Source organism: Ovis canadensis, chromosome X (assembly GCF_042477335.2).
Source record: "Ovis canadensis isolate MfBH-ARS-UI-01 breed Bighorn chromosome X, ARS-UI_OviCan_v2, whole genome shotgun sequence".
NCBI classification, from domain to species: Eukaryota; Metazoa; Chordata; class Mammalia; order Artiodactyla; family Bovidae; genus Ovis; species Ovis canadensis.
In genome coordinates this window covers 29,224,805-30,341,109 of record NC_091727.1, presented here as the reverse complement: position 1 = coordinate 30,341,109, position 1,116,305 = coordinate 29,224,805, and the positions used below count along the sequence as shown (strand labels likewise).

The 1,116,305-nt window shown below is 37.8% G+C and overlaps 2 protein-coding genes, 4 non-coding genes and 2 pseudogenes across 6 annotated transcripts; 4 read left to right on the top strand and 4 right to left on the bottom strand.

Annotated features, from left to right (window-relative positions):
• Positions 1 to 16,515: 16,515 nt before the first annotated feature.
• On the bottom strand, positions 16,516 to 17,865 carry LOC138930674 (melanoma-associated antigen B2-like). Its single transcript, XM_070291166.1, has 2 exons — positions 17,649 to 17,865; positions 16,516 to 17,612 (listed from the first exon to the last, which is right to left on the bottom strand). The coding sequence occupies exons 1-2, from the start codon at positions 17,863 to 17,865 to the stop codon at positions 16,516 to 16,518; spliced, it is 1,314 nt and encodes a 437-aa protein (XP_070147267.1).
• Positions 17,866 to 35,569: 17,704 nt separating this feature from the next.
• LOC138930673 (V-type proton ATPase subunit F pseudogene) lies at positions 35,570 to 35,926 on the bottom strand (annotated as a pseudogene).
• A 110,144-nt stretch (positions 35,927 to 146,070) lies between these two features.
• Positions 146,071 to 147,032, top strand: LOC138930672 (KATNB1-like protein 1 pseudogene; annotated as a pseudogene).
• Positions 147,033 to 258,348: 111,316 nt separating this feature from the next.
• IL1RAPL1 (interleukin 1 receptor accessory protein like 1) lies at positions 258,349 to 953,141 on the bottom strand. The gene is made up of 10 exons (XM_070291165.1): positions 953,033 to 953,141; positions 950,708 to 950,987; positions 848,339 to 848,525; positions 844,198 to 844,351; positions 586,369 to 586,443; positions 311,313 to 311,445; positions 309,181 to 309,326; positions 280,546 to 280,689; positions 260,009 to 260,179; positions 258,349 to 259,589 (listed from the first exon to the last, which is right to left on the bottom strand). The coding sequence occupies exons 1-10, from the start codon at positions 953,139 to 953,141 to the stop codon at positions 258,871 to 258,873; spliced, it is 2,118 nt and encodes a 705-aa protein (XP_070147266.1). The 3' UTR covers positions 258,349 to 258,870.
• Positions 337,540 to 337,612, top strand: TRNAK-CUU (transfer RNA lysine (anticodon CUU)). Its single transcript has one exon. It is a non-coding gene; the product is annotated as a tRNA-Lys (tRNA).
• TRNAG-CCC (transfer RNA glycine (anticodon CCC)) lies at positions 382,103 to 382,174 on the top strand. The gene has a single exon. It is a non-coding gene; the product is annotated as a tRNA-Gly (tRNA).
• Positions 437,465 to 437,571, bottom strand: LOC138931302 (U6 spliceosomal RNA). The gene has a single exon (XR_011446544.1). It is a non-coding gene; the product is annotated as a U6 spliceosomal RNA (small nuclear RNA).
• On the top strand, positions 464,744 to 464,816 carry TRNAC-GCA (transfer RNA cysteine (anticodon GCA)). Its single transcript has one exon. It is a non-coding gene; the product is annotated as a tRNA-Cys (tRNA).
• Positions 953,142 to 1,116,305: the final 163,164 nt, after the last annotated feature.

Sequence of the window (1,116,305 nt, the reverse complement as noted above, 5' to 3'; positions counted from 1 at the left end):
TTTTCATCTAAATAACCAATATTTCCATGTATTAATTACCAACAAAAAATCTAGAACTTGCCTAGAATTTGCCCAGTTACACACAAGATAAAAATAATTAAGTACTTTCTTTTTTCTTTTATTTTTTTTTAAATTTATTTATTTTAATTGGTCTCTGGCTCCCTCAACCCAGGGTAAAGGTCACCAGTGCAGGAGTCTTTGGACTCTCTGAGGCCCTCCATCTGAGAATCTGGCCATGCCCACCACTCCCACTGTATCTCTAGCCCACAAGACAACTTCAATTAAAATGACTGCTCACTGAAGGCTCTGCACTTTCCTAAGGCTCCAAACCAAGCCATTGTATTAAAAAAGAGATATAATTTTGCTGACAAAGGTCCCTATAGTCAAATCTATGGTTTTTCCAGTAGTCATGTACAAATGTGAGAGTTGGACTATAAAGAAAGCTGTGTCAAAGAATTGATGCTTTCTAACTGTGGTCTTGGAGAAGACTCTTGAGAATCCCTTGGACCATCCTCAAGGAATCAATCCTGAATATTCATTGGAAGGACTGATGTGGAAGTTGAAGCTCCAATACTTTGGCCACCTGATGCAAAGAGCCAACTCATTGGAAAAGACCCTGATGCTGGGAAAGAAAGATTTAGGGTAGGAGGAGAAGGGGACAGCAGAGGACAAGATGGTTCAGTGGCATCACTGACAATGCACGTGAGTTTCAGAAAACCCCGGGAGATAGTGAAGGGCAGGGAGGCCTGGTGAGCTGCAGTCCATGGGGTCACAAAGAGTGGGACATGACTTAATAACTGAACAACAACAAGGCTCCAAATTGCCTCACTGCAGGCCATTTACACTTGCTTTCAACTCCAAGTGCTTGCCCTCCTTACCCCTGCTTTTGACTTGTTCTTTCAGCAGTCCCCAACCTTTTTGGCACCAGGGACTGGTTTTGTAGAAGACAATTTTTCCACAGACTGGGAATGGGGGATGGTTTTGGGATAATTCAAGCACATTACATTTATTGTGAATTTTATTTCTAATATAAATGTCGCTGCTGATTTCACAGGAGGTACTGGTTGGAGGCCTGAGGTTTGGAGACCCTGCTTTTGCTCATAGAGAGTATCTCACCATCTTTTCATATAGTACCTCCTAGACTCTAAAATTCAATGGACAGGGGCTAGATCTTGTTTTGGAGGTTGCTGTTGTGCCAGTTTTTTAAAAAGCGTCCACAGTAAGCCTATCAAAAACTCATTCTCAGAACTTCCCTGTTGGTCCAGTGTTTAAGACTCCCTGCTTCCAATGCAGGGGGCATGGGTGGGTTTGGTCCCTGGTTGGGGATGGTCCAGCATGCTTCACAGCCAAGAGAAAAAAAAAGAGCTCCTTCTCAAATAATAATTGGGAAATAAACAAGAGAATAAGCATGTGGCCTAATCCATTAGAATTTATCTTACATTCCTAAATAATATAAGCAAATACAGGCATATAACTTTAATTTTAGAAGAAAAAGTACAAGAAGGAGTTAGGTAAACCAAAAAATTAATAATCTTTTCATTATTTATACTCTTTCTTTCAGCCTTTATTGATTAAATATAAAGTGCCTACTGTACACTTTGCATTATGCTCAGACTACAACCCGAAATAAGACCAAATATCTGCTCTTTTTAAAAAAAAAACACTTCCTCTACATGGAAAACCCTAAAGACTCCACCAGAAAATTACTAGAGCTCATCAATGAATATAGTAAAGTTGCAGGATATAAAATCAACACACAGAAATCCCTTGCATTCCTATACACGAATAATGAGAAAGTAGAAAAAGAAATTAAGGAAACAATTCCATTCACCATTGCAACGAAAAGAATAAAATACTTAGGAATATATCTACCTAAAGAAACTAAAGACCTATATATAGAAAACTATAAAACACTGATGAAAGAAATCAAAGAGGACACTAATAGATGGAGAAATATACCATGTTCATGGATTGGAAGAATCAATATAGTGAAAATGAGTATACTACCCAAAGCAATTTACAAATTCAATGCAATCCCTATCAAGCTACCAGCCACATTTTTCACAGAACTAGAACAAATAATTTCAAGATTTGTATGGAAATACAAAAAACCTCGAATAGCCAAAGCAATCTTGAGAAAGAAGAATGGAACTGGAGGAATCAACTTGCCTGACTTCAGGCTCTACTACAAAGCCACAGTCATCAAGACAGTATGGTACTGGCACAAAGACAGACATATAGATCAATGGAACAAAATAGAAAGCCCAGAGATAAATCCACACACATATGGACACCTTATCTTTGACAAAGGAGGCAAGAATATACAATGGAGTAAAGACAATCTCTTTAACAAGTGGTGCTGGGAAAACTGGTCAACCACTTGTAAAAGAATGAAACTAGATCACTTTCTAACACCGCACACAAAAATAAACTCAAAATGGATTAAAGATCTAAATGTAAGATCAGAAACTATAAAACTCCTAGAGGAGAACATAGGCAAAACACTCTCCGACATAAATCACAGCAGGATCCTCTATGATCCACCTCCCAGAATTCTGGAAATAAAAGCAAAAATAAACAAATGGGATCTAATTAAAATTAAAAGCTTCTGCACAACAAAGGAAACTATAAGCAAGGTGAAAAGACAGCCTTCTGAATGGGAGGAAATAATAGCAAATGAAGCAACTGACAAACAACTAATCTCAAAAATATACAAGCAACTTATGCAGCTCAACTCCAGAAAAATAAACGACCCAATCAAAAAATGGGCCAAAGAACTAAATAGACATTTCTCCAAAGAAGACATACGGATGGCTAACAAACACATGAAAAGATGCTCAACATCACTCATTATTAGAGAAATGCAAATCAAAACCACAATGAGGTACCACTTCACACCAGTCAGAATGGCTGCAATCCAAAAATCTACAAGCAATAAATGCTGGAGAGGGTGTGGAGAAAAGGGAACCCTCCTACACTGTTGGTGGGAATGCAAACTAGTACAGCCACTATGGAGAACAGTGTGGAGATTCCTTAAAAAATTGCAAATAGAACTCCCTTATGACCCAGCAATCCCACTGCTGGGCATACACACCGAGGAAACCAGAATTGAAAGAGACACATGTACCCCAATGTTCATCGCAGCACTGTTTATAATAGCCAGGACATGGAAACAACCTAGATGTCCATCAGCAGATGAATGGATAAGAAAGCTGTGGTACATATACACAATGGAGCATTACTCAGCTGTTAAAAAGAATTCATTTGAATCAGTTGTGATGAGATGGATGAAACTGGAGCCGATTATACAGAGTGAAGTAAGCCAGAAAGAAAAACACCAATACAGTATACTAACACATATATATGGAATTTAGGAAGATGGCAATGACGACCCTGTATGCAAGACAGGGAAAGAGACACAGATGTGTATAACGGACTTTTGGACTCAGAGGGAGAGGGAGAGGGTGGGATGATTTGGGAGAATGGTATTCTAACATGTATACTATCATGTGAATTGAATCGCCAGTCTATGTCTGACACAGGATGCAGCATGCTTGGGGCTGGTGCATGGGGATGACCCAGAAAGATGTTATGGGGAGGGAGGTGGGAGGGGGGTTCATGTTTGGGAATGCATGTAAGAATTAAAGATTTTAAAATTTAAAAAATAAAAAACTAAAAAAAAAAAATAAATAAATAAATAAAAAACACTTTATTGAGATATGATTATCATATAAAAAAGCTGTACTCATTTAATGTATACAACTCGATGTTTGGAAATAAATATACACTTCTGAAACACTGCTACAATCTAAGCCATAAACGAGTCCATTACCTCCAAAAGTTTCCTCCTACACTCTTTATTGATTTACTCATTTATTTTTGTGGAGGTGAGGAGGAGCAAGGAAAATTAACATAACATCTATCCTTTTAGCAAAACTTTAAGTATCCAATGTGGAATTGTTAACTATAGGCTCTATGCTACACATTACATTTCTAGAAATTATTCATCTTGTATAACTGAAAATCTGTGTCCTTTGACAATCACTTCCTCATTATGCCCCCTCCCAGGCCCTGGCAATCACCATCCTACCCTGCTTCTATCAGTTTGCCTGTTTTAGATTCCTCATTTAAGTGGCATCATGTATTTGTCATTCTGTGTCTGGCTTATTTGACTTAGCACAATGTCTTCTAGGTCATCTCTGTTATTGCAAGTGAGAAAGTTTCCTTCTTTATAAGGTTGAGTAATACTCCATTATAAGCTTCCCAGGTAAATAATCCACCTGCCAATGCAGGACACACAGGAGACTCAGGTTCAATCCCTAGATTGGGAAGATCTCCTGGAGGAGGAAATAGCAACCCATTCTAGTATTCTTGCCTGGAAAATCCCATGGTCAGAGGTGCTTGGCAGGCTACATTCCATGGGGTCGAAAAAGAGTCAGACACAACTGAGTGACTGAGGACACACACACACAACACTCCATTTTATATATATATATATATATATATATATATATATATATATATAGTAAATAATAAATATATATAGCCTATATTAATCCATTCATTCATCAAAGGACATTTAGGCTCTTTCCCTGTATTGATTATTGTGAATAATGCTGCAACGAACATGGGAATGCTGATACCTCTTGGAGAGTCTAATTTTAACTCCTTTGGATAGATACCCAGAAGTGGATTTGCTGAATCATATCATAATTCGATTTTTAAGTTTTTGAGAAACCTCAATACTGTTTTCCACAGTGGTTTCACCCATTAACATTCTCATTAACTGTATAAAAGAGTTCTGTTTTCTAAATGCTTGTACTTACTCAGCTTACTCTCTACTGGAGAGAGAGCAAAACAATCAACTTGTCAAATTGTTGTGGTAAAAACATTTAACATCAAATCTACTCTCAGAATTTTAGGCACACAATACAGTACTGTTAAATACAGGCACAATGTTGCACAGCAGATTTCTGGAATTTATTCAATGAATAACTGAAACATTATATCAAGTGAAAAGCAACTGCCCATTTCTCCCTCCCGTGGCCTTCTGCGTTTCTATGTGTTTAAAACCTTTCAGTTCAGTTCAGTCGCTCAGTCGTGTCCGACTCTTTGCGACCCCATGAATCGCAGCACGCCAGGCCTCCCTGTCCATCACCAACTCCTGGAGTTCACTCAGACTCACGACCATCGAGTCCGTGATGCCATCCAGCCATCTCATCCTCGGTCGTCCCCTTCTCCTCCTGCCCCCAATCCCTCCCAGCATCAGAGTCTTTTCCAATGAGTCAACTCTTCGCATGAGGTGGCCAAAGTACTGGAGTTTCAGCTTTAGCATCATTCCTTCCAAAGAAATCCCAGGGCTCATCTCCTTCAGAATGGACTGGTTGGATCTCCTTGCAGTCCAAGGGACTCTCAAGAGTCTTCTCCAACACCACAGTTCAAAAGCATCCATTCTTCAGCGCTCAGCCTTCTTCACAGTCCAACTCTCACATCCATACATGACTACTGGAAAAACCTTTAGATACCTCATATAAGTGAAACCATGCAGCATTTGTCCTTCTGAGACTGGCTTATTTCATTAGAATAATATCCCCGTGGTCTCTCCATGTTGTCCCATATAACAAGATTTCTTTACTTTTTAAGATGAAATTATTCCCCATTGTCTCTGTCTACCACATGTTCTTTATCCATTTATCTGTTGGTAGATCTTGCGTTGTTACCGTATCTTGCCTATCGTAAATAATGGTGAATGAACACAGGAGTGACGATGTCTCTTTGAGATACTGACTTCACTTCCTTTGGATGTACAATTGACCCTTGAACCATGTGGAGTTTAGAAGCACCAACTCCCATGCAGTCAAAATCCCCGTATAATTTTGACTCTGCCCAAACTTAACTAATAATAACCTACTGTTGACTGGAAGCTTTACTGATAAACAGTCAATGCATATTTTGTATGCTATAAGTATTTTCTTCTGTATTCTTACAATAAAGTAAGCTAGAGAAAAAATGTTATTGAGAAAATTATACGAGAAAATATATTCACAGTACTGTATTTATCAACATTGTAAGTTTACAGCATCCATTTATAAGAAAAATTGGCTGTAAGTACCGACATCTATATTGTCTTATATGACACAAAGGACTACACATACAAGACACTAAACATCAACCATGAAAAAATAATATGAAAATAAATTCATATTTATTTACAGGTATAATGATTCAAGCTTTGATATTGAGGAAGCAGCAATATGACTGCTTTATAGTAGCCTAGTGTAATCGATAGGATTCCTTCATGGTAGCCGAGCATATACAGTAATGAATGAATAGCTAAAAATTTTTATAGCATACACTATTATGGTAATACTTACAATACACTACTGAAAACCTTGCTACTTTAAGAGAAAACACTTACCTGTAAGGACAGGCTGATAGGCAGTTTATCCATTGACAAGAGAGAGGTGGGACAGTGTGCAATAATACAATTCTTTGAAACTAAAGTTATAAAGCAATAATAAAATGAAACATTACTAACTTTATACTAAATGTCACTCACCTTCTGCCTATGCAATGGTAGGCTATCCATTTCAATACAAGTCTTGCACGCAATGTTCTACATGATGAATACTTAGCTGGTGGTGATGATGAAGATGGTGACACAGAAACATCTCATACAGTCCTTGCCTGCAGTTATTAGCTCTTAGCACTAAGACACTCACACACAGGAATTTATTGTTTGGGCTTTCATGGGCTTTGTGTGTGTGTGTGTGTGTGTGTGTGTGTGTGTGTGTGTGAGACAACAGTTGCATCCTCAGTCGTGTAATCCTTCCAGACTTCATGATGTTCTATCAGGGTTCGCTTCCATAGCATTGACAATCATTTCCATAGAGTACCACGTTGCAATGACCCTTAAAGGTCCCTTTGACCCTCTGACCTATAGGCTGACTTAGAGATGTGTTTAGGGGAAAGGAGACACTTTGACACCTTCAGTGTTGACCTCACGGGGTTCTGGGTGGCCAAGGCATTGTCCAATATCAAAAGAATTTTAAAAGGCAGTCAGTAACTGGAAAGGTACTTCCTGAATTCAGGGATGAAGCACTGATGACACCAATCCCCCCAAAGGTTCCTGCTGTCCGGCCTTCTCGTTGTACAACCAAAAGACTGACAGATGGTGTTTATCGTTTCCCTTGAAGGCTCAGGGTTAGCAGCTCTATAGGCAAGGGGAGTCCTGATCATTTGCACAAAAACCTGATGGCATTTGCACAAAATCATAGAATTAGCCTATCTCAGTCTGTCTCAAATCCTGGAGTTCACTTCCCTTCCTTACCAATGCATGTACTTTGTGGCATTTTCCCCCAGAATAGGACACTTTCATCTGCATTAAAACCTGTCCAGACAGATCTGTTTACTCAGTGATTTTCTTTTCTAAATTTTCTTGGTGTACAGTTGATTTACAATGTTGTGTTACTTGCAGGTGTACTGCAAAGTGATTCAGTGATATATATACATATATCCATTCTTTTAAAGAATCTTTTGTCATATAAGTTATCACAGAATATTGAGTTTCCTGCTCTACAGAGTAGATACTTGTTGGCCATCTACCTTATATAGAGTATGTGTATATGTTCATCTCAAGCTTCGGATTTATTGCTCCCTCCCTGCCCCATTTGCTCTTTGGTAACCATAAGTTCATCTTTTATACCTGTTCAGTCTGTTTCTATTTTTTAAATAAGTTCCTTTGTATCATTTTTAAAATTGTATTCCACATATGAGTGATATTTGTCTTTGTCTAACTTCACTTAATATGAAAATCTCAACGATGTCCATTGTCTCCACTTTCACTCAACATGATTTTAGAAGCCCTAGCTGTGGCAACCAGAGTAGAGGAGATATAAAAGGAATCCAAGTTGAAAAAGAAGTAAAACTCGCACTGTTTGCAGGTGACATGGTACTATCACATCGTGACAAATGGATGGGGAAATGATGGAAACAGTGAGAGACTTTATTTTGGGGGGCCTCCAAAATCACTGCAGATGATGACTGCAGCCATGAAATTAAAAGATGCTTGCTCCTTGGAAGAAAAGCTTTAATCAACCTAGACAGCCACAGGACTATAAAGGTCAGTTTTCATTCCAAATCCCAAACAAAGGCAATGCCAAAGAATGCTCAAACTACTGCACAATTGCACTCATCTCACACACTAGTAAAGTAATGCTCAAAAGTATCCAAGCCAGGCTTCAACAATATGGGAACCATGAACTTCCAGATGTTCAAGCTGGTTTTAGAAAAGTCAGAGGAACCAGAGATCAAATGGCCAGCATCCATTGGATTATCAAAAAAGCAAGAGAGTTCCAGAAAAACATCTATTTCTGCTTTATTGACTATGCCAAAGCCTTTGACTGTGTGAATCACCACAAACTGTGGAAAATTCTGAAAGAGATGGGAATACCAGACCTCCTGACCTGCCTCTTGAGAAATCTGTATGCAGGTCAGGAAGCAACCGTTAGAACTGGACATGGAACAACAGACTGGTTCCAAATAGGGAAAGGAGTATGTCATCTTGGAATGGTGGCAGCCATGACTGCAGACCCAAAGTGTGGTACACAACAAGTAATTCAACTTTTTCATATAATGTCATGACTTCTGTTTCTTGAGAGCACTTCCAGCACCACTAGCGGCACTTCATATGAGTTCAATGGTGTTATTCAAGGTTTACAGTATCGTACTAAACCCAGTGAGAAATACCTGAGAACTATTGGTGATCATTTATTTTGAGATCACAGTTTACTACAGAAAATGCTCATCAGAGATGAATAGTGCTATTCATGGTCCATAAGTGTGTGTGTGTGTCTGTGTTTGTGTGCACAACTTTTGATAAATTTAACCTTTTCATATTTGTGCATATTTTATGGCAGTAAGTGATAAAATAGACTAGTATCTATATAAATTTTATGCATTCATGACACTTTTTCCTTAATTTTTGATATTTCTAGGCTATGCGAGTCACCTGTGAGTTTTTCCTGGTTAACGCAAATCTCGGAATAGTTTTCCCATGTATTTATTGAAAAAAATTCATCTATAAGTGGCTCTGCACTTTCAGTCTTGTGTTGTTCAAGGGTCGACTGCACACAAGGAAGTGGCGATGCTGTGTCGCATAATAGCTACAGTTGTGATGTTCTGAGGAGCCTCCACACTGTTTTCCATAGTGGCTGTGCCAATTTATATTCCCAGCAACTGTGGGCAAAGGTTCCCTTTTCTCAACACCCTTGCCAACACTTCTTAGCACTTGGCTTTTTGATAATAGTTCTCCCAACAGGTATGAGGTGATCTGTGACTGTGGTCTGGATTACCATCTCACTGATGATTAGTGATGCTGAGCCCCTTTTCACATAGCTTTTGGCCATTTCTATGTCTTCCTTAGAAATATTTAGGTTCTTTGCTCATTTTTTAGTTATTTTTGATTAACTAGTCTGTAATTGAGTTGTATGAGTTCCTTTTATAATTTAGATATTAACTTATCAGCTATATGGCTTACAAACTTTTTCTATTTCACCTTTCCATTTTGTTGATTGTTTCCACTGCTCTACAGAATCTTTTTAATTTGATGTAGCCCCATTGATTTTTCTTTTTCTTGTCTGTGTTTCTCTTGTCAAATTAAAAACAAAAAAACACAAAACACTGCCATTATCAATGACAAGGAGCTTTCCCCTATGTTTTCTTCCAAGAATTTTATGATTTCTGGCCTCATTTTAAAGTCTTAAATCCATTTTTTTTAGTATGATGTACGATAAGACTCTAGTTTTACTCTTTGCAGGCAGATTTTCAGTTTTTTCAGCACTATTTGTTCATTGAGGATACTTTTTTTTTTTCCCTTTGTATTTTTCGTGCCTTTGTTAAGAATTACTTGCCTATATATGCGTGGGTTTATACATGGCTCTATTCTGTTCCATTGGTCTGTGTGTCTATGTTTATGCTGGTATCACACTGTCTTGTACTATAGTTCAAAATCAAGAGGCACCGTACTTACACCTTTGCTCCTCTTTGTCAAGATTACTTTATCTATTCAAGGTCTTTTGTGATGTCATATGATTTTAGCCTTTCTATTACTCTGGAAAATTCTACTGGAATTATGACACACATTACATTAAATCTGTAGATCACTTTGGGTAGTATGAATATTTTAACAATGTGAATTCTTCCAATCCATATACTTGGGACATCATTTTATTTGATCTTTTCCACTTTCTTCAACCAATGCCTCCTTGTTTTCAGTGTGTAGATCTTTTACTTCCTCGGTTAAATTTATTTCTATGTATTTTATTCTTTTGATGTTTTTGAAATAGAACTGTTTTCTTAATTTCTTTTTCAGATAGTTTGTTGTTAATGTTTACAAACATTACTCATTTTTGTCTGTTATTTTGTGTCCTGCAGCTTTCTTGAATTCATTTCAGAGTTCTAACATTTTCCTGGACACCCGGAACATTCACCCCACTCTCACTTTTCCCCACCAAGAAAGGTCACAATCTCTCTTGGCACTGAACTGTGCCAGCCTGAGACAAGGGCTGATGCCAATAAAGTCAAATTGCTGTTCTTACCCACTTCAAGTACAGCTGATCTAAGCTATATGCTTACCCGTGGTACTGCAATTTCTTAATTGCATTCTGGACCTTCCATAAAGGTATTTTGTTACTTATACAATGTTAAAATCTGGGCTGCTGAGGGGATACAGGGGCTGGGAATTCCCATTCCACTGTATTACAGATGCCACTCAATCAGGACCGTTTTCTTTATTTCCTGATACCAACAATTTTTCTGTGTTCATTCACTTTGGCAAGCAAATGCCAGTTCTCTTGACATGTTATCTTGTTCTGAACCACAGAAGGAGATTCAAGGATTTGATTCATTATACAAAATACCAAAACGTTTATACTTACACTGAAATACAGCAAGAAATGGGATATAGTTTGTTCATAAACACAGGTATGGAAGTCAAATAAACTTTCGATTACAAGGAAGAGTATTTTAAGAGTACCAAAAAAGAAAAAGAAAGCTCTAAGCAGAAAAAGATACATCTCCCAGTTACTGAGGTCAAGCAAGAACAAACAAAGACATGAAATATGTTCCCTTCAGGTCCATCTTGGCACTCAGTTACTTGGAATACTTACTTCTCTTTTCAACCTCAAGATGAAGGAACTGCCGTGGATGTCACTATGTGGGAGGAGCTGGAGGACTTGGTTCTGGAACATGCCCTGCCCATGGCAGTAGCGCTCTGTCTCTCTCAGCTCTCAAGGCCTCTCTCTTCCTCATTCTATGATGGAATTCAGGACCTCCCAGGGCTGACAGCAGAAAGTGGACGCTACAGAACCCCAGTGGTTCTGGTTGGCTATTTCTTTCACTTCTCTTTAAGGGGCTTTACATATATATCTGACAATTCCTTCTCTGACCTGAGATTGCCCTCCTTAGACCAAAGGTCTCAAGCCCCTGACAACTGTACTGTGAGCGAGATGTTCAGCTTGAGAGCTCTGCCTGGAGCCTTCTTATACCTAATATTCTGGGGGTATTGCTTTCCTCAGTCCAGATGCATGGCTATCTTCCTATAGGCCCTTGCCCCTTTGATAAATGGCTTCTTGGGAAATGTCACATCCCTGAGAAGCCCCAAGCAGTTTCCCTACTGCAGGTGTTACAGAGATGGAGTCCCTGTCCTAGGAGGGATGAGAGATGGGAAATCCATGGCATAAGTAAGGAGGCCCAGGTAGAGACCTGTGAGAGAAACAAACATGGTAAGTTGTCCCTTCTCTCCTTCAGCCAGACTTCTCAGGAAACTTATGTTCGAATAAAGAAACTTTGTATTTTATGTCCAATAGATATTTCTTTATACAAAGAAATGACTCTGAGATGACTTGTTTTCGAATCCTGATCTTTTGAGCTTATGTGTAACTTTAAAGCTTTCAGAACTTTTAAGTTTATCCGAGACCTCATACATATGGACAGATGATCCTATGGTCAGCAAACATTATTGCTTTGTTTCTTCTCTTCATACGGCACATTTATTTTAGTTTTATTATTATTATTGCTCTAGCTATGTATTACAATATAACAGTTTGACCTGAGAGTCCTTCTTCCTATTGCTTCTGATACATTTCTCAGTAATGAAAATAAAAAGGGAATTAAGGGCACAAGGTCAGCTCAGGCTTGCAGGAGTGAGAGGGTGAGCTTTAGACTAACTCAACTCAAGGGCCTACGACCATCCTTGTCACTTACCAGCCATGGGAAGTGTGTCAGGTCATTAAACTCTCTGAGAGCGCCTCAGGCTCTTTATCTGTGAAGGGAGTTTGACCAGCCCTGTCTGGAGGGACTGGTGCCATGTGGTGGTAATTGTAAAGCATCTGCCACAGTGCCTGGAAGGCACCATATCCCTCCTTTCTCATGACTGGTGGCTGCACTTTCCAGCAAAGACCTGACCTCCCTTAGGCCTGAAATAGGGCCACTCTAGTGGCTCAGCAGTGAAGGATCTGCCTGTGGTACATACAGGAGCTGCAGGAGACCTAAATCAGTCCCTGGGTTGGGAAGATTCCCTGGAGGAGGAAACGGCAACCCACTCCAGTTTTTCCCTGAAGAATCTCATGGACAGAGGAGCCTGGGGGGCTACAGTCCATGAATCAAAAAGGAGTCAGGCACGACTTAGTGACTCAACAATGACAAAAAGAAGGCCTGATATAAACAAGTGAGGGAGAGCCTTGCCTGACAGCCCTCCCCTGAGCTTTCTAGAACTGGTATCAAAGGCTATGGCATGACACGCTTTGTCTCTATTCAGGGATGGGTAGACCCCTCAGTCTCCACTCGGGCTCCACAATTTGACTTCTGGTGGGGCCTGGGGAATCCCCTCCTTCTGGACCTGAGGCCTGTCTCCTCATAGTAAGACTCATACCTCCCTGTGAGCCTGGAGGATGAAATAAGGGTGGCCTTATCTAGCTACCCCTGCCCATAGTCTAACAAGGATGAAAGCTCTGGAAGCTGGTTGAGGATGAAAGACACTTCCTCTCAGGGCCCCAAATCAGCGTTCCAAATCGGGGTCCCAAATTTGACTCTCAGCCAAGCCCAAGATCCCCCCCTCTCTGTTGACATGGGACCACCACCATCAGACCAAAGCCTTAACTTTCCTCCTACTCCTTGGTCAGAACTGAAGGGTCCCTTGGGCTGACAACTCTGCCTGGGACCTTCTAGCCTGATAGTAGGGACGATTCTATGTGGCCATCCTGGTATGTGTGTTCCCGCATTCTTTACCATCCTCACCCTGACTTACAAATAACCTTGAAATATTTACAACCTGGAAATATTCACTGGCTTACTTTAAGGCTTCTCCCCTCAAGCCCCCAATTCCCTGAGACCCTCAAGGAAGAGGTGGAATTTGCCTCATCGGGCCACCACAGCCTGTGGTCTTCCACTACTGAGGCAAACAGTAGTGGAAGGAATATGTCCTGCCCCATTGTTTTGAGGTGGGTGGTCTTTTCAGTCATCAGGGTCCTTACCTTGGCTTCTGGCACAATCTGGAAACCATACTTCTGTTGAGCTGTGGCTGCTCCCTTTGATCAGGATGAGGTTCCTTACCTCCATGAGATGTTCTGGAAGGAAGTGAGTAGGACTCACCATGTCACCAGGCCTAAGGGGCACAGTCTAAGGCCTAACAGGGACACTGCCCTTTGTAGCCCCCTTCTTTCTGGGAGGGATCCCTCACTGTTGGTCAGTATCGTCAGTTGACTCCTGTTAGGAACTGGGTACCCTTCCTCAGCTGATAGAGGCTTCCTCCATTAGTCCAAGGACTTTAATGCCCTGAAGCCATTCTCCTTCAGGAAATAAGGGATACACTTACTCTGAAGGCCCTGCCTGTTCCCTCCCAGGGCCCATTACATTTGCAGGGCTTTCTAAGAATTTATCTGTAATGGGGTAGTTGGCTGCCATACCCCTCATACATACAGGACTGTGCAAATATCATGCCTGGGATTTCCACTCTCTGATGAAGAGCCAGCCTATAAACCAAGGTCCACATCTCCTTGACAGCCTCCAGGCAGAAGTCAGGGGGCCCTTGAGCTGGCCAGCACTTGCCTATGCTTCCCAGGGCTAACTGGAGAGGAGGGACCAAGTGTAGCTCTGTCGGCTGGGGTTGCGGGGCCTCCATATCCACACCCTGGGTCTTCAATTTGACTCTGCACCCTTTCTGGGGCTCTATTCTCTGCTGATCTGAGGCTGAGGACTCTGCTGATTCCCAATGTCCCCACCTTCCTGGGACCTGAGTTGAAAATGTCAGCCACAGCAGCCTGGATTGCTCTGGACTTCATGGGATTGCCAATAAGGACGGGTCTTTATGGGTTGCTACTGTTGTGGCTGGGTCTTTCTATCACCCTCATTCAGGTTTATCACCATCATTTCTGAGAGACTGACCCTCTCTCCTATCCAACCTCAGAACTCTGCCCCAAGACCAAGTTTCTGAGAAGCCTGAAAAATAAGCGAGGCATGCTTAGCCTAACAGTTCTGAGATCCTCTGGGTCTGAAAGCAGACGAGAGTGCTGTCCCAGTGACCCCCACCCCATATTCTGGGGTGTTGCTCTCCTCAGTCCTCCTACATGGGGTCCTCATCTTGCTGTGTCTTGGATTAAAGGCTTCTTGGGAAATTCCACATCTCTGCAAACTCTTGAGCCATGTTTGATCTGCAGTGCTACAGAGAATGAATGGGTCCCTGTCCCAGGAGTGTTGGGAGATGGACAAGCTAGAGCCCAAGGAGTCCCAGGAGAGGTGGTAGCCCGTCAGGGAGAAGGGAGGAAAAAAAAAAAAAAGGTACATCAATCTATCTCCTCATCAGCCAGGTGAAAGTTTTCATGTCATTTCTATTCTGATAGATTTACTTTCTACAGGCAAGAGACTGTAAGCATGATACTGGAGAGCCCTTGGTCTTCAGAGGTTATCTAATATGGCCAATGTACATGCTTATTCTGGCACGGAATATTGTCTCTTTATCTGTGAGTAATGAATAAGGCATACCTATTTTTTGTTAAATAGATTTGGTATTCTTACTGCTCTGGCTACACATTCCAATCCAGGAGCTTGAGCACAAGGGCATTTTTTTTTTTATCACCTAGGACAAATTTTGAAGTACTGAGAAAAACACTGAAATAAAAGATACAGGGTGGGGACTTTCCTGGTGGTCTAGTGGCTAGTACCCCAGGCTCCCAATGCAGGGGGCCCAGGTTCGATCCCTTGTTAGGGAAGTAAACCCCACGTGCCACAATTAAGATTCAGCACAGCCAAATGAATAAATAAAAAGTAAATAAATAAGGAAAAGGAAATCAAATGTCAAAGTACTTGTTTGAAAAAAAGACAAGGGTATGTCTCAGGGTGGGGAGAGAAGAATAGTATGAGAGCTAAAGTAGTTTAGGGCAGGAGTCTAGCCCCAGCTCTGTCATTTACCAGCCTTAAGTATTTTGGCACAAAACCAAACTCTCTCTCTAAACCTCGGGCTCTCCACTGTGAAGTGAGTTTGATAAGCTCTGTCTGGTAGGACTGGTGGAATATATGTATTTATGGAAAGCGTCAGGCATGGCGCCTGTCTCAATAGAGACATTAGGGGCAATGGCAGTTATTACTATGATTATTTGACCTGAGATGTTACATCAGCTGGGCTTTTTTTTTTTTTTTTTGGCATCTAAGAGATGTCAGGGACTATGCAGTGTTCTAACTGAAAAAAATTAAAAAAAGATCTAACCTCCCCAATCAGTCAAACTTCTGCTTAGCAATGAAACCAAATAATATGTTCTCGCCACCTCCTCTTTACCTTGCTTCTTTCTTGTTCTTCCTGATTTAGAGAGTAACTCAGCCTCTTCCACATAGTGACAGCTTTTCTGAGATACTATAACTGCAGGGGCTGAGGCATGCAATGCTTTTTTTTTTTTTTTGACTAAACATTGCCAGTACAAGCATGAAATTTTCTTAAGAGCAGATGCTCAATTAATGTGTAAAAGAAGAACCACGTATAAATAATTTGCTATAATTTATATTCTCAAACATTCTTGAAAAATATAATCCGATCAAAGTATATATCTTTTACATTTACATAAACGGAAACTAAACAGAGAGTAAAACAAACCAAAAATTGACGAACTTTCAGCTTTCTCTCTATGCATCTATGTTCTGAGCCTCTCTTAGTGTGGTGTCTTACACATTTCTAAGGATATTCTTATCCTAAAGTGTAGTTATTCTCATCCTGGATCACAAAAGTGATTTGAGGATTTCCACTATGTATTTCAAAAACCAAAACTCTTAATCCTAAATCTGACAAACAGCAACTGCATGAGACCCATGTAATTCATATACTTCTATCATGAACCTAAATGAACTTTGTTGAAAAAAGTAACAATTGAAAATTGAGGAATAAAAAGTCAACAAGTTATTGATGCATATTAGGAACATAGGTTGACAGGTTTCTCAAACCACAAAGTGAAGAACGGGCTTCAGATGACACTAGGGGCGAGTTGAGCAGCTGGATGTGGCCCTGGAGTGGGCATTGGCTGAGGCAGAAGTGCCAGCCCTGGCCGAGGGAGAAGGGCCAGCACTGGCCAAGGCAGACATGTCAGCCCTGGCTGCAGCAGAAGTGCCATCCCTGGCCAAGGCTGAAGGGTCACCACTGGCTGAGGCAAACGTATCAGGCCTGGCCGAGGATGAAGTGCCAGCCCTGGTTTCGGCAGAAGTGCCAGGTCTGGCTGAGGCCAAAGGGCTAGCCCTAGCTGAGACAGAAGGGCCAGCCCTAGCAGGAGCAGAAGTGCCAGATCTGGCCGAGGCAGAAGGGCCAGCGCTGGCCAAGGCAGAAGGGCCGGTCCCGGCAGCAGCTCTGGCTCTGGTGCTCTCTATCTCCTCTCTCCAAGCCTCCTCATAATACGGCAATAAGGCATTGGGGACCAAATCGTTGACCTTGGTCAAAAACTGCAGGACTTTCGTCTTGCTGGTTTCTGTGAGCGCTTTAGGACCCCACAGGAACTCATAGCGAGGGGGATCGCTGCCGGGCACCAGGTTGTACTCCAGGTACCCTTCCTGCACCAGATCTTCTGTGATGAGCTTCCTGGGCTCTCCAAAGATGAAGTGACTTCTTCCATCATAAATGCCCAGAATATTCAGGAACTTCCAGATCTCCTCCTCAGAGGCGTGGTGGCCATTCAGGTAGATGACACCCAGCAGAGGCATCAGAAGACCATTCTTTGGCAGCCCCCAGTTACCTCTCATAGACTCACTGTCGCTGAGATCTAGGTTGCTCACCAGGGTATAGCAGTGACTGTTGGGCCTGACTTCCTTCAGCACCAGGCCAAACACCATCTCCATGCGCTCAGAGGCCCGGCTAAGGATCTCAGGGAATTGCTCCCTGTACCTTCTAGTGATTGCCTTCAGCATTTCTGACCTCTTAATGCGCTCCCTCACCTGATACTTATATAGCATGTACTGCACCAACACCCCTGCTTTCCTGGTCAGAAGATCTGTGTGAGAGCTCTCAGCAGCAGCTGAGGCCTGGGAGGAATTTTCTCCTTCCTGAACTTGGCCCTCAGCACCTACACCAGATCTCGAGTGTGCTGCGCGCCCGACACCAGATCTTTTGCGTATAGCACCTGCAGCAGCGCTGGTGGTGCCTTGGGCTCCCTGAGGTCCCTTGGAGGTGCCAGCAGCAGACGAGCTTGAGGGACCGCTCTCTGAATCAAGAGGGGAGGAGGAGGTGGTCTCTTCCTCCCCGGATGTGGTAGCCTGATCATGAAGACCCTGGGTCTCAGCCCGGGCCTGGCGACGTTTCTCACGAGCACGGTGCTTACTCTTCTGCCCACGGGGCATGATGGCTGTGGTCAGGGACTGCAGGCAGGAGTCTGGGCCAATAGACAGGAGATTGGGGCACCTGGAGGATGGAGAATGAGGTGACATGAGCACATTAAAACAGGGAGATTCCATCTTGGCTTAATCAATGGCCGCCTCTGCAGGTGTCCTTGAGGACACTGCCCTAGGAACCCACAAGGCTCCTGTTTTCCTGGTCAGCCTGTCCTCACACAATCCCACAGAGGAAGAAAAAAAGGCTTTACTTTTCCTCTGCATCCTCTCAGCCCTGCTTTGGATTTACTGAGGTGACGGCAGGTGCTTGCAGTGGGGTCCTCTCAGCTCATCTTCAGTATTATTACATCAAGTCCTGGCGGAGCCTGGGCACCCTTCCGTCTGCTACTCTGATACAGACACTGTAGACCTCCACATAATCCAGAAGCAAGTGAAGGGCTGCCTCAGTCCACCTCCCTCCCAGGGCATACCCAGTGCTGAGAACTCAGTAGGGTCTTTTCTATCCTGAGTTCACTGGGATCATCATTCATGGTCCTTACCTTGGCTCCTTAAAATGTTGGGCACTATTCTCCATTTGCTGACTAGTGGCTGCACCTTCAGACTAGACATTTCCCCTCCCCTAGACTTGGTATAAAATCATAAAGCAGATGTTCAAACTCACAGCCCATCCCTGAGATTTCCTGGGTTGAAATCCAAGGGTTGGGATGTATGCTCTGAGTCCTCACTCAGGTTCCTCAATTGGGCTCCTGGTAGAGAACCTCTACTTTTTCCTGAACTGATGCCTGTCTGATAGTAAAAGCCAACCACCCTGTGTCCCAACAGGAGGAAGTGAAGATGACCTCATCTTACCAAACATGGTCCTCTAAGAATGGAAGCTGTTGCAGGCAGGTTGATGTTCCTGTGGTCCCACACAAGATCCCAATTCAAAGTCTAAATTTTTTTTTTTTTGCTTCTCTTTTCTTCTATATGTCTTTTTAAAACAAATTTATTTTTAACTGGAGGATAATACCTTTACAATATTGTGTTATTTTCTGCCCCACATCAGTATGAATCAGCCATAGGTATAATGTATGTCCCCTCCATCTGGAAACTCTCTCCCACCTCCCACCACATCCCACCTCTCTGAAGCTGTCAGAGCACTGGCTTTGAGCTCCCTGAGTCATAAAACTAATTCCCAGTGGTTATCTATTTTCCATATGGTAATGTGTAAGTTTTCAATGTTACTCTCAATCTGCCCCTCCCTCTCCTTCCCTCACTGTGTCCACGAGTGTGTTCTCTATGTCTGCATCTCCAGGCTGCCCTGCAAATAGGTTCATCAGTACCATCTTTCTGGATTCCATATAAATGCATTAATATATGATATTGGTTTTCCTCTTTCTGACTTAATTCATTTTGCATAAAAAACTAGGAATAAAACTACCACATGAGCCAACAATCCCACTACTGGGCATATATCCTGAGGAAACGGTAATGAAAAAAGACACTTGGACTCAAATGTTCACTGCAGCACTATTTACAATAGCCAGGACATAGAAGCAACCAAGCTCTACATTTCACTCATGATGGGGTCTAAGGTCTCTCTCTGCTGACCACTGCCCTCAGACCAAGACCCTTACTTCCCCATTAGCCCGCAGTGGGAACCGACATGTATCCTTGAGGTCTGCCAGGGATGACAACACGGAGGATGTGTCCGAATGACATGGTGTGCTACATCCCCACAGCCCCCGAAATTCTCACCATGACCCCTCGCAAATGTGAAACCCTCCCTTGCCAACCTGAGGCTGCCCCCTTTGACCTGGTCACTCACTTCCCTGAGATGACCTGGGAAGTGTCTTGTCAAAACGCCTGATTCTCCCAGGCCTGAAAACAGGGCTGGCGCTTTATGCGGCCCCGTTTCTTATGGGAGCAAGCCCCCATCCTCACTTAGTGTCACAACCATGAATCGTGTTGGGGACTAGGTCCCTTTGTTGAACTGGGTTTATTCCTTTAGAGCAAAGTCGTCACCTCCCTGATACCACCTCTAGCAAACGACAGGGGGTAACACAGTCGGCTAGCTCCACGTGGGGCTTCCTAGAGCTGAGTGGAGGGGCCCGCTCAGTGCGGCCCCCATGTGGTATCGAAGTCTGCTCATCAGCCCTCAGGGCCACTATCTAGGTCCTAGACCTCCTCTGGGGTAGAATCCGGGCCTACCCCCATAGACCAACGCCTTAGCCTGAGACACTCTAGACCAGATTCAGCCGATAGCACTGAGGGGCCCACAAGAGCCATATCACAGGGGTGGGATGTGGATGGGTCACTTTTATTGCTGGGAGGGTTGGGAAAGTCCCTTCAGCTCCATTCAGGTCCTCACCTTGGTTCCGGACGAGTCCTGGACACTAAGTCTCCGCCAAACGGTCGCTGCAGCTACCCGTCGAGCTTCTCGCCTTCGAAGCGGAAGTGGAGGGGCTGCGTACGGTCCTACGTGAGGTCGCCCAGGGACGACGGCAGGGGCAGCGTGCTACGGGAACCCCGGTAGCTCAATATTCATCCGTCCCTGGATTCTCTCTCAGGGTCCTCTGTATGCAGTGTATCAGATCCTGGGACTCCTCCATCTATGAACCTGAGTCCTCCAGCCCCCAAACAAAGCCTTCGCCTCCCTGAGTCGCTAGTGGGGGGATTCAGGGCACTGCTCTGAGAATCTCTGCTTGTCAGGAGGAGAGCCCCTCTGTGAGCCTCCCTCTTTTAGGGAGAGATCCTCTCATTAGTACTGATGGTCCTCACCTTAAGGCCTGTTATGGTCAAGATTACCCACTGTGCAGAACTGGGGTCCGATCTTGCTAGAGGAAGCCTTGCCCTCTCTGAGATCACACGGTGGAATGAGGGGACCACTTACAAGTAGCGCTTCTGGATCTCTCAGGGCTAAGAATTTACTGAATTCTATTTGTTTCCCTCTGGTTTGGGAGGTCTCCTGTTAATACTTTTTTTGACTCTGGTTAAGGCCTGGGTTTTCTCTCTGCAGATCTGTGGCTGTGCCACCAGTCCAGGGTCCTCATCTTCATAAGACTGTCTAGGGAGACTGGGGGGGTTCCTCTACCTCAAAGACCTGTCCTGGGCATCTCAGGGCTGACAGCATTGGGGAATTCGTGGGGCTTCTCTGTTGTGGGGTGAGTGCTTCCATTACTCTTGTTCAGATTCTGGTCAGATACCTGACCAGGCAAGGGACTCTACTCTCTGCTAACTTGAAGCTGCTCCCATTAAATCAAGATACTCCCCTTCTGGGGCCCTCCAACTGGAAGCCAGGGTTAGCCACATCAAGCCAGGACTGTTTTGGACTTCTAAGGGTTGATGGCCTGAGCCAGACTTCACAGAAACCCCACTGTTCTGACTGGGTCCTTCCATCCTTCCTCATTCAGGGTCCCCACCTTCATATCTATCAAAGACTGGCACTCTTTCTACTTACCTCTTTCTGGAGTTCTTAGGCCAAGGCTGTTAAGTCCCTGAGAAACCTGAAGAATACGTGAGGGTGTGGTCAGCCTGCCAGCTCTCTCTGGGGCTAAGTCTGATAGCAGATGGAAAACTGTCTAGGTGTGACTCCCCTGTATTCTGGGGTCTTGGTCTTCCACGCCCTCTAACATTGAGACCCTCTTCTTGGCTCTTTCCTGTTGGGTTAAAGGCTTCCTGAGAAATGCCTCATTCCTGCAAACACGGAGCAGTGTCCTTACCACCAACCTTGGTCCCTGTCTTAGGAGTGATGTGAGATGGAGAAGCTGAAGCATAAGGCAGGAGTTTCATACAGGTGGTATTCTGTCATGTGGGAAAAATACACTCATATTTTCCTTCTCTTCACCAGCCAGACTTAGATTCTGATGTAAATTCTGTTCTGAGAGATTTATATTTTATGGGGAAGGGACTGTCCAGCATGATTTTCGGAGCCTCTGATCTTTTGAGTTAGCAGACATTGCATATGTAGATGATCATTTTGTCACTGAATATTAGCTTTCTTTTCTTTATTCATCCCTGTCATTTATTTTGGTACTCACATTGCTCTGGGAAAGTATTCCAGTCCAGTAGTATAAGCACAGATTTTAATTGCCTGAGTTGCATTTTTAGGAAGAAAAGAAAACTGAATATAAGAAACACAAGGTGGGCCTCAGACTGGAAGAACTGGAGTAATGTGGGCTCTTGACTGGGCCCTTGACTAATCCCGACCTGGATCAAGTTTCAAATCTGTCCCTTAACAGCCACATGAATTAGGGCACATGACAACTCTGTGAGCACCAGGCTCTGCATCTGTGAAGTGAGTTTGATAAAAGTTCTGTCTTATAGAACTGGTGGGATGTAGTTAAAATGTGTTAAGTATCTGGCACATTGACTGGCCTGTGTTGAGACTTCAACATGGCATTTATTACTGTGATTAATTTGGACCCTGATGATATAATTCAGTCTTTTTTTTTTAACTCCAGCAGAAGGCAGAAAATATGTAGCATCCTAGAACCAAGAAAATCCAGGGGCTTCCCTGGTAGTCCAATGACGAAGACTCCATGCTCCCAATGCTGGGGACCTGGGTTCAAACCCTGGTCAGGGAACTGGATCCTGCATGCCACAACTAAGAGTTTGCATGCTAAAACTAAAGATACTGCATGGTGCAACGAAGATTGAAGATCCCATATGCCACAAGTAAGATCTGGCACAGCCAAATAAATAAATAATAAATGAATGTTTTTAAAAATAAATAAAATCCAATCACTCAAAATGCTGATTAGCAAGAAATACTACATAATATTTCCCTATCACATGATAAATTATTCAATATCGGTATAAGATATACATCCCCAGTTAGATGCAACACATATCCCCTAAATCTGTGTTAAGGATCACCAACTTCCCTCCCTATGAAAAGTCCTTCCATCTAATCTACCCTTGTCTTCATTAATTTAATCATCACCTAAAACCTAGAACATACAGGGTTTGGCAAATTACACACAATAACTAATTTAAATGCCAGTCTGATATTGAGGTCTCTGACCCTCCCAGCCCAGTGCAAAGGTGCCCAGTGACTTCTTACCATCCTGCCTCGAAGGAGAATCACACTTATTTCTCGGAAACTCCCTGGAAACGATGTGAATGAAACATCTAATTTGCATACTGTGTTCACCTGATCTGGGACAAGAGCACAGGACACATCCCATCCCTCCCACTGTGATACACTCTTGAATATTAGGCTCAGAACAGTCACCAGGGGGTTGATCTTATGCATGCACGCCCTTTACATAACTTAGCCTCACATCTTAGGTGAGGTCCAGTTTTCTGAGAAGGACACAGGAGTTGCCCACTTCCTTCACATCCACCCCAAAGACCAGCTCCATATGCTCCGAGGCTCTCCTAGGGATCCCAGGAAGTGACGTGCTCCTTATCATTTTTTCTGACATTCAAAATGTCTGAATTTGTGAGGGGCTGTTTTTGATAACTGAGCTCCAGGAAAATCACCAAAAATACCACTTTCTAATCAAAAGTGTGTTTGGGTAACTTCTTAGTGTCTGGCAAAGCTGCGTGGTTCTCTGACTACATGGTTCTCTGACTTTGTTCCTCTGCTTGACCACTGGAATCCTCAGCTGATATGCTTGATGAGGTGCCTATGAACATCCCTGATGCTGAGTCTTTGGGTCTCCTTGTGGTCCTCAAAGCACTGTTCATATGTGCTGCACCACTGGTTCTCATACTGAGGCATGATGGCTCTTGGTACCAGTAAGCAAGAGTGTGGGTAGGAGGTGTGGCAATGGGACACCACAGGCTAAGGAAGAGGGGGAAGGTGGAAGTGGTGCCAGCTGGTAAGCTCAACTTTGCTTGCTCTGATGAAGGCCAACTCCACCAGACTTTTTCTAAGTTCTAGGGCCTCATGGGTCTCCTGGCCTGTTTGTCTCATAAGCACTGAAGAAGAAACTGAGAAGGCATTTCAGAGCTCCACCAGCCAACCCAATTGGAGACTTCTCAGGGCTCACAGTGGGCTTCCCTGATAGCTCAGATGGTAAAGATTCTGTCTGCAATGAAGGAGACCTGGGTTTAATCCCTGGGTTGGGAATATGCCCTGGAGAAGGGAACGGCAGCCCACGTCAGTATTCTTGCCTGGAGATTTCCATGGACAGAGGAACATGATGGGCTACAGTCCATGGGGGCACAAACAATTGGACACGACTGAGCAACTAACTCTTTGTTTCACTTTCAGGGCTCACAGTAGGGTGGGCAGAATTGGGCTCTGTTAAATGCACCTGTATTAAGTGGGTGATCCCCTCAGTCCTCACTCAGGGTCCTCCCTGTGACTCCTAGCAGTTACTGGGATACTCACTGTACTGACCCGAGGGCATCTTCCTTCAGAGCAAGGCTTTCATCTTTCTGAAACTGCAACAACGAAGTGAGGGAGGCACCTCATATGGTCACCTCCATCTGGGTCCTCCCAAGGCCTTGACTCTGGGGGAACACCCTCTCTTTGAGGGTAGGCAATGGCACCCCACTCCAATACTCTTGCCTGGAAAATCCAATGGATGGAGGAGCCTGGTAGGCTGCAGTCCATGGGGTCGCGAAGAGTCGAACACGACTGAGTGACTTCACTTTCACTTTTCACCTTCATGCATTGGAGAAGAAAATGGCAACCCACTCCAGTGTTCTTGCCTGGAGAATCCCAGGGACAGCAGAGCTTGGTGGGCTGCCATCTATGGGGTCCTACAGAGTCGGACACGACTGAAGTGACTTGGCAGCAGCAGCAGCAGCAGCAGCAGTCCCTTCACTGCTCATGCTGGTTGCTCACCCTGACTCCTGACAGAGTATGGAATTCCTCCCTCTGCCTAACAGGGTCATCCCCTTCAGACCTCACTTCCTTGAGTTGTCTGAGGAGAAAATAACACTGGACAAAGAAATATAGGACCTGGTTTTTCATTAACAGGATGTCTGGCAAATCGACCTGTGGGGGAAGTGAGGGTCCTTAGCTTGAAACTCTATCTGGGCCTTCTAGGTTTCACAGCAGGGCTGGAGCATGCCTCTGAAGTTCCTCCCTTCTGGAGTTATATTATTCTCAGTTCATATGGGAGGTATTTGGAGAAATCATGGTACGTGGTGAAAAGCAGGTTTGAGGATGTACCAGGGACCTATTGGGGAGGGAATGACAGCAATGATGGGTGGAACATCATACTGTGCCAGCCTGTCTTGCTGAGACATTGTTACAGGGAATCAAATGTACCCCCTAAACAGTGCTGGAGTGGTGTTAACATCAGTATTTTCAAAAACAGGGCCTGTGAAATAGTATTAGGTGCTATTCATAAAACAGGCAAATCATTAAACAAGGTTAAGTTCTAGTTTTGTTTTCACTGCAAGACTTCCCAAATTTCTCAATATGCCAATACGTACTGAGAAACTCCAAGAAGGATAACATAGCATGATGAGTTTTCTTAACATATTTGACTATCAAAACATGTCCTCCTGACATTTTTTTTTCACACTGATTCTCAGGACTTTGGCACTGAACATTTTGGAGGTGCTGTCTGCAATGTTCCTGGTAGATCTTCAGCTTATGTTTTTCTGCTATTTGCAGTGACAGTGTAGTGACCCTTGGATGGGGCAAGAAATACAGGCCAGGGACATTTTCAAAACAAAATAGCTGCTTTAGTGCCAATAAAGATGATATCTAAGACACAAGGAGCTTAATAAGTAACATGAAATATTAACTCTCTATATTTTCCAGAATTTCAAACCACATCTAAAACTTGCTTGACATATTTGATCACTGAGATACATAATCTAAGGGTCATATGTTAACTATGCTCAGTTGTTCAGTTGTGTCCAACTCTTTGCAACCCCATGGATTATAGCCCACCAGGCTCTGTCCATGGGATTTCCCAGGCAAGAATATTGGAGTGGGTTGCCATTTCCCCCTCCAGGGGATCTTCCTGACCCAGGAATCAAACCTTTGTCTCTTGCATTGGCAGGCAGGCCACTGAACCACCTGGGAAGCCCATGTTATAAGTCATCCCCAATTCACCAAAGAACAATACTATATTATGGCTACTCAAAGGAGAGTAGATGCATATTTTGTAAGCACCCAAAGGTCTAAGGGGGATAATATGCTTGAGTCAGCCCAGTTGTAGGGGACCTACTCAAAAAAGGTGTGAATCCATGGTAGGTGCTCAGGCTCAGTGGATAACGGGAATGTTTGGAAACCATAAGAGAGAAATTCCATGTTAGGAACCAGTTTTGTATAGTGGAAGTGGCAATGGAATGTGGCAATAAGGATGTTACATGAATGCCTGTGACTCATCCAAGTGGTACAGTGTACCGTGTCCTTCAAAAGACCTGATTCTGGACTTCTCCAGATGTTAGGGTTGAAGTTACTGGTATCCTCTCTGCTATTCTTACAATGACCAGTTCAGAAACTGGAGCAGGCCAAGTTCCTGCAGAAGGCACACATTGTAGATCTGGGAAAGGCAAAGGCACAGAGCAGAGACAGGGTTTCAGAGCCATGACCCAGAGATGCCTGTAGAAGTGTAGAGTACAGCTGAAAGTGCATATCCACTTTCCTCTTTACAGTTCCAATACATTTAAAAACGAAAGTGGTTTCCCAGGCAAAGCTATAACACAAATCCAGTCTTTATCTTGTGATCTGGACTTAGGCTAGCCAGGTAATTAGAAGTGCATTGATTTGATCAAGTTACTTTCTTAAATGCTGCATTTCAAAGGATTTCAAACAAAAGAGAAACAAGGTAGGGGTTCAAGATAGCTGACATTAAAAAAAAACAGCATATGAGTAACATATTTAGAGCTATATTAATGCATCTCCTGGGTAATTTTAGTATTCATTAGCATCTTCTTTCAGTGGAACAAAACTCACGCCTGTCGTTAATATATTGTTTTAGTCATGTACTAGCTAATTAATAAAGATATTAAATAGAACCACTTCTGAAATCTATGCCTCTGGCACATATTTTAGCAAAGCCTCTTCAATAGGATTTTAGTATTTTAATATTTCCTTCTATGACATTTGGAGATATATATATATATATATTATTTTATAATATTATAAAATCATTCATCAGTGAACTGAAACAAGGCTTTGTGACTTTACTAAAGTTCTCTTCATTTGAAAGCACATCTTTAGGTATCCACTGATACTAGAAGACAGCTTCAAGTTTTATAATTATGTGCTACCATATACCATTCTTTCCTTATAGAACAAGCAACCCAGATCAAAATAAAAACATCTCCACCAATGTTTGAGTGGATTATCAGTTTTCCAAAATCCCAGTTTAGTTTTAGAAAAATTATTCTTACGTTTCTGCTGATTTTTCCATCTCGTCATAAAAATCTATCCCAGAATATTAATGTTTAAATTGATCATTAATAGAGAGGGAGGGAAATAGGAACAGCACAAAGGAAAGCAACAATATAATCTCCACTACTCAGAGGCATCAGCTGTCATCAAACTATTCTATTTGTTATCAGGCAGTTTTGAAAGACTCTGAAAAAAATCTCAGCTTGACACAAACCACCTAGTGAACAATGGCAGAATTCTACCACCTAGTTAGTTCCTTTCAGTTTGCAGATGGCTGAATAAACTCAGCCCCTAGAAAAAGATTGCTGTACTTCAAATTATTCCTCCCTGTTTTTTGTCATCCAATGACTATGACTGCTTTGATTATGGCAGGGTTTTCCTTAAGATATTGACAACGATTTTTCTTTGAAAAGAATCCTACAAAGACAATAGCTTGAAAATTGCATATGCTATTCAGAGAGCAACAATAAAGGGAAACAAAAATCCAGTATCAGGATTTGAACTTCAGGCTTTGTCAGTGATGGATGTGAGGAATGTAATATAGAATGCAGAATGTAATTTTCCTTCAGACTTTAATATCTACTAAACACTCAATGACCAAGGGGCCTATATTTGTTAGATTTATTTAATGAGTTAGATCGAATGTGACATTTGTGACTGAAAGCAAGAGGTCTAGATCAGATGTCTCTAAGTTCTGGATTCTATCAAATGTGGATAAGTCCAAATTGATAGAACCAAACTTCCCTGGCTTTCAGCTTTTTGCTGAAGATGAACACATAGGTAAGCTATTTAAAGAACAAAATGGAGTCCACATGAAGAGTAATGACAAAAAACACTAAGTATTCAATATCCAGAACAATATCAAATGATCAATGAAGGATAGAAAGATATTGTTGTTTTAGTCGCTCAGTTGTGTCTAATTCTTTTGTGACCTCATGGACTGTAATCTGCCAGGCTCCTCTGTCCATGGGATTCTCCAGGCAAGAATACTGGAGTGGGTTGCCATTTCCTCCTCCAGGGGATCTTCCCTACCCAGGGATCAAACCCACGTCTCTTGCGTCTCCTGCATTGGCAGGTGGATTCTTTACTGTTGAGCCACCAATATAAATAAATAGGTGTTGAAATTAAAGCAGCACTGTTTTAATTAGGGCTCTGTTTAAATTAAAGGAAGTTTTGTTGAATTCAGAGTCTATTCACATGCCTGGAATGCAGTCATGCTGCAGAGACTCACACAAATGATGTAGGGAAAGCAGAGTTTGTGTGCTGGAGCGAGTGGGATGGCAAGTGGGAACACTGGAAGTAAACAAAATGACCAGACACTGGGGGAGTGGTGGGTTCTTTCCAGTCTCTCAGCATTAGTTGAGGAAAAGCAGTGGCAACAGAAATTGCAAGTTCTTAAAAAGAATGGGTTCCATTTCTGCCTTAATCAAAATCACTTGGGAAGTTGATTCAGAATACACATTTCCAGGCCCACTATAACCACTGAATCAGAAGCAACCTTGGAATCTGGATTTTAAAATAAGTCTCAAGTGAATCTAAGGAGAAGCCACACTGTTACCCACATTGATGTCTTGTTAGCACTTCATTTACTTTTAAATTTTGTTTGTTTATTTTATTATTTATTTCTTTTTTATTCTTTTTACTTTACAATATTGTATTGATTTTGCCATACATCAACATGAATCCACCACGGGTGTACACGTAATTGGAGGCTAATTACTTTACAGTATTGTGGTTTTTGCCATACATTCACATGAATCAGCCATGGGTATACATGTCCCACTTCCCTCCCCATCGCATCCCTCAGGGTCATCCTGGTGCACCAGCCCTGAGCACCTGCCTCATGCATCGAACTGGTGATCTATTTCACATATGATAATATACATGTTTCAATTAAGTGTTAAACTTTTAGAGGTTAAGGGTTTCCCAGAAGATAAGGTGTTTTTCACTTAAATTCAAACATCATAATTGGAAGTCCATAGCTATCTTGGAACTTTTATGAACATTTTTGGTGATCATTTTCAACTGCTGAGTTTTCCTTCAGTAATGAATATTTTCTACCTAGCTGTGGACATTTATTAAAATACAAGCCTCAAACTGTCCAAATTGTGACAGGATGAATAAAATGAGAATGGCTCAAAATGTTACTTGAAACCCTCCTAGGGCACTATTAATATTTAGAATTTTTGGTAGGTAAGAATAAAACAGGTTTTAGGTCACACAAAATATTCTTTCTCCATTCCTTTTTAAGATTTCTCCATATATTTATTTATGCAACCCTCAATGGACATGAGTTTAAGCAAACTCTGGGAGATAGTGAAGGACAGGGAGGCCTGGTGTGCTGCAGTGCTTGGGGTCACAAAAAGTTGGGCACAACTTAGCACCTGAACAACAACAACAACAACAAAATTATTAACCTCTTTTTACTTTAACCTTTATAATTTTCTTTATATCCTCACAGAGCTGAAAGTAGTGTCTATAGTTTATGTGTATAGGTTACATTTCATAGGTTACATTTCAGTTGTTATTTAATTGTTCATGCATTTTTCCCTCAAATACATTTCCAGGAGGAGGAACATAAATCTACTTTTTTTAATATCTAAAATATTTAAAGTTAATATTTTAAGTGTAGTACACTCTCAAAATGACTTACCCAATGAGTTTTCTTAAACACTGAATTTTCTCAGTTGAGAAAAGTATATACACATGTGCTATTCAATATATTAACCATTAGTCACATGTGACTATTTAAATTTAAATGAATGAAAATTAAATAAAATTTTAAATTCAGTTCTTTAGCTGCACTATCCATGTTTGAAGTATTCAGTAGTTACAAGTGAAAGTCACCCAGTCATGTCTCTTTGTGAACCCATGGGCTATACAGTCCATGGAATTCTCCAGGCCAGAATACTGGAGCAGGTAGCCTTTCCCTTCTCCAGGGGATCCTCCCAACCCAGTGATCGAACCCAGGTCTCCCGCATTGCAGGCGGATTCTTTACCAGCTGAGCCAAAAGGGAAGCCCAAGAATACTGGAGTGGGTAGCCCATCCCTTCTCCAGGGGCAGTAGTTATATAGGACTCTCATATTGGACAGTACAGATATAGAACATGTCCATTTATGTAGAAAATGCTGACCTGCATTAATTGTTTCCCCTTTCCCCTCCCCACTTCCTTCCTCTCTCCCTCTCGTCCCTCTGTCTCTGATACAGAAGCATTTCATTGCTCTAAAAAATTCCCTATGCTCCAACTATTCATCCTTTCCCCTTTCTTCAACACCAGGCAACCAACCACTGTCTTTTCCAGAATGTCATATAGTTGTAATTACATAGTATGTAGTCTTTTCAGATTGGTTTCTTCTTTTTTAATTAAAAACAATTTTTTTTTTTTTGCCCCACCACACAGCATGTGGGATCTTAGTTCCCTGACCAGGGATCAAACCCAGGCCACATGCAGTGGAAGTACAGAGTCTTAACCACTGAACCACTGGGGAATTCTTTCAGATTGGCTTCTTTCAGGTGACACTATACTTGTAAGTTTCCACCATGTTTTTTCATGGCTTCATACCTCATTTCTTGTTATCACAGAATGATATTCTATTGCGTGACTGCAAAAAAACAATTTGTTTTTCCATTCACCTACTGAAAAACATCTTGGTTGCCTCCAATTTTGACATTTATAAGTAAATATTCCATAAATACTCCTGTGCATGTTTTTATGTGAACATAATTAACAATTCATTTGGATAAGTCCCAAAGAGCATGAACGCTAAAATACGGCAAGACTATCTTTAGCTTTGTGAGAAATTTCCAAACTGTCTTCCAAAGTGGCTATACCATTTTACATCTCCACCAGCAATGAAGGAGAATTCCTGTTGCTTCATATCCTCACCAGCATTAGATGTCGTTAGAGGTTTGGATGTTGGCCATGCTAGTAGGTATGTCGTAGTATATCACTGATATTTTAATTTATAATTCTCTAATAACTTATGATGTGGAGTATCTTTTCATATGTGCCATATTTGCCATCTATATATTTACTTTGATAAACTGTCCACCAGCTTTTAAATTGGGTTGTCCATTTGTTGTTGTTGTTGAGGTTTAAGGGTTCTGTATATGTTGTGGATACAGGTCCTTTATCAGATGTGCTTTTGCAAATATTTTCTCCCTGGGTATGGCTTGTCTTTGCATTATCTTAACAGAGCATCTTTTGCAGGGTAAAAGTTTTTCACTTTAATGACATCCAACCTAGCTATTTTTTCTTTCATGGAGCATGCTTTTAGCATTGTATCTAAAGACTCATTGCAAACTCAAGGTTAACTAGATTTTCTCTTCTATCATCTCCTGGAAGTTTTATATTTTTGCATTTTATATTTTGGTCTATGATTCATTTTGAGTCTATTTTCATAAAAGATGCAAGGTCAGTGTCTAGATTCATTTTCCTGAATGTGAATCTGCAGCTATTAAGCCCCATTTGTTGAAAAGACTATTCTTTTTCATTGGATTGCTTTTGCTCCTTTGTCAACAATTAGTTGCTTATACTTGTATGGTCTATTTCTGGGCTCTTTGGTCCATTAAACTGATTTGTCTATTCTGTTAACAATACCACACTGTCATGATTACTGTGGCTTTAGAGTAAGTCTTGAATTAGAGGATTTTCAGTCTCCCAACTGTGTTCTTTTAGAGTGTTGAATTGGTTATTCTGGATCTTTTGCCTTTCCATATAAACTTTATGACCAGTTTGTTGATATCCACAAAGTAAATTGCTGGGATTTTTACTGGAATTGAGTTGAATCTATAGATTACATTAGGGATAACTAACACCTTCACAGTATCAAGTCATAGAAGAACATAGAATATCTCTCCATTTATTTAGACCTTTGATTTCTTTCATCAGTTTTCCTTATGCAGACCTTATAAAATTTTATTAGATTTATACCTAAGTATTTTAATTTTTTGCTGCTAACATAAATGATATTACGCTTTTTATTGTTAAATTCCAAATGTATACTGCTGACATATAGGAAAGTAACAGACTTGGACTTTGTGCCCTGGCAACAATTGCTTATTAGTTCCAGAAGGGGTTTTTGGTAAATTTTTTTGACATTTTGTATATGGACAATAATATCACCTGCAAACAAAGAGAGTTTATTCCCTTCTTCTCAATCTGTACACATTTTCCTTACTTTTTAATCTTTTTTATTACATTAGATAGGACTTACAGTATAATTTGGATAAAGAGTAGTGAGAGGGCACATACCTGCTTTGTTGCCCATCTTAGGAGGGAAAGCATCTATTTATAATTTCTCATCAATAATAATGATGTTAATTGTAGTTGACTTACAGATTTTTTTATCAAGTTGAAGAAATTTCCTCTCTTTCTGGTTTACTTAGGGTTTACCATGAAAGGGGGTAGTATCTTGCTGAATGCTTTTATTGCATCTATTATTATGCAATCTTTTATTGCATCTGTGATCATATGATTTTTCTTCTTTACCTGTTAATGTAATGGATTACATTAATTGACTTTAAAATTTTGAACTTCCCCTTGGATATCTAGAACACACACTGAGTTGTGGGGTATAATCCTTTTTATATATTGCTGGCTTTGATTTCCTAATATTTTGCTGAGGATTTTTGAATCTATGCTCATGAGAGATATCCATTGGTGGTTTTCCTGTCTTGTAATGTCTGTGCCTGGTTTGGGTATTAGATAATGCTGACCCTCATAAAATGCATTAGGAAGTATTCACTCTGCATCTGTTTTTTTGGAGCAGACTGTAGAGAATTGGTCGGAGAAGGCAATGGCACCCCACTCCAGTACTCTTGCCCGGAAAATCCCATGGACAGAGGAGCCTGGTGGGCTGCAGTCCATGGGGTCACTAAGAGTCGGACAAGACTGAGTGACTTCACGTTCACTTTTCACTTCACTTTCACTTTTCACTTTCATGCATTGGAGAAGGAAATGGCAACCCACTTCAGTGTTCTTACCTGGAGAATCCCAGGGATGGGGGAGCCTGGTGGGCTGCCGTCTATGGGGTCGCACAGAGTCAGATACAACTGAAGTGGCTTAGCGGTAGCAGTAGAGAATTGGTATCATTTGTTTCTTAAATGTTTGGTGAAATTCAATAGTGAAACCATTTGGTATAGAGACACAAAAGACCCCAAATAGCCAAAGCAATCTTGAAAAAGAAAAACGGAGCTAGAGGAATCAGGTTCCCTGACTTCAGACTATGCTACAAAGCTACAATCATCAAAACAGTATGATACTAGTGCAAGAATAGAGATATATATCAATGGAACAGGATCGAAAGCCCGGAAATAAGCCCATGCACCTATGGTCAATTAACTTATGACAAAGGAGTCAGGGCTATGCAATGTTGGAAAGACAGTCTCTTCGATGGATGGTGCTGGGAAAACTGGACAGGCACATGTAGAAGAATGAAATTAGATCATTCCTTAACTCCATACACAGAAATGGGCTCAAAATAGATTAAAGACCTAAATGTTAGACCGGATACTGTAAAACTCTCGGAGGAAAACATAGGCAGAACACTCTCTGATATAAATCACAGCAACATCTTTTTTAGTCCATCTCCCTGAATAATGGAAATAAAAGCAAAAATAAACAAATGGGACTTACTTAAACTCAAAAGTTTTTGCACAGCAAAGGAAACAATAAACAAAACAAAAAGACAACCCACAGATTGGGTTAAAATATTTGCAAATGATGTGACTGATAAGGGATTAGTCTCCAAAATTTATGAACAGCTTATGACATTCAATAGCATCAAAACAAACAACCCACTAAAAAATGGGCAGACAGCTGAATAGACATTTCTCTAAAGAGGACATATAGATGGCCAATAGGCACATGAAAAGATGTTCAACATTGCTAGCTATTAGAACAAAGCAAATCAAAACCACAATGAGATATCACCTCACACCAGTCAGAATGGCTATCATCAAAAAGTCCACAAATAACAAATGCTGGAGGGGGTGTGGAGAAAAGGGAACCCACCTGCACTGTTGGTGGGAATGTAAATTGGTACAGCCACTATGGAGAACAATATGGAGGTTCCTTAAAACACTAAAGTTAGAACTACCATATGACCCTGCAATCCCACTCCTAGGCATATATACAGAGAAAAACATGGCCCCCAAAGATACATGCACCCCAATGCTCATTGCAGCACTGTTTACAATGGCAAAGACATGGAAGCAACCTAAATGTTCATGGACAGAGGAATGGATAAAGAAGATGTGGTACATACACACAATGGAATATTACTCAGCCATTAAAAATAATGAAATAAGGCCATTTGCAGCAACATGGGTGAACCTAGAGAGTGTCAGACCAAGCGAAGTGAGTTAGAGAAGGAAAAACATCATATGACATCCCTTATATGTGGAATCTAAAAAGAAATGATATAACTGAACTTACTTAAAAATAGAAAGAGACTCACAGACTTTGAAAACAAACTCATAGTGGCAGGAGGGAAGGGATAGTGAAGGACTTTGAAAAGGTCATGTACACACTGCTATATTTAAAATGGATAACCAACAAAAAACTACTGTATAGCACATGGAACTCTGCCCAATATTAAATGCCAGTCTGGATGGCAGGGGGGATAGGGGGAGGATGGATAAATGTATATGTATGGCTGAGTCCCTTCACTGTTCACCTGAAACTATCACAACGTTGTTAATTGGCTATACCCCAATACAAAATGTTTTTGGTGTTAATTTTTTTTATTAAAAATATAGTGAAACCATTTGGGCCTGGTATTTTCTGTTTTGGAAGGTTATTAATTACTGATTTCAATTTCTTTAATGGTTATAGATTTACTCAGATTATCTATTTCCCCTTGTGTGAGTTTTGGCAGATTTTGTCTTTCAAAGAATTGGTCCATTTCATCTTTTATCAAATTAGTGGTTGTAAAGTTGTTCAAAATATAGTTGACCCTTGAGCAACATGGGGGTTAGGGACACTGATTCATTGTGCAATAAGAAATTCATGCACAACTTTATAGTAGGCTCTCCACATTCACGGTTCTGCATCTAAGATTCAATCAACTGTGGATCATGTAGTGCTGTTGTATCTATTGGAAAAAAGTTTGCATGGTTCAAACCAGTGTCATTCAAGGGTCAACTGTATTTTTAAATTATCATTTTACTGTCCATGGGATCAGTAGTGCTGGTTTCGCTTTCATTTCTGACACCAGTATTTGTGTCTGCTCTGCTTTATATATTTTTACCCTAACCAACCTTGATTTTAATGGCAGAGCCCTGGTACCTGGAAGCACCTCACCTAGCCCCTCAGTGGAGTGGGAAGGGGCAGGGAATTGGAACTCAGAGGTTCATATCTTAGACAAGGGCTGATGGTAAGCCTAGGGAGAAGCTACATGGCCGTGGAGAGTCCCTTAGTGCAGGTTTTCAGACATGAACATGCCCCTGGCCCTGTGCAGGATGGAGACATTGGCAGCATCACAGAGGTACTCCTTGGATGGGATCTCCAGTATGGAATGCAGTGCCAGAGGGCATCAAGTGCATGCCTGCACCATCTCTGCAGTGTACTGGTTGATAAGGATGCTGCTGATGTCATCCTGGTTTAGAAACTGCTGGAATGTGTCTTCAGTTTCACTGATGGTAGTATCTTTCTCCATCACCAGGAAATTTGGTTGGCAGTGCTTGTTAAGCACCCCTATGCCACCCAGCAGGAAGCCAGTCACGGTGTCCTTGTCTCCCATCACTGCCATTAACTTTCCGCTCCCTGCCATCCTCACAGTCAGCAATACTTTAAACATTTTACCTTATTCTCTTTGTGTTTGGATGGTTTCTGAAGGTAAGTCCAGTTGAATTGTTTTTATTCCTCTATAAAGTAAGGCATTATTTTATCTGGCTTCTTTCAAGATTTTCTTTTAATCTTTGATTTTTTTGCAGTTTGAATATGATATGCTTACATATCGATTTTGGGGGGTATTTATCCTGTTTGTTGTGCTGTGAGCTTCCTGGATCTGTGGATTGGTGTCTGTCTTTTATTTTTGGAAAATTCTCAGCCTTTAAAACTTCAAATATTTCTTCTGTTCCTTTCTCTCTTTCTGCTCCTTTCAGTATTGATATTACACACATGTACCCTTTTTGTAACTGTCCCACAGTCCTTGAACATTCTGCTCAGTCTTTTTCATTCTTTTCTGTTTGTTTCTCAGTTTTGAAAGTTTCTATTGATATATCTTTAAGTTAACTGATTCTTTTCTTTATGAATCTATCAAACACATTCATCATTTCTGTTACAGAGTTTTTGATTTCTAGCATTTTCTTTTGATTCTTTCTTAAAGTTCCATCTCTCTTACTTTCCCTATCTTATCTTGCATTTGTCTACTGTTCCCTTGGGAACACTTGGCATATTAATCATAGTTATTTTAAATTCTCAGTCTGATAATTCCAAACTCTCTGCCATATCTGAGTCTGGTTCTGATGCTTCCTTTGCTCACTCAGATTGTGCTTTTTGTGTTTTTGTATGACTTGTGATTTTTAAAAATTGAAAGCCAAACATAATGTATTGGGTAAGAGGATCTGAGGGAGTGTGAGGTTTAACTTTATCTGACTAGGAAGGGGTAGGCTGTGTACACTCTTTGCTGTAATTGTGATGTCAGAGGCTAAAATTTCCTCTAGTGTTATGGCTTTTCCTTTCTTTGTCTCTCCAGTTTGGAGGGCAGGAGTTTACCAAGGAGCTCCATTCTCTGATGAATACAAGAATTGTTGATTTTTTCCTTGAGAACAGTTGTTTTCTTGTTGTGAGTGCTTCTAAGCTCTTTACATGTCACACCGAAAACTCGAAGTCAGAAACATCTCTTAAGAGCAGACTTTCTATTCTGACTTAACAAGTGGATTTCAGTTGCAACCTTTTTAGGTGGGAGGGGACTTGGCCTTAAATTTTCAATCTAATTCCTACTATCTGTATTCTCCAATGTATTGTTGATTGTAGGTTTCGGCTTGCTGCTGTTGAGCTCTAGATTGCCAATGACACATGTTAATTTTTGAAGAACATATTTTGACTTTTAAGCCATGATAAATTATTCTGAAATTTCGCTCCCCCAAGTCCCCCAGTATTTGGCAGCATCAACTACCTCAGCATTGGAGACAAATGACTGAGCCTCTGAATTTCTAATCAGCTTTTTAGTTCCTTTGGTCTTAATCATGACCATATATCCAAGATTTATTTAATGAAGGTCTGAAAGTTCTTGCTTCTATTTGAAATTGCAAAATCCAGGCATTTGGGATATTTGGGGCTTCCCTGATGGGTCAGCAGGTAAAGAATCCACCTGCAATGTAGGAGACATTGGAGATGCAGGTTCAATCCCTGAATCAGGAAGATCCCCTGGAGGAGGAAATGGCAACCCACTCCAGTATTCTTGCCTGGGAAATCCCATGGACAGAGAAGCCAGGTGGGCTACAGTCCATGGGGTTGCAGAGAGTCAGACATGACTGGAGCAACTTAGCACACAGGCATTTATTTGGGATAGAATGGGAAATCATTTTTTAGCCTGGTTTGCTCTATTCTGTTGTGTTGGTAAATAATTTCTGCCTCATGGTAAGAGGTCTTTGCTGTGGAATGAATTGTGTACCCCTAAAGTCATATCTTGACTTTAGTCAACATGTAGTCATAAGCACTACAACCCCCTCACCCCCCGACCCCCGCCATGAGACTATATTAGAGATAAGGCATTTAAGGAGGTGAGAGAGGTCAAATTAGGTCATCAGCGTGGAGCTCTAATCTGATAGAACTGGTGACTTTACAAAACAGGAAAAAACTCTAGAGATTCACCTCATCTCATCTCATCCCATACCCCCATCCACCCCACCAGCCAGAAGGTGGCCTTCTGCAAGACAGAAAGAGCCCTCACTAGACACCAAACCTGACAGAACTTCCATCATGGACTTCCCAGCCTCCAAAAACTGTGAGAAAATAAATATTGTTGGTTAAGTCACCCAGTATATGGCCCTAGAAGACCAAGACAGTCCTTTGTTGACTACTGTAACTGGGTTTACTGAGAAGTTTCAGCTTGGTGGAATCTGAAAATAAAGTGGCTGGAGTGTTGCCAGTTACTGTACTATCTTCTCTAGGGGACTGTTGAACCTCCCTTTCCAGTACAGCAATATGATCTCATGAAGATTCCCTAGTTTTGTGGCCACTATGGGGTGTTAAAATTTGGTTGAATTAAAGCATTAACTTCCAAGTTTAAAAAAAAAATCTCATCTCCTTTCCTTATCTTCAGGTGAGGCTTGAGTGGTGGTCCTGACTATGGGGTTTGAGATGAAAGGTGTTGGCAGGGTCTGGCTCTGAGACACCTCCTTCCTTTTTTTAAAAAAAAAAAAAGAATTATTTTTGTCCACACCATGCCACATGTGGGATCTTAGTTCCCTGACCAGGGATCAAACCTGGATCCCCTGCATTGAAACCGTGGGATCTTAACCACTAGACCACCAGAGAAGTCCCCTTCCTCTCTCTTTAAAGCTTAATCCTCATTGCGGCTATTCCAGCTTCTCTCATGTTGACAGGCTGAAGATGCCCTCGGTGCGACAATGCCTAAATACTGATCTGCTTGTTGGACATACATCAAGATTCTTCATGAGTCTCCAAGAAGCCCTACTCCTCTGCTGCTCTCTGACAGAAGAGCCTCCCATATAGCAGAACATCCTATTGCCTCTTGTTGCTAAGGTGCCTCATCTGATAGCCAGCCTCCTTGACTGGGCTATTAGCAAAATTGCTCTAGCCAGGTAATCCTGGCCATGACCACTGAAAATTCCTACATTTCCCCATGCCAAAAGGAGGGGATTCAGGCCTCTCTATTGCCTCCCTGTCTCTTCAGCCATCCATCTGTGCTTAACCCACTTCTTCCTTCTAACATAAGCACACAAATGAAACTCTACACTATGTTTGAGAATTTAATCTATATTCAAAGAAATCTTTAGGAATAATGAAGACTCCTTAAAACGGAGACCAATTAATGACCTGGTGTAATCATTTTTGTAAATATTACCTTATCCTCTAATTCTTAAATTGTTATTCAACATCCACAGGATAAATCTTTTGCTTCATTCAATAAATATTTTCTGAGCACCCAAGGTACACAAGGCACATAAATAAAAATGTCCAAGACTGTTCCTACCTTCAAGATATTTAAGGAGAGGTTTCCCTGGTAGCTCAGTGGTGAAGAATCTGCCTGCCAATGCAGGAGACACAGGTTCAATCCCCGGTCCAGGAGGATCTCACATGCCACTGAGCAGCTAAGTCTGTGGGCCACAAATATGGAGCCTGTGCTGTAGATACTGGGAGCCACAACTACCGAGCCCATATGCCTAAAGACTGTTCTGCAATAAGAGAAGCCACTGCAATGAGAAGCCTGTGTACCACAATGAAGAGTAGCCCCTGCTTGTCACAAATAGAGAAAAGCTCACACAGCAACAAAAACCTGCTGCTGCTGCTAAGTCGCTTCAGTCGTGTCCAACTCTGTGCGACCCCATAGATGGCAGCCCATCAGGCTCCGCCATCCCTGGGATTCTCCAGGTAAGAACACTGGAGTGGGTTGTCATTTCCTTCTCCAATGCATGAAAGTGAAAAGTGAAAGTGAAGTCGCTCAGTCATGTCTGACTCTTAGCGACCCCATGGACTGCAGCCCACCAGGTTCCTTCATCCATGGGATTTTCCAGGCAAGAGTACTGGAGTGGGTTGCCATTGCTAACATAGCAAAAAATAAATAAATTATTTTTAAAAAAATAGCTAAGGAGAGCTAAAACAGATACATAAATATTTTAAATCTCAAGGGAAAAGATGATAGGTGAAGAGAATGTTCAGTTCAGAAAATTGATTTTATAGCCACTGGAAAGAGAGTTTTCTGTTCAGTTCAGTTCAGTTCAGTTCAGTCGCTCAGTCATGTCCAACTCTTTGTGACCCTGTGAACTGCAGCACTCCAGGCATCCCTGTCTATCACCAACTCCCATAGTTTACCCAAAATGTCCATTGAGTCGGTGATGCCATCCAACCATCTCATCACCCGTCATCCCCTTCTCCTCCTGCCCTCAATCTTTCCCAGCATCAGGGTCTTTTCAAACGAGTCAGCTCTTCACATCAGGTGGCCAAAGTATTGGAGTTTCAGCTTTAACATCAGTCCTTCCAATGAACACCCAGGACTGATCTCCTTTAGGATGGACTGATTGGATGTCCTTGCAGTCCAAGGGACGCTCAAGAGTCTTCTCCAACACCACAGTTCAAAAGCATCAATTCTTTGACACTCAGCCTTCCTTGTAGTCCAACTCTTACATCCATACATGACTACTGGAAAAACCGTAGCTTTGACTAGATGGACCTTTGTTGGTAAAGTAACATCTCTGCTTTTTAATATGCTGTCTAGGTTGGTCATAGCTTTTCTCCCAAGGAGCAAGGATCTTTTAATTTCATGGCTGCAATCACCATCTGCAGTGATTTTGGAGCCCAGAAAAATAAAGTTAGCCACTGTTTCCACTGTTTCCCCATCTATTTGCCATGAAGTGATGGGACCAGATGCCATGATGTTCATTTTTTGAATGTTCAGTTTTAAGCCAGTTTTTTCACTCTCCTCTTTCACTTTCATCAAGAGGCTCTTTAGTTCTTCTTTGCTTTCTGCCATAAGAGTAGTGTCATCTGCATATCTGAGGTTATTGATATTTCTCCCAGCAATCTTGATTCCAGTTGTGCTTCATCCAGCCTCGCATTTTCCATGATGTACTCTGCATATAAGTTAAATAAGTAGAGTGACAATATACAGCCTTGATGTACTCCTTTCCCAGTTTGAAACCAGTCTGTGTTACATGTCCAGTTCTAACTATTGCTTCTTGACCTGCATACAGATTTCTCAGGAGGCAGGTCAGGTAGTCTGGTATCACCATCTCTTGCACAATTTTCCAGTTTGTTGTGATCTACACAGTCAAAGACTTTGGCACAATCAATAAAACAGAAGTAGATGTTTTTCTGGAATTCTCTTGCTTTTTCAATGATCCAATGCATGTTGGCAATTTGATCTCTAGTTCCTCTGACTTTTCTAAAACCAGCTTGAACATCTGGAAGTTCATGGTTCACGTACTGTTGAAGCCTGGCTTGGAGAATTTTGAGCATTACTTTGCTAGCATGTGAGATGAGTGCAATTGTGCAGTAGTTTGAACATTCTTTGGCATTGCCTTTCTTTGGGATTGGAATGAAAACTGACTTTTTCCAGTTCTGAGGCCACTGCTGACTTTTCAAATTTGCTGGCATATTGAGTGCAGCATTTTCACGGTATTAGCTTTTAGGATTTGAAACAGCTCTACTGGAATTCCATCACCTACACTAGCTTTGTTCGTAGTGATGTTTCCTAAGGCCCACTTGACTTCACATTCCAAGATGTCTGGCTCTAGGTGATTGATCACACCATCATGGTTATCTGGGTCATGAAGATCTTTTTTGTACAGTTCTTCCTTGTATTCTTGCCACTTCTTCATAATATCTTCTGTTTCTGTTAGGTCCATACTGTTTCTGTCCTTTATTGTGCCCATCTTTGTATGAAATGTTCCCTTGGCATTTCTAATTTTCTTGAAGAGATCTCTAGTCTTTCCCATTCTATTGTTTTCCTCTATTTCTTTGCATTGATCACTGAGGAAAGCTTTCTTATCTCTCTTTGCTATTCTTTGGAACTCTGCATTCAGATTGGTATACCTTTCCTTTTCTTCTTTGCCTTTCACTTCTTTTCTCAGCTATTTGTAAGGCCTCCTCAGACAACCATTTTCCCTTTTTACATTTCCTTTTCTTGGGGATGGTCTTGATCACTGCCACCTGTACAATGTCAAAACCTCTGACCATAGTTCTTCAGGCACTCTATCAGATCTAAACCCTTGAATATTTGTCACTTACACTGTATAATCATAAGGGATTTGATTTAGGTCATACCTGAATAGTCTAGTGGTTTTCCCTACTTCCTTCAATTTAAGTCTGAATTTTGCAATAAGGAGTTCATGACCTGAGCCACAGTTAGCTCCTGGTCTTGTTTTTGGTGACTGTTTTTGCCATGATTAAGATGGCGGAATAGAAGTACATGTGCTCATCCTCTCCTGCGAGAACTCCAAAACTGCAACTAGCTGCTGAACAAGTATCAACAGGAGAATGTTGGATCTCACCAAAAAAAGATACCCCATGTCCAAGGGCAAAGGAGTTGCTCCAGCAAGATGGTAGGAGAGGCAAAGAGAGTGTTAAGAAAATTCAAAAAGGAATAAATAACTCTATTTTGATTTATCCAGAAAAGACTTAGACAACAGGACATTTGAACTGGGTAGGAGTTGTATACTCAGAAAAAGAAAAGGTATTCTAGATTATAAAACAAAAACATACAAAGAAAAGCACTGAAATGGAAAAAAACATTTGAAATTTTTTGGGGAAGATATATATTATATATAATATATATATATAATATATATATTATATTATATTATATATTATAATATATATTATATTATATATATATTATAATATAATATATATATAAACAGCCTACCATATATATGTAGCCTACCAGGCTCCTCTGTCCATGGGATTTTCCAAGCAATAGTACTGGAGTGGATTGCCATTTCCTTCTCCAGGGGATCTTCCCGACCCAGGGATCAAACCCAGGTCTCCCACATTGTAGACAGATGCTTTACCGTATAAGCCACCAGGGAAGTCCCTATAGAGATATATAGATTATATATATTATATATGTAGCCTATCTCTCTCTCTCTCTCTCTCTCTCTCTATCTATCTATCTATCTATCTATATATATATTAGCATATCCCTCTTTCATGTTAAAGTAAATACTGGAAATAGAAAGATACAGAAATAAAAAGAAGGTGTGAAGGAATGACAAGGAACTTATTAAGCAGTTGGGGTTTTAAACCTTTAAGCAGGTTTGTATAGCACTTTGCACAGAGTGGATACTGAAAAGATGTTTTAGCAACATGACTGCTAAATTCCAATTAATAGACATTAGAATAAAGAGTTTTGAAAGTAGCATTACATCTTTGGGGGGCTTCCCTGGTGGCTCAGTCATAAGGAATCCGACTGCAATGCAGGAGACATGGGTTTGATCCCTGGGTCAGGAAGATTAAGGAAATGGTAACCCACTCCAGAATTCTTGTCTAGGAAATCCCATCGACAGAGGAGCCTGGTGGGCCATGGCCCATGGAGTCCAAAGAGTCAGACACGACTGAGCAACTAACAATTTTATATCTTTTTTATTTTTTTCTCAGTTGAGCAACTATGCACTATGTATGTCTAACCACCATGAGAAATACAAAAAATTGTAACATAATCTCACCCTACAAGGAGTTTAAATTTTATCTTTATCTTTTCCTGATTTGTTTTGTTTTTCCACAGATAGCAAAATAATTGATACTAATGAGCCTAATTCAAGGATAATTTATTATTAGCCACATCCCCTACTGTTACTGTTCTTCTCAGTCCTTTCATTAAGAAAATGTAAGAGCAATTTCTGACGTCATGTTAACCTGAGTAGGTTGTTACTCAGAACAGAAAGGTTTTATTTTGGCTCTTTTGTCATTGAGAGCCAAAAATGAAGATAAACTAAGTATAAGAAAGTAGGTAAAATAAGGCCCCTTTAGTACAGAGATTTTAATTTTAGCAAAATCCCTTACATCAGCTATTCCAGATTAATTGTTCTAATGTTTCCTGCTGATCACCTTGGGCAAGGCGTGTTTGGACAAACTTAAGGCAAAGAGAGGCTTGTTAGAACAGTCCATTCTTCAGCAGATGGTAAACACATGCTATTTAACAATATCCGTGCTACCTGTAGATGTCACTATACCCTCATAATTCTTCTCAGTGCAGTGACTTATTCCTTCCCCTCCATAGCCCCCACCTCAGAGTTACAGGAATGAACATTTGAAGAAATGTTGAATTTCTGTTTTCTAAACAGAGCACTGAAAGGTGAGGTTTCTTGGTATGTAAAATACAAAACTGCAAATCAAGCAATCTCAGAGAAACACACAGACAGACAAAATGTACACATACTTGCACACACACGCATACACCACCAAGAGTGCTTTCAAAGGTAGATAATTAGATTTACCACCTATGTTTCATTAATCACTTGAATAACCTTTCAGGTTAGAAACAAGATCAAAGCAAGAATGTGACTACTACCTCTCTTTTCTTCTCTGTTTACAAATGATCTATAAAATCTTAGCCTAAAATTAAACAAAATCATGTTTCAACAACTGTTCTCTCATCAGATCTTAGAGTTGAATAAAATGGATTTCTTGTTTTTTTTTTTTTTAAAGAATGTGAAAATGATGCTTTCATGGATTAATTAATGGCAGAAGAATTTTTTTTTAAAGATGCCTAGTTTTAAGAATAGGTATTTTGCTTTGACAGCTTTTGCCTGAAAACTGGAACTGGCCAAAGCTCAAAAACTAGGCATGAGTGATTTGTTGTCCTCTTTGCACACAACTGTGTGACGCAGCAGTTAACATCCAGGCTGGGGAGCTGTATAAAACATTCATGAGAGCAGCATAGGAATTTCGGGGGAGCCGAGTACTCAGTTACATTACCTGAAGTCGAATATGAATATCTAAAGATCAGGAAATGAATGGGCATGGGAGTTAAGACTTTGGTAGTTTTCACCCTGGGCATCAAATGCTGGGCCCTGTATTTTGTTTATTGGGTGGTTGCGTCCCCTTTCATTAATTTGGGCCTAGGGATCACTTTATCACATCTTGTAGCATATCAAAGTGTTCAGATGGGAAAAGAAGGATACTCAGAAGTGATTTAGGCATCTTACAAGGCCTAGAAGGTCATCTGTAGCATAACTACAAAAGGCAGGTCTCCTGCAGTGAGAGTAATGTGGCTGGAACTGAAGCAGCAAATGATCTCAGCTTTCCAAAGGCAATGAGACTTGGAGAAAGGGAGCTCCAGTTAATTAAAATCAGCTTTTCAGGTAGGAATGTGAATGTCCAGGTTATCCTTTAGTTGATGCTGATTGCCAAAGGGCACAGCCCCCAAAATTTCCACTGGATCAACAGATTATGGAGTCATATTCTTCTACACATAGGCCCAGAAGAGAGAAAAAAAAATCAAAGAAGAGAGAAAAAAATAATCAAAAGTCATGTAGTTGGAATGACCAGGGGTGGGAAACTAAGAAAATAAAAATGAAGTGGGGTGTATAGAATGGAAAAGTTTGAAATAAATCCTATAGATGGGTATGGATTCAGACAATAATAGCACAGTATAATTAGTCAAGGGTAGCCACTGCCAATGCTATGAAGGCCTTGCATTGTAGCAATTTGTAAATATGCTTTGTACTCCTTGTTAGCAACTCCTTAGAGGGCTAAAACAGAATCTCACTCATCTTGGTTCCCCCATAGCACCCTAGCAATTCATCTAGCACCTAGTGGGTTCTCAAAAACCATTTATTTATTAAATAAACTGAAAGGGAATGCTATCCAGTGGGGGGAAAAAAAACAAATAGAATGTAGGTAGTTCTTGGGTGCTGTCAATAAATAAAGAATAGGATGTCAAAAACTAGTTTGAATGTCTCAATTTAGAGGTTGTGAAAAAGTTGGTGCTTTTGTAAGATATTTGGAATGCAGAAGGGAGATTCAATTTGTGTATGAGAGATTCAATTCCTTTGAGAATGTATGGGGATGGTCCACATTTGAAGGAGGAATATAAAATAAACTGGGCTTAAATCTAACTGGTTCGACTAGAATACTTTCTAACACCATACACAAAAATAAACTCAAAATGGATTAAAGATCTAAACGTAAGACTAGAAACTATAAAACTCCTAGAGGAAAACATAGGCAAAACACTCTCCAACATAAATCACAGCAGGATCCTCTATGACCCACCTCCCAGAGTATTGGAAATAAAAGCAAAAATAAACAAATGGGACTTAATTAAACTTAAAAGCTTTTGCACAATGAAGGAAACTATAAGCAAGGTGAAAAGACAGCCTGAAGAATGGGAGGAAATAATAGCAAATGAAGCAACTGACAAACAACTAATCTCAAAAATATACAAGCAACTCCTGCAGCTCAATTCAAGAAAAATAAACGACTCAACCAAAAAATGGGCCAAAGAACTAAATAGACATTTCTCCAAAGAAAACATACAGATGGCTAACAAACACATGAAAAGATGCTCAACATCACTCGTTACCAGAGAAATGCAAATCAAAACCACAATAAGGTACCATTTCACGCCAGTCAGAATGGCGGCTATCCAAAAATCTACAACCAATAAATGCTGGAGAGGGTGTGGAGAAAAGGGAACCCTCTTACACTGTTGGTGGGAATGCAAACTAGCACAGCCACTATGGAGAACAGTGTGGAGATTCCTTAAAAAACTGGAAATAGAACTGCCATATGACCCAGTAATCTCACTGCTGGGCATACACACCAAGGAAACCAGAATTGAAAGAGACACGTGTACCCCAATATTCATCGCAGCACTGTTTACAAGAGCCAAGACATGGAAGCAACCTAGATGTCCATCGGCAGACAAATGGATAAGAAAGCTGTGGTACATATACAATGGAATATCACTCAGCCATTAAAAAGAATACATTTGAATCAGTTCTAATAAGGTGGATGAAACTGGAGCCTATTATACAGAGTGAAGTAAGCCAGAAAGAAAAACACCAATACAGTATATTAACGCATATATATGGAATTTATAGAGATGGTAATTATAACCCTGTATGCGAGACAGCAAAAGAGATACAGATACATAGAACAGTCTTTTGGACTCTGTGGCAGAATGTTATTTGAGAGAACAACATTGAAACATGTATATTTTCATATGTGAAACAGATCTCCAGTCCAGGTTTGATGCATGAGATAGGGTGCTCAGGGCTGGTGCACTGGGATGACCCAGAGGGATGGGATGGGGAGAGAGTTGGGAGGGGGGTTCAGGATGGGGAACACACGTACACCCATGGCTGACTCATGTCAATGTATGGCAAAAACCATGACAATATTGTAAAGTAATTAGCCTCCAATTAAAATAAATAAATTTTAAAAAATCTAACTGGTTCGAAAGATAAGATGTTAGGAAAGAAGCTGGAGATGCAGATTGGGGATTTCTAGGTGGAGAGAACAGATGTAAATCTTCAGAATGAATGAGTCCCCTGAGGAAATGTGTATAACATATTATGTATATGAAGGTCAAAAACTAAAGATTTTAGGATATTTGATTCAGCAGGTGGGAGAAGAAGGTGGAATCTGAGCCAGCCGAAGAGAAAATAGTTTTATACTAGCTGAGAAAAGAAAATTGTCAAAAAGGAAACCATAGTACTACAGTCATAAACAACATATAGTGAAGAATCTAGATGGGTAACTTAAAAATGGCAAGCAAACCCCTTTACTAATTTTTTCCAACAGGTTTTAGGTTGCCTAAGAGAGCTTCCTTACTGTGATATATTACATTTGTAAGTTAGATATTTTGATAGTTCCCCCCAGGAATGAGTTGGCAAGGCGGTGGTGGGGAGGTTAGTAGGATAAGTGGTGAGGAAATGGAAACCGCATATACAGACAGAGTGTGTAAATGAAAGATCTCTGAATAGATGGATTATGTAAGGTCAAGGTATAAGATTCATTTTTTTTTCCGACTCCATGGTACTTTGCCTTCTCCATGGACGACTGAACCAGAACTGAAAAGGAAGATACAGGACTAAAACATTTATCCATGATTTTTACATTAGGAGAAGACAAATATTTATTTAGTTCAAAGGTTTTAATACCTCATTTTTTTCTTTTTCTTTTTCTTTTCTTTTTTTTTTTTGCAGGGGGAGGCTGTTCTAAGTCTTTTGAAAGCTATGCTCCGCAACCGCCAGCCACCCAGAGGAAAGTGCACACTGACACTGAAACTTAGCTGAAATTAGGGAAGATCTATAAATCTCTTCCAAAGAGCCCAGTGTACAAAGCCCTAATGTAGCAGACAGCCTGTGAATTTTTTGACCTGGCACTTAAATTAAGAAGAACATAATAGGATGAGGAGTCCTGAGTCCTAGTTTCATTTCTCCCAGTTCGACTGTGTTATCATGAAAAAAATACTATGATCTTCCTAAAAGTCATGAGTCTAAATTATCTTTTAGGTCCCTTTTAGTTAAACCTGTTACATGCTATGTTTCTACTTAAAAAGCCAATAAATAGCATCATCACTGAATTAATTCTTTTCTATTTGTATTCATAATTTTATTCTTAAGTTTCTTCTCACAAAAAGCAACAGACCATTTTACAGATTATGAGATATATATTTCAATTTATGCTTACCAAATATTTAGAAAACAGGTGCTAATTGCATTCTAACCCCCATTTGAACACCAGCTGCTCCTAAATAACATTTTAGTCTGCATATAACTTTTAGATCTTACCTTATTTTCTACTAATTTTGATTTTTTAAAAAACAAGGAGACAACCTAGTAGCTTGGAATACAATAACAGTAGGTCACTTGCACCAGGGAAATGATCCAATTGAACTTCTTAGGAAAGTTAGGCCATTGTTTCTTTTGACCATTTGGAAGTTCTTCTGCCAAACAAGAATTGAAAGAAGTCAAACTGACTTCTTCACAGAAAGGTAGAGCTTAGTAGCAGGAGAGTGGCAGGGTAAAATGAAGGTGCTCGAGAGTAGAGAAAGAGAGGAGATGAAGCACTCAGAAGTGACAGGAGAATGAGTCGAGGATAAGCTAGTTGGAGTTCTGCTCCATTTGATACTGTACATGTGGGCATCCCAGAAGTGGCTGCCCCATAATGAATGCAAGGCATCTTTATCTCTAGTCCAGAGTACTAAACCTCCAGATTTTTGGAATCCACATCCTGATTATCTTGGAGAAAAAGGAAAGAAGAGTTATCTGGTTGTTCTCAAACTTAATTCCCACCCCCCCCTTTAGAGTCACTAAGAAAAAATTTCAGAAAGGTGTCTGTCTTTCAAAGTAACACTTTTCTAGAACCTTCTAAAGAGGCATCTGGGGCAAATATAGTTTATGGAACTAGTGGGACTGGATGCTTATCTGTATAAGCATCTGCAAAGGGAATATTGATGTTATTAGAGTTAATTTTAATGAGGAGTCTGAATTTTTAGATTGCATTTCAAAAAATGGGGGGAAATATTTGAATGTTGAAAGTCAACAGCAGAAGACTCTTACTCTTAAACACTATTTCAAAAGCCCCCAAAAGATCACATAACAATGGATTTAAAAATACTTACGGCATGAAGTTGAACTACATTAGAGAACCAGGAGAACTGTACCCCTGCTACTTGATTTTAAAAGTCACCATAGTTGCTTGCAAAAGGCTGAGGCAGCAGCCATGTAATGGTACTGTAGAGATAGCAAATAATAACCATCTAGAAGATTAAAAAAAATAAACACAAACATTACTGAATTAGATCCAACAAGTATTTAAAAGCCCATGTTCTTGATATAAAAATATTCAGCTCTTTTCAGTACATCTCATAAGCTGCTCTGGAATGTGCAGGTGTTTTTTTGTCCCTATAGAGCTTCAGCATGGTGGATGAAGGCAACTATCTTATTTGCGAAGTCTGGAGTTTCAGACAAGAAAACAAAATTGAGACTGGCACATGACATTCATTAATCCTCTCAACCTCACCTGAAGTTTCAGAATTTTAGCTGCACAATATGAGATCCTTAGTAGTTTAAATATCAATTTATACACAAAGACTTCAAAGAAATTCTTCCCTCTTTATCTTTTGTTTAGTTTATCCATTCATTCATTCATTCCATTTACAAGCATTTATTGAGGAGCAACCATGTGCCAAAAATATAACTGATGCTTTGAATACAAAGATAATTAGATAAAATCCTGTGTTCAAGATGCTCAGAGTCTAGTTAGGGAGGTAGACAAGCAAAGAAATAAAGGATTATGTAATGAATTTTAAGGGAGTCACAAAGAGGGAGAATCTAACTCGGCATGGGTGGGTTGATCTGATTCAGAATCAATCATTAGTTCAGTAATTGAACAGAGCGTGGTGCAAATTCAAGACAAAGGTATTTTGGGAAATGTTTGGCATTCCTACCTCTTGTCTTTGCTTTTTTTTCCCATTAGCACTGTATGATAATTATTTCTTCTCATGTCTGTTTTTCCCACTAGCTGTCTTAAGGGCAGTTCTGGTTTCTTTATCATCTTTTATTCCCAGAGCCTATCACTGTAGTAGGAAGTCAATAAATATTAAAGAATAAATGAACAACAAAGTAGAAAGAAATTATCATAATCTAGCTTATAAATCATCAGTCTATCTAATCTACCCTTCTATCTGTGCTGTGCTTAGTTGCTCAGTCGTGTCTGACTCTTTGTGACCCCATGGACTGTAGCCCGTCAGGCTCCTCTGTCCATTGGGATTCTCCAGGTAAGAATATTGGAGTAGGTTGCCATGCCCTCCTCCAGGGGATCTTCTCAACCCAGTGATCAAACCCAGGTCTCCTGCATTGCAGGAGGATTGTTTACTGTCTGAGCCACCAGGGAAGTTATCTATGTCTGACTAGAGAATCTGAATTCAAGCAGAAGTATCATATAAGATTTCTCCTTTTGGTATTTTAAAATTATACATTAAATTTTTGTCATTGAACAGCTCTTTTCTTTCTTACAAACTATTAAGGAGAGTCTCTAATTTTTTAATAAAGAATCGTGACATAGTGGGAAAATGTCACTGAATCTTGAACAGTATTGACAAAAACTTTTGAATATGGATATATACATGAAAACAGTACTGTGGAATTCTGAACACAAAATTTCATTCTTAAAACGCTGTCTAACTATAAGTATATTCTATTTATAGGAAAGATTCCAACTGCGACATGGAAGACATGGGTGACAGAGTTTGGTACTCTGAGAAATTGATGATGCAACCCCATGTGGAATGGCAAGAACATCGGAAAAGGAGACAGAGCTTTTAAATTTTTAATTGGAAAGGACAAAGGCAATTTCTCTTTCTCCAGTGGAACTGCGAAAGTGAAATGGATAGAATGATTTAGGAAGAAGTACTGGGCAGCAAGTCTTCAAACAAAGATGAGGCAAGTGGCTCTCTAGGTGTATGTGGTTAGTAGAGTTGGAAGGAAATCAGACTTTCATCCTTGTGTAAGCTACTGTAGATTAAAAGAGGCAGTGGTTACCGTAGACTCAGATATAGAGGTTGGAAAGGAGGTGGAGTAGGGCAGGAGGAGTGGCAAAGTGCCTGTCTAAGGATTGTGACACTTGGGCAATAATACCAGGTCATAGCTGCTGCTCAGTATCAACAGCAACAGTGAAGCCAGCCATCAGAGACTCCTGCATGGTGTGTCAGCTTTATTCTGAGGCTGAGGCCACAGGCATTCTGGTTACTACCCTAAATTAGAATGCTATTTACTATACAAAGGGGCTACTAAGGCCAATCCCTCTTGCACTGAGACAGGAACCAAAAATAATATGGTGGTATAAGGGAGCTACGGAGAAGGCAATGGCACCCCACTCCAGTACTCTTGCCTGGAAAATCCCATGGACGGAGGAGCCTGGTGGGCTGCAGTCCATGGGGTCGCTAAGAGTCAGACACGACTGAGTGACTTCACCTTCACTTTTCACTTTCATGCATTGGAGAAGGAAATGGCAACCCACTCCAGTGTTCTTGCCTGGAGAATCCCAGGGACAGGGGAGCCTGAAGGGCTGCCGTCTATGGGGTCACCCAGAGTCGGACACGACTGAAGCGACTTAGCAGCAGCAGCAGCATAGGGGAGCTAAGTCATTAAAATAGTGGGAGTTCATTAAGAAAGGACTGTGAGTCAGGATACTACTGGTCCTACACCCAGATTCCTTCCCTCCTTAACTTGTGTGCCCCTATATCCCATGTTCTGTGTGCTTTGTTTTTGATGGCTCTCACCTGAGACGTTTTTCAAAGCATTGCATACAGAAAGCCAGAAGTACTTTTGAGCTTATGCCCCATACCAGCTGCTGAGCCAATGACTGACTGATAGGGTGGCACGAAAGCCCAGCTTTCTCACATTATGGGATGTTGAACTCTTGAGTAATGATGCAAGCTCCAGAGCTTGCTACGGGATCAGATTGAGTGGGACACATCATCTGAAATCACAGCTTTGTTTGGCTTCGGCTCTTCTGGTCTCTCCATGCCCCTTTCGAGTTTCTCTCAGGACAACGCCCTAAATAAACCAGCCACACCTAAATCTTTATCTTAGGGTTTACATTTAGGAAACTTCAGAAAATTGATTTTATAGCCACTGGAAAGAGAGTTTCCTGTTCAGTTCAGTCGCTCAGTCGTGTCCAACTCTTTGCGACGCCTGTGAACCACAGCACGCCAGGCCTCCCTGTCCATCACCAACTCCCAGAGTTTACCCAAACCTGTGTCCATTGAGTCAGTGATGCCATCCAACCATCTCATCCTCTGTCATCACCTTCTCCTCCTGCCCTCAATCTTTCCCAGCATCAGGGTCTTTTCAAATGAGTCAGCTCTTCATATCAGGTGGCCAAAGTATTGGAGTTTCAGCTTCAACATCAGTCCTTTCAATGAGCACCCAGGACTGATCTCCTTTAGGATGGACTGGTTGGATCTCCTTGCAGTCCAAGGGACTCAAGAGTCTTCTCCAACACCACAGTTCAAAAGCATCAATTCTTCTGTGCTCAGCTTTCTTTACAGTCCAACTCTCACATCTATACATGACCACTGGAAAAACCATAGCCTTGACTAGATGGACCTTTATCTTGTTAGAATTCGAACATAGAATTAGGAATAAAATATGATGGGAGCACAAGAAAAGGACACTGAAGTCTTCCTGTGGAACCCCAGAGGACTTGATAGGGAAGGTGATGTTAAAAAACAGTTTTGAAATGTACAAAGGAGTCTTCCAGATGAGAGGGGAAAGATATATTTTGTCTTTAAATCCATCCATTTATCAATGGTGAAAATAATATTAACTAATATATTTGTGGGCTTCCGTGGTGGCTCAGATGGTAAAGTATCCACCTGCAATATGGGAGACCTAGGTTCAATCCCTGGGTTGGGAAGATCCTCTGGAGGCGGACATGACAACCCACTCCAGTGTTCTTGCCTGGAGAATCTCCATGAACAGAGGAGCCTGGTGGGCTACAGTCCATAGGGTCACAAAAAGTTGGACACAACTGAGCAACAAAGCACAGCACAATATCTATTTGTAGTGTGGTATTAAGTTCCTAGTACTGAAGTAAGAACATTATAACTTTATGTGAATGTATAGTGATTCTCTTCATTGTACAGCAGAAATCAACACAATGTTGTAAAGTAACTACACCCCCGTTAGAAAAAAGCAACAGTGAGCAAAAATTAAAAGATAATAAATATTATACTGAATATGTTTTTCAAAAAAGAATATTACTTTTTTGCCTTACTCATTCATTACAATGAACATATGGAGCCTATATATAATTGTGATGAGAAATGAGGAATCTAAAAGGTGTAGTAATTTGTTCAAATTATAAAAGAAGTCAACTCCAGACCTTGGATTTGAACACAGGTAACTGTGGTGTTGGAGAAGACTCTTGAGAGTCCCTTGGACTGCAAGGAGATCCAGCCAGTCCATTCTGAAGGAGATCAGTCCTGGGTGTTCTTTGGAAGGAATGATGCTAAAGCTGAAGCTCCAGTACTTTGGCCACCTCATGCGAAGAGTTGACTCATTGGAAAAGACTCTGATGCTGGGAGGGATTGGGGGCAGGAGGAGAAGGGGACGACAGAGGATGAGATGGCTGGATGGCATCACTGACTCGATGAACGTGAGTCTGAGTGAACTCCGGGAGTTGGTGATGGACAGGGAGGTCTGGCATGCTGCGATTCATAGGGTCGCAAAGAGTCGACACGGTTGAGTGACTGAACTGAACTGAACTGAACTGAATCTGACTTTAGGACTCACTTGACTTTTGATCACTTTGCTCTATTGCCTTCTTGGTAAACAACATTAAAATAAGAATTGTTTTCAATCTTCTTTCCTCTACAGTGTCAAGGTTATATTTTCCTTTTTCTTCCTGATCCCTTTTAAGCCCAGTCATGATGAAAATAATGTTTAATTCATATGTGGTTCTCTGTGTTAATATTTAGAAAGTTATGGAAAGAAAAAAGGAAAATAGAAAATGTGTCTGACTTTTAGGGATCTGTCATTTCTAACAGAAGTAGAAAGTGTCCTTAAAATTTTTTTAAAGGGAATCGTATTTTAGGACAGTATCAATGGGAAAGATGGCTGTAAAAGTTGGAGAGTGAGGATCTCTGAACTTGTAAGGCCAGAGTTCTTACACTTAAATATGATCTAAGATGATATTGGAAACAGAATACGGACAGGTCAATAGAAGTCTTGAAAGACTTCATTATCTCATACTTTTCTAGTCTAGCTTGATTATTTCATGGTAACAGTAATTAATCCTATTTTTAAAGCAATTAAGCATAGATGAAAATCTTATTTGGAATATCCTTTTCATCTTATTTCTGTGTACTTGGAGAAGCTACATTATTAGACTTGTGTTGATATTTATAGGCACTCCATTGCCCCTTATTTATAAAGCCCATTTTGTCACCCTAACTTCTATCATCTTTCATCCCTTAACCCTGTGATGTTTTTCTTTAATTACTTGACACTATATTTATTTCTGTGGTTATATGTGTATTCCTCACTAGAATAGAAACTCAGTTAAGAAGGGGGATTTTGTCTTGTTCATCAATATGTCTCTAGCATGTTGAGAAGTGACTGGTATATATAAAGTACTCATTGAATATTCATTGAATCAAAGAATGAATGAATAATGACTGTGCCCAAGGATAATTTGAAACATTAGGAAAGGAAATGCTATGCTTCCTTAAAACTTACCCTCAATCCTGGAAATCACTGTATAGTAATGGTGAGTACGGAAGCATTATGACATAATGGAGGAAATTAAAGCTTTGTCCTCTACATCTGGTTAAAATCCTAAGTTAAAATCCTGGAATTGAAATTTATTAGCTGTTTACTTTTAAGGAAATTTTTAACATTTCTAATCATAAATGTTCTCACTTGTAAATGAGAGTAAGAATGACTGCCTCATAACCTATTTATAGCACAGAGTTGTCACTCATAAATTTTAGTTCCCTCTCTCTGTTTGAAGATGCAGAGACAAACTTTTAGAAAAGAGGTTTACTTGCTAAGGATTTTGAAAAGTTGTCCAGGGGTTATAATAACTGATTCATTAAATAAAAAATACAACAGGCTTTTAGAGAAATAAAAAAAAAGAGGATTCCATCGTAACCAAGATTAGAGTTAGTCTGTTCTTAGTAAAATGGAATTTCTTATATGTTTGTCATATCTGTAAAAGTTTTCACATACCTTAAGATATAAACAAAAGTCAAGGATCAAGTTTTTATTTTATTTTTTAAATTTTTATTTTTACTTTATTTTATTTTTCAATACTGTATTGGTTTTGCCATACATTGACATGACTCTACCACGGATGTACATGCGTTCCCAAACATGAACCCCCCTCCCACCTCCCTCCCCATAACATCTCTCTGGGTCATTACCGTGCAACAGCCCCAAGCATGCTGTATCCTGTGTCGGACATAGACTGGCGATTCGATTCTTACATGATAGTATACATGTTACAATGCCATTCTCCCAAATCATCCCACCCTCTCCCTCTCCCTCTGAGTCCAAAAGTCCGTTATACACATCTGTGTCTTTTTTGCTGTCTTGCATACAGGGTCGTCATTGCCATCTTTCTAAATTCCATATATATGTGTTAGTATACTGTATTGGTGTTTTTCTTTCTGGCTTACTTCACTCTGTACAATCGGCTCCAGTTTCATCCATCTCATCAGAACTGATTCAACAAGTTTTATTATTATTTTAAATTTTTATTATTTTGTAATGAGCCAATAGCAAAAGTGAAAGATTACTTATATTCTGGGGATATTAGTGAGACATGTTTGTGCATCCTACCCATAATGACAGCAAAGCAAGGTTTGGATTTTGCTTCCATAAGGATCAGAATAAGTTTAACTTGTATGCTTATTCTCAAAACCTTTCTATGAAGGATGCAGTTCTGTATAGAGTTGGAGTTCTGTCTTGCTGTAGCCTATTAATCACGTGATTACAGATGAGTATAGACTATATATGATGATGCCTTTGAAGACTGAAAATTAAGGAATGATCATGGTAGTGATGCTCTGGAGCTTAAAACAGGCTAAAACACTCTGAAAAATAGGACTTGGGATTGAATTGATGCCAGGAGAAGTTGTGATAAATAGAAATGCAGACAGAGATAGGTTGGCAATATTTATCTTTAGTGACTTCCGTGCTAGTGGATTCTGAAATATGAGGTATATAAATGAAATTAAATAAAAAATTGGTATTTAACTAGTAAGTCAAGATGTATTCTTATTTTTATAATTTAATTGTGGCTTGTCTTAAAAATATTTTTGTTGTCATATATGTCCAGAAAAGTGGTGATTCAGTTATATTTAACTAAATAATAAGTTACCAAGCGAGCCTCTATAAACATAATCCATAAATTTGGAAGTTCTATATACATGATAAAATTTTGATAGGCTTAAATATATTCATCTCATCCTAAAGGGATTAGAGTATGTAAGCTATGTTAAGTATTTGCTTTTGGTAACAAGTCAATTCTCTTGTAATATGACCAGCTATTTACTACTTGTATAATGTCTGATGATGTTCAACATCTTTTCCTATTCATTCATTTGTCTGTTCATTCATTCATCACTCAACAAAAATCTGAGTGTCTATTATGTGTCAGGTTTTGCATGAAGCATTAGAGATACATTATGTCACACATGGTCCCTGCTCTCCAGTAGCCACATTCTAGGGGCAGAGACAGACACCTGAGCAAGGGCACTTAAAGACTGTGGTATATTTGCACTGTGTCAACTTAGCCAAGTCAAAACTATGTTTCTCGGAATTTCCTTCTCTTCAGAGGTCCAGATTACTGTGGACTACAGAGTACATATTGTAGGAAACCATAAACAAAATGAAAAGACAACCTACAGACTGGGAGAAAATACTTGCAAAGGACCAACAAAGGATTAATTTCCAAAATATACAAACAGCTGATACAACTAATATATATTAAACACACACACATACACACACACACACAACCCAGTCAAAAAATGGGCAGAAAACCTAAACAGACATTTCTCCAAAGAAGACATACAGATGGTCAAGAGACACATGAAAGGATGTTCAACATCTTTATTAGAGAAATGCAAATGAAAACTACAATTAGATACCACTTCACACCAATCAGAATGGCCATATCATTAAAAAATCCACAAACAATAAATGCTGGAGAGGGTGTAGAGAGAAGTGAACCATCCTATACTGTTGCTGGGAATGTAAATTGGTACAGCCACTATGGAGAAAAATATGTAGGTTCATTAAAAACTAAAACAGAGCTATCATATCATCCTGCAATCCCACTCCTGGGCATATATCTAGAGAAAAACATGACCCAAAAGGATACATGCACCCCAATGTTCACTGAAGCACTGTTTACAGTAGATAAGAAATGGAAGCAACCTTAATGTCCATTGACAGAGGAATGGATAAAGAAGATATGGTACATATAGACAATGGAATATTACTCAGCCATTAAAAAGAATGAAATAATAATAATGGATCTAGATATTGTCATACCGAGTGAAGTTAGGTCAGACAGAGAAGGAGAAATATTGTATGACATCTCTTATATATGGAATCTGAAGATACAAAGGAGCTTACTTACAAAACAGAAAGAGACTCACAGACTTAGAGAACAAACTTATGGCTGCCAGGGGAAGGATGAGGGGAAAGGATAGTTAGGGAATTTGGGATAGACATGTGCACACTGCTATATTTAAAATGGACAACCACAAGGATCTATTGTATAGCCCAGGAAACTTTGCTCAGTGTTACTTGGCAGCTTGAATGGGAAGGGAGTTTGGGGGAAAATGGATACATGTATATATATGACTGAGTCCCCATTTGCTGTTCACCTGAAACTATCACAACATTGTTAATCAGCTACACTCTGATATAAAATAAAAGTTTATATGATATATAAAAGAAACTCTACAAGTAACAAATGCCAGAGAGGGTGTAAAGAAAAGGGAATCCTCCTACACTGTTGTGTTGGCGGGAATGTAAGTTGGTGCAGGCACTTTGGAGAACAGTATGAAGGTTCCTTAAAAAACTAAAAACAGAGCTACCATATGATCCTGCAATCCCACTCCTGAGCATATATATGGAAAAGATGAAAACTCCAATTAGAAAAGATATACACACCCAAATGTTTATTGAAGCACTATTTACTATACACACACACACACACACACACACACACACAAATACATACACACTATGGACTATTAGCCATAAAAAGAATGAAATATTGTGATTTGCAGCAACATGGATGGACCTAGAGATCATACTAAGTGAAGTAAGTCAGAGAAAGACAAATACCATATGATATTGCTCATATGTAAAATCTAATTGCAAAAAATGACACGAACAGAAAAAACAGAAAGACTCAGAGACATAGAAAGCAAACTTATGTTTAGAAAAGGGTATAGAGAAGACGGCGGATAAATTTGGAGTTTGGGATTAATAGATACACAGTACTATATATAAAATAGATAATCAACAAGGACCTACTGTATTGCACAGGGAAGTATATTCAATATCTTATAATAACCTATAATGGAAAGGAATTGGAAAAGTATATATATATATATATATATATATATGACTGAATCACTTTGTTAGACACCTAAATTCAGTTCAGTCACTCAGTCATGTCTGACTCTTTGCAACCCCATGGACTGCAGCACACCAGGCCTCATTGTTCATCAACAACACCTGGAGTTAACTCAAACTCATGTCCATTGAGTCGGTGATGCCATCCAACCATCTCATCCTCTGTTGTCCCCTTCTCCTCCTGTCTTCAATCTTTCACAGCATCAGGGTCTTTTCAAATGAGTCAGGTCTTTGCCTCACGTGGGCAAAGTATTGGGGTTTCAGCTTCATCGTCAGTCCTTCCAATGAATATTCAGGACTGATTTCCTTTAGGATGGACTGGTTGGATCTCCTTGCAGTCCAAGGGACTCTCAAGAGTCTTCTATAATACCACAGTTCAAAAGCATCAATTCTTCAGCACTCAGCTTTCTTTATAGTCCAACTCTCACCTACAGGAAAAACCATAGTCTTGAATAGATGGAACTTTGTTGGCAAAGTAATGCCTCTGCTTTTTAAGATGTTGTCTTGGTTGGTCATAACTTTTCTTCCAAGGAGTAAGCGTCTTTTAATTTCATAGCTGCAGTCATCACCTGCAGTGATTTTGGAGCCCCTGAAAATAGTCTGACACTGTTTCTACTGTTTCCCCATCTATTTCCCATGAAGTGATGGGACAAGAAGCCATGATCTTCATTTTCTGAATGTTGAGTTTTAAACCAACTTTTCGCTCTCCTCTTTCACTTTCATCAAGAGGCCCTTTAGCTCTTCTTCACTTTCTGCCAAAAGGATGGTGTCATCTGCATATCTGAGGTTATTGATATTTCTCCTGGCAATCTTGATTCCAGTTTGTGCTTCATCCAGCCCAGCATTTCTCATGATGTACTCTGCATATACATTAAATAAGCAGGGTGACAATGTACAGCCTTGACGTACTCCTTTCCCTATTTTGAACCAGTCCGTTGTTCCATGTCCAGTTCTAACTTTTGCTTCCTGACATGCATACAGATTTCTCAAGAGGCAGGTCAGGTCGTCTGGTATTCCCATCTCTTTTAGAATTTTCCACAGTTTATTGTGATCCACATAGTCAAAGGCTTTGGCATAGTCAATAAAGCAGAAATGGGTGTTTTTCTGGAACTCTTGTGTTTTTGATGATCCAACAGATGTTGGCAATTTGATCTCTGGTTCCTCTGACTTTTCTAAATCCAGCTTGAACATCTGGATGTTCATTGTTCACATACTGTTGATGTCTGGCTTGGAGAATTTTGAGCATTACTTTGCTAGTGTGTGAGATGAGTGTAATTGTGTGGTAGTTTGAGCATTCTTTGGCATTGCCTTTCTTTGGGATTGGAATGAAAACTGACCTTTTCCAGTCTGTGGCCACTGCTGAGTTTTCCAGATTTGCTGGCATATAGAGTGCAGCACTTTCACAGCATCATCTTTTAGGATTTGAATTAGCTTAGCTGGAATTCCATCACCTCCATTAGCTTTGTTCCTAAGGCCACTTGACTTCATATTCCAGGATGTCTGGCTCTAGGTGAGTTATCATATCATCGTGATTATCTGGGTTGCGAAGATCTCTTTTGTATAGTTCTGTGTAGTCTTGCCACCTCTTCTTAGTATCTTCTGCTTCCGTTAGGTCCATACCATTTATGTCCTTTATTCAGCCCACCTTTACATGAAATGTTCCCTTGGTATCTCTAATTTTCTTGAAGAGATCTCTAGTCTTTCCCATTCTATTGTTCTCTATTTTTTTGCATTGATCACTGAGGAAGGCTTTCTTATCTCTCCTTGCTATTCTTTGGAACTCTGCATTCAAATGCGCACATCTTTCCTTTTCTCCTTTGCTTTTCACTTCTCTTCTTTTCAAAGCTATTTGTAAGACCTCCTCAGACAGCCATTTTGCTCTTTTGCGTTTCTTTTCCATGGGGATGGTCTTGATCCCTGTCTCCTGTACAATGTCATGAACCTTGGCCCATAGTTCATCAGGCACTCTATCAGATCTAATCTCTTGAATCTATTTCTCACTTCCACTGTATAATCATAAGGGATTTGATTTAGGTCATACTTGAATGGTCTAGTGGTTTTCCCCACTTTCTTCAATTTAAGTCTGAATTTGGCAATAAGGAGTTCATGATCTGAGCCACAGTCAGCTCCCAGTCTTGTTTTTGCTGACTATATAGAGCTTCTACATCTTTGGCTGCAAAGAATATAATCAGTATGATTTCGGTGATGACCATCTGGTGATGTCCATGTATAGTGCCTTCTCTTGTGTTGTTGGAAGAGGGTATTTGCTATGACCAATGTGTTCTCTTGGCAAAACTCTATTAGCCTTTGTCATGCTTCATTCTGTACTCCAAGGCCAAATTTGCCTGTTACTCCAGGTGTTTCTTGACTTCCTACTTTTGCATTCCATTCCTTTATAATGAAAAGAACATCTTTTTTGGGTATTAGTTCTAGAAGGTCTTATAGGTCTTCATAGAACTGTTCAAATTCAGCTTCTTCAGCATTACTGGTTGGGGCATAGGCTTGGATTACCATGATATTGAATGGTTTGCCTTGGAAACAAACAAAGATCATTCTGTTGTTTCTGAGATCGCATCCAAGTACTGCATTTTAGACTCTTTTGTTGACTATGATGGCTACTCCATTTCTTCTAAGGGATTCTTGCCTACAGTAGTAGATATAATGATCATCTGAGTTAATTCACCCATTCCAGTCCATTGTAGTTCGCTGATTCCTAGAATATCAATGTTCACTCTTGCCATCTCCTGTTTGACCCCTTCCAATTTGCCTTGATTCATGGACTTAACATTCCATGTTCCTATGCAAATTTGCTCTTTACAGCATTGGACTTTGCTTCTATCACCAGTTACATCCACAACTGGGTTTTGTTTGTTTTTCTTTGGCTCCATCTCTTCATTCTTTCTGGAGTTATTTCTCCACTGATCTCCAGTAGCATATTGGACACCTACCGACCTGGGGAGTTCATCTTTCTGTGTCTCATCTTTTTGCCTTTTCATACTGTTCAACCTAATAAATCAAATATACTTCAATTAAAAAATATTACATGTTCTCTAGAGAGTTGTTATGATGCTCAAATAAAATAACATAGGCAAAAAAGAGATACATATTGTGTGAGATTTAGAAGGCAGAATTAAAGGAGCTGCCATCTTCATTTTTCCTTGAAAGGTTCATGTAGGACAGGAGGCTCTGCCACAGCTCAGTTAAGCTTCTCTGTGAGCTCCCAGAATGGGTATGGGGCCGGAGTTCTCCCAGCTTCTCCTTCAACTTCTCTGACTCTTAGGCCAGAGGAATGTTTAGCTGCTTGATGGTGAGTACCAGCTTCTCCTGCAGGGTATCCCCATCGTCAAAGTTGGAATCTTGAGGCAGTGAGAAACCACCCTAGGTTCTAATAAGTTCTCATTAGCTCAAGCTCAGTTTTGCAGATTCCACTTTCTCCTTGCTTCTCCAATATCTTCATTTTTGACTGACTTCTCTGCAGACTTCAAGCTCCAGACATAAAAATACACAGATTGTTTAATCTGCTCCCCACTAAAATCATGGAAAGCAGAATCTCTTTGTGAAATCTCTTGTCATCTGACTCTATTCCCACCTTTCTGTTTTTCTCTGCTCTCCCTTCTGGGGTTTCTTATCTTATTGAACACTAATAGAAACACAGGCATATATACTGAGAAGTATAAGAAGAAACAGAGGTAAATGAGTAATTTTTCCTGAAAAGGGAAGAATAGTCAGGGTAAGGGAAGGGGAAGATTTCATTAAGAAAAATATTTGAGGTGGGCTAGAAGAATGAATGGGAGTTTGTTAAGTGAAAACTAGGGAGAAATTGATTCTATCAGACAGGAAATACCGTGGATAAAAACACAAAGTTGGGAATCATAGAACTTATTAGGATAATGATGAGATAATAATATTTGAGTGTGGGTTGCTGGGAAGTAGAGGGAGAGATATGATAGCAGAAAGAGAGAGGGAGGGGATGAGCAGAAAAAAAGATAAATCAAATTTTGAAGAACTATATAGCAGAGATATAGGAGAGGTATTAACAAAGTTCACTGAGAAAAAGAAATAATCAGATCTCATAGATATAAATCATTTAGTCAAATGCACTAACATCTTAAGGGACATAAATTCTGTTTGCCTTCCTCACCACCCTTTATGTTCAATAAAGTCTCAAAAAATATTTTATGATGATGTAACTCCTTAAATTTACTTATTCAAATGCCACCATCCAGCTTCCTTCTCAACAACAATACTCTGAAAAGTAGAAAGTGATATTTAGCTCCATCAAGCAATGTGTCCATAATGGATACCTATTTGAAATAATTTCAAATGTATATGAAATGGCATAGACCTCTGGTTCCCAAATTGTGTTCAAGGTGTCACAGGGCAACACAGTAAACTTACAGGCACACCATAGTATAGTTTAAAATTTCAAGGTAAACTCAGTAACACCTGTGGACTACAGGAAGACTACATTCATTTTGACGATGTTATATCTTTGCAAAGCTGGCATTCTGGTAACTGTGATAAAAAGCAAGGGCTGTGCAAAAATCAAGGTGGAACAGGAGATGCCTGTTGTAGTGTTCGACTGGATTCCAAGGTTTGAGACGTTGTACAGTGACCAACAAATACATATATCCCATTGGTAAATAATTGTGATTATTTGAAGTTAATTTTTTTCAATTTGTAAGTATTATAAAATGTAAATATTATTCCAAACAGCTACTAAGTTGTTAGGATATTAATACTTATTAAGTTCTTTGGACCAACTGCTTAGTAAATGGAATTAAGTTTTTGGGGGTGGGAGGGCTAGGGAGCCATGAAAAATTACTGAGAAACTAAGGGTGCCAGGAGCCAAGAAAAGTTAGGAACTTCTGTTTACAAAGGCTTTCAACTTTCTAATAAGGAAGTGAGAGCAATGAGTGTACCCATTTCTGGAAATAAATATAACTCACTTCAGACTCTTTGGGACTTTTATAGAAATGCCTGGCACAAAATAAAAACCAATGGAAAATTTAAAAAAGGCTACAAAACTGCAAAATATGTGTGGTATAAGACAAAGTTAGGGCAAACATTTCAAACTGATCCTTGTGGGATTCAACATTTGGCCTAAAGTTGCTATTGTATTCCATAATTGCAGCATCCTATAGGGGCATGAATATTTCTCTGCTTGCCTAGCTTTTGATAGTAACTCTAGCTGTGAGCCCCTTATGTCACATTTTCCTTGGAGCAGAAGCCATGTGGAGAAGGAATATAGAGGATTTCAACAATTCAATGCACTGATTTTCTACATTGGCAAAGTGAAGCGCATTACTGAAAAACTGCAAGTAACCAACGCAGCTGTTCGACTTCCCATCTGATATAAGAAGAGAGAGAGAGGAGAGAGTCTGCATGACCATTTCCTACACTAAGAAATAATGATTGCATTTCTAGTCTTTCGCCTTCTGATAAGCATGAACCTTCTGTTCATCGTGACTGGAATTCCAGATATCTCTTATTTTCAATAATGTTGTTAGTTTCTATATGAGTAATGATGCTCATTTGCATTAGTATTCTTCTGTTTGCATTTCTTGATTGTGTTCACTTGAAGGGGGTGGAAGGAAGCTGTCAATTTTTAATGATATTCTACTATAATAAAAAGAATACCTATTTGCTTACTATGTGCCAGGCAGTTTTCTAAGTATATTATAAACATAGGTATTTAATCTTAATTGCAACACTGTGGTGTGAGTATTATTTTTATCCCTGTTTTATGGATGAGGAAACTGAGGCATAGAAAGTTTATGGAGTTTTACCAAGGTGACTCATCTAGCAGATGACAGAACTAGTTTTATTTCACAGTTGACTGATACCTGGACCACCATCTAAACTACTATGCTAAATTGATTCCCCATTGTGCCAGAATTTGGTAAACATTTTAAGAAAGTTATGTTGTTTAAGCCTCACAATATTCCAGAGGTTCAGAGATGCAAAGTAATGTCTCAAGAGCTCCGAGATAGCCAAATGGTCGACTCAAAGTTCTGTCTCCCAATTCTGTGCCGTTTTGCCTGTATCAGTAGTTTCTGAAATGGGGTGAGTTAAACCATAAGAAGACACCAATATTTGTTCATTTTTACTTCAAAATCACAAGCTCATATGGTTCCGCTTTCAACAACATGATCCATGGAGACCAGCAGAGACACAATATTAGAAATCCTATTAATGTCCACTTCTAACTTAAAATGAAGAGTAAATTCGGCTTTATAAAGTTTTTATTTTTTTTGATAACATGCCCTTCTTTCAAGTCAGAGTGTCCTGCCCAGACAGTGAGGTCCCTGAGGGATGAGTTGTAGTTCTATATTGTAGTAAAGTGCAGAGAGGCAACTACATTACTTTGTTTCCTTTCTACACCTTGTGCCTTTCAGTGATATACTCAACTTTCACATTATTGTATATTACCAATATGATTAATTACCTAAACTATGACCTTTAAATAACAAAACAGTTACAATACTTTTGTAGTGAGGTGGGAAATGACCATGAAATTTACTAGTGACATTTTCAGAAATATTGAGGGGCTTCCCTGGTGGCTCAGACAGTAAAGAATCTGCAGGCAATGCATGAGACCTGGGTTCTATCCCTGAGTTGGGAAAATCCCCTGGAGGAGGGCATGACAATCCACTCCAGTATTCTTGCCTAGAGAATCCCCAATGACAGAGGAGCCTGGCGGGATACAGCCCATGGGAGTGCCAAAGAGTCAGCATCGCAGCACTGTTTATAATAGCCAGGACATGGAAACAACCTAGATGTCCATCAGCAGATGAATGGATAAGCAAGCTGTGGTACATATACACAATGGAGTATTACTCAGCAGTTAAAAAGAATTCATTTGAATCAGTTCTGATGAGATGGATGAAACTGGAGCCGATTATACAGAGTGAAGTAAGCCAGAAAGAAAAACACCAATACAGTATACTAACACATATATATGGAATTTAGGAAGATGGCAATGACGACCCTGTATGCAAGACAGGGAAAGAGACACAGATGTGTATAACGGACTTTTGGACTCAGAGGGAGAGGGAGAGGGTGGGATGATTTGGGAGAATGACATTCTAACATGTATACTATCATGTGAATTGAATCGCCAGTCTATGTCTGACACAGGATGCAGCATGCTTGGGGCTGGTGCATGGGGATGACCCAGAAAGATGTTATGGGGAGGGAGGTGGGAGGGGGGTTCATGTTTGGGAATGCATGTAAGAATTAAAGATTTTAAAATTTAAAAAATAAAAAACTAAAATTAAAAAAAAAAAACAAAAACAAAAACAAAAAAAAACAAAGAGTCAGACAGGACTGAGCGACTAAGCACAGCACAGGTTGTTCAGACCATCCTCTGAATGAAAACAAACTAAAGATGTCAAAGTGCTGTTAAGAGAATACAAAATTACTGAACAAAAATCTAACGGTACATGGGAATCCAGAGTGACAGACACAACACTGAATTTTCTTTTATTCGAGGTATTTATCAGTACCAGCTAACTTAAGCCTTTCTTTAAATGACTCAATAGGGAAAAGGGGGTATAAACCACAAATTCTGGTGCCCATCTTCACTGGGACATTCTTTCTATATTGAACTGGGACCATTTTACTCAGGGTAAGAGTAAATCTGCTTCCCTCATGCCAGTCCCACAACTGTTGACTCTCCCGCCCCTCACTTCAGAATTTTAAGGACATGATTTCACTATCTTCTGGCTTGTGCTTTTTTATGAGCAGTCAGCTGTCATTTATATCTTTGTTCACCTGTACTTTTTCTCTGGCTGCTTTCAAGATCTTATCATGATTTCTAATTTTGAATAATTTCACTATGAAGTACACTGGTGTTTAATATTTCTCATCCTTGAGGTTCATTGAGATCCTTCGATCTGTGGTTTATAGTTTTTCTGCTGTTAATCAAATTTGGAAGAATTTTGTGTGTTACTTTTTAAAATGTTTCTCCCATCCATTTCCCTCATCTTTGTGGACTCCAATTACACACATATTTGGCCACTTTTAGTTGTCCATAGCTCACCGATGCTCTGTGTATTTTTTTCAGTCCTTTTCTTCTATGTGTTTAATTTTGGATAGTGTCTATTGCTAAGTCTTCAAGATTACTGTTCTTTTCTTCTGCATCAAGTGCTTAATCTGCTATTAATTCCATCTAATGTATTTTTCACCTAAAAATCATTTTTTTTATCTCTAGATGTTTAATTTGAGTTTTTAAAATATATTCCATTTCTCTCCTTAACATGCTAATGCTCTGCTCTACCTTAACATATGCAATATAGTTATCATCATTTTAAATGTCCTTGTCTACCAATTCTGTCATCATTGTAGTTTCTGTTTCCTGTTTCCAATGGTTGATTTTTCTCATTATGAGATACATTTTTTTTCTGATTTTTTGCAAGTCTAATAATTTTTTTTATTGGATACAGAAATTTTAATTTTACCTTCTTGTGAGCTGGAAGAAGGTAAATACTCTTGAGGTTTGTTTTTTCTGGAGCATAGTTAAATTACATCAAAAGGGTTTTATTAAGTTTTATTTCAAAACTTTGTTAGGTAAAACCAGACAACTATTAATTCTGGGGCTAATTTTCCTCCTTTAAAAAGGTACTAATTAATCCTGAATACTCTACCTGATGCCTTAGAAATAAGGTTTTTCCACTGTTCTGGTGGCACATGAACTATTCTGGGCCCTGATGGATCTTTCCCTGGCCTTGGGTATTTTCTCACATGCATACTTGCACCTGTGTTCAGGTGATGACTGGAGGTCGTCTGTATGTCTGACCCTCTGTAGGTCTCTGGAGCTCTCTTCAGCAGTTATCTCCTGTTACTCAACCATGCAAACTCTAAATACCTTGACTTCCCTGCATTTGCAGGGCACTCAAAGCTGGTGCTCTGGGACAACCCAGAGGGGGTGGGTGGGGAGGGAGGCAGGAGGGGGTTTCAGGATGGGGGGACACATGTGCACCCATGGCTGATTCATGTCAATGTATGGCAAAAATCACCACAATATTGTAAAGTAATTAACATCCAAATAAAATAAATAAATTCAATTTAAAAAATTAAACAACAACAACAACAACAAAAAATGTTATCTTCTCAACTAAGAAAGAACAGAGGCTCTGTTTGGGTTTCACCTCTCCACACTGAGGCCTTGAAACTTTCTCCAGGCAGTGAGTTTGGACTCTCTGATTTATTTCCCTTCCCTCAGAGATTGCCTTGCTGAGCTGCCTGTCCCACAATATCTGAAAACTGTTGTTTGACATATTTGTTCAGTAATTTAGATGTTGAAGTAGGGAGGGTAAATTGCCCATAAGCATAAGCTTAAATATACTTATTATATTTTCTTAAAACACATAATTTTGAAAATATCAACAAGGAACAGATAATCTATTAAAGAAAAAACCTAACAGGTTACAGATAATAATCAAGTATGCATCCTAGTAAAGAAAAATAGTATAACCAAGTTTAAGAAGTGCATGAACAAGTTCCCAGCACACACGACTGAAGAGAAAATTAGCAAACTGTTAGTAATTCAGAAGAAATTATTGATGCAGGATCCATTTGAAGGACAGAGTTTCTATTTATGTGTAAAATATGAAAAAAGAAGGGCGTGGAAGGTTGTGTGTGTAAGTTTCACATCTATTTAATCACAATGTCAAGAAGAGAGAAGGAAAAGAATGCGGCACAGGCATTACATGAAAATTTAAAGATTGAAAAAAATTCCAGAACAGAATGAAGACATCATTCTATAGCCTTAAGACTGATTAATTTCTCAAGGGATAAATACTGAAATCACAATTAGACACATCAGAGTAGAAACACAGAACTATAAAGACAAAGGGGAAATATTAAGAGCAACATATTAAAAGTGAAAGTTGTTCAGTTGTGTCCAACTCTTTGCAACCCCATGGACTATATAGTTCATGGAATTCTCCAGGCCAGAATACTGGAGTGGGTAGCTTTTCCCTTCTCCAGGAATCTTCCCAACCTGGGATTGAACCCAGGTCTCCTGCATTACAAGTGAATTCTTTACGAGCTGAGCCACAGGGATGCCCCAACATATTAAAGGACCATCAAACACATAACAGAATGACTTCTATAGAGAAAACAGAGACAAGAAAATATTTTCAGTATTAAGAGAAAATAACTGCTAAATCTATTATAGAATTATATCCAGAGAAAATAACTTTTAAGAATGAGGGTTAAATGAAGGTATTTTCAAACCAAAGCAATAAAACAAATAAATAAATACACACGGGAGAGTTTATCAACAGCAGATCCTAATTTCCTAGATAGATTCTAAGAAAATTACTTCAAAGCATAGAAATGTAACCATAGACATAAGTTCTAAGATATAAAAATAATGAAAACTTCAAAAAGCGGTAAATGTGTGATTAAATAATAAATGGTGACTAAATAAACACATAATAAATAACTATGTCTGTGTCTCATATAAATACAAATTAATACTAAAATACAGGCAAATAATATGTTAGGAAGAGTATTAGTGTAACTGAGTTGTTTTATACTACTCAAATTTTCTAGAAGGAAGGTAAAAATCACTGATCTATTTCACAATTTGATGCAGTTGGTATATTACTATCATTTCTAGGGTAACAAAGAACAGAAACACACTGCATAATTCTCAAGTGAGTTAATGAAAAGCAAGGAAAAAATAAAGATATTAACACACATTCCCAAAAGATAATGAGAGAGAAACAAATGAAAAATAGGTGGGAAAGATATAAGGTACAAAAAAGATAGGTATATCCAATCTCATCTACCAAAATTTACATTGAATTAGATATACTAGCTGCACTACTTAAAAAGACAAAGATTGTCAGACAAGAAAAACAACAACTCAATTATATGTTTTTTTTAAAATAATTCATCTAAACAAGTTTTTGAAAGGCTGAAAATAAAATAATAAAAAATAAATTTGCATGCAAATACCAAATTCAAGAAACCCTATTATCTGTATTAATATTGGATGAAAGACTTTTAAAGTAAAGTCACATTCCATTAAGGGCCACATCTTTATAATAAAAGAAGTATTCATGACAAAATTATAAAAATAATTTGGATATACTTAATAATATAGATTCAAAACATATAAAGCAAAAATCAACAGGCGAGAGAAAATAAGCAAGAACACAATCACAGTGAAAATTTTTTACATGTATTTGTCAAAAAATCATAAAGAGAAAAACACCAAGAACATAGACAATTATGAATAACAGATTTCAACTAATAGAAATATATAGCACTTATACTCAATAGCTGCAGAGCATTCATTCTTTTCACACGCAAATAAAAAAACATTTTTTTAAAACTGACCATTTTGTCCCCTAATTTTTTTCATCAGTTTTAAAGTTTCGGCACCACACAAGACATGCAATTAAACAAGACATCTTTAAAAACAGTTACTGCAACAAAACCAAAATATTCCCATATGTTCTAAATCTACTAATCCAAGAAGAAAACTATAACAGAATTTAAAACATATTTTGAGGTAACAATAATTAACAGTTTAAACCAAGCCAGGCAAGATGAACTGAAGATGGGAAAGATATAATTTAAAATGTGCGTGTTATAAAAGATTATTAATGAATGAGACATATATAAAAAGAATTTAGAGAAGAGCAAAATAAACTCAAAGAAAACATGAAAAAAAGAGGAAAAGAAAGGAAAATGATGGAACAGAAAACACACATAAAAGACAGTATCAATGAAATTTAAATTTGGTTCTTTTTTAATATAAATTTATTTATTTTAATTGGAGGCTAACTACTTTACAATATTGTATTGGTTTTGCCATACCTCAACATGAATCTGCCACGGGTGTACATGTGTTCCCCATCCTGAACCCCCTTCCCACCTCCCTCCCCATCCCATCCCTATAGGTCATCCCAGTGCACCAGCCCCGAGAATCCTGTATCATGCATTGAACCTGGACTGGTGATTCATTTCACATATGGTATTAGACATGTTTCAATGCCATTCTCCCAAATCATCCCACCCTTGCCCTCTCCCACACAGTCCAAAAGACTGTTCTATACATCTGTGTCTCTTTTGCTGTCTCACATACAGGGTTATCGTTACCATCTTTCTAAATTCCATATATATGTGTTAGTATACTGTATTGGTGTTTTTCTTTCTGGCTTACTTCAGTCTGTATAATAGGCTTCAGTTTCATCCACCTCATTAGAACTGATTCAAATGTATTCTTTTTAATGGCTGAGTAATACTCCATCGTGTATATGTACCACAGCTTTCTTATCCATTTATCTGCTAATGGACATCTAGGTTGCTTCCATGTCCTGGCTATTATAAACAGTGCTGCGATGAATATTGGGGTACACATGTCTCTTTCAATTCTGGTTTCCTCAGTGTGTATGCCCAGCAGTGGGATTGCTGGGTCATATAGCAGTTCTATTTCCAGTTTTTTAAGGAATCCCCACAATGTTCTCCATAGTGGCTGTACTAGTTTGCATTCCCACCAACAGTGTAAGAGGGTTCCCTTTTCTCCATACCCTCTCCAGCATTTATTGCTTGTAGACTTTTGGATAGCAGCCATTCTGACCATCATGAGATGGTACCTCATTGTGGTTTTGATTTGCATTTCTCTGATAATGAGTAATGTTGAGCATCTTTGCATGTGTTTGTTAGCCATCTGTATGTCTTCTTTGGAGAAATGTCTGTTTAGTTCTTTGGCACATTTTTTGATTGGGTCATTTGCTTTTCTGGAATTGAGCTGCAGGAGTTGCTTGTATATTTTTGAGATTAGGTGTTTGTCAGTTGCTTCATTTGCTATTATTTTCTCCCATTCTGAAGGCTGTCTTTTCACCTTGCTTATAGTTTCCTTTCTTGTGCAGAAGCTTTAAATTTTAATATACACTGGAGAAAAGACAATCTCTTTAACAAGTGGTGCTGGGAAAACTGGTCAACCACTTGCAAAAGAATGAAACTAGAACACTTTCTAACACCATACACAAAAATCAACTCAAAATGGATTAAAGACCTAAACATAAGACCAGAAACTATAAAACTCCTAGAGGAGAACACAGGCAAAACACTCTCCGACATAAATCACAGCAGGATCCTCTATGACCCACCTCCTAGAGTAATGGAAATAAAAGCAAAAATAAAGTTTGGTTCTTAAACTGACAAAGCTCTGGAAAGCTTGACCAAGGAAACAAGAGATCAGGCAAAAGTAAACAATATCTATCCAAATCACATATTATCCCTTCAAGATAAAGGCAAAGTATTAACAATATGTAAGAAAACAACTTTTTTTTTGAGGGAAAAAAAAACATAGTATGGAGAGATTATTTTGATAATGAATATTTGGAAAATTTTCCTTTGATATATGTGGGGGGGTTGCTTACAATTATGTTACCTATAAAAATATTCATATCCCCATGCTTTAAAAATTTTCAGCAGAAATATGACCATTCTATAGATAGACTTTAAGACAGTATTATGGTCAATAAGTGGAAACCAATATTTTGATTTTACAAGCACAACCAATGATCTCATTTGGGTTTCAACAACTTTGTGAAATACATCTTTCTGTTCAGTACATGGCAATGCCATCTCCCCCTTCCTCTCCATTATGACAACCAAAAATGTTCCCAGATAGTCCACAAGGGACAAAACCACCCCTAGCTGAGAACCACCAAACTATAATAATGTTGATTTCAGCACTGTTTCTAAAAATTAAAAATAATATAAACATTTATCAATAGAAATGGATTAACAAATTATTACAAATTCACAAAGTGGCAGACCATTCAGTCTTTAAAAAATAATTTACAGGGAATATGCAGTGATGAGGAAGACATTTCCCATATAATGTTATATAACATTATTTTGTATAATGTGTGTGTATATACTGAAAAACAAAACTTCATAGGCAAATGTAAACAGTACTCTCTTTAGGTGATGAAGTCAAATCGATATTTTTTTGCTTTGTCTATATTTTAAAAAATTCTGCAGGAACAGTGCACTGCTTTTATAGTAAAAATACAAACAACATTTTGTTATTGCCTTTTAAAACCATAACTTGAAAGGTAATTTCCCAAAAATATGACCAGAGAAAGAGCTGCTTTGATGTAGGATATCAATTTGCAGTTTCAATCAAATCATATTAACAAGATAGCTGCTCACAGTATCTAATCATCAGTTTAGTTCAGTCCCTCAGTCATGTCTGGATCTTTGTGACACCATGGACTGCAGCACGCCAGGCCTCCCTGTCCATCACCAACTCCTGGAGTTTACTCAGACTCATATCCATTGAATCGGTGGTGCCATCCAACCATCTCATCCCCTGTTGTCCGCTTCTCCTCCCACCTTCAATCTTTCTCAGCATGAGGGTCTTTTCAAATGAGTCAGTTCTTCATGTCAGGTGGCCAAAGTATTGGAGTTTCAGCTTCAGCATCAGTCCTTCCAATGAATATTCAGGAGTGATTTCCTTTAGGATGGACTGGTTGGATCTCCTTGCAGTCCAACAGACTCTCAAGAGTCTTCTCCAACACCACAATTCAAAAGCATCAATTCTTCAGTGCTCAGCTTTCTTTATAGTCCATCTCTCACATCCACACATGACTACTGGAAAAACCCTAGCTTTGACTAGACGGACCATTGTAGGCAAGTTAATGTCTCTGCTTTTTAATATGCTGTCTAAGTCAGTCATAACTTTTCTTCCAAGGAGCAAGTGTCTTTTAATTTCATGGCTGCAGTCACCATCTGCAGTGATTTTGGACAAAATGTAGTCCACTAGAGAAGGGAATGGCAAACCACTTCAGAATTCTTGCCTTGAGAACCCTATGAACAGTATCTAATCATAAACTGCCCTTAACTGGAGAAGATACTCTGGAAGGTACGAATTTTTAGTGAACCACATCAGGTTACACAGGTTGCCTGCCTCCCTGCTTTCCTGACTTCCTGCCCATGTTCCTTACTTCTTTCCTTCCTTTTTTAAAAGAAAAAACTGTCTAATACCTTCTTGGTTTTTTTTTTTCCTTCTTGTTTCTTTTACATTTTCTTGTTGTTTCTGAAAAATGTAAAGCATAAGAGTTTCATTCACTGGGGTTTTGTTCTCACAACAGCTAGAAGTGGAAAGGTGAGCAAACTGAGAACTTAAAAAAATTATCAGTAGGTCTATTTTCCCTTGAACCTGAACACCTGTGAAGAGTCCATACTTATACGTAGAACAAGACCAAACCTAACATGGGATATAAATCAGATAATATCCTAGCTAATTTGCATGTACAGCAAAATTGCTTCCTTGGTTGAAATTCTAGTTTTTTCCTGCCTTTCAGACATTTTGTAAATATAAATTCATATATTTTCTTTTCTACATTTTGCAACCAGGGGTTTCCCTGGTGGCTCAGTAGTAAAGAATCCGCCTGCCAACGCAGGAGACATGGGTCCAGTCCCTGATTGGGGAAGATCCCACATGCCTCAGAGCAACTAAGCTCTTGCGTCACAACTACCGAGCCAGCGGTCTAGAGCCTGGGAGTCGCAACTACTGAAAACCTCATGCCCTGGAGCCCAAGTTCTGCAACAAGAGAAGCCACTGCAAAGAGAAGCCCCCACAGTGCAACTAGAGAGTAGCCCCTGCTCTCTTCAACTAGAGAAGGCCAGAGCAGCAATGAAGACACAGCACAGTCATAGAAAAATAAACAAATAATTTAAAAAAATAAATGCATTTTGCAGCCAGATCATAAGAGCAGAATCCATTATTCACTCTTGACTGTATTTAGCAATGACTGGATCTGTGTTTCTTTCAAAGGCTCACAATCACTGCTAACTGCATTCTAAGAGCCCTGGTGGGTCTCTTTTAATCATCATGATTTCTCAGGTGACCATCTTCTGAGCCTTTATTTGCCATAACTTCCTCGAAGCTTGCTTAAATACCACCAGTTCTAACAGCCCCTCAAGATGACTATGGGCTATTTAATTACAAATTGAAAATTTGAGCCTGTTAGCATGAAGTAAAGAGCAACAATTCTCTCACCTGTATCTCCAAGGGACACACAAATCTTTAAATGTTGTGTGAGAGGCCATCACATAGATACAATATATACTGCTTCGAAAGTCACAGCCACCCCCAAAGACATTTATATCAAACTGCACTAACATCTGGTTTTCTATAAATCAAAACCTTGGACACTATGCTTAAAGGACCATTTGCCTTTTAAAAGGAAAACCTTAATGAAAGAAAAAATAGAGTGATTTTAAAAACTGTGGGCTTCATGCAGAAACACTCCCCTGATAACATCCTCATATGTTTATTCTTATGGCATATATTTTCAGCCTAGGATATGCTAACCTATTTGGGATACTTTGTAAGTCTCTTTTCTTTGGAGCACTAGCAAGATGACTCTTGATATTTAGCAAAAGGTGATAGATTGGGGATTGAAATGGGGTAGACTTACTTTACCTTTATCAGCAATGTGCAAACTTACTTCATTGCTGAAATATCATCACTGTCTACCATAACAAGCTTCCCTCATCTTCAAACTGATCATTTAACAAAGTAAAAAAAAAAGAAACAACCAAACTTTTGCCCATGATAGACTCAGACTATGTGGTGTGATTATTACTAAAATTTACTGCAACAGACTCGATTTTATTTTCTTCCTACTTTTTAAAAAAGTGGCCTACCTCTGCTGCTGCTACTAAGTCGCTTCAGTCGTGTCTGACTCTGTGCGACCCCATAGATGGCAGCCCACCAGGCTCCGCCGTCCCTGGGATTCTCCAAGCAAGAACATCAGTGGGTTGCCATTTCCTTCTCCAATGCATGAAAGTGAAAAGTGAAAGTGAAGTCACTGAGTCGTGTCCAACTCTCAGTGACTCCATGGACTGCAGCCTACCAGGCTCCTCTGTCCATGGGATTTTCCAGGCAAGAGTACTGGAGTGGGGTGTCATTGCCTTCTCCGGGCCTACCTCTAATGCCTATTAAAAAGTTATAAACTAATCACTTAAATATTTTTTCTATATTTCACCTTCACCTTCGAGAAGCTACCAGGAAAATCTGTAGCTCCATAGTTATCTTGGTTGTTAATGAGCAGTAACTTGGACACTCTCCTTAGCACAGCACATTTTGATAGTGCTTTAGATGGTGGTGGTGAGTTATAGAACCCATGAGTAATGAGGAGAAGAAGGTCCCCACTTTGACAGTGTTGTTACAGACAGAGACATCTAAGGAGTGACAATAGAAAGGCACATGGCAGCTCTGGAGCTATTTCTTGAACTAGTATAAAACCACTGAACGAATATGCTAGAAGACTGTTCAGCTTCTTGCTCCATTTTTCTCTTCCATGGTTCATTTTATTTTCACAGTATAAGAGAGTTGGGGGACTGAAGACAAAAGGAAAAATGATTGGGAGGCAATGGCATCATAGGTAACAGTGTGTACATTGCTCTCTTTGAATGCACTTCTTGCAAGTGGATGGCTTATTAAACTGATTTCCAAAATTAATTGTGCACACATCATCTGGAGATCTTGGTAAAATGTACATTCTGATGATATGAGTCTGGAGTGGGGCCTGAGATTCGCATTCCTAGTAAGCGCCCAAGTGCTGCTGCTTCCCTGGGATTGCCCTTCAAATAGCAAAGCTATAAAGGATTTCAACCCATTAGAGTCTGAATCCTGTGTGTGTGTGTAGTCACTCAGTCTTGTCTGACTCTTTGTGACCCCAAGGACTGTAACCACGCCAGGCTCCTCTGTCCATGGGATTTTCCAGCAAGAATACTGGAGTGGGTTGCCATTCTCTTCTTCAGAGGATCTTCCCAATCCAGGGGTCAAACCTGGGTCTCCCACATTGGAGGCAGATTCTTTATCACTGAGCCACCAGGAAAGCCCCAGAGTTTGAATCCTATCTAATGTCAAACCATTCAGTATAGCATCTGCCCCCCTTATACTGAAAACAAAAAAAAAAAAAAAAAAATCATAGGCTGAATAAGTCCCAAATCAAGGCACATTTAACAATATGCTCTCACCTTTCATTTACAACTCATTTAATCATAGTAAACACTTCCAGGGCTAGGGAATATCACCCCCCATTTCCTGGGAGAGGAGAATGAGGAACAGAAGTGTTAAGAAGTCTGCCCAAAGTCACATGCCTGGAAAGTGATGGAACATTTTGTACTGAGGTTTCGTGTGTTCTTATCCAGCTGCTTTGCACAGCGTTTTATATGAGTACAAAGGCTTTCATACTTATGAACTCGTTTGATCCTCATGATATATGCCCTGTGAGAAAAGTATGATAGACCTTATTATCCTTACTTTGTCGATGGGGAAAGTAAGGCAGGGAAGATTAAACAGCATGGCAAGGTCCCACGGCTAATTAGCAACAGAACTAGAGCTGTCACTGAGTCCTTCTGATCCCCTGTCCTCTTTTCTCTTTTATCATTATCATGCTACTCAAGAGTAATCAATTTGTAAACTAGAAGGAAACAACAACAACAACTAGGAATATGCTTCAGAAATTTCCAATAGGAAAAAATTAGCATTATTTAAGAACTAAACCTATTAAAATAACTTTGAAGTAGGGGATATGAGCATTCAGCTGTCATTTCACTTTCAAAGCTCTCAAGACATACGTTTCCAATGTTTCCTAAATCTATGGTGACATCCCAGGTGGGAGGGTAATGAGGGGGTACAGATCACACCCTTTAGAGATTAAACCTAAATCATTTTTGTGATTACCTTATTTTCATTCTCATACTTTATATTAAAATATGAATTACTTTTCTTGATTTTACAGGTCTATCCTGGGTGGCTGGAAGTAAAACTCTTTTCAGGGGAATCTGCTTCTTTTCTCTTAACAAAAATAATATTCATTTTATTCCACAGATATTTTAATTTCTGTATCTTCAATCTTTCTCTCAACTGCTTCTTTTCTAGCAGTACTTAAACCTAAGTATCTTCCTCCCATGGGCTTAGTGGTAGAGAATCTGCTGGCCAATATGGAGACACAGATTCAATCCTGGGTCAGGAAGACCCCCTGGAGGAGGGCATGGCAATTCACTCCAGTATTCTTGCCTGGGAAACCCCATGGACAGAGGAGCCTGGTGGGCTACAGCTCATGGGGTTGAAACGAGTTGGACATGACCTAGTGACTAAACAATAACAACAATCTTCCCATTATTTAAAATAAAATGCTCCTTTTAACCTACATGTTATTACATATACTACTCTACTTCTTTCCTTTTCTCCAGAGACAAGCATGTTTAAAGATCTGTCTATACACTCTTATCTCTGCTTCTCTGTTATACTCCTCAGCCCACTATAGTTCCGATTCAGCCCTCATCACTCTATTGAAAGCACTAAAAATTACCCACATATTAGCTAACTCCATCATTGGAAGGACTGATGCTGAAGCTGAAGCTCTAATACTTTGGCCACGTGATGCGAACAGCCGACTCATTAGAAAAGATCCTGATGCTGGGAAAGATTGAGGGCATGAGGAGAAGCGGACGACAGAGGATGAGATGGTTGGATGGCATCACCGACTCAATGGACATGGGTTTGGGTGGACTCCGGGAGTTGGTGATGGACAGGGAGCCCTGGTGTGCTGCAGTCCATGAGGTTGCAAAGAGTCAGACAGGACTGAGTGACTGAACAACAACAACAATGGGCCTGCTTGACTTTCCAGGAGCATTTGATGGTTTTATGGCTCCCTTTCTTTCTTTCTTTTTTTTTTTTTTAATGCTCTCCACCCACCCCTACCCCCAGCTTTTGAAGCCAAGGCTTGTAAAGCTCAGTTTCTTCTAACTTTCATGCTTATTTTTTCTCAGCTTCCATTGTAGATCCCTTTTTCTATGTCTGGTCCTCATTAATTTGACAGATATTTATTGAGCCATACTCTGTTCTTTGTATTATACTAGGTGCTGGGAATAAAATTGTAATTAAAACATATGTTGTCTCTACTCTCCTGGAATTTACATTCTAACAGGGAAAGGCCCAATAACTCAAGAAGTCAAGGATCACTTCTCCAAGAGAATGATGATTTAACTGAAATCTAAAGGGCTACCCAGGTGGTGCAGTGGTAAAGAATTTGCAAGCCAATTCAGGAGATGCAGGAGATGAGGGTTTGATCCCTGGGTCAGGAAGATCCCCTGAAGTAGTAAATGGCAACCCACTCAAGTATTCTTGCCTCTGTGGGGTCACAAAGAAATGGACGTGACTGAATACAAGCACAAAAGAGTGAAAAGGAATTGATCAGGCAATGAGAAAAGGAAAGAACATTTTATGCACAGGAAATGTATGCAGAAACACTTTGTATCATGAGGAGCAAGTGTCATAGGTTTAGGCCAGAAAGGTTGGTAAAAACATGTGAAGGATTTGCTTTCTTCTGTAGAAAGCACTGAAATGTGGTAGAGGGAAGTGATCAGATCTGCATTTCTGATAGACGTGGAAGATCACTCTGGCTATAATATAGTGGAAACTGGAGGAGGTAATAGTGGATCTGGGCAGATCTCTGAGAGGCAACTGCAGTGATCCAGCCTATAGATGATGATTGTTTCATGTAGGGTAATGGCAGAATGTTGAGAGGACAAAGTGTTGGATTAGATAAGAGAAATGAGGAAGACTGCATAAGTAGCTCTTGGGATAAAATTTCATTGAATTATTTGTGTGGGGGTAGATTAGGGGGTTCTAGACAGTTTTGGAGACAAATGGTAGTGCAGGAAAACGGACACCATTTCCATTTCAAGGAAAAAGGACAAAGAATGGTAAATTTGTAGGTTTCGAGACAGGAAGGTATCCCCATCCCAAAATTTTTGTGTTTGACATGAAGAGAGAGGTAAATTTAACTCCTGACATTGAAGATCACAGTGAGGTGGTAAGTTTAGTAAAGTATAAAAAGTTGGAAATTACATTTGAAAATAAGGATGGACAAACTTTGGAAAATTCCTGGCCAAGGCTTCTTTGTTGTCTCAGTGGTAAAGAATCCGCCTGCCCAATGCAGGAGACACAGATTAGATTTCTGATCTGGGAAGATCCCACATGCTACTGAGCAACTAAGCTCATGAGCTGCAACTGTTGAGCCTGTGCTCTAGAGCCTGGAAGTTTCAACTATTGAGCCCACGTGCTGCAACTACTGAAGCCCCTGCGCACTAGAGCCTGTGCTCTGCAACAAGAGAAGCAACTGAAGTGAGAAACCTGTGCACCAAAACTAGAGAGTAGACCCTGCTCGCTGCAACTAGAGAAGAGCCTGTGTGCAGCAGCAAAGACCCAGTGCAACCAAAAATAAAGAAATAAATAAAATTATTCAAAAAAAAAAAAGAAAGAAAAATTCCTGGCCAATGGGTTTCTGACTCCAAAGATGAAAGTAAATTCTTCATCAACGAAAATCCTTGTTGTATAATGCAGAAAACCATCACGCTCTCCATTCTTTTGAAAATTCTAAGTGGATTTTAGGAGAAACACTGGGGTACAGGAAAATATGATAACATTTTTCTTTCTCTGCTATAATGAGGCCACCATCTAGGGAAGAATGGCACACACATACCAAACATTAAAATATTTACACTGATTCAGTGGTCTGGAACCATATAAATATTGAGTTGGCCAAAATGTTCATTTGGGTTTTTCTATAACATCTTAGAGAAAAACCTGAATGAGCATTTTGGCCAGCCCAACAGAAGTTACAAAATGTTTGCATAAATGAATTTTCCTAGGAAGATAGTTGAGCACTACCAGAAGCTAAGCAGATGAGATCTGGCAGAAATTCACAAACACCTCCTTAATAATGAAGGGTAAGTTCTGAAGGTGAAGGGGAGCTCTGGGAATGAGTTTTGCTGCTGAGTTCAATAGCAATCAAAATGTTGCTAGTCAAATCCTGGAAGTCATCCCATGAAAAAAGCATGAGGGCCGGGAGTAGGTGTGAACACATCAGTTATTTGGCATAGGGGCAGGGATATTTGCTACAAAAAGTGGAGGGCTCTCATAAATCATCACACACACAGAAGAATCTATTTAGGGACAACATTCCTCACAACTCTTATTTTCTTCTTTTCTCTGGCTGTCAAAGCATTGAAATGTCTGTTATCTACCCTTCCCCTAACATGCTACTTAGCTTCTCATTGCAACTAGGGCAATCTACTGGTCTCCAGGGGTCAAAGAGGTGATATAGGAGGGATCTGCCCACCTGGCTAGGGAAAACCAATTGGAATTGCATGGAGAGGGATCAATAAAACTCCAACACTGAGTGAAGGGAAAGAGACAGCACATGAAAAGATGCAATGGGAGAACAAAATTTTGAAAGCATTAGTTACAGAAAAACAGAAGCAAAGAGAAAGCATATGATATTTGTTCAGACTACTGTTTAACAAAACATGATTACCCGAAGTAAGAGCTAGGACACAAGATATGGTAAGAAAGAAAGGAAGTGGAAATCAAAAGAATGTTAGATTTAAAGCTGAGTAGAGAAATGGAAATTATTTAGTGTATTAAAAACCTGTACTGGAAACAGTAACAAGGAAACTTGACTGCAAAATCATTAAGGTGGAAGAAAACTTGAGTATTTTCCGTTAAGTAGAGAGGAAATGTAGAGAGATTAAAAAAAATTATGAGAAATTATAAATGTGGAGGCCAGAGAGTAGAGATTCAGCAACGAAGATAATCATATTTTTGAAGAGCATATCAGAAGAAATGGAACAGAAACAGTAACAAAAGATGTAATAAGAGAAAACTTTTCCCATCAAAACAAAGACTTGGAGTTTTAGATAAAAATGAGAGCAAAATAAATGTTTGGAAAATTTCCTAAAATATATGATTGTCACAACTTGGAAAAGAAATAAAAATAATACTGACTGCATTTCATTTTAGGTATTATGTTTTGATCTAGTATGTATTGTTATGTATGAACTGGAGCCAAAGCAAACATTCATTGGTTGGTAACACCTGATGATGAAAATTTCTTCATTTTTAAGCATAAACTTTGATTCCCTGTGTAAACTAAAATGAAAGGGGCAACAACAATTGTAATCTTGCTTATCTCAGCATGATTTATGAATAAATTAATGAAACAAAAAAGTCCTTCTTTTGGTTGTAAAAGTCTTTTACTATTGTAGTTCAGCTCATATATTTTGGATGAGGCTTTAATCCAGAACTTGACAATGAAGTCATTCTTATTAATCTATCAACCAACTGAGAAGTTGGCAACAGCAAATAAATAGGGTTTTGAGATGCATGACTAACATAATATGCATCCCTTGGGTACTATATGTGTCTAATGGAAGAACATCAAGATATTAAAAAGATTCACTCAGCAACACAATTAGAGGGAATTAGCCATGTGGGTAACTTTCTTCTTTGTCCTCTATTACTAACAAAGAGGCCTTGGATCATTGTTTAAGTGCTTCTGCTCAATTAGGTTAGTCTGTGAAGAGGTTAGAAAATAGTATAAAAATACTTAGCTTCATTACTCTGGTTAAATTAGGAGTCATTTGGGAAAACTGTCTAAGTACACAGATTTTTTCAAAAGACAGGTTCTTGATGTTTTCAGCTTTCATTTGGTTATGCTGTGGTAAAAATCATCCCCTAATTCTCAGTGTCTTATGTCTAATGTTTGCTTTTCACTTATGTTACATTTGGGCTGTGGTGACGCTTACTCCTTGGAAGAAAAGTTATGACCAACCTAGATAGTATATTGAAAAGCAGAGACATTACTTTGCCGACGAAGGTCCGTCTAGTCAAGGCTATGGTTTTTCCTGTGGTCATGTATGGATGTGAGAGTTGGACTGTGAAGAAGGCTGAGCGCCAAAGAATTGACGCTTTTGAACTGTGGTGTTGGAGAAGACTCTTGAGAGTCCCTTGGACTACAAGGAGATCCAACCAGTCCATTCTGAAGGAGATCAGCCCTGGGATTTCTTTGGAAGGAATGATGCTAAAGCTGAAACTCCAGTACTTTGGCCACCTCATGCGAAGAGTTGACTCATTGGAAAAGACTCTGATACTGGGAGGGATTGGGGGCAGGAGGAGAAGGGGATGACCGAGGATGAGATGGTTGGATGGCATCATGGACTCGATGGACGTGAGTCTGAGTGAAGTCCGGGAGTTGGTAATGGACAGGGAGGCCTGGTGTGCTGCGATTCATGGGGTCGCGAAGAGTCGGACACGACTGAGCAACTGAACTCAACTGACAGAGGCTCTGCTCCATGTGTCTTCTTCATTCTAGGATCCCTTCTGAAGGATCAGCATCTATATAGAACATGTATTTCTCATTTTAGAGAGGAAAAGAAAGGACTGAAACACACAAAAGTTTTCTTTCTGCTTCTACTTAGTTGTAACATATAACCAGTTCATTGGCAATATATTGGGCAAATCAAGGTATGTGCCCAAACCTTACATCCATGGGGAAAGGACATATACCTTTCTCGTGGGACATTTCTGAAAACCTCATGGTAATGGGCAAGGATGTATATTCCTCTAACAGACAGGGAGAAAAAATTGGTAAATTCATAACATTTGGCAAAAGTAAATGCAAGGATGATCTAAGGCCTGAATAATGAAACAAGAAGAAAAATGAAAGTGAAAGTCACTCAGTCGTGTCCAACTCTTTGTGACCCCATGGACTATACAATCCATGGAATTCTCCAGGCCAGAATACTGAAGTGGGTAGCCTTTCCCTTCTCCAGGGGATCTTCCCAAACAGGGAAGATGCAGGCCTCCTGCATTGCAAGTGGTAAAGAATCCTAAAATCAAACTCTCCTCTACTGAGAAATAATACTTTGGATGAAAAATGCAACTATGTATTTTCTATAGAATGACAAGGGAAACAAAGTCAGAAGGCTTACAGGGACTGGTAAACCTCTGTTGTGCAAATGTTGGCAAAAAAAATCTATAGAATCAGATGAAATAGAACATATTATATCATACCAATTAGGCAGTGGAGATCAAAGATAAATGATCAACTCATTAGATGTTCAAAAAGCATGTACTAAATTCAATGTCTGGTTTTGATAATGACTATTAGTAAATTAAGACTAGAAAGATCCCACCACAGCACGATAAAGTTTATGTCTCAAACCAAGAGCTAACAACATATTAAATATTGAACACAGCCCCAATCCCACTAAAGTCAGAAACAAGATTAAGGATGTCTTCTGTCTCCACTGTACTGTAATTTTCTTCCAGAATATCTATCCACTGCTAATACATTAAGAGAAAGAAATGAGGTATAAGTACTAAAAAGGTGGGAACAGAATTACTATTTGAAGAAAATATCCATGTAGAAATTTAAGAGAAGAAACTTCTCAAACTCTTAGAATAACAATAAATCTCAACAAAGCAGTTGACTATAAAATAATTGCATAAAATTAATACAACTTCTAGAAAACAATGAGAAAGGCATTGAAACATGTATAATATCATGTAAGAAACGAATTGCCAGTCTAGGTTCGATGCAGAATACAGGATGCTTGGGGCTGGTGCACTGGGATGACCCAGAGAGATCGTATGGGGAGGGAGGTGGGAGGGGGATTCAGGACTGGGGACTCATGTACACCCGTGGTGGATTCATGTTGATGTATGGCAAAACCAATACAGTATTGTGTAAAGTAAAACAAAGCAAAATTTAAAAAAATAATAATAAACAAGTTCCTTTATTAACAATATTGTCTGAGTACCCACTGTATCCACAACCACCTTCTTAAGCAAGCATCCAAAGCCTCAGCCTGCCGAAATGAGGTGATCTTTATTTGTAATCTCTGAACCAACTAGATTCTCTCTATTAATGTGAATACACATGGGGATACAGTCACTAGAATATCTCAGGAGCTGAGACATAAAACAGAGAGAAGGAAATTTGTATATACCAAAAGGCAGAAAGGGAGAGGAAAAGCAGAAATGAAGACTCAAGCAGAGAAGGTGAATTGGAGGAGCTGAGTCACTTATATAGTACACTGGTAGAGCTGCTTTGCCATTCTATTTGGTCAGTAGTCTGTTTCTAGAAGGCCTGATTGGAAAACCTGTGAATATGCGGAAATAGAACTAAAAACAGAAGGTATTCTGACTGTAGAACCATGTCTTACAACTTGATATTGCCAAACATAGAGGCCATTTGCAATAGCAACACAAAATATTAAACACCAAGTAAAAGGTCTACCAATAAAAGATATATTTAAAGAAAATGACAATACTTTAAATTCAAGAATAACTGAACAACTAGAGAATTATATATCAAAGCAGAGAAAGTTCAATATTCAAAGATGTCAACTGGACAAAAAATAATTTATGACTTTAAAATGCAATTTCAATAAAAATATCAATGGGATATTTAGAAATGTGACAAAACTGTTTTCAATTTCCTCTGAAAATTTCTAATAGATGAGCTATTCCCAGGAATATATATTAAAGAAATACTCAGATGCAAGACATATGCATGGGGATACTAATCATGACATACTTTATAATAGCAAAATCTGAAAATATCTAATATGCGCAAATAGATTATGGTATGAGATACAACTAAGTTATTACAATACTATAAAAATATTTAGTTACATTGGAAAATGTTAATAATATATTTAAAATTAAAATTAAAGGTCTATATACAAAGTACACATTAAAAAAAAACTATCCATCTATTGGGAATATTTATCACTCAAGTTTACAGTCTAAAGTATTAAGGCTGGTGATTAGATTGTAGGTATTTTTATTGTATAATTTGCATATTTTTAAATTTTCTAAAATGTCTCTAGTGAAAACAGTTTATGATGAAATAATATGTTATTATAATGTTACCAAAAAAACCAAGTCAGCAACAAAAGCCTGAAACAGAGCATAGCAAATAGGTAGAGCTGAATGAGTGTTTTAGAATGAATGAATGAATGGCCAAGATAATTCAGAAAAAAAGACACTTGTGTTTGGGAGTGCATGTACACCCATGGTGGATTCATGTCAATGTATGGCAAAACCAATACAGTATTATAAAGTAAAATAAACTAAAAATAAAAATTTTAAAAATAAAAATTTTAAAAATAAAAAAAAATTTAAAAAAGACACTTGTGCTGATAGATGGTGAAATTCATGCTACAAATGTAACATTTTAAATTCACATTAATTTACCAGAGAAATGAATGTAAAAGCAATCACTTAATTGAAATAAGATAAAGAGCTCAGCAACCAACCCAATATAAAATTAATATGAGATACATGTAAAATTTCCAGTAAAAATATTCAGTGAAGGGATGGACTCCTTTTTCCTAAATTCTGAGACACTGGTTAAAATTTAGAGGGAGAAGATAAAAAAGAATTCTATATCCTACATCAGGAAGCACCATAAACAAATTTAACAAGAAAAGATAGCTAAAATTTTTTTGCAACAGTTTAACTACCTTAAGGTACACAGATTCAAGTTTTTGGAGGTGGGGGAAGAAAAGAAAAACACACTGCTTATAAAAATTGGTTGCTGGTCTATTGGTCTTAGGACATCCATAAACAACTCACAGTGGAAAAAAATACAAGTAGGTCATGATAATATATTATTAAATCAAAGGAACACAAGTTGTAAAAATGATACCTAATTTGTGCCTCTGAAAGGCTTTTTTAAAAAAAATTGGTAACTATTATCTAGGGTGAATCATTTATGGGATTAAAATGGCTATACTTTTCTGGGAAATAACTGGTCTGCGTGTATTAAAAGCTTAAAGTGGGACCTAATGATTCAAGTTCTAGGAATTTGAAAGAATCAAAGAGTCAAATCAAGATATATGGACAAGTGTGTTCATTATGGTGTTACTTATAAGAGCAAAAGAAAAAAAATGGGAAACAACCTTAAATTATTAACATAGGGAATAAACCTAAAACTTTAATAAATTATTTCTATGATATACACTTGTATAAAAACCACATTTTAGAAGAGAATTAACTAGAGTGAAACATGCCTACACTATATTATCAAGTAAAATTTTTGGATTATAAAATAATGTGTACAGTATAAGCCAAATTTCTTTGCGAAAAAAATTGCATTTTGTGTATCTAAGAAAAATCTATGAAAACAACTGGATACCAAAATGTTACTATTTATCTCTAGCTAGGAGTCGGACACGACTGAACGACTTCACTTTCACTTTTCACTTTCAGGCATTGGAGAAGGAAATGGCAGCCCACTCCAGTGTTCTTGCCTGGAGAATCCCAGGGACGGGGGAGCCTGGTGGGCTGCTGTCTATGGGGTCGCACAGAGTCAGGCACGACTGATGTGACTTAGCAGCAGTAGCAGTAGGGCTAGGGGTTTTTTTAAAATGTTCTCTTTCATTCAATTATGTCTATACCAAATTTTCTTTAAATATTATTTACATTATATTTCTCATTTCAGGGAATTTCTACCGTATTCATTTTTTTTTCATGAAATATTCTCTCTTCCCCTTCACACCCTACTTTATTTGGTTATGTTTGTTACAGACTGTGTTAAGGTCCATTAAAATCTATCTTCTTTTTAGTTGTATGCTGACTAAGTGTGAAGGCTATGCAAAGTCTGTGGCTTGAACTCCATCACTTTGTGTATAAATTGTACATACTCAATAAATATAGGTTGAATGTATGAAGACTGCAAAGAACAGGGACTGCATACTGATCATTCTGGCCCCAAGTAAACTAAAGAAGCTGATCCTTTGTGGCTAAATTGAGTCAGTTTGAGGAAATGTATCACCCTGAATCCTGGGAAAATGGGTTATCCCTTCATTTATGTTCCCAGAACATCCAGTCCATTCTGCTTTATAAAGATTACCATAGTGGTTTTTATGACTGTTTTTCTTGAGTCTGTGACTTCTTACCTATCTTATATGTCCTCGTATCTGTAGTGTCTAGGGATATTTGCCCTACCATAGGTGTTCGGTAAATACTTCTGTTTTGAAACTACTTTACTGAGGTATGATTTACAGATAAAATCTGTACCTATTCAATGTAGACGAGTTTGGAGATAACTACCCAGGAGAATCCCATGGACGAAGGAGCCTGGTGGGCTACAGTCCATAGGGTCACAAAGAGTCAGACAAGACTGAAGCAACTTAGCACACGTGCATGCATACATACTTAAAACCATCACCATAACCTATGCCATAAACATGTGAAGTGAAAGTCGCTCAGTTGTGTCTGACTTTTTGAGACCCCCATGGACATACAATCCATGGAATTCTCCAGGCCAGAATACTGGAGTGGGTAGCCTTTCCCTTCTCTAAGGGATCTTCCCAACCCAGGGATTGACCCCAGGTCTCCCACATTGCAGGTGGATTCTTTACCAGCTGAGCCACAAGGGAAGCCCAAGAATACTGGAGTGGGTAGCCTATCCCTTCTCCAGAGGATCTTACCAACCCAGGAATTGAACTGGGGCCTCTTGCATTGCAGGCAGATTCTTTACCTACTGAGCTATCAGGAAGCCCATCCCATAAACATATCACCTGCCAAACCTTCCTTCCACTCTCTTAATTTATTATTATTTTTTATTAGTGATAAGAACATTTAACGTAAGATCTACTCTCTCAGGAAATTTTACACTAGATGATGCAGTACTGTTAACTATAAGCTCTATGCTATACAGTAGATGTCTAGGACTTATTCATCTTGCATAACTGAAACTTTGTACCCTATGGTTAATAAATCCTTATTAATTCCTCCTCCCAGCCCCTGGAAACCATCATTTGACTCTCTGATTCTATGAATTTGGCTATTTTAAAGTTCTCATATTAGTGTAGTAGTTAATGTATTAATGTAGTATTTGTCCTCCTGTGTCTGCCTTCTTTATTTAGTATAATGTCCTCCAGATTAATTCATGGTGTCACAAGTGGCAGGATTTCCTTCTTTTGAAAGACTATTGAATAATATTCCATTGCATGTATATACCACACTGTCTTTATCCATTTGTCCACTGACAGATACTTAGGTTGCTTCCATGTCTTGGCTGTTATGACTAATGCTTCCATGAACATGTGAGTGCAAGTACCTCATCAAGATCCTAACTTCAATTTCTTGGGATGAATACCTAGAAGTGGGATTGCTAGATCATATGGAAGACCTATTTTTCATATTTTTTTGACCTCTATACTGTTTTTTGTAGTGGCTGTACCAATTTACATTCCAATCAACAGTGTATAAGTTTCTCTTTTCTCCACATCCTCACCAACACTTACATGTTTTTTTGATAAGAGTCATCCTAATATACATAAGGTGATATTTCACCACACTAAATGATTTTTAAAGGAATGAACAGATTGAACTGTGAAAAGACTATGGAAAATGGAGGCAGTGTTACAGCAAGATGTTACAGTTAAGATGGACCCTGGGCTTAGGCTTAGATTTTTCTATTTATTTTTTAAGCTTTTCTTTCCTACAGCAGTATTTCCCCCTGTCTTAGGACCCAAACATTCCATCTGTCCAACCTGTAGCAAATGAAGTTGATATATTACACTGGGAATAGCAAAATGCTCTGATATGTAGTTCTCAAATATTGAAGGAGTGTGGCCAAGGGAAAGCAAGCATACAAACACTTGGTGGAGACAGTCCACAAAATCCTATCAGTTCTTTAGGCAAGCAGTGTAGAAAGGCAATACACTCTTCCCCCAGTTACAGGAAAGTTCATTTTTCCAGTTGCAGGCAAACTTAAAATACAACTTCTATTGTCAAATGTAACTTTCATGAGTATCCACATATCACAAAGAATCAACACTCTCTCAAGGTAAAATGCAATGTGTAATAAGCTCTCACATTAGCAAATATCATTTTCCCCTCACTGAAATGTCAAGGATAAATGTGCTAAAGTTTTCCACAATCCAGATGTCCTTGAAAACCTCGGCTATGGCTGACTGCAGAGAGGCAACCAATGCAAAGCAAACAATGGCTGAAGTTCATAATATTGTTGAAAGCATCCTAAACTTAAATCATTCCAGTCTCAGTAAAATTTTCCTCAATCAAATTATGTGTTTTTCCAGTAATTCTTTCCCTGAATCAAGAGAGGAAATAAAATCGTCCTTGATGTTCAGGTCACTGGTGAGAATGTTATGCTCTTCAGGCTCAAACTGGCCTTCCATTAAATTAGACCAAGTCCCCAAGATAATTTCTGCTAGAACCACATTTTGAAATTTAAAAAAGGCAATGCAAGTTTTTGATAACATATCTCACAGGTGATAAATAGATGCTATTTTAAAATATAGCTACTTTTCTCTGCAATAAAATACAACGTCTTTTTTCTAAGAATATGAAATTGGAGTTAAGATGAGGCAGAGCGGATTTGAAAAGGTTTAGTTAGTAAATGTTAGAAATTGGCTTAATATTTAAAATAACTTACTGCAATATTCTTCCATAAATGTATATTTAAATATGTAAATACAATTGAAGACTAGGATCAGATGTTGGCATTCGTGTACTTCTATCTATCGTGCTTTCTATTGCTGTTCTCTGTATGTCCCATGTGTGTGTATGCACACACACCTGCAGTCATTCCTTCAGTATATCATTCTATGACACAGCTTCTTCCGTGTCTTTTTTAAAAAATATTTCTTTCTTTGAGTATGTATATTTGGCTCTATTTCCCAGAGATTTTCTTCTTTTTTTCCTGCCTCCAACTCCTATCTTTCTTCCTTATTTGGTCATAATATAAACCATGTAAACTATGGCCTAGGGCCTTAATCCTGTCCACTGCCTGCTTTTGTGAATAAGGTTTTATTGAAGCCTGGCCATTCCTGATGTGTTTATGTATTATCTAGATGTGCTTTTGCACTCCAGAGACAGAGCTGAATGTTTGCAGCAGATGCAATAAGATATGGCCTGTAAAACTGGAAATATTTACCATGTAGTCCTTTACAGAAAAAGTAATGACTCCTGATAGAGGTGATAAGAATACCTTTCAAGAGTGTCTGTTATTGGAGATGTAATGAAGGGATGTGAGCAACATGGACGTTTCCAAAGAAAAGCTCCCTTATAGCATTTCCTAAAAGGAAGCACTGTTTTTGTGTATTGAAAGAGGTTGCCTTAAGCAACTCCTTTTAAGTTCCTGGTAAGATATATCTGAGAGTTGTACTCATTCTTATAAGAAGAAATTTATTCCATCAATTAAATTGCAAGCTGTGTGAGAGCTGGAATCCTTGTTACTGTTGTTATTTCCCACTGGCTCAAGCAACCACTTGGGCAGTTGTATCATTGTTACAAAGAGCTAAGAAGAGCTCCTGCCTTGTTCCCTGTACCTTTGAGGGCCTGCTTTAATCCTCTACTACGACCCTGCCAAGCGTGAGCAGTCCACTTGGAACTCAAGTCTTTCTCAGCTCATTCTAGACCACGCTTCACCTTCCAAGGTGTGTGTGTTGGTTGCTTAGTCGTGTCCAACTCTTTTAACCCATGGACTTGTTGCCCGCCAGGCTCCTCTATCCATGGGATTTTCCAGGCAACAATATTAGAGTGAGTTGCCATTTCCTTCTCCATCCAAGGTGTATATGGGTTTTTTAATTGGTTATATGCATTTTAGGGTGGAAATGCTGCTTGTATGTGCACCCCTGGGTCTGAGAATTAGCTAAGAAGTGGCTGTTTGCAGACGAGTTAGGTAGATGGAGGATGGAGATTGGACATGTGGGTTGAGTGTTCACATGACTATGTGACCCCTTTTGAAACAGAGCCAAGGTGAGGAGAGGGAAAGGAGGTTGGGCTGGAGACCAGTCATTTATTTACTGTACACAGTATGAGGACAGAACATACATTATTTTTCTGCTAGCTTAATTTACAGCTTTCTCTGGAACCTGCAAACTTTAGATATGGCTTAGCCTATCAGATTGCCTTATTTAATAAAGGGAGTTAAAGTAACTTGGATTGATTTACAATTTGAAACTGTGGAATGTTCTAAAAGTATTGTACTATATTTATTATATAATTTTATATAGAACTTAGAAGTCTTCCTAGTTGCTGCAAAGTATTTAATGTACTTATTACATAAATGTATCAATATATAATACATAACACATTGTAAATCAAAATAACTGTGATGGTTAGCACACTTAATCTTTCCTTAAAATTAATAACAATGTATATTTAAAATGTCATCAGAAATACTTCAACCACCTTGGTGCCTAGCTCCGTTGCCCAAAAAACTACCAAGAGATTTTCCTTCAGTTAACTGAAGGAACTGCAACTGGCATTAGCTGAAATGTTCTCCTGTTTATGCATTACATTTGTTGGCACTGGCTTCGCATGACTGTGCCTATATTCAGTTGCTTCTCTGACTAAGCAGTTGCTATAGTTGGACTTTTTTTTCTCCTGGGGAGAGATAAAAGGTGTTTGGAGGCCCTTCCTGGGAAAATATGACCCTAAAATACTCCAAGGTAGAAGCTCGATTGCCAGAGGCCAACCAATATTCTACACCTATGTACAGCCATACACGGAGTTCTCCCAGATATGAGCCTAAGGAAATTTCAAAGGCTTTCCCACATGTCTTCTATTGCTGAGGGAGAATCAAGATCATTTTGTGCTAAAAGACTATTTTCTAATTGTCTGAAACATACACTTGTAACTACTTGTGATCGTAAGTGCTTATCTCTCTGCTACTTTTGACAACACTTCACCTTTGGTGAATAACTTGTAGAGCACATAGGACTTTCCTCCTGAAGTCTAACAGATGACCACTGTGGCACAGGGCACACATAGAAGTCCAAAGTTTCATGAATATGTTATTTGATTCTTCTTCAAAGTGGAACTTAAGCACCTCAGCAAGCTTGTAAAAAGAAACATTTATAGAGAAAGCAATGCTCTTTATGTAAAATTTTTTTGTGGTAATGTTGCCCAGGTGGATCCAAAGAGATAATGCACCTTCTGAAGGGTCCAACTTACTACTAGTGAGGTGCTCAGGAACTGGGGAGTAAAGAGCCCAATATTAGCCAGCCCAATTAAGTCAGCATATCCACAGCAAATCATACATGCTTGCTTATGTAACTCCTGTAATGCCTATGAGTCCTTCTGTTCAGAGAATTCACAGCTTAGAGGATGAAGAGAATGACTTACATCTTAGCTATTTGGTTTTCAAGCTTTATTCTTAAAATACCCATTTCTTTAGTCCTGACAAAATAGCTGCACTAGATAGCATGTACAAATCTCATCTTTCAGATGTGGAATAATTTGCAAATTAGGCTTCTGCTTCTTGCTCTATGATTGAACATAATGGCTATCATCTCAACTGTTGTTGATATAGTGTTGACAGCATGAAAAAAAGTCCTAGGGTAAATAAAAATTGATTAATAATTAATTTAAAAGCCCACCTCCTGCATTATTCAAAGTGGGGCCACTGTCTTGATTTTTTGCTACTTTCCATGGAAAAGTTGTTGCACATTTAAATTGGAACACACTGCATAAAGAAGTCCTGAAGTCATAGGAAAATAATAAAATACTAAACCTAACTAAAAGTAATAAAAAAAGGTTCTTCATGAAGAGAGGAATAGTGGGACCTAGTTGAACTTAACACGACAGTGGAAGGGATATAATTGGTATATTTTTAAAAAATTTTTTGTTTTTGAACTTGAAACTATATTATATATTCAAAAACTATACAAAGAAAAGCAGTTGATCCTCTTCAAAAACATGAAAAATCTCAAATAACCTAACCTACTACTTAAAGGAATTAGAAAAATAAGAACAAAGTTAGGTAAAAGCAGGAGGAAAAAAATAGTAAAGATCACAGAAGAAATAAGTCAAATAGAATTATTTTTTAATAGAAAAAAATAATAAAATCAAGAGCTGGTTCTTTGAAAGGGTAAATGAAATTGACAAACTTCTGGCCAGGCTCACCAAGAAGAAGAGAGAGGACCCAAAAATACAAAATAAGAAATTAAAAAGGAAAAATAACAACTGATAATTTAGAAATGCAAAAAAAAACTGTAAGAGAATACTAGCAATAATTATATGCCAACAAATTATACAACCTAGAAGAAATGGACAAATTTCTAGAAACATACAGCCCACTAAAACTGAATCAAAAAGAAGTAGATAATTTGAATAAACTGATCAGTAGATGAGTCTTCCATGTGGCTCAGCTGGTAAAGAATCTGCCTGCAATGCAGCAGACCTGGGTTTGATTCCTGGGTTAGAAAGATCCCCTGGAGAAGGGAATGGCTACCCACTCCAGTATTCTAGCCTGGAAAATTCCACAGACTACAGTCCATGGGGTCACAAAGAGTCAGATCAGTCAATGTGAAATAGAATCAAAAATTCCCTACAAACAAAAGCCCAGGACCAGATGGTATCAGAGGGGAATTCTACCAAACATACAAAAAAGAACTTACACTAACTCTTCTCAAATTCTTCTCAAAACTGAAGAGGAGGGGATACTCCCAAAGATATTCTATGAAGCCATCATCACCCTGATATCAAAACTGGACACCACCACCAATAACAACAAAAAATTACAGGCCAATGTCTTTGATGACTATAGATGCAAAAATTCTCAACAATATATTAGGGTACCAAATCCAACAACACATAAAAAAGACCACAAACCACAACCAAATGTGATTCAACTGAGGGCCACAAGCATGGCTCAACTATGCAATTCAATGTGATAGACCAAATCAACAAAAGACAAAAACCACACAGTCTTCTCCATAGGTGCAAAAAAAGCATTTGACAAAATTAAACATCCATTTGGAATGTGAAGTCGAGTGGGCCTTAGAAAGCATCACTATGAACAAAGCTAGTGGAGGTGATAGAATTCCAGTTGAGCTATTTTAAATCCTGGGAGTGATGCTGTGAAAGTGCTGCACTCAATATGCCAGTAAATTTGGAAAACTCAGCAGTGGCCACAGGATTGGGAAAGGTCAGTTTTCATTCCAATCCCAAAGAAAGGCAATGCCAAAGAATGCTCAAACTACTTCAAAATTGCACTCATCTCACATGCTAGTAAAGTCATGCTCAAAATTCTCCAAGCCAGGCTTCAGCAATACGTGAACTGTGAACTTCCAGATGTTCAAGCTGGTTTTAGAAAAGGCAGAGGAACCAGAGAACAAATTGCCAACATCTGCTGGATCATGGAAAAAGGAAGAAAGTTCCAGAAAAACATCTATTTCTGCTTTATTGACTATGCCAAAGCCTTTGACTGTGTGGATCACAATAAACTGTGGAAAATTCTGAAAGAGATGGGAATACCAGACCACCTGACCTGCCTCTTGAGAAACCTATATGCAGGTCAGGAAGCAACCGTTAGAACTGGACATGGAACAACAGACTGGTTCCAAATAGGAAAAGGAGTACGACAAGGCTGTATATTGTCACCCTGCTTATTTAACTTACATGCAGAGTACATCACGAGAAACGCTGGTCTGGAAGAAGCACAAGCTGGAATCAAGATTGCCGGGAGAAATCTCAATAACTTCAGATATGCAGATGACATCACCCTTATGGCAGAAAGTGAAGAACTAAAGGGCCTCTTGATGAAAGTGAAAGAGGAGAGTGAGAAAGTTGGCTTAAAGCTCAACATTCAGAAAATGAAGTTCATGGCATCTGGTCCCATCACTTCATGGCAAATAGATGGGGAAACAGTGGAAACAGTGGCAGACTTTATTTTTGGGGGCTCCAAAATCACTGCAGATGGTGACTGCAGCCATGAAATTAAAAGACGCTTACTCCTTGGAAGAAAAGTTATGAGCAACCTAGATAGCATATTCAAAAGCAGAGACATTACTTTGCCAACAAAGGTCCGTCTAGTCAAGGCTATGGTTTTCCCAGTGGTCATGTATGGATGTGAGAGTTGGACTGTGAAGAAAGCTGAGCACCGAAGAACTGATGCTTTTGAACTGTGGTGTTGGAGAAGACTCTTGAGAGTCCCTTGGACTGTAAGGAGATCCAACCAGTCCATTCTGAAGGAGATCAGTCCTGGGTGTTCTTTGGAAGGAATGATGCTAAAGCTGAAACTCCAATACTATTGTCACCTCATGTGAAGAGTTGACTCATTGGGAAAGACTCTGATGCTGGGAGGGATTGGGAGCAGGAGGAGAAGGGGATGACAGAGGATGAGATGGCTGGATGGCATCATCGACTCGATGGACATGAGTTTGGGTGAACTCCAGGAGTTGGTGATGGACAGGGAGGCCTGGCGTGCTGCGGTTCATAGTGTCGCAAAGAGTCGGACACGACTGAGCAACTGAACTGAACTGAAACATCCATTTATGATTTAAAAAAAAAACTGTTACAAAACTGGGTATGGAGGGAACATATCTCAACATAATATAAGTTATGGGATAAATCCACAGCCAATATAATATTTAATAGTGAAAAACTGAAAGCTTTCCCACTAAAATCTGCAAGAAGATAAGGATACCCACTCTCACCACTTCTATTCAACATAGTATTGGAAGTTCTAGTGACAACAGCTAGATAAGAGAAAGAAATGAAATCTTACCTTAAGTGAAGAGGTAAAACTATCATTATATGCAGATGATATGATACTCTATATTGAAAATCCTATAATTCCACACAAAAAAATATTAGAAAAAACAAATGCAGTAAGGTAGTAGAATACAAGATTTACATACAGAAATCAATTGTTTTTCTTTACACTGACAATGAAATATAAGAAAGGGTTTGTAAAAAACAATCTAAAATCACATCAGAAAATACTTGGAAATAATACTGATCAAGTTAGTGAAACATTTATATGCTGAGAACTATAAAGCACTAATAAAGGAAACTGAAGATTATTCAAAGAAATGGAAAGGTATCCAATGCTGTTGGATTGGAAGAATTAATATTGTTAAAATGGCCATATTACTCAAAGCAATCTGCAGATTTAATGTGATCCCTATCAAATTACCCCTGACATTTTTCAGAGAACTAGGAGAAATAATCCTAAAACTTATATGGAATCATAAAAGGCCCAGAATTGCCAAGTAATCCTAAGGAAAAGAAAGAACAGATCAGGAGGCATAATTCTCCTAAATTTCAGACAATACTATAAAGATACAGTAATCAAATTACATGACACTGCACAAAAACAGACACATGGATCAATAGAACAATATAGATCCAGAAATAAAGCCGCACATCCACAGTCAATTAACCTTTGACAAAGGAGGCAAGAATATACAACGGAGGAAGGACAGTCTCTTCAGCAAGTGGTGATTGGGAAAGTTGAACAGTCACATTTATATCAATAAAATTAGAACACATCCCAGCATCATACACAAAAAGAAACTCAAAGTGGCTTAAAAGACTTATGTAGAAGACATGATACCATAAGAGAACGTAGGTAAAACATTTTCTGATATAAATCATAGCAATGTTTTCTTAGGTCAGTCTCCCAAGGCTACAGAAATAAAAGCAAAAACAAACAAGTGAGACTTAAACTTATCAGCTTTTGCATAGCAAAGAAAACCATAAACAAAATGAAAAGACAACATACTGAGAGAAAATACTTGCAAATGATGTGACCAACAAGGGATTAATTTCTAAAATATAAAAACAGCACATACAACTCAATATAAAAAGATAAACAACCTAATCAAAAAATGGGCAGAAGACCTAAATAGACATTTCTTCAAAGAAGACATCCAGATGGCTAATAGGCATAAAAAAATGCTCATCATTGCTAATTATTAGAGAAAAGTAAATCAAAACTACAATGAGTTTCTACCTCACACTGGTCAGAATGGGCATCATTAAAAAGTCTACAAATAACAAATGGTGGAGAGGGTGTGGAGAAAAGGGAACCCTCCTACAATGTTAGTGGGAATGTAAATTGGTGCAGCCACTATGGAGCACAGTATGGAGGTAACTTATAAAACTAAAAATAGGAGTGCTGTATGATTCAGCAATCCCACTTCTGTGCATATATCTGGACAAAACTATAAATCAAAAAGATATAGGCACCCCTGTGTTCATAGCAGCACTATTTTCAGTAGCCAAGACATGGAAATCATCTAAATGTCTATTGACAGATGAGTGAATAAAGAAGATGTGATACACACACATACCCAATGGATTATTGCTCGGTCATAAAAAAGAATAAATGATGTCATTTGCAGCAACATGGAAGGACCTAAAGATTATTATACTAAGTGAAGTAAGTCAGAAAAAGATAAATGCCATATAGTATCACTTTTATGTGGAATGTAAAAAATGACACAAATGAACTTCCAGGAAACAGAAACAGACTCACAGGCATAGGAAACAGACTTGTGGTTGCCAGAGGGTAGATGGAGTCAGAGAGAGATGGATTGGGAGTTTGGGAGTAACAGATGCAAACTATTATATATAGGATAGATAAACAACAAGGTCCTCCTGGATAGCACAGGCAAATATTAATATATTCCCTATTCTATATGGAAAAAATACAACTGAATCACTTTGCTGTACAGAAGAAATTAAGACAACATTGTGAATCAACTATACTTCAATAAAATAAATTATAAAAATTAAGAAAAATAAAGTGTTGGTAAGGATTTAAAGTGGAATTCTCATACATTACAGGTGGGAGTGTGAAATCATTGAAACATTTTACAAAACTGTTTGGCAAGATCTCCTAAAGTGAGTATATGCATATCCAATGATCCAGAAATTCTGCATATGTGCACCGAAGACATGTACCAGCATGTTCATAACAACTGTTTATTATAAACTTTTGTTTAGAATTGTTTAGAAATCAGAAATATTCATCTAGAGTTGAATGGATAAATGAATTGTGGAACATTCACACAATGGAATACCATAATACATGAAAATGAACAATCTATAACTGTATATAGCAAAATGGAATAGATGGATCTCACATGTAAAAGGATCCAGATACAGTGCATACATGATTGTTTATGTTTATGTGAAATCAAAAAAATAATAACTAAATAAATAAATAATAGAAAAAAAGTTACAAGTAAAGATATCGATTCCACACACTGGTTCCATGTCTGTGTTGAGCTTGTGAAAATGCCTCAAATTTCAGTATGTATACTTTCCTACATAAAAGTAAAACACAGTGGCACCTAGAAGTGTGTGGTCCAGGGTGTAAAGAGTTATTTCAGCTCAAGCAGAGTGAATTTGTCAAAGCAATTCATAGTTTTCTAAAGCTGTAGAACATATAGTTATAGAATGTGACAAATATTACTTTCTGTTTGGAGCATCAACTATAATTCAAGATCCAGTCAGAGCTCGATGAACTATGAGCAAGATTTCACAGCATTATGGCAAAGTTGCTTCTGGAAACCCATAAGCATAAATTCACAAGTTTATTGCTCAATAAGTGCCCATTCCATCCTGCACTGAAATGATCCCTGTTAGGCTAGTTTTGAAAAGCATACTTTAAAAAGGAGAAGGGGGTGGCATGGGAAATGAGCTTGCCAAAACTGAGTCATCAACAGCTCAAAGGTCAGAATTTTGGAGCTGACAGTACTAGTAAAGTGAAAAAACCTATTGAGAAGAAAAACTTTAGCCCCAATCTTGATGAGGCCTGTACTCATACCTCAGACCACCTGAAGATGTCTGAATTATTGGCAGAGACACTGAAACTCATGAACTACATGCCTAAGAGCTTTACCCATGCCTTAGCATGCCCATGGAGAAATCATGGCTTGTCTCCTCCATATGTTTGATATTCAGCCAACCAAACAGAAAGCGAAAGGGAGGCTGTCAGGTCCACTGGAAAGACAGAACATTATGTCATTCTCACTTTCATTATTTCCAACACTGTTTCCCAATGAATAAGCAGTTGAGGCAGAAATGTTGACAGAAACATGATTAAGTGGTCAGAGGTTTGTCAAGATTGGCCCAACACCACCACGTGGTGTCCAGTATGGTAGTCACTAGCCACATGTGCCTATGTAAATCTCAGTAGCATTAGCCACAGTTTAGTTACCATACTGGATATCTCAGATTACAGAATATTTTCATCTTGCAGGGAGTTCCATTTGACAATGCTGCCTTAGACCAAAGGTCAGAAAACTAAGTCTCATGGGCTAAATCCAGTCTGCCACCTGTTTTTGCAAATAAAGTTTTTTTCTTTGAAACATTCATTTACGCATTACCTCTGGCTCCTTTTGTGCTAGAATGGCACAACTGGGTAGTTGTGATGGAGACCAGCCACAAAGCCTCAAATGTTTAGTATATAGCCCTTTTTAGATCATGTTTGTTGATATCTGCTTTTAATCATGTCTGTTTACTTTGCATATAAATGCCCAAAGACTCCATGGAAATGCAGAGGCATTCAATTCTTTCACTCAAGAAACCACAAGATTATTCCTTCAGACTCCAAAGAGTAACTAGAAATGTGGATTAAGGGAACTACTTGACTCCTTAAACATCTGCTTAGTTACTATTGCTAAGTCACTTGCCAAGTCACTTCAGTCGTGTCCGACTCTGTGCGACCCCATAGACGGCAGTCCACCAGGCTCCCCCATCCCTGGGATTCTCCAGGCAAGAACACTGGAGTGGGTTGCCATTTCCTTCTCCAATGCATGAAAGCGAAAGGTGAAAGTGAAGTTGCTCAGTCATGTCCAACTTAGCGACCCCATAGACTGTAGCCTACCAGGCTCCTCCATCCATGGGATTTTCCAGGCAAGAGTACTGGAGTGGGGTGCCATTGTCTACTAGCAGGGGTCAATTCCCTGGAGAAGAAACTCAGTTCCATCATGAGCCCTTACTCGGTCCCCAACATCATGCTTAGTGTGGAGGGAAGCAGGAGTAACCCACACCTGCCCCCAGCGCACTTTCTGTTCATTAGGAATCCAGAGCAAATTGTTTGTCTACAGTTTTCAGCCTATGACAGCTGACAGTAGCATATTACTCTGTAAGCACATTAACAACCTCAGATGTACGGATGATACCTCTGTAATGGCAGAAAGTGAAGAATTAAAGAGTCTCTTGATGAGGGTGAAGGAGGAGAGTAAAAAAGCCAGCTTAAAATTCAATATCAGTAAAACTAAGATCATGGTATTCAGTCCCATCACTTCATGGCAACTAGAAGGGGAAAAGGTAGAGGTAGTGATGGATTTTTTCTCTTCTTGGACTCTAAAATCACTGTGAATGGTGACTGCAGCCATGAAATTAGAAGACAATTGCTTCTTGGCAGGGAAGCTATGACAAACCTAGACAGTGTGTTAAAAAGCAAAGACATCACTTTGCCAACAAAGGTCCACATAGTCAAGGCTATGGTCTTTCCAGTAGTAGTGAGAGCTGGACCGTAAAGAAGGCTGAGTGCTGAAGAATTGATGCTTTTGAACTGTGGTGTTGGAGAAGACTTTTGAGAGTCCCTTGGACAGCAAGGAGGTCAGATCAGTCAATTTTAAAGGAAATCAACCCTGAATACTCATTAGAAGGACTGATGCTGAGGTTCCAATACTGTGGCCACCTGAGAGGAACAGCTGACTCATTGGAAAACACCATGATGCTGGGAAAGATTGAAGGCAGAAGAAGAGAGCGACAGAGGGTGAGATGGTTGGATGGCGTCACTGACTCAACGGACACAAACTTGGGAAAACTTGAGGAGATGGTGAAGGACAGGGAAGCTTGGTGTGCTGCAGTCCATGGGGTTGTGAAGAGCTGGACATGATTTGGTGACTGAACAACACTCTGTAAGTGTGCATTTATCAACATGGACCCAGAGATGAATCTTTCATGCATACATGGTACTGGAGTAGACATGGGAGTGGTCACAGCGTCCCTTCCCCCTAGATTGATGCATGCCTGAAGGTGGTAGGATCTTAGTTTATGTTCCCCAGGAAATGATGCCAAGATGGGGATATATGTGCTTGTAGTCTGCTAGGTGATCCTGGAATAGGACTGGGAAAATGAGACAGGGAAGGGAAGGAAGGAAGCCAAGACAGGTTGTGTTAGTGAACATATTACTGCTGTGGGCAAGCGTGGCTGAATCCCGCTGGGGACCTCTGGAGATGTCGCAGAACACATCTGCAGGTTCTCCCACCCCAGGGGCAAGCAAGCAGGGGTATTTATTGTCCAACTCCTGTTTTCAGTGGTTGAGGGCTGTTCCCCAAAACATTAAATCCACACCCTCCTCTCTCCCTGCCCACATACCTCAGGCCTGTCTTATTCATGCAGTCAAAGAAAGCACTCAGGAAGAGAGTCACAGGTCCTGGCAGCCTCTGAGATGCTCTGTCCGCACTGAAGTGAATCAGCATCTCCCCGGAAGTGGCAGGAGGCTGCACTGACCTCTTCAAGATTAGAAGGCCCTGTCGGGTTCCTGTAATTCCAGCTGCCTGGCCCTGACACACTGCTGGCAGTAGCAGAAGAAAAGGTAGCTGTAACCTCTTTACTGATCACATCTATCTTGTTTATCACTAGATGCCCAGCAGAAGGCCAGGGGTACAGTAGGTGCTTCATATACCTTTATGAATCCAATGAGTACTTGAACATTTGTTGTAGATTTTCTCAAAAATAATTGAGCATATTTGTTCGGAAAATGTTTCTTAAAGGGATATAACTGCAGCTGGCTGGATTTTGTTTAATAACTACGCTATGCAAAATGTATCACATTACTTTTCTTTGCAAAGTTTAAAATAAATTTGATTGTCAGTTCCCATCTGGCTTCTGATCTATGGGCCAAGCCTGACTTGAAGAGGTCCTCTGGACCCAGGAGTTTTGCTAGTATCAGTACCCCGATTTCTCAGTTCCAGACTCTGAGTTATGTAATTCTGCTGGGGTGCTATACATACATGGTGGGCAGGTCTTGATGCTTACAGAACACAGAGCTCAAACCACTGATCCTTTCCTGGTCCAGACTAATCCCATTCCCCCGGGGTTGGCTACTCCCCTCTCAGGTCATCCCTCCATCCAGACCCTTCAAACTCAAGCATTTTCGCATCAGAGATTTTGGCCCAAAGGGAGGATTATCTTCAAAGAACACAAATGGTCCCAAGGCAAGGTCTGGGTATGTTCTTGGAATGAAGAAAGGAAATATGCAAAAGGAACAACACACATAGTAGGAGCTCAGTCAATTATTGTTGTTACAGGTTGTTCTCTCCAGAGGCATATCTCAGGTGGAGGTCAGAGTACAAGATATTTACTAATGATCCACTTGTGAAGCATGATTGAGCAGAAAGAAAAGTTGGGCTGACATTGTGCAGATCCCACAAAGCCTTGGCCAATCTAGCAATGCTCTGCAATGAGTACTGCCTATGAGAACCGAGGCCAAAATGGCAGAGACTTCATACTCCCATCTTGCTCACTCACAATGATGTCTGCCTTGGGTGAGGTTGCTCTCAGCATCTGAGCACACTCTTCACAGTCTTTCCTTGCAGGGAGATTTACATGGTACATTTCCAGGCCTACCACAATCTTGCTGCAGAAAGATAAATAGTTCTGTTCCCTAAATATATAGCTATACAAGCTAAGAGTATCTTTTAAATATACAGTGCTTCATATTTTAAAAAGATTTTTCACATCACAATATCCCATCTGGATTCTCATATGTAAGGCAAATAGTATCACCATTTTATAGATGAGAATGTGAAACTCTGACATGATCATTGGGCTTGTGATCAAATGGCAGAAATGGGCCTCAAAGTTAGCACTAGTCCTGTGGGTTAAAGCCTGTCTACCACTTGTTTTTGGCAATAGTTTCTTTGGGTCCATGTCATTGGTTTATGTATTGTCTCCGGCTGCCTTCTTGCTCTAGTGTAACAGTTGAGTAGCTGTTGCAGAGACTGCCTGGTCCACAAAGCCTAAAATGTTTAGTATGTGGTCCTTCACAAGCACTGTTTCATCCTTCTTACTGTTCTATACAGTCCCTTATTTAACTCTGAAACATGGATGAGATGAGACCATAGTCTCAGACAGCCCTAGGGAAGCTGGCAAGGAATATGAGTCTAGTGTAAATGGACAAGCCTACACAGTGTGAGAGGCTGGGGCTGTGGGCAACTGGAGGGAACACGTCCATCTATCCAAAAGTGATACTTGCTATTCAGCTTCTTCCATGCAGACCTACAAGTCAAGTCATGCCAAATTTTCCTCTTTTGCAAAACATGTTACATTTTAAAAACAAGTTGTTTTTTTTTATTTAAATTTATTATACTTGGAGGCTCATTACAGTATTGTAGTGGTTTTGCCATACATTGACATGAATCAGTTGTGTTTTTAATGGGATATGTAACAGATTTAAGTGTCAACTAGAAACAAAAGAACAATCTATGAGGGCCCCTGTTGATGTATCTGTGGGACATTTCCCTCATCGCTGTGCTATGGAGATCTTGAGACGATGAATCAAACCAGCCTCACAGAAGAAAAGGAGAAACAGTCCCGAGAGCTGGATGTCCCCACTGAACATAACACACAGGGTTTATAAACAGAATATATAGATGCAGTGTACATAAAAAATGATCAAACGGAGTCACAGAGGGAAGGACACTCTGCAACAGTAAAGTCACAAAATGATCCACTCTTCTGTTTAATATGTACTTCTGCACCAAGAGCTCTAACATGGCTTTAATTTTCCTGCCTCTTAGATAAAGGTTACCATAATACCAAGTTACCAAGCATTCCCACTTTCCGACAGCATCTGGTCCAGAAATGGCCTTGCCTCTTTGAAACCTCCTTAGAATCACCCAGCACAAGGCAGATTCCTCATGGCTCTTCTGGTATGTGTTCTCCTGAGCTACAGCAAGTATGGCAGGTGGTCCATGGCTGGTGAGTTGCAACTAAAGATAAGGAAAGGCTTCATGAAGTTTGCATTTGAGGTTTTTTAAAAATGCACTTGTCAATGAGGACATATGGAAGAAATGGGAATGGAGTGGGGCACAGACACAGACAATGAAAGTAGAGGACAGGATTCATTAAATGATGGTATGTTGTGCTTAGTTGCTCAATCCTGTCCGACTCTTTGCAACCCCATGGGCTGTAGCCCGCCAGGCTCATCTGTCCTTGAGATTCTCTAGGCAAAAATAATGGAGTGAGTTGCCATGCCCTCCTCCAGGGGATCTTCCCAACTCAGGGATCAAACCCAGGTCTACCACATTGCAGGTGGATTCTTTACCATCCAAACCACCAGGGAAGCCCCATAATATGTCAAGAATTCAGGCCACAAGTAGGTAGAGTAATAGAGAAAGCTATAGGGCAGGGGATCATACTGCAAAAAGCTTTGTCTTCCAGGTCAAGGATATTGACAAGCCATGGGGAGCCCCTGAAAGTTTTTGAAAAGAGTGGGCCACTCAGAGATGTGCATTAGGCCATTAGGATTTCTTTGAATATCTCTGTGGGCAAATCCACAGTGGAGTACTTTCTGGAGATTGAAAAATCTCTTAGCCCTCCTGGAAGCAGCAGCAAGAGAGGGGACTTGGCTTAACTAAAAAAAAAACTTTCATGAAAATCCAGCTGCTAGTAATAATTGAATATTTCCTCTTTTGATCTGTGTTGTTTTGGTGAGCCCCAGAATAGCAGTTTAAAGTGTTTAATTGGTTTTTCTCTGTTCAATTTTATTAAGCTGTCCTGGGCTCTTGAGTCAGCAAACTTAGCATATTTTTTTTTTTTTAAAGCTGAGCTTGCTTTCTCTAGGTTTTCCTCCAGTATATTTGGCTTACTTTCTCATATTTGATGCTGAACACTCAGCAGCTGCTGGACATACAGGAAAAAAGGAAAAGAGGTCTCAGTAATGGTATGTGAAGTTTTCTATTTTGCCTGAGAATATGTGCAGCTCAAAGAAAAACACTGTGAACAAGTTTCCCTCTGCTGTTGGACAATATGCCCAATAATTAACTTATTGTGAGTGCCTGAGGGTATCACCGTCTTCCACAGCATGCAGTGATAGAAAAACCAGCAGGCAGAGGCTCAGGAGAGCCAGACAATCTCACTGTGCCGCTACTGACCAGCTGTGTGATCATGCGTGTAATGATTTTGACGACTGACATCCCAACATCCATTCCTTCTCCGTGATTACTCCTGATCAAATGATTCCTCCCAACCCTCGTTGAATGGCACAGTCACCTCTGCCACTTGCTAATACTTCACATAGGATTAATGACACACAGGCAAGGAGGAGGGCCTCTGGTCTGAGCGAACTGTTGCCGTGATTATTTACATCACTCCATTGTTGGTGATGAATCAGTGAGAATTGATAGCAGAGGATAACAAATTCTTTTTGAGTGCCTACTGTATCAGTTAGCCTTTGCTATATAACAAACCACCCTACAACTCAGTGACTTTAATCTGCAACTTAACTCATGAGGGCTTGCACAGTTGTCTGTGATCAGCCTGGGGGATGATTGGTGACTCGTTGACCTAGGATGGCCTCATTCATCTATCTACCTGTTGGCCAGGGCTACACAAGCAATGTATTTCTTTTCTCTAGCAGGTTACCCTACCTAGGCGGCTTCATCCAAGAGCGGTGTTCAAGAGCAACAAGTGTCTTTCAAGTTTCTGCCATCATCGTGCCCAGGATCATTTCAACAGTTGGAACAAGTCATGTGGCTGGGCCCAGAGTCACTGTGAAAGGAGACTACTGTAAGGTTTTGGATCCAAGGAGGCTTGTACGAATTGGTGCTTAGTCCCTCAGTCATGTCTGACTTTTTGCGACCCCATGGACTGTAGCCCACCAGTCCATGAGATTTTCCAGGCAAGAATATTGCAGTGAGTTGCCATTCCCTTCTCCAGGGGAACTTCCTGACCCAGGGATTGAACCTACGTCACCTGCATCTCCTGCATTGATGCCCAGATTCTTTATCACTGAGTCACCTGAGACACCCTTGAACAAATTGGTAGCTATTATATTCACTATGGGGGCTTCAGTGGGGGCTCAGTGGTAAAGAATCCACCTGCAATGCAGGAGACGCATGATGTGGTTTCAATCCCTGGGTCGGGAAGATCCTCTGGAAAATGAAATGGCACCCCACTCCAGTATTCTTGCCTGGAGAATCCCATGGACTGAGGAGCCTGGTGGGCTACAATCCATAAGGTCACAAAGAGTCAGACGTGACTGAGCACACGAGTACATATTCACCATGTGCCAGAAGATGTTCTAAGTCATGCAACACAGTGACTGCTTCAGTCCTCCCCAAACTCAGCGAGCCAGGCAAGATATATTCATTCCATTTTACAGGTGAGGACAATGAGACACGAAGGGGGTGAATAATTTGCCCAAGTCAGGTTAGGAAGGTGCTAAGTAGCAGCATTGTTATGCAAACACAGTCAGTCTGGGTGTAGATTTCATGCTCAGACTCACAGCACATATAACTGAGGGGGGCGTAAGGGAAATTATTCTTCACTGTTAAGGAGATACAGGATGAGACACTCCCATTCTTTTTCTGGGCATTGTCACATGTGGATGTGAGGCTTAGTGTTGGCGCAATCATCTTGCTGATACCCAGAGCCAAGGGCGATTCCAACAGTCAGAGTCCTGATATGCTGAGGGGAAGCCTGCCTTGTTTCTTCTTACATGAGATGATAACACTCCTTATTGTATAAAAAGGGTGAGTGAGGGACTTTCCTGGCGACCCAGTGGTTAAGACTCTGTGCTGTCAATACAGGGGGCGTGGGTTCAATTTCTGATTGGGAAATTAGGACCCTGCATATGGCATGGCCAAAAGATAGAAACATATTTTTTTTAAAAAATCAGGGTGATTGAAGCTTTTCTGTTATTGGCCATTTGAAGCATTATAATGTTTCCAAGCTAAGTCACAGACCTCTCCAGGCCTCAATTTCTTCATGTATAAAATATAAGACTTGAATTAGATGATTGCTGAAGTTGTTCCCACTATTAGCATTTATGATTTTAATGACACTGTCCCTAAGGGCAGCAATTTGGTTGCTGATTATGGCAGAGGGTCTATACATGAGCAAAAAACTTAAACACTGGTAAATATTTAGCTTTTTAAAAAAAATTAGTTTCATATTGCTACTGTAACAAAGTACTATCAACTTAGTGGTTGCTGCTGCTGCTGCTGCTGCTAAGTTGCTTCAGTTGTGTCCAACTCTGTGCGACCCCGTAGACGGAAGCCCACCAGGCTCCCCCATCCCTGGGATTCTCCAGGCAAGAACACTGGAGTGGGTTGCCATGTCCTTCTCCAATGCATGAAAGTGAAAAGTGAAAGTGAAGTTGCTCAGTCATGTCCGACTCTTTGCGACCCCATGGGCTGCAGCCTAACAGGCTCCTCCGTCCATGGGATTTTCCAGGCAAGAGTACTGAAGTGGGGTGCCATTGCCTTCTCTGACTTAGTGGTTGAAAACACCACAAATGTATTATCTTCCAGTTCTGTAGTTTGGACATTTAACACAGATTTCAATGGCTTAAGCATGAAGTGTTGGCAGGAGTTGTACTCCTCTCTAGGGAAGAATTTGTTAACTTGTCTCTTTTAGCTTTAGAGACTGCTGGCAGCCCTAGTCTTGTAGCCCTCTCCCTTCACCTTTGAAGTCAGCAAAGGCAGACTGAGTTCTCTCCACATCACATCTCTTGTACCCTCTGTCATTACATTTCTCTCTGACCACAGCCCACAAAAGTTTTCTGTTTTGAAGGACTCGTTTGACTAGATTGGGTCCACTGGAAAATACAGTAAAAATCTTTTCATCACAAGGTCTTTAGCAAACCCTTAACCACATCTTCAAAGTCCCTTTTCACCATTTAAGGCAACACATTTATTTTCTGGGCATCAGAACATGGACATCTTTGGAGGGAGGGGCATTATTTTGCCCACCACGGTTGTCTTGGCAAATGAGTTTACTAAGCATTGCAGCAAATATATATTGACTTTTTTAATCTTAAAAATATCCTATTTAAAAATTTCCAATTATGTAGTTAATACAAAACCTTGAAAGCACCAGAAAGCACAAAGAAAATGATAAAATTCTCTATAAACTATTATCCAAGTCCATGCTTTAAAATCACTATCAGGTGTCATTATAATTTTACTTTTGTATAAATAATATTAAAAATAGTAAGAGCTACCACTTATGACATGCTCTCTCAGTGCTAATCACTATACCCACTGACATTTCATTTGATCCTCACAGTGAGGCTCTGAGGTCTTGCTTTTACTGTACTGTTCAGGAAACCAAGCTTGGAGACGTGAACTGATTTCCCTATGGCTGCACAGCTAGTAAGTGGCAAGGCTAAACTCTGCCTACATCTCTCACTCTAAATTCCAAGATCTTAACCACTGCTTTGTCCCAATAGTAAAGAATACCTGTTAAATGAAAACATCTGTGCTGTATTAGACTATTATCAGTAAATATCCTTGTTTTACTTAATAGAATGAAAAGGATTAACAAGGATGGTGGGCAGCCTTGGACCCAGAAGGGAAAAAAAGTGGGTACAAGGGAGGAGGTGAGTTGAGTTTTGTAGAGAGACGTTCCTGACACTGGCTTCCATACAAGAGGTCCTCTGAAGATGCTAGACTCTGATTCCTCAAGATGCTAGACTCTGATTCCTCAATTCAGAAAAGCCACTGCCCTAAAGCTGGACTCTGAAGCCAGTTCCCATTCTCACACTGTGCTTTCTGCCATCTCAGTTCACCCACGGAGACTCAGCTATTTCAACAAAGTGAATGTGCCCTGTGAGTCAACCCTGCTTGTACCATGGAGAACCTAGGTTGCATAAGCAAAGCCTTTTAAGTGAAGTTTCACCCACAGAAAAGAAATAAAATTCTTGGAATCTGCCATTTATCATGGGGAAAAAGTGGCTTTCAGGCACACTTAAAGGGCTCTTACTGTCCTCCTCAAAGCAAATGACAGTAAAAAAAAAAATCAGTATATTTTAAAGACACCTTATACAGTATAGGATATTATGAGACTCTACTGGTCCATATTTTTGAGCCAAGTCATTGACAAGAAATGCAAAACAAGATCTATGGGAAGACTCGAAGAAATGTGTTTTCTAAACAGAGCACTATAAAGAAATTATCATTAAGGTAAGTGGAACTACGAGAGGTAAGGGAATACTGATAGTCATCAGGTTAATAATTATCACAAATTGTTAGTGGAGACTGTTTCAATAGGAGCCCAAAGATGTCAGAGCAGAAACAGAGCTCTAACGCCACCTAGAGGTGGTTTTTCAAAAGTCTTTGAGCTGTCAGCTGAGTATTCTGCTCATTGTATTTTTTTTTTATACTTTTATTTTATTTTATTTTTTTTTTAAATTTTAAAATCTTTAATTCTTACATGCATTCCCAAACATGAACCCCCCTCCCACCTCCCTCCCCATAACATCTTTCTGGGTCATCCCCATGCACCAGCCCCAAGCATGCTGCATCCTGCGTCAGACATAGACTGGCGATTCAATTCACATGATAGTATACATGTTAGAATGTCATTCTCCCAAATCATCCCACCCTCTCCCTCTCCCTCTGAGTCCAAAAGTCCGTTATACACATCTGTGTCTCTTTCCCTGTCTTGCATACAGGGTCGTCATTGCCATCTTCCTAAATTCCATATATATGTGTTAGTATACTGTATTGGTTGGTGGGAATGCAAACTAGTACAGCCACTATGGAGAACAGTGTGGAGATTCCTTAAAAAATTGCAAATAGAACTACCTTATGACCCAGCAATCCCACTTCTGGGCATACACACCGAGGAAACCAGAATTGAAAGAGACACATGTACCCCAATGTTCATCGCAGCACTGTTTATAATAGCCAGGACATGGAAACAACCTAGATGTCCATCAGCAGATGAATGGATAAGAAAGCTGTGGTACATATACACAATGGAGTATTACTCAGCCGTTAAAAAGAATTCATTTGAATCAGTTCTGATGAGATGGATGAAACTGGAGCCGATTATACAGAGTGAAGTAAGCCAGAAAGACAAACACCAATACAGTATACTAACACATATATATGGAATTTAGGAAGATGCTCGTTGTATTTTTCACATAACTTTGTAAGCCATATGTAATAAGGTGGACGAAGCTACTTAAACCAAACTTTCATAGAAATTCATATTTTCCTACAGGTAAAATTTCCACCTCTCCTAAGTAGGAGAGTTTGGAGTATTAGGTTTTCACAAAATCAGACAAAAAATAGCTGTTGGCTGCTTCTGGTTTTGTGGTCTTAGATTAGGTCATCTCTGGGAGACCAAAAGCCTCCATGGATAAATAAGTTTGTGTGATTTTGACCAAAATCAAACAATTCAGAATTTCCTGACCAGGAGCAGAACTCTGTAAATCTTCCCTATATTGTCAAGAAATATACACACACCACCTGCGTGGACTGGTGTTAAGCCAACTAATTTCCACTGTGGACATCATATTGAGCGACAATGTTGGACCTAAATGACTTTACAAACCATCTGATATTACAAAGGCAAATTTTCTGAGAATTACTGGAAAGATTGGCATTGCTTTAGATGAAAATCCAGTGACTTGAGGTCTATTTTCAAAAACTTAACACTTACTCCTTCCAAAGTAAAATGTATGTTCTTAAGCTTGCAACTGATGCTATTTATTACAGGTGGGAGAGTAATTTAATGAAAAGAACATTGGGTTCTAGCAGGGGGGGCAGTTCTACAATTGCCTATTTCTGGACTCGTTACTCGATGTAGTAGCTTTAAACTGTGCCAGTTTATCTGAGCTGGAATTGCATTTCCAGTCATTTGTTTCTCCAAGTTACAGTTGGCCACAAAAGACATTTGCATGAGATGTAGGAGGTGAAAGCGAGGCAGCAGGCAGGGTGCTCTGAAGGTGAATTCAGGGCCCGAGCTCTCTTGCAGCACACGCACACGCAGTTGGCGCCAATAGCTACTAGCTCTCAGCTCCTTTGGCTCCTGCCACACCTTGCCCTTCAGTTTCTCCAAGTCTTAGGCCAGGAATATGTGCGGCTCAAGGGCAGATGTCTCCTTTTTCAGCTTACCTGTATCTCAAGGTTGTAGGTGGTGAGACAAACATGAGTTCCAGTCTGTCACAGTTTGTTTTTGAAGGTTTCAGTTTGTTTTCATGCTCCTTTACCTCAGGTCAAGCTTTGCTCTCTGACTTCTGGTTCTGCTGACCTACTGTGACTTCAGACTCACCATCAGACATGAAAGCAAAAGCTTTCTAGAGACTTCTCTACCGCCTCTCAAAATTGCCCATGATCTTGTGCGTGCACGCTCTGTCATGTCCAACTGTTTGAAACTCCATGGACTGTAGCCCACCAGGTTCCTCTGTCCATGGGATTTCCCAGGCAAGAATACTGGAGTGGGTTGCCATTTCCTCCTCCAGGGGATCTTCTCTGCCAGGGATCGAACCTGTGTTTCTTGCATCTCCTTCATTGGCAGGCAGATTCTACCACCAAGCCACCTGGGAAGCTACCCATGATCTAATCCATTTAATAAAGGCCTTATTCTATGTCACTCAGAATGGCTCTACTTCTCTTCTGAAACCCTAAGTGATAGAGTTGATGTTACACAGCCTCAATGAGTTCATCTGTAAAATGTAACAAGGATACTAGAAGGTATCTTAGTTCCTTTTCTCTATTAGACACCAAAAATTTTAGCTTTTGTTAACAGTCCCTCTGATAGGCATGACAAAGGTGGAAGTCCTTCAAAAGTCTATTAAAAGATTTACTGAATTCATGATTTTTATTATACATTGAGAGTGATTATTCATAAATAAGTGGTTGCCATTCTTCTCGTCATAGTAATGGCTAACATTGATTGCCTACTTAACACAGGCAGACATTGTAGTTTCTTGCCATAAATTAATCTGACTTAATCCTAACGATAACCCTACAAAGTAGGTAGTTATCCATTTCACAGATGAGAAAAGTGAGGCTAAAAAGTGACAAATCAGTCAGTAAGTGGCAGAGCTTAGACTTTCATTCAAGAGGCAAGACACAGAGCCTAGGTTCTCATGCTGTGTATAGAGAATAACATACCTGAACATAGCCCTGTCCTCAAGCAGCTTACCATGCAATGTGAAAAACAGTCAAGTGAATTATTGTGATTCAACAATATAATACTGTCATATTTGAGTATCTAATGGGACAGAGAAATTGGACAGGGAGATCTAAATGAATTAAAATTGGAGCTGAAATATGAAAGACAAATGTTCTTAGAAGGAAAGGGAAGAAAGGATGTTCTAAGTCAATAAAACTGCATGAAAGAAGACTTGGAGATATGAAGCAGCTTGTCACATTGACAGATATTTTGAAATACCCTGAATATTTCAGAATGGTCAGGAAAAAAAAATATGAGGGTGAATGGAGAGAAGGGGAGAGGAACAGCCAGAGAAGGAAGAAAGGCCCAATTCCTCACTGCTAATCTAATCATAAGGCTATTGGAATGAAAGAATTTTTTTGGAGGAGAGAGATGTGGTCTGATTTGTACTTTATAAGCCTCAAGATCTTTGGCAGCAGCTTAGAGAATGTTTTGGAGTCTGAGGAGAATGGATATAGGGAAGACAGAAAACTGAGTACAAGGAATGAGGAAATGAAGGTAGAGATTATTCTAAATTGACAGGCAGGGTCAGCCTGGAGACAAGGAAGTGTAGCAGTCTTGTCCCCTCATGAACATGGCCCTCTTGAGGCCTTTAGCTGTTAGCTGAGCATTCCTTGTTTTCCTGGGACCCATTACTGGAAAGCGGTAGGCATCCCTTTAGATTCCTCAAGAAATGCTGCCGATGTCAAAACTGATTGAGACACAATCATCTTGAACTTGAAGCACCTTTTGGTGCACTGGCAGGTGAACCATTTTCCCTTTGAACCCTTCCAGAGGACATTAAGGATCTTAACTACTGAGAGTCAGTTCTTAGAATGAGAAGGCCACATAGTATAGTAGATAGTATTGTGGGCAAGTAGGTGTGGCTCCAATTCCTGAGTCCACCATTCACTAGGGAGGGATACTGGTGAAGATATTTGACTTAGCTGAATCTTAACTTTCTAATCTAATAAGTCATATCTGCAGCATTATCAAAAGAGTGAAATCAGCTACTACATATAAAATAGTGAGCTTATTGCCTTGCACATAAAAAGTTATCAATAAATATTAATCTCCTTTCACCCTTCCTTATTTTTCTTCCTATTTCTATGGCCCTATCCATATATAGTAAATGATAGTTATGTGTCAATATCATACAAACATTTGCAAGAAGGAGCCTAACCTTACTGGGTGCCAAAAGTGTAATGATGGTGCTAAGTATTCCACAATGATTGTTTCAAGTTGTAGAAAGATTTGTGATTGTTCTAATTTTCATGGGAAACAAGAATATAAATTCTCTGTCACCTGAATAAAATCTTCTATGCTTAGTCGTGTTAAGACTGAAATAAAAGCCAGAGAAGAATCAGGACTTTTGGTCTAAACTAGGACTGATTTTGAAATCAAAGGCTAAAATCTTGGGATAATATACTGAAACACAGTCTATATTTTAATTATAGGACTCATATTTAGGCTTCTTTTCCTTTAAATATTCCTGTAATGTTAAAAGTCAGAACTGGTTTTTAAAAAGTCATATTAAAAATATTCAGCTCACTGCGCCCTTGATGTAACAAATGCAAAACCCTTCTGGCCATGTTGGTGGTCTCTGAGCTCCTCAGGACTAAAATTGACAGCCGAACTCTGCTCAAGGGAGCAATGGGGAGATTAATGTTACTTTGCATTTTTCCCAATCACAGCATTTCTATTAGAGTCATAATAATTGACCCTTGTGCGTGGATCCTCCACTTGGGAATCACTGAAGAATTAGTAGCTCATAAAATGGCACCTGCTCAATCGTCCCTTAACAACAAGTGCAATAAAAATTGCCCAAATTCATAAATGTGATAGAAAATGCTGCCATAATGATTATAATGAATCTCTTTAGGTCTGTGGTATTTTATCTGCTGCCCTATGAGGTTTTTTTTTTTTTTTTTTTCATTTTCCGTTCATTTCCTTAACTGAAAATATTTCAAAAGTTTGATGTAAAGCCATAAAATAAAGCCATTTGGTATTAAGTCAATCTTCCCTCTTAACCCACACTACAGTGACTAGGCATTTTAATTAGTGCAAATCTCTTTTGTCCATGAGTAATTTTAATGAGTGCTTTGGCTGTGCTGTTCTATATGGCTTTAAGCTTGCATATTTTTATTCTAAATTTTGCTTTCATCCCTAACTGAAATCTCGTTGATTTTCAAATGAGAACAAAAGTATCTTGGGGCCACTTTTCTAAGTTACTCAATGAGTTTGGGTTCCTGAGGAAAAGTACTGTGATAGAGGGAACTGTTTGTGTTCAAAATACAATTAGTCACATAGCAAGTTCCAAATAATAGTGGCGTCATGGGCTTATCCTTTTTTAGGTGAGTACTTTCACCTTACTTCGTAATTTTTCTTCTAATTATAGCAAAAAAAAGACAGGTCAAAAGACATGTGCACCAAAGGACACGTACAAGAATGCACAATAGCAGCACTATTTGTAATAGTTCCAAACTGGGAATGGCCCAGGTACCCATCAATAGTAAAAGGGTAACTATATCACTGCATATTCATACAATGAAACTCTATAGAGCAGTGAGAATAGATAAACTATAACTACTCATAAGTGCCAGGATAAATATCACTGACAAAATGATGGATAGAATAGCCAAAGCAATCTTGAGAAATAAAAACTGAGCTGGAGGAATCAACCTTCCTGACTATGCCACAGACTACACTACAGAGGTACAGTCATCAAGACAGTATGGTACTGGCACAGAAACAGAAATACAGACCAATGGAACAAGATAGAAATATAGAAAGCCCAGAGATAAACTCATGTACCTATGGGCACCTTAAAAAAGGTGGCAAGAATATACAATGGAGAAAAGACAGCCTCGTCAATAAGTGGTGATGGGAAAACTGGGCAGTTATGTGTAAAAGAATGAAACTGGAACACTTTCTAACATCATACACAAAAATAAACTCAAAATGGATTGAAGATCTAAATGTAAAGCCAGAAACTATAACATTCTTATAGGAAAACAAAGGCAGTACACTCTTTGACATAAATCACAGCAAGATTCTCTCTGATCCACCTCCTAGATTAATGGAAATAAAAGCAAAACTAAACAAATGGAACCTAGTAAAACTTAGAAGCTTTTGAAAGAGAAAGGAAACTATCAACAAAATGAAAAGACAGGCCTCAGAATGGGAGAATTAGCTGAAAATGAAGCAGATGACAAAGGATTAATCTCCAAAATATATAAGCAACTCATTCAGCTCAATATCAGAAAAACAAACAACCCAATCAAAAAATGGGCAGAAGATCTAAACAGACATTTCTCTAAAGAAGACATACAGATGGCCAACGATCACATGAAAAGATGCTCAGCATTGCTCATTATTACAGAAATACAAATAAACATTAAAATGAGGTATCAGCCTCACACCAGTCAGAATGGCCATCATCAAAAATTCTATAAACAATAAGTGCTAGAGAGAATGTGGAGAAAAGGGAACCCTGTAGCACTGGTGGTGGAAATTTAAACTGATATAGCCACTGGTGATTCCTTTAAAAACTAGGAATAATTTACCATATGACCCAGCAATTCCACTACCGGGCATATACCCTGAGAAAACCACAGTTCTAAAAGACGCATGTATCCCAATGTTCATTGCAGCGATATTTACAATAGCCAGGACATGGAAGCAAACTCAGTTCAGTTCAGTTCATTTCAGTCGCTCAGTCATGTCCGACTCTTTGCAACCCCATGAATCGCAGTACGCCAGGCCACCCTGTCCATCACCAACTCCCGGAGTTCACTCAGACTCACTTCCAAGTCAGTGATGCCATCCAGCCATCTCATCCTCTGTCGTCCCCTTCTCCTCCTGCCTCCAATTCCTCCCAGCATCAGAGTCTTTTCCAATGAGTCAACTCTTCGCATGAGGTGGCCAAAGTACTGGAGTTTCAGCTTTAACATCATTCCTTCCAAAGAAATTCCAGGGCTGATCTCCTTCAGAATGGACTGGTTGGATCTCCTTGCAGTCCAAGGGACTCTCAGCACAGTCTGGAATCAAGATTGCCAGGAGAAATATCAATAACCTCAGATATGCAGATGACACCACACTTATGGAAGAAAGTGGACAAGAACTAAAAAGCCTCTTGATGAAAGTGAAAGAGGAGAGTGAAAAAGTTGACTTAAAGCTCAAAATTCAAAAAAACTAAGATCATGGCATCTGGTCCCATTACTTCATGGCAAATAGATGAGGAAAGAGTGGAAACAGTGAGAGATTTTATTTTGTGGGGCTCTAAAATCACTGCAGATGGTGACTGCAGCTATGAAATTAAAAGATGCTTGCTCCTTGGAAGAAAAGTTATGACCAACTGAGCATATTAAAAAGCAGAGACATTACTTTGCCTACAAAGGCCTATCTAGTCAAAACTACAGCTTTTCCAGGAGTCATGTATGGATGTGAGAGTTGGACTATAATGAAAGCTGAGCACCGAAGAATTGATGCTTTTTAACTGTGGTGGAGAAGACTCTGGAGAGTCTCTTGGACAGCAAGGTGATCCAATCAGTCCATCCTAAAGGAAATCTACCCTGAATATTCATTGGAAGGACTGATGTTGAAGCTGAAACTCCAATACTTTGGCCACGTGATGTGAAGAACTGACTCATTTGAAAAGACCCTGATGCTGGGAAAGATTGAAGGCAGGAGGAGAAGGGGACGACAGAGAATGAGATGGTTGGATGGCATCACCGACTTGATGGACATGAGTTTGAGTAGACTCCAGGAGCTGGTGATGGACAGGGAGGCCTGGCGTGCTGCAGTCCATGGGGTCACAAAGAGTCAGACATGACTGAGTGCCTGAACTGAACTGAAAATGAAGTCTGACACAAAAGAGTACACAGCACTTCTACAAAGTTTAAATTCAGAGAAAACTAATTTATGGTGTTAGAATCAGGATAGTGGTTATATATCAGGAAGGAGGATTGTGACCACGTGGGTCAGTTGAGGCCTCTAGGTAATATTCTGTATCTTGATATGAGTGCTGGTTAGACATGTTCACTTTATGGAAATTCCATGAGAAATAATCTTATAATTTGTGTACTTCTCTAAATATAAACACATTTTTTTTCAGTAAAAATTAAATTGGACAGTGCAATAGTTGCTTTTCCATTGGTTGTTTCTTGTTCATGTTGTATATGAGAAAGTATAAGAAATTCCCAGTTAAGAATAATGACCAATGAATATGGAAGCAGTTTGGACTTACGTTTGGGCACCAGAAAACTCATCAACAAGAGTATATCAGTGAGCTTAGTCATAAAAGTGAAAATACCCCTGGCTCAATAAGCTAACAATTATACACTGAAATGGCCAAGTTTATATTGCCCAAATTAGGTACCTCCTATTGCTCTATGGCAAGCAAATAAGTGTGTTAGGAAGGAATAAACTGCTGTCGATTGGGCAGGGACCTTTGCAAATATTCCTTCAAAGAGGGGTCTGCCATCTGGATAGGAGGTTTATAGCCTCATCACTGCATGAATGTCTATTAAGAGGATACATGAACATGAGACAATGAGGAAGAATAAATATGAGCATTCTGTACTCACCCAGCCAGAGTGTGAACCTCTCCACCAAGGCCGGATGCAGCAACCCTCCTCAGCTCATCAGGTAAAACTCCTACTGAACATAAGTCCCGGGCATAAAGCCCACAGCAAGGAGAGAAGTAATGTTAGCTGCCCAATGGGTGTTCAGTTTCATATAAACTAGGATAATAATGAGTCTGTTCTTAGATAATCTGTTAGAAGATTTTCCTCTATGTGGATTTAAAATAAAACACTTTTAACAGTGCCTCTTAATTTAAGAATTAAATTTTAATTGTATGATCCACTTGAAAGGTAGAATTGTACCTGTAGTACTGAGGAGGGGGAAATAAAAACAGTTTTCAACACCTCAAGGAGAATGTGTATACTCTCATCCCAGGTGTGTTATCATACTTTAAATTTCTCTTAATCATGTGGTCAACAGAGAGTGAAGGGTATTATGGAAAACATCATAGAAGTTATATGTTGTACCCTTGAAATATACAACCTAAGAAAGTATTTAAAGAGAAATGTAAAACGCAAAATTCCACTGTCATCTCTTCAAATGCAACTAGTAGCACCATTGGTAATCACTCCCAAACAAGGTTCAAGCAATCTATAATGCACCTTCCCAGCAGAGCATGCAGAAGGTAGTTGAAGCCACTTAGCTCAATGAAAAGTTTCAAGTTTTTTATTTCCTTATAGCTTTCAAGTGTTTGGGGTTTCTCAGTTGTTATCATGTTTTTCTATCTCCAAATACATCTTTTAAAAACAATTTAATTGCACACTACTTGACATGTAGTGGAATCCCACTAAGTAAATATTTGGTTGAAAGAATGAATAGTTGAATGGATAAACAAAGGATATGAACATGGATGGATGGATGGAAATGTAGACTGGGGAACTATGCATTATTAAGTTCTTTCTGCAGGAGAGAAATCATTTATACTATCTTCACGAGCATGCTTTTGCAATTTATAGCAATAGAAAAGTTGTCTGGAAGTTTATACCCTATGACCAACATCACCTCATTTTCCTCTTCTTCAAGCTCCTAGAAACTACCATTCTATTTTCAGCTGCTATGGCTTTGACTATTTTAGATTCCACATGTCTTTCTGCATCTGCTTTATTTCACTTAGCATAATGTCCTCCAGGTTGTCCCATGTGGTTGCATACTAGGGACACCTTTTCAAAGATTGAATAATATTTTTCATTTTGTATATACTTTTTCTTTATCCATTCATCCACTGACGCACATTAAGATTGTTTCCACATCTTGGCTGTTGTGAATAGTGCTGCAATGAACATGAGTGCAGGTATCTCCTTGAGATACTGATTTCAGTTCCTTTGGATATATACTCAGAAGTGAAATTGCTGAATCATACGGTAATCCTATTTTTAATTTTTTGAGGAACCTCCAAATTATTTACCATAGCGGCTACAACATTTTATATTCCCACCAACAACGTACAAGTGTTCTGACTTCTCCTTATCTTTGCCAACACTTTCGGTCTCTTGGTTTTATTTTTTTGCTTGTCTGTTTGTTTTGGAGTTTGTTTGTTTGTTTGTTTGTTTGATGCTAGTCACCCTAGCAGGTGTGAGGATCTCATTATAGACTTGGTTTGCATTTCCCTGGCAATTGATGATGCTCTCATATAAGCTGTTGGTCATTTGTATGTCATCTAAGTGGAATAATTATTTCTGAAATTATGTTATGTTCAAAACTTCTTGAAGTTACATGACTTCAGTTATGTTATCTGTAGCCCTTCCCTTTTTAGAAAAAGGGGATCTTGGTGTATCTACCTGTTATTCATTAGAACAACCCTGAATAAGTAGACAAATCAACATCGTCACTATTCTCAGAAATATTAGCTTTTAGAAATGGCAAATGTCTGCTATTGTGTACTTTCTATGACTGCTAACATCATTACTAAATAAAACCATCCATGGTTGATGGGTACATCACGTAAGTACAGGTTAGTAAGACTCATGTGTAAGGATCATGAAAACCTCTGCCCGTACATTAGAGTCCCATTTACTTCCTCTAAATCCACATTGCCTTATCCTACCTGTTTTTAAATCAATAAGGTAGTTTCTTTATTTTTTATTTTTACAAACATGGGCTTTTTTTTTTTTTATCATTGCTTTGGAGCAAGTGCTGCCATAAAGTTAGTTAAGAAGGATTTTTCAATTGGAGTTTTGTCTCTACATAAACAAGTCTACTGTCTGAAATGTCCTGTCTAATTGTTTTAGATTTTTTTCCCTCTGTTTTTCTTGTTGCTTCACAAACATTTTGCAGCTCTAAGAAAAATCAATTACAATAGGACTCAGGTTTTCTAGTTTTGCTTCCATTAGGGAAATGTAGATTATTTAAGGTTTCAGAAAGCAGGATCAACATTGATCTTCAAGCCTTAATATAGTTACTTGTATCAATAAAATAAAATAAGTGCAAAGCAATTCCAGCAACCATAAAATACTTTTCCACAGGAACTTTTTTCTTATGAAGACATGGAGGCCCAAGTGTACAATACACAAGCATGATAATAATTACTAGAGATGCTTAGTTCCAGTATATAATGCTTTCACTGTAAAACCTAATCCCTCAAAGACCCACCTTTAACTTCAATCTGATAATTAGATTGGGCAATGGATGATATGTAATAAGAAGGATGTTGGCTCCCATTAGTGAGCAAACCAGACTAAACAAAACCTGAAAAATAAAAGTAGTCATATTAGATTCTGTTCTTTTAAAATTATCCAGTCCTTAATTTCAGTCAATCTGCAAGAAAAGCACAATCAGAGAACCAAAGGATTACAAGTCTCAGCACGTTGCATTCTGTCCAAGAGTTAGAATTCCTCAACACAACGTGTATATCTGCTGGGCCCTGATCAGTAAACTGATGATGTAGGAAGTCATTTTCATATTACTTTCTTTGAGATGGACTGCCAAGTCAAAATTTCAAGCAATATTTTCCTTGCCAGCTGAAAAAAACAGAAAGGTGCTTTAATCTGATTGTAGCTAGTTTTTGGTTTTTCTATGAGCACCATTCTGCTGCTGTTTGTTATTAGTTTATGATGGATACTATTCCACAGTTGCTCTATGTGCACACAATTTCAGTGAGGAGCAACCTGACCAAGCAGATCTATTAAGGCATCATTTGTTGTTTGTGAAGGTCTACAGGATAGAAGAAGAAAGAGCAGGCATGTTCTGAAACATACCTGTGTACTGCTTCATTATATCATGTATTAAAATAGATACGATAGGGGACTTTCCTGATGGTCCACTGGTTTAAGACTCCATGCTCCCAATGCAGAGGGCACAGGTTCCATCCCTGGTCAGGGAACCAAAATCCCATATGCCACACTGTGCAGCCTAAAAAATAAACATAAAAAAATTTAAAATATATATATGAAACAGATTATTTGAGGGCCCTGTTGGTAAGATCATTGGGGTATAGGCATCAATATATTAGGAAGTAAGGTATATTGATTGTTTATTGAATGAACTGCAATTTCATAAATGCCTTTTGAATCAGTCCTCATGGTAACCCCAGTAGGTAAATATTAACCTAATTTTAAAATGTTTTATAAAAATATAGGTAAATGAAGACATTTTAATTATATGTCCCCATGATTTTCCACAAACTGAACACAACTGTGAAAGTAGCAGTCAGATGAAGAAATAGAATATGATCAGCACTAGATCATAGAGGGTACCATTCTATTTCCTTTCCATCACAAATCCTTCCCCTTCAAGGAGACCAGTGCCCTGACTTCTAACGGTACATATTTGTTTTGCCACTTGTAGAATTTTACAGTAAAAGAATCATTAGAAAATGTACTTTTCTATTTCGACACCAGGTCTGTGAGATTCACTCATAAGATTGACAGTAGTAGTAGGCAGTTTATTCTCACTGTTATCCAGTTTTTCCATTGTATGGATATGGCATGATGTAGAGACAAGGTTTCAATAAAAGCCTAAGTTATGAAATTCACTACTCTACATATTTTAATCTCTATCAATAAAAGAAACATTACGGTCATTAAGTATTCTCTAGTTATAGGTCACTCTCCACCCAGCATTTTCGAAAGCCTGGTCCAGTTTTCACCTTTTGTTTTAAATGTAGCAAACAATGAATTAATAGGACAATTAATCAATAAAAGAGACACAGAAAAATGGTTGGGCAGTGTTTAATTTTTAGGACGAATACTTTATATAACCATACTTACACTAAAAATGAGGAACTGCTATACAAAGATATAGGTCTTAGACTTCAAACTCTGTCTACAGCAATGTGCCCATATATATTTTGGAGGTAATATATCCCAATTACCGCAATTCACTCCCAAGTCATACCTGCTTAGGGTAGCTAAATTAACTGTTTCCTCATTGCTTGCATATATAAAGCTATCTATTAGCTGATTAATTTGATAACAAAGAGGTGAATAGTGACTAATGAGTCAATTCATTTAACAGTTGGATGCGTTTTCATCAAACTATTTATTGCTGCTAAGTCACTTCAGTCGTGTCCAACTCTGTGCGACCCCATAGATGGCAGCCCACCAGGCTCCCCCGTCCCTGGGATTCTCCAGGCAAGAACACTGGAGTGGGTTGCCATTTCCTTCTCCAATGCATGAAAGTGAAAAGTGAAAGTGAAGTCGCTCAGTCGTGTCTGACTCTTAGCGACCCCATGGACTGCAGCCTACCAGGCTCCTCTGTCCATGGGATTTTCCAGGCAAGAGTACTGGAGTGGGGTGCCATTGCCTTCTCCGAAGTATTTATTGTGTACCTATCAAAACAATCAATCCTGAAGGAAATCAGTTCTGAATATTCATTGGAAGGATTGATGCTGAAGCTGAAACTCCAATACTTTGGCCACCTGATGCAAAGAACTGATTCACTGGAAAAGACCCTGATGCTGGAAAAGAGTGAAGGCAGGAGGAGAAGGGGACGACAGAGGATGAGATGATTTGATGGCATCACCAACTCGATGGACATGAGTTTGACCAAGCTCCAGGAGTTGGTGATGGGCAGGGAAGCTTGGCTTGCTTGGCTTGGCTTGCAGTCCATGAGGTTGAGAGTCAGACATGACTTAGTAACTGAACAACAACAACTGAAAATTAAGTGTTGTGAAATGGATCCAAAGAGACTCAAATGAGATTGGGCTAATCAGAAGGAGATCAAGAAGAAAGGAGTATTTTGTGATGAATTATAAGAGCAATCATTCGGATTAGTCTGGCATATGCCCAATTTACAGCTGGAGAGATGGTCATGAGCAGGAACTAGGGCCCTGCAGAAGCCTTCCCTTCTCTGGTATCCCTAGTCAGCAGCAATTTTCCTTGCTCTTATTTCCTGTAGCACTTGAATTCTGTACATAATTTAGGGCAGTTCTGCTTTGTTTACTAATTGTGTTGAGAATCTTGGTTCTTTAAATAAATCATTATCTCCTTGAGGGCAGAAAATTTTCCATAGCATTCTTTGGTATTTGTGACTCATCCATTTGAGCAGCCAGAATTTGTGATTTGGTCTTTAAGAGGCAACTTGTTTCCCTTAGAAATGGACCTGCTTGTGTTTCACTCTCCTGAGGCTATTAGAGAAGCTATGATGAGAATGTGAGGATACATAAAAGGTCTTAATTTCAACCATCCTGAAAATGTTAGTGACTGAAGTTAAAGTGGCTTTGAGGGGCCATTTTACGCATAGAAGTAATAAGTCTCACTTTGACACAATATGCTATCCTGTGTGCTTGAAACATACATTGGTTTCCCCACTAATGAGAAGTTCCCACTAATGAGAAGCTATAGCATGTAAGCAGAGGAAAGATTTTCTGATAGGGTTACAAATTGGACATGCAGCCACCAAACGGGGAATAATGAAGGATAAGGGGGGGAACAGCCAGAAACTATCCATTGCCAATAATCTGAAACAGGAGACTACAATGGAAGCTTGATTTGCATACGGTGAGTTTATTGTGGTGTATTTGTACAACCAAGGGCCTTGTGAATATTTATAATGGACTTTTCCCCAACTAATGCCAATTTAAGTTAATAAGTATTGTAATGGTTAAACATTTTTTCTAGGATATAAAATAAGCATGCTCTTTCCTTTTATAGGTATTTAGTGGACTCCCTGGTGGCTCAGATGGTAAAGAATCTGCCTGCAAAGCAGGAGACCTGGGTTTGATCTCTGGGTTGGGAAGATCCCTGGAGAAGGGAATGGCAACCCATGCCAGTAGTCTTGCCTGGAGAATTTCATGGACAGAGGAGCCTGGTGGGCTACAGTCTACGGGATTGCAAAGAGTTAAACACGACTGAGTGACTAACACTTTCTCTTTTCCTTTTATAAGCCTTGGTTCATCAATTTACCTCATCCCATTCTAATTCAGTGAAAATCAAATGAATGCTTTCTGTGGGCTAGGAGGTGTGTTTAGCACTGGGAATCCACAGGAGGGTCCTGCTGGAAGAAAATATCTGCTGATTTTATTGTGTAGGATAATTACGAGAAATCACACAAACTAGTATTTTTGAAACATTTTTTCTAAGTCTTACACTAGTATAAAAATTTTAAGTTTTTAAGAGTTCATTTTTGTTCTTATTCCTGCCTTCAGACTGTTCCAGCTAGACACGCATCTGTTAAAAAACACATTTGATTTTTGGAGGATACATTTTATTTGTGGTTTATGGGGAATCAGGTTCTCATACTGAGAAAGATGTGTTAACACAAAATAAATATAGAATTCAATCCGAATAGTCAAGCTTTTATCAGTAACTAGTCGTTCTGTATCCATAATGTGGTTTTAAAACTGCTATGTTGAAAAAAAGTTGCCTTTTTTCTTCACTGCTTTTATTTCAGTTGTATATATCATTTCACACTTTTGAAGTGTTCACTAAGATGAAATCTGGCTTCACCATTTTACTGAAGTAGAAAAAATCAAGTGACTTTGATTTCCTACTTTATGCCAAATATCTCTCAAAGGTGATCATCACAAAACACCAGTACTTCTGACTCTTTGTAATGCATTATCCTTAATTGACATTGACGTTCTATAGAAGAGGTTTATGCTTTCATGATTTCCTGAAAGTAAGTTTGTCACCTGTTTGTAGGCAAAAAGTTCTTCAAATTCCTTGGGTTTTCAAAAGCTACCACCTGAAGGATAGTTGATCAGTTATCTTTTTAACCTAGTAATGTTTATCACTTTCACACCTAAAATAAATCTAAAATATGCTCATTTTTCATATAAGTAGAGAAAGCTCAAGATGAGGAACTTAAAATCACTGACTTGAAACTCACTGTTGGGGGAAAAGCCATACCCATCGAGAAAGCAATTTGTCATCATTTTCAATACCTCTGATTGCCAAATTGGGACCACTGATGCCTTACTGTACCAGTATTTTAACTTTGCCTTTTTGCCTCTGAAAGATGCAGACAAGTCTCTATCACCATAATTACTATTATTTCTTGACAAAGATTATGTCCAAAACCCTCTGCAAGGTACAACTGCCTTTGACCAGCACTGAGGAAGTTAAATTACTGAGACAGTCTATCCTTCAGACGCAGAAAGAGATGAAACTGGACTGCAAGGAGATCAAACCAGTCATTCCTAAAGGAAATTAGTCCTAAATATTCATTGGAAGGACTGATGCTGAAGCTGAAACTCCGGTACTTTGGCCACCTGATGGGAAGAACTGACTTACTGGAAAAGATCCAGATGCTGGCAAAGACTGAAGGCGGGAGGAGAAGGGGATGATAGAGCTTGAGATGGTTGGATGGCATCACCAACTTGATGGACATGAGTTTGAGCAAGCTCTGGGAATTGGTGATAGACAGGGAAGCCTGGTGTGCTGCAGTCCACGGGGTCGAAAAGAATTGGACATGACTGAGCAACTGAACTGAATTAGAAGCAGCAGCTTTACTTGGGATAAGCAAAGGGTTCTGTCCACCAAAAACAATTTTTTTTTAAACAGATCAGTTCTTTCAGAATCTACTTTGACTTACATAAAACTAGTCATCAGACAGCAGATCCCACCCATCTTGGCTTTGATATTTTCCTTGAATAACACCCTCACCCTTCCAAACAGATTTCAATGCTAATTTGGTCTGTTATCAGTATCACTCAGGGTGAGAGAGGGTTTTAAAAAAAATATATTTTATTTTTAATTGAATGATAATTGCCCTACAATATTGTGTTCAGTTCAGTCACTAAGTTGTGTCCAACTCTTTGTGACCCCATGAATCATAGTACGCCAGGCCTCCCTGTCCATCACCAACTCCCGGAGTTCACCCAAACTCATGTGCATCGAGTCAGTGATGCCATCCAGCCATCTCATCCTCTATCTTCCCCTTCTCATTCTGCCCCCAATCCCTCCCAGCATCAGGGTTTTTCCAATGAGTCAACTCTTGACATGAGGTGGCCAAAGTACTGGAGTTTCAGCCTCAGCATCAGTCCTTCCAATGAATATCCAGGACTGATTTCCTTTAGGAGGGAATGGCTGGATCTCCTTGCAGTCCAAGGGACTCTCAAGAGTCTTCTCCAACACCACAGTTCAAAAGCATCAATTCTGAGGTGCTCAGCTTTCTTTACAGTCCAACTCTCACATCCATACATGACTACTGGAAAAACCATAGCCTTGACTAGATGGACCTTGTTGGCAAATAATATCTCTGCTTTTTAATATGCTGTCTAGGTTGGTCATAACTTTCCTTTCAAGGAGTAAGTGTCTTTTAATTTCATGGCTGTAATCATCATCTGCAGTGATTTTGGAGCCCAAAAAAATAAAGTCTGACACTGTTTCCACTGGTTCCCCATCTATTTCCCATGAAGTGATGGGACAAGAAGCCATGATCTTAGTTTTCTGAATGCTGAGCTTTAAGCCAACTTTTTCACTCTCCTCTTTCACTTTCATCAAGAGGCTTTTTAGTTCCTCTTCACTTTCTGCCATAAGGGTGATGTCATCTGCATATCTGAGGTTATTAATATTTCTCCCGGCAATCTTGATTCCAGCTTGTGCTTCTTCCAGCTCAGCGTTTCTCATGATGTACTCTGCATAGAAGTTAAATAAGCAGGGTGACAATATACAGCCTTGACGTACTCCTTTTCCTATTTGGAACCAGTCTGTTGTTCCCTGTTCAGTTCTAACTGTTGCTTCCTGACCTGCATACAGGTTTATCAAGATGCAGGTCAGGTGGTCTGATATTCCCATCTCTTTCAGAATTTTCCACAGTTTATTGTGACCCACACAGTCAAAGGCTTTTGCATAGTCAATAAAACAGAAATAGATGTTTTTCTGGAACTCTCTTGCTTTCTTGATGATCCAGCGGATGTTGACAATTGATCTCTGGTTCCTCTGCCTTTTCTAAAATCAGCTTGAACATCTGGAAGTTCACGGTTCATGTACTGCTGAAACCTGGCTTGAAGAATTTTGAGCATTACTTTACTAGCATGTGAGATGAGTGCAATTGTGCAGTAGTTTGAGCATTCTTTTGCATTGCCTTTCTTAGGGATTGGAATGAAAGCTGACCTTTTCCAGTCCTGTGGCCATTGCTGAGTTTTCCAAATTTGCTGGCATACTGAGTGCAGCACTTTCACAGCATCATCTTTCAGGATTTGAAACAGCTCAACTGGAATTCCATCACCTCCACTAGCTTTGTTCATAGTGATGCTTTCTAAGGCCCACTTGACTTCACATTCCAGGATGTCTGGCTCTAGGTGAGTGATCACACCATCATGATTATCTGGATCATGAAGATCTTTTTTGTATAGTTCTTCTGTGTAGTCTTGCCACGTCTTCTTAATATCTTCTACTTCTGATAGGTCCCTACCATTTCTTTCCTTTATCGAGTCCTTTGCATGAAGTGTTCCCTTGGTATCTCTAATTTTCTTGAAGAGATCTCTAGTCTTTCCCATTCTGTTGTTTTCCTCTATTTCTTTGCATTGTTGCTGAGGAAGGCTTTCTTATCTAGTTTCTGCCAAACATCAACATGAATCAGCCATAGGTATACCTATGTACCCTCCCTCTTGAACCTCCCTTCTACCTCCCACCCCATCCCACCTCTCTAGGTTGTTACAAGGTCCCAGTTTGTGTCCCCTGAGTCGCACAGCAAATTCCCACTCTTTTACATATGATAATGTATATGCTTTCATTCTACTCTCTCCATATATCCCACCCTCTCCTTCCTCCCCCCACCCCATGTTTATCGGTCTGTTCTCTATGCTGTGAGGTTGAGAGAGGGTTTTGAATGTTGTCAGTTTTTCTCAGTAATTATGAATTACCTCCTACTACAAAAGCAGAAAATCATTATGTAGGAGAGAAGACTGAGTTAAAAAAACGTGAAAATATGTATCCCCTTAATATTTGTGAAGAGACGATTACTGGCTTTACTTCCTGAACTTTTTTAGGTACATATAAGTCATGACTTGGAGACAAGCAGAAGGGCTTCATGATCATTTCCCATTCTTCAGGCAGCACAGTCATTGAATGAGATATGCACAGCTTCTGCCTCCACTGTTGTCTCACCCAACAAAGACCTTTTTTTCCAAGTGTCTAATTTCTTCCCCAACCTCAAACAGGCAACACACTTGTACACCAAAACCAATCTCTCTTTCTCTCACTCCCCAGGACCTTCCCACCTCTCTCTCTTTTACAGTGTTTCCATAGAGGGAATCCAGTTACAGTGGCATCAAGGGAAGGTGTGAAAGAGTCCAAAATGTTATCATAGGCAGAATTATATCTGGGAAGAAGCAGAAAGTTATGAAAAATTTCCCTTGGGTTGATTGGCTAATTGTGGGGAAATGAGCTTTGCATTTTTAAAAGCATTCCTTGGGAATGCCACTCTTTGTGCATCCCTGACTTTTTTCAAACTTTAAACTTTTTATTTTGTATTGGGGTACAAATGATTAACAATGTTGTGGTAGTTTCAGGTGAACAGTGAAGGGACTCAGTCCTATGTATACCATGGACTGTAGCCTGCCAGGCTCCTCTGTCTATAGAATTCTCCAGGCAAGCATATTGGAGTGGGTAGTCATTCCCTTCTCCAGGGGATCTTCCGAACCCAGGGATAGAACCCAGATCTCATGCATTGCAGGCAGATACTGTACTGTTTGAGCCACCAGGGAAGCCATATATGTATCCATTCTCCCCCAAACTCCCCTCCCATCTAGTCTGCCACATAACACTGAGCAGAGTTCCCCATGCTATACAGTAGGTTCTTGTTGGGTATCCATTTTGAATACAGCAGTGTGTACATGACTATCCCAAATTCCCTAACTATCCCTTCTCCCCGGCAACCATGTCATCACTGTCAGTTAAGAGGTCTCATTCATTCTAGATAATTAGTGGTTCTGACAACAGTGATCTTTATTTAAAATAATAATGTATTAAGAATGAACAGAAATAGTATAATTTCAAGGGATTTCTTTAGGTGGGGAGGGGGGATTAGAAATCATTCTCCACCTGGGTATATCAGTTCAGTTCAGTTCAGTTGCTCAGTCATGTCTAACTCTTTGCAACGCCGTGGACTGCAGCATGGCAGGCCTCCCTGTCCATCACCAATTCCCGGAGTTCACTCAAACTCATGTCCATCGAGTCAGTGATGCCATCCAACCGTCTCATCCTCTGTCGTCCCCTTCTCCTCCCGCCTGCAATCCTTTCCAGCATCAGGGTCTTTTCAAATGAGTCAGTTCTTCACATCAGGTGGCCAAGAGTTAAAAGAAAGCACCAGTTTTTGTTTTTTTTTCTTGGATTCTACAATCAGGATTTATGCAGACCTTTTATTGGGTGGGATGGTAGGAGTTTAATTCATGACATTTCTTTACGCGTCCATACATCATGGACCACTGTCACTGCATTGGAAGTACTTGTGGGAGGGGTGAGCTTCTTGTTCTGAAAATGGAGAAGTGGCTCCTATTGGATTGGCCTTACCACAGAAAACAACTTGAAACTCTGGACATGATAAAAGAAAAATTGACTTAAAGTCAATGGCGAATAACTAAAATCAGGCAAATTTTAAAGGAGAGTATACATTTAAAAGTAGAAAATGGAATAGGGTAAGTTTCCCCTTTTACAGCTTTTTTTTTTTTTTTTTTTTGCTGAGGGCAGGCTACAGTCAGTCCCAAGTAAGGTGACTAAAACTGGCATCTGGAAAGTACGAGAGAAATACCAAAGAAGAGACACTCAATAAAGGAAACTCCAAATTCTACATATAAACTCTATCCTGAACTATAGTTCAGCAGACCCCTGAACTATGCCTGTGCAAGACTGAGGCAAAACTAACTGAAGAAAGATTCCAGCTGCTGCTCACTAAGGAGGAGACACGGTTTGGATTTCAAGTCCTGCCAAGTCAACTGCCTATTAAACCCTTTTAAAAAATCAATATTCTCTGAAATAACACAACAGAATCCACAGTCTGAACATCCCATTTTTCATAAAGTCCACGGTACTAGACATGAACGAACAGAAAAATGTGACCCAAACTGAAGTGAAAAAGGCGATCAATGCAGATGGACCACAAGACCAGATACTGTACTTAGCAGAGATTTTATTGGACTCTATTATTTAAAATCTGATTTCTTCAGGTATTTTGGGTTTCCAGCATTTTTGTTATTCTCTGCCTTCCCACACTTGTTCAGTCCATTCTGCAACTTCTTGGGAAAGCACTTTAAGATTTTCCTGAAGATGAGCAATTTTGCTCAATCCACACATTATTTGCCTCTTATTCTGAGATGCTCTTAAGATGTCTTTGGTCTCAATAACTTGCAATCGGAGGGATTCTGATGATTCTTGGAGTAACCATGTCTGTGCTTGAAGGCGAGTTATTATCATGGTATGAAATAAAAGTTTAGGGAACTTACTTTTAGGTTCAAGAGAGTCCCCAGGTGAAGAGATGAAACTCTTCATACCTTTGTGAAATACAGCCAAACACAGAGCTTGTAACTTTAGAGGACTGTCTACCTTTGGAGGTGACTTCATGGTTTCATAGGCTTGTGTAAACAGTCTAGTCTTCTGACTAAATTTGCCATATTCTTCAGCTTGGTCAGTAAGTTGTTGGGCCACCTCTTTTTTATTTTTTAGAGTACATAGTCTCTTTACTATAAAAACAATCACAGCAGCATACACCAAGATCTCCCAGGAAAACTCCAAGGTTCTTGGAGCTTGGGTCAAATGTCTGGAGAACACCATCAAAGCACCATGTAGTTGCTCCATTACCAGTTGGAGAAACATGTTTATGACAACCAGCACACCATCCATGGCTCCAGAGGACACTGCAGCTCTATCTCTGACTTCCAGTCTCCTGTGGGCCACAAGTGACCACAGAGATCTTGTAGAATGTTCTGATTCTTACCTAAACAAGTGCCTGGCAACAAGGACAGAGCCAATAGGAGGGGCTGAGAGGAGGAGGCAGCAAGGTTCTATAAAAGAGTACCCTAAGATTGCTCTGCTCTCCAGAAGACACAGAGTCACATTACTCATACCCTGCACTTAGCATTTGGAAATGTGGAAAGAGCTGATAGTTGCCAGAGGAGGCCAGCCAAAGAGTTCTGACCACAGTAGGCCCCACCTGACTTTACAATAGACCCGGCTCTAGCCAGTCCCATGCCAACACACCCTTGAGCATGTTAGGGCATAATGGTGATAGATGCTGTAATATAGGACTCATGGGCCCACATCTTTGGGTGAGGATCATTGTCCTGATTTAAAGTTTCCTTGGGCAACAAGGAAGTCTGGCCTTGCTTAGTCTCATCAAAGATAGTAACTAAGAGAGCTGTTTTTCAGTTGTAAGGACTTGGGAAAAATCAATTGGAACTGGCAATGTCCTAATATTTCAGGATTTTCTGTGGAGCTAGTGTTTTCCTATTTAATCCCAATGCCCTGGAAGACAATGACTCTCCTCTAGTGCTGACTCAGGGATCCCATCCCCACCCCTCATGTGGCCCTGGCTCTCTCCAGCACACGACTCCCAAGGTTGACCTGGAGACAGTCTCTATTCCATTGAGTCATCTTCAGAAGAGAGGCCTTTCTTCCCAAAAGGGAGCTGGTCCTACTTCTAGCTGAATTTGTCATCTTTTATTTTTTTTAAAACTACATCTCACTCTCCCTGCATTTCTCTGGCAAACTCTGCTCCTTGTCCAACACTTCAGATTGCCACGGGTGACTCATCCCTGATATTTTTATTTGTATTATTATTTTTCATCCTCAATACTTTTGCTATGAGGAATCAGTAGGCTTGTCAGCCAAATTCCGATTGGGGGCCTTAGAGGGTGCTGGGCTTCAGGTCCTCTCATGGATGTGGAGAATAGATGTTCTGATCAATGAGAAGAAGGCAGCCAAATGCCTAATGTAGTGATTTTTTAAAATTGAGATAATGTTGTTTTATTGGACTTCCCAAGTGGCACTTGTGGTAAAGAACCCACCTGCCAATGCAGGAAATGTAAGAGACTAGGGTTTGATCCCTGGGTTGGGAAGATCCCCTGGAGGAGAGCATGGCAACACACTCCAGTATTCTTGCCTGGAGAATCCCATGGACAGAGGAGCCTGGAGGGCTACAGTTCAATACTATATAAGTTTGGGGTGTACAACATTATATTTCTACTTCTGTATACACTATGGGGTCGCACAGAGTTGGACACAACTGAAGCGACGCAGCAGCAGCAGCAGCAGCAGCAGCAGCAGCAGCAGCAGCATACACTACAGTGTGCTCACCACCAAAATTTTAATTTCTACCTGTCACTATACAGTACTTTCTTTACCCATATCACCTTCCTTCCCTTCCCCTCTAGTAACTACTACTCTGTTCTCTGTATCCACATGTTTGTTTTTGTTTGGTATGTTCACATTTTTTTGGGGGGGTTGCTTGTTTGTTTTTTTTTTAAATATTCAACATATGAGAGAGATCATATGCTATTTGTCTTCTCTGATTTATTTCACTCAGCATAATACCCTCAAGGTCCATCCATGTAGTCACAAATGGCAAGATTATATCCTTTTTTATGGCTAAGATAGTTTTTTTAAAATATAAATTTATTTATTTTAATTGGAGGCTAATTACTTTACAATATTATATTGGTTTTGCCATACATCAACATGAATTCGCCATGGGTATACACGTGTTCCCCATCCTGAACCTCCCTCCCCGTACCATCCCTCTGGGTCGTCTCGGTGCACCAGCCCCAAGCATCCAGTACAGCTAAGATAGTTTTTCCTTGTAATAATTTTTAAAAGGAAATGGTCATTTTAGAGTTAATAACCTGTTTGGGAAGAGAATAAACTCAGTCACTGTTGGGATTTAAAGAGAGGGAGTGATTAGAGAGGATTTTAGACAGAACTCTTTCAGTTGCCAGTTACATGTACACCACTGGAAGTAGCTTAAGTCAAAATAGGAATCTGGGGTGCAAATAGTGGAGGTTCACAGAACTGGAGAACTGTGTGAATCAGGGAATCCCCCAGAGCCTCGAGTCAGAGGCCACTCCTAAGAGTCACTCTGTCTCTTGTTCTTGATTCAGGAAACCAAGAAAAACCTCTGGGTGTCTGTGGGTTGGCTCTATGTTCTCAGGTCTCTATGAGTGGCAGGAACATGGCTGCCAGTATCTCTAGTAGACAAGGAATTTAAATCAGCTATTATAGCTCTGATGAAGGTCACAGGAAGCAGCTGTGGAGGTTTTCCCAAGGAGGCCCCATGTCTATGGGAAGTTATCAAGCACTTCCTCAACTGCCTCTCCCTGTCTTGCTTGAGAATCCAAGGCACTCAGGATTACAGCTATCAGCAGAAGCCACGGGATTTACCAATGGCTTCTACAGCAACCACCAACATGTACAGTTCTATTCCTTGGAAGGGGCTCTGCCAAGGGAAATCTAGTGTGTCTGTCTATGCAGTGACATCTCAGCCTGGAATCTATGGACTTGGTAAGTCAGAAGCCATTGTTCTCTGTAACACTGAGGGGTTCCTGAGGCCATCTCTGGTATCAGAAGGTAGGCGGTAACCTTGCCTCACAGCTGCAGACTTCTTATCCTTGTGCCCATGGCAGGCCGGTATGGTGACTCTGTGATTGAGCATAGACAGTGATACATACAGAGAGGTCAAAGTAGAACAAACATGGCAGTTTAACTAGGCAGAGATTACTAAGATGTCCATGTAAGCAAGTGTGGCAGCCCATGGGTTTGCTCTCGGAGACAAGAACCACCACATAGACTGAAATCAGCTCACTGGCCTGGGCATACCCTCCAAACCACTGATTTGGGCACGTATCAGACACCTGACCCAGAGAAGGCAATGGCAGCCCACTCTAGTACTCTTGCCTGGAAAATCCCATGGATGGAGGAGCCTGGTGGGCTGCAGTCCATGCGGTCCCTGAGGGTCGGACATGACTGAGCGACTTCACTTTCACTTTTCACTTTCATGCATTGGAGAAGGAAATGGCAACCCACTCCAGTGTTCTTGCCTGGAGAATCCCAGGGACGGGGGAGTCTGGTGGGCTGCCGTCTATGGGGTCGCACAGAGTCGGACACAACTGAAGCGACTTAGCAGCAGCAGCAGACACCTAACCAGATTTGTGCTCGAAAGAAATCTGTCATGTTTCCAGTGGAGATTTAAAGCATATCTTTGATAATCCAGTGTTTAAGACAGTGCCTGTACAGTACATGTACATGGTAGGCACCAATAACTGTGGAATGACTAAGCCAATACTCTAGGGAAAAAAGTGCTGTCTGAGTGAAGAGATGATGATGACAATCATGGGATCAGCATGCAGCAAGTGTTTGCTCTATGCCAAGCATGGAGCTAAACAGTTATATGAATTATCTCACTTAATTTCCCCACCAGGCCTACGAGTTAGGTTCTATTATTGTCTTCATTTTAACATATGAGGACAGTGAGGCACAGGAAGTTTCAAGAGATGTATAATCTGTTGTTTCTGCATCCTTTTGGCTACTTGATCCACTAAAGCTGAATAATAAAGAGCATAAACTGGAATCACGGCTCCCAGAGTCTTGCATGGACATGTACCTCCAAACGGGACTTTGCAGGTAACCATTCCACTAGGTCCCCTAAAACTGAGCTCAGTAATAGAAAATGGAATATTCATGAAGACACTGAATGAAAATACAAAAACCACACTCAAATAATAAACCGGGGGACAAGTTATTATACAGCAGAGCTGAGAGCTGCTGGGATGGAGTGGGATGCTAGTGGGATGCCAGGAGGAACTCTTTTAAATGCCAGGAGAAACTCTCATAAAGAATGCTTTTGAAGCAGAAATGAAAGGACACTTCCCTACAAAGGCATTGGAAAGAGCATAAACCAAACAGCTGAGTCCCATACTACAAATTCCAACTGCAGCTCTGAAATAAAAAGAAGCTTTCAAAGAGATGGTGGGAAAAGATAGGTCTTTTCTGTCGTATCCAGTGGCAAGTTCAATCAGTAGTAACGTCACAATCAGCCACAGACTCGAGTCTAGAGGCTGAGTGGTCACCGAGGGAGCACCCCAAGGTCCTTCTGGGTACATTTTATAAACAGAATGCTAAAGCATTGAAAACTAACTTGGCAATAGGGAAGAGAGGACAGAGACCTAGATTTACTTGACTTGAATAATCTGTACTATCAGAGATGGCAGAGATTTAGATGCTTGCATTGAAATCAACACGTGAAACTTTCTGCAGTAATAAGTATGACTTTAGTGTTTATTTCTGCCTTTCATACAAGAAAGGCTTTGAAGGCCAATGCAGTACAAATGCGAGGTAGCTTTAGGCAAGCATTGTCCTGTGCGGTTATAGGGTTATAAATCATTTGGCACTGGCTCTCGCACTAACCTGGGACAACTCTGTTGCTCTAATTTGGCAAAACTTCATAGTTTCACACAGTACTCTAAATCAAGGACCAATCATTTTTTTCCTGTAAAGAGCCTGTAAAGATAGTAAATAGTTAAGGCTTTTCAAGACTTATGTTGTCTATGTTGCATATTCTTCATCGTTTCTATTTTTTTTTAACCCTTTAAAGTGAAAGAAAGTGAAGTCGCTCAGTCGTGTCCAACTCTTTGCGACTCCATTGACTGTAGCCTACCAGGCTCCTCTGTCCATGGGATTTTCCAGGCAAGAATACTGGAGTGGGTTGCCATGCCTTCCTCCAGGGGATCTTCCCAACCCAGGGATTGAACCTGGGTCTCCCGCATTGTAGGCAGACGCTTTATCATCTGAGCCACCAGGGAAGTCTAAGTCCCTTTAAAAATATACAAAATGTTCTGAGCTCAAGAGCCATACAAAAATAGGTCACTGGCTGGATTTGGTCCTCAGGATACAGTATGCCATCCCTTTACTAAATCACTGAGAAAGTGGATGTGTGGGTGAGAGTGTGCATTGAGGTATATACATAATATACCTAATTGAAGAGACACATGCTTTCACGTACATGTTAAGTATGTGAATTTTCTTTTTTTCTCTTTTCCTTTAGAAAATAAATTCCTCTGGTGCAGAGACTTCACTAGCATTTTTACAGTTCTCCAAAACAGCAAGAAATGAATTCTATACAAAGCAGATCTCAATAAATACACAGTGACAGACTACTATAAAGAAAATAGCCTATGTTAACAGACCATGGCTGGGGAAAATCTCAGTTTTCCTTTTTCAGAAGAAAAAATGCCAAGTTTTCTTTCTGGGATATGTGATGTGTATTGTTTCAGTGTATGTGCACCTAGTAACACTATTATCATCATCAATATCAACAGTACAATTTAAAATCTTATTTCACATATTATGGTTTTCAAAACACTTTCTATGCATTATCCTATATTAGTCTTGACATCAGAAATACTATGCATTTTCACAGGTAAAATTTCCACATTAAGAGAAAATATTAAACAAATTTCAAAACTCCAAATTTCCCAATGCCAAAATTTAACTAGACTAACAGCTCAAAATCTACCTACAAAATCAACACAAAATCTACTATCTAGCATAATAAAGAAGAAAGCAAAGAAATATGAAAGATGTTTATTTTTATATGTAATTATCTGAGTGTCTAATTTGATCAAGGAAAAGGACTGAAGAGCTCAGAAGACAAACTATATATAGGAACTAGAGTCTCACTAACTTTCCATTTTCTAGATTTCTTTTTTTTTTTTTGGTTATACATTTTTTTAAATATAAATTTATTTTAATTGGGGGTTAATTACTTTACAATATTGTATTGGTTTTGCCATATATCAACATGAATCCGCCACAGGTATGCACATGTTCCCCATCCTGCAAAATCTGGTTGGGTTTTTCTGCCTCTGGCTTTATTTATTTATTATCACCACATTGAAGGGCCATGTATTTTCATCATGCATTTTTAAAAACTACTGCTGAGACACTTTCACATTCAGTACTGTAATAAACATTTTATTATTGAACTCCAGTATGTTCTCCTTCCTTCTAAAGATACCTGAAGTTATATATCACTGGGAATAAAAATACAGTCTTCTTGCTGCAGAAAGTTTTTATTTACTAGAGTTCAAAATGCCAGCATTATGAGATAAGCTATCATACAAGATGTTGACAAGAAAAGTCAATATGCACTACCCAGTTTGCGCTCCACATTTTTTTGTGCTGTTACTCATAGTTGGGGCATGCGGTTCTCATAAACTTCCCTTCAAATTGCCATCTCATTCCATTTATGGCTTCAGAGGCAATTTTCAAGGTTGAGAAATGAAAGGAATGGGACACAGTGATAGGACAACTCTATCTCATTCATTATTCCACTTTGTGGTAGTTCTTGGTCTTGCTCTGGTACTAACTTTACCAATGTATCTTTTTACCCAGTTCTACAGTCCAGAAATTCATGTGTCTCTTTCCTTTCTTCTGTCCCCAAAGGTACATAAGAAGTATGTTTGTAATATATACTTATAAACCTTTTACACAGTAGAAGTTCTCAGTTGCTTCCCAAACTAAATAAATACCTGTTTCTTGTTTTCAAGAGTTTTTGTAATTTTTGTTTTAAAAATTGACATACAATTGACACATAATATTATAAGAGTTTCCTATACACAACAATATGATTAGATATCTGTATATATTGAGAAATCTCACCACAGTGAGTCTAGATAACATCCACTGCTACACAGTTACACAATTTTTTCTTGAGAACTTTTCAGATCTACTCTCTTAGCAATGTTCAAATTTGCAATATAGTGTTATTATCATGTCTGTATGGTACATCCCATGACTTAATCTTCTTTATATCTTTTAACTACTTTCACCCATTTCACCTAAGCCCCACTCCCTGCCTCTGACAAGGTCTTTCATAACTCAGTGCTTCTTGCTATTTAAGTTAGGAAATGGCACCCCACTCCAGTACTCTTGCCTAGAGAATCCCATGGAGGGAGGAGCGTGGTAGGCTACAGTCCATGGGGTCACAAAGAGTCAGACACGACTGAGCAACTTCACTTTCACTTTCATGCATAAACCTGGTAAATCTTGTAGATCTTGAAGGTAAAGTTATATCCTGAGAAGAGTCTCACTATCAACTGCTGATAATGGATATAGGTTGAGTTCAGAATCTATTAGAGGAATGAGAACAAATAAAGCACCAACAGTCTTTTCCCACGCCATCACCCACTTAGCACAGAAGAGGCATATCCAGGATAAACACCTATGAGATCATTCTCCCTCTGTCTCTTCTTTTCCTTTCTAAAGGTGACCTCAGTCAGGGCTCTGGGTCCATTCCAGAAGCTGTGACTTCAGATTCTTCAGAGCGAACATCCACAAGTCATATCATATTTTTCTTGCCATGACAACTATATAGCTTCATTTTAATGTGCCATTATGCTAACAAAGTCTCTCTTTGTTCTAATAAGTAAAAAAGGTGAAGAACATCTTGCCACATTTATCTCCAAATAACCTTTCCACTTGGTTGGTATGATTACCTCATGGGCATCTGAAGGCTTTAGGTTTATTCTTCATTTACCAGCTTAGTTCATGTGTTTCCCTTTCCCAGAATCCCTCTTCTTCTGCATGTCTTCCAGTCCTTCAGAGCCTAGCTCCACATCAACCCGCATAGAAACTTCAGTATCAGTTATCTATCATTGCATAACATTCACCCCAAACTTAGTGGTATCAGAAAACATTTATTATGCCTGAGATTTTATGGGTCAGGAATCTGGGCAGGGACCACCAGGGATAGATAGTTTTCATTCCACAATGACTAGGGTCTTAGTTGGGTGGTATAAAGGCCTAGAGAGACCTGTGATGGCTCAGTTAGAGTCTTATGTCAGGTTTTGGTTGTGGCTGCTGGCTGTTTGTCTTCCTTATTTTGCACATCACCTTTGTAGCAGCTGGAATGTCTAACAAACCTTCTTCATTTTCATGTCTGGTGTCTCAATGGCTAGAATGCTGAAGCTAAAGAAATATGTTTTCATGTAGCCTTTCCATGATGCTGCTGATGCTCCAATACTTTGGCTACCTGATCTAAAGAGAAAACTTACTGGAAAAGACCCTGATGCTGGGAGCCAGACATCCTAGAATGTGAAGTCAGGTGGGCCTTAGAAAGTATCACTATGAACAAAGCTAGTGGAGGTGATGGAATTCCAGTTGAGCTATTTCAAATCCTAAAAGATGATGCTGTGAAAGTGCTGCACTCAATATGCCATCAAATTTGGAAAACTCAGCAGTGGCCACAGGACTGGAAAAAGTCAGTTTTCATTCCAATCCCAAAGAAAGGCAATGCCAAAGAATGCTCAGACTACTGCACAATTGCACTGATCTCACACACCAGCAAAGTAATGCACAAAATTCTTCAAGCCAGGCTTCAACAGTACGTCAACTTGAACTTTTAGATGTTCAAGTTGCATTTAGAAAAGGTAGAGGAACCAGAGATCAAATTGCCAACATCCATTGGATCATCAAAAAAGCAAGTGCTCCAAAAATCCTGCTTTATTGACTATGCCAAAAAGTTTAACTGTGTGGATCTCAATGAACTGTGGAAAATTCTTCAAGAGATGGGAATATCAGACCACCTGATCTGCCTCCTGGGAAATCTGTATACAGGTCAAGAAGCAATAGTTAGAACTGGATATGGAACAACAGACTGGTTCCAAATCGGGAAAGAAGTATGTCAAGGCTGTATATTGTCATCCTGCTTACTTAACATGCAGAGTACATCATGAGAAATGTTGGACTGGATGAAGCACAAGCTGGAATCAAGATTGCTGGGAGAAATATCAATAACCTCAGACATGCAGATGATACTACATATATGGCAGAAAGCGAAGAAGAACTAAAGGGCCTCTTGATGAATGCAAAAGAGGAGAGTGAAAAAGTTGGCTTAAAGCTCAGCATTCAGAAAACGAAGATCATGGCATCTGGTCCTATCACTTCATGGCAAATAGATGGGGAAACAGTGGAAACAACGTCAGACTTTATTTTTTGGGGCTCCAAAATCACAGATGGTGACTGCAGCCATGAAATTAAAAGACGCTTGCTCCTTGGAAGAAAAGTTATGACCAACCCAGACAGCATATTAAAAGCAGAGACATTACTTTGCCAACAAAGGTCCATCTAGTCAAAGCTATGGTTTTTCCAGTGGTCATGTATGGATGTGAGAGCTGGACTATAAAGAAAGCTGAGTGCTGAAGAATTGATGCTTTTGAACTGTGATGTTGGAGAAGACTCTTGAGAGTCCCTTGGACTGCAAGGAGATCCAACCTGTCCATTCTGAAGGAGATGAGCCCTGGGATTTCTTTGGAAGGAATGATGCTGAAGCTGAAACTCCAGTACTTTGGTCACCTCATGCAATGAGTTGACTTATTGGAAAAGACTCTGATGCTGGGAGGGATTGGGGGCAGGAGGAGAAGGGGATGACAGAGGATGAGATGGCTGGATGGCATCACAGACTCAATGGATGTGAGTTTGGGTGAACTCTGGGAGTTGGTGATGGACAGGGAGGCCTGGTGTGCTGCAATTCATGGGTCACAAAGAGTCAGACACGACTGAGCGACTGAACTGAACTGAACTGAACTGAGTGCCAAAGAATTGATGCTTTTGAACTGTGGTGTTGGAGAAGACCCTTGAGAGTCTCTTGGACTGCAAGGAGATCCAACCATTTCATCCTAAAGGAAATTAGTTCTGAATATTCATTGGAAGGACTGATGCTGAAGCAGAAACTCCAATACTTTGGCCACGTGATACGAAGAACTAACTCATTTGAAAAGACCCTGATGCTGGGAAAGATTGAAGGTGGGAGGAGAAGGGGATGACAGAGGATGAGATGGTTGGATGGCATCACCAACTCAATGGACATGAGTTTGAGTGAACTCCAGGAGTTGGTGATGGACAGGGAGGCCTAGTGTGCTGCAGTCCATGGGGTCACAAAGAGTTGGGCATGACTGAGTGACTGAACTGATGCTGGGAAAGATTGAGGGCAGCAGGAGAAAAAAGACAGAGGATGAGATGGTTGGATCACCAACTTAATGTATGTGAGTTTGAACAAACTGGGAGATAGTGAAGGACAGGGAAGCCTGGTGTGCTGCAGTTGATGGGGTTGCAAAGAGTCAGACATGTGAACTACAAATTGGCACTTAGCAAGAGCATTGCCAAGGACTGAACAACAAAGGCATTAGCCATCTGCCTCTAGGGAGATTGAACCCCATGCTGGTATAGCTGGTGACTTCAACAACCCCTGGGGGAGTTCAGGGTGGAGTGAGGCACTCTGTGCTCCAGGGAATGTGGTGGGACGGGTCTTTATATAGTTAGATGTTTTTAGAAACAGATTTTATTATCTCAATCCTTGAGATCTCAATCTCAATCTCCTCATATCTAGGAAGCACTAAATCCCTTCATGGTGACATCAGATCCTCATGACTAACAGAAACCTTTTGTAAAATGAGAGATTCATGGTATTGAACTCCCCCTTCACCAAAACCTTATATATTGGCTTTCCCCCACTGCCACTTTGGAGCAGTCTCTCAGAGCTGAGATGCTGCCTCCCGGGCTGCAGTCCTCATTTTGCACCAAGTAAAACTTAACTCACAACTCTCAAGTTGTACATCTTTTTTAGTTGAGTTATGGTGACTGACGAAGTGACCCAGAGTGGACTTCCTTCCTTCGACTGGACTCCACAAGGAACTGGAGCTTTGGTACCAGCAGCAGTCCTTTGTGCCCATTTGCCTCCTCAAGGAGTGCAGACGAATTTGGGTAAGTCTCTCCTGGTTCTCAAATCTCCCATATTGGTTGAGATTCTGAGTTTTATTTAGTGGTGGAGCAGGTTACCTGCCCCCTCCAAGTAGGAAAGATACTGGATGGGGCTTGGGTGAAACATCTGGGGCATACCCACTCATGGTCTAGACACTGAGTGGGGCTCAGCTGAAAGATACAGAGAAATTCCCACCCAGGCAAAAGATACTGGGTGGGGGGATGGCTGAAAGATGCCAGGAGAATTGCCCATCCAGTGGAAAGACACTGGGTAGTGGGGCTCAATTGGGGGAAAAAATATCGAGGAATAACTGGGGCTCAGCTGAAAGATGCCAAGGTTGCTCCATTGTAGGGGACTGAATGGTCTTGGCTGAGTGGTTAAGAGGCTGATCTGACACTTTTCCTCAATTTGACTGCCATTATAGAATTTGTCAGGGTAAAAGTGAGGAAAATAAATGAGAGCTTTGCTCTAAAGAAAAGGGACAAGACTCCTCCCGGCCAGTTTTGGTTTTCTCAGGTGACTGAGAAATTTACGGGAGTGGTGGAGGCCTAGTCCTCATACCACGCAGAGATCCCATAGGGAAACCCACTTATTAATTAAAATACTTGCTCATCTAGGGGTTGCACATAAGAACTGGCCATTCAGCGACCTGAGAAGCCATGGTGGTCTTAGATTGCCAGAGGCAGAATCCGAACACATAAGACGAGTTGAAACGACTCTGGGGTGACTCCTGGAGGAGTTAAGCTCACAAGAAGCACATGGGCCCACTACACAAGTTCACTAGTGATTTTTATGCCTGACAAATTCAGCTTAAAATGGGAAACAGAATCTCTCAAAAACAGAAACAAAGGGGTGTCAGAAAGCCAGCCTCTGACTAACACTCCAGCCAGATTCATGTACAATACGTACAGAACTCATACTTGCAAGTACCTAGTTAATTGGGGAGATTATATTAAAAGAGATCTCAACCTAAAATGGCCAAATTGGGATTCTTTTGATCTTCTAAAATTGATATTTTTGCACACACATTTAGAAAAGGCCAGCCGTGCTTAATTTGACTGGTATCTAGAAGCTTATAAAAGAGGAAATGGTAGAGTAACTTCTTTGCAGAAAATCAACAAGAAGTTGCTTGAAACCATATCAAAACTAAAAAGGCTGCTAGCACTGACTTTGCCAGGTCACAGGTCTAGTGGAACTGGGAAGTCACGTTTGGTATTTATGCCACCTGGCTTTTGATTTCTGGGCATCTCTTTGCCTTTCGTTTCATTTGGAGTGTGACTCCTGGCTGGTGAAGTTCTGGTTTGGTTTGTTGGTTTGATTTGAGTGCACAGACATCTAGTACAAACTGCTTGAGTTAATATGGGAATTGCTCACTCTAAGGTTCCACACTCCACCTGGGAACCCCTTGGGGGAAAAAAAAAAAACACATTTTTTTGACTGGTCAATCTATAGCCATGACCCACTGACAAGAAAAATGGCCTAAAAATATTAGCTCTTTATTGACATAGGATAGGAAAATGGACTGAAGTTCCCTTATGTCCAGGACTTCCTCCTGTAATCAACAGCCTGGGGCTGATCAAACTAAGACTCCCCACTTCCCTAAGGGAAAATCCTTGCTGGAACCAATCTGCCCTTGATATTAGGGCCAAATTGAACACTATCTGATTTCAATTTTGTCTATAAAACTATGATCACAGAAAAAGATGATTTTTAACAATGTGGTCACAATATTCTTTAGACTCCAGAGAAAGCTTGAAGAAAAAAAAAATTATCTCTATAAATATTTTTGCCCTGAGGAAGTAACTCCTTCTATACCTTTAGACCAGAGCTCTCTGGATCACTCATCTAGACTCTCCCTAATTCCTGAAACCAAAAGGAAAAAAAGGGGGAATAAAGCCTTTTAAAATCTTATTCCAACCATTTTTTACAATTAGTGTGTTTTGTATTGTGATATCTGATTCATAACTAAGTTTGGAAAACAAAGCTATAGGATCTCTTGTGTCTGTTTGGAATATGTATGTCTCAGTGTGTGTTTTTGTTTTTTGGATAGTATTGCTGATATCTGTTTGTAAATGAGCTGTAATCTAATTGGCCGTAAAAAAAAGCAAGCACTTACAAATAAAATAATTCTAAACACAGGAGAAATTAACCTAAATGAATCTTAGGTTCATGTGAACTGGAAAATATTCAGTATTAAATACCTGATAATTAATATTTGTTTATTGATCTAACTAATGTAGACATGTCTAAGAGTAATTAACATTAAGCAGAATATTTTCATTGTACCTAGGTTTAATATAAGTTAAATATTATTATATGTTACAAGTTTGTCGGCAAGGAAATTACCTTGAGTGAAGAAACTTCTAAAAAATGTAAATGAGATATGAGCTTTTAGATAAACTCTATTAAGAATAATTATGTTTTAGGAATATCTGTCTAAAGTAGTCACTCCAGATTGGGGTAACTTGAATTTCTTAGGGTTGTGCTAAACTAAGTGTTGGAAGTCTAGGTCATTTCCAAATAAAATAAGATTTTGAAACATTTACTGCTGCTGCTGCTAAGTCACCTCAGTCATGCCCAACTCTGTGTGACCCCATAGACGGAAGCCCACCAGGCTCCCCCGTCCCTGGGATTCTCCAGGCAAGAACACTGGAGTGGGTTGCCATTTCCTTCTCCAATGCATGAAAGTGAAAAGTGAAAGTGAAGTCGCTCAGTTGTATCCAACTCTTAGAGACCCCATGGACTGCAGCCTACCAGGCTCCTCTGTCCATGGGATTTTCCAGGCAAGAGTACTGGAGTGGGGTGCCATTGCCTTCTCCTGAACACTAATTTTCTCTTACAGAGAAACTAAAGAGATTTGGGATTAAAAATGAATGATGTTTGGTGCCATCCTAAAATGTTCTAAGAAAGCAAAGGTTTTAGAAATTATCACTGGTATTTACGCTCACCAATCTATAAAATGCTAATATAAAAGTCAGTTCTTGGTTGCTTAAGGGAAGTAGGAAGTATGTTTTCAGTAAAGAAGGTATGAGGAATGAAATTGCATTTTGTGAAAGGAAAAGGAAGTAAGCCTGACTTTTGGATGGAGGAATACAGTAATGGGTACAGAAAGTGATAAAGTTTGTGAAAAGTGAAACACGAGGAAAGAGTTTTGTATATGGTTAGGAGTAAGTTTAAAATGAAGTTAATTAAGTTTACCTTAAAGAAAGCTGGTGTAAAAATTTGAATTTAACTTTTCTGTTAAGATAACACCTTTTCTTCAGATTCTGAACTGCCTTTGATAATAGATTTAAGTTTCTTTATCTCTTAAATGGGCGTTCATTGGTAGGACTGATGTTGAAGCTGAAACTCCAATACTTTGGCCACCTGATGTGAACAGCTGACTCATTTCAAAAAACCCTGATGCTGGGAAAGTTTGAGGGCAGAAGGGGAAGGGGACGACAGAGGATGAGATGGTTGGATGGCATCGCTGACTCAATGGACATGGGTTTGGGTGAACTCCAGGTTTGGTGATGGACAGGGAGGCCTGGCGTGCTGCAGTCCATGGGGTTGCAAAGAGTCAGACATGACTGAGTGACTGAACTGATGGCATCTGAAACCCACAATGTTAAAAAACGCAACTTTTGTAATAATACTGAGGATCATTCCACTGATCTTCCTAGAAAAAGGACCTCTAATTTCACTAATAAGAACATGAAGGAGGTTAAGAAATCTCCAAAACAGTTGGCTGTTTACATAGCTAGAACAGTTGGACAAGCTGTGAAAAGCCCAGATAAACTATGTAAGGTGTATAGAAGAAAGAAAGTTCATCATCCTATTCAAAATCCTTGTTACAGAAAAAAGCAGCCCCCTACAAGTAGGGGCTGTGTCATGGCAAATAAAGAAAATGAACTGGCTTGTGCAGGCCACCTCCTTGAAAAATTACGGCATGATGTCGAACATATTTGATTAACTCCAGTGATTCTGGTTCTTCACAGACAGAAAGCTCATCATCAAAATATAGTGGCTTTTTTTCTGAGGTTTCTCAGGACCGTGAAACAATGGCACAGGTTTTATTCAGCAGCAATTTGAGATTGATGTAGCTTTAACTTTCTGGAGAAAGAGAACTATCAGTGAACTTGTAGCATGTTTGATAGGGAACGAGGACCTTGGAGCTGTCGTGGATTGCCTCCCCGTGCTCACCAAGAGTTTACAGGAAGAAAAACAGTACATCTCACTTGGCTGCTGTGTAGATGTGTTGCCTCTAGGAAAGTCACTACTTAAAGGCAGATTTGAAGAATATATAATAATTTGATTTAGACAGGCTTCAAGCAGTCATAAAAAGGTGGTGGTCAGAACTATCATCCAAAACAGAAATTGTGAATGATGGAAATATTCAGATTTTAAAACAGCAATTAAGTGGGTTGTGGGAACAGGAAAACCATCTTACTTTGGTTCCAGGATATATTGGTAATATAGCCAAGGATGTAGATGCTTAATTATCACAGTTGCATCGAGAGACTTCATCTATAGCATTTGGCTATTCAAAACATCCCTGGACTATATGATTTCCCCAAAAATATCCCATCTGAGAACTATGGAAGAAATCAAAACCATTTTTTCCTTTAAAAAACTGCATAATGAAACCACTAATGGAATGCTACCAAGCTACTTCACATTCAAGTGGAAAAAGATCCAGAAGGAGCAGCTTCAACTTCAATGAGGTGAAAGTGCACTACAAGATTGTTCATCTTTGCTTCATTTGGGATTTATATGGTTATTTCGCAACATTGTTTAAGAAGTACTGGGTCTTAGTGCAATCCTGCATAAGAATATACTATGTGAAAAATAAGACAGAACTTATTTCTAGGAATCACAAAGACCAATCATCATTACTTTTTTTTTTAAAGAATGTGTTTTAGAAGAAAACACTTAAATGTGTGCAGCTACTATTTTATGTTGAAAAGACTTTGAAAGTTTAAACCATTATAGAAAATAATCAGTACTAAAAATTTTTTGTTGACACTGAGATACTCTGTATGCAAACTGCCTTAATTATTAATAAGCCAATGTGTATGATACCAATATCTGTTTAAGAAAAGTAAAAACAACCATGCTTCTGGCATGATAAAATCACGGAATTAAATCAGAGGTTTCCATTCATGTAGAATGTTGTTGTTAAAACTTATTCCACACCATTCTTAAAACTTGAGAATATTTTCAGTATCTCTGATTTTTTTTTGCCAGAATCATGTCATGTATGTATGTATGTTATTCCTATATGTAAGAAAAAGGTGAATCTTTATTTGTATGAATGTTTAGCTGGAAATGTCTATGGAACTGACTAATTTATATTCACTATTATATATAGATTTCTGATATTTTCAGTTCTGTATCATTGAAGTTTTCTTCATTTGAGGAAATTCACTAAATATTTCTTTTAAAAAAAAGTGTAAAAAGGCCATCAAAATAGTGGTAGAAAATAGTTCCAATACTTATAACTTAGAAAACCTCTTATCTTGAGTATGTTTTAAAAGCCACTATAAAGCCCTAAGAAACAGAGAGACAACCCAATAGAAAAATGAGTAAGATAATTGAATGGGTACTTCACAAAACAGAATTACATAATGGCTATTATGTCATGCCTTTTATAAACATATAAGAGAATTTAAGCCTCATTAATCAGTGGACACAATGTGATATCACTAGTCATCCATTAGAATAGGTAAAGTGAAAAAGATGGAAAACAGAGAAGATGAGGATGTGCAGAAGCTGGAATTCTCATATACAGCTGGGGACAGATAGACCACAAGCACTGTGGGAAACAGCCTGGCCTTCCCTATGAGCTGGCAATTCAACTCCTTGAAAATAAATAAACCATAGGTATATGCCACAACATGGATGACTCTCACAGACAGAATGCAGAGCATGACACAATCTATGCTGTATAATTCCACTTAAATATAACTGAAAAGAGTCTTCCTAACTATCTATGGTATTTAAGTGAAAGTGAAAGAGAAGTCGTTCAGTCCTGTCCGACTCTTTGCAACCCCGTGGACTGTAGCCCACCAGGCTCCTCCGTCCATGGGGTTCTCCAGGCAAGAATACTGGAGTGGGTTGCCATTTCCTTCTCCAGGGGATCTTCCCAATCCAGGAATCGAACCCACGTCTCCCGCATTGCAGGCAGACGCTTTAACCTCTGAGCCACCAGGGAAGCCCATGGTATTTAAGGATTCATGAATAAGCTGAAAAGCTATAATGAAATACAAAGAATAGTTATCCTAGGAGTCAGGGTAGTGGTTATTTTTTGGGGGAAAGAAAGTCATAGAAAAAATGAGGGTGACTTCTAGGGTCCAAGCAATATTCCATTTCTCAGACTGGCTGGTGGTTACATGGATGTTTGATGATAAACTGTTTAGCAGCACATTCATGCTGTGTGCATGCTGTAGTAAGTATGCTCTATTTGATAACTAAGAAAATTAAAAATTAAATTTGAAAAATTATTCTTGTTTTTTCTTGTGTAGTCTCTGGATATGTGCCACATTTTATATTACTTTATTATTAGTTCTTCTCTTCTGAGTATGGTCTTCCTGGCTAATTGCAAGGGGTTCCTGTAGGTAGGGATGGAATAGATAACATTCTAGTTTAGCTGGTTTTCCCTGCCACTCTTATCACTTGCTGTAAAATCTGGTTGCCTCCTAAAAATAAGTTTTGCTCCAATGATTCTCCATGGAGCCTCAACTGCCTGGTTTCTGTAAGCTAACTGAATCCAACAAGCAGCAGGACCTGAGAGAGGGCATGGAGAAGAATCCTGCTACCACCTGGGTCTCTCACAGTCTACATTCGGTTTTATAAAGGAAAGTAGCTTTTGCCCTTCAGCATGCATTCCCCAGTCTTGCTAAGTGTATTTACTGTAAGTGATTTCTGAGAGATGCAGTGAGTGCAGCCACACTCACATCAGAACATACATCTTATACATGAAAAATAGACCTAGGGGTTGATTTTGTCTCTGCTCTTCCTAGCTGAACATGGGAAGTTCCTTCACTTCCATGTGAAGTCCTTTTTACAAGAACTTTCCCAACCATTGCAAGTGCATTTTTTTATTCAGCTAATTCTATCACAGAGAGAAATTTTCAATTTACTTTGAGAAATTTACATTTAAGAAAAATGCAATGTATCTACCATCCAGTAACTGAGAGTATATAACCACCAACCAAGTGCATATTTTTTCCCTCTTTATATTTTCTTGCAGGATTCTTATTGAGAAGAGGCTAAACTGAGACCTAGGAGAATTACATTTAGAACATTTGATTGTTTTTCTTTTCAAAGAAAAACATGTTCGTTAAATCCTGATGATAGTAAAAGAGCAGATGTAAAGAAAGAAGAGAGCTAAATGTTAAGACCTTGCTCTGCATGGAGGTTCTCTTGTTGCACGTTATTTATTGTTTGTTTAATCTTTTCTCTAAGTGTTCCCTAAAATAGAATAACTTTCATTGTAAATATTGGACTGGTGGGCCACACCATCCCTTTGATTTAGAATCGGGGGTATAATGAGAAGAAGCTATTAGTGACAGCTATTTCTATACCAGAATATTTGTCAGAAGCAATGTTTTATGGGAGAACAAACATCTACATGCTGCTATGAGTAGTGGTTTCTTTGACAGTGAAGTGATGATACTTCCACAAATGGTTACTTTTAAACTTGTCTATTTGCAGTGATTTTCACCAGGTCTACCATAAGAGGTAATTAAGGTATGGTTCTTGACGCTGTTATATGAACTTGGTCCATATGTGAGACTAAAAACTTGAGAGTATGGGCTCTCAAGTCAGAGCAACTGGGTTTAAATTCCAAGTCAGTCACTAGCTGGCTGTGTAAGAGATAGTAACTATGGTAACTTGATCTCTGAACCTCAGTTTCCTTATCTATGAACTGAAGAAAAACCTATTTTATGGATCATTGAGAGCAGTTCAACTAATAAGACAGGTATGTATATCTTTTACCCTGGTGTCTCACACCTAGTATGTGCTCGATCAACGTTGGTTCTTACTATTTTGTCTAATATGGTTATTGTTACAATAAATTGATTCATTGTGATAAGCAAGCTCATATAACAAAATTCAGTTCAGTTGCTCAGTCATGTCCTACTTGGCGACACCATGGACTGCAGCACGCCAGGCTTCCCTGTCCATCACCAACTCCCAGAGCCTACTCAAACTCATGTCCATCACATCAGTGATGCCATCCAACCATCTCATTCTCTGTTGTCTCCTTCTCCTCCCACCTTCAATCTTTCCCAGCATCAGGGTCTTTTCCAATGAGTCGGTTCTTCCCATCAGATGGCCAAAGTATTGGAGTTTCAGCTTCAGCATCAGTCCTTCCAATGCATATTCAGGACTGATTTCCTTTCGGATGGACTGGTTGGATCTCCTTGCAGTCCAAGGGACTCTCAAGAGTCTTCTCCAACACCACAGTTCAAAAGCATCAATTCTTCAGCGCTCAGCTTTCTTTATAGTCCAACTCTCATGTCCATACATGACTACTGGAGAAACCATAACTTTGACTAGACAGATCCTTGTTGGCAAAGTCAACAAAATAAGACCCCCAAATGACAGCACCTTAACCCAACATGGACTGTTGGACTAGAAGAGATCAAGCACTGTGAAGGATCTGAGATTTCATCCTACTTGCAAGCTAACTGGGTGGCTTGATGCAGTTTTGTGGATGTTGGCAGATGGCACAAGATTCCTGAATCAGACATGAAGGACTGATTTTTACTTTACTGCACACAGCACAGTGGGCAGCATGAGCATATTTGGATCCATTTCCTTTGTTCTCCTCCCCAACCCCAAGCCTCCTGAGGGCAATGTGGAGCCTGTCAGGTGGATGCCTGTTTGCAGTGAGTTGGCAAAACAGGAAGAATCCTGTGTTTAAGCACTTCAAATCTTTTCGAAGGGATTGAGAGGAAACCTGCCCAAACTTTGCCCTGATGGAGAGGTTATCTTTACTCTTCTTCATTGCTAACAAATCTTCCCTCTTCCCCAGACGGAGATGCCATCTCTATTGCCCAAGATTGCTGGCTTACAAACGTCCTGGAAAAGCGAGTCTAGAACAAAAGCAAACAATGCCTCTACTCCAAAGATGTGAAGACACCTGAGAGAAACATGAAACATGGTCCCCTACAAAGACAAACACAGAGTGGGTGTGAAGAGGAAATAGGTGAAAAGGAGAGGGTAGGGTGATGTATAATAAAGTTTCTTCTTTGATATTCTTTTCTCCTTTTTATTGATGTATAATATACACACAGGATGATGCATATATCATATTTCTACAATTCAGCTTTCAAAATGGATCACAACCCAGATCAACAAAGAGCTGATCTCCTGCTCCCAGAACACCCCTTGTACTCTCTTCTAATCAATAACCACTCCCCAAGGGTTAACACTATTGAAGGGTAACTACTAACCATAGATTAGTTTTGCTTGTTTTTGAACTTAATTTAAATGGAACCATAGGATATATACTCTTTGTGACTGCTTCCCTTTGCAACTAGTTTTTTGTTTTACTTGACAATATTAGTGGTGGTGAGTATTTATAAATAGTATTTATCCATACTATTATATGTATTTTCCATGGTTTATTTTAATGCTGTATAATATTCCCTTGTGTGGCAATATGGCACTTATCCATTCTACTGTTGATGAGCATTTATTTAAGTCCTGGCTTTGGATTATTACAAATATTGCTGCTATGAACATTGCAGTATGAGTCTTCTGGTGAGTATATATTTACATTTCTGTTGGGTATATACCTATGAGGAAAAATTCTAGGCCTGAAAGTTTTGAATGGGTTAAAATAGGCTAATGCCAAGCCCTGCTTTTAGAATAATAATTCCTCCTGGTTCTTTATTATTTGTCTCCAAAGAGTCCATCTGCAGCAGCTTGAAACAACATGCCACTCTACGTCCATGATTAAAATAAAAGAGTTTTTGGAAGCCAGTTTAAATTAGACATTCTCATCGGCCTACATGTGAAGTTTTAATTAAAATACATTCACATTAAGACTCCATCAGTTGAGCTATTCACTTTTGCTGCAAAACAAGCAAGGAGGCAAAGATAGACTTGAGGCATTTGCAGCATGCATACCCAAAAGTAGAACAGACAATACAAAAGTGGAAGCTAATATGGAAAGAAAATGTCTGTGACAGAAAGTCCCAGTCATGCTAGAAGAGCAGCTTAAGTAGAAATTGGTATGAATATATTCCCTATATTTGGAATACTCAATTGGCTGTGTGAGCAAATAAAACGGTGTGAAAAGAGTGGGTTTACTGGTTAGATTCACTGAGCCAGGCGAAAATAGCAGGTAAAAACATTAATCCACAGAAGCAATTCCCTAAACAGTAAGATTCTATCTGCCAGAATATAGAAAAATAGGGAAGTTTTAAGAGCTGTAGCCAAATCCAGAGACATGAAAGGCAAATGAGAAAGCCATAAAGGGTAGAAATCAGGTCAGGTCTCTAAGGACATCTTTAAAAGAACAACAATCCACGAACCACATATATTTCTTTATAGGACAAATGCAAGAAACTACAATCTGAAGCAAAAGAGTAATGCCACTTGCAAAAGATACTGAAACGTCTACTGATAAGTGTTCATTAAATATCCAGAGAAATGGATCACACTGATGGAACTGACAGGGGAATCCAAGGAATCTATCTATTCAGCTATTTCCTTTTAAAGTTTTAATGTTTCCTCACTGCCTCACTGCATTTTGGTTTCTCTTTTGAAAAGACGTGGGGAGGAAATGTTCCAAGAAAAATGAAAAAGGAATAACTTAGGCAGAATGAATTTCAATCACCAAAAGCCAGTGATGGGAAGGCCCTTCCCAGACAGAGGAGGTTTGTGTCAACTTACAAATGGGCTGGGGTGAAGGAGGACAGAGGTGTCACACCTGATCATTTTCCCCACAGTAGCTGCCTTAGGGACTGAACACACTGCCTTAGGGAAAGGGGCACATTTTAGTAGTAGTAGTAGACTCAGTGCAAATGCTGTAAAAAATCATAAACTTTAATTTTGTAATTTGCATAAAATTTATGTTTACTAAATTTATATTTGCTAATATGAGTGTGCTCTAAGCAATGGTTTTCCAAACTTGGTCCCTGGACCAGTAATGTGAACATCACCTGGGAATTTGTTAGAAATACAAACTATCAATTGGGGCCCAGTCATCAGAGTTTTACCAAGTCCTCGAAGGGATTCTGAGTCATGCAAAAATTTAAGAATCACTGCTGTAAAGTACTCAAAGAATTCAGAAGAAAGAGGAAAATCGAAAGTTTCCATTCACCAGTACCCACTTTTCTGCAGGTAGCCTTGTGACCTGATTTGGAGTAAGACCTAATAAACCTTTTCTAGGCTTTAACAAAATCCATATTCAAAACAGGTGAAGATATACATACATCACAAACATATTAGCAGATCTTTTTTGCTCTTGGTACCTCTGGTTGGGATTCTGTAAGATATCAACATGTTGTCTCATAAAAGGTGAAACCCTTTAAGGAAAGGCTCAGTCTTGTTCTGTGAATTTCAGAAGCCTGATTGTAGTGTAACCTAAAGGTGATGACTCAGAGTAAATTTCCTTTGACCCAAGGATAGATGAGATTTTCTAGGCGAAAGCAGAGGGGAGCCAAGAGGAGAACTGCTGAGAGCTTACAGACTAGAAAGTCCTGAGAAGGGGTCCTATGCCCTCAACTCTCACCCCAGCCCTCAACCAAACTCCTGGCTCAGGGGGATCAGGGTGTAGAAACCCTTGGGTTTTTTTTTGTTTTGTTTTGGTTGGGGGAGCTGAGAGCTTGGTGGCTTCTAGGAGCAAAAGAGCTATCTCTATTTTCTGTCCATTCATAGGGCTTGCTACAGTCTCCAAGGATTCCCCATGCCATTCTATGGTATGGTTGTGAAAGAAGGGCCCATGTTCTTGAGTGGGTACCTTAGACTCTAGAGTGGTGTAGGACCTCAGAATGTCTTCCATGTGTATGAGAGTGACAAAGACATGGCACAGAGAGTGGGCACATGCAAAGAGACGTTACTGGCAGGAATGAGTCAGGATGCACAGACCTAAGTTACCTGGACCATAAAATACGCCCAGGGAAAGAGTGTGGCGAATTATTGCAGTAAGGACACTTAAAGAGAGTGAAAGAAAGTGAAGTTGCTCAGTCGTGTCCAACTCTTTGTGACCCCATGGCCAACTCTGTGACCCCATGGATTGTACAGTCCATGGAATTCTCCAGGCCAGAGTACTGGAGTGGGTAGCCTTTCCCTTCTCCAGGGGATCTTCCCAACCAGGGGATTGAACCCAGGTCTCCTGCATTTCAGGCAGGTTCTTTATCAGGAAAGCCACAAGGGAAACCCAAGAACACTTAACATGAGATCTATTCTCTTAACAATATGATCCAGCAATCCCACTTCTGGATATTTAGGCAAAATAATTGAAATTAAGATCTCAAAGAAATATTAACATGCTCATGTTCATTGCAGCACTATTAACAATAGCTAACATATAGAAACAATATAAATGTCCATCAATAGATGAATGGATCAACTGTAATAAGGGTAATGAATATAGACAATAATATTGTACTATTATATATCTAATGTGATAAATATCACTACAATAGCATTTACAATATATAAATGTATCAAAGTAACACATTGTACACCTTAACTTTACACAATGTTATGTGTCAAATATATTCAGTAAAAAACAGATGTCAATTCATTTAAAATTAATACAAATATTTGTGAGAAACCAAAATAGCAAATTACTACATTATGACTATCTTTGTGATTATTTTTTTCTTTTTATTGTTATTATTAGTATTTTTTTTACTTTACAATATTATATTGGTTTTGTGCTTTGCGATTATTAATGAGTGGATAACTTTGGGACATTAAAGACCTGGGGGTAATGTGAAATATACATGCAATTGAACATTACTCAGCCTTACAAAAAAAAAAAGGAAATTCTGCAACGTATGACAACATGGATGATCTTTGAGGACAGTATGCTAAACTAAATAAGCCAGTCACAAAAGGATAAATATGATAAATACCACTTATATTATGTATCTAATTCATAGACTCATAGAGCAAAATAGTGGTTGCTGGGGTTGGGGGGTGGGAACTTGGAAATACTGTAGAATATTTTAAATCTGGTAAGATAAATTCTCCCCTCACTTCTTTCTTTTCCCAATGAAGTGAAGTGAAGTGAAAGTCACTCAGTCGTGTCCAATTCTTTGTGACCCAGGTCAGAATTCTCCAGGCCAGAATACTGGAGTGGGTAGCCTTTCCCTTCTCCAGGTGATCTTCCCAACCCAGGGATCGAACGCAGGTCTCCCGCATTGCAGGAGTATTCTTTACCAGCTGAGCCACAAGGGAAGCCCTCTTTTCCAAATATCTTTGGCTATTATGTTTCAACCTTTCAAAAGAACACAAAATTTAACTTGTCATACATTATTAAATGTCTTATTAAGAATTTTGTTTGCTACTGAATCCATATAATAATTTGGTATATTTTGAGGCATATTTGAAAATTCAGTTTTCAAATTGAGGTATAATTTACATATAACATTATGTTAGTTTCAGGTATATAGCATAATGCTTTGATAAGTATAAAATCCATTGTCACATAGTTAAATTTCTCTTGTGATGAGAACTTTTAAGACCAACTCTCTTAGCAACTTTAAAATACAGAATACAGTATTTTAACATGCTGTACATTTATATCCTCAGAAGTTATTTAGTTTATAACTGGAAAATTGTAACTTTAGACAACCTTCACCCATTCCTCCCACCCTTCACCCCGCCTTTGGCAACCATCAATCGATTCTCTGTACAGTTGGTTATTTTTTAATATTCACTCTTAAATTCATCATCATAGTATGACTCTTATTTAGATTTTCTTTTATGACTTTCAATGTTTTTTCCTAAAATAGATCTTGCACACTTATTTTTAATCTTATTCACAGAAGATTTTTGAAAACAGTTTTTCTTGCTATTGTGAGTGGGGTATTTCTTCCATAGCAATTTTTTTGTTGTTCACTCAAGAAATATTTATTGATAGGTGGTATGAGGCCACTGTATTTGAAAGTGGTTATTTCTGATGCATAGCAAAACTTTAAGGACTTTGGTATTCTTATTGTATATCTGGCCACCTTTATGGGTTTCCTAATTGGTTTTATGGGTTTGTGGTTGGTTCTCTTGGATTCATAGTGTCGGTAAATTTTCATAATTTTTTCTTTTCCTTGCTGATATTTTTAGTTTTTCTTACATTTTAATGTCCTATTATTTTGGCTAGGCTTTCCAGAACAGTGTTGTGGAGATAATGAGAATTCTTGTCTTGTTCCTACTGATAATGAGAATGCTGTTCAAATTTCCCTGTTAACTATGATGTTTACTATAAGTTTCTGGTAGGTAGTCGTTCTCAAGTCAAGAAATTTATATTCTTAAAATTACTGAGAATTTTTATTAGGAAAGTTTTTGAATTTTATAAAAATAATTTAGTATTGAGTAGAAGTAATATGATTTTCTATTTTGTTAATGTGATTAATTATATTAATATAGTTCTTAGTACAAATTATCCTTGCATTCCTGAAATGAACCCTTAGATCTAATATTCTTTCACTCTTATAATTTTTTTTTGCTCAAGTTTCATTTAAGACTTCTACATTTATTTTTGTGAGATTGGCTTACAAGGTTTTATAAGACTTGAATATCAGGGTTATGCTAGCCTAATATATTGGCAAACTTTTCTTCATTTTTTTATGCTCTAACAAATTTTAAGTGGAAAAAATATTTTCTGTTCTTGATGAGATTGGTAAAATTGACCTGAAAAACTAATTGGGCCTGCTTCCTTTTGAAGGATGGCTATTTTTTATTACTTTCTGAATATTTTATAGCTATTTACCCTTTCAGTCTATCTTTGTCTTCTTCAGTCTGATTTGGGAATTTATATTTTTCTAGGGAATCATCTATTTTATCTGAAAGGAGCAGGGAGCTTGCTGAGGATCCTCATGATTTCCAGTGAAATAAAAAATGTTCTTGGGCCTGAAAAAGTTTAGTGTTACTGCTTCAAGGAACTGATTTTTTTTCTTTCTCCCCTTCACATTTTTCCTCAGTTTTTTTTTTTTCTGATGTCCAAAAGTTGCCAGGCTCTGTTCTGCTTTTTTTTTTTTTCCCCCAGCCACAACTCATGCTGCAGAAATCCTCCCTTCAGCTCTTTGGAATTGCAATTTACTCTTCTTGTTCCTCTCTCAGTCATCATCCAGTCTCCTTATTCCAGAAATCCCTTCACATTTTGGACCACTTTTGTAATTCCTTTTTTTGTCTTCTCCAGTACCTGACAGCAGTGCTTGTCAAACTTTGAGGTGTATAAAATCACCTGAGGATCCTGTCAAGATGGAGATTCTGCTTCAGAGGAGCTGGGCTGGACCCAAGATTCTGCATTTCGATCAATCCCAAGTGCTGCTCTGGGTCCTTGGACCACATTTTAGATAGCGTTGAAAGGAGCCTTGAAGATCCCTTGATGTAATTTTCTCAAGGATTAAACCAACAGGTTCATAGTGGTTAAGAGCCATGTATCTTTAGTAGTGGTTAATCCAGGTCCTACTTAATATATCACAAGTTGCTTTCTACCAATTTGCCTTTAGGTCTTTGCAGATAAAGTCAAGTGAAATGAGAGTATATCCCATTTACAAGTAATGTCTTTTTAGTTCAACCATACACTCAACAGAAGGAGTTTTGTTACACCCAATATCTTCAAGGATAACAGTAAATTTGTCTTCATGCTCCTACCCTGATGAAGTCCACTTACAGAAGAAAGCAATGCTGCTGGTGTTAAAAAGACTAGATTACCATCACCATCATCCTATCACTAGTACCATTTTCATGCTTAAGCATGCTCCCTCCACTCCTGACCAATCTCTCAGTTTGTGTCTACACTACATTCCAGTAACTTCATTGTCTTAAACCTATACATGCTGGAAAGTGAAAGTTGCTCAGTCGTGTTCAACTCTTTGCAACCCCATGGACTATACAGTCCATGGAATTCTCCAGGCCAGAATACTGGAGTGGGTAGCCTTTCCCTTCTCCAGGGGATCTTCCCAACTCAGGGCTCGAACCCAGGTCTCCCATATTGCAGGCTGGAGTGCCTAGCAAATAGTAAAGGATCTTTGTTGAAAATATAAAGGTCAATTTAAAAATTGAATTTTCCCTATTGTCAAAGGGAAAGTGTTGTCTTCTCCCGCTCCATTAGAACACTCCCCTGAGAAATCTAATATCTGTGACTTCTTTCTCGAACTCTTTGATATGTATGCGAATCTTTGCAAGGGCTAGGTAAACCTTATGTCAACTTTACAACTAAGGGATGTTTTTGCTAAGGGTCTAAGAACCATCTCTTTGAAATGCAAACCTTAAGGAAGACAGTGCCTCTATTTTTCTGTTACCTTGGGAATCTAGCTTACGTACTAGATTCTCTCTGAGCTATAAACCATTTCTTTCTCATAGAGATAAGAGAAATTTTAGTATTCCTTTGGATAAAAGCAATTAGCAAAAAAAAAAAAAAAAAGGCTGCCTCAATTACCAGGTGAACTCTGGATGAACTATGAAAGAATGCATAGCAGAGAGTGCTGTCAAGTTTTCTCATAAGAAGAAAAGTTACCATTAATGTAGTGAATATGTATCTAATAGATTTTAACTGCTTGGCTATATAAAAAGAATAGGATTTCTTTCTTTCTATTCTTATCTGATTTCCTATGAAGAAGCACACTGTAATCTGACTTAATACTTTTTCAAAAAATAAATCTGTTTTCTTTCTTTTCAACATTTTGTGGAGAGGATTTTTGGGGTTGACAGGATTTAAAATGTTCCCAATAAAGGAGAAAAAGGGACAGAAGCAAAAATAAACCAGAAGAGGAAGTCAGCAAAGGAAAGGGGGAAAGAAGAAAGGGAGGAAGGAAGAAGGGGATATCCACATAAAAAAAAAAAAATGAATGTAGATACAGACCTTATACCCTTTACAAAAATTAACTCAAAATGGGCCAAAGACCTAAATGTAAAATGCAAAACTATACAACTCCTAGAAGATAACATAGGAGAAAATCTAAATGACTTTAGGCATGGTGATGATTTTTTAGATATAATACCAAAGACATGATCCATGAAAGACAGAACTAATGAGACGGGCTTCATTAAAGTAAAAACCTCTGCTCTGTGAAAAACAATGTCAAGAGAATGAGAAGACAAGACAGAAAATAGGGAAAACATTCATAAAGATGCATCTGAAAGAGAACTGTTATCCAAAACATACAAAATACACTTAAAAGTAAATAATAAAAAAGTGAACAATCCAAATATAAAAATGGGCAAAAGAACTGAATAGGTACCTCCCCAAAGATACACAGATGGCAAGTAAGTATATGAGAAGTTGTTCAACACCATATATAGGGAATTGCAAATTAGAATGACACGTTATTCTACACCTACTTGAATGGCCAGAGTCTGAATACCAAATACGGTTGAGGATGTGAATACAAGTTTCATAGAGAAGTCTGTGATTTGAGGACTTTCAGAGATAATTAGAAAAAATATCTATAATCTCTTGTTTTCTTGTAGTCAATTATTTAGTAGTAAGTAGAAATATTTTTATTTTTAAATAAAGTGTTAAATTCTTAACCATGCCTTTAATGTTCTCTACATATGTATCTTTTAGGGGTAGAAAGGAAACTCTTTTCTCTTGTCTATGAAAGATAAATGGTCATGTATACTTGTGAAGCTCACTTAGTCATGTCCGACTCTTTGCGACCCCATGGACTGTAGCCCACCAGGCTCCTCCGTCCGTGGGATTCTCCAGGCAAGAATACTGGAGTGGGTTGCCATTTTCTTCTCCAGGAGATCTTCCCAACCCAGGGATCGAACCCGGGTCTCCTGCATTGTAGGTGTACTTAATGCCTTCTTTAGGAAGTACTGGAAGAAAATGCCCACTGTTCTTTCTACCTCACACTTAATCCTCTTTGGTGGATCAGAAACCTGATTAGAGAGATTTGAGATAAAGACCACACCTCATGCTTGGCCTTACCTCTTGGTCTCCCTAGGGAGCATGCTCACAAACAAAACAGTCATTCTTCAAAACCAAAGTACATCCTTTTATGTCACTTTTCTCCCATTCTTCATGCCATGTGAGGCTTTAGAATTTTAATTAAATAGACATTTATTTATTTTATTTTTCTGCCTGTGAAGAACGCAAGCTCCTTGAAGGCAAAGATGATGTCCTTTTATTGACAGCACAGACACTTGCAAAATTCTTTACTCATACTATATGTACATAGTACAAAGTCTGTTGCATGCTGAAAAGAATTCTCTTATCCTATGTTTTGTCAGCTCAGACTTCCAGCTTTCCCTTGAATATTCTCTAGGTTTTCCTATTGCCATGCCTTTTTTATGTTGTTTCTCCATGTAATGCTCTTTTCCATTAATTCCTACCCTTGGTCTCATTTTTTCTTTTTTGAAATCTTACTGATCCCTTAAGGTCTATCTCATTCTCAGACATCCTCAGTGATTTCTCTCCTGATAAACTCAACCAAAATGATCTACTCCTGTTAAACCTCGCAATACTTTTATTTCTCTGAAATAGTTTACCATGTTTAAATTGACATTTTATTCAATTACATGCATGCCCTCTCCCTTCCTTTTGATTATAAGCTTTCTAAGGATAAGAATTATTTTTTGTGGGGGGGTGAGAGGGAGGTTCAAGAGGGAGGGGACATATGTATACTTATGACTGATTTACATTGTTGTAAGGCGGAAACGAATACAACATTGTAAAGCAATTTTCCTCCAATTAAAAAAAAAGGAACTGTGTTTTAGTCATCCTTCTATCTCTGACAGCACCTGAAACTTAGTGGATGATTTGAAAATGTTCCTTTTTGTTCTGATATTACCAGTATAACTCTATTATTTAAATTTATTTAATCCATAGATTCAATAGCAAGTATATTAACTGATTACCTAAGTCACAGTCTGATTTATTTACATTACTAAAAAACAGGTATTGAGTTTTACAAACAAATGGCATGACTTACATATTTAGTAGTTCATAAAATATGATTTCTAGTATGCTTATAAATGTTGGTTCAGCTTTCCAAGTGAAAAAGTTGTGTAACAATTTTGATATGACTATAGAGTGGCTGTATCATTAGCCTAATCATAAGAATCCTTAGATATGCAGATTTACTTTTCCAGACTACTGAAGAGCTATAGTTAATATGCTATAGATTTTTATAATTTTAAAAACTTAAGAGATGAATTATTTAAGATAAAAATGTGAGATAATTATAAATGAACATTTTATTTTCTCCTTTATAACAACTTGGACTCCTTAAGGTATCTGATAAATATAAAAATGTTACTTTCAAAAAGCTGTAAGGTGAAAATTCCTAAGTGCTGAAGGTTTAATTTTATTAGAACATGTAGCACCAGATGATGTAAGGAAGGTCTATATTCTGCTTAAAGCCTGGAACATTTGAATTATTGCTCCCTGTCAGAGTAGAAGTTGGCACCCTCTGCTTACATAGGTCTATTTTACTAGCATTGTAAATCAGTACAGAGAATGGATCAGTTGTAAAATCATTCTTCAGCCTTATTATTTGGTTCTTTTTGACAATTATACCCAATCTTTTAATGCTAAGTCAATTTCAAATGCCAAAAATACAATGAATACTTTTACACATGCTTTACTACTCAAATACAGGAGTGCATATTTCCACTAAGACCTATTCATCCAAAAAATGATGGAGATGATTTAACTTAAGTGGCTATATTATAAAATTCCAGTTGCACTTAGGATCTGTACAATGTTTGAGGCTTTTCTTTCTGAGAACTAATATGCTACAAATTGGTAAAATAACACTGATCGGAGCCACCTGCATGTTCTTTTGCTCATCTTTTAAAACTTATAAATAGGGACCCATTTTCTCTTTTAAGTCTGGCACATGTTATGCATCCTCTTTTGACTTTCATTAAAGGGATTTTGGGCTTCCCTGGTGGCAGTGGTCAAGAACCCACCTGTCAATCAATGCAGGAGATGTGGGTTCGATCCCTGGGTTGTAGATCCCCTGGAGAAGGAAATGGCTACCCACTCCAGTATTCTTGCCTGGAGAATCCCAGGGACAGGGGAGCCTGGTGGGTTGCCATCTATGGGGTCGCACAGAGTCAGACACGACTGAAGTGACAGCTGCTTGATTACTGGAGAGTTTCTGTTGAGGATTTTCAGCCCTCTTTGAGTCCAGACCTGTTGGAGAATTTGGGTTTTCTCATTAGTTTTGGACTATGATTTTTTTTTTTTAAAGGCACAACTAAATCTTGAATTCCTAGTCAAAGTCTACAACACATCCTGGCACCCATTAGTTCAACTCTATCACCTGTGCTATTTCCTCTATGGAAATCAACACCCACAAAACTGAATCAAAGATTAGCATTCCACTCTTGCAAATAGCTGGGGAAATTTTATGACATCCAGTAATCTGTGAAATATTCTTATATTTTAATACCAGTTTAGGCTGTGCATGGAGCCTTTCATGACCTGCTTTCCTTCACTCTCTGGCAGTAATCTCCTTGTAACCTTTTCCCGTTGGTCAGAAAAGGGAGGAAAGGGCCAACATGATTAGCATGCCAGCGTCAGTCAATACTCTGCTGCCAAACAGCTTTTTCATTTGAATTGATGAAAACATGGTCAGCTGTGTCAACAATGGGGACCTCAGCACTGAGAGGCCACAGCCCATGGCAGTGGAAGAAAATGGCCAACTCTGCTTTCAAAAAACGTGTCACAAAAGAACAACTTTCCCTAAGATAGGGACAGGGTTCACCTTCTCATGCCTTTCATGTTCCTTGGGCAAGCCAGGTGTGCTGTCTTTTCAGATCACTCTATTATAAAATTACACTCTCCACAGACAGGTAAGATGCCCTTGAGCTATTTCACCCAAGTCAACGCAGCTCACATTACAGGAACATCTACTGTGTGTCAGGTTCTGCGCTAGGTGCTAACGATAACAAGATGAATGTCACACTGCTGACAAGGACACCAATGCAAAAACAGACAAACACACAAATGGTTAGTCCTTGTGGAGCTGAGAAGAAGGAAAATGCAGTCTTCACTGCAGAGATAAGAGCTGTTTGGGACTGGATGGTTGCTGTTGTTTAGTTGCTAAGTCGTGTCTGACTCGTGATATTGAAGAGCAAATAAATATGGCATTCACCAATGGAGAAGGGAGAAGAGGAACTTTCAAGCAGAATTGATAATCAGTGCAAATATTGTGTGATTATTTACAGAGTGAAGACAGTACAAAAATCATCAAACCAGTACTTCAGTAGGAAATGAATTACCATTAATATGTATTGGTATATTAGGAACAGAAAATGTTTTCCATTTTCTATAAATTCTCAGTGTCTATCACAGAGCATGGCATAGAGTAGGGATTTAATAAATGTTGAATGAAGGGTCATTAGGTGCCTTTAAAAAATGTTTTTAACTCAAGATGTAAGCATACCATAAATTTTGAAGTGACCTATAGAACTTATAATCTTTATCAAGATGAATTGTACTACATAGGAAATGATCATTTATTTGATAGTAAGTCTGTCTAGTCAAGGCTATGGTTTTTTCTGTGGTCATGTATGGATGTGAAAGTTGGACTGTGAAGAAAGCTGAGTGCAGAAGAGTTCATGCTTTTGAACTGTGGTGTTGGAGAAGACTCTTGAGAGTCCCTTGGACTGCAAGGAGATCCAACCAGTCCATTCTGAAGGAGATTAGCCCTGGGATTTCTTTGGAAGGAATGATGCTAAAGCTGAAACTCCAGTACTTTGGCCACCTCATGTGAAGAGTTGACTCATTGGAAAAGACTCTGATGCTGGGAGGGATTGGGGGCAGGAGGAGAAGGGGACGACCGAGGATGAGGTGGTTGGATGGCATCACCGACTCGATGGACGTGAGTCTGAGTGAACTCCGGGAGATGGTGATGGAGAGGGAGGCCTGGCGTGCTGCAATTCATGGGGTCGCAAAGAGTCGGACACAACTGAGCGACTGAACTGAATTGAAGGGAATACTGGGGGCTTTCCAGGTGGCTCAGAAGGTAAATAATCTGTCTGCAATGCAGGAGACCCGGGTTCAATCCCTGGGCCAGGAAGATCCCCTGGAGAAGGAAATGGCAACCCACTCCAGTCTTCTTATCTGGAGAATTCCATGGACAGAGGAGCCTGGCAGGCTACAGGGGAGTTGCAAAGAGTTAGACATGATGAAGCAGCTAACACTTTCACAGTCAAGGGAATATTGAGGAAACATAATAAGTTAGGATTAAAACAAAACAAAACAAAACAAAACACTTTTTCCTTTGTATTGGAGTATAGCCAGTTAACAAGTTAACAGTGTTGTGATAGTTTCAGATGGACAGCGAAGGGACCCAGCCATGCTTATATAGGTATCCATTTTCCCCCCAAACTCCCCTCTCATCCAGGCTGCCATGTAACATTGAGCAGAGCTCCTTGTGCTATACAACAGGTCCTTGTTGGTTATCTGTTTGAAATATAGCAGTGTTCACCTGTCCATCCCAAACTCAAGTTAGGATTTTTGATGTGGCAGGTTCACATGTGAAGTCTAAACATTTAGGATTAGGAAGCATCAAAAATAATCTTCAGATCCCTACACATCCAATATTCAACCATCCCTTTCATATGAATCAGTGAGTTCTCTATGGAGCCTGGTAGAGTTTACTCTGGGATGATCTCTAGTTCTTCCCACTCTGCCTGAGGCCAGCAAAAGGAGAGATCATGAAAATTCCCTGGGAACTGTGCCTGAGCCACACTGTCATTGTCAGAGTCTGCTGCATGTACGAAGAATATACCAGATATATCCTTTGATATCTGTAAACTTCTGCCACAGAAACACTCATGTGTTCACATACTGTGTTGTGTTGGGTGACCCTGTTTCTTCTTTCTGAGAAAGACACCTTTTGGAACCATAGATGCTACAGTTTAAGAGAAGCAGGTTAATGCTCTCCCACCTGACACAAACCTACCTGTCCTGATTGGCAGTGGTACCAGTAAAACTTAAAGACTCCCCTACAGAGGGAAAGAGGAGTGACATAAACAAAAAGAATAAGCTATCAGCAATGCCCTCGCTAAGAACAGCAACAAGCTTGGTATGTTTTAGAGACTGGGTAATGAGAAGGCCAGAGGAGCGAAATGAAAAGAGAACTGTTGGAAGAATGTTCAATAATGCATTTGCTCAGATCCACAGATTGGAAGCTCTCAAACACTATGGTGCGAATTAAAGATATGCCAAGCAAAGGAAATGAATTATTAACAAAGTCAAGGCAGCACAGGAATCATAAGATTAGTGACTTCAATTTTAAAGTGGAAGAAATTACAAATAAACTGTATCCATAATGTAAATAGAGGAAGTAGTTGAAATTTCATAGCTCCTATGATGCCATCCCACTGAGTGCTAAAATTCCTCCAAACTGTCCTCCCACTTTCCTCTAAAAATCGTAAAGACTGTGTTGCTGTTGTTGTTAAATCGTAAGTTTTTAACACTTATTTTTGTATTTGAAAGCTCAAGGAAAACTCTTTAATTGAACATGTAGTAAAGTTCCTTACAATTTGATAGCATGCAAAAAGAACACATAAGAAGTCAGTTTATCACAGAAACATTTCAGCAACACGAGGTGAATGGGACAAGAAAAATTGGGGGAGCTAGAGTACAGGTTCTTTAGGGATCAGGGCACAGGGACTGGGCACTTCCAGGGAGAACTGGAACAACTCAGGAGGTACATCAACTGCCAAAGACTGCCTGAAGCAGAAAGAGGACAAATAACCATCCTGGCTTCCTCCCTTGTGCCATGGTGTGCTAAGTTGCTTCAATTGTGTCTGACTCTGTGCAACCCCAGCCAGCCAGCCAGGCTCCTCTGTTCATGGGCTTCTACAGGCAAGAATACTGGAGTGGGTGGCCATGCCCTCCTCCAGGGGATCTTCCTGACCCAGGGGTTGAATCCACATTCTTTACCACTGGCACCACCTGGGAAGCCCCTTCCTCCCTTGTATAACCCTCCAATACCTTCCACTGGCTGCCCCTCTCCAGAGCCATAAAGCAAGAGGTTCTGGGGAGTGTAGTGTGCAGAAATACATAAGTGCCCTGAAATATAGGTAAGAGAAGGCAAAGAGCGAGGGTTGGACCAGTGCAAACAAGCCAATGATTAGAGAAGGGAAACTACAATGGTTTTAAAACATGTTCATAAATTCTTTGACACTTCCACTACCAAAAGTGGAGTCTAATGCCCCTCCTCTTGAATATTGCTGGCCTTAGTGACTTACTTCTAAGGAACAGGAGGTAGCGAATGTAAATGCATGGATGCAAAAAAGATAGAGTTTCCACCTTGTTCTCTCTCTTGCTCCATCCTTGGAACCCAGTTGTTTGAGGTGCAATCCTACAGAGGGAATCTAATATAGGGAATTCACTGCAAACAGTAGTTGACAAAAGACTTGAAAAATTAAACAGAGGGCAGAGAGGCAGTCTAGGGATTAGCAACAGCCAAGCAGAGATGAATAAAGAACATGTGCAGGTGGTCTGGTCACAGCCCCAGCTGAAGTTCCAGCTGACAGATGGAAATGAGGGCCAGACACGTGAAGGGGTGAACTTTTAGGTGATTCTAACCCCAGTATTCAAGACACCCCTGCTGATGCCACATGGAACAGAAATGAGCTGTTCGCAAATTGCAGATCCATGAGCAAAAAATAAATACTTCCATTGTTAAAGCCACTAAGTGGTGTAGTGGGCTGTTAAATAGCAGTGGATAACCACAAGAGGATCTGAGAGCAAACAAGCCAATGACTTGCTCAACATCATTCTCATTTGCTCATTTCTGCTTCAGCTAACATTTGAAGGTCTTGGTCAGATCCAGCCACACTTCAATTTTATGGCCATTTTAGATATTTATTGGCCAGTGTTACTAGCAGTAAAAACAATTTTTCAACTCATTAATTCTGATTATACGTCCAAAGGAAGAATGATTGTTAGTTGACGCTCTGGTTTATTCCTCCATTTAGAAATATTTCCATATGAAGGTGTTGACAGAGCTTGCTCTCCTCATATGAAACATAAGACAGGAAACTTTAGGTCAGTTCAGTTCAGTTACTCAGTCGTGTCTGACTCTTTGAGATCCCATGGACTGCAGCACACCAGGCCTCCCTGTCCATCACCAACTCCCGGAGTTTACGCAAACTCATGTCCATTGAGTTGGTGATGCCATCCAACCATCTCATCCTCTGTCGTCCCCTTCTCCTCCCACTCTCAATCTTTCCCAGCATCAGGGTCTTTTCCAATGAGTCAGCTCTTCGCATCAGGTGGCCAAAGTATTGGAGTTTCAGCTTCAGCATTAGTCCTTCCAATGAATATTCAGGACTGATTTCCTTTAGAATGGACTGGTTGGATCTCCTTGCAGTCCAAGGGACTCTCAAGAGTCTTCTAGAACCCCACAGTTCAAAAGCATCAATTCTTTAGTTACATATGTGAAATTCAACTTACTATTATATACTATTAATTTGAAACAAAGGCCAACTTATTGACTAAAAAAATCTATTTGAAGAGAATTATTGCATATACAATTAATTTGATAATGGTTTGTGACATTTATTTCATTTATTTTAATTGGAGGCTAATTATTTTACAATATTGTGGTGGTTTTGCCATGTGAATTCACATGAATTAGCCATGAGTGTACATGTGTTCCCCATCCTGACCTTCCCTCCCCATCCCATCCTTCAGGGTCATCCCAGTGCACCAGCCTTAAGCACCCTGTCTCATGCATCGAACCTGGTCTGGCGATCTATTTCACATATGATAATATACATGTTTCAATGCTATTCTGTCAAATCATCCTGCCCTCGACTTCTCCAGAGTCCAAAAGTCTGTTCTTTACATCTGTGTCTCTTTTGCTGTCTCGTATATAGGGTCATCATTACCATCTTTCTAAATTCCACATATATGCATTAATATACTGTATTGGAGTTTTTCTTTATGACTTACTTTGCTCTGTGTTATAGGCTCCAGTTTCATCCACCTCATTAGAACTGATTTAAATGCGTTCTTTTGAATAGCTGAGTAATATTCCATTGTGTATATGTACCAGCTTTCTTATCCATTCGTCTGCCGATGGACATCTAGGTTGCTTCTATGTCCTAGCTATTGTAAACAGTGATGTGATCAACATTGGAGGACACACGTCTCTTTCAATTATGTTTTTTCAATAGCTGAGTAATATTCCATTGCTTTGTCAACAAAGGTCCGTCTAGTCATGGCTGTGGTTTTTCCAGTGGTCATGTATGGATGTGAGAGATGGACTATAAAGAAAGCTGAGCGCAGAAGAACTGATGCTTTTGAATTGTGGTGTTGGAAAAGACTCTTGAGAGTCCCTTGGACACCAAGGAGATCCAACCAGTCCATCCTCAAAGAAATCAGTCTTGAATATTCATTGGTATGACTGATGCTGAAGCTGAAACTCCAATAATTTGGCCACCTGATGCGAAGAGCTGACTCATTTAAAAAGACCTTGATGCTGGGAAAGATTGAGGGTGGGAGGAGAAGGGGATGACAGAGGATGAGATGGTTGGATGGCATCACCAACTCAATGGACATGGGTTTGGGTGGACTCCGGGAGTTGGTGATGGACAGGGAGGTCTGGCGTGCTGTGGTTCATGGGGTCGCAAAGAGTTGGACACGACTGAGCAACTGAAATGAACTGAACACCCTCTCCAGCATTTATTGCTTGTAGACTTTGGGAAAGCAGTCATTCTGACTGGCGTGAAATGGTACCTCATTGTGGTTTTGATTTGCATTTCTCTGATAATGAGTGATGTTGAGCATCTTTTCATGTGTTTGTTAGCCATCTATATGTCTTCTTTGGAGAAATGTCTGTTTAGTTCTTTGGCCCATTTTTTGATTGGGTCATTTATTTTTCTGGAATTAAGCTTCAGGAGTTGCTTGTATATTTTTGAGATTAATTCTTTGTCAGTTGCTTCATTTGCTATTATTTTCTCCCATTCTGAAGGCTGTTTTTTCACCTTGCTTATAGTTTCCTTTGTTGTGCAGAAGCTTTTAATTAGGTCCCAGCATTTAATGTTTGTAGACTTTTTGATAGCAGCCATTCTGACCAGCGTGAGATGGTACCTCATTTTAATTTGCATTTCTCTGATAATGAGTGATGTTGAACATCTTTTTATGTGACATTTATTCTGTATGCTACCCTTTTACAGTTATCAGGAAAGGTATAGAAAAAAGAGATGAATGAGGAGAGAAAATAGAAGGCATAGTGGAATGAGGAAGGAAGAAGTGGAAGGTGAGGGCACAGGAGAGAGAAACACACTATTGGAGATACTGATACTCATCTACTTTTACAAGCATGCTGATTCAAAGGCCTTTTCACACCATGGAAATGTTTTGTCAGTGGAAGAGAAGAAAATAAACATAATCAGTACATTTCCCAATATGTTTTTGGAGACAGCAGATTCAGGACGGTTTGCTGGAAAACAGACCAGCAGGAGACCAGACTATGCCACTAACAATTCATATGACAGTCAGGTCACTTATTGTCTTTATTCTTGTTAGTTTCTCCATGGAAAAACATAACAAAACAAAAACATGCGTTATACCAGATGGTTTCTAAAGTTTGTAAATTTCAGCAATAAAATTCTAAAAATGTATTAGTAATGAGGACCTTTCTCTTGCCTGAATGACTCTAGATTCTGATGCTGTGCTTAATCCTAGAGTCAAAGAAATGTTGGGCTGATAAAACTGATACAAAACAACTTGTCTCAGCCTGATCATCTCTTGCACACCTCACTGTAAACTATAGAGTAGCAACAAATCCCAGCTCCTGTATTTATTTTGATTTGAATTCATATAGGAAGTGAGGGAAAACTGCCTCCCACATTTATGGTCCTGAATATTTTAAAAATAGGAGAAATGAAGAACCTAATTAGCTACACACACTTCTATCCTATAATATTCTCACATATTTACCTATGAATAAAAATTAGTGAAATTACCCCATACAATTTGGATTTCTCTGAAAAAAAAAAAATTCCTTGTCTTGAAACAGAGCTTCTACAAAGATGGAAGGAAACATGAAGAAGGAATCTATAATGCATGCTCAGCTTTCTCCATGTTAAAGAATGAAAGAAAGGAAACTGAAACAGAATTTCTTCCTGGTACTTTTTCACAGGATGAGTTGACTGCAAATTTATATAGTACAATTATTTTCATGTACAGCTTATTTCTTAAGTGCCAACAATATTATAGACTTATGTAACAACGTATTGCCTAACAGAGATATAGAATTACCCACAATAGCTTGTCAGTTTGCTCCAGTATCTGGTATATCTGACATTTTTGACATACAGTTTTTCAACTATCACAGAGTCAGAAAATGAAAAGAGAAAATCCTTTACTCATTAGGCTATTTCTCTGCCACTTTTCTTGTGTTTATGTCATCTTCTCACTTAATTATAAGCTCCTTGAAGACAGGAATTGAATCAAGCTTCCTGGTTACCTGGTAACCTAACATAAACAATGCAAAGCATCTAGTACATGTTAAATCCATATGTATTGGCTGTCACAGATAATAGGCATTCCCCTATTTGATTGAGAGAACTGATCTTGGTTACTTAGTTTGGGAAGGCCTCGTCATGGCCCTTGCAGAGATACACAGTGCTTTCAGTTGCATTTGCACCACTAAGGTATAAAAGAGTGATTTCAACAATGCTGCTTTGGAGAGGAATAGACCATAACTATAGTGGAATACTATCATCAAAATGGGCATCATGAAAGTTTTGCCTGAAAGCTTTCAGCTATTTCCATTGCATGATACCTATACCATGGGTAAAAATGTAGTAGTACTATTAATAATGGGTACTTTGGCATGGCGTTTGTGCTTCAAATGTCTTGTGATGGTTAAAAGAAAAGAGCAGTCCCTTTGAGAAAATATATCTTCAAAGACAGACTGGAGTTTAAAACCAGACTCCACTGACACCAACGTGTCTCAGATACTTGTTTGTCCTGACACAAAGGTGAGAAAGAAGTAAGGATCTGAGACCAAAGGAAAACACTGTAGACGATTCCAGCATTATCCTCCAATAAAGCTGATGTGCTATGAATAGGCAGACTGGTGGGTAAGCTGGCACTTAGTGGGTTATTGTTGTTCAGTCGCTCAGTCATGTCTGACTTTTTGCCACCCCATGGACGGCAGCAAACCAGCATTCCCTGTCATCTCCCAGAGTTTGCTCATGGCAATTTTAACATGTGTTTAGTTTCATTCAAACTAAGGGTATTTTTTGAGATTTAATTTATAAACATTAAAACACAGAGATTGCAAGTATACATGATATGTTTTGACAAATGTATACAACTATGAAACCAATATTTAAATAAGATAGAGTATTCCCATCACCCCAGAATGTTGTCTCTTTATCAATCTCCTTGTGGAAGAAACTAATTACTCTTCTGAGTTTTTTCACTATAGATTACTTGTTTTTGAAAATACCTGTAATTTATTTACATATCAAATTTCTTTAAGAGATATTTACATACTCAAATCTGCTACTTCTTGAGAGTAGAAATGGTGAGTTGTATTTTTCATGGAATTTGTCAATTTCATTTAGCTTATTGAGGTGCTCCCTGGTGGTCTAGTGGTTAGGATTTAGTGCTCTCATTTACCTTATTGAATATATTGGCATAAAGGAACTCACAATGTTCTTTTATTACTCTTTTGATATCTGTAGGATCTGTAGTAATAGTCACTCTTTAACTCACGATATTTATACCTGGTATTGTTTCTTCAACCTTAGTTTGACAAATTTGCTTAACTTTTTAAGGAATCAAATTTGGCTTTGCTTTATCCTTGTTTTCTATTTTATTGATTTCTACTCCTACTATTCTTGTTTTCTACCTTCTTTCTATACACTTTGGGTTTTTATTTTTTCTGAGTGATAAATAGAAACTTCATTGATTTGAAAACATTCTTGCTTTTCCAATGAAAGTGTTGGTTGCTCAGCTGTGTCCCACTCTTTGCAACCGCATGGACTATAGCCCACCAGGCTCCTCTGTCCATGGGATTTTCCAGGCAAGAATACTGGAGTGGATAGCCATTCTCTTCTCCAGGGGATCTTCCTGACCCAGTCCATGGGGTCACAAAGAGTCAGACATGATCGAGCTGTTTGTACAAGCCATTATGATAATCTCTTAGAGTTTAATTTATATTTAAATTAATAATAGACATGGTTGAGTTTACCTCATAGGGCAGCATTAATTTTGCTACTGTTATCATATAGTTTATTTCTACATTTGTCATAAACTCCAAAATAAATTATTGCTATTTTTTCTTTAAATAAACTGTCATTTATAAAAATTAAGAGAAACAAAATGTACTTTATAATTTACCCATAAAATCACCCCTTTGGACTCTTTCTCCCTGTTTTGCTGAGTTTCCATGTGGTACAATTTCCTGTTAGAATGAAGATCTTCCCTTAACATTTCTTATAGTACTGATCTTATCTGTAATTTTTTCAGTTTTGACTTATTTAAAATATCTGTATTTAATCTTTTAAAATATTTTCACTAAATATAGAATTCTGAATTCACTATTCCTTCAGCACTTAAAAAAAGTCCATTGTCTTCTAGCTTCTACTGTTTTTGATAAGAAGTAATTTACCATAATCTTTTCCCTACATGTAATCTATCTTTTTTTTTTCCTTTGGCTGATTTTAAGGTTTTCCTTTTTATCTTTTGCTTTTAGCAGTTTGACTAATGTGTCTGTGGTTATATTCTTATTTCTCTTGCTTGGAATTTACTTAACTTCTTGAATTTGTGTATTGATGTTTATTCTTCAAATTTAAAAAGTGAAAGTTTTAGTCATTCAGTCTTGTCCGACTCTTTGCAACCCAATGAACGATAGCCTGTGACCCAATGAACCATAGCCTGCCAGACTCCTCTGTCCATGGGATTCTCCAGACAAGAATATTGGAGTGGGTTGCCATTCTCTTCTCCAGGGGATTGTCTCAACGCAGGAATTGAACCCAGGTCTGCTGCACTGTGGGCAGATTCTTTACTGTCTGAGCCACCAGGCAAATTTAAAGCTACTTAATTTTTTTTTTTCCTGCACTGTTCCTTTTTTTCCTAAAATCCAATTGCATATACATTAGTACATTTAATCTTGTTCCTACTCATTGACATTCTATTGTTTCCTAGATGGTTCATTTTGGATACTTAATATGTCTCAAATTTACTGTCCTTTTTTTGTGTCTAATAATTTGTAAATTTCATATGTTATTTTATTTAAAAAAATTTCATTTTGTCACTAAAAGTACAGATGTGTTTGATAAACACTGACTATTCTACCTTGATAAAGTGAAAGTGAAAGTTGCCCAGTTGTGACCGACTCTTTGCGACCCCATGGACTATACAGTCCATGGAATTCTCCAGGCCAGAAAACTGGAGTGGGTAGCATTTCCCTTCTCCAGGGGATCTTCCCAAACCAGGAATCGAACCCAGGTCTCTGACACTGCAGGCAAATTTTTTACCAGCTGAGCCACAAAGGAAGCCCATTCTACCTTAATATACCAAAGCAAAAAAAAGAAATGTCTTAGAAGGACATCAAAATAGTTTGGGAAAGACTACACATCAGATAGCTCACTCTGAAGGAAAAAAAAATATATATATATAGCAAGTTATATATATTTTAGATTTCACATATAAGTGATATCATATGATATTTGTCTTTCTCTTTCTGACTTACTAGACTTACTATGGTAATCTTTAGGTCCATCCATGTTATTGAAAATGGCATTATTTTATTCTTTTTTATGGCTGAGTAATATGCTATTGCGTGCATGTACCACTACCTTCTTTATCCATTCATCTGTCAATGGATGTTGAGGTTTCTTCCCTGTCTTGGCTATTGTAAATAGTGCTGCTATGAACACTGGGATGCATGCATCCTTTTTTATTATAATTTTGTCCAGATATATGCCCAGGCATAGGGTGCCGGATCATATGGAAACTCTATTTTTAGCTTTTTAAGGAACCTCTACATTGACTTCCATAGTGGCTGTACCAATTTACATTCCCATCAACAATGTAGAAGGGTTCCTTTTCCTTCATACCCTCTCCAGAAATTACTACTTGCAGACTTTTTAATTATGGCCATTCTAATTGGTACAAGGTGATACCTCATTGTACTTTTCATCTGCATTTCTCTAATAATTAGCAATGTTGAACATTTTTCCATGTGCCTATCAGCCATCTATATGCCTTCTTTGGAGAAGTGTCTGTTGCGGTCTTCTGTCTGTTTGTTTTTGTGTGTGTGTCTTCTTGTTTGGGTTTTTTTGTGTGTGTTTTGCTAATATTGATCTGTATGAATTGTTTATATATTTTGGAAATTAAGCCTTTATTGGTGACACTGCAAATATTTTCTCCCATTCTTTGAGTGTTCTTTCATTTTGTTTATGGTTTCCTTTTCTGTACAAAAGCTTATGAATTTCATTAGGTCCCATTTGTTTAGTTTTGCTTTTATTTGTATTGCCTAAGATGGACCTAAGAAAATATTGCTATGATTTACGTCAGAGAATGTTTTGCCTATGTCCTCTTATGGTGTCCTATCTTCTACTTAAGTTTTTAAGCTGTTTTGAGTTTACTTTTTATAGTTTTATTTATTAAGTGATTTATTTTTGGCTGACCTAGGTCCTCAGTGCTGTGCAAGCTTTTCTGTAGTTGTGGTGAGTGGGGGCTACACTCTAGTTGTGATGCACAGGTTTCTCATTGTGGTGGCTTCTCTTGTTGTGGTCCATGGGCTCTCAGGCACGTAGACTTCAGTAGTTGTGGCTTCCAGGCTCTAGAGCGCAGGTTCAGTAGTTCTGGTGCATGGGCTTAGTTGCTCTGTGGCATGTGGGATCTTCCCAGATCAGGGATTGAAACCATGTCTATTGCATTGGCAGGCAGATTCTTTACCACTGAGCCACCAGGGAAGCCCTTGAGTTTATTTTTGTGTATGATGTGAGGGAGTGTTCTCACTTGATTGATTAACAATTGGCTGCCCAGCTTTTCCAACATTGCTTGCTTAAAATAAATAAATTAATTAAATGTGAACAAGTTACCTATCTATTAAAAAAAAAAAGAGTCTATCTTTTCTCTATTGTTAATCTTGTCTCCTTTGCTGAGTATTAGTTAAGCATAGGTGTATGGGTTCATTTCTAGACTCTCTTTTCTGTTCCATTGATCCATATGTCTGTTTTTGTGCCAGTGCTATACCATTTTGATTACTAAACCTTTACAGGATTGTCTAAAGTCTTGGAGGGTTATGCCTCCAGTTTTACTCTTTTTCCTCAGGATTATTTTGGCAATTATGGGTCTTTTATGGTCCATATAAATTTTAGGATTACTTTTTCTTATTCTATAAAAAATGGATTGGGTAATTTGATAGGGATCAAATGTATATATTACTTAGGGTAGTTTGGCCATTTTAACAATACTAATTTTTTCAATCTAAGAGCATGGGATAGCTTTCCATTTCTTTGAGTCATCTTCAATTTCCTTTATCAATGCTTTATAGTTCTCAGCATGTAACCCTTTCACCTCCTTGGTCCACTCCTAAGTATTTTACTTTTTTGATGAAATTTTTAAAGGGACATTTTTTTTTTTTGCTTTCCCTCTCTGATATTTCACTGTTAGTGCAAAGAAATGCAATCAGTTTCTATAGGTTAATCTTGTATCCTGCTACCTTGCTGAATTTATCAGTTATAACAGTTTTTTAAAATTAATTTTTTATTGAAGGATAATTGCTTTACAGAATTTTGCTGTTTTCTATCAAAACTCAACATGAATCAGCCATAGGTATCAGTTATAACAGTTTTTGTGTGGAGTCTTAAAGGTTTTCTATATAGAGTATCATGTTATCTGCATATGACATTTTTACCTCTTCCCTTCCAGTTTGGATACCTTTTATTTCTTTTTCTTTTCTGACTGTTGTGGCTAAGATTTCCAATACTAGGTTGAATAGAAGTGGTGAGAGTGGGCATCCTTGTCTTGTTCCAGAGTTCAATGGGAAGGCTTTCAGCTTTTCAATGTTTAATATTGTATTGGCTGTGTCTTTTTCATAGTTTTTATTATGTTTACATATGTTCCCTCTGTACCCATTTTGGCAAGAGTTTTTAATCATGAATGGATATTGAGTTTTCTCAAATGCTTTTTCTTCATCTATTGAGATGATTGTGTGGTTTTTGTCTTTTGTTGATGTAGCATATTACATTGATTTATTTGCATATGTTGAATCATCTTTGTGATCCTGGGATGAATCCAACTTGATCATGGTATATGATTTTTTTTCACCCATTTTTGCTTTCAGTTTGCTAATTTTTTGTTGAGAAGTTTTACATTTATATTCATCCAAGATATTGGCCTGTAATTTTCTTTTTCAGTAGTGTCTTTGTCTAGTTTTGATATAAGGGTTATAGTGGCTTCATAGAATGGGAAGTGTTCAGTCTTTCAGAAGAGTTTGAGAAGGATTGGTATAAGTTCTTTGCATGTTTGGCAGAATTGCCCAGTAAAGTCTTATGGTCCTGGACTCTTGTTGTGGGGAGGATTTTTTATTCTTATTTTAAATTACAGATTCTATTTCACTTCTAGTGATTGGTCTGTTTCAATTATCTATTTCTTCTTGAGTCCATTTTGGTACGCTATGTTTCTTGAAACTTCATTTATTCTAGGTTGTCCAATTTGTTGGCATAATAATTGCTCAGAGTATTCTTTTATGTTTTTCTATATTTCTAGGGTATTAGCAATTCTTTCTCACCTTACATTTCTCTTTTAGTTAGGTCCTTTCTTCTTGGTGAGTCTGGATGGAGATTTGTTGATTTAACCTTTGGTTTACTCTTTCAAAGGGCTTCCCTTGTAGCTCAGTTGGTAAAGAATCTGCCTGCAGTGTAGGAGACGCAGGTTTGATCCCTGGGTTGGGAAGACCACCTGGAGAAGGAAATGGCAACCCACTCCAGTATCCTTGTCTGGAAAATCTCATGGACAGAGGAGCCTGGTGGACTGCAGTTCATGGGGTCACAAAGAGTTGGGCACAACTGAGTGACTAACACTAACACTTACTCTTTCAAAAGAACCAGCTCTTGAATTTGTTGATTTTCTACTGTTTTTCTTTTTTTTTTTTTAGTTTTTTATTTTTTAAATTTTAAAATCTTTAATTCTTACATGCATTCCCAAACATGAACCCCCCTCCCACCTCCCTCCCCATAACATCTTTCTGGGTCATCCCCATGCACCAGCCCCAAGCATGCTGCATCCTGCGTCAGACATAGACTGGCGATTCAATTCACATGATAGTATACATGTTAGAATGTCATTCTCCCAAATTTTCTACTGTTTTTCAATCTCTATTTCCTGATCTTTATTATTTCCTTCCTTCTACTGACTTTAGCTTTAGTTTGTTCTTCTTTTACAAATTCTTTTAGGTAGTAGTTTAGGTTATTTGAGATTATTCTTATTTCTTGAAGAAGGCCTGTATAACTATAAACTTCCCTCTAAGCATTGTTTTTGTACATCCCATAGATTTTGTATAGCTGTTTTCATTATCATTTGTCTCAAGGTATTTTTTAATTTCCTCTTTGATCTCATCATTGATATATTTGTTTTTTAGTAGCGTGTTGTTTAGTCTCCATGTAATCTTTTCTTTCTCATTTCTTTTTCTGTGGTTGATTTCTAGTTTCAGCTTTTTAGTCAGAAGAGATACTTGAAAATTTTCTATCTTCTCAAATTTGTTGAGACTAGTTTTTTGCCCTAGTACAGGGTCTATCCTAGAGAATGCTCCTGGAGAATGCTTTAATTGCATTTGAAAAGAATGTGTATTTTTTTATTAATGTAATATCTTAAAAATATTAAATAACTTCTGACATTTAGATTCTCTGTAACCTTATTCACTTTCTGTCTATAAGATCTGTCCATTGATGTGAGTGGGATACTAGATTCTTCTACCATTATTGTATTTCCATCAATTTCTCCCTTTATGTCTGCTTGTATTTGTTTTATGTATTTAGGTGCTCCTATATGCCTCAGGCAGAGGGCGGTAAATCATCCATGGTTGAGAAACACTCTCCTAGATAAAACAGAAATATGATATTGGCAAACACAGGTTCTCTCTTCTATAAGCTTGTATTTCAATCTTCTACCTTACATTTGGTTTTCCTTCAAGATAGACTGAAACTCTCTCAACATAGACTAAAATTCTCTCAACATTTCAGTAAGGATATTGAATGTTAGACTGTGTGAGGTGTGCCAAAGAGTTTTTCAAAAGTGCATTGGCTATAAAGAATCAAAGGAGAGGCCATATTTAATTGTTACTGAGTAGCTGAATAGTCATTTAGAGTGAGTGTGCACTATATGCTGCTGTTTATTTTTCTTTTAAATTAGATATCATTTTTATCACCAGGAGATATTAGACTGGGCTATCAGTAAAATATACTATATAATGGATGAGCTTGTAATCAACAAAACATCTTATTTTCAAATTCAGTTATAAACTAATTCTACCTCAACTCACTGAAACATAATATATAGGAATTCAAACCAAACAAAATATCTAATATTGAATCATTGTGCTCCTAAAAAGTTTCAACATCTTTGTTGTCTCTGCTCTTCTCCTAACCTTTGTCTTATTTTCTGGTGTACTTTGGGCTCATCATGCAAAACATGTGGCACAAACAGGGAAAACAACCAGTGACCTAGCAAGTGAACAGCAGCACACTACTAAACGAAGCCCCTTGCATATGGTCGTCCCCTAGCGTGGAGACAGCAGGCCTGTCACAGCCCAGCTGGTCCTCTCATTTCAGCTGTATCAATAACTAATATTATTAATACAGCAGAACAGGCTGTTGGTGATTCATCTGGAATGTATTTCAGTCTTTAAATTTCACAAGGACTGTATATATTGCCCTGAAATAGATAAACTTTACATTCTAACACTTTATTGGACACTTATCTTTCTAAAATACTATCAACAAGGACTTTTCTGGAGGTCCAATGGTTAAGACTCTGTGCTTCCAACTCAGGGGGTACAGGGATACCTGGTCAGGGAACTAAGTTTCTACAAGCTACATGGTCAGAAGAAGAAATAAAATACTATGAACATAAAAAAAAACACACACACACACACACACCAAAAATCTAGCAAATCCAAGCATTTAGACTACCTTACCTAGAGGATATAATCCTTCTCACCATTTTAGTGCTCTTATCACCCCAAGATCCATTCACTATAATACAATGCCTTTATCACCATGAATTTGGCTCACCAAGTTGGGCAATGAAGTTGAACATCATTAGACCAATTAAGAAAAAACAGTCTCCTTTACATCCTTGGAAGGAGATGGATTTGGCCATTTTGTCTGCTCAGAAATTCACCCACAGCCATTTTCCTTGACCTTCTTACCAACCTCATTGTCATGATGTTGACATTGCTCCACACTCACCAAAGAAAACCTTTACTATGGGAATGTCTTGGTTGACTGGAGCTTTATGAAGATTATACTGAACTCAGGAGTCTTTTCCATACTATGCATTATCCTTGTCTAAGAAAAACTCAAAATCAACAACGAGAGAACAAAATTTCTATTTTATAAATGGAAAGATTAAGAACTATTTAAGGCAAAATACTTAGCAATAACAATAAATATGCAAAAGCCTTGTCAGATGGGTTGGAAAATATTATTTCCATTTTACAAATGAGGAGAAAAAGAGGTTGTGAATGTGATAAATATGAACACTGTTAATGGGTAGGTAGAACTGGAGACACATATTTAGAAATTCTGGAAACGAGTCCAGCACTATTTCCTCCATATCATGCTGTAATAAAAATAAATGGAGAGGTATGGTGACATTGTAAATAAATATTGTATACCTAGCAATAAGATTTCATACAATTCACTCATCACTAAAGAGAAAGAAACATATCCTGTTTAGATTTCCAAGGGGTATTATCTGAAAGAAAACGTCATTTTACGCCTCTTTTTGTAGAAGAAACAATTGCATTCATGTAAGCTTGATTCCTGAGAGTCTGATGGGATATGAAGGTCATGAATAGACCAAGAAGTCAAAAACACTGGAGGGTGATAATTGAATCAGTGGTACACGTGCACAGACAAACACACACTGGTATCATTCTTCTATTCTGAGAAATAAAGAAATCAGATAATATTTTACTTTGGAAAGAAAACACAGAGAACAAAAACAATTTCTAAAAAAAACATTTGCTGTTCACTCACTTCTGGAATTTTCGAAAAATCTAAACTCCAATAGACCTTTTAATCCACAGTAATGCCCTCCTCCATCAAAAAAAAGATGAAGCCTACAGGAAATATTAACATGATAAGCATACAGTCCTACAGCTCTCTGTGAAAATATGAAGTACCTGTTATCTGAGTGTGACCTCTCTTTCCAGAACACTGAGATTGTTTCAAGACCCAGACAAAACAGTTTGTTGCTTTTGCTTGAGGTTTGAATGACGTATTAAACTTAAAAAGAAAAAGCAGCACATTTATATTAACATAAGGCTGTATGCTATTATTCAATGGCATATTCAGTGGTCTGTGATCCTTGGTGACCTTGCCCCATTCAGGAAACTAGAAAATACAAGAACTATATCTGAAAAAATGGATGTTGCAAGAGGAGCGGAGAACTTTTAATAAAAGGATTCGTGACAGAAAGATTACATAATGGTAGAGCAAGGTTATCTATCCCAAGACTAGAAAAGATACTCCAGATTAATGGGATTTCAGGAAATCTCTTTGGAAAACATTAACAAAGTAGAGTCATTGTGGTTCCCTCAGAAAGGTTAGACTTGAGCCTTACACCTCTATTAATATCAAGTTCAGCCTCATTGTGAGATGGGGTGTGAAGGGGAATCCTGATAGATTTGAGATTCAAGAACATAGGGAGGTTGGACTCGCTTTTCCAGTACGCTATAGAGAGGCAGCAAGCCTAAAGAGGTTTAGAAATGTCTGCACCGGGTGCCTAGGCCAATGAAACTGAGAGCTCTGAGTAACTGTGCCCAAAGGTTAAAAAAACAAACAAACAAACAAACAAACAAACAAGATAATTTCCATGCATCCACAGTGGCATACAAAGAAGCAAACTGAAGGTGGCCTGTAGTTGGAAGTGGGACTTGGCTATGACTCATGGGGACCAATGAACAGATGGGAATAAGGACCACTTGGAAGACACCCAGATGCAAAGACTACTCAGGCCAAAGCCCCTTTCCTATGCCTTGGTAGTATATAATCCCCCTCTCATTAGATTGAACCCTGAAAGAAAAATAGGGATAGGGGAAGAAATGAATGAAATTAAATGTCCACTACCCAGTAGAAACAAGTAAATAAAATTCTTTCACCTTTCCATCACACATCAACATGTGGATTCAGTTTTGTACCTACCACACCAGCTTTATGGTAAAACAGATTAGTTTTATACAGACTGCAAAGTTGCAAAATAATCTTCAGTGGCAGACACACATCCACATCCTCATTTCTAGCCCAGAAATAAGGTATTTTAGGCTGATATCAAACTAGGGAAACTTTATAGGAAAAAAAATCTTTAGCAATAATTTTGAAAGTTAAAAATTTTATAGTAATTTGTATATTTTTAATTAACTTTAATTGGAGGATAATTACAAAATTGTGATGGTTTTTGCCATACATCAACATGAATCGGCCACAAGTATACATGAGTCCCCCCCATCCTGAATCCCCTCCCACCCTATCCCTCTAGGTTGTCCCAGAGCACTGGACCTGCATCACACGTCAAACTCCTACTGGTTATCTGTTTTACACATGGTAATGTATATGTTTCAACGCTATTCTCTCAAATCACCCCACCCTCTCCTTCTCCCACTGAGTCCAAAAGTCTGTCCTTTACATCTATGTCTCTTTTGCTGCCCTGCACGTAGGATCTTTGGTACAGTCTTTCTCTTACACTGTTGATAGGAATGCAAATTGGTACAGCCACTATGGAGAACAGTGTGAAGATTCCTTAAAATATTGGGAATAGAACTGCCAAATGACCCAGCAATCCCACTGCTGGGCATACACACTGAGGAAACCAGAATTGAAAGAGAGACATGTAGCCCTGTGTTCCCTGCAGCACTATTTACCATAGCTAGGACATGGAAGCAATCTAGATGTCCATCGGCAGATGAATGGATAAGGAAGTTGTGGTACATATACACAATGGAATATTTCTCTGCTATAAAAAGGAATGCATCTGAGTCAGCTCTAATGAGGTGGATGAACTTGGAGCCTATTACGTAGAGTGAAGTAAGTCAGAAAGAGAAAGACAAATACTGCATATTGGTGTATATTAATAGTATCAAAGTATACAGAGCTAATTTTAAAAGTTTCTATCTCTAAAATTATGTTGTAGTATATCTTAAAGAGATGTACCATACTTTCTTGGTTTCCCAAAGTTCCAACTTGTTGCAAAGAATGAGAGTTCTACTGTAATCAGTGTGAAAAGAGGTTTGTAGATACAATACCAGAGATGTGGTCATCACAAAAGTTTTTGGCAGATATGATCAAATATAAGAATAATTTAGGTAGGCCTTCATTCCACTTTAGAGTAGGATTTAGCCTAGCCATATTACAAACACTACATTATTTTGTTCATGCCCATTCTTCTGCTTCCTTCCTAATGCATGTCTATAGAGCTGTGCTTCTTTCTATCAGAATAACTATTCAACGAAAGTGTGCCCTCCACACTAGGCTGCAGTTCTACTGGAGCAGGGGCCTTCTCTGATTTACCTCATCCTAGTAACTCCAAGCTTAACATTTGCTACATAGTTAATGAAAAAATATATATATATATTTGCTAAATGAGCTGCTGTGTTCATTAACTGTTCATTTTACCATTTGCTTTTCAAACACAGTACTTGGTAAGAAATTATTCTCCCTCTGCTTTTCCCCCCATTCTCTGCAATTTTGTTCCCTTGGAGGAACAGACAGAATGATACCAAACTAATTCCACAACGTTTTTGCTTTTCTGACTCTTTTTCTCTCCTCTGGGCTAAGAAGCCAGAATAATCAGAGTAAGATGAATGACTCATGTTCCTGTCAATGCCAGGTTATAAGTCTCTGAAACCATTCCATCTCTGACTGCTCTCTCAGGTGTATTATGAATCTGGCCATGTGGCGATGGCACCCACAATAGAGTTTTGAGTGTCAATGGTCATCTCAAGGTTGTGCAGCAGGGTACACACTCTACAGCTTGTCTCAGAAAAGGCCAAGTTCCCCCAGGGTCCAGATCTGATATTCAAAATTACTCTGGCTGGCTGGCCAATGAGGTTAAGAACAGATCCATCCATACTGATATACTGTAACCTGTATGGTAGTATGTCTAAAGAAACTGCTTCTATAGTGAACTCCTTATAATAATTTAGTGGAAGAGGCTGTGACAGTGCCTACGCAATGCTAAAAACAGCTGCTTGAAAAGTGAGAAACACATAGAAACATCCCTAAGAACCAAAAACACATTTATCTGATTTCCTAAATGCAGTCATAACATGGAACTACCAGAGGCCCTGGATGAGTTGATTGGTCTGTTCAGCCATAAAACAAAACAAAACAAAACTCATTTGGCTGTTTTGTTTTTCTGACTAAATTGCAATGGGCTTCCCTGGTGGCTCAGATGGTAAAGCATCTTCCTGCAGTGCAGGAGACCTGGGTTCGATCCCTGTTGGGAAGATCCCCTGGAGAAGGAAATGGCAATCCACTCCAATACTCTTGCCTGGAAAATTCCATGGACTGAGGAGCCTGGTGGGTTACAGTCCATGGGGTTACAAAGAATCGGACACGACTGAGCAACTTCACTTTCACCTGAGAATAAGATGTCACATGATGATGTATATCCTAAAAGTTTTACAATCAAAAAAGAAGAAGAAGAAGAAGAAGAAGAAGAAGAAGAAGAAGAAGAAGAAGCAGCCGCCCCATACTTCTCGTGTCTTTCTTTTTTTTAATGGAGTTGCTCAGCTGTCTGACTAGATGTTATATAAGTGAAATATATACAGGTACATGGGTTTCCCTGATGGTTCAGTGGTAAAGAATCCGCCTGCAATGCTGGAGATGGTTCAGTCCTGGGTGGGGAAGATCCCCTGGAGGAGGGCATGGCAACCCACTCCAGTATTCTTGCCTGGAGAATCCCACAGACAGAGGAGACTGATGGGCTACAGTCCATGGTTTGCAAAGAGTCGAGACACAACTTAGTGACTAAATGACTACAATATATATGTACATACCTGTACATATTGTTTATCTCATCTATTTATATATGTCTCTCTATATGTGTATCTACATATGATCTCCCCAGAAAAGATTTGTGATTTAATTACTAGCCCCAGGCCTTCCTTCCAATTACCTCCAGGCTGCTAAAGATACCATCAGGAATTTTTATGATCCCTGTGTGGACCATTTAGGGAATACAACTGTGGCCTTTTAAACAGCTCACTTCACTGCTCCCTAGCAACTTTAGTCTGTGCAAGGCAAAGCTCTGAAAGGCAGCTGGGCAACACCATCTTCATTCCAAGTGCTAATTTGATATCTGCATAATTTAATCTCCTCATTCTAAATACCAAACCCTGGTTCCAGAAGTTAATTGGTTTTCTTTCCTCTTTGTTTTTTCTTTTTTTTTAAAATTTAGATATATTAACAGATTTTGTTTGCATTTTAATTTTCTCAGTTTTGGCAAGGTCCACATTTCAATTATAATTATTTGGGCTCCCCATGGGTTTTATATATTTTAAAGATTACATTAATTAGCTCTCAAGTAAAAAATAAATTCTATTCCTCATCAAGAGTATTATCAGCAAGCATATTCAAATGACTTTCCGGCAGTTTCAGGGCATTAGTAATTCAGAGAACAACAACGACCATTGTGTTTTTTATATTAAAGACCCAATGCATTGGTGTTAATTGACTCAATTTGTAGGATCAAAAACGATTTAGACCTAAATATACAGATATACTGCTCATCTGCCTCTCTCTCCCTCAAATAAACACATATCCACACACATTTACTCTTGGAGGTAACATTGGCCTTAGCTCCATAATGGTTGCAAGCCATTGTTTTGAAGCTCCACAGTCATTAGGAGAAAAATGGGGGCAACTCTAACATGCTACCATATGTTATGCTACCATAACAAGCACTTGACCTTTAGCTCTGTCTAAAGTCCTATTCCTGATCCAATCATTTGGGCCCTTCTGGAGTACATCTCTGGAGTATTCACAGGTGTCAATGTGGCCTTCTCTGTGGCAACATAGAAATACCTTTCCTCTGCAGTAATGTCTGCTGCTGAGACCTCCCAGGATGCTCTTCCTCCCCTCAGCTGTAGCTGCTCTGTGACAATTGCCACCACCCTCCTGCTGCCAACACCAATGGTCAAGCCCTAGTTTCTGGTGGTCTGTGCTGCCTGGCTGCCACATGTGATAATATGGCCCTGGCCCTGGAGCAAGACTGGTGGCTGCGGATACTAGGCAGTGCTGAAGTGTAAGCCTCAGTGCAGTAAGCAGGTGCAGAAGGGATCCTTCCCAACCTCTACCTTTGTGTCAGGCTTTATTACCAAGTAGTGCTCCTGATGTCTCTGAGATTTTTGTTAGAAAATTACCCTTTGAGATTTTACCAATGGAAGCCTCTGTCCATTCACAGGAAGGATTCAGATATCCATTCACAGGAAGCAATACATCTCATCTCTGATCAACACTATCTTTCTCTCCAATTGTAGGAACACCTACAATGGAACAAGCTGATTTTTCCACCTATTTCCTTGAAAGAAAGTGAAAGTGTTAGTCACTCAGTCATGTCCGACTCTTTGGGACCCCATGGACTGTAGCCCACCAGGGTCCTCTGTCCATGGGATTCTCCAGGCAAGAATACAGAGTGGGTTGTTATTTTCTCCTCCAGGGGATCTTTCCAACCCCAGTGTCCTGCATTGCCGGCAGGTTCTTTACCATTTGAGCCACCAGGGAAGCCCAGGAAACGCTGTTTCCCAGGAGGCACCTCAGTGCCTCACAGAGATAGACCTCTAAGGACCTGGGTCCTAAATATCATGATGCCACTCCAGAATTTTCATTCTAGGGTCAGGGTGTAACCTGCTTCACAACAGAGAAATTGTGAAATATGCAAACCATGTATGTCTATACGTGTGTTTATGCAACAGGTTAGTGTGAGAAGTAGCTACAGTGTGATAGTTCAAAGTGTGGATTCTGGAGCCAGACTACGTGAACTCAAATCCTAGCTCTGTCACCTGCTAGCTTAGTGGGCCTCAACAAGTCACTTGGCCTGTTTATGTCTCATTATTCTCATCTCATAAACTGTGAATAATAACAGTACCCTCTTCCCTGGGTTGTTATGTGATCAGACAAGCTAATCCATGTAAAGTCCTTAGAACAGTAGCTGGCACATAATAAGTGCTCTGTATTATCTCTGATGATAGTTATAGTTCTCTCTGAGTGGTGCAACTATTCATCCTGGTCCTCTAGGTGATGGGGATACAGCTGTGACTGAAATATACAATGACCATGACCTCACAGGGAGGGCACACTATGTGTGCGTGTTAGTCACTCAGTCGTGTCTGACTCTTTGCAACCCCATGGACTTAGCCCACCAGGCTCCTCTGTCCATGGGATTCTCCAGGCAAGAATACTAGAGTGGATTGTCATTTCCTTCTCCAACAGGGAGGGCATGACAATAAACAAAATATACACTCTCAGCAAGTGATAAATGCAGCAAAAAGAAAACTGAAAAAAAAGAAGGAAAAAAGAGCACTGTTAAAGGGATAATTTTCAAGCCACTGTCAATGAGTGTCATATTTTGTCTTAAAGGAAACAATTATTTTGTTTCATGTTACCATTTGAAAATTTTTTTATGTGGACCGTTTTTAAAGTGTTTATTGAATTTGTTAGAATATTGTTTCTGTTCTATGGTTTGCTTTTTTGGCATGTGGGATCTTAGCTCCCTGACCAGGGATTGAACACACACCTCCTGTATTGGAGGGTGAAGTCTTAACCACTGGACTGCCAGGGAAGTCCATGTTACCATTTTTTTTTTATTTAAATGAGTTTGAAAGTATAGGTAAAACCCAGCAAAAAAGTAGTTTTAGTTTCATTAGTTCATCCTGGAAAACTGCTGTTCCAGCACACAAATTGCTGTTTAGGTGTACTTCATATAGCATAGAAAATCAGCTCCACAGAAATGTTGCTGGTGTTCTTAGGAAAGTTTAGGGTTTCCATGTGACATTCCATATTTATTTGCTCTTTGATCTATGTTTACTTGAAATGTTTCTGCTTCTATTGACGATTCAAAGCATACGGCTGAGACCAGAAACTCATATACTTAGACACAGAAAACTGAGACTACCTATCTCCCCATACGGCTTACTGTCTCCATTAGGGGTCAGAAAACAACAGCCCACCAGGCTGAATCTCGCTCCTTGCTTGTTTTTGTGAATGCATTTTGGCACAAGGTCCTGCACATTTATTTGCATATTTTATCTGTGACTCTCTTGCACAATCACAGAGTTGAGTAGTAGCCACAGAGAAGGCATGGCCCAAAGCTTAACATTTTTTACTCTTTGGCTCTTTATAAACCTCTGGGCCACACCAGGATTTCTCAACCTGGGCACAAACTGGTCAGATAATTCTTTGTTGTTCTCTGCATCACAGGATGTTGAACAGCATCCCTGGCTGATAGCTATCTATCAGATGCCCGGTAACACCAAAGCTGCCAACTCCTCTGGTGACAAGTGTGAGGACTCCAGACTTTGCCAAAAGCCCCCTGGGAGGCAAATCAGTCACAGTTGAGAGCTACTCTCATGGTTCAGTGAGAATCACTGACCTGGTGTTACTATTCAGTTGTCTACGTTGGTATAATTTGAATATTCTAGATGACTCTTGCCCAGGCAAATAAATATATTGTTCATTATAGGACTTCCCCAAAGGTATTGATTCTTCAATAGAAATTATTAACAATTTGTGCCCTCACCTTGCTGTGCCCTCAACCCTAAACTAATATGCCTTGATCCTCACTTAATCCTAAGCAAGCTTCCACAGTGAAAAATCATCTTAAACCAAACTTCAGATCCTTATCAAAAATCTAACCGAGTCCTCTAAGACAAGATAAAAAACTATCCAGGTGGTGGTATCCCTCACTATGGTAAGTGGTACATTTGTATTCGCTTTATCAATAAGATGCATTGGTGATACCTAGCATGTCAGCATTCCACAGTATGTAACAAGCTTTAAAATTCTGATGTCTTACATAAAAAGGAGATTTATGAAAATGTGTAATTTCTAGTCAGGCAGTTATACTTCAAGCATCCTTTTCACTTACTCGACACTGTGTTGAGTCTAAACTCTTTCAGATTTTAGATTTATAATTACCTCTGTCCTCACTGCTTTTAGAAGATTTAGAATAAATCCTGAAAGAAATACAGATACCATATTTCCAAATGGAATATTTAATGTTATTGGGATTTCCCCAACTAAATATAATTAAACATATTTCAGAGTAAGTTATCTGAATAATGAATTGGCATCTACCCTAACAAAGAGAGAATTGCTGAGTTCTACTTAGGAAAATTGTTTTCCCCTTGAGTAAGTAAAAAGGCAAGAAATCCTTTCAGTGAATGGGAAAAATTCCAGTTTGCCTGAATAAAAATATAGTTACTCAAACTAGCCAGATAGGAGGAAATTAGCTGGGTTCTTCATCTAACTGAAGCCCCATAATCAGCACGCTTGTGTTTCTCAGTTTTCTACCAGTTGTTATAGATGGAGCTTTATGAAATCCATTCTGTGTTTTATTCACTGCTCAATATTCAGAGTCAAGAAGAGTTTCCAGCACATAGTAGGTGTTCAATAAATATTTGTTAAACAAAATAATTAAGTTATGTATATGTAAATGGAAGCATATGAAATCATCTCTGAGAATTTGCTTACGAGTTACAGTCGTCCTAATCTCAAATTCAAATGTATTAACATCTAAAATTCTCAGGCTCCCCATGATGAGTGTCTGCTGTGATAGGATGTGTTTCTAATCACTACCTGCTTTTCAGAATTTTTTTGAGGTAGAAGGTATCATACATCTATGCAGAGCTGTTATTTCCAGTGAACAGCTTTCTTTCCTTTGTCCTTCATATTCAACCCCCTACTCTAGAGGAGTGGGATTGGGGGGAGGTGTTAGTAAGGTTCAAGACAGAGGGGGCATATGCATACCTATGGCTGATTGATACTATGTTTGGCAGAAACCAACACAATACTGTAAAGCAATTATTCTTCAGTTAAAAATAGATAAATTTTGAAAATTTAAAAAAAAAATCCCCAACTAGAGCTCTTGGTTAGTGGTTCAGTTGCTAATTCAGGTCTAACTCTTGGACCCCAAAGACTGTAGCTTGCTAGACTTCTCTGTCCATGGGATTCTTCAGGCAAGGATACTGAAGTGGGTTGCCATTTCCTTCTCCAGGGGATCTTCCCAACCCAGGAATTGAACCTGGGTCTCCTGCATTTGCAGACAGATTGGTTAGGGAGATGCATTTAGTGACTTGATAATGAAGACATATTAAGATTTCAGCTTCATCTTAGGCTGTAAAAAGCCATGAAAGAACAATGATTCTATTCTAATCAAGAGTAAAACATGAATAATTTGCAAAATCATGAATTTCTGAGCCCCTTGGAGAGCTGAAAACAAGATAAACTAAGTTCCAAAGGGTGACAGGCCTCTCTGAGGAGGCAAAAGAACATCAACATTGTTTTACCAGTGACAGACACGGGAGGAAGGGTTAGCATTCGATAAAGCTGGTAAGAAGAAAGCATGCAAGTTTTAATGAATTATTAAATTCTTAAAGTATGTGTGAGCATGAGAGTTTATAACTCCTGGGAATGGCATACACAAGGCAAGTCTGCAGCCACTTGGCAATGCTTTTCTGTGAACATTTCCCAGTGCTCACAAGCAAAGGTGAGGTCAGGTGTGAGCTCTGAGATACTCTCTTTGTGATAGGGCCATGAAGGGCCTGCCAACATTTGAAGGTTGAGCAAAAGTACCCAGAGAAGCTTATCTGTGTTCCTTCTAGAACCTGCACGTGCATGAAGTAATGAGCAACTGCTACTGGGTCATAGACAAGAAACCTGACAGACACGCCCACACCTCGAACCCCTGATATGAAGCAAAGGCATCTGCTAATGGAGGAAGGAAAGAAACCCGCCCATATCTGGAATCTGACCACACTTTGATAGGAAATGCTACCTGCCCCCAGGGAAGAGGAAGGAAACTGTCCCATTCCACAGTGGACAAAGTTTGTCTGCTGCTGGGTGAGGAATAGAAAACCCACTCTCTCAGCCCTGCATTGACACTATTCAAAAGCCATCTGACACCGGGAGAGGAACAAGAAATTGGCCCATCTGCAAAAATTTACACTGATGGCATAGGTCTCCTCCCGCCAGAGACAGGCAGGAAACTCATTCATGCTCAAGATCCCCCATACAGGGCGGATATATAGGGCATTACAGATGCTGCACTGAGTGGGAGAAATAGATGGTCCATCACTAGGGGAAGGCTAAAACACAGGAAGATCCACCTTTGAGGCTGAGTTACACAGGGCATGCTGAAGACTGAGGCTGTAGCAGGAGAAAGAGAAATTCCCCTTATATCCACAAGTTTCACACTAAGTAATAGTCTACCACTGAGGAGAGGGGCAACAGTGTACAGAAAAGCCTCCTTCTGTGTTGCAAGTGTGCTGAAAGCTGAGGGTGGAGGAACAGCAATGAAAGAAACTCTACAGCACTCAAGGCATCACACTAAATACAAAGCAGGAGCAGTGGCCCAATGAAGGAATTAGTGAGTTGCTTCCAAAAGGGGAAAATACAAATTTTGCAGGGGAGAAAGCTGGCAGACTCCCTGGTGATTGTCATGCAAATAGCATATACCCCCTGCTATGATGTGATGGGAAGAGCACTACCTCTCTGTGGTATCCTTCCCCTCAACCCATGCAAGTAAAATGTGGAAATGTGTGTTGCTCAGTTGTATCTGACTCTTTGAGACCCCATGGATTGTAGCCTGTCAGGCTTTCCTGTCCATAGAATTCTTTTTTTTTTTTTTTTGCAGTGGGTTTGACATGGACCAATAACTTTATTTATTTTTTTTTAAGTTTAAGAAACAATTTTATTTTTTTTTTCACTCTTCTCTTTTTTTTAATTAATTTTTTTTTTTTTTACTTTACAATACTGTATTGGTTTTGCCATACATTGACATGAATCCGCCACGGGTGTACAGGATTTCTCCAGGCAAGAATATTGGAGTGGATAGTCATTCCCTTCTCCGGGGGATCTTCCCAACCCAGGGACTAAACACAGGTCTCCTGCATTGCAGGCAGATTCTTTACCATCTGAGCCACCAGGGAAGCCCATTACCCAGTCTAATCAGGAGAAAACTTCAGACAAACGTAAATTAAGGGATATTCTAGAAAGTTTTTGACCAATATTCTTCAAAAGCATACAAATAATGAAAAACAAGTAAAAAGAACTATTATAGATAAGATGAGACTAAAAATACATGATAACTAAGGTAATATAGTATCCTAGATTGAATCCTGGAACATGGAAAGGAAAAAATGGTGGTGTTCAGTTAACAGTCTTAGTGTTAATATTTTAGTTTTGGCAAATGTACCATTGGTTAACATTAGGGAACACTGAATAAAGTATATGTGGGAACTCTCTGCACTGTATTTGTAACTTTTCTATAAAGTTGTTCCCAGATAAAAAGTTTAATTTTAGGGGCTTCCTTGGTGGCTCAGTGGTAAAGAATCTGCCTGCCAATGCAGGAGATATGGGTTTGATCCCTGGTCCAGAAAGATCCCAAATGCCATGAAGTAACTAAGCCTGTGTGCTACAATTATTGAGTCTGTGCTCTAGAGTCCAGGAGCTGCAACTACTGAGCCCACATGCCTAGAGCCCATGCTCTTCAACAAGAGAAGCCACTGCAACGAGAAGCCTGCACAATGCAACTACAGAGTAGCCCCCACTTGCTACAGCTAGAGAAAAACCTTCACAGCAACGAAGACCCAGCATAGCCAAAAATAAATTAAAAGTAGTTTTAAAAAGTTTAATTTTAAAAATGGAAAGAAATGAAGTAACTCATTGAAGCACAAGGAGAAAAACATGGAGGGAAGAAAGTATAGTACATTCAAAAGCTGTGGGAAACCACCCATCTATTATACATGCAATTGGGGCCCCAAAAAGAAAAGGAGGAAAATAGAGCAGTAGAAATATTTGAAGACATAATGACTAATTATTTGAATGAAAGACAACAAACCACAGATCCAAGAAGCTCAGAGAATCCCAAGGACAATAAATGCAAAAAAACAAAAAACAAAAAACAAAACCAAACCCAAAAGCTAAGCATATCACAACCAAACTAAAAAGCAAAAACAGAATGACAGCAGATTTCTCATCAGAAAATATGCAAATAAGACTTAATGATATCTTTAAAGTCCTTAATGGAAAACTAAACAAGTAACAATCTCACAGCAACTTAGAATTCTATGGCCAGTTAAACATCATTCAAAAATGAAACTGAAATAAAGATATTTTTTGAGACAAAAGAAAAAGCCAAGAGATCATATTGCCAGAGGATATATGCCTACAACATTAAACAATAACAGGGGAATATTTGAACAACTCCATTCCAATAAATTTGACAACTTAGATGTACTGGAAAAAATTCCTCCAATGGCACAAACTACCATCTCTCACTCAAGAAGAAATAGATAACCTGAATAATCCTGTATGTATTAAAACTGCCTTTTTAGTTAAAAATTAAAAGTGCCTTTTTAGTTAAAAATGTTTGTACAAGAAAACACAGGTTCACATGCCTTCACTAATGAATACTACAAAACAATGAAGGCAAAGCCTGAGGAAAAGAGGGAAGAGGTACTGCACTGCTTGACATTAGAATTACCATGATGTTAACACGTGACAAAGATATTACAGGAAAAGCAAACTATAGGCCAGGATTGTTCCTAAGCATAAATGCAAAATACCTAATACATTATTGGCAAATCAACTTGTAGAACATATAAACTAGATATAATAACAGGAACAAGTAGGCTTTCTCTCAAGAATGCAGTTGTTTCAACATTCAACAACTGTGTTTTACCACACTAACAGACTAAAATGTATACCATATGAAAAAATCATTTCACAAACTTAAACATTTATTTATGACAAAATTTTCATTAATTTAAAAATTACATGTAAGTTCCTCAACTTAATGAAGGGGCTCTACAAACACAGCTAACATTATACTTAACAGTGAATACTGAATTTTTTCCCTCTACAATTATAAACAAGTCTAGTGTCTGTTCTCACCTTTTCAGTTCAACATTAACTGGAAGTTCTAGCAGTAAGGCAAAGGAAAAAAAAAGATATACAGATTGGAAAAGAAGAAATATAACTTTTTTATTATCTGATTTCAGAATTATCTGTATAGACTATCACTAGGAATCTATCAAAAAATTGGTAAGTGAGTTTATGAAAGCCACAGGACAAAAGGTCAACATACAAAAGTCAAACATATATTTATGAACTATTAATGTACAGCTGAAAACTAAAATTTTAAAATACTATTTACAATAGCCTAAAAATATGAAACACTTAAGGATACACTTTTAAAATATGTAAAAGTTATGTACATTGAAAATTGCTAAGTACTGCTGATAGAAATTAAAGTATATCTAATTACATGGAGATATATCTTATGATCATGGATCAGAAAATTTAATGTTGGTAAGGAGTTATCCTCTCCAGGTGATCTCTAAATTCAGTGTAATCCTATTAAAAATCATGGAAAGATTTTTAGAGCAATTAACCAACAAGTATAAAGTTAATATTTAATAAGATCTAAAACAGCCAAAATGTTTTTGTAAAAGACAACAAAATTGAGTTCTCATGTACAACTATTTGAAACAGCTATGTATCAAACAATGTGGTATTTATATAAGGATAAACATGTAGATCAATGCAGAAAAACATACTACAGAAACAGACTCACTCATAAATGATGTTAATTTTTGACAATGTTGCAAAAGTAAGCAATGCTGAAAGTAAATTTAAAAATTATGCTCGCTACACTTAAAATGTATGAGTCCAAGAATAAGAGATAAACAATGAATCTTCTACAAGAAAACATAGGAGACAATCTTTGTGACCTTGGGTTATCAAATAAATATTTCTTAGACAAAGAAATATGAACTATAAAGAAAAAATAATAGAATATATATCAAAAAAAAAAGGCCAAAACTTCTGTGCTTCAAAAGACAAGGCACAGACTGGGAGAAAATATTTGCAAAATATATATCTAATAAAGGTCTTGTATCCAGAATATATAAAGAACATTTGTAGTTCAACAATAAAAATATAAATGCTGGAGAAGGTGCAGAGAAAAGGGAACCCTCTTGTACTGTCGGTAGGAATGTAAATTGATACAGCCACTATGGAAGACAGTATGGAGATGCCTTAAAAAACCAGGAATAAAACCACCATGTGATCCAGCAATCCCATTTCTAGGCATATACCCTGAGGAAACCAAAACTGAAAAAGACACATGTACCCAAATATACACTGCAGCTCTATTTACAATAGCTAGAACATGGAAGCAACTTAGATGTCCATCGACAGATGAATGGATAAAGAAGTGGTGGTACATACACACAATGGAATATTACTCAGTCATGAGAAGGAACACATTTGAGTCAGTTCTAATGAGGTGGATGAACCTAGAGCCTATCATACAGAGTGAAGTCAGAAAGAGAAAGATAAATATCATATATACTAATGCATACACATGGAATCTAGAAAGATGGTACTGATGAATTTACTTGCAGGGCAGCAATGGAGAAACAGATATAGAGAACAGACTTATGGACACGGGGAGAAGGGAGGAGAGGGTGAGATATATTGAGAGAGTAACATGGAAACTTACACTACCATATGTAAAATAGCCAATGGGAATTTGCTGTATGTCTCAGTGAATTAGGGGCTCTGTGTCAACCTAGAGGGGTGGGATGGGGAGGGAGATGGGAGGGAGGTTCAAGAGGGAGGGGACATATGTATACCTATGGCTGCTTCATGTTGCGATTTGGCAGAAAACAACAAAATTCTGTAAAGCAATAAACCTTCAATTAAAAAATAAAATTAAAAAAGAAACTAATGAGTGTTGCTAAGAATGTGGGAAAATTGTAATACTGCTGGTTGGAATGCAAAATAATTCAGCCACTTTGATCACTTCCTATAAAATTAAAAACATATTTACCCTATGACTCAGCAATTCCACTCCTAGGTATTTACACAAGAAAAAGAAAAATGCCTATATGCAAATGTTCATAGAAGCTTAACTCAGAATTAAAAAAAAAACAAACTGAAAACAACGCAAATTTCCTTAACAGGTGAATGGATAAACATGCAGTTTCAAATTCAAAGAAGAGATCACTATTCGACAATGAAAAGGAACAATGTACTGATATATGTAGATACATAGGCAGATTTCACATCATTATGCTTGGTGAGAAAAGCCAGTCACACTAAGTGCTGCCTGATTCAATTTAAATGACTTCTAATAAAGGAAAAAATATTAATATAGGGACTGAAAACATATCAGTGGTTTCTAGAGAACCAATTAGGCAGAGGTATAAGGAACCTTTGGGAATTGTGAAAATGGTCTGTTTTGATTCTGGTCATGGTTATACAAATATATACTTTAAAAGGCTAAATTTTATCACACAAAATTATACTTCAATAAAAGTTGAAAACTGACAGTATTCACATAGGGTACAGTCAGCTAGGTTAGTCCTAGCACTTGATTTTGTATGTGCAGACAGTGAAATTATGAATTCCAGGAGAGAGAGTGAAAGAATTTTTTTTTCCCTGTTAAGGTACAAAGAACTCTCAGATAATAACACAAAATTCTAATTTTTTTTGTTTGACTGGAAATGAACTTAGAGATCATCCAGGATGAATACTTCACTTTACAGGTAAGGAAATAAAGACCTAAAGAAGCTGGATGGCTCATCCAAGAAACCCAGTCTACAAGCTGGGACAGAATGGCCCTCAGAACAATCCTACTAGATCTACCCCAAATTGTAAGCAAGTCATCCAAATGAATTTAAGCAATCCTAGGAGCTAATGTTACAAGTTAAATCTCACCAAGAAACAAAAGCACCACACCAGACCTTCAAAATAATGCAATACAATGTAATTATGATCCTGCAGGTTGGGGAAAGGAAGTTGTATGTCAAGGATAAGTGACCTTCAAAGGTCAGAGAAATAACTCTAACATTTCTCATTTCTCATTGATATGTGTTCAAATAGCTAGTTCAATTTGTCAGTGCATTTTGCCTAATCAGTAACATTAAAATACTCATAACAAAGTCGTGAAGAGGAAGGGCAATGACTGTTCCGTTGTTTCCCATGACAGGTCAGGAGATTCCGAACTTTTATATTCAGACACTTTGAAGTCTAAAAGGTGAACATCATCAGATGTGAACACAGACTACGAACAAGCAGATACAAGATTATTAGTTGATTTCTTCCATCCCTATGCCTGCTCACTTCCGTTCCTACCATCTATAATGCTCATATTTACAGATGTGATCTCTTTCTCTTGCCATTAATAATTAACACATTTTGTACTTGTCTTTGCAATAGAAACCCAGTCAACCAGGGGTTCAAACAATTTAAAAACTGTGATCATTTTTATACATCAACTTGGCTAGGCTATGGTGTCCAGGTGTTTGGTCAAACAGCAGTTGAGATGTTGCTGTGAAGATATTTTTGTATGTGACTCGCATTTACAATGGGCAGACTTTAAACGAAGTAGACTGCCCTCCATAATATAGATGAGACCTCATCCAGTTAGCTGAAAACCTTAAAAGCAAAGATATGTTTCTTGAAGAAGGAATTGTGCCCTAAGACTGCAAGTTGGAAACTCTGCCTGAGTTTCCACCTGTTAGCTTGCTCTGCAAATTTCAAACTTTCAGCCCCTACGATCACATGAGAGTCAATTTCTTAAAATAAATCTCACTTTGTTTCTTTCTATGTATGTGTGTGTGTATACATGTGTGTGTATACAAACATAGACATTATATGTGTGTTGTGCATGTTCTATTTCTCTGAATAACTCTAATCCATAGAGCTCATAATTTTCATAAAACAAGCAATTAAGAGGTTGTGAGTTCAATGGCTTCATTTACCATCACACACTTGAGCTTCTTCTAGCCTTCTACTCCTCTGTCCTTACTTAGCTGGCAGCTTTTGTCCATATGATCATGGAGGCAAGGTAGTTATTGCACCATCAACATCATTACTGTGTTTTAGAAAAGAGGAGAAATTAAAGACAGATGATGTTGAGTTAAAAAGTCAACAGTGAGTTAAGTCTACCCTTTTAAAGAAATTTCACAGAACTTCTCTTCAGCAACTTTCACTTCTATCATATTGGCCTTAACTATGTCCCATGGCCATCATTAGCTGCAAGAGAAGCTGAAAAATGTAGCTTTGTTAGCTGGGCACAATGCCCAAGCAGAGTAGGTGTTCTAACAGAAAAGAAGAGATACTGGACAAGCTAAAAGCAGTGTCTGCCATACCCCTTCAAATCTGTGGATTGGTCCTTAAACTTACTTTGGTTTTTAGGTTCACTAATGATCATTTTATTATTGGAATGTTACTTTCGCTCAGATATTATTTTGGTCTTCCACTGTTCAAGGATTATACATCTTTTCCAAAGATGATGATCATCCCATCTTCCTCCTCTTTCCCTATATGCCCTCTCAGTTTGGTTCAGTCAGTCAGTCACGTCTGACTCTTTGCAACCGCATGGACAGCAGCATGCCAGGCTTCTCTGTCCATTACCAACTCCCAGAGTTTGCTCAAACTCATATCCATTGAGTCGGTGATGTCATCCAACCACCTTATCCTCTGTCGTCCCCTTTTCCTCCCGCCTTCAATCTTTCCCAGCATCTGGGTCTTTTCCAAAGAGTCAGTTCTTCTCATCAGGTGGCCAAAGTATTGGAGTTTCAGCTTCAGCATCAGTCCTTCCAATGAATATTCAGGACTGATTTCCTTTTGGATTGACTAGTTTGATTTCCTTGCAGTCCAAGGGCCTCTCAAGAGTCTTCTCCAATACCACAGTTGAAAAGCATCAATTCTTTGGTGCTCAGCTTTCTTTATAGTCCAACTCTCACATCCATACATGACTACTGGAAAAATCATAGCTTTGACTAGACAGACCTTTGTCAGCAAAGTAATGTCTCTGCTTTTGAATATGCTGTCTAGGTTGGTCATAGCTTTTCTTCCAAGGAGCAGGTGTCTTTTAATTTCATGGCTGCAGTCACTATCTGCAGTGATTTTGGAGCCCAAGAAAATAAAATCTCTCATTGTTTCCAGTGTTTCTCCATCTATTTGCCATAAAGTGATGGGACCAGATGTCATGATCTTAGTTTTTTTAATGTTGCATTTTAAGCCAGCTTTTCCACTCTCCTTTTTCACCTTCATCAAGAAGCTCTTTAGTTCCTCTTCACTTTCTGCCATTAAGGGTGTTATCATCTGCGTATCTGAGGTTATTGATGTGCCCTCTGCTCCACACATACTCACCCCATAGAACTAACACTTTATTCAAAGAAACTGGAAACACGGAAAATAACTAGTATTTCATGGTTAATGAGTCTACTAGAAAACATATACTCTCCTAATATTGAAGATTCAGGGTTACAGCGAATAATCATCAACTTGGTTGGAAAACATTTCACAAGGAAAGAAGATGCCTAAGTTTAGAGGACACAGGAGTAGATAGGAAATTCATTTCCCGAAAGATTATTATGATGAGCTAGCTCAAATCTATTAACTGCTTGAGATCACAAGAAATTAATACATAAGGCACAGTTGCTTATCTCTAGGAGATGGTACCACTGGGACTGATTTCTGTCTGTCAGAAATAATCAGTAATTATGAAGACAATACAAAATCAAACAAAGAAACTTTTAAAAATTGCCCTAAAGAGGCATGTGTAGGAGAGGTAATTAACTTTCTTTAAACTATAAATGAAAACACTTGTGGCAGAAGATGGCTATTAAATCGACCATGTAAATTCTCTATCTTCAACATTTCAGCATTCATCTTTTTTTCTTGGAATTTCACTGCCACTTCTTTGGATCCCACCTTTCACATATAGCTACATGTATTCCTTATGTTGATCTTATTCCATCCTGCATACCACTACTATTTTGATCTTAACTGTGAATGTGATCATGTCCGTCTACTGCCTAAAATCTTCTGTAGGTCTCTGTAGATTTCAAAATAAAGCCAGAAGCCTCAGTTTAGTACACAATGATGTTCATGACCTGTCTCCTACCTCCTTTTCTTGGCTCAGCTCCCACTGACCCTGCCTTTCTCACTCTGTAAACATAAAAAGATAATCCATTCATTCATTGACTATACATACTTATAAATATATATGTTCATTAAATATGCTGAACACATACTGTGTGCCAGGCATTGTGCTAGGTACAGCAGTTTAAAAACAGTACCCATCATTTAAGACTATTGTCTCATGGTTTTGAGTTTGAAATGACTCAGCTCAGTAGCTTTTATTTCGAGTTTCTCACGTGGTTTCAGTGACTTCAATCTCCAAGTTTTTGTGCCATCTCAAAGGCTTCCTAATTGATGTGTCCAGGCTGGGAAGTTGTTGGCAGCTGGAAGCTGGAGCAGTTGGTGTTCCTCAGGCATCCCGGCCATCTTTGTGTGTTTGCTTCAGCATAGCAGCTTTGAATAGGCTAGACTTCTTCTATGGTGGCCCAGGACTTCAAAGGCACATTTTTAAGAAAGGAGTGAAGGAAGTCATATCGTCTTTTATGACCTAGCCTTGCCAGTCACCTGGTGTCACAGCTACTATACTTTATTAATAAGGCAGTTCCCCAGGCCTACGCAGGTTCAAGGGGAAGGGATACAGACCCAAGTTCTTGATGGAGGAGTGGTAAGGTTCTGGAAAGTGTGTAGGACTGGAACATTGTTGCCGATATTTTGAAAAACACAATCTGCCACAGAAATCTTTCCAGAATTATCTTGTTTCTTCACACTCCTATGCTTTCATAAATGCTGTTCACACTTCCTCAAGTGTCTTTGCCTCTTTTTGATTAACTTAGTAATACTCATTTGCTAAAACTTATCTCCAGTTTCTCTTCCTTTGAGAAGAAAAGTTCTTAGACCACTACCTGTCGTGTCATACCCACTGTCACCCCAGTGCTTCTCCTCATATCCTGCTCCATTTGCAAGCCATGGATAATCCCAGACCTCTTTTCACAATATGTTGTGGTAGATGATCTCAACTCCATAACTGAATCCAAAATTCTGAAAGATATAAATCTCTGTTCAATTTTCCATTGTTGGGAGATTATTTAGTACTTAAAGTACTTAAATGAGTTACTGTGAAAGCAAATCAAATTGTCAAGAATATAGCTAAGTATAGAAATGTTTGTTAAACTTTTAGGTAGTCTAGATAGGAAGTGAGAATAACAAATACAAAGGAAAGAAACAGGGAGGCAGAAATCTAGTTTCTACATAAAAATCACATGTACTAAGTTGTGAGAGGATCAATTCTTATCAAATCTATGGCTAGGGCAAATGAGCATCTTAAGTGTTACACATTTTCTAGTCAAAAGAACAAGAAGACAAAGTTTAGTGGATTTTTACTCAGGTAGTTTATGTACATTCATATCAAAGATATGAATAGATATTACCTCTGTTTTGCAGGTAAGGAAACTAAGACTCAAGCATACAAGTAATTATTCTAAAGCACGGCACTCAATTATTACTGCTATTCTAGTTGTAAATGACAGAACTAGGATACAGACTATATGTCTGACTGCAAAATTTATTCTTTCTCCCATATTATTCTCTGAGTAAGTTTCCATAGCTCTTAATTTCTAGTCTCAAATGAGACTGAATCTCCATGATGGCAAATTTCCACTTATTTGTGGATGTCCATTTAGAACTTTTAAATTTTTTAAGAAAGCAGTTGTCATAGAGGTACAGACCATAAGGGTCTACCTCTTCTGTTTTTGTTCTTTTGTCTATTACTTCTTCTTTTAGATTTTTAGGTGCTAGAGTAGAAGAAAAAAAGACCTAGGTGGAGACACTGAGAAAAATTCTATGACCTTAATTACAGATGAAGGACTCTGACAATGTAAGTAGATAAACAATTCCACTTTTCATCTAAAGTGTTACCAGAGGCATTCTGGTGTAGTCTCAATATCTTTTAACCATTTCTAATATCTCATATTTTTTAACTGGAATTGTAATAATAATGTATCATCTTGGTTTTGCCTGACTCCCTTAAGGTAACACTACTAGGATAAACAACTTTTACACAAAAAATGTTACTGAATATGTAGGATGTTGTTCCCTCCTGTATGCGTCACTCAGTTATCTTCTCCAACTTTTACTCTTCCTAAAATCTGCAAGATTAGACCATAAAACAATTCAAGAGTGGAATGATTCAAGTTATTTTATAACGGTTATCATCAAAATACTGCAGGAACTTCCCTGGCGGTTCAGCCGTTAAGACTTCATGCTTCCAATGCAGGGAATGTGGGATCAATCCCTGGCTGGGAAACTAATATCCTAAATGCTGTGTGGTATGTACACCCCATCCCCCTAAAAAAAACAGTAACCAATCCAAGCTGATGTCTTTAAAACATTAACAAGGCTTATTAATAATTTCTTCATTTAGAAAAAAAATGTAGAAAGGGAAATATACTTTAAGTTTTTTTTCTCTTTATTGGCTAATACATAAGAAATTTAAAAATTTTTAGATATTTATACAGGTCAAATCTAACTAGCCACATATAGTTGATGCAAAAGATCATATTATTTCTAAGTTGAAAAACATTTTTATTGTTAACAATTTAGGGTAATCCTTGTAGCCTCTTCTAGGCACTAACAAAGCTATTTGAGAATGAGTCCATTAAACCCCTTTCATCTTGCTATACTACTGTTTTTTCTGGTGAAGAGATTATACTTGGCAAATTCCCATAGGAATAAATTATTTCAAGACCAAGATATCTCATAACTCCTCAGCATATCCGGCACCCTAATTTGGGGAAGGATAGCAACTATATTTCAAAATTGTTGAGAGAATATGAGATTTGACTTTTAAAAATCAGAATCATACTTTATAGAGGAATTCAGTTATTATTCCATTGATAACAAAGGATCTTTCAAAATAAGAATAACCACTTCCTATTTTTTTGTTTGTTTTTGAGTTCAGATTGCATTGTTCTGAATTTTCCTGAATCAGGATCTAGCCATTCTTTTTCAAACAGCACCAGTGTCTTTTGTTTTTAAACAGTATGAAGAATTCAGCTTGTCTCATGAATAAAACAACTGCCTGAATTTCTCTCCTATCGTGAGTTTCTATTTATTTTTTTTCTTGAAGACAACCATGAAATCAATGAACTAATTACCCTTCCAATACCCTTGCCTCTGAATTCTGTTCCACAAATGCAGCTACATGGAACAACCAGTCAATGAACTGCTTACTGTTGAATGCCACACTTCTTAGCTACTTGTTCATAATTCAATGTCTATTAAAATAAAAAGAAGTGTTTTGTGGTTGAAAATATGATTCTTCACTCTGTTGTTTGAATTCTGTTATCATATTTACATATTAAGCTCCCTTCAGGTGACTTTTCAGTTATTTAAAAATACATAAAATTATTGAGAAATACCAATTAAGCTGAGTATCTAGTAAAGACTTATTTGGATGTAGTCCCAGATAATGTCCTTGGCTAATGGGATGAAAGAAAATGAAGCAACATGATTTCTAGTAAATTTGATTGGTCTTATAACATGCTCTCAGTTGAAAATACTCTATCTATATGGCAACCCAAAGCTAATGCCAGTGTTCAAAATGCATACAGAAGTGTACATGTGTGTGTGTATCAGGAGATGCATAGAAAATTAAATTTTGCATACAGAAATTTTTTTTGACCAAAAATATTTATCTATAGAAAACAATGACTCAGAAAATAGTACAGTTATCACACCTAAGCAAAATTATCTATTCTGTTACTATTAACAGCTTACTTGGGATTCAAGTCAGAAACTTCTAACAGTAGTTGTCTCTGGGAAAGGGGGACATTCTTTTAAGTAACATTTTTACTATTTGAAATTGTATACAATATTTATGCATTACTTTTTAACAAATTTTAAACCTAAGTTGAAAGTAGCATATTTTAAAACAAAACATTTTAAAAACATAAATTTAAGATTAATTTTTTGTTATAATAACTATTCTTTTAAAAATGAAGATTCGAAGGGTTCTGAGAAAAAGTGGTTAGATCTAAGTCCATCTACAGAATGTCAAATTGAAATGGGTCTGCCAGGATGCTTCGGCTCAAGGATCAGTTTATTCACGGAGAGGAAATTATGTACATACAAACTTTAGTTTGGGGGTTTTCCATAGCTCACAGAGTCAAACTGAGATGATCTGGAATCCATGAACAAGTGGCAAGAAAGCATTCTCAATATATGTTTTTGAGTGCCTAAATAACTAATTTTAGAATATCTTCCGGGTTTTGAGTCTTCTCATATGGTAGAAACATGAGGGAGAAGTCGGCAGCTCAGAAGAATAGGGCCTAAGACAGAAGCTTTAGAGAGCTCCAGTGACAACAGAGAGAAGCTGAAAGGGGAGGAGCAAGATGACCGAGACGTCTGACCAAGACTGAATCAGAGAAGTCTGCTGTGAACTGCCTTCTTTCTCTTTCCAAAGACTTCTTCTATTTGTATCCATGATTTCATGCCTCCTTTTAGTTTCAGAGGAAGACTTTTCCCCTTCTGGCTCTTGAGAATTCTTGGTCCTATGCACTCTTCTCATCAACAACTTGCCTTCTGCAGTGAATACACTGCATTATGAGATTTACCCTCTGAGTGTCTTTAATATGTCAGAGGCCCCGATGTTTACCTTTCTTGTGGTTCACACCTTGGGCTGTGCCTACCCACACTGACTCTTGACCATAGTCCTCGCTTAGTTCAATGGGGCAATATTATGCAAACAGAAACTTGAAAAGGTTTCAATATTAGAATTTGCCCTTTATTGCTACCCTTAGGAAGCATTGCAACCACACTTTATTCCAAAGACAGCTATCAAGAAACCTAGGGATTTAGTCTTAATCCTGCCAGTATCTCCTACATCAATGAGAAAGCAAGTCACATTTCTTTAAGAGCCTATGTAGTCATCCTTTACTGTGATCCAAATTTATCTTTAACCTGACTCCAGTCCTTTGTCAACTCAGTTTTTGTTTAATGCCTTGTCCATCAGTATCTGTCCTCTTCTAAGTGGAAAGAAAGAAAGAAAGAGAGAGAAGTCGCTCAGTCATGTCCGACTCTTTGCAACCCCATGGACTGTAGCCTACCAGGCTCTTCCATCCATGGGATTCTCCAGGCAAGAATACTGGAGTGGGTTGCCATTTCCTTCTCCAGGGGATCTTCCTGACCCAGGGATCAAACCCAGGTCTCTGGCATTGGAGACAGACGCTTTAACCTCTGAGCCACCAGGGAAGCCCTAACTGAACTCTTAAAGGTCAATGTCTTTGCCAAATCAAATAAGTGTATCAAATTTATTCACTTTAAATTCTCTGGCTTATTTGACACAATTAGCCATTCTTTTATTTTCACTTATCTCTTTTACTCCCCGCACCTGTTTCAAAAAATTACGACCTTCATTTTTGTACTTCTCTAATTCTCTAGTTTTCAAATGGAGTTATGTAGAATTCAAATAGGTTTATATATTATTGGTTATACTGGGAAGCAAAGGCATACATATATGATTTAGGGGTATCCATGTTGTTGTTGTTTAGTTGCTAAGTCATGTCCGACTCTCTTGAGACATCATGGACTGTAGCCTGCCAGGCTCCTCTACTCATGGGATTTCCTAGGCAAGAATACTGGAGTGGGTTACCATTTCCTTCTGCAGGGGATCTTTCCAACCCAGGGATCAAACCTGCATCTCCTGCACTGGCAGGCAGATTTTTTGTTTTTGTTTTTTTTTTCCTTTTTAAACCACTGAGCCACCTGGGAATTCCAGGGGTATACATACTTTTAATCAATCAAATGGTCTATAAGCTAAAACGGATTTGCTACTTCATTCATTTACCTGAGAATATTCAACATGCCAGGCTCTGTACTAGACGCTGAAGCGAGAACAATGATTGAACCAGATACAATCTCTGACCTCATGAAAGTTAACTCTCTCTGGAAAAGCAGAAAATAAAAACAAATTATATGTCATATTTTCTGACAGAGGAAAGGGCTGTGAAGAAAAAAAGTGAAGCAACTAGGAGATAGAGTGGGAAAAAATAGTATTTTACATAGGTTGGTCAGGCAGTTTTTCATGGGGTACTAAGATTTGAACAGAAGCCTGGATAAGGTGAGAAAGTTATCCACATGGATACTGGGGAAGTGAGCGTTTCTGGAAAGAATGTTGAGGTTCACCGTTGAGGTAGAAACATGCTTTGTGCCCATAAACAATACTCATGAGTCATTATGGCTGATGAGAGCAAATGAGAGGTGAGTATTTGGGAAGTGAAACAGAGAAGTTCGCAAGGGACGGGTTAGGGAGGCCTCGTAGTCCATGGTTAGACCCTCAAGGGTACCAAGACAGTTTCCCTTTCTTCTTGGAAATTCTTTACAAGAGTCTTGTCAGCCTATCTTAGTTGAATGAGACTGGATTTCACACATTTGGGTAACTATTGTGAGAGGTTTGGTAAGTTCCAGTTGTAGAGCCTTGAGCAAACTGTTTTACCTTTCTGAGTTCTATTTTTCTGATCTTTACATCTGGTATTCAATGATCCAGCTGATGGAATTTTTAAGTTAATATAACATATGAATGCACTTACCTTAGTGCTAGCATGAAGTAGATGCTCAATAACTGCTAATTTTCATGCCTCTTTACATACCTTCTCTAAGAAAATGTATATCTTTTCATGACTTCAACACTTACCTGTATTAATTAATTCTCAGATCTGTCCCTCAGGTTCTGTCATTCATTTTTCAATAGTGTGTTTTCTTTCATCATTTTCATATGCCTACCTAGATGTTCTAGTAACACCTCAAACTAAAAAATCACCTTTCCCCTAAAATTGTGATAAAAATCTCAAATTGCTCCAGAGTAACAAAATGAATAAAAAGACTTGATTTGCTGGAAACCATTCAGTGTCAGCTCCCTGATCATAATATGCCCAGCGCTGTAGATCTTTACCCACCACACATGCGCAGTACTCACCTATCAGCTCAAGGGAACCCCTGGGAAGTCTATAGTGCTCTTTCTCTCTGTAACTCCTTTTTGACACTCTGCTCTGAAATTCTAGCTACATCAGTCTCCCGAAACTGCTCCTGAACTTAAAGAAATCACCATGATCTGCTTGGGTTTTCCCTCCAGGCATCATATCCCAGAAAGTGCCTCTTGAAAGAAAGGTGAAGTAATCCCAGGGCTCACTGCATTTGTTTCCCTTCTCTTGGGGATCTCTGCAACTCAGTGTCTGATATCCAATGTCTGAAAGCTGCTGTTTCATATATTTTGTGCCATATTCTAGTTGTTTACAGCAGGAGGGCAAGTTTGTTCCTAGTGCTGACTTAAAAAAACACACAATGTGAAAGCTGTGAGTTAAGTTTTATTTGGGGCAAAATGAGGACTATAGCTTTGGAGACAGCATTTCAGATAGCTGTGAGAAACTTCTCCCAAGAGATAGGGGGAAGGTCAGTATATATGTGATTTTGGTGAAGGGCAAGTACATACAACGAAACACATATTTTTTACATGAGATTGCTGCTAGTCACAAGGAACAGACATCACCGTGAAGGAATTTAGTGCATTTCTAGATCTGAGGAGATGCAAGAGTTGGGCTCATAAAATTAGCTCTGGAAAATATCTAACTCTCCAAAGACCTGTTCTGCCAGCTTTCCCCAAGCACAGAGTGCCTGGTTCCTGATCTCTACCCTGAACTCCTTTCAGGGGGTGGTGAAGGCCAGCAACCGCAGCAGCACCTGATTCAATCCTTATAAAGGTAGATGGTAAGTGCCAATTTGTAGTTGACTCCAGTAACTTCCAGGGCTTCCCTGGTAGCTCAGAGGTTAAAGCGTCTGCCTCCAGTGCGAGAGACCCGAGTTCGATCCCTGGGTCGGGAAGATCCCCTGGAGAAGGAAACGGTAACCCACTCCAGTATTCTTGCCTGGAGAATCCCATGGACGGAGAAGCCTGGTAGGCTACAGTCCACGGGGTTGCAAAGAGTTGGACATGACTGAGCGACTTCACCTTCACCAGTAACTTCAGAAAAATAGAAGCCCATTGCTACTTATTTAGTAGAAACCCACTGCAGTATACAGAACGCTCAAACATTTCACATATGGATTTCTTACACAGTTCTTCAGAGAAAAATGACGTGTTTGGAGATAGGACCTCCGGAGGAGCAATTTGTTCCAACCTGAGGCCACACTTACTGAGACTATACATTCTGTTTTGCATGTCTCATCTTTATGGCCAGGTCTTCTTCATCCCCACTGGGTTGTTCCTGAACCAGGTCCATTTTGACCGACAGGCAGCAAGCCAAATGCGGAGTTGCCAAAAACTGGCAAGGCAGCCAAGTGAGGAGACTGGGATGCCTCACACCCACCTTCCCAAAGCAGGAGCTGGAGGACTGGGGATAACAAATGAAGAAGCAGGGTAGTCTGGGGCATGGGGAACCTGGGGAGAGGCGATTGGAAAAAAAGGTGCAGATAAACGCTGTTCTGCGCAGGCGTAACTAAACTTCAGGCCTCTACATGTTCCAAAATGCAGGTTTTAACACACTCTAGGGATGGAGCTTTCAGCACTCTGATGTCAAAAAGTTGACAAGGGGACACTCACACACGCCTAGTTAGAGGGTCGATAATCCCAGTCTTAAGCAGCTCACCTCAAGTGAGACACAATTGACTCCCAAGTTCGTGGGAAAAAAAAACACTCCAGCAAACATCTTATTGTTTATGCCAGTGGTCCCCGATCTTTTTGGCACCAGGGACCAGCTTCGTGGAAGACAATTTTTTCATGGACATGGGGGCAGGGTGGTTTCTGGATTATTCAAGCCCATAACATTTATTGTGTACTTTATTCCTATTATTATTATATAAGCTCCACCTCAGATCATCCAGCATTAGATCCTGGAGGTTGGGACCCCGGGTTTATGCTACGTGCCACTTACAGGATATGCAAGTCCTTTGTAGCAACAATTATGACTTTTATTAGTGAAGGCAGCTGATATTGATTTGACTAAATAGCACAGTTGTAGGGGGTACACAGAAGATGCATAGAAGGTATTCAAAAACTTAAGTCTCCACTTCTTTGTTCTCTCTTAATTTCTTCCTTTGGGCCTATGAATAAGCAACTGCCATTATATAATTTTTTTTTCACTTTTGAAAGTCCACATCATTTATGTTATTTCATTCATTTCCTTGTATGTCTCATGGCATAACTATTAAAAGAGGTCTATTGTTTTCTATTAAAGTGGCTAAAGCTTATTCAAGCCTTACCTATCATTTTGAAAGGTACGTTTGATTTTTTAAAAATTCCTGTAAAACTCTAGTTACCCAACTCTATTTACCTGTAAGACCAAGAACGCAACTCCACTAAGGGACAGTTTTAAGTCTTGGGGAAGAAAGAAAAGCATGAGGAGTGTTAGAGCCATGTTTCGTATTAGCAGTGTCTGCTTGCCTGCATCTTTAAAATTAGCTTATTCCTTTCACACTGTTGTATATAGCCCAATGCTTGATAAATATGTTTCAAAAGCTTATTTCTCTTATTATTCTTCAGGTCTTAAATCAAGGTCTTATGAAAGTGGGGGGTGGTGGAAATGTGCCTGTAATAGCCTTAGGTGGTGATTTTCATGTTGTTCAGAGTCCTGATATTTAGAGTTCTTTCGAATTCCAAATTGAGACATAGTCATCATGAACAATAGCTCAGAAGAAACCTCTCTACTGCTAATGCAATTGTTAAGTATATTGTTTTGAAAATGAAGACTTATGATTTGCACAAGTTCTCCCATCTGCACTCATGCCACTTTTGAATTGCATAAAATAACATAAAAATGATAGCATGAATCTTTCGTATGTGAAGCCATTCTTTTCCTTTCTGGAATGTAATATGTGTATCTTCTTATTCACACTGAAGTGCCTCATTCAAAACACAGAGGCAATTGTACAATAATTCTCACTCGGGATGAGGTTTCGTACAATTGAATAATATCTCGACTTCTCAGTGTGAAGTTAATTTATGTAATTTGTTACACTTTAGGATAAAATAATATATGTACATATCTACCATATCCACATTCTTTTTTAAAAAACAAAATTTTAATCCTTGCTAGAACAATGTCCAATCACTTTAATTTCACAGGGATACATATGCTTTCATTGCAGCTCCATTAGTGCAGACAGTGGCTTCCTGCAGGGCAATACAGAAAAGAGAGATCAATTGTGCCCTTTTCTCCTCAAAAATTTCAGAGACTTTAAATTTTTTTCAGACTTTTTATAGACATATAAGTGAGAGAAAAGAAATAAAGATAAACTTAAAGGCAAATAAGATAATACTCTTACATTTTAATCTCTTTCTATAATTTGTAAATACCTTGGATCAAGGAAAATGATTTGTTTTTTGATTTAGCCAAAATAATTCTATACTGTCTTAGAAACTGGGCTATTCCATATTGTGTTTTCTCTTGAAGTGTAGTATTTCACTAGATTAAATAATAGAATATACTTAATTTTAAAAGTTAGTCATAAAACCTTGATAAACAACCAGCAATGTATACCTCATCCAGACAAGCATGATTATCCATTTCTCATAAGACTGTGAAGATTAGAGATTCATTTGAAAACTTCTTACAAACATTTATATAGCTAGTCTTTATTTTTCTTGATTTATTAAGCATGATTTAAAATGTAACAATTTAATATCTTTAAAAAGGAAACAAATTAATCTCTCAATTCTCGCACATATATGTTCATCTTTGCCATTTTGCTTTCTGTAATCTTGCCTGGAAAATCCCAGGGATGGAGGAGCCTGGTGGGCTGCGGTCCATGGGGTCGCACGACTGAGCGACTTCACTTTCACTTTTCACTTTCATGCATTGGAGAGGGAAATGGCAACCCACTCCAGTGCTCTTGCCTGGAGAATCCCAGGGACGGGGGAGCCTGGTGGACTGCCATCTATGGGGTCACACAGAGTCGGACACGACTGAAGCGACTTAGCAGCAGCAGCAATCTTCTGGAAAGGTGAAAAACTAAGACATGAAACTAATACAGTTTTAAAGACTTAAGAAAGTCAAATACCATGAACTTAATCTTATTCATTCTGGGCTTCCCAGGCAGCTCAATGGTAAAGAATCCACCTGCCAATATAGAAGACATGGGTTCAATCCCTGATCTAGGTGGATCCCTTATGCCTCAGAGAAACTGGGCCCGTGCACCGCAACTGCTGAGTTTGTGCTCTAGAGCCCAAGAGCTGCAAAAAGAGAAGCCACTGCAGTGAGAAGCCCACACACTACCAAGAAAGTAGGCCCTGCACTTGCTAACTAGACAAAGACTGCACGCAGCAACAAGACTCAACACAACCAAAATAAATTAAGAAATAACAGCAATCATTCCCAAATGACCGTTTTTTGAAAACAAACTATCTTTACCACAAGAGTGATTCTTTTAAAAACTGAACTTAACGGTCAAGTTTTGTCTCATGCCGTTTATTCCTATCTTTACTCAGACTGTAAGAAGTCTTAAATAGTTTTTTCCGCACAGACTTCTTCCTGCATCCTCCAGATAATCATATTATAATGCTTATCATATGCATTATAGGTAATTATTTGCTTAACCACTATTTTCTTCTAAGTGATGAACTTCCTGGAGTTAGGGAAAATGTCTTACTCGTCATTGTAAACAGGTCCTGAAACACAAAACCTTTCTTCTCACAGTAAATCATCCCCAGTATTAGTTAACTACATGAATATGGTGTAACAAAATCCATACACAATTATTGCTGCCTTTTTGATGCATTCTACAAACTGTCTTAACACTTGAAAGCAGCTCCATTCCTTCCTACTAGTCTTAGATATTCGTTAACTGATTCTTTTGAAGTTTCCTTTGAAAAGTCCTTGCTAATATTTTTCCTGTAAAGACAGAAGTAAGTGAGAAAAGATGTCACCTTTCTGGAGCCCTGAAACCAGTAATGGAAGGATTTGGCAATAGTTTATTACTTTTTTAGTCCATATTGTACCTTTCTATAAGCTGAGGAGACAAGAAGGTATACGAGAGAGAAACTATGCATCAGACTTGATTTTAAAAATTCCTTTTCTGAGGAAGATATATTATCATTACCCCTACCACAGGAGTATTAATCATGTTACTTGAGGAGTCATGAAGGCAATGTAATTATCTTGAAAGCCACTGCCTGCCATGGGGATATATATTATCCAGGGAGTTATATTCAATTGGAAGCTAGGAGGCGAAGGTGGTAATACTCAGTCACCCCTAGCTTCCCACACACCTCCCATTGTCTTCTCTTTCCACCTTTTGACTCCACAGTGGGAATCAGAAATAGTCCAGGTGGAATGTGGGTTTTCAATTACAGTTTGCAAGAATTAACACACTCTCAATCCTGTCTACCAAAAAGACAACTCAGGGTTTCCCATGAATTTTTAGCCATGTGTGTTAGTTAACGCTCTCCAGACAAACAGAACCAATAGAATGTAGATGATGGATGGATGGATGGATGGATGGATGGATGGATAGATAGGAATCTTCTTAAGGAATAGGCTTACATGAATACAGAAGCTGCCAAGAACAAAGCCTGCAGGGTGAGCCATCAGGCTGGAGACCCAGGGAAGAATCCATGTTCCAGTTCAAGTCAGAATGCCATCTGCAGGCAGAATTACTTCTTGCTCAGGCTAGCTGAGCCTTTTGTTCTATTGAGGCCTTCAGCTGATTGCATGAGACCCATCCACATTAGGGTGAGTAAAATATTTTTCTCAAAGTCCATCAATTTAAATGTTAATCTCATCTGGGAAAAAAAATCACTTTCATGGAAATATCTAGAATAATGTTTGATCAAATACATGGGTACTGTGGCCCAATCATGTTGACACATAAAATTAAACATCACACCAGGTAATATTTACCTGGGCCTTTGCCTTCTAACTCTTCTTCTGCATGGACCTGGGGATGTGAAATCACAGGCCAACATGCCACTGGTCTAAGCAGGCCTGATTGGATTGACAGGACTATACTAAGGTGCCCTGGGTCTCCAGCTCTGTATAATTCTGTTTACTTTTTGTACTTATTATACAAATTAAAATGCCATGTTGCTTCCTTCTCATACCTCCTTCCAGCTCCAGTCACAAAAAACAGAATGATAAATAGCACAAAAGATAGTGAAGGACAAAGAAATTGGATTAAATAGCCTCTAAGATCGCTTAAGGGGCTTCCTTGGTGGTTCAGTGGTAAAGAATCCACCTGCCAGGAGACGCAGTTTTGATCCCTGGGTAGGGAAGATCCCCTGTAGGAAGAAACGGCAACCCACTCCAGTATTCTTGCCTGGAGAATCCCATAGACAGAGGAGCCTGTCAGGTTACAGTACATGGGGTTGCAAAAGAGTCAGACATGACTCAAAGACTCAACAGCAATAACAAAGATTCCTCAGAGCTCTAAAATTCTATGAGGAAGAGGGAAATTATAGGGCCAGGTCTATCTTTCTTCAAAGACTGTGTTTGGAGAGATCAGTCCTTGTGATTGTGCCTGGAGAGTAAGTGTGTTTGTAGATGAGGAGGGAGACAGGGTTGGGAAGAATCTAAATAGGGAGTGAAAAGATCTGTGGTTGCCAAAAGGTTCGGGAAGAAGGAAGGATGAACATAGCACAGGGAACTCTACTCAGTGCTCTTAATGGTCACTTAAATAGGAAGGGAATCCTCAAAAGAGGGGATACATGTATACATATGACTGATTCACTTGGCTGTACAGCAGAAACTAACGCAGCACTGTAAAGCAACTATACTCCAATAAAAACAAAACAAAACAAAAACAGATGAACAGATAGGTAATGAAGCTATTCATACTCTGCTGTGAATACATAAGGGAGTATTACTCACAGTAATGAAATTCTCCCTTTTGCAGCAATGTGGATGGACATTGAGAATATTGTGCTTAGTGAAATAAATCAGAGAAAGGCAAATACTGTATGATACCATTTACATATGGAATCTAAAAAAATAAAACAGAGCAAAATGAAAACAGGCTCAAAGGTATAGAAAACAAATAGTGGTCACTATTGAGGAGAGGGAAGAGAGGACCAGCAACATAGCAGTTGGGGATTAAGAAATACAAGCTATTATGTATAAAATAGATAAGCAACAGGGATATATTCTATAGCATAGGGTTATAGCCATTATCTTGTAGTTATTTTTAATTGAGGATATTCTGTTCAGTTCAGTTGCTCAGTCTCTTTGAGACCCATGGAATACAGCACAACAGGCCTCCCTGTCCACCCCCAACTCCCAGAGTTTACTCAAATTCATGTACATTAAGTTGGTGATGCCATTTAACCATCTCATCCTCTGTCATCCCCTTCTCCTCCTGCCTTCAATCGTTCCCAGCATCAGGGTCTTTACAAATGACTCAGCTCTTCACATCAGGTGGCCAAAGTATTGGAGGTTCAGCTTCAGCATCAGTACTTCCAATGAATATTCAGGACTGATTTCTTTTAGGATGGACTGGTTGGATTTCCTTGCTGTCCAAGGAACTATCAAGAATCTTCTCCAACACCACAGTTCAAAAGCATCAATTCTTTGGTGCTCAGCTTTCTCTATAGTCCAACTCTCACATCCATACATGAACACTGGAAAAACCATAGCCTTGACTAGATGGACATTTGTTGACAAAGTAATGTCTCTGCTTTTGAATATGCTAAGTTGATTATAACTTTCCTTCCAAGGAGTAAGCATCATTTAATTTCATGGCTGCAGTCACCATCTGCAGTGATTTTGGAACCTCCCAAAACAAAGTCTGGCGCTATTTCCTGATGTATTTGCCATGAAGTGATGGGATTGGATGCCATGATCTTAGTTTTCTGAATGTTGAGCTTTAAGCCAAATTTTTCACTGTCCTTTTTCACTTTCATCAAGAGGCTCTTTAGTTTTTCGTCACTTACTGCCATAAGGGTGAGGGCAATGGCACCCCACTCCAGTACTCTTGCTTGGAAAACCCCATGGACAGAGGAGCCTGGTAGGCAGCGGTCCATGGGGTCGTGAAAAGTCGGACACGACTGAGTGACTTCACTTTCACCTTTCACTTTCATGCACTGGAGAAGGAAATGGCAAACCACTCCTGTGTTCTTGCCTGGAGAACCCCAGGGGCGGGGGAGCCTGGTGGGCTGCTGTCTATGGGGTTGCAGAGTCGGACACGACTGAGTGACTTAGCAGCAGCAGCATCTGCATATCTGAGGTTATTAATATTTCTCCTGGCAATCTTGATTCCAGCTTGTGCTTCTTCCAGCCCAGCATTTCTCATGATGTACTCTGCATGTAAGTTGAATAAGCAGGGTGACAATATACAGCCTTGACGTACTCCTTTCCCTATTTGGAACCAGTCTATTTTTCCATGTCTAGTTCTAACTGTTGCTTCCTGACCTGCATACAGATTTCTCAAGAGGCAGGTCAGGTGGTCTGGTATTCCCATCTCTCTCAGCATTTTCCACAGTTTATTGTGATCCACACAGTCAAAGGCTTTGGCATAGTCAATAAAACAGAAATAGATGTTTTTCTGGAACTCTCTTGCTTTCTCGATGATCCAGTGGACGTTGGCAATTTGATCTCTGGTTCCTCTGCCTTTTCTAAATCCAGCTTGAACATCTGGAAGTTCACGGTTCACGTACTGTTGAAGTCTGGCTTGGAGAATTTTGAGCATTACTTTACTAGCATGTGACATGAGTGCAATTGTGCGGTAGTTTGAGCATTCTTTGGCATTGCCTTTCTTTGGGATTGGAATGAAAACTGACCTTTCCCAATCCTGTGGCCACTGCTGAGTTTTCCAAATTTGCTGGCATATTGAGTGCAGCACTTTCACAGCATCATCTTTCAGGTTTTGAAATAGCTCAGCTGGAATTCCATCACCTCCACTAGCTTTGTTCATAGTAATGCTTCATAAAGCCCACTTGACTTCACAATTCCAGGATGTCTGGCTCTAGGTGAGTGATCACACCATTATGGTTATCTGGGTCGTGAAGATCTTTTTTGTACAGTTCTTCTGTGTATTCTTGCCACATCTTCTTAATATCTCTGCTTCTGTTAGGTTCATACCATTTCTGTTCTTTATTGAGCCCATCTTTGCATGAAATGTTCCCTTGGTATCTCTAATTTTCTTGAAGAGATCTCTAGTCTTTTCCATTCTATTGTAGTCCTCTATTTCTTTGCACTGATCGCTGAGGAAGGCTTTCTTATCTCTACTTGCTATTCTTTGGAACTCTGCATTCAAATGGGCATAACTTTCCTTTTCCCCTTTGCTTTTTGTTTCTCTTCTTTTCACAGCTATTTGTAAAGCCTCCTGAGACAGCCATTTTGCTTTTGTGCATTTCTTTTTCTTGGGGATGGTCGTGATCCCTGTCTTGTGTACAATGTCATGAACCTCTGTCCATAGCTTATCAGGCACTCTATCAGATCTAGTCCCTTAAATCTATTTCTCACTTCCATTGTATAAATCATAAGGGATTTGATTTAGGTCATACCTGAATGGTCTAGTGGTTTTCTCTCCTTTTTTCAAGTCTGATTTTGGCAATAAGGAGTACATGATCTGAGCCACAGTCAGCTCCCAGTCTTGTTTTTGCTGACTGTATAGAGCTTCTCCATCTTTGGCTGCAAAGAATATAATCAATCTGATTTCAGTGTTGACCATCTGGTGATGTCCATGTGTAGAGTCTTCTTTTGTGTTGTTGGAAGAGGGTGTTTGCTATGACCAGTGCGTTCTCTTGGCAAAACTCTGTTAGCCTTTACCCTGCTTCATTCTGTACTCCAAGGCCAAATTTTCCTGTTACTCCAGGTGTTTCTTGACTTCCTACTTTGCATTCCACTCCCCTATAATGAAAAGGACATCTTTTGGGGGTGTTAGTTCTAAAAAGTCTTGTAGGTCTTCATAGAACCGTTCAACTTCAGCTTCTTCAGCATTACTGGTCAGGGCATAGACTTGGATTACTGTGATACTGAATAGTTTGCCTTGGAAATGAACAGAGATCATTCTGTCATTTTTGAGACTACATCCAAGTACTGCATTTCATACTCTTTTGTTGACTATGATGGCTACTCCATTTCTTCTAAGGGATTTTTGCCCACAGTAGTAGGTATAATGGTCATCTGAGTTAAATTCTGTAAAAATACTGAATCAGTATGCTGTACACCTGAAACTAATGTAATATTTTTAATCAACTACATTTCAATAAAGAAAAATAAAGTTAAAAAGATAGGTGAAACACAGGAGATTTAAAGGCAGTGAAACTCCAATATGATATGGTCACGGTGAATACATGACATCATGCATTTGTTAAAACTCATAAGACTACAATTTAAATAGTGAGCCCCAAAACAAACAATGGGCTTTAATTAATAATAATGTATTGATATTGGTTCATTGATTGTAATAAAGGTACCATATTAACAGAAGAGGTAGTATATGTGAATGTTGATTTTTTTCTCCATGTCTATGTCAACCTAAAACTTCTCTAAAAGATAAAGTCTATTAAGTTTTGAAAAGTAGTAACAACTTAAACAGGAAAATAATTAAACTGTGTTTAACTATACACTTGAATGCTATACAATAATAAAAAAATTATGTTTATGGGGGAAGAATCATTCTCAGCCTAAGCCTGAAGGAACACATTCAGCATGGAGATGGGAACAACACTCAGAACTAGCTTTCTGGGTAAGAAGGGCCACTTGGGGGAGAAAAAAAAAATCTAAGCAAAGAGCTAATATGGACTTCTTTGGTGGTCCAGTGGTTAAGACTCTGTGCTTCCAGTACAGGGTGCACGGGTCAATCCCCGGTTGGGTAACTGAGATCCCACATGTTGCATGGCTTGGCCAAAAGAGAAAAAAAAAAAAAGCTAATAAGTTTTCTTCTTATAACAGTCGAATGAGAGATGGACTTGTGCTAGATTAGTTGCAATAGATTAGAAAGAGGTGAACAGATTCCAAATATTGTAAAAGTAGGATGGACTCAGACATAATGATGGATTGGGTGTAGGTGTACTGGGAGAGAAGGGTGTTGAGGATGACTGTGAAGTTCCTCCTCACCTCATTTCATAAAAGAGAGGTTGGAAATCAAGAATTGTGCTTTTAACAGCTTAATTGTAAGTTGCTTAGGAGGCAGTGATGTAGGGGCTTCAAATATGTTTACAAAATCTCATAAAAGTGGCCTAGACTAAAGATGTGAACTCCAAAGCCCAATGTATGTAGATTCTATTGGAAAAAACGAGAAGAGTGCATTAAGATATCTATAGAGAGAGGGGAATGATGACCATAGATACAAGAAAGCTATTGTTTTGTTAAGCGAGGTTGTTGTGTTGCATGTTACTCGCTCAGTCATGCCCAACTCTTTGCGATCTCATGGACTGTAGCCCACAAGGCTCCTCTGTCGATGGGATTCTCCAGGCACGAATACTGGGGCAGGTTGCCATTTCTTCTCCAGTTAAGGGAGGAGGAGTTAGAAAAGGAAACTAGGAACAGAATAGCAGAATAGTAAAGGGAAGACCTTGAAACTATGGTGTTATAGAAACTCAGAGTATTTCAAAGAGAGAGGTCAGTGATGCCAAATGTTCCATGGACATCTGGTAAGAGAGATTGTGCAGTGAACTATTCATGTGTCCTGGCTCTAGAATGTGACTACTGGAAATCATAGACCAATCGCACACCTTATTAGTCACATGTCCTGGAGAAAATAATTGATCTTCACTGTGCCTCAGGTTCTACATCTGTAAAATTAGATAAGAAAATTACCTAGCTCATAGGGTTTTTGTGAGAATCAAATGTGACACCTAAGTTATGTGATAAACAGCAAGCATTTGATGACTATAAACAATTAACATCACTAAAAAGTATTTTCCTAATTTGGTGAGAGGAAGGGTGATAGTGATATAGAAAAAGCAGGAACAGGAGAACAGTGGAGGCAGAAAGTGGGTGAGAGGGATTAAAGGGTACAAGTTCTATTGATAAAATTCTTCTCATAGCTCTTGGACAAATCCAAGACAAGTGACAAAAAGATACTCATTGCCACCAGAAGCTAGTATTCCATTCAGTTCAGTTACTCAGTCATGTCCGACTCTTTGTGACCCCATGAATCTCAGCACGCCAGGCCTCCCTGTCCATCACCAACTGCCAGAGTCCACCCAAACCCATGTCCATCGAGTCAGTGATGCCATCCAGCCATCTCATCCTCTGTCGTCCCCTTTTCCTCCTGCCCTCAATCCCTCCCAGCATCAGGGTCTTTTCAAATGAGTCAGTTCTTCACATCAGGTGGCCAAAGTATTGGAGTTTCAGCTTCAATATCAGTCCTTCCAATGAACACCCAGGACTGATCTCCCTTAGGATGGACAGGTTGGATCTCCTTGCAGTCCAAGGGACTCTCAAGAGTCTTCTCCAACACCACAGCTCAAAAGCATCAATTCTTCGGTGCTCAGCTTTCTTTATAGTGCAACTCTCACATCCATACATGACCACTGGAAAAACCATAGCCTTGACTACACAGACCTTTGTTAGCAAAGTAATGTCTCTGCTTTTGAATATGCTATCTAGGTTGGTCACAACTTTCCTTCCAAGGAATAAGTGTCTTTTAATTTCATTGCTGCAATCACCATCTGCAGTGATTTTGGAGCCCAGAAAAATAAAGTCAGCCATTGTTTCCCCATCTATTTGCCATGAAGTGATGGGACCAGATGCCATGATCTTCATTTTCTGAATGTTGAGCTTTAAGCCAACTTTCTCACTCTCTTTCACTTTCATCAAGAGGCCCTTTAGTTCTTCTTCACTTTCTGCCATAAGGGTGGTGTCATCTGCATATCTGAAGTTATTGATATTTCTCCCAGCAATCTTGATTCCAGCTTGTGCTTCATCCAGCCCAGCCTTTCTCATGATGTACTCTGCATAGAAGTTAAATAAGCAGGGTGACAATATACAGCCTTGACGTACTCCTTTTTCTATTTGGAACCCGTCTGTTGTTATATGTCCAGTTCTAACTGTTGCTTCCTAACCTGCATACAAGATCCTCAAGACGCAGATCAGGTGGTCTGGTATTCCCATCTCTTTCAGAATTTTCCACAGTTTATTGTGATCCACACAGTCAAAGGTTTTAGCATAGTCAATAAAGCAAAAAACAGATGTTTTTCTGGAACTCTCTTGCTTTTTCCATGATCCAACAGATGTTGGCGATTTGATCTCTGGTTCCTCTGTCTTTTCTAAATTCAGCTTGAACATCTGGAAGTTCACGGTTCACGTATTGCTGAAGCCTGGCTTGGAGAATTTTAAGCGTCACTTTACTAGTGTGTGAGATGAGTGCAATTGTATATGTGACAGAAGTCTGGTCCCTACTTTTATCAACCCCCTTGATCATGGTTCTTATTTATTAATTTTTGATCACGGTTTTTTACTGGCTCAAATTTTGAGAGGGTTCCTCTTTGTACTGAACCAGAATCTGCCCTCTAAGATCTTCAATTCAGTGAGCTTCTGTCATTTGAAGCCAAAGTATTATATAACCCTAGATTATAACATTCATTTGTTTCTTAAACATCTTTAAATCTTTTATTTACACAGGACATGTAAACTTCCTTCATGTCATTTGTTTTCAAGGTTCTCCAAAATGCCCATCAGAATCACTTGGTATTAAAGAAACTATATAGATTCTGAATCTTGGACCTATCGATCTGTTATCTCCAGGAAGCGGAGATAACTTAAATGTAACTTAAATGTTCTTTTGGCAAATCTGACATACACGTATTGTCTATGTGACAAAAACACTTTCAGTGAGCCATCTTTCTTTTTTCCACGCATAGATCCCAACATTGCCAAATATCACTTTCACTGGCACTGTTGCTTTAAAATTTGGCACTGCCAAATTGCAAAAACATATTATATTTTGCAGAAATAGCAATTACTTCCAATCTATGATCGTTTAACAGCTGATTGCAACATACAAGGCTTTGGCACCCAGATGTCATACAGCTGGGCGTGCCTACTTGGCCACCAATCCTTTTAGTTACTGCATTTCTCTGCCAGATAGATGCTGTGTCTGGTTGGCACCAGGCCGTGCACAGGTAGTTCCACTGTGCTTTGGCAATATATGCAGTGTTTACAGTGAAATTAATTTTACTTCCCTACCATCACCCACTCATAATTCTTACACTGTTGTTTCAATTAGCTGTCCTCTGCCCTTCTTGTCAGTGGCAAGGGATAGTGGAAGCTAGGCAGTTAGCTGAAAGCCAAAGTGCAAACTGATTTCATACTTGCAAACTGGAATCATGCTTTTCTTTTGCTAAGGAAAGAAGTGCTGTGGGCCACTCAGTTCTACTCTTGCTGCTCTGACAATCCATGGGTATTCTGACATTTTGGGTGTGATCCCCACCATCAAAAAATAAGACTGGAAACATAAGGGAACTGACCCATGTCCTCTCCTCTTGTGGACTGTTTTTTATTTATGATTTATCACTGAACTATACCATCCTGTTGCTTGCATTCTCACTCCTCATTGCCAAGAATAGCTTTAAAGGACTAAATTTTTGTCCCTGCACACTCTTCTATTTCTCAGGAATATTCTTCGTTTTAGCTACTGTGAGCTCCAAAATTTGCTTCTAAATAATACCTTCATATTCTTTTCAACATGGATCCACATCTGAAAATCAATCTTTTCAATGTCTTCTCATTGGAACAATACTCACACCTGCAACATCATACACAGCTCTAGAAAACGTCTCAAGATGATCCAGGACCTGTCAAGTGGCATCTACAAGAAGCTATCTTATCCACTGGAACAATTAAAACTAGCATACTGCACCAGGCCTCAGGTAAAGCACTTTTTAATACTGCCAAAATTAGTGGTCTTCTTAATAACTCAGCCTCTGAGAACAGTGAATCTTGAAACCACTGCTGTCGAAATGATTTGCTTTCCATTTTTGTTTTGAGACAGTTGTAATTTTCGGAGAGCCTGTCTTCAGTCAAACAGTAATTCCAGCTGCCTCAGTTTTAATTTGTGCTTTCTCTGGGAATTTCAGAAATTTCTGATACCTCCTTTAAGTTGCTCCAGATTGGTTTTGATTTTTAAATACCTTTTTGTTCCAAAATCTTCATTCTCTGGCTCAAGTTTTAGTACTCTCCTAGCAAACTCTTTCTTTCATAGCTCAAACTATTCAGGTCCCTAAAGCAGTTAGCGCCATCTTTCATATATGTAGGTGTTCAATAAACAGTCACTTGTTTGTTCATTCATTCACTTATTTATTTATTTATTCATTTAGCAATATTCATTTAGCAATATTTATTTATTTAGCAACTATTTATTGAGTTCCAGCTATGGCTAGGCATGGTTTCAGGTTTTGGGATTTCAGTAGTGAATAAACTGTGGTGGGAGAAACAAAGCTGTAAACATGTATATATCAAATTTTTGTAAGAGTTATTAAGAAAAATGAAGCAGGATAAGAGGGCCCAAGATCAGCTGTTGTGGACAGGCTGGTCTAGGAAAGCCTTCACAAATGAGGTGGCAGTTGAACAAAAACCTGAAGAAAGAAGCAGGTGTGTAAATTTCTGGGGAAGTGTTCCAGATAGAGGGAAAAGTAAATGCCAAGGTTCTAAGCGAGCATGTCTAGAGAACGAATGAATGGATGGATGGATGAGCAGATGAATGAATATTGAGTGCTGAATATATTAAGGAAGAGAAACTGTTGGGGACAGATCCTCAAGTGATCCCAGTGTTGGTTTCATGAGTAATCTCCTCCCTTGGGTGTAGGCAGACCCAAACCCTTTAAGTTGCTGCTAATAAATAGAATATGGCAAAGGTGGGGACTCCCCCAGCAGACCAGTGATTAAAACTCCACTGCAGGGGGCATGGGTTCAATCTCTGGTTGTGGAATTTAGATTCCAGAAGCCGTGTGGCATGGCCAAAAGAAAGTGAAATATGGCAAAGGTAAAGGGTGTCACTTCCGTGGTTATGTTATTTTAATATAAATATAAACATTTTCTTTCCATCTATCTTATCCAGCCATCCATGCGTCTATCTCTGTTGCTAGCATGCACTAAAGATACCCTCCCACTGGGTCTGAAGAAGTGAGTTCCTGAAGAGTGCCATGTGGCAGGGCACTGCAGGTGGCCTCTAGAAACCAAGAACCACAGCCCTACAGTCACATGGAATTGAATTCTGCCAACAACCAGGTAAGTCAGGAAGAGGCTCCCAAGCTCCAGATGAGAACACAGTCTGGCCAACACCTTGATTGTAGGCTTGCAAGACTCTGAGTAAAGGATCCAGCTAAATTCTGTCCAGATTCCTGATGCATGGAAACTGTGAGATTATATGTGTTTTAAGTGACTAAGTTCATAGTAATTTTTTATGTGCATAGAAAACTAACAGGACAACTATCACAATGAAGTTAAGTAACCAGTACAAAATTGCATGTTAATTACCTTACTCATCTTCTACTCCAAACTTAAAAGTAACTGAGGTATCATGTAGTAACTTTACAGTCTCCCCTATCCTCCACCCCCCCAATCCCCAACATCCAACCCTCATGTCCAGGCTCATTCTCAATAGTCATGATCACATTTTACCTTGTATTGCAGTCTCATCTTTTACTATATAACAAATTATTCCAAACCTTAGTGGTTAGAAAGAATAGTGTATTGTTAGTTCACACTATTCTGGGCTCATCTGGACAGTTCTCATGCAGTTCAGTCATACAAATGGCCGCTGAGGCTAGAGTCATCAAAAGGTTCGATTAGACTGGATGGCCACAACAGCCCACTATAAATCCTGACAGTTGATTCTAGATGTCAGCAAGGACCTAGCTAGAGCTGTCAATTGGGCTACATGTGACTTTTTCCATGTGCCTTAGGCTTCCTGCAGCACAGTGGTTGTGTTCTGTGATGGAGCATTCCCAGGAGTACACATTCCAAGAGGCTGTAAGTGGAAATTTCTAGGCAGTTAAGAACTGAATCCTGAAGTGGGACAACATCACTTCTGCCATATTCTATGCCCAGGTCAAGGGAGTGGAGAAATGGACTCTTTTTAATGGGGGAGGGGTAAAGTGACATTGCAGAAAACCATGCTGCAGCCACGTTTGGAAAATATTCTTGGTCACTGCAATGACTGAGGGAAATCAAGCTCAATTCTGTGCTTCGCATTTAATCATAATTGAAATAAGAGAGCCTTGAGTTCAATTCATGGCTCTGTCCCTTACAAGGTGTGTGATTTTGATAATTTAACTCCCTGGGACTTCGATCTGTTAAATCAGATAAAAAACCTATGTCACTCGTATTTATAATGACTAAAGGAAATAATATGAAAAAGATAAAGCAGAGTTCTTGGAACATGGTAATATGTCTACAGTTATATTATTACCATATTACTATATTATTAGTTATTATGTAATAACTAGTTATTGTATTATTAATTTTGTCATTTCAATTATGGCTCTATTCCTGATTCTCACAACTGAAACTCTTTTTTATTTTTAGGACATTTTGTACTCTTCTAGTAGTGAATAAATTATGACATGAGTCTTTGAACCAGTAATCTGTCCTATACCATAATCATCTAGGCATGGCTTTCTGTCTTGGTTATGCCTGCCCTATCTTCTCAGAGATTATGATATCCATCTGAACCCCAACCAAGCAGTTGGAGTCCTTCTTTCTTTTTCTTTTTGGTTGTGCCATGGCAGCTGGGATCTTAGTTTCCCGACTAGGGATCGAACCATCCCTCCTACAGTGGAAGCATGGAGTCTTTTTTTTTTTTTTTAAGCACAAAGTCTTAACCATTGGACCTTGAGGGAAATCCCAAAGGAGTCCCCTTTTCTACTGGTGGACTTTCTGGATGGGTGTTAACCTACTCACTTTTGTATATTTCTGCACTTGGCCTGTTCTGTGATTTTCCACTATGGTGTTTATCCGTAGGGATATCCCATAGGTTGGCATTAGACCCTCTGAATTCCTCCTGCTTAGCTTCAAGTCTGGGCTTCATCTCAAGACTTTGTACCTGCTCCACTTCTACAAATCAATCAAGTTTCTGATCCTGAATTCTTCTTTTCCGTCTCTCCCTATTGGTCAGGTATGAATATGTACTTTTCAGGATTCTAATTCTTCATACATGGATGCTCTGCAGCCTCTTACTCAGCTCAGTTGCCCTAAGCATTTTGTCTTCCATGCCCATCAACTCCCTGTGGCTTGCTCACTCACTCCCTTACTCATTGGTCCCTCCAATGAGCCATTTACAATAACCCTTGTGCAAGAGCTCTAAGAATTCCTGCCCTTTCCCATCCTCCAAACCTAGTGTGACTACCCCCTATACCTGCATCTAAGAACATCACTAGGTCTCCTCACAAAGTCATATAATGGGGATCCCTGAGCTTTGATTTCTCCTTGAAGAGACAAGCATAAAGTAAGAATCCATCCTATTTTAACAGCAGTTAAGTTCAGGGAGACAGACACAGCCCTAGATCCACAATGATTTCCTGAGAGGAGAGCTTTTCACTTCAGCATCTATGGGAAAAGACAATCCTCTAGCAAGCGTGGTAGGTTGATTTATTGCAAATTTGATGTGACAGGGTGACTTAAAGGGAAACAGCACCAAGCTCTCCCTGATGAATATTCACTGGGAAAGAATGAAAAGTGATTTTTACCCCACTAGGAAGCCATTTGGGTGTTTCTCTCCCTAAGGTTTGGGGTTCCTTTTCCTCTACTGGAGGCTAATCAGGTTTTGGGTTTCAGGGCTCTGAAGGAGATATTTTCATGTGAGTGGCAACAGAAGTCTACCTTATAACAGAGTTTTCTGTTGAGAGGGCATAGGGAGGCCCATGGATGCAATTAAACATTACTGTTGAAAAAGCAGTCAGAACAATCTTTGTGCTTAAATTTTTTTCTAAACTATGTTAGATGTAACTCCACAATTGGGACAGAGGGAAAACCGTGAAGTGTTCTGGGTAGTGGGTGGTGGGGCTGGAGTGTGATGGGGCAGCAGGTGATGGTAGGACTTGGTTAGTAGGGTGGAGCCTAACTCCACAGCCCAGGGAACCTGCAAGGTGGGCCAATGCTGACTTAGCCAAGGGAGAACTCTATATAGAGAGATAGCCTCATTGGGATGATCTTGTTCACTTGCAAAGAGACTTGGACCAAGGTCTCCAAACCTAAAGAAAAGTGGGCATGTAAATGGAATTGCTTGTCTGCAGCTACAAGTCACAGCAAAATATAAGAGCAGTGGAAACAGTCATGGACTAAGAACCATGGGCTATCGTGATGAGAAACATGGGAGGCTGTCTTACTGGGGCTATGTGTGCCTTCCAGGGTGGCAATATGATGTCAGATGTTGTATCCCCTGAATCTGTATCCTTTTTGCTCTTCTATGTCACCTCAGAAACAGAAATCCCAGAAGTATATGTTCAGGATCCCCTTGAGAACAAGTCTTTAGCTTAGAAGACACCATAGAAAGGGTCTTGTGTAAAATTTGGAAAACGTAATAAAAGAAAAATCCATTTCTTCTATAGAAGTTGTAGGCAAGGGCTGGGCTGAAACAGACAGGGTTTTGATGCTTCTCAGCCTCTTCCAAGCATCTCTGGGAGTCATATGACTCCTATAGACGCTTGAGGTGATGAGTAACAGTCCCCTCTGATCCCTGCATTTTCTGCTTTGTTCATTTCAGTAGCAGGACAAAGTCTGTGGAAGCCTCTGTCTCCCTGTATCAAAAATCCCTTCTGGGGACTTCCTTGATGGTCCAGTGGTTAAAACTTCACCTTCCAATGCAGGGGGTGTGAGTTCGATCCCTGGTCTGTGAGCTAAGATTCAAATGCCTCTTGGTCAAAAAAACAAAACGTAAAAGAGAAGCAATATTGTAACAAATTCAATAAAGACTTCTGAAAGACTGGTCCACATCAAAAAAATCTTTTTAAAAAATGTCTTCTGGCTAGAAACATCTACAATGATTTCCACTTTCCTGACTTGAGTAATGACTTTGTAGAAGAGGTGAAGAGATGTCCTCCCAAAAGAGTGATGCAGGACTTATAGGTAGGGATTAGAGCTGATTTTAGTTAACTTGGGGAAAATGATTAACTGTAACCTTATTCATACCTCATATGCTGTGAAACAATTCATACTTTCTCCATAATCAAAGTGATATTTGTACAAAGTTTAAGGCAACTGCTTGAAAGACTTAAGTGATAATCTACCATGGCACCTTGTAATATTAAAAATCTTTTAAACTGTCTTCCTTTATACAATAAACACTGAGACCTAAGTTTTGTGCCCTAAGTAGAAATTCAGAACTGAGGCCAATGAATAGCATAAACAACAACAAAACAGAATTGAGTATACAACTATGTTAGTTTCAAGCATTTCCTGATTTAAAGAGAGAATTTAAATGTAGTGAATAGTTAGAGATGTAATTAGTCTCTGGAATAACCAGTCTTTAGGTTATTCATCTTTTGACATGTATCATTTTTTCCCAGTCTTTCAGCTGAAGTAGAATCTAGCCAAGCTAGCTCTTAGAATGCAAAGTAGATGCTGACTTCAGAAACAATTGTTCCATTGTGTTCAAAATGAGTATTCCCTTAGGTGAAGTGGATTAAGACTACAGACTTCCAGTTATAAAAATAAATTAAGTCATAGGGATGTAATATACAGCATAAAGAATATAGTCGAGAATACTGTCATAACTTTGTATGGTGACAGATGGTTACTAGACTTATTGTTGTGACTATTTTTAATTTATTTAAATGTTAAATCACTATTCGATATACCTGAAACTAACATAATATTGTACATAAACTATACTTCAATAAAAAATGAGTATACTCTGATATTCCACTTGAACCCTGCTTATTAGATTTTGCCAAAGTGAAAGTGTTAGTCACTCAAACATGTCTGACACTTTGTGACCCCATGGACTGTAACCTGCCAGGCTCCTCTGTCCAAGGAATTCTCCAGGCAAAGATACTGGAGTGGATAACCATTCCCTTCTCCAGGTGATCTTTCTGACCCAGGGATTGAACTCATGTCTACCCACATTGCAGGCAGATTCTTTACCCTCTGAGCCACCAGAGAAGCCCAGATTTTGCCATGGGAAGGGCAAATGAGGATTTGTGGAGGAATGGACACAAGGAGGCTTTTTTAAACCACAAGAAACATGGAAAAATCCCAAGAGTGTCTCTCGAATTATATAAAGAAGTGAATATTCTAGGAAAGGTTATTTAATGAATTTGCACCAAAATTATGAATAATGTAAAGAATCTGTAATGCTTTTACACATAGCAGCCCATCACCTGGCAACGTAACTTTTGTAGTATGGGACTGTACCATTAAAACATGTTTAAGCGAAAAAAACAACACAGCCAACTAAAATCCTTCCAATTCTCCTACTAAGAAAGACAAATGTTGTCTGGTTTCCTTCAGGCACCTGTGAGCTTTCAATCTGTCAAATATAATCTAGCTGAAGTCAGCAACCTGCACTATGGTTGCAGCTGCCCAGAGAAGTTTACCCAAGGGTAGCACGGGGGAGCCTGGTGGGCTGCCGTCTATGGGGTTGCACAGAGTCGGACACGACTGAAGCGACTTAGCAGCAGCAGCAGCAGCAGCAGCAGCAGCAGCATGTTATTTCTCCAGTGGAGGAAGGATCTGTCATGGTAGACTAGCCATTACAAATGCTCTTTGTGAAATAGAAAAGCAAGGAAAAATTGATCTTTCAAATTAGTCTTTTAGCCAATAAAATAGGGGGGTTCAGGATTGGGAACATGTGTACACCTGTGGCGGATTCATGTGGATGTATGGCAAAACCAATACAATATTGTAAAGTAATTAGCCTCCAATTAAAATAAATAAATTTAAATTAAAAAAATTTTTTTAAAAATAAAATACAACAACTTGATCTAAAATGTTACTCAAGTATTTACTGTCTTTTATCCAAGTCCTACAGTCTATAATATTGTACTGAATTAAACTCAGTAAATATTTCTAGAATTTAATGACAATATGAATGGATAGAACATCATCACATTGATGGATATATTGAGCTCTTTTGGAAATATATAGGAGCATTTAAAATTTTAGAAATGGAAGGAATGAAAGATGTATCACTAGGGAGACCACAATGCATGGTCTCCCAAACAGGTTTTATAGTAGCAAATGTTAGGTCAGAAGAGACATCTGGACAAAAGGGATCAGTTGGCACTGTTTCAGTCAAACCAACACATATGATCTCCTAAGCATCCCATTCACCCTACCCAAGTCTAAAGCTAAAGTGGTAAAGGAAAGAGAAAACAGAATCATTTTTAACACGATCTTATTTGTTAAAACATTAATAGATCTCAATGTGTGTGCTGCTTGGATCAATCAAGGATCAGGCATTGAAATGGAGTTAAGAGTGCAAGTGGTTTCTTGAAGGGAGAAAGAGGATAATACCAGTGAATGATGAAGGAGCAGAGAAGATAGAATCGACAAGGAAAGCTTTCTAATTGTCTGTCAGATCTGACACTTGTGAAAAGAAAAGAACGGCATTGGTCACAGTCATGACCACGTGACCACGGCCCAGCTCTGTCTCAGCCAATCCAGCTGAGAGCTGCGGAGCCAAGGTTGCCCACTAAAGAAGAAATGTCAGGATTTTGTGCCCCTGCTATGTGCAGTCCCTGGCTTAGGCTTCTCAGGAATTGCTGGCATCAGATCAAAAGAAAGCAAACAGGAAGATTTGCATGGTTTGTAGCTGAATGAAAAGATTTCTCTTGATGGAAAAATCTTACTGGTGCATCTGCAATGGCTGCCTCACAGAATACAGACCTTACTGTCTTGGACAAATGAAGACACTGAAATTCACAGGGATCTTTAAAGCACATGGCAGCTACTGGAGCCTCAGGTTCTTGACTTTAGGGACACTGAAACACCACACTGGTATGTCTTCTTTACAGTAACTTTGGGCTAACAGAACTTTGAAATATTCCAAATAAGAAACTATGTTTGATCCCATAGCAAGCAAGAGACAGAGCTGAGAGGTGGACCCTGATCTAACTCACTCCAAAGACTAAGCAGGCAAGGGGAGGGGAAACTGATTCATGAAAACAAAGATCTCTTAAAGGTAACATCCAGACCTTAAATCCACTAAGATGCTGCTCACCTCTTCTAACTCTTTCCGGTCAGACTAATTTAGTGGAGGAGGGGTATAAACACGTTTTGGATTGGTGGAAAGTAGTAAACTGTTTAGATATACCAGGCTGGCCAAAAAAGTTTGCTTGTGTTTTTCCATATGCTGCTATGGAAAAATACAAGCAAACTTTTTGGCTAACCCAATATGTCATTTCTCACTTTAAAAAATGGCTTGTGCCCTAATAGAGGGAATAATGTCCCATCAATCAGCCTTTGAATATTATAAACTAATGAAGGTCTCTCCAGGGTCTGGTTTTGGGGTTCTCTTCAAACACCCACACATCTACTAGTATTTGTTTCATCACAGTTGCAGGAGTGTGGACAGGCTGTTTGCTTAAGACTTATTCCGCATGGGTGAGGGAGGCAGTTGAGATTCTAAGAGCTGGCTGTAATTATGTAGTTCAACTCTACAGAGTTCATAGCTTGTTCACGTGAGTGGATAGCCAGGGAACATCAGTATTAAAGATAGGGCAAGTAATGTGTCCATAAAGAAAACATACTTGTGTGTGTGTGTGTGTGTGTGCGCACGCGCATGTGTGTGTGTGTGTGTGTGTAAATAGAAGGTCTCACAGGAACTGCAAATAGGTTTCATCTTCAGTGCAAACTCAAAAGTATACTGATCAATAGTGACATTTTGGAGTTCTTTACTTATAAGAACTCTGATGTGAAATTCAGGTTTAGTAGGAAACAGTGCTATACTTTGTTAGTCATGCCTGCGCAGGGACAGGAAGTGGGGTGGCAACATACATGCCATAAATTAGCACCTGTTGGTGCTACAGAAAGAAAAAAGAACTCGATCTTCAAAATGGTCACAGTTTATGTCAGGACATTTTGCTTTCTTTCACAATGTTTCCATTAGTTTTAGCTTGGTCCAAGCTGAGTTGGTGGGACTCTGAATACTCTACTCTGTATTTAACCAGAAAAGTCTGCTTCCATCTCTTTGGAGTCATGGACCTTACCCAAGATTTCCTTGGGAAATTTGAAGAGGGAATTCCATTGCTTTCTAATGAAAATACTTTTGGGGCCAACCAAATAAATAAAAATAAGGATTTTGAAGATGGCTGAACTAAAAGATCCCTTGTCACTTCCAGCTCTAAAATGTCAATACATATGGCATCCTATCTGAGAGCCTGGGGAGAAATGGCCCTGCTTTGTCTGACCTGTTCAATATGAGATAGTTGGATAGCATCACCGATTCAATGGACATGATTTTGAGCAAGCTCTGGGAGTTGGTGATGGACAGGGGAGCCTGGCCTGCTGCAGTCCATGCAGTTGCAAAGAGTCAGACACGACTGAGCAACTGAACTGAACTGAATTTTGAAATTTGAGGTAGTTGCAGGCGTGCTACAGTAGGTAAAGAACTGCTGACTCTTCATGAGTAGGGTCAGGTCTGGGAGGAGAGAGAAAGGAATTGAAGGTGCATTTGGTGTGTAAGACTGTGAAGAATGCAGCAGCTACTACAGGAGCTGTGTGAGATAATTGAGCAGAACTGCTGAACTGCACTGCAACCTGCTTTCCCCTTCATTTCTCAGGTGCTGATATCTGTATGGGAGATTTAAATAGAAAGGGGAGCTTAAATAGAAAACATTTTATACTAATAAGATTTGACTTCCTTGGCGGTCGCACTCCTTCCTTGGCGAGTGGTTGAGACTTCACCCTTCAGAGCAGGGGGTGGGGGTTCAATCCCTGGTTGGGGAGCTAAGATCCACATGCCTTGTGGCCAAAAAACCAAAATATAAAACAGAAGCAATACTGTAACAAATTCAATCCTTTAAAAATGGTCCATATTAAAAAAAATCTTTAAAAAAGAATGTCGAGGTGACTTTACTCTTCACTTATAAATGACAAGCTTCTCAGTATAGTAACTAGCATACAGTAGGCAATAAATATTTGTAAGTGAATGAGAGTATAATGAGTACTTAGTCTTGTCTGACTCTTTGTGACCCCCCGGACTGTAGCTCACCAGGTTCCTCTGTCCATGGGATTCTTTGGGTAAGAATACTACAGTGGGTTGTCATTCCCTTCTCCAGGGGATCTTCCTGACCCAGGGATCGAACTCAGGTCTCCTGTATTGCAGGCAGATTCTTTACCCTCTGAGCCACCAGGGAAGCCCAATATATCTGAGTAGAAATCACATTCATTCTTTAAGGCCCAGCTACTTCCCTTGAAATTGTGCTTCAGTTTAGAAGTGATATATACATTAGAAAAGGAAAAAGAGACTCCATGATTAGAATAGAAAAGAGTAGAACAGAACACAATCGAAGCAGAAAACCATAGGTTAATATTCCAAGTGGTAAATATTAGTGGGCGCACATATTCATCCCTGCTTTCCTTTTGATTCTGATTTTTTACTCTGAACATGTGATATGCTTTGGACAGTGAGATGATGTCAGAGGCTTGGGAAAGCACTTGGGTGTCTCTGCTCATGGTCATGTTCTGCCATTGCCCAGAGGGCATGCCCAGGCTTATGAGCTGGTAGATGAAGGATGCTGGCATAGAGTGAAGTCTCTTCAGTCATTCAAGCCAAGGCCATTGTAGATCAGAGACCAAAGAGCCAAACCCTAGGCGGGAGGGTGGATCCAGCCAAGACCAACAGAGGTGCTTACCTGATAGCCCAGTTGTATGAGCAATAAATGCCCATTTTTGCATGCTGCTACAGTTTTGTGGTATTTGTTACACAGCACTGACATTGCATAAGAATGCTAACACATTCCAGCTTCAAGATTACCACTTGTGATATCTTAAGCAAACCCTTTACCTTGTTGAGCCCCAGCTTATAAACATAGAAATAATATCTTCCCTTTTTGCTTCATCAAGTTATTGTTAAACTGAATTAAACAACATAATACATGTGGAAGTTCTTTGCAAAAAGAAAAAAATGTGCTCCAAGTTAACTTTATTATGACTTTAATTATAGAGCCGCCACCATGTAGTCCTAAATCCCTTTTCATCTAGTGGTGATCAGAAACTTCTCTTAATACCTTGTGCACATCCGGGACATTGCGCTCTCTCTCATCTGTGTGTGTGTGTGTGTGTATGTGTGTGCTAAATCACTTCAGTGCATCCGACTCTTTGTGACCCTATGGACTATAGCTCGCCAGGCTCCTCTGTCCATGGGATTCTCCAGGCAAGAATGCTAGAGTGGGTTCCCATGCCCTCCTCCAGGGGATCTTCCTGACCCAGGGATCAAACCCATGTCTCTTATGCCTCCTGCATTGGCAGGTGGGTTCTTTACCATTAGCGCCACCTGGGAAGCCCCTCTTTTATCTGACAGGTGGCAAACTGTGTGTATGAGTATGACTCTCAGCAGAAGCAAACCACAGCTGTGGAGTTCCCCCATCTTCTAAGAGTCAATGACATTTTACCTTAGGTTGGAATTGTTGTCAACATCAGGCTGTGAATTGTTGTCAATGTCAGGCTGTGTCAACCTGATCAGTAGGCATCAGTATTGTTGCAGTAATTTCATCTGGATCCATTTTGACCAGTCACTTCCAAAATTTTCACAAAGGGCCCCTTTAATTATTTTTGGATGTTCAGTTCAGTTCAGTTCAGTCGCTCAGTCATGTCTGAATCTTTGCGACCCCATGGATTGCAGCACGCCAAGCTTCCCTGTCCATCACCAACTCCTGGAGTTTACTCAACCTCATGTCCATTGTGTCAGTGATGCCATCCAACCATTTCACCCTCTGTTGTCCCCTTCTCCTCCTGCCTTCAATCTTTCCCAGCATCAGGGTCTTTTCTAACGAGTTAGTTCTTCGCTTCAGGTGGCCAAAATATTGGAGTTTCAGCTTCAATATCAGTCCTTCCAATGAATATTCAGGACTGATTTCCTTGAGGATGGACTGGTTGGATCTCCTTGCTGTCCAAGGGACTCTCAAGAGTCTTCAACACCACAGTTCAAAAGCATCAATTCTTCAGTGCTCAGCTTTCTTTATAGTCCAACTCTCACATCCATACATGACCGCTGGAAAAACCATAGCCTTGACTAGACAGACCTTTGCTGGTAAAGTAATGTCTCTGCTTTCAACACGCTGTCCAGGCTGGTCATAGCCTTTCTTCCAAGGAGCAAGTGTCTTTTAATTTCGTGGCTGCAGTCACCATCTGCAGTGATTTTGGAGCCCCCCAAAAGAAAGTCTCTCACTGTTTCCATTGTTTCCCATCTATTTGCCTCGAAGTGATGGGACCAGATGCCATAATCTTCGTTTTCTGAATGTTGAGCTTTAAGCCAACTTTTTCACTCTTCTCTTTCACCTTCATCAAGAAGCTCTTTAGTTCCTCTTCACTTTCTGCCATAAGGGTTGTATCATCTGCGTATCTGAGGTTATTGATATTTCTCCCAGCAACCTTGATTCCAGCTTGTGCTTCATCCAGCCCGGCATTTCACATGATGCACTCTGCATATAAGTTAAATAAGCAGGGTGACAATATACAGCCTGACCCACTCCTTTCCCAATGTGGAACCAGTCTGTTGTTCCATGTCCAGTTCTAACTCTTGCTTCTTGACCTGCATACAGATTTCTTAGGAGGCAGGTCTGGTGGTCTGGTATTCCCATCCCTTTAAGAATTTTCCACAGTTTGTTGTGATCCACATAGTCAAAGGCTTTGGCGTAGTCAATAAAGCAAAAATAGATGTTTTTTGGAACTCTCTTGCTTTTTCTATGATCCAGCAGATGTTGGCAATTTGATCTCTGGTTAGTCTGCCTTTTCTAAATCCAGCTTGAACATCTGGAAGTTCATGGTTCACATATGTTAACAAGTTTAAAGACTCATTGTCAGACGGAGCTCCTGATCCACAGGAAAATATTCCACCCCCATATTACTGAGATTTCAGCACCAAACAAAGCATATTACTGTCTCCATTAGTCTTTCAAACAGTCTTGTGAAAACAGGTACTATTTTATTTTTTTAGATTTTAAAATAGTGAAGTCCATTAGAATGTTAAACAAACAAACAAACAAACAAACAAAAACAACCTCAAAATCTCCATTACTATTTCCACATAACTCCTTGGGATTCAGCATTTGGGATCCAGAGTTGTTATGCAGTTTTTCACTGTCCCCTTTCAGGATTGTACAGGACTATTTTTATGTATAAGAGGCATAAAAGAGAATCACTGAATTTTATACCTGCAAGGAGTTTTAGAGATAGCTCATAATGCACACATGGAGACTAAGGTCCTAAGCTGTTGAACACTATTGGAAAGTTTACACAATTAGAGAACCAGTCAGAGAACCACTCAGGCCCTTTATTTCTTTCCATGCTTTAATGCCACTTTCAGAGACACCACAGAAGGCTCTTCCTAAAGTCTCTATTAGCTTGTATTTGATATTCTGCCAATTTAGAAATTTATTTGCTAAATTTCCATCTCTAATGACTGAAAAAATTAAAACGAACAAAAGCAAAATCAACAAGCATCCATAAATGATGGTCTGTGAACTTTAGTCTCTTAGGTATCATTTCCCCTCAGAATGAATGAAGAATCTGACTTCTGAAATTCTAAATAATCCTGATTTTATATTTTTTACCTTTGAATAGGGCTTTCTTCCTGAATTCCAATAAGCCACTTTCTACTCCTATTCTTCCCTGACTGCATATATCAGCTTCTGTCTTTAGTTGCATTTTCTGGCTATGTATTTTTTCTGGACACTCCAGCCATTCACTGTCCCCTCACTCTCCCTTCCATGAAAAACTTTCTCACAAATTTTCACCCGTGGGCATGTACTGTTTCTCCAGATTCATTCGAGCCTTTGCAACTCTCTGGTTGATTTCTACAGCTGAAATTCCATGGCTACGTCCAGCAGAGCTGATTTATAGCTAACACAATCATTGTGCTCCTTTTTGGACAAGGAAATCGTCACTCCCCAGTGTCTCTGTCTTGAATCTTCTGCATAAGCTTTTAATAGTTGCCCTCTCCCACCCCATATATCTGATGTGTCAAGAAATTTCTCTTTGGCCAGACTCTGAACCATATGATTATCTACTCAAGATGAACCAGTGAAAAATTCCTACCTCGTTTTTCTGTCTCTGGTTTCTGCCTCCTGCACCTCATCTAAAGCATTTCCTGCACATTAACCTGATGAAAACACTGCAGTGTCATTTAGCAAACCCTGGTGGCTCTGACAGTAAAGAATCTGCCTGTAATGCAGGAGACTGAGGTTTGATCCCTGGATCAGGAATATCCCCTGGAAAAGGGAATGACAACTCACTCCAGTATTCTTGCCTGGGAAATCCCATGGACAGAGAAGCCTGGCGGGGTCACAAAGAGTCGGACACGACTGAGCGACTAACACTTTCACTTCCACCAAGGCTCAGATTGATTCCTTATCTGTCTCTGTGTCTGAGAAGAGGAATTAAGACCATGCATTTTCTGACCCCAACCACTTTGCTGTCTTATTTGCCACTTTTACATTTGTTATGATGTAACATAGCTAGTTATTGTCTCACATAGTCAGCAAACTATGACACGCAGAGCAAATCTAACCCACCACCTGTTTTCCTGTGGCCCACAGAGAGGCTCTTACATTACTAAGTGGTTAGAAAAAAATATCCAAAAAGCAGAATATTTTGTGCCGTGTACAAGTTGTAGGAAGTTCGGCATTCCTAAAATAAGTTTTATGGTAACACAGTCATACTCATTTGTTTACTTATTATCTATGGCTGTTGTATGCTTCAGTGATAGAGATGAGGGACTTCCCTGGTGGTCCAGTGTGGCTAAGCTTCTGCACTTCCAATGCAGGGGGCCTGGGTTTGATCCCCGGTCAGGGAACTATGATCCTACATGCTGCAAATAAAACTTGACACAGCCAAATAAATCAATCAATATTTTTTAAAGAAAATTATGGAGATGAGTAGCTATAGCAGAGATCAGCATATAGCATATGGCCCCCTCAAAGCCCCAAATATTTACTATCTGGCTGTTAACAGAAAAAGTCTGCTAACCCCTTTTATGTGTGCTGTTCTCTGAAAATACACCTCTGTGGCCATCTACATGCTATTTATCCTTGTTAAGGAAAATTATACAAAACGCAGAAATAAGAAAAAAGAATGAGTGCATGTCATTTTGATGTCAGAGTGAAGCATTGCCTGACAGCCCTACCCAACGATTATTTCATTTTCTAGAGGATGTACCTTTGTTTGATTCACTGTTTACTACTGATCAGGGCCCAGATTCTGAAGTTACATGTTAACTTATAAATATCTATTTAGGAGGAAAGGCTACTTCAAAAGATACAGTTTTATTACTCTGTGGGATATTAATTTTTCATCTACCAGGAAACTCATTTCATGGTGCCTTGGACTTACTGTCTATATAAATCTCTGTTTTTTTTAACTCTCCTTTGAACCATTTTTACCATCCTGCTGGTTCTCTCATTAATGATTTAAATTTTTGATACATACTCATTCTGCATTTGTATGGAGGTCATGTTTTTGACATTTTGAGAATTATACTTTGACCTACTGTCTGTGATTCCCCACACACATCTCAAATGTTGGCCTCAAGTCCCCTGTCAAATGGCACTTAATGTTGTCTTTTGTTGCTAACACTAGTTTAAATTGATCATTTTCACAGTATTCATCTTGTTAATGAACATATAATTTTTCGCATAGAGCCAAAGATTTTTAAAGGTCAGTGAGTACGTTTTTTTTTAAGATTGAATTTTCAAAATGCTTTGGTTATATAAAAAACTCATTAAATGTTTGAATGAATGAGCTTAAAATGCATTTAAAAGAAAGACTGCTATAAAAAAAAAAACCACTATCATTCTTTGTATCAGAAGGGAAACAATAGAGAAAATAGTTCAGGGCAACAATACAGAGCCTTCTAAGTGTTTGTTTAGCAAATGTTAAATAGGAAATTAGATAAGAGTTCCTAGGTTGCTGTGAATCAAAACAGTGATAAATTGCCTGCATTTAGAGTATTCAGATTTCTTCTCTTAAGTGGCAGCAAGAATCTTGTACATCATAAAGCAGGTCTCATCCACCCAATATAATTATCAGCTTCTTGTATACTGAACACTGATGCAGCTGATTCCCAATCTGCATACAGCATTGAGCTATGAATTTGCTCTCTTCTTTTTCCTTTATTTAGAAGTTAATCACTATGTAATGATTATTTTGCAGTGGTTAACTTCTAAATAAAAGAGAACTAAGGCCTCATCAAATCCATAGCTCAAAAATACTTTACACTTAGTCGTCCAGGTATATAACTAAATAAGATAACCTTATATTAACTGGAACATCTAATATACCCTAAATGGTGTTTTCACAGGTTTGTAGAAAATGTAAGTGCACACCTGATCTTAGAAAAATATTAAGGCGTTGGCAAGCATGCAGAGGAGAAAAATTACTCATAATCCTACCTTTAAAACCATTCTCAGTTAATCTCCAGTGACAAGCCTTTGAAGTAGGCATTATCATCCTTATTTTGTTCATTTTGAACCCAAGAATCCGAGAAGCTATACTAGAGTACAGAAGACTGGCAATCTTGTCATAAACGTGGGACAACTCTAAAGAACCATCTCAGCTTCACAGTTCCGAATGGGTGTCAGCTGAGGACTTCTGTGGAATGGCACCAGTGCCCAATTTCTGGCCCTGATCTGTGGACTAAAATATAAATGCTATGCCCTTTCCTTATCTCCAGGATATAGTGAGCAAGTATAAAAAGACATAATTTTAAAAAAATACATCTGGAAAGAGAAGAATAAGGAACAGAGAGGTCACTGGTTTATGGAAATTCTGAAACCCTGGCAAGCAACATTACAAAGATTCTAGCACTCCACCACCACAAATGGGGACGTCTGTAACATGGAGCTATGGCTAAGAAGGGCAATCCAATCGCAGTCTCTACTTTTCTGGCCCACTCAGATCAGGAGTCAACAACTGCCTAGTTTTGACTTCATGGACCGTGAGTGGGAGTGATAGAACTTTTAGCAGTGAGGTGGGGACAGGCTCCTGCATACTCCATAGCTTGTCTAAGACCTAGGGGAAGGTAGAGCTACACAGTGGGAAAATTCCAACAGTTAGGACTGGGTCTCAGCTAACCAGGAACTCCCAGAGCAATAAAATTTGAGTGAGTTAGGCACCTGGATATTTTAAATTGTTGTAGTTCCTGGCATTACAGAACCCAGCTAGATACTGTCTATGTGTCATACCAATGCATGTAACTTTAATGTTCACAAAACATTATGTGTTATTAGCTCTGCTTTACAGATGAAAAAAATTGAGGCTCAAATGGATTAAATCTAACTTGACAAAGGTCCATGAAAAAGCTGAGAAGCTAGGATTGAAAATTATGTTTCTCCAAATAAAAAACTCATGCCATTTTCTTTATATCATGCTAGGAGAAGAAAGAAGTGGGGATGGGGAGAAATAGAATTAGGAGGAGCAGAGTGGAGTTCAAAGGAGGGGGGTTCTATGCATGAGGATGCCAATGTAAAATATATACTTCCGTTAGGATGGTATTCTAGAAACCTTGAATAAGGCTCTCAGTGGAATGTTCTGTAGACTATAGATTATTAAACAGATTTGAAAAGAAAGAGGGTTATGAACTGAGAGCGTAGCATTGACATATATACATTATCATGTGTAAAAGAGAGAGCTAGTAGGAAGTTGCTGTATAGCGCAGGGAGCTCAGCTTGGTGCTCTGTAATGACCTAGGGGGTAGGATGGGGGCGGGTGGGAGGGAGGCTTAAGAGGAAAGGGATATATGTATACTTATAGCTGATTTAAGATGTACAGGAGAATCTAACACAACATTGTAAAGCAACTATATTTCAGTAAAAAAATAAAAACCAAAAAAAAAAAAAAAGAAGAAGAAGAAGAGAAAGAAAAATTCCAGGGAGACAAAAGTTGATGCTGTCTTTTGGCTCTGAAGAAATCACTGTGCCAACTTACTCTTTAACCCATAGTAAATAAACCCACAGTAGATAAGCACACCCATTACTTCATCTCCTGATGATCTCAGCAACACTTGGTGCATCACCTAATTAGCATCTGTATGATTTTATTAGAATTTGTTCATATTTTTGAAAAAAAATTTCACAATTTTAGTAAATGTCACTCTTTATTAACCTGGACAGTTTCCTCCTAGCATGCATGGATTATTCCCATAGGCGTTTGCCCTCATCCTTCTCTATTCCTAATCCATATTTACTTTGAAAATCCTAATCCACGGAGTGAAATGACTGAGGCCAATTTCAAACAAAACTTTGTATTTGATGTGTATGAACATGGCTTTGGGCTACTTTCCTTAATAGTGATTCAATGTAACTGCAATTGTATTCCATTTGGAATCTCTTTGGGACACAGATGGCATTTTGCTAAGACTTTTGGCAGCCCAATCACATATAGTGCAGTTGATAGTACATACTTTCTGATGGAGGGGTTCAGGGAGACTATTTAATTGTACTTTCCATTGCTTGCTGCTATGTACAGAAGAGCCAGACAGGGAAAGTTCTTCTTTTCCTATCTAAGGTGCTCATTTGCATATTTAAATATGCTTTGGATGCTCTCCCAGTTGTAGTTTAGTGGCTAATGTTTAAGCACATATTTGCATTTGGAAAAAAAAAGTTGTGGAAAGAAGGAAACTATACATTTGATCAAAGAAATGCTAACAAGAATTTAATATAGCTTCAACTTTTCCATTCCTGTTCAAAGTGTTAGCATGGCCTCTTTGCTAGAGAACTCTCTGTGGTTTGTTCTCAGTTCTGGGGACATCATGTAGGAAGTAATGAACTCTATGTGCTTAAGAATCTTTAGCTACTGAGTGATCGCTGGGGAGTTCACTGATGGGGGTTTGGCCTTAGTTCAGTGACTGGTAAATGGAAACCTTAATGTGGAGACTCTCCTCATGTTGGGCTACACCAAAAGACCCTACATGCCCTTTTCTTGCTCAACTTCAAAACAGAAGAAGGAGCCCTGGAGTAAGGAACAGAGATATCAGTGGTCTAATGGATGGGGGAACTTACATATCTGAAGCATATCCTGGAGTGACACCCCAGTGTGTATGGCAGCTGGCAGGCAGGACAAGGCGGCAGTCTTCATTGGGGGAAGGGGGAGGGAATTTTAAGGAACTGACCTCAAAGTGGAAATCAGTAGAGGGCACATTCCTCACAGCTCTTTTGATGGGAACAGTCACCAGCTGGGGCAAGTATGTAGGAAAGTCAGTCGCATGCTTAAGATACAGGTGAAGCAGCACTGGTTAGGCAGGAGGTGAACAGAGAGCAAGACAACAGCCATCTTGAGTGGCCTGACCATACTTTCCACACCCTGAATATCATGCATGACCCTTACAATCTTGGTCTGCCCTTCTTTGACAATATCTCTGGGGTTAGGTATGTAGGGGGCACTGTAACCAGATACCACAAATACAACACAGACAGCAGCCACCAAAGAGCATCAAGAGTAAGAGACCTCGCATGCTTAGAATAGTCATTTGACAGGATGTGGACAAATTTGGGAGCCGAGTGCATATAGGGTCAATGGAAAGGGAGTCAACAGCAGCAGTGCCCTGTCTAGTTAAAAGGAAGGTAAGGCCACGCCTGGTTTTCACAAACCCACAGCCGTCCCCATGGGGAAGGGAAAGCCCAACTTTAAAAGAAACAGTCTGGTGGCCAAACCAGGACTCAGCAGACACAGTATAGATGAGTCACCTTATGTTATGTTGAAGGCCATTGAGGGTGAACCCAGTAGGTCCTTTCAAACAACAACCAGTTAATCCCATGTACTTCTGGACAGAAACCAGCGTATTCCACTCCACACAACATACATAGCCCGGGTGGGGGGACTCATGGGCTGTCAGTTGTACTGTAACGCTTACCGAGAGGATCCTTCTGATGTACTGGCATATGAGACCAGAAGATGGTGAGTCTTTTTTCCCCATTGTTAGCAATCCCCATAGAGTCACATTAGGCGGGTCGATTTTTCATGGAACTATAGAGGAGCATGACAGCAGCATCTCTCTGTGAGGCCACTGTTGCCACAAACAGACTTCCTCCCTCAGACAAGGGATGAAATGTAAGACATATAACAGGCACAACACAGGAGAGATGATGACCATTAAGCAAAATACAAGCAGTAACCACATTCTGAGATAATACCACACCTGCCTCTGGTTTTTGTCCTAGTCTGCAACACAGTTCAGAAAACTCAACTTTTTAATAAGAACATACCTAAAATCACATCTACAATGACCAATGACTAGTTCTACTTTGGATGTTTGAACCACACACAGCTACTCCATTTTGACTTTCAAATGCATTCCCTTCCTCAGTGGCCAAAGCAGATGTATGGTGTATGAAAGGCCACGAAACACACTGCTCTGGTCAATAAAATTTAAGTAAAACCACATATAAGCCTGAATGACTTCCCCATACCTCAGTATATGCAGATTTTCCCATCAATTCCCCTTTTGATTGCAAATCTTCCAACAGAAAGCACTGATGATGGAAATATACATCCTTTGATGCTGGCGTGCTGGCTCCCCAGGTTCAGATCATGTCCCTTAGTACTAGGTCTCCTTTGTATTTCCCTGGTCATTCATGTTGGGGGGAAATTAATCAGATCTCCTGAACAGGCTCAGATGTATGTTAATGGGGAAACACTTTACAGGCTATGCATTTTATCACTTATACCCACTGTCACACAAGCATTGTGTATGTGCTTTTAGCAGCAGACTTAAAGCAAGCAGTGTCACACTGCATGAGTAGTCATACTCTGACAATTTCACTAGGTAATCTTTCCATCCAGAACATCAGGGCAAAAGTACGCCTAACACAACTTCATAAATACAGGCCTCAATAAACAGAACTAGACTTTAACGTCCACATAATATTATGTAATTATTTCTGTAGAGTTTACCTAAAAGTTCTTTTTTACTCTCAGAGATCATGGAAGATTCAAGTTCCAGAGAGCCCAGGTAGACAATTTACATCTCAAAGGCACGAGAGAAGTACCAATTCCTTCTAGAAAGCTAGCTTAACCAATTACAAAAGGCACACTTTGAAACAACAGCAGAGCCATTAGAGGTCTTTGTTCTCCAGACCTCTTAAGAGCCTCCTTCCAGCAAGCTCTAATCACCAGGGGACCCCACAGACCAGCAGACAGCCACCCTGGGATTTCTCCTAACTTGCGGGATCACCCCTACAACTTTGGGGCCTCACGAGTTAGTGGTAGGCCACCCCAGGATTATACCCGCAACTTTCTATTCCCCGCTCAGTATTTCCCGACATCTCAGTGCTCGTGGGAGTTTCCTCCCTCTCCTGACATTTGTTGGGCTGTGCCCCGCAGGCTCCAAGGCCTGCACTTGCTCAGCTTTAAGGCAGAAGAAAGAGCCCAGAGTCAGCGACACAGACATCAGTGGTCTAATGGATGGGGGAGCTTACATGTCTGAAGCAAGATCCTGGAGGACACCCCCAGAGTGTGCAGCAGACAGCATGGCAGCAGTCTTCATTCCCCGAGGGAAGGGGAGAGGGCCAGTTAGAGGACAACTGACCTCAGGTGGGCTCATCAGTTACCAGGGAAACCAGAAGAGGGCATGCCCCTCACCGCCCCTTTGACGAGAACAATCGCCAGCCGGGGCCTGGGGCAAGTATGGAGGAAGGTCAGCCCTGTGCATAAGATACAGGTGAAACAGGCACTTGTCGGGCAGTGGGTGGACAGATAGCAAGAGAACAGCTATCTTGAGTGGCCAGACTATAGAATTTTTATTTATCTGTGGTGGGATCCCTGGGGACTTTGCTGATAGAAGTTTGGCCTCGGTTCATTACTAGTAAAATGAAACCTTAATATATGGCCTCCCCTAGCTAGCTCCCTGTTCTCCTGTAAGCAGAGTGAGTTTTGACTAAGAAAGAACCCTTATGGTTTGGGAGGGGAGAAGGAAGATATTTTCTTCATGTACATTTTGTTACAGTATTCATGACCATCCGAGATTAGACAGTTTTGTTTAGATACTGTCAGGCCTAACATGTCCATTTCCATTGGTCGTATAACCACAACTGCTTGAGAGTTCCTAAATGAGCCCAGCAGCAGAACTCCCCAGCTGATCCTGGTCAATTCACAAGAATGATAACACAAAGTTTATTGTTTCCAGTGACTGGCTTTGGGGGTAGTTTGTTACATAGCAATAGAGAGCTAAATCACTTCTCTCAGGTCTCTTCCCCCAAGCCTCTCATTTCCACTTCTTTCCTTGTGCATCATGGTGAGGTGAGAGGTGAGAGACTATTGCACTGGTTCGTACTCCAGCTTGTGGACATTACATATCCTTCTTTGGCCTTCTGCTGCCCACACCCCCAAGAACCATATAGACTCTGAGTAGCCAGATATAGCACATCAAGTACATAAGCTGTGAGAATGTTTTGGTTTTTCTTATTAGCTGATTTGATGACATACTTAGAGATTTGAGAATAAATGCTCTTAAATACAACCTATTGAAGTCCTTCCTGGACCACAGTGATAAACTACAACTCAAAGATGTTTTGAACAATAAAAAAGGTGGAATGAAAAGTAACTACATATATTTTCAGTTTACATTAAGACAACCTGAATTTTATAATGTAATCTCCAACTTGCTTTCAATAATACTAGCTACCCTTTATTTATCACCTACTATGTACTATGCCTTCTATATATTACTTCTAACATGTATTCACAAAGACCCAGCTACATGGTCTTTTCTTCCTCAACACACCAAGCTCATTCCTGCCTCCACGGCTTTATATTAGTCTGTCCTTTGGACTCAACTGCTGTTAATGCCTGGTCTTTTCCTGGTTATCCCCTTCTCTTGATTCTAGGTTCTGCCATAATTTGTTTCCTTCCAAGTAGCCTTTCATACGGAGAAGGCAATGGCACCCCACTCCAGTACTCTTGCCTGGAAAATCCCATGGACAGAGGAGCCTGGTAGACTGCGGTCTATGGGGTCGCGAAGAGTCAGACATGACTGAGTGACTTCCCTTTTACATTTCACTTTCATGCATTGGAGAAGGAAATGGCAACCCACTCCAGTGTTCTTGCCTGGAGAATCCCAGGGACGGGGGAGCCTGGTGGGCTGCCATCTATGGGGTCACACAGAGTCAGACACGACTGAAGTGACTTAGAAGTAGCAGCAGCCTTTCATAGCCACTCTATAAATTAACCTCCTCAAGTACTCACTTCCTATCACACCCCTCTAGTTTATATTGTCATTGCATGTATTACTGTCTGAAATTTTCTCATTGATTTGAAAACTTGCCATACGTGTCACCTTCAAACAGAGTAAGACCCATGGGTCAAGAATACTGTCTCTCTGATTTTTTATTATGTCTCCAGCAACTAGAAAGATGTCTGACATTAATGAGTAAATGAAGCAAGGAAGAAGGAACTTTCACAACTTACCTTCAGAGAAGGTATTGTTGTTCACTTGTATTTCAGATGTGGAATTCAGGGGTAAAAGAGGTCACATAACACGCTCAAGGTCTCTCAACTTAAAGTAAATGATTTGTCTGCTCTTCAGCCTATTCTGCCATCCTCTCCAGGGCTTCCAGGTGGTTAGGTTAGCAAATAAACAAGTCTGTCTTAAAGGGGGTCTAGAAAAGACCAGAACAGATGACCCAAGCAGAGTAAACAGCCGCTCTCCCCTGCCAGAATCTCAAAACAAGCCCTAGAACATTTCTCTGGTGCATTTTTCCTATACATTTTAAGAGGTAAATGAGGTCTTTAAGGTTTAATTAAATTATTAAACATCATCAGCTCAAATCAATAGGTCTTAGTGGTGTAATGAGCTTACTTAACCAAAAGTAACATGTGACCAAGAGTTGAAAAATAAGGTTGTCTTCTGAGACTGAATGTAGACAGAGAGCTTAACGAGATCAGCTGCCCAAAGCAGATATTGACAAATGGATGGCTGAGGAGTTCTGTCTTGTATTCCAGGGAGCCAGAACAAGGAATGGCTATCTTAGCTTCCTTAAAGTGGATGATGTAACAGGAGGCTAAGGGGCATCTGGGAGTCCAGAAAAGGGAAAAGTCAGTAGTCAGAATTTATCTGTCTATTTCTGTGTAAGGAAGAAAATGGCCAGGACAGAGACTTTGCCTTCAGCTGTATCTCAGAGGTGGAGACAGGTGTATCAAGACATTAATTTCTTTCTACTAATTTTCCTCTTTATGATTGCACATTGGGAAAACCAATATTTAGTTATGATTTGACTTTCCTACAAGGTGATAAGAACAGTCTATACTTGTAAATCAAGTATACTCCAATAAAACTTAAAATAAATTCATTATTTAACTCCTAAAAAAAGTTTATAGAAGTTTCTGAAAACCACTTACTGGATAATACTTGTAAGAGCATGTATGAAAATCTACACATCTAGGATTATTGTCTTCTTTAATGATCCAGCCTCTTACTTTAATCTTCAAGAGACATTTTCAGCTTTGGAAATACTTCTTGGTTTCCAAACCATCTCACAATCACATGTATAGATTTCAAAGCAGGGCATTTAACTAAATATAGGTACATGATAAGGAGATATATATGTATGTGTATGTATGTATATATATATTCTGAGAATGTAAGTTTATGTATATATATATATATATATCAGTATACCATTTTCATTTTTTGTAAATATGTTCTTTCTAATAAACCTTGTAACTTTTTCAGCCCAAGACATGCATTCCCTAATAGCCAGGTACATAGAGAACTTTTTATAAATGGAAGAGTTTTCTTTATGTATTAGCTTTGATGTCATAAACATGTAATAAGAAGCATGGCACGCTATTAAATTGTCTTATTGTTCTTAATTTTAGAAAATAAATATAACTTCGAAGAACGAAGAATAAAAGTTTTCCTAAAATCAAAACACTCTTTATATTTTTCTTATAATAGATATATATTCTTGCATCAAATACCAACCCACATTTAGATAATTATTTTTAGCATTATACTCACAAAAATGGATCTTGCTATGGTTTTCAAGATCTACTGGCGTTGATTAAAAGAAGTTTGCATACGCAACTTATTCACATTGCTTTATTTCTGTTGTTGTTGTTGTTGGTATTGTTCAGTTCACACAAAAAAAGATACTTCAAGTCATCATATCCTTGCATTTAACCACGTGAAAGAGTCATCTTGAAAGAAAACATTTTACAAACTAGACACATACCCTGTTTATTTTCTCCGAAAAATGCACTCCATAAAGCAAGTCCATTTTTTAAACTTTTCCCAATATTTTACAAAAATATTCTTATGCAAGTAATAAATGTATCTTTAAACATCCAACTCTTTTGAAATTTAAAGCAGTCACACCAAAAGTTATCATTGTTAATTTTTAATCTAAACATAGAACACCTTGTGCTTATATAAACTGCTATTATCATGTGCTCACATACTCTTTACATGGATCTGGCAAATATACTCTGCCATTATCCATTAAATTATGTAAAAAAGTATAATCAGTGCAGAACTTGCCTATTTTTAAACAATGTTCTTTAACCATCCTCATCTATATTTGTTATATATAATTTCTTTTTGGAAAAAATTTTAAGGCAAGTGCAATCAAAATTACAAAATCACTATTTCTATTGCTAACATATGCAGCATTCATAGTGAGTGAGTGATCTCCTTCCTTTGTAAAAATGAAAGTACAAAATGCTAAGTAGGTTATACTTGCTAGAGCCGATTATGTAGTCTTACCTATTAACTCATAAAGTCTTTAGAGATAACACGAAAGTATACTTCTTTAAAGATCTTTTAAGATATCAACACAAATGCTATACCAGCAGCAATCTGCTATCCCCTTTCTGTAATTTGTTGTTGCATGTCCATTTTCTTATGAAAATACACAGCAAGTTATTCAGATGCCCATTTTGAAGATGACTATGACTACAAGGTCACCTCAAGGCAAAGAATACTTAAGGTGCAGTACTCATAAAATCCTCGGTTGTAAGTTCACTTAATTCTATTGTGTTTCTATTTCATTTTAGCGATGGCCTGGATTCTGTAAAGTAAGAGAAAACTAAAAAAAAAAAAAAGAAAAGAAAGAAACTTACCAGTAACTGTATCTCTAAAGTTAGGTTTTGCTGAGGACATGTTATTTGCTCGGGACATAATTTAAATGGAATCTGAAAAAATAAGTTATTTCACAGCCCTGGAAAATAAAATTGACTAAAAGATAGGAAACTCATGGTAATAACTTTGGGGCTTTCATAGACTTTTCTTACGATAGTTGCTGAGCACAATGCCTTTCCTTGTTTTTATAAATAAATAATTCCAGGCTACCATGTAATGGAAAAAGTAAGAAATGGAAACAATCACAGAATTTTTATGGGAAAACAAGAATGAGCTGACCCTCTCCTTTAAGATAAAATGCATCTTCTTAGAGAAAAGTGAGTTGAACAGAAATGTGGGTATTTATTTTTAGTCTGTGTCAAAATGATTCACTGGGTCATTTCCTGGTGGAGTACATTATCTTGGTAATTCTTATAACTCTTTATCTAACGTAGCCCATATATTGATTAAGGTTATTTAAATGTAATGCCAGTATGCATTTTCAATTAGATTGCAAATACCTTATACACGCACGCACACTAAATACTTCATGTTGTCCAAGTCGACTGTTTTGAAATATTATTATCCAGAATGCTTTCTAAAAAGAAGTCCAGCTTAATTGGTATATTGTCTCTTTCAGTTCAGTGTAGAAATAAAAAAAAGCTATATTGTGCTCAATAAAATTCTACTGTTGAATATGATTTTTTGGATGTTCTAGTGTTATAAAAGATGGTAAGTGGGCCTACAGTGGCTGTGGAAGTCACTAACACATGAAGAGTGGGAAAACTGAAACCAGTTCTCTAGGAACTCTTTGATGTGGCCACTCCACAAAGAATATATAAGGATATTTTCTTTTAACTAACAGAAGCTGTGTCCTTGAAATTTGCACTTAGGATGAGTGATGTGATTTGTTTGTGAGACTCAGATATCAAATAGGACATTTCTTCTTAAGAAGCAGAAACTGGCAGCCTCATCACTGATACTGGTTCCTGGCATAACACAGAACATAAAGACCAATGCTAACCTAGTGAGCTAAATCTATGTGGCTAGAAATATTTTGTTAGAAGAAGTGATTGAGGTGTGAAATACAGAACTAACTGGTTTGTCATTGTTGTGTAGGTTGTCATTTTTCTGAAATGATGAGAGATGATGCATTTAATGGATCATCTCACATAGACTTAACTAAATTTATTGTCACCGAACCAATATAGTCTTGAACTGTATGTCATTCACTGAAATAGTGTTCCCCAAATTACGTGCTCATAAACATTTCCTAGAATTTAATTGTTTTGGAGTGAGCCAATAATCTATGCTTTTAAGAAATGCTACAAGCAATTCTTATGTTAAAGGATATTTGGGAAAGTCTTCATCAGAGCTTATCTTTCTATGAATTCATTGTTAATGTAAGGAAAATAATTTTTAATTGTCTAAAAAATTTAGCACATTTTATATTTATGTATTTATTTTCACAACCAACATCTTTGGTATCCCTGCATAATCTTGCTATTTTTCCTTCCTTAACAGAAAGAGAAATAACAATAGATCTGTTTTTTTTTAGAAGGAAGGTGTTTTTATTTAATGCTTACCTATTAATTAATTTTTCTCCTACAATGGTACAATTACTTTTTTCAAGTCATATATTTCATGACAAAGTTGCTTGTCTTGACTAGTTCTTGTGTGTGTGTGTCCTTCTTTTTGAGAAATTCTCACATAAACTATTACTGTCTATATAGTTCAGCTTTTCTCGGGGCCTCATTGGTGAGTTCTGGAGAACAAACTGGGAGGAACTATTCAAAGAAAGACCCAGTTTATGGTGACATTCATCCGCTGCAAACTTTAATTTTGTATTCGGAAGAGTAACACCAGTTGTAATGATAGAAACAATAAACCCTACACCCTGTGTTTCTCAAAGAGGGGAGGTCTTTGGGCCACCACGTTAGAGTTACCTGCGGAGCTTAAGTAATAGATTCTGAACCCCACTCTAGTACCATAGGCATTCAATCTGAATTTCCATTTTAAACTAACTTCCCAGGCAACTGTTCTGAAGTCTAAAATTTGAGACTCATCTGTTTGGCTCCTATAGTTTTCAACTATTAGTTATAGAATCACCTGGAGGGTATTAAACAAAGAAAGCAATGGACTAACAATAGGGACAAACTGGGCTAGTTTCCTTTGAAATCTCTGGGACTTTGGGACATTTTAAATTTCCCTGGTGCACCGAGGTCTTAGAATTATTACTAGCAGGCCCATTAGAAGGATGCTATGAAAGAACCGTTCCACTCCTCACCAAACCTTTATATCACAGTATCGAGCATGCCAAAATCCTAATTTCTATTCATTCATTAGAACATTTAGCAATAATTTTCCCATTTTATTGAGGAAAAGCATGCTGAGGCCACTGAAGGAAGGATTTTCATTCCGCACTTGGTCTTCCTTTGAAGTTCATAGTTGTGTAAACAGTCCTTTATTTGCCAAAGACAATTGAAGAACTGAGATACTTCATTGTTTAATGTAAACCAGCTACTGATTTTCAAAGTTTTATAGTTTTGTTTGTCATATACATAGGCTTTTGACATGTTATTCTGCTCTCTGATTTTGAGGATGTTCTTTTTTATTTCCCAGAAGTTGGAAATTGGACTGCCTTAGCAGTTTTTCCATAATCCAGTCATTCACAAACCATTTTGATGACTTTTGCCATATATCACCTTTCCTAGACTATTATTTACCTATGTTTTTGTTTAGTTATTTACTATATATTATTCTATCTGAAACAGTATCCACAAAGTCTTTTGATCTACTACTTAAGTTTTTTTTTTAATTTTAACACATTTTAAATCAAACACATAACTATTCAAATGAAAACTTCCTTCTGTGTACCATCTCAAGCCAACATATCACTGGAATAAAAATCCCTAATTTGGTCAAACAATTGGCTAAAGTATTCATCAAATTTAGATGTTCTTTATCCTTCAGAATTTCACCCCACCCTCCTCCATACATCAGTATTACTGGACATTAAACAGTGATTGAAAATGTAAGCTTAATCAACGAATTTGCTTGCATTACTCTACAGGCATACATACATGATAAAAATCCCACAGCACTAAGTGATTGGGTTACTACTATTTTAATTTTCTGAATATTTGCCTCATTGTATGTTTCTATTTTTCTAGTAGATGCGGATATGATATCAATTAGCAGTCTTCTAGAAATAAGAAAGATGTTTCATGAGTATCAGTTTTTTAACCAGTTGTTAATATGAATGTAATCCAAAGTTGCTGAGAATTTATGTGTGTGTGTGTATGTGTGTGTGTGATGCGCACATAGAGTCCCAAATGTTCTTCTACTATAGAGTTCTCTCCTGGTATTTTTAACAATAGGTCAGTTCCTATGACTCACAATTTAAATTTAATATATAAAATATACACTGAGTCATAACTCATACAACATTTTACTTTCTCAGTAGAAGTTATTTTTTTCACACTGAAAAACCCTATTGAGGTAGAAATGACTTTATGAAATTTTAAATTTATCAATTACTTTGACAGTCAATCTGAAATAATCTTAAGTTTTAAAAAATATTACTTTCCATTTTTCATAATAACTTATCTCTGCTTCATCTTTCATAAGTGCTTCTTAAAAGGCTGTGCTAAGATATGAATTTTGCTGAAACAGCCCATTTATTCTAAAAGGTTTATGGTTATTCACTTGTTATCCTTGTGATGGAAAGATTTACCACTTTTCCCCTCCCCCAAATAAATAAATAACAATTTTATTTATCTTTAACATAAAATGAAAAGGGCAAAAATATTTCCTTTTAGGAGTAAGTATGCACAACAACTAGGTGGAAACCGAGTTGGAAAAAACAAACAAACACTGATTAAAGATGTTGATCATTTAAAAATATTACCTGAGGGGCCTTTATTTTAAGGTCCTTACGTGCGTGCATACTCAGTCGCTAAGTCGTCTCTGACTCTCTGTGATCCCATGGACTGTAGCCCACCAGGCTTTTCCGTCCATGTGATTTTTCTAGGCAACAATACTGGAGTGGGTTGCCATTTCCTCCTCCAGGGGATTTTCCTGACCCAGGGATTGAACCCGTGGCTCCTGTGTCTCCTGCTTTGGCAGGCAGGTTCTTTACCACTGAGCCACCTGGGAAGCCCGTCCTTATGTGAGTGGTACCTTAAAAAGAAAGGAATAAAGTACCTGGGGATCAAGAAGTAAGGAAAAGAAGCAGCAAAGAAGATTTACATGTTACCATCACTTTCATTCCTGTTCCTCAAAGGATTGTATGAAATAGATGAAAGGAAAATGCAGAATTTAACCTTGAAAAGATCATTAACATGATAATAACTTTTAAGAGATTGAATTTGTGACTCAAATTTCTCAAAAATTGAGAAGTGAAGAAAATAAAGAAGGATTGTAAGTGAACTTGAATTTTTAACAAAGTTTTTCTTTTTGTTTAGCCAGTTGGCCATTTCTTAAGTCCCTTTCTCCATAATCTTAATATGAATTATGTCTAAGAATTATAAGCATATACAGACATAAACAGAGAGGGAAAGAGAAATATAACAAGAGTTGTCAAATTAATGAAGGTACTTACATAGGTTCCAACAACACATTATTTAATTTATTTTCATCTATGATCAGGTAGAAACCAGAAGAAACATATGTAGCTTAATAAATAATTTAATTTCTTGAATTTCTATGTAACATATAAATTTATTTTTACAGGATATATAGAGAGCATACTCATAGAGAGCAACAGACTTATGAAACGACTATAAAACACAAATTATAATTCAAGTTTAAAATTCTCATTTTTACACTTGTATTTGTCTATTGTCCTATTGCTAGTCAAAGCAAAACCAAATATATAATTGTAAGTATTCTAAGAAAAAAAGGAGCGCCTCCATCACCTACGCATGTTACATACATTCTAGATTGTACAAAATCAAAGAGGGTAGGCAAAACTAAAGGGAAACACTATGGAAAATGCACTTTTTACTGACTGTTGAACATATCTGAAAGCGTCTGAGTTTAAAATTTGATTTGAACACCAGCAGAGGAAAATGACCAAATTCATTTTCCTATTTGGGTTCTCTCAAACTCTGAAAATGTAAAAGTTTTTACAATTTAATAGCAGATTATATGAACATATCTCCACTACTTAGTGGAAAAAACACACTAAGGATTCTAGCTACCAGGAGCATATGTTGCGAGGTTTATGGACAACTGTCCACGTTTACTAACAGAAAGATGTCTTCATCCCAGTTGAGAATTAACCTAAAACACTCACATCCAATCTCCCCAAATTTAGACTCTCATTGACTAGTAAGGATAGATCCAAATTACTTTGCCACATGATCATGCACTATGTAATATGTCATTTTACATTAAATCTTTTTTTTTTTTTTAATGACCAGCATGCCCTTTGAAACTTAAGGTTATCTGGACTATGAAGACTGAAATTTACACAACATCAATATTACATGTAAGAGTCTCAGGTTCATGTGCAGTTCTTCGATTTCTACTCATTTAGTAGTGGAGGGAATACAGTGTAATGACTTGTCTTTGTTAGAAGATTTTCCAGGCTGTGGACGCTGGGGGATGTATTGTGAAAGTAGTGAAGGTAGTGAATGGTAGAAAAACAACAGTGCCTTACTTAACTTATTTCAGTGAACAATTCAGAAACATGAGTTTGTCAGTGGACTCAGAGACTTTAGAGGGGCACTTCCTAAAGGGCAGAAGGAAATTTTTCTTTTTATGTCTCTTATTTGTAGAGATGTTTTGTGTTCTGAGCCTGGAAGGAAGAAATTCTTGATGGAAAAATCAGAGCTGAGTTCTTTCTTTTCAGTCTGGTATTTTCTATACATGTGACTGAAGTTTGATGATGACAAAACAGAGAAGATTAGGATGAAACCGTCATCATCATCATCACCATCATCGTCCTCCTCTTTACTCACACTGAGGCAGGTCTTACAGTTCCTTGTGACAGTATCTTAATTAACATAGCACCAACTTTCATCTTGCTGCCCACCAGGAGCAAAAAATAAAACTGAAATAACCACCATGTCAGTTCATTCTCAAAATTCTTCATATTGCCCCAAAGTTATATCATAAATCCTGAAACTGGCATAAACTCAGTTGCTGAAAACCAAGTATATAACCAGCTCTAAATCTTAGCATAAGAAAACCGGGTCCCTTTGGAAAAACATGTCAAATGGTTGGTTGTTCTACTCCTGCACTAAGTTATTTCTTCTTAATTTTGTTGTAGGAAAACAATTAAACCAACCCAGAAAAAAGTTTAATGACATAAGGCATCATGCCAAATTGCATGATTTCACATTCCCTACCCCTCAGTTATCTTTTGAGTAAATTAAGAAATGAATAAACTGTCAACTCTCATTTATATGGGTGTGAATTACTTGGTCATCTAAGTTTTGCCTCACTATAAACCAAGTCTCCCACAAAGTTGGGTCATGTTGGAGTTGCCTCTGTTAAAAGAACAATAGTCATTCCCTGAATTTTCATGAATGAAGAAATAGTAGCCATAACAGTTCCTGCAAGATACGTGGTTTATCTCAATGTCAGTTTCTGAGAACATGCTTTATATCCAAATATCATAGCTTTTTAGGTGATGGATGTCTTTGAGACTTACATCCCAGAAAACAGTTTTGTACATTTTCACAATTCTGTCTGGAATTTCAAGTGCTTCCTTATTTCCTTTAATCAGTCTTACATACTTAAGGTGTCCTTAAACCCACCTTTAAGGTCTATTGTTAAGGATAATGCAAATTTGACTGTTGGTTGCTTTCTTTGTTCAGAATAATAAAGTGGGAAGGGTTAGTGATAAGGCAAGGAATAGCTCTGCTTCCACTGACAAGTTGCTCCTTTTAGGGAGTTTAGTTGCATCACCATCTCTTTGTAATAACTGTATATGTTGTTAAAAAAATTCTTTAGTAATAGGGAGTATGTGTCTGTAGATAGAATTTCTAACCCATTTAATAACGGGAACAATGATCAGAAACAGTAAGGGATTTTCTGCTTCTGTGTCTCTATGTTCTCTTAGTTCCAGTCTGTCGTTTTGCTTGCATGGTATCAGTGATCTTTGAATTTCAATAAGCTTTCTTCTGGGACTAATGCCATAAACTTAAACTAAATTAAAACAAGAAAGAAATTAAGCACAAGATGAAAAATACTTCTTACAAAAAGGAGAACTAGGGCATCCAGAACCTGAAAATAACTTACAAATATACGAATGAATGTTTTCTTAGAGGTGGTGATCTTAATTTACTTAAGTGGTACCTGTCAAAGTTAATGACTATTCTAGGATAAACAAAACTTACTTGGCGTTTAGGGTCAGCTCTCAGTTAACATCTGTTCTTGTTATAAAATGCTAAATAGTAATGAAATAAGGAAGGAAGAAGTATTTAGGTATTTAAGTCAATAGGGTTCAAATGCATATACTATGAAGAAAGTAATCAACACAAAATAGTTGAAACAATCAGGGATTTAGCTATAGAAATAGAGTAGGTTCAGGTATCTTAGGTTATTGTGTCTCGGATTTATTTCATATACTTGATCTTAAATCAGCTGGCTGCATGAGACACAAAATCCTTCTCTGCCCACAGAAGACCTAAGGAACGGATTACAAATTAAATAATCAAAGATTTGAGCACCAGTATAAGGGGTAGGACGCTCATAGGCAGCAAGTAGAGGTTACAGTAAAAAACCAGGTGGACTTAGGAATCCGTAACATGTCACTTGCAGTCTGAGTAGCAAATGATGAAAAACAAGCAATACCAAACATCACACATATCCAGGTCCAGACGTCCATTATCTCCCTCAGCTTGGCTAACAAATTCATACTTTCAACTGTGTTTTTACAACTAGAATATTCTTATCCCCCACAGCCCCCACAGAAAAAAGAGAAGGATGAAACCTAAGCACTGGGGAAAATACATTTTTTTTTCTCTCTTTATTGTGAATTCTAACATAACTTTTGTTAAACATAGAGCACGTGAACACATGACAGTTCCCTTCATTTGTTCTCACATGTAGCTGATAGAGAATACTCGGGAGGAATGTTTCTAAAGCCATAGAGAACTTCTTCTTCCATTGATTTTCTAGAAATATGACAAAGCATTAGAGGAAAAAGAAAAGCATTTTTTAAGTTGTGAGAATATCAAATATTACCCATCAACCCCTGAATCATGCTATTCAAAGTGCTTAAATCTACACTAAAAATAGAACAAAAAATGTACTCCCAATGCAGCTAAATTAACACCTATGGATGCCTAAAATATGACTGTGGTCTGAATACTTCCTCTACAGTTATTCCACACTTCCATCGTGCATTTTAAAAAATTTTTTTTAAAAAAAAGAGAAAAACAAAGAAATAAACCAGGCCATTGCCATGTTTACAGTTTTCTGAGCACTGGGGGAATCTGGAATCCAGTCCAGTGAGGTCACTGCTACCAGTCCCTGACAGCTGTCCATATTATAAACAATGGCCTTCTTGAATTCTGAAAATAACCCAATGTGCAAAGCTGACCTTAACGTTTATGTGTCCTTGCAGCTTCACTTCTGGTTTGTGAAAATGTGACACAGGTCCAAGGGGAGCACGGGAATAAAAAGAACAGATTGTGGACAAGGACCCAGGCAAGTTGTCAGGGAAATAAACTTTTTTTTTTTTTTTTTTAGCAAATAAAAACCAACGCACATCCTAAAGCTCCTTTACCTTGTCACACAAGCATGAGATATTCGCAGCTTTACAAAATTCTTATAATCATCTCTCATACATTTGCAATTCAATTTTACCCTCACCAATGAACTCTACTGAAGTTTACATTTTTGTGTATGTGGCCAACTCATACCTTAGTATTGTGACCAAAACTGTAGAATTGTTTTTTCATTATATGGTGGTAGGAATAAACCAAACATACAATAGTCACTACACAAGCCCACGGACAATGGCTGGAATGGAAGTTCCTACATTGAATCACTAAAGTAATGCGTAAGTTCTATTATCAGTGTTTTCATCACATCGATTTTTTTAAAAACTAAAAGCTACTTAGGTAATATTTCCCTTTAGCAATTTTGCCCTCTGCAAGTTCCCTTAGGATTGATTTTGTATCATTTTCAACATGAATATGTATTAGCTACTTATGTCATTGATTTCAAACATAAAGCTAAATGGTAAGAGATGAATTTCCTGGGAGCATCAGCTTTCTGTTTCTGACAGAATTATACAGTTAAAATAAAACTAATTCTTTATACAGTAAAATTATTTTAAATACTTTCTCATCTAATTTAAAAACTATTTTGTGTAAATAATGTTTATTTTGAAAATACTGATTTCTGTTGGTATTCATATGTTTGACCTCCTGAGTTCTTATATAAACACTTTGAGATTAATAAGTGTTGCTTATGTTCACAAACTGAAACCAAACACTTGATTCTGATTATAGCACTGAAAATTAAATACAGAGAAGTAACATTTAAATACAAGGGGACCCCATAATAAGTTTCACATATTTGCACTGACTCTTTAGAAAATAACACTTTCTATAATACAAGGTGACAAAACATATTTTGATGACACATCCTGTCCTTCCCTTTGGTTTGGAAGCCTTCAATGTAAATTTCATTTTGACTTGTGTTGATTCACCCTTTTGAGTTAACTTGCCTGGCATTTGCACATAATCTCATTTGCAGAAAATCATAGAGGGAAAAGAGGAAGTAGAATAGTAAACAAAAACAGCCACAAACACATTCATGCCTTTCCAGGAAGTGATCAAATACAGGGCTTGATTTTTTTTGTTTTGTTTTTTTTTTGTTTGTTTGTTTTTTTGTTTTTTTTTTGTTTTTGTTTCTTTTGTTTTGTTCTGTGTTTATATATATATATATATATATATTTATATAAGGGTACATCAACTCATTTAAAAAACGGAAACAGCATACTCTCCCCCATTTTCATGCCCTTGATCTTCTCTTCTTAGCACTCTGTAGTGGTCACTGTCAAGTGACTAGCACACTTTTGGGTCTGGAGTGTATTCTGACGAGCAGTGAATTAAATGTTAAGACAGTTAGACCCCACCCCCCTACCCCTTCTCAGAGTTTACACGTCATGCCGCCAGTAGAAGGGTAGAGGTGGGGAATGAGGTGGGACAAGGAAGAGATTCAGGGCTCTGATTGGTGGGGCCCTCCTGTGAGCAAGTGTTCTCATTTTTTTTTTCCCGAGTGGCAATGCTGGCATTCGTTGCACTGCTTTCTGAAGGCCCACATGGCCCTGCTGATCCTAGGTAGAACCCAAGAGAGGATCCGGTGCTCCTTGTCCCATCGGATAGATTTGTCCAAGCACCCCAAGGAAATGTTAAAAGCAAAACAAAAATCAAGGAAAGGAAATAAAAACCCATTCTAAAACTAAACTAATGAAGCAAAAAAGGGTTTTCTATCTATACATAAGTCTCTTCTTTAAAAAAAGGTAAATTTACAAATTCCAATGACATATAAAACAAAGTCAAAAAATGTAATGGTAAGAGACATGGTAAAACAGGAAGACACTGATGCTACAAAGAAATTGCAGAAAACATATGTACAAGACCCTGTTTTTCCTCATGTTCTAGAGATTGTAATGCATGTTTTTGTTTTTGTTTTTTAAACAGCAGCAGTCGAGGATTAAGTTCCAGGCACTGGACTGCAGACTTTACTCAAACTCCCAGGGACAGGGTGTCCCTTGCTTTTCTGTCACCAGATCACACTGGATATACTGGTCTCCCGTGGCAACAGCGGCAGGATGGCACTGTTTGTGTGGGCCTCGTCTGGATTCTGCTCCCTGCTCGATTTTGTCTGTGGCCGCTGCCCGTTGATGAGTGTCATAGGGATGTTACAATAGGTATGCTGATTGCCTATGGAGGTAAGAGGCAGGGTGCCAGTAGGAGGTACGTCATACTCGTAGCTTCGGTAGTAGTGTTTCTGACGCATTTGTGAATGGTAAGTGTTGTGAAAGGTGGATCGGAGATCTGGATGGGCAGTGGCTAGAGCTGTGGAGGTGGCGGCAGCCATGGAGATGGCTGAGACAGTCTGCAGCTCCCCAAAAGGCCCCTGCTCACTAACATCTAAAGCCTGCTCATGTGTAATGGGTTCTATCCTCTTAAAAGGCATTTCGTATTGTAAACGTTTCCAGAACTTAGAGTTCAACTTGTTGCATTTTGGTCCATGCCACTTAATAACGGTCAGGAGCTTGATGGTGTGCTTGAGGGCCTCCACCTCCTGGTAGTTCATAATTCCTCGCAGTTCACTGCACTCGATGAGTATCACTTTAATCTCTCCAGTCACAAGCATGTTTCGAAGTCTGGTCTCCAGCTCAAAGATGCTCCAGCCTCTTCTGACTACGTAATTTGGGGTCATGACAATAATCAGCCGCTTGCTCTGATCCACACACCTTGCCACATCTTCAATGTATGCTACAACAGAGAAAAGAGTTTATCAGAATAAGTAAATTGAACATTTGGTCCAGAAAGCCCCAATGGATTCTCTTTCACGCATGAAAAGGAGAATTGTTGGTTGTTAGGTAAACCCTTGAGAAGATGAAAATAGATGGGGCTTTTGCTTCTCTCGGTGATTGAAATATTTTCCCAGGTACAAATCTCTCATTTGGTTTTTTAAAATGTCAAGGCTCATAATATGAGACGCTTTATAGAATAGTGGAAGTGGCTTCCTCAGGGGTATCAAAACTTATTTTTCATTTGAACATATCATGCCATTTCTTTCTTGAGAAACTGACAGATGTAGAAGCAGCAAAAGTTAAAATTTTGTCTAAAAATGATGACTACACAGACAGATACAAGGACACGCACACTCTTAAATGAAAACATTAACTTACTTCCAGTTGGGATTAAATCTCTATCTGGTATGAACAACTTATATCCATAATGCTTTTCAAGCATATCAGGAAGGATTTCAAGAGCAAAGCGTTCTTCTTCCCCAGTCTCTTGATTCCACTGGTCAGGATCCACTTTGGTATATGATAAGTATGCATCGTAATCTTTATTATCTGTCAAGAACATTACAGAGTAAAGCTGAAGTCACTACAAAGAAAGCAATAGGACATGAGAACAATCACCTTATTTCATAAGTATCTCCAAATGTCCCACTTCTCGGAGACCAGAGGAAGAAGTTATTAATTTTCATTAATAATTCAATAATGCCAAGTATTGTGGAATGAATTTGGGGGTATAAAGGAGTTACATTTTGTTGTTATTAAGACAGTAGGAGAAAAATTAATGAAAACAGCAATGAAATGTTAACATTAAACATCTTTGACGCACAGATCATAGAGAATTTTGACAGCTTCTAATAGCCACATATTTGGATAATATGTTCTTATTCTATGTAATTGTACATTTCATCTAATCCTTCCTTTGATGATTTTACCCTGTTGAAAAAAAAGAAAGAAAATTGAAATTGGCTTGGCTGGCTTGAGGAATAGTTTTTAGGTTGTGAGCATTGTGCTGATTTTCTTCTGGGGAAAAGATAAAACAAAACTTGGAATAATTAATTTTTCTCTGGGAGCTGGTTCTTGGAGTTCAGTATTAAGACTATTAATATGCTGAATTATTATAGAAAAACATATTGTTTTCCTGATCTTCACTTATCTTACATGTAAATTACTGCCTAATTTTATTTCATCATGTTAATCAGTTTGACTGAAACAATAAAAAATTATATAAAAAAAACAAATGAATTAAACTTAGTTCTAAAATTTGATTTCTTTCCTCATTCTTCTCCATTTTTACATGTGAACTCTTCAAATATTTGCTGACTACTATTGTGCATTATCTTTATCTTAGCATAAACATCCCAAAATTCTCATTTGTTTTTTCTTACAACAAGAAGTCATTGATCTTCTGCAGAATCTCAACTGTCAATTTCCTTTTCAGAGTGTGATATCAGGATTCATAATTCACCTCAATTCTAAATACTATCAGTAGGCTGTGTCTATCAATATCAATATGCTTAGGACTCTTTTGTGCTTCCTTGATGATTGTCATTGTTATTATTTGATTATTAGATCAAGTTGAGTTGAAACACTCTTATATTTCAGAACAAAAGGATCTTGGCATTTAGTATAGAAAACTTAAAATATTTGGGGTATAAAATATCAAAGATAGAGGGGCATCCATGACTTGCCCTGGGTGGCTCTGGGACACTCCTTTTGACTTCAAAGACACTAAAACTCACTTCTGAAGGTACATATGTATGTTCATTTAGTAGTCTGATAATCCTGAACTACCTAGAAGTCATTCTATAGCTTGTTATGGAAAACTCAGAGAACTGTTTACTTCACTTAAAGTTAACACAGGCATATAAGAAACTAGCAACTTACTATAGGATCCCTGGGGAAATAAAAACCTTTAGCTATGGAAAAATTTTTAAAAGCAACTTTCAGGTAATAAAAAAAAGTAATCATCCCAATCACGTCATATTTGGGTATTTGGCATTTTCTTTATTCTTTAAGCAGGATATAGTTGTATACAGTAATTCAATTTTCACAAAAATGATAATTATATTTATGATACCATGTCTATGCAGATATGCCAGTGGTCTATAGTGGTACCACTTTGTTGATGTAAATACTTGAGTAAGAAATAATAGAAAATAGCACACAATAAAGCTACAACATAATACCAGTTAATATTTAATTAAAAAGTCCATTTATTAGATAATTATATGCCATATCTATGATATAAAATCTTCCTTCACAATATGGGTCAGTAACTTCCAGTCTAGTAGAAGACATAGACAAGTCCACAATCTATTTTCAGAGGATAAATATGTTGCAAAGAATAGTACAAGTGTCATGGGCCAATGGGAGGACTCTTTAAGCCAGACTGAAGATTGCAGAATGATTTCATGCATATACTATTCTTTTTCTGGGATTATTTCTCTTCTAATTTTTTACAAAGTACTATAAAGTACTGAAGTTTGCCCAAATCTGGGATGAGTAATGACTAGATCCTCATTCTTCACCTTTTGTTTTGTATAGGCTCAAAAGCATTTGAAAACCAGATCGATATGAACACCAAAGAGAACAGTGCACTTATGACCACGTGTAAACAACTGGTCCACCAATACTATTAAGTTCCAGATGGATGTCACTTTTGCTTACATGACACTGTTTCTGGTTCTCCTGCTTCATCCGTGGACATGTCTCTTCCAATTCATAAATGCTGTCATTTCTTAAGATGTTTTCTGTGGCCTGTTTCATTTGTCTCTCAGCCTACATTCCCTTAAAAATCTCTTTTTCTCCCATTGCATCAACAACCACGTCTATGTAGATGTCTCCCTAACTTAGATGTCCAATCTTGTCTTCTTTCTCATGAACCTGTAACCTGGACACATGTTCACAACCAAACAAACTTTCCATCTCAAGCTTTGTTCTTCATGTTTTATTTCACTTAAATTTTAGTAACATAAGAATTTCATGTCTATAGTCTCTAAATGTCAGATGCATGTTTCATTTATCTCTTTTCATTAGCAATAATCTCACAGCCATTCACTGGTAAAAATCCTTTGGATTGTTTCCATCCAGGGTGAGGTCCTACTCTCTCCTCAGCTGCTATAATTATATTTTATTGGGTCTTTCCTCTCTGTTTCCTTATTCTTCTGGCCCATTCCACATAGAATCAGAAATTTTATTTTTTCAAACCTCACAACTGATTACATTTATGGTAGCTTGAAAAATACTTATGGCTACCCATTGTCAAAAAGTCAGCAGCTATCTCTGCAGTTAGTTTCCTTTCAATTTATGTCTGATAGCTTTGAGTTGAAGGTAATCTCTTTTACCACATATTATATTATTGTGCTCATATCTTATCTTCTTTCTTTGACCACAAGATCCTTGATTCAGATACATGACTAGGGATTAGTAGATGCTCAAACATATCTGTTGATTAAATGAATGAATGGCCTCTCGTTTGGGTATCACGTGACATATATCTATGGCTAATGGAGAGATTTTCTCAAGATTTGGACTTTCCTAGGAGAGGTGGCTTTGGTGATACATACTCCAAGTTGCCTGGACTCCTCAAGCAATTACTAGGAGTGACAGGGTCAAAGTTTAGCAAAGTTTCTTTGGAATAATCTTGAACTGTATTTTCTTATTGTGACTCATTGAAGGCGCAGAGTCCTTGTAAGCTTCTCTGAAAAAGTGGTTTTCATACTTAAGCATGAATGGCAACAATTTGGAAGACTTGCTAAAATACAGACTGATAGGCCCCACCTCTGGAGTTTTCAATTCAGAATATCTAGAATAGGTCCTTAGAACTGGAATTTATAGAAAACTCTCAAGTGATAACTGCTGCCAGCCCAGGGGCAACACTTTGAGAAACTCTGCTTTACAACAGAGTATAGGTACTCCAGGCATAGGTATTGGAGCTTCCCAGGTAGCTCAAATGGTAAACAATCTGCCTGTGATGCAGGAGACCTGGGTTCAATCCCTGGATTGTGAAGATCCCTCTGGAGAAGGGAATGGCAACCCACTCCAGCATTCTTGCCTGGAGAATTCCATGGACAGAGGAGCCTGGTGGGCTACAGTCCATGGGGTTGCAAAGAGTCGGACATGACTGAGTGACCACACTTCCACTTTCATAGGTACTCCAAGGTCTGAAAGGTATCAAAGAATTGCAGTCAGCTGCCAGGTAACAGATCAAAAGAATCACAAAGCCTACACACTACAGCCTCAACTCCATGATAAGGGGACTTGATACTTACAAGGTATGTACTCTATTTTATCTAGAAATAAGATGAAAATCCATGAAAATCCACAGTTTCATCAAAAAGGGGATAAATTTGTACCTAGACTAATACAGTCAGTAACCATATTAAGATTAAATGAACCCCAGGATAGGTACTGTGGTCTCAGTCAGTTTTCTATCTCTTTATGTCATCTGGATGAGTTTGCAAGATTTAAGCTAATATCCCCCAGGTAAAAAGGAGATGTTCACATGGAGGTTATTCTGGTAAGAAATAGGAGTAAAAGGCCCCTTGCAAGCAGCTACAGCAGCATCCTTTCTCAAATCAATGAACACTTGATTGATATCTAATTTCTCTCCCCAGAGTCTATGTCAGTGCAGTACTGGGCAGGCATTTATTTACCAACAGAAGCAAACTCCTGATTTGAAAATTATCAGACTGAAAATACCGTGTCATATATCATGCTAAATGCAGTAACGTTTCTTGAGTCAAAAATGTATGGATTCTAAGGTTTCTGCTTTTTTCTCAGTTACCTGCTGAATCAGAGTCATGGGAAATATCTCTTAGATAATTTTTATGTCTGTAAGAATGCATATTGACTAATCTTACTGTGTATAAGAAATTGAAAATGTGAGATTTTTTATAATCATAGAAAAAACAAAATTATGCTAAGATTTTTAAAGGATAGGACTGTGATCTTTCAAATTCAACTTAAGTTTATAAATAGCTGAAAACAAATTAAATGTCATAGAAGGATAGTACCACAATCTATATCTTATTCTGAACTTTATTCTCTAAATGTTATTTTCTGTAATTTAAACCCTCAAGTATAATTCTGTTGACTGCAGAGATGGAAAGCAGTTGACATACCCAACTTTTCTAATAATATTCATAGGTTCTCATATAGTCATTGGTTTACTCTTTCCATGATTCTCAAGAGATTCTCACTGTAATGTCCCACAAAAAAGAAAAGTAGGAATGAAGTCATCAAGATGGTCAAATAAGATATCATTTGCATGTATCCTCTCTTCTGCAGCACAGAGCCAGTCCTGCCCACCCAAGGACCCATCCAATGATCAGGTATTAGCCCTCCCAGTGACCTGGTGGGAGCCATACCCATCCACCCTCCTGGTAGTAGGTCCTCCGACTGAAGACATAACTGTGGATCCTGAAGTGAAAACCTGTCCAAGTGCTATACTACTGAACAAGGTTCTAGAGGTATTCCTATCCACCCAGAGACCAGATAGGACCCGTAAGAACCTGAGCTCCAACCCAGAATGATTAGGTTTCTGGAAGTAATTGCATTGGCCTGGGGAACAGACAGAACTTTACCTGCTAAAGTCAGTCTTTAAAGACTAGAAAAGATATTTACTTTTTCAAATGTACAGACACCAATGCAAGGATACATGGATCACAAAGAATCAGGCAAATATGGTATCACCTAAGGAAAGTAATAATGTGCTGGTAACCAGCACCTAAGAAATGGAGGTCTACGACTTGTGAGATAAAAAAGTAAAAATAATCATCTTAAAGAAAATCAGTGAAAATAAATACAGGCAGTTTAACAAAGTCAGGAAAATAATGCATGAATAAAATGTGAAAGTCACGAAGTTGTGTCCAACTCTTTGTGATCCCATGGACTATGCAGTCCATGGAATTCTCCAGGTCAGAATACTGGAGTGGGCAGTTGTTCCCTTCTCCAGGGGATCTTCCATTTAATAAAGAACCAGAAACCATAAAGAAGAACCAGACAGAAATTCTCAAGCTAGTAACCACTTTGGCTGGTAAATTCTACCAAATATTTAAAGAAGAAATAACATAATCCTTTGCAAACTCTTCCAAGGAAAAAATAAAAGAGGAGGGAACACATCTAAATTAATTTTATGATGCCAGCATTATCCTGATACAAAAGCCAGATAAGAATACTACAAGAAAACTACAAGTCAATAGCCCTAATGAATACAGATACAGACATTCTCAACCAAATACTAGCAAACCAAATTCAACTGTACCTTAAACAGATAATACAACATGATCAAGTGGGATTTATTCCTGGGATGCAAGGATGGATCAACATGTGCAAATCAATAAATGTGGTATGCCACATTAATAGAATGAGGAATAAAAATCATATGATCCTGTCAATAGATTCAGAAAAAAAGGATGTGACAAAACAGTTTATAACTTCATTATAAAAGCTCTCAAAAAGTTGGTAGAAAGAAAATACTTCAATAATAAAGGCTAGGGGACTTCCCTGGAAGTCCAGTGGTTAAGACTCTCTGCTCCTAATGCAGGGGCACAGGTTTGATCCCTGGCCAGGGAACTAAAGATCCCACATGACACATGGTATGGCCAAAAAATATGAACATAAAATATGAACACAGTAGAATATTGTTTTGTAAAATATTATTCAGCCATAACAATGAAGGAAACCTATTTTATTTGGGTGGGCCTTGAGGGCATTATGCTTAAGTGAAACAAGTCAGACAGAGAAAGACAAATATTGAATGATCGATCTCACATACAATGTGGAATTGCAAAAGCTAAACTAATGGAAAAAGAGAGTAGAATGGTGGTTGTCAGGGGCTGGGAGTGGGGACATGCTGGTCAAAATAAATAAACTTCCAGCTAGAAGAAGAATAATTTCTAGGGATACATAGAAAGCTTGGTTAACAATACTGTATTATATACTTGAGTGTGGCAGAAAGTAGATCTTAAATGTTCTCACTACAAAAAGAAATATTTATGTGCAGTGATGGATATGTTAGGTAATGTTATTGTGGCAATCATTTCACAATGTATATGTGTGTCAAACTGTCACGTTGTACATCTTGAACGTATACAATGGTATATATCAATTATATCTCAATAAAGCTGGGGGTAAAAAGAGAAACAAAAAATACCAAACCTAATCAATTAGCTAGCTGCTTTGTTACTTTAAGTCAAACAATCAGTCCAGTAGAATTTTCTCCTTCAATTTACTGAATCAACTACTATGTTTTATAAAAAGATGTATTTGAGGAGAAAAAAGCTTGGACTCTGGAGACTGAAGAAATAAAAATGCAAATTAAAAATATTATTAAGAAATTTTGATGAGAGAAAGAAAATATAGAACTCTGTATCAGGACTAAAAAAGTGGTTTCGAAAAATGATAAATAAACATTTTTCTTTTTGACATATGAGAGGATATTAGTCAATTCTCTTTAGAAAGACTGAGAAGCCAAACAATCCATGGATTGTTTTTTTAGAACAATAGAGCTTTTAAGAAAATGTAGAATGAAGACTCCCTTATCAAGATGAAGGTGGTGGCTATATTGAATGTGCACTAGGAAAGAGATTTACTGATAACATGAATGGCTTGAGATTTACATTCAGGTCTTTGGGAGTTTTTAACCTTTAAATACCTATTGAATAGTTGTCAGATGTTATTGGCAGGTGGCCATTTCTTTTTAAAATTTATTTTCAAATATTTATAAGTCACATATGTGAAACTGACTAGTGACAGAGGCTATTATTCAACAAATGGATTACCAAAATGAGACTGGGGTAGGGTTCCGTGATAAACAGTGTATTTCATTTTAAAGATGATTTTCTACATTTGCATGTAGTACATTAGCAGAGAATTATGTGATCATTAACAACTAGCATTGATATAATTTGAATAAATGAGTTTTTTTAAAAAATTAAGTCATTTCTTTCTTGTATTTCAGACTTGACCTTCATATGTTTTCTTACATTTCCAACTAATAGTTTTTCATTTAAAACTAGTCTATGTCTGACGCAGGGTGCAGCATGCTTGGGGCTGGTGCGTGGGGATAACTCAGAGAGATGTTGTGGGGAGGGAGGTGGGAGGGGAGTTCATGTTTGGGAATGCATGTAAGAATTAAAGATTTTAAATTTTAAAAAATAAAAAACTAAAAAAAAAATCTGCAGAAATAGATCTTTGAATAAAAAACATAATGCACATATTAATATTTTGATTTTGTGATTACTGAATGTCATTGTTTTAATAAATTCCACTTTTCATGTCAGGGCAGCCTCTGACCATTATATTCTAAAATAAATTTGCTTGATTTTTACAGTTTGAAAATTTAACAATATTGTTCTAGTTTACATGTTTGATTACTTGGTATTCTTCTGGACTATTTGATTCCATAGGACCTTGAATACTGAAATGTGTCACTAATTAAAATATCTACAGTATGATACAGTGAAGGAAAAAAACAGCAGCTGAGCTTAAATTCAGACTGCCATTAATTTTATTTTACTCATTTCAGAGTTCATTTCCAGATCTATAAAACTGCAGCTCCCTATTCAGAAAACGAAGGTCATGGCATCTGGTCCCATCACTTCATGGGAAATAGATGGGGAAATAGTGGAAACAGTGTCAGACTTTAGTTTTTTTGGGTTCAAAATCACTACAGGTGGTGACTACAGCCATGAAATTAAAAGACGCTTACTCCTTGGAAGAAAAGTTATGACCAACCTAGATAGCACATTGAAGAGCAGAGACATTACTTTGCCAACAAAGGTCCATCTAGTCAAGGCTATGGTTTTTCCAGTGGTCATGTATGGATGTGAGAGTTGGACTGTGAAGAAGGTTGAGTGCTGAAGAATTGATGCTTTTGAACTGTGGTGTTGGAGAAGACTCTTGAGAGTCCCTTGAACTGCAAGGAGATCCAACCAGTCCATCCTAAAGGAGATCAGTCCTGGGTGTTCATTGGAAGGACTAATGCTGAAGCTGAAACTCCAGTACTTCAGCCACCTCATGCGAAGAGTTGATTCATTGGAAAAGACTCTGATGCTGGGAGGGATTGGGGCAGGAGGAGAAGGGGACGACAGAGGATGAGATGGCTGGATGGCATCACCGACTTGATGGACATGAGTTTGAGTGAACTCCGAGAGTTGGTGATGGACAGGGAGGCCTGGCATGCTGTGATTCATGGGGTCGCAAAGAGTTGGACACGACTGAGCGACTGAACTGAACTGAACTGAAAGAACATGTCTAGGATTAAATGAGTCTCCACCATACAGTGAAATGCTTGGCCCAAAGCAGGTATTCAGTAGATACTAGTTTCCTTTGAATTCTTAAGAGGACAGTGGGCAGCGTAGATGGTAAAAGTCTTAATTAGGAGGGTAACACCATATTTGCTTGGGTTTATTTCTGTGTTCTCATTCTATCGCATTGGTCTACTTGTCTTTTTATGCCTATATATATATATATATATATATATATATATACACATACATACACATATACTGTTTTGAAGTGCGATAGTGAAGTGAAGTCACTCTTCACTCAGTCGTGTCCGACTCTTTGCAACCCTATGGACTGTAGCTAACCAGGCTCCCCTGCCCATGGGATTTTCCAGGCAAGAGTACTGGAGTGGGTTGCCATTTCCTTCTCCAGAGGATCTTCCGGACCCAGGGATCGAACCCAGGTCTCCCACATTGTAGGCAGACATTTTACCATCTGAGCATGAAGCCTGATAACTCCTGCTTTATTCTTTCTCAGGATTTCTTTTGCTATTTAGAGTCTTTCATGGGTCCATATTAATTTAAGTAGTGTATTTTCTACTTCTGTAAAAAACGCATCTGGACCCTTGATAGGGATTGCATTGCATCTACAGAAGGCTTTTGCTAGAATTGCCATTTTAACAGAATTATTTTTTCAATCCATGAACACAGGATACCTTTCCACTTGTTTGTGTCTTCTACAATTTCTTTCATAAATGCTTTGTAGTTTTGAAACTTAAACTCATGGAAAAAAGACCAAACTTATAGTTGTCAGAGGTGGAGGGTAGAAGAGGCAATATTGGAGGAAAGTGGTCAAAAGTTACAAATTTCTAGTTATAAAATAAGTAAGTACTATGGATATAATGTACAACATGACTATACCTAACACTGCTGTTTATTATACAGGGAAGTTGTTAATAGACAGTAAATCATATGAGTTCTCATCACAAGGAGAAGTTTTTTCCTTTTTTCTTTCTTTTATTTTTATTGTATCTATATGTGAAGATGGATATTAGCTGAGCCTATTATGGTACTTTTTTCATAATCCATGTAATTCAAACCATTAGGTTATATGCCTTGAACTTGCAAAATGATGTATGTCAATTATTTCTCAATAAAACTAGGGGAAAAAAAGAAAAAAGACGGTAAGAGTTGGCAGCATGCTATAGAGAACATGAGATTTGGAGTAAAAAGGCTTGATTCCTATCACTTAGCTTACGATTTTGAGTAAAGTATACACCAAAATCAGCTATATAAGTTTCTCCTTCTGAAACTCAAAAACACAATCTAGATAATTCACGTGTAGGCAAATTATCTAATTACCACCACCAAAAAATACCCCCAAACAAACAAAAAACCCGAGGGTGTTTCTAAATGATTTTATGGAAGTACTGTGTGTCACCGAAGACAATGTTCCATCATGAGGACAATGATTCCTGAAACACTTAATAGTCAGTAACCTTATAACTAAAGAAGAATGAAAAATAAATTCTATGACATAAGACTGTATAGATACCAATTTATTGCAAATGCTTTAAATGGAACAGTTCTTCTTATTTTCCAGGGTCAGTGGGTAGAGATTATGAAAGACTGCTCTGATTCACTTTGTCCAATATCTGTAATAATTCTTAAAGTAGAACTAGAAGAGATTTCTTTCTTTATCTTTAAAATAGGAATCATATTAGTTATTGTAGTGTTTGCATAAGCTTACCCTGCCAAGCCCTGCCATCATTATGAATAAGCACATCCCTCAAATCCCATACACAGGAGATTAAAGCAAAAGAAAGCACTTTATAATCTGAGAAAAACAAACAAAAAGTAGATTCACCCTGTCTAGCACAAGATCCCCCCGCCTTCAAATGAAGTCTTAAGCTTCTTCCCATAAACTATACCTTAATGAAATCTTACATAGTACCTTACTGACATCTACCAAAACAATCATCAGTTTAAAACAGCTTACTCTTTGCTGTTTCCTTTTATTCATGGACTATAACATTATAATCTTGTTTTTCTTTAAATATCTGTTATATTTTTTTTGTTTTTAGCGACAATTCTAAAATCTAGACATCCTTGAAAGATTTTTGGAACAATTCTTTTATTCATGACTCTGAGCCTTTTGTTTCCACAAATAAATAAATGTGGTATGGAATCTTGAATTCATAATGCTGTACAAGTAGTAAGTATTTACTAGTAAGTGTTCATCACTCAAAGTGAAAGAGCTATAAAAATGATGTGCCTGAAGGGCCATTTTAGTATAGATGAAGGAGAAAATGACTACATCTTGGGATCATGAGGGGAATCTCTGTAAGTTAGGGGGAAACATGAGCTGTATATGAAAGAGGAAAAGAGAAGGGAGGGAGAAGAGACAAGAAGGAAGGAAAGAAAGAAGGATGGCCTATCTTTACACAAGCATTTAAACAGAGTGGCAGGAAAATCTTAGTCAGAGGCATGTAGGGGAAAATGAGCCTGATAACAGTATTTTCTTTGTAAATATTCTGGCAAACATGGTGAGACATCATATCAGTGTATATTCAGCTCTAGAGACAGTAGGTTGCCTTTATCAGGATGCTCAGCTAGCATTTAATTAGAATAAGGGAACACTCTAGAGCCACTACAAACACTTCAACTATCATTATTTCTGATCAAAAGTAGATGCTTCATGAATTAGCACAATGGATATTAGAAATCAAGTTTCACTGCTAAAATTAACGACTTTTTTTACTAAGCATAATGGATTTTGGAAATGGACCCTCAATGTTGAAATCAGTGCTACTTAAGACATATGCCCAAGAAATCATAAACAAAATGAAAAGACAACTAATAGAATGGGATAAAATATTTGCAAATGATGCAATTGACAAGGGATTAACTTCCAAAATATCCGAAGAGCTCATAGAGCTAAAACAAACAAACAAACAAAAACAAAAACAAAAAAAACGAACGATTCATAAAATGGGCAGAAGACCTAAATGGATATTTCTCCAAGAAGACATACTGATGGTTAACAGGTACATGAAAAAATTCTCAACATTAGTAATTATTAGAAAAATGCAAACCAAAACTACGATGAGGTACCACCTCTCACCTGTCAGAATGGCCATCATTTAAAAAAATCTACAAATAACAAATGCTGGAGAGTGTGTGGAAAACAGTAACCCTCCTATACTGTTGTGGGGAATGTAGTACAGCTACTGTGGAGAACAGTATGGAGGCTCCTTAAAACACTGAAAACAGAATTACCATATGATCCAGCATTCCCACTCCTGGGTATATATCCAGAGAAAACTCTCATTCAAAAAGATACATGCACGCCAGAGTTCACTGCAGTACTACTGACAATAGTCAAGACATGGAAGTAACCTAAATGTCCATTGACAGATAAATGGACAAGGAATATGTCCACATACACAAACATGCATACAACGGAATATTACTCAGCCAGAAAAGGGTGAAATAATACCATTTGCAGCAACATGGATGGACCTAGAGATTATCATACTAAATGAAGTAAGCTAGACAGAAAAATACAAATACCATATGATATCACTTACATGTGGAATCTAAAATAACATAGAAATGAAGTTATTTACAGAACAGGAATAGATCCAGAGATGGAAAACAAACTTATGGTTACGTGAAAGTGGGGGAGGGATAAATTAAGAGTTTGTCAGAATGGCTGCGATCCAAAAATCTGCAAGCAATAAATGTTAGAGAGGGTGTGGAGAAAAGGGAACCCTCCTACACTGTTGGTGGGAATGCAAACTAGTACAGCCACTATGGAGAACAGTGTGGAGATTCCTTAAAAAATTGCAAATAGAACTACCTTATGACCCAGCAATCCCACTGCTGGGCATACACACCAAGGAAATCAGAATTGAAAGAGACACATGTACCCCAATGTTCATCACAGCACTGTTTATAATAGCCAGGACATGGAAACAACCTAGATGTCCATCAGCAGATGAATGGATAAGAAAGCTGTGGTACATATACACAATGGAGTATTACTCAGCTGTTAAAAAGAATTCATTTGAATCAGTTCTGATGAGATGGATGAAACTGGAGCCGATTATACAGAGTGAAGTAAGCCAGAAAGAAAAACACCAATACAGTATACTAACACATATATATGGAATTTAGGAAGATGGCAATGACGACCCTGTATGCAAGACAGGAAAAAAGACACAGCTGTGTATAATGGACTTTTGGACTCAGAGGGAGAGGGAGAGGGTGGGATGATTTGGGAGAATGGCATTGTAACATGTATACTATCATGTAAGAATTGAATCGCCAGTCTATGTCTGATGCAGGATACAGCATGCTTGGGGCTGGTGCATGGGGATGACCCACAGAGATGTTATGGGGAGGGAGGTGGGAGGGGGGGTTCATGTTTGGGAACACATGTAAGAATTAAAGATTTTAAAATTAAAAAAATAAAAAAATAAACTAAAACAAACAAACAAAAAAAAAAGAGTTTGTGATTAACATGCATGCTCTACTATATATAAAATAGATAAGCAACAAGGATTTACTGTATATCATAGGGAACTATAATGAGTATTTTGGAAGAACCTATAAGGGAAAAAAATCTGAAAGAGAATAAATATATTTATGTGTATACACACACACACACACACACACACACACACACATATATATATATAACTGAATCACTTTGCCATACACCTGAAAATAACACAACGTTATTGTAAATCAACTATACTTCAACAAGAAAAGACATGAGTAACTTAACATCATTTAGAGACACATCCCACTCCTCAGATGGCTAGTGGGGCCAGAGACCTTTCCGCTTAGGGAAACTGTTTCAGACTTGATTTCAAATGGTCCTGCGTCCTAACAAAGAATATTTCTTTTGGGTTTATCATACATCCAAATTTATTGCAGAAAGAATTTTAAAAGTTACATGTAATAGAAAAGACAGTAAATATTAAATAAATTTTTGAAAAAATATAGATATAACATCTCAAATTATAATGCCCTAGAATGTTCTTTTCATGTCTGAATAGTACCTTTCAGTTCTTATCAACATGGACACATAGCTCTCTTCAAAGCTGATCATCATAGTATACAAATCTTTTTATATTCTGCTTTTCATTGACTACCATGACAGTTTCCTGTATCATACATAGTTCCCAGTTGATGAGGAATATTCTTAGACATCATTAGATGGTTAGCCTAATCCTGACACCGGGATACTCACATGTGCCTCAAGGGCAAGGTTTTTTTGGGAACTCTCATAAACATTCATGTGACACAGAGTTGAATCTTCTTCAAGTTGATAGGATAGGTTACATGTTCATTTATTAAGAAATGTATATGCAGCAGAATTTGTACAAATTTTCTTTCAGTATTTTATGGAATCAAGGTGGTAGAGTAGTAATTAATCTTCTCCTACCTCTAACCATTAGAGTTAGCTCATTTACCAAAGGGACCTGAGAATTATGGGTAACTGCATTGTCTTGGGTCCATTCTCAACAGCTGTGTTTGTCCAAAGACCAGCATCTCATTCTAACTGGGAATTATGTATGATCAGATTCTATGGGGTTGGCAAGGCTACACATGTTTAGTTGGGTTACCCTGTTACAGTAGGTGCTTTCTGAGCTAAGAAAGCTTTCTTCTCTGGCAGGATGAAATATCAATAATCATAACCAGGAGAAGTACCAATAATCTCAGATATGCAGATGACACCACCCTTATGGCTGAAAGCGAAGAACTAAAGAGACTCTTGATGAAAGTGAAAGAGGAGAGTGAAAAAGTTGGCTTTAAACTCAACATTCAGAAAACGAAGATCATGGCATCCGGTCTGATCACTTCATGGCAAATAGGTGGGGAAACAGTGGAAACAGTGACAGACTTTATTTTTTGGGCTCCAAAATCACTGCAGATGGTGACTGCAGCCATGAAATTAAAAGACGCTTGCTCCTTGGAAGAAAAGTTATGACCAACCTAGACAGCATAATAAAAAGAAGAGACATTACTTTGGCAATGAAGGTCCGTCTAGTGAAAGCTATGTTTTTTTCCAGTAGTCATGTATGGATGTGAGTTGGACTGTAAAGAAAGCTGAGTGCCAAAGAATTGATGCTTTTGAACTGTGGTATTGGAGAAGACTCTTGAGAGTCCCTTGGACAGCAAGGAGATATATCCAGTCCATCCTAAAGGAAATTAGTCCTGAATATTCATTGGAAGGACTGATGTTGAAGCTGAAACTCCAATACTGTGGTCAACTGATGTGAAGAACTGACTCATTTGAAAAGACCCTGATGCTGGGAAAGATTGAAGGTAAGAGGAGAAGGGGATGACAGAGGATAAGATGGTTGCATGGTATCACCGACTCAATGGACATGGGTTTGGGTGGACTCTGGGAGTTGGTGATGGACAGGGAAGCCTGGCGTGCTGTGGTTCACGGGGTCACAAAGAGTCAGACACAACTGAGCGACTGAACTGAAAGTTCACATCGTCTGAATCAGTACTGTATTCTGAAGAACTATCATCTTCTAAGACAGTATTATATATGTATCTGCATAAAATTCACTGAAAAGTCCTTTACTCAAAATTTTGTGATGTGGCATTTTTGAAAGTTTTATAGTAATAAACTTGCATTTATAATACACAGAAGGTTGGGATAAAAACTGAACAGAGCAAAATACGAATGATAACGACAGTTGTAAGTTGTGTAATCAACCTTTGATTAAGTTAAAGCTCTAAAAACTATGCACAGTCATGTTAATTGTATCACTCTGTATAAAAATGTATTGATATATCTCTGGTCAATAATGTTTGGGTAACAAAAGATGTGTTAATATATCTCTTGTCAATAATGTGTTAGTTGAGCATGATAACCAGTTGGAAATGGCAGATGGAGAGGAAGTGAAGCAAATGAGGTAAAGGACGATACAGAGAATTGAGATGTAAAATGGAAAATGGTAAGGAATGAGTGTGGGGGGATGCGTGATGCAAAAGCTGGTCTTGGTTCCTATCATAGTGTAAAAAAACCAAAAGGTTATGAGAAAATGATAATAAAACAAGAGAACTTGGAGAAAGACATTTAGGAGAAATTCGTACATAAATGCAACTGTAGACAGGGTTGTACATATGATCCAAAAATGTGGTGCTGCAGAATTAAAAGAGAAATGCTAAGGCCTGAGTCTAGGGGAAACATTACAATGTAAGGTTGTGTAGAAGGTTACAAAGACTGATGTGAACAAACCAAGAGAGCAAAGCATCAGTATGTTTCATCTTGGAAAAACAGAATCTTTCTGATACAGAACTGATACAGTCAGGTAATGCCCATTGTAAAGACTTGAAAGGAATCGACTGAATGTGTCCAGATGCCAAACAGTCCATTTCCTAGTCTGATACAGTGAAGGAAATTAGGAAAATTTGGGGATTTAGACCTGGGTTTCAATTCTGTCTTTCTGGTTGTATGATTTTCTCAGTATCAATAAAATAGTCAACACAACACTTGTCGTTTAATACATACGTAAGAAATGGTCAATGAATCTGTTATTAACAATCACTGTAGTACTGACATTACTTCAAAGTTTCTTTCCCTCTTCTTCTTCATGCTGGTTTCCTTTCTTTCCAAGAGCACTTCATGTATTCCCATTTCAGGGGAGGTAACATTGTAGCCAAGAATAAAGATAGCTGATCAACTTTGACTTTCAAATTACAGTTTCTGAAGCCAAGTCAAGAAAAGTGTGCATTCTCTTAACAATTATCTCTTCTTTGGAAGAAGAAAGGACTTGTGGGAGGGCTAGGAAGAATGGGGATTCATGATGTTAGAGAAATTTTTCAATACTGCAATAGTAGATATTTATTCAATTATAACAATGTGTAGAAGAATCCAAGGAGATGCAACTGAGGTTCAGTAACATCTAACTCTAAACATCTAAACTTAAATCAAATCCCTTACAATTATACAGTGTAAGTGACAAATAGATACAAGGGATTAGATCTGATAGACAGAGTGCCTGAAGAACTATGGACAGAGGTTCATGACTTTGTACAGGAGGCAGTGATCAAGACCATCCCCAAGAAAAACAAATACAAAAAGGCAAAATGGTTGTCTGAGGAGGCCTTACAAATAGCTGAGAAAAGAAGAGAAACTAAAGGCAAAGGAGAAAAGGAAAGATGTACCCATCTGAATGCAGAGTTCCAAAGAATAGCAAGGAGAGATAAGAAAGTCTTCCTCAGTGGTCAATGCAAAGAAATAGAGGAAAATAATAGAATGGGAAAGACTAGAGATCTCTTCAAGAAACCTAGAGATACCAAGGGAACATTTCATGCAAAGATGGGCACAATAAGGACAGAAATGGTATGGATCTGACAGAAGTAGAAGATATCAAGAAGAGGTGGCAAGAATACACAGAAGAACTGTACAAAAAAGATCTTCATGACCCAGATAACCACGATGGTGTGATCATTCACCTAGAGCCAGACATCCTGGAATGTGAAGTCAAGTGGGCCTTAGGAAGCATCACTATGAACAAAGCTAGTGGAGGTGATGGAATTCCAGCTGAGCTATTTCAAATCCTGAAAGATGATGCTGTGAAAGTGCTGCACTCAATATGCCAGCAAATTTGGAAAACTCAGCAGTGGCCACAGGACTGGAAAAGGTTAGTTTTCATTCCAATCCCAAAGAAAGGCAATGCCAAAGAATGCTCAAACTACCACACAATTGCACTCATGTCACATGCTAGTAATGCTCAAAATTCTCCAAGCCAGGCTTCAACAGTACATGAACTGTGAACTTCCAGATGTTCAAGCTGGATTTAGAAAGGGCAGAGGAACCAGAGATCAAGTTGCCAACATCTGCTGGATCATCGAAAAAGCAAGAGAGTTCCAAAAAACATCTACTTCTGCTTTATTGACTATGCCAAAGCATTTGACTGTGTGGATTATAACAAACTGTGGAAAATTCAAGAGACGGGCTACCAGACCACCTTACCTGCCTCCTGAGAAACCTGTACGCAGGTCAAAAAGCAACAGTTAGAAATGGACATGGAACAACAGACTGGTTCCAAATTGGGAAAGGAGGATGTGAAGGCTATATATTGTCACCCTGCTTATTTAACTTATATGCAGAGTATATCATGAGAAACATCGGGCTGGAAGAAGCACAAGCTGGAATCAAGATTGCTGGGAGAAATATCAATAACCTCAGACATGCCAATGACATCATCCTTATGGCAGAAAGTGAAGAAGAACTAAAGAGCCTCTTGATGAAAGTGAAAGAGGAGAGTGAAAAAGTTGGCTTCAAGCTCAACATTCAGAAAAACAAAGCTCATGGCATTTGGTCCCATCACTTCATGGCAAATAGATGGGGAACAATGGAAACAGTGAGAGACTATTTTTCTGGGCTCCAAAATCACTGCAGATGGTGACTGCAGCCATGAAATTAAATGATGCTTGCTCCTTGGAAGAAAAGCTATGACCCATCTAGACAGCATATTATAAAGTAGAGACATTACTTTGCCAACAAAGGTCTGTCTAGTGAAAGCTGTGATTTTTCCAGTAGTCATGTATGGATGTGAGAGTTGGACTACAAAGAAAGCTGAGCGCTGAGGAACTGATGCTTTTAAACTGTGGTGTTGAAGAAGACTCTTGAGAGTCCCTTGGGCAGCAAGGAGATATATCCAGTCCATCCTAAAGGAAATTAGTCCTGAATGTTCATTGGAAGGACTGATGTTGAAGCTGAAACTCCAATACTGTGGCCAACTGATGTGAAGAACTGACTCATTTGAAAAGATCCTGATGCTGGGAAAGATTGAAGGTGAGAGGAGAAGGGGATGGCAGAGGATGAGATGACTGAATGGTATCACCAGCTTGATTGACATGAGTTTCACTAAGCTCCGGAAGTTGGTGATGGACAGGGAAGCCTGGCATGCTGTAGACCATGGGCTCACAGAGTCGGACGTGACTGAGCTACTGAACTGAACTGAAACTGTTTAGAATCTTCTACCATTCATAATGTGACAAAAAATTATACTGGAAATTTATCATTTGGGTGAAATCCTTCATATCATTTAGAACAAAAATTATATCCAAAATAATGTTAATAGATAAAATGAGACTTGTTTAGGTAATATCTTTTCAAATACCTTCTACTGTGTTAATTGTGCAAATAACATCAGATCTTGAAGCTATGCCGAACATACCAAATTTTTAAAAGGCTGAAAATAACAAGGGCTCAGTGTTCAATCAAATAAATGCTTTGAAAATATACCTATATTCAAATCCCATCTTGGCCACTTACAATAATACTAGTGGTATCTTCTTTAGTAAGTTATTTAACTCTGGGAGCCTCAGTTGCTTTATCAGTAAAAGAGAGATTATACTATTGACCTGAGTTTTTCCGAGGTTTAGCAAAAATGATTTTAAGAAGGCCTAGTACTCAGCTTGATTCTAATTCAACAATGACTCTGACTTTGGCAATTGTCTCATATCTCTTTGAAGAAGTAGCAAAAAAATTAATAATCTGTATGAATAGGCAAGAAAGTTAGAAACAAAGAATAAATAGGCTAATCGGTACTTTAAAATGAGAAAAAAAGCAGTCTTGCTGTAGCACAGATTTCACTGTAATGGCAAGGGGAGAAGGCTACAGAGAGGAGTGTTAGGGATGCTGAATAAATTGCTCCTCTTCACAAGTCTGACAGCCTACACTCTACCTGTGACTTACCCTAGAGGCCTGTGGAAATGTGGTAACATAGGCAATTGTTTCATTTTCCTTTGTAATGGTAAGTGAAAAATGGATAGTCAATAAAAAGAGATTATGAAAATGATCAAGAAATACTGATCGTATGTACTGTTTATTGTCACTTCACATGTGCTTCCTATGTTGCAAATTAATGTTATATATGAATCACTTTCAAATGACCAAAAAAGGAAAAAAAAAAACAAACTTTAGTCCACTAATGGGCAGTTTACGGAGTTCAATTTTAACAACTCCAAATTATTCTTAGATTGTAAACATATTTATGACTGACCAGAGGCAAATAATAATAATGATTATATGAAAACAATATTTACTTACCCAGTTGGAGCACAAGTATTAGATTTATTATTATCAAAACAATGTGTTTGTACACTTCCCTCTCTGTGGGTCCCCACTTGGAATAAAAATTAGCCTGTCCAAATAAAGCTAAATAAACAGGGTTGAAAGACTGCTGGATGAATTCTAAAATACTCAGTACTGTTTATTATAACTGATCAGGCTAAACAAGAGACAAATTAAGATTCACTTCAAACTACTGAGCTAGGGAGCACGATTAAAAGAGACACTCCTTACCTATACAGGAGTAAAGCTGGACTTTTCAGTACTGATTACAAGGTGAGAGAAATGAACAATCTGATAACACTGTAGACAGCGTTTGTAATTCAGAAGTGCTCTTTGGAACACCATTCTAAAAACGGTAAGTGCTGCTTTCTTATTTTTAGAGGATAATACCTATTGGCTCCAAAGCATCACACATAGCATTCCATATAAAAGATGAATTTACCAACTGAACATTGAAAGACTCTAAGAGATGCTGCAAATGGTTATTCAGGTAACTTTTCTTTCCTTCAGCAAAACAAAAGCAGGAAACAAATATGAATAGAAAGAACATTACAAGAGGGGACTCAGCTTACCTCCATCTAGCTCCTCAGCCCCAAAATGATTCCTGTAGAAGAGCATGATTTCTATCTTGTAACATTTGTAGATGGTCACCAAACAAACAAGCAGCAGAAGGATAGCACCAAGCCCTCCAGCAAGTTCAACTGTATACATCAGCTCTAGAAAAAAAAATTACCAGAGGGAATTATACCATATTCACATACAAAATCATAAATTCAACTTGATTTCACACTTTTGTGAATGAGGTCAGATGTGGGTAATGGATTGACACAACCCCTTTCCTTTCTGCAGTAGAATGTGACCTTTTGATAACTTTCTAGCTGTTTCCTTGGTAACCCGATAAGGTGGTATGTGGTAACTGTGTTGCTAAGCAACATTGCTTATGGTAAGAATGAACCTACATTGGTAGATTGCATTTGGACTGATTTGTAAATACCTGATTGGAAACTATAATTTGGGGCTTGCTGGAGTGAAAGTGACTCTTACACACAAACATATTCTTGTAGGAATCCTGCAAGGTATGCTGGAGTTGATAAAAGAAATACTGGTTCCTCTGGAGACGAAGCTTTTAAGCCAGGATGGTTTCTGAACTCACCCAATCTGAATCTTAATCTTTCCCACCTCAGCTGTCACCCAGAGGTCAGGGCTGAGAAGAAATGAGGGGTGAACAGCACAGTTCCTGAAGGGCAGTGTGGAGTGTCGCATAGAGTTTGGGTGGACCACCTAATGAATACTGTCTGCTGGCTCCTGCCAGAAACACTAACACTTGTCTTTTTCAACAGAGTGGTGCCAATATGGCTGACCACAGTCTTGGAGGCTGAGTGATAACTTGGGATTAAGAACTAGGCTCCTTAGTGGATGTCACAGCGGACTATATGGTCATATTTTCCTTTCACTAAGCTCTTAAATGGGCTTCCCAGGTGGCTCAGTTGTAAAGAATTGGCCTGCCAGTGCAGGAGATGCTGGTTTGGTCCCGGGATCAGGAAGATTCACTGGAGAAGGAAATGGCAACTCATTCCAGTGTTTTTGCCTGGGAAATCCCATGGACAGAGGAACCTGGTGGGCTACAGTCCATGGGGTCACAAAGGAGTCAGTCACGACTTAGCCACTAAACAGCAGCAACAGAACTAAATATTTTTTCCTTATCCTTTCTTTCCCCTTTGACTTGGTATGTTACTACATTCTATCCAAAAGAGTAATTTTCTTGCCACCCTCTGTATACAAGTTCTCTTATTCCTATAGAATGTCTGTACAACATAAGAAATGATCAGACAATTTTAGAGATAAAACATTCACTTCTTTTTTCTCCTTCAGAGCTCATGCACAATGTAACAAATTCAATGATACTGGTATTTAAACATTAGGCCAGAATGCACAGATTTTGAAGTCCACTTTAGTGAAATGTTATTTAAACTGCCTGTGTATGTATTTTGATCTTGATCATCATAGTCCAAGTATTATCGATGGGTTGCTATTGTTCCTTGCAGTTGACAACTACCTTGAAAAGTACTAGTTTCCTTAATTACCACTAAAGATAACTATTCCTAAAATTATGGCCCTAAAGTAATGGTATTTTCAAGTCTGTAATTTACAATCCACTAAAGGGTTATCTAACTCTGTAATAGTAGATGTAGTCTTAGATTGAGAATTTTAAAAGAATCTATGGTTTTGCAGTGACAACTACTCTTGGCTTCCAAAATCACTCTTGAGATCTTCCTAATGGGGTGAAATCATCATGGGTGCAACGCAGTATCAGTGATAATCTGAAAAGTATGGCCATCATTTTCTCACAAGGACATTTTTTATTTGTGTGTATGTTTGCATGTGATGTCACTTAATCTGTGATGATTACAGGGAAAATAAAAAACCTCAGCCATATTTCTTCTTATCTAGTCATTAATTTCTAATTCAACAGTTGAATAAAAAGATACATATAACTAGTGTTTAATCAAGTGTAGATTTTTACTTTTATGCAAGATTTTTATTTTTTATTATGTTTATGCAAAATTTTTATGCAAGACATTTATACTACTTCGGTAGTATAAATGTATGCAGCTAAAAAATTTTTCCATTTAGGTTTTTTACATTGGTTTACATAGCATGTGTAAACTCTCTTGAAGAAAATGATATATTAGATTCAGTTCCACATTCTTTTGCTCTAAGCTGGACACATTCATTAATATGAGTGCCAGCCAATATTGCTTACACATTAGGTGAGGACAAAATTACTAGGGGTTAAATTCTGTTACAGTTAAAAGAAATGATGGGAACCCACTGCTGTATTTTATCTTTACATTACAATGTGAATGGTGTTGCCCTAGCAAATGTCATTTCCTTTTGAAATAGGATCTACTTTTCAGCTCAAGTTCAAGCTGCCCGGAGTGGCAGCATTTAAAAAATAAAAAGATTCCATTTCAGCACAATTCAACATCAGAGGATGGAAAAAGAAAATGCAAACCTTTAAAACTCTGTTTAGCCTCTGTGTTATTTTTTTTAAATGATAGACTCTGCCCCCTTTAAGGGACTGAGATGGAATACGTAAAATTGTAAAGCAAAATCGCTAGGCAAAACCTAAGGGAAACAGGCATTTGGTTAAACACAACAAATGAACAAGTGCCAAAGAGTTAACGTTTAAGGGCACCAGCAGTCATTTAGTTACAGGCAATTAACAATAGTCCATGGAAAGCTCAAGAATGGGCTAAGGGAAAACACATTGATTATTGCTGCAGTAGTAGACTGTTTTCGGAATAAATTGCTTCAATTTAAAACTAGATTTGCTACAAGCATTTTGAGCAATGACTACAATTTTTTCTTATCAAGACAGTTGGACCAAGCAACTCTTTAAAAGAAACAGCTAATTAAAATAAAGCGCATGCCATCCGCTAGTATATTGGATTACATTGCAAATAATAAATGCATTTGGTTTACACTAATCTTGCTGCAATTACCTAGTGTAGTCTGGGATCCTTTTTTTTTTTTTTTTTTTATTGGCCTGTACCTGGTGTTATTGTTTGCAAACTTTTTCTGCTAGGTATCTTTGAAGAGGTAAAGATGTTAACAGAGTTAAATCACAGTTTATAATTTTGAACTCTTCTCTTGGAGTATCCATTTTCTTCTATTTATACATATCATCTTGTTTAAAGTATAGCTGAAGATTTTAGGTGACTTATTATAGTTCATCCTAAAATTGCCTTGTTCACTATATAAAGTCCTTTCAAATGCTCTGCCCTGATTTATATGCAGTAAAATATAAGTTCGTGGGGGAAATGGCTGATAGACAATATAATGATCTTAGTTTATTCATTAGCCTCACCAAGTACATTTCTTTTTCTCTCATTGTGTTATAAAGAGCTAAACTTTATAAGGATTTATCCATCCACATAAATTCATATGCATATTTATTTCTCTGGAGCAGTATAACTTATTTGTTCCTGGCAGGAGGATAATTATACTCAGCCTACAAAGATATTCAACTCAATTCTACAATACATCAATGCAATTTAGAAGCAGTTATAACTTTTTTTGGCGACACATTAAGAAACTGAATTGCTATTCACATAATAGCAAGAAAATGTTTTCAGAAGGTATAAACTGGTATGTAAAGATAGTAGTTTTGCTCTTGAAAAAGTGCTTTTTGGAAGAAACAAGGGTAGCCATAATAATAATAGTAATAGTAATAATAATAAATGAAAATGGTCTCTGAATTTAACAACTTGATCTGTGCAGCCAAACATTTGGGCAAAAGATGACCTTCAAAGTAGTGTATTTTACCATTTAGGAAAGAGGTTTTCGGCCAAAGTATCAAATTAACTTTAATTTAGTGTCAATTGAGAATGCAAATCGGGTCTTGGCGGAGACCCATGATTAAGGCCTAGTTAGACTAAGCTCCCACAAGCCCTTGGATCTGAAATGTTATATATCCATAAACTATTAAAATGAAGAATTAAATGAAAGAAGAGACAGAAGAAATGCATTGTTCTTTATATAGTTACCCTCAGAATGCCCTTTTTCTTTCTCCAACCAGACAGGAAGGGTGCTAAATTTCTTTCTGTATTTTTTTTTTTCTGTGAAGTAGGGGAATGTTCACAAGTGGTATGTATTAAAAGACAATTTACAACAAGTAATGACAGAAATCAAGTAAAACATGAATCCATGAGTTTATATTAATTATAAGTAAATTAATAAAAAGGAAAGCTCTCCTTTAGAGCAGAATGCCAATTGGCAAATATAGAAGGAATAACAGAGTTGGAAATCACCACTTTCTACCATCCTAATAATAAATGACTCAGGAAAGAATTATCAACAGAGCCTAAAGTTAATGGATAAAAGATTGATGAGGTAGAACATTCATGCTATCTTAAAGCACCTCCTTACTGATTATTTACTAATGATTAAGGGAGAAACAGACATCATCTTAAGGAATTGACCAAATGAGCATCACCACTAATGGGACATGACACCGTGTACCTCCTGACGTAATGCATTAAGAAGGCATAACAACATTTATGCAGTATTCCAGCCACATATAAGAAAATATCTGCCCAAGGAGGAAATTACAAACTCAAACTGAGGGACACGGTATAAAAAATAAAATCTGGTTTCTATTCTTCGAAAAAGTCAAAGGCATAAAAGGCAAATAAAGGTTGGGGAACAATCCCAGATTAAAAGAGACTAAAAAGACTTGACAACTAAATGAATTGCATAATTCTGGATGGAAAACATGGTATAAGAATATTATGGGAATACCCTTTGAAATGTGAATATAAACTATATATTAGATAATAGCAGTCTATCAATTTTCAATTTTCCTAAATTTGATAAATATACTCTGATGTTGTAAGAAAATTTCCTTGTTTTTAGAAGATTCATGTTGAAAAATTTAATCATGATGTCTGCAATTTACTCTCATATGATTCAGAAATATGTGTTTGTATACATTGCGTAGATTTATCTTACCTAACCTGTCTAGATGAAGAGATAGAAGGCAAGTGTGGCAAAATGTTAATAACAGGTGAATCTAGTTGAAAAGGCTATATGGAAGTTTATTGTATTATTCTCACAGCTCTTCTGGAATGTCTGTAGGTTTCTTTTTTACGAACTAAAAGACTTTCACTATAGCATTTATCATTATAGGATATAATATTTAATTTTCTAATTATTATATTTATTATCTATTGTCTATCTCCTCCCATTGGAATTTAAATTCCATCAGGGCAAGTTTTTTTTTGTCTATTTTGTCCATATTTTTTTTTACTGATACTATCTCAAGTGCCTTGAAATCAACCTGACACATAGAAGAAACTCAGTATATTTGTTGAATAAGTGGATGACTGAATGACTAAGAAAGAGTACAGTTTTCTAATGAAAAGTTAGATTTTTTTGTATTCCACTCTAAAATTAGAATAATATCTCTGTGAGCCATTTTTCCAGACAATGTGTCATGAGATTCAAGCAACTGATATATAATTATTAATACACAGTCTATTAACTTGATAAAACTTCATTTTATAAAAAAATGGCTAACTTCATAGTACAGATTTAAAATGACTTTTCCATCTATAAACCCAATGGTAATATACATAGTCTTTGTAGACTTAAAGAACTAGGAGAGTTTGAATTCACTTGGCATTTAGGAATCAATCTTGTATTGTTTTACATCTTTGATATTATTATATTACTTATTAATCATTTTTGTCTTTTCACTCACTCCTTCATTCACTTTCTTTTTGTTCTTTAAGTGCTTTAAATGTACCAGGCATAGCGTGTTGAGCTCTAGTGATCAAATGATGGATGGAATATACTCCTTGCCTTGAAGGAGCTGATGTGTAGTTGCAGAGTCAGGCATACACGGAAATATTTTTAAAAAATTAAAAAATATTAAAAAAATAAAAAAGCTAATCTTTATTGTGCACCTAAGTGTCACTCTGCTAGGCCTTTTATATAGGGGTAAGAAATGCTCTACTGTAAGAATAATAATCAAGGACCAGATGAACATCTCACTCAGCGTGCTTTGTGTATGCATGTTATGTTTCTGTTGGGGGATTTTAGAGACAGAGATCAGATGCTGTACGGCACACTGCAGGACAGAGGCTGCAAACAAGTTTGGTAAGGTTGAGTGTGGAGAACAGGGAAAGCAAGTATATGGTATGATGGGTGATGGCCAGCAAATTTATGCTCCGATTTCTCAGCTGGTATGTATCATTTATCTTTTTTTTTTTTTTTTTCCTTTTCCATGCAACTAACATGTATCTTGAAAATAAATATTTGTTTGAAGGATTCATGGTGTCAATTAAGTCAGGTTTCTTAAAATTAGGTCATAGAAATAGGACAAAGATTCTCCCCAGTGGAAAATTGACATATATTTTCAAAATGTACCATGTGGTCTTACTTATACAGACAGAGCTTTATCACTGAAAACATTTCCCCTTTGGATTCTAAAAGCACTGTTTGAAACAGGTTAATCCAGAGACCGTAAGGTGGGCTGTGCACAGACCACCATGTATTTGCACACATAGAAACATACCAAATATTCAGATGGGGCCCCCTTCACTTTAGATTGTGTAGGACTTAGCATGATGGGGAGAAACTAAATAAAAGAAGACTCTGCTATATTGAACAACAAAATGGGCCTCATGTGACCAGCTTAGAAAAGACACAGCCATTGTACATCAAGGTGTCAAACTTCACTGATGCCTAAAAGAAAATCTCTGAGAAGAAAAAGTATTTGCTTTACTTCCACTATGAATTTCCTTTCAACATGTCATACAAATAGACAGTCACAGATGGAGTGCTATAAAACATCTCTGGAGAGAAAACTGTCAGACTGAAGGTGGCATTGCCATTTACTCCTTTGTGTTAAGGGTTGCAGTGTTTATTCTGGACGCAACCCTCCACCAGAGGATATATTGTCACATTTAGAAGAATTTTGTCTTCCACTGGGATTGCTTCGGATTGGCCAAAGAACCCAGAACATCTGGACTGTTTACATAACCAATAGAAAGAACCATGTTTTTGACAGAAACACTGAACACTTCTAAAAAAAACCTGTATGCTGATTTGCACTTCAGTTCAGTTCAGTTCAGTTCAGTCGCTCAGTCGTGTCTGACTCCTTGTGACCCCATGAATCGCAGCACGCCAGGCCTCCCTGTCCATCACCATCTCCCGGAGTTCACTCAGACTCACATCCATCGAGTCCGTGATGCCATCCAGCCATCTCATCCTTGGTGGTCCCCTTCTCCTCCTGCCGCCAATCTCTCCCAGCATCAGAGTCTTTTCCAATGATTCAGCTCTTCGCATGAGGTGTCCAAAGTACTGGAGCTTCAGCTTTAGCATCATTCCTTCCAAAGAAATCCCAGGGTTGATCTTCTTCAGAATGGACTGGTTGGATCTCCTTGCAGTCCAAGGGACTCTCAAGAGTCTTCTCCAACACCACAGTTCAAAAGCATCAATTCTTTGGTGCTCAGCCTTCTTCAGAGTCCAACTCTCACATCCATACATGACCACAGGAAAGACCATAACCTTGACTAGATGGACCTTAGTTGGCAAAGTAATGTCTCTGCTTTTGAATATACTATCTAGGTTGGTCATAACTTTTCTTCTAAGGAGTAAGCGTCTTTTAATTTCATGGCTGCAGTCACCATCTGCAGTGATTTTGGAGCCCCCCAAAATAAAGTTTGACACTGTTTCTACTCTTTCCCCATGTATTTCCCATGGAGTGATGGGACCAGATGCCATGATCTTTGTTTTCTGAATGTTGAGCTTTAAGCCAAATTTTTCTCTCTCCTCTTTGACTTTCATCAAGAGGCTTTTTAGCTCCTCTTCACTTTCTGCCATAAGGGTGGTGTCATCTGCATATCTGAGGTTCTTGATATTCCTCCCGGCAATCTTGATTCCAGCTTGTGTTTCTTCAGTCCAGCATTTCTCGTGATGTACTCTGCATAGAAGTTAAATAAGCAGGGTGACAATATACAGCCTTGACGTACTCCTTTTCTTATTTGGAACCAGTCTGTTGTTCCATGCCCAGTTCTAACTGTTGCTTCCTGACCTGCATACAGATTTCTCAAGAGGCAGGTTAGGTGGTCTGGTATTCCCATCTCTTTCAGAATTGTCCACAGTTTATTGTGATCCACACAGTCAAAGGCTTTGGCATAGTCAATAAAGCAGAAATGGATGTCTTTCTGGAACTCTCTTGCTTTTTCCATGATCCAGCGGATGTTGGCAATTTGGTCTCTGGTTCCTCTGCCTTTTCTAAAACCAGCTTGAACATCAGGAAGGTCATGGTTCACGTGTTGCTGAAGGCTGGCTTGGAGAATTTTGAGCATTACTTTACTAGCATGTGAGATGAGTGCAATTGTGCAGTAGTTTGAGCATTCTTTAGCATTGCCTTTCTTTGGAATGGGAATGAAAACTGACCTTTTCCAGTCCTGTGGCCACTGCTGAGTTTTCCAAATTTGCTGGCATATTGAGTGCAGCACTTTCACAGCATCATCTTTCAGGATTTGAAACAGCTCCACTGGAATTCCATCACCTCCACTAGCTTTGTTTGTAGTGATGCTTTCTAAGGCCCACTTGACTTCACATTCCAAGATGTCTGGCTCTAGATTAGTGATCACATTATCATGATTATCTGGGTCGTGAAGATCTTTTTTGTACAGTTCTTCTGTGTATTCTTGCCACCTCTTCTTAATATCTTCTGCTTCTGTTAGGTCTATACCATTTCTGTCCTTTATTGAGCCCATCTTTGCATGAAATGTTCCCTTGGTATCTCTAATTTTCTTGAAGAGATCTCTAGTCTTTCTGATTCTGTTGTTTTCCTCTATTTCTTTGCATTGATCGCTGAAGAAGGCTTTCTTATCAGTATATTCAGTATATTGAGTTGTTAAGAATAGGTTTATAAAATATATTACACATGTAGAAACGAATTGCACTGCAATAGACAAGATGGGATGTTTTGATAAACTTCAGAATTCTATGTTGTTACAACTTTTTCCCTTTAGGATTTCTGCTTTAGGATTTTTAACATATTTCTTAATTATTGAAAGCATTACAATAAAATGTGTTTGGCAAAAGCTGACTCTCTCACAGGACAAGTTTCATTCAAAATCTTGGTGATTCAACAGAGCTAGAGACTATTAAGGTAAAAATAATAATAAAACCACATGCTTGGTCATTTCCCTCAATGGAAGGAACAGAAAAATCCATTTCTTATCCCTGTTGAATCTTTTTTGACCACTCTGTTTTCTGAAAACATAAAATGCTGAAGAAAATAGTGGTAAGTTTGCTTTCCCTTTCTCATTTTGTAAAGAGATGCTAATCAAGAATTTATCAATATTTAAGTATTTTTTTTCCTCCCATCAACATTCTATGAAGGAATAGACATGCCTTGGGAACTACCAATAGCAGGACCTACCATTCCTTTATTCCTCCTAAGGCTCCTTAAGCTACAACAAAGTTGAGAATAAGGTGGGTTTCTTATATCTTTTAGTGGCCTGTGTTGTCAAGATATATGAAAAGCCCATCTTCCATAATGAATTCTTTTTTACCAAAACAGCAATAACACTGCCCTGCTTCACACAGTGTAAGGCCTTATCTTATTGTCTCACTCTATGTACTGGTTTTTGGTGTATGAAAATTAGCAGCTGTTTGAGAAAATGCAGAGGTCAAGGTGTCCCCCAATATGCAATGTCTTCTAATAAAGACAGATACAAAGGAGAAGCAAGAGTACATTCAAGGAAACAGACTTTAATATACTTTCAAAATGTGGAAATAATTTGATATTATAGAAAACAGATCAATGGGAGGTTTCCTATAAGCATTTTGAATACTCCAGACTGTAGCAATAGATTTTTTTCCTCACCTTTTTTCCAGACTATAAAATATGCTTATTGTAAAAAAACTGAAAATCATATAACAATAAGAAAAATAAATTAAAGGTCACATGGAATCAGACCACCTTGAGATAACCACTATTACTACTGCAGTTACAATTTTTTAATGCATCTCTTTCTAATGTGTTAGATGTCGAGTGAACTTAACAGAAGCAAGTGACCTATAGCTTTAAATGCTAATACTTCAAAAAAGCTTATATTTTGCCTTTTACTCTGGACACTTTGGAATAGAGTTGTCCACGGTGGTTTATAATCTGTGTTTTGCCGAGGGTCCTCATGGTAAACTCTTTATCCTAATTAATTTTTCATTCACCTGTCAACCCAATCATTATTTATAGATGCTTGATTCAGGAAGGCAAGTCAAGCAGGAATTATTTAACTCTACCATGGAGCTTTTGTCTGTATACAAAATAATCATTTTTTTGCAACAGTTTACAAATATTCCTTGAAAAAGTAGATTAAAACATAATCCAATTTTAGAGAAAATATGGATTTCAAGTTACATTTAATCTAATTGCATTGTTTTACTGAAAAGCAAACTAACCTGGTTTGTGAATAGTTAAAACTTGAGGGACTTTCCTGGTGGTCCAGTGGTTAAGACTCTGTGCTTCCGCTGCAGGGGGTGTGGGTTTGATCTCTGGTTGAAGGAGGAAGATCCCAAATGCCACATGGCAAGTTGAAAATATATTCTAATATTGTCAACTTTTATGGTACTATTGAGTTGCCACTGATATTAGTTTGCCCAGGAAGACAGCCAGTATGGAATTTTGTTGTGACATCTTTAATGTATTCCTTTTAGCTACTTTCAATAGTGATATATTTAGATAATATAGACACACTTGTTCACTTGGGGGGGATTAGAAATGCACCCGAGCAGTTGTGAGTCATTATCCGGAAATGGTGAAATAGTATAAATGAGTTTTCAAGTCATATTCATTTTATATTTCATACTAGAATTAGAATTCCAAACTGATTTAAGTCAAGTAATTTAAGTATCATTCCTCAGGTTTTGATAATGGCCTCTTCCATTTTAGTTTCCGTGAATTTGGTCACCGTCACTAGTCAGTACTTTGAACTGCAGTCACATATCTTAAGGAATTCTAATTTCTATTCTGCCATTAGAGAAACTTGTCATCTAAATATGTGAATCAACCTTACAAACAGTTAAAACTGTAACCAAAGTCCTGGGAAGAGCAACTGTTCCATTCCACTTTCAAGATTTGAAAATTGAGGTACAATAATACAAAACTCTGAGAACCTGCAAAATCTGATGAATGGGCTAATATATACTATTAGTCACCGAGGGTTGAATATGTTCTTACAAGATTACTGCACTGTGGTTTAAAGACAATTAGGTAAATGATAAAAATGAAGAACAATGACATGAAGAGACTTGCTCTAGGTCACACAAGAGTCAAAAACAAAACACTCTCAACTAACTGTTTTTCCATCACAGTTCACAAATTTTCAGTCAATCTTCATTCATATCAAACTCTAATTCATCGTCATAACTTTTGGGTGATCTTTAAAATGACCATTTTGTGCTTTCTTAAGTATACCACTGGATTTCTTTTGGTCAAGTACAAACAAAATCTATTTTAATAGCATTTAAATGTCCGATTGTAATTTAGAGAAATCAACCTCCGGCTATATCATTCCTCACAGAACACATGCTAAGAACAGCACATGTGCCCTAAAAGTAGAGACAAATAGCTAACATATTTCTTACAGATGGCAAATGCAATTCGTAACACTAAAATTGAATACAAGTTACCATGGTAATTTATTGGAAATCAACACATTTTTTTCCTACTATATGACCTGAGAGAACAGTTAGCATTTTTTAATGTGTCAAGTCTAATTTCTCACTTTACTGACCTGGTTGTCAAAGTTCGATATACAGGGAACTGCTTATTAAAAGTTATACCTTGCATTTTTGACCCAGTTGTGCCATTTCTCAACTGAGTGCAAGAATTCACAGTTATAAAAAGGTACAGCCATCTCCCTCTCCCCAACAATGCTGCTTTAATGCCCAGGATGGTGATCGACCTTCTTCCTGCAGCAGTGACTCAACTACTAAGGACAACTAACCCAGTGCCTTGCCCAGAGCTGGCACTTAGCACATATTTAGTGAATGGGAATGATTTATTGCTTTCTCATACAATAGCATTCTATGAATATATGAATCATTTTTAGTGGTGAAGTGAGATTTTGAGCAGGATATGAGAAATTGTCAGTTACTTGGTTATTTTGACCTAGAAATGATGAGAACATGAAGGTAGTTCTGAGAAGTGAAGAGAGTGGTGTGTTGGTGGGTAGTGGTCACAGAGATGGTATTCTGTTTGCGGTCTCTGATCACATATGTGAAATTGGGCAATGTGTGTGCCTCATGATATCTGTGGCTTCTTGCAAATATCTTAAACTGAATTAATATTGTTGAAACTGCTAGTGTGTTGCTTTCCAAGACAAAGATCCCAGTTCCAGTGGATTCCCTCTGCTCTCACTGTAGGTCTGTGTTTTTACAACCTCTTTAGATGTTAGACAGATGCCTATAAAAAATGATTTGAACTTCCAAACATGCAGGTCTGTTTATCCAGATTCTGTTACTGGGTTATTTCTTCTTTGCCTGTTTTGTAATCATATCATTGACCATGGAGGTTCAGTTTTCACACTGTCTGCTCTTCCTTACAACACACAGTTGAGATTCGGCTGTTTAAAACAGGAAATCAGCAGTATTTACTGCCCATCATAGAGCTTGTTTCTCCTTGGTAATTGCTATTTTCACAGACTGAACTCTGTATATAGCCTATTTGCATAGGCTGAAATACATGTATATACCCATATATAGGTTGTTGAGACATTCTTAAGTGGATTTCCATTTTCAAAAGGGATATGTAGGAACTGTGTCCAAGAATAAAGGCCCTCTTCCTGTAAGAGGGTAATTATTTAACAGTTGAAGAGTGTTCTCTCAGATATTGCCCTGAGTAGCAAATGTGTTCTATAAAGCACAATTTCATTGAATACATGAGGCAAGTAACCTCATTAAGAGGGGATGTGAGGGCAATGTACAAATGTTCAACTAGGTTCAAAGGTGTTGATCATGTAAAAAGAATGGGGCAATTAGAATTCATCCCACTGACTGGCTCTACCCCTCTTTCATTCCTCTGTCATGGAAACAGTGAACTCAAGAAAGTTAGTTGCTTTTCACCTATTAGATTCTACCAAGTTTGTTAGAGGACCTATTGTCTAGGTAAAGACCTTGGCATGCCAAATGTGATCCACAGACCAGCAGCATTAGCACCAATAAGAAATCCATTCAAAATTCAAATCTTGAGTTCACCTTAGACTAAGGAAATAATAAGACCATGAAAAATCACTTTTAAACAAACTTCCTAGGTGATTTCTATGAACTGTAAAGATTGTGATAATAGCAATAGCAGAAGATTGTAAAGCATTGCTCTGGGGACTTCTAGTTAACTCTCCTAGAGTGTTATAGGGGAGCAAATTTTGCTACCCCAAAAAGTGTCTCTTTGGTATGACGATTAACTTAGTCTGATTATTTTAAAGAAAAAGAAACTCAGGAAGTTTTTCTTGTTTCCTCCAGCTTAGTTGCCCAAAATACTGGGATGGCCAAAAAGTTCGTTCAGGTGTTCTGTGCCATCTTATGGACAAACTTGAACAAACTTTTTGGGTAACCCAATAATTTCGGTAAAGGGCCTGTTCCCAGAAGAGAGCTATCAGCAGAGACATCTGCAAAGAACAAGGGCCAGGTGTGGCGAGGGGAACCTAGCAGGGCCTAGAGATCAGAGTCCACTCCGTGTCCCATGGTCTCTGCCTGGCCCAGCAAACATTTGCCTTTCCAATTCCACATGAATTGCCTTCCTATCCTTTTAGGTTCCAAACCACTACCCTCAATATCCTTGTTTATCTTTAGCTGAAGATGGTATTTAAGTGAGGATTTCAGTCATTTTGGTGAGTTACTCAGTTCTCCTGGGTTTCTCTGATGTATGAAGTGAAAAAAAGTGAAAGTGTTAGTTGCTCAGTTGTGTCCAACTCTTTGTGACCCCAAGGACTGTAGCCCCCCAGGCTCCTCCATTCATGGAATTCTCCAGGCAAGAAGACTGGAGTGGGTAGCCATTCCCTTCTCCAGGGGATCTTCCTGACTCAGGGATCAAACCCGTATCTCCTGCATTGCAGGCGGATTCTTTACCATCTAGCCACCAGGGAAGCCCACACATGTTATTAAACTTTTGCTTAGATTTTCTCCTATTGATCTGTCTCATGTTAGTTTAACTCAGATAAAAGAACTTAGATAGGTACAGAAAAAAATTCTTCCTCCCTGACAGTTGGTGTAGCAGGCAGGATTCAACTTGACTAGCTGGACACTACTAAGTCCGAGGATACTGTAGCTAAGAAATTCTTCAATAATTGACCAAAACTGGCCAAAGGTAAGAGTTCTTACCATGTCATTTGGTCTCCCAGACCTCTGCCTGTGGGTCTGTTGGAAACGAGAGTGGTAAGAGTTCTTTTTCTCTTTTATAAAATTAGCTTAGCAAGAGAAAATATTTGTGGAGTTAGTTTCTTGGACTTAGAAACTCTGGTAAATTCAGCAGAGTATTCTTGGCTTTATTGATCCTTTTCCTCCTAAAGATGGTAACCTGTTCTTTGCCTCATCTATTGTGTCATTTGTTCTATGTCCTGAGAGCTTGACTTTTTGACCAGTGGGGATATTCTCCCTGGTATGTACATTATAGACAGGGTATTTTTATACCTCCAGATGGCAATACCATAATCAATTTGTAAAAAAGCTCTATTTACTTAGTGTTACTTTAGTAGGCACTTATATAAATTATTTCTAAATATAGTAGGAATTAAATGTTCCTCAAGTTCATGTGATCTAAGATTCATCTTTAGTCAATAAAAGCAAATTTAAAATTACTGGTTTAATTAAAACAGGTGTATCTTTAGATTTGTCAGCATTCAGTGTAATACTTTTATTCTATCTAGGTTTACTAAAAGTCAAATAAGTTCATGCTATCTCTGTTATAAAATTTGTCAACAAGAAAAATAACTTAAAAGAGTTAATTGCTTTAATGTCTCATAAAACCTTCAGGGGTAATCTTAGTGTGATTATTAAAGACAAATGTATTAAAGAGATGCAAATGAGATAAACACTTTTAGGTAAACTTTCAAAAAATGATTGTTTTCTGATTGTTAAATAGTTTCCCAAATCGTTTTGGGAAATTAAATCCTTAGGGTTTTGCTATCTTAAATTAAATGAGGGAAATTCATTAAATATCTAGATCATTTCTGAATAAGATAAAATAATAAAATATTAACACATTGTTTCATCTACTTCTGACTTCCTAATACAGAGAGAATATGCAGAGTACATCATGAGAAACGCTGGACTGGAAGAAACACAAGCTGGAATCAAGATTGCCGGGAGGAATATCAAGAACCTCAGATATGCAGATGACACCACCCTTATGGCAGAAAGTGAAGAGGAGCTAAAAAGCCTCTTGATGAAAGTCAAAGAGGAGAGCGAAAAAGTTGGCTTAAAGCTCAACATTCAGAAAACAAAGATCATGGCATCTGGTCCCATCACTCCATGGGAAATAGATGGGGAAACAGTAGAAACAGTGTCAGACTTTATTTTGGGGGGCTCCAAAATCACTGCAGATGGTGACTGCAGCCATGAAATTAAGAGACGCTTACTCCTTGGAAGAAAAGTTATGACCAACCTAGATAGTATATTCAAAAGCAGAGACATTACTTTGCCGACTAAGGTCCGTCTAGTCAAGGCTATGTTTTTTCCTGTGGTCATGTATGGATGTGAGAGTTGGACTGTGAAAAGGCTAAGTGCCAAAGAATTGATGCTTTTGAACTGTGGTGTTGGAGAAGACTCTTGAGAGTCCCTTGGACTGCAAGGATATCCAACCAGTCCATTCTGAAGGAGATCAACCCTGGGACTTCTTTGGAAGGAATGATGCTAAAGCTGAAGCTCCAGTACTTTGGCCACCTCATGCGAAGAGTTGACTCATTGGAAAAGACTCTGATGCTGGGAGAGATTGGGGGCTGGAGGAGAAGGGGACGACTGAGGATGAGATGGCTGGATGGCATCACCGACTTGATGGACGTGAGTCTGAGTGAACTCTGGGAGATGGTGATGGACAGGAGGCCTGGCGTGCTGCGATTCATGGGGTCGCAAAGAGTCGGACACGACTGAGCGAGTGAACTGAACTGAACTGAACTGAACTGAAAGATGAATTTCAGGTTTTTAGTCACCAGATCTCATTCCACACTGAAAGACTGCACTACTTAAAAGGGCACATATGTCTAGAAATTATAAAAGGTATTTATAAATTCTTTACACCACAAAATCATAATGTAGTTCACAATTGTTTATTTCTTTATTTCCACTAAAAATTAAGGTTTCTAATTAATATATGGTTAATATGATTAAGAGTGCCAGCGATAATAAGGGAAATGATGTGTGCAAGGAAATGAAAATGTATTTTTGGGTAAGAAAAGGCATGAGGTATGGTGATGCATTTTTGTTGGAGAAATAAGAGCAATTTTTGTCCTACACTTGACTATTTCAAAACAGAAAGGAGATAAAGGGACAGACTAAACTGGACATAGAAATTTGTTGAAATTTTCTGAAGAAGGGATCTTGGGAAAAGAATTTTATGTGTGATCAACCTGGCTACAATTGGAATAAAGTTAATTATGTGAATGAATTTCAGCATCAAAGGTACACTGCCTACCTATGTTGTTGTTTAGTTGCTAAGTCATGTCTGACTCTTTGCGACCCCATGGACTGCAGCACGCCAGTCTCCTCTGTCCTCCATTATCTCCCAGAGTTTGCTCAAATTCATGTCCATTGAGTCAGTGATGTTATCTAACCATCTCATGCTCTGCTGCCCCCTTCGCTTTTTTCTTTCAATAAGCAGTGGTAAACAAAGATTTTCTTTGTCATTAATGCCATCTGTCTATAAAAATAAAAATGCAATCTTTTATTTTCATTAGATCTTTGACTAGGGAAAAAACAGAGATTGTTCAATATTTACAAAGCTAGCTATCTAACTTTCTGTATTTGCCTGTGAAGTCTTTGTCATTTTGATTAAATAGATAACTAACTATAGCGTCACAGTGACCTATGACTGTTTGAAAAAGTGTTTTAAATTTTTTTGAAATTTTTGACAAACTTCCCTCAAATCAAATTCAAATGAAATCTTATTGACCTGGAAATAATTTGGGGGCTTTCCAAACGCCCCTGGAATACAGCAAAATATTCGCTTTCTCTCCTAATAAAAGACAGATATGAAAATAATTAGGCTTATTGAGTAGGCTAAATTTCATGGGAAGCATTGTCAAATAAGTGATGATAAATGTTCTTAGGTTATATTATATGGGGAAACGTTATTATAAGTGCTCTAGAAATTTATAAAATTTGTAAAATTCAGATATGTCCTTGTACAATGTTATTAGTCATAATTCTAGTTATTATTTTAAAATTTTATGTGTCACAGAAATAACCAAATTTCATCTTCAATTGCATTCTAATGACTCAGATCTTTAACCATGCCATTTTAAGTCTTTTGTCATTTACAGGAAATTACAGTGTTACTCTGATGCTTTTGCAAAGAAAGCAAAACTTCAACGTCAACTGCAAGAAGATCCCGCAGTTCAGTTCAGGCGCTCAGTCGTGTCCGATTCTTTGCGACTCCATGGACTGCAGCATGCCAGGCTTCCCTGTCTATTACTAACTCCCGGAGCTTGCTCAAACTGACGTCCATCAAGACGGTGATGCCATCAAACCATCTCATCCTCTGTCGTCCCCTTCTTCTCCTGCCTTCAATCTTTCCCAGCATCAGGGTCTTTTCCAAGGAGTCAGTTCTTTGCATCAAGTGGCCAAATATTGGAGATTCAGCTTCAGCATCAGTCCTTCCAATGAATATTCAGGGCTAATTTCCTTTAGGATGGACAGGTTGGATCTCCTTAAAGTCCAAGGGACTCTCAAGAGTCTTCTCCAGCACCACAGTTCAAAAGCATCAATTCTTCAGCACTCAGCTTCCTTTATAGTCCAACTCTCATATCCACACATGACTACAAGAAAAACCATAGCTTTGACTAGACAGACCTTTGGTGGCAAAGTAATGTCTCTGCTTTTCAATATGCTGTCTAGGTTGGTGATAGCTTTTCTTCCAAGGAGCAAGCGTCTTTTAATTTCAGGGCTGCAGTCACCATCTGCAGTGATTTTGGAGTCCCCCAAAATAAAGTTTCTCACTGTTTCCACTGTTTCCCCAGCTATTTGCCATGAAGTAATGGGACCGGATTCCATGATCTTAGTTTTCCGAATGTTGAGTTTAAAGCCAACTTTTTCACTCTCCTCTTTCACTTTCATCAAGAAGCTCTTCAGTTCCTCTTTGCTTTCTGCCATAAGGGTGGTGTCATCTGCATATCTGAGGTTATTGATATTTCTCCTGGAAATCTTGATTCCAGCTTGTGCTTCATCTAGTCCAGCATTTTGCATGATGTACTCTGCATAGAAGTTAAATAAGCCGGGTGAAAATATACAGTCTTGATGTACTCCTTTTCCTATTTGGAACCAGTCTCTTGTTCCATGTTCAGTTCTAACTGTTGCTTCTTGACCTGTATACAGATTTTCTCAGGAGGCAGGTCAAGTGGTCTGGTATTCCCATCTTTTGAAGAATTTTCCAGTTTCTTGTGATCCACACAGTCAAAGGCTTTGGCATAGTCCATAAATCAGAAGTAGATGTTTTTCTGGAACTCTTGCATTTTTTATGATCCAACAAATGTTGGCAATTTGATCTCTGGCTCCTCTGCCTTTTCTAAATCCAGCTTGAACATCTGGAAGTTCACGGTTTACATACTGTTGAAGCCTGGCTTGGAGAATTTTGAGCATTACTTTGCTAGCGTGTGAGATGAGATTGCACTAGTATGTGCAACTGTGCGGTAGTTTGAGCATTCTTTGGCATTGCCTTTCTTGGGGATTGGAATGAAAACTGACCTTTTCCAGTCCTGTGGCCACTGCTGAGTTTTCCAGATTTGCTGGCATATTGAGTGCAGCACTTTCACAGCATCATCTTTCAGGATTTGAAATAGCTCAGCTGGAATTCCACCACCTCCACCAGCTTTGTTCGTAGTGGTGCTTCCTAAGGCCCACTTGACTTCACATTCCAGGATGTCTGGCTCTAGGTGAGTGACCACAGCATTGTGGTTATCTGGGTCATGTAGATCTTTTTTGTATAGTTCTTCCGTGCATTCTTGCCACCTCTTCTTAATATCTTCTGTTTCTGTTAGGTCCATACCATTTCTGTCCTTTATTGTGCCCATCTTTGCATGAAATGTTCCCTTGGTATCTCTAAGTTTCTTGACGAGCTCTCTAGTCTTTCCCATTCTATTGTTTTCCTTGATCGCTAAAGAAGGTTTTCTTATCTCTCCTTGCTATTCTTTGGAATTCTGCATTCAAATGGGTACATCTTTCCTTTTCTCCTTTGCCTTTTGCTTCTCTTCTTTTCTCAGCTATTTGTAAGGCCTCCTCAGACAACCATTTTGCCTTTTTGCGCTTATTTTTCTTGGGGATGGCCTTGATCCCTGCTTCCCATATAATGTCACAAACCTCTGTCCATAGTTCATCAGGCACTCTATCAGATCGAATCCCTTGAATCTATTTGTCACTTACACTGTATAATAGTAAGGGATTATATTTAGGTCATACCTGAATGGTCTAGTGGTTTTCCCTACTTTCTTCAATTTAAGTCTGAATTTGGCAATAAGGAGTTCATGATCTGAACCACAGTCAGCTCCCTGTCTTGTTTTTGCTGACTGTATAGAGCTTCTCCATCTTTGACTGCAAAGAATATAATCAATCTGATTTTGTATTGAGCATCTGGTGATGTCAATATGCAGAGTCTTCTCTTGTGTTGTGGGAAGAGGGTGTTTATGACCAGTGCGTTCTCTTGGCAAAACTCTGTTAGCCTTTGCCCTGCTTCATTTTGTACCCCAAGGCCAAAGTTGCCTGTTATTCCAGGTATCTCTTGACTTCCTACTTGTGCATCCCAGTTCCCTATGATGAAAAGGACATCTTTTTTGGGTGTTAGTTCTAGAAGGTCTTGTAGGTCTTCATAGAACCATTCAACTTCAGCTTCTTCAGTATTACTGATTGGAGCATAGACTTGGATTACTGTGATATTGAATGGTTTGCTTTGGAAATGAACAGAGATCATTCTGTCATTTTTGAGATTGCACCGAAGAACTGCATTTTGGACTCTTTTGTTGACTATGGGGGCTACTTCATTTCTTCTAAGGGATTCTTGTCCATAGTAGTAGATATAATTCTGAGTTAAATTCACCCATTCCAGTCCATTTTTCTTCACTGATTCCTAAAATGTCAGTGTTCACTCTTGCCATCTCCTGTTTGACCACTTCCAATTTACCTTGATTCATGAACCTAACATTCCAGCTTCCTATGCAATATTGTTCTTTACAGCTTTGGGCTTTACTTATATCACCAGTCACATTAATGACTGGGCAATGATCCTTTCTAAGGATCTTCTTTAGCTCAATTGGTAAAGAAGCTCCTTAGGACTTTTTGACAAACATAGGTTTCTGATAATTTTCAGATGATACCACTGAACTGGGTAAGAAAAAATAGAACTCTAATGGAAAAACTAATGGCTTTACAAAACTGCTAACAGAAGACAAGATCAACAAAAATTAATCACATGGGACTGAACAAACTGATTAATATGATTATAATTTTATGACTCTTTTGTCTGAAATATTACTGCCTTTTTAATCTTTGTTTTCCAGATATAAGAAAACCTTTGATCTTACACCATGATTTACAGTAATTCAGTAAATTATATCATTATAAGCAAAACTGAAACATTTATATTTTTCTCCCTGCCTGATCCCTCCAGAATTCAGAAACTCATGGTGAATACTCTTATTTTCAGGGCATTATAGTTATATTTTGTTCTTGCTTAGTCGCTAAGTCATGTCTGACTCTTTGCAATGCCATGTACTGTCCATAGGATTTTCCAGGCAGAATACTGGAGTGGGTTTTCATTCCCTTCTCCAGGGGATCTTCCCAACCCAGGGACTGAATCCATGTCTCCTGCATTGGCAGGCATATTCTTTACCACCTAAGAACCAGGGAAGCCCATTATAGTTATATTTATATAAGTTAAATAAGAATTTCTTCTCCTTAGAAGAAGATGTAACTGGAAACTTATTATATTACCAAGGTTTTGACTGGAATGTCCTATTTCAGATAGACAAGTATAGACTCAGATATTGTCAGACAGCTTTAAGGAACTAAGGTTGACTTTGTGGAGCTGACAAAGCCCCTGGAAAAACAGCCTGGCACCTTGCTTACAGTGTTCCCATCAGCCTTACCCGGTGAGTAAACAAGGTCATTTCCTGCAGGTGCAGAAACTTTAGGATATTTTGGGGACCTCAAAAAGAGAGCAATTCACCCAAAACTATAGGTATTACAGGCAAGCATGATGGCAAGTCTTTTGCTGGGCTTCCTCACCTCAAGAGACATTTAAAAGTTCAATCTGGAGATTCCTTACTGAAAGGTAACCATTCCATTCATCACATTTCTGTGAGGATGTACAAGTTAAAGATATAAGAGAGAAGTACAAGTTAAAAATCTTTATTCAGAATTTAATGTATAGTTAGGAAAACAAACAAAATAAAGACTTCCAATGACTATGAAGGTAAGTGAAGTGTTAGTTGCTTGGTCGTGTCCAACTCTTTGTGACCCCATGGACTGTAGCCTGCCAGGCTCTTCTGTCCATGGGAATTCTCCAGGCAAGAATACTGGAGTGGGTAGTCATTCCCTTCTCCTGGGAATCTTCCCAACCCAGGGATCGAACCTGGGTCTCCTGCGTTGCAGGCATATTCTTTACCGTCTGAGTCACTAGGGAAGCCCTCCAATGACCACGTCCATATATAAATTAAATATTAAGAGCTTTGAACCACATGATTAATTCAACAGGAATAATAAAAATGGAAGGACTGGTTTTATCCAGGATCATTCCCTTTTTATTCATTACTTGAGAAATATGCTAATCATCAACTAAGAGTGGTCCTTTCTTTCCTAACAAAGATGCTGCTTAGATATTCCAATTCACATTTAGGAAAACTGAATAATCAAAATGACTGAAAGGCAAAACTATACTTTATAACAAATATCCATGCTGTAGCTGATCAGGAAAAACTGGGATCGACAGACCTTTGAAAAGATATTTCATAGCTGAGGCAAAAATAACTTGGTGTTAACTTCACTTAAATCATACATTCTATATTTGAGGAAATGGCTCAGAAGTTTAGTTTTCATGCCTGTAATTTTGGTGGCTGTCAAATGACCTCGTTGGGATGTCCATATCAAGAAATTCAGCAGCACAAAAATCACTAACACTAGACAATTTGAGCTCCTGGCATTCATAATAGGCTCCGATGTAGTTTTTGCTTGTTTCTTTGCTTTGGTGTTAGTTATCAAGAAGAAACAAAAAGAACTGGGGTCAGCTTACATGTCTCATGTAATTGAGGAGCAAAGAAGCAAGAAAAATGTTACAGGATAGAATAAAACTTTGACTGCCAGATCTTATCCAAAGAGAGAATCTGTTAAACCTGATGGCTCTCATTTGGAGATGCTGCAGTGACATAACTAAAGTTCTTTAATGTTTTGGTATTGCATAAGCAAAGAAAAGGGATAACATATGACCTCTCAAAATATGTCTCTTTGCTATAAAGATAATTTAAGGCTGATCATTTTTAAGAAACAGCAGACACAGGAGAAGCTCTAAAACTCCAGTAGAAGTTACTCTTTGTAAGAGATCTTTACAGTTACAAAAGAAATCTTCCCTTGTAAGGGTGTTTCCCTTCCTGTACCAGGAAGAGGATGATTTTGAATCTCCAGAAACTCATCAATGGAGAAGGCAGAGGCTTAAATCTGCATAACAACCATGCCCATCATTACTGTGCTGTTTTTGGTCACCTCCCATAACTGGCCTCCCATGCTCCCCAACTCTTCTTTTGTCTTTCCTGGAGATGGTATTGAAGGTGCTGGCTTGGGACATTTCAGGGGGTTACTCAGTTTTCCTGGCTATTCCACATGTATTTAGGAGGAAGATATGTTAGTAAATTTATGTTTGCTTTTCTCCCATTACTCTATCTTATATAGCCAAGAACCTAGAAGGGTAGAGGGAAAATTATTTTTCCTTCCCAACAGCAACAACTCAAAAAAATGACTCTTCTGTGTATGCCTAGTGAAGGACTGGGAAGCCTGATGTGCTGCAGTTCATGGGGTCACAAAGAATTAGACACGAATTAGTTACTGAACAACAACTCAGTTTTCAATGGTCTTTTTAGGAAGATGCAGCCGTATAGAGAAGTAGGAGGTTTTGATGTCTGGGCAAAGTTTGGCTTTTGTATATTTTGAAATCAGTGGTCAAAGATGTTAAAGGATGAGCCCCCAAAGAGCTTGACACAGTTCTATTGTCTCCCTGTATCTTGCAGCAAATAAATGCACGAGGTAAATACTAATAAGGATGGTGGCACATATTACAAAAGTGATCCATTATAAGAAGGGATAAGGAGTCCACTGGGTCTAAATTCATCTGGCTTTAAAACAATGCATCCTAAATGATGTGCATGTTAATTACGTTACTGAATATATTCCAAGGACTAGGGAGTTAGAGAGTAAGTCTAATTCCCATGGATTTCACTCTTTGTGGGGCTTCCCTGGTAGCTGAGATGGTAAAGAATCTGTCTACAATGCAGGAGACCTGGGTTCAATCCTTGAGTCGGGAAGATCCCTTGGAGAAGGGAATGGCTACCCACTCCAATATTCTTATCTGGAGAATTCCATTGACAGAGGAGCCTGATGGTACAGTCCATGGGGTTGCAAAGAGTTGGCCACGACTGACTGAGGGACTAACATACACATACCTTCTAAAAACAAGTATTTCCTGTAGTAAGGAGCTGAAATTTGAGCTTCCCAGGTGGCTCAGTGGTAAAGATTCTGCCTGCCAGTGCAGAAAATGTGGGTTTGATCCCTGAGTCAGGAAGATCCCCTGGAGGAGGAAACAGCAACCCACTCTAGTATTCTTGCCTGGGAAATCCCATGGACAGAGGAGCCTGGCGGTACAGTCCATGGGGTCTCAAAGAGTGGGACAGGATTGAAGTGATTTAACACACACTCTTCAGAGGGAGGGAGAGACGGAAAGGGAGGGAGACTTCGCATCCAAGAGTTAAAATGGGTTTGAGGAGGAATAGAGGAAAACTAGATGTTTATCATTATTAACCAGTGCTAGCCTCTGAGACAGATACTTTGCCAGTTTCCAAACTACCTCATGATGCAATGAATTGCCATATTATTGTAATCAAGACATCTAAACAATTCACAACAGGACTGTTAAGGAACATTCCCTTTATGTGACAGTTTCAAAGCCAAACGTCCCCTAGAAGCACAATTCTACATTAGAAATGCTTAATACCAAAGTAGTTTAAAAAGCAGATGATGGCATTTCAAAGTATATTGGTTCTGATTTCCTGATCATTTAATTTTATGAGTGCCAGGCACATAGTAGGTTCTTAATAATTGCCATTAAATGCATGAATAAATCAATGAAGATCTCCCGTAGGACAGCACATTCAAACTAAAGTAAATCTATTATAAGGAAAAATATAGAATCAACAGAGCAAAATTTCCAGTGCTAAAGCTGACCATTTTAATGAAAGATAAATTAGATGTGAGGGAATTTTTAATGAGACATGTTATTGCTGCATCCTAAATTATCCAGATTATCACATAGTTGGAGTAGAAAAATCATGTAATAGCTGCTAACATGGTGATAAATATGTCAGACACTGTAATACATATTGATACATACTAAGTTTATTCCTCATAGCTGTTCTATATGGAAAGTACTATCATTATTCCCCATTTTATACAAGAGAAATTTGAGGCTCACAGAGAGTATGGGGATTATCCACGATAGCACAGCTAGTATGCAGAGAGTGGGTTTTGCACAGACAGCCTTACTCCAGAGTCCACACCCTTAAATATTAAACTGCTTTGCTCCAGAGAGTAAACACGTCCACACTGTGAAGTCATCCAGAATTAGAGTGTGGACAAGGAACTCAGAGAATGAAAAAGAAACTTAGGATGGCCTGGTGAGTGTAAGAGTGGCTAGGCCAAAGTCAGAGCACAGTGATGCTGGCTATCTGCCTGAAGAATTGCTTGTGTTAGAGACATGGAAAACATACAAATTATGGGCAAATAAAAGATTGGGGTTTTGGAGGGAAGCTGAAAGTCAGTGTTGGATGCATGGTCAATTGGGGAGCAGTGATTAGGAACTTACGCAAAGGCATCTGGGTAAAAGGTTCAGAGACTTACACAGGGAATTCAATTCAACAGGCAACGGTGGAGACAAGAGATAACACAGTAGGAAATGTGTCTACTCTTTGCTTTGGTTCTTTTTGGGACAAGGATCTAACGCTCAAGCTTCTCAGGCCAGGAACTAGAGTGAGGAATAGGGCGCAAGGCAGTCATACACTAATGTGGCCCATTGGCCATTGTTTTATTCTATGACCTAGTTCTCTGTAGAGCATGTGACATGACCCTAACTGTCCCAGTACCTTCCCTGGCTGTAGGAATCAACAACCCTGAATATTCTCAACCAAAGTCAAATTTCCTAGTAAATTTTCAACCAGTTTTTGTGGAAATTAGATTTTTTTAAAGAAAAGGCTGGCCCAGAATCTAGCCTAGCTCAATCCTAGCTGTACTATTTGTTGTAATATTGTCTTGGCATTAAGGACAACTCAGCTGATACAGGTGGTGATATCTCAAAAAATCCACAACACCCGTTGGAGGGTTCTGACATCATTTTTATTTTGTTAACAATACTGAACTAAAGGTAACAGTGGAGGGGGGAAAAAAAAAAACTTAAGTTATTTTGGCAAAGGTACGTCCTGGCAAGTTTGCTTGTCAGAAGAATGGATAATTACTGACTTATGAGATCTGTATTCATCAAATGCTTTAACATATCTCTCTATGCAAGTTTTAAGAAGAAAGACTTTGAAGGCCTGTAAGATAGTTATGGGATTTATAAGTCAACAGCAGAAGAATATGATTCACAGTAACAGCTTCCAGCTCTTCTCTGAGCTTTAGGCTTCTGAGCAATACAGTCAGTCATCTTGGTCATTACACCATTGCTAGGATGACAGCAATTTGACTCTCGCAGGGACCCTGTGATCAAAACGATCAGCTCCCATGTGCTGTGCCTTCCTTGAGCTTCTGAACCTTTCAGGGCTGGGGAACTTGTAGTTATGGCATCTGTTAACCAGAGTCCGTTGTTTTTTTCCCACAGATGGTTATCAGCATTCCACATGCTGATAAGCCTCTCCAGGGCAGGAGATGCCTGACTACCATTGTGAATTGATGACTCATTTGCTGCAGCTCCCTTAAAAGGAAGGTGAACACTAACTTTAAGAGGGGCTTTTGGAGTACATGACCTTGAAGGACACTTTCTGGCTTTAGCTTTTATTTTACTGAAGATAAAATGATGGTGGCATAAATACATATTTGAGAAACACTGTGGAAGATGTAAGTATTGAAGAGTGCTCTAACACTGCCCACCACTTTCTTCTTCATGTTTAGGAAATCAGGCAGTATTGGAAAAGATTTTTCAAACGATTTCCTTGATTCCTGAGTCATTTATGTTTGTAGTACTGGAAGCTTTCTTAGCTATGGGCAACTTAACCTTAGGCCACACATGCTAAAAATAGCCTGGTGGTGTTTCACCCTTCCTGACCCTTGTGTGCCTGTCTGCTAGATAAGAGCTTTAATAGTTGTATCCTCCTTGGAAATGATCCAGCTTCCTTCCTTCTTCCTATGATCTCTACTTAACTGTCACTCCTACTTTATCCTAAAAAGAAATAAATGTCATTAAAGCCAACAGATTTTTAGATGAGCCCTCTATCTTTTCTCTATTACCTACCTTCTTGAAGAATAATTCAGACTCTGTAACTAGACTCTTCAGTTCAAACGAGTGATCAGAATGGTGAAAGTATTTTATCCACATAAAAGAAGAATGAATAAAAGGAACTAAAGAAGCTGAATCTATGGAAGTGAAGGCCCAGAAGGATTATGGGGACTGTCATCAAACTTTTGAAGGGCTATTTTGGGGAAGAGAGATTAAAAACGGGGTCATGGGGTAGATAGACAGTGAAATAGTAATATTTTCTAATTGTTACATTTTTCCAAAGACAGAACTGGCTTCCTGGAGGAGGAACGTGATCCAGTATAAGCTGACAGATCACTAGGGCAGATATTGTGGAATAGTTCAATTATACAACATCTAGGCTACTTCCAACCCTGGGAATATTTCTGTCCTTTTATATGTGTAATATTTCTACTCTAAGTCCCTCCATTGACAGACAAAAAATCAGACTGCTTACTAGCTGCTGCTTATCTTTTCCCTCCATTAACATCTCCCCAAAAGTAAACTATTTGAATATTACAGTCACCTTGACAACAGAGGTGTCTATTTTAATAGCTTTCAGTAACATTATTCAAAGGGAATCTATTGTCCAATAAAGTCTTTGGCATTCTCTTTCTTTTCCAACCTCAAAGAGTTTAAGATGAAACATGTGCTTTGAAATTAAAATCACTGTAAATTTGCTGAGTAAGAGAATGTTTTCACTTAGCATAATGTAGAAAAAAAATTTTTTTCTCTTGTAACGTACATGAAAAAATTTCACCAACAAAAAGGCATGGCTCAAATTTTACAATCGTCTATAATTTCAAACAATTATATATATATATATATATACATATATATATATATATATATTTTTTTTTTAACCCTGTGTGTAAGGTATTGGGGCTGCTGTGGAATCAGATTTATTGTAGCCGATGTTATACTCAACCGAAACATACCTTACTTAAATTGCTAATGATGAAAAATAATTGAAAAATAATTCACTAGTGAATTATTATTAATCACGGGAGGATATTACACATGTAAAAGTTATCTAAGGCAGAAAAAAATAAAAATGAAGCAAAATGGGGAATTCATTGGATGTAATTTGTACACTCAAGGAACAATCTTCCAATTAAGAGCATAATCTTTGACTTAAAACTCGCTTGGTTATTTTTAATTGGTTTGTTTACTTCTAATATTATTAATAGCATTTAACTAAATACTTCCTGTGCATAGGCTCTGTGCCAAGCTCTTCACACTTAGTGTTTTCTTTCGTCCGTAAAACCCACTAAGAGTTGATATCATTATTTTTCCCATTCCATATTATCAGGGAACTGAAGCTTAAGGAAGTTAGATATCATTCCCAAGATTATATAGCTGGTATTAAAACAGAGAAAGGGGGACTTCCCTGGTGATCCAGTGGTTAAGACTCCCCACTTTGATTGTAGGGGTACAGGTTTGATCCCTGGTTGGGGAACGAAGATCCTGCATACCTAATGGCACAGCTTGAGGGAGGGGAAGAAAAAGGAATCTGAATATCTAAATTTGACTCCAGTGTCTGACCTAGTCACCCATCCACTGTGCTATCTGCATTGATGGCCTTACTGCTAATGTAATTGTTTTATTTGGGATAAATTTACGTGAAAAAAAAACACCTTTTTTTTGTTACCTTCCAATTATTTCACTTTCATTAAAGGTTGTCAACTACTCAAACTTAGAAGGTTACACTCACCCCGTTTGTGAAGGAGAACACTGGCATGACGACGTCCATTTCCATTTTCAACATAACAGGAGTAATTTCCCAAGTCACCTTCTTCTACAGAGTCCACAATTAATGAGATGGAAACTTCCTGTTCCCCAAGATGCTCCTTGAGGATTCTAAAATATAAAGCAAAATGAAACAAAAAAAACCCACACAAACATACACACACATGAAAGAAAAAAGTTTAGATGAATCTGATATGAAAAATCCTACAGCATCTGTCTTCAAATTTGGTCATGGATTGATGCTATCTTAATTAAATTATATCATGCCCTTTTCTTCTTCACTTCTAATAAGGAAGCTCGTCTTTGTAGATGCTAATGAAGTTGCAGTTAATTATCTCTCTTAGCAGGACAATCACACTGTCATAATAAAGAGGTGAGAGAGACCTTGAAGAAAAGTTTACAAATTGCTTTCCCTTTAAGAAGAAATATGATGTAAGGGTGGGATAAGAAATTCTAATGTCTTAGGCTGGAGGACTAATTATCTATCAGGTTAATTTTAAAGAAAGGAAGGATAGAAAATTTCTGAGCTATTTTGACATTACAGGTGAAACCTCTAGCCTGGCGTTTTTTTTTTAAAGGTACAAATCAATTCCTATTTTTAAAGAAATATGAAATTACAAAACCATAGACTAAATGTTCTGATGAAGCATTTAATTCTGACATTTAAAATTCACGGTAGATGCTCACTAACCTCACTGTCAAGGATTTTAACAATCTTTTTAGAACAAATGGAAAACTTCAAAGTAGGGCTCCCTTGCCATGCTCACCAAGTTTCCACCTTTACTCTCCCACTCCTTTGGTAACTCATGCTTGCACAATACTTCCTCATGAAGAATTAAAGGAAAAAATACCTTTCTAGAACATTCGCTGAGCACCCACAAAAGTAGAGAGGGGTAAAGTTAGGAGGTTTATTGTCCTATAACCTTAGCATTTCAGAGTGTATGAGTATAAGATAATAGTGAAGTTTTAAACATGAAAAATGGCAGAGGAACATTTTAGTATGTATTGAAGAATTGCTCATCTGGGCATTTCAGAACCTGACTGCAATGTTATATTCCTGGGTATTTGTTGCCAGGAAGAAAATTCCAGTAGAAATAACCCTCTGTGACAGTTTTATAGGTTTTTATTTTCTATTGAAAACCTTTTTCTCTTATACCTTTCCTCATGTTTTAAAAGTCTTCACATTTAAGAAGAAGAATTTGGTTAAAATTCTCAAATATATCCAAAAGAGGTGATCTTTAGATTGGAGATTGTTTACAAATAATCTGCATTTTGATTCACTTATAATTTATTAATTAATACATTTGCTTATTTACATTATGAATAAAAATGAGTACCTGTATATAAGTGTACTTTTAGTCATAACTGAATACCTCAATATTTAAAAGCAAGCAAACAAATATGTTAATTATTTTTAAAAAAAGAAGAGGCATAAGTATTATGCCCTCAAAATAAGTATATTTTTATGATTATTTGCTATTATTCCACTATATTAATATTTAGACCTTAAAGTTAGCCTAAAAAAGGTAATAAAAGCATGTTTTGTATTACCATTCCTATCAAGTGTTTTATAGTCTACACGATGCCTCAAATATGTAGCAATATATACAAGGAAGTGACAGAGACGATGTTTGAATCCTAAAACACATGATGTTGAATCCTAAAAACCTGTTAACACTGGGTTGGCCAAAAAGTTCCTTTGTGTTTTTCCAGAAAATGGTATAGAAAAACCCAAACAAACTTTTTGGCCACCCAATATTTCCTCTCAACAATAAAAAAAAAGAGCTCTCATCAACTAAAGGTACAATACCACATTTTCCATATTTGATGCTATTTTGGTAATCTCACATTCAGTTTTTTCCTTAGTGGAAAATTCCTTTTTATTTCTCTTAAATTCTTTGCAAATGGCACTCAGGTTTTACAATTTCATAGTCACTCCCTCAAGGATAGTTTTCCTCCTTGCCATTAAATGTTGTAACATTTTTAGTATGATAGTAAAACACCCCCAACCCCCTTCTTTTTTAGCTCACTTTCTATTCACTAACACAGCAAATGTGAATCCTGACTGAACAAGTTAAAAGAGACAAATTACTTTACCTAATGTCACTTTCCCAAACTCGATTTTCATCCAGATCTTCAATAAACTTCTCTCCTTTCATCCAGTAAATTAAAGGACTGACATCTCCGCTGTACCCAAAGAAAGCTCTGCAGGTGAGATTAGCTGAATCACCTGTGGAGAGAAGTGATAGAAACGTGTTGTAAAACTGTTGATACACTCTTATTTTAGGCAAACTGGCACGTAAAACTTTAATCACTTCATTGATTTAATGAAACATCTCTCTAAAGCAATATTTTTCACATATTTTCCATCTGTCAAATTAACAGAATGTGTGCTTTTGGCAGCTTGCTTAATGGAATGTGAATTACTTATCAGATTATGAAGAACACTGGTCAGTTAGTCTACAGAACTTTACTTTCATTTAAGTTTGCCTCATGTTTCCATATGAATAGATTGAAGTTATGAATTATTGGGAAGGGTACTTCAGAGGTGATGTGCACTTCTCAAAGCACATGCTCAGCTGCTTCAGTCATGTCCGACTCTTTGCCACCCTACTGACTGTAGCCCACCAGGCTCCTCTGTCCTTAGTATTCTCCAGGCAAGAATACTGGAGTGGGTTGCCATGCCCTTCTCCAGGGGATCTTCCCGACCCAGGGATCAAACCTGGGTCTGCATTGGCAGGTAGGTTTTTTACTACTGCGATATTAGACAAGTACATAATGTTGATAATATGAGATCTTATAAAGCAGTTAGAAGATGTTTCTCAGTCCTGAATGTGGGAAAGAGAAAGAGAACCAAATGTTTTGATGGGAAAGAAATGGAACTGCAAAATGCAGGATTCCTTACAAATGTTACTAAAATATTTGCACTATATGAAGAATAGTATTTTAATTAAGGAAACCAGCACACATTCAGGTAAAAAAAAAACACATTATTAAAATACAAATGGACAACACCTGAGAATAAATATTTGGGCTGTTTATAAAACATAAAATCAATACTACTACTGTGGAGATGAGTTTCTTCCAATGTACTACTCAAGAGAGGCCACTGTAATGATGAATACAGACTGATTACTTAGTAAGGTAAGTGGAAGTCCCTGACTGAAAAGTGGGAGCGAATTTAATGCCAACAGAAACTGAGGCATATTTCTGGACAAGTAACGTGATTTTGCAAACACCTGATTTCCTCAAGCCTCAGGCAGCATTAGAGAACTGAAATATTCCAGTACTATTATAGTTTTAAGATCTTGCTGCCTCCAAGCAGAGCTAGAAAATGTGGGATGGCAAAGAGACCTATAGGGACCTACTCCAGAATGGACTGGAGCAGGGGAACTCTTAAGGATACCTTAAGTAAGGCAAGTTTATTCATTTCATAAATTCCTGAGAATATTCTTTGAGAGGACTTTGACAAATCTGTGACTTTAAGGTGAAGAGAAGGAGGTTCCTAAAGTCTAAGAGCTAAGCTATGAGTTGCTAGTGAACATTGCCTGAAACTGGGCTTATCAGTGATTCTACCATATAAACCTAGAGAAAAGCATAATTCACTTACAGATGCACTCTTTGTAAGTCCTGGTATGGGTCAACCTGTATGTAAACTTTATTCTCTAAGTTCTACAAGAAAATTTTTATTGGATAAAATTCATATTATTATCTTATGTCCATTGTGTTAGACTAGTTCATAACTGAATTCTTGCTCTTCTAATATTTTTAAGATGGCATGATATAGTCTTTCCTTTTATCTTATCCTTCTTTATGTCTGAATGTCTTCCGAGTAAGTGATTCCTTAGAGACTTTGATTCTATATGCAATAATCATTATTAGTGACCAGATAAATCAAGTTCAGAAAATGTCTACAAACTTTTATAAGGCAAATGGAGCTTTAAATGATCTCCTTTATTATTAATTTTGATACATAAGTATTTTGTTAATATTTTAATATGCAACCCCCCTCCCTGAGAGAATAACTTACCTTATACAATGGATAATTGAATGTCAATCTTACTGATTAGAAACCATAGATTTCTATGGGAAATGTCAATCCAATGGTTCAGAACAACTTTTAAATCCAGTATTCTTTGCTTTTACATTTTTCTAAGAGCACTGGCTTTTATGTAACTCAACTACCTGTTACAGTGTCAAGGTAGTCATAAATTCAACAGTAAATCTCAAAATACTACATAGTGTGATGATTAATATCATATGCCAAGAGAATCAGCATATATTACAGAGTTCAAAAATTTACATGTCAATAATTTACACAATCTGTGTTTTAAGGGAACGAGATTTAGCTTTTAGGTAGGAGTTAATGACTGAGACTCATAAATAGAAATCTCCAGAAATTATCTCATTTTCCATTACAGTTTTACTAAATTTGGGGGATCATAAATAATGATCATGTCACTAGCAACTCAGCCTAACATTATTTAGCAGAGAAGTCAATTGAATCCCTCATTGGGAACTGAATTTTTCTCTCTTGTCACCCTCCTACCTTCCCAGATCAACTGATTTGCTATTATCTAATTCCTCCTTTTTCTCAACTATTGGCTTTGTGCTGCCACACCTAGTAAATGGCTCCTGCACCCATGTAAGAAACGACTGGCTTTTTCAATCATCTTCACTCACCTTGTCTTTGACTACTTATCATGCCTTGAGCTCCAGTGCTGGGGGTATCCCAAGTGCTATGGGGGCACCCAGAGGACCTCTACTCAGACCTGGGGTTGGGCTTACTGTGGGTTAGAGAGTGGAATTCATGCAAAGAATAAAAGAAGGTGGAGGGGAAAACAGAAAAGCACTCCAGGTAGAGAGGAAAGAACCTGAGTGATAGAATGTCAGGGAACTTTGGAGGAAGTCAGTAACTTCAGAGTTGTTGAAACCAAGCTACATGTAGTGGGTAGCATTGGGGTGAGGATTTGGGGGAAAATCATGAGGCCAGAGCAGTGGCAGCCCTGATCTCCCATGAAGGCCATGTTGAAGATGTGGGAATTCCATTTAAGGGTGATTCTAAGTTGGGGAAAGGTTTCAGGTAGGAGATTGACATGGGCCCACTTGCAGTCTAAATAAATCACTCTTTTTGTATTTGCCAAACTGGGATTGGAGAGAGTTCCAAGAGAACTGAGAAAGATTGAGAATTTTATGATACTTCAGGACCATACAAGGGACCATCACTGCAAAGAGAGGATTATATCCACATAATTCCTTCCTTCCTTTCTTACTTGTTTTTTGGCCGCACCACTTGGCATGCGGGATCTTCGTTCCCCAACCAGGAATTGAACCCCAGCCCCTTGCATTGAAAGCACAGAGTCTTAACCACTGGACCAACAGGGAAGTCCCTCTGCATAGTTTCTTAAAAGGACAAAGTACAGGTTATAGTAGTGATGACAGATCACTGTGCTTTTTATCAATGTGATAGTAGGAACCCTCTCAAAGCACAGATTACAAGGAAGCCTGATAACGTAGAAAATACATTTTTCATTTTTATAATTTATCTGCATCACTGTGTGTGTGTGTAGGAGAGAGACAGACAGATTAAACAGTTGCCAGCTGCTTCTCAAAACAATCAGGAGAGAAAGTCAACTTGAGCAGAGATCTGTTCTGTGAAGTTGTTGTTGTTCAGTTGCTCAGTCATGTCAGACTCCTTGTGAATCCATGGACCACAGCATGCCAGGCCTCCCTGTCCTTCACTATCTCCCCAAGTTTGCTGAAATTCATGTCCATTGGGTTGATGATTCCATCCAACCATCATCTGCTGCCTCCTTCTCCTCCTGCCCTCAATCTTTCTCAGCATCAGGGTCCTTTCCAAAGAGTCAGCTCTTCACATCAGGTGAGGAAAGTATTAAAGCTTTAACTTCAGCATCAGTCCTTCTAATGAATATTCAGGGTTGATTTCCTTTAGGATTGATTGGTTGGATCTCCTTGCTGTCCAAGGGACTCTCAAGAGTCTTCTCTGCCACTATAGTTCGAAAGGAAAAATTCTTCAGCACTCAGCCTTCTTTCTGATTCAACTCTCACATGCATACATGACTACTGGAAAAGCCATAGCTTTAACTATTTGGACCTTTGTCAGCAAAGTGATATCTCTGCTTTTTAAAATGCTGTCTAGGTTTGTCATAGCTTTTCTTCCAAGGAGTAAGCGTCTTTTAATTACATGGCTGCAGTCACTGTCCACAGTGATTTGGGAACTCCAAAAAAATAGTCTGTTACTATTTCCATTTTTTCCTCATCTATTTGCCATGAAGTGATGAGACCAGATGTCATGATCTTAGCTTTTTGCATGTTGAGTTTTAAGTCAGCTTTTCATTCTCCTCTTTCACTTTCATTAAGAGCCTCTTTAGTTCCTCTTCGCTTTCTGCCATAAGGGTGGTGTCATCTGCATATCTGAGGTTACTGAAATTTCTCCCAGCAATCTTGATTCCAGCTTGAGCTTCATCCAGCCTGGCATCGTTCATGATGTGCTCTGCATATAAATTAAATAAGCCAGGTGACAATATACACCCTTGATGTACTCCTTTCCCAATTTTGAACCATTCTGTTGTTCCATGTCCAGTTCTAACTGTTGCTTCTTGATTTGCATAGACGTTTCTCAGGAGGCAGGTAAAGTGGTCTGGTATTCCCATCTCTTTCAGAATTTTCCAGTTTGTTGTGATCCACACAGTCAAAGGCTTTAGTGTAGTCAATGAAGCAGAAGTAGATATTTTTCTGGAATTCTCTTGCTTTTTTGATGATCCAACAGATGTTGGCAATTTGATCTCTGGTTCCTCTGCCTTTTCTAAATCCAGCTTGAACATCTGGAAGTTCTCAGTTCATGAACTGTTGAAGCCTACCTTGAAGGATTTTGAGCATTATCTTGCAAGCATGTGAAATGAGTGCAATTGTGTGGTAGTTTGAACATTCTTTGGCATTGGCCTTCTTTGGGATCGGAATGAAAGCTGACCTTTTCCAGTCCTGTGGCCACTGCTGAGCATTCCAAATGTGCTGGCATATTGAGTGCGGCACTTTCACAGCATCATCTTTTAGGATTTGAAATAGCTCAGCTGGAATTCCATCACCTCCATTAGCTTTGTTCATAGTAATGCTTCCTAAGGCCCACTTGACTTCACACTACAGAATGTATGGCTCTAGGTGAGTGATCACATTATCATGGTTATCCGGGTTATTAAGACCATTTTTGTACAATTCTTCTGTGTATCTTTGCCACTTCTTAATGTCTTCTGCTTTTGTTCAGTTTGGTTCAGTTCAGTTGCTCAGTCATGTCTGACTCTTTGTGACCCCATGGACTGCTGTTAGTTTCATACCGTTTCCATTCTTTATTGTGCTCATCTTTGCACCAAATGCTCCCTTGGTGTCTCTAATTTTCTGGAAGGGATTTTTAAAATTGTTTCTCTTAATGATACCTATTTGTGTGTCTGAACAGAGTTACTACTTCCATTCTTATGCAAAGCTCTGTTTCTCAAGAAAGGACACTAGAAGCCCAGTGGAGTCAATCTTGAGAGAAGGCCAGGTGACATCAAGCTCACCTGAGGCTCACCAACCGCTTAAGTGTTGGTGAGGAAAGCTGAATCCATCTAATATTTGGTTGGGCAAAAATTTCATTTTTTTAAAAAAATAGCTTAAGGGAAACCCAAATGAACTTTTGGGCCAACCCAATACTTTTCATTTGGGAAATGGTGGCTAATCACATGAGCATCTGTTAGGAGCTGTGACCTCAGACCCCAAGTGTGTACTGCCTGTGTTTGAAAGCAGAAATAAATGACTATAATTCCTTCCCCTCAGGTTAAATAAAAATAGGAGTGAATAGAATATCATGGGGCAGGGTGGGGCCCAGGGAGAGATGATGCACTTCTACTCAATAAGGGTAGATAGGAATTCCTAAGTGTAACTACGAAAATTAGGAAAATATAATTAGCAAATTTTGTTTAGAAAGCTAATTAGGCAATTAGGAAAGAGGAATTAGGAAAATAAAAATAATATGACTGTGTTTGTACCTCGGGCTGATGAAGCAGGATATGCAGTTACATAATAGGATTTTAGCATCTGAATTTTATGAGTAGTTAATCCATGATCTATTTTACATTCTCATGCTTTTTATAAAATTGTGATTAATGGTTTAGAGTTCTTTTTAAACAATTTATTATTATTAAAAATTATTATTGGAGTATAATAGCTTTACAATGTTGTGTTAGTTTCTGCTGTACAACAATGTGAATCAGCTGCACATATACATATATCTCCTTCCTCTTGAGCCTCCCTCCACATTTTCACACTTTTTAATATTATATTCTTTGCTTCAAAGTCTCCTCACTTCCACGTAGCAAATTCCTTCTCCTCCATTAAGTTCTATTTGAAATAGCACCTCTTACAAAAGACTGACTTGGCTTTTCGAGGAATCCTTAGTCAAGTCTGTCTTTTCTCCTCTCTTCCTCTTGGAACAGGTTTGCTTCCCTGGTGGCTCATTGGTAAAGAATCCACCTGCCAATGCAGGAGACACACAGGAGATGCAGGTTCATTCCCTGGATTGGGAAGATTCCCTGAAGGAAATGGCAACCTACTCCAGTGTTCTTGCCTGGAAAATTCCATGGATAGAGGAGCCTGGCAGGCTACAGTCCACGGGGTTGCCAAAAGTCTGACATGACAGAGAACAGAGGAACAGTTATTATCACTATTGCAACCCCTAATGGTACCATTAACCTTGTTCCTTCTAGCAAACTTCCACTAACTTTCAGGTCAGAGGGTATTTTATACACTCATATCTTCTACAATATCATTTAGTTTAGATGAATATGGCTTCAGATTATATTTCTTAATCCATTGAGTGTTGAACTCATTGTCAAAAAAAAAAACAAACAAACAAACAAAAAAAACCTTACTCCTACTCCACCCAAACCAGATTTTGACTCAGCAAGTGTGGAAGGTTCCAGGGATTTTAATTTTTAACAAGCACTCCCAGGTGCTTTTCATGCAAGTGGTTACAGTTAACTGTCTGGAACAATTTCTTTTTACCTTGGACTCTTTAAATTGGAGTTGAGGCTGAGAAAAGCAACAAGATTGAAAAACATTCCGTCAGCTCCTTAAGCAGGAGGCAAGGACAGGGTGGCTAGGAAAGAGGGTTCATAATGACAGTGGTAGGTAGCGAGGTAACTGGCATAGACAAGAAATAGCTTGTACAACTGGGTCACTGATGAGCCAACCCAAGCTACAGAAATATGCCAGCTTTCCAAAGGGATGTAGGAAAAATATTTGTGTTCCAATGGAAAACTACTCATTTTTCTACTTCACACCATTCTGAGTTACCAGATTTTTAGCCCTTTCCCTGTCTTTGAGCTATTCTTCAACTCTTTGTAACTCTTTGTAGGTAACTGATATGGAAATGCTCTCATGTCTGGGGACTTCCCTGGTAGTCGTGTGGTTAAGACTCTACATTTCCACTGCAGGGGGCTTGGGTTAGAACTCTGGTCATGGAATGGGCAGGGAACTAAGTTTCCGTGTGTTGGGAGGCCAAAAAAAGAAAGAAAAGTCCATGAATGGAATAAAAATGAAAATAAAACATATCAATGTAAAAATTGTCTCATATCTGGTAGCCATTTGACTTAATTTCCCACCTGCTCCCCTAGCCTTGCTCTCCACCTCAACTCAGGGAAAAATCAATTTTGTCTCTACTTGGAATTTATCTCAGCATTGCTTTCTTCTGTTTTATAAACTATTTTGACTTTACTTTGAATTGATCATAACATCTGTCTGTTCCCTTCCTACCATATGAGCAAAAATTATTTTTATACTTTAACATGTATTCATTTCAATATCTGTATGAAAGTCACAACTGTACATTTTTTTTTCTGAAAATGATGTTAATAGGAATACAATATTAGGCTCACTGCTGATTATTACCATTCATACAAGCCACACACATGGTATTCATATGTTCACAGTATGTCTCTGACATCTGTATAACTACTGAAAGATTTAAAAACACTCTCCTTATTCCTCTTTCTTTTTTCAAATAGAAGTATAAACAATGTAATTTTATCTTTACTCTAAGTCCAAACTATTTAACTTGTTATCAAGAGAAACTATCCATCTTTTCTATCTTTTGCTCTCTAATTTGCTATAACATGCAATTTCTGTTAAGGCAAGCCTAGCGTGAGATTTAGAGAGCCAAGCACCAAAGCTCTCCCTTATCTTCTTCTAAGTTAAAAAACAAAACAAAACAAAAAAAACCCTCCAGTCTGATCTCAGATACCCAAGTGATAACGTTAATACTATTTACCCTACTTAATCTGAAAAATTGGAAATTAGCATTAGAATTCCACAGGTTATAGAAAAGAGTCACATTTAATTTCCTCGTTGATTTTTTTTTGTTGTTTTTCTTCAAATAATAACAGAAAACTTTAAGATATCACTTTGGGAGTCACACACATCACGTATATCAGTCAGCCAGGGTTGGAGCCCTGAAGATAATGGTATTCTTGCTGTCTCAAGTTGATATCTGTAAAAGCTTCAGTAAATTGCACTAAATGCTTCAGCTCAATCTTACCAGGTTCTGAAGGAAGCACTCTAAAATTGATCATAAAAAATCATTTGCTATCTAAAATGAGAACAATGCTTGTCATAGGGCAGGCTTTCAAGTAGGCTATAATGTGAGGGGGCCTTAGAGGAAAAATAATACATTTTCTCTTCAACCCACAGATCCCAATCAGCACTAGGGACACTTGTTATTTAGTGCGACCTTCTTGTAATTAGATATCATTTGGCCATTTCTAAAACTGCTGACAGCAGAGATTCTCTCTCCACTAGAGGACACTCTCTAACTTATTGGAAAAAAAAAAAAAAAAACACAAACTTTTTTTTTTCAATTAAAAGGAAATTTCTTCCCTAATTAGAAGCATCAGCATCCAGAGATCTTACTAGTTGGAATTAAGAAACAGTGAGCATTTTGTTCTTAAATAAGATGGTGAATAGTAGTGGGGGGTTTAATTTCATTTGCACCATTAATCATGGATATTAAAATTACTCTACAGTCACAGTAAAGATGAATGTTTTGCCAAAGCCCTTCCATTTAAGATAAAAGCAAAGTAGTTTACAAAACATATTTATCTTGTGCCATTGGTTATACAGAATGGCTCTTCTTCCAGAAAGCTTTATTCTGAAATGAAGAATCTCTGTCTCTGTTTCTCTCTCACACACACACACACAAAGTTCCCTTGGAAATTGCTCAAGACATTTTACCCAAATAAGTATTAGGACCTATGACACGTAACAGTTGCCAGGATCTAACCACAGAGAGTTCTTTGAAAATCAGAGATTTAGCTAAGAGTCCCAAAAGAGAAGAAAGAAATGGAAGAGATAGGTTATATTAAGCTCAGAGTTGAGGATGTTTTTCCTGCAGGATGTAACAACGTCTGCTCAAATTTCAAGGGAAAAAAATTACAGAAAAACAAGACATGCACTTTTAAATTTGCTAACCATAATTCTGCTGTAGTGTCAGATTTCCTTATGAAAATGCATCTTATACTATCTTACAACATATTTCTGTCGATTTGAAGAACAAAACAAGTTATTTGGCTGGTCAGTAAATTGCAAGGGGATTTAAGCAACCACAAATAACTTGGAGATAAATGAGTTCATGTACATACACAGTAATGTTCAAAATTCTCCAAGCCAGGCTTCAACAGTACAAGAACCATGAACTTCCAGATGTTCAAGCTGCATTTAGAAAAGGCAGAGGAACCAGAGATCAAATTGCCAACATCTGTTGGATCATCAAAAAAGCAAGAGAGTTCCAGAAAAACATCTACTTCTGCTTTATTGACTACGCCAAAGCCTTTGACTGTGTGGATCACAACAAACTGGAAAATTCTTCAAGAGATGGGAATACCAGACTACCTGACCTGCCTCTTGAGAAATGTGTATGCAGGTCAGGAAGCAACAGTTAGAACTGGACACAGAACGACAGACTGGTTCCAAATAGGGAAAGGAGTACATGAAGTCTGTATATCGTCACCCTGTTTATTTAACTTATATGCAGAGTACATATGGAGAAGGAAATGGCAACCCACTCCAGTATTTTTGCCTAGAGAATCCCATGGACAAAGGAGCCTGGTGGGTATAGTCCATGGGGTTGCAAAGAGTTGGACATGACTGAGTGACTAACACACACACATCATGAGAAATTCTGGTGAGGATGAAGTGCAAGCTGGAATCAAGATTGCTGGGAGAAATATCAATAACCTCAGATATGCAGATGACATTACCCTTATGGCAGAAAATGAAGAAGAACTAAAGAGCCTCGTGATGAAAGTGAAAGAGGAGAGTGAAAAAGTTGGCTTAAAACCCAACATTCAGAAAATGAAGATCATGGCATCTGGTCCCATCACTTCATGGCAAATAGCTGGGGAAACAGTGAAAACAATGAGAGATTTTTTTCTTTTTTTTTTTGGCTCCAGCGTCACTGCAGACGGTGACTGCAGCCATAAAATTAAGACGCTTGCTCCTTGGAGGAAAAGCTATCACCAACCTAGACAGCATATTAAAAAGCAGAGACACTACTTTGTCAACAAAGGTCCGTCTAGTGAAAACTATGATTTTTCCAGTAGTCATGTATGGATGTGAGAGTTGGACTATAAAGAAAGCTGAGTGCAGAAGAATTGATGCTTTTGAACTGTGGTGTTGGAGAAGACTCTTGAGAGTCCCTTGGACTGCAAGGAGATCCAACCAGTCCATCCTAAAGGAAATCTACCCTGAATATTCATTGGAAGGACTGATGCCGAAGCTGAAACTCCAATACTTTGGCCACTTGATGCAAAGAACTGACTCATTTGAAAAGACCCTGATGCTGGAAAAGATTGAGGGCAGGAGGAGAAGGGGACGACAGAGGATGAGATGATTGGATGGCATCACCTACTCAGTGGACATGAGTTTGAGTAAACGCCAGGAGTTGGGGGCGGACAGGGAGGCCTGGCGTGCTGCAGTCCATGGGGTTGCAAAAATTTGGACACGACTGAGAGACTGAACTGAACATACACAGTACCCCTGGTGAGTGAGTGCTCACAAGTTGTTAGCAATTATTACTATTACTACTGCTATCATTACACTGTGACTTAAAGTTTTCTATAAGTGATGACTTGCAGTTCAAGCATCGAATTAGGCCAAACTATGGAGAAGGAAATGGCAGCCTACTCCAGTATTCTTGCCTAGAGAATCCCAGGGAGTGGGGGAGCCTGGTGGGCTGCCATCTATGGAGTCGCACAGACTCAGATACGACTGAAGCAACTTAGCAGCAGTAGCAGCAGCAGCATGCCCTTCAGGAGCCTGGGGGTTGCATAGTGGAATTTGAATGAATTATTGGGATTTTTCCCACATCAACTGGAGAAAGGCAGGCAGTGGCAGAGCCTCTCTAGAATGGAGAGGAAATCTCGGGCATTTGAGAGGAAAGGGTGAACAAAATGGTAACATTATTACTGTACTGTTTTTAGATAGCTCAAAGATTCTTGCAAGGACTTGTATGGTAGCTCAGGAGGGCGGCTTTCTAGATGAATGATCCAAAAGTTTCTCACATGTTAGGAGAGCCACATTTGTCAACCCAAAAGATCTCTTTGGCCTGTGGATTATCCCAAGCTGAAATCAAGGCCTGAAAGACAGGAAGAAAATCTGACTTCCCCGGTAACTGTCTAAAAGAATTTAGATAGAGGGCCTGTTCCTAGAATAGAGCTATCACCAGAGACATCTGCAATGCACGAGGTGTGGTGGTGGGGATTTTAGGAAGCACTTAGAGATTAGAGTCCACTCTGCATTCCATGCTCTCTGCCTGGAGCAGCAAACATTTGTCTACAAAACCTTTCTTTTTCTATTTCCATATGCATTGCCTTCTTCCTCTGTCAAGTCCCAAACCACTACCTCCAATATCCTCTTTTGTCTTTAGCTGCAGATGGTATTTAAGGTGATGGTTTTGTCCATTTTGGTGAGTTACTCAGTTTTCTTGGGTCTCTCCCAAGTATACATGTCATTATACTTTTGTTTGATTTTCTCCTGCTGAACTGTCTCACGTCAATTTAATTCTTAGACCAGCCAGAAGAAACTAAAAGGGTAGAAGGCAATTTCTCCCTTCCTAGAAGCATCTAGAACAATTAATGGTCACCAAGCTGAAGAGGAGGGACGCATCAGGAATCAGCAAATACCTGGTGCCACCTGATTCCTTCATCCTTGGGAGGTATGATGTTGTACCTGAGTGTTGAGAAGATGGGAATTATGCTTATTATTTTGATTGTATAGCATGTGAGATCTTAGTTCTCTGACCAGGGATGGAACCTATGCCCCCTGCAGTGGAAGTGCAGAGTCTTAACCAGTAGACCTGCAGGGAAGTCCTAACAGAAGTAGGAAACTGGTAAGTGCTCAGTGGAAAACATCTAATTGCCAAGGAATGGATTTGCTCCCAAAGGTTATTCAGAAACTCTTGGTGGTGATGGTGTATGGGAAGAACGATTTGGGGGAATTTTTTTGAGTCAACATACATGTAAAATTCACCAGCCTAGCCATTTTTAAATGCAACAGGGAAGTCCATTTTTGCTCATCAGTTGAAAAAAGTAGATGGGAAAAGAGACTTGTGGTTTGCTTTCTGCCAAAGACATCAGAATCACTTATAATTTTATTCATTTCTAAAATTGTTTTGAGTCATCCACAAAGTAGACTTTTTTTGGCAATGCAAACATTTTTAGGTTTTTTGTTGTCAAGGCCTTAACTAATCTCAACTCTCTGTGATTGCATCTTGAGAAGACATCTCCTTTATTTTTGCTCCATTAATTACATAGCCATGGTACTAAATCTGTCATCGATTTTTTTTTAACTCTTGTGATGCTTTCTCATCCTTCTGAAGATTCACATTTTTAAAACAATTTATTCCATTTTCAGCCTCCAGGGATATTTAAATCAGTCATTAACATACATAGAGAAAGCATTTGTCTGTGGCCAGCAAATTCAGTAGACCTTAGTTTCAAAAGCAACTGAAGCAAGAAAGAAAATAACAGAGGTAGAGGAAAAATAGGAGTAGGAAGAGGAGGAATGAGATGGAAAATGAAACGAGGAGGAAAGGAAGGCATTTTAGTGGTGGTGGTGAAGAGTATTGGCCCCAACAGCTTATGCAAGGGTAACTGTTACACTGAGGTTGCCATGTTCTTGAGTGAAGATGCTGCCAACTTTTTTGTGCTTAGTCTGTCTTCTCCAAATACCAACTGTTATCTATTGAGGCAGAGATCAATAAATGCCTCTCAGTGTCTATTAGCCTTCTTCCTTTGAGTAATATAACCCCCCAAATTTTAGATGGACACACAGCTACCAAGCTACAGATGATATTTCCTAGTTTCCTTTGCAGGTGAAAGAAAGAAAGAAAGAAAGAAAGTGAAGTCGCTCAGTCGTGTTCGACTCTTTGTGACCCTGTGGACTGTAGCCCACCAGGCTCTTCCATCCATGGGGTTTTCCAGGCAAGAATACTGGAGTGGGTTGCCATTTCCTTCTCCAGGAGATCTTCCTGATCCAGGGATTGAACCCGGGTCTCCCGCATTGTAGGCAGACACTTTACCATCTGAGCCACCAGGGAAGTCCCTAGATGTGGCCAAACGACAGAGATCAGGCCAATGAGATGTATGAGGAAGTGATGTATACAATTTTGCATTCATCTCCTTTATGATGAAGCCTCAGCCCTGGACTTTCTTTCTCCCTGTTTTCTGTAGGCTGGAAAGCAGATGTGCCAGTGAACTGGTTTCTGTCATACAGATGAAGACAAAAATGGTAGAGCAATAAGGTGTAATGGACCTGGGTCCCTGAATGACATCATGAAACAGAATCATCCACCGGTTTGAACTTCTCTATATTAGTCTATTTGGTGAGAGAAATACACATCTAGTTTGCTAAAGACATTGTATTTTGGGGTACCTTGTTATCCAATACCTTTAGAAAGGATTTTTTAAAAAAATCTTCTCTCCCAGGCTGCAGTGTGACAGAATAATATTCATGCCACTATACCAAATAATTTAATCTGCTTACTGATATAGACAAGAACCACATTTACCTCCTGCTAATCCTCTAATAATTTCCCACAATACCTATATACAAAATACAGAAACTGAAAACTACAAATGCTCTTTTTGAGGAAGAAAGTATAACATAGAAATGAGTCTCTTTTTAAGAAAGAATGTAGCTTTTACTGGAGGAAAACTATAAGGAGTTTACTTAGGTTTTGGTTTACTTAAGGGTAATATAGTCAATTGGCTTCCCTGGTGGCTCACTGATAAAGGAGCCGCCTGCCAGTGCAGGAGATGCAGGTTTGATCCCTGGGATGGAAAGATCCCCTGGAGGAAGGCATGGTAACCCACTCCAGTATTCTTGCCTGGAGAATTACATGGATAGAGGAGCCTGGCAGGGTACAGTCCATGGGGTCGCAAAAGAGTTGGACATGACTGAGTGACTAAACAACAACAGTAATACAGTCAATAGCATCTGATCTATTTTTGCTGTTGTTGTTTCCTTTGGTTTGGGGTTTTTTGAGGGGCCACACAGCATGTGGGATCTTAGTTTCCTGATCAGGATCAAACCCACAACCCTCGCAGTGGAAGTGCAGAGTCTTAACCACTGGACTGTCAGGGAAGTCCCAATATCATCTGCTCTAAAACACATATAATACCTTGTGATTTAAAAAGGGTATTTTGTTTCATTGCTTCTTAAATGGACTGACTGCACTGAAATAAAAGGTCCAATTCCAGTTACATTTTGCTATAGCTGCATTTTAATGAAACACCCTTCTCTAAGTTTCCTAACACTCAGGGTCTTAAGAGATAATTTGGATAGGCATAAAGCCTGCTTTTCTTATCTTTTAAAAAATATAAGCCATAATCCTTAGGTTTATGCGGCTTTCAAGGTTAACGAAATATTCTCCAGGAAGTTTTATAAGCTTTTAAAACATAGCTAGTGTAGGACATAATGATAGCTCAGGCATGATGTTTATTTAAAATGTAAATGAACATTCAATGAACTCACAATTTTGTGTTTTCTTGGTTCCTGCCTAGAAGGGCTATTGTTGGTCAGCATTATGTTAAAAGTACTCAGTGTAACTGCTGGTGTTTTATATAATGCTTTCTGTGCTTGTCTCTCCTCCACAGTGGTTTAGTAAAATGCTTCTGACAGCTTTTGAGCCTAAACTATACTATGAAGCTTGGTTTCTTGGTCCACATTTGATTGAAGGAGAAATGATAGCAGTTTGAAGTTATTTATGCTGAGTTAATCAGGAAAAGTTTCAGAAGTTGATAGCATTCGTATTTTCAGTACTTTAAAAAAATTCACTGTTATTTTCATTTCCAACCTGCAAAACAGCTATTTCTTTCAGTTCTTTTCATTCTTGAAAAAGACATGTCATTCTCTTGGAACCTGTATCTCCCTTCTCAGTCTATTCTACCACTGGTGTCTTTAAAATCAGTTGAAAGCAACCCTGCTGTTCTCACTTTCATGCCTCTTTCCTGATCTCAGAACCTCAGGTTCAAGGAGATATTTTCCCCCCATGCTTAAAAGTATTTTTATTGTCTCTCAACCTGCAATTTCTTCTGAAGTTGTGGTGTTATTACTAATTTTTTCCTTCCTTTTGGGGTTCCCAATCTCACTTTCTATAATTCAATTCTCCCTCATGGGGTTATCTTTACTTTTGGCCCTTTTAGCAAAAACCAGCATCTTATTAAAACTCACACATACCCCAATACCAGACCAGACTAGTTGCTTTTCTGTAAGCTATTGAGAGGTTTTCCATGTGATTTTTAATCACAACTGCCTTATGCAAGGCTTATGAGATGCTGATCCAGAAGTTTTATAACCGTCAAGATGTCCTCAATAAAAGAGACTATAATGCAGCATCTGAGATGTGCCAGCATCTAATAAAAGTTATCGCTTGAGAATATCTTTAAACTTTCTTACCTACAGAAGGTATATGATTTTCTGAAGTCTATTTTTGTGCCCATTATTATTATTCTATGATTTTTAATTTATGTTTTAATACTGGCAATTCTCTAGGTGGAAAGTTATAGAAGTAAATGAAAATAACGGAATCTTGTCTTTAGAAAAATGACCACTTGTATCATTGAAGACAGATGAATGCTTCCTCCACATCTTTCTGGAATCATTCACATGACTGTTGTTCTACCTGTAGTTACATTAATAAGCTGTTTTTTACCCCCTAACACTTGAATCTCAAGCGAGAATGCCCTTAAATACCCCTAATCGATATAGGTAAAATGAAGCAATTACTTCTAAATGTTTTCCAGGAAACCCTGGTTACTTTTACACAGCCCAAGATAGAGGAAAAAAATAAAGTCATTTGTTCATATCTGGATGATATTTTATAACATTAACTCCTTGGTGCTAGCTGTTGGAATATGCTGTATTGAAAAGTTAATGGCAAGTTTTGCTAATAGGATGTGCCTTCTGAATCAAACAGCATCTTGAGTTAATCAAAATACTCATTGATCTGATTAACTTGATCAATCTGATACTTTAATTTGCCATGACCATGCCCATCACACAGTAAAGCAACATAATTATAGCAAAAGTTAAGACAAAATTAATAAAGCTATTAAACCCAACCAGATTCTTGTGAGCAGAAAATTGCAGTGCTAAAACATTACTTAATTAATACTTATTTCTAGCACTACTTAGTCCAAAGATATTCTCCTTGACTTATTCATTTGAAGTAAGAGAAAGATGCTTAAGATTCTACAGAGGAAGCTTTAAAGCATTTTGACATATCTTGGTTACTTCTTTCTTGTCTTCTTTGCCTTTATTTTTCAAGATTTATATAATGTAGAAATAACGCTTTTATAATTTAGGCAAAAAGTTAACAATAGCATTAACATGTCATCATACATTCTACTTCAAGGTAGCAGAGCAGACCATGCACCATCTTCTTCTAACTCTTTTCTCCAACAGTTTACAGTCATAGAAGGCTGTTGAAGAAACACCTCTTCCTCAATCTAGATCTGCTCTGCGACTTGAAATATGCTGAGAAAAGTACAGCTGTAAAGACTATAGATTAGTGATACTCCTTGGAATCACAGCATTAACATATGTATTAGAGAAGACCCCTTTCAGGCTTCCCTAGTTGTCCAGTGGTTAAGAATCCATCTACCAATGTAGGGGACACAGGCTCAATCCCTGGTCTGGAAAGATCCCACCTGCTGTGGAACAACTAAGCCAGAGTCGCAGCTACTGCAGCCCACATGCTTAGAGCCCGTTCTCTGAAACAAGTGAAACCACCACAACGAGATGCCTGTACACCACATGCATACCACAACGAAGAGGAGCCCCTGCTCACCACAACTCGAGAGGGAAAGCCCACACAGCACTGAAGACACAGTGCAGCTAAAACTTAATTAATTAATTAATAGAGGAGACATCTTTCTCATCCATAGTTAGGGACTATGGGTTTTTCCAACACAGGTAAAATTTTAAAATTAGCCTTGTTGAAAGTGTGTTCATTTTTAGGCTAGCTCTCCTCTTTCCATCACCTTACTCCAAAAACAGGGGTTTGGTACAGTATGAATGAAACCCTTCCACTTAAGAGTTCTTTTTCGCCCCCAACAAGAAATAAGGTTATAACCTGTAGCAACACTTGTTCTTCTTAGAGAGCCAAACAAGAGGTGGGAACAGTATTTATGCTTTCTACTTTATTAAGGCAAGCACTGTCACTTCCCTTTGTTCAATTACTTTCTTAAAATTTTCAGAGAGCCTCTATTCTCACTGGAACAATCAAGACTATTCATCTTAGAAAAATATGGCCTGAAAAAAAGTGGAAAGTAGACATATTTCCTTTCAATATTAGGAATGGTTATTTGGGATGGGAGAGAGAGAAAGGCACAATGAATTATTTGCATACATACAGGCAAGCAGTGCCCTTGGAACAGTTGTGATGATAAATAAGCTGATTTTTTTAATCCCATCCTCTAATCTCTACATTACTTCCTTCACTGATCCTCCGAGCGCCAGTATGTTCATGAAATACAATGATTACCAGACCCCTCACCCTGGCACCCACCATGGCCTGCCACCTTTGAGACTGCACATTGTGACAGCTTTGTAATGAATTGTCTGACTTGACTAGGCTGAACTGCATTTCCCAGAATTCCATTGTCTTGTATGTGCCCAGTTAGGGTAGGCTACAAGAGAGATTCTCTCACACTAGTGGAAGGATGGAAAAGAGGGAGCAGCCATTTTGGAGTGTGAGTGTGTATGTGTGTCTGACCATGTGTACATTGTTACTGATGAGCCGACGTGCCTCACTGACATGAAGTAGCAGTTGGGCCTGAAATTGCTCATTTCCCCTGGGTCTTCTGCCAGTGTCTCTGACTCCCACACCAGTGGTGTGTGTTTAGCTCGATAAAGGGCCCTGGATCATTCTCTTTGGTAAGCTCAGAGGCAACAAGAACTTGACACGGGTTTCAGTCCATCCTAGGGGAATTCAAGCCTACTCATTCTCTCCCCACTTGATGGCTTGCCCTGTGGACTGCAATTCCAGCTTGTGCTCATTGGGTTCTATCTCACTTATTATCTGACTCTTCCTGACTTCCTGCCTGTGAACTTCAGGCTTCAGCATGAGATGCAGAGACAGCCATGTGAAGACTGCTTGGGTAACCCTCCCTGCACAAAAGTAAATTTATATGTAAAAACATGTTGTTTTAGTTGCTAAGTCATGTCAGACTCTTTTGCAAACCCATGGACTATAACTTGCCAGGCTCCTCTGTCCATGGGATTTCCCAGGCAAGAATACTGGAGTGGGTTGCCATTTCCTTCTCCAGGGGATCTTCCCAACCCAGAGATTGAACCTGTCTCCTGCACTGGCAGGTGTTCTTTCCCGCTGAGCCACCAGAGAAGCTTGTATAAACATATACATGTATGTATACATTTTCTATGTTGGCTGTTTCTCCCTTTAACCGTCTTCACATGCTTTGCATGCATGGATGGGTTCATATAGATCAATAAGCTAAATGTCTTTACCACCCACATTTTACTGATCTCCAAATTTAAGTCTTTGGCTAGGGCTTTTCTCTTACATCTTTTTTTATCTCCTTGTCTCTTTACCAGATTGTAAACTTATATAAAAGCAAAAGGTGCATTTAAATAAAAATTTCTGAACTGTACACCCTCTTATTTGAGCTCCAAGGACTCCCAGGACATCATTAGTGACAGTGTAAAAGTTTCAGAGATTAAATCCATAAGGAAACACAAGAGCTTTTTCCTTGTCCTATGAGGATTCACAAACAAATAAGCAAACAAGATAACATTCAAAAAGGCTTCAATGCCAGAGAACTAGAAAATGCTGTCCTATTCTTAGGAACTACTTACAGTAACACATTCTTGTCAATACTGAAAAAGTAACTATATACTTAAGTGAGAGTCTAAGGTAGGTAAATTAGAAGTTAAATCTAGGCAACTATATCAAATCACACTTGAGTGAGAAAATAAAATGTGATATGTAATCAAAGCCATGATATTATATTTAACACTTTCAGAACCTATGAGCAACTATAGCCAGATTAGTGCAAAGACTCATAACTGCCCAATGGACTATTTCCCTGCTGCTGCCGCTGCTGCTGCTGCTGCTGCTGCTGCTAAGTCACTTCAGTCGTGTCCAACTCTGTGCGACCTCATAGACGGCAGCCCACCAGGCTCCCCCGTCCCTGGGATTCTCCAGGCAAGAACATTGGAGTGGGTTGCCATTTCCTTCTCCAATGCATGAAAGTGAAGTCGTTCAGTCGTGTCTGACCCTCAGCAACCCCATGGACTGCAGCCTTCCAGGCTCCTCCGTCCATGGATTTTCCAGGCAAGAGTACTGGAGCAGGGTGCCATTGTCTTCTCTTGCATTATGTTTCAAATCTGTATGAATTTGAATGAGTATGAATGAGGTAGGCGTGCGTGTGTGCATGCTGCAAACAAAATAAAGGATTTCCAATGACTATGAAGGGAAGAGAAGTGTTAGTCACTCAGTCATGTCTGACTCTTTTTGACACTACAGATTGTATCATCTGTCCATGGGATTCTCCAGGTAGGAATACTGGAGTGGCCTACTCAAGGGGATCTTCCTGACCCAGGGATTGAACCTGTGTCTTTTGAGTCTCCTGTATTGGCAGATGGGTTCTTACCACCACCGCCACCTGGGAAGGCCCATGATGTATGTGTAAAATTACTTACTAAAGACTTTCTATGTTTAGCAAACTCATCGAAATGGTATCAATAGTCACATAAAATTAATGAGGGCTTCCCTTGTAGCTCAGTTGGTAAAGAATCTGCCTGCAGTGCAGGAGACCCAGGTTCGATCCCTGGGTTGGGGTGATCCCCTGGAGAAGGAAATGGCAACCCACTCTAGTATCCTTGCCTGGAAAATCTCATGGACAGAGGAGCCTGGTGGGCTGCAGTCCATGGGATCACAACTGAGTGACTAACATTTACTTACTCAAAATTAATGAAAAAATTTCCAAATCTTCACTGGCTGCAATTTAAAGGTTTTTAAGATACATTACATTGGTATTTGACTCATCTCCTTTCTGCTTTAAAAAAAATCATATCTTTCTATGTAAACTGAGGAAGATTTTCATAGGTGTTGCAACTCACATTATAAATCAAACCATCACACTGATTCCTCTTAAGAGAAGATTTTCATTTTCACATTGGCCTCCTATTCATTCCTAAGAGTGTGTATCTTTATCATTTGGGTAAATCATAGGGAATAGAAGCCTCCTTCTTAAAATCTACACGAATATAACAATGTCCAACAAAGATATCACCAACACATCCATCTAAATGAGACTTCTTAGAGGAGGTTCAAAGAATCCTGAGACTCACAGCTGATGAGGACTAAAGTTTAGTTTGGACTAAAAGGCCTTTCAGTGGATATTAATGGCGACAACTTCTCAGTGTCTGCTCATGGTCATTGGGAAAGTATCAATAGGACTCCTATCCTGAATCAAGAGAGTATGGAAGCTTAGACCTTCCTCAGGGAGCAGAGGAACAGAGGGCAATCTGACCTAAAGCAAAGGCTTGACTGTTATTCTACTGGTGTAAAGTGAAAGTGTTTGTCGCTCAGTGGTATCTCACTGTTTGTGGCCCTATGGACTGCAGCCTGCCAGGCTCCTCTGGCAGGCTCCTCTGTCCATGGGATTCTCCAGGTTGGAGTGGGTTGACATTCTCTTCTCCATGGGTTTTTCTATTGGTACTGGCATCTTTTATACTATTTTTAATGAGTTGATTTGAATAGTTCATAAAAAAGAAACTGGGAGTGAAAGAAAGAGAAAGCAGCTTAGGTATAAAAGGATGGTTATACACAATGGAATATAGGAACCCCTTTGTCAAGAGGAGGAGGCTAGCATTGAGGCAGCCCTCATGGTGCTCCAGTACACAGGACTCAGGGGCAGTGAACCAAGAGAAGAGATTTCAAACCTGGCTGTGTATCACTGTAGCCCAGAAGCCAATAAACTATTTATTTAATAAACTTTCATGATGACTCAGGTGCATAGCAGGTTTTGGAACCTCTGGGTTTTTATCTGCTGTGACAGAAATGAACGAACCTGAAATACTAGAGGCAGTGGATGGGGCCTTCAGAGTGTGTGCAATGCCCAGAAATTGCATATGCCACAGTGCAAGTCCCAGCTGGAACCTGAGTTGAGTGGATCAGAGTAACCACGAAGGTTTGAAGATTCACAGGCCTAGAAATGGTGTTCAAGGAGAGCCTCCAAGACTAGCAGGTAGATCTGATTAAAGAGTGGGCAGAATTTATAAGAAAACTATGGACTGGCTAAAATCAGGTAAAGTTGGGATAAGTGGATAAGCCTTGATTTCTCAGTGGTAGGAGTTGCTAAATAGTATAATAAAGTCTAATGATCTGTATTTTGGAAGGCAGACATTTTCTCTGGAGACTATTGAAATGTAGTTAGCATAATTAGGATCAAATCATCATCTTTTTCTGGGGGCAGAATGAATTTGGTGGAGGGCTTCCCTGGTGGTTCAGTGGTAAAGAATCTACCTGCCAATATAGGAGACGTGGGTTTCATCCCTGGGTTGGGAAGATCCTCTGGAGAAGGAAATGGCAACCCCTCCAGTATTATTGTCTGGGAAACCCTCAGACAGAGGAGCAGGGAGGGCTACAATCCTGGGGGTCACAAAGAGTCAGACACGACTGAGCAACTAAATAATAACTGTTCAGTTCAGTTGCTCAGTCTTGTCTGACTCTTTGCGACCCCATGGACTGCAGCACGCCAGGGCTTCCTGTCCGTCACCAACTCCCAGAGGTTACTCAAATTCATGCCCATTGAGTCAGTGATGCCACCCAACCATTTCATCCTCTGTTGTCCCCTTCTCCTCCTGCCCTAAATCTTTCCCAGCATCAGGGTCTTTTCAAATGAGTCAGCTCTTTGCATGAGGTGGCCAAAGTATTGGAGTTTCAGCTTCAGCATCAGTCCTTCCAATAAATATTCAGGACTGATTTCCTTTAAGATGGACGAGTTGGATCTCCTTGCTCCAGGGACTCTCAAGAGTCTTCTCCAACACCACAATTCAAAAGCATCAATTCTTTGGTGCTCAGCTTTCTTTATAGTCCAACTCTCATATCCAAACATGACTACTAGAAAAACCATAGTCTTGACTAGACAGACCTTTTTTGGCAAAGTAACGTTTCTGCTTTTTAATATGCTGTCTAGGTTGGTGATAGCTTTTCTTCCAAGGGGCAAGCGTCTTTTAATTTCATGGCTGCAATCACCATCTGCAGTAATTTTGGAGTCCCCCAAAATAAAGTCTGCCACTGTTTCAACTGTTTCTCCATCCATTTGCCATGAAGTGATGGGACCAGGTGCCATGATCTTTGTTTTTCTGAATGTTGAGCTTGAAGCCAACTTTTTCACTCTCCTCTTTCACCTTCATCAAGAGGCTCTTCAGTTCCTCTTTGCTTTCTGCCATAAGAGTGGTGTCATCTGCATTACTGAGGTTATTGATATTTCTCCTGGAAATCTTGATTTCAGCTTGTGCTTCATCCAGCCCAGTGTTTCTCATGACGTACTCTGCATATAACTCAAATAAGCAGGGTGACAATATACAGCCTTGACGTACTCCTTTTCCTATTTAGAACCAGTCTGTTGTTCCACATCCAGTTCTAACTGTTGCTTCTTGACCTGCATACAGATTTCTCAGGAGGCAGGTCAGGTGGTTGTGTATGCCCATCTCTTTCAGAATTTTCCAGAGTTTATTGTAATCCACACAGTCAAAGGCTTTGGCATAGTCAATAAGCAGTAATAGATGTTTTTCTGGAACTCTTGCTTTTTCAATGATCCAGCAGATGTTAGCAATTTGATCTCTGGTTCCTCTGCCTTTTCCAAAATCAGCTTGAGCATCAGGAAGTTCACAGTTCACGTATTGCTGAAGCCTGGTTTGGAGAATTTTGAGCATAACTTTATTAGCATGTGAGATGAGTGCAATTGTGTGGTAGTTTGAGCATTTTTTGGCACTGCCTTTCTTTGGGACTGGAAAACTGATCTTCCCAGTCCTGTGGCCACTGCCGAGTTTTCCATATTTGCTGACATATTGAGTGCAGTACTTTCACAGCATCATCTTTCAGGATTTGAAATAGTTCAACTGGGATTCCATCACCTCTACTAGCTTTGTTCATAGTGATGCTTCCTAAGGCCCACTTGACTTCACATTCCAGGATGTCCGGCTCTAGGTGAGTGATTACACTATTGTGATTATCTGGGTTGTGAAGATATTTTTTGTACAGGTCTTCTGTGTATTCTTGCCACCTCTTCTTAATATCTTTTGCTTCTGTTAGGTCCATACCATTTCTGTCCTTTATTGAGCCCAACTTTGCATGAAATGTTCCCTTATATCTCTAATTTTCTTGAAGAGCTCTCTAGTCTTTCCCATTCTGTTGTTTTCCTCTATTTCTTTGCATTGATCACTGAGGAAGGCTTTTTTATTTCTCCTTGCTATTCTTTGGAACTCTGCATTCAAATGGGCATATCTTTCCTTTTCTCTTTTGCTTTTTGTTTCTCTTCTTTTCACAGCTATTTGTAAGGCCTCTTCAGACAGCCATTTTGCTCCTTTGCATTTCTTTTTCTTGGGGATCATCTTACTCCCTGTCTCCTGTACTGTGTCACGAACCTCCGTCCATAGTTCTTCAGGCACTCTGTCTATCAGATCTAGTCCCTTAAATCTATTTCTCACTTCCACTGTATAATCATAAGGGATTTGATTTAGGTCATACCTGAATTGTCTCTTGGTTTTCCCTACTTTCTTCAATTTAAGTCTGAATTTGGTAGTAAGGAGTTCATGATCTGAGCCACAGTCAGCTCCTGGTCTTGTTTTTGTTGACTGTATAGAGCTTCTCCATCTTTGGCTGCAAAGAATATAATCAATCTGAATTTGGTGTTGACCGTCTGGTGATGTCCATGTGTAGAGTCTTCTCTTGTGTTGTTGGAAGAGGGTGTTTGCTATGCCCAGTGCGTTCTTTTGGAAAAACTCTATTAGCCTTTGCCGTGCTTCATTCTGTACTCCAAGGCCAAATTTGCTTGTTACTTCAGGTGTTTCTTGACTTCCTACTTTTGCATTCCATTCCCCTATAATGAAAAGGACATCTTTTTTGGGTGTTAGTTCTAGAAGGTCTTGTAGGTCTTCATAGAACCATTCAGCTTCAGCTTCTTCAGCATTACTGGCTGGGGCATAGACTTGGATTACCATGATATTGAATGGTTTGCCTTGGAAACGAACAGAGATCATTCTATCATTTTTGAGATTGCATCCAAGTACTGCATTTCAGTCTTGCTGACTATGATGGCTACTCCATTTCTTCTAAGGATATCAACAGTAGGAACCCTTATCTAATATTAGTTACAGTCAAGGTTTTTGGTTTTTCCACAGTAAGCACTGCCTTATCCAAAAAGTTCTTCACTCTTTGTATCCCAATCACTGCAACCTGGGTGCATGTGGGGGAGTGGGCTGGGGCTATTTTCTAATTATTGCTAATTTCTGGTATTTAGTTTCAATGGATACCAACCGATTTAAAGTTATGGCTGTGCTCCCCAGTTACAAGTTTCCCATTTATTACAGAAGCTGCTTCTCTTAACTCTCAGGTGGGAATGAATTTAGCTGATAAATGGAATAGTCAGTGATAGAATAAGGTGGGGGGGGGGGAGAATTTAAACACTACAAAATAATTTTGACCTTGAACTTTTCCTGCATCTTTAACATTCTTATTCCTTAGTTATATTAAAACTTCTTTAATGACAGATGGTACAAGGTTATATTATATGTATATGATATATATGTATATGCATGAATTCCATATGTGTATATATATACGTATACATACATATATGAAGTAAAGGATACGCTAAATCAGATGGTCATGGTAAAAAAGATTCAAAGAGTTAAGAAAGGTATAAGATAAAGAATAAAGAGCTCCTACTCACATTCCATGCCTTAGCTTCACCCTTCTGGACATAACCACTGAAACAGTTTCTTCTATATGTTTTTCAACTAATATTATACATACCCAAACATATGTATATATGCACATAAATTTATATAAATTTGAACATGCATGAGCAGTATACACACATGTGTGTATATGAACACATACACATATATTCTTTACAAAGTACAAGTTATAATATATCAGCATAAGTAGCTCTATTTTATCATTCCAACAGCTACAGAGTGTTCTAGTATGTGAATCAGAGCTTATTTCACCAATCCATATTCATGAAAATTTTAATATAACTTTTGGTACTTATTATTATCAAAAGGGCTGTACTCAACCTCTTTGAATAGATATCTTTACAGTAAAGTATAGCACATATTTTGAAATGGGTCACGGATAAAAATAGGAAGTTTGAAGAGTAAATTTGAAACTGGTGAACATACTTAAGATAAATGAGGAATAACAATCTGAAATGATGAAAGGTTATGACAGTCATGAAGTTTCATACCCACACTATCCCAATCAGTAATAAACAGCAGTGAATCTAGTTTCTTAATTCAAATAGGATTTTTAACTTGGTGATGTAAATGAGCCTCCATTTTAGCATCTGGCACATAAAAAAACCAAACCAAAACAAAACATGAAGCTATGTTCCATGAAACCATCACTATTCACTGACATTTTAAAATCAATCACACACATTAAAAAAAGAGCCATTTTTTTTAAAGTTTAAAAAGAGAATTAGTGCTATTGAAAAAAAGCAAATAAATAAATCTTGGGAATTCCCTGGTGGTTCAGTGGTTAGGACTCTGCACTCTTACTGCTGAGGTCCCAGGTTCAACTCTTGGTTGGGGAACTAAGATTCCACAAGCTTTGTGGGGTGGCTAAAAAAGAGAATATAAAATTCATCTTGGAAGTATCATTTTTGGAAGTGAATTTCTTATAAGAGAAAATTTGGCTGAAAACTTGGATTGTAAAGATGCTAGAATCTATTCAGAGACAAAAGGAGGTAACCTAGCTGGAAAAAAAAAAAAAAAAAACGTGCTCTTCTTTTTTTAATACTAAGAAGGGACATCTTTTAAAGTACTCAAAATCACTGTAGAACAATTGCCTGCTAGATTCAGATTGCTTCTATCATTTATCTTATAGTTTTATCACAGACTACAAAAGGGCTGTACTAAATCTCTAGATGATTTGATATTTAATAAAGTCTTTGATTTCCAATATCGAGAATGATGATTCCTATGAAGATTTGTGAAGAACTGATGGAAAATAGTTGCTGAGAAGTTTTTCAGCAAGGTATATATTTTTTTAGTGAGCACGAAATTCAAAAAGTAACTATAAGGATATGTACACTGAAAGAGTCACATCAAAAAAGATAGAGGTAAAGTATGGTATCTATCATTCGAGCTACTTTTTACCCCAAATTTCTCAGCTGCTGTATTGTTCACAAAAGATACCATCTCAAAGAACTCACCATCTGATTCTTTCAAGGAGCTCAACACAGTGGTAAAAATAATAAACTGCATAAACTGTGGTTGAAATTTCCATCCTTTAGACATACTACTATCACAATGTGAAGTAACCTTAAAAGCCCATTTATCACACAATGTGTGATATACGGCACAGGGAAGAATTTTCAGACTCTATGCATAATTGTTAATTATCTTTATGGAGACAACAAACAAATAAAACATGACTGTGGCGGAGACTGGTTAGCCATTCACCAGCCTTGTATACCTTTCCTTCTAGGCAGATAGCCAAATAACATTACCAGCTTTCCTCGCAGTCAAGTGTAGCCATATGACTGAGTTCTGGCTAATGGAAAATGGGCAGAAGTTCTCAATGAAACTTCCAGCCTTGACCTATTCATTCTATTCCTCCTCCCTGCAAAACTCACTCATTTCTCTAATATCCATCCAGGATTTCAACACCCAAGGTAAATTTGGAAGCCGGGTGTCGAGTGTAACAGAGTCTCTATGTTCCTGGGTCTCTAAATGACTGCATGGAACAGAGCACTCTACCAACAGTTCCTCCCCCAGTGGACTTTGTTTCATGTGATCCAAAAATAACTTGTATTATATTCAGCTCCAGGGAATTGCTTTGTATTCCTGCATTAGAACAGTTATCATTATCTTAAGCAATGCAGTAAGAAAGAGTAGAAACCTAGATAAGACTTTCCCCTCAAACTGAGCCCCCTCATTAACAACTGTAAACAAAGCTATGGATATTTTTATTATTCATGATAAATTCACTGCAGTGAAAGTGAATATTGAGTGTTGGGTCAAGAGCTCATGAGGATTATGAATTGTTTAGGATTCTTATTTGATTAACATATTCAAAATTATAACATAAGTCCTAAAAATAGAACTCCAACTGTCATTGTTTTGTTAATGATGAAGCCTTTTAATTTCTCCCTGAGGCAATAAGGAAGACTAGCCAGTATATCATAGACCATTTACATCCATCATTGTACAGGAGACAGGAAACAAGATCATCCCCAAGAAAAAGAAATGCAAAAGAACAAAATAGCTGTCTGAGGAGGCCTTACAAATAGCTGTGAAAAGATGGGAAGTGAAAAGCAAAGAAGAAAAGGAAAGATATACCCATTTGAATGCAAAGTTCCAAAGAATAGCAAGGAGAAATAAAAAAGCCTTCCTCAGCAATCAGTGCAAAGAAATAGAGGAAAACAATAGAATGGGAAAGACTAGAGAGCTCTTCAAGAAAATTAGAGATACCAAGGGAACATTTCATGCCAAGATGGGCTCAATAAAGGACAGAAACTGTAGGGACCTAACAGAAGCAGAAGATATTAAGAAGAGGTGGTAAGAATACACAGAAGAACTGTACAAAAAAGATCTTCACAACCCAGATAATCACGATGGTGTGATCACTCACCTAGAGCCAGATATCCTTGAATGTGAAGTCAAGGTGGCTGTAGGAAGCATCACTATGAACAAAGCTAGTGGAGGTGATGGAATGCCAACTGAGCTATTTCAAACCCTAAAAGATGACACTGTGAAAGTGCTGTACTCAATATGCCAGGCAAATATGGAAAACTCAGCAGTGGCCACAGGACTGGAAAAGGTCAGTTTTCATTCCAATCCCAAAGAAAGGCAATGCCAAAGAATGCTCAAACTACCACACAATTGCACTCATCTCACACGCTAGTAAAGTAATGCTTAAAAGTCTCCCTCCAAGCCAGGCTTCAGCAATACATGAACCGTGAACTTCCAGATGTTCAAGCTGGTTTTAGAAAAGGCAGAGGAACCAGAGATCAAATTGCTAACATCTGCTGGATCATTGAAAAAGCAAGAGAGTTCCAGAAAAACATCTACTTCTGCTTTATTGACTATGCCAAAGCCTTTGACTGTGTGGATTATTAAACACGGTGTGTTTGTTTCCACAATAAACTGTGGAAAATTCTGAAAGAGATTGGGAATACCAGACCACCTGACCTGCCTCCTGAGAAACCTGTATGCAGGTCAGGAAGCAACAGTTAGAACTGGACATGGAACAGACTGGTTCCAAATAGGAAAAGGACTACATCAAGGCTATATATTGTCACTCTGCTTATTTAACTTATATGCAGAGTACATCATGAGAAACGCTGGGCTGGATGAAGCACAAGCTGGAATCAAGATTGCTGGGAGAAATATCAACAACCTCAGATATGCAGATGACACCACCCTTCTGGCAGAAAGTGAAGAAGAACTAAAGAGCCTCTTGATGAAAGTGAAAGAGAAGAGTGAAAAAGTTGGCTTAAAGCTCAACATTCAGAAAACGAAGATCATGGCATCTGGTCCCATCACTCCATGGGAAACAGATGGGGAAACAGTGGAAACAGTGGCTGACTTTATTTTTCTGGGCTCCAAAATCACTGCAGATGGTGACTGCAGCCATGAAATTAAAAGACGCTTACTCCTTGGAAGGAAAGTTATGACCAACCTAGATAGCATATTCAAAAGCAGAGACATTACTTTGCCAACAAAGGTCCATCTAATCAAGGCTATGGTTTTTCCAGTGGTCATGTATGGATGTGAGTGTTGGACTATAAAGAAAGCTGAGCACCAAAGAATTGATTCTTTTGAATTGCGGTGTTGGAGAAGACTCTTGAGAGTCCCTTGGACTGCAAGGAGATCCAACCAATCCATTCTAAAGGAGATCAGTCCCGGGTGTTCATTGGAAGGTCTGATGCTGAAGCTGAAACTCCAATACTTTGGCCACCTCATGCAAAGAGTTGATTCATTGGAAAAGACCCTGATGCTGGGAGCGATTGGCGGCAGGAGGAGAAGGGGACGATGGAGGATGAGATGGCTGGATGGCATCACTGACTCGATGGAAATGAGTTTGGGTAAACTCTAGGAGTTGGTGATGGACAGGGAGGCCTGGCATGCTGCGGTTCATGGGGTCACAAAGAGTTGGACACGACTGAGCGACTGAACTGAATTGAACTGGACTCTGGGTGACTTCACCTATTAAGAAAGGTTAAGGTAGACATTAAAATTTCTACCCATAGCCTGAAAAAGTAGCTCTTTTCCACCTCTTAGCATTATTTTGGGTAACTATGTTTAGACATTTTTCTAAGATCAAAAGATTGAAAAACAAAAACAACCTCTTGCTATTTGGATCCTCATGATGTTATATAAGTCTTTTGAATCAAAATATTGTGACACTCCATCAGAGAAGTCCTGAAATGAGTGTCAGTGCAATTTTTTTTAAATTGAGAGATTCAATATAATTGGATCTCACTCATTAACCAGTGCAAAAATAAGCTTACAATACTAGATTATTTTTAAAAGTTTTAATGTGGAAATAAGCATAAAAGGCCCAAATTGGCTCCACTGTCAAGTCTGCTGGTGTAGAAAGCTGAAGAAACACAGCTATCACATATTTCAAACATGATAAGTTATTACGCAAACTGTTCAGAGTACAATTTTTTTCTTAACATTAAGTGCTTTATGCAAAACAGTTGAATGATACTGAAAGCATATTTGGCTGAAAATGTACAATTTTCTTGTTCTTGTAATTTGTAGAGATAATCTGTAGTGATTTTACTCTGATCATTTTTGTGTTTTTATGAGTGAGAGTTGTGAGACTTGATTAGGCTATTTTAATAACTAAAGAATTAATAATTCCTCCAAGTACAATATAGATTATGGGATAGCAGTAATATTCATTACAGAAAGGAAATTCCTGTTCATTGATTGGGACAAGTTATATGCAGGGGATTCCAAGTACTCTAATGAGAAACATGTTTTCATAATTTTGCTTAGGGCACACTCAACAAAAGATGTAAAATTAGAAGTGTAAATCATCAAAATAGTGAGTGTATAAAGATGAGGTTTCAGTAAGGACTCCATACAAATTTTATTTCATGGTTTATATTTTTCTTGAAAGGCTTCTGCAACACAATTACATTAGGAACTATAATTTTCAACTTAACTCTGGTTTCTAGGTCCTATTAAGTCTACTCCGTATTGCATCTAACTCTTGCTTTTATTTCTTTCCTAAATTGTATTCTGAGAATGGTGATTATCAAAAAACTATTATAGTTATTTGAGTCAGGAGTTGCCATCTAGGCCTATTTCATTATTTTTTAGCACTTAACACATTCTATTGCCATTACGTTATTAGCAGTGACTCCACAATCTTCATTCTTAAAGATTTGCAGTGCTTTAATATGATATTCTGAGTATCAGTAATAGCTTTAACTAACTTGGTTAGAATTCAATGCCTGAAGCAACCTTCTACTCCCCCTCCCCCAGCTAATTTTTATTGGTTTTTACCCTCTAATCATCTTTGTTAAGAGAAATTTGATATGATCAAAACCTCTGGAGTGGAGAAAGAAGAACATGGGACAAAACATACCCATAGAGCAGGAGATTCTAGAAATGAAAGATGAAAGGGGCTCCTCGTTGCTTGCTTCTGGTAAGCACGTATAGCTAAATAACTTACTGTACTTTAGGAAGAAATAACAACATCAAAAAATTTGGAGAAAAATTTTCCAAAGTTCTTGCTTTTGCTGTCAATGTAAAAAGTGGCTCATGTGGTGAGGCAATTAGATCTACAACTGAGCTTATCTCTTTCAGACATTTTATTAACTAAATCATGAAGATGCAATTGATTTATATGCTTAATTTTCCATGTGACAATTTTCTTTAGAACCCTATGACAATGTGACGATTATTTCTTTGAAATTTGCTTGATATAGACTGTCACCATCCATCTGTAATTATATAAAAAATCCATCTTTTAAAATGTTAATTATATTATTTGTAAATAAAATCAATCCCTTAAATTAAAAATCTTTAACAAATCATTTGGCATTGTTACTATCTGTTATGAATGCTTGAATTTTTATGGCTATATATTATGATTTTTTAAATTAATTATGCATGCCTTTAGCAGTTTAGATATTTATTGAGTTACTTCTCAGTGTGAGGCATTACTCTTGGTGCTTGGGCAATGTAAAAGAACATAACAACACTTTTAGCCCCCACAGGACTTGTATCCTTGTGTGGGATGACAGGGAATGGACAAAAATGATACAGCATGTCCAAAGGTGATCAGATATATGGGAAAAGGAGAAAAAGTAGGACCCAGGAATGCGGGCAGTAGGGTAAGTCTACAATGTTAAACAGGGGGTCAAATCAGGATGTACTGAAATATTGAAATTTGAGAAAAGACTTGAAGGAGGTGAAGGAGTTAGTCAGGTGGATATGCCATGGAGGAGCATTACAGGAAGACAAACAGTGTACTGCTCAAAGCCCTAAGAAGGACAAGTGTCTAGCATGTTAGACAACCAGGAAGGAGGCCAAGGGGCTGGTGTGGGATAAGGAAGACAGAGGGGGTAGAGATGGGGTCACACAGCAGGTGGAGAGTTCACCTGGGTAGGGCTTGTAAACCAGGGGTTCCCAACCTCTGGGATCTAATGCCTGATGATTTGAGGTGGAGCTGATGTAATAATAATAGAAATAAAAGTTAAAAGTGAAAGCATTAGTGGCTCAGACATCTCCAACTCTGCGACCCCATGGACTATAGTCTGCCAGGCTCCTCTGTCCATGGGATTCTCCAGGCAAGAATACTGGAGTGGGTTGCCATTCTCTTCTTCAGGGAATCTTCCTGACCCAGGGATCGAACCCAGGTTTCTTGCATTGCAGGCAGATTCTTTACTGCCTGAGCCACCAGGGAAGCCCAGTAATAGAAATCAAGTACACAAAAGATGCAATGTGTTTGAAACATCCTGAAACCATCCCCCTACCTCAGTCTATGGATAAATTATCTTCCACAAAACCAGTCTCTGGTGCCAAAAAGGTTGAGGACTGCTGTTGTAAGCCATTGTAAGGATTGTTGCTCACAACGTGAAATGGGAGCTTTTGAGCAGATGAGTAATGAGAAGTGCCCCAGACCAGGACAGTAACAGTTGAGGAAGTAAAGTCATCTGACTCTGGATAATTGTAAAGTTAGAGCCATCAGAATTTCCTGACAGGTTGAATGTGAAGAGTGAGGGAAAGAGAGGTCAAGGATGATTCTAAAGATTTTGGCCTGAGAGACTAAGGACTGGAGTTTCTGTCCTTGAGACAGAGGAGGCTATGGGTCCAGAAGGAAAGACCAGGAGCTCGTTTTTGGAGATGTGGTATTGAGGGGTATCTATCTATTCCAGTGGGGATGGGTAGATGGTTAGAGATGCAACTTTAAAGAAATATCAGGGCTGAGGATATACACTTTGAAGTCACTGGCATTTGGATGGAATGAGATTACGCATAGAATGAGAGTGGAGGAGACCTGGGCTCTGCAAGATGAGGATGCCGGAGGAACAGGTGCATGAGCACTCAGCCCACTCAGTTGTGTCTGACTCTTTGCGACCCCATGAACTGTAGCACACCAGGCTTCTCTGTCTATGAGATTCTCCAGGCAAGAATACTGGAGTGGGTTGTCATTTCCTCCTCCAGGGGATCTTCCCAACCCAGGGATCGAACCCAGGTCTCTTTCATCTCCTGCACTGGCAGGCAGATTCTTTACCACTAAGCCACCTGGGAAGCCCCAGAGGACAGGACTAACCAAAGGAAAGTGAGAGAGAGAGAGACAAGAAAGGCAGGAGAGAAATCCAGAGACTGTGGTGTCCTGGAAGCCAGTGGCAAAGGCATTTCACGCAGGGGTGCTATTCTCAGACCATGTGACATGAGGCTGGTACATTGGCCATTAAACTGAACACCATGGGGATCACTGGAAATCACATCTTATGTATTACATGATACATATTATATATCATATATTCCATACTGAATATAAGCTTAGAAGAAAAATAGGCTTAATTGTCAATTAATAGGAAAACTATAAATTAGGTATTAAATGGGTTGAAAACAATTCCTGTCAAGTCCTAGGTAAGGTATAATTTTAAATATCCTTGAGCACTTCTGAGAAATGCGTTTCTACCAAATTCCTAAAATTAGATGAATGGCTAAAAATGTTTCTGAAAAACAGGGGTGACAGCCAAAGAAGGGATGGAATGGTTATCATCCATGCTCTCAAAGCTAGATCCCATCTTGTTTATTTAAAGACAGAGTAATCTCATCAAAGTTGCAGAGTACAATATGATTGAGTTCACCATGCAGTATTTAATTAGAAAATGTTAATTAAGCTTCCTTAATTCAATCTGGCATCAAAGAAATGTCTCTGTACACACAAGCCATTTCTAAAACTCAAGTATAAAACATGAAGTTTGAGGCAGGTCATACCCTGTGCTGTATTATGGTGGAAGAGTGATTCCAATTTTGAATTCATAGAAGGCTATGGTAAGGGTTTAAATTTCCTTTTCCTATTGACAAATGGTACTCAAAAAGCTGGTTTGGTTCAATCTTGAATAGGACAGTAGCCTTAAGGGAACTTGTTGTAAAGTCCTCGAAAATGGGAAGTCCGTAGGGTTCCTGCATGGATATATGGAAAATGGAGGAGGTAGACTACAATGCAAACTTAACTATGCCAGGAAAGCGCAAGTCCACCGCAATGATTTTTATGCTTTCTATAATAGCCAAATGTACTTCCCTCTTCCTGTTAAAAATATAATAAAAGTTTTCTCTTGGGTCTGGACTTGATATGTCAAGTTACTGCCTGCAGCTAATTTTTATGACTGAGTTGCAAAGCCCTGAAAGCAGCATTTAGGCTGAAAATGCTGACAGGCCCATAGCCGGAACAGTGCTAATGAAAAGAACGTGAACATAAGGCTGTGCTCAGTAGTCAATGAATTTCTTTATCCTAATAGGATGAACATTATAAAACAAGGAATATAATCAGCTTCATTATATTATGAAGACAAGGAACAGGACGTTCATGGTACAAGTTCAGCACATTAGGCTTCCACTAGGTGCATATGTTTAGCAACATTTAGGAAGGACATGACAGTCAAAGGATAAATACTTTGAAGAATGAATAAATGGGTGATCCTGGCTTACTGAAAATTTCATCTAACAGACTTTTGTTTAATATTCTAGCATTCCCTGTCTATTTAGTTGATTAGAAAGCATGGCAGAATGTTCAATGATTATTATTTCCCTTTCATCAGACCAGCAGATTCTACTGCAGAATTCTGCACAAACATAAATCTTCAAACCACGGTATTTTCCTTTAGGATCTAGTCTTCATTTTTGATGTAATATAGCCTGTGATTAATACAGTATTCATATCCCCATATGATTGTGACACAGTCTTGAATAATGGTAAAAGTTTACCTTTATGTCACAGAATTAATACAACAGTTTACATTCATTAAAATTAATGTTTAGAACTGTGCCAAGCATTAATGCAGATCAGTGGTTAGAAATCTAGGGTCAGTGGGCTAAATCTGGCTTGCTGCCTGTTTGTTGTAAATAGAGTTTTATTGGAGCCATGCCCACTCTTTTATATACTGTTGAGGTCTGCTTTTGCACCACAAAGAGAGTTGAGTAGCTGTGAAAGACAGTATATGATATAGTCTGTAAAGCCTAAAATATTTGCTGTCTGGTCTGTTACAGAAAACATCTGTTGACCCCCGATGTAAATACTAATATTATCCAAGATTATGGAAGAAGGGTAATTGAACCTCAGAGGAGTTAAATAAATGGCCTAATATCACAAGCTAGAAAATAATAGACCCAAAATTTGAATCTAAGACTAGTTTCCAAACTTTCGATCTAATTACCACGTGCAATACCTCCCCAAATGTCTGAAGATCACCATGTATGCAGAAGTAATACGAGCGTCACAGTGCAGAGAAAACTTGTGTTCAGTAAAACAGGATGACGCTAGATATACTTAGCAACATTTTACTATTCAGTTTCAAAGAAATGTGATGAATATAGACAGACTATTTCTTGGCAGGCAACTTCAACTGCTTAGTGGGAAAAATTTAAGTCCAACTCTCCATGCCTACACGCTTAGTCACTAAGCTGTGTCTGACTCTTTGTGACCCCATGGACTGTAGCCTGCCAGGCTCCTCTGTCCATGGGATTTCCCAGGCAAGAATACTGGAGTGGGTTGCCATTCCCTTCTCCAGGGGATCTTCCCAACCCAGGGATCAAACCTGCATCAACAGCGTCTCCTGCATTGGCAGGCAGATTCTTTACCATTGCGTCAACCAGAAAGCCCCAGTCCAACTGGAATCAATGCTATATAAATAAAACAATCTACTACCAGCCTCACTACATACAGATATATTCGTAGAAAACAAATAAGTTTCGCAAAAGTTCCCATCTATGAAATCACTTATCTCTCACAGTATAGTATGTATGTATTTCAGAGCTGGGATACCAGGTTTGGATTACTTGATTGAGTCACCAAGTAGCTGGTGCCAGAGTAAATATTTGAACATAGATCTCTTCCTAGTTAATCACTGCTTTGCGTGTATTAAAAAAAGAGTAAATTATTCAAATGTTATATTCTGATCAATAAATATTACTAAGTCTCTAGTAATATAGACCAGAGATTTCTGAAAATCAAGACTGAGAATGGAGGATTTCTCTAGCAGTCCAGTGGCTAAGACTCCATGCTCCCAATGTAGGGGGGCCAGGTTCTATTCCTGGTCAGGGAACTAGATCCCACATGCCGTAACTGAAGATCTCACATGCTGCAACCAAGACCTGGTGCAGCCAAATATGTAAGTTTTTTTTAAAAAAGAAGGAGAATGGAACAAAATCAAAGAAAAAGCAGAATAGCAAGAAGTTTAGCAAAAGGTGAAAGTAAATGCTGAAAGTCTTGTTATGGGAAAATCAATGTTCTTATTTTCTTCTAAGTGAGTGAAAGTCACTTAGCCATGTCCGACTCTTTGTGACTCCATGGACTATGCAGTCCATGGAATTCTCTAGGCCAGAGTACTGGAGTAAGTAGCCTTTCCCATCTCCAGGGAATTTTCCCAACCCAGGGATGGAACCCAGGTCTCCCACATTGCAGGCGGATTCTTTACCAGCTGAGCCACAAGGGAAACCCAAGAATACTGGAGTATTCTTGTATTCGATTCCTGACCCAGAAATCGAACTGGAGTCTCCTGCATTGCAGGTGGTTCTTTACCAACTGAACTATGAGGGAAGTTACCATTTTCTTCTAAAAGCCACAGAATATTCTTTTCCTTAGCCCTCAGCTCATGACTGCAAAGTAAAGCAGTCTCCCTCTGGCTACACACATCCTCTATGACTTTGGAAATTTAATCCACTCAGTAGCCTGGCCCCTGACAGCTCCTCTGGGTGGTCTCAGCCCTGTTCATTATCAATTAACCCTCACTTTTGTTTTGCTTTAGGCTATGGGCTGTCATAAAGACTCAATAAAGGAATCGAACATTGAAAGTGCCTCAGGAAGGCCCCCAGATTCACAGGGCATGGATTGCAGAGCAGATCAGTCTGTTGGAAAAGGAGAGGTCAGAAGGGAGGAGGACCAAGGGTAGGTGCAAGGGGATGCTTTGAGAAAAAAGAAATGAGGGGGATCTTTCACGTGAAAATAGGGGAAATGCAACCAAAAACTCATTCAAATATTTATTTTTGAATGGTGTTGACAAGCACCCCTCAACAGTACCATATACAATGACCCTGTTTGTGACCTTGATTCACAGTGAACTGTTAGTCATATAATTTTAATAGTAGATTCTAGTATAAAATTACCCTTTTCATAAAGGTAACTTCCAAACAAGAACATAAAGGGTTATTGTGGTGTCTCTTTAAAAACTCTTTCAACCAAAAGAGATATTTGGTGCTCTTTTATTATTCTTTTCAATGATGTTTAAAGGAAAAGGAACCAGGCACAGAAATTCCCATAAAAAGGGAAATTTGACAGAAAAACATGTTGATTGAAAGCTTCAATTCATGCATAAAACTTCTAAATCAACTGAGTTTACAAGAAAGGAAATTTTTTTCCAGTTAAAGATTAACTTGTGACATAAAATGGAAACATGAAAAATTTAACTGCTATCATAAAATAAACATAACAATTCATTCACCTCTCAGTATCCACTTGAATACCTCACTTAATTATTCTTGTTTAGTATGAGATGCATATGTATATAGTTCTAGAGACCATGCTTCATGATCATTTTAAAGATTTATTTTAATATAAGTCAATGAAAACACCCCTGACAAACTTGTGTTATAGTATATGCAAAACACAGGAAGAAACCTACTCTGGGATAAAAAGGAAGGTATTCAATTTTCTTTGGTAGTTGATGTATGGCAAAACAGAATAAATAAATTTATATTTAGAAATTCTAACATAAGAAAAGGTAACTATATCTTGAAATTAAAGTATAGAGCAAAAAGATATGACTACAAAGGTATGTTAATTGTTTATCTTTCTTTCATATGCACATACATGTTTTTCATATGTGGTGTCATATCATGCTCTCATTTTTAAGGAATTAGAGGATGAGTTCCAAAGAAGGCAATGGCACCCCACTCCAGTACTCTTGCCTGGAAACTCCCATGGATGGAGGAGCCTGGTAGTCTGCAGTCCATGGGGTGGCTGAGTCGGACACAACTGAGCGACTTCACTTTCACTTTTCACTTTCATGCATTGGAGAAGGAAATGGCAACCCACTCCAGTGTTCTTGCCTGGAGAATCCCAGGGACAGGGGAGCCTGGTGGGCTGCCGTCTTTGGGATCACACAGAGTCAGACACGATTGACACGACTTAGCAGCAGCAGCAGCAGCAAGATGAGTTCGGGGAAGAAAGAAATATGAATAGTACCTGTTTTTCTATTCACTCTCTTATGAAAAGCATGGCTAAAATACTTGTGAGTGGATGGAATTTTGAAAACCTCACTGTAGTAATAACTTAATTTTCTAAATTTATTACAGGCATAGCAATCATTCCAGCTTTACAAGTGAATGGAATAAAGTGAGCTCTTTGAAGAGGCAAATTATACTACAAAATGAAACTGAGAATGGTGTACTAATCTCATGTGCAGAGAGGCACTTAGGCACGAATCTATTAATTTTATATATTTCTAACACTTAATGACACTTGTCATCTTGGTTTCCAAGCTTGGCAAGAAGTAATATAACACTCACCATATACAAATAGTATTAATGTTACCAGAAAAATACTGTATAAAAATAATTATTAGTGATTTGGGTCTTTGTATTAATCAAAAGCTATGAGAATGACTTAAATGGAAAAAGCATCTCGACCATTTCTAAATAAAATTAAATCTACTTTACAATATTTTAAAAAGAGAAATAGCTACTTTCAAATAAGAAAAGAAATATATTCTTTTTCTGAAGTCTCTTCATACACATCATAACATTTTGGGGTATACCTTTCTAGGCATCCCTCTGTGTGTATAGATTCATAAGGAACATTATGATGTCTTTAACTTTTAAAATTTTACTTTTAAAATTCTTATACAGCTAAACTGACTTGTTTTCTTTTGGTATACAATCCAATAAAGAATCTGCCTGCCAATGTAGGAGACATGGGTTTGATCCCTGGGTTGGGAATATCCCCTGGAGAAGGAAATGGCAACCCACTCCAGTATTCTCGCCTGGAAAATTCTATAGACAGAGGAGCCTGGTGGGCTACAGTCCATGGTGTCACAAAACAGTTGGACGTGACTTAGCAACTAAACAATAACAATTCTAAATGTATTAATGCATATGCAGATACATGCAATCATCACTACAATCAGGTTACAGAACAGTTTCATCACCTCCAAATCTCCCTTGTACTATCCTTTTAGAATGCCACTCCTCCTCTACTCCTAATCCCAGGCAACCACTCTGTTCTGTTCTAGAGTGTCATAAATGAAAGCATACAGTATATGATCTTTTGAGACTGGATTCTTTCACTCATTATAATGTATTTAATATCCATCCAAGTTATTTTTCATATCAGTAGTTCGTTCTTTTTCTCTCTTTCTTTCTTCTTCTTCTTCTTTTTTTTTTTTTACAGTTGTATACTATCCTATTACACGGATGTACTACTGTTTATCTATCCAATCACCCAAATAAGGCAATTTAGGCTGTTTCTGGTTTGGGTCTATTATGAATAACACTGCTACAAATGTTTGTGCATAGGTTTTTGCATAAACATAAGTTTTCATTTTTCCATGATAAGTATTCTGGAGTGAGAATGCTGGGTCAAATGGTATGTGCATGTTTAACTGTTTACAAGATACAATATGATATTTTAAACATTAAATCAAAGCACTGATATAATGGGGTTCCCTCATAGCTCAGTTGGTATTAAGAATCTGCCTGACAAAGACAGAAACATAGATCAATGGAACAAAATAGAAAGCCCAGAGATAAATCCATGCACCTAGGGATAGCTTATCTTCAACAAAGGAGGCAAGAATATACAATGGAGAAAAGACAATCTCTTTAACAAGTGATGCTGGGAAAACTGGTCAACCACTTGTAAAAGAATGAAACTAGAACACTTTCTAACACCATACACAAAAGTAAACTCAAAATGGATTAAAGATCTAAATGTAAGACCAGAAACTATAAAACTCCTAGAGGAGAACATAGGCAAAACACTCTCTGACATAAATCATAGCAGGATCCTCTATGACCCACCTCCCAGAGTAATGGAAATAAAAGCAAAAATAAACAAATGGGACCTAATTAAACTTAAAAGCTTTTGCACAATGAAGGAAACTATAAGCAAGGTGAAAAGACAGCCTTCAGAATGGGAGAAAATAATAGCAAATGAAGCAACTGACAAAGAGTTAATCTCAAAAATATACAAGCAACTCCTGCAGCTCAATTCCACAAAAATAAACGACTCAATCAAAAAATGGGCCAAAGAACTAAACAGACATTTCTCCAAAGAAGACATACAGATGGCTAACAGACACATGAAAAGATGCTCAACATCACTCATTATCAGAGAAATGCAAATCAAAACCACAATGAGGTACCATCTCACGCCGGTCCCAGTCAGAATGGCTGCTATCAAAAAGTCCACAAACAATAAATGCTGGAGAGAGTGCGGAGAAAAAGGAACCCTCTTACACTGTTGGTGGGAATGCAAACTAGTACAGCCACTATGGAGAACAGTGTGGAGATGCCTTAAAAAACTGCAAATAGAACTGCTACACGACCCAGCAATCCCACTGCTGGGCATACACAGTGAGGAAACCAGAATTGAAAGAGACATGTTTATCCCAGTGTTCATCGCAGCACTGTTTACAATAGCCAGGACATGGAAGCAACCTAGGTGTCCATTGGCAGATGAATGGATAAGAAAGCTGTGGTACATATACACAAAGAAGTATTACTCAGCTATTAAAAAGAATGCATTTGAATCAGTTCTAATGAGGTAGATGAAACTGGAGCCTATTATACAGAGCCAAGTAAGTCAGAAAGAAAAACGCCAATACAGTATATTAACACATATATATGGAATTTAGAAAGATGGTAACGATGACCCTATATGCAAGACAGCAAAAGAGACACAGATATAAAGAACAGACTTTTGGACTCTGTGGGAGAAGGCAAGGGTGAGATGATTTGAGAGAATAGCATTGAAACATGTATATTATCATATGTGAGACAGATCACCAGTCCAGGTTTGATGCATGAGACAGGGTGCTCAGGGCTGGTGCACTGGGGTGACCCTGAGGGATGGGATGGGGAGAGAGGTGGGAGGGGGGTTCAGGATGGGGGACACATGTACACCCATGGCTGATTCATGTCAATATGTGGCAAAACCCACCACAATATTGTAAAGTAATCAGCCTCCAATTAAAATAAATTTTAAAAATTAAATAAAATATATAAAAAAAAGAATCTGCCTGTAATGCAGGAGACCAGGTTCGATTCCTGAGTCAGAAAGATCTGCTGGAGAAGGGATAGGCTACCCACTCCAGTATTCTTGGGCTTCCCTGGTGCAATGTGGGAGACTTGAGTTCGATCCCTGGAGTCAGAAAGATCCCCTGGAGAAGGGAAAGGCTACCCATTCCAGTATTCTAGCCTGGAGAATTCCATGAACTGTATAGTCCATGTGGTCACAAAGAGTTAGATACCACTGACCGAACTTCACACAAAAGTCCTCCTCTGTAATGGATATATCTTCATGCCATTTCTGAGATGTGAAATTCTAGAAAGTTTCAGAAAAATAACACAGTTGCTTTTCATTTAGAAATAAAAATGTTTCCCCTCATTACTTAGGTAATAAAAAGGATTATGACTGTAGATAACACAAAAGCATGGTTAGTTATTTCAGAGTTCTCTTCATGGTAACAATGTCTCCTGAACTTTTCTGACATCCTCATGATGTACTTAAGGTTAAGAATGGGCTGGGAAATAAAGGGTGGATTCAGGCAATTTGCCGCATTTTTGTTCATCTCAATTGCTTTAAATTGTTTTTGTATCATTGCAAAAATGAAGTTATAAGGACAGCACACATCCTCCTCCTAAATGCTTATAAACATAATAGAGGAGAATTGAAAGGTAAATAGTTCTTAAGAAAGAAATCAAGGGGCAAAAAAAATGGGAAGGTGAGCTCCCTGAGTTGTGTCTAGATGGAAACAGAGTCTGAAAGCTGCCAGAGAAATGACAGAGAAATGGCTGTCCTAATTGTCTAGTTAGTTTGGGTTTAGGGTTGCATAGAGCTCATTATGACATGGGACAGCCATGAGACACCTCGATCCACACCTTCCTTGAGTTAGCTTTCAGGACCATATCGCCCTATGGTTATTAGTTCCCAAGAAAAATTTCTGTGCCTATTATCTGGCTTGACTGATGATAGTACTTCTGTCAGAGAAATTGGAATGAAATGTTTAAGTTTTGTCCATTTCATGAAAATTCACTAATAGCTCACAATATCCCGGGTATTCTTTGAGGCACTGTGGATACACTGGTGATCGAAAATAGACAAAAATGCCTCTCCTTTTGGATCTGAGTTTCTCATATAAGTCAAAGTGACTTAGTACTAGACATTTGTGTATTTCCATGATGGTTCTGGTCTAAGCCTTAAACCAAACTCTAAGGTGTAGAAATGTACTCATAATTTATTAAAACAGTTTTGACTTCTGTTTAAATAATTTTGAAAATCAGAGCTAACTTGGACTCACATTAGGCATTTATCACTGCAAGAATTCACCAGTTAGCTAATATCTCACTCATTTTATGGGTTAATGAATCTGATTCCTGAGATAAGAATATGTGTATGTATGGACATGCCAACACCTGTTTATTAGTATCTAATGTTTTAGTGATTATATAGTGACTATGTCCTATTTCTAGGTTAATGTCATTTGTTAATTACTCTTTTCAGTAGAATGTTATTGAAACTGTAGTGATTAAAAAGAGTCACTTCTGTGGTTTTTGTATTGTATTTGTATTCTGACCCTTCTACAAAATAGTTCATATTGATACTAATTTGCCCATAATTTGTCATCTTTCCTAAGGATAAACAAGATGAGATGCTGGTTCTTCAGCAATGCTGCTCACCAAGTAGTTTCACACTGTGAGCTGTACAGCCAGGGCTAATTTCAGATCCTTAATTTTAAAAAGCATGTATAAGAGTCCATTTCCACTCATTTTGCCCAAATTAAGGATGAAAGGCAGAGGCAGGCAATACCTCTAGCCACTATGTAGTTAAGCAAACAGAAATTTGAAGAAGAGAATATATATGAATAGTTGTATCTGAGGCACTGATCTGTAGGCCTGTTTTGTTTGTGGACTATGATAATGCCAACCAAACAACAAACAAACAAAATGAAACCCTGCCTATGTAAAGCCAAAAAAGTATAGCGTTACAGATAGCAGAGATGTTAGAAACCTTCCAGCATTATTCGAAAACAAAGTTGAGGCTCTGATTGTCAAAATGATTAAAAGCCTCCCTCTGGGGTGATTTGCAAAGGCATGTGAGGTGCACGGAGCAGGCTGCTCTGTGATTTGCAAAAGAGATGGGTGTGCAATTATTTACTGTGATAATCTGTGGACTGGGATCTCTTTCAGCAATTAAACCACATTTATTTTTAACAAGAAGTATGGGACTTTTTCTTCTTAGCTTAAGTACATTGATAGAAGCTTAATTTTTTCTGATTAGCTACCTATTTCCTGTGCCAAACTGGTTGAAGTTTCCAGCTATTTGGCAAAATACTACAAGGCAAGGGTGGGCCTTGTTTATTTTTGGGTCCTTCTGTCGAGTACACTGTACCATGCAGAGGTTGCTAAAGCATACTTGGGCTGATCTATTTAGCAGTTTCTTAGTGGAGGATTCTGATTTAGGAATCAGGAGTCAAAATATGAAGACCATTTATCATGAGTTGTCAGCCTACTTTAGGTTCTCTACACTCTATTCACTTTTTTAGTCTGTTTCATCCTATTTATTCTTCTGGGCTGCCATTTTCCAGGGTGGTTCACTCTTCTCTCTCCTATTAGTTTCTCTTTTCAGACAGTGAAAGTAAGGACCATAGGAGAGTACAATGCTATTTCTCCTCCTTTGAGACTTTCCTCTGTGCAGCTTAATCTGTAGGTCTAGTCTTTTTTTCATTTATGAGATGTACCCTTGGGAAGGTTTTAGAGGAGCCCCACTCAGAGGTTGGCAAATACTAGAGTACTGTTGCTGTTAGTCAATAAAGCATAGTGGTACTCATTTCCTGAATTGTACAGAAGACTACACTTTTTTGGCAACCAAAGTATATCTCTTTATTGCCTACAGACACAGCCGAAAGGAACTTTATTTTTAAAAAATATTTATTTCTATTTCTACCACTAGTATATAAAAGTGAATTGCATTTTTAGGAATATATTCTACAAGGTTCTCACATAAGAACTCATGCAGTCAACAAACAAAGTCAAGGGACTTCCCTGGTGGTTCAGTGGCTAAGTCTCCAGGCTCCCAAAGCAGAGCGTCCAGGTTCGATCCCTGGTCAGGGAACTACAACCCCATGCTGCAACTAAGGGTTTGAGTGCTGCAACCACATAAGACTTGCTGCAGCCAAATAAATAAATAACGAACTTTAGACTCTGCCATTATAGCTCCCTCAAAGCTTTAAATTCTCCCTTTTGACTAGAAGTGATAGCAAACAAGAAGAAACGTAACTAATGTGTGGAGGCATACTACCTGTCTACTATTGTCATTAACATTCCCAACAATATGATGACATATATTACCATTCATATTTTGACGATCCACATCATTTCACTTGTCTGAGTCTCAGTCACATAGTCAAAGAGGGCAGAACCAACTGTGAGCTGAAGTTGTTCACGATCTGCTTTCTCTATCATTCACCTCTCCCTTGAGCTAATAAAAGCATCAGATCAGGAATTCATTGTCTGTCCAGTGGTTAAGACTTCATGGTTTTACTGCAGGGGGTGCTGGTTCGATCCCTGGTCTGGGAATTAAGATCCCACATTGGTGTGGGCAAAATAAAAAAATAGTGAAAGATCATACTCATGCTACCTGATTGCCACACGTTTGCTTCAGTATTTTCCCCACTATCCCTTCCCATCTCTGTTCTAGGGATAAGGGACTTAGGGGGAACTAAACAACTGAAATTTACAGATTTGGGTCAAGGATTATCAATGTGGGTTTTTTTTCAGATGCCTTGTGGTGAATGCTTTATAAAGAATTCCAGGCTGTCCCAAATTGGATTTCTAATGGCTCTGAGGGACAATGGTTCTCCAATTTTAGTGTGCCTGAAAATCACCAAAGAAGACTCCCCTTCTTGGCCTCCTTCTGGAAGGCATTTGTTTGGTATGTATGCAAGAGGCCTGGAAATGAACTTTGGTAGCAAGAATCTCAGGGGGAGCTGATGAAGAAGGTTCCTCAGAACATCTTATGATTAAAATCTATACAGCTGCTTTCAGTGTCTGCTTTTACAAGGCAATTTCCCCACATTTCGGAAACCACCAGTTTTCTGAATATTTAATCATTACTAAATAATGATTCTATCCCAGATGGATTTCTAGAATTCACTTTGAGGGGACAATAAAAGATAGTTGGAAAAGAACTGATGCACACCACCAGGAGGCAGTGTGTACAAAGCATTCACACCATGTAAATAAGCATTTTGAACAGAGACTGTTTTTAAGAACTGTGAATTTAAAAGCTGTGTGTGTGTGTGTGTGTGTGTGTGTGTGTGTGTGTATCAGGGAAACAGCGGTGGTAGTATTGTGGCCAGTACACCTATTTTACAAAAAGAGACAAAGTCCTTAAAGTGGTTATTTTCTTTAAGAAGAAGAAAAACATTGAAAGAAATCTATTTTATTAAAAGAACCAGTTATATTTCAAGTTGACCACCCTAAGTCAAAACTAAATGCTAGAGTAAGATTTTTGTATTCATAAGATACTCCCAGCACCTATTTCAGGATCTCTTTCACTGTTCATGTTGCTGAAAGGGTCTTTGCAAAAATCTTTCCCCAAAGTGTACCAATCGTCTGTTGTGACTGAAACAATGGAACTCACTGTTCAGTAAAACTGAGAGGTAAAATTTTCTATGTGAATCCACAAATGCTTGGCATGTGATCACTCCTCTTCGGTAAGTACCTTTATTTTGTAATTTCTGTTGGTACTGTAATTGCTCAAAGATCTCACTTCAAGGATCCCAGAAATGATAATATAATCTGATATGGTCCTGAGAATGGAATAACAAAACATGAACTCGTGGAAGAAAACATTAAAGTTCCACATTATCATGTTAGGTAAAGAGCAGAAAGTGGGCAGAGCAATGTCTTGGAATGGATATCTATATCTAAATATCTAAATCAATCTATGGGCTTCCCTGGTGGCTCAAAGAGTAAAGAAAGTGAAAGTGAAATTGAAGTCGTTCAGTAGTGTCCGATTCTTTGCGACCCCATGGACTGTAGCCTACCAGGCTCCTCCCTCCATGGGATTCTCCAGGCAAGAGTACTGGAGTGGGGTGCCATTTCTTCTTCAGGGGATCTTCCAAACCCAGGGATCAAACCCAGGTCTCCCACATTCCAGGCAGATGCTTTAACCTCTGAGCCTCCAGGGAAGCCTCCTGCAATGCAGGAGATGCAGGTTTGATCCCTGGGTTGGAAAGATCCCCTGGAGAAGAAAATAGCTACCCACTCCAGTGTTCTTGCATGGGAATTCCCATGGACAGAAGATACTGGCAGCCTACAGTCCATGCGGTTGCAGAAAGTCAGACATCATTGAGAGGCTAACATATCAATCTATGTACCTCACATTTCTTATTTTGAGGAAGAGATTTAAACCATCTTAGCACATATCTTTTTCCACAAAACAGTAAACATGAAACACCTAATTGTCTTGTTGAAAATGGCAGGGAGAGGGTAGGTATATGCCCTGGATAGGAGTGGAATTCCACTTGGGTAAGTGTTTAGAACAGGTAATTGTCACCTAGGGAATAAGACACTCAGACAGGGATAACCCAAGGGTTTACTAGCCAAAGGGTAATCTCAAAGGATCGATTTAACTGAGGAAGTCCAAAGGGGAATATAAGTGCCAGGAACCTGGGATATGCAGATGATTCAAAATACATTCAATTGCAAGCAAATTAATGGGTGGAGGGAAATAGTGGTTCAGAGCAATGACCTTTGGGGGCTAGAATTTGTATCGTGCTTTTATGAGATGGGTGGTTAATAGTATATGGGAAGATGGCCCTAACATAAAAACTGTGTAACATAAAGGGTAGACTAGAAAGGCACTAATTGGTACCTGTCAACATCTACTTCTACCTTTATCCATATTGATTTGTAAAAAGGGGACTGTACCACAGGAGAGACAAACACTGCTATCCTGATTAATGTTAAAGTGACAGGAAAACAACCCAGGTTCTAGAAACATGGCCACTGGAGCCCATCAATGGCAGATATTCGGGCACACCACCGCAGGACCAAGCGACCCATACCAACGAAAAGGCAGCACACACTTGCTGGTGAGCACAGATGCTAAAGTAGAATCGCCTGGTATTTAATTACATACTTGATAAAAAAGATTGCCTATCTAACAGGCATTCTTTGGTAAGTGATATCAGTTATGGCATGGAGCAGGGTTGCTACTAAGGTTCATTCACATTGTTTGAGATTCTTCTGCCCTCCTAGTCTTCCAGCTCATCACTGCTCTCGTTTCCACCATTGACCATTGATACTGCATCCTCAATGGCAACCTCCTGAAAAGGTGGGTGGTCATGACCAAAGGGCTCTTTCTCCTGTCTTAATTAGTGAGAAAAAAGAAAGGAAGCAGAAAGAAGTATACATGTTGCTTATGTCCCCTATTGTTACTCTTCCATTCTTTCACCTTTTAAATTAGAAACTCTGTTCTCTTGGCCAATATTGGGGAGACCTAGAATTGTGCTTTTGATAGTGACATCCAGCTGAGATGAGTGTTTTGTGATGAAGGCCCTGAATCCATTCTGACCTAGTTTGAATGTCTGAAATAATGCTGGGCTGTGCTCTGTGTAGGCACATGGGGGTCAATCGTGGAAAAGCAGTTCACCAAGGCAAAAGGGAGGACTTGTTAGCGGAATCTGACAATTAGTTAGAAAAAGAAATGGTGAAGGATCATTTGCAGACAAGACATGCTAGGTGCTTGCTGATGACAGATAACCCAGCACTTGCCACAGACTTCCTTCTTATATAAGGTAGGATCATTTATAGGCTTTATATTTATAGATAGCTGAAAAGCTACCTGACATAACATTCCTTCTGAGTAATGCTCTGCTCTCATGATATTTGGGATGTATTGAATCACTATCATGAATGACCAGGTCAAACAGATAACCCATGAATCTTAGAAGAGGTTAGAAGACACTACCAATACTCATTCTCCTATAGACTCAACTGGTAGAAGATTCAAGGCATCATATGTGTTCTTCTCCTAGCCTATCATTACCCAGATGGGGAGAAATTGGCAAGGAAGGAAATATGTCAACTTTAGCAACTTAGGAAAAGATCTAGACTTCAAATGACCATAAAATCGGATAACTATGGAAAGAACAACAGAAAATGACAGAAATCTTTTTGATTCATTTAGTTAAACAAAGAAGTTTGCCTTCTAATGGTTAGATGGGCTGAACTGAGGTGTGTGGTATTATCTAGCAAGGTATGCCAGTCACCATCACTTTGAGGCAAGACACCATGTTCCCATAGAGGTAAAAGTTATAGTTCAGTAGTATTAAAGATGGAGTATCACTGTCTACACAGCCTCAGAGGACATCTTTGTCATTTGGGTGACTGTGTTGTGTATCAAAATGGTTCATGTTGATACTGGATATGAGACTCTCACACATTCTCATTGGTTCAGAAAACATCTTTGTGGAAAGCAGATGATGGCCACCCAAAGATGCATGTACATCTTAACCCATAGAACCTTTGACTGTGTTACCTCATATGGGAAAAGGGTCTTTGCAGATGTGATGAAGGTTATGAACTTTAAGACGGGAGATTATCCTGGTGGGCCCATTCTAATCACATGAGTTCTTAAAAGCAAAGAATCATTTTTGCTGTAGTCAGAAATAGATACCATGAAGGGAGAAGGGAGATGAGATAGTGCTGATTTTGAAGACAGAGAAAGGGGGCCATAAGCCAAGGAATGTGGGCAGCCTCTAAAGCTGGAAAAGGTAAGGAAACTAAGTTTCTCCTGGAGTTTCCTGAAAGGGATTCAGCCCCGTGGACACCAAGATTTTATCACAATGAGACCCATGTCACACTTCTGACATACTAAACCATAAGATAACAAATATATGTTGCTTTAAGCCACTAAGACTGTGGTCATTTGTTATTATAGATAGCTGAAAAGCTACCTGACATAACATTCCTAACATAATCTGCATATAGACAAATTTCCAATCCATGTTTCTAGTATTCTGGTTGTACCTACTCTTTTCTCACTTTCTTCTTAATTACAGAATATCAAGCTTTAAATATATCCTTTAGTAATTTTTGAATTAAACTGGATAATACAATCATACTGACTCTGAGATATGAGGTCTCATGGTTGGTTCTGGCAAACAGAACAGGTGGCAACAGGCAGGAAGCTATCTCCTAACAGCTCTCCCCATCAATTTTTTGCTGCAATGCTCTGGACAAAAGGTAAGTCTCAAACAGACTCCACTTGAAGTTCTGCTTCTGTTATTTTCTGCCTTATGTTATTTTATTTAATATTTGGGAGGTACAGTTTTTGTCATCTGCAAAAGTCATGAGATCTACTTTTCAGAATACCCAGTTTAAGATCTACTGAGATAACATATGCAGGGTACCTATCAGGGAGTCTTCCACCTATTGTCATCCATAGTAGGTTGTTAACTATTACAGACCACAGCAGCTTTCTAGGATGAGGCAGAAGCTGGAGAAAATGACCAGGTGACCAAGACAGAATTAGAGACATATAGCCAGAAGGCAAGACACAGTTTCTGAAAATCACATCCTTTTCAAGCCACAGTTTGTTCCTATGCTTGGCACTGGTCAATGGTTAGAATCTTAAATGAGGGTCATCATGAGGAGAGCAATTCACAAAGCACAACCATCAGAACACAAGAAGGAGGGGCTCTTTCTCTGCAAAATTCTGATGAAGGCAAGCTGGAATAACTAGGAAGGAGACTGGAAGAGGTTCCTGGGAAGTGAAACACACAGTCTATTGGAGCTGTGAGTAGGGAGGCCTGGGGGAGAGGCAGCAGATTTAGCAGTTCAGCATCAGCATCCCATATTCCCTAAGTAATGCTAAACCTCCCACCGACTGGGAGGGGCCAGAACAGCCTTGATACCCTCTGCCTCAGTCAGGGTCCTCTCAGTGAGACCATCTCTTTCCTCCCAGCTGTGGGGAACTAGAAGATGAACTACAATGAGAAGTAGAAGAAATACTGAAGAAACTGAAAATAATCATTGAAAATTTCTTCTTTTCCTCCTTTTCACACTTTCCCTCTTCATCTCTCTCTGTAACTGACAAGAGGCAGATTCCTTGACTTTGAATGATGTTTTACATCATTCTATCTTCTGCTCTCATTAGCCAATCTACCACCGAGCCATGTCCATTCAGCATGCTGAATATCTGCCACCTGTCCTCTTTCAGAATTGAGCCTGACTGGCCACCCTCTAAGGCAGCCTCTTTGAATCGCTGTCATCTTGTCAGTAACACCTGCTTTATGTCACTACTATCTTTCACTCCCACAGTAGTTTTCTATCACATTTCCATAATGAAGCCAAAGAAGCCATACTGATCTACTACGTCCAAATTTATAAAAATGCTCCAACTCTTCTGTGAGCATTCTATCATACTTAGGGAAGTCTTCCCATTCCAATTTTCCATTTCTGCCCTGTGCAGCATCCTCCAACTGACCCAAGGAAGGCCTTCTGTTCTAATTCTCAAGAACAAGCAACTCAACAATTCTCAAATGGTTCATAGTAATTGACAGATAATGTACGATGCTCACCCTGGTGGTCCACAGAACAACAGCATTGCTGTACCTCTCTCTGAAATCAAACAAATTTTACAACTGGGAGGGGACTAAAGCAAGAAGCTCATGTCACTACTCTAATTCTTGCTCAAAGTAGTCTGACTTTATGTAAGACTTCTACAATGAGACTCAGCTTCTGCTAAAGCCCATAGCTCACAAGGCTTGGCCCAGTGCTCTGGGTTCTACCCCAGCTTATGGAGGTGCATTTGGTGACCTCCATTTAGCTGCTCATCGACAGCACTAACCATCACCAATCCTACTGAGAAGCTGCAGGACAGTGGCTCCCCTTCTTGTAGTCTCCCATCAGGATATGGGACTACTGATGTCTTAAAAATGTTTGTTAAAAAATTTTATTCTTGCTTTAAATGTTGTGTTACTTTCTGCTGTACAATAATGTGAATCAGCTATATCCTCTGATGTTTTAACCTGAAAAACGTATTTGACACTCCACGACACTCAAATGCCAAGGATATTTTTGGATGCATATTAATCTCATAATGATCAAATAATGGGCATGGATGTATTTTGAAGTGTGCTTCAAAGTTCTGAAATGCATTTAATTACTTACTATTGCTTTGTCACTATAATCACCACTTTGAAATTCTAGGATAGGTAAACGCTTGGGTGTTGGTGCATACACTAAGAAATTGTTTTATCAAAAGAAAGCTCTTAGCAGTTTCCCTCGTCCTGTCCATTGTCTACCTAAGGAGGTGCTCATTTTATGCTCTATAGTTGGTAAAGAATCTGCCTGTAATGCAAGAGACCAGGTTCGGTTCCTGGGTCAGGAAGATCCACTGGAGAAGGGATAGGCTACCCATTCCAGTATTCTGGCCTAGAGAATTCCATGGACTGTATAGTCCATGGGGTTGCAAAGAGTTGGACACAACCGAGCGAATTTCACTTTTACTTTCAGTGAACTCTCTATCTGCAGATGAAAGTATAAAGAGGAAACAGAGAGGATACAGTTTGGGAAACCTGAAATTCCCACTGATTGACTGGAAATCTAACTCACACTTTATGCTTTAAGATGTGAAAAGAGGCCAAAAAAAAAAAAAAAGCATACAGTCACGTCTCCACACGGCCTCCCTCTTGATTTTGCCAGTGAGAACTGAAATTTACAATTAAGCATTCCTTTTATATGATATTTACAGAAAGTCAGAGTAAGACATGTTTCCAGAAAATGTCAATCATTAATCATTTGCTACTATATCTATGATGTGTGTGTTAGTCGCTCAGTTGTGTCCGGCTCTTTGCGACCCCGTGGACTGTAGCCCATCAGTCTCCTCTGTCCATGGAATTCTCCAGGCAAGAATACTGAAGTGAGTTGCTATGCCCTCCTCCAGGGGATCTCCCTGACCCAGGGATCAAACCCAGGTCTCCTGCATTGCAGGCAGGTTCTTTACTGTAGAAACTGTCAGTATCTACCATACTTTTTCCAGCTGTCTTCTGGTCCTGAATTGAATGCCAAACAAATGAAAGTGGAAGGTGAACTCTGTTGTTTTTCTTTTGGGTGGCAGTTCTGTTCATTAATTCATTGAGTTAGTAGTTTAAACAACCAATACCACATGACTGACAACTATGTGCCAGGCATTGTGGTAAGCATTAGAGCAGGGGATCCAGCCAGAAGATGATGTTGGGATTATTGTAAGTTGGGATTTACTATTGTAAATTTCTCCCCATGCATAGGGTTGTCCATCTAGATTGTGCACTAGAGTGTGAGAGGCACTGACTGATAGGATGAAAGAGATGCCAAAATATCCAGGGTAATAAAAGTAGAGGAGGAAAATTTGGCCAATTTTTTTTCTTTTACTTCACAAGGTCTCTTGGGAATCATTCTGGGTGGAGTAGTTACAAGATGCATAAAGTTTAGAACTGGAGATCATATTGCCTTTTTATGATTGCCCAAGGTCAAATTAAACAAAAAGAAAATTAAACCTCTATGTGGTGCTATAATTCACATCTGGAGACAGTGACTAGTTCATTCAAGTCAAAAGTGATAGGATTATGCTTGGAGAAACTTCACTTAAAAGAACAACAGTAGGTTACTAGGGATTTACTTTGTAATAAATTCACTACCTGTCTGTTTATTCATAGCCAGCCACAAGCTACCCTGAATAATAATTCAAAACCAATTTATATTGTTTCTGCTACTAGAGATCATTCCACTAAATAAAGTTCAAAAATCGAATGAACTGTCTTAGGTATTCAGTTTCTCAAACAACACCTAAATTATAAAATAGCCACATCTTACATAGGTCTTAGTGATGATTTAGAGTGGTATGAATGATTCTATTCAAGAGTTTGTGACCTACAACAATGGAGAGAGATGACGGATAAATACAGATTTGAGGGGAGGCTGCCTGATTTTAAAAAGCCAAAGCACAATGTTTATTCTCAGTGCTTAGAATTCCAAGAATTATCATCTCTACGAAGTTCTGGGTGAACAAATATGTTCTTCAAAACTTAATTTTTATGTTTGTTATATAGGATCAAAAATTGTTGTTATTTTATGATGAAAAAAATAAATGTTGTTGCTTAGTGCCTAAGTGGTGTCTGACTCTTTTATGATCCCATGGACTGTAGCTCGCCAGGCTCCTCTGCCCATGGGATTTCCCAAGCAAGAATACTGAAGTGGGTTGCCATCTCCCTCTCCAGGGCATCTTCGTGACCCAGGGATTGAACCCACATCTCCTGCAATGGCAGGCGATTCTTTACCACTGAGCCACCAGGGAAGTCCCATCAAAAATACACTTTTCATTTAAAAACAAGCAAAAACAAAACAAAACAAAACCCAACCCCAAACATGTAGAAATCTGGGTTCCAAAGTCAGGAGCAAAAGGTTAGTTATTTATTCCATACTGTTAACTAGAGTCTATATAATTTTAACACATACAATTTTATAATTTTCTTTTTTTGCCATTACATTCTACATTGTGAATGTAGTGACTAAGGACACGGACATTGTTTTCACATCTCTCCAGGCTCCAATCTTAGGCATGATACTTTCAGGGTGATCCTGAGCAAGTTGCATGCTCACAATATCTACCTTACAGGATTGCTGGGAGAATTCAAAGCAACAGTGAACATAAAACACTTAGCACATTCCATGATGCATACAAAGTAATTGATGGTGGTGGCTGATATTATTTTTTACTTTTTTTTTTCCTTTGGCCATGCTGCATGGCATGTGAGATCTTAGTTCCCCAAGCAGGGATCGAACCCATGGCCTAAGCATTGGAAGCATGGAGTCTGAACTACTGGACAGCCTGGAAAGTCCCTAATAATATTTTTAACAGCTACTATCCCACACAATCAGCTACTATACCAACAATCCTGGAAGCACAAACTTTTGCTGATCATAAAAGGCTCTGACTTCAAGCAGTGTCAGAGCTTAGACACCTGTTGCAGTGATGTCAAGGAGTCTGGTGCTTTCCTTAAGTGATAGTTCATTTATGAGCGTCTTTTGTTTATTAGGAATTCCTTCCTCAGGTTTGTCTACTGAACAATGGCATGAGCTTATGAACATGCATCAACATCCACGGTCATGTGGATAAAGATAATCGTAATCAAATGGGATATATACCATATGCTGCATACCTATCTTGGGTCAGATATTTTACAATGTATTTTACGTTCTACCTGATTTTATTCTTGCAGCACAGACAGAAGACTTCACTTTCTTCAAGTCTGTTCAGTGTCCATTGATCACAAAGGCTGTGTTTGATTCCTAATAAAGAGAGCAGCTTTATAATTCTCTCTTGCCGCTTTATCCCGACTTCTTTTTTTTCATGGTGCTCACCATCCTCAGATATGATACAACATATTTGGTGGTGGTCCTTCTTGTCTTCAACTAGACACGGGCTCCATGACAATAGTTACTATGCTTGTTCAGTGCTGTACTCTCCCCCTCCAAGTCCCGGAGCAGTGCCTGTCACATGTAGATAGTCAACAGATGTTGAATGAATGAATGAGTCATCCTATGAGGTAAGGTTCTATTAGTCATATTTTGGGAGTGTCAAACTGAAACTCAAGTAAACCAGGGAATTTTCCAGAGTATTCTGGGGCTGGTAAATGATATGGGCAACAATTAGACTCAAGTCTAACTCCAGAACAGAGTGTTCTCCATTAATTCTGGCCCAAACTAGCACTCATTCAACAGCCTAGACCAGGATCATTGTACCATCAAAATACCTGTCTTTAAAAACAGAGTCTAAGCTCATATAAGTTGACATTGAAATGACAACAGTGTATGAACAGCAGTGATTCCCAAAGCAAATACAGACATCTACCGAGCATCTATTTTGTATGTAACATCATATTAGATATGAGATTTCTACATTTCACTCAATATTGAGATTATGTACAAGGGAGCATCTCGCTTTCAATGAAGCAAAATAAGAGCAGACCAGAGGAATATCTCTGAATTTCCAAGTATGATTTATGTGCACAACTTTTTTTTTTTTTTTTTGCCAAACACCACTGCTCTAGAGCACTATTTTTCAAGACAAAATGCAATTTATACCACCAAGTAAGGCAAACTGATTATTTCTCTCAAGTTATTATTTCCCTAGGTAACTGCTACCACATACATAAACATGAACTCTTTGCCCCTCCTCCACTTCTCTGCTTCTGTGTGATTCTTGTGCTTCTATTATGGAATTTTCACATAGACCACAACAGAGATGTTACAGAACAGTTTACTAATGCTGTTTGGTTTCCTGTGACATAGGCCTCCTTTGTTCTAAGAGGTTGAAAATAATTACACAGCATTTCCTCAAGTGTTTCTCAAGAGCACTGGTTCTAGGAAATGCTTCACAAAGACTCCACCAAGAATAGGAATGGGGAGTAAAGGGAGTGTTTTGATCTGACTTAAGGCAATGTCATTTGGGGCAACTATTACATTCTTTTCTTGTAGATATCCATAACTGCTACTGGCTAGAAGTGGGAGAAGGGTTAGCCTCTTCCTCTAGGAGCTTACTCCTAAACTGTAATGTGGGCAAATGGCAAAGCAAATTTTCCTTTAGACATTTATTAAGAAGCAATCACAAAACATCTAGTCTACACTGCGGAGTCACAAATCTGTTTTAAAGTGATCCAAAATCATTTTGCATAAAAATTTCACCCTAGGCAAATATGATAATATGAGAGGGAAAGAATTCAGTTAATTAGGCTAGTAGGAACCAGGCACTCAAGAAGCTTCCAGAATTAGGAATCAAATTATGAACACGATTTCTCACATTAGTAGATTTCTATACCTTGTTCATACAAGGGTAGGGAGTGTCTCTATAATATTTGAACCAGTATAAACATGGAAAAATCACTAATTACACCAATGAAAACTCTTAATATTCTGCTGTTAATGCTAATTAAGGGCTTCCCTGGTGGCTCAGAGGTTAAAGCATCTGCCTCCAATGTGGGAGACCAAGGTTCGATCCCTGGGTGCTAATTAACCAATCATTCTAACAGCCCCTTCTCACAGCAAATCCTTTGGTGGAGTTCTGAGGAAAGAATCAAAGTGCTTGTATTTCCTTTGGAAATTATCACTATAAGGGCAACTCACAACCTCTAGAGTTTAGCATAAACTAAGAGTAATACAGATGGCCTGTCATACTGTCAATGCTGACATATTTTAAAGAAAATTACAGTAAGTCCCTTACATACGAATGAGTTTTGTTCCAAGAGTGTGTTCGTAAGTCCAGCAAAGTTAGCCAAGGTATCTAACACAATTGGCTATATACTGCTCTTTTATGCTTGTTTTCAGACATCCTGGGCTTGAAATAAAGAAAGATACTGTACTACTTTATACATTACTGTGCAGTAAATCACACAAAACACAACCATTTGTAGAGGATGCACAAATGTGACAATGTACTCCAGACGTGATTGGACATGTGAACACTCGTTCACATCTTTGAAAGTTTGCAACTTGAAGTTTCGTATATAGGGGACTTACTGTAGAGACACTGTAACAGGTTGTTGTTCAGTAGCTAAGTCATGTCTGATTCTGCGGCCCCATGGACTGCAGCATGCCAGGCTCCTCTGTCCTTCACTATCTCTCAGAGTTTGCCCAAATTCATGTCTATGCAATCTAACCATCTCATCCTCTGCCACCCCCTTCTCCTCCTGCTCTCAGTCTTTCCCAGAAACAGGGTCTTTTCCAGTGAGTCAAGTTTTTGCATTAGGTGGCCAATTATGGAGCTTCAGCTTCAGCAACAGTCCTTCCAATGAATAATCAGAATTGATTTCCTTTAGGATTAACTACTTTGATCTCCTTACCATCCAAGGGACTCTCAAGAGTCTTCTCCGGCACCACAATCAAAAAAGCATCAATTCTTCACCACTCAGCATCTTTGTGGTCCAACTCTCACATCTGTACCTGACTACTGGAAAAACCATAGCTTTGACTATTTGAGGAGCAATGCATACTTTATCCAAGGACTTACCAGGTGGTATGCAGTGGTAAAGAATCTGCCTGCCAATGCAGGAGACGCAGGAGACACTATGTGGGTTCGATCCCTGGGTCAGAAAGAGTCCCTTGGAGAAGGAAATGCCAACTCACTCCAGTGTTTTTGGCTGGAGAATTCCATGAACAGAAGAGCCTGGCTACGGTCCATGGGGTCACAAAGAATCGGACACGACTGAGCATGCAGGCACGCTTGATCCTTCTTTAAGAGTCCCAAAGCGTGTGTGTGTGTGTGTGTGTGTGTGTGTGTGTGTGTTTTCAGTCACTCAGTTGTATCCGACTCTTGGACTCTTGATAATAACCTATAAAAGGTTCTGCAATCTCACACATTAAAGAGCTTTGCTTAGCTTTGTTCAACTCTTAAAAACTCTCAAACATATTTGATAACACAACAACAGTGAAGCTTAACACTATTAATATTTTAAGGCAATAGCTCTCAAAGTATGCCCTCTAGAGAAGTAGCATCAGCAGCACCTAGAAACTTGTTAGTAATGGGAACTCTTAAGTCCCACTCTTTCCAGATTCATGGAATTAGAACCTCTATGTGTGGAGCCCAGAAATCTGTGTTTTAAGAAGTCCTTCAGGTGATCATCATGCATGCATACTAAAAATATGAGAACCAGCATCCTGAAGAACAAATTTAGGGATCTTACTTTGTACACCTGACCTCGAAAAGTATCTTCTTCATTTATCCAGATCAACTTTTCTCTAATGGGAGATCTATTCTATAGCCTATCTGACTTGTAAGTCCTAATTTATTCCTTGTAATCATATTTAACAGTCTTACTGGGGGAGGGTGGGGTTGGGGGGAGGTTAGGCATGTAGGTAGTGGAATTTGTAATTTACTTCTGGCCTACAGTCCAAGACAATAAGATAGGAAAAGAGGTCACAATCTAATTAACTTTCTAATTAAGGGAATATGGTCGCTTTCTAATTACAGTTACAAAGAATAAAATGTAGTCCATAATTAGAAAGTTACTCTGCTCTATTTAAACTTTGCATTGTGTCAGCTATTCCATCATCATATTATTGTTTAACAGTTATTCTGAAATGCAGACTCTATTTTCAAAGTGCCTTGGAAGAGGTTTTATTTATCTCTCACACTGAAATTGCAAAATAGATCAGTATTTCACAGGCTGATACAATGAGATGCAGAAAGTTTATGGCATTCACGCTATATATCATCAATAGAGGTGGGATCTGAGCTCATGGTCCTTTGTAACCACATTGCTTTACCCTCAGTTCAGCGGGTAACATTACTTCTCTTACTATGTTTTTACTCTGGCTTATTCCTTTTTTAAATTTTTTGGGAAAATGCCAAAACTGTATTCAGTATCCATATGTAACCATGGCAATCACCTGGATACATACACATCTGCCTCAAAGAGCTAGGCTATTAGAATCAGTTCTCCAGAGAGTCTCAGAATACCATGGATCCGTCACAGCACTCTGAGTTTCTCATTTTGATCTCACCAGCCATGTGCAAACATGCAGCCAATAATAAATGTCTACTGCAGATATTTTTTCTAACATGCTCTACTCTTTCTGCTTCTTAAGAAACCATTTGTACTTTCAATAAGATGCAAAGATGCTTTATGAAAGAAAAAATAATAAAATGAAAATTAGACTGCCTTTTTGTTTTACAACACAGAGTTGAAATTAAACGTGTCATTTTTCACCAAAATATTGTTTCCCATTACTGAAGAGAAGTGATGGGCCTGAGGGCCTCATGCATTACAAATCTCATGTGCTTTAGATAGCTAGTAAATCATTTGCGTTTTGCCTATAGTATTTTCTGCCAAGCTCAGCGTTTATTGCTTACAGCTGAATACAGCCACCTAAATCATCCATCACGTTTTTATAACCAACTGTAGCTTTCCTTCTTATACACCAAGGAACTGGAGCATTTTAAGAATGAGAATGAGTGAGAGGTGCCTTTACACACTCAGAAGGACTATAGAAGCAATAAACAGTACATGAATTTTATAAGGAAGGAAAAATATAATACATTTACTGATATCAAGAGCTAAGAGCTTTTGAAATCGCCCATCCACATACCAGCCTTGCAGCTGACTTTCCATATTACCATCTTCCTGGATGCTTAGATCATTTAATGTGAGTTACAGTGAGTGTACGCTTATTAGTGAACCAAGCATTCTAGATGCAGGCTAGAAGAAGAAATAACACATCAGGTATCTAAGAGCTAGGAAAAGTTTTCCCCCCTTACTATATATAACTCTTCAGTTTTACTCAGTTCAGAATGCTACTGAGAATTTTTGAGATCATAGAAAGCAACCCTCTCATTTTTACTGGTAAAGATATGAGGGCCTCCTTGATAAATCTGGCTGCTATATTCCTACCAATTTTAGCAGGATTGGCTGGGTAGGTAACATGAGCTGAAGGTGATATACCTGAGTGTGTGTTAGTCACTCAGTCGTGTCTGACTCTTTGCAACCCGGTGAACTGTGGCCCTCCAGGCTCCTCTGTCCATGGAATTCTCCAGGCAAAAATACTGGAGTGGGTTGCCATTTCCTTCTCCAGTGGATCTTCCTGACCCAAAGATCGAACTGGTGTCTCCTGCATTGCAGGCAGATTCTTTACCATCTGAGCCACCATGGAAGCCTGATGATATATCTACTTCCTTTCAAATTCTTCACTAAAGTCTTCCCTGCCATCTCTCTTCCAAATCTGTTGGGACACGGCTATCCACTGTGACTATATGTTAGAACTGCTTCGGGCATTTATTAAATTGCAGATGCCTGGGTTATATCCCTAGAGATTTAGATTTAATAGAGTTTTTATAGTCAAAACAAATGGCAATTGGACTCACTACATACGGTGTATCTTTACCTCTTATAGAAACACTGTTCAAAATTGTTTTAAAAGTACAAGTATTTTATCTCATTTTTTAACATGTGTAATAAAAATCAATATGGAAAATCTTTTCTTATGTGGAAATTATGTTTATATAAGGGGGTATGAAAATCATTGATGCTATCATGACATCAGTTTCTAGATGTTTCTGATGCTGTTGTCAGAGGAGAGGGCAAATATCACATTCAGAGGTCTTATAGGAGAAGGACTTTGGGTAAACTATAGTGAACTTCATTGCAAAACAAAACAAAACAAAAAAAAACAACACTCCATTTTAGAAAAGATGAGGAGGAAGAAACAGTTTTAAGAAATCCTTAACTAAAAGAGAAAGAAGAGACTTGGTAGTGGATTGGTCCATGGGGAAGCAAGAGAGAGAAATCAGAGATGAATACCAAAGTCCTAATTTAGGTGACTGTATATCATCACCTGGGCTTCCCAGGAGGCGCTAGTGGTAGAGAATCCACCTGCCAATTCAGGAGACAGAAGAGACACAGGGTCGATCCCTGGGTTGAGAAGATCCCCTGGAGGATGGTATGGCAACCCACGCCAGTATTCTTGCCTGGAGAATTCCATGGATGGAGGAGTCTGGTGGGCTACAGTCCATGGGGTCTCAAAGAGTCAGATATGACTGAAGCGACAGCACACATGCACACATAGTGTCACCAACTGGAAAAGAAATCACTAGAAGAGGGGATTTCCCTGATGGTCCAGTGGCTAAGACTTTGTGCTCCCAATACAACGGGCCTGAGTTTGATCCCACATGCCCAAACTACGACCAGGCATGGAAAAATAAATAAATCTATTTTTTTTAAAAAAAAAAAAAAGAAAGTAAGCACTGGAAGAGGAGGAAGAGTTGAATCTGTGACCCTTGTGGCATCTCCAGGTCTAGATGGCAATGGAGAGTAGATGTCTGGAGTTAAGAGAACCATCAGCACATAGTTGATAGTCAAAGCCATTCTGGGATGTCATTGTCCAGAGAGAGTTTAAAAAGGGGAGAGGACAGGAGACCAAAGCTTGGGAGCTCCAAGTGGTGAGTGGCAATTGTTTGGTTAAGAGTAACAAAAGAACAAAGGACCAAACACAAAGAACAAAGGCAGCTACTTCATGATAACTTGTAAGAAAAGAATCTCGGGAAGGACAGAGTGACTCACAGGGTCAAATGCAGCAGAGGAGGTAATGTGATTAGGGTGAAAAATATCTCCCTAGGATCGGGACCTTTTCAATTGAATTCTGACGGTTGAATTCAGACAGCTCTGGATTTGATGATCAAGTGTGATGTCATGCAGAGCTGGAACTAGGCTGAGTCCAACAGGGTGCCTAGGGAAGATTTAAGAAAGCACTCACTCTCAGAGTCCTGCAAGTCTGGAGAGAAGAGTTGGCAGATAAAAGCCCATTGGCCAGATGCCTAGGCAATGGCCAAACTCCAGGTTAAGTAGGTAGCATTTGGGAGATGTGGAAGCACAAAGATTTTAGGGTAGGTAGGGAGTGGCACAGAGTCGGACACGACTGAAGCGACTTAGCAGCAGCAGCAGCAGCAGCAGCAGCAGCAGCAGCAGCAGCAGCAGCAGCAGCAGCAGCAGCAGCAGCAGCAGCAGGGAGTGGCTGTTGCCCCAGGACAAAATGTCCAGGCTTAAGGTTAGAAGAGGCACAAAAGAGGAACTGACCTAGGGCAATAGATTTCAGATCAAGTCATCTTGGGTTACGGCGCACCGTATGGAACTGCCCGAGTTTCAGACCTACAGAGCGGTCATTTCATGTTTCAGTGTAATAAATCTTTTTTCTTCACCAAGGCACATGTGGTCTCTGGGTTTGAACAGAGTCCAAATGGGAAAATAAGGGTTCTGAGGTACTAGCTGTGAATGTGAATGCTTGATAATCAAGCAACTCTTATCATGGGCATAACACTTTATGGCATATTGTGTGCCCTTTCAATCCACATGGCCCTAGTAGCATCTTTTCTAACTAGATTGCAAGTTCTTCTAATCGAAGGGGATTTCTGGTGCCCCTCCTAGATTCAAAGCTTTACAAAGCCACATTTGGAGCATCAGTATGTTATATAATGTTTTTTTGATAGACAGAAGATGCAGGAGGCATAAGATGGTGTTCTCCATACATAAAAGTCAGATTTTACTTGAAAGGGAGCAACTGTCTTTAGCTTTCCATTGATAACTCTGCATTTTAACAGTGGCTTGAATAAAATATGAGAGCTAGCTAGCTAGATAAATAGATAGGTGGATTGTTAAATATAAATCAGGATATAGATGTAGAGATTTGGCTTGCTTTATTCTTATTCTGCATTTCTTTTCTTGTTTTCAGTAGGTTTTAAACCTTTGAGGGACTTTTTCCCTTACACCATTTGAAATCTGAAAGGTAGTTTAAATTTAGACATACTTATTTTATTAAAACTCATTGCTTTTCTTATCAGTGAATTCATGTTATGCAATTTTCAGGCAGAATTATTTCAAGTGAAGCTGAGAAGGGGCTCCAGATTCAAGTATTCAACTCATTTTCTCTTTGCATAATATCTCGTTGCAGAGATAGGTGTTTAATTTCCAGCTATGGTTTCCAAGTCTTTTTTCAATGATTTAGATGTTTGCATTGGGCCAGGCAAGCAATCTATATTAGTTCAAGTGGGGCTACTTGGATGCATTGGTAAATGCTGCTAAAAGAAGAATTATATAGGACAATAAATATAATGCAATATGTATATAAATTTTTAGGTGCTTATGTTTGTGACTGGGGCTTCCCAGGTGGCTCAGTGGTAAAAATCCGCCTGCTAAATTAGGATCTGCAGGAGATGTAGGTTCGATCCCTGGGTTGGGAAGATCCCCTGGAGGAGGGCATGGCAACCCACTCCAGTATTCTTGCCTGGGAAATCTCATGGATAGAGGAGCCTGGCGGGCTACAGTCCATAGGGTAGCAGAAGAGTCAGACATGACTGAGGGACTGAGCACGCATGCATGTCTGTGATTACATAATTCACAAATTCTCCATCTTGATTAAACTACAAGATATAGGGCTATTCTAGTAGTAATTTCCAATCTTTTAGGGGCTGTGGAAAAACAGAGAGGAATGCGAGTCTTATACTGATTCCCTGGATAGCTGAATTCACTATGGATCTGCAGTTCCTTACTTGTAATTCAGAATTCCTAGAAGGTCTAAAAACTGAAAGCTGCTTTTCAGTAATATAAATCATCTGGTGGCAGAAATGCCCTTGAAACTGCTTAAGGCTATTTATGATCATTAAAAAAAATCATACTTAGTGTGAATATTCATATGTTTTCCTGCAGAAATAGTACTCTGATTATGGGGTTCTGCCCCCTGAGTTCTCTTAGGATGGAATGTCATACATAATACAGATACAACCTATTATTTTACTGCATTCTAATAATTATGACTTCTGAACCACAACTTGTCCAAGACCCTCAGGAGAAGCTGATCAACTTCAACATTGCCCCCTTTCCTCTGTGAAGTACTTTTAGGAAGTCTGAAGAGTTACCAGCACATCAGTGACTCTGAGCTTGACATCAAGATTCAAGAGAAAGAATTCAAGAGAGTAGCTTAAGTGTCAGAGAAGGCAATGGCACCCCACTCCAGTACTCTTGCCTGGAAAATCCATGGACAGAGGAGCCTGGTAGGCTGCAGTCCATGGGGTCACTAAGAGTTGGACGCAACTGAGTGACTTTACTTTCACTTTTCACTGTCATGCATTGGAGAAGGAAATGGCAACCCACTCCAGTGTTCTTGCCTGGAGAATCCCAGGGACGGGGGAGCCTGGTGGGCTGCCATCTATGGGGTCACACAGAGTCTGACATGACTGAAGTGACTTAGCAACAGCAGCAGCAGCAGCTTAAGTGTGCTGACTAGTATTTTCTAAAATCAAACCTACGGGACTTGAACATATATATATAGTTTTTATTGTTCTAGCTTTATTGATGTATTTTTGACATATAACATTGTGTAAGTTTAAGGTAGACAAATGATTTGATACATGAATATATTGTAAAATGATCACCAGTGATCAAAATGAACATAATTACCATTTTTGTGGCGATAACTTTTACGATAACTAAATACAAGATAACTCTCTCATGAGCTTCCAAATGTGTTTAAAGATATAAGAATTCATCAACAAATCCCTCTCCCACCCCATGTTATATCAGCATACATGGTAGGTGCTGTACTTGTGTGTGTATACATACACGGACATACTATCTATACTTGGTGGTAGGTGAATTCCAGTGGATGCTTACTATTTGTCTCTAGAGATCTCTTCAAGAAAATTAGAGATACCAAGGGAACATTTCATGCAAAGATGGGCTCGATAAAGGACAGAAATGGTATGGACCTAACAGAAGCAGAAGATATTAAGAAGAGATGGCAAGAATACACAGAAGAACTGTACAAAAAAGATCTTCACGACCCAGATAATCATGATGATGTGATCACTAATCTAGAGCCAGACATCTTGGAATGTGAAGTCAAGTGGGCCTTAGAAAGCATCACTACGAACAAAGCTAGCGGAGGGGATGGAATTCCAGTGGAGCTATTTCAAATCCTGAAAGATGATGCTGTGAAAGTGCTGCACTCAATATGCCAGCAAGTTTGGAAAACTCAGCTGTGGCCACAGGACTGGAAAAGGTCAGTTTTAAGTCCAATTCCAAAGAAAGGCAATGCCAAAGAATGCTCAAACTACCGCACCATTGCACTCATCTCACATGCTAGTAAAATAATGCTCAAATTTCTCCAAGCCAGACTTCAGCAATACGTGAACCGTGAACTCCCTGATGTTCAAGCTGGTTTTAGAAAAGGCAGAGGAACCAGATATCAAATTGCCAACAACTGCTGGATCATCGAAAAAGCAAGAGAGTTCCAGAAAAATATCTATTTCTGCTTTATTGACTATGCCAAAGCCTTTGACTATGTGGATCACAAATAAGCTGTGGAAAATTCTGAAAGACATGGGAATACCAGACCACCTAACCTGCCTCGAGAAATCTGTATGCAGATCAGGAAGCAGCAGTTAAAACTGGACATGGAACAACAGACTGATTCCAAATAGGAAAAGGAGTACGTCAAGGCTGTATATTGTCACCCTGCTTATTTAACTTCTATGCAGAGTACATCATGAGAAACGCTGGACTGGAAGAAGCACAAGCTGGAATCAAGATTGCCGGGAGAAATATCAAGAACCTTAGATATGCAGATGACACCACCCTTATGGCAGGAAGTGAAGAGGACCTAAAAAGCCTCTTGATGAAAGTGAAAGAGGAGAGTGAAAAAGTTGGCTTAAAGCTCAACATTCAGAAAATGAAGATCATGGCATCTGGTCCCATCACTTCATGGCAAATAGATGGGGAAACAGTGGGAAACAATGTCAGACTTTATTTTTGGGGGCTCCAAAATCACTGCAGATGGTGATTGCAGCCATGAAATTAAAAGACACTTACTCCTTGGAAGAAAAGTTATGACTAACCTAGATAGTATATTCAAAAGCAGAGACATTACTTTGCCGACTAAGGTCCGTCTAGTCAAGGCTATGGTTTTTCCTGTGGTCATGTATGGATGTGGGAGTTGGACTGTGAAGAAGGCCGAGTGCCGAAGAATTGATGCTTTTGAACTGTGGTGTTGGAGCAGACTCTTGAGAGTCCCTTGGACTGCAAGGAGATCCAACCAGTCCATTCTGAAGGAGATCAACCCTGGGATTTCTTTGGAAGGAATGGTGCTAAAGCTGGAGCTCCAGTACTTTGGCCACCTCATGTGAAGAGCTGACTCATTGGAAAAGACTCTGATGCTGGGAGGGATTGGGGGGCAGGAGGAGAAGGGGATGACCGAGGATGAGATGGCTGGATGGCATCACGGACTCGATGGACATAAGTCTGAGTGAACTCCAGGAGATGGTGATGGACAGGGAGGCCTGGCGTGCTGCGATTCATGGGGTCGCAAAGAGTCAGACATGACTGAGCAACTGAACTGAACTGAACTGAACTGAATCTCCTCCTGTACTGACATGAAAGGACATTCTCTCTCTGAGAGAGAGAAATTTGCTAGTTGGAAATTCCTATACTAATAATGTCTTCATGATTCAATGGTTTGGATGCCAGTTCCCAAATTCTTCTATTTCTCCACTGTGCATAATGACGGATCCATTTACATGTGTCCCAGAAACAGCCATGGGTTCCCTATAGTCTATGAAGACATACATTTTATAAAAGAGGTATACAACCACCTACACCAAAGAAATAGGTGCTATAAAGAAACAGCATCTATTTTTATCATCTCTTATTTCGTATTATCTCTTAAGAGATTGATATCTCTTATTTATCCATGATGTTGGATTGCCTGATTACTCTGTGCCAGGTATTGTGCTAATGTTTTATACATGGCATTACTTTAATCATTACTATAATACCAAGAATGTATAATTCTATTAGATAAGTTAGAAAATTGATCTAATGGTAGAGAAGTAAGTCACTGGCTCAAGTCACAGTAAGAACAGAAATTTGGGAGACAAGTGAGGCCACTGGATTTCAGAATCTGATCAGCCCACAATCCTGCCCTGCGGTGGCTTGTCAATTCTAATGACCATGTAGAATAACATTCTTCCAATATTTTTTTTTTACTTTGAGCTGAATCAAGTATGAATTAAAATAAAAAAAATACATATCATATGAAACACTTATTCCTAAAGTGGCTCCTACTTCATCAACATCTTTCCTACTTCATCTTAGAAAGCCCCTGTCTCCATGAGGTCAATTCATTCTGGTCTCTTCACTCCATCTTCTCACCCCTCAGCACTTAGGTATGAGTATGTGTTACTGGAAGACAGCGGACAGTAAAAGCCACAAGAAAGTCTTTGATAATGTCACATTTTTTTCCCTGTTGCAAGCTGCTCAAGCCAGTGAAAGAGCCTGAACAGTGCGTGAATAGAGTCTTTCTCCTGGAAGTAAGTGGAAGATGGCTGTCACTAAACTATAGAAACATTTCAGGGGCAATTTATGTGAAGGCAGAAAGTCATTTTTATACCTCAGAAATCTGGATGAGAGAAGACTCAGAAAAAAAAGTCCTAAGGTAGATATAGTGAGATTCCTTTCCCATCATTTATATGACAGATAAAAAGAAAATAAGTTATTCATTTTTAATTAGTAAAAACAAATGAATTAAAGATAATCTTGCCATTTAACAGTTCCAACTCTTTTCTGATTAACTATCGATTTTTCACCAATTAAAATACCAAAAAATACAACACCTCTGAGTGAAATTACACAATAGAGAATGACATATGACCAGGTACTCTGGAGCTGAACAGGACTGCCAGAAGTTGAGAAATTAAAGGCTTTATACTAATTTTGCATGTTTCATTTTACTAAGAATAGAGTTTTGAGGGTCAGCATTTGATGACTGATTATAATCAAGTTGCTCCCAACATATTTATTTAATCACTAAATGTTATGTTATTGCCTTAATACTTATCTTTTAATTGTCCTGGCTTTTCAAATTTGGGTGTTACCTAGAAAAGTGAAAAATATACAAGCTAACTAACTCACTTGTGGTTACAATTAGGATTAGTGTTTTGGAGGGTGTTTTTTGTTTGTTTAGACTTTTGATAGCCATAATAGAATTGGCAGGGCAGGTCAAAAAGTTTGTTTGGGTTTATTTTGGCCAACCCAACCTGTGTCCTCCTTACAGTCTTCAAATATGGTCCGTGTCATCACTTGTCTCTGAATATGCCTGGGGCTGTTCTCATTCTAGAATGTGGCTTACCAAGATCTCTTCAACTGTGCAGAGCAGCCTCTTTCCCATTCCTCTTGGCAAAAAACTACATGCCTTAGAAGGTTCAGCTCAAAACTCACTCCGTTCTCACACTCAGATGCGTGATGATCTCATTTTCTGGAAAAGACTGTCTTACGTGATTTAATTCTGTACCATAATTATTCCCAGCTTGTGTCACTACTGTTATTGCTTGAACCTTTCTGTAAATTTCTGCAGAGGACTGTCTTGCTTATTTCTGTTTCCTCCCAAGAGTTTTCTTGCTCTCAAGGAGCTTATTAAGTAGTTGCTAAACTGAATGGGAAAAACGGCCACTTTTTGAAAATTAAAGCTAATAAGCATTAAGCTGAAACAGACATGGTTATTCATTTGTTGAAATAACTCATTATAAAAATGGTCTACATAAAAAGCAGTTGATGAATAGGCACATGATAAGATGCTCTACATTGCTAATTATTAGAGAAATGCAAAGCAAAAGTACAATGAGGTATCAACTCACACCAGTCAGAAGGGCCATCATTTAACAGTCTACAAATAATAAATGCTGCAGAGGGTGTGAGAAAAAGGAATCCTCCTACACTGTTGGTGAGAATATAAATTGGTGCAGCCACTATGGAGAATAGTATGGAGGTTCCTTAAAAAAATAAAAATGGAGCTATCACATTATCCAGCAATCCCACTCCTGGACCTGTATCTGGAGAAAACCATACTTTGAAAACATATATGCACCCCAATGTTCACTGAAGTACTATTTACAGTAGCCAAGAAATGGAAGCAACCTAAATGTCTATGAACATATGAATGGATAAAGAAGATGTGATACATAAATGAAAAGGAATATTATTCAGCCGTAAAAAGAAGGAAAGAAAGCCATTTGCCTGAATATTCATTGGAAGAACTGATGCTGAAGCTGAAACTCCAATACTTTGGCCACCTGTTGTGAACAACTGACTAATTTGAAAAGACTCTGATGCTGGGAAAGATTGAAGGCAGGAGGAGAAAGGGGCAACAGAGGATGAGATGGTTGGATGGCATCACCGACTCTATGGACATGAGTTTGAGCAAGCTCCAGGAGTTGGTGATGGTCAGGGAAGTCTGGCGTGCTGCAGTCCAGGGGGTCACAAAGAGTCAGACATGACTGAGCTACTGAACTGACTGATTGAATGCCATTTGCAGCAACATGGATGGACCTAGAGATGATCATACTAAGTGAAGCAAGTCAGACAGAGAAAGGCACATACCATTCGCTATCACTTACAGATGGAATCTAAAAATACAACACAAATGAACCTATCTACGAAACAGAAACAGAATCATAGACCTAGAGAACAGACTCATGTTTGCCAAATGTGAGGGGGCTTGGAAGAAGGATGGAGTGGGAATCTGGGATTAGTAGATGCAAACTGTTATATATAACAAATCACTTTGATGTGTGCCAGAAACTGACACAACAATGGAAATCAACTATACTTCAATAAAATAGATTTTTTAAAAGGTGGCAGATGAGTTTAAGGTGTTCCCCAGATGTTTGTACTGAATTCTCTAGTTTGTCTCCTAAAAGCAGAAGAGACAAAGTATCATGAATGCAAAGTAAGCTCTAACCTAAATCTTTCTAACAGTATTGGGACTTTGTTGTCTCAAGACAAGGGTGGTGGCCTGAATGAGGAAGGGACAAAAACCACCTGAAAGGTAAGAACTGGCAGTGTCAGCTGCCAGATTTTTCAGATCATAAAACCCTCAGGATTGGGAGGAACACAGTGTCTGAGCAACCTGAGTTTAAAAGAATGCCCCTTAACATTCCTTCCTCTTCTTTCTAATTACTTGTCTCAAGAAGCCTTCAGATCTGCAATTTAGTCTCTTCAATGGACTTATTCATTAACGGGGAGTGTGCCCTGTTCAAATGATTGATGCCAGTTATCTTACCAGATTCATCTCCCATTTCATTTGATGAATCAGCATTCTGGTTTATAAATCAGTTTCTGGCAACCTGGCTTGGCATTCATCACTGCTCTACAGCTTGGTCGCCCCTAAGTGAGTGGCTTCCTTTATGTTTTCATTGCTGTAAATCTGAGGAGTGTTTCCTGGGCTTGTGGGAAATTTTTCAAGAGCAGCCTCTGTGTGAATTTGAATTGAAGCAAACAGCTCACACTAAAATATCTGAAGAGCTTAACAATGTTTTAAGAATACCTTATAATTCTGATTATTGCCATCCATAATATTCATTAGGCAGTCCATACACATTTGTTGAATTAAACAGAACCTTGTGCTAGCAATAAGCAAAAGCCAAGAAAGGCTTCTTATTTTTATCATTATTTTAATTTTTTCTTTACCAGAGTTGTGGAGGTGAGGATGGGAAGAGGGAAAAGGAAACAGCTCATGGGACTTCCCTGGTGGTCCAGTGGCTAAGACTCTGTATTCCCAATGCAGGGGCCTGGGTTCAATCCCTGGTCAGGGAACTAGATTCCCACATGCCACAACTAAGAGTTCTCATGCTGCAACTAAGACCTGATACAGCCATATGAATAACTAAATATTTAAAAAAAAAAAAAAAAAGAAATGGCTCACAAGAAAATCAGTCAGAACAGAAAAGGACCCAAAGCTCCCACGAGTAGATGCATGTCAGAGTATAACCTGTGTGCAGATCAAGGCTTAACTGAGGAGAACTGTGCACAGACAATGGAGGTGAGCTTGGAGGGGTCCAGAAAACAGAGAAGGCGAGAAATTTGAGGGGCTGATTTTAAGAGGGAACTTCAGAGGGAGTCATAAATACCTAAAGAAGGATTCTTAAGACCATTTCAGTATGATGCACTGATTGAAACCCTCCTTAGTTGGATATTTGTGAAATTTAATATGGGGCAGAACACTAAAAAATAAGAAAAAAAAACCTCCATAGAATCTATTTTTTAGGAATCTGGAATTGAATCTAGCCTTTTGTTTTTACGGGTGGATCAATAGGCCTTTTACGGGCAGTACTATATTTTCTATATATTTACTATATTTTCCCTGGTAGTTCATATGGTAAAGAATCTGCCTGCAATGCAGGAGATGTGGGTTCGATCCTGGGGCTGGGAAAATCCCCTGGAGAAGGAAATGGCAACCCACTCCAGTATTCTTGCCTGGGAAATCTCACGAACAGAGGAGCCTGGAGGGCTACAGTCCATGGGGTTGCAAAGAGCCAGACACAACTAAGCGAGTAACACAACACAACACAACTACATAATCAAGTGATATTTAGGGCTACTTTCTCAGGGTTGACCAAAGGTACCTAGCAACAAGTTAGATAAAATGCTAAGCTAATTGTGTATTTTCATCATGACTGACTTATCCCAAGAACTTAGGTAGGAAGTGGCATGATATATGAGGCAGGAGCCCTGATAGTCTTGAAAACACAACCAGAGCTATAGAGAAATCTGGGTCAAGATGATTTTAAAGTTAGAAATACTGAGAAATGCCTATGTGAAAGATCATCTAGATTTTTTTTTTTAGGCACTTTCCCCAGTATCCCCAAAGAGACTAATAAAAACTACAAATTTGGTGGCATATTTTCTTACTGACTTAAAGCAAGGTAGCATAGTGATGTGGACAGATACTAGGACTCAGATGTCAAATTCCCAATTTCATCTCAGAGAGAAGAAAAAGAAGGAGTCCATTCTATTCTACATGTAAAGAACTGGGAGAATGCCCATGAAGGGCTACCCAGAAGGGCACAGTAGACTGAGTTTAGAAGGTGGGGAGTTCCACTTATTACGGGAATGATGAATAATCAAGTATTATTGAGTAATCTTAGACTTCATTGAATGAAAGAACATGGGCAATATTTGCACTGTCTGCAAAGCTGCTCAAGTCTGAAGGAGAGAAAGGTGCGCAGAACCAACTGAAAACTCTATAGGGATGAAGCTGTGCCCTAGCTGCTTGAAGCCACAGGATTCCAAATCAGCATGGCCTCTGTGAGCAGTGATGATGTAAATGTCCTCTGGAATTCAGTTCAGTTCAGTCGCTCAGTCATGTCAGACTCTTTGCAACCCCATGGACTGAAGCATGCCAGGCCTCCCTGTCCATCATCAACTTTCGGCGCTTACTCAAACTCATGTCCATTGAGTCGGTGATGCCATCCAACCATCTCATCCTCTGTCATCCCCTTCTCCTCATACCTTCAGTCTTTCCCAGCATCAGGGTCTTTTTCAAATGAGTCAGTTCTTCACAACAGGTGGCCAAAGTATTGGAGTTTCAGCTTCAGCATCAGTTCTTCCAATGAATATTCAGGGCAGATTTCCTTTAGGATGGACAGGTTGGATCTCCTTGCAGTCCAAGGTACTCTCAACAGTCTTCTCCAACACCACAGTTCAAAAGCATCAATTCTTCAGCACTCAGATTTCTTTATGGTCCAACTCTCACATCAGTACGTGACTACTGGTAAATCCATAGCTTTGAGAAGAAGGACCTTTGTTGCCAAAGTAATGTCTCTGCTTTTTAATATGCTGTCTAGGTTGGTCATAGCTTTTCTTTCAAGGGGCAAGTGTCTTTTAATTTCATGGCTGAAGTCACCATCTGCAGTGATTTTGGAGTCCCCCAAAATAAATTTTCCCACTGTTTCCATTGTTTCCCCATCTATTTGCCATGAAGTGATGGGACCAGATGCCATGATCTTAGTTTTCTGAATGTTGAGTTTTAAGCCAACTTTTTTTTTTTTTTTTGCTTCCAGAATATTTTTTTATTTTTATTTTTTATTTTTTTTCTCTTTTTTCTTTCTTTTTATTTTTACTTTATTTTATTTTACAATACTGTATAGGTTTTGCCATACATTGACATGAATCCAGCATGGGTGTATATGCGTTCCCAAACATGAACTCCCCTCCCACCTCCCTCCCCATAACATCTCTCTGGGTCATCACCATGTACCAGCCCCAAGCATGCTGTATCCTGCGTCAGACATAGACTGGCGATTCAATTCTTACATGATAGTATACATGTTACAATGCCATTCTCCCAAATCATCCCACCCTCTCCCTCTCCCTCTGAGTCCAAAAGTCCATTATACACATCTGTGTCTTTTTTGCTGTCTTGCATACAAGGTCGTCATTGCCATCTTTCTAAATTCCATATATATCTGTTAGTATACTGTATTGGTGTTTTTCTTTCTGGCTTACTTCACTCTGTATAATCGGCTCCAGTTTCATCCATCTCATCAGAACTGATTCAAATGTATTCTTTTTAATGGCTGAGTAATACTCCATTGTGTATATGTACCACAGCTTTCTTATCCATTCATCTGCTGATGGACATCTAGGTTGTTTCCATGTCCTGGTTATTATAAACAGTGCTGCGATGAACATTGGGGTACATGTGTCTCTTTCAGTTCTGGTTTCCTCGGTGTGTATGCCCAGCAGTGGGATTGCTGGGTCATAAGGTAGTTCTATTTGCAATTTTTAAAGGAATCTCCACACTGTTCTCCAAAGTGGCTGTACTAGTTTGCATTCCCACCAACAGTGTAGGAGGGTTCCCTTTTCTCCACACCCTCTCCAGCATTTATTGCTTGCAGATTTTTGGATTGCAGCCATTCTGACTGGTGTGAAGTGGTACCTCATTGTGGTTTTGATTTGCATTTCTCTAATAATGAGTGATGTTGAGCATCTTTTCATGTGTTTGTTAGCCATCTGTATGCCTTATATTTGACAAAGCAGGCAAGAATATATAATGGAGTAAAGACAATCTCTTTAACAAGTGGTGCTGGGAAAACTGGTCAACCACTTGTAAAAGAATGAAACTGGAACACTTTCTAACACCGCACACAAAAATAAACTCAAAATGGATTAAAGATCTAAATGTAAGACCAGAAACTATAAAACTCCTAGAGGAGAATATAGGCAAAACACTCTCCGACATAAATCACAGCAGGATCCTCTATGATCCACCTCCCAGAATACCGGAAATAAAAGCAAAAATAAACAAATGGGATCTAATTAAAATTAAAAGCTTCTGCACAACAAAGGAAAATATAAGCAAGGTGAAAAGACAGCCTTCTGAATAGGAGAAAATAATAGCAAATGAAGCAACTGACAAACAACTAATCTCAAAAATATACAGGCAACTTATGCAGCTCAAGTCCAGAAAAATAAACGACCCAATCAAAAAATGGGCCAAAGAACTAAATAGACATTTCTCCAAAGAAGACATATGGATGGCTAACAAACACATGAAAAGATGCTTAAGCCAACTTTTTCACTCTCCTCTTTCACTTTCATCAAGAAGCTCTTTAGTTCTTCACTTTCTGCCATAAGGGTGGTGTTATCTGCATATCTGAGGTTATTGATATTTCTCTTGGCAATCTTGATTCCAGCTTGTGCTTCATCCAGCCCAGCATTTTGCATGATGTACTCTGCATAAAAGTTAAATAAGCAGGGTAACAATATACAGCTTTGACATACTACTTTCCTAATTTGGAACCAGTCTGTTGTTCCATGTCCAGTTCTAACCATTGCTTCTTGACCTGCATACAGATTTCTCAGGAGGCATGTCAGGTGATCTGGTATTCTCATCTCTTTAAGAATTTTCCACAGTTTGTTGTGATCTTCACAGTCAAAGGCTTTGGTGTAATCAATAAAGCAGAAGTGGATGCTTTTCTGGAGCTCTCTTGCTTTTTCAATGATCCAATAGATGTTGGCAATTTGATCTTGGGTTCCTCTGCCTTTTCTAAATCCAGCTTGAACATCTGAAATTTCATGGTTCACGTACTGTTGAAGCCTGGCTTAGAGAATTTTGAACATTACTTTGATTGCATGTGAGGTGAGTGCCATTGTGTGCCAGGCTGAACATTCTTTGGCATTGCCTTTCTTTGGGATTGGAATGAAAACTGACCTTTTCCAGTCCTGTGGGCACTGCTGAGTTTTCCAAATTTGCTGGCATACTGAGTGCAGCATTTTCACAGCATCATCTTCCAGGATTTGAAATAGCTCAGCTGGAATTCCATCATCTCCACTAGCTTTGTTCATAGAGATACTTTGTAAGGCCCACTTGACTTCACATTCCAGGATGTCTGCCTCTAGCTGAGTGATCACACCATCGTGATTATCTTGGTCATGAAGATCTTTTTCGTACAGTTCTTCTGTGTATTCTTGCCACTTCTTCTTAATATCTTTTGCTTCTGTTAGGTCCATACCATTTCTGTCCTTTATTGTGCCCAAATCTGCATGCAATGTTCCCTTGGTATCTCTAGTTTTCTTGGAGAGATCTCTAGTCTTTCCCATTCTATTATATTCTTCAATTTTTTTTGCATTGATCACTGAAGAGGGGTTTCTTATCTCTCCTTGCTATTCTTTGGAATTCTGCATTTAAATGGGTATATCTTTCCTTTTCTCCTTTGCCTTTAGTGTCTCTTCTTTTCTCAGCTATTTGTAAGGCCTCCTCAGACAACCTTTGCATTTCTTTTTCTTGGGGATGGTCTTGATCACTGCCTCCTGTACAATGTAATGAAAATCTGTCCATAGTTCTTCAGGCATTCTGTTTATCAGATCTAATCCCCTGACTCTGTTTGTCACTTCTACTGTATAATTATAAGGGATTTGATTTAGGTCATACCTAAATGGTCTAGTGGTTTTCCCTACTTTCTTCAACTTAAGTCTGAATTTGGCAATAAGGAGTTCATGATCTGAGCCACAGTCAGCTCCTGGTCTTGTTTCTGATGACTGTATAGAGCTTCTCCATCTTGGGCTGCAAAGAATATAATCAATCTCATTTTGGTATCAACCATCTGGTGATATCCATGTGTATAGTGACTTTTAAGATGGTGGAGTAGAAGGACATGTGCTCATCTTCTTCTATGAGAACTCCAAACCTACAACTCACTGCTGAACAACCTTCGACTGGAGAATGTTGGATCCCACCAAAAAAAGATACCCCATGTCCAAGGGCAAAGGAGAAGCCCCAGCAAGATGGTAGGAGGGGCAAAATCGTGTTTAGAATCAAATACCTTACCTGCCAGAGATGCTCAGGGGGCTCAAACAAATCTTGTGTGCACCAGGACCCAGAGACCCCACAGAAACTGGGCTAGAACTGCATTTGAGTGTCTCCTGCAAAGGTACGGGTCAGCAGTGGCCTGCCACGGAGGCCAGTGCTCTGGGTGCAGCAGACCTGGGTATGGCATAAGCTCTCTTGGAGAAGATCGCCATTAACCCCACCATAGAGCCACCAGAACTTACACAGGACTGGGGAAACAGAGTCTTGGAGGGCACAAACAGAACCTTGTGCACACCAGGACCCAGGAGAAGGGAGCAGTGACCCCACAAGAGACTGACCCAGACTTGCCCGTGAGTGTCCAGGAGTCTCCTGTGGAGGCATGGGTTGACAGTTGTCTGCTGCAGGGTTGGGGGCACTGAGTGCAGCAGTGCATGCATGGGACTTTTTGAAGGTGGTTGCCATTATCTTCATTACCTCCACCATAGTTTGGCCTCAGGTCAAACAACAGGGAGGGAACAGAGAAAACTGGATTAAAGAGCATGGCCCTACCCATCAGAACAAGACCCAGTTTCCTCCTCAGTCAGTCTCTCCTATCTGGAAGCTTCCATAAGCCTCTTATCCTTATCCATCAGAGGGCAGACAGAGTAAAAACCACAATCACAGAAAACTAACCAAACTGATCACATGGACCACAGCCTTGTCTAACTCAATGAAACTATGGGCCCTCTGGAAGGTTACTATATTCTTGTCCTGCCCTCCACAGTTGCCACCCACCCCAGACCACCTTGTGAATTCCAGCAAGGGAGAGGATGATCCACACCAGCTCACTTGTGGTGATCTTGTAGTGGTTTGCCAAAAATGTGTGGCCAATGGCTTATGGAAAAACCCAAACAAACTTTTCTTGGCCAACCCAATACCTTGAGTCTTTCCATAAAGTAATCATATCTTCTTGTTCCTTGGAGAGGCCTTGGCCGGGTCCTGATTAAACCCAATGAGATTTGGCACAGAGTTGGCACATGTGCAAGGCCCGAGAACTGATGGGCCAAATTTTGAAATACATGGTCATGCCTAACCTGGAAGCATCTCCAAAGGCCCTTGAGAAAAATCCAAAGGAAGAGTTCCACAAGGCCAGGAACAGGAGATACTCTTGAATGTACAAATAAATCCATGCCCTTGAGCAAAGGCTTAAGTAGGTAGATGGTGTGTAGAATGGAAGAATTTTACTCACCTGAATTTTTCCCATTTTGAAAAGTATGAGGATTCTCATTGCAAGAAGAGTTGAGAAGAGAAATAATATTCCCAATGGACTATCCTCAGCCAGGGGGGCTGAGAATAGGTATACCAATGCCAAAGAGGAAGGTGTTTGGGAGGGGGGGGGGTGGGAAGGAAACGAAACAGTTTCACTATTGTTGAGAAAGAGAGAAAACTAGAGGAATTGGGGTGAAGTTTTCTAGATAATATGCTGAGTAAACACTCCCCGCTCCAATTCTGTCATGTTGAGGAAATTCATTTTAACAATCTGCAGATTTCCCCAATGGCTTTCCTTTGGACTAAGAATAAAATGCAAACACCTTGTCCTGGCTAGCAAGGTCTCATCTGATCTGGCCTCTGGCTGTCTCTCCATCCTGATCCAATACTCTTGGCTCACTTCACTTCTGTCCAGTCCAGTAAGCCTCAGGTTCCTCCATCTTGCTAAGCTCCTTCAGGTCTCAGGAGTCTTAGGCCCTTTTGTTTCTTTGCCTGGAATGCTTGTCTCTAAGACCTTTGGATTGCTCAGTAGTTCTCAGTTGTCAGGTCTCAACTCTCAGGTCACACATCTCAGAAAGATCTCTTATTTCTCTATACTGAAGTATCCCCTTCTCCTGACACTTCCTATTCAATATATGGCATTCTTCTCTTCAGAGTACTTATCAATACCCGAGGAAAAAATGGTTCATTATATAGAGTACAGAGTTCTGTCTACTCCATGAAATACAAACTATTCAGGGAACTGTTTTTTCTTGGTCATCAGGCATTCCAGCACCTAGACAAGTTCCTGCCTTATACTACATCTCAGAAAATACAGATTGTATAACTGGGACTAGTCTTCAAGTTTCTGGTATCAGAGACAGGCCTCGAGGCAGGCTAGCAATATTCAGGTACATTTTAGAAGTTTAATATAAATCGAAACATGAGTGAGAATTTCATAATATAGCAACAAAGACTAAGTTGTACTTCCTCTTAAAAATAAAAGATTTTCTAGCACCTTACTATAGTTTTTCTTGCAGTTATCCTCATGAGGATGACAAAAGCAGGTTTTGATGTTCTTATTTAAGGACAGGTAAACTGGAGGTACATGATAAGTCAGTGGTATAGTCCAGACCAGAGCACAACTTTCTTGAGATTGGTCCAGTCTCTGTTTGTTCCAACTTCTATCAAACTTTATTGCTTCCATGAAAAACATGGCTAAAGTATCCCAAACAAAAATAATATTAAATACAAACAAAAGCATAAATACAAACAAAAGTTGCTTTTGCCTTTTATATAAAGTCTGTATCACCAATGTCCTATGTGCCACTATTTGAAATCCCTGAGGTGAGAGGGTCTACACACATGTCAAAAGGGCTATTCCTTTGGGGATAAATTAATAAAATAGACTCTTGCTCTTTTAGAGAAAAAAAAAAAAAGCTTCAACTCACAGATGTGTTGACTTGATTTTAGTTTTCCACATAGCATCTAGCAAGCTTTAGCCACAGAAGATTAGGAAGCAACCAGAAGTAAATATTAGTTCCAATGAAAAGGTATGACCAAGAATAATTAAACTGGAGATAACCCAAAGTGGAGGAAAATACTCTACACAGATCATATAGAGTATGAGGCTGAGTCAACAATTTTCATTTACATGCATGATAATAGATGTTCATTCTCCTACAACCTAACTGGTACATTCTTCTGCAACAGTCTTGGTTACTGTTCAGTTCAGTTCATTTGCTCAGTCATGTCAGACTCTTTGTGACCCCGTGAACTACAGTACACCAGGCTTCCCTATTCATCACCAACTCCCGGAGCTTGCTCAAACTCATGTCCATCAAGTCGGTGATGCCATCCAACCATCTCATCTTCTATTGTCCCCTCTCCTCTTGCCTTCAGTCTTGCCCACCATTAAGGTCTTTTCCAATGAGTCAGTTCTTTGCATCAGGTGGCCAAAGTATTGGAGTTTCAGTTTCAGCATCAGTCCTTTCAATGAATATTCAGGACTGATTTCCTTTAGGATGGACTGGTTTGACCTCCTTGCAGTTCAAGGGTCTCTCAAGAGTCTTCTCCAACACCATAGTTCAAAAGCATCGATTCTTTGGCACTCAGCTTTCTTTATAGTCCAACTCTCACATCCATACACGACTACTGGAAAAACCATAGCTTTGACTAGATGGACCTTTGTTAGCAAAGTAACATCTCTGTTTTTTTAATATGCTGTCTAGGTTGGCCATAGCTTTTCTTCTTTTTCATAGCTTTTCTTTTCTTTACTGTTAGTTGCCATCATTTGAAAATTTATGATAAGTTTCACATTTTTCAGTGAAATATACTTCTGCTCACTCATAAAGGGTTGAATTCTATTGAAGAATTGTGTCTACTGGGTAGGGACATGCATCTACTTTTCTTTATATCAGATTATTTTAAATAAAATATGTAATGGTTGAACAGAATGGATCATATTTATGAAATAAAACTTCAAAATATATAAATTTGGCAATAATTTTTCTAAAACATTTTATTTGCATATTAAACTGTAAACAATGAAAAAACATGGGAGAAGTAACTAAAAATGGCTTCAGATCATAAGGTTTTCACTTTTGTGCATAAGATAAAAAACTTAACTATGTCAAACCAAAGATAGCACAGATTGAGATAGAAAATTGAAACTGAAAAGACTGATTTATATTCTTCTTCAAGGTATCTAACTTTCCTCAGTGACAGAATTTACATCTCTGGCTAACCCCTTCACATTCAAAAGGACACATAAGTAGTATATGTAGTCTAGATACACCATCTATATGAATAAGTTGTACTTAGATCACTTTTAGGTATCTAGATATATGGTTTTGATAACATTGGTGATGTTTTAAAATGAAACCTTTTCCATATTTTATACAGCCGAAAATGACAATGTGGGTTTTTTTTCCTGTCCCTCCGCCCCCCACCCCCCACCCCCACAGCTCACTTTAAGGAACCAGAATTATAGTGAGGTTAAGTGACCTGCATGAGGTCACTCATCCTGATAATAATAAAGGCAGAACTAGAACCTTGGGTTTGCAGTGCTAACCCTGGCACTCAGTATAACTGCATCACTGTATGGTAACGATCTCTCTGAGGATAATTTAGTGGGCTATATGGATAGATTCCTTCAAAGGCTACCTACTGCAGTATTCTGGTCTGGAGAATTCCATGGACTATATAGTCCGTGGGGTCACAAAGAGTCGGACATGACTGAGCGACTTTCACTGGATTGTAATAGCCCTTATTAAAGCAAAGTTTTTTGTAGGCATAGAACTGTCATCATTCCTCTGCTCAAGTTCACATTTCTAGATTATCCTTATCTACTCAAAGTGTTACAGAGATTTCCACACTGGAATCAAATGAACTTAGCAGGTGCTCCCTTAGAAAAGGGTGTGAAATGTTCTAAGTAACAGCTAAGATTCTAAAATCAAGACTCGGTCTTCTTTTGATGTTTAATTTCACACAACTGAAATTTTCTTTTGTCACACAGAACATTTTAATATGAGATAGAAAGCAAAATGAAAGAGCATTGGGAAATGAGCAGAGATACAATCTTACATGCATCTTTTGTTCTTTTTCCTGCCCGCAGAACTCACTGTATATATATATATATATATACATATATATATATACACATATATATATGTATATACATATATATGTATATATATATATGTGTGTGTATATATATGTATACAATGTATATATACGCATATGGAGACAGAAGTTGGAGGATGGTTGATTTTAGTTTCATTGATGGACATACAATGCAAATATTTACATTGTACACAGTAGAGGGAGGGACAAGTGTTACAGAAGTAAAGCATCTCTTAGCAAACTCACATTGATAATGCTTCTTTGCATTACTTATTTCCTGGAGATGACCCTACCAAATTACACAGTTTTAAAGCCATTAGAACATTATCTTTCATTTTCTAAGACTTGACCTTTATTTCTTAACCTAGAGATGTCGTTAGAGATATAACTTCCTATCTCATTATAATTTTCTTAGCAACTATGATAACATATTGCAAATTTTAATAAGTCATTCATTAATTTTGAGTCTACTTCTTCAGCCACCTCTTGATAACGTTTTCTGGTTTCTTGAGTTAGCATTAGTGGAGACCAGCAGGGGAGGGTGAAACGGTTTCATTCATTTTGTTACCAGTTTGCCACTTTGATGAGCAAGTAAAGCTTTTAGATTTTGTGCGGAATTCTCACTGTACAGTCTGTGACCTCTGGTCTCACTGATAGGCAGGGTTATCTTGTGTGAATATCAAAGTGTATCAGCGGTACTACTGTATACAGAATAGTGCTGCTTAAGAAGCTGAACAGATTTTTCTATAAGCAGTCACAAAAGGAAAGGCACACTTTTGTGTTGGAGGTGGAGGAACCAATCAATCTTAGTTCAGGCCAAAGCCAATATTACTTAGAAATTTGATAGTTAAGTTATTGGAATTTGCTGGAGCCTATCAGAATATAATCTGATTTTGCGATTAGTGAATTATGTCACAATTACTTCCTCTGGCTATTAAAAACTATCATGTACAAGAAAAAAGGTAAAGTATTAAATCTAGAATTCTACCTATTACTAGGTCACAACTATACTTAGTCTGCCAGGCTCCTCTGTCCATGGGATTCTCCAGGCAAGAATACTGGAGTGGGTTGCCATTCCCTTCTCTAGGAGATCTTCCCAACTCAGGGAATGAACCTGGGTCTCCTGCACTGCAGGCAGATTCTTTACCGTCTGTGCCACCAGGGAAGCCCATATTAAAGTACAGAACAGAGTAAAATCCTAAATCCTTACTATAGCTCACAAGGTACTCCCTGCCAGATCTGGTCTCTAGAGGAGTTTGGAAGTCATCTTCAAACATTTTCTCCCCCCTTCCTTTCTGGGTTCCACTCATGCTGTCCCCCTTAGTGGTTATTTGGATAGTACAAAGTTGCTCCCACATCTGTGTACTCTGTCTATATTGCTTTTCCTTCAAATATCTGTATGACTTGTTTTCTCATTCCAAACAGGTCTAAGTTCAAGAGCTGACAGTCTTAGTTTTCTAAGGCTACTGTAAGAAATGATCACAAACTGGGTGGCTTAGAACTACAGAAATGTATTCTCTCACAATTCTGGAGGGCAGAAGTCCAGAATCAAGGTGTCGGCAGGGTTAGTTTCTTTTGGAGGCTGAGTGGGAGAATCCCTTCCCTGCCTCTCGCCTAGCTTCTGGCAGTGCCAGGAATCCTTGGTGATGCATGGCTTATAGACGGGTCACTCCAGTCTCTGCCCCTGTCTTTAAATGACCCTCATCACTGTGTCATCTCCTGTTCTGTCTCTTTTAAGCACACCCATCACTGGATTTGAGGCCCACTCTGAAACCAGAATGATCTCAAGATTCTTAATTATATCTGCTAAGAAACGATTTCCATATAAGGTCACACTCACAAATACCAGGGTTTGGACTTGGATATATCTTTCGGGGAGTTTCCCTGGTGGCTCAGATGGTGAAGACTCTACCTGCAGTGCAGGAGATTCAGGTCTGATCCCAGGGTCAGGAAGATGCCCTGGAGAACGGCATGGCAGGCTACAGTCCATGGGGTCACAAAGAGTTGGGCACAACTGAGTGACTAACACACTATATCTTTGGGGGGGGGGAAGTGTTCAACTTATTAGATTGCACCTTCAGAGAGGTCATCACTGACCACATTCAATGGTAAGTGAGCAGTAGTTATAACACATATACTATCACACTCTCCCATCTAACTCTGAATTACTTTTCTTCATAGTACCAAATATTCAGAATATTTCAAATATCAATTTATCTATTTCTCCTTCTAGAATGTAATCTCCATGAGAATACATTTTATTTGGCTACTTGCTGTTTCCTCAGCATCTAGAATATTACAAGGCAAGTATGAGGTACTCAGTCAATACTTACTAAATGGCTCAAATTTAGTTGAATACCATTAATTGGCTTTGAAAAATTTATAGTGCTTGGCTTCCCAGGTGGCTCAGATGGTAAAGCATCTGCCTGCAATGCAGGAGACCCAAGTTCAAACCCTGGATTGGGAAGATCCCCTGGAGAAGGAAATGACAACCCACTCCAGTACCCTTGCCTGGAAAATCCCATGGACAGAGGAGCCTGGTAGGCTACAGTCCATGGGGTCACAAAGAATCAGACATGACTGAGTGACTTCACTTTCACTATCACTTTTATAGTGTTTATGATTATACAAAATAGATATATGGGTGGATGAAAAAAATAGAGATATGGGGGTTGCTATGGACAGAATAAGGACTTCCCCAAAATGTCCACATTTTTTTTTTCTTTTGGGCCACATCACGCAGCATGTGGGACTATAGTTCCCCAGCCAGGGATCAAAACTGCATCCCCTGTATTAGATGAACAGAGTCTTAACCACTGGACCTCCAGAGAAGTCCCCAAATGTCCACATCTTAATTTCCAGAACCTGGGACTATGACACCTTACATGGCAAAATGGAATTTGCTAATGTGACTAAATTAGGGATCTTGAGATGAGGAGATAAACTTGGTTTCTCTAGGTGGGCCCATTGTTGATGATAAGGATCTTTCTTAGAGTATCAGAGTCAGAAAAAGATGTGACAATGGAAACAAAGGTGAGAGTGAGAGAAATTTGGAGGTGCTATGCTGCTGGCTTTGAAGATGGAGAATGGGGTCACAAGTCAAGGAATGCAGGTAGCTTCTAGAAGCTGAGAGAAAGGCAGGGTAACAGATTTTTCCTTCAAGCTTCCAGAAAGGAACATAGCCATGCCCATACCTTGGTTGTAGCCCTGTAAAGCCCATTTTGGACTTCTGACTCCCCAGCTGTAAAATAATATATTTGGGTTGCTGCCAGGCTCCTCTGGCCATGGGATTCTCCAGGTAAGAATACTAGAGTGGGTTGCCATGCCCTCCTCGGGGGGATCTTCCTGACCCAGGGATCAGACCTGTGTCTCTTATGTCTCCTGCATTGGCAGGCAGGTTCTTTACCACTAGCGCCACCTGGGAAGCCCTTAAGCTACTAAGTTTGTGGTAATTTGTTAAACCAGCAATAGGACACACACACATTTCTTTCAGAGTCCTAATTTACTTTCCATAAAGAAGAGAACAAAAAAGATAAGAAACCTTTATTTTTATGCCTTTTTTAAGTTTTGGGATTCCTTCAAAATTTTCTAAGTTTAACAAAATGAAAGATAAACAATATATATTTTCTAATATATTTCTGAACTAAATCAGAGATACTATTTGTACAGTGTTTTATAAGATATATATTTCTATACCACTAAGGCCCATGCATGTTTTTAATGGTAACATACCCAAGCAGCTAAATCTCTAAAATTGAGGCCTAGTTCTTTGAGTACATTATACCAATTGCATTAATAAGGCTAACATATTCCATCTTGCCTGTCAGGCAAAGCATGGAACTCATAAATCAGTATGAGTCATAATATTTATTGAAATAGAGGTTGTCCTCAAGCCCTCAGTAGAGAATTATCTGCATTTCACAGAAGCTGCATTCAGCAGTGAGCAGCTAATACATAGCAATCTGTAGTGAAATATTTATGAGCTTAACAGTTTTCATTTCTCTCTTAGTGAAATAGAGGGATGGTTCAGCTTTTGATTGTACAAGTAAGGATCTGATAGACACTGAAGCATGTCTTCATCTGGCTGGGAAAAAGACAGAGCACAATTCCACAGTTTATAGTTAATGCAGTAAGTACTAGTGATAAAAATAACATTTCGTGTCGATCACTTTTATAAATGTACTCTGTTCTGAAGTGTCATCTCTGATAGTACATACTCCTCACCCAGGACAACATTACGCTCTCCACTGTACTGTGAGAGAGATCTTTGAATTATAAAAGTTCAAATGTGTGATGGTCAGAAACCCTACACACCATGAGAAGAAACAAAACACTGAACCAAGACAAATAGCTAGATATTCCAAACTAGAAATACATCTCTATATGAATGACGCAGACAAAGGAGGAAAATGTTTTGAATGAACACAATCACTGCTTTATTCCTCTCTATAAGATGATGTCTGTTTAGGGACACTGGGATCACCTCAGGGCCTGAGGAGTGTGGATTTTACATTCTGAGCAGCTCCTATTGTATTTAGGCTTTCACATCTTGCTGAAGGAAATATTCTGAATCATTTTTCATACCTCTGAGTCCTTTCTTGATGTTTCCTCAGCCTGAAATCAATTCTCCACCAACTCTGTCTGGATAGGTCCTGTTCACCTGTGCAGAAAAGAGTTAACCTACCAGGACTGAGCTTGCTTTCCTTTAGAAAGGCTGGATTTCAAGGTCAGCTCTCCACCCGCCTGTGGGAATGTAGATTTTGGGAGAGTTCCCATCATTCCCTGATAAGTATGGCTCACTGTGCCTAAATGGTTTGTGCAAACAATATGCTTCCTGCTGAGCATCTGAGCATGCTTTCCTTCTGGGAGTCTGGCATTTTGATATGCCAGGCAGAGGGTGCTTATGTGACCAACCCTCGATACAATCCCTGGACGGTGTGTCTCTAATGAGCTTCTCTGACAGACAACATTTCACCTGTGTGGTCACAATTCCTGGCTGGAAGAATTATGTGCATCCTGCGTGACTTGCCTGGGAGAGGACTCTTGGAATATCGTGCCCAGTTTCCTCTGGGATTCACCCCACGCTCCCTTTCACTTTGCTGTTCATGTACTGTATCCTCTTGCCATAATAAATCACAGCCATGGAAACAACTATATGCAAAGTCTTGTGAATCTGTCTAGTGAACCATAGAAACTAGGGATGGCCTTGGGGACCCTTGACGCACTTCCCTGTATTCTCAGTTCCAATGTCACATTCTCCCATTTCTCCTACCCTGAAAGACTCACACCCTCGACTGTTTTGAGTAATCCAATTTATACTGCTTGCATGGATTTTAAAGTACATATTACAGTTGCTGTGTATATGTCCATCTCCTGTAAGGACACGAGTCATGCTTTACTCATCTCTGTATCACTATGTTCTAGCACAGAGACTATAAACTAAATAATTGCTCAATAAATACTAGTTCAGTGGCGTGGTTATCAGAGGTGCAACTTGTAAGAAAAGGGTCAAATCCAATCACAGGAATAAAACCAAAAGCACAAATTTTGGCATCCTTATTTTCTTAGGTTTTTTTTTTTTTTTTTGGATAACTAAAGACATTTTTGCATAAGCCAACTATTTAGCATATAAACAGACATTTTATTATAAAGCAAAACATGACAATATAATAAAGCACATATACTGTCCATACAAATAGATCTAAATTTTGAATTTTATTTTCAGAATGGCATTTGTCATGATTTGTAACTAGCAAATAAAAGTAATTGCCATTTTATTTCCTATATGCTTGATCTTCTCTGATTAGATATACACACTTTGTAAAGTACTGCAATCCTACATTTTCCCTTAAATTGATTGCTTTTAAATCACTGTACGTTTGGGGAAAGACTGTTTTGACATAGAGATGGTGACTGAAGTCATCAATAATCAAATTAATATAGGAAACACCTCAGAAAATCTTGTTGTGTTCATGTAGTATTTTAAAATAGAATCTCAGCAAATTCATGAATAGTTCTATTTTAAAAGTTCACTTCTTAATAAATGCTGACAAATCAGTAATTACCCTATTAATGTTTCTGTTAAGCCCCTTGAACAGATTCCACAACTGGTCATTTTTCACAGATTTTTCATTCCTTGGTGTTAATCAGGTTGTAATAAAAATACAGGTAGTTACTACCTGGAATCCTGTATCTGGTTAGAAGTGATTCACTCAACTACAAAAATAAAATTAAAATCTTTTCATCTCAGAAAGCTCTGAGATGAGAGAGCCAATCAGTTTGGTTTCTAGCACTGACTCAGTGAAACAGATTAATCAAAAATTTATATATATATATATATATATATATATATATACCATGGAAAAAGGAAGAGAGTTCCAGAAAAACATCTATTTCTGCTTCATTGACTATGTGAAAGCCTTTGACTGTGTGGATCACAATAAGCTGTGGAAAATTCTGAAAGAGATGGGAATACCAGACCACCTGACCTGCCTCTTGAGAAATCTGTATGCAGGTCAGGAAGCAACAGTTAGAACTGTACATGGAACAACAGACTGGTCCCAAATAGGAAAAGGAGTATGTCAAGGCTGTATATTGGCACCTTACTTATTTAACTTCTATGCAGAGTACATCATGAGAAACGCTGGGCTGGAAGAAGCACAAGCTGGAATCAAGATTGTTGGGAGAAATATCAAGAACCTCAGATATGCAGATGACACCACCCTTATGGCAGAGAGTGAAGAGGAACTAAAAAGCCTCTTGATGAAAGTGAAAGAGGAGAGTGAAAAAGTTGGCTTCAAGCTCAACATTCAGAAAACAAAGATCATGGCATCTGGTCCCATCACTTCATGGGAAATAGATGGGGAAACAGTGGGAAACAATGTCAGACTTTATTTTGGGGGGCTCCAAAATCACTGCAGATGGTGATTACAGCCATGAAATTAAAAGATGCTTACTCCTTGGAAGGAAAGTTATGATCAACCTAGATAGCATATTGAAAAGCAGAGATATCACTTTGCCAAGAAAGGTCCATCTAGTCAAGGCTATAGTTTTACCAGTGGTCATGTATGGATGTGGGAGTTGGATTGTGATGAAAGTTGAGAGCTGAAGAATTGATGCTTTTGAACTGTGGTGTTGGAGAAGACTCTTGAGAGTCCCCTGGACTGCAAAGAGATCCAACCAGTCCATCCTAAAGGAGATCAGTCCTGGGTGTTCACTGGAAGGACTGATGCTGAAGCTGAAGCTGAAGCTCCAGTACTTTGGCCACCTCATGTGAAGAGTTGACAGATTGGAAAAGACCCTGATGCTGGCAGGGATTGGGGGCAGGAGGAGAAGGGGACAGCAGAGGATGAGATGGCTGGATGGCATCACTGACTCGATGGACATGAGTTTGAGTGAACTGTGGGAGCTGGTGATGGACAGGGAGACCTGGCGTGCGGCGATTCATGGGGTTGCAAAGAGTCAGACATGACTGAGTGACTGAACTGAACTGAACTGAATATATATATATATATATATATATATATATATATATATATGTGTGTGTGTGTGTGTGTGTGTGTGTGTGTGTGTGTTACATTATTATTTGGCTAATAGAAAAATATATTTAGACATGCACAATATTATATTTTAAAAAGTAGTTCTTTGGTTTTTCCCCTATAAACATAAGATCCCAAAGAAGTCTTCAAATTCTTTCACTCTCCTATGGTCAAAACAGTCAATAGCAAAGCACTATCAAGTATATAAACACAGCTCTTTGCCTTAGCTCATGCTGACCAAATGCTCTTTTACTTTTTGTTTAAAAAGTCAGCAAAGATCAGAGAGGTTCCATCAATCCTAAAAGATCCAAGAGATACAGATAAAATGGCTTTGCACACTGAAATAAACCTGATATGCTCTGCACTACGTCAATGACCTAGAAAATAATAGATGTATGAAAAGTGTATTTTTGTCAAATAAACAACTTGTGTATTTCACAGAGTAAATATGACAAGTACAGTGAACTATTTTGATTTTTTTTAATGACTTTCATTTATATGATCTTCAGGTCAAGGTACTTCAGTTCTGAATCAGTTCAAGGTACTGATCAGTTCTGAATTATGCAGACTATATTTGAATGCTGCAGTGATGCCAATAGAGTGATCTATTATCCACAGATCAATGGGAAAAAGGATGGGTGCACTTGAAAATTAAAGAAGCTCATCTACTCTATTGTGTTGGTGGCCTAGTTCCAAATTAAAGATGTGAACATCCGTGCATTAATATCAGAGCCAGGTTTTAAAGACAATCAGGCCAAAGTTGAGCTCAATTTAAGGGCTGTTTTGATTATTCGCTTACAGCATCAAGCTAACTTTAAAGTGCCTTAACAGCCTCAATGGCCATGGTCAACACTTTGAAAACTTTGAACCTTTATGGTCTGCCTCTTCTACCCCAAGACTCCCAGTGCAAGGCATGGATTGTGTTGGCCTAATTTTGACTCATTGGTAGGTTGCAAAAAAAAAAAAAAAAAAAAAAAAAAAAAGAGAGAGAGAGAGAAGCTAAATAAATGGCTCAAAAATGTTCAGTTTTAATGAAAATACAGTTTGTATCGATATATGCAGTCACATACTATTTTATGGATATACTTCTTTATTTTTGAGTCTTTTCCTTTATTTACAGTGTATAATAAGCTTGGAGTTTTTTTTTTATATACTAGTATTAATAATTTCCAACCTTGTTTTTTTAAGTTAATTTTTATTGGAGTATAATTGCTTTACAATGTTGTGTTAGTTTCTACGGTACCGCAAAGTGAATCAGCTATTCATATACACACATCCTCTCTTTTTTGGATTTCCTTTCCATTTAGGTCACCACAGAGCATTAAGTAGAGTTTCCTGTGCTATACATTAGGTTCAGGAATATACTGCTTTGCAGAAGTGTATCCTCCAATTTAATGCATAGCTTCAGTAGAGATTGACATGAGATTGTCAAGGAAGAAGGAGATGCTAGCCTCTCAACTAAATACTAAACAGAGGTGAGTGGTATGACATGTCACTAACAGTTTGCTCTCACATTTAAAACACTTGCTTTGTGTAACTAATAAATGAGACTACATTGATTTCTTAAAGAGAAAAGCATCCTTCTTTTATTAAGTACCCTCCATGCACCAGGCAGTCTACACATCAAATTTACTTATATTAGTTCATTTTAATCCCTCCAGCAACCCTATGAGATGATGCTGAAATTGGGAATGAAGGATTAAGAAACTAGTCCATAGTTTCTTATATTGGTATGTAGTCAAGCTGTTGTAGTAATAGCTTCCAATCTGTCCATGCCTCTCGGTATACTTAGTTTTTGGTAGCAACCTTCACTCTGTCTGTGGGATTGGCCATGAGGCCAATGGGACAACAGCAGAGACTTGAAAAGCGCATGTGTTTTGGACTCAGCCTCCTTAAATGATCTAGGAATCCTGGCCACACCACTATCTGACAAAGTTCAGGTCAGCCTGCTAAAAAGTAGAAGACCACATGGAGCAGAGATAGGCGATACCAGCAAGAGCCTCCCTAGGCCACCCTACCCCACCCAACCTGACAGTTCTATCCAGACACATATGTGAGCCCTAGCTCAGATCAGGTGGGTTTGGCCTAGACCAGAAGAACCACCTAGTAGAACCCATCCCCAACTGCCTTCCTACAGAATTATGAGCTAAATAAATAGCTACTATTTTAAGCCACTAAGTTGTAGGGTTCTTTGTCATATGGAAAAAGCTAACTGATTCAGTGAGCTGAGCTCTGTATCCATGCCTCTCTGTGTCTGAAAGGCCATGTTCACAAGATAAATAAGAGAAGTGAGGTGCTAGAGGTCTTGATTAAATTATGTGAAATTACACTGAAGAAAGCCCAGGTCAGGTCCCAAAGCAAGCAGCACAAATCAGAGTTAAAGTCACAGTAATTTGTTCCCTGTGATCTGAATGGCCAAAAAGATGTGCTCAAATCCCAAATGTCGCTTTCTGTGCAAATGACACCAGACTGCCTGAATTTTATGATTCTAATCCAATTGGGCTATGAGATACGGACCTACATTTATATGCATAAATATTTTTGTTTCACCTCCCAAGCATCTCAAAGAAAATACTCTTAATACTTGAGGAGATTCCATGTTGGAACAAATGAATAGCAGCCTCACTTTATGCATTTCACCATGGTAAAGTCTTTCCATGCTGATCATCTCATTGTGCAATGTGAATTATTCAGAATATAAATCTGCTTTCTTTTTGCACCTAGGGGACAATAAATTTGACAATGGAGATGGATTTGAAGTATAAATCATGCTGGAGACTTCATGAATATTCAAATTAAATCAGGTCTGGTTCTGAACCCCACACTCCTGCTCACAGCATAAATCACTGTGTATGTTGCTCAAGAGGTCACCGCAAACGGGCTTTAGTAATGCTTTTTTCCCTTGGAAAATGCAATTAATTACAATTGTTTGCCCCTAAGGTTTCACTTTCAAATTGTTTATTTTCTGGTGTCACTGATGAGCTGACTGGGAAAATGAAACACTTCAGTTTAATTACCAGCTGCAATTACAGCTCGTGTAAAGGTACTTCATCTTATATTTTTTATAACTGTCTATTCTTATGATATAATATGCAGTTATATTTGCCACCTTTCAAAACATTAACAATGTCACTCCACTTCCAAGGAAAAGTTAACATGAGATGACTCTAAAATGACTTTGATGTGGCTTGGAGATATTCAAACACAGGGGTGGGTTCTGTTTCATCCAAGTTCATTCAGTTTTTTGGACTTCAATATAGAAAGATAATGAAGATGAGAAAGGAGATAGGAAAACATAGTCGATAACTTCATTAAGGTGAAACTTCATTTTAGAGTAGAGGTGATGCAAAAGCTGAAAGAACTGTTTTGTTCAGATATAAGTGGATAGGAGTTTACATCCAGCTTTTTCCCCTTACCAGATGTGTGACTAAGGTCATTTTCACTTTTCTAATTTTATTGCCTATTTGATTTATCTTTCAAATTGTACTTACAAAAGAAAGCAATGCTGGTTCCTAACGGGGGCTGTTGTGAGGATTAAGATAATTGATGTTGACTGTCATAATTGTTGGTTTAAGAGACTCAACAAACTTAAGTACCTTACTCAACCCTTCAAGTTCCTTATATTGTACGTACCAGATTGCATGATATGTTGGTAACTGTGGGTTGTGGAGCCATACTTTCCAGATTTAAATCCTGACCATACTACTACTATTTTGGAATCTCCAGCATGTCACTAAACCCCTCTGAGCCTCTTTATTTTCACCTGTGACACGGAGCAATAATATAATCTAATTATAGATTATATAATTATATAATTTATATTATATAATGTAAGTCTTAAGACTTACACAACCTAGGTCTTGTAAAAATTCAGGAAAAGGTGCCTAGCATAGTAAGCTGACAAGAAATCAAGATGACTGGTGGCAAAACAGCAGTGTTTTTGTTTTAAATGTAAGAGAACCCTCTAAAGAAGCCTCTGATTGCACCTTTGTCACATTTTTAACTGGGGGAGCAAAGTACTTTAATCCTAAAAACAGGATACAGAATAAAGTGCAAAATGTAGAAAACGACTGTATCTTGTATTGTACATTCTTGTATCTCATAATTTTGTATCTGAAATAATAGATACAGTCTCGGGATTTTGCTTCTGGATTGTTATTTACTGCGTACTACAATGTTTTTGAATGTTTGGCCAAGGGGCTGTGAACAAGCATGAAATCCATATTAGTGTCAAAACAGATCTGTGTTTTGTTATTGTTTGCCACTTTGATATACAGCTTTGAAGACATGGACTTTGTACAGCTGTCACAACAGGAAACGTGAACAGTTTTATGTATGTTGTTGATGTAAGATAACCCAGCATATACAATGGAAAGATAAAATCCTAAACATACCAGTACATCAAAAATAAAATATGAATGGAAGTCCATCATAACGTCAACATGGTTTTACTTAACCAGTAATGCAGCATGAAGAGATGATATTTGCAACTGGATCATTTTGCACTGATAAGGTTGCAATTCAAAGTATGTCATTTGATCTTTCATTGGTTGATGCAGGGCTATTCCAGAAGTCCTTTACATGAGGTCATCTGGACTCCAGACTTGAGTAGAACTAAAGGTGATAACATTCCACTTTGTCTCACTAGTTCTTTTAAGAACATCATCCCAATAGAAATACAAACAAAAATTTCATGCTGGTTTCCCACCCTCTTGGCAGGGAGTAGGGGTGAGGGGCTGTGCTGTGATATTTCCAGAGCTGGATTTAACATGTGTAAGCAGCCTTTGTGTCAACTGTGCTTTTACACTCACTACTAGAGTCATCAACATACCCTCAGCTATGTCCATACAGACATATAAGGATACGAAATCTTCAAGGTAGAAACAGAATATGTAGCTGATCAGTAATGCCCTTTAAAAGCAGAGTAGAAAAGAAAAACGCAATTTTAAGCACATTTTTGATGGTTATGGCAAGCTATCTTAGTAGTCAAATGACAAGATGATGTTTTGTTTTTAGCACACTGAATTGCATAGAGATATGAACTCAGAGGAACTTTTAAGTGTTCAAGCTTCACTTGCGACCCTGAAAAAAGGTTTTCCTGGCGAACTTCTGCAAGTAGAGAAACAGCTCTGTGCTTTATGGGTGAGGGGAATGATGATTCAGTTCAGTTCAGTCCAGTCGTTCAGTCGTGACTGACTCTTTGGGACCCCATGAATCACAGCACGTCAGGCCTCCCTGTCCATCACCATCTCCCGGAGTTCATTCAGACTCATGTCCATCGAGTCCGTGATGTCATCCAGCCATCTCATCCTCGGTCATCCCCTTCTCCTCCTGCCCCCAATCCCCCCCAGCATCAGAGTCTTTTCCAATGAGTCAACTCTTCGCAAGAGGTGGCCAAAGTACTGGAGCTCCAGCTTTAGCATCATTCCTTCCAAAGAAATCCCAGGGTTGATCTCCTTCAGAATGGACTGGTTGGATCTCCTTGCAGTCCAAGGGACTCTCAAAAGTCTTCTCCAACACCACAGCTCAAAAGCATCAATTCTTTGGCGCTCAGCCTTCTTCACAGTCCAACTCTCATATCCATACATGACCACAGGAAAAACCGCAGCCTTGACTAGACGGACCTTAGTCGGCAAAGTAATGTCTCTGCTTTTGAATATGCTATCTAGGTTGGTCATAACTTTTCTTCCAAGGAGTAAGCGTCTTTTAATTTCATGGCTGCAGTCACCATCTGCAGTGATTTTGGAGCCCCCCAAAAATAAAGTCTGATACTGTTTCTAACCAGTTCCCCATCTATTTCCCATGAAGTGATGGGACCAGATGCCATGATCTTCGTTTTCTGAATGTTGAGCTTTAAGCCAACTTTTTCACACTCCTCTTTCACTTTCATCAAGAGGCTTTTTAGTTCCTCTTCACTTTCTGCCATAAGGGTGGTGTCATCTGCATATCTGAGGTTCTTGATATTCCTCCCGGCAATCTTGATTCCAGCTTGTGTTTCTTCCAGTCCAGCGTTTCTCATGATGTACTCTGCATAGAAGTTAAATAAGCAGGGTGACAATATACAGCCTTGACATACTCCTTTTCCTATTTGAGACCAGTCTGTTGTTCCATGTCCAGTCCTAACTGTTGCTTCCTGACCTGCATATAGATTTCTCAAGAGGCAGGTCAGGTGGTCTGGTATTCCCATCTCTTTCAGAATTTTCCACAGCTTATTGTGATCCACACAGTCAAAGGCTTTGGCATAGTCAATAAAGCAGAAATAGATGTTTTTCTGGAACTCTCTTGCTCTTTCCACGATCCAGTGGATGTTGGCAATTTGATCTCTGATTCCTCTGCCTTTTCTAAAACCAGCTTGAACATCAGGAAGTTCACGGTTCACGTATTGCTGAAGCCTGGCTTGGAGAATTTTGAGCATTACTTTACTAGCATGTGAGATGAGTGCAATTGTGCAGTAGTTTGAGCATTCTTTGGCATTGCCTTTCTTTGGAATTGGACTTAAAACTGACCTTTTCCAGTCCTGTGGCCACTGCTGAGTTTTCCAAACTTGCTGGCATATTGAGTTCAGCACTTTCACAGCATCATCTTTCAGGATTTGAAACAGCTCCACTGGAATTCCATCACCTCCACTAGCTTTGTTTGTAGTGATGCTTTCTAAGGCCCACTTGACTTCACATTCCAAGATGTCTGGCTCTAGATTAGTGATCACATCATCATGATTATCTGGGTTGTGAAGATCTTTTTTGTACAGTTCTTCTGTGTATTCTTGCCATCTGTTCTTAATATCTTCTGCTTCTGTTAGGTCCGTACCATTTCTGTCCTTTATCGAGCCCATCTTTGCATGAAATGTTCCCTTGGTATCTCTAATTTTCTTGAAGACATCTCTAGTCTTTCTGATTCTGTTGTTTTCCTCTATCTCTTTGCATTTATCGCTGAAGAAGGCTTTCTTATCTCTTCTTGCTATTCTTTGGAACTCTGCATTCAGATGCTTATATCTTTCCTTTTCTCCTTTGCTTTTCACCTCTCTTCTTTTCACAGCTATTTGTAAGGCCTCCCCAGACAGCCATTTTGCTTTTTTGCATTTCTTTTCCTTGGGGATGTTCTTGATCCCTGTCTCCTGTACAATATCATGAACCTCATTCCATAGTTCATCAGGCACTCTATCTATCAGATCTAGGTTAGGTTGGTGCAAAAGTAATTGCAGTTTTGCACTGTTGAACTATGCTGTTTGATATTGGAATACCTTCTTAAATAAATGTGGTTATATCATACATCATTTTAATGCACATTTCTTGCTTTATGCTTTTTTTTTTTTTTTGCTAAGGACATTACTTGCTATTTATTGTATTGGAGGCTATGGAAATGATGCTAGACAAAAAGCAAATTGGAGCAATTTTCTTATTTGAATTCAAAATGTGTTGCAAAGCAGTGGAAACAACTTGCAACATCAACAACGCATTTGGCCCACGAACTGCTAATGAACATACAGTGCAGTGGTCCTTCAAGAAGTTTTACAAAGGAGATCAGAGTCTTGAACACAAGGAGTGTAGTGGCCGGCCATGGGAAGCTGACAATGACCAACTAAGAGGATCTTTGAAGCTGGTCCTCTTATAATTACATGAGAAGCTGCTGAAGAACTCAATGTTGACCATTCTATGGTCGTTTGGCATTTGAAACCAATTGGAAAGGTGAAAGAGCTTGATAAGTGGGTGCCCCATGAGCTGACTGAAAATCAAAAAGCCATCACTTTGAAGTGTCATATTCTCTTATTCTACATGACAACAATGAACACTTTCTCAATCGGATTGTGCTGTGCCTCGAAAAGTGGATTTTATGTGACAACTGGTGATAACCAGCTCAGTGGCGGGACTGAGAAGAAGCTCCAAATCACTCCCTAAAGCCGAACTTGCACCAGAAAAAAGGTCATGGTCACTGTTAGATGGTCTCCTGCTGGTCTGATCCACCACAGCTTTCTGAATCCCAGTGAAACCATTACCTCTGAGAAGTATGCTCAGTAAATCGATGAGATACACTGAAAACTGTAAGGCCTGCAGCTGGCATTGGTCAACAAAGGGCCCAATTCTTCTCTACGACAATGTCCCATCACATGTCACATAACGAATGTGTCAGAAGTTGAACAAATTGGGCCATGAAGTTTTGCCTTATCCACCATATTGACGTGACCTCTCACCAACCGACTACCACTTTTTCAAGCATCTCGACAACTTTTTGCAGGGAAAATGCTTCCATAGCCAGCAGGAGGCAGAAAATGCTTTCCAAGAGTTCATCGAATCCTGAAGCATGAAGTTTTACACTACAGGAATAAACCACCTTATTTCTCATTGGCAAAAATGTGTTGATTGTAATGGTTCCTAGTTTGATTAATAAAGATGTGTTTGAGCCTAATTATAATGATTTAAAATTCATGGTCCAATGCTGCAATTATGTTTGGACCAATCTAATTGGAAGGCCAGTCATAGAAGTAGTTTTACCTTGTTGGGAGGCTAGAAAGGATGTGCACCATGTATTGTGAGGCAGCTAGATTTCAGATGTAGATAAAAGATATTCCTTAAAAGAATGACTGCTCTAGCCACATAGTTGTGGGAATTTTGTGCGGAAGAAGCATTAGACTCAATCCAAACCTAGCCAGTCGTATGCCCTGCCCATGGCAGGAAGGCGTCACTAATAGATCACAGCGGTTCTCCTTGATGAGAAATATCTTAGAATTCTTCCTAACACTCCAGCCAGCTATTCCTAGTGGGACTTTTCTCAAGAGACAAAATTTATATTTGTCATCTCAGAAATACACACAATTCCTGAGGTGAGCACCAAGTAGAATAAACACAATTGCCCCAGAAGCAGATTTTAAATAAGTTTCTAAATTTAAAAGTGTTCAAAGTAGAACATTGTCCCTAAAATCTCTGGGATGTGTTTGAGGACATTCTGGGAAAGTACTCTATAGGTGATTCATATAAGAAGGTGTGATACTACAAGACCACTTAGGCAACCTTCAGCTCCACAGCCGAGAACCTACGTGTGGGGTCAGAATAACCAGGATCTAAAAATAAAAATAGATCAGTTCAGTTCAGTTCAGCCACTCAGTCGTGTCCAACTCTTTGCAACCCCATGAATTGCAGCATGCCAGGCCTCCCTGTCCATCACCAAATCCCAGAGTTCACTCAGACTCATGTCCATCGAGTCCGTGATGCCATCCAGCCATCTCATCCTCTGTCGTCCCCTTCTCCTCCTGCCCCCAATCCCTCCCAGCATCAGAGTCTTTTCCAAGGAGTCAACTCTTTACATGAGGTGGCCAAAGTATTGGAGTTTCAGCTTCAGCATCAGTCCTTCCAATGAACACCCAGGACTGATCTCCTTTAGGATGGACTGGTTGGATCTTCTTGCAGTCCAAGGGACTCTCAAGAGTCTTCTCCAACACCACAGTTCAGAAGCATCAATTCTTCAGCACTCAGCTTTCTTCACAGTCCAACTCTCACAGCCATACATGACCACAGCAAAAACCATAGCCTTGACTAGACGGACGTTTGTTAGCAAAGTAATGTCTCTGCTTTTGAATATGCTATCTAGGTTGGTCATAACTTTCCTTCCAAGGAGTAAGCATCTTTTAATTTCATGGCTGCAATCACCATCTACAGTGATTTTGGAGTCCAATAAAATAAATTCTGACACTGTTTCTCCATCTATTTGCCATGAAGCGATGGGACCAGATAACATGATTTTAGTTTTCTGAGTGTTGAGCTTTAAGCCAACTTTTTCACTCTCCTCTTTCACTTTCATCAAGGGGCTTTTTAGTTCTTCCTCACTTTCTGTCATAAGGGTGGTGTCATCTGCATATCTGAGGTTATTGATATTTCTCCCAGCAATCTTGATTCCAGCTCGTGCTTCTTCCATCCCAGTGTTTAGTAGGTGACTATTCCTTCTTTCTTCAAACTGAAAACAGGGCTTGTATTTGATGGCTTGGATATGATGGGTAGGAAAGAAATAATTACTTGTTAACTGTTTTCCTTTATATAAGAATGTGAGATATTCTGGAGTGCAGAGATAATATAGATATTTTATTTGTAAGGCAGATAGAGTATGGCTTTCATTTCATCCTTTATAATCCCATTCTTCTCCATGGCACACATTAAATCATTCCTACCAAATATACCTGGAGTACGATGTTTTCTCAGTCCTTGCAAATAACATAAGAGAAACAGAATCATTTCTTTTTGTCTCATGACCATGTCTTATATCTCCTTCTGCTACTTTAGGTTCATATACCCTCTTAGTTGTGATGCTGGCTCCTGACAATGTCATCAGCGGTTCTACAGATTGACAACATGACGAAAAAAAAAAAAAAGAAAGAAAAAAAAAAACTATATGAACAATGACCAAAACTGTGAACTTAATAAATAAATCCTTTATGTATATTAATCATAATCAGAAATACACATAAGGTTATTAATACTCTTATAAAATAAAACTAGAGGGCACACATATTGGAACCTAATATCCCTGGAGGCTGAGATAAAAGATTTTTAAGTAGATAATGTTGGAAAGGGAGGGGAAAGGTGACTGTTTTATCACTGTTTCTGACAAAGTATAAACTTTCTTTCTTCCTTAGAACTAAAGGCTCTCCACTTTCATGACTTAAAAGTACGCTCCTTTAGGTCAGTTTAATACTTTTACTACAAAACTAAATTTCCCTCTAAAAAGAGTAAAATATTTGGGTCATACCTAAACTATAACTATTTGAGGCTTAGTCTTAATAAACTCCAAATTCCTTCACTCAGTGTTGAAGATGCCTCATAATCTGATTCATGTCTATTTTCCTACACTCATTTGTCATCACATTCATATTAAATTGTAAGACATCGTCCAAACAACCTGTCATTTTGTACAGCCCAAAGATTTTGCACATCCTTTTGCTTCTTCCTGGGATTTCATTCCTTTTTTTCTTTTTTTTTGGTCTTCTGGCCAGTTTCTATTTATCCTTTGAGACCCTTCTCTTCCAGAAAATGTAAGTGCTGCTTCTTACATTCTTAGAGAAGTGCTGCCTCTCTAAGCTGAGCTCCATGGGCGATTAATTCCCTAGAATTGGAGGGCAGAACCACACCTTATTCACCTTTTTGTTTTCAGCAGTTTGTTCTTCCTTTCCTTAGTCTACTCATTGCATCTGGTTTGCTCACATGACATCTTAGCAGGAGCATGTACAAATGCAATTGAACAACAGCATTTTGCAAGCCAATAAATATTTATGTTCCATGTACTACCCGTGGAAATTACAATAGTGAATAAGAGCAACAGGGTCCTCAGTCTCCAGAGACAATGTCTCTAATTTTTCTCATGAATTCTAATTTAGAAGCATTATATCTTATTCCATTCTTCACTGGCTCTCAGGCCCACTTCCAAAACCCATCTCCTAAAGCCTGATTCATATTGTCCTTGCTTTGAGAATGCAAATGGCTAAAGGCCATTTCTAGCCTTGTAGCCTGAAATTCTTCTGAATATGATTTAGTCTCTCTGCTACTTGAGAAGTAGAGATCTGGACATAAGGAGCTCTCAGCTTAGAATCTGTATTCATTGGGTCAACTCCATTCAACTATCTCTTCAAAGAGTCTGAGAGTTGGTTAATGGTGAATCAATACTTGTTGAAGGACGGGAAAATAAGAAAATACATGTAAAGAATAAATATTATTTGAAATATTAGTATAATTAGGATGTTGTTTAGTCACCAAGTTTGTGTCCGACTCCTTGAGACCCCATGGACTGTAGCCTGCCAGGCTCCTCTGTCCATGGGATTTCCCATGCAAGAATACTGGAGTGGGTTGCCATTTCCTCCTCCAGGGGATCTTCCTGACTCAGGGACTGAACCCACATCTCTTGAGTCTCTTGCATTGGCAGGTGGATCCTTTACCACTGAGTCAACTGGGAAGCCCATAATTAGGATAAAGTGTTGAATTATATGGAAATTTGTATATGATCACCCAATAGAACTATGATGGGCTTCATAATGACTCAGTGAAACTTTTATCAGTGTCATTTATTCTCATCATTATTGTTTAAATGTGTCAACTATTCTATTTCACTTTAAGGCAGGGTAGATGATTATTTCTTTTCTAATTCTGGCTAATGTGTAAGAGGTTATGAATGATATGCAAAGGTACAGGGATATTTTATCCCTCAAATTTATTCATTGGTTTAACAAACCCTAAGTTCAGAATAATTGAATTGAAATGTCAAATTCAAAATCAAATGTCAGAGGACTTTTTCAGTAAGCCTTCCTGTACTGGATTATTTTCCACATATGAATCTCAAAAGACAGCTAATTTAGCCTAAAAAGACTCTTATATTGTAATGGGAGTTGAAGTTAAATGATTGAACCTTTGTAAATTATATTAAGGAAAATGCAGTTTTTGAAAGTCCACTTTGCCACTGCTATGCACAATGTTTGGAAACTATAGCAAAGTACATTATTCTCAGAATAAGGATTAGACACTGTCAATAAAAATTCTTCCAGATTAGATAGGTCCAGATACAATCTTTGGTACTTTCTAGATCATGTTTTTCTATATAATATTTTACTCAGTTCTGACTACAACACTGTGAAGTAGGACAAATACTATTAATTCCATTTCAGAAATAAAGTTCAGATAAATTAATAAAACCAAAAATGGGTAGACTTGGAATTTGAAGTCACATGCCTTTAACACACGATCCATTCTTAAGCTGTTTGATAGTCACTGCCTAATGGATTGAGGTCTCCTTTAGACAAAAATAAAATGCTACAAAGAGCTCATTCTCAATACAAAAAATTAAAAATTTTATTCATGTAACATCTTTAGCACCCACTGTGGTCAAGAAGGTGTGGGGTGGCAAAGAGTCACATGAATGAGCCAGCAAGCACAGCACAGCACAGTGGTCAAACACAGAGGCAGGCAGTAGATTACTGCAGATGCGTGAGCATGAACTGTCTCCCCAGGGCCTTAGAGTCTAACAGAATAAAATATTTTTAATAATATGGATAGTATTATCTAGGTAGATAAGATATTTTAAATTTAAATCTTCCATATCATGGGACATAAAAGGGAAGGACTCACGATACTGCTATGGAGGGTAAATTGATAAAGGCCAAGAGAAATGAGAAAATATAAGCCTATTCTTTAAATCCTTCTTTTTATCTTTTACAAGTTTGACATATTTAGTATTTTTAATTAAAGAAAAAGAAAAGAAACTCAATGGATATTTCTCCGTGTAAAGAACAGCTAATGCTTGGAACTCTGGGATCAATGATCATATCGTTTAATAAGTATTTTCTTAAATAAAAATAAACTTAGCTTTTTCAGACATAGTATCTTTAAAAATCCCATACTCACGGCAAAACTTAAAGCCTGTGCAAGGTGGAAGAACTAAATTCAAACCAAATAGAATGTGCTGAAGCTGCTAAGATGGACTTCAAATGCTGTGTTAGATGGAAAAGTAATAAAGAATGTTTTAGATGCTCCTAAAAAGTCAACAGGTAATGATACATGTAGTATAGACCTTATTAGGAGAAAGCTACTTCCATCCTATTTCAAAAATTAATTTGCCATAAAATCATCCAAAGAGCCTATATGGTGCATTCTAGATAGAATTTTATAACATGCATATGACTATAAAGTAATTTAATTGTAGTGATTCTGAAAAATGTCCATCAAGGAGATATATATATATATATATATATATATATATATATATATATATCCTGGAATGAAAAAGCCGTAATCTTACAGTTAAAATGGGCATCTCACAACAAACACCTGATTTCCATTTCACATACATATCCAATCCTGATTCTCAGTCACATAATCAGATCCAAACTTTCCAATCTTTAGTAACAGCTCTCTCACTTACACATTCTGTCAGCAAATCCTGTTTTTTCCATTATCAAAATAAATTCAGAAACTATCAACACCTACCACTTTCACCTTGGTCTTGGGCACCATTATCTCCTTCCTAATTTGTTGCCTCTTCGTGGGACTTCAGCTTCTAATCCTATCCCACCCAATGATCTATTTTCTAAACATTAGTCAGAGTGGCCTATTAAAACATGAATCAATTCATATCTCCCCTATTCTCAAAACTTCCAGTGTTTTCCCATATCCCTTAGCTCATGATCTACCCTCAGTCACCTCTGACTCACCTCTGCAACTCACTCTCTTTGTCTCTCATGGACTTTCTTCCAGTTACAATGTCTTCTTCTGGCCTCTGGGCCTTTGCACATCTTGTTGCCTTTGTCTGGAATCATTTTTCCCAGAGATAAACAAATGATAGCTAAGATCAGGGCTAGGTTCAGATTATGTAAGGTCTGGGGCTCATACAATTTAGGGTATTTTTTAAAAAGAAAGAATATGACATTTCATATACAAAATTCAATAGAGGGCCTCAGAAGAGGTGCATATGAGTCAGGGAACTGAACTTTTAGCTTCATTATCCTCACAGTGAATCTACCTCACATATAATACTATATACACTAGGCACTATTTGAACTACTTTAATATGCTATGTTATTATAGTGGGATCTATAAAATAGATAACTAATTAGAATCTACTGTGTAGCAAAGGGAACTCTACTCAGTGTTTTGTGGTGACCTAAATGGGAAGGAAATCCAGAAAAGGGGATATATGTATACATACAGTTGATTCACTTTGCAGAACAGAAGAAACTTAACACAACATTGTAAAGCAACTTTATTTCAAGAAATTAAAAAAAATAAATAATTTTCATAATGATACTGTGGGGAGAGTTACTATTATCCCCCATTTTATAGACTGGGGATTTGAACTCTGCCTGGCTTGACTTCAGGTTCTGACCATAACGTGCATCAAGTCTGCATTTCCTGCTCTCTCACTGCTTGCAAATCCTTAGTCAAATATTACCTCTTTAGAGAGACCTTTGATGGTCACTTTACTCTCTCCTACTGTTCCCTCTCTAGCCTCACATTCTCTCTCACTTTTGTTAATAGGATATATCATCCCCTGGTATGTTACATGCTTATTTATTACTGTCTATCTTCTCCCACTTGAACATAAGCACCCATGAAGAGATGTATTTCCCAATGTCTAGAATAGTGCCTGGTACATAGCAGGTTCTCAGTAAAATCTTGTGGAATAAATTCTTCCTCCATATTCAATATCTGAAGTACAGCTCAATGACTATGCATATAAAGAAAAATTAATTACGCACTGCATACTCTATTTACTAGGAGTAGGCAGTACATGTTAAATCTGAGCTTCTCCAAGTGTGGCCCATGGACAGGCAGCATCAGTACCTTCTGGGAACTTGTTAGAAGGACAAAGGTGCTCATGGTCTCCACACCGAAGGGAAGAGGGTCTCCAGTTACCTGTCTTAGTAATGCTGATATTCCCCAGAGACACTTCTTTATCAGGTTGAATAATTTGGATATAATTTCGGACAACAAAATGGGAGCTGAAATTGTAGCTGAGAAAGTTCATTCTAAAGCAAACTGTTTAAAAGGAGACCTAAAGATGGAGTGTCATTGTCTTTAGTGGATGGGGAAGCATTCCATTATTTTTTTTTATAATGTGTTTTTATTTATCCCTTTATTGTACAGATCTTTAAAAGCCAACTGTAATTGGCTAGTTTTTTCTATCTTTTGTCTTCCTCCAGTACCCAACTTGCTCCTGTTAAGAGGAACACAGCTGGTGATGTGGTCCCAGCTCAAAGGAAAGATGAGTTCTAAACCAGGACAGAAAATCACAACTGATTCAAATATCCTTTCCAGGTCATGCACTTAACCCTCTCATTTAATTTTCCTTCACTGAGACACTTCCTTTTTCAAGACTGCAAACATAACCTGCACCTGCAATTACCTGAACAGAAATTAGTCTTGTACTTTCTTCCTTAGGAACAAAGAAGCGTTCAAGTGTTTAGCTGACTAAATGCCAACCTTTGTAGACATGATTTTGAATTGGACTGGAACCCAAATGTAATTAAATGCATAAAAGGAACTACCCTTGCAAGTGATCTGTCTTTGGAAACATCTCAGCACCCAGTATAAATCAGATCATTTAACTTACTATAAAACATCTAGGGATTGACAGTATAAAACTGCAGTTCTCAAGGTGGGGTGATGCTAATAATGATCGGACTCTATATGGGATCATCATTTTTCTGACTCAGTAGAGAAGATTTCCTGGCTATCCACACTGCTTGACTTTACTCATTAATTGATTTAAATAACTGATGTGCTTAGTTGCCCAGTTGTCTCCGACTCTTGCAATCCCATGGACTGTAGCCCACGAGGGTCCTCTGTCCATGGGATTCTCCAGGTAAGAATACTGGAGCAGTTGTGATTTTCTTCTCCAGGGGAGCTTCCCAACCCAGGGATTGAACTGGGGTCTCCTGCATTAGCAGGCAGGTTCTCTACCACTGAGCCACCAGGGAAGTCCTAAGCAATTGATAGTAGCTATTGAAAATCAGGACCATGACACCCAACAAAAGAAAAGAGACAGAGGGCTTAAGTTGTAGCTACTTATAGAAAACTTAAGTTACCCCTGCCTCAGAATTACCTAGTGGGGCTGATCAAAATGTAGCATCCCCAGGCTTCCCTGGTGGCTTAATGGTAAAGAATCCATTTGCCAATGCAGGAGACACAGGTTCTATCCTTGATCTGGGAAGATCCCACATGCCGTGGAGCAACTAAGCCATCACAACTATTGAGCCTGAGCTCTAGAGCCGGGGAGCTGCAACTGCTGAAGCCTGTGATCTCCATAGACGGTGCTCTGCAACAAGAGAAGGCACCACAATGAGATGCCTGCACATCGCAACTACAGAGTAGCCGCTACTCGTAGCAACTAGACAAAAGCCCACACAGCAGTGAAGACCCAAAGCGGTAAAAAATAAATAAATGAAAACAGAGATGCATTTTTAAAAAAATGCATAGTCTCAGGTTTCCCACTCTATGGAATCCGAATCTCCAGGGAGTGTAGGACCAGGAATACATATTTTTCAGAATCGTTTCTGGTGATACGTATGCATTTTAAAGTTTGAGAACTGATGAAAGTCATAAGGATATTGGTTATCTGTGGAAGTGAGAAAAAGAAGGAAGGCTGAGTACATTCACGCATACACACACACACTCACCCACCCTTCCACAACAAATTTTACCAATATCAAAATTTTGAGTAGGACTAGGTGGCGCTAGTGTTAAAGAACCCGCACCGGCTAATACAGGAGACTTAAGAGACCTGGGTTCGATCCCTGAGTCAGGAAGATCCCCTGGAGAAGGACATGGCAACCCACTCCAATAGTCTTGCCTGAAGAATCCTATGGACAGAGGAGCCTGGCAGGCTATGGGCCACAGAGTCGCAAAGAGTCAGACACAATTGAAGTGACTTAGCATGCATGCATGCAGCTATCACCATGGGAGAAATATTGACTGTACTTTAGAGCAACTGTTCTTCAGAGGGAAGAAAAATCAAATAAGAGAACTTAAATGACAGTGAATGAAATAAAATTCCTTAATTTTTAAATTTCAAATGATACATTAAGGCATTTGCATGGAGAATCAATGCTTCCATGAATATGGAGTCACGACACCTCAACATCCATCATTGTTTTATTTTAAGTTCTATGTTGGAAATATGTTTTCCAGGAGGCTGGAATGTATTTTTAAGACTCAGACATTTTAAAAAGTGGTGATTTTATAGACAGTCTTATTTGCCTCTCCAACTTCAATTTTCGCTCTTCAAAACACTGGTTTTGGTTATGAAGTGAAAACAAGATATACAACTTCAGCTTCCTCAAAGAGGATATGCTAGCTTTCTTAAAAAGAACTTGTGATAAACATTTTAAGTACTTTGTGATAACTATTATCACTCTGAATATTATTTACCAAAGTACACTAATACAAGCTGGAATCAAGATTGCTGGGAAAAATATCAACAACCTCAGATACGCAGATGACACCACCCTTATGGCAGAAAGCGAAGAAGAACTAAAGAGCCTCTTGATGAAAGTGAAAAAGGAGAGTGAAAGAGTTGGCTTAAAATTCAACATTCAGAAAGCTAAGATCATGGCATCCGGTCCCATCACTTCATGGCAAATAGATAGGGAAACAATGGAAACAGTGAGAGACTGTTTTTTGGGGCTCCAAAATCACGGCACACGGTGACTGCAGCCATGAAATTAAAAGACGCTTGTTCCTTGGAAGAAAACCTATGACCAACCTAGACAGCATATTAAAAAGCAGAGACCTTACTTTGCCAACAAAGATCCATCTAGTCAAAGCTATGGTTTTTCCAGTAGTCATGTATGCTTGTGAGAGTTGGACTATAAAGAAAGCTGAGTGCTGAAGAATTGATGCTTTTGAACTGTGGTGTTGGAGAAGACTCTCAAGAGTCCCTTGGACTACAAGGAGATCAAACCAGTCAATCCTAAAGGAAATCAGTCCTGAGTATTCATTGGAAAGATTGATGCTGAAGCTGAAACTCCAATACTTTGGCCACTGGATGTGAAGAACTGACTCATTTGAAAAGACCCTGATGCTGGGAAAGATTGAAGGTATGAGAAGGGGACAACAGAGGATGAGATGGTTGGATGGCATCACTGACTCGATGGACATGAGTTTGAGCAAGCTTAAGGAGTTGGTGATGGACAGGGAGGCCTGGACATGACTGAGAGACTGGAGTAAAGTGAAGTGAAGTGAAGTGAAGTGAAGTGAAGTCACTCAGTCGTGTCCGACTCTTTGCGACCCCATGGACTGTAGCCTACCAGGCTTCTCTGTCCATGGGATTTTTCAGGCAAGAATACTGGAGTGGGTCTCCATTTCCTTCTCCAGGATATCTTCCTGACCCAGGTCTCCCGCATTGTAGGCAGATGCCTTACCACCTGAGCTACCAGGGGAGACTGAACTGAACTGAAACTGAACACTAATAGCATCAGCATTTATTCAGGTGTTTCTCTGCCCACACAGAATGGTCTATGCTTCTTGATAGCTTAGAGCCACCTTCTGATTAGTTTATTCTAATCTCATATATTTGGAGAAGGAAATGGCAACCCACTCCATTCTTGCCTGGAGAATCCCAGGGACGGGGAAGCCTGGTGGGCTGCCATCTATGGGGTTGCACAGAGTCAGACACGACTGAATAGTAATTGATGTAACATGGTTCATTAAATTGTATTTAGAAGTTTAAATAGACGCTTGGTGAGGGTCTAAGATAGTCTCCAACGGAGACTCAAAAAGTTCAGATTTATAACTGTGTTCCAGTGTTTTGCCCATTTTAGAATGCCTGATATCCTAAAGAAGTGAGTAAATGAAGTAGCTTTACACAGCATGTTTCTGTTTTAGAGTAACACAGGTTGCTTCACCCTTGAAACTTCTTGAAATCTCTTCGAAACAGTCTGAAGCACTTTGGAGAAACAAAATCAATCTCAAATATAGGAACACTGTTTGGCCACTCAGACTATTATGACTTTCCACCTGAACAATGACGTTCATCTCATAGTGGAGTTCCCCATTTTCATCTGCTGTTGCGACAACCCACCCTGTACACTGCAGCTAGAGTCACCTCCATGAAGGCTGGCTCAGTCTTACCATGCTTATGTTCAGAAGCCTCCCGTGACTCCCAAATAAAGTTCAACCTTCTCAGCTTGCATTCAAAAACATCAACAACCTTTCCAAATGTGTTCCCTTTATCATGGGACTTTGTCCAGCCAAACTTGTCTGCACTTCTTTTTTCAAAAATGCCCACTTAAGCATTTCCCAGTTGGTCCAGTGGCTAAGACTCCATTCTCCCAATGCAGGGAGCCCAGATTCCACCCCTGGTCAGGGAACCAGATCCCACATGATGCACTAAGGCTCAGTGCAGTCAAATAAATAAATATTAAAAATGCATACTTAATTCTTTTCTGAGAAGGAAATGGCAACCCACTCCAGTGTTCTTGCCTGGAGAATCCCAGGGACGGGGTATCCTGGTGGGCTGCCGTCTATGGGGTCGCACAGAGTCGGACATGACTGAAGCGACTTAGCAGCAGCAATTCTTTTCTGAAGCTGTGCCTTTGACCACACTATCTCCTATTACCATATCCACATAACAAATTCCTACCCATCTTTTAAATGTCAAGTCATAATATCTCCCCTTCATGGAAATTTCTCCTTCCTTCCACCAGAAGTTCTGAGCTCTGTAAGTATCAGAACTATCCTTCTCCTGTAGTACAACATTGTCATTATCTGCGTGTGTAATTCCCCAGAGTCAAGGACCTTGTCTTCATTCTTTCAACAAATATTTACAGAACACCAGTAGCTTTTAAAACAATGTTTTAGACACTATGGAAGCTGCCAAGTTGAATAAAATCTAATCTTTGTCTTCCCACTGTCCAGTACAATGTCAGGCACACTGTCGGTACTGAAAAAATATACGTGGAATAAATAATGAGTAGTCCATCTCATTTTCAATAATGTAAGTTCTGATTTATAACACAATAAATTAAATTAACAGGAAATTCTATTCAGGAAGAAGATTTTTACCAGATTAACCTTCAGAATATCTAAATGATACTATGCAGACATAAAAAGAAAAAAATATATTTTAAACATGAAGAAAAAGGAAGTTTGAAAAATTTCAAGTCTTTTATATAAATTACAGATATATACATTTCTCTACTGTCAATAATTTCTTGATCATCTTTGATTTACACATGATAAAACTCCACTGTTAATTAATTCTATTAGTTCTTTAACATTATAATATTTACATGCTTGCTACATGCAATAATTTTCTGCAAATACTGACCACATATGTTTTAGTCTGAATTTATTTAGAGGCAGTAATAATTAAATGCATTTTCTTAACAATCATATTCACATGATATCAAAAAACCAATAAGTAAGACATGAGAGAAAGTATCCAGATTGTTATTCTCAGTTCAGCTCAGTTCAGTCGCTCAGTCGTGTCTGACTCTTTGTGACCCCATGAATCCCAGCACGCCAGGCCTCCCTGTCCGTCACCAACTCCCGGAGTTCACTCAGACTCACGTCCATCGAGTCTGTGATGCCATCCAGCCATCTCATCCTTGGTCGTCCCCTTCTCCTCCTGCCCCCAATCCCCCCCAGCATCAGAGTCTTTTCCAATGAGTCAACTCTTCACATGAGGTGGCCAAAGTACTGGAGCTTCAGCTTTAGCATCATTCCTTCCAAAGAAATCCCAGGGTTGATCTCCTTCAGAATGGACTGGTTGGATCTCCTTGCAGTCCAAGGGACTCTCAAGAGTCTTCTCCAACACCACAGTTCAAAAGCATCAATTCTTCAGTGCTCAGCCTTCTTCATAGTCCAACTCTCACATCCATACATGACCAAAGGAAAAACCATAGCCTTGACTAGACGGACCTTAGTCAGCAAAGTAATGTCTCTGCTTTTTGATATTCTATCTAGGTTGGTCATAACTTTTCTTCCAAGGAGTAAGCGTCTTTTAATTTCATGGCTGCAGTCACCATCTGCAGTGATTTTGGAGCCCCCAAAAATAAAGTCTGACACTGTTTCCACTGTTTCCCCATCTATTTCCCATGAAGTGATGGGACCAGATGCCATGATCTTCGTTTTCTGAATGTTGAGCTTGAAGCCAACTTTTTCACTCTCCTCTTTCACTTTCATCAAGAGGCTTTTTAGTTCCTCTTCACTTTCTGCCATAAGGGTGGTGTCATCTGCATATCTGAGGTTGTTGATATTTCTCCCAGCAATCTTGATTCCAGCTTGTGTTTCTTCCAGTCCAGCGTTTCTCATGATGTACTCTGCATAGAAGTTAAATAAGCAGGGTGACAATATACAGCCTTGACGTACTCCTTTTCTTATTTGGAACCAGTCTGTTGTTCCATGCCCAGTTCTAACTGTTGCTTCCTGACCTGCATACAGATTTCTCAAGAGGCAGGTTAGGTGGTCTGGTATTCCCATCTCTTTCAGAATTTTCCACAGTTTATTGTGATCCACACAGTCAAAGCCTTTGGCGTAGTCAATAAAGCAGAAATGGATATTTTTCTGGAACTCTCTTGCTTTTCCATGATCCAGTGGATGTTGGCAATTTGACCTCTGGTTCCTCCGCCTTTTCTAAAACCAGCTTGAACATCAGGAAGTTCACGGTTCACAAATTGCTGAAGCCTGGCTTGGAGAATTTTGAGCATTACTTTAGTAGCATGTGAGATGAGTGCAATTGTGTCAGTAGTTTGAGCATTCTTTGGCATTGCCTTTCTTTGGGATTGGAATGAAAACTGACATTTTCCAGTCCTGTGGCCACAGCTGAGTTTTCCAAACTTGCTGGCATATTGAGTGCAGCACTTTCACAGCATCATCTTTCAGGATTTGAAACAGCTCAACTGGAATTCCATCACCTCCACTAGCTTTGTTCATAGTGATGCTTTCTAAGGCCCACTTGACTTCACATTCCAAGATGTCTGGCTCTAGATTAGTGATCACATCATCATGATTATCTGGGTCATGAAGATCTTTTTTGTACAGTTCTTCTGTGTATTCTTGCCACCTCTCCTTAATATCTTCTGCTTCTGTTAGGTCCATACCATTTCTGTCCTTTATCGAGCCCATCTTTGCATGAAATGTTCCCTTGCTATCTCTAATATTCTTGAAGACATCTCTAGTCTTTCCCATTCTGTCGTTTTCCTCTATTTCTTTGCATTGATCACTGAAGAAGGCTTTCTTATCTCTTCTTGCTATTCTTTGGAACTCTGCATTCAGATGCTTATATCTTTCCTTTTCTCCTTTGCTTTTCACCTCTCTTCTTTTCACAGCTATTTGTAAGGCCTCCCCAGACAGCCATTTTGCTTTTTTGCATTTCTTTTCCATGGGGATGGTCTTGATCCCTGTCTCCTGTACAATGTCACGAACCTCATTTCATAGTTCATCAGGCACTCTATCTATCAGATCTAGGCCCTTAAATCTACTTCTTACTTCCACTGTATAATCATAAGGGATTTGATTTAGGTCATACCTGAATGGTCTAGAGGTTTTCCCTATTTTCTTCAATTTGAGTCTGAATTTGGTAATAAGGAGTTCATGATCTGAGCCACAGTCACCTCCTGGTCTTGTTTTTGTTGACTGTATAGAGCTTCTCCATCTTTGGCTGCAAAGAATATAATCAATCTGATTTCGGTGTTGACCATCTGGTGATGTCCATGTGTAGAGTCTTCTCTTGTGTTGCTGGAAGAGGGTGTTTGCTATGACCAGTGCATTTTCTTGGCAAAACTCTATTAGTCTTTGCCCTGCTTCATTCTGCATTCCAAGGCCAAATTTGCCTGTTACTCCAGGTGTTTCTTGACTTCCTACTTTTGCATTCCCGTCCCCTATAATGAAAAGGACATCTTTTTGGGGTGTTAGTTCTAAAAGGTCTTGTAGGTATTCATAAAACCGTTCAACTTCAGTTTCTTCAGCGTTACTGGTTGGGGCATAGACTTGGATAACTGTGATATTGAATGGTTTGCCTTGGAGACGAACAGAGATCATTCTGTCATTTGAGATTGCATCCAAGTACTGCATTTCGGACTCTTTTGTAGACCATGATGGCTACTCCATTTCTTCTAAGGGATTCCTGCCTGCAGTAGTAGATATAATGGTCATCTGAGTTAAATTCACCCATTCCAGTCCATTTTAGTTCGCTGATTCCTAGAGTGTTGACGTTCACTCTTGCCATCTCTTGTTTGACCACTTCCAATTTACCTTGATTCATGGACCTGACATTCTAGGTTCCTATGCAGTATTGCTCTTTACAGCATTGGATCTTGCTTCTATCACCAGTCACATCCACAACTGGGTATTGTTTTTGCTTTAGCTCCATCCCTTCATTCTTTCTGGAGTTATTTCTCCACTGATCTCCAGTAGCATATTGGGCACCTACTGACCTGGGGAGTTTCTCTTTCGGTATCCTATCATTTTGCCTTTTCATACTGTTCATGGGGTTCTCAAGGCAAGAATACTGAAGTGGCTTGCCATTCCCTTCTCCAGTGGACCACATTCTGTCAGACCTCCCCACCATGACCCACCTGTCTTGGGTTGCCTCGCAGGCATAGCTTTGTTTCATTGAGTTAGACAAGGCTGTGGTCCTAGTGTGATTAGATTGACTAGTTTTCTGTGAGTATGGTTTCAGTGTGTCTGCCCTCTGATGCCCTCTTGCAGCACCTACCATCTTACTTGGGTTTCTCTTACCTTGGAAATGATGTTAAATATAAGAATAATAAATATAAGAAAACTGAAATCTTAGACTTCATTTTTTGGCTTCTGTATGAATGAGTGTAAGCTAGGATTTGGAAGATAACTAAGGCAAATTTCCCCTCACTCTGATACTTATATGTTACACAAACACACATTGTTGGAAGCTTGGATGGTGTATTCAACAAGCATACAAGATAATTCAGATCAGTGTCAACTTGCTCTCACCAGAAAGTGAAGTCCCGTTGAGAGCCAACCTATCTTTCAGTCTAATTCAATAGAAAGCTAGAGTGCTAACAAAAAGATGTCTAAGGTATAGGATTATGTCCATTCTAGTTCAGAAAAATGAGTGTCTTTAGATAACAAAACTTTCCCTTTTGAAAAGAAAGCCATTATTGCTGCAGAAAATAGTTTCACATATTAAAAAGTTAAATTAATTTTCTATATAGCTCTAGTCCTAGCCATTTGAATAGAAAGAGCTTGAAACTAGACTCTTAAATGCCATGCTAATGACGTGGGTTGTGTCATGATCAAAATTTGTCATAAATAAGTGGTATTTTGTAAGTAACCTGGGGAAAATAAACTAATGTTCTAAGTAAGGATGTGACTTTGAAATTCATTCTCTATGGTACCTGACTCAGAGAGAAATAATTGATTACTAATGGGGCAATATCAGGTTGGTTACATTACTATTTGTCTGTATGAATAAGAGGTAAGGATTTTTTCAATTTCTGGATGGTCACCCATTCATCATTTTAACTGCTAAGTGCTTAGATCTGTGGATACTACTGGATTTCTTTAGTCTTCTCCCCAGACTTCTGTATGTTATATCATCCTCCTACAAAAGGGAAAAGCTTTATGGTTTTCTTATTAATGTTGTCACAATTAAGTGACAATATGGAGCTCTACAGTTTCAACCTTATGTGTTACAGAGATTGTTCATCAACTATACTTCAATAAAACTTTATAAAAAATAAAAAAATAAAGGAAAGGATTGTCCAATGCAGTCTAAGATTTCAAGAATTCCAACTGAGAAAACCATTCTCAGCTGACTGAGAATGCAACTGGGGTACCAATAAGAGACTACATAAAAATTAATGAAAAACATGAGTTTTAGAGTCCTACTTAGGTTCAAGACCTGACTCATATTTACTTGTATTTAAGTTCTTGAAAAATAAACTCTGTAATTTACACACTCTTTGTAGGTAAAATGAGAAGAAAAATAGTACTCAGATTTTAAATAGTGCCTATAGAATGTTTACTATAGAAACTGGAATATGGCAAATTTGAGATAAATAATAGCTTTTGTTATTGGTATTAGGGAAGCTCAGATGGCTCAGTGATAAAGATCCGCCTGCCAAAGCAGGAGCCACAGGAAACAGGTTTGATCCCCAGGTTGGGAAGATCCCCTAGAGGAGGAAATGGTAACCCACTCCAGTTTTCTTTTCTGGAAAATCCCATGGACAGAGGAACCTGGCAGACTACAGTCAATGGGGTCACAAAGAGTTGGACATGACTGAGCCTGCACACACACACACACACACACACATTTCCAGATAAGAAGGTTTAGACAGAAAAGGCATTTACAAGAATGCTAGTTTTTCCCTCCCCCCCACCCCCGTTTACTACTCTACTTTTCAATCTTTCTTTACCTGCCCCAGAAGATGACTTCAGCTTTAGTTTGGGTATGACCAATGGGAAGTGCCAGCAGAAGGGTGGGACAGAATGGGGTCAAGACATTCATTTTCCCAGCTCTCTGCTCAGCATTCTTTGTTTGGTTGCGTCCCTTTATCAAAGGTCACAGGTCAAGTTGGGCAGATCCCCACTCCCCTTTGCAGCCATATCATGTTCTCTCTCCCCACAACCGCATTGAGTTTGCCACCTAACTCTAACTGAATACACCCCAATACATCAGAGTCTATGTATATACTGTTGGTACGGTACAAAAAGCTTAATGCATCCAAGAGAAGCCCAAGTGTGAAGTAGGAAAAATGAAGATGTGTATTCAATCTGAAGTAAAGGCATAAACGGGGACTCCAGGTGGCTTGAAATATAAGAAGTGGTTTTCAGGCAGTTTACAGGAAAACAGCATCTGTAACAGCGCCACATCTCATGTGGTTCCTTATGTTTCCCACAGAGGCTAGTCTCTCTGCTTAAAGGACTTAGGGCAACAGAACAAAATAGCATAGTTACTCCATTTCTAAAGTTCACACTGTTTTTATAGGTTTCAACAGCAAGGTTTTAAAGCAATACTAATATAAGCTCTGTGGACTTCTCAGAATTGGCCCGAAGTTAACTGGAGGGTTTTAAACTTCAAGTCAGGAAACACATGTGTATGTGTACCACGTACACACTGACTACGAGAGTATCTGGTGCTATATGATACATGGGAAAAAGTAAACAGGGGAAAAAAAGAAGGGAAAAAGATCTCTATTTGGGGGTGACTTCGCTGGTGGACCAGTGGCTAAGACTCCATGCTCCCAATGCAGGGGGCCTGGGTTCAATCCCTGGTCAGGCAACTAGATGCCACATGCTGCAACTAAGAATTTGCAGGTCTCAGCTAAGATCTGGCACATCCAAATAAATAAATCAATATTTTTAAAAAGATCTCTATTGTGTAGTCATCTGATAACAGTATCAACTTTATACAGCTATGAAAACAGTAAGTGTGAGTTGGAACTTCCGATTAGGAAATTCCAAAGAACCCTAAGACACCCCCTGTATACCACTAATCAGATATCTTAAGAGGACTAGAGAGACAATAGGAAGTGCAGTTTATTTATTTATTTTTCCACTGATGATTTCTCTTTTTTTTTTAAAATTATTATTATTTTTTTAAATTTTATTTTATTTTTCTTTACAATACTGTATTGGTCCCAGGAGAGGGATCCTTCTGCCCAGTTCTTGGCCATGTAAATCATCCCCACGGGGAAGCTAAAATAGGTACAATGATTAGGGATAGAGGAGGAAACATTAGTGTCTCAAATGTCTTTGGGACCTTATGATGGATTCTAATACTTCTTCAGAGGTGCCTCAGGAGCCTGCTCAGGGGATGTGTGAGCTAAGAAGGCCAGACTTTAAATGCCAGCTCTGCTGTACCATAAGCTCTGTTTTTATCTGTATTCTGCACTGGCTTCTCTGTATCTCTGGTTTCAAGAAAGGATTACACTGCTAAAAATAGTAATATAAACATTTTAAAGTCACTGTCTTTGAATTTTACATACATCTATTAGTGACAGATTCCCCAGTATATTATTGAATCCTGAACACTTTATCTTTCTCTTGTGATATACGATGTTAATGGTTGGTATTCCTGAGGAGAATAAACTATCCATGTACCATGAAGCAGCTTATATTAACACTTTTAAGGTTATGAATTTGTTTGTTGTTTACTCGTTTCAGTCATGTCCGACTCTTTTACAACCCCATGGACTGTAGCTGCCAGGCTCCTCTGTCCATGGGATTTCTCAGGTAAGAATACTGGAGTGGGTTGTCATTTCCTTCTCCAGGGGATCTTCCGGATCCAGGGATCAAACCCAGGTCTCCTGCATTGGCAACTGAATTCTTCACCATCTGAGCCACCAGGGAAGCCCAACTTTGTAAATGAGCATGGACAAAAGCCCCTTCATGTTTATCTAGATTCAATTTTACCTGTAGGAAATTAGACAATTATGAGCTATTTTGATGAAAATCAGATTCCAAATATAGCAGAACCTTACCTGTAACAGAACTATTCTGGTAAAATATCTCACAGGGACCTCTTTGTCCCAATTTTACCTAAGATCACATTTATAGTGGAGAACTTTTAAAAAGTCTTTCTTTTAATACCTTTTTTTCCCCCCTTTGTGGGAATGTTAGTTTATCCCAATGGGAAGGCAGTCTGTGTGTGCATTACATTCAGTAACATATTGAGTGCTTAATACCAGCAATAATTATATACTGACAACATTAATGTCTTTTGAAAAACGATTGCTGGTTTTGTTTTTCAAAGGTAATGGAAACCCTCAACAGACTGCAGAAGTCCCAGTAGGAAGAGTTGAGAAGCAAATGGAATGAAACTGTGGTATAAAAGTAGTTGAGGAGTTTGCAATACTAAACTAAAAATAGTTTCTCTGTGCCATAATGGTGTATTTTAAAGGTACTTTTTATGTATTGGTAGAAAACAAATTTCCCTCCAGCTAACATCTTTATCATCTGGTTGCATGTAGCCAAAAGTTCTATTTTCTAAGCAATGTGCTTTTAACCAAGTAAAAGAAGACAGTCTGCTTACTATTTGACTGTTATGGAGCACAAATATTATTGTTGAACAAAGTATCCTTAAATAAATCTTCATTTCCTTGATGTCATACAACCCCGTTCATGCATATTAATGTTTTCAGACCTATCTCAGGATCAGTTTACATGATAAAATATAATTAACTGCTGTTTGCTCACTTAAGTTGCAGTCAGTGTTTCAGTAAGTCTGACATGTGGGCTCAAACTGGACTGCTGATTTGTGAAGCTTGTGATGGTTCATGTGGCAGTTGTGCCTGCAAAGTTTTATTCATATAAATGGCCATTATCTCTGCTTAGGCACCAAGAGCATGATTAGTTGGTTTCCTGGGTTTACTAGTTAAGGTATTTGTGATACATGCTATTTAAGGAATTTCTCTAATTTGGCCTTTGGGAAACAACAAAAGGCTAAATTCAGTGAGATAAAATGAATACATGTATAGAAATGATTTGGATAATCTATATTTTCTACTATCACTTTTCAGCTACTACTGTGACTGGTATCTCCTCACATAACCCTGAGGGTAGATAGATCAGGGCTGCTCATCGTCGAGCAGCTCAGTGATGCCATTGAGACCATAGGCTCCTTCTTATTCCACCATGTTTAATATGTGACATTTATTTTCCTGGTTTCAAGGCAGACATTGTACTTCTGAACACCATACCCAAATGTAACATTTATTTCCTGGAAAGGCAGCCTGTTCCAGTGACTTCTTAAACGTCATTGGTCATAACTCTGCTCATGGCCAATGCAAGCTGTTGGAGAGGCTGTGAAATCAAGGACAGTACTTTACAATCACTAAAGAACAGGAAAAGGGGGATAGAAAGGATGTTGAGTGAGCCAAGCTATTTAGTATCTGCTCACCAAAGAATTATATTAATTATGTGAGCTTCAGGCTAAAATATAGGCAATCTCATTGTCCTTTTCTTTTTGTCAACCTATGCTTCAGAAAACACATGCTGATCATAGCAAGTTGGCCACAGTGACTCTCATTTCCCTCTGTATTTTTTCAGGGTCCAATGTTAGCGATACAACCAGGTAGTAGAGACTATTTTTGTCTATTTAGCATTCATTTATCCACTTTTTTGTATCTTAGAAACTCAATTTCAATTAGATTTATCCTTAATTCCATGTAGCCATAGGTCTCAAGGGAAACTGAACTCACCCCAATTTTAGGAAGGGATTCTTTCAAGAGTAATCTTGCCTATGATTGGTTCTGGAATCAGCATATGTTCCCATTTTGACCTGAATGGGAATTCTTTCAGTGAGAAAAGGAAAATTCCTTGCCCCTATGAGATAGCCATAGGAATGTCCCCTGGATATTACTGGATGTAGATATGATGCTGAGGACTGCTACAGTCATCCTGCTACACAGAGGATAAAGCCACACTTGGAATTATGAGCAGAGAGATAGAAAGCACTGGGGCCCTTGATGACATTGCTAAATCCCTCTGCCCTGAAGCCCACTCCACCACTGAACTTCCTTCCAGTCAAGTAAGATCTTCTGTTCTTTATTTTTTTTAGTCAGTTGGAATCAATTTCTGTTACTTGTAGCCAAAAATACCTTAATTCTTATGAATCATCTGAAATTTTTGTCCTCTAAAAGTTCTTTGCATTTATGCTATTACTGTTATCTTTGCTGCTTGTAACTCAAATTAAATGGGATTTCCCATAGAGACATCAATGTAGAAACACACAGCACATTTAGAGCCACCTTGCTACCAAGAATGTGCTAAGAAAATGCATTATATCTCACACTCCTTCCAGTTAAGGGTTTTACTAACCCAGGGAAATGAGCCACAGGTACAGTGCAGATCAACTGGGAAGTATTTCTACAAAATGGGTAAGCAAGTGTAACTTCACCAGCCACATTATACAGGGACAACCAAGAAATACGTACTGTGAGATGTGTTGTAATCTATGAGGCCAACAGGCTGATACCACCAAAGCAGGCTAAGGGATCCCTGAAACTGAAGTGAATGCTATGCTAATTGTGCAGGAAATAGAAGATGACTCCATTCAAGCCAAAAGATATTGTGCAAAAGCAAAGAGGAAGAAATGGACAATGTGTCCTATGCTCCCACTGTTCCCAAATTATAGTTGAGATGGCATATAGGAATTGAAATACCTGATTGGGGCTTTAATGTTCTCAAATGTATCACAGAGAGAGAGAGAGAGAAAGACAGAGAGAGAATAAATGACTATAATAAAACCCCTCGCACTAAGTTCTTGGTAACAAGACAGAAGGATAAATGATATTATCATACAGGGTACTGCAGAACTTCATTTACAAAATGATATTGGATTACTACAACAAAAACCATGGGGTAGAAGCAAATGTCAGAAAAAGGAGGAAAAAAGCCCTTTTAAAAAAATAGTATATGAACATGCATCACTGATAGTTGGAATACACATGAATTGTTAAAATGCTAGAAAATAATGGCTCACAAAAATAAAAGCCCCAAACAGATTAATTTTTAAAAAGATATTCTTCTTATGGTTTTACAAGTTACTTACTATTTTATGTCAGAATAATGGATTTGGTTAGTAGATGGCATGGTATAATTTAAAAAGGTGTTAGAAGGTATTCATTTAAAATATAAGATATGGTGCTCACTGTGATTAATTTTAGGGATGTTTTCTAAGAGACTTAGGGTAAGAGACACTGTTGTTCTAAGCCTCAGTCTGAATTTTCACACTATTTTGATTGCTTACAAAGAAAAAGGTGTGAAGCATATATACAAATAACCAGGAAATGCTAATGTTAATTTTCTTTACTGTTGAAACTTTGTTAGATTATGCAATTTTTTTTATTGAGTCACCAACAATAGGAAACATATGTTTCCCACACATTTAGTAGGAGACAAATGTTAAGAAGGTCTAATCATAACAGGGACACACAGGGCTATGAGTCTAGACAAATTTAAATACATGAAAAAGCTCATCTCTTTCTTATCCAAACGCCTGTCAGGTTTCAAGGTTAGAGCCATATTTATGTTTTCATTTTTTTCTTCTCATAATTGGTAAGGTTATATCTATGAATATTATACCACCTAATTTCAAAAATTTCAAATAGGTTAAAAGGCAATTTATCATCAGCTTTAAAATGGGATGTTAACAGCTTTACAGTTAAATTAGGCTATGAAAAATGGGTAAAGGTTGTCTATGGGAAAAAAAAGATTTTTATGACAAAGATAATTGAACTCACAGAGAGGAAGGTATAACCTGAAATGATTTAGAAAATTCATCATGAAAGTGTGTCATTATATTAATTTAGAGAGAAAATCACTTTTTTATTTACCCATCTCTAATGAATTCATCTCTTCATTCAGACAGGCCAGGGACCAGTGAAACATTAATGATGAACATGTCAAAAGTTGGAATATAACCTTGTCACATTCATCATAAGACTCTCAGCAGTTTGGAACAATTTTCTTGACCTGCTTGAAATCCTCTATGAGAGGATTCTTTAAAAAGCCATCTTATTGAAAGATAAAAGGAATTATTTGGGAAAGTTCCTTCGAGTCATTTTCTAAAATATTTTTTGTGAGAGAAGTGAATGCATATTCATGGTAGAGAATATGGACTATGAATAAAAGAATAAAACAGAAAATAAAAATTACCTGCAATTCCACTTTCCTAAGGTTACTAACAATTGTAAATATTTTAGTTTGTCTTCTTTGTCTTTGAATGTTTATAAAATTGTTACCATAGGGTGAACAATTAAGTTGTGTATTATTTTGCTTACTCAACATTCCATCATGAAGTCCTCCCCAGGCAGCATACTGAGAACCAGAAGAAAATATAGACAGTAACTTTTAACAAATTACTGGGATATTTGAATCATTAAAGACTGAGTATAAAGTATGTTTAACATGCTATGAAAAGAAAAGGAAGCGGTGAGTATATGAATAAGAGGCAAGAGACTATGGAAAATGACAAAGCAGATTTGGAAATGAAAATACTATAACTTTCAGAAATAAAAATATTATCATTGAATATAAAAATGATTGAATAGTTGAATGTTTAGGTTAATGGCTGATTACAAACATCTAAAGAAATAATTAGTGATTTGAAATTTAGATTTGAAGATATATTCTACAATGCAGAATAAAACCAAAAACATGGAAAATATAAAATAGGGCTGGAGATATGGAGAATAAAGTAAGAAGATATGTCTTATTCTAAGCAGAGTTCCATAAGAGAAAAAGAATGCAAGAATGGGACTGACATATATCTGAAGTGATAACATCTGAGAACTTTCATAACAGATGAAAGATACCAATTCCCAGATTCATGAACACTAATGACTCTCAGAAAGGATAAATAAAAGGAAATCCTCTGAAGGGTATGTATAATGAAATTATACAAAATTAAATACAAAGAGAAAACTTTTAAAATAGAGAAGAGACAGAATACCTTCAAGAGTACTTATATCGAACTTTACAAACAAATTCTCAGAGTCAGCAATGGAAGTCAAAAGCCTGTGGAATAATATTTCACTGTGCTGAAAAGAAATTAGAACTAAATGTACCTTTCATGAATGAAAAATACAAACATTTTAGACAACAGACAGAATGAATTTGGTAGCAGTTAACCCTCCCTGAAGGAAAGTATAAAGAATTAATCTTCAGGCACTAATAAAATGATTACAGAGGGATACAGGAAGGTATGATGTGAGAAAAAGTGTTAAATACTTGAGTATATTCAATCAACAGATTCAATAATGATTTATGAGTAATGACTATGTGGTAGGCCTTGTTTTAAGTACTCGAAGTATAGCAAAGAATAACTACCACAATGAAAATTCCTGCCTTCATGGAACTTCTAGTCTAGTGCCTACCTAAACAAATATTGGCTGTATAAAGCAATAACAATCCACCTTTCATGAATTAAAAAAAAAGTCTAAGATACTGAGCAGCAATAAGAAAAGTTGAGAAAAGCAGCAGAAACAGTCTTCCAAAGTTTTTACTTTTTTTCTGATGGAGAATAAAAATATAGCTAAAAGTAAACTTCCCTAATTAAGTGTATATGCAAATTTTCTAGGATATAATGGAAAGAACAGAGATAAAGTATAAAACTTCTAAACTCAGTCAGTATGAAAGAAGGAAAAAAGTCAGAGAAAAAGACACATAAAAAATGTCAGGTAAATAGAAAGCACAAAATATGGTAGAGATGATTCCAAATACCAATTAAAAATGTTTGCTGTAGGCTTATCATATATGGCCTTTACTATGTTGAGATAGGTTCCTTCTATGCCCATTTTTTGAAGAGTTTTAATCATAACTGGGTGCTGAATTTAAGATTATTATATGGTTTTTATCTTTCAATTTGTTAATATGGTGTGTCACATTGATTGATTTGCATATACTGAAGAATCCTTGCGTTCCTGGAATAAACCCAACTTGATCATGGTGTGTGAGCTTTTTGATGTGTTGCTGAATTCTGTTTGCTAAAATTTTGTTGAGGATTTTTGAATCTATGTTCATCAGTGATATTGGCCTGTAGCTTTCTTTTTTTGTGTTGCCTTTGTCTGGTTTTGGTATCAGGGTGATGGTGGCCTCATAGAATGAGTTTGGAAGTGTTCCTTTCTTTGCAATTTTTTTGAAAGAGTTTAGAAGGAGAAGGCATTAGCTCTTCTCTAAATGTTTGATAGAATTCTCCTGCAAAGCCATCTGGTCCTGGACTTTTGTTTTTTGGGAGATTTTTGATCACAGCTTCAATTTCAGTGCTTCTAATTGGGTTGTTCATAATTTCTATTTCTTCCTGGTTCAGTCTTGGAAGATTGAACTTTTCAAATAATCTGTTCATTTCTTCCAGTAAATACCAATTAAAAATGAACTAAAAATTCTAGTTAACAAGGATTTTCAGACAGGAACGGAAAGATCAAATCCAACTAAATGTCTTCATAAGTGGCACATCTAAATTAAAAGTGCACAAAATAGAATATAAAATATTCATATATAACAAATACAAATAAAATGAAGCTGGCCTGCCAATATTAATAATACATGAAATAGACTTTAAAGAAAAGGTATTATTAGATATAAAGAAGGCCACCATATAATAGTAAGAATTTCACCTTATCAGAAAGACATATCTAGAATACATACTGAGACTATAAAATTATGCATCTCAAAATATACTGTCAAAATAAATAAAAAAAACTTGACAGATTGTGAAGACAAATACACAAATAGGCCAGGTGAGTAAATGTTTTCAAAATTCCTCCTGCCAACTGATAGATACAGCAGGCAAAAACAAAAAATAAAAATTAAAAAAAAAGAAAAATTAGCACAATATATAAAATTTGAGATATGCAACCAACTAGCTTGATCTAATGTATCCAACAATTTCAGAACACGAAAGCTTTTCAAACACACATGGAGCATTACTGAAAATAATATGATAAGCTTTATTTCAACTCAATAAATTTTAAAAGATTAGTAATCATTAAATAAATTTACCCTAATACAATGTTGCTTTTATCTGCTATGTTAAAATTATATGTGAGATCATATTTTTAAAAAAATTCCTAATCCAACAAAAAAGGGACAGCTCACTTATTGGAAAAAAGTAAATTATCATGCGGCATACTATTAAGGCATCTTAAATTTTCATTGAATGATCATGGCATCATTACTCTATTGCTTATGATTTGGGTAATTTAAATTTTTTGCTACTATAAATACCACTGGGACAAAGCTCCTATTACGTAAGTCTTTGTAAGAGTCTAATTACTTTCTTAAGGGTATATTCCTCATATTTGAAATGTTAGATCATGTTTGTGAACCTTTAGACCTAAAATTCCCTGTAGGTGTTGCACAAAAGTTTTACTAATCTTACTCTGAGCAGCAGGATATGAAGGTGTCTATTTTACAAAACTGTTGACAATATTATCAGGAAAAATTATAATCTTATCATTTTGATTAGCATATCTTTGATTACCAAATTATTCATGATGTTGAAAACAGTCCAGAAATTTCTTGACCATTTTATTTATTCTTATCATTTTTTAACCTGATCAATCATGTACTTTGCTGCTTTTCTTTTTTCTTTTTCTTTTCATTTCTTAAAAAATTTATTTTAATTGGAGGCTAATTACTTTACAATATTGTGGTGGTTTTTGCCATACATTGACATGAATCAGCCATGCCACTTTTTTTGTGCATCTTTGTATGGTTTTGGTATTAGGGTGATGGTGGCCTCATAGAATGAGCTTGGAAGTTTACCTTCCTCTGCATTTCTGGAAGAGTTTGAGAAGGATAGATGTTAGCTCTTCTCTAAATTTGTGAAGCCATCTGGTCCTGGGCTTTTGTTTGTTGGAAGATTTCTGATTACAGTTTCAATTTTTTTGCTTATGATGGGTCTGTTAAGATTTTCTATTTCTTCTTGGTTCAGTTTTGGAAAGTTATTCTTTTCTAAGAATTTGTCTGTTTCTTCCAAGTTGTCCATTTTATTGGCATATAGTTGCTGACAGTAGTCTTTTATGATCCTTTGTATTTCTGTGTTGTCTGTTGTGCTTTCCCCATTTTCATTTTTAATTTTGTTGGTTTGATTCTTCTCCCTTTTTTTCTTGAGGAATCTGGCTAATGGTTTGTCTATTTTATTCATCTTCTTAAAGAACCAGCTTTTAGCTTTGTTGATTTTGGCTATGGTCTCATTTGTTTCTTTTGCATTTATTTCTGCCCTAATTTTTATGATTTCTTTCCTTCTACTAACCCTGGGGGGTGCTTCATTTCTTCTTTTTCTAGTTGCTTTAGGTATAGAGTTAGGTTATTTATTTGATTTTCTTTCCTGTTTCTTTAAGTAGTCTTGTATTGCTATGAACCTTCCCCTTAGCACTGCTTTTACTGAATCCCATAGGTTTTGGGTTGTTTTGTTTTCATTTTCATTCATTTCTATGCATATTTTGATTTCTTTTCTGATTTCTTCTGTAATTTTTTGGTTATTCAGAAGTGTGTTGTTTAGCCTCCATATGTCTGTATTTTTAATAGTTTTTTCCTGTAGTTGACATCTAATTTTACTGCATTGTGGTCAGAAAAAATGCTTGAGATGATTTCAATTTTTCTGAATTTATGAAGTCTAGATTTATGGCCCAGGATGTGATCTATCCTGGAGAAGGTTCCGTGTGCACTTGAGAAACAGGTGAAATTCATTGTTTTGCGGTGAAATGTCCTACAGATATCAATCAGGTCTAACTGGTCCATTGTATCATTTAAAGTTTGTGTTTCCTTGTTAATTTTCTGTTTAGTTGATCTATCCATAGGTGTGAGTGGGGTATTGAAGTCTCCCACTATTATTGTGTTATTGTTAATTTCCCCTTTCATACTTCTTAGCATTTGTCTTACCTACTGTGGTGCTCCTATATTGGGTCCATATATATTTGTAATTGTTATATCTTCTTCTTGATCCTTTGATCATTATGTAGTGTCCTTCTTTGTCTCTTTTCACAGACTTTATTTCAAAGTCTATTTTATCTCATATGAGTATTGCTACTCCTGCTTTCTTTTGGTCTCCATTTGCATGAAATATCTTTTTCAAGCCCTTCACTTTCAGTCTGTATGTGTCCCTTGTTTTGAGGCGGGTCTCTTGTAGACAGCATATATAGCGGTCTTGTTTTTGTATCCATTCAGCCAGTCTTTGTCTTTTGGTTGGGGCATTCAACCCATTTACATTTAAAGTAATTATTGATAAGTATGATCCCATTTGCATTTACTTTGTTGTTTTGGGTTCGAGTTTATAACCCTTTTCTGTGTTTCCTGTCTAGAGAAGATCCTTTAGCATTTGTTGAAGAGCTGGTTTGGTGGTGCTGAATTCTCTCAGCTTTTGCTTGTCTGTAAAGCTTTTGATTTCTCCTTCATATTTGAACGAGATCCTTGCTGGGTACAGTAATCTGGGTTGTGGGTGTTTCTCTTTCATAAAAATATGGAACAGTTCATGAATTTGCGTGTCATCCTTGCACAGGGGCCATGCTAATCTTCTCTGTATTGTTCCAGTTTTAGTATATGTGCTGCTGAAGCGAGCACAGTTTTGCTGCTTTTAAAAAGTGGATTTATAGAACAATTTTTGTATTAGAAATTCAATCCCTTCATGCCTGTTGAACATACTTAACCTAGTTAGTCATTAAGTTTTTTATCTTTTGATTTTGTTCTTTTTAATGTAGTCAGAATCTTTTCTCTTGTGAGGACCACCTCTCTTCTTTTTTAATTAAAAAATAATCATGGAAAATTGTTATCTATCTTGAGATTCATTAGCCAGTAACTTTTCCACATGTCTTATGGTTTCATTTTTCATATAAGCTCCTTAAATTATTATATAAAAATACACACATATATGTATGTCTCTATATATGTGTGTCTGTGTATATACGAATACTTATATTTTTAACTTATTTAATTCAGGGTCATTTGTCCTATCCATTGACTTGTCTGCTCATCTTAAGATAAGTTAGACCCATATTTTTCCTGCATCTTTATTGTGACATAATTGATAAATAAAACTTGTATGTATTTCATGTGTACAACACTATTCTTTAAGGTTTATTTTTTTTTAATGTGGACCATTTTTAAAGCCTTTATTGTATTTGTTACAATATTGTTTCTGTTTTATGTTTTAGTTTTTTGGCCATGAGGCATGTGGGATCTTAGCTCCCAGACCAGGGATCGAACCTGTCTCCCCTGCATTGGAAGGCAAAGTCTTAACCATTGGACCTCCAGGAACGTTCCCATGATGTTTTGATAAACATACATACTGTGAAATGATTACCACTATCAAGCTAATTAACATAAATTACCTTGCATAGTTACCTTTTTTTTTTTTTTGAGCTAGATGTGAGAGTTGGACTATAAAGAAAGCTGAGCACTGAAGAATTGATGCTTTTGAAGTGTTGGAGAAGACTCTTGAGAGTCGCTTGGACTGCAAGGAGATCCAACCAGTCCATTCTGAAGGAGATCAGCCCTGGGATTTCTTTGGAAGGAATGATGCTAAAGCTGAAACTCCAGTACTTTGGCCACCTCATGCAAAGAGTAGACTCCTTGGAAAAGACTCTGATGCTGGGAGGGATTGGGGGCAGGAGGAGAAGGGGACGACCAAGGATGAGATGGCTGGATGGCATCACGGACTTGATGGATGCGAGTCTGAGTGAATTCCAGGAGTTGGTGATGGACAGGGAGGCCTGGCGTGCTGTGATTCATGGGGTCGCAAAGAGTTGGACATGACTGAGCGACTGAACTGAACTAGGATTATTTCACTTAGCATAATGTTTTCCAGGTTCATCCATTTGTTGCAATTAGCAGGATTTCTTTATTACGCCTGAATAATAATCCAGTGTGTATGTGTATAATTTTCTTTATCCACTCATCTCACTGATGGACACTTACATTGGTTTCATATCTTGGTTATTATGACTAATGCTGCAATGAACACAGGAGTGCAGATATCTCTTCAGTGTATGATTAATCATCTCAAGTATTGTCTAATTTCACTTCTCTTTTTTGCTCCATTGATTTTTCAGAAGTGTGTTGTTTACTTTCCACATAGTCGTGAATTTCCCATCTTTCCTCCTGTTATTAACTTCTAGTTTTGTATCACTGTGGTCAGAAAGGATAACTTTTTGTTAGTTACAGTTCAGGTTTTCCTACCCAGTACTGTTTTCTGTAGCAGTTATTATTCATGAGTTTCCGCTCTGGTGAGCCATGACTCTTTTGTATTTCCTTGTCTTTGTCTTTATTCTTTCTTCATCTCTCTTGTGGACCCATGAAGAGCTGTTGGTTTTTCAGTCTGTTCAGCTTTTTAGTTGCTGTGAAGATGGAGAGGCATCCTCCAAGTTCCTTACGTGTGGAATCAGAAACTGGAAGTCTGTCTTAGATTGTTGACAATATAATGTGTCTCAGTGTCTCACTGAAGTTGTCTTGAGCTCAGCCTACTAGAGGTTCTCTGAACATCATGGATCTGAATGTTCATTACCTTCTCCAGATTTTGGAAGATGTTCCTCATTATTTCTTTAAATAAGCTTTCTGACCCTTTTTCATTCTCTGTTCCTTCTTGTGCTCCCTTAATGCATATACTGGTTATCCTGATGGTGGTTGATAAATCACGTAGGTTTTTTTCATTCTTTTTCACTCTTTTTTTACCAACTGGATAATTTCAAATGGCTTGTCTTTGGGGTCACTGAGTTTTCTTTTGCATGTTCAAATCTGCTTCAGGGAACAGTCGTGTCTTGGGACCTATTACCAAGGGTGCCCATAGACCTGACTTTTGCCTAGCCCATTGGGTGGGTCCCTGGAGGGGCAAGTATGCTTCTGATTATGGAAGAGCAGCATTGAAGTTAGGTCATAAGACTGTTTCAGGAACTGCAGCCATGTTCCTTGACTACATCACTCCCATTATTGCATCTTTGTAATTATTTGTTGCAAATATACTGACCACTTTCTGATTTTATGGTTTCTTCATTTAAATCAGATGTGTTTATGAGGTTACATATCTATTTTCTGCCTCCTACAACTCATTCATTGTCTTATATATTTTTATTTTACTTTGTATTCTGGAGACATTGCTTCATTGACTGATACAATTTGTTCAGTTTTCTCTGTCATTTCATATTATAATACCTTTAAATGCAGCTTTTAGATTCCTCGTTGCATTTGATTTTCCTCTCATTCCTTTCTTGTTTTAACAAGTTCTTTTGCACCTCTGCCCTTCATCGTTAAATTTTCTCCCTAGGGTTCCCAGCTTTTTAATTAATAGTGATCATGTATTCTTACTTCTTTTTGAGGACACCAAGATATCTTCTAAATTTTTCACCTCTTTTAGTGGGAACATACTGTCAGAAAAATGTTGCTACTTTTAACCTTCAGGAAAATCTTTCCTTTCTCTTATAATATAGGACAATTTTAATAGATACTATTTAGAAAAGTTAGGTATAGACCCTTTTTCCGATGAGAAATGATTTACTCAGTCCTGGCATATGCACAAAGTAAGTGGAGTAGTTTTAGTACTAATGCTGGACAGTTCCCTAAATGGAAACATTTACACAGCACATCACATTGCAAACCAGCACATGTTTATGGGTAGCTATTTTAATGGGATGTTTGGGGAAACTATATCAGTCCCAACTCATCTGCTACAATGTGACCCTGGAAATTCTTCATTAATAAAATGTTTACTGCCATTTCCTTTGTCAAGGTGATTGACATATTGCACAAATGGAAGTGCATATTTCACCATGTACCATGGCAATGAATGCTAAATAACTTTAATATGTTCCCAAATCCTTCACTAAGTAATATTTTGTCACTGAGAAATGACATTATATAAAAAGTAGATATACTGAAAACTCATCTACAAATAAAAGATTTGCAATTTAATCAGTTTTCTGCAATCATTAAGGAAAACAACTAATTGCCAGAGTCTTTATTACTAAACTAGTGGGATCTACAAAAGTTTTTAGTTTATTTTTTCAGTTCAGTTCAGTTCAGTTCAGTCGCTCAGTCGTGTCCGACTCTTTGCGACCCCATGAATCGCAGCACGCTTCCCTGTCCATCACCACCTCCCGGAGTTCTCTCAGACTCACGTCCATCGAGTCCGTGATGCCATCCAGCCATCTCATCCTCGGTCGTCCCCTTCTCCTCCTGCCCCCAATCCCTCCCAGCATCAGAGTCTTTTCCAATGAGTCAACTCTTTGCATGAGGTGGCCAAAGTACTGGAGTTTCAGCTTTAGCATCATTCCTTCCAAAGAAATCCCAGGGCTGATCTCCTTCAGAATGGACTGGTTGGATCTCCTTGCAGTCCAAGGGACTCTCAAGAATCTTCTCCAATACCACAGTTCAAAAGCATCAATTCTTCGGCACTCAGCCTTCTTCACAGGCCAACTCTCACATCCATACATGACCACAAGAAAAACCATAGCCTTGACTAGATGGACCTTAGCTGGCAAAGTAATATCTCTGCTTTTGAATATACTATCTAGGTTGGTCATAACTTTTCTTCCAAGGAGTAAGCGTCTTTTAATTTCATGGCTGCAGTCACCATCTGCACTGATTTTGGAGCCCAAAAAAATAAAGTCTAACACTGTTTCCACTGTTTCCCCATCTATTTGCCATGAAGTGATTGGACCGGATGCCATGATCTTCGTTTTCTGAATGTTGAGCTTTAAGCCAACTTTTTCACTCTCCTCTTTCACTTTCATCAAAAGGCTTTTTAGGTCCTCTTCACTTTCTGCCATAAGGGTGGTGTCATCTGCATATCTGCGGTTCTTGATATTTCTCCCTGCAATCTTGATTCTAGCTTGTGTTTCTTCCAGTCCAGCATTTCTCATGATATACTCTGCATAGAAGTTAAATAAGCAGGGTGACAACATACAGCCTTGACATACTCCTTTTCCTATTTGGAACCAGTCTGTTATTCCATGTCCAGTTCTAACTGTTGCTTCCTGATCTGCATACAGATTTCTCAAGAGGCAAGTTAGGTGGTCTGGTATTCCCATCTCTTTCAGAATTTTCCACAGTTTATTGTGATCCACACAGTCAAAGGCTTTGGCATAGTCAATAAAGCAGAAATAGATGTTTTTCTGGAACTCTCTTGCTCTTTCCACGATCCAGCAGATGTTGGCAATTTGATCTCTGGTTCCTCTGCCTTTTCTAAAACCGGCTTGAACGTCAGGGAGTTCATGGTTCACATATTGCTGAAGCCTGGCTTGGAGAATTTTGAGCATTACTTTACTAGCATGTGAGATGAGTGCAATTGTGCGGTAGTTTGAGCATTCTTTGGCATTGCCTTTCTTTGGGATTGGAACGAAAACTGACCTTTTCCAGTCCTGTGGCCACTGCTGAGTTTTCCAAATTTGCTGACATATTGAGTGCAGCACTTTCACAGCATCATCTTTCAGGATTTGAAACAGCTCAACTGGAATCCATCCCCTCCACTAGCTTTGTTCGTAGTGATGCTTTCTAAGGCCCACTTGACTTCACATTCCAAGATGTCTGGCTCTAGATTAGTGATCAGATCATCATGATTATCTGGGTTGTGAAGATCTTTTTTGTATAGTTCTTCCATGTATTCTTGCCATCTCTTCTTAATATCTTCTGCTTCTGTTAGGTCCATACCATTTCTGTTTATTTTTACATCACAATTAATGTTCAGATGTTCAGTGTTAGAAAATCATTCAAGTAGCCATAATATACTGTTGACCAGTTAACAAGGCAGGGGTTAGGTGTGCTGACCCTTCACAGAGTCAATAATTCACATAAAACTTTACAGTGGATTCTACATGTCCATGGTTCTGCATCCATATATTCAATCAACCACAGACCATGTAGCACTGTCATACATATTTATTGAAAAAAATCTGTGTGTAAGTGGATCTGTGCAGTTCAAACCTGTCCTGTTTAAGGGTCAACTGTACATCTATGTTTTTTTTATTTTAAAGGAGGGAAACACAATTCATACTGAAGTTTGGTTGGGCTCCTTGGTGAGGCTACCATTGATGAAGCCAGCTCAAATTGAGCTTGAGCCTCCTCTTCTCTGAATTCCTTATATATTTATTTATGAAATATTAATACATAAGTTGCCCTACTGATAAATAAAATCTTATTCTGCATTTACATGCTTATAACTCTTCTTTGCCTACATACCCCCCAAAAGAAGGAAAATTAAAAACCTTGAGAATATGGATCATGCCTCTAATATTTACATTTAATGTGCTTCCTCATTGAGTCAAAGGTGGAGTTCACAAATATTTGATTACTGGCTTCTACTTTTGCATTAAAATGTGCAATTATACAAATAAAGTAGTACAGGGGAAAATATTATGTAAGTTGTGATAGAAAAACAGTGGAATTAAGGGTCTGGCTTTATCACTTTCTCATACGGTATGAAGTGATAAAATCTGCTTCAAAATGAAAGATTCCCACAAGTCAATTCATTTATGGTATGCATTTGTATTAAAACTAAAATAAAGCACATTAAAGTTGGAATTAAAATACTTTATTCAAGGCCCAGCTTTCCCATTTAACAAAAGTGACTCTCCAAAATATCACATTCTTTATTTATGCTCTTGTCTTTATTCATCAGACCTTGACATTTAGAATATTACTTGTGGCCGACTTGATTGAAAACACAAACACAGATGTGGACACTTATATCATGCATTGGTACTTTCTGGTCAGACAGATAATAAAGAATGCAATTATACTATTTTTAATATTATCATCAAAATAAAATATGATATACCTAATATATAAATATATACTATTTTTCTGCAGGTATTTCATAACTCACTGAGAATATACCCACGTCCTCAGTTTAATACATGGTGCTGTAGAGCAATTCTATTTAAAATGTGGCCACAGACCAGAGCTAGTCTACAAATTGTTTTTATTGTTCTTCCATAAAAGAAGTATATAAAGTGAGGGTAAGCATTTAATAACTTTTATAGCAATCTGATAACATCTTCTGAATGAAACAATAAAAATCCTTGGCTACTTTTGTATGGCTTTGTTTTCTTAAAAAAATTACCATTTCTAGTTATTGACTTTTATGATTTTTTACTGAAGTATTGGTCCTTAAGGAACTGGAATGATAGCAAAAAAAACAAAACAAAACAAAAAAAACCTGGTACTTAACCTCAGGTAGTTTCAAAATCATTGGTGTGTTTTACTGCTGTTAATGTTATTATAATTTTAAAAGCTAAATTAATTTTTTCTTTCTCATAGAAACCAAAGTAGGACATTACCAAGCTTGCTTTTTTAAGTCTCAGTTCCTCTATCACAATTTTTCTCTGATGAGTCTACTAGAAGCTAGTTATTAAAAATTTCTATGCCTATTTTCTTTCAGTGATTCTTACACTGAGCAAGTTATTCAAATATGGGATAGTAATTTGTCCATGGCTTCCATTAAATCAAACACAGACAAACATATCTGTACACACAGAAACATGCACATTCTTGGGATATTCATTCATAAAATATCCAAGAACTATTCCAAAATCATATAAGTGTTTAACATTAAGATGTATTAGAAGTCATTAAATTCCTTTTTAGATAGCAGAATTATATTTCCCTTAACTATGAATAATGAATATTTTAAAAAACATTTCCTTGATTCATTGTAATTCCTAACATAAAATGTTATGATATAAAACCTTTTAAAAGACATAAAATTTAACATTTATCTTAAAACAACAACTAGAGAATCCTTTTATCTCTCTTCAAAACCATCAAACACCACCACCACCATTCTAGTTTTAAAACAGTCACTCACTGAACTATCTTTGATCAATCTTCCCTAAAGACTCTATCCTTTCTGGTCAATATCACATTCTCAACAGTTAAAACATTTCATAAACTGAATACTGCACTTCGTAACATTTTACAAAGTTGATAAAACCAAGAAGGATTATTCAAAAGAACCTCACATTAACACACTGTCATTTCTAAATGTCAGGGACTTTGAGCTCAGCTCATAAAATGAAGCTCATGCTTAGAGACAACACTGCCTTCTGAGATAAATCTCTTTTTAAGTCTCATGGTTGTGGGAGGTATAGTCTCAACCCTAGTAAATGACCTCCAAAAGTAGCAGCCATTTTAAGGTCATGTGTACATTCCTGTAAGCAGATGGCATGGAAGGGCTTAACAGGTGTCCAGCCATAGCTTTACACTTCTGCTGGTTCCACCCTAAAAAAACATGTCCTCCAAACATCTGTCTCAAAAACACAGGCAATGTATTAAGGGAAGATTTTCGGACCACAATCATGTCAATACTTCCAATCCTACCTTCTTTTTCAATAATCTCAGTACCTTTTCAATACATACCATCTAGTGGGAAAAGAGATATGCTATTCTGAGTTAAATAATCATAAAACGATTAGAAAATACTTGCAAATATTTGCCTTGCTTGAATCTAGAAATGAAGCTGTTTGTGTGTGCTTCTGAAAGTTTTAAACTAACATTCAAAGATTACTTTTTTCTGAAGAATCTTTCTTAAATTAAATTTTAAATGAAAGGTCAGTATCTTGTGAAATTTACACATTGCAAATATTTTGAAATAAAATGATATTACTGAGTTTGGGAGAGAGTTCATCACTGGTTTTATGTATATGTGAGTGAGTGAGTGTGTGGTTGTGTGTGTGTGTGTGTGTGTGTGTGTGTGTATTTGGAGTATCAATCTCCCATAATAAGGAAAGCAGTAGAGACAACTAAAGATGGGTAAACTTTTTGGAGGTAGCCATATTGCAATTTAAGGTGTATAATTAAATCATGAGAAACAGGGAGAGCCAGTGTATATTCAGTGGCTGGTTCTAGACTGAGTGTAAGGAGGTTATGATGGGGAATAGGAGCTCTGTATTAGTGTAGGTAACTTCTAGTGCAGGGAGTGGTTGAGAGAACATTGCTTTTGTGACTCTACCAGGAAGCATCTGACTCAGAGGGAGGACATGGCTTAGTAATGTTCAGTATGACCATACAGTGGAGTGCTGGATTGGGTCAGGAGGCACAAACTACTGTTCAAGTACACAGTCAGTATTTATGGAGTTTCTCCTTGCTTCACATTGCTGTGGTGCTTTTAGCAATAATTCGTTGAGTGCCCCCTTTATGCACAACAACACTCTTTCTGGGTGCTAGTGCTGTGAGGACACTGGCTAAAAGATGTGGCCTTCAAAACCCTTATGACCTAGTTACAGAGCTGAGATGTCTAACAGCTCCAGGCAACGAACTCTGATAGGAAATGGTGTGTGCAATGCACTCAGGGCTCTTCTAGAGGGTTAGTTGTTATAAGAAATAGTCCATATGTGGCATAATATTTCCTTATCTAATATTTCATTTGATTCTATTTAAGAATTCTTACAATTATTCTATTATATTCCAGAAAGCAACACTTTTTAAAAAAATATTTCTAACAATCAGGCCTATCCTACACTGCTCAGTAGAACTCAGTGATGATGGAAGTGTTCCATATTTTGTCCAACACAGTAACCACTAGTCACATATGGCAACTGAACACTGGGAATGTACCTAGTGTGACTGAGGAACTAAATTTGTAATATTTCATTTAAACTATTTTAACTCTAAATTCAACTACTCACACTTTCTAAATGTATTATGCTCCAAAACTAATTACAAAATTAGAAAGGTGAACCACTTGTAGCACACTGCTTGTTGCATGTAGGACATTTTTTATACTCTGTTTAGTAATTGGCCTAATTGGTTCTGGAAACCATAATATGGCATTCTAATGAACTCAGAAGACCTAACATAAGCTCTTCACACACAACAGTGGTATCAGTTTTTATACATAAAGAGAATACTACTAAGAAGAAAATTTTATAGGAGAAGTTTTAAAAGAGCTATTGATCAAATATAATTTCAGCAGAGCCCTTAAGGAGATTCAATTCAGGAAAATTATAATGAAACAGCTGGTTTTATGTTTTATAAAATATCCATAAAATGAGAGAAACAAATAGCTCAGTTTCATTAGTATTGACTTTTAATTTTTCAACTAAATAATTCAATTTGAAATTAAGCAGCTAAAATATAGTTATGTATATCAAAAGGGATAGTTTCAGTATTATACAAAATAAGGGTGTTTTTTTTTTTTTTAATGAGAATGAACACATTTTCTCTCATCATTCAAATGTTTTCTTACTTCTAACAACAACTAAAAAACCCAATATATAAACTGAACTGGAAGAACCTCTATTTAAAAATTTTTGAAACAAACATAAGGAATTGAAATGAAAATGAGTCTCAAGGCATACAACAATTTTATCAAACAAGCAGTTCTGTGGCCTTCTAAAGTGAAATCTCTTTTTAATCATTCTGTGTTTAATTAAGAAGTAAATCACCGTATTCTAAAGAAGCCTGCCTCTCCCAGCCAACTTTTCTTCTTCAAAAGAAATGCCACAAAGCATCCTAGTAATTCTCCATTTGATCAATCAGGTTGTGAAACTTCCTTTGTGTAGAGCATTGTCATTCTTAGTGCAGTTAAATTAGGTTTTATGGTTTAAAATTGCCCTATTAACTTGGTGCTTCCTGCGTTTTCATTAACTCAAAACATATTTGATATCATGATAAGCTCCCTGAAATGAAACTTCCCTTCTGGAATAAGTCATTCTATTACAGCGGATGCTTACCACGGAACTTGGTTTTGAACATTACATTGCTTTAATATGCTTCCCTATGAACTGATGCTTTGGATGAGGCTATATAATACTAGCATTTATAACCTTATGCTGTGTTTTAGGCCAAGTCATTTCCCCTCTCCCCTACTGTAAAACTGTGAGGCAAACAATTTTTGAATCCCAAATTATATTCCTTTCCAGGAAGAACCTCTGCCAAGTACTTAAGATAAACCCTTAGAAATTACCCTGCTCCCATACTAGGGGAGTGTTCTAAACTTGGGAGATCTATCATCATCACCTAGGAGAACTTAAAAATAAAACAGAGCTGTGGCCCATGACAGACCAACTAAATCAGAACCTCTAGCAGAGACGCTCAGGAATGAGAAATTTTAAAGCTTGGTAGGTGGCTCTTAGTAGGAGCCTCTTGATGAAAGTGAAAGAGGAGAGTGAAAATGTTGGCTTAAAGCTCAACATTCAGAAAACTAAGATCATGGCATCTGGTCCCATCACTTCATGGCAAATAGATGGGGAAACAGTGGAAACAGTGAGAGACTATTCTTGGGGGGCTCCAAAATCACTGAAGATGGTGACTGCAGCATGAAATTAAAAAAATGCTTGCTCCTTGGAAGAAAAGTTATGACCAACCTAGATAGCATATTAAAAAGCAGAGACATTACTTTGCCAACAAAGGTCCATCTAATGAAAGCTATGGTTTTTCCAGTGGTCATGTATGGATGTGAGAGTTGGACTATAAAGAAAGCTGTGCACCGAAGAACTGATGCTTTTGAACTGTGGTGTTGGAGATGACTCTTGAGAGTCCCTTGGACTGCAACGAGTTCCAACCAGTCCATCCTAAAGGAAATCAGTCCTGAATATTCATTGGAGGGACTGATGCTGAAGCTGAAACTCCAGTACTTTGGCCACCTGATGTGAAGAACTGACTCATTTGAAAAGACACTGATGCTGGAAAATGAAGGTGGGAGGAGAAGGGGATGACAGAGGATGAGATGGTTGGATGGCATCACCAATTCAATGGACATGAGTTTGAGTAAACTCTGGGAGTTGGTGATGGACAGGGAAGCCTGGTGTGCTGCAGTCCATGGAGTCGCAGAGTCGGACACAACTGAGCGACTGAACTGAACTGAACTGAGGTGATTATAAAGTGCAACAGAGGTTGCGCAGTATTGCCGTAGCACAAGAGATCTTGTATTTTAGTAGAGGGCTTGCTCAAACAGAATTAAAGTTTCAGATTCTGCATGTCCTGAGAGTAACCATCTCTAACAAGTTCCCAGGTGGTGGTGATGCTGCTGGTCCTTAAGAACCACTGGTCCAGGGCTCTGAGACTGAGTCAGTGACTTTGGATTCTCTTTGGAAATATGCAAATGGTCACCAGCCATCCTTGTCATTGAATATGATACCACTCTTCTTCCTCTTGTGGAGAAGGCAATGGCAACTCACTCCAGTCCTCTTGCCTGGAAAATCCCATGGACAGAGGAGCCTGGTAGGCTGCAGTCGATGGGGTTCTACAAGTTGGACACGACTGAACATCTTCACTTTCACTTTTCACTTTTATGCTTTGGAGAAGGAAATGGCTACCCACTCCAGTGTTCTTGCCTGGAGAATCCCAGGGACGGGGGAGCCTGGAGAGCTGCCATCTCTGGGGTTGCACAGAGTTGGACACGACTGAAGCGACTTAGCAGTAGCAGCAGCGGCAGCTTTTTCCTCTTGTAGTGATTTATCAAACAGAAGGATGAGGAGGGCAGGCTGAGGGAGTGGGAAACACTCAGAGTGATCCTATTGGTGCCCTGGTGGCTCCTTGAGCAGTTACTATAGTCAGAATTGGACCTAAGTATGGTGGACCATTTTCTGGGTCTCTCAGAACAGCTCGCACAAGTCAGCATATTACCAAGGACCTGAACCACACTGGAAAAAGTCACATTGAATATACCTACACTATTTTGAATAAAACACCTTTGCTCCATCAAAAAAAAAGAAAAAGAAAAAGTCACATTGTTTCTCCCTTTCTTAAAAGAAGAACGTTGCCAGGTGGGAGTCCTCATTCCTTTATTCAATAAATTGGACTCCTACTATGTGCCAAAGTATATAAAATAGAGCAGAAAAGAGGCAAGATTCTTGATTTTACTGAATTTATATTACACTCACAATACAAGGACAGAAAGCAACCAACACAAATAAGAAACTTCTAGGTGGTGAAAAATACTCTGGAGAATAGAAGGCAGGTATGGATGTAAAGAGTGCCTGGCTGGAGGTGTTGCTGAGATATCTGAGGGAAGGTGGTAGAGAAGGTCTCAAATCAGTGTGACATATGACTTGAGGTTTGGATATCGAAGAACCATATGTGAATATCAGAGGCCAGAGCTTTCCAGAATCTAGAAAGATGGAACTGATGAGCCTATTTGCAGGGCAGGAATAAAGACGCAGGAATATAGAGGATTGACTTGTGGACACAAGTCATACACTCTCTCTCACACGGGAGAAAGAGAAGGTGGGACAAACTGAGAGTAGCAATGACATGGTAAAATTTGACATATTTACCACGCGTAACACAGAGAGCTAGTGGGAAGCTGCTGTAGAGCACAGGGAGCTCAACTGGGTACTCTGTGGTGACCTGGAAGGATGGGATGGGGGGTTGTAGGGGGACTAAAGAGGGAGGGGATATATGTATACATATAGCTGATTCACTTCCCTGATGGCTCAGATGGTAAAGAATCTGCCTACAATGTGGGAGACCTGGGTTCTATCCCTGGGATGGGAAGATCCCCTGGAGGAGGGAATGGCACCCCACTCCAGTACTCTTGCCTGAAGAATTCCCATGGACAGAGGAGCCTGGCAGGCTACAGTCCATGGGGTCTCAAAGAGTTGAGCACAACTGAGTAACTAAGCACAGCACACATCAAGCTGATTCACTCTGTTATACAGCAGAAATCAGCACAATATTATAAAGCAATTATTCTCCAATTAAAGAAAATGTAAAACACTACACTAACAAAAAGTTCACTTCCTTGTGAATTATGTATCTGTAAATTAACTTTGATTCATATCTAAGGTGGAGAGCATTTTTGGTTCCCTAATAAAAATTCACACTTTAAAAATGGTTATATGAGAATTTCAAGTATCATTATCAAAAGCTACACTAGAGGTTTCATGAACTCAAAAAAGACATGCTCAAAATAATTATTCATTGATGAAATAAGTGGTGTTCAAGATGTTCAGATAGCTAGGGAGATTTTATGGGCCTTACCATGTGAAGTCGCTCAGTCGTGTCTGACTCTTTGCGACCCCATGGACTATAGGCTACCAGGCTCCTCTGTCCATGGGATTTTCCAGGCAATAGTCCTGGAGTGGGTTGCCATTTCCTTCTCCAGGGCATCTTCCCAACCCAGGGATCGAACCCGGGTCTCCCACATTGTAGACAGATGCTTTACCGTCTGAGCCACTAAGTCGTTGGCAATACCAGGAGCCTAATACCTTCAGATAAGCACACTAGGAATCGATCTAAACTCTCTTTGGTCTACCCTCTACTCTATTTCATGGAAGACTCTGTTCTCTGATCTAAATGGAAGGTTGGCTGATTGTCCTCATGATGAACATCTCTCATTTATCATGGTGACTAGAAGTTCCTACAGATTGAGAGTGAAGACTTAAAGGCCTAAGCTCAGCAACAGTTTTCGTGCTTATTTGCGACTAAGTGTTGGTACATTTGACAGAATTTGGTTAACCTGGCTGGTTGCCATGGATTGACCCGGGTCTCCTGCATTGCAGACAGATTCTTTACCGTCTAAGCCACCAGGGAGGACCCATGGATCTCCCACCTGTCTCTAAATTTAGGATTCTAACAAAGTTGGCTCTATGAACCTGAAAATTGCTGAATGGACACATTGGTCTGGTTAGTTTTTCTTATTGAAATCTAAAGCATCTACTTGGGGAAACAACAGACTGAAGTAAGTATGTTTTTAGACTATTTTTGGAAGAGTATTAAAGTTTTGATGATTTATTTATACTTACTCTTTAAAAATAATGCCTTCTTTCATTTTCAAGTACAGTTTTAACTTTCACCGATACATTGGATGAGTTTGCTCCAATTCCACAAAAATGGAAAATGAATGCAAAAAAAAACAAAAGCATGACCTGAACATACCATTCATAATGCACAGATGAAGTGCATTAAAAATAAAGCTGCTCCTTTGTCAAATTTATAATTATACTTTTAAAAGCAGAATGTTAATCATTACCACTTCTGTTTTTCGGTCATTTAAACACAGGTACAAACAAACATAAGCTCTCTTCTCCCCTACTGCTAGTTAATCCACAGACTAGCAAGGGTAATTTCAACAGGACACAGCAGGTCCTCTTGGAGCAATAGCTACATATTATATGCATTTTAATGAGGACAGGATCTAATGCTATGGAAAAAAAGATATAACTGTTCTGGTACATAGCTTCCAACCCTGTGCTCCTCCCAGCCCCATGTTTTTTAATGAAGTGTTTTGTAGAAATGTTTAGAAAGCATTTTAATTCCAACATTACCTTTATTCACTCACTCCCCAACTATGTATTGAGTGCCTCCTGAAAGAATCAGTGGATCACTTTTGATCGTGACGATTATTGTAAATACAATAAGCAATAAGTGTATTAAGTATAATAATATAATAAGTGTAATTGTGACCCTGATTGAGAATAAAAATATTCACAAAATATTAAGTTTAATATTAAAATATTACTTCAACAGTAATTGCTCATGGTTATCACATTACCTGGAGGCTCAGGGGGCAAAATATCCACCTTTAATGCAGGAGATGCAGGCTTGATCCCCGGGTTGGGAAGATCTCCTGGAGAAGAAAATGTCAACCCACTCGGGTATTCTTGCCTGGAATATCTCATGGACAGAGGAGCCTGACAGGCTACAGCCCATGGGGTCACAAAGAGTCTTACATGACTGAGCAACTAAACAACAGCAACAACAATCATATTACCAACTACACGTTAACAATCACATTAACAATTACAATGGACCATATACTAATAGATTAATCATGGGAGTAGCTAGCTGAAGGGAAGGAAAGTAATTTAAAAAAAGAGAATCACCAAGAATGAGTTGTCTGAAAGGAAGTTGAATTGAAGGAAGAAATAGATGATCTCTTGTTAATCTTCTCAACCTCTTATGGTTGTGCACACTGGGGCTCAAACTAATACTGCTAAAATACAATGCAATATAATGAAGAAAATCAGAAATTGGAGTGGCTTATATTCTCCTGCATAAGAGAAAAGTATCTTCCATTTCACTTCTCAGAGTCAGCGCCCCTGGATGGATAACAGTGCTGTAATTTCTCAGTGAAGGAGGCGATGTGCTTGTGAATGTGCTTGTGCATATACATTCATGTCTGAACACATGCATAACGAAACCTGATGAATACATGTGTAATAATAATATGCTAAAAATTGAATTCAAGGTCTTTTGCTGTTTTTCCTGTGTCACTGCATTTACAGAAACCATGTTGGTTTTTAATTATATCAGCTCTTTTATATTTACGATTATACATGAGAAGTAGTGTTGATCATGGGTAAAAATGACTGAGTATAGAATCACCAACCTGGAATTATTTAGAGAACACCAGCTGAATTGAGCTGTTTCAAATCCTGAAAGATGATGCTGTGAAAGTGCTGCACTCAATATGTCAGCAAATTTGGAAAACTCAGCAGTGGCCACAGGACTGGAAAAGGTCAGTTTTCATTCCAATTCCAAAGAAAGGCAATGCCAAAGAATGCTCAAACTACTGCACAATTGCTCTCATCTCACAAGCTAGTAAAGTAATGCTCAAAATTCTCCAAGCCAGGCTTCAGCAATATGTGAACCGTGAACTTCCAGATATTCAAGCTGGTTTTAGAAAAGGCAGAGGAATCAGAGATCAAATTGCCAACATCTGCTGGATCATGGAAAAAGCAAGAGAGTTCCAGAAAAACATCTATTTCTGCTTTATTGACTATGCCAAAGGCTTTGACTGTGGAAAATTCCAATAAACTGTGGAAAATTCTGAAAGAGATGGGAATACCAGACCACCTGACCTGCCTCTTGAGAAATCTGTATGCAGGTCAGGAAGCAACAGTTAGAACTGGACATGGAACAACAGACTGGTTCCAAATAGGAAAAGGAGTATGTCAAGTATATTGTCACCCTGCTTATTTAACTTCTATGCAGAGTACATCATGAGAAATGCTGGACTGGAAGAAACACAAGCTGGAAACAAGATTGCTGGGAGAAATATCAAGAACCTCAGATATGCAGATGACACCACCCTATGGCAGAAAGTGAAGAGGAACTAAAAAGCCTCTTGATGAAAGTGAAAGTGGAGAGTGAAAAAGTTGACCTAAAGCTCAACATTCAGAAAACGAAGATCATGGCATCCGGTCCCATCACTTCATGGCAAATAGGAGGGGAAACAGTGGAAACAGTGTCAGACTTCATTTTGGGGGGCTCCAAAATCACTGCAGATGGTGACTGCAGCCGTGAAATTTAGAAACGCTTACTCCTTGGAAGGAAAGTTATGACCAACCTAGATAGCATATTCAAAAGCAGAGACATTGCTTTGCCGGCTAAGGTCTGTCTAGTCAAGGCTATGGTTTTTCCTGTGGTCATGTATGGATGTGAGAGTTGGACTGCGAAGAAGGCTGAGCGCCAAAGAACTGATGCTTTTGAACTGTGGTGTTGACGAAGACTCTTGAGAGTCCCTTGGACTGCAAGGAGATCCAACCAGTCCATTCTGAAGGAGATCAACCCTGGGATTTCTTTGGAAGGAATGATGCTAAAGCTGAAGCTCCAGTACTTTGGCCACCTCATGCGAAGAGTTGACTCATTGGAAAAGACTCTGATGCTGGGAGGGATTGGGGGCAGGAGGAGCAGGGGACGACAGAGGATGAGATGGCTGGATGGCATCACTGACTCAATGGACGTGAGTCTGAGTGAACTCCGGGAGTTGCTGATGGACAGGGAGGCCTGGCGTGCTGCAATTCACAGGGTCACAAAGAGTTGGACACGACTGACTGACTGAACTGAAATGAACTGAGCTGAATCTCTTAATTTTTCATATAAAGACAGAATAACATGTCCAAATTTACACATCTAGTGACAAAGCCAGGAAGATACACCTCTGCCTGCCCTATAAGAAGATAATTTCTGAGTGGCTCCCACCCTCTGGGGGGTTTCCCTTCTGCCTAAATCTCAGCTTCCTGGTATTCTCATGTTTGCCCTTCTTCCTCCTCAAAACATTCTCTTAGAGTCTCAGACCTTATACTCAAATGGTTGAACTAGTTTAAAGTGTTAATCCTTCCAGGAATATTTCTATCTTAACATGAATCAAAACGTAAACTGAACCAAAAAAAACCCAAAAAACTCTAAACATGGGATTTCTGGAATAAGTGAGGATGAACGACAACTTTAGCATGATTTCTGTAACTAAAGATCTGTTCAATGCTTTGCCAAAATTAAATTCCACTGGTAGGAAATGTGTTTCTAATGAACAGAAATGCCTGCTAACACTAAGTCAGTTTTGTGGGAGGGAGTTCCTGAAGAGTAAGATAACTTGACAGTTTCATGAGATAAAAATGTTTAAGAATCAATGTTTCAAAAAAAAAAAAAACTTGTTCAATACATGCCCTGAATTTTGACACATTAATATACTATCCATTCAGAACATCTATATACAGTATTAACTATGTGTTAGATCATGACCTAGGATTTCAAGTATTGTACTAAGATAAGGACTGTACTCTCTTGGAAATTATAAGGGGGTTGTGGGGAGGGGGAGATGGAATAACAAGGAAACAAATAAAGAAGTAATTTCAGATGTAGCTAGCCAAAATGAAAGAAACAGAATTGGGAACTATGATAGGGATTGACTGTGGGCTACTTTGGGCTGGGTGGTCAGAAGACTTCTTTGGAGTGATGATATCTGAGCTTAGACCTGAGGGATGAGAAGGCAGAACTCATGAAGCAGAGAAAGAGGTTTGTGGCATTTGAAGGAACAACAAGAGCCAAAACTCTAGTAGAGCTTGGTATGTGAGCAGAAAGGGATGTGACAGGTGATAAGATCAGAGAAGGAAGGAGGGGGGCCTGTTGATGTAGCAACTAGTCTGTACTTGATTCCAGGAAGTAATTGAGCAGTTTTAAGTATGAAAGTGGTTCAACCCAATTAACATTTCAGAAGTGGCTTTCACTGCTGTGTGGAGAATGGATTATAGAGAAGAGTGAGGAAGCTTGGAATAAGATGGTGATAGAAGAGTTATGGACAGGTATAGGGCCAAATTTGAGACACAACCAATAGGACCTGATGGATTAGATGTCAGAGGTGAGAAAGAAGGAAAAACCAAGAATGGCACCAAGGTTCTTGGTTTTAAAAATACCTAAACGTTGGTTCGATTTTAGTAGATATAGATGATGTATAAATATAACTTTAAAAGTTAAATAAAATAATTTTATAAAACAAGTGATGTAACCACTGCTAAAAAGTCAGAACACCATATAACATTTTTCATCATTTTGTTTTATCCAAGTTCTAACAATTTACGTATATTGTTGAGTTTAGTTACAAGCAAGATATGTGATTAAACTGTAAGGAGTCAAGAACATTTTTAGAAAGGATAATGGCATTAAGCACATATTTTATAGGCTGTAATAACAGCCATGAATGTTTGAGACTTAGGCTTTAAATAAGGGGAATTAAAGAGACATTAAGAGGAAATAAACCTTCACAGAAACAGGGAAAGGGATGAAATGTTTTCTGAATAGCACTAAGTATACTGCTGTAATTCATGGTGAATCCTAGTGGTAACTTTCCCAAAGAAATCATATAAATTCACCAAAACATTAAAGAGCAACTTTATTTCTTTAAAGAAACAGAAAGTCACCAAATATATGTCAGTGATAAAATGTTTATGCTGATTAGCTTCTCCTTTAGCCTCATGAGCTAAATACCCAAGAATAATATGAGACAGAAGGAAATTCATCAAGGAGTATTAGGCTTATAAATGTCCATTCCATGGCTAACAGATACAATCATTCTCCCAAAGTCACTAACTATCTGTCTTTTTATAATCAGAAAACTCTGCATAATATTATTTTGCTCTTAAATATTGAGTTTCATTTGAGAAGCTCGAACACTTAATAGTAGTTTTTTTCTGAGATTCCTATTACGAGCTGGATTGCCAACCCCCAATCTCCAAGAACACCTTGAGTTATAAAAAGAATCTCAAGAAGAAAGATGGAAAATAAATGAAAGGATTTTTTTCAATAGTTTGCTGAAAGCCTAGACAAATTAGAAGAATCACTTATCTGATGTCAAATGCAAACTCTATTACTCTGGAGGAAATAAGTTGTTTCAATCTGTTGGGGAAAAAAAAAGTTGTTTCACTTCAAACTATTGCCAGAAAGATACCCAAGAAATTTAATGTTTCCAAAGTTACCAATCACCCAGAACAAGATTATCCTTTTCTTCAATTTTTTCAGTGTACCTTGCAATAAAAAGTGGGAATCTAAACCTAGCATAAAGCTGGTTAAAAGAAAGTCAAGTTTAATAGACAAAAATATCATATATAGATTTCTTAGCTGAATGAGTTCAGGGTTCATAACTGGGCTGTTTGCCCACTGCCTAAAGAGATGATTGCCCTCGGTTCATTCTTCTGACAGTTAACAAAATAACTTCTAACAGTTGTTTTGGGGGAATGTTACTGAGTGACTTGCCATCATGAAATTTTACTTCAGTAATTTCCCATAAGCTTTAATAAAAAGAAAACTTTAAGATGGATTAAGCCACATGTGAATATAATTTCTTCAAAGCCAACACCTACATATACACAACAGAATATTTTTCCTTTGTATTCAACACTAGAAAGAGATATCCATGTGGATTAAAATTCATGTGAATAGAATTCCTCAAAAAACAAAGCATAACATTTGATTTTCCAGATTCACTGCTTTAAGCATATACTTAAATAATGAGACAAATCATGCACCAATAAAAAGCTACAATAAACACATCCTGAATTGACTATTAAATGAAGTTACCTGAAGTATTATTGTTTCTCTTCCTTTGCATAAACATAGTTAATTATGGCAAGTTATTAATAAAAATGGAGACTGGTCTATTGTTTTACATTTATTCAGTGATTCAAAGCATCAACACACCAAGCATGAATGTATCAGGGATTTCTGATAAAGATCTTGGCTTGACTGCTTAAGAATTGATGTCTAAAAAAACTGAAAAAGCTTCAATTTCAAATTCAAGGAGATAAGATTAGAGCAGGATTAAGGTTGCTTCATGACCCTGATGAAAACTGCTGTATTTTCTGCATTCTCTATTTTCTCCCATAGAATGCATCACCTTCTAACATACTAGGGCACTTATTTTTTATTATATGTGTTATTCATAGTCTATGGTCCCTCACTAGAATATCACATCCACAGAAACAGGAATCTGGAACTATTCTGTTCCCTAATGAGTTGACTCATTGGAAAAGACTCTGATGCTGGGAGGGATTGGGGGCAGGAGGAGAAGGGGACGACCGAGGATGAGATGGCTGGATGGCATCACTGACTCGATGGATATGAATCTGAGTGAACTCCGGGAGTTCATGATGGACAGGGAGGCCTGGCGTGCTGTGATTCATGGGGTCGCAAAGAGTCGGACATGACTGAGCGACTGAACTGAACTGAACTGAACTGAATGTAGCCCAGGTGCCTAGAAGAGTGTCTGGCACATAGTAGGCACTCAATAAATATTTGTGGCATCAATGCATGTTCTCTAGTTCTGAATAAATTCAAAGCCATTATCTCTTGGAATAATTTGTACATACATGTGCATACACACATACAGAATTTAAATCCTATGTACTTCTAATGCCTTTATATCTGTTGGTAATCAATCAGTGCATGATTACAGACTTAATGCAGAGCAACACATATAAGACAAATAGTAAATATTTGTTTTAAATGAGGATACCATTAAAAATTGATATCAATGCTTTTAAAAATAGTACCTTCTGATTAAATAAACTTTCCACACAGAGTATAGTAGCCAATGTGACCATTGCATAGATTGTATTATAAAATGTAAAGATGCTGTCTTTGCTAGACAATTGCAGCAAAATGTAGAAATGGAATTAAATGTGATAGCCAAAAAGATTAAGTAAGATTCACAAGCATAATACAGCCTTTGAGCATATGGAATAAAACCTGATTTCCTTATTCCAGCTCCAAATGTCACAAACACCTAAGCAAGGTCTTAACGATAAAGTAATGTGTGCATTCTTAAGTTCCATCTGTCTAGTATTCTCAAGAGCATCTTTAGCGCTAAAGTTGTCTACAGTTTTTGAGCACCCCATAATCCTTCATATACTCCTTTTCTTCTTTAATTAATGACTGATTTTATACAAGGTAAGTGGAAAAACTTTTACCCTAAGATGGTGGAGTAAAAGGACGTGCACTTATCTTCTCCTGCGAGAACACCAAAATTGCAACTAGCTGCTGGACAGCCATCAACAGGAGGATGTTGGAAGCCATCAAAAAAAGATACCCACCTTCTAAGGACAAAGGAGAAGCCGCAACAAGAGGGGTGCAATCGCATTTAAAATCAGCAGAAGAATGGATAAGAAAGCTGTGGTACATATACACAATGGAGTATTACTCAGCCATTAAAAAGAATACATTTGAATCAGTTCTAATGAGGTGGATGAAACTCGAGCCGATTATACAGAGTGAAGTAAGCCAGAAAGAAAAACACCAATACAGTATACTAACACATATATATGGAATTTAGAAAGATGCGAGACAGCAAAAGAGACACAAGAATGGCATTGAAACGTGTATAATATCATAGATGAAATGAATTGCCAGTCCAGGTTCGATGCAGGATACAGGATCCTTGGGGCTGGTGCACTGAGATGACCCAGAGGGATGGTACAGGGAGGGAGGAGGGAGGGGGGGTCAGGATGGGGAACACGTGTATACCTGTGGCAGATTCATGTTGATGTATGACAAAACCAATACCATATTCTAAAGTAATTAACCTCCAATTAAAATAAATAAATTTATATTTAAAAAAATCAAACTCATACCTGCCAGAGACACTTGGAGGGCACAAACAAAACTTGTGCACACTAAGACCCAGGGAAAGAAGCAGTAACTCCACAAGAGACTGAGCCCGACCCGCCTGTGTGTCTGAGGGTCTCCTGCGGAGGCATGGGTCAGCAGTGGCCTGCCGCAGGAATAGGAACTCTGGCAGCAGCAGTCCTGGGAGGCACAGCACGTGGCGTAAGTCGTCTTGAAGGAGGTCACCATGTAGCTGCACCATAGAGCAGCCGGGTAGACAACTCATAACCAGGAGAACAATTATAGCAGAGAAGTTCTCACACTGCTGTAGAAGTTCTAGGCCCTACAAGAGATTTTCCAACCTGGGGATCTGACAAAGGGACTGGGAATCCCTAGGGAATCTGACTTTGAAGGCCAGTGGGATTTGATTACAGAACTTAAACAGGACTGGGGAAACAGAGACACAGACACTCGGAGGGCACAAACAAAACCTTGTGCACACCAGGACCCAGGAGAAAGGAGCAGTGACCCCACAAGAGACTGAGCCAGACTTGCCTGTGAGTGTCCAGGAGTCTCCAGAGGTGTGGATCGACAGTGGCCTGCCACAGGGTCAAGGACACCAGCAGCAGCAGTCCTGGGAGGTGTGGAGTCTTGACATAAGTCCTCCAAAGGAGGTTGCCATTACACCTACCATAGAGGCTAAAGCCCTTCCATAGAGACTACAAACCCCAGGACTGGGCCGCCTCAGGCCAAACTACAGGGAGGGAGCTATATGGTAAGAGTCAGACACGACTGAGTGACTTCACTTTCACTTTTCACTTTCATGCATTGGAGAAGGAAATGGCAACCCACTCCAGTGTTCTTGCCTGGAGGATCCCAGGGACGGGGGAGCCTGGTGGGCTGCCATCTCTGGGGTCGCACAGAGTCAGACACGACTGAAGCGACTTAGCAGCAGCAGCATCAGAGCTCGGCCTTGCCCACCAGAGCAAGACCCAGTTCTCCCCACAGCCAGTCCCTCCCATCAGGAAGCTTCCACAAGCCTCTTATTCTCATCCATCAGACCACAGACAGAATGAAAACCACAATCACAGAAAACTAAGCAAAAACTGATCACGTGGAAAAACGCTCTCTAATCAGTATTAAAACAAGAATACATAACTAAAACAACCTTTCAAGTTAAAATTCTTAACAATAAAAATGTCTACATTGTTGCAAAATATGTTGGCTGTCACTTAAGATGGGTTAAGAAAGTTTAAGGACTTGGAAATGATATAGAATTCAGCATATGGACATGATACCAGGTATCTTGGTGTGTATGCCCTTCCAGATCCACTCTCCATGCTCTGAGGACTGAGTGACTGTCAATACCATCTCCCATCTCCAAATCCCATGATCCCCTATGACCTCCCATCCCTCCAGGTCCAAGTTGGGTATGGCCCATGAGAATGTACACCAGCCACAAGAAAAAGAACAAAGGCCCTTCCCGCCAGGTTTCTATGGGTCTGCTGGATTCCTCTACTGAGGACCTCACCTCCTATCCGGAGGTCTCTCCATAAAACCATGCTAACTTTCCCCCCTTACTTGTTATACCCTGTGTGTGTGTGTGCTAAGTTGCTTCAGTCACATCCGACTCTTTGCCACCCCGTGGACTGTAGCCTGCCAGGCTCCTCTGTTCATGTACTTCTCCAGGCAAGAATACTGGAGTGGGTTGCCGTGCCCTCCTCCAGGGGATCTTCCCAACAAGGGATCGAACCCTTGTCTCTTATGTCTGCTGCAGTGGCAGGTGAGTTCTTTACCACTAATGTCACCTGGGAAGCCCTAGGGATAGTAGTGATTCCCTATCAGTACTAAACCCAGGGTACAATACTTCCCTTACTGTTCTTTCCCATTTTCTATTTCTTTGGAAACAGTCTGTCTCTTCATCTTACCTGGATGCCATCCTTCCTTCAGGAATGCCATCCTTCCTGCTAAACCTCTGATTAGATACACTGACTTTCTCACACTGATGTCCTGCCTTGACATTCAGATTTTACAGCTCTGTAAACAGCATGAGCTCAAATAAAGACTGATGGATCATCTGGGTTTTTTCCAATTCTTTCATTCCTCCACATCCCATTTGTTAGCCATGCTAATAAATGTGTGGCTTCCCTAGTGGCTCAGTGGTAAAGAATCCGCCTGTCAAGGGTTCGATCCCTGGGTCAGGAAGATCCCCTGGAGAACGAAATGGCAATCCACTGCAACAGTTTTGCCTGGAGAATCCCATGGACAGAAAGGCCTGGCAAGCTACAGTCCATGGGTTCTCAAAAAGAGTTGGACATGACTTAGCGACTAAACAACAATAGGTACATAATCATATCTCCTTGTGGTTATAATTTACATTTCCTTGATGACTAATCATGCTGAGTATCTTTCAATGTTCTTATTATCCATTCTTATACTAATTTCTTCATTGGGGAAGTATCTGTTTTTATAATAAAAATAATTTCATTGAAAGTTCACTGCAATTATTTGCAAAATGGCTGAACTCTCAAGTATACAGCACGCTTATCAACAAATTTTAGCTTTGATGAACTGATTACTTGATTGAAATCTAGCAGCATTGATAGTATCATGCATTTTATTATGCATTTTAATACAGGAACCTACCATAGAGTTTACAGGCATGCTTTAATTTTTTTTTAAAGAAACAAAGGCAGTCTGACTAGCACAATCTAGCAATACTCTTATACTGAACTATTTTCATTCTTTTAATTTAAAATTATAATCAAGATTAGAACATCTTATTCTCCCTAAGACACATGTAATCTGAAATTGGCACAGCAAGAGTTTGCCACAAATGCGAGAGGAGATAGAGACGGCTCATTTGCTTTTAAAATGGATACGATGAATATAGCACATGTAGGGAAAAATTAACTAACTGGAACAAAATGTTTTTCACAACCATTCCTCTCAGCTGGAAACCCTACTATCGCTTTTTTTTAAAGATAATAAGAAAGTCCATAAACTCAAAATGCCTCTATTTTTAATCACTTAAATCCTATTTTAATTTTGAATTTGACAAAGTAGAATAGCTACTCAGGATCTTTCACAGTCACATGTATTCTTCAAAAGGACAATCTGATTCTTCAAAAGACCCCTGATTTAGTATGTTTTTAATAACAATAACTGCTATTGCATTTTGAATATAAGATATATGCCTGTGTGTGAACAACCAATGCAAGTCAGGAGTGCATCAAACGACACTCAATCTACTGAACTAGAAAATTATAAGATGGGAAGGGTACGGGAAGCTACTTCCCTTCCTAGATATCATGATTTTGATTTTGGTATGATTTCTTCACTCTTTCTCAAGTTACACACCTCAAACTCATTGAGTGCTGTCAGGACCCTCATCCAATTGGGAACATTTTCAAGGACAGCTTTCAGTTATTGCTCTTATGATTCCCCTCTATTGTGAATTTCCTCTGTTCTTACTCATAGCTTCTCTGCCTGCCAATCCCCAAAGCTTCCTAAAGAGCCTCTTGACTTCACTTGTTCCCCACTGCTCATCAGAACTCTGCATTGTTGCCAGAGTTGCCTTTCCAATCACTCATATCCACCCCTCAAGCATTTACTACTCCTTATTGCCCATCATGAAAAGTTCCAGCTCTCTGAGAAACACTAAAAGGCCTTTTCAAATCTCACTATCCACCCATTCTATCTTCCACATCTTACTTGATTATCCCTCATTTCCAACATATTCCAAAATTCCAACAGACATTTTTAAAGGGTTTTTTAAAAAATGTGGACCATTTTTAGTCTTTATTGGATTTGTTACAATTTTGCTTCAGTTTTATGTTTTTGTTTGTTAGCCAAGAGGCATATGGGATCTTAGCTTCCCAGTAAGGGATCGAACCTGCACCCCACATATTGGAAGGAAGTCTCAACCACTGGTTCTCCAGTGAAGTCCCCAGTCAGAAATTTTAATGAATATAAAATCAAGTTTCACATGTTTACATCTTTGCTTAGGCCATTTCCACCTTAGAATGTCTTTTCCTATTTTCTTTGTCAGATAAAACTCCACTTATTTGCCTAGAATATGTTCCATGAACACTTCTGCAGGACTTTCATAGACTATCTCAGGCAGAATAACTTCTGCCCAGTTTTTCCATATGGTGTGTACTTGCCTGTACTACAGCTTTAAGCACATTCTATCTTAATTATTACTATATTTTAGTTTCATATCCATCAGATTTTGCAATGGGGACAGGACTAGGGAGCACGTCCTATTCATCTCTAGCATAAATCAGAGAAGAGGACCTGTGCATTTCTAGCACAGCATAGAATCTTGATGAATAACTCTTTACTTAAACATGCGATATTTACACACTTAGGACCAGCAGGATATACAAAAGTCTATTTCTTGTTTTCCTTCTATGTTCACACCTGCAAGACACATAGCTTTCAATGGAAAAACATGTTCAAAATTATCTTTTGTTTCAATGTAGCCATTAAAATTGTATGATGGTTAACTGGCCAATTTAAAAGTCTAACTTTCACCACAATTTATATATTCAGTGTGTATAATGGAGCAATAATAAAACTGAAAATGTTCCATTCAACTCTATAAGATAATCAATCAATCACTGCATTGGTCAAGTTTTAGGAATGCCATTTCTGCATTGAAAGCCAATAGGTGTTACAACAGTTGTGTCCACAGAGAGAAGCAGGTTTGCCAGGACTTGGAAAACTGGACAGGGGAGGGTCCTTCCAAAGGAGAGAGGGATACTCAGCTTCAGCATGAGTCCGATATTGCTAGATCTGCAGTTTTTCAAGAGGCAAAATGGATGTGCTCAGGAGAACTCTCAATCTTTAAATGTGAGCAGCCACGTGACACAGAACTAGAAACAGCATATGACCTAAACAAAATATACCTTCAAGCCACACGGACCAGCAGGAGACAGTTGTCAACTCCTTTTAAGGATGCTGAAGAAGTTCAAAATTGGATTCCCTGGTGGCTCAGACGGTAAAGCGTCTGCCTGCAATGCAGGAGACCCAGGTTCAATCCCTGGGTCAGGAAGATCCCCTGGAGAAGGAAATGGCAACTCACTCCAGTACTCTTGCCTGGAAAATTCCGTGGATGGAGGAGCCTGTTGGGCTACAGTCCATGGGGTCGCAAAGAGTTGGACATGACTGAGTGACTTCACTTTCACTTTCAAGAGTCACTTGGTAAGACAGACTTGAAGTCAGCGGGACACTATATTACAATAGCTATTTTGAAGTACATTTGACAAGAGGTATAAAAATAATTTTAGAAGTTCAGAATTCCACATACATTCACGTTCAACTTATACTGTTCAACTGTAACAATACACTTTATCCAGATTTTATAGGTTTTATTAAGGCAGAAGGGAAGGAGAGGCCCCAAAGAAATCTGGATATTCTCCTTGTAGCACATGATGACTCACCACTGTTTTTGCAGCTCCATCTTCTTTCCCAGGCTTCCCTTGTGGCTCAGTGGGTAAAGAATCTGCCTGCAATGCAGGAGACCTGAGTTCAATCCCTGGGTTGGGAAGATCCCATGGAGAAGGGAAAGGCTACTCACTCCAGTATTCTGGCCTGGAGAATTCCATGGACTATATAGTCCATGGGGTCGCAAAGAGTCAGACATGACTGAATGACTTACACACACACACACACACCCTCTTTCCCTATGAACAAGATGCCTATTCTCTGTGGACTAACTTTGGCTCATCCTCTAGACCAAAGCAAATTAATGAAATCAACTCATGACAAAATGAGAACTGTAGAGAAAATGGCTTTAATGTATTATCATTTTCATGTGTGTTGCAAGGCTTAAAAGAGGGTTACTAGCTCAGAGACGTAAATACAGGATAGTCAGAAGTTACTGGTGTGGTTGCCAGATAAGAGACTAGTGAAGAGACCTGCTTGATCCTCTTACAAATTGTACATAGAATTAAAATAAAATCTATAAGAAATGAACTTTTAAAAAATTCTACAAGTTCCATCATCTAAATAAGGGCAAAGCTATCATGTGAGTAAAAAAGAGTTGCCCAACTGACCTCCACTGTAGAGTATTTGTTTTGATACTTTTTTCTTCTTAAGACTCCACCAAAGAATTTTTATGTAGCAGAAAATTCTAGGCATCACCCAGACATCATTATGAATTTTAAAAATTCCTAGTCACTACTTCAATTCTCTGATCATGCCATAGATAATTTAATTTATTTTTTGTTCAAATGCCAGCATCTGTTGTCAAGTCTCAAAACACTGATTGAGAATCTATAACAATTAGTTACTCACAGTCACTATGGAAACAAGATGGCTTCACTGAAAATCAAGGATTCATACACTATTAAAATATTTTTAATATCATGTGCTCTATTATGCTATCATTTCATAATCTTGTGACATGAAAATAACATATGAGGAAGTGGTTTATGATCTGTGAGACCATATTCAGGTGATATTAGCAGCAACAATAACAACAAGACAAATGTTGTAAGATCTTTAATGGCCTGAACCTAATTAGCACAGTAATTACGTTGCCTGAATTTCCCTCTACGCTCTCCACATCATAGCAATGTGCTCTTACAACCTGTGTCAGAAGAAGCTTCCATTTGTTGCTATTATAATGTTAACATGGATCAGGGAAATAGAAGACTAAAGATAGAACACAGGAGAAGAGCCGGTGATGGCTTCTTATACTCCACATGAAAACATCTTTTCCCCATGAAAACCCAAGATGTTCCATTAAGATCCCAAGTGAAGTGGAGTCATTCAGTCGTGTCCGACTCTTTGCGACCCTATGGACTGTAGCCTACAAGGCTCCTCTGTCCATGGAATTTTCCAGACAAGAGTACTGGAGTGGGTTGCCATTGCCTTCTCCAGGGGATCTTCCTGACCCAGAGATCGAACCCGGGTCTCCTGCATTGCAGGCAGACGCTTTACCGTCTGAGCCACCAGGGAAGATCCCAAGGATATATATAATCTCAGAGTCGGTGATATAATCTGATTAAATCTTGAGTTCAACTAGTTGTTTCAAGTTTGACAAGACTGTAAATGAAATGTTAAGTGTCTAAGCACATTAGATCATTTCACTTTTCAATTTATTCGATAGCAGACTGGGGTAAAAATAATTCTCTTTTAAGAATTTATAACAGTTGCATTTATACACATATACAGTAAAAATAAGGTGGTTTTGATTAGATGTGAAAGACTATAGGATAAAGTATAAACCTTTTTGACATTGGATTGAGGGCACTCTGAAGATTTCGAAAATTTATGTTCATTGCAGCACTATTTACAATAGCTAGGACATGGAAGCAGCCTAAATGTCCATCAACAGAAGAATGAATAAAGAAGATATGATACATATATACAATTGGATACCACTCAGCTATTAAACAGGATGAAATAATTCCATTTCCATCAACATGGATCGATTTAGAGATTGTCATACTGAGTGTAGTAAGTCAAAGAAAGAAATATGATATTGCTTACATGTGGAATCTAAAAAAAATGATACAAAATAACTCATTTACAAAACAGAAACAGACTCACTTAAGAATGAACTATGTTCCTAGGTGGGAAGAGCAGGAAGGGAGGCATAGGGAATTTGGGATGGACATGTATACACTGCTATATTTAAAACAGATAAGTAACAAGGACCTACTATATAGCACAGAGAACTCTGCTCAAGATTTTTTAACAACCTAAATGGGGAAAGAACTTGAAATAGAATATATTTAAGTATATGCATAATTGAATCAGTTTGCTGTATACCTGAAACTATCACAACTATACTCCAAAATAAAATTTAAAAAAATTTTAAAGATATATACTGAAATATTTACATATTAAAAACAACCAAAAACCATTCAATTTAATTAAAAACATATCTTGCACTAGTAAAAGCAGTAAAATTAATTTTTGGTATTTTTATTGCTTTCTTTTTCTAAGGTTTTATGTTTTTGGTCATAAAATTTAACTTTCTCTTAAGGAAAAAACAAACTAGTCTACTGATGTCATTCATCATCTAATATTCAGTAAAGGCATTCTAAAGTTTTTCAGTGTAATTTTCAATATTTAACAGAGAGAAATAACTAAATTTAGTAAATGTTGCACATAAGAAATGAAAATTAGTAGGAAACAAATGCACCATTTCCTTTCATTTTGACTGACTTTAGTGAAGCACTTAATAGTGAGTGAGTTAAGTATATTTGAAAATTCATTTCTTTTTATTTTTACTTTATTTTACTTTACAATACTGTATTGGTTTTGGCATACATTGACATGAATCTGCCACGGGTGGACATGAGCTCCCAAACATGAACCCCCCTCCCACCTCCCACCCCACATCATCCCTCCGGATCATCCCCGTGCACCAGCCCCAAGCAGCCTGCATTGAACATAGACTGGCAATTCGTTTCTTACATGATAATATACATGTTTCAATGCCATTCTCCCAAATCATCCCACCCTCTCCCTCTCCCTCTCCCTCACAGTCCAAAAGTCCGCTCTACACATCTGTGTCTCTTTTGCTGTCTTGCATACAGGGTCATCATTACCATCTTTCTAAATTCCATACATATTTGTTAGTATACTGTACTGGTGTTTTTCTTTCTGGCTTACTTCACTCTGTATAATCGGCTCGAGTTTCATCCATCTCATTAGAACTGATTCAAATGGATTCTTTTTAATGGCTGAGTAATACTCCATTGTGTATATGTACCACAGCTTTCTTATCCATTCATCTGCTGATGGACATCTAGGTTGTTTCCATGTCCTGGCTATTATAAACAGGGCTGCGATGAACATTGGGGTACATGTGTCTCTTTCTATTCTGGTTTCCTCGGTGTGTATGCCCAGCAATAACATTTTAATGTTTTATTTAAGGAATACTACTATCATTTTAATATCTAAGAGGAAGCATGCTCTATTTTAAAGAGGGTAGATCTGGGAATAAGAAAACCTGCATTTCAATTGGGTGTCACATCAGAGTGGTTTGTGTGCTCTTTATAAGTTACTAAATATCTCTGGGCTTCAGAGTCTCATAGTGTAATTGAGGCAACAGATTACATCTCAGGTCCTTTCCAGTCTGTTTCTATATAGTTCTTACTCCAAGTATGTGTCTTATTTGGCCATTTTCAGCAATCTAAGTTTTTCCAGCAGTTAGATAATGAATTTTATCACATACAGCTTCAAAGCATGATTGTTTTCCAATGAATAATTTAATCAGTTGATTAATATCTTTTTACTCAATGTGTGGTCCATGGACCAATATCACCTGAGAGTTTATTATAAATGCAGATTCTCAGGATCCACTCCAGATCTACCCAATAAGAATTTGTATTTTAACAAGATCTCCACATGATTCACAGAAACAATCAAGTTTGGGACACATGGCTTATTTCTAGACTTCTTCTCTCCAGTTTTTTCTCATGTACAATTTGAAACTTTTAATATCATCGTATAGTTTATATTTTACCATGAGAGATACATTTGGCTTAATACACTCACTTTTAAATTTTGATATCAGCTTTAGTCCTGGCAGATTTTCAAATATCATCATCCGACACAACTGGCAAAACCAGTACATTAACTTTCAAACTTTCAGACTGCAAGTGAATCCATATTTTGTGCTAGAATATGATAGTAACAACCTCTAGTACTACACCAAAAGTTAAAAATGAAAAATACAGTCATAAATATTTAACACTTCAGAAATTCTCACTTAGGAATATTCAGTGTAGGTGACCAGAGAACATAGCAGCTCAGGAATGAAAGTTAGAACTTGAAATAAATTTGTTCGTTTTTTTGGTAAAGGTGGTCTTCCCTTTCATTATATTAAATACTTGTGCTCAACCTAAGAGGTAAATTAAGATAAGGAATTAAAGAAAAGCCAAAGGAAAGGAACATATTTAATTAATTGTGGTCAAAGTCTCTTTAGGGTGGGTTTTCTGTTGTTGTTTGTTTAAATTAGAATAGGGGTTAAAGCAAAATTCATTCCATGCTTTGATAAATGTTGACTGGAGTGCCTATGCTGTTTCCTATAGGATACTTCCACATCTGTGATTTGGAATTTGCCCTGCAGTTACATGGAGGGATAAGCCATAGAGAGAAAACATTTCAGGTCAATTTCAAAGGCAATTAATACACTTACTCTTAAATTTGAAATATGTCTGACTAAACCACAGCTCAGTGTATGGATTTTGGGCTCCTTTGATGCTAGTTTGGTTCAGTTCAGTCGCTCAGTCATGTCTGACTCTTTGCAACCCCATGGACTGCGGCATGCCAGGCTTCTCTGTCCATCAGCAACTCCCAAAGCTTGCTCAAACTCATCGATTGAGTGATGCCATCCAACCATCTTGTCCTCTGTCGTCCCCTTCTCCTACTGTCTTCAATCTTTCCCAGCATCTGGGGCTTTTCATGCTAGTACTATACATATAAAAGTGAAGGGCAGAGAGTACTCTCATCAGAGGGTTTTCAGGCATCAAATAATAGAATGGTAACCATATTCAAAAGCAGAGACATTACTTTGCCGACTAAGGTCCGTCTAGTCAAGGCTATGGTTTGCCCAGTGGTCATGTATGGATGTGAGAGTTGGACTCTGAAGAAGGCTGAGCGCCGAAGAATTGATGCTTTTGAACTGTGGTGTTGGAGAAGACTCTTGAGAGTCCCTTGGACTGCAAGGAGATCCAACCAGTCCATTCTGAAGGAGATCAGCCCTGGGATTTCTTTGGAAGGAATGATGCTAAAGCTGAAACTCCAGTACTTTGGCCACCTCATGCAAAGAGTTGACTCATTGGAAAAGACTGTGATGCTGGGAGGGACTGGGGGCAGGAGGAGAAGGGGACGACCGAGGATGAGATGGCTGGATGGCATCATGGACTCAATGGATGTGAGTCTGAGTGAACTCTGGGAGATGGTGATGGACAGGGAGGCCTGGCGTGCTGCGATTCATGGGGTCGCAAAGAGTCGGACACGACTGAGCAACTGAACTGAACTGAACTGAACCATGAGTGACCGCCAGGGGATGGCCTGCAACACAGGAGACTCAGATTTGATCCCTGGGTAGGGAAGATCCCCTGGAGCAGTAAATGATAACTGACTCCAATACTTTGGCCTGGGAAATCCCATGGACAGAGGACTCTGGCAGGCTACAGTCCATGGGGTCAAAAAAGAGTTAAACATGACTTAGCAACTAAACCATCACCTTCAGGGGCTCTGTGACATGTGGGATCTTCCTTGACCAGGGATTGAACCCACGTCTCCTGCACTGGCTGGCGGATTCTTTACCACTGAGTCATCTGGGAAGCCCAGGACCTAACCTTAAGTGGCAGAGGAATATTGTAGGATAGACAAGCATGAGATGAGGATAAAAGAAAGAAAGAAAGAGTGTTTATTCATTTGTTCATTCAACACTCTGGTAGATTAGAGGACACAGCAATGCCTAATCTCTGCCCTTATGGAATTTGTACTCTAGTGAAGGAGATTCCAAATTTGAAATATAACCTCATAAGTTGTCTCATTCAGGTAGAAATGTTTTACATTTTCAATCATGGCTTCAGAGAGCACAGTCCTCTTAAAAGAACAATACATTCCTCTCCTTCACGTCCTGCACTGGCATTTCTTATTTTAGGTATTTTGAGATTGTTTTGAGATTGTCCCCTACGTCCTGGAGGCTTCCCTCATGGCTCAGATGGTAAAGAGTCCATATGCAATGCAGGAGACCTGGCTTCAGTCCCTGGGTCAGGAAGATCCCCTGGAGGAGGTCATGGCAATCCACTCCAGTATTCTTGCCTGGAGAATCCCATGGACAGAGGAGCCTGGTGGGCTACAGTCCATAGGGTTGCACAGAGTCAGACATGACTGAGCAACTAACACACACATACACCCTACCTCCTAGCTCAGATGTGCAGTGTTTGCACCCCATACTTTATAAAGGAAGAAAAGAATCTGGATTTTCATGTTGGCAAAACACTGGCAACAATTCACATGCTTTCAGATTACAATGCAGATTAAACAAAAAAACATATGTGAGGAGCATGTGCTTGCTGGACATAGCTTATTAGCCTCTGTAAACAATCTGCTATATTAGTGATATTAACATCTTTTTCAAATAATGTATATCTCACACATGTTTCCTTATATAAAACATAATGGGACAAATGAAAACCTTTTACATGATTAACTTATGCAATTCCTCTAATAAACATTGAAAATATACCAAGAGCTGGAATAATGTAGAAGATTTTCATAGAAGTCATTTTTAATAAGTAAACAAGATCAACAATATAATTTAACAGTGTCACTTTTGTGGATTATCTGGAAGAATATTTCTTAGTAAGGCTCTAACTCATATTAGTATGTACTTCACTGAAAGCGTTATTTCATGTTTCTGTTAATATCATTAATGTCATATTAATAATTGTTATTTTTATTAATATCATGATTTATATGTTTCAAAGTTTCAGGGGAAGAAAATGAGAAAAAGCTCAGGCTCTGTTAGTGATTTCTATTGTCACTGATTTCTTATGGATTTGCTAAGCCAATACATCTGGATTTCAAGCCACTTAAAGAGGAAAAAAAATCAGAATCATCCAATTTGACATGTCTACATGACTCATGAATAACAAAAGGGCAATTCTTTCAACCATTCTTGCCTATAATTAAATACAAGTAACTATATTCAGTCAGTAGTTACCCAATCTGATATCAGCACAGAGGAACAAAGACAAAGTAGAACACAAAAGCTCCTCCTGTTTGGATGAATGTAAACAATTTTGCCCTTGCTTTCAAGGCACAGACCTTTCACAGTAATTAGGTTTAAATATAGTTCTCTTGTTTTTAAACAACAGATGGCTGCCATCTTGTGCACTTCCATTTCTACAGAAATATTTTATTGTTGGCTGAAAGGGATTTTCATTTGTTATTCTGTCCGCATGTCTCTTGGTTTCTACAAGAAACTGGTTAAGGGAAAAATAAGATCTCGAACATAAAGGGTGAGAATGTGGTAGCTCTCCACCTCAGAGTCTGCATGTGATTAGAGTCAGGGTTAGGGAAGGAGCCAGTGATAGAGGTCAGGTAATTTTTAGACTGGGTGAGAGCCTTAAGACTCAATTAGCAATAAAGTAAAGCAAGCATGACCAAAGCTGAGAAGGACTTTCAGGTTTTATTGTACCTGATCCTCAGTGAGTAATCAATCAGTATTTGTTGAATGAATAAATTATATTCAATAACATCTTGTCTGAGATCATAAATCTTCAGTTTTTCTAATGCAAGTCTTTGAAAGCAAGCATTTAAAGCTGTCTGCTCTAGCACCAGACATCCAGATATTATTAAGGAGCTTTACCGTGGCTGCTAAAAATGTTCATTTTGAAAAAGGTAAATGTTTCACCTCATAGAGACAAAGCCTGAGTCTCTTTTATTGGATGATTCATGTTAGGTCATTATCAACAACCAAGATTCTAGGGTACCCCAAGATGATTAGAAAGAGCATATAAACCATCAAATAGTCTAAATTATTTTCTCTAAGCATCTTTTAACTATCATTTCTTCCCCAGGCCCCTCTCCTCAGTTGTAGGAAATTGCAAAAGTCCAGAGTATCAACTTATATTTCCAACTATGGAAAATTATAAAAAGAAGGCATCAAAGGAATACAAAAGTGAATAAGATAAATTACTTGATTTCATGGAATTTAAGATCTAGTTTGGAGAGATGATAAATGACACATTACAATATAAGCAGAGTGAAGCAAATGCTGGAGAGTGGAAGAGGCAGGCAAAAGTAATAGGAGTACAAGGAGGCAGGCAGGATTACTTGTGAGTATGGTGACCAGGAAATCAACAGGCTGGACAGAAGAACTGTGACTGGTAATTAGGGAGGATGGCCATGCTGGCATCTTTAAAGGCCCTGAGTGCCTGCTATTGTCAGGAAATAGCAAGGAGATGCATATGGCCAGAAGGTGAAGAAAGGGGCAGGAGATGAAAGGAGATCTAGATTCTATCAAGAGACCAGATAAGGACTTCCTTGGTGGTTCAATGGTGCGGATGCCATGCTTCCACTGCAGGGGGCATGGGCTGGATCCCTGGTGGGGGAACCAAGATCTCACATGTCATGCGACCAAATAGACAAATAGTTTGAAAAAAAAAAAACTGTCTTTATTTTTAAAAAAGAGAGAGAGAGACAATATAGAAATGATGCTCTTACTCTGTAGGCAGGGCTATGTCATTCAGTAAGTTTGTGGTGAGGATGTCATGATCAAATATTTATAATACTTAATTCTGATAGAAGTGAGAAAGCTATACGTTTAACAATAAGTGATTGATACCCAAATAAATTTGAGGAGGAAGTGCAGGAGGAGGGATTGAGAGAGATCTGGAGATAGGAAAGGAAAGACTTGTTGATCAAATGGATATGGTGATTAATAAAGTAAAAAAGATGCAGGAGTGGCAAAGAAAGTAGGCTCCAAAATCACTCTAAGTCTTTGGCTTTGTAACTGGAAGGATGCTGACTTCATCACATCATTCAGGGGAGACCACAGAAAGAGTATGTCTTAGATTATATATATGCATATATAAAACACAACATCCGTTTCTCAGCTTAATACTTGCTATTCCCTCCATCAGGAACACTGTTCCCATCCCTCAACACACAACCTAACTTGTGCTCATCATTCAGGTCTCAACTAAAACATTTCATCCTCAGAGAAATCTTCCCTTAACATTGAGACAGTAATAGGTGCCTTACCATAGGTTCTTATTTTCTGCTCTACTTCTTTTTAGCACTTAGGATATTTGCTTCTTTATTCTATGCCTGTTATCCCAGTAGACTGAAAGCTCGAGGCAGGTCTTGTTCATCAGTGAATGCCCTTCATTGAGGACATAGTATTCATATAAACTTGTTCAGTATGTATTAAGTAAGTGAACCTGATGAGTTTCTTTGTCAATGGGGCTAGCGATGACAGATGACCTGTCTGTGTCTCGCTTTTGCTTCTCACAGGGTAGCTATTTCCCAAGCACATCACACAAAAGCACACCATTTCTCCCAACTTCTTTTCCCTCTTTGCTTGTCTAATCATCACAGGAGATTTCTCTCTCTCTTAGCTCTTTACCTCACTTGTAACCTCCCGAACAACCCTGATGATGAATAAGTGTAGGAGTAATGAAAGTAACAACTAGGAAATGGAAAGTGAATTAGGATAGAATGACTCTCTCAGGCTCAAGGCCTTTGAAAATGCCCTAATTCTCTGTTTACAGTTTCTACCAAAAGACTTCATCTGCCTCCTGTCCTCCCCTAATTCCATCTGCTCTCCTTAAGCATCATGCTCAAAGTACAAAATAGAAATCCTACTCAGTGATTTTGTTTAGGTTTCAATTACCCTCATTTTATGGCATTCTTTTTATTATTTCCTTTTTTTTTCTAGTTCATTCATTTCACTTAAAATTTTTTATTTTATAGTGGTAAGAACATTTAATATGAGATCTACTCTGTGTACAATACTGTTGACTATAGGTACAATGTTGTACAGCATATCTAGAGAACTCATTCATCTTGCTTAACTGAAACTTTATGTCCTCTGATTAGTGACTACCCATTTTATCCTCCTTTCAGTCCCTGACAACCAGCATTCCACTCTTTTTTTTTTTTTAAACAAAAGGAATTTATTTTCTTAGGATAGTTCTAGAGACTGGAAGCCCAACATCAAGGTGCCTTCAGGGTTAGTTCCTGGAGAGAAGCCAGAAGATACAGTTTAAAAACACACTGAAGTGGAGCTACTTGGTGTGAAGTCAAGCTGTTGACAGATTCCCACCATAGCATCCATGTTTTCCCAACACAAGCACCTCACTAATACCTGGTGAAGAAGTTTCAACTACATTATTTCTACAGGGACACATCTCTAGTTCAAAATTTCTGAAAGCAAAATGTACAATTCTTTGTATAGTGGATTTGCATAGTGGTGGATTAAAAAAAAACTTTTTATTTTGTATTGGAGTACAACCAATTAACAATGTTGTGATAGTTCAGGTGAACAGTGAAGGAGCTCAGCCATACATATGTATACATGTATCCATTCTCCCCCTAAACTCCCCTCCCATCCAGGCTTTCACATAATATTGAGCAGTTTCCTGTGCTACACAGTAGGTCCTTGTTGGTTATCCATTTTAAATATAGCAGTGTGTTTATATATAAAGAATTATATCCTCTAAAACCTTATAAATTAGGATTTTAACTAGATGGAGAGAAAAATAAGCAGTTACTACCTTAGCATGATGCTCATGTAGATTTTTAAATTCTTATTATTGCTTTAATGTTGTTTCCGAAAGGGAGTTATTCAAGTCTCTCACTACTGCTCACTGTTCTCCCCAGCTTTCTGAGATATAATTGACATATATTATTGTATGAGTATATAGACTGTTGATCTGACATACTTACATATTGCAATATGTTTTAATCACTTCTTTGCCCCTACACTTTCCTTTGAGATACTGTATATATTTCCTACTTCTGATATTGTTGTGAACCTAAGGACAAATGGAAGACTTCCATTGATAATAAAATGCCTGATATGCACAGATTGGTCCTGCAAGTACAGTTATTTCTTATAACAAAACACCTTCACAAAGTCCTCCATTTTCTTTTTCTAAAAAAGAACAGTTTAGAACTTATTTACCTGACTAAGCCATTCTTCTTTGGCAACAAAGAAAGGGATGAGGGAAGTAACAAGAAGGACAGGAAGGAAGGAGAGAGGGAGGAGGAGAGCAAGAGATGGAGAGAGTACTGAAGGGTGTCTATAAATTGTGGCTTCTCATACCTGAATACTTATCATTACCCTGCTGTTACAAGTACCATCTACATATATGTGTGTGCTGTGTGTATAGAGTTCCATACATATGTATATAATGTTGTATGTTCATAAGGCACAAAATTAGGAGACCACAAATGTACATCATTGTAAACATCATCTACAATGGTTTATTGTTTTAGGTCAGGTCTTGCATGCAATTTTTTGGTTTTACTTTTTAAATTATTTATTTGGCCATCATAGGGGTCTTAGTTGTGGCACACAGGATCTTTAGTTGTGACCTGTGGTATCAAGTTCCCTGACCAGAGATCGAACCCCAGTAGTTTGGAGTCTTAACCACTGGACTGCCAGGGAAGTCCCTGTAGGTATATTTTAAATCAGGTTCTTTGTCCAGGCCCTAGCATAGCAAGATACACATATGTGTACATGTGCACACGTGCATGCAAACACACACACACACAGAGACACACACATCCCAAAGCATTTACTAACCCAGACGAACTCTAAAGATGCTTATTAGCCTATATCCTTTCTAAAGATTAGTCCACACGCAAGTCAGGCCTGTACTGTATGTTGCTACAGCCAGAAACTCTGAAACAGTACTGATGTCCAAGGTGATGACAAAGATGAATTCAATGAGAGACAATTTAATAAGAATACATATGAATTGAGCTGCACTGGTATAAAAATAATACATTTAAATTAAACTCTTCCTTATGTAGTTGGATTCCTAATTAAGTTATAAGCTTTAATCTCTAAATACAGTTATGCTAAAGGTAGTGCACAGGGACAGATAAAAGATCCTCAGGATACAAACTCAAAGGCAAATGTCTGAGCTATGGAAACCTGTGGGTGCAGAGAGAGAAGCAATGGTAGTTCAACACATCCAGTTCTTGAATAAGTAATGGAAACTCATGCCACTGCTGGAAATTAGCAGAAAAAAGTAGTGAGGACAAGGTTAGCAGTTTTTATCCTCAATGCCATCTCTAGCTGCATGTAGACAAGCAACAATTACTTAGGGACAAACATTAGGAATGAAACTCTTTGCCTTACTAGCCTTAGAATATTTCCTCACAATTTCAGTGAAGTTGTATGGTAAGAGCTCATTGTATATTTACTTGTATTTGCTTCCACCCACTAGCATAACTTCAAATTCTCCTATTTTGAGCAGACAAAAACGTTTTCCCCTTGTAATATTATCAACTCTCTCTTCCATGTGATTTAACAACAACAACAAAACACTGGAAATAATACTGAATTAGGTTGCAAGGGGTAAAGCTTGATTATAGTATCACTGCGGATCCTTTAAAGGAATTCTTGAGGAGATAATAATAATGATCCACAGGAATTTCTGACAAATGGAGAAGAACACAGTGAGTCCCTCTACATGCAAATGAGTTCTGTTCCAGGAGTGCATTCACAAGTCCAGTTTGTTGGTAAGTCCGACAAACTTAGCCTAGGTACCCAACTAACACAACTGGCTATATAGTACTGTACTATCATAGGTTTATAAAACTTTTCACGCACAAATAATACATTGAAAAACAAACACAAAAAATAAAAAAGAGTTTTTTGATCTTGCCATAGAGCACCTTAAAAAGTACAGTAGTACTGTGTTGCACAACAGCTGTGGCATCTTTTTGCCTCACTCCACTCTCTCAATCACTTTCACCTTTCTTTCCATCGTTACCACTTGGTGCTTCTTGGCAGTATCAGCTATATCACTGCTGCTTTTACACTTGCTTCCAGACATATAGGACTTGAAATAAAGATACTGTACTACTGTACTCTATACAGTGCTGTGCAGTAAAAAGTACACGAAAGCACAACCACTGGCAGAGGATGCATTCACGTGACAATGTACACCAGGCACATGAACTAACATGTGATAGGACATACGAATGCGTGTTCGCATCTTTATGTGAACCTTCCCAACTTGAAGGTTTGTATGTAGGAGGCTTACTGTATTGCCATCTCTCTATAACAGTTTTGGGAATGAAAGTGGAAGGTGCCTACTTATCAAAGACTAAAGCACGAGGATAGTTCTGGATAGTGTTAGTCGCTCAGTCATGTCCAACTCTTTGTGACCCCATGGACTGTAGCCCACCAGGCACCTCTGTCCATGGGATTGTCTAGGCAAGAATACTGGAGTGAGTTGCCATTTCCTTCTCCAGGGGGATCTTCCTGACCCAGGGGTTGAAACTGGGGTCTCCTATATTGCAGACAGATTCTTTACTGTCTGAGCCACCAGGGAAGCCCAAAGCAGGAGGAGAAGAAACTAATCAGCACTTGGTTCTCTGTTAACCCCCTTCCCCGCCTCCAATAGACCATAATAATTAACTCCTACCCACTCTATTGAACAAAAACATGTAAAATCTAAACTTGAAATGAAATAAACAAGCCAATACTGCTGGAGTTTAGCATTAAGCCCAGTCATGAAGTTCAGTGCCTTCCTTGACACTGACTCTGATCACAGACCTCAGAACTTCAGATGAAAGATTAGAAGAAGGACATTTAGAGAACATCAGCATCCTTCACAAAGCTTGGTGCACACACAAACACATACATATAAGTATAGATGTACACACAAAGAACACTCATAAATTGTTCTTAAGGGTAATACAGTCATTAATATATATGATATAAATATATACTCCCTTTATGGATAAACAGATACTGTCCGAGAAGATTCTGTCACCTCATGACTATCATTATAATAACTATATAATTCCACTGACAATGAATTAACTTCACAGTTTAGAAGGCAAGGGTGAAATTCCTTTTCGAGGGTGGGAAAAAGCACTACTTCAATGTGGTCTAAGTCAGAAATATTGTGTTGCATTTTTCTCTTAAAACTGGAGCTGAAATTGATGGGCGAAGCAATAGATAACTAGCACAGGTTAAAATCATTTGCTCTGTACTATTTATTCAAGCCATTATGGTTTCTTATGATTTCCCAAACAGTGACCCTAAACTATTGAAGAGCAAGTGAGAAAACAGACATTTGTTTTATTTTTTTCTTACACTTTCCTTTCTGTAATGGGAATTCAAACAACAGAGAAGCCCTACCAAATACATTATCTACTGCAAAGCCTTGACTGATTTCATGTGCAGATATACTATCAATGACAGGGTTTAAACCTCAAAGCATGGAAGAATTACTTTTTCCTCCCTTTCATTTAGAGAAAACTCATGCAGTGCAACCTTCTTTATCTGAAATGGTATAGCAACACTTTCTTTTGAAAAACATGGAACATTGTTGGAAGGAAATGGAGTGACCCCAAAACTATGATCTATGATACACAGTCATGCTCATCAAAGGTGGACATATATTTTTTGGACACAATTTTGTCTCTGAGAATTCACATACTCTCCTGCCTCAAATATTTTAAACTTGGAGGTGACACTCATGGTAGCATAAAATCTGTACTATATAAGGTCAGCTTTCTTTTTCACGGAAAAGACATGGCAGGCACACACAGTAAGAGTCTGGAGAACAGTCTCAGGAAGTAATCATTTGCTTGAACTATGAATGTTGAAGTAGAATTACCATTTCTGTGGATGAGATGGTTGGATGGCATCTCCAGCTCAATGGACATGAGTTTGAGCAAACTCAGAGATAGTGAAGGACAGGGAAGCCTGGCATGCTGCAGTCCATGGGGTCACAAAGAGTCAGACATGACTGAGTGACTGAACAACAACAACAACAAAAACAATGAAAGTCCTCCATCACGCTTTCATTCTGTGGAAATTCTCACTGAATTGTACTCTCTCACAAAACAAGATATGTCAACAGTTTGTTAGTGGATGGACATGCCCTTCAGATATCCAGAGTAGATCTGCAAATCTGAATCAGAAGGTTAGACATTGGAGACACGTACTTACTTAACTTTGCATACAAAATGCTATAGTGTGTGAAGTTGCCGAGTATTACACAAAACACATTTAAAGTTCCTAATAAGACAATGGCGATAATAGGTACCATTTAGCAAGATAGAGCAGTAGTTAAAAAGTACACACTCTCAGGTCTTCCCTGGTATTCCAGTGGTGACAACTCTGCCTTGCAATGCAGAGGACACAGGTTCAATTCCAGGTTGGGGAACCAAGATTCCACATGTTGCAGAGCAACTAAGGCTGAGTGCTGCAACTAGAGAGCCTGCATGTAGCAATGAAGATCCCACATGCCACAACCAAGACCCGATGCAGCCAAGTAAAATAAATTAATTCACTAATCTAAAAAAATATACATGCTCTCTAGCCAGCCTGTCTAGATCTGAATTCTAGCTCTGTACTTGTTAGCTCTGATACTTACTCTTTTTTGTTTATTGGAGGATAATTGCTTTACAATACTGTGTTAGTTTCTGCTGTGCAACAGCATGAATCAGCTGTAAGTATATATATATCCCCTCCTTCTTGAGCCTCCTTCCCAACCTCCCCCATCCCACCCCTCTAGGTCATCACAGAGCACTGAGCTGAGCTCCGTGCGCTATACAGCAGCTTCCCACTAGCTGTCTGTTTTACACAAAGTACTTATGGAGAAGGAAATGGTGATCCACTCCAGGATTCTTGCCGAGGGAATCCCGTGGACAGAGGAACCTGGTGGGCTGCTGTCCATAGGGTCGCACAGAGTCGGACATGACTGAAGCAACTTAGCATGCATGCATGCATTGGAGAAGGAAATGGCAACCCACTCCAGTGTTCTTGGCTGGAGAATCCCAGGGACGGAGGAGCCTGGTGGGCTGCCGTCTATGGGCTCGCACAGAGTTGGACAGGACTGAAGTGACTTAGCAGCAGCAGCAGCAGCAGCAGCAGCAGCAGCAGGGACACTTACTCCTTTTGAGCTTTCGTGTCCTCATCTGCACAATATGGAGAGCAGTAGCACCTACTTCCCAGGCTTATATTAATCATGTAAAGAACGTACAATAGTGTCTGCATACAGCGAGCATTCAATACAAGTCACGTCCTACCAGTTTCATACTTGACAAACTGCCTCTTATCACGTTTCCTTACTGGTATGGACTTTAACTTTCTCATGATACCATTTGCTCCTCACACTGAAAAATAAATTGTAAGGAAGAATTTTCTTTTCTTTTGATATGGGAATGGAAGAAGATAGGAAGAGAGGTGTATTGAATTTCAGCTTCCACCTCAGTACTGGACCCAAATCTGTTATTTGGCTTCATATTGGGCTTTGGAAGGCTAAATGGCCACATGCCTCCAATTTTATTTCTGTAATCCCTCAGACTGTGCTTCCCCTGTGATTGTGTTGCTGCCATCCAGCATAATAATGTCAGGCACATAAAGAGGCATGTTATTAGGTTTTATTGTTAAATACTGAATATCCACTTTCAAAGATAGCCAAATATCTCAGATGTAACCTGAAGTGAAAATCTCTTTATATGCTTTGTGTGTTTCCATTTTTATCAGTCAGTTGAAATATAGAGGCATACTTATTGGGAAAGTAAAATGTGTAACCACTTAGAAAAACAGTTTTGCAGTTTCTCAAAAATAGGACTCAGCAATTCCACTCACAGTATATAACCAAGAAAATGGAGACCACGGGGCCACACAAAAATGTGTACATGAATGTTCATGGCAGCGTTATTCATAGTAGCCAAAAGGAAGAAAAAAGCTAAATCTCTATTAGCAAGATCAAGAAAATGTGGAATAGCCACACAATGGAATATCGTTCAGCAACAGAAAGGAGTAAATTACCGACACAGGCTACCACATGGAGGGAAGAACCCTGGAGACATTGTCTTTAAAAAAAAAACAAAACACAGAGGCCAAACACAAAAGGTCACATACTGTAGGATTCTATTGGTATGAAATATCCAGAGTGGCAAAGTCACAGATACCAAAAACAGATTGCAGGTTGCAAGGGGCTGGGGGATGAGGGATTGGGGAGTGACTGGTAAGGGACATGTGTTCTTTCCAGCGTGTTGGCAGACAGATTGCAAGGAGGCTGTATTGGATTCCATATTAACAGATGATGGACACCTGAGTAGCAGTCGTTCTGTGACCTGTCTATAAACAGAAACATCTTCCACTAAAATTCAGACTAGCTACTGAATTCACAAGAGAAATGTATATGAGAGCTTGTTTCTGTTGTCTTTCACATTAACTAATATTTATAAAGCCCTTATAGCAGTGCCTCGAGCATGCTAAATAACACAAATAAAAAGAACAGACTCTTAAAGTTTAGAAAATGAGGGAGAATGAAATATACTATAACTTTTATGTGTAATGTAAAATTAACATTCACCACTAGGAAAATACAATCACTAAGCAAAAGTCAGCAGTCATAGAAAGACAGAGCATTTTCCTTACTCTACATATGATTGATTGAAACTGATCTCCAGTTTTGTTATTGAACTCCAGTAAAACACTAGGCACACACAATGGCCTGGCCAGCTTTGCACATGGGTTAGTGTATCTCAGTGATCGTTGATGTCAAGTGTGCAATCCTTCAGTCCAATCGATACTAAATGGGAACTAGGAAGTGGAGGGCATTGGACTAACACTGTTGCCCTGAGCTATGCACTGAGTGCTAAAGAGAAAACTGGGCTCATTGTACATTCATTTCTGTTTGAAAAGGCCAAATAAAAAGCATTTCTCTGAGCAGTTTTAGTTTATATTCAGCGATTTTCTTGCAGCTTAAAATGCATTTGAGAAAGCTTATTAATCAGAAGATTTATGAAGTTAGAATTACTGAATCTAAAATAGTTTTTCATCCCTAGGTTATTGAATTCCAAAAGAAGATCCATCATAACACTTGTCGTAATAATATAAAAAATCAGTATAATTTTTAAAGAGTTAGAGTTAAACGTTGTATACTATTTGCCTGGGGTCAGGAAGTAGAAAAATCAAAAATTTTAAAATGGTGAATACGGCTTGGAAGTCTTGATAAATATAATGGAGGGCATTTTTTTTAAATTTAGAATTCTTAAATAATACTTAGCAGAGAGATTTGTCACATTTGTAATGATCTAATTCAATATGAAGCACCATGCAAAGATATGTTTTAAAAGCAGTCTTAAAATAAATAAAGAAAGAAAGAAAGAAAAGCAGTCTTATTTGCCTCAATTCTCTTAATTACTTTAACACAGTGCAACAGTTTAAAAGATCAGACACCAGAAGTTTGTGGTACAGTTTTGATCAATGAATAATTTTCATATTTATGAGGCAGCATTACCTTATTTTCCTTGAAATCACATGTACTGTTTTGTAAATGATTATTACTAGAGCCAACATTAATTCTTGCCCACTTTGGACAATTGGTATTGCATTATAAAAATCAATAATTTTATACACTTCAGACAATATAGACATTTCCTATACCATTCAGTTAACAATTAATGCTAAACTGCCTCATAACATATACTGTATCTTTACTTTAAACCTTACTCAATTGTTATATTGATTTCCCCTATGTTTCCTTTTCCTTTCAGCATTTAGACTATAATTTCCTTGGCAATAATAGTAACAATACTTTTCTTCATATTAGGATATTTTAATCAATAGCATCAAGATAAGAGAGTAGCTTGCCACACATAAACTGAAACACCTTCCAAATGAGTGAAGGGAAACATCTTGCCAGGTTAAAAGAACAAAGGAATTGACAATGGAGGAACCAAGGTTGTGGAGGAACCAAAGTTAAGGAGGGCTGACTATGTTACAGCAGGATTTCAGATTTCACAGAGGGTCAGTGCCCCTAACGCCCCTGTTGTTCAAGGGTTAACAGCATTTAGAAGTAAAGTATCATGACATCTCGAAGTTAACTCTAAAATGGCTCCAGAGAAATTATATATGTATTAATAATTTGTACATTATATATATACATATGTATATATGTGCACATATATACATATGTACATATAGACACATGCATATATATATATATAGGGGCTTCCTTGTTGGCTCAGTGGTAAAGAATCTGCCTGCCAATGCAGGAGATGTACGTTTGATCCCTGTGTCAGGAAGATGCCCTAGAGAAGGAAATGGCAACATACTCCAGTATCCTTGCCTGGGACATACCATGGACAGAGGAACCTGGTGGGCCACCGTCCATGGGGTTGCAAAGTAAGACACAACTGAGCACCCATACATATACAGAAAGAGACAGACAGACACAAACAGGTTGCAAATGTTAGCAATTGATTCTGGGCGAATGGTATATGGTTGTTCATTGTATTAGTCTTGCAATTTTTGCAGGTTTGAAACTTTTTAAAAAAATCTGTGGACAATGGGGATCATTCAATATGCCTGCAATAAGCAAAATAAACTCATATTGATTATAGCTACTCTTGTGCAAAGTATCATAGGAAGACAATGTGTGTCTGATTTTAAACAGCTGTACCTCAATGACAGGGTATATGCTAAGCCCATTCACAAGGATGTCTTTGGTGGCTCAGACGGTAAAGCGTCTGTCTACAAAGCGGGAGACCGGGGTTTGATCCCTGGGTCGGGAAGATCCCCTGGAGAAGGAAATGGCAATCCACTCCAGTACTACTGCCTGGAAAATCCCATGGACAGAGGAGCTTGGTAGGCTACAGTCCATGGGGTCACAAAGAGTCGAACACGACTGAGCGACTTCACTTTCAAGCACAAAAACATTATGCTGAGCCTAAGCGATTTTCAGAATACTTCTATATTAGCCAAATGGGTATTAAACATGTAATTAAAAATGTATGATTATTATTACTTTGCATTCAAGTTTACTGTTGCTGTACTGAATATTTTAATAACTTCTTTCCCACAAATAGTGTGTGGAATGTTACTGCAGGCAAATTCATTTTAATTAGTCATGTTATAAATTATACCAGTGGCAATGTCCTGACAGTCTAAGAGCTGAGAGAATACAGCCTCTATATTCACCTGTAAAGAACCAGGGATGACAACTGAGGAGCCACTGATTGGAAAAAAAAAAAAAAAAGCAGAGAACCACTGCCATTAACTTCAACCTAAAGCAATTGAGAGCTGAGCTGTACCTGTTTGAAAAAAAAGGAAAACCACTTTGAAGCCCAAGAATAAAATGCCTTCTTTCACTTGACTGTTTTGTTCCACTTGAGAATAAAGCCTATAATGAATGGGCCACATAACCCACTGTACGAAACAAAGGAAATGCAAAGGACGATTTTTTTTTTCCACTTTGCTGTCATTTCAGTGAGTAGAGGGTTCATTCATTGTAATAGCAATTTTAATTAGTTTCCAGCTGATACTCTTGTCCTTGCTGAGTATCTTGTCCTCCAGCAGGCTGGTGAGCTCTGTTCACAGCCATGAGCTGACTTGGCTAGGGAGAACGAATCCACTTCTTGATGCACAAAGACCATAAAACCGGACTCCCTTACTGTGACAGGCTTCTGAATGATTAAAAATAAAAGTATGTTCCTACCACTGGGGGCAGCCCAGAAGAGGGGCCTACTTGCCAACACACATGGCATTTTTTTTCCTATTTTAATACCACAGCTAAATGTGGAAACACCATATGAGTTGGACAAAGGAAATGCATTTTTTTTAAAACCAGGCAAAATTATTAAAGGAAAAAAAAAGTATCAACATTTAAATCCTCTGCCTTATTGATCCTTAAAAAGGACTAGATATCAATAATTCAAACTAAGAAAGATGGCATCTCATCAGAGTCATGTGAGCCAGTGTAAGGGTTCATCTCCCTTAAAACCACTTGGGTGCCCATTGCTGTCATTGTTAAGTTGCTCAGTCATGTCTGACTCTTGTGACCCCGTGGACTGTAGCCCGCCAGGCTCCTCTGTCCATGGGATTTCCCAGACAAGAATACTGGAGTGGGTTGCCATTCCATTCTCCAGGGGATCTTCCTGACTCAGGGATTGAACCCAGGTCTCCCGCATTGCAGGCAGGTTCTTCACCACTGAGCCACCAGGGAAGGCCTGAGTGCCCATTACTCAGAGGCAAAGAGAAAAAGCAATTGTCTATATACACAATTCTTTCTCATAGCTACACCTATATCTTGTCTTCTCCACATATAAAAATGCAAGCAACACTTGAAGACATGAAGCCCTCTGAAAAGTGGCCTTGGTTTTGTATACCTGTCTCATGACACGCTGGCAACAGGTTTTTCTCCAAAGTTTGTATGTCAGTAAGAAACCCTGTACTTTCAATAGGGAGAAGAATCATGCAAAGAACTTGTTTAATACTAGAGAAGTTTAAATTTGATTTTGTTTTCTATCTCATTTATGTCATGCTCTGAGGGCCTTTATAAATTAAAACTGTCATTTATATAATTTATTCATGTTAATTGCAGAGATATTTACAGTTTTTTTATTTCCTTTTCTCATGTATTCACTACAGATACATGTTAAATGTGTATATTTCCTTTGAGAATTAATGCTATTATGTATATCTATCTATCTGTCTATATATATGGGCTTCCCTGGTGGCTCAGATAGTAAAGCGTCTGCCTGCAATGCAGGAGACCCGGGTATAGTGGCCAACTTATTTGTAATAGTTCTTTTTCATTCCAGTATTTGTGTAAGACTTATAGTGTATAGTACTATGTACTATTATTCTGAAGAAATAAAATTGGTGGCTTTTTTGTCACTGCTTTCATTTTATAAAATTAGAAATTATCTTGATACCATGTCCTGAGACAAATAGAAATGTACCACAGATTACTTATTTGTTTGGTTCATTGCCTAGATTTAATAGACTAGAAATCTTATTATTGCCTTTTAAGTCCTCACATCAGTAGACAGAAGTCAGAAGTCATAGGTGGGTATTAAAACTTAATAATGTCAATTCAAACAACATTAAAATGTTACAATTATTATAAATGACATGAATTTCTTTTATAAATATTATATGTTATGTTATACCCTTCTTGGGTGTTTTTATTTTGATGATATTAGACTTTTCCTGAGCTCACAGTCATCATTCATTATAAAAAGGATAAATACTGCCACAATGAATTTCTGAGGTTTTGCTTCTATTTCAAGAATCAGAAAATCACAGAAAACATAGATTATTTGCAATAAAAATTAAATCCCCCATACTAGTCCTTAAAACAATATTTACATATTTTATTTGCATAATTTAGAATATTGTACAGAAGATATTCAAGACTGATATAATATTCTTCAAAGCCAAGAGTGGGTAAGAAGGACATTTGAAACCATCACATTAAAGCTAGAAGAACAAAGATAACGAACCTCCTCCTAAATAATTTATATTAATATGCTCTCACATTATCATGATGGGCTGATTTAATCAGTTTAGAAAAAAGGTAGCTTTGCTGAAAAAAAAATCTTTTTCTCATCACTTTAGGGTTTGGTCTTGAAACTCTGAGCAATGACATACAGGTTATTTTTCTCAGGGAGACACACTCCCTTGTGACAGTTTTTGACAAACAACATCAGGCTAACTAGCTGTGCAGGAGTGACACTGAGGGATGTTAATGTGTTCAATGTAGCCTTCTGAGCAATTATCTGATCCCAATTAAATCATGCTGCTACTGAATATCCAAAAAGGCAAGTCAGAAATTGACCTACATTGTCCATCTTTATCTGGAAGTGAAACCCCTGCTCACTGTTTCATAATTACCATTGAAGCAAAATTTGTATCAGTTGCGAAGCTTCATATATGCTTCAATTTCCTAGAGTAGAAAACCCAAATTCTTGCTTATTTTGTTTACCACTATATTGCAATATAATCAAGTAACAAATGGACACTAATTTCTAAACTTAAATCACCAATGACTGTAATCATCGATTTCTCTCCCTTTTTTTCCCATTTGAAGTTCATTTTTAAAATCCTCTTTGATTTTCAATGACACATCTTCAAATATGCTTCTTATATAGTATTTTTTTTCTTTTGTGCAGATGAAACGTCTCTGTAGTTTAGCTTCGATGAATTCTTTTACTCAAATTCAAGGAGTAGTTATTCAAAAGAGATACATTGCATAGAAATGTTTTTGACAAGTTTTTGTCCTTTATAAAATACCAAACTATCTGTCCTAGAAGACAGCCACTGACAATAGAAAGAGACTTTGGTTTGTTTCAAGAAGCAAGGTTTAGTACTTATAATATCATGAGAGCCTGGTTTTTCTTTTGTATCTCCACTGACTTGCATTTAAATGCATACCTCAATTCTAAGTAATTGTTCTGACCATTTGAAAAGCACTTTTTTCAAAGCTCTGAGAAATCTGAGCAGATCTGGTCAATTTCAGTTTGTCCCTCTAATGAATTATATATTTAGATTGCTCAAGGATTGGCCATCAACAGTGCATTTTCTGATCAAGTGGAAGAAAACCAGAAACAAGCACTCATGAAAGCAATTTCTCTTATGTTCAGATATTATAGACTGGGTGATAACTACTATTTTCTCAAGACTGGGTTCAGTGCCTGAAAATCTTTCCAAGTCAAATTGCTTGAGACCTAAATTTGAGGATGTATTACTGTAATTTTTTAAAAATACTTATACTCAAAATAAATGTAGGCTGCTATATATTGTGTTTACTATTAAATTACAAGATTAACAGTGAAACAGATGTGAGAAAATTAAGTACATGAAATTAAATACATACAATTGACAACTGGGGAAATAGTAATAGCTAACTTTTGGCAAGGGAACTGAGGTGGTGCCAGGCAAGGTTCTAAGGGTTTCAGGTGCATTAATCATTTAATCCTCAGAGTAAAACTTTGTTTTGGCATCATTCATATGTCTGTTTCACAGATGACAAGTAGTGGAGCACAAATAGGTTAAATTATTTACCCAGAGTTACTCATCTAATGAGTGGCCACCTTGGCTTTCAAACTGGGCAGCCTGGCTTTACACCTGGGTTTATGATAGTGCTGACAACTACTTTTTTTAGATTCAATAAAAATGCAGCCAAATCAAGACTAGCATTAGACACAGAGCTGTGTCTACATGGTGTGATTTGGGGAATTCTGGCAAGGGGTTTGTCTCCCAAATTGTTTTCTTTACTTTTTGCCTGAAATTCTACCTTCAAAGTTTGTTTGTTTGTTTGTTTGTTTGTTTAGGTAGAAAGGACTGGGATTAGGGAATACTGCCTAATATTAATAGAAATATCCTCTGATATTGTTTAATGGGCAGAGTTTCAGTTGGGATGTTGAAGAAATTATGAAGATGGATGGTGGTGATAGTTGCACAGCAACGTAAATGTACTCAATGCTCCTGAACTGTACCCTTTCAAATTGTTCAAATGGTAAAAATTTATGTTACATAGGTGTGCTAAGTCGCTTCAGTCATGTTTGACTCTTTGTGATGCTATAGACTGTAGCCCGCCAGGCCCCTCTGTCTCTGGGATTCTCCAGGCAAGAATATAGGAATTGGTTGTCATGCCCTCTTCCAGGCCATCTTCCTGAACCAGGGATCGAACCTGCATCTCCTGTATTGCAGATGGATTCTTTACCACTGAGCCACTGGGGAAACCCAATGTTACGTATATTTTACCACAAAAAAACAGCCTCTGATTTCAGAGTCTGAGTTCTAATTCTAGATCCAAAGCTCATTAGCAATGTATATATAAGTAACATAAGTTCTCAAAGTTTCAGTGTTTTCTTCTACAAAATGGGAAAAATAAAGAAACTTCTATCCCAGGGTGGTTTTGAGTATGAAATAAGAAATCTGTGTATTGTTTGTCACAATGCCTGAGATGATTGGTTTACAAAGGTTATTTTTTACTGCTTTGGTGGAATGAATGACTGAATAATCATAGCTCCTCACTTTACAATGCCTACCCATCCCCGCCCCCCTCTTTTTTTGGACAAGTGAAGTGGGAATCGCAGGGGAATACCGAGAATGTCAGTTTGTCTAATTCTCCCTTACCTAAGACTGGCCAGGTGCTCAGTATTCCTCAAAATCTAAACATGTAAGGACCTAAATCAATATCTGCAATTTCAGTGAAATTACCTGGAGAGCTTGTTGAAAATGAAGATTCCAGGACCCACTTGCAGATACTTTGATCAGCTGGGGTCCATTTCTTGTCTTAAGAGTCCCAGATGAGTTAGACAGAATTCATGGGTAGACAATTTTAAAAATTAATTTTAACTTTTTCTTTGAAATGACTGTAGATTTAAGCATTGTAAGAGACAGTATAGAGAAATCCAATTCCCATATACCTGCTGCTAAGTCGCTTCCACGTACCTAGTTTTCCTCAATAGGAACTTCTTACAAAACCATAGTGTAATAACATAACCAAGAATATTAACACTATACAACTCACCCATGTGAAGCAAACTCTTATTTTGATGACTGATCTAATAATCACTGATGTACTGGCTGAACATCAGAGAGCATTATAAAAAAATCCAGGACCCAGATCCGGGCCATTTAATTCAGAATTGATGAGGGCCGGTGGGCACCCCCTACCCCCAACCCCAGTGACTCTAATATGAAGCCACAGTAAGAACCACTGCTATACTATGACACTCAGGGCCTTCTGGGCTAGTTACAGAGCAGAAGCCAGGCTTGGAAGTTGAAAGTCAGCCTAGGAACTAAGAGTGAAGGCAGTCCATTAAGTCTTTGTCTTAGGAATATTTTGTCTTTGCCCATTTTCAAGATTCAAGTGTGGCTAACAGAAAATCTAGCAACAGAGGCATTTAAGCTCTTACAGTGGTAACAGAACTGGCCATTACCCCAAGGGAAATGATAGAGTTCCCATCAAACACTATATAAAGACCATTGTGCTCAATATAAAGGGTTTAGCAATAATTCTGGCATAGCCTCTTTTGTAATTATATATCAATTATTCTACTGCTGGGTGGAAAATAACCCTTTTTGAAAATATTTAAATGGGATCATCGAAAACCTATTCTTCATTCCTTTTATGTTTTGGGGGAGTGAGCTTTTCTATTCATTGTGCTACATATATTTCAAGCTGTGTGCCTAATATGGTACCTAGCATTTGCAATCAAGAAAATCAAGAACTACTGTTAATAAAATATTATCCCTGTCATCTTTTGTAGTAATTATAATGTTTTTCCAGTATAAGCTATTGCAAGTGTCTTTTTCCTCCCTTTTAGTATTTTGCAATATACCTACCATACAGTATACACTGAGTAAAAATGGCGGCAGTGTTGGTCTAATGAGATAATCCTAGTGACTTCCAAGGAAAATAAATGAGGTGCAGTAAAAGGCAGTCATGCAAGGCATTTGAGCATGTGTTCTATCAATAATAACCATTTCAAAAATGCAATATTATTATTAACTGAGAAGAGCAATATTTAATCTACGAAATGCCAGAATTATTTTTTTCAGGTAACCTGTCAAATACTGAAATCCTCAACAGCTTAAAAGACCTTATAACAACCACATATATAACCATTAAACTGCAGCACTGATTAAAACAATAATGACAACAATTACACCTTTAGTGTCTCAAGGTAATATGAAGCGAGCTAGGTGGTTTTCTGAAATTCCACATCCTCAAAATAAGTTACGACCCATTGAAGCCTAATTAACTCTTCATGACATTCATGTCCGATGTAATTATATTTCCTTACAGTCCTTTGGTTTATCTTTGGTCTCTAGGGTAGTTGTTAAAATAGCTCAAAGATGGACACTTTGTGCCTATTAACCCCAGAGTACATTTCCACGGCACTGGTAATTTTCAGGCTGTTTAACCTTTGCTTTAGTACCAGAGGAAAACACTGTTGGTTTGCTCTCTTAATAAGTAACAGTAACTACTAAGGACAATGTGAAACATACCTTTTTGTTTTGTTTTCTGTACTGATAATGGCAAATAATACTGATCATGGATAATAGAGAGATTTGTCTTATGGATAATAGAGAGATTTGTATTTCCATTTTCAGTTTCTTTCTTTCCTTCCTTCCTCTTTCCCTCCTCTTTCCCTCCTCCCTGATCTCCTTCCTTTTCTTTTCCCTATTTTTCTTGCCATATTTTATAACATAATTTTCATATATTCCTTACAATCTCTTAAATTGGAGGACAGGGAAGTCTTTGGACAGCATCAACCTTACACAGTTTTCATTAATTTGGAAGAGTCTTAAAAGAAACACGTAATCCCATGAAAAAATAATAAAACAGTGATAAATTTAAATTTTAAGCAATTTTGTAATCCTTGGAGGGAAAGTCTACTTGAATAAGCTAGATATTTGAGAAAGAGGCAAAGAAAAGAAATAATAATATATGCTGCACTATTTGGGGTTATTGGTTCTTTCCCTTCTTCCATTTATTTTATTAATCAAAATGATTACATTTTTCCTCACTCTCTTCTGCTCCTTCTGCTATCTTCCATGGTTACACGCATTGAGAAAAGAAAAAGCTCTTAATTTCTGATCTTATTCTTTCTAATACTGAAACGAAGCGGGACCCTATGGGGCTTCTTCTTTCTTCTTCTTTTTTTTTTTTTTTTTTAATGAAAGTTGCTCAGTCATGTCTGACTCTTTGTGACCCTGTGGACTATACTCTTTTTAGTCACTAAGTCGTGCCAACTCTTGCGGCCCCATGGACTGTAGCCTGTCAGGCTCCTCTGTCCATGGAATTCTCTAGGCCAGAATACTGGAGTGGGTAGCCATTCCCTTCTCCAGGGGATCTTCCCAACCCAGGAATTGAACCCATGGTCTCTGCATTGCAGGTGGATTCTTTACCAGCTGAACTATCAGGGAAGCCCCCAGAAGCCCCTGTGGTGCTCCTAGATACAAGACATTCTGTGTCATCCATTTCTTGTTTGCAGGAAACAGGTTTCATTCAGCCTTCCTGACCTTCCCTGAGTTCCAAACAGCAGGTACAAATAGCTGCTGAGCAGGAAGGGAGATGATGCAGAGACAAGGGTTGTTGTTAAGTCACTCAGTCATGCCTGACTCTTTTGTGACTACATGGACTACAGTCCACTAGGCTCCTCTGTCTATGGGATTTCTCAGGCAAGAATACTGGAGTGGGTTGGGAAGGACAGGGAAGTCCTTCCCTCTTGAAGGGTTTCCTTCTCCAAGAGACAAGGGAGGAGAGGTCGAGAAATGATAGTGCAGCCTTGGGGTAGGGTCCTGGTTCCCCCTCAAGACATATACATAACAATATCTTTGAGCTCTTCTGCAGAATTAAAACTCCTTCCAAATAGAAGATGTTAACTACTTGAAGCACTCTTCCCAGAGATCTTGAGAACAATAGAAGCTCATCACAAGGATGATCCTTGGATTGCAGGAATGCAGGCCCTACAGGCACCCTGATCCTCCCCTGGGTTGGGGTACATGGTTTGAGAACACTAGTCCACTGTAGTCCCCTTTGCCTGGCAAAGCTTCTACTTCACCCCAAACTCTATCTCTGAGATTCAATTCAGTACTGGAGTACAGAGGCTGAATTTCAGCTACAATACAAGAAAACAAAGTTAAAATTGAAAGCTTCACCACTAAATAAAACATTTAAGAGCTCTAACTTTACCTACAGGTGGCGCTAATGGTAAAGAACCCCTTGCTAATGCAAGAGACTTAAGGGACGCAGGTTCGATCCCTAGATAGGGAAGATCTTCTGGAGGAGGGCATGGCAACTCCAATATTCTTTCCTAGACAATTCCATGGACAGAGGAGCCTGGCGGGCTGCAGTACATGGGGTGGCAAATAGTCAGACACGACTGAGCAGCTTAGCACACACAGCACATCTTTACTTATAAATATTTGTATTGAACAATTTTTCCATTTGATATGCATTTTAATATTTTAAAACTATGGATGTATATTGTTGTATATATATATATATATATATATATATATATATATATATATATTTCTAACTGACTCTCCATTTTAATAACTTTGATGTCATTAAGAAAATAAACCTCTGAAAAATAGGTTCATTTTGAAGGCTGAGCGCCGAAGAATTGATGCTTTTGAACTGTGGTGTTGGACAAGACTCTTGAGAGTCCCTTGGACTGCAAGGAGATCCAACCAGTCCATTCTGAAGGAGATCAACCCTGGGATTTCTTTGGAAGGAATGATGCTAAAGCTGAAACTCCAGCACTTTGGCCACCTCACGTGAAGAGTTGACTCATTGGAAAAGACTCTGATGCTGGGGGGGATTGGGGGCAGGAGGAGAAGGGGATGACCGAGGATGAGATGGCTGGATGGCATCACGGACTCAATGGATGTGAGTCTGAGTGAACTCTGGGAATTCGTGATGGACAGGGAGGCCTGGCGTGCTGCGATTCATGGGGTTGCAAAGAGTCGGACACAACTGAGTGACTGAACTGAACTGAACTTACCACTATAATATTTTAAACAGTTGAAAGACCAGCTGGAAACTAATTGAATGTTTGTTTAAAATTATTTTTCTAAGACATGTATAATTTAAATCATATAATAGAGAAAAATTACTTGATATTTTTCTTTAGTATTTGGTATATACTTTCCCAGTAGCCAATCAGCTATTACTTAGCCCTTGGACCATCTATCCTGTTGATATGACTTACATAACTGGAAATCAAATAGAAGAAACTGCATGAAGGGACAGAATGTAAAGAAATAGCCCTCAGATCTCTTAGTACCTCTCATGAGTTTATGAACTACTTAAAAAAGATTTCGTTGAGATTTTTAGAAGAATAATTTTATTGCCAAGGCTGGAGAGGGTTACAGTCAAACTGACCCTGTAGCTTAAACTTCACCAAAATACTATAATCTTACCAGCTATGTAACTGCCTGTCTTTCGGCATTTTACTTAGACTTTTAAAACTACTAATTATTTTATTTTTGTTATATAGTACTCTTCCAGGGCTTTTGTAACAAAGTACCAAACACTGAGTGGTTTACAACAACAGAAGTGTATTAAAAAGAAAAAAAAAAAAGAAGAAGAAGAAGAAGTGTATCGTCTCATTTCCAGAGGCTGCTGCTGCTGCTGCTGCTGCTAAGTCGCTTCAGTCATGTCCGACTCTGTGCGACCCCATACACAGCAGCCCACCAGGCTTTCCCGTCCCTGGGATTCTCCAGGCAAGAACACTGGAGTGGGTTGCCATTTCCTTCTCCAATGCATGAAGGTGAAAAGAGAAAGTGAAGTTGCTCAGTCGTGTCTGACTCTTAGCGACCCCATGGACTGTAGCCTACCAGGCTCCTCCGTCCATGGGATTTTCCAGGCAAGAGTACTGGAGTGGGATGCCATTGCCTTCTCCAGTTCCAGAGGCTAGAAGTCCAAAATCAAAGCATAATAAATTTGGTACAGAGGAGAAACCCATTCAGCAAATTAGGTCAGTTTGTTATCAAAATAAAAACTCCTAAATTCCAGCAAGTATCATGATGAAAAAATGGAGTCTGGAAAACAATCACCTCTTTACCATCAAATAGGGAAGTCCTTGCTTACTTCTGCCTAGCATTTGGTGTTTCGCCAGCAGTCTTTGGCATTCCTTGGCTGGTACCTGCACAAATCCAATTTCTGTCTCCATCATCACACAGCATTCTCTTTGTGTGTCTGTGTGTCTTTTCTCTTCTTAAAAGGACAACAGTCTTAGCAGATTAAAGGCCCATTCAACTCCAAAGTAACCTCATGATTATATCTGCAATGACCCTATTTCCAAATAAGGTCACATTTTTGAACTACTGAGGGTTAGGAGCTTAACATGTTATTTTAGAAGAAATAATGCAGCCCTTGTGTGCATGCTCAGTCACTAAATCGTGTCTGACTTTTTGGTGACCATATGGACTGTAGCCAAACAGGCTCCTCTGTCCATGGGATTTCCCAGGCAAGAATATTGGAGTGGGTTGCTATTTCCTTTTCCAGAAGATCTTCTCAATCCAGAGGTCAAACCTGAGTCTCTTGCATTGGCAGACGGATTCTCTACCACTCTTACCAAGTTATAAAAGCAACATATCCTTATTTATTGGGTTTGCCCAGAAGTTCTTTTGATTTTTCTATAAGATGGTAGGGAAAAACCCTAACAAACTTTTGGGTCAACTCAATAACATCTCAAGCAATACAAATGTCTGCAAAATAACAAATAGAGGTAACACCTCCATCCTTCCCCACTTCCCCAATCTCTGGAAATAATCACTGTTAAAAGTCTATTGTGTATAATTCCAAATTTTCCCAACATATAGACATACAGATGAACTAAGTATATGTTATTTTTTTTTTTTGCAAAAGGTAATAGAGGTTCTACATAGAGTTCTCCAAGTTGCCTTTTTTTTTTTTTTCATGTCATGGACATCTTTCCATGTTATTATTTCCACAGTAGGAAATAATAATGACTGATATTCACTGAGAGTCCAATATAAACAGGTTTATTTTAATTGATTTCTATGAATCATTTTATTTAATATTTTTGCAACAGCCCTATGATGTAGGTCTGATAACTGTTCGCATTTTGTAGATGAGTAAGCCAAGGCACAGGAGGTTAAATAATTTGCCAAAGACTACATAGATAGTATGTGGAAAACTTGTGTTTCCATCTTATGGTTTGATGCTAACACCAACTCGATGGACATGAGTTTGAGCAAGCTCCAGGAGTTGGTGATGGACAGGGAAGCCTGGCGTTCTGCAGTCCACGGGGTTGTAAACAGTCAGACACGACTGAACGACTGAACTGAACTGATGCTCTTAACCCTTACTTCATATTAGCCACATGGCATTTCATTTTAGTCTTTCATTTGAAGGAACTTTAAAATAACAGAGATAAATCTGTCACTTTGTGATGTGACTTAAAGAAGATTGCCTTTTTTTACCTTAGCTAAAGTAAATGCAATGCTCAGACCTTAGATTATTTGATGTTAGTATCCCCCCGTGGATACTATGTTTCCAGATAATTTCATGTATTAATGCATAATATTCACAGTATCATTTATTTTTAAACATTTATTATTTTACACTTAATGAGTACTTTCTTTTGAAATGATGACAACCTACCACACAATGGAAAAGTAAACTGCAATTCTGCTCTCCAGGTCTTGATGAAAGAAAAAGCAAGCTGAACAAATAATTTTAAAATAATGTTAGGTGTACAGTGGGAGTTAAAAAAAAGAAAAGAGAGAGTAATCAACTTTGGGGTAGATTGGTTGGGGAAATCTTCAGTGATGAATTGATATATTGATAATTGAGATGAGTCTTCAAAAATTGCACAAGTCTTGTGAGGCGGATTTGGGTGAAGGAAGTTCGGGTTGGAGGATGTGGCAGGCAGCTTCTGAAATGGCTCCCAATAATCCCACTTCCTGGTATTTGTATCTTTGTGTCATCTTCTTACCGCCAGTGTGGGCTGAACCTACTGATTTGATTCTACCTATTATAGTAAGGTGATGTGATGTCACCTGTATGATAAGGTTGCCTTAGATTCTGACTCTTCTCCTGTTGGCTTTGACGGAACAGCTGCCATATTTGTAAATGAGTGGCCTATGAGTAAGCCTATGATGCGAGGAACCAAGGAAAGTCTCTAGGCAACAGCCAGGTGGAATTTGAACCTCAAGGAATTAAACTATTACAACTACTGAATGAACTTGGAAATAGATCCTTCCTCAGCTGAGCCTTCAGCTGGGATCCTAGTCCTGACCCCTTGATTATAGCTTTTAAGGCATCTTGAAGTAGAGGATCCAACAGGATTTCCCCTGGATTCCTAATCTACAGGAATTGTGAGATAACAAATGTGTGTTGTTTTAAGTCCAAGTTTATGGTAATATTTGGTATAACAATAGATAACTAATACAGTAGACTTTATAAGCAGAAAGAACTGTGTAAAACACACAACAGAGAGAGGGAGAGAGAGAGATGCAGTGTGGAACATCTTTCTATGCCCCAGTACTCTGTTAAACTTGTTGAAACTTAGAGCGTAAGGGCGTTCAGGCTAAGGACTGAGTGTGGAAAGGCAAACCAAGCTGTAACCACGAAGGCTACTCATGCCATGCTGATGAGCGTGGACCTCAGGCAGTGTGTGGCATTATTGAAGGGTTGGAAATAACATAAGTAGTTCAAGTTTGGGAGGGGCCGCTCTCTGGATGCCAGGAATAGAAATGTGAAAGCATGTAGGCAGGTAGCCTTTTAGGACAGTGATGATGGATAGCTGAAGGGAACACAAACATGAGCGGTGGGGAGGGAAGACACTGAATAGGGTTGAGGAGTGTTTAAGAGGTTGACTCACCAGGTTTTAATGAACGGGAATGTGAGTGAGGACAACATGGTCTAGGATGATTCTTGGGAATTTTGCCACATGACTGCATGAATTCTGGAGCCACAGGTTAGGAAAAGCCAGTTTAGGGTGGAAGATAATGAAATTACACAGGTTGTATTTCAGTTATCTGTAGGAGATGTCTCATGGAATGTATGGGCCTGGAGGTCAAGACAGAGATTGTGCTTGGAGATATCTGGGTAGCAGTGAACATGCATGAAGACATACAATTTTCAGGGGAAGCAATTAAATGAAGAAAGAAGAGAACACAAGACAAGTCATGGAATTAACATTTAATAGAGGAACAGAATACAGAGGACCAGCCAGGGAGATTGAGATGTAATAGAGGAAAAGCTGGAGAACTTGAGAGTGTGGGAAGCAGGAGTATGTCAAGAGGACAGTGGCCAACAGTGTTAAATATTTTTGTGAAGCCTTAAGTGATGAGAACTGCAACGTTTCTGCTGACTGCAGTGAGTTCAATGAGAGTTTATCTACCTTCTTGAACATTTCCTCAAAGCTACACAATTATTTCAGCATTGTCAAAATTCCAAATGCCTTAGGATTGTGATAAGAGTGATCATTCTAAATGATTTTCTCCCCTCAGTCATAGATATTTTTATTATTAGGCATTGGTTCTGGTACCAATCATTGGGCCTAGAATAAATAACATCATTCCATGCTGGGAAATGGCCTTATTCTTCGGATAGCTTGACAAGTTTTTAATCAGCATTGCACCATGCAGAGCCGGAAATAATAATTTGATTTACATGCAGTCTATAAGTGACATTAGATAACAAATAGTTCTCAGTGGGAGAGAAATATGGTAGGCCTTTCAACAGCTAAATATTATAGCTTGTCACACAAAAGGCTGTCCTTTGTTGAAATAATACTACAAAAGTTGATTTTAGTAAATTACATCCCAAACTGGTTATTTGAATAGAAAGGCAAGTCATTGAGATAGATTAAGGTCATTAAATGTTGGGTAGGCGTAAGACTACATCAGTTTTCCATGTCTCTGTAGGGCATGCCAATTATTTTCAGATGACATAAACTCAAGTACATGTTTATTAGGAGTGATGACAAATAAACAGTGAAGTGTGTGCCTCTGAGAAACACCTGCATGAATGAAGTATTAATGGTATCAAATTATTCTATGTGTTTCTGACTGATAAAATAACTTCTGTGATTTCCATTATTTTACTTACCACTTGTTTTTAAATGACTACCATGTTTTCAGCAGATTGTCATTTTATCCAAAATCACCTGATTGTAAGTTAACTGTCCATCTGTTCAACTATGTCACAAAGCACACATTTTAATTTGCTTTCTCTTTTAGGGTATCCCTCTATTTATAACATCTCATTTTATGAAGCCCCAACCGTATAGGCACTAGATTAAAGATGCTAAGGGAAAATATATTGCATTTGTTACAGATATCATTGTGTACATTAACTGATTGGTATGAGGTCACTCTGTAAAGCTGTTTGATGTTCAGTTCTTTTTCTCTTAGAAACAGATAAAAGATAATATCAATGACTCATATTAATACTGGTTACCTTTATTATCTGTCCTCTGTATTATTTCTAAACCAGTTGGTGGAGGGATTGCAATTACTGTAAAATACCTGAAGATGGAAAACAAACTAAAGTATATTATCATATGTGAAATGGATCGCCAGTCCAGGTTTGATGCATGAGACAGGGTGCTCGGGGCTGGTGCACTGGGATGACCCAGAGGGATGGGATGGGGAGTGAGGTGGGAGGGAGATTCAGGATGGGGAACACATGTACGTCCGTGGTGGATTCATGTCAATGTATGGCAAAACACTACAATATTGTAGAGTAATTAGCCTCCAACTAAAATAAATTAATTAATAAAAAAAAAGTGTGAAGGGACCATAGAGCCACAATTAGAGATGGGCTGAAGAAAACATGAACAGCCACTCCCTTGCCTTCAATTATTCCCAAAGGAATGAGTCCTAGCGGATGAGAATCTTACTTAATTAGAGGAATAGATTTGATTATTTCCCTCAGTAAACCTAATAATTGGCAAATCTTAGTATCACAATATTTTTTATATCTAATTGCTGTAACACTTATTTAAAATAAAAGCATTCAAAACTATTTTTGGTCTATGGAACAAGTTTACATACATAGGTTCAGATTCATATTTTTCCATATTTTTGAAATTGCACCATCAAAAATAAAATCATTTGTTAAAAAGTTTCATATTTATCTCAAAACATGTATTATGTTATTTTAAAACATACTTTCATTCTCAGTAATTATGGCAGATTTCATTTTAGGGGGTGAATACCCTACCATATTCTGAAACACATTTATAGCTTTCTGCATTTTTTTTAAGATTTTTTTTTTATGTAGACCATTTCTAAAGTCTTTACTGAATTTGTTACAATATAACTTCTGCTTTTTATGTTCTGTTTTTTTTTTGTTGTTGTTGTTGTTTTTTTACCCTGAGGCATGTGGAGTCTTAACTCCCAGTTCAGGGATCAAACTTGCACCCCACGCATTGGAAAGTGAAGTCTTAACCACTGAACCGCTAGGAAAGTCTCTATTCTTATAATTTTTCTCCAAATTGTTTTTGCAAGAACATCAGAGATTCAATAATGATAATCATCTATTTATTTTGGTGAGTGCATGATAATTTATTTAAAGCCAACCTCTATTGTGGCTCTTCTTGGTAGCTCTGACGGTTAAGAACCTGCCTGCAATGCAGAAGACCCGTGCTCGATCCCTATGTCAGGAAGATTCCCTGGAGAAGGGAATGACTATGAACTTCAGTCTTCTTGCTTGGAGAATTCCATGGACAGAGAAGCCTGGAGGGCTATAATCCACAGGGTGACAAAGAGTCGGACACAAAACTTTCAATCTCCATTGTACATTGAATACTTGAGAAGGGATTATGTCCAATTTGATTCTATGTGTATCAATAGTTTGTGACCACATAGTAGGTTTTTAATTAATATTTCTCAAAATATTAAGTAGAATCTAGTTTTCAATTCTCACTCTGATATAATCCACATATCCATGTTATATTTCTTAATATATATATATATGTATAAAACTATGATTTCTAGAATGAAGGAAGGGCTTGACTTTGCATGTAGCAATAAGCAGAGAAAAGAGCTGAGTTCAATTACTTTACCTGTCCATATACAGCTTTCAACCAACAATGGACTTCTACTGATCCAAAGTCAGAGTTTGAGAACTGACTCTAAGCATATCTATCATGCTCAGTGACCTAATCTGGACAGTTTTGTCATCCTTTTTTCCACTGAGTCCCATGAGTTGAATGGCATGCACATATGCTTCAGTTTCATGGCCTAATAGATAAGCTAGTGTGTGGCTCCAATTCCATCTCTCTTCCTTATGAAAAATGACACATATCAGACTGAAAACATGTTGCTGCTGCTGCTAAGTCACTTCAGTCGTATCTGACTCTGTGCGACCCCAGAGACGGCAGCCCACCAGGCTCCCCCGTCCCTGGGATTCTCCAGGCAAGAACACTGGAGTGGGTTGCCATTTCCTTCTCCAATGCTTGAAAGTGAAAAGGGAAAGTGAAGTCGCTCAGTCGTGTCTGACTCCTAGTGACCCCATGGACTGCAGCCTACCAGGCTCCTCCGTCCATGGGATTTTCCAGGCAAGAGTACTGGAGTGGGGTGCCATTGCCTTAGGGCAATGTAATTATAGGAATAATTTTTAAAAGATTCTGTTTGGTTAAAAAAGAAACATTTCTCCAAAGAAGACATACAGATGGCTAACAAACACATGAAAAGATGCTCAACATCACTCATTATCAGAGAAATGCAAATCAAAACCACAATGAGGTACCATTTCACACCTGTCAGAATGGCTGCAATCCAAAAGTCTACAAGCAATAAATGCTGGAGAGGGTGTGGAGAAAAAGGAACCCTCCTACACTGTTGGTGGGAATGCAAACTAGTACAGCCACTATGGAGAACAGTGTGGAAATTCCTTAAAAAACTGCAAATAGAACTGCCTTATGACCCAGCAATCCCACTGCTGGGCGTACACACCGAGGAAACCAGAATTGAAAGAGACACATGTACCCCAATGTTCATCGCAGCCCTGTTTATAATAGCCAGGACATGGAAACAACCTAGATGTCCATCAGCAGATGAATGGATAAGAAAGCTGTGGTACATATACACAATGGAGTATTACTCAGCCATTAAAAAGAATTCATTTGAATCAGTTCTAATGAGGTGGATGAAACTGGAGCCTCTTATACAGAGTGAAGTAAGCCAGAAAGAAAAATACCAATACAGTATACTAACATATATATATGGAATTTAGAAAGATGGTAACAATAACCCTGTATACGAGACAGCAAAAGAGACACAAATGTATAGAACAGTTTGTTGGACTCTGTGGGAGAGGGAGAGGGTGGGATGATTTGGGAGAATGGCACTGAAACATGTATAATATCATATAAGAAACAAATCGCCAGTCTAGGTTCGATGCAGGATACAAGATGCTTGGGGCTGGTGCACTGGGATGGTCCAGAGAGATAGTATGGGGAGGGAGGCGGGAGCGGGGTTCAGGATGGGGAACACGTGTACACCCTTGGAGGATTCATGTTGATGTATGGCAAAACCAATACAGTATTGTAAAGTAAAATAAAGTAAAATAAAAAAATAAAAAAATAAAGAAATTAAATGGTTTACAAAAACAAACTTCAATTATCTTTAATAAATTCTAAGCGTCACCTTTCATTACAGATATAGATATATTAATATCTAATGAGAGAAAGACAGGTGATCTAGTCAAATATGGTGCCATCCTTTAATAGTTCAAAACAATGGATCCTTTACGAAGCCTATAATCTTTTATCTCTTAGTGTGACCACTGGCAATTATTTATAATAACTAAAAATTGATAATGCTAATTTTCCTCAAAATTGCGCCATAGCCATCTGTATGTTAACACATAAAATTCAAATGTATTTTGAGATACAATCTATTATTATTAATAATTATAATCAATTATTTGTTTCTTAAACATCTGAGTTCAAAGCCATGGACTTGCTTTCTGAAAAAAAAAAAAAAAAGTGGGGAATGGGACATAGGATGCAAATAGGAAAAACACGTTATCTCTAACAGCTTGCCCATCTGCTTCTTAATGTGTCATATTCTTAAGTTACCCAGCTTTTTTAAAAATAGAAACGTGGATAAGAGGTTTTTCACCTTGGATAGAAAGTAGCCACAAGTTTTCTGAGAATAAAAAGATAATTCTGAAAGGAAAATTACGCTTAAAGGAGGCTTTTTGTTGTTTCTTACACTTCCCTGGAGAAAGGATGCTTCAATCAGAGTGAGGGGATGAAACACAAGGGAAGAGTGCACTGATTGCTTCTCTGACAAGATTCCGGATGTGCTCAGGACAAGGTGCTGTTCTCCCCAAATTAAACAAAACCAAACAAAGTGAAGGACAGAAAGTAGAAAGCCCAAGACTCCAGAATCAAGAGAACAGGCCATATTATCAGATATCTGGCCATAAGCATGAGGACAGAAGACCTGTGGTTTTGGAGACAGGGGGATTGCACGTACTGCCATATGGATGATGAGGGAGTTAGATGGAGCACTGTTCATGATAAATAAGCTTCCAAGAGACTGGGAGGTGAGAATGTCTTGGTCCCTGCATGGAATCTTCTGACTTCATATTAGCTGATGGTGTTTTCTGTTTACCACCACACTTTCTACACATTCTACTGGATGTTTTAAACAAAATCTAGCTATTTGAAAGCTACATAAAGTCTTAAGCCAAGTCAGATTTTCTTGTTGTTGGGGATGGTAGTGGTGGTTATGATATCTTGTTTGTTTTCCTTTATCATGGGCATCTCCAATACAAAAGATTACATACTGCACATATGGCGTGGGGCTTTAGCAAGAACGTTTTTTAAAGTATTGAAAATTTTAACCTACAATTACTTAATACCTCATTTCAAAGAGAGTTTATATAAATTATGTGAAAGGAATACATTTAGACCATTCATTATTCAAATTGCTTAAGACTATTTAGAGTAAAATGTTTTCTTTTGTCTATAGAATGTAGCTGATTGATTCAATACCGTACTGCACTTTAAAAATGGTGACAAAAGTTAAAGCCTGTAATTTTCACTGACAGCTTAAATTGTACTTGGACCTGGTTCGGAAGTCAGTATAATCTTTAGAGTAAGTATAATATCTCCTTGAGGATCCCACAGAATAAGGCCAAATCCTATTTCATGGCCTACCAGGCCATTCCAACTCAAGGCTGCTACCTTTATAATCTCATTCCCCTCATTGTCTCCAATGGTGCCCTCCAAAAGAGCAACTCAGACTTTGGGTAATTTTCCACTTGTATCTCATCTCTCTCATTTCTTCCTGATCTTGCTCATTATATTTCCTTTGCTAAAAATTCTCTTTACCTTCTCTAATTGATAAATTCATCATTCAATGGGGCTTCCCAGGTGGCACAGTGGTAAAGAATCCACCTGCCAATGCAAGAGATCAGGAGACACAGGTTCAACCCCTGGTTGGGAAGATCCCCTGGAGAAGGAAATGGCAACCCACTCCAGTAGTTTGGCCTGGAAATCCCATGGACAGAGGAGCCTGGCAGGCTACAGTCAGCGGAGCTGCAAAGAGTCGGACACGACTGAGCACACACACCCATCATTCTATTTTGGCTTTTAAGTCAAATATGAACTTGTCTCTGACCATTTCCCTGGTGACTTCAAAAGAAAGCAGAGGCAGCATGGTTTGGGAATCAAGAGTCTTGGCTTTGGACCCACATTTCCTGAGTTCAAATCCAAGCCACACTGTCTATTAGCTTTATAGCCTTGGGCAAAACGCATCATCATTTAGAGTCTAAAAATATGGAGATAATATCTATTCATTCTTACTTCTGGTAGCTTATATAAAGCACTTAAAAGAGAATGTGACCCACAGTAATCACTCAGTTAATATTAGCTGTTATATTTATTACTTCCCAAAGGAAAATTAATGGCATCATCAACTGTTCCAATGCACTAATTGCATAGTTCTATTATTGTATATTTTATTGGATCATAGTTGGATATGTTCATGTCTGGCCCTCTTGTGAGATTTAAACTCCGCTGTGTGTGCCCAGAAAGTTTTCTGGAGCCTGGAATATATTTGGTAATCAAATGTGTTTACTTACTGAATGATCTGTTCATTACATTAGTAGCCATGAACAATATCATTTAAAGAAAAATAAAAGAAAAAGCATACTTCATGAAGGATATCATGAAAGGATACTTTCACGAAGGATACTTTCACGCTGCTATTCAATACTCTGAAACGTACTTGATATTATGAGCAGTGAAACTAAAGGCATCTAGTCCTTCACACTCTATTACAGTTGTTGATTCTGGCTTTAGAAGTGTCCCAAGCGTGCATGACAGTAATGAAATCGGGGAGGTAGCATAGACAAGGATTATCAGTCTTTAGCAATCAAGTCTTGATATGTTAAATTGTGAACTCTGACATTAAAATATTCATGAAGTCTCTTAAGACTGGGAGAAAAAAGCAAGCTCTTTAGCAATAAATTCTGAAATGGCCTGATTTCTTTTCTAAGGTGTCACATTTACCAGTGAAGTCAAATATGGAGATAAATGGTCACAATAAGATACCTAGACATGTTTATCCTTTAAGTGTCTCCTATACCATACACAATGGCTTGATAATTAATTATTTTACTTTCTTAAAGCCATCATTTCCCCTTTTTAAAAAAATTAGAAGTGATGAAGAAATTATTTGGAAAACCAGAGTGTTCCTGTACATTTTATCCATTAGTTTCCAGTTCCTGAAAGACAATTTAAACTCCATGAAGAGAGATTGTTTACCAGAAATCTTTTTACACAGAGTTTGTGTTGAAGTCATTTAACAGTACTCCATTGTTATTTTGTGGAATATTCCTAATGAGCTGGTACAGTGCACAAAGGAGATAAGTGATAGAAAGCTCAGTTGCTCAGTAAGAATTTGGTAGGTAAAGAAATAAATATACATTATTGCTTTCATGGAGAAGCCAATGGGATAATGGTACTTTAAACTGTACTGGCATGGTATTTGAAATTTATTGTTAATTGGTATGAAACATTATCACTCTATGAAACACTGGCACTCACCATATATTTATAGTATCTGCTCCATATCTAATGAGACTGTCTCTGCTCCAAAAATCCACAGTGGAGTAGTGGAGTAAGAGTAAAAAGCCCATGGCCACCCAAGTAGCCCAGTGGCCAAAGCATAAAGATATTTGAGTCCTGACATCCCCTTTGAACTCTGGAACAGCCACATAATTAAGGCCAGCATTATGTGCTTGATTATCCAGTAGCTTTTATCCATCAATTCACTTCAGCCTTTGTGTATGGAGACTAATCAGATAGCTTTTCCAATAATAATTTATTGAGGGTCTTATTATGTTCCATGCCATGTTATGGTGCTTTGGCTATATCAGTGAACAAAACCAACCTAATGACATACTGTTGTTTACTTTAAAAAGTAATGCCATGATTAATAACCTTTCTCCTGCACTCTCTTCTATTAAATATTTCACAAAGAGGCATTTAATGTATTATCAAATATCATATAATACTTGGAAGATGCTAGAAACAGTTTTTGGTAATCACTTAGCTTCTTTTCCTCCCAAGTTTCAGATTCTTTTAGCAGAAACTTGCTCTGTGCATACATAGAGAGAAAAATTCTTTTTATTACAAAGAGGTAATGACTCACCACAGAAAATTATTCATTAAATTATGCTTATTATCAAATTTTAACTTCTTTTCTTATAATAAAATTATTTCTCTAAGTGAATGTTTTCCTAAAGTATTAATATTTCACAGTTCTCTATGCACTGAGCAAAAATTCCTCAAAAATGTATTACTATAATTTCTTAGATATTTATTAGGATTTGAAGAATAGAAGTATTTAAGCATTTTAACAATATGCTATTTGGGAATTTACCTATTGCTAGTTTGGTTCCACAAGTGCCAAAATATGCTATCATTATTTTTTATGTAGGAAACTCACATTGTAAAAAGAAGAAAAGTAAATGAAGAAGCATACGTTTGTCCTTTGTGCTAATTTGACATAAAATACAGACTGGAAATTCAATTTTGATGTCCCCAAATAATGTGCTTCTTAGTAATACTCAGGTATCAATAGGTAGAAATCATGAGGAATATGGTAGATTTACTCCTTGAGAACTACAGTAACTGAAGCAACTGATGGTGACCAAAACCTGTCTTGGCATGGAAGAGACCTTCACTTTGTGCATATATTTTAAATAATAGGATTTATACTCCTCATCAGCAGTCAACTTAAGTATGTCCCTGTAGTAAGACTGCTGCTGCTGCTGTTGCTAAGTCGCTTCAGTAGTGCCCGACTCTGTGCGACCCCACACACAGCAGCCCACCAGGCTCTCCCGTCCCTGGGATTCTCCAGGCAAGAACATTGGAGTGGGTTGCCATTTCCTTCTCCAATGCATGAACGTGAAAAGTGAAACTGAAGTTGCTCAGTCATGTCTGACCCTCAGCGACCCCATGGACTGCAGCCTACCAGGCTTCTCTGCCCATGAGATTTTACAGGCAAGAGTACTGGAGTAACACTAGTGAGGACCAAAGCTACTGGAAACTCAGAGAAGACAGAGAAGGATCATTTTTCCCCTGCTACTCATGCTCACAGAGCCACTGATAGTCCAGCCAGTAATATGCTTGCTCTCTGGCATCACACATGGAATCCCATTTATGAGAACGATCTTCAGTAATGAAGGAATGGAATTTAGGGGAATTAACTTATTCTTGCTGCTGCTGCTGCTGCCACTGCTGCTAAGTCGCTTCAGTCGTGTCTGACTCTGTGCGACTCCATAGACAGCAGCCCACCAGGCTCCCCCGTCTCTGGGATTCTCCAGGCAAGAATACTGGAGTGGGTTGCCATTTCCTTCTCCAATGCATGAAAGTGAAAAGTGAAAGTGAAGTCGCTCAGTCGTGCCTGACTCTTTGCGACCCCATGGACTGCAGCCTACCAGGCTTCTCCGTCCATGGGATCCTCCAGGCAAAAATACTGGAATGGGGTGCCATTGCCTTCTTCGAACTTATTCTTAGCATTCAGCATTTTGTTGTTTAATGACAGCATCAACTACAAATCAGCACTTGCTGTGGGCGCTTGCCATCTACTTCTACAAGGATTAAACCAGGTGCTATTGCTGCTGCTCACCTCCACCACCTCCTGAAAGGAGTGCACGGTGGAGATTAGGAATGAGGCACTCTGTGCTTGGGGAAAGCTGGCAGAACAGGTCTTCAGAGAGTTAGATATTTTCTGGAGCTGATTTTATGAGCCCAATTCTTGCATCTCCTCAGATCTAGAAAAGCACTAAATTCCTTCGTGGTGAAGTCTGTTCCTTATGACTAGCAGCAGTCTTCTGTAAAAAAAAAAAAATATGTGCTTCATTGCATGTACTCCTCCTTCACCAAAATCACATGTATATTGTCCTTCCACTCTACCTCTTCAGAGCAGTTCCTCAGAGCTAGCTGAGGTGCTTTCTCCCGGGCCACAGTCCTCACTTTGCTCCAAATAAAACTTAACTCCCTACTCTCATGTTGTGCACTTTTTCTTTTAAAGTCAGCAATAGTGCCTTATTGATCGTGAGAAGTTTTGTTCAGGCAAGAATGCATCACCAAATACCTACTTTATGCCACTAAATTTTTCAAAAGATGGCTTCAAAACCATTATCTGTTCAGTCTCCTTCATAGAAATGGAGGAGTTATGATGTTCTTCTGTTCTGTTTAGTTGCTCAGTCATGTCTGACTCTTTGCCACCCCCTCCATGAGATTTTTCAGGCCAGAATATTGGGTGGGTTGCCATTTCCTCCTCCAGGGAGATCTTCCCAAACCAGGGATTGAACTTGCATCTCCTACATCTTTTGCACTGTAGGCATTCTTTACCCGCTACATTAAAGAAACAGAATGACATCTCATGGTAATGCAAATGGGATAATTTGTGCCTTCTTTTTCCTACTGGAGATTTCCCTAAGAACTTCTGATTCATATTTGTATAGGCACCTTGATTTCTGGTTGATAACTCCAAGCTGCATTTTACCTTCATCTGGTTGCACCTCAATGACCCTTGCTGTCCTCATTTTCAATTTATTTCTACTATAAATCATTTCATTCAAGTAATACTGTCAGATTTCCAAATTTAAGAAAAACGAGTCATTTTTAATCACTGTGCAGCAAAAATAGATCAATGTGAATATGCTGAGGTAAAGTGACTTTATTTATTATGTAATTAAATTACTTACATGATTAAGCTTTGCTGAGTTTAAGAAATCTGCATTGGCTAATTCAATCAACCAGACCAGAAATGGTGAAAAACTCAACAGCAAATCACATATAAACCTAGCTTCTTACTTCAGTATGATATCCTAGTGATAATTATCAAGGGAATATAAATATGAATCAAGGAATACTTGCAAAATTCTGTAGTTAAAACAGAGAATACAATTAAGATGTTTATTTTCAATGTAGACTAGAGTGTAAAAACAATTGTAACTGATGAAAAAGGCTTACAAGTATGTGGGGTAATGGCACAGATTTGTATTCTAAGATGCTAGTTTCACATCTATTCAGAGCTGAACTTGGTAGGCCATTTTCTCTCTGGAATGAACACAAACTATTTAAAAGGTTTTCAGATTTGTTTTGCATCACACTTAACAACACTGTCGCAAGGGAAAAAACAAAAAAAAAACAATAGCAATCAAACAAACTGTGAGTTTGCACTAGAAAACACACAAGGAGTGCTATTGCTTCCTCAAGTTAACACCCATACATGTTTTTTTTTTCTAATTAATGGAAGGTTATGCTCTGGTTCAGCTTATTGCAAACAAGCTCAATTGTTGGAAAAATCAATAACGCTGAACAGAAAAAAAAGTACTGAGGAAGTGATGGGGCTTTTTGGTGAGAGAATGTATGGAATGCCTGTGCTTACGATGTTGTTCGTTCATTCATGCACTTGCAGTAATAAGAAAAGCTGTATTACCTCCCAGAAAAAGAACTTTACCACTGGCTCCATTCTCCTCGCTGCACTATGTCTATGCATGTGCTTGCCTGCAATCTGTTTCAGTGGAAAATTAATGCTTACCTAATATAATAGCATAAAAGTCAAGCCAGGTATTGAAAACAATGTTGAAAATAGATCATCTTATCAATGGCTTCTTCTAAAGTAAATTATTGTATAAGCCAGCTGCATTAAATTTGCCTATAGTCTAATAACATTGACTTAAAAGCTTTTGACTGTAAAGTTCTTAATGTACATAATAATTAATGCAGTTTCTTCTTACACACATCATAGTTATGTACATTTACATATATATGCATGTACATATATTATATACATTGGAGTAGGAAATGGCAACTCACTCCAGTATTCTTGCTTGGAGAATCCCATGGACAGAGAAGCCTGGCGGGCTACAATCCATACGGTCAAAAAGAGTCGGACACGACTGAAGTGACTTAGCATATTATATACATACATGCTTTGTCATCTGTGTGTGGTTACAGGAGAATACTGCAATTGTATTAATATATATATAATATTGGAACTTCCCAGGTGTCTCTAGCGGTAAAGAACTCACCTGCCAATGCAGGAGATGTAAGAGATGCAAGTTCCATCTCAGAGTTGGAAAGATTCCCAGGAGGAGGGCATGGCAATCCACTCCAGTATCCTTGCCTGGAAAATCCCAAGGACAGAGGAGCCTGGTGGGCTACAGTCATGAGGTTGCAGAGTTGGACATGACTGAAGCAACTTAGCATGCATGCACATATATAATAATATTATATAATATATATTTAATATACATGTATTTATATCAACATATCATATTAATATAGAATATGTAAGCACCTTATTTTAGTATTATATTGCATATGTATTATTTGTACATATAATATATATATTCTATATATGCCCCATATATATGTCTATATAAAATGATCATTTATAAAATATTAATTTTTCACTTTGAGATAACGGGATAGAATTCAGAGAGCTTAGTTGATGTGATCAAGGTCACACAGCTAAGAAAGGGCAGAACTGGAACCTAAATCTGAGATTCTTTCAGATCTCTGGTCTTTTTCCATGCCACAACCTCTTCTCTTGGTAAATCCAGAAAAAAATATTTGAAAGATACAGAATGATTTTATGTATTACTAACTCAGACCGAATATTCATATTCTAAATGTGATGGCAATGTTTATGGTTATTGATCATCAACAAACTAAAATGATGGGTATTTTGTGACGATGACTTCTGTTTGCAATACCAATTTGTATGTTGCATTGGTTCAATGTATGATTTTGATTTTTTTTCCATTCTGCTTTGTTTCATAGAAGTTGTTGCAATAAACCTAACCACTGTAAGACATGTGTTTTGATATTTAAGGCTTTAAAAATATAATCAGTCTTTTCTTTTCATTATATACTTTGTAACACAGCAGAGTTGGTGAATTGCTCTAAAGGAGTGCCAACTACGGCCATAGCCAGGTTTTTCTTCAGGTCCAAATAGAATTTAACTCTGACCTTAGCTCCATTTGCAGCATAGTTTGGCCACCAATTCTAGTAACTAATATGTTCTTTAAGAGTCTAAAAGTAAGTTAATTCTCTAAGTCTGTGATGAGGGGAAAGGATAGTTAGGGAGCTTGGGATGGACATGTACACACTGCTATATTTAACATGGATAACCAACAAGGAACTACTGTATAGCACAGGGAACTGTGCTCAGTGTTATGTGGCATTCTGGATGGGAGGGGAGTTTGTGGAAGAATGGATACATGCATATGTATGGCTGAGTCCTTTCACTGTTCACCTGAACTATCACAACATTGTTAATTGGCTATACCCCAATACAAAATTAAAAGTTTAAAAAAAGAGTCTAAAAGTAAATGACCTGAAAAGAAATTCAATACTTGTTCACCTATATTCCTGTTTCATTTTCTCTAGTCACTACAAATTCATTTATCTGACTTTTCATTATACTTTAGGCTTAAAAACACCAGATAGAAGTGTTGAAGGCACCATTTCATCTTAGTATACACATGATTTTCCTCTTTCTCAAATAATGTTTATAGCTCTTATATGAGAATATTTTTCCTACCAGCTTCCTAATAATATGCAAGCACCAGTATACGAACTCAGGCAACTGTTTCCTCTATCAGTCTCTCTGGGAAAGACAAAATGATTTCAGAACAGAAACGCTGTTTTGTGAGATGGTTGAAATGCAACAAAATTGTGCTAATTAAAAGCTTGTATGTGGTCAGCAAAGAGACATGGAATTTTTTTCCTTGGACTTCTGACTGCAAAAATGTCCCAAAGATGTGGAGAGTCAGTCTCAGTTAAGAATCCCTTGCAAGATTAACATGCTAGACCCTAGGTCTCTGCTTCATTTTTATAACAGGTGGAGGAAAAACATATTTAAATAAGCCTACCAATCATTGCTTAAAATGATGGACATAAGTCTATCTGTGTCCTCAAGTGGGCTGTTGGCTGAACTGACATTAGTTGGATCTTTCTTAATTCCCAAATTAAAATTTTTCTAATAATTGTTGACCTGAACATTACCAAAAAGTTTCTATGGAAAAACATGGAATGTTAGTTTTACTTTTGGAAAACTACCCAGACTCCAGAAGAAAAATCAATATGATGTAAATGAATTATTTGAAATTATCAAATTTTATAAATTAAACTAATATATAAATCTTTGCTTTCTTATTTCAAGCAAAAGCTGATTCAGTAATGACATAACACAGATATAAGAAGGCAAATGTTTGGAGCATTTTGGGGGGGACTTCCCTGGTGGTTCAGTGGTTAAGACTTCACCTTCCAATGCAGGGGGTGGTCAGGGAGCTATGATCCCACATACCTCACAGCCAAAAAGTCAAAACATAAAACAGAAGCAACATTGTAACAAATTCAATAAAGACCTTAAAAATGGTCTACATAAAAAAAAAATGTCTCTTTTTCTTTCTTCACACTATCTCCATCAGCTCTCGCCATGTTGGGGAATGATGTAGATGTTGGAGTGGTGGTTTGGGGGCGATGAGGGATATAGGTGAAATGTTGATTTCGACATAACCACTGAGTAGTTTGGAAGGCAGATAGAAGGAGGGGAAGGGAGACTGGCGAAGTCACTATAGTGTAGTCCCAGCAAGGTAAAGAGGGAGGCAATGGAAATGGAAAGGCTGTTATAAGCAGAATAATTTATAGGACATAGGACATGAGAGAAAAAGAGCAAAAGAGACTGCGCCCTGACAAAAGTTCAAGTCTGAGTAACTAAGAGAATGATCAGATTGAATACTGAAATAAGGAAGTTTTGAAAGAACTTTAACTTTGGGGGAAAGGTAACAATTTTGATTTTAGACCAGTTGATTTGACAGTGGGACATCTAGTTGGCTATTTCTCCTAGGAAACTAGAGAGGATGAACTAAAGTTCAGGACACTTGTCTCAGCCATAGAATCTGATTTAAGAGTAAATCTATACAGTGATAAATGGAAAGGAAATCCAAATAAGAGGGGATATATGTATATGTACAGCTGATTCACTTTGCTGTACAGCAGAAACTAACATAACATTGTAAAGTAACTAAACTCCAGTAAAAATTAATTTAAAAAAGTAAATTTATACAGGTGAAAGAGTAAATTCTGAGATTATACCAGATCTCCAAAGGAGAAAGCACTTACTATATCACATTAGATGTTTAATGTGTTACGTGAACTGGGACAAGGGGTATATTTGATGCATGGTGCATACCAACTGACTGAAAAGATTTTACTATGGAATGAATATTTACAACTAGCTCAGAGGAAGGTGCTCTAAATTTGCAACATGTCATTTTTAATACCAGGATGCAAGAAAGGTTGGCACCTTATATAGATATGACCACAGAGGTATGAGGAGACGACTTAACAGCAAACACAGCTATGTGACTTTAACAATTAAATATGCAAATAAATACACTTCATATATTGATTGCATCTTGTGCATAATTGCATTTAAAGAAGCATGACATGTAGCACAAGTGTTTCCATGGTGACTGCTGCTTAAAAGAGAGTTAACAACTTCAGTAGAGAGAATCAATCGTAAGGCTTGCCATAGACAAAGGTGGGAAATACTTAATAGGAAAAATACCGAAGAAATGATATATAAGGAAAAGTTATGTTTTTCCAAAACTATTAGGATAAAAAATTTTGGAATATTTTCAGCTATCAATGGTAATAAAATTGACATAAGTGCCAATATCCTAAATGTATGATCTTTCTGTTATCCACCATTTGGGCAGAATTAATAACAGTAGCATGATCAACCTAATAATCCCTTCAGAATGGGTAGCATAATGTAGCAGAACTAGAAAGGAATTTGGAGTATGGGCCTGGCATTTTATTATAATGCCCTTCAGTACACCAATTAATCTCTCAGAAATTTCCTTCCTGGTCTATGAATACAACCTAACTGGGTTTCTCTGATCTGTGAGGATGAAATGTGATAATGTGGAGGAACTGCCTCAATGTTCAGGTCAGCTGTTATCATTCCTGTGAGATTATACTTAGCTGTTTGGTGCAATCCAAAACATTCTCTCTTAAGCAAGTACTGATGTGATACCACCTGGGGGAAACCCCTGCAGGAACCTCTGGCAGGGCATCTTACCAGGGAAGAAGAGTTTACCTTTCTATCCCAAAACACAGGATGTACAACTCTTCATGTGGACCCTGTTCAAATTCCCATGATTCTCCACGTTAGGACTGAGAGCTGGAGGATCGTATTAATGGCAATAAAATGACAGGGACTTACAAGAATGGCTTGTAGGGCCATTCTGCCCAGAATCCTTTAAAATGATCTCAGGCTTCCCTGATGGCTTTAATCAAGTATTATGAGCCCCTCCCATGCTCCACTGAGCACCACAGAAGCTGCTGCTATGGGTAGGTTGCTAGTCAATGGGTCAGTGAATCTGTTTAATGCAGATAAAAATCTTGTCTGGGAAACTGAGCTTGGGGCTGGAGGAAGGAAAAAGGTTTTTTCTCCTTTGTGATTTGATCTGAAATTGATTCCCAAAGAAGCTGGAAGAATGAAAAACATTAAACAAACATTGAGGGCATCAGAGAGCTTGCCTGGGAGTGCTAAGAATGAACAGAAAATGGATAATATTCACTTTGAAATTTAAATCTCTTAGCTTCTGTGATCTTAAAGACAGCAATCTAAAGGATATTTCTGTGTTATGCTGGAACAGAAGTTATGAAAATCTAACCCATGAAATCATCAACCATCATAAGATGGAGTACTTTGTAGCTGAAATTCTTTAGTCACTTTATATAAAATGCATATTGTTGCATACTTTGTTAAGCCAATAAAATATCTGAATGTAAGATCCCTGTGTCTAGAAACAAGAACTAGTGATTATTAGGACTTATTGTGTGGTAGCTGCAGCTAAGTTGCCAATTAAATCCACTTCATAGAAAATTTGATTGATATTTTAATGTTCAAATGAATATATTTCTGAGATGCTTCAAGGATCAGAGTAATAGGGAAAGACTTACTTTGCTGTAACCTTAGCAGCAGTTCATTTTCTAAGCAAAGAGGATATTTAAAAGTTTAAAGATCTCATTGAGAGCTTTAGGACCTTTTTTTTAAGTTTTTTTTTTTTTTAATGTGGACCATTTTTAAAGTCTTTATTGAATTTGTCACCATATTGCTTCTGTTTTATGTTTTGTGTTTTTTTGGCCACAAGGCATGTGGGATTGATCTGAGCTTCCTCACCAGGGATGGAACCCACACCCCCTGCATTGGAAGGTAAAGTCTTAACCACTGGACTGCCAAGGCAGTCCTGACTTACTTTCTTTATCGAATACATCATGGACCCTATTACAAGGACAGAAGTACCACCCAAAGGTCAGTTTAAGACTCAGGTTCCTGGCAGTGTCAGACCTGGATAAACTCACAACTTAGTGTATACACGTCCTGTGACCTGCACTGGAACTCCCTCACACAGCTGCTTTTAATGACCTTTTCAACTTTCTTCCATGTTGAACCATTTTTTTGGGGGTATTCACTTCCCTCTTCCAAAAAGAGCTGTCCTGTAGAGCAGCAGCCTACAAACAATTTGATAATGCACACTTATCCATAAAACAAATGTTAAAACATATCCTCAGAATATGGGTACATATTTATTTATAAAGTACAGACAGACATGGTGGACTAATTTACTAATATATTACAAACAAAATATGCACTAAACAGAAATGAAAACAGAAGACAAAATAAGTATTAGTGCAAAATGATTTAATTTTTGTAAATTTTATTCATTACATTCATTTTTATTTACTGTATTCATGTAAAATCCAAAAATAATTTCTGCTCAAAATGGAATGAGTCAGATCTGACCTGACTGGGATTTTTTGGTGACTGATGCAGAGAATGCTGGAGTTCAGAGACACATTTCTTCTATTTGCTTGGTATTCATCCACGTTCACCTTAGTATTATCTTCATACATAGTTTCTTATAGTAGTGTTAGTCGCTCAGTCATGTCCGACTCTTTGCAACCCCATGGACTGTAGCCCATCAGGCTCCTTTGTCCATGGAATTCTCCTGGCAAGAATATTGGAGTGGGTTGCCATTCCCTTCTCCAGGAGGATCTTCCCAACCCAGGGATCGAACCCAGGTCTCCTGCATTGCAGGCAGATTCTTTACCATCTGAGCCACCAGGGAAGCCCATAGTTTCTTATAGGAATCTTTAAACAGTTAACTATTTTTAAACCACATGTTTTAACTTACTTAAAACAAGTAAATAAGGAGGAGGGCATGGCAATCCACTTCATTATTCTTGCCTGGAGAATCCCCAAGGCTAGGAGGAGGAAATGGCAACCCACTCCAGTATTCTTGCCTGGAGAATCCCCATGGACAGAAGAGCCTCACGGGCTGCAGTCCATGGAGTCGCAAAGAGTCGAACACAACTGAGTCACTAAGCATAGCACAGCACAAGGTACATACCAAGTGTTCATGAGAGTGTCAATTTGGATTTTAAGTATCAGTAAAGCTCAAGTTCTTTTTAAAAATAGAGATGGGGATACAGAAATGCTTACGTCTTCCCAGGCTCCAGTGGGTTGGACTGAGTAAACTTGGGGATGCATATCCTCCAATTTAGAATCAACTCTTTGTGGAAGCAGAGTCAAGCATCAATGTTGTTCCAGGCTTTCTTTCTCCTTATGATCTGGCTGACCACAACAGTTTCCCTGGTTTTGAATCACAGTTGCCAAATACCTACCAATTAGCCTTATGTCCATAACTAGCCCTGGACTAGTTGGTGTACCATCTGCTATATCTTTGTCATCTTATATGTATTGCTTTATTCCCCTTTATTTTAAAACAATATACCTTATCTGATAGCTGGCTATTTGCGGTCTCTGTTTTGAGAACTCATTTTTCAGTGGGTGCAAATATGTAACTGACAATGATTCCAATACTTACCAAAAAATTCCAAGAAAATGAAGACCTGCCGGTGGAAATTTTATAAATGAGATCCCTGTGTAAATTCTTAGGCTTGAAGAGACAAAGATCACAAGTCTAGTGCCCCTTGCCAGCTCTGCCTCTGCAGAGCTGGGAATGGCAACAATCGCTCAGCCTCCTGAAATGCCACTGCCTACTCCCACACCATGCTGAACAAATGAAAGACTCCAATAAAAAAAGAAAAAACTCACAAATGGGAGGAAGTGGCCCCTAGAATGAGGTCTGTCTCTCTGAGTAGAAGGTAAGGCTTCCAGAAAGATGCTGCTTTAGGTAGAGTCTAAAGATGTTCATGTCCTAATCTCTTGAACCTGTGAATATGTTACATGGTAAGGATGGATTAAGGTAGTGGATGGATTTGTGGGTGCAAGTTGGCTGACCTTAAAAGAGGGAAATTATCCTAAATTATCTGAGTGAGCTCAATGTAATTATAAGGATCCTTATGTGAAGAAGGAGGAAGGAGGAGAGTCAGTAAGAGAGGGATGCAGCATGAGAAAGACTCAACTGGCTATTGCTGGCTTGGAACATATGAGCCATGAGCCAAGGAACATGGGCCGCCTCTGGAAGCTGACAAACACAAGAAAACCAATACTTGCTAGACCCTATAGAAAGGAATGTAGCCATGTTAACAACCTTGATTTGAACCTAGTGAGATCTACTCCAGACTTCCAACATTCACAACTGTGAAATAAGTTGGTATGATACCACCTGACCTGCCTCTTGAGAAACCTATATGCAGGTCAGGAAGCACTAGTTAGAACTGGACATGGAACAACAGACTGGTTCCAAATAGGAAAAGGAGTACGTCAAGCCTGTATATTGTCACCCTGCTTATTTAACTTACATGCAGAGTACATCATGAGAAACGCTGGGCTGGAAGAAGCACAAGCTGGAATCAAGATTGCCGGGAGAAATATCAATAACCTCAGATATGCAGATGACACCACCCTTATGCAGAAAGAGAAGAGGAACTAAAAAGCCTTTTGATGAAAGTGAAAGAGGAGAGTGAAAAAGTTGGCTTAAAGCTCAACATTCAGAAAACAAAGATCATGGCATCTGGTCCCGTCACTTCATGGGAAATAGATGGGGAAACAGTGGAAACAGTGTCAGACTTTATTTTGGGGGGCTCCAAAATCACTGCAGATGGTGACTGCAGCCATGAAATTAAAAGACGCTTACTCCTTGGAAGAAAAGTTATGACCAATCTAGATAGAATATCAAAAAGCAGAGACATTACTTTGCTAACAAAGGTCCGTCTAGTCAAGACTATGGTTTTTCCAGTAGTCATGTATGGATGTGAGAGTTGGACTGTGAAGCAAGCTGAGCACCAAAGAATTGATGCTTTTGAACTGTGGTGTTGGAGAAGACTCTTGAGAGTCCCTTGGACTGCAAGGAGACCCAACCAGTCAATTCTAAAGGAGATCAGCCCTGGAATTTCTTTGGAAGGAATGATGCTAAAGCTGAAACTCCAATACTTTGGCCACCTCATGAGAAGAGTTGACTCATTGGAAAAGACTCTGATGCTGGGAGGGATTGGGGGCAGGAGGAGAAGGGGACAACAGGGGATGGACAACAGTCCATCACTGACTCAATGGACATGAGTTTGAGTGAACTCCGGGAGTTGGTGATGGACAGGGAGGCCTGGCGTGCTGCGGTTCATGGGGTGGCAAAGAGTCGGACATGACTGAGTGACTGAACTGAACTGAAGGTTGGGGTAACTGTTCTAGCAGTAATAGAAAAATAATATTCACTTTAGAAGGATGATTTAATTGTACAGTTCAATTCAGTTGCTCAGTCATCTCAGATTCTTTGTAACCCCATGGATTGCAGCATGCCAGGCTTCCCTGTCCATCACCAACTCCTGGAGCTTGCTCAGACTCATGTACATCAAGATGGTGATGCCATCCAACCCTCTCATTTTCTTTTGGGACTTGAAAACGAGAAAAGAAAACCAGGATGCAATCTAAAGGAAACTCCTGGTGAACAGTGTAAAATAGATGCTTTCCCCTAGGAATTGGGGGTGCCAAAATGGTCATATTTATTTCACAACCTTGGGCTTCACCTCCTTACATTATAATCTCTAGCCTGCCCTCCAGTTTATAATGCGTGCTGAGACTGAGGAAGAAGGAAAATATAAAGACATGGTGACTTGCCTTTTTCCGCCTGAAACAGCTGGTATTTTGAGAACGCTGAACACTAAACTGAAAGGAGATGTTTCCAAATTGTTGAGTCACTGATGAGATACCTTGTCAAGGAAACGATGCATCTTTGAAAGAACTACAGTTATTGAGTAGATTAGGAAGTAAATTTCCAGGCACCATCTGCTGCAGATATTGATTAATTTTCCTGTTCTTTGATTGAAATTCAGCAAGGTGGCATGTCAGCAAGGTGGGGAGCTGGAGCTAGCTTCTGAGGTCATCTGAGGTCATACGCTCTGCTCTGATGTCTGCTCACTGTTGGTGGCTACGGTGAGAGCATTGTAATTTACTCAGAGGCAGCTCTGACCCACATGTGCTTATGCGTGTGAAGCCATTTACATGTAACACGCATCTGTGTTAATGGTTCATTCACATTCTTTCACTTGTCCCTTTATTTAAATGACAGTGTGTCCATGACTGTTTGAAGAAGCTGTCAAATCCTTCTATTCTCCCGACCTGATAAACAGTGTGTAAGGTTCTCCAGCTAACAACACTCTCTTCCCATGCCTGTGACTTCTCCAAATAACAGAGAGAAAGACAAAATCAATAATAATTTCTTTCGACTATTTTGTTTCTATTTTAATGTTTCAAATGACATTTCAAGCGATTGCCCTAGCAATGACCTGGGAGATTTAAATGAATAAATGTTTTAGTGGTCAAACCTGTTTCAGCTTGCAAATAAAGGAAGTTTGTACCTGCCTGGTGCTTACTGGGATATACATATTGTAGAATTTCATCATCTATTAAAGAGAATGAATATAATTATCTGTTATTCCAATGTAACTAATTTACCATTAAATTTAAGTAAAGCCCTGGTGTGTCTCAATGCTGATGATTCTGCTTAGAGAAATAATCCAGGATATAGATAATACAATGGCTTTCTAATTCTCTTTTGATGTATGGTGCTATTTATAGAATGATACAAACTTTGAGAAAACATTTTCAGACTTTAATATTCACGAATAGATTTACTTAAAAAGAGCATATGCCATGAAGGTATAATTGTGTTCTGCGGTGCCCCAATGGGATCTTATCCTATTTCATGGAGAGATTTTTAATTATATTTAATATGATCTGATTTGTATTAAATAAACCTGCAGGTTATTTGCTAAAAGTCAGTTGGAGACAAGTACAATGAAAAATATGACTGTGACTCGTCACATATAAAGTTCTGAAGGTCAGAAGCCTGATTCAGAGAATGAATCTAAATCTTGAACAGAACTCCAATTAGTTAAATCAATTTATGTGATTGAATTAAATCTCTGGAGCTACTTTTCAGCTACTGCTCACTCAATAAACATATACTGAGCAGTTACTTGAGCCAGGAACTGAGCCAGAAGTTGGGAATACCAAGAAAAGTAAGGAGTGATCATTGTTTTTAACAAATCTGCAGTCAAATAGGAGAAAAAAATCCAAGAGAATAAAGAATTGACATGCAGTGATATATATACTATAATAGAGGCTTCTTCAAAGTGCTAGCAGAGCTCAGAGGGAAAATTATTAAATTTTCCAGGTTAAAGAATCATAAGTAAACTAGCTTTTGTGTCTAGATTCTTTCCCCGATCCCCTGCCTCCCCTTCCTTTCTCTCCCTTGCATCCCTAGCTACCTTGTTCCAGAAAGGAGTTCCATAAAATGATGCACTAAAGGCAAAATACCAAATTTAAGAGTAAAAGAAAAGGAAAGTTCAGCTTACACAGTATAGGCAGGAGGACCAATGAAGGGGGTGGAGGTTCGATCCCCGGTCAGGAAACTAAGATCCCATATGCTGAGCAGTGTGACCAAACAACAACAAATACACACACACACACACACACACACACACACATATATACATATACATATACATACATATATATATATATACATACACACACACACACACACACATATATATATATATATATATATATGACCAGGAATGTACTTGAAAAATTCATATTAAATGTAGATAGGCTACAATTTTGGCTTGGAAAGTTCTGGCAACCATTGTTAAAAAGGACTACTGTGTGGCTGTCACTATTTAGTACTGATCACACAAATAGAAACCCATTGTTTCAGTGGAGGAAAACTGCTCTGAGTCTGAGATCAGATGAAGGAGACATTTTCTAAGGTAGATTCAGAAAGATGTGGCAGAAGAATATGATTCAGTCTATAACAAGAGTCTGGTAGAAGGAGAAATAAGTCAGATGGAACTTCCAGGAAAAGCAATGGTTTATCAGATAGAAGCAAAGGAAATGCACATTCCACTAAAGGAAGGAGCATGTGTTTACTGAAAGTTCAGTGCATTTTGTTAGTTTAGGAGAGTTAGAGCAGAAACGGGGTAAATCAAAGGGAAGTACTGGGTTGGCCAAACACAGAATATCATGAGGGAACTTTCTGGCCAACCCAATTCCATGAGTTTATGACTGAGAGAAAGATGGAGGTGACATGGTGTCAGGTCTGAACGTACAAATGATGCTTGACCTTTATACCTGTAGCAAATTTTAAGATAAGCAAATTAGATAGGCAAATAACTTTACTGCAAACCAGTCAAATTAAGACCAGATAAATTTAGTCCCATATTGCCTGGTTCTAGCTACCAAAAGAGTTACTTACAGTTGTTTGAAGGGGGTGGTGAGTGGAGAAAAAGCTATGACAATTAACAAAATCCTGTTACACATTGCTTCTGAGGAAGAATAACTCCTCATCTCTTTCCATCACACAATAGCACTTCATTAGTGGAATATGTTATTTTAAGCATTTGGGGCCATTTCTTTTCTTTTTTTAATGAATAGACTTTGGAGCAGGGGAGGGGGTTCAGGATTGGGGGACCTGTGGCTGATTCATGCTAATGTATGGTAAAAACCATCACAATATTGTAAAGTAATTATCCTCCAATTAAAATAAATAGTACTAGTGTTAGTTGCTCAGTTGTGTCTGACTCTTTGTGACTCCATGGACTATAGCCCACCAGGCTCCTCCGTCCATGGGATTTTCCAGGCAAAATATTGGAGTGGGTTGCCATTTCCTTCTCCAGGATAAATACATTAATTAAAAAAATAACAGACTTAAAAACATTTTTTTAATAAGTTTGACTGCACTGTGCAGCATGTGGGATCTTAGTTTCTTGACCAGGGATCAAACCCATACCCCCTGCATTGGAGCATGTAGTCTCAGCCACTGGACCACCAGGGAAGTCCCTTGGGCCATTTCTTGCTCTTTGTCTTTCTAAGTTTGCCAGTCATTTTGAGTACAGTATATATCCTTTTAAAAGAAGACTATGCAACTCAAATTTAATAGCATAAGGAATATAAAATTTTCTGGCCTCAAGAGTCAATACTAAATATACTTGGTTTTGTAGTTCATTAGCTGTCTGAAGGAAGTGAAGGGCTCTCTATTGACTAAAAACATGAGCTTTCTTTGCTGAGAAAAAAGAATTTATGTCCCAGTTCTCCAGTTGCCAGGTTCTGCTTTAAGACCTTTGGAGGAAATTCCTTTCTAGACAACGTTTCTTCCTCAGCTCTTTTCTTGCTCTCTAAAAGAGCAGCAGGAAAATCAAGCTCCAGTGTTCAACTTAATGTTTCTCAAACATGCTAAAGATTTGTGGAAGATCGGCTTCTACTCCAGCTCCCAGCTGGGGGATGAAACCCTAGTTTTGCTGTCAGAGCACATAGCCAGCTGCCCACTGTCAGAACCCGGTTGCTGAAAACAAAAGGTCAGTTCCAACTTCTTTTCCTGAGAAAGGTAAGTTTACTAGATTATCTGAAATGTCAAAGGCAGGAGCATCCCACTTTCACCCTGCACTGTTTTTGCTTCCTGGGTGCTCCCTCACTGAGATCACCATGGAGATACCTCGACCAGAGTCACTGTCTCTCAGATACTGAATGAGGACTAGATCTCCTCATCACATGTCTTTGACACATGCCCTAATCTATGGGATTCTGTCACAGATTCTGAAGATGGTTACACTGTACTTAGGGACTTTTCCCCATTGGATGTGTTTCCTCATGAGCTAGTGTAGAATGGGGAATACAGCCCACTATTTGTTGGAGTTATAATCTCTGCTGAGGGGACAAATCTCCTCTACCAGCCAACCATGGTGAGACTAAACACAAGGTTATATTATGACCTGCAGATCTTATCTTATTCTCTTCCCTTTAATCTTTTAGCCAAGAGACATGCCAGTTTCCCTGCCAACACAGGCTCACCTGCTCCACAAGTACAGAGGGCAGGTATGTACAAGTTGGAAGAAAATGAATGAGAACAAGGAAAACTCTTATGGCCAATGCATCCACCCATTAAGGGAGATCTACAAAATTAAAAATAGCTTTGAGGTGATAAGAGTATAAATCCCAGGGGCTGTGGAAGTATAGTATAGACTACAACACTCGGGATATGATGAGGGACAAAGGCAGAAATTCTGAATTGAATGCAGCACTAAAGGCAGAAATTCTGAATTGAATGCAGCACTAAAGGCAGAAATTCTGAATTGAATGCAGCACTGTGGAATGGTCACTGAACTAGCAGGAGCCAGGAGGGTTGGTTTAGAGCTTCAAATGTGTCATTGCAGATACATGGGAATATGGCTTTGCCTACCTGGGTTCCAATTTCCTAACAGATGCGTGCTAAGTCACTTCAGACATGTTCTACTCTTTGCAACCGTATGGACTGTAGCCCTCCAGACGCCTCTGTCCATGGGATTCTCCAGGCAAGAATACTGGAGTGGGTTGCCATGCCCTCCTCCAGGGGATCTTTCCACCCCAGGGATAGAATCCATATCTCTTATGTCTTCTGCATTGGCAGATGGATTCTTTACCAGTAGCACCACCTGGGAAGCCCTAACAGGTAAAGTGAAGCAATTGGATGAGGAGATCCCCAAAGCCCTCCCATGTTGATCTGTAACAATTCTACCACTGGGAAGGCAACAGATTCTCTCTTGGTGTGTGTATCATGGCAACCATGACCAATGAGCTTAAAAGCTTGGCCTTGAGGGCCAGTATTTTCTCTTAGAAGATATTTTTGGCCACTGCAGCATCTTCACTCAAACAAGAGGGGTAAGCCCTATAAAGCCATACTTGTTACATGCTCCTATGCTAATGACCTGAAATTCAGTAATGTTCCAGGCAGTTACACTTGTGTTTATAGGAAAGAGCCATCAATAGTTTTCATTTGACAAGAAAACCTGGGAGGAATCAGGAAACCATGGAGTTTGTTTAAGAAAGAGCAAGTAAGTTGTGTACTAATTTGGAAGGTAGAGAAGATGCCAAGGAAGGCTGCTTCTGTTTCAGAACTCAGGAGGTGAGGCTGGGGAGAGAAAGGAGATGGAAAGCAAATGCCAGATGTCTCTAAGGAAGGCTAACTAACGACTAACATAGTGCTGTTTTCAGCTGTACTGTTCAGCACAGCTGCCTGCTGTGGGTCTCGCTCCCAAAAGCCCCCTGGAAGAACCGTGCCATTGTGACACATGTGATAAGTTTGGCCAAATGGGAATAGAGTTCAAAATCATGACTGCCAGTTAGCGAAATCCCAGTGAAGCTGTGATTTTCCCTGAAGAGACCTAAAGTGTATCAACTCTCCTTCTAAACAACACTGTGATAATGCCTCCATAAATCAGGATGGAACCTCAATCCTCAAGGCTCCTTTTATTTGTCTCCAAGTTGGTCAGACTCTGAAGCTTAACTCACAAAGGTGATAACAACTCAAGGTCTCATTACAGTGCAAACTAAAACTTTGTCAGCTAATAAGCATGCCTCGGCTATTTTTTCCCCTAGTTTCTGGGTGGATAGAGGGTAGAGACAGGTCATAAGTGAGATGTCTGGGAAACATATCCACTGGTCTTCAGAGCTTTATTCCCAATTTTTTGCCATATAAATGGGAACTAATGCCAGTCACTGTGCTAGGAGCTGGGGCAAATATTGACAAGAATCAACATGAAATGTGTTATATTTCAGTAGAAGGAATTCATTAGAGTATAGAATACATTGGAGTTTAAGGGTAGAGGGGCAGTAGAGAGAGGAATAAGGGTGCTCACTGTAGTTGGAATGTTCCAGAATGTATGCCTTTCTCCTTTCCTCCTGTCCCTTCCTCACATTAATTCTTCCTTGTTATTTCCAAATTCTCTCCTTATTGAGGTGGAGGTTTTAAACATGGGATGAAGTCAGGCTCAATGAGGTAAGAGCAGAATGAAGAGAAAAGAGAATTCTCTCTATCCACCCGCTTAATTCACAGTAGATCAGGTAAGATTAAGCCACCAAATTCATCCAAGTCAAGCTGAATGAGTTACCACAAAAACACTGAATTTTCCCTAGCTATCTTTTAAAGTCTAGATAATTTTAAAAAATATATTTATTTATTTGGCTGTGCCAGATCTTAGTTGTGGCATGTGGGATCTTGTTCCCTAATTAGGGATGGAACACAGGCCCCCTGCATTGGGAGCATGGAGTCTTAGCCTACTGGACCACAAAGGAAGTCACCCCCCTAGCTATTTTTGATCATGTATAAGGAATTGCATAGGGGTTCCCTGGTGGCTCAGAGGTTAAAGTGTCTGCCTGGAATGCGGGAGACCCGGGTTTGATCCCCTGGAGAAGGAAATGGCAACCCACTCCAGTACTCTTGCCTGGAGAATCCCATGGAGGGAGAAGCCTGGCAGGCTACAGTCCATGGGGTCACAAAGAGTCAGACACGACTGAGCAACTTCACTTCACTTCAGACTCATATTTATATATTTTTCTAAAGGTAGTTATCACATGCTTCTGCCTTCATTTTTCTTTTCCCTATTTTTATAACATAATAGAGGCTAGCTTTTCATACCAATTTATAAATTAAAAAAATCATCTATATATTCATTTTTTTATGACACACTTGCTAACTGCTTGGAAAAAGTCTTCCCAACAGTCTTTTGGTTTTGGCAGCTGAAATTCCATCAGCTCTTTGTTTTTTCAGATGAATATATGAGAGAGAAATTCAGCAAGAGGGAAAGGTAGGGCTGGTCAAAGGAAATGCTGTTTAGCAAGGCATCCTGTCTGCAAGTCAAGATTCATCTGTTTTTTTCTCTTCCAGAGAATCAGTCTCGCATTTTAATGACCCTGTGGCATCCCAAAGCAGTGGAGTATCCCAGGTAACCAGGAATAAGACTTGCAAGATCATCACATAGATGTGTTAGGGGACTCTGTCATAGTTAATTCACTTTTGCTAAATCCTCCGAGTGCTAATTTACCCAAAGGGCTTTTTCCCTCCACACTGAAATGAAACACAGTAGGAAGATGTCTCCTTTTCCATATCCTTCACAATTATGACCATTTGAAGCATCTGGCACTGTCTATTTCATGCACAGAATATGCTGAAGGTAACACTTCTTCCTGATGGAAAGACAGATGAGAATTGCTATAGGGAAAGAGGAGTAAAACTTTTTAAAGCTTATTTTCTTCCTCAATGTGAGCAGAGATAAATCCTCAAATATGCTTTTTTTTTTTTTCTGGAAGAAAGAGCAAACTCATACAAAATCCCATTATTATGAGACATTTTCTTTTGTCTGAAAGTAACCAGATATCTCATGGCCAAATTATAGAGCAGTGACAACAGTTATTTAGTTCTGAATAACACAGCACTGCAAAGCACTGTGAACCCAAGTCAGAGAGAATGCAGTCATCATCAATGACTGTGTACCACCTTCAGCACACGTCAAAGGCGCTCACTGCAATGAAGGCATCATTTTAGTTTAACCTCAAAATGTCAACCCACCTCTGAATTCTTTCTTGTTGTTTTCTTTTTTTTTCCCCAACATGCTCCTTTCTCAAGGGAGGTGTTTCTTTCTTTTCTTAAAGGAAATCTTAAAATAAAAAATCTGTAAAGCCTCTTCATGTAAGTATTTGAGATCAGGGTCTTGATCGCTTTCTGGTACTTTGTAAAGCACCATTTACATGTTTAATGCTACATAAAAATCACTAGAGCAAAAAGAGGAGACTGCTAGTCTCACTATATTCTTGCATTTGGGTCCAGAATCACGACAATAACTCTTCAGACTAGAGGAACTGATGGAGTATAAATGCAAGTTTTACATTATAAATTCAGGAGTTGAATCAAATGGAATCTATAGAACCCTTCCAAAAAAATCTATTATTATCCCAACACAACCCTCAATGTTTTTTTTTTTCCATTTGTGCTATTGTATCAATATTTTATACATTCAAATCAAAACTGGATGCATGTTTAGTGGTCACAAACCCACTATCACTAAGAATGGAGAATTTTTGCCAGTCATGAAGAGAATATACATGAATTATTTATATTTGTTCCAAGTATTGGGGGAGGTGCTGGTGAGCCACAAATGAGTGAGCCACAGTGTCTACTTTGGGACATTTCAGAATCTACCCTAGCTGGGGTGGAACAAAATTTGCCATATAAATTTTGTGAGACAGTCTAGTGTATAGATAGGTACCTGGGTAAAGATGGAGATACACACTGTTGCATACATATTCACACATATACACACATGCATATTATAGACACAATTCTATTTGGATGCTGCCAAGGAGCTTGTTGCAGGCTTACAGTGGCAGAATGAGTTGGCCCAATGGACCAGAGGCCAGAAGGCTCTACAGAAAACATAGCAGAGACTTGGGGTTCTGGAGTCACTCCAATATAAAGGGAATCCAGGCAAAACAGAAAGTGATGTTGGACACTAATTAATCCAGTTAGGAGACTCACTATGCATTCCACTAGCTGACAAGTTCATCAATGGATAGAGGAGAAGGGATATTATCTCAGAAAACAAGGAACATTATCCCCAAGGGCATGGATTCTTCCTAGCAAATGTGAGGGCCTCGGAAGCCTCTCCCTTATCTCATATATATGAGCAACATCTTACTGGCAATAAGCAGAGGTAGAAGAAAGCTGAATGAGAGACTGATCTTCCTATCTATGAAAGATTATACCCTAAATAGAAAGCTTAAACCAGAGTGAAAATTTATTAGTCTTCTACTACATAATGGGTGAGGACTCCTGAAGGAGACCAAGTCAGTTTAAGATAAAGGAGCAACATTTTTCTCAGCACTTCTTATATCATAAGAATGAACTGTGATTCTAGTATATACTATAGATAGAGAGTTAGTAGTAGTGTTAGTCACTCAGTTGTGTCTGATTCTTTGCGGCTCCATGGACTATAGCCCACCAGGCTCCTCTGTCCATGGAATTCTCCAGGCAAGAATACTGGAGTGAGTTGCCATTTCTTTCTTCAGGGGATCTTCCCAACCCAGAGATCAAACCCGGACCTCCCACATTGCAGGCAGATTTTTTTTTTTTTTTACCACCATCTGAGGCACCAGGGAGAGAGAGAGATAGGTAAATAAATATAGATAGATAAATAGATAAAGATATTTTTGCAGATGTAAAGGTACATAAATATATATAGATACCTTTACAATTGACTCTTTTCCTCACTCTAAGTACAAGATTTTCATCAAGATTCTTTTCAAAATAAATGTCCAGGAAAATAGTTCTTTAAAAGTCTATACTCTTAAAATCTATAGTCTTAAAGACTTACTGTCTATAGTTTTAAAGACTTAAAAGTTCTTTAAAAGTCTATACTCTTTAAAAATGAATAATATTCTTTTATACTTTAAAACAATTGGGACATTAGCAAAGATAAAAATAACAATATGTGATATTATGGAATGCTTTCTATGTATCACATGATAGGATAAAACCTGTATAAAGATAAAATCTCATTTATCATCAAAACAACCATATCCAATAGATTCTGTAATTGTCCTAATTTTTCTGACAAAAAATGAGGGCTTAAGGAGTTAAAGAAATTGTTCATCAGTGAGCTGTTTAGAGTGGTAGAGTCAGGATTTGAATAAAGATCTAACTCTAGAGTCAAAAGAGTTAAATATTACATGGACTGCCTTGAAGCATGTTTATTTGCATTTTCTTTTTACAATCAGGTGGCCAAGCATGTGAATTAGGGAGACAAGATAGTTTTATTCCCATTGGATACCTTGATGAGGCAGAGGACGGTTCACTTTTATTCTCAGGAGCATGCTAGCTTTGTACTTGTCAATGCGCTTCTTTGTAACGAGTCTAAAGTCTGTCATCTGAGTAAATTTGATCTCCCTCTATTTCATTTCCTGCAATTAGACTGGAAAGTCTAATTAGAGAGCTGGAAGTATAGCTTGCAATTTATTTCTATCGATGTCTGGTGTTTATATAGCTCCAGAGATTTCCTGAGGGAGTGGTCAATGGCCCTCAGATATCTGTCGTCGAAAATCTGAGCAATGATACAGTGAAGAGAATAGGGAAATAAATGGGGCCATGTTTGATTTGTAACTCTTACATCAACTCCAAGGAGGTATCATTCAAGCATATCAATATCTTCATATTAATTAATAGTAGATACATATTACACCACTTGCTTGACTCAGAAAACTTGAAATACCAACATTGAAAATGAGGTTTATTTACTTCACTATTTCCTACTTGTTGATTGCTAAATTATCTAGAACACATGCATTATCTCATTAGGAAGGGATAGCTTTATAAAAACTGATGGTCAATTCTAGCATTAATCAAGTTGCTTTTCATTGTTCCTTTGTTCTATCAGTTACAGATAAGAGGCAAAATATTCACAAAAAGGAATGCAGAGTTCTGTGTAAAGGTCTCAGGAATAACTCATTATTAAAGGAAATACTGTTTTAAAATCCTTGGGAATGTACAAGAATATACAAGTGTGCTAATGTTCTATTTATAGCCACACTGAAATCAGCAAGATCCTCATTTCATCCAATCTGATGAAATATTAAAATACATATATATATATAAAGCTATCATTTCCTTACATATCCAGCAATAAAAGTTAGAAATATGGTTCCAAAAGTTCCATTTGCAATAGTAACAAAGTTATAAAATAAATAAGAATAAATGTAATAAGAAATGTGTAAGATCTATGTTAAGAAAACTATAACAATTCACAGTGAGAAATTGTTTTAGGACATGGAAAAACAGAGAAAGAGAGAGCATATGCTTTGGATGGAAAGTTAATATGGTGAAATTGCCTATTATTTCTAAATTAATCAAAATATTTGAATGCAATCTCAACAAAAATCCCAATGGCATTTTTAAATTCTTGTCTAAAGTCTGGACAAATTAAATGCAAGAATAGTCAGGAAAGTTTTAATTGGCTTGAAGTGGCAGACTTCAAAATGTCAGTGAACGTTCTAATAATTAAAAGAACTTTCCTGATGTACTGTTGGTGCAAGAACAGAGATGTCAAGTACAAGAGAAAGGTACAGAAATAGGCCAAGCATATGTAATCACTTATTAAAACACATCCCCATTGATGTGAGATAACAACTCACATCAATGGGGACTTATCACTCTAATGTGTTCACTCATTTGGGAAAAAAAAATAAAGAAAAAGAAGATAATCCAGACACAAAAATATTCAGATATATGACAATTTGGAAAGCACTGGGAAGAAAATGTAGGTGTTTATTTGTTTTATCTAAAGGTGATTTGGGAGAATGGCATTGAAACATGTATAATGTCATATATGAAATGAGTCGCCAGCCCAGGTTCAAAAACAAGCTTTCTAAACAGATACTAAAGAGCAGAATTTATCTAAAAAAATATAGATTTAATTTTTAAAGTAAGATTTCAAGGCAAAAGACAAAAAAGTAATGGATTTCTGATACTACTGAAATATAAAATATTTACATAAATCAATAAGAAAATAATGATTGTGCCAAGAGAAAAGTGGGCAAAAAGATAGGAACAGGCAATTTACAAATGAAATACAATTAAACATTCATATTAATCAACATAACCTATGGAAAACCAAAATTTTTATCCAAAGGAAACAAAAATCACTATCTCAGAAAGGTATCTGCACAACAGCAGTATTATTCACAACAGTCAGAACATGGAAAGAATCCAAGTGTCCAATGACAGATAAATGGATATATAAAATATGGTATACACATACAGAGGAATATTATCCAGCCATAAAAAGAAGGAAATTCTACCATTTGTGACAAGGTAGATGGACTTTGAGAGCATTAAGCTAACTAAAATAAGTCAAATGGAGAAAGACAAATACTCTATGATCTCACTTAGATGCAGAATCTGAAAAACAACAAAAATAAGCTCATAGACACTACGAACAGATTGATGATTGCTAGAGATGGTGGGTTGGAGGGTGGGCAAAATGGGTGAAGGTGATTCAATTAAAGATACATACAAAATGGGAAATAATCCAGACTTTAAAAATGAACAACAACCACAAAAAACTAAAGATGGTTATTCCAAGAAATGGGAAGTTGTGTTTAAAACAAAGACTGATTATAAAAAATCCTGGATAAACAGTCCAAGAATTCCAATTACGGAATTTAAGTATTACTATTACAAAGCTCTCTTCAATTACACATTTTGAGCTTTTTGTGTGTGAAGTAAACTGTCTTAACATAATTCTTCAAATCTCATATACTCTCAAAGTAAAATTGTTCCTGATTATCTTTGATCATCCTGGAAATGTATGCTTATAAGACACTGTTGTTTCTGTCATAATCAACATTTTCTACTAAAAATATTAGCCTTGTGACTTAAGAGTGAAACCAGACATAAAATAGGGGTTAAAACTGGCTTCATCTCCTAATTTACTGAAACTCCTTCAACCTGAACCTCTCCCGTGGTGGTGGTGCTGGGGGTGTGTGTCTACTGTTGTTATTCTTTTTTTTTCATTGTTTAATTCTTTCTAACTGAACATTTCTGGGAACTTATTATGTTTTTTGAGTATGTACTAAAGGATTTTATACAGCAAGTTGGCCAGGTAAATATTCCACAATGATTTAAAGAAAAGAGGACTCAACATATCATTAAGTATGTTTAAAGTACCCAAACGGTCAGACCTTTTAATATCTGCCGGGATACAGGGACCCAGTCTTGGGTACTGAGAGGTAGGTGGGATATGTATCTTCTGACTACAATTTTCCTTACCTAGCTTATTGTTACTCAGGAATTTCTCACATTCCCTAACCTCAGTTAACTGTGCCCCAAGAAAATTATTCCATATGTAGGTAGAAGTAGGAGTTAGACAAGACTGTCAGGGCAAATGGTCTTATTTCGCATTATTTCACTGTTTGTGGCTGTCTTCTCGTTTTCTACTTGATAAGACTCATGGTGTCATCTTGAACCCTCAAGTGCTAGGAATGTGTGCTTAGGCTTGATCTGATCCACTGCTCCAATTCAACCCTATCTCTGGCATCTCTGTGTACTTCTTGAATATACATGTAACTTAATTAATTCATTAATTGTTTCAGCATGAGTATGATCCTGTTAAGACTGAAAGTTCATATAGCTCTTTTGCTCAAAAGCCTTCAATGGCTTCTAATAACATTCAAAGAAGGAGCCAAAGTTATCTTTGTGCCTCCCAAGGCCATCTGTGATCTCCGTCCCTATCTTTTTCTTTCCTTTCTGACCTCTTCTCTTGTTACTTTTCCCCTTGTGGCCGCTACTCCAGACCTAAAAAGCCTCCTTGCTGTTACCTGAACATACTGGGCATGCTTTATCCTCCTTGGACTTCTCTTCCTCCAAATATCTGTACACTACTTCATTCATTTCCTTAAGTGTTTAATCAAATGTCACCTTCTCTGTGAGGTTTTCCCTCATCCTGTCTAAAATTTCAACCCTCCCCAAACACTCAATCTAGCCTACATTTTAGACCTCAGGAGTCATCTGTATAGAATATACAATTCCATCACTAAATTGAAAGCTCTTTAAAGGCAAGAATTTTGGTCTGTCTGTCTCACTATTGCACCTAAAACAATACCTACAGGCATTCAATAAATGAGTTTTGAATGAGTGACTGAGTTCACGGAGCACAGCATAACAAATTGGACAGAATATTAAACCCGATATTGGTGGGCTCAATCTAATCTCTTAACCTATTAATCTGAAAATATTGTTAAAAAGAAGATACAACCATGTGCCAAGTTCTAAACCAGAGGAATGCAGCGCAAGTACTATAGATATAAGGAAAGAAAAGATTCACCAAAGTCTATCCAAAGAGAGAAGGAAAGGCTTTATGGATGAAAAGAGCCAGGAGTTCATGCTGACCCTTGTGCGCTGGTTTCATTCCCTGAAGTGGTTCACTGGTTCCCATATTCAGCCCTCCTTTGGTCAGGGTCAATTTCCTGGATGCTACTCCTTGGCCCTAGTCTAAGGAGAACTGTAATAGATGGGAACGGCAGATAAGAAAGAACACTGGCTTTGAAATTAGCTGGATGTGGCTTGGAATCCCAAGCTCACAGTAGAATCATGGGAAAATCTGGGACCCTGCCAATTCTCTTTTTTTTCACTCACCATGACATGACGCCTTTGGCTCTCTTTCCTCAAAATACATGAGACAAAATCAAAGTTCTATTTTCGCCACCAACTTTACAAAAACACAGTTCCTCTGAGCAGCCATATCTTGTTAACTGTTTTTGTGTTCAAAAGTTGTTGAAAAATATCCTTAAGTTGTTTGGGGAAAACAATTCCTATTTCACACAGTGTTTACTTCCAGAAGAGGCTAAGCCAACTTTGCCTCAAGGAGACAGAAAACAGAATAGAGTGAGATAAGATTCTAGGTGCTCTTTTAAACTTGATTCTCCCAAGTTTATAAACCAGTAATAATACTCTCCACCTTCACTGCTGGAGCTGCTCCCACTGTATTCACAGTACGGATCCTTTGAGGGGTGTTCACAGATTTTTTTTCACTGCTCATCTTTGAGCAAGTTCAGTATGAAAATGAGAACTGGTCAGAGAATAGGAAAAAGTGTAACTTCCATCATTTTACATTTCCCCTTTCCTTCCCCTATCAACTTCTCCTGAGAGCTTAAAGGGTATTTATTAGAAAAATCCAAGAATTCATAATTTGGAAATGTCTGAAAGTCTTTGCTCTAGGCTTGTAAGGTCTAATTTTATTCAAACAACTTGGGAGAAATAAGCAGGATAACTTTAAAAATAAGATTTGTGGAACCCTTTCTACAAAACATTCAATTCTACTATTGACTAGCTATGTGACTTAGGATGACTATGGGGAAAATGATGCCTCCCTTGCTGGCTGGGAGGATTGGCTAATCGTTACTAATAGCTAATTTGCCACTTGCTAGTAGTGGTAGCTATCATCATTGTTTGGAAAGTAAATCATAATATGGATAGATGAACTTCACTTTACATTCCCATAATGTACCTTTTCTAAGATGCTAATGGATCTACTATGAGATGTTGGAGGCTGGAAAAATATGTTCTAGGATAAGAGGCCTATTCCAAGTGGCCTCTTAATGGCTGCATGCATTTAAATACATTAGAACCCCATTTCATCCTAACAGAGATAATAACAGAGATCTTACTGAGTATCTGGTTAAAGCCACTGGTCAACAAAACAATGATTATTGACTGGAAAAGTCACTTCTCTCTGATACATTTTCCTCTTGCTTTTCAAAGATGGTAGACAGTGGAAGATCTCAATTCTACCAAATACATCAATTACTTCCAAAGACTTACTAATTTAGAAATGCATTTCCAATTACCTTTTAAAGAATATTGCAGATATGACTTTCTGAAGGGCACATGTGACGCCTATATAAATATTATTCATTTGGGGGTTTACTTCTTGTGCTGGATACTGAACATCTCCCCCCATCCTCCTTTACTGCAGGCGCCTGTGTGCCTTCGTTATTGCTGTTAATGGCTCTCAGCTGTCCCCTGTTCAAGGGCATCCTACATCCAGTGATGACATGAGCGGGGTGGGGGTGGGGTGTACAAAAGGCCAGACCTCTTGCCTCAAGGTGGGAACAATCTGTAGCACATCTCCTGCTACAGAGGTATTCATGGGATCAGGCCAAAGTACCTCTCTAGTAGAGACCATGACCTTGCTTAGCTTGTTTCTCCCACTGCATCTTGCTTCCATAACTTCCTTGCTCCTAAGCATGCTCCCTCCACAAATAACACACACCCAACATCCCCTTTGCCTCCAGCAAACCCTGCTCATGACAATGTCACCCAGTACGTGGGCCTGTACCTCACATTTACATGGGGAGAGGAAGAAGAATCTGAAGAAAAGAATGTGAACTTGATGCCCATTAAAACATATGCTGAAGAACTAGGGAGCCAAAGAACTAGGCCATTTCTTTAAAATCCCGGTACTTGCTAAAAATCCACATTTCTGTGTTTCATGCAGACTCACTAAATCAGGATCTCCAAAGGAGGGGTTGAGGGGCTATGGGTTTAACATGGACTCCAAGTAATTTTTATCATTAGTAAATCTGGGATACACTGAACTAGAAGAGACCAGAGCAGGGGGTCAGCAAACTCTTTTCTGTAAATGGCTAGATAGTAAATATTTTAAGCTCTGTGGGCCATATGGTCTGTTTCACAATACTCCACTCTGCCACTGCAACCCCCAAACAGCCATAGACAGTACATAAACAAATGAGCATAGCTGTATTCCAATAACACTGTATTTACAAGAATGAGTGGCAGGTTGGATGTGGCCCAAGGCCAGTTTGCCAACCTTTGGACCAGAGCATAGGGAGCATAAAAGTGGTCTGCTGTTCTATAATCATTTGGCTGCAAAACTTTGGTACGACTCTTTCTTTGGCAGAAATGTTTACGTAATGTTGATCAAGCAAAAGACCTTCCCTAAAGTGGAGAAACATTTCCATTTTTCTAACCTCATTCTCAATCCTTGAATGTCACTGGCCTTGCCACAAGGTAATTTAAGCACGCATTTCAGTGGGGAGATGGTTTCTAGAGACCAGGTTTGCTATGCTTTCATGCTGATTCATAATATTGCCAGAGGCCATTCCACCAGGACAGACTTCAGCTACTGCAGGGAGAGATGCAGACCTATTTCATTCTTTTGTGGATGTCTGCATGGGTTGGATTTCTGGCACTAAATAGGGAAAAGGAAATTTGTGAACTTTTATGACGTTTACTCTGGATAGGTTACTGGAATCTTCCTTCTGTTGTCTTAATATTGTGTAATTAACTTTATAGAGACCTATTAATAGCCTGCCCTTTATGCACAAAGACTTTCTATTCTGCTTTACAAATTATGTGCTATTATTATCTCAATGGAAATTTTCAATGTTTGCCATAGAGGAGCTGCAAAACAAACAATTTTACATTCAAATTCGTCCTATTTAATTAGATTCTCCAATTTTATCACCACACATTTACGACATGCCGGATGGAACACTATTCAATCCAGGTAACTCATATTCATCTTTAGGTGACCCTGAGAACCGCATAAAACAAATGCTCAGCTCCGCAGCCAGACTATTTACTGTTAGGCTGTGACTTTGGCTATTTGGAATACATTTAATTCACATGAAAAAGAACAGTGACAGCTTTCTCATTAAATTGACTTTAGCCTCTGAACTCTGGGCCCACATATGTTTATTTGGAAGATTGCTGCTTGTCGGCAGATTTGTTACCTGCTGTACTGCTCCTCCGAGTCACTGCAACAAGGTTTGGAACACTTCCAGGTCCTTCTATAGGATATATTTTTGGGAAATCTCAGGTTTATCTTGCATTTAGCATCTGTGATATTTGAGAAATGTAGTGCTCAAGAATAGACTCAATTAAAATTCCACTGGGTAGACTAGGACTATTGGTTGCTTGGCTTGAAGCCAGTATATATTAACTGAGATGATCACAAGGACAGGTATCTAGGAACCAATGTGTTTGTGTCTGTGTGTCTCTGTGTGTGTATGTGTATCTCTGTGTGTGTGTCTGTGTGCCTCTGTGTGTATGTGTGCCTGTGTGTGTATATTCTTCAAGCTGGTTCCTCCAACTTTTTTCTCATGAGGTCCAACCTACTTTTTACGGTCCTGGGATGACCTGGCTGAAGACTGATCATTCCTTGTATCCATCTGCCCCTGTACTGGATTCTGGGGTTCTCTACCCAGATCCTTGCTACAGGTCTGAAACATCTACTTCTCCAGCAGCTGCAAGAACTGGCTAATGGTACCTTACAGTTGAGCATCCCCTTTGAGCATCCTTTAGCCAAAAAGTTGCTTCTTCCAGTGTTAGGTCCCTATTGCAGTTGGCACCTGGTCATCTTCAGAGTTCCCCCATGGGCTTGCCTGAGGCCTCAGCCAACCTCTCCATCTGTACAATTATGCTTCCTTTACTTTCTCACTGGTGTTCCCCAAAATATGCCCTAATAAACCCCCCACCCGCAAACCTCCAACTCAGAGTCTCTTTCCCGTGGTTTATGACACCCTCCAAGGTTCAGATAAAAGTTTTCCTAGTTTCAAATTCTCAGCACTAGTGTAGCATAGCAACAACCACAATGTGCTTTTACTTTATATTTATTGATAGAGTCTTTGACAAAGTGGTGGGCTGTTTCAAAGAGTGATGAGGAGAAAGAGACTGGGTCTTAAGAGATAAGTGGAAATGTTAGTTGTTCAGTTGTGTTCGAGTTTGCGACCCCATGGACTGTAGCCCGCCAGGCTCCTCTGTCCTTGGTATTCTCCAGACAAGAATACTGGAGTGGATACCATTTCCGTCTCCACAGGATCTTTCCGACCCAGGGACTGAACCCAGATTTCCCACACTGTAGGCAGATTCTTTACCGTCTGAGCCACCAGGGAGCATAGCATTGGCCACACTGTGTTTACACTGTATATTTATTTAAACAGTCTTTGACAAACTGGTGGCCTGTTTGAGAGAGAGACTGGGAAAAAGAGACTGGGTCTTAACTTCTTCCCATATACCATATACTGCCTGGGGTATTCAAAGGCATTCAATAGAAGTTTGTTGAATGAATTGAACTAAAGAGACTGGAAGCCAGAAATCGACAGGTACAAGTCTCTGGTCGTGCTTCCCAGAAACATGGTCTAAGATGGAGATTTTGTTCAGGCAATTTACTGACAGAAAGTCTTCAAAAGGAGAGTAAAGAAATAGGGTAGAATAGGGGTAAAAAGCTAAGCCACAATATGGTTTCTCATGGTGACTATTTAATTCTGATCTCACCAGGCAGCTCTGGAGCATGAATGAAACACAGAGGTAATACTACCTGGAGCCAGGAGAGCCCTTTAAAACTGGTAGCAACCTGTAACTGATTATGGTGTGTCCTGAGGAGAGGAGATGGAAAACACAGCCTCCAGGGACAGAGACATTACCGTTTAGACTAGACCAGTTATCCTCAAAGTTTGTTATTCATACCAATAGCATCAGCATCATTGGGAAATTGTTGGAAATACAGATTCTCAGGCTCTGCCCTGGATGTACTGAATCAGCAACTAGGAGCTGAGCGCACCGACCTGTTTTAACAAGCCTTCTCTTGTGGCTCAGCTGGTAAAGAATCAGCTGACAATGTGGGAGACCTGGGTTCGATCCCTGGGTTGGGAAGATCCCCTGGAGAAGGGAAAAGGCTACTCACTCCAGTATTCTGGCCTGGAGAATTCCATGAACTATATAGTCCATGGGGTAGCAAAGAGTCAGACAGGACTGAGCAACTTTCACTTTCACTTTCTATATGATTCAGAGGCAACCTAAAGCTTGAAAACCCCTGGTCTATGGCAATTCTCCACAGAAGGATGGTGGTGGGTTTCTTCTTCTTTTGTTTTATAACATTTTTATTGCAATATAGTTGATTTTACAATGTTGTGTTAGTTTCAGGTGTATATGGTGGTTGTGCTCAGTCGTGTCTGACTCTGCAACTCCATGGACTGTAGCCCACCAGGCTCCTCTGTCCATGGAATTCTCCAGGTAAGAATACTGGAGTGGGTTGCCATTTCTTACTTCAAGGAATCTTCCCAACCCAGGAACTGAACCCTCAACTCTTGTGTTTCCTTGATTGGCAGGCAGATTCTTTACCACTGCACCACCTGGGAAACACTATATATATATATATATATATATATATATATATATATATATATATATATATGCTGCGCTGTGCTTAGTCGCTCAGTCGTGTCTGACTCTTTGCAACCCCATGGACTAGAGTGGGTTGCCATGCCCTCCTCCATAGGATCTTCCCAACTCAGCGATTGAACTCAGGTCTTCCACATTGCAGACAGGTTCTTTATTGCCTCAGCCACCGGGGAAGCTCAAGAATACTGGCATGGGTAGCCTATCTCTTCTCCAGGGGATCGATCCAACTCAGGAATCAAAGCAGGGTCTCCTGCATTGCAGGTGGATTCTTTACCAGCATATATATATATGTATATATATGTATATATATATATATTTTTTCTTTTTATACATTCTCTTCCATTATAGGTTATTACAAGGTATTGAGTAGGTGCTTGTTACACACTACTATATATAAAATAAGATGGTGATGTTCTCATAACTGTGAGTTATAACTCAGTACTCTCAGTAGATGTAGAATGAGTGCACTTGCAGACTAAGAGCATCTAGGTATGGTACCAACAGCATCCACTCTAGGTGATGATCAAAGAATTTTCTGAGTCAACAAAAGATCATACTCATATAAATCTTTAAGGCCAAAAAGCAGGATGGCTCAATAACTGTGCAAATCAAACTGGGGTACTCAAAATGCTCTAATACCTGTTTGAGTGGACAGTCAGTCAGCAGTTCGGAGGAAGTGAGATTGCAGATTCTGGCAAGAATTCCCTAATACTTTTTAAACAAAGAGAGGACAGGGCTGAGAATTAACGTAGAGCAATTGCTGAGTGTGAGAGGAAGGTGTGATCATAAGTAACATGGCAAGAATCAAATTATCAGACAGAGAAAGTACAACACAAGAAAAGGAGAAAGGAGCATGGCTGACTCAATGGCCACTTCCACTTACAGACATAGCACTTACTATATTTCCTTGGACATAAAACAGGAATAATCTTAGAATATGAAGCAGCAGAACTTAAAAAGAGTGTCTAACTCGCTTCAGCAATTAACATTAGAGAGAAAATCAGAGTCCAGTAGATCATGACTGTATGTGTTAAAGCTGAAAGTTATAGCAAACTGTAAGTAACATGTCTACATAAATGGACTATTCTATCTCTGTTATGGGATTTATAAACTACTTTGCTGTAATTTAGATCCAAAATGATAAGCTGTTACAATATAATAATTTACTATTTGGTTTCTATGAAAATGAGATTGAACTGGCTGTGATTTCTAACTCCCCAAACTTTCATAATCTCTTTCAGCTTGACAAGCTGATTGAATAAAAGAAAGAAACAGGAGGTGAAGGAGTAATTTGTAAAAAAGTGTGCGGCCCTAATTGTCATTCTATTAGACAACAAAAGAAAAGAAAATATATGCCTTTGAGATGAAAACAGTGGGGGAATATGTTTAGTACCTGAGATACAGATGCTGTCCTTAGTGGAGTCCCTATTCCATATTAAGTCAAAACATAGGTCTGTTCTCTAGCTGATTAATCAGCAGTGGCAGACATAGCTGTTGCTATCTGGCACTCCACTGTCTCAGCACATATTTACTAACTGGCCTGTAATTACTTTTTTGGAACATTACCCAACACTATTTTAGAGGAAGAAAGAATTCATTATCTGTGAAACAAAATATATAGGCCTTGTTTCTGGCAGACAACATACCTAGCTCTATCATTTAAAATGGTAGATGTACCATTGAAAAAAAAGACAAAAACCTCTGTCATTTTTTTTTCAAAGCAAGAGTTCCAACACTGGCTATTTTAAGTGCTCTCTGGGTTATGCCTAAGTTAGCCACTCAATCACATGGCTACTATAAACTCTGATATCACTGCATCCTTTCTTTCCACTGATGTGCAGTAATGATGAATTGGCTTCCAAATCATATCAAAACTCTACTTCACACCAGCAGTCCACATCAGTGGTTCTCAGATTGAAAATGAATTACTGCACAATCACCTGGAAGGGGCCTCACCCAAGGAGTTTCTGATTTAGCAAGTCTAGCGGGGGATCAAGGAATCTGCATTTTTAACAAGTTCCCAGGTGATGTGTATGCTGCTGGTCCATGTGCTATGCTTGGGGACCCTTCTTCTATCCCATTCTTTGTTTCTCTTCAACTGCCACTTTATTAGGTCACCTGTATCATTTCTACTCCTGTTCTAGACAAATCAATACAACCATCAAATCCATTCCTAAAATTTAATCAAGTGCTGTCTTTTCATGTCAGTGTTTTCAGATTACTCACCTTACTTGGTGCAGAACTGTAGACTTAGTAAGCACTCAACATGATGTAATATATGTAATAAGTATCACAAGTTCATTATCAAATTTGGAAGTGTTAAAATGTCTATCAGAAACATTATAGATTAAAATCTAGTATCATATATTATTAATGATCAGTGATTTCTTAAAAAATTTCAACACCAAAAAAAAAATTTCGACACCTAGCACATTGTAGGTACTTTGTGCATATTTTTAAATGCATAGGTGATGAAGTGATGCAGTTCAGTCTTCCACTAAAATTAGGAAGTTCTTCCTTCCACTAATTATAATTAAGGCTTTATCATGTTTAGTGAAAGTTGCTCAGTTGTGTCTGACTCTTTGTGACTGTAGCTTACCAGGATCCTCTGTCCATGGAATTCTCCAGGTCAGAATACTGGAGTGGGTGGCCGTTTCCTTCTCCAGGGGATTTTCCCAACCCAGGGATCGAACCTAGGTCTCTTGGATTGCAGGTGGATTCTTTACCATCTGAGCTACCAGGTAAGCCCAAGAATATTGGAGTTGGTAGCCTATCCCTTCTCCAGCAGATCTTCACGACCTAGGAAGTGAACTGGGGTCTCCTGCATTGCAGGTGGATTCTTTACCAGCTGAGCTACCAGGGAAGGCCTTATCATGTTTAGATAACTTAATTGGTTAAAAATAACTTTTGGTTGAGCTGAAGCTGACCATTAAAAGTTTGATGGTTCTAGTGTGGAGATTCCTTAAAAAACTCAAAAGAGAACTGCCTTATGACCCAGCAATCCCACTGCTGGGCATACACACTGAGGAAACCAAAATTGAAAGAGACACGTGTACCCCAATGTTCTTTGCAGCACTGTTTACAATAGCTAGGGCATGGAAGCAACCTAGATGTCCTTCAGCAGACGAATGGATAAGAAAGCTGTGATACATATACACAATGGAATATTACTCAGGTATTAAAAAGAACACATTTGAGTCAGTTCTAATGAGGTGGATGAAACTGGAGCCTATTATACAAAGTGAAGTAAGTCAGAAGAAAAAAAAAACATGTATATTAACACACATATATTGAATTTAGAAAGATGATAATGATGACCCTATATGTGAGACAGCAAAAGAGACACAGATATAAATAACAGACTCTTGGACTCTGTGAGAGAAGGCAAGGATGGGATGATTTGAGAGCATAGCATTGAAACATATATATTACCATATATATAGATGACCAGTCCAAGTTCAATGCATGAAATAGGGCACTTAAAGCTGGTGCATTGGGACAACCCAGAGGGATGGAATGGGGAAGGAGGTGGGAGGGGGGTTCAGGATAGGGGGGACACATGTACACCCATGGCTGATTCATGTCAATGTATGGCAAAAACCACCACAATATTGTAAAGTAATTAGCTTCCAATTATAATAAATAAATTAATTTTAAAAGGTTTAATGGTTTTGACTTATGTAGTAAATTAAATTTTATCTAGTTTCATGTAACAGCTATTAAAATATTTGATCTCGTGTGTCCACACACAAGTCTTCCCTTCTCAGTATAATATTCTCTAGACCTCTAATCCATTCCTATGGAAGAGTTTTCAGGTCTTTTTCATCAACTTAGTTAGTTACATGAGAATATTGTTTAATTTTTCAATAACCCTCTTAAAAATTGGTTCTTTTATTTTAACACAAGCATGCTGATGCATGATGCACTATGGATACCTTCACCTTTGGTTTTTTGTTATTGTTGTTAGTCTACTTTTATTGAAGTATAATCAATATACAATGTTATCTTCGTTTTAGGTGTACAACATAGTGATTTGACACTTCACATTATGAGATGATAACTACATTAAGTCTAGTTACCATCTGTCACCATTTAAATTTATTACAACATTATTGACTATATTCCCTATTTTGTATATTACATCCCCATGCCTTAATCTATCTTATAACTAGAAGTTTCTCTCCCTTAATCCCACTCACCTATTTCACCATTATGGCAACCCACTCCAGTATTCTTGCCTGGAGAATCTCATGGACAGAGGAGCCTGGCAGGCTACAGTCCATGGGGCTGCAAAGAGTCGGACACAACTGAAGTGACTTAGCATGCATTACAAAAAGTGACTTAGTATCATGTACAAAAAATAAGCTGAAAATGGATTAAAGACTGAATATAAGGCTTGAAACTGTAACACTCCTACAAGAAAGCAGAAGCAGTACACTCTTTGATTTTGGTCTTAGCAATATATATGGATATGTCTCCTCAAGCAAGGGAAACAAAAGCAAAAATAAACAAATGGGACTACACCAAACCAGAAAGCTTTTGCACACTGAAGGAAATCATCAACAAATGAAAAGACAAGCTACTAAATGGAAAAAAAAAAGTCTACAAATCACATTTATAAGGGGTTAATACATAATACACAGAATACATAAAGAACACATTTGACTCAGTATAAAAAAGCAAACCAGTCAATCCTAAAGGAAATCAGTCCTGAATATTCATTGGAAGGACTGATGCTGAAGCTGAAGCTCCAATACTTTGGCCAGCTGATGTGAAGGGCTGATTCATTGGAAAAAACTCTGATGCTGAGAAATATAGAAGGCAGAAGGAAAAGGGGATGACAGAGGACAAGATGGTTGGATGGCATTACCCACTCAATGGACATGAGTTTGAGCAAGCTCCGGGAGTTGGTGAGGGACAGGGAAGCCTGGCGTGCTGCACTCCATGGGGCTGCAAAGAGTCGGACACAACTGAGCGAATGAAAAACAACAAAAAAGCAATCCATTTAAAAAGGGGGCAGAGGACCTGAACAGACATTTTTCCAAAGACATACAAATGGCCAATAAGCACATGAAAAACATTCAATGTCACTAATCATCAAGGAAATGCAAAACCAAAGCGACAGTGAGCTATCATCTCACCCTCACCTGACGGCTAATATCAAAATGCCCTGCCCTTTGATTGAATGTCTTCTCTTCAAATGAGCTAAGTATCCAGAAAATGTTTAAATCTACACAGCACATGTACATTTGGTCATCATCAACTAACTCCTAACAATATTAGTACACTTAAGTCTGCATTTATATGACAGAGTTGTTGAACCTGAGTGCAGAATTTCACAATTAATAGATCACTCCTTTAATAGATGCAACTCCTTATTTTAATCTATTAAAAGATTGTTGTGTCTTGATATCATTCTCCAATGTATGAGATAATGTGCTATTTTAAAAGCATTTATTATAGTATGTTATCTGTGTATGGCTTCATTCCTTGGAATCTTACATTTTCTTTATGAATTATCTGATTAGAAAAAATATATATATTTACTGATGCTATAAAATAAACATGTTCTAAAAAAGAAAAAAATATATATATATATTCATCTTTATTCATTCAAGTGGGTATTACCTGATACTACCTTAGATTTCAGATAATGCACTGATAAAATTAGAACTGATCATATAGTTAGTTTGGCAAGTCTAGAAAATACACGTTACTGAAATGATTAATTAAAAGAAGACAGTAGAAAAATAAATTGTACATTTCACTTCACTTTCATTACAAAAGAAAAACTTAAAATTTTGGAACAGTTTCTCCTAAAAATAACAGTAATAAAAATACCTAAAACTTCTACGTTTATTAGAGATTCTAGGTTGATAACTATTTAAAAAATTGATGGGTAACAGGACACTAAAACTCCTTATTTCTTTTTATTTTGTTCCCTAAAATTAAAAATAATTATCTCAAAACTGATTCAGTGCTAGCAACACAGTATGTGATATAATAAATACTTGAGGAAATGAGCTTTTACACTCCTCATTAATCAAAGACTACATAGAATTAATAAAAGTTATGGTTCACAGAGCATTGTAGAAATCATTAAACAGAACAATGATTTTACTTAAATAATTATAAGATCCAAAGTTTTACACTAGGAGGAAAGAGATTAATTAAATAGAATCCTAGAAAATCATGGAGTATCATTAAGCATATACCCATACCTCTGGCTCAAAATAATAAAAACCAAAATTTTTTTATGCATTTATTTCATAGGCATCATTTCATTTTTTGCTTCAAAATAGCCCTGGAATAGTAGGTAGGAAAAAATAATTATCTTCAATTTACAAATGAGAAGCCTTGGACCCGAGGAAGTGAACAAAACACATCTAAATTCCTTTTAAACAAATAGTTTTACCAAAGTTATTGTTGTTGTTCAGTCACTAAGTCATGTCTGACTCTTTGAGACCCCATGGACTTTAGCCCACCAGGCTTCCCTGTCCTTCACTGTCCCCTGGAGCTTGCTCTAACTTATGTCCATTGAGTTGGTGATGCCATCCAACCATCTCATCTTCTGTTGCCTGTTTCTCTGCCTGCCTTCAATCTTTCCCAGCATCAGGGTCTTTTCCAATGAGTCAGCTCTTCGTATCAGGCGGCCAAAGTTTTGGAGCTTCAGCTTCAGCCTCAGTCCTTCCAATGAATATTCAGGGTTGATTTCCTTTAGGATTGACTGGTTTGGTCTCCAAGCAGTTCAAGGGACTCTCAAGAGTCTTCTTCAGCACCACAATGCAGAAGCATCGATTCTTTGGTGTTCAGGCTTCTTTAAGGTCCAACTCTTACATCCATACATAACTACTGGGAAAGCCATAGCTTTGACTAGATGGACCTTTGTCAGCAAAGTGATGTCTTTGTTTTTTAATATGCTGTCTAGGTTTGTCATAGCTTTCCTTCCAAGAAGCAAGCTTCAGTCACAGTCTGCAGTGATTTTGGAGCCCAAGAAGATAAAATCTGTCACTGTTTCCACTTTTTCCCCATCTATTTGCCATGAAATGATGGGACCGGATGCCATGATCATATTTTTTTGAATGTTGAGTTTTAAGTCATGTCTTTCACTCTCCTCTTTCACCCTCATCAAGAGGCTTCTTAATTCCTCTTCACTTTCTGTCATTAGAGTGGCATGATCTGCATATCTGAGGTTGTTGATATTTCTCCCAGCAATCTTGATTCCAGCTTGTGATTCATCTCACCTGGCATTTTGCATGATGTACTCTGCACAGAGGTTAAATAAGCAGGGTGACAGTATACAGCCTCGATGTACTCCTTTCCCAGTTTTGAACAAGTCCATTGTTCCACGTTCAGTTCTAACTTCAAATTCTTGATCTGCATACAAGTTTCTCAGTAGATAGGTAAGATGGCCTGCTGTTCCCATCTCTTTAAGAATTTTCCACAGTTTGTTGTGATCCACACATAGTTAGATCACTCCTTTAATAGATGTAACTCCTTATTTTAATCTATTAAAAGATTGTTGTGTCTTAATATCACTCTCCAATGTATGAGGTAACTTATATATGAGGTAACAATGTGTGAGGTGCTATTTTAAAAGCATTTATTATAGTATGTTATCTGTGTATGGCTTCATTCCTTGGAATCTTACAATTTGATCTCTGGTTCCTCTGCCTTTTCTAAATCCAGTTTTTACATCTATATCATATACCAGTGGTATACCAAAGGCATAAATTACAGAATTCATCTATATCTATTACATACACATAATATGGGAAGGGTGTCATACGACTCAAAACTGTAAAGATAGAAATTCTCCAAATCAATATATAAACTGGATTCAATAACAAATTTCAGTAGGAATTTTCACAGAATTTGACAAACTAGCCTTAACATTCACATTTAATTGACAGCATGTAAAATAATGAAATTAGAGAACATTTGCTCATACCACATACAAAAATAAATTCAAAATGGATTAAAGACATAAATTTTTGACTGGAAACCATAAAACTCCTAGAAGAAAACATAGATTGAACACTTTTATATCAATTGTAGCAATATTTTTTGGATGTGTCTCCTAAGGCAAAGGAAACAAAAATAAACAAATGGAACTTAATTGTATTTAAAGGCTTTTGCACAGCAAAGGGAAAAATGAAAAGACAACCCAGTAAATGGGAAAAAATATTTGCAAATGATATTGTCAATAAGTGGATAATATCCAAAATATATTAACAGCTCATACAACTCAATATCAAAAATGAAAAAAGCATGATTAACAAATGGGCAGAAGAGCAACTAAGCCTGTATGCCACAACTTTTGAGTCTGTGCTCTGGAGCCTGGAAGCTCAACTACTGAAGCCTGTGCATGCCCTAGAGGCTGTGCTCCATAACAAGAGCATCCACTGCAGCAAGCAGCCTGAGCATTGCGACTAGAGGGTAGCCCGCACAGCAATGAAGACCCAGCACAAGCAAAAAACAATTAATCAATAAAGAACAATTTTAAAAAATGGGCAGAAGACCTGACCAAACATTTTTCCAAAGAAGATACATAGATGGCTAAGAGGCATGTGAAAAGATGCTCAACACTGCTAATTATTGGAGAAATGCAAATCAAAACCATAATGAGGTGTCACCTCACACCTGTTAGAATGGCTAGCACCAAAGAGACCACAAATAACAAATGATGGTCAAGGATGTGGAGAAAAGGGAACTGTTGGTGGAAATGTAAATTGGTGCAGCCACTATGGAAAGTAGTATGGATAGTCCACAAAAAACTAAAAATAGAGCTACTATATGACCCAACAATTTCACTCCTGGGTACATATCTGAAAAAACAAACAAACAAAAAACACTAACTCAAAGAGATACATGCACTCTAGTGTTCACAGCAGTATTATTTGCAATTGCCAAGATATAGAAGCAACCTTATGTGTGAATATATATATATATATATAGTATAGTATAGTGAAGTCGCTCAGTCGAATCCGACTCTTTGCAATCCCATGGACTGTAGTCTAGGCTTCTATATATATAAAACATACATACATATGTGGTACATATATACAATGAAATACAACTTAACCATAAAAACGAACAAAATTTTGCCATTTGCAATGACAGTATGGACCTGAAGGATATTATGCATAGTGAAACTCAGACAGAGAAAGGCAAATATTGTATATTATCACTTACATGTGGAATCTAAAAAGTAAATAAATGAATAATACAAAACAGAAATAGACTCAAAGATATAGAGACCAAACTAGTGGTTTCCAATGGGGAGGGGACAGGGGGTAGGAGATTAAGAGGTAGGAGATTAAGAGGTATAAACTGTCATGTATAAAATTTAAAAAAAAACTACAAGGATATATTTTATGGCATAGGAAATAGTCAATATTTTAAAATGGAATGCAATGTATAAATATTTTGAATTAATACATTGTACACCTGAAACTATTATAAAATTAGAACAACTATACTTCAATAAGTATAGTTAGCCTGGTGGCTCAGAAGGCAAAGAATCCACCTGCAATGCAGGAAACTGGGTTCGATCCCTGGGTTGGGAAGATCCCCTGGAGAATGAAATGGCTACCCACCAGAGTATTCTTGCCTGGAGAATTCCATGGACAGAGAAGTCTGGCAGGCTACAGTCCATAGGGTTGCAGAGAGTTGGACACAACTGAGCAGCTAACACTTTCATACTTCAGCAAAATGAACAAATAGATAAATAAATCACATTTGATAGCAAAGTGAAAGACATTAAAACTAGTAAAGAGTAACTCTTTCAATATCTATTGGATATCAAGATTTACTTAGACTCTTTAGATGAAGCTATGCTAATTAAGGTTGTGAGGCTTACACAAAGGAATGGACAAATAAAACAGATAACGCAGGATGAGATCCACACTTAGATAGAAACCTATTAAACAATAAAGGTGTTAGAAAAAATAAGAACTATTCAATAAAAAATTCTGAGACATTTAAGTATCTTCATGAAAAATATAAATGTATATTCTTAACTTCACACTAGATACTAAAGTAAATCTCAGATTAAAAAGGCTCAGAGTGAAAGAAAAAACATTTAGTTTGAAAATGAATATATGTGAGGATATTTTTAATCCTAAGGAATGAAAGCATTTTTAAAGAAAAAAAAAAACAGCATCAACTAAAAACACAGATAAGTTTGAGTGCATTAATATTAATGATAGCATAAGAAACCAGAATCTAAGTATGACAAAGGCAAAGAGTGCAATATGACATTTGCAACTCATAAAGCCCACACACATAGCCCAGGATATTAAAGCACAAGTGCTCATTTTTATTACTCTACTATTTTATCACCCTTACTATTGGATCTTCTAAAACTGATGCTTCTAATATTGATTTACAATCTTATAGTAAATTTATTGAAATTGAACTATTACTTTAATACTTGAAGAGTAGAATATTTTGCTCACTGAGTTGCAATAAGGTTAAGTTGAAATTATAGTTATAAGAGTTGGATCCAAGCAGATATTATTTTTAGACAATATAACATATAATAAAACAAAATTTAATATTTTTGAACAACATTTCTGACGTCCAATTTCTCTTAGAACACACAGAGGAAAAGTAAGCCTGATTTAGTTCAATCTAGTTGAAATTTCTATAGTTTTAAAGCAGGTATTTTGTTTGGATCTTTTATCATGTTAGCAGATTTTTCAATAGATTATATCAATATCATATGCTTCCAGTATATATAATAAATAATACATTGTACTAAAATGTAAGAGGAAACCTTTATGATATCAACAATAAAATTAAAAATATAAAATCTGATATCATAAAAACTAGTATAGTGACTTTTTAAAAAGTCTGATATTCAGAATTATTCCTGCAGGTAATTTTTTTTTACAACAAAAATATTTTTGACTTTCAAGATTTAGGCTTGTAAGTTCAACACTTGAATTATCCCAAAGGAAAATAGAGTACACTTTGTTTCATGTATTTGAAGTGAAAAATCTTTTATCCATAAGTAAGTATATGAATTCTGTATTTCTGCTGAACTTAAAATCAAGCTAAAACAAATAAAACTTGGTATTAAAATACATTTTCCATGTGCAAGACTCTGTGTTATGCATCATCAATTGATACATATTTTTCACTAGGTCTTACTGAAATCAATATACCCCATTGGGGGATCTACCTTTCAAAAAGTGGAGGGAAATAGCAATTAAAATGTTTAATACAGTGCATTTATGCAAAACCTAGTAGAAAGATTGCAAATTATGACCACTTACAATTGATGCACTATATTTTCAACACATTCAAATCATCTGGAAACAATACCATAGCTTATTGATCTCTTCTGTATTCATTTAAGATAAGAAGATGTTAAGGTTTATTTTCTTACTTTGCACTATTCATATTAGAAACTAATTCATTACCTAAGGTCATTTTAAATTCATGTGGTAGCCTACATACTGAACCATATAAGTATTTAGTTTATCAGTGTTGTATTAAGCCATGACCCTTTCTGTTTATTCATGTCCTCTGTAATGATAGTTCAGAGTGTCTTTCTCTTTTATTGTAACAAACCAGCAGAACAGTATAAGCATTTCAAAATTTGGGGAATGTTTCTCTTCTTCAAAGGACTATTTTCATTAGGATAATTTATCCTGCTACTGAATGAAAACTCAGAAGTTCCCATGATTCCATGCTCTTAGGAAAGGTTTGGTCATACAATCACTCTAAGTTATGAGTCTGACCTTAGTGTATGGTCTAAGATCATAAAAGCTAAAGCACTCTCCTCTCCCATCCTCCTGGACATGCCTTATACATGGTGAACAATGTGACCAGCTTACCTGTCTTTCTTGTCATATTCGCACTCAGGTACAAAGGGGTACAGAGGAATAAAGAGACATAAGGACAGAACTGTCTTTATTTGGCTGGTGACTGGCAAATATGTGAAGCTGAATCTTTCACTTAAGGGTATGGATGTGGGTTTGTCATTGGTCTCCAGCTTGGACTAAGCTTCTCAGATGGTAAGAACCTCCCCTTTGGTTGGTCATTGTTCCCTCAGATCAAGCATCTCTGCAGACTCATCTCTTCCTGGGCAGGGCTTACCACCTCTCCAAATAGACTTTCTCTTCCATGTGGACCAAATCTGCTCCCATGGGAAACATTTGTGCCTTCTTAAGCTCAACATTCAGAAAACGAAGATCATGGCATCCGGTCCCATCACTCCATGGGAAATAGATGGGGAAACAGTGGAAACAGTGTCAGACTTTATTTTTTGGGGCTCCAAAATCACTGCAGATGGTGACTGCAGCCATGAAATTAAAAGACGCTTACTCCTTGGAAGGAAAGTTATGACCAACCTAGATAGCATATTCAAAAGCAGAGACATTACTTTGCCGACTAAGGTCCGTCTAGTCAAGGCTATGGTTTTTCCTGTGGTCATGTATGGATGTGAGAGTTGGACTATGAAGAAGGCTGAGCACCGAAGAACTGATGCTTTTGAACTGTGGTGTTGGAGAAGACTCTTGAGAGTCCCTTGGACTGCAAGGAGATCCAACCAGTCCATTCTAAAGGAGATCAGCCCTGGGATTTCTTTGGAAGGAATGATGTTAAAAGCTGAAACTCCAGTACTTTGGCCACCTCATGCGAAGAGTTGACTCATTGGAAAAGACCTGATGCTGGGAGGGATTGGGGGCAGGAGGAGAAGGGGACAACAGAGGATGGCTGGATGGCATCACCGACTCGATGGACATGAGTCTGAGTGAACTCTGGGAGTTGGTGATTGACAGGGAGGCCTGGCGTGCTGTGATTCATGGGGTCGCAAAGAGTCGGACACGACTGAGCGACTGAACCGAACTGAATCCTTCTTCTCCCGCCCCACTCCCTGCAGGAGTATCATTTTCCATTCCTTTATTCTCTCTCCTTCTTTCTTTCTCCCTGCTTCTCGCCTTCTCCTCTCTCCCTCCCAATCCACCCACCAACACACATGCTTTACCTTTCACGGGTGTGAATGAGGCATGAGCATACAGCCATCTCCAAACTCCAGGAAACATCCATTAACTTCTCTTAGTGGCTACCCTAAAAATTTCACCCTTCAGAATTTTAGGGACTGCTCACACCACCAGAGGGAGAGAAGACCCCTTAGTACCTCTCTAAAAACTTTGCCAGCTCCTCTCTGTCCCTCTGTTCTAGACTCTTTTATATTCTCAAAATGGGTGAAAGTTTAAACAGTCACAGAATCTCTTCCGATTTATCCACTTTGAAGATTCCTCCAGGGTATTCTGTCTCACACTCAGCTGGGTATCTGATAATTATTATATATTGGCACTTTGGGCAAAACTTCAATTTTCACATCCTATTAAATATTACTAGTAAGAACAATAAACAGCAAAAACAACAACTAAGATGTCTTGAGATGTTGCTTTGTTTTCCTCATGGTTTTTCTGTCCTTATTCATATTAGCCTATTTAATTTTCCCAACAAGCCTTTGAACTAAACATGCATTTTTACCAACATTTTCAAGACGGATGCATTGAATCCCAGCAGGGTGTTAAGTAATTTTCTTAAGACCAGATTTTGAAACTAGGCGGTCTGGCTTTGGAGGCCATCTTATAAACCATTTTGATAAAGAGGCCTCTAGATAAATAAGAAATGGCTGTTTTCTTTCAAATATAATATGATATACAATGACTCTATGTTTGATTTAACTCTAACAGTGGGTTAAATGTATTGGCAGAACAATTTTATAACATGAAATTTCAGTTCTCCTTTCTTGGATGTTCTTTATAATCAATATTCCTAAAGGTTGTTTGATTCAATGTTTTCTAGTGAGTTTTTGCCTACATCATAACGTCATTACTCTTCATAGATAAATTTACATTTATGGCAAATTATGGAACTTGCTGCTTTGCTAAAAGTTCAGCTGTTTTTTAGAAGCTGAAACTCCAATACTTTGGCCACCTGATGCGAAGAGCTGACTCATTTGAAAAGACCTTTATGTTGGGAAAGATTGAAGGCAGGAGGAGAGGGGGACAACAGAGGATGAGATGGTTGGATGGCATCACCGACTCGATGGACATGGGTTTGGGTGGACTCCAGGAGTTGGTGATGGACAGGGAGGCCTGGCGTGCTGCAGTCCATGGGGTCGCAAAGAGTCAGACACGACTGAGCAACTGAACTGAACTGAACTGAATTGATAGTGTCTTCTGATACAAGTCTACAAACAGATTTTCTTTGATTTTTTTTAAAGTGAATACTTTTCAAATGGTAATTTCATGTAGTCAAACAGTAATTGCATATGGCTCAATCCCTCATAACTTCTGATCTGCCACAGAAAGAAAAACTGTCAACATATTTTTCCTTTACATACATGCTATGTGAGAATTTATGTCATTTCTCTTTCAACATAAACTTCTTGTAAAACTGTAATACTATTACTCTGATGAGACAAAAAAGTAAATAACATTTAAGTAAAATATCTGTGAAAAACTTCTTCAAGGAAATAACAGTTAATACTTTTAAAGATTACTCAAAGATTGTGAAATTCCATGACATTTTCATTTTCCACATCAATTGATCATATAATAAGACAGAGGGAGAAAACAGGAGATTAATAATGTCAGGAAAATATATTTAGTATCTGCAAAAAGAACTGAAGCAAGGAGGTTTTAATGTGAGAATTATGGGGGTTGAAAATTGAATCTGTAATTTGAACCCCATTCATGTAGATAAGTGACTTCTGATGTAAAATATTAAGCATGCCACTCACATGTATAAATATTCAAAATGTTCTATAATTTCTGAATTAATATAGAACTAGGATTTTATGTTTTACATGATGTGATACTGTGATTTCTAATAGACCCTAGTGGAGATCAAAGTATACACTGTGTGATGTGAATTTTATATCAAACAACAAAAAAGCAAACCAGTCTTTGGGCTCAAATTCATTCAATTTTTTTGATTTATTTCATTCATTTCCTTTTTCATTCAATAGAGAATTTTAGGCCTGGGAGTTTCCCAGAGATAATCTAGTCTATGCCTCTCCTTTTTTTCTTTTTCCATGCCTCTTCTTTTAAAGAAGAGAAAATAGAAGTATCAAGTAGTCAACCAGCTAATACAAGATCACACAGAGAAATGCCAAGTAAGGTCAAGAAGATTGTTTCTTGATTCCTCCATCTTGAAGTCTCTTCACCATGCCCACAGCCCCCAGTAGACAAACAGCACAGAAGGTTGTGCTACTGTATTCTAAAAATTTGGCTTATGAAGAAAATGACTGACTGTCAGTATTGTCACCATCATATTTGTATTCTAAAAATTCAACTTACGAAGAAAAAGGCTGACTATCCTCATATTCTCCTTTCATAAATGTTTGGGTGAACTCATCTTTTCCTTTTGGGCCAGTCTAGATGTGGCCAATCACAAGGAATCTGCTGAAAGCTATTTCAGAAAACCACTAACATTTAGTCAATTTGGAAATGAGACACCAATCAAAGCATGATCAAAAAGTTCTGATTAGAGAGCTAGTCACTTTTTACAGAGAAGAGACGGTTAAGATGTACGTTGTTGTGACTTATGAACTAGGATCTCTGACTGGAGTTTCTTAAAAGCATAGGGTCTTTGGAATAGAGCTTTGAAAATTTTTCTGCAAAGAACCTGAGGAATCATGGCAATAATGTTTTTAAAGTTCAATTACTGTAAAATCAAGGCCATTTGATAAATGACTATTTTATGTCAGAAATATTTGAAAATGAAATAACTGTATTATAGAATCAAGCACGCTAGAAGATATTTGTAATCTATACAGGTTATAGGAATGTGAGTTATGTAATAGTAAGGTAAATTGTTACCATTTAAGGGAACAATTTCAATGCTGACAAAAGTCAAGGCTCAGAACAACAAAGCAAAACAAAAGGAAACCAAATGGTAAGCCAATTCAGTAATCATTAATCAAAATCAAATTTTGGCATGCATTTGGCATGCAGGGAAAGAAAGAACTGTGTAGCTGGAATTGGGACATAAACTTTTCATTGTATGTATTTCCATAACTTTTGAATTATGGTCTAGCAAAAGTTATGTATTCAAGAAGATGAATTAACTTCTTAACAATAAAATAAAACCAGAAATTCTATACTTAATAATAATAAGATGGCTACTTTTATAGGTTCTATATGTACACATGGGGCCTCCTTCGTGGCTTGCAAGGAGGTGGACATGACTGAGCAACTACACACACACATGTACACATAATATAAAACAAATATTTAACTTTATAGTCAAAACTTAAAACTGTTGGGCTATTTCTAAAATCATTTCAGTTATTAAATTAGAAATGTTCATCGTACTATATAGGAATACTACATGGAGAAAGTAATAGAAATTAAACAAAAAGCTCAGACTACTAAAGGTAGGACTATTCCACTCCTAACTTCCTCCTTCCCTTCTTTCCTCCCTCCCACCCTTCCTTCCTTCTTTCTGATCCATCCAGTGTTCTTTTATGGCATGCCTACCTATAGGCACTGTGCTAGCCACTAGTGATGCACTATGAGCAAAACAGACAGAACATATTGTTTGGGGGCTTAGGATCTATTGGGAAAGACAGACAGTTAAATAATTTCAGAGTTCCATGAGATCGCTGTTAAATGAAAAAAGTATGAATTATTATTGCTACAAGGTACCAAGAATGAATATCCAGGATATTCTGGGAAAATCATAGAAAGGTTCCTAGAGGGTATGATATTTAAGCTTGGAAATGAATAATGAATAAAAATTGGCCAAATGAAGGCATGGAAAAAGAACGTTCTAGAAAGAGAAACCATATGTAAAGGCTCCAATTAGGAAGAGCTTGATGCATGGTGGGGTGTGCATAGAGATTAGTGAGGAAGGGGTAAAATGGCCAAAGAAGAGGCTGGGGAGAGCTAGATTATACCAGCCCTTATGTTCTGTGTAAAGACTTTGGGATTTTATTCCAAGTGTGATGAAAAGCCATGGATGGGATTTAAGAAAGATGATGCCATGGTCCATTTTACATTTTGGAAAGGTCATTCTGGTTGCTTTGGGCCAAATTAATTAGAAGTGGGCAAAAGTAGATGTGGAAGAACAATTAAAAAGCAACTGCAGTGCTCCTAATGAGATGCGGACACTGGCTAATGTGTTCATGTTGGCTGCGAAGGAGAGAAGTGGGAAGGTTTGGGATGTATTCAGGGAACGCTGTCAACAGAACTTGGTGATTCATTAGATTTAAGGGGTCAGATATACATTCTGTTCTACTAGCTACAGAACTATAAACTGCAGAGAAAATTGTTTAAATCCCTTTATTTAGAAATTTCTGGAGTATATACAGAACATTACTGAATTTATTCTAGATATTTACAGCTGCTAATTTCATCTTATTAGACCAATTTTAGTTTTAGGTAATACACAACATTCACAGACAATACACACACACACACATTTTGCCCACAGATGGCAACAATAAGTTCAAAACATAATAGACAGGTCTTGTGTTAGCCTAGGGCCATTTTTTAAACTTAAAATCTTTTTATGCAGATATGCAAACATTGCTCTTCATACTTTCTTTCAATCATGTTTATAGTTTTATATAAGCCACTAAACAAACAAAATAGAATTTAAACTTTCAGACTAAGGTTTTTTTTTTTTTTTTTTTTTCAGCAGAGAAACAACTCACATGCACAGAGTAATAGGAGGGAAGCCTGTTCACAACTGCTTACTCTTCACTTCCCAGAAAGGGCTGAGATTTTATCATGATGACCTGCTAGGTTTTTGATCAAGGAGAGATCATTTATCTCCATAAAGGCCTCTCTTTTGGCAGCGCAATGATGAACAGAAAGGGGCGGGTAGTTAAATATTTAGATTTCATATCACTACATGATAGAGACCTATAACAAAATCCAAGACAGAAGTTTTAGAAAATGCCTTCATTCATACCTCTCTGTAAGTCCTTGGAAGTCATCAGTAGTTAGATTTCTATAGTTGAGGCATACATAACATAAAATAACCTAATTTTATTTTTTATGTTTTGAAGTCCTTCCTTCTTTATTCATTCAGATAGAAGAAAAAGTATAGATAAAAGCTAGTAAACATCCTTGAAGGTATTATGACTCCCTTCTTTCTACCAATTTTAAAAAGACTATTTGCTATTTTCTGCCTGCCAGAGATACAGGATCAGAGTGCTAGAAACAAGAGAATAATGTAGAAATGTTCTACAATAATTTTTTTGTTGCTCCTTCCTCAAATCAAGCCCATGACCACCCACTGGGGCAAGTACAGATTTTGGAAAGAGCAATAGAGTTGACATCTGAAATCTCATGTCCCGTCTCTATTTTCTACTAAATATATGATTTTGGATAAATCAAAACCTTTCTCATTTTGCTCTTTCTCTGAGAAAATTGGGTTTATACCACTTTCCCAACCTATTTATTGACCTGCTATAGGCGATGTGTGGGCTCTTTTAAAACCATATATTCTGGAGGTATCACTTTAAATGGAAGACTGCCTTAGGCAGCTTGTTGTATGTGAAATATGGATTTGGGATTAGAGACTTGAGATCTATCAAATTTCTGCCACTATTTAGCAGTGTGACCTTCATTATAGCACTTTAATTCCCTTCTTGTGTAAAGTTGAGGAATCATACTAGAATTTTGTAAGGCAGAGGTTTCTCAACCTAAGTGGTGGGAGCTTTTTTTTTTTTTTTTTTTTACCCTACAGGGGATATTTGGCAATGTCTAGAGGCAACTAAGAAAAGGCAATGGCACCCCACTCCAGTGCTTTTGCCTGGAAAATCCCATGGACGGAGGCACCTGATAGGCTGCAGTCCATGGGGTCGCTAAGAATCAGACACGACTGAGCGACTTCACTTTCACTTTTCACTTTCATGCATTGGAGAAGGAAATGGCAACCCACTCTAGTGTTCTTGCCTGGAGAATCCCAGGGACAGGGGAGCCTGATGGGCTGCCATCTCTGGGGTCGCACAGAGTCGGACACGACTGAAGCGATTTAGAACGAGCAGCAGCAGAGGCAACTGAGTGACTGCTACTGGGATCTAGTGGGTAGGGGCCATGAATGCTAAATATCCTACAGTTCACACCCTTCCTCACACAACAAAGAATTATTTCACCCAAAACATCATTAGTGTCAAGGGTGAGAGGCACATTTTAAGGCCTGACCTTGCTTTAAATTTTTATCCATAAGGCATTCCATAAATTACCCACATGACACATAGGTATCTAAATTTACCAAAAGAAATGTTTTTTTTTTCTATTATGAAAATAAACATTACCATCTATAGTAAAACTTTCCACTAAAACATAGAGTGGTTATTTTTTAGCACTAAGAGGAGCAAGAGTTTAAGCATCTATACCACCATTGTCAACCACAACTCCACATGTGATGTCTCTTTGGGTACCCCATATTCCCAGATTATATAATTGGAGGCCAAAGAACAGTTAGAGTTCACAGAAGGAAGGGTTTATGTCAGTTGTTGTCAGCATGGCAATGAATACCATGAGTCTTAGCCTCAGACTTCTTTGGCTCAAGACCCATTTTCATGGGTAACTATGTGAACTTGGGAAGCCTCTCTGTGCCTCAAGCTCCTCATTTTCAAAATATGATTGATAACAGAGTTTGTGTTTTAAATTAGATCATTCAGGAAAAGATCTTAGCATGGTATCTGACACATAAGAAATATTCAGTCATTGTTAGCTATTGTTATAGTTAGGTATGAAGGTGAGTTTTCATTATATTCCAGGACATTTCTTTATTATAGTCATTCAGATTTATTGCTACCCATAAGTATTTGATGATACTGGGTTTTTTTTTTGGGGGGGGTGTCTAGTGTGCATTTTTCTGTCTTGAAAAATAAAACTCATCCTTTGAGTCTCTAAATTAACACTACCTCCCTGAAGGAAGCCTGTCTAGCTCCTGTGAACTGACACAGCCTTGCTATCTATGGTGTCCTTAAAGATCTTTACCCATAACACACCCTAAAGATTTCAATCCACATCCTTCACATTATATCATCATTAATATATACATACACACACAAGCATCAATCTTCCTGGCTGGAATGACATGCTCCCTGATTGATATCTGTATGGCAGGCAAACGGGGCCCTATATAAATGTGAAAACTAGATCAATACTAGGAAATATCTTGTTAGTAATAAAGGATAAAATCGAATTTACAAGCTGAAATTAAATCTTTATCACTGAGAAACTGAAGAGGAGAAAAGTCCCATGTTTGACAGGATGAAATGATTGAGGGAAAGCAGAACTCAGCAGGATCCATTTATAGATGGTTCCAGGGTATACTTCCTCCAAGTGTACCAAAGTGCCTGGGTTCTAAAGAGATGACACTGCAGATTCTGCTTGGATTCCACTATCCATACTATATATTTTATATTAAAAGGTTAAAAAGAAGAATGGATGCCTGTTTTATCTGGTGTATGTTTTTTTTGAAATGAGGATAAATCATTCCACATGCTAGATTTTAGATATGACTAGTGTTGCTAAACAAATCTTACATGACAGTAATAAGCTTAGTCTCACAGGATACAGTTAAGCTAAAAAGATATGAAAATGCTAAGGCAAAGAAAAGTATCCTATCAATAATTCCAACCCATAAAACATGGTTGAACTTTTTCACCACAAAACAAAAAACCACAGAAGAAAAGAAGAACGGTTTCAGTACTTTCATGCTACGGATGTTAAAATGTGGCCACTAATGGGATTTAGGTACATGGCTGCAATTACCCATGGACTAATTACAAATGACTGTCACTCACATTGTTCATAGCATATCAACAATAGCAAACATGATTGGGTTCACTTTAGAGTTGTGTCAGATTAGCTAATAGAGAGTATTACAATTATTACAGAAGCTCATAAATCCTTCTTGAAGACTTGTTGACAGTTTTTTTTTTTTTTTATGCCATCATCATGTAAAATATCAAGAACCAATTTCCTAAAGTTACTTGTAGACTATCAGGTAATGATGGTAGAATGAACACAGAAATATAGGGCCTTTTCCCTCCTGAATACACACAAAAACATAAATGAGGGGCTTTTTAATTAAGCACAAGCACATAAAGGAAAGATGGGAGGGAGCCACAGCAACAGAATTTTAGAAGGTAGACAGAACAAGTAGTTACTCACTCAGAAGACCTGAAAAAGCTGAACGCCAATCTAACACATGCTGATGCCAATAAACAACATGATTGCCAAGGACCCCCGAAGGCTAGGGAATAGATGATACCGGATATCAATGGAAGGGAGGATGAGCATGGGGCAAAAATAGAGAATTGCTCAAAAATATTTTAAAGAAAATTAGATACCATTTTTTTTTCTCCACTATGACAGAGACTAGAAGTTTATTCTGTGGGAAGGGTCAAAGAGACTCTCTGCACACTTAAGTGCATGCTTTTCTGCTGAATGTAAACTCCTTTCCCACTTGTCTATCAAGTGCAAGTCAGTTCAGTTCAGTCGCTCAGTCGGGTCCAACTCTTTGCGACCCCATGAACTGCAGCACACCACGCTTCCCTGTTCATCACCAACTCCCAAAGCTTCCTCAAACTCATGTCCACTGAGTCGGTGATGCCACCCAACCATCTCATCCTCTGTCATCCCCTTCTTCTCCCTCCTTCATCTTTCCCAGCATCAGGATCTTTTCCAAGGAGTCAGTTCTTTGCATCAGGTGGCCAAAGTATTGCAGTTTCAGCTACATCATCAGTCCTTCCAATGAATATTCAGGGTTGATTTCCTTTAGGCTGACCTGGTTGGATCTCCTTGCAGTCCAAGGGACTCTCAAGACTCTTCTTCAACACCACAGTTTATCAATTCATTGGCTCTCAGCTTTCTTTATAGTCTAACTCTCACATCCATACATGACTATTGGAAAAACCATAGCTTTGATTAGACAGACTTTGTTGGCAAAGTAGTGTCTCTGCTTTTTAATATACTAGGTTGGTCATATCTAGGTTGGTCATAGATTTTCTTCCAAGGAGAAAGTGTCTTTTAATTTCATGGGTGCAGTCACCATCTGCAGTGATTTTGGAGCTCAAAAATAAAGTCTCTCACTGTTTCCATAGTTTCCATGAATGAAGCACAAGCTGGAATCAAGATTGCTGGGAGAAATATCAATAACCTCAGATATGCAGATGGCACCACCCTTATGGCAGAAAGTGAAGAAGAACTAAAGAGTCTCTTGATGAAAGTGAAAGAGGAGAGTGAAAAAGCTGGCTTAAAACCCAACATTTGGAAAACTAAGATCATGGCATCTGGTCCCATCAATTCATGGCAAATAGGTGGGGAAACAATGGAATCAAGCGCAAAGAGAGAAGCGGAATATTGAAGGATTCTTCTTTATGAATCTGACCAGTACAAAAAGATGCAAAGATACAGATGGCAGGGCTTTCCCAATGAGCCAGACAAACAAACCATGAAGCCCCAAATCAAATGGCTGTGAAGAGTGCCCAAGCATCTCTTTGCTGCCATACATTTATTGATGAGTAGACAATCAAGGACCACCAAAGTGAGGGAAGCCTTTAACATGACGGAGAACCCAACATGCAAATAGACAATAGGAATTTGGGGGAGAATAAAGATAAAATATATAGAGAAAAGTAAAGCCTCTAAAACAGACACCCAAAGATCTAACTTAAATACCCTTAGAGAGCGAAGAGATGCCATTGCCTCCACATGACAGAACAGGCTGCTGTAGAAAAAGACATATGTAGAAAACAAAGATAAAAACTTAGTAATTCAAAGTATGTACCAGAAAAGGAAAAAGAATCAGTAAGAGGGTTGAAAGATAAAGTTTAGGAAATGCCCCAGAAAGTAAAGCAAAAGAGAAAGAGATGGAAATTACTATGCCGAGTTGCTCAACTTTCACTAGCATTTCCATAATCACAAGGAAGCAGTAGATGGAGATGAAATCATAATTACTATACAGGAGGATAGGTAAGCAGGAGATGCACAGTTGTGTAGTAGGGGCACTTATATTTTATATAAGATGGCATTCACAACATGACTCCAAAGTGTAAGCACATGTAACCATGAGAAAAATAGCACTGAAAGTGAAATATGCAAACACATATATCAGTGAAGATATTCCACTACAAAACACAGAAGAAAAGCAATTGTGCATTTTAATTAGCTTTCACAGTCAAATGTTTTATTTCAGCATGAATAGTTAAGGAGTATTGGGATTATAGTCATTCCTGGAGTCAGGGCATGATCAGTAACAGTCTTGAGATATTCTTAGATGCAAAATTTTGGGAGAGAGAGAAGATAATATAGCATGTTTTAGAAATAAATACAAAGTTTGACCTGCTCAATTCAAATGACTAGTCATTTCTCTGAAAAACTTTCATGGTTTTGAATTTTAAATTACCCTTTTAAGAAATTACAAATTACACTAATAGCAGATGTTAGTGAGAAACACAGTATTTCAGGCCATATCAGTAAACAAACATATCATAATCATCAGCAACTGCAGTCCTCCAATGTGAGTGAGTGAGTCCTGAGGACACTCAGAAAGGAAAGAACTGCTATCTAGCAGCCATCAGACTGCAGCCACTCCTCCTGGTGAGCCCTGAGGAAACTCAGGGTGTGATAATACAGGATACTGACCCCAGACAGCTCAGGTGCATATCAAAGGAATGGCTTCTGGCAGCCCAGACTCTTGCATCTTCCCCTACATAGAAAAGCACTCAATTCCATAACTTGGGATATCAGGCTTTCTTTAATTAACAGCAACTGAATTCCAACTACCTTCCCTCTGTTGCAAAAGTTCTATAAAACCTGGTTCCCTCCTCTCCACCTCAGAGCAGTTCTTTTAGGGTTACTTGAGATGTTGCCTCCTGGGCTTGAAGTCCTAAAAATCTCCACCAAATAAAACATAACTCTCAACTCTTAGATTGTGAATATTTCTTAAGTCAGCATTAGCTCCTTTATTTTCCTAGTAATATAATTTGGCACACTAAATAAATCTACAACTTTGTGATGGTCTCCTTCCTGCCTTCTTCCTTCCAGCCTCCTTCCTCCCTTCCTATATAGTTCACCTGGTTCCTGAAATCTATATGTTTTGGAACTGCTGCTCTAAATGGCACTCAAAATTCTCATTCCTTTCATGAAGAAAAAAAATTCCAATAACTCTTTACTTTCTAACTACATTGAACAACCCAGGATAAAAATCCCATGCTTGTAGACAAGTGCAATTCTCCTCTGTTTCAAATCATATTGCATTATATGGCTATTTGTGTACTATTTTCATGACTTGCTGATGACCAACACAGTAGGATGAAATGCACTTAAATGAGGTGGAAAATGGAAGTCCCTGAACACTTAGAAATCAATATAACATGGAAGGATAGACAAAGGAAGAGTAAAACAATATAAAACCTTAAAGTGGTAAGCAGGTCACAGGAATTCAAATGAAGAGCACAGTTCCAAGTCAATACCATTCAAATATGTATCTGTATATTTTAAAGAAATTGTTGGAAAAAATTGAGTCAATTATCTTTTTTAAAAACCCCTAATGATGCCTAAATTACACAGTTACTAAATATTTTAATAATATGTATATACAGTACCTTTTTTCCCTGGACAGAAGAAGAAAATTAAGCAGTAGCAAAAAGAAAAGGCATAAATTATGGTATCTCTACTGGAGTATTAATCTGATAATATGTACTTGTGGATGAGTGATTTTGAATGTCTACAACTCAATTGTTAAAATAATCAGCAGTTTTCTTAGTTACACCTTATAATTATGTTTTGAAATATAATAAGTTAAAAATACTTTGAAACTTGAAAGATTAGACAATGATATGGTAATATGATTGTAGCAAAACTCCTAAAAATGCTTGTGAAAGGACACAATAGTAAATACAAAACAATTTCCATTATACTTGGAAAAACAAGATACTCTCAAAAACATTGTAGCTAACTTTCAGTTATTCATCAAGAACTTATTGAACAAAATCCACCCACTGGTTGCTCAGAGATAAATAAAACACATCTCTCATCCTCAACAGGAAAATAAGGCATTAGAAAAATTGAATTAGTATACTATTTATCATAATAATAATTTGAGACAAGGTGAGAAAAATAAGTAATCTTTCAGACCAATAATTTTCTCACTTCCTCTCCAGGAGGATCTCCCAAATGCTTGTCCAGCTCAAACATCTTAGTCAAGCTATGACTGCATTTCCAATTTTGGAAGATCCTTGCCGAAATGTATCACAATCTTCTAACCACAGTTTGAGTCAACATATTCCCATCAAGTACTGCTCCTCTTTTTGACATTTTTGTTGTTATTACTGGCATTACCTTCCTCCCAGTCAGCCGTAATTAACACTTATTTTCTTAACTCCTCTCTCTGTCAAGTTTACTTTCTATTAGTTGATACATTAACAAGATTTATACCTCTGATTGTCTCTGACCCCCCTGAAATCTGATCTTTTTCAGAGGCTAGTCTATTACTTTTCACCTAGGTAATTTGTTTCCCAATTGGTTCCCAGGGTACTGGCTTTTTTTTTTTCTCTTATTCATTCTATAGTATACTATAAGTCCACCTTACCAACTAGGCTCTCTTTCTTTCCTCTTTTGAAAAAATTAAGCCTTCAGTGGGGTGAAGATTTCACTTTAGAGAAAACAATTTTTTTGGCACTACTCCTTTTCATCAGGTCAGCTGGCTCAACTGCTTCAGTTGGCTGTAATACTGCCCAGCTCCCAAAGCTAACATATGTTTCACTTCACTGCCTTTCCTAAGAGTGGTCTTTCAGCAATGCCGTTATGCTTCATATCTGTCTGCTTACATCTTACTTCTTAACTAGATTATAGCTCACCTAACATTTTCACAATGAATCCTTGCTTGACCCTGCTTTTGAAAACAGCCCTTCTTTAAACTCACACAGTACAGTTGTCTTGGTTTTACTTAGCACACTGCCTAATACTAGTCATATGGCAAGCATTCAACAAGTGCTTGATTAAACACATTATATCTTAGTACCTTGACAATTTTTAATATAATATTATAAGTCTGCTTATGAATCATAAGTCTTAGAACACTGCACAATATGTGATTATCTCTGTAGTTTGAAGAAGTTACGCCTATAATTGTTATGGCTAGATATCAGAATGTCTACTAATGGAGAAAGATACATTATTTTGAACATTTAATTTGTGAACATTTTGTTTGGAAATAATATATGACTCTCCATTAGTAGACATAATCAATCCACTTATCAGTAGACATTTGTTTCTAATACATATAGGTGAGTCAACTCTTGCCAAATGTAAAAACACAATTGATACTCCCAAATTCACCTCTGAAGAGTTATGGTCAAACTTTTTGTTCTCTCAGAACTATAGGACAGTCTTTTTGTTTTTATTTTTCCCCTTGGGAAAGGGTTCCCTTTGCTTCCGGTATTAGGCACTTAACTCTTGTGTTATGGGCAACTTGTAATGATATCTTTCTCAGTTTAACCTCAAGGGCTACCTGGAAGAATAACTCTTCAGGTGAAAAAACAAAGACCACAAAACATAATACACATACTTGTGCACACACGCAGAGGAGCAAACCCTGATAATTACTGAATGAGGGCTCTTATCAATACTTCACTGTTCATTCATCTTGTGAACTTTTACTCAATATCACACTTTTGTGAATATAGTATTAATAGAACATGTGATTTATACTGTAGTAGTTTGAATGCTGGTCCCCAAAAGATATGCCTAGATCCTAATCTCTGGAAGCTATGATTATCACTTTACAGGTATATCTTGTTTTATTGTGCTTTACTTTATTGTGCTTTGCAGATATGGTGTTTTTGTTTTTGTTTTGTCTTTGCAAACTGAAGATTTGTGGGATCCCTGCCTTGGTACTCTATTGCTATCATTTTCAAACACCATTTGCTCACATTGTGTCTCTGTGTCACATGGTAATTCTCACAGTATTTCACTTTTTCATTATTATTACATGTGTTATGATGATCTTTGATTCTACCACTACCACTCCCTGAAAGTTAGCATATTTTAGCAATAAAGTATTCTTAATTAAGGTCTGTACATTGCTTTTCTTCAAGATATAACACTATTACACACTTAATAGACTATAATATAGAGTAAATATAACTTTTATATGTACTAGGAAAGCATGTGACTCACTTTATTACAATATTTACTTTATTGCAGTGGTCTGCATATGAACCCACAATATTTCCAAGGTGTGCCTGTCTCTGGAAAATGAGATTTTTCAGATGTAATTAAAGGCTTTTGAGATGAGATCACTCTTGATTTTCCATGTGGGCCCTAAATTCTATGCCAAGTGTCTTCTAAAAGAAAAGGATAATGAGATTTGAGATAGCCAGAAGACAAAACACACGTATACTCACAGCTGAGAAAGAGGGCAAGAATGACCTTAATGGCAGAGACAGGAGTGATGTGACCACAAGTCAATGGGGCTGACTGTCTCCCAATACTCATTAAGGGAGTCAAAGATTTTTCCCTAGTACCTGCAGAGGGACTGCAGTCCTTGATTTCAGATTTCTGGCCTCTAGAATTGTTGAGAGAAGAAATTTCTGTTGATTTCAGCCACCAAGTTTGGGTACTTCATTATAACAGCCACAGAAAACTAATAAAGATATTGAGATAAGTTTTCAGAAAGGTTCAGTTCAGTTCACACTAAGTCATGTCTGACTCTTTGTGACTCCATGGATGCAGCACACCAAGCCTCCCTGCCCACCACCAACTCCCGGAGTTTACTCAAACTCATGTCCATTGAGTCAGTGATGCCATCCAACCATCTCATCCTCTGTCATCCCCTTCTCCTCCCACCTTCAATCTTTCCCAGCATCAGGGAGTTTTCAAATGAGTCAGTTCTTCGCATCAGGTGGCCAAAGTATTGGAGTTTCCGCTTTAATATCAGTCCTTCCAATGAATATTCAGGACTGATTTCCTTTAAGATGGACTGGTTGGATCTTCTTGCAGACCAAGGGACTCTCAAGAGTCTTCTCCAACACCACAGTTCAAAAGCATCAATTTGAACTGAACAGCACTCAGCTTTCTTTATAGCCCAACTCTCACATCCATACATGACTACTAGAAAAAACATAGTCTCGACTAGACAGACATTTGTTGGCAAAGTAATGTCTCTACTTATTAATATACTGTCTACATTGGTCATAACTTTTCTCCCAAGGAGTAAGTGTCTTTTAATTTCTTGGGTGCAGTCAACATCTGCAGTGATTTTGGAGCCCAGAAAAATATAGTCTGCCACAATTTCCACTGTTTCTCCATCTATTTGCCATGAAGTGATAGGACCAGATGCCATGATCTTAGTTTTCTGAATGTTGAGCTTTAAGCCAACTTTTTCACTCTCCTCTTTCACTTACATCAAGAGGTGTTTTAGTTTTATTCACTTTCTGCCATAAGGGTGGTATCATCTGTATATCTGACATTATTGATATTTCTCCCAGCAATCTTGATTCCAGCTTGTGCTTCATTCAGCCCAACGTTTCTCATGATGTACTCTGCATATAAGTCAAATAAGCACAGTGATAATATACAGCCTTTGGAATCAGTCTGTTGTTCCATGTCCAATTCTAACTGTTCCTTCCTGACCTGCATACAGATTTCTCAAGAGGCAGGTCAGGTGGTCTGGTATTCCCATCTTTTTCAGAATTTTCCACAGTTTGTTGTGATCCACACAGTCAAAGGCTTTGGCATAGTCAATAAAGCAGAAATAGATGTTTTCCTGGAACTCTCTTGTGTTTTCAATGATCCAACAGATGTTGGCAATTTGATCTCTTCTTCCTCTGCCTTTTCTAAATCCAGCTTGAACATCTGGAAGTTCATGGTTCACATAATGCTGATGCCTGGCTTAGAGAATTTTGAGCATTACTTTGCTAGTGTGTGAGATGAGTGCAATTGTGTGGTAGTTTGAGCATTCTTTGGCATTGCCTTTCTCTGGGGTTGGAATGAAAACTGACCTTTTCCAGCCCTGTGGCCACTGCTGAGTTTTTCAAATTTGCTGGCTTATTGAGTGCAGCACTTTCATAGCATCTTTTTTTAGGCTTTGAAATAGCTCAACTGGAATTCCATCACCTCCACTAGCTTTGTTGGTAGTGATGCTTCCTAAGGTCCACTTGACTTCACATTCCAGGGTGTCTGGCTCTAGGTGAGTGATCACACCATCATGATTATCTGGGTTCCTAAGATATTTTTTGTACAGTTCTTTGGTGTATTCTTGCCAGCTCCTGTTAATATCTTCTGCTTAATATCTTCTTACCTTCAGAAAGGTAAGTGACTCAAATTGTTGCTGAATTTCCACTAGGCTTTGAGAAGTTCCCTCTTTCTCTACTTTATCCCTACTTTCAGTCTGCAGTGTAGTACATAGTTTCCACTTGGAAGGATATTTAGATCTCACTTGTACCCCCACGCCTGAGTTACAGAGTCTGGTCTTTCTTGACAATAACAACCTGACTGATGAGATAATCAGAAGTTTTTGTATCTGTTAAGCTCCCTCATATGCATAGCAAAGAGCTCCAGAAAGTATAGATATCCTGATTATGACAAAGAAAACATCAGATTCACTAGGTCAGAAGAGATACAAATATAGAGAGATATAGACATAGATATATGTAGATATTGAGACATTACTACAAGAATTTTCTGTTTGCAGAACTTAAAAGTCCCAACAGGACAGAGAACAGTGATTCTCAGTCTACAGATCTAATAAATTTTCAAATACAAGCGAGGCAGGTGAGATAGAAAACTGGATATATGTGTTTTGTTCTATAGGTATTTTTGTCATTCATTCCTTGTTAAAAATCATTGCTATAGACAGTTGGAGATGAAGATCTTCAGGCCACTGAGATTCTCAAATAGGGGCAAGACTAGACCATTGGCTCATGTCAGTATACCATGATGCCAAGGACCTTGTTAACCAAGAGAAAAAGAATTAAAAGTGAAAATGTTAACTTATAATGTTAAAATAATTGAAATACATGTGTTCCAAATTACTGAACTGAACATAAGATGTTCCTTTGTGTTTGAGAGAATTTATCATTATTTCAACAACCTTTGAGAATCTTAGTCTTATTTCCCCATTGAGAAACTGTTCTCATAAGCCAGAATAAAGTCAACTTTATCTTGTTTTCAATATTCTGACATTGTGAAAATAAAATAAATTAATGCTTAGGTCCTTTTAGTCACTGAAGTTTAAAATGGACTGTTAACTTAGTTACTATGCTACTTTCATTTGTATAAGCACCTTCACAGTTGGTGGAAATTCACATTTTGATACCATTGTTTGTGGGGCCTTGACCTAGTACAAGTCAGCCCAGAGGGAAAATTGCAAATCACTTTGTTATGTTAATGCAGCAAACATTTACATTATAAAAGAATTTTCATTTCTATGAATACCTCACCAAGTTCTTTAAAGTTAACATATATTTACAAGCCATGTGCAGGATGTTCTGTAAATGTCATAAAAATATCCTAAGTCCTATGTAACTTCTGGGTTAACATTAATTATAATATAGTTGTTACAGGTTTTCTAATGATAATTTACCAATGTCTACATAGTTTATAACTTTAAATGCTCAAGCAATCATGAGTTGGCTTTCAATTACTTATCTATGTATAGTCAGTTAATTATATTCAGAAAGAAAATGTGAATCCTAAATTAAGAAAGGCAACTTTGTGCACAGGGAATTAATAGCCACAGTAAACTGACGTGTCAATTATTAGTTTTACTTTGTCTATTTTAAGAAGTAAAATGAGACCACTTGCTTTTTGCTTGTTTTTAAGAAAGGACTACAATTTGCTGTCTTTAAAGAGTAAAAACTCCGATGAACTAACCGGCTCTTCTATTTGCTTTTTTTCACATTCACTTTTGCAGCTTCCCTGGTGGTGTAGAGGTTAAAGTGTCTGCCTGCAATGTGGGAGGCCTGGGTTCGATCCCTGGGTCAGGAAAATCCTCTGGAGAAGGAAATGGCAACCCACTCCAGTGTTCTTGCCTGGAGAATCCCAAGGACAGAGGAGCTTGGTGGGCTACAGTCCACGGGTCACAAAGAGTTGGACGCAACTGAGCAACTTCACTTCTGCAGCTCACAGGACATTCTGTTCATGAATGTTCTAAGTACTTCCATTTTCTTAAGTGCCTTGAAAAGAAATTTCATGCTTGAAGATCAATAGAAGAAGAAAAGTATCTGTTAAAATATACTTGAGAGAGCAGAAGTACAAAAAAATGGGAATGAGGAAATAGGAGGCAAAGATGAACAGAAGCAGATCCAGAAGCCATGCAAATGACTAGGGCAAAAAAACACCTGAGAAACATTTCAAGGACAAGTTCATATTCAATTGCATTATTACAAGATGTTCTATTTGGTGAGACACAGAACATGTTAACAGTGGGATAAAATAAAATGAAACAGTCCGTAAGGATGAGACCATTCTAAATACTGTAGTCCATAAGGATAATATGAAACCATTCTAAATATTGCAGAAGGGTCATGGATTTAAGAGAGCATTTATTCACAATTAGAATTTAATAATGGAGTGAAAAAAGAAACAATAATCAATACAGTAGTGTATAGAAATGTTCCAAGAAGTATAGCACATAAGCTTCTGTCAGTCTATAAAATGGAAGCACAATACTAACATCACAGACTGTTAAAAAGATGAAATGAGACAACATATGAAAATGTCTTGCAAATGTAAGATACTCTAAGAGCAAAGAAAGCTGAACCCACAGGGTCCTGACTTTCCAGTTGATTAAAAAGCTCATATAATGAGAGCTGACATTCACTTATGGCTGAAGTTATAAACAAGGACAGAAAATCCTGGCCTATTCTTGAAGAACAAGGATCATTCCTGTGGTTAATAAAAATTGTAATAGAAAGTTTTTGTAGACAGGCTTGTGTCTATGTCTATTTCTATCTACCTACCTATACATACCTATATATGCAGTTGTTAGCAGACCTTGTGTTCAGTAGACAATAAGACAGTAGTAAATGGAACTAGTGAACCCATTTCTCATTCTGGCTCTCTAACATTATGGAGTCTAATAGACTAAACTTTAGAGATCTGCCCTAATCTCAAGATGCCACTTAACTCTCTAACCATTAACAGTTTATTGGCTGAACTGTGATATGCAACTGTTCTTTTAACCTCTATTTATTTTTCCAAGCTCAACCTACTGTTCTGTTGCCCTTCAATAGCAATCTGATTTTTCCTCCTCTGTCTGATTGAATTTGATTTATTGCTGGGTTTCCCAGTTATATCTTCATAGCTCAGATTCCTAAGCATTTCTTGAGCTGTCTCCCTCATCCATCAAGGAGGATCTTTAATCATACCAGGCAATCAGACCAAAACCAACAGTTTTAGTTTGGGTTATTCTGTCACTCTGTAGTTTGCAGCTACTTGAAAGGGTAAATTATAAATGTTGGTTTTCGTACATGAGTATTAAAGCTGAGTAAATGCTACACTATTTGCTCATTCATATATTTCTGTGTATTAGGTATTGACCAAAATTTTAGGCATGTGAAGATGAAAACACTGTAGTCCATTCTTTAAGAGTTCCAAGTGCAATAAGGGAAATTGACACACAATGGTATATACACCAAATGATGAGAGAAATACTCTAATAAAAATGTGAAAAAGAAACTTGTTAGTATTTGACAAGTGTTACTTAATTCTGCCCGGTAGGAATGGAGTTAGGAAAGACTTCATAAAAGTAACATTGAGATACATCTTAAAATTTGAGTATAGGAGAAAGTAATGGCACCCCACTCCAGTACTCTTGCCTGGTAAATCCCATGGGCAGAGGAGCCTGGTAGGCTGCAGTTCATGGAGTCACTAAGAGTTGGACAGGACTGAGCAACTTCACTTTTACTTTTCACTTTCATGCATTGGAGAAGGAAATGGCAACCCATTCCAGTGTTCTTGCCTGGAGAATCCCAGGGATGGGGGAGCCTGGTGGGCTGCCGTCTATGGGGTCACACAGAGTCAGACACGGCTGAAGCGACTTAGCAGCAGCAGTAGGCACAAGGGACTTCCAGATGGCAGCCACTGCATGAGTGCCTGGCCAATGCTGTGACCTAAGTAGGAGAGTAAATGAAACTGTGGGAAAAAATGGGGTCAGATGGTGAAGAGACTGGCCTTTATCTTTGAGGCAACAGGCAAATATATTATCTTTAAGCAGCAAACCTAACATTTATCTTAAATTACAAAGATAATTTTCTTAACAAAATAAGCCAAGAGTCTGACAAACTCTGTTTTAATTTTTGATATGCTCGTTATAGGATTTCTACTCTCTGTTGCCCCAAATCTTCACTCTGATAATTATACATAGGAATGACGATTGCATTAAACTCACAAAAGCCACTATGTATAGACTCCAATGAACAAGGCAAAGATAATTATGGATCCCATAGTTCATTCTTTCTTTGTACATCTTTGCAAGTGAATTAGGCAATGCCCACTTTCAAGTATGGGACCTTCAGACCATAATTACATGGAAAATTTTGTACAGAGAGAAGTAAAACTATCTGCTGGGATAATTGACAAATATTTCTACTTTCGTCAACTTAAAAAGTCTATGAAAATAAAGTAGGTATAATTATTTCTCTGTAGGGCCAGAACACTAAAGAGAATTTGCCCATTTGATTATGTCTATGACTCCTATATTACCCGATGGGGTGATTTTCCACAATTAACTATGTTGCTCTTAACTCTTTGATTCTCAGATGACATCTTCAATTGGTACAATCCCAATTCACCCATTCACGTACCTGCACAACATACAGGCTTCCTCACCACAGGAGAAACAGAGCATACAATAGCCACTGAGGAGAGCCCTTACTCTGATGCCAGAGTCATCTGTTCAACATTTAGATCTGTAACAAAAGCTATGGGCTTCCCTGGTGGCTCAGTGGTAAGGATTCTGCCTGCCAATGCAGGGGATGTGGGTTCAACTTCTGGGTCAGGAAAATACCTGGAGATGGAAATGGCAACCCATTTCAGAATTCTTGCCTGGGAAGTCCCAGGGACAGAGGATCCTGGCAGGCTACAGTCCATGGGGTCACAAGAGTCTGATACAACTTAGCGACTAAACAACAACCACTGAAGCTATGCCAATCAGAATTCCTCCTTAGGCAATCTCCAATTCCAGCTAGAGCTCCTCCTGATTAGAAGAACTGAGAAAAGCTCTGTCCTTACCCTGTATGCTTCCCCAGCGCCCTTGCCACACTCCACCTCTATAATGAATGATGATCAACAGAAAGGAGAGAAGAAAGACAGAGAAAATTCTAGCACTGTTCCCATCACCCTTAAAGCCAGCATTGCTCCTGCCATTTAAGTGATTTGATGTTTGTGATCAGAGCACTGATGATGAACTATCAGAATCCGTGACCCTCATGTGTAAATTATCTAGGCACAGGAAGCTGACCCTCAGTACCTCCAAATTCTTCAAATTAACTTTTGCTTGAAATAGCCATGTATTTGAGAAGAAAAATAAACTTTTCTGGATTATTCTCCCTCTGAATTGTTTATCTACTTGCCTTAATTCTCTACTTTATTTCATGTATATAATTAGTGACTGAAAATAAAGCCCTATATGCTCTGGAATTTGTCAAAAGAATTCCCTCTTGATTTAAATTTCTTTAGTATATAGCAACATGTTCTCTGTGACACTTAATATCACCTGAAGTGAAGAGTTGTTATATTCAGATAATCTAAGATTCACTTATTTATCTCCATTACATAAAAATGTTACTCCTCCTCTCTAATTAGTAGCAAATTCTAATAAACAGCATTGGAGTAAAAATGCATTATTCATGGGAAATAGAGAAGGGCTCTTTGCCAAAAAACTAATCACTGCAAATTCCATTGATACTTAAGAAAACTATCTTTGTATATTTATCCTTTTATAAATATCATATGTGATATATAATTCTGAAGCAAATATTTGTACCATTTATAAAAAGGCTATATATAATAAGCAGAGTATAAAATAATAGTCTAATTGCATCTCAAGTAATTTTGGCCAAAACTATATATATTACTCAGAAAATATTTAAAAATTTAAATCAATAAATTAAAAGTCTTAAAGTCACCAAGATAATTGATCAACTCAGAACTGTCTATTTATCAGAAACACTAGAAGATTCCTTATGATAAGAGGACAAAAACATATTTATTGAGCTTTCCCTAAGCTATTTCCTATAATAGTTTCTTACTGAACATTTGTGGTAACAATCTCAAATTTTCCTAGAACATGTTATGTGAGTACCCTATCTCTAGTGATAGCTTGATGTGACAGAATGAATTCGATTTAATTTTTCTAGAAAAGCAATGGACTTTCCCTTACTCTCTTCCTACTCAAAGAACTGCCAAGTTTCTATAAATACAATTCTTTGTCAGGCAAGTCCGAGGTGAGTGCCCTGCTTTTATTAAACTGGAAACAAAATCTCTCCAAGACTGAGAAAGCCTGTAGCCTGCCTGTAAGTTTGAGGAGATCACTGCAGGGAAGTGGGAGGGGAGAGGGGAGTATTGACTTTCTTGGATGCCTCAGGATCTTGAAGTCTTTCTCTCATGCTCACTGTGGACCAGAAGTGCAAATGGAAGGTGTCTTCTGACCAGAACAATGGAAAGTAAAAACTCTTTATCAAGTTTTTTTTTCTTTTCTTGATTATTTGATTGGATAATATATATTGTAATTAAAATTTACATATCCTAACTATAAAACTTTTAAAAATCCTTAGTTTCTCTGAGAAAGTAACATTGGGCTTGTATGTAGTAAACTGTAAGACAGGTCTCTTCTTGAGAGTTCGTGGTGAAGTGCAGGTTTTAAAACCTTCTGGATACTCTGTGGGCTTATCTGGCATGTTTTGGAGCATACATTTTGTTACATCTTAAAATATGAATGTTTAGGTATTCATGGACTAACAAAACAAATTTCATTGTATATACTTTCATATTAAAGAGAAAATCATTATTAAATACATAGGAATATATTAAGGAAAAAAGAAGTGGTCAACAGAATGATGTAATGAAAAGGTCCATATAAATTCCAGAAGCATCAAAATACAGAACGCTCTCTTTAAAATTGGAAATAACAGTTATAGCTATGGAAAAACGAATGATACCATGGGCAGTCATTCCATTAGGATATTGTTCAATGAAATCAAGGCAGACAAGATAGTATGATGGCCTTCACAATGTGACTCTTATGAAAATAAACTGTTTAGTCATAACTGAGCATGCGATATTGTTACTCCAACAATCTACCCACAGGAATTTTTGAGAATTAGATTAAAATTAACTACTGTTGATTCTGAACCTGGGGGAAATTTTAATATTTCCTCAGAGGAGGCAAAAGTCAGAAAGGGGATATCATTTTTCACTGATAGACAAGAGGAAGACATACTGAAGTGATAGGTGGCTGATCCTTTATTTGGATTAATTAGAAATACCACTTGCCAGTTTTGTATCAGTGAACCACATCTTACAAAAACGTAAAAATCTTCACTAACACAGAGAAATGTTATAGGGGCAATTACTCAATTACAAAAGGAATATTATATAAAACAATTCACCACAGAGTTACTTTATAGTACTTCCCTTATGCATATAAATCTTTCATTGAACATTAGCTGCTTAAAAGAGATTGGGGGACAGACTCTCTTAAAACTGACATGTTAAGCCACTACCAATGAAAGATCAATCAAAAATGAAGGGAACACTTCTCTGAAATGATGATGATTCAATTTACCCACCAATCTGTATGAACATACTAAGTTGGTAGAGTAAGGTATGATTGGAATGCTAAGTGTGTTAACATTAGACCATAAAATACTGGCATCCTATTTTTGTAATCACATTCAAGCACGAGTTATTTTTCATGAAAAGTCTGCATATAATTAGGAATGCTCAGTTATTTAGCCAAAATTCAAAAGGAAATTTATGGATGAACATCTCTTTATATTCAAATGTAAAATGATGTGGGTCTTTTTATAGTTTCTGCTTTAATGAACATCAGTCATGTGGTACATACTCTTATTCTGAAACCTCTTTCAATATTCTACACCATTACGTCCTTTGATAAGTTTACTTCTGAGAAATTGGCATTTACTTTGCAAATACAGAAGTTCATGTTAACATAGGATACTCACTGCATTTTTCTATGCTGGTAAACTTCAATCATTAGGAATGACTCAGAAAGCTTTGTGATAATACTACTTGTCAGAGGAAAAGCAGCATTTTTCTATAAAATGAATAAGACTATTTCCAAAACCTTCAGGAGGAACTTGACAGGCATAATGGTTGATGTTTTGTTTTGTAAATTATTCTCATGTCCTTTGTCTTAAGAAATATCATATCTGAATTTATTTACTTGAAAAAGTAATTTTTTCACTCTTACTTTCTTCTTGATGGTTACTGATAAATTCATGTGGCATAGTGTCCATTACATGGTCAATGTTTAGAGGCTGGCAATCATTTTCTTCTGTTATGGCCATGCAGTTGGATAGATTTGTTGAAGAATTAAGTAATTTAAAATCAATAATTTCTTTAAGGTACAGTTTCATTTATGTTGAAAAATTTAGTATGCATATTTTGTTCTTAGACAAGAGATGGAAATTGTCTAAAATATTGTCTATACTATACAGTAACAGGCTTACTGAATATAAGCAATATCAAAGAATACAAGCAAAATCAAACAATCATTGGCATTCAAAATGCATTTCAGAAATCTCATATATACAGCATTCTGTGTGTGTATGTTTGTGTGTGTAGCATTAAAATAGCTCAACTTACAGCAGCAAGCATATAGACCACTTAAACATATACCAGGCAATGTACTAATCTTTACATGTGTTACCTCATTAAATGCCCATACTAACTCTACAGACCTAGGTATTATCATGGTATCTTTTTTACTGATTAGGAAAATGAGGGCTATTTGCTAAAGATTTCAGTAGAAGTACGTGGTAGAGCTGGATTGTCCTGAATTTGGAACCACTGCTATATGCTGCCTCTTTATTGTAAGTGACCAAAATGATAACATGATAATCATCATGATTAATAACAAAAAGAAAAAAAATGATGGTGGTGATGATGTTTGTTTTTGCAAATTTTATGATACTGAAATATGTAGCTATTTTTGGTCTCTGTTTTCTCATCAGCTTAAGGAGAAGAATTTGACTCGCTAACTATCAAAGTCCCTCCACTTCATAAAGTTTCAAAATCTAGAAATGTGAAGTTTCACATATCTAGTTTCTCAGTTGACCACAAACAAACAAAACTGTACTCTTAGAGCTGTAGCAAAAGAGCAAGCTACATGACTCGTGTTGGTATTCAAACCAGACCAGAACTACACCAGGAGGTGAAAATTTCCAAGGACTCTCTGCATTGGTTTTGTGACAATATTCTTTCCTGGACCTTTTTTTTCTTCCTTCCTTTTCTCTCTTTTGGCCCTTTCCCAAAGTAAGAACAAGCAGACTCACTTACAGTTTATTTCATTTTTAAAGCATTTTAAAAAATGTTTCAGCTGACTTCTAAACTTGCAGAAATCAATGGCCCATAGGAGTTATTCTAACCTTCATCTCCATCTTCTTTGAGCTTCAAGCCTGACCTAGTAGTAGGCCTTGAGCATATAATACTTAAAAAGGAAGTGTGATTTCTGCTTAGTTAGCATTTTTTTGGGGTGGCTTGATTTTATTCTGGACTGAGAGACTGGAATAAGACACCTAATATTAAGAATAGTAAGTTATTATTTTTGTTGTTGTTGTTCTCATTGTTGCCACTCAGCTCGTCTTGAGCTTTTTAAAAACAAGTTTATACAATTTTTAACGGTTACTTTACATATACAGTTATTACAAAACTATATTCCTTGACTATATTCCTTGTGCTTGCTGTACAATACACCCTTAAGTCTATCTTACACCCAATACTTTGAAGCTCCCACTCTCCCATTCCTATGGCACCCTCCCCTTTCTCTCCGCTGGTAATCACTAGTTTATTCTCTGTATCTCTGGGTTTTTAGTTGGCAATTTTTAAAGCAAACATGCAAAGCTGCATTTTCCCGCAACCTATTCTTCCTCTCTAGCACTAAGGACTCTGATTTTGAGACTTTGCAATATTCATATCATACATGTTAGGCCATTTAATGATCTAAAAATATTAATACTGGTTTGCATTTATTGATTTACCATTTGTATAAGGATATGACATATTAAATAAATACTACTATGAAAATATCCCTCTTCAGCTTAAAAAAATCACAATTCTTAAGGTCTTTTTGGTTTCAAAAATAAGATATCAGATCACAACAGCTGTCAAGAGTTATTACTTTCATTCATCCTGGTGCAATAAATTTGTACTGAATAGAACTGAATGCCATTAGTTTAAATAATTATAACACTACTCTATTTGCCTTTACACGCTTTAATCATGTCTGTTTTCCCAGAAGCTCTAATTTATGTCTAGCAAGTTTTATTTCAGGCAGTAGAACTCCACTGATCTGCATGTCTTTCTTAAGTGGGCAAGAAGTACATCATTTGTCATCTTAAATCAAGACACAGATACAAACGTTTTTATTCAGAGTGAAAAGGAAGTTTTATGGTGCTTTATAAGAGTTTTTCAGTGAAAATATGGTTTGTACATTCCCCATGGAGCAGTACAACCAAAGTCAACAGCATTCCATTCGCTGATGACAACCAGAAGAGTATTTGCAGATGGAAAACCCCAAACAGTCAAACCTGGCTTTCTTACCTCTGGGAAGGAAGGTCCTATTTGAATCAGATGCATAACTCAGCAACAAAGTACTCTTTAGCATCAACAGTAACGTGTGTCACTTTCAGAATTAGGTATCAAATTTAGCACCTGAATTATTTTGTTTCTAGGATACTGACATTAAGAACTTCCCTACCTGAGAAAGGAAACAGTCTTCCTAAATAAGTAACTATTCAGATAGTATGTGTTTTGCTTCAAGAAAACAGCTATGAAAATATAGACCTAGACAGTAAATGTTAGAGAGCTAATTTTCACTCTATAAAATAATTCCCTATATACTTTTCTTGGATTAAAAACTCGACTAGACTATATGTAATACAACAAATTCCATACACTAAGTTCTAGTACATATAAAAGATTGAAGCAGAATATGTTTCAGTAACAACTTTAGCAAGATAGTAAATGAAACAGTCATGTATGGATGTGAGAGTTGGACCATAAACAAAGCTGAGTGCCAAAGAACTGACGCTTTCAAACTGTGCTGTTAGAGAAGACTCTTGGGAGTCACTTAGACTGTAAGGAGATCAAACCAGTCAATCCCACAGGAAATCAACTCTGAATATTCATGCTGAAACTGAAGCTCCAAGACTTTGGCCACCTGATGCGAGGAGCTGACTCACTGGAAAAGACCATGGTTCTAGGACAGATTGAGGGCAAAAGGAGAAGGGCATGACAAGGATGAGATGGTTGGATGGCATCACTGACTCAATGGACATGAGTTTGAGCAAACTCAGGAAGAAGTGAAGGACAAGGAAGCCTGGCACGCTACAGTTCATGGGATTGCAGAGTCAGACACGACTTAGTGACTGAACAACAACAAAATGAAGCATAAGATTTTCATGACAAAAAGTTTTCCTATTAAATTATCAATCAGAATCTATTATATAATACATGGACATTTTTCCTTCAGTCTGCTTGAAATTTAAAATTCTGCAAACTATAATATGGTGTATCAGAGCAAGATGTGTTAGTTAAGCCCTAGTGTGACATTTTATTTTAATTAGCCTGTAGTCAAATTGGTAGTCACTTGTGTAGTGTGTCTTTTACAAGGACAGACATTTAAAAACTTGAGGTTTCAACATTGTCATCAACCACTTTCCTTGAGATGGCAATGTCTGGTGAATCCCTGTAACCGTCTGATACACAAGACTTCTTTTTAACAAATAACAACAGGAAGCAGATATTAAAGAAAAACAACAGCACTGTTGAACAGTTCATTCAGTTCAGTCTCATTATTTTTTTAACAGAAAATCTGGAGATGTGTATCCATTGTAACATATATACCTTATTGTCAATTAGTATTTATTAGCATTCAGAAAACTAAGATCATGGCATCTGGTCCCATCATGGGAAATAGATGGGGAAACAGTGGAAACAGTGTCAGATTTTATTTTTTGGAGCTCCAAAATCACTGCAGATGGTGACTGCAGCCATGAAATTAAAAGACGCTTACTCCTTGGAAGGAAAGTTATGACCAACCTAGATAGCATATCAAAAAGCAGAGACATTACTTTGCCAACAAAGGTCTGTCTAGTCAAGGCTATGGTTTTTCCAGTAGTCATGTATGGATGTGAGAGTTGGACTGTGAGGGAAGCTGAGCACCAAAGAACTGATGCTTTTGAACTGTGGTGCTGGAGAAGACTCTTGAGAGTCCCTTGTACTGCAAGGAGATCCAACCAGTCCATCCTAAAGGAGGTCAGTCCTGGGTGTTCTTTGGAAGGAATGATGTTAAAAGCTGAAATTCCAGTACTTTGGCCACCTGATGCGAAGAGCTGACTCCTTGGAAAAGATTCTGATGCTGGGAGGGATTGGGGGCAGGAAGAGAAGGGGACGGCAAAAGATGAGATGGCTGGATGGCACCACTGACTCGATGGATGTGAATCTGAGTGAACTCCAGGAGTTGGTGATGGACAGGGAGGCCTGGCATGTTGCAATCCATGGGATCACAAAGAGTTGGACCCGACTGAGCGACTGAACTGAACTGATGCCCAAAGCACATCACAAAATTACCGTGTACTTATATTAAGATATACAGACTCTAGAAGAAATTTTCAGTTGAGCATTAAGATAATCAAGAGAAAAAATGGATAGAGACTGCTGACATTTAATCAAGTTTCTATATTTCTTCAACAATATGGATTAGATTTATTTGAAACCCTCCAAATGTTGGTAATCCTGAAAAAAGAGGCCACAGCCATATTCAGTGAGTGAAAAGAAAGAACTAAGATGGGGAAGGAAGAAGTGATTCTTATATTTAAGGAAAGTGGCTTTTTGTTTAAGGGCCCTATGTTGCAAAGATATAATATTTTATGCAATGTATCAAAAAAATGAAAAGTTATTAAATTCACTAATACTTCTAGTGAGAGTCTGTACTTCTCTGGTAAGAATTCTGAAATTATGTATCAAGAAACTTTGGAGACATTATTTCCTTTTACCCAGTAATTTTCCTTTCAGCAATCTATCTTGTTGAAATAAATTAGAAAATGTATGGCTAAAGATAACTGTATCATTATTTATGATAATGAAACGTGGAAAAACCCAAATTTCCAGCAATATCTATGAAGTTATGGGACATTCTCAAGGATGTCATATAGCCATTAAAGGGGTATTTTCTGAGAATATTTAATAGGAGCAGAATGTTTCTACAATATAAAGTATAAAAAACACAATTCTTTCTGTATTTCCTCCAAAGGTCTATCTGTAATTAACCTATAAAACTAACCTATATTTTTAAAGCAAAAAAGAAAGCAAAATTTAAATAAAGTACTTTTCATATCTAGATGAGTAATTAATGACAATTTTCAGTAAATTCTAAGTTATAAAGTATAATGTGTCTCTCTATGACAAGGATGGAATGAATTTCTACTATTTGAAAGTCTGGTAATGATTAATATAACATCCTCTGTAAAACATCTTAGAAGTTTTTGAAAATGGGCTCCTGGCCATAAGAAGACCACATCTCTGATTGACATCCTTAGGGCTCAAGTTCAGCAAGACAATGGTGTATGTCCTTTGATTCTTTTGACTATAGCTGCTTGAAAAGAATAAGTCAGGCTCACCCCCTGGATTGACCTTCAGAACTGTACAATATGATCTCTGGGCCTTTTGCCCAAGAAAGTTCTATCCACATATTTGCTGATGCCTGAAAGTTATTTGAAAGGACAGAGTCTTTTTTTTTTTTTTTCTCACATTTAGAAATAACATACAGATGCCACTTATAATCGCTAGTTGTAACCCCATATTGATTGAAATTCAAAACCACCCAATATACATGTTTTATATGAGTTTAATTACTATTATATTAGTTTTTTCCCAAGTATTTTGAAATTTTTGGTGCCTTTTGCTTTCTGTACTGAAACAGTTTAAATGATCACTATCAGAATCTTTCCAGTTTTGAGAAGATGAAAGAATTAGAAGAAAAGGAAGATGCGAGGGATGTGGAAAGTGAAAGGCAGGCATGGCTAGTAAACAGCAGAGAAAGCAGAATTTGGAGATGAAGATGAATCTATGCATTTCATGCTTTTGTCTAAGTCATTATGAATGTGTTTCATATATTCACACACAAACTGGGGATTTGTTGGCTAGATATGTGTTTAAATTAGCCGAGATGTTCATGTTAGGTCATCAGACATGTACTAACTCAGCTTTGTATAATTTCTAATAATTGCTCTTGTAATTAATGCACATAGTAGTTTTATTCACCACTGAGGTTAACCCTCAATTTAGGACAAGGTTGAGTCAGACCCCTGAGCTCTTTCTTGGTCAATGAAATTTTGTTGGAGAAAAATTTTTCTTTTCTCATGAAAGTTGGCATAACTTACAGGTTCCCTTTCACTGATCCTGGCCACTCTCCTTACTGCCCCCCGCCGCCAAGACTCTTCACTCAGTTCCCTTCCTTAAGATTTGATAATGCATTTTGAGCCTATAGAAAGTAATAGTTTTTTTCAGACCTGGAAAAGGCAAAAATAAACCCCAAAGGAGGTGAAAAATCAAAGTACACCTTGTAGAGAACAACAAACATATTTTAGGCATCTCGAGTCCTTCCTTTTTTTGGCTCTTGACATTGTTTCCTATTTTCACTTATCCTTTGTGGTTAGCTGTTTATCTACCTCAATACTATATAAGCTAAAACACTAAAGTTAGTTATTTCAAATCAAATGTTGCTCAAAAATTCATGGATTAAGGTTAAATTTCTCAAACTAAAAATTTAATTTAGAAATCATTTCTCAAACGATTTATCATATGGAGAACTGGAGTCAGAAAATAAAACAAAAGTCGACTAGAAGAATATAAGTCCCAGGTTGATGTCTATGGTTTACTTGGAATTTAAAGTGAGCTCATGTTCTTTAGACAGTGACAATAAAGGAATTAATTAGAGTATTTTTCCGGAGCATTTTGATAACAGACATGCCCATTTTTCCTCAAACAAATATACAGACACACCCTCTAATTTGCATAAAATTTTTCATATTTTCAATGTGATTTGATTAGTTTTTGTAATTTTTGTTCAAGAAGAGTGATTTTTTTTAAAATAGAGCTTTAAGAATTATTTATTCCATTCTGTAGAACATTTTAGTAGAAGACAGGGAACAATCTGATATATCCAAAATTTAGGGAAAATATAAGGAAATTCAACGAGCAGCCATCTTTCATAAAACTGTTTGAATTATGTTGTCAGAGATACAATTAATATCACTTTGGCAATGTTCATTACAGATAACTAGTACCATAAACCACTCCTTCTTGGTACAAGATATTCATAGTTTTGCATAACTCCTTAGAAATACATCTTCCTAAGGGTTACTGAAAGGTCTATATGAACATTGTCACTTATGAAAATTTGTATTTCAAAATTTCTTTTCAAAGTAGCAATAATATACCTAATCTAATAATATACCAAATCTAATATACCTCAATATGCCATAGCATGTGTAAACAGCACAATACAATTTTAATATGTTTGTTTTATATACAGCATTGCTTTAATGTTGCTTGTGGTCTCCCACCTCAAAATAATGAAATTACAAAACTACTTGCATGTAAGATGGATTTAATCCAAAGGCTTGGGCATATCAGCAAAGAAACATATTACTGCTCTGACTTGTATAAAAATTATATATGTTTATGCCTGAAAGTTGATGAATATTTCCAATGCTGGAAATTTGTTGACTACAATTATTTTATAGTCTCTAAACCCATCACCTTACCTTTTTGCACTACAACTTTGGATATGCTATTAGTAAGATGATCAGATCTTTAATCTTCATTTTGAAGACAGGTTTACAATTTTGATCTAAATTCTCACCCCAGTAACAATAACAACATTGATAACATAACGGATGGGCAATCAATTTTTTTTAGTTGTATTCATTAAATGCATTTCTACTTTCAAACGGTTAATGTAACAAAATATTCCTTAAAATATGAATATATGGCTAAAATTACATTTTTTATAAACTTTCATAATAAACCACTAAAAGCAAATAATTTTCTGCTAAAGTTTATGATATATATACACAAGCATACTATATCTCAAATAAAAATATAATTGAAGGTACTGTACGTATTTATAAACTAGAGGGGAAATTTCCCATAATTTAGTATAACTGAGTATAGATAAGTCAGACTAAGAAACTCTAGACTTAACTCTAAGATAAATACGTTAATATTCAGATTTGTAGACAACTAGATATTTTTACCAGAACATATTCTGTCCATATTCTTCTGTTTCAGCCCTTTAATCAAAAGCCACTTGCTCACATTTTATAAATACATTATCCATAACTGTCATAGTGTCATTCATTTTAATGAATCTCTACCCTTTCCCCCAATTTTCAAAAACTGTACTTTAATGTATTACTGGGTATTATAAGTAAAATAGTTTCACATTACTTGTTTTAAAACCAATTCAAGCCTTATAAAATGACAAGATAATATCAGCAAAACTCTCAGCCCATCTAATTTCTCAACAACCACTTAATTTCTCAACAGCCATCTAAATAATATATGAGATTTGACATCCATATGTCCAAATTAATCCTAATGCAGGCATGGCAGGACGCAATATGCCATGTTTGCTGGTGTTTTCTAATTTTGCTCCCTTTAAATAAACATGGGCTTAGCTCAGAGTATTACACCAGGCTACAATCTAGGCTTTAGTAATGGTCAGAATGTAACAAGAAAAGTGTACTAACAAGAATTAAGGAATTACTCACCCAGCTGGGTCTCCTGAATCGTCAGTTTACTTTCCATAGGATACAACAGCTTGGGTGGTTTATCTGTCAGAGGGGCTGAAAAACAATAATAATACAGACTTAGAGTTATGCTGCATAAACTGAAGGAGAGAACACAGTTTAGTTTCATAAATATTTCTCATTCTCTGAATAGTGTGTCAAAGCATTTTACCAGGTAGTGACTTACATATTGCAGGTAGTACCTTCAGGCAAGCTGAAAAGCTATTAGATTATACATGAGTCAAATATAACATTACCAAATTGACAGTCACATGAGACTGCTGAAGTACAGAATCAAGATTGCTCAGACCTTATGAATATATGATTGCACTTTACCAAATATTTCAATCTGTATCGTGTTTTCCTTTTTAAAGGGTACCCTACATTTTCTGTGTTAATTAAAGATACACATAATAACTGTATCATGCATTTCAATGACTTTGGGGGGCATAACATTGTCTATTTCTTCCTAATCCCATTCCTAAATTCCCTACTCTGGATCACATTGCCTCAAAATCCATAATTTAGTAATTCAGTTCAGTTCAGTCGCTCAGTTGTGTTCGATTCTCTGAGACCCCATGAACCACAGCATGCCATGCCTCCCTGTCCATCACCAACTCCCAGAGTCCACCCAAACCCATGTCCATCAAGTCAGTGATGCCATCCAACCATCTCATCCTCTGTCGTCCCCTTCTCCTCCTGTCCTCAATCTTTCCCAGCATCAGGGTCTTTTCCAATGAGTCAGCTCTTCACATCAGGTGGCCAAAGTATTGGAGTTTCAGCTTCAGCATCAGTCAAACACTACAATTCAAAAGCATCAATTCTTCGGTGCTTAGCCTTCTTTATAGTCCAACTCTCACATCCATACATGAGCACTGGAAAAATCATAGCCTTGACTAGATGGACTTTTGCTGGCAAAGTAATATCTCTGCTTTTTAATATGCTATCTAGGTTGGTCATAACTTTTCTTCCAAGGAGTAAGCGTCTTTTAATTTAGTAATTAGATTAAGTATTTCTCACATACATCTCCTATAAATGAAACAGCAATGTGGCATTATATTACTACAAGTACAAGCTGCATACTCCAACATGCACAGAAATACTCACCAAGTTATATTTTAAAATGATATTTCCATTTAGTCAGAATATTTTATTGCTATTATCGGTGGCACTTTATAGTACTTATTGCTAATTTGCATGATATACTGTCTGATTTTTAGCTTCTACACATTATTGCTCTGTGCACTTATCAGTCTATCAATGATCAGCACACAGATCTAAGAGTAGGCTATTAAGCATTTTGAGGATAGGTTTCCCACTGCATACTTCATCCTGAGCTAAACTAGACAATCTGGACTTTAGGCAAATAGTCAGGGATCCTTCATTCAAGACTCTCTGCTCACCCTCTTGGACTAAAAAGCCTGCCAGGTCCCCATGAAATCTGCCACTGCAACTTCAACTCTGTAGGAAGTACAGAAATGACCAACTAAGGGTTGCTGAAATTGACTGAAAAATTAAATGATTTTACATTAAGGGCTTTCTTCCTTCCTTGCCAGGAGGACATGCCAGTGTGGTTGATAACTGGAAGGTTGATCTAGACAGCAGTGCCCCGAGTCAGCCACATAACCTCCTCACCAGAGGATTCAAGAATTCAATCTGCTTTGGCAGCTCACCACTCTCTCTCTTTCACAGAAAACACAGTCAGTGCAAATGAAAGATGCAGCTTAACTCAGAAAAACAGGGATGAGTTTTAAGAGTCCTGGTTTGGAAGACCAACCTCACATAGGATCAACAGCTTTTGTTCATAACTAATTGAATACATTATTCATCGTCATTAATATTTAACAGCAGGCTGGGAAGGAAGGGGGGAGGAAAGCTAAGCTGGGGTAATAGGATGAGATAAATCACTTTGAAATTCTTCTCGAAGATTTGACATCACTCTGATTAACCTTAAACACTTGTATTTCTTGCCTAAAGTGATCTTAACAGATTTTTATTCTCCTGTCAGCTAGATAAGTCAATTATTCACTGAATGTCAGCAAAGCAGTTCACCACTGATAGGTTAAAAAAGCCACAGGTCCTAAGCTGTGGTTATCAAATAATTTCAGTAGACTCTGAAAGCAACTATGGCAGGGAAGCCTGGTGTGCTGCAGTCCATGGGGTCGCAAAGAGTCGGACGTGACTGAACTGAACTGACTGATGACATCAAAATAACCAGCTTATTCAGTAAATTAACTCAGTTTAGAAAAGCTTGTGATTGTGTAGTTACAAGTAGACAATTCAGCAGTTATAGTAAGTAGCTGAGAAAAATATTCTCTGCTCAAACACATCCCAGACTAATTTATCTGTAGAGAAAGATAAAATCCCCATATAAGACATTTGTTCAGAAGTATAAAATGGTTGTATGGTTCTCCATTCCAATTCACCACCCACCGCATGGCATAGTACTGTATCATTAAGACCTTTTTATATTATCCTCATGGGACAACTCCAAGTTAGCAGAGGAATCATAGAATGTTCAAGCCAGAGAAAATTCTAAGCTTATGAAGTGTTTTGATTTTTAAATTGTGTTCCCTATGGTTTCCATAGCATCCCTCTGGGCAGATGAAATGCAGACAGAGATAAGGGGTGGACTGGGAGTTGACTTCATACTTCGTTGTGCCACGTACTCCTCTCTTGACAAACATGTCCCTGCTTTTATTTATCTTACACATCAGCATTTGTCCAAGATTTTAACCAAAAAAGTCCAATCCAACTTAACTGATGTATTGTATATTGGGCACTGTTATGTGCTAGGCATTGTGACAGGGGAATATCTTTGGTTTCTGCCTTTACCTCTTATAGTAATTAGAAGTTAAAAAATCGGCAATAGTGGAAAAATTCTGAGCTGGGTCAATTCTCTTGTTTTAGAGATCAATGATCTGAGGTGCGAAAAGCACAAGCGGTGTGCCAAAGGTGACAGAGCAAAGACTAGCTAGAGTCCTTGCTGGAACTTTGCCTCTCAGTTCTTTATCACCTGATCCTTGAAAATTCTATCAAGCAACTCCTGCAGCCCTGCTCAGTGTTTCCCCTCAAGGTGTGAGCAATCTGTTAGGAGAGCAAAAACATGCAAATAAGTGACCTACTATCTGTCATCTCGATGTTTTGATATTATGCTATAAGAGGATATCATTTAGGCATGTTTCTTGTATGATTCACTTGTCTTTGATAAAAGTGAACGGAATCTATCAGAGAGCACAACAACTGACCTCAGATCTGACATGTGACTGTGAAAGGGGAGGACCATTAAAGCTAAGATATATCTCCACAGTCATTTGAGGGTGACCAATTGTGCTGCCACAAAGAAAAGAAATGTGCTGAATTACCCATTATTTGAATGTTCCTGACACTTTATGGTGTTTAATAAATATTAGTTGAATTGAAGTGACAGAATGGGCGAACAAACGCAGGAATGGTAATGACCAGACAAAATGACCACATGCACACAAACACAAAGCCCTCTTCATTTTCTCCTTGGGCAAAAGTAGGACTGGAAGGAAACTCAAACTAGTTCAATAAAGAAGAAGTAATAAGCATTAGACCATGACTAGACAACTGACATTGTATTGTCAAGAAAACAACTTGCCTTTGGGAGCATTTTCTCTCCTTTCTCTCTCTCTCTCTCTCTCTCTCTCTCTCTCTCTCTCTCACACACACACAAAGGTGAAATCATTGAAAAAATAATGCAAGTCTGACAGTAGTGATAGGAAACACAGGTTGATTTTAAACCTTAATCACATTTTTCTATGAAAAAAATATACAACAAGTACAGTAGAGATGTTTCTCTGGCTAATTATGCATTGAAATAGTTATATGCCTCCATCAAAAAATATATTTTCTCTCTCTCATTTTATTTTATTTTTCAGAGATTTTATTTTATTTTTCTCATTTTATTTTTCAGAACACCCCACTGACAACATTAAAGGTAACATAGTTATTTTAAAATAAAAATTATTTTTTATTTTAAAATTAAAATCTTTATTTTAGAATAAAAAATCGTTTACAGTTATTAATATGTCCCGATTGACAAATCATTCTTCAGAGTAGAAGGGAAATTTTAAGGAACATTTGTGCTGCTTACCAGCTGCTAGTTAGAGAAACATCTAAAAGCTGGTATACACAAAGTTGTATATAGGAATAATTTCTGTGTTAACATTCCACAAATAATTATGAAGAGATGAAGTTTCTCTCTTTTTTCCCCATGCCATGTACACTTGGGTTATGGAATAACAAAAAAATAGGATCCCATATTCCAAAGCAAAAGTGACAAGAGACCAGGGTAATGAAGCCAGTATTCTCAAATTTGTCTAATAATCTTAAAGAGAAGAGAAGTATGAAATATTTAGAATGAGTGGATCTTTGTTTTGACATCCCTCTAAAATTTATATTTAGTCCCCCAAATACTATTGAGAACAATCAATACCTCTTGGATACTTAAAATTGTCCTACTATAAAAACCTGTTCTTTCAAAATCACAGATACTTTTCAAAATGTATTTTAAGTAGTGCCTTCTCTACTTTGTTTCTTAGAAGCATTACGGTGGAGTAAGAAAGATAATACACATAGTTTTCAGGGAGACATGAGTCTAGTAATTCCTGATTCTGCCCGGTTGGCTTGGCAAGTTAGAGAATTTATTTAAGCTCTCTGAGTCTCAGTCTCCTTATGTATAAAATGTGATATTTTCCCCTTATGGCTTGGTGTGAGGATTAAAAAGGATAACAGATTAAATGCTTTGATATACTAGATGGAAAATACATGATGATACCCATCAAAGTTTGGGACAGTAGCAGAAAAATATTATCATCTGTAAAATAATGAAGTAGAGAATTAGCTAATTCAAAAGACATTTAGATTCTGACTATAAGAATCACAGAAAAAAGAATCAGGAATATTTCCTGCATTAGTTTCAAGAGCAGGACAACTGTTCCATCTTCAAAAACAATTTAACAAAGGCATTTTGAAGACTTTTGGATGTGCAAGCAATGTACTGGGAATGTAAAGGACTCAAAGATAAAATTCAGCTTTTAATCCTTACAGAGCTTACAACCTAAATAAATAATTAAACTATAACTCCACAACTCAATTTCAAGTGCCTTTTGAAGTATCTGCAAATAATAAGTAGTACATATAAAAAGACCAATAGGGCATGGAGTTCTACATAAGAATGTAGGAAACGAGAACACCTATATGAGGCATTGTGATGAGTGCTGTGCTGCCACGCTGCTTAGTCACTTCAGTTGTGTCCAACTCTTTGCCACCCCATGTACTGCAGCCCGCCAGGCTCCTTTGTCCATGGGATTCTCTAGGCAAGAATACTACAGTGGGTTGCCATGCCCTCCTCCAGGGGATTTTCCTGACTCAGGGATCGAACCCCGGTCTCCTACATTGCAGGCAGATTCTTTACCACTGAGCCACCAGGGAAGCCCCATGATCAGCGTTATGAAGTGAAAGTCACTCAGTCGTGTCTGACTGTTTGCGACCCCATGGACTATACAGTCTATGGAATTCTCCAGGCCAGAATACCGGAGTGGGTAGACTTTTCCTTTTCCAGAGGATCTTCCCGACCCAGGGATCAAACCCAGGTCTCCAGCATTGCAAGCAGATTCTTCACCAGCTGAGCCTCAAGGGAAGCCCTGTGATGAGTGCTATACTCAGAGGTAATTCCTTTATGACCCTATTTAAATCTATCAACTAAATATGGTCACAAAACAATACTCACAGATTATTCAGCTGACAATAAAACATGTTCTGGGGCAAACCCACCAACAGGCTTCATTTTACAATGGGTTTTTTTCAGCTTGTTTTGTTGTCTGCATGTACTTTTTTATCTTCAAGACTTGACAAACAACTGCCCATTTTCCTAGCAAGTCAAGGGAACATGAACTACTTATAGAGCTTCAGTGACTCAAAATAGGATTTCAGTTCTGCTTTCTTTGGTCTGGAATGTTTGAGCATTATCAGTTCTTAATAGTGGAGCTCAGCAGTTGTGAGAAATATAGCAAGTAGACACCACCTTGTGTTCCTTGGGAGAATAAAAATGAAAGGCTCGGAGAGAATATCCATGTATACTAGGTGAAGCTATTTGGAGGTAGAGAGGTTCTTTACTCCTCACTTGTCTCTAACGCATCAGGATTGGCAAAATGTATCCGTTGCAAACAATTATGTTAACTCCCAGGGGTGCCATGGAGCCTCAAAAACCTCAGAGAGCAGGAAGTGACAAAGCAAGGGAGCAGAGAGTGCAGGGAGAACATTTTATGAATAAACTAACACCTGATAACCTTGGTCTTGGAGTCATGTCAAAGTGATAAAGCAAATGCTCCCAAGGTGGAACTCTTACTATCAGAATGCTTGTATTCAGGAAAATCAAAAGTTAATTTGACTAGCTTTGATACTTGATATTTTATTCATATAGTTTGATAAGTGTTGCTTATAAGGCAAATTAAAAACACGTTCATTCATTCATTCAACAAATATTTTTAATGCATCTCCCCTTTGCCAGAAAGTTCTCTAGTTATCAGCGGATATGACAGTGAACCAGCCAGACACAACTCCTGCTCTCATGGAGCCTGCATTCCAGTGGGGGAGATGGAAAATACACATGTAAATGAATGCATGTATAACCTAATATCAGGTAGTTCTAAGTACAATAAAAAATAAAGCGGCCAAAGGGAAGGAGACTAATGTAGGTGCTATTGTAGAGGAATGTCAGGAAAGCTGGTTTTGAAGATCATTTGAAGCAGATCTATGTGAAAGGAGGAAATCAGCCATGGAAAGGACCCAGAGGAAAATTACGGCAGGCAGAGGGAAGGAAAAGTGCAAAGGCCATGAAATGGGCATGCACTTGGCCTGCTTGAGGGAAGGCACAGATCATTCTAGTTACCCTGACAAAAGGAAAGAGTGGCAACAAGATCAGAGACAGCCAGCCATATACCAATTCAGGCATGGCCTTGTAGAACATGGAAAAGAATGGGGTTCTATTCTTTTATATTATTTATTTATTTTTTGTCAGAGATTCCTGATTTCATTTATTTTTATTTTTTATTTTTTTCCTTTTTAGTTTCTTTCAGATTTTATTTTTATTCTAAATGTAATGCGACTGCATTCGAGATCTTTGGAAAGAGTGAATGGTAGCATTTATATGCCTGAAATATCACTCTGGCACCTTGGCGTTCAAGTCTAGAAGGGTTGAGTAGTGTCTAGGCAGAAGGCAGAGTGGAGGCAGGAAAACCAATGATGAGGCTTTGAAGCAGTGCAATGACTGGTGATGACACGTTGCTGTTGGTGCTAAAAATGGTAGGGTATTGCTCCTTTAACTATCTATTTGGTAGGTAGAGGTAAAATTTTCTGATGGATTTGATATGAAATGTAAATGAAAATCTAGGCATTAAGCGGGGGGAGGTCCCAAGATATGCGCTTGAGCAAACACATGGAAGGCAGTGTCATTTAATGATATGGAGGGAAGTGCAAGCGTGGCAGTTTAAGGAGGCAGTAGGAATCAAGAGACATATTTTATAAATCAATTCGGTCACAGCCTATTATCCAAAGAGGCTAGAGAATTTTCCTATTGATCAATGATTTATATTTTGAAAAAGTAAGCCACTGACTGACAACTCATCTTCTCCTTCTGGTCCCCCAGAGGATTGAGAAAATAACCTTAAAAAGTTCCATGTTTCAGGCTGATGCCATATTCATTTATCATGAGATAAACTTTGGCTAATCTCTATGTTCCCTTGCTTTAACATCATTCGTGTACAATGATATACCAGCAAATTCATTTTTGACTAATAGAAGCAGGAACATGCTGAGCCAAGATATGAAGAACAATTCTCTAGTATTTCCCTGGTTCAATATGTGGTGCATATTTAATCAGAAAATTTAATATCAGACATAATTTAGTAAGTGAAGAGGAACTAAAGAGCCTCTTGATGAGGGTGAAAGAGGAGAGTGAAAAAGCTGGCTTAAAACTCAACATTCAAAAAACGAAGATGATGGCATCCAGTCCCATCACTTCATGGCAAATAGAAAAAGTGGAAATGGTGACAGATTTTATTTTCTTGGGCTCAAGAATCATTGCAGATGGTGACTGCAGCCACTAAATTAAAGATGCATTCTCCTTGGAAGGAAAACTATGACAAGCCTAGACAGAATATTAAAAAGCAGAGACATCACTTTGCTGACAAAAATCTGTCTAGTCAAAGCTGTGGCTTTTCCAGTAGTCATGTATGAGCATGAGAGGTGGACCATAAAGAAGGCTGAGAGCCAAAGAATTGATGCTTTTGAATTGTGATGCTGGAGAAGACTCTCGAGAGTCCCTTGGACAATAAGGAGAAATCAATCCTAAAAATATCGACCCTGAATATTCATTGGAAGGACTGATGCTTAAGCTGAAGCTCCAATACTTTGGCCAGCTGATGTGAAGAGATCAACGCATTGGAAAAGACCCTGATGCTGGAAAAGACTGAGGGCAAGAGCAGAAGGGGGCGGCAGAGATTGAGATGGTTAGCAGCATCACTGACTCAATGGACATGAATTTATGAATTTGAGCAAACTTCGGGAGATAGTGAAGGACTGGGAAGCCTGGAGTGCTGCAGTCCACGGGCTTACAAAGAGTCAGACATGACTTAGTAACTGAATAACAACAACAAACTGCAAAGTATTAACAAAGACGTTATGGGATTTATATTTCATCACTTTCCATTATCTTGAAGCTCCCAGGGAACATAAGCAGTGAAAGATTATCTTCATTCAATAATTATTTTTAAAATAGAATCACTAAAGGACATCATAGGAAAAGTTAACAAACATGGAGCTAATGTTAGGGCTCAGGTTCTCTCTTCATTTGTCACCTTCTACAGTTATCTCTTAAGCCCCAACTTACCAGATTCCATTATTGGCCACCCCACTTGCTGCACCCAGACTCAAAGCTGATTCTAGAACTTCTTCTAGTTACCACTACACTACACCATGATTCTGACCTAATGAGCTGAGAGTAATATGGAGGGCAAACAAAAGAGGTAGGTAGGTAGGTAGAATAAAGGTGGCTTAATAGTTTTATTTTTAAAACAACTGCTGCTGTGACTTTTACATAAATGTTGTGAGGCTAATTTTTAAATGAATGCATGACTAATTTCAATCCTCCTAAATAAATTTGTGTGTAGTCAAAACGAAAACCAAAAAATGGTGAGAAAAAGTAAACAATACATAATTATCTGTAGAAATTATGATGAACCCAAGGAAAAGAATGCTGATTGATATAATAGCTATAATCAAGTAGGTAAGCATGCCAACTACTGTTTTCACTTCTGTTGACAGGCAAGGAAAGAATTAATGGTCACCAATTAGCTTCGAGGGACAATAGTCAATTTCAAAAAATTATGTCCTATAAGTGAAAGTATCTCTTCCCCAGCAATGAGAAAGAAAGCAAAATTATCATAGCATATCATTTTTTTCTTTTTCTATTAGTAGATAAAAGGCCTTCAAGAAATGAAAATAATAAATCCCAGGCTGTCTGGAAATGCTTATTAAGGGAAATTGTGGAATACACAAAAGGCATCATGTTACTACTGAAAGTCAGAAAATATTTTATTCTCTGCTTATTTATTCACAGTAAGACATCACATTTCCAGAGTATAGTGTAATGTAATTTAATGTCCTTCCAAATTATCTCAGGTTGGTTTGTTATATTATACTTCAATGTAGAAGAATTTCTAGAGAATTTTTGTAAGTGGCAAGGAGGAGTTAGTCAGGGATTTAAAAAAATGTAGTCCATGTAATATCTCAATTTAGCATTAAAAATTAACAGAGCATACTTCACTTAATTTTATTCACAACCTATTAAATTGACATGTAAGCTGGAACTCTCAGTATAAATTTAAGGCCTTTAAGACACAAAAACATAAATATAAGATTGCAAATAAGTATATGTGTAGGGAAAACTAACACATGGTATTTTGGGGTGTGCAGTTACATTATTTCATTTGATCATCCATTTCCTACTATGAAGAAGTCTAGAAGCTTCCCCCCCAAAGCCATAGCCAGTAAGGACAGATGCCAAGATCGGAACCTATGTCATCTGATTTTAATGGTCACTTGTTTTCCATTTCTGTAGTCTGCTTTGCAACATTTGTGATTTCTAATGTAGTTTCTATTAGACACCTTATTGTTTTTCTGGAGAGTCTGATGATGTGGGGCAGACTGGGGGAAACATTTTGATATATTTTGGAAACAGAGAGAGGGAAAGGTCTGTCTTAGAACTAAACTGTACTTCACAATCATGAAGCTTTTGCTGTAGAAGTTAAATAAGCCTAACACTTATTTCTTATGATTAGAGAGGAGGGATAACGTCTGTCATTAGCTCTAATAAGTAGAACCCTTTAATGATTATAGAACTTGAGGATGACATACAATTTGAGGCTATCATTATGACAGTGGACCAAAAAAAAGGAGGGGGAAGCATTCTAGAAATCCTACTAAAATTGCTAGCAAAGAGAAAATGAACCTTACTAAGTACATTCTCCAGAACAATCCAAGGTCCATAAATATGAAATAAAATCTTAATTTTTTGTAGTAATTGTATAAGTATTAGAGACTTCGTTTAGAGTGACATTTCAAAACCAATCATATCCTGTAAAACATAACATCACTTTTGCATAAAATGTGGAAACACAAATTAAATAAACAATTCTACTATTACTAAATTGTACTCTTCTAGATGAATCAAATTTCAGTGGTGATCAGCTTTCTATGGGGCAATAACAGTCGATTTGTCAAATATTCATGAATATTCAACTTCTGCACTGGCTTTAATTTTCTTGACCTCTGTCAATGATAAGGTTGCATTGGCAGACAGCACAGATTCCTCTGATAATCCAATCCAATTTCTATACAGTTGGAACCCCCCAATTCCAATATAACAGTAACAGAAACACTGTATACTAAGTTACAGGCTGACTGTGACAGCTAATGACATGACTGTTAGAGAAATATGTCTACAAATAATGAGCCTCTCTCCCTCCCTCCCTTTCTTCCTTCATCTTCCCTTCTTTCTGTTTACCTTCCCTCCCATCTTCCTTTCCTTCTTTTCTACCTTCTCTTCTCCCTCCCTCCCTGCTTTCATATCATATTTCCTTCTTTCCCAAGAAATCCATCTGGAAGGCAGACTGAAGGGAAAGCATTTTGCTTTCTCACTGGTTATAGTGCAAAAACAGAAACCTAAATTTCCATTCATTCATTTATTCGGCTATAACTTACTTGCCTACATAATCACCATTTTTTCCTATTTAGACTGTTATCATTCATTCAAGTAATGCTGTTGGGAATTATCTTTTTCACAGAGATCATTTTATAAAAAATGGTTATTTATCAAATAATAACCTCCTACCTAAAAGATTTTAAGCAGCTTCAAGGATGTCTAAACACTTACTCAAGAGCTCCTTTGGCAGTTTTCTATTGTTTCATGAAAGAAAAGTCTATCACAAGTCATTAAAAACGTGATTACCACGAAAAACAATCCAAGAAAGAAAAGCATGCCTATGAGCAATAAGATCAGGCACTCTTTAAATAAAACTTGCTATTCAAATCTAATTATGCTGCAAATTCTGTTATATTACTTTTGCTATCAGTATATAGCCAAGAGTTACTTGGCAGCAAATGGGGGTTAGTCATTTTAAGAATTTTCCTTTCAGCAATGCAAGAACAAACTGCAAATTTGTTCTTAGTTGCATCGAATACCACTCATATCCTCCAAAGAAAAGAAAATAAGAAACAAAACAAAAGCCTATTACAAAGCAACAACATCCACAAGATGTTGATAATTACTGTAACTGAGTGATAGGTACATGGAATTTCATTCTGCTACTCTATTTTTGTGTCTATTATGCTTGAAATTATCCAACATAAAAATAGTTTTTTAAAAATATCACTATGTGAAAACTTTAGGGGTTGCTAAATTTTTTGAATGCTATTTATAGCATGAATATGTGCATATATCTACATATGTCCATATAGTGAAGAATAAATTACCAATTTGAGCCAAGTTTATAACAAGAAATGAAATGAAACTGAATTGCATCTATGCCAGCTCTAAGCAATACCACAGCTCTATTTGCTCAGCAAAATTTGTTTCTATACGTCTTCACATTTCTTTGTTTATAATAAATATAGCAAAGGCATTTTACTCTAGGAAAAAAGCACTAATACAATTTATCAGTTCAACATTATTGAATTACAAATTACCCTTAATCTTAGTAGCTTAAAATAGTGGCCATTTATTATTTTCTGTGAGTCTACAAAACAGCTGGGAGGAGAGTGGATCTTGGCCCAGACTGGAATGATCTTTACCCAGCTCACTCACGCATCTGTGGTCCACTCTCAGTCAAACATGTGGCTTTGCTCACCTGGGCTGGGCTTGCTTACATCTCTTGGATGTAAGTCTTCACAAGCTGAAGACTTATTACTTTTATTCAGTAATTGATATGGGATCAATGGAGGTTTGTAACGAGGGAAGTAACATGATCCTATGTGAAATTTTTAAGCTCCTTTAGCCTAGAACTAGCCTCGGGCTGCTCTGCATCATGGACACTGAACATTCTGCCATTTGCCCAGTTCACCATTCTCTTAGATTCTTCTGGAATGTGCCTCTAGTGCTCATTCTGGAAGGCGATATTGCTCCTTCTTCAATCCTAATGCACCTTCCGTAACTATCACAGATATCAGTTTTTAGGCGAAAATTTCCTGCCTCCAGATGGGATCACAAAACACAACTTCCTTATTTCTATCCAGCCTTTAAGAGGCTGGGTTATAACTTTTCCTTCTACACATCTGACTGACACTTGAAAGTATAAACTCCATGAGAACAGGGATTATCGTGGTTTAAAAAAAAATCTTTTTTAACCTGCATGTCCCTAATGTTTTCAGTGTTTTCTATAGAAGGTTGTGTCTGACTCTTTTGCAACCCCATGGACTGTAGCCCACCAGGTTCCTCTCTCCATGGGATTTCCCAGACAAGAATCCTGGAGTGGGTTGCCATTTCCTTCTCCAGGGAATGTTCCTGCCCCAAGGATTTAACCTGCATCTCTCATATCTCCTACATTGGTGGGTAGATTCTTTACCACTGGGCCACCTGGGAAGCCCCATAACCTTAATGTTTTCAGGGTTTTTTTTTTAATATAAGGTAGAATACAGTAGATGTTCAAAAAATTTTTGTAGAATGACTCATCAAGGAAAAATTTAACTGTACTTCATGCATTCCATTTTAAAAGGCAGTAATTGCATGCTCTTTTTTTTTCTTAAAGATTTACATTGAAAACTGTTAATTAAAAATACATTTTAGATGGCTAATGAGACAAGCTTCAGTTAGTTTAGGAAACTTACTCATCTAGAAAATACACTACATGACTCCAGAAAATAACTGTTAATACATTTTGAAAAATAACTACCAGCTATTTGCATAGTTACATGAGAATATGTCATCTTTCTTGAGCAATTTATGACCAGGAGTTAGTACATTCCTCTGTTTCTCATATCTGGGGAATCAATCTTAATTTTATTGCATCTCTTTTTGTCTACTTACAATGTAAAGATGAAGATAATCAATCACTCAATCAATAGTATGTAAGATCTGCCAGTGATTAGCCTAGCATTTGTGTTGTTGTCATAGGGCAAGGCCAGTTAAGTCCAGAAAAGATATTCACAAGTAATTTACACTCTGGTTGAAAATACATGACCAATAACACAACAACAAATGAAAGAACCTATATAATAAAAAGTTGAACTATGTAGTTTTGGCTATGGGTGATATCACAGTTTTAAGTTAAAAGATGGAAAAGATAGGATATTAACCAGAGAGATTCATGGATGAAGAACATGTAATAGGTAGAGTAGATAACTATACCTGAACTAGACTACCCAAAAAGACCAAAACTTTCCCTGTCCGTCATGGTCCCTCTCACACACTTGGCAAAAAATTGCTTTTCTGTTGGTATGAGAATATACCATGAGGTAAGATATGAGATGACACAATGTAAACAAGAATTGCAAACCAAGAAGCCAGGCAAGGAGGACATATGTTCTAAAAGCATACAAGGTTAATAGTTAATAAACCCTTTTGTCAGACTCCTTTATTACACCTCTTTGTCTCTTATATTTGCAGTGGAAAAGGCTTTATTTAGAGCCAGGAAACCCTAAGTTCAAACCTTGGCTTTGCTCCAGTACAAAATTGTTTTCTGGAAGTTCCTTCACATGTTTGAAACTCAGTCTCCTCATCTATAAAGTAGATATCAAATATATTTCTTGAAAAATTGATCTTTTATAGGTTTGTCATGAAGTTTAAAGGAAGTGCTTCATAAGGGTAGGCCTAGCACAGAAGGGTATTAGGCTTAGGACAGAAAATGTGCTTCAAAAATATTAAGTGTGCATTAACACTGATACTAGGGATTTGAAGACCTCCAGAAGTAAGGATAAAATGTAACTGAGAAGAGAGGAGGAACAGGTTATTCCAAGAAGAGGGACTAGCATGAATAAAGAAACAGCTGGACTTGATACATCATGTAAGCTGAGAGGTTAATGAGGCAGCAGATCAGAGTCATTTTGAGAAATATGGACAAATAGGTATCTTCAAAAACATTTTACTGGAAGAATTAACAAATACAGGACTCATGAAGTAAAGACCAGATATTCATCATCTCCTAGGATTAATTTATAAATAAACAATAGACTATCTAAACCTGATTTTCTTCACTGTGAATTGGAATGAGGTTGTGAATTCTGATTCATAAATCTACATACTCCAAAATGCTCCTTCTTGGATTAAATGATGTTTCAAAGACAATGGCTGCAACCAATAGCTAATTCCATACTGATTAACCTAGCAGAAAAGCACTGCTAAACACAGAGCACTGGCTTCATCAATGACTGTCAGATCATTTAAGATGGAGAAGTGGATGGTAAATACCACATGGTCTGTAAGACCTAAAGGCAAATTATTAGATTGCTCCAGGCGCCATCAGAAGAACAATGTAAATGCCACAACTGACCTGAACTCAATAAGGTAAGACCTGCAGGTGTGACTTTGAAGCCACTTTCAGGCAATGACAGTAGTTTGCCATATCGTCAAATAACAACAAAAAACAAGAGAACAGTGTCAGCCAGCAAATATCCAACTATGTTAGCCACATTAAAAAATTATGTCTGCTTTGATGCCTGTATTCTCAAGTTACTACACTATTAATTTCATGTGTGCCTGCTAGTCCCACAATGAGTTCTTAATGCTTCAAATTAATATTTGTTGAGCCTGATAAATTGCTATACTGGGCTTCTTTTTCATCTTTGGTTCCTAACAGATTATATAGTTGAGAGTCTGTATTCGAGGTGCATTATCCATTATGGTAACTCCTAACCTGAGTCACACTAGCCACATTTCAGGAGCTCAATAACCACACATGTCATGTGGTTACCTTACTAGATGGGCAGATCTGGGACGTTTCTATTACTGCAGAAAGTACTTTCAGGCAGTGATGGACTAGAATTACTCTCAACCTTTCTTATGCCATGACCTATCTGGAAATTATTTTTGTGGGGTACCCCAGGGTAAACAATTTTGTGATGAGAAGTGATTGGTCTAGATGCTCCAGCTGCCTCAAAGATCTCAGAGGAACTGGTATCTTAGCAGATCTGAAATCCATTTGGGGTACAGTCAAGTGTCACAACACATCAGTTAGAAAGCTGTGTCTTAATTGATGGTATCCAATCCCACACAATCAGAGAAGTATAGTGTCTTGTCCTCTTGAAAAATACTTACTAATCAGGTTTCTAATTAAAATGACAGGTGATCAGAATGTCAAAGATATTTGAAAAAGGCTAAAACACAAGCTGACAGATATTGCTGATGGTGAAGGCTTTTGTGAAATATTACGACAAACCTTGGGATTGAATTTCATGGTTCCTACAATCTCAAAGAACTAGCAAACTTGCTGGCAATGTAAATCACAAAACAGAATGTTGAAATCTTGGGATAAATTTTCAAGACAAAATAAGAGTAAGAAGGCTTCTTATTAAAACAAAAAGACAAGGAGGAAGAGGAAAGGTGAGTTACTTGTGGACACAGAAGATGAACTGCAGATACCATGGTTATTTGAAAAGTAGATAACCAACAAATCACAGAAGAAATCAAAAAAGAAATCAAAATATGCATAGAAACTAATGAAAATGAAAACACAACAACCCAAAACCTGTGGGACACTATAAAAGCAGTGCTAAGAGGAAAGTTCATAGCAGTACAGGCATACCTCAAGAAACAAGAAAAAAGTCAAATAAATAACCTAACTCTACAACTAAAGCAACTAGAAAAGGAAGAATTGGAGAACCCCAGAGTTAGTAGAAGGAAAGAAATCTTAAAAATTAGGGCAGAAATAAATGCAAAAGAAACAAAAGAGACCATAGCAAAAATCAACAAAGCCAAAAGCTGGTTCTTTGAAAAGATAAATAAAATTGACAAACCATTAGCCAGACTCATCAAAAAGCAAAGAGAGAAAAATCAAATCAATAAAATTAGAAATGAAAATGGAGAGATCACAACAGACAACACAGAAATACAAAGGATCATAAGAGACTACTATCAGCAGTTGTATGCCAATAAAATGGACAACGTGGAAGAAATGGACAAATTCTTAGAAAAGTACAATTTTCCAAAACTGAACCAGGAAGAAATCGAAAATCTTAACAGACCCATCACAAGCACGGAAATTGATACTGTAATCAGAAATCTTCCAGCAAACAAAAGCCCAGGTCCAGATGGCTTCACAGCTGAATTCTACCAAAAATTTCGAGAAGAGCTAACACCTATCCTACTCAAACTCTTCCAGAAAATTGCAGAGGAAGGTAAACTTCCAAACTCATTCTATGAGGCCACCATCACCCTAATACCAAAACCTGACAAAGATGTCACAAAAAAAGAAAACTACAGGCCAATATCTCTGATGAACATAGATGCAAAAATCCTCAACAAAATTCTAGCAATCAGAATCCAACAACACATTAAAAAGATCATACACCATGACCAAGTGGGCTTTATCCCAGGGATGCAAGGATTCTTCAATATCCGCAAATCAATCAATGTAATTCACCACATTAACAAATTGAAAAATAAAAACCATATGATTATCTCAATAGATGCAGAGAAGGCCTTTGACAAAATTCAACATCCATTTATGATAAAAACTCTCCAGAAAGCAGGAATAGAAGGAACATATCTCAACATAATAAAAGCTATCTATGACAAACCCACAGCAAACATTATCCTCAATGGTGAAAAATTGAAAGCATTTCCCCTAAAGTCAGGAACAAGACAAGGATGTCCACTTTCACCGCTACTATTCAACATAGTTCTGGAAGTTTTGGCCACAGCAATCAGAGCAGAAAAAGAAATAAAAGGAATCCAAATTGGAAAAGAAGAAGTAAAACTCTCACTGTTTGCAGATGACATGATCCTCTACATGGAAAACCCTAAAGACCCCACCAGAAAATTACTAGAGCTAATCAATGAATATAGTAAAGTTGCAGGATATAAAATCAACACACAGAAATCCCTTGCATTCCTATACACGAATAATGAGAAAGTAGAAAAAGAAATTAAGGAAACAATTCCATTCACCATTGCAACGAAAAGAATAAAATACTTAGGAATATATCTACCTAAAGAAACTAAAGACCTATATATAGAAAACTATAAAACACTGATGAAAGAAATCAAAGAGGACACTAATAGATGGAGAAATATACCATGTTCATGGATTGGAAGAATCAATATAGTGAAAATGAGTATACTACCCAAAGCAATTTACAAATTCAATGCAATCCCTATCAAGCTACCAGCCACATTTTTCACAGAACTAGAACAAATAATTTCAAGATTTGTATGGAAATACAAAAAACCTCGAATAGCCAAAGCAATCTTGAGAAAGAAGAATGGAACTGGAGGAATCAACTTGCCTGACTTCAGGCTCTACTACAAAGCCACAGTCATCAAGACAGTATGGTACTGGCACAAAGACAGACATATAGATCAATGGAACAAAATAGAAAGCCCAGAGATAAATCCACACACATATGGACACCTTATCTTTGACAAAGGAGGCAAGAATATACACAATGGAGTAAAGACAATCTCTTTAACAAGTGGTGCTGGGAAAACTGGTCAACCACTTGTAAAAGAATGAAACTAGATCACTTTCTAACACCGCACACAAAAATAAACTCAAAATGGATTAAAGATCTAAATGTAAGATCAGAAACTATAAAACTCCTAGAGGAGAACATAGGCAAAACACTCTCAGACATAAATCACAGCAGGATCCTCTATGATCCACCTCCCAGAATGCTGGAAATAAAAGCAAAAATAAACAAATGGGATCTAATTAAAATTAAAAGCTTCTGCACAACAAAGGAAAATATAAGCAAGGTGAAAAGACAGCCTTCTGAATGGGAGAAAATAATAGCAAATGAAGCAACTGACAAACAACTAATCTCAAAAATATATAAGCAACTTATGCAGCTCAACTCCAGAAAAATAAACGACCCAATCAAAAAATGGGCCAAAGAACTAAATAGACATTTCTCCAAAGAAGACATACGGATGGCTAACAAACACATGAAAAGATGCTCAACATCACTCATTATTAGAGAAATGCAAATCAAAACCACAATGAGGTACCACTTCACACCAGTCAGAATGGCTGCGATCCAAAAATCTGCAAGCAATAAATGCTGGAGAGGGTGTGGAGAAAAGGGAACCCTCCTACACTGTTGGTGGGAATGCAAACTAGTACAGCCACTATGGAGAACAGTGTGGAGATTCCTTAAAAAATTGCAAATAGAACTACCTTATGACCCAGCAATCCCACTGCTGGGCATACACACCGAGGAAACCAGAATTGAAAGAGACACATGTACCCCAATGTTCATCGCAGCACTGTTTATAATAGCCAGGACATGGAAACAACCTAGATGCCCATCAGCAGATGAATGGATAAGAAAGCTGTGGTACATATACACAATGGAGTATTACTCAGCCGTTAAAAAGAATTCATTTGAATCAGTTCTGATGAGATGGATGAAACTGGAGCCGATTATACAGAGTGAAGTAAGCCAGAAAGAAACACACCAATACAGTATACTAACACATATATATGGAATTTAGGAAGATGGCAATGACGACCCTGTATGCAAGACAGGGAAAGAGACACAGATGTGTATAACGGACTTTTGGACTCAGAGGGAGAGGGAGAGGGTGGGATGATTTGGGAGAATGACATTCTAACATGTATACTATCATGTGAATTGAATCGCCAGTCTATGTCTGACGCAGGATGCAGCATGCTTGGGGCTGGTGCATGGGGATGACCCAGAAAGATGTTATGGGGAGGGAGGTGGGAGGGGGGTTCATGTTTGGGAATGCACGTAAGAATTAAAGATTTTTAAAAAATAAAAAACTAAAAAAAAAAAAAAAAGAAAAGTAGATAGAAGTCAATGGCAATTGACTAGGAAATTGTCAATTGTCTGGGAAATTTTTAGCAGTGAAGCGTTTGTGAATGTTCAAGTTGCTTCCCAAGATACAGAAAGTGTCTTTTCTTTATGATGATTTTAAGTCACAGGAAAAACCTTTGTTATCCAGGCATTATCACTCTGGCACTAAGTACTAGGCAATCCAAGGAATGCAAGATACAGTAAGATCTGCTTTTCACGGCCCCAGTTTCCAGAAGCATGGACTCGTCAACTCAGAAATAGAGAAATGAACTCCATAAGGTCTTGGATTTTAATGGGTTTTTCCACTGAAGAGCCAAAGATATCACACAATATTCTCATAGAAAAAAAAATTTAAAAAGAACCAGGTGTTCTAAGTACTACTGAATATTTTACAGCTGGTGGTGAGAGAGGCAGAACCAAGAATTTGTCTGGGTGTGCTCTGTGCAAATACCCACTGAAGACCTCTGTGTGCTGTTCTTAGTGCTGGAGAAATGGCAGCAAATAAAACAAAGCCTGTACAAAGTGGGGAAAGATGTACAGGAATTATAGAGGCAAATAAGAAAATAAAGCAAGGTAAGAGAATTGAGAACAGTGCTCTGTTTTATAAAGGCTGGTGAGGGAAGAGCTTACTGATAGAGACATCTGAGTGGAAACTCAAAGGAAGGGAGGATGCAGGCCATGGAAATATCCAGGAGAAGAGCATTCCAGGCAAAGAGAAGAGCAGTTTCAAAAATACTCAGGTGGAACCATGCCTGGAGCATGTGAGTAGTGAAGAGGCCACTGTATGCACAGGGAAATGAGTTGAGGAAATGAGCTAAGGAAAGATCAAAAGGATACAAAGTTAGAGAAATACCAGAGAGTCAGATCCCTTACACTGGCTTTGGTCATTTGGTGAGGGCCTAGGGACTGAAAGTCACTGGTGATTTCTGAGCAGAGAGTAACACATCCAACTTGTGTTTTATAATTGACTTTGCAGGGCAAATCCACTATTGGGATGTGGAAGTAGGTGGACATGTCAGGAGGCAGTCACAGGAGGCAGTCACAGGATTCCAGATGAAATTCGTTGGTTTGGATTAAACCAGCAGTGGTGATGGCAGAGAAGTATTCAGGTACCAAATCTCCTGGGTTGGCCAAAAAGTTCATTCAGGTTTTTCTGTGCCATCTTATAGAAAAACCCAGACAAACATTTTGGCCAACCCAATACTTTCAAGATGGATCCTTGGAATGTGGCCCACGGGGTAAAGGTGAGATAAAATCAAGGCTGATTGCAAGGTTCTGGCTGGAGTAACTCTAAGAAAGGAGTCACCATTTATTGCTGCAGGAAGATGGTGGGAGGAGCATTTGGGGGTGTATATGGGTGGACAGGTCAGGAGCTTGCTTCTGTCCATTTTAACGTGGAGATACCTCTTGAACACCACATCTGAGCTATTTGGCAGACAGCTGGATATATGCGTCTGAGATGCAGGGCTGAATCAGGGCCAAAGAAATTAATTTGGGAGTCATGGCTCAGATGGTAAAGAGTCTGCCTGCAGTGCATGAGACCTGGGTCCAATCCCTGGGTCAGGAAGATCCCCTAGAGAAGGAAATGGCAACCACATCTGTATTCTTGCCCAGAGAATTCCATGGACAGAGGAGCCTGGTGGGCTATACAGTCCGTGGGGTCGCAAAGAGTCAAGCATGACTGAGTGACTAACGGTTTCAGTTCATTTTCAGCAACTCACAGAGCATTGAAAGCCACAAGCTGGATGAGATCACTGGGGATAGGGGCCCCACTCTGGGTCTAAACCTCCCCCTCCTCAGATGCTGACAAAGATACAAACAAATCTGAGAAATAGCAGCGATTACTGTTCAGCTGCCACACAGCAATGCCAGGCAGCTGCAATGCCCCTGGGTAAATACCCAAAGCAGCTAGTACTTAGCATTTTTTCAAAAGATTTCAAGAATCCATCTTTCTGACAGCCTGAGAAATACACAGTAAGGCAGCCTTCCACATGAGTAAAAATAATGCGTGCATGATCTGGTAGCATGATGCCAACCACCATGGCACCGGCTGGAGCCACACTGATGCCCCTTCAGCTTCATTTCTGTTAATTGAACAGCTGGACTAGAGATCTAGAGAGGGCTGAAGTGATGCCACAGGCTGAGCAGGACTTCCAAAACCCTTCTAATACCTGACTGCCTAACAGTGTGCTCACAAGAGCCTGCTAAAGGCAAGGTACTTATAATATAGCTCCTGTCTTAAAACCCTAGCCACCTCAGAAGCATATCTCATACTCTGGGTATAAGGTATTTGAATCTTAACCAGATTAACTGTCTTTAAGGGTCGGCTTTGACAACATGAGTAAGTAACCGACCAGCCAGTCCATGTAAGAGATTGAGGGTAAAATGAATGAAATCAGCTTGCTTGTCTGCTCGTCTGAAGGTATATGTGAGTTGCTTTATGCTGCCAAGTCAGCAAGTGTTCCCCAAGGCTCTTCCTGCCCTTCTTAACTACAGAAGCTTCAAAGCCACGTGGGATTGTAGATTTCAATTCAGGTTTTTATTTTTTTTAATGTTAATTACGGTGAAAAGATCACTCTGAAAAGTCAGTGCTATCATCAGCACATCTTTTGTGTGTAGGGGTGAAAAGGTACCTGAAAATAACACTTTCAAATAAAGATCACTAGTCAGATGCAGTTGTGAGATACATCACAGAGCACATACAGTCCAGCCATCACAGGACTCAACCAGCCAAGAAAACTCACTCTATGCAAAGTCCTGTCTCAAAGGAAAGCCAGATAATGGTCGAGGGAGGCATTGCAGTTGGGCATTATCTGGTCGTAAGTCTGAAACAGCAGAGAAAGCTGAAAACAACGATGACAAAAAGAATTGGGAAAAAAAATAAGTTTAAGTATTCTTTAAAAAATACATTTCACTCTCAAGAATAAAGGAATCCTTTTAGTATAAGTAGCAAGCAAAGAAGTCAGTTTCAAAGCTGCATTAAAACCTAAATTTAGCATTTTGTGTATGTATGAGGAAGCACACTTGATATCTTCACTTACTAACAGTTCTTTTGATAAAAGATAACTCGGCATAGCACATTTAATAAATTCACATTGGAGCCAAATGAATTCACATATGTACTTATATACCCACCATATGTATTTTCAAAAGTATTCATTTGCAAGTTGGGCATTGTTCAACTGAACAAACTCTGATATCTTTGAAAAAAATAAAAGTGTTATGTTTTATTTATGAGAGTGGAAAAACTGAAGCCTTGAAACTAGAAATTATATATTAAAAAAACTGCAAAGCAAATGCCATATTGTATTCAAGCTTTGCTTAACAAGTAGACTCTAAATGAACAGCAGGTAACTGAAATTCTGCTGCAGATCCAGTAGATGTACAAAAATTGTTAATTGGTGTTGACAGGAAGAAGTTAACAGTACTATAGTGGCCAACAGAGCCAAAGTGACATAAAAGAGTAACGGAGAAAAATGCCACCGCCCGTTCAACAATCTAGAGCTCAGCCTTAGCAAAAAGAATAGGTATTTCTGAGAAAGCAGAAACTGAAGTAGATGCTTTTAATCACCATTCTAGCCTAGGTTTGCTTGGGTACTAACTGTCTGCAGAACCTTCAGCATGCTAAGGAACATATAAACATAGAACACTATCATTAGCTTTTATTAGAAATCTATTCCAAAAGTATGTGAATAAAAGCTGGCACGAAACCTAGGTCCATGATGCATAGAAAAACAAGGAGATGAAAGTTTAAAATTTTTCTAGAGTCACCTAAATAGAGGCAAGTATTTCTATGTGAACCACGCTATTCTTTCTGTGTTTTGTTTAATAAAATCTTAGTGGCTATGAACTGTATCAGCTCTCTGGCCAAGTGTTATGGAGAGGGATACAAAAAGGGACAAAGGCACCAGTTTTTTCAATTAGGAATTTTTCAATTTGATGGAAGAGACAAATCTAATAAGCAGAATAGCATAACTCTTGTAAGAGACATGGCGTTTGGCTTAGAGATCAAGGAAGGCTTCATGAAAGTGGTAGCATTTTATCTTTATTTTAAGAAAAAAAGTCACTAAAATACAAAGAATAATATTTCTTAAAATATGCATATACTTTGCCCCGATCTAGATCTATTCACTTTAACATCTGTCATACTTGATTAAAATTATTTCTCAAGAAATAGGACGTTACTAAAATAGTTTAATTTCCCTTAAACCATGACCAGGACTCTCTTTCTCAATTACCAGAAGCAACCACCGTTACAATTTTGAGCTGTATTAAATTGTACTTATCAATTACTACTACATAAATATCAACCAATCAGTGAATCTATCCATCTATTTTTTTGTATAGTTTTCTGGAATTTTCTGTTCATACCTGAAGTTTATGTTCTGGAAATCTAGTTTATCTCTTTCTCTTGCTGTTTAATATTCTATATTATATGTTTGACATTTTATTCCTTTTTTTTTTGCTGGTACAAACTATGCAACAAAGAGTAGCTTTGCATACAAATAGGACATACGGACAATAGGTTATCTAGGGTTTATGCACAGAGTGGATCACACAAAGGTGACATTATAACCAGATGGCCTAGGAAAATCCCAGTTTACCCATTTGTTCTGGCATAAATTTGAACAGGGCTTTCCAGATGGCTCAGTGGTAAAGAATCCACCTGCCAGTGTAGGATATGTGGGTTCAATCCCTGGGTTGGGAAGATCCCCTGGGGAAGGAAATGACAACCCACTCCAGTATTCTTGCCTGGAGAATTCCATAGACAGAGGAGCCTGGCGGGCTACAGTCCATGGGGTCACAAAGAGTCAGACACGACTAAGTACACAGAGAGAACACACAGAAAGAAGTTTTAATAGTCCCCTGTTTCAGGTTCAAAGGAGTACAGAATTGAATAATAAATTATATATCCATCCTAGTAGCCAAATATATATTCATCCTAGCATACAGTTTTATAATTCTATAGGCTACTGCCAAATAGTTCCCCAAAATGGTTGTACCAATTTATACTTCCACTAGCAGCATCTGAAAGCATAATTTTTTTCCCAAATTTTTCCTAACAATTTTTCCAAACAATTGATAACCAGATTTTCTAATTACATTTTTAAAATTAATCTGATGGGTAAAAAGGAGAATTCACCATTGTCTTAATTTGTTTTGCACTAAGAGTGAAATTGCCCATCCTCTAATATTTGGATTTTTTCATCTGTGAATTATGTTAGAACTTTGCCATTTTTGCACGAAGTTATCTTATTGTACAACTTTCTTATTGACTTGGAATTCTTTATATTAGGTTAGCCAAAAATATATGGGTTTTTCCATAAGATGTTACCCACTATATCTTATGTACCAAGTTTTTCTCATGATAAACAGTGGAAATACAATTTTCCATTTTGTCACTTTCTTCCTAAGTTGATGAATTTTTTTTTTTTTTTTTTGCTTTACAAGAGTTTAAAAGTATAATATGGTCAGATCTTAGTTTGTATTTTTATGGCTATATTTTATATCTATGTTAACAAAGTTTCCCTTAACCAAGAACTATTCCCCTACATTTTGGCAACAATTACATCTTGAGTTGGGTCTTTTAAGGTCTAGTTGCATCAACAATGAGGATGAAGAAAGTGCATGTCAAGAAGAAACAGAAAAGGTAGAAACATACAGCAAGTGTTCAGAGATATTGAGTGGCTTGCTTTTCTGACAGCGTTCCATTTATATGTACATCATCTAAATTCCTATTGGCTTCTTCCACTGAAAATCATTTTTCTTTCATGTTTTCATTTTTCTGTTTTCTCTATTACTTGCCAGCAATATATTTCTCTGAAGAGGCTTTCTCTTTTTCTTCTCTTCCTCTCCCCTCTCCTCTCCATGTGTACTCTGTTTTCTGATTCTTAACCCCTTTTTGTTGGTTTATTTACTCATTTTGGTAGACTATGTCCTCTAGGACCTTCTTGTGAAAGGGTATATTAAAGATAAAGTTTTGAGACCATGTTCTTCTGAAAAACTCTGCACATCTGTACTTGTAGGTTAACTGATTAATTGGCTATAGAAAGAATTATAGGTAGAAAGTAAACAGTAATTTTTTGTCAAAATTTCGAAGACATTACTTAGCTGACTTTTGGTTTCAAACATTGCATTTGAGAAGTCCATTGTATTCTGATTGCTGTGACATTGTATATAACCTCTACCTACTTCTGGAAAGCTTTTAGAATCTTTACTCTTGGTGTCCTACAATATCTAGTTGATACGCCTAGATACAAATCATCTTAAATGTCTTCTGCTGATCACCCATGGAACCCTTTTAAATATGGTAAATCCAGTTTATCAATTAAGGAAAACTTTCTTATATGACTCATTTTATAGTTTCCTCTTCTCTAATTTTTCTCCATTTTCCCCAGCTCTTTAAAATTCCAAATAGACCTCCTGTACTGATCTCCTTTTGAAAAAATATCTTCTCCTCTCTTTGATAATTTGCTCTACATTCTGGAAGATTTGTGCTATAATATTTTAATCTCTCAAGAGTTTTTATGAGCTCCCTGAATGTCCATTTTTATAGTATCCCGGATGTTATAAATTGCTTCCTTAATGTACTTGGGAATATTCATGATCATTTTTGAAATTTTCCTCTCCCTGAACAGTCTTTGTTTCTTTGCAGCTCTTTTCACCTGTATGCTTTTAAAAAAAGAAATCTGTCCTTTACATTGTGAGCTTTCCTCAAATACACAGGAACTCTTGGCTGACTATTGCCATGTCAAAGTGAGGTACTGAAAAGCTGAATGAAAGCCCTGTGTGTATGGTGATGTGACTGAAAAGTGGACTTTAGTGCATGTGATCAGGGAAGTATTGGTCCTTTCATCTGGAGGCAACCCTGTCAAGGGCAGGTCTTTTCTCTTTGGCTGCAGAGTTTTCCCCAGATAAGAAACCTCTAAGCTCCTGACTAGGTTAGTAGCCTAATTGCCAGTGTCCTCTTGGACGAACACAGAAGGGTGGGGGGTAGGTGTCAGAACCATTCAAATTACAGACTGTTTTTTAATTTCTTTGTTTTAGTACAGTGCCTGCCCATCCACCTTGGCGATTTCTCAGGCCCACAAACCTAAGGCCACTTTGCTTCTTCCTTTTTTTATTGATTGTTCATTTCTTATCTGCCTAGTGTGGAGTAATTAGTCACTTGGATGCCTAGGCATGGGGAGGATATCTTTAATTTCCTTGTCCAGTCTTTCAAACAGACTTCCTATTTTCTCCCCCACTTCTTATCCCTGCATCCAGAAATACTTGGTGTCTCCAAATCCTGCGTCTGGTTGTAGTCATTTCCTATTGGTACCCAGTTTTCATTTCTTGCATTTTGCTAAATCAACCAATATTCACTGTCCATCTTCTAAAATCCTGAAAATATCTCTTGTGTTTTCCACTCTTCTCATAATTTTTGTCATAGTAATATATATATATATATATATATATATATATATTACTATGATTTGCATGGAGATTGGGGATGGAATATGGCAGGAAATTGACTGGTGGTCCCACTAAACCAGTGGTCCCCAGCCTTTTGGGTACCAGGGACTGGTTTCATGGAAGACAATTCTTCCACAGACTTGGAGGGGGGATGTATTTGGGATGATTCAAGTCCATCTAGTCAAGGCTATGGTTTTTCCTGTGGTCATGTATGGATGTGAGAGTTGGACTGTGAAGAAGGCTGAGTGCCGAAGAATTGATGCTTTTGAACTGTGGTGTTGGAGAAGACTCTTGAGAGTCCCTTGGACTGCAAGGAGATCCAACCAGTCCATTCTGAAGGATATCAGCCCTGGGATTTCCTTGGAAGGAATGATTCTAAAGCTGAAACTCCAGTACTTTGGCCACCTCATGCGAAGAGTTGACTCATTGGAAAAGACTCTGATGCTGGGAGGGATTGGGGGCAGGAGGAGAAGGGGACGACAGAGGATGAGATGGCTGGATGGCATCAACTGACTTGATGGACGTGAGTCTGAGTGAACTCTGGGAGTTGGTGATGGACAGGGAGGCCTGGCGTGCTTTAATTCAAAGAGTCGGACACGACTGAGTGAATGAACTGAACTGAACTGAAGTGCATTTTATTTATTGTGAACTTTATTTCTATTATTATTATATCAGCTTTACCTCAGATCATCAAGCATTAGATCCCAGAGGTTGGGGACCCCTGTATTAAAAGATTGTTATTATAACCTGTGAGTGCCATCTTATTTGGAAAAAAGGTCTTCGTAGATGTAATTAAGATAACAATCTCAATTACTGGACCCTAAATCCAAGGACCAGTGTTCATATCAGACATAGAGAAGAAATACAGGGCTGGGAATCATGTGAAGAAGGAAGTAGAGATTGGAGTGATATATCTACAAGTCAAGGAATGGCGAGGATTGCCAACAGCCACCAGAAGCTAGGAGAGCCACATGGATTCTCCTATAAATTCTCCAAAAACAAAACAAAACAAAAAACCAAAGCATAATAACTTTACCAATAATACTTTGATTTGGGACTTCAAGATTTCTGCACTGTGAGAGGGTAAATTACTGTTGTTTTGAGCTACCTAGTTTGTGGTTATTTGCTATAGTAGCCCAAGGAAACTAACACAAGCACATACTAACACTGGGCTTCAATTAAACATATTTAACTTCAGAACTTCTCAAGAATTTTATTTTCTTGTTGGAGTATTTTATATATCTATGTATGATGGTATGTACATGTGTGTGTAAGCACAAATCATGTCTATATCTTAATGAATCACCACAAACTGAAAATACCCATATAACCAGCAACCAGATAAAGAAATGGAGTATTATGTCAACATCCCAGAGGTCCTATTCATGGTCCCTTGCCATCACTTCTCCCCTACCCTAAAGCAAAAGTAATCACTATCCTGATTTCCAATAATATTACTTAATTGTATATTTTTAAATTTTATATAAATGAGATCATACATTATATGCTCTTTCAGTGTGGCATCTTTCACATAATGCTATGTTTATGGGATTCAATCACATTACTGTATACAATTAGAGTTCATTTTTATCAATGCAACATATTCGGTTAGGTGACCATTTTACAATTTATTTACTCCTTCTACTGGTGATGGACCTTTAGGTAGTTTTCAATTTGAAAACTATAAATGTTGTCTGTAGCTTTTATTGCAACTACAAATACTGCTGCTAAAAACATTCTTGTACACGCTATGTATGTATATATGTTGGATCTAGACCTAGGAGGGAAAAGATAGGTTGTAGATGTTCAGCTAATAAACAATTTTGGGGCTTCCCAAGTGGGACTAGTGGTAAAGAATCCACCTGCCAAGTCAGGAGACTGAGATATGAGTTTGATCCCTGGGTCAGGAAGATCCCCTGGAAGAGGAAATGACAACCCACTCCAGTATTCTTGCCTAGAGAATCCCAGGGGCAGAGGAGCATGGCAGGCTATAATCCATAGGGTTGCAAAGAGTTGAACATGACTGAAGCGACATAGCATACACAGTAAACAATTTTACAAAATGATTGTGATAAAATACATCCCCTTATTAGTATTTGAGGTTACTCAGAAATGCTTAGGTATCTTGCTGGTGCCATTATTATGAATGGGCATCATGCGCAGCTAATGTGGCATGGGTGTTGACTGACATGAAATCATTAGTGTCTTGCACATCCATTCAAGATTGCATCACTATAAAGGTTTGGAAAAGGCTGAAAAATGACATCATTCCTATCTACTTCTAAAACTCTTACTCAGGTAATGCTCAGATTTGTTGAAGTGACAAGGCACCTGCCTGTGTACACAGATGACAATGTTAACACACAAGACATCATCAGCATAACATGAAGAATGCTATTTCAATCCATTTGACCTCATTGTCACCTGAGTATTAGCATTCTTATGATCCTATGAATATGAACGATTTTAATTTTTAAACATATGTTTTCCAGAAACAACAAAACCAAGAATACTTATTTTTAGCAGCACTGAGTTCAATGAAATAAGTTAGTTACTTAAAATTATAATTAAAATTCTATCTGCCTTATCCTTAAGCTTCTGAGGGGCTTCATAAGCCGGAGGCACCATTTTAAAATTGAATGGAAGGAGCTTAAAACTCAAATAAATGCATACTTTGTCAAAGAGAGGTGAGACAGTGCTCAATTTTTGTGTCCCATTAATTAACATCTAGAAGTTCAATTGACAGTGATTAGAGTTTCTTAGGAAGATCAAGGGCAGTGCTATCTGACCCTTCACACTAAATTTTACTCCTTTTAGATAGGCACCAAATATTTCTTGAATGGAGTTGTGTGATTGTGTATATGATTTAATTAGCTGAAATTACACTGAAATATTTTAAATTAATACCTGTGACATGTGGCCTGTCTTTTTAAATAGGTACAAAATCATGGTGGAAACAAATGTCATAGCCACATATATTATCCCCAAGACAATCATGATTATAAGAACTGCTTGTTTAGTTAAAGGTCACAATCTAATTCTTCCACTCACTGATATTATTCCTATCACTATACATGGTCTCATTATAGGAGCATATTTTTAATAGTTGGCCACCTATGATTCAGCTATTTAAACCTAAAATGTATAATTTCAATGCACTCTTTACATTTTAAAAAGTCAATGTGCAAACTGAATAAAAAGGCAAAAGATATATAAAAGGTAAATATTTAAACTTGATATGCGTTTAGATAATATCTGGAGAAACTACTTTCTATGGACTGTTAAATGGTTCATTTCAAATAAGAGACCAGCAATTAGGTATATTGGTGACTCTTAAGAGTTCTGAGTAAAATAGCATAAATTTACATGTCCACCCCCCACACACACATTATCCTGTTTGAACTTTTTTTAAACAAGATCATGTTAGAAAATTAATGCATTTACTCATAAAAGTAGGGAGGTTATTTATGGTATGTTTTTTCCTATTAATAGATTTACTATGCTGTTAGACAATGTAAACAAGACTTCAGAGATTATTTGGCTTACTAAGGACAATAAACTTTTCAACCTATGAGAGGTCTCTCTTTACACTGAAATACCATGTTACTTAGTAGACAAGAAGGCTCTCTAATAGAAAGCCATTCCACAGGTCTTGACTTTAGATTTCACTCCAAGTAAAAACACTAATGTTAAATTATACAACAACTACAGCAACAAACTCCTTCCCAATAAATTCAAGATGCTTTTAAATGGTTCTGGAGAAGACTCTTGAGAGTCCCTTGGACAGCAAGGAGATCAAACAGTCAATCCTAAAGGAAATCAACTCTGAATATTCATTGGAAAGACTGATGCTGAAGCTGAAGCTCCAATACTTTGGCCATCTGATGTAAAGATCCTGATTAGAAAATACCCTGATGCTAGATTGAGAGCAGGAGGAGAAGGGGATGACAGAGGCTGAGATGGTTGGATGGTATCATTGACACAATCGACATGAGTTTGAGCAAACTCCCAAGATAGTGAAGGATACGGAAGCCTGGCAGCTGCAGTTCACAGGATCTCAAAGAGTTGGACATAACTTAGTGACTGAACAGCAACATCTTCTCCCCAGTTAGCCTGAATTAATTGAGTCTTACTATACCATAATTTAACTATATTTAGATATTTTTAAATAGATTGACAATTTCCCCATATACTGAGTGTTGTTGAATGCAAACAGTGTTGAATGATGGACACCTGCTGAATATTCTAGGCAACCTGGGAATGGAAGATGCAGAGAAGACTTTGGGATGGTCACCAAGCTAGGAATAGGTTCACAGACTATCACAGAGAGGGATCTGATTTTTTAATTAAATCAAAAGTACATGTGGCTAGAGAAACTAAAACAGAACATTTGATCACAGAGAATTAGACTAGACAACATAGAGGCTATCATGGGAGAATAAGAACTAAATGCATTTGTTTAGAAGGCCAACCATTGAACTATGCAAAATACTAATACTTTTCTAAACAAAGATAACACTTGTATGTAGTGACTTTGAGTCAAGTTTTCTAAATATAATACATTATTGTATTTATAGTATTCTTATCTGGAATAACTTTGAGATTTCAATACTTGTTTCTGTATCAATAAAGAAGAATCAATCATAAAATCTCACAGAATATAAAATTTTAATACCTTTGACATTATCATATTGATATTTCATAAAACCTTTGGTATAACCTACCATAACTTTAATAAGTTTGGGGTATGAGTTTTTAATATAAAGATTACTACTAAGGTGAAAGATGTATATGTCTCAATTTTACTTACTTAAGTATCATTTCTGTCTATAGTATTGATGGGGCAGATTTTTTTGTTTCACCATTGCCTAATTAACTTATTCCTTAGGAATTTTACCATAAAAGGTAAAATTAGTGATGAAAATTTTGCCTCATTCCTGCCAGAGAGTTATCTGATTCAAGACTATCTGTTAGGGTATCTTTTAAAATCATAGCCCCCCCCCAAAATAAAATACTTAGGAATAAATCTGACTAAAGAGGTGAAAGACCTACATGCTGAGAACTATAAAATATTATAATAAAGGAAACTGAATATGATTAAAAGAAATTGAAGCATATCCCATGCTCTTGGATTGGAAGAATAATTATTATTAAAATGGCCATACTACCCAAAGCAATCCACAGATTTAATTGAACCTTTATCAAGTTACCCATGACATTTTTCACAGAACTAGAGTGAATAATCCTAAAATTTATATGGAACCATAAAAGAATCAGAATTGCCAGAGCAATCCTGAAGAAAAAGAATAAAGGAGGAGGCATAACCCTCCTAGACTTTGGATAATATTATACAGCTACAGTAATCGAAACAGTGTTGTACTGGCACAAAAACAGACATATGGATCAATGGAACAGAATAAAGAGCCTAGAAATAAGCCCACATACCTATAGTCAATTAATTTTGACAAACGAGGTAAAAATATAAAATGGAAAAAAGACAGTCTCTTTGGCAAGTGGTGCTGGGAAATTTGGACAGCCACATGTAAATCAACGAAGTTAGAAGGCACTCTCACGCTATACACAAAAATAAACTCACAATGGCTTAAAGACTTAAACATGAGACATGACACCATAAAACTTCTAGAAGAGATTATAGGCAAAACATTCTCTAATATAAATTATACTAGTATATTCTTAGGTCAGTCTCCCAAAGCAATAGAAATAAAAACAACAATAATAACAATAACAGCAATAAACAAATGGGACCTAAACAAACTTACAAGCTTTTACACAGGAAAGGAAACTATAAACAAAATGAAAAGGCAACCTACAGGCTGGGAGAAAATATTTGCAAACAATATGAATAATAAGGCCTTAATTTCCAAAATATACAGACAGCTCACACAACTAAACAACAACAACAACAACAACAAAAACCCAAACAGCCCTATCAAAAAATGGGCAGAAGACTGAAATAAACATTTCTCCAAAGAAAAACAGATGGCCAATAGGAACATGGAAAGATGTTCAACATCACTAATTATTAGGGAAATGCAAATCAAAACTACAGGAGGTACCATCTCACACCACTCAGAATAGACATCATTAAAAAGTCTACAAATCTGCAAGCAATAAATGCTGGAGAGGGTGTGGAGAAAAGGGAACCCTCCTACACTGTTGGTGGGAATGCAAACTAGTACAGCCACTATGGAGAACAGTGTGGAGATTCCTTAAAAAATTGCAAATAGAACTACCTTATGACCCAGCAATCCCACTGCTGGGCATACACACCAAGGAAACCAGAATTGAAAGAGACACATGTACCCCAATGTTCATCGCAGCACTGTTTATAATAGCCAGGACATGGAAACAACCTAGATGTCCATCAGCAGATGAATGGATAAGAAAGCTGTGGTACATATACACAATGGAGTATTACTCAGCCGTTAAAAAGAATTCATTTGAATCAGTTCTGTTGAGATGGATGAAACTGGAGCCGATTATACAGAGTGAAGTAAGCCAGAAAGAAAAACACCAATACAGTATACTAACACATATATATGGAATTTAGGAAGATGGCAATGACGACCCTGTATGCAAGACAGGGAAAGAGACACAGATGTGTATAACGGACTTTTGGACTCAGAGGGAGAGGGAGAGGGTGGGATGATTTGGGAGAATGACATTCTAACATGTATACTATCATGTGAATTGAATCGCCAGTCTATGTCTGACGCAGGATGCAGCATGCTTGGGGCTGGTGCATGGGGATGACCCAGAGAGATGTTATGGGGAGGGAGGTGGGAGGGGGGTTCATGTTTGAGAATGCATGTAAGAATTAAAGATTTTAAAATTTAAATAAATAAATAAATAAAAGGAAAAAAAAATAAAAAATAATAATAAAAAAAAGAAAAAAAAAAAAGTCTACAAATGACAAATGCTGGAGAGCATATGGAGAAAAGGAAATCCTCCTATAACTGTTGGTGGGAATGTAAGTTGGTGTAGGCACTGTGGAAAACAGAATGGAGATTTCTCAAAAAAAAAAAAAAAAAACAACCCTAAATATAGAATTACCATATGATCAAGCAATTCCACTCCTCAGCATATTTCCAGAAAAAACTATAATTCAAAAAGATACATGCATTCCTATGCTCATAGCAGCACTACTGACAATATCCAAGACATGGAAACAACCCAAATGTCCATCAACAGAGGAAGAGATAAAGAAGATGCGGTACACATATACAATGGAATACTACTCAGTAGTACAAAGGGATGAAATAACGCCATTTACAGAAATATGGACACAACTAGAGATTATAATCTTAACTGAAGTGAGAAAGACAAATACTATATGATATAATTTATATGTGGGATCTAAAATACGACACAAATGAACCTCTCTGTGAAACAGAAGCAGACTCATGGACGTAGAGAAAAGAGTTGTGGTTGCCAAGGGGAAGGGGAAGAAGGATAGGGATGGATTAGGAGGTTGGGGCTGGTAGATGTAAGTTTTTATATATAGAATGGATAAGAAAAAAAGGTCCTACTGTATAACACAGGGAGAACTATATTCAATATCCTATAATAAAACAATGGAAAAAAATTTTAAATGTACATATATGTATCACTGAATCACTTTGCTGTGAAGCAGAAATTAATACAACATTGCAAATCAACTATACTTCAATAAAAAAGGGGGGGAAAGGACAATTTGTTAGGATGTAGGATGTCTCATTTGTTTCATTCTGAAATATATGCTGGGTCCAGGAAATAACTTGTCTTTGCTCCTAAGGACTTCCCAAAGTGCAGGTTCTAGAGCCTTCTCAAAGGTATCAATTATTTAATAAAAAATGAAAGAGCAGTTTGTCAGTCCTGAGCTGTTTTCTCCTAAGCTCCTCTGGAGAAGGTGAAATCAAGAGTTATTATAACTAAGCCAAACTCACCCCAGAGCAGTTCCTGAGAATAGAGTTGATTTAAATATCCAGGCTTCCCAGGTGGCTCAGTAGGTAAAGAACCTGCCTGCAATGCAGGAGACGCTGGCAGGTGTGGGTTCGATCCCTGGGTAGGGAAGATCCCCTGGAAGAGGACATGGCAACCCACTTCCATATTCTTGCCTGGAGGAGCCTGGTGGGCTATAGTCCATGGGGTTGCAAAGAGTCAAACATGACTAAGTATGCAAGCACAATCCAGTGGTTCTCAGACTTAATTCATTCTTCTCTTTGTATCTCTTGCAGAATGTTAAGACATAATGAACACAGATTTCTCAAAGTAGATTCTTTGAGAAGAATATAGCAAGCATGTATTGAGCCCTTTTCTTAGGCACTTGGTAATCAAGAATAATAATCACAAAAATAATAATGGCCTATTCTACTTCAAAAAGCTGGTAATTAATGGTATAGAAAGAAATTTAAGAAGCAGAGTGAAAAGTGTCATAATGGAAGCATGGACACAGAATTATGGGGGCACAGGGGAGAGTCTTAATAAACATGCAAGGGTTTTATACCTACAAGTATACACTTGGATTCTCACATTTGTCCAAGAATCACTCATACTTTTCATCACTAAGGTGCATAGTGAGGAATTCTCAGATTCATATACCTAATACTCACTGGACTCTTCCCTGACTATATGTTAAGGAACACTAGATATTTCTTATCAAGAGCAGACTATGTATCAGATCTTTGATGAAAATCTCTTTATTAATGCTAGGGGTCATTACTGGTGAGCATGCATCAACACTTAGATGTAGTAACTCAAGATAATACATGTTAGGAAAAAACGCTTTTTCCCTGATAGCCATTTGGTTTGTCATCCATCTATTATATGTGAATTATCACAGTTAGATTCAGTAAACTGTGATCTTTGCTTAAAGCTATCAACTATTGAGAATGGAGTTAAGCCTAGGTTTGAGAACAAGTATCTTTTCTTTAACAACAGCAGCAATAACAAAGGCAACAAAAAGTCTTTGCCTTCTGAAGGATTCTGGTTTAAAGTTAGGAAAGGTAGCTTTATCAATTATACCTCGGGGTGGGGGGAGGGATGAGTCATAGAAGTTAAAATGCCATTTTATTCTCCCTAAAGACAACAGATAAGCAGTGCCATGGCAACTAAATGTACAGTTCTTTGTGTATGCAGTTAAATAGTTCATGCATTGCTCAGAAACCTGGAGAAATCATATAGTGTAATTTTCTCTTATATCCTTGACACCCTTTGTTAGATTACTACTGAAATGTTATAGCAGCATTGGTTGTGGTTTAAGAACAAAGAGGTGCTAACCCAAGAAAGCACTGAATGCTGCGTCCCTAAGTAAATCTTACTAAAGTTACTGTCTTTTCCTATTAATTCTCAATGGAGCCAAACACTCCCATGGCTCTGGGTTCATATGCCTTTGGTAGACCCTACCTGAGTGAGTGGAGAAGGCAATGGCACCCCACTCCAGTACTCTTGCCTGGAAAATCCCATGGACAGAGGAGCCTGGTAGGCTGCAGTCCATGGGGTCGCTATAAGTCGGACATGACGGAGCGACTTCACTTTCACTTTTCACTTTCCTGCATTGGAGAAGGAAATGGCAACCCACTCCAGTGTTCCTGCCTGGAGAATCCCAGGGCTGGAGGAGCCTGGTGGGCTGCCGTCTATGGGGTCGCACAGAGTCGGACACGACTGAAGTGACTTAGCAGCAGCAGCAACCTGAGTGAGATGGAGCTGGTGGCTTGGAATCATGTACTGGAATACCACCACAATCACACAGCTCTAAGGACGATTCCATTAATCCACTCACGGATCCATGAGGGAAACCATGAAAATACCTGAGATGAATTTTTTTTTTTTTTTACCTCACTAACAAAGAAAGTTTGCTTAATCAACTGATGGCGCAAATAACATATACTATGTGCCTTTCTTGGATAATATTAAGGAAATAGGAGTATCAAATTATTTGAGAAATAAATGTAGAACACAAACAAAAATGCTCTTCCTACATGAGAGATCAATATGGTAATCAGAAAGCAGAACTAATGCTTTCAGGATCTGATTAATAAATGCCTTTCTGAAAAAAATCCTCTGGATTAGCAACACTGGAATTCTTCAAAGTAGCCACAGGGCCTTCACATATACTGCTTCCTCTACCTGGCTCCCTATCCAAAACCTCTTCAAAATCCCATAGAATTATCCAAAGTCTTTAATCATTTACTTATTTTTGTGATTATTGTGTTCATAAGTCTCTCCCTCAATACAGCAGAGACCTTATATTTGTTCAGGTGGCACTAGTAGTAAAGAACCTGCCGGCCAGTGCATGAGACATAAGAGATGTGGGTTCAATCCCTGGATCGGGAAGATCCTCTGGAGGAGGGCAAGGCAACCCACTCCAGTATTCTTGCCTGGAGAATCCCATGGACAGAGGAACGTGGCAGGCTCCAGTCCATAGGGTCGCAAAGAGTCACTCACAGCTGAGCAACTTAGCACATATGCCTACCCACCACTGTGACCTGGTTCACTGAAGGCACTCAAAACTTATTTTTTGAAAAAAAAAAAAAAAAGAATTATACACATACATATTTTGTAGTCTCTTTCTCTGGGGAGTATCTTGTGGGTGATTAAATCTGTTCAATAATTTAACACCATAAAAGAATATTTTTGTAGGCATTATATTTATAGTCTATATTTTATAGAATGTTTATGGTATGAAATAAACCTTGCAATTAGTTTTTTAGATTTTAAGTTATGGAAACTTATTGGAACTAGTTTTAGCAAAAGGTAATTTATTAAATGAATATATGGCTATCTCAAACAACCCAAGGGCAGGGATTCAACTGGGTGATGTGAAATGGAGCCTTAGCCAAAAACTGTAGAGAAACTAGAATTTGCTCTTCATGTCTCAGCTCTGCCTCTCTCTGCGTATTTGTTTCATTCTCTCTCTCTCTCCATGCTGCCCCTCCCCCACTCCATCCTGGTAGAATAACTTATTGGTTCTATTTCTAGAGGACATGTCAGAAAAATCTCTACTGTCAACATATGAGTTTGCAACATTTCCATTTAAAAGCTCAAAGTTTCACTGCATCATCACTTCCTAGTTCCAACTCTAAAATCCAAGGACCAACCTCTGGCTTCATGTCTACAGCTGAGGTGGGGTGACTTTGTAAAAACAGTGGTTACTTCCACTGTAACCAGTCAGAAGGAGGAGGGAGAAAGAAAAGCCAATTCCCACAGACATGGGCGTGCTGGAAAAGCAAAACCTTGCAGAGGGTTTTATGAAGAAAAAATTTGGTGATCTTTGCCTGCCATTTGCATCGACATCCTTACGGTTAACTTTTTGTTTTTCATGGTGTATATTCTTTACATTTTTTTAAAAAAAATTATTTTTACTTTATTTTACTTTACAATACTGTATTGGTTTTGCCATACGTTGACATGAATCCACCACTGGTGTACATGCGATCCCAAACATGTTATTATAATGTAAAAAAAAAAACACAGGAATTGAAAACTTGGTTGGGGGAAACTACTTGTATCTCAATATGAACAATTTCTGTATTTCAGGGAGAAAATAATGAAGGAAATTTAACACTTGGGAAGCAGCTGCATGGCCCAATTCATTCTTTTCAGTACTTTAAAACTATTTTTTCCTTATGCACAATAGCATAATGAGATAAGATTTGAGAAGACTTTTTGATTATTCCCTTTATGACTATGTTGAATCTGTGATAAATTTAAGATGGGAGTAAGGCTGGTGATACTTGGGGCACTTGGGCATAATATTGATTAATCTCTTTAGAATATGGTAATAAAGGCAAGCAGCCATCTTACAGTGGGGATACAGTGGGGACATTGATTGGACCTGGGTCTCCTGCATTGCAAGTAGATTCTCTACCTTCTGAGTCACAGTATTATAAAAGTTACAGCTGTAAACTATAGTGAGTCACATATTCCCTGCACAGCACAATATTATTTTCATCCCTTACCCTTATTTTGCCTCTTTCCTTCCTCTCTCCCCTCTTGTTATATTCACTAGGTTGTTGTATTTTTTTAGATCCTATAGGCTTTTTTAAATGTTGATTTATTTATAATCCTCATCTAATAAAAAACCCCTGCAGGCAGCACTTGAAACATGTAAACAATGGCTGCCACTATAAAAAATGGATGCCACAGGCACTTACCTATGCCCCGATGATCTTCAGACTACAACTGCACATTTGAAACATTAACAAAAATATTTTAGGAGTACCTTTTTCTAAAAAAAAAATGCTTTAGTTTGTGTTATAGATCTAAAGGAATATAAAGCAAAGGTAAGAAACCTAGGGCCCACATACTCACCTTTTTGAGAAATAACAGAAGACAATACTTTGTTATTCAAAGGATTTTACATTCAATGACTTTATACTCCAATCCTTAAATCTATTATGTGACAAGCTCCAGGTAATAATAGGGACTACAAAAAGGATAAGATATCATCTCTGCTTTTGAAGCACTGACAATTTCTTGCACTTTATATTTACTAAAAACCTGAGATCTTAACTCACAGAGCCATTTTAGTTTGTGGGAGCTGCAGCTCCAATGAAATGTGTGAATTCCTCTCCAGTGAGGTCCTATTTGTAGGATGCCCATGGTGGCAGTGGTTTAGTCACTATGTCCAACTCTTTGCAACCCCATGGACTGTAGCCTGCTAGGTTCCTCTGTCTATGGGATTCTCCAGGCAAGAATACTGGAATGGGTTGCTATTTTGTTCTCCAGGGGAATCTTCCCAACCCAGGGCTCAAACCCAGGTCTCCTGCATTGCAGGCGGGTTCTTTACTTTCTGAGCCACCAGGGAAGCCCTTATAAGGCTTTTAGTATGTTTAATTCTTCATGAAGTTAAAATGATATATGTTATATTGCCAGAAACTGATTTTGTGATAAAACAAACACTTGCTTTACTAGTAAACTGAGCGACTAACACACTCGCGTGCGTGTGAGCACATGCGCGCGTGCGTACACACACACACACACACACACACACACACACACAATAGCCTTATATTGAAGAGTCTGGGATCATACAGGAATTTTTCACTGAAACAACCTAGGAGAAGGGTTGCTCTGTTTCCAAAAACACCAAATGGTACTGTGCTGTGCTTAGTCCCTCAGTCATGTCTGACTCTTAGCGACCCCATAGACTGTAGCCCGCCAGTCTCCTCTATCCACTGGGATTCTCCAGGCAAGAATACTGGAGTGGGTTGCCATGCCCTTCTCCAGGCGATCTTCCCAGCCCAGGGATCAAACCCAGGTCTCCCTCATTGCAGGAGGATTCTTTACCATCTGAGCCACCAGGGTAGCCTGCCAAATGGTACATCAAGATCAAATAAGATGGTTTTCATCAAAGAAATTCATCCCACATTTGGAATATCACAAATAACTACCAAGAGAATGTCTTTATTGTTTTATTTTATTTTATTTTTTTGCTATGGAGAGTGCACTTTACTTGTACAGTCAGGTCAGGTCCAAGTGCATATTTATCATCAGTGATGATGGTTTATTTCAAAGTCAACATAAAACAGCCTTCTAAGTCCAGGCTCAGAGTAACAGCTAAAAAACAAAGAGTTGTTTCCTGGTTGACCTTGAAATGTTGGATTGTTAAAATCTGTATAAAACCATGATATGTGAGATGTGGATGGAATCTTACAAATCATTTTACAGCTTAAGAGTAATAAGTCAACAGAGGTGAGGTCAGAGGCAGTTTCCTGGTATTTGGAGAAAGATGAGGGGCAAAAGAGCCTTTGGTCCATGCCTTAGATTCAAGAATTCAAATTTAGATCTGATATAATTTACAAATGCATTTATATATTCACTCAAAGAACTATTGATAGAATTGGAAAAAATTCATATTCTTTATATTTGTGTTAAATTACAAGTCTATACCAACCAGCTGGTACAATGAACTGATATTTTAAAAAGTTAATCTCATCATTTTTCTTTTGAATAATAAAAGATATGTCATCCTATGGTAGAAGTTAGTAAATTACATAGGAATATTATGAATATCAATTTGAAACCCTGACTTGGCATGTCATTTTTTATATTCTAAAAAATGAAAGAAGATATGGTCTTGAGATACCTAAGTGTTTAGAAGCCACAGAGAAAGTAGCAGGCTAAGGTGGCATGGTCATGAAGGAATGAGACTGGAACTAAAACCTGAGATCCAGATCCAATCTAGTATATCGTCCCTATATTCATGTATATTGGTTTTAGAACCTTAATGAAATCATATTCTGGTTGAAATAAGATATGATAATATTCATCTCTCAGCTACTGCACATAGCAAGTATATATCAAATGTATGCTTTCTTCATTCACACTGTACCTGAGTTTCTCAATAATCTGGAATGAGGACAGATACAGAAACACTGAATTGCCTGAGGTAAATGATCCAAGCCTCAGATATTTGACCCACTGTTGCACCATTATTTGTTTGGCTGCATCATGCAGCATGCAGGGTTTTAGTTCCCAGATCAGGGATTGAAAGCATGCCCCCTGCATTGGGAGTGCAGAGTCTTAACCACTGGACTGCCAGAGAAGTTCCAATGTTGCAATTTTGAAAAATGAGAAATACAAGAACACATTTAGGTCTGTGCTACATATTACCCAAGTGGAAAGCTATTGTTATGAGCTTAACTCAGGTCAATTTCGGCCTCAAACCCTGTTTTAAATGCTATTCTTGCCGAGTGAACCAAGTATCAAAACTGAAACAAGGAAAACTCCTATACTTTGATTGTAATCATGAACAGCAAGTCTGAGAACTTTTTTGTGTTCATTTGGTTAATTATTTTAACTTTTCCTATAATATTGATGTTACAGACCTGGCCTTACTGTAAAAGATAGAAAAAGGAAAAATATCCAGAGCATTCATACATAAAAAAATACATTCCATTAGGAAAATGGTGAAAATGTATAGAAGAAGGAACTTGACAACAAAATAATGAAATAATTCAATTTCACTATTGTGAAGTTGATAAATACAAATTAAAATTTGTATAAATTGTATATAATATATAATATTTTATACAGTAAAAATATTGTATATATACAATAAAATACAAATTAAAATTTGACAAGATTTCAATCATAATATTTGTTTAATCATGTGTAGAACTGGCAGGGGGCTTCCCTCATAGCTCAGCTGGTAAAGAACCAGACTGCAAAGCAGGAAACCTGGGTTAGATCCCTGGGTTGGGAAGATCCCCTGTAGAAGGGAAAGGCTACCCACTCTAGTATTCTGGCCTGGAGAATTCCATGGACTGTATAGTCCATGGGGTTGCAAAGAGACAGCCACAAATTGGCAAGGATATGGAGAAACAGAAACTCTTAGACAGTACTACTGTATATACAAATCAGAACAACTATTTGGAAGAACAATTTGGAAATATATAAGTCAAGCATGTACGAGGCTTATTGCTTCATGCTTCCACTTCTAGTTATAGGCCCTATGGAAATACAAGTATTCTTGAGCAGAAAGATGCAGGTATGAATGTTCATTATAGTATTATTCGTTATTGCCACAACAATAAGAAAATCTAAATTACCAACCACAATAGATTGATTAATAAAAATGAGTAACATTTACTTATTGGGCTATTATGGAACAGTTAAAATGTATAAACTTGAGCTACAGGTATCAAACTTTATAAATATATAGACATAATGATAAACAATAGAATGGAATTGCAATGGAATATTATACAGCCATAAAAAAGAATGCATTTCTGCCATTTGCAGCAATATGGTTGGATGTAGAGAATATTACACTTAGTGAAATAAGTCAGAGATAGAAAGTTAAATACAGTATGATATCACTTGTATGGAAAATAAAAAAATAAAACAAATGAATATATATACAAAACATAAACAGACTCAGATATAAAAAACAAACATGTGGTTACCAAAAGGGAGAGGTAAGGAAAGAGGGACAATGTAAGGATATGGGAATAATAGGTACACTACTATGTATTAAATAGATAAGCAATAGAGATACTATTTATAGCATAGAGAATTACAGCCATTATAATAAACTATAATGCAGTATACTTCTCAAAAACACTGAATCAGTATGTTGTATACATAAAACTATTAAATTATTGTAAATCAACTATATTTCAATTAAAAAAAACCAACATAATGATAAATTAAAAAAAGATGAATTTCAGAAGAGTAGGTGAGTATAATATCTTTATGTAAACTTTAAAACATTCAGAACTATACTCTATATTTTTATGGAGACATCTATAGGAAGTGAAAACCATTAAACATGGATGAAAACAAACAACAAGTTTAAAATAGCAGTTACTTCTGTGATGAAAGTAGGAAAAGGGAAAAGAAAGACTATATGGAGAACTTGGAATTTATCTAATGTTTTATTTTCTTTTTATTTAAAGCAAATATGGCAAAATATTAATATCTTAAGCAGCTGAATGAGTGATGGATATATAAATGTAAATAGTATATCAATGTTTTTCAAACTGTTGGATGATACCCAAACTGTGGGTCTGAAATCACTTTGCAAGACTGCAACTTATCTTTTTAAAAACAATAGAATAAAGTAAAAAAAAAGAAAGAAGAAAAAGGAAATATCAGTGTCAATTACAGTACATCTAGGCAGTGATTTATGGATAGTTTGCTTCAGTTACTTGTATATGTATGTATGTAAGTAAATGTGATATAAAGTGGGGTTTTTTTACTATGAATTTTGGGTAAAAATGTTTTAAAGATACTGCATTATATTATTTTGTATCACTTCTATCTGTTTGAATCATTTCATATTTAAATTTTAAAAAATATATTATTAATCTAAAATAGAGTATCAGTAGATTTTTAAAGACAATGTTAACTTTTAAATCACAGAAAGAATTGGGTCTGTTTAATCACTTCCAATGTTAAATATATCTTTAAAAATATTTATATCTCAAATAGATAGATGAATCAGTGAACATGAAATCTAAACTCAGAGTCTCTGAATTACAATTCAATGCTTAGTTCTCTGAGTTCAATTGTTCTTTATAAATCAAAGTTTTTCTAAATCTTAGATCCTATTTAGACATATTTATTTTGCTGTATTTGAATTAAAGCTTAATATATACCATTTTTAAGTTTGTCATCATTTAGGTTTCTTAGATTTTTAACTCTAGAAGTGTAATGAGAAATCCTAACATGATGAGTATCCATCAGAAACTAGATTAAGAGAATAAATGAGAAAGAAGGCCAATGATTTTTGACTCTCACATTTATAGATACTTTTTCCTTATTTTTCTCTACTAGGACAGGGTTTCAAAGCTTCTACAATAGTGAATATGCTTAGCCTCTGATGAATACAAATTATTTAACACATTTGTGTATCACTTATAACAGATATTATATTAAGTTCTAATAAATTGAATGGAAGGTGGTGGGAGAACGAACCTATATAAAATAGTTCCAAACTGAAGCCCTTATCTTGTGGAAATCTTTTGGAAAATAGACTTAGGATTTCAAAACTGTGTTTATGTCTCTTTACTGCAGAAGGTGTTAACAAAAGCCAGCTCATACACATTTCCATTAAAAAATTTCTTAGCAACATTGGTACTAGTTGTAAATTATTAAAATTGGAAGATACTGAATGAAATCAAGAAAACTACCGACTATCTTGGCATTAATTTGCATATCCTTGACTTCTAAGGTTATCTATCTGCCCATTCTAATAAGCTATATAATGCACAGAAACACAATTTTAAAATGCTTTTGTAGTAACAAAATGCATTCATTGCTAAATTTATGCTTTTGGCACTCAAAAAAGATGCAGATGGGCCATAATTCATAGGGTTTATATATCATCCAAATTTGTTTATTTGTTTGCTTTATTTATGTCTGCTACTTTCAAAAAGGATTTTGAGGTAGACTGTAATAAAAGGTCCATGCAATAGGCTTGTTAACAGGAAGATAAATTATCAAAAGCATCACAGTAAGGAACAGAAGAAATGGTTATTTGGGGATGGGGTGAGAAACATATAATTATACAATAAATATTAGCTAAGAATAGTTACTTTAAGTGTCTACTGAATTTAGCCTGTACTTCCTGGAAGCCAGACAAATGTTGCAAAATCAATATGAATAATATTGATTATTGGAAGCCCTCCTGGGGCTTCCCACGAGGCGCTAGTGGTAAAGAATCTGGCTGCCAATGCAGGAGATGTAAGAGGCACAGGTTCAATCCCTGGTTCGAGAAGTTCCCATGGAGGAGGTCATAGCAATCCACTCCAGAATTCTTGTCTGGAGAATCCCATGGACAGAGGAGCCTGGCTGGCCACTGTCCATAGGATTACATAGAGTTGGACATAACTGAGGCAATTTAGCAAGCATGCAGTTGTGTATTAGTTCATCAAGATAGACAAATTTGAGTTCTAAATCTAAGGGACACAACTTTTTAAAAAATCATGACTTTTTCATTATAGAACACTCAACAACATAACGGATGCCATTTTGAATATTCAATAATGTTTTCACTGAAACATTCTTCCTTTGACCATGTTGTATGCCAAATAGTGATACAAAGCTCAAATAGTGATAAAAAGCTGTTTGTGTTTAGCTCAACAGACTGTATACTACAAATCCACAGTGATTCCATCCATAATAATTTATAATTTGCCAGCTAAAGATACTTGAAGAAAAAAGATTGTTTGAAACAACCTTTCTAGACCAAAGGGGCTGTGTTATTTGAGAAGATGGATACTTCAGCTGAGAATAATATCTTAATTACCTGCTGTGGTAAACTGAATATTGGCCCCCAAAGACAGCTAGGTCCTCATCACTGTAACTTGTGAATGTCACTTTATAGGGTAAAAGGAACTCTGCAGATACAATGAAGTTAAGGGTTGTGAGATGGGGTGATTATTCTGAATTATCCAGGCGGGTTCCATGAGTTTAATCACAAATCGCCTTTGGCAAAGGAGGCAGAGAGATTGGACTAGAGAGACAGAAATCAATGAATGACTGATGCAAAATGCTACACTGCTGGTTTTGAAGGATGGAAGGAGGAACAAAGGAATGTGAGAAATGGAGCTCTAGAAGCTTGAAAAGGCAAGGAAACTGATTCTCCCCTAGAGCCTCCAGAGGAAGTATAGCCTATGACACCTTGACTTTGCTCTGGTAGAACTGATTCTGGACTTCTGACTTTCAGAATTTAAAGAGAATAGATGTATAGTGTGTTATGCCACCAAGTTGGTGCTAAGTTGTTACAGCAGCCACAAGAAACGAGTTTACCTACGATGACATGAAAAATACTTATCTTCATTGGAAGTAAAATATTTTAAAGTATCATATACCATAGGATACTTGCCCAGTGTTATGATCTGAATGTCTGTGCACCTCACATACACAAATCCATATGTTGGAATCCTAGTGCCCAATATGATGGCATTACGAGATGGGATATTTGGGTTCCACCCTCGTGAATAAACCCAAATATGCCATCTCCTAATGAACCCAAATATCCCATCTCCTAATAACATCATATTGGGCAGTAGGATTTCAACATATGAATTTGTGTGCGTGTGGCACCCTCATGACTGAAGAGGCCCCTGGTGGCTCAGATGATAAAGAATCTGCTTGCATTTCAGGAGACCCAGGTTCAATCCTTGGGTCAAGAAGATCCCCTGGCAGAGGAAACGGCAACCTACTCCAGTATTCTTGCCTGGAGAATCCCATGGACAGAGGAGCCTGGCAGGCTACAGTCTAGGGATCATATAGAGTCAGACACAACTGAGTGACTAATACCTTCACTCATGAATGAGATGAGTGCCCTTAAAAAGAGGCCCTAGAGAACTCCCTCGGAGAAGGCAATGGCACCCCACTCCAGTACTCTTGCCTGGAAAATCCCATGGACGGAGGAGCCTGGTAGGCTGCAGCCCATGGGGTTGCTAAGAGTTGGACACGACTGAGCAACTTCCCTTTCACTTTTCACTTTCATACATTGGAGATGGAAATGGCAACCCACTCCAGTGTTCTTGCCTGGAGAATCCCAGGGACAGGGGAGCCTGGTGGGCTGCCGTCTCTGGGGTCACACAGAGTTGGACACGACTGAAGCAGCAGCAAAGAACTTCCTTGTTCTTTCCACCACATTCGGACACAGCAAGAGGTCTGTAATGGGGAAGAGGGCCCCCACCCAAAATGCGGGACCTTGAACTAGGACTTCTGGCCTCTGAAACTCTGAGAAAAAAATTTCTATTTTTTTATAATCTATCTAGTCTGTGTTATTTTACACCCAGAATGCAAGGAAATCAATTGCTGATTGCTTGAGGTTGGGGTTGAAAACTTACAGGCTAAACAGCATTTTTAATCTAATATTAAAATCCTAAGAGAATAATTTCAGGGCTAGTTATACATTTTTCTGGCTTTTCTTACTGTAGTTTAGATAATATTTGCAGTATTCTCTTATTGTATTTTTGGTTACATTTTCAGTATTCTCTGGGAAATGAAGTAAAAGGCCAACTCTAGAATATAAGTCCCAGTGGGAAAATAGGGCCTCTTCGTCCTCTCTGGGCTGAAAGGTTGGATCTTATTTGTAATTTACATAATCCATGATTTGCAGAGCAGCTGAGCCCCCAAGAGGCAATACCATTCTTATTTGAAAGCTGATTTCCTTTGGTAAAGCTTCAACATTTGATGTGACAAAACAGGCAAGAAACAACAGTTCTTCAACTGCAAAGATTATATCAGTGGGGATCCAGGCTGTGAAACAGAGTACCTGGAGTATTCTTCCTTGAACTACTGACACAAATTTAGGCACTCTTTAGGAGCCAGGGAATAAAGAGAGAGCATCCTTGCCTGTTTTTCAAGGGGATGAAGCAGGGTTGCCCAATGAACACATGTGAGCTTGGCATGTGTGTTGAGTCGCTTAGTAACATCTGACTCTTTACTACCCCATGGACTGTAGCCTGCTGGGCTCTTCTGTCCACGGGATTTCCCAGGCAAGAATACTAGAGTAGGTTGACATTTCCTCCTCCAGGGGATCTTCTCGACCCAGAGATTGAACCCACATCTCATTCTTGACCAGTGAGCTACCTAGGGAGCTCATGACCTTTAGTTAAAGTAAAACCAAAAAAAGATGGAGCCAACAGGATGAACCCAGAAAGTTTGATGTAATCAAGATTCTTTTTCTTTTTTGTCTCACTACATGGCATGTGGGATCTTAGTTCTCTGACCAGGGACTGAACTTAGGCCCCCTGCAGTGGAACTGTGGAGTCTTAACCACTTGACTGCCAGGGAAGTCCCTGCTGTATCAAGCTTCTTCTGAAAGTTTCTTTGATGGCTGGATTTGAAATGCAGAAATTTAAGGTCTTTAGTTGAGTTTCCTAGCTGGATGTTAGCTGCTGGATAACTCATGATAACTATCAGCTCCTGATCTAAATGAACTGCACTACTGACTTCTGGAGACTGCTATTATTAGGAACCTTGCTTCCTCTATGTTCCCAGAGGGCTCTGCATCCAGCCCTGCACATTTTTCCTGTTGCACTGAAGTTATTCATTTATCTGTCTCTTCCACTGCATCTTTGGCTTATTTCTTTTTGTATCTCCATCACTAGCATAGTGCCTAGTATTTAGGATAAACTGAATAAATGTTTGCTCTATGATTGAATGAAAGGAAACTCTGAATAAGTCTTCTGACAAAACTATTCTCCAGGATCTTTAAATTCTAGGAATCTTAAGGCTGATGGGTAATTTGACAATGTAGAGATCAGGCTGTTGTCACTTGAACCTGCTTATCAATTCTGGCATCACTAAAAGTGATAATCAGACACTAGGAAGTCATTGCTACATGCTCCTATAAACCCAGCTCCAAAGAGTCGGACATGACTGAGCGACTGAACTGAACTGAACATTTGGATTGAGAGACTTAGCGGTTTCTAAGATTTGTAAAGAGTATGTGTTTTTGGTGGAAATGGTGCTCTGTTAAACCACACAGAGTAAGACTTTGGAAAAGTCAGAACACATTTTTTTTTCCTCTGTCAGGAGAATTAGATTTACAACCACATTGCTTTTCCTATTTTCTCCCGTGTGGTGATACATTTAGAAGAGTTGTATAATATGTACTTTTTGTAAACTCACCTATATTTTCACCATTCACTAATAAAATGAGCCATAAAATCCTATTCTTTACATGTTTGGAGGTAGTGATTAACTCTGTAGATCACTTTTGTGTATGTGTCCATCTGTGTGTGCATATTCCAACAAGTATTTCAGAATTCTGAGAACTCTGAAAATGGCATTATTATGCAAAATATTCTTGAGAGAAGACTTCTTTTGCTTCCTAAAAAAAAATTCTATAGACCACTATAGAAGTTTTTTTCTTTTTTTTGAAGGGTTTCCTTGTTGGTTCAGTGGTTAAGAGTTCATTTGCCAATGCAGGGGACATGGGTTCCATCACTTGTCCAGGAAGATCCCACATGCTGTGGGGCAACTAAGCCCAGGAGCCTAGAGGCCATGCTGCACAACAAGAGAAGCCACTGCAGTGAGAAGCCTGCACCCCACAAGTAGAGAGTAGCCCCCACTCACCTCAACTAGAGAAAGCCCACGTGCAGCAATGAAGACACAGCATAGCCAAGTAATAATAACAACAATAAATGATTTTTAAAACTTCTATCAACAAATAATTGGAGAAGGAAACGGCAACCCACTCCAGTACCTTTGCCCAGAAAATCCCATGGATGGAGGAGCCCGGTAGGCTACAGTCCATGGGGTTGCAAAGAGTTAGATACGACTGAGTGACTTCGCACTTTCACACATCAACAAATAATAGACATAATCTATTTTTTCTTTTCAGAGAAGGCAATGGCACCCTACTCCAGTAATCTTACCTAGAAAATCCCATGGACAGAGGAGCCTGGTAGGCTGCAGTCCATGGGGTAGCAAAGAGTTAGACATGACTGAGTGACTTCACGCTTTCACACATCAACAAATAATAGACATAAACTTTTTTTTTTTTTGAGAAGGCAATGGCACCCCACTCCAGTACTCTTGCCTAGAAAATCCCATGGATGGAGGAGCCTGGTAGGCTACAGTCCATGGGGTTGCTAAGAGTTGGACATGGCTGAGCGACTTCACTTTCAATTTTCAGTTTCATGCATTGGAGAAGGAACTGGCAACCCACTCCAGTGTTCTTGCCTGGAGAATCCCAGGGACAGGGGAGCCTGGTAGGCTGTCATCTATGGTGTCGCACAGAGTCGGACATGACTGAAGTGACTCAGCAGCTGCACCAGCAGCATTCTGGTTTTTTAAGCTATATATAGATATTATTCTTTGCTCAGAAGAATATCAAGTTTTTTTGCTCCTTTCCTAGTTGTTCAGACTAATACTAACTTCATGCGTAAATAAAAGGAGAAGGTGAGTCTGTTTTGTGTTTTCCTTTTGTTACTGATGAAAGAAAATGTGCATCAATGTCTGTCTCTCTTTAACTTGGTCAGTTAGGAAGTATTTCCTATTCAGAATCTGAAAAAAAAATTAAGGGTGTCAGAGTTTCCAGAAATTTTTTTCAGTACTTTAAAGCTCTAAATCCTATAAAATAGAAACTAGAATAGTCACTTTTTAAATAGTCGAAACTACTTTCCAAAATCTTGAAATCTCTCATCATTATTTTCACTTCATTGAACCACAGAAGCACCAAAGGGAGCTGTCACAATAAAGATTTGTGCACACCAGAGTCTCCGCTGGGACACAGATATTACCAGGAGAGTCTGGCAGTTTGCCTAAAAGTCAGAAGTTTGAGCAAATAAGGCAAGTAGAGCACGGGCAGCGTGTGTGCATTTGTCAGCTGCTGTAATTATTCCAGGTGAGTTCCATCTCTCAGAAGATCCATGGCCCTAGTTTTGAGTATAAAAGATGACAGATAAGTGTTTGATAACCTAGTAACACAGTATTTTAAAAACTGATCTCTCCTGTCACATGCTACCATGTCCAAGGTTTCACTGAGCTAATAAGTCCATTCATCCCTTTTAGTTTTATCATTCATAGCAAACTATTTTGTTGTTGCTGTTATATTTATGACTTTTCTTTGCCTTCCTAGACAGGGAAGTCCCAAATTAAGGGTCACTATTTTTTTTCAAAAAGGTGCCAAATCTAGCCTTGATAGATGAGCTTCAGGAACATACGAATCCTCCAAAACTGTGGAAAAATTGTATTTGTGCAAATGTATGTTTGGGGGAGAGAATACTATGGTTGTATCAGTATCTCAAAATAGGGCCAGTGACTTAATAAACCTACTACTAAGCCACTGCTCTATTGCAACATTGAATAGGATCGGGGTGAAAAGTAAGATAACAGCATCCTGCTTGGGTTTCAACATTAGGAAAAGTTATCCTCTGGTTGAAAAGCATTCAATCCTTTTCTGTTTTTCGCACCTTACTGAAGAGATCTGAGTTTCTAGAACTTTCCTTAGAGAGGAAACTTATCCTTTCAGATAGCCCAACCAGCATTTTAAAACATGGTAAAATAATCTAAAAAGTCAAAAATAACTGAACAGTTACAAACATGTTTGAAAATGCCAATCTATGTACTGTTTACTGGAAATATAGTATTTTTGGAATCAATTTTGGCCATGATGAAAAATTTATTTATTTTTTAGTTTATTTATTTTAACTGGAGGCTAATTACTTTACAATGTCCCAAACATAAATTGTTCCTCTGCCCATACCTCCAATCATCCTAACCAAATCAATATCTCTTTTCTTACTGCCATTAAACTTCCTTGCTTAGACTCTATCATGGTTGACTCTGAACATATTAAATTAAGATAAATCATAGGATTTGATTCAAAGGAGGAATGAGATGCTTGCCCTGTCTTTGTTTTCCTCTTTTTTGATAACAGCTTGCCAAGTCTGTTTTGGAAATTGACTTCTCACTCACTAGAGAGAGTCTTAATGGGAAGCCAATCAGGTTCACTTCTTGCCTGGAGAATCCCAGGGATGGGGAGCCTGGTGAGCTGCTGTCTATGGGATCGCACCGAGTCGGACACGACTGAAGCGACTTAGCAGCAGCAGCAACAGAGAGAGTCTTAATGTGAAGCCAATGAGGTTCATTTCAGACCCATCCCCAACACATATTTTGAGGAGAATGTGTGCTCAAGCTTGGGCAATCAGACTCTTTCTTCAAATTGAACTGTTATAAACAAAATGTAATCAAAAAATGAGAAATGGTGGGATTTCATTCATCCTGATGGTCAGACCCTGAGGAGCCTAGGAGGTTCTTAGTAACTGGATGCCCAGAGCCATTCTGTCTCTGAATTTTTCTGTAATCAGATTCTTATGCTTCTTCTTTAATTTCCAGTAAATTCAGTGGTAGACTATGGCCCTTTATGAAGTGGATACATAACCTGAGACTAGTCATTTACTTATTCCTCAAAAGTAAAAAAGAGAAGAATTGAATATCTATTCTCCATCAACTATTGAGGGCTCAAAATATTGATCTACCTAGGAAGACTTTGTGATCTTATTTGAGACATGAAATATTGAAAAATAGTAAGTTGATTTACAGTGAAGGCCAACTGGCTCAAGAGGTTCAAAAGGTACACCGATGGCTCAAGAGTTCAAGAGGTACACCAATGACTCAGAGGATTATTGAGGTCTGGGGTAGTTCACAAAGATATAAGATGTGACATGCACCAAACCTCACAAAAAGGGACAGATTTTGAGAAAACTGATGTGAGCAAAGAAAAACTCAGGTGGGGAACAGCTTAACCAATTACGTAGAGGAAACTTATCCAATTGGCCACTAGGGACAGTTTGTATATGAGAGAGATAGGAATAAAGCTGAACAGTTAGAAGACACTCAAAGCCATGCTAAGATGTTTGGGATGTGCTGTGCAGTCAATAGAGAATCTGTATAGTTACTTTGATGTGTAAAATAGCTGGACTCAGGGCAAGATTGGATGAAGGATGGGCATGTATGAGATTTTTATAATATTTCACATTCCAGGTATAAAGGAAATGGAGCAGGATGGTGGTGATAAAAATGAAAATGGACTACTTGATGAGAGAAATCACACAAAAAGGGACTCCACAGATTTGATAAATGACTGAACTGATACGGAAGGGAGAGGGTTAGGCCAAACAAACTCATCAAGCTCTAAGCTCATCAGCATAAATTATGGAAGAGCAATAACACTTTGAACTTGGCAGTTCAAGGAAGGAACTATTTTGATAATTATAATGTACATATAATTTATTTTTTCTATATACTTTTTTGATAGGTGTAAGGGAGAATTGCTGAAAGGCAGCTAACGCTTCAAATACCAAGAAAGCAAATACACCATAGAGTAACAATGACTCCACTCATACTGCTGAATATTTGTCCCTTTTATTTTTAGAAGTTAATTGAAGATAACTTTCCATTCTTCCTACCTTTCTTCCTTCTCCTTCCTCCCTCCTTTCCTTTCCATTTTTAGAAGCTTTTTTTGAGGGTGTTGATAGCTATTCTACCCCTAAAACTTAAGAATATTGTTACAGGTATATAGTTTTGGCTAAAGCATTAGGCTTCCCTGATCTCGGTTAGTTCTGGGATCAACCCTTAAGTGGTCTGGCAGCTCCCACTTTGCTTTCTTGGAACCCAGCTGCCATGCTGTTAGGAAGTTTGGGCTCTCCTATTGAAGAGAGAGGCCACATGGAGGGATCTCAGAGGGAAAGACACTGTGGGGAAAGTGGGGCCATCTTGGATCTTTTCGTTCAGCCAACCTCCAGCTGAAAGCAGCCATAATGACCCTAGAACCCACACTGAGTGAAGCAGGAAAACTACCCAGGCAATGAACAGAATTCTCAAACATTATAGACATTCGTTGTTTTAGCTACTATATTTATGAAGTAATGGAAAACTGTAAGAGAAAGGTAAGTTTGAGATGTCTCTGAGACAGGCAGAGGTTTCCCGATGTAAGGAGCTATAGAAGCTCATAGAGAAACTGGAAATATTAGATTTTTGAAGCCATTAATTCAAAGATGATGAATGAAATCAAGTATATTCATGAGATTATCTATGAGGAGAATATACAATGAGACGAGGAAGGAGTCTAGGCCAAACTCTCATAAGGGAAGACAAGTACGGCTCATATGGAATGAAACAACAAATGAGATGGAGAAGAAAAATAGAAAAAAAATGTGGAATCACTAAGACTCAGAAAAGAGTCCCATGAAGGAGAAACACTAACCCCTATTATGAGTGTTGCCAAGAAGTATGATGACAGGCTCCAGTTTACATACAGAATGAACAGTGCCTCTAAGAGGTTTAATATCATTAACATTATCTGGAAAATTAATTTCCTCAAGGAAGACATATTTGATGTCATGTCATTAACCAATCCATGACATACCCATTTCATCTTCCACCAAGTAAATGCTTATTCATATTTGACTTCAAATATAATTATTGGAGAAGGAGATGGCAACCCATTCCAGTATTCTTGCCTGGAGAATCCCATGGACAAAGGAGCCTCGTGGGCTACAGTCCATGGGGTTGCAAAGAGTCGGACAAGACTGAGTGACTAACACACACACACACACATAATCATTTCAAGATAGAAAATGAAGAAGCAGTTACAGTTTTAACTTAATTGCAAGGGCATGAATTGGAAGGTTGCCTATATATCAGGAGGTTCACTGTGATCCCCCTGCTGGCTCCCGAACTGATCCACAGAGACTGGAAAATTGTTGCCCTGGCTTAATGGGCATTGAAGCTTCCAAGATAATTAGGACTTCCATGACTTCCATGATAATTAAAAATAATTCATGCCATAAAACTGTGCACATTACATAGAAGCAATGATCTAGTGGAGTAACAAGAGTATTCAATTTGACTACTGAAGTGGATCATATTTTACTATCTTCTTCTATCTGCTAAAATTAGTCTCATTAAAATCTATATAACACTCAATAGAAGTCAATTTCTCAATCTATTCTTTAGTTTCAGAACAATAAAAATGAAAAAAGAGATTTCAATTATAAAGGTATTTTTCAATTTCAGTAACATATTTCATGTATCAAAGATGTACTCTTTCCAAACAAAAATATTACTCCCTGTAGTTCACACTCTGCATCAATCTTTTAAATTTTAAACACAAACAAAGACCCTAAGGGGTCATATATAATGTAAAAATGGAAGCAATTCAAGTTCTATTTGTTCATCTTTACAAACACTGTTCCACCATTGTTTAAATCAAATCTCCTGTTTAAATAAAAAAAATATCAAGTACCACTGGACTGGAGACAACAACATTTTTCAAAGTCAGCTCAAGCCAGTTCTAAACTATTTCAAATTTACTCTAGAAATAAATGCATTGTAGCTGAGAATGCATGTTGGGGATCTAATATATAATTAGGAGGTTCGAGTTAACTGCTAAGTTGAATTAAATATTTGTTCAAGGATAAGTAATAAAAATGTGTTACTCTGAAACTTACACAAATATTAAACTCAGCAGTAGCCACATCAATTGTTTAGAAATTAGCCCAACAAAATATTTTTTGGGAAAGAAGTATTTTATCACAGACATTGTTTAGAACTGGTGGTATATGGTGACAATAAAAAAGGAAAACAAAGTCTTAGTTAAAGTTTGTTTCTATTTTTCTACAGACACTTCACCGCCTTATTGTCAACTCATTAGGAGGATGGCTTTCTATTACTTCCCACCTCATGCTTCACTGATATAAATTGACTTAACACTTGGATTTCATTGGTAGCCTTTCATTTTGTACCTGAAATTCCATCTTGCAACATGAATGAAATTTAATGAGAAATTCAAAATTTTGTTGATGCACTTCTAGGCATAACTTACAGTGGAAAACCATAAAAACTCTTTTGCAGTATTTTCTCTGAAATATCCTGAAAAAGACAAACTGGGGGCATAGACTTCATGGACAATTAATAGGAGAAAGGTATTTAGAGGTGATCATTTCTATATCTGATGAGTTATGACATTGAGTAAAATGGAATTAGATTATAATCATATATCATCCATCCTCTAAATCCACCTATTTATTCAGTTAGCCAACTTTTAATTATGTCTTTCACGCCCTTCTTTGTGCTAGGTGTTAGGAAGTAAAAAATATCTTGTCAATCAACATGCTACTTAACTTTTTCCTTCAAACAGCATTGCACATTTAATACATATTCAGATTTTTTGATGAAGTCTTTGTAAAACATATACTTCTCAGTCTTTAATAAAAGGATACTTTAACTTTTCTCTTTATGGCTCAAAGTCATCATTATGAGCATCCATTTTGTGTTTTTGTTCAGTCGTTAAGTCATGTCTGACTCTTTGCAACCCCATGGACTGCAGCATGCCAGGCTTCCCTGTCCTTCACCATCTCCTGGAGTTTGCTCAAACTCATGTCCATTCTGTGTATTTTGGTCCTGTCAGCTTTCACATCTCCTACTGTCATCTGCTTGCTATTTACAGCCTCTTACCTGATGTTAATCTTAAGGTTTCCTGGTTTGAAAGCCCTATGTGCAGGGAAACTAAACAAGGAAACTTGTTAAAAAAATTTATTGCTGAATAATAGTAACAATGAATGAAACTCTAACATATAAAAGTCCATGATCAAAGTATAGGTAGATATATGTTAGGTTATAAACTGCAAGAAAAAGAAAACTCCAACTCAACTACTTAAAAAAAAGTAAGAGGACGTTATTGACACACATAAATATTCAGTCCAGTCTGCCATCTTCAGCCTTATTCACTTGTTGCTTGCCTTTCAGGTGACTGATGGCTACAGCATCTTCAGGCATCATGCCCTTCAGATAACATACAGAAGAGTAAAAGGAACTTTTTCTTCCCTGTTCATGTATGTTTTTCAAGACTCAGGAATTTCTGCAGAGAAGCATTCCCACTAAAATCTATGCCTCTCAACTCACTGGTCAGAGTGTAACATGTACCCTTTCCAAAATGAAACAGAGGTACAGGGAATGAGTCTGCCATGATTGGCTGAGACCATGTTGGCCTGGGTGGGGAAAAGAGTCAGCTTACTCTGACAGTACCCGCAAATCAGAAGAGGGCAGATCATGAATGAAATAAGGAGTGTGTTAAGAAGGTCAAAGCTGGGGAATATAACAGGCAACCAGCAGCATCTTCAGCTGGAAGCTTTGTGATCAAATGCCAATTTCCATTTCATTCTGTTTGTATTTATGGTTTGGAGTGTTTAAGTTGTTAGAATATTAAAAAATGATTTATATGCTGCACATTTCTCCTGCATCAGAAACTCTTAGTTATTCACCACCACCATAAAGTGAACAGGGAGGATACAAAAGCAACAGTTTATCTCACTCGCTTCTGAAAATGAGGTTCACGAGCCAATCTGAGTACAAGAAGAAAATATTTTATATTGTTTTTTATACTCATTTTCTTTTTATTCACTTATTTTTTTTAAAAAAAATCAAAGCTTTACTAACATTTCTTCATGTAGATTGACCTTGATCCTCCCTCTGTCTGTGTCAGACACTTATAAGACCCACCACACCAGCTATATGGAGAGAAAAACAAGTCAAACAGGGAGGGGTTTGACAATGCTCCCCTCATTCATTTCGATATCTTCAGAATATTTTGAGATATTATCAAGGTAAAGAGATTTATAGGTTTCATCATCTTAAATAGTAAAATCTTTTCAATACTCTGCAATGAAATGAAGAGTGATTATGAAACTCCCTCAGTCCACATGGGAGTTTATTGGTTATTTCATGGCAAAGTACTTAAAAGAGCTGTCAGATTTACACATAATTTAAGGTTTCTTTTAGTGTAAAAAAAGGTAGGTGTTCAGAACTTGCCACCTTGCTTGCCAGTAGCCTATTTCTTACAAGATACTTAATCAATCAATAAATGGCACAGAGTCAGTCTAGTCAAAGTTGAGGATTCACTTTAAGAATGAGAATATAACTTAAAAAAAACAATTACTGTTTGTTGGAGAGAAAATGTTGAAAATGGCATGTTTGCAAATGTATCCATTATTATGTAATTTTGGGCCCCAAGTGATCATATATGCATATTTAAAAAACTGAGAAACAGAAGTCAAACTCTTAATTGTTAAAATTTCCTCTACAAAATATTTGTCAGTTTTGTGAATAAAGTACAAAAATATAACAATTGACTACATTGGAAATATAACTAGTTGCCTTCAGGGAAAATGAAAACTGACTAATTAAATTTCAATAAAAAGATCTGCATGTTGGAAAACATGCTGGAAATACCAATCGTGGTTCTTCAAGTCTAGCTAACCAAGCACTTATCAGCTGAAGATATTCATTTGGGTGTCCTGACTCCCAAAGTTCTGGGAAAAATAAAATTTCTGTAAATATTTATTTCTTAAAAATCATGCTAACTATATAGAACAGATCTCATAAACAGTTTTAACTATTATATCTGATTTGATTCTATTGTAATAAATTATCATAACCCATAACTATTTGGCATTCATTCACAAATGACGATTATATGATGTAAATCCAGAGCAGCCTTTAAAATGTACTTATAGTTACCAGGGGGGAAGGGTGGGAGAGAACAGATTAGGAGTTTGGGATGGACATGTATACACTGCTATATTTAAAATAGATAACCAACAAGGGCCTCTTGTATATTAAAAAAAAAAGAAAACTGTCTTTGATGTTAAAATTGTATCAGATCTTCAACTGGATACATAGAAGGGACTCAACAGAGGAACAACAACAACAACAAAAACAGAGCAGTCTCTAAAAGTGCTAAATAGCAACTCTTTTGGATTGACAATTCTGAAGCTCATCAATAGTAACACAACAGATAAACTTATAGTTATTTCCATAAGAACAAATTTCTGTGATTTCTCCAGGGATCCTCTACGGAATCTTAAAGAAAGATTTAGAAAGAAAAGATTCTGTGAAAGTTTCATACTTTTTTTTCCATTTTCCAGCGAGGATTCGGTTTGAGGAAGGCAGAAATCAAAAATTGCCAGATTTGATCACTTCAGATGGGATCGTGTATGCCTGAGAACGTGAATGATTGTGACAGTGTGATATTTAAAAAACAAAAATCCTCAATGTTTTCAGAGATGAAGAAAATTTGTTGTTTCTTTCATTTTGAGGAGAATAATCAAGGACACGACAATGTCAGAAACACAGTGTAGAATGTCATTCTGCTGAGATAAAGAATCTTCACTATTTGGGAAAAACTAGCCTCTCAGGCAAAGAGCAAACTTTTATAACCTCTTATTAAGAGAGGATGAAGACAAAATACTGTAGGATATTACATGTAGAAACTAACAGTTACAAGATTCCAGTGATTATAATAAAAAAGAGAGAGATTCACAGATACAGAGAACAAACTAGTGGTGACCAATGGGGAGAGGAAAGGGGGGAGGGGAAATTTAGGGGTTCAGGAGTAAGAGGTACAAACTATTATGTATAAAATAGGCTACAAGGATATATTGTACAACAGGGAATATAGCCAAGAGTTTATAATAATTATAAAAGGAGCATAAACTTTTAAAAAGTGTGAACCACAATACTCTTACACCTGTAACATCTAAGATTGTACAGCAACTATAACTCAATAAAAATTATAATTAAAAAAAAAGAGCAAATGAACACTTCAAGGAAACTTTGTCACAGAAAGGAAATCAAACTCTAGGTTTGCCCCACTGAAATATTTGATTCTAAAGGAACAAAAACTCTTTTTTAAAAATCTCATGATGAAACCCATCAAAACTGAGTCCTACTTGGCAAAATATTAACAAAAATTTGTTCTCCTTTTCAGGTTATCTTTCTGTGAATCTTCTTTAGATTGATCCATATGCTCAGTATTGTCTTTCGCCATGTTCTTTCTTATTCTGCAACAAAAGTCATTTCACTTCAGGAAAGGAGCATTCTCCTTTTTCCCCTTAATCTAACTAAAATAAGCATTTTTTTTTCATTATTTAGAGAATACTTTATTAGTTTCTGTAATCAAACCCATGTAGGTAAGACCTTACATATTTAATACAGTGTGTTACCCCTGTACAAATGGAAAAAATTATGTTTAACGTTTCTAGACCAATATGGCTGTTAATTTCTGTACAATGCCAACCCAACACGGTACAACTGGGATACTTTTTCCAAAGTTGACAGCACAGCTAAAGTTTCCAAAAATTCAAATTATATATATATATGTATATATATATAGATTTATTTATTTATATAAAAAGACCAATAGCAGTATGTTATGCATCAATAGCAGCAACAGCTTTTCCAAGTTCTGCAGTCATCTGAACAAAATTATAGAGACATCCAGCACACTCCATTAAAAAAAAAAAAGTAAAAAAACAAAACCTCAGAAAACAGCAAAGTTCTGTTACTGTTGTGGTACCTGGCACCATTTTTTTTTTAATTACATTTCTCAATCATCATCTGGAAAGAAAACATTCTAGAATAACGTCATTAAAAACAGATATGATAAAGCACGGTCACTACTACATATCATAGAGCAGGTACAAGATATTTTACATTCACAGAGTTACTCATATAAATTACAACTTTTCAGCAAAGTTACTTCCATTTCACAGAGAAAACTAAACAATGGATAATTGTGAATACTCTGTCATTTTGGTGGACTAGCAGAGCTCAGAATATTCACAGTTCAGTTCTCTATAGCAGTACAATCTCTTTACACAGTTTCTCACCATGGCAGAATAGAACATGTTCAATGACAAACCCAAAGATATAACCTCTCTGTAGCATATATAAGAAGCAAAATTTTAAAAGCTTAAAGTTATGCTTAACAATCCGTACTTCAGTATTATGTCTCATATAGAAATGATCTAGGCATCCCATGGATGTCCATCAATTACTTCAATACAATATCTATTCAAGGGTTAGCTGAATATCTTGGAAATTCTGTTCAAACTGACATATTCCTAAACTTACTTACTGTGGAAACTGTTAAAAAAAAAACAGGTTCAGTTTGGCCAAACATAAATGTATGTTTTCCATAACATTAAGTGATAACTAGGAATAATGTTAGTTTTATGATCAGTTGATCTGCATATATTAGGAAAAACATATCCATGTAGAAAAAAAATCATGCTTCTGTGATACTTGATACTTAACACTGCCAAATCAGAGAAGATATGGTTGATTTTATTAAACACTAAAGATTAAATGTGCCTTTTCTTACCAACTCTTTACCTAAATTACATAAATTTGAAATCTTACAATGCTTCTGTGTTGTAATTGGAGAATATATTTTTTTAATCCAGTACATTTAAAGGATCAGTAGTTCAATTTCCTAATTTTCAGGGAATTTTAGAAAAGTTCTGCTTATATAAGTAGGTATTTTGAAATGCCTCTCAGAATAGTTTCTCTAATTTAAGAGACTTTATAAGCTAATATATTAATACCACCTGGAGGTAGGAAAATAAACACTAACATAGTAAGAGGCGAAGGTATTTCTGAATTATAGATATACAGACATACAGGCACAGAAAAATAGAACTTATAACTTCAATTCTGCAATTTCAGCTATAGGGCAAAAGCCAACAAAGAAACAGAAATACTGCCTGGTTCAGATGAAAGAGCTGTTCTCCTGGACAGCATAACATTCTTTATTGATTTGAGCTCAAAATAGACAGACAAAAAGACTAACAAACCAGATTCCCTGTTGTCACTCATTCAACAGAAATTAGGGTTCTATAAACCATTAGTCCATTTAGAGGGATCTCCAAATTGTCAGACCTTAAAATCAAGTTCCCAACCATTGCTGCCAAAAATGGGTAATAACTTACTGGCTGTAAATAAACCAAAATAGAATAGAAATACAAAATTATTAGAGAGGAAAATTAAAATCAGAAAAACAGAGTCAACAATGTTCTCCCGTTGCTTTGGATTCACCCAAGGAGAGCTAAGAAAACCACATTTGGGCTTCAATTGCATATGACATATACATATCTGTCATGAAAATTTACCTGGCTCTGTCAGGTGAATTTATTGGACATCTTGTTGCAATTTCCAAAAGAGTTAAAAAGTATTATTTTCAAACAGGATCAAGTCATGGCGTTCATATAGACATAAAATGAGCACATGTTTACAAAGAGTCTAATTTAACCCATGAGTGAATGCGCAGGTGTTACAACTGGTTCCAAAAATGGATCCAAAGATAGACACTGGAATATTGATCAGAAGTATTGGAATTATTAGGTAAATAGAGGTAAAATTGGTTTTATGACAATGGGAAAGGGAAGACAATTGTTAACTTTTTACGCCAAAAATCAGGACCAATAGTCTGAAAGCAAAGAGAGTATCTGAAAATAAGGCTGACAAGGAAAACACATTAAACTAAAGCTTCATGAAATCAGTGACATGGCTTGTTGGGTTCACTCCTCTATCCACAGCTCCTAAAGCAGTGATTAACACCAAAGCTACATCAGTCTGTATTAGACAAGTACTTCTCAAACTTGACTGTTCTTCCAAATCTTTACCTGGAGATCTTGTTCTAATGCAGATTGTGTTTCAGTATGGGTAGAGCCTGAGATCCTGCATTGCGACCAAGTCCTGCAGATATTCACACTGTTAATTCAAGGACCATACTTTGAGTGGCAGGGACGAGCACACCTGGGTGGTATAAACAATTGTCAGGGGATCTCTCCCTTAGGATCTGGAGCACTGGTAGACTGGCTGGCTCTGAACAACACTGACTGCAAGTAGCATAAATAATCAGACTTGATGTCATTGATGAATCTATATAAGCATTCTACTGAATTCTTTATTCTTTAGCTCAGCTGGTGCCTGGTTTTCCTTTAACATAATTTACCAGGAATCAGTAACTTCTGACCATCTGCCAGAGCTTCGTTTAGATGATCTCCAGGGACTTCAGTTCAGTTCAGTTCAGTCACTCAGTCGTGTCCGACTCTTTGCGACCCCATGAACCGCAGCACACCAGGGCTCCCTGTCCATCACCAACTCCCGGAATCCACCCAAACCTATGTCCATTGAGTCGGCGATGTCATTCAACTATCTCATCCTCTGTCATCCCCTTCTCCTCCTGCCCTCCATCTTTTTCCCAGCATCCCAGGGTCTTTTCCAGTGAGTCAGCTCTTCGCATCAGGTGGCCAAAATATTGGAGTTTCAGCTTCACATCAGTCCTCCCAGGACTGATCTCCTTTATGATAGGCTGGTTGGATTTCCTTGCAGTCCATGGGACTCTCAAGAGTCTTTTCCAACACCACAGTTCAAAAGCTTCAATTCTTCGGCGCTCTGCCTTCTTCACAGTCCAACTCTCACATCCATACATGACCACAGGAAAAACCATAGCCTTGACTAGACGGATCTTTGTTGGCAAAGTAATGTCTCTGCTTTTGAATATGCTATCTAGGTTGGTCATAACTTTCCTTCCAAGGAGTAAGTGTCTTTTAATTTCATTACTGCAATCGCCATCTGCAGTGATTTTGGAGCCCAGAAAAATAAAGACAGCCACTGTTTCCACTGTTTCCCCATCTATCTGCCACGAAGTGATGGGACCGGATGCCATGATCTTTGTTTTCTGAATGTTGAGCTTTAAGCCAAGTTTTTCACTCTCCTCTTTCACTTTCATCAAGAGGCTCTTTAGTTCTTCACTTTCTACCATAAGGTGTTGTTATCTGCATATCTGAGGTTATTATTTCTTCCGGCAATCTTGATTCCAGCTTGTGCTTCCCCTAGCCCAGCGTTTCTCATGATATACTCTGCATATAAGTAAAATAAGCAGGGTGACAATATACAGCCTTGACATACTCCTTTTCCTATTTGGAACCAGTCTGTTGTTCCACGTCCAGTTCTAACTGTTGCTTCCTGACCTGCATGCAGGTTTCTCAAGAATCAGGTCAGGTGGTCTGGTACGCCTATCTCTTTCAGAATTTTCCACAGTTTATTGTGATCTACACAGTCAAAGGCTTTGGCATAGTCAATTAAACAGAAATAGATGTGTTTCTGGAACGCTCTTGCTTTTTTGATGATCCAGCGGATGTTGGCAATTTGATCTCTGGTACCTCTGCCTTTTCTAAAACCAGCTTGAACATCTGGAAGTTCAAGCTTCACATATTGCTGAAGCCTAGTTTAGAGAATTTTAAGCATTACTTTACCAGTGTGTGAGACGGGTGCAATTGTGCGGTAGTTTGAACATTCTTCGGCATTGCCTTTCTTTGGAATTGGAATGACAACTGACCTTTTCCAGTCCTGTGGCCACTGTTGAGTTTTCCAAATTTGCTGGCATATTGAGTGTAGCACTTTCACAGCGTCATCTTTCAGGATTTGAAATAGCTCCACTGGAATTTCATCACCTCCACTAGCTTTGTTCGTAGAGATGCTTCCTAAGGCCCACTTGACTTCACATTCCAGGATGTTTGGCTCTAGGTGAGTGATCACACCATCATGATTATCTGGGTCGTGAAGATCTTTTTTGCACAGTTCTTCTGTGTAGTCTTGCCACCTCTTCTTAATATCTTCTGCTTCTTCTTTCTGTCCTTTATTGAGTCCATCTTTGCAAGAAATGTTCCCTTGGTATCTCTAATTTTCTTGATTTTCTAATTTCCAGACATTTAGCACTAGTAAAATGTGATGGAGGCCAAGTGTATCCTTACTGCCTTCCCGATTCTCTCCTTATTCTTTCCCACTCCTTGATACTCTTCATCAGAGTGTGGCCCCCCTTGTGTCTTCTACCAAGAAGGCACATGCTACAAAATAATTTTCCCTCTTTTAACCATACCGTCCACATACAAGGTGGATGATGACAAGGTGATGATGATGTTAAACAACTCAAGCTCTCATGGGCAGGTTTAAGACAGTTTCAGTAGTTAAAATATTTCACTCTAAGTTGCATATGACTCAGAGCTTCCATTCATTCTCAGCACTACAGTTCTCCATACTACACAAAAGTAATACCATGTTCCTCATTACCTTGCTCATTGTCATTTTGGCTTATGCAAAGAAAGCCTTATCCATTATGTAGTAAATTCATAGGGGCAGAGGCCTTATCTATTATTGCTTACCATTGAATATCTAATGCCCAGCTTAGGGGCTGCCATATAATAGGTGCTCAGTAAATATTTTACTGAGTGAATGAATGTGTCCATATTCAAAGAAAGCATGTTAATGCCAGTAGGCCTCAAGGGCAGTATTTGTTAAACTGAGTTTTAAGAGTTCACAAGAGAAACTTTAAAGTACTGTATTTTCACTTTGGAGATAATCCAAAACTATTAGCTACCATATAATTAAGTATTGCCACAAGACTTCAGTGCTGGAGTTGTATCCGTGCTTATGACTGAACCAGAGCCAAACAGTACCACTGGGTGGAAAAAAAAAAAAAAAGGTGCAAATGAAGGGTCTACCGTAGTTTGAATAGAAAAAAGCAAAGGGAAATGGAGCTATAATTTAGCATTCAATGGTGTGCATGTGCGGAACTCAAGAGTGCTACTGCAATTGACAGGATACGGACAGTAGATATTTTTAAGCAGAGGCCATTGGTATCATTTACCCATTTGGAACACTGGGCATGTTGTCTTGCCTCTGATAGCAGTTTTCTCGGGGAAGAGCAATAGAGAAAAGAGAAAAAAAGCTCAGTGGCTTATATCTTTTGAACTACATTTATAAAAATCAAATGATTTTGCCAAATACCATTTTTTTTTTTCAGGAAGGAAGAAAAGGTGGGACTGGGTCTAGAAGGAATTCTTTCACATTCCTTTTGTTTCATTAGTTTTGAGACTGAAACTCAAGATATGATTTCAATAACATGTGAAAGAATAACTGAGCCAACCCCTCTTTTGCTCCTTAAAATTAGAATGGCACCTCCTGCTGGTGTCAGCTTCACATAAGACCTTGCAATGTCCATGGCTAATGTATCTGCAGTCTAAGTTTCAAATTCCAAGGTGTTCATGAGAAATGCCCCTTGCATGAAACTGGGTTGACCGAGTTTCATGTTTAGGATGATGCAATGATGACCCATTAACAAATAAATATTGAACAAATATACCAACATGTTTTTTGGTGGTAAGCAATTATAGGAGGATGTACACTTTTCTGGTTTTGTTCTAAAAGTGCTGCTGCTTGTGCTCCAAGGCTCCTCTGTCCCTGGGATTCTCCAGGCAAGAACACTGGAGAGGGTTGCCATTTCCTTCTCCAATGTATGAGAGTGAAAAGTGAAAATGAAGTCGCTCAGTCATGTCTGACTCCCAGTGACCCCATGGACTGAACAGGCTCCTCCGCCCGTGGGATTCTTCAGGCAAGAGTGCTGGAGTGGGATGCCATTGCCTTCTCCGTCTAAAAGTGCTGGAACCAGACAAATATAATTTATCTATATGTTCCGAGAAATAACTGCTCTTGAACAGAATAACTGTGAACCAATCAAACACTTCATTGAAAAAGACTAATGCTCACTAACAATCATACAAAGTTCCACGTATTATGTGTCTATTCATCCAAAGCAGTGGTGATATAAACTCAGTCCAACCCCAACCATTCTCCCACTTTCCAAGAACCACCATGAAATTATCCAGTCTGAGCTAGAAAGCCTCCAAATATCCCTTTTCAACACACTCCCAAGACTCCAAGTAATCAGTGTTCTTCCTTCACTGCAGTAGGACTGATTAACTTAGCTTTTGCTCAGTCAACAGGTTATTCTGTTGTGGTTTGGGGGAGTTTCCAGTCAACAGCATTAAGAAGTCAGACCTGCTCTTAACTCTGAGAGAGGGTACAAAGGATAAAGAGATATATTTTCTAGCCTTAAGAATATTATCCTTTTGACAAAATGTGTAAGTGCCACAAGAATTCAAAGATGAGAAATAGTGTCAACAATGTTTCTCACAGGATTCCAGGAGAAGTTTTAGAAGGACTTTGAGGTGCTTGCAAGACTAATTTAGGAATTAAAACACTTTAAAAAAAGTCTCCACAATAATAGAGTTCAGGACACAACTGTGGCTCATCTTCCCCTCTGCAAACTCTGTTGGCATTTCGTCCCAACAGGGGCCTGGGAGGTATAGCGCTAAGATGGAAAAAGCCCCTTGGTTATTCAGGAGAGCTAGATTTCATTTCTAACTCTTCCAATAATTTATAATCCAACATCTGAGAAGCTATTTGATGTATCTGAGTTGTACTCTGTAACCTGATAAATGTGGAAGTGGTATATAATACATGATCTCTAATATCACTTGCAGTGTTAACAGTTTAGAATTCGTGTTCATATCCCTTACTTGAATTATATATACTTGTAGATTTCCTTTAAAATAAGCACAAGCAAAATCTCAAAATGATAAAGCAGTTTTAAAATGTGTACTGTGACAGCATCTTTGCTCTGTTGCCCTTTATGCATGCCTATCTGTTTGATGTACACAGCTCATATAAATGCTAACGGAATGCATGACATAACGTGAGTGGAGAAATTGATACTGCAGACCCACTCTACTTGCTGAGGGGAAACCATCTCATTGAACCTATTTTGGACTCTATTGAGATGGAAGATGTTTTATTTCCATAATGTAAAGTTATTTCATACTTAGATTAAGATGAAAGGAGTCACATGTGAATTCCATAAATTGATGAAGAAGGCTCAAGTTCACAAATAGAATGGAGGATGCAACAGTAAAGGAAAATGGAACTGCTTGTCATCTTGTATAAGTCAATGATGTATCCTTGCATGTTGTTTCCCGTCTTCACATCTTATATATTGAGACACCTTGTTGTCTGCATTCAAATTAACAAATAGAAAAATTGCTATCAGAGTCACCTACCAAAAACACACCAAGCTCTAAAACCTACAACGGGTCCGAGGAGAATAATAGACACGTGACACTGCCCTAGATCCAACCTACATCTCTTGGAGTCTAATGCAGCTGAGCCCAGACTAGCTGAGCCCTTCCCCGCCAGCAGGTCCACAGATGCATGAGTGAGAATTAGGGACTGCTCTTTGAAGCCACCAAATTTTCAGATGGTTTTCAGCCTTAATGGGGAAATGGGGCTTCCTAGGTGGCACTAGTGGTAAAAAACCCACCTTCCAATGCAGGAGATGTAAGAGACAGGGGTTCAATCCTTAGGTTGGGAAGATCCCCCAGAAGGGAGCATAGCAACTCACTCCAGTATTCTTGCCTGGAATATCCCCATGGATAGAGGAGTCTGGCAGGCTACAGTCCACAGGGTCACAAAGAGCTGGACACGACTGAAGCAACTTACCAGGCACACACAATGGGAAAGTACCTAAGTAATAGATCGAGGAAGGACTATAGGGAAATAAAAATAAATAGTTCTTTTGCCTGAGACAGAAACACAGGCTTTCCTACCTGCAGAGCGAGCTCTCCACGTGGAGACACAAACCTACAATCAGGGCTGGTAACCTGAGCCCAAGCTTATCGGAGGAGAGAAAAAGAGGACAAAGTAATTTAATTACTTTGAAACACATTTTAAGTCATGAAGATAAGTATCAATAGTAACAGTAATAAAAAATCAATAAAAAGCACTAGTAGAAGTGGTATTGGATATTTCTAAGCTAATATTAAAGAATTTTAATTCATGAAAAGATGTTCCTTTAAAAGTACTTGAAACAGTATGCATCAAAGGGAAAAGAAAGATTTTCAGGGGCAAAATACCACAAAAGGAAAAGGAGAGACCATCTTGCTATAGCAAAATCACTGTGAATACTAAATCAAGAAAGGAAAAAAAAATGTCTACCTTTGTCTGATTTTATTTCACAGTCTAGTGGTCTATATAAAATGGTTACATAAGAGCAAATCAATTTAAAATTCTATTCATGAAAGCAAATCTATAACAAAAACATCTATAAAATTTGGAGAAGAATTCTATATAGAGTAAATAAATACAGAAAATGGTTAACTGCCACTGTATCATTTTTATTGTCATAAATTTCTCTCGGGTTCTCTTAGGATGTTACATAGACTTTGGTCTTGGCTCAGAGTTAGATATTTTGGTTCTGAAACTGAATAACCTGCTTTGGAGTTGAGATTAGAGGAATTTCCTTTTGGACTAGAAATGACATATATTACTTATACCTTTTATTAGCATTCTAAAAGTTTATGAAGGAGTCAACTAAGAAATAGAATATTTAATTGGTCATTTGAGTCCTTAATGAGTTTTAAAATACGCCCTGCCCCAGGAGAAAAAAAAAATGGTTATCAAAAGAAAGCAATTTCAGAAAGGAAATACAGTCTGGGGTCTGTTATAAGAGAATACATAGATAAGACCCTGTGCTCATTTGCTGCCTTCTGCTTTCCTATTCCAGTTAATCAAAGTTCAGTTCTCATAATAACTGAGATTTCAGCTTCTACTTAAATATGCCTGTCCCTTGCCATGCACACCAGATTATCTGCCAAATCCTATCTCTAATGTGTCTTTTATATGCCCAAGCCATCACCCTTACTCTGACCTCAATTCCTCCTATCAGTCCTATTTCAACAGGCTACTGTGAAAGATGACAAAAAAGGCCACAGTACTTTGTAGCAACTTCCATCAAAAGTGGAGTACTTTTCCCTATCCTTTGGACATGGGCTAGCTACATGACCTCTTTAACCTAAAGAATGTAACAGAAATGATATGGTGTCAGTTTGATCCTTGACCACAAGAGCTTCCACTTTTCCACTCCTATAAACTGTTACCATCACATGAAAACACCCAGGCTAACTTGCTAGGTAACAAGACACCCACAGCTTAGTCCTGCCTATCACCCCAACTGCAGCCAGACAGCCCCAAAATAAAGAGCCGGCAGGATGAATAACAGCTGACACAGATGCACTTTTGAGTCCAGAAACACAACCACCTAGCAGGTGGTGGTGGGGTTCAGTCACTAAGTCATGTCCAACTCGTGATCCCATGGACCAGCAGGCTCCTCTGCCCATGGGATTTTCCAGGCAAGAATACTGGAGTGGTTTGCCATTTCCTTTTCCAGGGGATCTTCCTGACCCAGGGATTGAACCCGGATCTCCTGCACTGTAGGCAGATTCTTTACCGATTGAGCATCACCCAGCAGAGCACAGGTCAAATCACCAACTCAAAGGACAGTGAGGCAAAATCAAAAGTAGTTGTTGTTTTAAGCCACAAAATAGTGTTTGTTCTGAGGAAGTGCGCCACACAGTAAACTCTCAATTGATTACCTACTAATTCATCTACTCATGTATAAATAACACTTCCAATCTGTTGGATGGAATTGTGGGTATAAGAATCCAAAAGAGCAAGAAATACTTGGAGGCTGAGAGTGGGGATAAGGTGCTGGAAAAATAAGAAATATAATAAGGTCTTTTTCAGAAATTTTTGATGTCCATCTCCCTAGGTTTTGTGTGGTCTGCCTACTGAAAAGAAGACAAATAGACTCTGGTATTTCTGGGGTCATTATCATAATAATTAGCACAAATATAGGATATCTGTTTGTTATGGCCCAACATAAGGCTAAGTACTTTATGCTTATGACTTCACTTAATCCTTACAACAATCTTAAGGAACAGGTATAATTATTAACTTCATTTTACTGATAAGAAAAGTGAAGCATAAAGAAGTATCTTGCTCAAGCTCACACACTAAAGGGCAGAAAAGTGCTTTAATCCGGGGGATTTCTTTGGTCCTCTTAATCAACCTGTTTCCCTCCCTTCAACATTGGATTGGAGCTGAGTAGCCAAGATCTTCACTCTCCAGTCTCCACAGACTCCATCATCTACAATTTTTCTTGCATGGCTTCTTAATGTGTAACTATTGAGACTGGTCCTCTGCAGGCATCTGACATCTACTTCACTCCTCATCCTTGTTTAAAGCACTGGTTCTGGGAGCTTTAAATACCCCAGTGACTGTATTCCACTCCCAGAGAATCAGATTTAATTGGTTTGGAGTACGGCCCGGACATCAGGATTTTTAAAAGCTCCCCAGGTGATTTTAATGTACAGCCAAGGATGAGAAAGAATAACTGGTACATAGTGACGAGAGAGTATGTATTACCCCACTCTGCTCTTCTGAAGAAAGGTACTTACAAAAAGGACCTTGTAAATCAAAAAATCAAGTCAGGTTATAGCAGAACCAGCGGTACTAGGAGGCAGAAAAGCCCTCCTGATATCATTTTAGGATTCTGTCCCCAAAAATGCCTTTCTCATATGCTGCCCTGCTTGAAATTTTACCACTGGGAAGTGTTAAAGCTTCTACCATTGTATTTTTCCACCATGATTTTCTAAAGTCCAAATACACTTTCCTTTACCCCCAGAGAGGATACACGTGCTCATGGAATTCTTACAGCTGCGATTCTTCATTTCCCAGATCACTCTCCTCGGAACAGTCAGAAGTTTAGACTGGGGTACCGAGGGAGTATGAAGTCTAATGTTAGAGAAAGGGAAACGTGCTCTTGGATTGTGGATCACTACTCTTGGGGGTTGTGGCTCTGCTAGGGAACACAGGAATGAATTCTGAGAACTTCTGACAGTGTATGTGAGAGTGGGGAGGTAAGGAACAGAACCTGCAGGCTAGGGTGGGGTATAGTAGTATTCGGTTGGCCAAGAAGTTAGTTTGGGTTTTATGGAAAAACCTGAATAATCTTTTTGGCTAAGCCAATATATGGAGGACTCTGCTAAGTATTGCTTTTTACTTCCACCTAGAGTCTGATAACAGCACATTCCCTTTTTCTTTATAACATGTGTTTGTTCACTTATTTATGAAATATGCAAAAAGTATCTGTGGTATAAGAAAACACTACTGGAAATACAAAGATGTCAAAGATATATGCCCTCCTGGAGTCTAAAGTCTTAAATAACTTTTAATAACTTTGGGATAAAATAGAGAAAATAAGATTGAATCCCATTTAGTTTTCTTAAATTCAAGAGCCTATATTAAATGCATTACTTTGACTGGCCTGAATTACTGTCTAATAGCCTTTTGTAACTCACAATACTTTTCTATTTCACTGATAATTTTAATCCCTAAAATGGAAACTGAATCACTGACAAACACTTCTCATTTTGAAGTAAAGCAGTGCCCTAGAAGTGGAAGAATTTACTGAAGGTTTTTTTTTTTTTTTGTAACCAGCAACATCTTTATGAAATATAAATCAATATTAGAAACCAAAATTAAATTCAAAACCCGCAAAACTTAACCTAGACTAATGGAAGGCTTGACAACTTCAGCAGAACAACAAAGGGATTTTTTTTTCTTTCATCTCAGGTACATCTGAAATTAATTCTGCTAAAGAGAGTGAAAGTATTGATTTTCACTTGTTTTGTAAGACCTAATATAATCTCCAACCTTCTAGAAAGAGTCACTATCTTACAATCAAGGCAATAGTGACAAGAGTGATAACATGATGGAAAATAAATCAACAGTTCAAAAAGAATTATCATATGGTACTAAGAAACCATATGTCTTAATAATCATAAGGATCATAGAGGACCAAGGGGACTTTGAGAAAGGTGGATAATGATAAGAAACTGTCCCAGAGTCCCTAATCTGAATTAACTAAAAAGATCTCTACTAGAGTATTGCCATCTCAAACTCCCAGTTACTTACTCCTTGACAGTCTTCTGAAGAAATGAACACTTTGATTGCATTAAGACACAATGTAGAATGAGAGGAATAAATGATTAGAATTATACAGTCATAGAGAGCTGGAATTAAAACATAATCTAAAGCGTGTCATGTTTAGTTGGTTACTCCTGTATCATAGATCCGTGCATGCTCAGTTGCTTCAGTCCTGTCTGACTCTTTGCGGCCCTGTGATCCATAGCCTGCAAGACTCCTCTGTCCATGGGGATTCTCCAGGCAAGAATACTGGAGTGGGTTGCCATGCCCTCCTCCAGGGGACCATGCCCTCCTCCAGGGGATCTTCCCGACCCAGAAATCGAAGCTGAGTCTCCTGCATCTCTTGCATTGCAGGTGGATATTTTTTTTTTCTTTTTACCCATTGAGCCACCAGGATAGGAGGGGTTAAAAATGTAGACTTCAGTGCACCATTTCCAAAGATTCTGATTTCATTGTTCTAAGATGGGACCTAAAAATCTGGAGTTCAGGAGATTCTGCTGAGGGTTATCTGAAGTCCACACTTAGAAAAACCCCACTCTAGTCTTTTCATTTTATAAAGGATAACAGACATGGTGAGAATGAAGCTACATATTTGAAGAGTAGAGAAAGATCACTGTAATGCCCAGGGGTTCTTCTTACGGTCAACTAAACACTCAGAGTCTCAAGACTGGGACAGTCACACTTGCCACAGGTCTACTGAGAAGATAGAAATTTGATGATAGAGGTCCTCTCCATCAGAATTCTTGCAGCAGTTCACATAAATGAGAGTTCACACAGTCCTCTGAGAGTGAGCCTTTCCCAAATGACACAGTTCAGGTTCAAGGAAACAGTTCTATTAATGCATCAGGCAGTTGAGTAACTGCCCTAGATTAGAAGAAGTCTCACTCCTCATAGATACAAATGTTGCTTGAAACATTCCACTGGCATAGCTTCCAAAGTCCTCCAAGGGGCATGCCCCATATCAAGAGTCCCTACAGGGAACCTCCCCAGTTAAGATTCCGTGCTTCCACTGCAGGAGGCATGCAGTTCGGTTCCTGGTTATGGAACTAAGATCTAGCATGTTATGTGGTACAACAAAACAAAACAAAACAAAAACTGTAAAGTAATTAACCTCCCATTAAAATAAATAAATTTATATTTTAAAAAAAGAGTCCCTATGCCCAAGGAAGCCCACAACTTCAAAATCTGCAAAAATATGTATGGTTTTTCCAGTCCAGGTGCATTTAACCCATTAGCAGGCATTTTAACCTATTAAAATAGCATACTATCTTACCTAGGTTTCTAAGATAGTAAGGCTGGGACAGTAAAGCAAGGTGTTAAGCCATAAGTCAGTTTCTCTTGCAATATGGTTTTGTTAATACCACAATCATAAACACAATTCCTCAAATGATATTTTTACATGGATCTACCTAAATGGTTATTGCTGTTACAGAGAAGTTCCAGGAATTGGTGGATGATGAAGTACAAAAAAACAAAACAAAACAAAAAACACTTTCCTTTTTTTTTTTTTTTAAACCAGGTAACTCTTTCATACCACTCAATGCAAGTTCCTATATGGTCAAGAAAGTGCCTCAGGATATTCATCTTTCCTTTCTCTCATTTTACCAAACAGAAGCCTCATTTCATAAGGAAAAACAAATTTTCAAGAAACAGACCAGTATAACAGACCTATTAGAAAACAATTATTTATTTGTGAATTTATTGGAGTTGGGGAGAAATAGGAAAAAAGAGTCTTTCCAGATTTTACAAATAAGAACAGTACTTGATAAATACTGAATATTGCTGAATAATTATTTATTGAATAAACTGAATAACAAAAAGCAGCATCATTTAATTTCAAGACCTCTAGGGGCTCTGAATTATGAGACATGAATTACAGAATGTAGTGGCACCACAGGAAGAAGAGACATAAATACTATGATCATTTAGCACTGAAAAACCCATTTTTTAAAATCCATTCTCTTTATCTCACCCTCTCTCAGAAACTCAGAATGCCACAACACAGCTACTGAAATGCAACTGGGAGAGTTTACGTTGCCATTTTAGCCATGTCTGTACATTATATACCTTATATATGGGAGGGGAAACATACAAGATAAAAGAAGAGACAACAGCTACAGACTAAAGAAACAAGCTTAGAAAGGAATCTATTAGAACAACAAGGAAAACTGCAATCTAACTGGAAATAAAGTGCTATATTTTTCTTGATATCAAATATTCTCAGGTCTCTTGATGGATCTAATGGATACATAGTAACTACTAGAAACTAATCTTATTTTCATGCATTCTAGCCTACATAAAAGGGCATTAGGGACAAGCTTCAATATGTTTAATAGGGTACAGTTCTTAAATTCTAACTCTGGAATATTTAGGGACTTCGAATCAGTATCACAATATGAAAAGTATGCTCAAGAGTAACTGCTTAGACAAATGATTTTGCACATATCTTTGGGATGAAAGGCAAATAAGATACACAAGCTTTTTCATATATTTTCTCCTGCTTTCATTTATACAAGTACAATAAAGCAATTCAAGTATAAGATTAGAAGCTCTTATCACAACTATTTGTGGGCAATTTATTCAGTGCAATCTAGTACTCAATACCATTTGTCAGGGGAGGCTTCCGGGGCTCAAGAATGGAACTTTCCTGGTATTCTGTGATACTCACCTAACTCTTTTGTTCAAGGCTGTGGTCTTAGGCAGACTTATTAAATCAGCCTAGTATTTAGGAAATAAAGCAGAAATTGTAGATGTTTTCATGCTTATTAATGTCCTCTTTATAACCGAGAGCTAGAGGTAAGGAATCACATAACGCTACCATAAAAGTCTTAACAATCTGAACAACTGTGTCCAAATTCTCAACTTTTACTTTTAGTAGTCATGTGTTGGCAGAAAAGATATCAAGGTAAACTCACCAGTGTAATTGTATTTAACCAGTCGGAGCCTTTTCACCTTTAGATCTTTTACTAAGAAAGCACCTAATGTCCACTATATTAAAAAATTCTTTTCATATGCATTGGACATGTTTTTGTTTCATTCGTCATTTAGATTACTTACAGCTGTTTTAGAAGCCAACTTGGAATTAAGGAACATGAACACAGATTAATAGATACACACACACTACTTAGATACCTTTGATTAAAAAATTCATTTAATAATAAAATTTGCAATTGGGTACCTATAAAATCTTTCTGAAACATAAATCTCACAGTTTTGGATAGTTAGCTATATTTTTAGGGTCCAATATATCAATATGTTTATCTTTTATTAGCAATGCATCTGTCTGATGGAGAAAATAATAATCATTTCACTGTTCCATATGACAGTGACATTGCTATGTCCTCACAAAAGACTGGAACTGCCTTCACACATTTCCATATGATGGATCATATTAAAACATTACTTAAATGCCCTCCTATATCCATCATAACACACATGGGTTTACCAGACCACTAGGTTCTAAATTATAAACCCATGTTTGGTTGTGTTATTTCTAGCCCAAAGCATTAGTTTGATAAATTCTTGGGAACATGTGAATTAGGCAAATGTTACTATTCAAATAATAATATATTTTCATTTATCTTATGCATGTGTGCTAAGTCACTTCAGTCCTATCTGACTCTGTGCGACCCTGTGGATGGTAGTTCACAGGCTCCCCTATCCATGGAATTCAGGCAAGAATACTGGAGTGGGTTGCCATGCCCTCCTCCAGGGGATCTTCCTGACCCAGAGCTGGAAACTGTGTCTGGTGTCTTCTGCATTGCAGGCGGGTTCTTTACCACTAGTGCCACCGAGGAAGCCCTTATCTTATATTGATAGGCATTTTAACTATGACTTATGACTATAAGTTATTAAAAGGTAGCTAGGCTTTTCTTTAGACAATCTGTTTTCTTATTATTAAATGTAAAATAGAAAAAGATGGCATCTGTCATTATTTTGCATAGTACTTATGGTCATGACAAAGTAACAAGAAAATTAATCATCGTATATTCTTTATACTGAACTAAGGGTATAGTGATGGGACAATATGATAAAATGCGAGGATTAGGCTTTGAAGTTATATAGTATTTTTTTTAATTTTTTAACTGTACATGAACATGCTCAAAATGTAAAGTATTTCCTGTTTTCACCCTGAAAATGACCCTTGTTTATACACCCCAGGTGGGTCATGTTCTAGCCGTGTGGTCTTGGACAAGTTCCTCAGACTCTCTGAGGTTGAAGTCATAATCATATTAAGAGGTGCATGGAGAGAGTAGGCAACAAAGAAGAAAATACCAACTCAGTTACTTTTTTTCAGTCAAACTCTAGTCAGAACCTGAATACTGTTAAAACATACCATATCTCATATTCATGGCTCCATCCCCAACTCTGTAATGATAAAGCTTCAATGGTTGGGATCACCTAACTAGAAAATATAAGGCATTAAACTGCTAGAAAGTGGAGGAATAAGGCATATTTCTATATTATATAGTAAACAATTCTTTTCAGTTTTGAGGAACAGAATTGTTCATCTGTTTGGTGGAATAAAAATTGCATCAGAAAAGATTTAAAGTGGCTGTCAAGGCTCAGTGACAACAAAATCTACAGTGGATACTTTCTCAAAGTCATCTGCAGTTGTCTCCATGGACGTTCCCAAGGACTATCACATCTCTTTTTTAACCAAGTGATACAGGGCTGAATAAATATTCTGTCTAAGACCTTCCTGGCTTTCTTTTCTTTTATTGAATTGAGATCTTCTTGTTTCTCAAGCCATGGAAAACTTTTGGTCTGTATTATACAGTATTTAGTTATGGCAAATCCTATTTTTTAAATTTATGAAATCATCCCAGTTGAAAACATTACCGAGGCCTAGTCCTAAATACTATCTGTTTTAACAACTCTTTTTGTATTATATATGATCCATAGTTCTAAATAAATATGCTCAATTGAGAGTTCACTTGATAACTGTAAATAATTTAGTTCAAAACAATATGGAAGATTTCCCCAGAAAATCACCATTTTAAAGCTGATGTAATAACAGTAAATCATCTTGCATTTATATAGAACTGATGCTTTTGAACTGCGGTGCTGGAGAACACTCTGAAGAGTCCCTTGGACTGCACGGAGATGCAACCAGTCCATCCTAAAGGAGACCAGTCCTGGGTGTTCACCGGAAGGACTGATGCTCAGGCTGAAACTCCAATACTTTGGCCACCTCATGCGAAGAGTTGACTCATTGGAAAAGACCCTGATGCTGGGAGGGATTGGGGGAAGGAGGAGAAGGGGACGACAGAGGATGAGATGGCTGGATGGCATCACCGACTCGATGGACGGGAGTCTGAGTGAACTCCGGGAGATGGTGATGGACAGGGAGGCCTGGCGTGCTGCGATTCATGGGGTCGCAAAGAGTCGGACGCGACTGAGCGACTGAACTGAACTGAAGTTCTCAAAAGAACACAAAGCTCACTGTTCCTGAAAAAGTGCCTGTGTACACAACTGGTATACTCATAATCCTGAGTTTATAACATTTTTCATGCATAGCTCTCTTTTATTTGATTTAATTTTACTTATATGAATCTGTTGTTCTGTTGTTGTTCAGGTGCTCAGTCATGTCCAACTCTTTGCAACCCTATGGATCCCAACACACCAGACTTCCCTGTCCTTCACCATCATTGTATATTAGATGAATAATATAATAATGAATCAATTACTCTTGATCTTGAAAATAAGTTTAATAGGTCAGAACAGAAATATATTATTTATTATTAGCTCAACATATAACCACTGAGTTCTTATTATGTACCACACAACAGATTTCCTTCAGTAATCTGACACATTACATTGGAATTAGGGGTGATTCCATTCCCTTTTCATAAGATTTGTATGAAAATATTGACAACCCTCACGTAGCTGGTTGCTGGTTTTCTGCACTACTTTTTCCTCACAAGTCCCTTTGAAAATGCCACAACTCTCCTGCCTTTTATTAATAAACAAGGAAGATGCTTTCCAAAAATAAAATCTTAGACCCCTGTATACAAACAGAATATCTGTATACTAACTTAAATGTCTAGCTCTTCTTTTTAGGTAATGAAAGTAACATTACATGTCATTTTACATTGTTTTCTATGTCAGTCTGCTTTAGAATCAAAGACTGCCAATTTCTGTATACAGGCATGAACTACATCAATTTTATCAAATAGTTGACTTATAGTCAGTTGACTTATTTTGAACTTTTCATAAAGTTGCATCAAGAATAAACTTTCAGGAGTAGAATACAAGTTTTTTCTTACTTGGTTTCTAAAGGAAAAATACTGGAAATCAGATTGACTCAAACAGAAGCTTTATCTTTTTTGAGAGAAGAGAAAAGGAAAAAAAAAAAAACTGCATTGCTACTTAAATCCATTCTGGTCACTTGGCTTCACTTTTCTTCTTGCTTTTGAAGCCTCAACCCTTCAGGTGAATTTATGGGCAAAACATGGTCTCAGTTCTTCACTGACAGAAGATATGTTTATTTTACATTCTTAATAATAGTTTAGCTAGGCATAGACTTTGAGGTTGACAGATCTTAACCTTGGTGCTTTCATGAAATCCCTCTATTGTTTTCTGGCATCAATTCTTGCTATGACAAGTTTGCTGTTGTTCTTTTTTTTTTAATTTTTATTTTTACTTTATTTTACTTTACAATACTGTATTGGTTTTGCAATAAATCTGCAAGCAATAAATGCTGGAGAGGGTGTGGAGAAAAGGGAACCCTCCTACACTGTTGGTGGGAATGCAAACTAGTACAGCCACTATGGAGAACAGTGTGGAGATTCCTTCAAAAATTGCTATTGTTCTAATTGTCTTTCCGTTAGTTTCTAGTAGGTAGTCTGCCTTTGGTTCCTGGTAGCTAATGAGATGTTCTCATTAAACTTGATGTTTCTAGATATGGATTTGGTCCTACTGGACATTTGATGTGCACATGCAAACAGTGGACTCCTGTACTTTTCAGTTCTGGAAAATCCTCTGACATTACCATTTCAAATATTGCTCCTCTGCCACTTTCTTATTCATTTCCTATAAAATAAGAATATAAAACAATAAAATAATGTTGGAACTTCACAAGCTATGTTCCTTATCTCCTAATTATTCCCTTATGTGTCTGTTTTTAATCTCTTTGTCTCCTTATTCTGCTTTTGGTATAAATTCCTCTGCACACTAATTTGCATATTGACTCTGTACTTTCTAAAGTTAATGTTAAGCTTTTTTTTTAAAATTTCTTCTGGTAAAATTACCCTGAAAATATGTTTATAAATTTCAAAAGCAAATAAAAAGAAATAAAAATAAGAGGCACCTATAATGCCAGCTGCCAGATTTAATTACTTTTGCAATTTAATAATTAACATCTTTTACCTTTATTTGTGTGCTTTAAAAACTAATATGTCCAACTAATACAATATTGTAAAGTAATTAACCTCCAATTAAAATAAATAAATTTATATTTAAAAAATTAAATAAACTTATATTTAAAAAATAAAATAAAGCACTGATATCACAAAGTAAAAAAAAATAAAACATAAACTAATATGAATTTAGATATATTTTTAACCAAAATAGATCACACATAAAGCTCAAGTTCTCTTCAATCGCCACTTCCATTGCTGATCCATTCTTCCACTATATTGACATAAACACTATTAAAAATTTGGTTTCTATCTTTAAAGTAATTTTTAAAACATACATATATATGAATATATATGAATATGTACCCATGTAAATTCAGTAATATTTTTTACATTCCCCCATATGCTGAAACACATAAATTTAGAACATCTCATTTAATTTCATTATATGTTTTGCCACATCATGTTTATTTACTCCTCTTTTGTTAGCTTTTGCCTATTTTTGTCATCAATTTTTCTCTATTATAAAAATCAGTGGGAAAAAACAATATCATGCATGTCTTTTGATACATGCGCCTGAGTATCTCTCTAGGGGAAACACCAAAAGGTCAGATGTGAGGGTGATAAGGTTTTAGATTTACTCAATATAAAATGTGAATTGAATCGCCAGTCTATGTCTGACGCAGGATGCAGCATGCTTGGGGCTGGTGCATGGGGATGACCCAGAAAGATGTTATGGGGAGGGAGGTGGGAGGGGGGTTCATGTTTGGGAATGCATGTAAGAATTAAAGATTTTAAAATTTAAAAAATAAAAAACTAAAGAAAAAAAAGTGTACCTGTGCCATCAACCTTAAAAATGACTATTTAAAATTTTAAGTCTATTCAGTAGAACATGGTACAGTACATGTATGTTGTTTAATTGATATTTTCATGATTACTAATGAATCTGAGAAAACCTCTGTGCTTATTGGTTTCTTTATCTGTTTAAATATTTTTACTATGTTGAATTAGGTTATTTCCTGTTCAGGAAGAAATATTTGCATATTCAAAATAGAGATCCTGTTCTATACATCATACAAAATTTCCCCAACAATAAAATTTAGTTTATTCACTAAGTTCATTCTTTCAGGTATTTTTAGGGCCTCTTATTGTTTTCTTAATAATTCTTCTTTTTGAATAACTGCTATCTATCTCTTAGGCAATCATGAATATAATTATTTTAGTATTTTCCCATTATTTTATTTTCATCTGAAGTAACTATATAACTTGAGTGTCAATTCACTGTCTGTTTTCTTTTTAAACTTTTAATTTGTTGTCATTTTGGATAAACTTATTATTTTACAAAATATGATCAAGTATCTTTTTTTAGTCATATTACTGCCATTGCTCCTTTAAGAAATAAAAAGAGGAATGCAGGAGGGTAAGAGGAAACAGAGGAGAGGAGGTGACGTGACAAAGGCAGAGAGTTGGTGAAAAACATATGATTGTGCTATGCTGCTGCTTTGAAGATGAAAGCATGGGCTAAGCCCCTAAGAAATGCAGGTGGTTTCTAGAAACTGGAAAAAGCAAGGAAACAGATTGTCGCCTGAAGCCTCCAGAAGGGATGCAGCCTTACTGGTACCTTGATCTAGCCCAGTGAGACCCATGTTAGATTTCTGACCTACAAAATATGAGATAATATATCTGTGTTGTTTTAAGCCACTAAGTTTGTGATAATTTATTACAGCAATAATAGGAAACGTAGCTTGCTCCATTGTAGCCTCCGAAGAGTTAGACTCTGCCAATAGGAAGATCTCATCAATCAGCTTCCATCCCACTCACCAGTCTGCACAGTGAGCTCTGCCCTAGTTACATCCTTCACAAGGGGCACTGTTAGTTCCATAGACCGAAAGGATGTCAATTCCAGGACATCTCTTCTTACTTCTAGGTTTTGATCCCAGCACTTTATGCCCTTAGATCTGCCTGCCAAACTGTGCATATTTTGTTTCTGCCTTTTGTGTTTGGTCTGGAGAGGTTTACTTTGTTGGCATAAGTCTTTTATCTGTTTTTATATTTTATTCATTATTACTATTAGAAAAATAATGACAATATTTTACTGACTTGTTGGTGAAGACAGTTTTGTAAAGTAATGCCAGAGATTGTCCTGCTATTCTAATAGCAAACAAAGAATACCTTTATAATTTCTAGCCATTTCCTCTCTTGCTCTATTTGTTCCCTCTAATTTCTGTTTCTCCCTTTCACACACAAACTTTCAAAAGTTTTCCCCTCCACTTAGACTTTGGGATAAGGAACACACACAGAACTTGCAAAAGTGGCAACATCTTGAACCAAGTACTCTCCAGAGTATCTTGCCAATTCTGTCTGTTTACTGTGGTCATTATTTCAGAGGGGGTCAAGATGCAGGAATGACCATAAAAGACAAAATTTGAAAGGAGGAGTTCAACCCACATGGCTCCCATCTCAAAAGTTTGCAAAAAAAAAAAAAAGAAGAAGAAGAAACTTTTTATAAAATGTAAGGCAATGGCACCCCACTCCAGTACTCTTGCCTGGAGAATCCCATGGACGGAGGAGCCTGGTGGGCTGCAGTCCATGGGGTCGCTAAGAGTCAGACACGACTGAGCGATTTCACTTTCACTTTTCACTTTCATGCGTTGAAGAAGGAACTGGCAACCCACTCCAGTGTTCTTGCCTGGAGAATCCCAGGGATGGGGGAGCCCGGTGGGCTGCCGTCTATGGGGTCACACAGAGTCGGACACGACTGAAGAGACTGAGCAGCAGCAGCAGCAGCAATACATCTTTAAGACTATATCCAAGTGAAAAAACTTGTTCAGCAGAAAATAGGATCTCATTTCTTTTTCAGGCCAAGTGTTATAGGGAATTGGAGATGCAGAACAGGATTCTAAATCAAGTAGTTAGTATTACAATATCACTAATCTAGTACACTACAATCTGCATTACTATAAGAATCCATGGATACCACTTTTCAATGTGTATTAAATTTGGGAACAGGGTTGATAGGCTCTAATGGACCCCTTATATCCAGTATCACCTCTTGATATCTTAAAAGAAATAAATGATAATTATCAGTAATAAAATAAACCAATCAAAAGTACCTGAAAGCTCTCTACAAACATGTATTACCATTATATATTTTTTCAACTTAGTAAAAAAAAAAACAAACTCTTTTTAACAAGGAAAAACTTAAAAACAAAGATTATGATTGTCATCTTATAAAAGACTTTCCAATTTATGAGGGAATGTTTCTCAAGGTCCTACCTAAACTACATAATCAACTATAAAGAAACATGTCACCTAAAGTGACCTCTGGTTCCTGACTCTTAAAACCATTTAAAGATTGAAGGCATTAGGAGAAGGGGTTGACAGAGGATGAGATGGTTAGATAGCCGGACCAACTCAGTGGACATGAAACTGAACAAACTCTGAGAGATAGTAAAGGACGGGAGACCCTGACGGGAGGCAGTCCATGGGGTCGCAAAGAGTCAGACACAACTGAGCAGCTGAACAACAGCAACAAAAAGACATTAAACTATTACTTGATTGATGGTATTAACAAGGAAATAACATGGACTACATAAGTTTTTCACTTTTTGCTTTCAATTCTTTCTCATTTAAATTCCACATATGTGAATTATCTTGACCAAAACTACTTGAACAGGTCATACAAAGTCACCTGCTGGACTATAAGTTCCCCTCAGGAGAGCTGCATCGAGACTGTCATGGGAACAGCCTCATTCTGAGAGGCGCCTTTCAAACCTATGTTTATTTGTATGTACATTCATTTTAGTTTAATCTATTTCATCATTGTTGTTCTTCTCTTACTAAAAATTAAGATTCATAATTCTTATTGGATGACTGGTGTAACCCCAGCATCTTGCACTCGGCCTGGCACAAAAGAGGAGTTTAATTTATATGCACTAAATGAGCAAACGAAAGCGTCTTATCCAAACTGCGGTCACTGCAGTTTGATTCGAGATGGGTATTTGCCAAAGGCAATCACATCTGGTCTGGCATGAGAGCCCAGTTCAAGATGGATAACCTGTCCTGAATAGTGATTAACTGACCAAGGAAAGATGCAAAGATGGGCTCAATAAAGGACAGAAATGGTATGGACCTAACAGAAGTAGAAGATATTAAGAAGAGGTGGCAAGAATACACAGAAGAACTGTGCAAAAAAGATCTTCATGACCCAGATAATCACAATGGTGTGATCACTCACCTAGAGCCAGACATCCTGGAATGTGAAGTCAAGTGGGCCTTAGGAAGCATCACTACAAACAAAGCTAGTGGAGGGGATGGAATTCCAGTGGAGCTATTTGAAATCCTAAAAAATGATGCTGTGAAAGTGCTGCACTCAATATGTCAGCAAATTTGGAAAACTCAGCAGTGGCCACAGGACTGGAAAAGGTCAGTTTTCATTCCAATCCCTAAGAAAGGCAATGCCAAGGAATGCTCAAACTACTGCACAATTGCACTCATCTCACATGCTAGTAAAGTAATGCTCAAAATTCTCCAAGCCAGGCTTCAGCAATATGTGAACTGTGAACTTCCAGATGTTCAAGCTGGATTTAGAAAAGGCAGAGGAACCGGAGATCAAATTGCCAACATCCACTGGATCATTGAAAAAGCAAGAGAGTTTCAGAAAAACATCTACTGACTTTATTGACTATGCCAAAAGAAGGAAATGGCTACCCGCTCCAGTGTTCTTGCCTGGAAAATTCCATGGACAGAGGAGTCCATGGGGTCACAAAGAGTCGGGAACACACCATGGTAGCTCTATTTTTAGTTTTTTAAGGTACCTCTATACTGTTCTCATGGAGAAGGCAATGTCACCCCACTCCAGTACTCTTGCCTGGAAAATCCCATGGACGAAGGGGCCTGGTAGGCTGCAGTCCATGGGTTCGCTAAGTGTCAGACATGGCTGAGTGACTTCACTTTCACTTTTCACCTTCATGCATTGGAGAAGGAAATGACAACCCACTTCAGTGTTCTTGCCTGGAAAATCCCAGGGACGGAGGAGACTGGTGGGCTGCTGTCTATGGGGTCACACAGAGTCGGACATGATTGAAGTGACTTAGCAGCAACAGCACACTATGCCAAAGCCATTGACTGTGTAGATCACAATAAACTGGAAAATTCTGAAAGAGATGGGAATACCAGACTACCCAACCTGCCTCTTGAGAAACCTATATGCAGGTCAGGAAACAACAGTTAGAAATGGACATGGAACAACAGACTGGTTCCAAACAGGAAAAGGAGTTCGTCAAGGCTGTATATTGTCACCCTGCTTATTTAACTTATATGCAGAGTACATCATAAGAAATACTGGACTGGAAGAATCACAAGCTGGAATGAAGATTGCCAGAAGAAATATCAATAACCTCAGATATGCAGATGACACCACCCTTATGGCAGAAAGTGAAGAAGAACTAAAGAGCCTCTTGATGAAAGTCAAAGAGGAGAGTGGAAAAGTTGGCTTAAAGCTCAACATTCAGTAAACTAAGATCATGGCATCCGGTCCCATCACTTCATGGCAAATAGATGGGGAAACAGTGGAAACAGTGGTAGCCTTTATTTTTGAAGGCTCCAAAACCACTGCAGATGGTGATTGCAGCCATGACATTAAAAGATGCTTACTCCTTGGAAGGAAAGTTATGACCAATTGGACAGCATATTAAAAACCAGAGACATCACTTTCCCAACAAAGGCTATGGTTTTTCCAGTAGTCATGTATGGATTTGAGAGTTGGACAATAAAGCTGAGTGCTGAAGAATCAATGCTTTTAACTGTGGTGTTGGAGAAGACTCTTAAGAGTTCCTTGGACTGCAAGGAGATCTAACCAGTCAATCCATCCTAAAGGAGATCAGTCCTGAATGTTCATTGGAAGGACTGATGTTGAAGCTGAAACTCCAATACTTTGGCCATCTGATGCAAACACCTGACTCATTTGAAAAGACTCTGATGCTGGAAATGATTGAAGGCAGGAGGAGAAGGGAACAACAGATGATGAGATGGTTGGATGGCATCACTGACTCAATGGACATGAGTTTGAGTAAACTTGGGGAGTTGGTGATGGACAGGGAGGCCTGGCGTGCTGCAGTCCATGGGGTCGCAAAGAGTCGGACATGACTGAGCAACTGAATTGAACTGAACTGAACTGAACTGACCAAGGGAATCATTTCTCTTGGAAAGCTTGAAATGAGGCAAACAGAAGGGCTAGCAAGTAGCTGTGGAGAAGGCAATGGCACCCCACTCCAGTACTCTTGCCTGGAAAATCCCATGGATGGAGGGGCTTGGTAGGCTGCAGTCCATGGGGTCGCCAAGAGTCGGACACGACTGAAGCTACTTAGCAGCAGCAGCAGCAAATAGTTGAGGGGCAGAAAATGGATGCTATAACCAGTCAGTATGCTGAGGCCACAGGCTAGAGCAAGTAGTGAAGTAGAGAGGAAAGAAGAGAAAACTAAGTCAGCAGTGGCACTGGTACTAGAAGGACAGCAAGTGTGCTGAATTTACCAGAAACATAAATAACAAGGGATTCTGCCCCCTAAGAAGAGATGATGTGACAGCTCCAGTTTTACCATACATGCACTCATGCTACTTTCTAGAGTCTCACCAGGATGTTGCTGAAATGACTGCCTGTCACCTTCAGGTTCCCATGGGTCTTTAAGGCCAACCACCATCAATCCAAGTGTGGCTGTGCTTCCTTGATGCTCCAAAGAGCCCAAAACATCTCACTGAATACACAACTCTGCCCTAGATTTTTTTTTCCTTTCATTTTAAATTCACAAAAGCTTGGATCCAATTACTTATTTATTTGACTCTAAAGCCAAGGACTTAATTTTTGTTTGTTTGTTTTTGCAGGTCTTTCTCGAGTTAGGTTCTGAATCCTTTAATAGCATCTTCCTCTATTTTTTTTTTCTATCAAGAGTGATAGAAGATGATTTGCCTATTATACATTTCAACTTTTTGACATCTGTGCATTTCTCTTTACTCAATCTAGTAAGCTTTTGTGATCATCGTGCTTATTTGCTACTTTCACTGCCCCCGGGGTCTGGAAATATCCTTTCATTGTCACTTACTCTTAAAATCACAAAGTGGAAATCAACACTTCCTGGTCAGCTGAATCACTTTGACGATGCCATCAGTAAGTTCTAAGACACTGACTTTTCCACTGGGCCCAAAAGATATAATACCTTTTCCTTGCAGTTTAAATAAATTAGCTCACATCAGTTTAAAATAGACTCCTGATGAGATAAAGATTATTTTTTTAAAGAAAAGTCAAATATTTAAGAGAGGTCAAGACCTTTCTACATACTGAGTGAGTATAATTGTCTATAACAGTAAAGAAACTCTTCTCCAAGGTAAAAGACAAGACAGAACAAAAAATATATTATGATTTACAAAAACTGAGGTATGTGAGTATTTGATTTCAGCCTCCCTTTGTTGCTCCTAGGACTTTAGCATTAGATACAGAATTGCCAGTTTCACTACTTTGAATCCATCAACAATGTCAGCACTACAGGCAAGTAAGCTGATGACTGAAAATAAGGTAGTCAGTTTGAATTTGAGAGTTGTGTGCAAAGTGATGAAAATAAAGAGTTAAGCTTGGGGCTGAAGTTCTACTTCTTCCTGCTCAGAGATCTCAAAAACAAACAAACAAAAAAGTTTCATTTAACAGGAACTTTCAGAAAGTGAAAGTGAAAGTGAAGTTGCTCAGTCGTGTCCGACTCTTTGCAACCCCATGGACTGTAGCCTACCAGGTTCCACCATCCATGGGATTTTCCAGGCAAGAATATTGGAGTGGGTTGCCAGTAGCTTTCAGAAGTCACCTTTTAATGATAACCTCTAAGTTATATTTGAAAAAATAATGCTGTGTGATGGCTATATTAACTGCAGTGACCAGCAATAGAACTTTACAATCTGAAAAAATGGAAATGAGTGTCTTAAACTTCTTACCAGCTGCTGCTTAAAATCTGACTTGTAGATTACTAAGAAGATAGGTACTATTTTTGGAAAACTAGGTATAATATCTCTGAGGAACTCTTTATTAACATAAATTTTAAAAAATCTCTGAATAACAGCTTTAATTTAACTCTGTTATTGAAAGTCTAGTGGGACCAAAATTAACTTATTCAGAATTGAAAGAACATGCCCCAAATATAAAGGTCCATGTAGGTTCTTATTTAGAAAGCACCCCTGTAATATATGAAACTATATAAATATGTATATATGTAACATATAAAATTATACTATTTTGGATTTATATAAGTAGTTCTGTATTTCCAAAAATGTTTATCATGAGGTCATATTTCTCAAGTTTTATGAAAAATATAAATAAATTTTTTAAAATAAGGTTATTTACTTCTGCATGGTAACCGAGCACATCCTGATGGGTACATCATTTCACCCACCATGTGGTGCACTGTTGATGGGATGCTCATGTTCTGCCTGTCTATTCCATCTTTCCAAAAGTATCAACTCCTTTATCTTTGCCACTCCCAATAAGAATGCCTTTCCATCTGTTTTTCTGATTGCCATTAACTACCAAGATGAGATTCACAGAGTAACACAAACTTTGGGAGGTTTGGTGATAGAAAGAATCTTGGGGGCAAGAGAAACAATATCCACAAGGAGTAAGCACTTTAACTCTCTAATACCCCAATTAGCAATATTGACAGGTACAAACACTCTCTGATAACAGGTAAACATAAATATTCATGGATAATAACTCTATTCTCTTGAAACTCACCTTTTGGTCTTTTATTATCTAAATTTGCATCCTAATAATGCTTATGTATTAATAATGACCTAATTCTTGACAATTCACCACAATAATGATTTTATTTTGCCCTTCTTTACAGGTTTATCACTTTCTGCTTCAAATGAGAGACCTGCTAAGCATCTCCAAATACCCATCGTTTTTGTGTCTCTCCTTCCTGCCAGAAAGGTCATTCTATGATTTTCTTAGGAGTCGGGCATCCAATGAATAATCTATGGCTTTCTTTCATCAAATCCTTCTTTCAAAAAAAATAAACAAACAAAAAACAAAAACTCATAGCTACCTTTTATCTTGGGATATTTTTCCCAGAAGTAGCTGCACTGTAAACCATGGCTTTAAAGAAGGTGAAAGCTCCCTTACTTTCTTCAACATACTACTCATTGGTTGTCATTTGGTTGGTTTTCTGACAAAAGAAACATCTTTCCAAATATCTAATAAGAAGTTAGACAGCCAGCAACTTATTTGCTACCAACTTAGTTTGTATGAAGAAGGCTCCCCTAATGCAAAGCACATCCCTTTTGGATTTTTCATGAGTATTTGCCATTTTGGGGAAAATTACTGTGTAAGTATTTAAAAGAAAGGGCTGAAAAGATAAATAGTTTTCCTTAGAATGATTATGAATTACTTGGTAATCTAGGGTCAGTGGTATAAAAAGCTTAAACTTTCTTCAGACCAAAAGAACCTGAATCAGAAGTTGGATTTAGGTATCTGTTTGTATTAATTAAAAGCTTCTCAACAATTCTGATGCACAAACTGAATTGAAAAGCACTACTTTAAGGGACACCAAGTTTACTTCCTTGTAAAAATACGTATTTTTAAAATTAAGCCAGCCCTTTTTCTAAACCAAGTATACCTTTCATCAAGTAGTTTCCACACCACACACTCAAACCACAATATACATTCAGCTTTGATGTTAAAATATGGTTCTTAAGAGTTCCTCAGATGCAATTAACACATAATTAAATGCACAAGTACTGTTTTTTGGTTTTGTTTTTTAGCCAACAGTTACTGCATAGAGATAAACAGAAAATCATCTATGCCTTTCAGTCTGTCCCATATTACTACACAGAATTAAAGTGGAAGATAATGTCCGAGGAAGTACCAGGGGAGGAGAAGCCACGGTTGAGGCAGAAGGTGAACAAATCGTGGAAATAAATACAGACACTGGGTTCTGCTACTTCTTTCTAGAAAAGCAAGGTTTTTGATGGAAGGGCGGAAGACACTGGACTTATTTACCTTGGTTATACAGTACACACTGCTACAGATGTCAGCATGGCCAAGTTACTTCCCCAACACACAGACACGTACACTCTTCACCCTTCCTAAATAGTTTTTCCTTAAGGAAAACTGAAAGGTGACACACATATGGGCCATTCAATTACTTATTGTCTGACCACACCAAATACCAATTACGTGCCAGGCTTGATACCAGAGCTTCGAGGAATGCAGAAATAACTCATTATAAAGCTGATCTCAATATCTTATCCTGCCATTGAAGGCACTGAAAAAGATATATATGCACCCAGGTAACTTAAAGGGTTAGAAGGGCTATACTGAAGCTTGGAAACATCTGAGCTAGCACAGAAGGGATGGCCAGGCATATTTTCAAGACTTCGGGAGAGTGTGGCAAGGATGTCACTGGGCATGTACAAGGATGGAGGCAAAACCTAAGACAATTTTCTGCTCATTTTTTGTTTTTCAAAATTTGGGCTGAAGGGAGCTAATTCTTTGGCTTGAAATGGTATACCAGTGGGATGTCAGAAGCCTTAGGTTCAGGGTGCTTCAAACTTGTACTCAGTTTATAGCTACCTACAAAATGATTCCCTCTCAACATTTACCCCTCATTTAGAGCTGCTCATAGAGCACTACAGGTCAAATACATATGGCAGTGAAAACTGCTGAATGATGCTGCAACACTGTCTGATAGCACACTTTGAAATGCAGGCATATGGTTATAATGGCATTATTTTTAATCCAAATGCTATATAACATGCCTCATTTAGGATTTGGTTCATGCCTGGCATGAATTAATGGGAAAAGCTATTTGTGAATTATCCAAGTGTAACAGGTGGTCTGGCAACTCAGTTTAGGGGGTTTCTCAGTCTCACTGCCACCAGGGGGGTGACCTCTGGGTGGACTTTCAAGGCCACCTGGATTTCCCAACATCTGTAGCAAAGGGTTATTTCAACTGGTGTTTCAGAAAGCATTAAAAATTGCTGTTTGAGAGGAGAGGAGGTAAAAAAAAACACTATGGAAAACAATGGACAGAGTTAGTGAACAGTTGAACAAGGAATGTGTATGTGTGGTTGTGTACATAAGTATACTCATGGCATGCGCTCAGTGACCTCAGTTTTATAGTAAAAAGAGAATTATAATGTACATGATTGATTTTTGAGGCAGCCTTTGAAAAAAGCCCAAGGCACTACACAACTGTGCGTCATATATGTCATATACGTCCCTACCCTTTTTGGCACCAGGGACTGGTTTTGTGGAAGGCAAGTTTTCTACAGACCGGGGTAGGGGGTGGTTTTGGGATGACGATTCAAGCACATTATGTTTATTATGCACTTTTTTTGTATTATTGTTACATTAGCAATACCTCAGATCATTAGGCATTAGATCCCAGAGGCTGGGGACTCCTGTTGGAGGCACAAAGCGAATATAAGGCTATAAACTGTGGCCTTGAGGACACTTACACAAATCCTAGGGTAGAACTTAAAACTGTTAAAGGAGTGAGTGAGTAGACAGCCACCATCTGAGAGGGTATAGTGAATATATTACAGTATGACCTCTTTTGTGGGTTATTAAGGCACTGGCTAGCAGGAAGTCTGAGATAATCTTTCTAATGAAGACCTTAGAAGGCTGTTTACCTTGACTAAGACCAAGTTTGGTCCCTACAAAAATCAGCTAAAGAGGTGTCAGCATTGACATCATATGAAGAATGTTGAGGGGGCAGACCACTGAACTCTCTCAAATCAAAGACCCTTCATTTGTATATAAATCATATATTATAATTTTGAACCCTTTCACCCCCAAGTTTACAAGAGGAAATGACGTATTTGTTTTGGTAACAGACAGAGGCACTTGGATAACTGATCTTTTGTTCTCTACTCTGAATTAGGGGATTCCCAGGTGGCGCCAGTGGTAAAGAATCCACCTGCCAATGTAGGAAACACAAGAGATATGGGTTCAATCCCTGGGTTGGGAAGATCCCCTGGAGGAGGAAATGGCAACCCACTCCAGTATTCTTGCCTGCAAAATCCGATGAGCAGAGGAGCCTGGTGGGCTATAGTTCATGAGGTCGCAAAGAGTCAGACACCAATGAGCACACACACATGCTGATAGATGGCCAATTTGTGGTCCAGGCTCTGCTGTCTGATGATCTTTTTTCACCTTTACTACATCCCACTGGACTAATTAGTAGTTTAAAAGGCCACCGAAGAGCTCCAACATGTGAAGAGTTTAGAAGTTACACTTCCATTTTTACAAGTCAAAGCTGAACCAACTCAGTTCAGTTCAGTTCAGTCGCTCAGTCATGTCCAACTCTTTGCAATCTCATGGGCTGCAGCACGCCAGATTTCCCTGTCCATCACCAACTCTTGCAGCTTGCTCAAACTCATGTCCATTGATGCCATCCAGCCATCTCATTCTCTGTCGTCCCTTTCTCCTCCAGCCTTCAATCTTTCCCAGCATGAGGGTCTTCTATAATGAGTCAGTTCTTCAAACCAGGTGGCCAAAGTATTGGAGCTTCAGTTTAGCATCAGTCCTTCTAGTGAATATTCAGGACTGATTTCCTTTAGAATGGACTGGTTGGATCTCCTTGCAGTCCAATGGACTCTCAAGAGTCTTCTCCAATACCACAGTCCAAAAGCATCAATTCTTTGGTGCTCAGCTTTCCTTATGGTCCAATTCTCACATCCACACATGACTACTGGGAAAACCATAGCTTTGACTACACAGATGTTGGTCGGGAAAGTCATGTCTCTGCTTTTTAATATGCTGTCTAGGTTAGTCACAGCTTTTCTTCCAAGGAGAAAGTGTCTTTGGAACAAACTGAACAAACTGAAAATCAATGGTTTTTCTTAGACCCATGAAGAAATGACATCCCAAAGCAAACTTCCACCCTGAAATCTGGAGAGAGAGGCAAGACCACAGCATCATAGCTGAGAATTGATAAAGCTGCTGGAGCAGTTAACACTCAAATGGTCTTATCAAATGGCAATTTTGAGAACCCCTGGAAGCTTACTTAAAAGTAGACATCACTTTGCCTACAAAGGTCAGCAAACATTAGAGGCAGGTCAACTCCTAGTCATATTAACATAAATCCTCACACTGAAAGACCGTTTACTTCAATTCTTTTGACCCAAAGCAAAAAGGTACTGCTTTCAGTAAAAACTCTGTCATGCTAAAAAACAAGATACAATAGTCTGAAGAGACAAAACAAACATCAGAACCAAACTTAAATATGACACATGTTGAAAGAACTAGAGAGGGAATATAAAATAACTATGATTAATATGTTAAGGGTTCTAATGGGAAAAGTAGACAACATTCAATGACATATGAGTAATATAAGCAGAGAGGTAGAAGCTCCAAGAAAGAATTAAAAGGAAATGTTAGAAATCAAAACCACTGTAACAGAAATGAAGAATGCCTTTGATGGACTCATCAGTAGACTTGACACAACCAAGGGAAATCAACTGACTCTGTCAAAAGAAACTTTTCAAATTAAAATGGAAAGAGGAATGAAAAAAAATTATATTTAACCATGGTATCAATTTAAAAAAGTTAATTTTTTTAAGTGAATGAACTTAGTATACCAGAATTTAAAGTTTAAAATAGTTTGCTAATGATTTAATTACACAATAAGTACAGATTCAAACATCTAAAAGGACTACTGAATATCAGTGGAAAGAGAATCATTACAAGAAATTAATAAATACTAGCCAGTAAAGCAAACATTTTCTACTTTACAAAATGAGTGAAACTGTTACATGACAATGTGAATGTACTTAATGCCACAAAACTGTACACTGAAAATGGTTAAAATGGTAAACTTTATGTTATTTATATTTAACCATGGTATTAATTTTAAAAGTTAATTTAATTTTTAAAACTGAGTGAAACCATGTACACCACTCAGATTCCCCCTCAGTTAGTCTCTCCCATCAGGAAGCTTCCATAAGCCTCTTATCCTTATCCATCAGAGGGCAGACAGAATGAAAACTGCAATCATAGAAAACTAACCAAACTGATCACATGGACCACAGCCTTGTCTAACTAATGAGACTATGAGCCATGCCATGTAGGGCCACCCAAGACGGATGGGTCATGGTGGAGAGTTCAGACAAAACGTGGTCCACTGGAAAAGGCAAACCAGTTCTGTATTCTTGCCTTCAGAACGCCACGAACAGCATGAAAAGACAAAAAGAACACTGAAAGATGAACTCCGGGAGATGGTGATGGACAGGGAAGCCTGGAGTGCTGTAGTCTATGGGGTGGCAGTTGGACACAACTGAGCAACTGAACTAAATGTACACCACAGATATTCATTTTTTAAAAAAAATTATAAATTTATTTATTTTAATTGGAGGTTAATTACTTTACAATATTGTGTTGGTTTTGCCATACATCAACATGAATCCGCCACAGGTATACACATGTTCCCCATCTTGAACCCCCCTCCCTCCTCTCTCCCATCACCAGAACTACACACTCAGATATAATAAAAAAAAAATGTGTATCTCTGGAAAAATAAAACAAATGTGAAATTGGAGAAACAAGGTAAGGCCAGTGAAATCAATACATCCAGGGATTAAGAGACATTTACATCAATTCTTATATATCCCTTCCATAGATTGATTTATAAAAGTAAATTTATTGAGATGCTATTATACACTAGTCATGTTCTTAATAGTTCAGCATTTGACATTCAGAAAAAACTTTCAAATTGCATTCTATATTTTTGGAGAGTTTTTTTTTTTTTTAATAACAATTTCTTCATTACCTTTCATACACAGTCCATAGCATTTAACAAATATATCTCAAATCTGCCCAGTTCTCTTTTTCTCCTTTTCTAACATCCGAATCTAAATGATCATCATTTTTTGCCTGGATTGTTGAGATGGCTTCCACTCAATACAGACCTACTTCGACCAATTCTACACTTCCATGCCAGAGAACTTTTAATGGTATTATTCAGTTAAGAGAAAAGAAAGTCTAGAGAATTAGCAAGTTATGAATTTTTCAAATAAAGCTTTGTGCCTATAAGTACTGAGATCAGGCTTTTCACTTTTAATAGGGCAGAGATCTAGGTGCTTCCCTGGAGGCTCAGTGGTGAGGAGTCCACCTGCCAATGCAGGAGACACAGGTTCAATCCCTGATCTGGGAAGATTCCACATGCTACGGAGGAACTAAGCCTGTGCACCTCAATTACTGAGCCTGTGCTCTAGAGACTGGGATCCACAACTACTAAGCCCATGTGCTGCAACTACTGAAACCCATGTGCCCTAGAGCCTGTACTCTACAACAAGAGAAGCCACCACAATGAGAAGCCTGCACACCACAACTCGGGAGTAGCCCTCACTAGCTGCAACTGAAAAAAAAAAACCCACACAGCAACACACACCCAGCACAGTCAAAAATAAATGAATGAATAAAAGTATTTTAAAAAATTGGGTAGAGATCTGGAATACATATACCATACTTGGACTGAAGAAAATTCTAAACATTAAATTTGAGACGGCTTTATCACTTTGCCATACAGCAGAAATTAACACAACATTGTAAATCATCTATACTTCAATAAAATTGTTCTTTTAAAGTGCTTAAAATACAGTATGTAAAATTTAAATGAAAAAAAATGTATTGCACTAAAAGAAGTTGTAAAATAATAACTCTGTATGTTGAGAAGGATTTTATATGTCAAATTCATTGTTACTAGTTTGAATCTTCAGACATCGATATATATTACCTAAAAAAGGTTGTGACAATATAGCTTGAAGTGAATGTCATTAAGGTAGGAGAAATATCTGGAGGTGGCAGGCTTCCTAGAAGGAATGACCATATAACACATAATTCTGGAAATAATGATTCAAAGTCATTAGGCTTGGAAGTTTTAAAGGCTTTTATTTAGCTGAACGACAGAGTTGTAATGCTATCCAGTTTATACAATCATCATTACAAAAGGTACAAGGTAAAAAGAGCTGAAAAACTTTAAAGCACCTTCATCCAAATATATTTTAAATTCCCTAAAAAGCATTATTTCCACCTAGAAGGATACATGCATAACAAAAATGAGTTTTCCACTGGTACAGGAAAACTTTCCCATCGTTAAAACTTTTCTAATCAAAAAAAATATTCCCATTTCTCTGTACAATATATGCATAGAAAAACTTACAAATAAATAACTTACTGGTTTCAGTTTCCTGCCGAGAATTCCAATAGATGATTTCCAGGGCTATAAACGCCTATTCATTTTAAAGAAGTTTCATCTATGATGTGATTTATTGAAAGTAAGAACTTTGAAATAACATTTTGGAAACCCCTTGAAGACTGAGGGCCACCAGTTTACTGCAATCAATGTCCATAGACTTTATTTCTCATTGGACTTTCTTTGCCACCATATCTGCATAGTAATAATCTTTTCTATCCCTATTGAAATAAATCATCACAAAAGTTCAGCTACACAATTCATTCCAAGGAGTTTTATTTTATTTTCCTTAAAATAATGAGTGGATTTATTTTATATATAGGGATTATCGAGAAATTTAATGGAGAAAATACAAGCATTAAAATCAATAAATTTATTAAATGGGTGCTAAATGATTAAACATTTCATGCTGATGAGTAGATTTCATATAAAAGCTTTTGTTTTACAATTTCTATTTATTTATTTTTCTTTTTGTCTCCCATGTGCTGTGCTGTGCTTAATCACTCAGTCGCATCTGGACTCATTGTGACCCCTTGGATTGTAGGCCTCCAGGCTCCTCTGTCCATGGGATTCTCCAGGCAAGAATACGTGAATGGTTTGCCATGCTGTCCTCCAGGGGATCTTCCCAACTCAGGGACAGAACCCAGGTCTCCCACACTGCAGGTGGATCCTTTACCATCTGAGCCACCAGGAAAGCACTTTTTAAAAAAATTTGGAGGATAATTGCTTTACAATGTTGTGTTTGTTTCTGCTGTACAACAAGGTGAATTAACTATAAGTATATATATATATATATACTCCCTCCCTCTTGAGCCTTCCCCTCCACCATGCCACATCGCACCGCTCTAGGTCTTCATAGAGCACCGAGCTGAGCTATACAGTGCTATATAGCACTGCGGTATACAGCGGCTTTCCACCGGCTATCTGTTTTACACATGGTAGTGTATATATGTCAATGCTACTCTCTCAGTTGCAATTTCTATTTTTAAACAAAAATTTATATTAGTTTTGAAAATATTTACATAGTAACATATCATAATGGGACAGTCATAATGCATAATGCAAACGTTAAGATATGGGTAAAATTTAATAGATATATTGGGTCAGGAAGATTCCTGGAGAAGAAAATGGCAACCTACTTCAGAATTCTTGCCTGGAAAATCCCGTGGACAGAGGAGCCTGGCGGGCTACGTCCATGGGGTCGCAAGAGTCGGACATGACTTAGTGACTAAGGCAATAGATGAATTTCTAATCTAGTTCTCGAAATCATTCAGACACCTAAACTTAAACTCTACCTGGTTTTTATGTGCAACTTTAAACCTGTGCAACTTCCATCTGCTCTCCAGACAAAGAGAAAAAGACAGCAGTGACAACCTGTCCAATGAGAAAAAAAGCTAAAACCAAATCAGATGATGAAAACTAGTTTTACAAACATTAAATGTCCCTTGTCAGCATAAACCTCAAAGCATCTTCTGAGAAGCAAGACAAGTAAAACTGCCCTCTTCATTTGCATAAGCCAGGAACAAGTCAGGGTTGAAGGTCAGGTGTTTTGTTTCAGATCTTATTTGCCAAAGTTGCAACACTAATGAACTAACCATGTTGCTTGACTTGAAACGGGAATAAGTGTTTCACTAGTATAGCCAAAGATTGTAAAAGGGAAAACTGGGAAAAAAATCTTTGTTAGAAAATAGAGAAGGAAATGAGCATGAATATGATTAATGATAATGTTCTATTTTTAGAACATTTTGCAGCATTTATTTTGAAATTTTATTCAGAAGAATGTCACACATAATGCCTGTGAATATGGAACTGATCTTGATTCTGTGTTTAAGAATAACTTGTCTGTCACATCCTCTTTCTAGAGTTGAAAAAAATATATATTTTCTACCAAATTACTGACCACAGTTCACAACACTGATTATTATGGTTTCACATTACGTGTGCTTTGTCAGATTCTTATTTAAGGAAATGATTCACTTTATGTTCTTTGTTGAAATGCAAATTATCCTTAAGATAGCAATGTAAGGGTGGTCTTAACAAAGAGAAGATAATGTTGAAGAATCTGTTTGGATTTACCAATTAGGTAATTAAAACCATAGATTTAAGAGGAAGGTTTACTAGGGGATCTTTTAAGGTACTATGAAACACTAAACTCTTTTATTCTATGCAATAAAAATGCTGGCTTTGAATATTATTTTTAAATTTTGACTAGAATGAGAAATATTACTGGATACTCTGACTTTGCGTAGTCATTTTTCAAAATATTTTTCATAGAACATTTAGTTCATGAGATATTATTAGATGTTAGGTGAAAAAAAGTGCCCTGTAATCTTATGCATTTAGAAAAAATAATGCATATTTAATTTTTTAAGGACCGCCACACTATTTTCCATAGTGGCTGCACCATTTTACCTACTAACAGTGTCCAAGTGTTGTAATTTCTTCACATCCATAGGAAAACCTGTTCTTTCATTCTTCTAATAACAGCCATCCTAAAAGGTGAGATGTGGTTTTGATTTGCATTTCCCTAATGACTTATGATATTTTCAGATATCTGTTGGCCATTGGTATGTCTTCTTTGGAGAAATGTATATTCAGGCCCTTTGCCTATTTTTTCATCAAGCAGTTATTGTTATTACTGAGCTGTATTGTATGAGTTCCTAACATATTTCGGATATTAAACTCTTGTCAGATGTTTTACAAATATTTATTGCCATTCCATAGGCTGCTTTTTATTCTGTTTTTTCCTTTGCCATGTAGAAACTTTGTACTTTGAGGTAGTCCGACCCGTCTACTTCTGTTTTAGTTGCTCGTCCTTTTGGTGTCATGACCAAGAAATTATTTCCAAGACCAAAGTCATAAGGGTTTTTCCTTGTGTTTTTCTTCTAGGAGTTTTACAGTTTCAGGTCTTATATTAATCTTTTTTGAGTTGATTTTTTGTGTATAGTATAAGGGTCCAATTTCACTCCCTTGCATGTGGATATCCAAGTTTCCCCACACATTTGTGGTAAAAAAAAAAAAAAAAAAAAAAAAAAAAAACAAAAAAAAAAAAAAAAAAAAACTATCCCTTTCCCACTGTGTATTCTTGGAACTCCTGCCAAAGATTAGGTGACTAAATGTGCTTGAGCTTATCTGCGGATCCTCTCTTCTCTTCCTTTGGTCTATACATCTGTGTGACAAATGGATGAACATGGAGGACACAATGTAAGCAAACTAAGCCAGTCACAGGACACATACTGCATTGTTCCACTTATATAAGCTACCTAAAATAGTCAAACTGATAGGAACAGATAGTAAAATGGTCGCGGCCAGGGACTGAAGAGGGAGGGAAGTGAGGAGTGTCTGTTCAATTATAATAAAGTTTCAGTTATTCACAATGAATAAATTCTAGAGATCTGTTATACAACGTAGTGCTTTTATAGTTAACAATACTATATTGTGCACTTAAAATTTTGTTGGTCAATCTTGCGTGAAATGTTTTTGCCATAGTAAGAAAGAAAGAAGGAAGGAAGGGAAAAGAAAAAAAGACTAAAATGACTCTTCCGTATAGTAAAGGCTATGATTTTTCCAGTAGTCAAGTATGGATGTGAGAGTTGGACTATAAAGAAAGCTGAGCACTGAAGAATTGATGCTTTTGAACTGTGTTGTTATAGAAGACTCTTGAGAGTCCCTTGGACTGCAAGGAGATCCAACCAGTCCATCCTAAAGGAGATCAGTCCAATTCACTGGAAGGACTGATGTTGAAGCTGAAACTCCAATATTTTGGCCACCTGATGTGAAGAGCTGACTCACTGAAAAAGACCCTGATGCTGGGAAAGATGGAGGGCAGGAGGAGAAGGGGATGACAGAGGATGAGATGGTTGGATGGCATCACCATCTCAGTGGACATGAGTATGGGTAAGCTCTGGGAGTTGGTGATGGACAGGGAGGCCTGGTGTGCTGCAGTCCATGGGGTTGCAAAGAGTCAGACACGACTGAACTGACTGAACTGAAAGCTTTCAATATTTGAATCCACATGGTTCAACTAAGGCATCATAGGGGTGGAGGAAAACTTTATGAGGTATTTAACTAATTTTTTTACACCATAGTAGTAGTCAGGGATTTCAACAGACAGAACCAAAAGGATATATAAATACCCATAAAAGAAGAGATTTATTATAAGAATTAACTCCAATAGTTTTGGAGGCCTAGATGTCTTAAGATTTGTGGTCTGCAACCTGGATGACCAGGAAACCTGGTGGTTAATGTAGTATAAGTCCAAAGGCTACTGGGAAACCAAAGATATAGATCTGAATCTGAAGAGCTGAGAATCAGGGTTTCATGATATAAGTCTGGATTTAAGTCTAAAAGTCTGAGAACCAGAAGCATTGATATCTGAGGGCAAGAGAAGAAGAAGGTCTCAACTCAAGCATTGCCCTCAGTGGACTGGATGATGCTCAGTCACATCAGTCTACACATCAGACCTTTCTTCCTCAGTCTACAGAGTCAAATGCTAATCTGTTCCAGAGATACTCTCACAGACTCACCCAGAATTAATGTTCTACCAGCTATCTGTGCATCCCTTAGCCCAGTCAAAGTGACATATGAAATTTACAATCACAGCCACAGAACCCTTTTCTTTCCAAGGATATATCACAGTTAATGCTTAGTTAATGCTGCTGAAGATGAAAGGAAAAAAACATATTTTTCTTTAAACAGACCAAAGAAGTCATTTCTCTACAATAATGGTTAATAGCTTAAAGAAGATATTTCCCAAGAGTTTGAGTGCAGATCTAGTGTGTCCCATAGCTTTTCTATGATGATAGAATTACAGATTGAGGATCATTTGAAAAATTGTTATCCTCTTTTATGTTAGTGATTGCCAAGGAAGTCATTAGTACGTCTTAAAAATAGATGGTCTTTCTTTCTATGAGACATTTTCATAGTACGGCTGTGAACATCACAGAGCCAAGGCACTAAATATCAATAACTATGAGTTTTAAAATTAAGGAACCAGAGAGCTAAAGTTTAAGTTATGAAAGCACTCACCCGCCAAAATCTCTTGACATGTTAGAGCTGCACAGACAGAATTATTTGTAATAATTTTTAATTTAAGAGGCAGTTATATAGTATCAAATGTGTTCTATTCACATTTAGTAGTCTTAGTTACCAGTGGTTTTCAATTTTTGAAAGAGAAGAGGGCAAATGATGACTTTTCAGTTTTTTAGTGTCAGGCACTACTGAGTTGTCAGCCAAAAATATTGCATATTGTGTGTTTAAAGCCCAAAGCCAACAAAACACTATTCTTCCTTTTCAATGTCACTGAAATAAATGAAGGCAATCATATGAGGTGGAAATTCTATGCCTATTTGGAGTGGTAAGTAATCCCCTCTGTCAGACCTGAAGCTAGACAGATGATATAAAATCAGCAAAAAGTGTAAGTCTTAAGCTCAGTTTCCAGAAGCAAGGACTGGTGGGCATATGGGAGAAGAGAAGTCTCAGATGTATGGAAACAGAAAATCATGTTCATTTTTTATTTTAAGTGTTTCTGATAGCTAAAGTGAATATAATATACTTTCAGTTACTCTGAAGGTTAGAAGAGGTTGCCTGATAAAACAATGAATGACACGTGGTGGTCAGAATGGACTGATCAGTTCCAGAGATTGGGAAAACTGACAGGAGGGACTTCAGGAATATTCTGTACAAATTTTGAAACAGAATAAGAGACCATGGCATGGATGCCTAAGTAGAAACAATGGATGGCATTTATAAAGATAGACATATGATTTTTTTCTTGCATAGAATGCAGTATTATAAGCTTAAAGTGGAGACATGCTATTTCTCTTTTCCAGAAATATTTATTGACAAAGTCAAGCTCATTTGATGCCTGAGCTCCTTTGACTCAGGCCACATAGGTGCTGAGAGTTGATTCTGCAGACAGAATGGGGAAGATGATGCTCCATTTACAACTACCTTTTAGAATTCCTAACGAAATACAGTATAGGGAATAGGCTGGTTGGTCAAGCAATAAAAACTGGTGTTGATATCCAGAAGGGGAAAATACAAAGTTAAATGCTATTGATCTAATATACAGGGCTTCTCAACAAGCACTGCTAACATTTGGTAAAGGACAATTTGTTGTTGCCAGGACTTATCTTGTATGTTGTAGGCCATTGCAGCAATCCTGGCCCCTACCCACTAGATGCCAGGAGATGTGATAACCAGAAAATCTCCAGACAAAATATTGCCAAATGTTCCTTAGGGGGCAAAACCATCCTTCGTTTGGAAAATGTTAGAAAATTCTATTGGGGAGAGTAAAAGGAAGTACTCAAAATACAGAAAAATATTGAGTTCATGGTACTACTAACATTAAAATGGAGACATTGTATAGCATTGTCATGTACTTCTTATACAAGAGAAATCAGTGGCCCACCAAAAACAGCTACAAGAATGTCCACAGCAACTTCATTTATAATTAAGAAAAACAAGCAACTACATAAATGCTCAACACTAAAATAGAAAAACTGGAACATATTCACTCAATGGAATAATATTAAAAACAGGGAGACATGAACTATTTAGCATATAGAAACATGGATAGAAAGCAGAATCAAAAGAGCAATGTGTGATTCCATTTATATGAGGTTCAAAATATATGCAATGCCAGAAGTAACATGTGGTTACTTTGACAGGGAGGAGTGGTTGGGGATTTGGAGGAACATGACTGAGATCCCTAGGGAACTGAAAAAGTTTTAAGTCTTTACCTGCGTGATGAATACACGGATGTGTATATGCGCACAAATTCAATAGTATACATTGGGTTGGCCTAAAAGTTCATTTGGATGTTACAGCAAAACCCAAATGAACGTTTTGGCCAACCCAATACATTTAAGATTTGTGCTCTTTATACTGGGGTTTCCCTGGTGGCTCAGATGGTAAAGAATCTGCCTGCAATGTTGGAGTTTCAGCTTCTATCTTTGGGTCAGGAAGATCCTCTGGAGAAGGGAATAGCAACCCACCCCAGTATTCTTGCCTGGAGAATTCCACAGACAGAGGAGCCTGGTGGGCTGGTTCTTTGTACCAAATAAGTTATTAGTCAATAAAAAGTAAATTATAACTAAAAATCTATATACTTTAGGCAGTGAATGAATAGAAAAAGATTCAGGAAAACACAGCATGTTATTATCATTTTTATATTATTACAACCATTTTTTTAACCTGTTTTAGATATTAATAAATAAACAGTATTAGTTTGTGAGGGCTGCCAAATAAAGTACAGATCTTTTTCTGACTTATGGTGGGGATACATCCTGATAAACCCCTCATAAACTGAAAATATGGTAAGTCACAAATGCATTTAATATACCAAACCTACTGAATATGATAGCTGAGCCTAGTCTACTTTCGAGGTGCTCTGAACACTTTCAGTAGCCTACATTTGGGCAAAATCATCTAACACAAAGCCTATGTCATGGAATTTTTGAGTGACCATGCTAAACATAAAAAATAGAACCATTGTCTCAGTAGAGAACATTTGTATCAGGCAGCTGACCCTGGTGGTCACATAGCTGACTGAGAACCGTGCTTGCTGATGGCTGCCCAGCTACACAAGAAGGGGTCATGCTGCATATCACTAGTCCAGGAAAAGATCACAATTCCAAATTCAAAGTCCAGTTTCTACTGAATGTGTATTGCTTATTGTGAAGTTAAAAAATTCTAAGTCAAACCATTGTAGGTTGGGGACTATGTGTACCCCAGACAATTTTGGAAGCTAGAAGCATAAGATCAAGGTGTCAGCAGCCTTGGTTTCTTCTGAGGCCCTTCTCCTTGGTTGACAGTTGGTTGCCTCCTCCATGGGCTTTTACATGGACTTCTCTCTATGTGAGAGCCCCTGGTGTCTCTCTGTGTTTTAATCCTCTCCTTGTATGGATATCAGTCAGATTGGCTTAGAGCCCACACTAATGGTCTCATTTTAACTTATTGATAATTATCTATTGAAAGGCCTTATGTCCAAATACAGCCACATTCTGTGGTACTAATGTTTAGGGCTTCAACATGTGGTTTTGGAAGAGGGGGGAAAACAATTTAGTCCAATATATACAATGGACTAAATTCTACAAAACCTTCACATTTAAAAAACACTAGTATGCAAACCTGCTCAGTGCTGCCCATTGGTTTACACAATTAAGACACTGTTGAATTTAATTAAAATTAAAGTATTTATTAAAATTAAAATAAGTAGTTAATTATTAATACTCAGTTCTGCTGGAAAAATAGATCCAGAGCACTAAATAACTTATTTAAGCTTAGCTAGCTTTTAGTTGGCTAAACTGGGACTCAATCACTGGTCTCTTTACTGCCAAATGCTATTATATCAGGGATTCCTCTGTATCCATCATATCAAGCCATCTCTTCTACGATATACACACACAGACACAGATACACATATATATTTGAAAGATATAAGTACCATTATGTATTTATTGTGTTAATTCTAAATAAATTAGGTACATTTTTTAATATACTGGGCAACTTTTGACCATTTGCATATTTAATTGATGTGATATAAGCAATACGTAACTGGGTACACACACACACACACACACACACACACATATATACTACACATTCAGTATTATTTTGATTTTGTATTTTTCCATTACCTGAAACCTAGGTACCATAGCAACAGAGCTGGTTTAAACCAAATTTCCATGAAAGAGAAATGTTTGGCATAAATAGATTTTAGAATCCTTCTGCACATCCAGAGAGAGAAAACAAAGGACTGGGTGACAAGTTAAAAAATATAAAAATTAGCCAAGTCCCTGAGCCCTTATATAGAAGATATTTAGGTCAAAATACCTATGTGACTCTAAGACTCAAAATTCTTTCAAATTATATTGTATAACCATATATGTGACATGTAAACAAAGAATCAATTTTAAAAATCTGTTTTCAGTATACATTTTGAATTCTAATATTAATCATTTTGACACTTCCCTCTCCCAAGTCTATAGAATCTTGCCCCTATTCCCTGGCATGATTTTTTCACATAGTCTTCCCTTCACTGTCCCACTGCTGTCACTCCACTCTGTTACTATAAATTTCTTTTCCCTGACCTTTCAACCCTATGTCAGGATCCACAGAAAGGTATAGAATGGCTATTGTCTAAAGGGTCATACAGCAAGATCTAAATTTTAATCCAGTTATGAAATGGGTAAAAAAAAATATTATGGTCATTTTAGACAGGAGAACATTGAAAAACAAAGGTTAAATTACTATTGAATCTTAGTCACAAAGGCATCTTTTGCTTAAAGGAGTTATTAAATGCCACCCTGAAATGATTAAAGTAGCTACTCATATTCTGTGTTCTAATTTGTGTCTTTGTATGGGGAGAGAGTCTTGATTAGGTTTAATCTCTAATCTGTCCTTTTTGCTTTCTTAATATCTTAGAACATCAGACAATGCAACAAAAAAGTGCACTTATTTTCACAGGAAATGATATCTTATTTCACTACCCAGTAAGTAATTTCATCTCTCATCTATCCATCAGTCCATACATTCATTCTTCCAACACATATTTTAAACACCTGCTAAGTGTTAGGCCTTGGATTCAGCATTGATAGTACTATGGTGAAGAGAAGATGGTTGCCAGGCTACATAATGGGCCCATAGGACCAGAAAAGAGGTACTTAAACTATAAAAGGGAAAGGTATATACTATAAAGGGAAAAGTGCTAAAAAACAGAAATGCATGGTATTATAGGCAAACAAATAGGATCCACTAACCAATGGCTAACTTATCTGGATCACAGAAGATACATAGACCTATATTTGGAAATATGAACTCTGAATCTTGGTTTCCAGTCTATCATCTAAGTTATCATTTCTTTATTCACCCTGAGTCATTCTAATAGACATTCACAACAACTTGGTTTCCTTTTAAGTATATTCTGGTTGGAGCCATTCAAATAAAAAATGTGAAAGAAATTCAGGGGAGCCAAGAGAGGAGCCTAAAAGTGTTGCCTAACAGATGTGAAGTTTTGTTTTATTTATCTTTGTGTTTATGTTTAACTGAAAGCAGGTCCGCATCACTAGCCTAAGTCTTAATCTCAAATAATCATACAACTATTTGTTAAATAGGTAACAAATATGCTCAACATTATTTATGGCAGTACTAGATAAATAAGTTTTGGGAATGTTATCGCATTCAGGGAATGTATAATTTGGTTTTGGAGATAAAATTAGCTTGTAGGAAACATTTAGAGAATGATGAAGTGTTGAGCTGCATGTTACTCTCCACAGGAATTCTGAGAACAAGAAAGTTCTTCATGTACTGTATCCTCAAGTATGGCTGGATATAAAAGGATAAGAATAAATGGCATTCCTGGGACAGGAACCAATGGAGAAATAAACTTATCTGAATTAAGATGAGTGTGCAAGAGTAATTACAATCCAACATTTTCCTGTGATGCTAGTAGGAAATAGTGAATGTTATGGGACATCTAATACTATAGGAAATATGGAAATCTGGCTATAGGAGGATGGCTATCAAGTCTCTAACTCAGATAACTAATATGAATCAGAGAAGAAGCTGGATCAATAAAAACATATTTATAAACAGTTCAAGAGCACATTAGTTTATCTGAATATAAGTTACCTCACAAAAACCACTGGACCAAGTATAAGGTTTTTTAAATGTATATTTTGGATAATAAACTTGGAAGTGCTTGCTACAAAGTAGATGCCTGTTAAAAATTAAAAACTCATACTCAGCACCCCAGGTCATAATTATGGGCTGCATGGTCTGCTAATCAGTGACCTGGTGGGAAACAAGAAGTGGAAGGAAATGAAGCAGAGCAAGCTTGGCCCAGATGACGAAAGATGATATCCCTGGTTTCAGTCTTGGATTAATTTCACTGGTAAATGAAAAGCATGTGGAATATTTGACCTAGGTTAGGCCTTCTCTCTATAATAAATTCAGTTATGAAAGCATCTAGATGGTTGTAAATTAGTGGTTTTGGCCCGCCTATCTTAGATACTGATGCTTTCCAATGTATGCTCTTATTCAAACCAGTAAATATTCTATGCCTCTAAACTATACCAGATACTATTGTTTGTTTTTGTCCTTTTGTAAGTAAAAGAAAATATATTCAATTTCCAGACATTCTTTGAAGGGCAAAAGGAGTTCACAAAATTTGAAGTATACTGCAAAAGAAAGGTAGCGATCTGGGTTGAACTTCACCCCACTATGACTGTTATCTTTTCAATAATGTATTTTGTATTTTAAACCTAAATTCTCTTATGCTACAGTTCTACAGGCTTACTAATATTCTGGTCAGCAATTATACCCTAATGAAAATTATTTTCCAGTTGAAAATAGAGTGAAGACTACATATTTGTATAATGGGAATACCAGACCACCTAACCTGCCTCTTGAGAAATCTGTATGCAGGTCAGGAAGCAACAGTTAGAACTGGACATGGAACAACAGACTGGTTCCAAACTGGAAAAGGAGTATGGCAAGGCTGTATATTGTCACCCTGCTTGTTTAACTTATATGCAGAGTACATCATGAGAAACGCTGGACTGGAAGAAACACAAGCTGGAATCAAGATTGCAGGGAGAAATCTCAATAACCTCAGATATGCAGATGACACCACCCTTATGGCAGAAAGTGAAGAGGAACTCAAAAGCCTCTTGATGAAAGTGAAAGAGGAGAGTGAAAACGTTGGCTTAAAGCTCAACATTCAGAAAACGAAGATCATGGCATCCGGTCCCATCACTTCATGGCAAATAGATGGGGAAACAGTGGAAACAGTGGCTGACTTTATATTTGGGGGCTCCAAAATCACTGCAGATGGTGACTGCAGCCATGAAATTAAAAGACGCTTACTCCTTGGAAGGAAAGTTATGACCAACCTAGATAGCATATTCAAAAGCAGAGACATTACTTTGCCTACTAAGGTCCGTCTAGTCAAGGCTGCGGTTTTTCCTGTGGTCATGTATGGATGTGAAGAGTTGGACTGTGAAGAAGGCTAAGTGCCAAAGAATTGATGCTTTTGAACTGTGGTGTTGGAGAAGATTCTTGAGGGTCTCTTGGACTGCAAGGAGATCCAACCAGTCCATTCTGAAGGAAATCAGCCCTGGGATTTCTTTGGAAGGAATGATGCCAAAGCTGAAACTCCAGTACTTTGGCCACCTCATGTGAAGAGTTGACTCATTGGAAAAGAATCTGAGGCTGGGAGGGATTGGGGGCAGGAGGAGAAGGGGACGACAGAGGATGAGATGGCTGGATGGCATCACTGACTCGATGGACATGAGTCTGAGTGAAATCCGGGAGTTGGTGATGGACAGGGAGGCCTGGCGTGCTGCGATTCATGGGGTCGCAGAGAGTCGGACACGACTGAGAGACTGAACTGAACTGAGTGATAATTTAGAAGGCTACTGAATTATTTTGGAAAAAAACTTTTAAGGTTATACTCTGGATATTTTGCTATATTATCAAATTTACTTCAATTGTGAACATAACGAGACTTATTTTGTGTTCCAACACATGATCTGTCCTTTAGAATACTCCACATGCACTTCAAAAGAACAAATATTCTGCTGCTTTTAGATGGAATGTTCATATACCTGTCAGGTAAATCTGATCTAATGTTTAATTTAAGGCCACTGTTTCCTTGTTGGCTTTCTATCTGGGTGATCCATCTATTGATATAAGTGGGGAGTTGCAGTCATTTTTTCACTTTATATCTGTTAGTAATAGCTTTATATATTTTGGTGCTCCCATTATAGATGCATATATATTAATAATGTTATGTCTTCTTTATGGATTGCCCCCTTAGGTCATTATAAAATGACCTGCTTTGTTTCTTGTTACCTTTTTTTGGCTTGGAGTCTATTTTATCTTATGGGTATGGCTACATCCTCTTTCTTTTGGCTGTACCATCTTCCATTCCTTCACTTTGAGTCTATATTGCTCTTTAGAGCTGAGATTAGTCTACTGGAGGCAATCTATAGTTGAGTCTTGGTTTTTAATCCATCAAGCCACTTGTGTCTTTTGACTGGTAAATTTAATCTATTTACATCTAAGATAATTATTGATATATGAGGATGTAGTACTGCCATTTCATCTTTTGTATTCTGGTTGCTTATATCTCCATTGTTTCTTTTTATTATACTTGTGTTTCCATCTGCCATTTTACTTTGCTGGTTTCAATGATGTTTTTCTCAGCTTCCTCTTTGTTTATGTTTCATGTTTCTACTCTAGATTCTGTGAGTGTGTGTGGTTATCCTGAGGTTTGTATAGAGTATCTCATAGATAAAACGATCTTTTTTTCTGCTGATAGTACTTCATTTGCCATACAGGTTCCATCCTTTTCCATTTACCCTTTTGGGTTTTTGTTTTCCCAAATTATCCCTTTCTATGGTTTAAGTTCATTACCAAATTGAAATAGCTATAGTGATTTTAATGCCATTTCCCCCCATTAATTTTTATGCTATAATTAAGTGTTTAGCCTCCTATTCTGATATAGAGTTGTCATTTTCTGATTCTGTCTGGCTATTTATCACCTTACTGAAAGTTTCCTTAGCCTTTTTGTTTCATGTATAAGAGCTCCTTTCAACACTGTAGTTCAGAGGTTAAAGCGTCTGCCTGCAATGCGGGAGACCCAGGTTAGATCCCTGGGTTGGGAAGATCCCCTGGAGAAGGAAATGGCAACCCACTCCAGTATTCTTGCCTGGAGAATCCCATGGACGGCGGAGCCTGGTGGGCTATAATCCATGGGGTCGCAAAGAGTCGGAAACGACTGAGCAACTTCACTTTCTTTCAACATTTCTTGTAAGGCAAGTGAAGTGGTGATGAATTCCCACAGCTTTTGTTTGCCTGGGGAAATGTGTATTTCTCCTAATATATGAAGGATAACTTTATTGGATAGAATATCCTTGTGTGACCATTTTTATATTTCAATTTTTTTTTTGAGAATGTTATTATTTTACTCTCTCCTGACCTGTAGAGTTACTTTTGGGAAATCTGCTGTTAGCCTAATAAGGCACCTTTGTAAGATACTGTCTTTTTCTCCCTTGGTTGCTTTTAAAACTCTTTACCATTGGCATCTGACAATTTAATATAATGTGTCTTGAAGAGGTCTTTCTGCATTGAGATAATTAGGCATTCTATTAGCTTTGTGGACTTGTATTAATTTAGCCAGTTCATTTTCCATATTTGGGAAGTTCTCAGCTATTATTTCTTTAAGTTCTCTATTCCCTTCTCCCACTCTTCTCCTCCTTGGCTACCCATTATTCCTATGTTGCCTTTTCTAATGGAGATGAATACTTTGTGTGAATTGTGTTCACTTTTTTTTTTTAAATCTTAGTTTGCACTCCTCTTTTATCTGAAATTTTCTGGATTTCCATCTTTAAACTCTAATTCTCTTTTCCATAGGGTCTGCTCTGTTTCCAATGCTTTTGAATGCATCCTTCATCTCATTTATTGAGTTATTCTGTTCTAGAATTCCTGTTCAGCTCTTTATCAGAGCTTCAGTCTTTTTGGTAAAATATTCTTTCTGTTCGTCACTTTTATCCATGAGCTCACTGAACTGCCTTTCTGAATTTTTTTGTAGTTTGCTGATAAATAGATAACATTTTATTAAATGGGATTATGTTAAGCATGGTCATACATTTTGAATGACATATAATTGATGCAATTTTATTTGCAAATAAATGAAGAAATAATCAGAAGCAAAATGATTATCAGTTTGTTAGTTATCCATCTAGGTGCTTTAGAATTTTTTTAAAAAAAATTAACATGAAACAACATTAAGAGGTTAGCTTCAGTATAATTATATTTTAAAAATATGTATTTTAATTTTAAGCCAGACTGACTGCTTTCTTGTGGGAAAAACAAGAAAATAAGCTTGTTGTTCCTCTTTTTGTTTCTTTTTTTTTATTAACTTACTTCCATAAATTTATAACATTTACTTTCTATTCTACAAATGATTTGGTCTTTTATTTCCAATTTTATGTTTATTTGTATTGAAAACTCTTCAATTCTTTTACTAAATATTTAGTATTTGAGTTTTTTTGTTGTTGCTGTTGTTTCATTTCATTTTGTTTTGGTTTGATCTTGATTGCCTGGACTTTATCATCTAGTAGTCCTACTACTCCCATAAAAGGGGGTGCTAAGAACTTTTAAGCTTTATTATCTTTCTTTATCCTTTAATCTTTGGCCTTTATTATTTCCTTACATTGTTCCAAATTATAAAGTAAAAATAAAATCACTCCCCAGAAACTTCTCTTCCAAACAACTACAATTTCTTCATATATATGCATTATATCTTCACATTTTTCTGACATACCTATTTCCTTATATTTTCCTCTAATATTAAATAATGATAAAACTATTTTTTCATTAATGTTTTTCTCCTTTAGCTTTCTACTTTTCCTGAAAAATGGATCAATTTGGAGTAGACATGCCATGAATATATTTTTTGCCTATATCTCACTTGTAAAATCAACATGGATATCACTTCAAAATATTCGTTTCCTGAAATACTGATGTTTGTAATTTATTAATGTTTCCTTGAGGTGATCGTCACTCTCATTTATTTTAATGCTATTTGGTAGTATACAATAAATGGTAGATTTATTTTATTTCTTTTTCAAGATTTTTTCTCTTAAGTTCCTAAAAAACGGAATCTGAATTTATTTAACCATTACAACAGACTGGTTCCAAATAGGAAAAGGAGTATGTCAAGGCTGTATACTGTCACCCTGCTTATTTAACTTATATGCAGAGTACATCATGAGAAATGCTGGGTTGGAGGAAGCACAAGCTGGAATCAAGATTGCCAGAAGAAATATCAATAACCTCAGACATGCAGATGACACCACCCTTATGGCAGAAAGTGAAGAAGAACTAAAGAGCCTCTTGATGAAAGTGAAAGAGGAGAGTGAAAAACTTGGCTTAAAGCTCAACATTCAAAAAACTAAGATTATGGCATCCAGTCCCATCACTTCATGGCAGATAGATGGGGAAACTGTGGAAACAGTGGCTGGCTTTATTTTTCTGGGCTCCAAAATCACTGCAGATGTTGATTGCAGCCATGAAATTAAAAGACGCTTACTCCTTGGAAGGAAAGTTATGACCAACCTAGATAGCATATTAAAAAGCAGAGACATTACTTTGCCAACTAAGGTCCAAATAGTCAAGGCTATGGTTTTTCCAGTGGTCAGGTATGGATGCGAGAGTTGGACAAAAAGAAAGCTGAGCACAGAAGAATTGATGCTTTTGAGCGGTGGTGTTGGAGAATACTCTTGAGAGTCCCTTGGACTGCAAGGAGATCCAACCAGTCCATTCTAAAGGAGATCAGTCCTGGATGTTCATTGGAAGGGCTGATGTTGAAGCTGAAACTCCAATACTTTGGCCACCTGATGTGAAGAGCTGACTCTTTTGAAAAGACCCTGATGTTGGGAAAGATTGAGGGCAGGAGGAGAAGGGGACGACAGAGGATGAGTTGGGTGGATGGCATCATTGACTCGATGGACATGGGTTTGGGTGGTCTCTGGGAGTTGGTGATGGACAGGGAGGCCTGGCGTGCTGCGGTTCATGGAATTGCAAAGAATTGGACATGACTGAGCAACTGAACTGAACTGATAAAGCCCTTAGCACAATGCATAATCAAAAAGGCTTTACTGGTTAGGTTAATGATAATGTTGTGCTCTTATACAATTTTCAGAGCAGAAGAGGCTCATGGAAGACACTGGATTAGTCATTTTATTCCAGAAGGATTGCCATATATCTAAACAAACTCCTCCAAAATGGTTATACACATTTAAAGTCTTCACAGAAAGCAAGTACACAGATTTTTCTGGGTAAATAGTTCATTTTAACTTTTTCAAATCATGACAATTCATTTAATTCTAATGTAAATTCTTGCTGGTTTAAGAGAATTTGCTATTGTTCTTGTTTTTTTTTTTTTTTAAGCTTAAGATGGAAAATTTTCTTCCTTACACAAGTTCTATTCAAATGTGTCATCAAAATTCTCCTTCCAGAAAAAAAAAAAAATTCTCCTTCCCTACACCTCTCCATGCAAAGAAGCCAACTCTGAGATGAGGATTTGTATATAAGTGATTCATTAAAAAAAAAATTAATAAACACTTTCAGGGCAAGCCAGTGAGTAAAGCAGGACAGGAAAGGGTTTTATCACTAGGGAAATTTCTAAAACTTCAGGGAAAATTCAATGTCTTTAAGCTATCCCACTTGGGAGTAGGTAAGGAGATAGGCTCCAGTAGTGGCCTGAGAACAATCCTCGAACAAAAACTGGATAATGAGCATGAAAGCACAGAACCTGGGGAAAGGACAGACTACAAAAATATTCAAAACAGACCTGAGAGGATCTGGGCAGAGATAAGCAAAATAATTGCTCTTAACCTTTGCAGATTTTTATGCATTAGCTATTTTTAATATACTCTCAATCTTCTCTTCCCCCTACTTGTGAACAGGAGAGATTAATCTTGTCATCTAGGGATTTTTGCTCATCTGAGAACTGAGAATAATAATATCTATTTAGTAATGTTCTCATATGCATCAAGGAAGTTAATGTATGTAACATATATGTAGAGCAATGCTTGTTACAAACATCCCTTTCTCCTTTGGAAACCAGAAGTTCACTTTCTGTATCTGTGAATCTGTTTTCATTTTACATATATATTCATTTATATTAATTTTTAAACCATACAAATAAGTGATATCATACAGTATATGTCTTTCTCTGACATATTTCACTTAGCATAATATTCTCTATGCCAACCCATGTTGCTGCAAATGACAGTATTTTATTCTTTTCTAATGCCGAGAAATATTCCACTGTATAAATATACCACATTATCTTTATCCAATTGTCAGTTTAAGGGCACTTCGATTGCTTCCATGCCTTGGCTATGTAAATATTGCCATGAACTTCAAGGAGCATGTACTTTCGAATTTGTGTTTTTGCTTTTTTCTGGATATATACCCAGCAGTGGAACTGCTGGATAATATTGTGGTTCTACTTTTAGGTTTTTGAGGAACCTCCATACTGGTTTCCATAGTGGTTGCATCAATTTACATTCTCACTAACAGTGTAAGAGAATTCCCTTTCTCCACATCCTTGCCAACATTTGTTATTTGTAGACTTTTTCATGACAGTCCTTCTGACAGGTGTAAGGTGATACCTTGTTGTGTTAATTTTTATTTCTCTGATAATTGGTGATTGTTGAACATTTTCATGTGCTTATAGCCATTTGTATGTCTTTTTGGAGAAATGTCTATACAGATCTACCAATTTTTTGATTGGGTTGGTTTTTTTTCTGATAGAGTTGTATGAACTATTTATATATTTGTTGGTTACATCATTTGCAAATATTTCCATACTTTCCATAGCCTTTCTTTCCATTTTGTCAATAGTTTCCTTTGCTGTGCAAAAGCTTTTAGGTTTAATTAGGTCTCATTTGTTTCCTTTGCCTCAGGAGCTGAATCCAGAGAAATATTGCTATAGTTTATACTGATGAGTGTTCTGCATATGTTTTCTTCTAGGAATTTTATGGTTTCTGGTCTTATATTTATGTGTTTAACCCATTCTGAGTTTATCTTTGCATATGGTTTGAGAAAATGTTCTAATTTCATTCTTTCACATGGAGCTGTCCAGTTTTCCCAGCATCATTTATTAAATAGACTATCTTTTCTTCATTACATATTCTTGCCTCTTTTGTTGTAGATTAACTGACCATAAGTGGGTGACTTTATTTCTGGGCACTCTATTTTGTCCCATTGACCTATGTTTCTGTTTTCAAACCAGCATCATGCTGTTTTAATGACTGTAGCTTTGACATATAATATTGTCTGGGAGGATTCTTTTTCCAGCTTCTTTTTTTCCTCAAAATTGCTTCAGCATTTTGGGGACTTTTGTAGTTCCATGTGAATTTTAAGATTATTTGTTCTAGTTTTATGAAAAATTTCATGTGTATTTTGATAGGGATTGCATTACATCTGTAGACAACTTTGGGTAGTATGGTCATTTAAAAATTAGCATGTCTTCCAATCCAAGAACACAGGATAGCTTTCCATTTCTCTGCATCACCTTCAATTTCTTTCATCATTGTTTCATAGTTTTCAGAGTATAGGTCTTTTACCAAGTTTATTTATTCTTTTTGGTGTGACTTTACACAAGATTGGTTTTTTACTTCTTCTTTCTGATATTTGATTATTATTGTATAGTAACAACAGATTTTTGTGTATTAACCTTATATCCTGTAACCTCACTGAATTCATTTACTAGTTAGTAATTTTAGGGTTGAGACTTAAGAGTTTTCTATGTAAAGCATCATGTTATCTACAAGTAGTGACAGCTTTACTTCTCTCCTTCCAAGCTGGAGACCTTTTATTTCTTTTTCTTATTTGATTGCTGTGGAAACCGACATTTTAACTAAGTGCTAAATATTACCATTTTTTCTTGTCATTTTAAAGATTTAGCAGAGGACTAATAATTCTGAGAAAAAATATAGCAAGTATAAACTATTTAGTCATCCTAAAGAAAGAGCAATAGAACATCTACAAAAATATGGTGAGATGATATGAAACAATTACTTCCCACCCACTAAAATAGCTACAATAGAAAAGACAGACAAAAACTAGTGCTGGTGAGAATATGGAGAGGCAGTCAAAATGTAAAGTGACATAATCATGTAAACAGCATGGCAGTCCCTCAAATGTTAAACATAAAGTTACCATATAATGGAGAAATTCTACCTAGGAGGAAATGATAATAGGTATCCACATAAAAACTGTACACAAACATTCACAGCAGCATTACTTATAATAGTAAAAATGTAGAAACAACTCAAATACCTATCAACTGATGAACACATCAATGAAATGTGATACATGCATGCAATGGGATATTATTTGGAAATGAAATAAAATACTGACACATGCTACACATTAATGTATGACTATTAAAAACATTGTGCTAAGAAGCCAGTCAGAAAAGACCACATATTATATGATTCTATTTATGTGAAATGTCCAAAATAGGCAAATCTACAGAGATAGAAAATAGATGAATGTTTGCTTTGGGCTGGAAGGAGAGAGAAATGGGTAATGACAGCTAATGGGTACAGGGTTTTTATTCTAAAATTAGGTTGTGTGATCTTTGCAAAACACTGTGAATATACTAAAAAGGATTGAATTGTATACTTTGAGTAAAATGTGTGCTGTGTGAATCAGGGAAGCCTGGAGTGCTGCAGTCCATGGGGTTGCAGAGTCGGACACGACTGAGCAACTGAACTGAACTGATCTTTGTGAAACACTGTGAACACACTAAAAAAGATTGAATTGTGTACTTTAAGTGGGTAAAAGGTATGCTGTGTGAATTGTATTTCAGTAGAACACTTTAGTAAAATACATATTAGAAAGTATTAAAATACAGATTCTAACAAGTTCTTCCAGGTTTTGATTAGGCTGCTATTTAACTTGACAACCCACTCTAGTATTCTTGCCTGGAGAATCCCACGGACAGAGAAGCTTGGCGGGCGACAGTCATTAGGGTCACAAAGAGTTGGACACATCTGAAGAGACTTAGCATGCATACAAGAAATCTTTGGGCAAGTCATAATATCCTGCAGTGTGGCTTTCTTTGGAGGGAATTGTTAGTATGCTGTGATTTTGCAAGACAGAAAATCTGTTCTCTTTCTTTGCTCACCCCTTCCAAAGGAATAAGGAAGAGGTGTGCTTCACTTCACTACAAGCTTAGTGAGAGAACCCCTATAAGAGAAAACTTTGATTTGGAGAGCTTAAAATATATCCTCTGGAGACTGATGACTATAGGGACTAATATCTAACTCACTCTTAAAAATTCAAAGACAGTATCTGAGGCTGGAGTTTTACTAGTTGATGTCTGAGGAAATAGTTCCAGCTTCTTGGGACAAGGATTCACCGGTTTATTGTGGGGCCACTGTCAAACTTGGGGAAGGATGCTGAGTTCATTTCAAGAGAGATTCCACCCAACATGACTGCCTGGAGGGTATATAGATCCCAACTGAGAAATAGAATGAGACACCAAGGGACTGAAGATTTGATTGTGATAGAGACACTGTACATATAAATTAATCTTTAAGTGAGAGATACTTAGAATTCAGGGTAAGTGAGTTTCTGAAGAAGCATAAAAACAATCTAATGAGAATAAGAAGAAGAATCAGAATTTGCAATCTACTGCCCCAGGGGACACCAGAGCCAAAATAATTCTACCAGTCAAAAGAAGAGGTTTCTTCCTCCTTTCCTCTCTCCTCTCCTTCCAGCATCAGCACCTTTACCCTATCTACCTGCTCAAGCCTTGAAAGAGTCAGCACCATTCAGGTCATGCTCAACCCAGTATGTAGGCTTTCAGGCATAAAGAAGTCCTGAAGAGGAGGGGAAATTGTTTAGAATGGAGGAGATATAGGGATTTTATTACTGATGAGGCTAGATTATAACTCTCTGTTTGCTATGGGTTGAAATATATTCCCCCCAAAATGATATGTCGAAGTCCTCCACAACCTCAGAGTGTGACCTGACTGGGAAATAGGGTTTTTTGAGATACAATTAAGTTGAGATGAGGTCATAATGGAGTGGGTGAGCCCCTAACTCAATATGACCAGTACACGTAATAAAATAATGGCCTTGTGAAGCTACAGAAACACAGAGAACACTATATGAAGATGAGAGTCGACATTATAGAGAAGTAGGTATAAGAAGTTAGGAAGAAGCAAGGAAGGATCATCTTCTAGAGACTTCAGAGAAAGCAAAGGTCTGTCAACACCTTGATCTTGAACTTCTAGCTTCCAGAACTATGAAAGAACAAAATTCTATTCTTGCAAGCCACCTATCTTGTGGTATTTCATTGTGGCAGCCTTAGGAAACTAATACACTCTGAGACTGGTAAACTATAGCATTGTCCTGAGGTTTCATTCATGGGTGGGGAAAGGATAACACATGACGGCAGTTTCGAAGGTGCAGTGTAGAAAGAATAGATGGTTTTCTATACCCAGTCCAATCTAGTCCATGCAGTTAACCAGTTAAACTATGGCTATTCCATAAATACATTCAAAGCATAATGCACATGGCTAGTCCAGTCCTCATAATGTTTATTTTTCTTCCCTTTATGTGTCACTCATAACTTATATTTTTGATGGTTGTTTGAGCTTCATTATTTGGTTCCAATCTCTCTGACTTTCCTTTGTATTTTTTTCAATGTCACTTTCTTAAGTAACTGATTGTCATTTTCAAGAATAGACGGCAAATAGGAGTCCCTATAGTCGTGAGTCTTCAATGGTTATAAAAATGTCACATTTGTTGAAGCCAAGATACACATTAATAACAGGTTGGGGTGCATCTTATACTTTAAGATAAGAACAATTATTTCTAATAAACTGACTAAAATGAAAAGTAATAACAACTATAAAGGATACAAATAAAATTAACAGTCAGTAATCATTTTCTGACTCCTCCAGTGGCTCAGCTGGTAAAGAATCCTCCTGCAATGCAGGAGACCTGGGTTCGATCCCTGGGTTGGGAAGATCCTCTGGAGAAGAGAAAGGCTACCCACTCCAGTATTCTTCCCTAGAGAATTCCATGGAATGTATAGTCCATGGGGTTGCAAGAGAGTCGGACACAACTGAGTGAGTTTCAGTGTCATACTTTCAATCATTTTCTAGGACTAATATTTCAAAAGCAAGATTTTGCTACACCTAAAGAAATTCTATGATGATTTACTATTATTGTCCCTATTTTACAGATGAGGAAACCAAAGTTTTGAACAAATAATTTATCTAAGGTTGTTGAGCTAGTAAATGGAAGAGATAATAATTACTTCCGATCTGTCAGACCCTGGAAACAGAGTTAAGGTAAAGACCTCATCATGATTATGGCTGCAGTGATTTGGAATGCTGGCTGAAATACCAGGGGGACTGATTCAGCCGCTTTCTACTTCATCGGAGGCACTCACCAGTAACCCCTTGGTGTTCATCATTTTTCACACATGCAGTCTTATCTCCCAAACATCAGCTCTTGTAACTGGTTGCTTAGGGGAATCTGGTGGAGCACTGGGGCAGTCTGAAAGTACCAAGAATTAATTCACATGCTCCAGCAGCTTTCAATCAATGTCTGAGAGTCAGGGTATAGGCAATTTATCCCCTTTCCTCCTTGGGCAGGATAACTCTCGTGTGTATTACATTGTTGTCCAGAGTTTCCCAAAGGGATAAAGCGCAAGTCCCCCAGTGGTAACTTGGTCAATAACACACCCTCTATTAGATGCCTTCCCTTTCTTATCGTGGGACTTCAAAGGTGGCTCAGTAGTAAAGAATCCGCCTGCAATGTAGGAGATGTGGGTTCAATCCATGGGTTGGGAAGATCCCCTGGAGAAGGAAATGACAATCCAGTATTCTTTCCTGGGAACTTCCATGGATAGAGGAGCCTGGTGGACTTCAGTCCATGGGGTCGCAAAGAGTTGGGCATGACTTAGCGACTGAACAATGATAACAAAACCCTCCCTATCTCATCTGCCCTTATCTATTAATTTTCTAGTATCCCTTCCCAAATAAACTACTTGTTCTTGAATCTTTGTCCCAGGATCTAGGGTCTTTTTATGGGGGGACCAAATTCAAAACAATTTATTCAGTGACAGTAAATTAGAAGAAATTCTGGTCACCACTTAGCCTATACAATCTACAGATTCAATGCAATCCTTATCAAAATATTAATGGCCCTTCTCACAAACAATTTGAGAATTTATATGTAAACACAAAAGACCCCTAAAGCCAAAATAATCTTGAAAACAAAGAATAGAGCTGGAGACATCACAATCTCTGACTTCAGATAACACTACAAAGCTACAGTCATTGAATCAGCAAGATACTGGTACAAAAATAGACATACTGAACAACAGAACAGGATAGAAGGTGCAGGAAGAAAACTATAAACTTATGGTCAGTTAATTTATGACAAAATAGGAAAGAATATATAATGGAGAAAAGACAGTCTCTTTAATAAGTGGTGCTGGGAAAACTGGACAGCTACATGAAACAATAGAATTAGAACGTTTTCTCATACCATAAACAGTAGCAAACTCAAAATGGATCAAAGATCTAAATGTAAGACCATAAAACTCCTAGAAGAGAACATAGGCAGAACACTCTTTGACATAAATTGTAGCGATATTTTTTTTGGATCTGTATCCTAAGACAAAGGAAACAAATGCAAAAATAAACAAATGGGATCTAATTAAACTTAAAAGCTTTTTAACAGCAAAGGAAGCCATTGATAAAACAAAAGGACAATCTGTTGAAGTGGAGAAATTATTTGCATATGATATGAATGATAGGGGGTTAATACTCAAAATATAAAAATAGCACATACAACTCAACATCAATAAACAACTGACCCAATTAAAGAAGAACGGGCAGAAGACCTGAACAGACATGTTTCCAAAGAAGATGGACAACAGGCACATGAAAAGATGCTCAACACCACTAATCATCAGAGACAAGCAAAATAAAAATCACACAATGAGAATACCACCTCACACCTGTCAGAATGGCCATGATCAAAAAGACCACAGATAACAAATGTTGGCAAGAATGTGGGGAAAAGGGAAGCCTGGGACACTGTTGGTCAGAATGCAGATGTAACAGCTAGTGTGGAAGACAGTATGGAGGTTCCTCAAAAACTAAAATTAGAACCACCATGTGATCCAGCAATTCCACTCATAGGTATACATTCAGCAATTAGAAAAGATACATGTACCCCGATGTTCACAGCAGCCTTATTTACAGCAATTAAGATGTGGAAACAATTCAACTGTTCATCAACAGATGAACTGATAAAGATGTGATACATACACACACACACACGTGTGTGTGATCTCTCTCTCAACTACTCAGCCATGAAAAAAAAGAATAAAATTTTGCCATCTGCAAAAATATGGGTGGATCTGGAGGTTACTAGGCCTAGTGAAATAAGTCAGAGAAAGACAAATAATGTATGTTATCACTCATATGTGGAGTCTAAGAAAGAAAACAAATGAATACAACAAAATGGAAACAGATACAGAAAACAAACTAGTGGTTAGCAATGGGTACAGGGAAGGGAGAGGGACAAAATAGGGGTAGACAGTTAAGAGGTACAAACTACTAGGTAAAAAAGAAATAAGCTACAAGGATATATTGCACCACACAGGGAATATGTGCAGAAGGCAATGTCCAATTTCTCATCTTCTTTACTTTTTTACACAAAAGCAGCATACAAGAGAAACTTTCTTTCCCTTAGAAATTACTGATGTAAGAGTCAATCAATATATCCTCATTATTTTATACCTGCCTAAAGCTTTATTGTGTGCATGCACTATAATTTATTCAACTAACATCCTGTGTTTGGCTATTTAGGGAGGTTCCAATATTTTGCAGTTTAAAGTAATACTGCAATGAAGAACTCTTTGCATATGTATGTTTGTTTTATAGGTGTATGTTCAGGTTAATTCCTAGAAATGAGACTGCTAGGTCAAAGTGTAATCACGCATCTACTTTTAAGAGAAATTGCCAATTTCCCTTCTTTTTGTTGTGAACAGTTTCGCAATTCTAACAATGTACGAGAGTACTTCCTGAACGGAGTATACTGTCAAGCTTTCAAATTTTTGCAAATCTGATGGCTGAGAACAATACCTCATTACAGTTTTTACTTGCATTTTCCTTACTGTTACTGAAAGCAATCATTTTCATATGATTGAGGATCACTTGGGGGCTTCCCTGGTGGCTCAGCTGGTAAAGTATCCGCTTGCAGGGCAGGAGACCTGGGTTCGATCCCTGGGTTGGGAAGATCCCCTGGAGAAGGGAAAGGCTACCCACTCCAGCATTTTGGCCTGGATAATTTCATGGACTGTATAGTCCATGGGGTCACAAAGAGTCAGACACAAATGAGCGACTTTCACTTCAAGGATCATTTTAATACTTTTGGTAAATTGTTAATGTTTTATGTATCTTAATAGGACTTTTTTTTCTCATTTAAGATGTAAATGTTCTTTACATATTAGGAATATTAAACCTATGTGATATATATTAGATAATTTTTCCCCAATTTTCATTTGTCTTTTGATTTTTCCTTGTGAAAGTTTTCTATCATGTATAGTCAAAAATTTATTAATGTTTAAATTTGTGGCATCTCAATGTTTTAAGTCAAAATTAGAATGTCTTTCCCTACACTCAGGATATAAAGGAATTCTTCAACATTTTATTCTAGTACTTGTATAAATTTATTTTATACATTTAGCTTCCTGATTTAGTGTTTATTCTTATGCATGGATTAAGAAAGAAATCTAATTACTTCTTTTTATGAACGCTATTTACTATTAAATTCACTTTGTCTCAGTGATTTGAGATGCTAACTTTATTATATATTACAATTCCATATGTATTTGGGTCTATTTTTGGACTTTCGATTTTGTTCCATTGGTCTGTCTATTCATGTGCCATGAAATTTAATTACTGAGGCACTGTAGCATGTTCTAATACCTCGCAGGGCAAGTCCTTCGCATAGCTTTTCCTCTTTAGTGCTCTCCCAGCTATTTCTTGCACCTATTTTTCCATATAAAGCTTAGTTTGAATTTGTGTTGCTCATAGAACAGAGTATTGTTATTTTTATTGAGATCACACTAGATCTATAAAATAATTTAGGGAGAACACATGTTAATGATGTTGAGAAATCCTGTGAAAGAACAAGGGATGGTCTTTTTGTTAAAGTCTACTTTTTAGTCTATCAAAAGGAATCCATAGGTATGTGATCTATAGGTATCACACATTTCTGTTAAGTTTATTCCTATTTTATCTTTTTTGTTGCTTTTATAATGTGATTTTATAATTCAGTAGAGTCTAAAAATTTTTTCAACTCTTATTTTTTGCATATAGTATCAACTTTTACTTGTCAGTTTTACATATTGCCAACTTGTTGAAACATTTTATTGAGTTAGTAATACCATTTATTCTCTATAATTTTCCAGCTATACTATTACGCCATCTGCAAGTTGGAGGTTTACTTCTTCTTTTCTAAATCATATGCCTCTAATTGATTTATCTCTGGCATCTGTGAAGTAAATGCACATTTTTTTTCTTGGACCTATTACTATGGTGAGTTATATTAATTGGTTTTCCAATATTAAAACATTCTTGCAATCCTACTTGGTCATATTGGATTATTTTCAAAATGCGATATTGGAGTTTATTCAATTATATATATTTTTGAATTATCTCTAGATATATTTTAAATCCTCAATGATATGACAAAGACATGCTGATGGAGAGTTCGCTGAACTCTTAATTGCAAACAATGATGCATATATATATATATATATATAAACAAATTCAACTTTTATTTCCCTTGTCACTGGTCTCATTTATATAATTTTTTCTTTCACCTCACTCTGTAAAGATTATTTGATATTTCTTTTAAATTTATTTTTAAAATTAATTTTTACTGGAGTGTAGTTTTTTTACAATGTTGTATTAGTTCCTGCTGTACAGCAAAGTGAATCAGCTACATGATACATCTATCCCCTCTGTTTTTGGATTCCCTTTCAATTTAGGTTACCCCAGACCACTGAGTAGAGTTCCCTGTGCTATCCTGTAGGTTCTCATTAGTTACCTATTTTTAGCATTTCTCTTATTTATTAGATTTCTTTACATGCAGCACTTACATGCTTTATAAAGGGACACTCTCAACTCTCTTCCCTGCTCAGATTGCAGATTTCCACCATCTGTGGTACAGACAATGTTAACACATCTGGCACATGAAAGTATGTCATCCCTGCTGATCCTTGGCAGTGAAATAATGACCAACCTCAGCTAAGGTGTCAGGGCTTTCTGTCTGGACTAACAGTGAAACAAGCCACCAGCCAACTGTCTAAACAGACCCTTGTTTCAACCATCCATCCCATTTCCTTTACCTACATCTTTCCTCCAGCTCCAAGCTCCCTATGGAGTTTCTTGTTTCACCTTAATGGCCCAAGTCACATTTACAGTAACAGGGGATTTCTAAAGCGCCAATGTTTAGTTGAGCTAGTTGAGCGCCAGTCCCAACCTGCTGGGACTTGGAGCTTGGGATTGCAGTGCTTCCTCTGTCCTGCAAGGCAAAAAGTTTATCTATCTGCTCGAATGAGCTGTTAGGTTCTTACAATAAGTTTTAAAGTTTAGGGACTTCACAATCTTTGTCATGGCACTCTGCCCCTAGCTCTGATGACTTTCTGAACAGGATCTGCATTCCCTAGAACTTCTGCGGATTTCTGATGAAAGCTGCCTACCTCTCACCTTCTTTGGAAATAAAAAGTAGTGATGGCATTTGTAACTATTGAATTTTTAAATCTTATAGCTCAGCCTTCTCAATAGTCTCAGTAGTTGAAAGTCTTCGCTCTTCTAAGAACTGCTTTGAACTTCAGAAACAAAATTCATTGAGAATCAGATTCAATAAGAGTTTAAGTTGTATGCTGGGCAATATAACTTTTGGCCAGATATGAAGTTTTAACTATAAAGAAATGAATCTTTATTTTCTGGTCCATAAACTAGTCAGTGAAAGCAATTTTAAAAGGGGAAATTGTATTGTATTTGGGCTAATGAATCACGGAAATCAAGAAGTGTGGCTTCTTTGAGATGACCCTAATGATTTAGATGCATATGTCCTACTTGCTTTGTTTATTTAAAAAAAAATCTAAAAGCAGTTATGTCATTTGTCCATTTATAATAGTGGCTAAAGGTGAAACACTGCTGCTATGATTTCTCTCAGAGTTTTCTGTTTCTACATTTAAAATGGAAGCTTTGTAAATGTACACAAAGCCAGCTACAATCACAATGATAGTCTTCATAGGAAATATACAAATTGAAAAGCAGAAATCTGCTTTTAATGACCACTTTAAAATCTATATTAATATATTCTCATCCAATATTAAACAGTTTCTATACAGTGCTCTAGTGTAATGAACCAAAGATTAATGTCATGCTTCTGATGAAATTAAATAGGATAAGAATTTCAATACATATTTTTTGAAATCTGAAGACACTATAGCAATCAACAGTGTGTGAAATTTGGTTTGCTCATGTACTCTTTTCATTTTTCTTTTACAACCTGTACAAAAATGACAGTTAATTAACAACCAAGTCCAAGAAAAGTATTTCTAGTGATAATAAACAAAAGCTCTTGTCAAAGTATAGAAAATTTACTATGGCCAGAAAAAAGTGAACTTTAGAAACAAATCACATAGAAATCTTGTGATTAAAATACTTAAGCTGACATGCAGATGTATGTATCACTGCAATTATATATAATTTATATCAAAGGTTAAAATCCATTGTACATATGTCTCTAGAAATTTAATAAATCAGTTCAGTTCAGTCGCTCAGTCATGTCTGACTCTTTGTGACCCCATGAACCGCAGCACGCCAGGCCTCCCTGTCCTTCACCAACTCCTGGAGTCCACCCAAACCCATGTCCATTGTGTTGGTGATGGCATCCAACCATCTCATCCTCTGTCATCCCCTTTTCCTCCTGCCCTCAATCTTTCCCAGCATCAAGGTCTTTTCAAATGAGTCAGCTCTTTGCATAAACATGTGTCTAATAAATATACAGATACATATTGTTGTTTAGTTAAGTCATGCCTGACTCTTTGCGACTATAGCTTGTCAGGCTCCTCTGTCCACAGGATTTCCTAGGCAAGAATACTGGAGTGGGTTGTCATTTCTTTCTTCTTGCAGAGTCAGGGATTGAATTTGCATCTCCTGCATTGCAGGTGGAATCTTTACCTCGGAGCCACCTGGCAAGCCCCCAGACACATACACATACACTTAAATACAAACATATATACATATACACACACACAAATACACAAAGAGATACATCTTTTGTTATGTAATGAAGAGGGCTTGTAAAATAATGATTTTTTAATCTATTGCATGGTTTGCTCAGCTTACATAAGTGTGACTTAGGAAATTTTTTAAGAATATTCGACTTGTGGATACAGGATGGGAAGGAGAGGGTAGCACTGACATATATACACTACTGTGTATAAAACAGCTGGTAGAGACCTGCTATAGAGCACAGGGAGCTCAGCTCAGCAGTTCCATTGTGACCTAAACAGGTGGCATCGCAGGGGTGGGGAGGGAGACTCAAGAGGGAGGCATATATGTATACGTATAGTTGAGTCACTTTGCTCTACAGCAGAAACTAACACAACATTGTAAAGCAATTATACTCTAATTAAAAAAAATAATACACATAAGAGCAGATACTTCAAGTATGCGAAAATTAAACTTAAATGAGAGAAAAATATATTTACAGCATTGTCCTAAAATGTATATTTGGAAACATTCAGGAAACTACACATTTTAATGGCAACTTCATCATCAAAATAGATTATAAGGTATTGTTAATGTCTCTTTGTTCTCTTTGTTCTCTTCTTGCAGACTCATCTTTGTTTTCAACTAGATAAGAGACATAAATAAAAGACACTATTCCTGGGTGAAATAGCAGATGAACAAATGCTGAAAGAAATGGAGACATGTTAGGGAGTATTTTCCTCCCACGGGTAGATTTGAAACAAATTTACCAAAGAAATAAAGAATAACTATTCTTTACAACATGCACAGTTGGGAGAAAACAGAGAAGCTAGTAAATTAAACTGTCAAAGGAAAACAAGTAGAATGTTAGAAATACATGTAACTTAACTAATGGTTGAGAAAAATACATTGAGGTCCAGTCTAAAGATAAAAGTGCTGGTCATATAATTTAACACTTAGTTTCAAACATGATGTACTCTGTTGCACTTTAATCTTTCTCAAGATTATCTTTCTTTATTATTTAACACATAGGAGACAGTGTCACCTTAAAAGTGATATGATCCATGAAAGCTACATTTAATGTTTTTATAAAAGACTTAATTAAAGATGGTCTAATATTCTTAGTGATAATAAATTGTTTTGTTTATCATTTTACTATTTAGAAATTACTTTCATTTTCAAAGTTAGCCTGAATGGCTCGTTAAATTTTGAAAACATTAATCAAATTCAAATGCTTTTGCCTCAGAGTTGTTTATACCTTCTCACATTTTTTCAGATACAGTGAAATCCTCAGGAATGTGGATAGTGTTCTTGAAACTAGAAGAAATATGGGAAGATATTTTCTTCATTAGATTTAACACTGAGAGACAGATTCAATAGTAAAACAAAGTTTGAAAAAAAATTAAATATCATATGTTGAATTACTAAAACCTTGTCTCATTAAAAAAGAAATTATTGAACTTGTGTTTTCAGAAGACTATATACCATATTGGCTTCCTTGGTGCCTCAGACTATGAAGAATCTGCCTGCAGTGCAGGAGTTCAGATCAGTCACTCAGTCGGGTCCGACTCTTTGCAACCTCATGAACCGCAGCATGCCAGGCCTCCCTGTCCATCACCAACTCCCTGAGCTTGCTTAAACTCATGTCCATTGAGTCGGTGATGCCATCCAACCATCTCATCATCTGTCATCCCCTTCTCCTCCTGCCTTCAATCTTTCCCAGCATCAGGGTTTTTTTCAAATGAGTCAGTTCTTCGCATCAGGTGGCCAAAGTATTGGAGTTTCAGCTTCAACATCAGTCTTTCCATTGAGTATTCAGGACTTATGTCCTTGAGGATTGGCTGGTTTGATCTTCTTAAAGTCCAAGGGATTCTCAAGAGTCTTCTCCAACACCACAGTTCCAAAGCATCAATTATTCGGCGCTCAGCTTTCTTTATAGTCCAACTCTCATATCCATACATGACCACTGGAAAAACCATAGCCTTGACTAGACGGACCTTAGTCGGCAAAGTAATGTCTCTGCTTTTCAATATGCTATCTAGGTTGGTCACAACTTTCCTTCCAAGGAGTAAGCGTCTTTTAATTTCATGGCTGCAATCACCATATGCAGTGATTTTGGAGCCCAGAAAAATAAAGTCAACCACTGTTTCCACTGTTTCCCCATCTATCTGCCATGAAGTGATGGGACCAGATGCCATGATCTTAGTGTTTTGAATGTTGAACTTTAAGCCAACTTTTTCACTCTCCTCTTTCACTTTCATCAAGAGGCTCTTTAGGTCCTCTTCACTTTCTGTCATAAGGGTAATGTCATCTGCATACCTTAAGATATTTATATTTCTCCCAGCAACCTTGATTGCAGCTTGTGCTTCATCCAGCAGTGCAGAAGACCTGGTTTCAATCCATGGGTTGGGAAGATCCCCTGGAGAAGGGAATAGTTACCCACTCCAGTATTCTTGCCTGGAGAATTCCATGGACAGAGGAGCCTGGGAGGCTACAGTTCATGGGGTCACAATGAGTTCTCTTTTGCCTCTTTTTGTTGTTGTTGCCTAGTTGCTAAGTAGTGAATGACTTTTTTGCAACCCCCATGCACTGTAGTCCACCAGGCTCCTCTGTCCATGGAATTTCCCAGGCAAAAATACTGGTGTGGGTTGCCATTTGCTCCACCAGAGGATCTTCCTGACACAGGGGTCAAACCTGAGTTGCTTGCTTGGCAGATGGAGTCTTTACTACTGAGCCACCTGGGAAGCCCTATTATCTCTTTACTGTTACTCAAAATGCAATTTTTAGTGGACTTAAAGTTTTAACTGTGATGCCAAAACAAAATATTATGAAGTCATAAATTCCTTTCAGATGAAAATAGAATAAGAATATAACATAAAAATCAGTGATTGGAATGTGTATTAGAGAACTGGCTTCAAAGTCCCAATAGTATAATAGTATAAACATGAGAAGCAGTTGTTTTTAACAAGCTTTACTATGAATTAGGTATTTTAATGACTAGCTAAAAATAGCCTCCAATATTAAAAAAAAATCATTTTCTGAACTAAGTTTACCAGATTCTAAAACTTTGTCAATACAAGGACCTGCAGTATAAACTTAAATTTTGAGAACTACTAAATATGTTTGCATGAGAAGTTAAAACTTCATTGTTCATTTTGGTGATGGGAGTCTTTATGGCACTTAGAATGGAATTTATATTTCTACAACACTAGATGCCAGAAATCCAATACAATAAGTACATGTTTTCTTGAAAATGGAGAGTAAGAATTATAACAGGCTCTGATTCTTTTTCAGTATGACTGGTTTCTCTTAGGGAATTATAAATAGTGAACAGAGAACTTTAATTGAAAATTGACTCTTCATGGATATGTGTGATTAACTCCATTGGGCAATAAAAATTAACATTTAGCATTGCCATGTTTTAACAATGCTCTGAGGGTCTTGGGATATAGAGACAACAGCAATGCCTGTGACAGAGCATTAATTTGTCATGGTGGTGGTTTTGGATTGCCCATGGCATGGACTTCAAGTCTAAATGAATGGTCAAATTAGTCTAAAATCCACACAGGCTGATAAATGTTGTAGTGGCCTCTTAAAGGACATGCAGTTCTGTTGCACATGTGTAACAAAGCTATAATCAGACAGAGGTGATACTAACAAACCATCAGCCTGGCCAGTGCCTTCTCCAAGAGGGAATAACACAGAGACAACCCACGAAAGATCACAGGAAAAAAGTAAACTTGAGGTAATTGGAAAGAGAAACCAGAAAGGATTAAAGATGCCTTGAGAAGAGAAAAAAAGTGCATTGGCCCTTCTTTCCCATTATTTGGCTTTGAGGAATATATGGGAGAATTTCAACTGTTATGGGGAGCCAAAACATGGCCTATGATTTGATGAACTGGGTTGCACTTTTGGGGTCCTAGAAGTACCAGAGGTTTCATCTACCATGCAAATTGCAACAAGCGAAGAGCCAGGATCACCTCATGTAAAGCAGCAAGATAAAAGTGGAGTATAAAGGTGATCTGAAAGGTTTAAGAGTGGAAATCTAGCAGTGTGAGGAATATATATATATATATATAATATATATATAATATATATATTTGTAGTCACTGAAATTTTCTGATAACTCTTTGGTAGGAATGCTAACAGGAGGATTGAGGTATTAATAAAGAAGTAGAAGCAATGTATAAAATTAGTAACTAGAGAACTAATTTAGGTATACTATCACATGAGCATCAAAGAGAGCAGGGAGAAAATGAGTTTGGCCTAGCACTTAAAAATGACTCTATGAGTTTAGATGGAAGGAGAATTCGAGGGAGAATGGGTACATGTATATGTATGGCTGAGTCCCTTTGCTGTCCACCTGAAACTATCACAACACAGTTAATCAGCTTTACTCCAAAATAAAATGAAAAGTTACATAAAACTCCTAGAGGAAAACATAGGCAAAACACTCTCTGACGTAAATCACAGCAAGATCCTCTATGACCCACCTCCCAGAGTAATGGAAATAAAAGCAAAAATAAACAAATGGGACCTAATTAAACTTAAAAGCTTTTGCACAATGAAGGAAACTATAAGCAAGGTGAAAAGACAGTCTTCAGAATGGGAGAAAATAATAGAAAATGAAGCAACTGACAAAGAATTAATATCAAAAATATACAGGCAGCTCATGTAGCTCAATACCAGAAAAATAAATGACCCAGTCAAAAAATAAGTCTACAGTCTACAAACATTGAAAATTACGTTTACAGTAATTTTACGATCTATAGTAATTTACGATTATAGTCATACTATCTACCCACTGAAGCTAAACACATGAAGAATTATGTTTTCAAATTTAAATAATTTCATTAATTTCAGTGTATTTGATTATGCTGATATTGGATGACGCTATAAGAAATATGGGAAATAATTACAAGCAAATCTTTGTGTATTTTAACATACCAAATATACTGCCTAAGATAACACTTTCTTTTGAGTCACCTCTTAACATGCAGTTTGTACATTTTCTCAACAGTTTTTAAAATATATATATATATATATATATACTATACCACGGATTGCATTGCAAACATCACAGCAACATGAAGCCATTGTCAGAGGGTAATGCATAGACCATTCAACATATGCAAAGGAAATTAAGACACAATCGCCTTGCATAGTCTCCTTTTTCCCCCTCTTCAAGGCAAAATCCTACTGTTAAGACCTAGGTTAACTGTATTAGTCACTGACTAAAGCAGACACTTGACCAACAAGAAAATATGTATTTGAAGAAAGAAATGGATTCCATAAGAAAATGAAAGAAATGAAAAGTCATTAATCTAAATAAGTACCAATGAAGAAAATAATAATAAAGCCTTCTTTTGCTTAAGAACAATTCTACACAAAAATTATGGAAGTAGATAAGAGCAGCTAGGAGGAAAAGTAAGCTCTTGCCTACTAGAGAAGTGTGTTAATTCATTGTTAAAATATTAGCTCATTACTTGTAGTCACACATAAAAATATATATTCATGTGTTCCTTAAAGATTTACAGAAAATCACTAGAAAAAGAAATAGAACTAAATAGTTTCAAACCCTGTAGAGGGGGGAAGATAGGAAAACTTTATCAACTGGAATGTGGAAAATATATAATATGGATAGAGCTAAAAACCATAAATCTGATAAAAAGTCTTCTGGGAAGGTATGTAAAGGAATGAGACTGGCAGCAGGAATGACAAAAGGGAATTTATTTTTATTCTATTAAAAATGGATTTGCCTAAAATAACCATAACACCAACTACTATTATTGCTTAGTGATTATTAAGGAAAGTTGGAGCCATTTGGTGACTGGCAAATATTTTTTGAGACTGTTTGCCAGGTGCTGTAGTAGAAATCAGAAGTAACTATTCTGGATAGATCAATCAAGCACATTTTACACAATCACCTGCCTTACATTATCCAGAGACATGCTCCTGGGTACAGACAGTCTATTTGGGAGGTGATCCCAAGAAGAAGCGAAGAATGGGAACGATGAGGTGGGGATAGAAATAAGGAAAGTCAATGTGTATGGGTGATGAGTCGCTCAGTTGTGTCAAACTCTTTGAGACCCCATGGACAGTAGCCCACCAGGCTCCTCTGTCTGTGGGGATTCTCCAGGCAAGAATACTGGAGTGGGTTGCCATGCCCTCTTCCAGGGGGTCTTCTCAACCCAGAGATCAAACCCAGGTCTGCCGAATTGCAGGCAGATTCTTTACCATCTGAGCCACAAGGGAAGCCCAAGAAAACTGGAGTGGGTAGCCTATCCCTTCTCTAGGGGAACTTCCTGACCCAGGAATCAACCTGGGGTCTCCTGCATTGCAGGTGGATTCTTTACTGGCTGAGCTACCAGGGTAGCCCCAAGGAAAGTCAATAAATGATATTAATTAGTGGTTTGCTGCTCTGGGAAACTGGGGCTCAGTCCTGCTGGCAGACCTCAGAGAAACCATGCAGAACATTCTTCATAATCATCTCCCTGGAGGATAGGGAAGCTCCAATATTATCCACCTGCTTCTCTACCCTTCTAAAACTGAGAAAGCACAGATTTCTTCACTATGAACCCTAGATCACAGACCATATGTTATCCTCTCCCCTAGTAAGCTGTAAAAGAAAAGAGTGATAGAGGAAAACATGAGTCGCATTTACATGAGCATGGCACTCTAGAACACAGGGAAACTTGCCAAGTATTGCCCTAAAGAAATCTGTCTATAGGAAGCAAACAAGCCAGCTAAAAAGATGAACAGCCAACTCTATTTCCCTGCCTAAGAATACTATCGACTTGCTCTGAGTTAAGGCATAACCAGTTGCAGTGACCAGTGCTGATTGGTTTACTACTGAAGCAGGTAGAAGAGTGTTAACATTTGGAGCTAAACAGATACGCTCTTGAGTTTCCATTCCCCCATTTGTCAGTGAAGTCAGTTAAGTTCTCTGATCATACTTTCCCAACTCCAAAACAATGATAAAGGATTAACAGCAGAAGATTATGAGAATGTTATGAGACAGCAAATTTCAACCTCCAGACTCCACCTAGCCACTTGGAGGACTAAATGACACAATGAGACACAGACTGAAATTCTGACGTGCTTCTGGAAACATAGTCTTTTTCCCACTTCAGTTGATAATAGCTCCATCCTTCGAAAAACTTAGGCGCAAACCTTGTCATCATCCTTGACTCTTTTCTCTTTTTCCACAGCTTACATCTAGCATGTCAAAAAGTTCATTTAGTTCTACTTTCAAAGAAAGTGAAAAGTAAAAGTGAAGTCGCTCAGTTGTGTCTGACTCTTTGTGACCCCATGGACTGCAGCCTGTCAGGCTCCTCTGTCCATGGGATTTTCCAGGCAAGAGTACTGGAGTAAGTTGCCATTTCCTTCTCCAGGGGGTCTTCCTGACCCAGAGATAGAATCCAGGTCTCCCACATTGCAGGCAGACTCTACCATCTGAGCCACCAGGGAATCCCTCTCAGTACTCCCTCTACTTTCAAAGTGGATTCCAAATATGACCACTTCTCATCATCGTTTCTGCTATAACCTTTGTCTGAGCCAGCATACATTCTGAAGAAGCCTAACTGGTCTCACTGTTTCTACTCTGGCCCATCAACAGTTTATTGTCTCTATAGCAGCTAAAGTGATCTTTTAGACAAAAGTTACAGCACACCACTCCCCTGCCCAGAACTCCAGAGTGGGTCCTCATTACAAAGTAAAAGGCAAAGAACTAATAAATGGTCTGCAAGTTCAGCCCCCATCCACTGCCTCTCAAATCCGGTCTACTACTTCTATACATGTTCATTCCGTTCCATCCATACTGGCCTCCTTGCCAGCATGCTCCCATCTAAGGCCTCTGTATTGTCTGGCTATACGTCCATAGATTGAGTGTATGGCTAAAATCTCTCACCTTCTTCATATCCTTCCTGAATCATCACCTTTTCAATAAGATGCATCCTAATCATTATATTTACAATTGCAACAAGGGACTTCCCTGGCAGTTTAGTGGTTAAGACTGTGCTTCCAATATACGGGTCACAAGTTCAATCCCTACTCAGGGAACAAAGATCCCATGTGCTGTGTGGCCTGGCCAAAATAAATTAAAATAAAAGAAAATAAAATTGAAGCTAGTCTTCCTTTCATTCTCTATTCTTGATCCCCACACTCCACCCACCATTTGCTGTACAATCTTAGATACTCAAAATGTGTTCCTAAACTAGCAGTGCTGGCATCACTCAGGAACTTGTAGAAATGCAGAATCTCAGGCTCCCACTCAAAAACAACTGTAATAATCTGCATTGTAACAAAATCTCCAGGTGATTCACATGCAAATTAAAATATGAGAAGCAGGACCATATGCTATTTTTTATAGAACTTGTTAGCTTTTACATATTTTTAAGCCAATAATCTATTATACTTTTTGCTTAAATTCCATGAAGATAAGATTGTTTTTCTATTTAATTCATTGCTTTATTCCAATTCCTATAACAGAACTTGACACATAGAAAAGTACTCAAAAATATTTGTTGACTGAATGCATGCATGCATGAATAAAGAATATCTGAGATAAGATGGCCAGAACACTCTCTAACCTATACTGAGTGTTTAACCAATCACAATTACCCTTCCTTGTTTCTCTGGATGAATTGCAGTCAGTGCTTTAGCATTTGAACAATCAAAAATACACTCTGCCAGAAACCAACCAACAAAAGTTCATTAAAGACAAAAATCCTATTTCATCACTCTGAAAATACAAATGAACAATCTTCTAATCTGTTCCTCCTCACCAACTGCCCAATGATTACTGGATTTATTAAAAAAAAAAAAAGAGCCAAACACATTAGCACTAATGGAAGGAGCTTTTAGAAAGTAAAACTTGATTGGCACAGTCAAAAGATTGCTACACACAATAATTACTAAAACAAATTGCACTGAATGTATTGTTTTATTTCATGGGACATTTGAGTTGGAATCAATTGTCCAAAGAACAATAAATCATGAACATGATGATGTCTCATAAAGTTAAAAATCCCATAGTTTCTCTCCTGATGCTGAAAAAAATCACAGTATCTATCAAAGAGAAAACGCAAACAACTGAAAATCCACAGCTACTACCCTTTCTGCCAGGTAGAAGTGTTTTCAGGAGCTGGCTACAGTAATAAAGTTAGCAAAAGGCAGTTCATGTATAAGGCAGATAAATGAAAATTTAAGCTAAAAACCTTAAAAGACACTTTGCTGTGTGTGTATGTAGAGTTGACCCTTGAACAACATGGGTGTGAAGTGTGTGGATCTACTTATACGCAAGTTTTTTGAAAGTAAATAACATAGTACTACATGATCCACAGTTGGCTGAATCTGCTGATGTAGAACCATGAATGGGGGGGAATCATGTTCATGAAGGACCAGCTATAAATTATACTCAAGGTTTAAGCTTTGGAGATGGTCAGTGCCTCTAACTGCCCCTTCCCCATGATATTCAAGGTCAACTGTGTGTGTATGTTTATAAATGTGTGTGTATATATATACGTATATAGAGAGAGAGAGAAAGAGAGAGAGAGAGAGAGAGAGAGAGAGAGAGAGAGAGATTATGTGTGTATGTGTGTGTGTGTGTGTGTGTGTGTGTGTGCCAAGTCACTTCAGTCATGTCTGACTCTTTGTGACCCCAGGGACTATAGCCTGCCAGGCTCCTTTGTCCATGGGATTCTCCAGGCAAGAATACTGGAGTGGGTAGCCAAGCCCCCCTCCAGGGGATCTTCCCAACCCAGGGATCAAACTTGTGTTTTCTGCAACTCCTGCATTGCAGGTGGATTCTTTACTACTGAGCCACTGGGGAAGCCATCTCACATTTTACATATGTGTGTATACTAACAATTTTTATAAAAGCACATGTTACAATTCTAGATAAACAGTCTTATTCTGGTAAATATTTCACTGATATGAAACTTAAGCTATACACTCTAGTAAAAACAAAATTTAAAAATATTTTCAAAGTTCAAACTGGAAAGAAAAAGAATAATACATTTTAGCAGAATGAAATTAAAAACTGATTTTGATTATAGGTAACACAAAGAGAATAAAAAGATAAGTCACAAACTAAGAGAAGATATTTGCACTATTACTAGCAAAGGCATTGCATGCAGAATATGCAATATACTCCTTTGAATCAAGAGGCTTAAGACAAATAACAAAGTACAAAGGTCAAACAAAGGCAACTGGCCCAGTTACATATGTGGCTGAAAATGCTTGCTGGTATGTAAAGTGTTATAACACGTACGGAGAAGAATTTAGTGTTACCTAACATAATTCAAAATATGCACACAGACTCAGCAGTTCATATTCTGGTGACATATTTCCATATGTACATGAAGAGACAAATATAGACATAGTCTTAGCAGCATTGTTATGAATAATAATATTAATAGCAAAAAAACCTTGAAATAGCTCATATGTCCATCAACAGTAGAATAGTTAATTAAATTGTGGTATACTGATGCAATTAAATACTATACAGCAATAGAAACAAATAAATATTGATGCTGCCACCATTATAGCATTATCTGAAAACCAGTAAATAAAAAAATAGGTCACCGAAGAATGAATATATTCAAATGAACACATTTATATAACAAAACTAGCAAAATTAAACTATGTATTTTTTAGTTAATATATACGATATTTTAAAACTAAAGAGGAAAGGAATGAGAAACACAAAAATAGGGTGGTAGTCACACATAAAGTTAGTTGTGTTGGACGGGAAAATGGGAGTTGAGATCCAGGTAGTCATGCCCCAGGGTGTTTATGAAGTGAGGCATTGTACTGCTCTATTCTCAAAAACTGATGACTGATACAAAGGAGTTCATTTTTGTTATTTTTAAAACTTTCTGTTTGTGGCACATGCATTATTTTGTTTTTTTTTATTATTATTATTTCTTTTTTCATTATTTTGTATGTATAACATATTTCACATTTCTTTAAAAGTATAAATAGGTATATTAAAAGGCATTACAGTATATCAACATACAAGTTTTCCATAATTTGTTAAATTATATCTTTATATTTTCTAGTAACCATTCTTTTGAAAGTGAAAGTTGTGTCTCTTTGTGAATCCATGGACCATACAGTCCACGGAATTGTCCAGGCCAGACTACTGGAGTGAGTAGCCATCCCCTTCTCCAGGGAATCTTCCCAACCCAAGAATTGAACCTGCACTGGGGTCTCCTGCATTGCAGGCAGATTCTTTACCAGCTGAGCCCCCAGGGAAGTCTAATCATTCTTTTACACAATGAAAACAGATATGTAGGTATTTCCTACAGCCCAATTTAGATATGTCCATGATGGAGATTTGTATTACACTTTCTGCTGTACCTACTGTAGAACTAAATTGACAGAAGCAACTAGAAGTAATTAATAAATTCCTAGAATCAGAAGGGCTGTGAGGGAATCACAACACCACTGAAATTAAATTCATTCATTTAACTATTCCTAAAACCCATCTTTGAGATAACTTGAAAATTTCTTGAGTTGACGATTCTATGACTTTCCTTGAATTGAGAAATTTTTCTCGCTACCTTAATATGAAATATCCTTGACATCATTTAAGATATCTTTCTCTCTGTAGGCCATTACTGTGTTTAATCATATGCTTATTTTGCTACTCTTTTTTTTCCATATCTTTATATTAGAGCTTCATTCTCTCCACCTCTTCAAAAGTTTTACTTAAATTCTATTCAGTAAACATCTCCACAGTTTGCTGTAGAAGTTGAAGTTGAGTAAGAGATCACTGGGGTGAGGCACTTCAAATAGTTTTGTTCATATTAGCCCTCTTGATTTTGACAGGGCCAAGGAAGGAGACTGCAACTCATTTAACTAACTTCGCCAAAGATCTCACTTCAAATAACCAAAGCAAACCCACTCAAAGTGTACTTCAGCAACACAGCAAGATTGCTACAGGTAGACAGTAAGATCACTTGGTTTGTGTCATGTATGTGGTTTTTATATAGTAACAAAGGCCAAACCTATGTTTTTCACCAGAACAACAACAAAAATTCTCCAGCTTTCCTGGGAATTCTTAATTCATTAAAAAGATTTCCACAGGAATTCAGACTACATTTATGTTCTAAATGCTTTGATATTTGCTTCATGAACCCAAAGAAAATACATGTGCACATATTTGGCTCAATATATCTTTCAGGAAGGTTTCTGAAAATGTTAAAAGAATAATAACTGCAAGAATTTTAATACCCTATGCAGCAATCAGTTTGGAAATCCAAAAAAAAAAAAAAACACATTTATACTTTAGTTTGAAACAAATATCTTAATAAAAATAAATGGGGAATATAATTTTTAAGTGATTTAACTTAAAGAAGGACACAGACTTCTGAGCCAAGGGAATTACATATCTTCTCCTTGATATTACATATCTTCTCCTTGATATCTTCTCCTCCTCCAAAATGAGGGTCCTAATTCTTTTCATCAAAAACAATCATTATGATACCTAAAGTCACTGAACATTCTGCCTTTACTTGTGAGTGGCATGATGTAAAACTTTTAAGAAAAAGCTTTTAGAATATCAATTATTCACCCTGTAAATATCTACCATAATTAGAATGTACATTTAACCAAAATGTTATCCAAATTACTTAAATTTTATATTAAATATTAGTAAATTTAGTATTATGTTTACAACAGCATTATTACATTTACAATGGAAAGGTCTGCAAGTATACAAAGCCATTTTTCAAAAACAATGGACGTTCAAAAACTGAAAGGATTTCCCCTAACATGAAGAACAAGATAAGGATGTCCACTTTGCCACTTTTATTCAATATAGTTTTGGAAGTTCTAGTCATGGTAATCAGAGAAGGAAAAGAAATAAAAACAGTCCAACTTGGAAAAGAAGAAGCAAAACTATCACTATGTGCAGATGACATGATTCTAGACATAGAAAATCTTTAAGATGTTACCAGAAAGCTACTAGAACTCATCATGAATTTGGTAAAGTTGCAGGATATAAAATTAATACATAGATACCTCTTGCATTCTAATACACTAGCAATGAATGATCAGAAAGAAAAATTAAGGAAACTTCCATTTTACCATCACATCAAAAATAATAAAATACCTAGGAATAAATCTACCTAAGGAGGCAAACAACCTGTATTCAGAAAACTGAAAGACATCAAAGAAGACACAAAAAGATGGAGAGATATATCATGTTCTTTGATTGGAAGAATCAATATTGTGAAAATGACTATACTACCCAGAACAATCTACAGATCCAGTGCAATCCATATCTAATTACCAAGGGCATTTTTCACAGAATTAGAATAAAAAAATTTTACAATTTGTACAGAAACAGAAAGACCCTGAATAGCCAAAGCAATCTTGAGAAAAAAGAATGGTGCTGGAGGAATCAGACACTCTGACTTCAGACTATACTACAGTAATCAAAACATCTTGGTACTGGCACAAAAAGAGAAATACAGATCCATGGAACATTATAGAAAGTCCAGAGAGAAACTCACACATGTATGTCCACCTGTGACAAAGAAGGCAAGAATGTACAATGGAGCACAGTCTTTTCAATAAGTGGTGCTGGGAAAACTGGACAACTACATGTAAAAGAATTAAATTAGAACATTCTCTAACTGCATACACACAAAAAAACTTCAAATGGATTAGGGATCTAAATGTAAGGCCAGATACTACAAAACTCAAAGGAAAACAGGCAGAACACTATTCGACATAAATCACAGAGATATCTTTGATCCACCTCCTATAATAATGAAAATAAAAACAAAAAGAAACAAATGGGTTCTAATTAAATGCTTTTTAACAGCAAAAACAAAACAAAACAAAACAAAACAAATCATAAACAAAATGAAAAGACAACCCATAGAATGGGAGAAAATACTGGCAAACGAAATAACCACCAAGGGACTGATCTCCAAAATATACAAACAGCTCATGCAGCTCAATATTAAAAAAAAAAACAACTCAATCAAAAAATTGGTAGAAGATCTAAATACTTATTTCCCCCAAGAAGACATTCATTTCCCCCAAGAAAGACATATTTTCCCCAAAAGCACATGAAAAGATGCTCAACCTAATTATTAGAGAAATGCAAATCAAAACTATAACGAGGTACTATCTCATATCAGTCAGAATGGTCATCATTAAAAAATCTGCAAATAATAAATGCCAGAGAGGGTGTGGAGAAAAGGGAACCTTCATACATGTGGTGGGAATGTAAACTGGTATAACCATTATGGAGAATAGTATGGAAGTACCTAAAAATAGAACTACTATATGATCCAGCAATCCCACTCCTGGGCACATAGTCAGAGAAAACCATAATTTGAAGAGATACATGTACCCTAACATTTATTGTCACACTGGTAGGCAAGACATAAAAGCCATCTAAATGCCCATCAATAGAGGAATGGATAATCAAAGAAGATGTGGTACATGTATACAATGGAATACTACTCAGTCATAAAGTAATGAAAACATGCCATTTGCAGCAACATGGATGGACCTAGAGATTGTTACACTGAGTGAGGTAATTTACAAAGAGAAAGAAAAATATCATGTAATATTACTTATATGTGGAATCTAAAGAAAGTGGTACAGATGAATTTATTTACAAAACAGAAATAGATTCACAGATGGAGAGGAAAAAAAAAAAACAAAAAACTTACAATTACCAGGGGGGAAAGCGGGAAGGGATATTGTGATATTGTGATTGACATATACACACTACTATATAAAATAGATAACTAACAAGGATCTACTGTATACCACAGGGAATTCTACTCAATACTCTGTAACGACCTACATGGGAAAATAATTTTAAATTCATGTCAATGTATGGCAAAAACCACTACAATATTGTAAAGTAATTAGCCTCCAATTAAAATAAATTAATTAGTTTTTTAAAAAGAGTGTATATAAGTGTATACATATGTAATTGATTCACTTTGCTGCATACCTTAAGCTAATACAATATTGTAAATCTACTATACTTCAATAAAAATTATTTTTAAAAAGAGATATTCATTAAAAAACACCCGTGGTGGAATCATGTTGATATATGGCAAAACCAATACAGTACTGTAAAGTAAAATAAAGTTAAAAAAAAAACATATATCCAAATAATTTCACTGCTACTATTTAATTTGATACATGTCTTTACCCAGGAAATATTTACTAAGAGTTACTGTGGATCAATATATTTCAATGAAAAATGTAATTATTAGAAATACAACTGATTCTGTATCTGTATTGAGGTGACAGCTTTTACTACAATGCACAGCATTTGTATAAAGAAAGCAAAAAAGATTATTACATTTTAAGAGAAATAGTGAATGTCAAGGACCTGACAAAAAGAAATTCAGTTAAGTACAACCAACTTGACTGATTTCACTACAATTCTTTGGGTTTTACAAGTCAATTTTGATTTTAAAATCAGTTACAGTGTCCTTTTATTAAATATGTTTATTTGGATAAATATAACTGCATTTAGCAGTGAAACTTGTGTGTCTTCATGCTTATTTCTTAGGTAAAAACATTTTAAAAATGAAAACTCAGCACATAATTGTGTTGTCAGTTAAATATGTATGATACGAATGTGTCTCATTTAAAACAAAATATGAAAAATGTGTGAAAGAAATTCCGAAGTTATTTACTTTAGTATACTTAATTTCTGGTATTCAGGTGAATCTAGGACAGATATTGTATGTTTCAGTAGACAGCTTATATCTATATTTTATAATTTTATGACAAAATTGAACCTATCAAATATTATACAGACATATATTTCTTACTATATAATGAAAACATGATTGGACATTAACATTTTCTCACTTGCAATTAATTGTTCGCTTACAATTGTGTTAGTATTATGGACCAATACAACCTTGAAAATCACCTACATCCATAGAAATAGAAAAACAAATACATATATACTAAATGTTAGGTCAAACCAGGTTAAGATCAGTAGCATTTTAAAGAAGTTTCCAGAAATTAAGAAAGATTATATTCAACTAAAGAAGCATGGTAAACTTTACTGACTGTTTTTATAAGACTTGATTATTTTTTAATGATATTTAGTAAAAATATATTCTTACATTAACTGAGGATATTAATAGACATTTGATTCTTTTGGTAAGGTATCCAGTGCTTTTATAAATGAACCAATTAATTAGATCCTTTTTTAAAAAAGCTACTTGCATACAGGGTATGTGAGACAGCAAAAGAGACACAGAGTTATAGAACAGTCTTTTGGACTCTGTGGGAGAGGGCGAGGGTGGGATGATTTGGGAAAATGGCATTGAAACATGTATAATATCATATGTGAAACGAATCGCCAGTCCAGGTTCGATGCCTGATACTGGGTGCTTGGGGCTGGTGCACTGGGATGACCCAGAGGGATGGTGCAGGGAGGGAGGAGGGAGGGGGGTTCAGGACGGGGAGCACATGTATACCTGTGGTGGGTTCATGTTGATGTATGGCAAAACCAATATAATATTGTAAAGTAATTAACCTCCAATTAAATAAATTTATATTAAAAAAAATAAGCTACTTGCATGTTAAAGAATATTAGACATACTCAACATTATTGCAGTAATTTCAAAGTCCAAATCTAGGTTTTGATAGAGGCATCTCCAAGTTTCCAACAGAATGCATTAAAAATTATTCTAGCTAACCATTTGTTTCATTATAACATTGACATAATTCTACAATTTTAGGTGGAGAATAAATGATGGGCTCTTTTGAATGTATATAAGATAAATATATACTTCTTGTACAGAACCAGGCTCAGAGTTTTACCTGTTCATTTAAAATGGCATTTTTAGAAACATCAAGCTTTTTGCTTTCATCAATAGCTTAAAATTAACTTAAGCACACATCAATAGGAGATTGGTAAGCAAATTCTGCTCTAGCCCAAGAGGTGTTCAGATGCATTGTTAAGAGCAAGAAAAGAATGTTACCTAGAAGTATAAAGATTATAATCTACATTTTATAAAAAGAAACTACAATTACACTGAGATAGAGCATTCTCAAAATTATAGGTGGTAGTCTTAGGTGATGGGATGGTGACAAATTTTCCCTCTTACCATTTTTTTAGGAGGGAGGGGGCGTGGCACAGGGCATGTGGGATCTTACTTAGTTCCCCAGCCAGGGATTGAACCTGTGGCCCCTGCAGTGGAAGTGCAGTCAATAACCACTGTACCACCAGGGATGTCCTCCTTCTTACTTTTTATGCTTCTCCTATGTTTTCCAAATTACCTCCGTGAAAACAATTACTTTGTCATAAGTAAGACAACATATATTTTTAAACTGACATTTTCTGCTAAATTAGATAGCAAGATTTGTAACTAAAACAGAATTAAGACAAGAGGGCATGATTACTCGTCTAGAAATCCAGACCATTAACACAAATGGACCATATCACTAGTAATTTAATGACATTATTTATTATGTTAATGTTTTTACTTTTAGGTTACATATTCATGAGTCATTAAGTCAGACAAACAATATGGAATTTCCAATAGATGAAAATCATTTGAAGAGTAAAGGACTGTTTTGAAAAGATATAAAGGTTTGGTTTTACTACAGTTTACAAGAGAGTGCTTATCTATATTCTGACAATTAAAGAGTGGTTATTTTCATGATCCATGAACTGTGGAGTCATTATTCTTTTGAATATACAATGCTGAACACCTGATCACAGGGAGACAATCAGTGACAAATGGCAAGCTCTAAGCATTATGTGAGTATTTAACAACATGAATAGACAGCAGCCTGTGAAATTTACTGGTTTAAGTATCCTTAAGCTTTTCCAAAACAAATAATTAAACAACCTCAGCAACAGTAAACATCTCTAAGGAGTTTTAGGGGTTTTACCATACAAACTTTAGAGAGTACAGATCATTTTATGTCTTGAGAGTATTGTTTAGCATTAAATTAATTGTTTTACACTACTCCTGATATGTTTGGGAATATATTTTATTCTATAATGAAGTTATAATATTTTTGCAAATTTCCCTTGAAATCTTTTGCTTGACTTTAGGATGTATAGTCAAATAATTAACAATTAGAAGGAGAGAATATACATAATAAAGACAACTAATACTTTCAATATGCATGTGCTATGTACTCCCTAAAGTCTTATATGATTACATGAAGTGTGCTATATTTATATTATCAGTCTTTTTCTTTTGAATAAGGCCTGTCATTTCATTATATTCCCATCACAAATCTCACCCCACCAGTTTATTTACATGAAAGGAACCAGTTAAGGATGTATTCCTATATACACTAGTATATAGTAAGAGTATATATATGTAATATATAGAAATACAGCAGAAATATATAATATTATAGTAAAACAGTATGGCTAGTGGATCTATTTGAGATAGAAAGAGAGAGAAAAAGTTCTAATGGCAGGTCTCAAGCCTTTCTCATATTCTCTTCAAAATATCTTAAGTCAATGACATGGATAAAGTCATACAATAAATAAATATGCAATTTCCAAGTAATGTGAATCTGGATGGATTACCAAATAGAGGATAACAGAATAAAAATCCAAAATGATCTTGATGAGGGGGATTGAGTGAGACCTAACATAATAGCATAAATTTAACAAGAATAAAACATACTGTAAATTAGGATCTCAGGACACAAAAGGCACAAAAACAGGGTAAGGAAGAGATGATTCAGGATAAAAATAAAAAATAAGTCGTAGCAGCTGCAGTAGTAGTATAGTTTGGTTTTGAGTATAAGCACAATTATTGTCAACAGGGTGATGAAGCTATGAAATATTAGCAAATGTGAACATGGGCTGCCTTTCTGGAAAATACTATAATTTTGTTATAGTGAGTGTATTGCATCAGGGATTATAAAGATAAGTCTATACCTGTGTATTCCCCCTGAGGCACATAAACAAACCATGGTTCATAAGGAGAAGAATGGGGAGGAGAGTGAAAGAATCAAGCACAGGTTGTATTGAAAAATATTTTTAACATCTATTAACATCGCCAATATCATGCTAGCAATTGGAGAATAAAAACCTATCCTTGCTCTGAACAAATTTAAAGAGACTAGTATAAGGGAATAGGAGAGTAAAGAAAAAATGATAATGATTACATAGAGGCGAGTCTTAATACAAGAACTTTCTAACCTTCGAAATTGTTCAAAGACTGTACCTCACTGGAAAATAATGAGTACCCCTTTGCTAGTAGTTTTCAAGCATAATTTCCATGGACACAGATCATTTGACTTGACTATAAAATAAGGGATTCAAGAATCAGATACCTGTTATCTTCAAGCTCCTTTCAGATTTATTTTAACTATGCAAACCCTTATTGAAATAAATTATTACATAGAGTCTCAGCAGGTAAAACAAACAAACAGACTGCAATCCTGGAAATCCTCTTCTATGACTGAGTCTGAAGAGTTCCCAGGAGTTAGGAAGAAGAAGAAATTACAGATGACTACCAAGATTTCTGAGTGCATGTTGGTGCCATTCACAGGCTCAAGGAATACAAAAACATTGGCCTTATAGTCTTCTCTTTTCTAGCTCTAGAGATACTGTTAAGTGCCTTTCAGATTTAGTCTCCTATCTGAACTTAGTGAAAGGAGAGATCAGACTAGAGGAAATTTCATGAGATTTGAAATGGGGAATGGACAGGATACAGATATTTGATGTGGAAAAGAGAGACTATTAAGCCAACAGTGGAAGTGGAAGTACGGCTCTAGGACTGTGTAGAATTGTGATGAGGATCAATAGTCCAGGATGACAAGAAGATGTCTGTGTTGAAAAGTAAAAGGATATAAGTGTTGGAAGGTAATTTGGGGGTCTAGAAAGAAAAGTTTTTTGTAGTCTACGGGCATTATCTCATGCTGAGCAAAGACTTAGTGGAAAAAAAAAATGAACGTTTGTAGGAAGGATGTTGTCTTGCTTTTTATATAAGGCTGACTTTTCAAAAAAAGGCAACCAAAGCAGGGACTCTACTTGAAGACATGTCTAGTCTAATTGGGACTTTTTCTGATATTTGAACAAAAGTAAAATGGTAAAATTGTGAAGCAAAGTACGCACAAATGATTTAGAGCAAGCTAAAATACTGTGTCTCTGGAAAACACAAAACTTCAGAACAAAAGTCACATTTCACAGGGTTTTTTTGTTGATTGTACTCTTTTTTGTTCTCTTTTTGTTTTTCCATAGCTTAGCACTCTGTGGGGAGTGAATGTCCTCCATTTAGCTTCTCCTGTTTTTCAAAGTACATACGTATTTCAGAGCTAGAGTAAATTAGAGTACCATTTCTGAATACATACAGAAGAATAAAATATATCATGAATTCAATCACTAATGATAAAATAATAAATACTTTCTTAGTTGCTATTGCCTCCTCTATGTGCTAAGGGTGTTAGAGTGACTGTTGTACAAATTTCTGCCACTCATCTATTAAGCCAATATGCAGAAATTCAATAAATTAAACACAATACTTTATAGATTCATATTTGTAGTTCACTTACTACCAAATCCAATAATGATATAAATCACATTCTGTTTTCTTCAGTTTAAACTGACAGTAATTACTATGAGTGATCCCATTGACTTTAAGAGTTTACTCTTGACATTTTATTTCAGTTTTATGAAATGATGATTGACTGTCAAATTATTTCCAAGATTCTTTAATTCACAAGGAACAGATCATTTTTCCTGACTTCCAAAAAGAAAATTAACCTGATAGTCAAGGCTATGGTTTTTCTTGTGGTCATGTATGGATGTGAGAGTTGGACTGTGAAGAAGGCTGAACGCCAAAGAATTGATGCTTTTGAACTGTGGTGTTGGAGAAGACTCTTGAGAGTCCTTTGGACTGCAAGGAGATCCAACCAGTCCATTCTAAAGGAGATCAGTCCTGGATGTTCTTTGGAAGGACTGATGCCAAAGCTGAAACTCCAGTATTTTGGCCACCTCATGCGAAGAGTTGACTCACTGGAAAAGACTCTGATGCTGGGAGGGATTAGGGGCAGGAGGAGAAGGGGACGACAGAGGATGAGATGGCTGGATGGCATCACCGACTCAGTGGACATGAGTCTGAGTGAACTCCGGGAGTTGGTGATGGACAGGGAAGCCTGGCGTGCTGCAATTCATGGGGTCGCAAAGAGTTGGACACGACTGAGCGACTGAACTGAACTGAACTTAATGAAAATGCTAGCCAATCTCCACAATAATAAAAAGTGCATTCAAATTTCCTAAATATTCTCTTTATCATTATTACATGAATAGTAGTTGAGTGGTGGTGGTGGTAGCATCCATGTATAGGTGTGGACATGTGTGTCTCTGTATGTGTGGAGAAATCATTTCTTTAACAGGTAAATGGTCAATTGTCAATTTTCCTGTTTAGCATCTGGGTTTTACAATATGGGCTCTGAGGGTAAGACAGGCTTGGGTTCAAATCATGTTTCATCACTTACTACTTGTAGCAATTCAGCTTTGTGAAGTCTTTTTTTCTGAATCTGGGATATTACAACAATAAAAGTACTTGCCTGTGATGGTTAGTTTTGTATGACACTGTAGCTACACTATACCTATAGGTATTGCTTGGAAGGAATTTTATGGATGTGATTAAAGTCCACATTTAACTTTAAGTGAGAGAGATTATTCTGGACAATCTGAGTGGGCATGATTCAATCAGGTAAAAGGTCTTAAAGAGCAGAGTTGAGGCTCCTCTGAGCCTCTACTCTATAGCACTCTCTGTGTACTATAGCTTCAGTTTATGTCCAAGAGTTCCAGCCAGCCCTTCTTAACTGCCTGCTCTATATATTTTAGATTTGTAAAGCCAGGTCTCCAAATTGCACAAGCCAATCCCCTGTAAAAAAAAAAAAAAATTCTTAATATATATTTCCTATAGCTTTGTTTTGCTTACCACAGCATTTTTATGAGGATAATAAGCCTGGTGACTGGCATAAAGTATATGTAGTATGGCTAGTACTTAATACATGTTAACAAAAATAAAGAAGTGCAGGTTACTTTCTCGGTTTATAGGTACCAGTTGTCAGTTTTCCTATATTAAAAGAGAACGGGATTAATGTAACAAATTTACCAAAAGACATGAGTGTACCTAGAAATACTAACATAAAAATCTCCAGTCCTCCACCAATTCTACTTTAGTTTTTCCTTATGGAAAGACTTCTTCCATGCCATATTGGTTGATTTTAAGGGACTTATGAGAGTGGACTCACCTCTGGTGTCTTGACCTTTCGAGTGTATTAGGGGTCAACAGTCCTAAAGGACTTAAAAAATTCAACATAGATGATACATTGCATTTAGAATTAACTCTGCTTCTTTTTTTCCTTTCATTATCAGGAGGCTCAGAAACAAATATGAAACTTAATTTAGCTTCAGCAAGATTTTGCTTTAGCGATACTGTATATAGCTAATAGATATAAACCAATCACCTTTACATCATGAGAAATGCTGGGCTGGAGAAAGCACAAGCTGGAATCAAGATTGCTGGGAGAAATATCAATAACCTCAGATATGCAGATGACACCACCCTTATGACAGAAAGTGAAGAACTAAAGAGCCTCTTGATGAAAGTGAAAGAGGAGAGTGAAAACGTTGGCTTAAAGCTCAACATTCAGAAAACGAAGATCATGGCATCCAGTCCCATCACTTCATGGCAGATAGATGGGGAAACAGTGGAAACAGTGGCTGACTTTATTTTGGGGGCTCCTAAATCACTGCAGATGGTGATTGTAGCCCTGAATTTAAAAGACACTTACTCCTTGGAAAGAAAGTTATGACCAACCTAGACAGCGTATTAAAAACCAGAGACATTACCTTGTCAACAAAGGTCTGTCTAGTCAAGGCTATAGTTTTTCCAGTGGTCATGTATGGATGTGAGAGTTGGACTATAAAGAAAGCTGAGTGCCGAAGAACTGTTGCTTTTGAACTGTGGTGTTGGAGAACACTATTAAGAGTTGCTTGGACTGCAAGGAGATCCAAACAGTCCATCCTAAAGGAGATCAGTCCTGGATGTTCACTGGAAGGACTGATGTTGAAGCTGAAACTCCAATACTATGGCCACCTGATGCAAAGAGCTGACTAATTAGAAAAGACCCTGATGCTGGGAAAGATTAAGGGCAGAAGGAGAAGGGGGTGACAGAGGATGAGATGGTTGGATGGCATCATCGAAGCGATGGACATGGGTTTGGGTGGACTCCGGGAGCTGGTGATGGACAGGGAGGCCTGGTGTGCTGTGGTTCATGGCGTCGCAAAGAGTCGGACACGACTGAGCGACTGAACTGAATTGAATCACCTTTTAGAAATTACATTACAAAAATATTTTCATTTCATAACCAGTGGAATTAAGCTAGCCTTTTCAATAGACACACTTCTTTGAAGAGATAGTAAGCCTATATCATGGCTTAGGTTACAATGATTCTAACCTTGTAGATGATGTAAGATTCAAATTCACAAATTGCAAAAAGGATTTCCAATCCTAGGGCCTAGTGTTGGATACTTGGATTCTGTCCATCTGAGTTGGGATCAGGAATTCATTTATTTACATGTGTCTTGTGTGCAGTCTTAGATAACAATTATGTGACTCAGACAGTAAAGAAGCTGCCTGCAATGCAGGAGACTTGTGTTCAACCCCTGGGTCGGGAAGATCTCCTGGATAAAAGAATGGCTACCCACTCCAATATTCTTGCCTGGAGAACTCCGTGGACAGAGAAGCCTGGTGGGCTACAGTCTATGGGGTTGCAAAGAGTCAGACAGGACAGAGCAACTAACACTTTCACTTTAAATTCTGCTGGACAGAGCAAAGAACCCGGATAACAAATTTTTAAAAGCTAAAAAAAAAAAAAAAAAAAAGTTAAAAAAATAAACAATGGAGAAAGGGGACTGATTGCAGAATAAAGATTCATGTCATCAAAACTGTTATCTATGGCAAGACAATACTTAGAGTTCTTGACTCTTACAGCATTTCTAAGGAAATAGGTTGGAGATTCTCCAGGTATAAGGTGTAAGGTTTATACTGATCTTATATAGACTAATCTCCAAATAGTTCCTGGCCAGAGAAACAAAGCATTTAAAGAAATCAATGAAATTCCCAAGTAATACAATTGTCAACAAACGTTTCTATAAAAATTTAAAGAGTGTAAGGGTTATCATTATTAGAACAGCCACAGTTAAAGCTTAATTTTATGTCAAATACCATATCTATAAACACTGGCGTAAAATTGTCAGTAGAGAAATTAACAACTGACAACCTGGTTTGTTGAGCACACTATTGTTACTACACAGAATGGAAGCTTTTGAGGGTGTTATATACTTCAAGTCCTTCTACGAATATAACACATGTAGTTGTCTTAATAATAAATATGACAAGATTATAATCTAACAAGCAGAGCAGAATTAAAGTCATTGTTGGTTTGTTTAATGTAGGGTTTAAAGCTAGCTACCTTACTTCCCTATAGCTCAGATTGTAAAGAATCTGCCTGCAGTGCAGGAGACCTGGGTTCTATCTCTGGGTCAGGAAGATCCCCTCGAGAAGGAAATGGCAACCTACTCCAGTATTCTTGCCTGGAAAATCCCATGCACAGAGGAGCCTGGTGGACTACAGACATGGAGTCGCAGAGTCAGACATGACTGAGCGACTAACACTTTCACTTCACATTAACTTGGAGGAAGCAAACAGAGACCTAGCATAAGAATATTTGGAGGTAATTTGTACTAGGATTGTAGAATCGATTACATTAAGGCTTCCACTGCTAAAGGAGAATGATAAATGGACTGACCTATATATTTTTAATTGTACTACATATTTATATTTGACCTACAGCCTAAATCTGTTTGTCCTACAATGAATCTCGTCTGGTATGTGTGTAATAGAAGAGAAAGTAAATAATAGTTCAAGGAGGGGATCCAAAATAAATAAAACATAAATAGTATTTTCAACAAAGTCACAAGGCTGATATACATGCCATACTTTAACTTCATGAATGATAATTTTTAAAAGGGTAGCAACAAAGCCTTCTTAAAGCTCGTAATAGCCAGAGTATACCATGAACATTTGAATATTTTGACTGAATCTATGACTGTACTAGCCATCACCTTGTTGTTGCTCAGGCGCTAAGTTGTGTGTGACTCTTTGTGATCCCATGGACTGCAGCATGCCAGGCTTCACTGTCCTTCAGTATCTTGTGGAGTTTACTCAAATTCATGTCCACAGAGTCGAGGATGCTAACTAACCATCTCATCCTCTGCCTCCCCATTCTCGTTTTGCCTTCAATCTTTCCCAGCATCAGGGTCTTTCCAGTGAGTCAGCTCTTCATATTAGCTGGCCAAAGTACTGGAGCTTCAGCTGTAGCATCAGTCCTTCCAATGAAGATTCAGGGTTGACTTCCTTTAGGATTGACTGGTTTGAGCTCCTTGCAGTCCAAGGACTCTCCAGAGTCTTCTCCTGCACCATTACTTGAAAGCATCAATTCTTCAGTGCACAGCCATCTTTATGGTCCAACTCTCACATCTGTACATAACTACTGGAAAAACCATAGCTTTGACTATATGGACCTTTGCCAGCAAAGCAATGTCTTTGCTTTTTAACATGCTGTCTAGGTTTGTAATCGTTTTCTTTTCAAGGAGCAAGAGTCTTTCAATTTCGGCTGCAGTCACCATCTGCAGTGATTTTGGAGCCCACAAAAATAAAATCTGTTACTGTTTCCACTTTTTTCCCTTCTATTTGCCAGGAAGTGATGGGACCAGATGCCATGAATTTAGTTTTTTGAATGTTAAATTCTAAGCTAGCTTTTTCATTCTTCTCTTTCACCTTCATCAAGAGGCTCTTCAGTTCCTCTTCACCTTCTGCCATTAGAATGGTATCATCTGCATATCTGAGACTGTTGATTTTTCTCCTGGCAATCTTGATTCCCTCTTGTGATTCATCCAGTCTGGAATTTCTCATAATTTACTCTGCATAGAAATTAAATAAGAAGGGTGACCATATACAGTCCTGACATACTCCTTTCCTAGTTTGGAAACAGTCCATTGTATCATTTCCAGTTCTAACTGTTGCTTCTTGACCCGCATGCAGGTTTCTCAAGAGAGAGGTAATGTGGTCTAATATTTCCATTTCTTTAAGAATTTTCTACAGTTTGCTATGATCCACATGGTCAAAGGCTTTAATGTAGTCAGTGAAGCAGAAGTAGATATTTTTCTGGAATTCCCTTGCTTTCTCTATGATTCAGCATATGTTGGTAATTTGATCTTTGGTTTCTCTGTGTTTTCTAAACCCAGCTTGTACACGTGGAAGTTCACGGTTCATGCACTGCTGAAGCCTAGCTTGAAGGATTTTGAGCATAACCTTACTAGCATGTGAAATGAGCGCAACTGTACTCAACTGTGTTGGAACATTCTTTGGCATTGCCATTCTTTGGGATTGAAATGAAAACTGACCTTTTCCAGTCCTGTGGCCACTGTTGAGTTTTCCAAATTTGCTGACATATTGAATGCAACACTTTATCAGCATTATCTTTTAGGATTTCAAATAGCTCAGTTGGAATTCCATCACCTCCACTAGCTCCGTATAGAATTCTTCATCTTCAGCTGCAAAGAATATAATCAATCTGATTTTGGTACTGAGTATCTGGTGATGTCCATGTGTAGAGTCATCTTGTGTTGTTGGTGGAAAGGGGTATTTGCTATGATGAGTGTATTCTCTTGACAAAACTTTGCTAGCCTTTGCCCTGCTTCATTTTGTCACAAACTGGCCTGTTACTCCAGATATCTTTTGATTTCCTATTTTTGCATTGCAATCCCCTATGATGAAAAGGACATCTTTTTTGGTGTTATTTCTGGAAGGTTTTGTAGATCTTCATAGGTCAACTTCAGTTTCTTTGGCATTAGTAGTTGGGGCATAGATTTGGATTGCTATGATATTGTTTGCCTTGGAAACGAACCAAGATCATTTTGTCATTTTTGAGATTGCACCTAAGTACTGCATTTGGGACTCTTCTATGAGGACTACTCCATTTCTTCTAAGGGATTTTTGCCCATAGTAGTAGAGATAGTGGTCATCTGAACTAAATTCACCCATTGTTGTCCATTTTAGTTCACTGACTCCTAAGATGTCAGTGTTTACTCTTGTCATCTCCTATGTGATCACATCCAATTTACCTTGACTTATGGACCTAACATTCCAGGTTCCAATGCAACATTGTTCTTTACAGCATTGGACTTTCACCATCAGACATAGCCACAACTCTGTTGTTTCCACTTTGGCCCAGCTGCTTCATTCTTTCTGGACTATTTGTAACTGCCCTCCACTCTTCCCCAGTAGCATATTGGACACCTTCTGACCTGGGTCACTCATCTTCCAGTGTCATATCTTTCTGTCATTCCATCCTGTTCATGGGGTTCTTACAGCAAGAATACTGGAGTGGTTTGCCATTCCCTCCTCCAGTGGACTATGTTTTGTCAGAACCCTTCACTAGGACCCATTCATCTTGGGTGGCCCTGCACAGTACGGCTCATAGCTTCACTGAGTTACGCAAATCCCTCTGCCATGATAAGGCTCTGATCCATGAAGGTGTGGCTTTCACTACTAAGCACAATTCTTTGATATAAATGTCTTTTTCTTGATTAAACATGCCATCAAACTGGCCAACCCACAAACCAAAACCAAATCCTCCCAGATTCAATCAGTTTAGCTCAGGTCAGTTGCTCAGTCATGTCTGACTTTTTGAGACCCCATGAATTGCAGCACACCAGGCTTCCCTGTCCATCACCAACTCCCGGAGTTCACCCAAACCCATGTCCATCGAGTCAGTGATGCCATTCAGCCATCTCATCCTCTGTCATCCCCTTCTCCTCCTGCCCCCAGTTCCTCCCAGCATCAGAGTCTTTTCCAATGAGTCAACTCTTCGCATGAGGTGGCCAAAGTATTGGAGTTTCAGCTTTGGCATCAGTCCTTCCAAAGAACACCCAGGACTGATCTCCTTTAGAATGGATTGGTTGGATCTCCTTGCAGTCCAAGGACTCTCAAGAGTCTTCTCCAACACCACAGTTCAAAAGCATCAATTCTTCGGCACTCAGCTTTCTTTATAGTCCAACTCTCACATCCATACATGACCACTGGAAAAACCATAGCCTTGACTAGACAGACCTTTGTTGGCAAAGTAATGTCTCTGCTTTTTAATATGCCCTATTTATATAGTTATGCATTTATATCACAAATAAAATTCAATTAGCAGTGATAATTTTCAAACCTGCTATCTTGGGGACTTCAGATGCTATCTTTAGTAATTCTTATTTAGAATAACATTTTACAAAGTAATAAAATTAATGCACTAATATTTTTGTATCCTAAAATCACTAGCTGCTTTAGTCAATAAGGAACACTTGTGATTTGATTCTTACTAATTTTTGAATTCTCATTGAATTTACCACTTCTCAACTGTTTAATTATAATTTCTTTGATGTATATTCAATAAAATTTATAGTTTTATTCTCAACAAAAAATGTTTTCTCAAGATAATATCTGTCATTGAATGATATTCTTAATGCCTAAATATGCAACTTACACATACCCAGAATGAAGCATGATATGGCTAGGTAATAGAATAATTATTCCAAAATTTATAGGACGGGATCTTTAGTGTTAATCAACAGAAATAGCATTTTTAGTGAAGGATTCAATATTTTTGTGTCTAACCTATGGCATATTTCACCTGGACTCATTTTTTAAATGATCAAAACTAAAGAAATGGACAAAAAATGAGTGAATTCTTTAAGAAAGACAAAATGAGTGGACTAGGTTTAAATAATGGGATAAAGAAAGAAATGAAATAAAGATGAAAGGTAAGAAAGAAAGGAAAATAAGGGGAAAATGAGAGGACAACAAAATAAATGAAGTAGAAGTGAATTAAGTGCTAGTGAATGTAATAGACAAGGTAAACTGCAAAGCCTTCACAGGAATTGCACCCCCTTACTGTTTGCAGCCACTCAGCACAGCAGGATGGAACTTGGGTGTGCCATAAAAAGGAGTTGAGGGAGCCCCATATTTTGAAGTAAAGGAGACATGGACTGACAGAAAAATCATGACTGTCAAAGGCAAAGTAAGAGAGGAACTCAATCTTTATTGATACAAATGACTGTTTCTTGATTGAACATGTCAGCATAGTTAGTGCCTTTGGCAAGAGCAACCTTATTTGCCTGCCAAGTAGCTAGTAAGAAATTTTCTAGTAACTTCTCAGTAACTATTTTAGTGTCTGTCTGTCTGTCTGTCTTATTTTAAGAAGTTTTAGAGAAAGCCCATGTCAGAAAATTCTGACAGTTGTTAGCTGTATCCTTGATTAATTAAACATTTGGTTCTGGCAACTACTAAACTATGGAGGCTTATCAAATTTAAGATGAACCAATTAGCATTTAAGATAGCATAAAAATAAAAGTGGTTTTAAAATACAATGCACGTAATGGCATAATGTACTTTCTTAAGTGATTACATCTTCCCCCAGAGTTGGTAAAGAATGACACACAGTTTTTATTCAGAAGGAAATTAGTCAAAGAGACAGTTATGTATTTTTCATATGGAAAGTAACATAGGCAAAATGAAGAAAAACAAAAGGATGCATAAATAGACAATGAAATGAATTCAGCTTACACATAAATTATAGCTATATTAATGTTAGAAAACCGACAATCCTGAAAAAAATCACAGAATGAAATATTTTTTTAACAAACTAATGGAGAAAATAATTCTCTAAAAAATAAATAATTGCTATGTACCTGCTACATGCAAGAATATTTATTACTGTCAACACCTATTCTTCCCTCAAATGTCTCATAAAGTTTAAGGAAGTAGCAACTCTTAATGAGCAAAATAAACTTAAATGGTGCTTTAAAGATGTTGAAATTGTTGAATGGCTATAACATGAGCTGAACTAGAAATGTCTACAAACTTATGAGTGTAAAAAAAATTAAACAAGACAAAAGTAGACAAACAGGAAAAGCCAATATGAACCTCAAAAGATGCTTTGCCAAATGTTAGTGTTATTCCAGTGCTATTCTATATTTGATGATGTATGCCTAAACTATATATTTTCCACATTGTTTTCTATTTACTTCAGTGCCATTACCAAAACTATAAAAAATGTTATTGCTTAAAAAGACAACTTCACATTCTGAATATGAAAAAGAAAAAAAATGCTTCAAAAAATTGCTCAATTGTGGTTTCTAGTAGTAAGACAGTGAAAGGTGCATGAAATAATTGATGAGATACAAGATTACATTAAAGAGTATCTATGAAAGGGAAGGAATGATGCTAAAGCTGAAGCTCCAGTACTTTGGCCACCTCATGAGAAGAGTTGACTCATTGGAAAAGACTCTGATGCTGGCAGGGATTGGGGGCAGGAGGAGAGGGGACGACAAAGGATGAGATGGCTGGATGGCATCATGGACTTGATGGACGTGAGTTTGAGTGAACTCCGGGAGTTGGTGATGGACAGGGAGGCCTAGCGTGCTGCAGTTCATGGGGTTGCAAAGAGTCAGACATGACTGAGCGACTGAACTGAACTGAACTGAACTGATGAAAAGGAAAACTATAAACTCCAATGTGTGACCAATGAATATTGGAAATCATGCATACAACAAAATAAAATTATGGTAACAAAAATAGAGAGTATTGCAAATATGTTCATTTATATCATTTAAAAAAATATGACCCAGCAATCCCCCTGCTGGGCATACACACCGAGGAAACCAGAACTGAAAGAGACACATGTACCCCAATGTTCATCGCAGCACTGTTTATAATAGCCAGGATATGGAAGCAACCTAGATGTCCATCAGCAGATGAATGGATAAGAAAGCTGTGGTACCTATACACAATGGAGTATTACTCAGCCATTAAAAAGAATACATTTGAATCAGTTCTAATGAGGTGGATGAAATTGGAGCCTATTATCCAGAGTGAAGTAAGCCAGAAAGAAAAACATCAATACAGTATACTAATGCATATATGTGGAATTTAGAAATATGGTAACGATAACCCTGTATGCGAGACAGCAAAAGATACACAGATGTATAGAACAGTCTTTTGGACTCTGTGGGAGAGGGCAAGGGTGGGATGATTTGGGAGAATGGCATTGAAACATGTATAATATCATATATGAAATGAATTGCCAGTCCACGTTCAATGCATGATATTGGATGCTTGGGGCTGGTGCACTGAGATGACCCAGTGGGATGGTACGGGGAGGGAGTCGGGAGGGGGCTTCAAGATGGGGAACACATGTACACCTGTGGTGGATTCATGTTCATGTATGGCAAAACCAATACAATATTATAAAGTAATTAACCTCCAATTAAAATAAATTTATATCTTAAAAATATAGATGCCATATATGAGTGATATCATATGATAAATGAACTTATTTACAAAATAGAAACAGACTCACACATTCCAAAAACAAACGTATAGTTACCAAAGGAGAAATGTGTGGGGAATGGATAAATTGGGAGCTTGGGATTAACATACACACACTACTATACATAAAATAGGCAACCAACAAGGACTGAACAGCACAGGCAACTATGCTCAATATTCTGTGATGGCCTATACAGGAAATGAATCTGAAAGATAATGTGTGCATGCTATGTGCCTGAAACTGATACAACATTGCAAATCAACTATACTCCAATAAAATTTTTTAAAAACTAAAGGTAGAGTTATTGTTTAAAACAAAAAAAGTTTAGAAATTGCTTTAGCAGCTCATTGGAACCTGTGTCTTGATAAAGACCAGGTTTCAAAGGGAAATCAGATGAAGACTAAGTAGAAAAAAAAAGATTTAATATTTGAGAGAAGATATTATTCAACATATGGATAACTCTTAAAAATGGAGCATAGGGAATTATGTTACTGTGACAGGTAAATAGAGGCATGAGGGAATATAAGAGTGAGAATCACATAACTCTGAAAGAGTAAATGACAAAATATCTGTTATTAATAAGAAATATTAAGAAACAACCAGTTTAAATGGTCTTTTAATGCATACACAAAATCCTACATTAAACAGTGATCAAAGCAGAGGACATTCTACATTTAACTGACATGTCAATTGTAAATAACTTAAAAGCCTCCAAGGTTTTCCCAAAACATATGAAAAAAACGTGAAACTATGAACTTCACTATAAATGGACGTAATTTAGCTTTAAACATGGGGAACTCATCAAAATGACTCACATTATCAGTATTATGTTGTCTCTTATGTTCTATGAGTCTGCATACCTGGAATATTGAAGGTTCTGCTGTTTGAAAGTATAAACATTTCCCAAACCTTATTACAACCAGCTTTTATCTTTCTTTTTGGCTGTGGTGGGTCTTCATTGCCGTGCATGGGCTTCCTCTAGTTGTGGTGAGTGGGAGCTGCTCTTCCTTGCAGTGCACAGGCTTCTTATTGTCGTGGCTTCTCTTGTTGCAGAGCACAGGCTGCAGGCGCACAGGTTCCAGGTGCATGGGCTTAGCTGCTCTGTAGCTTACGGCCTCTTCCTGGACCAGGAATCGAACCCATGTCCCCTGCACAGGCAGACAGACTCCTATCCACTTTACCACGAGAGAAGTTCACAACTAGATGTCACTTCTAAATGGAGTATTATGTGTATTTCCAATCACTGGGAATTCATGAATGCTATTTATGGCCAGTCTGTTTCACCCAACAAATTGTAAGCTTTTGGAGGACCAGGAATTTATACTAGTGCTTCCTTCTTTCAGTGGTCAGTAGTGAAAACTTCATTTGGCATTTTTCTCAAAATTTTCATGAACGAATGCATAAAAGTGGAGATATTTCTACTAAAATGAACTAGCGTTAAGTCTTACATTAAACTATGTGATTTAATTTTATCAAATTATGGAGATTGTATTGAGAAAAACACACTTTTTAGTTCAGCAAATTTTAATATTCTCATGTAGGAAGCACCTTATAACAGGTAAACGGTAAATTCAGAAGTTTTTTTTTTTAAATTGGAGGCTAATTACTTTGAGTGGACTGTTATTTATGTTAATAATAAATATAATGAAACTTGTTATCTACAATGTATATGACATATTAAAAGACAGTTTCTATAAAAGTTAAATATAATAAAGATTAGGGTGGGGTCGGGTCATCTGCTAAGTTTACTCAGGTGTTCTACAATTGGCAGTCTTCCGATATACTTACACAGGGACTGCAGGAAAACAAATAAGAATATATCACAAGAAGAGACATATAATGTAGGGCCCTAGATCAGAACTAAGAAGAACTGCAGTCTATAAACAAGGCAAAAGTAGCAGAAATAGGGACTAGTGACCACTGAGCTACTGGCTTGCCATACCTCACCTCTAAGGCACTACAATCTCTATTTAGAGTTTAAGTAAGAGAGATTTGGGCATAAGTGGTGGAGAAAGTAACTTTGGCTAGGACTGGAACCCTCGTCTGGAAAGGTGATTCAATGTAAAGCCCCATTAACCTAGATATGGGATTAGGAGATAGAGACACAAGACTGACAAACTCTACTGTCTTCTGTGTCCTTATTTCTACTGTCTTTTCCCCAAACTATGCCATAACCTGAACCTATATACTTTTTGAAATAACAACAGCAGCATCAATAAATATTTTATCTGTACCTGTGCACTCTCCTCTTATTTTACCTAAATATGTGTGTATATGTATATAATACCACTTAATATTCACTTTCTACAAATGGTGGTGGTGGTTTAGTTGTTAAATTGTGTCTGACTCTTACGACCCCATGGACTGTAGCCTGCCGGGCTCCTCTGTCCATGGGATTTCCCAGGCAAGAATACCCGAGCGGGTTGCCATTTCCTTCTCCAGGGGATCATCCCAACCCAGGAATTGAACTGGGTCTCCGGCCTTGCAGGCAGATTCTTTACTGACTGAGCTACAAGAGAAGCACAGCTTAGTTATATTTTCAAAATGACTTTGGAGATGCCTCGAGATCAAGTGACAAAGAACAAAATACAAAGAGAAATAATAAGGCACTTGCAATTGATGTCATTATCAGATCAGTAGTTCTAACATACGGAAACTGGAAATCAAAATACTTCAATGACTATAGCTTGTGGTAAGAATGGTGTTTATGGTTGGCAGTGTACCATAACCCCAGAAGACCTGAATTTTTCTTTTAGAAACCTGAAATGTACTTTTAAATTGGTCTTTGAGCTCTTTTGAATTTTCACAGGTTAGAAAACATTTCATTAGCGAATTGAGACACAGGAACTTAAGCAATAAAACACAAACAAACTCAAATGGAAATTGAGGCTTAATGAAGCATAGTCCAAATACAGTATAAAATAAGCATTTAAATGAAAGTTAATCAACAAAATGACGATTGTTTTTCTAAGGATGAAAGAAGTAAAGTTAAAGTTTCTGCATTTAGTTGGTTTAGAGTCATATGCCTATCTTACGCCTGTCTAAAGGGATTTCAGTAAAGAGACACAATACAAGCAGTTACCCTCCTTAAGGCACTAGTTAGATTAGATGTTGAGAGGAACAAATTCAGGAACCTCATTACATTTACCTTATACAGAAATAGTCATTAAAAACAGCTTTAGGGGGAAAAAAGGTAAATAACATGCTTAATTTTAACAGTACAACTTGGCACAGTCTTTTTTGACAAAAGGTAACTATATGAGAACTGATTGAACCTAATAACACCCATTTCAAAATGGATTGTCTAAAATATAAGGGAATGTTCAACATGTCGCTATATTTTTGGAAATTGATTTTTTAACTTATAAATTCACATAGAAATGCTGTTTATTCAACAAGCAGTGACTAGTTTTTCTTCTGAGCTAAATATCAAAATGGTTGAAAAGTAAACTGCATACTTTGCATCCTGATTTATTTAACCAAATGCACAAAGCAATGAAGGAAGTGGGAGGTGGGTAAAATACTGCAAAATAAAGGAGAGATATTCCTAAAATCCCTTTAGACAGATATACCTAAAAGGTACAGATATTAAGGGTGTCATTCATTAAAGAACACCAGAATAAATCAGTCTGACTTATACTTTAATTATCTATCCAAGCAACATGTGAATATTAAATGTGAATTAATTAATATTAATAATTACTATGACTATTAAACAAATCAAATGATAGAAATTTGTAAAAGTACCCTTATTCAATACTAGTGTTATCTACGATATTAGTTAACAAGAGCTGCCTAGAGATTGGAGCTCCTTTCTCACCAGATAAAACCAATTCTCCCATAATTCTTGGGCTGAAAATGGAGAATCGCCCAGTAAGAAAAAGCTGAGCTCTTGCTCCTAAATGGATACAAATTTAACTGGACTCTCAGCCTTTCTCTGCTCATCAACAAAATTGGCAATTTCTTCAATGTTGCATTGCAATACTGCAAAAAGAAAAAAAATTACTCTATCATCCATTTTTATTTAAATAAATAAATAAATGAGAAAAGAACAAGAGAAAGCTGGGGCTGAAAATGAAGTCTAACTGTGTTCAAACTTTTTCCAGAATTAATTAGTAATGATTGCAATGCCTGGCTTCATAAGCCAAATGTCATATTTTATGAAATGCAGCATGTCATCCATAGAAAGCACTCAGCTGCATTAGATACAACGATTAGTAAAAGACCATGTATAGTGGGCAGAATATCAACTCCTCCAAAAATATCCACAGATATGCATGCACTCATCCCTGAAACCCATGAATATGTTGCCTTACATGGTAAATGAGACTTTCAGATGTGATTAAGGTTTACTAACTTTAAGAAGGCAAGCTTATTCTGGGTAACTTAGGTGGGCCCAATGTAATCACATGAGACCCTAAATGTAAAGAAGCTTTCCTCGCAGCAGTCAGAGAAATGTGATGATAAGAGAAGGGTCAAGTGATGTGATGTGAGAAGAAGGTGACTGACCATTGATGGCTTTAAATATGGAGGGAAAAGCCATAAGCCGAGGAATCTGGGCAACCTCTTGAAATTGGAAAAGGTAAGAAAACATTCTCCCTTGAGATACCAGAAGAAAATGAAGCCTTCCCAACATCTTGATCATACCATATCAAGACCTGTGTCATAATTCTGACCCACAGAACTGTAAGATAATAAATTTGTCTTCCTTAAGCCACTAAGTTTGTGGTAATTTCTTATGGCAGTAATAAAAATAATGACATCTCACAAAACATTAGGAGAAGGTGAATCATTCAGAAAATAATTTGGGAAAGGCACGTGTAAATATTAGCTATGAATAAGACTTAATCTACTGTTAAACGATAACTCAGGAACTATGTGATCATCTTATCTAACAGTCTTGTCTCAGCAGAATTTATATTAAGGTTGAATGAGAACTAGGATAAGAAACTATGAATCAGACACATGTGTTACTCCTAACATTCACCAGCACAGACATATAAGGTTGGGAAAAGAAAGAAAGATTATTATAGGGGTTTGGGATGTGAGATGAAATACTATAAAGTTTTGGTGGTTTAGTCACTAAGTTGTATTCAACTCTTTGCGACTCCACGGACTGTAGCCCACCAGGCTCCTCGTTCATGGAATTCTCTAGTCAAGAATACTGGAGTGGGTTACCATTTCCTTCTCCAGGAAACCTTCCTGACCCAGGGATCAAACCCTGGTCTCCTGCATTGCAGGTAGATTCTTTACCAACTGAGGCACCAGGGAAGCCCTACAAAGAGTTAGTCATTCAGCCATGTCTGACTCTTTGTGACCCCATAGACTATAACTCACTGGGGCCCTCTGTCCGTGGAATTCTCCAGGCAAAAGTGGGTAGTCATCCCCTTCTCCAGGGGATCTTCCCAACCCAGGGAGCAAAACAGAGTCTCCTGCATTGCAGGCAGATTCTTTACCATCTGAACCATCAGAGAGGCCCCTATAAGGTTCCAGAGTGACATTTCTAGAAAACAGTAACGTTATTAGCCAACTAGACTTATTAAGATAATGGTTACAACTATAATTGAAGGGGATGTGAGACAAGATACAGTCTTTTCTAGAGTGCTCCCATTTGGGCATCATTAGTAGGAAATAAGTTTTTTCATTGCAACTGAAACTTTTGAGTGGCTTTGCTTAGAGAAGGAATAACAAGTGATTACAATCTAAATTTATTTGTAATTCGACATCTTAAAAAAAGGAATGTGCTATTATTCTAGCAATAGAAACAATGCAATTAAATACTGCTAGATGAGATGCAATTGTCTTATAATGAGAAATTAAGAAACTAAATACAGACATTACCTGTGTAATTGTAGGCAAATGAGTACTGTATGTATAATATTTACTTGTTCTACACAATTAGGTTCTTTTGTTGAATTATTTCCACTCATCAATGAAGCATCATTTGAAGCTAATCAAATGCAAGGGCTTTTCTATTTTTCTAAAAAAATTATGGTGACATATATTGAAGTAGAAGTTTGTTACTGAATACTAAGCTTTCAACATAGCTGCTGTAGAAATAAATCAGCAACTTCATGTTTCACTTAAGTGAGGAATAACTTTTATCAAAATAGCTTTATCACAATTAATTCACCTTTGGCAGCAAGCAGTATTCTATTTATAGCTTCTGAAAGCACATTTGAATAGCAGACAATTTTTATATGCTTCCATTCAATATGGGATGAGTTAGAATACTCAGTAAGTCATTTCAAATCGCTAAAGGCATCCAGATAAGCAGATATGTATACTGAAATTATAATTTAATTAGAACACTGAGGTGAACATTCAAAAGTGTATTTGAAAGCATCATTTTTAATTTAATGGTTCTGACTTCTTTAATTTCTTCATTAGAAGATGCTTGCTGCCCAAAAGGAATTTGCAACTTAATGACAGAGACATAATTACCACATATTTATCTATAAACAATGATGATAATGATAAGGACATAAAATGACTATAAGTGGTGAGAAACACATTCATAAACAACTATAGCTATAAAAAGTACATAATACACACATACCTGGATAGAAATGTGTTACTCACAAACACTTCTGTGTGTATGTATGCAAATATTTACTACTTTTAGGAAGAATGAAAGGTTAAAACATTCCTTTTACTAAGGAAATTTTGGTATGCTGTAGAGTAACAAAAGAAAAATATTAGAAATGAAAAAGAAGAACAAAGTCTTGCTTACATTAAAATTTGAAATACAAAATCAAACTAGATACATTACTCAAAATATTTGTGGAGCTGCTTCCATTTTTTCAAATATTCTTTTTAAGACATTTAAAAAATATATTCGTTCACTTTTTCAACAATTATAAATTGAGTTCTAATTAACATAAAATATTATTAGGTTCAAGTGTAAGATAGTGCTTCAATATTTTTATACAATATGAGATGTACACTGCAGTAAGACCAGTTACCACTCATCACCAAAGTTTTTATGATATTATTGACTATATTCTCTATGTGTACATCATATCCTCTGGACTTACTTATCTGATAGTTGGAAGTCTGTACCTCTTAATCTCCTTTACTTACTTCATCTGTCTCCCAACCCCCTTCCTCTATGGCAAGCACTAGTTTGCTTTCTATGCCTAACCTAAGAATCTGTTCCTATTTTGTTTTGTTTGTTTGTTTATTTTGCTTTTTAGATTGCACATATAAGAGAAATCATATGGTATTTTTTCTTCTCTGACTGGCTAATTTCACTTAGCATAGTACTCTCCAGGTTCATGTTGTTGCAAATGGAAAGATTTCATTCCTTTTTATGACTGAGTAATATTCCATTATATATGTGTGTCTGTGTCTTATGTATGTATATGTGTATATATGTGTCTATCTACATGTCACACTTTCTTTATCCATATATGGATACACACTTATGTTGCTTCCATATCTTGTCTATTGTAAATAATGCTATAATGGACATAGTGCTTACATATATCTTTCTGAATTAGTGATTTTGTTTTCTCTGCATAAATACCCACTAATGGAATTGCTGGATTATATGCTGGGGAAGATAAAAAACAGGAGGAGAAGGGGACGACAGAGGATGAGATGGCTGGATGGTATCACCGACACAATGGACATGGGTTTGGGTGGAATCCGGGAGCTGGTGATGGACAGGGAGGCCTGGCGTGCTGCGATTCATGGGACTGCAATGAGTCAGACACGCCTGAGCGACTGAGCAACAATGGTAGTTCTGTTCTGTTTTGTTTTGTTTTTTTTTTTTTTTTTGAGGTGCCCCTGCACTGTTTTCCATAGTGGCTGCACCAATTTACATTCCCACCAACAGTGCACGGGGGTTCCCTTTCCTCCATATTCTTACCAACACTAGTTTCTTGTCCAAAATTTTTACTGTGACTCTATATAACGTACCTGGAACTTTTTCAGACATTTGAAATACATCAATTAACAAATAATAGAAGTCTCCTACCCTCTTGAAAATAAGATAGCAAAAAAAAAATAAATTATAGTAAATCTCCCCCAGAATATCAGAGATTAATGAGTACTATGCAGAGAATTGAATAAGGTGATCTTTGAACTTCTTTAACCTTAGGGGCCAGGGAAGGTCTTGAATGATAATGACATTGAAGAGGATAGCATTATCCAGCCAAATGCTCTACTCTTCACTGTACAGATCTTCAAAGAAGTAATTTTTGTGTGAGAAAACCAAAGGCCAGTGAAATCATCTCTTCTCTTGCATATTCTTAAGCCTATTCTAATAAGTATCTGTACAATCATTGTCTCATGTGCTATTCTATGAAATTATAGTAGCAGATGCAAGAACCACAAATTTATAAGAATATTTTAAAATAATAGATGATGAATCCCCTTATAAATATAATGATAGTGATGTCATTAGGTGAATTGTAAATTAAAATTATACATTTTTTGTAAATTACTCTTTAAAGAAGATAAAATGGTTGTAGTACTGGTACACTGGGTATTCTATATTACACTGGTAATATAGAATAAACACCAAATTTGTAATTTTATAAGAGCACTAAAAGATGGGTTAATGGAAAAATAATAAATTTTTTAAAACTTTATTAAGTTTAGACTTCTCAGAATCCTTTTTTCCATTGGTTAGCATGTTAGAGTTGTCCAAGCAAACACTATGGGTGATAAGAACTTAATTCTGCTTTGGATGCCATGTATCAATAAAGCATATGTTCTGAAGCATGGAGTTGGGCTATGTGACTCAGTGGTGTCTTTCTCTACTGAATTGTGCAATACAGATGTAGACCTAGTTAAGGACTTGGATTCTATCTATACATCCTTGTGAATAAATCAGGAAACCCTTGGGAATACTATACATGAAAGAAAAAAATAAACAGTTTCAAAAAGAGAAGCTAGATAACAATGGGTAAAATGCCATAAGAGAAAGAAGATACTAGATTGAAATGGACTAGACCACATTCAGTATCAGGTGGGTAAGCCATGCTCTGCACAAGAGATCTAGCCAAAGGGTGATGGGAGAGGAAATCCAGTCATATTTCACTCAATGAAATTCATCTTCCCAGGAAAATAAGTTCCTTTCTCTAAGTTACACAAGGATGTCCTTTGCTTTTCTTTTTTTCTAGCTTTACTGAGATATAATTTGCATATCACATTGTGTAAGCTTAAGGCATACAACATGTTGATTTTATGTACTTATACATATATTACAAAATGATTAAAATAAGGTTAGTTAACATTTCCATCACCTCACTTAATTGATATTGCGTGTATGATGAGAATATTTAAGATCTACCCTTTTAGTAACTTCCCAATATATAATACAGTATTGTAAACTAAAATCATCATACTGTACATTAGATCCCCAGAATGTATTCACTTTATACGTTTGTACCCTTTGATCAGCATCTCTCAATTTCCTCCACTCTCCAGCCTCAGAAACCACCATTCTATTATTCTGTTTCTCCAAGTTATGTTTTTTAAAATTCTACGCAAAAGTGATATCAGACAGTACTTGTCTTTCTCTGTCTGACTTTACTTAGCATAACGCTCTCAGATCTATGTTGTTGAAAATGGCAGAATTTCCTTCTTTCTCACGGAATAATAATTTCACATACACACACATACACATACCCCATATCTTACTTATCCACTAATAACATCTTGACTACTATGAATAATGCTGCAGCTTGAAAAACCCCTTTCGGCATTTCTTTTAAGGCAAGTGCGGTGGTAAAGGAGCCTCTTAGCTCTTTTCTTGTTTGGGAAAGTGTTTATATCTCCTTAATTTCTGAAGGATAATATTGTTCAAAAGAATATGGTTGGCATTTTTCTTTTTTCTTCAGCACTTTGAATACATCCGCCCAATCTCTCCTGGCCTGGACAGTTTCTAATGAGAAATCCACTAATTGTCTCATGGAGGTTCTCATGTAAGTTACAAGCTCTTTTGCTGCTTTTAAGATTCTCTCTTTGTCTTTGATTTTTGACAGTTTATTATTATAGTGTGTGTTAGAGAGGATAACTTTAAGTTGAACCTGTCTGGTGACCTATGAGCTTCATGAACTTAGATATTCAAATCTCTTTCCAGATTTGCGAAGTTCTCCAGACATTATTCCTTTACATAGGTTTTGTGTCCTCCTTCTCCCTCTTTTCTCCTGGAACTTCAATACAATACTATATAAATTGTTTATGTTGATCATATTCTATAGATCAGGTAGATTCCTTTCACTCATTTTCATTCTTTTTCCTAGTTCTCCTCTGACTGGATAATTTGAAAGTTTCTGTCTTTAACTTGTAGATTGTTTCTTCTGCTTGATCCATTCTGCTTATGATGCTCATTATTACATTTTATATTTCATTTATTTATCTGTCAGCATTTCAGTTTGGTTCTTTTAAAATTATTTTTATGTTTTTGTTAAAGTTCTCATTTTGTTCATGTATTCTTTTCCTAATTTTGCTAAATTATCCTTCTGTGTTTTATTGCAGCTCACCAAGTTTCCTTAAAACCTTACTTTGAATTCTTTACCAGGTAAATCCTAGATCTCCATATCTTTGGGAACATGTACTAGAAGATTATTGTGATCATTTGGTGGTGTCATGTTTCCTTGATTTTTCATTTACTTGAAGTTTTCCATTGCTATCTTCCCATCATCCCTCCTGATTCTGAGGCTTTCTCAGACCACCGATGGATATATATGCTCCATGCTTCTTACTCCCTCTTGTGACAGAATTCTTCATCTTATATGCCTTCTCCTGATCCTGTAACACAGCAGGCTAGGTCTTCTTTTTGTTTTCCCAAAGATGGTGGTAAATTTCAAACCTGTTGTTTCTCCCTGGCTCATAGGTTTGGTCCTGCTTTCTGTGCATGCTCATTAAGTGTCTGTTAAAGCTTGTTCTTGCTGCTTTTCATCCGGCTGTGCATCCAAAACTGACCAAAGGATGGGGTATGTATGTGAGTGAGGCATACAGAATTGTTATACATGAGCCAGCAGGGCGGATTTATGGGCAAGGTGTCCCTGGTAATTCATAGGTAATCTTGATGTAGTCTTCCACACAGTTAGTAGGAACTTCATGCTTTTAATGCCCTCCAAGAATCTTACCTGCTGATTTTCCAGCTTCTTCATACCCCTCTTCCCAGTAAAGCAGCTCTTGATTCAGTACTCTGGATGGCATAAGAGAGAAATGGGCCTCTTTGACAAAAAGCTATTGTTTTTCTGTTTATGTATTTTTAGATGATGAAACAGAATCAGAGAGACACTGCACCATGCTGGAGGGTTCTACTGGCAGTTGGTAAAAGCATTCACTGATCACAAGAACCACTGGGGATCTGCAAAAGTTAATTTTTAACATGTTTTAGGGTAGAAAGTAGATTTACTGATATGATTATTTGTTCACCTATTTATTGTGTATCTGTCTTTCTCTATAGAAAGCAAGATTCTGGAGGAAAGAAATGTCCCTCTTTTATCCTCAGCTAGAACAGTGCCTATTACAATATAGGTGCTCAATAAGTATTTTTAGTAAATGGTTTCATGTAATACTCACAACAGTATTAAATGTTTATAGTATGTGTCATAAGAACAAATACCAGGTATTTCTACATTAATAACCATTTATTACAGCTTCACAGTTGTAGTATGACTAGGGGAGCTTATTTCCCTCCCATAATTTTAGCTTCTTTCTGCGTGCTACTGAACATACCACTATAATTCCAAAGAAACATATTTGCCTGGAAAATAGCATCTCAGAATTTACGGCTTCAACTGTAATGTGGTAGCACATGGAAGTCGATGACATGATATTTTTCACACTAGCTACCTACACACCATACTGTCTAGGATAGATTGTGAAATTAATCCATGTGGAAGAGCATACAGACTTCCTCAAGCTCACTGAAGCCTTTGCCCATCATAATTCAGCTCAGTAACTCTCCACTGAGTTCAAGAGGCTTTCTATCATTTTTGGAATGAAATTTCAGACGCTAAACATATGAACTTCTAAAATATGTCAGTGGAGAACAAGAGGATTTCAATTAAACTGGTTAAAATAGCTCTGAAAATGTCACTAAATTTAGGAATATAGTGTTTTATCCCACTGGCATCTTTTAAATTATTCCATTTTCTTCTTCGATATATCAGAGGAAACAAGATATAATGAAGGCTGTGCACTGGAGCTGAATAAGGGGAACTGACCATTTTATGTTTGGCATCAGATAAAAGCTAGTATCTTGAGGCTCTTAAGTATGTTTTCTAATGTAAACACAAATAATTAATAGCATTTCCTTAAGATATGGAGGCTCCTATACTTTAAGACACAGCTATCATTTTAGTTTTATCAGAGTTGGTGAGTTAAAATGAGTATTTAAAGTGAACTATAAGAATGGCCATGTGTTGCTAATTATTGTATCTGGGTAAGAGATCAGTCCTGGGTGTTCACTGGAAGGACTGATGCTGATGCCGAAACTCCAATATTTTGGCCACCTCATGCAAAGAGTTGACTCATTGGAAAAGACCCTGAGGGAGGGATTGGGGGCAGGAGGAGAAGGGGATGACCAAGGATGAGATGGCTGGGTGGCATCACCGACTCGATGGACATGAGTTTGGGTAAACTCCGGGAGTTGGTGATGGACAGGGAGGCCTGGCGTGCTGCGATTCATGGGGTTGCAAAGAGTCAGACATGACTGAGAGACTGAACTGAACTGAATGGTTACATGAGGATTCATTATACAAGTTGACCTACCTTTGTTTAAAAACTCACATAATAAGAGTTAAAATGTACTTTAAGTAAAAGTGGAATGATATAAATGTCTGAATATAGGGAACTAAATTATATCTATGTAATAAAATTTTATACAGCTTTTAAAAATTGATGCCACAAAATATGTATTTATTAATGATTAATACTTATTCTATATTATTGAGTGAAATAAGGATGTTTCAAAATGCTATATATTCCATGATTTGGTTTTTCTTTTCAATTGTGATTACTGTACTTTCAAATGCTAATTTTGTACATGCTACATGCCAGGCACATTTTAAGTTCTTTAGAAAATGTAAATCTAAGTGGTGAAGTATCCTCATAATTGAGGTAGCTCTGTGACTGGTAGATACTAGTATCATACCGATATGTATAATATGTAAAAGGCACAGAGAGGTTAAGAATTTTGGCCAAGGTCACAAAGCCAATAAGGTATAGTAGAGGAGAAGATACTGGGGTTTGAACAGTTTGGTTCCAAAGCCTTGGTCTTCAACTGTTATGTAATACTGCCTCTGCTAAACACATAGGTATAATCAGATATAGTCACCTATATTGAAAAAAAAAAAAAGCCTTAAAGGTTTAATCCACATTAACAGTGGTAAATAATGAATGGAAAACATGGGCAGCAATTTAAAACTAATTTTCATTTCAGTTTTTGTTCATGTTTATTTCTAAGTTTTCCATATTATCACATTATTTTCATAACAGGGAAAACTTTTTAAATTTTTTTAAAATAAAAATGTTAGACAAGTTCCTGTTTAACTTTTTGTAAAAGAAGAAGTCTATACATGTAAACATATCTACCCCTTCCTCCTCCTTCTCTTGTGTCCCAGAAGCTCAAGGCTTTCATGAGAAAATCTGCCTGACAATATTAGATGACACGATAGAATAATTCACAAGTATGTTTTAATTCAGCTATCCATTTTCATGTGAAAACTTAATCCAAGATGTATCGACTTAAAACAACTCATTTTATTTTGCTCACAATTTTGTGGGTTTGGAATCTAGGAAGCTCTCTGCTGACTCATCTCTTATCTGTGGTATTAGCTAGAGCAGCTTACCAGAAGGATTCCCTCTAAGGTGCCCACTTTACATACAAGTCTGTGGCCTAGGTGCTTCTTGGCCTGTCTCTGTCCCCATGATGTCTCTTCTTCCAGGAACCATGTAGCTGGAGGTTCTCATATTAGGGACACAGCCCTTCTTAAATGATGGCTGACTTCGAGGAAGCAGGAGCAAGCCAGCCAATTAACTGCTTTGCTCAGAAAGCACTGCTTAGTTTCCCACATGAACAGTGGGATGTAAATGGAATGGCCTCTCTTTATCACCATCACATCTACCCAAAGTCCCCCAAATCTCTCCCAGTCTTCCTCCCGGAATCTGGTTGCACAGAATTGATAGGGCCTACGGCAGATTCTTCAGACTGACACCTCTATTTCAGCTAAGCAGGCAACTGTCATTGGCTCTCTGAGCTTAGAATGTCTTATGGCTTTGATCTTCAAATGTGGGTGGCTGCCAAAGTTCTTGATGCACCCTCTCAGTTATTGGAATAAGGGATGGATGCATGGATTGCTAGCACCTTGGACTATGTTACTGCTTTTTTGAAATGATTGAAGGCTAGTTGGCCTATAAGAGTTATTTTTGAAAGAAGTGTAGTGACTAAATTTATCATGCTGATGCAATTAATGCAAAAGCTTTGGCATATGCATCCCATTTGTCAAAAGAACTTATATACTAAACTTCAAAGGTCAGCATTAATTGACAAATGACTATCATTTTATCTAGTTGCTAAAGACGTATTTACTTTAGCCAAAAGAAGCAGAGAATGTAAAAAAAGAAAGTCACATGATTGGCTGATTCCTGAATACTGTGTTATATATCATCAAATACCTAAAAATTCAGCATCAACAAAATCTGAAAGTGGATCGTGTATAAAATAGAATCACTAAGTATAATTTGTTTTGAGGACCGATGCTATTAATATTTACTTTTACAGTAAAGAAAGTATAACAAAGAAACCTACTGGAACAAGTAAAAACAGTAAGATAAAAATGGTGTTTTCGTTTAGTCATAAAATAATAGTACAGAAGTATATTTAATAGCAAACTCTTATGTTTGTTACAGTAGCTATTATGTATTGTCAAAAAACATCAAGTAGTAAACTACTGAAATTCCACTAGAGGATAGAAGGAATAAAGGAAAACAATATATATCAAACTATTTATTTGTATTGTGGTAAAATGATCAGACTTAACTTATTTTTTAAAATTTACTTATTTATATTTACTATTACACACACAAAATAGGGGTTACCTTTATTAAAACATTCTACCCACCTCCCCCAAAATAAGTAGCTCTGCAAAGGCTGAAATTTTAATTATGCATATTAGAAATTATCTCCATCAAAAGCAAAAGTGCCAACACAAATATTACATTAAGTGATATAATTAGATAAATTTAACCTTTCTTTTCAAATAATTTTATTCCTTTAATGAAGAGAACAGACATAGAAGAATATTAAAAGGAGTACACCAGGCTAGACTGATACATTTCTTTGGTAATAAATGATATTTCAGACCCATAGATTTTATTTGTAATATATATACCATATATTATAATATACTGTATTTGTGTACATATATTCATATGTATATATATATATATATATACATATATACATTTGAACCACAGGAAAAATCAGATTTCTGCTCTAAGTGACCCATTCCCTAGTCTTGACAATCTTTTAAAAAAAAAAACTGGTGTGGGAGGCTCATGGCTAAAATATTTATTTTTAATTCCACTAATGTTATTAACTATACCATTTGTATTTTGATTGTTACACAAGATTATTATTTCTTATATTACCAAGTATATGACTGAGCCTTCAACACAAATGGTGACTAGACTTGAAGCAGTTGATCAAATGTAGAATTCGATATATGATCAATGATTGTAATAGTGTAACTCTAGAAGGCAATGGCACCCAACTCCAGTACTCTTGCCTGGAAGATCCCATGGACAGAGGAGCCTGGTAGGCTGCAGTCCACAGGGTCGCATAGAGTTGGATATGACTGAGTGTCTTCACTTTCACTTTTCACTTTCATGCACTGGAGGAGGAAATGGCAACCCACTCCAGTGTTCTTGCCTGGAGAATCCCAGGGACAGGGAGCCTGGTGGGCTGCCATCTATGGGGTTGCACAGAGTTGGACACGACTGAAGTGACTTAGCAGGAGCAGCATTCATATATATATATGTATACATGCATAGGCATACATGGATACATATAGTCAGTAAACTGTCAATTCAGCAAACTAATTTATTACTCCCCCAAAAGTAAATATTGGGGCCCACAGTACTAAAGGGAGCTTCCAGGTCAGAAAGAATGCAGCCACTGAATCTGGACAAGAAACGGTCCCTGAATATTTGTTAGTGGCCAGGGAAGAGTGGGAGGGCAAAGAGAGATGGACTTCTGCCAAGTGGTTGGCTTGAAGCCAAACAAGAGAGGAAGAGGTGAGTCAAATAGAACCTGTAGAACAGAAAATAAAACTACTTTAAGAACTGAAAGAGAAATGGGGTTGTCACTAGCGGGATGAATGGACAATAGTGGTCACCCCCGAGCACCTGAAACTAGATGTGAGGAAAATAATATGGCAAAAGTGAAAACAGGGAAGAGAGAAAAATATGAGCCTATAGGGGAGGAATTATTCTATACACAGTATTTTTTCAGCTCATATTTTTAACAACAGCAACAAACCATTATAAGAATCTTGCTGTATAGTGCAGGAGGCTCAGCTTGGTGTTCTGGGTCAACTTAGATGGGTGGGATGAGGGTGGGGTGGGAGGCAGGCTCAAGTGGGAGGGGATATGTATGTATGAATTATAGCTAATTCACTTCGTTGTAAAACACTGTAAAGCAACTATACCCCAATTTTAAAAAGGAGGGCTAGATTCAGTTTATCTTTCTACTATGAATGGGAATTAAAAAACAAAACAAAACAAAACAAAACAAAACAAAAAAAACAGAGACCTGCTCCATTCTTTCCAATACTGATGTATAATATTCTGTAGAATAAATGAACATTAACTATTTAAATATAATCTAGATTGTTGACAGTTTTATCCATTGAATACAATACTGGAATGACTAAAATTGTGCATTAATCTTCCACCCTCTAAGCTTTTTTCCTTTGGATTTGAAATTGGAAAAAATCAAATCAAAATTTATATGCATTTTAAATTGTCATAAGCCATATAATACTTGTGCCTGGGACGGAAATGGTATGGACCTCACAGAAGCAGAAGATATTAAGAAGAGGTGGTAAGAATACACAAGAGAACTATACAAAACAGATCTTCACAACTCAGATAATCACAATAGTGTGATCACACACCTAGAGTTAGACATCCTGGAATGTGAAGTCAAGGGGGCCTTAGGAAGCATCACTACGAACAAAGCTAGTGGAGGTGATGGAATTCCAGTTGAGCTATTTCAAATCCTAAAAGATGATGCTGTGAAAGTGCTGCACTCAATATGCCAGCAAATCTAGAAAACTCAGCAGTGGCCACAGGACTGGAAAAGGTCAGTTTTCATTCCAATCCCAAAGAAAGGAAATGACAAAGAATGCTCAAACTACAGCACAATGGCACTCATCTCACACACTAGCAAAGTAATGCTCAAAATTCTCCAAGCCAGGCTTCAACAGTACGTGAACCATGAACTTCCAGATGTTCAAGCTGGATTTAGAAAAGGCAGAGGAATCAGAGATAAAATTGCCAGCATCGGTTGGATCATCAAAAAAGCAACAGAGCTCCAGAAAAACATCTACTTCTAGTCAAATGCCAAAGCCTTTGACTGTGTGTATCACAACTGTGGAAAATTCTGAAAGAGATGGGAATACCAGACCATCTGACCTGCCTCCTGACAAATCTGTATGCAGGTCAAGAAGTAGCAGTTAGAACTGGACATGGAACAACAGACTGGTTCCAAATAAGAAAGGGGTATGTCAAGACTGTATATTGTCACCCTGCATATTTAACTTCTATGCAGAGTACATCATGAAAAACTGGGCTGGATGCAGCACAAGCTGGAATCAAGTTTGCTGGGAGAAATATCAATAACTTCAGATATGCAGATGAACCCGCCCTTATGGCAGAAAGTGAAGAGGAACTAAAAGCCTCTTGATGAAAGTGAGAGAAGAGAGTGAAAAAGTTGGCTTAAAGCTCAACATTCAGAAAACTAAGATCATGGCATCCAGTCCCATCACATCATGGCAAATAGATGGGGAAATAGTGGAAATAGTGACAGACTTTATTTCTGGGGGGTGGGGGGCTCCAAAATCACTGCAGATGGTGATTGCAGCCATGAAATTAAAAGACCCTTACTCCTTGGAAGGAAAGTTATGACCAACCTAGACAGCATATTAAAAAGCAGAGACATTACTTTGCCAACAAAGGCTCACCTAGTCAAAGCTAAGGTTTTTCCAGTAGTCATGTATGGATGTGAGAGTTGGACTATAAAGTAAGCTGAGTGCTGAAGAATTGATGCTTTTGAACTATGGTTTTGGAGAAGAATCTTGAGAGTCCTTTGGACAGCAAGGAGATTCAGCCAGTCCCTCCTAAAGGAAATCAGTCCTGAATATTCATTGGAAGGACTATGCTGAAGCTGAAACTTCAATACTTTGGCCAATTGATGCAAAGAACTGACTCATTTGAAAAGACCCTGATGCTGGGAAAGATTGAGGGCAGGTGGAGAAGGGGATGACAGAGGATGAAATGGTTGGATGGCATCAATGACTCAATGGACATGAGTTTGAGTAGACTCTGGGAGTTTGGTGATAGACAGGGAGGCCTGGTGTGTTGCAGTCCATGAGGTTGCAAAGAGTTAGACATGACTGAGCAACTGAACTGAACTGAATTGATATAATCCTTTGAGAAGGTTTTGAAATTTTACTGTTTTAAACATTTTTCAACAGCTATGATGAATGAATGAACTGATCATTTATGATGAGTATGAAGAATATTCATATTCTTTTGTTCATTTAAAAGATACTCTACACTAAGGGCTGATGCTGAGAATACATTAAGTGAGGAAATCAAATGATCTCTTGTCCTCAGATTTTACAGTCTACCAGGGGTGGGGAGGAAGCAGAGAATAAAGAAATTCACAATTAAAATATATAAAATGTCTGGTAGCATGAAACTAATGAAGGAGGGGGCACACAGAGAGTGAAGGGTGTGGACAGAAGATACTGTCTCAGGCAGAGAGAATCACTAAAGGAGTGTTAGCTATTAAGACTCCAAGTTCCCAATGCAGGGCATCCAGGTTTAAACCTTGGCTGCGGAACTGGATCTCACATGTTGCACCTAAAGTTCCTGCATGCTACAACTAAGACTCGGCACAACCAAATAACTAAATAGATATTTTTTAAAAGAAGTGTTACCTATTACCATTTTTGCTGTTTTCAGTCTACTCAGAACTGCAGTATATACATATACCAAGAGCTAGGTAAGTGCCATTTGACAGGAAATCTTGGAAAGTGGTGCTCCCTTATGAAGTAGAAGGTGTGGAAATGAGGGGCCAAAATGTACACCTATCATCTTGCCGATTGCACAGACTTCATTAGATTTCTCTATTCGAGCCCTCTGAATTTACAGCCTAACTTATCCACTATTGGAAGAGATGACAGTCGTAGCAATAATAGTCATAATAGCTAAAATATCTTAAGCAATTCTGCTCTGACAGTCTAGGCCATGTATGCTGCAAGCATTGCCTCACTTAATCGTCACAAAACATCCTAGGAGATCAGTCCTTTTTTCTCCATTTTATGAATGAATCATAGCTTCTGTGAAAGTACAGCTGATCTATATCATGTATCCATATTGTATATTAGTTAAAGGCATATGTTAAAAAAACAACAACAAAAAAAAATGGAGTGCCTAGAACGTTGGGTGGCACATAGTAGGTGCTGTATAAACGAAAGCTATTATTGTAATAATTAGTTTACTTCTTTCAAAAAGTACTTTTGAGTGCCTGCTCTGTTCAAGTACAGAGTTAATTTCAAAGATGTGGTTTAATATAGCCCTTGACCTCTCAGAACTTACAATTGACTACAAAAATCAGTTAATGTTAAGACATCAAATGTTTTGAACAAAATGATCGTTCTGGGCTTATTGTTTGTTATTGATGTGGTGAAACACTTAATTTGTTAGCTCACTAATCTAATGAGTATTGATATGTATGGTACCAGATACTCTGCTAGGTCCTGCATAGAACAGATAAAGGATGATTACCTACAATAAACTCATGTAAACATGTGACAATAATGTAACATGGTAAGTGTGTTAATAGCAGCATTAATTTATTATAGAAATACAGAGAGGAAAATGCCTAGGATTACCTTAGCAAAGATGGGGTGATACTATTCACAAGACACTCTTAGCTATCACCACTATCGAACTTCAGATCCACATACTGCTTTTGCCTTTGACGTAAGCTAATTTTTCCCTCTATGTGATTTCTAACAACATGGTCCTCTTGTGTCCTGTTATGCTCAATAGCCAAAAAGTCACACAATCACAGAACTTGTGGGTGCCTTGAGCAATCTTGTTCAGTTTCTGATCTTCAGTCAGGGAGACAGTTCATCCATCCGACTCAGGTAATGACCTTAGTGTCAGTTTTATGTTCTGCTCTGCCTTGGCTGCTACATCAAGACAAAGATGCCATTATGAGCCCTAAAGAGCTCCAATTTTTGAGGAGAGACTCTAAAAAAATTTATTCTTTAAGTCTATCTGTTAATATCCTTTCATTCTAATGAAACTAAAATGTAGTCATGCTAAGTTTCCAAAAGAAAAATTCTGATATGCAGGTAAACATCATCAGATGTATATTGAAGGAAAAACTTAAAGGAAACTATTAGGTTGGTAACGAAGTAATTGCAGTTTTGGACCATGAAACTTAAATCTTTATAACTAGGCTAATCACATCTTTATTAATCAAAATATATAGGAATCATTACAATCAACACATCGTTTTTTGCCAGTGAGAAACTTTTTTTTTGAACTGTTTATTCCTGTAGCATAAGAATCGGTGCTTCAGGATTTGATGAACTTTGGGAAAGCATTTTCTGCCTCCTGCTGGTTGTGGAAGCGATTTCCTTGCAAAAAAAAAAGGTGTCCAGAGGCTTGAAGAAGTGGTAGTTGGTTGGTGAGAGGTCAGATATATAGTGGATGAGGCAAAACTTTGTAGCCCAATGCATTCAACTTTTGAAGCATTGGTTGTGTGACATGTGGTCGAGCATTGCCATGGAGAGGAAGTGGGCCCTTTCTGTTGACCAATGCCAGCTGCAGGCACTGCAGTTTTAGGTGCATCTCATCAATCTGCTGAGCATACTCCTCAGATGTAATGGTCTCACCAGAATGCAGAAAGCTGTAGTGGATCAGACAGGCAGCAGACCACCACACAGTGACCATGACCTTTTTTTGGTGCAAGTTTGGCTTTGGGAAGTGCTTTGGAGTCCAATCACTGAGCTGTTATTGCCAGTTGCCATATAAAATCCACTTTTCATAGCACGTCACAATATGACAGAGAAATGGTGTTGCTACATAGAATAAGAGAAGACTACACTTCAAAATGATTTTTTTTTTTTTTGTGGTCAGCTCATGCTGCTGCTAAGTCACTTCAGTCGTGTCCGACTCTGTGTGACCCCATGGACGGCACCCCGCCAGGCTCCCCCGTCCCTGGGATTCTCCAGGCAAGAACACTGGAGTGGGTTGCCATTTCCTTCTCCAACGCATGAGGAACCCACTAATCAAGCTTTTTGACCTTTCCAATTTGCTTCAAATGCCAAATGAATGTAGAATGGTTGATGTTGAGGTTCTTTTGCAACTTCTTGTATAGTTGTAAGAGGATCAGTTTTGATGATTCATCTCAATTTGTCATCAAATTCCAATGGCCGGCTACTGAGTGCCTCATCTTCAAGGCTCTCATCTCCTTTGCAAAACTTCTTGAACCATCACTGCACTGTACATTTATTAGCAGTTCCTGGGCTAAATGTGTTGTCCATGTTGCGAGTTGTTTCCTCTGCTTTATGACCCATTTTGAACTTGAATAAGAAAATTGTTTTGTTTTTTGTCTAACATCATTTCCCTAGTCTAAAACATATATAAAATAAACAGCAAGTAATAAGTCATTAGCAAAATAACATAAAGCAAGAAATGTACATTAAAAATGATGTATAACAACATTTACTTAAGAATGCATTCTGATATCAAATAGCAAAGTTCAACAATGCAAAACCACAATTACTTTTGCACAAACTTAAATATTTATGTAGAACACCACTTCAGAATGTGTGATAAATTATTGCAGGCAACTTGCAACTAATGGCAGGAAAACAACACATCCGTAGCAGAAATAAACAGTTTGTCTTTATCATCATATTAATTGAAAGATGAAATGAAGAATATATCCATATGTTGTAAGAACTTGCATAAAACTTGCTCTAAAACACACATTCTGAAATAATGTCAACATTTTAATAAAAATATATTATGTGGTATTTTATGATTTAAAGAGTTCCAGTTCAGAGAGAACATTAACGATCCTAAATTCATTGGTGCTTTCCTATCATATTTCAGCAGAAGGATTATAGGAAAAGTAATAATTTTTTCCATGCCTTATCTACAGGTTCACAGGGAGAAGGCTGTGGCAAACCTAACTGCATTCACAATGAAGTGAAAGTGGAGTATTGTAGAGGTGAAATTTTCATTAAAACAATTACTCATATCTCTAAATGTTAATTCACACATAGATGCTAAAAAGCAGGAGTACCTCAGGTTATAAAATATACATCAACTGTATTGGAGTACTAATTAACATCCTGCATTACTTATCTCAAATAGGCATATATTCAAAGGATTTGTCTTCATGACAAATCAACACCCAAATTAAAGTGTAATGTCTTTTCCAGACCTGCAGTAAAGTACAGACAGCCACTGGTATAAAAAGCATAAACAACTAAAAACCAGATAATAGAACTAACTCTTTATTGAGTACCTACTCTGTGCCAAGTCCTGAGGATGCAAAGATGACCAAAAGAGATCTCTTTCTTGTGAGGGATACAGAAGGGAAAAACACGTCATTCTAGCTGGAGAGACACTTCTTTATAAATATTACTACTCCTACTAATCCTCTCCTCATTCTTCTACTAGGTAACACTTATCTGGTGCTTACCACATGATAATTACAAAAGTATTAACTCATTTAATCTTTACAATAATGCTACAAGGTAAATGCTATTTAGTTCATCAAGCAATCTGCTCCACAGCTGGAGTAGTATAGGAAATGGGATTCCAACTTTGGCTTCGACTTCAGTTTCAAATTTCACATTCAATTGCATTATTAGAGACTGAATTGTATATGTCTCGAGAAAGTCAAAATGTATACACAAATATAGACATATACACAAATATACACATACTAGTAATCTGTTTTAAAATTTGAGGGACAGAAACAAAGGGCTTGACTTTGTTATTCTTGAAAATCACCTTTAATGTAATAATCAGTTAAATATTACGAATATCTAACAAAGAAGAATCTTCCAATCAACTTCTCTGTGTTGGGAATAGAGCATCTGATAAAAATGTGTCCTTTCTCAAATCCTCCCTCAAGCAAAAGATGCAGTCAAGTGAAAGGATTTCAAGGTGCATGGAATGTTATTAGGGGGAATGAGTAAAAAGAGACTGTGTGTAATAAATAGCATGGATATTGATTTGTTAAAATGACAATACTATAGTTATGTTTACATTCAAGAAATACTGATTCAGTTCCCATTGTATGGTTAAAAGGACTTACAGTACAAAGGGCAAAGCAAACTATTCAGGGTGAAATAGGCATGACTGGGGGGAAAAAAGACACAAAACTTATGTACCATTAAAAATCAACATAAATGCTTTAGAGGTTGCATTCTTTGATAAATTCATAATCCAAGTGACCCAGCCTAGGAGATGAGGGAATGCACTGACTTCAGATCTGAATGATGAAAGGAATAAGTCAGGAAAAATGGCTTGGGGATGGGGAAGATGGAATGAGGAATGTTTCCAATTGAGGAAATACACTTTCAATTGAGTTTCTTTCTGGAAACTCTTCCAGAAAGAGTTCTAGAAAGGTGGGAATATTGTGGCCCATTTAAGTAAGGCTCATTTATGGGTGACAGGGAGAAAATCTTTGAGAACATGAAGTATATTTGTGCCTGGAGAGGTTGGTGGGGCACCAATCAGATGTTATGGGTGGATTTGCCCCCCCTCCAGTCTCAAATTCATGTATTAAAATTTTTAGTGGAGTACAGTTGATTGGCAATGCTTTGTTAGTTCCAGGTGTACAGCAAAGTGAATCAGTTATACATATGTATCCACACTTTCTTTTTTAAAGATGATTCCCTGGTGGCTCAGACAATAAAGCATCTGTCCACAATGCGGGAGACCCAGGTTCGATCCCTGGGTTGGGAAGATCCCCTGGAGAAGGAAATGGCAACCCACTCCAGTACTCTTCCCTAGAAAATTCCATGGATGGAGGAGCCTGGTGGGCTACAGTTCATGGGGTCGCAAAGAGTCGGACACGACTGAGCGACTTCACTGTACCCATACAGGCCATTACAGAGTATTCTGAAGAATTTCCTGTTCTATACAGTAGGTCCTTATTAGTTATCTATCTTATATATAGTAGTGTGGATTTTAAAAAGGTGATTTTAGCCAAAGTGTGGTAAGCAGTTTAGACAACACCAATGAATCTGAGTCGTAATAGGAGTTTGTTACAAGGTGGTAGAAATAGAGGTGAGCTGAGGAATTTGAGAACTACTTAGGAAATAAAGTACTAGAAATGGGAGATGAGTCAGAGGGAAAAGAGTGAATATTTAAAGTTCTGATTTCATGTCAGGCATGATTCTAGTCTTCACTAAAATTTTAACTAATGTAATCATCTCGACCACTCTGAAGATTATTCATCTTACTAAAGAGGCAATATGCACAGGACGGTTGTGACATCTCCAAGTTCACACAGGGAATATGTACAGACCTTGAAACTAAGCCCACAGTCAGTTTCCAAAACTGTTAACCACTCCAACATGAACCTTCAGGAAGATACTTTATTTTATGTTTTCCTAAGCTGGGTGAATAAGGAAAGTCATTCCATTCAGAAAACAAATTAAAAAAAAAAAGATTCTTGTGTAAAGAAGATAATGAGTTTAGCTTTGACTAGATTAAGGCATCTTTAAAATACTCCAGTACACCAGTGAACATACAGATGTGTTACCCAGAAATTTAACTTATACGCACACATTTGTAGATGATGCATAGATGATTGTTGAAAGTTCACAGATGACTGTTGAACGCACAGGTGGAGATCACTTTGCCTAGGGAGAGACTTTTGAACAAAAAGAAAAGGTGGCCAAGGATCCAGTCTTGAACAAATCATACTTTAATGGCCAAGGAGAGGAGTTTTCAAAGAAGTGAAACAGCTGTCCTCAGAGTAGGAAAAGCGTAAAAACTTGGTGTCACAAATGTCAACGGAAGAAGAGACACTGTCGACAGTATCAACTGCAGCTGAGAGTCGGGACAAGCTATACTAAAAAGTGGTTGAGATTTGCTAGCATAGCCATTGCTAGTGATACCGGAGAGAGTCTTTAGGTGAGTGCTTGGAGCAAAAATCAAACGAAGCAGGTGGAGGAATGACTAGGAAATTAAGAGATGACAGCGCATATAGACAGCTCTATCAAGATGGATGGTTATGCAGCATTATTCATAAAAGCCTGCAAGCTGAAACAATGTAAATTTTCATCAATTGATGAATGTATAAATGAAATGAGGTATATCTATGCAACGGAATAGTATTCAGTCACAAAAGGGAAAAAGTCAGACATTAAGAGCCACATATTACATAAACTCACTTATATGAAATATTCAGAATAGGGAAATCCACAGAAACAGAAAGATTAGTGGTTGCCTCAGGCTGGGTAGGAAGGAGAATAGGAAATGACTGTTGATGGGTAAAATATTTCTTTTGGGGTGATAAAATATTCTGGAATTAGGGGTGATTATCTGCACAATTTTGTGAATACACTAAAAATCACTCAACTGTATACTTTAAAATGATAGCTTCTGGTATATGAATTATATGTCAGTTTTTATAAGATTGGTATTTGGTTATAAAGGAAATGACAGATATTAGGTTGTGCTTAGAGAGGTATGTGCTATTGAGGTATCACCTGTTACATTTCAATAATTTTTTGGAAAAATAGGTTATATGAATCAGAATTCTTTTTTCCATTATTCTTTTTTTTTACATCACTGGATGATTTACCACCATGAAGGGGCTCTGATAAGGTAGGAATAAAAAGCCTTTACTGGGTCACTAATGTAAAATTCAAAGCAGCATATGAAATCTAAGCAATAAATGAACTTGGGGACTTGTGAGGGTGAGACACGTCTCAGCAAGGTGCTGATGAAGTTACATGCAACAACAAGTGTTCTCTTTCACATGACTAAAGTAGGCATGGGAAAGAGTCCTATATGGGCATATCTTCCCAAAGAGAGGGACCATAGGACAAACGTGTAATTGGGAAGATTACACCTCATCCAACTAGTATGTTCTTAGATGCTTCAGTGAAACTCAGATGGTACCACATTTGAGAGGTAAAATAGATATTAATTCCAACTCAGCAACAAGGCAACAACTTTGCCTTAAAGAGCTCAAGAGTCAACTATTTTCTTGCAGTGAAAGTTAGCTTTATAGTCTTCATTCTGTGGTCTTCCTATCATTAACTATATTAGTGTTATAGGAGAAATCGACCCTATGTTTTCACTAGATTTAGAAAAATCAGTCATTGAGAGAGCTGAGATATGGCGTCCATCTTCTGATTAGTATCAAATAAACTAGTCCTCTTCAATAAAGCAAGGATATCAGGATGTGATTCTCATAAGGTCTCAAGAGAGCAGAGAGCAGAATATATTTGACCCCATAACAACTCCTTGTACTTCAACTTTATTACATCAGGATTAGCACTGTGTTTTCCAAGTCGAGTTTGGAAATTGTCATCTATTCAGGCATATATTGGTAATTCAGAGGCAGTTGTGTTTAGGGTAGAAATGCTAGGAAAGGGTCCATACGGGGAATAGAAACGTAGCAACAGAATTTTAACACTGATTTCTATAGGAGCTGTATGGGTTTCATATTTTTTTCCTTATAACAGAAAATGAAAGGTTGTATGAAATGTATTCAGCCCCTAGCTACAATGTATATGTACATGGGGTGTCCTGGATTTCTTTAATACAGGATGGTGCAATGACCTGTAAAATTCAACTTCATCAGTGCTGACTGGCTCTCTTAGTTTACCCAGCAAAATCAAATTGCTGATGCAGCACATTATATGGCTTATTAAACAAACAGAATTGCCATTTTGCTAAACTGCTAAGGTGTAGCATCATATTGTTAAGCAGAATATGAATATGAAATGCTTTAGATCCACTAATAAACCAACACCCTCCCACCAAGGACATTAGTGGATTCAGGCAGACAGGAAGAGAAAATTTGGCACAAAAACAGAAAGAAAAAGAGAACCAATTTTCTTCCACCACCACAAGGCCATGGCTGAGATGTGTACAATGTTGATGACAGATGCTGTTATCTTTTCAGACAGACTTTCTCTTATTTTTCACTTCCTCTGCCCACCTTTTTTGGGGAGATGCCAGTGCTTTGTGGCTTAGAAAGATGCTGCTATCTAGAGGTAACCGGTAGCCACATTTCTGGGAACCCCTGGTGGGAGTTTAGGAAAGTCCATTTATCTGAGCAGTTCATGTTAGGCAAATTAAATAAGAGAAAAAGTTATCTGAGATATTGGAATTTGACTAAATTATTTCTGAACTTGAAGGGAACCACAAATGTGCCCATCTTAATCAAGTATTCTGGCTATGAAATAGCCTATTATTAATCTTGATTTTAAAAGTCACCCTGTGATTAATTGACTTTAGCTCAATAGACACCATATAGTGGTTTCATAATGTCTGCAAAGCAGACAAGAGAAAATGAATTAAAGGTCACTGTGATGAGCCAAGACAGCAGAGTAAAGAAGTGGCTGCCATGCCTATGAGAAATATTTTCCCTAAAACATAACTGCAATCAGTATTGTATCTTTGTTGGTAGAATAAACAATGGATTGATATTTGAGAATTATAGAAGTATCTTAACCCCCTGACTGAACACATTAATATAGACACTTGGCTAAGAGATCCGTTTGCATTTTTCCTTAAACTTTTGCATATTATTTTTTCCTACTTTTCCTACTTTGAAGGGAAAAGTAATCAACACTTTCCCTTAGTCAGAAAACAGGTCCCTGAAACATTACTTCTCTCATAAACACAAAATTCCACCATAAGTCAAAATAGAGACAGCAGGATGAACAGTTTCCATGATGAGATTTCAAACACTCTTCATAAAGTGCTCAAAATTATTCTTAAGAGTATGAAAGGCTAATGAATTAAGAAATTATAGTTCTAGTCCAAACACTTCTAGTATTTTATTGCACAAATTTCACCTTTTGCAAATTTAGCTTCTTCATGTGAACAACGAGAGGAATGAACTAGGCAGACTCTATGGTACCTTCCAGGTAATAAACAGCTGCTTGGGACGTTTTCTTCCTAGAGCATCCTTATGAAAATGATAATCCTTGAGAGAGCTGATAACTAACCTCATCCTCGGGAAAGGATTTAGTAAGAGCTAGTTCACAGCCAGTCAAGTAGGCACACCAAGAATGAGGCAGACAAGGGCAACCTTGGGAGTTTTGAAAAGTGAGGAAGTAGAAAATGAGTCAAAATGGACTACCTCAAAAATTTCCTGGGTTAGGACTTTCTTTGAATCAAGTAGCTTTCCTTTTTAAACTGTTTGTATCTGACAACAAACTCAGCACATATTTTTGGCAAAGTGTCATAATTTAGGAAAAAAACAAGGAGACTGCTTGTAATTTCTTCATCCAGATATGATAATGATGTTAACAACAACATTAATAATCGTAAGTATATCTGACTGTGCCATGGGTTGTCCTTGGGCTCTTAACAAGAAAGTCTACTTAACTGCTATTACAACTCTATGAGATGTGTTTACTTATTATTGCTCCCATCTTATAAATGAAGAGATTACTTCATAAACACTTTTATGCAGAACCTAATTTCACTTAATATATCTAAAAACTACCATGTTACAAAAGTATCAAACCCTTAATTCCAGTTTCTCCCTATTGTAAACAATATAAAATCTTCCTCTTAAACACTTAAACACTAACATATATCCCTTTGGGTAAATCGATGCAGTCAATTATTTTTCTTCCCATTGGCTGAGATCTTGTCAGAGAATGAACATTTCCATGGTGCCCAAGCAATGGACTTTTCTAGGATAGGATACTTCTGGTAAGGCAAGTCTTGCCAATGGAAGCCCTCACATGTGGGACACATTCTTCCATTCTAGTGTTTATTAATTTATTTGAAAGATTTATTGCCTACTTTGATGTGCCCAGGTACTGTCACACCACAGTTGACGTCATAGATTTTAAAAATCAGTGGGGAAAGAGAAACTAGAAATTCAACAAGTAAATATTTTAACAGTAATGTTTCAAGTTAGGATCTTGGCCTATGCATGAAGGGCAGGCAGATATTAAATGTTGAAGGAAATTTTATTCAGGTGAAATTTGAACTTTATCCTGCAGTAAATGAAAAGCTGTTAGGAATCGTTCTATAAATCAATGAATTTGGACATAACCAAATAAATGTGCTTATAAACATTTAGGTTTAGATCCAGCCCTCCTTACGTTTGTATATTTCTTTTTCTTTTTAATTATTTTCTTTTTTAATGGGAGGATAACTACTTCACAGTGTTTTATTGCCTTCTGCTGTAGAACAACACAAATCAGCCATAACTCTGTGTGTGTGTGTGTGTGTGTGTGTGTGTGTGTGTGTGTGTGTATCCTCTCCCTCTTGAACCTGGAGACCATGTAAAATCATGCAAATCCTACTACTAATGTCCTCAAGGGATATGGATTGAAATTCTCTGTTTCTTACTAGCCCACTTATTAACTATATCCTCCAGGGCAGAGGTTCTGAAGCTTGAATGTAGAAGAGAATCACCTGGAAGGCTTGTTAAACACAAATTGCTGGGTGCACCCCAGAGTTTCTGAGTCAGTAAGTCTGGGGTGAGACCTGAGAACCTGCATCTCTAACAAGTTCTCAGGAGATGCGGAGGTTGCTTGTCTGGGGACCACACTTGGAGGAATACAGCTCTGAATTAAGTGAAGGTATTAGTCGTTCAATCATGTCTGACTGCGACCCCATGGACTGTAGCCCACCAGGCTCCTCTGTCCATGGAATTCTCCAGGCAAGAATACTGGACTGGGTAGCCATTCCCTTCTCCGGGGGATCTTCCCAACCCAGGGGTAGAACCTGGGTCTCCTGCATTGCAGGCAGATTCTTTACCATCTAAGCCACCAGGGAAGCCCACTACTACTCTAGAACAAGGCAATCTGAGTCATATTCTCCTTATTTATAGAGTGGATGTTATAATAATTGATCTGCCTGCCTTGCAGCATTGCTGAGAAGAACAAATGATACAGTGAGCATGGGAAATGCAAGCCCTTGGCAAATGTGAGATGGTATTTGCCGGCAAGTGCTGTAACTCTGAGGGAAATGCTGTCATTGTAAATGGGACAGAGAATCTTTGAGTTTCACAGTAGCCTCCAAGGCTATGAAGTTCTGCCAGAGATCAGAACTTTAGCACTAATCTTTTTCTATCTTCTATAATTAAATAAAAATATTTCAGAAATTGTCCAAATACTAGCAATCGAAACTCACAAGGTATGGTATGTTTATTCGTATGTTTTGGGGTTTAGTCATAACATGCGTTCTCATCATTTCACCTTATCCTGTTTTTGCTGCCAATAGACTTAATACTCATGGCAGGAGGAGGTTTTAGCTCTTTCCTCTTTTTCTCCTACATTTGTCCATTGCTTCTGCTCAATAAAGAATAGGCTACAGATGATGATAACTAGAAATAGTATTATGTGATAGAATGATTACTCCATGGCTGTTAGGGGACAGTGAGAGTATTCTAACTCTGTCCCTGAGAATGAATTAAATCCAATGTGATCATACATCACCTAATGTGTTGTTCGGGTCTGCTTCTGTCTGTTGCCTAAAACCTGTGTTACAGCTGCCATATAAAATACAGGTTCCAGATAACACCGAATTCTAGATTTTTTAAAGAGGATATTATATTATTACAAGTGTCTGCCAAATATTGCATCAGACATACTTATACTAAACACAGTATTCATCATTTATCTTAAATCATTTATTCAGGCATAATATCCTGGTATTTTCTTGGCAAAATCTGGCAATCCTGCTGCTGCTGCTGCTAAGTCGCTTCAGTCGTGTCCAACTCTGTGCGACCCCATAGACGGCAGCCCACCAGGCTCCACCGTCCCTGGGATTCTCCAGGCAAGAACACTGGAGTGGGTTGCCATTTCCTTCTCCAAAGCATGAAAGTGAAAAGTGACAGTGAAGTCGCTCAGTCGTGACTTTGCGACCCCATGGACTGCAGCCTACCAGGCTCCTCCATCCATGGGATTTTCCAGGCGAGAGTACTGGAGTGGGGTGCCACTGCCTTCTCCGCTGGCAATCCTAGCTGTGCCCTATTAGTAATGAGGTGATAACTGTCTGAGAAATGCATGTATAGAGAGATAAACATTCACCTACAAGCCCAGGATGAACATGTTGGTAGAAGTTCAATCACAATCACACAAAAAGCAGGCCCAACCCCAGAACAATCAAACCAGAATATTTGGAAATGTGACCAAATCATTGATAGTTTTAGAAGTTCCACAGATGACATAATAAGCAGTCAAGAATGAGAATTATTGAATTAAAACAAGAAACATATCAGTGGTTCTTATTTGTGGTTGCCCATTAGAATAGACTGGCAACTATTAAAAATCCCAAAGTTCAAGGTGTTCCCCAGGCCCATTAAGTTTGATTCCCTCTGGACAGAACCCAGACATCAACTGGTTGTTAAAGTCCCCAGGTGATTCCGATGTACAGTCAAGGATGGAACTTTTAGTCAGTCAACCTGGCATATTCTCATGAGACAATGAAGTGTCTAGAAGTATTAGAAGAGCATCATAAACATTTACAAATTATTGCATAGAGTGTGTGTGCGCATGCTCAGTCACTTCAGTCGTGTCTGACTCTTTGCAACCTTATGGACTGTAGCCCACCAAATTCCTCAGTCCATGGGATTCTCCAGGCAAGAATACTGGAATGGGTTGCCATGCCCTCCTCTAGGAGAATCTTCCTGACCCAGGGATTGAACCTACATCTCCTGTGTCTCCTGCACTGGCAGGCAGATTCTTAACTGTTGAGCTACCAGGGGATATAAAATTCTGATTTTTCTAAATTTCAAAAATATATTAAAAATATATTCCTAGTTACTTTTATATTTTAACTAGATTTTTATTCTTTTTTGTCAACAACAGAGTAAAGAAGTTTGAAAACATATACAGTTTCATACTATTCTTTTCCACTCTAATGCAGCAATCCCTGAGACATACCAGTAAAATAATGCTTACTGCTAAAATAGCTCTTTATCTTATCTTCCCAGTAACATCTCAGTTCACAACTCAAGGAGGCACCATTTGCACAGAATATCATGTGAATGGGATGTGCCAGAATTTTGATACTTGGTGATCCTGTATCTACTCTACTAACAATTTAGTTCTTCTAAGACAAAGACTATGATTGGGGCATTTTTAAGTGTCATGGTAAATGGGTTGAACATGGGTCCATAATATACATTCAACTATTATTTGAACATGAGGCATGAAGAATATCCAAAATAAGTATATAAAAAAATATCAGTTAGAGAGTAAAAGCAGTTTTACTATTACAAATATATTAAATTATCAACATTTCGTGGGACAAGAATTTGGGAAGAAATTGGCTGGGCAGCTCTCCCTCAGCACCTCTCGTCTCATGGGACTGCAGTCAAACACCAGGTGGGGTTGCAGTTATTCAGGGGCTAGATTGGGCTGGATAGCCAAGGTGACTCAGTCACAGGACTGGTACTTGGTGCTGGCTGTTAGCTGGTGCTGTGAAATGCAATGCCTACTTGTGGCCTCCCCAAATGGTAGTCTCAGGGTAGTTTTATACATGGTAACTGGTTTCCCCAGAGTACACATCCCAAGAGAACCAGGTAGAAACTAATTAGCCATTTATAAAGTAGCCTTAGAAGTTATAGTATTATTATTATTGATTAGAGCACACAAGCCTGCTCAGACTGCACATCTTGATGGAAGGTATGTCAAATAATTTTGGAATAATGATTATAACTATACTAATATTTAATTTAAGCCTTTCATTAAATTCAATTAAAATTTCCTCCACAATGAGTAGTTAAGTTATTCTCAAGCAAGTCCATTTTTATAGCTCCAACTAAGCCCAGAAACAGAAGTCCGAAAAGAAAAACCTCAAATCCGGACTTATTTGAAACCTAAAGATATTGTAGGATCTCTAGGCAGCCATAGACTGTCCCTAATTGGGTTTTTTTCCTCAAGCATTTTCATGTGTACTCAAATGAGTAAAGCACAAAATGAGAAGTTAGAAAGTTCAACTATATCACTTTTAAAGGCATTCCTTTTTTCTGGAATTCACCAGTATTTCACACAAAAAAATTATCTTTTTCCTAAATCTACATCAACCAATATTGTATGCATTATGAAGGCTAGATGTGCCGTTAATATGTTCCTTTTCATAAAGCATGTGGTATTCCTTTATTATTTCTTGTGTGAATCTCTCTATGCATTTGTTAAGAAATAAAATAGTAGATACATTTTAATTATTTGAATTGCCTCTAAAACACCTATTTTTCTATGCACAGGCCACTATAGTAGTTAAAAATGTTAACATTACCAAAATGAAACATGTCTATTTCCCAAACGCCATCTTAATCCACATGGCTGAATATTTTATTTTATGCAGGTCATCTACAATGAAGTGAAATGCCAAACTTAATATTAAATGTTAAGCTCCAATACAATCTTTTCGTGATACTCACGGGAAAGACCTTTGATTTATCCTAGGACTGTTAGATCAGTTGTGCCCCAAATACCAACAGGCACACATACACATGGCTGTAGAGAAACAATTCATTTTCTCTGTTCTGGGGAATCTCCTGTGAGATGATTCAAGGCCATATATCACATAGCTAAGGAAGAATTTTGAGGCCAAACTAACTGGGAGGATAGAAACTGAAGGGAAGGCAGTCAATACCCATCGTGGCTGGACTTCACCAGTTGGGTGTGCTTCACTTGGCCTGGAACTGTCAACCAAAACTGCAATTACTGACCTTGCTAGAGGCTGTGGCTCCCTGGAGGCAGCAGAGAGAGAGGGAATGATGGATGCTTCATGGTGTTTTCTCCAAACAGGAGGAATAATTATGAAGTACTCATGCTGTCACAGACCACAGTGCCGGGTCTCAGGAGGATCATAAGATTAAAATCGTCAGATTTTGGAATGAAAATAGGTTCAGTGAGAGTTCACTTCAAGTTCTCATTAAAATTTTTATAAGAGAGAAGGAAATGCACATGCCTTTATCACAGAGCAATTATAACTTATAAGCTAGTGAGAATGCTTGGTGACAAGCAGTAAGAAAGAATTCCCCAAGCAATATTTTATTTCAGTGAGCTGTTTTTCCCTTCAAAACTATGAATATAGTTTCTCTATAAAAAGTTTCATTTTGTGGGTCATAAACAGAACTATACAATTTTGCAATATGCACGCCTACAAAAAAGATGCCTTACTTATATGCACTGCTGCTGCTGCTGCTGCTAAGTCGCTTCAGTCGTGTCCGACTCTGTGCAACCCCATAGACGGCAGCCCACCAGGCTCCCCCGTCCCCGAGATTCTCCAGGCAAGAGCACTGGACTGGGTTGCCGTTTCCTTCTCCAATACATGAAAGTGAAAAGTGAAAGTGAAGTGGCTCAGTCATGTCTGACTCTTCGAGACCCCATGGAGTGCAGCCCACCAGGCTCCTCTGCCCATGAGATTTTCCAGGCAAGAGTACTGGAGTGGGTTGCCATTGCCTTCTCCGACTTATATGCACTAACTCTCTTATAATGCACTCATATGCACTATTTTATATTTGAGACATTCTAAAATCTTTGTGATGAAGTTTTATCAACAGCTTTTTTTTTAATACAAAAATTGTCTTTTAAACTAAAATATATCGTCCGATAACAACAGTCTATAGCTTCTGGACAGCATTTCTGAGGTGTGATTTACATACAGTAAAATTCACCATTTTAAGCATTCAGTTCAATGAGTTTTAGTAAAGTTATACATCTAGGCAGCCATCACCATAACCCAATTTTAGAACACTACCATCACCCTAGAAAGTTTCCTCATACCCACTTGTAGCCAATCTTTGCTCCTACCCCTGGGCCAGAGGCACCCATTGATCGGGTTGGTCTCTGTTGTTTTAGTTTTTTCTTTTCTGAATATTTTATATAAAAAAATTATACAATATGTAGTCTTTTGTGACTGGATTATTTCAACTCATCATCTTCTTGGAGATTCATTTATGTTATGACATGTATCAGCAGTTTATACTTTTTTATGGAGTATCATTCTATTGTATACTTATACTGTATTTCATTTATTCACTCACTAGTTAATGAAAGTATAAAGAGTCTCCAGTTTGTGGCTGCGCTGAATAATTTAAGTCTGAACATGTTCATATGGACATGTTTCCATGTATCTTGGGTAGATATCTAAGTGTGGAGCTGCTGGGTTTTATAATAAATATTCATTTCAAAGTGGCTATGTGTGTGTGCTGGTGTGTGCTAAGTCAATTCAGTTATGTCTGACTCAGTGTGACCTATGGACTGTAGCCCAGCAGGCTCCTCTGTCCATGCGATTCTCCAGGCAAGAATTTTGGAGTGGTTTGTCATGCCCTCCTCTAGGCAATCTTCCCGACCCAGGGATTGAACCTGCATCTCTTATGTCCCCTGCTGATTTACATTTGTACCAGCAATGTATGAGGACATTAGCTTCTCTATCGATTTGCCCATACTTAGTGCTGTCATTCTTTTGGATGCTAGCCACTGTAGTGGGCGTGATGTGATATTTCAATATGATTTTAATTTGTATTTCCCTAATGACTAATGCTGTTGAATATCTTTTCATGTGCTTATTGGCCATTTGTAGATCTTTGCTGGTGAAGTGACTGTTCAGGTATTTTACCTATTTTTTATGTTGTGTATTCTTATTATCAAGCTGTATACATTTTCTATGTTCTAGATAAAAGTCATTTATCTGATATATAATTCACACATACTTTTTTCAAGTCTGTGCCTTAGTTTTTCATTGCCTTAAAGATATCTTTTGAAAAACAAAAGAGTTTAATGTGCATGAAATTTAATTTATTAATATTTTATTATACCGCTCACCCTTTTAGTATGAAAAGACCTTTTGGTCTGTCGCAAGGTCACAGAGATTATCTGCGAGAGATTATCTGCTATGTGTTTTTCTAGACATTTATAGTTTCATCTCTTATCTCTAGTATTTTCTATAAAGATTTATTCTATTTTTCATTGGCAAGACTGATATTTCTCGCTGGTAGGCAAAGAGTTATTCATGTCTGGCAACTGGTTTGATGGATCAGTGACCAGACAATATCAGCTGTAAATTATGTTAAATATAAGTTCTAATTGTCTGTAACAGTTTTTGATAAGTCACACACTTGATTTAGTATATATATAGGTGGGAATACATCAAATGTCTATAATTCTTACTCTTTAGTTTAAGAAAAAAGAGCTAAACAATGGCATATCTCAGGATTCAGGTCTGTGGTGTGGGTGGTTTTTCAGAGGAGAAAAGAGTAAACAGAAATGGTACATGGCATGTATTTGACAGAGTGGGACACAGTAGCCGTGGGGAGAATTTGCCCAATCACAGGCTTGGTGGTCATGAATCCATACAATGGGTCATTACAACACCGCCCTCCAAATATGAATGTGAGATTTGGGAGATAGTGAAGGTCAGGGAATCCTGGTGTGCTACAGTCCATGGAGTCATAAAGAGCCGGACACAGCTGAGTAACTGACCACCACCACCAACGAGAGTTGAGACAGAAAGCTACAAGGCCCGAGATGCAGTAGGGTCTGGGTAGAGAATTACAAACTCATGTCAGGGGAGTTGACTTGACCAACTTGAAAGTTCACAGAGGCGACTTGTTGTTGCTGTTGTTAGTCATTCAGTCGTGTCTGACTCTTTGTGACCCCAGGGACTGTAGCCTGCCAGGGTTCTCTGTCCATGAGATTCTCCAGGCAAGAATACTGGAGTGGGTTGCCATTTCCTTCTCCATATAGTGTGTGTGTGTGTGTGTGTGTGTGTGTGTGTGTGTATAAAATTATGTATTATCATTCATGAGGACCTCTGCCATGCTGGGCTTGAGCTGCAGGCTGAGGGCTCTGGGACTGTGGGAAGCCTGGGTTCCCCCCACTGTCAAGGAGCTCCTAAGACCAAGTGGCTCAGTGGTAAAGAATCTGCCTGCCAATGCTGAAGACAGAGGAGACGTGGGTTTGGTCCCTGAGTCTGGAAGATCCCCTGGAGAAGGACATGGCAACCCACTTCAGTGTTCTTGCCTGGGAAATCCCATGGACAGAGGAGCCTGGCGGGCTACAGTCCATGAGGTCACAAAGAGTCAAACATGACTGAGTGACTGATTGAGCAGGCACGCATACTGGATCTGGAACCCTAGCTTTTTTGAGGGTCATCATAATGGCATCGTTCCACTAAGTTGCCTCTTTTTTTCTCTTTTCCACTGAAAAGAGGCAACTTACAAGACCACAAGGTCTGGAAACAGTGGGCCTCAAGAATCTAGGCAAGTTTTTGTCTCTAGGAAATGGCTTAGCCAGAGGACAGGATTCAAAGAAGACAAATGTTTCATTGAGAACTTTTCTAGAAACAGGAACTGAGCAGAAACAGGACAGCTGCATATAGTGGCACTAAAGCTTGGGAATAATTTAAATTCCCAGTTGTTAATCATTAAAATGTTACAGTTCACTTTAACAGCCCTTATTTCCAAACTGTCTTGCCCCAATAAGCAGGGCCCTCATTATCTCCCTTTGAAGCTATTACCATAGTCTTCTAATGTGTCCTTTTGTGCACAGTCCTCCACTTCTCCAATGCACTCTGTATACCATTCATAGATTGACTATCTTCAAGTTTGTTTTCTATAAAGATCCCTTTGTAATATAAAAGTTAATAACTTGCCACTGCATATCAAATTAGGTATAAATTCCTCACAGTAACACTGAACACTGTCAAAAATGAGCACATCTACATTTGAACTTCTCTAGAGTTATTCTTTATACAGAGTCTACATTTCTTCCATAATAGACCACTCGGTGCTCATGACAATTCTGCTTCTCATACTCTGCACATTCCTTCCACTAGAAATCACAATCTCAGCTCACCAAAATCCTCCCAGCCTTCAAGCTTGTCCCAAATGCTCCCTCTTCAATGAAACACTTTTCAGTCTCCCGAAATGGAAACCGTACTTTCCTACTTTCAACTTTTACGTTGTCTACATCAGTGGTGAACAAACTGTGGCCCACAGGCCACATCAGTCTCACAGTGTCTTATTGGAACCCAGCCCTGCTCATCCATTTGCTTGTCGTCTGCATCTACTTTCATGCTGCAGCGGCTTGAAGTTGAGTGGTTTTGATAGAGACTGCATGGCTCACGAAGTCAAACACATTTACTATGTGGCCTTTCATATTAAAAGTTTTCTGACCCAGGATCTAGATGATGCTGGTCAGGGAAATACCAATGTTTTATAACGAATTGTCCTAATTAAAGAAAATATGTAAAATACAGATTTTTGTCATATAATATCACCATCATATAATCACCAACTATTGCTTAATTCAATGTTGTTTGATATGGTCCAAGGATCCATTTGAACACAGTGTGTATGTATGTGTGTGTAATCTGACTCCTCAAGTAGTACAAGCCCTTTTGCACACATTCTTCTATTGATCTGGCAGTAATCCATACTTCAGGGTGTTGAATTAATTATTCAAATATGTTACTTAACTTACCGCAATAAAATATTTATGGTGCATGACTGAACTTTTCAGAACAGAGGCATATAAAAACTGGCGTAAATTACATAATAAAATTTTATTTTAATGGAATGATTTGGGCTCAAGATTCTTCCATAAATCAATTTTTCCAATGTACTTTCTAGTGTTATTAGAAAATAGTTTACTCTATATAAATAATGATCAAAATATGCACATATGTAAATGTTCCTTTGTTCTCCTTAATGAATAAAAACAAGACAACAAAAGGTCAATAAAAACTGGGTGGTATTAAAGCTTTAGAAACCTTGGAGACTTCTGTAAGAGACAGGCCCCCTTGCAATCTCTGCTGCCATGACTGGCATGTATTTGGTTATTGTTGCTACTGCATCCTCCACACATAGCACAGCTGACAGCATTTGGTAGTGGCTCAATACATATTTATTTTTTTAAATAAATGGATGGTTCATTTCTCCATTTTTCTGTTCTATGACTTGGGCAAATTTCTGGTGGAACACTTCCCAGTAAACAACTTTCCTTTAACCAAAAGTCTTAGAGCATATTCAACCGCACGCCACCCAACTGAATGGCATCAATATAAATTTTCTAGGTATTAGCCATGACTACCAGCACCCCATCTCCCTGCATTCCTGCCCCAGCAAATTTGCCCTGACTTGGGCAATGATGAGAAACCAAATACCATTTAGCTCTTTCATGTCCTAAAGCTGAGGCTTCTGAAAAGCAAGATGTTGTGCCACTTCAAAAAACTACAACAAAATATTTTAACCAAATTCCACTTAGAGTAGATGTTGTAAAATATGTTAACTCCAGGGTTATAAGAAAACATTTTCTTTTTTCCTTTGGGGGTAGGGTGACTGTGGGCTTCTATACATAGGAAATTTTGTTTCCATAATTTAAAAAAAAACTGGTCACAAAGGAAAGAAATACCTTGGTTGTTTGTTTTCCTTTTTAATTTTATTTTTAATTGGAAGATAATTACAATATTGAGATGGCTTCTGCCGTTTATCAACATGAATCTGCCATAGGTATACATATGTTTTCTATTAATTTTTGCAAAGCAAGTAAATTCCAATTTCCAGTGTTCCACTGCATTTAAAGGGCTAAATACATTTCCTTTCATGTCTGATCTAAAATTTTGCAAAGGCTCATTATCACCCAGTTAGGGGTATCAGTGTTTTGTTCTAGACACACAGTCATCAATGATGTGACTAATTAGAGAGGGAAAGAGTGATGACTCAGGATTTTCTTTAACATTTTTTCCTCTCATAATTTTCATGTTTTTAATTAAATTAAAAGGAGAAATGAAGTTACTTTTAAATAGGAAATTAAATGAAGAACCCCATGGCAATGCAATAGAAATGTTTTTTTTTTCTTAATTAAAAAGACAAATGCTGTGCAATATGAAAATATAAGGGCTTCAAGTGTGAACTCACATTTTGTATTTGTGATAACACTTTGCATAAATACTTAAGTAAATTAATATTGTGCTATATTTTATTTATATTAACCCTTATCCAGATTTCTGGGGTAGAGGCAATTTTAAATATGCTCCTCCAAATACCATGGGACTTTGATATTTATTTGATGTTCAAGAGTAAAGTCTTTCAAGGTAAAAGTTCTTCTGTCTCCACACTTTTAAATAATTAAAAATTATCACTCTGCTTCTTTTCCTTTTAGAAAAGTCATCGAAGTCTTTATTATAATGTGAGTTAAAAAAAAAATGTTCTCCTGCAATACTTCAAGTAGCACTCAAAGCTTAAGAAACACTTTTAGTCATTTAAGAGATAACGGTTGGGATTCTGTTTGGATGAAAATAGGAACCAAGAAAATTTATCAAAAAGGGAAAGCCTATAAAATATTTTATTTAAAAATACTACAGAGAAAAGAGATATGTAAAAAATGTCATTAGCTGCGGGTCTGGATCTCCGGTCAATGCCATCTATAGTTGGATTTTATGGCTTTTCATTGGACAGAAGTAAATTTTCTGAGCGTTCACCGTAATTTAGATGTCAGGATCTCCCTCTCTGTTGCTGCCTTCCTCTTTCACACCAAAAAGATGGAATTATCCATTTCCTGCTTTTGCCTGCAGGTATTCATTTACTATGCATGACAGGTTATTGTTGCTTTAAAGGGGAAACATGAAAGATTGTTGAGTGAGAGAGAAGGGAGCCTTACATATTCTCACCAATTTGGTGATGGCATCTTTCAATGATTTTCTAGCCCTGTTTATCATAATCTTTCATTCCCCGTGGTTTTGCTGATCACTGAACAACTTCACCTTTTAATTCTCCTATTTTCTCCTACACTTCAGAATTTTTTCCTAGTTACTTTCCTGGTTTATTATCCTTCTGTTGGTATGAATGTATACTTTGATGCCTGTCTGTTCAGTTCTGGAGAAGATTCTTGAGAGTCCCTTGGACTACAATGAGCCAACCAGCCCATCCTAAAGGAGATCAGTCCTGGGTGTTCATTGGAAGGACTGATGTTGAAGCTGAAACTCCAATACTTTGGCTACCTGATGTGAAGAGCTGACTTATTTGAAAAGACCCTGGTGCTGGGAAAGATTGAGGCAGGAGGAGAAGGGGACAACAGAGGATGAGATAGTTGGATGGCATCACCGGCTCGATGGACATGAGTTTGGGTAGACTCCGGGAGTTGGTGATGGACAGGGAGGCCTGGCGTGCTGTGGTTCAGGGGGTCGCAGAGTTGGACACGACTGACTGAACTAAACTGAACTGTTCAGTTTTAACCTTCTATCTTTTTCTGACATGTGCCAAACACACTGCTCTAATTCAAAAATGTTCACCGTTCCCAACTACCAATCCACTTGGTGGCCAACTGTGAGATTCAGTGAGGGACAGGCTAATTCTCATGCCTATCCTATAGTGTGTTCACCATACTACCAGTTCCATCTATAATGCTGCTTCTTTCCAACATGCGTAGACATACTACAATGTGAAGATTTCAGGAAGCAACAAACATAGATATATTTAAGGAAATGCATGTCCAGATCTTTGCCTTTTGAATATATCTAAAATTGATCGGATGATATGCCTGTGATCAGCCTTTTGTCTTTCCTAATCATCCTCCTCTGAATTTAAAACAGAAAGTTCACAGAAATAAACCCATGTATATATGGTTGTGGTTTAGTTGCTAAGTCATGTCTGACTCTTGCAACCCCATGGACTGTAGCCCACTAGGCTCCTCTGTCCATGGGATTCTCCAGGCAAAAGTACTGGAGTGTATTGCCATTTTCTTCTCCAGGGGATCTTCCCGACCCAGGAATCATACCTGGTTCTCCTGCATTGCAATAGTCAGATTCTTTACCAACTGAGCTATGATATGGTTGATTAATATTTGACAAGGGAGCCAAGAATACGCAGTAGGCGAAGATAATCTCTTCAATAAATTGTATTGGGAAAATTGGATATTCTCATGCCAAGGAATGAAACTTGACCCCTATCTTACACACCATTTACAAAAATTAATTCAAAATGGGTATTGTTCCAAGGAGAAAAACCCTCTGGGACATCAAACAAAGGAATTATTAGAGAATGCATTGGTCCTTTGAAATATTTCATTAAGAGCATCTCTTAAAGAAATATTAAAAGGAATAGACCCATATTTTATCTGAAAAACAAACTTTGGGAAAAGTTCTCTATCTCAGATTATCTTATTTTAGGACATTTTCCATAAATCAAATGAATAAGATATCCAGCTTCTAACTTTCAACAAGAATGTATTTATAGCATATATATGATACAAAGGAGCTTATGTTCTTTGCAGCTCTCTAAATACATGATGAAATGTTTTATATTTAAAATGTGAAAGATTACAGTTTTTCCAAATTCCTTTAGAGTTATTTGAGAGAAACTATTTGAAGACCACTAAAACTTCTCAGCCACAACTGCACAAAAGAATCACTTGAGCTGCTTTTTTAAAAAAGTACAGGTATTCAGGTACCACTGTGGACTCTTAAGCTAGGATCTGGGTCTGAGGATAAAATTTTCTAAAAGCTCCTCCAGGTGATTCTCCCTTACAGTCAGGGCTGAGAACTGCTGCACTGTGATCTGCTACTGAGGATGATCCTATAGTCATTTTGAAGTCAACAATCCTAACATTTATCCCTATGTAATTCTGTGGCTGCCGTAATTAATAAGGATTGTTGCCTTGGTAACTACTAACGTTGAAACTAGACTACAAAACATGATAACCTAAAAATCCAATTATTTATGTTTCTTGGATTTTTTTCCTAATCAATGACTTATCTGTAAACCAAAAGTATATTTTACTTGACATACAGGCATGTGAACTAAAAATATCTTTTATCTCCTCTCTTTAAAGTAATAGTAATAAAGACTATATTCAGACAGGGTAAATCATTCTTACAGCATTTGTATTGCATCCAGCTTCTCATTATGTAGGGAAAAAAAGAATCTGTGTAAACTCTCAAAGGGACACATTCCACAGCTTTATAAGGGTAAATTTGCAGATCCACTGTGGGGAGTGGCACGGTAGTTCTTTATTTGTAATTGTTATTTCCACTTAATTTAATAGGCACTTGTTAGAATGGGTTCATCCTAAGTGTTTGCTGGCAATGTAAAGCTTATTACTTTCAAAAATATTTATCCAGCCATCTACCCTGGGCCCGGCACTGTTGTAGGAGCTTATGATACAGCTGAGAATGAAACAAACAAAAATCCCTTATGGACCTTGGAGAAAATTGTCCCTACCCTAAAGAATCTTCAAACAAAATGTTAAGAAAGCTAGACTATCCATGTTTGGTACTGGTAACTAAAATTTCTGGAATTGCTTGATAAGTCACAAAAATCTTCCCCAGCCCTATCTAATTGTCCTCGAGATAATTAAATAAAAGATAGGTACAATCCCTGGTGGACTTCCCAGGTGGCTCAGTGACAAAGAATCTGCCTGCCAATGTAGGTTCTGTCCTTGGGTCCAGAAGATCCCCTGGAGAAGGAAATGGCAACCCACTCCAATATTCTTGCCTGGGAAATTCCATGGACAGAGAAGCCTGGAGGGCTACAGTCCATGGGGTTGCAGAGTCAGACACAACTGAGCATGCATGCATACCCCTGGCACTAGCTTCAAGGGAACCACCATTCCAGTGGCTTGTTGTAGTATATTTCCTACACATGAGTGACTGCACTGAGGGGGCACATTTTCTATCCCATTTTACTGCCTAAACCTGAGTAAGAATCAGCTCTGGAAAATTCATCTGAAACCGACAGATGTAATTGGAGAAGAGAGATAACTTCTTAAGTGAAGCAAATTACACATTGCCTACAATTTAACATTTAAAATAGTAAAAGTAATGACACTTTATTTATATGATAGCTTCACTCTTTTAGAGATGGAGTTTTCAGACACTTGATCAGTTTGTTATCCTTGTTTCAAAACGCCTAGGTTATTTATAATTACTTGATAGTTCTTATTTTGTCATCTTGACTTTCATTAACTACATAACTTTTTCCATGACAAGTATTTCTCTTTTCAGAAACATTAATCTATATCCTGATATGCATAATAAGCCTTAGAACAATACTGCATTGAAACTTGTATTCTTTCCTTATTAAAATAGATTACAGAACTGATGGAAAATATCATATTTATTAAGCTTACTTTCCGCTCTAATTTTAAATTAATTATCTTTTTCTGTTCAGGCCCCAAATACCCTTTTGTTCTGAGTAATGACAAGCAAAATGAGTACTGATATACATGTGGGAGCACTGTTTCCACAAATACATAACAGCAATGTCTCTGCCTGTCTCTGTCTCTCTAGACAAAGAGAGACAGGCAGACAGACTTAAGCAGAGGTAGACACCAGTTCAAATTCCTAAATAAGAACAAATGACTCCTTAGACATTAATTCATAAACAATTCAATTCTACATCCCAGATCACTATAAAACTATGATTAAAACATTTGAAAAACATCTACTAGTTCTTTTTTCCTACCAGGCATCCAGTCCAGTGTTAGTCACTCAGTTGTGTCTGACTCTGCAACCCCATGGACTGTGGCCTGCCAGGCTCCTCTGTTTTCCATCTTATATCTAAACAAATTTTCCCCATCTTTTTGTATTTACCTCCTTTGAACTTGACTGTTTCTTACCGATTATATTTTTTTTAGAGTTTTTTTCTTTTTTTCAATTAATTATTTTGATTGGAGGATAATTACTTTACAATATTGGGATGGTTTTTACCATATATCAACATGAATTGACCACACGTATACATGTGTACCGAATGTCATTATGATTCTTTTAAGAAAAATACCAAGTGATCAGCATGTAATTTGCTATTATTCACAAATATTGGAACCTTAATCTTATATAAAAAGTGGTGAATAAATATTCAGAAATTATTTTCCAAGTTGATTTGACATAATTTAGGAGCTCTTTTATGAGAATTGTTCACAGATTCTATTTAAGGCACTGACAAGCATGAATATATTTAAGGCGGTTTTGAATATGAAGATGCCACTTCATTTTAATGATTTTCCCTTGAATTAAACATTAATATAAAATAACTTCTGCAAAAAGTATAAAATATAGAAATGTTCAATATTTCTTTAAAAATTTGAATGATTTGATATATATTTAGCTATTTGAGGCTTAAAGTTACATATACATCCATTATAATTTCATATAAATTTCAAAAATTAATAAAATTTCATATATTTAAAAATTTAGATCAGGGGTCAGCTAACTGGCTTGTGGGAAAAATCTAGCTCCTTCCTTATTTTTACAAATTAAGCTTTACTAGAACACAGCCATGCTCATTTTGCTCATTTGATTACATATTGTCCGTGGTTGGTTTCATGTCTCAACAGCAGAGATGAGTAGTTGTGACAGAGACCACTCGGCTTGCAAAGCTTAAAATATTTACTCTCTACCCTTTTGCAGAAAAAGTTTGCCTGCTGCTGCTGCTGCTAAATTGCATCAGTCATGTCTGACTCTGTGTGACCCCATAGACAGCAGCCCACCAGGCTCCTCCGTCCCTAGGATTCTCCAGGCAAGAACACTGGAGTGGGTTGCCTTTTCCTTCTCCAATGCATGAAAGTGAAAAGTCAAAGTGAAGTCGCTCAGTCGTGCCCGACTCTAGCGACCTCATGGACTGCAGCCTACCAGGCTCCTCCATCCATGGGATTTTCCAGGCAAAAGTACTGGAGTGGGGTGCCGTTGCCTTCTCCGAAAGTTTGCCGACCCCTCTATTAAACTAGATACTTGAAAACACATGCATGTGCATATGTGTGTGTCTCCTGTCTTGGCGTCTTTAAAACCCATCGTATCCTCTAAACACACTGCAGCCATTTCAGCACTTACTAGATGGTCAAGTATTGAAATTTTTTACTCCAACATTAGCTAAATGTTCCTAATTGATAACATATCTTCCCTTTATGCTAAAAGGACTTAGATTTGTCAAGTGAAGCCCTCATTAGAAGCCTTAAATTTGGAAAATCTCCTTCCTACCTTGACACTTTCTAACCAGTTTGCATTTCCCAAGTCATTAAGGTTATGATAATAAAATTGCTGATATTGTCAAGGAAGTAGAAATTGGAAAGCTAAGAAGCATACCAGCTGTCAAGAGAACTCCCTTAATACAGCTTTCTTCTACTGGCTCTTTTCTCCTTTCATTTCCTTGTTCTTTCATTCTTCTTTTTTTCCTTTGAGTCAATTAAATATGCTCTTATTTTCAATAGGAAGAACACTGGCATATAACTATAGTGTCTTATGAGATAAGATTACTTTATTCCTCCTTATATTCTGTTTGTGTGCATGGGTACTCTACATATAAATTAGTCTTGTTTAAAACAAGCTTTGTTTATTAGTCAACACTGCAAAATGTTTCTTCACTATTAAGGAGAGATTCTGGGATAAAAGGGACACATTACTACTAGCACTTCACCCACAGAACCCAATTTAGATTTAGCAAGATGTGTTTTCACTGTCCAGATACAGTTAGAAGAGCTGGGAAATTTTACAAAATGACCACCTGGTGGGTATGTTTAAAAGAATCAGGTTAAAATTACTACTTTTTTTTTTTTTATACTTCTAGAACAATACACCCATATCTCATAGTGAAAATGATAAATTACTATATCTTAGTCTTCACGTTCTCCCCCTCTATCTTACCCATTCTCTTACACACACAAACATACTCACACTTACACATTACTGCTACCCCATTATCATTAAACTGCCAATACTCTACTTTGACCCAGAGGATGGTTAAGAGCATCACTCTTAGGAAAACTTCTGAGTTTAAATCCTGGCCATCTCACAACCCCATCCCTCCAGCCACATAGCCATTAATCATGGGCAAGTCACTTACCAATCTCTGTCTTAGTGTGCTTATCTACAAAATGGGAAGAACTGAAATGTTGTAAATGCTAAATAAGATAATACCTGCTGGTATGGACTGAATGTTTGTGTCCCCCACTCCCCAAAATTCATCTGATGAAGTCTTCACCCATCATGTGATGGTATTTGGAGGTGGAGCCTTTGGGAGCTTATTAGGTTTAGATGAAGTCATGAAGACAGGGCCCTCACGGTGAGATTAGCATCCTTATTAAAAGAGGAAGAAACACCAGAGTTCTCCCTCTCTGACATGTGAGGATGCACCATGTCAGGAAGTGTGGGTGCTTCGCACTAGGAACCAAATCTGCCAGCACCTTGATGGCGAACTTCCCAGGCTCTAGAATGATGAGAAATAAATGTTTGTTGTTTAAAGTACCCTTCCTATGGAATTTTTTATTTGTAGTTTTTCTTAGCTAAAATTTACATATTGTACTGTGTAAGTTTAAAGTTCACAATATGTTGATATATTTACATATTGCAGTGATTACCACCATAGCTTTAGCTAACATCTCTAACACATCACTTAATAATTACTTCTTTTTTGCAGTTAGAACATTTAAGACCTAGTCTGTTAGCAAATTTCAGATATATAATATAGTATTGTTGACTAGAATCACTATATTAGATCTATACTATATCTATATTAGATCTCCAGAAATTATTCATCTTGTAGTTGCAAGTTTGTATCCTTGAACATCACCCTAATTCCCCTAGCCCCTGGTAATGAACATTCTACTCTCTATTTCTGCAAATTAGGTTTAATTTCCATATATAAGTGGTATTTTACAATATTTTTCGTTCTCTGGCTTACCTCACAAGTATAATGCCCACAAGGTCTATCCATGTTGTCACAAATTGCAAGATTTCCTTTTTATTGTGGCTGAATAAATAGTCCATTGTGTATGTGTATGAGATACACACACATATATATCTCTTGTTAGAATGGCTACCATCAATATGTATCCCTCCCTCTTGAACCTCTCCCCCCATCCCATCCCTCTAGGTTGTCACAGAGCACTAGCCTTGGGTACCCTGCACCATATAGCAACTTCCTACTGATTCTTTATTTTACACATGGTAATATATTATCTCAATGCTATGTTGATGTATGACAAAAACAATCACAATTTTATAAAGTAATTATCCTCTAATTAAAAATAAAAATTTTAAAATGACTATTTAGAAGATAGACAGCAAGTGTTGGTGAAAAGTTGGAGGTATCAGGTAATCAAAAAGATATCTGCATTCTCATATTTTTTGCAGTATTATTCATAAGAGCTAAGATAAAGAAACACTCTGTGTCCATCAGTGAATAAATGGATAAAGAAGAAGTGGTATATACATACTACATTAGTTTTAACAGCCTGAGCTGAAACAACTGCAAATGACAAATTCTATACCTAGTATATAGTACTGCTTGGCAAATGTTAACTATTACTAATTCCCTCTGAGAAATGAAATATCTAACAATAATATAATTGGTTTTAATTTCTCAACTACCCACTGCATAGTTTTCTTCTTTTTTTGCATTCACTTCCATGACTCTTGCTTCTGTATTTTGTTTGTCAATGAGTCTCAGTAAATATTAACATATATTTAAAATTATTTTGACTCTAATTCCTCATATTTCTGACTAGTCTAATCAATAGATTTGTACTGGCTGGTGATAAATTGAGAATCTTTGCTACATTCAGTCTCCATAATATGGACATAGAATTTAGAAGTATTATTTTCCTAGAAAAAGGTCTAAAACAATTTAATATTTGAGAATAATTTTGCCTTAAGATTATTTATAGATTTTTACAGGGAGGATGGGAACACATTTAAATAACATTGAATTTCATGGCACGAACAGTTTAATAGTTCAGACTTTCACTTTTCCCCGACTTCAATTTCACCCCTGTCACAATTTATTTCAGAGAAATCTTTCTAAAATTAAGTGTTTAAGCAAAATCTCAGTGGTTCCCCATAACCAACAGGATAAACTCTCAACGTTTCTCATGACCTGGTTTTACTCCAACTCTCCACTCAACCTCCAGAATTAACTTCTGTGAACCTTGGCTTCAACCAACCTGGCCCACTATTGACTTTCAAATGCATTAGTTACACCTCAGCAACCTTGCTCATAAAGTCTTTTCTGCCCAGACCACTCTGCTCTACTTTATATATATAAACTCAGTGTTCATGGAAGTCCTATCAATGTCTTTCATTAATGAATGGACTTATTATTTATATCATCAACATTTGCTCTTAGTCATCATTCATTTATTCTGCAATGGATATTGAGGGACTCCAGAATATAATTTTATTATATAATATAATATTATATATATATATATATATATATATATATGCTTTCTATCACTGAGTAGGTAAGAGATAAGAAAGTCAACAGTTTTATCACCAGATGATACCTCCTATAACAGAATTGCAGAATTGTGTTATTGGAGCTTAAAGGAAGAGCTTTTCTGAGTTAAACTATTCTAAGTATGGACATTTTAAGTGACAAAATATTATAAGAGCTCTTGTTCATAACTGCTGTAGTAAAGTCCATGAGACAAGATAGCTGCCTTTCATTGAGTTCTGCAGTAAAACAAGCAATGCTAAAGCAAAGCTCTGTAACCTATGGTCATTGTCCAGCCTTTAATATCAATGCTTCAAATGCCAAATTACTCTAGGTGGATAATTACAAAAACATCTTATTGTGAAAAGTGCTTCTAGGATAGTTATAAAAATATATATAAAATTATAAACTTCATGGATAAACACTAAGAATCATGTCCTTGTTTTTGAGGAAGTAAATTATTATGATTCCTTTCAGAAGGCAATTAATGAAACATTCCTTTTTAAATATGTGTTTCACATAATTGCCTCGATATAAAACTGTGAAAGGCAGCTTCACAATGAAAACTAATCAGGTGGAAATTCTGTTTTATAGTCAAGATGAAGCATCTATTTGGGGAATTGAGAGGGTTTTCACATGCACTAGGCAATGAAACCTCATGAACATAAATGAGGACTAGGCCAGGCAGTCTGATGTAGTAACAAATATGACAAGTACAGATGCATCACGGTCTTCAAGTTTAAAGACTATTTTAAGTGCTCCGATGATTCCACTAACTTAAACTGAAAGTCCACAGTAAGAAAAATAAAAGATGAATATTCATTCCAAATCATATATAGAATCTACTTATTTTAGGACTATAGCTAACACCACTGAACGACATATTAAAAAGTTACAAAAGTAAATTCTAAGATTTCTCATCACCATGAGGATTTTTTTGTTTCTTTTCTCTTTTCTTGTTATTCTATCTGTGTAAGAAGTTGGATGGTAGCTGAAACTACTGTGGCAATCATTTCACAACATACGTGATTCAAACAACCATGCTATAAGGCTTAAGCTTATGTCCCAATTATTTTTCAATAACATTGGGAAAAACCCTAGAAACTTCAGTGGTGTGCTGGTGCATGTATAGCAACAGTTTCACAATGTAAGGGGTGATTTGGACAATTTGTCAGTCAGTTCCTTGTGAGGCAACAAGCTGGCTCCAGCCTAACACTGGTTTTAATGTTCTGAGACCATTCCAGATGAAACTTGGCATTCTCTCTTGTGAAGATGGCTATATTCTGAAAATATAACTGGTTTCTCCCCAGGTGTACTATGTGTATGACTACTTGAATGTTGCTAAATGATGATTAATATGTTTATTGCTGGGGACTGTCAGGTACATTAACTCCAAAGAAGCATTCCTTCCAAGTATTACCTTACAGAAAGAAAACAGCTACCTGAAATTAAGGTATGTATTGTCCCTCAGTTATCAGGCTACATTGGCAATAATATGAGTTAATCATGATTTAGGAAATATAAGAACTATAACTGGCTCTCATTTTAGGTGATTAATTAATATAGCATATGTTAATCTTTTTTTCCGCCTAAAATGTCTTTATTAGCTTTTAAGAAGAATAATCTAAGCATTATCTCATATACCTCAATTTAGGAATCAGAATACATAACACAACTCATTAAAAATAAATTAATTTAAAAATGCCCATCCACGGCTGTTTTTGTGTTTGCCTATTTTTTAAAATCACAGATGTGATCAAATGAAGTTCACACTCAACAGGGAGGATTTTAATGTTTCACAATTCTTCAAATATTTAACCACATTGCTTTTTTTGTTTTTCACAATATGCCTTTGCTTTGAGGAGTCACAAATTTCAAAGAGTTTTATAATTAAAAAGATATTCAAGGCAAAAGATCTTGAGAATCATTTGGTACTGTGTAATAAATTTTGGATAACTGTGGTGCTTTCAACTATTATTTCAAACTCAAGGCAATATTCACTCAAGTGATATTTATTTCTAGCTCAATTTTCTCTCAGTTGAAACAATTTTCTATTAGTATACTGAAACTATTAAAAGATATTTAAGTGGTTTTCAAATTGATTTTGGAATTAATAAATGATACTTGAAAAACAGCAACTTCATTAAAAGAATTATATCATGGTAAAGAATCATTTTCCCTTTTTAAATCAAAGGGTCATTGTTCCTTTTAAACTCAGAATTCTAAACCTTTAGGCCACGTGTTTTCAGGGCCCATATGTCTAAACTAGGACAGAGAATAACTAAAGAACTAAAGCATCTGATTCAAATGAACTTAAACAGCTATTTTTAACGCTTGACACTACTGCAATAATTCTATACAGACGAAACTCTAAATATAGCCAGATAACGGGCCAGGTAGAGGTCAGTAATAGTCTACTTCACTGCAGATTTTCTTGGATAATAGCTACCTCTAAGGAATACCAACATATTTCTAGATGCAATTCCATTTTTAAAAACAAGGGCATTTCTGTATAATTTATAAAACCTCTAACTCACAAGCAGCAAAGGCCTGACCCTTTTGGTGAAAAGGGAGCTAATGGCTAAGCCAGCAGGGTTCCAAAAGAGATAATGGTGTCCTACTGGTAGGTAAAACCTGTTCTAGAAAGTCAGCAATTGATTTTCTGCTCACTCCTTGGTTCCCTTCTCTCCACAAGAGTGACCCGAGAGATGTTATGGGGAGGGAGGTGGGAGGGGGGTTCATGTTTGGGAACGCATGTAAGAATTAAAGATTTTAAAATTTTAAAATAAATAAATAAATAAAATAAAATAAAATAAAAAGCCTAGTCTGCATGAACTGGGTGGATCTGTTTCAAAAAAAAAAAAAAAAAAGAGTGACTCTAAAGCAAAGTGGAGAATGGAGTGTCACTTTTTCAAAGTCTATTAAGCCTTTCAGAACCAATGTTTGTCTATTAGTGCACAGAAAGAAGTATGGCATCCTGTTGATCTCATAGTTAAGTCTGTTTCATGAATATATGGCCAATTCTAATATTTATATCTGAGGAGTATTCCAGAAAAGAAAGGTTCACAGGACTAGGTACAACTGAACTGTCTGTATTTACACAGCAATACATTAACTGTTGGGAATTCATTGCTTCTATTATCCACAGAAAAGACACAATACAGGCAGTACCAGTACAACATTCTAGCAAAACCAATAAGTGTAATTTATCTTCAACACTTAAGGGTCATTATAAAGAAAGGAAAGTTTTAATAACTTCTCTTTTTTTTCAGTACTGTTCCCAATTAGTGTTCACTGTGATAATGGTTTCATCTTTTTTTTTTTTTCTCCCAATGTGGGTTCTTTCATACCAGGAATGGCACCACATCTTTAACTTATCTATGCTACAGAATAGCCATCAGGGGACATGGTTTCCAGTCATTGCTATTTGATCTTCGATAACAATCAAAGGATTGGCTGTACACACAATATGCACTTTTCACTAATATACTTTCCTCAAACTATTTCATGACTCTCTTATTGAGAATATTATAATTATGAGCAAAATGAACCACATCAGTATAAATGAAGTACAGCACCCTGCTGACATCACTGTATGAAGTATATTCTGGAGCTGCCCATTCACAAACCCGACTGAGGAAACATCTGCTCACATCCCCTTCTGTACTTAATTGTTAAGTGTTAGTTCCTCAATTGTGCCCAATTCTTTGTGACCCCATGGACTGGATCCCATTAGGCTTCTCTGTCCATGGAATTCTCCAGGCAAGAATACTAGAGTGGGTAGCATTCTCTTCTGCAGGGGGATCTTACCAACCCAGGGATTGAACCCGAGTCTCCTGCATTGCAGGCAAATTCTTTACTATCTGAAGCCACCAGGAACGCCCTTAATACTTACAATTCTATGGAAAACACCTCTATTTCTTATGTTAGTATGATAAACAGGTTATAAATTCGTCTATCTCTGCATGATATCTCTTTTCAATGCACTGTTGTAACTTCTAACATGAGGTAAAATCTACTCCATTCTTTGAATCTGGGTTTGGTCATGTAATTTGTTTTGGTCAATGAGACACCAGCAAAACTGACACAAGAACAGACATGAATATTATCTTTGTATCAGGGCATGGACTCTCTTGCTGCTTCTGGAACAAGCTGGATTCAACAAAGTCCTCTTTTGGATTTGAACAAAGAGTCACCAAATGGAGTTGCCAGTCTATGGTGAATAATAGAGCTGAAAAATGATTCACTTTGACTAGAGGGGCCATGATGGGGCCATTTGTTAGAACAGAAAAAGGTCTGAACAAGAGAGAACACAACTGACATACTAACAGATTGAAAAATCCTGCTGAGTACTGAATAGGACAACTTGTGACCACTGAGTGAGAGAAGGAGAGGGAGAGTGAGCAAGAGGGGGCACGTGTGCGCACTTTGGTTCCTAATTAATTTCTAGTCCCCAGTTCCACTGTGACTGTGACTCTAGCTCCTGTGTACAGACCTCTATAAGATTCTGCTAAAGATTCTTAGTGTTTAGGTTGTAAAGAACAAAGACCCATGCCCATATCAAACATGAAGTTTGCTGTTTGCAATCCAAACAGTTAACTAAGATAAATACTAATAATACAACTGAAAGCTAACATGTAAGATAGTTCAGTTAGTAAAGAATCTGCCTGCAATGTAGGAGACTCCAGTCCGATTCCTGGGTCGGGAAGATCCGCTAGAAAAGGGATCGGCTACCCACTCCAGTATTCTTGGGCTTCTCTGGTGGTTCAGCTGGTAAAGAATTTACCTGCAATGTGGGAGACCTGGGTGTGATCCCTAGGTTGGGAAGATCCCCTGGAGAAGGGAAAGCCTACCCACTCCAGTATTCTGGCCTAGAGAATTCCATGGACTGTATAGTCTGTGGGGTCACAAAGAGTCGGACAAGACTGAGCGACTTTCACTTAACATGTAAGAAAAATTTTTGAAAATGGGTACCAAGTGAAAACATTATTTTAGAACTTTTATTATTTTACTTATCAATATTAAGATTAATCACTATGTCTAAGTGCAGTATTTAAGTGAAACAAATTTAGTTAAATATAGCTAACATACTGATATTTGAACATAATACTTTGCAAAACAAATCTGTAGATTAGTTAATAGTATTGATCAATGTTAATTTCATAATTTCAATCATTGTACTATGATTATACAAGTTGTTAAATTGGGAGAAGGTGGACAAAGGATACACAGGAACTTTAAGTGCTATTTCCAGAAAATTTTTCTAAGCTACAATTATTTCAAAATAAAGGTGTTGAAAATATACAAAATACTAGACTATGCACATTTTTATCTTTTTTTTTTCAGTGAAATCCAATTCACATAAAAAATTGGATAAGGGAAAGAATGTCTCCTTTTTCATACTAAATGATCAGTGCTATCAGCTAACTAGAAGCTGTGAGAATTTTGCTGATACAGTTGAGCAGGTGGGATCATTTGTCTACGGAACCAGAGTTGAGAAAATTTCTACCCCAAATAGGAGAAGGTGGATTCTGCTGTACAGTGAAGAACTATTCCTCCCAGTAGATCTTGGGAGACCCTTCCAAACTAGCACCAATGAGTTCAGAGACACAAAATCATGAAGTAGTAATCACATCAACTCCTTAATCAGGGCTTCTCAAACATTTCCTCATACCAGTGTACATAGTCAATGATTACATTCATGTGGAATGGTAAAATGACACAACAAAATGTATGCTTTAGGCAGATTGATCTGAAGGGAGTTTGTACAACATAGTCACAGTAGAAATATCTGCAGAAGAGAGTTTTACATTGTAATATAATAATTTAGGCCAAGATTGCAGAGCGATTTCACACTGTGCCAGTGATACTGTTCTGATTTTGACTTTCTGACACATGCATTTTGAAGCTATGTCTGGGAATAACAGGAGAGAATGTCAGGGTCAAATCAAATGTGTGCCAAGGAGCGTGTGTCATGTGCTTACCATTTTTGACCTAGACATTGCTCAGTAAGAATTTGAAGCAAGTGAGATCAGTGAAACTATGAAGCAGATGTGAATTAAGACTACTAACATAATTAACAAATAAAGCATTAACACTGAGAACCAGAGGCACAACTGGAAATACATGTCAATTTGTCTTCCAGTAACAAAGGAGATGTGGCGTTAAAGAATAGGCAAGAATCTAAGATAATGGACATATTGACATTGGTTGCAGAATTAGCTAACTAGTTAGTTAAGAAATAATGAGTTAATTTTTCTTGTTTAACTTGAAGGAAAAGGAGAGCAGACAAAGGATGGGAAAAGAGGGAGAGGAGATGTTGAGGTAACATGGATATAGGTCCTAGTGAACACTTCCAGGAGGTAGCTGGATATATGGAATGGGATCCTTGGAAGAGAGGCTGGTACACCATATACAGCCTCCCTGTTAAAGTTATAAAAGCAGGTAAGGGAAGAAAAAAAGGAAGGAGACAAATCAACAGTGATAGAAGATGGGAAAAGAGAAGAGTCATGACAGAGACATCCCTGGAGAAGAATATATCAACCGTAGCAACTGCAGACACATATCCAGTGCTGACCTCCTTACATATTATTTATTGCAATATTACAGGAAATTAGAAGTCATTATGGAAGGGAAAACTAGAAGAAAAAACTAATAACTTAAAAGTTTATTTACTGCCAATACTTCTACTATATTCCTTGCCCTCCAACTGACAAAATTCAAATAGCAATAACCATGTTCTACATTGTCTCCATTTTTTTAGTGAAGTTTGCTCCTTTCTATTTGACAAATATTAGAAAGGTTCTAATTGAATTTTAATTCAGCTACTTTTATTTTGTTCTAACGATTGTGTTACAAATGTCATTCATATGATGCCTATGAACACAAATACTTTTCATATATGGCTCTTTATTTTTATTTTGCTTGATATTGACCTAAGAAAACTGATAATGAGGTGGTGCCTGTCTTCCAGGTTAGTGGTTTTAGTTCAAATCAATCTGACAAGAAGTGATTGAAAGTCACCACTGGTTCTTTCTGTGCTTAATAGTCTGTGTTAATGTCTTGGTGGTCCCAAATCGATTCTTGGGGAACAAGGGTCCATGCCATTAAAACCACTACCTCAACTGTAACCAATTACTATTCTGAATTGACTCTGAGGAACCATTTCCTTTATTCTCTGCAGGTAAGGAAAGTTCTCTGTTGTCCTGTGAGTACATGAAATACCCAGTAGTACGTGCCTGTTCTGGATTTAAAATAAGAATTCTTTCCCCAGGGTTTTGTTGTTGTTGTATTTTTAATGACTATTGAGACTCTTCAAATAAAATTCAAATAGTGACCTGAAAAACCCTGGACAATTATCATCCTATAGGATTGGGTGACAACTATCTGAGAGGTATCAAACAGTCTATAAATTTCTGAGTCCTAGAAAATGTTTGACAAAAATAAATGGCAAGTGCAAACGTTTCCATACACTCACAAATACACACACACACACACACACACACACAGTCACACACACAATCACATACACACACAAACACATGCACACACACTCACATACACATGTCAAATTGATACAACTGAAACCTATTTTAAGTCTTTCTATTTAGCTTAACTGTGGAAGGTTACAAAGGATTCCCCCCACCCCAATCCTCCCAATCAAATGCTTACATACAGTTGAAGACCAAAAGAGTCAGAGGAAATAGGCTGGGTTTAAAAATACACTGTTGCTGCTGCAGTATGAAGTATATTCTAAAGCACTTTCTCATTAGTTATTTCTTCAAATTCTCCAAACTGTAACGTATAGAACTTTATTGTATGTCAAGGAAAATATCCCTTACAGCTTTTAAGTCAAATAAGGATCTTTTTCATGTGGAGGGTTAATTTTCATTTTCCTGACCCTTGTGTAGAGTAAAAAGTAGCAGAGATTCAGAAAGTAAGTCAGAGGTGAACTGGATCATTACTTTCAATTCTTCAAATCCTCACTGTAATAAAATTACCTCTATGCCTCAAAATCCATGTGATTTTAACGTGTCTGCCACTGAAAGAGGTAGAGTATGTATTTCCAACACATTAGCATTTGATATTGTTATGACTTCCTTTGACAATGGAACAATGGACAGTGGAAGTCACACTGTAAATATTACAAGCTGTGCTTTAAAGAAATATTCCATGTTTCTGCCAGTTCCCTGGGAGCTTCCACCCTTTGTCATGAAGAGAACATGTTCCAGATAGCTATTGTTCCTGCAGCATAGATTAAAAAAATTAAACCCATGTGGAAGAGACTTGAATCTAACCCCAAACCTGAAGTCTTACATAGTTCAGTAGAGCTCAGGCAAGAACAGACAAGATCAGTCAAAATACGGCCAAAGTGTACACCCTTGACCATGAAATAAATCGTTAGCATTGCAAACTCTGAGCTTTTGGGTGGTCTGTTATGCAGCATTATCACTGTACCCTGCCTAGTCAAATCTCATGGTGGGGTCACATTGTTAGTTGCTTGCTTTTCCCCTGGAAATTTTAGCAGATGACAGGAAAGGTTGATGAGGTAGCAGAAAGGAGGAAAATGATACAAAAAGATTATGCAACTCAACAAACACCTATTAACCATCAATTATATACGGGGTTAGATTCTTCAGGAACAAGAGATTCAAATCTTCTGACCTGACAGAAAACCATCAGTTAATAGTATCTAATACTAATTTATAAGATAACCTACCCAAATGGGTTAGAAAAGCCATTTTTAAAGTTCCTATGGAACACATAACAAGACTTACCATATCTTAGATCATTAACATAAACTTCAACAAATGTTGTATAAGTAAAATCATACAAAGTATGTTCTCTGACCACAGTGGAATCAAATTAGAAACTAATAACAGAAAGATAAGAAAATATCTAAACGTGTGGAAACTATACAACATACTACTAAACAATCCATGGGTCAAAGAAGTCTCAAGAATATAAAAACTATTTGGACCTAGAAAAAAAGAAAGAAAGTAACCACAATATGCCAAAATTCATGGAATGAGGCCCAACTAGTGCTAAGATTAAATTTGATAGTACTAAATGCATGAGTTAGAAAAGAGGTTAAATCTCAAACCAATAATTTAAGATTTCACCTCAAGAGTACAAAAAAGGAGGAGCAAAATGAACTAAAGGCAAGCTGAATGAAGGACACAATAAAAGACAAGGGCAATAAATAAAATAAAATAGAAAGAGAAAAGTAATAAAAAAAAAAAGTCAATGAAACAATGAACTTGTTCTGTGAAAAGCTCCATCAGATCATCAAATTTCTAGCAAGACTGATAAAGAAAAAAACCGAGACAAACATAAGTTATTATATAAAAAATGAAACAATCACACTATCACCAAGACCTTGTGAACATCAAAAGGATAATAAGGAAACACTATGAATAATTCTATACATACTAATTTGGCAACTTAGATGAAACAGACCAATTTCTCAAAAAACACAAACTGATACAATAACTTAATATGAAATTGATCAGTTGAATAGCCTTATAACTATTAAGGAAATGGAAATCATAATTAAAACTCTCCTAAATAAAGAAATCTCCATGTCCAGATGATTTCACTAGAGAATTCTACCAAATATTTAAAGAAGCATTAGTACCAGTTCAACACAATATCTTCCAAAAAATAGAAGGCAGAATGCTTTCCATTCCTTTCATGTGGCTAATATTAACATGATACCACCTATCCTTTTTTAAAATTAATTAACTAATTTAAATTGGAGGATAATTACTTTATAATACTGTGATGGTTTTTGCCATACATCAACATGAATCAGCCACAGATGTACATGTGTCCCCCCATCCTGAACCTCCCTCCTGCTTCCCTCCCCATTCCATCCCTCTGGCTTGTCCCAGAGCACTGGCTTTGGGTGCCCTGCTTCATGCATGGAACTCGCATCTGTTTTACATATGGTAATGTACATGTTTCAGTGCTATTCTCTCAAACCATCCCACCCTCATCTTCTCCCACTTAGTCCAAAAGTCTGTTCTTTATATCTGTGTCTCCTTTGCCGCCCTGCATGTAGGGTCATCGGATACCAACTATTCTTTATGAACAAATACACAAAAATCTTTAACAAATTATGAGTTAACATAATTCAGCAATATATAAAAATAATTATGCACCATAACAAAATGGAGTGCTTGCAATGGAATATAATTTAGCCATAAAAAGAAATGGAGCACTCTCACATGCTACAACATGGATGAACCTTAAACTCATTATACTAAATGAAAAGAAGCCAGTCACAAAAGACCACCTATTGTATGATTCTACTTGAATAAAATGTCCAGAACACTCTAATCCATAGATACAGAAAGCAGATTACTAGCTGCCAGGAAATATAGGGAGGAAGGAATTAAGAAGCATGGGCTTAATGAAAGTGTTCTGAAATTAGACAGTAGTGATGACTGCACAACACTGTGAAGATAATAAAATCTACAAAATCATCCATTTTAAAATGGTCAATATGGTGAATTTTATGTTATGTGATTCTAAGTAAAAATGCATTTATGGACCTAACATACATATTTAAACACTAGTTAATGAGTACTTCCCAATCCCCCCCCCCTCTTATTTCATGGAACGTACTTTCTGTCTCTATGAACTTGCCTGTCCTGGATATTTCATACAAATAGAATCATATAATAGGTTTTCTTTTGTGCCTTGCTTATTTTACTTAGTATAATTTTTTAAGGTTCTCCCATGTTGTGGAATGTAACAGTATTCCATTTCTTTAGCACTTAACAAAATACTCCAAAATTACACAGCTGGTTATCTTAAAAAGTCATCAAAACCAAAGCATAATTATTAGCCATCAATTTTATTTTAAGATATGGATTATTGTAAACAAAAATACTGAGGAAACATTGGAATTTACATGAGCAAAGCATTAAATGGTATCAATAATTCTTATGAATAAAGTGGAGAGGGGGTTCCCTGGTGGCTCAGTGGTAAAGAATTCTCCTGCCAATTTAGGAAACACGGGTTTGATCCCTGATCCAGGAAGATCCCACATGTTGAGGAGCAACTAAGCCCATGAGCCACAACTTGAGCCTCTGCTCTACAGCCTGGAAACTGCAGCTATTCAGCCCATGTGCCGTAACTACTGATGCTTGTGAGCCCTAGAGACTGTGCTCCAGACATAAGAGAAGCCACTGCAGTGAGAAGCCTGTGTATCTCAACTAGAGAGTAGCTCCCACTCGCCACAACTAGAGAGAAGCCCGCAGCAACAAAGACCCAGCACAGCCAAAAGTAAATGAATAAATAACATTATTTTAAAATAATGTGGAAAAATAAGCAATAGACAACATAAAACAACGTGCCAACTATGAAAACAGGTATTGCTTCAAATGACCAGCACCTAAAAATAATTGGAGTAAGCCTAACTGGAGCCAGAGCAATGTACACATCAATCTGATATGTTCAGAGTCTCCTTGTTATCTTCTTGATATTTATATTTCCATAAAATCTCTTTTTAAGGTGGTACTTCTTCACAGAAAAAAAAATCTGTATTTTTCTTAGTCTAATGACGCTTTTAAAAAAGAGATGAAGATAAAAAGAGACCAAATATGTCAGTTCAAATTGTACAGAGAAAAAGTGGTTGAGGAGTGAAGGGAACTGAGAAGTTTAAAAATTTCAGTATGAAAAATTATATTAGAATGAAAGAGTTCTTAACTATAAAAGATAATTGTCTTCCTGTGATAATGATGGATCTGCAGTTGTCTTAAATGTTTTTCCAAATACATCTGTATAAAATTATTATGAATTTTATTTTAAGACTCATATGTGAGTAGTAAGCTCATATGTACCAGTACAGTACATCTATAGTTATCAGAAACTTCATTTATACATAGAATAAATTTAGAAGGAAGCAAAATAAGTTGTGATATGAAAGGGCATGGAGTCATATAAAGTTCCCACAAGGACTGTATTATACAGTGAATTACTGTACATGATGATTATATTTTAAAGAATGTGTTCAAGGAGGAACAAAAAAGAAAAAAGTAGGAAAATGACTGAAAGTTCAAGATCAAGGAAATCTTTGTAGAAAATGCAAATAGTTGATATTATTTTAAAAACATAACCCAAATACTTATTAAATAATAAAAAAATTAAAACAATACTGCGGGTTCACTCTGTGTCTATAAGCTGAGAAAAGATTTAAAACATAGATAATATTGAGTATTGTAAATAGGATTCCTCATGCAGAATATGAAGAAATTTAAATTGGTAAAGCAAAACCAATACAATATTGTAAAGTAATTAGCCCCCAATTAAAATAAATAAATTTAAATAAAAAATAAAATAATCAAAATAATTTGAAAGTTTTATTAAATTAAATTGACATAGCTTTTTGTCCAGAAATTGTCTTAAAATATCATATCAAATGCACAAATATGATATTCACCATAGCATTATAAGAAATACAAAACAGAAGAAGAAAGAATGCATGTCACAGAAAATTGATTTAAGAATCTGCTTGCAATGTAGGAGACCCAGGTTCAATCACAAGTTGGGACAATTCCCTGGAGAAGGAAATGGCTACCTACTCCACTATTCTTGCTTGGAAAATCTCATGGACAGAGGAGCCTGGAAGGCTACAGTCCATGGGGTTGCAAAGAGTCAGACACAATTGAGTGACTATCACTTTCATTTGAAAAGGATAATGTCTATTTATATCAATATGGATATATTAAAGCATAAGAACAGATGAAAGAAAAATATAAAACATTGTTAGCAAGATACCTGAAAAGATTTATGTCTAAATATAAGTAGTGATGTAAAATATCAGGTGATTTTTTACGCCATGTTTTAATCCATGCATTTTCAATGTGTAATATCGTCCCATGGATGTAAAATTTGGTTATTGAGGGGAAAACAATCTTAGTTATTACAATAGTTTATAGCACTCCAAAGGGTCAGAGTACACAAGCACACACATGGTATTGAAACCTCATGGTGGGGGGTGGGGTGAGAAAGAAAGAAAATCTTAAAATGTTCCTTAGAGGGACACTTACAATTTTTAGAACAGTAAGACAACACTTCTCATTTATGGTTTTTGGTGTTTAACTTTTCTATATGTGCACTTTTGTTTAATCACCAACATTCCCCATACACACACACAAAACACACACAACTATTTCAGTTTGAGAAGCAAAGTTTTCTTCATCTGAGAAAAATAGAAGGCTTCTTACTACATTTTAGGACAATTTCTATCATGAATGATAAAACTAGACAAAAAAATGTGGCATGGCTTGAAAGGCTAAGACATAGTGATTGCAGATAGATAAGGCATTGCTATGCCTTAGAATGTTCATTAAAACTCTTTAAAAATCTATGTACATTGATTCAGACTCCTTTACAGTTAAACTTGAAGTCTAAATAGTGTCATAGAAAAATTGCACCAAACAGAATTATAAAGGCAAGGAAGACTTTATGAAAGACAATTGCAAAAGGGGAGAGAAACAGAATGCAGTTCCATGGAAACAAAAGGAAGGTAATGGTCTCTATGGGAAAAGAATCTAAAGGAAAAAAAAAGGAGATATATATAACTGAGTCACTTTGCTATACAACTGAAATGCAAGATTGTAAATCAACTATATTCCAATAGATTTTTTTTTAAAAATACAAAGAAGTCTTAAGCACTAGCATGAGCTAGTGAAAACGTACTGAGGGACCTTGAGGGAAGGGTGGGTCATGTGAGTAGGCCATCTGTGTTTGCTAATCCTAACTTCTCTCTTAAAGTTAGTCTCCTATATTCCCAGAGAGACTGGGAGAGAGAAGCCCTGTCTTCCAGGATTACATTTCAAAGTAATGGCTCTCAAGACTTTGAGAAAGATATTTCTAAGATTTGTATGGAAATACAAAAAACCTCGAATTGCCAAAGCAATCTTGAGAAAGAAGAATGGAACTGGAGGAATCAACTTGCCTGACTTCAGGCTCTACTACAAAGCCACAGTCATCAAGACAGTATGGTACTGGCACAAAGACAGACATATAGATCAATGGAACAAAATAGAAAGCCCAGAGATAAATCCACACACATATGGACACCTTATCTTTGACAAAGGAGGCAAGAATATACAATGGAGTAAAGACAATCTCTTTAACAAGTGGTGCTGGGAAAACTGGTCAACCACTTGTAAAAGAATGAAACTAGATCACTTTTTAACACCGCACACAAAAATAAACTCAAAATGGATTAAAGATCTAAATGTAAGACCAGAAACTATAAAACTCCTAGAGGAGAACATAGGCAAAACACTCTCCGACATAAATCACAGCAGGATCCTCTATGACCCACCTCCCAGAATTCTGGAAATAAAAGCAAAAATAAACAAATGGGATCTAATTAAAATTAAAAGCTTCTGCACAACAAAGGAAAATATAAGCAAGGTGAAAAGACAGCCTTCTGAATGGGAGAAAATAATAGCAAATGAAGCAACTGACAAACAACTAATCTCAAAAATATACAAACAACTTATGCAGCTCAATTCCAGAAAAATAAACGACCCAATCAAAAAATGGGCCAAAGAACTAAATAGACATTTCTCCAAAGAAGACATACAGATGGCTAACAAACACATGAAAAGATGCTCAACATCACTCATTATTAGAGAAATGCAAATCAAAACCACAATGAGGTACCACTTCACACCAGTCAGAATGGCTGCGATCCAAAAATCTGCAAGCAATAAATGCTGGAGAGGGTGTGGAGAAAAGGGAACCCTCCTACACTGTTGGTGGGAATGCAAACTAGTACAGCCACTATGGAGAACAGTGTGGAGATTCCTTAAAAAATTGCAAATAGAACTACCTTATGACCCAGCAATCCCACTGCTGGGCATACACACCGAGGAAACCAGAATTGAAAGAGACACATGTACCCCAATGTTCATCGCAGCACTGTTTATAATAGCCAGGACATGGAAACAACCTAGATGTCCATCAGCAGATGAATGGATAAGCAAGCTGTGGTACATATACACAATGGAGTATTACTCAGCTGTTAAAAAGAATTCATTTGAATCAGTTCTGATGAGATGGATGAAACTGGAGCCGATTATACAGAGTGAAGTAAGCCCAAAAGAAAAACAATACAGTATACTAACACATATATATGGAATTTAGAAAGATGGCAATGACGACCCTGTATGCAAGACAGGGAAAAAGACACAGCTGTGTATAACGGACTTTTCGACTCAGAGGGAGAGGGAGAGGGTGGGATGATTTGGGAGAATGGCATTCTAACATGTATACTATCATGTAAGAATTGAATCGCCAGTCTATGTCTGACGCAGGATACAGCATGCTTGGGGCTGGTGCATGGGGATGACCCACAGAGATGTTATGGGGAGGGAGGTGGGAGGGGGGCTCATGTTTGGGAACACATGTAAGAATTAAAGATTTTAAAATTAAAAAAATAAAAAAAAATTAAAAATTAAAAAAAAGAAAGATATTTCTGAGATGTAAAACTGACAAGAGTCTGGGAAATGATTTACATCTCAAAGAGGTACAAAAGAATGTGCAAATTCAGGTTTTCTAAAGTGAGTGGTCTAAGAACCTGGAGGTCAGGAGCCTGTAGTCAGGAAGAAATGTCTCAAGTTAGCGCAACTGAGGGAACGTTAAGTCTGCCTTAGTCAATAAGCACTCTGTAAACTGCTTTCATTTATGAAACCCCTAGGTTACTTTGTGGTTTACTAAAATTATTTTTTTATTGTTATCCTAGGGCTACCAATTGACTCCAAAAAAGAGCTGTTAAGTTTGCCTTTGAAATTTAAAAAAGAAATGAGTTGTAAAAAGTTCCTATAATTTATAAAGAGCAATGTGGTATATACTGGTGAATTAAAAATTGGAGTAAAATACTTTAAAGCTTTAAAAAATAGCATTGTATGCACATTTAAGGACTCCTTCTAACTCCCACTGAATGATGATTTACTGTGGTAGTATTAAGCATAATATTCCTTACTAGGAAAACTTAACTTTTTCATCTACCAAACCCTCTGCTACTCTTTTGAATTACGGTAAAAGGAGAAGGAAAATGGGAATAATATTGGTAAAGGGAAGAAAATCACAGAGAACTTGAGAGTATTTAAGAGATTTTCTCCTATTTATTCATCAAATGTGTAAATTATAACTTTATTAGTGCTCCATATACTTGAATGATATGAACCAAAATATCAAAAGAAAAGAAGTGATATATTTTCTTGATTGCAAGTGGGTAACTGAATAACTGTGCTGATAATTATGGGCTAGTGTGTTCATCACTGAGAACCATGCAGGGAGGATGTAGTACTTTTAATGTGTGTGTTGCAGGAAAAAGAAATCTGATGGACAAAATCAGCAGCAGCACATCCTGAAGAATCTTGGGGTTCTACCTAGTTGCTAGTTCACTATAGCTATTTGTTTTCAACACTCTATGGTCTTTCATCGAAAAAAGGAACATGTTAATATTTTGAAGTAAGAATTACTATGATGGAGCACATTAAAGTCAGACTTCACACACGTTACAATGTGAATACTCAAATGCAAAATTGCTGAAAACAGCATTTTGAGGCTTTAGGACAGTTCATTATGGTAGACTCTGCTGCCAATGTGTTCTTGAAGGCAACAACAACAAAAAAACGCATTGCATTATAAATTGTAAGAGTGCCTTATAATTAAGTGCTACTGCTGTATTTATGGTTTCCAGAGCATTATTAACAGCATTCAGTCAGATAATTAGAAATGCAGATCATGCAGATATTTCTTTTAATTTGCTAAAATTCACACCCTAGTATAATTGCTCCATTCTTTTATCTGGGGGGGCAGGGTGGGGACGGTACTTTTAGTATGAAATTTATAGTATATCTAACATCTTGTTAGTAGATAGATCTACACATTACCAACTTTCTCTTTTGATTTAACACCTTAGCCACCAGAAAATGAAAATATAGACTGATATACAAACACATACCCATACACATATGCATGAAAGGCATACATATGGATAAAAACACATACTAGATATATATATACACATTTTACATGTCATGTAGATATAAACTACATCACATCTATCCCTTTCTATCCCTCCCTCTCTCTCTCTGTATTTATCTCTCTATATATCTCTCTATATATCTCTTTATATATATATATATATATATATATATACACACACACAACTATATATATATGATAGGAGAAGGCAATGGCACTCCACTCCAGTACTCTTGCCTGGAAAATCCCATGGATGGAGGAGCCTGGTAGGCTGCAGTCCCTGGGGTCACTAAGTCGGGCACAACTGAGCAACTTCACTTTCACTTTTTACTTTCATGCATTGGAGAAGGAAATGGCAACCCACTCCAGTGTTCTTGCCTGGAGAATCCCAGGGACAGAGGAGCCTGGTGGGCTGCCGTCTATGGGGTCCCACAGAGTCGGACACGACTGACGCGACTTAGCAGTAGCAGCATATATATGATAAATCAACTGTATCTATACATACATACATAGAGCAGGCTAAGTCATACCACATATTTTACATGGAAATCCACAGTAAATAACCCTCTTCCTTATATGTTTCTATTGTGCCTTTGGATGATAAAGAAACTTGAACTCTAATAAAGACTTGTTATAAAATTCACCCTGTGATTTCTCAAAACCATAGGTTTCTCACAACACATTTTCTCCCCCCCCCCAAAAAAAAGTTTTACTTGATGTTTTGTCTGCTCAGAAATACAGTTAAGCCTAATGGAGAAGAGCACTGCCTATAACGCTAAAATCCTTGTTGACCTAGTAGCAAAATTATTCTTTGATGAAATGTTTCTACCAGTCTCCTCCTTGGATGCAGTGACTGTTCTATTGTAGCACTTGTTCTCTAAGATTATGTTTACTTGTAAGATTTTAGATAGGGCTGTGAATATGTATAGTAAGGGGACCACAGGGAGTTTGTATTATTTTCATATTTCCATTTTCTCAGTCCATGCAAATATAAACATTTGTAACAAAAGGGTTACGTGTCTTCTCTACTCCAAGTTCCCAGGCACGTATTCACTGAAACATATATATTTTTATTTATAGGCTAAAGACAAGATCAAGTCTCTTCTTGGACACTATAAGACAAATACTTGTGGAAACAAGACTGATACAATGTTCATTTCCATTTCTGAGGACCATCCAGATAACAGCTTTCCGTATCTACTTCTGCTTTATTGACTATGCCAAAGCCTTTGATTGTGTGGAGCACAACAAACTCTGGAAAATTCTGAAAGAGATGGGAATAACAGACCACCTGACCTGCCTCTTAAGAAACCTATATGTGGGTCAGGAAGCAACAGTTAGAACTGGACATGGAACAACAGACTGGTTCCAAATAGGAAAAGGAGCACGTCAAGGCTGTATATTGTCACCCTGCTTATTTAACTTATATGCAGAGTACATCAGGAGAAACGTGCACAAGCTGGAATCAAGATTGCTGGGAGAAATCTCAATAACCTCAGATATGCAGATGACACCACCCTTATGGCAGAAAGTGAAGAGGAACTCAAAAGCCTCTTGATGAAAGTGAAAGAGGAGAGTGAAAAAGTTGGCTTAAAGCTCAACATTCAGAAAACAAAGATCATGGCATCCGGACCTATCACTTCATGGCAAATAGATGGGGAAACAGGGGAAACAGTGATAGACTTTATTTTCTTAGGCTCCAAAATCACTGCAGCCGTGAAGTTAAAAGACGCTTGCTCCTAGGAAGAAAAGTTATGACCAACCTAGACAGCATATTAAAAAGCAGAGACATTACTTTGCCAGCAAGGGTCTGTCTAGTCACAGCTATGGTTTTTCACCAGATCTCTGTGTAATTCCTACGCACAATGGTTTGAGAAAGACTGCTTGAAATATATGAGTATAAAAGTGTATGAAATAGATGTGCCTTGACACTAGGAAAGCACAAAAGGAGAAGCCACTAAATTTGAGGGCTAAGGAGACACTTCCCTGGTGGCTCAGATGCTAAAGCATCTGCCTGCGATGTGGGAGACCCATGTTCAATCCCTGGGTCAGGAAGATCCCTTGGAGAAGGAAATGGCAACCCACTGCAGTACTCTTACCTGGAAAATCCCATGGACAGAGGAGCCTAGTGGGCTACAGTCCATGGGGTGGCAGAGAGTCAGACATGACTGAGCAACTTCACTTTAGGAGACTTCACTGTGTAGCAGTAAATTAGATCTGAAGAATGCAATGGAGTTGATCAAGTAAATGTACATAATGAGGTTGGACAGTGATCTGGGTAGATGGGATGTGCTCATCAAAGTTCAGTTTGGTTAAGTTACAATGTAATAAGACAAAGAGAGATGGATGACGGTAAGGAGTCTGAGTGGGGACTAATGACTGATAGTCTGACAAAACAACTAAGGATTTGAGACTATCCTTTGAGTAATATGGAGCTAGTCACTGATGGTTTTTGAACATCTGGTTTTCAGGACATGGAGAATGGTTTTGAGGCATGCAAGGTAGAAGCAGAAAGATGCCCTAATCTCAGCAAACAGGATCCAATTTCTTCACGTCTCAGGTTGCATAAATATCTTAGTTCTTTCAGGACTATACTGATTTCCTCTGTATGTTTGAGGAAATCAGTATAGTCCTTAAGCAGTCTTAAATTGTTTTTAATCATCTTACGTTCTAGAATAGAAAGAAACTGTTCTCCAGCAAAGCAAATATTACTAGTCATTTGTGTGATCATTTACTATGGGCTGGAGAGAAAGGTCACTGTTTTATCTTTTCTCCTCAACTTCCAGGCAGCAACAGACATAAGTCACAGCTATATAGAGGACATAGTGGAACTTCTAGATGAAGTTGGTTTAATATTTTATATTTAAAGTATTTAAGACCAGCTTCAGTATAATTTTCACAATGTCCTATGGTCCCTGTTGCTAATCTTTAAACTATACTTGATTTATCTACAAACCACATACTTACCAGAGTATAAAACTGTCACAAACTCCAAGGCCTATTTGTTTGTTGATTTATTTAAGTCTTTTGGCGACACTGAGTAGTAAGTGGGATCTTATTCCCTGACCAGGCATACAATCTGTGTCCCCGGATATTGGAAGCACAGAGTCTTAACCACTATACCTGGGGGGATGCCTTTCAGTATAGCTGAGGGATGCTCCCAAGGACTAAAACAGCAGGCATTTTTCACCTATCTCCCATATCGCCAGATCTGCCATAATCTTGCTCATAGCCAAAGAAAGCCTGGAAACCTGGGCCTACAAAGATGATTGTGTTAAGGCTGACCCTGATCTCCACCCCTACCTCCATTCCCACATAAACAAAAATCAGAAAAACCAGTGGGCCCTTTGTCCCGTCTGGCTCAGGTTTTTTTTTTTTTTTTTTTTTTCCCCATTCCCTGCATCCAGAACCTTTCCTGCTGATAATCATTCACTTTTGGCAACCCCTCCTGGCTGCTGCTACTACCAGTACACCACATCCAAAGTCGGATTGTGCGGGTTTTTGTGTCCTTTTTCTGTATACTACTACTACCATAAGTATTTGCTGGAGTCCATTTTTCTTTTGGGAAGGTGAAAAATCAGTGCATGTCCTCTTTTGTTCAAGCAGTTTCATCCCATCTGGCTTTGGGTTAAAGGAACAGTTCTAAGTAATGAAAAGAGGTTGGACCAGCTGTTGGGAGACACGGGCTTCATGAGTTAAGAGTCCCAGCTGTATATTTCATACTAGTGGTGTGAGCAAGTTACTTATCTTCTAGGGGATTCAAATTCTTTGGATATAAAACGGGAGAATAATTGTACCTGTATCATCAGGTGGTTGTAAGAATTAAATGAATTGACAGACATAAGGTGCTTGGAACAGTGCCTAGCACTCAGAAAGCTATTATTACTAATTAGGGCACTCCTTCATAATGTTTACATCCTAGCTAAATGAAACCTTTCCTATACACCTCTCTTCATTAGGGGGTTCTCACTGATGTTTTCTCTCCACACCCCTGGCAATGTTGAACTTTACCAAATCCTAAGATCTTGGAAACAGCAGAGGTTAAAAAAATCCCCCGTCCTTTTGTGTTCCAGGAAACAGCCTACTGCAAGAAACCATTCTTTCCCATGTGACTCAGATAAGACTAACAGATGCACCTTTGATCACCTGTAATAAGGTCAGTCACAGACCTCTCAATTCCCACTCTTTGCCTCATAAGTGATCAGCTCTACTATTGTACCCACCGATCAACCAGAACTCAGTACTTCTAACTATACTTTGGTTAAGATTCTCTCCTTCCATCAGGCCCCCAAGCTTTGTCCTCCCCTCAGCTTGAGTGAGCATGCAGCCCTTCCTCAATAGCCTGTCCACACACTAGACTGATTCAGGGTAAAACATTCTCTAACCTACAGTCCCATGATACCTCTCCTGTTCATCCCATTTCCTCATGCCTTATTCTTTCTAGTTTTGTTTCTCCTCACTATAAAAGAAAAACTCTCTTTGCTTAACCCATGAGAGATTGGTAGATCTTATATTCAGAATAATCCCTATAGGAACAGTCTCCCTCCTATTGCAATAGTCTCCCTCTTCGCAATAATCCATCCAAAAAAAGTCTTTATCAAGCTCATTTTTTTTCAACTTTGACACCCCCATGTCCAAATTCTTGCTCCCTTTAAAGAAAGACTTCTAATTCCACTTATGCAGGAAATCTTCCATGACCATTCCAGATTCCCACCACCCTTGATGACTGTCTTTTATGTTGCACTTCTCATTTTGCATCTGATTACATGCATAATTTATCTCTTCTGCTTAATGACAACTATGCCAGGACATTTTTGACTAATTCATTCTTCAGTTTATCATAGTGTGCCTAGCATAGTATACAGTACATGGAACTTAGTTTTTGAAAAGTGAATGAAGAACGGATTTAGTACATCAATAGAATCTATCAAGTTGTAGTAGGTAGTAAGATGTGGTCAATAAACAGGACACTAATCTATTATGTCATCTATTATATACTTTATTTTTTTAATTGATTTTATTGGAATATAGTTGATTTACAATGTTGTGTTTGCTATTTTTATTAATTTTTCATTGAAGTACAGTTACTTTACAATATTGTGCTAGTTTTTGCTGTACAGCAAAGTGAATCAGCTATATGTATACATATGTCCCCTCTTTCTGGATTTCCTTCCCAATTAGGCCACTACAGAGCATTGAGTGGAGATCCCAATGCTATACAGTGGGTTCTCATTAGTTATATATTTTATACTTAGTACTGTATATATGTCAATCCCAATTTCCCAGTTCATCCCACCGCCTTCCCCTCACCCCCATATCCATATATTCATTAACATCTACGTCTCTATTTCTGCTTTGCAAATAAGTTCATCTGTATCATTTTTCTAGATTCCACATATAAGGGATATTATATGATATTTGTTTTTCTCTAATTAACTTCACTCTGTATGACAGTCTCTAGGCCCATCCATAACTCTGCAAATGGCACAATTTCATTCCTTTTTACGCTTGAGTCACATTCTATTGTGTGCATGTATTGCATCTTCTTTACCCATTTCCTTGTCAATGGACATTTAGGTTGCTTCCATGTCTTGACTATTGTAGATAGTGCTGCAATGAACACTGGGGTGCATGTATCTTTTTGAAGTATTGTTTTCTCCAGATATATGCCCAGAAGTGGGATTGTTGGATCATATGGTAGCTTTATATGTTTTAGCTTTTAAGGACCCTCCATACTGTTCTCCATAGTGGCTGTACAAACTTACATTTCCATCAACAGTGTAGGAGGGTTCCTTTTTCTCCACACCCTCTCCAGCATTTATCTTTCATAGACTTTTTGATGATGGCCATTCTGACTAGGGTGAGGTAATACCTCATTGTAGTTTTGATTTACATTTCTCTGATAATTAGATGTTGAGCATCTTTTCATGTGCTTTTCTGCCATCTAGATGTCTTTGGAGAAACATCTATTATCTTCTGTCCACTTTTTTATTACACTGTTTTTTTTTTTTTTGACATAGAGCTGCATGAGCTGTCTGTATATTTTGGAGATTAATCCCTTGCTAGTTCCTTCAGTTGCAAATATTTTCTCCCATTCTGTGGGTTGTCTTTTAATGGAAAACTCTCGATCATGCCTTTAATTCTGAAGGGCAAACTTGCCAGAAGTTTTTCTCTTGCAGCTCTTTGAATATATCATGGTACTCCCTTCTGTCCTGAAGTGTTTTTGCTAAAAAATCTGTTGATAGTCTTATGAGGACTTTTTTGTATGTATCAAGTCGTATTTCTCTTACCTGACTTTAACTTTTGACAATCTAATTATGTATGTCAGAGTAGGTCTTTTGGATTCTCTCTTTCATTGGAACTCTTTGGGCTTTCTGGATCTGGCATATATTTGCTTGCAGTAGTCTCTTATGATCCTTTCTTTCTACTTCTGCAGTGTCAGTTGTAACTTCTCCTTTCTCGTTTCTATCAATAATTTTATTGATTTGAGTCCTCTCCTTTTTCTTTTTTTTCTAATTGAGTCTGGCTAAAGGTTTGTCACTTCTTCTCAAAGAACCAGCTTTTAATGTCACTGATCTTTGCTACTGTTTTATTCATTTCTATTTCATTTATTTTTGCTCTGACCTTTATGATTTCTTTTCTTCTACTAACTTTGGGTTTTACTTGTTCTTTTTTTCCCCTAGTTGCTTAATATACAATTTAAATTAGATAATGTATGCAAAATCCTTAGAATGGTGCATATAGTAGGCATTCAGTAAATGCTACTTATCATCATCATCAAAATTCTCTTTTTTTCTCACTGAATTAAAAAGATGCCCATTTAATGGATAACACCTAATTTATATAATCATTATGGTCAAAGTTAACCATATTCATTTTTTCTTTCATATAATTTTTTTTAAAATATAATTTTACCATGGTTTGTATCACAGTAATGAAAAATGATTCTGACAAATTCTGATGTGAAACAACCCTTTGGGACCAGAACAGACACACAGCTAACCTATCACTACTTTTATTTAGCATTTTGTTGTTGTTTTATATACCAGAGGATGGAAACAAGCTTTTGTTGAAAGCCTGTGACATGGAGGATGGAAACAAGCTTTTACTGAAAGCCTGTGACATGCTAAAAGGTGCCAAAATATATTAATAATTTCTCTCTCATCACAATTTTATGTGTATAACAAAAATTAACTCTAATGGTTAACTTGCCCATGGAACTCTTTTGGGGAAAAAATCCTGGTTTAGATTGGAATCCAGGTATTTAGTAAGCATTTCTCGAGTGAATGAATGTTGGTTTAATGGCTTTTGGAGATTTTTCTCTCTCAAGAATAGCTTTCTGCCCTCCCCCACACTATGAAGAAATATGCCATTCAAGAAACTTGCTAAAATCAGAACAGTGTAAACTTATAAACATTTTTATTGCATTAGTAAGTTTTAGCTCTGGAAGGAACCACAGAGTTCCCTAGTGTTGGAAACAGGATAACTGAAGTCTCCTCACCCTAACCCAGATTCTTTCTACTATATGTTATTGCCTCACATAATTTATAACATACAATTCTTATCATTTTTTTGACGTATGTGTTGTTTCTAGCACTGTCCTGTTACAGATAATACTGCAGACGGACAGCATGATGACAACTGCCAGTCTACCTCTCATCCCCCTCTCTCAGATTAATGCTTAGGAAACACACCCTCCTCAAGAAGACCAGGGATTTTATTCCCTTTCATTTTGTCTCCTTTATATTGTCTCTTCCTGTTCCACCCTCGTTCTTTTATTCACTCATTTGTTCATTCATTCTGTATGTCTCTTTTTTTTCCCTCTGTATGTCTTCTGTGTGTTAGCATTAGTTTTCCAAGGTGCCTTGGTAGTCTTACTTATTTTTTACATTATAGTACTTGTTTGAAGATTCTAACTTTAAAATATTTTGTTATGTGCTTTATGAATGAATTGTCAGACTATGCAAGGTTTCTAAAAACACTTCAGTTGACCCTTTATGAAGAAAATATTTTGTGCTGACTTTAAAAGAAAATCATATCATTAGAATCATCATGAAGAAATAACAGCTGTTATAGCTCATTAGGATTATTACATATTAATCTGAGAATCATGAATATACAATGACTTTTCAACAAAAGATGTACATTCTAAATTATTTTGTGAATAAGCTGAAAGCCCTGAAATCATTATTTATCTAAGGGGTTTTAGATTAAGACTAAAAGCACATTTAGCTGAGTTATTTACAATACAATACACTCCTAAAATGCATATTTAATTCAGCTTCTGTGTCTTCAATAATTCAAAAAGTGCTCATTAACCATCTTCTACTATGTGTTAAATAATGCGAGATTACTGATAAAACCCAAATAAATAAGACATAGTCTTATTTTAAGTAGCTTGTAGGCCACTGTGAAAGTGTCCATGTATTCAAACAATCAGATCAACACCCAGGAAACAAAATGTCAGGAAGCAAATTGACCTCTAGGGAAGAAGAGGCTGTCCTGATACAGAAGGCTGCACTGCTTGATTGGCGGTATGAGTTTGTGAGCTGGCCTTTGAAAGACAGGTGGACTTTCAACACGCAGAGGTCCTGTGGGTGTGTGTAGTAGCTTAGAGAAACAGCGTAGAGAGAGGCAGTCAGACAGGAGGGTGGGAGGTGTGCAGCACAGCAGTTTCCCTTTAAGGTCTTTGGTGACTTGACAATAAATCTCACTCCACTCTGTGTTAGCAAAGTCTGCCTAATTGCACTGCTTGCAGTAGGGCTAGGTAAAGCTAGCTGCAGAAAGAGTGAACTTCAGGACTGCTTTGCATACAAAAGTATGCAAGGAGAGTCTTTCCAGTCAGGGATCAACTTTCCCCTATGATGGCATTTAAAGACCTGGGCTCCTTCCCTCCTCTGAGACCTTGGCATTGTCTGCACCCAGCAGTTCATGAGGGAGAAAAGGCAGAAAGAACGACTCAATGCCTCACTATTCTGGCTCAGAAGTGACCCCTCTTCCTTTCAAAACTTTGTATTTACTGGTAAAAACAGTCAAAGGCCTAGAACCAGTAGGGGCTGGGAGGTACAATTCCTGGGTAAGAAGGTGCTTCTCAGCCACACCTACCCACTTGGGAACCATCTGGCAAAGTGCAGAAACACATATGAAAACATATCTTAGACTCCAATGGTGGGTACACTTGGTATGTTTACATTGGGGATCTTCACCTGTATTGATAACTATGACTCAAACAGCTACAGTGATGTGGAAGACTTAACCAGTATTCATGGGGCACTGTTAAAACACTCTGTCATTAAGCTCTAGGATTCCAGATGCCATAACTAGGGGCAAAAAAAGTAGCACAGATCAAAAACACATTCTTGGAGTGAATTTAATTAATTGGCATCAAAGCCTAGAGATTATTTGAATGATAAGAAAGATATATCATTACATATGTTTCTAAACTAAAGTGAGAAACAAACAAACAATTTGTGATAAGAAGATTCTTATCAGTTAGAAATGCAGGGGCCAAGGTGAACTTCCTTGAGGTAGGAAAATTTTGCCAATAACAAATTTGTATTTCAGAATTTAATCGTATCTCTCTCTCACATACACATACACACACATAAACAGTGCCTCTGGCTCTTGCTCCATCTCTTTGGAAAATCACCTTCTCTTAATATCTTCATTATCCTTATAGTATTTTGCCCTTTGTACACTCCACATTGTTCTCTAAATATTGTCCCTGGATAATCCCATTCAAGTACCATCTGTGTAGAGATCCCAAATATTTAATATCTTCCAGGCTGCCCATATTTCCAATGGTCTGCTGGACCCTCTAATAGATACCCCACAGACATCCATACTCAACATTACCAAACCTTAACTCACTTCTTGGGTACACAATCCAGCGGCCTATCCCAAATCTACCCCTCACTCCTGCTTCCTTGCTATCCTTGATACCCTGATACTGTTCACCCTACTCCAAGTTCTCATGTGACTCAGAGGGAAGCGGAGATCCTTCTAAGCCCCAGGGTTGAATCCTGAATGGTCTAAAATTGTTCAGCTTCAGTGATCTTGGCCCCTTTTCTAGCGATTGGTCTATTCATGGGAAATTTTGGATAATTGGATGTGGGTAGAAATTTACTTTCAGAGCTTTGGGGAAAGTTGTCCTTGTTCTTATTCAAGGGATAAAACTAGGGGCAATCCTTCTGTCTGTAGACACTAGTGCTTTCGTATGATGCCATCGTGGGAAGCTAGCCTGAGAGGTCACTTGCTGACAATGGCAGAGAGGAAAGATAAAAGAAAAAGTGTCCCTGATAGTATCATTTTAGATGATACTGCCCTACTTCTAAATTCTTGTTAGAAAATATATACATGTCCTTGGTAAGTCATTCGTTGCCTGCAGTCAAAGAAAACAAAAAACAAATAAAATTTAATTAATGTGCTCTTCTTAAACAGGCTCATCTTGAAATCACTCAAAATTCAAATTTTCCAAACAAGAAAGAATTCAGCCCCACTCCATCAATGCTCACATGCAATGAATCATCTAATTCTTTTGTCCTACCTCCTACATATATCTCATACCTATTTCCTGTTCTCGAAACTCCCTCTCTTTCCTGTGTTTCAGTCCTTTGTTGTCTGCCATCAAGAACAGTGAAGACATAACTACCATCAAAGTTAACAACCACTGTTATGTTACTTCTGCTCTATACTTTGCACAGAACAAATGCGAAAGCATATATAACTAAACTCCACCTGAAACAATAAAGACAGATCCTGTAACTATAGGTTGCATTCATTTATACAATTATGTAAGTAGCTTGCTTAAGTATACAATTGTTGTTCTGTACATAAGTTTATTTCTTACAAAATGTTTACGGAATGATTTTGTCGAATGAGAAAAATAAACACATGAAAAGGCAGGTCAACACTATTGAGTTTATTTAACTCAGAGAGAAATTAGATCAACAAAAAATGATCTGATTATGTACCCCAAATGGAAAACATCAACAAAACTATTTCATTATACTGGTACTCAGATTTTTTGCTTTAATCTAATTTTAGCAATGTCACAACCAATGAGTGAATAGTAAATAGCTTATGACCTTTTTGCTGCCCTCATAGCATATTGTTTTAATAGTATGTGATATTTTTCACATCTCTGCTACTTCACCCCCTTCCATCAAGTTTGATGCTGACAACTGTTAACAACTTCATTATTCTGAAAGGGCTGTATCATTAACTAGCTCAATAATACCATAGCAACAATATCTAATTAGATACATTCTCTCTTCAAATTATATTTTTAATCGGGGATTCATAAAAGTGGATACATAGAAGAAACATGACATGCTCATGACATCCAGAAGCCATAATTTTCCTTAAAAAGTTTAAAATGTATTTTTACTTTTAAAAAAGATGACATATGTTTCAGTATCTTTCTTTCATCCTTAATTTGACAGAACAAACCTCAATTTCAAAAAAAGCTCAGCATGTGCTTTGTTATCCTAAGTGAAATACTGAAAACCAAAACTTTTGAACAAAGATTAGAAATTACAAGACTTAGAGAAAAGACTTTGAGAATTAGTCATAGGAGGGAAAGAGAAGCATTTATGTTTGTATTTAGGGTATGTCTCTAGATTTAGTGAAGAAAGGAAATGTGTTCTTCAAAAAATGACACTGTGTAAACAGAGCATAATTATCTAATGGAACATTAACAATAATTGCGCATTAAAAGTTCCAAAGTTTCTTTTGCTGACACCAGAACAAAGCCGTGACTACAGACAATGCTTTCATATTTAAAATACCTCTTAAGTTTGCACGTAAGAAAATTTCCCTGGTAAACACATCGCACTGTATCACATGAGATAAAGTCTATAATAGTCATCATGAACCTTGGATGTTGTTTATATTCCAGGAAGTCCTGATTGATATATTGGAGTGAAACTCAATGCTAAAATTAACACATGACTAAGAAATATATAGTAAGACCTTCAAGTTAAGGCACAGAGTAAGCTACTACTTTACATCTTACGTAGATTTCAGAAAATGGCTTCAATTTGCATATTCATGTTGAACTGTCCATTTACAATTCATTGGAGTTTTTCAGTCCTCCAGATGGAACAACAGATGTTAACATAATGACTAAAAGCTTTGGTCAAGCATTTTAAGAAATGAAAACATTAAATCCTCTTATGATGTAGGAGCCATATATTTTGACATGAGTAAAACTGACTCCATTTCCATGCAGTTTTCTCAAAGATAGTTTGAAAAATTCTTCTAAATATGTATTACACAATATCTGCATCAACTGCAAGTTAAGAGTTACCTTTTGATCTCATCATCAAGAAAGAGCCTTCACCACTACAGGAAAGACAAGCGAAAACCCTAAAACATACTTAGTGGGTCTTGTCATAGTACAAAAATAATAAAAGCTCTTTCAAGCAGTCAAAACCTTTTGAAAATAACATCCATATTTAAATATCTTATTATGTAATTATGAAAATGTCATATCAAAAGCTGATATTTTGATTTTCTTAACTGCTTCCTGTTTTTTCAACTATAAAATATCTTTGAAAAATATGAGTAAAAAATTAATATAATGCAAAATCACTAGGCTTCCAGTGACCTTCTGCCAGCTTATCTGTGCTTAATCCTATCTCAGGTGGGGATCTATCATATTTTAGAAACCAGCAAAGAGGACAATACCAACAATCTCTCCCAGTATTGAGTAATGAGTTTTTCAGGAACCAGTGTCAAATATTAACCTCACAGAGCTATAAATTTAATGTCCTCCCTTGAGATGAAGATGAAATCTAGGGAAAGTAAACATACCGCCATGTATACAGTAGACAATTTTTAAAAATATTCTAAATCATGATGGAATCTTTACTTATATTTTTAATGCACTAAATGCTAGTTTCTCTATTATTCTGAATTGTCCCAGTTCTTAGCATCGTATTGTATCACATCATACGTTTTTCAAAAATCCAAATAATTATAATAATATTCTCAGTCCATTTAACCTTTCCTATTTTCTCTGTCTCTAATCATTAGTGTTTCCCCTCCACCCCAATAGTTCTCTATAAGTTCTTACTGTCTTTCATAATTTAATGTCTAGGAAATAAAATAAATAAACATGGGACTCAATTAAGAGTAATACACAAAGTGAGTACAATAGGAAATTGGCTTGTGGTTTTAATTTTTTCCTTAGTCCTAAATACGTTAAGCTGACAGAGTTCAGTTTATTAACAAAAAACCCCATAGTGAAGCAGCAGCAAGATCATACTGCTTTTGCAATGATTCAACTGCAGACTTTATGTATTATTGTTCATTTTGAAAAAGAAGATAATAGGAATTTATTCAAACTAATATTGGAATGATATAATATCATTAAGTCCAGTAGTAACCTACTGCTTAAACAAATCAACTTGGTTTTATTTATACCAAGTAATAAATTTCTTGCGACTAAGTAGCAACAATAAAATTAGGAATACAGGAGCCGTATATAAAATAAAAGAAGTCTGATACTTCTCTAACTCACAAAATAAAAAATATATATATATGTATATACATATGTGTTTATGAAAATATAGGTGTTATCACACTAAAATATCTAATTTACTGAACTATTTATCGTATCCAATATCACATAAGTTTTAAGCAAGTGTTACTGTTGACATTATATTTCAAGTTTAGTCTTCATTTTTTAAAGAGTTTGCATGAAGTGAGGTACTACATTCAATTTAAGTCTGAGGTTACAGTCATCTTTATCCATGTGGCTCAAAGACTTAATTACCATAAAATATGCTGGAATATTTCATCAATAGTCTAGATCCTACTATGTTACATTTTATGCCTACAAGTTTTACTGTTAGGTAGGCAGTTATCTATCCTCACCAGGGAAGCCTAATCCCAGAGTTCATTTTCAGTCTCAGACTTAATGAGATGGAGATGATGGAGGATGTTGGGAAACAGAGGTTTCCTTAAGCTCATCCTACTAACCCTTCCATTCCAGAGCTTCTGCGCTGAAACCGGTGCAATGCTGAGTCCTCAATTAATTTTGCTGACATTGAAACTAAAAGTAGTTAATATAAAGTGCCAACATAATGGCTAGAGTTTCATAAGTTTTATGGAAAAATCAATGCTTGTCAAAGAACAGAGCCAACATGAAGTAGGGAAAGCATGTTCTTTTTTACAAAAATCTGTGAAATGCTAAGCTTAGAATATACTCCAAAATGTTAAGGATAGTCATGTATATTAAACTGGACTTTTTTGTAGTAAACTGCACAGGATATAAAATGTATTATTTTAATCATTTTTAAGTATACAATTTGGTGACATTTTGTGCATTTAGTACCGTCACTGCTATTCATTTCCATAATGTTTTCATGATCCCAAACTGAACCTCCTAAACAATACCTCACCTTTCTGCCCTTTCCAAGACACGGGAATCACTATTCTACTTTCTGTTTCTATGAATTTACTTATTGTTGATACCTCATATAAGTAGAAACATACTCAAATAGGTTTTTGAAATGTGACCACAAAGAAAGAACTGGTTTTCTATTAAAAAAAAAAAAAGTGTGCTGGTAAAAAGTCAAGTTTTATATATATATATTTGCATATAAATGTATAAACATGTATATATAATCAGGTCAAAAACAGAAATGCATACATTCATTCATTATCTACACCACTTTTAAACATTATACTTTACTTGTTAATAGATTACATTGGAGATAAGATTTTTTGAGATGTCTTCACACATATAAACCATTAGTGAACAATGAATATTAATCAATGATTTGTATAGTCAGTGCCCTTTGAAAGACTTGGTTAATATTATAAATATTAACATTCCATTAACTAATAACAAACCAAGGTAAAGATTCACAGATCAGACCAAATCATGACAGTGCACACTTCACACGTCCATTTGTACATTTTTCTATAGCCTGTTTTCATGTGCATGAGACAGTGTACTCCTCCCAGAGCATGGTGAGTGGGTATAAACAGTCTCGATATTAAGACAATACCTAGTCAAGTCAGGTGACATGGACAGAGTCTTTTAGCCCAGGCATGACAGTCACCCATCAAACTACACCCAAGGCTCTGGGCCCTGTGTCCTTCTCTTAGACTTTTCAAGACTGAGATCACGGCTATTTTCTAGAGAAGCACTGTCCAAATAAAACTATAATGTAAATCACATACGAAATATAAAAAGTTTCTAGTAGCTACATTTTAAAAAGTGAAAAGTAAAATTAATTGAGTGATATATTTATATTACCAAATATCATCACTGCAGTACAAAAACTTATGAGACATTTTGCATTATTTTGTGATATCAAATCTTTGAAATCTAGCTGATGTTTTACACTGCAGCACATATCAATCCAGTCGAGTCACATTTCAAGTGACACATGTTGCTAACATCTACTGTGCTGGACAGCACGGTTAACAGACACTTGCCCATTTCTCTAATTAACTAATCATTCTATCAAACCGTATTTATTGGACAGCTCTTCCATTTTTACATTTGAGTTTGCTGGAATGATTGTAAGAGAATTGGAAGCAGTAGGGCGCAAATAAAAGAATGGAACTTCATTAGAAATGATGATGACGATTTATTCTGAAAATTATAAATTCCTGCTCACAATGTACTTTGAGGTTCCTCCTTGGTAAAATGTAGATAATAACACCTATAAATCATTTTGCACAGTGCCTGCCATAAAACTAGCAGTCACTGGAAAAAGTAGCTATTCTCTAACAAGGAGGGAGGGATGAGTCTGGTTAGTGGTCTGCAAGCCTAGGAGCAATACAGCTCTAACACCTGGGTCAGGAAAGGAAAATGACTTGTGATAGGGATAATGAACCATTTCTAAGAGAGAAGCAGTTCATGGGATTGTAGTGGTAGGACTCTCAACGAAAACATTAAAAGCACTGAGAAATCCAACGTTATCAAAAGCAACAAGAAATTCAAGGCTAGGTCTTGCTCATAAACTGTCAGACAACAAGGTAACACCAAAATCAAGGCCAGAAAATTTAATGGAATCAAAAAGGCACAGAGGTCTGAGGTTAGGAGTAGAGCTGAGCAAGTGCTCTTCTTAAGATATATGTGTTTGCACAGCACCAAAAATAGCAGCATGCATTTAGATTTTTAAAACAACACTTGTCATAGCTTGACATATATGTGCTACCAATGTGTAAAATAGCTAGTGGGAAGCTGCTGTATAGCACAGGAAGCTCAGCTTGGTGCTCTGGGATGAACTGGGTGGGGGGAGGATGGGAAGAGGAAAGGGATATGTGTATACTTATGGCTGATTCATGTTGCTGTACAGCAGAAACTAACACAATATTATAAAGCAACTATCCTTCAATTAAAAATAAATTTTAAAAAGGGATATCACTCACCATTTTGAGCATAAGCACTTTATAGCCTGTGTCTATGGATTTTAGTACCTAACATTCTTAGGGGCATAATACAGTTTTGGCTGTGTTGACCCAAGCCCACTTGAGGCCCTGGATGGAGGTCAGTCAGTTCCCCTTCTCAAACATTTGATTAATGTATTAATACTTCAAGCAGTTCCGTTATTTGGCTCTCACCCTGGAAGGCACACAGTCAGGACCAGGGACAGCACCGATGTCCCTGAGTTTGTGAAATTAATCAAATCAGCCAATCGGCAGGGAGCCCTCAAAATCTAGCTAGCCCCACTCCATCTGTCATACATTGGTTACTCCCCACAGCTGGAGCTTGCTATTATCCCATCCCCGGTACAACCTTGTTTGCTCCTGCCAAGCAGCCTTCTCTCAGTTGGATCTGTAAGTAATAAAGAGTTCTTGCCTTTTATCTCAACTCAGTGTGTTGTGTCTTGTCATCAACAGAATGTTTAAATCTCATAAAATGGGGGTCCTAGCCTACTTTGTATTTTGTCCTCAGATACTTTTTGTGGCCAATCATGTTCGTTTTCTTCTTGCAACCCTCAGTGGGTTTTCATCCACGGGAATATTATGTACTATGTGTTGAGGTTCTATCCCTCTAGATACCCTGCTTTATACTGGTTTTGGATAGCACCAGCCTGGTACCATTTTATGTAAAATTTTTTTGATCAATGACTTTCAGGCCAGGCAGGTGGTATAAACTCAAATGCCCACAAACACACAAGGCTATGGGTTAATAGGATACAGGTTTTTTTTTTTTTTTTTTTTTTTTTTTTTTTTGCTTCTTTTAAATAATTGAAGAGCTAATACCAGGACAGGCAAACTGGCTGTCTTTTTCCTGTGCCAGTGGTCATATTTGTTTTCCTTTTCAGTTTCATGGCAACCCATTTAGAAACGTTGGTTTAGATGAGAACTTCCGTTCTAACTCCTTGCCCTTTGAGGGTCCAAGTCCAAGTCCTAATGTAACTAACAAAACAAAAGCACTTGGTCGCTGATAATTACAATCTCAACACTTATCTGCTTCCACCACCCCCACCCCCAACCCCAAGGCTCACTGAATTGCTCTAGGTTTTAATTCCTTCTTTACTTTTGGCCCCTGAGATTAAAACAACAACAATAACAACAACAAAGTTGCTTACAAGCTCAGCTAATCATTTAAAAGGCCCATCTATTCTATTTTATACAGCATTTCTAGGTGTTTCAAAACAGGGAAGGAGGGTACCCAGTCAACCACCTTTTCAAAATGGCTATCTGTTACTTTTTAAATTCAAAGCATCATATGAGGTGGACAATGAAAAGTGAATTATTTTTAAGTTCAATTTACAAAATCCAGAAGAAAACCAAATACTTTTAAACAAGTACTTGAAAGGTGTTTTAAAGGGTTGCATGGATTAGATGAGTCATTAAAAATAAGAACTTAGAACAGATCCTGGCACAGAATCAACAGTAAGTATTAACTAGTGTCATTATTAAAATTTATTATCATTGCTTATATTGATGGAAATCATCTAAATGAATAATGCTTTGTTTTCACTATGGCTAGAAATGGCACATCCCAACTTTGCTATTGATATAATCTAAAATGTACACTTTTTTGCCTAAGAGTAAAACCATCATGCTTTTAATTCAAAGTTATCACATCTTGACATTAAATTACATTAATCAAACATGGCTTGATTAATATGTTTTCTATAACTCAATATATTGAAAGATTAAACAATAATTTAAGGTATTTGGTGTCAGGAGAGCTATCATTAGAAATTACTCATAAGAGACATCTTTTACTTTAGGTACTGAACTCCAAATTAAGATTAGACAGCCAAAATGATTAAACTCAGTTTCACTATATTGATCAGCTTTAATCTCTTTGATATCAAAAGTTTCAATTAATACACATGATCTTTCAGTTGTAAAATATGACATTTACTTAAGCTAAGGCTGTAATATCTCCATTTTATCAAAAATAATATAAATGATGGTTGTTACTGGCATTAATTCTAGCACACTACCAAACACACAAAGTCTGGAAACATGCGTGCCTAGCATCAATTTCATCAATTCTTATTAAGTTACAGTTAGCAAAGCACACTGGAGCCTATGATATATTTCAACAAAAATAGTTTTTTAAAGGGGAGATGAAAGGCACCATTTTTTAAAGAAATAGAAAAAACAATAAGAGTAATCACGACACCCCCAGGCTAGACCACAAATACACCATGTAATTACATCAGTGGCAGAAGAATTAAAGGTCTCATAGTAAAATGTGTTCCAGTTGAACTTAAGAGATAAATCTTTCATAGTGATCAGTAGAGCTCATATGAAAAGTACGATGCCCTACTATTAATTATCCAGTGTAGTAAATCATAAACTGAAGTTCAGGAAATTAAATTTTACTCCTAAATTTGTCACCATGATGCTTTGTGACCTTGATAAAGCCACTTAACCTTTCTTTGCCTCAGCTTCCTCATCCATAAAAACAGGAGGAAGATGTACCTTTTGAGAACATAAATTCAACCTATGGTTGACTGGAATGTAGTTTAAATATATTGCTACATTAACTCTGTTAAAAATGTCATACTAAGTATAGAAATGCTACTAAAATCATCACATCCTTGTAGCAATCACCTCACTCATTTTGTGTTTTTTTTTCAAGTCAATTTTCTTTTCCTCACTTCCTTACTATTCTTGCTGATTCTTACATTGTATTGAGAAAAAATTTTTCCTGACATAACATTTTCACAATCCACTTTCTTATCATAACTTTATGATCTAGCCCTAGAAATTAAATGGCTTTCAACTTGTTTGAGTCATTCAAAATTTTATGATGGAAATATTATTATTTTGTTTTGAAGGTTTCTTTTGAAAACTAAAGAAAAATGTTTCAACCAGAAGGAAAAATAAGTATTAACAGATAAAAGGGAATATTACATAATTTAATCTTTACTTCTGGAAAAATTTATATAGAGTGTATTTTGTTCTTAGACCTAAACAAATCCTAAAACATGTACCATAAACTAATAATGTCTGTATTTTTGTCTACATGGGTCATAGTGTATGAAGAGCCAAGTTCATCTAAATCATTTTGGAATTACTTGGTCTTTTACAGACCACCTCCAGATATGTTTTCCCTATATCCATACTCCCACAAATAATCTGGCAGAGGGCTAGGGTTAAGGACATAATTTGAGTGTGAATTAGAGTTTAGTATAAGGAACCCTAGGATATGAAAATGTATACCAATACAAACTTGAATTTTCACATTGTTATTTAGCAATAAATAAAGTATAGAAAATTGTTAAATAATCCATAACATAACTTTGTGAATATCAAACCACATTTTATAATCTCCAAGACATCATCATGTTTAGAAGTAATGAGCATCTGTTGTTTATATTCTCTAGAATATTTTTCACCATCTCTTGGTACCTCAAATTTCCTTTGGATTACTACTCCCTTCTTCATCTCAGTCCATTTGGTTGGGGTAAGGCCCATGACCCAAAGCAGCTGAAACAATATCTAATTTGAAAATACATGTACTGTGAATAAACAAATCCACTCCTAGGTAAAAATCTTCCAGAAATTTCTACTTGTATGTACAAAGAAAAATGTGTATTTGTGTGTATGCTTGCAAGATGGTTAATGGCAATGTTATACGCATTAGCAAAAAATCAAAACAATTAAAATGGTCTGAAAACAAACTGTGAGTTATCCACATAATAGAATACTATAGGATAAAAGTAATAAACAAACTGCTGATAAGTGGAATAACATAAATGAATTTTTAAAGCAAATACCGGAGCTGAAAAAGCCAGACACAATAGAATACGCAATGTGTGGCATACACTATACATAATAGATACAACAGAATACGCAATGTGCGGGTTCAAACTTATAAGTGTTAAAAGCAGGCAAAAATGCTAGTTACATTGCCCGGTTATTGTGTATACACTATCAGTGAGTATAACGTTAAAAAAAAAAAGACAAGAAAGCAAATAACATAAAATTCCTGATAGTATTAACACAATCAGTAACAGAGAAGAAGGAATTTATATTCAGAATGGTAGGCAGAGAACTTCTGTGATGCTTGTAATGTTCAATTTCTTCACCTAGGTGGGTTCATTTGATAATATGCTAAGTAACTACATATTTATATTTTATGTACATTGTTTTATATCTGACTATTAAGTGCAAAGAAACAAGTGAAGAAATATGGGCTGGGTCATGCATTTCTTGCTATTTAGTCACTGCCATGTCCGACTCTTTTGAAACCCCCTGGAATATAGACCACCAGATTCCTCTGTCCATGGAATTTCTCAGGCAAGAATACTCAAGGTCTCTTGAGGCCTTGAGGCTAAGAACTGACATGTTGCAATACATTGGCCAAAATAAGTCAAAATAAGTCACAAGGCCAGTCCAGATTCAAGGGGAAGAGGAATGGACTCTGCCTCTTTGCGTATGTGCTAAGTCACTTCAGTCATGTCCAACTGTTTGTGACCCCATGGACTGTAGCGAAGAGGACCAGGTTCCTCTTTCCATGGGATTTCCCAGGCAAGTATACTGGAGTGGGATCCTATTCCAGGGGATCTTCCCGATCCAGGGATCAAACCTGTATCTCCTGTACTGGCAGGCAGATTCTTTACCAGTGAGCAACCAGGGAAGCCCATGGTTGTCTTAGTAGTATTAAAAACAAAACAAAACAAAACAAAACTGTACCTAAAGAGAGGTGAATAATACATTAATGGGGAAAGAAGAAACAGAAAAGAGGAGTGTAACAGAATGCTACACAGCTTTGTATAGGACTGCTTGCATAGAATACTTTAAACAATGATTTCAATCAAAACAGTGATATCTTCTGACAAAAATCTCTTCACACATGTCCAGAAAGAGAAGTTGTTCTGGTAGAATAAAGAATCTAGAATAGAAAAAAGTACTTGATAAACTGGAAAACATGTTAAAAATGAACATCAAACAATCTTAATAGGAAAATTCAGTTCTATATTTGTACCTATAAGTTCAACCGTAGGTAAGCACTCAACAATTAATACATGGAATATGATGTCATTTGACTTAAAGTTCACTACAAAGCAATAATATAATGTAGGTAATAAAAAAGGTTGAGGTACTATCCCATAGTGTTAGTGAAAGTGGAGTATGGGGTCTAGATTGAGGGAGTTACGCCTCCACTATCTGTTACGCTTTTGGGGTGGCAAGGTATCATTTTGCTCAATTGTAAACACAATTTAAAAGCAACTGACAATGTGGAATATGTTCAAGATACTCGATCGATATATTTAGAATGTACATCTGTTTAGTGACTACTATGGGGCAGACATGCTAGATTTTCACCCGAAGATGGAAATAACACTCTTACTTTGGGTTTCAGCTTCCATGAGTAAAAATGGTTTAGAAGCCACCATCCCCATTGCTACAAGAAAAACCTGAAAACCAAAAGCTTTTCTTAGACCTCTAAGAGAACTGACTGATATTTCAGGCCAAACCACCACTCCAAAATTTGGAAAACAGGTGAATCCAGAGTCACAGCTGAGATCTGCTTATTTGGAGAAGACGTTGGAGAAACTATGTCAGCAACCAACAGAACCAAACTTAGATATGACACAGATACTGACATTATCCAACAGATAATTTAAAATATTTATGTTTAATATCATAAGTGTTCTAATGGAAAAAAGATAATATGCAAAAACAGATGGATAATTTAAGCACAGAAATTGAAATTCTCAGCAGGAATCTTAAGGACATGCTAGGAATTAAAACACCATAACAGAAATGAAGGTTGTCTTTGATGGGCCCATGAGTATACTGGACACAGCCAAAGAAAGACTGAGTTATCCTGAAGACAGAACAATAGAAATTTCATAAACCAAAATGCAAAAAGAACAAAGAATGAAAAAAATGAAACAGAACATACAAGAACTGTGGGATAATTTCAAAAGGCAGGAGAAGGAAGAAGTATAGCAAGAAGAAAGAAAAAACAGACTAAAGGAAATAATAATGGCAAAGGACTTTCCAAAATTAATGACAGACACCAAATAAAAAACCCTTGAAGCTCAGAAAACACCAAGTAGGATAAATAACAAAATCGCAACATCTAGATATATTCAAACTGCAGAAAAACCACAAATAGAAAATCTTGAAAAAGCAGGAAAAATGATATCTATAGAGGAACAAGGGTAAGAATCAGAGTGAAACTCTTGTCAAAAAACATACAAGAAAGAAGAGCGTGGAGTGAAACATTTAAACTGGTAAAAACTAAAGGCATTCTTGAACAAACAAAAACAGGGAATTTATCACCACCAGAAATTCACTGCAAGAAATGTCAATATAAGTGATTCAGAAACATGGATCAACATAAAGAAGGTAAGAGTGTTAGAGAAGAAGCAAATGAGGGTAAAATAAAATACTTTATCTTATTATAAATTGATCCAAAAGACAACTACTTGTCTAAAGTAGTAATTAATATTTATTGGATGATTCTGTGCTTACACTGCAGAGGACATGGGTTTGATCCCTGCTCGGGGAGCTAGGATCTCACAAACTGTGTCTGAAAATAAATAAATACAATCTAAAAAAATTTTTAATGTAAAAATTAAAGAAAATAATTTATTGGATGATTACAACATACAGATAAATGAAATGAATGACAGTGATGTCATAAGGGATGAGAGGGAAGAACTGAGATTGATTTTAAAAAAGTATTGAAACATCCAGGGCAAACACCAAATTTTTTAAAACAGAAGTAAAATTTATAATAAGAAAGAAGGGGTAAAGTGGAACTATACAACCAGAGAAAGCAGAAGAGAGGAAAACAAAGAATAAGTTCAATCAAATAAAAACATTGACAGACATACTAGTCTAACGATTCAATAATCACTTTTTTAAACTTAAAAAATTATTATTACTACTTTTGCTGCGCTGCACAGCTTGTAGGATCTTAGTTTCCTGACCAGGGATAGAATCTGAGCCACTGCAGTGGAAGTACAGAGTCCTAAGCACTGGACCACCAGGGAAGGCCCTCAATAATTACTATAAGTGGTCTAACTACATCAGTTAAAATATAATGAAAGTCAAAGTAGATAAAAAATTAAGATCTAACTATTTTAAAGAAAAGAAACCCACTTTAAAAAAGAGAAGGGATGAAGAAAAATATACCATGCTAATACTAATCAAAAGAAAGCTAGGTATATTGATTTCAGACAAAGCTGACTTCAGAACAAGGAAAATATGAATAAAGAGGGATATTACATAATGACAAAGGGATCAATTCTCTAAGGCGACATAATAACCCTAAACACCTAAGCATCTAACAACACCCAAACATAATAACTCTAAGCACCTAACAACAGGAGCATCAACGTTATGAGGCAAAAACATATAGACTTGAAAGGATAAATGGAAAAATTGACTACTATTTTTGAAGATTTCAGCACTTTATTTTCACTAATTGAAATATCCAGCAAGCAGAAAATCAGTAAGGATACAGTTGATTTGAGCAACACAATAAGTAAACTTGATTTAATTGACATTTGTAGAATTCTCCACCTAATAACAGCAAAATATATATTTCTTTTATGCTCTCATAGGACATTCACCATGAAAGATCACATTCTGGGTCATTAAAGACACTTTAGCAATTCTTAAAAAATAGAAATCACACAAAGTGTGTACTCAGACCGTCCTGAAAATAAACTAGAAATCAGTAAGAAAAAAGCAGCTGGGAAAATCACCAAATGTCTAGAAATTAACACATTTCTAACACATTGGTTAAAGAATACTTTGCAAGGGAAATTTTAAATATACATGTATACCTCTGGCTGATTCATATTGAAAGAAAGTGAACTCACTTAGCCATGTCTGACTCTTTGCGACCCCATGGACTGTAGCCTACCAGGCTCCTCTGTCCATGGGATTTTCCAGGCAAGAGCACTGGAGTGGATTGCCATTTCCTTCTCCAGATTCATGTTGAGGCTGATTCATTTAATTCTGTAAAGCAATTAACCTTCAATTAAAAAGTAAATTAATTTAAAAATGTTTGAACTATATGAAAACATAACTTACCAAATTTATGGGATGCAGCAAAAGCAATGTTTAGAAGAAATTTATAGAATTAAGTCTATGTCTTAGGGAAAAAAAGAAGAACTTTAAAATAAAACCCTTAAATCTCTGCTCTGTGAAAGTTATTGTTAAGAAAAATCAAAAGAAAAGCTACAGGATGGGAGAAAATACTTAGAAAACACACATCTGATAAAAGAGCTACAAAGAATTCATAAATTCTTTAAGAATACAAAGAATTCAAAAGTACACAAAGAATTCTTAAACCTGAGCAATGGAAAAGCAGACATTCCACTTGAAAAGGGAGCTATATATCTGAACAGACATAAGATCAAAGAAGATACACAAAACACTAATAGCATATAAAAAGATGGTCAAAATCATTTATAATTAGGGAATTGGCAATTAAAACACAGTGAGATACCATTACAGAACTATTGGAATGCTAAAATCCAAGCAACAAAATTGGTAGATGGATGGAGAACACTAGGATTCTTCATTCATTGTTGATGGAAATGCAAAATAGTATACCTACTTAAGAAGACAGTTTGGCAACTTCTCACAAAGCTGAATATAATCTTACCATATACTCTAGAAATTATATCCCTGGGTATTTTTTAAACTAATTTGAAACTCCCATCAACAGAAAAACCTCCACAATAATGTACATAGTAGCTTTATTCATAATGTTCAAAAACTGAAAGTACCCAAGATGCATCATTCAAAACATGAATGGAAAAACTATGGTACAGCCACACAATGGAATATTACTCAGCGACAGAAAGAAATGAGCTATCATGAATGAACCTTAAAGACACTATGCTAAGTGAAATAGAACATACACAAAAAGACAAATACTGTATAATTCCACTTATTTGAGGTACCTAAAATGGTCTAATTTATGGTCACAGACAATAGAGGGGTGGTTTCCAGGGACTGATGGGAGGAAGGGATGGAGTTACTGTTTAAAGGATACAGAGTTTCAGTTTGGAAAGATGAAAAAGTTCTAGAGGATGATGGTGGCGATCATTGCACACAATGTTAATGCACTTTAATGCCAGTGAAATGTAGACCTAAAAATGGCTAACATGGTAAATTTTGTTAGTTACATTTTACAACTAAAACAAACAAGATTCTTAGAGCCTAATATCAAGAAATATTCTTAACCAGCTACCCTCATGACTCAGAAACTAGGCTTATATTCTGCTTGAATCATTAACTTTTTTTCCCCCTTATGTTTCTATGTGTCTATGTGCTCAGTCACTCAACTGTGACTCTTTGCAACCCTATGGACTGTAGCCCACAAGGCTCCTCTGTCCATGGGATTCTCCAGGCAAGAATACTGGAATGGATTGCTGTTTCTTGCTCCAGGGGATCGAGACTCAGGCACTGAACCTGTCTCCTGCATAGAAGTGCCTGTTAATAAACCCCTGATTGCTTGCACCATAAAGGCTTAACTTTGGGAGCTCATGTGAAAAACTGTGTCCTGAAATAACACACATTTCTTTAACTAAAATAACCTATTCTTAGGACTAAGAATCATTCATTGAGATATGAAGCCATCTACCAACTCAGCTTCTAGACTGTAAAACTTAATGGGGAAGTCTCAAAGGTGGGAATAAAGGGGAGCAGAAAATGCCACCCCAGAATATGCCCCTTTAGAATAAAGATCATTTTGAGCTGGTTTTTTTTTTTTTTGGAGAAACTATAGAAACAAGAGAAGCTCTGAAAAGAAAGCAAGAGTTACTCTATCGTAAGAGGAATTTACACTTATAAAGAAAATCTTCATTTATGTAAGGGTGACTTCTCTATACCAGGAAGAGAAAAATGACTAAATCTTCAGCAACTCTTACCAATGGAGAAGGCATTTAGATTTAGACTCACCCTGGTTTACTGTGCTTTTCCTGGTAAACCTCCCATAATTGGCCTTTCTCCCCTTCCAATTGAAAAGCCTTTCTTTTGTCTTTAGCCAAAGATGATATTTAAGGGGGTGGCTTTGGCCATCTTGGCAAGGTAATGTTTCCCAGGTATCTTTCAGGTACATGTACATTTTAATAAACATGTTTGTTTTTCTCTTGTTAACCTGCCTTTTATTATAGAGGGCCTCAGCCAAGAACTCTGAAGAGTAAACAGAGAATTCTTCTTCCTCCCCTACAAACTTTAATGTTTGTAAAATTTTAAAGACATTATTTAGGAGAATGGAAGATCCAAGGATGGAATGGAGAATGTGATAAAACAATCTAACTCTATTATAAGCTCACTGAAGGGGATGGGAGGGAAAGGTGCTGACCTAAGTAACTTGGGAAATGAGTGGAGTCCATAAGGCTAAAGTGAAAAGGAACTGCAAATAGACAATGCACTTGAAGCTATAAAGTTGTTCCTCACAGGAATACAGGTCAACCAGTTTAAACCCATTACACACCTATATTGTAAGTAAACAAGTAAATAGATAGCAGTTGGTGGTAACCAGGCTTCTCACTATTGGACAGGGAGGTTACAGATAAGCCAAAAGAAGAGGCTAGAATGATCTCTATGGTAATGGATTAGTGACATAAGTATGAACTCATATTTAGTTCAATATAGATAGGGATGGTTACATATAGAAATATTTCTAGGTATGTGTTTATGTCTGGGTTAGTATACACCTATGTCCTTGCTCTATCAATTGAGAGGTCTTAAAAGCAACTATACTCCTTTAGCAAAGAGTACTCCCACTGCTCAGATCTTAGTTTCTCATACCATTCTCTAAGAAAAAGAAAAAGGGCTCTTTGGGAGAAATTGTTGATTGTAGGACTGGGGCATGAAATGCCCAGGATGATCCTGGAGCATCTTGTAGAATTCGAAAATAAAGAAATACTCAAACACACACAAGTGCACAAATGTGTACACACACACACACACACACACACACACCCAACTAAAAGAGCTCCAAAGGGCCAAAGTTGGAATGATTTGAGCAACAATGGTGATGGTGGATACAAACCAAAGTATAAAAGAAACATCCGTGAGTCCATACTGATATAGAAAATGATGGAATAAGTAGATAAATGTCAGAAAATAGATATATGCCTCATGAAGAATTTAAAATAATTGAAGTATATACTCTGACTTCAAAGAGGTAGGTGCATAACTCCTTAAGCGTAGACTACAGATAGTTACTGCCTTCCAAAGGGTAGAGTAGACAAAGCAGAGAAAAAAGAGTAAGTCTATAGTGGCAAAGTCTGAGCAACAAGTGACTAACACTACCAATGTCAACATCAACATCAATGAATGTCAACATCAACAATGATGTCATGTTGACAGTACCATAGGTTGTGATTTTACATTTGTGGTCTTCCAGGAATATATAACTCAAATTTAAACATAAAAACTCAAACAGATCACAATTGAAGGGCATTTTATAAAGTAAATGCTCATTAAAATGATCAAGATTATAAAAACAAGAAAAGTCAGAAATAGTAACAGCTAAAAAGAACCTAAGGAGACAAAACAACTAAAAGCGATGTGCTATCCTAAATGGGATGCTGGGACAGAAAAAGGACATTAGGTAAAAATTAAGGAAATCTGAATAAAATATAGACTTAGTAATCATACAGCAACATTAATTCATCAATTGTAACAAGTGTGCCATACTTCTGTTAGATGTTAACAGAGGAGAAAGCTGGCTGTGGGGTATATGGGATCTCTCCCTGTTTTTATTATTTTGTAAATGTAAAACTATTCTAAAGTAAAACATGTAGGAAACAAGAGACATTGCCCTTGGCTCTGAAACACTCATGTTCTTGTGAAAATCGAGGAGTGTCAACAAATAGTTTTAATGCAATGTGGTAAGAGCTGCAATAGCGATTCTAAAAATGCTGTGGAGTCATGAAGAATTATACACCTCCGAACAGAGGGAATGTTTTAGCTGTGCCTCAAAGAAAGAGTAGGAGTCAGCTCTGTAACACTGCGAAAGAAAAAGCTTTCCAGAGCAGCACTCCAGGAGGAAGGGTTCAGAAGGAAGATATCTGGAGGAGAACAGTGAAATAGTGTGGCTGAGGCATAGAGAAGAAGGTGGAGGCTACAGATGATGCTAAAACACATTATATTTAATTTTTCAAAAATGTTTAAAGTATACCAAAAGTGTCAAGTAGGTTTGTCATTTCTTTCACTGTGATCTGTTTTCCTAAACCTCTACTTAGTTATAGTTAGTAGACCTATATACTTTCAATTAAAAAAAGCTCCCATAAAAGCTTACAATATGACCTGTACAATGTCACTTTACTTATCCCCATGTTTCCTTTTCTCTTTACATATAGGACTCCTTTGTTTTATTTTAAAGAAACATTTAACACACTTCAAAATACATGTTATCGTCTAAGGCAGATCCACTAAAATTAAATGATACCATGCTCTGTGTAAGATTTACATTAACTAAAATATGATCATGATGTACATAACACCAAGGTACAAAATAGTGATTAATTATCATGCAGAGAAATGCTCACCTTTGTTATTATATTAAGAGTTTAACTTGGGTGGGTTCTAAGAATTACTCTTCAATTTGGCCACAGGCAAAGTAAATGAGCTATAAATTGAAAAGTGACAGTTGCTCAGTTGTGTCCAACTCCTTGCAACCCACAGACTGTAGCCCACCAGGCTTTTCTGTCCATGGAATTCTCCAGGCAAGAATACTGGAGTGGGTAGCCATGCCCTTCTTTAGGGGATCTTCCTGACCCAGGGATTGAACCTGAGTCTCCTGCACTGCAGGCAGATTCTTTACCACTGAGCCACCAGGGAATCCTAAATGGGCTATAGAGTAATACTATTTGAAATAATGTCATGCATAAGTATATCCTATCACTAGACTTCTTGTTAAACTCTAAACTGTATTTTAATACATATTATTTTGATTCTGGAATATGCAGTTCTAAGATTCAACTAAAATTTCATATACAATTTAATTTTGCTTTATATTGTATTTTCCCAAATCAATTTCACACGTAGATCTACTTAAGTTAGAGGTAATGATAATAATCAGTTGGATGGAAATTTTCATTGAAATATTAACTAACTTTCTCTTGGATATCAAGAAATAATTATTCCTCCTTTTTCCATAAAGGAGATATTTTGGCAAAATGAATGCACAAAAATATAATAGCCCTGGTTAGCATTTAGGAGAAAACAATTCTATTATTAATTGTACTAAATAGACTCATGTATATCATTTCACTCATTGGGACCCAGTTTCCAATCTCTAGGAGACTGTTCCCAGCCTCCTCTTACTAGACAGTGTTTTAGTAACTGAGTGTTTCTAGAAAGGGGAAAGATGTGTTTATTGAAGATTAGTTCTACATCCCAAAGAATAAAGACTAGAAAGTCATTCTATTCTCTTTTCAGAACAGGTAGTTTTCATTATACTTTTACATTTCTTTGTCTCAGTACTTACTCCTTGAAAAGCTACTTCAGTATACATTAAGAGCAAAAAAGAAAAATAATATATTCAATATTTATTGTAGAGAAAATCCAAGTATAGATAGTTGTATTTTTCACTGTTTCATTAAACAGGGAGGTAAAGGGATAAAAGGGTAAATTTTAATTTTCTATACAAAAGCCTATTAACACAACAAAACTGAAAACCAAGAGAGTGCAAATCACACGTGTGTACATCATAGGTACATACTGCATGATTAAATGTGTGGTTACTATTTAAACATAACATGTATTGCTGCTGCTGCTGCTGCATGTATTGCTACTGTCAGTTATCTTCTAGGTCTAATATTTCTCAAAGGCATCACCAAAGAGTATCTGATTTAACTAAATTTCCTTTCAATCAGAATACTTACAGCCATCAAATGAATTTCATGATATCAAATTTTGTTTATAAGTCAAACTAATCAAAATTTCAAGATTTCAAGATTATTATAAGATGAATGTGACTGTCACAAAATACTTTTCATATACAGGAAATTTGATGCTGTTAAGAATAATACTGCACAGGAACCTGGAAAGTTAGGTCCATGAATCAAGGTAAATTGGATGTGGTCAAACAGGAGATGGCAAGAGTGAGCATCAAAATCTTAGGAATCAGTGAACTAAAATGGACGGGATTGGGCAAATTTAATTCAGATTTAAATCTGAATCTACTGGGGGCAAGAATCCTTCAGAAGAAATGGAGTAGCCCTCATAGTCAACAAAAGAGTACGAAATGCAGTACTTGTATGCAATCTCAAAAATGACAGAATGATCTCTGTTCGTTTCCAAGGCAAACCATTCAATATCACAGTAATCCAAGTATATGTCCCAACCACTAATGCTGAAGAAGCTGGAGTTGAACAGTTTGAGGAAGACTATAAGACTTTCTAGAACTAACACCAAAACAAGATGTCTTTTCATCATAGGGGACTGGAATGCAAAAGTAGGAAGTCAAGAGATAGCTGGAATAACAGCCAAGTTTGGCCTTGGAGTATAAAATGAAGCAGGACAAAGGTTAGCAGGGTTTTGTCAACAGAACACACTGGTCATAGCAAACACCCTCTTTCAACAACACAAGAGATGACTCTATACATGTATATCACCAGACGGTCAATACTGAAATCAGATTGTTTATATTCTTTGGAGCCGAAGAAGGAGAAGCACTATACAGTCAGGAGAAACAAGACCTGGAGCCAACTGTGGCTTAGATCATGAACTTCTTATTGCAAAATTCAGGCTTAAACTAAAGAAAGTAAGGAAACCACTATGCTATTCAGGTATGACCTAAATCAAATCCCTTATGATTATATAGTGGAGGTAATTAATAGATTCAAGGCATTAGATCTGGTAGACAGAATGTCTGAAAAACTATGGATGGAGATTCATAACTGTACAGGAGGCAATGACCAAAACTATCCTAAAGAAAAAGAAATGCAAAAAGGCAAAGAGGTTGTCTGAGGACCCTTTAAACATAACTGAGAGAAGAAAGAAGCAAAAGGTAAGGGAGAAAGGGAAAGGTATACCCCAATGAATGCAGAGTACCAGAGAATAGCAAGGAAAGATAAGAAAACATTCTTAAGTAAACAATGCAAAGAAACAGAGGAAAACAATAGAATGAGAGACTAAAGATCTCTTCAAGAAAATTGGAGATGTCAAGGGAATATTTTATGCAAGGATAGACATGATAAAGGACAGAAATGACAAGGACCTAACAAAAGCAGAAGAGATTAAGAAGAGGTGGCAAGAAAACACAGAACTATACAAAAAAGGCCTTAATGACCCAGACAACCATGATGGTGTGTCACTCACCTAGAGCCAGACATCCGGGAATGTGAAGTCAAGTGGGCCTTAGGAAGCATCACTAAAAACAAAGCTAGTGGAGGTGATAGAATTCCAGTTGAGTGATTTCAAATCCTAAAAGATGATGCAGTGAAAGTGCTGCATTCAATACGCCAGCAAATTTGGAAAACTCAGCAGTGGCTACAGGACTAGAAAAGGTCAGTTTTCATTTCAATCCCAAAGATGGGCGTATATACCAAAGAATGTTCGAACTATTTCACATTTGCACTCATTTCACAGGCTAGCAAAGTGATGCTCAAAATTCTTCAGCAGTACGTGAACCAAGAACTTCCAGATGTACATTTGGGTGCAGAAAAGGCACAGGAACCATACAGCAAGATTGCCAACATGTGTTGGATCACAGAGAAATCAAGGGAATTCCATAAAAACATTCACTTCTGCTTCATTGACTATGTCAAAGCCTTTGACTGTGTGGATCACAACAAACTGGAAAATTCTTAAAGAGATGGGAATACTAGACCACCTTACCTGCCTCCTGAGAAACCTGTATGCAGGTCAAGAAGCAACAGTTAGAACCAGATATGGAACAACAGACTGGTTCCAAACTGGGAAAGGAGTAGGTCAAGGCTGTATATCGTCACTCTGCTTATTTAACTTATATGCAGAGTACATCATGAGAAACGCTGAGCTGGATGAATCAAAAGCTGGCATCAAGATTGCTGGGGGAAATACTGACAGCCACAGATATGCAGACGATTCCACTCTAAACAGCAGAAAGCAAAGAGGAACTAAAGAGCCTCTTGATGAAGATGAAAGAGGAGAGCAAAAAGAGTTGGGTTAAAACTCAACATTCAAAAAACTACAATTACGGCATCCGATCCCATTACTTCAGGGTAAACAGAAGGCGGAAAGCTGGAAGCAATGACAGATATTATTTTCTTGGGCTACAAAATCACTGTGGATGGTGACTGCTGCCATGAAATAAAAAAGATGCTTGCTCTTTGGAAGGAAAGCCATGACAAACCTAGACAGAATAATAAAAAGCAGAGATATCACTTATTAAGAATATCTCTTAATAAGATGAGAATAATAAATTTTTAACTGATTGAATCATTGATTTTAATCCCCCCCACTTTATCTGCTGGAACCACTTTGAGAGAAGCACACAAGAACATAAAATGAGGGATGAATACATTATTTAAGAATATATCACTTAAAATGACAAAAATGATGAATATTTGTATGTAATTCTGTATCTTGCTAATTGATTTCATACATATTAGCTTATCTCATTCAATTCTTGCAAAAATCCTATGAAATAAACAAGGCAAACTTTATCATCGCCATTTTGTACATGAGGAAACTGATATTCTGAAGGTTATGGTGATTAAAATATTCACATGACTAGTGAGTTGTAGGTCTGTGATTACAGACTGTCCTGAATCTTGCTCTCATGCCCTTCTACCTTAGTAACCAGATACAGGAATGAGACCATGCAATGCATGTCACATAATTATTCAAACATTGCACGTGATATTTTTCTATATTCAAATTCATGAGAACATGTGTCAAGTTCACAGAGTGATACATGAATAAAAAAGTAATTTTTCTAATTTGGAACAAGACAGGAAGATCAAGGTAAATTTCATATATTCCATTTCAACACTCTAGGAAATGTTTCCAAAAATGACACCACTACAAAATATAAGCATAATTGTCTGAAATTGTATACTCATTATTTCAAGCACTTTCAAAAGCTAACATTTCTATAATCCCCTAAGCCTATTTTCTTTAACCTTTCAAATGCATTTCAGGGCAATATGATTTGAAAACAAGAAGGAATAAATTTCACCTATAGGAATACACTTAGCATTTGGTTAAGTGGTTCTTTCACTGCAAAGATTTGAAAAAATCAATATGAAGCACAAAAGTGAAATTTAAAATGTTAGTTTCATTACTTGCAAGTGAAATATTGAAGACTGGCTTACCTGTAACAGTCAGTTCAGTAGTTCTTCTCACAACAAAGCCTCCATATTTTAACTCACATGTATAATTTCCAATGTCATCTTCTCTGACTTCTCTTATAAGCAGGGTATCTCTTTTGAATACTATACTTGGCCTCCATGTTTTTGTCCTACATTCCTACATGAAGAATATAAAATTTTTATAGTACATACAGTGACTTAAAAATAAAATATTTAAAATGACTAAATTAAAACTTCTAAAGTTATATTTTTAAAATGCTGAAGAGTTTGGAATTAATGCTAAAGATTTTCAAACCTTTCCCATATTTCCAGGAAATCAGGTTCTCAATTTGGAAAAAAGTACTCAAGATTCACTTTATTAATGCATAAGATTAGTGTCTCTAAATCAGATAGATGTGTTGATTTATTAGATATAATAAAAGGAACATTTACTAAGATTACTTTTGACATCACTTTTAGAAGAAAATATTTTATGTTTGATTTTTATACCTTGATACTAATAACATAAAACATAAAATGAATGTTTTAGTGGAAAGTAAAAGAAGCTAACTCTATGGAGAAAAATGCTTTAATTCAATATTTTAAATCTTTTAATATCACATATAGAAATAATTTGATTTTTTTCATAGCATATATATTCTGCAATCCCTGGAAGAAATGGCCATCATTTTTATGCAAGATCTTGATAGTTCCATAATACCAATTTTCATTGTTAATATCAAATTATGGTCTCTGCTTTAAGTTTTGAACTATAATGATGTTGACTCAGGAGATTTCTGTTTTTGAGAAACAGAAGTTCATTTTCTCTAGCCAGATTAAAAATCAATGGAATGAGGATAAAATAGCTTTAAACCTTTTAACATTATCCAGAAGTCATATCTTTTTAAAAAGTTATTGGCAAATCAAATTTATACAGATCATTATTTTGAGTATGTATCTCAATACCTGTGTGTAATTGGGGCACAATTATCTGGCTATTTCAGTGCAAACTACACATTTAATATCTTCATATTAGTTGTATAAATGCTTACGGTTACATGAATTATACACTAAATGTTTGCCATATATGTTCTATTGACTGTGGAAAAACAATCTGAAGACTTTTTAAATTCCAGATATATTCCGCATCTTCACCCATCCCTTCACTAGTTATGGTCTATCTAGCTTAAGGTCACAATGATTGGGGAGATGGTGGAAACATGACTAAAAGACCAATATGAGGCTAGTCATTTAAAAAGTTGAGTGTAAGACTCTGTGTGGGGAGTGTGTGTGTGCACATGTGTGTAGTCTCTAATATTTCAGCAAATTCTGAGGTACTATTTGCAAAAAATGAGAAAAAGTGTGTAACTCGTAAGATCAACTTCTTGTGCGGGCAAGTGGGTACTCAGTGGTGCTCGACTCTTTGCAACCCCATCAACTGTAGCCTGCTGGGCTCTTCTGCCCATGGAATTCTCCAGGCAAGACTACTGGAGTGGATTGCCATTTCCTGCTCCAGGATGAACTTCTTAGCAAACAACAAAGAAACTGCATATCTAGGAATTGAATGTACACATGAAAAATACTTGTAATTGAAGACCCCGGGTCAAACTCTTCTAATATCCCTTCTTTTTTTTGAGGAAATCATCAGGGCTTGCTTAGAATCTTCCAACGGAAAGCAAGCAAACTTCAGAAAACAAGGATTAGAAATATTCATACAATTAAGACTCATAAAATACAAAGCTCATATAAAACAGGAACAGAAATAATGGGGCTAATTTTAAGGGTATTTAACATTATCCAAGACAGAAATCCAGGGAAAAGTAAACAACTATTTCAACAGTTCCCTTGATGTTCTAAATCCTCCATTGTTTATAATCAAGAATGAAAGTAAGTCATTTGGAGAAGGGGATTGCTAATATTGGAAAAATCCTTTAAAGATTACTAAAGATGTATCAGTTTTCATTCCAATCCCAAAGAAAAGCAATGCCAAAGAATGCTCAAACTACTACACAATTGCATTCATCTCACATGCTAGTAAAGTAATGCTCAAAATTCTCCAAGCCAGGCTTCAGCAATATGTGAACCGTGAACTTTCAGATGTTCAAGCTGGCTTTAGAAAAGGCAGAGGAACAAGAGATCAAATTGCCAACATCAAAAAAGCAAGAGTTCAAAAAAACATCTATTTCTGCTCTATTGACTATGCCAAAGCCTTTGACTGTGTGGATCACAGTAAACTGTGGAAAATTCTGAGAGAGATGGGAATACCAGACCACCTGACCTGCCTCTTGAGAAATCTGTATGCAGGTCAGGAAACAACAGTTAGAACTGGACATGGAACAACAGACTGGTTCCAAATAGGGAAAGGAGTACATCAAGGCTGTATATTGTCACCCTGTTTATTTAACTTATATGCAGAGTACATCATGAGAAATGCTGGACTGGAAGAAACACAAGCTGGAATCAAGATTGCCAGGAGAAATATGAGTAACCTCAGATATGCAGATGACACCACCCTTGTGGCAGAAAGCGAAGAGGAACTAAAGAGCCTCTTGATGAAAGTGAAAGAGGAGAGTGAAAAAGTTGGCTTAAAGCTCAACATTCAGAAAACGAAGATCATGGCATCCGGCCCATCACTTCATGGCAAATAGATGTGGAAACAGTGGAAACAGTGGCTGACTTTATTTTGGGGGGCTCCAAAATCACTGCAGATGGTGACTGCAGCAATGAAATTAAAAGATGCTTACTCCTTGGAAGGAAAGTTATGACCAACCTAGACAGCATATTATAAAGCAGAGACATTACTTTGTCAACAAAGGTCCATCTAGTCAAGGCTATGGTTTTTCCAGTAGTCATGTATGGATGTGAGAGTTGGGCTATAAAGACAGCTGAGCGCTGAAGAATTGATGCTTTTAATCTGTGGTGTTGGAGAAGACTCCTGAGAGTCCCTTGGGCTACAAAGAGATGCAACCAGTCCATCCTAAAGGAGATCAGTTCTGGGTGTTCATTGGAAGGACTGATATTGAAGCTGAAATTCCAATACTTTGGCCACCTGATGAGAAGAGCTGACTCATTTGAAAAGACCCTGTTGCTAGGAAAGATTAAGGGCAGGAAAAGGGGACGACAGAGGATGAGATGGTTGGATGGCATCACCGACTGAATGGACATGAGTTTGGGTAAGCTCCAGGAGTTGGTGATGGACAGGGAGGCCTGGCATGCTGCGGTTCATGGGGTTGCAAAGAGTTAGACACAACTGAGCAACTGAACTGAAAGATGTATTTCCTGTTTCATTTCTAACAAGTTTGGAATTCAAAAGCTATCAGTCCTGAGGACTCACATTCTGTATACTGATATTTGTGAATCTAGTTAGTAAAAGATCCAGCTTCCTACATTCCTATTTCTAGATAGTTGGACAAAACAAAGTTTATACTAGGAATCTTTAAACCATGGATAAAATATTCCAGACAAATGTTCACAGCCTGTATACTGTATTTTCTTGAGTATGCTCAATAACAAAATTATCTTTTATGATATAAATTAGTTAAAGAATATGTTCAAACCCTGAAGTTCACTCAATGATGTGACAGGAAGAACATTGTCTGCTTATTCTGTTTAAGGCTAAATTTTCTTTTGGTTTTTGAAAAAAAAAAAGTTAATCTAACACTATTTTTATAATGTTATACATTTTCATCAGGTTTTCAAAAATATGTATACTTTTATATGAAAAGGATTAGATTATGCACAAAGGTACCTCCATTAAACAGAATATTTCAATAAAACTGGTATACAATTTTATCACAGAAGCAAGTCAATCCTTTCTGTGCTGTTTGGGGATATTTTAGACTGCTTATATGAGTGCTTTAAAATGAATGCTTGACATATTTCAGTTCTTGAAATTATCAACACAGATTATAATATAATTGAAATGAGTATCAGCATAAATTAAACATTCACACAATAGCTTACTACAGTGAACTACCATATAAATATTGACTAGGATTTTCAAAGTCACTGGTTTAAAAACTTACTATGATGAGCACAATTTGCTGTAGTATTTTATAAAGGCAGAACTGAACTACAGAACACCCATTAATTTTTTTTATCCAACTTGCCCTTTAAGATACACATGAATCTATTTATGAGCAATAAAATCATTCATAGTCCATACCTTATACCACAGGATTTCAGGTTCTCTGCTTGGTAGCAAAAAGTCTTCTATGTCACGGCAGGCAATTTCCTTGCTTTTGCTAAGTTCAGCTTTATCAAAGTACTTCATCTTGGAATTGTAGCAGAGTCCAGTGTCATTTTCGCCTACTGTCAGTGAGATGGATACTTTCATACAGTAAGTGGAGTTTCTGTAACAAAGCAGAATAAATATGGTGGCCTGGTGTGAACAAATAGCAACCGAAGCCAAGGGAGTGCATTTACTTCAGTCAAAAAGGGAAAGAAGGATAAAAACTCTATTGATTAATTAATGTATGGTATCATGGCTTATTCCACAGGGCTCTTATCTGTCAGCTAAACAATGCTTGGTTCTGTTAAACCATTTATATATTTTTCATATGCTGGGAAGAAAGTTTTATAATATATACAGGTTTGGTTTGAAAAAATGTTCAATAGAGATTTTTGTTATCTAGAAAAATAAAAGTAATGAAAAATATTTAGGTCAAGAAAGAAATCAAGTTTGAGTATAATTATGCTAAAATCAGTAAACTCATACTCAGCCATAAATACAAATGAAATAATGCCATTTGCAGTGACATGGATGAACCTAGAGATTATCCTACTGGGTAAAGTAAGTCAGACAAAGAAAGACAAATACCATATGGTATCGCTTATATGTGTAATCTAGAAAAGAATAGTAAAAATTAACTTATTTACAAAACAGAAATAGAGTCACGGCTATAGAAAACAAGCTTATGGTTACCAAAGGGGGATAAATTGGGAGATTGGGATTAATATATCCACACTATTATATATAAAATAGATAACTAATAAGGACTTACCATATAGCACAAGGAACTCTACTCAATACTCTGTACTGATCTTTATGGGAAAAGGATCTAAAAAAGAGTGGATATATGTATACGTATAACTGATTCACTTTGCTGTACAGCAGGAACTAACACAACATTGTAAATCAACTATATTCCAATAAAAATTGTTGTTGTTAATCACTCAGTCATGTCCAACTCTTTTGAGACTCTATGGACTATAGGCCACCAGGCTCCTCTGTCCATGGGATTTTCCAGGCAAGAATACTGGAGTGGGATGCCATTTCCTTCTCCAGGGGATCTTCCCCACCCAGGGATAGAACCCAAGTCTCCTGCTTTGCAGTTGGGTTCTTTACTGCTGAGCCACCAGGGAGTCAGGCATTCATTGGTCATTAGGGAAATAATTCACACTGCATGAGATATGGTTGCATACCCTCATGATAAAAAGAAACTAACACATACTGTTTGTAAGTTTGTTTTTACTCATCTATCACCCTAAGTTTTTCAGAAAAAAATGTTTTAAAGACATACACTTTATATTTTAGTATAATCACACTTTTTCCTGCTTTATCTACAAGGAACTTTATACTTTCATTTTGTTAGGTAGTTAGAATAGGAAAAAGGCATCCAGAATGGTGGTGGCTAAAAGACAAGGAAGGGAAAAGCCCATGAAAATAGACCAAAGGAAGCTCTGAGAACCTGAGGACCTCAGGTAGAACAAACAGCAGTCCTGGCTGGCCCAATTTACATAGGACAGGCCCAGGGGGAGGAGAAAAAACATATAAAAAGAGGAGCCAAAATTGGGTGGGGCCTCTTTTCTCTTCCTGTCTTTTGGGTCAACATGCCCTGAAGGCATGCATGCCTTGAGGATGTATTTTCCTAAATAAAAATTAATTAAAAATCAAATAAAATTGGTAAACCAAACAAAGAAATAGGAAATTGTAACTGATCTATTAATCATAATGGAAGGACAGGGATAAGGCTGGTCAAGTCATAAAGTACCTACTGGTTGTCTGCTAAGAGGAGACATTTTCAATGACTATGGGCAGTAAACAGTCTTGGATAAAAGTAATGCTCAGTTACAATCTGTCTTTACAGACTCATACCCACTTGGACTGAAGTTCAGGTTGTGAGACGGGAGAAACATACTAATATATTATGTAAGGACACCACCATCCTGATAGACAAATTCTACAGAATCAATTGATTAAATCAGCACATCAATTTATTCTTTGCTGGATCCGAGATTAGGTTTATAATGGAATGCATGAGAATAGAAATTGTGTTCAGAGATCTCTTTGAAAAAGTCAGACCAAAGGAAGTTTTCTTGTAAATTGCATCATTTCTGTTTGCTAATTTAGCTTCTGGACAGTCAATGAACACTAATAATGTGTCAGTCATTATGCCAGGCAGTGACAATAAAGAGAAGAATTAGACATCAGACTTAAGGTTTTCTTAAGAGAACTCTTTTGTTAAGTGTTTGATGGTATATATATGGCCATCAAAGTCCTGGGCTTATATCTTACTGTTATATTTACAACTTGAGGCAACTCACCAAGCACCTCTGAAACTCTTAAGTGGTGTGCAGAGACAACACTTTTCCAAGTATTGAATGTGATACTAAATTAAAACCTGTTTGGCCTGTCCTAGGCGTTCAATCAGGAGAAAGCAATGGCTACCCACTCCAGTATTCTTGCTTGGAGAATTCCATGGACAGAGGTACCTGGCAGAAGTCCATGGGGTTGCAGAGTTGGGCACGACTGAGTGATTAACACACACACAGGTGTGCAGTGATGTTGATTCCTCTCTGCTTTGCATTGACGTACATGGACCACAACCCCCAAGTCCTCCCCCTTATTCAGTCAAGATGCTTTGTTGTTTAAGCAGCAACTTGATTTAGATTCCTGCTTTTTTTTCTTGTCATGCTAACATGACACAATGAGAATGACCAGAAAATAGCCAGATTTGTTGTGGTATAATAAAGAACATACTTGGTTTTTTCTTGGCATAGATCTTCTAAAACTCTTAAATTTCTTGAGTGATTTTTCCTGAGTATTATTCATAAGGGGTCCCTTTTGATCACATTTGGGTTTGTGTTAAGAGCTGACTTTGAGTGGGGCAAGATAGACCAAGAGATCAGAGTTAGGCCTTTCAGCCCCACCCACTGACAGGAGGGGACAGGCATTGGAGACTGAGCTCTTTAAAAACTCTTAAAGCTTCAGCTTCAGTGAACGCAAGGCAGTGCTGGGTCGGTGGCAGGCCTGGAGAGCTTGTGCAAGCCTCTGTGCCTCTTCCCTCATCCCTTGCCCTACACACCTCTTTCATCTGGCTGTTCATTTGTATCCTTTGAAATACACTTTGTAATAAATCAGCAATAGTAATAAACTGACTTTCTGACTTCTATGATCCATCCTAGCCAATGACAGAATCTGAGGGCGTTCCACAAACCTCTGATTGACAGCTGGTCAGTCAAAAGTGTAGGTAATTTGTGGACTTGCAACTGGCCTCTCCCAGGACTGAGCCCTTAACTGTGAGACCCGACACTAAGTCCAGGAAGGTAGCGCCAGAACTGAACTGAATGGTTAAACATCCAGCTGGTTGAAGAAGGATCTTGTGTGGGAAGAAGATGCATCTGGTGTGAGAGGTGTTGAGAGTAAAGGAGCAAAACAGAGTTTACCATTACTGTTAGTTATTCAGCTTTATATTGGGTAGCAGAGAAAACTTCCACAAAAAAAATTAGAATTTAGATTTCTCTAGCTTCATATAATATGTAGTCTACAAGTAGGTCTACAATACTTAATACGTGAAACCATTAGCTATTAGACAGTCAATCAGTAGCCTGAAAAACGTCCTCAGAGAAGGTGCTCAGGGATTTTTCTAGAATGATAGACATATTCCCTGCCCCAATCCCTCACAATCTAGAAGTGATACACAGTAAACAGCTGAAATTCAATGTGATAAATACTACAAAGGTGGCAGGTACCACCACAGGAGTGCCAAAGAAAGAAAGACGAAGACTTGATAAACTGTCATATATGATTATCTTAAAGCGTGAATAATTTTAAAGTGTTAGTAATTTTAAGAAAGGCTATTTCAAGGAATACTATGCACAAAGGCTTGAAGGCATGGAACAACTTGGCATGTTTGAAGAAATGCAAATAATTTGGTGTGACTGAATTATAAGGTAGTGATAAAGAACAGCAGGGATTGGAACTGGAGAGGTGTGCAGAAGCCAGGTTGAAAGTCCTGTAAAGTCACCATAAAGACTTTGGACTTTATGCTGGGGAATGGTGACATTTGGATTTTGGAAAGGTTTTTCTGATTGTAGTGAAATAAATGAATTGAACCAGATTGGAAGGAGGACTAAGTACAGTGAGACAAATTAGGAAGCAATTGTATTTACTCAGGAAAAAAAAAAATGGCAACTCCAACAAAGCCAATGTCCATTGAGGTAAAAAGGAGGGATCATGTTTAAAATATATTTAAGATATAGAATCAATGTGATAGTGAAGGAGCAAAGGAAAGAGAGACATACAAGATGATAAAGAAGTTTTCTCAGATGAGTATATGAAAGGTAGCGTCAATCTTTCAGCATGGAAGATATTGAAAAAGAAAAAGCTTTGAGAGCAAAGAAAGTGTGTTAAATTTTAGCTTGAGCTTCACACCCAAGAGGGAAAAAAAATCCTCTTTGGGTCTGCCAGCAATATTGCTCATGCATTATTTATTAATTTCACTCCAGTACAGACTAAAGCATGCTCTTCTCAGGCTCCTTTTAAGATAATTCTTTTTAAGAAAAAATAATTTACTAAATTATTAACTATTTGGGGATGCATTCAACTGTCTTACAAAATTTGAGGTTTAGAAACATACTGATATTGGTAGAACGTGGTAGAATTCTTAAAGAACAGACTTTTCTAAGAAGTAAATCAGTGAATTCTAATTTTGAACCTTCCACATTAATCTTTTAAATTCAAGAGTCTTAGGTCTTCTTTCTCCTCAGACTTACATTGTTGTCGGTTTTCCCACATCTCCTTGTATCAAATACAAGGCCGTTGGGTCAACAGTAAGATCACTAAAGCCCAACTGCAGAGGTTCAGATTCCAGCCCAATCGCTCACTACTTTTGAAAATAGGGGAAAGTTACTTCATTTTAGGCTTCCATTTCGTCATTTATACAAGGAGAAAATAATATTAAAGACCTTATAGGCTCCTGTGAGAATCAAGCATGTTAAAACATGGTCTTGTTATAAAGCCAGTGTGGGCCTCAGTCGTTCAGTCATGTCTGACTCTTTGAGACCCCATGGACTACAGCCCGCCAGACCCCTCTGTCCATGGGATTTCCCAGGCAAGAATACTGGAGTGGGTAGCCATTTCCTTCTCCAGGGGATCTTCCTGACCCAGGGATGGGACCTGGGTCTCCTGCATTGCAGGCGGATTCTTTATGGTCTGAGCCACTAGGGAAGCCTTAAAATACAGTTTCAGTCTCTTAGTGACTATTAGAGCTTATTATCAGTACTTGATTCTCTTTTCCTACTTCCTTTATATTTCTATTTTACAGTAGGGCTAAACAGTGTTTGTTTAGAAGGTAGGTTAGACAGACAGCATCACCATGATGATGCCTTCAGTTCCTTGGTGTTTAATTAGTGTGAAGCATAAGAATACAGATAAGTCCTTATGTTGTCATCTGGGATATGTGGTTGGGTTAGACAAGAATGAGGAAAATTCATAAAAAATAAAACTCCTCACCTCAGTCACCCTGTCTTGCTCTATTATAAATGAAACTGAACCCTAATTTTCAGAAAGTGGCTCCAGATGAACACACTTAGATATTCTTATTTTCCTGTCTTTCATTCCCTAGGTTTGTGAGGTGATTGCTGATTTACTACTGTCTGGTAATGTCTGAAATTCCAGACTCCCCAGGATAGCACTATTTTCAAATTACTTTCGATGTTTTAATACTTGTTTGCTGTTTCTGTACATCAGGAGGTGGTTTAAAAAGCTAAAAATAAAGCAGCATCCAATGAATGCTATAGTCCTATTTACTGAGAAGAGCTAACAGGAAGCAAGCAACTTTTGACACATTAATAAGCATATGACCCCCTGAGGGGAATGACACACTCTCAAGGTAAAGAGTCCCATCCGTCATCATTAAATTTGCAGTATGACTGCTATGGCACTGTGGTTCACTGTAGTCAGGGAAATATGGTGGAATGGGGTAAATGGGAAAAGAGTGCTCAGCCAGGATTTACAGTAAAAACCATGAGCACTTATCTACTCAGCTTCTATTGTTTTATCAGGTGAGCTGCAATCTAGGCAAAAATTACATCATGACTGCTGGTTCCAATGTTTGTCAAGTGGGTAGAGAGACAGGATATTACATGTATGTGGACAAAATGGTTGGTCATAATTGAGAGTTAATACTCATCATTTCCAGTGAAGAAATATTAATGTGAAATTTTTTAAAAACCTACTTTGTTCTAGCAAGGGCAACCCTGCAGGATACACAAGTGCACAAAACGTACTGTACAAACAACACAGATAGAGTTATTTCTTTCAACCTCCTGAGGTTACAGCAAAGGGACCCAAAACTTAAAGTAAGTCAATGAATCATCTAAGAAATGGGATTGGAACTCATATCTCCCAACTTCGAATTCATTGGTCTCTTCTGTACACTACTGAATATAAGTAGTGCTGGGTTAGCACACATAAACTATATATACATTGTTTAAAACAAAAGAAAACTACCTACTTTTAGCACTGATTTTATATTATTTTACATTCTAGAATAGATGCCTATGGAAGAAAGACAGAAGGCGTTTTAACTTGAGTTTCTTTGAAAAGTTAGGTCCTTAAAACTCTCAAACATCTAAAAAGGAATAAAAGGGGCGCAGGCAGCAGGAATTAAAGAAATATTATGGTTTCATCAACTCTTTCTACTATACACTTTCTACATGTATATACATACTTGTAAAAAGAACAGTTTTGGATAGGACTGACTTAGGGTCATGTTTTATAAGGGAGAAAAGAAAGCTAGCCTAAATCCAGAGCAACTACTAGGGATTAACAAACATTTCTGGACATAATCAAGAAGTAAATCTATGACACAGAAAATAGAATTTAAAAATACTTTCTGTAAGTACAGTCTCTGTAAGTCAGTACAGTATACTGAAGTTCTCCACAGGTTCCTTAGCAATGTGCTACTTTGAAACAGCAAAAGAGTCTGAATTGGCATGCAAGGAAGCGACTAGAGATTTTTAAGTTTATCTTTCAAAGGATGACAGTATTACACAGCTACAGATCGAGGTGTGGAAATCTGGGTAGTGCAGGCAGGAGGTAAGTGCAGGTAGGTATGTGGGAAGAGAAATTTTGTATATTACCTGATTAGCTATAGAGTATAATAAAAGTCATGTTATTCCATACCTAAGGGTAGCACAGTTTCAATTATTCTATAATCACACCCCCTATGCATGATAATGCATGGTATTCAGTGTCTCTCTCCACTCCAACAGAATTACCAGCAACATGATTGTTAAATATGTCCTCTACGGAGGCGCCACTAAACACTTGACCTGTATATTATGTTAATTTCCTGGTCCCTAGGGGAAATAATAATATTTCCATAATGTTTGGAAATCTCTTCCCACTTTATGAAGTGCTGAAAGAGATAGGGATTTGATCGATATTTTTAAAGGATTAAGTTGTTTTAGGCTTCTATGTTTTATATGGTTTAACATTCTTCTTTTTCAAGTCATAATCTTTGGTACATATTTTTTTTTTTTTTGTAAAAACAAAAGCAGAGAGTATTTTTGAAGTGCTACAAACGTTTGGGGACTGAAAAACAGCACAGAGGTTTGGAAAATCTGAAAGTTCAGTTACTACAGAATGGAGCAGAACTCAACTGTTCTCAAAGGTGGCTCCTTAAACTATAGATTCCACTGTAGTCTTTGACCACTTATTGTGAAAAAAAATGTTGGGAATCAAAAATGTCAGCGTTAGACTGTGGCAGGAACATCTTACAGTTTGTTAAGGCTTAAATATACATTGATAATTCATTTCTAATCTTAAAGCCTTCCAATTTTTCGATCTGTATTTTTTTTTCTATCAGTCCTTACAGTGATGCCTGAAGCTATGCATGTGGCCCCTCTATCTTATCTTTCTCAGCACACCCTATGCTTACAGTGACTTACAAAAAATGTGAAATTTGTTTGCATTAGGTTTTCTTTTCAGAAGAGCTCTGGAGGACCTATTGATTTAACTGTGATTGAAATCAGCCCTTGTAAAAGGATAAGAATAAGAACATGAAGCACTTGATAAAACCTAAAAGTACCAGCTTAAGCGACTTCCCTGGTGGCTCACTTCACTTCACTTCTTCACTTCTACCCACAATGCAGGAGACCCGGGTTCGATCTCTGGGTCGGGAAGATCCCCTGGAGAAGGAAATGGCAACCCACTCCAATATTCTCACCTGGAAAATCCCATGGATGGAGGAGCCTGGTTGGCTACTGTCCATGGGGTTGCAAAGAGTCGGACATGACTGAGTGACTTCACTTCACTTCAAAGTACCAGCTTAGTACCTTCTTGTTTGAAATTCTTTTTCCTAAATGCAACTGGTAAGTTGAACTTCATCTACAATCTTCTGCTAACTATACAGTTAAAACAATTATCTCCCTCTTTTTTTGATGGAAAGTGAATAACATAATCTTATCATTTTAATCTTTCTAGCTTGGTATTCCTGGAATATTAGATGTGAAGAGGACTTGTATGAAATTCTAGTCTAGTATTTCTCCCCGAGTTGTTACCGGGGCAGGAGAACTTTGAAACTTCATTAATATAGACCCCGAGGTCTCCCTCTAGATCTCTTCTGAAGAAAAAGAGACAGATTTAAAATAGACACACACACATACAAAACATGTCACCAAAGGAAACTGAGGCTCAGGAAGTATGCTCAGGGTCATGTAAATTTCAAATTTCTTCAGAGAAGCTATGACCGACCTCCTCTATCACTATCCAGCTGATCTCTGTTTATTTTCTTCATAACAATCACAATTTGTAATTACCTGTTTTCCCTTATTTTGCTGTCTCCTCTGTTAATAGATATTCTTCTTGTAATAGGTAAATTAAGAGAGTTAGCTCTATGCTGGCTGAATTCTTAAAGGCATATATTTTTCAAAACTCACACAACATAATAGTAACCATTTGCAAGTGCACAGTGAAGCATCGTTTAGCACATTCATAATGTGCAGCCATCACCTCTATCTTGTTCCAAGTCATTTTCATCACTCCAAAATGAAACTAGAGCCATTAGCAATCACTCTCCATTTCTCCATCCCCGTGTCTCCCGATAGCCACTAATCACATTTCTGTCCTTATGGATTTGCTTAGTTGGAATATTTCATATAAAAGAAATCATACATGTGGACTTTTGTGTCTGATACTTTTTCTTTTTCACTTAGCATCATGTGTTTAAGGTTCATTCACATTGTGATATGTATTCGTGACTCATTCCTTTTCTTTTTGGCTGAACAATAGCCGATTGTATGGATATATCATATTTAGTTTCCTGCTTCCATATTTTGATTATTAAAAATAGTGCTGCTATGAACATTCATCTACAAGTATTTGTTTGCATGTCTTGGGATTCCCAGGTGGCGCAGTGGCAAAGAATCTGCCTGCCAATGCAGGAAACACAAGAGACTCAGATTCCATCCCTGGGTGGTGAAGATTTCCCTGGAGGACAGCATGGTAACCCACTCCAGTATTCCTGCCTGGAAAAGTCCATGAACAGAGGAGACTGATGGGCTACAGTCCATGGGGTCACAAAGAGTTGGACCCGACTTGGCACACATGCATTACATACTTCTTGCAATACTTTTGCGTGTGTATCTAGGAGTGGAAATGTTGAGTCCTGTGGGTATTCTATGCTTAAGTTTTAAATGATTCAAGGACTTTTCAAAAAAAAAAATATCTTAAACTCTTTCTCCTTTTCTGAACACTCCAGTTTCTCCTGACATATGGAGAATAATACATTATAGGAATTTGTTCAGTGATGGCTGATATAGAATAAGGACTTAAGCCTAATGACATCCCTGAGTGTCTTGTACAGTGCCAGGCATATAATAGGCACTCTGAATAAACATTTGTTAAATGAATGAATGAACTATTAGTTCGTGGCTACAAAGCTCTGATTTACACTGCTTTTTGCTTAAGCCTTCTAAACAATCCTCACCTTTATCCCACCATACTTTTGGGCTGGCCAAAAAGTTCATTTGGGTTTTTCCATAAGCTGGTACAGAAAAATGTGATCAAACTTCTTGCCAACCCAATACTTTTTACCTCCTTTCTCTGTATGCTTCTTTGACATAGCACATGTCAAGAATGTGGATGTGCCTGGAAAAGGTCTCTTGCAAGCCAGGCAAAAATTGCAACACAGCTGTAAAGATTTCCTGGTAATGAACCCTAACCTGGTTAATCTCCTCCCACCATGCCTACAACAGACCTTTTTAGCATAGTAGACTTTTTTGATTTGAAAGATAAGGGAAAGATGAGAGAAGGGGAGCATAAATGTTTGAGCCACATTTGGGTCAGTTGCAAATCATTTTTTTTCTCTCCAAGCATCACACAGGGAGGTTTTTCTAAAGTGACTCTAATAACTCTTGTACTACTAAATCTTGCTCCTAGACTGCTGTGGAAAAGAGGTGACTTAGGACTCAAACATTCGGCTAATCCTGCACCCCACCCCTCATTTAATGATGAAAATTACAGGGAAAATTTCAATAGAGTAAAACAAAATCTATACTGATCTTTAAAGAAGACAAAGAACTACCAGAGTCTGCTGAAATTTTACCCATGTACAAATAGATTGTTCAGAGTTAGCCTAATGTTTTGAAATTTAAAGCCATACTTTCCCCCTACTGTATGTAAACCAAATCTGGACAATGTTACCAAACAGTTACTATAATTAGTGATTTTTTTCCTACTAATATTTCTCTAAGTATTTTATGAATATAATAATGGTCATATGCTTTATTTATTTTCACTTTCCAGGTCAAAATTTCCTGACAACAGCTTGGCTTTCCTTGACTTCAAGATAAAAATGCAAGTGATAAGTAAAATTAACTGTGAAACTGGTAGATAAACTTAATTATAATGGGCATTCATATCATATATTTAACTACATGTAAAACACAAAAACTGAATCTATTCCATAAAATTGACAGAGGTGCATATTTCCAGACTCTGGAGACTGGTGTTATTTTGAAGACACAATGTTTACCAAAATGCACAGTCAAGAGTTTCATGTAAAGAGTGACTTTGAACTTAGCATATTTATAAAGTGGCTCAACTTCTACATACATGAAGAAGACCGAACAGTGTATCTGTATCTGGGAAAACTACTCCTCACTCAAGAAAGGTTTGGGGGAAATGGATATGGAACCAGAATTACTTTCTGAAGAAGGAATTGCAGGGACCTCCCTGAATTTACCTGTTCACAGCACCAACTTAGTGCTCCAATTTGAAGATAACAAGTGAGATGTTGCTTGCTTTTTCATCACTTTCTACTGTCGCAAGTCTTTTACTTCCTTTCCTCTTGTTATGGTTTGAGGTAGTTTTATTCTATGTAAATTTTGGCATATTGCCTCTTAAACTTTTCCTAGCAAAGGCAGGCCATTTCATAGAAACAAAACAAAACCAGCAAGCCCAATAGGAGATACTCAACATAATCCAGGAATGAATATATTAACTCTCCTTTACTACAAGAGCTAATTAAATATCACTTATTGAACATTTAAAATTCATTCACTCAGTCAATATTTATTGAATGAAGACTATGTGCTTGGCCCAACTGGGGATAAAGCAGTGAATAAACCAGTGCTTGGTCCTATGGCACTTATACTCTACTGAGAGAAAATGGTAGGGTAAAGAACATTGTGCAAAAAACTTTATGAAATACTAATTCACGAAGATATGGAGAAGTCGGAACTCTTGTGCATTGCTACTGGGAACGGAAACTGGTGCAGTTGCTGTGGAAAATCAGCTTGGCAGTTCTTCAAAAAGTTAAACAGAGAATTACCACATGATCCAGCAATTTCACTCCTAGTCATATACCTAAAAGAACTGAAAGCAGAGACATAAACAGATACTTGTACAATAATGTTCATAACAGCATTACTCATGATAGCCCAAAAGTGTAAATGTCCACCAAAAGATGAAGGAATAAGCAAAGCATGGTATAGACATACAATAGGATATTTGGACTTTAAAAGAATGAAATTCTGATACATGTTACAACATGGATGAAACTTGAAAACATTATGTTAAGTGAGATAAGTCAAGACACAAAAGAACAAATATCCTATGACTCTACTTATATAACGTCCACAGGATAGGCAAACTGCTAGAGATAAGGCTGGGGAGAGAGGAAGGAATTGGGGATTACTGTTTAATGGGTACAGAGTTTCTATTTGGGATGATGAAAAATATCTAGAAATAGACAGTGGTGATGATTGAGCAACAGTATGAATGTAATTAATGTCACTAAACTGTATAACTAACAATGGTCAAAATGGCAAATTTTATGTTAAGTGCATTTTACCACAATAAAAATTGAAATTTTATACTTTATATGGGAAAAATATACTATATGAATTATATCTCAACAAAGCTATTATTTTAAAAAAATCTTTATATGCATTATCTCATTTAATCTCCCTCTATATAATCTCATTTATCCCTTTCACTTCAAATACCACCTCTATGTTTTTGTCTTAGCTCTGACCTCTATCTGAAATTTAGATTTACCAATTGTTTATCATAAAAAATTAGTTTAGATCTAATATGACTCATAAATAAATCCTTACTTCTACCCTTAAATCTATTCTTACCCTAGTCTCCCCTCTATCACTGATAGACACAGCATTTACCTAGTTGCTCAAGCAAAATAACTAGAAATCCCTTGAAATGTTAGTTTTGTCCCAATGGAACTAGTGTGATGTCAGTGTTGTTGCTGTTTAGTCACTAAGTCATATCTGACTCTTTGCAACCCCATGGACTGTAGCCCTCGGGGCTCCTCTGTCCATGGGATTCTCCAGGCAAGAATACTGGATGGGTTGCCATTTCCTTCTCCAGGGGATCCCTCCCACTCAGGGATCGAACCTGTGTCTCCTCAGATTCTTTACCACTAGCCACCAGGGAAGCTTGTGATGCAAGTGAGGGGTGCCAATAACTCAAAAATTAAGGTAAATATTACCTCAATGCAATACTGAATAAAACCAAATTAATACAAAAAATCCATGAAAACAATAAAGGCTTATAATTCTTTAGTATACCACTCTGTATTATATTTATCCTATCAATGATCACTAATTTATATTTTTCCTGACTTTATTTTTATTTTCTCTTCCATAAGAAAGGGAGTCTTATCCACCTTGTTTACCACTTTGTCCCATAAATATGTTCCCCATGTCCCAGGCTCTCATGCCAACTGACTTTCAGGTTGGATTTTTTTCAAGACAGGATGTGTTGTTTCAGCTTCTGGGTCTAATAAGACCAATTCCTTTCTCTCTTTTTCCCTCATATATAGGGGTGGTTGCTAATCCCTGGATTGCCTATGTCCCACCATTTCAGCACTTCTCACATATTTATAACCCGTTTCCCACATTAAATTATCCCTACTGAACTGTTTATAATGAACTTGCTTTAACTGACTAGATCTTGGCTAATATAGTAGCTTAGGAAACAAATATATGAGTGTTTAATCTACATTACACATAAATTGCTAAAAGTCACCCAGGAGGTAAAAAAAAAGAGGTAAACAAATTACATATTTGCAAATATTACATATAACACCTCTAAACTTGGCCCATTTAATAAATAAGGGTGCTTTTGCATTTTCCTATCTATGAGGAAAGCCTTTCTTTTGTATATCTAAAACAAAGGGGTGGGGGAGAGAATTAAACTGTGAGTTAATTTAATTTAAAAGCAGAATTAGATGTTTCTGAAAAGAGACTTTTTTACTCTGTATAATTTATGCACATTTCACAGTTGGTTTCTTTTCAATACTTTTAAGGTAATTTTAGTATCAATTCCAGTCAACTGCAATTTTTACATTTTTCTGACCTGAAAGAAGAGCCATTAATCTGAATCACCTACAATTCTCTAAAAGAACAAATGGTTTAAATATCAGAAATCTAATAGCTTTACTTGGTGAATGAAAATAGGCCATTTTCAGGGAAAAGAAAATGGGCTAATGATTTATATTTCCTTATAAATATAAACATGGTTAGAATGTGACAACTGTACTATGGATTCTTGTCAACAAAGACGGTAGGAATAAAATACACTCAGGTTGGCAGAATGCAATGTCATGGAGTGATATTAGAGATACGAATAAAAGTGTTAAAAACAAAATATAAGTGGGTTGCATCCTCATCAAAATGTGATAATGAATACTAAAGATTTGCGAGAGCAGAGGAATCCAACAACAAGCAGTTGTGATCATGGATAAATAACTTGTCCTTCTCTGAACTTCAGTTAACTGATCATAAAATTGCGAGGATACTGAAACTCATAGAGTTGTTGCGAGAAGTAAACAACATCCTGATATAAAAACACTTTGCAATGAGCAAACCATTACATAATATGTCTTATTGCTGTTACCATTTTCTGCTCTGAAGGTTTAACCTTTTAGATTTTCAACCTTACTGCATCTCTCTGAATCTTCACATGTAGGCCTGGCAGTGTTCCATATCCCCTTCATTATTCATAGTATTTTCACCACTGGTTAAACAGGGAATTTATATCAAGGTCACCACTTTTTAAAAGCTTAATCTCCTTTCCAGCAGCACTTCATAAAAGAGATAAATCATATAGTTCTTTATATTTAATCTCCTTATCCTACTGCATATATAACCATCTTCCATTGCTGTTCTTCAGATTCAACTTTTCATTTTTACAGAAAGGCTCAATATGAACAGAACAGCCTTTCCAGGAGTGAAGTCTCATACATTTTGAAATTCAGTTAAACGCATCTCATATCATTGCCAGAAAGAACTACCATTGATGTGAAGGCGACCCTAGATGCAGCGGAAGGGAGAGAAAAGAAAGGAAGGAAGGAAGAAAATACCATGAATGAGGGCTTCTTATCAGCTGTGCTCTCCTGGTTTTAGACGGATGAGTCACCAAGGAGATTCTAGAACTGGGTAGTTGAATATGTGCAGATGTTAACTTAGAACAGACATTTTGAAATTCAGTATTCTACAGTATGGGTTATATGAAAAACATTTATCCCAAGCCAGAGGAGAGATGGAATAATTACACAAGAGACTATGTAACATTCTGCTGTCAAAGTACATTTCTATCAATATTATAAGATTATCTCTCATGTTTCCTACATGAAACAACTATTATAAAATACTGAAAATAGCTCTATTGTATACATGATTTCCAATCACAAAATCAGTTTTTTTTGCTTAAAAGTCTATTATGATAATAGCAAGAAAACAAAGGGAGACAGAACTCTTATGGAAGGGAAGAATTCAACCACGTTATATTCAGCCTTATCAGGATACAGGGTTTTCCCAAATAATTTCTCATACATACATGAAGAGTATCATAATGATTAACCAGATATCTTTTCCTTGAGTGCTTTCTCAAAGCTACAATCTATGCAACAGCACTGTAATCATTCCCGCTCTCAAAACCCTTCTGTTCACTAGTCTATTAAATACAATGATAATTGACCACCTTGGTGACTAATTTACAAAAGCTATTACATTACTTCTGGCTTCTTGTATTCTTTACTAACATGGATTTATTTGGAATCCAAATTGTACAAAGTATCGTGGCATAATTTGACTGTGCAGTTACTGGTGTTATTATTTACCATTTATTATGTCAATAAAGTATAAAGCAAATGGCAAATCCCACTCCAGGATTCTTGCCTGGAAAATCCCATGGATGCAGGAGCCTGGTAGGCTACAGTCCATGGGGTTGCAAAGAGTCAGACACAACTGAGCAACTTCACTTCACTTCATGTCAATAATGTATAAAGCACACAAGATGAACAAATTATTACTTTGAATTGTGGCTCTGGGTATGTTAGTTTGTCATTTGTTGAATAAAAGTCTAGAAGAGGGCTTACATCGTTTCCCCAAATTCCAAAATAGTATTATTGATAATATCATTATGCATGTAATATTTACTTGATCCACTGGTGCAACACTGAGAGATTTTTCAGAGAGATAATGTATGGTCATGTGCATGTGTGTGTCCTCTATATCTACCTATGACTTACCTCTTTCCCTTCACTAATAAAAATCTTTCAGTGGGAGTGTTAACTACTCTCCTCACTTTCTCAACCCAGGCTCATCTCTTTTCCTACCATCGTCTGAATTTTCTCACCAATATTTCTCAGAAAATACTGTTACTAGGATTATCAGTAACCTGACTTTCAACTGTTATCTGACTGGAGCATATTACAATTTAATTTTATTTATGTCTATTTATCTTGAGTTTTGATTATTTTCCTGGTTTTCCCTTAAATACAGAATCTCTCATTTTCCCTTAAATACAGAATTTCCCTGGGCTTTTGGCCATGTTATTCATTTCCTCTTGAGTACTATTATGTTACTGAGTGATATTCAGGATGAAATATTGCTGCCCCCACTGATGGATCACAGTTATGTGTTAGTGATATACAAAGTAATAGGGTAAATGCGGCATTTTTTTTAAAGAAAATTGAAAAGTCAATTTTTAATGAGTACATGCCAATGCTGAAAAAGTCCCCACTGATGAGCCCCAGACACCCTGAAGCCAGTCCTTGGGGCAAATCCTATTACTAGGTTCTTTGTTATCCACAGGAATTGGACCAATTAACACCCTCAACAACAATGTTTGAGAGTGCCAGTTTTCTCATACCATTAACTAACATGGTAAGCTATGAATTGCTTTCATCTCTGGTAATCTAATAGGTAAAAACATGGTCTTTTATTTATTTTTGTCTTAACTTGCAATTTTATTAATTGTGAGGTTTAATATTTTTCATATACTTAAATAGCATTTGTATCCCTTATTTTGTGAACTGTCATCTTGATTTTTTTTTCTATTGGATTAATGGTCTTATTTTTATTAATTTGTAGGAGACTTCTGAGGTCAAACTCTGAGATGGGAAATACTGAGATATGATTTGAGACCAGGTATATTAGAGTGCTGGTTACTGGGAAATCAGAAGAAAGGAGTACAGAAAAAGTATAGCACCAGAGGTGGTCATCCCTTCTTAGGAAGAGTGAGGTACGTTTAAGAGGAAACATGTCCTTCAAAGACTGAGGGGAAAAAAGGAACTGACTGAAGATAAAGGACTCTAATGAATGAATGAAGACTGTGACTAAGAATTAGAAGAAATCAGACTTGTAAATAATGTACAATTTGTTACCACAACAACCAACATTAATAATAATAAAATCAATATATCATAATGACAGAAAAAGAAGGTGACCTTAAAATATGAAATCAGAATAAGCCATGCAATCCCCTAACCTACCCACTTCAAAGTGTCTTCTAGTGCTGGTTCAGGAGGAACAAAAAAAGTAAACAATGAGAATTAATTCAGCAGATAAAACCACTGCAGAACACATATGCAAACATACACATTCACATTTGCACAAAACTGAGGAAAATTTTAACTTGACACTCCAATAGGAATTGCATACTTAAATAAGCATTGCAGAATTGGAATCATAAACATTTTTTTTTAACTTTAAAGACAAAAGAACAATATGAAGTATGAAACAGGAGCTAATCAAATTTAGTAGAAACAGAATAAATAAAGATTGAATTACAAAGTACCTATGATATGCAGAATTTCTAAAATGGCCAGTGAAAGATGGTCTACTTGAATTCTCAGAACATGTGAAAATAATGAGTTAACACTCCTGTCATTATAGTACATTATATGGCACCATGACTTAAAATAGGGAGTATTACCCTGGATTACACACATGGGCCCTTAAAAGCGTAGAATTTTCTCCAGATGGTGGTAGAAGAGGAAGTCAGAGGTGCATGAAGCATAAAAAGGATTCAACATGTCATCACTGGCTTGAGGATGGAGGAAGGCACTTGCAAAGAATGTGATCAACTTTTAGGAGCTGGGAGTGGCCTCTGACAGAAATCAGGAAAAAAAAAAAAAGGAACCTTAATCCTAATCCTATAACCACAAGAATCTGAATTTGGCCAACTACTTGAATGAGCTTACAAGTAAGTGGTTTCTTCCTCCAGATCCTCCAGTTAAGAGCCTTGCACAGGAAAATTTGATTTTCGACTTATAAGACCCTAAACTGAGACTGCTCTGTGTTCTGACTTGCAGAACTATGTGGAAACAAACAAATAAAACAGGTGTGTTCATGGCATAAACCACCAAGTTCATGGCAATTTGTCAAGGCAGCAATATGGAATTCCCTAGGGAGAAAAGGTATAACCACAATTAACAAAGGGTCATCAAGGATACCCTAAAAGATCTAAAGGATAGAAAACAAAGAAGGAAATAAAACAAAAAGTTTTAGAAAGAACATGATAGAAAAGGCAGGAAGAGATTATCCAATGTACTTATAACTGAAATCCTTAAAGGGGAAAAAGGCAAATCAAAGAAACAGAAGAAAGATTCCAAGAAAATAATTCTAGATAACTTTGCTGAAATAAAGGTTATGAATTTACATATTAAAAAAGGAATGACACTGCCTCAGTTCCTAAAAAAAAAAAGGAAAATAAAGTGTTTTTTTGCGATCACCTTGAAAAGTCAACCAGTCCATTCTAAAGGAGATCGGTCCTGGGTGTTCACTGAAAGGACTGTTGTTGAAGTTGATAGAAACTCCAATACTTTGGCCACCTCATGCGCAGAGCTGACTCACTGGAAAAGACTCTGATGCTGGGAGGGGTTGGGGGCAGGAGGAGAAGGGGACGACAGAGGCTGCGATGGCTGGATGGCATCACCGACTCGATGGACATGAGTTTGAGTAAACTCCGGCAGTTGGTGATGGACAGGGAGCCCTGGCGTGCTGCAGTTCATGGGGTCGCCAAGAGTCGGACACGACTGAGCGACTGAACTGAACTGAAGTGAACTGAACTGAAAAGCCACACAGACTGGATACGGATGTCTGGACCAACTCCCCGGTAGGAAGCACAGCCAGGAGAACCGGAAGTGTAGTTCACTAGCCAGCCCATTGCCGCAACGGAGGCGGGCCGACTCCAGAGGCTGTTGAGGAGCACATCGGCCCCCGGAAGTCCCTGTGTCCCTCACATCAACGACTTCCGGCTGCGCCTGAGGAGATGACGCAAAGGTGAGGCCAGGCCTAGCACAAAGGCCATAATCCCTATAGATACAAATACTTTCAGAAACTCACAAGAATTTTGTGTAACACTTCCTTGGAGGCAAGTTTCTTGGCGTACTAAAGTTAGGCTGGTGGTCCCACTGTGAAGTTCGGGAGGGGTGGTTTTCAGACCTACACATTGATATTAAAGACGATTTTCACCCAGTTTGTCAGGACACTTCCATTTTCTCTTTTCGGCCCCCCTCTTGTACTACAATGGAACAATCTCTAGAAAGAGCTTTGGATCTTGCAGAGTCTGTCATTGCAAGTGCCCAACAAAGACCTCTAAAAAGGAAAAACTCATTGAGTGGGGAGATGTCTCTCTATGAAAAACTTTATGACATTTATGTAGAAGAAAGTGAAAAAGAGCCTGAGGTTGCGGAGGAATTAAGAAGCAATGTGAACCTATTAGAGAAGCTCCTTAGGAGAGAATCGTTGCCCTGTTTGGTGGTTAACCTGTACCCAGGAAAGCAGGGCTATTCACTGATGCTCAAGGGGGAAAATGAATCATTTATAGAGAGCATTCGACTGCCTTATGAAGAAGGGGAATTGCTCGAATACTTAGATGCTCAAGAATTACCGCCTGTTTTGGTGGATCTCCTGGAGAAGTCTCCGGTTAACGTTTTTCATCAGGGGTGTGTCATAGCGGAAATACGGGACTACAGGCAGTTCAGTGAAGGGGAGCCTCCGAGTTACCAAAGCAGACATATTCTCTTACGTCCCACCATGCAGACGTTAGCCTGCGATGTAGAGGCCATAGCCAGCGATCACCAGAACTGGACTCAAGAGGACAAACTTCTGCTTGAGAGCCAACTGATCTTAGCTACAGCCGAACCACTGTGTTTAGACCCTTCTGTATCAGTAGCTTGCACTGAAAACAGACTGCTCTATAACAAACAAAAACTGAACACTCTTCCCATGAAAAGGAATTTGAAGAGATTTTCTACAGCCTCTCTGAATCGGCAGCAGGATTTTCCTCCCTATCCACTTCCTCCTGAGCTAACAGCCCTGACTTCTTTCGCAAAAAGTCAAGAAAGTAAAACAGATGAGCAGTATGACCTCAAAACTTTGAAAGCAGGCAAGTGTGTAGATACGTGGAAACAGAGACCCTGTGATTTGGCTGTGCCTTCTGAAGTGGATGTGGAGAAACATGCTAAGTCTTTCAAATATGATGACTTACAACCAACAGTCTGGCCAACTTACGAGGTAGGAGAAGATTCTATATTTGGATATGAAGACAGCAGTCATTTCCAGGCAACAAAGCAGATGCTCATGTATCCGCTTAATGATCCACTTATCTCTGGAAAAAGCGTGCCCCGTAAAAAAAAAAGAGAAGTCAGATATGAGAGACAGATGTCTCCCTACCATTCCTTCACAGATGACCATCCCTGTAGTTTCCTGTCTGGGCCAGAGACTGATGATATGAGGATAGTCAGTCCATCTGAGGAATCATCCCAGAAGAGCACCCAATATCCAGTGCAGATGTCATACAGCTCCAGTGATTTGGCTGATCTCTGGCCAGCTTCTCCAGGGAAAGAACTAGAGCAGCCTACGACTGGGTCGGTTCAGTCTTCTGGTGACTCAGCTGATCTCAGGCAACCTCCTCCAGAGAAAGAACTAGAACAGCCTAAGATTGGGTCAGTTCAGTCTTCTGGTGACTCAGCTGGTTTCAGACAACCTTTTCCAGAGAAAGAACCAGAACAGCCTAAGAATGGGTCAGTTCAGTCTTCAGTGCTGGGCAAGGGAGCCAAACATCCACCTTCACCCATCAGACTTCCCTTGAATCCACGAAAGAGCTCCTGGGGTGACAGTTTCACTTCTCAGCAGGCAAGCAGCTCTCATAAATTTCCATCTCCTGCCTCTGCTCCTAAGCTACCAAGTCTTTCCCAGAAATCTATGGAGGTGAGTCAAGTTAGCTCACTTCCTCTCATGGCCCTGTCTATTGTGGGCTCATCACAAAGGACTGAAGCTTCAGCCACATCCTCTGGTCTGAATATCACCAAAGAGGTGCAGCCTGGTGGAGGAGGCCTGGGCTTAGGGAGCAGCTCTAAGCCAGTGCAGGACTCTACTACAGCTCCTGCAGGAATCAGGCCTGGCCCCTTGCCTAGAGGGATCAAGCTTAGCCTCCTGCCTACTGGGATCAATCTGGGTTCCCTGCCCACAGGGATCAAGCTGGATCCCCTGCCCACAGGCCTCAAGTCCAGACTCTCGCCCACAGGTATCAGTCTTGGTCCCCTGGCCACAAGGATCAAGCCTGGATCCCTGCCCACAGGGATGAAGCTTGACCACCAACCAACAGGGGTCAAGCCTGGCCCTCTGCCCATAGCGATGAAGCCTGGCCCCCTGCCCACAGGGATGAAGCCTGGCCCCCTGCCCACAGGGATGAAGCCTGGCCCTCTGCCCAAAGGGACGAAGCCTGGCCCCCTGCCTACAGGGATGAAGCCTGAACCCTTGCCTAGAGGGATTAAACTTGACTACCAAACAACAGGGATCAAGTCTGGATCCCAGCCCATAGGGATCAAGCCTGGTCCCCAGCCCATAAGGATCAAGCCTGGCCTCCAGCCTAGAAGGATCAAGTCTGGACCCCTGCCCACAGGGATCAGGCTGGATCCCCTGCCCACAGGCAAGTCCAGACTCTTGCCCACAGGTATCAATCTTGGTCCCCTGGCCACAGGGGTCAAGCCTGGACCCCTTCCCACAGGGATAATGCTTGACCACCAACCAACAGGGGTCAAGCCTGGCCCCCTGCCCATAGGGATCAAGCCTGGCCCCCAGCCCATAGGGATGAAGCCTGGCCCCCAGCCCATAGAGATCAAGCCTGGAACCCTGCCCACAGGGATGAAGCTTGACTACCAACCAACAGGGATCAAGTCTGGCCCCCAGCCCATAGGGATCAAGCCTGGAACCCTGCCCATAGGGATCAAGCCTGGAACCCTGCCCATAGGGATCAAGCCTGGAACCCTGCCCACAAGGATGAAGCTTGACCACCAACCAACAGGAATCAATCTTGGCCCCCAGCCCATAGGGATCAAGCCTGGAACCCTGCCCACAGGGATGAAGCTTGACTACCAAACAACAGGGATCAAGTCTGGCCTCCAGCCCATAGGGATCAGGCCTGGCCCCCAGCCCATAGGGATCAAGCCTGGCCCCCAGCCCATAGGGATCAAGCCTGGAACTCTGTCCACAGGGATGAAGCTTGACTACCAACAAACAGGGATCAAGCCTGGCCCCCAGCCCATAGGGATCAAGTCTCGCCTCCGGCCCATAAGGATCAGGCCTGGCCCCCAGCCCATAGAGATCAAGCCTGGAACCCTGCCCACAGGGATGAAGCTTGACTACCAAACAACAGGGATCAAGTCTGGCCTCCAGCCCATAGGGATCAGGCCTGGCCCCCAGCCCACAGGGATGAAGCCTGGCCCCCAGCCCATAGAGATCAAGCCTGGAACCCTGCCCACAGGGATGAAGCTTGACTACCAAACAACAGGGATCAAGTCTGGCCTCCAGCCCATAGGGATCAAGTCTCGCCTCCGGCCCATAGGGATCAGGCCTGGCCCCCAGCCCATAGAGATCAAGCCTGGAACCCTGCCCACAGGGATGAAACTTGACTACCAAACAACAGGGATCAAGTCTGGCCTCCAGCCCATAGGGATCAGGCCTGGCCCCCAGCCCACAGGGGTGAAGCCTGGCCCCCAGCCCATAGAGATCAAGCCTGGAACCCTGCCCACAGGGATGAAGCTTGACTACCAAACAACAGGGATCAAGTCCGGCCTCCAGCCCATAGGGATCAAGTCTCGCCTCCGGCCCATAGGGATCAGGCCTGGCCCCCAGCCCATAGAGATCAAGCCTGGAACCCTGCCCACAAGGATGAAGCCTGACCACCAACCAACAGAGATCAGGCCTGGCCCCCAGCCCATAGGGATCAAGCTTGGCCCCCAGCCCATAGGGATCAAGCCTGGCCCCCAGCTCAGAGAGATCAAGCCTTGCCCCCTGCCCATAGGGATCAAGCCTGGCCCCCTGCCCACAGGGACCAAGCTTGAACACCAACCAGCAGGGATCAAGCCTTGCCTCCAGCCCATAGGGATCAAGCCCAGGCCTCTGCCCATGGAGATCAAGCCTGGCCACCTCCCCACAGGGATCAAGCTCGGCCCCCTGACCACAGGGATCAAGCCCAGGCTCCTGCCCAGGGAGATCAAGCCCAAGCTCCTGCCCATGGGGATCAAGCCTGTGCTTCAGTCTACAGGGATCCAGCTGGACAACCTGCTTGCAGGGATCTTGCCCAGCCCCCTGCCCATAGGGATCTCGCCTGGCCCCCTGCCTGCAGGGATCAGGCCCAGGGTCCTGTCCCCAGGGATCCAGCCAGACACTCTGCCCTCAGGGATCAAGCCAGACACCCAGCTCACAGGAATCCAGCCAGACACCCTGCCCACAGGGATCAAGCCGGACAGCCAGCCCACAGGGATCACACCCGGCCTCCTGCCCAGAGGGATCAAGCCAGACACCCTGCCCACAGGGATCAAGCTGGATACCCAGCTCAAAGGAATCCAGCCAGACACCCTGCCCACAGGGATCAAGCCAGACAGCCAGCCCACAGGGATCACATCCGGCCTCCTGCCCAGAGGGATCAAGCCAGTTACCCAGCTCACAGGAATCCAGCCAGACACCCTGCCCACAGGGATCAAGCCGGCCAGCCAGCCCACAGGGATCCAGCCAGACAGCCAGCCCACAGCGATCACACCCGGCCTCCTGCCCAGAGGGATCAAGCCGGATACCCAGCCCACAGGGATCAAGCCTGGCTCCCTGCCTGCAGAATCTCAGCCACCAAGTGTGCAGACCACCACACTACCAGTTTCTTCTCAAGGAGGTGTTCAACTTGTTAAAAATACTCCCAGTCTCATGCCCTTCACTCTACTCCAGCTTTCACCAGACTCACTCAATTTGAACACCCAGCAGCAGGCTCAGGAGCAGCTGCAGCAGCCAACACAGCAGTGGCTCTACCAGCTGATTCCACAGCCACAACTTCAGCAGCCCAAAACTTCACATCCTCCACAGTCAGTGCCACAGGATCCTGTAGAAGGTTCAGTCAGTCAAATGGCCTTATCTGCTCAGCAAGCCACGGTTCTACAGCCCCAGGCAGTTGTGTCGTCTCAGGTGGGCTCTGCCCAGAGAGGCCCCCGGCCAAGCCTCCCTCAGCACAGAGTTCAGCTCGCCTCCACCTTGCAGCTGCACCCACAGCCTCAGCCAGTACAGGTCAGAATCTTGCAGCACCCAGTGGCTGTGGCAACAGTAGTGGCCCCAGCAGCTCAGCCACAGCCACCTGGTGAGCAGGCAGCAAGCCAGTCAAAAGGTAAAAAGGAGAGCACACCAACCCCTCCAAAGTCCTGACTTGGATTACTTCTGAATCTTTTTAAGAACAACACAAGAGTATTCGATCCAATGGTTTCTGAGTGTTCATTCCATTTCGGTGTATAATGTCTAAGTATTTCACATGGGTAGGTTTTTTAAAGAAACAAGGAAATGATTTAATTTTTTTAAAATGGGCTATGGCAGTACCACCAAGCCAAAATACCATCTCTGCAATTTACTAACTTTTAGCATATTTTCTGACTTCTCTGAATCTCCATTTCCTTGTCTATAAAAATATAAATCATTATGTCTACTTCTTCAGTTTATTGTCAAGGTTATATATATTATATATATTATTAAATATTAAAATTCAAATTAATTTAAAATTTTAATTGATACAATAGTATTTGAAAGAAATAAGCATAAATACTTAAACTGAAACTAAACTGTGGTAATAATATTAGCACAAATGATAGTTTTGTTACATTGTATAAAAGTCAACTTTATATCAATGTCAAATATGGCATGGAAGTTTAATCCTTCAAATAAAAAACACACACCAGACTTTTAAAAATAAGCAAAAATATATAGGATTAGATATGTATTCCTTAGGTTTTCAAATTACATGCATATAAATATATATATTATTATGTAGCCCTAGGTTTCAAAATTTTATGTATATTTATATTCCTTAGGTTCCTTATATTTACATATTCCTTATATATTTCTTAGGTTTTAAAATTTCTTTACATACATATATTATTTAGGTTCCTTATATTTGTATATTCATTATTCCTTATATATTCCTAGGTCTTCAAATTACCTATAATTAAACATATTTATTATTACATACTGCTTACATTTTCAAATTGTCAATATAGATAGATACAAAGATTTCAGTCCTGTCTTAAAAAACCGTAGCCTTTTTACTCTAGGTAGATGCACCACATGGTGAATTCTTTCTCTGTCCGATAAAACTGGATGCATTAGGCACTTGTACTTCATTCTTCAGTAATTGAAGGACGATTTGGATATATGACCCAATATCATTTGCCAGACAATATTCTTCAAATGCATTATTCATGTGGTGCTTATTATTTTGCAAACACTTCATAATATACAAATGCACCTGCTGTCTGCCATTTGTCTTGCTCCTCTATTCTGTCTCAATTATTTTGTCCCCATCAGACAAGATAATAATCACAAGAGAGAAAGGGTAAAAGTTTCTTGACTTATAAGGGATGGGTGAATAAAAAATAGTGAGTTTAGATGAGCTGTTGAAGGAAATGACAACGAGGGTAAGAATGAATAATTGTAATATGAAGATATCTCTTAATACACATGCTAGCTAATTAAAAAAAAATCTCTGTAGCTCCTAAACAATATATTTTAGGATAACGATGTAAGAAATTAAATGACTAGTTCAAATGTCCTCCCTCCAAAAAACTTGAGTAAATGTATTCATGTAGAAAATATTTTTAAAATATCTTATATGTGAATGTAAAGATTTATATCACTCAAAATGTCATCTTCCTGATTTTCTGGAATTGAAGTTTGCTGGAAAAATGAAATATTTGAAAATATCAGAAAAAAATATTTTGTAAATAGTTACATTTGTTGAAAGACTTAATTTTATTGTAATGATATTTGCTATTTGAAGCATTCCCTTAGATGACTGGTAACCATCTTTCATTTAACATGTCCAAATATGGTGACATTCATCTTTTTCTTGATGGTATTATAGTCTTTACTATTTGGTGTTAGAATAATTCACCAAGTAACTGAATTAATCACCAAGTAATTTTAAATAATTAAAAAAATAGAAAATATATCTGCATACCCTTCTCATCGCAAACTCCTTCTACTGTAACTCTGAAGGATTCCTAGAGAAATTCTCAGGATTCCTTCTTAATAGCTGAACAATCACCCACCCTCAATGAGTCTTGGCACTAGCAAATGGATTAATGAAAAAATATTTTCATCTGTGACATTTTTGACCATGTCACACTCTTTTGCTTAATATACTTCCTCCATCTGCTTATTCTGTGGAACCAAATTCAGACTATATTGTTTGGCTATACAAGGTCTTTTTTTTTTTTTTTTTTTTTTACCTGGATTTGTCCTGTATCTCTTCAATCTCTCACCACTTCCTCATTCACATCTGTGGTTTTGGCAGTACTTAAGTATTGGTGCTTCCAGTGTGCCATGTTCATTGTTTCAAACATAGATTGTATGATTTTGCATTTATATTTATAGAGTATTAGTGTTTTTACTTAAATGGTTAAAATTTTACTATTTAAATAATTATAAACATATTCTCTAACTCTGTGTTTAATGTCACAAGTGTCTTCAAAACATTAAAAGAATATTAAATGAGTACTATTTCTATTTTAAAGTAATTTAACTGTAAGCAGAGGTTAATGATGAGAAATAAGAAAATTAAATACAGCTCTTGTTTGTTTTCTTCGCTTTGAACCAAAAAATTCCTGAATTCACAATTCAGTCATAGGTCATTCTGACACACTATAACATAAAAGTTTCCTTGTATAAAATTCCAAGGCTACTAAGGAGCAAGAAGAAGGCTAATCAGTAAGACACTCCTTTTTATTTCAAACCACCTCATTTATTAGAAGTTTTAAATTCCAGGCATATACCAATGCACGCAAATAAGATAATGTTCTCCTGTCTTTGTTTCCGTGTTTTTTGTTATGTGATAACAGTCTGATGGAGTGTTATTAGATTGGAATGCTATGTTTGGGATGATAGAACTTAGATGTGGTGGGAAAAATGGGGAGTGGTTTAGTGAGTAGAGTTTCAGTTTTGCAAGATGAAAATGTTATAGAGAATTGTGTGAATATACCTAATATTGCTGAACTGTATTCTTAAAAATGATTAAGATGGCAAATATTATGTTTTTTGTGTTTTTTTGGTCATGAATAAAAATTTTAAACAACGACAATAAAACAGTTGTGGCATATAAAATGCTTCATTTTCAGGAGCTTTAGGGGAAACTCGGGGCTTCCCCGGTGGCTCAGGTGGTAAAGCATCTGCCTGCAATGCAGGAAACCCAGGTTCAATCCATGGGTTGGGAAGATCCCCTGGAGAAGGGAATGACAACCCACTCCAGTATTCTTGCCTGGAGAATCCCATGGACAGAGGAGTCTTGTAGTCCATGGCATTGAAAAGAGTCGGACACAACTGAACAACTAATACTAACCCTTAGACATTCCATAAGTAAATTATCCAGAATAATTGAAATGGAGGAGTTATTCTTACAAATTCAGAGGATATGTTTTAGCTGATCTAACAATATAGGCTATCCGGCAAATGTGAATTCACTTTGATGAGCAATGGGGGCCACCTGGAAGTGGTACTAATTCTCCAATGAATGAGATCGGCCTTATTGTTGATTTATCAAATGCTGTGACATCATTTTCTGATGCTGTGGACACAGCCAACAAATGGTAGTTGCTAATCTAAGCCCCAAACCAAACATCCCTACAGGAGACCCTCTAAATTGCAAACTAAGCTGTCTAACACATGTCCCACTCCACACAGCCTGCTTCAGTGTAGATGGATGAGGACTTTAATGACAGATGGTTCCCTTATACAAAGAGGGAGCTGGCCAGAGAACAAACACTGTTTCAGAGTGAAAGGGAGCCTGTGGGTACAGCTGCAGGCACCAATGGAAACTAGCAGTGCCCAACCCCTCACCTAAAATGCTTCACAGCTGTAACTATGATGGGGTTGTCATGCTTCGCATTCATTCATTTACAAATATTTACTGAGCACCTATAACCAGATAGACTAAAAGCCCTAAGCTGCTGCTGCTGCTGCTGCTGCTGCTGCTGCTGCTGCTGCTGCTGCTAAGTTGCTTCAGTTGTGTCCAACTCTGTATGACCCCATAGACAGCAGCCCACCAGGCTCCTCTGTCCATGAGATTTTCCAGGCAAGAGTACTGGAGTGGGGTGCCATGGCCTCCAAAAAGCCCTAAAGACAGCCATAAATGAGACAATGTCTTTCAAAAGCTTACAGTCTAGTACATTAAGAACAAATAAATATAAATAAACTAGAGAAAACTCGAGCTTGGCTTTTAAATTGTATTGATCAAGTACAATTCATGCATTAACTTTCTAATCCTTGATATTATATTTCAAGACTATGGCATTCAGTGATAATTTTAAGACACATTGCAAATTAGGTTTTAAACTGGAAATAGCAAAAGACATCCAGACGTAGTGTTGACATAATATCGCTTTTTTTAATCACTTGCCCTCATTTCAGCTTAATAAGCTCTCTTGGCTTTCATCTTTCAATGTTTAATCCAAAGCAATTAAACTGATATGCAAATACCATCTCCATTGCTTTAAGAGTGACACTTAGCACAATTTCATTATAACAGGCAACCGGAATGTTTTTAGAATGATCAGCTCATTTTTTTTTTAATGTGCTTTTCTTGCAAGGTATGCTTGTAAATAAAATGTCCATACACACAAATTTTACTTGATAAACATGTAGATATTTGTCTTGTATCCTGAGCACATAGTCCATACTATGTGATATTTCTATTTAAAAGTATGCTATTCTTTTCCTTAGACTGTGCAGAAATAAATATTTTAGCTAATGAATCAAATTAGCAAAAAGTACAAGATAAGCAGAAAATGAACAAAGTGTGTGTGTATGTGTGTGTGTGTTTAAGGTAGTCTGTCTTTTAGGATTCAGTTCTAATTAGAGAATCAGAAGGTTATATACTCCATTAGATTCAATTAGTAAAGCATGTCCAGTTCTTAATTGCCCCAGTTCTTCACTCATGCCTGTACCCATGTACTTTGACATGTAACCTCCACTGAGTCTGAGTCTACCATGTGACTTGCTTGGGCCAATGGGATGTTGGAAGTCATGAAGCAGGGGCACTATTTACAATATTGCAGCACCATTTACAGTAGCCATGACATAGAATCAACCTAAATGTCTATCAACAGAGGAATGGATAAAGAAGATGTAGTACATACATACAATGGGATATTAGTCATAAACAGGAATGAAACTGGGTCATTTGTAGAGATGTGGATAGACCTAGAGACTGTGAAGTAGGTCATAAATAACTATATATTAATGTATATATGTGGAATCTAGAAAAATGGTATAAATGATCTTATTTGCAAAACCAAAATGGAGACACAGACATAGAGAACAACTGTATAGATAAAAGGGGGCAGTGGGATGAATTGGGAGATTGAAATATATACACTATTGACACTATGTATAAAATAGATAACTAATGAGAATCTATTGTATGGTTTAGGGAACTCTACTCATTGCTCTGTGGTGACACGAATGGGAAGGAAATTCGAAAAAGAGGGGATATATGTATACTTATAGCTGATTCACTTAGTGGGTCAGTGAATGAATTCAGTTAGTACAGTAGAAACTAACAAAACATTATAAAGCAACTCTACCCTAATAAAAATTAATGTAAAAAATAAAAATGAGCATTATGAAATATGTTTTGACAGAAATGTTAAAAATATTAAATTTGTATTTATGCCCAAAGAGGAAGCAAAAATATAGAAGAGTGAAATCTGTGAGCTATAATTAATGTGAGCTTTATCTTAATTTTCATTCCTATAATTATTTCCTGACTACTCCGTCTGCAACCCAAGACTTATATGGCCAAGAAACATTTAAGTGACTCTAAAAGTTTGCAGTTTTAGCATGATCCCAAGACATGCAATTGGCCAATTTACCAGACCTTAAATTGTGGAAACGCTTATCTCCTGTTGGGAGTATTTAAGGGTTTACAGTACAGCGCTAAGGTAAGGTTCATGGGCTTTAAGTCCAATCTCTAACATATATTAGGGCTTCCCAGGTAGCTCAGCTGGTATAGAATCTGCCTGCAATGCAGGAGACCCTGGTTTGATTTTGGGATTGCAAAGATCCCATGGAGGAATAGGCTACCCACTCCGGTATTCCTGGGCTTCCCTGGTGGCTCAGGTGGTAAAGAACCTGCCTGCAACACAGGAGACCTGGGTTTGATCCTTGGCTTGGGAAGATCCCCTGGAGGAGGGCATGGCAATCTACTTCAGTATTCTTGCCTGGAGAATCCCCACGGACAGAGGAGCCTGGTGGGCTACAGTCCATGGGGTCCCTAAGAGTCTGACAAGACTGAGTGACTAAGCACATTCAAACTCTTTAATGTAGTATACTATAAACATTTTTAAAATTCCAGAGTTGAAATACATTGATATGACCTTTTAATGTCAGAATTATTAATAGCTAACAGATATGGTTTTTTCCCACTGATTCTGTGACTCCATGACATACTTGTTTACCTGCAGTAAGAATCTAAAATAAACAAAGCAAAACCAATTCTAGCCAATTAGCTTAACAGTATACCTTGCACACTCCTTTTGACTTTGATCATCATATCTACATTTACAAACATGATATTTTTGACATCTGAAAAGAAATAAAAAATTATCTTGGAGTGATAGCTTTATGTTACAAATATTTCCTGGTTCTAATCATTGGAGCACATAAAAAAGAAGAATACTTTTTAAAACATGTACCTGACAAAGCTAAATAAATTTTTGGGATACAGATTGTTATTTATGATTATATTGTCCACTTCTTACATTCTTCTTAGAATTCTTCACACATGGTGCACATCCCTTGTGTTCTTCTCATAGCATTAGACATAAGATATACAAATTATTAAATGAAGTTACTATTGATCAGTAATGTTTTTCTAAATCCCAAGCTCTGTACAATCATTAAAGTTATCATCATCATCACTTATCTGTCAAAGAAGTGTTGGCACCGTGGCACAGTTAATACATTGTTCATTAGAAGCACTGAGACTAAGCGCCCATCTGTATCAGTGTGCTGCTTGATTTGGCAAGTCTCACTCCTTTGAGTCTTTTTTGTCCTCATGTATAAAGTAAGTAATAATATCTGACCTAACTCATAGGATTGATATGAGGATCACAGTTAAAATGTACATGAAACTAAATATAAGTGGAAACATCTCATGAACAATAAAGTTACATGTTACTAATTTTCTGTGAGTCTTATTTCCACTTATAAAATAGCAAGAGTAATTTCTAGCTCTTACGATTTTCTGAGGATTCAGTAGGAAAATACATGCAAAACAGCACAGTGCCAGAGACAGAAAGAGCTCAATAAGTTGCTTAGTCAAGCAACTTTAAACATTTAAGCACCTCAAAATTTAGAGATACAGTGTTATATATATGTTTTTTCACCTATTAAACTCCACAATATAATCACATATTATACCCTCCTTTCAACTGTAGTACTTTAAACTGTTAAAATGAGAAAGCATAGCAGGGCAATAAAATCTGGTAGGAAAATAACACAGTGAGACTTTCTCAGATTCTCAGATTTTCTCCAATTCTTTCTATTATCTCCAGATGAAAAAAGAATCATAAAATATCAGATGTCCTACTTTCTTTTTTTGTTTGTTTCTTTTAACATACACATATATCTATTCTTTTTAAAGTTATATTCCCAATTAGATTGTTACAGAATATTGAGCAGAGTTCCATGTGCCATACAGAAGATCCTTGTTGGTTATCCATTTAAAATACTGCAGTGTGTACATGTCAATCCCAAATTCCCTAACTGCTGCTGCTGCTGCTAAGTCACTGTGCAACCCCATAGACGGCAGCCCACCAGGCTCCCCCGTCCCTGGGATTCTCTAGGCAAGAACAGTGGAGTAGGTTGCCATTTCCTTCTCCAATGCATGAAAGTGAAAAGTGAAAGTGAAGTTGCTCAGTCATGTCCGACTCTTTGCGACCCCATGGACTGCAGCCCACCAGGCTCCTCCGTCCATGAGATTTTCCAGGCAAGAGTGCTGCAGTGGGTTGCCATTGCCTTCTCGGAAACTCCCTAACTACCCTTCCCCAATCCTCGCCCCCCCCTGATAACTATAAAGTTCATTTTCTGTGAGTCTATTTCTGTTTTGTAAATAAGTTCATTTTCATCATTTTTTAATTTTAGATTTTCCATAAAAATGATATCATATGATATTTTTCTTTCTCTGTCTGATTTTACTTTCTATTTTTAGAAACATTCTATTTTTCTACCATCTCAAGGTATTAGTTACATGAGTAAATGACCAAGTATATTCTTTGGAGGTCAAAAAATCCCTTGCTATGCATAATATCTGATAATTAGTTCTAAGAAAAGACTACCAAATATCCCTGATTTATGTGGTCAACAGTTATGTAGTCATTTATTGAGTTTATAAAAATTTGAATACAGGTTAGAATTCTCCAAGATTAACATGGGCTCCTGTGCTTTTAGTTCCTCCATCATTCCCTCCTGTCTTACCTCTTTTAATCAGTTTATATTCCATAACACCTCCCTGGCTTCATTTAATTCCCTGACAATCTAAATAGTATGGCCAATCATCTCAATAGTGCTCTCTTTCTACCCATGAGTTCTCACTACATCATTTTATTTCACCCAGTTTTCCAAGTCCTGACTCTTTCTTCAAAGTCATGTAGTCATTCTTAAATCACACAACCAAATCATCCAGAAGGTTTTTTTTTTTTTTTTTTAAAGATTGTATTTTTTGGTAATTTTTCAGTTCAGTTGCTCAGTTGTGTCTGACTCTTTGTGACCCCATGGACTGTAGCACGCCAGGCTTCCCTGTCCATCACCAACTCCAGGAGTTTACTCAGACTCATGTCCATTGAGTCAGTGATGTCATCCAACCATCTAAACCACTGTCGTCCCCTTTACCTCCCGCCTTCAATCTTTCCCAGCATCAGGGTCTTTTCCAAAGAGTCAGTTCTTTGCATCAGGTGGCCAAAGTATTGGAGTTTCAGCTTCAGTATCAGTCCTTCCAACGAATATTCAGGAGAGATTTCCTTTAGGATGGACTGGTTGGATCTCCTTGCAGTCCAAGGGACTCTCAAGAGTCTTCTCCAACACCACACCTTAAAAGCATCAATTCTTCAGTGCTCAGTTTTCTTTATAGTCCGACTCTCACATCCATTTTTTGGTAAAATCCCTATCATGTTAACGAGAGTAACTATTTCAAGGTGCTTAAAGTTGATAGAAATTGTCCAAATCATAAAATTAAGCTAAAATGGAGATTAGAAGTGAAGTTGACAGTAGCAAGAAAGGTCAGAGAATAAGGATTATGTCCAAGAAATCTGAAATGTTAAATATACAATTTGGTTGAGAAAATTCCTATATAAGAAACAGTGGGTAATTCTGTTTTTAGTAATATGACAAACTAGGTCATTTGAACCAATCCTTCAACTGAAAATGAGTAAAAATACTGAATTTTCTTTCTCAAAATGAAATAGATTTGTAGGCCAAATCTAAGTAAAACCTGAGCTCAAAGAATTAAGTGACCCACTGAAGACATTTTCCTGAGGGCTTTTACTAAACCTAGTAATTTTAGTCACCATAAGTCTTGGTTTAATAGCAGCACAGGTCTGAAAGCATAGGGATAGGGGATTTGGTCAAATCTCAAACTGGAGAAAACCTCCATCCAGTAAAGCTAAGGGTTACATCATTTTTAAAAAATGAAACATAACTAAGCTTGACCCTCTCCAACCTGTTACACATCCTTAAGGTAGATTTATAGCACAAATTCATATGACTTGCGTAGTTCCCCCCAAACCTCAAGCCATGAATTTCATTTAATTTACAGTGATCCCAGAGGGATCAGGATCACACTTTAGGCACTTGTGAAGGCAAATGGAAATCCTTTCCAGAAGAGTTCCCCTTCATAATAGGCCTCAAAGAATCCACCTCCCCCCCAATAATATTCCAAGGAAAATGATCAGCTCATTGAAAACATGAACAAAAACCAACTAAGCACAAAAGGCAATAAAGAGCCTTTCTATTCTATTCATTAGAAAGAATAAAAAGCAGCTATCTCTCTACTCTCTGTAGTGAAAAACTGCAGATTTAAAGTTACCAGCCAGCAATTTTAAAACAAAGAAATGAAAGATAAGCATAAAGCCTATATATGCATCAATTCAGTTCAGTTCAGTCGCTCAGTCATGTCCGACTGTTTGTGACCCCATGAATTGCAGCACGCCAGGCCTCCCTGTCCTTCACCAACACCTGGAGTTCACTCAGACTCACGTCCATCGAGTCAGTGATGCCATCCAGCCATCTCATCCTCTGTTGCCCCCTTCTCCTCCTGCCCCCAATCCCTCCCAGCATCAGAGTCTATATACTTATATATATCGTGACACCATCCAGTCATCTCATTCTCTGTCATCCCCTTCTCCTCCTGCCCCCAATCCCTCCCAGCATCAGAATCTATATACTTATATATATATATATATCTGTATAAAAATTACCTAATATTTATATCTGTATAAAAATTACCTAATCAATTTGAAATAAGGCAACTCTTAGAACTTCTAGAAGAGAAATAAAATATATTAAATAAAATCTAAATATCAAGGGATAGGTTCAATATAACTTTAAATACAGCTGATGAGAGAACAGAAATGAAACATACATAGTGGTGGAGGCGAGGCAGGCGGCAGTCACTGGATTAGCGGAGTACCCACCATCTGCCCAACATCATTCTTTACTCAGGGTTAGCCATGACAAATGGGTAATGGAATACTCTTTATAAATAGGAAGGTTCTTGAAGGTCACAGATGATGCTAGGTCAGCTTTGGTAAAAGCACAGATGTAAAAACATCAGGGCCACATATTTCTAGACTGTATCCTTAGCCTTGCTCATCCTTAAAATGAATGTTTTGCTGCTTATATAAAGCATAGGAAGAAGGTAGAGCAAATCAAAATCTACTTTTAGGAAAAGTAAAAAACAAAACTGATGCTCACCATATATGTTACATGTTTCTTCCCATGTATTTAATTATACCTTTTATTTCAATATGAAATTTAATGTAAATAGCATAAACTGATTTTTGTTTTACTATAATCAGACTTGCAGAGAAAAATAATAAGCACTTATTATGTACCAAACAAGGTTCTAAGTATTTTATTCACATCATCTCCTCAACCTTCACAATATCCTAGAAAGAAGAAATTTATATCCTCCTTTCACACTTAAGAAAATAGATTTAGAGGAGAAATAAATTGAAAATGACAGAACAGGATTTGAACTCAGGTCTGCTGATTTACGGAGAAGGCAATGGCACCCCACTCCAGCACTCTTGCCTGGAAAATCCCATGGATGGAGGAGCCTGGTGGGCTGCAGTCCATGGGGTCGCTATGAGTTGGACACGACTGAGCGATTTCACTTTCACTTTTCACTTTCATGCATTGGAGAAGGAAATGGCAACCCACTCCAGTGTTCTTGCCTGGAGAATCCTAGGGACGGGGGAGTCTGGTGGGCTGCTGTCTATGGGGTTGCACAGAGTCGGACACGACTTAAGTGATTTAGCAGCTGCTGATTTATGAGTTCAAGCTCTTAACTAAACATAGTGCTATTTTATATAAGAATAAATTCAGATTAAAAGAGCAGCATCATCTTATTTTAACATGTTACTGACTGGGCAAATTTTTCAGGAACCAACGCCTGTGGCCATATACATTTCCTGTCAATAATATGTTACAAAGCACATTTTACATTCTATACTACTTTAATGACATTCCCCACCCCACCCCCACCCCGCCAAATTCCTTCCCAGACTTTGACAACTTACTATCAAACTGGAAGAACTCTGTTAGGTTAAAGGATTCTGTAATAAACATACATTGTTTACCATTTCATATTGTGAAAGACAACCTGATAAATACGATCAATTTAGGATCTAAAGGATCATGTCGGTTAGAGTAACATTAGCTACAACAAAGCAAAATGTATCATCAATTAAGGGAAGAGCCTCCACTTGGTTACACAGCCAGCTACAGAGATGAACAGGCACTAGTGGCAGCATGCTGACTATAAGCCAGCTGGGGGATGTAACCAAACTGATTTCAATTAAATATTTCTTTTTAATTAACAATATTTAGATGAAGGGAGGGGCTAGTCTTATTCTTCTCCATGGTAGTTAGACCAAAGAAGAGTGATGTTATTGGAAACTATTTCATATGAATCACTGTGAGAACTAGAACTGTTTAGCTTATATAGGAATATAAGAAGTACAAGAATGAATGAATGAAAGTCACTCAGTCATGTCAGAATCTTTGCAACCCCATGGACTATACAGTCCATGGAATTCTCTAGGCCAGAATACTGGACTAGGTAGTCTTTCCCTTCTCCAGGGGATCTTCCCAACCCAGGGATCATACCCAGGTCTCCTGCATTGCAGGTGGATGCTTTACCAGCTGAGCTACAAGGGAAGCCCAAGAAGACTGGAATGGGTAGTCTATCCCTTCTCCTGCACATCTTCCCAACCCAGGAATCAAACTAGGGTCTCCTGCATTGCAGGTGGATTCTTTACCAACTGAGCTATCAGGGAAGCCTTATATTCCTTCTCATAGGAATATAAGTATAAGAATACAGGAATATAAATAGTGGGAGATGTAATAGAAGCACACATGTGTCCCCAGGAATCTGTCTACAGGGGGACCCTAATGATTCCCATTAGGGATTTATTTATTTATTTTTAACTGAAGGATAATTGCTTTACAATATTGCTGGTTTCTACCATACATCGACATGAATCAGCCATAGGTATATGTATGTCCCCTTCTTCTTGAACCTCCTTCCTACCTCCCATCCCATCCCAACCCTCTAGGTTGTTACAGAGCCCCAGTTTGAGTTCCCTGAGTCATACAGCAGATTCTTATTGACTATCTGGTTAACATATGGTAGTGTATGTGTTTCCATTTTACTCTCTCCATTTGTCCCATCTCTACATCCTCCCCCTTCACCTTGTGTCCCATTAGGGATTTTAAAAATTCAGTTTTAAATGTTAGACTTATTGAGTTTGGAACCCAGTCAAATTGTGTTTTCTGCTTTCCCTAAGTTTATTGATATCTCAGAAAACTAGCAAGGATCAAAGCCAAAGAAGGCATAAAGATATTACATTGTCTCTGAGCACCATCCACATGCCCTGCTTTACCGGAAAAGTAGCCTAAACAGGGATGTTACAGCTTTCTTCAAATAGCAGAAGATCTTTTGTGAGACTGAATGAAGAGCTGCAGTGGCTCCAGTGTAGGGTCCCAGGATACAAAACTTGGCTCAAAAGGAAGGGACTTTGAAGAGCTCACAGCAAAGAAGGAATTTCTAACTGAATGGTGGAAACAGAAATGCTGTTTTAGGATGTCATGGACCCGTTTGAATATAGGATAGACAGCCATTTGGCAGATATGGGGAAAGGGCATGTGCTACAAAGTCCCTTCTCCACCATCCTGAGATTATTTTAGACTAAAACTCCTAAATCTCTTCTCTTTAACTCTCACTTGAACATCCAACCTCATTTTCAAATACTTGTTTGAAAACTTCTTGTAGTATTTTACATCCAGTCAGTTACAGACCAGAATATATCATATGCCTCATTTTGGGGCTTTTGCGATGGCTCAGCGAGTGAAGAATATGCCTGCAATGACGGAGACACAGAAGACTTAGGTTCAGTCCCTGGGTCAGGAAGATCCCCTGGAGGAGGAAATGGCAGCCCACTCCAGTATTCTTGCCTGGAAAATCCCATGGACATAAGAGCCTGGTGGGCTACAGTTCAAAGGGTCCCGAGGGGTCAGACAAAACTGAATGATTAAGCAGCTTCTGATACCACATTATCCTAGTCATCCAAGCAGGGAATCAACCAGTCATTATGGGCCCCTCCTTTTTCCTCCTAAATCAGTTGCTAAATCATGTGGATTCTGCTTTATACAATGTGTCTCCCATCCATCCCCTCGTTTCCAGTTCTTTCCCACTATTCTAGTCAAAGCTGCCACTATTTCTCACTTAGGACATTTGGTAATGAGCTGTTAACTATTATCCCTCCCTCTGATCTTACCTCCATTCCGTTTATCTAATGCATGACAGCCAAATCAATTTTTCTCAAAAGGAGGCTGGATGACACATCTCCCTCTTCAAAATTCATTACCTCCTACGGAATTAAGTACAACACCCTCACAATTGGAATATGATCTAAAATCTACCCTGAACCTTTCCATTCTTGCTCCCACTGTGATCATAGGTGCAACAGACTCTATCTCTGCCAAAGCTTTTGATTTTACATCCTTGGATATTCTATCTAACTTAGGTAACATTAATTCCTTGCCTGGAGTGCCCCTGTCTATTTTTTCACCTTTGTAGTCAAAACTCATTTCAAACAGTACTTACTCTAAGACATCTTTACATTGTAATTACTCTCCTTCATAATCTTTTACAGCTCTTTGTTTACATGTTATTTAGGTTACCATGTAATCCACTTTATATTATAAGTATCTACATATCCAGAATAATTCACCGTATTATACTTCAAAAGCCTCAAGCAAAAGGACTGTAATTCATAACTGTAGAATCTGGCACATTGTAAGTGTTCAATAAGTAATATGAGATAGACCAATTAATACTGCCATTTTCTACTATGTACATTTCACTTTTGATTTTAACTTGGTATTCTCATAAAAATTTGACAGTGAATAACACATACATAATCATCTCCACTAGTGGAAAAACCTGGCAAGATATATTCTCTCCTGACAGTCAATGGTGGGGGTTTAATATACCCCAAGGAAAGTAATTCACAAAACTTATCAGCTGTTTAGTTCAAAAGAATATATGACATTTGCAAATCAATTGTCTGCTTAAAACTCTTTTCCTTGTGAACATTTTTTGAGTTTTATTTACTATATAGCATATATTCAATATATACACTGTATCTATATATATATTTCTACATCAATTTATAATACTTACTCTGCTCACACATTGTTCTAACTGTTTTATGAAATATGACTCATTTAATTTTAACATGCAATTTCCTATCTTAACTCCTTCAATCTGTCTATTGAGGAACGATGCTAAAGGTATCTTTTATGTTGCCTGCTTAGCCACATACCTTTTTAAGTCAAAGTGCCCCACTGAGAGCACAGACTCAAGCTCAGCTGAAGGCACCTTAAACATCTTCCCAATTCCTGCAACTCTATTACTGTCTCCCTTCCCCATCCACAAAACCCTACAAATGAGTTGAACATTGATGAGCACTGTAGAGAACAGAGCAGGGGTTCCCCAAAGATGTCCACATATGAATCTCCAGAACTTGTGAATATATTACTTTACATGGCAAAATGGACTTTGCCAATGTGATAAAATTAAGAATCACGAGATGAGCCAGAATTGTCTAAGTAGATCTAATCTAATCACAAGGGTCCTTATAATGGAAAGAGGTAGATGTTACTTTATTACTTACTACACTGGGTAAGGATCCTGACACCTACAAAAGAGAGAAGAAATGAGTCTGTTCTTCACTGGAGCCTTTTGGGGTTTAAATTAAATAACTAAATTGTCTTCAGTAAATAAGAAGGAATATATTTTGATGATAACCCAAATAGCCAGGAAGTAGTATTCTTATTTTAGAGGAAACATTAAAAGCACAGAGAAGAGAAATACAAAAGTTGCTAATTATCCATGGAGTTTCAGAAAAACATCTCCTTCTGATTCATTGACTATGCTAAATTCTTTGACTGTGTGGATCACAACAAACTAGAAAATTCTAAAAGAGATGGGACTACCAGACCACCAAATCTGCCTCTGAGAAACCTGTATGCAGGTCAAGAAGCAACAGTTAGAACTGGACATGGGACAAATGATTGGTTTAAAACTGGGAAAGGAGTACAACAAGACTGTATATTGTCACCCTGCTTATTTAACTTATATGCAAAGTACATCATGCTATGCCAGACTGGATGAATCACAAGCTGGAATCAAGATTGCTGGGAGAAATATCAACAACCTCAGATATACAGATTATACCACTCTAATGGCAAAAAGTGAAGAGAAACTAAAGAGCCCCTTGATGAGGGTGAAAAAGCAGAGTGAAAAAGCTGGCTTGAAACTCAACAGTCAAAAAACTAACATCATGGTATTCAGTTCCATCACTGCACAGCACATAGAAGGGGAAAAGTGGAAGCAGTGGCAGGTTTTATTTTCTTGGCTCCAAAATCACTGGGATGGTGACTGCAGCCATGAAATAAAAAGATGCTTTCTTCTTGGAAGGAAAACTATGACAAATCTAGACAGGATATTAAAAAGCAGACCCATCACTTTGTCAACAAAGGTCTGTACAGTCAAAGTTATGGTTTTTCCAGTAGTTACATATTGGTGTAAGAGCTGGACCATAAAGAAGAACTCTGAAGAATTGATACTTCTGAAATGTCATGCTGGAGAAGACTCTTGAGAATTCCTTGGACTGAAGGAGATCAAACCAGTTAATTCTAAAGGAAATCAACCCTGAATATTCATTGGAAAGATGTTTCTGAAGCTCCAATACTTTGGCCATCTGATTTGAAGAACTGACTCACTGGAAAAAACCCTGATGCTGGGAAAGACCGAGGGCAGAAGGAGAAGGAGGCAGCAGAGGATAGTATCACTGACTCAATGGACAGGAATCTGAGCAAATTCCAGGAGTTAGTGGGGGACAGAGGAGCCTGGAGTCCATGAGGTCATAAAGAGTTGGACACGACTTAGTGATACAACAACAATTATCCACTTAATTGAGTTAATATTCCATAGTTTTTGGACTCTGATTTCTAACATTAATTAATGTTTCAAAGAAATTCTCATACATTATGACACACATATTCATAGATACACCAATTTCTACTGTACACCATTTCAGTTCAGTTCAGTCGCTCAGTCGTCTCCAACTCTTTGCGACCCCATGAACCACAGCATGCCAGGCCTCCCTGTCCATCACCAACTTCCGGAGTTCACTCAGACTCACGTCCATCAAGTTGGTGATGCCATCCAGCCATCTCATTCTCTGTTGTCCCCTTCTCATCCTGCCCCTAATCCCTCCCAGCATCAGGGTCTTTTCCAATGAGTCAACTCTTCGCATGAGGTGGCCAAAGTACGGGAGTTTCAGCTGTAGCATCACTCCTTCCAAAGAACACCCAGGACTGATCTCCTTTAGAATGGACTGGTTGGATCTCCTTGCAGTCCAAGGGACTCTCAAGAGTCTTCTCCAACACCACAGTTCAAAAGCATCAATTCTTCGGTGCTCAGTTTATGCAATAATAAATCATATTTGAATTATACATTAAAATGCTTTTTTTTTTTAAGGCATACATGTACCAGAGTTTAGATACTGATATTGGGATTGAGAAGGCTGGAAGGTTTTGTTAAATAACACACAACAATACGGGTGGATGGATACCATGAAAAATAAGATTGATTGTAAATTAAATACTTATAAAATTAAAAAATTGTTAACAACTTAAGCAAAGTAAAAAAGATGAAACAACACATTCTAAGAAAGTATCTGCAATGTCTAAAATTTACACAGGATTTAAAAAAACAAGGCTATTAAGAGGCATTTCAAAGAAGAGAAAAAGAGCCAGTTAAGTGTATGGAAACCTGAACTCACCAGAAATTACAGAAGTGCATATTAAAATAACATGTCAATAGTATTTTCTCTTTTCAGTGATTCTAAAAGATAGGGGCCTATGAACTCTTACAACCTGCTGGTAGGAAAGTAAATTGATCCTGACTTTTGGAGGGCAATTTTGCAGTATTTATTAATGTAAAAGATGCTTGTACCCTATGACTATCAGTTCCACTTCCTAGTATCTACCTAGAGAAATACTTGATTATCTGTACACAGTCAAGCATAATTATGGATTATAACTCAAGTATTATTTGTAATGGTATAACATTTGGACAGTCCTAAATATCTACCAGCAGGAAATGACTTAATAAAATTTTTATATGTTCTAACTGTGAAATATTCCTCATGACTTGAAACAAATGAGGTAAACTTATATGCATTGACATAGCAAAACTTCCAAGATGTACAAAGACGATCTGCAAAATAATTCATACACTTTCAGTAAAAAAAAGAATCTGACTTGTGGTCTGGAGATGTTAGAGAACAGAGATGATTATTGGCAAAGGGAAACTAATAACATTCTATGTGTATCTTATTTTTTAAATTCATTTAATTTTTTTTTACGTAGTAGAAATGGATTTGCAGAAATATTCTTTTTACAGTGAAATGGATTTGTGTTTTACTTGTCTACATAAAATACATGGAAATTATAAATACTTTTTTTTTTGGCCATGCTGTGCCACTTCTAGGACCTTAGCTCCCAGACCAGGGATGGAACCCAAGTGATGGCAGTGAGAGCATGGAGTCCTAATCACTGGACCACTAGGGAGTTTCCTATAAATACTTTTTAAAAAGGGAAAATGAATCAAGGCAGGTGTCTATGTAAAAGGAATACCTAGATGAGTAAATAGGAGAATGGGGCTTTAAACTTTTCCTTTTCTGTGCACATAAAATATATTTCATATTTATGGGGATAAAATTTAACTCCAGAGCTGAAAATATGGATGTGAGTGTGGCCAAAAATAAGCCAGTAAAAATGAATAATTAATTTTATTATTTTTTAATTTCAGAGATATATGACCTTCTATTTCTATTTATTCTTACTCATTTCCATTGAATTACTCTTCTGGTTGAAATGAAATGATCGGGTCAATCGTAAAAGACTAAGTGAAATCCCACATCAGTGAAACTTTTTGAGCAGATTTACAACTTACATTTGGGAACAACAAAAAGTAATACATGTTACTAAATAATGAATACATGGGCATAAAATGGAATATTTTCATATGTATGGCAAAGCTTTGAAAAATTTGCAATTCATGTAAAGTATGCTAATAAATGTCAATTTTCATACTGCATTTGGCATCCTGTTCATTTGCATTAACCTACTTTTGAAGTGTCCCTAATGCAGAATTTCTTCTCTTGCTCTCCTACCTGCATGTGTGTGTGTTAGAGAGAGAGAAACTAATGAGGGGCAATAATGGAAGCTTAATTAAAAAGGGTTTCTCCTGTATGTTTGTTGGGAAAGTTTAAGCCCTTAACTAAATGATTATTATACACACAGAGACACATATACATATATGGATTTTCTGATGTTAAAAGCCAAACAAAATCAATATTTTCTCATATAATATCATGAGGTTGGCTCATACTTTATGGTGTGTTTCATTCTCCTGAAATTCATCATGGAATGATTTTCACTGTGTATCTATCAGAAAATGCTACTTCATAACTTCAGAAAATTAGGCATTTAATACAATCAATGAGGTATTTGATTCTTGAGTTTCTATGTCACTGATTCTATGGAATAACAGTTAATAAGCACAAGAGTAGAGTGTAGCTCCCATTTTAGAATGGGTCTTTGGGAGCAAAGAAAAATATTCACCTTCGACCCAAGATAAGGGGGATTCCTAGTGTAGAGTAAAAAAATGGAATCATTTACTTTGTACAACTTCTTTGTCCCACCACCATTTCCCATGAGCCATTTGGTCTCCTCTCATGGCATCTCAGCTTCTCCCTGTTAGACTCATGGGAACAAAATACGGAAAATATGTAGACAAAAACAAAAATTACCTGAAATCTATCTCCATTATTAATCATTTGGCTATTTATTTTCTGTATTTTCCCAATGAACTTGTATTTTCTTTTAACAGCCAGCAAAAGTTAAAGCTATTTTCATTTTAAATGACAAATACAGAGGGGAAATCAACATGTATATTTTTTTGATTACCCAGGTAATTAACACTTGTTGGCAGACAGTTTAGGAACTGCCTTCTTCATCAGGCACTTAAGAGAGAGACCTCCAGAAGTAATGACATTGAGCTGTCTAAGGTCACTTTTTCAATATTAATCTTTGAAATTCTATTCCCTCAAAAGCAGGCTTCATTGTCTGTTAATATTGGGACCTGTGATCCAGCTATGGTGCCCTGTTATACTGCCTTTTTGACATTACAGGGTCCACTTGCTTTGTGTTTCTTTTAATGATGTTTACTTGAACTTAAAGAGAAATTTTGTGTTACCATCATTATTTTATGCTGCATATTAGCATAATTATATGATTCAGGTGATACTAGTCTGCATATTAAGCCATGTTTTCAATTTATTTATTTATTTATTTTTGTTCCTTCCTTCTTTTTTTTTTTTAAACTGTTTATTTTTACTTTATTTTACTTTATAATATTGTATTGGTTTTGCCATACATTGACATGAATCCACCACGGGTGTACATGCGATCCCAAACATGAACCCCCCTCCCACCTCCCTCCCCACAACATCCCTCTGGGTCATCCCCGTGCACCAGCCCCAAGCATGCTGTATCCTGCATCGGACACAGACTGGTGATTTGATTCTTACATGATAGTATACATGTTTCAATGCCATTCTCCCAAATCATCCCACCCTCTCCCTCTCTCTCCTTCTGAGTCCAAAAGTCCGCTATACACATCTGTGTCTCTTTTGCTGTCTTACATACAGGGTCATCTTTGCCATCTTTCTAAATTCCATATATATGCATTAGTATACGGTATTGGTGTTTTTCTTTCTGGCTTACTTCACTCTGTATAATTGGCTCCAGTTTCATCCATCTCATCAGAACTGATTCAAATGTATTCTTTTTAATGGCTGAGTAATACTCCATTGTGTATATGTACCACAGCTTTCTTATCCATTCATCTGCTGATGGACATCTAGGTTGTTTCCATGTCCTGGCTATTATAAACAGTGCTGTGATGAACATTGGGGTACATGTGTCTCTTTCAATTCTGGTTTCCTCAGTGTGTATGCCCAGCAGTGGGATTGCTGGGTCATAAGGTAGTTCTATTTGCAATTTTTTAAGGAATCTCCACACTGTTCTCCATAGTGGTTGTACTAGTTTGCATTCCCACCACATGTTTTCAATTTAAACATTTACATTTAATTAGAAAATTGGACTAAATTAATCTTCATATTGGGATATATTTCTGCCTTTCTTTAAGCTTTCCTCTGCAGATGTCCATTTTTGTTGGGACTGAGGAAGCTGAAGGCAAAGTTGCCCAGTTTAGTTCAATTCAGTTCAGTTGCTCAGTCGTGTCCGACTCTTTGCAACCCCATGAACCACAGCATGCCAGGCCTCCCTGTCCATCACCAACTCCCAGAGTCCACTCAAACCTATGTCCGTCAAGTCGGTGATGCCATCCAATCATCTCACCCTCTGTTATCCCCTTCTCCTCCTGCCTCAATCTTTCCCAGCATCAGGGTCTTTTGAAATGAGTCAGCTCTTCGCATCAGGTGGCCAAAGTATTGGAGTTTCAGCTTCAACATCAGTTCTTCCAATAAACACCCATGACTGATCTCCTTTAGGACAGACTGTTTGGATCTCCTTGCAGTTCAAGGGACTCTCAAGAGTCTTCTCCAACACCACAGTTCAAAAGCATTAATTCTTCGGTGCTCATCTTTCTTTATAGTCCAACTCTCACATCCATATGTGACCAGTGGAAAAACCATAGACTTGACTAGATGGACCTTTGTTGGCAAAGTAATGTCTCTGCTTTTTAATATGCTGTCTAGGTTGGTCATAACCTACTTTTGAAGTGATGAAAGTTGCCCAGATGCATCGCTAATAGGCAGATGCAAATGTACTTGTGGAATGATTCACCCTAGAAAAAAGTGACATCCTTGACCTCCTTCTAATCACACCTATCTTCATTTCATTCTGCATTCTTACTGCTACATGGAATTAAAACTGGGGGAAATGTGGCACTATTATTGTCTGTTCAAATATACATTTGTTTATCTACTGTGTTTATCCCACTATCATCTAAGATTAATGAGGGCAAAAGTCATATTAATTCACAATTTAATCGCTGATAACCAGTAGAGTCCAGAAACATAGTATGTTGTCATTCAATGCATCTGAATGAAGGACTTATTCTGGACCCCATGGACTGCAGCATGCCAGGCCTCTCTGTCCATGGCCAACTCCCAGAGTTTACTCAAACTCATGTCCATTGAGTCAGTGATGCCATCCAACCATCTCATCCTCTGTTGTCCCCTTCTCCTCCCACCTTCAATCTTTCCCAGTATTAGGGTCTTTTCCACTGAGTCATTTCTTCACATCAGGTAGCCAAAATACTGGAGTTTCAGCTTCAGCATCAGTCCTTCCAATGAATAGTCAGGACTTAATTTCCTTTAGGATAGACTGTTTGGATCTCCTTGCTGTCCAAGGGACTCTCAAGAGTCTTCTCCAACACCAGAGTTCAAAAGCATCAATTCTTCGGCATTTAGCTTTCTTTATAGTCCAAGTCTCACATCCATAAATGACTACTGGAAAAACCATATTTTTGACTAAACAGACCTCCGTTGGCAAAGTAATGTTCCTGCTTTTTAATATGCTGTCTAGGTTGGTCATAACTTTTCTTCCAAGGAGCAAGTGTCTTTTAATTTCATGGCTGCAGTCACCATCTGCAGTGATTTTGGAGCCCCCCAAAATAAAGTCTGTCACTGTTTTCACTGTTTCCCCATCTATTGCCATGAAGTGATGGGACCAGATGGCATGATCTTAGTTTTCTTAGTAAGCCCCTACTACTTCCTCATACCAGAAGGTTTATCCTGAGCCACCATAAAACAAAAACAAAAACAAAAATCATAGCAATCATAGTGCATTGGTACTAACTCTTTCAGTTCATTTATAGTTTTTGAGCTGCTTTTCACTCCTAAAACTGTTCTCAATTCATTCACTATTTTTATTGGAATATTAACATATTCTATGTTCCAGTCCTGTCATTAGTTCATCTTATTCATGTCACTGAAAATTCTCCATCTCCCAAAATAATCTTTTCCGCCCCCCTAAACTTGTTCCAACTAAATGTTTCTTCTCAAAACCACTACTGGCTTTTCACTGTCCTTCTGCTTCCATTTCTTTTATCGTTACCTTTAGTCATCATTATTCTAATCTCTCTTTGCAGCTCCAATATACTACCCTTCCCTCTGTTTTACTCAAGGAAATACTTCCTTCGTGTATTTCAAAATAAAAATAAAAAAGACCGCATAAGAGACAAGACAGGACATGTATTTTTTTAAAATACACTATGGAAGTATTTGACTTCCCTGGTGGCTCAGACAGTAAAGTGTCTGTCTACGATGCAGGAGACCTCAGTTTGATCCCTGGGTCAGGAAGATTTTCTGGAGAAGGAAATGGCAACCCACTCCAGTACTCTTGCCTAGAAAATCCCATGGACGGAGGAGCCTGGTGTCCATGGGGTTGCAAAGAGTCGGACACGACTTCACTTTCACTTTCATGGAAGTATTTGGGGCATCTATATCTGGACTCATTTACTATATATCTTTAACAAAAGAATCAATATAGTCTTTGCTCCATAAATTATCACACTTCATTCTCTCCTAATTGGATATCAGCAGGTAATGCAAAGCACCTCACCTGTTAGCCAGGGCTACATGCATGCTTTTGACTTTTGGGGTTTATTCCCTGGAAGTGGGTGACTCTACATATGTTCAGAAGGAGTCTATATCAGTACATTGCTATCTTATTCTGTAAGTACTAGATTAGGTTCATTTTGATGTAATATATCATTTAGTTTTCATCACAGTCTTGTATATCATCTTTAGTTGAGAGTGAGGGAATGGATACTCAGAAAGCTTTGTAAATTGAGTAAGAGTGCATGGCCAAAATGGAAATGAGTTAAACTGTTCTGCTTCCTATATCCTTCCAGTATGATAAGCTGACTATGAGACGGGTCCAATGTTCCTCAAAGGGTCATTATCATAGCAAGATACAATATTCTCAGTATATGCTTGGGAGAAAGGACCACATTTCTCAGTCCATGTGACTCAGGTGGGTTGAGCCTATCCCTGACCTTGGGGATGAGTGTATGATCCAAGAGTGGCCAATCAGAGTACTATATGTCTCCTTGGCCACTTGGGTAGGTTCAGGCATGGGAATATGATCAATGCACAAAATCAAAACCAGAGCAAACAAAAATTCAGAGCTTTCTCAAATGAGGGATGCCAGGGATCATATAAGCCTGAGGCTATCAGGGGCCATTTCAATCATCAGAAGGATAGAGACTGACTTAGAATGAAGCCAACTTCATTCTAAGAAGAAACAATAATTCATACAGAAGAAACATTAATTTAAGAGATGGAGAAACAAAGACAGGAAAAGAGAGAGGAGGAGGAAGAAGAGAGACCAAGTACTGATGACATCAATTGAACTTACTTGTGGCAGTGACAGTTCTACCATCGGTGTATTCAGTTACTGAATCACGATACTTCTTTTGAACTACTTTGAGTTATAGTTCTGTCACTAGTCCCTCAGGGAATTATAGTACAAAAGATGTGTATGAAAAAGCAGTATTTCTAATATACAGGCTTCTCTTTCAAGCCAATTGTTGTCTAAAATTAAAAGCAAATATTTAACAACCCAGTGAAGCAAACTTTTAATAATATCTACAGAGCCTTCCTGAAAATATTATGAATGAAAACCTATAATTTAACACTTTTAGACTCATTATAAATACAGCAGTCTATGTTCAAATGCATTTGGCTCAGATATATACATACATACATATATATGCTATTTATCTTATAATACTAAAAGTAACCATCTCCTAAAGAAAATAAGTTCATATGCCTCTCATGCACTTTATAATTAGCTCAGCCAGCAACTTATTCATTCACTCAATGAGTCATTTATTCAAGCCTTCAACGATAGAAACTGTGCTAATTGCTGAGGTCAAAAAACAGAATCAAGATATGGTCTCTTTGTTCTTAGAAAGCTGAATCCAGAGAAAGGAGTATTTCAAGAAAAGTTTTTAAAAACGAATTCTAATATAATGAATAATCATTATAACAATTAGTATCTGTTAATAATTTTCATTTTAAGCACTTTGTGTCTAGTATCTAATACTGAAAAAAACCTTTGATACATATTGCATGTATCATTATTATAACTCCCATTTTTTCAGATTAGGAAATGGCAGTTAATTGAGATCAAGATACTTTTCCAAGGTCACACGTGAATGACCATGAACTCAAGGATCATGCATGGCAAAGCATCTCTTTTAGCTAGTACAGTAATATATTCCTTTACTGCTGTGATTTTCACTTAAAGAGAATACTAATCTGTTTTCCTCTATAAATAAGAAAGTCATTTTATACAGATATGCTCTTTTATCTCTTTTGACAATGCTTTCAGATAAAATTATCCAGTCAGCTTAAAATTTAAAACTTGACAAGGTTCAGTTGAATTTTATACTTCAAAAACTATCCTAGGCAGTATTCTGATAAACATTAAAAATGCATATAAGTATTTACAGGTACATCTGTTAAACCTAGGCAAATCTTCTCAGTTATCTATTAAGGTATTACAGTAAAACTTTCAAAGCCATTTTATAAGTGTACATTTGAGGTTAGCTTTTACATTTTACACTATTTATATTTGTGTGTACATCTTTAAAAACAAAAGGAAACAAAAGTATTTACAGATAAAGCTAGAAATCAGAATGGTATAGGTTATATATATGTTTAATACAGGTAACTGAATATGAAGGTCAGGTATATTTAAAAAATAATAACCAATATGATTCAGATATGTTTTTATAAACAGGCAAAAAATCTGTAGCTATCATATACTTTTTGAACCATACTTTGTAAAGTTACCTACAAGCTAAAGTAAAGAATTAAATAGCATCATTCATTCAATATTAATTGAGTATCTCTATGAAACAGGTGTATCTATCAAGTCTATGTAGGTAGTTTTGTGATTTTGTGCTCTGAGGAATTCTCAATTGTATCTCCTGCTTTTCAAGACATTAGAATGGTATCCTGAAAAATAGCTTGTGACATTCCATACTCTTTTTCACTTTTTGTTCTACTAATGGTTTAATATAGATCTTATTATCACTCATAGTAATACTTCCTTTATATATGTGATTGCTTATGATCATGATAATAGCCATAGAGGAAGGTACTATTATTACCCTCATTTGACTGGGAACAAATTTCTGACTTCAAGAAACCAAGTCATTTTCCTAAAGCCATAAATCCAATAATCTTGGTTTTCTGCTTTCAAAGACTCTGCCACATTTAACCAGTTAAGCCAAGAACCTCTTCTAGTATTCTACTCAAAAATAACTCTCACATTTGTGATGACAAAAAATATATATGTATATATATATGAAACAAGATGTTAACACTGGAGTTGAAACTAGGCAATAGCTTGCAACAGATGTGAAATAGTTGTGTGAGTTACAAATCACTAGAGATTTTTTTAAAGGAAATTGGTAAGCATCTGTTCCTCACTCTGGAAAACTTTGATGACTTTCAGATTATAAATGGTTTACAAAAGTGCAGAGGTAAGATTTGGTGCAGATACTTTTGGGAAAGAGCTGTCATCTGTCTCCTGGGGGAAGAGTTGGGGATTATGACCCGTCTCCAGCCAACTGAAGGAGTCTTATGAGGACCCGTTCCAAATCTATGGAATGTATTCTAAGCAGCTGGGAGACGTGGAAGAATGAAGTTTACCTCATATCCGAGTGAGGCAAAGCAGTTGCTTCAGCAGGAAAAATGAGCTTGTTTTGAAAACTTTGGGGCCACAAGCATGTGAGTGTTTTACCATGCCTTGGGTGTCAATAAGACACATCTCCACAAAACAGCCCCATTCTCTGTCTGTTATTCCATTTTAATTATTAATGCTGCTGCTGCTGCTGCTGCTAAGTCGCTTCAGTCGTGTCCGACTCTGTGTGACCCCATAGACGGCAGCCCACCAGGCTCCCCCATCCCTGGGATTCTCCAGGCAAGAACACTGGAGTGGGTTGCCATTTCCTTCTCCAATGCATGAAAGTGAAAAGTGAAAGTGAAGTTGCTCAGTCGTGTCTGACCCTTAGCGACCCCATGGACTGCAGTCCACCAGGCTCCTCCATCCACGGGATTTTCCAGGCAAGAGTACTGGAGTGGGTTGCCATTGTCTTCTCCTTAATTATTAATAGCATCCCTTTTTATTCAGAAAAGTATGTCAGTTTGGATGATAAATTATATAGTCATCTTAATGTTGGAACAAGGCTTCCCAGGTGGTGCTGGTGGTAAAGAACCTTCCTGACAATGCAGGAGAGGTAAGGGATGCAGGTTCAATCCCTGGGTCAGAAAGATCCCCTGGAGAAGGGCACGGTAACCTACTACAGTATTCTTGGCTGGAGAATCCTATGGACAGAGGAGCCTGGTGGGCTACAGTCCATGGGGTGACAAAGAGTCACACATGACTGAAGTGACTTCACACACAAGCACAATGTTAGAACACTTAGAAGATAGTATCAACATGCAGTTGACTTGGGCTCTGTCCAAGAATATAGGAACCTCAGTAGCAAGAACCTGGAGGTGAAGCCTAGATTTTCAGGAAAGAAGGACATAATCACCTGTCTCCTTCACACAGAATAGAGATGCCTCTACTGGAGTCAAGGAAACTACAGGGGATGGGGGAGGAGAGGTGGACAGAACGGGGAGGAGACAGGGAAGGAGAGAGAAGGAGAAATCTGTGCTTTTTGAATCCCTTCACCCATATGTACCTAAATGTACTTATACATTCTTAAAGCCACAGCACTTAGATATAATTCATATAATGTTATCATTCATCCATTTCAAGGGCACAATTAAATGGTTCTTAGTATATATATTTATAGGGTTGTGCAACCATCACCACAAAGTATGTTGTTGTTTAGTTGTTCAGCCGTGTCTGACTTTTTGTGACCCTATGAACTATAGCCCGCCAGGCTCCTCTTTCCATGGGATTCTCCAAGCAAGACTACTGGATTGCATTGCCATTTCCTTCTCCATCCATAAAGAATGTATCCCTCTAAAAAAAAATCCCAACCCATAAACAGTTATCCTCCTAACCCCCAGCCACACTTTAGTAAAGAGTCATTTTATACATAACAGTAACTAATAAATAGTATTTCCTGGTTAAAAGTTTAAGAATTAGAAAAAATAGAAATGACCTCTAACAGAAAACTGCCCAAGGCCAGAGTTACATGAAATGAACCAAAAAGAAATATGTGAAAAACTGGAAATTAAAGGATATATTAAGGATATATATTTCAAAGATGAAGTGCCAATGTAATTATTAAGAACTGACTATTTATTTGACCTCTGTCATTGTTAGTAAACAATCTAAATCAACTTTCATTTTAATTTGCCTTTTTCACTTTAATAAAATGGAAGAGAAACCTTGAGAAGATGGCATACATAGCATTCATTCTCAACTCCAGTTAGCCATTAAAATCACCATGGAAACTTGTAAACATGCCAACATTCTAGTACCCAGGAAAACTAAATCTGAATATAAGAGATTCTAATCCGGAGGCAGCATTCAACAACTACTGTACACTGTCATAATTTTCATGAGCATCCGGGGTTTTAGAGTTTGAGAGGGAGACATAAAAGACAACAGGTTTCGATTATACATATAACTTTACTTTTTCTTTTTGTAGAAGTTTTGTGTAAAATAATGGGGGTGTGTTGCCATGTGGAAATATGGAAGCAGAAAAATACTAAAAACGATTGCTATATAAGAAAGAGCATAAATTCTTAAGTTCTACAAAGTTGGTACAGATTCTACCCTTGATATAACAGTGGGAAGTCATATGAATGCTATGAGCCTTGAATTTTCAGCTGGGCAATGGAAATAATCATAGGTCATTTATTTGCAGTGTCATTGTGAGAATAGGAAAAAGCATATTATTAAAGTATAACAAATGGTGGCTATGTTATTATTCAAATAAGTTAGTATTAGAGTTGAAACAAATTAAATAATTATCTCTTTTTTACAGGCTGTTCATTTAATGAGATAGTGAAATTTATGGCCCTTTAGAACAATGCATTCCCAATAGTACAATCTTTCAAGTATTACTAAAAATACATTTATAACGTGATTATAGATGCAAGTAAAAAAATGCAACAATGTGCAAAATATACAATTTTTTTTCCTACACTGAAAGTACAGTGGCTGCTAACACTTTGCCTCTATTTGGTAAAAGTTCAAACTCAACAGGAAACTCTCTCTTTAGATAAAAATTGAGAGTCCTCAGAAAGGCATAAAACTGAGACATTATATTAGAGAGATATCATCATTGACTATATCTAAGGTCATAAATATGCCTTTATATACAAACCAATTCATCAGAAATAAGACAAGGAGATACAGGATCCATTGTTCAAAGGCAAGTGTCAGTGAATTAACAAAATACTTAATCGCCAGTCTAGGTTCGATGCAGGGTGCAGGATGCTTGGGGCTGGTGCACTGGGATGACCTGGAGGGATGGTGTGTGGGGGGAGGTGGGAGGGGGGTTCGGGATTGGGAACACGTGTACACCTGTGGCAGATTCATGCTGATGTGTGGCAAAACCAATACAATATTGTACAGTAAATAATAATAATACATTAAAAAAAAAAAACAAAATACTTTGAATGAAACCAGGTATCACTTTCTCTTATCCTAACCTCAACAACATAAAAGAGTAAGAATAGTTTTGGTGTTTCTTCACAGATACATATGTAAGGTTTTTAAATATATACTAATACTCTTACATGTAAATAAGTAGACAAATGGATCTTTAAATGATCAAGAAAATAATGGCTGAAATGGTTCCTTGTGAAATATATCAACCAATTGAAACAGTAACTGATTTTATATTTATTTTATTTTTTCACATAAGTGAAAAGAATAGAGATAGCAAAATAGTCTTAGAATTCAAAACAAGTATGAAAAAAAGGACAGTGGCAATTCTTGTCAATTAATTTTGAATAACTGCACAAGGAAGAATATGGAGCATTAATATGAAGATGTGAAAAATTTCATCTGTCCAACAGATTTAATTTCTGGGTGACCTTTGACAGCTTAATTAATTTAAAAAAATGTTTACCTACTGCTTACTTTGGGAAAGATCCCATTCTAAGTACTCTGAGTACAAACACGATTGATAGATGTACATTCTTCCCCTGGAAATGGGAAGTGATTGAGATATATATTCAAACTTTATTTTTTAATTGTCTGTATCAAAATACTTGACAAATATGAATCAGTTCAGTTCAGTCGCTCAGTCGTGTCAGACTCTTTGCAACCCCATGAATCGCAGCACGCCAGGCCTCCCTGTCCATCACCAACTCCCAGAATTCACCCAAACTCATGCCCATCCAGTCGGTGATGCCATCCAGCCATCACATCCTCTGTCGTCCCCTTCTCCTCCTGCCCCCAATCCCTCCCAGCATCAAAGTCTTTTCCAATGAGTCAACTCTTCGCATGAGGTGGCCAAAGTACTGGAGCTTCAGCTTTAGCATCATTCCTTCCAAAGAAATCCCAGGGTTGATCTCTTTCAGAATGGACTGGTTGGATCTCCTTGCAGTCCAAGGGACCCTCAAGAATCTTCTCCAACACCACAGTTCAAACGCATCAATTCTTCAGCGCTCAGCCTTCTTCACAGTCCAACTCTCACATCCATACATGACCACAGGAAAAACCATAGCCTTGACTAGACGGACCTTTGTTGGCAAAGTAATGTCTCTGCTTTTGAATATGCTATCTAGGTCGGTCATAACTTTCCTTCCAAGGAGTAAGTGTCTTTTAATTTCATGGCTGCAATCACCATCTGCAGTGATTTTGGAGCCCCCAAAAATAAAGTCTGACACTGTTTCCACTGTTTCCTCATCTATTTCCCACAAAGTGATGGGACCAGATGCCATGATCTTCGTTTTCTGAATGTTTAGGTTTAAGCCAACTTTTCACTCTCCTCTTTCACTTTCATCAAGAGGCTTTTTAGTTCCTCTTCACTTTCTGCCATAGGGTGGTGTCATCTGCATATCTGAGGTTATTGATATTTCTCCCAGAAATCTTGATTCCAGCTTGTGCTTCTCCCAGCCCAGCGTTTCTCATGATGTACTCTGCATAGAAGTTAAATAAGCAGGGTGACAATATACAGCCTTAACGTACTCCTTTTCTTATTTGGAACCAGTCTGTTGTTCCGTGTCCAAACGAATATGAATAGTGACCATAATATTAATAAGTTAACCTAAATATCTGTCAAATTGGAGGAATTTTTGATGCTATGTGAAGAGGGGGGAGAATCAAGAAATATTTATGAGCTGATCCATACAAAGCTAAATAGAAAAATGTTAAAACCAATAGCAGCTGTTTTTTAAACTGACAAACATTAATCTTTCTTTATTTATGGTGAATTGGTTTGTATATAAAGGCATATTTATGATCTTTAATTTTGGATGGGTTAAAAAAATGTAGAATAGCTTGGTCTTTACCAGCACATTTCACAATTTAAAATACCACTGAATAATGACAACAGTAGAAAACTAAGTGCATATTACACAAGCCACATGTGTATAAAGCAGCGATGTTGAATTGTTTGTGTGATTATGTAAGAATTCATAAGGAAATAAACTCATCCGATAGATGGTTTAAAATGTATGACATGATTCCAAACCCAAAAAGGGCATCCTTTTGTAAATGAGAGTGTGTGTCATGTTCAATTATGTAAAATTTTGTGTGCTGCTCTAGGAGACCAAAAAAAGAAATAAAAATAAATATTTGAATCAGGGTATGGTGCTAGGGATGAAAGAGAGGATATGGGGGGAAAAAAAAGAAAAGACTTAGTTGGCAAAATGTGCAAAGCTTGGTGTCAGACTGAACAAAAATTTGAGAATGTTGGGGAACAAGAACGACACCACTGTTTCTACTCTAGGTAAGCCTTAGGATGCTGTGCTAAGAGAAGAACACTTACACCCATGGAGTTTCATGCTGAGGTGCTTAGTTTGTTGTTTTTAAGTACTTCACTCGTTATCAATAGTGAGTAAAGAGGCACACTTGCTAAACAGAAAAATGAAAGAAGCAACACTTTCAAAACTAATATTTAAATTTAGGTGTATAGAAAAATACAACAAAGTATTTTCTTCTCACTTAAAAGCTGATACTTGTTCTTCTTAATCTGACTTAATAGATGACAAAAATTGTAAGAAGAGATTAGTATAAGAACAATTGAGTTATCAAAATAATTGTTGCTCTATAATGATGAATATTTCCTGGAAAATATTTTCAAAATGTACGAAAAATCTTAAACATATTTTACTGGCTCTTTGGAAATTTTCCTTTGCATATTTGCCACCAAATTTAGACAAAGTGAGCAGCATAACATTATCACTTATGGTATCACAGTTATTCCTGACATATTATGATTAGCCCCGATTGAAGTGACATTTCCAACATGTACCAAATTTGTGAGAATGGTAATTGCATTCTGCATTTACATGAGGTTATTCTTTTAGCCTGCCAATTGGTTATACAAGATCTATAGGTATCTTTCTGAGAAATGAAACAAACACTGAATTCTATGCATACTTAGATCATTAGTGTTATTTTGCAATAACTGTCTTTTTTTTATTTTTTATGTCTGCCAATAATGATTAAAGATAAGCTGACTTATACTGACAGAAACAAAGGGAAAATATCACATCAAATCTGTAAGGAGTAATTTTGTATTAAAATATTGAGCTTCTTTCCAAATAATGCACAACACGCAGGTCTCCTGGCTCTTTAATTCTATATTATAGGATACTTTCCCATATTAGTGAAATGTTTATATGGTTCAAATCAGTTAAGTAATAACTTCCTGATGATACTTGGCTACAGAGAAAATCTCTCCCAGGAATATAATAACCCACATTTCTAAAAGAAAGCCAAAATTCCTTATGGTAGTCACATGCTATCTCTATACAAATTACAAATTAAATTTCAAGTATTTATTGAATCTTTCTCTGAATCAACCACAGTGCAAGGTTAAAAAGACATTGCTGTTGTTTGGTTGCTAAGTTGTTTCTGACTTTTTTGTGACCCCACGGACTGTTGCCTGCCAGGCTCCTCTGCCCATGGGATTCTCCAGGCAAGAAAACTGGAGTGGGTTGCTATTTCCTTTTCCAGGGGATCTTCCCAACCCAGGTATTGAACCCATGTCTCCTACATTGCAGGTGGATTCTTTACTGCTGAACCACCGGGGAAGCCTAATAAGACTTAGTTTGAAGTGTAAGTTATCTCTCAAATAGCCTATTGCCAGTTGCTAGTTGTCTTATCCTGTTTGAGCCTCATTGTCTCATTATTTAAATTAAGATAACATTTCTTACTTCCTGAGTTTGTTATCTCAAATAATATGTCGCACATTAAAGGTTTTTTTAAGAGTATTGTGTATATTATTGTTACTGTGCAGGATTACTGAGGGACTCAGAGAATATATAAGAGATGTATTGAAAAAATATTTAAAATATCATGCAAATGGAAGGTGGTGTTTTTACTATTGAATAAATTTACACATACACATACACAGGCACACAAACATGAATGCTGCTAAAATGGAAAGATTTCTCTATCTTCCCAGAAGACATATTATATTTAATGTGCAATCATGTCCTCTTTTACTTAAATATGCAGCAGTGATCCCTCAGGTAATGAAACAAATCAATAAATATATAGCATGGACTCAGAAGCATAAATTTTGGTGAATTTTATGAAGTCTTTAAGGTTTTCCTTTCTGATTGAAATTGCTGTCACAGCTACAACAGTTTTTACCTATTGTGCATCAGCAGATGCTATTCTAAACACACTATTATGTATAAAAATATTTTCCAACAAATAATCACCTATGACCAATAGTCTTCAAAAGAAAAGAAAATGAGAGTATCCATGAACTACATATGTCTGATTTTAAAAGCCAAAGGTGGTTAATTTCCTAGATGAATTACTAGAAGACATCAGTCCCTTGACCTTTGAGGGATTAAAAAAAAAAATACAAACTTGCTTTTGTTGTCATGTTAACACCATTGCTTTTGACAGTCATTTTGCATATTTTCTAGCGTTTTTCTTGACACCAATAAAAAGCTGGCAGCCATGTTATCCTTCCCCTAAACCCAGAGTTAGGGTTTCAGCAATTATGACACAAGATCCTAAAATATTTGGGAAGGATTAGAGAATTTGTCCTAGAATTATGATTTAATCCTATAGATAACACCATCATTGATCCTGCCTAGTTATTATTCTGGAGAAGGAAATGGCAACCCACTCCAGTATTCTTGCCTGGAGAATCCCAGGGACAGAGGAGCCTAGTGGGCTGCCGTCTATGGGGTCGCACAGAGTCGGACACGACTAAAGTGACATAGCAGCAGCAATTATTATTCTCACTTTATAATTCAATCACATATCAAAATACACATGCTTTGGCTTTCTCTTTGCCTTTAATTTTCATTTTTCATGTGCCTCAGGGCCTTTGGCAATGGGTCAGGTGGAATGTTTTGCTTGGCCTTGAGGTCACCTATGAAGCTGACCACATCTGACTTTTTTCATGTTCATCAGAGACAGTTCAGGGATCCTGTCATTTTCTCTGATTCTGGGATGCTTATTATAGCTCATTTCTTGATTGAAAAATAAACTAAGATCCATTTTAGCCAAAAAACAACACTTAGAAGAGTAGAGGAAATATTTTGGAACAGAGAGCACAAAGAACAACCTAAAGGGCACTGGGGTTATCAACAAAGGAGAATAGACGGTAGATTGGTAAAGATTTTCAGAAGAGAAGGGACTGCACAGTGGATTCTGGGTCTGGAATGAAGGAATGCCTGAGGAAGTCTTCATGACTTGTTTGGAAGCCCTTTCACTCAATCTTTCAGAATTTGCTATCTTTATCTCCTTGCCCATACCTGCCACTCCTGCCCCTAATAAAGACAACCCTTGGATTTTTCCTTGACTGAGCTCCCTCTCTACTCTTTATCCCAACATCTTGGTTTAATCCAACATTTACTCTTTTATTTTGAGTGCATCTCATCTCATGTACACCATCTCAACGTTAGCCTATGATTCCAAGATCGCTGGGAAGATCTGAGAACCTCTTTCCTATTCTTCTTTAAAACCAAGCTCCAGGTAAGCAGGAATGAATGAAAACTCACTCTCTTTCAATTCATTCTCTCTCTGCTGCTAGAACTACCTCCTACAATGAGTGATCATGGGATGGTTCCACTAGCAAACATCCCAATGCCTTGTTTACAGAATTATTCACATGGACCATAAGGCTACTGCTTCAATGACTCATATGAGGCTTCCCTATTGGTCTCAGACTTAACTTCTTACTGCAGGCAGTTTTTCTGCCTCACCTATACATTAGAATCACTAGGGGAGCTTTAAACAAACAAAGAAAACACAAAAACACATTCCAAGGCTTTATTCCAGATCAGTGAAAGCAGAATTTCTAGGATGTTTCAGGCACAACTTGGACAATTATAAAAGTTTTTCCATATGACCTTAGTGTACAAATTGATTTGATAACCACTAGAGTATGTAAGCAGAAGCCCAATTCCTTATCCTAATATATACATATATATACAAATTGACCCTCTGGTTGGAATCAACTTATGTGTATTCAAAACACAGATTATTGTAATTATATATTGATTTGTATTATTATACCATTATTATCTTGACTCATCTGCTGCTCTGTCTGGACAATTATCTGGAACCACACTTTCCCCTCATATCTGGAGCCCAGCATGGAAATTAATAGCTCTTACTCTTTGTACATATGTTTCCCTTAGCCTGGAATGATCTTTTGACCCTTCATCCTACAAGGCCCAGGTCAAACATCAGCTTCACTAGAACAGTTTTTCCACCTTTTCTAAATTTACTGGGTTGCCTTGGTATGTCATTCATATTTTTCCCAGAGCACTCTCCATGTCACAGGGTAACATGTCTATTTAGTATAAAGGTTATTTGAGTGCACAATCCTTTTATCTCTGTGCCTCTAACATGCAGCAAAGGACATATCATATGAATCATGGCGGATATTTTAAGTTTAGTTCAGTTCAGTCGTGTCCAACTCTTTGTGACCCCGTGAATTGCAGCACGCTAGCCCTCCCTGTCCATCACCAACTCCCAGAGTTCACCCAAACTCATGCCCATCGAGTCAGTGATGCCATCCAGCCATCTCATCCTCTGTCGTCCCCTTCTCCTCCTACCCCCAATCCCTCCCAGCATCAGAGTCTTTTCCAATGAGTCAACTCTTCGCATGAGGTGGCCAAAGTATTGGGGTTTCAGCTTTAGCATCAGTCCTTCCAAAGAACACCCAGGACTGATCTCCTTTAGAATGGACTGATTGGATCTCCTTGCAGTCCAAGGGACTCTCAAGAATCTTCTCCAACATCACAGTTTAAAAGCATAAATTCTGAGGCACTCAGCTTTCTTGACAGTCCAACTCTCACATCCATACATGACCACTGGAAAAACCATAGCCTTGACTAGACGGACCTTTGTTGGCAAAGTAATGTTTCTGCTTTTGAATATGCTATATAGGTTGGTCACAACTTTCCTTCCAAGGAGTAAGCGTCTTTTAATATCATGGCTTAGAATGAGTGAATAAAAGAACCAACTATATATTAAGAATACTTATTTTAAAAAAGATAATTTACAGTCATTGTACATCTGTTAAGTGACAGGTGTCCTGCTAAAGATTTTATTCATGTCACTTCATTGAGTTCTCAAAACAATTAAAAGAAAAATTTACCCATTTTACAACTCAGGAAACTCAAAGAGATTGTTACCCAGATAGTTTAATATCAAGGTCCCTACGTTAGGACTTTACTCTTTGTTCCAAGAAATCCTTTCCCAGGAAATAATGCTGTAAACTACTATATAGCTTCACAGGCGGCTTTGGGAAATTCCTGAAAATACATTTATCTGTATTATAGAGTGATCAACCAGCTTTGGCTCAAGACAATAAGTTATTATGGGGAGAAAAAATCTTTATTGGACAATGGATTGTTCAGCTGGATGAAACTTCTCACTGATTAACAGCTCTTTGTTCATTAAAAATTATTGATTCACTGCATCCACCAATCCTTGTATATTATATCTTGGATTTTGCCTAATTTCATTCTGATCTCTGCATTCAAAGACCTGCTTTAAACTACTTGAATCCAACCCCACCCCAATCTATACATATTTCCCCTCAGACTCCATCTTCTGAGAATCTATTAAGAACCTGTCAAGATGTTAGTCTCCTTTACTGCACCAGGTAATCAACTCAGCTTTGCTTAATCAAAGTGGTGGTTATTTTGGGAATTTGCCACTAATTCATGGCACTCACTTCCAAGAGTCAAGAAAAAACCCTTAACTAAATTTGAGTTTGACGTAATTATCCTACATTGTCTCTGTTAGTAAAATAAAATTAGCTTGTGATATTTCAATCAACTTTACAGGACCTGTTTTTCAAGTATTGATATAAATTCTTCCTGACACACTTTTTAGGCTAAGAGAGGGTCTACAATATTGTTTGCAGTATGTATTGTTTTGTGAAAAAGGGAAGGTTTTGATATGAATGGAGAAACTTCGTGCTTTGAAACTACAAAGCATGTAGGCTGAAGGCAGGGTTAGAAGGCTAGATTAGTGTTGTGAGGAATGGTGAGTTCTTAGTCACATTTCTAGGATTTGCTTTTTTCTCTTTTTGGTACATCTGCTGCACGTTTTGTTTTTATATTGTGCCACCTCTTTAGGCTTCCTGGACAGAGAACCATTTCCTACAATAATTTCTCACATTCACTGTGTGTATATTGTGTGCAAGATAGCTTTCTGGGGCTTCCCAGGTGGCACTAGGGGTAAGGAACCTGTCTGCCAATGTAGGAGACATAAGAGATGCGGGTTCAACAAAGGAAACTATAAGCAAGGTGAAAAGACAGCATTCTGAATGGGAGAAAACAATAGCAAATGAAGCAACTGACAAACAACTAATCTCAAAAATATACAAGCAACTTCTGCAGCTCAATTCCAGAAAAATAAACGACCCAATCAAAAAATGGGCCAAAGAACTAAATAGACATTTCTCCAAAGAAGACATATGGATGGCTAACAAACACATGAAAAGATGCTCAACATCACTCATTATCAGAGAAATGCAAATCAAGACCACAATGAGGTACCACTTCACACCAGTCAGAATGGCTGCGATCCAAAAGTCTACAAGCAATAAATGCTGGAGAGGATGAGGAGAAAAGGGAACCCTCTTACACTGTTGGTGGGAATGCAAACTAGTACAGCCACTATGGAAAACAGTGTGGAGACTCTTTAAAAAATTGCAAATAGAACTGCCTTATGACCCAGCAATCCCACTGCTGGGCATACACACTGAGGAAACCAGAATTGAAAGAGACACATGTACCCCAATGTTCATCACAGCACTGTTTATAATAGCCAGGACATGGAAACAACCTAGATGCCCATCAGCAGATGAATGGATAAGAAAGCTGTGGTACATATACACAATGGAGTATTACTCAGCCATTAAAAAGAATACATTTGAATCAGTTCTGATGAGATGGATGAAACTCGAGCCGATTATACAGAGTGAAGTAAACCAGATAGAAAAACACCAATACAGTATACTGACACATGTACATGAAATTTAGGAAGATGGTAATGATGACCCTGTATGCGAGACAGCAAAAGAGACACAGATGTACAGAATGGACTTTTGGACTCTGAGGGAGAGGGAGAGGGTGGGATGATTTGGGAGAATGGCATTGAAACATGTATACTATCATGTAAGAAACGAAGTGCCAGTCTATGTTGGATACAAGATACAGGATGCTTGGGGCTGGTGCATGGGGATGATCCAGAGAGATGATATGGGGTGGGAGGTGGGAGGGGGATTCAGGATTGGGAGCTTGTATACACCCGTGGTGGATTCATGTCAATGTATGGCAAAACCAATACAGTACTGTAAAGTAAAATAAAGTAAAAATAAAATTTAAAAAAAAGAAAAGAACTAAAGTTCAAAAAAAAAAAAGATGCGGGTTCAATACCTGGGTCCCCTGGAGGAGGGCATGGCAACCCACTCCAGTATTCTTGCCTGGAGAATCCCCATGGACAGAGGAGCCTGGCGGGCTACAGTGCATGGGTCGCAAAGAGTAGGATACGACTGAAGCGACTTTGCATGCATGCACACAGACACCTTTCTATGATGCTTAGTTCTCTGGGTTCAGGAATAAACATGGAAGACTGTACATCTTATAGGAATTTAAAACTGCTCTAAGATTATGGAATTTATCTTGATAGAAACTGAGATAATTCTGGAAGAGTTTGATCTAGGGAGGGGCCTAATGAGATTTACATTTTAGAATGTCTCTTACTTTGCTGAGAACAGATTAGGAAAAGAAAGAAGGGCATGGGAGAAATCAGCTGGCAGGTTGCTGGAAGTGGGAAAAGATGGAGAATGTGAGTATGTAAGTGTGTGCATGCGTGTGTGCCTGTTCTGTTGGAGACTAAAAGATGAGAGGCCTGTTCCTGCTTTCAGGTTAAAATTTGAGTGTTACTTTGAGAGCAGTGAACCTCCCTGGTGACTCAGACAGTAAAGGATCTTCCTGCAATGTAGGAGATACGGGTTTGATCCCTGGGTCAGGAAGATCCCCTGAAGAAGGGAATGTCAACCCATTCCAATATTCTTGCCTGGGGAATCCCATGGACAGAGGAGCTTAGCAGGCTACAGTCCATGAGGTCACAAAGAGTTGGACACGACTGAGCGAATTTCACTTTCAGTTGAGAACATTGAAGTTTATACACCCACATTTAAATCTATTGATGGTTTAATGAGAATGAGACTGTATCACACCCCTGCCCAGTACAACTAGCTCAAGAGATGCTAGCTGAGTAAAGATACAAATGAATGAGCAAATAAAAGAAGGAAAATGTGTAAATGGCTCTAAATACTTTATCACATTTTATTGTTGACTTAAAAAGAAATGAGTCTCAATGTTCTACTCAGAGGTAAAAGAGGAATTCCTTGCTCAACTAAATTTGGGAGCTACTAGGTGAAGCAGGGTTTAAGAAAGATTTTGTTTTTTAAACAAAAAAAAAATTAACATTTTTCTTTATTACTGAAGAACTCATCAAACAAGGTTGTGTTTTTCAGTACAGTAGCTACCAGAAATACATGACTAATTTATATGATAGAAAATAAAAATTTTAGTTACTGTTTTCCTAGTCACATCTAAAAAAATAAAAAATTCCAGAAAAAAAAAACATCTATTTCTGCTTCATTAACTATATTAAAGCCTTTGACTGTGTGGGTCATAACAAACTGGAAAATTCTTAAAGAGATGAGAATACCAGACCACCTTTCCTGTTTCCTGAGAAACCTGTATGCAGGTCAAGAAGCAACAGCCAGAACCAGACATGGAACAATGAAAGTGAAAGTCTCTCAGTCGTGTCTGACTCTTTGTGACCCCATGGACTATAGAGGCCATGGAATTCTCCAGGCCAGAATACTGGAGCGGGTAGCCTTTCCCTTCTCCAGGGGATCTTCCCAATCCAGGAATCAAACCCAGGTCTCCTGCATTGCAGGTGGAATCTTTACCAGCTTAGCCACAAGGGAAGCCCAAGAATACTGGAGTGGTTAGCCTATTCCTCCTCCACTGGATCTTTCCGAGTCAGGAATTGAACCAGGTTCTCCTGCATTGCAGGTGGATTCTTTTTGTTTAATTTAATATAAATTTATTATTTTTTCCAGTCTTTTTATTTTATTTTTTTTTTACTTTATAATATTGTATTGGTTTTGCCATACATCAACATGAATCTGCCATGGGTGTACACGTGTTCCCCATCCTGAATGCAGGTGGATTCTTTACCAGCTGAGCTATCCGGGAAGACATGGAACAATGGACTGGTTCCAAATTGGGAAAGGAGTATGTCAAGGCTGTATACTGTCACCTTGTTTATTTAACTTATATGCAAAGTACATCATGCAAAATGCTGGGCTGGATAAAGCACAAGCTGGAATTAAGATTGCTGGGAGAAATGCTGGTAACCTCAGACATGCAGATGACACCAACGGCAGAAAGTGAACAGGAACTAAAGAGCTTCTTGATGAAGGTAAAAGAGGAGAGTGAAAAACCTAGCTTAAAGCTCAACATCCATAAAACGAAGATCATGGCATCTGGTCCCATCACTTCATGGCAAAAGATGGGGAAACAGTGGAAACAGTGACAGACCTTAAAGTCTGTCTTTATCAGCCCAAAGTCTGATCTTGGGCTCCAAAATCACTGCAGATGGTGACTGCAGCCATGAAATTAAGAGATGCTTGCTCCTTGGAAGAAAAGCCATGATGAACCTAGACAGCATATTAAAAAGCAGAGATATTACTTTGCTGACAAAGGTCTATATAATTAAAGCTATGGTTTTCCCAATAGTGATGTACAGATGTGATAGCAGGACCATAAAAAAGGATGAGCACCAAAGAATTGATACTTTAAAATTGTGGTGCTGGAGAAGACTCCTGAGGGTCCCTTGGACAGCAAAGAGATCAAACCAGTCAGTCCTAAAGGAAATCAACCCTGAATATTCACTGGAAGGACTGATGCTGAAGCTGAAGCTCCAATACTTTGTTCACCTGATGCGAAGAGCCAACTCATTAGAAAAGACCTTGATTATTGAAAAGACTGAGGGCAGGATGAGAAGGGGACATCAGAGGATGAGATGATTGGATGGAATCATTGACTCAATGGACATGAATCTGAGCAAACTCTAGGAGATGGTGAAGGACAGGGAAGCCTGGAGTGCTGCAGTCCATGGGGTCGCAAAGAGTCAGACACGACTGAGCAACTGAACAACAAAGTCACATCTTAAGAGTTTAACAGTTACATGTGGTTACTGGTTAATGTACTGAATTAACAAAAATAACAGAATGCTTTCCTCTTTATACAAAGTTATATTCAGTTCAGTTGCTCAGTTGTGTCCGACTCTTTGTGACCCTATGTACCACAGCACGCCAGGCCTCCCTGTCCATCACCAACTGCTGGAGTCCACCCAAACTCATGTCCATTGAGTTAGTGATGCCATCCAGCCATCTCATCCTCTGTCATCCCCTTCTCCTCCTGCCCTCAATTTTTCCCAGCATCAGGGTCTTTTCCGATGAGTCAGCTCTTTGTATCAGGTGGCCAAATTATTGGAGTTTCAGCTTCAACATCAGTCCCTCCAATGAACACCCAGGAATGATCTCCTTTAGGATGGACTTTGTTGAATCTCCTTGCAGTCCAAGGGACTCTCAAGTTATATTGGATATTGCTAATTCCATTGAACCAGAGACAATACTAGTCCTGAAAACAATCTTTGAGAAGCCTGTTCCTGAGATGTCACTATTACAGGAATCTGAAACATAGCTCTGCCATATTCTTTACTGCTTGATGCATACTGATTACATTTAGAATGGAAAGAAAGCAGGTAGTTGTTTCTAAAATTTATCCTTCATTTATCGAGTACATTTAATGTACAAAATGCGTTTTATATTGTGACTTGGTAAAAATAATTATGAGATATACACTGTTAAAGCAAAAATCTTTATGCATCATCGTCCATGAGCTAGCTTTAAAGCTGTCATATACTGCTTTGATCTATACTTTTGGCAATTTCTAATTGTGAAGTGTTCCTCTAGAAGACAATTTGCTATACTCCATTTTCCTCCAATCAGCTGGAGAGTCCTAGAAATTTCATGGGGAAAAATAGTAATTTAGGAAATGGAAATTAGATTTTTCAGTTCATTTTCTCAGACAATGAAAAAGCAAACTTAGAGCAACATCAAAGAAAAGGACTTTTGTAAATTTAAATAAATAGGAATGCCTAGAAGGATTTAAACAGATCAAGATAAATCTTTCTCATGGCAATAAAGAAGTAAATGCTGCAAGCTTCATTTATGTCTGAGTCAGATTCAAGTTAACTTTCGAATTTACAAAGAAAATTTCGGAAGGGGATTGGAAGCTACTTAAGAGGTGGTAATAAATTGTTTATTCTCTGATTCTTCTGAGCTCCTTCATTATTTTGTTATTACATACACTTCCTAGGATTTGAAATGGTGTTTTTTTTTTTTTTTTTTTTTTTGGTGTGATCTCTCAAATGAGCATCTCTTGGGACAATGGCATAAAATACTTAACACTGTCATGCTTCTTATTCATTGCTCTCCATTATGTTAATGTTCACATTCCAAACACAATTATTTCCATTTATTCTTCTCCTTACTCCATTAACCTTCCCCATGCTGTCTCATTAGTCAGATTCCAGAAATGATTTTTTTTGGTCCTTTCTAAATCTGTGTTTTAATGTGAATTTTTGTTTTTATTTTGTTTTCTTTTTTTCTGATTTCAGTGTCTTATTTCTGCTTGTTCTATCAACTATATCACAGGAGAAAAAGAAGTCACACTATAATTTTCAAAAATGTAAACAACCTTAACCTCATACAAATACACCATGAACGTATGTGAAAGGTTTGGAGAGAACCAGAGGATAACAAATTTCACTCTAAACAAATACCAGAGACTGGGATATACAATCTGTGAAAATGATGAAAATGGCCTTGACCTTTCTCTCAGCTTGACTAAACATCAGATGGGATTTTTCCCCTGAAGATCACCTCCCACCACCCAAGTTCCTTTCCTCAGAGCACTTACTTTGAGAAAGCTTGCAATTGTAGATTCTTGTTCTGTCTCTTTGAGATATAAATCTTCTACAAGCCAGGAATATCTTTCTCAAGCACCTGGGAGGAATCCTTCTGAAATGTAATCATCAAGAAGGACAGCACCCCTGTCCCTCAGTCTCTGTGGAAAAGTAGGAGTATAACTTTGATAAGTACCAGTTAGCACAGGTGGTCTAAATGCTGACCAACCTTCGCTTAATGCCATCCAGTACATTTCCACTAGCTGAGAGCTGTTTACAAATGCCCTATGGGACTTCCTTCGTGGTCCTGTGGTTAAAAATCCAGGCTTCCACTGCAGGGGCCATGAGTTCAATCGCTGGTTGGGGAATTGAGATCTCACATGCCAAGCCACCAGAAAAGCAAAGTAAAACAACAACAAAAACAAATGCACTAAATTCAATCTCTAGTCCCTACTCTGTGAGTCTTGAATGAAGTCTTTTGCCATTTGTAACAACTGGCAGGTGCAATATCTCTTTGACAAAGGAAAAAGTCCTGGAGTAAGATTGCAAAATTAGATACAAAACTGGCTAATGTACTACAGGGTGATAAACTGCAACTTTGGGGTTTGGTTTTCTTCTGAAGAAAGAAAACAACAAAAACAATGCCCAGTTGTGGATGTGATTGGGGATGGAAGTCAAGTTCAATGCTCTAAAGAACAATAATGCATAGGGAACTGGAATGTTAGGTCCATGAATCAAGGTAAATTGGAAGTGGTCAAATAGGAGATGGCAAGAGTGAACATCAACATTCTAGGAATCAGTGAACTAAAATGGACAAGAATGGGCGAATTTAATTCAGATGACCATTATATCTACTACTGTGGGCAAGAATCCCTTAGAAAAAATGGAGTAGCCCTCAGAGTCAACAAAGAAGTCCAAAATGCAGTACTTGGATACAATCTCGAAAACAACAGAATGATCTCTGTTCGTTTTCAAGGCAAACAATTCAATATCACAGTAATCCAACTCTCTGCCCCAATGACTAATGCTGAAGAAGATGCAGTTGGATGGTTCTATGAAGACCTACAAGACCTTCTAGAACTAACACCTACAAAAGATGTCCTTTTCATCATAGGGGACTGGGATGCAAAAGTAGGAAGTCAAGAGATACCTGGAGAAACAGGAAAGTTTGGCATCTCTAAACATAAATATCATCAGATGGTAAATACCAAAATCAGAAGATATTAAGAAGAGGTGGCAAGAATACACAGAAGAACTATACAAAAAAGATCTTCACGACCCAGATAACCATAATGGTGTGATCACTCACTTAGAGTCAGACATCCTGGAATGTGAAGTCAAGTGGGCCTTAGGAAGCACCATTATGAACAAAGCTAGTGGAGGTGATGGAATTACAGCTGAGCTATTTCAAATCCTAAAAGATGAAGCTATTAAAGTGCTGCATTTAATACACCAGCAAATTTGGAAAATTCAGCAGTGGCCACAGGACTGGAAAAGGTCAGTTTGCATTCTAATCTCAAAGAAAGGCAATGCCAAAGAATGTTCAAAATACCACACAACTGCACTCTTTACACATGTTAGCAAAGTAATGCTCAAAATTCTCCAAGCTAGGTTTTAACAGTACGTGAACTGAGAACTTTCAGATGTTCAAGCTGTATTTAGAAAAGGCAGAGGAACCAGAGACCAAATTGCCAACATCCGTTCAATCATTGAAAAAGCAAGAGAGTTCCAGAAAAATATCTACTTTTGCTTTACTGACTATGGCAAAGCCTTTGACTGTGTGGATCACAACAAATTGTGGACAATTCTTAAAGAGTTGGGAATACCAGCCCACTTTACCTGCCTCCTGAGAAATCTGTAAGAAGGTCAAGAGGCAACAGTTAGAATCAGACATGGAACAATGGACTGGTTCCAAATGTGGAAAGGAGTACATCAAGACTGTATATTGTCACCTTGATTTTTAACTTATATGCAGAGTACATCATGTGAAATGCTGGATGAAGCATTTCATCCTGGACTGGATGAAGCAGAAACTGGAATCAAGATTGCCGGGAGAAATATCAGTAACTTCAGATATGCAGATGACACCACCCTTATGGCAGAAATCAAAGAGGAACTAAAGGTCCTCTTGATGAAAGTGAAAGAGGAGAGTGAAAATGCTAGCTTAAAACTTAACATTCAAAAGACAAATCATGGTATCCGGTCCCAACACTTAATGGCAAATAGATGGGGAAACAATGGAAACAGTGACAGATTTATCTTCTCGGGTTCCAAAATCACTGCAGATGGTGAGCGCAGCCAAGAAATTAAAAGATTTTGCTCCTTGGAAGGAAAGCTATGACAAACCTAGACAGCAAATTGAAAAGCAGTGACATTACTTTACTGACAAATGTCATCTAGTCAAAGCTATGGTTTTCCAGTAGTCATGTATGGATGTGAGTGTTGGACGATAAAGAAAGCTGAGCACCAAAGAATTGATGCTTTTGAACTGTGGTATTGGAGAAGACTCTTGAGAGTCCCTTGGACAGCAAGGAGATCAAACCAGTCAATCCTAAAGGAAATCAGTCCTGAATATTCATTGGAAGGACCGATGCTGAAGCTGAATCTCCCAATACTTTGCCCACCTGATGTGAATAACTGACTCATTGGAAAAGATCCTGATGCTGGGGAAGATTGAAGGCAGGAGGAGTAGGGGATGACAGAGGATGAGATGGTTGGTTGGCATCACCAATTCAATTAACATGAGTTTGAGCAAGATCCAAGAATTGGTGATGGACAGGGAAGCCTGGCATGCTGCAATCCATGGGGTCACAAAGAGTCGGACACGACTGAGCAACTGAACTAAACTGTACTTTCTTTTGAAGAGAATTCATGTGCATCTCTCCCAGACAAAAATAATTTACAATTATCAGTTTGCTACAAGTTAACATCTCACTTCACAGAGTACAAGATAATAATCTTTATCATGTGTTTGGAAATAATTAACATGTTTAGGTTTCAAAAACACCTTGTCAAACAAATACTGGCCAAGCCATTTTACTGATTTTTTAAAAATTATTTTTTTTAAAGTTTCTCATGCCCTGGCTTGATTTCCTCTGGAAGTTTTCTAATGCCACATATTTAATCATTTAGTCACTTGTCTGTTTTCATCAATTTCTAGATTTCATCAATTCTAAGATGTACATTTTGTTCACATTTTATCATCTCTGAAACTGGAACATCTTTTACAATCGCTGTGATAAGAAAGCATTGTGTTATAGTTTATTGGCATAGAACTGATTGTGTCTCTTACAATATTTGGCATCTTACATTTACTGAAATAAAGAATTTATGAAGGTTACTATGAAGAAAATGTAGAAATGATGACAAAACTTTCCACTTATCAAAATAAACATCTGCAATCATGTGTCCAGTTACTTCAATTCTACATAATGACTCAAATTTTACTCTGATATTTCCCTTTTAGATTGTGTATAGCCCTTAGTTCCAAATCTTCCTTGAAGTTTTCTACAGATTTTTCTCTGCTGCGATGGCTTTTCATATCTCCTAATTTGTTTTCTTCTTCTCCCTATTTCATCTAATTGTATTTAAATCCATAAAACTGTTAATATGTACCATGATTATGTTAGTATGGATCATAGATAAAACATTGAAAAAGTCCAAAAGAAATAAAATCATGCCTTCCCAAATTTCAGGGGAAAAGTACTGAAATAAGCTGATTGATTGGTATCTGAAAGGTGTTTCTGAAATTTACAGATAGTTGAGTAATTTCAAAGGCCATTAGAAAAACACATACAAAGGGTCATTGGGTCAGACTATAGCCAGAAGTGTTACCTCAATGAAAAGGATTGCACAAAGGCTGTAGATAGTTTGAACAGCACAGATACTAGCACAACAACATGAGACCTAAGAAATTGGGACATTGGAACTGACATATCTACCCTCTTGACCTTATGTCTAAAATAGATAACTAATGAGAAAATACTGTATAGCTCAAGAAACTCTACTTGGTACTCCGTGGTGACCTAAATGGGAAGGAAATCAAAAAAAGCAGACACATATGTATACATACAGCTGATTCACTTTGCTTACAGCAGAAACTAACACAATTGCAAAGCAGCCACACTCCAATAAAAATTAAATAAAAAAAAATAAGAAACATAAAGCATTGTAGTTTTGAGTGGCTGATGTAGGGGTAAGTGGCTTGAGGGTGTATTAGGGTAGAAGCTATAGGAGATGTGGTAAAGAGCCTTTGTGCTCTAACAGGTCTTAAATGTTATCCTGAAAAGTTCAGGCATCACTGAAGGAATTTTAAGATAGGGAGTAACAAGTTCAGGTTTATATTTGTATTTATAAATCTTTATAAATGGTGAGGAATAAAAGTTTCCAATAGCTGGATTGTAAGCAATTAAATGGGTTTCCCAGGTGGCTCATTGGTAAAGAATCTGCCTGCAATGCAGGAGACATGGGTTCCATCCTTCCGTCAGGAAGATCCCCTGGAGGAGGAAATGGCAACCCACTCCAGTATTCTTGCCTGGAGAACCTCATGGACTGAAAAGCCTGGCCGAGTACAGTCCATAGGGTCGCAAACAGTTGGACACGACTGAGCTGACTTAGCTCTCTCACACACACACACACACACACACACACACACACACACACACAATCAAACATGTGAGAGTGAGAGATTGAAGAGTAGTAATGGACCCTAGCGGCCTGAAAATCTGGTTCACCAGCAACCCAATATTTAAAGAAAACAGATCCAATGGCCTCCAGGTGTGCCTCCACCTTAATCAAGTAAGTCACTGTCCTCAAAGAGACAGATTGAGTTCACCATGTCTGTCATCTTCCGTTTCATAAATTGATGTTAAAACTGTTAGCATCCCTCCCCAAAGACACAGGTACCTTTACTACACATGCATCTCCATAATGTTCTGTATTTCTCTCATTCATTCATATCCAGTGTCTACACCTATCTCATAAATCAAAGTCTCTATACTCTCTGGTATAACGTTTCCATAATCACATAACTGCCTTAAAGTCACAGCCTCCCCTTCTCTTTCAGCCATTAACCCAATAAAATCTGGTTCTCCCCTGTGAATATAACCCCCCTGGAGTCACCTCAAGTGGTGCCTATTCATTTCCTCACAGTCTGCACTTCAAAGACAAGAGTTGCTGCTGATGTCCTTGCTTCCTGTTACAATTTTCAATAATAACTTAGTAATAACTCTCATCTAAAATCTTGCTACTTAAAAATTTAAACCAGTTGGCTCTATAATCTTTTGCCCTCTCTGCTCTCATTTTCTAGCCACACTCAAGAGAGGGTTAGGTACCTGGTTTCAAGGTTTCCTGTTCCCATCAAGCTCTGCCATCAACCTTGGTGTCTTCAACACATAGGATGATGATACATCATAAAAACGTATGTTCATCAGGATAGGCTAGACTACCAACGAGCCCCAAATCTTATAGTGACATCATCATAATAATAAGCTGATTACTCACTCAAGGTACATGTCTGCCATGGGTTGGTTGAGGGTTATGTTATGTTGTCTCAGTCTGCAGGTCTGATCAGTTTAGTCGTTACAAACTCAGACCTGATTATACTCTCCCATAACCTTTCCCCTTCAACAGCTGTTATTATAATTTTACATGTATTTCATGTGATTAAAAAAATTATTTTCAGTCGGAAGATAATTTGTTTACAATATTGTATTGGTTTCTGCTATATATCAACATGAATCAGCCTAGGTATACATATGCCCCCTCCCTCTTGAACCTCCCTCCCACCTCCCACCCCATCCCAACCCTTCTAGGTTGTCACAGAACACCAGATTGAGCTCCCTGTGTTATACAGCAACTTCCCACTAGCTATCTATTTTACATATAGTAATATACATATTTCCGGAGAAGGCAATGGCACCCCACTCCAGTACTCTTGCCTGGCAAATCCCATGGATGGGGGAGCCTGGTGGGCTGTAGTCCATGGGGTCGCTAGGAGTCGGATACGACTGAGCGACTTCACTTTCACTTTCATGCATTGGAGAAGGCAATGGCAACCCACTCCAGTGTTCTTGCCTGGAGAATCCCAGGGACAGGGGAACCTGGAGGGCTGCCGTCTATGGGGTTGCACAGAGTCGGACACGACTGAAGAGAGTTAACAGCAGCAGCAGCAGCAATATACATATTTCAGGGCTACTCTCTCAATTCATCTCACCTTCTTCTGCCCCCGCTGGGTCCACAAATTTGTTCCCTATGTCTGAGTCTCTATTCCTGCCTTGCAAACAGGTTCATCAGTACCATTTTCCTAGACTCCATGTATATGCATTAATATATGATATTTGTTTTTCTCTGACTTACTTCACTCTGTATAACAGGCTCTGATTATACTGATATTTCTTGGCCTGTGTTCTGTAAAGCCTTTAAGGACAAAGGACCAGTTTTTGCTGGTCTTAGATTCTTCAATAATTAGCCCAGTGTTAGCCACATAATACGTAGTCAATAAATGTTCATTGAATTTAATAATGGATAGAGGGATGAAGAGATGAATGGGTGGATGGTAATGGCACTGACCAGAGGCAGGGAGGAAGAAAGTAGGGGGAGGAGTAAAAGAGAGTTTTAGGGAAGAAGTAAAAATACCCTGGTCACTGGCTGGAAAGTGCTTATTGGTGATCAAAGGCAAGATGATCAGGGCATGCATGTGTGCTAAGTCGCTTCAGTCATGTCTGACTCTTCATGACCCCATGGACTGTAGCTTGGCAGACTCCTCTGTCCATGGGATTCTCCAGGCAAGAATACCAGAGTGGGTTGCCATGCCTTCCTCCAGGGGATCTTCCCAACCCAAGGATCGAACCCTCATCTCATATGTCTCCTGCATTAGCAGGCAGGTTCTTTACCACTAGCACCACCTGGGAAGCACTGATACACAAAAGAGGTGAATGATAGCTACATAAACAAGATTGTGACAACCATTTAAATTTTTTGTGTTCTTAATTTTTAAAATTATGGATACTTTCAAATATATGCAAAAATAAAGATCTCTAAATAACTCCCATACACCATCGCCTAGTTTCAACAATTATCCACACGTTGCTGATTTAATTTCATCTATATCCTTACCCAATGTCCTAACCACTACCTAGATTCTTTTGAAGAAAACTTCTAACACCAATTATCTTCTTTTTCAAAGTAATTTTAAGTACACATTTTGGAAAAGACAACTTGAATTCTTTGAAAAAGAAAGTAACGCAATACTCTGGTAGAAGCTGGCTAAAGTAATTGAAAGATATTCTGAAATAAATTCATTTAAATTAATTCTTATATAAGCTTGAACTTCAAAAGCCAGAAAGGAAAGAGAAAGTGGGAAGAGAAACCTCATCTTGACTGATAAAGCAGCAGTGCTGGCCCTGTGTATATTTCTGTAGGAATCACTTTTTTTCTTTAAAACCAGAAAAATAAGTCCCCTCTCAAGTAGAGAGAAGGAGGAAGAGATTTAATGCTAACCTGACTCCCAGATGTGGTTCAAGGCTTTCCTGGAAAAAGTCAAGTATAAAGGTTATTTCCCATAAGATAATTAATACACATACTGGAGGAGGTAGAGATCTAACTCAACACTGAGTTCCAATGACCTGAGGATTTTGTTACAATCAAGTGTCTCATAAATACGTCGTGTGGAAATTTCTTTTTAGCACAGATAAAGAGCAAGTTTACTGGGGTAGAAGTGAAAATATATTTTTATCTCTCTAAGTCTATTTTTCTTAAAATACACATGTAGAGTCAGTAATTTATTTGACTGAAAGGTTATAAGAGACACTTGTTTGGTAGAGAAAGAAAGAGTATATGAAATTTATACTAAGTACAGATATTTTAGCAAAGCACTATTGCTTAAAGGCAGGCTTCCCTGGTGGCTCAGTGGTAAAGAGATGCAGGAGACCTGGGTTCAACTCCTGGGTCAGGGAGATTCCCCTGGAGAAGGAAATGGCAACCCACTCCAGTATTCTTGCCTGGAAAATCCCATGGACAGAGGAGCCTGGTAGGCTACAGTCCATGGGGTCACAAAAGAGTCAAACACAACATAGCAACTAAAACTACACAACACCACATCACTTAATGACAGCCATTCAAATACAGGTATGGAAGAAATGTAAGTTCTTTAACTACAGTCACTCATTCATTGAAAATGAACAACTTGATCTGTAACAACATGGATGGACCTATCATACTAAGTGAAGTAAGTCAGAGAAATATAAATATCATATGACATCATTTATTTGAAGAATCTAAAAAATAACACAGATGAATTTATTTACAAAACAGAAACAGACTCACAGACATAGAAAACAATTTTATGGTTACCAAAAGGACACAGAGAAGAGGGATAAATTAGGAGTTTGGGATTAACAGATACATACTCTTATATATAAAATAAACAACAAAACCTATTTATAGAACAGGGACCTATACCAATATCTTACAATGACTTAGATAAGAATCTGAAAGAGAATACATACACACACACACAACTGAATCACTTTGCTATACACATGAAACCAACACAAAGTTGTAAATCAACTATACTTCAATAAAAAATTAAAAAAATAAACAGCTTGCTAGATCCAAGGGCTAAAATACTTGATGTGACATCTATTTTATTTATAAAATTTATTTTTATTTGGAGGCTAATTGCTTAACAATATTGTGTTGGTTTCTGCCATACATAAACATGAATCAGCCACAGGTATATATATGTCCCCTCAAAAGTTCTGTACAAGGTTTACGGGCACTTTGGTTCTTGTTGCCTATAAAAAGACACTTTGATATTGACCTCATTTTTTTTTTTCATGAGAGACTCTGAGATATTAAGAGTATCATCCAAGCTTCACCTTTAAATTTTTGAACATCGAGAACTACTCCATGTCTTCTTGTTCCTAGTCAGTGTGTATAGTGCTATAACATAATCCTTTTTTTGAAATAGATACAATTATAAAGAAGTTTCAATATTGGTTTCACACATACAGTAAAACCTTTTGGTTGTTAAAAAAGAAACACATTTACAACATCTTCAGTATCTATCTACTTTCTGGGAAATCATCCTTGGTGATTCATCCCTAACATTAAATCCACAGTCAAATCATATGAAAGCGATGGCCAAGTAGCTCTCTTGAGCTCCTCTGGAGTCTCACTATCATGGTCTAAGTGAAGGTCCTCAACACTTCCCATCTAGCCCATGATGCCAGATCCCTGACCAAATGGCTGCCATATAAAGGCTGCTTCCTATCCACATCTGAAACCTTCCAGCTGAGGGCTTTTTTATGGACTTGGGACCAAGCTTAGTTTCCATGACTGACAAGCCAGCAATGCAGGAGAGCTAAAGCTTCTAGAAGAAGCCCTCAATAAGGAACAGATGGAGAGTTCGTGGATAAATAACCCATCTTCCCCTTTCCTGGTGAGTGATAACTCTGAGGGCAAATCTGCGTTTTCTTCAATCTTCCAGCGGATGTAATGTCCAGTTGTTCAAAGAGTAACTAACTTTATAACAAAATTTTATTGACTTCCTTCTCTCCTCCATTTCACATCTCGATTTCTCTAGTAATGCTTCCTTGGGGCCTACTTCTTAGGGTGCCCAATACAAGACAACCCTGTAGTTAGGTGGTGCACTAAACCCTCCAGTTAACTTCCTTGCACATAGCTGTCAAATGACTTCCCTAAAACTCAAATCTGATATTGTCATTCATCTGCTTAAAATCCTTCACTGGCTCCCTGCATCTTTTAGTAAAATGTTTTCGCCTCTTTAGTTTTGCACCAAGTCCATGAACTGATAGCTCAGTTGGTAAAGAATTCGCCTACAATGCAGGAGACCCTGGTTCGATTCCTGGGTCAGGAAGATCCAACTGAGAAGGGATATGCAACCCACCCCAGTATTCTTGGGCTTCCCTGGTGGCTCAGCTGGTAAAGAATCTACCTGCAAAGCAGGAAACCTGGGTTCGATCCCTGGGTTGGGAAGGTCCCCTGGAGAAGGAAAAGGCTACCCACTCCAGTATTCTGGCGTGGAGAATTCCATGGACTGTGCAGTCCATGGGATCACAAAGAGTCGGACATGACTGAACAACTTTCACTTTCACTTTTCCATGAACTGATATCTTTCATAGCTGCATCTTACAACAACACAAAATATAGGCACTTTGCTATATAGTCCTAAACAATCAGAAGGCATGTATAATGACTTTAGCTTTATATGATTTTCCCACCCCCTCCAAAACCTCCTTTTCATTTATCTAAATTTTATTTCTATATCAGAACTCAATGGGCTTTCCAGGTGGTGCTGGCAGTAAAGAAACCACTTGCGAATGCAGGAGGCATAAGAGATGTGGGTTCCATCCCTGGGTCGGGCAGATTCCCCTGGAGGAGGGCATAGCAACCCACTCCAGTATTCTTGCATGGAGAATCCCATAGACCGAGGAACTTGGTGCACTATAGTCCATGGGGTCACAAAGAGTTGGACATGACTGAAGTGACAGCACAGCACAGCACAGAACTCAACACTTAAATCATTAAGACTTTCCTGATTTTTATTCAAAATTATACGCCTCATCTATATACCCATTACACTCTGTTCTTTCCTCTCCCATAACTTTTCTCATATTAGACATTAATTGCTAACTTAATTAATTTAATTCTTCATAATACTATAAAATTCTTGAGGACAAAGACTTGGCTTTGATTCTGAGCCATCATCTAACCTGAGTTGAGCTCTCAAAGAACAGTTAAATAATTGCCTGGATGACATAATATTCAGAAAAACTTTCTCCATGGCATATAAGCCATCCTGGATTACGGTCTCCATCTCTTAAGAAAAAATGAAACTCCAGAGCCTGGTATTCCATCCACAGACAGTTCTCGTATCTGCCCACAAGCTTCCGTTCTAGCTTCTTCTGTATCTGCCCACACACCATCGTGCACTCCTCACTCCAGCTACATACATCTGTTGTTCTTCCCTTCTCAGAGCACCTCTTCCCAGATCATCACGGCTGGCATTGTGCTACTTCCACTGTGTGATATAAAATGTCCTTTCTATTTATCTATCAATAAAAAGCCATCTCCTATTGCCTCAGTGCACCACTTCGTGGATCCATCCTTGAAACTTCCCCATTGCAGTAACACTTTGTCACCAGATCTTGAACAGAATTTGCCATTTAGTGTACAGATAATCCTTCATGAGTTCATTTTCCCTGATTGACTGTGGTATCTTCAGGAAATATGTTCTTATCCATTTTTCCTTCTCTATATCATCAGACAAAACTGTAGGTCTGATGCTTAGTAGGTGTTCAACAAATCTTATTGAAATTTCAAACAAAAGAGAACAACGTTCCAGTTGAACTGCATTTATTAAAAAAAAAGTATATGTGTTTAAGCATCAGTGTATGTCTATATATATACTGTTTAAATAATTTAAAAGTTAATGATAAACAATCTGAATATCTATGGCTTGATATTTGATGATTAGATATCAGCACTGAATCCATTTTAAAGAACATGATAGCTATCCTGTGGAAACAATATTTTTCTGTGACCAACAGAGAAAGGGTCTGGAACAGTAGAAATAAATCTTACCTAATAGGAAAATAATCCCAAAGGAAATGATTAAAACCTGAAATGACCAAATACTTTTAAGTCATGACTTGGGTTATAAATTAATATTCATGAAAAACATCAGAGTCAAGGACATAGAGCTTTTTGCACTCCAGAATTAAAGGTTTTAAACTCTAATTTTAGAGTAGGCATTAAGTACTGTTTAAACAAACAAAACTGTTATTTCCTCCAGGGGGGCTATTAGGGTGAAGAGAGAGCTGTCATATTCACCTAATTAATGGAAGCAACAACCAGAGATCAAGAAAGTTTGAGATTTTCAAATCTTTCCTTTGTCAACCAAAGCCTTTGAACAGACATCCATGGTGGCAATTTCCATTAGAAGTACAATTTCTTGGAAATTGCCATTTAGGAACTAAAACAACATTTTCATTCTTTTGTATGCGATATCTATGTGGGATTTCTATGCCGTGTCAACAAGGTTAACACACAGGCTGTTACTCTGCACACTCCTGGCTTCCTTAATTAAGAACTTTTCAGAAGGTATAATAATCCGCAGGGCTCGTTCATTTGAAGATCACAGTAGTGGAATCTGGAAGGCTCCCTGCTATGTCTTTACTACCTATGATTCCATTTGTAAATTACATTCAGATGAAAAGGTAAATAGTCTTTGGAAGAAGTTAACCATGGAGTACATCTTTAAAATTTTAGAAAGATGTATTCTTTATATTCAATCATCTAAAAGTCTATCTAGTCAAGGCTATGGTTTTTCCAGTGGTCATGTATGGATGTGAAAATTGGACTGTGAATAAGGCTGAGTGCTGAAAAATTGATGCTTTTGAACTGTGGTGTTGGAGAAGACTCTTGAGAGTCCCTTGGACTGCAAGGAGATCCAACCAGTACATTCTAAAGGAGATCAGTCCTGGGTATTCTTTGGAAGGAATGATCCTAAAGCTGAAACTCCAATAGTTTGGCCACCCCATGCGAGGAGTTGACTCATTGGAAAAGACTCTGATGCTGGGAGGGATTGGAGACAGGAGGAGAAGGGGACAACAGAGGATGTGATGGCTGGATGGCATCACCAACTCGATGGACATGAGTTTGGGTGAACTCCGGGAGTTGGTGATGGACAGGGAGGCCTGGCATGCCGCAGTTCATGGGGTCACAAAGAGTCAGACATGACTGAGCAACTGAACTGAACTGAATATTTTATAAGGAGGTATTAATATAAACCTGTATTCAATCACTTTCAATCTATTACATGCTGGGTGCCATGTCAGGCTCTGGGTGTTCTCCATCAAGAGACTCTATATTCTTATGATTTTATAAAGTACTTTGTTGTCCCTGAATATGGATGGGGTATAAGTCCCTTAAAAAGATCACTATCTGAATATCAATTGTCAAACAATGTGGATAAGAAAAAACTGGATGCACATTGAACCATAAGGTTCCCAGTCCTTTCCCCCTAGAAATTCTGATTAAACAGGTATGTGGTAGCATCCAGGAATTTATTTTTAAATTAGCCCCTCTGGTGATTATTAAAATCTAATTATTTATCGATCATAACCTGAGAAACAGTGGGTAGTAGTTATCAATTTTTTTGGTCACAATTTCCTTAAAAGACCAGAGAAATATCCTTAGTGATTTAAGTTGACATTTATTTTTTCTAAGTTTAAAGAAGTTTATTTGTTAACGGGAGGGAGAAATATTAAATATTATAAATATTAAATAGGATAACTGGAATAAATTATGGCATCATTTGATGAAAGAAAATTTTCTTTTTCATAAAGACTGCTGTGGTGGTTCATTGGTTAAGGCTTTGTCTTCCAGTGCAGGGGCTGTGGGTTCAATCCCTTGCAGCCAAAAAAAAACAAAACAAAAAAGAAGCAATATTGTAACAAATTCAATATGGATTTTAAAAATGGTCCGCAACAAAAAGGAAAACTCTTTTGGGGAGGTAATCGTGTATATCAAATATATTAAAAAGACAAAAAAATTACCCTTGGGTTTTATCAAATGCACCTTCAAAATATGATAGTTTTATGTGCTGCATGCTAAGTCATTTCAGTCCTGTCCAACACTTTGTGACCCTATGGGCTATAGCTGCCAGGCCTCTCTGACCAACGGATTTCCTAGGCATGAATACTGGAGTGGTTTCCAATTCCTCCTTCAGGAGATCTTCCCAACCCAGGGATCGAACCCCCATGTCTTACATCTCCTGCATTGGCAGGTGGGTTCTTTACCACTAGTGTTACCTGGGAAGCCCATGACAGTTCTATAAAACATTCCAATTACATCTAATTTGTATCACTACTGGGATTTCCCTGGTGGCTCAGATGGTAAAGAATCTGCCTGCAATTTTGGAGATCTGGGTTCGATCCCTGGAAGATCTCCTGGAGAACGGAATGGCAACCCACTCCAGTATTCTTGTCTGGAAAATTCCATGGACAGAGGAGCTTGGCAGGCTACAGGCCATGGGGCTGCAAAGAGTCAGACATGACTGAGCGAGTAACAGACTAACACTCTGCTTTTATTTTTGTATCACTACTATATGCTGTGTATATGTTGTGTGCTATATATATAGTATCATATACTATACGTTGGCTGCTCTGAATTAAGAGTATATGAAATTGGAGTAAGCTTCAAACTTATCAGCAATACTCTAAGACAGGCAGGAGAAGATCTCTGAGCTTAAGTGGCCTTGATTTTTTCAAAATAATATTTCTGACTATGCCTTTGTTTGGTACCTAAGTCCATTTTGCATCCAATACATCATAATGCAATTTCCCTTCTATAAAGTGAAAGAAGTGCTACTGTGAATTATCAGGCAATTTTATGCAAGAATACATACGGAAGTTGATGTTTTGGAGATGAATTCCCTTCAAAATAACTTTGTGGCATATCCCTTGGCAATTCTTTGTGTAACCCCAGAAATATTTGGATTTCAGTTAGAAGAGTGCAGACTTTGAGGGTGAGCTTATATACCAAGTGGGCTAGGTTGGCTTGTTAGCTGATTTTCAGGCACCCTAACCTTTTCCTTCTTAAAAACCAGGGCACAAGCAATTACTGTGTGAAAGACTCTTTTCTAGAATGGACTTCCAGCCTAGTCTAGGAAGAACTTAGTCTTGCTTAATTCACTGCTGTGCTCTCAATAGCTAGTCCAGTAGCTGGTGTAAAGTAGACACTTCATAATCTACTAGAAAATTCATTCAATTCAGAATGAATACAGTATCAAAAATTCTTATCTAATTCAATCATATCAACTTCAGCGCAACCTATTTGAGAGCTTTGTCAGTAACAGAAATAATATTCCTGTTTTATGTACATTATTGACTAGTTTGCCATTAGTGGATTGGTTTACAATGTCAAGACAAGAAACACAGCCTAGCTCTCAATTCTAGGACAGATCGATTGAAAATTTGTTGCTAGATTATTGTAATCATTCTTCAAATACAATGCCATCAAAATGAATTGAAATAATAATTGTGTATAAATTTACTTATTTGAGGAAAAGAAAGGAAAGTCTCATTGGAATATCAAGAAAATAAGTAAATGATAAAATCTTTTAAAAAACTTTATTGAGAGGTAATTAATGAATATAGCTGTACACATTTAAAGTGCACTATGTGATGATTTGATACATATATATACTGTGGAATGACTATCAACATTAAGATAATATATCCATCACCTAATTATAATTTTTAAATGAATGTTTATAACCATCAGTGATTACACAGAGGAACCAGTTTGATTTTCAGTATTTCTAAATATCAGTTTTGTGGTCTAATATCCTTTACACATCTACCTTACAGGGCTCTAGGAAAAATATAACTACATAATATAAACATATTATGAGGTGAGGTGAAGTCACTCAGTCGTGTCCAACTCTTTGTGATCCCATAGATTGTAGCCTACCAGGCTCCTCCATCCATGGGATTTTCCAGGCAAGAGTACTGGAGTGGGTTGCCATTTCCTTCTCCAGAGGATCTTCCCAACCCAGGGATCGAATCCTGGTCTCCCACATTGTAGGCAGACGCTTTACTGTCTGAGCCACCAGGGAAGCCTAAACATATTATAGGAAAAAGCCAATAACGATTTGATTTCACCATTTCAAAACAAAAGCTAAGAGCCTCATGTGGCTATTCAAATTAAATAACATTTAAAATTCAGGTCTATGGCTGCACTAGGACTATATGGAGTGACCTTGTGAATGGAAACCACATGCTAAGCACTGCATCTGGGGCTTGACAAACCCTGAAACTGTCATAGAAGTTCAAGATTGCATAGCTTAAATTTACTTTACACGAAAGAATAAACTATCTTACTGAAGTCAGCCTTCTATAATATGAACTATAGCTAATGATGTGATATTGATTTAAAGTGATGTTTTCATTTCTTTTCCTTTTTTCCTTTTTGGCCTTTAGGGCAATACAAAACATTTTCCTGAAACCACTGGACCATATTGCAAATGTTACTCAATTACTCTATAACCCTGACTCTTTTATACAGCTATCTTTTATATCATTCATAGGAGAAAATGGGGATCTGCAACTGAGAGATATAAAGCAATCAGTTGAGTCTTTATTCAATTTATTTTTAAGTTTCATTTTATAACATTAGATTCTATATCATGAAGCAGTTACTAAATGGAGACCCTCCTGAAAGCCAGAAATGCTACTGTAAAACCTGCAGAAATTTGAGGCCATGGTAACTGATGACAAAGGTCTTACTGATTCTTCACCTAAGCTTTAGAGATGATAACTACATGAAATGTGTATATTTGCTAATGAGAGTAAGCTAGTTGTCTATTCCTTTCCTGGAGAATGACAAGTTTTCCTGGAACCAGAACTAGAAGTATTTGTGAGAACAAGGATTTGTCCAGCCAATCCTTCTTTAGGTTGATGAAGTAATTCATAATTGGTTCTGAGTGATTCTGGACAGACAGAGAGATGCACATGCATATGCTGGGGGGAAGCATGGTAGTATTCAGAATACTAATACTGCTTAATCCTTTCAGAAATGTTAAAGAAGGAAGGCTGTGCAAATAAAAAAAAATAGAAGTTTGCTCAAGAATATTAATTACTAGCACTATTTATACAATAGCTAGGACATGGAAGCAATCTAGATGTCCATAGGCAGGTGAATGGGTAAAGAAGTTGTGGTACATCTACACAATGGAATATTACTCAGCTATAAAAAGGAATGCATTTGAGTCAGTTCTAATGAGGTGGATGAACCTAAAGCCTATTATACAGAGTGCAGTAAGTCAGAAAGAGAAAGACAAAAATCATATATTAGTGCATATATATGGAATCTAGAAAGATGGTACTAATGATACTATGTGCAGGGCAGCAAAAGGACACGGACTTAAAGAACAGACTTTTGGATTTAGTGAGAGAAGGAGAGGGTGGGATGATGGGAGAGAATAGCATTGAAACATGTACATTACCATATGTAAAATGGATGACCAATGTGAGTTCAATGCATGAAGCAGGGCACCCCAAGCCAGTGATCTGTGACAACCTGGAGGGAATAGCATTGGGAAGGGAGGCAGGAGGGGGTTCAGGATGGAGGGGACATATGTATGCTATTGCTAAGTCACTTCAGTCGTGTCCGACTCTGTGCGACCCCACAGACGGCAGCCCACAAGGCTCCTCTATCCCTAAGAGTCTCCAGGCAAGAACACTGGAGTGTACCTATGGCCAATTCATGTGGATGTATGACAAAAAACATCACAATATTGTAAAGGAAGTACAATTATCCTCCAATGAAAATAAATAAAAAATTTAAAGAGAATATTCATTATTCATTCAACAAACACTGACAGAATATTTACCACACGCAAGGCACAAAATTGGGGATTTCCTGGTGGCTCAGATGGTAAAGAATCTGCCTGCAATGCAAGAGACATGGGTTCGATGCTCAGTTCAGGAAGATCCCCTGGGAAAAGGGCATAGTTACCCACTCCAGTATTCTTGCCTGGAGAATCCCATGGACAGAGGAGCCTGATGGGCTACAGTCCATGGGGTCACAAAGAGTCAGACAGGACTGAGCGACTAACACTTTCACAGTTTCACATGGCACAAACAGGATATTGAGTCATTATAATATATGTGGGGGGATGCTTCTTTGCTGTGCCAAAATCGGCTACTAATTTGCCCTCAATATCTGTTTCCCCTTCTTCCTCAGTGTAGCAGATACTTTTGGTGTTCCACTCAGAATTGCTTCACCAGCTGTTGTACCCATACTTCAGCTGCTGTGAGTGTTGACTGGACAAAGCTCACACCTGTATCCTTTTCTAGAGACTCATCTTAGCAATGACAAGAGCCATCTGGATAGGGGTGACTGCAGAGTCCTGGCCCCGCCCCTTTGCTTCAAGAGGGGAGAAACTATGTGGTGCAGTTTATGTTTCACAGCTCCCTGTGGGATCAGGATAAGTCTAGACTTTTGAAAACTCTTCTTTTCCTGGTTTTTCCCCTTGTAGGTTTAATGCTGAGTATACGCCTCAGTAGACCATTTGCACAAGAATCCCTGTCTTGGGCTTTGGTTTTTTAGGGAAATAATTTAAGATCCCCAGTAATAGACCTCTATATTGTTAGGAGGCATATGGGTACTACTAATAAAACTACATATCCCAGCCACCACTACTATTTGATGTATTAATAATTATGCAAACAAGTTCTAGCCAATGAGATGTAAGGAGAAGTTAAGCAGATAACCTCTGTGTCTTGTTCTTAAAAGCAGAAAGAGCCATGTTCTTTGTTCCTTTCACTACATACTGCTGCTTATAATAACATGGAGATGATGGATAGAGCTTCATCTTGGAAAACAAAGATGACGATCATACCCCAGGGAGGACAGAGTGGAGACAGTAAACAAACCTGAGGCCTAGACAATAGACATCATGCAAGCTCCAAACTGCCTATATCTGGAATTTTGATTCTGAAACCTTTGAGCAGAAAGTTTCTCACACTTAAATTACTGTTACTTCTAAATTCCTGTTATATACAAATAGCCTGTTCCCAAACCTGACAACTGATCAAAACATTTTTCTTTGCTCAGATCTCAATGGTCATATATGCATAACCAGAGATGCAAAGATGAACAAGATGTTAAATCTCTGCCCTTATGGAGCTAACGGTCTAAAAAAGAAATCTGAACGAAGTATGGATTTCAATTTTTTTAAAAGACTAGTAAGTAGACTAACACAGAACCTAGAAAGGACGCCAGATCTCTTTATTCAAGTGCTGTGTCAGGGAGCAATGGTAGAGAACTCTATTTAAGACTTCCCTACTACTACTACTACTACTACTACTACTAAGTTGCTTCAGTTGTGTCTGAGTCTGTGCAACCCCATAGATGGCAATCCACCAGGCTCCGCCATCCCTGGGATTCTCCAGGCAAGAACACTGGAGAAGGTTGCCATTTCCTTCTCCAATGCATGAAAGTGAAAAGTGAAAGTGAAGTCGCTCAGTCGTGTCCAACTTTTAGCGACCCCATGGACTGCAGCCTACCAGGCTCCTCCATCCATGGGATTTTCCAGGCAAGAGTATTGGAGTGGGGTGCCATTGCCTTCTCCAAAGACTTCCCTAGAATAATGTTTTAACACTAAGGCAATTTTATTTATCAAGACCCTCAGATTTTGCAGTGAAAAAATTTAGGTTTATGCTGGAAAACTAGTATGATTTACCTCTTGTTTTTTTTTTCCCCCTTTTATTTGTTTCCCATAGCAACATCCAGTAAAGCACTAGCTGTGATGTATTTTTAACTTCCAAAAATGATCTTGAACCATTTTTTCCTTGTTTTTCCTATCATTCATACTCTAACCATAGTCCCCATAACTCCATGACCCAATTATTGCAAAAACTCCACATCTGTTTTCCACATTCCCATTTCTGTAAACATTCACATACCTGCTGTAACATAATTCTGGAAAAAAAACTGCTTTATCTTGCTAATCCTTGCTTTATACTTATCTGCCATTTAGGTCTTAGCATCTGTTTTACCTATCTTTACAAGTCTTCTCTTTCATCATATCTCCAAAACCCCATTTTCCAACAAAACTGATCTAATCACTCTGTTACAAATAGACTATGTTTTTCTTTTTGCCTTTTGTGAATAACAACAGCAGTTTCTACTCTTGGCTTAACTGTATGCAGGTTGGAAGCCATTTTCTAGACCAGAGATCAGCAAACATTAGTCTGGCAGGCTAAATACCTCCATCACTTTGGAAAGTGTTTTTGACATAGCCACACTCATTCCCTTATGTATTGTCTGTGACTCCTTCCTGCTGCAACAGCAGAGTTGAATATCTGCAACAGAGACTATATTGTCTGTAAATGCTAGAATTTATACCATCTGGCCCCTTACAGAAAATAGTTTGCCAACCCTTGTTCTAGGTGATTGTTTAATTTTTCTTACATTAGTCTTTTTTTTTTAAATTTATTGGAGTATAGTTGCTTTACAATGTTGTGTTAGTTTCCACTGTACAGCAAAATGAATCAAATATTCATATCCCCTCTTTTTTGGATTTTCTTTCCATTTAGGTCACCACAGAGCATTGTGCAGAGTTCCCTGTGCTATCCAGTTGGTCCTCATTAGTTATCTATTTTATACATAGTATCAATAGTATATATACATCAATCCCAATCTCCCAATTTATCCCACCCACCCCCTTTCACCTTTGGTGTCCGTATATTTGTTCTCTACATCTGTGTTGTCATGAGACCTTTCTGACAGGGAAAATTTTCTCCATTATACTTCCTCTTCCCTAGCCTTGTGTTTATTTTTCAAAGTCCTGCTCAAATTACAAGCTCTTTGTGAACCCTTCTATGAACAATCTCTTTATTGTCTTTTCTACAGTCATTAGGTTATTGTTACTTTTTTCAGTAGCCCACCAATTCCATACTGGTTTGATAATTTTTGCAGAAAATTTGTAAGTCTCTCTCTCTTCCCTGAACCTGACACCATTGATTTGAAATAGTTCTCAAAACTTTCTCTCTTATAAGGCTTGGAAAGATAAGACAAAACTTTTCTTAATCCAGTGATCTAAGAAACTACCCCAACATCACTTGAGCAGAATTTATTTCATCTTCTTAGTATTAAAAAAATGGCTGTGGTGTGCATTTATTTTCAGGATGCTTTAAAAAATCGATAAACTGACTAGGCAATTCACACAGCTTTAGGCTTTTACTTGCAACAGTGGGGTTTGTTGTTTCTGAAAAGAAAGCACTCGGACAACAATCTGCCTTATCATTGCCCTATTGAAATATAGTTTGATCATTTAGAAAACATCTTCATGTCTCAGGCATGGAAAGAAGGGTAAACTTCAGTATTGGATCTAGGTTGATTTACCACCTCAGAATGATCTCCAAGTATTATTAGAATTATACAACTGAAAATTCTCTTTGAGGCCCATTATGGCAAGAAACATAGGTTCCCACCAAAAGATGACGGTAAGAATAACTGATGTGCAGCTCTGCAATTTCAGTTTATCATCCATAAAAGACACTGCATCCAGACTTGAAACCTTATTTTAAAGACTTCCAATCGTATATGGATTGTTTAAAGGGCTACCTTATGTAGGACGTAACTGCATTTTTTATAACCTATAAATTATAGGTGATATTCTCAAGGGTATACTGTGGCTTCAATCAAAAGAGATAGTTTAACAATGAGGAGACCAAAAAGTGAACCTACTTCAGGTCCTTGAGACACATATGCATCTGATCATTAAGATCTCTGGGTAGGATATAAAACATTTATATGCACTTTGATTGCCCTAGAACAAATGAAGACTCCTTGCAGCATTAATGTTGAAGACTTTCTAAAATGATGCTAACATTATTTATCCTTTGATCCCAAATGACTTGATTTTTAAGCAACAATCACATAAAACAGTAATACATACTAAAATTATATACTATCATATAGATTAAAATGAATGAAAAGTTATTTCTACTAAAAGCTGTTCCTTGTTGATTTTTTAGGCCTAACTTATTAGTACCGTTTACTTCCACCTGGTAACAGTGAAGGTCTATTACAGGAAGAGAATAAAATTGGAATACCAAAAGCAGTCCATAACTGGTGTTAGTTTCAGAAAAGATGTCATAAGAAACATAATTGTTTTAGTTTTTTCATGGAAAATGATAGGAATCAGTGAGTGGTGTAATTTTGGCTATGCCAGTGTTTTCTACAAGGCATTCTAAGAACATTAGCTCCAATCACTAAGTATTTTATTCAGTAACTATTTTGTGTGTACATTCTCAGTGACAAACACTATCTCACACTGATTTTGAGGGGAAATCATGTCAGTGATAGTAAGTTTGGGATGCTATGCATACTCTATCATCCATAAAAAAGTTGCTTAAAGGGTCTTGGAGGAAAAACCTAAGAAACTTAGCTGTGAAGTTATATGAGGCACACACTGACTAGCTGAGCAAAGGGGCGTCTAAGAATTCGGTGTACTATCTTCCAGCATCCTGACTTGAAAGTAGAGAGATATTAGTCTTAAATATATTTGTTTGGTCCAAAAGCTCATTCAGGCTTAGGCAGAAATGCAAGACATTTTTTCACTTTCATGAAGATCTTTATTGAACAATGTACCCCAAACAAAGGAACTTTTTGGCCAACCCAAATGTTATTGATGTGGCCTCTGTTAAATGGAACAGCTACATAATTAAATACATAAAAGGTGCACAGCATTTTAAGGAATCTTACTATGTTGTTGATAAAGTTTAAGTTAAAAAGAAGCTACTGGGCCCCTTAACATTACATGGAAAACAGGCGATGGACCCAAGAACCACAGAGAACCAATTCCACTAACAGAACTGGGCCCTAACCAAAATACTGCTGATGTGTGCCCAGCTGGATTTCAGAATGGCTATAGGACAGAGCTGCTCTGTACCTTCCACCCATTTTTTTTAAAATTTTTTTAAGTTTATTTATTTTAATTAGAGGCTAATTGCTTTACAATATTGTGGTAGTTTTTGCTATACATTGACATGAATCAGCCACAGGTGTACATGTGTCCCCCTGTCCCGAACCCCCTCCCACCTCCCTCCCCACCTTCCACCCATTTTAAATAGGATAATTTAATTTAGTTACCTTATTCCTGTCTGACCACAGAATGTTGGGTGTATAAAGGTTAGATAATGAGTCTTTCGAGTTCATAGACCTCAAGAGGAGCAACTCCTGAACAGCTCTGTACTCAAGGAATTAGGCATGAAGAACCTTCACACATAAGTAATGAGATTCAGTGAAAAAGCTGGCTTAAAATTCAACATTCAAAAAACTCATGGCATCAGTTTTTAAGATCATGGTATCTAGTCCCATCACTTCATGCATGGCAAATAGAAGGGGGAAAAAATGGAAATAGTAACAGACTTTATTTTCTTGGGCTCCAAAATCACTGCAGATGGTGACTGCAGCCACGAAATTAAAGACGTTTGCTCCTAGGAAGAAAAGTTATGACAAACCTAGATAGCATATTAAAAAGCAGAGATCACTTTGCTGACAAAGGTTCATCTAGTCAAAGCTATGGTTTTTCCAGTAGTCATGTATGGATGTGAGAGTTGGACCATAAAGAAGGCTGAACACCAAAGAACTGATGCTTTTGAACTGTGGTGCTGGAGAAGAATCTTGAGAGGCCCTTGGACTGCAAGGAGATCCAACCAGTCAATCCTAAAGGAAATCAACCCTGTATTCATTGGAAGGACTGATGCTGAAGCTGAAGCTTCAGTACTTTGGTCACCTGAAGCAAAGAACTGACTCATTGGGAAAGACCCTGATGCTGGGAAAGATTGAAGGTGGGAGGAGAAGGGGATGACAGAGGATGAGATGGTGGGATGGCATCACTGACTCAATGGACATGAGTTTAAGCAAGCTCCCAGAGATGGTGAAGGATAGGGAAGCCTGCCATGCTGCAGTCCATGGGGTTGCAAAGAATTGGACATGAATGAGTGACTGAACAAGACAAGAATGAGACCCTGGACTTCTAGCCTTATCTTGAGGTCATAATAAGATTCCAGGGCTCTTAGGAATAGGGTGAGTATATTTTGTACGTGTCAGGGCATGGATTACTAGAGGCTAACGGGCAGACTCTGCTGTACTGTTATTTTGGTGGTCCCACCAAAAAACCACATCTTGTGCAACTCAAGCTCTTGTAAAGTTTTCTTCCCTATTAGCTTTAGACTCAACTAGTTGGATATATTAGTAAGCATGATACAAATAGAAGCTTGATAAGTCTCCATACTTTCTGAGTTGCCCTATAAAATGCCTGGTTATCTTGCTGGAGAGACAACTGGAAAGACTACATGGAGGCCCTGAGGATTATGGACAGAGCAAATCCTGTATCCAGTTGATTCCAGCCTCAAGTGACTATGGTCAAAAATCAGCAGGCGACCCACCCAGTCAAGTCCAGCTCACATAAGACAATGAACACATACTCGATCTTCTGTAAGAAATAGCTCTATATTCTTCAGATAGCAGTGAAAAAATGGGATTTCAGATGAAGGAACAAAAAGTAAAAGGGTAAGGTAAATTTATACTTTAATCTGCAAAGAGCAGGCAGGATGGTGAGAACATAGCACAAAGTATCCACGGAGACAAACACCAAAGATGAGTGTATAAGGAAAAGTTGCAGCTGGGTTATAAAGGGACATGTATGTCAAACAAAGTCTTTAGACTTCATATTGAGTATCAAGGCCTATTAAGAACTTTTAGGTAGAGAAATTTAATAAGATTTTTGTTGTGGACATGTAATTCCACAGCAGTGAGGAACGGTAACACTAACAGGAAAAATCTGGAGGCAGAGAAACCATTTAAGAGGACAGTGCACTCACAGTGTCCTCATTTAAGAGCACAGAGTAGAAATTGGCATGAACACAAAGAATAAATCCAAAAGACATTTCTAAGGGTAGATCAGACAGATCTTGGTAGCAATTAAGACAAGGTAAAGAGTGATAAGTGATAGTTTTCTAGATAGTGTTGCTGGAATAACAGTGATTCTGTGCATTAAAAAAGGAAGCATCTGAGGAGGAGACAGCTTTGTTGAAGTAAGTATCAAAATACATTTTGGTACATGTTGAAGTCAATGTGTCTTTTGGGCAAACAGAAAGAAGAGACTATTAGAAAACTGAAAATATACCTCTAATGCTGGTGAAAATGTTTGGAATTATTTTTTGAGTCATTAAATACTTATTAAGTGAAGCTACTGTAATAATAATCAGGGAGCAATGATTAATAAACTGACTGCATAAAAGAATCATCATGACCCAGCAATCCCACTGCTGGGCATACACACTGAGGAAACCAGAATTGAAACAGACATGTGTACACCAGTGTTCACTGCAGCACTGTTTACAATAGCCAGGACATGGAAGCCACCTAGATGTCCATTGGCAGACAAATGGATAAGAAAGCTGTGATACATACACAATGGAGTATTACTCAGCTATTAAGGAGAATGCATTTGAATCAGTTCTAATGAGGTGGATGAAACTGGAGCCGATTATACAGAGTGAAGTAAGAAAGAAAAACACCAATACAGTGTATTAACACATATATATGGAATTTAGAAAGATGGCAGTGATGACCCTATATGCGAGACAACAAAAGAGACACAGATGTAAAAAACAGACTTTTGGACTCTGTGGGAGAAGGTGAGGGTGGGATGATTTGAGACAATAGCATTGAAACATTTATATTATCATATGTGAAATAGATCTCCAGTTCATGATCGATGCATGAGATGAGGTGCTCAGGGCTGGTGCACTGGGATGACACTGAGGGATGGTATGGGGAGGGAGGTGGGAGGGGGTTCAGGATGGGGAACATATGTACACCCATGGCTGATTCATGTCAATGTATGGCAAAACCACTACAATATTGTAAAGTAATTAGCCTCCAATTAAAATAAATAAATTAATTTTAAATTAATTTTTAAAAAGAATCATCTGACATCTGTTATTTAACAGATCTGACATGGTACATAGTCACCAATAGTTATTTTTTTAAATTTTATTGGATTATCAGTTCAGTTCAGTTGCTCAGTCATGTCTGACTCTTTGCAATCCCATGGACTGCAGCATGCCAGGCCTCCCTGTCCACCACCAACTCCCAGAGTTTACTCAAACTCATGTTCATTGAGTCAGTGATGCCATCCAACCATCTCATCCTCTGTCGTCCCCTTCTCCTCCTGCCTTCAATCTTTCCCAGCATCAGGTTCTTTTCAAATGAGTCAGCTCTTCGCATTAGGTGGCCAAAGTTTTGGAGTTTCAGCTTCAACATCAGTCCTTCCAATGACTATTCAGGACTGATCTCCTTTACGATGGACTGGTTGGATCTCCTTGCAGTCCAAGTCTTCTCCAGCACCACAGTTCAAAAGCATCAATTATTTGGCGCTCAGCTTTTTTTATAGTTCAACTCCCACACACCACCGTTACGACAGAAAGTGAAGAAGAACTAAAGAGCCTCTTGATGAAAGTAAAAAAGGAGAGTGAAAAAGTTGGCTTAAAGCTCAACATTCAGAAAACTAAGATCATGGCATCTGGTCCCATCACTTCATGGCAAATAGATGGGGAAACAGTGGAAACAGTGGCTGAGTTTATTTTTCTGGGCTCCAAAATCACTGCAGATGGTGATTGCAGCCATGAAATTAAAAGACATTTACTCTTTGGAAGAAAGTTATGACCAACTTAGACAGCCTATTAAAAAGCAGAGACATTACTTTGTCAACAAAGGTCTGTCTAGTCAAGGCTATGGTTTTTCCAGTAGTCATGTATGGGTGTGAGAGTTAGATTATAAAGAAAGCTGAGCACTGAAGAACTGATGTTTTTAAACTGTGGTGTTGGAGAAGACTCTTGAGAGTCCCTTGGACTGTAAGGAGATCCAACCAGTCCATCCTAAGGGAGATCAGTCCTGGGTGTTAATTGGAAGGATTGATGGTTGAAGCTGAAACTCCAATAATTTGGCCACCTAATGCGAAGAGCTGACTCATTTCCAAAGACCCTGATGCTGAGAAAGATTAAGGGCAGGAAGAGAAGGGGACGACAGAGGATGAGATGGCTGGATGGCATCACCAACTCAACGGCCATGGGTTTGGGTGGACTCCGGGAGTTGGTGATGGACAGGGAGACCTGGCGTGCTGCGGTTCATGGGGTCGCAAAGAGTCAGACATGACTGAGTGACTGAACTGAAACTGAAACTGACTCATATCCACACATGACCACCGGAAGAACCATAGCCTTGTCTAGATGGACCTTTGTTGGCAAACTAATGTCTCTGCTTTTTAATATGCTGTCTAACTTGGTCATAACTTTCTTCCAAAGAGTAAGTATCTTTTAATTTCATGGCTGCAATCACCATCTGCAGTGATTTTGGAGCCCAGAAAAAAGTGTGCCACTGTTTCCACTGTTTCCCCATCTATTTGCCATGAAGTGATAGGACCGGATGCCATGGTCTTAGTTTTCTGAATGTTGAGTTTTAAGCCAACTTTTTCACTCTCCTCTTTCACTTTCATCAGCTCTAGCATCAGTCCTTCCAATGAGCAGTCAGGGTTGATTTCCTTTAGGATTAGTTGGTTTGATCTCCTTGCTGTCCAAGGGACTCTCAAGAGTCTTCTCCAACACCACAGAACAGGGACCAAAGCTGCCTGCTTTGGTCCTGCCAATATTATCTGGATGGTTAACTGAAGCAGTGTGGTCATGTTATGTCTCAAGTCCTGAGGTCCCTAGTCAATCCTTCTTACCACCTTTCACACAACCTGCTATGTTTCTTTGTTGGGTTATATCTGCCTTTTCAATTGCAAGGGGGAGGACTGTGAGGAAGGCAGCTGCTCTATCTTGACAGAACCACATTCTATTTTAAACTGTGACACAGTATCTATAATAATTTATTGCACACTTATTTTCTCTCATGCAAACGATTTGAAGGTAAAAAATGTTTCTTTTAGAGTCTTTGTAATTCTAGCATTAGCATATCACCTGGTGATCAGTCGATGTTTCTGAAATGGATGACTGAGAAAATGGATTTAACTGAGCACCTTTTGATAGATGAGAAAGAAGAATTAGTCTCTAAAGAGAAAATCAAGACTTGGACAAAGGAACTAGATACTAGATAAAATACATTATATATATGTAATTTGGAAAAGTACGCTTTTAGAAAGAAATTAACACAGAAAAATCAATCATCCTCTGTCTGATTCACTTTGCTTTACAGCAGAAACTGACACAGCAGTGTAAAGCAGCCTTACTCCAATAAAAAAATCAATCATACTTCTAACAATGCTAACAATGTGCATGTTGAAAATGAAATTCAAAAGGCACTATCATTTAGAAATACACCAAAGAAAATGAAACACTTATGTATAAATTTTGCAAAATGTGTACAGGATTGTATGCTGAAAAATATAAAGTGCTGATGAAGAAGAAATCTTAAATAAATGCAGAGACCTACTGCACTCATAGATTGTGGGTTCCAACATAAAGACAACAATTTTCCTCAAATTGAGTTCAGTTCAGTTCAGTTCAGTCACTTAGTTGTGTCCACCTCTTTGCGACCCTATGAATTGCAGCATGCCAGGCCTCCCTGTCCATCACCATCTCCTAGAGTTCACTCAACTCACGTCCATTGAGTCAGTGATGCCACCCAGCCATCTCAACCTCTGTTGTCCCCTTTTCCTCCTGCCCCCAATCCCTCCCAGCATCAGTCTTTTCCAATGAGTCAACTCTTCACCTGAGGTGGCCAAAGTACTGGAGTTTCAGCTTTAGCATCATTCCTTCCAAAGAAATCCCAGGGCTGATCTCCTTCAGAATGGACTGGTTGGATCTCCTTGCAGTCCAAGGGACTCTCAAGAGACTTCTCCAACACCATAGTTCAAAAGCATCAATTCTTTGCTTCTCAACTTTCCTTATTGTGCCTGACTTGGAGAATTTTGAGCATTACTTTACTAGCATGTGAGATAAGTGCAATTGTGCGGTAGTTTGAGCATTCTTTGGCATTGCCTTTCTTTGGGATTGGAATGAAAACTGACCTTTTCCAGTCCTGTGGCCACTGCTGAGTTTTCCAAATTTGCTGGCATATTGAGTGCAGCACTTTCACAACATCACCTTCCAGGATTTGAAATAGCTCAACTGGAATTCCATCACCCCCACTAGCTTTGTTCGTAGTGATGCTTTCTAAGGCCCATTTGACTTCACATTTCAGGATGTCTGGCTCTAGGTGAGTGATCACACCATCATGATTATCTTGGTCATGAAGATCTTTTTTGTACAGTTCTTCTGTGTATTCTTGCCATCTCTTCTTAATATCTTCTGCTTCTGTTAGGTCCAAACCATTTCTGTCCTTTATTGAGCCCATCTTTGCATGAAATGTTCCCTTGGTATCTCTAAGTTTCTTGACCAGATCTCTAGTCTTTCCCATTCTGTTGTTTTCCTCTATTTATTTGCATTGATCACTGAGGAAGGCTTTCTTATCTCTTCTTTCTATTCTTTGGAACTCTGCATTCAGATGCTTATATCTTTCCTTTTCTACTTTGCTTTTCGCTTCTCTTCTTTTCACAACTAATTAAGTTATATAGGTTTAATTCCATTCCTATCAATATTATTCCAGTTTTTTTTAAGACATACATAAGCTTATGCTAAAATCCATCTGGAGAGGAACAGGCCTTACAACAGCTAAAAGAATCTTGAAAAGTAAGGTATCTAGTCCTACTATATAGCTATAGCTACACTAAGCAAGACAGAGTGGTACTAGCCAAGGAACAGGTACATAGATCAAAGGTATATAATACTGAATCGAGAAATTGGTTGTTGTTGTTCAGTTCCTACGTCATGTCCAACTCTTTGTAACTCCATGGACTGCAGTACACAAGGCTCTTCTGTCCTCCATTATCTCTGGAAGTTTGCTTAAATTCATATCCATTGATCCAGTTATGCTATCTAACCATCTCATCCTCTGCTGCCCTCACAAATCCACCCAATTGATTTTGTATAAACGTGCAAAAGCAATTCCATGGAGGAAGCTAGACGTTTTCAACAAATGATGCTGGAGCAACTGGATATCTACTCAAAAATCTACACCTTGACCAAAATAAACTGTATACCATATGTAAATATTAATTCAAGATGGAGCAGAGATAAAAATGTAAAGCTATAAAACTAGTGGTTAAAACTCCAATAATTTTAAAAAGAAAAGTTTAAGTATATAGACTATGGAAAGAGTTCCTATATTTTGTATCAAAAGCACAATCCATAAAAGGAAAAAATAAAAACTTTTTCTCTGCAAAAAACCTGTTACGAGGATGAGAAGACAAACTACAGATTGACAGAAAATATTTGCAAGCCACATATCCAAAAGAGGATTACTACCTAGAATATATAAAGAGTTCTCAAAACTCAACGGTTAGAACACAAATAATTCAGTTATAAAATGGTCAAAAGACAGAAACAGATATTTCACTGATGAGCACAGAAATGACAAATCAGGACACAAAATCCCACCATTAGCCATTAGGGAGATGAAAATTAAAATCACAAGATATCAAGATATACTGATGGTTACAATGAAAAATAGTGACAATACCAAATGCTGCAAGCATGTGGATAAACCAGATCACTTGCATATTGCTGGTGGGAATGTAATAAAATGGTACAGCTACTCTGGAAAATAATATAGCAGTTTCTTATATGACAGGGCTTCCCTGATAGCTCAGTTGGTAAAGAATCTGCCAGCAATGCAGGAGACTCTGGGTCGGGAAGATCCTCTGGAGAAGGGACAGGCTACACACTCCAGTATTCTCAGGCTTCCCTTGTGGCTCAGCTGGTAAAGAATCCACCTGCAATGTGGGAGACCTGGGTTCAATCCCTGGTTTACAAAAATCCCCTGGAAAAAGGAAAGGCTATGCACTCCAGTATTCTGGCCTGGAGAATTCCACGGACTGTGCAGTCCATGGGGTCGCAAAGAGTTGGACATGACTGAGTGACTTTCAATTCTTATATAACTAAACATGCAACTCTCATATCACTCAAGTTCACTCTGGAGCATCTATTACAGATACATGAAAACTTATATTCACTTAAAATGTACATGGGTATTCACAGAAGATTTATTTTCAATAGCCAAAAATGGAAACAACAGAGATGTCCTTCAATGAGTGAATAAACACTGTGGTAATGTCCATACCATGTAACATTACTTAACAATAAACAAGAACAGACTACGTTGAACAACCTGGATGAATTTCAAAGGAATTTTGTTGACTGAAAAACCCAATTCCAAAAGGTGATATCCTCTATGATTCCATTTATAAAATATTATTGAATTACAAAAGGTAGATATGGAGAACAGATTAGTGTTTGCAAGGGATTTGGGACTGGGGTAGGGAAGTGAATATGGACAACAGAAGGGATCCTGGAGGTGATGATATTGTTCTGTATCTTGAATGTAGCATTATCAATATTCTGATTATGATTTTGTACTATAGTTTTGCAAACTGTCACTGCTGATGGAAACTGGCTAAAGGATTCATGGGACCTCCTTATACTATATCTTGCAAATGAATATGAATCTACAAAATACAATTTTAGTCAAAAAATAGAGTGACAAACAACTTAGTCTGTTACAATTCAGGGGGCATTAAATTGCTTACATGAGCACCAGCCAGATATGCATATGAAACTATTAAAAGAGTATAACTCAGAAGAGGCGTATTTAAAAATTGGGAGTCAAGAGGATAAGAAATTTTTTTTTTCTTTTAAAAAGTAAACTTAATCTTTAAATGGCAATGAAAGAAAAATAGAAGAAATTATTACGCATCTCTCCTTCACTCACTTTTTCATGTAAAAATAAACATTCGAGGAGGAGAAAATTGAGTAAAGAGCCAGGTACTACAGAACAAAGAATGATGTGGTTATTATTCTATCCAAAATGGCTACTTACAGATGGGAGTAGGAAAGTTCTTATTCATTTTGCTGAGAGTAATTTTAGGTGTTTGCATTATTTACATCATTTAATTGTACATATTTAGGTGTAATAGAGAAGGAAATGGCAACTCATTCCAGTATTCTTGCCTGGAGAATCCCGTGGATAGGGGAGCCTGGCAGGTCTGGCCAAGACCATCATTTAGGTGTAAATGCTGTACATGAAAACACTCGTTAAACAATTTCATTGATAAGTTAATAACACAGAGCGCTTATCAGAAAGACTAGAGCCTTGGAGTAGCAGCTAACATTTTCAAACTTGTGAAACTCTTTGTAAACAAATTATTTAAAAACTAATAGTGACAATTTTGTGGCCTGAGAGCTAACAATGTGTCAAAGTGTCAGTGATTCAACCAACAGCCCTGGGCTCCCTTCACATCAACAGCAAGTCATTCTACTTAAACTGCTGTTTAAAATGATTTTGAGTCCTGCTTTCCAAATGAGAAAAGGGAGTCAGATCAACAGTAGCTTCAAATCAATTGGAACACTCAAATTCCAGGGACAAAAGCATCTTTTCCTGCAGTTCATTGCTTCCTCTAGAATACCGCTTGACACATATCCAGACTTACAGGTGTTTGTCTTTTACTTTAACCTTCCATTAAAATGTAGACACATAGACATATGACAAATGTCATGGTTTCAAAATTTTGTGACCTTGATTCATTATTGCAACTACAAATTCAGAGACATTTTAGTGCAGTTTCTCAGAGCATTGGACCAACATGTATATTTATATACATCAAAGAATTGCAACTTCAGTGCTTTAGAAATTCAGGTTACTAATCTGAACACATCACTATTTTCCCATCAATAATAAATAATAGAATGAAATGTTAGACTATGAACATTCAACTCAATTCTAATCTCAGATAAGGGAGGACATAAATTGGTCTATCTTAAAGAATCACCTCTACACATGCATAAACAATCAGAAATGATGTTTTTTTTTTAAAGAAATGCAGATGTGAAATTAAATCAAATTATTATTAGTCAAGTAGGAATAGCCAGTACAAACAGTATTCTCTAACTATATTGTTGTTCAGTCACTCAGTCGTGTCCGACTCTTTCTGACCCCATGGACTGCAGCACACCAGGCTTCCCTGTCCTTAACCTTCTCCTGGAGTTTGCTCAAACCCATGTCTATTGAGTTGGTGATGCCATCCAACCATCTCATTCTCTGTTGCCCCCCTCTCCTCTTGCCCTCAATCTTTCCCAGCATCAGGGTCTGTTCCAATGGGTCGGCTCTTCGCCAACATAGTACGGCAATTAATTATCATTGTACCTACAAAAACTACTTCTATTAATAATTAAGTTGAAACATAAAAGGGTTGGATTCCCTTTTTTAAGGGAAAGAACAAAAGCTGACAAAGGAATAATGCATTTGTTCTTTTATTAATATAATTCATTTGACATTTTTCCCAAGCAGAACTTTATTTGCATTCACTTTTATTTTCCAATCTTAACTCTAACTTATATGTTGACGGTGTTTAAAAGATAAAATTATATTTAACCTTCATGTGGCTTTCACCCATTTTGACAACCTAACATACCTGCAGCCATGACTCTTCATAAAGGTAATTCTTTTAGGTTGATGGTGAATGGGAGACACAATCCTTATGCTAGAGGAATAATAGCTGCCAGTGAGAATTTCAGAAGTGAAAGTCATTTTTTGAATTGAAAAAGATACTAGATGATTCTGAGAGTTTCTCCAAATTGAGAATCAACTGCTTTAGATTTGGCTTTCTCTTAGTAAGTTGAAATAGGGACACAAAGGAATCGATTTAAACCCTCCTCCTATATGCTTATACCCTGCTATGCCATGTTCTTATAGTCTAATGACATCTGCAAGCATTCATGCAGGGTGTGATTCATAGTCCATGTGGGGCTAAATGCTTAAACTGAGATTTTTCACTGCTAATAAGATACACGGCTATTGTCTAAATGCATTATCATTAAGCAAAGTACATACGTCTCTTCCCAAAGCAGACAAAGATGTGTAGATGTGTGACCAGTTTCTTTGTGGAGTAAGGGCATGGGGAGACCCAAAATATTTTTGTATTGACTCAGCACTTTTATGGATTCCCAGGTGGCTCAGAGGTAAAAGAATCCACCTGCCAATGCTAGAGACCAGAAGATGTGGGTTCGATCCCTGGGTTGGGAAGATCCCCTGGAGAAGGAAATGACAACCCACTCCAGTATTCTTGCCTGGAGAATCCCATGGACAGAGAAGCCTGGTGGGCTATATTCCATGGGGTCACAAAGAGTCAGACACGACTGAACGCATAGGCACACACACATAGCACTTTTAGTTAACAAAATGATCTGGAACATAGTCTCTGTACTTCTAACAAGGCAAGGCTGCTTTCCTCCTTCTGTGCACACACATGTTACTTAAATCATCTTTGCAGATGTGTGTGAACCAGAGGTATCTGTGCACTATCTGTGAAGGGCAATAACAGAATGTTACAACCCATTTAGCAATAAACTATGCATCCTTTCTGCAAGTCTTTGCTTACATTTTATTTGCAACATTTCACCTCCTCTATAAATTTTATTTCATAGTGTTTAGTAATTTCTGGCAACATAAGTAGATACCCAGATGGTATCTCTTTTCTCCATAAGCCAGAAATAATGTCTCAATATAAATTCCAATCCCATCTTTTTATGATTTAGATTCTAAATGTTAGAAAGCAGCAACACACACAAATATTGAGACAATACCTTGAGGTTAAAGAGAGAGCCACAAAATCTAGGTATATAAGACAGCAACCTGTGATATCATTGATTGAACAGTAACAAGATGAAAAGCATACCTGATAACACAGGCATAAAGACCACTGTCCTGCAGTAACGTTGGTCGGAACCAAATGGAGTCTTCTTCCTTGCTCATTCTACTTCCATCAAAGGCTATTGGCTCTTCAAAGTCTCCGGGACCAGAGCTTTTGTACCACATCAAACTGAGTCCAGCACTTTGGGCTAGGGAGTAATTGGCTCTGATATAACCATAAAAGAGCGCACATTTGATGCGAACAGGCTCTCCCACCAAAACTTGGTATTTCTTGATATCGACAGACCAATCTGTGCATCCATCAGCTATAGTCAAAAAAGAGAAAGAGAAAAAAACATTAGAGAAAACAATGGAAGCAATTAGGTTGTTTATTCATTTATTCATTCAACAATATTTATTGAGCATCTCTATTGGACAAAATTTTTCCCTAGGCACAAATGGTGCAGTGATGGATAAAACTCCAAAGGGCACTGGAAAGTAATTTATCCTATTAACAAACAATATATTCATCACTTAGTTTGCTTCTGATGATACTTATTCTTACTTTAATCAGTGTGATGGCTACTGGCTTATGGCATTCCCACTCTAAATCCAAATGTTTGCCTGTTTTTTTGAAAATAGGTCCGGACCTGTGGAATATTTTCCTTTGCTAGTTGGAACGTATGTTTTCTTAGTAAAGGGTGCTGGAGAGAGACTGCAAAGGAAAGGGTTTTGCTCCCTGGCTCTAGCACACTTGCTTGGAAGACTCTTGCAGTGTGCATTGCAGCAGCTTGATAATCTTTTTAGCAGAGCCTCGGGTGAGACATCTTATGGACAGCTTTCCTCGATACCTTAGAGGGCAAGGCATCTGTCCAATTGCAGATGGCATACTTCCAACCAGTTCTACCAGGGTGTCATCTCAGTGACTTTAAGCCTTGCCTTTTCCCAGTGAGGTCTGGATTTCACTCTGGGAATGGAGGACGAGAGCTTCTCCTTGGAGGCTCTCTCTCAGCTAGGGGTGATGGCAACCATTCCTCTATTCTTTATGGTTATCTTTTGCTACGGACTGAATGCGTTCTCTTTAAACTCATATTTTGAGAAGCCTTAATCGAGAATGTAATGGTACATGGAGGAGGGGCCTTGGGGAAGTAATTAGCTTTATATGAAGTCATGAGGGCAGAACCCTTAGGAAGAGAGTGGTGCTCTTATAAGAAGAAACACCAGAGCTTGCGGTCTCTCTCCTCTTGCATTCTTATAGAGAAGATGTCACCTGAGCACACACCAAGAAGGTGGCCATTAGCAAGCAGGAAAGAGGGCCCTCGCCAGAAACCAAATCAGCCAGCACTTTAAATTTGAACTTCTCAGCCTCCAGAACTGTAACACATTTCTGTTGTGTAGGCCACCCAGTCTATGGTGTTTTGTTATGGCAGCCCGAGCAGACTAACACATCTTTCTTTCTTCCTAGCCAATCCTTCAGTACTCCAATAACCTGTTGCACTGAACAAATCTCTACACACACTCTCTGTATTCAAATTAGAGTATGATTTTTTTTTCTCTCTGGGCACACACTAATAAAGAGTAAGTCTTATACAGCCAAACAAGGCAGAAAGTAGTACAACAAAAGCGGGTCATGTTTAGTAGTGGTTTCACAGCCAGAGACAGAGGCAGATCATTACTTTGCCCTGATTTCTGGGAGTATCAGGCAGAGTAAAGTACAAACCATGGTAGGACATGGAGCTGATGGCATGGGGACTAATTGGGTTTTCTGGGTTTCCTTGTAGCACCATCTTTCAAATGATATCTTGGTACCATTTTTATCACTTCTCCCCCACCATTTCCCCACAACAGCAATAGGTCACCATAGGACAGGTCCATCACCATTATTATGATCACAGAGAAGTTGTGGATTCCAGCTTAGAGAGGGAAGTTGCCCCACATCTAGAAAGAGAATCAATTCACCATAGCTCACAGTATATAAATGCTGAGTAAAATGGCAAAAAACAAGAAAAGAGGACCTCTAACAGCAAGAGCATTTGAGTACTGCAAGCAGGGTTTAACTCACTTGAGATTAACAAAAGGGCGAGCTAAAGGATCTAAGGACAGGAAAAATAATGGAGAATTCAAGAGAGGGAAAATGATCAAAATGGAAAGGAAGATGTGTATTAGAGCAAAGGTGATACATTATGGAATTAGCCAAATTTCTTAAAGAATTATCTAATATCTGATGAGCACTTAACTACGTGCTGAGCTTACAAAGTTTCATTCATCTTTCATAAAAATATTCATTTAGGCTTTGAACTCATTGTTCCCTCTACACTTTTCACACCAACCAACTTGCATAGATTCCTCCTTACCTTCCTCCACATGTCACCTCCTCCAAGACTCCTTAACTGCCCTGCCAGCAAAACCACCTTCCTAGTCATCTGATCGATTGTTCTTTCATATTTTTTTCCATAGGACTTATTGTTCTCTGATGTCATGTACCCACTTTTTGCTTGCTTTGTCTTCACAGTAGAATGTAAGCCTCCTGAGGTCAAGGACTTGGTCCCTCTAATTCACTTCTTTAACCTCAGTGCCTAGAACTGTGCCTGCTAACCAGCTCAATACACACTGACTAGATGAAAGAGTGAATGAAAGAGTCAGTGAATGAATTCTTGAGTAAATAAACAAAATAATGTCAACATCAACAAACAGACTCAATACCAGCTAATACATGAAAGTTCTGGTATTCTCATCCAGCTCATCTGACCCTAGAATTCATTTCCTTTACCACCATAGTATTGTCTCCTAATAAAGGTAATTTAAATTTCACACCATTCTTTAGTTACTTTAATTACCAAATTTTGGTCTAAGATTCCTAATGAAACACTGCATTAAGGTACTATCTAGAGTAGATGTGCTGGAAGCTTCAGGGACATCAGCAATGTCCAAGTCATTACCATCATTCCTATCAATGACTGCTGCCTAGTGGGCTCACCACACTAAATAGGATGACAGAACTGTACACAGAGATGTCCACATTACATAATTACATGCAGTGCTTATCAACACAATTTCGTACATTTGTCCCATTGCATGAAATGCATCCTAGGTGGGATCTTTAAACAGTTAATTCTGGCAATAAGCATGAAATTATCTTGTTTTATCATGATATGAATTACAATATAATTCTAGAATTACATTCCTGTAACTGAGGCCATCTGTCATACAGGAGACAGCTGTCAGGGCAAAAGGCTGAAACACCTTTAATGTAGCAGTATAGACAGTGACATGAAATTACTCAGACTCTCCAAAGATTTGTAAGGTAAAGCAGAATGCCTGAAGCTAAAAGCAAAAAATATTTAGCTTAGAAACTTCTAAGAAGTTAGCAACAAATACAATTGAGAGAACAGAGAAGATTTGAGTTGGGGGACAGATAGAGATATTGATACATACTTTCAGAATCTGTTTACTAAGAATAATGTTGAAAGAAAACCATAAATACTACAGAAAATTGAGTTATTTAGTACTTTATCTATGGCAGAAAAAAGTTTCAAACAGCTTTGATTCACATGCCAAGGAAAAGGCAGAGGTGAAATGAAGAAATAACAGCCCCTTAGGTATCAGAGACACCTTATGTTCATTTTAATAGGGAAATAGCACATAGGTTCTATGGCTTAGGAAGTTTTACTACCATTAAACTATAAATATATGATGTTCAAAAGTAAACTATAAACTTAGTAACATGTTAGTACATTTGGGGGAAAGATGGCAAATGACATAAATGACAATTCAAGATATCTTGAAATATTTTGATAAACATTTAAATAAATGAACATATATATGTTTTTCAAAAATTAAAGCATTTTACTAAATGAAATCAGTGAGGACTGCTATTTTTTCCTTTGTTAACATGTCACCACATTTGCACACATTCTCACTCTGCATGTATCACAATTTTTTCCTAAATCATTTGAAAATAAAATAGAGACATAATGACATTTCACTGCTGAAATACTTCAGTATGCATCTCCTTTGAATAAAGACATTTTTTTCTTATATAGTCACAAAGAATTTTTTTTAAATCTCATCCTATGGGATGTCTCAAATCTTAAAGGAGTATGTGATAACTTAAAACCTAACTCTTGATGACAAGAATTGCTACTGATAGGTTCAGTATTTCCTTACTTCAGTACACAAGCTCTGTTGGCTTGGAAACAGTTATTCTAAGCCAACAATATTTTTATATTTCTAGACACTCTTAATTCCATTATGTAAGTTACCAGGTAACCTTTATTATTTTTAAATTTTCATTGGGTAATTCTTCAGGAAAATAATATTTAATCAGTTTTTCTGCCTTTCAGAAAAAAATACCCTTCTATAAGCCTCTGTCAGAAAGTTAGATATTAGTATTCTCTTTCTCTGGTGGGAGGATTCCATGGAAATACTCTAGTTGAATGTCTCTTATACAGCACATACTCCTTCAGAGTCAATGCGAGTTTCTGAAGCCAAAAAGTTGCACCGAGGGAGTGAGAGTAGGAAGCACCATATTCATTTATTTTTGTTGCCACCTGTAATGTTGTAGGAGCTTATATGAAGACAGTGATGGAATTAAGATTCAGAACTAATTTCCTTACAAGTAGTTCATATTGATGTACTATTTCATAGACAAAGGCTCCATAGATTGGATAAATGTAAATACACTCAAATGATATTGGTGAATGCATTTTTAATTGTCACTATTACTACAGATATAAGAGCTCAAAATATATCATGGCAACAAATTTGAAAGTTGTATTCTTTAAAATAAAAAGTCTAATCATAGACCTTAGCTGTAATGTATCCCAATAAGACAAAGTAAGACTTTACATATAAAAAGGTAAATTGTGTTACTCTTCAAGTATCCACTTGGATAGGTACATTGGAATAATGAAACAATAATTAAGGCATCTGTGATAATGTAATAGAGGTCCCCCATCACCTTTACTGGTAAAGAATCCGCCTGCAATGAGGAGACCCCGGTTTGATTCCTGAATTGGGAAGACCCGCTGGAGAAAGGATAGGCTACCCACTCCAGTATTCTAGGGCTTCCCTTGTGGCTCAACTGGTAAAGAATCCACCTGCAATGTGGGAGACCTGAGTTTGATCCCTGGGTTGGGAAGATCCCCTGGAAAAGGGAAAGGCTATGCACTCCAGTATTCTGGCCTGGAGAATTCCATGGACTATACAAGTCCATGGGGTCGCAAAGAGTCGGACATGACTGAGTGACTTTCACTTTCACTATTACCTTTATTAAACCGATCTATCCATCCTCCAGCAACTTTGAGTGTTGCCTGCTAACAGTTCACAACTGTCTCCTTCTCTTAAAAATTACCCTTGTTTAACAAGAGCCATCTTGGTGGGAAATTTACATCTCCTTGGGTCTGCCTATTGCCAATAACTGACTGATGTGAGTTTTAAGAAAAAAAAGAGGTTGTTCCTTTAACTCCAGTAGGAACAACTGTACAGGGCAGTTAATGCTCCAAAGCTTCTCTGTGTGTGGATCAGGCCAAGCTTAGAGGTTAACTGTGACCTCACTCAGCTCTTTCCCCTTTCCTGCCCTGCTTTCCTCTCTCTCTCTCCCTCCCTTTTAGGTTTTCCCTGAAGAGCACTCCCTTAGTCAATTGTGTACATCAAAATCTTGTCTTGGGCCCTGTTCTAAGTAATCCAATCTAACACAGATTTATCCATGGAGCAAGAACTACCTTCATTCCAGTTTCTGTCCTCAGGGCTGGAGACATCAAAACCTACAAGGCATAGCCCTTGTTTTTAAGGAGCTCAGAGTGTAATCAAAGACACTGACAGAAACTGAAAGGACAATGGAAATGCAATGATAAAGGGATGCACAGAGCTACTCAGGAATATGTTCCATAAAGAGAAAATATTTGAGACGTTTGTCAGAAGGGAGCCATACAAAGAACTGGCAGAAAGATATTTAATTTGGAGGTGAACATGAACGCAAAGGAACTTCCCTATGGCTCAGATGGTAAAGAATCTGCCTGCAAAGCATGGGATCCGGGTTAGATCCCTGGGTCAGGAAGATCCCCTGGAGAAGGAAATAGCAAACCACTCCAGTATTCTTTCCTGGAGAATCCCCATGGACAGAGGAGCCTGGTAGGCTACAGTCTATGGGGTCGCAAAGACTTGGACACGACTGAGCAACTAACACACTCACATGAAAGCAAAGGTACAGAAATAAGAAAGAGCAGAGTTTTGCAGGAAATACAAATGGCTCTATGGTGTACAAACAAGTTTAAAGAAGGAAACAGCAAGAGATGGGGGAAAGAAGTGGGCAAGGACAGACAGTGGAGGTATTTTTATGAGATGCAAAAAGTATGGCAGGCTCTTGGAGACCATCTCATATTTTCAGATGTGTTATGTTGGCTGAAATTTAAGGCAGGCATGTAAGGTAGAAGGTTTTAGCCAGGAGAATGATATTACTGAAGGTCTGAAGTTGAGCAATGGTAGTAAAGAAGGAGAAACAGGTGGAACTGAGGAAGATTTAGGAGGTAAAGTTGGCAGGAGTAGGTGAATGACTGAATAAAAGCATCAAAGAAGAGGCATTATGTTAGTTTACTCTGCAATCCATATCTTTCATCAGAGACTGAAAACTGACTATTCCTGTCCAGTGGCGGGATCTGTGAAATGTTTTTTTATAATGCCTTCATTTAAAATTTTCAGGCAATGAAAACATAATGACTTTTTAAATGACTCACAGACGTAAATGTCTGTTTTAAAACTTCCAATGATCAAAACTACATACCTGACATATTTGTATCACTTGTCTCTACCTCTGCAGCTGCTGCTAAGTCGCTTCAGTCGTGTCTGACTCTGTGTGACCCCATAGACAACAGCCCACCAGGCTCCCCCATCCCTGGGATTCTCCAGGCAAGAACACTGGAGTGGGTTGCCATTTCCTTCTCCAATGCATGAAAGTGAAAAGTGAAAGTGAAGTAACTGAGTCGTGTCCAACTCTCATCAACCCCATGGACTGCAGCCTACCAGGCTCCTCCATCCATGGGATTTCCCAGGCAAGAGTACTGGAGTGGGGTGCCATTGCCTTCTCCACCTCTAGTGTGCTTGGAAAAGGCAAGCTTGAGACACGACCATAGTTACAGGGTGTCGGCCATGCACATACAAAGAACAGAAAGGCTGAGGCTAGATTTTAATGAGAATTCTGCTCTTTATCTGCACTGGCTGCTCCTCTTTCCAGATATGAACTTCATAAATTGAAACCTGGCAATGTTTCAATCCTTCCAAGAAAGAAGCAGAGATGCCCCCAAAATTGTCAGCAGCAAGGATTGCAGCAAATTATGTCATAAATTAACCTTTATAGGATATGCTGTTTCACACAAGGTTTTATTTCCATCTCTACTTTTTGGATTCTGTTTCTCTGATGTGGGATACTGCCAGATTCTTATCTTTAAAATATATACATATATATATACACACAAACACAAACACACATACACATATATATATCTGTGTGTGTGTGTGTGTGTGTATACACAAACAATGTAACACTTTTGAAAGAGCTCATTCACATATGTTGGAGAGATTTGTGTGGGTGTTAAGAATTGAGGTTAACTCAAGAGACTCTGTCAATTATCAGGAATCCAATTTCCAAAGCCTAGAAGTTATCATCTGCTACACTCTAAATGTTAGGTCGTCTCCAGGTGGGAGCGGCCCTTAGTCAGGTGTTGTCAAATTTCTTCTAAGGTATGGTCTCCTCTTTATCAGGGGACAGGTGATGGATGCCAAGGCAAATAGGATCCAGATAGCATAGTTAACCCTCTATCATACCTAGCCTTCACATTCTAGCAGGTATTTTAGACACTAATATACAAAACCCCATGCATTGCATAACACACACTTGGTAAGAATTTATTCTTAAGACTATTTGTATTCTTATGATAAAAAGAAAAAAAGGAAATTACAAGAATATTTTCATAGTTTCATAACCTGTCCTTTGGTTTAATAAGTTTCTTTTCTCAGCTGAGATCACAATTCCATAAAAAGTTACATCATGCTGTTTTACAGAATATTTCATAATAACTACATAAAAGTCCATAATGGTGTTGCATATAATTTACTTAGCTCTTTGGCTGTTAGACTACTTAAAGTTTTCCCCCTATTTTTGACTGTTCTAAATATGCAATAAAATAATATGCAGTGTGCTACAAACTTCCTCTCAAAAAAGTATAATTTCCTCAGGAAATAATTCCTGAAGAAAAATTACTGGATCAAACAACACATTTTTAAAGGCTTTATATGAAATTTTAAGATATTTCAAAAACTGTCTCATAATCTGCTTTCATAATAGCCATCTAAAGAAAGTGAAAGTGGCTCAGTCGTGTCCAGATCTTTGCAACCAAAATGGACTATACAGTCCATGGAATTCTCCAGGCCAGAATATTAGAGTGGGTAGCCTTGCCCTTTTCCAGGGATCTTCCAAACTCAGGGATCAAACCCAGGTGTCCTGCACTGTAGGGGGATTCTTTACCAGCTGAGCCACAAGGGAAGCCCATAGTGATCTAAATAAGTGCACATATCACTTTATGTGCTAAGATTGTTTTAACTCCTATGCACTATTTGTTAAATTGAGCACCAAGGTATAGTTTGCAACCTTTTATGTCTCTATTTACAAAAATATAGTGTAATCAGAAACATCACTCATCTGATAACTGAATGGCAATGCTGTCACAGCTATCATGTATCAACTCTGGGTTCAGTTCAAATCAGTCACTCAGTTGTGTCTGACTCTTTGTGACCCCATGGACTGCAGCATGCCAGGCCTCCCTGTCCATCACCAACTCCCAGAGTTTACTCAAACTCATGTCCACTGAGTTGGTGGTGCCATCCAACCATTTCATCCTCTGTTGTCCCCTTCTCCTCTTGCCTTCAAACTTCCCAGCATCGGGGTCTTTTCAAATGAGTCAGCTCTTCATATCAGGTGGCCAAAGTATTGGACTTTCTGCTTCAACACCAGTCTTTCCAATGAACATTCAGGACTGATTTCCTTTAGGATGGACTGGTTGGATCTCCTTGCATTCCAAGGGACTCTCAAGAGTGTTCTCCAACACCACAGTTCAAAAGCATCAATTCTTTGGTGCTCAGCTTTCTTTATAGTCCAACTCTCACATTCATACATGACCACTGGAAAGACCATAGCCTTGACTAGACGGACCTTTGTTGGCAAAGTAATGTCTCTGCTTTTCCATATGCTATCTAGGTTGGTCATAATTTTTCTTCCAAGGAGTAAGCCTCTTTTAATTTCATGGCTGCAGTCACTATCTGCAGTGATTTTGGAGCCCCCCAAAATAAAGTCTGACATTGTTTCCACTGTTTCCCCATCTATTTCCCATGAAGTGATGGGACCAGATGCCATGATCTTAGTTTTCTGAATGTTGAGCTTTAAGCCAACTTTTTCACTCTCCTCTTTCACTCTGAACCTCTGATTTAACTCATCATACACAGTTTGCTCTATTTAAAATTATTTTTTATTCAACATTATAATTTTATCCATTCACTTCTGTATACATTTTCAATGAAAGACTTGATTAATTTCACCTTTTGTATCTCCACAAAGCCGTCTAGTTGGACCACAAAAAAGGATATGTGCATACGAATAGGTCCAAAAGTGTTACCAGTCCCAGGAATTTTATACCTTTGACATTTGTTGGACACTGGATTAAATATTAACATGGTGAGCAACAAACCAAACAGAGATCAAATTTTATCTCTTTCCCATCTTAGAGACACCTAACAGGAAAGATGCACTCTGGGTGGCAGGACAGGCACCCTGCAAACCAATACTTAAAATTTTTGATTGGAGCATAGTTGCTTTACAATGTTGTGTTAGTTTCTACTGTACAGCAAAGTGAATCAGCTAGATGTGTATATAGTCCCTTTTTTTGGATTTCCTTCCTATTTAGGTTACCACAGAGCATTAAGTAGAGGTTCCTGTGCTACACAGTAGTAGGTTCTCATTAGTTATTATTTTATAAATAGTATCAATAGTGTATAAATGCCAATCCCAATCTCCCAATTCATCCCTCCTCTCTCTTTCCCTTTGGTGTCCAGAAGTTTGCTCTTGATGTCTGTTGCAATTTGATCCTTAAAAGAGAGTAACAAGACTTAAGGCACATATTTACTTTTATTTTGTTTTAGAGGATATAGCTGAATAGACCTCTATTTTTTATTCTTGCAAGTAATAAAAGTCCTTAAACTTTAGAGCAATTCCAAATGAGCTATTGTTTAAAGCAATGAAGACACAAAATCATATGTTAGAGTCCAAATCACGTTTCAGTGTGTTTCCACATTTGTTACTGGCCACCTACTACATGTGACTCATTGTTCACATGAGTGTACAATCTTTGCCTACAGCAAAGATTATTGAGGCTAGTGTCGACCTTGAGGAAATCATCTTTTAATAGGCAAGTACATGTCACAAACTACATATAACACAAGGCAGAAAGGAGAAATGCTATGAGTAAAAGCAACATTGCTGAGGAAACACAGAGTCAGAGGTTTCGTTCCATCTCAACCCAGAACTGGTTTCTATTTATCAAGTAAACTAATGGAGGAGAAATATATAATGGAGAAGATCAAAAAGAATTTAAGAAGGAGAAGGAATTTTAACTGTGCCTCAATTCAAAATGATAACTGGGAAGAGAAAATGCCAAGTCAATGAGATAGCTCAGATAATAAAGGATGAGGTGCTAAAACAGTGGGATGGTATAGGGAGAAAGGCATAACCAGGTAAAAATAAGATCATAAAAGTGGGATGAACAAGACACCGGGAAAGGACAAAGGAAATTGAACTTAATACTGAATCCCGTAGATGACCAATTTCAGTGTGCACCAGCATCATCAGGAAGAATTATCAAAAGATGATTTGTCTTTAAAAATTTTATATTATTATTTTTTGTTGTTTTTTTAAACATTTTAAATAAAACGTTATTTATTGAGGTACAGCCAATTAACAATGTTGTGGTAGTTTCAGGTGAACAGTGAAGGGACTCAGCCATACATATACATGTATCCATTCTCCCCCAAACTCCCCTCCCATCCAGGCTGCCACGTAACACTGAGCAGAGTTCCCTGTGCTATAAGTAGATCCTTGTTGGTTATCATTTTAAATACAGCAGGTGTACATGTCTATCTCATACTCCCTAACTATCCCTTCCCCTATCCTCCCCGCCTGCAGCAACCATAAGCTCATTCTCTAAGTCTGTGAGTCTTTTACTGTTGTTTAAACAAATGCACTTGGATCATTTCTTTTTAGATTCTGCATAAAAGAGACATCATATGATGTTTATCTTTCTCTGAAAAGATAGATTATTTGGCTTTACCATTAGTGCTTTGATTCAGAAGGTGTTGATTGGGAACTAAGAATTCACATTTCTGAAAAGTCCTGGATGATATTTCTGTGATGACACTTTGGACAATTACAACTCTATTCAATGTAGAGAGTGGAAAATATCCATGAATGAAGTGGTTTGATCTACATTTTAGGAAGATAATTCCAGTGGCACTATCAAGGACAGATGGAAGGAGACAGCTAGAAACAGGGAGGTCATTTAGAAAGCTCTTAAAATAGTAGTGAGTGAATGATAGTTGCTCAGTTGTGTCTGATTCTTTGCAGCCCTATGGAGTGTAGACAGCCAGGCTCCCTGTCCCTGGGATTCTCCAGGCAAGAACACTGGAGTGGGTTGCCACTGCCTTCTCTAGGGGATCTTTCCAGGGATGGAACATGGGTCTCCTGCATTGCAGGCAGATTCTTTACCATCTGAGCCACCAGGAAAGCCGTGTACACCAGGGAAAATAGTAGAGATGAAGTAAAGAAGTGGGGGACATCATAGAGGTGGAATCAACAGGATGGGGAGACTGATCAGACAGGATAGATGAAGGAAAGGAGTAGTCAAGGGTGACTTTGAAGTTCAACCCAGGATTCCTCAGACGATTGGGACATCATTAAAGGAAATAAGGAGTAGAAGCAGGTTCAAGTCGGCAGATAAGTGTGGTGGGGGTAGAAGACTCATTTGTCATCTTCCAGCACATTTTCGACATTTATCACAGGTGTTTATACAGCAGAATGCATTGCTTCCATTGTCTGGTTTGTGCCACAAAAGCACTTCTGTGTATCTCTTTCATATTGTGAACTCTGCTGGGCATTAGATAGCCCTAGAGTTAGAGAAACATTCAAGAGAAATGGGAATGAAGTCTAGTGTGTATTTTAATATGCATTTATTTTCATAGGAATAATATCACAGAGATTAATTGTCTATTTGATTAACTTCTTGCAGAGATTGTGGGGAAAATTAAACACACACAGTCTGTATATTGCTCCTTCAAGTGAATTTCTAAGTGAGAATTTTATAAAAGGTTAGAGCCTTTTTTTTAGTGATGCTGAGTCTATTTTTATCACTGTAGAAGTCTCATGAAAATACATAATATGCTGCACATATATTAGCTTTACACAGAACTATCCGGATATTCACCTGCATTTATATGTGCAATTATATATCTATCATGAAGGGAATCTATTGACAGACTATATTTTATCCAGGGTATTATAAGCAAGTATCTGTGTACCTGCTGCGTGATCTTTGTTTTTCATGTGTAAAAACAGCAGTTCCCTTTTATTTGTGTAGAATTCCTTCATTTACACAGTATTTTCATAAACACCATCAGACTGCAGCAAGAAAAAAGTGGCAATAAATTCAGAGAAAAAAATCATAGGGGATTTTTTTTCATGTATACTTAAAGAGCTAGGAACAGAAAAAAAAAATCAAGTATAGAAGGTAGTATAGAAGGTTTCCTTGAACTTTAAAGTCTGCTTTCCAGAGATTTTGTTGGCATGCTTCCAACGTATGACAAAACCAATACAATATTGCAAAGTGAAAAACAAAATTATCAAAGCAAGTTTAGATAGTAGGAAATTACATCGATTCAGATTTTGTTGTTTTGGATTTTGTTTTCCCTGTCTTTGAGAGTGTAGTCTCTGCATATGAGAATAAATTTATAGACATTTTTTAAGGGCTGATAAATTTGAGAGGAAGCACTAATGTGAAAAAGTATACTGGGCAGTTGTTAAAATGGACATCTACTAAGTTCAAAGCAAATTTAAGCAGTTTCAGTTTTACTTTGCAATTAAAAGATCAAAGTGCTGGCTTAACTGAGATTATCTTCATAGTCTCTTTATTAATACTGATTAAGCTCAAAGCTAGAGGAATCTTCTGACCCAGCAGATGTTACTTCATGATGATGTTCATCGCAGTTATTATTATTTACATAAAAGTTTAAATTCTCAGGGAATGGCGGTTCACTTTTTATTTAGTTCACTAGTAAATACTTTTAAAGAGGAACACATGGCGTATAATGCTTCATGGTTCATCCAGCTCAACATCCCTACTTTGGCTGCTGTACCAAACCCAGGTTCCCTGATTACCTCTCAAATGTTCAAAACTACACCCTTAGTATTCACACCATGACCTGTTCCATTAATATATTTCAAAGAGGAAATATTTGAATTGGGAGGGGGTAGGAATGATTTAACAGTATTTAGTGTGAGTTGCCTCTGGAGGGAGGCATTCACTGATTCATTCTTCAACAAATATTTATGTAGAACCTGTTACCTTGGGCACTGCTGGGGCTGGAAGAAAGCATTTTGTAATCTTACTGCATATCATGTTGAGCAGGGTTCCCTTCCTTTATGCTAAACAGCTTATATTGTTCCCACTGGACCGTTAAGGGCAAGAAGGAATATTTGTCTCAAACCTTACTTTATTTTTTCAATCTGGTATTCATGGATATTTTCAAAGGTAAACAAGGCAGTGTTGTGGACCCCTTGTAGTGATCATTCATTTATGTGCTTAAAAATTTTTTTTTTTCTTTCATTGTTCCCTAGTTTCCAAAGGCAAGTTCTTATCTTTGGATTTGACAGCAAGGGCCATGCTGGCCTATACAGAGACCCAATTGGGCACCATGCAATTATGAAAAATAAATACATATTGTGAAATGGATCAATCCTGTGCATTCTCTTTCTTTATTTCCATTACAGTACCAGGAAATAGTCAATCACATATTCTTTTCTTCTATAAATTGGAAAATACTGAATAATTCAACAGCTCTGAAGCTTCAGAACTTCATTCAGTGGAGGAGCCATAGTCCCTGATCTCTATTTTAATATGCTGCCAGTTACCATAAGTCATAATAGCACAATACAGGGCCCAGGATGAATATCACTCATTCACTGTTGCCTTGAGTGGCTTCGGGGTATGAAGTAAACTCTACTACATCACTGTCCTCATAATGAGATCGTTCTGCCTGATAAACAAGCTCCCTACGGGCCCTACCTGCTGATAGGACCAGTGAACCAAATATCTAACACTTCACAGAGGCTTCTCCCTGCCATTCTGCAATATCGCATGCATCATTTTTGAGAGAAAATGTGATGCAAAGAAGTAGAAAATTGAGCTACTGACTCCTGGGTCCATTGCTACAACCTGGTTTTGGAATCAAGCTTCAATTCAATTTCTGGGTCCTGGGAGATAATATAAGTTTCCAAGTTTTCAGGAAGCTTGTTGAAATCTAAATTCATGTGCTATCTGACTAATTTATACATGGCTTTGGGTGAAACCACCCAAAGGAAACCACTGAAACAAAGCATGGAGTTTATGCAGTAATTGTTCATTTGCTTGCACAGAAAAACACTGACTCATGCAGAAAATGGAAAATTTTTATTCCTGGGTTTTAAAAGATGACATCCTTGCTTTAAAATCACTTCTACCATTTGAATGAAGGTTCATATTTGACAAAAACAATGCAACTGAGAAATAATACTTTGAGGGTTTCCATGTGCAAGGATGTTAGAACACTAAGATTTGTGGAGTGGGGTGTGTGTGTGTGTGTATTGCTTTTCCCCCTAAATTTAGTATTACAATGTTAATAAACTTACTTTCTCACAGTTTCCTTTCATAAACTGCACCACAGAATGATGTGAAAAGCATGCCCTTTTAGTCAATCAGTCTCTCGCTCTCATAATGGAAGTACAGTGCCCAAGTTCTTTAACACATGAGAAGAGCACTATGAGAGTGTTAGTTTTTTTCTAGGGGAGTCGGATAAGGATTTCACTGGGGCATGCAAGAGATGCGGCTTTGAGATTTATCATAAATTCAATGACAGCAATTCTAAGAAGTGAGAAAAGGCAGGCTAACGATGTGAGTCATGAAATAATGAGGTTTATTTGAAAAGAAGTTTGGTTTGGCTACACTACAGAGTTTGCAGACCCCGGGCAGGCAGTGTTGGAGGAAGCAGTTGAAGAGGGAAGGTGAATGTGTCCTCATGACCAGACCAGCCATGACCGATTAGTACGAACACGACCTTTTAACCAAGGGCTGCCAATTCCTAAGTAGGCAAATAACCCATGTCTTGGTTTCTTGAGAAATGTAATGAACTGGTTCAACCAAATTCTTCTTCTCTATGGCAAATGTAGGCCAGGGAAGCAGTGATGATCACATGCAATTCGAAGTTAAAACAGAATAAGCAACTATGAATAAATAGAGAAAGCTAAGCCCTGGTGGCTCAGATAGTAAAGAATCCATCTGCAATGTGAGAGACTTCAGTTCAGTCCCTGCATTGGGAAGATCCCCTGGAGGAGGGCATGGCAACCCACTTCAAAAATCTTGCCTGGAGAATCCCCATGGACAGCGGTGCCTGGTGGGCTACAGTCCATGGGGTTACAAAGAGTTGGACACAACTCAGCAACTAAGAACACACACGTTCCTAAAAAAATAACGGGGGAGACAAGGCACAAGGAGAAGCCTAAAAAAAGCAGAGACCAAGAGATCTACTAAGGAAAGGATCAGAGACCATAGAAAGTCCCTTGACTTAATTCTTGGCACTTTTTTTTTTAAGTTCTGAAACTAAATCCCATACATCTTTATAATAAAGCACATTTTAAAATTATTTGAAAGTGTTTTGAGTTTTGCCCCTAGAAAAGTTCCATTGGAAATTGGAAAAAAGTTCCATTGGAAAAGTTCCATTGCTAATTGGAACTGCACTACAAGAAGCAGGATTTCATCTTCTGCCTTATCTATTAATAGTGCATAATGTGAACCATTCTTTAAATATTATTTGTAAAGGTTATTGTTAGTGGCTACATATATGTTCATTCTATAAATGCATATTGTTATATATCTAATTTGCTTTAATTTTCATTTCATATACAGTACTATGATCAATATCATTTTATACACGTTTTGTTTGAATTTCTGATTTTGTCTTGGAGATTGAATATCTAAATCAAGATTACTGGGTCAAAAATATTGTATGTTTTGCCACATTGCTTCAGTAGAGATTGTGTCAATTTATATTCCTGTATGCAGAGTATGTGAGTATCTATTTCACACCATCCTGGCTATATGAGCTTATTTCTGTACCATTGCATTCTTTTACATTAGTGCCCATTCTAGTCTTGCCACATCTGCTTACAAATCCACAATCAGTAGTCGTCCTGATGAGATTTTCTGCAGTGTATGTATTTTTGTACATTTTTTCCTTCAATTTCCAGGTATACACTGATGACTCTGAGTTTACATATTTATCTGTGCTCTTTTCTGGTGACTTTCAAAACTGTCATGCATTTATTAAACTTGGGAAGCCCAAAATGCAATGAGTTCTTATTATAGCAGTTGCTTGTGGGAGGAGGGCTTGCTTATTCAGGTGCTACAATACTCCGTGTGCCTTGCTTCAACCTGTCAGGTCATCACTGGTGATCTCTTCTAATCCAATTAACTTTTATTGCTAATGAAAATACTTTGCATCTATCATGTAACATTAGTACACACTGATAAACAATTTTAAATCTTTAAGATTACACATTGACAAAAGAATAAAAAAAAAATTTAAAAGATCCCAGATGTCCCTTTTGCTGAGCATTTTCATTTAATGGATACATAGAAAATCTAACCAAAAGGTGAATGCTAAAAAACATAAATCAATTCTATTTAAAACACGGTAAAGGAAAATCTCATTATCACCCTACAATAATGGCAATGTATTCATTAATTAATATAAATTAGTTCAGTTCAGTCGCTCAGTCGTGTTCGACTCTTCACGACCCCAAGAATCTCAGCACACCAGGCCTCTCTGTCCATCGCCAACTCCCAGAGTTCACTCAAATTCATATCCATCGAGTCGGTGATGCCATCCAGCCATTTCATTTTCCGTCATCCCCTTCTCCTCCTGCCCCTAATCCCTCCCAGCATCAGGGTCTTTTCCAATGAGTCAACTCTTCACATGAGGTGGCCAAAGTATTGGAGTTTCAGCTTTAGCATCAGTCCTTCCAATGAACACCCAGGACTGATCTCCTTTAGGATGAACTGGCTGGATTTCCTTGCAGTCCAAGGGGCTCTCAAGAGTCTTCTCCAACACCACAGTTCAAAAGCATCAATTCTTCGGCGCTCAGCTTTCTTTATAGCTCAACTCTCACATCCATACATGACTACTGGAAAAACCATAGCTTTGACTAGACGGACCTTTGTTGGCAAAGTAATGCCTCTGCTTTTTAATATGCTGTCTAGGTTGCCTGGAAAATCTCATGGATGGAGGAGCCTGGTGGGCTGCAGTCCATGGGGTCGCTAAGAGTCGGACATGACTGAGCAACTTCACTTTCACTTTTCGCTTTCATGCATTGGAGACGGAAATGGCAACTCACTCCAGTGTTCTTGCCTAAAGAGAATTCCAGGGACAGGGGAGCCTGATGGGCTGCCATCTATGGGGTCACACAGAGTCAGACATGACTGAAGTGACTTAGCAGCAGCAGCAGCAGGTTCAACTTATCTTTTCTTCCAAGGAGTAAGTGTCTTTTAATTTCATGGCTGCAGTCACCATCTGCAGTGATTTTGGAGTCCCCCAAAATAAAGTCTGTCACTGTTTCCACTCTTTCCCCATCTTTTTGCCATGAAGTGATGGGACCAGATGCCATGATCTTAGTTTTCTGAATGTTGAGTTTTAAGCCAACTTTTTCACTCTCCTCTTTCACTTTCATCAAGAAGCTCTTTAGTTCTTCTTAGAGAAAATCTGTATCATGGAACCAGTTTTGAATGTGTGTAGTTTGTCTCTTTTAGGAGAAAGCACACCAAGTTTTCCTGGCAATATAATCGATATTGTAACTAATAGTTATCTTTGAAAAATATGATTTATCCCCACTTCTTTGCTTTTTAAAAATATAGTTTAGGGGCTGGTGCATGGGGATGACCCAGAGAGATGTTATGGGGAGGGAGGTGGGAGGGGGGTTCATGTTTGGGAACGCATGTAAGAATTAAAGATTTTAAAATTTACAAAATAAAAAACTAAAAAAAATAAAAATAAAAATAATTACAATGAAAAAAATAAATAAAAATATAGTTTAATAGGAGGGTCAGTTCATAATTGCAGTAGAAAGTATGTATATGTTTAAGCGAATGTGAAATTAAACAATGAATCTAGGTGACTGTTCAGACTAAAAGGCATATCTAAGGTGTTTAGAACTAAACAGCCCATTAAAGAACTATCTTAAGCCCGACCTTTTAAATAAACTAATGTTTAGTTATGTGAAGCATAAACAAGAAGATAGTTCTTTAATAGGCTGTTTAGTTCTAAACACCTTACATATGCCTTTCAGTCCAACCAGTCACCTAGATTCATTGTTTAATTTCACATTCCCTTAAACATATGCATACTTTCTACTGCAATTATGAACTGACCCTCCTATTAAACTATATTTTTAAAAAGCAAAGAAGTGGGGATAAATCATATTTTTCCAAGATAACTATTAGTAACAATATCGATTATATTGCCAGGAAAACTTGGTGTGCTTTCTCCTAAAAGAGACAAATTACACACTTTCAAAACTGGTTCCATGATACAGATTCTCGCTAAGTATATAATGAATGCAGTGAAATTCCCATTTTAGGGCACCTGCCTAGATATTTGATAATATTATGATGTATATCCAAATAATTTTTTCTGATATATAAGCATAACTGTATACTCTTTTCCCCTTCTATATTGCAGAAAGTCCTTAATAACACTTGTATTCTACCTCCACGGGTCTCATTCACTCACTGATTATTATAAAATGTAAGTGAACAAGTGTCAAATTAAGTTAACCGAAAATAAAAATATCAACAACCCCAAATAAATGCAACACTCTGGAGTCAATCCAACTAAGACTGACTGCTTTTGAGAGAAGATATTCTTTGTGCATCAACAGATATGTCATATCCAGCAAATTGCATGTTAGTTCGCTTCTAATTAGAGAGCTTTGAACAGACACATATTAATTCATGGTTATTTAAATCTTTCTGAATAAGTGGAAACTACGCAGCTCAGACTCCATTAAATACACTTTAAACAACTGGTAGGAACAGAGTTCGACAACAGAGAAAATCAATGAAGCCAAATGCTGGTTCTTTGAAAAGATCAATAAACTTGATAATATTCTCCAGAAAGACAGATCAAGAAACAGAGTTTAATAAAAACTTCAGTGTAATGATTATCAGGACTGGTGTGTATTTTATAAACAGCTACATGGACAATGATTGAGATCTACTGCCTGAGAAGAAAGTTTATTTTTTCAATGATTAGGTCAATGTCACGTAATACATATATATTCAAAAATTATAAATGTATAATCCACATAAAATAAAAATTATTTTCACACTATTTTTAGCATTCTATTACAAAGGATCTATGGAGCCAAAACAAGGCACCCTAAATCTTTCCCACTTTTGCGTCTGAGAATGCTCACTTAAAGATGGAACTGTTACCAATTTCAGTCTTCAGCCTGCGACCACAGATGGCTTCACAACTTAGAATAGCCTCATAAAACTGTCCCCAGTGCTTGAGGTCCCCAGTGTTTCACTACTGAAAAGGTACATTACTTACAGAACATTCAAGGACACAAAAATGCTAACATATATATTCCAGAGACTGTGGGGAGATTATGCCCCCAGCCCAGAACTTCTTAAATGAAGGAAATTATGATATTTGTCTCTATTAAAATCATATTAAACTTAGGAAAATTCAGCACACTTTAGATATAGTCTATTTTAGGGCCAATTTGTCTTAAGAGTGTCAACAAAAAATAGCATAATATACTATAAGCACTAAAATTTCATAAGCAAAGGATAAAAATTGGTATCATATAAATTTTATCATTTTCATTATAGAATCAGCATAGTATAGAGCTAGTTGTGTTAGTCACTCAAGTCATGTCTGACTTTTTGTGACCCCATGGACTATGGCATGCCGGGCTCCTCTGTCCATGGAATTCTCCAGGCAAGAATACTGGAGTGGGTAGCCACTCCCTTCTCCAAAGGGTCTTCCTGAGCCTGGGATTGAACCCGGGTCTTCTGCATTGCAGGCAGATGATTCCTTATGGTCTGAGCCACCAGAGAAGCCCATAGAACGTGTTTATGTGTATCTAATGTAAACGTAACCTATATGTTATGAATTACTTTAAGAGAAACTTGAAAATCTAAACAGCATATTTTGTTACTCTTCCATAATTGGGAGACTCCAGTACATGAGAACATGTTTAATTTGGAGAGCTATAGCTTTTAAATGGAGATGGCAATGGCACCCCACTCCAGTACTCTTGCCTGGAAAATCCCATGGATGGAGGAGCCTTGTAGGCTGCAGTCCATGGGGTGGTGAAGAGTCGGACACGACTGAGCGACCTCACTTTGACTTTTCACTTTCATGCATTGGAGAAGGAAATGGCAATCCACTCCAGTATTCTTGCCTGGAGAATCCCAGGGACGGGGGAGCCTGGTGGGCTGCCATCTATGGGGTCGCACAGAGTTGGACACGACAGAAGCGACTTAGCAGCAGCAGCAGCATAACTTTTAAAAGCAAGAGCAAAGTGTTTAAATTTTGCTTTATTGGCAAAGGGTGGGGGAGGAGGGAGAGAGGGAGGGAAGGACAGAGAGAGCGAGGGAAAGAGACAGAGAATGGATCATGGATAAGACTATAAATAAAAAGGGATTAACTGGTGAGTCAATTTCAGGGTAATTTTAACAGAAACCAAATACTTCCTGGACTATCTCTTATTCCCTTTTCCTCTAGTGTCTTTTCTATGCCTCATCTGATAGTGACCCTAGGATGTGATAAGGAGACTTAATGCCTTCTTACTTCAGGTGAAGCCACAAACTTGACTTATCCCTGTAAAATAAGCCTATGATTTGAGTAGGGATTATTTTATTTCAATTCTGTACTTTGCACAGCATGTCTGGATATACTGAAGGTCAGAGTCAAAGCAGCCAAATATTTTAGGAATAATCAAACTTCGTAATCTGGATTCTTCCCTCATTATCATGAGAGAATATTTTCACCAGCCTTGCTGAGAATTATGTGCAAGACCACTGAGACACAAACACGTCTGCTTCACAGTCCTCATGGCGACTGAGTATTGACTAGCTTGATACTGATGCTTTCACAGTCTATGTTTAATAAAATCAATTTATTTTGGGGAAAATAATACTGCTAATAGTATTAATAACGAATGTACAATATTCAATGCCTCATTCCAGATGCATAAAGAATAAAATATAATTTCTGCCCCCAATGAGCAGCTCATTCTTTAATGGGAAGGACAAACAAATAAATAACTGTAATATGATCTATTACAAATGGTGAAATGATATAAGCAGAATATTTGGGGATCACTGATAACGGATGAAAGGTCACTGACCTCTAATCTTAACTAAACACCTGGTAGAGAAATGAAAATCTTCAAATTAATATTAAATTACTTGCCAGCAAAATATTCTTTTAATAGCCATTCAGTCTTTTGGTAACTGACATTTCATTTATATTACCATAAGACTTGGACTCTATGTAATTCAGTTATTTGGGGGGGGGGAGTGAATCCGGTTTATATTTCTGACTGCTCTATTGAACCTGTTGGACACTTCATCAAATAGGTTTGGAAATAGTTATCTCCACAATTAAAGTATTAATGGAGGGAACAATAACATGAGTTGTTTTTTAGATACTCATGCAGATGGGAAAAGGTTCTACCTTTAATAATCAATAGCAACGAAGTGAAAATCATGATGATGTTGATAATGATGATGACGGTGGTGGTGGTGATGGTTTGGCTTATTAGTAACTGAAAAAAGGTGACACACAATAAACTAGAGATAAAAATGGCACATCCACACATTGAAGAAATAATTATCTACTTACTTATATCACAAAACAAATTCATCCTTTCACTCACTCAGCAAATATTTAATAAATACCCATTAGAAGAGCAACAATAGTAACTAATATGTGCTGAAAGCCTATACTGTGACAATTCAACTCAGTCGCTCAGTTGTGTCCGACTCTTTCTGACCCCATGAACTGCAGCACTCCAGGCCTCCCTGTCTATCATTAACTCCCAGAGTCCACCGAAATCCATGTCCATCGAGTTGGTGATGCCATCCAACCATATCAACCTCCGCTGTCCCCTTCTTTTTGCCCTCAATCTTTCCCAGCATCAGGGTCTTTTCAAATGAATCAGCTCTTTGCATCAGGTGGCCAAAGTATTGGAGTTTCAGGTTTAACATCAGTCTTTCCAAGGAACACCCAGGACTGATTTCCTTTAGGATGGACTAGTTGGATCTCCTTGCAGTCCAAGGGACTCTCAAGAGTCTTCTCCAACACCACAGTTCAAAAGCATCAATTCTTCGGTGCTCAGCTTTCTTCACAGTTCACCTCTCACATCCATACATGACAACTGGAAAAACCATAGCCTTGACTAGATGGACCTTTGTTGGCAAAGTAATATGTCTGCTTTTTAATATGCTGTCTAGGTTGGTCATAACTTTCCTTCCAAGGAGTAACAGTCTTTTAATTTCATTGCTGCAATCACCATCTGCAGTGATTTTGGAGCCCAGAAAAATAAAGTCAACCACTGTTTCCACTGTTTCCCCATCTATCTGCCATGAAGTGATGGGACCAAATGCCATGATCTTCGTTTTCTGAATGTTGAGCTTTAAGCCAACTTTTTCACTCTCCTCTTTCACTTTCATCACGAGGCTCTTTAGTTCTTCACTTTCTGCCATAAGTGTAGTGTCATCTGTATATCTGAGGTTATTGATATTTCTCCTGGCAATCTTGATTCCAGCTTGTGCTTCTTCTAGCCCAACATTCCTCATGATGTACTCTGCATGTAAGTTAAATAAGCAGGGTGACAATATACAGCCTTGACATACTCCTTTCCCGATTTGGAAACAGTCTGTTGTTCCATGTCCAGTTCTAATTGTTGCTTCCTGACCTGCATATAGGTTTCTCAAGAGGCAGGTCAAGTGGCCTGGTATTCCCATTTCTTTCAGAATTTTCCACAGTTTCTTGTGATCCACACAGTCAAAGGCTTCAGCATAGTCAATAAAGCAGAAATAGATGTTTTTCTGGAACTCTCTTGCTTTTTTGATGATCCAACAGATGTTGGCAATTTGATCCCTGGTTCCTCTGCCTTTTCTAAAACCAGCTTGAACATAGGGAAGTTCACGGTTCACATATTGCTGAAGCCTGGCTTGAAGAATTTTAAGCATTACTTTACTAGTGTGTGAGATGAGTGCAATTGTGCAGTAGTTTGAGCATTCTTTGGCATTGCCTTTGTTTGGGATTGGAATGAAAACTCACGTTTTCCAGTCCTGTGGGCACTGTTGAGTCAAGCAGTAGGCTAATAACTATATGTGAATAATTTCATTTAATTCTTGGAAAACCCTATATGTTAGGTGTTATTACTGTCATGCCCCTTTTAGACTTGTATCCAAGGACAGCAGTTAACACATGACAGAGCCAGCACATGAACGCAGACAGTCTAAATGCATATAACCTACTGTGCCGGGCAATATGTTTAGAAGGGCATAGAGAGAAGCAAAACAGACACGGTAGTGACTTTTTTGGAGTTATATATAGTTGTGAAGAGAGAAATTGATCAATTTAACCAACAAATGCATATTCAGTCATGTTATGCACTACCAAAAGTGCATCAAAGTCGGGAACAGTGCTAAGTGGGAGAAGTTTAGACGGGGAGTTGGGGAAGACCTCTCTAAAAGTGGAATGCTAAAAGTTACCGCCAAAGGATAAGAAGAAACCAGACATGGAAAGTGCAGGAAGAAGAGCCTTCTAAATGGATGAAACAGCAGGTATTCAATATTATACAGTTTGCTTGCTTGGAAGGGCTGAGTGTTAGAGAGTTACAGAGAAGTGGGAAGTATTTAGATGGCATAAAAAATGTGTATTTTATTATAAGGAAACTCACAGCAATGAAATAAAAGAAACAAAAAAACTCATGGGTTAAAAGGAAAGAAAATGGGATGTGGAAGACAGGGAAAGCTGTATGCCAGGTTTTTTATTTGAACAAGGTGGATAATGAGACCATTTACTGAGTTGAGGAGGCCTGAAGCCAAGGAAGATCAAGAATTCAGCTTAGAACATGGAATTGCTTGCAATTCTATTGGAAAGTTGGAAACAAGCATGTGTTAAGAGGCTAAAGGGTTTATCTTTTGGCCTAAAGTTTATCCGCAATAAATAATTCAGACACTGAAGATGCTATCTGCACACAGGTGTTTGTAGTTAAAGTGTCAGAAGCAACTCAAAAGCAATTGTGGGGGATCATGGAGTGACACGCATTATTACACCCACTAAAACCATACTTAGGAAGGCCTATTTTGAGTTGGAAAAAAGGGGGTATTTTAATGAAAAATGATTTATTTATATATCAGAATATGTATTTATTAAGTATGTGCCTGCTAAGTCACTTCAGTCCTGTGATTCTTTATGACACTATGGACTGTAGCCCACCAGGCTCCTCTATCCATGGGATTCTTCAGGCAAGACTACTGGAGTGGGTTGCCATGCCCTCCTCCAGGGGATCTTCCCGACCCAGGGATTGAACCCATATCTCATTACACCTACGTGTATTGACAGATGGGTTCTTTACCACTAGCACCACCTATGGATTGTTCTTATTCCAACTACAAAAATTAGCTGCATACATAGAGTAAGAATGGTAGTCATCCCATACATACATACATACGTATTAATACATATATAAACTAGAATGATGGGACATTGAGTGCGATATTTTTCATCTTAGCTAAAATCTTTTAATTCTGTGATTGTGCTTACATGTATGTATGTGTACAAGTACACACACCCATACACACATACACACACATACATATCCTCTTGCAGGGCGTTCTCTTTGGAGTCAACACTATCCATTTAAGTACATTTTTGGGTCTTCCTTTAGGCTATCATCTTCTAGTGGCAATCTTGTTAAGTCAAAGGGTAACTGAACTTTCAATAGGCAAACGGGTTGAAAAATCAGGACTTATAATTCTTAATTGATTGTCTATGTCTTGGAATGTAGCAAAAGGATGAAGGACTAAACACTCCAGGGCTGGAATGGTAACCGTGTTACCCTCCCAGTGTTTTATTAGCTACACTCTGGTAAATAAGGTTAAGATGTTCACTCACTCTTATGTATGACACTGAAGTCTGCCCAATTTGAGTTTTATCCTCAGGTAACTCTTGAAACCTCAGTTAAATCTTTAGTCTGTTTTGTCTACATGCTTTTCATTTCTTTTTCATCTACAATTTGATAAACTAAATTACCCCATAATTTAAATCCCAGGTGGAATGAACTGGGACAAAGAGTAAAAAAAGTAAGAAAAGTTATTGCAATAATTACAGCTCTCACCCAAAACAATAAAGTGTATGTCTCAAGAACTATGTCTTAAGAACTTCAAACTCTCTCTCTTAAAATCTGTGCCAACATGAATAGATACTAAATACCTAAATGAAGAATTATCACCTAAGATACAAATAATTCTGGCTTAAAAATATTTACTTTATAGCCAATCAAATACTTTATACTGTATCTGCCCCAAATTTGACTATAAACTCAGGATATGAAAAATCTTAATGTACCCCTTTCATTCAAACCAATTCATGTCCACTCAAAATTGACTGATTATTCAATATAGAAACAGCAGAAATAATTTTTAAAATGAACTCTGAAAGTATGGTATAATTTGGAAAAACAAAACTTCAAACAGAATTCACTAATATAAGGTGGATATGAGCTCTACTTTTTTTTTTTAATTTAATTTTTTTTTTTAAATTTTAAAATCTTTAATTCTTACATGCGTTCCCAAACATGACCCCCCCTCCCACCTCCCTCCCCACAACATCTCTCTGGGTCATCCCCATGTACCAGCCCCAAGCATGCTACACCCTACGTCAGACATGGACTGGCGATTCAATTCTTACATGATAGTATACATGTTAGAATTCCCATTCTCCCAAATCATCCCACCCTCTCCCTCTCCCTCTGAGACCAAAAGTCCGTTATACCCATCTGTGTCTTTTTTCCTGACTTGCATACAGGGTCGTCATTGCCATCTTCCTAAATTCCATATATATGTGTTAGTATACTGTATTGGTGTTTTTCTTTCTGGCTTACTTCACTCTGTATAATCGGCTCCAGTTTCATCCATCTCATCAGAACTGATTCAAATGAATTCTTTTTAACGGCTGAGTAATACTCCATTGTGTATATGTACCACAGCTTTCTTATCCATTCATCTGCTGATGGACATCTAGGTTGTTTCCATGTCCTGGCTATTATAAACAGTGCTGCGATGAACATTGGGGTACATGTGTCTCTTTCAATTCTGGTTTCCTCGGTGTGTATGCCCAGAAGTGGGATTGCTGGGTCATAAGGGAGTTCTATTTGCAATTTTTTAAGGAATCTCCACACTGTTCTCCATAGTGGCTGTACTAGTTTGCATTCCCACCAACAGTGTAGGAGGGTTCCCTTTTCTCCACACCCTCTCCAGCATTTATTGCTTGCAGATTTTTGGATCACAGCCATTCTGACTGGTGTGAAGTGGTACCTCATTGTGGTTTTGATTTGCATTTCTCTAATAATGAGTGATGTTGAGCATCTTTTCATGTGTTTGTTAGCCATCCGTATGTCTTCTTTGGAGAAATGTCTATTTAGTTCTTTGGCCCATTTTTTGATTGGGTCGTTTATTTTTCTGGAGTTGAGCTGCATAAGTTGGTTGTATATTTTTGAGATTAGTTGTTTGTCAGTTGCTTCATTTGCTATTATTTTCTCCCATTCCGAAGGCTGTCTTTTCACCTTGCTTATATTTTCCTTTGTTGTGCAGAAGCTTTTAATTTTAATTAGATCCCATTTGTTTATTTTTGCTTTTATTTCCAGAATTCTGGGAGGTGGATCATAGAGGATCCTGCTGTGATTTATTTCTGAGAGTGTTTTGCCTATATTCTCCTCTAGGAGTTTTATAGTTTCTGATCTTACATTTAGATCTTTAATCCATTTTGAGTTTATTTTTGTGTACGGTGTTAGAAAGTGATCTAGTTTCATTCTTTTACAAGTGGTTGACCAGTTTTCCCAGCACCACTTGTTAAAGAGATTGTCTTTACTCCATTGTATATTCTTGCCTCCTTTGTCAAAGATAAGGTGTCCATATGTGTGTGGATTTATCTCTGGGCTTTCTATTTTGTTCCATTGATCTATATGTCTGTCTTTGTGCCAGTACCATACTGTCTTGATGACTGTGGCTTTGTAGTAGAGCCTGAAGTCAGGCAAGTTGATTCCTCCCGTTCCATTCTTCTTTCTCAAGATTGCTTTGGCTATTCGAGGCTTTTTGTATTTCCATACAAATCTTGAAATTATTTGTTCTAGTTCTGTGAAAAATGTGGCTGGTAGCTTGACAGGGATTGCATTGAATTTGTAAATTGCTTTGGGTAGTATACTCATTTTCACTATATTGATTCTTCCAATCCATGAACATGGTATATTTCTCCATCTATTAGTGTCCTCTTTGATTTCTTTCATCAGTGTTTTATAGTTTTCTATATATAGGTCTTTAGTTTCTTTAGGTAGATATATTCCTAAGTATTTTATTCTTTTCGTTGCAATGGTAAATGGAATTGTTTTCTTAATTTCTTTTTCTACTTTCTCATTATTCGTGTATAGGAATGCAAGGGATTTCTGTGTGTTGATTTTATATCCTGCAACTTTACTATATTCATTGATGATCTCTAGTAATTTTCTGGTGGAGTCTTTAGGGTTTTCCATGTAGAGGATCATGTCATCTGCAAACAGTGATAGTTTTACTTCTTCTTTTCCAATTTGGATTCCTTTTATTTCTTTTTCTGCTCTGATTGCTGTGGCCAAAACTTCCAGAACTATGTTGAATAGTAGCGGTGAAAGTGGACACCCTTGTCTTGTTCCTGACTTTAAGGGAAATGCTTTCAATTTTTCACCATTGAGGATAATGTTTGCTGTGGGTTTGTCATATATAGCTTTTATTATGTTGAGGTATGTTCCTTCTATTCCTGCTTTCTGGAGAGTTTTTATCATAAATGGATGTTGAATTTTGTCAAAGGCCTTCTCTGCATCTATTGAGATAATCATATGGTTTTTATTTTTCAATTTGTTAATGTGGTGAATTACATTGATTGATTTGCGGATATTGAAGAATCCTTGCATCCCTGGGATAAAGCCCACTTGGTCATGGTGTATGATCTTTTTAATGTGTTGTTGGATTCTGATTGCTAGAATTTTGTTGAGGATTTTTGCATCTATGTTCATCAGTGATATTGGCCTGTAGTTTTCTTTTTTTGTGACATCTTTGTCAGGTTTTGGTATTAGGGTGATGGTGGCCTCATAGAATGAGTTTGGAAGTTTACCTTCCTCTGCAATTTTCTGGAAGAGTTTGAGGAGGATAGGTGTTAGCTCTTCTCGAAATTTTTGGTAGAATTCAGCTGTGAAGCCGTCTGGACCTGGGCTTTTGTTTGCTGGAAGATTTCTGATTACAGTTTCAATTTCCGTGCTTGTGATGGGTCTGTTAAGGTTTTCTATTTCTTCCTGGTTCAGTTTTGGAAAATTGTACTTTTCTAAGAATTGGTCCATTTCTTCCACGTTGTCCATTTTATTGGCATACAACTGCTGATAGTAGTCTCTTATGATCCTTTGTATTTCTGTGTTGTCAGTTGTGATCTCTCCATTTTCATTTCTAAATTTATTGATTTGATTTTTCTCTCTTTGCTTCTTGATGAGTCTGGCTAATGGTTTGTCAATTTTAAAGAGAAAAGGCTTACACCATGAACCCTTTGAAGAGCTGCCAAATTAGGGGCATAGAAGTCTGAGCCTAGAGCTGAAGCAAAAGGAAATGCAATTTGAGTCTGACAAAAGAAGCTGAAGTCTGATATGTGCGAACTTTATGGGATGGAGGATGGAGGAGGGAAGAAGCAAAATTATTTTGTATTTACCATCAGTTCAGTTCAGTCACACAGTCCTGTTTCTTTGTGACCCCATGGACTGCAGCACTCCAGGCTTCCCTGTCCATCACCAACTCCTGGAGTTTGCTCAAACTCAGGTCCATCAAGTCGGTGACATCATCCAACCATCTCATCCTCTTTTGTCCCTTCTTCTCCTGCCTTCAATCTTTCCCAGCATCAGGATCTTTTCCAATGAGTCACTTCTTCACTTCTTCACATCAGGTGGCCAAGGTATTGGGAGATTCAGCTTCAGCATCAGTCCTTCCAATGAATATTCAGGACTAATTTCCTTTAGGATGGACCGGTTGGATCTCCCTGCATTCCAAGGGACTCTCCTCATCTACCTTCATTAAGAGGCTCTTCAGTTCCTCTTCATTTTCTGTCATAAGGGTGGTACCATCTGCATATGTGAGGTTATTAATATTTCTCCCAGCAATCTTGATTGTGCTTGTGCTTCATCCAGCCTGGCATTTTGCATGATGCACTCTGCATAGAAGTTAAATAAACAGGGTAACAATATACAGCCTTGAAGTACTCCTTTCCCAATGTTGAACCAGTCCGTTGCTCCATGTCCAGTTCTATTGCCTTTTAACCTTCATATAGATTTCTCAGGAGGCAGGTAGGGTGGTCTGGTATTCCCATCTCTTTCGGAATTTTCACAGCTTGTTGTGATCCACACAGTCAAAGGCTTTGACATTGTCAATAATGCAGAAGTATATGCTTTTCTGGAACTCTCTTGCTTTTTCGATGATCTAACGGATGTTGGCAATTTGATCTCTGGTTCCTCTGCCTTTTCTAAATCCATCTTGAACATCTGGAAGTTCTCGGTTCATGTACTGTTGAAGCCTGACTTGGAGAGTTTTAAGCATTACTTTGCTAGCATGTGAGATGAGTACAATTGTGCAGCAGTTTGAACATTCTTTTGCACTGTCTTTCTTAGGGATTAGAATGAAAACTGATCTTTTCCAGTCCTGTGGCCAGTGTTGAGTTTTCCAAATGTGCTGGATTATTGAGTGAAGCACTTTTAACAGCATCATCTTTTGGCACTTGAAATAGCTCAGCTGGAATTCCATCACCTCCACTAGCTTTGTTCATAGTGATGCTTCCTAAGGCCCACTTGACTTCACACTCCAGGATGTCTGGCCCTAGGTGAGTGATCACACCATCATGGTGATCTGGGTCATGAAGGTATTTTTATAAAGTTCTTTTGTGTATTCTTGCCACCCTTTCTTAATATCTTTTGCTTCTTTTAGCTCCATACTGTTTCTGTCCTTTATTGTGCCCATCTTTGCATGAAATGTTCCCTTGGTATCTCTAATTTTCTTGACGAGATCTCTAGTCTTTCCCATTCTATTGTTTTCCCCTATTTCTTTGCATTGATCACTGAGGAAGGCTTTCTTATCTCTCCTTGCTATCCTTTGGAACTCTGCATTCAGGTGGGTATATTTTGCCTTTTCTCCTTTGACTTTAGCTTCTCTTCATTTCTCAGCTATTTGTAAGGCCTCCTCAGACAACGGTTTTGCCTTTTTGCATTTCTTTTTCCTGGGTCTTGATCACCACGTCCTGTACTATGTCAAGAACCTCCATCCATAGTTCTTCAGGCACCCTGTCTATCAGATCTAATCCCTTGAATCTATTTGTCACTTCCACTGCATATCACAAATGGTATTATGTCATCAAGGGACTCCTGTGTTTGCATCCCTGCCTTTATTAAGCCACATGGAAGAACTTTAAGATGGTATCTGTACCATGACAGGCATAGTCTAACGAAAATATGCCTCTTGCAAACCTGCCATCCATTTATGCTATATCTTATAATAGGAAGGAAACCCAAAGAGCACCTCTGGAATTGTTCCCACATATATTTATTATTTCTTCTGAAAATAGCCCATAACTGCTAATAGCTTCTCTGTAGGGGGGTATTATTACAATTAGAGTATTTGATTGGAAACAGGGTACAGAGAGTTGGGAACAACTTAATTTTTAAAAGGAAATAACTCCAGTTTTGTTTGATTACTTAAGTCAAGTAAAGCTCATAGCGATGCCTAATTAGTAAACATCAAATATCAGGGTGCCAGAGTGGACCCCAGCCTATGTGAGTTAGATAAACAATGTTCTGTAAAATGAATTAAAACTTCAAGGGCATTATTGGGATTTAAAACTAAAGCACCACCACAGAGGAACAAAGTGGAAATGTGATCTTAATTCTTGAGATAAAGTCTTAACCTTTTCTCTGTTTTCATTTGAACATCAGTTCAAGCTGTCTTTCTTAACCCAATAGCATTCATTTTTATTGACTGTTTTCTGTTTTCTTTATTTTTAGTTTTTAATTGGAGCATATTTGCTTTATAATTTTGTTAGTTTCTGCTGTACAACAACATGAATCAACTATAAGTATACATTTTTCTTTAAAAAAATGTGATGCAAGAAAAATTCTCAGGGCAATTATATGCAGTTTTTCTGTCACTTGCTGTAAGTCCTGTGTACTTAATATTGCCAAGAGAGAATTTTCTCCCTAAATTTGCTCCTCTGTGTAAAGTGCTATCATTGACAAGTGACATAGGATGCAAGAACTATTCCAAAATTGACCCTCAAATGATCTGGGAAAAGCCCAGTTCAAGGGCTGAATTTAAATGCTGAGTATAATAAAGGCTTTCACAAGTGCTGTCAAAGGAATTTCTGTTCTATTAAAACAACTGAAGGATGCATTGCTTTCTGGAAATGTTTCTATCCTTCTCTGTCACCATTTAGCATACTGCTCTCAAAATAAATTCCCCCAGGACTAATTTTCCTTATAAAAATTACAGCTGGAGAAGTTATAGCAACATGTTATCATAAAACAAACCATGAAGCTCTCTACAAAGGGATAAGTCAGCATTCTAGCAGTGAAAACTTGGCAGCAAAAAAAAGTATCCCCTGAGGAATTGTGTGAGAAATTTTGATGGGGTTCAAACATGCTGCCTGACATATGGTGTATATTTTTAACACATATAATAGGAGAAATAAATTGGGAGAAGCATCTTAAGCATCAATCCCCTAACTCCCATATCTTGTCCCTTCCGTTAGGGATTTATCTCTTTCAGATTGTCATGGAAATGTAAGCATGAAAGGATCTTTGCTACCTTCTGGAATTCAACTTTAGAAAGGGAGATAAAGTGTCACTATTATTTATCTGCATCGTTTAAGATGCTGTTTTTGTACAGAACAGAGAGATGTAAATAGATAGAAGCAGCAGCCTCAATGTACAGGCTGTTGAACTGAAATCAGTTTTACTAATATTTCTTATCAGTGTTAATATATTTCCATGGACTCAAGTGATGCCGTGCATTGGGTCAGACTTTGCTAAAAAAAAAAAAAAAAAAAAAAAAGAAAGAAAGAAAGAAATCTTTTCCAAATACACTGATGTTAACAATACAACTAGATAAATTGATAAAACTTTCAGAAACATACTATGCTTACTCTTCTGAAAGGACAGATATTTTTTAAAGGTATTTTGCTCTCTGTTTTTTTAACAGTATTTCTGTATGTTTAGATTTTGTGTTTTGTGTTACAAAAGTATAACACCGTACCTTCTGGATTTACTACTCTCCTATTCCATTCAAGTGATAACTTCTACTAGTGAGAGGTAAGGAGACAGAGCAGTTCTCTCATATTTATCATTATGAAGAGAACACACTCCATATATAAGCGTAGAGCAGATTCACATTACATGTGTGCACATGAAGACATTCAACCTCTCTAAGGTCTCAAAAAGGGAATTGAAAAAGTAGCCATCTCACAGGGTTTGTTTAAGGATTGAAGGTGTTAAACCAGGCAAATATAATACTTAGCATAAAATCCAGCATACTGTAAAAGTTGCCAATAAATGTTAACTATCATCACCACCATCATCATCATCCAATCAAACAAAGCCTTATGGAACTGACCTCCATCTAACAGAGGTTACTGTTGGGTACATGGCCCGAAGTGTTGGAAACCAAGCTATCAGATTACTTATTATAGTGCTACAACTTTAGCATTATCTTCATTGTACAGATGGAAAAACTGAGGCTTTAGAATGAAAAGGTTGGGTGTAATTTAGTGAAACCAGCAACTGACATGTCTTTCTCTCAGATGCTGAATCCTCCATAGGAGGCTAGGTATTGCCCTTCATATTCACTACTAGGAACTTTAAAATGATACTTAGAGAAGCACTCACAACAAAACTATTGTCCCTTTTAGTTGATTTATTTGCATCATTTTTGCCCTTGATATTATTGTTGTTAGTATTTAATCATATGCAATTTTAATGTAAACAGCCAGAAATAATTTGTGAAAAGGGGGAAAAATACATTAATTATTTAATCAAATAATATATTTTTAAAGGAAAGTTATGCTGGCCTGCAAAGTAAAATGCAGAAACCATTTAAAGGAGAAGAGATTAGAGAGCATGAAGATAATTAATAGATTATTCAAGAAATTTCAGCAGGTTGATATGAGAGTAGGTAGGTGGAGAGTCATGTGAGCCCCTTCAAAAGCAATGAATTAGTATTTGGAACATTGTGGGAGCTTAATAAAGATCTAGTGAAGAAAGGAGGGAAAGGAGGGGATGATTCACTCAGGTGATTACATGGATCAGGAAGAAGAGGGAGAAAAAATGCAAAAATAATTTTATTTTCCACCCCCATACAACAAAGAATATAGAATTCTGCTTCAAACTGAGAAAACTGGAACTGAAGAAAACAGAGGAGCAAACATGAGTGTTCCTTAACACACACACACACACATACACACACACACACACACAAAGTTCTTAGTTATTGAAAACTGAAAAGGTTAACTTCAGTTTAGTTCAGTCGCTCAGTCGCGTCCGACTCTTTGCGACCCCATGAATCGCAGCACGCCAGGCCTCCCTGTCCATCACCAACTCCCGGAGTTCAGTCAAAGTCACATCCATCAAGTCTGTGATGCCATCCAACCATCTCACCCTCTGTCGTCCCCTTCTCCTCCTGCCCCCAATCCCTCCCAGCGTCAGAGTCTTTTCCAATGAGTCAACTCTTCGCATGAAGTGGCCAAAGTTAAGAATTGTAGTGTTCTAACAGTAAAAACATTTCCAATATTTTTTTTATATATATAATGACATAACCTCAAAGGGAATTAGGGTCTTCTTTTTTAAAACCTGGCACCCAATTTAAGAAAAAAACAATAAAGATAGATTGAACTAGAAAATTATAATACTTTTATTATTATTCTTGGTATGAGGGTTAAAAAAAATGAAAAGCAGTCAGGTAAGATATATATCAACAGATACACTTTTATTTTTAAGAACAATTCCTAGTTGCAGGCTATTCCCTCAGACATGATATTTTCGATTAAAATATCAATTGCATCTTTTGTGGTTTCACAGCAGCATAATCTCTTGACTCCTGTCACTGTTGAGCTGCCAACATCAATTTTATATTTATTTCAAGGTGACTTTGGAATACTTCACCTGGCTTATATATGATTTTCTGCCTTCCATTCAAGTGTTTTGACTTGTCCCCAGGCTCATCATACTAGTAGTCTGTATAAATGCATACACCTAGGATTGGAACATTTCCTTTTAACATTAATATAATCTCATAACTCTCCTATAGCTGTAAAACATTTACAACTTTGCTCTCTCTCTCTCTCACACACACACACAAGCGACAAAATATCTGTACATGTATATTCCATTTTGTAACGTTTGTGATAATTGTTTCTTATGTCTCTTAGAATATCATATCCACAAATATATATATCGCAAATTTGAAATTGTCCCTTGAAAAGGTTAGATATTGAAAGATGGTGGTATTTCTTTTATTTACTCCTGGCTTAAGAGAGGATTCCTGTATCTTTTCCCAGTAAATATATCCAATATAAGCAGCTATTCTTTGTTCCAATTCATTTCAGTTTTGGTTTTCTTAGTTATTGAATTTTGTTTCTACAGTGTCTCCGGTTTCATGGTAAAGTCTGGAGAAATATTTTTGGGTCTCCTTCCCTGTTTCACCCTTTTATATTCAGCCTAACTGCAGTGATTATATTTGACCCTTGAATAAAATAGGGTTGACCTGTGTGGTTATATTGATATGCGGATTTTTTAAAATAGTAAGTACTACAACCCTATGTGATCAATGTTGCTTGAATCCCAGGATGTAGAAACCTTGGCTATGAAAGGCCAACTGTAAATTACATGCAAGTTTTTACTGCACTCAGAAGGCTGGTACTCCTAATACCCCACTTCCCACTGTTCAATGGTCAACTGAATTTTCATTATCCTCTTTTAAATTGCTCGCTAAATATAAGCCCAGATGCTTTATATCAAAACAAGTGTGATTTCCATCCATATCGTAGAATCAATAGGCTCTCTACACCAATTTGCCTTCCAGTTTTCATGTCACCTAAGTAATTGACCTCCTACCCCAAATCCACAGTTTCACTTTTAAACCTTGATAAAGGTCGCTTCTTGAATGAACTCAACTACTATAAGTGACATGAAATGATGTGCCCAAACAATGTGTGATAAACTCCAACTTTATCAAATACTTTAATTACTTAACACTATAGATTCTAATGCCTTTAAGAATTAGGATCCAATCAATCCTCTTGTTGCTCCCAGTTTTATCATGTGTAAAATGAAAATAATAATACCAATCTCATGGGGTTGTGGTCCTGATTGAATGCAGAGCTTGCATAAAATGCTTGCACTGATTTCTGCTCCCCAGTAACTACCATATATATTAGCTGCTATCATTATGATGTTCTTAATATTATTTGGGGCTTCCTGAACAAGTTTTCATAAACAATTTAACTTTCAGCATCTGCCTGTACCTTCTTTTGCTTTAATCTGTCTCCTGTCTTTTGTCAATCATATCTTAACGCTTTCTACACAATATGTTTCTATTCATATTGCATTAATTTAGGTTATAATCGGCTTGCTTAGATCACTATCCATATTAGAATAGAATATCCAAAAAGTTTTTGAGATCTCACTACCTCATTATTTAACATGATTGATTTTAATCATAAGGGCAATATTTTCCTCTTATCCAACTCTTCATACAATTCACATTTCTCTATATTCCTATAATTGGGTTTATTCTATTTTATAAACAATAGGTATCTAATAACTGTTTTAGACATGTTAGGCTCACTTTCTTCTTGCTTCTCAAACAGGTAAGCTCTCATGTTTGACAGACAATTATGCACATTATTTTTTAATTACTTAAATTATGATTTTGGAATATAAAATATAGTCCATCTCAGTTGACTACAGGGTATTTTAACCCAAAATATTACAAGACATAAGAAAGTGTTTACTAGATCAAAAACAAACAAACAAACACATTAATCTCAATGTAAGAGTTTGCAACATGACTTATAAAAGAGTGAATATAAAGAGATAATCTATATACTCAATGAACTAAACTTCTTCTTGGTACATGAATAATTTATTGTGATTTCTATTTAAAAAATATACTACAGTTGCCAACTTGACTCTTAGGATTGAAATAAAAACATATCAAAATCATGAAAACTTCAGTATGGTACTAGATAATTTTAAAATGACATAATATTTTATAATTTACAAGCTTTTTTAAGATTGGATGAAAATATACATCAAGTGAATCAAGCATGGAGATTTGTTTAATAAAATGTGAAGAACCAAAATGATAAAAATTAAAGACATAAGCATGTTTGGCTAACAGAGAAGACAAGCAACAGCAAAATTTTTTTGATTAATTTTGTTTTAATTTACATAAATAATTGGTATTCTTGATCACTTATTTACTTATTTAATCAGACCTATGAATTTTTTTAAATTTCACTTTATGTCCTGGCTACTAGGAAACATAAAGTGAGATCTGGTGCTCAACTTTAGAAAGCATATTAACATTCTTGTACACTACCTATGCTTCAATCTTTTTACCATGGTCATGGTTTTCTACTTTAATTATCATATTGATACATATCACATATTACATGTATAAATTGGGCTTCCCTGATAGCTCAGATGGTAAAGAATCCGCCTGCAATGCGGGAGATGTAGGTTTGATCCCTGGGTTGGGAAGATTCCCTGGAGGAAGGCATGGCAATCCACTCCAGCATTCTTGCCTGGAGAATCCCCATGGACAGAGGAGCCTGGCAGGTTACAGTCCATGAGATCTCAAGAGTTGGACATGACTGAGTGAGTAAGAACACACATAATGATATTTAAAAGAAGCCATTCTCAAATCATTCCAGAGTCATCAAGGACCTATTTGACCTGTTCCACAACCACCCTGTATCTAACATCTCATTTCCTAGAATTTTCTCTTAACTCCTATCACTCTCTGCCTTAAACATAAAACATGTTTTCATCACAGGTCTTTGCATTTTCTGTGTCCTGCCTGCAATTCTCTTTGCCCCATAAGGCTACATGACTCCTCTTCACTTCTTTAAACTTTCTTAAAAGTTACCCTATGACAGTTAACATCATTCACGTCATTAAAAGTAAAAGTTTCTCAGTCCTGTCCGACTCTTTGCGACCACATGGAATGCTGCATGCCAGGCCTCCCTGTCCATCACCATCTCCTGGAGTTTACCCAAACTCATGTCCATTGAGTCGGTGATGGCATCCTACCATCTCATCCTCTGTCTTCCCCTTCTCCTCCTGCCTTCAATCTTTCCCAGCATCAGGGTCTTTTCAAATGAGTCAGTTTTCCTCATCAGGTGGCCAAAGTATTGGAGTTTCAGCTTCAACATCAGTCCTTCCAATGAACACCTAGGACTGATCTCCTTTAGAATGGACTGGTTGGATCTCCTTGCAGTCCAAGGGACTCTCAAGAGTATTCTCCAACACCACAGTTCAAAAGCATCAATTCTTTGGCACTCAGCTTTCATCATAGTCCAACTCTCATATCCATACATGACTACTGGAAAAACCATAGCCTTGACTAGACAGACCTCTGTTGGTCATAACTTTTCTTCTAAGAAGTAAGCATCTTTTTATTTCATGGCTGCAGTCACCATCTGCAGTGATTTTGGAGCCCAGAAAAATAAAGTCTGACACTGTTTCTACTGTTTCCCCATCTATTTCCCATGACGTGATGGGACCAGATGCCATGATCTTATTTTTCTGAATGTTGAGCTTTAAGCCAACTTTTTCACTCTTCTCTTTCACTTTCATCAAGAGACTCTTTAGTTCTTCACATTCTCCCATAAGTGTGGTGTCATCTGCACATCTGAGGTTATTGAGATTTCTCCCGGCAATCTTGATTCCAGCTTGTGCTTCTTCCAGCCCAGTGTTTCTCATGATGTACTCTGCATTGAAGTTAAATAAGCGGGGTGACAATATACAGCCTTGACCTACTCCTTTCCCGATTTGGAACCAGTCTGTTGTTCCATGTCCAGTTCTAACTGTTGCTTCCTGACCTGCATACCGATTTCTCAAGAAGCAGGTCAGATGGTCTGGTATTCCCATCTCTTTCAGAATTTTCCACAGTTTATTGTGATCCACACAGTCAAAGGCTTCAGCATAGTCAATAAAGCAGAAATAGATGTTTTTCTGGAACTTTCTTGCTTTTTTGATGATCCAGTGGATGTTGGCAATTTGATCTCTGGTTCCTCTGTCTTTTCTAAAACCAGCTTGAACATCAGGAAGTTCATAATTCATATATTGTTGAAGCCTTTCTTGGAGAATTTTGAGCATTACTTTACTAGCATGTGAGATCAGTGCACTTGTGTGGTAGTTTGAGTATTCTTTGGCATTGCCTTTCTTTGGGATTGGAATGAAAACTGACCTTTTCCAGTCCTGTGGCTACTGCTGAGGTTTCCAAATTTGCTGGCCTATTGAGTGTAGCACTTTCACAGCATTATCTTTTAGGATTTGAAATAGCTCAACTGTAATTCCATAACCTCCACTAGCCTTGGTTGTAGTGATGGCCCACTTGACTTCACATTCCAGGATGCCTGGCTCTTCATGAGTGATCACACCATCGTGATTATCTGGGTTATGAAGATCTTTTTTGTACAGTTCTTCTGTGTATTCTTGCCACCTCTTCCTAATATCTTCAGCTTCTGTTGGGTCCATACCATTTCTGTCCTTTATTGAGCCCATCTTTGCATGAAATGTTCCCTTGGTATCTCTAATTTTCTTGAAGAGATCTCTAGTCTTTCCCATTCTGTTCTTTTCCTCTATTTCTTTGCACTGATCACTGAGGAAGGCTTTCTTATCTCTCCTTGCTATTCTTTGGAACTCTGCTGCATAGTCCCTGGAATTCTGCAGGCCAGAATACTGGAGTGTATAGCCTTTCCCTTCTCCAGGGGATCTTCCCAAGCCAGGGATCAAACCCAAGTCTCCCGCATTGCAGGCGATTCTTTACCAGCTGGGCCACCAGAGAAGCCTGTGAATACTGGAGTGGGTAGCCTATCCCTTCTCCAGCAGATCTTTCTAACCCAGGAATTGAATTGCGGTCTCCTGCATTGCAGGCGGATTCTTTACCAACTGAGCTATGAGGGAAGACCTTGACTTCCTTAATACAACATAAAATCTGTATTCATGAAGATATATATGGATATGGATAGAGCTATGTTATTGTAACATAAATTTTTTTACCCATCTCCACACACATACTGTACTGTTGTCCTCTATACATTATTTTTCTTCACACGATTGTCACCTAAACCATAAGCTCCAGTTTTTTAAAGCTCCGTTAGATTTAGGATTTTCTTTTGTGTTTGTTGGTTTCCTTGCTCTATTGCTGTTGTTTAGTCTTGAATTCATGTCTCACTCTTTGCAACCCCATGGACTGTAGCCCACCAGGCTCCTCTATCCATGGGATTTCCCAGGCAAGGATACGGGAGTGGGTAGCCATTTCCTTCTCGGAAGGATCTTCCTGACTCAGGGATTGAACCCATGTCTCCTGTATTTGCAGGCAAATTTTTTATTGCTGAGCCACCAGGGAAGCCCTGTATTCTATTAGCAGTGCCTTAAACGTAAAAGGTACCCACAAGATATTTGTGGAATGTAAGAATGACTAAATGGATGAATACAAAATACAGAATCCAGGCACATAATTATATACATTGATTTATTAGTATAGAAGAAAACAATGTAAACTCAAAAATAGCAAATGTTCAAGTGCTTTGTCTTTCAAGATACAAATTAACATCAACCTAGCTGCAAAACATAGGTTATAAAATCCAATTTAATTTTGTATCCTTGCTATTTCAGCCTAATTTAACTTCCTTCTCAATTTTCCTTTCCTGAACTTTGAATCATTCCAGAAAAGAAATGATCCAAAATAAATGTTTCCTGGTTTAGAATTTACATGGTTGTTAGGAAAAGTAATGCATTTCTCACAAGTGAGAAGGGATTTAAGTGGCTCAGACCAAGGCAAAAGCCAGGTAAAATGAGGGATTTTCATTAAAAGGCTTCTTCTGTCTGATGGGGGATTTTAGAGTCCTGAGATTTCATAATAACATTATCTGTTATAGGAGATTAGGCAAACGAGAGCCAATTAAACTCCTGGACTACAGCCAAGGAACCACTGCTGACACAAACAGGAGTTTACTTAAAAGTATCAAAGGAAGCCCCTGGTCTTAGCTGAACACCTTTCTTTTTCCTTGTGGAAAGCTTCTTATTTTAAACGATACAATGCAGAGAAATAAATCACACTATTTTAGATATGATGCTGCAGAAGAAATGAGAGAACAATATTACAGAAGAGACCGAAATGATGATGAAATTGCCTCTGGTGTTATTTGAGGAGAAATCCTTCTCTAGTTTGGATTCCAAATGCTGAAAGGTAATGAGAGGCCTCAAAAGAGCAGCCTTTCCACCATTCACTAAACTGGCTCTCTGGAATCGTATCCACAAGGCACAGCTTAATAGTTTACTGGCTTGATGCTTTCCTCTTATTTCCAAAATATGAGAAACATTGAGTGATGCTCACCCTTCTCTCAAATGAATTCATTAAACGGAACATTACCAGGATGCTTACCAAATCTCTTTCATTATTTAGGTATATTTTTGTTGTTGTATCTATTTTTCAATTGTGGTTTTCTTTTTAACCCTCTTTAGGACTTCCATCCCTAAGTAGCATGGTAAATGCAAGTGTCAAGCGTGATAACGAAACAAAGTTCAATGAAAGGAAAAAAAATGTCATATTCTCATCAATAAGTTAGAGAGGTACATTGAGGAGAAAATGGATCAGCAATTCTATGTACAACTAAAGTCTATATATCTAAGTTATGTCACTTGTACGAGATTTGCTAAATTTTTACCTTAAAATAGTCACTTCAAAACCTCAAGGAAAGAGATGGCATATAAAATGATGTGAAAAATTTTTGATACATTTTATGCTACCAATTAAAATAACATCTTGATGTAAATTAGGTAATAAATGGGGATTCCTTTGTCTTTATATCTTATATCTCTTCTTTATTTCACTGTTTTGGCATTTGGAATCCTAAGTTATATATACATTTCCATACTTTTCAAAAATATCACTCAGTATTAATGAGGAAAATTAGGCCATTGGGGCATTCTAATTATAAGAAAAAATGTTCTCCCCCATTCATATAAGATGTTGACTTGTTCTCCACTCTTTTCATACTCTGAAACCCATTTTTACTGTTATAATCTATAACTGCTATAAGATATACATATTTTGATCACTGTTCTGAATACAGAATGTGAGTCTGATTCATATATTGCTTAATAACTGGAAAATGGTTAAATAACTGAGACTCCAATGCAGAAAAAATTTAAAGGTAACAGAGTGCTGTCAGTGCTAATGGGATATCATTGAGATACTGTAATGAATTATTGCATTTCTGGGTCACAACATCCTCTCCGTAATCATTTAAGACATATTAACCAGGCAGAAACTATCAGATGATCTCAGTATGATGTCAAAATATCTGTGAGTTTTTCTTGCTCCTGATTCATGTCCACTATTACCAGATTCCTAATACAGTGAGAGTAGCTCAAGCTCATTGTACACATTTGCTCCCAGACAGAGTGTATCTTAGAACTCATATCTTCCCCTAATTGCTTTGATTTCTAGTTATTTTTAGTAGAGAGACATACAATAAGATATACAATATAAAAGGTATGAAAAAGTGTCTGAATCAAAAACTTAGTCTTCTTCCCAGTCCGATCTCCCCAACCAACCAGTCTCATCTTCTGGAAGTAACCTCCTCAACCAATTTGAACGATAAACAGGCCAGAGAGAGCCTATGCTCATCAGAGTGTGTACGTGTGTGTGTGCATATACGTGTGTGTGTGCGTGTGCGTGGGCATGCACCTGAGCATATTGTTTCCCAAACCAGTAGCATATTTATATCCATTTTTGCACCCTCTGTTTTTCTCATTAAATATTACATTTTCTAGATCTTTCCATGTAAGTGTATACAGGAATGTCTTTCTCCTTTACTAAATGGTATCCTTGTGTGTAGGAACTACAATTTTCTTGACCAGGCATCTGTTGATTTACATTTAAGTAATTCCAAATCTTATGCAATGCAAAAGATAATGAATGTAGTCTCTCTATTATATATAAACAGAAACGTAGGCATGGATGAGTGGAACTTCAAGATAAATTCGAGAATTGCTGCGTCAAAAAGTATGTGCCATTTGCATCTTAATGTGTGTGTGTGCTTTACTCAGTATGTCTGACTCTTTGTGATCCCATGGACTGTAGCCCACTGGGCTCCTCTGTCCATGAGATTTCCAGGCAAGAATACTGGAGTGAGTTGCCATACCCTCTTCCAGGGGATCTTCCCAACCCAGGGATCAAACCCAGATCTCCTGCATTGCAGGAGGATTCTTTACCATCTGAGCCACCAGGGAAGCCCTGGGGTCTTAATAGATACTGCTAAATTGCTCTGCACATAGGCTGCATTGATTAAACTCCTATCAGCAATGTATGAACATCCAATTGTCTACACATTTGCCATTTTCTAACTTTGTTAACCTGATGGATGACATTGTTTCTTTAGATTTATTTAATTTGAAGGCGGTTGAATATTTTCACATATTTCAAAATTAGCTGACATCCTTTCCTAGGAACTGTTTAGCCATATAACATGTCCATTTTTTTCTTGAGTTGTTGGTGTTATTGATTTGTAAGAGCCCTTTTAATGCCTGTTAGATCATCAATGGTATGAATTGCATGTAACTTTCTACTTTTTTGTGCATGCTTTTTTCTTTTATCAATTTATAGCAAATTTGAAGCATCCAGAACTATGTCAACTCTTCAGAACACACCCTTACTCCTCTACCTCTCCACAGAGTTATCTACAATATAAAAGTACCTTCCCAAAGTAGAGAGTGTTGGGAACTCTGGGCGGGTGCCAGTAACTGCTCAAAATGCCACACCAAAACACACTTGGTCTTACATGTCCTGTTTTTTAATCTCTGCATGTTATTCCTGCCATCAAAGAACCCCTCCTTTCCATGATGTCTAAATTAGACCCCAAAGAGGACATCCTAAATTGCACATCTTTACTATACAAAGGACATTTACTTTATGTTCTCCAGAACCTTCTGGTTTTCTAATGCGCTTTCCTTTCACTACTGTTGGCCCAGTTTTGTATTTATCTCTTGTTCCTTTATTTCTCTCTTTGTATTATTAGAGTGTGGTACTGTAGTGTCTTTAATACCTGTGTGACAGGTCCCTAGGGCCAGGTGAGTTGTAGTTTAATTTGTGTAATAGTCCTTGAAATAATGGGATCCTACTGATTTTTTTTCTTTTCTCACCATCTAATCAGACTAAAATAAGTAAACTAATGAATATATGTGCTTTGTTTTATAAGTTCTTTTCCCCAATATCTAATATACTTTGTGATAGAGAATTTTGAATTTTAAATAGTCATATATGATTTTAGGAAAATGTAGGTTATAGTGAATATCTAGGCAGAGCTGACAACCTTACAAAGCTAATTTGTATGCCCCAGATAAAACAAAATATATGAGCCTAATTGAGTTATGATTGCATCATTGGTTGTTGATTGGTTCTTTCATGTTTGATGCAAAATTGTTTTGTGTATGGCATTTTTATTTTTATGTTTTTAAACTTTTTACTTTGTACTGGGATATAGCCAATTAACAATGCTGTGATAATTTCAAGTGAACAGGAAAGGGGCTCAGCCATACATATACATGTATCCACTTGCCCCCAAACTCCCCTCCCATCCAGGCTTCCACATAACATTGAGCAGAATTCCCTGTGCTGTATAGTAGGTCTTTGTTGGTTATCTGTTTTAAATGTACCAGTGTGTAAAAAAAAATTAATATCTTTGAGATAGTGGTTCATTTCTGTGTTTCACCTTATGTTAAAAATAAACAGCATGTCCAATTAATTTAACCATGACCAAGATAGTCACTGTGTATATACACACATATGGATACACACTACTCTCTTCCCTGCCTAAGGCCAGATTTTCAGAACTCTCACACTTGGAGAATAGCTCTAGACTGCAGGACAACTGGGGTGAGAGAAGGAGGAGCTGCAAACCTTTCCTCTTTAGGAAGAATGAAGCATTCTCTGTGGACCCAAGCAATAAACCAAAAACATAGAAAACTATAAAACTAGTGTCCACCATGCTGTGATTATTTGACTTTCCACTTGAAAGGATATATATTCTCTGATGGTTTGGTAATCTAGACACAAGCCAGCTTTTTACAGAAAATTTGGAGTAGCAACAGAAGGCAGAAGAAAGAAAAAGGGGATGGGGGAACTGAGGCAAAAGGAAACAAATCCATGAATGATTCAGAGAAGCTGCACTGGCTGTTATGAGAACTCTCTCATCAAAGGCTAGGCTGCATGGTGGTGATGAGAGGTAGGTCAGTGTCAAGAGCAGGGTGGGGAAGGAGTGACCTGTGCCTCATCACTGTGGCACCTGGAGGCATGACATCTCTACTGTACCTGGCAGAGATTTCGTGTGCTAAGTGCGGGGTCTAAGGTGGAGGCTGATTGCCCGCTTGCATCTGGCTCAATTGTCCTGGAGGCACTGATTGCTCAAGGCATCTTGCAGAGTCACATTCGTAAAAACGGGAAGAAGAGCTTTAAGCCATTCTTATCCTGTACTTGTACCTCCACTAAAGCACTAGCGGATCACCATATCCAAGATGCACATATAAGATAAAGAATCACGAAGAGAGCAAAGGAAATTTATGTTTGAGATACTTTGTATCTTAAGACAGGAAGTGCATGTTTGAAGAATTTTATGGGGGTTAGAATATACATGAAGGTGTTCTTTTATAGTATCTGAAGATTGCCAAGTTTGGTTCATCTATTAAAGACAGAAGTTCCAATGGTTAGAGGAACATCAGTAATCATAATACACAGGTAACTCAGTCACCAACTTTATTGCTTGCATACATGTAGTTAATGAAAGAACATATTCCTCAATATATATGATGCAAATGCCATTGCATTTCAAATGCAAAAATAATCATCATTTAACAGTTTTACAAATGATTTAGGGATGGAAGATGAGAAGCTGCCTTTTTAAAAGGCATAAAATAAAATCTTTAACTCACTTCTCAGGTGAGCTGAATGCTCTGGATAGAGTAATTCTGCTGTCAAATGCTATTAACATCTAAAGAAAATCTTTTCAATGAATTTAAGAATGCTCATCACCAAGGTCTTTTTCTACATAGTTACTTTGTTCAAGTGTTTTGAGACTCAGGTTTTGAGGTTCCAGGGGTCTATATAGAATGGCTTTCTAATTTAGTTCACTTTCTGTGTCAAAGATTCACCAGACATATCCCTGCAATGTCATATTTCATTGCAAAGCCACTCTTGTATTGGTTTCTATGGCAGCCAATTGCAAAAGTTTCAATGCAGCTCTCAACTTCCTATTCCAGTGTTGACTGCAAGCATCAGTGTCAGGGAGACTGTATATTTGTCTTAACAATTCTCCATCTGAATACAATACAGATACAGTTACACTCCTAAGCAGTAAGTCACTGTAATACTGAAAAACAGATATTAATAGATAACAGGGATACACACAAAATTACACAGTGCTGTGTGAGGAAGAGCGAGACGAGAAGGAGAAAGAGATAAAAGGTAGAGATGCAATCCTCTTTCCAAGAGTGTCACTCAATAGGCATAAAAAGCTGAAACCACATCATTATTTGGAGAAAGGAGAGAGAGACAGTCCACTTCCTATGTGAGTGCCTGAATCAGAGGAGGCTCCAGATCTTACAAAGAGTACGTCTTCAGAGGTAGACAAGAGAAACGACTTTGAAGTGATGAGGGAAAAAATGAGAAGAGCAACAGGAAAGGGGCAAAGGTCATGATTTTTTTTAAGTTAAAATCACACATGTTGAAAGTTAGTTGCATATCTGTTTCTATTCATCCCATCACCAGACTCCTAAATATACTTTTAACAGTCTGATCTTATACTGAATTGGTACAGCACAGAGAGCTTGGCACTCTGTGATGACCTAGATGGGATGATTGGTGACTGATGTTGAGTAGTATCAATATTTAGCCCCCCCCTTAATAGTATATACATTATCATATGCAATATAAGTATGAAAGGTTGAACAGAGCTCTTGTGGGAAAGAGCAGCTCCAGTTTCAATCCTGACTCTAACTAACTGGCTTCATGATCTAGAATGAACCATGAAGCCTGTCTACACGTCTTATGAATTAAATGTGGGCATCAGATAGATTGTTTGTGGTCGCCCTATTTCTACTGCTATAACAATCTCTGATTTTTGTTGCGTCATATAGGATCATTTATCTTCCCCTAGGAGAGCAGCTTCCGGAGAAGGCAATGGCACCCCACTCCAGTACTCTTGCCTGGAAAATCCCATGGATGGAGGAGCCTGGTAGGCTGCAGTCCACGGGGTTGCTAAGAGTCGGACACGACTAAGCGACTTCACTTTCACTTTTCACTTTCATCCACTGGAGAAGGAAATGGCAACCCACTCCAGTGTTCTTGCCTGGAGAATCCTAGGGACAGAGGAGCCTGGTGGGCTGCCGTCTATGGGGTCGCACAGAGTCGGACACGACTGAAGCGACTTAGCAGCAGCAGCAGGAGAGCAGCTTCAATTTTATAAAAGAAGTCTGTTGGGGGGAAAAAAATCCTATACAGAGGATTTCACTTGGCTATCAACTTTCTAGTATCAAGTCTATTCCACCCACAATAAGGCAAAACTATAGTAAAACATCCTTATGCTATTAAAGACCCCTTCACATTTACCAGTGCCATTGGAATTGAACTCAGAAAACAGTAAAGTATCAAGGAGATGTGCCAAAGAGCTCTTTTAAGCTTTCAGCATTTCAGTGAGCTCTGTTTTCTATACTCGCAGTTGCAATATCTTTGTGATGCCACATCTAATGCTGTATTACTTTTTTCCAGTCCAACTCCCTTTCTTCCATGAGCCACCACAGATGCTCTGAAGCATATGGTGGCCGTGTAAAAACTGGGATTATAGCACAACATCACAGAAGCTTTGAATGATAGAGGGCTTCAGCGATAATTCCAGCTCAACTCATTTTTAAAATGAAGGAAATGAGGCCAAAAGATTATCTTTTAACATGTTCAAAAGGATACAGATAATTAGAGATGGAGCCAGGACTGAAACTAAGTCTCCTGTATCCTAATCCACTATTTTTACCATGATATCATGGTGTCTTTGTGTTAAGAACTACTTAGCTCAGCCCCAAAGGGAGTTCTTTAAATCAATTCCTTACCTCAGTTGATGTTAAGAATATAGCAGTGTACCTTATGACCCTGCTGCTGCTGCTAAGTCGCTTCAGTCGTGTCCGACTCTGTGCGACCCCATAGACGGCAGCCCACCAGGCTCCCCCATCCCTGGGATTCTCCAGGCAAGAACACTGGAGTGGGTTTTCACTGAAAGTGAAAAGTGAAAGGGAAGTTGCTCAGTCGTGCCTGACTCTTAGTGATCCCATGGACTGCAGCCTACCAGGCTCCTCCATCCATGGAATTTTCCAGGCAAGAGTACTGGAGTGGGGTGCCATTGCCTTCTCCGCCTTATGACCCTACCACTTACTATTTTCATAGGAACCCTCCAAATTATCACAGGTCCTAACCTCCAAACACAAAACACTATTGCAGTGCATACAAAGTTTCATGGGTACCTGTTCTATGCAACAATGCCAAATGATTTCTGGATGAGAGTGACTGAGAGTCTGCTCCTAATCCCTCAATTTAGGACTTTAGAATTGGGTTTGAAAATGGTTCCACTTGACAGAACAAGAAAAAGAAATGGTGTCTTCATTTGTGGAACACAGTATCACAGAGATATCAGTAATGTTTGGTGGCTTGTAAGGAAAAGTTTGGAAATGTTAGCAATTCTGTGACTTCAGTCTTTGGATTCAAAGTACATGCTGTATCACTGGGCTTATTTCCTTTCATCCTATAAGTAAAAAAATCTACTGCTAAATAACAAACTAAAAAATATTTACTCTTTTCTACTGATGTTTGTTTTAATAGGCAGATTTTGGGGACAATATATTTACATACCATACACTACTATGTGGTAGGCAGAATAATGCCCCCCTCTAGGTGGTCCATATCCTAAACCCAGGAAGCTGTGAATTGGTTGGATAACTTGGCAAAGGGACATTATAGTTTCAGATAGAATTAATATCACTCATCAGCTGACCAGAATAGGAAGAATACATTGCATTTTCCAGATGGTTTAATGTAATTGTAACTTCCTTAAAGTGAAAGAGGAAGACAAAAGAATAGAGTTAGAGAGGGAGATTTGCCCACTGAACAATGGTCGGAAAGATGAAACACCGCTAGCTTCGAAGATGGTGAAAGAGGCACAAACAGCGTCTAGAAGCAGGAAGAGGCAAGGAAATGAATTCTTCCCTAGAGTTCTGCCAACAACTTGATCAGTAAGACCTGCGTCAAATTTCTAACTCCAGAAGTGTAAGGTAATAAAACTATGTGGTTTTAAGCAGGCATTCTCAACCACTGGGATCAAATGCCTGATGATCTGAGGTGGAGTTGATGTGATAATAATAGAAATAAGATGCACAATAAATGTAATGTTTTTGAACCATCCCCAAACCATTCTCCCCTTCCCAGTTTCAAGAAAAACTATCTTGAAGAAAAACTATCTTCTGTGAACCTGGTCCCAGGTGCCACAAAGGTTGGGTAAGCCACTAAACTTTTGAAAAGTGTTTTCAGCAGCAAAGGAAATTGAATGCACACTACTAATTTTTTTTAAAATATCATTTAAAACTGGAAGTTGAATGTGGTGTGATATCCAACACCTTTATGTAAAAAAATTTGATTTTTCAAAACTAATGTAATTTAGTAATAACAATTATCTATCACATGAGAAAGCTGGACTAATGAGGAGGAAAATAACTACTCTATCCTTTTTCAACACAGATTAGAGGATAAAAGATAAATTCTAAATAGGTTGCAATAAATCAGTTATACTATACAATTTTAATAAATATCATATTTTCCTATCAATACTTTCATTTTTCTAGATTACTAGGCTAGGCATATATAGTATATAAATCTTAATCTTAAAGGCTGTCATGTTTTTGAATGAATGCATTGTAACATATAGAGAAATATGAAAAATGAGTTTAAATTCAGGTTTCTTAAAATATTCTTTAAATCATAAGACACAGTACTAATTCAGTGGATATTAAGAGGTTATTGATAAGGGAAAGAGGGGATTACACACACATTTTGTTTTGGAAATTAAGTTCAAGTCCATGCCCTAATAAAACTCTACTCTTGAAGACAATCACATCAGCCTCTGACCTCAACAGCATTTGGTCTCCAGATTCCACATGTCCACGTCCACCCTCTAAAGTTGATGATTCTACATGACGGCAGGTTCACAGTGAACCAATGTGAGCCACTGAAGATATCTATACAATGATGTTTCTACCCTCCCAAGCCCAAAGGATGACCAAACTGGGTCTTGAGGATCTCTAAGGCTAGAAATAAATAGAGACAACTAGGAGATAAAGAACCATGTGAGAAGCTGCTGTCATGTAGGACAAGATCACTCACAAATTCACAAGTGATTGAGTATAGAGTAAAGCAAGGATGGGCTTAAGAAATGGTATACGAAGAAAAATTACACAATTGTGACTGGGCTAGCGGTGGCCAGTGATGACAAAGGAAGGTGAAGGTGAAGTCGCTCAGTCGTGTCCGACTCTTTGCGACCCCGTGGACTGTAACCTACTAGGCTTCTCCGTCCATGGGATTCTCCAGGCAAGAATACTGGAGTGGATTGCCATTTCCTTCTCCAGGGGATCTTCCCGACCCAGGGATCGAACCCGGGTCTCCCACATTGGAGGCAGACGCTTTAACCTCTGAGCCACCAGGGAAGCTAATGATGACAAAAACATGTCAAAATGCCTCCAGGTAACAGGCCTCTAGGGTCAAAATGATAGTTTTTCATAGGTGGTGAGGGAAGAACAGATAGAAACTCTGAAGGATATGATTATAGATGTTGAAAATATTGTGTGATCTAAAACTTTCAACCAACATCATCTGCTTTAATTTCTTGAACACATGCTGCAGGGTGTAACAATTCCAGGTGATATTTAGCTAGCCAGATGATCTACCTTCTCCCACATATAAGGAAACATTAGCAGAGAGGAAAGAAAGGCTATTTATAAACTCTGTAATCACCATTCAGCATGAGAATAACAGAAGCAGGTGTGGAGGTCTTTCTCTAATACTCATGAGCAATAGGGATCTACTGTACTGAGAAAACACAGCTTGCTGCTAAATCTGTTGCGCTGCGCTTTCACATTCTTTTCCATTCTCAACAGTAAGGAAGGCTCCACATCATAGCTACTGACTTCATTCAGCTGTTCTCATATTGTTTCCACCACAGTCTCCCCATAAATTTCTATTGTGCCAACATGCAGAGAACTGATTACATTCTTTTTCAGTCTGTCTTTGAAACTTGCAATCAAATTATACTATGCAATTAAAAAGTGCATGAATATTTTCTTCCTGGGTAATACCTCTCCACACAGCCTTCCTAACTCCATACTCTTGTCATCCCCTGCCCCACTCCCTTCAGAGTTTCTCTATTATTGGTTTAGAATCCACTTCATGTGTCTACTCTAGGGAAGCAGTGTTACCCACTTCCAGTCTAACACATTTGTTTCACGATAACGAAAAACCACAAATCATGAAACTAGAGATGATGTTCGTAAAGATGTGGTTATTATGTGGTAGTAGTATTTGAGTCCCTTTGATGCAAACACAAATAAGTGCTTGTCACTGCTTCTAGAAGTTCCATATTGAAAATATTTGTCACTCAAACTCACATATCAAACATTACATTAATAAAATTAGTTATCATTTTGTAATTTTTCAGGGTGTGCTATGTGCAAAACACGGAGCAAGGCACACTGTTTTATAACTGCATAAAAACTGGACTCCCACTTTGACATACCAAAGAATTCCCAGATCAAGGCTACTGGCATTTCATAGCTAAGAACACTATAATAACTATGCTTGCTGCTATTTAATGATTGGATGTTGTATCTAATTAGTTAATGCAATTTTCCCATTAGCACAGATCCTAGGGTGTCAATAAAACTAACAAGTGCAAGAGGAATGAGGGCTTTTTCTGCAAGACTGACAGGACTCTATCTGGTAGGGCTATTGGTAGTTTATTAAATAAGCAGCAATTCTAAATTAGGTTATGCTGGTTTTGACAGTTTCTGCAAACTGACATTTTCATTTGCTCAGTTTCTTGGAACAACCCATCATGCAGATATATTACTTGTTGAAACCTCATAAAAACTCTGTTTTTCTTTGGGCTGTGAGCATGAATTTCTAATGAACTTGGCTCTGGGTGAAAGGCGAGTTCTCACCCATTACTGCAAAGGATGGTTTTATTTTACTGAATACCAATTTAACAGTATCAATGCAATACAGATGTCCTTATTTCTAATGTTGGCTATATGAGGTCACTGTTGTGACCTCAAAATGGGAAAAAAAATGTTAACAAACAGAAGGAATACAAGGATAAAAATCCTAAGTGGCCTTGACATTTGCTGCTTGTACTTATAGTTTATCTTTTAGGTGCAAGTCAGTGATGGCAAGCACAAATTACAGCCATTCTAAGCTAACCAGAAGAGCGCTCATCATTTTGTTAAGGATCTCAGAGCATGGTTAATCTCCCCAACCCAATATATAGCATTGACTACCGCATCTCTGCTCAGTGAAGTAGAGAAAAGTTATTTCCTTTTTAGTCTGCAAAGTGAAGTTGTATTAAATATCTTGAAAGAGTGACTCCATCCATAAATGGGAGTTTTATTTCAGTCAAACTTTCTAATTATGTTTCCATGATGACATGTTAAGTATATCTCCATAGAGAAGCATGTTTATTAGACAGTAACCCAAACAACTGAAAAATCAGAAAGTTATCAGTCAACCATTTTTCCTGCAGAACGATAGAGACATGGTCTGACTAATATTTCCATTGATGTGTCTGGATGTTTGGTGCTGCTTAAACACATCCACAGAGCACAGAAATCTTGTTGCTCAATATTATGTTCAATGAGGCATTCGGGATGATTCAACAATTAACTTTCAAAGAGAAATCTGGTGGAAAAGTGGCTAGCAAACATATAGATTTAGTCATACCTCCAGGAAGGAAGAGAGTACCAGTTTCAATATCAACATCAGTTCATTAAACCATAGACTGCCTAGCACACGTACTTCCTTATGCTACAGCAATCAGGATATTTTAACCAAGTGAGTGATGTTAGAATCATTGTATTTTCCTTTTTATGAATTGCATCTATGATCTATTCAATGGCAAGAAATGGGACCCATTGGACAGGATTTCCAAACTTGCTTCCTTGTCTGTTTCCCTGTATCAGATTTTTTCCTGATATCATCTATTCATTCTCACCAGTAAGACACTTATACATACACTTAGAAATATGGCACGTCAGTGCTTATTATGTAAGCAACAACCCTGGAAGACATTTATATATTTATTTTCACTTCTTTCAAGAATGAATTCAAGGTAAATTACCTAAATACAACAGGAAAACATACATGAGAAATTGGTAAAGGAAATAGAAAGATACAGAGCCAGGTTTCCACTAAAGCGAGTATGGATTTTTTCAGTTAGCAGCCAACTAGAAGAAGAAAGCCTGGTCAGATGAAAACAAAAACAACACGTGGACTCAGAGCAACACAACTACTTCTAATAAAATGAGAGAAAGTGTTTTGTGGTTCTTCAACATGGTATGAAAAAGCACCCATCGTATCATCCTTGTAGTAGATGGTCTCATTGGCCAGTTTGAGCTGTAGTTCGATGTGACTGCTTTGTGTAGAGATAGAGTAAAGACTACTTCTTGTGCTATATGTTACAACTAGTCCCATTCCACAGACAGATAAACTAAGGCTGTGAAAAATCTTGTTCAAGGTCCGATAACCAGTTCAGAGCCTGAAAATCAACCAGTATTCATGCATTCTATTCTACATCATGCCACAAATGCAGGAGATATAGAGGTGCTTGCTTCATATGGCCAGTTGACAGGAGAAAAATAGAGACAGTAGAGGGGCTTCGATGCTATAACCACAACCAGCACTTACTGATCTATTGCATAGGCCAGGAACTGTCTTAGTTAATCTTTAAAACCATCGTCAGTGGAAATCATTATCATATATCATGTTTTATAAATGAGATAACTGAGGTTTAGTGTGGTCATACAAACTCCAAGAAGTCACAAAGCTAGAAAGTATCAGAGTTGGGGCATATTAGAGTAAGGGTTAGAGTTTGAATTTTACCTCTAGAATCCATATACTTGAGCACTTTATACATAGCCTTCTTGTATCAGAAGGATGTCTCTTTGCATGTAATGGAGGGCCAGCAATGGTTTGGGTGTGTGCCAAGGTGGATGGATGATATGCATTAATTCACTCATCAGTCAGTAACCTGCATACAATGTTTTACCATTCTTCTAAGATAAATAAGTATTTTTCTAAGATTCACATAATATTCTAGTTTTCTTCTAGAGATACAGTTTTTAACATAACTACCTCATTGAGCTTACATTTTAGTCTGTTTTTGAAGATGACTCTGTATATAGGATTGATGGATATAGATGAGATAAGAGAGCTTAGTTTGAAGGTTATCCCAAGATCCAAAACACAAGGTAATCTATTAGTTACCTATCACTGCATAGCAAAGAACCAAACGTTACATGGCTTACAACATACAATTTATGAGCACACAGTTCTGTGGTGCAGAAGTCCAGGCGTGCTTGAACTGGGACCCCTGCTCTGGGTCTGTCAACATGACGGCTAGGATGCATTCTTATCTGGAGCTTGGGTCCTCTTCCAAGCTTGTGTGGTTGTTGGCAACAAGAAAAAGCTGTAGCAATATTTAGAAGATTTTAATGACATAGGAGTAGATAAGCAGGTTAAAGGAACACATTTGGTTCATGGTGGTTGTAGATCTCTGTTCCCTTGTTGGGAGTTCTCCCAGCTCCTAGAGGTCACTTGAAGCTCATTCCTAGTGGCCCTCTCACAACCTGGCTGTTGATTTCATCAAGGAGAACTTTGTTTCCAGCAGAGAACTTTTCTCTCGGCAAAGGGCCCTGTGCCTATTTGAAGGCTCTTCTACTGATTAAGTCAGGCCCACTCAAAATCATCTCTATTTTGATTAGCTCAAAATTAGTTGATTTGCCACCTCAAATATGTATGTAAGTTCCCTTTCACTTTTGCCTCTTCATTGTCACTGAGTCAGGGGACCAGTGAATCCATCATAGTCACAGCCTCTCTGACACTACAGAGGAGAGGATTATACAGTGAACCTGTCCACCAGAGGGGAGTAGGAACCTTGCAGGGGGGTCACAGCCCCCACTTTGCAGTGTATCTCAAATGAATGATGCCAGGTAGATTTTATTAACAGAATATAACAGGGGAAAAGTGGGAAGAGGATTAGAAAGAAAGAGGATTAAAGAGGACTGGAATCTTTTCTTCTTGTCGACTTTAGAAACTTTTCATTGAAATGTACAACTGAAGAGCTGTCATCTGAAATTTCCTAATTTGATGTGGAGATGCCGAGGTACTGTAAGAATATCAGGAAGGGATGTCCAGGAGGCATTGGAAGCCTGCATCCTGAAGCGGGGGAGGGGGAAAGGAAACCTAGAAGTTACCTGAATAGCAGAGTCAGCTATAAGTGAGATCCCAGGCGTCTGACTACAGGAGAGCGAGATATGACTCAGCATAAAAACTTGATACAATGGAAGCTGTGATAGAATATTTTCAATTTAATTTAAAATGGTAAACTTCTTGTGAAAATACACTGAAATTAACATAAAGGCTTCCAAAAATGAATGTCTTGGGCATCTTGTTCTCCTATAAATTTGTTTTTCTCTTTATGGGTAAAAGACAAACACTGTCACTCAAATGTTTTAACTTATCATGACTACATTATAAAAGTAACATGCACAAAACCAGGAGGATATTTGTTTGAGGAATGAATACCTAATGGCTATAAATAATTTGGTAAGTAGCATGATGTATATTTTTTGGCAATGCCCAAATCAGCTTGATGCATGTGTTATGGACTGTTAAAAACTTCAGAGTAATCTTAGACTGTGAATCCTTCACACTATGTCTGTATCCTCTAATTGCATAAACTATTTTTAAGCCCTAAAATTCCTCTTACATTCAATTCCTAAAATTCCTCTTACATTCAATTCCAAGGAACATTTAGTGGGGATTATAAAACCACGCTTTAGTTACTTGCCTATTTTTATGTCCTTACAATTAGAATGCTTTATTTCATTAAAAAAATCGCATCTTTTTTTAAAAATTTAATTTTATTTATTTATTTTCTTTCTTTCTTTCTTTTATTTTTACTTTACAATACTGTATTGGTTTTGCCATACATCAACATGAATCCGCCACGGGTGTACACATGTTCCCAATCCTGAACCCCCCTCCCACCTCCCTCCCCATACCATCCCCTCTGGGTCATCCCAGTGCACCAGCCTCAAGCATCCTGATTTGGGAGAATGGCACTGAAACATGTATAACATCATATAAGAAAAAATCACATCTTATTCCTCTCTGTATCCATGTTTCATATAAGGAGTTAAACTACATAAAATATAGAATGTTATTTGTAAAATAATGAGAAATTATTATTTCTCAAGCAAAATATCATTAAAATGTAATGGATTTTATATTTATATTTTTATATAATAGAAATATATAAATATATATATATATTTAATGCATATATCTATACTTAATTGTATGTATATTTAAATCTATATTCTGAGAAAGCCCATAAGGCAAAGAGCTTCGGGCAAGATGCCGCATGTCTGTATGCTTATCCACTAGATGGCTCCCTTACAATTCTAACTTGTAATCTTGATCCAAGGAAAACTCAAAATTCATTCAAAATGTACTATGCCCAGTCTTAGCAGCTTCTTCCAGCGCCACCCATACCAGCACTATTGCACCAAATAGTGAGACTCGAGTCATCTTACAGTAAACCAAAGGAGGCATGTCTTGTGCACCTTTATTATTCAGCAAAGAGTTAGAAAATGATGATAGCATATAAGACAGTTTTTCTAAACAGAAGATCGATAGATTCATGTAGGAAAGACACTCACAGTGCTTACTGACAATGTGGAATTTGGGTATTCACATCGTATCTACTGGATCAGAATCACCAGGGTTGAGGGAGAACCAGCATTCTGTACTGTCAGCCAATTTATGTACAAAGTTCAAGAATGACAATATAAAAAATATACTTTTGAAGACATATTTGGTTTTGCCCATTCCTGTGGAAATTATATGTACTGATTCAACATGTTTGTCTAATTCAATTAATACTTTTATTTTTAGCTTCAGAGATAGAAAAAAACTGTAACAAAAGATTTGGGAAGAGATTAGAATCATATAATCTTAGGACTGTAAAGGGCTTTAGAAATCGTGTAATCCATTGGTTCTTAACCCTGCTGCACATTCTAATAACTAGGGGAGCTTTTGAAACCTGTCAGTGCTTAATCTCATGCCAAGAGTTTCCTTTCATAATTAGTCTGTGATGGGGGCTGGTTATTAGTATATTTCAAAAAGCTCCCCCAATGACATTAATCTGCAACTGGGATTGAGAATCATCAATTCAGGTAAAGCTCCTCATTTCATATGTACAGAACTATGGTCACAAATAAGTTAGGCGTCTTCCTGTAAAATATACAACTTCTTGGCAAAGTTAGGACTAGACTCCAGATATCTGACATGCAGGCCATTCCTTTCCCCATAATTCCTGTTTATTCAGAAGTGGCTGCACTCTTCTGTGCCCTAAAAGGTGCTCCAAATATGATAATAGTACTTTCAGAAAGAAAACATATTCAAATATTTTTAACGGTATCACATATATTGGCCATCACATTATAAAAACTGTGTTGCTAGAGAACAGACTTATGGACATGGTTTGCAGGGAGAAGGTGGGATATATGGAGAGAGTAACATGGAAACATATATTACCATATGTATGATAGATAGCCAATGGGAATTTGCTGTATGATTCAGGAAATTCAAACTGGGGCTCTGTAACAACCTAGAGGGGTGGGGCAGGGGTGGGAGGTGGGAGGGATGTTCAAGTGGGAGGGGACGTATGTATACCCATGACTGATTCCTGTTGATGTTTGGTAGAAACCAACATAATACTGTAAGGCAATTATCCTTCAATTAAAAATAATTAAAACTAAGAAAAAAACAACCCAAACCATGTTGCTATATCACCCTTTCTTTGAAATGTTACAGGATGGAATTTAGACAGAAGCCTTAACAGTTCAGAGCAGATAACAGACATGTAATCTGTTCATCACAAAGCACTTGTCAGTGACTCAATATTGAATGAGAGAGGTGGAAGAAAGGCATCCACTGGGCTTACATGACACAAAGACAAGAAAGGAGGCAGACCATGCCCAGTATCAATTAAAGGGACACCCAGGGGAGGTATTATCCTTGAATTGAGATAGATGCAAATTCATTATAAAGTTGGATAAATCACCTACAGAAATTACCTCAAAGATGGAAGGAAAGAGATGCGAGGGCAACTGACAGACACCACAAGGCTTTGTTGTAAATAAAATCAATTTTATGGTTTCACTCAGTCCTTAATTTGCCAAAATGTTCCAACTAAAACCAATATACAAGCTTCAGCAAACTCAGCGGGGTGGGTACTTTTTGTCGGAACTGGTTGCAAACTGCCGAGCAATATGGGATAAAAGCATTTGCACGGCTCTCCTCTCACCCACAGAGAAGATGTTCCTCATTTTGAAGGTCAGGCCATATATCACTGGCCCAATGTCAGGAAACATGCATCGCCTCCGCCTACGCTGTGCCAGGTCAGTTAGAAAATAAACAAAAGCCACTGCATAAAGCGACTATCCCCCTCAACCCCCTCAATTACCCATCCTGTTTCTCAACCATTCCATCTCCAAAGGGAAAAAGCCGGGCAGCAAAATTCAAGCCTTTTGCTTAAGATGCTATTATTTCTAATACCTTGCAGCAGCAGAATTTTTTTTTTCCTGATAAACACAAAACAGACTGAACTGGTAATACAAGATTATTTATAGCAGATCTCTTAAAAATGTCACTGGGACTTCACAAGGCGTTGCCTATGTCTATTTCAGACTGCCGTGAGTTAGAGGCTTTCAGATTCCTTCTGCTACCAAAGGTCTCATGTATCAGTCATCGGGCTCCTAGGGTCCCATCTGTCATCAGACTGTCATCTCAGAAAATTCTAAACTTTCCATTCCAGTTAGCAGACTTGCCTATGGAGGATGACTACTAAGTTACAATTAGAACCTGAGTGGTTGAAGACTGGCCTTGCCTGTTGGTCAGGCACTGCTCATTAACAACTGAGTAAGAATCAGTTCATCAGATTAGCTTGTGGTCAGGTGACAGTCTAGGAAAGAAATTTTGGCAGGCCTAGAGATCCAGAAGGAAATGGGGTGAGGGTTTTACAAGTTTCTTGTGGTGGAAAGGATTGTAGGAAGATGTAGAGGGGACGTAGGCTGACAAAAATTCCTGGTTGTCTAAAAGATATACATATACGTATATTTTTTAAGGAACATAATGATAGAGTACCTAGGGGGACCCCAGTAAAGGGAATGGGCTTGAAAGAAGAGGATGTTGATATGGGGAGCACACACCCTGGGAATGCTGACGTCATGTTATCTAAATAAGAGTGCCGATTTTTCCATAGGATTCAGAGTAAACTTTCAAATAATATTAACCTTCCATATACTCTGAAGCTCCTAATATAGTGCCTCTGTAGAACACAGTTAATCCCAACCCCTTTCACACAGTTTCTCATTTTTAACAGCTGGCTTCATCCTATTTCCTTAATACAGACTTTCTGTACACAGATACGCTTTGAAATCCCTAGATGAGGCTGTCTTAATTTGAAATGAAAGTCTACCCTCTCAAAGACATTACAACCAGTAACTTCATAACAAATCAATCTCATGACATCTAAATAGGTGAGCTGCATGCCCATTATAAATTTCTTCTGATGGGTTGAGTCATTTACCACGAGGGCAAAAAGACCTGGAGCAACAATGCCACATTATATTCAATGCTATGTCAGCCAGCGACCATGGATTTTCAATGAATAGCAGTATGCTGTGACTGATTGTGCACAGCACAGTCTGCAAGAACTGAAGATATAAAAAGCTAAGTTTGAACTGCCATTCTTCCACAAATACAAAATCACCCAGCTCACTCTATTTAATATGTATGCTGAGAGGACAGGTTCAGTTTAGTTCAGTTGCTCAGTCATGTCCGACTCATTGTGACCCCATGGACTGCAGCACACCAGGCTTCCCTGTCCATCAGCAACTCCCAGACCTTGCTCAAACTTATGTCCATTGAGTCGGTGATGCCATCCAACCATCTCATCCTCTGTTGTCCCCTTCTTCTCCTGCCTTCAATCTTCTCCAGCATCGGGGTCTTTTCCAATGAATATTCAGGACTGATTTCCTTTAGGATTGTCTGGTTTCCAAAGGATAGGTAGAAGTGGATATTTTAAAAAATAATTTCTGAAATTCAGAATACCTCCCTCAAGAAGCAAACTGATTCTGTACTAAGAATTGATGTTGGCATTACAGACAAGGCATGGACTTTTGAGGCAGCAGGCAGAGTGAAGGCAGCAATTTGACTGAGGAACAGGTCCCGAAATGTCCATAGGAGGATTACCTAGCCACCTTTCCCTCCATGAGATAAACTTTTAACTTTCTTGTATCAAAAAAGAAATGGTGCTTTTTTTTTTCTTTTTCATAAAGGGGAATAGCAGCTTTAGTGGTGAACTACATTTGTGATAGAATTTGAGTTGTATTCAAAAGCTTACACACACACACACACACACACAAGCTTACACAAATCGCAGGCACCTTTCTTTAAGACAGACTTTAGAGAGAAATTTTTTCAAAGTTTTATCAAACAGAATTGGTTCAGAGCAATAATTTCTTTCATGAAGATGAAAACTGTGATTGTTGGTAGGACAGTTAGACTAAAGGAGTATTTCCAAAACTTTTGAACTTTGTAAACAGCATAATAAAAAAATGAAGGCCAATGCTGGATTTTTATTTCATTCAAATAAAAATATAAATAAAGGGAAAATGATGATAGTAAAACAGGACAGCTGAAATTTCACAATAAAGAATACTCCTTTTAAAAGGGTAGACTTAACTTTAAGAAAAAAGTAGTCTTTATTTTTCTCATTGTACCCTGAACCCATATAGCACTCCGTCATCCCTGGAACTTGACCCTGGATGGGCATTTAGGAACCAATGCCCCAAGCCAAATACATGTGGGCTCATAACTCCTACTGGAGAAACAAGCAATTCCAGCTGAACCCTGTTAGCTGTCACCCACACCTAGAGTGGACCTGAGTGCCACAGGAGCAGGGCAGGTAAGAAGAGCTTATAGGAAACACAGGATAATACAAAGGACAGGAACAAATACAAAGGGTGGTGGGACAAATGAAACTGTATCACAAAAGCACAGGAAGCAAAAGCCAGACCATGGAAAACTTCATAGAACAAACAACCCTGCTTGTTCAACAAATGAACCCTTTGAAAATAGCAGAGAGGTATGATGGGAAATTTTAGGTATCAACTTGATTAGCTTAAGAGATGCCCAGACAGCTGGTAAAACATTACTGGGTATGTTTGGGAGGGTGCTTCTGAAAGAGATTAACATTTCAGTCAGCAGACTGAGTAAAGAAAATCAATCCCTGGGACTTTCCTGGTGGTCGAGTGGATAGGACTCCACACTCCCACTGCAGGGGGCACAGTTCAATCTCTGGTCAGGGAACTGACCGCAAGCCATGCAGCAAGGATCTACTCTAACCAATGGGGGTGAAGGTGAGAAGGGCATCATCTAGTCCTCGGAGGACACATATTGCACAAAAAGGCAGATGAAGGGAGACTTCCTACTCTCTTCTTGAGCTGGGTGATCCATCTTTTCCTGCCCTTGGACATTGGAGCTCCTAGATCTTGGGTCTTTAGAGACTTAATTTTACAACTGGCAACCTCCTGATTCTCAGACTTTCAGACTACAAGTGAATTGTAACACCAGCTTTCCTGGTTGTCCAGTTTGAGTGGTCTCTATTAGGCTTCCCTGATGGCTAAGAAGGTAAAGCATCTGCCTGCAATGCGGGAAACCTGGGTTTGATCACCGGGTCGAGAAGATCCCCTAGAGAAGGAAATGGCAACCCACTCCAGTATTCGTGCCTGGAAAATTCCACGGACAGACGAGCCTGGTAGGCTGTAGTCCATGAGGTCACAAAGAGTTGAACACGACTAAGCGACTTCACTTTCTTTCTGGCCTCCATTACCTCGTGAGCCTAATGCTATAATAAATCTATTATATATCAATATCTATATCTCTATAGTCTATTGGTTCCCTTTCTCTGGAGAACTCTAATACAAGGGGAAAATCTGCAGATTGGAAGAGACTTAAAAGATTTTGAACATTAGACAACTAGTGTTCAGAGCTGTGTATTTGACTGTTAAAACTAAGAAGAAAAGCAAGGCCACGATTCTAGAAAAGTCACATAAAGTATTTACATTTGTATATTTGTGTGTTGGGGGTACTGGAGGCACGTGGAAGGAGTGGTTGGCAAGAGTCGACCTTCTACCAACTTTGAGGACAGCAAAACTGGTGTCTGCTCTGCTGCTGCTGCTAAGTCGCTTCAGTCGTGTCCGACTCTGTGCGACCCCATAGACGGCAGCCCACCAGGCTCCCCGTCCCTGGGATTCTCCAGGCAAGAACACTGGAGTGGGTTGCCATTTCCTTCTCCAATGCATGAAAGTGAAAAGTGAAAGTGAAGACGCTCAGTCATGTCCAACTCTTAGCGACCCCATGGACTGCAGCCCACCAGGCTCCTCCATCCATGGGATTTTCCAGGCAAGAGTGCTGGAGTGGGGTGCCATTGCCTTCTCCTGGTGTCTGCTCTAATTAGTGACTAATGAGACATTCATTAACTAAAAGTTTGTTTTACAAATATTTTGAGTATTTGTCTTTCTTATAAAAACACAGGGCATACACACTTTTTAAAATGAAGGTTCTGGAGTCACATGACCTGGTTCAAGCCAAAATTTTGACACTGATTACTTATGTGTCCTTGGTTGTAGTGTGTCCTCAGTTTAATAATATGGATATTGATAATTCCAGTGGTACCCATTTCACTGGGTAATTGTGAACATGAACAGATGTAAAGGTTCTAGAACACCATGTGGCAGATAGAAAGTATTTTGAGGATATTAGCTCTTATTACACGAAATGGTTCCATCTAGGAAGCAACCAGAAGTAGCAAACTGGGAGATCAGGGGGAAGTGATGCCAATTGTGGTGGATGTATGATGGTCTAAGAGATGTTCTGCATCTATTTCTCTCTTTTTTTCAATTTCCAACTTCCAGAGTTCATTTCAGAGAGTGATGTTTGATATATGGAAAAGGAAACGTACAATTTGACAATGAAAATCAATGGAACATAGAATTCACTTAATTCTTACTTTGCATCCAAAATCATTGGAACTCATCCATTTTATTAACCAAGGCAAACTAAAGAGGAAGCTCTATCTGTTAAAAACGAGGCAACTAAAGAGGAAGCTCTGTTAAAAACGAGGCAACTAAAGAGGAAGCTCTATCTGTTAAAAACGAGGCTGCCAAATTAAATGTCTTGGTCTGACTGAACCTCCAGTGAGCGCAACTTAAAATGTTAGGAACTTTTTGTTTGAGTCCTAAAACTTGAATTAGGTTTTCAATGGATTAAAAAATCCATTTATGTAAAGCTAGTCTTTTAAAAATCACAGTTGTGGCTTTTTAGCTTTCGATGAAAAGAAGGCAAAGCTTTCTTAATCCTATTAATTCATTGATTTATTTTCTTCAGTTTTAATTAATTATGCTTTTTTGACCTTTGGATTGGGTTATCATTACATACTTTTAGTTTTAGCAATTCAAAGCTTGTTTTTTGAGTGCATTTCAGACCTCAATGTTTTTCAATATAAGATATGTTAATGATTGCATTTTAGAACGCTGATTATTCTAATAAGAACTGTTTAAATTACTACATCAAATTTAATAGAATAAAGTGTCCACACAGGTGATTCAAATGCCATATAAGTCTTTTGACTTACATTTTTAAAAAAATCCTCCATTCTTATGCAATTAGGAAAATTAGTTTATAGTAATGTCCTTTGGAGAATTCAATGTTTTAAAAAGTCCCCACAGTATTTTATTATTCTATCTTTAATAATTTTCTACAGTTTTGGCATATCTGCTCTAGTTTAGCTGATTATTTAAGACGTTGACTTTATCAGGTAATAACAGTTTGCAGAATTGAATTGTGCTATTTGCACTTTCACTGACCAAAACCGACTACAGGTTTTTTTTTGTCGTTAAAAATGGATGATGTGACCTATTTGTTAGGGGGTTAGAGAAAATAATTAAAATACACCACTGGAACTTCACTTAATACTTTTTACTCTTAGTGAAATGAGGTCAATGTCAAATATGTTCTGGACCCTGGGACCTACCTTATTCCAAAATTCATCTCATGAAGAAAGACTCATGGGCATTTTTAATAGTTGCAGCCATGAAATTAGAAGACATTTGCTCTTGGCAGCAAATGACAAACTGAGACGGTGTGTTGAAAAGCAGAGACATAACTCTGCTGACAAAGGTCTGTATTGTCAAAGTTATGGTCTTCCCAATGGTCATGTATAGTTGTGAGAGTTGGACTGTAAAGAAGGTGGAGAACCAAAGAATTGATGCCTTCAAACTGTGGTGCTGGAGAAGTCCCTTGGACAGCAAGGAGATCCAACCAGTCAATCCTAAGGGAAATCAACCCTGAATACCCTTGGAAGGACTGATGCTGAAGCTGAAACTCCAGTATTTTGGTCACCTGAGGTGAACAGCCAGCTCACTGGAAAAGTCTCTGAAGTTGGGAAAGATTGAGGGCAGAAGGAGAAGAGGGTGTCAGAGGATGAGATGGCTGGATGGCATCACCGATGCAATGGACATGAACTTGGGCAAACTTTGGGAGTTGGTGATGGACCGAAAGACCTGGCGTGCTGCGGTCCATGGGGTTGCAAAGAGTCAAACATGACTGGGTAACTGAACAACAACTAGAAGGACAATGGTGTTGACCACTTTAAATTCACACTTCTATACATACTCTTGAAGCTAAAAAATAATTTAATGCTGTTCATCAGTACTGAATATCTCCTACCTATCAATGCAACAGTGCACACCTGTGCCATTCACTGCAGTTTGCAGGCCAGTGGCATTAATATGACCTGGGAGCTTACTAGAAAGGCACACTGAACAAGATTGCCTTAGTGCTCCCCTTAACTTGACCTAATTTGAGACAGGGTTCTTCCTGACTATAGGATCCTAACCTCCGTCTTCTTAGGGTATTTACTTTAGAAAACTTGCAACTGCAAATCCTTTGTCTGTCTCTTTGAGATGGAAATCTGCTACAACCCAGGAATGAGTTTCTCAAAGACCTGGGAATCATCCCTTGGAAATATAACTATCAAAAAAAAAAAAATAGGGCTCCTGTCTCCAGTCTCCTGGCTCCACTGTCTTCCAGTACATTCCCACTAGTTTACCCCAGCATTCAAGATTCTCTCACCTTTTGTTTCGGTGCAGTTGAGTTAACTTCTCTCCTCTATTGGATTAGTCCTGAACAAAGTCTTCCTTGACTATTGAACTGGTCAGGTGCATTTTGAAAATAAGATTCTTAGCCTCATCCCCTAATCAGAATACCATTTTAATAAGATCCTCGAGTATTCCAAGTGTCAAAAAATAGTTGAGAAGTGCTTCTCTAGACTGTAACATTGATCACTCTTTGCTGGTATATAATGGGGCATGCGTACAAATAATAAACAATCTGCAAACATTAGATAACCACCATGTATTTCATCTTATTATAATAAAAACCATTTCTATTTCAACTACCTGACCATCTTGTTCTTTCTTTACCTGAGTTTTCTTTCTGATTATATTCTGAAATAGTCTAGGTTCTATTTATACACTTTGTTGTTTTCAATTTGTTAAAAAATCAGTAAATGCTTTCAAGAAGACACGTATGAACCAATCCTTTACACCATTACAGAAGAACACAGCACCAAGGGTGCCCAACAGGTGCGCAATATTGCATCACTAGGTGTGGGACAGTCAACTGTGTATACCAAGGTTTCCTTCATTCATTGAAAAACACTGACTCTGTGCCTATTATGAGCATTGTTCTGGAGGCTGGATCAGGGAGCCAAACATTCATAACCCCTGCCTTCATTGCTCTTACCTTTTTGAATCCTCCCAAGAATTCACTGAGGCATTTAATGGTATCACAATTTTATCAATGAAACTGTTAAGGCTCATAAAATTAAGGCAGATGTAAGATTTGAATTAAGTCTCATGATCACAAAATCAGTACTATTTTTGTGGGCATGTGTTTGGGAACATATTCTTTCATGTATTCTTAATTGTGGCAAAAAATAAACCCTTGCAAGTGAATTCTCTTTTGGAAAGAGGTCTAGTTTTCTCGTACCAAGTGAAAATGGTAAGTAATAGAGCTATATTAAAATGGCAGAAGATTATTTAAGATAACAGTGCCGTATTATTGTACATATATTTAGTGAATATATATATACATGTGCAGCTTTTGTTAATACATATTATATAGTTCAGATAGCTGAAGAAGCATGGCATATGTATATGTGTGTACGTGTATCTATTACTCTTTTGGCATAATGGTTATAATATATGTAATATATAATCCCTTGCTTTAGGGATTCTGGGTTTTCAACATAAATTTTCCTGTGATATGATTTCAGCCATGTCTTATTTATGAGACCTTCACAAGGCATATAAAAATGCACTGTCAGGATGATTCGTTCTACTGAGCATTAGTAGTTCTAGTCAAGTAAATGTGAAATCACAAAAGACAGGGTGATCTACACTTCTGTCTGGTTTGGGCTTCATTTCATTTATCTTTGGAAGATTCATTTGGCCAGTTCAATCATAAAAGTGCAGGTAGCCAACTTAATTTTTGTTAGCTATATCACACTACATGATGGTTATAGAATGAAGAATTCTGATAAGATAGGATACATTAGCTACCTTAATTTTTATAACTGAAGTCCATGGAACTTTATGTTTACCTGTGTCCACCAGTGATTCTCCACCAGAAATACACAGCAGAATTAGATGCAGATCTTATTATAAAAACAAAACTAATGCCTAGGCATCATCTCAAACCAACTGATGCAGAATACCTGCCAGTGGGGTCCCATGTAGGTTTATTTTAAAAGCTCCCTAAGTGTTTCTAATGTGGAGCCAAGGTTGACAAACTATGATTTATACATCGCATGCTAACCTTTATTTTTCCTACACAGGGTTTTAGCTCCTGCTTAAAAAAATGAGACTCTGAGAACATCTAAGTATTAGTTATATTATGTTAGATGTTCTGCTCTGCCAATATTTGCACAGCTGTTTAATACTTAGAATGAGCTACCACATATTTCCACCACAATTAAACTGAGATCTGACATTTACAATTTCCACATAGCCACCATCCATTCCTAGACTCCTTGTTGCAAGCAAGAGTAGTACACTCATTACTGTAATGAAGCCAGTTTAAAAGTTCTATATCAGAAAGGATTCCACATCATTCAAAATTATAATCTAATTATCCAATTTCTATCCTGTGTTCACCTGTATCCTGTATTCTGTTTGATGTGCACTTACCATCTTTTAGAAGATCAGGTAAAGAGTCTCCAAAAATTTACTTCAGGCAGATTTTTAATTGTAGACAATTATTGTGTCAAATTCCAGTGGAATAACATGAATAGTAAAATATATCAAATGACAAAAATAATTGTCTTGAAGATTCAATAGTGCTTATTTGTCAACCATCTGAGCAGGTGAGTTTCAAACATACTTTTCAATTAACTTAGTTGTCAACTTACAAAAGATTAAAGCCATCATCAAATAAACTAGAGTCTTCTTTAAAATATGCTGTTTCAAACTTCCTTCACACATAACTAAAGCAGAAAAAGAAACTGCCAAGAATCAAAATAATCCTTTCTTTTGAATTTTTCATTGGACTATCTGGTTTTCCTTTTATTCTATTAATATTGAACTGGTCAAAATGAGCTTTAAATAATATGAAGATCCCCTTTTTATACCCAATTTAATAATTAGAGACCTAGTAGCAGATAGGAGTAAGCAATTTATTGTATTCAGAAACTTTCACGTTTTCAAGGGGAAACAGTTTTGCCCATTAAGGATCAGAGAAATGAAAGAACTTTTAACCCTAACTGTACCTACCCCTGCAACTTTCACTTTTCCCACAGGCCACCAACACTGTCACATCCCCTCTTATTTCTAAGGATGGCTTTGCTTCCACTTCACTGAGTTAATGGTGGCCTTCAGGCTAGAATGTTCCCAAACTTCATGCACCCATGCTGATAGGTAACAGTAAGCAGTTCTATGCTGCTGAAGCAAGGATGTTTCTGGAAGAGCAACAGAAAATAATGCTGGAATGACTGCAGTCAGATCATGAAAGGTCTCATGCTAAGATAATGAATTTGAACTTAATGAATTTGAAGAGCTGGACACTCATTGAAGGCTCTCATGCAGGCAAGAGTTCTGATCAGATTTCAGAAAGACCACCCAGGCAGCAATGTGGAGGATAGATCTGGAGGAAGGTCAAACTAGAAGTGTAAAATCACTTAAGAGAAAACAAGGGTGCTTCCCTGGTGGCCTAGCAGTTAAGAATCTGCCTTCCAATGCAGGGGACAGAGGTTCAATCCCTGTTCAGGGAACTAAGATCCTGTGGGGCAACTAAGCTCCTGAACCACAACTAGAAAGCCTATGTGCCACAGCTACTAAATTTGAATGCTCTTGAGCCCATGCTCCACAATGAGAGAAGCCACGCCATAACTAGAGAAAGCCTGCCTACCACAACTAGAAAACGTCCAGCTGCCACAACTGAGAAAGCTCACTCACCACAATGAAAACCCAGTGCAATCAAAAAAAGAGAGAGACAACAGTCAAGTTAAGAAAGGTTGCATTTCAAGTGAGCCCTCCACCCTGCCCACCAGCCAAAGATCCTGGGCACAATCCCAGTTCCCTTCGATGACTTTCAGCTTGACCAATACCGCATTTACCGTCATAATGTTGCCTTTTTTCTCCTAATATTAGCTCTCTTCTTTGTACAACTACATCTCTCTAGGTGCAGACCCTTGTCTTTTCTATTTTTATCCCAAAAGCCTAGCCCAGGGTGTGGCACAATGTAGGTATTTGAAAATATCTGCAAAACATTCATATGAATGAACATACTGATTTTTTTTTTTCCCTTGGCTTCTGGTTGCTTTTAGTTTTATTTTTTTAAATTTAAATTTATTTATTTTAATTGGAGGCTAATTACTTTACAATATTGTATTGGTTTTGCCATACATCAACATGAATCCGATTTAAATGATGTTTCTTTGTACAGTAGAAAACATGCTTTACCTAGATTTAAGTCTTGCCTTTCTCAAAAGCTAGTTGGGAGGCCTCTGCCATTTCATTTATCTTCCAGTTTTTTAAATCTGTTAATCAAGGGGTATGGATTAAATTATTTCTAATACAGGTTCTGACTCTAATATGCTATAGGACTGGTTTCTATTAAAAATGTATCACACACAGGTAATTATAAATTGGCATAGGTTGACTCAAAGACTGCATTTCATATAATCAACTATTTGTCACCTGTGTCCATTTTAATAGGTTCAAAATGATTTCATGTCTCCTCAGAAATATTAGAAGTATGTGAGGTGACATACAGATGGAGTGTTAAATCAATATTTCTTCCATATAAAAACCCAGATTGCTAAAATATGTACCTTTTTCATTAAATGATTTTATTTTTAACTGACTAAAGTGCATTAATATTAAAATGTTATAGTTTGATGTCATTAGCATGACTACTAATGCTGAATCGCATGTTTCTTTAATATTCTTCAATATCCTTTGCCTTGTTTGATATCAGCACTGCTTCCCGAATAAAGATGAATAACCCAAGTTTTTAAAGTAGAATATACAGATGTACATTATTGCTTTTTTTTTAATAATGCAAACTTTTTGCCTACACTATTTTCATAATGATCTTCACTTTATCTTTAGGAAAGAGTCAATATATATGGTTGAGTTCTTCAAAGTCAACTTTTGACTCCTCCAAAAACCCATGTTTCTGGGTTTTTAAAAGTTAAGACCACAGACCTACTGATTAGAGCAACAGGACTTAATTGCTCATCTTGAGTTACATAGTAACCCCCAAATAGTGTAACTACAGGGTGCTTTAAATATTTGTCAACAAGATTTACTATAAAGAAAGGTTTTATTTTGCCATGCTTTGGATAAACCTTACCCAGGATATGATAACATAGCTATTCTAAAAAAAATATTTTAGGCTTCCAACCCACTCCAGTATTCTTGCCTAGAGAATTCCATGGACAGAGGAGCCTGGTGGGCTACAATCCATGGGGTCACAAAGAGTCGGATACGACTTTGCCTGTGTGTACTGAACTGTAACTTCCTCCAATTTTAAAGGAAAACTGGATAAGGAAATGGCAACCCACTCCAGTGTTCTTGCCTGGAGAATCCCAGGGACGGGGGAGCCTGGTGGGCTGCCGTCTATGGGGTTGCACAGAGTCAGACACCACTGAAGTGACTTAGTAGTAGTAGTAGTAGTAGTATATTTTTCAAAAGACTATAGAAATAAGGTAGCATAATCATTTGCAAGTCATAACAAAGATACTGTACTAGTTAAGCCAAACATTACAAAATAAAAATTATAGCCAGGTGGGTCCAGATTGATATTCACATAAAAAGGTGCCACACCAAAGAACTGTTACTAGACAATAGTTTCATATACTATCCAGCATGACCCTACATTATAATCAATATTTATTTCACATTTTCAGGGTGCTCAAATGGTAAGGGACACAAATGGGATTCATTTCAGTACAAAGAAAAGCAAATACACTAGTTGACTGACTTTGTCTTTAGATATTTTAACTGGAAAATCAGTGAAAATTAAGTAATGTTAATCATGCAAATTTTCAAAGCTGCATATAGGATGTAAGGCTACACAAATTTATTTTTTTTAATCTCAGAGCTCTTTGGTTTTCTTTGTTTTTGTTTTTGCTTCACTGAGCTTCAAATCTGTTTTATATTCCATTAACTGACTAGTGCATAGTACAAGCTTGTGTGTGTATGTGTGTGTGTTTAAAAATAATTCTGGGTATACATGATGCATGTTTTCCAGGTTCAAGGGTTTGGTCAATAATTTCCATTTTCATGCAGTTTCTTAGAGTAGCTTTCAAAATACTTCCTTCTTGGGTGTAATTTTTCACTGCAAACAAATCCACAGAGATAAGAGCATTTAAGACTAATGCCTCACACCCACCAGGCATTTTACAAGGCACCTTACCTAGAATATCATGTATTCGCTTCACAAGAATAAAACAAGGTAATAAAAAATAAAGTACTAAACAATGGCAAAGTAAGTAGCAAAACGGGAACTTAAACTACCATTGATAAAAAGACTATAATCCACTTGCTATAACACATTGCATATTGAGCATGGAACACACTATTCAGCAAATATTTGGTGTTTAATAATGGTTCATTTCATCAGAAGGGCAAGGCGTTTGCTAGGTACATGAGGCAGTGATTTTCAAACAGTGAGTTGTATCTATTAATGGGTCATAAAATCTATTTATTTCTCTTAACCAGAACTTTCTCAAAATGGGATGAATTAATCAACATCATTTCTGGCAAGGGTAGTCTGTCAATGGGCAACAGCCATCCTTCCATGTTCTTTTTTGAATGTGCTGAAATGCATGTCATAACATCCCCTATGTGAACTTCATGCAATTAATTAGGTGAAAGTGACCAAAGCATGAGTACCATGAGGCTGCTGGATCCGTGGGGGATGGGAGGCTACCTTGTTAGTTGTTTGCAACAAAAGTGCTGAGTCCTTGGCCCTGGTTTCTTCAGTGGTGGTGCAATCCACTGTGTGTATAGTCGCCGTCTCAGCATATTGTATTACTCTGTGGTGCTGGGGGTATAGAAACCAGTGCTACTAAGCTGATGTTCCTGCTAGTTGCTGTATTGTGAATATTAAAACAGTTGTGCTCTGACACATGGAATCTCACTCTCTACTATGAGCACCTACGGGATTGCAACACGGCAACCTGGTACTTGCTTAGTCATCTCCTATGGAGTCTTGCTACTCCTTGATATCCTCAAGCAGATTGGGTTTCTTCCCTGAAATGGAGTAAAAATAAGTGCTGGCTCAGGAGACTTGTGTTTGAATTACAGGGATTGTATAAGGATGTGCAGGTTAAGCACTGCACAACTCCAGGGGCCAACACTTATGGAGGTGTCAAGGTATCAAAAAAGAGTTTGAAAACCATTTCTTTTGAAATGTGAAGAAATGAGCAGAAAGTATTGGTTGAGAGAATTCGTGTTTAATGGAGAAGTGATCATTTCTAGTTGAGCTCAGGTGAGAATATGGGATTTAATCCATCTTTGAGACTGAAAAAAGGGACCAGGAGATAGCATTTATTGTGGTCCAGAGGGCACGGTTAGAGAGAGATGAACAAGATCAAGCTTCAGAAATGTTCATGAGATTATATGCAAAAATAAAAGTTAATAAAAGTTAAAAAATAGCAACAACTAAACAGCTTGAAACCATGAAACAAAAATGACAATATAAAACACAATGAGGTGCTCACCATCTCTGATTTTTTGGAACTCATTTTGTGCTCCATATCAGGATATTTTCTCATAACAAAAGGAAGCAGCTTCATGGAATAATGGTTAAACTAATCAATTACCTGTGTTTTGTCCTTAGAAATTTCCTTAGATTTCCAAAGATTAAAAATAATACTTTACTCTTGTGCCAAATCCCAAATATTTTCTCTTCACCTGTCTTATTTACAGTGCTGTGCTTCTATATGTTTTATGGGACGAGACCATTGTCAAAAAAGTTACATCCATGATCTCATCGCTTTCTCCTCTATGTTTTATCAACACAGTGACTCATGATTCAGAACTTATTCAGCTAATGGTGCTTCATTGCTTGATTACACAATTATGCATCTATACATTATTTATTACACAATTTACATTCAGACCTATGTATCTATGTACATACATGCAGGAAAAAAAAAAAGAATCCTGCTTTTAAAATATCTTGACAGTCTTCAGTATTTATATGTGCAATGATACATATAAAACATAGTTTAAGAGTTAGTTTATTGCTCACATTGTATAGTTGTTGCTATTAAATAGATTTAGTGAGAATTTATTTAGAAACAATATGCTCCATTTTGCTAACAGAAATGCAGGATACCTATTTATACAATTGCTAAATGTGCAAACATCATTTACCCGTTTATCTGCATTAATTATTCAAAATGAATGGAAATTTGGTTAAAATTCTTTAGATAGAATCACATTTTGAACAAAAATTTTTTATAATTGAAGAGTTAAGCTTGGTTTATAAATGAGGTTATATTGGATTTTCTGTCTTTCTGTCTTCTTTTCTGTTTTAGTTATACTTCTGTTGTTCAGTTGCTCAGTTGTGCCCAACTCTTTGCAACCCCATGGACTGTAACATGCCAGGCTTCCCTGTCTTTCACTGTCTCCTGGAGTTTACTCAAATTCCTCTCCACTGAGTCAGTGACGCCATCCAACCATCACATCCTCTGTCGGTCCCCTCTCCTCCTGCCCTCAATCTTTCCCAGCATCAGGGTCTTTTCTGGTGAGCTGGCTCTTCAAGATGAGTTATATTGAAAAAAAGACCTTTATTTGTCTTGGGGACATGAATGAGTCTCTTAGTACTGGTGAATTACGTGATCTACTTACAAAATTCTGACTCTAATAAAAGATATTCTGAGTAGGGAGAGATTTTAGAAACCACACCTTTTAAACTTTTACTGTGGAAAAATGCAAATATACACAAAACTAGAGAGAATAGTATAATAAGCCCCATGTACCTACCACTTCACATCAATAACTTGCCCATTTTTTGATCTATTCCTTTTATTTTTCTCCTGGAGCATTGTAAAGAAAATCCTAGATCTCCTATCAGTTCATTTATAAACACTTTATTTTGCATCCCAAACAGGTAAGCCCTTAAAATGTTACTAAAATAAAATTGTTATACATACTGATATTAATTATATATAAATGGCTATGTCACATAGCTTGTGGGATCTTCCCTGATCAGGGATTGAACCCAGTCCTAACAGTGGAAGTGCCAAGTCCTAACCACTGGACCGTCAGGGAATTCCCTAACAATAATTTTTTTAAAACAATGAATATCAAACCATGATCAAATATATTCTGTATCAGGGGCTTTTTGTAACTTTTTCATTTCTGCATCTAGATCAATATAAGATGCACACATTTGCACTGAGTTGACATGTAGAGACCATTTTATTTAATTCCTTCAGTTTCTGCAACCTGAGGCGTGAAGAAAGTAATTCATTTACTCAAACGTCACCAGGCTTTTTGCTTTACCTATTCATTCTGCAAATATTTATTCAGTATTTAGTAGATACTGTTCAAGGGACTTGGGAAATATCTATAAGCAAAAATGACAAAGACCTCTGTCCTTATGGAGTTTCTAGTTCTGTTGGAAGAATGTAATATAAACATTAAAAGAAATCAAGTGCAAAATATATTTGAGGATGATAAATGACAGGGACCAAAGAAAATTATAGCAGGCCTGTAAGTGCTTTGGTGATGGTAGGAAGGGCTGCCTGAATTTTTGATTAGGGCTGCCTGCCCACTGAGAAGGAGACATGCAAGGGAAGCTTTAAGGTGAAGGAGGTAATTTGGGGTGATCTGGGAGAAGGGGAAGCAGGCAATGTCAATGCCTCAATGAAGTTGACCTTTTCCTCTGAGTAAAACAGAAGCCATTGGAAAGTTGGCTACAGAGCAATGACACCTTTTGGTTTTTGCTTTTAGAGGAACATTCTAGTTAATACATGGAGACTAGACAGTTTAAGGCATGGACAGGGAGCACAGAACTTCAGACAACTTGGGAGGCCAGTGCATTAGTTGAGAGAAGAAATAACGTTAACAATGAATATTAGTAATGGAGATTCAAAGTGGTCTAGTTCTAGGTATATTTTAATGTTGAGGCTGAATGACTAGAGGTGGGGTATTAAAAGAGGAGAAAAGTCAAGATTACACCAAAGTATTTGGCCTGAGCAAGAACAGGATAAAACTGCTATCTAATAAGAATTACAAGTCACAGATTTTGGGCTAGAGAAGATGAGGAGATTAGGTTTGGTGATGTAGACATGTTCACTGACTATCAGTCAGAGATGCTGAGTAGAAAGTTAGATATCCAAATCTGAGTCTGGAATTGAGCAAAAATATCAATTTGAGGGGTCATCAGCATATAGATATTTTATTTAAGGTCATGGAAATATTCTGAGAATACAAGAATGTCAGCATAAAGAAGAGCAGAGAGACCCAAGGAATGAAAGATTAAGCCCACAGCTTGCCAACATATAGAGATCAGAGAAACAAGAAAGTTAACAGCAATGTCCATCACTATTGTAATGATTTATTTCTTCTCAAATTTCATATTGAAACTCTCAATTGTTGCATATTGAGATCAAGTCTCAGATAGATTAGCAATTCCATCTCTACTGTGCACTCTCCCTACCTTTGAATCATTTTACTCCCCACTTCAGCAGCATATAGGCTTTACTCCTTCTGGTTAGATGGTTTTCATTACCACCTTGGCCACTTTTCAGATGCTTTTGCATCAAGCATGCTGGCTTTCTGATCACTCTTGTCACCACGGTGATAGCAACTTTAAAAGCCATTCTTATTGATGCTTCCTGAGGACAGGACCAGCATATGTTTTGTTTCAGCCCTGTTGTCAACAATATCATTAATAGGACAAAAAAAATGCCTCAGAATGCCTGATAAACTTTATGGTTATCTTTTTAAGAAAACTCATGGTCAAGCATAAGCAATAGCACAGAAAACAGGATGCCATCAATTCTTTAGAACAGACAAAGGTTTATATCAATAGCATTTAACAAATACTTTGGGAAGAGATGCTCACTCTAAACAAATGATTTATGGGTTGTGTTGCTCAATTTTTCTCTTTACCTCAGCCCTGTCCCCATGCGTATTCTAAAAACAGCTACTAAAATCAGTTACACACACACACACACACACACACATACATATGTACACACACACATATATATGAGAATAACATGACAGAATATTTCCTTTAGGACTCATATGTCCATGTGTGCATATTTGGCAAAGCATCAAAGATAGAGAAACTATTATAAGATGGAACACAACTAATCTACCACTCTGAGATTATATTCTTTGCTAATATAAACAGCTAGACAAGGGAAAGTCTTAGTCACTCAGTCTTGTCTGAATCTTTGTGACATCATGGACTTTAGCCCGCCAGGCTCCTCTGTCCATGGAATTCTCCAGGCAAGAATACTGGAGTGGGTTACCATTTCCTTCTCCAGGGGATCTTTCCTACCCAAGGGTCGAATCTGGGTCTCCTATATTGTAGGCAGATTCTTTACTCTCTGAGCCACCAGGGAAGCCCAGACAAGGACAATGATGACATAAAAGTATGTGCACATACAAGTGCAAGGTAAAACATCCAATGAATATCTGGTTTCCATCAAGAGCTGAAGAAAAACAGTTTCTACATAGAGTCTAACAATGGAAGATTTCTTTTTCTGTATTTTTTTTTTTAGTCAGTCAGTTGGTATTTACTGAGTTCCTGCTATTTACCCAGAATTATTGTAAAGAACAAAGGAAGCACAGCTCTTAAGTCACACCTGTAATGAAATTTTACTATCCAGGCTTAGAAGAAAGACAATTCCAACAACAGAAGGAGTGGACCAGTCAGTGTCATTTAAGAACATTAGCCTTTTCCTTCTCCAGGGGATTTTCCCAACCCAGGGATTGAACCCAGGTCTCCCACATTGCAGGCAGATTCTTTACCAGCTGATCCACAAGGGAAGCCCTAGTAATAACATGACTGAATAAGTACTTTTCTGCATCTGTCTGAAGTGAGATAATCGTCATTTATTTTATTAGGAACAATAAATTCAATTGACAGATCAAAATGACTAAAAGCACATTTAAATGATACACATTTGAATGATCTCTTCATTAGGAAATATCTAAAACATTATCAGATCAATGCCAGTATCTCTTTGCCATAAAAGTCAGACCTCTGAGCCTAGAGTGACAACAAATATTTTAAGAAGAGCCTCACCATTTCTATTATAGCAACTTCCCAGACTGCAACAATAAATCCTCATGATCCATGGCATTCATACGGAACAGATTTAGAAATAACATATTTATTTTCACCATTTTTGTTGTATCTTAGCTACAAAACCAAATAATGGGTAAAATTAAATCATTACATTTAGTTGGATGGAATAAAGAAACAAACCAGAGATAAAATCAAATCAAGCTCTAAAAAGCTTAATTTAGGTCTGATGCAGAACACTGCTTAACTCTAAAAACATGAACTAAACACCAAGTGTACCTAACAAGACAGCTGATCGATTGGAATCAGCTTGAATGGTGACTGATTTTTACCTGCAGGATTCAAGTATAATCACTGGAGTTAAATAATTCCTAGCACTTGTAATCTCGGCCATTTTAAAAGTATGAGACATAGTTTCTTCCTCCAGGATTACTGCAGAGACAAGGCAAGAAGGCATAAAATTTAAGAGAAATCACATGGATGTGGTGACATAGGCGCTTCGGTGCTCTGCTGGTGGTAGTGTAAATGGTAGCCGCAATCTGCCTAGCCATCTGTTATTACTTAGTCAAATTAAGTATATACATACCCATTGACACATCAATTCTACAACTGGCATTTATCCCAGGGAAATTTTCACACAGGTCCATAAGACATATATGCCAGGTTATTCAGTACAGTGTTATTCATAATGGTGTGAGTTGGAAGTAAACAGGATATTCATCAACATGAAAGAGAAAGGTAAAACATTCTGGATACAAAATCATGGTCCTCACTGCAAATGTGCACAGATGTGTAAATTGTGCCTGTACAGGAACATCTAGCCAAAGGGTTCCCTGGCAAGGACACTGGAGAGCTGGGAAATTAGCTGCTCCTAATTCTCATAAGGGTTTTAGTAAGTACACAACCTAACTCTAGAAGATAGGGTTCTACCCTAACTACCCATTACTATGAACGATTCTAACAAATAATAGAGCTTATGAAAAAGGATAAACAATGAAATAGTAATAGCATGTATTTTACAGAAATGATAATTCACAAACAGAAAACAATTCACATTTTGAAAGGACACCATTCAAATAAAAAGATACATCTTAAACACAATAATTGTACTTGACATAAAAGAGAAAATGAAATATGAGTATGGAGATAATAGGGAACACATATGTATACCCACACATAAAGATGCTGACAAGACTAATACAGATATGGCATCATGGATATTATGGTTACCTCTGCCCACATAATCCCTTGTATCAAACCAATGGCAAAAGCATCAGAAAACATACCTTTAGACAGTGCTATCAACATGGTGTCTGTGAAAAATTCTTGATTAAAAGATAAGAGAATCAAGGTCTACTAGTAGTTTCATTTATTTTTTCCCTATATATAAAACCTTCTTAAATTATTTACCACTTCTGCACCTCAATGTTTTTCATTGTAAAAATAGGAATGATAATAACTTCTTTGTCTTAAAGCAGGAAGTAAGCCAGAAAACGTCTGGATGTCTAAGGTGATGTGACTATTGTAACACTTCACTCCACCTCTTATACCCCGCTTGCTTGGACCTTGTAATGTATTCCTCCTCCACCTTGGGAAGTACTAATGGAGAAAGATTAGCCAAGATTTAAAAATCTCCAACTACCTAAACATGACTGCAAGTCAACAGATTATTGCTCTTTATGCTCAGTACTCTTTCCTAAGGCTCTGTTGCTTGTCATCAATTCATTTTGGATTTTGAGGTTAAAGGTGGCAGATACTGACTGAGTCTGTTTGAATTCTCATCACAAATTCAGAGAGATGCTATTTCATGAGATATTTGGGGACCTCTCCATTAGCCTGTTTACTGTGTTTCTTCTATCACTGACAAACCAGAATCAAGGCACAAGATTTCTAACCTGAATCTTGTTTTCATGATTCTGTTCATATCCTGTCTAGTTTTGCATAACATATCCCATTGCTTATGTTAGATATATATTTATTTTGCACCAGATATAAGCCAATGTGACTGTTAAGAGTATTTCCACAGAAAGGCAGACAAATGTCTTTCCTGCATCTCCAAAGGGAACAAATGTGATTTTAAATCAGCTGAAAATAGCCAGCTAGATCAAGTTTCATATTCTTAAGTTGTTTTAACTGTTTTTTGAATTACATTGCTCATGTGTTAATCAGGAGTTTTGCTTTAATATTAACATCTCCCCTCATTTGTAACAATATGCTAGTAGACCACATTCAGACAGAATGTGGTCCACTGGAGAAGGGAATGACAAACCACTTCATTATTCTTGCCTTGAGAACCCCATGAACAGTATGAAAAGGCAAAAAGATAGGACACTGAAAGATGAACTCCCCAGGTTAGTAGGTGCCCAATATCTTACTGGAGATCAGTGGAGAAATAACTCCAGAAAGAATGAAGGGATGGAGCCAAAGCAAAAACAACATCCAGTTGTGGATAGGACAGGTGATAGAAGCAAGGTTCGATGTTTAAAGAGCAATACTGCATAGGAATCTGGAATGTTAGGTACATGAATCAAGGCAAATTGGAAGTGGTCAAACAGGAGATGGCAAGAGTGAACGTCGACATTCTAGGAATCAGTGAACTAAGATGGACTGGAATGGGTGAATTTAACTCAGATGACCATTATATCTACTACTGTGGGCAGGAATCCCTCAGAAGAAATGGAGTAGCCATCATGGTCAACAAAAGAGTCCGAAATGCAGTACTTGGATGCAATCTCAAAAACGACAGAATGATCTCTGTTTGTTTCCAAGGCAAACAATTCAATATCACAGTAATCCAAGTCTATGCCCCAACCAGTAATGCTGAAGAAGCTGAAGTTGGACGGTTCTATGAAGACCTACAAGACCTTTTAGAACTAACACCCAAAAAAGATGTCCTTTTCATTATAGGGGACTGGAATGCAAAAGTAGGAAGTCAAGAAACACCTGGAGTAACAGGCAAATTTGGTCTTGGAATGTGGAATGAAGCAGAGCAAACACTAATAGAGTTTTGCCAAGAAAATGCACTGGTCATAACAAACACCCTCTTCCAACAACACAAGAGAAGACTCTACACATGGAGATCACCAGATGGTCAACACCGAAATCCAACTGATTATATTCTTTGCAGCCAAAGATGGAGAAGCTCTATACAGTCAACAAAAACAAGACCAGGAGCTAACTGTGGCTCAGATCATGAACTTCTTATTATCAATTTTAGACTTAAATTGAAGAAAGTAGGGAAAATTGCTAGACCATTCAGGTATGACCTAAATCAAATCCCTTAGGATTATACAGTGAAAGTGAGAAGTAGATTTAAGGACCTAGATATGATAGATAGAGTGCCTGATGAACTATGGAATGAGGTTCATGACATTGTACAGGAGACAGGGATCAAGACCATCCCCATGGAAAAGAAATGCAAAAAAGCAAAATGGCTGTCTGGGGAGGCCTTACAAATAGCTGTGAAAAGAAGAGAGGCAAAAAACAAAGGAGAAAAGGAAAGATATAAGCATCTGAATGCAGACTTCCAGAGAATAGCAAGAAGAGATAAGAAAGCCTTCTTCAGCAATCAAGGCAAAGAAATAGAGGAAAAGAACAGAATGGGAAAGACTAGAGATCTCTTCAAGAAAATGAGAGATACCAAGGGAATATTTCATGCAAAGATGGGCTCGATAAAGGACAGAAATGGTCTGGACTTAACAGAAGCAGAAGATATTAAGAAGAGGTGGCAAGAATACACAGAAGAACTGTACAAAAAAGATCTTCATGACCCAGATAATCATGATGGTGTGATCACTCACAAAGAGCAAGACATCCTGGAATGTCATGTCAAGTGGGCCTTAGAAAGCATCACTACGAACAAAACTAGAGGAGGTGATGGAATTCCAGTTGAGTTGTTTCAAATCCTGAAAGATGATGCTGTGAAATTGCTGCACTCATTATGCCAACAAACTGGGAAAACTCATCAGTGGCCACAGGACTGGAAAAGGTCAGTTTTCATTCCAATCCCAAAGAAAGGCAATGCCAAAGAATGCTCAAAATACCACACAATTACACTCATCTCACATGCTAGTAAAGTAATGCTCAAAATTCTCCAAGCCAGGCTTCAGCAATACATGAACCGTGAACTTCCTGATGTTCAAGCTGGTTTTAGAAAAGGCAGAGGAACCAGAAATCAAATTGCCTACATCTGCTGGATCATGGAAAAAGCAAGAGAATTCCAGAAAAATATCTATTTCTGCTTTATTGACTATGCCAAAGCCTTTGACTGTGTGGATCACAATAAACTGTGGAAAATTCTGAAAGAGATGGGAATACCAGACCACCTAACCTGCCTCTTGAGAAATCGGTATGCAGGTCAGGAAGCAACAGTTAGAACTGGACATGGAACAACAGACTGGTTCCAAACCGGAAAAGGAGTACAGCAAGGCTATATATTGTCACCCTGCTTATTTAACTTCTATGCAGAGTACATCATGAGAAACGCTGGACTGGAAGAAACACAAGCTGGAATCAAGATTGCCAGGAGAAATCTCAATAACCTCTGATATGCAGATGACACCACCCTTATGGCAGAAAGTGAAGAGGACTAAAAAGCCTCTTGATGAAAGTGAAAGAGGAGAGCTAAAAAGTTGGCTTAAAGCTCAACATTCAGAAAACTAAGATCATGGCACCCGGTTCCATTACTCCATGGGAAATAGATGGGAAAACAGTGGAAACAGTGCCAGACTTTATTTTTCTGGGCTCCAAAATCACTGCAGATGGTGATTGCAGCCATGAAATTAAAAGACGCTTACTCCTGGAAGGAAAGTTATGACCAACCTAGACAGCATATTAAAATCAGAGACATTACTTTGCCAACAAAGGTCTGTCTAGTCAAGGCTATGGTTTTTTCTGTGGTCATGTATGGATGTGAGAGTTGGACTATAAAGAAAGCTGAGTGCTGAAGAATTGATGCTTTTGAACTGTGGTGTTGGAGAAGACTCTTGAGAGTCCCCTGGACTGCAAGGAGATCCAACCAGCCCATCCTAAAGGAGATCAGTCCTGGATGTTCATTGGAAGGACTGATGTTGAAGCTGAAACTCCAATACTTTAGCCACCTGATGAGAAGAGCTGACTCATTGGAAAAGACCCTGATGCTGGGAAAGATTGAGGGCAGGAGGAGACGGGGACGACAGAGTATGAGAATGTTGGATGGCATCACCGACTTGATGGACATGGGTTTGGTTAGACTCCGGGAGTTGGTGATGGACAGGGAGGCCTGGCATGCTGCAGTTCATGGGATTGCAAAGAGTTGGACACGACTGAGTGACTGAACTGAACTGAACTGTTGCTAGTAGTTCACTATTCTTTCTGGTACAAACTGTTGCCTTCATATAACCATGTTTTTTCAATCTATATAAGGTAACTAGATTGAAACCAAAGTGGTAAAATAGAGATAAACATGATTAAAGCATACTTTCTTAGGTAAGTACACATATTCTGCCAAAATATTCTATGTTAGGTCAGTATGGATAGAAAGGTTCTCTTGAGAAACCAGACTAGAAATCACAAGAAGGAAAGCTATTAGGATAACATATTTATCCACTGAAACTTTAAGGAACGTTTTTCAACAAAGCAGTAGCCAAATGTAATGGAACACTGCACAGTTCGAGAAAATAAAAAAAAATTATCATTGTTCTTTCTACTTTGAGTTAGAAAGCAGACAAACACAGTGAAATCTTAGATTTTTGAATAAGAGCGGAGTTTTCAAAGAGTTTAGACCCTGAAGGACACATTTATTCTATCTTCATGAACCAGGATTTGGCAAAATGAAAAGTGAATTTGTTCCTTTTGCAGACCCTTCAAACTCAATCAGTTACATTTAATTTTATCTTATTTGGGGGGACTTGAGAACAATCTCTATAATTCTAAATTTATTCCAGGAAATAATTTATATCATCTCTTGTTTCTTGAATTTTAGAAAATGCAGAATACATTAAAACTTCTACTTTCAGAACAAAATTTTGAAATTTAGCCATACAGTACCATTCCTTCTTTCAAAACCTAAAACAAGAAAAACTACATAAAAATACATTTCCAGCCCACTGGATGACATGTAGGGAACACAAGGAATTTTCCCAGTTTAGATGATATCTCAATTGGGGGGAAACATTTTATAAAAGATAGTTTTTGATCCATCTATAAAAGTTATGTGTCTATTAAGTTAAATGCATATTGGCCAACTGGAATAAAGTTTATAGGATCTTACCGCTTCTACTTTGTATATAATTCACCATTACTTAATCTTATTTTTCTATATATTATTCCTTACAATTTTCATATATATATATATTTCATCTTTTTAGCCATACATTTGTTTCCTTGAAGGAAGTGATCCATTTGTTTGGTAATAAAACAAACATAAAGGTTTATGTACGTATTATTTTTTTTCCTCCAGGGAGAAAATATTTTCTAGTTATCTCATAAGACTTGTCACAAGAAGGTAATCCATGTAAAATTACATCCAAATATATTTTTTTTACTCACAGGAAACACAATTACTATCATCATTATTTATCTAAAAATGGAATAAAATCATTATACTTGGGTATTAAACACAAATCTAACAGCACTTGACAAAGAGTTTGGAACTATATGCAACCCAGCTGCTCTGAGCCCAAGATTAACTCTGCCAAATGTATTTGTTTTCTTAAACTCTGTTTAATCATAATTTAAAATAAACGTCAGTCCATATGTAGGTAATACATTTTCAAAGGTTTAATCTCTCAGGTGATTAAACTATATTTCTTGGCATGGTTCTTGTTAGCAAAAAAAAATAAATAAATATAACCCTGGAAGCTGAAAGAGGTCTTGGGAGGATATTAGGTAGAATTATCAATCACAGCAAATGTCTCTAAACATATGTTTTTTTCAAGCCTCTCATGATAGAAATCAGAATGAAAAAGATTTTCACCTGTTGTTGAAAACAACAGAATTCATATTTAACTGATGAATGTCTGACTTTTAAATATGACACATTTTCAAATCTCCTTTGCATAGAGGAAATAACATAGTAAGGAAAATGAGCTAACAATAGCAAGTATACAGAGCAAACTAGAGAAAAATGAAAATAAAAATTTGAAACATTTTATTGCCACCGTTTTCCAAAACTAATGATATGTATGGATCAGGTAACTTCTATCTCCAGTTGTACATATTTGACACTAGTGATATCTAATAAATTATAGAAATTAATATTGACTGAGTCCTTCTTCCCTGCCAGGTATAGCGCCAAGCTCTTGTTTCATCCAATCTTCACAGTAATCTTGCTGCTGCTGCTGCTGCTGCTGCTGCTGCTGCTGCTGCTGCTGCTGCTGCTGCTGCTGCTGCTGCTGCTGCTGCCGCCGCTGCTGCTGCTGCTGCTGCTAAGTCGCTTCAGTCGTGTCTGACTCTGTGCGACCCCATAGACAGCAGCCCACCAGGCTCCCCCATCCCTGGGATTCTCCAGGTAAGAACACTGGAGTGGGTTGCCATTTCCTTCTCCAATGCATGGAAGTGAAAAGTGAAAGTGAAGTCGCTCAGTCGTGTCTGACTCTTAGCGACCCCATGGACTGCAGCCCACCAGGCTCCTCCATCCATGGGATTTTCCAGGCAAGAGTACTGGAGTGGGGTGCCATTGTCTTCTCCGACAGTAATCTTATGCAATAGCAATTATTTATTATAGCACCCATTGGATAGATGAAAAGTGAAAGTGAAAGTCACTCAGTTCTTTCTGACTCTTTTCTACCCATGGACTACAGTCCATGGAATTCTCCAGGCCAGAATACTAGAGTGGGTAACCTTTCCCTTCTCCAGGGGATCTTCCCAATCCAGGGATCTAACCCAGGTCTCCTCTCATTGCAGGTGGATTCTTTACCAGCTGAGCCACAAGGGAAGCCCAAGAATATTGGAGTGGGTAGCCTATCCCTTCTCCACTGGGTCTTCCATCCCAGAATCAAAGTGGTGAGGAAGATTAAATTTAGACAGTTTACTTAACTTCACAAGATATAAACCTGGTAAGAGACAGAGTCAGTTTTTAAGACCACACAGTCTGAAGACAATCCACTGCATCAATCATGAAGAATGAAGTTGAGTATCAATGTTTATGACTAGATTTGCATTGTAACTGCATACATTTGGGGAGAATCACACAAAATAAAATCAAATATTCTGGTCTAAATTCTTATCCCTTCAATTCAGATGGTTGAATTGCAACTGTAAGTTTCGGAAAGTAAAGCATTTACTAAGGTTGTGTTCACAAGTATAACCGAATACCTGTGGACGATTTTCCCCAGATCAGGGGAAGGTTTAGACTGTCCAGTCTACTGAACTTGAGTCAGATTCCTCTGAGTAATTCTCTCAATTAGGCCTATAAAAACTGCAAGTTTCAGCACAGATGATTTTATTTACCCTCCACTTTAAGAGTGTTAAACAAGGTTTAGCATAATTTCTAACAGTTCAAGGCCAAATCCCAAAGATGATATCACCATTCCCTTAAGTTCCTCCCTAGAAAAATCAACACTGCCAAAAGAAAATACTGTTTGCTCCAATCAAAACTTGACTATAGGTCTCCAGTTTCCCTTTTCTTAGAGTGCTCACTTTAGAAAACTTTCAGTTGTAAATCCTTTACCTGTCTCTTTGAGATGTGTCTTCCATTGGGTTGGCCAAAAAATTTGTTTGGGGTTTTTTGCAAGATGTTATAGAAAAAGCCAAACAAACACTTTTGCCAATACAATCCAGTTCAGTTCAGTTGTTCTGCTGCTGCTGCTGCTAAGTCACTTCAGTCGTGTCCAACTCTGTGCGACCCCATAGACGGCAGCCCACCAGGCTCCCCGTCCCTGGGATTCTCCAGGCCAAGAATACTGGAGTGGGTCACCATTTCCTTCTCTAATGCATGAAAGTGAAAAGTGAAAGTGGCAAAGGCATTGCCTTTCTTTGGGATTGGAATGAAAACTGACCTTTTCCAGTGTTGTTGCCACTGCTGAGTTTTCCAAATTTGCTGGCATATTGAGTGTAGCACTTTCATAGCATCATCTTTTAGGATTTGAAATAGCTCACGTGGAATTCCATCATCTCCACGAGCTTTGTTTGCAGTGATGCTTCTTAAGGTCTACTTGATTTCAGACTCCAGGATGTCTGGCTCTAGGTGAGTGATCACACCTTTGTGATTATGTGGGTCAGGAAGATCTTCTTTTGTATAGATCTTCGGTGTATTCTTGCCACCTCTTCTTAATATCTTCTGTTTCTGTTAGATCTGTACCATTTCTGTCCTTTATTATGCCCATCTTTGCATGAAATGTTCCCTTGGTATCTCTAATTTTCTTGAAACGATCTCTAGACTTTCCCATTCTTTTTTTTTTTTTTTTGGTCTATTTCTTTGCATTGATCACTAGGGAAGTCTTTCTTATTCTTCCTTGCTATTCTTTGGAACTCTGCATTCAAATGGGTATATCTTTCCTTTTCTCTTTTGCCTTTTACTTGTCTTCTATTCACAGCTATTTGTAAGGCCTCCTCAGACAACCGTTTTGCCTTTTTGCATTTCTTTTCCTTGGAGATGGTCTTGATCCCTGCCTCCTGTACAATGTTATGAACCTTGTCCATAATTCTTCAGGCACTCTGTCTATCAGATCTAATCCCTTAAATCTATTTGTCACTTCCACTGTACAATCATAAGAGATTTGATTTAGGTCATACCAATTGATGCTTTTGAACTGTGGTATTGGAGAAGACTCTTGAGAGTCCCTTGGACTGCAAGGAGATCCAACCAGTCCATCCTAAAGGAAATCAGTCCTGAATACTCATTGGAAGGACTGATGCTGAAGCTGAAACTTCAATACTCTGGCTACCTGATGCAAAGAATTGACTCATTTGAAAAGACCCTGATGCCAGGAAAGACTGAAGGCAGGAAGAGACGGGAACAACAGAGGATGAGATGGTTGGCTGGCATCACCGACTCAATGGACAGGAGTCTGAGTAACCTCCAGGAGTTGGTGATGGACAGGGAGGCCTGGTGTGCTGCAGTCCATGGGGTTACAAAAAGTCGGATACAACTGAGCAACTGAACTGTACTGAACTGGAACTTTATGGTCTAGTTGTTTTCCCTACTTTCCTCAATTAATATAAAGTGAACTTCACTTTATACTGAAGTTATTCTCTCCTACTGCATTAGAGGAAGTTTACTGCTTGCTGTTTTTAACAAGTGCCCCATGCAAAATTTTCTTTTGCAGGAAGAGGGGAATTTTAATAGTCACACTGTATCATAGAAAATTATACAAATTAATGAAAAAGAAATTGTAATTCTAACTAAATTGAAAATAGTTTGCTGCAACTTGAACCGCTTATGAATATGTCCAATAAAGAAAGAAAAATAAAAGTGCTAGTTTGACAATGGTGCCCTGTTATTTGCATATGCACAATTGTTTTCTAAATTGTGTTACTCTAATGGAGGTCTCTCTGGAAGGGATTATTTATGTTATGTTTTTTCAAACCTTTATCTTATACAGGAGTAAGCCAATTAACAATGTTGTGATAGTTTCAGGTGCACAGCAAAGCAACTCCGCCGTACAGATACATGTGTCCATCCTCCCCTACACTCCCATCCCATCCAAGCTGCAACATAACACTAAGCAAGGTTCCCTGTGCCATACAGTAGGTCTTTGTTGGTATCCATTTTAAATATAGCAGTGTGTACATGTCCATCCCAAACTCCTTAACTATCCCTTCCCCCACTCATTCTTGCCTGGGGATAAAGAATGTCAATTCTTAAAGATGGATAACATAAATTGTCTTGAGATAAATTACAGACTTGTGATATTTTGACAAAAGTGTTACAACTACAAAAATTGTCAAAATTCTCCAACACGTACAGAACCAGCTATAGTGAAAAAGACAGTTATCAAAATAAATTTTATTTTAGAAATTAAAAAGAATTCAATTCTGAGACAGGTCAATGGAAACTATAAAATAAATAAATAAAAATTTAATGAAAACTGTATTAAGTCGAAGATATGGTTAATTATATTTGCAAAGTACTTGATAAGATATACGGTTTATAAACATCAGAAGATTCATATTGTGAAATGAAACAGGATTTAAGACTGAATATAGATTCTGCAAATGGAAACTATCAGATGGAAAGAGATTTATTTGTATTTTTCCTTGTTTTTCATGCCCCTCCTAATCAAATACCACACATCGTAAACTAAGTAAAATACAGAGTGAAAAATCTACATGCAGCATATGATACAACCAGCACAAACTCTCATATTGCATACTAATATTAATATGAGCTTAATAGTATGAATATAAGCTTACTACAGTAGAATAATTATCATAGCTTTAGATATTATAGCTTGCTCAGATGCACTATAAAATATCACTGTTAACACACAAATTTATGGTAAAACATTATTTTATTGGGAAAACAGTAGTGCTTCACTGGCGAACCCACAAATGTTCAACTGTGGCAGTTTTCTCTTTACTTTTCAATATAATTTTGAATTGAGAAAAATAACCTGATAAAATTTCAGATGAACCATTTGCAAGTCATATATTCAAAGATGCCAAATAATGTATTATTAGGAAGAGTGATCATTCCATAGAGTTGAAATTTACTGCTGCATTATTTTTTTTTTCCGATTGGAAAATGCTAAGCCCCTCGTTGGAGTATGAGATACTAAATGCAATCAAGCAGGGGCTAGGCCAGAGTAGGAGAACAACCCCCACCCTCAAGTGGATAGTTTTAGCCAAAATGAGCCTTTGAATGGCTCTGCCCAGGAGCACAATGGCAATGATAAAATCTGGGCAATGTAAAGCAGTACAATTTTCAGGGAATGTTTTCTTTATTATAATACAGAGTTGCTTCTTCAATTGTTAGATTTTGGTTTCTTTTAAATAAGCATTTTACTCTCACTTCTATATTCCAAACCTTCAACTTAAAACTTAGAACGTTATTTCTTTAATGCATAGGCTTAGAAACTTACATTAATACAGCAAGAAGCTATATGCACATCCTGAGCAAGCAGTAGATGCTTAATGAAAGGAAATGGAGTGAAAAAGTATCAATCGCACTTGCTTCAGCGATGTTTTAAAAGTAAAACTTGGAACATATGATTTAGCAATTGAATTTTATGACAGTCTGTTGAGATCCAGAAATAATTTTCCTAAGTCTAGGCTGAATGCACTTCCAAATCCTTTCATATGATCATTCCTTGTATCTGCCTATTTTAGGAAAGATCATAATATTTTTCATCATCTAGAGTATAGTTTATTCTTTGAGGTAATGGGTAATTATTTTTTTTAAATTAATGCTGAAAAGTAAATTTAACTATATGAGAGAATATTCACAAAAAGAATATTTTGCAAAAATAAAAGTGGTTATAACAACATTTACTAAACAAAATCACTCATCACTGTGGTGCATTTTCTCTGTTATTCTTTAATAGGCATACTGGTTTTTGATATTAGTAATAAAGTAATAAAAGTATTTGTATACTTTTATACCTTAATTTTCATATTACTATATAACAAACATTTTGCCATGTTTCTATTTGATCTTCACAATAATTTATGCATATTCATAAATAACAGCCAAATAAATAACTCTAATTCACATATTGTTCAATTATGTAACAAATTCATGAAGGCCCCTGGGAGCTTTCTCTTGTGTAAGCAAAGATGTTCTCTCCGTACGTTACTCTTGGACATGATTTAGCTCCCTGCTTTCCTAATAGTTGCTTTTTTCCTGAATGTACATTCCATATTCCTCTTATAGTATAAGAACAAGAATAGAATACAATTATCTTGGAATGATAAAACAGTAGAAAACAGAATAGTATCATAATTGCCCTCTGTCTATTTCAATGGATAAAATTTAATTTACATAAGAACTGCCTAGGAAGTTTTTTTTTTAACGCAGATTTCTGGGCCCCAACCTTAGAGGTTACGTTTCCGTGAACAGCGTGTTGGGTCCTGAAATGTACACTTCTAGGTCACTCTGATGCCATTGGCCACCCTCTGAAAATAGTGACCCAGGTAATATATTTATGTTAAGGTGACCAACAATTGTCATTGCCTTCTTAACAGTCACATCAAAGTGTCAACTTACACTGAGCTTACTGGTGCATAAACTCCCTAAAGTCTTGTTTGCTGAATCCAGCTGTATCTTCTTTATTCTTCATTTGTGCAGCTCATTACTGTGGCCTGCGTGGAGAACTCTGTGTATCCTTATTAATTTTCAGCTTGTTACACTGGCACTTCCTTTTAGTCTGAGGGTATTTTATAAATCTTCATTCTGCTACTTTGCTTTGCATAATCCATAAATTTAATAAGGAAGCCTTCTATCTTTATCCAAGTCACACACCAAAATATTCTACCACAAGAGCCAAAAGAAAAGAGTAGAAGCATGATCATGACTGTGTTTTAGAAATGCCCGCATTCCATCTAGACTCTTTTTATCTCAGATAAATCAACTGTCATCTTTTGGACATCATTATTTACTTCTAGGGAGACTAAAATCAGTATTCCTATAATGTACATCAGTTTAATGTACATAGCAAAATCTTCTTGATAAAACAATTTGACCTCTAATGAATACAGATCAAAAACTCTTTTTTAACTTTTAAAATTCCTGGTTTACACTCTCTGATACAATAAACCACACAAATGCAGTGTCTGTGAAGTCTCAGTTCTAAAATAAGTAAATCCTTTAGCAGGAAAAAAAAATATTAACACTCAAAATAGTATCTCATTACAAATTTTACTCATCTAAGCTGCCTTATACACAAGGAATGTGTTAAATGTCCATTTCTGTCAGGTTACTCTTACAGCTCAGTAGATTTCCCTGGTTAACATTTCATGAGGAAAAAGCAGTGGACCTGTTAGGGCTATCAGATCATCTCCTACCATTGTCCATTCAGTAGTTTGTGAAATTCTTTTCCTATGGATTTTGCTATGGCACTTTTTTTTTTTTTCACTTTCTTCTATCCTATTTTTTTTCATTACGTCTTTTCTATCTCTGGCTTCACTTACTTGGAACCCTCTTATATTTCACAGGACACCCCCCCTTCCAGGATTTACTGACCCTGGGCTCCTGTCCTCAACCCTTTTTTTTTTTTAATTATATTATGTACTTCTATGGGCTTCCCAGGTGGTGCTAGTGGTAAAGAACCCGCCAGCAGTGCAGGAGACCTGGGTTCAATCCCTTGGTTGGGAAGATCTGCTGGAAAAGGGAATGGCAACCCACTCCAGTATTCTTGCCCAGATAATCTCATGGACAGAGAAGCTTGGTGGGCTATAGTCCATAGTGTCACAGAGCTGGACACGGGTGAAAGTACTTAGCACATATTCTGCATGTTCAAGTTTCAACCATTTAATAATCATCTTTTGGGGGGTAGAGCGTGCCACAAGGCATATGGGATCTTAGTTTCCAGTCCAGGGATCAAACCCGAATTCCCTTCCTTGGAAGCACGGAGTCTTAACCACTGGACCACCAGGGAAGTCCCTAATATTCTTGATTATTCCCAAATCTGTAACTACAGTTGAGATTTAACTCCTAAACTCCAAATCCTTACATTTGACTTCCTCCTGAACCTCTCTACTTGCATGTACTTAAGGCATCTTAAACTCAGTATGTCCCAAAGTGAATATATTTGTTCCTTCTCCTTTATTCCCCACTATTATCATAATTTTCCTACTTCTATTAATCTCCTACTTCTATAACGCAATTAATAAACCATTCCAATAACCTACAAATTATTCTAAACTCCTCTCTTTTTCATTTGCTACATCCATCTAGCTACTGAGAATGTTGCATCTGCCTCCAGCTACTTTGTTTAATGTAATTCATCTCTGTTTTTGACCTGCAATATTTGAGGACTTCTTTATCAGTCTCTGTCTCCAATTTCATCTTCTCCTAGTCATCCTTCATGCCATCCCCAGAGTAATTATAGTGGGTAGAAACTCAAGCTTATAAAAGTCAAAACTTTACTATTATTTTTCTACAGCTAAATGAATATTCACTGGGCACCTGAACTTGAGACCCTATCTTATTTGCCCTAAGCCTGCATCTAAATTCCAAAGGATTTACATGGTGTCTTTTGAAGCAGTTTTTCTTCTTTCTTTCTTTCTTTTTTTTTTTAGTTATTGAAAAATCATCTATCCATATTGAGGAATTTCCACTGGAACATCTCTCTAAAAATTATGAAAGCATGGTCGAAAATCAGTAATATCATACATTTACTGATGGTCCAAATTGCCCATTTTAAAACTTAGAAAGTCACTCATATGCCAGGTGACAGGAAATATTCCAAAGATCAGCACCTTTCTAAGAATGGTTGCTGACAAGGGAGGCGGCATAGGCATAGGTGGAGAGTGCAGAGATTTTGGTGGGCCATTTGTACCACTGGGTACTGATGCATTCAACAAAACCAGACTTGACTTTCATGATAATGTGGGCTGACAATGGGGTTTGGAGTTGGGCAGCATGAAGTCACACATACTAATTCTTCTCCCCTCCCTAGAAAACCTGAGATAGATCCCCAAAGAGAAATCAGACACATTAAAAAAAAAAAAAAAACCTGGAAAAAAATTCAAGGTCATTTTTTTCTAAACCAAGCCTTGGTTACAATAAGATACTTGCCTTGAAGATGATATCTACATTTCTAAGTAGAAATCAAGAACTTTCAGGCAACCTTCAGACTTGACCTAATATGAGTTTTTTTCATCAATTTTATTTAACAAAATGAAAGTAAATTAAATAACTCAGTTAAGTAAAACTCACTTTGAAGAACTACTATTTTGTTATTTTTTTGGTTGCATAAGGTCTTAATTGTGGCACGCAGGCTTAGTTTTCCCATAGTATGTTGGATCTTAGTTCCCCGACCAGGGATTGAACCAGAATTCCCTGCATTGGAAGGCAGATTCTTTATCACGGGACCAACTGGAAAGTCCCTGAAAAACTACTATTAAGTGTTTTACTATAATTTCATAATTAAGTAATTTCTCACCCATATTTGGGCTTCCCTTGTGGCTCAGCTGGTAAAGAATCCACCTGCAATGCAGGAGACCTGGGTTTGATTCCTGGATTGGAAAGATCCCCTGGAGAAGGGAAAGGCTACCCATTCCAGTATTATGGCCTGGAGAATTCTATGGACTCTATAAGTCCATGGGGTTGCAAAGAGTCACACATGACTGAGTGACTTTCACTTCACTTAACTTCACCCATATTTATTAAATAATAATGCCTTTAAATAAAATTTTATAGATCAAATATCCTTATTTTATATCTTTTGTTTGAAATATATATATTCACATTCCCATTTCCCCAGAATAGAAAGAAAACTCCTAAGAACATGATTTCCACCCCCCTAACTGCTCTACCACCAACATCTATAATAGTGCCTGGCACATGTTAGGTGCACATTAGATATCTGTAAATGAATAAATTTGAATCTCAAAATCTTATTTGCTTTAGATAGCCCGTAAACATAAAGATGATTTTTTAATTAGTTGTAGAAGTTCTTTTGTGTTAAAGACTTTTTTTTTAATTGGAGTCTGTAAAAAGAGAGATCTTTCCTAACAATGACACAAATATAAATGAAATTGTTCATGAAGAAATGAAGCACTTATTTTTTAAATAATCATAAACTTTTTCCTATTTGTGTATGGTAATATTTCTCTTTCATAGTTTGATTCAAAATATTCAGGTTCAGTGATTCTTTTAAAAATGCTCCTTCAATCAGTTTTAGTATATTTGATACTAAAATAATATTAGTTGTATTAGATATTAGTTGTAACTAATATCTCAAGTTATTATTTATTTTTAAGCAATCCTCACTCAGATCTATTAAGGGAAATAAACTGTGACTTTGCTTAAGTGCAGGAAACTTTAAAACATTCAAGAGGTTATTCTTTTTAACATTTTATTTTTAAATAATTACAAATTCAAAAGAACTTGTAAAATAATATGGAAAGGTCCTTTGTACTTTTCACCCAATTTCCTCAATAGCAGTATCTGATATAATTCTAGGATAATATCAATACCAGAAAAATTGACATTAGGATAATCTGTAGACTTTCTTCAGATTTTGCCAATTTTTACATGTATTGATTCATATGTGTGTGTGTTTGTGTATGTAATTCTACACAATTTTATTACATGCATAGCTTCATGAAACCACACCACAGTCAAGACATGGGCTGTTTTATTCTACCATATCAAACTAAATCCCTTGTCCTATACCTCCAGCCCACGTTTATCTTTTAATACACTGTATTTTATAAAAGAATTCTATATTTTAATTGGCTTGTCTTTCCATAAAAGAACAAGTTTTCCTAGATTTCTGATACATGTATGTGTCCTTGTATTTTTTTTTCCTACAAGGCTGTTTGTCTTTTAAAATCTTAAATGAAATGGTTATTTAATGCTCTATTTTCTGTCACACTTTCTTTATTGAGGAATACGGCTTTATAAATTAAAGAACAGAAAGTTTTATTTTGGAAGATGGCAGTGTGGGAGTTCTGAGAGTTTCTGTTAAATAAAACAACACTTAGTTTAATCACAAGCAATTCAAATAATTAGTAGGAAATACTAATGCATTTTAGTAGTTCAATTTACCTGTAAGTTTTTACTTGTCAATATTAACACTGTTGACAATTGGGGGAAAAAAAAAAACTCATACAAAATTTGAAATGGAAAATCTGATTATCAATGACATTCATGTAGCAAGGATTACCCTAGCAAAGTCAGCTAGAAACAAACAAAACAAAAAAAAAAATATTTTTCAGTCACTCAAATTTCCTTATAGCTGTGCTTTATAGGAGAAATGTTTGTCAGCATGCTACCTTTCACAGATTCTATCATATAAATATAGACCATGCAACCAAATATAATCATTATTTTTGACTAGCATGAAGACTATTTCTGAAGCTAAGTATTTTATATTTACATAGTTATTGCTGTTAATATTCTATGTACTTAACATATTATTTATCTTGTCTAGATAACTTTCTTTACAAACAGTTTTCTAATCATTTCTCCTTATGATAAAAATTATAACTTCAAACGTGTGTCATTCAAGGATCAACTGCAATCTTTTGTTTTCTAGCTTATAGTTCTTTATACTACATTACAAAGGAAATGACAGCAACTAGTTACTTGTAAATAAGAATTCAAAGTCTTAGGTAAATGTTTATCCATTAGAAAATCACTCCATCTAGTAAATGAGTTCACTGGAAAGAAATTTTGGTCCACCAAATGCATGCTATGAAACCCAGATGCCTTATTTCAGTAAGTATGTGCTTTGAAGAGATAATATATAAATCCTAAAGAATTATATAATAGGATTTAAAATTTAAGTTTCAGTTGAAGAACAAAACATATTCCATCTGCTATGTCTCTTAACTACTCACTTATATGAGGGAGTGAAGGTATGAAAAGTTGAAGAAAGGGAACCAACTATCTGTATGCCTTGGAGTCCTGCCCCCTGTTGAGTGGCTAGAAATATTTTCATCTTTATCCTGAATCAAGAGAAAACCTTCACTCTACAATTTGTAGGGGAAAACAATAAAAGAATACACTACTGACTGACTGACATCTGAGCAGACTGGTTAGCTAGGGAGATATACAGCCAAGTTAAAGAGAACTGACTTTGCACCGATTCCAAATTTTATTGGAACATGAATGGCAAAGAGGTGGGCTGTGTGTGATAAAGAAATGGTGTGGGTTCATCTTAGGTCTTAAATAAGAGAAATATCTGGGAAGGCTACAGACCTCAGCAGGAAGACTTGAGAAGACCTACTGAATGCCATGAGGCTGGAGAGAAGACTGGAATAAGCTAAAAGGGAGCTACTTTGCCCAGTGATAGAAGCCACAGGCGAAAGGTGGCACAAAGGGGGCAGTAAGTGCTCTCTGAAGGAGTCTGTGGACCATCACCACAATGCCCAAGAAGTAAACATCTACTGCTCCACTCACCTCTTTTCCCTCCCTGCACGCTAACTGTGAGGAATTCAAAACCAAGTTGGCAAGACATTGAAAAATATATAAAAGTGCATGGCAATAACTAAAGGAATCTACTGTACAGGCTAGGGAGCTCTACTCAATACCCCCTAATGGCTGATATAGGAAAATAATTAAAAAAAAAAAAGAGTGGATATATGCATACAAAAAGAAAGCAAGGGAAATCCAGAAAAAAAATCTACCTCTGTTTCATCGACTGTGCTATAAAGCCTTTGAGTGGATCATAACAAACTGTGGAAAGCTCTTAAGGAGATGGGAATAACAGACCATCTTACCTGTCTCCTGAGAAACCTGTATGCAGGTCAAGAAGCAACAGTTAGAACCCTGTATGAAAAAACTGATTGGTTCAAGATGGAGAAAGGATTACATAGGGCTGTTTGCTGTCACCCTGTTTGTTTAACCTATACGCTGAGCACATCATGAGAAACGCCAGGCTGGATGAGTTACAAGCTAGAATCAAGATCGGTGGGAGAAACATCAACAACCTCAGATATGTGGATGATACCACTCTAATGGCAGAAAGAGCCTCTTGATGAGAGTGAAGGAGGAGAGTGAAAGAGCTGGCTTAAACTAAATATTAAAAAAAAAAACACACACACAACTAAGATCATGGCATCCAGCCCTGTTACTGCATGGCAAATAGAAGGGGAAAAGGTGGACGGAGTGACAGGTTTCCTCTTCTTGGGCAGATGGTGACTGCAGCCATGAAATCAGAAGATATTGCTTCTTGGCAGGAAAGCGATGACAAACCTAAGCAGTGTGTTGAAAAGCAGAGACATTACTCTGCTGACAAAGAGCCATATAGTCAAGCCTGTGGTCTTCCCAGTGGTCACACATGGTTGTCAGAGCTGGACCATAAAGAAGGCAGAACATTAAAGAATTGATGTCTTCAAACTGTGGTCCCTGGGACTACAAGAAGATCAAACCAGTCAATCTTAAGAGAAATCAACCTTGAATACTCATTGGAAGGACTGATGCTGAAGCTGAAGCTCCAGTATTTTGGTCATCTGAACAAAGGACTCATTGGAAAAGTCCCTGATGCTGAGAAAGACTGAAGGCAGAAGGAGAAGAGGGCATCAGATGATGAGATGGTTGGATGGCATCACTGACTCAATGGACATGAGTTTGAGCAAACTCCAGGAGTCGCTGATGGACAGGGAGGTCTGGTGTGCTGCAGTTCATGGGGTCACAGAGTCAGACATGGCTGGGAGACTGAAAATGAACAACATATGTGTATGCGTGACTGATTCACTTTACTGTATACCTAAAACTAACACAACATTGTAAATCAACCATAAACTAATAATTTTTTTTTAATGCATGGCAGAGAAATAAGAAAACAATCCCCACCTTCCAGCCTGTCACTGGGACACACTAGGGGATGGAGGAGATATAGAGAAGGAAAGTATGAAAGTGTTTGTTGCTCAGTCGTGTCCGACTCTTTGTGACCCCATGGACTGTAGCCTGCCAGGCTCCTCTGTCCATGGGATTCTCCAGGCAAGAGTACTGGAGTGGGTGGCCATTTCCTTCTCCTTCTCCAGGGGTCTTCCCAACCCAGGAATCAGGAAGACAGTACTTTAAATGCATTTAGAGTTTTAGATTATTATTGGACACATTAATTACTGAGAGGAGGGTCTTTTGCCTTCTGAAGGTGACCCAAAGGGTCTATCAGCTGTATACTACATTTCATGGAGAAACTGAGGAACAATAGCACCATACTCTTAAAACAAAAGTAGGAGGTAAGGTTGAGTTACGATTGTATTATATAAGTGTTTGTTTCCTTATAACTATTGGGTTGGTCAAAAAATTGAAAGATTTTACAGAAAAATCCAAATGAAACTTTTGGTCAACCTAATATTAAATAATTGCCTTAATAGATAATGTACTCCAGAATTAGTTATAGAAATAAGCAAGGAAGCTAAATACATTTAATTCTTTCAGTAAATGCAAACATACAAGCAGAAAGCCATGCCCTTTACATGATTGCACATGGTCTATTTTGCTTTGTCTTCATGTCAAAGAAGTTGTTTTGTAAAGAAATTTGAAAGAAGGTGGACTTGTTTGACAAGTGAAATACAGGGACTATCTAAATCCAACTGGTCCTGAAAGGAACTAAAATGAAACAAAAAAAACAACAAAAAAAACCCACATTTCCCAATTGTTCCCTTCTTGTGGCTTACAACTGCATATTAAACCCATCACAGTAATAATACTTCAAAAGCAATATTCTTTAAGTTTCAGTGGAAAAACAATGCTTTAGGAAACATGCCATGGAATACTGATTCAACTAGAGTATTTTTAAACTCAATTATAGTACTAAACAGCTTTTTCAACTTTTAAGGAAATTTAAATTTTGCTATACCCCTCTTTGTCACAAAATTCTTCTTTTTTTTCAGTTTTATTCTCCACTAGATTTCTGTTTCAATTCAATAATTTCAGCATTTCTATTTTGAGAAATTATAGATAATTAACTACTCTCTGTCCCTCCAGATTGATTTAAATTATTATAGAAAATGGGATTCAAAGTTTTTAATGTGCACTAGGGGGGAAAAAAACACATTGACGGTAATTATTAGTAATTAAATGCTTTTAAAATTAGGAAGATAAATATAGTGCTATCCTGCCATTCAAATTCTTCAGAGTCACAAAGGAGGAGATTTTAAGAGATGATTTAAAGAAATGGAAGTTTATTGTAAAGAATCAGAGGGAATTCTATAAAAGAAGAATGATTCCAATCACATGCCTGGAGGCTGTAAGCAGTGCTGCTGCTGCTGCTGCTGCTGCTAAGTCGCTTCAGTCGTGTCCGACTCTGTGCTACCGTAAGCAGTGCAGACTCCTGGAGAAACTGCTCTAGTTTCCACCCAAGCTGGAGGATCCACCCCTTCCTTTGCACTGACTTCCTACGTACAAAGACAGGAAGGTGTATGGGAACTTACCTAATTGGTTTAACACTACACCAGAGAGCAGGGCTCTAGAGGGCAGGTTAGACCACCACATCAGAAATGGCCGTGGTCCCTTGTGTGCAGTACAATATAGGGTTTCCTCCTGGTTTCAGGCTGGCCAATGTCAGTATGCTAGTATCGCAGCTAGAGTTTCCCATAAAGAAGCAAACTGCCATGTCAGCCAAAAAGGATGAGGACTGTGACTTCCCTGGTGGTCCAGTGGTTAAGATTCTGTTCTCAATGCAGTGGGCTCTGGTTCCATTCCTGGTCAGGGAACTAGATCCTGTATCCTGCAACTAAGACCTGGCACAGTCAAATAAATAAATGAATATTTATTTTTAAAAGACAGGAAAAAAATGTATGAGGACAGAAAATTAGGGGAGTAGATGACCATGTTCCTAAGAATGCATTTAGGCAAATGAAAGGTGTCGAGAGACCTTCTCCATGGGTTCCTCACATTTCCGTAAAGCTTGTGAACAGAGGTCCTTTTTCTTAGACTATCTTTTTCAAGATATTGGTACAGTCAATATCCTCAAAAGATAAAAACAGTGTCTCCCTTCAGAGCAATGGGCAGACAAGTGCTTACTGTTCAGTGTAAAATATTTGTTTTTCTTAATACAGTGTTCAGCTCCTGGAATGGAACTCGCTGCACAAGAAGGTGTGAGTGGGCCCTCATCACGCCACACTGAAGGAACTGGGGTTTGGCGAACTGCTATTGCTATGAGGAAAAAGGCCCTCAGTCTCTGAGTCCGGAGTCCATATCTTCTGCCAGTAGCCATAAAGCTATGGCAAGCCATCACGCCAGCCGGTAAAGAGGATCAAATCTCAGTCTGCTCAGGCTCTGTCACAATTCTTAGGAGAGGGTTGCAAAGATCAGTAAATGTTTTCATACAATATTCGTTCACTCTTCAACATATAAGCCAAGCACCATGCTAAGCCCCACAGTGTAGAATAGTGGCTAAATGTTTTTCTGTCATCCAGTACAACCTTCAAATTCTGATTCTGTCGTTTACTTGCTGTCTAAACTTCCTTGCCTATGAAATGAATATTTTAAAAAATCTACATAGCAGTGTACATCATGTGTCCAAATATCCAATATAGTATCTGTCATATATTCATCAATTGATCAACAACTATTATTATTGTTATACTCATTAGTCATAATACAAATATATATTAAAGAAAATATTAAACCTTATTAGAATCTGTCAGTTTGAAGACAGTTTCTTTTTCAGGTTACCATGGTAACATAATGCCACAACAATGGGAACAGGGAAGGGGATGTCAAATATCATTGTCATCCCCCCTCCTTCTCTTCCTTACATTCTCTCCGTTTTTCCTTTTCTGTTGGGGCCACTTTGTAGAGTCCCTTGCCTTTGTCACAGACTAGACTAAAAGATTGTATGTATGGAGTCAGACTGTTTTCTGGCATCCTAATATTTCATTTCTGCAAAACCAATCATACTGGCCTGGCATTCTGTCCAACTTGGTTACAAAGAAACCATTTGAGGCCAAACGTATAATTATTTCATTCCACTATTTTTGTTACAGTCTTTCAACTCTGCTGCATGGACCTAGTTTTTTAAACAGTGGATATGGCTAATCATTCATTTCTATAGCATCATTATATTTCGTATGTGTCATAAATTTTTGTGAATGAAAACAAACATTTCCACATGGCAACTTGGAAATAAATTTTAAGAGTTTACTGCAGTCTGATAAGAAAAAGCCTATTAACAGTGAGTTATTTTTAAGAGACTCAGGTGGCAAAAATGCTAAAACTAACAGTAAGGTGACCATTTGGATTAAAACTAGACCTATTTATTTTATTTAAGTCCTCCCATTCTCCATCTTCATAGTCATTTCCTGCTTCTTGCCTGGAATACCTCTTTATTGCCATAGTCAAAATTAGACCCATTTTAAAATACTTTAGAGCCTTTTGTTGCCACCACCACCTTGATATCTGAGCCCAGCTGGTGAAGGTCGTTTCTCCTTTCTTACACACCCATTTTACCTTCTCAAGCAATTAATCATATTCTTCCTTATAATTAGTCATAGATGTAGTAATATCTCCCTCTGTTACATTGTAAATCACCCTGAGAAGAAGGTTTATAGTTTAATTATGTTTTATGACTTACAGTTGTAAGGAGTCAGCATTATTCATAGAATGTATCCTAAGTGAAGAGTATTAAACTAGAAACAATAAAGCACTAGGGAGCCAGGGCTAACAATGATAATTACGCTAATCTTTATCGAGAATTTACTTTTAGTCAGTCATTGTGCTAAGTGCTTTACCTGAATTTTCATTTGAAACTCAAAACAACCCTTTGAGATTACTAATATCATTATTCCCATTTTAGAGTTAAAGAAAGGGAAACTTAACACAGGTAAACAATTTCCCTCAAGGTCATACAGCAAGGTAGGGATAAAGTCACGTTAAGAGTCCATGCCATTAAGTTATTTTGTCAGAAACCAAAATAGAATACAGACACATTAGAAATTTGCCACCATGCCTATTTAAGAACAGAGCTCTAAGGAATATTTCCAGTCTATTAAATAGTCTGTAATTGTATGAATGACAAATGCAAAGTTTTACATAGTGACTCACTTGACAAAAAGCTCTTATTGCCTTGACACCTAAAAATATATTTTTTAAAATCACAAATTATACATGATCATTTTTAAAGTATCATTAAAAGTGGTAAAAATGACAGATTTCTAACTGTACAATTAACCTCATGAATACTTTATGAGACCTTCATGGAACAATAAAAATCATCATGGTTCTGGGAACACCATAATGCATCTTATATAGCCTAACAAAATTTTCTTTGGCATTAAGTTCAGGGGAAAAATAGAAAGTGATCTGTATAAATCATTTTGACATGAGAACATTATTTTATTTGCATTTTCATATAGTGCTCATCAAAAAACTTGAAAAGAATAGGATCACCGTCCCTATGAAGACCACATAATTTAAATGGCTCAATTTAATTCTACAGGGCTATGTTAGGTGGTGCTTTACAGAAAACAAACCTTAACCTAATAATAATTTAAATATCAACTTTCAATCGAAATGTCATCATATGGGCTCTGATGAATGCTGGTTAATTTAATTAATACATCAAATCTTTATTAGGCACTACCCACTGAAAAGAGTTGACTCATTGGAAAAGACTCTGATGCTAGGAGGGATTGGGGGCAGGAGGAGAAGGGGACGACAGAGGATGAGATGGCTGGATGGCATCACCGACTCGATGGACGTGAGTCTGAGTGAACTCTGGGAGATGGTGATGGACAGGGAGGCCTGGCGTGCTGCGATTCATGGGGCTGCAAAGAGTCGGACACGACTGAGCAACTGAACTGAACTGAACCCTCTGAAATAATTTATTAGTTGCTTGAAACACAGACTATTAAAATACCATAGCTGCTGCTTAGGCACTCATGGTCTAGAAATGGGAATTAGAGGTGCGAACAAACCAGGGTGATGATGTGTATTTTATAACAAAAGTATATACAGGCTGAAAAGGGAGCCTAAAAGAACATGATCAGTTCTAACTAGAGGAATAACAAAGTTTCATTGAGTGAAAATCTTGAAAACAATTTGAGTCTGGAAATGAGGGGTAAAAAAGTTTTTTTTTTTTTTTTTTTTTTAAATGGGAATGAGGTTAAGGAGAAGGGAGGAAGGCATATCAGATAGTGGGAAAAGCTTAAGCAAAGAGACAGAGACTAGAAAATAGTCTCCCATGTACTGGGGATGACAGATTGGACTATGGGGTGTGAGAAGAGATAAAAGTGTGATGAGGGGAATATTTGGAAAGATAATGAAGAACTAGATCGTGGAGAGCTTTGTTAAAGGCATTATCCTGCTTATACTTTATTCCATAGATATTTCAGAGGCCATGAAAATGCCCAGGCAAATGACTTACAGAACGAGATGTAGATTTGAAAGAAAATAACACTGGCAATCCAGAGTGGGGAGGCTGGATCAGAAATATGGAGATGTGAAGAATGGGAAAATGGTAGAGTTCTACATTAGCCCAGATCAGGGTGAATTGATAATTTACAAGAGGGGGAAACCAGAACAAGGTATTTCGACAGGACACATTTTAGAAAAATTTGATTTCTTTTTGTTGTGACTCTGACTGGAAGACAATACTGACATTTAGTATTTAAAACATGTAGTAGTCTCCTACTGCTGTTTTAAAAACTAACCATAAACCTAGTGACTTAAAACAGCACAGATTTATTATTTTACCATTCTGGAGATCAGAAGTCTTAAACAGATAGGCAGAGCTGTATTCCTTTTGGAGGCTATAGAAAAGAATCTGTTTTTATGCCTTTGCCACTTTCTAGAAGTTTCCCATATTCCTTGTCTCATGGTTCTGCATCACTCTGACCTCTCTCTCCTTTCACCACATCTCTGACGCTGACCCTCTTTTCCTCCCTCATATAAGATAACCCTGTGACTGCAACAGGCCCACTCTGATAATCCAGGATAACGTCTCCATCATAAGATCATTAATTCAATCGCGCCAGCAAGGTCTCTTTTGTCATATATGCTCACAGGTTCTGAGCATCAGGACATGGACATCTTTGGAATCTGTGAAAGTGAAAGTTGTTAGTAGTTCGGTCATGTCCAACTCTTTGCAATCCCGTGGACTATAGCCTGCCAGGCTCCTCTGTCCATGGAATTCTCCAGCAAGAATATTTGAGTGGGTAGCCATTACCTTCACCATTCCCAAATGACAAAGCATCATCCCACCATTTGCATGACTTCAGAATGCTCCTCTGGACACTTACAAATGTGAAAAGAATTGTTTCTAGTTACATGAACCTAGAGCCTAAATCCATTTAATACGAACATGCAAAATAGTTTTCAAAGTTTAATATATATTGATTTTTTTCTTTTAACTATGTGCAATTCAAAAAAAGATGCTGGCTTCATTTGCAATTTTACAAAGGCCTTTTCACCATTTTAGAAAATCCAATCACCTTAGCTTTGCCACTTCTGGAATGGAATTACCAGTGCTACACACCTGTCTGCAAATCAACCAACACAGAATTTTCTGTTCTGGATGTTACATAATGGAAAAGCCCATGGGTGGGTCTAGTTTAAATCAAGAGGCATAAAGCAAGGTGCCAGATTCAGTTTCACTGTCTCTGGGCTTGGCTCAGTTCCGCTTTCCTTCCTGAGTGACTTCATTCTCACATTATATAAATACCAGAAATTCTAGTTTCACAGCCCGTCAGTTTCAAATCCAGCTAGATTTCCTATCACTCAAACAAAATCAAGGAGGTAAACTCCACCAATCCTCACTGATCAATCTAAGGCACATATACGTTCATCTCCAAACTAATCAATGAGGCTTGGGGAATGACCATATTGAGCAGCTTAGGTCCAAGTCTGGAGGTTCATGGCCAATCCAAGGATCTAGGAATACTTGATGCAGGTAAGTCAAGGCCCTGGTGGATTCCAGGAGGAAAATTTGAGCCCTATTTAAAGCAAGATGATGGATGCTGAGACAAAAATGGTTGATGTTGACAACATCAATTAAAAACTCAATATCTGTGCTTGAGAGTTTAACTTTCAAAAATCACTTACAGTTAACATTAAAAATGGTGAAGAGCCCAGATAAATTGCAAAAAATGAATGCAATTTTTCTTCAGTTACAACTGCTTTACATTATGAAAATTTAAAAAGGAACATTTTGTCAAAAATCTGAAAAAGGGATAAAATTGACTTAGTTATATAAATAAAATTGCGATTATTTATTTTATATACATCTGAAAGCAGTCAATCCACTAGAATATAAATGTTATAGGGGCAGAATTTTCTTCTCTGCTTGTTTCATTGTTGCTGCTGCTGCTGCTGCTAAGTTGCTTCAGTCGTGTCCAACTCTGTGTGACCCCATAGACGGCAGCCCACCAGGCTCCCCCGTCCCTGGGATTCTCCAGGCAAGAACACTGGAGTGGGTTGCCATTTCCTTCTCCAATGCATGAAAGTGAAAAGTGAAAGTGATGTCGCTTAGTCGTATCCGACTCTTCGCGACCCCATGGACTACAGCCCACCAGGCTCCTCCGTCCATGGGATTTTCCAGGCAAGAGTACTGGAGTGGGGTGCCACTGCCTTCGTGTTTCATTGCTAAATCCCCCTAAAAGAAGATGTGGTACAAAACAGACCTTGTATTATTATTCCCTGATTGAATGAGTCAATAAACAATTCTACCAAATTCCATCTAAAGTTTGCCACATCAATGAACTTCAGCCTAATGATCAAGGTGTTCAAAGTAAAAGCCAAGAAAGTACCTTTCAAAATGAAGAGTTAGGGGCTTAACATCCACATCTATGTGCATCAGTGACAATATTACCTAGACATATTACCTAGCTATATTACTTAATATGTAATACCTTTGGCCAAGATTCTGAAGTACAATATTCTCAGAGTCAAAAGATGCATTTTGAGCTTCTGTAAAGACACACCAGTGCTACTGTACAAATACTAGTGAGAACATAGTATTAGACAGCTGAGATAGCAATGAATAATTTTCTTGAACACGAAATATGCTAAGAGCCTTAATTTTATTTCACTGAATCTTCATCAGAACACTAGGATAGGACTAGGATAGTTTTCACTACAGGTGAGGAAATTGAGACTAAAGGATCTTAATTAACCTCCTTCAGTTCACATGTTAGCAAGTGACAAAGCAAGGCTCCGAAGCACATCTGCTTGCAGAGCTCATGCGTTTAATCGCCATGTAACCTACTTCATGGGCTGCCCTTGTGGCCCAGCTTGTCTGCAATGAGGGAGACCTGGGTTCAATCCCTGGGTTGGGAAGATCCCCTGGAGAAGGGAAAGGCTACCCACTCCAGTATTCTGGCCTGGAGAATTCCATGGACTGTGTAAGTCCACAGGGTTGCAAAGAGTCAGACACAACTGAGCGACTTTCACTTAACCTACTCCACAGAATTTGAGCAGCTCGCACAGTGGAAATGCAATATGGAAGGTTTCGGGGTTTTCTGGTTTGTGTTTAGTAATAACATTTGTACAAAGAAGGAAACGGAATGAAAACACAGATATATATATACACACACACACACCATGAATGAAGCCTCCCTTATTTTGCTTCACACAATTTGATACACACACACATGTACATATGCACATATAAAGATATAAGATTCTAAGACTCCACTGTAGCATTTAAATTCCAAGCAATATAGCAAAATACAAGAAAAGAAATAGGCTTGTAGTAGGTAAAGTGGATCAATCGAAAGAGCACAAGATTTAGAAACAAGGAAAAACAGCCTAATTGAGGTCCCACTGCTCCCTCAAAAAATAAAAATAACATAATCTCTTCTTCTTGAAAGGAAGGATAAATAATACTTAAATCTTACCTATCTCAAAGAGATGCAAGAGGATTAAAATATGTAAAAATAAACCTTAGATATATCTGCAGATTTTCAGAGGTTCTTCATGCAAAACATTACCCTTTGTTGCTTACTTTATTTCCTTTCTTAAAAACAATAGTTCTGATTGCACTGACAATCATTGTTCTATGTGAAGTTCCCCATTGTAATATGTGTTATTGAATGAGATTTTTAAGCAACATTTTTTGAGAGCAAGAGAGTAAGAGAGAGCGAGCAAAAATGAATATGAATTGTTTTATTGTTGTTCACTTGCTCAAAGCCCAAAAGAGACATGTTTTTTTCATCACTTTCAAAGATGAAGTGCTATTCTGGACCACTAGTGCTCATGAGTGGATTACACAGTCCATTAGTTCTCAAAGTATCTCAAAAATGTCAAAGTATCCCAGATCTTTAAGAGCCTCAACCAGAGAATGTGTTAGAAATGCAAATTTGTAGATCCCACCCGGACCTAATTGAATCAGAAACTCTTCAGTTTTAGCTAGTGTTCCATGTGATTCTGGGGCAAAATAAAATTTGAGAACCACTCTTCTACTCAGCAGTGATATAAAAACATCATTCTCCTCTTACTCAGTCTAATAAAGACCCTCTGTTGTTGTTTAGTCGCTTAGTCATATCCAACTCTTTTGCGACCCCATGGACTGTGCCAGGCTCCTCTGTCAATGGGATTTCCCAGGCAAGAATACTGGAGTGGGTTGTCATGTCCTTCTCCAGGAGATCTTCCCGACCCAGGGATTGAACTCAAGGCTCCTGCTGCATCTCCTGCATTGCAGGTGGATTCTTTACCGCTGAGGCACCTGGGAAGTCAATAAAGACTCCATACTGAAAGTGAATAAAAGAATTGCATTCATGGTTTGACGTTGCTAAAAAAGAAGGGGAAAGTCACAACAAATTCTCTTCCAATTTGGCATGCATTAAACAATAACAATGATTACTAAAGCCTTACTTACACAGAGCTCCTTCTCTGACTCTGTGTCAGACTTTCATGCATGCCTCTTATAAGAACTCTTGTGATTATATTAGGGCCTCCAAGATAATCCAGGGTAACCTCTCCATCTCAAATCTTTAACTTAATCATACCTCAAACTCTCTTTGGTCATGTAAAGTAAGACAGTTCCGTTTCTGGGGATTTGACATCATTGAGGGATCATTACTGTGACTACTACACTATTTTAGAACATGCAAAAATATAAACTAAAACCTGATGAAAGTGAAAGAGGAGAGTGAAAAAGTTGGCTTAAAAGCTCAACATTCAGAAAACTAAGATCATGGCATCTGGTCCCATCACTTCATGGGAAATAGATGGGGAAACAGTGGAAACAATGTCAGACTTTATTTTTCTGGGCTCCAAAATCACTGCAGATGGTGATTGCAGCCATGAAATTAAAAGACGCTTACTCCTTGGAAGAGAAGGTATGAGCAATCTAGAGAGCATGTTGAAAAGCAGAGACATTACTTTGCCAACAAAGGTCTGTCTAATCAAGGCTATGGTTTTTCCAGTGGTCACATATGGATGTGAGAGTTGGACTATAAAGAAAGCTGAGCGCAGAAGAATTGATGCTTTGAACTGTGGTGTTGGAGAAGACTCCTGAGAGTCCCTTGGACTGCAAGGAGATCCAACCAATCCATCCTAAAGGAGATCAGTCCTGGATGTTCATTGGAAGGACTGATGTTGAAGCTGAAACTCCAATACTTTGGCCACCTGATGTGAAGAGCTGACTCATTGGAAAAGACCCTGATGCTGGGAAAGATTGAGGGCAGGAGGAGAAGGGGACAACAGAGGATGAGATGGTTGGATGGCATCATTGACTTGATGGACACGGGTTTGGTTAGACTCCGGGAGTTGGTGATGGACAGGGAGGCCTGGTGTGCTGCAGTTCGTGGGGTCGCAAAGAGTCGGACGTGGCTAAGCGAGTGAACTGAACTGAACTGAACTGAAAAATATAAAACACACTTCTTAGGAAGAGGGTTTTTTTTTTTTTCAGTTAAACAATGCAATTCTTTTAAATGATGTGCTTTGTGCAAATGTGTTTTTATGTGCAAACAGCATTTATGAAAAGTAAATATATTTCAAATTAAAAAATTAATCACTTCTGCTCTGTAAAAGAATACAATCATTTGGTGAAAAATTTGCAGTTAAAAAAAAAAAAAGGTCTATTCAACTGGAGACAGCACTAGAATGTGTGAGAAAAGTACAGTGTAACTGTAGGGAGGAAAAATCATTTGTACACCCGTGGCAGATTCATGTTGATGTGTGGCAAAACCAATACAATATTGTAAAGTAAAAAAAAAAATACTAATAAAAATAAATAAAATAAAACAATACTGATATTTCAGTCCAAAAAAAAAAAAGAATTAAATCTATTTTAATTCTGAATGTACTGAAATGACCATTCAATAAATCATCATAATGAGTCAGTAAAACAAGTGATTTAAGGCAAAACAACTTTGTTCTTTCCAAAAGAAAAGAGAAAGCCCCCCTTAGCCAGATAGCCAGCAATATGCCATGCATCACGGAATGGTCTCCGATTGGTAGAATTGTGTTTCTTCTTTTCTTCATCTCCACTGAAGCAGAATTCAGCTTATTTGGCTGTACAGTCATTTCTCTTTTCAGGCAAGTGGAGATGCATTCTCCTTGACAGAGCCCTACTTCCTCTAGTGCCAGCCTTCAATTTAATTGTAAAGAGAGTAAAGATGCTGAAAAGACTGATGAGTCAGGAACTATCAAAACCATTAAATCCAAACCCAAAGAAGAAAATGGTGAATCATTCTGCAGTTCTGAAATGGAATGCTTTCTGGACTTCCTCAACATCATTTGAATCGTTGTCCAGCCTATTGCTTGTCAATGACAGAAATCTGAAGACATACACTAGCCAAAAGATTGATGACTTTGATAGAGAGGGGCAATAACAATGCAGCAGAAAGTGTGCACATTTTCAAACTAACGCCTATTCATCACATAGAAAAGAAAGATCTGTAGTGCCTCTGCAAGCCCTGATATGATCATCAGATTTAAGTAAGCATGGATCATTTACCTAGTTAAATTGCCAGAGAAGGAAAAAAAAATCAAATGTAACAGAAGTTCTTTCAGTAACTACCATAAAAGCTCAAGATTTTCCATTAAAAATTAAAGGCAATGATTCATAATAAATATATTTATAATGGTTGAGGAATCCCTTTGAAGCTGCCGTTTTTCGAGGTTTCACATTTATTTATGAAAAACTAGGACAATGGTTTCCAAAGTGTGGTCCCTGAACCAGCAGTATCAGCATCACTTGGGGACTGGTTAGAAAAGCAAATTATCAGATGCTACCCGGGATCTACAGAATCAGAAATTCCAGGTCTGGGGCCCAGAAAATTGGGTTTCTCTAGCCTTCCAGTGAATTCTGATGCAGGCTAAAGTTTTAGAAATATGAAGATAAAATAAAGAAAAGCATTATATGAGGCAATATACTATCTCAAGAAAAAAATTAATGTTCCCATTTCTACATGGAACATACATTGGAATCCTATTAAAATAAGCTGCTCACATATAGTTTCCAAATTCTAGCAGCCATAATTTTTCTATGTCTCCTTCTGCATGGAAAACTCCAGGGTACAATATGTGGCATTTTCAATTATTGAATTGCATTTTGCTTTTACTTGTAGCTAAAAAGCTTAAGAAATAATAAACTGATTAAGCTCATCCCACTCATAACTCACTTGGTAGGCTTTCCAAAGCACTTGGATATATATTTTATATGACATACTGTGTTTTGTAATAAGACAGTGAAAAAACAAGCAAACCCAAATTCAAAACATAAATAAGTATAGTGACTTGTCACTATGACAAAAGGATCACCATTTTTCTTTAAAAATTAATTATCATAGAACATTTTAAGTACAATATGACAACTTGTATTAATTGTGAACATGAAGTCTTGGTACATAAGCTGAGATTCCTGGATTTCTTCATGCTTCCTTACACATAGTACAGAACCTCATCAACTGAATTTAGTAAATAAACCCACCACGATTTAAATAAATCAACTCTTACATGCATTTTCAACAGAGAAGTTGTTTCCTATACTTTACCAAAGTGAAATATCCAGTATTCTATATCATTAAACCACACTTACTATAAATCTATTTCTGAAGCTTTGTGAGTTTTAAATGATAGTAAAATACTAAACAAAGTCATTTACTGTTTGCCAACTTCCCATGTAAAGATGGTTATTATGCCTTACTTAGTTCAGAAGTTTTCATTTGATATGCACTATAATTTCTATGTCTTCATATATAATCAATTTAAAACTCACATGCATTTTAAAATATCCTTCATATATTTCATTTTTCCTCTAACATATATATTTCCCCTTTGGCTCTAGGTGACATGTGGCTACTGGTTATTGTCACCCACACTGAAACCATTTTGTAAACAGAATATATGTCATTATAGTTTAAAATGTGCAGTATCTCTCTCAGCCATCAATTTACTCTCATAGCTTGAAAATAATTGAAATAGCCTCAGCTACTTTGCTTGAGCAAATTTATAAGAATAGAGTGGCCTTGTAATCATCATTATCAATAATAAGGAAAGAATGGCCTTGTAATTACCATTAGCGAAATAAGGAAAATGCAATTATTATCAATCAAAAATCAAACCGATCAATCTGGAAAGACTTCACTTAGAGTTAGTAGACATAAGGTAGGAAGTTTCTGTTCTTTCATAAAACAGAACACTAGGAAACGATGCAGGTAGAGCTATTTATTCATTATTCTTAACAATATAGAAAGTCCTTAGGTACTGATTCCGTTTCATTCATTAAGTGGATGAAACTAGAAAGTGACAAGAGGAATTCCCCACATATGGAGTAAAGAGCTAAGATAAAAAACCTTCTTCAGAATATTTTTATTTAAATATTTATAATTCTTATTTATATTTTTAAATTAGTCTTTATTTTTTTTAATCTTTATTTTTACTTTATTTTACTTTACAATACTGTATTGGTTTTGCCATACATTGACATGAATCCACCACGGGTGTACATGAGTTCCCAATCATGAACCCCCCTCCCACCTCCCACCCCATATCATCTCTCTGGGTTATCCCCGTGCACCAGCCCCAAGCATCCTGTTGAATAGTTACTTTTTTACCACAATGCATAATACTGATTTGCATAGGGAATTTGAGTAAAACCCTCTGCCTACCCAAAACACTTTTGGTTCAGTCGCTCAATTGTGTCCTACTCTTTGTGACCCCATGAACTGCAGCATGCCAGGCCTCCCTGTCCACCATCAATTCCTGGAGTTTACTTATACTCATGTCCATTGAGTCAGTGATGCCATCTAACCATCTCATCCTCTCTTGTCCCCTTCTCCTCATGCCTTCAATCTTTCCCAGAAGCAGGGTCTTTTCAAATGAGTCAACTATTTGCATGAAATGGCCAAAGTATTGGAGTTTCAGCTTCAGCATCAGTCCTTCCAATGAATATTCAGGACTGATTTCCTTCAGGAGGGACTGGCTGGATCTCCTTGCAGTCTAAGGGACTCTCAAGAGGCTTCTTCAACACCACAATTCAAAAGCATCCATTCTTCAGTGCTCAGCTTTCTTTACAGTCCAACTCTCACATCCATACATGACTACTAGAAAAATCATAGCCTTGACTAGACAGATCTTTGTTGGCAAAGTAATGTCTCTGCTTTTTAATATGCTGTCTAGGTTGGTCATAACTTTCCTCCCAAGGAGTAAGTGTCTTTTAATTTCATGGCTGCAGTCACCATCTGCAGTGATTTTGGAGCCCCCAAAATCCCTTTAGCACAGTGTTTTTAAGTGTGGTCCTTGAACTTTTTAAGTCACAATCATCTCTGAGGAAGTGGCTCAGGAATTTGCAATTGAAATAATTATGCAGGGGGTTATCAAGTACACTGGAATATGAGACTTGAGACAAAAGGTACCTCAAGCCAGTTGCCATGGGTGGGTTTACCAGCAAACCCATGATCTCCTTGTTCTGCAAGAAATATGAGTGGTGCATATGTGTGTGTGTCTGTGTGTGTGTGTGTGTGTGTGTGTGTGTGTGTGACACAATAATTTCCCTTCTTAGTCTGTGGCCAAATTTGTGTCAAATTCACTAGTTCTTTTTTCACTGCCTCCCTACTTGGTCCTGATTCTCCATCCTTTAAGTGACATCTTAAAGACAGTTATCCAATAATTTTCCAGTGATGCCAATCATCCTTAACATGATTCCTCAACTCCTTGGGCTTGTTGTTATTCAATCACATAAGACTCATTGCTCTTTAAAAAGATGCTTCGCCTCACAAGTTATACTTCACTGCTGTCAACACTACTTTATGACATTAAAGTGCCAGAAATGAGAACCACCTAGAGGAGAACAAGAATTTACATCTTCCACAAGTTCGCATATTATTCTCTTGTTTCTGGCCCAGGAACTATACTTTGAGAATCATTGCTTTAAGTACTAAACTGAAAGCCTAGGATATAGTTTAAGATCACACAATTCCCTTTAGAAACAAATTCTATAACTAGGCTTTAGATGTACTTATATAGTATTAAAGAGAGTTTAAACTTGAAAAATTTCAGTCATACAGCAAACTAACCTTTTGAAAAGGAAAACGTAGTAATTTTCTTGATGTAAAAGGAACCACATGTGTGCTATTAAGCTGAATTTAGTCAAACTAGTTGAATGGTTGAAAAAACCCTTGAGTTATTAAACACATCTTGACGTTATTATTGGCAAAATGAATCATTATATAGAATTTGGTAAGAAATTTAAAACAACTTGAAAAGCACTATTTGAACACAAATTCATACTTTCTCAGTTAAGAAGATGCTATTTTACCCACAAAACACACACACAATAAACATTCAAAAGCATTCAGTGCTATGCTGAAAGCAAAATAAATGTTTTTTGCCCTCTTCCTCTATTTGCCATTTGTACTGACATTTAGAAACATAAATGTGATATTTAGTTTGCTCTCAGATAATTATTTTTGTGTGTCTACAGTCTTAATTTTGCATGACTAATAAATTACTGATTGAACACTTTATTTCCCAAATTTTCACTAACTTTACCTCTATTTAGGCATTCCATAATTATTGATAGTGCTCACTTATACCTATAGACTTTATCTTTACTCTGATTTCATTTTCCTTATGAAATGTTTCTTTTTTATCATACTCACATAAAGGCAACTGAATTGATTTTAACTTAGAATTTTGAATTCTCTAGATACTGTGGGTACATGATTTATATTTTTTGACTTTATGACAGTCATGATACCATTCCTACCACTTGCTGGGAAAGTAGGAAGTCTAATGCCCATTTGACATGTGAAAAAAATTAAGATCCAGAGTAGTTCACGTCATCCACACAGACCCGAATTTTAATTCTAGCATACATGCTCTTTCGATTTTACCCTATGACTTCAGTATAATGGATACAACATTCAGTAAAAATGAATAAACCATAATCCATAGAAAATTCAAATCATAGTCATATTTTGTTAAATGTAAGTTCTCACCAATGACTTAATAATCACCCATATTTTTGTGTCCTTAAATCATGTAGTACAAAGGCTGGGAGAAAGGGTAATTCTTAATAATAACATTTTCCTGAGGTTATCTCAGTTCAAATAAAACTAAAATATGTATCTCTAATACCAGAAGTAATTATATGATCATACTGACTTTCAGGACATATTATCAGGAGGTTGGAATGTTATGCATTACTTCTTCATAACATACAGTGATTTTTCTATTTACTTTCCTAAATTGCTATAAGCATTGTGTACCAATCACTTCTATTCTACATATATGTTGCATATTTGCTAACTATATTTCCCATTTTTCTACTAAAGAGCACTTCCAAATAATTCATCAAGCAGCGCTGGGAATATTTGTATAATCCAAGATTATATAGGTATGTAGAACTTCTAAACTGAAAAGAAAAATCAGAGTTGCAAGTCACTTCAATACCAGCCTTCAACTTCCTATCTAGCCTTTGCCAAATTCTCATAGCAAGCCTAGAAAACATATCTACTCTGTGTCTTTCTGATGAATAATAAGATGCAAAGTTGATGTCTAGTTTTTTCTTCTTGTCAGATAAGGAAGGTCCTGTACAGCATTGCATGAGAAAATGCCAAGAAATACTGGCTATTTTCAGATAGGCACATATTTCTAGGGAAAGTGATTTCTATATGAATTGAATTTTAGACATATTTTAGAAAGATGGATTCTGCAGCAAGTTGACTTGAAAAAGGAAAAAGATCACTGTGGATAACATAAAATATGAATATCCACAATGTAAAATATTTTATTTCCATGTAAGAATAAGCATTATCTTTATTTAACTGTATGTAATCTGTGCCAAATTTTGCTCTAATATTAGGGTATAAATTTGGCACATTCCTTATAGAATTTCTATTTTATAGTCAGATAGCTGCTCCAGGTTACATGGAAAACATGGTTTAAATTGAAACCTAAAGTCCACAAGAAGGACTTCCAGGAGTAATTCACAGTTTCTTTTATAGTTTAATCAGTATTATTAAAGGAATAAAGTTTCAAAGTGACATTCATTTTTGCCATGGACCACATGCAGACATTAAATAGAACTATTTTATCATGTATTTTCTTCCCTTTTATTGCTTCATTTAAATATGTAAAATTCCATTTGTGAAAGTTTGGAACCCTGATAACGTTTTCAAGTTAATGAACCAGTTTATTTACTCAATTTCTAGATAACAGAGAGATTTGGTAATTATTTTCATTAAACTTAAGGGAGGAAACAATGAATATTCTTTTAGAAATCTGGTAAGAATAATTAAATTAAATTCTACCAGGTAGTTTGAAATTGCTTTTTTAACTAAATGACCATCTATTCTTTCAAGGGAGAGTCATTCAAAATTTATTGTTATTTTTTTTCTTATGAATTTTTCTGTCTCCAATTTTCCATGAGATTTTGGCTTAAATTGTATTTAAGGAGGTTCCTGAAACTCTAATTTACAGAAGAAAGGCAAAAAAAAAAAAAAAGCTGCTATTAATATTATCATTAGAAATGATTTTTGTTGTTGTTTAAAAAAATGACATCACCTATATTCTCCTCTAGGAGTTTTATAGTTTCTGGTCTTACATTTAGATCTTTAATCCATTTTGAGTTTATTTTTGTGTGCGGTGTTAGAAAGTGATCTAGTTTCATTCTTTTACAAGTGGTTGACCAGTTTTCCCAGCACCACTTGTTAAAGAGATTGACTTTACTCCACTGTATATTCTTGCCTCCTTTGACAAAGATAAGGTGTCCATATGTGTGTGGATTTATCTCTGGGCTTTCTATTTTGTTCCATTGGTCTATATTTCTGTCTTTGTGCCAGTACCATACTGTCTTGATGACTGTGGCTTTGTAGTAGAGCCAATATAGGCAAAACACTCTCCGACATAAATCACAGGAGGATCCTCTATGATCCACCTCCCAGAATACTGGAAATAAAAGCAAAAATAAACAAATGGGATCTAATTAAAATTAAAAGCTTCTGCACAACAAAGGAAAATATAAGTAAGGTGAAAAGACAGCCTTCTGAATGGGAGAAAATAATAGCAAATGAAGCAACTGACAAACAACTAATCTCAAAAATATGCAAGCAACTTCTGCAGCTCAATTCCAGAAAAATAAACGACCCAATCAAAAAATGGGCCAAAGAACTAAATAGACATTTCTCCAAAGAAGACATACGGATGGCTAACAAACACATGGAAAGATGCTCAACATCACTCATTATTAGAGAAATGCAAATCAAAACCACAATGAGGTACCACTTCACACCAGTCAGAATGTCTGCAATCCAAAAATCTGCAAGCAATAAATGCTGGAGAGGGTGTGGAGAAAAGGGAACCCTCCTACACTGTTGGTGGGAATGCAAACTAGTACAGCCACTTTGGAGAACAGTGTGGAGATTCCTTAAAAAACTGGAAATAGAACTACCTTATGACCCAGCAATCCCACTGCTGTGCATACACACTGAGGAAACCAGAATTGAAAGAGACACATGTACCCCAATGTTCATCGCAGCACTGTTTATAATAGCCAGGACATGGAAACAACCTAGATGTCCATCAGCAGATGAATGGATAAGAAAGCTGTGGTACATATACACAATGGAGTATTACTCAGCCATTAAAAAGAATACATTTGAATCAGTTCTGATGAGATGGATGAAACTGGAGCCGATTATACAGAGTGAAGTAAGCCAGAAAGAAAAACACCAATACAGTATACTTTAGAAAGATGGCAATGACGACCTTGTATGCAAGACAGCAAAAAAGACACAGATGTGTATAACGGACTTTTGGACTGTGAGGGAGAGGGAGAGGGTGGGATGATTTGGGAGAATGGCATTGTAACATGTATACTATCATGTAAGAATCAAATCGCCAGTCTATGTCCGACGCAGGATACAGCATGCTTGGGGCTGGTGCATGGGGATGACCCAGAGAGATGTTATGGGGAGGGAGGTGGGAGGGGGGTTCATGTTTGGGAACACATATACACCCGTGCTGGATTCATGTCAATGTATGGCAAAACCTATACAGTATTGTAAAGTAAAATAAAGTAAAAACAAGCTAAAAAAAAATGACATCACAAAATGAGAATAAAATAACCTCTATAGTGAGAAAATGACTATAGCTTAAGACAATGCCTACAGAATCCATTAAAAAAAATTAAAAAGAAATAAAACGGCCACAGGAATATAAAAGTAGCCAAAAAACCACCCTTTGATAGAGATTTCAATTTAAAAAATCAGAGGCAAATGTTATATTTAGATAAATTTGTACCATCACATCTAATAATCCATTTGGGCATTTGCCAGTAAGTTCATTTCTTGGTCTATTTCATTTTACTCTACTCTTGATAATGTAGGCGAGGTGGGGAAGTTGACATTTAATTTGAAATGTCTTATTTACCCTATCTGAAGCCACTTACAGGTGCTGGCACATATAGGACAGATTAGGTAAGACAACAGAGCAATAAGAAGAGTAACATGGTATCAAAATCATGTTTTAAATATTGACTCATTAATTTGAAACTGTTACTGTTTTTTCCACTGCCCTTCATTTGGGAAGGAAAATAAATGTTTTTTTAAGCAAATTATAATGGAGCAGTTTTTAAATAATAGGGTAGAAATTTAGGCCAAGGAAAATGCAATTTAAAAGATATGCCCATCTCTGCTTATTAAATAGAAGGTAAACATATATTAAGTAAAAAACAAATCAAGCTCTTCTACATCAGTAGCCTCCAGAATTTTTGATCATGTAAAAGTTTTGAAAAGAAAATAGGAAAGAAAGAAAGAAAAGACAATGAAAGGAAAGAAAAAGGGAACAGGGAATACACATTTCTCTCCATTTATCTCCGTATTGTATACTTATAAACTCAGTGTGCTGTGATGTGCTCAGTTGTGTCTGATTCTTTGTGACCCCATAGACTGTAATCCACCAGGCTCCTCTATTCATGTTATTTTCCCAGCAAGAATACCGGAGTGGGTTGCTGTTTCTTCCTCCAGGGAATCTTCTCGACCCAAGGACTGATCCCTGGGTCTCCTGCATTGGCAGGTGGATTCCTTACCACTAGCGCCACCTGGGAAGCCCATATAAACTCAACACTTTATGTAAACTGTAACATAGGCACCAAAATTTTTTAATGATAAAATAAAATTTTATGGTCCAATAATTCCTTACTAATACACTTTTTTGGGTTCCCTTGAAGTTCAAAACACCATGTTGAAGACCACTCTCCCACGACATACTTATCAACAGCAGGTTCATCAAATCTAGTAGGAAATTGAGCTTTGATAATCATTCAAGAAATATTACTGAAAACCCATCATATATAAAATGGTTATGCCAGTATCTTGTGATGCAATGGTGAATATTTGGCCATATTTAACATAAAAATAAAAAATAATTATAATACAAGTTTATAATAAATTACTGACAATTAATTAAATGTATCTGTGACTACTGCTACAAAGCTGAATTGCACAGCATTAGAAGGTACATATATAATAAATTCTAACCTAGTTTCATAAGTGAGAAAAAGCTTACCTAAGAAAAATGACATTGAATCTCAAAATTCATGCATGAAAAGGAGATAATTTGCTGAAGCACTGCCAATAAATGGGCAAAAAATATTTTGCAGAGAGGATAAACAGCATACACAAAGGCCAAAGCATGTCAGAGGTGACAAAGTCAAAGCATATGCTTTCATGGAGGGTAGAAGCTGAGAAAACTAGAGGGAGAGGACAGATGGACAGGAGGAGGAGAAGAAAAACATCATGCAGTTGTCTTCTGGACATAGTAAGAATCAGGGAGCCATGGGAAGTTACTGACTGGTTTTAGGCCAGAGAATACATGGATCAGATTTGTATTTTTATACATGGCCTTGAATGCTGAGTAAACATTGGGCTAAACAGGGCAAGAGTGGATGCAGTTGCAACTGTTCAGGTTGTGATGGTTTGAAATAGGTTGTTGGTAGTGAAAATGGAGAGAAGCATAGATTCGAAGGAGATTTAAGAGGCCCTGGCTTCTTCAAGCCATTAAGATTACTCTATGACAGTAAGTAGGTAGAATTAAAGTCAATGATAGATTGCATGATAGCCTCCTTTGAGAATGGAATGAAATAGGCTGTGTAAAAGGTTGCCTCATTCAATCTGTTACTGCCAAGAATGAAGGCATTAAAAAAACCATGTGCACTAGCCTTGCATTATCTGTCATTATCCTGAGAAGTACTGTAGACTATGAGCCTCAACAGAAGTTACATTCTACATACCAGTGGCTGCCCTCCAGTGCAAAAATGTATGATAGCACAAATCATAAACCAATTTTGAGAATTTGTATTTAGATCAACAAACTCTCATGCTGAACTGAACAATAACATTTCCAAGAAGATCCAACATTATTGTTATACACAGAAAGTGTGTAGGGAAACAGTTTAGAACTAAAATATTGCTCTTACTGACAAACCTTAGAACCGTGAATCTAGAAAGTTGGTAAATCTTTGGGGACACCAATAAACTGGGAGGGTTTCAAGAGATTCCAATCCAAATTAAAGACATATCCTGCCTTACAGGAAGTGCTTGTCTTTTGCTTTGATCATATCTAGGTTTCTAACAGATCCAACGAATATTAACTATGAAACAGATTTGAACATTAAACACGGCTTCTCTGTTGGCCACAGAGAAACGGTAAAATCCTTTAATGATGTAGTACAGCATAAGAGAAAAAATCACAGTGCTGGGGATTTGGGGATTTTTCATTTTTACTCCATTTTTGCCAATAACTAGCTATGTGTCCTTTGCAAAGTGACTTAATCAACTTTTTATTTTACCATCCCTACCACAGAAGGATTCAGCTGGATGGTTTCCAAGGCTCTGCTCCTATCTATGATCACCGAAAATACACTTAAAAAATAGTGAAAACTAAGTTTTTAAAAATGTGCTGGAATCCTAGAAAGTTTGAAAACAATACAGCGGCATGAGTAACTAACATTTTCAGGTTTCAGATACAAAAACCAACCTGAATGTATGGTGCCATTCAATAAAAACTATGGGGCAGTTGTGAGTTTAAATTTTTTATCTCCTGTTGACCTAACCACAGTCAATACCAGTCAGAGGCTTCACATACCCAGTGCAGAAAGAACTGAGTGCTAAAATCCTTTGTCTGACCATGTTAATGCTCATCGATACAGATTTCCACATTACGCTACTGGGGCTAGTAACAAAATGCCTACCAATGTAGTTAGCATTTTTCCTAACACACATACACAACAATAACAGTATAAAGAAACCATTTATTAAAAAGAAAAATGGGAGGCTTGAAACAATGATGAAAAAGTTGGAGTGAAAAATGGCAAATTGATCTGATGTAAAGAAAACATATTTAAACTATACTATAATGCAAAGCACATTAATTTTGACCTAAATAAAATTTAGATTTAGCCTTTTGATTTCAAAGTCAACATATAAACAAAGCATACTTAAAGGATGTGTGCATGGATGACTGAAATATTGGTTGCATAGTTTGGGCTGTGTAAGATGGGTACTTATCTCACAATAAAGGAAACAGAATCTGGAAAATGGCCATTCTAAGGACTAAGTCAACAGTTGCTGTTTCACTCACCCACTTATTCATTCATTTTTAAAGAAAATGTTCTCTGTTTCATCTGTTTCAGGTTCTGGGATAACTCATTCACTCAGAACAGTTTATGCAACATCTGTGCTGGGATCTGTGGATACACAATGAGTAAGCCACAGCCTTGGCTGTCAAGGAACTTATCGTCCAGTAGAAGCCAGACCTAAACACATACAAGAGAAATGAATGCAGTGGTCTCTCTGACTGGTAGTGTGTGCAGCATAAAGTCAGGTCACAAAGGAAGACATGCCAAACAGCAGAAAACTGCTACAGAAATTCAGAGCATACAGAGAAAATACATTTCTCCCTGTCACCTCCACTGGCTTTTCTAACGCTTCAAAAATTTCAGGGATTTTTATGTGGGCACTCATGTTTTTCATCTGGAGGCCAATGAAGAGGAAACATTTGCTCAGGATGGATAAAGCAGTATTTACAATCATTGAGATTTATTCAACCTGTTTGGACATGTACTGCCAGGATAAGCATTTTCTTCCAGAAATAAAGATCAGAGGAGATAAACACATTCCAACCAGTTGTCCACTTCCCGCATTTTGATTTTATTTTGTGATCGTTTCTACTAGAGATCTTCCTGTGGTTAGTTCAACACATAATTTATGTGTATGTATTCAAATTTATGAAAATTCAAATTTCCAAATTACTCGATGAGCAGAAGAGGTCAGATTTCTCATTAGTTTCTCTAACCCTTGATTTAATTTGTTTTATATAGTATACCTGTGTTAGTTCGTTATCTCTCTTCTCGGGTTACTTCTACCTCTATTATGTCCTTCAAATTTTATCTTCTCCTTCCTGTTTCCACTGCAAGTGTCCTACTTCAAAGGCTAGTACCTCTCCCCCTGTACTATTGTAATTGCCTCCAGACTTATCTCTCAACCTCTGGTTGCACCTTGCTCCTCTCTAATCTATAAATTATTGCTAAATGAATTTACCTGGAGTTGAACTTGATCATGTTGTCCCTAGTTGGAACACCTTCAGAAGCCACCAAATGCCTCCCATTCAGTTCAGTTCAGTTCAGTCGCTCAGTCGTGTCCAACTCTTTGTGACCCCATGAATTGCAGCACACCAGGTCTCCCTGTCCATCACCAACTCCCAGAGTTCACTCAGACTCACGTCCATCGAGTCCATGATGACATCCAGCCATCTCAACCTCGGTCGTCCCCTTCTCCTCCTGCCCCCAATCTCTCCCAGCATCAGAGTCTTTTCCAATGAGTCAACTCTTCACATGAGGTGGCCAAAGTACTGGAGCTTCAGCTTTAGCATCATTCCTTCCAAAGAAATCCCAGGGCTGATCTCCTTCAGAATGGACTGGTTGGATCTCCTTGCAGTCCAAGGGACTCTCAAGAGTCTTCTCCAACACCACAGTTCAAAAGCATCAATTCTTTGGAGCTCAGCCTTCTTCACAGTCCAACTCTCACATCCATACATGACCACACGAAGAACCATAGCCTTGACTAGATGGACCTTAGTCGGCAAAGTAATGTCTCTGCTTTTGAATATATTATCTAGGTTGGTCATAACTTTTCTTCCAAGGAGTAAGCGTCTTTTAATTTCATGGCTGCAGTCACCATCTGCAGTGATTTTGGAGCCCCCCAAAATAAAGTCTGACACTGTTTCTACTGTTTCCCCATCTATTTCCCATGACGTGATGGGACCAGATGCCATGATCTTTGTTTTCTGAATGTTGAGCTTTAAGCCAACTTTTTCACTCTCCTCTTTTACTTTCATCAAGAGGCTTTTTAGCTCCTCTTCACTTTCTGCCATAAGGGTGGCAAATGCCTCCCATACTAAGTACAAAACTTCTCAGCTGATACATGAAAGTCCTTTAAAGCCTGGCTATTCAAAAGTGTGGTCTGCATGCCAGCAACAGCAGCATCACCTTGGAGTTTATTAGAAATGCAGATTCCTGGGCCTCAGCTCCGGTCTCTGATTCAGGCACTTTTAACTTTTGAGAAGTCCTTCTCTAAAGCAGCAATCCCCAACTTTTGGGGTACCAGGGACCAGTCATGGAAGACAATTTTTCCACAAAGGGTGGGTGGGATGGTTTGGGTGGGATTCAGTGCATGCATGACATTTATTGTACACAGTATTTCTATTGCTGCTACATGCACCTCAGATCACCAGGCATTAGATCCCAGAGGTTGGGCACCCCTGCTCTAAAGCACCACTAATCTACCTTCCTGTTTTTCTTGCCCATTACCTCTTTCCTTAGCCCCACTGTACAACATTAGTCCCCAGAGCACCAATCTGACTTTGAACTGCATAATGACTCCAATTCCAAATGCCACAAAACATAGCATTCTGTTGTGGTGAACTTGTCTTATTATCATTTTCTACTTCCTTGAAGGTAGACGTTAACAGATGATTCATCTCTGTCTCTCTCAGTGTGATGCTAAGCAAATCGAGTTCCCATTCTCTGGGTCATACTCAACGCTTGTTCAACTTGGCCATGAGAAGAAAATCTGCAACTTCATTTTCAATTTATTTTTATCCTACTCTTTAATTCCCTGGTGGCTCAGATGGCAAAAGCACCTGCCTACAATGCAGGAGACCTGGGTTCTATTCCTGGGTTGGGAAGATCCCCTGGAGAAGGAAATGACAACCCACTCCAGTATTCTTGCCTGGAAAATTTCATGGACAGAGGAGCCTGGTAGGCTACAGTCCATGGGGTTGCAAAGAGTCAGACAGGACTGAGCGACTTCACTTTCACTCTTTAATTTTCTATGTTATTTAGATTTCTAATGTGCATTATATATTAATATAGTGCTGTGCTTAGTCACTCAGTCATGTCCGACTCTTTGCAACCCCACGGACTATAGCCCACCAGGCTCCTCTGTCCATGGGGATTCTCCAGGCAAGAATACTGGAGTGGATTGCCATGCCTTACTCGAGGGGATCTTCCCGACTCAGGAATCAAACCCAGGTCTCCCACATTGTAGGCAGATTCTTTACCAGCTGAGCTACAAGAGAAGCCCTCATTAATATAATTATGCATAACAATTCCTTGTTAATAGATAAATACTGCTTGCCCCAAAATATTTTGACCAATATGATTGCATGATCAAAAATGTTTGCAGACCACTACCTGACACCAAGTATACGGTGTTCTACGGGAATTAAACAGCTCTTTGTGAACTGAACCTAAACTTTACAACTGATTCCACTGCAGCATGTAGAGGCAAGTGAGATTTTTTCATTTCATCAGTCAGACAAAAGTTTTCATGTTTAGAAGATAGCTGCTGCAAAGTGCTAAAAGTTAGCATTTTCCTTTCTTTATTGAACAAAAGGTAAGCCTAATGATATTTGTGAAAGGTCAACTGCGGAAGTCATATTAACCCAGAAATAAGAAACATTTACTCAAAATATATTGGCTTCAATAATCAAACAATGTGAAATTACAATTTAAGATTATTTCCTGGATTGTGGTTTCAGTAACATAGTCTTTCTATAATTATGCCTGCTCTTTGAATACGAGTTAATTTTCTTACAATGGATTAGAGAATTCACTATACAAGACCTTCTCCCCTGAATCATGTCTAGCTTATTGAACCACTCCATAGCTTCACTTAGCACCTCCACTGACCTGACGAATTCTTTCCTGCACAGGCTACTCTTGCCCTCTCCTTCCAGGCTAGGTCTCCTTGATATTCATTTAAAAACTTCCACCGGCTATAGCAAAATACTTACCACACTTTTTTGTAACGTCTTGGCTAACTTCTAAATTTTCTCAAGGACTAGAAGTGCTCTGAGGGCAGGGGTTATGCCTGAAATGTTAAATGCTCTATTCAAGGTCCTTTGGTACACGGTGGTTGTTGTTGTTGAGTTGTTTAGCCATGTCCGACTCTTTGCGACCCCATGGACTGTAGCCCACCAGGCTCCTCTCTCCATGGGATTTCTCTGGCAAGAATACTCCAGTGGGTTGCCATTTCCTTCTCCAGGGGACCTTCCTGAAACAGGAATTGAACCCACGTCTCCTGCATTTGCAGGTGGATTCTTTACCACTGACCCACTAGGGAAGCCCTTGGTACATGGCAGGCAGTCCATAAAATTTGTTGCATAGATAAATAAACCAAGTTATACATTCATTACAAGATTTATAGTGGAAATCTGGCCTCCTAGCTTAGCCTTAATATTGGATATCTGTAAAATGAGATACTACTGACTTTGCAGGATTTTTTTTTTATTATATGAAATCAGGTATGTAAATCATGCCTTGGTACTTAGAAATGGTACACATTAAGAAAATGCTAGCTGCTCTTATTAGTATTATCATCAACATATTCTTACTATCAGTTTAAGTAAAATGAAGAAATCCATTGACAATGCTTTAAAGAAAATATTTCAATGGAACACAATATTATAAAATAAAACATAAAAACCATCATCAGGATAAAAATAGAATAAAACTGCCATAGCTAATGAACAAATTTTACAACAATAATATATTATTCATTAAGAAAAATGAGATGCAGTGTCCCTATCATAGTAAAGTTACTTTCATCTCTACTTCACTATAAAGATGATAGTAATTTTGCTATGAACATATACAAGCAAACCAAAATAGATAAATGACTCCATCACATCTACCAAATTAATAAGCAATCTTTCAGAAAATGTAATAGTCTACCACATAAGGACATTCAGTCCCAAGAGCAATACTGTGATAATTTTCTTGAGAAAGACTTATTTAAAGAGAAAAGAATGTTGAGGTACTTAAAAATGGAATCTGGAAATTTGTCCCAGAGTAGATTTATGGAGGGCCTCACTGATGAGCTATGCCACGTAAATCTTATAAGTATGCTTGGCTATCCAGCTGAAGTGCTATCCATTATAAAATGGCAGTTTTATTTCAGAAATGTACGTCACTTCAGAAATTCGCAGACATTTCTGGACTGTCTGACCCTTGGCATATTAAATTATGAACACATTGACCTTTGACCTGGTAAATAATACATCTTTTATATAATGCACTTAGCCACCATCTACCCAAAATCATGTACACTGTGTCACAAGCTGTAGATTGAATACTTGTAGAGGAGAGCTAGAAAAGAATTTCCACACAAACTGAATTATAAACTACAGATATGCAACATAACTCATCCAGTGAACACTGGGAATGTTCACATCATTGAAACAATGCTACACAACTAATTTTACCAACTTCTAATTATAATGTAAGTGGTTAAGTAACTAACAGAGTTATACTTTTGAAAGGGACTAGACTGTCACTTTCCCTGTGGTAGGCACTCTAGAAGTATTACAAAATGCATTATCTAGGTAAAATCCCAAGCATAAATCTATGAAGCACACATTTTTACTCTCTTCTTACAGATCAGAAAATGAAGTAAGGGGTTAAGTGACTTGAGATCACACAGATAGAAGAAGATGGTGTTCATTCTCTGAAATAGGTATTTCTGAGTTGAAAGAGCAACAGAAAAACAGAGATTTCTAAAAGACGTGTGCCAAGTGTGATGAGGTTCCCTTAAGGACCATTTAGAAAAATTTTTTCAATAAACACTGACACCACAGATTGCAATATTGGTAAATATCATTACCAAATTGAATGTGCATATTTTCTACATAAGGATCAAAGCTAGCTAACTGATAAATGAAATAACCCTAAGTAGTCGGCAATCAGCATCATTTTCCAGTGATTCAGAGAGCTGAGTTTGATACCCAAGGTATCCTTTCCTGTGTCATCCTAAATTAGACAAAGTACAAGTGTTTGCAAGAAATACCTAAGAGTCTTTTAAAATGGGAGTGAGGTGAGAGAGGCAGAAATTCTTTTTAAAAGTGTATCATTTTTAAATGAAATAAGAAGAAAAATTCCTTGGGATCATGCTAAATAACCAAAGGATCAGGGCCAAAGTAAGAAATTAAAGTCAAGGGCACAAATGTTCTGCTTTTAATCCTTTGTTTATTCTCTTTCTTCTAGCACATGGGACTTGGGTCATTATAATGTTGCATATCTTTTTTTCAAAAATAACTGAATCTGTTACCCTTTTGACTTATATCTTTTAACTCTTTATATTAACCTACTAGGGAAACTAATTTTTTTCTTAAAATTTAATATAATTGTAATAAAAACAATGACAGGTAACCTTTATTAAGCATTTACCATACCAGGCATTCTACTAAACTCTTCATGTGCATTATATAATTTAACTCTGACTACAATCCTGAGAACTAGGTGTTATTGGTGTACTAATGTCTTAGGAGATAAATCGGAGGCATAGTGAAGTAAACGAATATGACCAAGATCATGCAACTAATAAAAAATGGGAGACTTAGAATTCACATCCATTTCTGCTATGCTATCAAAACAGATTCTGCCAATAATAATCCACTAAAAAATGCACCTTGCCATTCTCTATATTAAGACTTATTAACACCCCTTCTATTATTCCCTATAGTAACACAGCATTTTGCTTGGTCTTGATTTATTACAAATCCTAGTTATACTCACCAGTGATCTACAGAAACAGTATTGGACACACCTAGGCAAACATGACAACATTTAGAAATTCATGTGTTGACTGTTTTTTTGGGTTTGCTGTCTTACCATTGAATAGATTTGTTCAAATATTTCAGAACACTTCAATAATAAAGAATAGAAAGTGGAGATAGAGGTGCTTTCTTCCAAATTAACTGTCCTCTTCGACCTCAAATAAACTCAGGTGTTTTAAAGCTGGTGCCGTCAGTCCCCATCACCTACCTTCCCTCAAAGCTAGAGCCATGTGTGGACCTCCCTGGCATGTCCTCTCCTTTAGTAAGAGCTGTAGAGCCTGAGTCACTGTTCCATCCTCCCATCTACATTTTGATTGTTTCAACATACACAAAGGTCCTCAGTTTCACACCCTGGCTTCTCAGTTCTCTTCAGCTCAACACCAAGGACCTTTACCTTCACCTCATCTTAACTATCAAGTCTTGAGGTCATAATCAAATCTTGTCATCTTAATAACAAAATTAATCCCCAAATCTACTCTTCAAGATCCCATATCTTAATGATTTTAGGTAAAGGGATTTTATGTAAAGAACATTTTTGACCTTCTGCATTAGAATGTGATATTTGGTTAAATTTCCAGTTCTAATCTGCCAGAAACAAAGGCAGCATATCAAATCCATTATAATGCTAATGATCCTGGTAAAAATGAGTCCTGATTGGTAAATCTCAAGCAGATTAGAAGAAAATATACAAGAACTATAAATGCCTGATGTGCATGTCATTGAATGTCCATGAAGGTGATGACTTTTAACTGGCCATGTTCTAGAGGCTATAACTGCAGATGATATGAGAGATATTGGTTACTAAGGAATAAGGCTTTCAAACCTCGGTGATTCCTGTATATGTCCAGTGTGGTCCTAGTTTCACAGAGTAGTGAATCAGGGGATAAGATGGTTAAAATGTAGCATTCTCAGATGCTACTGATGATCTATATATTAATGTACAGGTTAATCAACTATTGATTTCCAATTAATTCTTTGTGTGTGTCCATCACATTATGCTGTTTCATGTCCAGTTCTAACTATTGCTTCCTGACCTGCATACAGATTTCTCAAGAGGCAGGTTAGGTGGTCTGGTATTCCCATCTCTTTCAGAATTTTCCACAGTTTGTTGTGATCCATACAGTCAAAGGCTTTGGCATAGTCAATAAAGCAGAAATAGATGTTTTTCTGGAACTCTCTTGCTTTTCCCATGATCCAGCAGATGTTGGCAATTTGATCTCTGGTTCCTCTGCCTTTTTGAAAACCAGCTGGAACATCAGGAAGTTCATGGTTCACGTATTGCTGAAGCCTGGCTTGGAGAATTTTGAGCATTACTTTACTAGCATGTGAGATGAGTGCAATTGTGTGGTAGTTTGAGCATTCTTTGGCATTGCCTTTGTTTGGGATTGGAATGAAAACTGACCTTTTCCAGTCCTGTGGCCACTGATGAGTTTTCCAAATTTGTTGGCATAATGAGTGCAGCACTTTTGCAGCATCATCTTTCAGGATTTGAAATATCTCAACTGGAATTCATCACCTCCACTAGCTTTGTTCGTAGTGATGCTTTCTAAGGCCTACTTGACTTCACATTCCAGGATGTCTGGCTCTAGATGAGTGATCACACCATTGTGATTATCTGGGTCATGAAGATCCTTTTTGTACAGTTCTTCTGTGTATTCTTGCCACCTCTTCTTAATATCTTCTGCTTCTGTTAGGTCCATACCATTTCTGTCCTTTATCGAGCCCATCTTTGCATGAAATGTTCCCTTGGTATCTCTAATTTTCTTGAAGAGATCTCTAGTCTTTCCCATTCTGTTCTTTTCCTCTATTTCTTTGCATTGATCACTGAAGAAGGCTTTCTTATCTCTTCTTGCTATTCTTTGGAACTCTGCATTCAGATGCTTATATCTTTCCTTTTCTCCTTGGCTTTTCACTTCTCTTATTTTCACAGCTATTTGTAAGGCCTCCCCAGACAGCCATTTTGCTTTTTTGCATTTCTTTTCCATGGGGATGGTCTTGATCCCTGTCTCCTGTACAATGTCACGAACCTCATTCCATAGTTCATCAGGCACTCTATCTATCAGATCTAGGCCCTTAAATCTATTTCTCGCTTCTACTGTATAATCATAAGGGATTTGATTTAGGTCATACCTGAATGTTCTAGCGGTTTTCCCTGCTTTCTTCAATTTCAGTCTGAATTTGGTAATAAGGAGTTCATGATCTGAGCCACAGTCAGCTCCTGGTCTTGTTTTTGTTGACTGTACAGAGCTTCTCCATCTTTTGCTGCAGATAATATAATCAATCTGATTTCGGTGTTGACCATCTGGTGATCTCCATGTGTAGAGTCTTCTCTTGTGTTGCTGGAAGAGGGGGTTTGCTATGACCAGTGCATTTTCTTGGAAAAACTCTATAACAGCAGACTGGTTCCCAATAGGAAAAGGAGTACGTCAAGGCTGTATATTGTCACCCTGCTTATTTAACTTATATGCAGAGTATATCATAAGAAACGCTAGACTAGAAGAAACACAAGCTGGAATCAAGATTGCCAGGAGAAATATCAATAACCTCAGATATGCAGATGACACCACCCTTATGGCAGAAAGTGAAGAGGAACTAAAAAGCCTCTTGATGAAAGTAAAAGAAGAGAGAAAAAAAGTTGGCTTAAAGCTCAACATTCAGAAAACAAAGATCATGGCATCCGGTCCCATCACTCCATGGGAAATAGATGGAGAAACAGTGGAAATAGTGTCAGACTTTATTTTTTTGGCCTCCAAAATCACTGCAGATGGTGACTGCAGCCATGAAATTAAAAGACGCTTACTCCTTGGAAGAAAAGTTATGACCAACCTAGATAGTATATTCAAAAGCAGAGATATTACTTTGTCGACTAAGGTCCATCTAGTCAAGGCTATGGTTTTGCCTGTGGTCATGTATGATGTGAGAGTTGGACTGTGAAGAAGGCTGAGCGCTGAAGAATTGATGCTTTTGAACTGTGGTGTTGGAGAAGACTCTTGAGAGTCCCTTGGACTGCAAGGAGATCCAACCAGTCCATTCTGAAGGAGATCAACCCTGCGATTTCTTTGGAAGGAATGATGCTAAAACTGAAACTCCAGTACTTTGGCCACCTCATGCAAAGAGTTGACTCATTGGAAAAGACTCTGATGCTGGGAGAGATTGGGGGCAGGAAGAGAAGGGATCGACCCAGGGTGAGATGGCTGGATGTCATCACGGACTCGATGGATGTGAGTCTGAGTGAACTCCGGGAGTTGGTGATGGACAGGGAGGCCTCGCGTGCTGTGATTCATGGGGTCGCAAAGAGTCAGACACGACTGAGTGACTGAACTGAACTGAACTGAATCACATTATGCTAATAGATGTTAGAAAAATGAAAGCAAAAATGTAATAATGACTAAGAAGGAGCTAGAAATATAATACATGCTCTGAAATAGTAACTACTAATTTCATGTTAGAGTGAAGGTAGAATATAACAAAATCCTTGCTTGCAAGAAAAACAATACACTCAAATGCATGCATATTTGAAATTACTATATTTAATGTGCAATTTCATATTTAAAAGAAAGGCTCATGAGATATATGTGCATGCTTGCTGAGTCACTAAGTTGTCTCCAACTCTTTGTGATCCCATGGACTGTAGCCTGCTAGGCTTCTCTGTCCATGGAATTTTCCAGGCAAGAATACTGGAGTGAGTTGCCATTTCCTTTTCCAGGGAATCTTCCCAACCCCGGGATTGAACCTGCATCTCCTGTATTGGCAGGCAAGTTATTTACCACTGAGCCATCAGGGAAGTCCTGTAAGAAATATGACTAAGCCAAATTTAATAAGAAATCTCTACAATATGTTTATAACTCACAAATCAGCATCAGTAAAATCATCTACTTCTTTTTGGTGGGCATATTGTTATACGAATAGTGTTTCAAACAAAGGCAGTTAATGAAGACAATGAATGTACCTGAGGGCTCCTGTAAAATTGGGGTTTTAGCCAGTCATGGAAGAATGGACTTAATATAAAGACAAGAGCAGAACTTTTACTATAGATGGTCCAAGTCTAAAAACAAACAATGCCTCCTTCAGTTAACTTTGACTTAATAAAAATTTTGAACTCATGGCCAATTAAGAGTGGATTTTATTTTACATATACGTATTTATAGCACACCTCATCTCAGAAAGCATCTGAGATTGTTGCAAAAATGGATAGAATTTACAAAATGAAGGAGAACTCTTTTGGCAACTAGGTGAACAGGTGAAGTCTATTTCATTAACGTTAGGACCATTGGAATAAGAACTTGTCTTCTCAAAATGACTGCTTTGAAAACAAAAACACACTGATATTACTGTTTAAGTTCTAGTCTCTTTGGTTTAAAAACTTAGCTTAATCATTTTACAACCACACCTCTCTGAAGGCAACTGGTAATATGCATTCTTTGTATCGCCATAGAAGAACAGGACAAACTTATTACTTTTCACAGATTAATTTTCCAGATTAACTAGTAAGAAGTTTGATTCCAAGAAATGAAAAGAAAAAAAAAACTGAGTTAAGAAGTCATCAACTACCCTTTCTTGCTTGAGAGAACTAGAAATATCCAAATCATGAGCAAAGACCGGAAGATGAAGAGCCAGGTGGGCACCATAGAAACTGCATGTGTGTAAAGCCTTGTTCCTTGGGAGAAGCGCACAGTGATGATAGAAAGTAAATCCCCTGGAATAGATGAGTATGCAAGACCTAACAAAAGCTATTTCTGCTGAAAAGAAAAAAGAGTTTCTAGGGGATTTCTTTCAAATTTTCTCTCTAATTGTTTTATAGTGTATAATTCCTTATGTTCAGTTATTACATGCTTACCCTCTGATTCAATTTCTGAATTACTGTGTAAGGTCTCCATCCAATGATGAGGAGCCTATCTTTCTAATGTCCCTTAACCAACAATGAAATCAGGCACACTTGTTTTGTTTTCCTTTCTTGGCCATGCTTGGACCTGGACAACTACAGTGAAAGTCCAGAGTCCTAACCACTAAGCCACCAGTGGAACTCCTGAAATCAAGTACAAATATAATAGTCATGCTCTATGATAGATCACTGTAAATTAAAGGACTTAATTTTTTCAATGTGGTCTGTGTAATTTACTTTATAATTAGCTATGATAATGACAAAAATGACAAGTTTATCTAGGAAATGCGAAAAGTAGGTCAACAGCTGAACCTCAGGTAGCAACATTATTATGCATACACTCACAGAAGTTCTAATTTTCTAAATTAACTTTCTTCTTTAAAACTGAAATATCCATATTGCTTTATGATACATGAGAGCCCATCTGTTAAAACCATAATTCAATTTCTCGTATCAAGGGCCTTTGGATAACATCTTAAATATTTTACTTGATAAATTCAAATGAATAGGATTATTTTATTGAGTTACTGGGAAAAAGTGAGACATCTCAAATGTGGCAAGCAGATAATGGCCTCCCGAAGACATCTATATGCCAATCTCCTGAACTCGTGAATATGTTACCTTACATGGCAAAGAGGAATTATTAATAAGATAGTAGATGGAATTAGGGGTGCTAATCATCCAAGTTGATAATCTGAAGATGTGCCTAGATTATCCAGGTGGTCCCAATGTAATTTATAAGGGTTTTAAATGTGACAGAGGGAAGAAGAAGAGGGATGTCAGGGTGAAACACTGCAAGAGACTTAACAAGGTCATTGCTGTCTTTTAAGATGGAAGAGTACTGAGCATCAAGGAATAGATGCAACCTCTGCTGCTGCTGCTGCTGCTAAGTCGCTTCAGTCATGTCCGACTCTGTGCGACCCCATAGACGGCAGCCCACCAGGCTCCCCTGTCCCTGGGATTCTCCAGGCAAGAACACCGGAGTGGGTTGCCATTTCCTTCTCCAATGCATGAAAGTGAAAAGTGAAAGTGAAGTCGCTCAGTCGTATCCAACTCCTAGCGACCCCACGGACTGCAGCCTACCAGGCTCCTCCATCCATGGGGTTTTCCAGGCAAGAGTACTGGAATGGGTTACCATGATGCAATCTCTAGAAGCTAGAAAAGGCAAGAAAACAGATTTTCTTCTAGAGCCTCCAAAAAGGAATATTTTTATTTTAGCCCAGCAAGGTGCCTTGTGGACACATGACTTGCAGAATGAGAATATAATATATTGGTGTTGTTTAAGCCACTAAGTTAGTGGTCATTTGTTATAGCAGCAACAGGAAACTGATACAAAGACCAAATATTATTTTACTCTAAGAAATATAAGGTATCATACCCTCATAATGGAAAGTTACTTGTAAATACAAAACACTGTAATTAACCAAACTGATCTCTATTATTCAAGTGGATACTATGAATTAACTGCTAGAAACAAATCTACATTGTATGCAGTTATTTCAAGGAGTTCCTTATTTAGAATTTTTCTGTTTTCTGTTTTGATTGAACAACAAACAATGAAAAGTTCACAAGTTGGTATACATTCAAACAATGAGTCCACAAACATTGATTAAACTTTTATTATACACAGGACACTGTGCCAGTAGATGATATGAAGCTACGATATTAAGTAAGATAGTATATAATCACAAATGCCTACAGCATGCCCTACCTACCCAGGGCTGCCAGTTTGGAGCTTTGACAACAATGACTAAAAGAATTAGCCAGGGCAAAGCCATGCAGAAGCAGCAAGACTAAAAATACTGTGAAAGTGAAACAGATAGGAATTAGCAAATTAATTCATGTGAAAGTGAAAGTTACTTAGTTGTGTCCGACTTTTTGTGACCCCATAGACTATACAGTCCATGGGATTCTCCAGGCCAGAATGCTGGAGTGGGTAGCTATGTCCTTCTCCAGGGGATCTTCCCAACCCATGGATCGAACCCAGGTCTCCCACATTGCAGGTGGATTCTTTACCAGCTGAGCTACTGGGAAGCCCAGAAAGTGTTCTACGAGCAGCCTAATGTGGCTTCCTACGGCAGAGTCATAGGCTAGGAGCACTTCAGGAACAGTAAGTAGACTGGGGGAGCAGATGGGTTCGCTGTCTCAGACATTTTCTGGCTGGTATCTTTTCTCTGCACTCTGGCCTGACTTTCAACTGTCAGATCTGAGGGCTTTCCCTAGCTGCCTGAATGGCTCTTTTCACCCATCCTATAAGCAGAAAGAACTGAAAACTTAAGGCTCCTCGGGAATAGCCCTAAGCTGATGGCTGATGGAAGTTGGCAAATGAATGAAGCTCCTGTGACCCTCAGATAAAACAACACTGACACTGATGCTGTACAATGGCTGCTAGGGTCCTCCACAGCGATGACTTTCATGATAGCACACCCTTCATTGGTTGACTTCTTTTTCCTGTCTCACTCCCCATTCTCTGACTGGTGGGTCTGGGGAACATGCTTCAAATAATATCTGGCACTTGAAGTGTTCTCTCATGATCTGTGCCTAGGAAGATCCAAACTAAGACAGCTGCATCCGGGAGGTGAAGGATCCACCCAGGGCTCCCAGTTTGGAGCTTTGGCAACAACGAAAAGAAGAATTAGCCAAGACAAAACCACACAGAAGCAGCAGGACTAAAAATACTGTGAAGCTGAAACAGACAGGAATTTGCAACATATTTCATATGGGGTGGCAAATAATGATGACTCAACTTTGATTTTAAGCCCAATGAGCTAGGTAGTATTTCAAATCCTACAGGAAGGGCAGACTCAGAAAGGAGAGTAGTTGGTGAGATGCTGCTGAGTAGGACAGTTTAATTTGTTTTTAGTACTGAAGGTCCTACTTCATATCCTAGATTTGGTCAGCATCTAGGTGTAGTGGGAGGAGCCTGGGACCATGATGATAACCAAGGCTTTGGAAGCAGAATGCTTCAGATGCAAATCCTTGCTTTTCCACTTATTAGGTGTGCCATTTGGGCAGGTCATGTGGTGATTTTGCACTTCAGTATGTCAACCCTCAGAATGGGAGAAAATGATAGCAAATGAAACAACTGACAAAGGATTAATTTCCAACATATACAAGCAGCTTATACAAGTCAGTACCAGAAAAACAAACAACCCAATCAAAAAGTGGGCAAAAGACCTAAACAGACATTTCTCCAAAGAAGACATACAGATGGCTAACACAAGAAAAGATGCTCAACAGTGTTCATTATTATGGAGAAGGCAATGGCAACCCACTCCAGTACTCTTGCCTGGAAAATCCCATGGACAGAGGAGCCTGGTAGGCTGCAGTCCATGGGGTCACGAAGAGTCGGACATGACTGAGCAACTTCACTTTCACTTTTTACTTTCATGCACTGGAGAAGGAAATGGCAACGCACTCCAGAGTTCTTGCCTGGAGAATCCCAGGGACGGGGGAGCCTGGTGGGCTGCCATCTTATGGGGTCGCACAGAGTCGGACACAACTGAAGCAACTTAGCAGCAGCAGCTCATTATTAGAGAAATGCAAATCAAAACTACAATTTTATATCATTTCACACTGCTCAGAATGGCTATCATCAAAAAATTCACAAACAATAAATGCTGGAGGGGGTATGGAGAAAAGGGAATCCTCTTGTACTGTCAGTGGGAGTGGAAACTGATACAGCCACTATGGAAGACAGTATGGAGATTCCTTTGCAAAACTAGGAATGAAACAACCATATGACCCAGCAATCCCTCTCCTAGGCATATACCCTGAGGAAACCAAAACTGAAAAAGACACATGTACCCCAGTGTTCACTGCAGCACTATTTACAATAGCTAGGACATGGAAGCCACCTAGATGTCCATCAGCAAATGAATGGATAAAGAAGCTGTCATTTATATATACAATGGAATAGTACTCATCCATAAAAGGAACACATTTGAGTCAGTTTTAATGAGATGGAAGAATCCAGAGCCTATTATACAGAATGAATTAAGTTAGAAAAACAAATATTGTATATTAACATAAATATATAGGAATTCTAGAAAGTGGGTACTGATGAACCTATTTGCAGGGCAGCAGTGAAGATGCAGACATAGAGAAAAGAATTATGGATGTGGGCAGAGGGAGGAAGGAGAGGGTGGAATGAACAAAGAAACTAGCATGGAGACATATACACTACCATATGTAAAATAGATGGCCACTGGGAATTTGCTGTATGACTTAGGGAACTCAAACAAGGGGTCTGTGACAACCTAGACGGGTGGGATGGGGGGAGGTTCAAAAGGGAGGGGAAACATGTATACCTATGGCTAATTCATGTTAAAGTATGGCAGAAACCAATATAATATTATAAAGTAATTATACTTCAATTAAAAATAAATAATTTTTTTTTAAAAAGGAACACACACAAATACTTTTCAGATTCTTTTCCATTATAGGTTAGTACAAGATGTTGAATACAGTTCCCTGTGCTATGCAGTAAATCCCTTGTTGCTTATCTATTTTATATATAGCAGTTTGCGGCTGTTAATCCCATACTCCTAATTTATGCCTCTCCTCCCTTTTCCCCTTTGGTGACCATGGACTTGTTTTCTACGTCTGTGAGTCTGTTTCTGTTTTGTATATAGGTGCATTTGCATTATTGAAATTTTTAAATTTAAAAAAATCATATATATAAAGATTTATTCCCTCAATTTGTAATATCAGAATAAAAATATCTACTTTTACCTACTGAAAGGAGTTCGCTTTGATCATATGGCTCTAAGATGCTTATCATTGCACAGAAAGGAAAGCCAAGATGTTTCATTTACTTCTAGTGTTATGCTCCCCATTTCCCCCATCTTGGCCTTCATTCTACTCTACCACATAGCTGTATTTAAACAATGTGAATTTTTTCTTTTATATTCAAGGACTAGAAATGTTAGTTGTTATTGTTTAACTATTATTATTACTTGATCTATCCTGCCTGCCTAATAGCCTAATATTAGGACTATTGTTAAACTCAATCAAGATAATGAATAAGAAAATTCCCAGTAAATTATATAATGCCCTACCCAAGTAGACATTTTACCAGAATGAAAAATCCTGAAGTTATGATCATGTCTTTTTTGTTTAGCACTGTATTCTTAAGGCTTCGCACAATGTGTGGAAAAGAAAAGTACAACAAATTTGGACCGAACTGGATTGCTTCTTTACCTCCAACTATATACAGATTAACAATGTATATTTGAATAACAACTTTGATTCTCTTCAAATGTTAGGCAGAGAATGCATTATTATTGCTATTTGTACAGAAAAGGAATAGCGGGATCAGAGATATTTAAGGGATATGCCACAGGTCACATATCGAATTGTTGGTAGCACTGAGACTTAAAAGAGCAAGTCTGACCCTAAATCCAGCATTCATTCCACCACAATTTACTTTCCTTTCTGCTTCTACCACATGCTTTTGCCTCTAAGAATGTTTAAAAATACATTATAATCAATGACGCCCCAGCTTGTGTGGCAATTTAAACCTCTACAACTCCACCCCCGGCCCCCTGGTGGCTCAGTGGTAAAGAATCCACCTTCCAATACAGGAGACGCAAGAGATATAGGTTCGATGCCTGGGTCAAGAAGATCCCCTGGAAGAGGAAACCCACTCCAGTATTCCTGCCTGGCAAATTCCATGAACAGAGCATTCTGGCGGGCTGTAGTCCATAAGGTCACACAGAGTCAGACACGAGTGAGCACACCGCATCTCCATCTTCTGGACAATTTTGCTCCTGAATTACCTGATACTGCCATAGTTCTTGCTATCCATCAAAATGCTTTCAAAGTTTGTATAACCGAAGTTTAGGCCTTGCTTTGCCATCAACTTGTGTGACTGTAACAAGTTACCTAACCACTTTAGACCGTTGCTTTAAAAGAAAAGAAAAAGGAAAGATGTGCTACATGGTTGCTCAGATCGCTTTCAAATCTGAAATTTTCTTATGATTCTATGTCCATTGGTCACATTTATTTCCCTATTTCAAAAATTCTTGGTCTACTATGAGTCCAGAGAGAAAACATGTAATGTGACAATTGGTGTTAAGAGCAGGTCTTTTTCATTTGCACATTGTATAACATTTCTTCAGTAAGTATGCCAAATGTCAAATAGGGTGGGTCATGGGATATCACATGCCACTCATCTGATATCAGTCTTTTCAAACGACTGGTTCTCATGCTTCAAGAAAGAGACCTTTGAGATAGCATTGTAATTATTGAAAGGATTCAGAAAATCCAAATGGATTAGATATATAACATGTGTTCATATTTTCTAAACATACGTATATGATACAGTAATAAAGCATGCTAGATTCTTCACTATGCCATTTTTACCAGGGGCTACTCCATGTATCATAAATATCCTGCGCATGCTTGAGTGCATGCTCAATTGTGTCCAACTCTTTGTGACCTCATGGACTGTAGCCAGACTTCTGTGTCCATCGAATTTCCCCGGCAAGACTACTGCAGTGGTTTGCCATTTCCTATTCCAAATTATCCTGGGAGGAGTCTACAAAATATTTGATCACATAAAATTACCATCAGAGTTTGGTATCTTCTAATCTAAGTGGATTCTTTGTTCTGATCCTAAGTAAAGCTGTGGTAAAGAAATCACAGAGACAAATGATTATCAAGCAGGGCAAAATTTTAGAGTGCTGGATTGATAGGAATGAGACAGCTGTAAGCATCTAAAAATTAAAAGATTATATCAAAACAAATTTGGAATTATCCAGGTACCTGGAACTATATAGCCTGCTTTTTTTAATGAGAAAATTAGATCTAAACTTATAATAAATAAAACCACCACAAATGCTTCAGAAAGCCATAAGCATGGAGTAACCCCATTTGTCGTTATCCACTGTACAACTGATCTCAGGTTGCTGGAAGAGGTTAGTAACCCTAAAGATTTTTGACTCAGACAGACAAAAAGGAATATGATGGTTTAAAATATATGCTTTCTGTTGCTACGGGGAGGTGTTCTGGTAAGAGAGTAAAAGTGTTTTTATTGATTTTAAAAATAATATTCTTCAAAAACAAAGAACAACTCTTTTGAGTCTGAAGGAACCATATGAGAAATCCACTGTTTAAACCATTTAGATATTGAGTAAAACATTTTTGCTTAATGACTGATGCCTGTTTTAACTATGCAGAAGTGACTTGGCCACTTGATGCAAAGAACTGATTCACTGGAAAAGACCCAGATGCTGGGAAAGATTGAAGGTGTGAGGAGAAGGGGACGGCAGAGGATGAGATGGTTGGATGGCATCACCGACTCGATGCACATGAGTTTGAGCAAGCTCCGGGAGTTGGTGATGAACAGGGAAGCCTGGTGTACTGTAGTCCACGGGGTCACAAAGAGTCTGACATGACTGAGCAAATGAACTGAACTGAACAGTAACCAAGATTCTTGCAGATGAGTTTGAGCAAGCTCCGGGAGTTGGTGGTGGACAGGGAAGCCTATTGTACTGCATTCCATAGGGTCGCAAAGAGTCAGACATGACTGAGCGACTGAACTGAACTGAAGTGACTTGATTTTGTCTTTTCTAAGGAGATGATGTCTTTACCTTGACAACTGAGGTGGCAACAGTGAGCTCATGTGACACTATGCATAAAATTCTGCTGACTGTGTGTCACTGAAATGCTCCCTTACCTGATGAGAATAGAGGAATGATCAGTTATTCAGAAACTCAGAATTCTTCTACAAAAAACCCAAACAGTCACCAAAACAAAATAATTTGAAAATCTTGAGAGCCCTTATAACTTGTAGAGATTATATAGAATACATAAATACTACATATAGAATATATGTGTGTATATGTGTTTATATATGAGTATATCTATGTTATACATACATTATATACACTTTATAAACATTATTCATATTTTGTATATCACACAGATTTACATATATTCATGTCAATCTGTACATGTGTGTATATATAGATTACATGTGTGGAGGGTATACACTCTCTGACATGAACTTTAAAACGAAGTGGTAACTGAAATACTGAATAGCATTATAAAAATCTCTCACAAAATTCTAGCGTCGGGTAATTAATTAAAAGGTACCTCCCATTTATTGTCTGACTTATCATCACTGAATATAAAAACAGTACTGCATTGCCTCTGGAAAGTTCTGCTCCATTGGCAGTGATCACAGACTTCTAGAGACTTCTATCAGAGATGTAATATACATCAGTAACACTTAATATCTATTTTTCTATGTTGGTAAGATTAATAAAAAATACTAATTGGCTTCTTTGAAGAAATATTCTCTGTATGTGGTAGAGCAGTATGAAAGCCTTTTGAGTATAACTATGACCTACAGTCTTATGATTCTGAAATAATAAAACATCTTATGATTGATGAAGTCACAGGGCCTACAGAACTTGTGCAGAAAGAAGAAGAGAAAAAATTATGTCAAGAAAGCATAGCAATGATGAATCTGTCCAGGCATTTCTCCTCTCTGAAGTAGAGAGGGTACAACCATTATACTTATAAATGGGAAATTCACCTTAGTTTTGGTCATTCTGGTAATATCACCCTAATCTTGGCAACGAAACATACTTATAGCCACACAAACTCAATCCTCTAGAAAACAGTGACCAAGAATCCTAAACCAAATATTTATTTATTAATATAGACATCAATTCTAACTGGTAAACAAATTTTGTGTGTGAGCATTTTTACTTAAATCAGAATAATTCTGACCTGCAAATAAAACATAGAATTTCTACCTTAAAATGCTCAAGAAATTTCAAATGCTTATGTTGCAATAGGCATGTGACCACAACCAATAACACTCAATTTTGTTACTTCTCAGATTCCTTGGGATGTGGACTGATTCAGAAGACAATGAAAGAGAACAATCGCTGCTATCATATTCTCATTCTATGTCTCCCACACTCTAGGAGAGTCTTCTTATGGGAAGAAACTGCTAGAACTTCATCCTGAAGAACCACAAAGAATTGTGCCAAACTTCCTTGCACTGGCTGCTTGTTGGGGATTGTGACCTCCCTTATAGAAAACCATCTAAACTGGAAAAAAAAATAGGTGAGTTTACAATTAAGATTTCAAGCAGAACTAAAGATCACAGCCTTGATTTTTTTCTTCTTAGTTATGGGTCACTTCTGCAAAACCATTTAACAAATTTGCTTGGCTGCTTCTACAGAATAGTTCTGGCAGAATAAATGATTAGAGGATATATTTTATTGCTAAAACTAGAGAGCAAAAATCCAGATTTTACCTTTCCTCTTATAACACTGCACTATAAATGTATTTTTCTCATGACTGTTCCCAGGAACCTAGAGATCCTAAAAAGCAATGTAATCTTAGGCCCAAGTCCAAGCACATAAACAGTGTTCAAAATATTTTTTTCAATGAGTACGTTGATAAGAAAAGCAGGGTTGATTCTAAATCATACTTTCTATTAAATTCATTCAACAAATACTGACTTATAATAGAGTATTTAATTGACTAAAAAAAAAAAAAGCAAAAGTTGTTGCCTTAATGGAGTTTGCATTCTAAATGGATAAGTGTATGAGAGAGAAAAAACAAAATTTACATAAGTAAAAACTGTAGAAAGTGTGATGTTGATAACTGTTCAAGAGAAAATGAGGGAAGGAGAATGGGGCTGGAAGTTGGTTTCAAATTTTAGAGTGGCCTGGAAATGCCTTAATTATAGTGATTTGATTCAAGGCCTGAAGGAGTGAAATATTTAAAAAAAAATTTGGAAGAGGAGTTCAGCTAGAGAAAGCAGTGAGGGCCAAGTCCCAGAGGCAAGGACGTTCCTGAAGTGTTTGTGGAAGAGCAAGAAGGTGAGTGCTGCTGAAAGAGAGCAAACAAGAGGGAGAATGGGAGGAAAGGAGATCAGCCCAGATCAAGAGTTTGCAGGGCCTTATTGACCTTTGAAATTTGGTATTTTGGCTTTTTCTCATAGTCAGATCACAGGTCTTTGGAGGTTTTATTTTGAGCAAAGAAATAGGAAGCACTAATCTGTTTTATCAGGCTCTCTTCACCAACTGAGTTTAGAATAAAATGAGGAAGAGCCAGGTGGAAGAAAGGAGTCAGAGGGTTCTTGCATTCATCCTGGTGAAATATGATGGATCAAGATGCTTGTGGTGGAGTTGGTGAGAAATGGTTACATTTTGAATATGTTTTGAAGGCAGAGAGAGTAGGAATTCTTAGGGATCAAATGGTGGGTAAGAGAGAGAGGAAAAGAAAGGTATCAAAAATTACATCAAAGTGTCTGTCTTGAGTTCCTAGGAAAAATATTTTTGCAGTTAAGCAATATGGGGAAGGAATGGTGTGATAGATGGTTTGGTGCTGGGGGGGCGGTGATTAAGAGCTTGCTTTTCAACACATGAGGATGAGGTTGAGATACGTATTGCGAGTCCAGGAGGCAGTTGGGCACATGCATTTGGTGGGTCAGAATGACCACCACTGTCTACTCTCTAGTTTCCTGGCTACCCATCTTGCCTCATTCTAATTTTCACTTCCTACCGCCATTGACTTTCTGAGGCACAGAACTAATCATGAGGCTTACTCAATCAAAATCCTTTGATCAATTAAGACTGACTCTAAAATGAAAACTAAATGCCTTTATATGGCATTAAAATTTTGCCATAATTGGATCAATTCCAGACTTATTTCCCTATATTCATACCTAAGAACTCTAAGTATGACTTATTAGTCTCCAGAATCATATCAATATACCATTGTTCCCCCCAAGCCCCCAAACTAGAATAAGATGTTGTTTCTACAGATCTTCTAAATTCTGCAACCATGAGTCTCAGATTTAAATACTCTCTTTGATCACCCTATCAGACACTGTGACTATTTTTGTCTTTAAACATTTGTGTTCAGATATTGAATAATTTCAGAGTTTAGCAAATGACATCACTGGTACTTGTTAAAATGTCTTCATAAAAAAACAGTAAAAATTAAGTTTTCTCCAGTTTTATCTCTCATGTGCATTGTAAGATGCCTTACATAGTGGACACTTAGTTTGTGGACATAAGTATGCTTACAAGGACTCTCCCAGATATTTAATATTTTAGTTAAATACCGTTACAACATCTGTATGCATTCCTCTGTGGAGCAGAGGATTCATCCAGCTTCCCCTATTGTTCATATTTTATATAACCACAAAAGAATGATTAATACCAGAAAATCATAGTTCATACAGTATGATGAACTGATGTGCTGATCTTATTCAAATTTCACCAGAAATTTCACTTAGAACCACTGAGGTTCTTTTCTGATGTATGGTCCAACTGATCCCACATTGTATTAGATATCATATCTTAGTCTCCTCCAACCTGTGACAGTTCCAGAGTTTTCCTTGCCTTTCCTGACCTTGAAACTTTTCAAAATCCTGGTCAGTTATTTTGGAGTATATCCCTCAATTTGGATTTGTCTGATGTATTCTCATAACTAGGCTGAAATTCCAGATGGTGGCAAAATTATCACAGAAGTGATGCTGAGTCCTTTTGAGCGCTTCATATAAGAGAACCCTATTTTTCAGTTAATTATTATCTCAATAAAAATTACATTTTAAAGAAGATAAGATTACTAGATAAATTATCCTAAATAATTTAATGATTTTCACATGGTATAAATCAAACCTGACAAATTAAATACTATTCATCCAATGGTTCTTTCTTCATGTCACTAAAACAAAGAGCTAAGCAGTGAAAAAGTAAATAATAAATAAATACTGTTCATTCATATTCTTTCAAAGGCAACTGAAATAAATATATAAATCAAAACATTATTTTAAGGTCTCTTGTTCTGGCTGAAACAGGAGTCATACAAGGGTTTTAAAATTTTTGTTATGACTAATATTTTTAATGCAAAACTAAAAATCTGTAGAAGCTACTAGAAATAACGTCTCTTCACCCTACTGTTTCAGTATTATGCAATAGCATATCCTCTAATAGTTTTGTTAATTTAGTAGGTAATGACTGTCTGCTGTCTTTCTGTATGCACATTTCATATTCATTATATGTTCCAAACATAGAAATTAGCCCTTTTAAAACAATAGAGATATAACACTTGCACAATAGAAAAGCATATACTGCTTTACAACAATGGAATGCTTATAAAAAGACCTAAGTTAATAAATACATAAGTGAATATTGATCATTTGTACCACAGTTTTTCCTGACAATTACATTTTTCACATGGAAGATACAATGCCCCGATTTTGCTCATTAACAAAGCATTTTGTAGAAATCTTTGTCTCCTTACATTTTTTTCCCTTCAAAATACTACCCCTCACTCATGTAAAGGATATAGGCAAAGTGAAGACAGACTCAACAAGAAATGAAAACTTTGCTTTAATGATAAGAATGAAAGTAAAGGGTGCCAAAATTTTTCTTCACATCAGTAATAGTCCAGATGTTGATTTTTCTTTAACAATTCTTATAAAGAAATGTAGCAACTTATCAATTGATTCTACTCTAAGTTTTATTGAGATTGTATTGCAAATAGCTTTTGGTTGCATCTGTTGGAAGATTTCTTTTGAGTTTACAGTATGGCAACATTCAGAGTATTCCAAGAAAACAAGCACAGAAACTTTTCTAAGTTTTAAACACACACACACACACACAAATATTAATCATAACAATTTTAAGCTAACTGAATATAAACAAACACCTGTTCACTGTGTTTCACTTAATCACTCCATGCTCAGCAAGCCTTATAAATAATAGTCTCTCAATATGTGTCTATGTCTTCATATTCTTATCTGTAAAATGATAATAATTGTACATGTTAACTATTTATTGTGAAACTACATTAAGATTTTTAAAGTTTTAATATATAGTAAATGCTCAATAAAAGCCATGTGTTATTATGTCATCTTTACTACTACCATCGTTTAACAGATTCTCACAGAGAAACTATCACCAAATTTTCAGAATTCGGTGGTTAACAATTTATCTAACTCACACTTTCAGCAAAATAGCACTTCTTTAACTCCTGAAGAAAGCACTTGTCCATGGACACATGCATGTTGGCTTTATATATTTTACTGTATTCCGTATTAAAATCAGAGCATGCTAAATGTAGCCTACAGGTACTTATTAACCTTTGTTTCTTTCTAGTGTCTTCTTATCACAGATGTTCGATAAAAATTTAATGAATTAAAACATCCTTACCACTGTTTACTAAGTTTCCACCTTAATAATATCCCTTTACATATATTAGTTGAAAGTTAATATTCAGATGATACCACCCTTATGGCAGAAAGTGAAGAAGAACTAAAGAGCCTCTTGATGAAAGTGAAAGAGGAGAGTGAAAAAGTTGGCTTAAAGCTCAACGTTCAGAAAACTAAGATCATGGCATCCGGTCCCATCACTTCATGGGAAATAGATGGGGAAACGGTGGAAACAGTGGCAGACTTAATTTTTCTGGGCTCCAAAATCACTGCAGGTGGTGACTGCAGCCATGAAATTAAAAGATGCTTACTCCTTGGAAAGAAAGTTATCACCAACTTAGCATATTAAAAATCAGAGACATTACTTTGCCAGCAAAGGTCCGTCTAGTCAAGGCTATGGTTTTTCCAGTGGTCATGTATGGATGTGAAAGTTGGACTATAAAGAAAGCTGAGTGCCAAAAAACTGATGGTGTTGAACTGTGGTGTTGGAGAAGACTCTTGAGAGTCCCCTGGACTGCAAGGAGATCCAACCAGTCCATCCTAAAGGAGATCAGTCCTGGGTGTTCATCGGAAGGACTGGTGTTGAAGCTGAAACACCAATAATTTGGCCACCTGATGTGAAGAGCTGACTCATTGGAAAGGACCCTGATGCTGGGAAAGATTGAGGGCAGGAGCAGAAGGAGACGAGAGAGGATGAGGTAGTTGGATGGCATCACCGACTCGATGGACATGGGTTTGGGGTGACTCCGGGAGTTGATGATGGACAGGGAGGCCTGGCGTGCTGCGGTTCATGGGTCACAAACAGTCGGACACGACTGAGCGACTGAACTGAACTGAATGTTATATACTACACCTATTCCAGAAACGATTTTAGTAGATTATTATTTTTTTTAAACTCATGCCCAAGCAGATTTTTAAATCCATTTCATGTTTTCACCACTGTTCTTTTCCCTAAATGCCATGCTCTGGACAGTGGTTATTCCTTTATCATGGATCCAAGAACACACAGAACATTGCCACAGCTGCTACATGGCATGTAACATGAGAGAGACATAAACCAATGCCACTAAAATGTACTGAGATTTGGGAGTTATATGTTATCATTGTTTAACTATGCAGAAGCTCACTAATACAATTGGCTTACCAAAATATATTCAGTAACATAAGAAGATGACCAGGGAAATCAAGATAAATGAACAGCAAATATGAAAGCATAAGCTAAAGCCAGGAGAAAAAAAGAGTATAGAAAGCTGCATATTACTGAGTTCCATTAAAAATTATAATGTTATTCTTCTGTTTACTATGTCTGATCTAATGTTCTACCATTTTCTATTATTTTTCTCATTAGTTACTCTTCAAACATTTCCTCTTCCCTTTCCACCTATCATTCTTCTCTCCCGGCTATTATCATGCTCCATAAAACATTCTCTGAAGGCTAAAAGATAGTTTAAAAACGACTTCCCCTGTGACACCAGGATTTTCCAATGTCTCTGTTTTCCTCTCCCACATACTGCACATGGACTCTGGGGAAATGGCTTACCACAGAACTCTACCATTGATTTCTGTAGCTGTCCGCAAGACATGGGTGATCAGGCTCACTTGGAAAACACTTAACACCCTTTCCAGAGTTCCTCTACACTGTGTTGAGACTGGAGCCAATGCCAGACTGAGAAATTATTCTCCTCAGTTTTACATTGTGCTTAAAAGACTCCAACATGATGCTGATGGAAAAATTCTCATTGTTATTATTCAACACAGTCTTAATAATTTAAACACCAAACTAAGTTAAAATGTTAAAAATATTAAGGATTAAGTGATGACATTTCAACTTTTCTTAATTCTCCTATATTCTTGTTAATATCTCTTAAATGTTAATCTGGCATTATCCAGTTACTTCAGGAAATTGATATAGTTTTACCCAGTTTTCAACTGTCAGTTCTCCTATTAAATACTTGTAGGTGATGCTAAAATGCAATTTAGCAACTGGAGAGTTATTTGTGGACCAGCAAGATTTAACCACTGACATTTTTCTCCTAGTGAAATCTCTAGTGTCATTCTGACATCATGCACTGAAGGATGACAAGTTCTCTTATTGCAAAATCAAAGATTACTTTGAAAAGGGCTGAATCAGCTTTGGAAGTAACAATGTCTGGCTGAAGGGATGTTTTAATGCATTCTAGTTATCTCAAGGCAAACCTGAGAGCTTATGGATTCAGCTTCTTGTGTGTGTGCACTTGAAAATGTGAAGTCATAAGGAACGGAAGCACATGAAGGAAAACACATATTTAAATGTTAAGGAAGAGTTACATGTACAAATTAAAACTGCTTCAGTGATTTTTATTGAAAGTGCCAAAAACTAAAATAAATAATACTGCACACTTGCTTTATAGAGTTCTTGTTAAAAGTCAACAAAAACACTAGGTTAAGCTATTCAATATACTAGATCGATTCTAGCACACTTAATTTCAAAGGGCAAAGTGACTTTATAAAAGGTCACAAATTACATCAACATTATCATACATTTTAACTGGCAAGCCAACAGCTACTGCATTTGCTAATCGTACATACGACATTTACAGAGGAGAAATTATTTCTTTTTCAAACAATTTAGGATTTTAGATATGTTAATTAACAAAAAGTAAAGAGTCATTAAATAGAACAGATATTTAAAGTTAAAATATCCTCAGTTTAAAGTAGAAGATGTACTAAGGGAAGCTTCAAGTAAGAGGAAGAGTAAAGTAATTACATATATCCACTGCCTACTCAGGTGAAATTAAGTGAAGAAAGAAGAAAATCTCAAGAAAATTTTAGAACACTTTAAGCTTTATTCTGCTGTGGTACCACTTGATAAGTGTGGTTCAGAAAGGGGAAAAAAAATCTGTATGAAGCACCTTTGTAATTTTTACCCAAATGGTGAAAGTGAAAGTGAGGCCGCTCAGTCACGTCCAACTCTTAGTGACCCCATGGACTGCAGCCTACCCGGCTCCTCCGTCCATGGGATTTTCCAGGCAAGAGTACTGGAGTGGCTTGCCATTGCCTTCTCCACTTGCCATTGCCAGGCACTGTTAATTCTAAGTGCTTTAAATAAAATAACCCATTCAACTTTCTTGGGTTAGGTACTATTATCTCTCATTTTACAGATGAAGTCTCTGCAGTATAGAGTGGTTAAGAAACTTGTCAAGGGTCAAACAGCTAGTGAGTGTTGGAGCCAGGATTGAATTCCAGGCAGTCTGACTCCAGAGGAATGAGTTCTCAGGTACCACCCTCCTCCTTCCTCTGGTCATGGGTCTTTCTTAGGTGACACCACAGATGATTGTAGCCATTGCGCCAGCAGTTACCTGGGACAACAGAGACAAGACCGAATGAACATAGGGAGCCAGGGTCCTTTCTAACAGCTCGGTGGTGGTTTAGTCATCAAGTTGTATCCAACTCTTGTGACCCCATGGACTATAGCCCACCTGGCTCCTCTTTGCATGGGATTTTCCAAGCAAGAATACTGGAGTAGGTTTCCATTTCCTCCAAATGGTAGTACATGTTATTTCCATTACTTAAATTTTACCCCAAAGAATTATACGTTAAACATACTGTATGTATCAACATTATGACATTTGTGCAGAGGAGAAAAAAAGAAACCTATGTGATATGTTTTGGCAACGAACCCCTTCCCCCCAGATGCATATGCATATATGTGTGTATGCATGTGTGTGTGTATAATTTTCTTTTAAGCAAAGCAAATAATTGTTGTCTAGCTGAGACCAAGATAAGCAATAAGCAGTCTGGAGCAATCTAACAGACTTTATGGCTGTGTACCATTGACGATATGAGTGTAGTCCTCAACTTGAGATTCAACTCACCATAACCTAGATCTAAGAAGGTTCCTACTTCCACAAATTAAGGGCTACTGAACAGGGTCAGTTCAGATACAAGCTCTTATTATGTTACAACTATATATTCAGCACTTTCCAGCTATATATTAGGCCAATCTCCTCTCCCTATCTCTGCCTCAGTTTTCTCCTAACAATTCTTCCCTTGCCTATAGTCCCCAATATTATTGAACATCTACTATTACACCCCACACATTGTACCAAGCATTTTCTATATTATCTTTTCAACATTATCTTTACTGAATAATCAAAACAATTCCAGAAGGTCCTTACTGAAAGATAGCACACCTGACAGGAAGAGAAACTAGGCTCAGTTACTTCTTCCGGATCACACAGGAAGTACCCTAATCAGGATGCCTATTTATAAGTGAAAAGCCCAAACATTTTAATTACCAAGCTATATGATTATGTAGTGACAGTACTAAAGTTTTTTTTTTTTTTTTTACTACAGCCATGTTACACAGCAAAAGAGAACATTCTGCAAATGGACTCATCAATTTGCTGCTGTAGGAAATTTCAAATTTACTTTCACAAAGCTAACAGAATGTTTAGAGGGAAGGAGGATTTGATTTAACTGTCTGGAGTCCAGGGTTCTAGTCCAGCTATCTCATTAACTGAATGTCCAACACTGTGAAAGTCTTTACATAATTCATCTAAAATTTTATTAAAGATTTCAGAATTAGCACAAATGGATATGCTGTTATGCCCTGTACGGGTAAGTTAGGAGAGAACTAGTAAAGCACTGGCATTAAAACAAAGCAAAAATTAAGTTATAGTAGCCATGTCAAAATAAATCAAGCTTGTATAAATGTTCTACTGATTTACAGGAAATAGAGAGTAAAGAGAAGGACATTAAACTACATTTCAGGGATGTACTCAGTAAAAAATCAGATTATAGCAAATTTTATAGGACAGATTACTTTGACTCCTCACCAAAAATCTGCAAGGGGGCAAAAAGATGGAACGGAAGCCTATCAATTAAAAAAGACAAAATATAGTTCAACCAATCATGATTCATGGACTTTATTGGATCCTAATTTAAATTTGAAAATTGTTTCTAAAATTGTTGATAAAAAATAAATTGCTGTATTATTTTAGGTGAGATAATGACTTTATGTTAAAAAGAGACTTATATCTATATATGAAATAATGTGTTTTAAATTCTCCATAACAACAAAACATAGGCAGTAGACCCAGAAAATTAGATAAGCATTACCAAATAAACCTAAGACAAGAGACTCATGTTGGAAAATGGAATTAGAGTAGGACTCATTGACTTCTTGATGCCACTTTTTGAGCCCTGAGTGGAGAGAGAGGAACACTATCTTGCTAGACACAAAAGAGGCCAACACAGGAAGGAAGTTAAAGTGAATGTGGGGGCACAGTGAACTATCAAGACAAGCATGGTCACCCACAGACTTGTTGAGAGAAGAAAGAACAGTGAGTTCTGGAGTGATCTAAGATGGGTAGAAAAAAGAAGCAGGGCAATGATGTTATATAACCATGATTGGTATAAATTTGTTAACTAGTGGAAATACATGTTGTGAGCAAAATACTGCTATTTGTTCAATGTTAAAAATGAAGCATGGCTTCCCAGGTGGCACACTGGTAAAGAATTCACCTGCTAATGCGGGAGACGCAGGTTCGATCGCTGGGTCGGGAAGATCCTCTGGCGGAGGAAATGGCAACTCACTCTAGTATTCTTGCCTAGAAAATCTCATGGACAAAGGAGCCTGCAGGGCTGCAGTCCATGGGGTCACAAAGAGTGACTGAGCGCAACTGAGTGGTGGAGCGCAACTGAGTGACAAAGAACACATGCCAAAGTGAATCATGGCACACCTATTGATTGGCTTAATTCCACACAGGTTGCACAGCAGAAACTAACACAATATTGTAAAGCAATCATACTCCCCCTCCCCACCAAAAAAAAAAAAAAAAGCACACACACACAAAAGGGGGGGAAGCAAGACAAATTTAGTAAAAAATTTAAAGGCAAAACAAAGCTGCAATTTCATCAACCTCTGAAATTTGTAGGCACATACACAATCCATTCAAAATTCACATAAATTTCCACTTTATTCACTCATCTTGCATAATTACCAGCATTACAGAAGGTACATGCATGCTCAGTCATGTTCAGTTCTTTGCAACCCCATGGACTGTACACAACCAGGTTCCTCTGCTCATGGGATTGTCCAGGCAAGAATACTGAAGTGGGCTGCCATTTTCTCCTCCAGTGGTTCTTCCCCACCCAGGGATCAAACCCAGGTCTCCTGCATCTCCTGTATTGACAGGTGGATTCTTTACCACTGAGCCACCTGGGAAGCTCACAGAAGGTAGAAAATGTATTTAAAATTTGTGGTTTTACTTTAATATATTGCTGTTTTATATAACTGTTAGTATTATAATCTCCCAACACACAGTTAACCACTCCTCACTCATTCTACTTTGTAGCATAATACTTTTCCTATAATTATTTTAGGTGTGTCTAATTCCTTGAATAGAATATCCTGATTTCCTTAATGTCTCGATAAAGTATTTCTTATTGTAACCCCAGGAACTAAGCACTTAATAATGCATGTTAAAATGTAAAAAAAAAAAATCCCCCAAAGTAATAACACTAAATGCTGGTGAAGAAGTGGAGTAACAGGAAATTCTTTCATTGCTAGTGGGAATGTAAAATGGTACAGTCACTTTGGAAGATAGTTTGACATTTTCTTACAAAGAAAAATATAACACTACCATCCAAAAACACATTCCTAAGCATTTACCAAAATGACAATTTATGTACACAAACAATCTGCATGCAAATACTTGTAGCAGCTTTAGTCATAACTGCTAAAAATTGGAAGCAACCAGGATGCCCTTCAACATGTGAATGTATAAGTACTCTGTGGTACATCCTTGCAATGTAATATTATTTAATGATAAACAGAAATTAGCTATTAAGCCATGACAAGATACTGAGGAAATTTAAATGCAAAAAGAGAAACAGCTTGTCTGACATGCTTGTCTGTATGATTCCAACTATATGACATAACTGGAAAAGGCAAAACTATGGAGACAATAAAAAGATCAGTGGTTACCAGAGGTTGAGGTGGGTTGGCTGAGAGAAGAAGAGGAAAGCATAGAGGATTTTTAGGGCAGTGAAATATACAAATGCAATATATTTGTAAATATATATACATATACAAATATATATATATATAATAAAAAATAACACATCAACATTAGTTCATATTGTGATAAATTCACCATATTAATGCACGATGTTAATGGGGAAACCGGGGGTGGAGGGAAAAGGATGTCTACAAGAACCCTCTTCATTTACTGTCCAATTTTTCAGTAGACCCAAAACTGCTATAAAAATATATTACTTTTTTAAGGAGAGCATAACTTCTAAAATATGAAATCAGAATTATTTGCATTCCAGGCTGATAAGTCAAGACCTGAGGGAGAACTCAGTGATTTGTCACTGAGTTTGTCTTCCTCTTCATGCTCCAAGCCAGTGATCTGGGACACGAAGATATCACCGAGTATGAGTTCTGTCTTTGGGATCCTTGTATTCCCCAGAGGGGCTGACATTGCTTTTGAGTGTGTGTCACTTTTCATATAACCACTCAGTGCAGAAATAACTGTTCCAATTAGAAAAAGGGGACATGTGTACACCCGTGGTGGATTCATGTTGATGTGTGGCAAAACCAACATAATATTGTAAAGTAAAATAATAATAATAATAAATAAATGATAAATGATTAAAAAATATTAAAAAGTGTTAGTTGCTCAGTCCTGTCTGATTCATTGTGACCTCAAGGATTATAGCCTGCCAGGCTTCTCTGCCCATGGAATTCTCCAGGCAATAATACTGGAGTAGATAGCCATGCCTTTCTCAAGGGGATCTTCCCAACTCAGGGATCAAACCTGCATCTCCTGTATTGGCAGGTGGATTCTTTACCATCTGAGCCACAAAAGAAGCACAATGTAAAAGGCTGTGGTTCTCCAGACTGGAGGGATTTAAGTGGTTTTGGTTGGTGGATGCTCTTGGAAACTTACTCAGGTAAGCAGAGTGTGAGGTTGCTAACATTTGGTCTGCCATCCACCAGGTATCTGATCTAGCAGGAAATAGATGTTCATTATTACACCAGTAAACTTACTTTCAGAATTAAAGGTATTTTATTATGGGGGTACAGAGAGAGGCAATGATGCCAGTTATGCCCAATCTTTCCAAAAGAGAATGTCCCAGGACCAGTAATCAGAGTATGTATCTATATTACCAGTCTATCTATCCAGCTAAATGTTAGTCACTCAGCCCTTACCTGACTCTTTGCAACCCCATGGACTATAGCTCACAAGGCTCATCTGTCCATGGAATTCTCCAGGCAAGAATACTGGAATGGGATGCCATTCCCTTCTTCAGGGTATCTTAGGAAGAACTAATTAATTCATGCACATTCAAACCAATCCTAAAAAGTCAGACTACAAAATGCATTCAGCAAAATCATTATAATTGATGATGATAATAGCAGCAATAATAGTAAGAAGATGGATAGTGATATAAAGATCAATTTAAAAAGAGAGAGTTAGCAATGAAAAATAACACTGTTGTTGTTCAGTCACTCAGTCATGTCTGATTCTTTGCGAACCCATGGACTACAGCATGCCAGGATCCCCTGTCCATCACCAACTCCTGGAGCTTGCTCAAATTCATGTCCATTGAGTCGGTGATGCCATGCAACCATCTAGTCCTCTGTCATCCCCTTCTCCTCCTGCCTTTGATCTTTCCCAGCATCAGGGTGGAATAATATTATATAGCTCTTAATTATGGAAGACTAGTGGTTGGGCTTAGAGCTCTCTGGCCCCTGCACTTACAGGGAATCATGGCCAGTGAAGTCATTTGCAGAGTCCATGGGACAGAAAGAAGCCAGTTCTTCAGAAGGCACACAGTTTATTATTAAGATGCACGCACACTGTGCATCATCTTTATCTGAAACTTTTGGGACCAAGATATGTTGAAAAAAACAATCTTTTAGAATATTTGAAATTAATACAGTATGTATATACGAAATATTTTGAAAAGTCCCCAGGATGCCCTACGGAAACACCCTAGATTTAAACATACAAATATTTCTGCACTTAAACATATAAATACCGAAACTTCAGGGAATAAATAGGTTTAGCTCAAGTTACCCTCAAATGAACTTTGGCATCAGATTTAGAGAAAGTATCATTTTGAGACAGTTGGGGATTTGGGGACTGTGGATACTAGGAGTGCAGCTTCTTGCAGTTTTCCTCCAGTAAAGCCCAGGGGATGAAGCTCTATCACAGCTACTGGAGTCAAGGACAGTGGACACATTGAATAACTCAAGCTCCCTGAGCTTCTATTTGATCAAATAATAGATCTTTTTTTGTTTGAATATCCAGAGAAGCGGTTCTCAAATTCTAGTATAGACCAGAATTCCCCTCTCTGGAGTAGGATAGTTTCTAAGCCTTTGGGATTCTTATCTAGTTCTCCAGGTGACTGATGGCCACCAAATTTGAGAGCCAGAACCACTACTGAACTCTGACAATGCTGCATCACCAGTTCAAAGAGTTTCAAAGGTTAAAACAACAACCAATTAGGTTTGTCTTCTTTTTTTTAAAAAAATGAGAAATTTTAATGGACATGAGCCCAAAATGACCCTCCTCAGACTTTAGGGGAAGCATTACACTAAAGCAAGGTAAAGAGACAGAAATCATATTTCCAAATTATTAGACAAGATTCTTTGTTTAGTCTGCCCAGGATGGTTAGTGCATTCATTTAGCCAGTGTATACAGGCATGTGAACTAGAGAGTGTGCACAGTTCAAAGCCTTCCATGAATTCAAATTTATTCAATAAAATGAAACACCATATATTTTTTTCTGCTACTATGAAAAATGGCAAGAGCTTTGCACTAAGATTTACTGCACGAAGTTGGCACTGGGCAACTAACTATATGTAATGTGAAATGCACTAACATATCACAAAGTACCTGAATATGCATAAAGAACACTGCTTTCTTCTCAGCAGTGGCTGATACAACCACAGTCAAACCCAGCCTCTTAATCAACACAGACTCCAGTGGAATGGTACATACAACTAACAGCCTCAATCCTTAATTACTGCCAAGATAGGGTAAATTTGACTTTACAAATCTGTTATTAATGCTTTGACATTTTCATAATAAAATGTGTTTTAAAACACTGGTAGCCAAGTAATTTTTTAAGACTCTAAGTAAGCAAGGCAGGTAAAGGGAGGCAGAGTGGGAGAGGGAAAGGAAATTAACATCCATCCAGCACCTGTGAAGAGTGCATTCCTCTAAATGCTGTACAGATAATGGGTCTTTTGCTTTTCTCTAGTGAATAGGGAAAAGTACAATTGATATAGGTCATATATGATGGTGAATGCCAGATGTATCTGGAAACTACACCTGTGTCCCAGAGGTTGAATCATGGTGCTGGAACATTGACTGAATGTCACTATCAAGTGGCATGGTTAAAAAAAGGGCAGTGTTTAATTATATGAAGAGTCAAATAGCCTGGAGTTCTGAAACAGCAGAATGTTTAGCTAGATAAACAGTGATCTCCTCCATACTTAAATCAAATATGAAATTTATAATAATTTGGCTATTTTCTTAGTCAGCTGATAAGTCACAGTGCCTCAACTCATTAACAGTATTTTGCCACTGGATCAACATAGACAAGTAAGGATAAAGGGCAAATGTATTCAAGAATTAGAAAAAGAATCCAACTGCAGATCACCTTCCAAATGAAATAATAACTGATGAGTCAACACTTATCCCTCTCATGATTTATCAGCATTTAAGTACACAAATCAAAAGAACACACTGCTATGTTTGGGATGATTAGTACTTTTATTTTATTTTATTTTTCATTTATTTATTTTATTTGGAGTCTAATTACTGGGTTTTGCCATACACTGACATGAAGGTGATTGCAGCCACGAAATTAAAAGATGCTTACTCCTTGGAAGAAAAGTTAAGACCAACCTAGATAGTATATTCAAAAGCAGAGACATTACTTTGCCAACTAAGGTCCATCTAGTCAAGGCTATGTTTTTTCCTGTGGTCATGTATGGATGTGAGAGTTGGACTGTGAAGAAGGCTGAGTGCCGAAGAATTGATGCTTTTGAACTGTGGTGTTGGAGAAGACTCTTGAGGGTCCCTTGGACTGCAAGGAGATCCAACCAGTCCATTCTGAAGGCGATCAGCCCTGGGATTGCTTTGGAAGGAATGATGCTAAAGCTGAAACTCCAATACTTTGGCCACCTCATGCAAAGAGTTGACTCATTGGAAAAGACTCTGATGCTGGGAGGGATTGGGGGCAGGAGGAGAAGAGGGCAACAGAGGATGAGATGGCTGGATGGCATCACAGACTCGATGGACGTGAGTCTGAGTGAACTCCAGGAGTTGGTGATGGACAGGGAAGCCTGGCATGCTGCGATTCATGGGGTCGCAAAGGGTCAGACACAACTGAGCAACTGAACTGAACTGAACTGACATGAATCAGCCATGGGGAACATGTGTTCCCCATCCTGAACCCCCCTCCCACCTCCCTCCCCATACCAACCCTCTGGGTCATCCCGGAACACCAGCCCTAAGCACCCTATCTCATGCATCGGACCTGGACTGGTGATCTGTTTCACATATGATAATATATATGTTTCAATGCTATTCTCTCACATCATCCCACCCTCACCTTGTCCCACAGGGTCCAAAAGACTGTTCTATACATCTGTGTCTCTTTTGCTGTCTCGCATACAGGGTTATCATTACCATCTTTCTAAATTCCATATATATGCGTTAGTATACTGTATTGGTGTTTTTCTTTCTGGCTTACTTCACTCTGTATAATCGGCTCCAGTTTCATCCACCTCATTAGAACTGATTCAAATGCATTCTTTTTAATGGCTGAGTAATACTCCATTGTGTATATGTACCACAGCTTTCTTATCCATTCGTCTGCTGATGGACATCTAGGCTGCTTCCATGTCCTGGCTATTATAAACAGTGCTGAGATGAACATTAGTGTACACGTGTCTCTTTCAGTTCTGGTTTCCTCAGTGTGTATGCCCAGCAGTAGGATTGCTAGGTCGTATGGCAGTTCTATTTCCAGATTTTTAAGCAACCTCCACACTGTTCTCCATAGTGGCTGTACTAGTTTGCCTTCCCACCAACAGTGTAAGAAGGTGAAGTCGCTCAGTCGTGTCCGACTCTTTGCGACCCCGTGGACTGTAGCCTACCAGGCTCCTCCGTCCATGGGATTCTCCAGGCAAGAAGACTGGAGTGGTTTGCCATTTCCTTCTCCAGGGGATCTTCCCGACCCAGGGATCGAACCCAGGTCTCCCGCATTGGAGGCAGACACTTTAACCTCTGAGCCACCAGGGAAGCCCTAAGAGGGTTCCCTTTTCTCCACACCCTCTCCAGCATTTATTGTTTGTAGATTTTTGGATAGCAGCCATTCTGACTGGCTTGAAATGGTACCTCATTGTGGTTTTGATTTGCATTTCTCTGATAATGAGTGATGTTGAGCATCTTTTCATGTGTTTGTTAGCCATCTGTATGTCTTCTTTGGAGAAATGTCTGTTTAGTTTTTTGGCCCATTTTTTGATTGTGTCGTTTATTTTTCTGGAATTGAGCTGCGGGAGTTGCTGGTATATTTTTGAGATTAATTGTAAGTTGCTTTGTTTGCTATTATTTTCTCCCATTCTGAAGGCTGTCTTTTCACTTTGCTTATAGTTTCCTTCATTGTGCAAAAGCTTTTAAGTTTAATTAGGTCCCACTTGTTTATTTTTGCTGTTATTTCCATTACTCTGGGAGGTGGGTCATAGAGGATCCTGCTGTGATTTATGTTGGAGAGTGTTTTGCCTAAGTTTTCCTCTGGGAGTTTTATAGTTTCTGGTCTTATGTTTAGATCTTTAATCCATTTTGAGTTTATTTTTTTTGTTTGTTTTTGGTTGTTTTTTTTGTTTATTTATTTTTATTTTTTTATATATTTTTTTATTTTAGTTTTTTATTTTTTAAATTTTAAAATCTTTAATTCTTACATGCGTTCCCAAACATGAACCCCCCTCCCACCTCCCTCCCCATAACATCTCTCTGGGTCATCCCCATGCACCAGCCCCAAGCATGCTGCATCCTGCGTCAGACATAGACTGGCGATTCAATTCTTACATGATAGTATACATGTTAGAATGTCATTCTCCCAAATCATCCCACCCTCTCCCTCTCCCTCTGAGTCCAAAAGTCCGTTATACACATCTGTGTCTCTTTCCCTGTCTTGCATACAGGGTCGTCATTGCCATCTTCCTAAATTCCATATATATGTGTTAGTATACTGTATTGGTGTTTTTCTTTCAAGTGTTCTAGTTTCATTCTTTTACAAGTGGTTGACCAGTTTTCCCAGCACCACTTGTTAAAGAGATTGTCTTTTCTCCATTGTATATTCTTGCCTCCTTATGTCAAACATAAGGTGTTTATAGGTGTGTGGATTTATCTCTGGGCTTTCTATTTTGTTCCATTGATCTATATTTCTGTATTTGTGCCAGTACCATACTGTCTTGATGACTGTAGCTATGTAGTATAGCCTGAAGTCAAGCAGGTTGATTCCTCCAGTTCCATTCTTCTTTCTCAAGATGCTTTGGCTATTCAAGGTTTTTTGTATTTCCATACAAATTGTGAAATTATTTATTCTAGTTTGGTGAAAAATACCATTGGTTGCTTGATAGGGATTGCATTGCATCTATAGATTGCTTTGGGTACTATACTCATTTTCACTACATTGAATCTTCCAATCCATGAACATGGTCTATTTCTCCATGTATTTGTGTCCTCTTTGATTTCTTTCATCAGTGTTTTACAGTTTTCTATATAGAGGTCTTTTGTTTCTTTAGGTAGATACATTCCTAAGTATTTTATTCTTTTCATTGCAATGGTGAATGGAATCGTTTCCTTAAATTCTCTTTCTGTTTTCTCATTTTTAGTGTATAGGAATGCAAGGGATTTCTGTGTGTTAATTTTATATCCTGCAACTTTACTATATTCATTGATTAGCTCTAGTAATTTTCTGGTAGTCTTTAGGGTTTTCTATGTAAAGGATCATCTCATCTGCAAACTGAGTTTTACTTCTTCTTTTCCAATCTGGATTGCTTTTATTTCTTTTTCTGCTCTGATTGCTGTGGCCATAACTTCCAAAACTATGTTGAATAGTAGTGGTGAGAGTGGGCACCCTTGTCTTGTTCCTGACATTAGGGGAAATGCTTTCAATTTTTCACCATTTAGGTTAATGTTTGCTGTGGGTTTGTTATATAAAGTTTTTATTATGTTGAGGTACTTTTAAACCCACAGTTTCTTCCTTAATGCTTGCAAATAAAAGAAGCTCTCAGAAGGGCCGTCTCCTTCTATAATTCTCTAGTAAATATATCAGAGCTTAGAGTGGTTTCTAAATTTGTCCTGATGATTTTTTTAATCAATTCATCTTATAGCCACTTTACATCTGAATCAGAATTATGAATCAATTCACTTTACAGAGGTAATAATGGTTAGTCTGAAAATCTTCCCCTTCAAAGAAAAATAGGAAGCATGTTTTTTTTTATTTAGACAATCACATTAATACTAAACTTGGCTATTAAAAATCCTCAGTTATTTCTTTATAGAAACTAATTTACATTAACTATAGATAAGTTAGAAAGATGGAAGAGAAGAATTCCATAACCTAGATATAAAATTTTATTATACATGTAATTTTAGTCATCCCCTATTAATTATCCCTAAACGTATAAACACAAAATCATGAATATAGACATTTATGCCTGTTATTTAAATAAAATCATTTCAGTAATAAATTAGTTATACATATCTAAAACATTCATATAAGAAGATTCTAAATGAAAGTAAACTATATTTTCCTGAATATTTGCAAACCACCGAGAGAGCAGAGCAGAAATGGGCCCCAGAAGTAGTGGTTTTGAACTGCAAATGAGACAAAGAACATGGGACTGATTCAACTGTCTCTCTCCAGTACAGAGTGCCAAATATAAAGCTAAATATTATTGTTCTTTTCTTGACTTGGTGTTTCACAAAATAAAAATTAATAATTAATCATTCATGTATGACATTAAAAATTTTCCCCATCCATTCATTTATTCAACATTCTCATTAAGAAGCTATTTCTTAACTAATACTGTCCTGGAAATGGAGGAAAAAAAGATGAATAAGAGTTCCCACCCTTCAAGAACTCACAGTCAAATCAAAGATATAGATAAGTGAGCAGGAAATTATAATACAGTGTAATAAGTGCTATGAGGGCCATAAGTAGAAGAGAGATGCTAAACGATCCATGAAAGGGGAATCAGCAGTGAAGCCTTCCCGGAAGGTAATATAATTTCAGTCTTGAAGGACCAGTTGGTTTTAGCTAAGTAAAGAGACAAAAGGTGCTTAGGGAGGAGGAAGGGTAAGCCAAGAAAGGAAAGTAACAACAATGAAAAACAAAAACAGAAACCTAAAGCGAGAGAGAAACTGGCAGTTTCTTCACTGGGAGTCAGTTAAGTGGGAAGAGGAGAAAAGAGAGGCCAGAAAGTTAAACAGGGGCCTTATGTGCTAGGCCATGGGTATGAGTTATGGTCAAATGGCCATGAGGCAATGTTGTAGGCTGAGGGCCTCTCATCTGTGAGCACACAGTGTTCACTGGCCTTCCTTAGTGATGGTATTTTTTAACACCAAATTCAAGGTGTTGTTAAATTTCTCCAATGTATATTTACTACAAAATGGTTATTATTTTCCCTTTGGAACTATAAACAATTTGTGGGGAGATTATTTAAGACCATATATTATAGACTGTGTCCCTCAAAATTCGTATGTTTAAGCCTGAATCTTCAAAATGATTGTATGGGGGGTGAGGCCTTTATTATTTTTATTATTGGGGGTAAGGTAATTAGATTTAGAAAAACTCAGGTGGTGGGGCCCTCATGATGGAATTAGTGCCCAAAGAAAAGACCAGAGAGGTTGCTCTTTTTCTCTCTGTCATGTGAGGACACAGCAAGGAGGACATCTTCAAGTCCAGAGAGGAATACACCAAATTCGGTATACACCAAATCTCCTAGCATCTTAATTTTGGATTTCTCAGATTCCAGATTTGTGAGAAATAGACATTTGTCATTTCACCCATACAGTCTGTGATATTTTGTTTTGGTATCCTCAGATGACTAAGATAACATGCAAATAAGCTATTCATGAAAACCTGATGATTACTGTGTGAAAAAATCTTGGTGGACATTGACCTACGAGTTCCAATTTGGGCAGGTTAAATTTAAGAAGCCTGTAGGAACTCCAAGTGGAGTTGAATAGTAGTTCCTAGATTGGACTGACACTCAAAAGATCAAGGCTAGTGATCTATTTTGGGAAGTCCACAGAGACTGGGATACAGTGAGGTTAAAAACAGTGATATTGTATATTTAAAAGATAGACAGGGGACAGATAAGGAGAGAGAGGCATTTACTATAGCAGTAATTCTCAAAATGTGGTCCCTGGACTACCAGCATTGGCCTCACTTGAGTATTTCTAAAGCCTGGTTTCATATCTACTGAATTAGAAAATCTGGGTGTGATGCGCAGAATTATGTGTTTTGACAAGCCATCTAGGTGATTCTAATGCTTCTAGAGGAGGAAGATTACTGAAGTGGACACTGTGTGGGAAAGTATTTTGTCTATATCTAGTAAGTTTAGATGATGCTAGTGATGAAGAAGAAGAAAGAGGAGGAAAACAAAACCACCACCACTTCGACCACCAAATTGTAGGATAATAAGCCTAACTTTCAAATTGCTTTAAAATCACTGTCTGTAAAAAACAGCATCATGTTATGAAATGAGTCATTTGAATTATCCATGTATTATATGGTATGGTTCAACAGGTGTTTGAATTACATGTTAGAGATTAAGTTGGTCTTGAAGAACCACAGATAGTAATTACATATTGCCATGCATGACTGAAGGTACAACTTAGCTATTGTTCTTCATCCTTTAAAGAACCATTAGCCAGAATTACAACTTGCTAGATATTTGTAATTTGCCTATTTCAAGTGAGAAATGAATTATTCAAAGGTTCACACTATAGCTGAGGTACTATAAAAATATAAATTTACTACTCAATAGATACAAGCAATCACTTACTAATTATATTTTCAAAATGCTTCTAATTTAAATTCGTGGGTGATTGATGCAGTAAGACAAGCAGCAAGCACAGGATATAATTTAATCAACAAATGACCCAAGAAGAGTGGTGATGGTAAAAGTTTCATTTAATTTTATGTCACTTTTCCATTTCTAAATTGTTAATTTAGGGTCTGTTCATAGGTGGGCATTCAATTTGTGACTCATACTCATTAGAAAATAACCACATTAAAAGGTCTTTTAAGGACCATGAACCATGCTTCACGATCTTCTTATCTTTTCATTTTGCTCTGAGTTCTTGACCAGCTATGAAATTTAACTTTTCCTGCACAGCTTAATATGTGAAAGTGTAACTCCCAAGATACCTTATGAAATTCTAATTATATTTAATGCTACACATTATTGAGAATAAAAATTTTAAATGAGAAAAATTAATCACAGATTTTGTGAAAATGTTTTTAAATTATGAAACCCAAGAGTAGTTATAATCAAACTTTTAATCACCTCTAGAAATTATCTCTCTGCAAAAAATATATTTTCAACTAAAATGGGCACTCAACTCACAAAGCTGTATGTGGGGAAAAAAAATTGAATCACAAACCATTCCATTTGCTCTTGACAGTCTGTGTCTGTGTCATTATATTGTAAAATTATTAATACCTGTTCCTAGAAGCAGCCACTCTAACAACAAACTGAGCATTAAATATTGCCAAGCACTCCATTAAGTCAATTATATGGATTACCTTTAATTCTTCTTCCAACACCAAATCATAGTTAAAATTATTCATATTGCACACATGGTATATTTGAGAACTAAAAGGTTATGTTGCAACTCCCCAAATCTAAACTCTCAGTCACCTTGCTCTATTAATGCTAATTAACTAACCTGACTCTTTTAAAAAATATTTTAGAAATTTATTTAAAAGGAATCCCATATATGTTTCTGAAAGGTCTTTCTGACTGAGTACCATTTTGCTGACCTAAACCCTGTCTGCCTTTCTATTTCTTACCAGGTAAATACACAGCAAAATGATGGCAGAGAGAACAGAACAAAAGCACAAGTCTCTGAAATCCTAGTGTTCTGTTCCGTGGAGTAAGATGGCCATGTATTGCACAGCCCAAACCTCATGCCAAATAACAAATGGTGAATGAGCAAATACAGAGACATTTCCTGAATCTATTCACATGTATTTCTTGCTCACATTCATCCTAAGGTGTTTCCTAAACTCAAAATGCAGACTAGCACAATATTCAGCATAAAGAGTACATTTATCATATGCAGTTAGGTGAATGTATAATATAATAATGACAAACACAATAAACAATCCATTTAAAGATGTACATTAAGCTGGCCATGACTCTTTCTGGCTAAAGGAAAGCCAATTTTGAAAGTCAATTTTGAAAGTCATTTACTTAGGACAGCCTTTGTATTTTCTCTGTATGATGCTTATAACAAATGAAACCCACAAAGTTTGAAATTCCACCAATTAACTGCAGATTTTGGTAGGGGGTGAATTTATTTTTTTTTCCTTTTTAATTTTTATTTTTACTTTATTTTACTTTACAATACTGTATTGGTTTTGCCATACATGATTATCATTGTTAGAATGGCGGTCTGACTAATTTGACCTATGATTCTCACAAATGGTACAGAGGGTCATTTTATAAAAATATGCTACTAAACCCAAGGCACTTTAAAAGAAGGCTGGTTAAAGAAGGCAAGTAAAGGGTAGAGGAATTCATGTTGGAAAAGCTAAAAGACATGAAGAATAAATCCTGATCATTTTTAGAGGAGCATTAGAATCACAATCTTTTTCTCTGTCTTCTCTATTCCCAATCTTGTCTGTTGATATTTTATCTGCATATATAATACTAGTAATTGATTCATTATTTTCCTTCTACAAAATGCTGAGTCCTTGGATAGGTTTTGGAGATACAATAGTACAAGGTACACTATTCCTGTCTCAATGTACTTTTTTGTGAACAATATATCTGTTAGGCCTAATTATCGCTCAGTCAGGTGGCCCAGTGGTAAAGAATTCACCTGCAATGCAGGGACACAGGTTCCATCCCTGGGTCAGGAAGATCCCCTGGAGCAGAAAATGGCAACCCACTCCAGATCCTTGCCTGGAAAATTCCATGGACAGAGGATCCTGGCAGGCTACAGTCCCTAGGGTCACAAAGAGTTGGACATGACTGAGCACATGCACACACACCAAATTTTTATAATAAATGCCGATTTAAGTTTACAGTTAGTTTTACTTTATCATTACTTTCTTATTCTTTATAGGCTTTCTGTTCTTTTTTTTTTTTTTAATGGGAATTACTTGTTTTATCCCCAGCAAAAATGGTGACATGTGGCTTGCCAATTACATTGATGTTCCAGTTTCAATCATTACTTTTGTAAGAGTAACAATTTCAATTGCCAATCTGTGGGTTAACCTACAAAACCTTTCCCAGCAAGTGCCGTTCTTTTATCAATCCTTCTCAGCAAGTCTTCATGTTAGATGTAGACTACATAGGTTGGATATGCAGCCTATTTTAGGGCCACAGGGTGATTACAGTAAGTTTTCTTTCACGTGCTCTAAAAAAATGAGCAAAGTATATCATTTATTCCATGCTAAATCTTTTCTATGCAATTTACTTTCTCAGAGGGAGTCTATTATAGCAAATGATGTCCTACGATCTATGTGAGAAGTATTAATTATTAGTGACAGATTTTTCTGAGTAATATAGGCTTCAGGGCAGGCTCTAACACATAGAACTCCAGTATTTTTTACATATCTCACTTTTGATTGGTGTAGAGTTTACAAATATCTTTTGGGCCAATTCTCTCTCACATCCTGACTGAAAAATAAAATTCAAGAAAATGTTTGAAATGATAACTTTAGTATTTTAATATCTTACCATAAAGTATATTTATATTTCTATAGTTTTATCACCAACTTGTAAACTAAAATTCCATCCCCCAAAACAATGGAGGATGAATAGTGCAGTGATTAGGAAAGTCTGGAACAACACTGTCTATCACAAATACTATGCAAGTCACAAATGTGAGCCACATATATAGTTTTTAAATGTTCCTGTGGTCACAATCAAATAGGGAAAATAATAGCTGAAATTTA

Bases quoted from the DNA above. Each gene is read 5' to 3' on its own strand.
- LOC138930674 (XM_070291166.1), bottom strand. From the start codon at position 17,865: ATGCCCCGTGGGCAGAAGAGTAAGCACCGTGCTCGTGAGAAACGTCGC. The intron at 17,613-17,648 runs GTGCTATACGCA...TCGGGCGCGCAG, and splicing joins CACCACCAGCGCTGCTGCAG to CACACTCGAGATCTGGTGTA.
- IL1RAPL1 (XM_070291165.1), bottom strand. From the start codon at position 953,141: ATGACATCAGAGAACAATAAGTCCTATGGAAAAAAATATGAAAGAACA. The intron at 309,327-311,312 runs GTAAAGTAATTT...TTTATATTTTAG, and splicing joins GTTTGGGAAAGTGACATTAG to AATCCTCAAGGAGCATCTTG. The intron at 260,180-280,545 runs GTAAGCTGAGTC...TGTTCTTGACAG, and splicing joins GGCTGAGGAGCTAGATGGAG to ATAATAAAGATTACGATGCA.